The following is a 1,153,433-nucleotide window of genomic DNA, read 5'->3' as shown; positions in this document are numbered from 1 at the left end:
TTCTTTCTGGATGAGAACAACTAATAGCAGCTCTGAATTCGTCAATTAACTTGTAGGACTTTATGGATAAGTATGATCTTAATATTTTATCTTTTATAGTATATTGCAGGCAATCAGTCTTAAAGAGCTCAGCTACAGTGTGAATACAGGGCAAATGTAAATCTCCCCAGTAAACTACAGAGGATTTAAAATATAGTTCCACCATTTTACATAAAATTAATATAAATTTACATATATTTTCTAGCAGTTATATTTTGGCCATAGCCAAATGTATAAGTAAAGAAGAAAGATTTTAAATGTCATTCTGATTTATCAGATTCTGAAAACATGAACCGATCTATGAAGAAGCAAATGCCCAGATTGCCTGTTATTCTTTCCCACAGCAATATTGAGCTAGCCAGGACAGAGACATAATACAACCTGAATCAGCTGGGAAATCAGGTCATAGTAGCAATACAACATAGCACATATGCACTTCTGTTTTGGTAAAATGAATAAACCTGTGCATGAATAAATTACTAAAAAGCAAATCAAGTGCCTGAAAACCTATAAAAAAAAGGGGAACAACACTTGCTGAATAGCTGCACACAAATCATTCACCCAACTCTACAGACAATACACAAAAATACTTTCAAAATCCCTCTGCCAATTTATGTACAATTTATTTAAGCTTGTTCTTATTAATGATATGTCAGACATATGTCTTCCTTCAGCACGCAGTGGAGGCTAGTGCTCCTCTCTGGGCATCAGAAGTTCTACCAATTTGGTTTCTATGTTTCATTTGTATAATAAAGTATACGAATGTTAATAGCCCCCAAGTGCATCTGCTAGCTGGCATTTATAAAGTTCATCAGGACCACTTAAACTTTTTTATCTCAGATGGGATGGTACAACATTCCCCCTGATTTACAAGAGGCATTTATGAAAGACAACACCTGCTGCAACACAAATACCAGCCAAGGTCATTTTTTGATCTAGTACACTGTCACATCCATTGATTTTCTAACTTTACCACCTTTCCACAGCATGCTCTGGAAACAGCCTTTTTCATTTTCCTTCATAATGTTCATAGCCATATGTAATTCACATTTCCAGAAGCTATATCACAGGAGGATCATTCACTTCCACCTACTTTGCAAATGAGCAGGAAATTGTCCCATCAACGCCTGGGGAAGACATACCTAATAACTTCCATTAGTATTAATAGAAGTTGCCAGCATGGATCTCTGTGCATTTTATTGAGAGCAGACTTCAAATTGGACTCTGAATGTTTTCATTTATTTCTAATTGTGTAAGTAAACCCATCCAAAAATCCAATGGAAGATTTACTTCCTTTCTAAACTGTTTCTGGATGAAATGTTAGCCCCTTCCTAAGGGAATAAAACATGAGTTGATATTGCTCATGAGAAGCCAGGTACTTTCCGATAATAAGAACTATAAAAGCACACTTCAATGCAAAAAGGAAAAAGAAGAAAAAAGAAAGGGAAAATGCTGTTAGAACTATAGCAAACTTCTGCTTTTAAATTAGGATATTAATTATTAAAGAAGAGTGGTCCATCTTTAGTTTGCACCATTTCACACTTCAGTATAATCTGACCTGCAGTAAAGAATATGTTTTTCTGGCTAATATAAAACATTCTTGTCAACAAACATGTTGCTACCCTGATGACTAAAACATATCACCTCAGTTATGCCCTCCAAACTGTATCATCTTCTTGACAGTGATGTCATTGTCACAATTCCCAATTGTTTTGATTCATTCAGTATCCCTCGTTGTACATTGGAAGTGGGCTGTCAACACGGTGAAAGGGCTGGTGTGATACTGACGGCTTGTCAGGGGGAGACATTCTGCAGACACAATAAGCAAGGAAATTCATTGAATGGTTGTCATGGGTAGTGGAAAAACTGATTTGGGGGGTCTTTTTGCTTACTGATTTATGCAAGGACTTCTGGAAATACCAAGGTAATTGGCAGAACAACAAATTACCTGAATAATTTAGGACCTGTCTCTGAAGACCCAGACTATTCTCTGCATCTGAAAACCTTTTTGGAGAAGAAAAGCAGCAATACAAATAACGACATCAATGCATGTTAGCAAATCATCTACAGCTAGCATCTAAGATTTGGAAAATGAGGTGATATAACAAATAATTTAAATAATTTACTCTCGCTTTTGGTTAGCAACATCAGCCCCCCCCAATCAGAAGGATGTTAGGCTGTTTTCTGCCATACTTTTGGAGAGGTATCCAAGAGTGATGTTTGTGCTGGCAGATCAGTTGTTAAAGTCTTTGCAAGGGGCTCAGAATGAAGAAGCAAGCTGAAAATTTAATCCAAGTAAGAACAAGAAAACCCATCATGGTCAATCTAAAAATGCATGAAATGAAGATAGGTTTGGCCCAATGCTCTATAATTAAAGAATTGTGGGCTTTCAATCTGAGAAAAATGTCATCTCATTCACTTATTAGGTGCCGAAATAACTTAGCTTCATTTCATGGTTCTTGCACATAAATTGCACTTAGATTGATTGGTATGGAGAAGTTCCTCAGTGTTGTACATAGCAATTTATGTCACAGCAATTCCTTTGGGTTCTAAGGAGAAACAGAGCCATCCTAGCTAAGATATAATCACTAGGTATACCATGGCTATGCTACACCAGTCACCTTCATTTTCAGGTGCATGCTATATGGTTGGGAAGTGCCAGGGAACATAGGCAGGTGAATTGTTCACAAAGTTTCTTCCCTTCTCATTGATCAGTGGGAAGCAGAGTCCCACATTCACAGTTCGTATTGAGATGTGGGAGGAGTGAGGATGTGCTATTTAGTGTTAGTGTCATTGTGGGAAGAGGAAGGCAAACAGATGGGGTTTGCTATTTTGACATGAAGCTCATTAGATCTGATATAATTTTTCTGACTTAAGGAAGGCATCTCTATGGTCAAAGTTAGTCTGCCAAAATAAGCTTTCATCAGAGTTGTCAGAGATACACACCTAAATCTCACACATAAACATGGGTAGACTCCTTCTCAAAGGAGATTCCAAGGTAGTTGTATCAATTCCTTTGAGAACAAAGCCATTTATATTGCAGTTCCTATACAGGGATCAAAGAAAGAACTTAAATTTGAACAATCAAGTCTGAAAATTATGTACAAAATCTCCAGTTGTCTCAAATCCTTTTGACCCCTCTTGAACATCTCCAGTGCTATGTTCTGCAGTTAATGTGGATGTGCCTGGTTATTACAAGATAGGCTGCCAACGAAGATTTTTGTAATAACCATGTGTCATAACCTAGACAACGGATCCAGAATACAATGAAAATCTGACATGCAAAAATCAGGCAGAATAGCTAAGAGAAAATATGGCATCTTAGTCATATCTACAGATAAAAAGGTGCCACAAACTTCTTATGTAGAGTTATATCACTTAGGGAGGGAAGTTGACATCAGTTCAGGCACCTACCTCAGGTGAAATCCAGAGCAGATAAAGTTGGAAGCCAAAGTTTCTGTAGAGTCAATACTAAAAAATAGTTGTCCCCCAAAAGACAACTGAGTCTGCCCAAATCTGATTCTTAAATCCAAGCTGTGTCAATAGCTTCATATAATCTTTCAGCTATCAAAGAAGTTCATGAGTGGTATTTGGAGTTCTCAGTCTTGGATATAGACAGTATTCCTTAGCTTTAGCCCCCTAAAATAACCCCAATCAAGAAACGATAATAATGTCCAAAGTCGATACTGACTCCTGCGTAAGACCTCCTTAGTAATGCTGAAGACATGGTTATGACATCTGACAGATCACTGGCATATTTTTTGTCAAATTAGGTTCTGGAATAATGCACAAAGTAAAGCCATATTCCTCTAGTTAATATTCCAAACAGAGATTTTTATGGTTCATTATAAATCATTAATTTCATCAGTATAGGTTTTAAATAACCAATATATTCTGCTACTTGCTTAAACTTTGATTTTTTCTTTCACATGTTGATCTTGGGATTGATCTACTTTTCTTCAAAAAGCCAAAATACTGATTAAACAATGATTTATAAGAAAATTATCACTATCACTTATTGATCTATATTCTCAAAAAATTACACAAATTGAGTTCAAATACTGTCACTTCTTTTTACAGTGAGATCTCTAAACTTATTTTCATTTCTTTTGAAGAAGCTACTTACGAGGTTAAGTATCACTATTGCAGTAAAGGTGTCAGAATGTAGCTAATCATTTCGTGGTTGCATTGTGCAAAATGGATACTTGATGTTATCTTTTGTGAACAATACAATTACATCTCATGGTTTCCATTTAGTTCCTTATTAAGCTCTCTTCAAATTATTTTGTGGACTATTCTGCTTTCACAAAGTCTGTCAGGATTTTTAGTGATTTAGCCACTGCAATAAAAAATAAGAATATCATCCCTGGTGATATTCACTTCAGAAAGTAAAATGGGAGAAATGTGAATATTCTGGTATTAAAATACAGCCTAATCATTGAAGTCCAGATTAAGCACTTTTACAGGGGAATCAAAATGTGTAAGCTGCTGAACTGTGAGCAGGTACTTCTGCCTCATTCATCACTCCTGCCTCATTCATTATGTAGGAGTAAACCTCAAAGAGCTGCCACATTGCCAGCACGTCTAAGAAAGGAAGAGGTAAGGAAATCTTTACTCCACATTCTGCTTGATCACAGTTAGAGAGCTAGCTGTCAGTCTGCCTCAGAACCGATGCAGAACAATTATCTTGCCAGAGCAGATCTGGAGGGAAGTGATGGTTGAGTGAAGTCCTGACTCCTGGATGGGACTAGCAGGCACAACAGCCTCTCTCCCCTCGAAATGTTCTTTAAAAAAGAGAACAAGATTTGGGCCATTTGTACAGAAGTTACAGTTGATCTGCTTTTGCACTGTGAGTTCAACAGGTCTAGAGCACATCTGGCTCACTCCCACACAGAAGGCATCTGTACAACATGTGTGTGTATTTCAGTCCAGGAAATCCCAGGCAGAAACATGATGACCAGTTCCTGGCTTCTTCCATCGATTTACAAACATTATGGACAAAGTCACAGACTAACGTGTTCCAAAATTAGTGCATTAGAAAGATGTCTTCTAGTTATATACATTATTTCAAAATGAGATGTGGGAAGATTTGTGTCTTGCTCTGAAATATCTCACTGTGACAGATAGTGATGGACTACTGATTTGAGTCCAGTTTAGACTAGCTTGCAGTTTGGCCCTATTTATTGCCACCATTAGCAAGTCTCAAAAACTGTTGTCATTAATAAATTTATTTTTCATGTGATCACAGATAACCTCCCTTTTACCTCTATATCTCCTCTTCAGAATTTTCTTGAAATTCTTGGAGGATGAGCCACTGAATTTGGTAGTTATAAATTAGTGTGCTATGATTCAGAACAGAGTGTCTCAGTGCAGATCTTCTGTCCCAATATTCCCACTTGTTTTCATAACCTGCACTTGAAGTCTTCCTAGGCTGCAGGGAAAAGAGCAGCAAATTTCATTTTTTATTTGCCCTTTATCCTAACTAAGCCGCTATGGAGAACGTGTGAGAGACGTGTAGTGTGGATATTTTTCATAAACAAGTTGTGCAATTTTGTCAGTTAGATTGGTTTCCAATGCCTTCAGAAAGAGAACTTCAGCATAGCCACCACTCACTGCAACTTTCTCTTACCTTTTTTTCTTGTAAGTCTGCTCACAAAATGTCTCTTCAAAAAGAGCTAAAAGAGATTACGTTTCCAAGCTCTATCAGATCATATCTAAAATAAGCAAATCAATACAGCTCTGGTGCAACATTTCAGTCTTTAAAACAAAAACTACCAGAATCACTTATCTGCTATAAGAAACAACACAAACACTTGTAGATGCCTCCAGTGACAGTGGAGAAGGAATCAAGTGCGAACTGCAAAGCTTTGCATACAGATAACTTCAACACCATTTTTGGATGGATACTTGAGTTGCAAAGAACAGTGTTTAGTGCAAATGATACCTGTGACATTATATTTAAAGGATGATACACATTAGGGGTTGGTAGATAGCTGGTAGATAGATCTGTATGCTATCTACCCAGTTCTAGGCAAATGCTGACTTGTGGATACAAATGAATACAGGTGAACATTTACCAGCTGTCTTGAGAGTTTACAAGAAAAAATATAACCTTATTCTGTGGTACACCTCATGACTATCAGTGATTATAGCTTCAGTTTGCATTCAGTAAATTAATGGTGGTCTGAGGTAATACTTCATGTCTAAAGGGAACTGCGGTCCAAACTAGCAAACACTGTTTTATGATCCAGACTCTGTGATTTGGCAATGGTTTTTGCACAATCAGATGGTATTTTTTAAGCCAGTTTTCAACAAGATTGGAACAATACAATTGCACAGCCATTGCAAACATTTTCAAAAGTTTTAAAAACAAATCACAAGAAAGAAGATGAACAGATTTCACTAGGTTCAAGACAACACTGAAAAATGTATGTGGACAGACTTCGTAGAGACAACAAATATCTTTAATGGTATTTGTGAAATACTTGGAGATATAGGATTCACTGAAAAATGATTTTTTTCTCCTTTGTCTTCTCTGTGCTGGCTTCCTTCCAAACAAACAAATCTTTTGATAATGGTGATTTGTTTGAAGTGTCATTTGTTATGACTTGCAAGAGTCTTCCCAAAGTCTCCGGACAGGACAGGAATAAAGCTTACCTATCATGAAAATGGGCTGAAATAGTTGGAAGGAGTAGAAGATATCCTGTATAAAAATATTTTACAGGTGTCTGAGCTAGCAATCAGTTTGCTGTCTTGTTTCTTATCAGCAAATTGTAAAGAGAAAACAGCTTTCACAATGGCAACCTTTAAAACAATGTTACTGATTAGAGTAAATTAAATTTAAAGTAGCCATTTAAGTGACTTTCACAGGAAACTGGTAAAGAACAATAGTATTCTTCAGAGTATACATGCTTTGGTCAAATGCATCTACTACAGTATTTCACCTATTAAAATTGAGCAATTCAATCAGCCTGCTTGATTGGATTGATGGCAATATCTGGTATATGAGCCTGCTGGTCTGTTTAAGACTGTGAATAAGTTTGCTCTCAGTTCTACATATCTCTGCCTTTTGTCTGTCTTTGGATGGCTTTTGCTGTTGTAATTAGAGAGCTCTGGTAAGTGCTGAAGTTTCTGGTTGTGTATGTAAATATATTAATCACTTTGGCACAAGTCCCCTTTTAAAACAGTGTCAGGTAGTGAACATTAAGCTTGTACCAAACTATTTCATATTATTACATATTCCTCTTTCAAGAAGCCAGTGGCTTTACAATAGCCTCAATACAATTTGTCTAGCCTGAGAAAGGATACACAACCCAGATTACACCAGGCAGTGCATGGTCAACATCTGAGAACTAGACTGAAAGCTTGAAGAATGTCTCCTACACTCTGCCCCAGGTCCCAGAGGAACAAGTGGGTCAAAGAGGAGATTTCCAAGATTTCCAAGGGAAGGATGAAATTTAGCTGTGCAGAGATTTTCTTTTGTCTTAATTCATTTTCCCTTCTGTGATATAAATACATGAGTTATACCTTGATCCAAAGGGTTGCCCTTTATCCTGACCATTACATAAATGCCAAGGAGCGAAGTCAGGTGGTGCCTGTGGTGAAATCTCAAATAGTGGAGAAAAGTCCTGTGATTTGGGTGTTTGAATGTGAGATAGATGACAGACTGCCATCCCAGCAGATGTCTAGGGGTGAGTCTGTCACTGGGAAAGAGTGGCTTGAGAATGGAAGTGGGAAGGCACCGCTAACCCTAGAACTTCCTTCAGATTTAGGACATTTCCAACTAGAATTAAAAGTTCATCCAAAATCACACCCTTCATATTACTGCACTATTTAATTACTTTCTGCAGCAACTGATAGGAATCAGTCGTGATGATGATAAGCAGTTCGATTATCTGCAAACCAAGCACTCACTGTCTTTGCCCCGTAAGGTACAACCTGTCCAGTGCTAATATAATATGAGATCCAAGCTGTGTATCGAAGTCTCACACATCTTTAGTGGACTACAGTGTGCTGACAATTAATTATGAGCAAGGGGAAAAGTATAGCCAAGCTGAATGCAGATGCCCACCAGATTGCAGGCAAAAGATATCATAATAAGCACTTTTCATGACAGGATTACTGATGATTACTGCATATCACAGGTAGAAATCAACTCACCCAGTTATTATTGAAGTATATCATAACACAGGAGCTTGATTCCATTAATAGAAAAATCAGTGGGAAAAGTCATATTTCACATTTCATATTTCATGTTTCATACGTCACATTTCATATTTCATTTCTCCTTCTCAATCTCATGGACAGAGATGATCTGATGAATCCCTAGAGTAACTCCACTGGCTTTGTGAAGATACACAAAGCATAACACAGCTCAGAATGCTGAGATGGCAAAACTAAAAATGAACTGCTGCAAAAGGGAGAGTTCTATTTCCCAATCAATCAGGTTGCAAATGAATGGAGTGTAAGCTTTACTTGTCCTTCCTTCAGTGCCCTGGTGTTGATAAACCCTGTGTGGACAGGTCTCAGCTTCCACCTCCGCTTCTGTCTACCAGTAAATGAAATGTAAAGTTCTGACATCACCTTTCCATTGAATCTCTGTCATAAAGCAACTGGATTTGTTATATGCTGAGATTAAAACCACAGCCATCACTAGTTGAACTTCGTTTAACTTCTGCAAATGGTTGTCAACAGTGTGTCTAATACAATACAGTAAGAACAAGTTATTCAGTTATTCAAGTCATTTCCCTAGGGCTTAGTGCTCAGGTAGAGTGCTTTCGCAAGTGGCAAGTGGCTAAAGACAGTGCATTGTCTGACATTACAATAATAGCAGATATTGAGTGTGCTGTAATATACATGTCCTTTCAGACTGCCAGCATTTCAGTGCCTGCACTGTGCAGACTGGCAGTGATTTCTTTAGGTGACAGACATGGAACTGCAGCTCTAAGCCAGTTAATAAACTTGTCGGACCCTACTAGCATTTGTCTTAGGCTGTGCCTATGCTCTATTGTCTAAAGCTGGCAATATGCTTTGATTTGCACTTAATTCTTATCTTGCTTTAATATCTAGGTTCACAGAACTAAAAATTTGACATTGATTTATTTATTTACACGGCATAATATTGTCATAAACTCAATAGCCATTAAGCAAAAACATTATTGCACTAAAACTCTAATAGATTCAGATTCACTTCCATGGTCAGATTATGTATTTATTCAGTGCGATTGGAGCATGTGGTTAAGGATAAGAATATTTTTACTAATGTGTTATGTACAGAGAAGTTATAGAACATTTGGTTTATTCTTTTTGCATTTTTATGCATCTGCATATTCAAAATTCATTTAATTTCCTATAAAGTTTTAATGATTATTCAGCCTTTCTAGGTAGATTTTCAAATGTATTCAGTTATGAAGTATTTGGATTTTTAATTTATTTACAATGACTAAGCACTTCATTTTAAGTGTAGTGCACTACAAAGGCAAGGTACAACTAATAACAAATATTGAGGCATACCTTGAAAAAACAGCCTCTTTGGATATAGAAAAATTTTAAATTTGAAAGTTCTTTTCATTCTATGAGGATTGAAATGGATTTTTTATTCTTTCTGAATTTTCTGTAACACGTTTTTAAAAATATTTGTCCGTTTTTGGTAAAACACTCCATGTGAATGGAAAATTTTGAGGGTACCTTTTTTAGGTTTTTTAGAAAAAACTTTAGAAAAAAATTGACTCAGATTAGGATTTTGATGAAGTTGGCTGCTTTTCCATAAACTATAATTTTCAAATAAAGCATATGGTTTCTCTGCAATTTTCACTCATCTGTCAGAAACATTTAGCATAAGTAGCAGAAAGCAAACTATCCAATTGCTATTAATTCATTTTAGAGCTAAGCAAATATTTGGGTTTTCTATGTGAACAACCACAGAGACACTTCCTGTATTCCAAATATTTGCTCACTTTCACCACATTAATAAATTTGAATACTTAGATTTTGTAAAATAAAATACCTCCATCTCGTAAAACGTAGTCAGTAAGTTAATTAAAAGCAAAAAAAGAGAAAGGGATATTTTAATTGTTTGGCAAGGGAAGATCACACAGCTGGCGATCACATAGACCACTCAGCCGGCGAGGCACACGGCTGCGGCAGCGGTAAGTGCTGTGGCTGGGCGGCAGATGGAGGCGTACCGGGGGGCTCCTGGGGCCAGGGAACCCAAGGAAGAGCAGAGAGCCCCGCCAGCAGCCGGCAGCTCTCGCGAGAGGGGCCGACACGGCGTGGGCATTGCCAGGAGCAACCGCGGGAGGTTTGAATGGCCCTAGGGAGCCCTACTGACCAGGAGCACTGCCACCAGGGATTGAGAGGGCACCGCAGGTTGCGCAGCAGGGCACATGAGAAGGGCTGTGCACCCTGCTTGTAGGCCCACAGCCCAGGGAAGCGCTCAAGGTCTCTGCCATAATGGTGGGCACTCACCTCAGAATTAAAAAAACAGCGTTTCTACAGAGAAAGGCCCTGAGATGTCTGATGCTTCCACCCAGATGAAACTGGTAAGGAAGGAGACTTCAGTACAGACAGTAGGTTGCAACAAGTGCCCAGACCCTTGTCTTGGAGAAGAGGTAAGTACCTGCAAAAGACGTGCACAGGTTGATGGTCTGTTGCGTCAGGTGGCCGAGTTGCAGGAAACAGTTAAAAGGCTGCGCAGTATTAGAGGGGCCGAGACGGAGATAGGTAAGTGGTTTCAGAACCGTGCTCCTGTGGCAGACGCCACAGAGAATGAGGCACCTTGGACCCTGGTGACCCACAAAAGCAGGACTCTGCTTCAGTCCCCGCCATCCAGCATTACAACCAAAAACAGATAGGAAGCTTTAACAGCTGTAGACACCCACGAGCAAGGTCTGCAAGGAGAAACTGTACCAGCAGCACACAGAGGATACCACAAAAAGAAACAATGAGTGCTCACAGTGGGTGACTCTCTGTTATGGGGCACTGAGGCACCCATCTGCCGGCCTGACAGGTAGTCACAAGAGGTATGCTGCCTTCCGGGAGCTAAGGTCCACAATGTTGCTGAGAGGGTGCCACAACTTGTCAAGAGCACAGACTACTATCCATTGCTACTCTTTCATGTTGGCACGAATGACACTGCAAGCCAGAACCTGGGCAGTATCAAGGAAGACTACAAAGCCCTGGGGGTGCAAGTGAAATGTATCGGTGCTCAAGTTATCTTCTCTTCCATTTTACCAGTTAGAGGAAAGGGTGCAGCCAGAAATAGATGTAGAATGCAAATCAACTTCTGGCTTCGTGGCTGATGCCGTCGTCAGGGTTTTGGCTTTTATGACAACGGGACATTCATCAATGACTATAGCCTGTTAGGGAGGGATGGGATCCACCTGTCTAGAAGAGGCAAGGGAATCTTTGGCAGCAGGCTGACCTACTTGGTGAGGCAGGCTTCAAACTAAAGGACTCGGGGGGCAGGGTCCAAAGTGGCAACGCTCATGCCATTGCTACCAACTGGGGAATAAGCCAACCAGAGCAGTGACAAAAGTTCCTTAGCTGCCTCCCAAGATGAGAACCAGCAGACCAACCACCTCAAGTATGCCTTGGTATGTATACCAAGGCATGCAGCCTGAGGAACAAACAGGAGGAACTGGAGCTCCATGCCCTGTCAGAAAGTTATGATATCATAGGAATAATTGAAACATGGTGGGACAACTCACATGACTGGAGGATCATGACGGAGGGCTATAGGCTGTTTTGTAAAGACAGGCAGGGAAGAAGGAGGAGGAGTCATGCTCTATGTTAAGGAGAACCTTGAATGTATAGAATTCAACTACGGTGATTGTGGAAGCCCTGTCAAATGCCTCTGGGTCAAGATCAGAAGGGTCATCTCGAAAGGGGATCTTACAGTAGGCATCTGCTGCCAACCTCCAAACCAAGATGATAAGGCCAACGAAGCAGTATTTGGGTCACTTAAGCAAGCTTTGGGTCAACACAACCTGGTTCTTATGGGTGACTTCAACTACCCAAACATTTGTTGGAAGAACAATACAGCAGCTTACACGTCATCCATCAAGTTTCTGGAATGCACAGAGGACTGCTTCCTCATACAAATGTTAGATGTGCCAAGCAGGAATGAGGCACTGCTGGACTTGCTACTCACAAACCAAGAAAACCTGCTTTGTAATATCTCGGTTAGTGATAGTCTTGGCTGCAGTGATCACAATATTGTGGAGTTTGGTATCCTGCTGAGCACGCTGAAGGTTAATACTAAGACAGAGGTTTTAGACTTTAGAAGAGCAAACTTCAGCTCACTCAAGAGCTCAGTTGGGAGGAGTTCCGTGGGAAGCTTCCATGGAGGATAAAGGAGCTAGTGAGCGCTGGGAGTTTTTCAAGAACACTCTCCTGGAAGCACAAAAACAGTTCATCCTCTTTAAAGGTAAGGGAAGTAGGCAGAGCAAGAGACTCCCTTGGCTTAACTGCGAGCTTCTGAGTCTGCTCAAAACCGAAAGAGAAGCGTACCAGAGACGGAAAAGCAGACGAATACCCATTGAGAACTACAAGGGCATTGCCAAGGTGTGCAGAGATGCAGTTAGAAAAACAAAAGCTGAGCTCAAATTGAAATTGGCCAGAGATGTAAAAAACTACAAGAAAGGGTTCTTCAGGTACGTAAACAACAAGCAGAAACAGAAGGAAAATATTGTCCCGCTGTTAAACAGGAGAGGTGAATCAGTCAGCAACAATGCTGAAAAGGCAGAGGTTCTCAGCACTTTCTTCACCTCTGTCTTTACCAGCACTGTTGGGCTCCAGGCCTTGGGAACAAAAATCCAGGCTGATGCAAACACAGACCCATTGTCAGTGAAGGAAGAGTTAGTATGTGAACTATTACAGGAGCTTGACCCCTACAAATTGATGGGCCTTGATGTTATCCACCTGAGGGTGTTAAGAGAGCTGGCTGACATCATTGTGAGGCTGCTCTCCATAATCTTTGAGAAGTCATGGAGATTGGTGGATGTCCCAGAAGACTGGAAGAAGGCTAATGTCACCCCCATCTACAAGAAGGGCTTAAAAGAGGATCCAGGAAATTATAGGCCCATCAGTCTTACTTTAGTCCCAGGGAAAGTTATGGAACGAATCCTCCTGGGGGCGGCTATCACAAGTCAAACGATGCACGTGATTGGGAAAAGCCAGCATGGATTCACAAAGGGCAAATCGTGCTTGACAAACCTGATCGCCTTCTACAACAAAGTAACCTGCTCGGTTGATGTGGGGTGAGTGGTGGACATTGTCTACCTGGATTTCTCCAAGGCTTTCGATACGGTTTCCTACAGCCTCCTTGGAGAGAAACTGATGCGTTATGGTCTAGACAAGTGGTCTGTGAGGTGGGTGGGGAACTGGCTGAAGGGCTGCACCTGGAGGGTGGTGGTAAATAGCTCCTTTTCAAACTGGCAACCTGCACAAGTGGGGTCCCCCAGGGATCAAGATTGGGCCCAACACTGTTTAATATCTTCATAAGTGATCTGGATGATGGGATCAAGTGTACCCTGATGAAGTTTGCTGTTGATACCAAACTGAATGGGGAAGCGGACACTTCGGAAGTGAGAGCCACCCTGCAGGAAGACCTGGATAGGCTGGAAGAGTGGGCTAACAAAAACCTTATGAAGTTCAACAAGGACAAGTGTAAAGTCTTGCACCTGGGAAAACATAATCCAAGAGTGCAGCACAGGCTGGGATCTACCCGGCTAGGGAGCCGCTCTGTGGAAAGAGACCTGGAGGTCCTGGTGGACAACAAGCTCAATATGAGTGAACAGTGTGCTGCTGTGGCAAACAAAGCCAACAGGATGCTGGGTTGCATCAACAAGGGCATCACCAGCAGCAATAAAGAAGTCATTATCCCACTCTACTCAGCGCTTGTCAGGCCACACCTGGAATACTGTGTTCAGTTTTGGTCCTTGCTATGCAAAAAAGATGTGGACAGGCTGGAGAGAGTCCAGAGAAGGGCCACAAAGATGGTCAAAGGACTGGGAAGCCTGCTGTATGAAGAAAGGCTGAGAGAACTGGGTTTGTTCAGCCTTGAGAAAAGAAGGCTTAGGGGAGACCTTCTCACCATGTTCCGGTATTTAAAGGGTGGCTACAAAGAAGATGGAGACTCCCTTTTTACACGGAATCACATGGAAAAGACGAGGGGTAATGGGTACGAGTTACTCCTGGGGAGATTCCGATTGGACACAAGTGGAAAATTTTTCACAATGAGAACAATCAGCCATTGGAATAATCTCCCCAGAGAAGTGGTCGATTCCCCAACATTGGACACTTTTAAGATTCAGCTGGACAGGGTGCTGGGCCATCTTGCCTACACTGTGCTTTTGCCAAGAAAGGTTAGATCAGATGATCCTTGAGGTCTCTTCCAACCTGGTATTCTATGATTCTATGATAGTGTGATGGGTAAGTAGCGGAGCTCAAGGAGAACACGTTAGTATTAACTAGACAGTGCAGCAGAAGATGGGTTAATTAAAGAATAAAGAAGCAAGAATCAATCTTCCCAACTCAGAGCTGCTCTCAGCTTTTGTAAGTTGAACAGAGTCATGCCTGCTAAAGAAATGGATGTCAGACCTCCAATGAAAACCCCTCTGCTTCTGGAAGTGATGTTAGCATTTTAGACCTCAGTCTAGCAGTGCCCTTAATGGCACTATATGGGAACCTGATAAATAATGTCAGGGCAGTTCTGTAGAGCAAAATAAGTTCATTCATAAGACATGTTCACCTGCAAATTCACATTTCAATCACACCTACAGGAGGAAGGATTGAATTTTAGAAGGCAGTGAATCAGAAAAACTTTTTGATTATCAATAAGGCATATGTTCTCAGTGTGATGTAGTGGCTAATATAGTCTTTGGATGCATAGACATGTAGGGCTGTCTACCCAGTAAGGCATGCCAGAGTTATCATTCAGAGCTGGGAGCAGCGTGTCTGTCTCAGGGCAGTGCTCCACGCAGACTAATCAATCTTGCTGAGAAGTGACACAGCCCTCAGCTGTGCTATCTTAAACCCACAGGACAAGAAGTCTTGAAAAAAACCCCAACTCACTGCTTTTGTACACAGTATTAGAGAAATCTGATGAAATATCATACACGTTCTGTGGCCTCTGTTCAACTTAGCGAAGATTAAGATGAATGATTCAGTCATGGGGTACCAGCACAACATCCCAGCCAGCATCACTCACTATTGCCTGGCAGCTGTCGGACCCAATAAGATTGCTGTGCTGTTTTGACTACAGCTGATACACTCATGAGAAGTACATATGAAACCAGAGTGGTAACCAACTCCACCCAAATTTTTTAAGTCTACAATATAGGTGTTTACAGACCAGTCAGATTTATCAGCCCTCAGTACAACTAATGAAGATGTAGTTGATGCAGTCAATGAGACAGGACTCAGGTGCCTAAATATGGATATCTAATGCCACTTGAGATGCCCTGGAGAATGTCATACATCTGCACAGGGCTGGGCTATATGACCCCATCCCAGAGGGAGACCAGTGCCTTGCTGCAGCATCAGCAGGAGGGTGCACAGGTTAGCCCACAGCATCTAACTGACACTAGACACTGATGTTTTGGCAGCTGAATATTGCCACTAGAGAGTTATTTTTCTTCTCTGAGAACAGACACCTACATTACAAAGCTGAAAAGCTCTCTGGATTCACTATATTTATTAGATTTCTACAGTCTATAATTGTCTAAACCTATCACACACATAGGCACCAACTCTGTAACATCTAAATTTGGTGTCTAAATCTGGAGCCTCATTTCTGACAATCAAAAAGACACAGGACTATGTACTGGATGTTCCAGCCTACGCATTGCTGAGGCACAGTGCTACTACTGTTTTGCAAAGGGCTATCTCATTTCCAGAAATTGATTTTTGGAATGTAAATTTTGTTTTCCTCAGACTTTCCAAAATACTGATTTTCAAGGGGTGATACCAGGGGTGGAAAATTTCAGCACATGAGTAGATAAGGGACTTGCAGGTGTGTGAATGCAGGGTATTAATACAGCAAGCACAGCTTTGCTGCAGCCTCCCTTTGAAACTCCTGATTTTACAGACATTTGCACTTTGACTCATACCTGCAAAGCAAATCTGTCTAATCCCAGTTCCAGAGGCAAATGACCTGAGACATATCAAATGAAGTTTATCAATCACAATCACTAAGGCCAAATCTATTTCATGCAGTGGGGCAGTGTACAGAGATTTAAGGTAGCACAGGTCCGAGCTAGTAACCAGAAGAGCGTGCAACACTTTGCAAATATGCCAACTTGGATCTGGAATTAATAGAGTTCATTTATGTGTAGCCGTTGGCAGGGTTAAGCTAAGGCAAAGCTGAGGAGAAGTACTAAGCAAGGCTTGCTGTACAGATTTAAGCCCTCTCTGCGCTGCCTAACACTTCTGAATCCAGGGTTGATGTCCCTGTCCCTCTTCACAGTGAACCAGTAGCAGAGCTAGTGAAGAAGCCCAAGCTGGAAATTCTACATCCCTGTCCCACGGAGTGCTATAATTTCCCATTAAAATATGAGACAGATAACAAGATAATCTGATCATCTGTATACAGAAAGATGAAAATGTCACAGTCATAAAAAATTCACTGTAAAAGGAAATGGATTATCAGGTATTTTGTGTTCCCTCTGGCAATGTGCTGATAAAAAAAACATAGAATTCCAATTCTATCTCAAATAACTGGGGGTTTTCCCCTCATATATTTGAGTTTGCTTTATCAGATAAGCAAGAATAATATAATTTTAAATTTATAAAATGTTGAGCTTGTGATTAAAAGTAATGGGTCCAAAATCATAAGATTCCTAAGCGTGCCCCAAGATCTTTTCAGAATTTTTGCAGCTCATTTGAATGCTTTTTTGTCCCTATTTCCCCTTTTGGAAGATGGGAAAAATAAATACACTTATTTTATTCAATGAGAACTGTAAAACGAAGTACAATAAAATCCTGCTATTGCAGATACTTCAAATAGACAAACTTGAAAAAAAATAACATAACAATTTGAGGAATCCAATTTACATTTTCTATCAAAAATTGAGATTTGGTGTCAGGTGAAATGACACATTAACCAATCCAAGCTATCAAATAGTAATATAGTCAATGTAGAACACACATTCATAGTCCTCTTGCACTAATGTAAACTATTTTTACATGTTTTCCCTATTTAATTCCCTTTTACTCTTGGTCTCGTCACCTAGACCATCATTGACAACCTGCAACATATGGTTAAAATGTTGTCCTTTCATTTTTCACAGACAAAACCACTCTCTGTAGCAGATGCCTTAGGCAAGTCTTGATAGGTTACAAGACTGCATCAGACCTTAAATGGGTACCTGGCAAGCTTAGAGAAATCTGCCATTCACTGCGTCTGTTTTAGGCTAATAGCCAGGAGATGTCTTGGCCCAGGCATAAGGCAGAGATAATAAAGAAGCTTTCCACAACAAGCCCTCAGAAATGGCACGCAGGGGCTTAGATGCCTTGGCAGGCTTTGCAGTGGAATGTGGAGGGAGGAGATAAATTTTACGTTTCTGGGCCTTTTGGATACTCTGAGAAACAGCGATAAAAATTGTAATCAGATCATTATCACATTGCCAGAATGTCCACTTCAATTATAAATCTTGGATGGATAATAAATATGCAAATGTAGCCTTGGGCCCATATTCTGTGACTTTTTCATGTACTAAAATTTCCTTTGGCTACAGTACAAGTTTCAGACAAGCAGCAAATTTCAGGGCCAGAAGAATATCATGGCTACAAGGTGAAGCTCTCTGCCTGAGTGAATTTTGGCTTGACAGAGCAGAGGGGGAGGAGCATCAGGGCACTACTCGTCTCCAACACAGGCTCCAGCCTCCTGTCATGCACAACAAAATGCTCTGGGCTTCCTTCTGTTTCACGACTGTCCTTGGTACTGGGTGGCAACAGGGTGCCAAGGAACATGGTGAGGAACCTGTTCTTCTTGGTCTTTCTTACACAAGCTTTACATAAGCTCTTGACTGCGCTAAGAGAACCTCCTCCTCTGAAACTACATTTAGCTGCATTGATATGGTGTCCTGGTTTCAGCTGGGATAGAGTTAATTTTCTTCCTAGTAGCTGGTATAGTGCTGTGTTTTAAAGTTAGTATGAGAATAATGTTGATAACACACTGATGTTTTCAGTTGTTGCTAAGCAGTGTTTATACTAAGTCAAAGATTTTTCAGCTTCTCATGCCCAACCAGCAAGAAGGCTGGAGGGGCACAAGAAGTTGGGAGGGGACACAGCCAGGACAGCTGACCCAAACCAGCCAAAGCAGTATTCCATACCATATGATGTCATGCCCAGTATATAAACTGGAGGGAGTTGGCTGGGAGGGGCAGATTGCTGCTCGGGAACTAACTGGGCATCGGTCGGCAAGTGGTGAGCAATTGCATTGTGCACCACTTGCTTTGTATATTCTAATTCTTTTACTATTATTATTGTCATATTATTATTATTATCATCATTATCGTTACCATTATTATTGTTTTCTTCCTTTCTGTCCTATTAAACTGTCTTTATCTCAACCCACAAGTTTTACTTTTTTCCGATTCTCTCCCCCATCCCACTGGGTGGGGGGAATGGGCAAGTGGCTGCGTGGTGCTTGGTTGCCAGCTGGGGTTAAACCACGACAGTCCTTTTTTGTGTCCAAGGTGGGGCCCGACAGGTTGAGATAACGACAATTCTGATTGGAATGTGTTAGAACAAATTTGTTGTAAGCATTCATTATATTATTCCAATAGTCACTGGTCACAATGTTAATTTATTTGCTCTCAAAGTTGGTGCCTCGTTCTTAAAGGTGTGTTATGTAATACCTTACTTGCAGTATATGCTCCCTGTTGTGCTGTTTATCACCCATGGGAACTGGGCTAGAGTTATCATGTTGTTCTACTTTGTAACACTGGCTTATGATACGATAGAATTGCTGGTCGTGAAACTAATCTGGTATTTGTACTCAGCATTGCCATCATCTCCGTACTTCGGGAGCCATCTATCAGAAACTATTAATAATTACACCTTTTACCTTTTCTCATCGGAGAGCCAAGCCACAGGGGAGACACATTTCTTCACCTTTGCCTTCTCCTCCAGGGATATTTCAATAGCTCTTGAGAATTTTGAATATCCTTGGGATGTTCAAACCAGCATGTTCCTATTGCTATTTCTCCTGAATGTGTTCCAGGTCTTGTTTAAGATTAAACAACTATTTAAGAATATCACCTGGAGATCTGCCCTGAGGCTGGATAATCATGGATGGCATGGCATGTGGGAGAATATGGGCAGATATCTAGACAACTTCTCACCTCCAATGGTTTGGAACTTCACTCCTGAACAACTACAGGACCCTGATAAAGTGACAGAATATTTGAAAGAAAAATGCTGTGGCTATTCCAAAGAGGCACAACTTACTGCATTGTGCTGGGCCCTGGCCAGTATCTACCAAACACTCTTCGATATTGTGCAGCACCCTCAGGGGGAAGAGAGGGAAAAGAGACCGACAGGCACTGCAGCTACTCCAACCCCGGCGACATGCGCTGCAACTACTCCAATCCCCGCGACAGGCACTGCGGCTACTCCAATCCCCACGACAGGCACTGCGGCTACTCCAACCCTGGCAACAGACACTGCGGCTACTCCAACCCCTGCGACAGGCACTGCAGCTGAACCAGAGAACCAACGTGTGCCGGTATCAGTCGCCCCCATACAGAAGAAGAAACACTCAAAAAAATCAGTTTGCTTAGTAAAGAATTATGACCCAGGGTCATCATGAGAACAGGCGGAAGAGACAGAACCAGAGGTAATCACCCGATCTCTATCCCTGAGTGAGCTGCGGGATATGCGAAAAGATTTCAGCCATCGTCCAGGTGAGCACATTATCACCTGGCTGCTCCGATGCTGGGACAATGGGGCTAGTAGCCTGGAATTAGAGGATAGGGAAGCCAAGCAGCTGGGGTCACTTTCTAGGGAAGGTGGCATTGACAAGGCAATTGGAAAAGGGACACAAGCCCTCAGCCTCTGGAGGCAACTCCTGTCAAGCGTGAAGGAAAGGTAGCCCTCCAAGGAGGATGTTATATGTCAACCAGGCAAGTGAACCACCATGGAAAGAGGTATCCAGTACTTGCGGGAATTAGCTGTGCTAGAGATGATTTATTATGACCTGGACAATGCACAATTACCCAGAGATCCAAAGTCCAATGCACACAACCCATGTAGTGGAAGTTTGTACGGAGCGCACCATCGTTTTATGCCAACCCATTGGCAGTACTGACCTGGAAAGACGAAGAGGCACCAGTGGCGGATGAAATGGCTCGCCAGCTCTGGCAATATGAAGAAAATCTCTCTTCCTCCCTACGAGCCTGTGTCTGGGCTGTGGAAAAACTGTCCCAAAAGTCTGAAAAACTGATCAAACTGATTGAAAAGTCCTACTCCTCACTGTACAGACCAGTATCTCAGCTATTAGGCGTGAGCATTCCTCTGCTCAAGAGAGACAATGTAGAAGGTACACACCATGGGGTAACCTGTGGTTTTACCTGCGTGACCACAGAGAGGACATGAAGAAGTGGGATGGAAAACCTACCTCGACCCTAGACGCCCGGGTACGTGAGTTGTGAGGAAAAACAGCCACAAAAGGGAATACTTTCAGGAAAAATGCCGCTCCAGTTTCCAGTGGGCAACTCCCCAGACAGAGTAGAAGGGCTTCTGACCCTCTTGAAGGGACTTCTAAGTAATTTCTACAAGAAGTGAGTAACAAATACTCTGACCAGGATTAGAGGGGCCCTGCCTCCAGCCAGGTGGAGGAAAGGGTGTCGCAGAAACACTAGACAGATAGTGAAGTGTTTTGAAAGTCAATTTTCTATAATGATATCAAAGTGTAATGGTCAAATTGAACAGGAATGTTATGTTGTATTGAGGTACAATGGCCAGATTAAACAGGAATATTAGGTCATAACACTGCAACGAACACAACTTGTTCACAAGATGTCAGCTGGGAACTAGTACTACACGAACTGTAACCAAATCTAAGCTCAGAATGATGACTCAAGATGCGCACTCACTCACCGATAAGGCGAGGCTCTCACCCTGCAGGAGTTTCCGTGGGCGGCGTCCCAACCCACGGGGAGAGTCCCTGACTGCAGACCTGCTGCTCCGAGGAGGACTGGCTCAATTTGTCCTCTGGTGGGGCTCCATTTATACCCTAGGTCAGATCGGGGCTCGTGGTCATATATGGTCAGTGGTCTTGAAACTTCTCTTAACCGAGGGGTTTCACTGGTTTTTGGCAGGCTCCGGTAGCTAGGGTGCGTGACTTGGGGCACTCTCACCACGTGGCTGGCTGGCTCGACCCCCAAACCGCGGCTTCTAGTTTAACTCTTTCCTTCCAGCAGTCGAGAAGTTTCGGCCTTTATCGGGGCAGGTGCACCTGCCACAAAGGGACAACCAGTTATTGGACTGTGTGGATTCGATGGCCTGGAACATTAGACCCACAGGAGAATAAGGCTCTAGTGGACACCGGTGCACAGTGTACTCTAATGCCATCAAGTTATAAAGGGGGAGAACTCATCTGTATTTCTGGTGTGACAGGGGGATCCCAACAGCTAACTGTATTGGAGGCTGAAGTCAGCCTAACTGGGAATGAGTGGCAGAAACACCCCATTGTGACTGGCCCAGAGGCCCTATGCATCCTTGGCATAGACTATCTCAGGAGAGGGTATTTCAAGGACCCAAAGGGGTATGGGTGGGCTTTTGGTATAGCTGCCTTGGAGACAGAGGAAATTAAACAGCTGTCTGCCTTGCCTGGTCTCTCTGAGGACCGTTCGGTTGTGGGGTTGCTGAGGGTTGAAGAACAACAGGTGCCGATCGCTACCACAACAGTGCACCGGTGGCAATATTGCACCAACCAAGACTCCCTGATTCCCATCCATACGCTGATTCGTCGACTGGGGAGCCAAGGAGTGATCAGCAGGACTCGTTCACCCTTTAACAGTCCCATAAGGCCAGTGCAAAACTCTAATGGAGAGTGGAGACTAACAGTAGACTATCGTGGCCTGAATGAAGTCACGCCACCACTGAGTGCTGCTGTGCCAGACATGCTAGAACTTCAATATGAACTGGAGTCAAAGGCAGCCAAGTGATACGCCACAACTGATATCCCTAATGCGTTTTTCTCAATCCCTTTGGCAGCAGAGTGCTGGCCACAGTTTGCTTTTACTTGGAGGGATGTCCAGTACACCTGGAATCGACTGCCCCAGGGGTAGAAACACAGCCCCACCATTTGCCATGGACTAATCCAGAATGCACTGGAAAAAGGTGAAGCTCCAGAACACCTGCAATACATTGATGACATCATCGTATGGGGCAACACAGCAGAAGAAGTTTTTGAGAAAGGGTGGAAAATAATCCAAATCCTTCTGAAAGCTGGTTTTGCCATAAAACAAAGTAAGGTCAAGGCACCTGCACAGGAGATTCAGTTTTTAGGAATAAAATGGCAAGATGGATGTTGTCACATCCCAATGGATGTCATCAACAAAATAGCAACTATGTCTCCACCAACTAGTAAAAAGGAAATACAAGCTTTTTTAGGTGTTGTGGGTTTTTGGAGAATGCATACTCCAAATTACAGTCTGATTGTAAGCCCTCTCTATCAAGTGACCCGGAAGAAGAACCCTGAGCAACAACAAGATTTTGAACAAATTAAACAGGAGATTGTTCGTGCAGTAACCCTTGGGCCAGTCTGGGCAGGACAAGATGTTAAAAATGTGCTCTATACTGCAACCAGGGAGAATGGCCCTACCTGGAGTCTCTGGCAGAAAGCATCAGGGGAGACCTGAGGTCAGCCCCTAGGGTTTTGGAGTCAGGGATACAGAGGATCCAAGGCCCGCTATACCCCAACTGAAAAGGAGATATTAGCAGCATATGAAGAAGTTCAAGCTGCTTCAGAAGTGGTTGGTGCTGAAACACGGCTCCTATTGGCACCCCGACTGCCAGTGCTGGGTTGGATGTTCAAAGGGAAGGTTCCCTCTACACATCATGCAACTGATGCTACGTGGAGTAAGTAAGTGGGTTGCGCTGATCACACAATGAACTCGAATAGGAAACCCCAGTCACCCAGGAATTTTGGAAGTGATCACGGACTGGCCAGAAGGCAAAGATTTTGGAATATCACCAGAGGAGGAGGTGACACGTGCTGAAGAGGCCCCACTGTATAATAAACTGCCAGAAAATGAAAGGCAATATGCCCTGTTCACTGATGAGTCCTGTTGCATTGTGGGAAAACATCGGAGGTAGAAGGCTGCTGCATGGAGTCCTATAAGACAAGTTGCAAAAACTGCCGAAGGAGAAGGTGAATCGAGTCAGTTTGCAGAGGTGAAAGCCATCCAGCTGGCTTTAGATATTGCTGAATGAGAAGAGTGGCCAGTGCTCTATCTCTATACCGACTCATGGATGGTGGCAAATGCTCTGTGGGGGTGGTTGCAGCAATGGAAGCAGAGCAACTGGCAGAGAATCTGGTTGTAAAAGTACATCACGTAGATGCCCACGTACCCAAAAGCTGAGCCACTGAAGAACATCAAAACAACCACCAGGTGGATCAGGCTGCTAAGATTGAAGTGGCTCAGGTGGATTTGGATTGGCAACATAAGGGTGAATTATTTATAGCTCGGTGGGCCCATGACACCTCCGGCCCTCAGGGAAGAGATGCAACATATAGATGGGCTCGTGATTGATCGGTGGACTTGACCATGGATACTATTGCAGAAGTTATCCATGAATGTGAAACATGTGCTGCAATCAAACAAGCCAAGCAGTTAAAGCCTCTTTGGTATGGGGGACGACGGCTGAAATATAAATACGGGGAGGCCTGGCAGATTGACTATATCACACTCCCACAAACCCGCCAAGGCAAGCACCATGTGCTTGCAATGGTGGAAGCAACCACCGGATGGCTGGAAACATATCCCGTGCCCCATGCCACCACCTAGAACACTATTCTGGGCCTTGAAAAGCAAGTCTTACGGCAACATGGTACCCCAGAAAGAATTGAGTCGGACAACAGGACCCATTTCCGAAACAACCTCATAGACACCTGGGCCAAAGAGCATGGCATTGAGTGGCTGTATCACATCCGCTATCATGCACCAGCCTCTGGGAAAATCGAGCGATACAATGGGTTGTTAAAGACTACACTGAGAGCAATGGGTGGTGGGACCTTCAAACATTGGGATACACATTTAGCAAAGGCCACCTGGTTAGTCAACACTAGAGGATCTGCCAATTGGGCTGGCCCTGCCCAATCAAAGCTTTTACTCACTGTAGAAGGGGATAAAGTCCCTGTAGTGCACATAAAAAATATGCTAGGGAAGACAGTCTGGGTTACTCCTGCCTCAGGCAAAGGCAAACCCATTTGTGGGATTGCTTTTGCTCAAAAACCTGGATGCACCTGGTGGGTGAGGCGGAAGGATGGGGAATTCCGATGTGTGCCTCAAGGGGATTTGATTTTAGGTAAGAATAGCCAATGAATTAAACTGTGTTATGTTAATTGCTATATAACCCTGCCACTGTATGTCATGCCTACTATAGTTGTTATACGCTATATCAATGGTATTACAGTAAGAATTAGACTGATGAAGAATGAACTTTGATAAAACCGAGCGAAGTGCAGTAGTGATGGAACCAGAACTGACTGCAGCATACAACAATCCAACATCACACACCATCCTCCTGCTGTGCCCAATGTCACCTGCCCATCGCACCGCACCGAAGCCCAATCCTGCTCTGCCGATGGGGCAGACTTCACACCATCCCTCCTGCCCAGACAGACTGTTATGACAGATGAAGCCCAAAGTCATGGACTAAATTAACTCAACAGACATTTTATAGGGATGGCCCACAGACTAAGGAAGTAATATCTGTGTGTATACATATATATATCAAAGGACAGGAAAGGTGATGGTGATTAATTGGGATGTATTGTAAAGTGTGGGACCTGAGCATGACGTAAATGGTATAGAATAAGGGGTGGATACTGTCCTGGTTTTGGCTGGGATAGAGTTAATTTTCTTCCTAGTAGCTGGTATAGAGTTATATTTTGGATTTAGTATGAGAGTAATGTTGATAACACACTGATGTTTTCAGACGTTACTAGGCAGTGTTTATACTAAGTCAAGGATTTTTCAACTTCTCATGTCCAGCTAGCAAGAAGGCTGGAGGGGCACAAGAAGTTGGGAGGGGACACAGCCAGGACAGCTGACCCAAACCAGCCAAAGCAGTATTCCATCCCATATGACATCATGCCCAGTATATAAATGGGGTGGAGTTGGCCGGGAGGGGCAACTTGGGAACTTAGTTCCCGAGCAAACTTAGTTCGCTGCTCGGGAACTAACTGGGCATTGGTCGGCGAGTGCTGAGCAATTGGAATATGCATCACTTGTTTTGTATATTCTAATTCTTTTACTATTATTATTGTCTTTTATTATTATTATTATTATTATTATTTTAATCTTTATTATTGTTTTCTTCCTTTCTGTCCTATTAAACTGTCTTTATCTCAACCCACGAGTTTTACTTTTTTTCGATTCTCTCCCCCATCCCACTGGGTGGGGGCAGTGAGCGAGCGGCTGCGTGGTGCTTAGTTGCCGGCTGGGGTTAAACCACGACACACGGTTTGTGATAAATCTGGCTTCAAGCTTCACAGAACACACCCTGATGATCCAACAACCTATTCTTAAAGCCGTGATCAGGCTTTACTCTAAAGGCAGTGAAGTTGTACTCCAGATAAGGAAACTTGTGCTTTGTCCACTGCTAAAGGCATTTTCACCTAGAAGTTTTCCGTAGTCAAGTAACACAGAACTGCTCGCATCTGCACTGCTCCAGGCTGGTCCCTCCTGGACACACTAGCTGTGTCACCCTGCTTGGCCAGGGCTGCACTGGGCATCACTTAGTGACACTGAGGCCCTAACCTTTTTTAGGTTTCATTTCAAAGATCTCAACATAGTATTGGTGCTGCCAAAGTTGCCACACGGTTCTGTAGTATAAACTGGGGTTACAGGTTGTTGGGTGCTAGAGAGACTAGCATGATATGGATAATTGTTTCAGCGGACAAGTCCTGCTGGAATAACACCGGATAACTGCATAAAGCAGGAATCAAACATCAGTGGCATCAACGTATGAAAAGAACAACAGGAGGTGCAATGCAAAACCTGTTGAACTGATGCATTTTAGCAAGCTTGTTAAGTTGTGTGTACACAACTTGTAGCAGTGAAAGCAGAATCATCATATGTAAACACAGACCCATATCATACAAATCAAAGATGATCTGTTATTAGTTGCTGAAACAGAGCTTGCTTGAAAACCTCTTTCAGTCAGTTGCAGAAAGTACATTTATTAGCTCAATAGAAATTGTGAGTGTCCTTTCCTCCAGCAGAGAGCAGCTGAATAAGCCTGTATTTCCGTACTGGAAGAGGCTTTTCAGACCAGTCTGATTAGTGAGACAGAGTAATTTATTTGCAAGCAGAGAATCCACAATAATGTCATTTTTCATAGCCAACCATAGAGGTCAACTATATTTCCTCCAGAGTCCTCGGCATGCTAGCACTTTGAAATATTCAGTACATCACAGGATCCACAGGATCAACCCCTTAGTTTATCTACCATCACTCTCTGAGCTGAGCATCTTGTTTTGGAAGAAGTTTAAGCTGCTCTCATTCACGTTTATGGACATTTTGCCCCTTTTTGTTGTCTTTTGGGCCTTGCGCTAACTTCCACGTGGATCTAATCCAGGCAGCTCAGCCATCCTAATTGTACAGATACAGAAAAAATAATTTACTTTTTCCTTATATCTCATTAACAATAGTATTTATCATCCCAAGGACTGTTTTTTTGTGAGGGAAAATCTTCTCCAGCAGTGCATGAATTCCCAAAGGACTATTAGCTGTATCACAGCATTTTTCTAATTTATGGATGCAAATGTAAAGGTGACCTATAAAGAGAAAAAAATGTTAGATTCTTCTTTGCTCTTATGTGGTGCATAAAGAAAGACTAGAAAGTTTCTGTTAAAAATTTTTTTCCCCATTGTGTGTGTTAAATGCACTTTCCTGTTTTGCAGGAATGCTCTGGGATTAATCAGAGAACTACCGGATGTATAAGAAAACTCTAATTCAGATTTTGCTGTCTAAGATGGGAAGGGGGTTTATTCAGACCCTTTGTTTCATTAAAAATTATATAAGTGAAACTTTAGCAGTACTCTTGATAAAAATTAGCTTTGAGAAAAATGAGAATTCTCATTCCTTTTCCATGATATACCAGGAAATACAGCAAGAATTGATGTTCCTGAAAGCACTTGTCTTTCTGTGTCTTCCCAACGCATCTGTCACTTCCTGAGAATTTTTGAACCAATTGGCTAATTTCAACCAAATCTGGCTTTGGGGCCTATGGCCCAGAAGCACTACATTCCCATAAATTTCATTCTCCTCTACAGAGGAGAAAATCCAAATCAGCAGCCCTACAGTGGAAAATCTGGATTATTCAGTAGTGTTATAGACATGTATGTCAGCTCATTAGTCAACACATCTGTAGCTTCAAGTCTGACAGCTGGTAAACAGAGATCATAGGCAGAAGCTGAGGGTACTTTGTGGGACATGTTGGGAAAGCAGAGATATTGTAAGGGTTTTAGGGAACATGGAGCAAACTAAATGTTGCACAAGGGATCAATTTTTTCTTAGCAAATTATCCTCAAAAGAAAAGGATTTGGGCCAAATTCTTTCCTGGTATAAATCACCATGTACTTAATTACGGTAGTTGATTATCTGGCCACAGCTGCAGTTCTTATGAAAAGGGAGACTTAGCTTATGAAGGAGATTCTTGCTACAGAGACTTCCTTATGTTGTTTGTCCCTCTTATTTCTGTCAGAAGGTCAAATAAATTTTTAATATTTAGATAACATTGGATATTACCAGAGTTCTGTTCAAACATTAATTAATGATTTGCCACAGTACCACTGTGAATGATGCATACATTCCAATAAACCACGGTAATGATAATGATGTGGGGGAGACTGAAACACTGAGATTGCATTTCTTGCTCCAGAACATGAAATGAGTCAGGAGGACAGGAATTCAGATTATCTATGCATAGTCCTTAGGAGGATACAGCACCTATGCTGAAGACACAGGCATTGAGAGTCCCCCAAACCCTATCGCAAGGTGAAGAAATGAGGTAGGGAGTGACGTCAGTGTCAGTTACCTGAGCAGAGCAACATTGGCTATTTATTGCCCTTTTACCCTGCAATTCCTTTTCTGCAGGCCTACATAAGAGAAGCTGTGCCTGTTACACTCACACTAGACCTACTAGGTTGCTGAGTATGTGATTTGTTGGAGATTGTTCAGCAATCTTTAACTACAGCATCTCTAACAGCTTTTACTTCATTAATCAAAACCAGCAGCATCTGCATGCTTTCTTCCCTATCAATTTTGCCATATTTTTCTTTCTTTATTCTGGGCTCTTCATCAGCTGCATCTCCTGCCAGCCTCCCCCTCATCCCCCGTCAGTTGCCACTGCAGACAAAGATGCTGATTTCCATTGTGTGACAGCATCTTAAGAAACAAAACCTGAGTGGTTAACTCTAAATTATTGGAGCAACAGCCATGACTGCCACAGCAGTTATCTGAGTGTTGCTGTTCTGCTCTTAAATTGTCTTCATACCGCAGAATTGCCAATGCAAATCACATACTGCAGTGACCAAGTCAGGTAACAGAGCTGGCAACTGGCCAGCGTGTGCTGTGCTGGGGGAGGTATGGGAGGAAAAAATCCTGTACAGGTGGGACAGGTCCTTGCATGTGGACCCCCTAAATTAGACAGGAGTAGAAACAGATCAAAAGAGTTAAAGCAGCAAACCTTCAAGATAAGAAAGCCATTTCAAAGACACTGCTGGAATAAGAAGGGGTTTTTTGGCTTCTTCTACTGTGTGCTTAGCTCAGGCCAAGGGAGAGAAGATGAATTCTACGATCTGGCAATAAAACTGCATAGCAATACTTTGCTTCTCAGTAATAACTTTCAGGGAGTTTCTCATTAAAACTGCACTACTGCATTGCACATATACACAGAGCTCAGCTTAATGGTGTAGCCAACTACGTAGCACTTCACTGCAAATCTCTTATATCCAGTTTGAGCGTGATGTGTAAAATGTGCTTTATTTTTATTAACACCTTGATTCCAGAAGACAGAAGTTACATGTTTAAGCCCATCCCTGTGAGAACTGTTGATATGAACAATGACTTTCCAATATCAGGCAACTATATCTCACTATAGGAACTATCTGGCTAGAATTTTAATGGCAAGAACAGACTCTGAAGGAGCTGAACACATAGCGATAGGGGTACATTAGCATAGGCAGGCCTCGCAGTTCCTGGAAGGCAACTCTGGGAAATGTATCTACTGGTAGAGAAGACTGAAAGGACTTCCTGATGCTCTCAGACACAGTCCCAGAACCATTTTCAATATTTGCCCTGGCAAATAGGAATAGAAAGAGAGTAAGTAGTGGTAATGGGGAAATGGGGTGGAGAAGGAAACAGAAAGTAGAGCAAGAAGTGGAACTTGGTGTAACACTAATGAAAAATAAAGGAGGAAGATGTAAATCTTGGTCACTGGGATCAGCAGCAGCCTTGTAAAGAAATGTAGAAGAGGTTATTGTAAGTGTGACTCTTATTCATCTGACCCTTGGTTTTAAACTACAGCTATATACTATATAACAGCTACCCTACAGAAGGTATCCCTTTCAGGTAGGGAGAAGTAAAGCACTTTCTGTGCAAGTTGCAGGTAAAGGACAAGTGGTACTGAGAGATTAGAAAAATGCAGTCTTAGGCAGATATTTGGAAGTCAAGATTTTTCATTGGTTTTTAGCCTGGTTAAGGCATTGGGTGAATGTAGCCATGTCCTTTACTTGCCTAAGCTTCCTCACCCACAAAATGAAAGTAATGATATTTAATTACCAAATACAAACCCAAAGGCAGGTACTTTTCACCAAATAGCCCTTCGTTACGTATACCTCATCCTGCACTATTCCAAGGTCACTCAGGCTGCCAGCACAGAGATTGAAAGTGTCTGATCAGACTTCTCAGTATTTCACGATGTCTGAAATGCAAACTGCCTTGAAGTCTTGTCGTACATTTCTTTCTACTCCCTGAATGTGTCTCTTGTGTTGTGAGACATTACAGAAAATGATGACCAAGAAAATGAGTTTCTACTTTAAATGATGCCTACCCACTTAAATCGGCATGATGCTATTAGAACATCATGTGACAGACTCACATTGAGTTGACCTTTTACTATTGCATATTCACTGCTTAATCAGATGAAAAAATGCCTTACTACCTCTTGAAAATGTACCATGAACGCTGGCTAATTATCATATATTTACATATATTCAGGTAGCTTCTGGCAGACTGCACAAGTATTTATCTGTTAGTATGGTAGCTGTCTTTTTCTTTTGTAATTAAAAGATCTGAGAAATTTTCAATTTACTAAAAAACGTCTTCTAGCATTAATTTGCTGATACACTCTAATATATCCTCCCCTGTCTAGAATAAGCTTCACGTTTCAAATTATAACAACGGTAACTTGATGAAACCAGGTGGTATACTCTGGGTGATATTTGTGTGATATGTACTCTGGATGATAGCAGTCTGTATTTGTAATGCATTCAGGGACAACGCAGTCACATTTTACTAGCTCTTTTGCTTTCTGTGAGGCTTGAGCTAGAACTAGCATAAGGCAATTACTGAATGATGCAAGTTGTTTGTCCCTTGAAAGGAGTTTTCCATTGAGGTTGCTGGCATTATGGGCCATGAAAGCAAACTCCTAAGGAGTGGTTCACTCATTCCTTTTCTGAAAGGTTAATCACATGGGTTCTCTTCTCATGGCATCATATTAGTAACTTGTCTTAGGAGAGACAGATTAATCCTATAGATAGGGTAAAAATATCTCTTAGCCATAACAACAATAATCAGCAGCACAAGTTAGGAACCAGTCTACCCTACAAGAAAACTTTCTGAGAGAGCAGAGATGATTTTTTAAAAGTTGCCAAAAAATATGCTTATGAATGGGTGGTGCTGCTGACAGTGCAATTCTTCTAATTAGTTTATCCCAACACTTATTATTGCCTCAGATGAAATACAGCTCTAGTATCACTTACTATAGACTACTACTACAGATAACTAGCTAGCTGACAACAGGATCATATTCTGAACAGACACACTAGTTTAATACACCATTAATATTATTAACAAGAAAGATCCCAGATGTTTGAAAGGAAAGCCGATACACTGAAATTTTTACCAGCTGTATGTACCTCTTGTATGTAAAAAAACTTAAAAGAACTACGCTCTTGTTCACAGCCCTGACTAAAACATCAGTATGTATGTTTCCAAAGGCTCTTTATGAATATTTGGTGTCATGCCTGTACATTTATGTATAAATTTAAGAGAAAAGGCCATAACTGAACTCTCTAGTATTTCAACAGGAAGATGTATTTTCCCATTAAGAATAGAGATACTTTAGTCACAGTTACATTTGCATTACATCAACAGAACATCAAAACAAGACAAAATCAAAGTAAAATCTTTTTTGTACTGTTCAGCTGTATGACCTGAGTACAAAATGGTTGCCTTTTTGTACAGCAGGGTACAGAGGTCTGAAAGTCTGGTATTAAAATGAAGATCTAGAGCATAATGATAGACTGTTTTGCAGTTACAAAGTTGCATTATATATTTGTACATGGCAAAGACAGACAAGACCACTATAATCTACATGCCCCTATAAAACAAAGAATTTAATTTTCATGATTAACTTCTGCTTACAGCAGAAACTAGAGTAGCCAGTGATTTTTAAATTTCCAGTGATGGAGAAGCTATCTACCGCAGCTCTTATTAAACTGTACTAATGATTAATGGCCTTTGCTGTTAGTAGTGTGTGCTCTACTTATTGACTAGGCTTCTTTAGGCTTAATTTCAAGCATTTGTATCTTCTTACATATGTCTCTGTGGAACAGAGGTGCCCCCTTTGTTATCAGATTTCTGTTCCACATGTAGATATTTAAAAAGGCAATTGGATCACTGCTTGTAACTTTCTTTTTGATAAACTCCTATATACACAACCAAGATTTCATTAGCCCTTTGGCCAAATAATTGTACTGGAGCCAGTGTTCAGCTGATTATCACTATAGTCTCAGTATGCCTTTTGTAAAGCCATTTTTAATGTGGATAGAGCTCCCCATGCTGTAATCAGGTTCTGTATTCTTCCTTCCTAAATGAGTAATTTTACAGTTGATTCTATTGAAGGCCAAATTAATTTCTTGCAGCCTGATTCATCAAGTAATGATTGTGATTGGTTTCTTTCTGTAACATATCCTCACCATTACTGATCATTCTCACTCTTTGTGTCTTCTGTGAACTTTGTCAGCAGCAATTTCAGATTTTCTTCCAGGTCAGCAATACAGTGTAGAATACATGAAGTCAAGGACCAATTTCTAAAAGACCCTGATAAAGACCCAACTTACAGTGGCATGTTGAGACATAACAGTTGCCTTGCTTTTAAACTATTATAGGTAGATTCTGGGTTCCCAGTGAAAATGGTTATCAATCTCAGTTTACATACTTCACAGAAGTCTAAGTTTTCAAATTGTTCCTTTTGTTAACTCGAACTTAAAAAGAAGTAACAAATTCATTTTAAAAAATTGTACATCACCCTCTTTTAAGTAGTTTATTAATTGTATTTTAACAGTTATGACATCATTGTGTTTAGGACTGATGGTTGAGATCATGCCTCTAACCCCCTGTTTACAGTGCGGCACCGTTTGCCTCCTTCCAGTGCTCCAGACCCTTGGTGTTCCAAGACTTGATGAAAACCAGTGCGAAGGAGCCAGAGAGCTCCTTGGCCATCTCTCTTAAAGTTATTGGATGCAAGTTATCTAAAGCGGGTAACTGAAAAATAAAATTCTGTAGCTGATGCTTAGCATCCTCCTGAGTGTCTGTTGAATTGGTTGTCGTGTACTCTGAACATGTCCCAGTGTTTCAAAGCTGAACTATTTCTTGAACATGCTTTATATTACAAGTTACAATCACTGTGTCAGCACCGGTCATTACAGTAAGGAGTGCAAAATTATACCTAGGAGAAAATCCCGTGCTAATCTCTCCATTGTTAATCTATTCACATTTTTCCTCTTTTCCCAATCCTGTTCACCTGTTGAAGAATTCTGGCAGGTATTGTGCTAAACCTGTGTCCGGCCCCATTCCCACTTTAACTGGGAGGAGTTGAAAAAAATGTTCTGCAGTCTTTAAGGATAAACCTTCATATTTTCTGTCTCTTTGTTTATGCCAAGGGAATGCTGTGCACTGTTGGGCAATCACATTTCTAAAGCTCTACTAAACAAAACTAAAGTATCCACTACTACTGTCTTTCAACTTTAGAATCAGGAGTATGCATGTCTGTCTAGTGGTATTTTTACTGCAGGAAAGGTTCTGATCATTGTTTTGACATCCTACAACAACTGTCACTTATACTTTTATTTGAGTGGTCATACATGTGCGCTGCATGATGGATGACCTGAATTTCTGCCATTGGTTTTGTAACTTGGAACTCTTAACAGAATTCATTTGCAAAATAGTCCATCTGATCTAAATATGGCACAAACAGCATCACAAAAAGGAAGGCTATTATTAAGATTTCACTACACAGAGTTAACAACAAGCTCTTAAGGTGTCCATTATTTCATATTCTTTATTTATTTTCTTTACTGGTTTCCTTTCTTTCTTTACTTTAAAAAACTTATTTCTCTTTTTAAAAACATTTGGCATTGCAGAAGAAAAAAATTCTTATCACTACCTCTTTATTGCAGACACACCAGTGCAAAAATTAAAATTGAAGAAAACAATATTGTCTACAGAAATACCATTTGAATCGATCTGCATGTGAATATATAGGCTTTTTTTTCTTGAACTTACTTGCTTATGCACGTTGCACTGATATTTCATTATTTTACTGACAATAATAGATAATTTCTGGATCAGAGGAATAACTAGGTCTTAACTAAGTCAGTGAAAGACATCAGCCTGATCTAATGGCAGTAGCCATTTTTAGGTCTCTGTGTAGAGGAACAGATTCCTCCAGTGTGCAACATAGTAAAAAAATGCAAGTTGTTCATGGCTGATGAACACTTCAGGGTGCACGAGACTTGTGGTGTGCTTGACATCTCCTTCTACATGCTGAGTCAGATGACTTTGTAGTGCTGATTTTGAAAACCTATGTGACATGCCTCTGGTTTCTTTAACCCTTCAGTAACACCAATATCTTAAGCCTGTGTCACAGCCCAAGATATACACAAGTCTTGTAGTTTAGTTTCCATATCAAGCCATAGCTCATGAGGCTTCTGTATCTTCCTCAGTAAAGCAAGAACACACCTGTCTGAGGAAGACTGCCTGTTACAGTCATGAATAAATTTTTCAGTCTGCTTAAAGCAGAGGCAGAAGATGTCAGAGATCTTGTCACATATCATCACTTAAGCAAGATAGGAAGGTGTTGACTAGAGGAAGCTAACACAAGGTCAGTGCAAATGGGTCAGATGGCAGCACTGGATGGGTAATAACCAGTGTGCTGACAAAATGCAAAACATATCGAATGACTTTCCTCACGGTTCTGTTACAGGTCCGATACTATTCAATATTTTCATTAATGACTTGGATGATGAAACAAAGAGTAAGTTTTTTACATTTTTAAACATTATCCAGTTTAGAGGGACTGCAAGTATGTTGTAAGGCAGTTCAAATTACTTTGACAAATTGAAGAAATATTTTGGAAAACCAGGATGCAATTCAATACCAAAGTTCTATACTTTGAGAAGAACAAGCAACAGCAGGAATACAGGATGTGAAATTATTAATCAAGGTAGAAGTACTGCAGTATCAGGTCGAGGTATAATAGGGAATCCCAAACTGCAGAGAAATCTAATAGCTTTGCTGTTGCAAACATTATACTTGAATCTGAAACAGCACTGTCACATGAAGTGATTTTCCTGCTTTGTTTAGCTGGAGTCCTGTGCTTAATTCTGGGCGTACAGTTCAAATGTAGACTGCTTGGATAAAGACTAGAGGAGAACAAGGTGAATGTTTACAGCTCTTGGATATATAACTGTCCTGGTTTTGGCTGGGATAGAGTTAATTTTCTTCTTAGTAGCTGGTACAGTGCTGTGTTTTGGATTTAGTGTGAGAATGATGTTGATAACACTCTGATGTTTTAGTTGCTGCTAAGTAGTGCTTATCTTAAGCCAAGGACTTTTCAGTTTCCCATGCTCTGCCAGCAAGCAGGTGTGCAAGAAGCTGGGAGGGAGCACAGCCGGGGCAGCTGACCCGAACTAGCCAAAGGGGTATTCCATACCATGGAACGTCATGCCCAGTATATAAATGGGTGGGGGGAGTTGGCCAGGAGGGGCAGGTCGCTGCTGGGGCATGGGTCAGCGGATGGTGAGCAATTGCATTGTGCATCACTGTTTTTTTTCCTTTTTTTTTACCTTCCCCCTCCCCTTCTTTTTTTTGTTATCTTCCTTTTCATTACTATTATTATTATTATAATATTTCATTATTATTATTGTTAGTATTGTATTTTACTTTAGTTATTAAACTGTTCTTATCTCAACCCATGAGTTTTGCCTTCTTTCCCGATCCTCCTCCCCATCCCACTGGGAGCGGGGGGCGAGGAGTGAGGGAGCGGCTGCGTGGTGCTTAGCTGCTGGTTGGGGTTAAACCACGACAATAACCCACAAACAAATCATAGAATCATAGAATCATTTGGGTTGGAAAAGACCTTTAAGATCATTGAGTCCAACTGTAAACCTAACACTGCCAAGTCCACCACTAAGCCATGTCCCTAAGCACCACATCTACACATCTTTTAAATACCTCCAGGGATGGTGACTCAACCACTTCCCTGGGCAGCCTGGTCCAATGCTTGATAACCCTTTCAGTGAAGAAATTTTTCCTAATATCCAATCTAAACCTCCCCTAGTGCAACTTGAGGCCATTTCTTCTTTTCCTATTGCTTGTTACTTGGGCAAAGAGACCGACACCCACCTTGCTACAACCTCCTTTCAGGTAGTTGTAGAGAGCAATAAGGTCTCCTCTGAGCCTCCTTTTCTCCAGGCTAAACAACCCCAGTTCCCTCAGCCGCTCCTTATGACTCCTTATAAATACTGGCTGAACCAGCATTATTTATTCTAGAGAAAAAAAGTCATATTGTATTGTACATCTATACACTAAAAGTCTTCAAATATATAAAAGTGACCTTAAAGGAGAAGGAAACAAACCATTCTAAATATCTGCTGCCAGCAAGGCAAGAAGTAACAGGTTTAAATGAGGACAAAGGAGATTTAAATTAACAATCTAGAAAAAAATATTGAATAGTGAGAATAGTTTAGCACAGCAGGGTTCTTATGAGTATTGTTGGATCATTGTTATTTGAAGTTTGAAGTTTTTGAAAAATATTCCAGCCAGCCATCTAAGGGATGGAGGGAAAGGGTAGGTTAACCAGCCCTGCCTTCTGCACAGAGAAGAGTCTGGCTGGGCTGCAGACCTTCCTTCCAGCTTTGCTTCACTGATGACTCCAGCTCTGCCTTGTCTGCTGCATCTTCCACTGTGTCATCCGGCAATGGCTGCATGGTGTCTGCAGGGCTCTGGCTGCAGGAACGGTGGTCATCACTACAGAGAGAAATGCTGTCTGTTTACTGTGTTGCAACAGAGCTGCTCTGTACTTATCACTTCTGGTTTTCATGTTATGAAGCGCCTCATTGAAGCATATGGGTCAGGCAGCATAGAGCTGGAAAACTTTTCTGATATTTTTTTCTCAAGCTCCTGCTGACATGTAGCCTTATGGGGGAGGCCATGAACACACCATCCTAACAGAAGGGTGTTGAAGGTGCTGGAAGTACCCTGAATATTTATTGACACAGATCATGCATGTCTGCAGCATGTGTTAACCTCTGCCTGGGGCACAGTAAAGCCACTCTCATTAGCACATTTTCTTTCTGTGCTGCAGATCCTGGTTCAAAACTACAAATCTTGCAGGTGGAAAGGTCATTTGGATTGGATATATCAAGAAAAGTTGTCTCTATTTGGGAGGGCTAAAAGCTGTTCAACAGGAACAGTTCATGTTTTATGTTTTTAAAGTTCTCTGCAGCAATGCAGTGTCTTGTTCTTGGTATAAATATAAGTGGGCTCAAAGGATATAGTTAAGAAGTGTGCCTTGGTTTGCTTTGGTGGATGACCAGTTTAAATATACTTTAATTCCTTTTAACAATCAACCTATATGTCTCTGGAAAGTTTAAAAATTAATAAAAAAGGCACAATGCATGCGTATTTCATTTTCATGGTTTTCATACTTCAGATTTGTCTTATTTGTCCATTTAAAATTAAACCTATTTTCATGATTTTTAATGTACTTTGAAACCAGCATTGCTCTGGCTTTTTGGCTCAAGTTACATCAATTCACTATTATTTGAATTCTTGTCATTTTTCTTCTCAGCGATAAGGATGATCCTTTCCAAATCAACACATTTCTGACCAGATTAGAACAGAGGAGGGGCTGATTCCAGTGACACTTTAATGTATCATAGAATAAATATAGTGCTTGAAAAGAGAATTTTTTTCCTGGTAATTTTTCTTGTGATTGAAGCAAGATTATTTTATTTTTACACTCCATTACGAGATAATTTAAAATGTTACATTTATTTAATGAGTAAAGCAATACAAGTGCTTTGGCAGGACAATATTTTTGCTGTACTAAAATTAATTTTTTTACTTTAAACAGTAAGTCCCAGCACCAGAAATATTGTGTTCTTGCTCACAATATGGTAAATATTTAATCATTCATTGTCATTGCTAAGCACAACTTTTCCTCTAGTTCTCTCTTTACAGTGTGACATGACTAACTACTCTTGCCATTATGTTCTCATTTAATAATGTCATCATGAAGCAGTAGCTTGTCATCTTCATAATGAGATCAGTGCCTGGAAAAAACAAAGCAGAGTAATCATGCATCATATTTACCATAACAGACATGTTATATAAGGGGAGACCTTACTGCAGCCTTTCAGTACTTAAAGTGGGCCTATAAGAAAGATGGGGACAAACTTTTTAGCAGGGCTGTTGCAATAGGACGAGGGGTAAGGGTTTTAAACTAAAAGAGGGTAGATTTAGACGAGATATAAGGAAGAAATTTTTTACGATGAGGGTGGTGAAACACTGGCACAGGTTGCCCAGAGAGGCTGTAGATGCCCCATCCCTGGAAACATTCAAGGTCAGGTTGGATGGGGCTCTGAGCAACCTGATCTAGTTGAAGATGTCCCTGCTCATTGCAGGGGGGTTGGACTAGATGACCTTTAAAGGTCCTTTCTGACCCAAACCATCCTATGATTCTATAATTCAATGACATGCTTGGACAACAATAAACTATAATGGATCATCAGCATTCAATACTGAACAAGAGAACTCCAGAAGCAAAGAAAAACAACGTAACAGTCTCATAACACAAGAAAGAGGTTTTGCACCAGGTCAGTAAATGCTAGCCTGGGCGCAGCCCAGTGGAGGATGTAAATTAATGTAGCTGAGCTGAAATGAATGGAGTTTATGTAGATTGACAATTTAGCTCCTAACACAGGAGAAGACCAGTGAGGGGAAGGAAATGTGAAATAGAGGAAAAGGTTGTCATAACCATTGGAAAGTGCCTTCTGTGGAAGTGGTCTCAATACGATGGTAGAAATGTAGGGCTACTCACTGCTCTCATTCCACAGAACTTCAACAAAGGGGTGAATGAGGCTGAGTAAAGGAACTTAGCAAGCAAAGTAAAGATTAACTACAAACATTATATGAACTTCAAGCTGGACAAAAAGGAATTAGTACCATTATCAATCCTTGATATGAATTTTGCAGAAATTCCTACCCCTTTGTACCCGGCAACTTTTTCTGAATATGCCAGTGTCACTTGTATTAGTTCTTCATAAAAAGTGCTTGTTAAATTCAATTAAAAAAGAACTCATATTCCCTTATGCTTTAACATTTTCTCAATCTAAAGAATAGGAGATCAGCAATGCAAAGGTCTACATCTGTTTTAGCTTAGGTAATAAGAGCCGCCTGGACAGAAGGAAAGAGAATTCACAATTTTGTTCATGACGTAACAATACAGCCACACAGGAGGATGTTGGTGAAATTTCCATGCAATGCATCAGCTGCTCTGCATGTTTTTTATGGAGGTGAACTGGAAATAGAGAACATAATTGTCTTTCAGACTTAGCAGGAAATAGTCAAAACATGCAGTTCAAACAAAGATAATCTCATGGAGCTGGAGTAAATATTACAAAACAACTGGGGATTAAGCTGACAAGCTGGATGATGAAGGGTCCAGATCTTGAGATCATCCTCTTTTTTTTTTTTTTTTATAAGTAGGAATGTACTCAAAGAGACCAAGTTTAACCAATCTAAACTTTTGATCTCCTTGCAGTATCCCTATTCAAACCTCTTCTGTACTCCATATGACACTGAGGATATGAGGAAAAAGATCCACACAGTGGTTGCATTAACTATACAGGTGCATAAACTTTATTCCCTACTTCCTTCAAGTAATACCTTCTAATCCTGATACCAGTTCCGTGAGCTGAAGAAATCCCTTACTGACTGAAAATCTGTGTGATGAAAGTAAATCAGTACCAACACATTATATACACCCAGCTACTCAGTGGGATCACTGGGTGGCTGAGGTGAAATATAAGAAAACCCCTCACTCCCAGGTATGGCAGTAGAGGGAAAATTGTTTTTCTCTTTTCTAGTAGGTAATGGCAATTTGCATCATAACAGTGACATGGGGGAGGAATAGAGCTCACAATCCCACTGTAAAATTGTATACAGCCTATGAAAAGGATTAATAAGCCCCCACGTGCATTGTACGGGGAAACAATGAGCTTTTGCTGAGCCCTTCTATATGGCACAAGCAGCCAGGCAATCATTCTTTGAAGGTCTAGAAGGAGGGAAAAAATATTGTTACGGCAATAGTTTGGTTTTTTTCCCTTGTCTAAAGAATGCATCCAAAACTCTGAGGTTGCAGGCAGCTGGGAATTTCACAAGCTTTTCTAACATATAAAATGTTATTGTGCACAAATATTTGCACAGTGTCCTGCTGTGACGGTGTGCTCCCCCACCCCCACCGCAACCTGACCTGTATTTCCCGTAACCCTGCTCAAGCGATAACCACCAGTGGCGGTTGTAACGGATGCATCTGGCTCAAAGTGGATTCGGGGGAGACAGATAACAACACAATAGCCAAGGGCTAATTCGAACAATGTGCCCACCTAACCACGGTGCTGGTCAATGTCTGACTCAAGCCAAATTTGGAAGAAGCTAACATCTGTAGTCAGTATATAAATATGACTGTAAGTCAATTATCTTACTCCATAAATAGTGGACAGCCCAGGGCCGGTTGAGCTCTCCTGCATGGCAGTGGGCTGCACACCAGGATCTCCCCTTGAGTAGGGACGCCTCTCAAGGTTACTCCTCGAGGTTGAGGGAGTCCTTGCCGCAACAGATTCTCGCTAAGTGATTAATAGCATGCTAAACTTTGAAATCCTAAGTGATATAAAGGATTGATTGTGCACATATAATCCTTTAGACATAAACCGTTGACAAAGTCTGGGACTAAGTCTGGATCCAGCCGTACCTAAACTCCTCTCTGAGAAGGAGTTTAGAAAGCAAGGGGGTCCTTTCTGAACCTCATGACTCAATGGGAGGGTCTCCCTGACAGTTTTGTGTGATTCTATGCAGTAAATATGAAGTGAACCTTGCCATCGAATCTTGTTAAACCACTGTCGCGTTTACTATCAAACTTTGTTAAATAGCTGTTTTATATCAATAAACATATTGCTACTTTTCTCTTAGGAGTGAAGTGCGTCACTCCATCCGCGACACCTGCACACCTTGATTATGTGTGAATTAATTACTGGTGTCATTAAACAACAATTACAATGCTGTTAAGAACAGCAGCAGTAGCAATATTAACAAGTGAGAATTTTGGTTTCCTGTCCAGGAAAGAAACAGCATCAGGATGTCAGTTTGCACAAAATGTAGTGAAAGAAATGAACATGAAAGCAAATCTTAGCAAAGAATTAAACCATAAAGGAAGGCTGGGTGAGATGCCTGGCCAGCTGGACAACATTTACATTCCAAGCAGCGTTCCCATGATTTACTGTGAACACATGGTGAGGTCATGACTATCAAATAACTCTAGTTCAGATTCACATATCTTTGTGCCTGAAAAGAAAATTGAAGGACAAAAAGATTAAAAACTGGTCATTTAAAGAAGTGTTTTAATATATCACAGAAGTGCACAACTTCTTCCATCCATGAGGATTTTCAAAATCTTTCTGTAGAGAAATCATTTTCTCCATCATTGACTTTGCAAAGATATTTGATATGGTGGGATGAAACTGAAGATGAAGTTCCCATAACATCTAGTTGAGTTTTCATGTAAGTTTTGTTGCAATAAAAATATTTGTCAAAGCTGAAGGCACAATACTGGAGTGCTTTGTCATTATAAAAGACATAAAACAAGGGCATATATTATGGTGCTTGCTTTTTATCTATTTTTTATCTATTTTCTGGCATTTTTCAAACAGTTAGGAAAAACAACTACAGCAGGTTAAGTAAGAAATGATAGGAAATGCCAATACTTATAAACTTGTATTTAGCAATTAATATGCAGATTGTACACTGTTGACTCAAGAGTGGATTCGTCTCCACAGCTGCTCGTTACCAACCTTCTAAACTTAATCCTAAATCTCCAATTCCATTCACTCTTCTGTGTCCTTTCCCTATGTTCTGCTAAGAAGTGTCCTCTTTTTTCCCACATACGCTTAAATAATTGACTTCTTCAGTTTCCTTCATATCTGACTACATATACAAAACATGCTGACTTCTTTTAATTGCTTCAGTATTGGCACATCAAATTTCTCTAGTCATTAGATTTTTTTCTGCCTATGTAATTCCAATAATTTTCAATGAGAATTTAAGAGTTTTTAACTTTTAGTCTAATCTTGAGAGTGAAGCTCTTACAACAAAATATAGTTGGTGTCTACACAGTTTCCTCCAGAGTTCTGATTATAAGTTGATTTTTCTACTTTTCCAGATCCTTTTGGTATATATGGTGTGTCTAATCTCCTTCAAACAACGTGCTCATATGAAATACCTTGATTCATTAAGCCTGATCTTACATACAAGATATTCTTTTGTCTCATATTCAGACTACTCCTATTACTCCAGAATCATCAGGGTTTTCTGTCACTTCTTTTGGCTGTTGTTCTTAGCTGAGAGAGACTAACTGATGAGCTTTTCCTCTGATATGCCTTTTTTTGTAATACATAGGCTATTAACCACATTCCTCAGGCAATAAGATAGCCAAAATTCTGCAAACCTCAGACTTGTGAAGAACCTGCTTCCTGCCTTAGGCCATCCCTAAAATCTCCCAGGATTTTGCTTATCATCTCTGTTAAAATGCAAAGTTCTGATCACTGTTGATATTGAAAGACAAGTAGGATTCAGACAGTAGGTAGGAAACAACTCAAGTGAAGGGAATTGAAAATTTATTGAGAAAGAAGAAAAGGTCCAAGAAACAAGAAAAGATCCCATATTACTTGTTGAAATAAATGAAGACAAAAAAGAGAGAAGCCTAGCAGATGGACCTAGGCTGAATCACAAATCCAGAAGTCGAGCTCGAACAGTGTTTTGCACCCATGAAAGAATTTTGTCTCCTTAGTAATCATAAAGTCAAGATTTACAGTTTGTGACAAATCTAAAAGGTGATACTTCTACTACCACTATACACTATGTAGTGGTTTATTATCAGTGCCAACTGAAAGGGAAAAATGCTATTGTCCTAATTACCAAAATGGTATATTGCAGCGTCATGCCCTGTCTGGGGACAGCACAAACTCATAATAAATAGGAACTGCTGAAAGATCACAGCTAAATAAATTGTGCAGTCTTAAAATGTAACAAATAAAGCTGTGTTTTATATAGGTACATGAAGTGTTAGATCTTGAATTTTGAAGCAAGCTAGATGTGGAAAAAAATTCAGAGTAAAATGTTTATGATTTCCATATTTCCATTGCTATTCCTAGTATCTGCAGGCTTGCTGCCTGAGAGGTAATACAATTAAAGTGGACAATTAAGTCTCATTCAATTGCTGTAGTCATTATAGATTTGGAGTGTCACTCAACCTATTAACATTCAGGTTTCATTAATCCAAATTTTGTAATGGATGAAGTGAGGCTTTATTATTCTTATTGCAAATGACCATATTCTTTATGCTTTCCAGCTGCATGTAAAATATTATAGACAAATTGAAATTTTTTACTTTGGGCACACTGGCAAAGGCTGACATCGACACTGAAGTTCAACTGATCTTCAGACTACTCTACTCATAATCACACACCTTACTCTCCTAGTCACATACTTACCCTGAGGTCTAATTCCTGTGTCCAATGCATGGGTATTGAGAAACACTGTATATCACATTCAGGCAATACTAATTTGCATTGGTCCAGTTTTGGATTTTGGGGGGCAAAAGGGGGGGGAAATCTGTTCTAGATAGGATCAGAATCCCTTGCACTGTCCTGCGAGGGTGTTCTAGCAGACTGTGTCCCACGACGCACTGCTGAAAGCCTGGCCCTTGCCCACCAGCCTTCACCTCTGTGTTGTCTTCCTGAGCACTTGCTGTAGGCAATTGCACTGCCTTACTGGCACCTACTGGCCTCCCAAGTCATGCAGCATAGCCCTCAAGGTTCATTTTTTAATGGCAAAGGCAGAAAAACTGTTCAGCCACCATCAGCCTGGACTTGTCAGAACTCCTTCCCAACCCCGTGGCTGTTGATGAGCACGTACTGGGCTCATGTACTCCATTATTTATGGTGAAATAAGTCAAAGGGGAGCACGTCAGCTTTCCTGGCTGTTTACCAATGGCCAAGCTCCCAAACTAATATAAACTAAATACAGACCCTTCCTGGCACCCACATCACAGTAGTTGCAATGTAAAATCCTACTCCAAAGGTGCAAAGTATCCCGGTGACTCACCTGGGGGATGTTTTCATTCTCATTTCTTCAGCTGAGTCTAACCAAACTTCCAGCTGAAAACCCAGTGTCAGCATTCTCTCCATAACCACAGCTCACTAACACCTTTTTTTTTACGCTCTTCTGATTTAAGTGCATCTTCCATTTGCTAATTATAATTAATGAAGTGCTTCTGAAACTCCTGTGATGGAACATGATAATATTAGGATTAGTTTGCTACAAAAATTACACCATCTTCAATTTTTCTATCTATCTTTCAGCTTTAACAGATAATAAAATACCAAAAGTCCTTCCTCAAGTAAACACCAGAATATTAAGTTTTCCTAATATTCTGCAATACACAAGTGTGTGTTACATTAAAAAACAGCGGCATGAATTTGAAATGTTTATATTGAATTTTCTATATTGAATTATTAAAATGCATATTAATTATTTATGTGCAGCATTGATGTATTCCCTAATAAGAAATTATATGAAATAGAGTTGTCAAATATGAAAGAAGGGGAAAAAAAAAAGTTAATATTTGCAACGAAGGACTCCCCACTCATTCCAGACTGAAAAGTTCGTTGTTACCTTATCCATCACAAGTTGCCATAAAGTGCTTTTCACTGAGATATATAGTTACAGGAACATCCAGATAATTACTGTCTTTTTGCATTCATGGTATTAGGGATCAATGAAATGCATGCACTCTAGACTCAAAGGAACTAATTGATAATTTCTATTCTGGTAGTCAAGTGATGGAATATCTTAAATGTTGAAATGGCACACATACGAACAAGCAGTGAAAACATAAACTCCTTAACAAGAAGGGTTTGTGTAGTGGCTATTTTGGAAGACTTGATTAATTATAAACCGATTTTTCTCTCTATTAGTACTATAGGTAATATAACAGACAGCTAAAGGAAAAAAATATCTTCCAAAACCAGGTCATTCTACGATGCACTTTGAGCCTTGCTAGCTACTATGGACCACATTACAGTGCTGTCATTAATAGGAGACAGCTACAAAACTAGACGTAGGTCTTCTTCTGAAGCATGCAGTGATGATTCTCTGAAGACAATAACAGATTAAATGGCGCTAACATTTTCCCATACACGTGAATAACAAACTGTCTCTCGGTACACCAGACAGGGCAGCTGACATGAAATCACACCAAATTAACCCGTTGTGATCACAGGACTGGCAAAAGGAAGAGAATAGGGTATGAGGTTGCGATCTGCTGACACAAGTCCCACTTCTGCCCTATTCCCAGGGCAGTCAGACAGGGTGCTGCCCTAGGTTTAGGGTTTATGGAATAATTGAGATGTAAAAGCTCCCAAAGAAAGGGAGGGGAGGAATGCAGAATCACCATTCTGCAGAGAAAGGTCCATTTGGCTGTTTGTTAGCCTGGTTTCCTACTAAACAGAGCCATAATGCTCTGAATACATGGTTGCCTGCTCCCTGGGCCATGTAAAGGCTATTGGTAACTGTTGGCAATTTCAGCTAATGATAAAAAAAAATAAAAACCCTCAAATACACTAAGTTCTTAAAAGCTTTATGAAAATAGAGGGGACAGGCTGTATGCAAAGTATATAAAGTATATGAAGTACAGTATGAGCTCACCCCTACTTGAGATATCCCAGAAACGACATTTTATTAACACACCAACCACAGAAGGAACTGTGATACGAATTTGAACTTACATAAGTGTATCTAACAAGATTTAAGTGTACTGGAAATGAGGCCTTATTAGTAATAGTTTCACAGAATAACATGTTTGCTATGATAGAAAATTCCAAAACTATTGTGGAAATATACTTGGGAAAACCCTCATTACTTTTTTTTTTTTTCTGTTCTGTTAAGTTCCCCAGAGACATTTCTGAAAGCCAGCTTCAAGGGAAAGAGATAAAATACTGAAGTTAGAGGGTTCCTCAGCAATTACATATACAAATTACCAAGTGGCCTACAGTAGTCAAGGAGGAACTTGATAATTTCCAAACTGTAGATATTCTATAATAGTCACATACAAGTAACGAGAAATAAATTTGTAATTTAATGATAGAGCAGGATATGATGATCCCAATTTTCACAGAACCCCCTAAAATAACGAGAAAATTTACCAATAGTTCAAAAATTATGGCTGATCAGAACAGAGAATTTTCATTCCACAGAAACGTTTCTATTTCAACATTTGTTTTTTTCTAAATTAGAGCAAGCTAAAATAGTAAGAGAGAGCAGAATGATAAACTCTGAAATCTTTTATTTAAAAAATCAGTAACAAGCTCTGTCTCCTTTGAACCATAATATATCCTAACATATGAGATTGATGGAAATGATAATGATCTCTTTATATAATTAAGCATATAGAAGTTTATTTATGAAACTAACATTTTACTTTTCTGTATCGTATATGCCATAAGATTTTTTTTCAGAATAACTCAACTGAAAGCATATTTCAAACTTCACTTATGGATTATATTTGCTGTTTGTCCATAAGTTTTGTACATAACAGCTCTACCTTTCATCTAAGCATTTCATAAAAAAACCACCCACAACCCACCATGTTGATAAATTAATCTCCACTGCTATTGAAGGCAATGGAATCATGGATTCCATTTTATATTCAGCATTGGTAATAGTGCAATTTATCAACAGTAATAATTATATATCCAAGTAGGGCAAATTGAGTAAAGTTATAGGAGAAAAAAAGTGCCCCATTATGCCTATAAAGCATTTGAAAGCTGATCAGCTCCCCTGAAGTCTCCAAAACTGCAATTATTTCAAGAAATTGGACATATTAAGAGCAGCCAATGCAGTCAGCAGTTACATACCCTCTTAGCTCAGAGTTCAGCCCTAAAGAGAATTCTACATTTGTTAGTGATGTGTAATATATGTATATAATAAAGAACTGTTTGTTGCTCCCTGAAGATTATTAAGATATCAATTATTTAAGACATGTTCATTTTTCTCTTTCATCTGGAAGAGTATTTATGCTCTGCTGCAGTTTTTAATAAAAGATTGTATTACTCTTCCAGTTTAGTTTCTGATTTAAACAGGTTTCCCATGCACTGTGTGACTGATTAGATGTTCCATCTATTATTTGGGGTTACTATGGCTTTAATGTAATTCTTAGGTAGGTCCTTCACCTGCCTAATCGATTGTGAACTAATCTATTAATAGGAAAATTGATAAGAGTTGGACTAAATTGTGCTCTCTATTACATGAGCAGAATATGGTGGAATGGGGAAAACATATTATTTGGATTCAATACGCTTTTTAACAGAATTGCCAGCCCATGAACGCCAATTGTGGAATGTGCCTGTAGTATTGAGCTGGTCGTGATTTTCCAAAAAGCTTTGCAAAACAACATTATAACTTCTACACAGCTTTCACAGAGAAGAGTTATTGAATTTCACCCTGGAACTCTTTATCAGCCACAGGAGAAAGGCGCCTTATCCTACAATAGTTTGTGATTCAAACCCTCGTCTCCGCAGCGGGGAAGGGGAAGGCAGGAATCTGAAACTTGAGACGTCCGAGGCAGCTATGACAAACTCCGAGCGGGAATCCTCCTTCCTGCTGCTCTGAAGTGGGTGGGTGTCAGACACTCTCTCTGGGCTTTTAGGCTGTTTTGGTTTATTTTGTCTGTGAAGCATCTTCAAAGACATTAGTTTCGTCCAGATAGATCAGAGGAAATTAAGTGAATTGTTTTTTCAACCTCTTCCCTCACCCTCCGTCCTACTCAAAACTAATAATTTTGGAGGGCAAAATTATATTATAGCTTGGTTACATATTATTAAATACCCATTAACATAATTTTCAAAATATCTTGTGCTGTTATGGCTATTGAATGCTATAACACTACTGACTAGCTGGAAGTTTCACTCAAGATTAGTATTTCTTTGGGCTACACAAACACATTCAAAGATGCATCTTCTGTCAAAAAAACTGTTGTGCTTTATGCACATAAAATGACAGGAACAAAATATCCTCTCAAGTCAAACTCAGAGAACATTTGTTCAGTCTCAGATTTCTGTGGTAATGGAAAAGGGATTTCTTAAACTGGGAGGAAATGTTTAAATTTGGTACATCATTACTGAACATTTTAGCAAGGCAGTTATACTCTTATATTTTAAAATGGGAAAGGTCAGTTCCCTGAGGAATTGAGACCTCACTGTCCATTTCATCATTTCAATAACTTTGCTTTCAAATTGAGGAGTATTCTTTAAAACTACAGACCACAAATGTATCAGGGACTGCTAGAAAGAGCAGACAAAGCAGATAATATTAGGCAACCTCTGAGGCTCAGTGGATTCTGGATTCTTTGGATTCTTTTTTTTATGGTCCTAGTTCTTATTCTCCCACAGACTTACCATTTCATCCTGTCTCATCTTCCCTCATTTTCCTCTTATCAGTTGTTAAGTGGATTTCAAATGTAACCACGTATAAATCACTTAAAATTCCAAGATCTTCATAAAAGTTCTGGGGACGAAGACCCTGGAAACAGGCTTTACCAACAGGAAGGAGAGCTGCTAGACCAAAGCAGCTGTCTGCACAGCCCATGAAATGAGCTGGAATTCATGAGGACAGAAAGTTGAAATATGCAATACAAGTCTTGCTTATTGTCTCTTGACAGTAAACTGAGAATGGAAATTTTCCCTTTTTCTTTTCTGTGTCCCACTAGTCTATTTGTTAGCTATGCAAAAAGCAACAATGATAATGTAGTTAAACAAACCATGCAAGTCAATTGATTTTCATTTTTTTGCAAGATAAAAAATATATAAAAAAATTAAAATGGGGAGAATATAGGGTAGAAATTCTAAAAACACAGATATGATCTAGGAGTCAAAATCCCATTGAGGAGAAAATTAGGTAAGTCAATTAGTTTTAATGTTTTGTTCCAGAGGGCATAGGACTGAAAGATCAAATAAAGAACTAGGTGGTCTTAGGCATCCGTAAACAATATTCATATTTGTGGTTTAAAATTCTTCCCCTCTCACAGCCTATCTCATTTCTTTTTTAATTTTTTTTCACCTTTGGAAAATATATTCAGTACTCATGGGAAAGGCACGTGAAAATAAAGAAAACATCTTTCTCTCTGATGCACCGAAAAGAAGACTTTCACACAATATTCTGATTCTCTCCCATTCCCCATCCACAAACAGTAAATGATCATCTAACTATTTATTCCTGAGAATTTTCATTTCTTGTTCTGTTTCTCTGTGATATGCTCAGTAAATGAATCCTTAAAACAATTACCATGGAGTTTTTACTATGGAGAAATAGGCCATTAACTTTCAAATCAATGTGGATGATTGCAATGTGCAACTAACAATTTTCTTGAAATTAATACTGGAAGTGAAAAGCTGTGGCAAAGAAGTAAAATCAAGCTTCATTATTAGACACACTCCCACCATTTCCACAGAACATAGATGATTAACTTATGTAAGAAACTTAACACATTTCTGGTTTTTCATTCAATGCCCCTTTCCTAAAACCCACTAAACTCAATGAAAAGATTTTTGATAACTCTCATAAAATCCGAATTGAGCCTTTGCTTATGCATGTGTATATTCAAGTATGTTTTCATAGCATCACTTCACCCGGATTTATAATACCCAAAAGTCCTGAGAAACCACTTGGAAAGAGGATGGTCTTTGATGAGGAATGAGTGTAGTATGAGCCCTGACAAAGAACACCTGGGTCAATCCACACCAGCAGCCACCAGCAGCATCAGCAATACCCACAGAAACTGCTGAAAACTCTTTTAATTTATGTAGCTAGAGCCTATGTCAAACGAGGGCAAGAAGAAATAGGGATACAGTCATCACTGAGGGCACATTGCTTATCCAGAAGGAACATATGCAGGCTCTGTAAGGCAACTTATTAAAATAGGTAAACTGTCTTTATCTTGAAGAGCTTACAATCTAAGCAGAAAAGACAGTGAATGGGCAGATCAATACAGGTACAAAGCAGTCAAATGGCTTTGTCAAGGTTAGAGACAGAGCTGGGATTAGAAATCAAAGTATCCTAAATCCCAACCAAGGGTTTTCAGATCTACTGAAGGGTGTGTGTTACATGTGACTTTAATGAAGTTTTAAAAATTATTGTAAAGGAGATACTTGTTCATGAAATATATCTCATGTTGTAGCCTGGCTGCAATCAAATGCAGCTTTTTCATGGAAAGCCTATTTCCTTTCTGCCTCCTCCAAAAGAAATTAAGAAAGAGGCAGAAATCAAAAGGAATTTTGATGAACAACTGGAAATGCTTGTTTGCTGCTCCAGCATATTTTGCTGGTGTAGAACAAAGAAAAATAATGATAAAAAACCCTGCAGAAAATGAAATATATATAGATTAGCTAATTTGGCTTTATTGGACCTTATTCCTTTATAGCAACATAAAAAGACTGGCTTAATAGAGGAGAATGTGAGGGACAAAGATTCGTAGAGAGTAATATACTCCTTTGATACAACTTTTCTTTAATGATGTGTCTGGACATGTACTTGCTTTCTCTGACACAGTTCTGCTCATTTTTTTCTTAACCTTTACTGTCCCAAAGGCCAGATTAGATCAAACTATATCACATATCTGCAATACATAAACCAAACCATTCAATTCTCAGAATTACACTTTCCAAACCTTATTATTTCTTATTGATTATTTTTTTTAAAAATATTTTTAGGGGTTTTTGTGTGAATTTTTTTTTTGCAGATGCAACGTAGAGCTCAGGAAACTAAGCAATAACACATATAAGAGCCCTGACCATCAAGAAATCACAGCTTCCTGCAGCAGGAGGCTATGAGAAAAAAAGATTTGAGCTGTTACAAACCGTTGTAATTGAGAACAGCAATAAGGCAGAGAGGGAAAGAGAGCCACATCTCTGAGCTGCTGGTTCAGCAACTGCAGCACAAGAGGCAGCTGATGCTGGTGCCAGCAGTTTCTCACACACATGGTATGAGTGTGAGCACATGTACGTGCGCATGTATGAGAATATGTCAGAAAGGCTGCCAAAATTCAATGCAGGAAGACACACGTGAACGATATAAGAAAGCCTTTTTCTACAATTAAACAGTTTAATTTTACCTCAAATTAATTAAACAGTTTAATTTTAATTCCCCCTCCCATTGGGAGGGGGAGGGGGGAGCAGCTGCACGGTGCTTAGTTGCTGGCTGGGGTTAAACCACAACACTAGTGCAATGAACAAAGAAGAGCAAATTATTTGTCTGAACTTAGCTGTGACAGACTCTGATACAGTTCCAAAAACATGTTAACATTATCTCCTTTCAAGTCCTTTGGTTTTATTAACTCATAGGATGAGTTTTTTAATATTCTTTGGACAATAACCCAAATTTGCTAACCTAAATTTAGCAATGAAAATAGGAAAGGAGAAGAAAATTTCTGTATTTTTGGTATTAGCAGCTGCACCATTCTCTGAGGATCATCAGAAGGGTCTCAGCTATTAAAAACACACATGAAAGGTGCACAATGAGCACAATGCAGTCCTAAGTAACTCCAGATGAGACATTGGCTGTTATGTACAAAGCACAAGCAACAACTGTTGAGGCATAAACACATAGTTCTGAGGGCAAATGTCTTTTTCAGTTCACTCAGCGATAATGAAGCTTCCCCTTGCTTGAAGAATTAGCTTTTAATTTAAAGAGGGAACTTAACATTCATCTAGCTTATAGATTCAGCAAGGTTGTCTTGAAAAGAGATAGGTGCAGAAAGGTGTAGCTTCATCTCACTTAACTTTAGACCTCTGCAGCACTTAAATCTGAACTAGTCAGCCCCACCTCCCAGTCATTGGAGAGGAACAGGCACTTTGAATGTCTGTCTTGGACAACTATTTTAGGAAGGGATGAATCATGCCCTAGGAACACTTATTTTTCTTGAGCCTTCACAACTGTAAATCTCTTGAGATAAGGGTCTTTTATATGAGATTTTGACTCCTAATGACATATGACATTGACGTATGACTCCTAGTTTCAGACCGAAGAAGGAATAGCCTGTGAATAAGTATAAAGAAGAGGTAAAAGACAATTATTTAGAGTAATTCTGAGCACCACCAGAAGCCTGGAAAAGGGTGAGTGATGCAAGTGGCACAAAGGTAGAAAGACAGCCTTGTGGACCATTGACTTTTCTGACCTTGGTCCAGAAACCTACATGCTAAGGACTGATGGAATAAATCAGCGCAGCTAAGTACAGTGTCTTTGTCATAGGATGAAATATTCCCTCACAAATCTTCAAAACCTTCTGCAAAGTTTAAACTTTATATCTATGAAGAAAATTATTAGCTACCACTGTCAGTATTTCCCAGCTAATGTAACGGAGATGAGGAACAGATTTACTAACATTGAATAACAAGTCTATATCAGAAATGAGAAATAGCATGTGAGTCTTCTTACCAGGTTTGACTTCAGATGACTGCGATTACTACAGTAATTTTCCACTTAATTAATCTAATACACTGCAATCCTTAAATTCAAATTATTCGTGCTTTCACAAAAATACTTTCCTTTTGATGCATTGACTCATTGCATTAAAATAACAGGTAAATTGTTTAAGAACATGCAGTGAAGGGAATTTGAACCATTTTCTTTCTGATTCTTTCAAAAGCACCATATATACCACCTGATAGCCTGCTCCAGCCTCCAGTGAAGTTCATAGAAAGACTCCCATTCATTTTAATGAGGGCTGACTCAGCCCTGTGGTTCTACTAATTTAAACCAACTATAAATGAGTCCCCTGGTTTTTAAAATAAATGGCACAATATTACCAGGAATAAGCATGTGTTCAGTAATACTTTATTTTTCTTTTATTAGTGACTTGGTGTCTTTTCTTATTCCTACCAAATAGCTGGAAGAGGTGAAGAGTAAAACGTATTCCCCGAATAAAATATAAAATCCTATCTTTGGAGTCTTGACCATATTCCCAAACTTAGGTGATGGCTGCTTGCCAATCTCAACTCTCCTTCAGAGCTGATGAGTTACCATGTTTCGCAGTGGGTTATGGTCAGCTACTGTTCCCAGCTTAGACAGTTGGAGCAACGATAAAAGGTGCCACCAGTCATCAGTCATACCTCAGCCTCACCTAGAGGTGAGAGCAAAATGATCATATTGCTGCCATGTGTGCGATGAAAGAGTTCAGAGACAGAGCAGAAACAAAACCACCGTTGCTATCAGTTGCTGAAATAAAGAGTGATGCAGAAAACCACCTCTTAGCTAAATCCTTAGCTGATATAAACTGGCCTTTAGCTCCACTGAAGCCAGCTGATGTCACACCAGTGGATATCAGCTGCAGAACCGGCCTGTTGTCACTGCACACTGCATCGCCTCAGGTTCAGACTGTGCTCGCTGTTAGACTCATGCAACCACAAGTGGCTTTACAGCTCCATTTTGCCCTCTGGGCTCCAACTAACCCCACAGCAAGAATGCAACATAATGCTTGCTGGCTTCACTGCAGACATGCTTCTACCGTGTACTTATTCTCTTAGTAACTAAAAGGTATTCTATGTTATATATGTCCATTCAGATGTAAGCTTATGTAGGCATACTTTTGGGAAGCAACGATCCATATTTATCAGCATTGAAGACATGAAAACAGGTACATTGTGCAGAGTTTGAAACACTGACTTCAGCTCCTCCTACCCCTTCAGTAGGTTATTTGACAAAGAACAGGGAAGCGGTGTCAAACAAGCACTCCAGAGCTGGTTAACGGCACGACTGCTACCTTGCCTCGAGTGTACTGTGGACACCATGCAGCATTTTGGGAGGCTTTGCTCCCTCTCATCCCCAGGAGGGATAGAGACAGCAGAAGTCCTGGCATTTGTGCATTGTCTCAACCTCACTTTCATTTAATAGACTGGAAAACCTGCAGAGCTTGGAAGAGTGAGACCGATACTTAAGGCAACTTTTTATTTCATGTCTTTGTTCTTTCTTTATGGCTGTCTTGGATCAGTTGCTCAGCCCTGTTCACTTTTGAGAATTACCACTTCCTCACTTTCTGGATTTCCCCAAATGATGTAATGTACTATATTAAAAAACAAACAAATAAAGAGACTTAGAAACTGTTGCTAGTAGTTGCTTTTCAGATTTTTTTTTAGCAGTTTATGTTTCAAGACAAGATTTCAGAGTTGATTAACTGTCTTTGCTGTTGTTGCAACCATTATTTTGGTAGGCAGCTCTCTAATATCAGTGCATCTAGTTTGAAGCTGACTCAAAGGATGCAGAAGCATTTATTTGTGTCCATCTCTTCTGGTATCTAGTGAAGTTAAGGGAAAGCCTTACAGTACTGTCAAAGGCGTTGAGTTTGAGCTTACTGAGCCAGTAAGAGAGCCATTAGGCATGTCTTACCTGACAGTCATTCTGCGTACTTTTCAAGGAGAATAATATTTTGACTGCTTATTAATAAATGCTATTGTTTGAGATAGATACAAATATAGTGGAAACTATGACAACTGGTGAAAAACACGACATCTTATGGCTTGAGCGATTTATTTGCCAAAATTTCTGGTCAACACTTAGTAAATATACTGCAGATAATTAGTATTTCATGTTATTAACATCCCCATGTTTTCATAATAATGTTCTTCTATTCTAATAGTCTGTTCCCATAAGGCTGCTCATGTGATTGTGATTCATTATAGCCATAAAAGCATTTGTTTTTATCTGAAGAGTGCAGAAATTCAAGCACTGCATGTAAATACAAGATAAAAGTTGAGGAGCACAAGAGACATAGAAGAGAGAGGTATTGATCTTGCATTAGTAAGAACCAAGCAGCATGAGTGGGACAATTACACGTCACCAAGTGCCTCATCACCATACTGAGGTCTGTAGCACAAGTCCACATATTTATAAACTTCTTTGGTCATCTCTGCCCAGTCCCTTTCCTCAAGGTGAGCCACATATGCAAGGAGTAGGCACAGATTTCATGTTGCAGAGAATTGTATTAAGCATTTATCCCAGCTTGTGCAATCTGCCTCTGAATTAGTCCTGAAGAAAAACCTTGGGTTTTTTTGGTATTCTATGCAAAACCTTGCAGAATTAAGGTCACAGCACGTACATGTATATACACACATACCAGAAGCAGGCTGGAAATGTTTACATTGCAACACAGACCTTTGGGTACAGCTGGCACTCACCGCGCTCTTCAATGCAGTTCCCACTTCTCCTCATGCCTATAGATTTGTATTTTGGACTGTTAGTCTTTAGCCCCCAAAGAAGCTATGTCTGACAAGAAATTACGTGCTTAAACTGAAGTATGAGATATTAAGGCAAGGTGTAATGAGAGTATTTAGTGCTAAAACAGGTGAAGCATTCATCGGTTGAGGAGGTTGTGGCAGCCCCATTGCTGGCTGTTCCTGAGGACAGACTAGATTGATGTGACATAGATGATCCTGCTTAGGTCCAAAGAACTAATTGACGAGTTGGCCTGTTTCTCTCCACCATCTGTAAAGGAAACCTAGGTGAGTAGGTGTCTGTGAATATTGATGTTGCACGTGCATACAGGAAAGAAGATGTATCTCTTTAAGAATGGCCATTTGAATAGCTTTTGTCTAAGTAGAAATACATTTGCATGTATCTATCATCTCCTGTACTATAAGAATGTGGATTTCCAAGACACTGGGGGCATTCGCTCAACTGCCAAATTCAAACAAATGACAAGTTTGGAATTAAATGCTGACTGCAGCTTAAAATATATATCTGCATGAAGTTTACACAGTAGTTTGCATATCTATTTGCTGCAGCAAAGCGCTTCTACTGTTCCTTCCTTAGCAAATGCTCTAAGTCACTGTGAAATATCATACTGTGTGACTTTTTACTTACTTTTTAGAATGGCAACTTCACAAATCTCAATTCTGAACTGTCTGAATATTTGTTGCAGCAACAACAGAATCAGGTCTCACCTGAAAAATTTGCAACAGTTTTCCTTGCAGTATCTTGGGATGCTTCAAACCTCTCACTTCTGCATGTTGAAAAGCATAATTTAAGAACTCTAAAACATATCCTAGCTTTTCTGGACTTTTCAGGCTACGCATTTTGAATTCTAATCTGGAAATGAGACTGAAAAGTATATTCTTCCAGGTGATTTGGTCACTCATTCAAAATCTTGTCAGAACACCAGCTGCAGTCACTACCTACTTTAATCATTAGAAGAATGGTACTTGTTAAAACAATGACATTTTAACTGAAATGTGTCTTCACAACCATGACTTAAGAAAAGATCTTCAGGACTGCTTGCTGCTTCTGACAGGAGTACATTGGAAATTCATATCAAGTAACATGATAATGAGCCTGCTGTTACAAAAATAATCCTCTTGGTTATTAATAATAAATAGCGTTGGACACTGATTAATTCATGACGCATACTATTAAAAGCATTTTATGAATTAGAGTCAGAAAAAAAGGAATGTTTATGATTAATGAGTTCTTCTTTTGAACCATTTCCAAAAACAATAGATAAAGCTTTAAACTTCCTATGTCTAATGCAAAGCACAGCGCGCTAGCCAACAGCATCTACTGCTCTCTTAATCCAGGGGCTGCTACCCAGGGTCCCAGGCTGGTCTCATGGAAAGTACCTGTCCTGCTGCCAACCGTACCACTGAACTCTGATCTTCCCTATTTTTCAAGAAAGCTGAGGCAACACAACAAAAGGAACAGTAGAACATGTTGTAGGACCAGAAACAAAAAGATCAAGGGGAATGCATTTGATTTTAATCTGTCCACTTGACCTTCACATTCGTTCCAGCTTTTCTTTTAGATAGTGTTCACTGCTCATTGTAGCTCCAAGTTCAAAACTTGCTACCTCAGCTTCTGGTCCAACTCCCTCTGAAGAAACAAAAATCCTATTAACTTTTTTAGAAAGAGGGTCATGACCCATGTGATCACTTAGCAGTGTTTCCTCGTTCCTCTAAAAAAGAGAATAGCCAGAAGGCTAGCAAAAAAGTAAGATTTCTTTTTCCTAAAGGAGGAGTACAAGAATTCACAGTGCTCCCCCCAGGGCTCAATGAAGGAAGGCTGGTGGGAAGCTTTAATGACTTTTGCATGCAGAATCCCAGAGAGATCCTCAGGAGCGACTCTGTGCCCCCTCCAGTAGCAGTGAGTCCAATGTGTTCCCAAACACATCTCCAATGGCAGAAAAGTCTGAACCTCTGCAAGCAATGTATTCCACTCTTTTGCTATATTACCATGAAAACGCTTCCCCTAACACCCAACCTATATATTATTCTTATTCTTCAGGGACATGGAGAACAGCTTTCCTCTTTGCAGCAGCTTTTCATATATTTAAAGAGTGTTACCAGAATCTCTCAATTTTTTACTACATCTCCATTATATCTCCATTATGCTAAACAGTTCTACTTCATTCAGCATCTCCTTGCAGGTTATGTGTCCTGGATCTATGATTGCTTACCTTTCTATCTATTCCTCTCACACTTTTGCTACTTTCTGTAGCAGAGGTGAAGAGCTAAGTATGTGCAGTGTATCCTATGAGTTCTTCTTAGAGCTCAGTATGTGCAGTTATGAGTTCTCCTCACATGTTAAAAGAAGCTGATAAACTATGTGAATGCTACAAAAAGATAATACTAATATTTTTCCAGTGAGAAGCTAATTAATAAGTGACCAAAGTGTTGGATAAAGAGGAGTCAACAAGAGAATGTATTTAAATCATCAGAAAAATGTCTTTAGAATAAAAGGCAAAAAATTTTTCATGGATTAAGAACTGAATAGGAAATAGAAAATAAATTGTAAAAATTCAAAAAATTTGTAGCAAAGTCCATCGTGACTCTGTATTGAGTCCAGGCTTGTACTTATCAGTGAACTAGAAGGAGGACACAGAAACTATTTGAAAAATACTATATTAAAGAGGGTTATCTGAGATAATCGGATCTCTTACCAGGCATTTCTTCTGTACTACATAACAAGAAGAATAGCAGCATGAACAACACTGATTTCTCCAATTTTTCTTCTTAGGTTAGTTTTTCAAGATCCCTGGTCATGTTTGTTTTCCCCCCCTAGACTCTCTACAACTTTCCTTACTATTCATTATGTTTAGTAGTCACTGATAGGTAAACCCTCCATTAATTTAACCGATCCCGTTTGGTCTCCACAGTGCATTATGTCAATATATGCCACAGTTCAGTGATGTACTCTCTGAAAAAGGCTTTCCTTTTATTGTTTTAAACCTATTACACATTATTTTCTTGGCTGCCCTGCTGTTGTTGGATCATAAGAAACAGTGAATAATCAATTCCTATTCACTTTCTTCAGGAATTTATAGACTTTTATCCAAACTGCATAAATAATCTTTTTTCCGATATAATTGTTCTGCTCTATTAATCATCTTCTTTTATAGGAGTTGTTTGAACTTTTGATCAGCTTTGTTCTACTAAATCCTGTCTGAGATGGAGTGACCAGGAGTCCACAAAGCATTCATGGCCAGACATGATTTTTCTTCATAAAGTCATGCTTCGCTGCTGCTTGCCTTGCCACATTCTACAGAAAATATATAGCTTTTTTATGTGACCCTGTATTTTTCCATGTGCTGAAGTTAAAATAATGGTTAGATAATACTCTGGTTTTTCTTTTGCTGTTTGAAAGAGAAGAACTAAGACTTAGTGTGTGAAACCTTACTGATTGTGATGTCTCCCATTTAACATCTCACAGTTCAAATACTCAACAATTTCAAATGTCTACTAAATGTAAGTACTCTTTAATCTATTTTTTTCATATAGCTTGAGTTTACATTTTTTTCCGTCCTAATTGCGTCAGCTGTCTGACCACAGCTGACTTTGTTTTGTGAAGACTGCTGTTAAAAAAACCACTTGTGCCACCTCGATATATTGATGTGTTTATCTTCCCCACTTGGTAGCCAACCAGCTCTTCCCTGGGTTCTTCCTTTCTCACTTAAGGCACTTCTTACAGAATGTTTTCTTGTCCATCTTAACACCCCTTGCAAGCTGCACCTCATTTTGTACTTTTTTGTGCTTTCTGCTATTGTCCACGGATGCTTATGTCTACTTATCTGTCCCTAGCAATTTGGCTTAATTTGCCCATCTCTAGACTTCCTTCCTGCATTGCCAGCTCTTGATTCAGCCACAGCAGCCTCTTACTGCTTTTCATCCTCTGCACTTGCACAGTTCATGGTTGTGCCTATACTATCATTTTCTTAAGAGAGCTACCTATTAGCTCATATTCCTTTTTATACAGATTTGCTTTGAATAGTAATGCTCTGAGTTTAATGACGCCTTCACAATGCAGGGACTGGACAGACAGCCCCAGTCTCGAGGATCTCCTGCCTCAGCAGACTTCTGTTTTGTTCAAGGACCCCAATGCCATTATAACTTGTATTGTGTCTGGTTTCACTGGCTACTCACAGAAAACTGCATCTACCTCATCTTCACAGCAAATTTGTCTATAGAGGATCCCTGCTATGGCAATTGTCTTTATTACTGTTTAAAGAATTCCTATAAGTACATCTATCTATGTGTTCAGGATCTTGGAGATTACATATAAATCTTTGACATACATGGCAACACTTTTTTTTTCCTGTAAAAGATGCATATTTTGATACTAATGTTCTGATCATGTAAATAAACCTTTTGCAAGATATAAGAGAGTAAATAATGTGAACAATACAAAGACTTTGTAAAAAAGCAAAAGTGTGCACGTATATATGGAATATTTACAATCCTAGCTGCCTCCCCTGAAATAGTGTATTGTAAAAATAATAAGAATTCAAGAAAGAACAAGGGAAACAAAACTGTGCGGCTTTACACATAGGGACTCTAACTCACAGACTTTGATAACAAAAATATTGTTCATGTGTACTATAGAAGAGGCTTCTCACTGGTTTCACTAGGATATCAGAACTTCACAGAGCTACTAAAAGGCTACTCACAGATGTTACAGCATACAAAGTCCATTGGCCCCTTCTAAACCAGCACCTCGGAAAGAACTGCAACATCTCTGCATCTAGTCAACTGGAGTCCCAGAGTCATTCCATTTCTACATGGACCCTCTTCTTGAACCTTACAGCAGAACTCAGCTGTTCAAGTCAATCACCTCATTAATTTTATTTGACATGATAAATATTGGTTTTCCTATATCTACCAGTCAGATCTGGGATAATCCTGCAAGAAGCTGAATTCAACTACTATCAGCAATGCCATATATTCAACTTCAGGCCATTCAGCTAAATTCATAACCTTTAAAAGCCACTGCTCTATTCGATTACTGTCCTGGCTTTGTTGGGAATGTGTCATCATTGCCATTATTCAAGTTCACTCTCTATTCTTCGTGAGACTTCTATAACCTTTCTTAAAAGTCCTCTCATTTTTATGAGTGTATATCAACTGTTCTGCTTCGCTGTCTTTGTAGTATGTCACATACAATAGTGTTGGGACTTTTTGTCTCAGCATTTTGATGAACTGCCTGTAAAATTCTGAGGTTTTCTTCCCATTTTTTATGTACAGAAACTTCTTTATTACATTTCAAAAATAACATAAATGTTAAAATCTATCCTGAAGCTAGTGCTTTGTATTTTTTTTGTTCAATTTTTAGCATCAGAAATAAATCCTGAAATTGTTTGATGGTTATCTCTTTAACACAATACTCATATTTGATATAATGTCATCTTTTCTTACATTTTTTCAATAATCCTTTCCCTGCTAACATCTATATAACATTTTTTCTCCTTGAGAAACTTTTCAGAAACAAACTAAATGTTTGTGTTTAAGTAATTCACATTCCAGCTCACAATTAGTGGAACAAAAGCAGGAAAAAAAACCCCTAACAACTTTATAAAAATATAACAAAATTCAAAACATAAATAATATCAGGTGAAATAGGAAATCCAAAAGTGATCAGCAATTAAAACTCATCTTCTATAAAAAAGAGAGTGAATGCTATTTTATTTCTTGATTAGCTAAGTTGCATTTCTGGATGAGATGTTCTGTGTCAGCATTTCAGGAAAACTCTATAAAAGAGTGAGCTCAAAGTATATTATAAATACATTTAGCTTCTAATGTGAAGGTCTTAATAATAAACTTTCTTTTTCAAAGGAAAAGTCCAGTGTCTGCTACTGTATGAGTTCAATTTCTAATAAGCCCTTCAGCATTAATGGAGAAGAGAATCATATTCCATATTAATGGATCCCAGAAGCGCTATTTGATGACAAATGTACAAGTAGTTTTATCTTTTGGGCATAGAAGCTGAATTTATTTGACTGGGCATGTAAAGAACCAAGATCTGCTGGTAGCCTGAGTGTATTAAATTACATCAGTACTAAAGGCAATAATCTGGGAGCATCCAGAGAACAAAATCCAGAGCTACCATCAGAAGCAGAAGAGGATAAGATTTTTTTTCTCCACACCACATAGCTGGAGATGGCTTCCTTATTATTATAAACATTTTTTTGAGGACTTGCACAGCCCTGTTGAAAGGCAGTAAACAGAACAATCTTGGTAGCACGTATTTTTAAGGGTGCATTTAAAGAAACAAGTAAAGGAATCTCAGCTACATACCAGTTGGCAGCTCTGAACAGCACACAGTGTTTTCATGCCATGGGATTCAGGCAAACTTTTCCATCCTCAAAGATAATCCAGGAAAAAAAACAGTAATCATGTAAACCAATCACACCAAACAGGAACTTCAATCTCCTTTTCTCATATCAGCCTTGATGTAGCTTCCTTAAACTTGCTAAAAGATAAATGTAGCTTATTCCATGTTATCGAGTGTGTTTATTCATTGTTATGTGATTTTAAAGGTTAGAGACCTATTTAACTGTAGCATTATTTTAAGTTATTATTTTTTTCTAAATGCTGCTTTGTATCAAAGGACCAATTTATAAATTGTTGCATTTATTCACCTAAAACATGGACTAAATTGTATTTATATTGGCATTGTGTTGAGTTAGTTTAGGTTTTCATTTTTCCCCCAGAGTGTCATGTTCTAGCATATATAGGTAACTATTTTAGGCAGTTTTCTCATTCAGATATGATGTTTTGCCTTTAAGTGCCACTGCAAGTGCTGCGGCTGCTGAGGTTTTATGCTCAGCCAACTATATTCAGTGACAGATTCTCATTTCTAGATGAAAGCATTTATATAGATTGTCAAAACTCTCTGTCCTGCAGATCCTCATAGACCCATCTGTGTATTTAATGCATGTAGTCCCCAGTTTACATCATTTAACTTTGGAAAGGCCCATTTTATTTTTTGCCATGTCAGATAATATATTTTGCTCCTTTGTAACACTTCATTTAACAAACAGAACTAAGCTCTGGAACCGGGCTGTGCGTGGCCCTAGCCCGGGAATGCTGGAGCGCTTGTGGGATGTCTCTTTGCTGTAGCACTGCGGTTTGAAAGGTAGCAAGTGGGATCATTGCTGACTCCCTCTTCTCTCTAGGAGGGGTGAAAGCAACCAAAAAGCAGTAAGGCAAGGCTGTGAACCAGGAAAAACTAACTTCAGATGACAGAGTATTGGCAACCAAGGTTCAGAAGGGAGCACACTGTGGCCTTTCCACATCTGTATTGGTAAAAGAGAAGTGAGAGACTGAGGCAGGTAGTGATGGTACCGTGATAGTGTTTGCATTCATCGCCAAGGGCAGTACAAATGAGCTCTGGTCCAGAAACCATTTAGACACACAGCTGGACACCCATGCAGCCCGTGGCCACCAGATCAGAGCAGCCTTGTGGTCACCTGGCTCTGAGCACAGGGAAAACAAACAGCTGCCTGTTTGCACTTGGCCATGACACGCCAGGAATGTAAGAGCAACCAAATGCATGGGCTGTGTTTCTCTGCTGCTTTATTAGTTACAGTTTCACATTGAAAACATTGCACTGGGATATAGTCACCCTGTATAACCCCCCCAGCGTGGTGACGATGTGCTGAACTGCTATAGAGGCAAAACCCTCCCAAGAACTGGGCTTGCAAAAAAAGTTTCTGCTCACTTAATTTTCTCCCAAAGCCCACCAGAACTCATTCACTCAGAAATCCTGTTTCCAAAGTCAAATTGCAATTGTTCAAGTTAAGGACTGCTTTTGTGAGCAAGACTGTGCCTTTTGGTGTTAGTAACAGAAGTCTAGCCTGTCTTTATCATTTCTGTGGCATGGGTGAGAAGTGGCTTCTTGGACCTTCCCTGTAGGAGCCCCACCACCCCGCACCTCCCGCTCCTCTTTGGCTCACCCTGGCTTGGTGACCTGCAGGGCTCCAAACCTCATTTTCTGTCCTGAGACTTTTTTGAATAGAGGAGGGAAGTATAGGAAATTAGAAGGGTGGGAAATATTGGAATCAGGAGTTTATTTGAGCTTTTGAATTGCTGAGCTTGCAGGCAAGAGACTACATTGAGCTGAACCTTTGCTATGTTTTGGTATTCATTTTTCTGTTTGGTTTTTTTAGAGTGTTTATTTTGGACATATGCTTTTTTTTAATGCGTATGCGAATTAATGAATAAAACAAAATATTCAGGCTCATATTATTTTCAACTATCTGGTTTATGCAAGTTTTGCCAGTTAATATACAGCATGAAGCACATGAGCGAAGGATAGTAACATTTTTCTCCCCATCCATTTTATAAAATACAATTTTATATTTTTATTTCTTGAGATATATGTGCAGTCATGCTGTGATTAACACACAGTCCTGGGGAGGCAGAACAGTATTCATATCTATTTAGCAGGCCCCATTTAAGTTAATATAAAATCACTGTTCCTTGAGATTACATTGGAAAGAAGCTTTACTGCAAATGTGAAGGAATCAAGGCACTATTGTGATAGGCAGAAAGCAGCATACATAGTTATTTCTAGGTAAGCAGATAGCTATCCTAATATATAATCTCATTAGAATATCAAAGCAAGTCCACTGAGGCTCCTGAGAAGTAACATCGTGGTGCCATCAAAATGTGAGATTACTGAAAAAGCACCACATTGCCAATGAGGCTCATTTCCACGCACAATAGTGTGGAGCTGCCACGCCAACTGGTGTTACTGATGGGTTTTTGGCCTTCCTGAACTTTAGCTGTACAGATACAGGTTTCTGCTACCAGATACCATATCTGTATGTACAGTTAAATTACGTCTCCCATTTTTAATTGTATGCAATACCATTTTTGACTATTTAAAAAATGCTTTGTGCTGTGTATGCTTTTCAGCTTCACTGTGCCTGAATGTTTTATTGGAACATTAACTCAGCTTACTTGAGAATTACTGGGTAGTAAATGCACTAGCGAGGGAATTTAGATGTGGTGGGGTTTTAATTTATTTTTCAAATAATGACCTATGGTGCAACTTACTATTATTTTGTCTAATTATTCCTGTTTGAAGGCTATTAGTCATACTTTGCTACAGATTAACCTTGCAGATTTGAAGCACTTATAAAAATAAACCTGTGATTTCAGAAGGGGAGCACACACCTTTAGTCATGCATGTGCTGCATGGTAGAAATTATTTTCATACATTCTCTGCTCTGGTTTTATTTCTCATTATTGATTTGAATGGATTTTTCCTTAAAGCTGATCTCTCAGTTGTAATGAGTCATATTTGTCATTTGTTCTTGAGCCATGATGGTCTTCTGTCAATATTCCAGCTATATCTAGGACTTAAGTATCTGCAGCCATTCACTGGCCACAACTTTTCTGCTTTCACAGTAGCTCTGATCATTTGAAATGCATTTCCTTGAGGAGAATTCCCGTCTTAAAAAAATCTTAGTTAAAACTCATGACTCAGGGTTTTTACCAGGTTCAAGTCTTCAGGGATACTAAGCCACATACCCCTTGCTGATTCAGTAGCACGTGAACTCTGTAGTGTTCAAATTACTGTCTACAGATGTATGAACAACAAGTATTCGATCCAAAAGACTGATTCATTGCATCTGCCTTAAATACTCAGGATCCCTATCCAAACACGGGAAGATACCTCTCAGAAGAAAATTTCCAAAAGCTTTAAGATGGCACCTCTCTCTCTAGCCTATATAAAGCACATATTTCCTAACAAACAGGGCAATTCAGCTTCCCACACACCCAGCAAGGATGAACACACCCAGCTGCCTAGAACCAGCACAAAAGGGAGCCCAAGAAGGGAGTGGTCTGAACCATACCCAGATGCAGCCCTGCATTGCACAACCCGAAGTTCAGACTTATAATACCAGACCGTTAATTTAAAGTGGTTTTTTCCAAATGTGGGAGACAGAGGTAGCAATGCTTACCCATAAAAGGTGATCTGGTCTTCAATGCATTTTCAGCTGATGAGGGCTGGGAACAAGCACGCTGGTGCTTACAGATGTTGGCAAGTAACTGTTTGCCCTTATTCCCATGAAATTAATTACCTACAGACTTTCTAATCTCACTTTAGGTGATGCGAAAAAATAGTCTGATTATGGATCTAAGCTATGTAAACACTTTGGGAATCACTGCCATATGTCTACATGTATGTACAAGCACTGATTTTGAACACATCTTTTTCTTTCTTCCTTAATGTACCTAAATGTTTTTGCTTTCCCATTCTCTGAGCAGACTGGGAGCTGTTTGCCGCAAAATCCAATTCTTTATTACTTGAGACTGCAGCTAATTCAGGGACCATCTGTGTGTACTTATAACTTAAATCATTCCTTTCAATGTGCATTATATTGCACTTGTCAAAGTTCAATTTCATCTCCAGTGGCGTTGCCTGTTTACCTGGTTTTGCTCTTTCCCAATGGAGCTTGTCACATTCCTTTTGAGTCTGCACATAAATAATCTTGAGACAGCAGCATATTTTACAAGTTTTCTGCATTTTGGTGAACCATGCAAAAAGGACAGTTTCTGCACAGCTACAGTGCAAAGGACGCTGTACTGGAATTGCCACCCGTCCTCCCACATTGTTCCCTCTCACAAGGTTGCACACCACTGCCCCATGAAGCGTACAACAGCAAAGTCAAATTTCCATCCTAAACACAGACGGGGGTGGTGGAGAAGGGTGTCCCACCGCAGCCTCCCTGATGCCCATGGATCCTAGTTCAGATTAGTGAGGAGAAGCAGGTGTCTGGTAGAACAGCGGGTGGCATTTTGAATAGTCCGCTGAAGGTTCATGTGACATACTGAGCATCTTCTGATGGATGACTTGTTTCAGCCAGAGTGTGACTATAGCACAGAGAGAGATAATTAACTCTAAGTTAGCTGTCTTAGGTACCAAGAGCAATGATGCCTGAGGCTTCAGTGCAGCTATATAAGTGTTTGCCAAAGATTGTGTTGCTGCGAGTATTCTGCCATTGATATCTAAGCCAGCTGGAATTAAGGTACTGCAGGCATATCGCTGCAACCCTTACGCACAGGCATGTGAGTGCTCTTTAACTTGCTTTCTGTACATTTGCTGTCTTTTCAGAGACGTCAATTAGTCAATATCAATAAGAGATATTAGGCCCGACCACTCATGGGAGATATAAGGGGCATGTGTTTCTCCTGAGGGATTAATCTCCCTGAACTCCAGCCCTCAAGTGCATGCAGCTGGAGCTGCAGTATTGGCTGCCGGTTCTTCTGCACCCTGCTCTGTGTTGCCAACTCCTTGGGTCATATGCAGTTTTGTAGCCTTTGGGGATTTTCCTGAAAGTCCTAGTTCTCCTGTGACTTTAATTTTTTCATAATGTGAATATTTGTTTGTCACATGAAGAGCTGGAAAATGTTAAAAACTAAAGCCACAAGCACTGGAAGGGAAAGAAAAGACTAGCATTTATGATTACTAATGCCACATAATTTTTAAAAGCCTGAAATACAATTACCAAAAATTGATCACTGCTAAATGTAGCCCCAAATCAGAACTGGAGACAACTTAGGCAGACGGCACATGCTGTCGTTGCTGTCAGCTGCCAAACTGCAGGGATGCCCATGTCTTCTCATGCTGAATCCTCGTCTCCTCTGAGAAAAGGTGCTGCAGGATTCAGCAGCATCACAGGAGCCTGCAGCTAGAGAAAGGAGGAAACAAAGGGTAATCAAAAGAGGAAACAAAATGGCTTCATGTCAGGTGTGAAAGCTAAAAAAAGGAAGAAAGGGAAAAACAGCAAATCAGCAAGTGCTCCAAGAAATGGAAGAATGTAAGCAATGAATGAACGTGGTTGCAAGGATAGGAAACAGTGGGGGAGGGCTATAGAAAACAAGGGTGGGTAAGTCCCTACCTTTTAGGCAGAACCATTAGTGTGCCAGTTCCCATCTGACTGTTCGTCCTCTCCCACAGAGTCTTGTTGAACAGGAATCTGCCAGATGGTGATCTGAGGTGAAGGAAAGCAAAATACCCTTAAATATCTGTCCAGGGACATTTTGCACTTGGAGAGAAGGGACAGTCAGGAGAAATCCTTTGGGAGAAGGAAGGAAATATTGACAAGGGTTTACCTGGAGTGTTGCTTCTCTCTCTCATCTGTTTAGACGGCACATACATAGCAACAGAATCTGTGCCTCTGTATCTGCACAATGCCTAGCATATTTCAGGAGCTGCAGTCAAATAAAAGGAGGGAAACACAGTGAGAAAAGGAAGGCAGAAAGCATATTTTTTGTGTACCTAAGAAACTCAAGACAATCCTATTGAATGATAATTTATCTATATTGAAGTGTTTAATTCTTCCACTATGTTTGCTGGGTATCTTCAGCTGTCTTATGGAACACAGATTTTTAGGTTTATTTTTTTGTAGGAGTGTATTATAGGCATGTAAATGTGTGACAAATGCCACACCAGCATCCTCTTTCATTTAAAACTCATTGATTCTCTGTTGTGCAGATTTCCTTTCCTGATTACTGGGAAGAATCATACAGAAGCAAGCCATGAAAGGCAGAAGGAAGGTGCAGGGAACAAATACTCTTAGAAAGGACAGAAAAGACAAATGGAAAATTAGACACAGAAAAGAGAGAAATGTAAAGAAAAGGAAATGAAGACCAAGTCCAACAAGAACTACTTACCTACGTAAAGTTAAGCATATGTGTAATCATTTTTTTCTGAGGAAGTGTCATTTTTTAAAATAAATTGCACAATATTTTTGTGCATAAAAATATATCCTGCTATTGCACTATTCTGCCAGAGGGCTATATAAGCCTTCTAACACTATTTCTTTTGTGTGCAAGTCTTTTCTTAAATATTATTTTATCTCATCTCACTAATGAGTGCAAAAAATCAGCAAAATGTGAGGTGTATTACTTAATGCATCTTCTTCCAAACTGTATTTATACAATTTAATATATTTTTATTAATTTACAATTTTAATATATTCTGTATAAACTGTATTTATACAATTTATTGGGTACTGCTAAGGCTGTGATCCAGCATTTTGTCATTAAAAGAAAATTAGGAATGTCTGTAGCATTTGCTGATATGTGGTAAAATACATTTGTTGACACAAATACTGTTTCTAAGAGCCCAGAGTCAGCATGTAGATCTGCTGTTTTCTGGTAATTCTGATTGTCAAACATGGCATCCCTGCCAGACAGAGCCTTTTTTTCTGCAGCCACAGAGATCTGCAGGACTATTAAGGCTTCCCAGGCTTGCTAAAAATTTTTAAGCATCATAAGATCTTCCCAAATAAGTGTACGCTTATTAAAGGCATGATAATCTACATAAAACTGGAGGTTATTGCAGTGCCTTGACTAGAGTGACGCAATCCTCGCTAGAGGGACTTTTCTCTTAACTCCCATTTCATACATTTTTCAGCAATAGGAAACAATGAGGAAAATGTATTTACCAGCTGTAAGTTGTAAGAGGAGCTTACAATATTCAGAGTTAAAAAGTCTAACACAGTTCTGATTATGAGGTAAATGCTAATAACTTACAATGCACTCAAAATGCCACTGCGTTACTCTGCTTGTTCATGTGAGATAATTATAGCAAATAGGAGAGTTTTTCAGGTGAAAAGATCGTTCAGCTCATCTCCTCTTAGTGCACAGCTATAATTTTAAAGTCCATGTGTCATGGTTTTATCTCATTAGATAAATTAGTAATAAATAAATAAATCCATCACTGATTTGAGTTGTAACCTTAGGAAAGTTTCTGCTGCCTTTACTTTTCTTCTCATTTTTTATCTGCCTTATCAATCTCATTAGATTTCCAAGGCAGGGATTATCTCATGACGTATTTTGCTCTCAGCTATGGCTCACTATAAAAGACTTTGATCCCATTTAGAATCTGCTCACTACTGTAATATAAAGTAATGTTAATAAAGAGTTCAAAATAGTAAAGAGTTAATAAAAGTAATGTTAATAAAGAGTTCAATCTCCATTGCTGTCATTGGAGACTATTCTATAGACCAATACTTCTCACGCAAAGGAAGTTTTCTTTTCTCTTGTTTTATCACACCCCTTTCCTTCCCTGCGCAACTCTATCTGTTCTCAGCTGTTCTGCTGAGCACTGTCCTGAACACTCCTTCTCTACCTCAAAAGTGCACTCATCAAAGATTTATAAATTGGATTATGTTTCATCAACTCTTAAGTTAAATACACAGATTTCCTTTTCTAAATCCTTCTTCAAGTCCCCCCCAGCCTCTTGATTTCTTTTTGTGGTTTGCCTTTGGCCATCCAGTATTTCAGGCAAAGGTACCCTTCTTACTACAGACAGCACAAACAAAATATCACCAAGGTAATGGATGGCCCTAAAAAATTGTTTCACAAAGAACTGAAATGGCAAAGCATTCTTATTTATCCTGAACGTACCGTAGTACAGGAAAGTAACATGGTTCCCCAGTGACAGACCATAAACCATGCTTCTACCAGTTTTAATACCTTTCTCAGAAGAACAGCTTCCATGTTTAAAGTTTAAAATAAATGTTTGATATTTAAAGCAAAAGGATTCCTTTTGCCCTTCAGATGCTTTGCCAGTCATAAGGCACAATGGGAACTCCTTTGCCAGCACTAACATCCGGCTCTCATTCTGCTGGTGACACAACTGATGATTACACTTTACAGAAACATGAGAACTGCTAGCAGCAAGCCCGGGAAGGCTGAGTCTTCCTCCACCTTTTAAAGGCTTTGATTCAAAATGTGATTCACAGCTCCTAAGTGTTTTTTCCCATGTGGATATGTATTTGAAACACTATGCCAAGCAAAAAATGTTTGCTTTTTGGGGGGATGTGAATACAGTACATATTTTTCAAATAAAATACTCCAGAACACTGTATTGAAGTGATGGACTTTTTTTCACACAGCTATTTTCTCAAGGTCAAATCCTGTTCCCAGTGAAATCCAGGGGAGATTCACAACTGATTGCAGTGGGATCAGAATAGTGCATTTAAGGCCAGGTTCTCTCCTCAGAGCTTAGCTTTTGTGTATGCAACAAAATGAGTGGTCAGACTTGCAGAAAATGCCAGCAGAAATTGGTTGTCCTTGGAAAAAAATGGTCCTGATGGTCCACAACAAGCATTGTATATGTGATCATTTGCAAACTTTCTTATGGCTCCTAGTATTATTTATGTAACTCCAAGTTAGACCTGGAAGAACAGGAACAAACTCTAGCAGAATCCATCTACCTAAAATATTTAGTGAACAACAACCACAACCTATCTAAAAAGCAAAAGGAGAAGAAAAGCAGCTACATTTTCCTGTAGAGTCATTTGAGTCATTTTCAGTCACTTTTGCTTCCATTCTGTTTTCCTTTTTTTCCTTCCTTCGCACTCCACCTCCTCTATTCTCTCTCTCTCTCCCCTCCTCCTCCCATTTCTCCCACCTTAATCCTTACATAAGAATATAACTATCCTTCTGCCCTTAAGAAGATACAAGGATATCTTTTGTTTTCCAAAGCACATTTCTGCTGAATAATATGGCATGTTCTGATATAGTTCAATAATGGCTTTTCATAGATATTATCTCTGAGATTTCTAGAGACGGCAGCTCTGAACAGTTTCACGTGGACAATTCCTATGCTCATGATAGCACTAGTGACCGTGAAGGTTATAAAAGCAGATCAGCCACTGTCACTGGTATTCAGCTGCCTAACCCTAAGTGTCTAATGACGAGATACCCTAGGGTATCTGAGACATCCACCCAGTGGCAGCAGACATGATAGAGGAACCCAGCACCCTTCTGCCTGTATTTGGACAACAGAATTAAGCCTTAGGTACCACTGTCCATGTAAGGTGAATTGCTGTATGGGCTCTGTTCCCAGAACTGAGTAGGTCTCTAATGGTTATAAAGTGAACTTAGATGCCATAGCTGTCATATAAGCACCTATATATATATATTAAGATTTAAATGTCTTGGTTTAGAGCTGAATTTCATTCATATGGTTTTGATTGGCACAAGCAGCACTGTGATCATTGTCATATAATACTATTCGCTAAGGATTTCTTATTACTTGGTGACAATTTTGATGCCAAAGCAACATAGGCTTTTAAGAAGATTAAAAAAACCAAACCCAACCAAAACCCAACAAGTAAGCCAACAACCTGCTATTTAACAACCACTTCTAAAGGAAAGGAATGTCTACAGTCAGTTTATAATACACAACCAAAATCATACCATATTAGGCAAGGTATGGGAATCAGCTAGTATCTTTGGTCTGCCATGCTGAAATCTATGGAGAAGATGATCCTTATCCAGAACAGCAATGAAGCCTCTCTGTTGTGGCACAGCATGAACTGAGACTTCTGAGTGTTAGCAGAGATAATCCGGTGCTAGAATAAAGTCATTACTACTAATCTGGTGCTCAATATGTGGAGGCTGCAACATGTACGGGATTATTGTCCTACTGAGTCTGAGACAGGAGTGTAAATAGTCTTTTAAAAAATAAACTTTCATTATCTCAGTTCAGAAACAACTGACTGGCTTTAATGAACTCTAATTAAAAGGTTTTGGTTCCATACACCAATTAGAGCATGGCAGAGCTTGTTTGGAAACATTGTGTTTTATCAATACAACAGTGCTAGATGAAAATCAATACTGTAACTGATGTTATTTTTCAAGAGGAGAGGGATGCATTTTGTCTGTTACATACTGGAGATCAGCTAGCTACAGACCTTAATAGCAACTAGACCAGAAGTCCTTGACATGCAGCAAAACCAACTCACGATTCAATCTCACACTGCTATAGAAGATTCAAATAACTGCAGATTGCAGAAGGGTCTCGAGGCAGAAAAACCTTCCATGGTGTCTTACATTATGGCCATTTCTGACTCTCCATGCCAGATTCAGCTTTGATACTGTATGTTCTTGATCCTACAAAGTGCTGAGAAATATGAAATCATGTTTAATCAAAGGCAGCTAGAAGTGCTTAGAATTTCATCTGCTTTTGATTTACCTGCACAAAGTGTTGGAAGAAAGTCCATAATATAAAATGTTGGCCATGTTGATGCATCAGTAATGTCTTCTTCAGGGAAGGAGAAACCTGCAGCATTTATACACAACAGAAAAAGGACTCTTCTATTGATATAAACCACTGCCTGCAATGTTTTACAAAAGCAGCTACGCTGCTTCAACCCACTAAATTCCTCAAGACTGAAATTATAAAAAAGTATTCAATCTTGGGAACAGCAAGACAACTTAAATGTTTAGAATTTAGGGTTTGTAGAATAGCAATGGATTTCTACTTTCCCTCATGTCAGCGGTTTTCAGCATCATTTATAACTTTACTTACACAGCTTAGGACCACATCAATAAATACAACTAATATGCTCATTATTTGGTGCATAAACAGTGACTGTACATTTAGGAAGAAAATACTTCTGAGATTACATGATCTTGATTGTGTTTTCAGTATCTGAAGCAGACCATTTCAAGGAGACACCAACAGGAAATGTATAATGAACGATGTCCTGAAAATTTCATGGAATGTGTTTTCTGATGGAGAGAACTGGTTTATTTGTGACTCTGTCTGATCTGACACCACATGTCTAAAGCCATTTTAATGCAATTAGTGAAGCTTTCAACTGTGTAAAGCTAACGTAGTCTTAAAATTGGACCCGTCTTGATTAAATAATCTTTAAAATCAGCTTTACTTTATTGTATCTATCTCTACAGTGCTTTCTGAGTCTTAATTTCATCAATAAATTAGCACTGATCACAAGTCTATTTTGATTAAAAACAAAAACACATTCAGACACCAAAACGATGTGAGATGACACCATGTACAAATTCTATTAATGGAAGCCAGTGCTGCTGAATCCTCAGCGAAGACAACAATTAAAGTATAATGTGTTGTTCTTTTAGGTTTTCACTCAATGGAGGTTGTTACCAGCACTCCTTCAGTTTTATCAGATAATTTACAGAAAAAAAAGGAAACTGAGAAACAGTTAATAATATGGAAAATGAGATAATTAATACAAAGCACTAAAGCTTTTTGAAACCACAGTTTCTGTAAAAACTCTTAATCACAGCACACTCTTAATCTTCACAGACTTGCGAATAAACTGAGGTTTCAAACAATAGTCTCACCAACCAAGGAGAAGAGAAGGTAGGGTAACTAACTCAGCTGCTCCTTTACTCATCCTGGCTATGGGGGCCATGCAGCAGGCCTAGGGTGCAGCATCTGCTATAAAGTCTACGTTCAAGAGAATTTTATGTTCCATTCCATTTCATTGATGTGGGTCAGGCCTCAGCCAACGTCTGTGCAAGAAATGAGCAAGAATAAGAGAACTGGCTGAAACTCACTGGAGTATATTGGGAGAAGCAGGGAGAATTGTGATGCAATCTCAGCCTCTTTGACTTAAAGCTTGTGGCCCTTCTTAAACACAGGAGGATGCACACCAAGGATGGCTTTAGACACTGTCCCTTGGCACATGCTTTTCATTGATCCCGGTACAGAGTCCATTTTGCTATTTTAACACAGGTAACAGGCAAGTACTTATTTTAGATGTGGCCTTGCTATCTTTCTCAGCCATGGACACCTTCACATTAGACTGCCAAAACATGAGGCTCCACCACAATACCATGATGCTGGAAAAGCTGCATTGGGGCTTACAAACAGAGTCCAGCATGCCTTTGCCTGCAAAGCCCATGCTAGCTGCCTCATGGTCTTCCAACTGTTTTCAAGGTGTGGAGCTGTGAGCCATGCATTTCTTGATAGCACAGAACAGACCTATTTGAAGAACACTTTATTTCCTTTGGATGTAGTTACAGGGATGAGATTAACTGAGTGACTGATCAAACTGATCGCCTTTTATTTTAAGGGAAAGGGCATCATCAGAAGGGCATTTCCCATGAAGCGTGGAACGGATCTCACAGAACTGCTGTGAGATCTTCTCATGCATGCAGAAGTTATTGATCTGACAGCTCTGGGGGAAAGCTTGCAGTTTTGGTCAGAAGGAGAGGCAAACTAGAGTTTCTTCTGTTGCTTTTCCTTATTGGCTGGATGACTGAAGCCTTTACTTAGACCTGGGTTTTTTTGTTTGTTTGAGTCTGTGTAAACAACAACTGTAATTACAGGTCTATTAAATTAAAGTCCATAGAGGTTTTGTATTGATATTTTTATTGTAATTTAAATCAAAAAACCTGCAGATCTATGTAATTTTCTCAACTACAGTTAGATGTGAAATCCAGATAAATTCCAATAATGACTTTTTTTTTTACTTTCTGTAATGAAGTAGGATTACTGAGGTGAGAATCAGAGGAAGAACAATGCAGATAACAACACTGAAGGTATGTTTTTATCTTTCAGAAAAATTTAAAGATTAATTAAAAGCTTTAAAGATGGAATTCTTGATTAATCTTAGATTTCAATACATACATAATAAACAGGAACATGAAAACCTATTTCTACAAGGTCAAAGATGCACACCATAGTTGATGTCCTTGTTGACAGAAAAGCAAATCAGGTTGTTTATTAAATGTAGTCTCGACCTTCCTGCCTCCTCAACTATCCACCTAATTATCACAGATTTCAGCAAAAAATATTGATTTACTTGTCCTGATGTATATTCAGAAAGTTATCATTAATTCTACAAGGGATTGCTGTGCTCTGATTTTTTAGCATCCAAAATACTTTTAGTGGAGCGGAAGGAATGTTACATGTTAGTGGAATGTGAGTATCTAGTCTTTCACCATAACATTGATCAGATGACGGATTCTATAGCTCAAATTTTCCTCTCTCTGTGTTTCGCAATTTCCTCTGTTGTGACAGGTGAGCTTTGACTTTCAAATAGAAGGTGATAATGTGCTAGTCACATCATCCCATTTGGTTAGTTATTTCATAAAACTATTTTGATGACTAATCACTTTTACTGTGTCAAAATGAATCCTACTCAGTTTGAAAGGTACCGTACAGGCATAGTAGTAATGGATTAAAATTACATGTGGATAATGACTTTAAAATTTTTAAAATGCAGAAAGAAACATTAGTGCTCTACACAGTTTGTAAACTACACATATGCCTATGCATAACAATAAGGGAACACAAGACTGGCTCCTGAAGTCTAGTCATTAATAACACATATTGTATTATTCTTTTCATAAACCAATATGGCTCTATCTTAAAGTCAATTAAGTTTTATACCCTTACTCTTCTAATTGGAAGTCTGTTCCAGAATTTTGTTTCTCTCATGGTTAAAAATCTCCTCATATCCAGCCTAATTGCATTCATAGCTAGTTTATATGCATTTATTCTTGTGTCAGCACTGTCCTTTACCATAAATAGTTTTTTCCTTCCTGATGCTTACCCGCCAAGGATCTTTACAAAGCAGTCATATCCTCTCTGAGACTTCATCTGACAGACTAAACAAGCAAAGCTTTTTTAGTAACTTTTTATAAAAAGGCTCTCCATTCTGTTGATCATGCCAGTAGCTGTTAGGTTTCTGATCTGTTAGGTTTTTGATTCAACTTTTTAAAAAATAACCAGAAAAATCTGTAATATTTTAGATGGGTTTTCTCCAGCATCTTGAACAATCACTAATAGCTCTATGATCCATCTGTTACATCTCACTATTGCATTTGACTTCTTCTTTTGTATTGCTAGTTATGATGTTTTATGTATTGATTGGCACATGCCAGTCTCTACTGTTCCCAAGACTTTCTCCACCTATTAGTTTGTATGTATAGTTCCTAAAATCACTAGCACTTTTGCTGTGATTAATCACAAAAATAAATGGAGTATCCGTTACTCTGCAGAGTATGTCTCTCTGCACCTGATTTATAGATAATTCAACTGTATGCTAATCTGAATGATAAGAGCCCAAAGTAATATTATTTCATGTTTTTGTTCCAGAGATTCCAAGTTCAAAGTTCCTGCGGTCAACAAGAAGACTTCACAGTCTATTAGCAATAATTAAAGCCACATCGAAGTTTTTGAAACAAGTCTTAAAGATCTTAACGTTATCAGTACTGTAGTTAAAGATATGACTACTGACCTTGTAGATGAACTCTGGCAAACTCAATTAGGTCACATACCGTGGGAACATGGAGTTCAAACTGCAAAATCCACCTGGTATCTTGGGTAGAGCAGGCAGACATTGCTGAATGACATAATGAGGCAACAACATTCCTCTCTGTCTTGGAGAGAGCAAAAGAAAAATTTGTTGTGTAAAGGGAAAGCAACATAGAAATACTCTTAGGCATCAAACATCCATGAAAATTCCGTGACATGTGCATCTGGCCACCTTAGATACATGTAAAAATTCCAGTATCAAAGCTTAGGCAGATGGACTGAGTATAAAGGATAGGTCAGAAAGATAAAATCATTTACTACTTGTATATATATATTTTTGCTTACATTTTAGAAGAATATTGCAACTGGAGAAAGAATTTTGCCAGAAAATGTTTTGGCTGAAAAACTGGGATTGACCTGAAATACCTTTGCAGCCTAAACTTAATGTGCCCTTGATTTAAGAAAATCTGACTCAGTGCAAAATGAAATAATGAGCCACTGAAATTCTTACAATTAAAAGTGATTGCTTTTGCAGTGAATCTCTTCACCACTGTGTATACAGGCAGTTACTTCAAGAGCTTTGTCAGTTTGAATGAGTTTGCAAGCAGCTGTCACACATCTTCAGCCAATTTTTTCTTGTCACATACAAAGAGCTCTGTTACCAGAACTGGAGTGACTGTGATTAGCAGTTATGCAAGCCACATGGATTTCTTGTAATGTTTTGAAGTGAAATTTCTGTAATATTTCTTGAACTTATGCAGGATGGCAGCCTGGCTCTATGGGATAGTCTGCTAATACTCAGGACAGGTACAGCACAGATACATTTCCCACACAGCCTTGCAAAGCAGCACAGCTGTGTTTTATTGTAGTGTGAGAACCTCTGGGCGGAAGGATGGGCTTGGGGCATACTTCTGCTGTATACTCCCTGTGTGACCATGATCAAAAACAGTCTGTCAAGCAGAGATGAAGAGGCGATGATACTTTAGCACTGGGTGTGGATACACTTCAATGAATGATGATGGGATGTTTGCATGGGGCTCATACAGGGAAAGCTTTGCTCATGGCTAGATGCAAATCAGCTCTGATATAGAAGGCATTTAGCCATGGTAAAAGGGGAAAGTACCTTGGGATACTGATGCACTAATGTAGCTCTTTGGCTTCAAGAATGGAGACTGCTCTTGTCCAGACAACTCAGAACACAAGCAATGAAGTTTGTAACTGTCCAAACCTATCTATCAGGCAGAAAGTCACACACCTAAGACATGTTCAGAGGTATTTCTGCCTTCACTTCCATTATAAGTCTGATTAATAATATTTGGGGTTTTTGAACTCTTCTGATATATTTAAAATGGTAAAACTGGCTTGTAGGATAGATAGAGTTATACCAAAACAAAGGTATAACCTTTTCTCATTTGATGAAATGCTACTGCTAAAAAACACCTCATGGTGGTGTAAGAGTGTCTATACTAATTCTTTCACTGGAATACTGATGTTTTAAAAATCATACCTTCTACTCTGTGGTCATAATGGTAGAGCTTTATACGCAAGTACAGCAGACTACTCCCTTTCACACTGATTTCCCATGGAAGTGTTCTGATGGACAAAAGAAACGAATCTCTAGAAAGTCAGTTGGAACTGTTCTCCTACAGATTAATGAACTTCCATCAGACAGAAGTAACTTTCAGTGATAGCTTTTCTTTAATACTGGTATTTTCAAAGATATACTAAGGCACTCAACTCCCATTGGCTGTAGAGAGGAACTGGGTCAGGAAAATCATAATCTAACCCTCTGCCACCTCGCCACCTCTCTTGTTCTTCTGTGTTGTAAAAGAGGATTCCCTGAAGGGGACACTCTCCTGCACTTTCCTTTACTGCTATTTAGGGGTAGAACAACTGAAGAGGTAAACAGATATCAGCATTTCTAGTGGTCTTCTACAATGGAGTGACTGCAGTGGACAAGGGAAGAGCTATGGATGTCTTCTACCTGGACTTCTCTAAGGCCTTTGATACGGTCCCCCACAACATTCTTGTTACTAAATTGGAGAGGTATGAGTTTCACGGATGGACTGTTAGATGGATACAGAATTGGCTGGATGGCTGTGTCCAAAGAGCCATTACAGTCAATGGCTCAATGTCCAAGTGGAAACCGATAACGAGTGGTGTCCCTCAAGGGTCTGTACTGGGACCAGTACTGTTTAATATCTTCATCAATGACATAGACAGTGGGATTGAGTGCACTCTCAGCAAGTTTGCAGATGACACCAAGCAGAGTGGTGCGGTTGACACGCCTGAGGGATGGGATGCCATCCAGAGGGACCTGGACAAGCTTGAGAAGTGGGCCCATGTGAACCTCATGAGGTTCAACAAGGCCAAGTGCAAGGTCCTGCACCTGGGTCAGAGCAATCTCCAATATCAGTACAGGCTGAGGGGTGAATGGATTGAGAACAGCCCTGCAGAGAAGGACTTGGGAATACTGCTGGATGAAAAATTGGATACAAGCCAGCAATGTGCGCTCGCAGCCCAGAAGGCCAACCATATCCTGGGCTGCATAAAAAAAAGCGTGGCCAGCAGGTCAAGCGAGGTGATTCTCCCCCTCTACTCTGCTCTTGTGAGACTCCACCTGGCGTACTGCATCCAGCTCTGGAGTCCCCAGTGTAAGAAAGACATGGACCTGTTAGAGCAGGTCCAGAGGAGGGCCACAAAAATGATCAGAGGGCTGGAACACCTCTCTGAGAGAGCTGAGGTTGTTCAGCCTGGAGAAGGGAAGGCTCTGGAGAGACCTTATTGCAACCTTTCAGTATATAAAGGGGGCTTACAAGAAAGACAGAGAGAGAGACTTTCACCAAGGCCTGTAGCAACAGGACAAGGGGTAATGGTTTTAAACTGAAAGAAGCTGGATTTAGATTGGATATAAGGAAGACTGTTTTTACAATGAGGGTGGTGAGATAGTGGAATGGGTTGCCCAGAAAAGTTGTGGATGCCCAGTCCCTGGAAGTATTCAAGCTCAGGTTGGACAGGGCTTTGAGCAACCTGATCTAGTGAAAGATGTCCCTGCCCATGGCAGGGGGGTTGGAGTAGACGGTCTTTAAAGGTCCCTTCCAAACCAAACCGTTCTATGATTCCATGATTTCAAAGCTTCTGTTCTGCTTCTGGAAACATAAATGATGTCTTTTTTGAGCACCATAATATGTCTGCACAGATGTGGTAATTACAGCAGGATAGACTGTACAATTCAAAATTAGATTGATCTTCGGCAAATTGTTTTCTTTGGTACTGTCATAAAGTTCAGCCTTCAAGCAAGGTAAAGCTCTAGGAATCAGTTTATTTAGGGCAAACTTTTCTTCTGTGCTATAATTAAAAACTAGTAATTAGGCTTATGATACATCATTATTTGTGCTTTGAATCCTGATCACAGCAACACACTCTTCACTGATGATTTGATCTTTTCTTTCCGTATTGTAAAGTACTGCTAACTACAATAGGCAGGGGATAAAATCTCCCCATCATACAAATTAAAAACTCAATGGGAGATCCCCACATGGATTATCAGAGGGAAGCAGTACAGTGATTGTAAAAAAAGGGAGAAAACTGGTGTTCTACTCCTGGGTCTCTCTCCAAGCTGACTACGCGGCCCCACTACGAAGAGCGGAAGGGAAACACTGAAGCACTTGGTCCCCATTCATTCGTGTTGCAGAAGCAAACCTGTGGCACAGGTCTTTAGTCCAGAAGAAGTACCTATTGCTCGGCTGTGCATAGCAGCTTTGCTCTAGTGCCCAACATTTGCACAAAGGAATAAGAAAGAAGCTACAACGGTAAAGTGGTGAGGTGTGAGGTACCAACTTTACAGCTGTGGAGTAGCAGATGCAGACCACTGATGGAGTTAAGCTGCCTGGTTAATTCCTGCCTGTTGGTGTAATTAGTCCATTATGGCAGGACAGTCACTTCACCACTTGGTCTCACTTCGTCTTTAGGTTATCAAGTCACATGCTGCAATAATTCTTACCTTATAATGTGGTATCACTCAGGTACAGGAGGTGCATCTGAACTGTATGTTTCACTAAACTGGTTTTTTTAACAAATTGAAATGAACTTAGCCTCACTCTACCTTTTTTTAGATGCTTGACTGAGGTGGCTGAACAGGTTAAGCATGTGGATTCCTTTGATGTTCAGATAGGATCTAACACCTATTTGCTGGTGAGACCTGTGAAAATCTCAGCCCTAATCATGGCTGTTAATCCATTACACTTTTTGGGTTATATGTCAGATAATAATGCACATGACTATATTGCGGTCAAGGAGTTATGAGCCTACAAAAGTTTGAATTGAAGGTCATGCCAAAACCCATCTTTTTTTCTGTGTGCTTTCCCCAGTGAACTCCCAGCATGCCAGCTTCTACAGAGGTAAAGGGAGCTCAGTCACAGGCATGCAAGTTACATTCCTGAGCTCAGTCCACAATGTGTCTACATGCTCAGTTAATCATGAATCTGAGCCCATCCCAAGCATCATCATGACTATGCACTCCAAGGTTGACTGAGGGAAAGGACTCTGAGTCCTGTGCTCCTAATGACGCTCTATGGACAGATAAGGTACAGGTAGCCCCATCCACGAGAAGCCACCTGAAACTGGTTATTGATAAGCATATTATAGATCTTTTGTTCATAAGCTACAGACATCATAAAATATTTTCTTTGAGAACACCAGCTAAAATACAGAGAAGGGAAGTGCTTTGCAAGAGCTGCTTCCATAACACTCTTCGCTCTTGCCAGTCTCCTCAGTGGAACTGAAATATGTGTCACCCGTATCAAACCAAGAAATGACCAAAAAAAACCCCTGGGGAAGTGCCCCTCTCATTAAAGTACCAGGTCACAGAGTGCAATTCAAGTGGTGGCTTGTCTCCTTCCAGGGCCTAGAGGGGTGGATGGCTGAAAGGATCTGAAACTGAGCACCCTTTTGCTCAGACCCACAAAATCTTTCTTTCTACCTCATTGCTGACCTAATCATAAATTCATGACTGCTGTAAAAGGCTCAGGCTGTGAGCTTTATTGACCCAAGTATGACACCCAGCAATTCAGGAGGGAACAATCTAAACATCTCGTTTCATTTTCTTTCATGAAGCCAAGAGCCCATATCACTTTCAAGTTCATTTCGGCTTTCTTGTCTGCTTCAGCAGAAAACAACCCCCCCATGTACACTTTTGGTCCACTAAAATTATATGAAATTTATCTATGCTGAATTTCACAGAGTTTCTAAAGGCAACATTATATAGTTTGCCACACAGAGAAATGCATCATGCTGAGGAAAAAGAGTGAAATTTGTATATATAAATCTGTAATGCCTGAGTTATTATATCCTTTAAATAGGAATAGCCCTTGAAAAGAGTAAAGAACTGCACAGAGCTTCTCAGAGGCTAGCTCATTTTAAATAGCAGGGATTCAGCAAGTACCCTTTCTTCCTGTTCACTTGTGTGACACTGTAGGGAGTGAAACAAAATAAAAAGCTGAAGATATTCAAAATCAGGCTAAAACAGAAGGAATGGAAGGACAGGCATTGGAACAGGAGTTTCTAAATATATATATATATGATTTGGAATTTCCTTTCTCTTATTTGGAAAATCTCATAGATGTTCTTTCACTCAGGCATTCAGTTAGTAAATCAGTCTTACTGGAAATATATTCAGTTTCCAAGAAGACTGTACATTTCTTTTATGACTGAAGCACCAAAAATTCGACTAAGAAGAACTTTTTCCGTTGTATATAGTAAAGTCATCTTGTATCTATGAAAAATATCACCTGTAAGCCACAGTTTGTTGACAGACAGACACTTTAAACGTTAATGTGAGCTTGGGTTGAACATTTGTTAGTTAAATAGCATTAAACCCATGTGAGCAGTTGAATTCACTTTCAAACTGAAATAAGTGAAAGCAAATTGCAACCACTTGAATTCTGAACAAGGATGCCCAATCAAGGATTCAGTAACATTCATCTTTAAATTCATATTTTCCATTTGGATTAATGGCCCTGAGAGTCCTCACACAAAGAAATCCTGAGTCTGTTTGGCTCACTGAAAATTCAGGTTTTTCCAAAGTGGGAAGTTGTGGTAAGTGGATAGAAGTGTTTTTTAAAGGTGATATTAAAAACCTCTTGAGTATTTGTCATATGCATATATTGAACATGCAGCTAGAGTAACAGGTGAGGCTCGTTTTAGTAGATAATAATAAAGTAACAGTAGCTGAATTTATCAGGAGCTTTGTCTGCCAAGAATCATAAGATCAAGTCAATAAATTTTAATGCGTATATTAGGAGAGTCACCTTCAGGTGAGGAATAGGGAAAACTCAGGGAGAGCTTGATCAGGTAATGGAAGACCAATAGATTTTGGGAGTATGGTTTTTTTTTTTAATCAGCTGTACAGGACAAATAGCAATGCATTTATTTCCCACTGGTTTTGCTCCTACTCCAGTGATGTTCTTGCTCAGAACAAGCTTCTTACATCAGGTCACGTAAGAACTTGAGAAACTTCCTTTGTGTTGTCATGTGGTCTAGGATTTCCACAGAAAATGGGCAGCAGATACTGCCCCAAAATGGCTACCATGTTTTCTGTCAGCACCGGAGTGCTCACATGGGCCTTAATGTCCCTGCCCACCCCCGGGGCTACCCCCACTGTGCCCACGGCCCAGGACCCCATTCCAGCCCCTGGGGCCGTCAGTCCCTGCCCCAGCAAGGCCGTAGGATGCCATCTCCAGCCCTGCCACAGCCCCGTCCTGCCCAGCCATGGGCTATGCTGAGTCAGGCCCACTGACGGCCGACGTCCCATCCCTGTCCCCAGGGAGGTGCCCGGCGCTTGGGGCTGGGGCTGCCCTGGTCCGCCCTGGCCTGCTCTGCTCCTGTCTGGGAGCTTCTGCCCCTCGGCCACTGCACAACAGTGTGCAGAGAGGACGGGTGGGATCCAGGCAGCCATGAATAACAAGCTAGCAGCAAGAGAGGAGTAAATCACAGTCTTTCAGGAGACTCAGTAACTTGCGGAGCAAAAGGGTAACAGGGATTCTCCCAGATTACTGGTAGGACAGAGCAGTTACAAGCTCTCCTTTATTTGGAGAACAGCAGCTGAAGCTGACTCATACAAAATGTTAAATCTTATACTGACCTATTATACCCTCTATTACAATTACTCTGTCTCTACCTGGAGAGTTATGTTCTCCATACAATGTGTCCAGCTTATCAAAGTCATGCATGCACATAAGCCTACATACTCATGCTGACTTTCAGGAATACATATATATAAAAAATGGATTCTTGAAAGTATATAAATATATATACATTTAGGTAGGACAAAAATCTCCATGAAATATTTGCATATGAAGTCAGATTGTCTTTTAAGCATACAGTTCAAGCTCGGTAATTGCTCACACAAATGCTGCCTGGAATGTGGTAGGAGTTCTAGTGAACATCTGAATATCCAGAAAATTCAGATCTATGCACGTACAGTATATTTGTAATTTGCAGAGGGAAATATTTCTTTGTGAAGATTCAAAGTAATTGGTTGGAAAGGTCATCAATCAATATTTAAGCAAGGAAGCCAAAAGTGAAAAGTTATTTTTACTTAATGCCAATCTCTCTCTGTGAAAAAGAATATTCAAAATAATGAGATTAAAAATAATATGAAATTATCAATAACATTTTTCTGATGTGAACTTTCAAATATATTCTTTCAGGTAAAATTCTTGATGTTTTCAGATCCATAAATACTCCTAGGAAAAAACATTGGCCACATGTATATTTATTTGCATCAATGAATGAAATATTTCTAAGTCTCAAAGAATCAAACACCATGATTTTATTCATAACAGGGATTTTAATCACTGTTCACCAGCCAGCTCTGGAGCAAAGTGCTACCATTGTGTTTGACAGATCTCTCTGTGCTCCCTAACAGAACATACTGCAAACATGCCCTTGATGACCTTTCATATGCAAGGGATCTGTATTTTTTTCTTTCTTTGGCCACCCTACATATCTGGCTTTGCCAATCAAAACCTGAACTGAAAAGAATTCACCATCAAGTTGACGGATCGTCACATTTCTGACTTGATTCTGCATGTTCACGTTAAATTCATCTGTCTCAGCAAAAGGATTGGAACCATTGTTTTATAGACAAATGTGTCTAACTGATCAATAATCTAGTCTCATCAGGCCATGAAAAGTATTTACTTGCTCTCAGTGAATGCCAAAATTCCCTGTCTAATTCAATAGGCTAGCAAATGAGGACACATTAAATTGCTTTCCTGCATGTATATGTCTATTGACAAGAGATTTCAAGCTAATTTCCTTTATACCACAGAACTATTTTAATGGGTGAATGCTTCCGCCTTTGTCTCTGCTGGGTAGTAGAGGTAATCATGCTTTCTCTTCCATAATTTCTCTCCCCTACCTGCATGTGTACACAGAACATTTTCTCTGTAAGTTTAATGGAACAACTTTACATTTTTTAAGAAAATACATTTATTAATAATAAACACAAAGCTCCATAAAGTTGATGGTCAGGTCATCTGGAATTCTGCATTTCATCCAGCACCATCACACACTTTCTGTGGTGCCAGGACACAGTTTCAATACCTTGCCCATCCGCCAGGCCTAACCTGAGGTATGTTTACTTGGTACAAGACCTTGTTAGAGATTCCCCAAGTGTTATCTACATGACAGAGGGTTAGAGTCATTATTGTGACAACTATCTGATCTAGGCCGTCAAAATTGTCAACAGTTGTATGTATATCACATCAGGCGTTCAGAACCTCATAGGAACCTGAGGTTAATCCTTCTCCCAGACATCATGCCTTCCCAGATGTCAGGGTAGAGTCAGGTCATACAGTAGGTCACTACCACCCCAGCCCAAACAGATTTTATATGAAACAAATTATCCAAGACACACATGATTTCACTAGCACAGAGGCATGTTCCAGCAAGTCTCATCCACCGTGCTAGTTCAGAGACAACACCTTCCTTACAGATTCGTCCAACATTTCACCAAGTTGATGTATAGTTAAATCGGGCAAGACTATCTGTGAAGGATATACCTATAACATTATCAGCTATAATCGTGGCATGGATTTTACAAACATACCATATAATTTGATCTTTCGAATTCAGGGATGCATAAGTAAATAAAAAAAACCCCAAAACTCATTGAATAAGTCATAGGGCAGAGTTAGCCATAGATCTATGGTCATCTAATTCATTATCATATTCTACCCGAAAATAGAACAATATTTTTTGCCACCCACACATAATATTTGCTGCAGTATCATGCAAGGGTCAGATGAAGTATTTTCAGTGCCTTTAACTGTAACAAATTTGGTTTATGTTTACTTTCTCATGTTAAAAATAATAATGTACCTGTATGATCAGAAGTATCACTAACTTTATGTTAACAGGCTTGATAAGGTGGATATTCTTTTTTTTAAAAAGGAATACCTCATGGCTTTTGAAAGACAGCCCTGCAATTCATCAAGTAATATGATTCAGGCAGCATCTAGCTGTGCTACTATGGCTGTGTAGAGAGGTTCCTATCCACATCATGTGTGCTGATAAGATAGTCAAAAACTACAGGTCTGTGATTTGTAAACATCTGAATCAAGGGCACTGCTACGTTCCCTGATTGTTCATGCAGTAGAGTGCAGCAAAACGGAACAAAAAAGCACTTTGGAGCTCTGACTGCAATGCCCAGAGTTTAATAAATTAGCTTAATCTGTGGGAAGGTTAAAAGAAGCAAGCTGGTTTGATTCAAGTTATAATTATTTTGCTTGTACAATTTCTGGCATTCTCAAAGCTTGTTTATGCCCTAGAAAGGCAGATACTTCTTCCAGTTTCAAGCAAATTATTACTCTACGCATGACCTTGTCAAGCAGCCACACTGAGCATTTCATTGTCTTTGGGAAAGCTCTGTTTTAATTCATCCAAATAATTATCACAAAAGTGGTGCCATGAAAAAGTAAAATAAAATCCCTGGGTCTGATGCTGCATTACCCCAAATTTTTTAGTGATTTGCAAGACATACAAAGTGTATGTAACATAGTCTTAAATCACAATAGTAGTGATTTCAACTCAAGTAATTGATAAAACAAAAGCTCAAGGCGACAGGGCCATACACATTTGTAATTCAGTCATGAGACTGTGTGCTGCATCTCAAAAGGGACACCTGAACTGCCACCAAAGATGTGACTTGTTACCATGTTATGCTGACATGGAAATTGCCACTGTCTTCCCACTTGTGAACATTTGCCTGAAATGGACAGAATCACATGTATCAAGAAGAGCTTTTTACCCTCTCTCTTCATTTGACAGTTGTCTCTTCCATTGTGATAGGAAGTGATACCCACGGATCCCCAACTTGTCTTGAATTTTTGGCACAAACATTGCAATGATGCTCTGTTTGGATTCATTGCCCCCAGAGAAGTAAAATCACTTCAGATTCAGCCTCTTTCCCTCACTTCACTTCAGAATATTAGGCAAACTTTGATGGCAAAATGGTTTTTCTTAACAAGCCAAAAGGTTCATGTCTTCATTATAAAATGAAAATTTAAAAGGAAGCATTGCTCCTTGGGGAGCAATTCAGTTGCCTGAACATTGGTACCTGACAATGAGGGGGTTGGCATGTCTTTTTCTTTTTTCTTTTTTTTTCTTTTAAGAAAAGAAACAATACATGATACATTAACATATATGAGATATGGATCAAATCCTTTCTTTTTGTGTACACATAAACGCCCTTAATTTTCAGAATCTTTGTATTGTACACACCCAAGCTATGTTTCGCTTGGTAAGTTCAGGTGAACAATGTAGCTATGGAATAGGGTTCAGGGCACCTGCCAGATCCTGGACTCTGGGTCATTACTGACCAGCTTAGCTCTACGCTGCTGGAGATATATTACCATTAACGCTGAAGCTGATTAAAGGTAATTCCTGTAGGTCTACATGACCTGTTGTGACGCCTTTGAACTGCAGAGCAAACGTACTATTAGAACACGAAACCACCTTTAGAAGAGATTGCAATGGGACCCAATTCATTATACATCCCATACACCAGTGCATCCAGTACTTTAAGGTGTTCAAAAAGGTCTTTGCGGTCCTGTTTACCCTGCACAGGTTTTAGCACTGAAGAATCTCCCACTTTGCCCCCCAGAACCATGGCTTTCATACAACTTAAAAGTAGCATAGAGGCAACATTCCTCCCCTGAAATAACAGTCCTGTCTTAAGAACCCTAGGTTTACCAGAGTAAATTAAGTGGAGTAGAAAAAATACGGTAATAAATGTTCATTTTAGGTTCATTTCATTTTAATTTTTATTTCTGAGTTTCAAAATTGGATGAATAATCTTCTTTATGAACATTTATATTGCACTGTAAATCTGATAGCATATATCTTTACAGAAGTGCTAAATGTATAATATTTAATTTGATTCTGCTGGTTCAGGACAAAATTTATGTTCTTACACACAGCTTGTCTAGCTTAGTTTTTGATATATATTTGTCATGGTTTAAGCCAGCCAGCAACTAAGCACCACACAGCCACTCACTCACTCACTCACTCACTCCCCCCCAGTGGGATGGGGGAGAGAATTGGAAGGGTAAAAGTGAGAAAACTCATGGGTTGAGATAAAGACAGTTTAATAGGTAAAGCAAAAGCCATGCATGCAAGCAAAGCAAAACAAGGAATTCATTCACCACTTCCCATCGGCAGGCAGGTGTTCAGCCATCTCCAGGAAAGCAGGGCTCCATCGCACATAACCGTTACTTGGGAAGACAAACGCCATCACTCCAAACGTCCCCCCCTTCCTTCTTCTTCCCCCAGCCTTATATGCTGAGCATGGCATCATATGGTATGGAATATCCCTTTGGTCAGTTGGGGTCAGCTGTCCCGGCTGTGTCCCCTCCCAGCTTCTTGTGCACCCCCAGCCTGCTCGCTGGTGGGGTGGGGTGAGAGGCGGAGAAGGCCTTGACTCTGTGTAAGCACTGCTCAGCAGTAACGAAAACATCCCTGAATTATCAACACTGTTTCCAGCACAAATCCAAAACATAGCCCCATACTGGCTACTGTGAAGAAAATTAACTCTATCCCAGCCAAAACCAGAACAATATTTTAGTCATTTACCCTCTCTGGTTTAAAAAAAAAAAAAAAAAAAGAGTGTAATTTTCGATTGATCCTAAATCATTAGTGTTAAGCAGCAAAATTTTCTTTGATAATAAAGCAAATTCAGAAGTTAGTTACATTTCTTCCCTTCAGGTTTTAAGCCCTGATAAGAAAGATCATAGAAGCATAGAATCATAGAATGGTTTGGGTTGGAAGGGACCTTTAAAGGTCATCTAGTTCCAACCCCCCTGCCATGGGCAGGGACACCTTCCACTAGATCAGGTTGCTCAAAGCCCCATCCAACCTGGCCTTGAACACTTCCAGGGAGGGGGCATCCACAGCCTCTCTGGGCAACCTGTGCCAGTGCCTCACCACCCTCACAGTGAAGAACTTTTTCCTTACATTCAATCTAAATCTACCCTCTTTCAGTTTAAATCTGTTACCGCTCATCCTATCACTACACTCCCTGATAGAGTCCCTCCCCATCTTTCCTGTAGGCCCCCTTTAAGTACTGGAAGGCCGCTATAAGGTCTCCCCAGAGCCCTCTGTTCTCCAGGCTGAACAACCTCAACTCTCAGCCTGTCCTCACAGGGGAGGTGCTCCAGCCCCCTGATCATCTTCGTGGCCCTCCTCTGGACCTGCTCGAGCAGGTCCATGTCTTTCTTACACTGGGGGCCACAGAGCAGAATGCAGTACTCCACGTGGGGTCTCATAAGTGAGATGATAAGTGAGATGTGAGGAAGAACCTGTTAATTAAATATTCCTCACAAAAACTACCGATTGCATATTTAAGGTCCTGGGATACTTACTGATTGAAAACTCTCCCAAAGCCAGACATTTCAAGGAAGCAAAAAATCAAACGGTATCTTTTAAATCTTGCAGCCATGTATCCCCAGTGTTTTCATGTGCTCAAATCTGTTTTTCTTGTAAACAAACAAGGTCGTCCTTTGTTTGGTTAAGTAAACATAAATAAAATTAAGAACTGTGTAATACCTGTCTGTACTCACATGAGAGATTTTGTGGCTTTTAAAACCATAAAATTAAGCCTCAAACAATGTTGTTACTGGCTAGAATTTCAAGACAGAAATGTTTTGCATTACCATGTGCCTGAGCTGCTTCTCTCCTTTAATACCCTCAGTTTGAATGAGCCTCTTTCAAGGGCTGCAGGCTGGCGTTGCTGGTTGCATTACATGAGAAACACCAGGAAGGCTCATTGTCCTCAGTCATGAAAAAACAAAGCAGAACATAGGCTTCATCCTCGCCCCCCGAGAGTATCCCATCTGAAAGAAAACATGAAAATATCAAATTATAAGTCCCTGTCTAAACAACAATATGCCATAAAAGGACTCGAGGGGTTTACTGGAAGCACAATAAAATAAAAGTCAGCAGTTAGATCTGCTTGCAAAAGCACATCTCACACTTGGTAGTAATTGATCAGGAATAATTATCAAGTTGTATTTTGTACTGATGAGTGTAGCTTGGATTCTGCATCTAGCTTGTCACCTACTTTTCAAGAAAAACATTAATAACTTGGAGAAAGACTAGAGGAAGGCAACAAAAGATAAGATGTTTATAGAATATAAAAAATATTCTCTGCAGATAAAATGGTAGGAAAAATGTTCTGCATAAAGGGGTTGATGATTTAGGGTCCAAGAAAGTTTGCTTCACAGTTTGTGGTCCTCAGATGGGCAAGGGTTTGTGGACACATTCTCAGGGGTCAAAAGGTAGCTTAGAAAAATATAACCTGCCAAAATCAGTGTTCAAGGTACAGTTCAAGTGTTCAAGGGTTAGTACCTTCACTGGAAAATCTTTAGGAGCTGCAAACTGAAAAAGGCTGAAAATCACCTGGAAAAGAAAAGACTGAAAGGAGACATGGTAACAGCTTTACAGTACACAGCAGAGTGTTAGAAACTGAAAGGTGATCCATCATCTGTCCTCTTTGGCCACTGGGAAGATGCCAAGAACAAATCAGCCTAATTTGCAACAAATGGTCTTTTTGACCACTTGACCAACAAATGGTCACCCAGGTGGGATATTAAGAAAAAACTTTCAAGCCACAAGAACAGTGAAGCAGATTCCTCAGCTCCTCCAGGTAGGCACTGAAATCAGCTGCAATGCATGGAGGCGGTACCTTTGTAGCATATCCCTTAGATATCAGAAGTACTGAGGTATTTGAACATCACAGAATCCAGACTGGTATTCAGAGGCTTGATGTAGTTTGTTCCCTTCCCTAAGAACTGGGATGAAGACTGATCCCATAGAAAAACTATCATGTACTTCTTTAGAGACAGAATTTAAATTCTGAAGTGAAATCACGACTTTTCCAGTCGTATTCTACCCCCAAGCCAAGTTCAAGCTAAAATGGTCTCAGACTGTCCTTCACAATGGACAGATGATAATGTTATAGCCTGCTGAACTTCTTTTACCTTCTTCCATCATTTTCTGCTTTCTTTCTTCCTTTTCTTCACTAAGTTAAAATATAGTTTATTATAGGAACAATGGGAATCACAAGAACAGATGCAGCAAGGCACCACTATAGGAGGATAATGATATATTCTCCAGCACCTACCAGAAAATAAAAAGAGTAATCATAGTGCCATTTTGGAGGACACTCAGCAGATCGTTAAGACTTGTGTACTGTCTTACTGCTTACTAAGCAGCACAGAAAACACCTGATACTGAAGCTCATTCCCAAGCTCAAAAGAAACCTCGCATTTATTATTAGGGACACAGAAACAAATAATATCTGAAAAAGAAACTCAAAATGTTTGTGGAGAGAGAACCAAGAATCATGTTTGTGAGCATGATGTATTCTTGTAAACTAAGCCACAGAGTGAGACGAAAATGGAAGTGCGGTCCTGTGCTCTTTTAAATCTCCAGGAATGCTAAATCTAATCTACTCCTTTTTGAACTGCCAAACCTCTTTCAGAAGACAGGTTTCTCCTCCCAGGTTTACAATGCAACTGTTCTCCAAGAAGCTTCTGCCTCCCAGTGAATCCCTGAGCTTCCATTTTCCACCTGAATTACATCCCTTTCTCAACACATATTATTTATAAAATCATAACATACTCATCAATTTAACAGCCAGGGAAAACCAGTCAGAAAAACACAGGATGAACAGATATGCAGACTGAAAGAATTAAAGAATTTATGTTTTTCCACATTAATTTATGCCTTTGAGAACTTGGATTAAAACTACTAAGTCATCTCTTGCCAATGCAGATTGTACTTTTAAAGTAAAAACAAGCTGAAAAGTTCATTTACTATGATTGTAAGACCAGGTATTGAATTTTAAAAATGTATTTCTGCAAAGGAAAGGTCAGAGTTTTGAAGCACTGGGGAAATGTAGAAATCACAGGGAATGAGTAACGTGGCTGGAAACATTATGAAATCAGAGGAAAGAATGCAGGAGAATTGCTTCTTTCTATAGTTTGACTTCTTCAGCATAGTCTTGATGGTGAACACCGGGCTAGGTGTGACTCCCAGCTGCATGAGGTTGGATCATGCTTTCACTACACTGTCTATTTGCTGCTTTGCTGTGGATATTTCCTGTACTAGTGCAGTTACAGTCTTCCTGACTTCTTGACACTGTGCTAAAGAACAACTAGTGCTACAGTTTTCAGGCCAAATTCCTTAGTCATCTACTTGTGCCGTAGAAGTTTTGAAGAAATGTTGGTAGGCACCAGAATTTGTCATAGCACCTATGCTGTAGGGGAAATCCTAGGGCTGTCGCCCTGTAGGTTGCCACATTAGATATTCTGGATGACCTGGCATGAGGTCCTACACCTGTGTGAATGCCTGAGGTCCACCATTGTGCATCCCACAGCCACATGTTCTCATGCCATTCTCAGTGCTGCTGTAGCCCATCAGACCACAGCAAGGACCTGTGAGAGTGCAAGTGCAAGATGACCACACTGATCCTTGAGAACATAGGCACAGGGTGATATCAGGGACATCCAGGATATAAACACAAATGACAGGCAGTTGGCCTCTGGTCCCTAAAGAAATGTTTCCTGGGGAGCTGGATAGAACCAGTTTTAGAGCATAGCAAAGAGAATGAAGAACATATTTCCAACAGGAAATACATCCCATATTGGGTGAAGAAACAAAGGCGGTAATGGGATGATATAAACCAGTCATGCCTCCTGCCAGAATGAGGGCAAGGTAAGCACAGAAACAAAGCGCTCCAGCCCTGTCTTGCTTGGTTAAAGGTGCCGCACATGATCAATGCTACTGCAAATCTGCAGTGGTTCCTCTATTGCCTCCAGCAGAGAAAGAGCACTGTTGTTTGATTTGCCATTTGCCACATTCTGCCACTGCAACTCACATGTGAAGGGTTATCTCGGACTACATCATTGGGTTAAGGAAATTAGTATTTTAAAGAACAATGACTGTATGTGTGTGTTTTCTGGTCCAGCCTTCCCACATGACAAGATAATTGATACCAAAGCAGGGAGGAATGAAGGTGCAACAGTGTATCTTAAAAATCTCCACAAAACCAGTAGAGCATTTAGCCTTCTCATTTACTAATCTGCACATAGTCTAGTCTGACATAAAAGTGACTGGTAGAAAGAACCAAAGACTAAGGAAAGACTACAGACACAGGCTCTTCCAAAGACAGCGTCCACCTCACCTTCTTAGTTATGAAGGCAGAGTCAGAGAGGTTGCCTGGCACACAGCAGCCCCTATGTATCCCTTGTCTCTTTGCTTTCCAGAAGCAAGACACCACACCCTGCCACCCCCCCCCCATACATACCTGCATGACCTGTATGGTGCTGCTGGCCAGCCAGCACAGATCTAGCAGGCACCTGACCAGTGCATTTGGACGTCCTCGTTGGTCTGAATGCGCTCAGTATCAGAGGATCCCTGACTGATTTGGGAATGCACTGGTTTTGTCTGGGATACAGTTAATTTTCTTCATAGTAGCTTGTATGGTGCTATGTTTTGGATCTGTAATGAAAACACTGTTGATAACGCACTAATGTTCTAGCTTTTGCTGAGCAGTCCTTACACAGCATCAAGGCCTTTTCTGCTTCTCACGCTGCCCCACCAGCGAGTAGACTGGGGGTGCACAAAAAGCTGGGACAGAGCTGGGACACAGGGATATCCCCAGAGGGATATCCCATACCGTATGTTGTTGTGCTCAGCAATAAAAGCTGGGGAAAGAAGGAGAAAGCAAGTGGGCATTCGGATTTACAGTGTTTGTCTTCCCTAGTAACCGTTATGCACGATGGAGCCCTGCTTTCCTGGAGATGGCTGAACACCTGCCTGCTGATGGGAAGTAGTGAAGGAATTCCTTATTATACCTTGCTTGCACACGCAGCTTTTGCTTTACCTATTAAACTGTCTTTATCTCAACCCACGAGTTTTCTAACTTCTGCCCTTTGATTCTCTCCCCCATCCCTCTGTGGGGGGAGTGAGCAAGTGGCTGTGTGCAGCTGAGCTGCCCGCTGGGGTTAAACCATGACAAGGGATTAATCCTGTAATAATCCTATATTTAATCCCATTGCTTGGCCTCAATGTATAAGGCATTGTAACACTGAAAGGGAACACAATGTTTCTTACGGGTCACATCCTTTAACACTTACTGGATTTCTGGACACATTTCCACCTCCTAGCTTAGTAAGTGCTTGTGAAGTGGACTGAAAGGTCAGAACCCTTCAAACTCTGTGATATTTGTGGAGCTCTCTAGATCAAGAGACTATCAACCAGCTTTCAGTCAAAAATTTTTCATTTCATATGGATGAAAAGATGCACAGTTTTACTTAGTGGATGTTAGCACAGAACTCAGAACATTTGGTTATTCAGTTTCTGCCTAGGCGTGCTTCATCACAGCCCAACCATTTCTGAAACTCCACAGGGATTATAGAATATAAAAGATAAAGGACCTGTTAAAACACCATGATTCTTATAAATTCTTATCTATCTTGTCAATTTGTCAATTTTTCAGCTGGAAGGGATGATGATACAAGCATGAAAAAACATCCTAACATGGTACAGAGACCATCAGTGCCCTTAAAAGAGACATGAGCCTTGTAGTCATTCAGCATTGTTGTCTTTGAAGGATGGATAAGAAAGAGCTAGAGGTTGCAATGTGCAATGAAGATTAAAAGCACTTTTCCTGTAGAGAAGAGCACATCTGACATCCATTTAAAGATAATGATAGCAGTCTATTAAAGTCAAGTGAAACAAAGGGACAAGGGAAAATGTATCTAAATAAAAATAATGGTCATGAAGCTTAAAGGACTTAAAAATAAACACACATAAGGTCACTAAGTGGTAAACAATAAAATCTTAAGTGCCATTTATCACAGAACTGAACAGATATACATAAAAAGAGCAATGTTCTTCACCTCAAATGGTAAATCAAAAGTATGCTTTTAACCAGGAACAGCCCAGCAGACGGAAACAGAGAAACTCTTTTGATTCTCTCTTGACATTGCAGAGATAATGGCATCACCTCTCAAGACAGTGAAGGCTAAGTCTGAAGTCCCTTCTTAGGACCTTTCTGATTTAATTAAAAATAAAAGTAATTGAAAGGAAGATAGGGAGTTCGGGAAGTAACTTGTGCTTTATGCTAGGGGCTGAGTCACAACTCCATCCAGCTGAACTGATATGTCTTAAATGATCTATGAAACTATAAAAACCCATAAAACTCAAACAGTGTTCCCAACCAATCTGGTCACCATGAAGTGTAAGACTCGTTTCATGAGTTTTTTAATTTTCCCTCATTCGGGCTGTGCTAAGATAAGAAGATACAAATACAGATTTCTGCCAGACTGCAGTTCACAGAACAGATTCTCAGCTTTTATACATGATTGCATCTTGTTAAACTCCACAGAGATGTGCAGATTCAGAGAAGCTGAGTATCTTGTCCATCAAGCAAGTAATGCTGTTGTATTTGTGGAAAGGAACAGTCTATTTTAGGACTAGAAAAGGAAACTATTTTATGCAAGATTGCACTAGCCTTGCAGAGTTTGGTTTGCAACAAAATTTGCACACAGAAAGTGGATTTGGTTCACCTACTTGAAACTCGTAAGTAAGATCTTGCTCAACAGATCTGACCAAATTTCCTCAACAAGTTGTAAGAGAACTTTTCTGGCTCAAATATCTTCCACAGTCTTTAAACCTGCTGGCACAGAAGCCACTTATACATGTTGGATAGATGCTTTGTACCAGGAGAATTTAGAACTTCAACCTCTTTCTTTTTATGCCAAAGGAAAGTGATTATTTGCTTGATCTTTGATACAAATGTGGGCAGTTTTGATGCCACCCAGCAGACGGTAATGGTATGCACACACAGCCACAGGTACAAGCATGTGTGCATACTCATGCACCCATGCATGCCAGCCAATCCATTACAGTGCTTTTGAATAACATTTTATGTGTGAACTTTCTAAAATCCCACATGTCTACTTTGGATGTAACCCACTTGGAAAATTCAAATGAAAAGCAGAAAGATGAATGTTTGAGTTGATATTCTAACAGGCTTGGATTACTGAAACACACACTGCCAGTAAAACTGTTCAAGGTCTCTCATGAGAACTTAATATACAATTTCAGTATCTTTACTTGTCTGGTAATGTCTCTGGAAAGCTAGTCATAATCATCATCTTAATTAAAAGATGTCCAAAATTAGACTGACAGAACCATGAGCCTAAGTCTGTCTTCTGTCAGACTCACCGTAGTATGTTCTGAAGCTATCCTATATCCCACATACTATCTTGCTAGTTACTGTGTGGCTGTTACAGAAAAATGTTTTTCTTTGCATTAGGAAGCACCAGAGAAGAATTTTTGTACATAGTAAATGCTACTTACAGAGGGATATTTTTCAACCCTCAGTGTTTAAAAAAAAAAAAAAACAACAGACCAATTTCTACACAGGCAATATATGTAAACCACTTAATGGAACTAGTCACAGTAATGCTTGCTTTGGTATCAATTCCATTACTTTGATCAGTGCCCCTTCAAGGTGGAAAATAGCTTGTGGAGAACACTTTAAAATCCTTTATCCAGAGAAACAAATACTTACAGAATTTGTGACTTTTACTCTACAAAAATCACAGACTGAAATGCTGAAATGAATTCAGAATTAAGAATGGAGAAGAAATGGCTAATGCCCACTTTTTATAATTTTCATTCTGTAAATCAGAACAAAATCCACTGAAGCTGAAAATAATTCACTGCTGAAAAAATGACGCAAATAAGATTTGACTCAGGGCGCCCTGTGTGTTACCTGTTTCTCTGACTTCAGATTCTGATGATTTAATGTTGTTCCTATCTCCATTGCATTCAAGTATTTCACATTAAAGAGGACATAGGACAAATCGTTGTATTGGTTCTTAGATTCCTTTTGCTTCTTTCTCCATTTGCCCAGGATAGACCAGTGCAATTCTAGGCAATGCTCCTGTTATGACCATCTCTTCTGAAAAAAAGACTTTACCCAAAGCTTTTACTCTTGTCTGGAGTACACATTGATCTCTAGAAATTTATTGCACAGGTGATCCTGAGCAGAAAATATTCTATTTCCCATGTCAGTCCATACTAAAGTGGAATGTGCATGTCTTGGTGACTCATGGATGTGTGCTCCAAGATAAGTCTCCAGTTCACCAGGTTCTCAAAAATGCAGGGTCCCCATCCTCCCTCCTTCCCTTTCCTCAGGGGGAGATGAAAAATATCATGGGGGAAAGGTTTGGCTGAGAACAGAGCAGAGGATTTGGCAGAAGGAGTAAGCTTTTTTTGCATGCTCCCAGCGAATCTGCCACCACTATCCCTCCTTCTCTTCTCCTTCCCCCACTGAAGGAGGTGTAGACTTTGAAAATGCCTGTGGAAAAGCATGGGAGGAGAAAGGGGAGCACAGGAAAAGACTGAAAATCAGTGTACCTTGGGTCACGATGCTCAGGGACTAAACTTGGTACCCTAGACCTCCTGAATCATAGGTCTGATATATTTCCTACTTGCAGACCACTGAATTGTGTCACAGCCTCTGTTTTGTTGAGGGTTGCACGGTATTGCTTACAAGAATAAATTACTGTAGTCCAGCACAAATCAATTCTGTGTCTATCTAAAATATTGTTCACAGAAGCAGGTGATGGGTAGAACAAATATTAATACTCTGTAAAATAATAACAAATGTTTATTCCCATGTTCCTAATACCCCCATCCATGCTCTATAAGGATGACTCGTGTCCTTTCAGCAAGTTCTTCCTCTGGGTATACAAGGGACCTAAGTCACTCAGGCTCCAAAACCACTTTGGTACTTTTGAAAAGGTTTCCCATTATCATAGAATCATGGTATCATAGAATTGCTTAGGTTGGAAAAGACCCTTAAGATCATCGAGTCCAACCATTAACCTAACACTGCCAAGTCCACCACTAAACCATGTCCCTAAATGCCACATCGACACATCTTTTAAATACCTCCAGGGATGGTGACTCAACCACTTCCCTGGGCAGCCTGTTCCAATGCTTGACAACCCTTTCAGTGAAGGATTTTTTTCCTAATATCCAATCTAAACCTCCCCTCGTGCAACTTGAGGCCATTTCCTCTCGTCCTATCACTTGTTACTGGTGAAAACAGACTGACACCCACCTCGCTACAACCTCCTTTCAGGTAGTTGTAGAGAGAGATAAGGTCTCCCCTGAGCCTCCTTTTCTCCAGGCTAAACAACCCCAGTTCCCTCAGCCGCTCCTCGTAAGACTTGTTCTCTAGACCCTTCACCAGCTTTGTTGCCCTTCTTTGGACTTGCTCCAGCACCTCAAGGTCTTTCATGTAGTGAGGGGCCCAAAACTGAACACAGTATTCAAGGTGCGGCCTCACCAGTGCTGAGTACAGGGGGACAACCCCTTCCCTCGTCCTGCTGGCCACAAGATTTCTGACACAAGCCAGGATGCTATTGGCCTTCTTGGCCACCTGGGCACACTGCCGGCTCATATTCAGCCAGCTGTCAACCAACACCCCCAGGTCCTTTTCCGCCAGGCAGCTTTCCAACCACTCTTCCCCAAGCCTGTAGCATTGCATGGGGTTGTTGTGACCCAAGTGCAGGACCTGGCACTGAGCCTTGTTGAACCTCATACAATGGGCCTCGGCCCATCGATCCAGCCTGTCCAGATCCCTCTGTAGAGCCTTCCTTCCCTCAAGCAGATCAACACTCCCACCCAACTTGGTGTCATCTGTAAACTTCCTGAGGGTGCACTCGATCCCCTCATTCAGATCACTGATGAAGATATTAAAACAGAACTGGCCCCAATACTGAGCCCTGGGGAACATCACTTGTGACCGGCCACCAACTGGATTTAACTCCATTCACCACCACTCTTTGGGCCCAGCCATCCAGCCATTTTTTTACTCAGCGAAGAGTATACCCGTCCAAGCCATGAGCATCCAGTTTCTCCAGGAAAATGATGTGGGAAATGGTGTCAGAGGCTTTACTAAAGTCTAGGTAGACCACATCCACAGCCTTTCCCTCATCCACTAAGTGGGTCATCTTGTCACAAAAGGAGATCAAGTTAGTTAAGCAGGACCTGCCTTTCATAAACCCATGCTGACTGGGCCTGACCACCTGGTTGTCCTGTACATGCCATGTGATGGCACTGAAGATGATCTGCTCCATAACCTTCCCTGGCACCGAGGTGAGTCGGACAGGCCTGTAGTTCCCTGGATCCTCCTTCCAGCCCTTCTTGTAGATGGGCATCACATTTGTTAACTTCCAGTCAGCTGGGACCTCCCCGGTTAGCCAGGACTGCTGATAAATGATTGAAAGTGGCTTGGTGAGCACTTCCGCCAGGTCTCTCAGTACTCTTGGGTGGATCCCATCCGGCTCCATAGAGTTGTGTGTGTCTAAGCAGGCCGCTAACCATTTTCTCTTGGATTATGGGGGCTTCATTCTGCTCCCTGTCTTCCAGCTCAGGGGGCTGTGTACCCCGAGAACAACTGGTCTTGCTATTAAAGACTGAGGCAAAGGCGGCATTACGTACCTCAGCCTTTTCCTGATCCTTTGTCACTGTGTTTCCCCCCACCTCCAATAAAGGATGGAGGTTCTTCTTAGCCCTCCTTTTGTTGTTAATGTATTTACAGAAACATTTTTTATTGTCTTTTACAGCAGTAGCCAGATTAAGTTCTAGTTGGGCTTTGGCCCTTCTAATTTTCTCCCTGCATAACCTCATGACATCCCTGTAGTCCTTCTGAGTTGCCTGCCTCTTCTTCCAAAGGTCATAAACTCTCCTTTTTTTCTGAGTTCCAGCCAAAGCTCTCTGTTCAGCCAGGCTGGTCGTCTTCCCTTCTGGCTCATCTTTCAGTACATGGGGACGGCCTGCTCCTGCGCCTTTAAGATTTCCTTCTTGAAGAATGTCCAGCCTTTCTGGACTCCTTTGCCCTTCAGGACTGCCTCCCAAGGAACTCTGTCAACCAGTCTCCTAACAGGCCGAAGTCTGCCCTCCGGAAGTCCAAGGTAGCAGTTCTGCTGACCCCTCTTCCTTACTTCTCCGAGAATCGAAAACTATCATTTTGTGATTGCTATGCACAAGATGACCTCCAACCATCGCATCAACCACAAGTCCTTCTCTGTTCACAAACAACAGGTCCAGCAGGGCACCTTCCCTAGTTGGCTCACTCACCAGCTGTTTCAGGAAGTTATCATCTTCCACACACTCCAGGAACCTCCTAGACTGTTTCCTCTCCATAGTATTGTATTTCCAGCAGACATCTGGTAAGTTGAAGTCCCCCACGAGAACAAGGGCTAGCGATTGTGAGACTTCTCCCAGCTGCTTATAGAATATTTCATCTGTCTCTTCATCCTGGTTGGGTGGTCTATAACAGACTCCCACCATGATATCTGCCCTGTTGGCCTTCCTCCTGATTCTTACCCATAAACACTCAACCCTATCAATCATCACCACCATTGAGCTCTAGACAATCAAAACACTCACTAACATACGGGGCTACCCCACTGCCTCTCCTTCCTTGCCTATCTCTTCTGAAGAGTTTATAGCCATCCATTACAGCACTCCAGTTGTGCGAGTCATCCCACCATGTTTCTGTGATGGCAACTATGTCGTAGTTTTCCTGCTGCATAGTGGCTTCCAGCTCCTCCTGTTTGTTGCCCATGTTGTGTGCATTGGTGTAGGTGCACTTCAGTTGGGCTATTGATCCCACCACCTTTTTGGAGGGGAGAAGCCCTAATACCTACATGACCATTCTCAGGCTCTTCCATAGTTTCTAACACATCAATAACCCTTGTGTCTTTGCTGCTGCGTGGATCTCCATCCCCTATCTCCACTGAGATGGCAGACCGAAGGATCTTGCTAGCACATCGTCCCTCAAACATTGGTGTGCTGTCCCCAGGCTTATCCCTAGTGAGCCTGGTTTTATCCCTTTCCCCCTTCAAATCTAGTTTAAAGCTCTTTCAATGAGCCCTGCTAACTCCTGTGCAAAGATCCTTTTTCCCCTTTGCAATAGGTGTACCCTGTCTGTTGCCAGCAGGCCTGGTGTCATGTAAACCAACCCAAAATTCTGCCTGTGACACCAGGCTTGGAGACAGGTATTGATCTGCTGGCTTTTCTTGTTTCTTTCCTCATCATTCTCTGCAACTGGAAGGATAGAGGAGAACACTATTTGTGCTCCTGATCCCTTAGCCAATTGTCCCAAGGCCCTGAAGTCTTTCTTGATTGCCCTCGGACTTCTTGTTGCAACTTCATTGCTGCCTACCTGAAAAATCAATAATGGATAATAATCCGAGGGCTGTACCAGGGTAGGAAGCTTTCTCTTCACATCTTTAACCCAGGCCCCAGGGAGGCAGCAGACTTCCCTAAGTAGTGGGTCTGGTCTGCGTATTAGGCCTTCTGTTCCTTTCAGAAGGGAGTCTCCTATGACCATGACCTGTCTTTTTTTCTTTATGGAAGCAGTTTTGATGCAGGGTGTAGGCCGACTTAACCTCAGCGACACCTCCAAGCTAGATGAACCATCACCCTCATCATTGTTCGGTTCCACTTGCAGAGCCTCATACCTATTCTGCAAGGGCACCTGGGAAGGTGGGGTAGTCACAGAGGAGACGCGCCTGCTGCACCGGGCAGGAACTTGTTGCCATTATGAACTGAGTCAGACATTTTCCTGAACTTTATGAGGTCCTCTGAAATGGATGAACACTGAAATGCCTTTGATATTATCATTGTCTCTCAGAGTAATAATTATAATTAGCTCTTTTCTAATATCCTTTTTTGGCTTTAGTACAGCTAAGGCTATAAAATAGACTTGAAATTTATCCCAGGCACTGTTGGGAACTCTTTTGTATTTTAAGTCAATACCTAAATATAATCAGCTTTCTTAATGTGAATGAAAAGTCTGTGTATGAAGTCAAAGGACTTTTATGATGTTCTACAAAGATATTAGACTCTTATTCCTGTGAAATAACCTTGACTAGATGCCTAGACGCTCTGGTGAAGGGCATAGTAAAATGTTTCCTGTTTTTCTTCCTTCCTCCCCCCATTTCATCCCTTTATCCCTCTCTTACTGCTTTCCTTCTACACAGAGTCTTCCTTTCCAAGTGACCTGAGCCTCTCCCACATTCTTGCCTCTCTGAAAACTTACTCCCTCTTCTCCTTTTCATTTCTAAATACTTCATATGCATCATTTACAGCCACTGTGTTTCCTTCTGCAGGCAGAAACCATTTTCAAAGACATCTGCCCATGGCTCCCTAATAAACAAGCTTATATCAAGTTGTCTGATAACTGCCTCCTAAAAAGCAAGTATTCCATCTCCACCACTCCTTGCTGAGGACTGTCTTGTCTTCTGTCGTGGTTTAACCCCAGCCAGCAGCTAAGCACCACACAGCCGCTCCCTCACTCCCCCCCCACTCCCAGTGGGATGGGGAGGAGAATCGGGAAAGAAGGTAAAACTCATGGGTTGAGATAGGAACAGTTTAATAACTAAAGTAAAATATAATACTAACAATAATAATAATGAAATATAATAATAATAATATTAATAATAGTAATGAAAAGGAATATAACAAAAAAAAGAAGAGGGGGGAAAAAAAAAAGAAAAAAACCCCAGTGATGTACAATGCAGTTGCTCACCACCCGCTGACCCATGCCCCAGCAGCGATCTGCTCCTCCCGGCCAACTCCCTCCCTGTTTATACACTGGGCATGACATTCCATGGTATGGAATACCCCTTTGGCTAGTTGGGGTCAGCTGCCCCAGCTGTGCTCCCTCCCAGCTTCTTGCACACCTGCTTGCTGGCAGAGCATGGGGAACTGAAAAAGCCTTAACTTAGGATAAGCGCTACTTAGCAACAACTAAAACATCAGTGTGTTATCAACAGTATTCTCACACTAAATCCAAAACCCAGCACTGTACCAGCTACTAAGAAGGAAATTAACTCTATCCCAGCTGAAACCAGGACATCTCATATTTTTGAACTGTTGCTCTCTTTCAACTTTTAGGATTTGGCCTTTTGTTGGTCATCCAGGTGTCTATAGGTGTCCCAGAGGGTTCAGTCATTGTCCGTTGCTCTTTCCCTTCTGCGTACTGTCACTGAGCAACAGCATTCAGAGCACCTTTATTCTGAGGAGTCTCCATTTTACTTCTGTGTGGAGCTTTCACCTCTGATACAGATGTAAACCTCATCTTGTGTTTCTGTCATATTCTTATCACAGGACCATATGAAAATTCAGATGGGAGGACATCAGGAGGTCTCTAGTCCAACCTCCTGCTCAAAGCAGGGTCAGCTCTGAAGTCAGATCAGGCTGCTCAGGGCTTTATCCAGCTGCATCTTAAAAACCTTCATGGAAGGAGAATGTGCAACCTCTCTGGGAAGCCTGATCTAGTGCTGGACTGTTCTTGTGAATCTCAGTCTTGACATCCTGAAGAGTACTCAGATAGAGCGCTGCTTTTCTTTACTACTCACTTACTGTGAAAAATCTATATTCTTTCTTGTCATCAAGTTACATCACCTGGGTGCTGGTGTTGCACAGACACTCAGAGACAGAATTCTTTGTGTAGAAATTAATTTATTTGGATTGTGGCATAGGGTCATGCACAGGGCATAGGGGATTGTGGCTGTCTGGTGGCAAGAGGAGTCTCCATTGCAAGGGTTCTCACAGCAGCATCTTAGGCTGGATAGAGTGACACTCCCTGATATGCTGTTCTGCTCATTTCATATAATCTAGCTGGCTTGTGGTTGTACGTGACCACTTCAGCACATGTGTAATAAATTGTTATTGATTGTCTCACCTATATACAAAACATCTCCGAAATACCTTACCAAAGAGCTGTCCTACATGACCATTTCTACATCTGTAGGAACATTTTCTATTGACTATTCACATGTTTTGTCCACGTACAATTTGATTGATTCTGCAGCAAGAATCTCTGTGACACTCCACCCATGACATTAATCAATAGATTTAAGCAAGTAAATTGGACTTGACACAGCAGGAGCTGCCCAGTGGAATCTCTAGGGCTGTATGAAATTCCCACCTGGAGTGCTCTTGCAACAATCAATAAAATACTTAATTTTCAAGGTGGCTGGAGTTTCAGACAGTCGCCTGGTTTTTTTAATTCTCTGTTGGAAAGTGACAATGACAGTGAACTTAATTCCTAACTTTCATGAGATGGGGGAGTAATAAAGTCCTGGGAGTCTTTTGCTGTCACTGGTATATATCTCAGTCATTTCAATAAACCATGTACTCCTCCAGGCGCTAAGTGGAAGTCTCCAGCTGGGATACAAATTAGCAAATTAGTTTACTACAGCACCATCATATTGACACAAGCATAGAAATGGATTTTTGTTTGGTATTTTTTGGTTACTGTATTTAACTCTGTATAAAGAAGGGCATTGTATTCATTCATACAGTATGAACAGGTCTGGTTTGTTATCAGCTTGTACATATTTGTTATTAACGTATTTTTGTTTCTTGTTCCAAGTGTATTTGTATAATTTTATTCAACTCTGCTAAGCCAGGGTTGGTGCCTGATATTGTTGTTGTTATTTGGAAAAAAAAAAACCAAAATGAAAACAAATAAAACCCCTTCTCCTTTGTCTCTTACTTTGTATCAATACCTTATTCTTGGAATGAAAGACTGAATGAAAACATTCTGATGTTACTTCACTAATGCAGATTCAGAGCTGATGCTTGTCTAAGTTCTACTTTCAGTTACCCTGGTATGACACAGCAAAGCTATTCATTTGATCAAGTTCAGAACACACTTAAAACTCAGAATTTATGAATTTGAGGTTGTGAAGAGAGGGAGACCATATGGCCCAAAGAATCTATTAGAAAACTTTTACACAAAATAAAACTTTAAGTCCTCTGGAGCTTGGATATCTGAGATGAAATGACGAGTGAAAGAAATTATAAAGAACATAATTTTCTTTTACATGTTACTTTAATCTTTTCCATGAAAACCACTGAACAGTCTTGGTCGTGGTACTTACTTGAAAGCTGCATAGGAAAAAGTTAATAAAATTAAATTTCCAAGTCATTCAATCACTATTTGGTCAAACAGTTCAGAAAAATTGTTCATAATACTATAAATTATACTTTTTCTATTTTGTATGTGTGTGTGATTTTTAATGAAGACAGTCCTTACACATCGGAAGACTGAAATACTCATAAATACATTTGACCTGACTGACTGGAAGCTTTACTTTGACTTCACACTGAAGACCACAGTCAAGTTTGAAAATGAGTATACAAATGCACACAGAAAACCAGATGCTCCAACCCATGAAATAGTTGCATTAACTATATTTTTACAACACAAAGCAACTTCAAAATGCCTGTTGTTAGCTTTGCTGTACGCTTTGGGTAAGGAAAATGTCCACCAGCAGAAAGCTTATGGAAGCACCTCAGTAAAAACATAATGGGAAGTGGATATGTCCTATATAAGGATATATATATGTGCTATAAGATAAGATCAAAAGTCCACCCAGCCTGGTATCCTGTGGCTGACAGTAGCCAAAACAAATGCCCTGGGAGAGGGGTAAGCACGTAATGATTTTCCCAGAATATTTTTCCACCTTCCCACTATTTGCAATTCAGAGATAACTTGGAATAAATGTGATATTGGTATATTTAAGAGAACTGAGGTAGATAGATCACCACTTGTACCAGCATTGTACTTGTACTCCATTCCCTGCTAAAAATAAAGGACGAGCAGGTAAAAACCAATCAGCTGAGGAGCAGTGCTGAGGGGGCAAAATCATCTTCGTTATTTTTCTTTCCTGGTAATTTATGTGCTATTATAAGCACAAATCTTGCCTATGTGGCCCTGTTGAGTCTAACAGTAGGAAGGAAAAGAGCGGATTTGAAGTTTGGGAATTAATATCTTTGTGCTTGGCAATACAGCATTTGGATGTGTTTCATGCTTTTGTGTCAACGTTCACATGTGTTTGGCAGGGGATGCATGAAGATGTTTGGGGCAGCAAAGGTTCACAGCCCTTTTCCAACAGAACACAGCTTGCCAGTGACAAGTTATTCTGGTTTAAAAACCTGACTTGGACTAGAAGGGGCATGCATATTACTTTCAAAATATCTTTAAATCTTCTGGAATGCAAAAAATTGCATCGATCATCTCAAGATTTCCTGAGGTGGAGGCACTGCTGATACCCCTTTGGGGTCTGATCCCACACTGTCTTGCATCCTTAACAGTGTTTCTATTGCCTGAACAGGACTTAAGAAGATTTTCTTCCCCCTTCCTATTACTTTTGTTTAACTAATATAGTTAAGAAAATCTGATCTGTTTAACTAGTTTAGTTAAGTAAGTGTGATCTTTTTGTGTGAAAATTATCGGTTTGGATTAATTGAACCTAATTTAAATATTCTGAATCAATTTATACCAAAAAGAAATAAAACCAGTATTGGACTGGAATACTTGCTCTCATACAGATTTCAGTGTTCCCCATTTAACTCTACAGCTTAGGTTAAGCTAGTGTAATTTTGGACCTTGGACTGTGTATGATGCTATTCCACAGAACATCAGATTTTTGAGACAATGTTTTCTGGGGTTGCATTTACTTCATCATCTTTTTCTCCTTAAAAATTCAGCACTGAGCAGAGGCATTTGTAAAAAAAAAGAGCTAGAAAACTATTTTCCTGATTAGCAACAGCAAAAAACATACTTGGAGTCTACAAATGTTCAGATCCAGAAGCTGGTGAAATCAGTGGGAAAATGCTTATTGACATTAAAATTTTGGATCACGTCCAGTAGACCAAATCTTCAGAACCGATAACAAATTTTGTGGTGACTAACACTTTCCAACGTTAAGTTTTTCTCTTATTTGAAATAGTAAAAAGAGCAGTTCCTTTAGGCTATTTTACAGAGCTAAGCCTCAAAAGGGTCTATAATAGCCAGATTTAAGCTATTAAAAGGGAAAATTTTAAGGGCAATTAATGGGGTTTTTTGCAAGCCAGTGTCTTGTAATGTCCCATTTGGGACAGTTTTATGACACTCTAGTAAAGAAGCTTTTTTACACACAAAGCGTCAAAGGAAGCTTCTCTCCTTACAAACATTGTGTGTTTAAGCTCAGTGAAATTCTGGTTAGATGGAAATTATTGGCACAATTTTTTTTCCCCCCCCATTGCGAAATTACTTATCTTTAATTAAGATACGTGTCAAAATATTGTCCACCCATACACTGCTTTATGAGGCACTCTTACAAACTTTATTGAGACAAAACACAGAGCTGGTGACTGCAAAAGATATTTGTGCGTAAATGTCAGGGGCACTCATGTCCTTTGTACGTACAGAACTGTATAAACTGTCTTTGAGAGCAAATGAGATGTGTGCCTTTTGTCGTTGGCTTTAAAAGGACTAGGGCTGGGTCCTGATGAAGTGAGAACAAAATGGCAGCAGCCTCCTTTTCCTCGTGCATTTGCAGTGATGGAAACAGAGAAAAGAACTGCATGGGCAGCCTGGTCCACACCAGGAAGGCCAGTGCCGGGGAAACGATGCACATCATTGCTTTCTGCAGCTTCCTGAGGAGGGGAAGTGGAGAGGGAGGTGCTGAGCTCTTCTCCCTGGTATCCATTGACAGGATGTGTGGGAATGGTTCAAAGCTGCATTAAGGGAGGTTTAAACTTGACATTAGGAAGCATTTCTTTACAGAGAGGGTGGTCAAACACTGGAACGGACTTCCTAGAGAGGTGGTCGATGCCCCAAGCCTGTCAGTGTTTAACAGGCATTTGGACAGTGCCCTTAATAACATGCTTTAACTTTTGGTCAGTGCTGAATTGGTCAGGCAGTTGGACTAGATGATCGTTGTAGGTCCCTTCCAACTGAAATGTTCTGTTCTGTTCTGTTCTGTTCTGTTCTATTCTATTCTATCTCCTCATACACCTTCTTCTGTTCCAATGCTTTTTTCCTTCCTCACAGCATAGGGAGTGATCCAGAAGATACTAGGGAGAAAGGAAGGGAGGATATTCTTCTTCACCAAACTGTTTACCTATTACCAAAATATCAAATCCCATCTATTCCTCGGTGTGTAATAGACTCCTATTTATACTGTGATTCCTTAGCATTTGATGAAAGAGATATTGTTAGAAACAAGCCAAATCCCCACTCTTAAAATCTGGGAAAGAGGATAAAAAGTGTTATCTTGGATTCAGTCAGGAATTCAGCAAATTTAGTTTTAAAAATAAAATAAAAACTTCATTCTTATAGTAAATTTTTCAGAATATGACTTATTCTTTGAGCTCTGTCAGGAATAGGGATAACAGTAGTTCAGTAGATGAAAATAAATTATTCTCTGATTCTATAATTAGTTTTTAGCCAAGTAAGTCACTTGAGTTTCCTCGTACTCATGTTCTGAAGCCTCTTTACAAAGTTTTGCTAGCTCTCACCTTGTGTACATTAGACCCAGCTCCAAGTGGAACAGTAGAATGGAGACAATACTGCGTGTATTCAGATACCTCATGTTCTTGTTCCAGAAATTACCCTCTCACCAGGCAAGCCCATGAGAGCTCATTAACACAAAGCCTGATTCTCGACTCTGTCTGTCAGCTTGATGCCACTGAGTCCATGGAGTTACTCCAGAGCAAAATTGATGTAACAGAGTGAAGAGAAAACCCCTTCTCGTTGTCCACATCTTGTCTCTTTTAATAAAAAAGTATACATTTCTTCTGTATTCCTGTAAGAAATTTATATTTGCTGGGAATGAGACTTGGGGTTTATAATATGACTGCATTATTATTCTTTCTCCTGCTTGTTTTTTTCCTAACTGAAGTTAAGCTGAAATTGAATACTGAACTATTATGTTTCAATCGTAGAAGTCAGCTCTACTTTTCATCTTTGATGCTTGGCTGGGAAGGGGTCCCAGAATCACGACCCTCTCCCAGCATTACTGGAGACAGTCCAGAGCCATTTTTGCAAACTGTGGCAGTGGTATCCTCTTTTGCCCATTCAGACCACTTTATGTCAGCACCTGTAACAGTTCTGCTTCCACTAGGCAGTGGTCAAGTGGTATAAACTGAGTTTACGCAGAACCCAGTTTTGTTCCTGGCACAGGCAAGTTCTGGAAGCAGGATGCATTTCTTCTCAAGGGGATCTCAGAAATCTCCTTACCTCTCGTTCCACACTAGGGTCAGTTTGGTTGTGTTCGTGTGCAGATACCAAAGCAGTCTTGGAGAAAGAGGTAGGCTATGGTCTCAGTGCTTGCCTTTTCTCAGTTGTCTGGAGTATCTGCTGGCAAGGAATGGTAAAACTTGGAGATCCCTTGGTTTTATTTATTGTCAATGTTTATGTTAACTCAGCTGTTTCAGCAGATTGCAACAGCTGTAAAACCCCACCACAGAGATGTTCCTGGATTAATTATCTCCTGCTGCAGTCTAATCAGAGTAGAGAATATGACTGGGTCAAGGCTTTGGAGTTTGTTCAGACGAGATCCATGCGATGATAAATAATTTATGTGTCTAATGTGTTGCAACAAGAAATAAAAGAAAATTAATTCCAGAGGCAGTTTTTATTATTCTCAAGTCTGTAACCTGGCATCGTCACTGTGAGTCAAATGCCAAATTACAGCTAAAATCCTGTTCTGCAAATGAAATCCTTTAGTCATGCTAATTTTAATTTTAAATTTAATTGTTTGCATTTTACAACTCTTACTATTAGCCTGGAAGCCAGTTCTACCTCCTAAATTTTAAGACACACAAAAAGCTATATTCCTATTCTAGTACTGCAGATGCAAATGATGATGCCATAGCCTTATCTCAAGTCCTTCTCAGGAAGGCCATGGGCAATGAACTGAGGAGGAAATTAGGGCTATTGGGAAGGCCTGTAGGAAGCAGAGGACTTGAAGCAGGAAGGATCTAGAGACCTTTGGTAGATAAAGTATGTAAGCTACAAAGCCATAGAAAACTAGGTTTGATCAGTTCTACTAGAACAGTTTGTTTCTACAGGAAAATATATCCATGTAAATAAGCAATGAAGTCCAACTATTGCTCAGGTTCAACAAGCCATCAGTGGAGACTCACGCTGCTTTGAACTGGGAGCATGCACAGTTACTGTGTCTGAGACCTGGGGACAGTAACTTCCTGCCAGCTTTAACAGTATCTAGCTCAAATGCTCCTCTTATACCTCAACTTTTGGATCTGGTCCTGAGCTCCTAATGCCTAAGTTTCATGGCACTTCACCAGCCAAAAACACTAAAAGATTCACTTTCCCCTTAAAGAAATGACTTTGGAGTGAAATATGACTTTTTCACAGCACGAATCAATTCTAAACAATATTTTATTAGCGCAAATGAAACATACCAGGTGGAGCTGCAACAGGAATTTTAAATTGGCAAAATTAATCAAACTCCAAATTTGACAGGTCAGTAGAGTTAATATAACTAGACTTTCAGAAAGTACCCACTAGTGAATATTGTGCAAGACTGTTACTTTCCAAATGGGAGAAAAAACCCAAACCATTTAGATACCATCTGCTACATGCTATATCCTCTTGCACCCAAAGAAGTTACAGTAGTGCATTCCATAACAAGTGACTGGACGTGTACAAATGGCATAGGTTAGTCTTTTGCTCTAAAAATTCACTAGCTCCAGGCAGACCTCTGTCTGGAGCAACTGCAAAAGTGGGTTTGGATGACCTTGATGTATATACCACCAAGTACAGAGATAATCATCTGAGCATACATATCTAAATCTGAACTACTAAAGCTAAGTGCTAGAGCTCTATGTTCAGCTGAAATTTGTTGAACATATTTGCAAACCAGCTTGGCTAATATCTAATTTTAACAGCAGAAGTTCTGCTAATTAGTTCAGTATTCAGAAACTCAGCTTTCAGACACCCTTTTCCCATTGACATAGATATAAGATGCGTAGACCAGCTTATGAGAAGGCAAGTTATCTGGAGAGGGAAAAATAACTGGTATCATAACACACAGCACAACTATTGATCTGGCAGCTGATAGTTTTGAATCTCTAACAGGACGTTTCTAATAACCAAGATAAGCAACAGCTGAAAATACTTCAAATTGAGAAATGAAAACAGAGGAAGAGAAGACAAGGATAATATTCACTGAATCATTCTGAAAAGCTATGAGTGCACATAAAGTTAAATGGCAGAGACGATAGGAACCTTTTATTGAGGTGAATGTAAGAAATTCTTTTGTATCTACTGTACAGTATTTTTTGAGATAATCCTCAACTTTCTAACTGACAGTAGGTTGTCCTGGGATTCAGTGGTTACTAAACTGATAAAATGAGCCATAAAAAGTATTGCTTTAAAAAACTCACTCCCTCGGTGAGGGACATTCCTATGACAGAATCAGCAAAGGAGATTATACCATTTGCTCATGCATGCCATTCTGAAAATACAGTATACTCATTTTCACCCAGGGCCAACTGCGTATGTAAAAAACCATGCAAGATCTTGAGTTCCTGGACTGGACAAATTGCTCAAAGCTGGGCAGGATGGAAATGTCTAAAACAAAAACTCTCATTGAAGGAAATCTTTCATGTTGACCACCCACTATAGGAGCACTTAAGTCAACACGTACATGTCCATCTTACTCTGAAGGTTCCCAGGCACCTGAATTTCTGGTTTTATGCATGTCCAGGGTCACATCAGTGCCAGAATCTGGGTACCAACCTCCCACCCAGCTGGGAGCAGGACTGGAGGCTCAATGGAGCATTACCCAAGTTCCCCAAGGGACTCTGCAAAGATCTTGTTTCTCTAAAATTGTAGCTCCAGCTGCTTCCCTTTAAAATAGACCTGGAGGAGGCATTTGCCTCTAGAGCCCTGTTTTGAAGTGGGGCACCAGGGTCTGCAGTCAGGGGTGGGAGTGTTCCCCACTCTTCCTGATGATGCTGTTCAGCAAATAATTCAAAAGAGTTGGCTATAGTGGAGGCACAGGGAAGATAACTCTGTAGCACAGCAATTAGTACAGTTCCATGGGATAACAGAAATTACAGAACTGATATAGTTACCTAGCAGGCTTTCCCTGGGTCCAAGTGAATTTAGAGGATCTCACGTTTCCAGCCACAGGCCTCCCTTATTCTTGGTAAACGGCCTAACATTACTGAAAAAATGTCGCGAGGGGCTGGTGTGCTCAGAGGCCAGATATTTCATCAAGGACTACCATGTATCCGGAAATCCACACATGTCCAAGGCTCATATGTAGTGTTACTAGCAAAATGTGTTTTTTGGAAAACATCTGGCTCACTAATCCTCTGCTACAAGTCACAATGTACAACGGGTCTGACACTTACTGTGCAGGGACTCTGCATTCACTGTACATTAGCCCCAAGGGCTTATTGTTTAATAGGTTTGTGTATTTGCTTAGATGGGTGTCTTCATTTTGAGAGTGTGAATACTCCTCTGTGTCTCCAACTTTGCTTACGGAAAGGCTTCACAAAGCAAGAGCTATTTTTGGTGCTTTGGGTAAAATAATATGGACGTCTCAAAAGAACTGAGATGCTAGTTGCTGTAATCACAAAATAATAATAAATTAATATAGCCTAAGAATCAAAACTTATTTGAGGGTGATATGTAGGTATACATTTCTCTTATAGATTGGAATTACCTATATTCATACTGCATGCATTTCCAGAATTGAGCATAAGATCTTAAAAAGACAGTGTAGACTACAGCCAGAAGAAAAAAGAAAAAGAAACGTGTGTTCCTGTTTTCCATATCATGTAATTCTATATCAATTAATTCCTTAAAAAATAAATTGCAACAAAACCTCCTGCTATTCTCATTGTAGCTTGCATATGCAGTAAACTGTATACGAGTCATAAAATAGTTCTTGATTCTGTCTAATGTTTTGGTATTTAGAAGGGGACATTTTCTGGGAGTAATATTGCAGTACATTGCTACACTAGAATATGAACCACTTCTATGAGGTTACACTACAGATCATTTGGATCTTTTTGTAAAACCTCTCCTGGCAAATGCTTCCTATCATATTGATTTTTGAAGAATACTTGAGATTCTCATGCTCTCATCATGGCTTATTAACATACAGTAATTCAAAAAATATATCTATTTTTGGACATTTTTTCTATCAATATTAATTAACTCCTGACTGTGCTAGAATGACTGAGACAGAAGACAGTTTTATTTTGCCTTTTGCTGGGAATCTTGCTCACAAACTTTGAACTACATATGTGTATTTTCATGAAGAGAAAAAAAAATCAAAATTCTCCTGGGTTTCTAGGCTCAAAGCTTCAGAAGAAAAATGAAGGTGTGAAATTCATATTTTTAAAAGCAGAGGTGGGAGAGAAAGGATGGCAGAAAAATCATTTATGTATGTAAATATTGTCAGTCATTCTTATGTGCATCAAAAAAGAGTACAAATAGGCAAGGTGAAAGGAAGACTGGGAAATAGGAGATTTTACTGACCACTCGTGAACATGGAGCTCATTCGTCCCTGTGCCCTTAAATACTGTTCTTTGCAAGACACTGTAATACTCGGTCCTCGTTAGAAATCTGCTGTCAGCAACAGCCTGAAGGCTTTTGCCCTTCAAGTTGTTGAAATGGAAAGTACAGCAGACATAATATAGCCAGCCCCCTCATGTTTGACAGTTTGGAGCATACTGTGTGCATACAACTTTTAACAGCCAACATAGAAAAATGGGAAATCTCTTAAATACGTTTGTGTACAGTGTATTCATTGATCACAACTGCTACATTCACGATGAAGGAAAGACTCTTCCAAGGAATAATCTTGAAATGAAGGTTTAGACAGAAAATATAAAAGGAGCCACTAGAGATGATCTAATCCAGTAGCTTGTGGTGCTCATGAATGAGTCCTTGTTTGATATCTTTTTAAGAGCCTGTAAAGAGATTTTGCAGCCTTCTTCTATGACCTTAAATAGATCACTTTCACAATGACTAGAAAGTGTTTCCTAATATTTAATTTAAATTCTTCTGTGCCAAAAGTTAATTCACTTTCCTACTTACTTCAGGCATGTAGAAAAATAGCTTATTCTCCTCTATTATAACCTTTGAAAAATCACAATACCATTATTATGATTTCCCCTTTATATCTCTCTGTCTTAGACCAAACAAAACTAATCCCTTTATGAGTTTGGTTTTTAATACTACTTTAATTACTGCTCTGGATAATAATGAGTCTCCTTTTATCAAATGCTATCATTAGTAATGGTGAGACTATTATTTTTGTCTCACTTACATTCCCTTTAATAATGCTTGGACAATAAAAGTTTATTTGATGTCTAAATATTGAAAGAAGTAGTGTTTCCAGATGGCCAGAATAAAACTGTTCCACTACCAAAAAAACATTCCATTACAATTTTAGTAGGATTGATGGTTATTGTCATGGATTTGTAAGAAGTCTCTTGGCATCTCCATCACTGGTCTTACCATCTGCAAAGGTTTTGGTGACATATTGGAGTGCCATGCTTAGAAAAAGATTTTGTTTCTCTTATGGCATGGAAAGTAAAGCATCTGTCCATCAGTCCACCATCCTCACAAATAACATAGATTTCTCATCGCTTTTGTAACTCCGATGCAAACTAAATATTTATTAAGAGTCCTTAAAATTAGACATATCCAACACCAAGAAATTGTTCATTCTAGTGCCAAGGTCAAGCCCTTCCAGGAGACACACAGCTTGGACTACCTTATCCTTCATTAACACGTGGCATCGCTCAGAAAAAACCTGGAAAAGCCTCTTGCACACTACATCCTGCAAGGTAATAATAAAAAAAGAAAAAAAAATAACTAAACCAAATCAAAACAAACAAAAAAAGCTTTGCCTATAATTGCTTATTTTGTCTTAACAAGAACGTCAACCTTCTCTCTATAGCAGGGACCAGACTTGACGATAGAGGACCAGATCACCTTGTTATCTGTTGCTTACAAATACGGCACCCTACATCCTGCCACCATGATTTTGTGCTAGTGCACAATTGTCTATTGCTATTGTTTCTGGTCTCATTAAGGTCTTAAAAGCAATATGAGGGATTTAAATTCAGAGTGGGTTAGAAAAATCTGCCTGTTGGTCACTATTTTAAATTGCTCATGTCTACTGAGCTTTAAAAATAAAGACAGAAATTTGATGGAGGAAAGAAGCAGATCAAGTCACAAAGTTTCTGTGGGCAATGTCACTCATGAGTTGAGAGTTTTGGCAACAGTTGATTTGTAGATCACTATTCCCTTGGATTTTTCACAGGGAATGAAAAGTTCTCAAATCACTCTGAGGATAGTGGTTTTTTGGACTTGAACATACAGTGCCTGATCCTAAAAGAAATATGATTTCCTAATTGGAAAATTAAGGGTAAGAGGATGAGAATATTTGCATTCTTAGACTGAATTAGTTCTGTCCAGAGTAACCTCCAGTAAGAAATGATCTCCTGATAAGGGAAGGAACAGCTTATTGATTCAGTCTTATTGTCATCCCTTGTGTTGAAGGAAGGCTTTCCCTCACTTTCCAATGGTTAGAGAGGCCCAGGGAGAGATCATGTGTAATTATTTACTGCCACTATTCATGGGATTCTCATCTTCTTAAAAAAACATGAAAGATTCAAGTTCAAAGTGGAGAAGAAACATTGTCATGTCACCAATGGATTAAATTGTTATAGTCAGTTCAGCATTAAAGAGATTCTCAGAGATGGACTTAAATTGAACACAAAGCAGCCTCCAGTCAGAGACATTTTCTTCCACAAATGCAACATTTATAAGGCAGCCAGAGTTAGGGGAAGAGAAAAGATACGGTGGCTAGTATATTAAGCAATGGTGGGATTTGTGTTCAAGTATGCAAATGGTGAAACCTACCAACCCACTCACCCCAGACAAATAAAGCCAATTCCATGGCCTAGAGAGAAGTCAGCTTCATCCTGCTAATACAGAATAGTTAGCAATAAAATTGCATATGCACGAAAAATAACATGATTCTATTTAATAATTTTTTGGGGGGGGGTTTATAGTATTCTAAATTTAAAATGGGAGAAAAAAGTATTTTATATTAATTCATACGTCAGTTAACAGTAGAAGAAACCTTATGATCATGTGAAAAAGATATTTACAAATGTTTCCATTTTGCCATTTTAAATTAGATTTGTGAACATCTGATGGATTTTTGTATTTCATAGATATCATAGAAGTAGCTTCCATTATATTACAAAGAAAAAAGGACTTTTTCCTTCAGGGTTTATACCACATTTTGCTGTATATTCACTATTCTAAGCTAGCATTTTCTATCACTTTAATCAGACAATGTAATTCAGTCTTTTCAATCTATATAATAGCATTCAAAATCTCAACAAACTTTAAGGACAAAACAATATACAACTTTCAGGGAAAATACATTTACTTTATATGCCTTTAATATATGTTTTTATATGCCAGCTTCTTTACTATGACTTAGCCTGAAGAAATTTTGCCTGTCATCTCATACACTGGGAGGGTGGAAGGATGATCTTTTCAAAGGCTTAGATGTGTATTAGGGTCAAATTGCCTTTAAACACTTTCTCCAGAGTCCCAAAGAAAATCTATTGTACTGATCAAATCAATTGTTTGACAGATACATGTACAGTGCCTTTCAAGCACAAGTTACTGGACTTCTGGTAAGAATTCCTACAAGAAATTTTATGTCTCGTGTGTTATGGAAGAAATCAGACTACATGATCATTATGGTGTAATCTGTACATAAAATTTATGAATCTGTGAGTGTATCCCAAACGTATGTTTCAGAGAAATTAAAATAAACATGTGGACTAAAGCAAGGCAAAAATTCATACAGTGAATATGGTTTAGGTTTGGTTTTTTTCTGGAAAATACTACTTCATTCTCCAGAAACAATTATTTGTGGTTTGCTTAAAATAAATAACCACCCTTATCCTTTGTTGGTTCAACATCAAGATTTTCAGCATGTGCTGGAAAGAAAGTAGAAAAATTGAAAATATATGATGGAGCAAAAGTCAAAAGGTCCCTTGAAATTAATTGGCAGTGTGATGACTGTCAAAAATTAAAAAAAAATAAAAATTTGCAATGTCATAAAAGATAAGTGGGACAAGAAGCACTGATGTGGATTTTCACTTTAGCTTGAAAACTAACTACAAAATTATTCAAAAATTGACTTGAGGGAAATTTGAACAAAATAATCTGGAAATGTATTAAATAATATAATTCAGTAGACAAATCTGGTAAGTTTGAAACCATGAAGTGTTCAAGTATCAGCCTGCGAATACATCTGAGCTGGAAAAGACTGAATTAATGATGGAGCAGAGAGGAACCATTAAATCTAAAGGTCATCATTTTGGGTCATAAGAGAGATATTTTAGAATCTATTCTAAATTTGAGTGCAAAAATATTTCCTAGTAGGTATTATGTAAAGATACAATACAAAGTTATTACAAATTAATTCAGAGCTGGTCACGTGGCCAACCTTGACTGAACTGTGCAAACCCAGCTGGAGTAATGCAGAAGAGGAGTCAGTTAATACCAAATCTTTACGTCATCTGAATTAACTGAAAATATGTTGCACTGTAAAAGTAAAGGGACAAATTGGAAAAAGAAGTGCATTGGACTTAAGAATCAAAACAATCTTCTATGGAGTGCAGTTGTTTACTGAAGCATAGATATAAAGCTTATTGCATTTGTTTGGATGGCTGTAAACAGAAATTTCCTGTATTATATGAAAAGACTTGATTCAGGATGGTGCTTTAAAAACAAAAAATTGTTTTGGATAAAACCCAGAATGCAGACCCTCAAGAGGCGTGCAAAGGTCCATGGACATAAGTACAATGTTTAAACTTGACTTCAGCATCAATAGGTCACTTGAGACCTTGACAGTTCTGCTACCATGTTGTCCTTTAAAGTCACACTAAATTTCCCTGTAAGAGAATTGCTACACAAATGAGCTTATAGCTGAAAGGCAATCACTTCAAAAACATCAGGCAAAGCAAAAGGAAGGAGACTAGAAATAAATGCACAGCTGAACAAGGTCTTTAAAAATTTGATAGTAAAAGAAATTGTATTTTCCATTCATCACTACATTTTCTAGAAATCATCAATGATGTTAGTTAACATAAAAAAAATGCAAGAAATAATCTTCACAGGATGTAGATGACAGCAAGTAATTTTTGCAAATATAGATTTGCACTCATAAGAATAATGAACTTATATTAACAAGTGTGTAAGGCAATGAATGGTCTATATGCTTTGCTTCTACTGCTGTGTGTTCTCATGTTTAAGCTGGTGTTTACCCTTTTTCTGGGGTTCTCCCAGGTATGACTCTTCTCTTTGTTTCATTTGAATTAATGGATCCTGTGATGCTCTGAAAAAAGACTTTCAGCTAATTCTGTAATGGAACACAGAGTAGAAGTGTAAGCAATTGTAACTCCATAAAAAAAGGTTTTGATGTCAAAGTTAAATAAATGAAAAAAAGAAAAAACAAAACCAAAAAACTAGTTAGAAAGAAGGAATTCAGATCATTCAGCCTGGAACAGCTTGAAGTCAAAAGTGCTAAGACTATCGAAGAGAATAATTCTGTAGGAAAGGATTCCACATCTAAGAGCCTACAAAAATAGAAAAATGTTTTATTGAAACAAATGATTGACAGAGTAGTTATCAAAGGTTCATTGTGAAAACAAAAAGGTTTATTGCATGGTGTTCTGAAAAAGTCTATTGTGGATTGAAACTAATTGATATTTTCAAGAATGACTTGAATGATGGAATTAAGCATATTTCTTACACTTGCTAATGACACCATCCTGGATGGAACTGCAAGTACATTCACCTAGAATTCAAACAATCTATCTTGATCATTCAGGAGCTTATCTGAAGAAGATACCATAAGGACAGCATAAGGCTGTCCTACAAAACAGGAGCAACAGCAAGATACTGAATATAGGGCAGGAGTAATCAGCTACAAAAATATAGGAAGGGGACAACTGATTAGGGAGTAGTTCTGCAGGGGTATACGGCTTAGAGAGGATTACAAACTGAATCTGAATCAGTCAAGTGTTGTTGCAAACGAGACAAATACCATCTAGGACCTACAAGCAGGAATACAGTTTGCAAAATACTTGAAGCAACACCCTAGAAGCCTCAACTGATGGATATTCTTGGGCTCAAGCATGGTAAGAATCAGTTGGGCAGAGTCTGGAGAAGAGTAATGAGACAAATTTGTAGTCATGCCCACAACTTCACGCTGGGAAAAAAAATGGGACTGGCTGGCCAGAGGAAGAGACAGCTGAGCGGCACCTCAATAATTACTCAAAATTGCAAAAGGCTGCTGGAAATAGGAAGGAAACAATCTATTATTCATGTTATTGGTGAAAAATGCAAGCAGTAATCAGCTTAAATTCAAACAAGAAACATTAAAATTAAACAGCAGAAAGTATTTTGATAGAAATGATAGTGAAATACTGGACTTGAGGAAGTAGGATAACCTATGTAACTGGAGATCTTTAAGAACAGGCCAGACAACCATGTTGCAGTGGTCTTGGTTCGGGACAGGAAGATGAACTAAATGACCTCTCAAGGTCCCTTTCAGCACTGTGTTTCTGTATTTAAGGTGTTAGAAATAAAGTGATACTGTGATAAAGTGAGACTTGTCTAAGGGAATGCTCAGGGAAATCTTGAAAAAGATTATGGGAAAAAAGAACTAACAAAAAAACAGAACAGGTTTTATCCATATAAATATAAAGACACAGTGGAAAAAAGAAATAGGGTGTAACATAAGAAAAAGAAATAGATTTCTAAAATAACATTGAACTAGAACAGATATGTCAAATAAATGCTGAAAAAGTCATTGAAAATCTTAGTAAGAGCAGGATGGCAAATTTTTCATCTGAGGTGGAAGTAAAAAGGTTTAGCATTTTAGGAGGACTACGCAATCTCCACTGCACAATAAATAAAAAAAATCGAGGCAAAATTAATGATAAAGTATAAAATATTTTTGAGAAAATGTAAACACTAGAAGTGCGTCTTTATGAATACTGAAAATAGAAACCATATGCCACAGGAAAAAAAAGATATCAATAGCTACAAAATCACTTTTTCTGACCTTAATATTATGTAAGACTTTAGAACAAATTTTTGGAAGAAAAAATAATTGAAAACATGCAGATAAATCAAAAATGGAATAAAACATAATCTGCATTAACCAAACAACAGACTGTCTGAGGCTTGTCTGATATCTCAGTAAGAAACTATTTTTATAGGAAAATTTAAATATAGTAGGTCTTTTTTCTATCTGGTCTTCAAATACGGTGCTTTATGAAAAACAGTTGGTAAAGCCTGACTGTGTGGGAATTAGCAAATGAATTCTGATGGGAAAAGGAAATGACTTATGGTAAATGACACCTGGTCATGCTTGAGGGGAAATACCAGTCTGGATAGAGGTTACCATTCTCTACCGTTGATCTTTTAAAATGTTTTTCAACCACCTAAGCACTAAGGATAGTGGTATGCTGCTGAAATGGGACATGGTCAGCACAGAGAAAGACTGGGATATCATAGGGAAAGAGCAAGACAGCCATGGTTCATGAATAGTAGAAATGGGATGAAATTCAAGAGTACAACATACAGCACAATGCATTTATGGACAATAAACATAAATTTGCAATGTAAATTAGTAGAGAATGAGATAAAGAACATCAGCCTTGTAGATGACAAAAACTGGTTCTCCCACCCCTCTTCCCTCTTTTTTTTCCCACCAGGCAAGGATTCTGTCCTCTTAATCCATAAATTATGCTCAGAACTGCCACTTGGTTTTCCTTTTTTTAGGAAGTCTAGCAAAAAGCCTCACACGGGCACATCACTGGCCTAGCAGCTGGAGGAACTCAACTCAGAGGCTGCAGAAAGCCCTGGGACACAGAGTACTGGCTCCTGTTGAATGCAAGATACGTGATATGGCACTGTATTACACACCAGTGACTTGGCTACGTAGCTCTCCCATGCCCTTGCCATGCCCTAAGGTTTCTGACATCTATCTGTTCTGATTACTACACACATAGTTTAGAAAAGCGCGGGCCTAAGCACCCCAGTTTAATTACTGGTAACCTGTTGCTCCTAATTCCTCTTGGCACTGACTCAGGTACGTTAATTTTATCACTGTCTGTACAGCTTCCTTTTGTAGATCGACATAATCATCTGCACCACCTCACCTCTCCATCTTTAAGTCTTAACATTTGATGTGGGTACTCAGTTGTGTCTAATTAGGCCCATCTCTACAGTGAAGAGAAGGATCTGGCCAGCCCAACCAGTCTTGGGAACGCTGTACTTTGTGACCACAAGAGTGGTCCCAGTCCTGGGACATACATGCTGTCTCTTGGAGAAAAATAATAAAATCCTGGTGCCATTGTAAGGTAAGTAAGACATCAAATGAAATTCTATATGTAGTTCTCATTGCCCATATTCAAGAAAGACTAGGTGTAGAGATAGATTATTAAGCTTATTTGTTATTATGATGCTAGCGTGTCTGCATTAGCATTTAGTTCAGATCAGGAGTGCACTTCTCTAGCTAATCTCATCACCCTCATTTACCGTGCTTGGGTTCACTTCCTGGAGGCTCTCAGAGCACACAAACAAGAATATTTTCAAACAAGAGTGAGCAATACCTAACTAGTGGGTGTTCAGTCCATGGGACCAGAGAGGACGTTGCATGAGGTGAAGCCAGAGGACCAGACAGGTCTAGCATGCACTGGTAGTCTAACAGGAGTGTTACGGAGTGGAAGTGTCCCACTACCTACCTACGTGCTGGTTTGCCTCTGAAGGGTTGTGTTGGTGCTGGCAATGGTGAGAAGTTGCACTGCAGCCCAGCACACCCTGCACAGGTCAAACCCCTTGGAGTCAGGCACCTGTCCCGATGTGTGCAGCCCATGCTGGGGGTGCCACAGGAGGCCTGCTTGGGCTCGGTGGCACAGAGATGGAGGGGGGGACATCTCTCTCGGGCATGACCTGCGAGCAGACGAGTGTTAGGGTCGCAGGTGGATGACTGGGATGCTGACTACGTGCTGGCCTGAGGTAAAGCTAACTGAACAGGATGTGAGAAACTGCTGGACAAGACATGAGAAAAATATTGGATTTAACAAATAACAGTGTGAGAAGCTGACAAAAGTAACAGCACGGTGAGGAATAGCTAGATTTTAAAAAGGGATAAGGAGGAGGTATGTGAGAAACAGACAGACTTCACAGATAGTTGCTGGGGGAATAAGAGGGACCTTTAGGAAGCAGAGACTCGCAAGACCACCAATGCCCAAAAACATAGTAATACTATGTAAGGTTGCAACCTTGTTACCTGGGTAACTGTCAGAAATACTAAATATGAGTACAGATGCAGCAAAAGTGGGAGCAACGGGGAAAAAGTAACTAGGGGCAGGTTGTTTATGTTGGATGGAATAAGGGTGGTAAATGGGAAGAACAGTGAAGCAAAAAAGGGACAAGAATAGATAGAAAATGCCGACAGAAAATAAAAAGAAAATTTTGTTTTTCTTCTTCTGAACAAACAGAAGAAGAAGATTTGTCGACTGCTTTCTGACAGAAGAAGAGGCAAAATTTTGAATTTGCAAAACTTTGATGCTGTCCTTTCAAGAGCCCAGGTGAAATCTACCTGCATAGTTCTGGTGCAACACCCTGACATAAACATTAGAAAAGGGAAAGGCTGACCCAGTGAGAATAAGTAGCAGATGGAACTGTAGAACTGAGAGTAAATAAAAGAAAATTGCTTTCACTTCCCAAAGGATTCCAACAGCTCTGAAGCTATGCAAATCAGTGTCTTCCTAACCTCAAGTAATCTAAAGCAACCCTGCACCTGCCCTTGCTTAAATTGTAAAACCAATACAACCTTGCAAGAAAACACTGCATGCTATAATAAGCAAAATCATTCAACTGCAGCCCAGTAACTGAAGTAATTAAAGACTTATATATTCAAAAAAAGAGCTGTGTGCCAACTTAATCAAGTTTGGGAGAAGAGTGTGATCTGGATGAGCCCCACCTTTACACACATTATAGACAACTTGTCTCTCAGACTTAGGAACAGCTAATGTATTTTTGCTGAGCATGACAAGACCTATCTCTCTCTGCAGTAGTGGTGATTTACAGTGGCTCATCAGAAAGAGGAAAAAGTGTTACCAATACATCTACTTGCTGTTTCAAAGGAGGAGAGAACTCGTATCAGGGCAGGATTCTAATCCAAATGGATCCATTCCTCATCAAACTGATTCACTCAACTCTAACAGTCCAAATGGACACTAAAATAAGAAATAGAATTGAATTCTGATATTCTTACATCAATAAAATTGATTAATGCATGTTTTCCAGCATCGGAGAACCCAAAATTCCCAAATGATCTGCAATTACATTTACATTTTAAATGCCTAAATTGTGGCCACTGAACAATTTTCAGTTATTCTGGAGCCATCGGTTCAAGACAAAACCAAGCTCAACAGTCTAGCAGAGGAAATAGGGGAACAAAAAAAAAAAAGATTATTTTGTTTCTTATTTTAGCACTTAATCATTTCCAGATTAAGGCACTCATGAATGATGATGGTGGGGATAGAGTATAGTAGAGTAGGGCAGGGTAGAGTAGAATAGAATAGAGTACAACAGAACAGAAAGAACACATGCCCTTGTCAAAATATTCAGGTTACACAAATGAAGCCAATTAGGAACTCAACTGAAAAGATCTCCTTTCCCAGGCAGGGGGAATTCTTTTAACACATATAGCTTTATGTTTTCAACAGCTAGAGAAAATGAATATACATTTCTAAAGAAAGTAATAGCAATGATTGTAGCTAAGTATGAAAGGTCTCTTGTTTTGTGAATCATCCATATTTTTAAGTGCTCACAATTATATGTTGAAAAATCCCATTTTCTGAAATCGTGCCCTAATTTGCTCTCAACCCGAAGAGAAGTGTTTTTAGGCCCTTAAGCAAAATTGGTTGAGCTTACTATAAAAATTTTGGATATGTAGGCACAGCTTGCTGATTTAATTTAGTAGAATGGTCTCCACAGCAAGAAAAAAACTTAAACAAAGTTTAAGTCTTGGCTTTTCTTTAGCTTTTACTGAGATATATGAAAAAAGGATAGCAACAACTTGAAAAGTTACGAATTTTTAAACGAGTAATTTCATACAGGCTTCCTAGATTGCTGAAAAGAACATACAGATGATGGACTTATTTTGTCCTTGTATATCTAAAAGTAGATATATACACATTAGGGGCTTGCCATGGGTTGTGAAGGCATCAGCATTAGCAGTAACTCCAAGTTACCATATATGAAGCATACAGATTTTTGGAGCAACATTTGTATACTATTTGTTTAAAACTAATTGTGACATTTGAAGTACCACTGATACAGCTGCAATGCATAAAAGGAGAGAGATGAGTCAGTTCTGTTAAAAGATGCGAAAAGAAGCTAGGAGTGAATTTCTGTATCTACTGAAATCAATGGTAAAACTTGTATTCCCTTTAGTGGCACAGGCCCATGCACTTATATTTTCTTGCAGTTCTCTCCTCAATCTGCCTGACCTGAAGTCATGCAGGTTTAGAAGAGAATTGTGATTCACTGATATTCTGCAAAAAGGAAGAAGTGTTACACCTTCTGCAGTAACACATCTAGGTTGATTTGTTTCTAAGTAGGCGAGTACAAGAGGAAGAAGAATGGCAGTAAATTGATCTTCCATCGCTCACCCAAAAGGTGGGAATTGTGAATGTGAGAATGCTGGTAGGATATTGAGAATAGTCATGCAACCAATGTTATGTAGCAAGCAACACTGAATAATGATGTTGCAGATACCTTTATATAAAACCCTCTGTGTTTAACAATGATGAGAATAAATGCAGCCTCACTTACAGGCAGCAATCTATTCTTTAGCAGCAGGGGGGATGACAGACCAGTTAACACCACATAGCACAGGAATGAGCTGTGCAAGTGCACCAATGTATGCCTGGAGCCTTGTCCTGGTTTCGGCTGGGACAGATTTAACTTTCTTTTTAGTAGCTGGTACAGTGCTGTGTTTTGGATTTAGTGTGAGAATGATGTTGATAACACGCTGATGTTTTAGTTGTTGCTAAGTAGCGCGTATCTTAAGCCAAGGACTTTTCAGTTCCCCATGCTCTGCCAGCAAGCAGGTGTGCAAGGAGCTGGGAGGGAGCACAGCCGGGGCAGCTGACCTGAACTAGCCAAAGGGGTATTCCATACCATGGAACGTCACGCCCAGTATATAAACAGGGGGCAGTTGGCCGGGAGGCGCGGATCGTGGTTCGGGAACTAACTGGGCATCGGTCAGCGGGTGGTGAGCAATTGCATTGTGCATCACTGGTTTTTTTCCTCCCCCCCCCCTTCCTTTTTTTGTTGCATTCCTTTTCATTACAATTATTATTATATTTCATTATTACTATTGTTAGTATTATATTTTACTTTAGTTATTAAACTGTTCTTATCTCAACCCACAAGTTTTACCTTTTTTTTCCTTTGCTTTCCTCCTCCTCACCCCACTGGGAGCGGGGAGGGGGAACGGCTGCGTGGTGCTGAGTTGCTGACTGGGGTTAAACCACGACAAGCCTGTACAACACGCAAATATCTTGTGACAGTTTTTATAAGTAGATCTTTTTTCCTGCATAGTAGGCCCCTTATTTAACGTAATTTTCAGATGAGTATTGTCATTGACACAAACAGGATCTCCAAAATGTTCTAGAGTGTGCACAATGCAGTTACAAACTCAAATAGAAAAGTCATGCTGAAGTAGAATATTTGCAACAAAACCATGAAATTAAAGAACAAGGAAGTCTCTCTCATGTGGTAGGCATGCCACAGAGGAAGGGAAATGGGATTGGCCAGGAAAGATGGCTAAAGATAGGAAAAAGGGTGAAGACAGTGGAGAAATAGAACTAGGAAGTAAGCCTGCCTTTAAAATCAAGAGCTGTAATTTTTAGTAGCTGCTGGACACGTTCACTCCCTTTGAATTTGGTAGGAGTTTCAGATGGTTTGTTTTACTGATAGCTAGAAGATCTTTGAGTAATTTGCACCAGATTCCTAAATTGCATGTGAAGTCACTGGCAATGACTAATGAGATGGATGATACAGCCTCTATTCCTAATATAGCATGAGAGCAGCAAGAAGTGGTTTAAATACGCTTGGGTCAGCAAGGTGAATCTCAACTAGATGAGTGCTGTGATGGATGAGCTAAGATGAAGGTTTCAGCAGAGGAGGTATCAGGAAACAGCACTCATGGATAATGCCATGGTGTTCGTAATAGGATGATCAGCAGACTCAGGGAGGCAATAGGCTTCAACGTATAGCTGACAACACTAGAATAAAATTTCCAGCAATCCTCCCCCATCAGAGAGATACGTCTGGCTCAGGTAAGGACGTCAGAGTGCAGCTGCCTTCTCAGTGACTGTTAATGCTGCTCAGTTGCTCAGTGACTCCAGACTAATACAAGGGCCTCCAGCCACGCATTTGTCACCAAAGTTGTTCCACAAGTCTAAATGCCAAAACAGTCTCAACCAGAGTCCCTAAACACAGGCAGTATCATTTATCAGACAGAACAGAACCTCACCAGTTGTTCATGCAGGAAATTGAGGGTCTCTCTTTAGTCTCTGCAGCATAACGAATATAGGTGACGAGTTTCTGGTAGCTGTACATGGAGAACTCCTCTCAAGCTTTTGCGTCTCAGTGTACATCCTAATTTGATAATTTAAATGGTCAAATTACAGGCTCTTTTAAACACAGAAGACCTCATTTTATTACCACTTGGATTATTTTGTCTCGTAGGTAGCTCAGTGGATTTCAACTCTGTTTTCATTTCACTGCAGGAAGAATTGGACTTTAGTAGGTAGAAAGCAGGATAAAATCTCACTGCAGTGCTGCTTTCCCCTGCAGAATTACGGACTCAGAGTAAAAGATGTATCCCTGGCAGGGAAAAAGCAGTCCGCAATGAACATAGATTCATAAATTTGAAGGCCAAAAAAAGATAATTATGATCATTTATGCCTTCCTGCATAGTTCAGGTTACAGAATTTCCCACAAGTGATTCCAGTGTCAAATCCAATAATTTACAGCTGAACTAGAGTACATACCCTGAGAATGATGGGAGTTTTTCCATAATGATGATGTAGTGCAGCCCAGTGTGCTCTGTAATGCTAGACAGCAGCTCCCTTGCTAGAAAAGAATTGAGAAAATACAAATAACCTCACACTTTTAAAAACTTTGTTTTAAAACATTTTTCAGCATTCTTCAATATCTTATTTTGAATATAGTTAGACCAATGGACTCCGTAGTGTCTCTTCTGCTCTAGAATAACCATGCAGCTATTAGAAGTCCACTCCTAGTTCAGTGCATAATTATTGTTATATTTCTTTTGGAAATGACTGACTTTTATCAGCCTTGATAGCTCCTCCCCTGGAAAAGGTCAGTGTCTCCCCAGGGAGGTACTGCTCACAGCCTGTGAGAGATTGCCTGGGAGTCATACCCTTTTGTCAGCTGACCTTTAAATACAATAATGTCAGTTTGTTAACAAGAAAGTTTCATTTGTTAAAGTCCTTGGTGTTAGTCTGACATGACTTGCCATTTAAAACATTTATCTGATTTTTTCCTACCCTGTGATCTCATGATAATGCTATAGTGTTAATCTTTGAGGTCACATACTAGGCAGATTCCGTCTCTAGCCCGTATTTGCAAGCTTAATATAAATACTTTCCTCTGTTATTAAACTAATTCTAAGGAAGTTCAGACATAAGTTTGAAGAAATATCATACAAATTCCAAAAGCTTTTACACTGGGGGCTAGGAATGCTCCTTCTGTTTCTCTCTGTCCCCGATTGGCAATCTTGGGAAACTTGGGGAAAGTTTTTGATTGATTTCATGGGTCTCATTAAATCAGTGTTCTGTTCTGCAAAACAAATACCATACTCATCCTCTCTGTACTAAAGGGGGAAATACTGAGCATTTAATTAAAGACAACGAGAGTGTAAAACTGTTGTCCAGCCGAGAGTTTAGCTAGAGTATAGTTGGGTGAATGTGAATCATCCAACATTGCAGCATAAATTCAGACATGGTTTCCTGAACTCCTAGGCTTGTTCTGGTGCTGCCCGTATTCAGAATTACAGGCATGATATTAGGGCTTTTGGTGAGCAAATATATTAGTGGCAGAAAGTAAAGAATTTTCTGTCAGACTACTTGGGGACATCATTTTACTTGTCACAATCTTACACAAACAGAAGGTCAGGCTCTTGCGGATCCTCTCCTAGGAGTTACTCAAGTAGTTTACAGACTCCAGGTAGCAGGCTAAATGTAAATCTTCCCTAGAAACTAGCTGAGTCCCTGCTGCACAGCCCTTCTTCCCAGGTTGCTTATATAGACAATCTATCAAAATGCACGGGATGCCTTTCTGCCTACCCAACAGGTCTGCTTCCAAAGCAAACTGAGGAAAATGTGTATGCTGGTAACCGCCACGTGGGGACTAAGGCTATGGGACATGATGCAGAGCACACCTGACTCCAGCATGGACACATCCATGAAGAAGAGAAGAAACAATGAGGCCATCTAGGATGACTGCCTATTATCACTTGAAACTCAGCTTTATCCAGACACCTCATATGGATTGTAAGATCCCAGCCCCTCAGTCCTGCGAGTGAGAACAAGGGGAGAGGAAAAGAGTGAGGTACCATCAGAGTCTGAAAGCTGTTTAGAGTCAGAACACTGAGTAGACGAAATATGACCGAATATCCCTTACCTCACATTGCAAAAGCCAAATTTAAAAAAAAAGAAAAAAGAAAAAAAGTTCCAAGCCACAGTCCAAACTAATCTGTCCAATCCAAAGGAAAATGTTCTTCCAAACTCTGATAATCATCTTGATCATGAATGTGTGATTGCTTTACACTCACAGCACATCTAAGGACATGGATTCCCTGCAACCCACTAGAACACTGACAGAGCTGTGCTGATGACCTGCCTCCAGCTGTGCCCCATAAGCAATGCTTCAGGTGAAGATGCACACACACACACAAACCTCAGACTGTTTTCCTACCTCTGCTTGATATATCTTCCCCTTAATGTAATTCTGAAGTTCACATTATCCCTTTTAGTCACAGGACTGCCGACAGCTCATGTTAAGGTAATTATCTGTGATGACCCCGAAGTCCTTCTTGGAGTCTAATGTACCTATCATGCTCATTACCATAATATCTGAGTCTCCATAGTATCAAGGCATCTGAGTCAGTCATGTCAATCTGCAGAGCACAGCCTGGAGAACAGCAGAGAAGGAAAATAGATGAAGATAAAGATTCAAGAGCAAAAGCATAGGATTTTTAAATTTTAGAAGATATTTAGGAGATCAAAAGGGGAATGTAAATTTTCAGTAATAAAACAAAGTATTAGTGACAACGTTTCATTGGCAATACTAATGCAGAAATCACTTTGCAAAACATATCACAAAACTGCATTGCAGGAACTGACAGGAAATCTTTTTTACTAAGAACAAATAGATTGAACACAAGCAAATTGCAACAGAAGACTAATGCCACTGTCATGTACACTGCCTAAACCAGGAGTAATTTCATTGAAAACCATGCAGTTACATGTGTGTAAGAGTGCTATAAGAGCAGAATAAAGCCCAAAGTAAGGGATATTCAGCTGTACTAGTATTGCTGTGTTGCAATGGACTGTCATGTAAAAATAATGCACACAATCCAGCATGGTTTCCGTCAAATTATATATTCACTCTGCTCTTACAGATCTTTCCTTGGTTATTTGTTTCTTGCTGGTTAGTCATTAACTGACCTCCTTTAACAAATGACACATGCTTCCTAACACCTATAGCTTTGCAGAACTAATAGAGGAAGTATCAATCACACAATTTCTCTATTGAATTACGTATCCCCTATTTGTGACTGTATTATGGGAACAGTCATGCTGGAACAACAGTGCCTCAGGGTGGGAATCATCTCACCTCACTTTACATGTCTACATCTAAGGCAGTCAAACTTAACTCTTCTTATAGCCAATTATAGGCATTTCTGTATTAGGGCATAAATGGCATCTACTTTAAGTGTAGATGAGTCATGATCTAAAAGTGCCTATTTCTCTTTATTGGCTGCAAAGGGAGCCAGGAGCGACTAGATCAAATATAGCCTTCTACAATAGACAGCTACACAGAGTCAGCTGAGTATCACCCCCACAGTTTATAATTTTGACAAATCACACACATGTTTTAAACCCAATTTGTTCAGTGAAGCATTCTTTTAACAGAGCTTTTGGCAACTAACATGCACTCTAGAAAATAGGTCTTTCTGTATAAACCTTTCCTGCCAACACACATGCAGGGAAGTCTGTGCCACTGTGTCAGACTCTCTCTCGCTTAGACAAGCACTTCGCCACTTACCAAAGAACAGCAGTCCAAAATTGTATAGCTGCCTCCTAATTGCATATTAGTCCTCTGTGGCCTGGCGTATAGTAAAGCATTTTAATGAAGAGATGGAAAGTAAAAAAGTTTTCATGAATACTATCTGGAAATCAGGCACTTACTTCTTCCTACACGTGTCAGGTTATTCCAGAAAGCCCGCATGCTCTGTGGGATGTGTTGTCATATATTGCCTAATACTCATGCAGTTAAGTGGTGTTCTCATTCACCTTGTGCTCTTTTCTTCCAACTGCTACCGCAGGTACCAAACCATACATGATGAGCTAAAGGCACAGCAGTGCAGATGCCCAGAGTTGCATACCTGCTTCAAGCCAATCTAGTACAAGGTAGTTCTGATCTGCAAGCCATCTAATCAGTGCAGGACATGAAGGGCACCGGCTAGGACCCCTTCTCTCTTTCATTTTCATTCCCATTGTAACAGTAACTTGCTGACATCTCAAGGGATATGTTTTGCTTACAAACAAAAAGAAAATAAATTTATATCCCAGATGATCAAGAAACAACTCTAGGTAGCAAACTCCAGGTAGAAACTGCAGGTAGAACAGGTCACCTAGAGAGGTTGTGGAGTCTCCCTCCTTGGAGATGTTCAAAAGCTGTCTGGACAAGACCCTGGGCAGCTGGCTCTAGGTGGCCCTGCTTGAGCCGGGGTTTGGACAAGATGACTCCCAGAGGCCCCTTCCAACCTCAGCCATTCTGTGGTTCTGTGAAAACTCCCACAAACCAGCTGTTAGGAAGGTTGGTCAACAGGAAATGGAGTTGATGCATTTGTACCTGCGCCTGCAAAAGCAACTTGTGGAACAACCTTTAAATATGCAGTGAGGAAGGGTATCACTGCTGCTGCAATTAGAGATTCTCGTTCAGGTATCCAGGTAAAACCAGAGCTGTAGATTTCATCTCTGCCACATGAAGTAACTGCAATGTCATATGTCCCTCTCTATTCATGGCTCCCTTCAGTAGCTACTTCGCAGCAAGGCACCAGTTTCTACTGTACAGTTTCAAATACAACAGATCTATCCATGTTACGCATAATGGCAGCTTTCATTTTTACAGATTTTAAGATGATTCTTACATAGCAGATGTTGGAGTTACTCTTACTTCAGTCTACTCATAAACAGTTGTAGGAGATCACATAGTTGTTTGCAAATTAACCAGTCTAGAGAAAAATCATGTGCAATAACAAAATTCATAAGATGCCAGCACACAGCAGGGCAGTATTTTCAAGGTGCTGAAACTGCACAAAAAACAGAGGATCTTTTTTTTTCTTCACAAATACTATACATATAACCTAAATTGACTCTCTTCACATGAAATATTTAAAAAATACATGCCTCACCATGTTTTGGATATTTGTCCATATTTCAGATTGGCTTAGACTTCAAAATCAAGATCTGCCAAATGAAAACCAAGATCTGAATGCCAAGCAAGGCATCTTGATGAACAATTATGTTTTTAAAATTTCAATTATTTTGTAAATAGAAGCACTGAGTCTCACTCATGATCTACCAGCTCATATGAAATACTGAGTTTCCAAAGAGAAAACAACAGTTCTGGGGTTTAGTCCTCATCTTACGTCTTTAGCCTACAGTCCTAGAACCCTGCAGTTGGACTGCGTATACCACCTTACACTGATTACGTTTTGTACCTTCTAGAGGTGCTGTAGTTTCAGTATTGAACAACACCATCTTGTACCCTTGGTAGAGTTTTTTTAATATTCCCATGCACTGTCTTAGGAAGGACAGTCTGCAGATGCAGAGTTTTCAAGATAGTCTTATCTTCCTTTGGTATTTTGTTAGTTGTTACAAGCTGAGAGAAACACTGAAGGAATTTGTGTTTAATGTCAATCCCAGAGAATGATGTACAAAACAGCCTCATTCTATTTTCTGCATACAGATTGCCTAGAATATTTTTTAAATGTTCCTTTCGGGGGAATACATATGGAATATTATGTGACATTGAATTTTCTTGGAATTTTAAGTATTTATATGAGATGAGAAGTTGCCCTTTTAAAACATTTTGGTTTTCCAGAAATTGACTTTAAGGACATCTTTTAAAATTCAGATAAAGTAAGATTGTAATTTTTTTTTCCTATCCCCAAAAGGGCTTAAATGTCATTCTGATCATTAAAGAAAACCATATAAAGCCAAAGAAATTATTTTCCCAATTGTTACCTTATAAACATAAAGCTCATATATTTACTACAGCAGTTACTGTTACAATCCTTGTTCATGCTTTGTAGCTTTTGTATTAAGGGAATACAATAGGAAGTGAGGTGAGTTAGATCTCGTGGACATACAGAACAGCTTTGGAAGTCACCTTTGCATTTTTGTGGAGAAGAAATGAAGGGGAAGCTCAGCCAAAAGGGAAACAGTTTTCCAGTTTACTTTATGACATGTCAAATGATGAGTATCTTCCCCGTGGGAAAGTGGCACACAGCAATAGTATGAGCAACATGAAAGCTTTAGAGAGACAATTCGAGCCCATGAGACCTGGGAGGCTGAATTAGAGGAACTGAGAGAGACAGGAAAATTAATCAACAGCATTTTCAGGGACATGTTGGAGCCATCTGATCTTCAAACAGGCATAAGTCCTACCTAAAAAGCAAACTGAGAGGTGGAGCTGTTCATTAAGGAGCTGTTCAGAAATACCATAGAAGCTGGAAAAGGTAAAAAAAGATCCCAGTGACAGGTTTTCTCCGTGGTTAGATAACATCAGTGTAGCATCCAGCACTAAGGAGGCTCCTCTGAAATTAGGAATCCAAACTGGAAGGAGGGGAAAGGTTGGTAGGAGTAGAAGATGTAATCATCAGGAAACAGACAGATGTGTTTGCTACCTCAAAGATGATTATATAATGACTTCCTTTTTGCTCATCACAAATGTGGTAGACGTCATAAGGAACCTGAATCACCTACAACCCCAACAGGACAAGGCAAAGGGGAGGAAAATGCTTGGTGAGAAGATGATGGAGAGAGGAAATGACTCCATGTTCGTTGTGAATAGAGGCAGTCTGAACAGGAGAGATGAACCATAAGGGAACAAACCAGACGGCATTTAAAATCAAGAAGGTTGCAAGGGAGCTTTTACAATATAACGGTGAGGGAGTTCCAGTGTTTGGGATGATACTTCAAAGAAGAAACCTGCTGGAGCCCAGAGTATAAAGGAAAGCTCAGGAAAGACAAGTCCATTGAAGAAGGCAGATGAATTCTTTGCATGGGCATTCACTTTAGAAGAAACTGGGGGCATTCCTACATGAAAGCCTTTTCTTGGGGGCAAGGAGAAAAGGGGCAAGGATGTCCACAGAGAATCTGTTTGAAACCAAAATAACTGTGGAAAAGACTGTGGTATACACATAAAAGATGTATTAGTGGACCTGTGGATAAATACTGTCTGATTAAAAAGCCAACATTGCTTCTTTAAGGGGAAGTCCTGCTTTACAAGTGTCTTAGAGGGTTCTGAAGGGGTCAACAATTATGTGAAGAGTAATTATTTGATTGATTTAATCTATCCTGATTTTCAAAGAGTTTTTAAAGGAAACTGAGAAGCAATGGGTTAAGAGAGAAGGTCGCGGCATGTATAAAATGTTCAATAAAATATAGAAAACTGAGAAAAGGAGTAAATAAATAGTTCTTACAGATCAGGAATGTCAGCAGTGGATTCTGCAAGGATCTGTTCTGGGACTTATACTGATTAATATATTCATAAATGACCTAGAAAAGAGAGTAATCGATTATAAGGTTTGCTGATGGTACAAAGTTATTAAAGGTAGTAAGATGAGAACCAACTGTGAAGCGTTGCAGAAGAACTGAAAAGACTGATTGGGCAATAAAACGTCAGATGAAATTCAGTGTAGGCAAATGTAAAGTGATACCCATGTGGAAAATCAGTTGTAGCTTCAGACCAAGTGGTTTATTCTGAGCTGGCTTTTACTTCTTGGGAGTGAGAACTTGGGGTATGATAGCCAGTTCTATGAAAATACCAGCTCTGGGCTCAGCAGGGGTTTAAAAAAAATAATTAAAAAAAAATTAAGCGCATGTTAGGAACATGTTGGACAAGCAACAGAGAACAAAGAAACCATCTCTTTACTGCCGTATAAATTCACAACTCATCCATGCTGTGCCCTTCAGTTTGAAAAATATATGATGAGAGAGGTGTGATAGAGATCTACAAAATCATGATGATCATGGAGAAGAAGGAGAGGGATGGACTGCTCAACAATAATTCAATTCAAAAAATAATCAGTCTTCATCAATGCTCAACATCAATAATAAAACTAGAGGCCATAAAATGAAGCTAGTGGGAGCATTTTAAAAACAAGAGGAGGTGGTTCTTTACACAATGGGCAGCAGAGCTGTATTACTACTTGCTAAAGGCTGTTCTGCATGCAGAATGTTTAGATGTCCAAGGGGAGACTGGTGAAATTCTGGAAGAGACATCCCATACAGGGTTAGTAAACAGACCAACTTTTGCAGGCTTGGGAAGTCCACTGAGAGGAAAGCATTAGTAATAACCTTGTCCTCATACAGCTGATTCTCTCCTTACTCTTCCCTAGAGGTCTGTTTATGGCCACTGTTGGAATCAATGGTCTAGAAGGACCTTTTGCCAGGACAGAAATGATAGGACCCATGTTCTTATGTGCTTCTGGTTTGCAAAAGACAGTGCCTACTTTGTCATCAATGATATCCCAACACTATTCATAACAGAATAAAGCTGTTTGGTCCAATTGCAAGTATTTATCTAGAATATCCCATAAACTGTACAAGAAATAAATACAGTTCCACAAAAACCTGCTTGCATATTAACAGAGTTTGCACTCCTAGATTGCAAAACATTACACAAAGCTATCTGCAACGTCTGGAGACAAGGTTGTTTCATTTGCCAGTGAGTAAACGAATTATTATTCCAACTAAAACAAAGAAGTCAAGATAAGGTGGAAAGATAAGATAGTTTTGTGCAAAGAATATAATGGGATTCTAGAATTGGAAAGCAACATGCTTGGACCTGTGTTGTAGTGAGGGGGCAACCGGTGAGAGAACGTTTTCAAACTTGCATACCTGAAATTAAGCACCTGAGAATTCGGCAGACATTGAAGATATCCTTCAGTACAATAGTACTTCACATGTGCCACAGAGGTTTAAACAATGATACAAGGGATTGGACACTTTGGCCAAATAGATTTTGGAATCAATCCCTGCCCAGCTGGAAGTCTTATCAACAGGATATGAGATCCTTTTTGTTTAACTTTAGATGTTTACAGTATGTCTATACCTGAGTTAGTTGTCTGGACTTCTTTTGCAGTCAACAGAAAAATATTTTCAACATGCTGCACAGATGACCATTTTAGACGTGTACAAGATGGGTTGTAACCAAAATGCCTGGTTGCTTCCAGTGACCATAAAAGGAGTCTAGATAATTATCTCAGATACAGAAAGCTACACTGTACTCATCTCAAATTTAGGTGAGATATCTCCTACCGCAGATGCCCATGTGTTGAATAGGAAAACTATTTTTCTTACCTGAACATACCTATAATTTTGCAAGACTGTCACATACTCAACTGATTCCACAGATGAAGCCCACTGCCTACTGCAGGATCTCCTTTCATTCTTCTAACCCCCAACATACACATTCCCTTTCTATCCCTTCCCATTGCTGTTCCTTTTGTCCCTTTGGTTGTGCATTTCAATTTCTTTTCCTAACTACAGTTCTATTCCCCGTGACTGTCTACTTTTCCACAAGTAAGTAGCTGTCTTGCCCTCCCCTTTACTACAACTCATCTCCTCCCTTGCTTTCCATGCCTAGACTAGGTGCTACTCCTGTACCTTCATGTCCAGTCACCTTAGATCTTCTTTACTGCAAGGTCCCACATTCCCTTTCCAATGGCTTCTGTGAGATAAGGTAGGCTATATAACATAAAATGAACATCACAGGTTTTCTTTGATCATCTGGCATTCTGGCAAAATTCCTAAAATATTGTCAACTGATTACGCAAATCCAGTGAAGAGGGTGCTTTTCAAGGAATGTAGTAGCTATTGAATAGAATAACTTTTAAATTGTACCATAAAAGCATTAATAGCCAGTGATTATTTACACACGCACATACATGCACAGTATGTACCCATGTTTGTATATTAGATTACTACAGATAAAGAGCCATTTTATGAGATGCATATTCTCAAATGTAAATGAAATATTTTTTCCTTTAAAAGGAAATAGAATTTACATTCTGTCTCGAATGGCCTCTTAACACCATTTACATTCAATTAAGCAGTGCAAGTTTTGCATCACAGTTTAAACAAAATCAGAGCATGAAGAGCTAGGGTTTATTGGTTAAAAAACTAAAACCATAGTCTACTGAAGTTGCTAAGCTAATTTTTGACAATGGTTGTGTTTCATGAAGATGCACAAGAGTATTTTTCATCTCAGTTTATTTGACTAATATAGTTTAATACTGAGCTGAAGCACAGCTGTGAGATCCAGAGCGCGTTGAAAAAGGAGGAAAGCTCGTTTTCCAGTTTTGGTTTGTAAGTCATGATAAGGTGTGAAACGATGAGACTTACCCATGTTAAAAAACTGAAGAACATGGTAAGTAAAAATAAGCAATTGACTAGTGATGGTTAATACTCTCTTCATTTAATACATTAATTAATATTGCATTACAGCTTGTTTTGAGGAACCTTTTTTTGCAATTTCTATGGTTTTATTTCCCCAATAAACAATATCAAAATACTGGTTTGATTCATTTTTAAGTAAGTGTCAATTAAACTGAATTTCCATTCAAATGCAACTTCACACAAATAATAATTAAAAAGATTAATTATCTACTAACTAATGAATTCACTTTTCATTGATTTCCAGTATAATAAAACTGTAAGTACTAAGAGGCACAATAAATGCACGTAGTTTTATAACAGATATATTTAGCCAAATATGTAGCAGACATGCATCTTTCACTGAGCAAATAGCTTCATTAAATTTATCAAATTATATCAGCTAATTAGAACAGACTTTATTTTGCAGAATATCTTAGGAAAAAGGATAAACATTATTTAAATTAATGCTTGTTGATTTAAATGATACTTAAAATCACTACGATTTAAATCACACATCTTGGTACATGTATCACATATACGCTCTGTTTTTATATGCAGGAAATGACATCTCATTTGGAAAAGGTTGAAATCTACTCCTGTTCCATTGTTAGCTATTGAAGAGTTACATTTGTAAGTCTGATACTATTCTATCATCTGTGTTTTGGAGATGTCTGTTCTAAATTAACGTAAATTACAAGTATTGCTTGCTTAATCTGCTGGTGAAAGATCTTTGTTAAGAAATCTGAGTACAAATAGTGTTTCACAGTTGTCATAGGTGTGGCTAAGGCATCTAGATAGGAGAGACACACAGGAGTGAGTATATCTGCATTTTTGAACATTTGCAAGTGACAGTGTGATTTGCAAATAATGTGAAAATAGAAGTTTCATAGTACAGCTACAGGATGTAAAACGGTGGGAAATGATGAACTACTGAACTACAACACTCAGCTGCACAAACTTAACACTTTACATGATTGTGCAGTGCCTCCAAACTCTTCATGATTGTCACCTAGGATAAATCAAGATCTATGATGCTGCGTTTTAACACATGGGAGAAAGCCAAGGTTAATTTCTAAATGGCATTATGCACAGAAATAGCGCACTTGAAAATTTACAAAATAAAGCAGGAAAGCTCACAATATAAACCCCAGAAAAAATGGAGTTGGCATTGATTTATTAAAAGAATTGTATTTAGAAAACCTCTTTTGATCTAATTTACCTTAGCCTCAGTAATCAGTAGTTGTGGAGCTGGCTACAATAGTGAAATGCAAATTTGTACAGAGTAAGCAGCCAGTTCACGCTGCATCAGAGGATGCTAGAGTGAGGGAGACTAATGTAGCAATCAAAAATGCTGCACTACCTGCCAAGCAAATCCGAAGAAGATATGCCACTGACAAAGCAACAAACACAAGCCAAATAATTTCCCCCTGCTTGTTCATATTTATCACAGGGAAAATATTTTTTTTTTAAATACTACTTGAATTCAAATGCAGATACCCACATAATACTTGGCAGGTAGCATAACTGTAGAAAAAACTGACTAATTTGAGGATATAAAAAACAATAGTCACATATAAGGTTAGATTTTCAGAGGACCTGATTTGTTGTAACTATTGAAACTTTTTGAGAGCCACAGCAGAGCATAGCAGTTGCTTTTAAAGCTAGAACATGAAGGATATATATGGCAAATTATATACAAAACTGCACATTACATTGGAATTACACATTAAATTGGAAGAATGCAGGTGATTGAAAGAAGAGTAAAACTTCCATGCTTCCATGCTTTCTCTGCTCTGGCCCTTGCCAAAAAAAAGTTAATTTTTAATAGACATAACTAAAATATTTTTTGAAGGAAATCAGAATACAAGTCAGACTAAGAAAAACAGCTTACAGAATATTTAGCTGACATAGATGTATTCAAGTAGGCATGGCCAGATGTAATTCATCCTTGGATGATTAAGGAAATAGACAAAATAAGCTCTGATTACTATCTTTAAGAAGTTGTGACAGACAGATTATATCTTGAGGACTGGAAAAGGACTACCAAATTCCCTATCTCCAAACTAATGGGGAGAAAGGAGGACTCAGTGAAATACAGATCTAATCAGCCTAGTTTCAAATCTTGAAATATACTGGAAAACTTATTAAAGGTTCAATTTGTGAGTGTCCAAAAGATAATTAAATGATAAACAACAACCAACATGATTTTGTCAAGAAAATTAATATGAAACCTCTCTAGTTTCATTAAATACCTTATTATATAAGAACAAAAGAAAAATATGTGATATGGCTTGATATTAATAAGTTTTCTGACATTATCTAGCATCATGTTCCTTAATGTAATGAAATAAGAATAACAAGTAATAACTCCAAGATGAGTGAATAATTGGTTAAAAATTGGATTTCAAATTGGACTTTACCTATGGTCAACTCTTAAAATATTATGCACAGTCCTTTCTCTCTATTCTACAGAAATTTTATCTTAATGGATCCTATCCTGAAGGCCTATTGCAGACTCTTAGTATTGCCATCCGCAAAGCAATCTGAACCAGAGAAATTGTTTTACCTGTGTTATCACTTACCCCTCCAGTTTGTTGTATGACTAATATGCAAAACCACCTATCATGTGTATCTTTATTCCAACCTTTCCTGAATAGTTCTTACCCTGTGTCTTAGTCAAACTTCTTTTCTGCCATATTTCTGACACCCCTGTAATATTCTGTTTCATTTCATTCACCAGTAATGTTTTTGTTTTGTTGCATTGCATTAGTGTGTGTCAGTATCTTTTCTCTGTGTATGTCCAGTCTGGTAGCTAGATAAACAATCTTTCACTGTTTATATTCCTCATTGCACTCAGGAACAGTGTTTTAATTTTTGGTTTCTGTTGTCCTACTTTCCTTTCTTCTAGGACTACTTCCTTTCTTCCCTTCTTCAGCTCTGTCTGATCGCAATCTCTCCTTCATTTGTGAAAATTCTTCACTTCTATTTTTTTTCTTTCTTCATCTTTTCCATGATTCTGGGTTTCATTTGTACCCATCCTCCTTCTTGGGTTAGCGTTCACCCCAACATGTACCCAGTTAGCACCTATTCTAGGTGGTGCTCATCTGATCAGCACTCATGGATAACAAAACCTGTGGGTTTTTTCATCCGCTCATCTTTGTTCTTTCTTCTCTCTGCATCTTCTTCATTTATAATATACATTACTGCACTCATCTCTTAACACTTCCAAAATATTTTGACTTCCCTCACTTAAAATATAACTTATCGAAGATTTCCTGCCAAAACACGGTTCATATATAATATTGAGAGTATTCTCCCTTCTAAAACCTCTGTTAACATCTTGGAAGAAGTTTTCTTCAAGAAAAATTATGCTGATTATGCAATACTTACTGTCCTCTGCTGCTGGAACCCTGCAATCCTAGAATTCAGTTTTTCTGTAATTCCCAGCTTCTTGGTTAATCATGCACAAATTTTATTCTACTGAATAAAGCAAGTTGAAATTTTCCCAATTACTGATGTGCCTGATTTATTATGACTTCCCTCTCCATGCACACTAGATCATGGATTGTACTAATTCTAATGCCTAATTGTAATACAGCGTATCACTAGTAATTTTTGCATGTAATTCTACAGCACTGATAGCATATATTTTTCATTGTTGTCAGAGCTAGACAGATTTTTAATCCCTTTGCATATTTTAACAGGAATTTATTGAAAAGTTGAAATAGTATTGCTTTACACATACAGGTATAATAATTATTTTATTCTCTGTTTTCAAAGCAGCAGTCACAGAAAAGAATAGATCCTGTTTTCAAAGATGATCTATGCTTTTAGGGCTGGGGACCAAAATCCCATTTGACTTATACCAAAGACCCAGTAATTTTTTGTGAGGCTTTAACAGCCAAGGTCTTGGCCCCACAATGGATGTAGGTGCTGAACGTGGATTTAGACAGGATTGAAGAGCACAGCTTCAAATCCATGATTCTGAGAATTCTGCACTTAAATGCTGCCTAACTCTGCAGTTGCCAAAGCTCCATAATGCCTCAGGTTTTAATTTTTAAGTTCCCAAGCACATGAAGCTCTGCCCCTACTCATTTCCAGCATGACACCTTTCTCGACTACTTTGACCTCTTTGCTGCCTAATATATGCCAATACACGAGGTGGAGCACAAGATTGGCAGTATTTACTGGTCTCTGCTTGTGACCTCCATACTAAAAGGGAGAAGATGACTTTCTCTAAGAACATACAGATAAAAAGGCCAGATTATCACAGCACCCTGCCTCTCAATTGACGGGTGCACACTCTTGGAATCTCTATTACAGATGGCCATTTCCTAATTCAGAGCTTGTTACACCCCTGTATACAAGAATTCTATGTTGGACTTTATTTTGGCAGGGAGAAATAATTGAACTTCAAGTTAAAAAACTGCTGAAACAGGGCATGGTTCTGTCATATTTTGTGCAAACCACTGAAATCTGACCTAGTCACATGCCCTAACATAAGCATTAACAAATTATTCTAGCAGCTGAAATAAAATTTTGCCAAATTTTAAGGCTCTATTTGCCTTACCAGGCTGCTTACACCAAGTCAGGATATACTCTGTTCTGTCGAAACTAGGATGTTGTACAGTCAGGAATAAATGTAGAGAAGGCAGGTTGATAGCTAGGGCTTTCACCTGGAAAGGTGGAAACCTATGAATCCACTCCACAGACCTCTAATTTTTAATCCAGTGAATATAAGATGTCAAGTATATGAACAGTCCAAGGAGCAGAGCCTAGATCAGGCCTGGAATAACTCATATTGGGAAATCCAGAATGATTGCACTAAATAATATGTGATACAACACCACTAGCCAAATGAAGAAGAAAAACTGTCTTCAAAATGGAAAATGCAAGCCTTCCATAGCCTCTTCAGTCATATGTGTCTGTCACTTTTATTTCAAACCCAAGGCCAAGCTCATTAGCAGTGGAAGGCACCAGAATGAAACAGCTAGTACGTGATCCCAGTGGCTGAAGCCGGCTACTCCCAGGAGCTGGATAGTCATATGCCATGGCATCAAAAAACAACTTGTCCCCAAAGCAGAAGGGCTTACCAAAACAATCTGCCAGGATTTCAACATAGCAGTTTTAGGCCTAGAAAATGGAAATGCTAATGGATTTCAGATAATTACAAAATATGTTACTCCTACTCTGCGTTCGAGTGTTGAGGTCTGTTTATTCCACATTGGACTGGAAGAGTAGAAGGGAACATAAGCAAGTAATAACTACTGTTGCTACTCTATGATGTGAGACATTTGAGAAGAGTTTGAGAAGATAAAGATGTATGTTCATCTCTGTTTTTTCAAATAGTCAAAAGAATTGTAGAAATGAAGTCTAGAGATAGTCATGCTTTCTGTTGCCTGGAATATATCGGGCAGCCTGCAGTCTGCGGTGTATAAAGGAATCAAAGGGAAGGTATAGGGAAGGTATATAATCTCTCTGTGTGGGTTTATGCAGTGGCACACATATAGCTCTCGTTCAACTGCCTTGATTTCTTTCTTCCTTCTCTCCTCTTTTCTCTAACTTACCTCCCCTTTTTTCTTTTCTTCAAGATACAATAATTTGAAACAAAGTTTTGGAGATAATAGCACTTGTATAGTGCAGGATGGCTCTTCAGGAATTCTACAGTTTAGACCTGGTTCATGGGATGCTGTTGTGCTCTCAGAGAAGGCAGAGAGCAAGTTGCAGGGGCAGAAAATGTTGCATCTTCCTGGCCCTACAAGTAACAGCAAGTCAGACAGGAGCAATCATTGTTAACCAACTATCTGATCGCCTTCAAGGGTGCATTGGGTGAAAGGACTAATGTGATTCTCTGATATATAAGGAGAAAATACTGGATTTGTGTAGAGATTATATCAGCGGTTTAGCAGCAGTACTGCTGTTACTAGAATATTATGACTATTCCTGCCATATAGGATTGAAGAACTAAAGAATGGAGAGGGTTCAGGACGATTGAAGGATTGGAAAACATTGCCTGCAATGAAATCTTCAAAGGTTTTTTTCCATTTAGTTTAAAAAAAAAAAAAGATGATTTGATTATGGGCTGTAAATTCTAATTTGGGTACCAATCTGATTGTAGCTGGCTCATCAACCTTGTAGATAAAGATAAAAGAAGATCCAGTGACTGCAAATTGAAGCAAGGAAAGTTCAGATTCAGAAATAAAAGGTGAGAATTTTAAGAAGAGGGATAATTAACCACTGAGATAACCTAACAAGATTACTGTTAGGTATATTGTTACGTTGTTGGGTTTTGTTTGCTTTTTTTCTTTCTTTTGTAAAAGGAATATTTAATTCAAGAAAATCTATTCAGGAAAGCTTTATGGCATGTATTATTCAAGAGTTTAGAATAGATGATGGTGATGATGATAATAATAATAATAATACAGAGCTAACATCTATTCTGAGTGGAAGCTCGAGCTTATTTCATTGTTGCTTTTGCTTATATTAAAAATTCTTTCACCGCACCAAATTTACTGGTAAAATAAGCATACACAAACCCTAGCTGAAGTGAAATATGTTATTTCTGAAATAATTAAAAGGAAAGGAGGAAGCATTTGCTGAATGTAATTGAAATCCTGCCATTGGTTACTCCATTTTCAGAGCAGTGTAGCACAACTGTGCCAGGGCAACTGCCCATGGCCCAAGCTCATGAAAGGGATCCGGTCAAAGACAGCACTCCAAGAATAAAAGGTTTGTTGGGGGTTTTTTAAGCCAAATTTCAGTGCACCTGTCTACAGCACACCACCACAAATAGTTAACTGGCACAACTGAAAACACAGCTGATTGTGCCAGGACAGCATGATAAATAGTCAAATCTGGCTTTGACAGAGGGGAACGGGAACTTTCAAAGCCAGCTTCACCACCAAAAACTACATCTCATGTAACTATCTCCTAAAGCACGATATTGGACAGAAGGCGGCAATACTTGTACGTTGACCCTTCATTGCCAGGGTTGTTAAGACAGTAGATTTTTTTAATGTAGTATATTTGAAATGTGCTCCTTGCATTTGTTAATGAGAGAGTGAGAACTGAAGTGCTTTTACCACAAAACAGTTTTGATGCAAACCGCAACCCCACATCACATTTGCTAATAGCTATACTTCACATTTCCAGTCTCTAAAGGAACTAATAGACAGTCTTAATGGCATTCTTCTTTCTGAAGTTCAGCCTCTCCCATCCTCTGTACATTACACCCAGCAGTCATCACGGAGGGAGAGCAGGACTGTGTTTTTCTTAGTGTTTAAGACTCAGTGAGCTGCTGACTCAGAATCACCTTGCTTGGAGATGTGCCTTCCTCACACATTAGTCCTTTGCTTAGACCGCTAGAGCCATTTAAAGAACATTTGATTCCCTACAGGGCAGCATGAGTTTTGAGTAATATTCCCGTAGCACTTACACTGTGGTTCAAAATAGCATCCATATACAGTTATAGCTTAAAAAGATAATTTATTTTTAGCATATAGCCCAGAGCATTTTTTAATGCCCACATTTCATATTGCATTTGTCTTTGATTCATGCTATGGAGAAGCCCTAATTAATGCAAAGTTCATCCAACATTTTTTTTTAGCATTTTTGAACTGACATGCTATTTTTAGACAAGATTAGTTATTCCCTCATCTAGCTACGATATTTTGATCTGCTGCTAACAGGCCTCAAGCCAGCTTTAATATCTCATGTCCTGAAAAAAAAGAGGAGAGAAACAGTGGAAAGGAGACATAGCTGTGTGTTTATATCTGCACAACATGTACAGGGTAAAGAAACTCAGCTAAAAATGCCCATAAGCTTCCAGGTAGATAGTGTGGTAGCCAAAAAGCCATCCTCAATAGCTTCTTGTTAAGCTTTAGGTGGAGTGTCACAGCAGTTTAAGAACCTGCCAGAACAAGCAGTCCCATCTTTGCCCCTGACCCTGGCGAATTACTCCAACTACCCCGTCTGTGATCACCTAAGCTTTTGTAACTGAGCTGAAGGCAAGGTCAGGGACTTGATTCAGTTGAGTCTCTCACCTTGGTGGGATCACCTGGATTAGGTCCCTGCTTTTGTTGGCTGGGTGACTGCCGGTGCTGTCACAAGAGAGAGTGAGAATGTGCATCTCAGAGGGAGAGAGCTTTGAAAGAAGCTGTTCAAGCTGCCTGGCCAATGAATTCACACCTTTTCCATGTGTACTAAATGCTTTTCTACTAAGAAATTAGGACATATTCAGTCTGTATGAGCTGATGCAGAATCACTAGCACCTACATTATTATAGAGCAGCTACCAGGTTTTACAACGGATAGATTTAAAAGCAAGCTGTTTTATAACAGATAGTCTTAGATTTAAAACCAAACCGCCATGGAAATTTTCTCTTGCACAGAGCTGGCTTCAACAGCCCCTAACCCAGCAGCTTCTCTATTCACTCCCTCCTCACCGCTGTAACCTCGCAGCCCTGCAATACAGCATTGCCATCGCTAAGTTAGAGGCCGTAAGGACTGAGGTTTGCCAGGTCTGCTCTGCCTGAACTTTTCTTGACCTGCCTGCAGCTCTAAGGTGTCTATGGCTACTTTGTTCTACTTTTGCTTATCTTTGTGTGGTACAACCATGGTTTTATACAGATAGTTGTAATGAGCAGTTATTCTGTGTACAATGAGATATTTACAACTCTAACACAATGACGTCATGTAGAGAAATACAAGCCTGCTACAATAGCAGAGACCCTGCGAAGTGGAGAGGCAGGATGTAGAATAGAAGAGTGCAAGTCTGGGACGATAAGAGATGGGGCACAGGCTGGCACTGGGGTGCCCATGGCTATAAACCACTCATCAGCAGGCAAAGCAATGCAGACCTGGAGCTGGACAGAACTGGTTTTAATGGTAACAAAGGGAAGAAAACAGTAGTATCTAACATAAAGAGCACCATGGATAGTAAGTTTGGATGTAATGTGGAGATGTAGAACAATGAACAAAGGGAAAGGTGCAAATGTGTGTTAGTAAATGTATAAAAACAGGTACAGTAAGGAGGAAGAAACCAGCAACATCAACATTGGATTCTTTCCAGTGAATGAGTCTGGAGGCTGATGGCTTATGGTCTTATCCTCTCCAACAGAACAAAGGTGCTGACTGTAAGTTCAGAGAAGAAATGCAAGGGTGAGTCTTCCCCAAGAAAAGCATAGAAAACTAAGAACTGTGTGTTAACATTTTAATTGTATTATTACTGAGACTTTTTCTGCACAGAAGTACTCTAATTGCACTATTACTCTCTTTTTAATGCAACAAATAGATCCAGAGTAATAATGATACTTGAATTAGACTGTTAAGATTTCCATTATACTAACAATAAATTCTTGGATTTACATATATGTAGTGTGCTTCCTCTTTGCCCATAAATAAAATTTTGAGTGTAACACCGCCGCCTCCTCAGTTGCACTTGTTTACCAGTTTGTGAACAGCAACTGCTCTGTGAACAGGGCAGTGACCCTGGTGATGGAATGGAGCCACAGTCAAAATAACTCTGAAAGAAAATCCAGCAATCATCCAACCAAAAACACTTATTTGTTCCTGGTTATCAGCTCCTGATCTGGTTCACTACATGCTCGACAAAAGCCACGCTGCCATAACAAAGGGTGGTACAGCAACAGAGCAAGCAGTGATGGGCACTGCTTAAATCAGCTCTGTTACCAATGGAACCGCAGCCAAAGGTGCTGCTCTGGCTTCGGAAAAGAGTTGAGAAGACTTAACAGTCCCAGGTGCTCCAGCAAAAGGCTGAAGGTAAGACATATGCAATTTAGTTATGTTATTTGTGAAATAATATCCTTGTATCTCTTTTCTTTTTAAATGTAAATAATGTAAACCAAAATCATTCAGTTAGATTTTGCATATGTAAAACAACCACAAGTGACAAAGATCAAACGTGGAGGCACAAACATTGGAGACACCTATAAACCTACATAATCAGCTTTCAAATCAACATGCATATATTAAGCAATTAAACAGCTAACAATGACTAATTTAAAATTTCTATCCAGATTTGTTTTGTATCAAAGACAGCTCTCAGTTTGACTGTTACCTGTGAAATACCAAAGGGGCCATGGATAGTTGTGGTCTCTCAGAATGAGGGGAGATCGCTGTGCCATGAGAGAAATCATGTTGCATACCTGAGATAGATAGGGACACGATGTAGAGATATAATGGTCATTAATGGTTTTACATATCTGGGAGGGGGAAGATGCTTAAATTGCTTTGATATTGAATAACCTCTTGTTATAGGAGAAGCATTTTCAACTGGAAAACACCATCAGAAAAAACTGCGGTTTTTAATGAACTTCAGATTTCCATCTTTTTACAAAATAAAGAGTAACAAAATTAGAGGTTTTTTCCTTATTTTTTGTTGAACCAGAATTTTTCAATTATTTAGAGAAATTGCTTTCATAATTTTTAAGAAAAAAAAATATTGTGAAATTGTGTATCATATATTTTTATTGCATTTCTACATGAAACATTCTTGACATTTTTCAATACCTTCTCTTTGGTAAACATCCCAGAATCAGCTTTTTCAGGAGAGAAAGGACAGAGCTTTATGAACTGCTTGAGCTCTCTGAACAGCTTGATTAAGTCTATTGTGACTGAGATGAGTAAATCATTATTTTACAAATTGATGTTTATTGGTTCTGAAATATCCATAAGTTTGTCTCAATTAAAAAAAAGTAAATTTCTTTGTCAAGTTCATATAATTCCTTCCAGACTGTAATTTGCACCATCTTCTCTTTGGATTTCAGGACTTTGCATTGGCTTCTGCATCTGTTGTTCAAACTTCTCCTTGACTAGTAGGAAATATTTCTTATGCTTCTCTTAAACTCTTCATTATGCTATTGATTGCAAAGTATTCTTGACTCCAGCTCAACTAGGTAATTAACAAAATCTCACTTTAAGCATGCGAAATGTCTCATTGAACACAATTCTTCAGTGTTGATCAGTACTTAAAAGCTTAGGTGAATCTGGCCTTAGAGAATGTTTCTTCTCTCAGAGCAGCTCAAACAATACTTCTCTCTTAGTAAATTACGTTCTCATCACTCATTAATCTACTTCTGGTCCCTTTCGAAGAGATGAATGTTACCTTTTGATTCAGAACTAGATCTCAGTACTTGAACTTCAAAACCTGCTCATTTGAAGAAGTAATTAATGCCTATGTCATGAAAGGGGATATTTATTATCAGGTTTAAGATGTTTCATTAGGGGTACAGCTTGTTCCAAGGAAAAATAAAATAAAATAGTCACTGTAGCACTGAGCACTGTAATGTCCTAAAGTTTATGTTCTTTGGCTCCTTATCCTTGGAGAAATTCAAAGTTGTGCCAATGATAAGAATTGTGTCAGCAAAGAGCCACCTAAAAGTAATAGGACCCACAGGGGTATCTCATAAATCCCATCTGACCCCAGAGCACCTTACAAGCTCCTTACTTGGATAGCTAACTCAGCTCCAGCCAGAGCTACTCTCTACTTGGTACTAACAGACACGTGCCAGCAGTCACCTTCAGTATGGAGTCAATGAAGTACCTGAATCAAAAATCGCTAGACTTGAGAGAGCATGTGCTGTCCTAGCTCTGATGCGTGTCCAAGAAATTAAGAATTGTCCGCCGCTGCAAATACTGCACTGGGCCATGTGGCACTTAGATCTGAGCTGGTACAGCCATTCCTACTTTCTCTTAAAGCACGAAGGCTGGAAGTGCCTTCCCATGCTTTGCCCTTCTGAACAGGGCAGTCCCACTCTTCCCCCCCCCACAGCCACATGTTCCTTCTGCAACCTGGTCCCTGGGAAAACATTCATGTGTGTGCACTGAGCCTTGCAACTAGGTGATAACCCAGGAAAAATAAAGATTATTTTTCGGTTATGTGGTTTCATGACTAGATAAGAGCCAAGTCCAATTCCACCCACACCATGAGAGGACTCACACCTGCAAGCTCTGTCTCTTACGAGAACAACCAGAATTCAAGAACACAAATAGTCTGACGTGGGGAACAAATTCTGCTCTACCTGTTGAAACTGTAACAGATTATATCTTTTCATTTGTGAGATTTACCAACTCTAACTTGACTTTCAGAGACAAGAAAAGGGAAGGTTTCTCCCAGGATCAAATCTATCACATCAATGAATTCCATTCAGCAGGAACACGTTAGTAAGGCTTGATGGGGGATCCACATGCCATCTCAAGCATCTCCTCTGCAGTACTCTTTTCTGCAGCTCCCACGTGCCTGTCTTCAATCCCACCTTCAATTTTTAGGGTAATCCTTCTTTCAGGGTCTCAGACTGGAATAAATCTTAAATCTCCATGTGTATAATCTAGCTATGTAATTGCCCCAGACATAATTTCTGTCTTTTCTTCTCGAAGGAATAGACATTAGTGGTTGGACTCAAAAGCAATTACTTTCCTGCATGTATCTATTTATCTCTCTGAAACTGTAGCCTAGAGATGCCCTTATTGCTTTCCTTAACTCTTGACCCATCCTATCTTCAGAAGATGTTGTGACATTTGGTAGTATCCTCGTCATGTAACATGGCACGTAACCATTTCTTCATTTTAGATGATCATTTTAGCACTCTCAAAGCCAGCATCACTACCAGAAACAGAAACTTTACAAATTCAGAATTCCTTTCAAGCAAAATTTTATCATTTGGGGAAATAATGTTGTAGTATATTTAAGGTTTCACAACTGCGCAGCTGAGATATTGATTAAAATGTGACTGGTTTAAGTACACAATTATTGATTTGGCATCTCTGGATCTTAGAAAAGTAGTACAGGTCCTACCCTGAAACATTGTATTTAAATTCTGTACAGAGTCAGATGGCATACAGGTCTGGAAGTAGCAGGTATTAAATGATAAATGAGATATTTACATGTCATGTAATGTCTCAGTACCACACAAATAAGAATACTGATTACTTTTTTGTGATGAAGACTAATAAACTGTAATCACTCTAAGAAAGTTCCTAAACATTTTCAATGATCACACGTGAACACTGGTAACTGTAGTTTGTCTTTCAGTGAAAGGATAATCTTACTTCTAAAAATTTTAGGACAAGATTATGAGCCACGAGTAGCTATCCATGAATTAGCATTTGAAGATTTACCTTCCTTAATCTGTTCAACATAATGAAAACATTTCCATTTCTACTGAAAACAGTTTCAGCAACTTTTAAACCAGGCTCTGATAATGGTCATTTTATATCACTACTAAAATATGGGTTTAATATGGTACATTCTTCACAAGCCAAAACCTGTATTCAGGTATTTGCATCACTCCTGTAATTCCTATGGATGGTCACTAATACTTAAAGCTATCATTGAAACCATTAATTTTAATGATACAGCTTATAGGCTATAAATTAGGCTCTTCCTCAAGTGTGTAATCAAATCAAATCCTAAAAGAGTAGCTGGATCTGCATTTCCTGAATTCCGTTAATGTTATGATAAAGTAATTTGAAACGATTATGATATCAAATACTATTTTGCACTTCTGTAACTCCTTGCACACAAACACTGCAGTGCACTGCAGAAAAAAGAAAATAGTCACACTTGAAAATGACCCATTATTGCCCATCGTTACTCATCATTATTGGAGAAACTTCAGTCATACAGGTAATAATATCAAATGTGTCTGTCTAAAATCAGATGCTTGAAGTATAATTTTCAAATATGGTTTCTAACTCCATGTAAAGGTGAGGTTTGATTCTCGAGGTTGCTGAACAACCCCAGCTTAAGTTATACTTGTTTCAATTCTTCTGAAAAATCAAGGTGAAAAGTGTGACCACTTTCACCTAAGTGGCACCCTGAAGATCACCAGGGAATGTGATGGCATTGATAGTACAAACCAGATCTTCCCAATTCCATTTTTGCCATCAGCTATCATGAACTTTGACAGGTACTGCATTCATTTTTTCAATGTTACTTTTTCAGAATGTATTTAAATGCTCTTTAAGGCTTCTCATGCAACAAAATTTCTGATCTGGAATCATAAAAGTCGCTAACTTGTTTGTATAAATTTGTTTTTATCTCTTATTTTAAAATAGATTTTCAGATCTTGAGAATACATCTTTCCTCAACAAATTGCAAACCTCAGTGTATGCACAAAGCCAATTTATTTCCTTTGTAACGGCCCTTGTAACATAGAAAAGATAATTGATATTAACATTGAATCACTCACCCTGCAGCACTACTTTTAAAAGCCCTGAGAGCCATGTTGGTAACTTCATGTTCTGATCATTAACATCAGTTACTGTTCAATTGACTACAGAAAACAAGGATCTTGACATACCCTCATGCAGAAGATGAATAAAAGCCTCTCTCAACATATTATTCGTAGGTATAGTGTCTATTTTCATTAGGATCCCTGGAATGTGATGCAATCACAGACAAAGAATGGACCATTGAATGCAATAGTAACACTTCCTATATCATGATGCTCTTCACAAATTTGCCACCAAAGGTAAATACTCTAGACTGGGATAGGTTCATTTACAACAGTAGCAGATGCATTGTGCTTTGACTTTTGAGCTGTTCACAAGCAATGGCATGAGAGCCACATTTTGCTGGTTTTGAGTAGCTCCTAGCTTGTGTGGATGAGTTGTTGCTATTTTTTCACCTGATGTTTCTTTGCACATTGCAGAACAAAATCCAAAGCCCATGGGAGTTATTTTTTTCTATAACTTCCCATTATCAGTAGTGAACATTAACAAATGTCTTGTCTGGGTTATTAAAAGAAAGTCGGGAGCTACATAACCATGGCAACACAACTTCCAACCCCCTCAGGCACATGATTGCTCCAAGCCATGACAGGTGAAGTCCTGGCAGCACGAGGGCCTGATCCAATGGATCTGCTGACAATCTAGGCATTAAATTTTGTTTGAACTTATATTCAGTGGAGTTTTCATCGTGGAATTTGGCTTTTCAAAGGAAAAAAACCAAACACCTAAAAGGATAAAGCAGTTTTTCCATTAACTTGAATGAGCTTTATGTGTTTTTACCACTACTGTTAATTTGTGTGTTATGATAGCACCCTGGGACCTGACCAGGGACCTGTTTTGTTTTAGGCATGTGCACAAACACACAGTGAGAGACGGTTCTGGTCCTGAGGAGCTTACATGGCTTACAAATAACATAGACAAAGTACGTGGACGGAAAAAAGGTCCTCATTTGACCACGTCTTTAAACACATACTATCAATCACACCATCAGAAAATCAAGTTGCTTTACTGAGTCAATGCCTAACTGATCCTAAGGATACACAGAAAATCTGCGCTGGAGTCAAAAGTTGAATCTACATTTCCCATGTACCACTGTTGCCTCAGCAACAAAACCCTACCGTCTTCCTAAAAGAGACGTGCATCTCCTGTTCTGCCGATCAGGTGCTTTTCACAAGAACAGATCTCACTACAAATTTAAAAACTGCCACTATCACACTCTTTTCACTCCTCCATAAGGGAAGACTACAACCAAAGATCTTCACAAATGTCTCAGAAACAGCTGTTATCTTTGCATGCCAAGTACTCAGGATGACAGAAAAGGTGTTGAAACACTGTGTTATTTCAACACTTCCTCTGTTGTTAAACCTGCCATTTCAACATTTTGCTCCTTGGGAAGTTCAGCGTTCACCAGGCATTATTATTCCTGACAGACCACCCTGTGAAACCCTGTTTCCAGAATGCGGGCATCTTCCATACCTAAAACTAGAGACAATCTTGTTTAGGAATAGCTTCAAAGTTTTTTGCTCCTGTTGAAGCTATTCGTAATGTACTCAACACAGCAAAATTAGCCTTGCATTCAAAGAGCTCCCTAGTCCTAGCACATCCCAAGCTTTGGGAGGGACTGCACCATATAGCCCTGCTGCTGGGGACACTGACTGGAGCTGCCCAGTGCACGCTCACTGCTCGGGAAGGCAGGACCTCCAGAGGCAAGCTCAGACCACAGCACAACCATTCAATGGCACCATCAGAAAACTCACTCTTTTTTTTCCTTCTAAACACACCTTCAGCATTGTTTCCAAGCACAGATTGCACGGTATGCATATTATTTATTAAATAATCTTCAAAGACACGTGCAAAATTTCTCCTTGGAGAAAGAAAAGAACTGCATATGATGGTAGATAATCATATTGTTTACAGCACTTTCAAAAGGCTTTAGTAGTACAGTGGTGAGAGCTATATGCAAACCAGAGCAGAATATTGACATCATTGTTACATCATCATCATCAGGGTCCTGTAAGGGATGTGCTCCTTAAGATCTGGTGTAGGCTTTGCTTCCCGGGTGTACACATACGTATGAGCTTGCTGGTCACATCCCTTCCAAGCAGAATCCCGCTCGCTCACAGAAGTTCCTAATATAAGTATTATCTCACCAGAATGGTAAACACTTGGCTCTGTGGGGAAGCCCACGATGCCTAAAATATCTGCTCCAGATTTCTGTGCTCTCACTAGTGCTGCTGAAAATCTACAGAGGGAAAGTCACTTGGCCTAAAGTGAAGTGCCCATGCAGAGTACAAGAAATTGGTAAGAAATACCAAGGTTGTTCATCCACTTGTCATCCACACTACTCAGCCCTCTTCTAAGGATGAGAACCTAATGGACCAGGACTGCTGCTCTGTGTCTTTTGCATTTTAGTCCAGTAATTAAAGCAGCGATCCAAGAAGTGAAAATCCTGAATCCACAGCACTGAATATTATTCCAAGGGCACAGGTAGTGTCTTTCATCAGCTTGCTTTGTCCCCCTCCTGTTAAAGCCAAACCACTGCCAGTCAGGAAAGCAGGACCTAGATGTCTAGAAGGAGACCAGGCAACTGGGTACCTGCTTTTCGTGTTTGAATAGATTTGCTGAAAACAGGAATTCTGTTTATATAACAAAATCTGAATTCAGCCCCGTAAGTATAATGAAAGTCTTATATTATAAATGACAGCTCTGTGGCAGATCTAATCCAGTGTGAGTTGCTCAGCTCGCAAGTAACTGTGAGCTTCCCCACGGCTGCAGACATGCTTGCTCCAGTGTCAGTGCTAGCAGAACATGCCATTCCCACGTCAGCCAGCTGAAGAAATGCCCTGGACACACTGCGCTGCTGGTTGGAGTGCAAGAACACTTTCCTCTCATAAAATTAAAATGTCAGATTTAAACAAATATAGTTGTAGCATTGTTAGGAAACCTGTCCAAAAGGAGCAGAAGTAATTACATCCACCTGCAAGAATACTGTGCCAGCCAGGTACCGAAAGGTTTCTGCTCACCACCATTACTGAGCAAGTGAGTGTAATGAGAGGGAGAAGAGCAGGAGCATTGTGATCCCAGGTGTTATGCATCAGGCACTGGAAACATGGCTTCAGACCTGCAAGGGCAATTTCATTAAGTGCCACCACATCTGGTAACTATAACACATTCAGTGCCATTCTTTTTTTTTTAACCCCATAAGCTGATTGATGCCATTTTAGCCATTGCTTATTGTTCTGCCTCATCTTAAAATGTCTGCTGGGTCCTCACATACTACATTTGTTGAACTATTTAGACGTTGATGAAGGAAATTTGTCCTCCCTGTTCTTCAAAGCAGCCACCTTTCTTTTTCTTTATCATGCTGCATAAGCCTTTTACTTCTGTTGACTATTAACGATAAGCCAGGTAAATACCCATTCTTTAATTAAGTTCATCCCAGCAAACAGTTACAGAAAGCTATCAGAGTTATTATAATGAATACTGCAATTTTGCACAACAGAAATGAAACATGAAATATCCTGTAATGTAAGTTCAAGGGTCCTTGAAGCATGGGCATAGAATCTAAGTTCTTGGTAGACAACTCTTAATTATTAAACTGTTTTGCAAAAAAAATAAAAAGGCGGGGGTGGGGAACATCATTGCTGGTTGCAGTGCTGCCCATTTTAACGTTGACACTTTCTCTGGGAATTTTTCCAGAGATGGGTGCCCATCCGGCTACAAAGCACCCTCAGGCAGGATATGGGAGCTCATCTCGCTCTTACTACTTCATGCAACTGCACAACTACACTTAGGCATCCAGGGAACATTTAGGCTAAACAGAAGGGCATGTTATGATTATAAGCATCTACGGGGCAATATTCTTGGAGAATAGACAGACTAGGTTGCTGTTGACTCTTTGAGGGATTTTACATGTCCTTAATCTAAATTTAGGCAAGATTTGAGTAGACTAAATTTCATTAAAACTAAGGCTTAAAGGAGAAAAACCCATTATAAAGATTATTTCTTTTATACTCAAAGCCCTATTGTCTGGATAGGAACAACAGATCTCAGAGAATTTATCTTTGAAAAAAAGAACTGCAGGAAAACCTGTCTCTCAGTCATGCTCCTTTATCTCCACAGCCATGTTATGTACATTTTCACTTGTGAATTCTAACTACCTGTGTATTTTGGCATGATCCTTGAAATACCCCATTTTATTTGTTAGACCTTACATTTACATCATTTCAGCATTAACCACATCATTAGGGTCACAGTGCTGTCAGAGCTTGACTTGGCGAGTATCATTATATATTTGGTATCGACACAGTCTGAATTCAGAAATGTCTTATAATCTCAAAAGTAAATTATTTACATGCATGCATACTCATATGTCCATCATACTAATTAATAAAGCTAGGCATCTCAGAAGACTGATTTCTATTTATAAAAGCAATGTTTATGTGTCTTAATATATATATTAGCTTACCTATATATAATAAAATCTTTGTTTCTTCTTGAATCAGCCTGTTGCCACCTGTTTAACTGTTTGTATCTTCGTCCTAAGTGCTGCTAACTCATGAAGCTGGTGCAAAAGCCATACAAGGACTGATGTTTTTCTACTGTGTAGGAGTTACTAATATATGGTAATATATCAGGTATCTGACCATCACACTGGCAGTGATTCTAGCCCCAGAAAGGTTCTTCCTTCTTCATTTTTATTTCCTATCCATCATAGGACTACACAAGAAGTTAAAAGAAAGAGCGCCAAACAGCAGGACACATATGAGTGCCCAAATGAAAACAGATGCAATCGTTGCCATCCTTCTCTGTTTCTGTGCAGGGCAAATGATGTTCCTGTTACTCCCAGTGGGAGTGCTGGGTTCTGTTGTTCACTAGAGATGAATCTGTCACTGCTGCACAGAGTGGCCCTCCAGAAGAACCAAGCAGACCTTACTGGGATCTTGCTGGTCACAGTGATGTACCCAAACCTCCACCAATCTCACAGTGGACATGGCTATGTTTACGGCATGTTAAAAGCAGCCTAACTGAAAGACGTTTCCAAGAAGCAGAACTTTAAATGAATTTCTGTTGATGAGCAGAAATTGGGAAGTATATAGGACACCCCTTTTATTCAAGTCATGAGTCATGAAGGTGTCTATGTCATTCCCATGGAGATCCTCAGTGTCAAAGAGGAGGAAGAAAATGCAATACTGGTTCTGAAGGAGAAAATGAAATGCTGGGTGTGAAGAATTATCTCTGTATCACAGTCCAGTGCTCCTCCACTTCTGAAGGTAGCTGCGCAGGTGACGTCCTATAGCTATCTCATATAAATTCAGCACAGCTGAAGTGCACTTCATCAGCCAGGAGACTGTAGTTCTTTCCTTGTGGCCAGGACCATGGCATCATGCTACACCAGAAGGAGAAGAGGATATTGTTATTAGCAGATGTCTTACTGTGTTATCTACAGATGTGGATCAATGCCCTTAGTGTGCTTGGTATGTGATGAATGCGCAAAGATTAAAAACAAAACCAAAACACTTTCAGAATGTGCTTATGCTTAACACATTTCCAGGCAGACAGACAAAAGAAGTACTTGTCTTCCCTTGAAATATTGGTTATGTGCTCATTTAATTACCATGTAATCAGTTTTAATGGGAATTAGAAATTTGGTTTTGTTCCTAATTCACTGAAATAATTTCTGCTGCTACTGATCTAAACAAATAGAAGAAAGAAAAGAACCAAACCCCAAACGCGTACTGCCAATTAGTGTCCATTTTTTAGCATTTTTTCTACTCAAACACAACTAGTGGCTCCATATACAAAAATTTTATGACCATGAGATCATCTTTGTCATCACTGCATCAGGTCTTTACTATGATATTCTTCATAGTATTTAGTAACAAATACTCAATTATCAGCCTCCAAAGATTTTTATGGTATGTCCTGCCAATAACAATTAAGGTGATAGTGACTTCTGAATAAGTGAATATCCAGATCTATTGACCCAAGAGTTAAATATTAACTGAGGAGATGCCAAGGTCAATATTCTCCTAGAGCAACAATAAATCATGATGTTCTTCACAATAAAAAAGATGCACCTAATACCATGTGTACTGAAATCTGTTGCCCAGATCCCCAATCTCTCTGCTAGGCAAATAAAGGATGTTCATGACAGAGGGAAATCTTTGTTATAGGTGAGAATAAAGAGGGAAAGGTACAGTCAGCCAGCCCAAAGCCCATTTTCCATGATGTTCTTTAAAGTAAACTGTCTGTTGTTCTAAAATATGCCAGGAAAGGTTTCAATTTGTAACGAGCACAACAGGAGGAGAACAGTTGGGTGCTTGCCTCAGCTGCAGAGGTTGCTCTTCCAGATTCATATGCTCTGTCTATGACTCTTCATCCAAATTTAGGTGAAGCCACAGAGAGAATTAGATTTCTGTCTTACACCAATCAGCTTGGTAACCCATCTCAGCCTTGTTTGGGGATCATCTGAAATATTGGAAATTTCCTATTACGAACATTTATAAGAATATATGAACATATATGAGCATAGTTGAAAATTGAATTAGATAGGAGAAATTTCTGATGCAAAGATCTCCCACTTCTTTTCAATTAAAAAAACCCCAAGTAATGGTTTCAAGGAATTCACTAACCAATAAAAATTCAATTTTCATACTTGATCCGTTATTGCATTTGCTTTGCAGATAGTCAGAAAATGTTGAAGTTGACCTAAGTTAGATACTAGCATTTATATTTCAATCAGCTGAATTATCTGCATATGTAGTCGCAGTAGGGGTTTATTATTCCCCGGCTGCAGCTCTTTCAGACTCAATAGGATTTACTGTGTGGCGAAACAACATTCAAATCAGCAACAAGAGATGCAATTTGGGGCCTGAGTGACTCGCATAGTCACTCAGCAGATCAGAAGGCAGGGCAGGAACCAAATCAGCATGATTTACAATCTCATAGATAGAATATTTACGCGCCAAACTGTTTAAGGTAAAGGTTAAAAAATAATCTCTGAAATTATAAGGTGTCTAGTAAAAGACTTTACTATACGTTGAGTTTAACTCTTACCCAAGGTCAGAATTAGAAGGCAAAACAAAATTTCATTTTAAGTCAAAACAGCACTAAAGCAGCTGCTTGCTTATTTACTGTTATGAGATCAAAGTGATCAACACAATTCCACTGTGAGAAGCAAAGTCATTAACATCTTTTTATTTGATTGATTAAACATGATAAATAGATACTTCCACAGATAAACTGATTGTACCAGCTTCAGGCTCTAAGAGAGTGGCAAAATGATCCTACACATAACTTGTGCTTGAGGAGCAAATGACCTGTGGAAAATCCTGACCCAATTAACTTTAGTGCATAGACTGAAAGCTCTGTGTTTTTTATGGATGCAAGGATGAATAATGTAAGGATGGAAAGATAAATGGTGCAAGTTAGAATGTCAGGGTGGGAAATCCCATTCCAAGAATTGGAAATGTACATTCAAAAAGCTATGTGTACATACCTTATCTAGTAATTTTATGAGCTTTTATATAGGTCAAATAAGACACAATGCAAATTCTTCTAATTTTTCACACGCATATAGCTTGTACAGTACATGGTAGGATTCAACCTTGCATTAACAAGCTTTTTTTTGTGTGTGTGTGTGTGTGTGTGTGTTCATTAATCCATTATTTCTCCATACAATTTCTTTGGAATAAGGGCTATGGCATAAATTCAGATTAACAGAGTTTTTGACCAGAGGTGAGTTTACAACCTATATGTCAAAGTGCATGATCCAATGTCAGTTAAAGGAATTTTCAAATACTTATTTGTACTGTGTGTTTTCTCCTGTGTACGTACAATGTTAAGAATCTATCTCATCATTTATTTTTACATGGTTTGACACTAACCATGGGGGGGAAAAAGTGAGGAATTTTTTTCTTATTTGCTCACTCTAGCTTCTGATATTTAAATGCAAATCACCTACGGTTAGCAGGATTGTTATTCTTATCTCCCTGAACCTTGTCTTTCTTGTCTCTCTCATTTGTTCTGCTTTAATATATGTGAACTGTCTTTTTTAATTCCTACAGGGAAGTTCCCACAGGTCTGTTCTAAGAGGCATAGTGGTAAATGTTCTCTTCTTTCAGCTGGGAGAGCCACTCATTTACATTGCAATTCTCATGCTGCTGGAAATTGTGAAAAATAATCAGAAGATTTGTTTATATATCACTGTTTCTCTAAAGTTCAAACCATTATAATAAGAAAATCCTATCCAGTATTCACAGAGAAAAATGTCAAACAGAAAATATGGACATATCAGGTATTCAGGTGACTGAATCTCAAACAGTATTGTACTAGGGGAAGAGGACAAAAGCAATTTTGTAGTTAAATATTTCAGATAATTTAGAAGATGAACAGCAGACAAAGGTCTCTTATTCACAGCTCTTTTTTTTTTTTTTTTTTGTTATGCTAAAATCCAAAACTGTAAGACTGTGACTGAGCAGAGAGATAGTGCAGTGAAAATTGTTTGGTTCACTTTTTGACTTTGGAGTGTATTGCCGTAACTGAATTCCAATTTCCAGCTAAGAAGATTTTACTGAAAACTGACATTTCTGAACATTTGCAAGATGGAAAATAAACTAGCAATAACGTGCACAAGGGAATGAGCCTGATGATAGATTCTTCTGAGTATGCCCAAATTGCTTTATAAAAAGTTAAGAAAACTGTAGAGAAAACTAAAAGGATGATTCTTCTTATTACAGACAACACAAATTTAGGAAATAAATACTGGCCTTTACTTATTTGTTGCTGGTTTTATTCTTTTAATTGAATTTAGTGTTTGGGGAAAATGCTAAATCAGCAAACTTCTTCTACACTCAGAAAAATGAAAACAGCCATAAAGCAGCTTTTTGTGCCCAGCCCTATAAATGCCTTTCTGCCATGACCAAAGGGAACTACCCCAACAGACCTTCCTGCTCAGGTTTTGGATAGTGTTATGTGGCTTTCCAAAAGGTAACCCTGCTTGAGCAGGATGGTTGGACCAGGTGACATCCAGACGTCCCTTCCAACCTCAACCGTTCCGTGATTCTGTGAAGGTGGCTAAATGTGTTGGCAAATTTCTGAGAAGGGTACCTGTCCACTGTAAACTTCTCTGAGCCCGTTAGGCTCTGTTCTTACGGATCACAAAACTGTCAAGAGACAGTAACAAATTTCACTCCCTCACGACTTGTCAGGTTCAGGCCTCAGTACAGGGAAGTCATTTAAGCACATGAGTGGCTTCAATATCTGAGCAGTGCCATTGAATCAAGCTTACAAGGGTTTTACTTATTTCTTTGATAGGGCTATCTATATGCTTAAAATGATGCATGTGCATTTGCTTTTTGCCCTAGGCCTCAGCCTTGTCCTGAGTTTCCTTCAAGTTGACCCCCAGCCCCAGCAGAAGCTGCTGCAGCTCTGCACAGGCACTGGCCGTTTGGGGGGCAATCAAGTACCAGGGTGAAGTGCTCCTCACTTCTTCCAATTATATTTTTAGGCTGTTTCCTTTCTTTTGATATTTATCATTGCTTAAACGGCAATATCTTTCTAAGCAGGTATTCCCTTCATTGTAATGATGCAAGTCCCCTCCGGAGACCTTCATTTTCCACTGCTACTCTAGTCTTATTACACGTAAAGCCACTGAAATCCTTGCAGCTGAGCAGAGTGGTGACCTCTGGACTCTGAACTCTTTTTTTTTAAGGCCAATATTTCTGCCTATAGCCAGGATAAATCCTCAAATGCTATTTGAAATCCTTCCATCAGCTTCTTTCTCCTGTAGGTCCAGGGATAAACATTTCAGCCTGGTTCTTCTAACAAATACGACATTTTATTTAAATGTGAAAAAGGAAATTTGAGAGTGTATTACCACTTCATCTTTGTGTAGGGATTAATAACGCAGTGCTAGGACTAACTAAAGAGCTAAGGGAGATGTCACCTTCTCCCCAATGGGAGCAGCCCACCCTCGCTGAGCATTTCCCTGTGACACAGGGATGCCCCTTCCTCACACAGTGTGGCTTGGTCCAGCCTGGGAAAAACAGTCCAGGAACAGACTTGTTCTTAGACCTTAATTCTGCCTCCTATGTCAGTACTAAGACCTGGAAGTTCCTTTGTAGTCTGGAAATGCTGATATAAACCTGGTCCTCTGGGGCCAGGTTTTTCTCCATTTTTTGCTGTTTTAAAACCAGTATCTTCACTGACTCCTGTAACATTGTATCTGACCTGCAAATAAAATAACTCAGAAAAAATAGTCCTTTCAGTCACAGTGGAAGAATTGCCAGTTAATTCCTTTTTCACAGAATAAAGTCATACTTTAGACCTTAGTTTTGCTCTCAGTTAAACAAGTATGCTTTGAAAAAACAAATACTAAACAACCCAAAATCTAATATTTTCCAGTCTTTGCCCAATTGCTAATTTATTCTTTACGTAATGAAGAGCTGGGTAGCAGACAAATGATTATTTCACTATTTCTCTGAGGAAAAATGGCTTATGAAGCATTCTGGAGCATTCTTTAGCTAGGAAAGAAGTCCTCAGCTGGGCTTGGATAAAACCAGAATCTGACAATCAAAAGACAATGCTTCATAACATTTCTACAAATTTTTTTTCCCCAGAAAAATACTTAAAAGGAAGTTATAAACTTCCCTTTCCTAAATTGTCCCAAATCCAACTGCATGAAAAATTTTTAATAATGTGGAGCAGGCAAAAAGCCAGAAACTTAACACCTCCACCAGAGGTTTTGTTTTAGTGCCAATCTATTTTCCCAGGAATTTGTTCAGATGTTGTAGCAATTGGTAACAGTACAAAACACATAAATGGACACGTTGAGAGTGCTTATTGGCCATGTTCAGGTTCTAGATGACCTTTTTTCAGTGCCAGTGATGACTTTAATCCTATTAGATATTTCTGTTGTGCTGCAGTGGTAATAGGTCACTGCTGAACTGTATGGACAGTTTGTGTGGGAGAAAGGTTTCCCGTCTGTTTTCATTATATTTATTATAGATAGATGGGCAGTTATTGTGTTCAGATCAGATTTACGTTTCAGACGAGGCTTCAAAGTTTAGACCTGAGTTATATAGGTTTGGTTTTGATGATGGCCAAATTCTGCAGGCTTACCTTGTAGGATCTCTGCCATCCCAAATTGGTAAAATTTTGCTCTTGTGATGTTCTTCCTATGTCTAAAGCAGAACCAGAAGAATCAGGATTTTAGTTCGGACTTGTCCTAAGTGTGACACCCTAGCAACAGATGGAAATTTGAATATATACATTTCATGCTTCTGGGAATTAAAATATCACTTTTTGTTTTTCAACCATCTTTAAATCCTAAACATTTGCTGTCCATTTCCAGTTTCTTCTTGGGTTGCATGAATGTATTTTTTGGAGCCCATTATCATTCAAGCACTTCACATGTACTTGTTTTCTTCAGTGATCTAAAATATGGATTAGATTTCCATTCATATGCTAATATTGTGCCAGTTTCTTTGAAGATCAGCTCTAATCTTTCATCCATTTCTGTCCTTATGTGAGCTTTCTGTGAGAAAATAAATGCCTGGCTAGTCAAGTACATATTAAAATACAATGCTAATAAAAGTGAACTATTGAACTGAAATATGCAACTTTCAGATGTCGTCTTCATTTTTTTTCTCTGCAGCACCCTTTTCTGGTCACACACCATCAACTTAGCTGGCAGTCTCAAGACTATTAGGGTTCACTGACTGTCTATTACAAAAGAGCCATTTCTAAGAACACAAATGTATGAGTCAATTTGGTCAAAAAGCAAGGAAGATTATTAGCGTCTCCCTTCTGAAAATTGGCTTGAGAGCGTAACTTCATTTAGATAGAAAAAATACAGTATATTGCTCTAAAGACAAATGTTTTTACAGCATTTTAATACATGACAAGCATAAAGGTATTAACCTATCATGTCCTTTTTTATGGAAATAATGCTTTTTGAGATCTCCAAAGAGGAGGATGACATAAATGAATATTTTGTAACCTCTAGTCTTTCTCTGAATGAAAAGATGAAGTGTAGTGATAGTCTAAAGAAATATTACTAGAGTTTATTGGGATCAAACCTCTTTATTGGGATCAATACAAGGCAGAGTTACCAGTACTCTTAGCATTATGTCAGAGTGATGCTGTATTCCCGTAGCAGCAGAGCACACATTTTATGGCCACTGTACTTTACAGGAACCTGCCAACAGTTTAAGAATAGAGGACCTAACAGCAGCTCATTTCTAAGAGCAAATTCTGTTGGGGAAGCAATGCCTACATAGGAAAGACAGGATTTAATAAACACAAGAAAGAGTGATCAAATTCCTACTTTGTTATGCTTTCAACTTTAACTAGAAGCCCAGACACTCGGAGACATTTTTACTATATCTTAACTAATTCCTGTCAAGAATATTCACAAACCAGCTATTTCAAAATGAAAGCTTCATTGTTTCAATGCCTCTCTCACTTTACGTCGGGTTAACTGCTTCACAGAATCTTGGCTATTATTTCATGATATCCAGAAAATGTTACACTGTAACCTTGAAATGAAATGGTCAGGTGAAAGGAAAGCCAGAAATTTATGTTATTAAAACTATAATTTTTAAGTCTCAAATAAAGGCAAAATAATCCATTGTGACAAATCTGGGTTTACTTGCCTTTGATATTTTTCATTTTTTTCTTCTAGTCTTCTTCCAAAAGGAAATAGAAATCAGAAGGAAATGAAGAATGCTAGTATGTTGAAGTAGTAATCTTATCAAGTTTTGTCAGTCAGAGCTCATTTTTTCTTAACTTTCCATAATGCCATTCATCTGAATTAATCAACTCACATACAGAATGTGGTTCGTGTTTTAAAAAGGGCTTTTTTTCCCCATGAGATACAGCTAAGAAATTGGCAATTGAAAACAGATACAGAATGTCTTAGTGGGATGAAGTCGGCTGCCTCAACAAACAAGTCAGATTGACACAACAATTAGGCAAGACTCTCAAAGCAGTTGCTGTATCAGATACTTCCCTTATCAACCAAATTGCAAAATTTGATTTACATAATTAAATGTAATTCTTCTTGCCACCTGCATAACATGGCAAACAACTGACAATAATTTTTAAAAAGCTTTAAAAATACATTACCCTGAAGTGGTGGCTCTTCAGACTAACACAGGTCAAGATCCACTGAGCTGAGGTAAAATACTGAAGCACGTTCCAGGTAAGCAGAAATCGGCAGGTGATTCTGGTTGGCTTTAGATGCATTTCTTCCACTATTTCTTGTATAAAACATCACAGGGATCATCCACAGTCTATACAAGGTTTTGTCAGCAGTTCTCTATATTTTTTTTTTACAACTATAGAAAAACACATATTTTTTTGCCTGCTACAATACACATCTCTGCTGAGGAATTTAGCTGCAGAACCTAATTGCTATATTATGTTCTCCATCACTCCTATGATACTCCAGGGAAGAAAGAATGAGAAATTTATAACTGTAAAAGGAAACTTTTCACCCCTTTGGGCAGCTATGTCTTGAAATACTTTTAAATGGAACTTCAAGTGTTATTACTTTAGCAGCCAGTCATCTTTATTCTAACCACATCTGGTACTCACCCGTCGCTTGCCAGTCCACCCAAGAACAGTAGTTCTTTTTCACTTTAAAACAATCCAAAATGAAACAGTGAGGAGTGGTATCATTAGGTCTTTATTACATCTCAGAGTTAATGATTCAAAATGATACTGAGCTAACTGGAAACATTTTAATTCTGTCAGACCCATGAGACCTGGGTTTGATCTCATACCAAAATACATCAGAATTAATTTGGGTGAACTCAGCAAGTCCATTGACTCCAGTTGTGTTAGCAACTCAGGAACTTGGTGGTGTATTTCTGAAGACAGCTCCAAACTGAGTTTCATTTTCTGTGAACTTCCATTGTGCCACAGTTCTCCCTGAACTGACCTTACTTCATGCAAATGATAGAGCCACTCTGGTTCTCAAGCCTTACGGGTAGAGTAGTTAGAACAAAACAAAAAATCTTTCCGGTTCAGCACTTGTGAGACCATTAACATAGTGACTCAAAAAGAGAATGGGATAAATGCTAATTAATCAGCAGAGAAGAATTCATGGATTCATGCTATTGTAATTCTTTTGTGCTTGTTTGGTTCAAATCTTTGCCACAGGAAAATCACTTCCTAAATACAGAATATGCATTCTGTCCCTGAACTCACGACATCTTACTCCTATTCACTGGACTCCACAGACTCCCTGAGCACATCCACTCTCTAAGATATCGTCCAGCACTCTTCACCAAACCTCTCAAAAAGCCTACAGATCATCTCAGGCTGCAAGGAGACACTGATACGTATTTCTGCTAGTTCTGATCATTTTGCTACCTCATCCTTCCAGATTATTTGTCTGAGTTGCTCATTTGACTCTTCAGCTCAGATTCATCTCACCTATTTTTAGACACCTAATATAAGTGAGAGTACTTGTCCTTACTTCCTGCAAAATCAATGGAGAAAGGCAAGCAACTCCCATGAGCCATTCGCGGCTTGGGTGGGCTGAGTCCTCCCTGGAGGTGCCCAGCCTTCTCCTCTGGCTGAAGAAAGGTGCTACAACAACTGTACATCTCATGGAGGCTCCTGAGTGAGGAGCGTAAAGTTAGCTGCAACTGTTCCGGACATGCAGTCTCACACCCCTAGCTGACTTCAGTTTGCATGGGGACAATAAAATAGGGCCCTGGTCCTTGAGAGGGTTTTTGCGTTATTTTAACACTATTTGTGCTTGCTCCTTTTGGCACATTTTTCTGCATGCCATTTTTCCATTACCTCCAGCTTGTGGATTATAAGACAAGCGAGCCCAATGTGTACTATTATATAATCAAAGCAGTCACTAGTCCCAGGAAAGCAGATGGGATTCTTTATTTTGCTTTCCTTCACAAGCCTTTTACTTTAATTTTCATATCCGTATTGTCATAAAGTTTTAAGATCTGTTTTCTAATGGCTTCTTAGTGGAACAAGAATTATACTCTAATAGATAGAGCTCTTTCCAATTCAACCTACAAAGCAACCAAAATGGCCATATTAAAATTTCAAACTTGAACTCTCTGCGAGGTGAGGAATAGCTTGAAGTAAAGAAGCCATGCACTATGCAGTGCCAGCAAAAATCTTTTTCTTTCATCCCTTCCAGATGCACTAGAATTGACAAGGAGTGACTGTATGTTGGTGATGATAGCCAACCAACCGATACATACAGAATTGTGCTAGTACTTAACCGAGTCTGGGAAACAAGGATGAGAGCATAGGAGGAAATGCCCGCACCATAGAGCCATGCTGGTGCAGTTTTGAAGCCTGAAGGAAAAGAAAAACTTGCTCCATATCCCCCAGAACCACCCGCTCCTCCGTCCCCCAGCTGAGCTGAGGTGGAGAATGTAGGGCATGAATTCATACCAGAAATGGATGTTCTTGTAATCAGATCAAATGGAGACCAAACTCCTGGAACTGGTATCTAACAACTCATGCATTCAAACCCTGGAAGTCCCTCACAAGAGTCGCAGCACTGACCCCAGGTGAAACCCAATTCCTCTTTAATCCACACGTTTTTGATTTTCTGGACAGTCTCTCTCTCCCTTTCTGTTCCTGTAGCGCCTGAGTGTATTTAGCTAAATTTATCTGTTCTTTCTGTCATTATCATTAGGAAAGATTCTTTTTTATTACCTTTCATTTGACATCATTGTATCCTTGATCAAAAATCCCACCTACATACATTCTGTGAATCCTCACAATGCCTTCAGACACCAATCTTGTTTACATACACTGCATCTTTTCCCTCCTACTTAATAAAGTGCCGTCACCCAACAGGTTTTTGTATCCCATCTGGCATGAACATAACACACAAACTACTTAACCTGAGTCTGTTGATAACAGCTATTCTTCAGAATTATTTAGAACATGATTTAACATTGTGCTTTATACTAAAATTGAGTGGTAACACACTCCTGGCAATACCTCATAGGGTAATATGTAGCTCTGGGGTTAGGACTGAGGGGAAAAATAAGAGGCCAAAGGACTTTTTGAATATTCTCAGAGTGCTCCTAGCGCATTAGAAACACTGAGCTTAGCATGTCATACTGTGAGCAGGAAATGAAAGGCAAATAATAAGATGAAAAGGCTCTGCATTAAAAATGCCAGGGGTATAACCTTTCTGACAACAAAGCAAACGGATTCTTGCTTAACACTACACTTCCATAATAATAATTATTGTTAATATTAGCAAGTTAATTAGTTCTCCACTGTACATATTAGGTTGCAGTCAGAATATGATTTGGAAATTGTAACATATCTGTGGAGGTTTCTCACACTAGGAACTGCTTACTCGGTTTTGAATGAGTAACATTTTGATGCTATAAGGTAGTCTTGTGCCCTACTGATGTTTATCATTTCCATAGGCCATCTTCAGACAGTATCCACTGACAACAAGCTATTTTTTTACAGTACCCTAAGGCAAGAGCTGCACAAAGGGATGGATTTACAGAGGTAATTGAGCACCTTAAGATGCTGAGAAGTACTTACTCACTGGGATTTACAGAAGCATCTAAGTACAGTAGACTTTACCTAGACAGCAGTCTTTGCCAGCCAAACCCAGCTGTGTTCCCAACATTTCTTTGCCATGTGACTGAAACTAGTTGTGTCTACACTGCTTGCAAGGGCAAAGTGCTAATTTGCACATGCCCCTCTGCATTGCTGGAGGGTCCCTTCTCACCGAGCCTGCAGGTCTCACCCCGAGGAAGGTTGGGTGATGGGCAGATTCTGGCTTGAATGGCTGCTCAGCTTTGTCCTGGCCGGAGAGCTCAGCTGCCACCCGGGGCACCTGACACCCAGTGATTTTACTCTGGCCCAAAGAGAGAAATTACACAAATGAGCATCATCATAGGTAAATGTGAGATTACAATTCAAAAGTTTGGGACTCTGGAAGTGTGCCAGAAGACCATTTTTGACTATGCAAAGATCTCAGATAAATACATATAAAGCTTCCACAGTTTGTATTGTTAAGAATGAGGAACAATGACTTCAGAAGGAGTTTTGAAAATTAGAGACAGAGATTCCATTGTTAACTTTTCTCTCTCATCTATGTGAACATACACTTGAACATTAATCTAAGCATTTTATGCTCCAGTCCCAAATTCATCTCACTCAATTTGCCAAACAGCACACATTCAGTGTGTGCCTATGAAGAAATAATTTTATCCCCTGTGCCTCAGCTTCCCTTTTCTATCAGTGGAAGCTTCTAATCTAATAATTCTAATGTTCTCACATAGAAAAATGTTTTCAGGCTTAATATATTAAGATAAATAAATTGTACAAAGATGTTTCAAAAAGAACACTGCATAAATGCTGAAAGATTTATCATAAAGAACAATTAGAGCAAACACACTTTGAGTATTAAGTCTAAAATGTTTAAAAGTGTATAAATCTTCAGAGCAAATCCTTTGAGCAAAGCTGTTCCTTTCACAAGAAAGCGCTATGCAAGAAAAATAATAAGATTAAATATTGTTTATTTATATACCACACCATAATAATGTAGCTGCATTGGCTAAAAGCACTAATAACATCACATTAATTACTTTAAAGAGCTAAATCATCTCCCACTGTAAGTACCAAAGGTCTCTTAGCTCTAGCTGAGCTGAGACAATTCCTCCTCAGTATGAAATCTGTTCTTTTATGATACACTTGTTGCACTTAATATATATCGCATTCATATGTGTGTTAAATGAAAAGCAGGAAAAGAAGACATGATAACCATCTCTAAACAGTTGAGATGCATAAATATCAAGGAGGGAGATGTGCCACAAGGCAATAACAAGAAGATACACACAGGATAGTTCAGGCTGAATAAGAGAAAAAAATGTCTTAATAGTGATAAGGTCTGTTGGACTGTTGAATAGTCTTTGAAGGGAAATAATAGAAACCCCATCTCCAGGGATAGGTATAAGCACACTGGAAAAAATATGAATTAAACTTTGCAAGAAACAATCCTGATGTGACTTGAGATGAAGCAGATTATTGTAATTGTTTTTGTTCATCTTTAACATCTGTGATTCACAGTGGACAAAGACAAAAAGAAAACACACCACACAAGCGTTCCAGACTTGCAGTGACAGAATCAGTTTGACAGATTAACATTTGAAAGACAGTTTTGCAGACCTATCAGTCATTCCATGAAAGCATTTATTATTCAGAATATATATTGATAATAACTGATTATCGTATTTAAGTTTTCAAGTCTCTTATTCCTTCCCTTCATTCCCCCTGGGCTTCATTTAACAAAAAATACAGTAAAAAAAACAATGGAGTCTCTGATATTTATCTCTATAGATCTTGTCAGGGCATGATCACTATGGAAATTATGTTGTCAATGAAGTCCAATTTCCCTTGCACTTTTATCTTTATTGCCATGGATACTTTCATCATTATAAGCACTAACATACTGAATTGATAGAAGAATGTGTTTTGTGATATTATGACTTGTGGAAAAAAATACTGAAATTGTCGTCTTCCTCTAAGTTGAGGCCCTTGAGGTGAAGGAATACAGCTGTATTTTCCATTGGTAGAAGAGGACATTCAACTCTAGGGCAATGAAAAAAATAGTGGTTAGCCAGACTGAGGCCAGCAGCCATAAATTTAGTCTCTAGAAATGTTAAGGTCACAGATGCTAGAAGGATTTTAGTTCAAACAATCTCTTCTTGTCGTTTCTTTCCCAAATCTGTATTCTAGTTATAAGACAAACTCTTCAGAGAGGAACCTCTGAGGATTTCTCCACCTTCCAAGTCTGCAGCCACTTCAGCAGACAGGGACTTAAAAGAACAAGTGACTGACCTTGAGAAACTTGGAAGCTTTTGTTCTAGAAAGAAGACAGCAAAGCACAAGCGAGCATACTGTACAGGTACCTTCAGGACATCATCCACGCCAGAGATCCTGTGATACCCTGAGAGTAACTCGTGAGAGTTTCCCATCAATGCCTATGTCTCCAGCGTAGAACCAGATGAAATATTTTAGCTAACCTGACTACTGTCCAGAATAGGAACTGCACATAAGATTGTGCATACCTTTTTGTCATATTGTTGAATAACTATGTATACTCTCATCCTCTCCAGGAATACAAAATCTGGCCCGTATCTGAAGCTGGGGCAAATAAGATGTCATGGCTCTCAGTGATGAGGTTATTTTGATACAAAAGCCGTAACCAGTCAAACATGAGGTCTGAGATCTCCTAACTTGTCTTGCTATAAAACTAAAATACATGGCAGAGACAAGCCGGTCTTGTCTGCTTTCTGCAGCTGAACTCTTGATCGTGCCTGTAGCATAATGTTATCTGCTTTTATTTATACTCTGCTGCCATAGCAATTTAGTTCTACATTCTGATTCCCTTCAAAATGGTAAAGATAAACAGAATAGAGACTTCTTAAATAAAAATTCTCACCTCACTTCTCTACTTAATACAATACATTGCCTTTTAGTATGTAATACATATTTTCACCTCTGATCCTGGTTCTCAGGTGTATGACATTATGTGCTCACGTACACTCTCCATCACAACTTCAAGTACATAAGAACCAACAGTTCTGTTATTTCTGGCTGCTCTATTTCTCATCCCTCATTTTCAATAGCAAGAGAGAAACAATGATGTGAGCAGTAGAGGGCTAGTTCTTGTAGATAAGTATCTCACATGCCCCTTTTTCTCTGAACAAGTACCTTGTATTCAAGTTCCCACTCAGCATCTCTAGGGACTTTTCAGGGTAGATGGTAGCACATGCGCTGTCTGCTTCTGAGTTTGGGACGCACTGATGGACAGCCATGTATGCTGATCAACCAACTTGCAGGTATATTTGCCTTTCCCATAGCAGAGGGCAGTAATTTACTCCTCCTCTACTTGGCTGCAAATTTTAATGACCAGCTGGTTTATTATGGGAGTAGAGGGAGACAGACAGATGGGAGAAGAAAGAGGCAGAAAATCCACTATCACTGTCGCACTTGTTTCCAATTGTATGTGGAGAACATAACTTCAGTCTCTTAGTAAATTGAAAATGGCTCACAATGTTATCTGAAGATTTCCGAAACTATAAAATGACAAATTATTTAATGTTCTGTAGTCAGCTACGTTTTCTAAATATCAAATGCTATAGATACCTGGGATAATGAAGAGAAAAGTTTTTCATTTGCTCATACTTCCAATTATAATGTAGGATTTAGGGTCATTATAACTTGCTCATACCTGGATGACAAAAGAATCAGCCAAAATCTGTTAAGATCTTTTTTTCAGAGGAATTCTGGAAAGCACCTGAAAACCAGAATAACAAGCCATGTAAATCCACTGCTTTGGCTAAAGCTTTAAAGAATCCAAATAATATTATAATTTGCAGACTTTGAGCTTTATGTCAGCATGTAGCTAAAACCCTAAGATAGAGTTACCTTTAGAGAAAAGTAAAAGCATCTAGGAAAAATGGATAATCCTGAAGAAGTATCTTTTTCTCTTGAGTTTGAAGCAAAGTGACTCAAGCCATTAGCCATATTGTCTTAAGCGATAAGATTCACAAATAGAGGTGATATTTATGTTATGTTTAGCCATCTGAAGTTAGTATCCAGCCTAAGCTGGTCATCTAGAGTCACTTCGTAGGTGGAGAGAGGTCAGCATTCATGTCATCCTCCATTATTTGTCTGAGAGGAATGAATTAGCCCTTCAAGGCACCTAACACTTTCCACAGTCAGTTCAGAACAAACAGCTAATTTTTAAGTTTCTGAAGTTGACATAGATGACTCCTAACCAGGTTCAGTGGGTTGCTGTGCACAACAAAAGATTTGCAGCCAACTAGAATGAGACACATAAAAATCAGGTGAACTACAGGCACTTTTGTTATTGAGGGGTAACCACGTGCTATTAGGAGGGAAGAGGAACCAAGGTGCAGAGCCAGTGAAGGGCTTGGCCACCTCAGCGTGGCAAAGGCAAAACATACGTACTGAATGCAAAACAATGTAAATTTGAAAGCGACAGAACAGCTGAATGCAGTCCAGGAGACACCTACACTTCAGGCTTGCCTCATTATTCTACCTTACATTTCTCCAGATGCTGGTTTACTTTGGGCCTATCTTGAACTACCACCAGTCTGCCGGGCACCTCAGCACCTGGCTTCCAGTGTGTCACACTGTCATCAAGAGATAGGAGCTTCTTTGTTTTATTCCCTGGGAAACTTGAACACAACAATCTTCTCAGACCCCATCAACACACAACAGCAGGTTGTCCTCTTCAAAAGAAAAAGAAAAATGCAGTAAAGTTGCCAATGTCTTTGTACCTTTCTCCTCATCCCCATTTATTTATTAGTCTAATAGACAAACCACTCACCTGTGAAAGCAGAAAATGAAAGTTCATTTTCTCCTCCTAGTTGAGAGAAGTCTAGAATGGCAAAACATATGTTTTGCCAGTCATCTGTGCAGATACAGATTTTTATCAACAGATTTTAAACCATCGATTATTAAGTATCTATTATTTTAAATCTAATTCCATCTTAATAATCTTAATTGCATCCATACAGTCCTAATGAACTGTATTTTCTCACTGGGTGTGTAATTTGGGTGTGTAACTTGTCCTTTGGTTGTATAACAGAAGTTTCAAGGGTCTGATTCCCACTTGCACTTGGATTTACCATGAGTGTTTCTAAAAAGTAAATTCAGAATACTTGTGAAATGTTGCTGAACCTCAACATTAGTGTTACACATCCACTGTATAAGATGACACTGATGCAAAATACAGGACAATACAGAATCTTAGGTCCTGAGACCTCAGTGTTCACTTCTTAGTCTGTGCATTAACATTTCCCCCATAGTTTTTAAGTTTTCAGAAGCCAGTAGTGTTTTAGATCTGCAGGAGGCTGTGAATAAAAATGTGCATTAATAAGGTAGCAGAAGACACAAGTTTCTGCTGATTGCATATCCAAGATTGTTGTTAATGACTACATTACTTGCTAAAAGGGTAAACAAATTCCTACTTGGAGAGATCCAAGATATGCCAGTTGCCTAGTTGCTAAAGAATATTAACATTTCAGCAAAGAAATGCTCAACTGTGCTGTCATTTTCAAGGGATGAATTTCACAAGTAATGTTTTTTTGGAAAGGATATCAAAAACACTTGAAAGTATGATACATTTTCAAAAGAAGTGTAAGGATTTTATTCCCTTCATTGTCCACACTTTTATTCCCTTCATCATCTACACTATTATGGTCTTTAGCATCAAGTCCAACACTAAAATGGCCAAGTAAGGAAGCAAACCTTCAGATATAAAATACAAATTGTATTTATTAAACTAAATTTCACCTTTTAGTGTTACAATGGAAAACACCCACATTTCTTTAACCAACAGCTTAGTTTGATAATCTTACGTGCCTGGTTAGAATTAGAATTCATTTCATATCCCTGAGATGGATCCACAAACCTCCAGTTGATGCCAACAGGCTGAGTCTTTCCCATTGACTTCAGCTGAGCTTTTCACATGAGGCTGGACTGTAGAAGGATTAGGCTGCTTCCATGAAGATTCTTATTTAGGTATATGAGCCAAGTTCAGCGCTGAAGGAGTTTATTTTTGGAATATAGGAAACGTAAGTAGACCTTTGCATTAATAGATTTATAGAAAGTTCTGCAACATAGAATACATTTCATGCTTAGCTTTCTAGATAAATAAAAAGCTATAGAATTCTGGGATCCACCTAACAGACCTGACTTATAATTTTGTCTAGGAAATTACTTATTACTAGTTATATAATATACGGCTTCCTGAGTTGTATTGAAGAGAAAGTGCAGGCTCCAACTGTAGGCACATAAATACATTGTTTGGAGACTTCCATAGAAAGCCAAATAAGGGCATCCAAACGAGAGGTAGGTTCCTCTTCCCAAAAGCTTCCACAAAAAATAAGAAGCAACAAGTTGTGGGCTATTCCAATAAACAATTTCATAAGGGACCGGCAGAGTCAGGTACCCAGTCAAGGACTGTCTGGCTGCTATATGACTCCCTAAGAAAGTTCAGGTAATGGTTGCTCATAGGGTGAGTCTTTTCTGACCAGGGATGCTAACTGCCATAGCTACTACCACGAAATAAGCTGCTCTGTCACAACTATTCCAGAGTAGCTTCTCTATGTGAACATCCATTTCCCGACCTTACTCTTCTGGAATAATGTTCGTAATGCTAAATTGCTTCAAAACAAATTAAACTATAGTTGATCTTCCAGAATAATTATACTTATCAGTTTACTCTTTAGTGACAAGGCTGGAGAAGACAATGGAAAAGCCTTGAACAACTGCACTATGTTTTGGGCATGGGTACGGGACCTTTTTCAGAAGATTATTTTCTTTCTGGCTAATATATGTTGCTCTATAGGACAAGGACCTACCTAGATGCAGACACCAAACCGAAAGGAGATAGCTCATCCACACACAGGCACCAGATTTGTAGTGATTAAAGTTCCAGCAGAGCCGGGACCAGGCACATGCTATTGGATTATGTATGTGCCATATTTCCTCATGCATCAAACATTCGGAATGCACATTTTAAGCATTAGTATTGTAAAATACAGATGGCAAAGCCTAGGTTGGGTGTGAGACATCTTCAGCAGTGGTTCAATTTCTCCACCTGATCACTGGTACCTGAGAAACACACAATACATAATCATTATTTGCTTATTATATTTTATCATGCCTGCCAGTTTATAAAGTGCTAATGCAATTTCTACTTACATGTATAAGCAACATTATATAGCATTAGTTTATACCATATAGTCAAATTTTACTTTGCACGTGGCTAATTTTACTTTGCACAATTGAAAACAATGAGGTACAAAGCAAGTAGCGTGTACACACAGTGGGCACAATGCAAATTAGGAAATTTTAGACATGTCAGTGCAGCATGTGAGCATAGTAAAGGGGGCTATTGCTCAAGATACATTACATTGCTTTTGTCAGAACAGCAGTGTTTGCAATGCTTGCAGAAAGTTATTCTTGCTCTTGATGTTGCTAACACCCATGCTTTTATCACAACCTCACAACATTTGGCATTTTTCCTAAAACCTCAGGAAATGTGGGGGGGGGGTTTCTTTCTTTTTTTAAATGGAAATTTCCTACTCCTTACAATGTTACTGGAAAGTTTGGAAATGTATGGACCCAGAAAAGAGACTCAGAAATCCCCAAAACTATCATTATTTTTAATACCCAGATTTTTGATGTGTATCCTATTTGCAGATTTGTGGTACTGGCTTTTCTTGCAAACTATAGCAATTTATTATTTAGTTAGCTATGTTTTCATATTTGGCTACCTACATTATTGCATAATTTTAATCCTACTTAAGGATCTAAAAGCCTAAATTTTCAAAAAATACAGAGTAAATCTGGATACAAAACAAGTTTCCAGTTTGCTGACTTATTTTTCCAGAAATGTGATTTTGATTTGAATCAAATGAAGCAGCAAATCAGTACAAACTTTATGCCAAACCAGCAGCTCCCTAGACACGGAAGCTGGTCAGTGAAACTGATTCCCTTGTTAACTTTGTTGTGAAGAGAAAGAACAGCAATTTTGCTGCTGAGAAGTTGCTGGGGGCTCCCCACCTCCCTGGCACAAGGGCAGACCTTCCACTGGTCTCCCCGGGGGACAGCCTCCATGGGCCCCTAGCCTTCTCCTGGGAATTTTTTTTATCATTTGACAAAGCACTCAATATCACATAACATACAGGTTTTGACAATGGCTGGACCAGATTACACACAAAGCTCTGGGAAGCTGTAAGAATAACGACTTTTAATTTTTTTTTAATTAATGATACTGTTGTATTCATCTTCATGGGACTAATGGCAAAAGTCAATGTATTTCTAGTATGGTGATAGCCTGTAACTGCAATGTGATCCTCTGGACAGAAACAGACAAAGCAAAGTATGTTCTGGAACCTGATAATACAGCAAAGTTTTGGGAACATCATCTGTACGCAGGTCTGAAAATAGAGGTATCTCTTCTCAATATTCTCTGTCAGCAGAGCAAATAAATATTAGTGTTGGGCGAGCAGATTGAAAATCTGAGCCTTTCCAAAACCAGCACTGGTTTAATCTTCAATACCAATATCAGACTCTCCTTGAAGAGAAGGCACAATAACAGGACAACATATTTAATTGGAAAGATGAGCCACGAGAGAGATCTAAGTCATTTCTCCCAGCAATCAACTTATGTATTTGTTTCCTCATCTGACATTTCACACTGCCTTTCCTCTAAAATATTCTCCTTTTGAGGATCTCATCAGGAATTGTTCTGGGTACAGTTTCCCAGAGCTGATTAAGCACATTGCTGGGTGTCTCTGCTGCTGTACTGGGATACTGCCCTTAGCAGACTTCTCTGGAAACATGCAGAGAGAAGAATAGGAATAGGGCCAGCTGAGAGGTCTGTCTCAGGCTAGGAGAGCTGGATTTGCTTTATTGGGTGGGTAACACCTGTACGTGACTGGCAGTTAGCAACTGGCATTGGAAAGGATATGGTGGGCATGCAGAGCTAGATGGGGCTGAATACCTCCTGTTTGGAAAGGGCAATAAAGAATGTAGAAGCTAGAACATAGAAACAGTAATAAAAACTTGTCTGTGCTAAACGTTCAATGAATAGTGACATGATTGACAAAATAATAGCTTTAGATGCTTACCAAATGCAGCTTCAAGCACTACAGCTTCCAGAGTGAGGGATCCCACTCTGCTACCAGTCCTTGAGCAGTCACTGAGTCTGACTAGCAGGACAGGAGGGATAATGGCAGATAAAACCCTGGCAATGCATAAAGCAAGGAAACTGAGAAGGCTTTTCAATCCCTTTCATCTGTATTCATCTGTTCTGACTGTTCCTTATAGCACAGGCATGGAATAAGCAACCCTGAAACTAAGGTTAGACTTCTTAATATGGGTAGTTTTTCATGGTAGGCACTGCAAAGAACTAGCATGCGGCTCATGGAAGACATATACATTAAAACGAATGAATAACTGCGATGTGCTTGGATGAACAGTGAGAAGCAGTGGTCCACTGGTCCCATAAATATGGGGGAAGGCCATCTTTAAGAAACCAGGCAAACCCTGTGTTAAGGCACTAGATTGGGAAATAGCAGATGTGGTTTCCATTCCCATCTCTGCCTTACTCCTCCTGCCTGAATCTGAACAAGTCTTTAAGTCTTTCTCTGCCTCAGTCCATAATGGAGTAATAATATTTTCCTGCCTCACTGTGGGACACTTCTGTCCAGATATTGTGCTGCTTGGTACAATTGAACAATCTACCATATATGAAAAAGAAAATACGTTCAGATGGATGGTGGCTTTATCACTGGAAAATGTCAAGTGAATGAGGTGCACTCATTTTTTTATAGGTTCATTGTATGTGCTTTGTTATAATAAGAAATAAACCACCGCTGTGGGAACCTGAGTCATCTTTGCCCTTATTCTAATTTTTTGCCAGTGTTTTTCCTTGAATGCAATACAGATAAACCTGTATAATTTAATTATATCAATTATACATCAATCATATATCAATAATTATCAATATAATTCAGTATAATAAAAATGGAGTAATACTATGATGAATCAGAGCTTTTATTTTTCTCCCTGGAAGTTGCACTAGCCCTGCAGTCCAAAACAATTATTACCATGTAATTTATTTTCACTTTATTATGTTTCTCTGAAATCAAAATTGGAGTTTGCTGGTTATGCAACAGCTCCCCATATTCATTTCCCTACACAATGAAACTTCAGCTGGGAATACATACAAATTAAGGATTCAAATCTTTCTAAGAAGTTTTGCAAAACTTCCTTTATAGCTAGCTTCTATCAAATCCCATTTGGTTTTATAAGCTGCTGAAAACCCTAATCAGAAACATCTGTGCTTATGGGCTCAAAACAGAATATCATCTACATCTTACCTTACTTCCCTGCAAGAATCCCTGAATAACATCAAAATGGCATGCCTTTCCTAATTCAAACATTTGGCAAAACAGTGTTATAATAAATGATGTAACAAGGGAGATCCTAATAAGAAACATGTGTACCGATTGCTGAAGGCAAGCTCAAAATATGTCAGAGTCTAAGAATTTACCGCAAGGAAAAATTACTGACAAAAATATGTAAAAAATGTTTATGTTCAATGTTGCTTGAAATGCAACATGAACAAAATGCACAACAATACCACACAAGTAGACCACAACCCTCTTTTCATATTTACAAAGCTATTGAAGGGTTGGCACAGGGAAGTAAAAATGCCGTCCCTGAGTAGCAGCTGCTTAGAAATGCGTTTACTGTCCATAGGCACAGGTCTTTCCACGGTGCTTCAAACTCGGTGCAGCTGAGCCTCATTTCACACAAATGAGCACATTCAGCCTTAGACCGCTTGTGCAGGATAGAGAAAGATGATTATCTCTCCCTTTTTGATTGGAAAACTCAGGTACAGAGAGGTCAAGTCAAAATTGTTCCTCTAATCTGAATGTAAGAAAACTTGGGCAATCAATTTCATTTACCTGTTATTTCATCGAAAAATGCTATGCATTTGAATCTTCCATTGCTTTCAGCTAAAGAAAACAGCATTTGGCCTCCTTGGACACCATGTCCAAGATTTCTCAAGTCAGAGACCTCCAAAATGAGTATGTGAATTGAAGGTCATTCATAGCATAAGGAATTTGCCTAAGGACCCTCCTCCATTGACCATCCTAATAACCTGATTCCCTATGCTTCAACACAAGACTTTTTTTCCTTTCTTACAGCACTTTTTCTTCATCCATCTGTACCAGTCTGAAATGAGTAAGAAAAACAAAGAAAAACACGCTATGTTCTGAAAAGCCGTACCAGGCCCTCACAAGCAGGTAGAGAAGGCAGCCACCGAGACTGTAAGCAGGGATATACACAAAAGTGCCCTCTGAATGTCATGCCTTTAGGCTCCAGGAGGAACAAGCAATGAAAGAAAAATAACAAGGAGATTGGACATATTCTGGAGAATGAATAATAAAGTTGGACAAGTGAGCAGCACCCTGTCAGCCTCCTGCTAACGAAAGGCTGACTTTTCCAGGAATTGATGCCCAAGAGTCCAAGAGGCAAAGGTGCTGAGAGCCTTCAAGGTCTTGTACTTTCTTAAGGGCTTAGTCAGGTCTAGAAGGAAAATAATTGATGTATTATGTAGTATTGAGTGGGGATGTCTCTGCTGTACCAGATAGCTGACTATGAGAGCTCAGGGACTACTGACAGTGTATGTCACTGATGCTCAAACTAAAATTTTTGCTCCATGCTTGGCTAGTAACTGGATTTTTATTTTTTTGTCATTCCTCAGAGCTTTTCACAGAGTGTTTTAAAAGCTGGAAAGAAACTGTTTCAAGGTTTTAGTCGATGATAATTGTTTCTCCATGCATGAGGCTACATAGTTTGGAGGAGAGCTGAGGAGGGCTTTTTAATAACAAACTCCGTTACTCGTAAGTACGTAAAATATTTTTGTGTTCTATAAAAATAATGCTGATTCTGTTCAAATAAACTCACTGCTGAGATGTTGCAGTGAGCTTCAATATTTTTAGACCACTTGGGCCCCAGGCAATCTGAAGTAAATATATTTATTTTAGCTTATCCCTGGTGTAAACAGAGAAAACCTGAACATCAGGGTAAAGGTCATAATCCCATGGGCAACATCTGCTCTCTTGAATTTTGAGGAATAGTTCTGACTGCTTGTGCAATAAAGCTCAACAGCTCTGCTCTAGATCTCAATCTTCTCACATTCCTCCAAGTCTCACAGTCCCAAAATGTTGGAACCTTTGCATTTCACCTCATGCATCAGACAGGAGTGGGTCAGCTACAAGAGCTGGACAAGCTTCAAACTGTGAGTCAGTCTCAGAGTGTCCCAGCTTAAGTGAAAATCTCCAACAAGCTTTCACTACCTTTTAAGATCACTCTTTAAATCAGGAAGCAAGAAACTGTACAGATGAAGCCATCGATTTTCATCTTATTTTTGTGCAATCTGTACTTATTTTTCTAAAGTAAAGTTGACGCTTTTCATTTAGTTAAAACACTGCAGACAGAACAGATATGATCTTTATGCTACATTTTGCCACATAGATATACGCATTTAAAAGCTTATAGAGTTTGTCTTAATTTGTTTTCCTTTTATTGTGCTAGAAAGTGAGGAATGGTATTTATTAATTGTTTTACTCATGATTTCCTGCTTTGGCAGGAATCAGAATCTATTTCAAAATGCCAGATGCCTCAGTTATGCCTGATTGATATTTATGTAAAATTATTTCATATGTTCTGGACAAAGAAGAAGAAATCATGTATCAAAAACATTTATTATTGAAAGGTGACTAAAAAGTGAAAAGTAGTTATTGTTTCATATCACACAGTCCTTCAAGATTTTAGATCTAAGCAGATCACAATCTCTCAGATCTCCGGGATATTCAGATGTAACACATTGCTGCAGCTCCATCTCTTTTTCTCAGTGTTTGTACTGCTTATATACAAGGAGTGCCTATCTTCTGTGTGACTGAAGTTGTAATTTATAAACAACAGTTCATAACAAACTGTTCCTGCGTTCTTCTGCTCACAAGAACTGAAATAATACACATAAAACATAAGTTCTTCAGGGATATTATGCACTGGGCTTGTATCTAGTGAGGCTATTCCAAATCTAACCTAATGAAACAGCTAGGTTAAAACCCCAGTATATTTAAGTTTATTCATAGCAAAGCAGCTGTACTAGTTCAAGGCATTTTATTTTTCCAAGTAAGCTTTTGCATAATGGTCTGTCTGTCTTGTTCAAATTATGAAGAGGAAAAAAAAATGGCAATGTATGAAAGGAAGAGAGCAGACATAAGAAACACATTCCTCACATGGATCCACAGTGACGCAATGAAGACCCTAGTCTGGGAATTCACCAAAGTCTGGACATATTTGGAAGAGAAGGAGGAAGTCACTTGGAGAGATCTCTCTCAAAGCCAGATATTTGCAGACAAGCTCTAGATCTCCTTGAAATGTCATGCATCAAACCAACTCCTTACTGCAGATCCAGGCTCTGGTGCTTAGAGGGTGCAGCCTCCCCTGAGCTACAGTGTTTTACCATTATAACTGAGCTACCTCACCTTTTGTTATCTGAACAAGCTGAAGTCATGCCTTTACTCCTACAAACCAGTGAAATCACAGAGGCACACTGAAGATTGCTCTATGCCAGTGTGCATAAGAATTTCCATTTTGCATTAAATTGGATATTAACTGATAGTAAGCAATTATTTATAATGCTACACAGAAAGGCTCTATAGGAAGAACACATACAATTGTGTTTTCAAGCTTAACTCTGTCTCCTGACTGCTGATTGATTGATTTCTGAAGCTGTGTGATGCATGAACCCTAGGCAATTATTAGGTTATTTAAGAGGTAGGCAAATTTAGACCAACTATGGATATATCTTCCATATATTTATACATTATTTATACAGATGACAAAGGGTCACATCCTGAGGATGTTGGCAATTTATGAGATCTCAGGATCTGGCCTAAAGAATCAGATGGAGCTTTTGTTGCATCTGATCTGATGTTGCCTATCAATCGGCCACGGACTGCCAGACCATCCGAAGCAAAGGACCACGTCCACAGTCACAACTCTCCATATCACTGAGCATTTTCTTTGCCTTGCAGGTGCAAGTGGTTCACACATCACATCGTGGGAATCACTGTACTAAACTACATTTCAGTTCCTGAAATTATATGAAATTATATGAAATTATATGAAATTATTATTTCTCAGCAGTGAGAAACTGAGACTCTCACCTACGGGGTGGGCCCTTGCAATGGCCAGAAAACTGCTGGCACTGAAACTCATATGACCTATACTTATGCTACCCTAAAGACAAAGAGTTCTTCCTCATTTCTGCAAAGTAATAACAAAGGACAGGCATTTAAATAATACAGGCAGTCTTATACAGCTTAAAAACAATAAATGGTCAGTACTGTGAGAGATTTTACTGGTCCCTCCACGTACTGTTAACATCTTAGCACTAAACCTGAACTACAATTAAGAGATTGAGATAAAATGGAAAAGATAGGCTCAAGGCAGAAAGACTTATAGACCTTAGAAATGGATTTCTAAATCTCTAAACACAATTTTTCGGAATTGCAGTGATAACCTTTTATTGGAAGTTGTCTTGTGCCGCTTTTATATTTTATCATCGTAGCACCAACACAAGTGCACTTGCGATATATATGGTCATGGATTCAAGCCTGATGTGTGTGTTTGACCCAGCCTTTGCAAGAGAAACTCGGTGTCACACAAGTGCCTGAATGGTTTTTTTCCCCTCACCAAGGAAAAGGTTGCCCACTTCCCAGAGTCCAAAATTGCAGTGGTACTAGGGCACGCCCCTATGATGTTGAAACAGTGATGAGATTAACTTAAAGAATAACCTAATTTACACATGATAATTTCCATGCTGTCCCTCACAGGACATCAGCATGATGCATGCCTGACACTGGCACCACGAGCCGCCCACCAGGCCAGCATCTGACATTTATGCTGTATGAATAAGCACGGAGAGGTACAACAGGACAGTCTGCATCCCTGTGCCGTAGCTGGGACTGAGACACCCTGACCAGGGCCCTGCACTCAAAGAAGTCCTGCTGAATGCGATTTTCTACTAGGGTCCATGCACAGCAACTCTCTTCCTCCTCCTGTGGCCTTAGAGGAGCCATATACATCGCAATATGTAAACTGTGCCCCTGCTACCTGGCCCACGGCATGAACCTCCCATGTCGGTTCAATCAGAAAAGCAGATGGTCTGAATGCGCCTCTGCATATTTTCCCAGGCAAATCCCTGTTTAGAGAGTACCCCCCAGCTAGGAAGATGAGGTCATTCAGATCCAAACCGTCCATGTGAATAACAACAGAGAGCATAACACCAGGCACATTTGTTTCATTAATAAGTGGTTTTACGCTGAGAGTTTCGAAGCTGCCCAATGCAAATATCAACCTTGTCACCTCTCTCCGCAAATATATCCATAAAGAGGAAGTGAATATGACAGTGCTCTAGGGACAATATAATACATAAATAAAAATTAAATAATAAGTAAATAAATAAACAAACAAAACAACCCCCAAAACAACAACAAAACCAAACACCTCCCCCCCCTTCCCCAAGCTGCATAAGGTATAGATTGCACCTACCACATTTTCTTCTTTGGTCCTATTACCACAACCCCAACTTTTACCCTCTAGGAATGGATTTGTCAGTATCTCTACGGTATAATTTAGCTGAAAATGTGAAATGATATATATTTCATACGCTTCAGTAGATGTTTAAATATTTTGTTCTTATTTTTCCCTTTGGTTTATTTAGCATATAAACAGTCTCTTTTCAGTGTTATGTATATTTTAGCTCTTCAGACAAAATATTATAAGCTAAAGGTCAAGAACAGATTTTCCATACTACTGCTCTGTTTTTAAGCTATGGTGACTGGTAAATTAGCAAATATTTTTATTACCATAAAATTAAAGTAGCACAGAGAAGAACTGGCCCATGGGTTGATTCAATTCAGGAGAGCAAGATCAACAAGAACCAAAGTGTCTACTTAACCCATCAGGGAACCGTGCAAATATGACTCAAAAATCATAGAACCATAGAACCGTTAAGGTTGGAAAAGACCTTCAAGATCATCGAGTTCAACCGTTAACCTAGCACTGCCAAGTCCACCACTAAACCATGTCCGTAAGTGCCACATCTACATGTCTTTTAAATACCTCCAGGGATGGTGACTCAACCACTTCCCTGGGCAGCCTGTTCCGATGCTTGACAACCCTTTCAGTGAAGAAATTTTACCTAATATCCAATCTAAGATATAATATATAAATAATATATAAATAATTTGCCCCATGGTGCCAGTCACAGTGAAATACAAAGCCTGCCTCATGCACGCACATTTTAGCTCTCTTCACAGCCACAGCAAGAGGAAGAGGAGTGTTCCCAAGAGCTAAATGCATGCAGCCTCGCTAGCTGCTGTCACCAGCTCAGGAGAAGTGAACACAAGTCCTCTGAACCGCGGACAGCAGGAGATGATAAGCATGAGCTGCAAGAAGCCTACGGAGGTAACGGTCACTCCTGCTCTGACTGTCACACAGCTGTGTGCGATATCTTTCTATGCAGTCTCCGAATGACCAAATAATACAGAAAATCCATTTTAGGGAAGTACTCACCTTTTGCCTAACTTTACATGTGGTTTCACTCGTTAGAAACATGAAATGTGTTACCATAATATGACCAGCCAGCTCTCCTTGCATCATTCATGATTTCTCCAGGGGCCACAACCACCTGATATGAGGATCAAACCCATTTGACATCAGCCTCCTTTCAGCATAAAATGTAATAAAGGTGGTAAGCCCCAAGAGAAACTACTGCATTTTTCTGAGGAAGGCACATAGTATTAAACCAAAGAACAAATTCTCCCACAGTCAGGTGTACATACCAATGACCTCTGCTGCTTCTGTTTCAGGCCAGCGCATAACAGGATGAACAATCATGAACATCTTTTAATTCTGAAACCCATAACATTACGTGTTTTAACACAAATGGGGAAAAAAACCCAAACCCAAATGCAATTCTGATCCTGTATTCTGAAGCTTTTGGAGGAAAACCAAATCTAAGTCCATATTCCTAATGAATACAAAAAAGCTGATTCTTCACAGTTGGCAGGTTGGTGTGAGCCATATAATGGAAATTTGTGGCTGTTCTAGCTCTGGAGTTAGAACTAGGGCTATCAAAATAAAATGATGGATGGTAAGAGATGTTTTACAATATCTGCTCCAAACCTGCTTACATTTTGCATGCAAGTCCCTTTCATTGCAATGTGCTGGGAGAGCAGCAGATCCGAATGCTCTTAATGATAATTGTCAGCTTCACGTAACTCAGGTGGGATCGACAGCGCAATACTGGCTTAAAAACAGCCCACATGAGAAGGGAGTCAGGCCCAGTAGTTACAAAACAGCTATATTAGAAGAGCGTTAGCTGTTCCCATAGAAATGGAAAGGAAATATAGATTTAATCCCTTCAAATCAGAGCTCTGAACGAAGCAGGAGAAACCAAACGGTAAATGTGTCATGTCAAACAGAAACGTCTGGTAAAAGTACAGACTTCCAATGCTTATAATGCTAACGTAACTAATGTTTATAATATAAAGTTAGGCAAAATGCAGGCACCAGTCTCTCCGGCCTGCCTCGCTCACTCTTGCTGTAGTGGGAAGGAGGAGAACTGGAAGGCAATTATGGATCATCGATTATCGTGATAGCTCAGCCCCTGCCCTTGGGTAGAGCAGTTTACAGTGTCCTGACAGTACATGCTTACCGGTACTTACCCCCCGCACATCTCTGGTCACAGGGCCATCATTCCTCGTGTAAACAGCAAGAGGACACAGTGCCAGCAGATGGCACTCCAGAATACTCAGCATCATCCCAGCTCTTGCTGCTGGGCAGCAAAGGTACCTCCCTCCCAGGGAACCAGGGGTCAGGGCTCATAACTAAATTACTAGAAGTACTCCCAAGCAGAAACGTTTGTAGAATGTGAGCAATGACATCCCCTCTGCAAACATAAATTGCTCTCAGTTACGCCTGCAGCGTAGAAAATCCTCACTCCGTGCACTGCAGCATTCGGTGTGCCAGCAGCAGCACTGCTGAGCACAGCCATGCTTCCCTCGGCTGGGTTTTAAACACCAAAGTAACCACGACTGGGTTTGAAAGCTACAGCAAGCCGCCCGAGCAGAAACTGAAAAGAAAATCAAGGAGTGAGTGAGGACAATAGCAGCAAATTGTGAGCACAGGAGACACCAGAACAGCAATTACTGCAAGGAAGACTGAAGACGGTTCCCTGTAGCTGGGAGATGCTAATAATGCACCGGCAGCCTGAGCACCAGCAGCGTCCGGCCTTTCAGGAGGGAGCCACAGCTCTACCTCTAACCCTTCCTGTTCCATACATAATGAAAATCAATTAGCAGACACTCTTCTTTCACATTTAATCCTGATCTCGGGTTTTTCATTAGCTTGGGAGAGTGCTGGTGACTCCCACATCAGCAAGAATTTCCCGATTGCTTTCAGAAACGCTGCTTGCCGCATTCCTCTGAGAAATGCCTTACCATTTGCACAGCGTAAACAAGCACACGCATGGGCGACATTTTCTGAAAACCCTTTGCAGCAGTGAAAAGCAGACACTCCTCCACACGCCCTTATTTCTAAGCATGAACTTTGACTTCTCTGCTTCTATCAGTACTTTTTAAAGAAATTTTTTTGCGATAAAAGGAAAAGAGGAAAGAGGATAAAAGCAGAAAGAGTAAAACATAGCTAAAGTAACTGTTTGACACTTCCTGGGGAAGACTGAAAAGAAAAATATTTAATTTTATTAAGTATTTTACACTAGGCTTTACTCTTAATTTCCAGTATATCCTCTTGTCCACCGTGGTTTCACATGGTCTTTTAATTATCTTTGTTCATAATGGCAGGTTCCGGACCCTTATTCCCTGTTTCCAGCATTTTGTCCTCCATGTCAGCCTACTGTACTTGCAACTGAGCAGCAGATGGTCAGGAATTTACTATGTGCCTTTGCTCCTTATTACGAATTGCTGATTTGGCTAGGGTGAAACTATTGATGGCAATAACAAAAACATGGGAAAAATTATGACATATTCCAAATATTAATTTCATTATTTTAAGAATAAAAACCTGCTCTTCCACGGTATTTCTTTTCCGATTAGGATGTTTTAGGTTGGTGTTCAGATCCTTCAAAATGGTCCTGTATCCTTTCAGCTCAGCCAGTCACTGTAACAATGGCCTAAACCATCGTTAGAGTCGGAGACATCAGTTCAGTAATTTTAATAACTTTTGTTTAAATATTTCTGTTTTGAGGTAAATAGAGATATAGAGCTAAAGCTCTCAAAATACTACGTGTTCCATGCAGAGAGCTCTAGGAAGTCATGAAACAGCTGAACATTTTACACCCACATTTTCAACACTGTATTTCACAGAGCAATAAGTTGGTTACTATGTCATAAATACCTTATGATTTCTACTGACTTTGACAGATAAAAAACAGGGAAGCAAATCCTATTTCTGAACCATGAACAGAAAAATATGTGGCTACATCAATGCTTAAAAATAGAATTACTTGAAAAGCCCAAAGCATTTTTGAAACTAAATGATTAATTCTTGAAAATTCTCGCACATGTAGATACAGACATAAAAAGCTGAAAAAGTACAGAAAACCCTAATCTCCATGATTATGTTTCCTTTAAGCAACTGCTCATTAAAACGATTTCATGCATGTCCTCCTATCATGAGTGAAAATTAGACTGACTGTTCTTAAAAAAAAAAAAAAAAGGAGTTTTCTGTCTAGTTGCAAAACAAGGTTGAAAAATGAACATAATTTCCCCTCCCCTCTCACACCCACCCACACAGTTTTTGTTCAGTGAGGATTCCTTTTGTCATTCCTACACCTTTAGCCCTCCTCTAGGTCTTCCTTCGAATGGTGTCCTGATCTGTCTGTCTATGTACGTGCCATACGAAAATAGCTGGAAAGGATTTGCAGCTACTACTAAACTTGATTGGATCTCAACTGCTAGTCTAACTATGAACAAGTTTAGGCAGGGTATACTCCTTCCTTCCTGTGGTCCCCTTTCCAGCTCCATGTCTAGCCCTTGTTGAAAGTCATATACTAGGTTTTCCATCACCTTTTTCCTACAAACAGCTCTAATAGCAAAGCATACCTACCTTTCGGTCCCCAGAATTAAGAGCTGATAAAAACACCTCCCTCTTACCTAGCAGCTAGCACAGTGTTTGTGTGATGAACAAGAAAAAAGTCTTTTTTCTGTCCATAAGGCTTGGAACCTGCCACATGTTTTCCGCGTTAATGCTTTTAAACACACAGCTATTGGAACTTCTCAGTCCTTCAAACTGTTCCACTGTGCATGACATATAGAAACAGCCACTTGAAGAAACCAAAGACAGAGATTATGTGTGATTTGATATATACGTTACAAACATAAAGGTGATCAATTCCTGCTGGGAATTTACATAAATTTCAGCCCTTGCTCCAAGTACTATTTAATACAGGCAGTACAATACTTAATGTGTGCTCTCTACCCGAAGCTAGCACTCTAGCAGGGGGCAAAATGTCATGCCTCCTCTCCCTTGAATACAAATAGTTATTTACTCTTTGTAAAATCAAAAAGCTGCATCATGAGAAATTGAGAAATGCATGTACCATGTCATCAGGCTGTCAAAGGGAGTTGATCTCACATTTTTCACTTATTGAACGAAGACTAACCATTAGGTGTTGGAAAAATTAGATATAAAACATGGCTTGTGCAGATAAATGTCCTTTCTTACAATTTTAACAGGACATGGGGCATAAGAATGTCGTAACGAGTTTCATGCTCATATTGAAGACCTTAGTGTATCTCTTTCTGGGGCACCTAATTCTTCCTATATACCACACAGACATCTAATTATCAATGTATAATTTATACATATCCAGGCATATAGCTCTGAGCCTCCCCTGACTGCTCAAAGTTGACTTCTGCAACACTATAATGCTGTAAAACCCAAGTCCTTCTGGAGTCCTACATCTGATATAAGTGTAATGTATCTTTGAAAGATGCCTACCCAGGTCTAGTACCAATCAGTCAATTATTCTCTTCTGCAGGAGTTTTTAGAAATCAAGGTGATTATTTATAATCCTAACTGGGGACTTTGGACCCCACCTGTGTAGTCCTGTTTGAAAAGTTTCACCACAGCCATGTTATCCACTATCTGCAGGATCTGGATTCATTACAATATTTTACAAAGTATATGGAATTAAATATTTTTTTTCCCAATTAAGTTTTCATATTTCCATGAAAACCTAGTTTCCAAATGACACTTTAAATGAACAATAGCTGATTTTGGTAGCTGCCTTACAGAAATATAGCATTTGGAGTCTTGCCCACAGTACAGCAGTTTCATGGGTATTAAGAAAAGTAGAATTTATATTCATAAAGAATTATGTATATGCTACTTGCAGATACTAATGTCAATTTCTCAGAACACAACCTGTTATACACATTAATTTTAAGATTCAGAGTTCCCACACAAACAAGGAGACAAATATATATCCATACGTCACCCACATATATCTATCTATGCAGCAATATAGCACAATAATAAAGGAATAATATCTAGTAAGTTTAATTTTCAAAGCATTTTAAAACTTTTAACGAAACCTGACTGAGCCCCTGCCTCACCATTGTTCTTTCCATATTGCTCCTGGGATCTCTTGCGGTGCTGTGGTTGTTCCCCGAGCGGACAACCTTTTCCCACTGCAGGTCTTCACCCTGCAGACCGGAGAGTTTCTGTTTCTCCCCTGGTGCTCCTGAGACAGCCCTGGCTAAGCTGTGTGATTGAGGGTGCTGGTAGGACCCTCCTGTTTGAGATCTACTGAGCAGGGGAAGATCTCACCTCTCTGACGTAATACCAAATGTTCAGAGGGGACTTAAAACCCCATAACCATGCGATTCCACCCACCTCTTGTCTGCTGACAGCTCAGTTATTTATCTGAGCCTTGACAAAGCTGCTTGAGAGGAGTCTGGATAGGGTGGACTTTGCTGGGTAGACACAGTTTTTTAGCTGGTTGTCAAAGAAAGCTTCAGACACTAAAACTAAATTTAACACCTATTCATTTGAGCAGGAAGAATGAACACCAGCACCTTACAGAAATGGTCCTGAATCTTATATCCAACACTTCAGAGAAGACAAGAGGCACACATAACAAAAGCAAATCCACTTCCTAACAATGTTCCTAATAATATCAAGTATCAATCTGCATCTCTTTCAGCCATCTAATTATCATGTTCCATTAAAAACATTGCACCATATGTCATAGTATGGATTTGATCATGTTTGCATATATACATTTGTTGTTAACAGATCTTGGAAATAATCATAAATGATTAAGTATTATACTAACTTGTATTTGGACACAACAGTAACAATTTTTTCCAAATAATAATTACTTCCTTGTTTTCTCACTTTTGTGTATATAGGTAATTAAAGTGCCCCCCTTGAGAAACAGGATGATCTCTAAATCACTATCAAAAGCTTTGTAGCATGACAGGTATATTAATATTTCTAAGTAAGAAAAAAGTCAAATATGACTGTCATTCAAAGCCAGTTTAAAGATAATTCCCTGCTCAAATCAGGGCTTGGCTAGATTTACATTAATTTCTTCTAACAAGGGATATCTAAAGATGCAGGAATCTTCAGGCTGATAGGTCTGATTAAATACACCACGTACAGAGAAGAAACAAAAAAGATTAGGACAAGGAAAAAAATATGGAAAACTACATTTTCCATTACTTTTCTCTTAGGTTTCTAACTAAATATTGTCTAACATAGAGAGCAGTGTGTTTTAACTTCCATCTACTACTCCACAAATTATTTTTCTGTCCTGTTATATAAGTACATCTTGTTTGAGTGCAATAATGCATTAAAAGGATAATAAATAAACAACATAATAGAGAATGGTATTCTGCAAAGGGCAGTGCATGGGGACAGCATTCTGTCCAGCTGACTCTTTCCCAAGTGTGTGGCCCACAGATTCAGAAATATTTCATTTGTTTAAGTTTAAACACTTGAGTATCAGGCTTTCATTACCATGCTAATAAAATGGACTCATAATTCATTGTACTAGTTGAAACTTCGTCTGTACTTGTAAAATTTGCAAGGTAAGGTGAACGTAAGAATAATGCTAGGAAATGTAAGTACAGAATTATTTTAGAGCTCATCTGAAGAAAATGAGGGGGAGCCTGAGAAAAGTTTGTGAACTCTGTAGATAAAGGATCTTTTAATTCATTTTGTACACCTCAAACATAATTTCAAATTCTATCCCCTTTTGCTTCTTAAAGGCCATAGCAACGTCATTTTCTATGTCAACGTAAGTATTTAGGGCACTGATCTTAGAAACACCTGCAGGAATTTTGCACTCCTTTAATTATCCCCCTAAAGTTATCCCCCTAAAGTAAAGAAACCGCTTATTTGTTTAAAGTTGAATGCATATTTAAAAATGTGTGCATTCAGAATCTAAATCCATTTGTATTGTTTTACATTGCCATAAATCACAGTTTTACAACAGGCTACAGTAATTGTTAATACTTCTGGGAAAAAACATCCAAAAACCAAATGTGAAACAATGAAACAAACAACCTGAAAAAATGCAGGTTATTTTAAAAAGTATTAGCTATACTTTGATTTTTACCCGAAGATTAGCTCATTGATTAATTTAGAAGAGAAGTTTAAGTTAACAGTTAATAGTTGTAATACTCTTATTTTAGCTAAAAAGGGTCGACTAAATTCAATTCACCAACACCAAGATACTGTGATGACAAACGGCTAAATTTCTTTACTAATTTAGTCTGGTGTATTAGATACACCAATCCCTTATTTTAAATTTTTATTTGTTAACCCAAACAGGGACACTTAAGGAGGTTTATTCCTATTACAAGAAAAGTGAGCTGCATGGTCAGGGATGGAGCCACAATGCGGTCCTATAGTTCATTAAGTTTTGATAGTCAGGAGGCAAGACTGCAGAGTACAGTATTTGCCCTTCAGTCTTACAAGCACAGATAATTACTGCGCTCTCTGTGTTAAGTCGTCTAGAAGCACGGAATATAAAAAAACCCAAGTCCCCAAAAGAGTTTACAAATCTGGATTATAGCCAGACACAACAGTGAGTGAAGTAAGCAGATGGAAGAATAAGGGCTAGGATAAGGAGCAAGTTTTTCCTGGTAAGTAGTAGTCACAGCGTAACACCTGCCTACTACCGTCCTCTGATCACTGCAGAAAGCCAAGTGCTAGTAGTAACAAACACTGTCAAGTGCCATGGTTTTGCAAAAAGGAGTGAGCTCATAAAAAGTAAGCACTCCTAACAGTTAAAATCACTGCTTGAATCATAATTTCTAGAATCTTAAAAAAAAAGTCTGTGATTCAGAACAAAAAAACGTAAGCAGTTACATTCTTTGTCAGATGAAAGTAAAAAATTTATGTTGCCTTCTACATCTCCAGCAATTATCCTAGAAAATCATCCACTTTTCAAATGACAAACTAATCTTATAACGACTCAAAGATAACACATAAATGTCAAACTAAAGGTAAACTGAGGGAAGTACGCACATATAGTAGAAAACTGAAGTTCAAAATAAATCATTAAGAACAGAAATTCAAATTTCATTTTTAACTCTTTTTCCCACTAGGATTAAAGTGAGTCTGTTAATATTAACATAGACTTTGTTTTGATAATTAGTTATAACATACATGTTACACAAATCAATTCAATGGAGTTAAATACTATCATATTTACACCAAGAAGGAGGAGTGTAAATGACTTTACTTGCTCTTTTTGGCTGGAACAGACTTGCTATTTCTAAATCACAAAATTTACTTACTTTCCTTAAACGTATAAAAACCTAACCAACCTTGAAAAGGTTCAACTTTGACCTATTTCTTATCAGTTTGGTTACTGCTGTCTAAGAAACAAGGGGACTTCTCACTCTTTTGCAATGACTGAAAACGTGTTCTTCAGAAAGTCTTTCTGTAATAAAAATACCATGAAAAATCTAGTCTTATTCTTTGTTTGCTGTGGATTTAATTTTTTTAAAAGTGAACTGGCTAACTTCAGAAGATATTAGTTTAAAAATGAATGTCTTCTAGATTTTGAAACAGTACAATCCAAAAGCAATAACTTTCAGTATTTTTTCATATACAAAAAAAGATTAAAAAAAAAATCTGACTAACTTTGTTTCTTTTGAAGGCAACTCTAAGACTGATGGACTTAGTAGGAGCCAAGGTATGACAGTGTTCAGATGTGCTTTAGAAAGATCAGTGCATACACAAAATCTGCAGGTGGAAACCTGTGTATTTTTTGAGAGAAGAGCATCCTGAGGTTACTAAATACCAAAACTGAAGGAGTGATATCAGGAAAACACTGAAGTACTTCAGAAAATAATATTGTTAATTGAGTAGGTCACTCTTTTTCTCGTACCAATAGTGCAGGAAAACAGCTCCCAATGCAGCACTCATTTTTTAAGTGCAAGCAGTGAGGGCAGAAAATTTTTTCCACTGACGTGTAAAAATTCATTCATGACATTTAAGTCAGACATTAAATGCAGCACTATGTGGGGCCCACTGAAAATTTGGTTTCACCTACTGAGACCTCCTGTAAAGAAGTAAAAAAAATAATTCATTATTAGTTTATCTGTGTAGGATGATGGAACATTTTAGTCTATTTCCAGCACTCCTTTCTAAAGTGTATCCCACAAGAGACAAAATCCTGTCAAATGAATAATTTGCCATTTTCTCTCATCAGTGGGAGAGATCAGTTCCAATCTGAGACCAGTTGAACTAATACCAGTTGCACCCATTTACTACTCTGAGAATGCCAATATATTAACCCAGTTAATACATTATTAATTCATTCAGGGCTCCTACGTCTGGAAATTAAGAGGGATATTAATCTGGGTTTGGAAGAAGTGTCTTAATAGTGCCAATTAATTTTTAAATTGAATTGCATATTAACAGCTTAACCTTCAGGTCAAGAGGTGCTCAGAAGTCAATTTAATATATAAGTCAATGGGACGATTGGTATGAAGAAGTACTACTCAACCTAATAACTGCAGAACTGGTCTCCATCCATAACAATATAGGTTTTGTACAACTTTCTGGCAAAGATGATGTGGTTCAATGAACAGTTATGTCGTAAGACTCCAGAGACTTAGGTCTGGTTGACTCTGCTCCTAACACAATCACACGGAATCACTGAATTGTTGAGGTTGGACAGGACATCTGGAGATCACCTAGTCCAACCCCATGCTCAGAGCAGGGTCAAGTAGAGCAGGTTGCTCAGGGCTGAGTCCCGTTGGGTTTTAAGTGCCTGCAAAGATGGAGACTCCACAGCCTCTCTGCACAACCTGTTCTAGTGTTCAAACACCCTCAACGTCTGTTATATGCTCAGAAAGTGATCTTGGAGCTACGTGATCCTGCCTGCTTTTACCCATATTACCCATGACATCTGGATTATAATCCGTTCAGAGCATAAACCATCTCTTATGATGTAATTGCATAGCACAAAGCTCACGGTGATAGTAGAAGTCCTATGAGAAATGCAAGTAACGGTATCTGCCTCGATCATTCAATTTGAAGGCTAAAGTGAAAACAAGACACATCCCAAATCAATATGTACCACAATGTCTTGGGGAAGTAATTTGATTCTTTTTAAAGTTCTTTCTGATGACAGTAGTTCTTTCCCTCTTCCTCTCCACCCTATTAAAATACTCATTTTAAAATCTCAACACGTGGTGTTAGCCTCTTTATTTACCTGATGGTATGTTCATGCTTATTCCACTACCTCATTATTCACTTTGGGGTGAAAAACAATGGAGTGAAGGACATCATGTTGCAGCAGCAGAACTGTGGATTGGAGGCACCAATTCATACATCATTAGCTGAAAGGGACAAAAGAGTAAGTGTTACTGTCTTCAGACACAGCAACCCAGACCCTGGCTATGACAAGAAAGAACAAGACTTGCAAATAAAGAATCCTTATGAGAACAAAATACCATCATGGTATGAAGGTTATGAGAGCTCCAACATTATTTAGGTAGAAGAAAACCAACATGCTTGTCCTTGAATGAAGTATCTCAGATTAATTAAATAATCTGCAAGAAATTTCCAAAATAATCTAATTGCTTATGCAGTGTTTCTTTTGCATGTGTGTTTCTAGCTACACAGTCAGTTAGTAAGAACCTTTTTCCCTTTGAATAGTGATAAAAAATTCAACACCTATGCCAGTCTAGCAAACACAGTATTTCTTTCATTTCCAGCTATCATATAACAAGGCAATGATAAAGTACAGTATCTTTTCCTCCCAGCACAAGCAAATACATTTCCAAAGACAAAATCAGAATAATTTGACTTTTGAAACTTTTTTTATCTATTTTTATATTCTATGTGTTCAACACAAATCTCTCAGCTGAGCGCAGTAAGAACTAAATTGTGCCTGTCTTGCTTCATGAGGGTGGGGCACACTTCTTTCTTCAAATTCAGTGCAAGTGCCTATCTGAGAGTTTTCCCCAGGATAAGCTGGGGTTCTGTGGTCAAGCCTCAAACATTCCTGGAGACTGTGGACTTGATCTACAATTTACAGGAGCAAAAATCTTGAATTGAAATCTTGATTGAGTCTTCTGTCTTCAAATCAGTAGATTTAGGTCTTTATATCAGCTGAAGCTTCTTTTTTTCTGAAAAAGTCATCTGAGAACAGACCTTCAGCATCAGTGACCTGGCAATACAGTGAAGTCCTATTCTGTGAACTGCTATTGTGGAAGCACCTGTGCAGAGATGTTCTTATTGAGTCTAATGTACAACCATTAGCACGACTGAGCATGAAGCCATATTCTGAGAGTAACGCCAAAACTGCACAATAACGTAATTCAGCCTCCTTCAATGCACTTTTGTTTATCATCCCAATTCAAAGCAAAGCCCATCATGTGCTTTTAAGCATGCATGCACCAATTCCAGAACTATATAAATGAAATTGAATAAAACCTCGGTGATGAGTTTTTATGAGGACGCTATGCATATGCACAAATAAGGCACAAATGCCTTTATGCCACATCATCTGGAGCACACACGCTCTGGGTGTAGGGCAAAGAGAAGGGGTTATCAGCCTCTACATTTACCCTAGTATTCAAGGTTTTGGAGTATTTATATATCACTCTGGAATGTAAGCCCTGCTAATTCAAAAACATTTTTGCCAATAACCTCAGTGTGACGATACTTTTACCTAAACATGCATCCATCACTAGATAATCTTTCAATACAACCAGCTTTTGGAAGCAATCAGAATGTTTTTGCAGTTGTGAAAAGCATCCATAGCAGGGAGTCGAGACTAGCTGGATTCTGGTCCTCAGCACCCTCTGACCGGGCAGGGGATGCCCTGTCCCTCCAGCTGCCATGGGTCAGCACAAGTCAGCAACTCTGCTGAATTTAAAAGCTTGGTAGAGCAATGGAAATAAGACATCATCCTCACCCAACTAAGTGCTCTAAAGCTTCAGGCTTACTAAGGTAAAAAAGTTGAGAATTTGGCCAGTTCAGTGCTTCGGCACCACTTGCACTGAAGCGCTAAATTGACTGAGGTGTAAGTCTTTCCTATACAGTTTTGCTCATGCTCGGCCTCTGAGCAGTGACAAGCATTGGGCGAATTTGTTCAGGTATTATTTCAGAGCCGTTTTCTCTAAACTCCTCACTGCACCATGCTTTAATATTTATGGAAATGTATCTACAAAACATGTAAGCTTTTACAAATTTCCATCCTAACTTCAGAAGTATTTGTTAATTTTCGTGACAAAAAGTCTTTGCAATCACATTAAGCGCAATAATTTTGACATGGAAAAGTGATTCCTCTCAAAGAGATGAGAGAGATGTGCAAATAAGGTTCTGAATGGACATGCTGTCACAATTTTACGTGGAACATGAACAATACATCCCTAGAATCATACGCTTTCATTTTATCTTTTGTAAGTTCATAAAATATTCATCTTCTTTCCCAGCTACGCTGTGAGATCAATCTCAGCAGCACTGTTAGTTCATACGAAACGTAAAATGAAACTGATTATAGACATGAAAGAGGAAAGTCTCATTTCGGTCTAATCCAAGGGAAATGAAAACGCAACAGGGAAAAAAGAATTCAGAGAATAGGTCTTTTGTAGTTTGTTAATCTAAGATATCATCATATAAGAGCAATAACTAAATTTTTATAGATATTTTAATGGTCAGATAAATCACTGAATACTAAACATTGTAATGGGAAATGAAGATACTAGAAATTCAAATTCAGTGAAAGATACAGCCTAATCCACATTATTCAATGCAGTAATACCCTAGTGCTATCCGATGAGGCTTACCAGTGGGTACAGGATAATTTAAGCTAGCGAGTGCACAAACTGGTGCCATGGCGGTGGAGAAGTCGTCATTCCAAACCCAGTCAGCTATCCGGCCACTTCATTTGGTGTTTTTCAGAATCCCAGCCACCACAGCCCTGTGTGCTGCAAGGACCCCAGCAGCAATAATTCACTGTGCAAGTGTCACACTTCTCTTTCCATTCACAAGAGTAAGAGATATTTGTAGGTTTGCTACCTTTCTAGTGTCAGGCCAAATTTAAAGGATTATTTTCTGATAGGGTATCCTGTGTGGTTTTGTGTCTGTCTTATTCTGTCTCCTAGTGTGGGTATTTACCGGGATGCAATTTAAACTTGCATTTCTGTGGAAAGAGGCCATCATTTGTTTATTTTAATGGCTCTTACCAAATTTATTTTGACAGCCTGTCTCCCAGATCTTTGTCCCTGGGGAAGTTTCTGACCTCCAACAAGTTTTCTATATCTCACCTTAATCAACTCATGAGCAGCTAGCAAGAGCAGCACAGGAAGTATATAATTACGAGGTTTCATAAGAAAAGAGAAAGGAAACTGGAAAAGATCACATTTAGAACAAACACCAATACAGAGATGATCAGGAGAGAACAAAATGTCTCCTGCAATCTTACAAACTCATTGTAAAATATACTATTTAGATGAACTCCTCTCTTTAACTTTTCCTTCACTCCCACAGGCTGCTTTTATTTTTCAGTACGGGCATGGAGACTATTTTCTTCACATCCAGAAGTGATCAGATTTGCCCTCTGCAAGAGGTATTGGCACAACAGAAATCCTCTAATGGGTTGAGAAAGCAGAGTATTTCCCATTACTTTCCATTCTACCCAGATATATGTTTTACAAAGTTTTGAAGTCTACAATTAAATAACAGATTATTTTGAAGCACTGATGGCCAAAACTATGGAAGGTTTTGGTCTAAGACTTAACAAAAAAAAATAATTTCTTCTTTGGCTTTGTAGTACAATAAAACAGGTATTTTTTATCAAAGCTTTCAGAATTTGGAGGACTTGGGAAAAGAGGTTTTAGATAAACAGCCTGAGGTTTTAGCCTTTCTGAAGCAAAAGTTCTCAAAATCTGAAGCCAGAAAATTGGAAAAGATTGTATTAGTAATAATACTAGGCTCATACTAGTAAAACTAGGCTCACAGAAGACACGAGTGGCAGTAGTAAATATTGTAATAAACTTTTAGTGACTTTTTGGTGAAATTTGCAACTGTAAAGGCTAGGAGTTAGCAGTTTTTATCCAAAGAAAGGACTGTCTTGCTTAGAATCTTCTTAGAATCCCAAGGAGAACATTTAAAACTCCAAGCAGAAGACAGTGAAATCAGTTAAGACACTCTGGAGCTCCACTGGTGGGAAGATCAGCTATTACAACCTTTCAGGTAACTAAAAGCTTAGGCAATGTGAATTTGGATTTCAAGTCCTAGATGAACATATGTGCTGTGGTGGAGTTGGTTGTAGTGTTGAGAAGCCTCATGTAAGAATAAGGCTGTCAGGTAGCTCACCAGCTAAATAGAAAACTGTGAGAGAAAAGAGGAATTGTGCCCAGACTAAAATGGAAAAAGTAAGAGATGGCAATGTCGTGTAGTTAGCATCCAGTCACACAGGAAGCATGTGCCGAAGAAGGAAATTTAACATCTTCTGAGTTCAAGTCCAATGTTACAAACACAATCACAAGGTAGAGAACTCCATTCCTGCATAAGTAATAGTAGGTAATGGATGCATTTTCTTTTTTTCCCCTTTGGCACATGCAATACATCATTTTCTATTTGAGGAATTCACTTATCCAAAAACGTGGCATACTGAAAATAGACAGAATTCAGTTACTTTTTTACTGCATCTGTAGTGTTACAGTAGGAAGGATTACCTTCCAGCTACAAAATACATTTATTTACTGAAGTCTCACACTTCAGCTTACTCATGTGCTCAACTTTACTCCCAAAAGTACTGTGACTTACTGGTTCCTGTGTTTATAGGCTCAGATTTAAAGGAACAATAAAAGGCATTTGTGTTGCGTTTGGTGAATGTGTTTCATTATGTGCTGTTGTTACTTTTACCCATAGGAAATCCCTTGTGTTTGATACCCTTACATTTTCACTCAGGACCAGTTCATGCCCTCCTGGGATGCAACCCAACAGCAGGGACTAACAGAAAGATCTTGGCAAGTCACAAAGTCTTTTTCAGGCTCTTCAGGGGCCAGGAAGAAAATCTACAAACTCGCCCCCTCAGCCACACACTGGGACACTTGCTCTGTCGGTGACAAGGATAATCTTGTTTTACAGCTACCCCTCTATCACTGTAAAAATGAAACAAAGTTATCTGAAAGAGTGTAGCTGCTGCAGAAGGACCTTATATGAGGTTTAATTTCCTCAGAATATATTTTCAAATAGAGGACCAAAGCAAACTATGCATTTTCCATTAGTGTCATTACTGCCCTAGACCCCAAGAACATAAACCAGGGATGATACAATGGCAAGACTTTATCCATACAGAGTCAACCCCAAACTCTAAAAACTTATGCCCCCTATAAAAGAATGCTGCAGAGAAATACCGCATCCCTCAGTCATCCTTTAATTACAATATCCTTCACTCTCTCCTGATCTTAACAGGTATGACCTGCCATTCCACTCACCAACTTTTGTTCGTCTCTGAACCTGACAACTGCCATCCTTTCCTGGTATGAAGATCAATTAACCTGCAGCTCTGTTTTGGGGAAACTGCTAAGGCTCCTTCCGTCTGCCCCTCACCTCTCTGCCAAACTGCGGATGCCTGTGCTGGGGCCTGGCTCATATTGCTGCCCACCTTCAGAAGGCAAAGTTAACGCAACTGGACCACCACTTTCATCAGCTCTACATGGTATTATTTCAGACGAATACAACTGTCTAAAACAGTTAGAAATGAAGAGTTCATTCAGCTTGATTTGTCCATAACGTGTTAAATCAGAAATGCTCTGACTTGTAGGCCCTTTAAAATGGGAGTTAGTGCCACCACTTACTTGGCAAGGCATCTACCTCTTACCTAGTGTTAATGTCGTCTGACTTAAAATGGGTATGAGCTCTTAAAAAATTCTGATCAATAAATTATTGGAGACCCCTAAAAAACAGGAAAATAACACCCCCAGGACTCCCTTCCCCCATCTTCTAGGAATATTTCAAATATTTCCTGACATTATTTCTTAAAAGCTGCATTTTTGGCAGATGTCCTAGTGTTGTACATATATTGTGGTGAACATGGAGTTAGTTGGAAATTTACTTTTAATTATCAGACAAATCAACAACTGCAATACTATACTAGCAGAATGACTATAAACTCTAAATTAAGAAATGACAACCACTTTAGTAGAGTGGGCTTTAGCAAAGCAGAGGACTCAGCAAAGAAGTGACTGTGGAAACATTTGGGAAACTGAAGGATAACAAGATGTTATGATGTCTTGTAATTCCTCTTTTTAACCATTCGCTTCCTACCACACTTCTGAACTAAAAAGCAAGACAAAATGCAAGGGCAGGGCTACAGAGAGAAACAAACCTACCGACTCTCTTGCTCTTTTTCCAAGTGTCTTAGCCCATTTCTGTCCAGACCAGAGACCCTGCTCCTAGTGGCAGCAGGACACTCCTGATGGTCTTTGGAAAAAGAAGACCATTACTGTACTCCTTGTCCCACCAGTGAAAACCTCTTAGTACCTTCCAGTGAAAGTACCTTTCCAGTTCCCCTCCCGTCTTCAGCTCTCTGTGCTTATGGATCTCTTATTTCCAGCTTTGTGGGGTCTTGGTTTTGGGTTTTTTTTTTATTCTTTAATCCCACTTTTGTGAAGCCCCTCACATACAGAGCTTTGGACCACTGGCCAGGCCCACGCAGCGAAGCAGGTGAAATGACTTGCAGGATACAGACTTTAGTAATTTCTCATTGCTTTCTTCCCCTCTGCATGTGCCTATTCCACCTCTGAGTGCACGAGGACGTTAAACAAGTAATTCTGGGAGAACATGAACTGAAGAACCCTGGTTTCCCACAGACTTATACTGAGGCTGATAATGAGCTGTAATTGAAACTTTTCTCATTACCAAGACATTTATATGGTCTCTCAACCATGTGAATCACTATTTAATAAGAGGCAAGTTCATGTTACAGCCTTTGGGACATGTACAGGATCTCTCAGCCCTACCCAGCTGCCTATTTTCATGAAATAACTTAATTATATTTGAGATAGACTTGGGTGAAACTGCCCAACAGCTTCAAAAGTTATTGGAGAAGTAAAGGAGACACAGCCAAGCATGATCGCATAAAGGCCTGTTTCCATAGGAACCTGGAGGGAAAACAGCAATACAATTTGTGGAAAATTTCATTGCGGAGTGGCTTTAATTGAAATTTTAAAAATATCTGACCAGCTTTAAATCACGTGCTGTAACACATGCTACATTTCTCCCGCCTTCCCCCATTCAGTACCCTGTCTGCAGACCCCTGCATTCACGTATCCTGCTCTCCTATATCCTGCAGGCACAAAAACTATGCTTCTTAAAGTCAGGAGGTTGCTCTGCCTGTACTTTGTCAATCTCCGCTTCAGATGCAAACTATTTTTTTAGGCAAGGCAAGCTTCTGAGAAAGACATGCCAACTGCTACACTCCACTGCTCTCACACGTTAGGCATATGACAGAACTAATTAAAGGGAGAGCCCACAGGAGGAGTGGGTTACAGTATCACCTGCTGATCAAAATCCATCCCAGTGCTTGGGCAGAGCAAATCTCTGGAGGTTGGAAATGTCGGTCTTTGGCCACTAAGGTCATTTGGGGTTTAAGGCCAAGGAGCAGACGGCAACCTGAGTGATGGTGGTGAACATCTGTTGGGCGACGGTAAGTAGATTTTATATAAAAAACTGCCACCCCTCTCTTCGTTATACCTTCTTCAGGTATAACACCCATCTGACCTATTAGCTCCTGTCTCCTGTGGCCACAGTAACCAGTATTAAAAATTATGCCCACGTACAACTCAATAAACTGAAGTGTGAAACCTCCGAATGGAGGGAAACCACTCTGCAAACATTCATCACATCGAGACGCTCGAAGCGAGCGGCTGTCATTTGTCCTTCTGGCCGCAACTCGAAGCCCCTCTGTCGCTGGCTCCTTCCCCGCCGTGAGCAGAACCACTGGACCACAGCATCCCTCTTCCTCTCCGCCTCGGGCAGACTTCCCAAACTCCAGCACACCACCGACGCGGGCGCCATCCGGCACACGCTCAGGACGCCGCCGGATCACCCCGCCGCGGCGCACGGCGGGGGGCTCAGCCTGCCCCGGCGGCGGGGGAGGCCGGCCGGGAGGCGCCCGGGGGCCAGCGAGGGGCGGCCGCGGCCGGGGCTCCCCGCGCCATCTTGCCCGCGGGCGCCCCCTCTCGGCCGGGGCCGGGCGGCGGGATGGACGGGGCGGGGGGGGTGGGCCGGGCCGGTGGTCGCCGCTCTCCCCGCCTGCCCGCCGGGTGCCTTCACTGCCCCCCCCGCCCGCCCGGGCCGCTCTCCGCCTTCTGCCGGCCGTGCCAGGCAGCCTCTCTCTCGGCCTTCACTACCGGGTCAGGCGAGGCGGGAGCGGCGAGGCAGCGCCCGCCTCGCTCCGGCACCGACACCGACACCCCTCCTCCGCCTCCTCCCCCCGCCGCCGCCGTCCCCTCCCTCCTCCCTCCCCGCTGCCAGTTTCTCTACAACTAGTACATCCACGCACAGGCAGGGTCCCGGCCGCCGCGGCTGCCATGGATATCAGCTAAAGCCGGACGGAGAGGGCAGAGAGGCGCTCCCCGACCCAGCTCCCGAGCCCCGCGGGGCCGCCGCGCCCTCCCTCCCGCCGGCCGGCAGCAGCGGCGGCCGCTCCCCGCCCGCCCCGAGCCTGCCCCGGAGGAGCCCGGCTGCCCCGGGGAGGGGGGGAAAGAGAGGGAGGGAGGGAAGAAACACGGAACCCAGGGAGGGAGTCGGGCAGAGCATCCCCACGGCAATGTCCAAGGGCTTGAAGAAGAAAAGCCACTGGACGAGCCGAGTCCACGAGATCGTGATCGTGAGGAACCCGGAGGGGCAGCTGGGCTTCGAGCTGAAGGGGGGCGCCGAGAACGGGCAGTTCCCCTACCTGGGGGAGGTGAAGCCCGGCAAGGTGGCCTATGAGGGCGGCAGCAAGTTAGTGCCGGAGGAGCTCCTGCTGGAGGTGAACGAGACCCCCGTGGCCGGGCTCACCATCAGGGATGTGCTGGCCGTGATCAAGCACTGCAAGGACCCCATCCGGCTCAAGTGCGTCAAGCAAGGTAAGGCGGGGACGGCCCCCCCCCCCCCTCCTCCGCCGCCCCCCCGGGGGCCGGGGCAGGTCTGGGGGGAGCGGGGGGGGAGCAACTTTGTTGCTGCAGTTTGACTTTCCCCCTCCCCGCCGGAGCCGCCCCCTCCCCGCCGGCGGGGGGAGGATGCGAGCGGCGCTGCGCGGTGCCCGCAGCCGGGCGAATTAAATGTGCGTCAGTGACAGCGCTTCGCCATGCCGCGGGAGGGGACGGGGGGGGGCGGCAGCGCCGCCGGGCAGCACCCCCCCCCCCCCCCCCCCCCGCATCCCCCATCCGCCGCACGGGGCCGGGGCGCCGCCCGCCGCGCCCCGCCGGCACCGACCGCCCCTCCGGCTGCTGCTGCCGCCGGGGGGGCCGGGGGAGCGGCCGGGTACGGCTGCGGAGCGGGGCTTGCCCTTGGCTTTGCTTCGCGCCGGGCGCCTTGGCTTGGGGTCAGGGGCTTGCCGCCGGGCGGCGGGTGCCTGGTGGCGGTAAGGGCGGCTGTAGCATCTCTGAGGTGTCGTTCGCGGAAAAGTCATTCATTTGGTCCCTGGTGAAAACGATCGCCTAATCCTAGGGAACGGGGAGCTCAGGAAAAGTGGGAGGGGAGAGGCAGAAAGAAACTTTTGGGAGAGAACGGTCTATTGTTGCCTCTCCTCTGTTTCTCTTATTTATTCTTGAAGTACTGTAATAGGTTAATGCATTTCCAGGAAAGTCAACAGAGAAGAGACGCCACAGATGCTGTTTACATGTTTGTTTCTGTCCTCTTTAAACTATGCTGAGTTGGGCTATCTGCAGCTGAACGCTCATAAGGAGGTTTCTGCTACCCCAGCAGCATTTCTGAAGCACAGGAGCTGTGAGCTGCGCTGGGAACCGAGTCTGTAGGTGCTCCTAGGACACGGATGGTGCAGCGGCTGTACGTGTATTGCTAAAGTACGCATTTCAGCCGGGCAGTAAGCTCAGCCATTGAAAACTTGGGGCATTTCTGCGGTGGGAAGATTTTAGATGCCATGCATCAGCAGACGCTTGTGCTCTGTGACTGGAGCCAGCAGCCTTTGCTCAGAGGACATACAGGAGCGGTCCTCTGACATTTGGTACAATTTTGTAATTTAACTTCCTCATTGTAATTGGCGGGTTATTGTTTAAAGTGTCGTTTGTGATACTTCTGAATCCTGGAAGGATATGCCAATTATTAGTTTATCCAAACACGACAGAATCAGTAGAAAGAATTTGACTTTCACTCAGGCCTTCAGAATGTACTTTATGATATAATCAGTTATCTACATAAGGTCAAACCTCTAAATACAGATATGATCTGGGATTTTTCTATTTGTCCATTTGGGTAAGTTGTGCAGTACGTTGTAGATCGTATCTTGATAGTCAGGCAATGCAGGGAGACACAATAGTTTATGTGATAAGTGAAGATTAGAAAGGAGTATAATGGATTCTGTCTTGCAGTATAGTGTCATCTCTGGGCACCTGAACTCCAGGAAACCTGCTCTGTAGTTTTCTCTTTTTATTAATAATTTTAGTGTGAGTGGTCTTACTGTGACAGGATTCAAAAAGAAGCAGCAGTGGAAGTGTCAAGAAGATAAGGGTACATTGTCTGTTAAGTTATTTAAATTCTTACCTTTTTTTTTTTGCAGAAATCCTATAGATGCTTTACAGTAATGCCAGTTTAAGGTTACGTTCATTTACTACGTGAAACAGTCTCTGTCCCACCTCTTCACTGTTTTTCTAGTATTTCTCTTTAAGTCAAAGCAATCACCAGTGATTCATTAATGTGCGCACCCTTAATAAAGATATCTGTCAAACATGAATTAGGGACATTAGTCAGGCTTTTAGTCCGTGGATTACTGCAGGTTTCTTGAACAAGACATAGAGGATGAATTCTAAATTCCACCGAGTTTATATATATCTCTCTCTCTCTGAGGAGTTTTGCTTCAGTACGTTAACACACTACACTTTTGATGCGAGTCCTCAAAGCACTGGCCAGACGACTGCGTGTTTGGAAGTGACAGTTCTGCATAGATTCTTGGACCGAGAGAGACTTCCTGGCTGGAATGATCTTTCTTGTGCTCCAGCATCCTTCACTTCGCCAAAGGGAGAGGCCTTCTGGATCCAACTTCCTATTTTTGAAAAAAAAGGTCAATGGTTTGTGTATTTTACCACCTGACTCCTCCTTCAGTATAATTCAGTCTAATCTCTGCACCCCTTGGTTACAAAGCACAGACAGCAGGCATCTACGTTACAGTAACAAATTACTATTCCCTAACTACTTTGCAGAAGTGTGTAGGAGAGAAAAAGCTGGGCAATAAAATCTTTATATGTTTTTGTAACTTTTGTTCTTCTTTTAATTATAAAACACCTTTAGTGTGCTGGAACAAGGTTAATGACTCCATTATCATTGTTTCCGCATAATTTATCAATGATATCTCTGTAAATTAGAATAGCATGACCTTGAATGCACCATGTGACTGTAGCTGCTTCTTCAGTGCTGCCTAGGAATGAAGTCAGAGAGAGAAATGTGGAGGTAGGACACAACTATTTATAATGTGATGCTTAAAAGACACTGAGTATTTCTCTTGTTTGAAAGTTTTGATAATTCAGCAATGAAAATTCACTTGTAGATGAAATCAGGGAATGGCTAATTCAGTTTACAGGAATTAGCTTAGAAGTATGGAAAATACAGGTGCTTTCATGATTTTTCATTACGTTGTGTTTGATTAAACACCCCCCTCTGAAATAATGAAATACTTCATCTTTTATCACATTACGAGGTGAAATACTTATTTTTAAAAAGTCTGATGGAATATTGCAGTTTTATATGAGCTGAACATCTTGAGCTAAAAATATTAACTTAGAAAAAACAATCATATAATGTAGGAGTTGCTGTATATCATCAGGAGGAGTAAACATCATGAGAAACTAATTAGCAGTTCCACGGTATGATTTGACGTAGAACTCTCCTAAGTATGACACCCAATAAATAAGGTTTTAATGCAGGAAATTATTGCCTGGTTTTGCATGGGGAGGAAGGATTGTAAGAACCATTACTATTATTATTTTTTAATCTTAATTGTAAGAGTTGGCAGAGAAGTATTCCTTGGAGACTATTCCCTGTTTGGGTTTTTTTGTTAGTTTTTTTTGCGAGTCACTTATTGTGCTACTGTTGGCAGAATCGCAGAGATTCTCTTAAAACACATGGGGTGAAATCTTGGCCCAGATGAAGTCAATGGCAAAGCTGTCCTTGACATCAAATAAAGAAGCCAGGATTTGCTCTGTAAAGTCCCATGTTTTTTTGAGTATATACCCTTTCAATGGGAGAATTTTGTACAGCAGTCAAATTATTCGGGCGTATTTGCAAATGTTATGCATTCTGACCTTCTGCTCTCTCTGGTGAAGAGAAGAGCCTTACTGTTCCTGAAAGAAATACTTCTGAATTTCAAATGTGATTGTTTTTACATGCAGAACAGTTTAGATTAAGTACTATCTTCTTCCCACAGATGCACAGATGCGTAGTTGTAAAAGTGGCAATGTGTTAAGGAAAGGCATCCTAATTTGGATAAGTAATCACACAAGGAAGAGTCATGTGAGGAGCAATGTTGTCTCCAGTTCCACTCTCTGTTCATCACTGCTGTCTCAGATCCACAGTATCTTTCTCCAGTAATTCCCATCAGTAGGCGACACAGGTCCATGATGTGCACAGACTCCAGTACAGCTTTGGTTTTAGTTTGAAGGGTTGCAGGAACAGCCCGCTCAGTTGTACTGCATAAACCAGGATCTTTATTCTTTGCATAGAGTTATAAACTTCCACAGGTGCCCTCAGCAGAATCCCAATGAACGGTCTGAAAACATGGATTTCAGAACTCAGGAGCATTGCAGCAGATTTTGTCCTGGAGCTGCTGCCTGACACATCTCTTCCTCAAGGAAAATGGTTTGGACATACTAAGTAACCAGGTGATCTGACTAACTGAGCAATTTAATTTACTTTTAAAAGTATTTTGTGGTATGACCATATGAAATATGAATAACATTGATACTTTATATTGACAGTTCCTAATGTCTCTGATTTGACTGTAAATCGTGAGCCTTTAAGCTTCAACCCATAATGCTTTAGCTCCTTATGCAAAAAGGCATTTAGTACACATAATGTAAGGAGGGACTTAAAACCAGTTTTATTTTCTCAGTCTACTCATTTACTTAACAGTAAGCATACGTTAAAATGTTTTGCTGACTATAGATGGACTTGGGCATATTTGCAAGTGCTTTCCCAAGTCAGGAGAAGATTTGGGCCCTCATTAGGATGGACACAAGAGTGGCCGTGTTTGGGCAGACTGCAGGTCCGCATCCTCCACATCCTATTCCTGGTAGTGGCGACAGTGGTTTCCCAGCGAAGAGTAAAAGGACAGGACAGTACTGTCCCAGCACTCAGTGATTTGTGGCTCAGGGATTTAGTAGCCTTGTAGTGGTTTTGTGGTTTGTTTTTTTTTTTTTCTTAATGAGTTCATCCATGAGTTTTGCAATTAAAACCTGGCTTGCAGTTAACTTTTTTTTTTGCTTAAAAAGTCTGTGACAAGCCTTTCAACAGACAAGTACAGGAATGTTTTGGTTTTCCAAAGTTTTTCCCTGCATATGTAAATACCATGTCAGCTAGTTAAAATGTTACTATTTTTCTACAGACTTTTTCATACACATATTCCTATATATAGTTATGTTTTTAAGAAATTTCTTTGTTTTTTTAAGTTCATCAATAATTCTCTTCTACGTTCATTAAAATACTCTGTCCATACAGATTGTCTTTTTGTGTTTTTTCTTCCTGGGCATCAATATATACTATCTTTCAAGATATGAATGTTGGATAAAATTTTCTTCACTAATATAAAGAGCAATATTTTGCAATAGAAAGCTGCATGATTTTCCCAAATAAAAAAAATCACAAGGGTCTTGCCAAAACCAAACCCAAAGAACTATGAAAACCTGCATGGTTGCACTTCTGGTATATAATGCAAAGATAGTCTTTGAAAATAAAGTGTACTTCAGACCTACTGCTTTTTCCTAGCTTGCGCTCCTTAGGATTTTACTAACTCTAGAAATTCAATCCAGAGTTCTCTTTTTACCATTACTTTCTGTCATTCTTATGCTTGTCCATCTTAATTTAAAGACCATTGAAGCTGACTTCTGACTCATGTAGCCAGTGATTTATTCTTCAGCTCCTCCAGAGAGATTGTGATGTTTCGTGTCAGGAACTCTGTATGTTCACTGGCAGTAGAATTATATTCATCAGTCTTTTTCCTTCTCTGAGAATTACAAATGTGCCATTAAAGGATGGGGCCATGACTTTGTTAGTGCATCATTTCCTTGAAGAAATTAAGTAATTGAGAGTGCTCTGCTTAGTTCTTTTGAGTCGGATATGGTAAAGTTCGTCTCACACTAACACTTGTCCATCTGTTGATACTGTTGACATCAAAGGAAAGTACTGGTATGAGGGGGTAAAATTGCGTCTGACTTTTTTATGCATCCTATAACCTTACCTGCATTAATTCAGCATTTCATGAAAGATGTGGATTCTGAGCTTTTGCTTTCAGTGTTCATGATCTTCTCCTTGCTCCTTATAGGTGAGGAGCTCCTTTCATGACATGAAAGAGTTGATAAATTATTCATCTACATTTTTTGTATACAAGAAGTGGTGTATACTTGGAAAAAGTGCTCCTTCAGAAGGGATTTATGTGAGGAGGTGGTCATAACTGTGATTTAGAAAAGGTGATGGAAAGTGCTGCAGTAGCTGTAGAAGCAGATGTTTCGTGTTCTTCTCTTCCTCATAGAGGTATAAACAAAAAAGGGAAACTTTTTGCTGGAGAGCATCCAGGCAAGGGTCAAAGAACATAGTGCTATTGCTTGACTTTGTTAACATTCTGGAAGTAATTTTTTTTCTTCCATACTTACAATAGGTGTTTATAAATATATGAGTATACATATACATCTGTATATATTTTTTTTTGAGAGCTATGGGTAGGACTTTTTATCTGTAGGTTGAGAGTGTATAAGACTTTGTGTCGTATTGATACACAATAATATACTATATAATGATATTTATGGGCTACAGTACTAATGATGTAGAATGTTTTTCATACACGTTTTGATGTGTATATATATGATAGTTACAGTGAACCCATTCACTCTGGTGGCTAAGCAATGTGCAGTATGGCACAGTATTCTGCAGTAGGAAATAAAATGATCATAAACTTTAGAGTAAGATTGACTTGATGCCTACCCAAGCAGGTGCAGTCTATAGGGCAGAGTTTGAAGGTATTGATTTCTGTAGCAAAGGGCCTATCTTTGGTTTTTGTTGCTCAATGTCATTGCAATGCTGGCTGTAACTGAATTTTCTAAAATCACAGGGGCTGTGATCCCAACAGTATCTCTTCAGCACACCTAATTTGTTACAAATCAGCTTTCTTTCAACCTCATGGAAATAGTTTTGCGGGCCATTTATATAGCTTTCTCACTGTAGGCTGAAGCTACCACAATGGAAAGCGGAATGGCAGACAGAAGCAAGAGAAAAGGAAGAGAGTGAAGGGCTTTAACAAAAATGAACTTTATCTAGCGTTCCTGAACTGGACAAAAATCCTCATTGGTAACTGATAATCTCTAAAACAGTACTTATGGTTTGAATGTTCTTTTAACATTAGCCTAAAAAGTCTCATTTATTCAAACCTCCTATCCATAATTTGGACTCTTCACTAGAAGCTGAGTTGACAGAAGGCTGTTGTTTGTGTATGTCTGCCATGTATTTACCCTTTTTACAGTGTGTAAATGAAGCACAACTGCGTTATTTCTGAACTCTCAGTCAGCACATGCAGATTGCTAGGATCCAGACACTTTAATCAAAAGGTATGTTGCTGTCAACACAGCACTTCCAGGTGTCTTCTCATTCATATATGGGTTATGATTAGTAATATATGAATAATGCCGTTTCACTCTGCTTATCAGCTTCAGACATTTCTCCTGGATGTCTTTGATTATTTCCACAATGTGTGAACTCAAGACGAAGGAAAGTGAGACAAGGAACAAAATGGAGAAAGTAAAATGTGGGAGAGAAAGTCCCAGTAAAAAAATTCAGAGATTCTTAAACTAAAATATTACTGGTTTTAGAAATCACATGTTCTGTCTTATTCAAGAGAGACCGTACAGCCCTGGTGAGATTCTCCAGCACAGGGAAAATCAGCACAGGGAATGTGCATTTCCTAGGTCTGTCTTAGTTCCTCAAAATATATTGAAATCATAGAATCATAGAATTGTTTAGGTTGGAAAAGACCCTTAAGATCATCGAGTCCAACTATTAACCTAGCACTGCCAAGTCCACCACTAAACCATGTCCCTAAATGCCACATCTACACGTCTTTTAAATACCTCCAGGGATGGTGACTCAACCACTTCCCTGGGCAGCCTGTTCCAATGCTTGACAACCCTTTCAGTGAAGGATTTTTTTCCTAATATCCAATCTAAACCTCCCCTGGCGCAACTTGGGGCCATTTCCTCTTGTCCTGTCGCTTGTTACTTGGGAGAAGAGTCCGACACCCACCTTGCTACAACCTCCTTTCAGGTAGTTGTAGAGAGCGATAAGGTCTCCCCTGAGCCTCCTTTTCTCCAGGCTAAACAACCCCAGTTCCCTCAGCTGCTCCTCATAAGACTTGTGCTCTAGACCCTTCACCAGCTTTGTTGCTCTTCTTTGGACACACTGCAGCACCTCAATGTCTTTCTTGTAGTGAGGGGCCCAAAAGTGAACACAGTATTCAAGGTGCGGCCGAGTACAGGGGGACGATCACTTCCCTAGTCCTGCTGGCCACAAGATTTCTGACACAAGCCAGGATGCTATTGGCCTTCTTGGCCACCTGAGCACACTGCTGGCTCATATGCAGCTGGCTGTCGACCACCCCCCCCAGGTCCTTTTCCGCCAGGCAGCTTTCCAGCCACTCTCCCCCAAGCCTGTAGCGTTGCTTGGGGTTGTTGTGACCCAAGTGCAGGACCCAGCACTTAGCCTTGTTGAATCTCATACAGTCAGCCTCAGCCCATCGATCCAGCCTGTCCAGATCCCTTCTGGGATCTGGTAGGTAGAGCCTTCCTACCCTCATAGCAGATCAACACTCCCTCCCAACTTGGTGTTGTCTGCAAACTTACTGAGGGTGCACTCAATCCCCTCATCCAGATCATTGATAAAGATATTAAAGAGAACTGGCCCCAATACTGAGCCCTGGGGAACACCACTTGTGACCGGCCACCAACTGGATTTAACTCCATTCACCACCACTCTTTGGGCCTGGCCATTCAGCCAGTTTTTTGCCCAGCAAAGAGTACGCCCGTCCAAGCCGTGAGCACCCAGTTTCTCCAGGAGAATGCTGGGCTAAAACTGGCCCTCTAAAATACCCACAATTGACTCATTCCAATGAAAAAAACTGTATTCTTCCTTCTTTAGCTGAAATCAGGAGTTGTTCTTAATGCATCTATGTTTCTGTCCCAAGTTCTCACCAAAGTAGCGTGAAACAATGGTGCCCCCTGAGGAATGGGAGAGAAGCACGTATCTGTGTTGGATGACACATATTTGTGTAGGATGACTTTTGTATGTGTGTGACAGTCCTACAAAAATGGAGATTTACCAGGTAGTGTTTAGTTACCATCACACCAGAACTGCATCCTGGGTCCCTTGCTGCTGAGGTGGCACCTTGACCTCCCTGCCTCACTTTCTGCATCCTCCTTCTCTGGTACCAAAACAGTTGTGGTGTCATTGACCTTCAGAAGTAGTGCTAGCCCACAAACGCAAAGTAACTTCTGCGCCTTTCTTTTCAGACCTCTGACCTGGGGAAGCAAGGGTTACAGTTCAGGTGTTCAAGACCATGTGAAAATGGAATAAAAAAACAAGCATGCATGTGTTTTATGGTTTGCAGACAAAACAGAGTGGCTATGTCCACTACCAGAAAAAATCCATAGGTGAAATAATGCCTCCTTACATTTCTATATCACATTTTTCTGACTCTCTTGAATCATCCTTGCTTCAGATCAGTGTACTTCAAGGACTTCCGCCATATACCTTTTCTTTCTTACAAACCATGGAGCCCTACCTGCCACCAATGTCCTTTCTTGCCCGCTCCACAGCTTTTCTGCTACTGAAGCATCTTTGTTCAAGGCTTCCTGTGTCCCTGGAATTCACCTTGACCCTTTCAAGTAGTGCGTCTTTCAGGTCTGGCATTACCATCAACTAGTTTATTCTGCCAGTAAGATATTTCTACCCTCTATGCTCGAGTTTACTTCAGAAAGCATGTGGAAACTCGTTTTGACCCAGAATTTTGGCATTCCATGATTCCAGATCATTCCTGTTCTGATGGGAGCAAGCCTGGTATAACAATCTGCCATTGTCCCTGGTCTGGGAGATACGTGACACAGCCTTGACAACATATGGTAGTTTCTATAGCCAGTGATGGCAGTCATTTCATTGAATTATCCAGAATTATTAAATTGTTCACGGAGTCTCCAGATTATCACACTGGGGGCCAGGGTTTTCCTTTGGAAATCTGTTAGGTCAGGCACTGAGGACAAAATTGAGCTCACTCACTATATCTGCAGAGCCATAGCGAGTTAGTTTGTTTCTTTTTAAAAACTCAGAAGAAATATTGTGTCCTCAGTATGCAGAAAAAAAAGAAAAAAACTAGAAATAGATTTTATAGTTATGAGTAGTGCTGATAGATTCGCTATGAATAGCAGAACAACTGGAAAATAATAGTAGGAATATAACGAGCAAAATTTTCTACACTGTATACTAGCAAGTAAATTGTGTAGCGGTGTTAATGTAACATTAGTATTCCAGAGTGGAAATCCTTCCTGGAAACAGGTACAAGTCGTCTTTTATTACTTGCCTATTTAATCTTGGTATCTTCACGTCTCACATTGTCCTTGGATTTGTCAAAACGAAATGTGGAATATGATTTGTTAAATTGCATGTTTTATGGTGGTTTTTTTTAAATAAAAAAAAGAATTCTTCCAGCTTTGTTTCCTTCATGGCAATCATGAATTAATCTGCATATTTCTGATAAAATATATCCATTTCATAAAGCCACACCTAACTTGTGCTACAGAAGCTGAAAGGAAACAAAATTAGGGCATCAGTCTCATTCCAGGACATCCGTTTCACATGTAAGTTCTTATAACACACACATTTTTTGTTTGCTTGATTTTAAACTCGGATTGAAAACTGAGGAACGGTCCTATTTGTACCCCGTATGAGTTATACTGAATAGTTTCTAATGTGTTGCATTCACATGGCTGATTCTTTAACTAGTATGAAATGAAATGGCTGTGTTTCTGTTATTTCCTTACTAAGTCCTTCTTTGTGCTAAATCTGCATAAATAAATGTCACATAAGCCTCTCTTACACTTCCAAAATGGTATGTTAGTATAAATAAGGATTGATCCAATTATATTTTAATTCTCTGTTCTTGTATAAGAACAGCATTTTGTATTTCAAAGTGTTGCAGAGTCCTGTTGCAAACTTAATAAGCTCGTAGAGCACCCAGGTGCTCCTGTCATTGAAGTGCAATCCCTGTGGAGTGGGAAAGGCAGCAGCCGCTAAACCTGCAGCAGGTTGAGGCAGGAGGTGAACACTTTTTCAGTTTAAACTATCGTGTGCTTTGCTTAGGTAAAGTGTAATTACCCCCCAAATTTCCTGCACAGCCACTACACTATTCTTTTGCAGAACTCTCCTTGAACCTCAGTTCCGCTGAGATGCCTACTCTGCACTTGACAATATTAGGTGGTGTGCTGTGACTCCTGTTCGTTATATTGACAGTGATTGTTTTTGCTGGTATTTCTGATTTCTCTTTCCGTGTGGGTTTGTTATATTTGCCTGTTGTCTCATGCATAAAGTCTGAAACCTTTTGGTGAGAGGAACTGCCTTTTTGTTATAGCAACTAGCATGACAATTTCAAGTTGGGAGTCTCTAGTTTCTATGGCAATGCAAGGAAGTATTCACATTAAATTCAGAGTTAGCCATAATGACTTTCTTGGTAATAGTTATTGGAAATATTCTGTATCATTTTAACATAGGATCTGTAACTCAAATTGACAATATTTCAGTCTTGGTGATAGAAGCTGTAAAGTGGATAAAAGTTGAGCAATATGATTTAAGAGAAAATACCTAGTTATGACTGATGTGGAGCTTCTATTATTGGTAGCACTGGTCTGTTGTCTCATGGTCTTTCCGTTACAGCTACTGGTAGTGAAGCCTGTTCAAAAAACCTTAGCTGTACTGTATACAGAGAATAAATTTCCTGAATAACTTAGTTTTTCTTTTTATCATCTGCTCCATTTACTTGTGGAAGAACATTTCCCCCCTATAAACTTCTAGAAGAATTACTGGAATTTCTGGTAAGCCAGTAAAAAGAGCTTTTTCAACACTCTATTTGGTCATTTTCCAGTAAAAATAGCATAAAAGATTTCAGGAAAAGAATGCATCATGGCACTGGAGGTTTTGTTGGGAAAAGAAAGTAAAATCAAGATGTTGGGTTTTCTTAATTAAAAGTCAGTAATTGAAATATTAATTAAAAGGTCATATTTATGTTGAGATGGTACTTATGTACTGAAATACCACTGAAATACTTATGTACTGAAACACCACTGGCCTGTGGTACTTATGTACTGAAATACTCTTCAGAACAGATGAACCCATAAAATTTAAAAATGTCTCCTTTAAATATGTGTGAAATATTGTAGGGGTTTGTGTACAGTTAATCTGACTTGCAGAAGTGTAACAGCTGCTTTGCCTTGATAGGGATTCATGTCTGTGTGTGTGTTTTAAGGGTAATAAAATAAATGTTTCTGAATGTAAAAGTTGGAGAAACTGAAGATTTTTTTTTTTTTGCATACCTGAGAAAGCACCTCCTGCATGTGACCAGAGCAGTATCAGTTTCTCTTAGGAAATGTAGCAGATCCAACTGGGATCCAAGAGTGGTTTTTGGGGTCAATATTAAGTAGATTTCTAGTAAATAGTAAGTTACTTTCTCACCAATTGCTGTAGGAACTGGTTGCAGTGAGCTGCAGAATTCGTCCCTCCGTATCTGCATGTCGTTGGCCAGCTAGTGAGGAGGATGCTGCTGGGAAAGAGATTTGCAGCTGAGACATTAAAACAGAAGTCTTCACATCTGTCCCTCTAGACACTTATATTACTCTTGTTATTAAACTATCTGAATAGCTTCCGGATTCTAAAAATCCTTTACAAAAAGAGCTTATTCAGGCTCCCCAACAGGGAGTTACCCTTAGTGTCCTCACCAACCTCCATGAATTTCAGTGTGGGGAGTGAAGCTGGGACTGCGTAAAACTTCCTTGCATCTTTGGTCTCCTGATCTAGGCTATGAGATATTGTTCTTAAAAACTCTTGGGAAATTGCTGAGTTTCACAATCATAGTGATTATATTTTCATCATGTGTGCTGTCTTTTTATGTTTTTTTTTAATGTTATTTAAAGCCTGTCTAGCTTTTTAGAAAGAAAGGCTCTATCTAAATATGTATGGTTTACCAATAGAACTGGCACTGTATTTCTCCAATGCAATTGCTTAGTTTTTTCTTTTTAGTCTTTAAAAAATTAATCTCTTAAAACATGAATGTTATTATTAGTCTATCAAGACAACTGAAATCAGATCCCATGGAGACAGGTACTACAAGCTGGCAGTGAGAAACAGTTGCTGCCCCAAAGGGTTTATAAAGGCTAATTAGACACAGTGGATAGGTAGGAAGAGACAGAACCGCACGGTGGTGAAATGACTTGCCAAAAATCTCAGATCAATCAATAGCAGAGTGAAGAACCCTGCAATGTAATTTCAAAGTCTATGCAAGCAGTACTGCATCCAAGTAAAGGCATACAAACTGCAAAAAAAACCCTTCTGTTCAATGAGGATTTCTATTGATTGCTTGAGTAAAATATTTTTGTAGGTATTTATTTTAAATTCCATGACAAATCCTGCGTAAAGCAGAAGCTTTGTCAATTACAAAGAAGCACAAGTGTGCAAAGGTGTGTACAGAGGAGAGAGTGTGATGGAGTGGTGTCTCCTAAAATAAAATGCGTTTCAGAAATATATTGGAAGTGGTAAAGTGTAGGAAACCAAAGTAATATACATTTATATATTTTAATGAGATAGATACTTATGTTTGTTTGCAGTGCTAATTGGACATGTAAGTACATCAACCGAGCTATGAGACATTTATTAAAATTATTCTGGCCTGTTAAAGCTGCTGCCTGATGAGTGGAAATTAGAAATAATTTGTGGGGGGTTTTGGAGGTGGGTTCCCCCCCCCCCTTTTTTGTTTTAAAAAACTCCTCATTTGTTTTGGAAATATGAGAAGTCCTAAAAAATGTTACCACAGGCAAAGTTTGGTTTGCCAAGTGACACATACAAAATACTAATTAAAACTCCAGTGGGAACGTCTCACTTTTCACAATGCTGGGGGACTTCAGATCGGCTTCGCTGGATGATGGCTTTTTTCAGAGCCCTAATGTTGCCATCTTTGGACCCAAACTGAGTGGGATTAGTGGCAGAATCCTAGATTTAGCCCAGCTTGCAAAAAGTTAGGGCTCAGGTTTAGAGTTGTCAGATGACATCCCTCCAAATTACTGAGGAATCATGGAGAAGTGAGGCTGTCCTGATGTTATGAGGACATCTGGTAATCCCAGGCAGGGCTCTGTTAAGGCCATTTCAGTTGCAGTTACACCAAAGGTTACACTTTGTGGCTCTATGCTTTTGTCCCTCTGTGGAGAGCTGTTGGTCCCTCTTTGGGACCTTCCTTCTCTTTGGCATTGGTTTCTCATTTCTTACTGGAAACTCTTCTGTCCCACTCCCCTTGGAGAAGCTGGCACGAAGGAAAGGGTGGGGGGACTCCCTAGCACTTACCTGGTGTGAGGAATGTGTGCCTGAGCTGCTGGAGTACATTTCACTGTGGGGATCCTCTAAAAGGTCTCCATGTCCTTCTCTTTCAGTGCCTGGGGCCTGTGCAGAGTTAAAGAGACGATCAGTGAGAGATCAGAGTAGGATTTTGCCTTGTACAAGCAACGAGACTTAGGTCTTGCCGAATCCACCCTCCTTTTTCAGAAGAAAGGAGTTGTGTAACATTAAGGATGACATCCAGCTGAGATTCTGCAATCCTTTTTTTAATCCCCTTTTATGTACCACAGTACTTCTAGGGCCTTTAAATAAAACTGGCACAAGCCAGTGCAGCGCATTATGAACACCTGAACTGATGAAAAAACTCATGTCTCCTTTTGACAACCACGTAGTACTGTTCGCTGTACAGCACCCTTCGTCATGTAGTTAGTCTGATAGGACTTTGGTCCTGAAGTTGATCATGAGCACGCTGTTGCCCTGCGTTTGCATTATTAATTCATCAAGGCTTTTTACAGGTGCAGTCATTTGTAGGGCTAAGGACAAAGGAAACCTTGAAAACCTGACATCTCTGGCCTGAAAAAGGGCAGCTGGTTCGTAGTGCGTGGCAATACTAGCGACAATTTAGTGCAGAAAATGTGTAACGTTCTGTGCAGCCAATATCACCGGGGAATAGGTGAGATAAGCTGGACTTCGGCTCAGGCACCAGAGTTAACAGTCCATACCCCTGTGAAGAAAAGGTCCAGGCTGTACTTGATGGAATAGCACTGGGATCATTCCCCTCCCAGGACCATCACCAGCTCTTCACTGTCTTGAATTCAGCCAGCGATCGGGCTGTTCAGGCATGCCGGGTGTCCTCATAGAGGAGATGAAAATACCTGTGTTTGAAGGGTGCTGGGGATCATCCTGCACTGGAGAATACTGAGTTTTTTCTTGTGCGTGTCTCCCACTGTCATCAGAAGGATGGGATAGCTGAAGCTGCACAGAGTGCTGGGCCCAAGCACATCCCAAAACAGATGAGTGAGTAGTGGATAGCTATCTGGGTGTTAGGGGACCTGAGCTTTCCCTCTGGGAATGTTGTATGGGGCACCATAAAGCTGTCCCTGAAGACACGCTTGCAAGCAGGTAACCTGAATGGGCTCCTCATCTGACTCAGAGACCGTCCTGTGGAGCAGGTCTGTACAGTAATCTCCAGTGACCCTTGGTGTGGGACTACACTTGGGTAGGAATTCCTCAACTGATATTTGAAAGATTTCCTTCTTTCTCCTCCGTTTTATTTTTTAAAAGCACAAAATGAAACCAAATGCCAATCCTTCAATTTTTTTTTTAAGCAGAATCCTTGTTTTCTGACCAGTCCTTCTCAGCTTAGTTATATCTGTCTAACTTGAGAGCAAGTGCTCCCTGCCACATTGCTTGGACTTGGGTTATGCACAGCGAGAAGAGTGCCATCTACTCAATCACCAACTAGTTGCAGCGTTTACGTTCCTGTTCAGAAGCCTGCCTAGCAAGAGCCAACCACATCTCATCATGTTTATCTTCTAAGATCTGATGGATCACAGAACTAGTGTGGCATTGCTCTGAGTCAAAAGTTTATGCACATGTTTATTCATGTTTTGCTTGAAAACAGTGTTGCGTGTCACTGCTGAGAGGCAATTTCTGATCAAATCCAGGAACAGCCTAGGCTCTGTGTCTCTATAGCCTTTTTAAAATTTTTTTTCCCCCTTGGGCTGGCAGCTACAGATACTGCTGTCTCCTGAAAACAGCCTGCAGTTAGGGAGGATGGACCTGCAATGCATGATTTACACAGGAGATTTTCAGAGGGGCAGCAGAAAAGAGAAGGGAAAAAAAACCCAACTGAGATGATTCACCCAGGTCTGCAAGTCAAGGATCCCTCTTTATATTTTAGATTGATTTTTTAATATTCTTCTGTTATGAAGAGCATATCTGTTGAATATGCACTAATTCTTTTCTAAATCAAATGGTTAAATTTTATTATAAAGTATAGATGACTTTACAAATATCAGGTTTTTTTCTGACCCTTTTTCCCCCTTGCTGCTCTAACCTGCACACTGCAAGGGCTGTTTGACTGCTCTGAACGCTTTGAATTTTATGTAAACCATACCTTCAAAAGTAAAAGGGACCTGTGGCAGAGAGGTTCCATCTTTAAGCCCTAAAGGTATTTTACAAAGAAACCCCTACATTTGGAAAATGAAATAATCAATTTGATTAACAATATTATAGGTCATATAACTTTAGAATTTGGCTTTGAGGGGCTAGAAACCGCACATTTCTCAGAGAGCGTAAATTGCAGGTGTTCTGTAGCTTGCAGGGTGAGATAAACATTTCTTACAATGTCTGAGCCAAATGGAGCTGCCCATGCTGAGCAGCCCAGCGACTGGCCCAGCTGGAAGTGGCTGTCATCCCCAGAAATGCTTCACGAGCCTGCTGGAGCCTGCTCCTCGTTCCCCTAGGAGCAGTCTTGTTTCCAGTGCCATCCTAACATAATGCAATAGCTTCTGACTGCTGCAGCCCAGGGTTGGTCATAACTACTTGCACCTGGGTTTTTTTGTTAGTCAGCTTGGAGATCCTCCTTCAGCTCATTTTCCTTTGAAAAAAGTTCGTCTGTTAACAATCAGCTGGGCGTTATGTTTGCTTGCAAAGCACCTGCAACAACACATAATTTCTGCTTCGCTTATGTCAAACAAGGCAGCCAAGAATTACATGCCCATGCTGATTTATGCTATACTGGTTGGAATTACATTGGAAATGCATGAATTTCATGTGTCTTGCTGAGCTTTGCTTTATTTTTGTGTGCCAATATCAACTACTCAGGGCAATTTCATATCAGTATTATCAAGTTCACAGTACAGTGTGGAATATTTTGTGTTTCTCTTGTAGGAGAATTGCCAATCGACTGTTTGTAGATCTTGCATTTCCGTGTGTTAGAGCTGTGTTTTAAAGGTTTATAATTGAGTTTTGCTTACTAAAGCTGTCCACAAGCAATGCCTGTAATTTGTTTCTGTCTTAGAACTGTTTATGAAACAAGGAAATTTTGGGTTGTCTTGTTTTTCAGAAAGGTTTGCGAAGTATTTCTGTAATTGCTTATTATAAATACAAAGAATAATCTGGCCAGCAAAGAAAAGTGAGGAAAGAGGAAAAAAAAGAGGTAGGAGTGGAAAACAGTGCTGAGTAATTCCATCCAGTTGCTTAACAGGCTACAAAGATTTGTCAGTCTGCAGTGCTGCTGCTACTGCATGAGAATTTCCATCTTTTCAGATTACGTATCCTAGCATAGGACTCTTCAGTTGTTTTTTAAGAAGGACAACATCTAATGTAAGAGCTGGGAAGTTTCACTGGGAACTGGAGATGTCCTGCCTTTGGAGCCCTGGCTCCGATGCACGGGAAGGGCTATGCTACAGCCCAGCCTAGGAAATGGAAGAGGCCTGGAGCTGGTGCCCTAACCCTGACTACAGGAGGTGAGACGGGAGGGAGGTTGCTCTCCCCAGGGAGACGATTCCAGCCCCTTGTGCTTGTGGAAACCGTGGGAGACAAAGAGGAGTTGCCCTGGGACAACTGCCTTCCCACCGTTCTTGCTGCCCATCTCCAGAGAGGAACCGTGCTTCCCTCCCCTCTCCCCTCTCCTCCGACGTCCCTTCCAGTCGGATTAGCCCCTCAAGTGGGACAATCCGCCAAGGGCTTCACGCTGAGTATTGCAAAGAAGTGCTGCCCTGACCTGGCTCTCTCGCAGGTACCTGCCTGCTGCTGAAGCCCAGCGCTGAGGCTTTGGCTTCGCATGGCGTCAGCCACCTTGCTGACCCAAAGGGCTTGCCCACTGATGAGCTCTTTGCTGTGCCTCTTCCCCCCCCCGCCAGGCTGCATGTCCCACGGGCTTTGGGCGCGGGGCAGAGGCCAGTGCTCTTGGCAGGCTCCTCCGCGGTGCCTCGCGAGCCAGAATTGAGATGCCGATATTAGTCGAAAAGTCTCATCTCAGCAGCTCGTTAAAGCTGTTTGTTGTCCTTCATTGTACGAGATAATTCAGCTCAGCAGAGGAAATAAATGTACTTGGTCTAAAAAAATTTTATGTTCCTCCCAATCTTTATGAGTCTGTATAACAAAAACCTTTGGAGAAATGTATGTTTAATGCATAAGTGGTTAAGTTAAAGTAACGTTAAGAATTTGATTTAAACCAACAGAATCAAGGATTTCCAAATAAAAACCAAAATCTGTCTTTTCATCCAAGTTTTGTTAAGCATGTTATGTATGTAAAATGTCCTCTTTTTGTGACTATTTTCTGATTTAGGGCATGCTTTTTTTATTTTATTAGCAGAAGAGGTTCAGTTTTTCTGTACTACATCAAAACAGCTCCAGAGCAACTCCCTGATCCCACGTGTTTGGGTCCTTATTGGTACGTTGGAGTATGTTCAGCATCTGTCAGATAAACACTCTTCTGTATCACAGTCTTCAGTCCTGTGATTTGAAAGGAGTTCTGTGCATAATTTCAGTGTGTTTCAAAGATGTTGGAGCTCTTAGCTCTTTTCACACTTCTACCCTGTGTTTTACATATGTTTTATTCTACAGCTCAGATGCCAGAACACTCAATATATGAAGCATTATGTTATTGCTATCCATGGTGTTTAATGGATGTAGCTCCTGAAGAACTCAGTATTGATAAAGATACTGTCTCAAGGAGTAAATATATAAACACCTCCCACAAAAAAAAACCCTGAATCAACAAACCCTAAGAGAAAAAAGAACAAACAGAAGGGAAGTTAAAATAAAAATTTGTAGCATTCAGAAGAGGGTTGGGAGACTCCATAATTTAAAACCTATATTAATCCGTTACAGGTGATGTGATGCTATGAAAACCTGACAGCAGTGTTTAGCTTGCAGCTGGTGGAGACTGGGGATGTCTCTGCCGCAGCTTGTCAGGCACACGGCCAGGTGAAGGGAACGGGGGTGCCTCTGCTCGGGGGGTCAGCGCGGGCTTGGCAGGGCCGGCTGCTGCTGGGAGGGGAGAGCAGTGCTGGTGCTGCCCGGGGGCTTCGGTGGTGATATCTGGGTGGAGGGAGGAAGGGTTGGAGCTAGGCTGCATAACCCCTCCTTACCATACTAAGCCAGACCAGTACATCACTTTTTGAAAGTTTACTTTTGTAGTTATTTATATGCAGCTGTACGTGTAAAGGGGCCCGTATATTATAGTCATGACAAAAGAACAGCAGTTTATGATATATCTCATTTCATACAGCGCTGATTATGATAATGTCGGTATTGTGTTTGTTACCTGTTTTAAAGTGACAAATCTACAGGTAGTTTCAGTATTTTCAGTGAGGTGTTTGAAATGTGCGGTGACATAGATTTTAAGATATTTAAGTAGATTAGGTAACGGGCAAGCAGTCAGGAGATCTGGGCTCTGTCTGGTTCTCTAGAAACCTTAAATATCTTTCTCAGTCTCTCTGCCTTAGTTCCCCAATGATAATAAAATCATATAGAGTATTAAACTAATAATAGGTCTGTTCCTCAGAAAGATGTTCTGAGGGTAACTCAATTAATAATTGTGGTGCATTTGTCTGCAATAGTAGTGAGGGTAGCATACTAATATGACTTAGAGACATGTAATTGCTAATTATTCAATATTGACCTGATCCTTGAAAACTAAACTCTGAAAGCTGAATCAGATCTTGTGTAAATAAGAGATAAATTATAATATTTTTTTAGTTCAAGGGTGTATTTGTCTTTGTTCATTTTCTCTACATATAATGCACTGGCTCAAGACAGTTTTGAGACAAGATTCTGATCAAGTCAGTGATCTTTTTTCCTGTGTCTTTCTTCTTTTTTGTTAGCTGCATGGCAAGTATGGGCTTTTCCCTTAGCTGAGAAGTGTCTTTTCTGCTGTTATTACTTTTCCAGAGGGATAGTTTCTCTTTGCTAGCTGGCAGAGGTAAGGAGGATGCTCACCGAGTGCATTACCCTTCTCCTTGCACCAGGGTAGCATGTGTGCTGAAGGTTTTATTTAAGCATTTATTTAATACCTATGGCCAAATGTTTGGACTCTGGGGCAGTTCCAGACAATTTAATTTCTTACTTTGCAACAGAACTGTAGTAGTAGAAGTTAATGTTGTTTGTGATTATTATCTTTGCACTAGATTTTTCTCCTGAGGGTATGTGAACACTTTGGAAGATATCTGGCCAAAAATACTTCTCTGTGTTGCTTTGTTATTCTTCTTCTACATTTTTATCATTCTGTGATTTGTCTATTTTATTTCTTTATATAAGGAATCTACTTTCTGCATTATATTTCTTTGATTTTCTGAGCTTTTGCACTTCATTTTCATCCAAATTCATACTTGTGGGCATTCTTCTGTTTGTTGTAGAGGCAGCACAGAAAGTGGAGAGAGTTATAAAAATCCTGGTTTCAGAGTCAATACTAAAGGTAACTAGATTTAACTCTTGATCTGTGTTTGCTGGATTTTAATTACCCAAATCCTGCAGGCTGGTTGCAATATTTCAGTAAAATTTGGGAGCACTAGGTATATACAGGGTAAGGCAAGAAAAATATAAGGCCCCTACTTGACAACCAAGTTTTAAACTTGGTTCCAAATGAAGGTGATTTTGAAAAGAAAAGAAGTATAAGTTACTCCTTTGATCCTTCTGTTTTATATTAAAGAGATTGAATTTCAGCATTTTTTCTGAAGATACTGATTCTTTTATGCACTTTCAAACTGTTTGGGATTTGTTAGGTAGCTTGTTAGATATTCTAGATTCCAGTATTGGGGTTGTTTATTGTTCTCAGATGTCAGGTAACACAGGGTATCGTCTTCTTTTCTTTTGCCTCAAAGTGATTTTACAAAACTATGGTTAGTTTATATGGATAATCTTGAAAGATCAATTCTTTTAAAGGAAAAGAATTCACCTGCCTGAACAAACATAAGAGGTCAACAGGCTGAAATAGATTATTTCTATTTGGAGATTTTTACCTCCACTTTGGGGACAAAATCTGCTGTCAGTTAAGACATTGTAAACCCTGATTAAATCTGCTGTGGAATTGCTCTGGATTCGTGGACAAAACTGAAAACACAATATGCTCCACGTTGTTCTTTGTATTTTAAGGTACCAGAGGCTCTCATTACTCCATTTACAGGGGCAATACTGAGTTTACTGAAGATAGGTATTTTCTAATTTTTTTTTTTTAATTTTTATTTATCCCCCATAAGTTAGGTTGAATTCTCTATATTGAGTAAAAAGGACCAAAATGTTTGGCTTTGATGCATACTATTATCCACCAGAACATTAACTTTCAGGCACTCCATATTTCTGCTTTATATTTCTGTTTTATTATTTATCATAATGTCCAGTATGAGAAGTTGTGGGGGAAGGATTTGTTGTTCATTCTTCTGGAGCATGAAAAGCTGAACTCTGGCTTGAGGTGATCTTTGATTCCATCTTTCTACACAACTACAAATATCTTAAGCTATCAAATATTCATATCATTCACATATAAACCAAGTACCAGTATTGTAAGTTGTCGTCATCTTTAGTTTTGTGTAATCTGCTGCCCACAAAGCAATTGAGATGGATGACACTATGAAGTCCAGTTGCACTTCCTCGGCTCAAGCTCTTAGCCAATACATAAATTATAGAAATGAATTTTTATTTTTTTTAAACACTATATGGTAAATTACTGTGGCAAACCTGTATTCAGAAGGGATCAGTACTGCACCACAGCTGACTTAAGAACTGGAAAGGAAACTTAAAGTCAGGTGGCTGCATCACAGTGGCTGACAAAGCAGTTCGTAGGTGAAGCATTTGCTTAAGGTTGATATCATGATTACATTATCTGGGAACAAAGCAGTAATGTGCGATTTTTTTGCATTTTGAGCAAAATTCAAACTCGCTTGTCAGATTTGGGTTTTAAAAATTCCCTACCAGCTGTCATGCAGGTAAATAGGTAGCTTTTGCCAAGCAGCTGTATAAGCCTTGAGAGCATTTTTATAATTTAATTACAAATTTCTCAGATTAGAACCTTCTAATATGTTCTAATATAAACCCTTAAGTTTAGCAGTAATAGGAAGCTCTACTACAGGTTAATTCATAGGGTAGTTAAAATTAGTATCAGGTTTACCTAGAATGAAAGACAAATAATTTCTCTATACATAATAAATTAAAAAGTAAAGTATGTGATAATTAAGACTTTTACCTAATCAAATTTATCGAAGGCCACTTGAAACTGAAAATATTTTTTGACAATCCTACCTGAGATTCACCTGAGAAATTGAGAGTATTTTGGATTTTTTTTTTAATTGTTTTAATAATTTGTTTTTATTAAATGTTGAGCAATTCTAGCTTTTATTGATTCTAGATTTATGGGTGCTTGACATTTTTGGATAGTAAGCTCTGGTATCAAAGATCTAAATCCATTTGTTAAAGTGGAGTGCTGAAGTTGAGGTGAAATGGAGATGGTTTTCATAGCTTCTCTGAATCATCATTAATCTCACTAGGAAATATGGACATCTAATGTTTTTTTTTTTTTTTTTAAATTGTATTACAATTTTGGGCAGCCCAGACCATAGAACATTGAAAAAACGTAAGTTTTGAGGTAGAATATTCACTATTGGGGTACTACAGTGTGTAGACCTAGAGAAAAGCGTGCCAAGACTGGAACTTCAAAAGGACATAAGGGAGCAGGAAATCACTGAAATACAGTAGTCTTTTTGAAACTTCCTCTAAGAGAATAAGGTTTCAATACTTGGTTAGCACAGCGTTGGTTTCCTCAAATGATTTTATGATTTGCGGGACTCTGAGAGAGCTGTGGGACTGTCAAGTGCTGATGATCACTGGGGATTGAGGCCAAAGCTTGTCATGTATTGACAATAAATACAACTTGACCTCAGTCAACATCACAACTGTCTTTTGTTCTCCGGTGTTCCAGTGTACGAACTAAAACTGGTAGGGTTATTAGTGATTCTGTTTTCTACTGTCCTGTAGCGCATGATTTAGTTCACTAATTTATTTATTTAAAAGAGCCATTTGACCATTTTACCAGTTCATTGCATTTGGTGCTGTCTAATTCCACTCAGTAATATATGGATCTTCATTTCTGCAGAGTACTTTATTCAAGGGGAGGAAACATTTCATCGTATTTCTTTGTTGTATTCACATATAAAATAAGAATCAGTGTTTACAGAAAGAGAAAAGGAAGTGGCCATACATCTTGAAGATGCTAACAGATTTTTTTTTTTATCGTTGTGGAAGAGACAAATAACTGGGTAACGTGAAGAGGAAGTGAGAATTTGTGGGGGTTTTTTAATAGGAGTGTCACACATTCTCCATAAATAATTGAGTGACCATGGTGTATTCAAGTCTTTTTGCTCTTGGTAAAACACATTGATTTTCCCTGGGTAAATACACTTGAGAAGTGGTAAGTTGGAAGGTACCTGTCATGCTACGCTTACACAGCAGCAGCGTGAGTTTCTTCATACCATGAACAGAGCAGCTCGCCTCCGGCTGGGAAGGTCACTTGGTGGCTTTCGTGGTGTGGATGCTGCTCTGTGGGCATTTGGAATGAAACAGAAAAATACGTTTCATGTAGGTCACTACCTAGAAGTAGAAATGTCAGATATGGACGATGCCCGGGATGGCAGGTCTGGGGAGCCCTGGGCTGCGTGTGCTGAGGAGGCATGGAGAGAATGGTGTCACTGAGGTGTATGTGGTGTACCCTACAGTGACTCTTAATAGTTTTTGTAACACAGGTATGGTAAGGTTGTTCTGTCTGTCTCCTGAAGCCATTAATGCAAAATTTCTGCATGTCCCAGTTACCGTAAGAATTCAAAAACTTTGTGGATCCCTTGTAAAAGAGCAGATTACTGGTAAATATGATAGGGCTGGGAGGTATCAGTGGCAGTTGTTATGGAAATTTACTGCAATTTCCAGTAACTTGTACTCACTGCCACTCTAGGCTGCATTTGACCACCTGATACACAAAGATAAGTGGTTTTTTTAAAGAAATGAAAAGATCTATATTGTATTTCTGGAATGACCAGGAATAGTCTGTGAAAATGAAGTATGTGAAAATTGTCATCACAACCCAAACAGTAGTTTTGTGTTTCAGTGTCTGCATCCTTTTCTGGGGGGGGGGAAATGGGATTAATTTAAATTAGCTAAATCTGTTTTTAATAAGAGATATTTGTGGGGGAAAGACCAAAATTTAGATCCTTCAGTAGCATAATAAGATGACCCAATAAAGCATTGTCTCCATGTAGTTGAATACTATTTTATTTTATTTTATTTTATTTTATTGGTCTGATCCAGGCTGTAAGATTCTTTTTTCTGTTGGCCATAGATGACTCCTCATAATCTCTATATGCATTAGTATTCACTCAAACAATGTAAAAGCAGTGGAGGAGAAAAGTAAAATTACCCTGTTAACTGCAATAAATAAATAGCTAGATTTTAATGCATGAGAATATAATATGGAAGTATTGCCAAAGGCCTGTCAGAGTCCAAATTATTATCTACGTTTATAACTCCATGGTGGAATTTTGCAAGAAATTCAAACTTCATGTGCAGAATTGTTGCCCAGAAGAATTCTCTTTAACTTTGACAATCTTAAAATTACTTGAGTTTAAAAAATCTAAATCAATTGTAAAGGGCACTTTTAGGAAGTATATTTCAAGTGAGTTTCAATAATGAGAACACAGAAGCAGAGACTGAATTTATGTCTTGGTTTTGATGTTTTTTTACCGGATGGTAAAAGAATAAATTAGTCTCCCTTTCTCTATACTCCTGTTTGACCACTGAGGATAAAATTTACCTCATTTATGTGTTGTATTGATTCACATGTTGTGAAAATGTTTTGTACTGAAGAAAAGCAGATTTGGTCTCTTATTTGAGTGCTCAGAATCATGTGATTTAATCACTTTGGGTAGTAACTGGAACAGATAATCCCCTTGGAGCTTAAGGAAGTGCTCCAAAATCAGGGTATGATCTTGCAATCCTTGATTACTTGACCAAGAACCATCAGCCCTATTTTTAAAGGTTGGTGCTGAAAGATGTAAAAGCAGCTAGTGGGATTTTCAGGTGGTTTAGGCACTTCAGAAAACTTTACTTGCCAGCTGCATCTTTATACACTTGCAGACTTTTCCAGATATTCCCCAGTGTGTGTTAATATGGGATTACAAATGGGAAGCCTTTATTTTGTTCTAACCTAAGTATGTTCATGATTAAATGTAAGAGTGTGGATCAAGCAGTTCTAATTCCTAAATGGATTAAAGAAAAGTGGAGTGGAGCTCCTCTTTGAAAAGCAGAGGGGATCTCTTCTTCAGTCGTTTGACTGAGTGTCGTTTCCTTTCTTCAGCTTGTTTGCTGAGGATCTATGGATGCAGGAGAGAGGAAAAAGTTGTTACCCAGCTGGCTTCCAGCTTTTTGATGAGTTGGAACAGCACTACCCCCTAGTGATGACTGATAAGGGGTTTTTTTGTTTGTATTTTTGTTTCACTATCTGGGATTATCTTGCTAAAGGGAGAATGCCTATTTTCTGTTCTGCAGAATTGTTGTAGTAGAGTTTGTAGTAGTTGTGTTGTTCAGGAGTTCAGCAACCCCAGAAATGTAGTGGCCCTCCACAGTGCCTTCCTCCCTCCAAACCCCTTTGAACAACAGGACGGGTGCATAGGGGTGGGTTTGGACTTGCTGGTTTCTCTGCCTCTGCACACATTCATCAGACCATGAATCCACCTCAGTTCTTTAGCTAGCTACATGTTTTTCTGTCCTATTCTTCCCCGTGTTGTGTCCCACCACCTTAGGAAGGGACATCTCTTTAATGCTGTATATAAGACTTTTACTGACGTTGTAAAACTTTTGTTACATTTGCAGAAATGGGGAAATTGGTGGAAGTACATTCTTAAAGTCGGGATCAGGTTGTGGAAAATAGTTCTTACGCTGAGATCAAAAGCACAGGCTACTGAAGAGAGCAGAGTTTCATGGATGTTGAGCCTCTGTGAGAGAGAAATGTTTATGGTGGCAGATAGTTGGGTTTTTTTCTAGCAAATGCAGGTAAACTGCATTTTAATTCTGTTTTCTTATCGTTTGCAGTAGGAATATCTGGAACTGTTTGGAGATACCTCCTAATCTAATTATTGCAGAATCCAAATACCTGAACACAAATAAAAAGCACTATACAGGATTTTTCTTTGCCTAGACTGCTTAATAGCTTATGTTTGAAGAATGATTTCAGCATCTCGGGTCTAGAATGGAATACCAATAACCAGTTCAGACTGAAGAATGATGCTTTCGCTGTCTTTTAGTGAATAGCAGCAGCCTGAAAAATCAAAGCATCTGTGCCGTCTTCCCCATAGGAGCATGTGCAACCACTGTGCAGTAGTTCGCCTGCTAACATACATACTGCCCAAACTGGGTGAACAATTTTTTAAGTTGCCTTCATACATATTTATATGAGTGAATGAATTATTAGAGTGTCTTGCTTCTCTTTACACTTCATAGTTGAAATTTATGCCTATATGATCAGGTATCCATTACACTCTGACATTTCACTGCTCAGCCACTTTCTCAGAGGATAATTTATTTATTCTTTTTATCTGCTTGTTTATAAAACTAGTATAGAAAGGAGTTTTACATAAAGGAAAATGAGGTTTTGGCTGCAGGGAGGAAATATGGAGCATAAGAGAATAGCTGGAAACCCTGCGGGCTAAGAGGATGCTCTGTTTCATGGTGTTGTTACATCCTTCAGTGGTACATCAATACTATATTATGTCGGAAGCAACCCCTGCAGTTTCCCAGCCAGAGTGTCTTGTGAAGTCTCTGAGTCAGCAGATAATGGAGACAAATTTGGGTTTTGAGAGAGTCCTTAAAAGAGACTTTATTCTTTTTTTAAAAATTGACATAAAAAAATCAACAAAGCTTCCTAAAAACACTTTCTTGGTCTTTCTATATTTAATTCCTTTTGTTCTTATTCAAGTGTTATTTTCGTAACACTTTGTTTCAGTCTGGTCTGTTTAGGTTTTTATACCATTCTCATCACTGTTGTTTCTGAGTGCATTTGAATACTATATAAAATGACATGACAAACATCTGTCACATGTTGCTTTTTCATCCTCTCCTCAGGGAATAATCATGCCTGCAGTGCTGTATTTTTGTAAGACTTTTGTTGTTGGTTTTGTGTTTTTTTTAAGCTATATACATGTTGCTGTAAGTTTATGTTAGAGCAGGATGGCTCAAAAGAGAATCCTTTGTACTTGGAGGAGAAGGTTTTGAGTTATTATCTGAATGTCTCCCCCATAAATATGGGAAAGGGTGGCAATACTCAGCCACTTGCTCTCTACTTTTGAAACCTGCTGATATTTTTGTGAGGTTTTCTGAGGCATGCTAAGAGGTTATTGGGGGAAAGCTAAAACAAAGGACTTGGTCTTGTCTTTGGTTCAGCATGTGGTAAAGTCAGCAGTCATCCTGGTTTGTGGTTGTGATCCACTTCCAGCTTCTGCGAGACTTCGTCTCTTGGACAAACCCTCTCCCCTCTCCCCTCACCAGTGACAGGCAGATACAGTCTGCAGATATGGTCAGACTTCCTGAGCACTGTATTGAACTACGAGCCTTCACTGTGGTGGTGGTATGTTTTACGGGAGTGTCTAGTCAAGGAAAGGGAGATAATCATGACCTCCTGCGTACTGTACAGAACAGAGTATGGCATTATGTCAGGCAATAGATTGAGACAAATGTTCTCGCAATCACAGTTGCCTGGACGTCTTGGCTACAGTGACCAATTTGGTAGGAGCTTAAGGCTGCAAAGTAACATTAACTGGCAGAGAGAGCTCATTGTAAGTGACTTCCCATGCTCTTAAGGCAGCTGGCTGCAAAACCTGCTTGTTCAGTTCTAGCCAACTACTCTTGATTGGCTTGGAAGACATGAAAATGGTTGCTTGAGTCTGGGATGAAGAAGCTACTGGAGTGGGTGATTCTTCCCCCTCCCCCCCTTTAAAAAATGTACAGAAAATGTATGGTCCACCTTTAACATAAACAGCTTTTATTTTTCTGACCAGTTACATGATTTTAGAGCTACATTTAAATGACTTTCTTATTTCCTTTGCCTTTTTTTTTCCAGGCCTGTATAGGATATACTGTAACAATACCCATTTTTGTGTGAAGGTTACTTTTACTCAGTAATGCGTTAGGTGGTTATGCAGTATCACGCCCGGAGTCACAGAGGCGTTGATTCTGGACATATGGATTTGACAGTGTAAGTTCAGCTGAGTCTGGCCTTTCTTGGATTACATTTTGTAGCCTGTCTCATGTTAGGATTCATAGTTTTTTAGCCTAGGCAGGACTATTACCATCACACAATTGACTCCACCTCATACTCACCGTGTAATTTTAATAGATAGGTTTTTTTCATGAAGGCCATAAGTTTTGGGGGTTTTGTGTGATTTTATTTAGCTTGAGCTTATCTTTTAGAAATGTGCACCATCTTGATTTAAGGTTCTTAAGGGGCGAGAAATTCATGATAGGTGAAGTGTTCCACAGTTAATTATTCAAACTCTTAAAAAAACTTCTTAATTTCTAGTATATGTTTCTAGCTTCAGCTTCCAGTTGTTGAACTTTGTTAGGCATTTGAATGAAAATTAAAGAACTCTCTAGTATCAAAAATACCCTCATACTTGTATCTGGAGAGGAAGACTAAATTGCTTCTTAACCTTCTATGTGCAAACTGCACACCTGAACTTTATTCAGTAATATCTGTTTTCCAGATCTCCAGTTGTTTCTGTAGCTCCTTTTGACCTTTCTAATTTATGAACATCTGCTTAAAATACAGACAGCAAAGTTGAGCCCAGTATTCCACTAATGATCTTACAAAGCCAGAATGCAATGCTAATAACGATTCTGAGCACTGTTTGACTATTTACCTTGTTATCCATGTGGTGATCATCTTCACGCCGGGTCACCGTTTCTGATCCACCACTTAGTATAACTCTATAGCTTCTTATTCTAAGACACAGAGAATGATGGGATTTATGCCCAATTAGGCAATAAATCTGCATGAACGGAGCTGTGAATTGTGAAACTAGACCTTGTCTCCTTACTTGCATGCTCCAGAATGTGTGTGTGTATCATGCACAGCTAATTTTAAAGTTGTAAGTATGACATGCAAAAGTAACCATTCTGACAATCGCAGTGGGAAAAAAAGCAGAGGTCAAATATTTAACATTTCTTTGCAGTGAAAAAAATAATCCCATATTAATAGGCATCTATCCCCATCCAAACTTAGAAAATGGAATTATGTTATTACTAAGTGATGCCCTTTATTAGTAACCCAGTCATTAGCGGTGACTTAAGCCACTCTTAGGCATAGGCAATTTTGTGAGGTATGGTAGGAAAGGAAGACAAAATGATGTTAGGACATTAAATAATTAATGAGTCAACAAGCTTAGGTAGGGCTCTAACCACAGTTTCCCTGTCACAATTTTGAGAGGGTAGTGAAGTAGTTAGTTTGCCATATTCCTCTCAAATGCCACAGCTGGTAGAGAAAAAAAAAGGCGAAGTCCATCTTCTTCCCAAAAGGACAGGGTTGGTCTGGCCATAACCACTCATCCAAGCGAAGGGAATACAGCTGTCAGACGGCTTAGGAAATCCATACTGTAATTCTTGGATTAGGCTGATGATGTCTTCGACCTCATCCTCAGCAGGTCAAGCCTGATTTTAGCTGGATAATGTAGGATGCTTTGAGCTGCCCTTTTCCCTAAGATAAATCAATAGCTTGTGTCCGATCATTTAGGGCAGCTTTGCACAACATACAAGCATGTGGCAGGTTTTTAGCTATCCTGGGAGACAGTGTGTGATCTGATCTGATAACTTGTGTAGATACACCTTCTGGCTCACCAGCTTCATGGTCAACCACGCAGAGCGTAGGTCTAGATTACCTTCCCATGGCCAAGCACATCAAGATCAAATAATACAGAAGGGGACATGAGGGAAGACAGTAGTTCAGGGAACAAGCAGGTGGGTCTGCCACTCGTGGGGAGTAAGAATGGGCAGGTAAGAGGCATTAAGGTAGGAGTGAAGAGATGAAGAAGAGAGAATGTGGTCAAATGAGAGTAGTACTCGGAAGAATATAGGGGGAGACAGGTGGTAGTAGGGAGAGAGATGTGAAGAATAGTGGGGATTTGCAGAGGGCAAAGAGGATATGTGGACGGAGAGGTATCCCAGAGGGAGAGGTGGGAAGGGGGTTGGTCAGATACAGGTTGTAGTGGCAGGAGATGGGAGCGTGAACCTCAGATCATGATTCACCCCTGGAATCGCTAATGATCTGCTCCTTCATCTGATCTGCACACCACTCCCCTTTGGCTTCATTTGCATGGCTTACATCATACCAAAAGGATGTGATTTGCTGGGAAAAGTTAATCTATAAAAAGCAATTTAAGAAGCAGACTATCAAGAAGGTGCTTAAGGCATGAAGAATGGTATGGCAGATAGGAATACAGTGGCTTAGAAACATAAATAAGAGAAATTTAGCAGCATTATTTCCATTTGTAAAGTTTTTACTAGAGCGCATGTCAGTATAAAAAGTAACGTTTTTATGTCTTATCAGAGTAGTACTCTGCACATTTATTCTACTGAGCAAAGAGTAAACATAAACTATAAATAACTAGGGCTTCAGATAGTGTGGGTTTTTTTCTCCTGACTTTTCAGATAAGATGCAAAATTGCCTCAGCAAAGCCCTGCTGGAAAGTGGCTGATTGTTCTTATTTCCCTGCATTCTCCTTCTAAAAGGAGTTTGGCAGTACTCTATTTTATTGTCTTGGGTCTACCGGTCCTTGAGAATGACGTTTACAGCCCTAAATTTACCATCTGCATTGTGAAGGGAGACTTAGGAACCTCAGAGAAGAATCCACAACACCCTGTGTGGTGCAGGGTGGGAGATGCCTCTCTGATCCTCAGCATATTCTCTTGCTGCTGAAACCTGCCCCTCTCCTGAACGTATGATGCAAGTAGACAGTCAAGAGGCAGGAGTCACCTCTTTGCATAGCTATTTGGGATACAGGTGGTATGCTCTGCCTTCTTTTAAAAGATTCCTAAAGAAGGGTGACATTTACATATATGTGTATGTGTTTGTGTGTATATATATATACACACACACGCGCGCCTATATTATTTATATGTAGTAGCCTAATGACTAGATCCCTTGCCCAGGAGGTGGGAGGCCCAAGTTGCAAATTCTCTTCTCCCTGATGAGATCTAAAACCTCATTTGCTACCTTCTAGGTAGACGCCCTCACCCCAGGTGCCAGGCTCGCTTATATGGTGAGAAAACACTCTACACAGTACTTTTGAAATTATGTGACTGTGAAGAACTGAATACAGGCTGGTCTGCTTTCTCATTGTGTACTTTTCTTTAATTTTTCCTTTAAAGAGTGAAGTCTTTGGAGTTAAAATTGTCTTCTACAGTTGTTTATCACATACAATGGGGGCGTCATCCCAGTTGAGACCTTTTAATTCTGCATCATTTTCTTCAGGGAGTTAAATAATTTGTTCAGTATATGAATTTATCAAAAGCCTAAACTTAAATGTTTAAGAGCATCCAACCCACTGTTCTATATATAAATCAACATAAGAAGAGTGTTTTACTAAATTGTGCATGGTAGGTGGTTGCTCTGTTGAGATTTGGGGATAGGTCAGAATTTGCTCAACCTAATTTGTCACAGATTATGCAGTCAGAATTAACACAATATCTATGGGAAACCTAAACATGTGGTTCTTATCTCTTTTTTTTTTTAGCATATCACCAATGAAGTATCTTGCTGTAATATGTTTAAGATGAAGCCTTTTTTAGTGTTAGCAAGGATTGCGAAATTTAATTCTGATTAGTGAATATTTTTTGCCTTATGCAACTGAAGTTAAAACATTCAACAATCCTTTTTCCTTTGAGAAATGTCAGAATTAGTCGGCTCCATTCCTCTCGTTCTGTGACTTCCATGTGATCTGAGGTCACGCCACCATTCACTGTGGTGACTTGCTCTCTGATTTTAAGGTCAGATGAAGAGTTATGCAGAACCTTGGCCATCAGTGGCCAAAAGCATTAGTAATCTTTCACGTTCCTCCGGTCTTACATGGAAAGTCATTCTGAATGAAGCTGTGATGAATCATAATCTGTTGATATTCGATGTGGTCTGGTAGGAACACTGGGGAACTAGCCGGAGTGGTGAATTAGTCTTGATCTATGGCTGATATCTCCTGAATTTGGTAAATAATCAGCCTGGGTCCAGCACATGACTCCTATTAGCATTCCATACCTGGATTAAGGCTTACAGTAAGCGCGTTGAGCATGCTGTACGTTTGCCATAGTTGGGTTTTTATGTAAACAAAGCTCTAGAAGTGACACAAAAGCCACTCTCCATAGGGGGACAGCCACTGGCACAGCTGCTTGGTGAGCCTTTGGGGTGGAGAAATCACTGCCATGTTTCAACACACAGTTGCACAGTTTACCAGGCATGCCATGCTTGTGTAAATAATAAGGTTATAGCAAGTAATTAAGTTCTTACTCCAAAGTTGTAATTACTGTTTAAGCACCAAATTATTCCTATGTGGCACAAAGAATTATGGTTATGAGCAGTTCTGAAGTTTCTTCATTTTCAGCAATTGTGAGTTCTTTTGTAAGTCTGCCCTGTACTGCTTAGTGCACAGGCTTATATTAGGTCAGATTTTGGAATATAGTGTCTTTCACTGCAGGAAATAAGCAGCATAGAAGGAACTTACAATTTCAGGAAAATTGAGGCTTACAGGACAAAGTAATGTTTTATACAGCGTACTGCAAACTGAAACACAGCACATGAATAATTGACAGGACACTGAGATTCAGGTCCAGTTTCACGCCCACATCTTTTTTGTGGGTAACATAGCTTTTAAAAAAAAAAAGAAATAGTTTAAATGCTGTGCAGACTGAGTTCACACCATACTGATTATAGTCTGTCTACTTAGATGATAAGCTCCTTAAGATACAGGCTTTTTCTTCACACAGCAGCTACCATTATGGGGCCTTGATCTCAGGGGGTTTTGTGCAAGCAGTGTGGTGCAGTCTGTAATGATATCTGAGTGGCAGGACTACTTACTAAAACTCCTTCCTTCCATGACACCATAAAATACTTTTTGCTGGAAGTCTTCTATATATAGAACTGTGAAGTGTTTAAAAATGAGCTCAGAAACTGCCCTGTGTGGGTGTGGAGTGTCCCCATTTATTTTCTTTTCAGCTGGAATGTACCTGGTTGGTTTAGCCCTGGTTGATTTAGGCTCTTTTCCTTGTGACTGAATCTTTATTTCCTAACATATATTCATTTTGGAAAGTTAATATAACTATTTAATTACAGTTTGTAGTTCAGTAGTTTATTCTTGACTATATATCAGAAGTTACACAGATCATAACAGTGGTAGGATGGTAAAAGGGATGGCTAATTATCTATGCTATTTCTAAAATGCAGTTTTCTAAATGGCTAATTTATTAGCAGCACTTCAAAGCATTCTTCTTGAAAGAAAAAATAAATCTGCTTCTGAAGTCTGTCTCCAGCCAAAAATGCCTATCAAATTTAAATTTGGTATGTCAGTGAATCAAAAGAATATATTCCTAATCTGAACACCCAGCATTTTAGGAAAGTCATGGGAGCTAAGGATACGTACAATATTTGAGAACTGGTCGTTAATTAGAAGATTTTATGTCCAAGGTTTTGTTCTTGGATAGACTGCATTTCTGTGAAAGTTAGCTGATGTGGTTTTGTTTTTAACACATGGCAATTTATTCGTATACAATCTTTCTCTTACTCGAATGTATTGAAAATAATTTAAAAATAAGGAGGACTGTATAGTCTCTTTTAAATCTGTAGATGTTGTTTTAGATATAAAAATAATAAGGCAGATGAAATTAATTTATTTCTACTTAGGCACCCTCTGTGGTTTCTCCTTCAATCGATAAGTCTTACATTGTGTAATCCGTGTTTAAGCAATCAATCACAGCTGGATAGTTCAGCATCTATATGGAGTAAAAAGTTCTGTTAACGTTCTGCTCTACAGCAGGTATCTCACTTCTGGATCACTGGCAAGTGGTATCTAGTTTTGGGGCAACACGTGGGAAATTTGGTAGAGTTAAAACCTTGTTCTCACTTTTCTTATCTGTAGGGACCTTTCCGGCTCCCATCAAAATGAAGAGGAGTCACTTAACTTCAGGCAGAGTGTGTTTGGCTGTTCCTAGCTTTTAGTTCCTCATTGTATTTTTTTATTTTGGAGAGTAGCAAACAAACTTGAGAAACAGTAATCACAAAACCCCCCACATTTTAAAATTCTTCTGAGAATTAATTATGTATTTCCATCTGCCAGGTTAAAAAATTGAAATACACTGATAGACCTAATGGATAAATTTGATATGTCAAAAAAGAATTCAAATTACTGAAAAATTAATGGGCAGCATCTGCGCCATTGTACTGGTGCCTCTGAGGGGAAAGAGGCGCTAATGGTGAAAGAATTGGCATACACTTTTTCTGAGAAAGGGAAAAAAAATCCCTTTTATAGTAGTAGAAGAATTGTATTTTGTGATTATCCAAAGTTATACAAGAGGCAGGATTTTTAGGGAGAGATTGTCAGACAATTATTATACCAGCTAAAAAAAAAAAAAAAAAGAAAGCGTTAGTCATGCTTTGGGCACACAGGTTCTTCCTCAGGTCTGGGGTTTTTTTGTATATTTTTATTTTCTTAGCATGGAAAGCAAAAATGTGAAGTCTGACTGCATATATTGAACTTTTCAGTTTCTTCTTTTTTTCATCTTGCGAAATGAGAACCTCATACTCACTAAAAGGAAAGCAAGCCAGTGTGTGAAGAAAAATGCCCACCCCTTCCTCTCTAAGATTCACATCCCAGAGGGTCCTCAGAGTTCTTAGTTTCTCAGAGCTGTATAAGGCTTGGCAGCTTTTAGTCCCATATAGTGAAAATCATTGCAGTATGAAGTCATCCAAAGAGGCGTTGTGTTTGCGCTTCAAGAGACAGGTTTTTATATTGTGTAAAATATGGAGAAAATATTTAGCAATTCAAGGTAATGAAAGAGCAGCCAATTAGTTGCTGTGTAAGCTGACTACGTGTATGGTGTCTGGAGAGAATTCGCACTGCTCTCTCTGCACCTGCATTGCAGTAGTACCTAGACATATATTTTTTAATTGCTTTCCTCTAAAAATCCCCTTTGGTCACTACCGAAAGCAGGATTCCAGGTGGTACAGGCAATTAATATAATTTGGTATGCTAGATGTTTTACTCTTAGGTAAATATAAAGAGTGGAAAAATACGACAAAATGAATGATACAAATAAATGAACAAAAAAAAATTCCAAAAAATACGCTAACTTAACATAGCATGTGACCAGTCAAATCTGGACAAGAAAGAGTCCAGCTGTACAAAACAGAAGCGTCCCTTGTGATGAGAGATGAGCAACACGTATTGGGCGTGCTACTGATTTTGAGAACAATCATTCTATTTTTGGACTGTTGTGACCAACTATGGCACAATACCTCTTAGGGAAGGCTATTACAGTACTACCCATTATTTCAGCTATACTTAATATTCTACCAGCATTTGCATGATAAATCTATTTCTAAAGGCTACAACGAGGCGGTAAATGTTCATTCAGACAAAGACAGCTGCGATTAGCCATTTAAAAAATTTGGAAATAGAAGCAGAAGTTCACGAAAACAGTCTCAGATTCTGGCACTTGTGTACAGGAATTCAAAAGGTGTACAAGCACTGCAGGGATGGCACATGCCTCTGGTGTGGATTTGTACAGAACATAGAGCAATGGCTCTGTCTACCCTGTTCTGCGGAGTTGCCTTTAAGACCCAAAAACCTGTGATTATCCAGACTCTCTGAGCTATTAGAAGTCCCAGCTGGAGTGCCATGAGTGATCTCTGAGGACCAAGTGGGCAGTTTGAATGACCAAAATTGCCTGGAAGAGCCTGATTTCTGTGAGGCTGAAAGACTGATGCCATCTCCCTCCCCACCCCGTGTCTTTACATTCTCTTGTTAGTCTTCTTCAAGACCTCGCTTGGCACAGGTGGTCCAGTATCAACTGGTCCCAGAGGACACCTGTGTCTGTTCTTCACATGGGAAGAGTACACCTGGCACCACAACTTTGCCAAAGCCTCACTTGTGTAATGAACTCATTGCCTGGGAATATTCCAGCAGATTGGTCACCAGTGCTACGTTAGGGCAGAAAAGCTGGAGGAGGTTACAGCATGGTTAAGTACAGCTGCCCTTGCTCGTGGATGATACCTGCTTTTACACTGAGTATAAGGTTTTATAGAACTCACTGGTTTTGCCATTCAGTTCATGCTTTTATGTCAGGCTGTCTGTGGAGTGGAGAAGAACAACTCTCAGCTCTCTGGAGAGGACAGAAGTGAAACATCTGGTATGTCCACGTAGGTTCAGGCCTTCTCGCACCTTTGGTAAGCTTACAGTGCACTGAGGCATGCACTAGTCAAGATCATGCCACCAGTGTGAGGGACCAACCTCTCTCCAGAAACACTGTCAGATCTTTCTTGGCATGATCCTCATCCTGAAACAGGCACCACTTATGCTTGAAACACTCCAGCCTGTAGTCTTTGCATGGGGACAGCCAGTCCTCCTCTTCCTCCTTCTGCCAGCAGGCCCCAGCTCACAGACAGGACTCAACTATTCGTCTTCAGGCCATCACCACTTGACAGTTGGCTGTGAGCCCTCTGACTGAATCGTACACATCTGCCAGCTGATGTGGAGGAGGATTTGTTCCAGGCACCCAGCCCAGATCCTGCAGAAGAAAGTTCTTCCTTCCTCCTACTGGATGGCAAGCAGGATTCGGACATTGGTGAGTCTGTTTTTGGGTCTCATGTTTGAGAGAGGGAGGATAAGTTGAGGTACCTTAAGGTAATTTTAAAGGGAACAGCTCTGAGGCTGTAGTCACATAAAGCAAGGCAGGGACAAGGACAAGCTGGGCTCAGAGATCTTTTGCATGATCTGGACCTAGCACCTTACAAGTTTTTTTGCTCAGAGGAAGAGCAGGTTGTTCAGACTGTCTAGAAGAAAATATATCTGCTTAGCTACTGCCTGTGTGAGAGTTTGACCCGTCTCTGGTCAGAACAGTCAGTTAGGAGTGACAGCTTTGTCCCTTGCTTTCTTCACAGAGTCATCAGGTAAAGTGGCTCGGTGCGATGGATTTTCCTGTGTCCCACTACCTCTCCAGCAGAAGTCCAGGCTGCAGAGGACACACCAACCGTGTAACAGCCCAGATCTCCTGGCTCCAGTAGACCTGTACAATTGCCACCAGGCAATAACAAAGCTTACCAAGAGGGTGGACAAACGGGAAGCATAGCTGCAGCAGGATCGTGTAGAGTGGAGGTTTGGTGCAGCTGGGAACCTCTAAGGTAGAAGAACCTGATGGGGCATGAGGAGTTCCTGGCACTTCTGACTCCAGACATGAAAGCTTGACTGCCAGTTTCCTGGGAAACTCCTTAACCACCTGCTGAGTGGAGACAGCCAGGCATCCCACACCACTTCCAAGCAGAGAAAGTGTTTACGGTGCCTGGTCTGCTGGCTCACTTGTGAGCTTTTGTCTTCTCAAGTCTAGGAAGTCCACTCAAATAGCTGGGTTGATGGATGATGCAGCTTTGAAGGGGGCACCTACAAACTCATCAATACCAGTAGTGGAATGTTCATAGCCTTTGGTGGGACTGAAGGTCACAGTATTCTCTCTTTTTTAATGTTGTTTGTTGTTGTCGTTGTTGCCTTTGACTTTGGCATTTGGAGGAGATGCCCTGTCACAGACTGGTAATTCTAATTAAAATTGGAGACATTCTAATGTAATGAGGAAGTGGACAGACTCACGGACCATTATTATAGGGCAGAGAAGACTAGAAATCGTCATATTTTTGGTGCATTTCAACAGACATGTGCTGGTGCTATAGGTATATTTCTTACCAGGTTGCCCTGAAGAACATGGAACATTTTTGTTCTCTTTCTCTGTGTCATCATCCAGAGGGATAAAGCCCAAAGAGAGCCCCTTGGTGCATGTAATTTGTCTGAACTTAAGGCCTTGCTCACTAAGGATGGCCAGTTTCCCAGTCTTGTGTGGCAGGACTGTGCCTGATCTCATCAGGTCCTAGTGAACAAGGGTAGCCTGTATGAAAATTTATGTATGGGGCAATTCTACTTGTGGACTCTGAGTGTGCTGGCTGCAACAAGAACAGCTGTCCCATTTTGAAATGTCTTCTCTCTTTGCTTATCCGTGTCCCGTTGTGGTAGGTAATCCATGGAGTTAAATATTGGTTGGCTTTCAGGTCTACTCCTTGCCAGCGGCTTTTCTATATAAGGCCAATACAGTTGCCTTGCACTTGTCAAACCGGAAAACAAATGTGATAGCAAATAAAGTTTGGGTTTTTTTTGCACTGTACAGTATGTGACTGTTCTCTGTACTCAGTGTCCTTTGGGAAGACTCTTAGCTTTATGACTGCCTCAGCCGTCCTATGGAGTTTAAATGCCACTTGTCCCAGGGCTGGGAGACAGTTTGGGGATGAACTGTTAGTTTCTTACAGAGACAAATGGGGAATTTGGCATGGACTGGGGGGACCTGGCTCCACAGCAAAGCTGCTGTACTGAGGAAAGAGGCAAATGTTGGCAAATGCGTGACTGGTATTTTCTGGGCAAACCTGTGGACTTGGCAGGCATCTGGGACATTTGCTGCTGCTCCTTATGTTGAGTGCTGAGCAATTCTGTAGTTCCCCACAACCCTTGGGATGGATCAAGCTTCTATAAGTTGTAGCTACAGAGTTCAAACAAGAGTGTTCCTACATTAAAAAAAATGCTTTGGATGAGCAGACATAGGGAACTTTGACGTTGGTTAACTCTTAACAGAGCTGCTGTCCATTTTCATGGCAGTTAGAGGAAGAACAGTCTGTTGTCTCCAAGTCTTATCCAGGCGGTGATAGTCTGTATCTGGCTGTATCAGAAAGAAGAATGTGAAAAAACAGGGGAAGAACTGTTTAAAAGACCAAAACAGGAATTTGAAAGGATTGGAAAAACAGGTGAGCCTAAAGTTGCAAAATAAAGCTGATGCACCATGCTGGTATAGGGGGATCTTGGTGGTGGACAGGAGGCTTTGCAGATCACCCTTCTTGCAGGTGCTGTGTTACTAGGGCACAGTGCTGCTGGGCAAGGACTGGAGTACCTCATCCTCAGCTAGCCCGAGCAGAATTTTTAAGGGCTCCCCATTGTCTTTGCACATATTTGCATCAAGATCATCTCACAGGCAATGCCATTCAGCAGAAGCTGGTGACTGAAACTCCCGGGCACTGTGGTCACTGAAAAGGATCATACATGCTGCTTGTGGCGTTAGAGAATGGGTAGGTTTGCCAGTGACGAAGGCAAGTACTTCTGCTTTCACATAGTGGGAGTTTCTGTTCTGTGGCAGGAACAAGGTACCAGCGTGTCCCAGGAGGTACCTGCTGGAGCTCTGAACGTGTGTGAGAGGTACTTGGTTTTACCTGTGGAAGTTGTACATCACCATGGAGATTTCTGAAGCCTGAGCGCATGATAGGTTTAATGTCCCTTATCATCATAATGATCATGTATTTCCTCCAGTAGCGTTGAAGGGGAGTATCACATTTGGACCCTTGCTTGTTACGGCACCTCTTGGCTTTGCACATCTTCAGCGGGGAATTACAATCAGTACAGCAATGGCCTTGCAAGCCTGACAGATCTGCTGACAATGTAAGAGTTTAGAAGCCCTTAAAATAAAGCCAGTGCCTGTCACTGCAGCGCTGATGATTGCACTTTTCCATTTGCCTGGCCCTCCTTGGAGCCTTTAGCTCCCTCCTGCTTTTATGGAACCTTGCAAGTATTCACCTTTCATAGCACGGTAATACAGCAAGATCAATGTGAAGACAGGAGGGCACTGACAAACCGAGCCCTTCTTGGTGGATAATGTGATTACCTGTGAAACAGGCAGATGTTAGGAGACCTGGGTAGAGCACGCTGAATTGTAGAGTCTCTAGGGATCCTGAAAGTCTCCCCTCTTTGATGTAGTACTGAGACGCAGAACACAAGGTCAGTAATGTAGGCACAAGTGGGCAGTTGTAACCTGCAGCTCTCCCCTAAGGTCCTTGGGAGGTTGTACCTACCAGTGCAGTGCGGGTCCAGGCAGTTCACCCCTGGTGTTTTACTGGACTCTTTAATAATTCAGGTTTAGTAAGACTGGTAGAAATTTTAGAGAATTTGGTAGGTAGTAGGGTTCATTACCTTTTCTGTGTCAGATTTCTTAAGGCAAAGTAGCAGTTTACAGTCATGAATCTAAGTTTTGAGAATAATCATGAGGTGCTAGGGCCAAAATGGAGCCTAAAGAGCTTCAGCTGGGACGGGGAGGGGGATGCCGGCTTAATGTTCTCAAGGTGTTCAGTTAGACCCAGCCCTTCCAGTTTCTGGCTGAATGCCTTAAATATTACTTTATGTTAAATATTTTATACTTGCCTATATATTAAAGACGGGTAGTGGCCAAGGCTTTTCTTCCTTTGAAAGAAAGTGGTTCTGTCTTTTCAACTGGACTGAACATGGTACCTTTGGGGCTTAGTAGGTAACCTTAGAGCAAGCTAACAAATTACACACCTATGGGGATGTAAGCATATGAGTCTGAATTATTGCCAGCATAGGCACTAGCTAATTCTGCTGAGGCAGCATGGTGGCGACTTTAGATGTGTGCAGTCTAGAGACCTCTAGATGCTGTTTTGGTTTCCTGGTGTAAAGTAAGATACCTGTGAGATCTCAGGAGGCTGTGCAGTTAAATAGGGTTTCCGTGGCTTGTTCACTTGGATTGATTAAATGGCCTGTCTGTAGAGAGTGGGTAGTAGGACTCCTGTACTTGACAAAGGGAGTTTTGAGGACAGACTATTAATAACTGCTGAGTGTTTATGTAGAGCCTTCCTTATTAATGTCTTCTTAAATGTAAGAGTGTCCAAACACTTACTTGGTTTTTATAGATGATTATAAAAATGTACTTACAGAAAACATTGGTAGGGGGCCAACTCTGAGATCTTTGTGTAGTGTGGCTGTAGTATCAGACCAACAGTTTTTTTCAGAAGAGAAGGAAAAATTTATGGCCAAATTTGTACAAGATAATTACCATGAAAATAGTAAAAATCTTGGGCCTAAATATAGGGATAGTGATATTTTACAGAGCTAATGACTGTTCTTTACAGCTAATTTTTCTAATCAAAATCTAGACTCAGAAGGGGAAAAAAGGGACAAAAACCAGTCCTAGACACTGGTACATACAAACCAAAAACTAACTTGCAGGTTAAAATTCCTACAATCTCATTGCACTCAGTAATACAATAGTCTGGATCTACTGTTTTTCCCTGGGTTTGTAAGTGCCCTTTGGAAAGTTCCTAAATATGGTTCAGATAATTTACCGCAACAGTTCTGGTAATTTTCTGGGTAAATATTCTGTGTCTGGAAGTTTCCATACAAGGTAGTTTAGCTGCAACCGTGAGGAATTAGGGAGCAAGGAGTTTATACCTCTAGTTTGTAAGAAGTTTATGAACTATAATAGAATCTTAATCAGAGTCTATAAATCAGAATGCTTAAAAGTGAGAAAGATTTTCCCTTCTTTTAGATGCCCCAACTAAACCCACCTTAGGCAGCCTCAAGGCACAGCATGAAATGGGAGCTGCCTCGGGTACTGAGTTATATTTACTTTTAAAACCCATCCATAAAGAGCACTATAGGAGATCCTTCATTTGTGCTAAAAAGGGAAAGCTGTCCAAAGTTAAGGCTCTGTGGGAGATCTTACCTAGGGTACACTCAGAGACAAAACTTCCATCTCACTGCTCAGTGACCCTGATGCTATCAGGTGCTGAGTACCTTCAAGTTCCTTTGCTGTCAGTGGGAAAAGACTCAAGATCAGGCCTTTGGTCTTCAGTATTTGCACACTCACACTGTCACTATATGTGCAATGGGATGGGTGCTTATGTTGGTGCCAAAAGACTGACTCTGCAGGTGTCCTGGAAATACTGGTGAAAGAGGATGAAGGAGCTTTTGCTTTGCTTACAGGGTAGGAAAAGTTTTAGAGCTTCTCTGGTATTTCCTTTTGAGATGTCATACTAATAATTATGCCTTTCTGTTTCCTTCTGTGCTTAACATTTTCTGGTGTGCAGCTGAGTCACTGGTGCTAGTTATCTCTTGGAGACTGGAGACTCCCCCCCCATCTCTTCTTCTCTCAAAGAAGAGAATTCATAGCCTCCAGCCACCCCAAGTGTTGTGATCCCCTGGCTCACTTCAGTGCCCCCATTCCTCGGGAGCCTCGTGGGCTGGTGCGCAGACCCCATGGGTCTCAGCCTGCCCGTGCTGCCCGCCCTGGCCCGCAGAGCCCCGCTGGCCTCTCCCCCCGCGGGCGCAGGCTCTGCAGCTTGTCCGGGGTACCGATGCCCAAAAAAGGGACTGGAGGGGTTGGTCACTGTATTGAGTCAATGTTCTCCGCACTAATCTGCTCAAGATTTCCGTTCTAATGTATTTTCCTCTTCGAAAGGCTGATCAGTAAGTATGGCAATTCCTATTACTAATTCAGTGACTTTAAACAAATACTAGGCAACTACTGAGACTTTTCTCAAGGAAGGGCGTACCTGAACGCTGAAAAAGATACATGGCATATTTTTTTCCCCTTTGGTATTTTCTTTGCTGAGTATACCTGTGCATTTATATAATCATAGAGCCAGCACTAAATATATTTTTGTTAAATTTTGAGGTGTTTTTTTTTTAACCCATTACAAATTCTGTTACTGGAAACAAGAAGTACATCTGGACTGTAACTAGCATGACTGTAGTTTTATTGGTTAAGTGTGGATGTCTATATGCAATGTTTTCATGTGCCTTGAACAAGAATGTTAGTTGCATTAATGCATGTATTTCATGGCCTTTCAGAAATGAATGGAGAAGACAGCCTTTCAGGAAGCCTTAATGCCTTTCCATATGGAGGCAGTGCCTTATTGTGCACATGATGTTTGATTTCTTTTCAGTTATGAGATTTCTTACCTTCTGGTATATGTTCCTTTATTCTTTTTCTTTTTTATAAAGGAGCAGAATTAAGCTTATTATATAAAGGGCACAGTTCTTTAACTCACAGTTGTGTAAAACTCCCTGCACAGAGATTTTTTTTTTTTAATCTGAGCAATGGAACTTGATGTATTTATAATGCCGGAACTTTTCCTGTTCAGTGGGAGAAGTTGTAAATATAATTATTTTGTAACAGGAGAACAGATTGCTGTATGAAATTGGAAAGATTTGCTGGAAGGCCTATGTCTGTCCTTAGAAGAATAATATAGAACTGTAGATTGGTATAGGGTAAGAATTGCAGAATATGAAACAGAATAATACTATCAGAAATACTTTTTTTGCGTGCTGGGTATGATTAGCTAGACCTTTTCTGGTCTAGGAATTAAATTAGAATTAATAAACATAAATGGAGTTGTCTGAACTGTAAGGGTAAATTGAAAAACTCATCTCAGGTTTACTGAATCTTAATTTGATGGAGGTCACCCCTTCCCTCTGTCAGCGGATTTGATTTCCTCAACCTTAAAGAACTGGCCGGGGGTCAGATGCTGGGACCCAAAGTAAAATCCAGTGCACTAAAATCCTTAGAGGCTAAAAACCCGCCAACCCAGACAACGATCCAGCAAATTTACTTTCCAGGACTGCACAACCTAGTAAGCATCTCCTTTCCTAGCCTGAAAGCTTCCTGGATTCCTGTTATGAGGAGATAAGCACTTACCTCCTGCCTACACTGTATTTGCAATTGGATTTAAGGAGGGAATCATTTATACCTCAGCTGGGTCCCTCGAGAAGCCCCAGACAGTCAAGAATTTAAATGACTGTTTCAGGCTGAACACTATCTGTCTTTCCATGCTCTCTAAACAGTACCCAAAACACTCAGCTCCTGTGACACATAAGGGTGAGGGCCGTATCAAGGCTGATGCCACGATATATCAGCATTTCTTCTAGTACGTCCCTAAAGATAGCTCTTGATGGAGTGATATTAGCCATGAAGGGAATCCCTCACTCTCCATGCTGCTGTTCACGGAGGAGGTTTCACCAGATGCGAAATGAGGACAGACAGTGTTGCCAGTCAGGATGAACATTCAGGTGCAGGTGTTGATTCTTTGGGTTTGAATTGCCCTGTTGGGAGAGGGGGCAATGTGGAGCAGAGCCATTTTTGCCTTTCTCCTGTTATTCAGCAGTATCCTTTAGAATCTGTGCAAAATCAGAGCGTGAACAAACTGGTGGACTCAACACTGTATTCCCTGTAGCTCTCAACTCGTGATGTACCACACCCTTTGCCCATAGGAGTCATCGTGTGATAAAGCTTCAGAGAGAGCTCTATGCCAAGCTTTTTTTCCTTTTTGTTGTTGCTAGTATTGTTTTTGATGATGAATCCCTGTGTACCACATACCACAATCGCCTCTTAATTCAGCGGAATTTTGTGTTTTCCTAGTACTTCATCTCCTGCAGTATGAGTATTCAATTGTTGGCATGACTATAAGCATTGAACCAGTTCCTGAAGTGATGGAAATAGACTATGGTGCCTCAGCAATTTGATACCAGGAGTCGTGCTTCATCTGTAGTGCCCATATTAATCCAAAATATCCCATCTATAAATTAGCAACATAAAGCCTTTTAATTTATATTTAACATAAGAAGTGTTGTCAGATACATCTCTCCTACAAGAGATGGAGAAGAAGAGCTTGTTTTCATCAGTCTACTTCCAAATGTTCTTAATAAAACTCAGTGACTCCAGCTTTGAGTCTGGAGGCACATGTGTGTAGTGTTAACAAAACCAGCAGAAAATTAGAAAGGTTCGATCCAGCTGAGCAATGTTCTCAAGGTGCTGAGCACCCTTAGCTTCCAGGAACTTTAATGAAATTGAAAGCACTGAATTAACTTGAATGACCTGGCATGAATTAATTAAGACAACCCATAAGCCATTTAGCAGAGTAAAACTGAGCAGTATTTGAGTGGTCAGGTATCACTGAATAAGATAGTGCTCTAACTCTCAACAGGAAAGTTACATATCTGGGGTAGTACATGATGATTTCTTGCTTGATGGATGATTAACCTGAAGGATGATGAAATAAGTGGTGAAAAAGGCTCTAATTTGAGTCGCTTTTAGAAAACTTATATTTTTTTGATGAGCAACATGCATTATTTAGTTAATTGCTACTTTAGTCCTTTTTATGGATACTAATTATGGTAGTTTGAAAAGTGTGTTGGAAAGAAATATATATCGTGTTCATTACTGCCACGTGCACTCTAGCGTAGGAAGAGGGGGACAAATACACCTTTTTAGGTCAGAAGCTACTGTGAGAATTCTGCAGCTGTTGAAAGAAGATGATTTCTTTCTGAGAAAACGATGATCTGTACTCACCAAGTCAATGAGAGCTGACTCATGATTATGTAGCAAATAGCTGCTGCACTTTAAGGTACGATCAGCCCTGTAATAGAAATGCCAGACGAATTACATATGCCCACACCTTCAGTCATGCCAGTAAAAAACTGCCATTGTAGCTCAAACTACTTTTATCAATGTCCTGCAGGCACTTGGAGAGAAACTGTGTTATAGTGGGGTTGAATCAGTCCAGATGGGGTAGGAGGAGTGCTAGGACATCTTCTGCAATAGATCTTGGACTTTGGAACACCATCCCAGAAGAGGTCACAAAGCCCATCTGAATTTAGGAACAGGATACACATTTTTAACAGAATTGTACTCCTGTATGTGTTTGACAGTACGTATGCATGCTAATGTACAGCCCAAAGGAATAGAAAAATGTGGGTTTTTTTCTCTTGTGGAAGTCATATTGCTTTATGGTTTTGTTTGTCATTTATGTACCTGCTTCATCACTGGAAATGTGGGTTAGCATTTGGATGATACAAGCTTTTCACTTAGGTGTAAACACAGACATATGCAAAAGCCTGTGCAGGCTCTGTGTGTCAAGAGCATCTCAGACTCCCGCCTGCTCCCCCCCTATTCCTGCAACTCTTGTGTGTTGTTGGATTTAGGCAGCAGCTCTTGAAGCAGTATCTGTGGCTCTGGGTCTACCCAGGACTTCCTTCCAGCTGACCAACCTGCCAGGTAGATACAGAGCATGTGGCCAGTTGTGCTTGGAGCATAAAATCGCTAATGTCCCAAGACATCCAGGAGTTAACAGGCAGAGGCCACTCTTTGTGATTGCTCATTCACAGCTGGATAGGCATAGTCAGGGACTTTAAGAGGAAACACTTGGGTTTTGGATTGGTTCCCTGAATTTTCCATCAGTTCCTGAGGAGTTAGAGCTGTACCTGCAACAGGCAAAGCAATTTGTCTCTTCAGAAGCATTGCTGAGCCACATAGCGGAATAATCTCTGACATATTTTTGTTGAGCTGTGTTTTTTATGGGCAAAGAGATTATAAATTCTTATTAAAGGAAGAATCATGTAAAAATGGAGATTACATTGGAGATAGCATGTCCAAAATTCTGCATGCTCAACAATGATAAATTATACCATTTGACATATTAGAAGCTCAGTGAAGTAATATTTTAAGAGGATGCCTACAACTATTAAGTTCTATAAATTAATGAAAGCATGTAGAAACTGGAGTGTAAAACTCAAGAAAAAAAGGAATGTATTTTTAAAGAAAAACAAGAGGATATAGGGTGGTTTATGTATTTAGTCCATGCATTCCCCCATGAGACAAGTGTTTCTGTGAGTGAACAGGAAAATTATCTGATTATGGTCACTTCCATAATTCATTTGAATTTATTCGTCATAAAATATGTCAAGAGGAGATGCATTGCACCCATTGATTCTGATGTTGGCAGGACTAGAAAGAAGACTGCATTTCACATACTGAGGAATGCCACTTCTGAGACTAATATTGAGCCTAATGCCTTTTCACACACTAGAAAAGAGAGCAGAAACTACTGGTAGTGTTTCCTCACATGCTTTCTGGTTTTGTTGTTAGAGAGACTCTGGCAGAAGTCACGCTAGCTATAAAAAATTGGTGACATGGACTTAGCTCTTTGCATCACAAGCAGGAGAAGTTCTTGCCATTTCTTGTCATCTGCACCAGACATGCCTTCACCAGGTATTAAAAATTAACCTAATCTTGCAGCTGAGTCTCCTGGGAGTTTGTATGCCTTTGGGAGTTCTGCAGTGGCAAAGGAAAAAGAAAACATCAGGGAAAAACAACAACAAAAAGCAACCACCCTTGACTGAGCAATCAGTTTCTCTTCCTCTAAGACTGTAGGAAACTTTTCAGTTTGCTTTACTACCAGGATCGCAGTTCAGGCTGCTGCTCTGAAGACTGTGCTTTATCTTCATCAAAATTCTCTCAGGGAACTTCAAACTCCAGAATTCTGTCGAGCCCTCAAGACTCTACAGGTTGGGGCTCCTTACCTTTTACACCTTTCCCCAGAACTCCTCAGACCGGCAGGAAATCTTTACTCCTTTTCTAGCATCTGGTCTGTATGATGATCATGAATTCGGCTTCTTTCTTCTGAAGCTTTATCTACAAGACAGAATTTCGCTGTCACCACTATGCCGTTGTCAGTTCACAATGTGCTTTATAATACAAACCCATTATTACAAACCCAGTAGATACAAAAATTCCATAAAGTTTCATCACTTTTCTTCTCACCAGGGATAGCCATTCTGTCATCCACTGTTGCCACAGCAGTTGCTGCAGTAGTCACGGTGTCACTGCAGCAGCAGTGCTGAACAAAGGTACCACACAGGCACAAAGATGCTGTGGATCTTTCCATTGCAGTCATCTGTCATTGATGGCTTATCTCCAAAGCAGCACGTGCGGTGCCTGAAAAGTCTCTTATCCCATTCCCACCATCATTTGCAGAACTCAGCTGTGGTGTTACGTGTCTAGCCTCAGCTCTGATTCTTCATTCATCAGCCCTTCTTCCTAGGCTCAACAGAGAGACACAGAGATAGTGGAAAATAGTACCAAAAAAGGCAGGGTTTAGTTGTGTTTTTCTTTCCTCTTGGGAAATCGTCTGGAAAATTCAAAAGGAGACAGCAGAACCCACAGTGAACACACATACTCAAAGTATGCTCCACATCCTCGCTGTCTTTATGAAGTTCAGCTGTTGTCAGTGATCATCTACTCCACTTGTGAGATCTGAAAACATATCACAGATCTGAGATGAGATAAGATAGATGAGATAAAACTCAATATTAGTTATTGGATACGAATAAAGGAAGCTGTCTCAGAACTCTGCTCTTTTTCCCCATTTTCACCTTTTTTTCTGGCATAGTACATACCCAAAGGAATAATGGGTGAAGACAACCAGCCCGGATCAGGATAAGAAGGCACATAGAGTGATACTGTCCTTTGGAACTCGGCCTCAGCAGACCCTTTCTGTAAATGCTAGAAGAAACTGAAGACATAAAGAAAATAATTAAGATAGAAAACATGGTTAAATTCCTCAAGAAAATGATATTATAAGAGTTTAATTGTGAAAATGATAGGAATTAGGACAAAAAGAAAGGAATTAACTTTTTCATTTTTTTCCTACATTTACAATTCATTAAGCTCTGACAAAAGCCCTCCAGGTATCAGAGCACTCACTTCTTCACAAGTAGCCTGCAGGAATTGTTCCCTGTGTTGTACCTCAAACAGTTCAACAATAACAGCACTTGAGTTAGTTTGCCAGTGTGTACAGAGCTCCTCCTGTCTTGGGATTAGGAACTGACGGTCTGGAATTGGCTTTGCAGCCTTCACACATCAGATTTTGTTTCAAGGATTTTTCTTTGCTTGTCTTTTTAATTTCATTTTTATTTTTTAAGTCAGAGAGGCTTTTTTTTTTTTAGCTTTTAAAAAAAATGTTAACAGAAAGCTACCAGCAATATCTAATCATGTTTCAGCCTTGAGTTTTCAGAGTATAAAGTGTACATAGGCAAGTATTAGTTGTCACACATCCTTAAGGAAGTCTTCTGCTTGTATGTAAATAAAGCACCTCAGTTTTATACAATTAGTCTAAAACCTATTAATTTCAAATTAATAATGGCATTATTTTCATATAAGCTTATATATGTATTTCTGTCTTCCCCACTGTCCTGGTTTCGGCTGGGACAGAGTTAATTTTCTTCTTAGTAGCTGGTACAGTGCTGTGTTTTGGATTTAGTGTGAGAATGATGTTGGTAACACGCTGATGTTTTAGTTGTTGCTAAGTAGCGCTTATCTTAAGTAAGTTAAGGACTTTTCAGTTTCCCATGCTCTGCCAGCAAGCAGGTGTGCAAGGAGCTGGGAGGGAGCACAGCCGGGGCAGCTGACCCCAACTAGCCAAAGGGGGATTCCATACCATGGAACGTCATGCCCAGTATAGAAACAGGGGGGGAGTTGGCCGGGAGGGGTGGGTCGCTGCTCAGGCATGGGTCAGCGGGTGGTGAGCAATTGCATTGAAACCACGACACCCACCTGTAGCATAGTTTCTCTCCTACCTTAATTTTCCTGTTAGTTATTGATTGAATCTCATCCACAGTTTATAAGAACAAAACGGTTCAGCAGGTGGGTTGTAAGCCAGATCTGGAATCAGGTTGGTATCATAAATACCATTATCTTTTCTTTTGTAGCCTCAGTACGCTCCCAGATCCTAAGATCCTTGTCCTTCTTGCCTAACTTTATCTAACAGTTACTGAGTGAAGGAGACTGGTGACCTATTGCTCCCTCCCTTAGTCAGTGGCCATAGGTAAACATTTACAGAGGTTGAACCCACTTAATATGTGGAAATTTTTCTTCTCTTTTCATCATCTTCCTTGTTCTTCTAAATACTCATTTGATAGGAGAGGTCGGGTTTATCTGAATGAGGGCAGAAAAAAACGCAAGAACAGTCTTTAAAAGAGTGAGAGAACTCTGTCTGGTGTACCATGCAGTTTTCTCTCATATTTCCATTATTGCATGTTTAATAAAGTGGAAGTTTTAATTACAACTTTTTTTTTGTAGTTCAAGTGTTCATAATGGCTTTCTCCCATGTATTTTTGTTGTTGTCAGAGAAGGTGGTTGAGCAGCCTTTCAAACTTGGCATTAATATGGGTTATGTTTTCTATACTGTGCGACCAAGCCTTTCAGAAATACAGTACCTCAAAGACCTTCCCCCTCCTTTGAATTTGATTAAAATTAACTGGTAGGCTGAAAGGTATTTGAAGAGGCTTGATGGATAGTTGGACAAGCAACATGGTTGCTTAGGCTTCATTTCATTAGTCAGGTATATGACAGAGTAAAGAGTTCATTCCTGCAGTGCTCAGTAGAATCTACTCTAAATCTGGAAAACATGCACTTTCAATTTTTAATGAAAATTTTGAGCAGTATGAAGTTTCTTGATCATCCTTGCTGCTTGGACACAAGTACAGCAGGAAATGGAAGGTGGTGGAGCCGGTTTTAGAATGGGTGGGGATAAACCAGTTCCACTACTTCACCCCACCGCTCTGTGGAGCTTGATAATAGTGAAAGGCTCAGGTCCATGGGCTTGTGGTTCTCCTGCTTTTGAGACTTTATGGAAAGGAAAGGGAGCTTCCATTTATCTTTACTGTTTTGTCAAAAACCCCAGAGCAGGAAAGAGCAGGAAGAAGTTATCTTACTAACGCAGTCAGTATGTTGAAAGCCTGCAACTTTGTGTGCTCTGCATCTGCCAAATCCAGGGGTTTGCACAGCGTTCCCAAGGGAAGTGTTGAAGGAGTCCTCCAAGGTGCATGGGGACTCGAGTGCAAGAGGAAGAGTGAAAGTTTCATCAATGCCCACTTTAGTTCAATATTGCACATTGGCATCAGCTGATGTCTAACAAATGCAAAAAAATGTGATATTTCTATAATTACTGAACTCAATTTGGCTGTCATACTGTATTCATCTAGATAAAAGGAAGTACTCTGAGAATGTCCATCATTATAAGAATGATGATTGCATTAATATAATACATTTCAGCTCAAAGCACTTCACAAGCCACAGAGCTTTACAGGCATAGAAGAGCAGGCCTCACTAGGTCATATTACAACACAGTGCACAGCAGTGGGAAGAATACAAAATGCACAGAAATTTCTTACAATCCAAAAACCCATATAGATAGGAGGTGTGCTTTATGGTCTTTTTGCCATTTAATACCCTGCTTTCAATTTGCTCCCATGTAAAAAAATCAAATTCCAAAAATACCTCTTCCAGATTTGCCCTCATTTATGGCAAAATTTATCCCCTCATTGACTTCTTGTTTAATTTAGCTTTAACAGTGGTTTTCTTCAGCAATCTAGAATTTACTATTCTTGTTTTTAAGTTATATGAGATTCTCAGTTGCTAAACTGGTGGTATGAGTTTACATTAAGCGAAATCTGGTTCTGTGTACTTAAGGTATATAAAATCCTTGTAATAGTTATTTTTGACACTTTGATCTCTCAGATTCAAAGCCTCATGAAAAATCTGACTGCAGTTCTGACACTTTCCTACTGTAACACTGAAAAACCACGAGAGTTTTCTGAACTTGAGGAGTTTTCACTGTTCATACTTTGCTAGTTGTGCTTGATGCGCTTAAGAAATGAAGTGGTAAACTCCTGCCTTGATTTTTGAGGGATTTGTGCAGAGAAATATAAATTTACTCTTAAATTCTGCTGGGAAAGACTGTTTGGAACACTTAGAAAATAGAGCACCTGGTACAGAATGTAATTGCAAACAGACATAGGTGACATCATTCTTTTTTATTTTTGATGCTTACCTTACATTATTGGATTTAACCTGACCTGATGTAGTATCTTGTTACATACATGATATGACATATAAAATTAAAACCAGTTCCACTTTGCATCTTGAACAACTGATAATAGTTTATTTGGAAAATGAAATCTGAAAGCAAAGTAGCATGGCCTGTTTGTGAAAATGATAGAAATTGTTTATGATTAAAAACCTTTAAATTATGTTTGCTTTCATCTTTTATTTTATGAAACTCAAGAATGAAAACAATTTGCAGTACTAAAAAGGATTTTTAAAGGCTGCTTCAATATGTACATTATTTTCTGATTTGATAATAGATATTTTGATTTGTAATCTAAAAGACCTTCATTGACTTGAAGGAATCTTGGATTGAACACCTTATGAAATTGTTGTCATTAAAAATTTTACACCTCATTTAAATCTATGTGAAGAAATACAGCATCATCAGAATGTAGCAATGGAATCTGGCCAACTAGATTGTGTCTGTCTCATCTTGTACTCTATGTCTCATCCTTTTCAGCTTGGTGACCTCTATTCAAAGTAAAGAATTTTCACACTCTTCTTGTTTTAGTATTAAAGTAAGAACAAAAAAGGCAGAAATACTAACAGTGATAAACCTGTGTAATTTATTAGTGTGTGTGTGTTTTGAAAAGCTAATGCGTAATATTCAGCCTTGAAGGGTAGAAGCTTTTTGGAATAAGCTTCTCTATTCTTTATATTGGATTTAAATATCTACGACCTTGCAGTCTCTCTTAATTACCTTTGTGAATCCATAGGGACTCCAGAAAACCTCCAAAGTTCATGAATTGCAACTGTCCAGTATTTGTAAAAATAATATACCACATAGATGGAAAGAATTAAATATTCAGATGGCTGAGTTACGTCTTTGCAACAGAGTTTGCGTAAAGGGATGCAGAAACTGCCAGAGACCTAGGCCAGTATCCAAAAAGAAGTCAATTAATTGTTCCCAAGAACTGCATCTGAATAAGGATAACTCGATGGAAAGCAGAACTTTCTGTTTTATGAGCACATTGTGAAGAAATTGTCCTTTTTTATCAAAACTCAAAAAACTGTAACCCAAGAGTTTACCCAATGACTGGGAGAAATATGAAACACTAGATTTTACACAAATCCAGCCCAAGACTTGTTAAGATTGACTGGATTCTGAAAGCAGAACGTGGACTTCAGCTTTGGTTTAGTCCTCCCAGAGTGATCACCACCTTGTGTGACTGAGTAGCATAATGTACAGGCAATAAACTGACAAAGAATAATGACATATAAAAGATGAATAATTAGTTGGGACAATGCAATGTCAGCTGATAGCACCAGGAAGCATGCTATTGAGAATGTAAATAAAATAATGAAGTCTTAGTACAATGTAGCCTCAGTTGGCTTTGTGTGATTAAATATCAGTGGAGAGACAAGGAAGAGTGGAAATGGTGATGGAGCAAGGGAAAGGAAGGAGAGGTTCTTGTCAGTAGGTTTTCTTCAAATTGTTCCTAAGAGACTGGATTGGTCTTGCCTCTGCAGATGGGAAGATTATTCAAGATCCAGAGGTCTTTCAGCACACATCATGCACCACAGCTGCTTGTGCCACATGGTCAGCATTGAGCTTCAGTTTATTTCCATACTCATGCCATTTAAAATATAGGAGGTGTGACTCCCAGACTGCAAAAAGATTTGCACATATAACTGTTTGCAAATTTTTGATGGGGTTTCTGGGAAGTTTAAACAAGAAAAAAATTATCTTCAAGTCCATGTTTCCATCTTCTTTCACTTTTCTGTGACCTTGGTGTGGTCTCTCTAGGTGGTGTGGGAAAGGAGCACAGAACCACAGAGACAATTGCCTTTTCTCTGTTCAGTGACACTGTACATGGAGAATCCTTTAAATACAGATGGAAATTGTTCCTTCTCCCTTCTAAGCATGCTTACATCAGCTGTATAGATTGTAAAATATGTGGATCATTGATAAGCACACTAGTACAGTTCCAGCACCAGATTTGAACTTTTATTCAACAATGGATAGTCAGAACAGATAAATATTTCCTCACCTCACTGCAGCGCAAGACAAAGATAGCTAGCATTACACAAAATGAGGACAAAGAGAAGGAACTTTACCATTTTATGTGGCTGCTGAAATTACTAAGAGGCAAAAACTCTTTAAAAGAAAGTTATTTTTTTCTAGTTTAGGGTCAATAAATATGAACAAAAGAGCCACTTTTCAAGTGATAAATCTCTAGAGCTTAGCATAAAACCTCAAAAAAGGCAATTTATACTGTTGGCTTCAACCATAATTTTCTTTCTTTATGTGCAAATCAGTCTAAGAAGTTTAATACATAATTCATGTATGTGAGAAAATTTATTTATTTTGATGGCACGGAACGATATTGTCTAAATAGAAAAGGATGTGAAAGCACGGCTACTCTGTAGGATCATAAGATAGGATTCATTATCTTCAAATGTATTCTGTATGTTGTCAATGGATGATTTAATATAATGCAGCTCCGTTGCCAGTGTTCTTTATGCCACACAAGCTTTAAAAGCCGTTATCTGGCTAAAAGACAGAGATGGCCTTATTTAGATCTCTACTTATTATCTAACCTCTGAAAGTGAAGGGAGAAAAAGCCCACAGACTTTAAAGGGTTTTTATGTTAAAGGAAGATATTTAAAACCATTAATTTAAAGCTGAGAATTCTTCCATTGGCCATGGGATGTTGAGATGATATATAAAGGGAACAACTTTGTAATTTAAATTCCTACCGTTATTATTTTGCCAGCAACATTTTAAGCCTACTTCATATAAATTCCTGTCTTCCTTAGTTCACAGTGGATGAATATGTGTGTCAGAAATACCAGCAAGTCAAAGACAGATATCTAGATAGAAAAAGGTGATGTTATATATCCTAAACAAAACCACTTTTTAAAAAAAGCAGTCCAAGTAACTGTTCAGTGGATGTCACAGTAACACCAAAGGATCGGTGATTCAATCTTTATCCATTCCTAGGGCTGCAACCCCAGTAGTCATCCTGCAGACCTTGAGAACTCAGACCTCCCAGCACACACTGGGCAATGTGATGGTGAGGGTCTGAATGGACGTTGTACAAAACACCTTGTGTTTGATAGACAGGAAATCCTGTTTCTCAAAATGTTCCCAACTTCTCATTACCAGAGTGAGATACTGATAGTCTTATCCACATTAGGTAGCACTCAACTGCTTAAGTTGTTTCAGAAAAATGTATACTGATGGTTCAAGTCAGTTGATACAGGACAAGAAACTCTTTGGATGCCAGGTGAGGAAAAGAAGGATTGCAGGGGGATGTTGTTTACTGAAGCCTAGAGGAGGTGCAATTTTTTTTTTAAGATTCTCGTGGAAGAATTATACAAGCGGGCAAATAGTCAGGTTGGCCACATCTTATGATAACACTTGGCATGATTACATAAATTTTAATGCTTCCCTAAAATTATTGCTAACTTCTTAGATTTGTTTGGTTGTCCTGTATGAAACATCTTGTATGAAGTACATTCATTGCTATTTCACAGATAATAAGAACAAGGGCTGTTCATTTATAGGGTTGTGATTTTTGTTATGGTCTCATAGTTTTGAGGTATGTCGTGCAGAATTTGGCTAAAGTGTTGTTATTTGAGTTTTTTTATTGAAGAAGTTGTTTGCCCACAAAAGATGCGGTATCCTGAAACAGGTCTATTTCTTGCTCAGTGCCAATTCATTGTATACAGAAGCTGATGTCTGAGCTGAAAATACAGAAGTGAACGTTATTTCAGGCTGTTTTGATCTCCGTGACATTGTTGGCTGTAACTTCTTATCCCAGTAGTATTGTCATTGAGGGTACGGGAATGACCTGCTGGAGAATTTCCAAATAGACTTGTGCATGTGATTCATTATTCATTAAAGGAGACGATCTGTACAGTGCTTTTAGGATAGTCTAGTATGATGTGCCGCTTTATTCCTCATCCCCTGTTCTCTTTTCTGCTGATTAGAAACAGAGACTGAGTTTTCTGGGATAGAAGGGCAGCTTGTCTAAAACAAAAGGCAAGAATATGACTTAAAAAAATGAAAGGCCTTGTTTTACAATGAGAATTTAGTGTTATGTAGAATGAGCTTAAGTGACAGAACACAAGCCAAGAGCCCTGTCCCCAGCATGCAGATGCTTGCTTACTGCTACTCGCTCCACCTCAGCACCAAGGCAATAGCCAGAGGTGGTCCTGGAATGGCATTTCTCATTGCCTTTGGATGAAGGGCAGAGCCCCAGAAGGTCATGCTGGCTTCCCCAGGGGAAGAAACGCAGGTGACTCTGAATTGACAAGGACAGAGGACATGCCTTTTGGACAAATCTCCTGATGAAATAAGATGGATTATTTATGATGATGATGATTATTGTGATGTGAAAGGAATGAGTAGTGAAAAAATATTAATAAACAAATTATTAAAGGCAGCTGAAATGATGAAGTGAAAGAGATATACATATATTTTCTACAATTATTGATGTTATTCTGATGTCTCTGATTTGTACTTGAATATCCCTATAATATTCAGTTTAGAAACTGGCTAAAGAAGGACATTCCTTCTCTCATAATAAGCATCTCTCAGACAAGCAAATGTAATGAGTGATAAGAGTCAGCACTTTATTCACTGTCCAAAATTTAAGAAAGCAAGATACTCAGTTTATTTTTGATTAATCATGTACATCAGTTGGGAGTGATAATTGCATCATTTTCATAGAAATACTTAAGGCTTGTGCTCTATAAGTAATAAATGATGATGCTGAATGTTGAATTTTGAATAATACAGATCTCCTTTTCTGAAGTATAGAGCGTCTGTGACTTTTAGCAAAGGCCCTTATTTCTCCCTTGCAAAGACTGTAGTTCAACAAGTTACTTATGCATGTGCATAGTTTTATGTGTGTGGATACTCTTATTGATTTTAGCTTAAACTTTTAAGCTTTAAAGCTTTAATTTGTTTAATTACATTACTGAATTAAGGCCAGAGTTGTTAAAAAAAAAAAAGTCTTGAATTGAGTTCTCAGGGATGCTATAATGTTCAATTAAAATTTGTAAGTCACTTATTATGGCATCAGTCACCACCCATTGTTAATTTGTACTTTATTTACTGACAAGCACAGGATAAAAGCCTCTGTACCAGAAATGGAACATGCTTTGCTTTGCAATGATTCCACTATGTACCAGCCAAGGAGGAAATGAAGATTTGGGGCATTTTTCTGTGGCACCATTCTCCACCGTCACTAGGACACAGGGCTATCCTACAACCACATGTTGAGCGAGGGAGCTATAGGCTATAAAATAAGGGAGAACGCGTTCACAGACGGATAGAGAAGGAAAAGGTAGTTGTAGAAGTGGGACATGACATGATTTTCTTGGGGTTTTTTTTAGGCAAAAAGCTCCCTTCACATTGTTTTATCTGTAATTGTAAATAAACTGTATATGGGAGGGCAGTAACTCTCTAGGGTCAGGTCTATAACTAGTCAGAGCTTATTTAAGTCAGAGGAGTTACAACAGAGCTTTGGCACATAGAGGTTTAGTTAGTCAGAAATGTCTTCTCTAATGGAAAGAAAAAAAAAAAAAAACAACTTGAAAGGTATTGTGCCCTTTGAGGGTCAGTATAATCCTGTCAGTATTTAAAATGGATTTCAGTATTGGTAATGTGACCGCAGTTGGTTCCGCACCAGATTCCTGGTTCAGTGAACAAAACTTAAGAGCCTGTGTCACTTTGAAGATAAAATAGTCTCTCTCAGGACATACTGTCAAAAGTCTGATGAGATGAAGCGCTGAAGCTTTGACTGGTTCTTTAGTTGTGCTTTGACTTCATAGTCCTTTGGGTTATTCTTTATTAATCTAAAGAAATCACACCTTCTGGCTATTTCACACTGTTTGAATTGCTAAACAAGCCTGGCTGCTAGATTTCTAATTCCAAAGGAGTCCTCTAGATCATATGAATGACCTCGGGCAGTATTGCTAATACCTGAAAACGTTCTCTGGATTTAGTTACTAGAGGTGTATTCATTACACAGGCTTATTATGGGAATTTCTTTGGATGCAGAAAAGTCACAATAGCAGTACTTGACTTTTTGGGGCTCGATCCTCAGTTCTGGGTTTGATCCTCAGTGCTGGGCTTAATCTTCAGTTCTCCATGCTCTTGATCCTATACAGGCAAGGTACTGAAATTAATGACTGTTTCAAATTAGCTGTAGTTGCTAGGTTTCTTGATGTTGAAGTATCATTGCATAGTCGGCACATGGAGACTATGAAGGCTCCACCTTCCCACATGGAAACTCTTAAAACCCTACCTACAGGTATGCTGAGTTGAAAAATCCTTCTTACAGAGAACAAGAGAGCAGGTGACTTTTTTATTAGTTTCTTACTCTATGCCTAGCACAAAGAGGCCTTGCTCTCAGTTGCTATCCCAAAATACCAAGCAAATAATAATAATAATAATAATAGTAATTGCTAATGATTTATGGGGTCTGGAGAATCATCATGGGATTGTTAGGGGAGTTTTGTATTTACTTTATATCACTGTGTCGACTAAAAGCTGCCAGAGCCAAGCATGAAGACTTAGTCCTCTTCCGACTGAGTAATTGGTTGGGCACTTTCATTTGTATTATTTCACTGATGTGCTTATTGAATGTTGAAGTTACTTAATGCTTTAGGAGGCAATGTATTTTGTCCAGATCTCTTCATCCCAGAAGGCAGAGGTTTCAATTTCCTTCTTTTTACGCTACTCAGTGCAGAGTAAAACCAGACTGGGGAAGAATTCAAGAGACTGACAGTACATATTCTCTTGAGATTAATTGTTTTCTCAGGTTGGACACATTTGGCTCAGATTCCTTTATTTTAAAGTCCTTTCCTGTTTTTTTGTTTTAACATTTCAATTATACTGAGTAATTCTACTCTGATAATAGCTTCTCTGAAAATAGATGTTATTTCTTCCCACTTTATTAGCAGTGATTCCTGATGTAAAATATTGTGGAGGATGAGAGATTTGCAACACAGTAGGTTATTCATTAGCTGTTCCAGTAGAGGAGCTTGGCAGAAAACCATTCCAATCTACTGATTATTTTATGTTTTGAGTAAAATTAGTTTAATACTTTCGATAAATCCCTAGTTGATCTGAATATTTTTTATCCTTTTGTAAAGGATTTCTTAGGAACATCTTCTTTAAAGGCAATATTTGCATGATCTGGAAAGAGCCTTCCATTCCCTCCATCTCTGCTCTGTAGCTTTGTTTCCCTAAAGCCACTGTCCCAGTCTTAGATCCTCCTGGTCCTTGACTTTGCTCCGGTGGACTCTCATCCGCTGGCTTGTCCTTTTGCTTTCTTCATATCTGCAAAATCTCTTAGCGCAAACTTTTCTTGTTTCACTAGCGCCTCTTACTCAGTTGTCCTACTGGTCCTAACGGCTCAAGTCCTCCTGATAAAGCCTGCTAAGAAGGAGTTTAGGTCAGTCAGCAGGATGCAAAGAAATGGTGCAGCTTTTCAAGCTCTTGGAAATCTGGAGCAAATCACTCAAATCAAATTGCAAACCAAAATGTAGTCACAGTGTAGAGCCTGAACTGTCCTGCGTAGGTAAATCCTAAATTAGTATGGATATTTCTGGCAGTGCAGACCTTGATGCATGGAGCCATCATGACATACAGTATTTCCGATGGGTTTGATAGTCTGCACTGGATCACACAGTCCCACAGCTGTTACTGGTACCTAAGCTGACTTAAAATTTATATGTGTACATGTTTGTGGGCAAGATAGTAGAATAGATGTATCATGAGGCTGGCAACAGTTTTCCATAAGGACCATCAGAAAATTGTGGAGAAATGCTGTTTAAGGAAAAGCTCTGTTTTCTGTGACAAAAAGTCAATATTTTTCATTGAAAAATCTAATGAAAATGAAACTTTGTATTCTGGGAAAAGATCTGAAGGCCAAAAAATTTCTAATAAACCTTCTGGGTTTTATTAAAATATTTATTTGCTTCTCTTGCTTCTATGTCCACTCATTTCTTTCCCATCTCTCATGCCACTTATGACCCTCACCATTCCCTTATCATAGTCTTTCTTTCAGTTTATTTGTTAGCTCCACTGACTGTACCAAACGCTTCTTATCTCACTGTGTTTTTACATGTTATCTCCTGCTGCAAAATAAACTCCCCTATTCGTGAGAGATTCACACCATCTCCTATTTTCTCAGTTGTTTCTGAATAATCACTTTTTGCTTAAGATCTTCAGACTTACACCTTTGGCAATAAACACTATTTATTCCTTCGTTTATTAGATTCTTATTGTCCCCTGGGTCATCTTGCTCTTTACCTTTCCTTTGCATAGTAAATTCCTTTTCTATTGGTTCTCCAAGAATTTATAGTGCATCTGTTGCTCTGACTCTGTGCCTGCGTTTCTGTTAATGATATTTGAGCTGATTTGTTTAAATCTGTGGCAGTGAACAACTGTATGACCTTCAGACATGGCTTTGAAATTGTGGAGTAAACATTCTGGTTGATCAACAGTTTTCACTGGAATCATCAGAAGATTATATTATTTGTTGTGTAAGGGAAGAATGTGCTTGTGGTATTGAACTACAAGTTTTGGACATGAATCTTGATCAAAAAAAAGTTAATTCCACTTTAATGTCGCATTTGTGACCATTTTCCTGCTAAATCAAAGGCTGTTGGTATTGTTCTCGAGAGGAAATATTGCTTATGTAGATTCATTTTTTTATGAGTATGAAAGGCCACAAATATTTCCAGAATGCTAATGATATTTAACACTGTTTAGTTATTATGTTGCATCATACACTGTGCTGTTACTTTTTGCCTTCTTCCATTTTTCACTTTTTCCTTCTTCAAAGCAATACAAAATAAAATTAATAATTTTTAAAGCTTGGATGTTTGTCTTGTCAGAGTTGAACCAGAGCCTAGACAGAAGAGAACAATCCCCTGACTGAATGATATTCTGTAACTGAGGTGTTGGGAGTAATTTTTTAAAATCGTGCTAAAACAAACACACAATCCCCCTCTAAATTTCTTTTATAGTAACAATATTTCATGAAGCATAAAGCATAAGCTGCAGAGGCAAAAGAGGAGTCATCTCTGAGGAGGACATGTCTGTAGCTTATTTCATTTGTTTGATGGCACTTTGGTACCTTACATGTATCGTTTTGAGAGCTCCATTTCTTTTCCACTATGGAAGATTTACTGTAAGTCCACAAAGATGGCTTATATATTAAAATTACGTATTTTCATTTACTAATATCAGAATTTTCTACCTTCTATTTCACACTCCTGATTTTTCAGAAGTCAGTATGAAATGAAAAGATATTTCACCAGATCTCAGAAATGGTTATGATAGATCCTAAAATAATATTTTGGGCCAAATACTCTATTGCCATTATTTTAATGGAATTACACCACAAGCAGAGAACTTATCCTGTTATTACTCCTGTTGTTTTGGATTTTGCAGAAATGACCGGTTAGCGAAATAATGCCATCTAACTTAAACCAGTGGTAGCCTTCTTAATGCAGACTGGTTCTATGGAACTTACTGACATGGTCAATGACTCTCCAAATTTTAGGGCTTGCAGACTATTGCCAGCCCTCTTAATTTCTCCATCTGTACTTTTACATTACACAGGAAATATAGTTGCATGGCTCAGCTGCAGAATTGGGGGCTGCTGGTGGTTGGGAGAGCACAGTTTAGAAATCAGAAGGCAGAATATACACTTGTAGGAGCCTGCCGCCATCTTTGTGCTAATCAAAGCATTCTTTACCTCAGGCAACAGTTTAGATCCAGAAATCCTGCATTCAGTTTACAGAAAACAGCCTGTGGAACAAGACTTTAATCATAACATAGAAAGTATTTACCAGCCCTCCAGTGCAACATATGATTTCTTATAGACAAATAAGTTATTTCATAGCAGGTTGGTGCATTACGGAAGTTGGCAAAATATGCTTCTGACACTAACTTGTCTGATAACATCATTAAGGATATTTTTTTTCCACTCAGATCTTGGAAGTGGAACTTGAAAATTGGAGTCATTAAATAAAACTTATGTCTTCATTTCTCTAGTGTTAGAAACACAGTGAATGATCCATATGCCTAACCATAAGGGCCTAATGTTATTAGAGACACTCTGGGGTATCCACAACAGTTTCTCAGGGCTGGCAGATACCACCCAAGACCTTCATGAGTCTTTTTAGGCTGAAAGCTGGAGTTAGGAAGACTATCCAGGAAGATGACATGAGGTAACTGTGTTTACCTTGCAGTGGGGTTCTGTCTGGAGGTTAAAATAGCTGACTCTAGGTGTCATATGAACTATATGCATAGCCTCCTATTATAGCAATTGGAGTCAATAAGGCTTGATTCAGGTGCCTACATGTAAGTGCACGAGGCAGTTGGAAATGACATAGAATATCGTGTATGGCTTTCAGTTGCTATCCAGAAGCATGGAAGTACCCCATAGTCCCTCAGTCATATCTGCCAGACAGGATGTCTTTAAGAGCATTCAGAGCTAATGCTTAAGCAACAAGTCCGATCCAGTGAAGCCTACAGACTATTCAGCTCACTAGGAAGAATCCATTTAGCTCTCCATTGACTGTTTTGATTAGATCACTTGACTATAACAGGACTGTAAACACATAGAACTTGATTCAGTTGACCACACATAGGTAGCTAGAGCCATGGAGTTGCCTTGGGATATCTGAGACATCTGAGATGCCTGTGTGGGCTCACAGATATGACCCGTACCTTCCAGAGTGGTAGCTAAAGGCCAGGTGGACTTACTGTAGCACTTGTAAGTGACACCAGACACCTACATGTAAACCATGGCCTTAGTTCACATGTAGATGTCTAAATTTAGATGTGTTAATCTGTGAGCTGAATTCAATCCCTACTGTGCATCTCACTGAAACAGAGAACTATTTTTTAAATACCATGTATTTTATGTTGCATTTTTCTTTAAAAGGTAATTGAATAACTCAGACTAATGTTAGTTGTGCTGCTAGAAATATTTTCTCTAACAGTAACTATGACTAAGAATATTTATACTTGCTCTTCTTCATCCAGGACGAGTGTCTTCTGTTCAGTGAATGAAAGGGCATCTCTATCACAGGTGAGAAAGTCAGCATAATCTGCCTCGAATGCAAACAGCAACAGACTGAGAAGCTGAATGCCCCGCCTCCATAGCATAACTGCAACTTATTTTTCCTCATATGGAATACAAAAGTTTATCAAACATTTCCTCTGAACGTTACACTGAAGATTTTTTTTCCCCAGAAGCGTGCAGACTATCCCCATATATTTTGGTAACAAATACCAAGTTTTTCATTTGACCTTTTGAATTTCTCTGGTAGTATTTGAGATCACAAGAATACTATAAACCTTAACCACTTCACTGAGAAGGTTTCAATGTTCTATCAAGTGTTTGCATGAAGCTGTAGACACAAATAAGAGAACGGAGTCCCTGTCTTATGTGTGTAAACTCTCTTCACGTGCAGCTGAATAACCACCAGTGTGGTTCTTCAGAGGACAATAATACATTTCAGTGACACTGATTTTGTATTTGTACATCTGAGCTACCGTTGGAAACTTATGTCCAAAAGGAATTTTTTTTTTCCTGACCTTGTTATTGTCTCTAAAATATAAAAAATAAGGAATAGTTTGGAAATCTAGTCTTCTAGACCTGCCTGTCCACAAAGCCTTCTTTGAATCATTCTTCACCATTACTAGACGTCACTTAGATTATGTTTCTGTTTTTCAGTGCTGAAATGAATGGGGGTAACGATCTCCCTCACAAAGGCATTGGGAGTATTAATTAGTTCGTGCAGCTCTTGAGAAGCTATTGCAGCTCTTAAAGTCTCCTTTGTAAACAGTAAACAGGATTGTTCTCAGTGATTTATTTAAGGATACATGATACACTTCATCATATGATTTTCTTAACTATAAGAACTTCATACATTGGGAGCCATTTAGACACCTTAGTTAAAATCCTGCCTTCAGCTTAGTCAGTTGGAGTTCTTCTCTAAACAATGTTGATGCCAGGATCTCATCAATTCCCCTGCGAGCCAGGTGCAAAGCTAATATCTGTCTATATCAATATATTGAAGAGAACTGCAGCGAGACTGCAGCGGTGTTGATAACTCTGTGTTGGGTAACGGAAAGGTATTGGGTAATAAGAAAGTATCTGAAAAATACTCAAAATACTCAAGGAGCACAGAAGGGTATAGGTGAGCAAATCCTCCTCTGTTGACGTCTAGTGGAGGTGTACCCAGCATGAATAAAGATTTGCATTCATTTTGGCAGACGCAGTCTGCCATGTGACGGTGCACTTTTGACTCACAGGCAGCTGAAATAGAAATACATGGCAGTTTTAGTTGCTCAACACTGCAAGTGATAATTTAAATATTGAGGTCTGTTGTAACGGGTTTTAAGGGTGTGCTACTCTCTGAATGCTTTGGATTTTATCTGTGTGTAGTGTAGTAGACTAATTCTCCCTCAAGGAAAAAAGATCATCAGACTTCTGATGCTTTTAAATATTAGCAACTCTCCAATAACTGTAATAGTGATGTTCATTTATGCAACACCACAACGCTGTGGTTAATCTTTTTTATTAAAGGTATTATTTCAACCTAAACTCACAAATAAGGGTATAATTGGGAAGTACAGTGTTTTCGTTGACATCAATGTTACTATTGAGTTTGCCTTCCTATACACTTTCCTGATCCTATACCTATTCCTGATCCTTTGACCCTATCCGATTGAACAGTCTGGTTGCCTGCCGATCCTGTTCGGTTATTTTCCATTCCTGCTGCAGGACCATTCAACAACTGGAACACCTTTTTTGACCATGTCCCATCAAAGTTCAGACTGTTGACTTCTTTGCCATTCACTCTCTACTTATTTGGTGGTTGGATATGGATGCATACCTCTTGCTGCAAACAGTTTCGTGCTTCACTTGTCATTCTCTGGCTACCGATGTGTCATGTCATCTCTGTGTGGGTCTACAGCACTGTCAGTCATAAGAGGCAGTCCTGGTTCTCTAGCTCATCCATCTTGCTGGTTACAGGAGGAAAATTGTGGACAGGATCAGATTTTGCTTAAAAAGGCATAGACAACTTCACTACGAGATTTAAGAGAAGGCACATTGCCCAAATGGATGCTTTATACCTTAGGAAAAATGCTTGAGACAAGTCAGGAATGATATTTATACTAACAGTGATAAGATGTTTAGAGCTAATGTGGACCATTTGATCATGTTGTATGACCTGGTATACATCACAAGTCAATTGTATTTTTTCTGGCTTTTCCTGTCTTAATCCTAGTTTAAAAAGTAGACTTTCAAATATTGTATGATTTCATATCTCTCTTTACTGGAATCTCCAGCTAGACTGATTTCCAGTAATAGAAACTGGAAAGGATATAAAAAAAAGTATTTTTCACAGTTCATCTTTGTACACTTCTATGTTTTCTGGAGAACTGAGGTAAATCTTTTCAGTGTTGCCTATACATGCTTTCAAAAAAGATGCTTGGTGTTGAGCACTGAGCTGAAGAAGAATCTATCCAACTGTTTCATAGCATGCTGTAGCTGTCTTTCTGTAAATAGATATTGATAATAACAGGAAGACTTTTAAAGTAAACAAATTTAAACAGCCCAACTTTAGGATGCTCATAATTATTTTGAATTTTCTGCCTTAATAGTGGTGCTGGATGTCTGGTAGCATTTGAAACCCAAATTCAAACAAACTTGCTGTTGTTTGTACATGCATCATTTGGTATCCTGAGATTTGGAGGGGTCTTTTTTACAGAAATTCCTACTGTGTGCTACATCAATTCCCAAACCGTATAAAATTTTCTGTTATGTCATATCTGATTTATTTTTATTTTCATGCTTAAAATGTTAATGCTTTTATTTTCCTGCCCTGTCAAAACACTTTTATCATGAAATCTCTTGATATCCTCAGTACCTGGTGACTACAGCATACTGCAAATATATTTGCTATGTGCCTATTGCTTATTTATGAAACATATGCCCAGTGTTTGTCCAATACTCTGGCACACTTCACAGAAGGTAACATGCGGCACCTGTTCTTAGTGAAGGAAAATGTTGCCGATTCAATCAGAGACCTATTAAGGATCCCTTTGCTTCACACCCAAAACTCCACTACCTGAGGGAAGAAAAGAAATAAACTGAATAACTTTTACTGAAAGCACCATTTCGTTGACAAATGTCTGCCTAGCTGCTATGTTGTCCTTATTCAAATCCTTCCTCAGGATTTCCCAGCATGCTACCGCGCATTCACAGAGTTAAGCAGCTGCTAGCATCTATTAGCTGCTTATGAAGCTAATCATAACTTTCGCCTGCTGTACTCTTCTCACAGGTATTTATGATTTCCATTAATTATTTCCTATCATATAGTTAATAAGATTGTAAAATCATTGGGTTTAATCTTTTTTCCGATATGAGGCCACAGTACTAAATATGTATAGGTGCATTGCTAATTGACGTAAATAACTTTCAATAAATTTCCAGCTTGCTGCAAGGGGATTTAATCAGTTCTATCAGAGAGCTGCTGATTTCATTCACAGGAAATATTCACCTATCCATCCCCTCAGGCTATGCAGGAGATATATACTTTAGATAAGAGAGCAGCCTCTGTGCAAGTAAACTCAGCATTTTTCTCTACCTTGAGATGACACACAGATCATCGTCTGCCTGAAGAATTCCCACGGACTTGTGGAATTGGGACTTGCTGTCTCTCTAGTTTTATTTAGGATCTTCTGCTAGTTTTATGACCTCATTATCCCTTCTGTACCAGTCAGAAATAAAACAACCTGGCCTTTGATTTTCAGTTAGCCGTTGTCTGGAAGTATTTTTTAAATGTGTCTGATTTTCCTCAGATTCTTCAAAGAAATGTAAACTGTTCTTAATATTGGTGTTTTCACCACTAAATTGGTAGAGAAATGGAGCTTTATTTAGAAAGAAGAATGTTTGCATGCAAAAAAATATTTACCAGTTAATTGTCTGTGGGACCAGCATGGTATTATATATGAGGAGCACAGAGCACAATGAAAGTTAATCTAAGAAATGTTTCGTCTAAAATGATTGAAACTTGTGTTCCTTTCTCTACTGGGTTAACCATCATTGTTGAGAATGTGGTTAGGGCTTTTTAGAGGGTCTTTTGTTGTTATTGTGCCTTCTTTTTTACATTTTGAGTAAAATATTTTTTAGCTTGCAATTTCTTTCTTATCATCTAAATCCTTTCCTAGCAATATTTTCCTTACCACAAGGTTAAATAGCCTGCTGTCAGTCTGATCCCACAATACCTGTTGACTCCATTTGAATTTTCCATGTAGAACAATTTTAAGATAAGGTGTTAAATATTAAATCCACAATAATATTTTCCATTATTGCCTTGAAGTGTCATTCAATTAGATGCAATGAGCAAAGCTGAGGAGGCAGCAGAGAAAAAACTGTTCAAAAAGTCGAAGAATATAATGTACAAATATGAAGGACAGAGAGTCTGCATTAACCAAGCCTGCCAGGAAGAGCTCCTAAGACTAAATGAGCAACCAATTAGAGCAGTTTGTTCTCACATAAAGACTAAATGCCATATTACACCATTGATCCACACCTTAAACACTCATTGATTTTTACAAGGTGTTTCATCTGTAAAAGGGTGGTAAAAGAGAAAGCTTTTAATGAAAATTCATTTGAAGAGGATAAATGAAGGTATAACTATACTATTTCAAATCACTTAAGAAGATCTGCTTTTTGGGAACAAGTACATTATATTGGCACATGCTGTGTCCAGAGCTGGGCTGCCCAGTTCAAGAAGGACATGGACTGACTGCAGCAAGTGCAGGGACGGGCCACTGAAACACTGAAGGGCTTGGAGAATCTCTTCTAGGAGGAGAGGCTGAGGGAGCTGGGACTGTTCAGCCTGGAGAAGAGTCGAGTCAGGCGGATCTTAGCAATGCATGAAGGGAGGGTGTAGGGAAGACAGAGCCAGACTCTTCCCAGTGGTGCCCAGTGACAGGACAAGAGGGAATGGGCGCAGACTGAAACACAGGAAATTCTATTGAAACATCAGAAAAAACACTTGTAATGTTAGGGTGGACAAACACCAGGACAGGTTGCCCAGGGAGGTTGTGGAGTATCCATCCCTGGAGATACGCAAAACCCACCTGGACACAGTCCTGAGCAACCTGCTGTGGCTAACTCTTCTCTGAGGGGGGCTTGATGAGATGGTCTCCAGAGGTGCATGCCAACCTCATCCATGCTCTGATTGTGCAATTCTGTCACATTGGACAGTTTTCTTGTTGTCATAATATGTTTTCTAGGAGCTCAGGTTTTCTCCAACTTCTTCAAGGCAAGATTAATTTTACAGATTTTTCAGATTTGCATATACTGCTAGGAGAAACACCTTTTTCATGGTGAGATCCATAGATTTTGTGCAAAGAAAAATGTCCTTGTTTTTCCCTAGGCTAAGTGGTTCTGAAGGACCATAAAATATTTGCAAAGAAAAAAATACTTTTCAAAGGGCAGAAAACACCAAGAGTTCATTTTGAAAAAGAGAGATGTTCTTGAAAGACTATGTAACATTAGTTCAGATTAAACATCTGCAGAATGATAGCCTGCATTATTCCGGCTGGGTGCTCAAAATTTTGTGCAAATATATCCCAAAACTTTGAAGAAAGTATTTTTTATAATTACTTTTTTTTATATTTATTTTACAATTGAGTAAATTGAGCCACAGAGAATATAAGGAAACAGTGCAGCAAAGTAGTGGCATACAGAGAAATAGAAACCTATCTAGGAGGTCTAATTTCTAGACTGACATAAGATTCCATTGCATTAATTGCACATTACATTGTGTTATACGGTAAGTTTTGCAATGTGGAAATTCTGATGATTATATTAAATCCATCAGACATTAAAATTAATAACTTGCAGATTAAGTGACATTGTAGAGAAGAACAGGTTTGCTCTTGTTCTGTAAAACAACTGGGTTTGAAGGGACCTAAGAAGGTGAAATCACATCTGCAATTGAAATTCAATGAAAACCAAGATCCTGACTCTCACTAGTGCTTTCGAAAAGTGCGCTTTCTACGTCTAACAGCACACATTTCTGTAAACTGACAGAAGAGTAGCTGGAAAATAGTGTGAAGAAAATGTTTGCATAGATATGAAGTTGGGCACAGCTGTTCTGAGAAAGCATGAAGCTAAAATAGCATAGGAAATGGAAGCAAGGAATTCTTTTATGTTTAAAATATGAGCCTACATGACATGAGATTAATGAGAATGGTTGTGAAAATGAATTCATTTAAATATGAGCTATTTCCTTTTTTGGACCCGGTAAGTTATGGTTTCATGAATATTTGTCAAAGTTAATGTTGTGAAGCTGAGCTGTTGCTTTTTCTTGGAGAATAAAACTTGTTGTCTTCCTTTGTGTTACATATTCTCTTTTAAAAAATGAAGAGAATGCAATGATTAATACATACGCTGCTAAATTCTCAAAAGCTTGATTCAGCTATGGAACAAGAACATTTTGCTTCTTGTGAAAAAGTAATGAACTGTATAAATATAGGAATCAAAGCTTAAAGTTGGCTTAAAATGACGAATGGCTCTTCTCTTTGGAAACTTAGTCTTTGTTCAGTTTCTTGACTTTCGGATAAGAAGAGCCATCAGGCTTTTCCGCACTTGCTCATGCAGTATCACATCCATTACGGTCCTTATGGTCTTATGGGAAGAACAATGCCTTGTCCAGTTATGAGGTGACGCACTTGGAAATAATATAGCTGCTACTACAGATTTAAAACAAACAAATGCCTCATGGTTTTCCACAGTGAAACAATAAAGCAAAACCTTTGTCGAAGGCAGTTTGCATATGTATAAAAAAAATTATAATGATAAGTTTCTAGATTCTAATTGCACAAAAAGCCTCAGATATATGCTTAATCTTGATTTTTAAGAAGCCAGTATAATCATGCATTAATTAAACTTGCAAATCTATTTTTTCTGAGAAGTGTTTTCTTCTTGGCAGGATATTATTTTAAATTAACATTCTGCTTTTGGGCAAACTAATAGCAGATTTCCAGGAAAGGATAATTTGCCTTTCCATAAAGAGTTTTCAAACACGGAAGAAAGTCTGTATTCATTTTTAGATTGTACTCAACTTTCTTTGTTGTTTTTTACAGTAGAACACAAGGCACTGAGAATACAATTCATAAAAAAATTGTACAAAACTGAGGTCTTGAGAGATGGATAAATGTCTTTCCAAAAGTTGCTTATAACTTGTAACCACTTTGGCCATACTTGATTTGTACATTCTGGAGAATTTTGACCAGAAATTAGATTGCAGTGGTATTATTTATTATGCAGTATTAATTTATTTGATTAAAGGATTTATAAAAACATGGATGAATTAACCAGACTTTTTAAATGAAGTAATGAGGTTCCATGTAAAGCAGTATGAAACTTAGTGAGTACATACTTGTATTCTAGTTGGAATTGGTAGGTACTTGGGTACAGAATAAACATATCTCTGAATACCTGAGATATACACCTATGCTGTAGTTTGGTGAAATCACGCAAGTTGTAGGCATCGCAACATTTTAAAATCATATGTAGAAAGGCAAGAAATTGTTAATATCTGTTAGTCCAGTATTTTAAACAGTGCATAGCTCTGATTTTGTTAAGGTATTAGCTCTTATAAACACAAGAAAGAAAATGTTTTAGATAACCACATATGCCAAAAAAGCACCTATAATTGTTTCAGCGTAACTTCTGTGGGGTCAATGGAGTTATTCTGCCTGTAGTAAGTGAAGGTAGCACTGGTCTAAAACACAGCTGCTTGCCTGAGCATACTGCTGAATGGTCAGTCAAAGTTATAATTGTATGCGCTAACGCCCTTCAACATTCAAACACAAAGAACTGCATTATTTGCAGAGTGTTAGGACTTCAAAATGATGTCTTCTGGGTAGACTTAGGCCAGTTTCATAGGACATACACCTCAATATAGCGTAAAATCTCAATGCATGCTTATAACGTGGGACTTGAAACACTTTGACAAAAAAACCCTACCATTGTTTAACTCAAAGGAAATTTTGCCATTGGCTTTAATAGATCCAATTTTTTGCTGTACATTGGTTTCACCTTGAAAACTTGTTTTGAGTGTTATTACTAATTTTTTTTTTCTGAGGCAGGAACGTTCCGGCCTATGGAGATGTTTTTGAAAGCTAAAATTAGTGCTTCTGCAGTTTCTAATCTTATTAAAGAGAAATTTTTCTTCATGTATTGAAATTCTATCTTGAGTACTCAAAAATTTGCCTACACATATACCCCTAGCACCATGCGAAATGTAGTATCGTCTGTGGCACAGCACATTGAGGAGAGGAGGATAGTAGAACACAAGGCAATGGAGCTCCTGCACTCTTGGGAGCACAGGAAGGATATCCAAAAACATCCCAAGTGTTGCTGGAAACCTTTTAGGCAATTAAACTCAGGGCCCAGGTTATATGTAGATACCTAAATCTAGATTCTTACTGTGGATCTGAATCTCTACCTCATGCCTTTATTCAGTTAGCATAAAGGAGCTGAGCAAAAGGACACAATACTGTCTTCTAACCATATACCCTACTTGAAATGTGTGCAGATAGATATATATTTAACTGTAAAGAAATTAATAATCCCACTTGGTGCATTGGTCTTGGTATACACATGATCTTTTGAGAGATCCTCTCAAAATATCTTTTGAGATATCTCTCATCCTTGGAGATATTCAAAAGCTATCTGGACATAGTCCTGGGCAATCTGCTTTAGGTGACCCTGCTTGAGCAGAGAGGCTGACAAGATGACCTCCAGACGTCCCTTCTAACCTTAACCCTTCTGTGATTCTGTGTAATGTTTGCTTATAAGCAAATTATGAGCTAATAGGGAATATGCCAGTAGATGGTGCTCATGAATGTATAGCTTTGTTCTCACATCATTAACAATTTTTCGGTATTGAATGTTACCAGGCTTCCAGCATATTGTTTATGTGGCTCTTTTAACAGTTGCATAGTTAAAGTTCAGAGCCTAAATGATGTCTTAAGGTTGTAGATGAAACTGATCCTGCACTAAGCCCCTCAGTTGCCTTCATGTTAGCATGAGTCCTCCAAAACCAAATTATTTCCGCCCTGTTTGAATTCCCCTCTACAGAATGACATTGTTCCTTGGCTCTGGAACTATCCAAAATCAAAGAATTTTGAGCACGTCAGGGAATTCTGAACGTGAGCTGCTGGCCTCAGCGCTTTATCACTGCTAAATTAGGATAATAACATTTTCTGTTTTCTCAGGCTGCAGGAACTGACCTCAGAACTGTATTGGACTTGACTCTGTTGAACAGATGTTGTAATGAGATGATAAAAAATCTAATTTGTTCCACAGAGGAAAGGAACAGAAAAGTATTTTATTTACATGAAGGGCATAACCACATTAAAACAGTTCGATGAAAACATTATGTATTTCAGAAAGTTGTTACTGAATAGAGTTAGGGCTAGGGCTTGTAAAAGACACATCTACAAGCTGGTATGTCAGTGGTTGCTATGGACGTAATGACCCACTGAAAATGCTGCAGTGAGAACTGAGTGCCTAAGCTCCAGGAAACTGAATAGGGAAAACTGGAAGCTCGAAAAAGCAACTCAAAAACCTGAGGCTGAGTGAGAAGTCACCACAAATTAGCTGTTAGAGAGCGTACAAGAAGGGTATTCTGAACTCCTACCCCATAGCAAGAGCTAAGCTCTGTCATTTGATCCAGCAGTGGGATGCCTCCATCCATGGAGAGAGCAGAGTTTGGAGTCTAACCACTTCCAGGTTTTTTTTGTGGAACAATTGAGCAGAACCTACTGCTGTCACTGTAAGGAAGTAGGAGTAGCAGGACAATACCTGCCTTTTATAGGCTACCATAAGTGGGTGAACACTTCCCGGGAAGTAGGGGAGCTGCCTTCTGCAGCTTCCACTCACTTATGTGTCTCCCAGGTGAGAACTTCAACCACCACATGCCAGGAACGGGACTGAACTGAGGGAGCAAAAGAGAGCCTGACCCTGCAGCCTGGTGCCCTGGCATCCATTGGTGAGCTGTTCAGACATAGGCATTTCACGTGAAATAGTCACTGATTAAAATATAGAAACTGTCCTGAGACCAGGCACCATTGATCGAGACTACCCCTTCTAGGTGATTTCCCTAATTACTTGAGTAGGGCCTGTTCCTCCATGCCTTAGCTTCCTGTGTCCCCACAACACTTGGTTTCCTGCCCATGCAATGCCTCTGTTTCAACAGCACAAGGCTATTTCTCCACCTAGGCTCTGCCTGCAGCCTGCCAGTTCACACACTCTCTTGGCAAACGTGGCAAACGTGCCTCAGGCTAAGGAGGGAGTTCAGTCCAAAGTCATTGGTATCTCAGGAGAGGGTTCTCTTGCATAGATCAGAGGCTAACAGGTCTTTTTCTCGGCTGGTGAAATAATTTCCATGCACATTTCCAGACTTGTGACCCCCTAAAGGAGATTGTGATGCTCTGTGATTTGGGAAATTTCTCATATTGCCTGAATCCAACACTGAAGAGCGTTCTTGCACAGGTCTCGCAGAGAACTTCAGCATGCCCATTCAGCTCAGGACCCAGTGCAATGCAGGGGGAAGAGCATCTGCCTGGTCAACTGGGCAGCTCTCGGCACGGGCAGGGCGCAACCCAGCAGGGACTTGTAGAAGGAGCAGCTGCTAGGAACGGAGAAAACCAGCCTGGATCGCAGCTCTTGCCTTCAGCTGTTTCTGGATCTGACCCACACTTGAATAAAATGTTATCATTATTCAGTAGCTTCTGTGAGTAGATTCATACTACTAAATGATAGGGAAATGGTGTTTTATAAATTTTAGACAGCAAAACATACACTACCCTTATTTTAGTGCAGCGTATGGCGAAAGCTGAATGTTTTACGTTAATGGATTCACGTACTGTTTACATTTTATTCATATTACTTTGTTGGTCCTTAAATACAAAAATATCATTATAAATATGATAGGTGTTTTCTACTTGTAAGTTCTTTTCCCACAGCTGGTGGTCTGTTTTGCCAATTTGGGTTAAAGCAACATCATCGGTTGGAAATCTAATCCATTTTAAAAACAGAGTTAGAAGGAGAAGAAATTACACCACCTGCTAATAACCCCCCTGCCAGTTTTCCTATTTCTTTTTAAGATTTTTTTCCCCCTCTTCTCTCTCGCTGTGCCAGGGTTTGATCGTTCACTCACTGCTGTGAAAAGCAGCATTGCCATCGACTTTGCTAGGTGCAGGCTCTAAAGCTCGAAAGGTGGCTGCAAGGCTCAGTGTGGTGTGCTGTGAGGAGTTGCAGAGCTGTAATCGTGTCGCGTGATGGACTGCCTGGAGCTGCTGTGGGGCCGCCCCCCATACATCTGCATTCACGTATCGGCACTGCAGAGACTGTTCTCGGTAGAGATTTTGGCATTATCTTTAAATCAGCTAGCTCAGTCTCTTTGTGGCAGAGCAAAACTCAGGGCAGGCTGGTGTGACGTGCTTGGGCCCTCAGAGAGCCTGGTGAGCAACTGAAGGAACTGACTGTGAAGGGAAACCAAACAACTGTGCCCAAAGGACCAAAATACGCACAAAGCCTTAAATTAAGGGGAGAGGAAGAACAGAAATACTCATAAATAAACTGATAGCTTTCTTTGTGTGCTTATAAAATTCATTTTATAGCACACAGACTCCTGAGTGCATCATCTTCCACGAGGTACCTAGAAAATTTGTGAATGTGAAAGCACTACCGGCAGATGGAAAGCTGCTACGTTCAGCTTACACAAAGCTCCCTGTCAGTCTGACTCATCCACCCACCTGGTCCATGCTGCCAGCGAGGTCAGACTTAACGGGCGCTTTGCTTTCTCTGCCTTGTACCAATTCCCATTCTCATATCAGCACACGGCATGTCCTCCCCTGCAGACCTGCAGGGCCACTGGACCGTCCTTCCCTGTTCTGCTCCCTTCTCAGCAGGGTCTGTCCTAAGATGCCTGAAGTAAACGCGGCCATCAGTAATGGCAAACTATCCAGGCAACTGGTCAGAATCTGGGTAGCTGATAAAATCAGCTGATTTCTTTATCATTAGTATAATGGTTTTCCACTGATTACCTATCAGAATACCTCCTCTTCATCCTCCCCTCTCTCTTCACACACATGTACACATAACCTTTCTGTAGCCAGACCTCCCTCCTATTTAGCATTTTGGAGGCAAAACAGTGGCTGAAACTGCCTGACACTCATTCACAACTCCAAGATTGACAACCACTGCCACAGTGCATCAGCTCAACCATTCATCTCGTTCAACATCTTGCAACAACCACTTCCAAATGCTTCACGAAAATGTGTTACTCTCCCTCAGTATGCAAGTTATACAACTACAAGCCTTAAAGGAGAAATTTCTTTTTAATCCCAGGCATCATAGCATCTAACTTGTCCTTTAGACTTTTTTTTTCCCTAGGCCAGAAGGATATTTTTGTTTGTCACATGCATACCTTTTCCTGTTTCATTAATATAAAGGTCTTGATAAAATGACTTTCAGTTTTTTCCAGATCGTCTCAGGCAGGAAATGTTTTCTGTCTCCTCTGACAATTAATCAGTAAAACCCTGTTCCTGTGATGCATAAAAAAAAAGCCGCCTTCAGCACGAAAGTAATGATTAATTTATGCAATGTTTGAATGATTTTCATCAGTTAGCAGATACAATGATTTGATTTTCCTGTATAATGATTTCACCTTAGATATCTCACTTGCCAAAAGAGCCTGACAGATCTGATGTGAATACTATTTTTTATTACAGTAAATCACTTTGTATTCAGATTTTTTACATTTTTATACTTGCTTACCTTAAGAGATAATTCAAAATAATTATACTTTATTTTAAATGTGTCATTGATGAACCTGTTAATTCCCTAATGCAATTCAGAAGCCAGCCTACTATTTTAAATCACCAGCTGCTTCACAAGGAGCGTAAATGCCCGGTTCCACAGTGAGCAGTTCACTCTGCCTACCATAATTTTGTTTTTTTCCCCTATGCATTCAACAGAGGCACTTCTGAAGATCTACAGGATCCAGCCTGCCTCATTTCAATACTCATTACTCTCCTTTGACTGCATAGGGGTTTTCAGCACCTTGAGAGACTTATTCAATCAGATTAAGTGCCAACCACCTTCACTGAAAATAGAGGGAAACAATAGCAAATGTTAGAGAAATGCATTGGGCATCCAGTCTGCTGAACCCTTTTTGGCAGTGGGTAGTAGCGTGCCAGCAACCACCTTATGCCTTTTAATAAGGATGCTTTTCAAACCATAGGGATCTATGGACTTTTAAGGAACCCATGAAAAGGAACAAGGAAAAGACAGCTAACTGTCAGTCATCTTAAAATCACTGTGCAGAGCCCTGCACTTCTGTATGAATTAAGATTATAGTCATTGCTCCCTGAAACTTCTGTGTGTTTTACATTACATTATTGTTGTATAAAATCCTGAAGCTGGTCCAAGAAGCAAAGCCTAGATCTCCCCCTTTTCACTGATGCTACCTGCCCAAAGTAATAGGCTAAAGCCAGACTTCCTCCTGTGTGCTTTCCCTTAGGGCTGCATCGCTCACCTCTGGCTGCTTGGGGTAGCTGCCCTGCCGCACGGCATGCTCAGGATAGTCCAGGAGTGGCTATTCAGGGAATACCTGGCAGCATAAAATGCTGTACCAATTTGCAAATATAGGAATGCCAGTATCATCAAATACTTGGGTGATTAAATTTAAGCATGCAAGGAATTTTCAGACTAACTGGGGAAGTACCTAATGAATTCAGATTTTTCTGGAAAGCAGTGGATCACTGTCTAGAAATTCAAGTGGACTTTATAGGCTCACCTCCCTGCTCAGATAGAAACCTCCCCTTGGTTTTCCCTTTAATAGAAATAGATTTTTGCAAATGGCAGTGTAAGTTTTAAGCTGGCCTTCTGAACTTTGCATATAGGAAAGTCAAGATAGTTGAAAGCAAACTTGGGGTAATACATTGATAGAGTTTGCACCCTACCTACCTTCATTAACACCTTAATTGGGGTGTAAAGCAAACACCCTGGCTGATGGTTGGCCTTTCTGTTATCATACTTCCTAGGCGGGAGGCTGATTAGGATGCCAGCTGCTGTTCAGAGGTGGTTTCCTCTCTCAGTCAGTATGCACAAAGGTGTAGGTAGCTAATTAATTACTCAACCCTGTGTTAGTGGAGTTCGCTAAAGAGCTAATTCCTTTGTTGACTTTATCAGTGTCTAGGCCTTCTGACCCTCCATCTTTCCTGCCTTGTGTTGAAGCTAGGGGAGATAAAGCACTCATGAAACTTGCCAGGTAAAGAGGGAACATTCTGGGGCAGATGGGGGAAGGAGATATGTGTGGATGTCTGTGAAAGAGCAGAGGCTCCAGAGTGGGTTCTTGTGGGATTGGTAGTGGTGGAGTTAATTTGTGCACAGTGGAGCTCTAGGAAGAGCTTAGGGCTGGAGGGTGTGGAAGCGATTAACTTGTATTTTTGGGTGGAGGGAGAGAGGAGATACAAAACTTGTGCCAGGAGGCACAATGTTTTGGAAAGGTATGTAATTTCATGCAAATTGAAAAATCTTATTTTTTGTTGTAGTCTACTGGCAGATGAGATTGCTGGCACTTACTACAGTGCAATTATGTTTGTGTTGCTCCTGGGGTAGAATCAAATGCTCAAGTAGTTACCTATGTATATATTTGATGAAATGCATGTAAAAGTTTGCCAAGAGTGTCTAAGCGTTGCTCTGTTTAGGGAAGTATTAATTGGAATGGGTAAGGTAATAAAAGTTGTCTTTGCTGCTGAGTTAAAAATATTATAAATATTGAAACAAAAAAATCAGAAACATCTTGAAGCTTAGCCAAAAAGGGAGTATCCTCTTCCATGTTACTGTCTCTCATGAAGACAAAGTTTTGTTCTTTTTTACGTGGTAGTCAAGAGACTTGTTGTTTTGGAGACATGCAATCTACATCAAGAAGAAATTAAGTCTTGAATAGTGCATAAGTCAGTTATTCCTAGTTGGATTATGAATACATCTAAGCTTAATTATTTTAAGGACATGCTTACAAGTGAATTCAACTTCTGTTTTTAACAAAGTATACAAAATCAATACTGAGGCATAAGTGCTGTAATCATTACTTTTATTTTTTTTTTTTTAACTAGAGGCAGAAAATTTCTTCTCTAATAGTAAAAGTAATGGGAAGTTTTGATCTGTAGATGTGTGTGTTAATATTACAGGCCTAGCTGAAGTTGAGCCCTGTAGAGAGGCAGTGCGTCAAATTCTCCGCTTAGTATCTCATGCTGGAAACTGTTTATAGAGAGTAGTCACAGAAGTAAGTAAAGGTCTGATTGTAGTTGAAGGATCATAAATTTGATTTATAGCTTACATGGATTTTAATTAGATCTCATTCAGAATGGTACACTTATGAAAAATTCTGTTCTGAGGGTTTTTGCTTCTATTTCTCTTATCCCTACCTGCTACAAGCTGCTTTGTAATTATTTACGTGAGATCATAATGCACATCCGATCGGCTTGTAACTGTTTGGACTCTTCTTCACCAGATAACTGCGCAGGAGTGGTCCTGATCCCTCTCATGATTCCCTTGAAGCGTCACAGCCTCTCTCTCTGTTGAGTTGCAGTAGCTGTCAGGACATGAAAGAGAAGCAGACAGGTCTCTGCCACTCTTCCAATAAGTAAATTTGATACTTAATCATATGGAGTCTGCATATTTTGGAGGTGCTCGTGGTGTGAGAAGAACATTCAAAGAGGACCTTGGTGTCTGATCTGGTCTGTGGTGGGGAAGCAGCAGAAGGTATAAGTACCTTTTGGTACCTCACTTGGAAGTGCTACTTGGATGCAAAAGTGATTATGAATCTGTAATATTCAAACCCTGTGCATAACTCTGTTTCCAAGGAAAGGATTAGATAGTTATCATTAGTTTAAGATTTTTTTCCTCTGTTCAGCCTGTGCTTCAAAAACTGGAATATAATTAAAAGCATTTCAAAGAAGTAAGCATGATACCTTCTTACACTTTTTTTTTTGAGGTTGCCATTTCTCATTTTTTTAATAGACTTTTTAATGTGGTGTAAAGATTTGATTGATGAAAAGACTTTAAATCATTACTTCTGTGTGTTGAAGGATGGGCTAGAAAACTCTACAGCTAGTTAAAACTCAGGTCACATTTGAGCCACTTGAGGAGTTGAAATGTAGTCTGTGTTATATAACTCCGATCATGAAAAGCCCATGAATTCTTAAATATGTACTTTGATACTGCCTGACAGATTGATTTACTCTACACAGACTCTTTTGCATGCATACACCCATCTCTCTGTACTAGAGCTCTGAATGGAAAGGGATTCATCTCGCTGAAGTCAATGCCAGGAGAATCAGGCTCCCAGAATGATTCTAGGTTGTAGTAACTCCCTTTTTGCTGAGACCTCGTGTTAGTGTCTCAGATTTTTCTTTTCTTTTCTTTTTTTTCCTTTTTCCCCCCTTTTTCTTTCTTTGAGGCATTGTATTTTTAATTATATGCAGTTTTTGCTTACAGATGGGAAAGACAGTTCTGTTATTGTGATACATAACAGACTTGGGGAAATCTATGTCCTTTTCATGGTGCTCTTGTGTAATGTGTGCTAACAAATTTATTGTGCTTAAGGAATGGAGAAATTTTTCCTTTATTCGCTGTCCTTAAATGTTCTTATGCGTCTTTGTTCAGTTGAACTAAAAGTCCTTCAGAGCAGGAAACAGTTCTTACCTTGTAAGAAAGTGTTGGACTGAAAGTCTCCTGATCTTCCTGAGGTCTAAGGACATTACTATGCAAGAAATTAAAAAAAATATATATTCTTAATTGCATTGGTTGTTCTGCAAAACCTGTTCAGTAAAGTACCTGTTCACTCTTAAATCTATTGTTGTGTGACATCTCATAAAGAATGGAGTGTGTTCTTGGAGTGTTATATAATCTTATAAATTATCGCTGTCCTTGTTGAATGAATGTATAATACTCCTTGGCTGAGAAACTCATGGTATGAAATACTGTTTATTTTCTTCCCACAATACATCAGCACTTGAAGAGCAGCATAAACTTCGACATCCCTAAATATCATGGGGCAGTTTAAACCACTGCATTTGCCTACTTCAGTACAGTTTACATAGAACACGGCATGATGTGGTGGGTTGACCCTGGCTGGATGCCAGGTGCCCACCAAAGCCACACTATCACTCCCCTCCTCAGCTGGACAGGGGAGAGAAAATATGACTAAAGGCTCTTGGGTCGAGATAAGGACAGGGACATCACTCAGCAATTACCGTCATGGGGAAAACAGACTCGACTTGGGGAAAAAAATAATTTAATTTATTACTAGTCAAATCAGAGCAGGATAATGAGAAATAGAACCATATCTTTAAAACACCTTCCCCCCACCCCTCCCTTCTTCCTGGGCTTAACTTTACTCCCGCGTTCTTTATCTCCTCCCTGCTGAGCAGCGCAGGGGGACGGGGAATGGGGGTTTGGGTCAGTTCATCACACGTCGTTTCTGCCGCTCCTTCCTCCTCAGAGGGAGGACTCCTCACACTCTTCCCCTGCTCCAGCGTGGGGTCCCTCCCATGGGAGACAGTCCTCCATGAACTTCTCCAATGTGAGTCCTTCCCATGGGCTGCAGTTCTTCACGAACTGCTCCAGCGTGGGTCCCTTCCACAGGGTGCAGTCCTTCAGGAACAGACTGCTCCAGCGTGGGTCCCCGGCGGGGTCACAAGTCCTGCCAGCAAACCCGCTCCAGCGTGGGCTTCTCTCTCCACGGGTCTGCAGGTCCTGCCAGGAGCCTGCTCCAGCACGGGCTTCCCACAGGGTCACAGCCTCCTTCGGGCATCTGCCTGCTCCGGCGTGGGGTCCTCCATGGGCTGCAGGGGAATCTCTGCTCCAGTGCCTGGAGCACCTCCTCCCCCTCCTTCACTGACCTTGGTGTCTGCAGAGTTGTTTCTCTCACACCTTCTCACTCCTCTCTCTGGCTGCAGTTGCTGTTGTGCAGCAACTTTTTCCGTTTCTTCAATATGTTATCCCAGAGGTGCTACCACCGTCACTGATGGGCTCGGCCTTGGCCAGCGGCGGGTCCGTCTTGGAGCCGGCTGGCATTGGCTCTATCGGACATGGGGGAAGCTTCTAGCAGCTTCTCACAGAAGCCACCCCTGTAGCCTCCCTAATACCAAAACCTTGCCACGCAAACCCAATACACATGATTAAAAAAACCCTAATGTTTGAAACTTTGTTTTGCCACAGTTGGAGATATTAGCGTTTCTTAAGCCACAGTTGCATCTCTTGCTACTGCTTTGCTGCTTCTACATTCTCCATCTTTTGATATGCAATGCTTGATGAGGTCTTTAAATTGCGAATAGTTGAGAATCAATGATATAAACTACTTAAATATTTAAAAATGGTGAAAATTACCAAACTATTTTATAAGCAGATTATTTTTAACTTTGACTCTTTATTGATGATTATTTTTCAATATAAAGCAAAACATACATTCAGTAACTTGAGAATATAAACAAGATAAAATTCAACTGCACTTGGAGAAGCCTACTGAAAAATTGCAATTAAGTTTCATTAATTAAGTTGTTATTGAATAAGTGCATATGAAAAGATAGAACTTGTTAAATGTTGATAAAGCAATAGTATTTCTGACTGTCTGCATCATACCCAAGTATCCTTTAAATGTGTGCTAAATAGAGGATTTTTCAAAGCCTGAAGGTGAACTGTTAACAATAGTTTGGAGTGCTTGTGATGGCTGCAGCACTTCTTTCATAGCCCTTTTATCATCTTTCAGAAACAAATTGGTGTTACTTGCATACATTTAAGATGATTGTCCAATGCAGGTTGTTCTGTTTGTTTTGAAGTCATTGATAGAGCTCCAGGAACATCTGTCCAGTAGTGCAATCTTGAAATTTTACGGAGAAGAATGGGTTTTTTTCAGCACTAGTCAAAGTGAAGAATGTCGCTAGGGGCTGAATTTAAATTGAATGACAGGATTCCTCAGTACTCTTACTAGTTTCCTGACCAACACCAGGCTGCTGCTGTGGAGGCAGTATGGTAGGTCTGGCTTTGAGACTTTAAGTTATGGATTATATTTATGTAAAGCACACATTTATACAGTTATCTGCAAATAGTTATTTTACCTTCTAGTTGCAATGATGTAAATCTGTAAGTTCTACTTACCCAGTGTTTATCCACTGGAATTGGACTAAGACTCAGCAGTCAGACTTCTGCATATGTGTCCTGGTGCTGCTACCAGTATCCTGGAATCAATGTCCCCATTACCAGAAAGGCCATTACTGATTATTTTAGTTATTTGATCACCTTCTGATAGGTAGCCCATACTTATTGTACACAAAGCACTTACAGGAAGTTATCATTTTCAGTAGGTGGCAGGAATGTTCTGGGATTGAGCTGTTGCGTACTGCACATCCTATAATATGGGATCTGAGGAGACTTTCTTTGAAAGCTGCTATGTTTATACTCCATCAGCCAACAGAACAGTGAAAGAAGGAAGCAAAGATTAACTAGTTCCCAATCTTCTGCCTTGTACCTATATCCTTCCTGTGCTGTCTCTGCAGTCCTTGAATCAAATAAACTTATAAGTCCTCTTTCTAAGCCAAAACTACCCACTCCTGGGAATTAAATCACTCCCAGGAACTCCTGCTGTATATAATATGAAGTAGCATATACAGCTGACATAGAGAAATTGAATGTTTGGTCACTGAGCATTCAGCTGGGATATTTCTATTGTGAATAGCTCATAAGCCAAAAAGTACCAATTTAAAATTTTCAAGGAAGTGCAAGAATTCTTTACGTCTCAGTGTTCATGTATGATGTGTAACACAGTCTAGTTGTTGATTCTGAAATATGGATTTAAAATGAAGCTATTCTATTCTAGAAAACTATTTCCCCCAGAGGCACAAGTAATATTCATTCTATGAACTGGAATAATCTCATGAACTTTGTTTCATTGTCTATTTTAAGGATAACTGCAGAACTTTCTTGTGAATCTGAGAACTTTGGTAACCAGGTCAAACTGGCTATTTTTAATTTATTTTTACTTTCATATAGAACATGCTGGTAAAGGGTTACAATTTTTAATTAGATTTCTCTTATCTCACTGTAATTCATCTTGTTGGTTTGTTTGGTTTTTCTTGTATTCGCTGAATATGTGTATCATATATTATTGTAATTATGAAAAGGTAAATAATGGTGTTCCTTAGCAGCTATATAACATCTTATTATTCTGTTCTGAGTTGTGCCAGATGACAAACACCACTATTGTGTAGTGCTCATAACACTACAGCAAATAAAACTTTGAGGATAAATAAAAGGCTTCTGTGGAATATGTCAAACTAAATTTACTCCAGTCCTTTAGGAATAACAAACTTGTTCATGATCCTTTAAATAAAGAACTGGAAAAGAGAAATGCAAACAATACATGAAATAGGAATAGAATTTATGCTGTGGAAGTAATTGGGTTATTCTGCTCACAAATCAGTTCAAATAAATTCTTTAAACTATTTTTTTCCCTACAACAGAAAGTTTATAAAAATGTTAAGAAAATAGACTGCATGTATACAACAGAAAATGGCTGCTAGAGGCTTTGCAGTCTTTGTAGATCTTTGTACTGAAGCACTGATCTAATAACTAGGAAAGATTGACAATCTTCTGCACGAACCTTGCTACATATCTAACAAATAATTCAACTTTTTAAAAAGTCTTCTAATTGTATTTATCTCTTTCAGTACCATTAGACTGGAATACATCTTATGTTGTTTATAAAGTACCGTGTACATTTGCAGCACTAAGACTTTTATTAGTAATTAAGTCAATAAAATTCCCATTTAAAATCCCTTCATTATCTATATAAGTGACAGATTAACCCCTTGAAGAAACCAGATAGACCTATCAGACCACTAATGCACAGTCAAAGGAAATCGCTAAAATTGATCAGTAATAGACCCTAATAGATAGCATAGAAACCATGCACAGATTGTATTATCAAATAAATCTTTATACTGTATCTTTACTCAAAATAATCTGGACATTGAGATTTATACTTGCCATAGACCGTCTTTAGTCTTAAATTGTTACTTTTCTTAGTTGGACGTCCTTTCATGTGTGGAGCTGCCCTATCCCATGTAAAATGGTTCAGGTGTTCTCCTTAGATATACTTTAGTAATATAAATGATACTTAGTTCTCCATAATACTTTTTATGCATTATTGTCTAAAAAAAAATTTGCACTTTTCAAGTGGGTTATTGAAAAGCTTCTTCCTGGTGTGGGTTCCTTAAAATCCCACTGTGAAGCCAGTTGGTTCTCTTACATCTCCCAGAACTTTTCTTTATGTCTAAAGAGAGATTCTCTGTGTAGCATGGCTAAGCATTGCCTTCCTCAGGGCTGTCATCGCTGCTCTCAGGGTGTTAATTCAGTGCTGTACCCCATGTCAGTCTCTCTCCTTAATATTTCTCTTGCAAAGCTGTCCTTTCAAGTGTTCTTCCAATTTTAATGCAGTCTTCACCGTTATTGAAAGCATTTACCTTGCCAGACAGGGTGAGAAAAGAAAAACAGCTTTTTTTCTTCTCTTTAAGCTGGTCACAGGCTTCCTTCTGAGGTCATGAGAGTCACAAGCGTATTGTATGCTCACAGTGCTCAAGTAGATGTTTTCTACAATAAAAATTTGGGGCTGTGTTCCCTTGTCAGCTCTTTCGTGATATCAGCTGTGATACTGCTACTAGTATTAGTACACTGTGTCCATTGAGAGGCAATTTGATGGTTGCTGGGTGTGCTGCTTGTTTTCTGAGCTCATTTTCTTTTGCTTGTTTGGGTTTTTTTTTTTTGGTTGGGTTTTTTTTTTTTTTCTGAAATATGCATGTATAATCATGATTTTCCTCCTGAGGCATTACTATTCCTTTTAAGGGTCTTAATATTTGGGTCTGGAAAAGGATTCCCACCTAACTTCTGCTTTATCATTTTTGGCAGTTGGTAGAGAGAGCTTTATCTGTTGTTGCTTTTATTATCTCTCTCTCTGTAGTTGTATCATATCTTAATTTGTTTTCCATGTTGCCTTTGTGTACTTTATAGAAGATCTGCTTTTGTTTGAGAGGCCTCAAGAATGAGGCCTCACTGAACTTCAATTATTTGATTTACCCGGGGGGGAATATTGTAAAATGGCATTTGATTCTTCTGTGAAAACACTGTGGTCCTGCAACTTTAACTTGGATGTAAATATTTTGCAGATTAAGGTGATAAGGTGCATAAACTAGCATAATAAAATATATTATTGCCACGCACTTTGTGTAGTAATTTAAGGACACGTGGGAATTTTCATTAACGTCAATTTGTTTATGTGTTTGTCACTTTCTATCCACTGGATTTTTTTTTTTTCCTGCTCCCTTTTTAAATTTGGCTTTATTCTCCATGTAGAAAATCAAAATATTCTAGGATAGTAACAAATTTGTCTTTCATTTCATCCTGGAAGCAATCCTGAGTTGGCTGTAGAAATACTTAAACACTACAGTGAGGTGACTTATACCAGCTTTTACTTAATTTTTTTGGCATAAGTGGAATAAGTCCTGATTAAAAAGGTTGATTTATGTCTGAATCTGTGAATATTCTAAACTGAAATGGTATGGAGGGAAACCTCTTCAAGGTGAGTAAGATACGTCACTCGGGCTGTGAGGCTGGGTAGTTCTGCTGCAATTAAAGTAGTTGTCTGAGCAGGGCGAAGACCAGCACTTGAGGCTTGAAGAACAAACTAGGGACAGCCTTAGGAGCACAGGCTATGGCTTTAGAGTCACTGCGATAAGAGAGCCTATGGATCATGAAGGCATTGTAGTTCGTACTGTCATAAAGCTTCATTTGGAAGTATAGGGTGCCCCAGTCCTCTTCCCATTCCATGTACTTACCATGTATGTACTTTAATGAGTGAACATGCTTTGAAACCATCATGCTTGCCTGATTCAAACTGCAATAACAGGACAGCCTGTATATTCTGTCACAGGTGCTTTACATATGTGGGTTGGTTAAGTGGGCACAAGGAGTTTTTGACTTTTGTTCATTAACACGGCATTTAAATGAGGTCCTAACATGTTAAGAGCATGTTATTAAGATGATGTGTGCATGCTGCAGCGCCTTAATTCCAGCTGCTTTATTTTGTTGTCATGATTGGCTAAAATGTCAGGTGATTTTTCTGATTTTAAATGTTGTGCACTTTTGGTAATTAGAGGGAAAGAGAAAGCACTGCTCGTGAAATGGAATAAGAGAGGGTGAAATTAAGTTCTTTATGACAAACTTTCAAATAAATTACTACTCTGCCATCTGACATGTAGACAACCATCTTCTTATAGACAAGCCCACCTTTCTGTGAGTATCTGGGAGAAGCTTTCTTTATGCCTTTTAAAAGTAAAATGAAATTATTTTTAGGGGATTGAGACTTCCAAATATATTGAGCATATCCCTGCCTTGCTGCCTGACTCCACTACACCTTGAGACTTGCTGAAGTCTTTTTTAAAGTCACTTATCCTTGCTTGCAATATTTGCAGGGAGGCTGTTGTGTCATAATTGTCATTCCTGTCCTCTGTCAAGTCAAAACACAGTGCTGGCAATCTGCTTTGCAACCTGTCAGCTCTCCAAGGTTGTCTCTGCTCATGCTGGTTGAACAGATTTTTTGAGCCACTGTTTTTGGGTGTTTTGTTTTTTTTTTTTTCTTTTTATTTTGGAGTAGTATTCCCCTTGATTTCTGCTGTTGCTTTCACTTCTTGCTTTTTTAGCTACCCAATGGTAATGCACAAAATTGGAATCTGTGAGTCAGAATTCATGTTATTCTGAAGTTCTGGAAACTCTGGGAGGATTTGTAGTCAGTCTGCATTTCATAGAGGATTGGGATGTATATGTTTTTCATCTTACAAGTATCATGGTACTTTTGTTATGAAGAGAATTTTCATGATCAAAAATGTGATTCTTTGAGAGACTGGAGAATGAAATCTGTTTCACCGAGACAAACACTTCCAATGCACTTGGAAAGGATTCTCCTCAAATCTGCCTTTGGACCAAGTCCTAAACTGACATGGTAGTAAAGCTGGGACTGTCGCTGAGCCTTCAAAAAGCTTAAAAAGTAATTGTTATGATGGAAGTAAACAGGAAAAGATGGAAACACATTAATTGAAATTATTTACCTCTTTTTTTTAGATGAGTGTTTGGTTTGCTTTGTTCTTTTAAAATTTATTTTCGTAATATTCCAGAGACCTGATGTTTAGTTTCATGTCCTTTGGCATTAGTCAGTCATGGTGCAGGCCTTCTCAAAGCCTTGTGGCAGACTGTGCGGTCACATTATTTCCTGTTCTTGAAAATGGGACGATACTTGCATGGTAAGTCCTAGACATTGGTGTGAACTGCTGGTACTCTGAAGCAGAGTACCTGGGTACAGCACCAGGTGGTAGAGGGAAGGGTAGGAACTCCTCAGCTGAGTGTTAATTTGCTTTGAGTTCTAAACTGAGTTGGAAAACTTCTGTGCAGCGTCCCTGGCAGGCTTTCTTCATGTGAAATATCTCTGTAGATGGATCACAAATTCTGTGAGCTAACGAAAAGAAAGAGGAACACTCTTCTAGTCCTGCATTGGTAAAGATTTCTGGAGTTGACTGGCTCTGCACCCAAAATTTCGATGTAACCTTGAAGCCCTGTGCTCACGAGGTATTTGATGTCTGAGGTGCTGGGAAATACTGAGGTACCTATGATCTTGGTGTCTTCACAACTAGTGTCCTGAACTTCACTCTCTGACACAAATTTTGCAAGACTGTTCCTTGTCTGCTGGGATCTGATTCAGTGAACAGTAGTCTACAGTTATCTTCAATGAGAACAGGCCTCTTTCTGAAGAAGATAATAAAATTTTGTCGTAACTTTTTTTGTTTCGCAGAAATACTGTGGAACAGTGCTAACTAGAGTTCAATTTTAGTTGGTAAATATCTTTATGGTTATTACAAGAAGGATTATTTAATACCTGACTGGTCATTACATAACCTCAGTTTGCAATCCCTATTAATCTACAGCAATATACATTTGACTTTATTTAAGCAGGAAATATTTTCTTGTTTTGCTGTCTTCTTTTTAACAGTAGAATATTGTATTAAAAAGCCAGTCCAGATGCATGTGAAGTTCTACTCTAGATAGTAGCTGAAATGGTTTCTCTTTAGCTTGCATTTCAGTTTTATACATACCAAACTGTCAGATTTCATGTAAGGGTGCAACCAACAGTTGATGAAACTCTACAAATGAAGCCATTCCAGAGCAACGGAACAAAATGGCTATGTGAATAATGTGTTGGCCAAAATTATCAACTGCTATCTAATGGTACTGTTAAATACCATAATTCTGAATACACTTTAAGCCACATAATTTTTTTAAATGTTTTTTTGTTTTGTTTTTATAGCTTGCTGTTTATTATTACCTGATCTGAATAGCCATTGTACATCTTGCTCTAAGTAGTTTAACTAGAGAATAGGGATACGGAATTGGCCAAACAGTCTCTTTCTGATGGATGACCCTGTATTATATAGTTAATAGTGACAAATAGTTTTCTTGGAAGGGTTTGATCAATAAAATTCCCCTGGATTTATGATGCCATTGTCTTTGTCTCCTTACAAAGTAACAGTTGCTGTTCTTGTAGGCTTGACTGGCATTTGATTTATCAGATGAAACTTTCTGCTTTGCCCAATTAAGACTGTCATTGTAATGCTGAGACTTTTAGGACACCAAACTGTAAGATAAGAATCTGTTCATCGTTGATAATTGGTGTAATGAAGATTTTTCCCCCGCCCCCCCCACATTATGATGTACTTCATGGGTCCATTATCAAAGATTCATAGAAACTGAGTTGCAGAAAGGAGCAGGTTCTGCTTTGTAGCATTGGGGTAGACTAATTGTAGTTAAAAGGAGGGGTGGTGTGAGGCAAAATCATAGAATTGTTTAGGTTGGAAAAGACCATTAAGATCGAGTCCAACTGTAAACCTAATACTGCCAAGCCCTCCACTAAACCATGTCCCTAAGCACCACATCTACACATCTTTTAAATACCTCCAGGGATGGTGACTCAACCACTTCCCTGGGCAGCCTATTCCAATGCTTGATAACCCTTCCAGTGAAGAAATTTTTCCTAATATCCAATCTAAACCTCCCCTGGTGCAACTTGAGGCCATTTCCTCTCGTCCTATCGCTTGTTACTTGGGAGAAGAGTCCGACACCCACCTCGCTACAGCCTCCTTTCAGGCAGTTGTAGAGAGCAATAAGGTCTCCCCTGAGCCTCCTTTTCTCCAGGCTAAACAACCCCAGTTCCCTCAGCTGCTCCTCCTAAGACGTGTGCTCTAGACCCTTCACCAGCTTTGTTGCTCTTCTTTGGACACGCTCCAGCACCTCAATGCCTTTCTTGTAGTGAAGGGCCCAAAACTGAACACAGTATTTGAGCTCTGGCCTCATTAGTGCTGAGTACAGGGGGACGATCACTTCCCTGGTCCTGATGGCCATACTATTTCTGATACAAGCCAGGATGCTGTTGGCCTTCTTGGCCACCTGGGCACACTGCTGGCTCATATTCAGCCGGCTTTCGACCAGCACCCCCAGGTCCTTTTCCGCCAGGCAGCTTTCCAGCCACAATGCATCAGGAAGTAGAAGTCTGGTGTAGTATTTCCAGCCTCTTTGGAGTTAAACATAGCTGCTGTTGTAGTCTTCTCCAGTAATTTCCCAAAATTTCATTACAGAGGATGAAGATACAAGCTCTGATAAGAGGCAAGCTAACAGCAATTAGGTCCTTCTATAAAAGAAGGAATTTTCCTGAAGCAGCTGCTTTGAGAGGCCCAGTAGCCACCTCTGGTGACCGAGACAGGGTAGATGTGCACTCAAGGTAAGCTCCAAGAGAAAACTGTTCTCGATGGAGGCGTTACGGTGTCTCATAAGCTCCTGGAGACTGTGAAGTAGCTAAGGAAGAACCTCACCATCAAATGCTTGCTAGTAGTGACTTCATTCATCTCGCGCTCTTCTGTTCTGCCTCTGTTTCCACCATTGGAACAGAATGTTTAGTTATAAATTAATCATGTTATTTCATGACTTGGCTTTCACCACTGGTTTTCACCATTGGCCCTAGGAATGACAAATCAATACACAGAATCACAAACTTGGACTGCCTTTCACCCCATGTGAGCTGTGCACAGCCTCTGCAAAATTTCACACGCTTTATCCACTTGCTGAAAGGGGTTGCTTGAGCACCAGTTGTCCTAAAAGCTACAGTTTTAAAGAGTAGGTTTATTTCGAAGCTATAACCTTTGTTCCTTTGGCAAGCAAGCAGCAAGTGACTAGGAAAATACATTCCCTCTTCACAGTGACCTAGTCACTTGTTTGTACCTGTCTATCAGCTGACCAAATGGCACTTCATTCCTAATAAGATACTCTGATTTCAACTTCAGTACTAACTGGTGATTTTTTTTTTTTAATTATTTTAATTTTTTTTTCTTATGTCAGGTCAGGCAAAGGATTTACTTCAAATTACAACTTGTGTAGAAATGCTCTGAGGGAAATCTAGCCTACCAAAAAAAACTGTTAAAGGGAGGAAAGGTGGTCTTGTAGACAGATGAAGGTTAAGGTTTGCCTGTTTTGTTATCTAACCGCATAGTTCTGTAGCTAAAGATAATCAAATATATGTCAAAAGAGTTAATGCCAGAAAATGTACCTGCTCATCACAGTAATCTTGTAGCTCTTGACCGAAAAAAAATATGACAAGAGTTCACTTTAAATGAAATTAACTGGTTACTCTAACTGCAGAATGCTACTTCATCTTAATTTTTCTAGTCTGATATCAGGACTTTATAGAATAAAGCATAATTTCTCATAAATGCTAGTCATAAACATATTCATATATAAACAACTCATGCAGAGTTATTTTGTGGGAGTTAGAGGAGTAGAGGAGTTAATATTTATTGGTACAATGTACTAGGAATGCAGCCAGATATCCTCTGATGCAGGCTGTGCTCAGTAGCGGTGAATATAAGATCAGCAGCACATGGAGTGAAAGACTGGCAAAGACAGGACTCTAATTCATAAACAGAGAAGTTGGATTTGTGCATTAAAATTGTTATTGTACAACACTGTACAAAAGACAGCACTAGAGAGAGCATTTGCCCTGGGTTTACCCCTACTGAACTAATTCTCCCTAGCTAGCTGCTGCTGTTATAGTTATAAACCTTGGCGTAAATGCCTCCAGTTTTCACTATAATTGATCATAATAAATCTTTTGCCATCAAAGCTCAACTGAACCTTTTCAGTGGTTTACTAACAATTATTCTCACTGGTCTCTCTCCTAAGATTGGCATATCTTTAACTTAATTTTAGTCTGCAGAGACCTGAGCTTGTCCAGATTATTTCCATAAATCTTGCATGTCCTTTTTCCAGAAATATTTTTAAGATCTGTTGCTTTTACTTGGGCAGTACTGAAGATCAGATGACTATATTCCATAAGCTTGAAATAAACTCTACTTTTTTTAAGAAAAAAGAGAATTCAACCCAGCAGGGCCTTTGGAAGTACAGTAATGACCAACAGAGAATTTATGCTCTCAATAGCTAGAAAAAAAATTGCAGTCAAATGGCCTGTGGGCTTGGCTAGCAGTTGTAGGAACTGCATATATGAGAAATTAAGTGATTTGGATTTTGGCTGTTCCTCCTTATAGGAAGGAGCAGCTTCAGTAAGGGGTGATGCTCAGGAAGGACGCATGTTGCTTGCAAAGTTATAGGCTTGCTTTGCATCTGTGCAAGCAGTTTGCTCAGTAAGAATACGTTGAAATTAATAGGAAAGTATAAAGTATTGGAACTATCTAATTAGAAAACATAAAACCAACAAGATAATCAGTCAATCTTATTTACACGATGGACCTGTTTGACCTTTAACATAGTCAGTGTGTCTGCAATATTGTTCAAATGGCAACTCATTCTGTTAGTGTGCTTGGGCTTGTTCTTTTGATTCAGGGATTGTACTGTGCAGCACCACTTATGCTAGAGAGATGGACTTCATGTAAGGAGAAGTCCTTTATGGTAGACATTTCTTTTATCAATGGGGCCACTAAGCAGCAAAGACTTTGTTGATGTGTCGCTTGTACATCAACAAGTCTTGATGCTTTAAAGAATTCCAGTCCTCTTCTAGAGCCTGTTTCCTCTCCAAACAATGACCTCCAGTAGGATTCATTAATAAGTAGCAATAGCTTTTACACCAAGGACAACTTACAGAAATATTAGCATGATAGTTGTTATATGGAGTTATCCAGCCAAGGAGAGCACACATCCTTTGTGACTACTGTTGTCCAAAGGAGAGCTCAGAGGACTTGTAGAAAACCCATTTGTCCTCTCACTGTAGGACTTGTGACTGCTTTTAAGTATGAAATGCTGAAGTTATACCTCAGTGTTGCTGTGTTGCCTGTCTCATCAAATGTCCATGACTCTTCTTTCATTTCTTCTTCTTTAGTTTTGTATTAGGTATTGTATATTTTTGCAAAGTTATTTGATGCCACAGTATCCATGCCACGCTGTGGCTGCACTGTGTCTTTAATTTCCTTTGTTCCTCTGAACTAACATTCCCTTCATGATCCATGACACAGATAACTTTAAACAACTTTCTTCAATGTCTAGCAAGGCATTCTAAAACATTAAACTATTGTAGTCTATCCTGAAGGCCTTATTATGATGTGATCGCTTTCCCTCTTGAACTTCACTTGCTCTACAGTCTCCACATTTTAGCATTCATTATATGGGGATAAGTAAGTGCCTTCAAGTTATATACTCTTTGGTCCACCAGAGCATCCTCATAAGATAGTATGAAGCCAACCACCTTTATGTTTTGTTTCAGTTGTTATGAATATTTGTTGCTTAATTAAAGCCCCAGCTCTATGAAGCAAATATTTACTGGGAAAATTTCAGGTGTAATGTAGAAGTGGTAAGATGCTAGTACTCATGATGGTGGGAAAAAACTTGATAATGTGACAATTATGTGCACCAACAGGTGAAAGAGAGAAGATAAAATCCCAGGCCTTTCTTAAAGCCAGCCATGTAATCTTCAGGGTACCAGATGGTGTGGTGGAGCTGGTGAGGTTTGTGTTTGGCATTAAAATGTATTGTAATTTTGCTTCTTCAGGGGTAAAAAAATTGCAAAGCCTTTTGCAGTACCTTGAATAGAGAATTTTCAAGTTTATGGCTAAGGATTGCAAAAGTTTCTTATTCTGTGGGGTTGGGGCTTATTTTTGTATTAATACTTCAAACTCTCAGGTTGTCAGTTTACTGTTTGGATGGAACTGGCAAATTTTCAGTGAACATCTTTGCCATATTAGTTTGATTTGCTGACATTAAAAGTCTGGGTACATTTTCCTTCTGAACATCTAGGTTTTCTCTGTAGTGGAGGGATTTGAAGTTTATAGCATGGATATGCTTTTTTACTATGCCTGTAAAAATCCACCCACATTTGGCTAAGTTATAAACATTTGAAAAATTGCATTTCACACATTCTTGGTCAAGTCTTATTAGAATTTTGTTAGCAGCTGCATTTCCAAAAGATTACATATGTATTGGACGCTTGCCTCCCTCAAGATAGGACTTTCCTTGAAATTGCTGCTCTGAGTTGGACAGGTCAAACCAGTACAACCAGAGGACCGAGATCAAGGAATTTGCCTGTCGTGTTTTCTAGTGAGCATCCTGTTGAGATCAGTTAGCACATCAATATGAATTAAACATTGAGGATTAAACTTCAGAAGAGATAGAAATTGGGCAGGTGGGTGAGGGTGGTTGTTAGTTAAGGGGTAAGTAAGTTGTGTTTGTTTGCATGGCTAACCAAGAGTGGGAGCAGGACTGAGAGAAGATGAGGATCATAGAAGGGAGTTCTGTCTGAGCAAAGGACAGGGGCTGAACTCGTGGCCTTGAAGGAAGGGCATGACAAAGAAGTGAGATCCAGTGAGGAGCTGGATTGCATGAAGAGAGTATACTGCAGCTGGAGAAAAACATGAGAGGGTAGAGAGACTGGGTGGAATGGCCTTTATACGGTAAAGGAGAGAGACAGCCTGGGTGTTCTGGATGCAGTCTCCTACATGACTGCAACCTGAGTTCTACTAGGAGGTAAGTACTTCAGGTGTGCTAGAGGTGTGCTTGAGTACAAACCACATGACACCAAGTACAGCTGCAAGGCAAACTTTTTGCTATAAAGTGAATGCCCTCAGCGCGTTAAATTGCTAATATAGATGCATCCAGTGTCCCCCAACAATACTTGCACATGCTGATGCAGCGCTTCTCAATCATTCAGTTATGTTGATACCCCTTAAAGCCAAGATTCTTGTGATAACTTTCTCCCCCATGTTTTTTGGCTAGACCACCTTCCCTTTTGTTTTGCATTATGGAAAATCCTTGCATTGATTAGACAAAGATCTATTAAAACACTTTCCTGAAATTGTTTTTCTGTAACTTCTAACTAAACTTACCAGCTGCAATTAGAGAGGAGTCAGCCAGTTGTCCTTGGTGTCAGTGGAGAAACTTAGAGCTTTTTTGCAACAGAATTTATGAGTTTCCAAGGTTTAAAAAAGAAGAGGGGAGAAGTTGTGTATCTACTGATTTAGTTCCCTTAGGGGGTCCTGCGTTATGTCTACCGTAAGTGGATACTACGCGTCTGCCTTCATTCTTTTGCCTGAAGTCCAAGGTATGGGAACCTCCAGTATCTCCGGTTTTATTTGGAACACTGTTTCAGTCACTCAGTGCTTTCGTGGCCTGTTGGTATCCTCTGTAAGACAAGAATTACTTTCACATATATTTAGCATTCCTTCTGTAGTCACCCAGCAAGGAGAAATTGTCATATCTTTTTTTTTTTTTTCCCCCTTTTCTTTTTCTCTCTCTGTAAATACATGGCTTGTTCTTGTGATTCCCTCTCTCCACCCTCCCCCCCCAAATGCTTTGTCATTACTACCCTACATCTTCATATTCATACTTTACGTCTCTTCCTGTATGTAAACATTTTGGTTTTCTGTAATGTAGAAGCACCTTCATAGACCTTGGTAAGTTTATGGCATTTTCTCTCTTTCTGTATAACCCAGAAAGGAGATAATTTGGCCTTTTATTTTTTCTGTTCTTGCAAATATTCTTTGCATAAAGAAAAAACTATTGTCTGGCAACAGTAAAAATCGGATGGTCTGTCAGCAGAACCTGAACCTGCTGAAATAACTTCTGCACCCTGACCCACTGGGTTGAAGCTGATTGACACAGCTCAGTAAGATTGATTGAAGTGAAAACATAGGGAAGCAAAGTGGGCATTTAAGAAATAGCTCCTTTGTGACTCACCTGTTAGCTTAGGAAAGAAAGCCATTTTGTGACTTTAGGAAGTATGTTTTTCCCTTTATGCATCAACATCATTGTACTTTTGGCCCATGTGCAGTTGAGTAGGTCACCAGTCGTAGGTAGCTTTTCTAACTCAAGGCAGATGTTACCTTCCTTTCCCTGCTGTTCCGTGCAGGTTCATCTACACCTTGTGTAGGAGTTCAAGGTCTGAAGCAAGAATGTCTGGTTTTTGACTCATTATCTTCCTTCTGAATGTCAGTTGAACAATACCATTCTGGAAAGCAGAACAGCCAAAGTATAGCAATGCCTGATTTCTGCACTAACTGATGACTTCTTGGCTTTGACAGAAATTTTCTAAAGAAAAATAGCATGACATCACAGCATTTCAGCAAAAATTTTGATAGTGAATTGTGGTGGGTTTTTTTCCTTTTCTAATAGCATTCTTTTGTTTGCTTCAAAGCAAAGAGGAAAGAAAAAGCCATAAATAGCTGAACTTGCGTACAAGTTTTGATTTACTTTATCCTGGCCAAGACAAGTAAATCAAGTAAAAATTCAAAACTATACAGCTTTCTATAGTTACTTACTTTTTTTCTGATTATAATGTATTCTTTATTTTTCTTAAGAAAAGTGGTTTCTTATAACCATACAGCTGAATTATTTTGAGATGAATAGAATGTAAAATCAGTTAATGCCCAACAGAAAGGAGACCCAGGTTAGAATTACTAGGCTTCTCCCAGGGCACATGATGAAAGTTTGACCTTGTGTTTAAAAGGAGTAGCTTAGGCCCAATCCAAATTGCATTGAATTGAGTGGAAAGAGTTACTGTACTTTTAATGGAAAAAGAGTTGGGGCCTTTATTGGTAACTTTAATATAATACTGTCTCAAGAGGTTGCATTCTACTGCATTTTATGTTTGAATATGACTGCCTTGCTGCAAATGAGCCGGTTATTGCGATTTCAGCAGCAGCAGACAATTTCTTGAACATTAGCATTACGAGTAATGGCACAGGGGGAGAAAAGTTTATTGCCTGCTTGAATTTGTTTTGTAGATGAAGAGCTAGAAACACAGAAGTTCAAAGAGGAGATGCATTCCTTAGTTTTAATGCGCACTGCTGTGTTCCAGAAAAAGGGAGGGTAAGGGGGAAATACATGTGGGTATGGAAAACGTGTAATGAAATAGCTGTTTCACTTGCAGTTGGAGCTGAGGTGCTACAAAAGGTCCCAGGAAGGTAGTTATGAAACCTTCATATCAAGCATTGTCTGGAGGAAGTGGAGCAAAACTTCTTTTCATCCTAGTAGGAGAAATGTGGAGCTGTCTCCTTGCTTCTCCTGTGAATGATGCATCTAAATGCTACAGAGCAGTGCAGCACAGAGACAGTAGCTCCAAAGCTGGAGACAAGGCGGTGGTGTCAATGCTGGGCTGTGGCAGAACTAATTTATGCTGGTGGCCCCATCTAAGCTCTGGACTTGGTTTGCTTTGCAGGACATCTAATGCCACAGCAAATGTGTTGCCTACAAACTGTTGGGGGGTTAGCTTTTTGTTTTGCCCCTCCATCCGCCCCCGGGAAAGAAGGAGGACCTTGGTAGGCTCTGCCAGCCCAGCTTTCCTCCTGACATGTTGGAGTAGTTCCTGGCTCCAGATGTGTATTCCCACATTCCCCAGTATAGACGTATGCAGGGTCTAGCTCTCACCTGAGTGGCTTTTATCTTTCAAATCTAGAGCTGGCTTGTTTGGAGCCAGATTATATGTATCTGGCTGATGTTGTATTACTGATTCTAGGTAATGTTTTTCTGAAACTTACTTGTTTTTTGGCTACTTGATGATTGGTATGTCTCTGGATTACTTATCTTTTCTTTTAAAGGCCGTATTTTGCATTTCTGTACTGAAATCAATCAGCAAACACATTAAGAAGTTAGGGAAACCATATCTAGATGGTATTCTGACAATTTCATTGCCATGTACATAGCAATGGAAATACAACATTGATTAGAAAATCAGAAAAGACTGGTTTTTAAAAAAAAAAAAAAAAACAAATCTAAGATCTACTTAAAATTTTCTTTTTCTGTCACTTCACTCATATTTTAGAATATACAGGCATAGGATTGTGAAATGCTAAAATGATACAAATTAAAATTTACATTTCTTTTCTAATTTAATTGCTGACATGAGGTGGCCCTGAAGTGAGATACGAGAACACAAGTTTCTTAAGCTTGTCTAAGTGTCATCTTCTAAACATTTAAGAAAACAGAGAATTTCAAATGAAAATGTAATAGACCATTATTGTTTACAGAGCGTGCCCTTAACTAGCCATGAAGCAAAGTACTTCTAAAACCTTAGTTTTGCTGCTGAGATTTAAATCTCCTCCTAAATGTTCAAAGGAGAATATTGGAATATTAATTCTAAAAAGCTTCAGAATAAGAAGTAATATGTCAGAATTAGTTTTGCTTGCTTGGGATCAGAAAAACTTTATCTGTTGGAGGAAGCAGTTGTGGTCTGCAGATGCCCTAGGAAACTGGCCATGTGTTGGCCATCCTGTGTACCCGGAAAGGAGTGCTGTAAGAACTTCACATCTTAGGTGCCTACTGACATATGGTTTCAGGAAACAATTGTGGGTTCTTAGCTGACAAAGGGCCACTTTTCTGTGGGCTGCCAGGAACAACAGCGTAGTTACCCTACGTTCAGTATGAAAAGTCTTGATGTTTTGCAGCATGTAGCTGGAACACCAAGACTGAGCAGTTACTGACCTGCTCCGTAAGAGCCCCTGGGTGAAGTGTACAAAGGAGAACAAAGGTCTAGTAATGCTCTCTTCTTTTCTTGTTTGCACAGTGCTGGTAGGTGGCCTGTCGTGGCTGCTACCAGTGATGGGTCATCTTCTGCTCATGAGGAAAGTGAGCCTTTAGTTTTATGTTAATTTAGGCTAATTTTACCTGTGGCTCAAATATGGTCTTCCTATGACATCTGGTGATCCCTGGTTGAGCTTGTTTCAGAGTTTATGGAATCACTTCTGGTTTGATTTTGGAAGTGGTGATTAACTTTGGTCATAATTATGCGACTTCTAGTTCATTGCAGTATGATGGATCTGGGATGGATTGCTGGGAAGGGCAGGGATTTTGTTGGGTTTTCTTTTTGTTTTTTAAACTTTAGCACTTAAATGAATTTATCATCAAATCGAAAGTGCTGGGAAGGAATTTCTTCACAGGAAACCTTCCTTTCCTCTCTGTGGCCTTTGCTGTGTCACACAGTAGCTTGCTTACTTGAATGCTCTTTTATGTTGTCAAGTATAAAGGTATATGTAAAACCCAAAGAAAACCTTTAGCATAAAAGGGTTTAAATATCTAAATTTATGTACTTCAATCTAGACCAAAAAATTAATGAGCTAATGATAAAAAAATTATTAAAAATGACACAAAAAAATTACAAAAATCTACTTACTGTATTACCCAATGCTCATATACTTTCTTAGGGGAAAAGAAATGTTTTCTCTATTGGGAACCTGTGATAATGTCACCATACAGCCAGGTTTCTTGAAGAATGCAGTTCCTGTATACTGACTTTTCTTCAAAGGAGTTGACCTATCTGCCTTTATGCAAAGCAAATTTCTGAAAGGAGGATAGTCTATAAATAAGGAGATGGAAGTGGGCTGCGTTATAGCGTGGTAACTGCTTTCCTCTTGCAATGTTTCAGCAATGCTTGTGACTTAGCTGGTTTTTATTGTGACCATTCCCAGCTCTATTGCTACTCTTCCACCTGTGTCAAGGTCTTACGCTGTTGGAGCTTAATCAACTCAGTCCAGATCTCAGTTGATGCCACACAAGGATCTTGTTTGATACCCCACAAAGAAGTTGGAGGTTGGGCATGGAAGGATAAGAGATGCAGATTGCAAAATTGCTAGTTTAGCATCAGTCCAAACCAGTAGAGGATCTGCCAGGGCATTGGTCGTGAGAGGAGATAGCTGCTGCCTTTTTTGTGTTGAGCATTTACTGGTGCATCCATTGGCAGGGTGAAAGAGAGCATTTCTTGGCCCTGTCACCGAATGTTTTCTGTCCCTAATTTTCTTAGCAGTTTGCAAGGGCTTAAATACTTACGTGTATATATATTTACGAATTAGTCATTTGAGGGTTGTTTAAGTCCAAATTTTACTTCAGAGATGTGTAATTTCTGATTTCATTTGCTCAGTCTAGCAATGTGCATTACCCAAAAACACCCTAATGCTTATGCAGAACACGAGTTTCTTTACAGAGCAATGCCAGTGAACCTCCTTATCACCAGCTATTCTAATGTTTCGTTTCCGATCAGTTTATTATTTCAAGCCAAATTGTACATAGCTTCCAGATAATCATAGACCAGAGTCTAGACTGAATTTCTGCCTTTGTTTCCTTTGCAAGGGCTTGTATCTGTTGTTTCCAGAGAGGAGAACAAATGTTTGCGTGCAGTGACTTTGCTGCAGTATATAGTATAAAAAGGGTTAAAATAGTTTAGCATTGATGTTTCCATTAACTACAAAATATGAAAACTCTCTGTAGAAAGCAACATTAAATTAGTACAATCACATATCACCCTAATCACAGTAAACAATATTAGTAGTAGTAGTACTTTTACTAACTGCTATGAGCATGAAGTAATTTAAAAAAAAAAAATTTAAAAAAAAAGTGGGGACACGCACATGCACACTTGTCTTTTTCCTGAAATAACCTAGTGATTGGGGTGTCAGTAAGAGCAGAAGATTTATAAGAAAGAGACTTTTCTTAGGGCTTTTTTTCCTTCAAATATCTGGAGACTTCTTTTCTTCTAGGCCCTGGTGGTGTAGAAAGAACACTGGGATTTTTTATTTTGTTGTTGGTTTTTTGTTTTAGTTTTTAAATATGGTAACGGAACCAATATTCATTATAATACGCCTGCCACTTCTGTGACAAAACAAGGAGACCAGGGGGAGATAATCAGCCTTTTCTTTCATCATGTTATTAGCTTCATCTGTCCAGGTTGGCACTTTTTGTGGTAATGTATGCCAAATATTCAGGATTATTTGTTTGGCCACACAGCAATGCTGCATGGCTTGGTAATGCTTTGGTCAGTCACCTTTAATGCACCTCCTTTGATGGTCTTTTCTGATGCTGTTTTGTGACTTGCTCAGTGGTGTTGATTCAATTAAATTGAATTTAATTGTTTAAATTAAAAATACCCCTTTTCCACTGCTGAAATATTTCACTTGCTACTCTGTTCCATGTAGCATTAAAAAATTGTTGCTCTTTTTAATATTTTTCCTTTGGGACAAGATTTCAAAGCAACACATGAGAAATTTTTCTTTGTTTCGTCTTGCTTCATTTACAGTAGCCTGAATTCAAAAGAGAGGCATAAACAGAATAAATTAGCCAGCATATTGAAAGTTGAGAATATTTACTTAGTAAAGGTATAAATCTCTTGGGAGATGGTATCCAAAAGCTTGTGTAAACCGAGCAATTAGTATTCTTGCTTGGAAAGAAATTTACTTAAATTTTCTTTCCATTAGAAATATGATCAGAGGGAGAGCAGTTCTTAAGGAAAATTGTGATTTAAATAGTTCTATACTTACCAAAATTATTTTAATCCCTAGTTGCTCAAAAATAGTAATTATTCTTTTACAGCTCATTTTAAATTTGGATGATGGCTTTCATTTATTAAAAAAAATTGTTTAAGTGAAAAATATAAGTTGGTGAACAAGCACTCTCTAGTGCGGATTAAAGGTCTAGTGTGTGCTGTAGAATCTAGTACAGCTCATGGCTGTAAAGGCACCTGTATTAAATTTTGTAGACATTCCTGTAACCCCTTCCCATTATTACATTAATACTAAAGTGTGATTTATTTTTTTTCCAAATTAAGCACCCTTTTGCCTTTAGGCTCCTATATAAGAGCGTGATCAATAGCATCTTCATAAATCCCATTGAACCTTAAGAATACAGCACATCCTTCAGTCTTTCCAGAATTGGGGCCAATAATAACTTTGCAAATAGATCGGTAGTATAGAAAGTTCCTGAATAGCAGTTTTGTAGTTCATACTACCCACAGTCATCTATTCAGGTGCTGATAGTGGAGAGAAATAAACACTGGTTAGGCTAAGAGGAAACTACAGGGGAAAACCTGAGGGGTTTGGATATATCTAGATTACGTTAATTGTATTTTCTGTCTATCCTTCCACCAAAAGAGAAATTGTGACTTTTGCTTGGCGATGTGCTCAAACACCTTGCTGAACTGGAATTTTTGTCTTCTCTACCTGTTTTTTTTTCTTGAAACAATGTGATGGAGGCCGTATTTATGGGATATCCAGCATAGATTTTTGAAGAATCTAATAATACTGATCTTTAGCAAATTCAGATGTTTTAAAATTTTAGGTTTAATTTTGACCTTTCTCAGGTTTCAAAATACACATGGATTTATGCTATGTACACTACTGGGTAGATACTTTCTTACATTCCCTTTCAAATAGATTAAATTGAGGAAAGGGACTTTAGTGATGCATAGCTCAATCACTTGACTCTTTCTTGATTATTTTGAACTATGAATCTTAAATAGATAAAGGCATCTTTCCATCATTGGGTCAGATGGGAGTAGCTTTCTCACTTAACAGAATCCAATTTGACTTGAGCGTATCCTTCTCTTATTTATTTTAATGTTTCATTTCATGTCTCCAAATGTTTTCATTTTTACCCAACTGCATGGGTCAGTTCCAAAATTCACATGCTATAAGCCTTCCTCTCCCCACCTCTACCAGAATGAGCAATCATATTTTATTCCTTATTCTCCCAAGTGGGCTACTTCTGCCAGACTTGTGTTTGTTTTGTTCGCCTGCCAAACTCCAGCAAATGTCTTATGTTTTAAGGATGATGGGCCAGTCTCCGCATGCATTCAGATGGTTCTGCAGATTTTTTGGAGGGGTTTTTTTTGTTTTTTTTCTTTTGTTTTGGGCCTTTTTTTAAATTTTTACTTGCAGATTTTTTTAGTCTGTAAGACATAGCAGCTAAAATGATCTTCAGCTAAAGAGTGAATTTTGTTCTGTTCTTCCAGAATCATAAATGTTAAAATTCCCTTTAAAGCAATCAGGAATTCAGAGCGTTGCATGGTGAGGTCTTTCACTCATTTATGAAAGAACGATCAGCTGTCCAGGAATTTGTGGTTTAAAATTATTTACAGCTAGTACACTTTAACAGCTATTCACTGTGTTTACATGACCTGTTAAGGGCAAAACTATGTTCACTCATATTCTTCTACAATCAGTGTAATCCTGAAACCTGCTATGAAAGTTTCATTTCAGTAGTTCACTGCTGACATTTTTATGAAACTCCTCTGGGATGTGGGTTTTTATTTGCCACTGTGGGTAATGCCTATGTAAACCTGTCGAGGAAAATAAGCCGAGTTACATGCAAGCCTGACATGATTTCCACCCCGTCTCACCCCGCCCCTCCCCGAACTATTTATCAATTCTATTCAGTTCCACAAAATGATAATGATGTGACTGTCCAGGCTGTCAGCTGAATATTACAATGTGAATGGGATATTTTTCATGCTGTTGAGACCTCAGCCAAAGTAAACAGTTATGAAAACTAGTTTGAAATATTTTTGGTTTACTTTTTAAATTTTATTTTTATTTTTTAGTACGAATTCAAACCCTTATGTTCCATGGTGTTGGCTGCTAACTGCCTGTATAGGACAAGTGGAGGGATTTTACTGATCATATTCTAATTGTCAACAGATAGGTTGCACTTTCTTCTAAAAATCTACTGTTGCACTTTGTAAGATTCTGCGGTAAATGCAAATGGTTGTGGGGATGGAAGCAAGGGGTAGGATGGAGGATAACCTCTTAAGCGTAGTGCGGATGGTCAGAAGTTACCATGGAGAACTCCCATGTTTAGACATGATGCAAGTTTGAGGTGATGTAGAGATAAGGGGAAGAGGAGGATGAGAAGCAATTATAAAATAATAAAAGAGTGCCTATTTTCAACTTTGTGAAAGACCTTAGTTTCAGAAGGGATTTTACTGTGAGGGGGCGGGAAGAAAGAAGGGCAGGAGTGAGTACATGAGGAAAAGGACAATTCCAGGTATAAAAGATGCAAAAGGCATACGCAGAAATAGTAATTGAGAGAAAATAATGCAGAAGAAACAATTAATGTGCGTTTTTCTCTTGAAATCCTTAGTAAAACAAAGGACATGACCAGAGGAAAGGTGCTGGATGTGACTGGTGGCTTGTGTGGTTATGGATTTGACAAGATGGTCAAAACAGGATGAGGGCAGCCAACAAGTCTTTACAAATCAATCATTTTTTCCGTGTTGCTGAACCCCTTTTTGTGGGGAACATTTGCAGAGGTCAGGGTGGTCTTTCCAGTCCCAGTTCAAGTCACATTATCATCATTAAAAGAAACAGTTCAGTTTATAGGTCTTTAACTTCATTGTGTCCTGTACATGTGCCAGCATTGAGCTCAGCGAAGAGAACATCTGATAGTAGAATGGATGGATGTATCATAGTCCTGGGAAGGTCGTACCCTCACAAGTCCCTGGGGGTTCCATATGTGCCTGGACCAGTTACAAGTTTTGGGAGATAGTGAAGGTTGTGTGGCAGCCCCTCTCCTAAGACACTGCTGTCACTTGTACTGTTTTAGGCAATGGCTCTGGGTAGGTTCTGAAGAATAACAGGGACTTCTGAGAATGTGTGCTGCTGTCAGTAGTGGTTTTCCTCATTAAAACACTTACTCAGTGGCTGGTGAGGCCAGCCAACTAGGTGAGAAGGAACTCAATGCACGGAATATGTTACAAACTGTGGCTTTTGTTCCTCTGGTAGAGGTGTCTAGGAAGGACTATGAAAGGTGTCATGTCCAGTGTTGAGCCCAATTAATAACTAATATACTCTATTTTTCCATAATTAAGACATTCCAAGTGAGTCCCTTCTCCTACCATTCCCTTTCATCTTAGACTTTACTTACTTTTTCAATGGTAAATTCAAGGAGAAAACCATTGCTGTTAATCCCAGGCAATAAACACACAGAGACAAATAGAAAAATGAGTAATTTCCACTAGTTTTCCTATTCCTGTCCTGTGAAGTCTTACGTCACAATCTCGTTATCAAAAATGGCAAAGGAGGGAGAAAACAAGAAGACATATAAAATCATTTCCTTATTATCCAATTTTGCAGCCTCATAATAGTGAAGTAAAAAGAGAGATTTGGCATTTGTGAATTACCTGTGGATTTAGTGCTTTCAGATCGCCTTTATTTTGGAGGCATTTATCCTGATTGAGTCTGCTGTCATTCAAGTAAAATAATCTAGGACAGAAAAACTTTGTGGATGACCTTATAATGTCTGGGTTTGTGAACGTTTTGATCCCAAAGTAAAAGTAACTGGCACTTTGCTACCTTGAACCTTGTGCAGTCATTTACAGCGATGAAATGAGACCAGATCATTGTGATATCATTTTACTCTCACTTCAAAAATGTATAAATCATCCATAAGACAGTAAGTAGTGGAACACTTGACCCACTCTTCTTCTCCAGGGAGTAATGATAACGTGCTAATTTAAGGTAAGCAGTATTAGAAATGGCTATTTAGCATATATTAAGTACATTATTTGAAGTTTACATGTGGTGCACTTAAAAGAATGAATTAAGAGCCCCTTGCTCTTTCCTGTTTGTTGTTGTTTATTTTTGTTTTTTTCCCCTTGGTTTTTTGTTTCTTATAAAAGAAGGAACAACATAATGATATAAAAGGGATGTGCAGCAAACATAAACGAAGGGGGGCTGTTATCTTTGAACGGGTCAGTAAGATTTTTAGTTTCTTCTCAGTAAACCCTCGGTAGCTTGAATTATAATATTTTGGCCAAGTATCCCATTTTAGCATTTTGATAAGTGTTTCATTTTTAAATAAGACTCCCTGATAGACCTTTTGGGCTCCCCACTTTTTTTTTTTTTAAACAGTGTTTATTAATCATTGCCTCTGAGGTGTCCTTTCCAGAGACTTAAATTTTGGACTATGAGAGTCAGTTTTGTTTATATATAGTGTGTAGAGGCTGCTTTGTGGAAATGTTACTCTATGGTGAGTATTCCTTGAGTATTTGCACCAGGGACAAAACCAAAAAGCTACAAACATCCAGCTCTTCTGACACAAGAAATTTAGAGGCTAGCATTTTAAGGCCATTTAACGTAAGACTACAATAGAGAGAGTGGTGATGCCTTCTGTTACCACTAGTAGACCATTCAAGTTGGAGAGGAAAATGCAAGAGATAAAAAAGGGATGGGGGGAGAAATCCTGCATCTACATACAATAACTTGACTAGGAGACATGGTAAGGTCAGTGAGGAGAGGACAAGTCACCAAGTTTGAAGATGCAAAATACATCCTCGCTGCCATTTTCTTCATGATGTAGGTAAGTGGAGACTTGGAGGTGTTTTACTATCCTCTATTACCAAAGAGTGGATTAAAAAAGAAGTGCATCAGATAAAGCCCTGATCCTTCAGGGCTTTTCCAGGCTTTGCTGTGTGCTGATTGTCCATGGCAATGTTTGCCCGATTCCAATGAGTTGTTTGAAGAAATTTTAAACTAGGAGTAACATTAGACCCAGAGATCGAATAGCGTCTTTCCGTTCCTAAGGCAGACTGGAGTGTGATGAAACTCTATGGATTTGAAGCACTCTTATAATAGCAGATGATGAACAAAATTAGTTTAAAGACAACCCTTGAACAGGACTAGGATTTCAGTGAACTACTGCAGAAACAGAAATAAGTCATCTGCAATTTCATTTGGCTGCATGATGCACAACAGAGATGCTACAAATGGTGTTATTTACCACAAGGATAATAATCAAGGCTATTTTTAAGTGCATCTACTGAGCCTGCTACGCAAAATTTATAACTGGATAGTACTCCTTAGTGACTGAAGTTTGTACGTACCCTGTAGGAGGCTGTAAAATACGGCAGATTTTTAATCTAGAAGAAAAATTATTTTAGCAGTGAGGAAAGGGAAAGTGTGCCTCACATGTCTTCTCTTGCTGTTTTTACTGGTACTAAGATGGGCTTTGTCAGGATGAAGATATTAAGACTTGTCCACAGAATAAATTTTGAGCCCACCAGCAAGTAAATCATTACCTGAGGAGAACATGTTTGTTTGTGTGTGTGTGTTTTTTAAGAAAAAGCCAACTTACTTCCAGACTTGTAAGCAGATGACACCAGATTCATGCAGACAGGTTTCAGGACACAGAAAGGACAACCAGAAGTCACTGAATTACCTGTTTGAGGCAGACTTTTGCAGATGTGCACAGCGTTTGGGTCTGCATGCCAACTGCCCCATCCTCACAGCAGGAGACTGCTGCAGAACTTGGGCTGTAGCTCTCAAGGTATGTTGTCCTGCTGAAGTGCCTGGAATAGGGCCTTCTCTAGGGCATGTGATGTCTCATAGAAAAAGCCTTATTTTGGCACATACATGGGTCTGCACACATATATGCTCATATACGCCGTACAGGTACAATTCTAGTGTACTTAATTTAAAGATGTCCCATTTGACAAAACAAATGCAGGGAACATTAAGACATTAAATGCATAGCAGGAAAGAAGAGATAAAAAACCCTAACCCAGCTCTATAATAATGAATACTTTCTGGAGTGGTCCTGAAGGTAATGCATTTGATTTTTAAACTCTAATTCTTGAAATTGCAACTTTATTGCTTAATATCTGTCTTGCTTTTACCTTTTTCCAAAAGGAAAAGCAAATGTGGTTTGTTTTTTTTTTTTTTTTTTACTTGCTTACTGACTGATACATCATGGTAGAGGACATTAGAATCACTGTAACTTCTATCCATTGATGGTGGGTGTAAGCTGAATACCCCGATAACAATGGAAAAATGTCAGATTTGTAAGAAATTGTCATTTCAGTGTATCCTTATCTGTAAAGGCTGGATTTATTGCTAGGCCTATTTCTGTACCCTTCTATAACTGGGTTGGAATAGTTGTCACTGAAGCTTTAATAGACTCACATATCAGACAAGCAGAAAGAAGAGGAGAGTGGCAAAAGCTTTTTAATACTTCATCAAAATTTTATTTCTTTGCTTTTAATAAAATCTAGTTAGGGAAATATATTTATAGGACTTCTGGTGTATTTCTGAATTCTGTAATATAAGAGGAAAAGTCCCCCACACTTGCATAGCTCTAAACCAAAATGTTGCTCTTCAGACATTTTTTTCCTTCCTCTGTTTTGGGTAACATCTTACTGAATGAATAACAAAAAGCACCAAACTCTACAGTCTATCACTCTGTACCGCAGTCTCTTCTGGGCCACGCTGGATCAAGCCTGTACCTTTGGGTTTTCCAAAATGCATTTTGCGCTTGTAAGTGGAGCTGTTGATCGTTCTCTGGCATTTGCGTTGGCTTTGCAGGGCAGTTTCTCCTGATCCGCGCTGTCTGAGCGCATCGGGGCATGCGTATCAGGGTACCTGCTGGTCTGTTTTGTCAGGTCTGTCTGAATTGTGCTGCTTTGCCCTTGTCTCATCCTCTCTCTTGGCTGGCGAGAGCGCAGGAGTACAATGTGTTGACAGAGGTCTCCATCTGACATTTCCAGGTGCCCTAGTCAAGCAGAGAGAGCCGCTTGTTTCTTTTGCTTCCCACGCTTGTCTGCTTGCTGATTGCTAGCGCTAGCCCTAATCTGGTGGATGTGTGCTCAGCTGTTTCCAGTGAAACACATGTACGAGATGTTATGGGCACACATGAAGCGCTGAACATCTTTGATATTGTTGTTCCAGTCCTTAATTCTCCGCAGCCCCTGGACTCCACCGAGGCAGTGAGCTCGGCCCCGTGTAGCAAAGCCTTCTGGAGAGGGGCCGCACGTTTCTCTGGTGCCGAGGCATTAACATTCAGCAGGCTCGTTCCTCCTCTCAGCCGTGTTTCTGATTAACCGAAAGCTGCAACGGTGCTGCTGAGCTCTTCTTCTCTTCCAATGAGTTAAGGTCTACCAATATATAACCCTAAGTTGTTTTGAAGAACTCGGCATATAAATGTAGAATAAATTTCTTTTAAAAATAATTCTTCATGGAAAATTTGAAAGCACTCTATTTTGAATGAGGGATTGCTTTATACTTGCCACGTCTAATAAGAAATGATGAAGAATGAAGCAATTCTATGGGGATAACTGTAAACAGTCATGATGTTAGTTAACAGTTTGTATTTTGCTCACCGAGAAAAGCATAAATAAGCAAGTTTATTGGGTTTTTTCCTACTTTATACTAATGCTTTTTTCAGTTAGAAATATAGTTCTTTATTTGACTGCCCAGTACTTCACAAAATGGTTTTCATTCCAAGTGTTTACTTTCTTTGAAATTTTGATTGTCAATAATGTATATTTGCTTATAGTAAGTTTTAAAGGGTCCAAACTGCTTTCCAAAAATAAAATCTGCACATGAGCTTTGTAATGAAATGAAAGCGTCAGTCTGACAGTGTTACCATGGTCTCTACAGTTCTGATCTTGCCTTTTCTCAAGGAAGTTGGTTTGGGAGACGTTAAATATAAAACAAGGCAGGCTGGAGGAGCACAACTGCTTTCAGCAAGAATATGTGTGCTTTTTGGTTTTGGGTTGGGTTTTTTTTTTTTTTTTTTTTTGAGTGCTTCATAATGAAATATTCATGCTTCATTTTATTAGAATTGTAATTAGGTCACATGCTTCTGGAGGGGGAGACTGCCAGGCATGACTGAGCTGTTGGATCTTCCTCAGTGTTGGTCCATTTTTGTTTTACAGATTTAATTGACTCCAGATTCCCTTTGCACACTGAATACAAATGTATTGTTAGCTTAAAATCCTGGAGTCCAAATCGAACATGGCTCCCACTGACTCAATGGGAAGTCATTCCTGAGTAAGAGTTGTAGGACCAAACCGACTGAATCTGTTGTGCTTCAGGGAAGCAAAAGCAGTATTATCTGCTTTCATATCAGAACTACTTAGAAAAACATTAACATTATCAATCTCTCAGTTAAGCGGCATCAGCTCTTCAAGTTTTGGCTCCAGTTTTACTTCCTTTGTAGTTGCACAAAAATTCCCGTGGGTGGGGCGCAGTGCAGCTCTATGAAAACTGAGTTTGAGCTTTTTTAGGTTTTCCTCCATATTTCCGAAATCCTTCACATAGACATCCCTTGTTTTCTTTTGCCATTTTCTTTTGGGTTGCCTCATCCCAAGGAAGCCAGGCTGGGGCTGGGAAAGTGTGTCTGGCATGCCAAGCATTTTATGTGGCTCACGGGAAGACACAGCAGTAGACTGTAGTGAGCACTGATCCTAACTGCACACCGCACGAGCGGCAGTGTGCTCTGAACCTGTTACGTGGTGGGAGGTTCATCTGGCTGAGATGGCAGACACAGGTTAGTCAAAATGTGTAATACTCTTGAATGCAAAGTCACAACTGAGATATCTCATGTCTTGATCTGGAAATTAAAAAGTGACTTATAGGCAAGCAGAAAGTTCATATCCTGGCTTATTCCTTTCCACAAGCCTGCAGAAATGCAATAAATGAATGAAAGGCTGTTGAATTCAATGGGAATTGCTGAGACCAATCAGATGAGTGTCTTCACTGATGTCAAATACAGATACAGCTTCTCACTGGGTAGATTTCCCCGAAATTTGGCAAAAATATAACAATGTATTTAGGATATTTCAGGGTTGCGTTAACTATACTGTGATAACAAAAACACTAGAGCCTAGTTAAAACTCTTCTGTAAATCCTTTTAAGTGTTCATAACTACTTGCTTAAATAAGAGCACAGGCTTGTCATTTAGATGATCACTCAAAGAAATTTCTTTTAAATGTAGTACACAGCAAGGGCCTGAAATGGATTCTTCAATCAGAGTGGCTTTGACTAAGGTACACTCTTATCTTGTGAGCAAAGGTGTTGTAGTAAATAAAGTCATTTGAGAATCTTGATTTTGGAGCTATGGTAATCGATAGGATGCATAATGGATGTTGTTATTTTCATTTCTATGTGCTTTAAGATTTAGTAATTTCTCTGAAGAATTAATTCAGTGTCAGGACTAATGCTGCATTTCGTATGTGTTACAAGAGGATGAGAAGAACTGCTGCTGCTATTGTTGCCCTCATAGTTTCAGATGGTTTCCCTAGGTTATTTGTGTAAGGCAGAAAAAACTTCAGCCTGGCTGTATGAATTCGATTGTGGCTGAGAGCAGGGAAGAGTTAGCTGGGGTCAGGTAGTCACGGTAAAACCTTTGCGCTGACAGGGCCAGGTCTAGAAGGACGATCCCTAGAAGGTCTCAGGTCTTGAAGAGGAGGAAGCTGGAAGCAAAAGTGCCTTCTCCAGCTCTAGGGTAACTTGCTGCTACAAATCTCTTATGCCAAATTCAGTTTTTAAGAAGAGTGCACTTCACAAACTTACTGCCATGTGTCATATTAAACTGAAAGAAGTAACCAAGTCCCCTGAGGTAAAAGGGAAATTAAAGGATTAATTGGTGATAAGACTTCTTTTTTTTCCCCGCTCTCTAATTAAATAAAAGATTTTGACTGTGGAATGGAAGTCTGACTGCATCTAAGCAATTCTGGTGATTGGCTCCAATCTACACCTGGCTTGGACAGATGAATTTAAGCAAATTTCTATGAAGTTAAATTTTAAGAAGTCTCCAAATTCCTCTGAAATTTGGCACAACTGTGGCTTGCTTGCCCCTTTTTGGAGGAGAGGAAGGGGAATAAAGATTTTAATGTTATCAAGAATGTATGGTTTGGGAAATAAAGGGTGTAAATATTTGCTTTAAAAAAAACAAAACAAAACTTGAAATCAGTGAAATGAGAGGAATGGGGAAGGAAAAAAAAAAGGAAAGGAATGTTGGGAAGAGTCCAAATCCACAAACCCCACAGACATTCCACATCAGCAAATGTCTTTTGTTCTCGGGTGATTTCTTTGACGATGCTCTAAATTATACATTGGGAATAGAAATGGCAGATTTTCCACATAAATGCAGATGACAGCTGCGTGATAAAAAGTAAAGGTGTAAATAAAGTGATGTTGTTCACTCCTGTAGAAAGAGGGTGATAAAGGTCTAGGATAGTGCCAGGTGACCAAAGAGAAATAGTTTAAATGTGTAAATAATTGAAGGGTTTCACTCCTTAGCCTTATATTTTTGCTATAGACAAAAGCAAGAAGATACTGATACACTCTCAAACATACTTCATAGAGGTTGTGATCCACCAGGACTCTTGTGTGTATGCCTAACTTACGTAAACACAAGTAGTGTTTACTTAGTGGGACTTTTCACATACTTAAACTTGCTAACACGCTGTAATGTTAAAAAGCAGACGCTCTATTTCCGCTCAAATTGCTGATAAGGTAAAGAGCACTAGGGAGAAACCAGCAATGTGTGTACCCCCACAAAATTCAGTGCAAGGACTAATATTTAGTAAATAGCAGCATCTCGGTTAGGAGACATAGTGTAAACCATGTAGTTGTATAAGCACATGTGCACATGTATGTGTTGTTTGGCAAAGAAATAGGAAAAACCTTTCTTTATTTTGATGAATATTAGATCATTCAAGCTACAAAGCTCTGGTCTGTTAGGTAAAATTAACTGTAAAATGAGATCTCTCGCTAGTTTTTTGCCATTAAAGAGGACTGTTATGTTAACATCAGAGATAAAATCAATAGTATTTTGTCTTATAATCTACTTAATTTGGGCTTGTAGCATAGTAGTTATCTTCTAAAAATAGTATTTATGACTTCAAATGTTAACTGGCAAAAATTATTGTAGAAAAATTAATTATAACAGTTTATTGGGCTTTCGAGTTTTTTTTCTTTTGGGGGGGAGCAAAAGAAAATTTGGTGACTTTTGAATTCTTCAGTAAAAGTATACCAGAAGTTTCTGCTAAAATAATTTAGAAATGAGAAACAGAGTTACATTATCATTACCATTTTTATGTTTTTATTAAATACTGTATCTCTGGTACTTAGAAATAAAATAAGGAGAGGGTTGCCTGGGAACCTGAGAGTTCGCTTAGCTCCTTTCTTATCTGGAGGCAGGATCAACTATACCTACGTACTTTCTGACAGATGTTTATCTGGCTCTTAAAGATTTTCAGTAATGGAAATTCCATAGTCTTTGTAGCCAGGCAGTCCGTTCTGGTGCCTCTCTTATACCAGAAGTGGTTTTTTCCAGCTATCTAACCTGAATCTGTGTTACTGCAGTTCAAGGTCATTTTGTAGAAGAGGAGAAGAGATTCTTTTATTTGTAGCAGCAACTTCCATGTATTTATTTAAACAGTTACTATGATCCACCCAAGTCTTCTGTTGGTTAAAGTCTATTCATTCTTCACTTAACATTTAACCGAGGATTATACTGAAATCTAGAAACTGTAGTGTAGGGGATATAGCTACACTTACAGTGAGATTGATTTGGAGTACTTTAATTATAGCTCTTAATTATAGCTGTTTATTCCAGCAGATACTTGTGATGTCACCAGTGATTGTCATGCCAGAATGGGAAGAATAGAAAGCATGTAGAATATTAAGAGCTTTTAACCATGTGAAGGTTGTGATTGTACTGTTTTAATAACGTGGCATTTCTGTACTACTCTCAAGTACGTATCATATTTTTGTTGCAAGTTTCATATATGATAATATTGAAACAAAGTAGAGACTAATGTTCAAATTTTTATTAATTTGGATGATTTTGTTGTAGAAACAGTGTGAGATATGGGAGATATTTTTTTTGTTTATATGTAGAATTACAAGGAACCTGGTTTTTAGGAGGTTGGAGGGGATTCGATTACAAGATTGCAGCAAACATTACAATTCATTTGTAATGAACTACAAGTATTAGGCAGACCTTTTCAGCTTTTACTGATCTTGATTTCATTTCTCTTTGTAATGTTGCAATTCTAAAAGCCAGAAAATTTCATGTTCCATTTTCTTAAATTCAGAGGAAATTGCAGCTTGAAATTAGATGTACTGAATTATATTAAATGCATCAAATTTGCATTTGTGCTTGGCTTCTTGATTGGTTTTGTTTTCTTTTTGTTTTCGTCTGGGAATAAAAGCAGAATGATCCTAAAAATTTATATTATTGGAATGAATGACTACAAATAGAGTATAAGATGGAAGGAGAAAGATCTCCAACGATACTGTTTTGCGGAGTATCCCAGGAGGGGTTTTAACAATGGAGACGTGATTAGCTTGAAAGTCCATTTATATTAAAAACCAAACCAAACCAAAACAACAACAAAAAAAAAACCCTAGCCTGTTCCAAACGGGAAATGTAAAAATGCCAACACATTTGTGATCTGCCAATGCAGGGCTAGGGGTAGCCGTGATCTGAACAGAAAAGAGGGGATGAGGGGGAAGGGGGCTGCCCATGCCACCCTCCCGTGTGCAGTGAAGGATGTGCTCAGCCTGTACCTACAGCCCAGCTGCAGCAGATTGCTGGCAACCAAAGCCATCCCTCTTGCCCAGTCAACACCTGAAACACCGGTTGGATTTAGACTATACATTAATACCTCTGATTATTTTTTAGATTCACTGCAAATCACTCAGTGTTTAAAGCAGTCTTTTTCTGGAGGTAAGGTGGATTTCTGTTAGTTTAGTTCCAAGAGCAGTACGGCCACAAGTGACTTCAATGCGTTCTCCTGACTTTAGGGTCAGCATGTTGGAGTCGGCTGAAATACAGGTTCAGAGATACTCACCAGTAAGATCCAATAACTTGTTACATGCTGTCCCTGTGCTCTCCTCATTCTTAATGTTTTAAAATAAAACATCAATTCCCGCCCCCTCCCCCGGCTTCCTTTCCCCAGAGGGCATAGGCCAATTACAAACAGAAAACATCTACTATAACTTCTGGTCTATGTAAGCTTTGAAAGTCTCATGAGCTTCACAGCTGTGGCATTCAGCTTCCTTTTATCTATTTCTCTGTCATGCTTATTTTTGTGGTATCTCAGTGGCCACAACTGTTCGCAAACGTATTTTTCTCTTCTCTGTGGGGGTGACAGTTTCTTCACATGAAGACCTGGAATTGGGTCATTCTTGCACCAACAGGAACTTGGGGATCATTAGTTTAGGATGGGAGTGAGGATGAACATTAACTTTGTATGCGTATCGGATGTTGTGACTTGTAGAGAAAGGAAACCCATTGATCTGAGCGCTGTAAGTGCTTGCTGTGCTTGTTCTTGAGATGCAGGAAGCAAATTGATCTCTGAACTCAATAGGTCAGCAATCCGTGCGGAGTGTAGGTCATGAGCAGCGGTCTTTCCTTTTAGATTAGTGATGCATTTACCCAATGCACAGGACTGTTTTATCATGGTGAATTTTGAAATCGTGATTCCAAAGAATCGTGTCCTTTCAAGCTTTTCTGTTTGTGGTCATTCTCTTAGGGTCACTTGCAATTTATGTTGGAATACATATGTATGTAAACAAATTACAATTTTGTTTCCAGTAAAATGAAAGTATTTGCAAAATTAATAACACATTTGCTAAATTAATCATAAGTTTCTTTTTAATAGTATGAAATTAAAGGTGGGATTCATCTGACCAAATGTGGTCAACTAAAATACATCTTAAAAGTGCTTGCATATCCCCACAGAATATGAAAGGAACTTGTAGTGATCAGCTAAATATATGTATCCACAGTGAAGATTTTAAGGTCGGTTTGTTATGGGGTATTTTTTGGGGGGTAGTGGTAGTGGGGGTTGAGAGTGAGAAACAAAGAATGTATCCTACATCTGGCAATCAGAGCTAAATTCTTGGTGTAATTGTTTTCTTTTGTAAAAGTGTGTGTGTATATATATGTATTTGCATGTATCTATATTTATATATATTAAAAAAATCTGATGCAACTATGTTTGTGTAATTAAGGTTAGGCCTGAACAGCGCGAAAATAGTATGAACCTGTAGATGAATATAAGAGTGAAATATAGCATAGGCCTAAACACTAGCAGAGCTGCTGCCATAGACAAATGGTTTCTGCATTGTAAATGTATATCCTGAGCTAAGATGGTTGTGAAACATTTTAAATTGAGTTATGTGGTAAAAATAATTTCTTCTTTGAAAACAAGAATATTGCTAGAAGAAATCCAAGTTGCAGTTACTAAATTAATGCAATTTCAGGAAAGTAATTAAAAATCCAAGTTGCAGTTATTGAATTAATGCAATTTCAGTGAAGTAATTAAAGTTAACGCAGAAAATTACTGTTTTGGCATTGTATCAAGCTATAGTTTTAGGAATTATTATCCCAAACACTTGAACAATTAGCAGATAGTTAAATGAAACACATGCCAATAAATTAAGTGACTTTCACAAGCAGAATTTTGTAATGGTGACTTATTAAGGAAATCCATAGAATGTAGTCAGGAAGGTATAACCATGGGTATTAAAAACAACAACAAAACCCCTTGGTATTATAATGAATATAGAAATTACTGGTGCCATCTACTGTTGGTAAAATAGAGATGACAGAAAGATCCAAGCTGAGCAGTGGAAACAAGCATTAGAAAAGAGAAGTCAAATAATTCCCTTCCGTAATATCAAACTGAAGAAAAACATGATGGGAAGATCATACTTTTTTATCATGTTTCTGAGTTCTTACCAATGAAAAAGTTAGAAATAATTGAGACAATATTTGGAACCTGTTTAGGCTTTTTTTTAATCCCTCAAACTCTGTGATTGTTCAGAGAGGAAAGCCAGGACCGGATATGTGTAATTTGGCTATTTTGGGATTGGAGTTTGTCTTGATAACTTTATCCTGTTTTTCTTTAGCTTTTAAATCTAATCGAATCTGTTCTTCAGCTTGTACAAACAGGTGTTGTTCAATTAATGTTACTGTTGAAATCTCATACTAACACATGACTGTGAGGAATGCTTTTTTTTTTTTTTTTTTTTTTTTTAACTTGGCAGGAACAAATTTCCTTCTTTGGCTTCTAAGAAAGCAGATAAATGTTGGAGTAATTTGAACGGCGTCAGCAACAATAACACAGAGATCAACAGGATGACGGCAATAGAAATAATTCAAGTTTTTAAGAAAAAAACCAATAAAGAACAAAATCTCTCAACATAAGAAAATACTTTGGGGATTTAAGGAATTCAGCTCCTTGGGTTGTTCAAGTGAACTTGAAGCAGTGACGGAAGCAAACACAAAATGTTTCTGTCTGCTTGCGTCCAGAGAACTTTGAGGGCTCTCCTGCTGGAGATTTAATCTCTCTCTTTATGGTCTGGGTTGGGTAGGGCTTTTTTCCTTTTAAGGTTACGCCCCGGTTTCATTGAAATCAATGGCAAAGGTCTTGATTACTTCAGCCAAGGTAGGATTTTGCCCACAGGTTACCCTGAGATATGAAACTTGCTTCCAGGTCCATCTCCTGGGCAGAACCATGCTCTGGAGCATAAGCTTTCGTTCCCTTACAGCATAGTTTTGTAACCTTTTTAGATGACTTTGTTAATGTGAATAGGATTTAATTTAAAGTTCAGGGTCAAGGAGGTGACCACTCTGTCAGCAGTCAGACTGAAATTTAAATTCAAAGGTCCAATTTCGTTTCTTCATACCGCTGGGAACTTGTCTATAAAACTCAACGGGAATTTAGACATCACTGGTGAAATATATGTATCGTAGAGAAACACACAGGTAATGCATCAGGTTTATTTTAAGAGGACTATAAAGACTTCACTTGATTTCAGGAAAAAATATCCTTGAACAAAACGTGGGCACTGATCTGCTTGAGGGTAGGAAGGCTCTTCAGAGGGATCTGGACAGGCTGGATCGATGGGCCGAGGCCAATTGTATGAGGTTCAACAAGGCTAAGTGCGGGGTCCTGCACTTGGGTCACAACAACCCCAAGCAACGCTACAGGCTTGGGGAAAAGTGGCTGGAAAGCTGCCCGGTGAAAAAGGACTTGGGGATGTTGGTCGCCAGCCGGCTGAATATGAGCCGGCAGTGTGCCCAGGTGGCCAAGAAGGCCAATAGCATCCTGACTTGTATCAGAACTAGTGTGGCCAGCAGGACGAGGGAAGGGGTTGTCCCCCTGTACTCAGCACTGGTGAGGCCGCACCTCGAGTACTGTGTTCAGTTTTGGGTCCCTCACTACATGAAAGGCATTGAGGTGCTGGAGCGTGTCCAAAGAGGAGCAACAAAGCTGGTGAAGGGTCTAGAGCACAAGTCTTATGAGGAGCAGCTGAGGGAACTGGGGTTGTTTAGCCTGGAGAAAAGGAGGCTCAGGGGAGACCTTATTGCTCTCTACAACTGCCTGAAAGGAGGTTGTAGCAAGGTGGGTGTTGGTCTCTTCTCCCACGTAACAAGTGATAGGACAAGAGGAAATGGCCTCAAGTTGCACCAGGGGAGGTTTAGATTGGATATTAGGAAAAATTTCTTCACCGAAAGCATTTTCAAGCATCAGAACAGGCTGCCCAGGGAAGCGGTGGAGTCACCATCCCTGGAGGTATTTAAAAGACGTGTAGATGTGGCATTTAGGGACATGGTTTAGTGGTGGACTTGGCAGTGCTACGTTAATGGTTGGACTCAATGATCTTAAGGGTCTTTTCCAACCTAAACAATTCTATGATTCTAATCAAGCAGGAAGGTAGGAAGAGAAGGCATTGTCTTGTGTTTGAAACAATTCAGTGCTGCTCTGAAGGGCTGGATTATAGCAATGCCTGTGCTACAGACCTCCTATATTGTGTTAATCAACTTGTTTAAATCTGATTTTTCGCAGAAAGGAGAAGCTGGGATCTCAGTTACAAGCATGCTGAGCACTCAAAACTGACAGAGAAGTTGAATGCTTTGGATAGTAAAGCCCAAGTAATGTGAAGAGTTCCAGAAAGTATCAGGTTGTTTTCTTTGCTAACTGGGCACCGAATCACTAAATATGTACTATTTTAAGCTCTTTCTGTCTTACATTTCTTCATCTGAAAAGTGCAGATAATATGATTCCCTTTCCATAAGGAGTCTTGTGAAAATAAACTACTATTTATGATGTTGTTAGACACTATGTCAAGGAATACTCGAAAAATTCCACAAGAAAATTAATCATTCTGTTTGCAGAGCATGTTTGAATGGAGCGTGCTAAACTAAAGCATATGGTCATGCACTGAACACTGAGGAGAAAGCCAGATTTTAAGTATCTGTTCACTGAATGAGCATTGCCATCCATCTCTTGCATTAAAATGGGCAAATGTCTTGCACAGGAGTTTGTATATGGTCGTACAGTTAAGAATGACGTAGCGTATGAACATGGAAGGCTATCACTTCATTATGGCATTCTATAAGTTTTTGAATGTGTATTGAGATATAGCTGAAGTTGCTGTAAGCTACTGTGGTTTTTTAATATATTATACCCTCTTGCGTTTACAGCCCCATACCCATTTGGTTTGCATATGTTCTATGTTGCAGCTCCATTCCAAACACTGTTCTCCGTTAAACTGATGATTCACGAGTGAATCAGTACATATCAATGTATATAGACTGTGAAATTGTGCCTTAAAATGACTCAAGGCAAACCTAGTGTGTGTGGGGGGAAATTCTTATTCTAAATATGTTTTCCTTACCTGGGTAATTGATGATCAGGGATAGTTTGAGTCTGTGCCAGCAGTACAAATCACTGCATCGATGCCTCTCAACTGTGAAATTGTTCAGCCCATCCAAGGTCTACACTGCTTAAAATATTGAGTTTTAAATATATTTTCACCTGCATGTAAAATCTGAATAACAGTGTTGTGTTATTCAAGGTTTTTCACAGACCGATTAACTCCCGTTTAGAACTTTGGAAATGCAGGTAAAACTACTGGATATATCTTTCGGTTGTGTATGCTTTATTTTTAGTATACATTGCAACAAAAGCTTTTCTGTGCTGTACATGTATGGTTTTTGTTTGAATGTTGTTAGCATTAGCTATTGCTCAATTTTTGTTAGTATTAGATTAATGCAGCAGCACTGTTGTAAAGCTGTGGTGGTGTAAAGGCACAGCACTGATCTGCGTGTATGTGTAGGGATGGGCTTCTGCTTTGGTTGCTTTTTGGTGGGTGGTTTTGGGTTTGGTGTGGGTTTTTTTGTGGTTGTCAGTTTTTTGTTGTGTGGGTTTGGTTTTTTTTTTTCTTTTTTTTTCTTTTTTTGGTGTGTGTTAATGCTTTAGGATTAGTAAATCTATTGTCTGCTGCAGAAAGTACTTTTTTTCTCCCTGGGGAGATGAGAGGAATTTTAGGAAGAGTATTGTACAGACTCTGAATACTAGTGATTTATGCCAGTATCTTCCCTTCAAAGTAGATGGCTCCCAGCCTTGATTGAAGTGAGAGGTGATTTTTAACGTATGACTCAATGATTTGATAGCATCTCTAAACCTGGATGGGTCAGGGGGAGATGTCTCTATGAAGGTTAAAACTTCAGCACGAATCCAGGTTACAGTCTTCAGGGAAGTGTTGTTAAACGAGCGGTACAACTGACGTTGCAACTCATCAGCTGCTAATCTAATAGCACTGCTTTGCCTGTGAGCAAAGTTCAGGTTTACCGTTTTTGGGGGGTTTTTTTTAAACATTTTGATTTGTTTAGTGGTTTAAGTTTTAACCACTCCTTGTTGGTAATGAAAAGCCTCATAGATGCCATATTATCAGACTTTGCTTTTGGTATGTTTCCATACGAACTTCTGCGCTTCGTTTTCATAATGACGTATAAGCCAGATGGGTAGAATTGGAAACTTAAGTCATTTTTACCCTAATTATGTCGAGGGTATTTGCCAACAGGTACAGTAACCAAGTATATCGCAGTTATGTATGAATTTGCAGCTGTTTGTGTGTCTAAATTATAGCTTTATTATAACACTGGTAGAAATCTATTCCAGATTCGGCTCATCTAAATATCAATACTGTAAGTTTACTTCCCTTCTCCCCCTGTCCTGAGAAAGTTTCTTAGCAGTCCTGGTGACTACGTCTGGCTACATGTTTAAATAGCAGGCATTTGTCTGAAGTGTGAGAAATTCCTGGAAACTGTCAATTTTAAGTTATTACAGTAGATATGCATATTTAAAACTTTGGAATTGAGTTAGGAGCAGCCGAAGTCAATGCACGTGTTTTTTCAATGTAGCTTTCTCAAATGATTTCTATTCTGGTCTAACTTGAGTGAAATAATTTGAAATCAAAATGCCTAGCTTTGGTGTTTCATTTTAGTATATTCAATGCATATTTTTAAGGCTCTGCATTTGAGTTTCAGATCCCACCAGAGCATAAAAGTTGATAACATTTCTGGACTTCTGATTTGAGGAGTCCTTTGTTGTCGAATGCTTCCTTGCTTTTTGTTAAGCACTTTTTCTTTCTCAGTCAATAGAAATCATTTGTGCTGGTGGGGCAGGGGAGAAAAAGATCAATCTAAGCTTTAAAATATTTTGTTGTTGTTTTTAGTTCAGAGCAAAGTGATTTTAGACTATATTGTACCCAGACCCCTGGTGAATGAGCTGTTCGTTGCAATGACAGCTTTCCTGTGACGTGGCTCTTAGTGTATTTTCGAACAGCAAGGTGACACTGCCATGAGAAGATTTGTCAGGTTTGGCAATAATTAGCATTAACAGGGAGAGGCTTAGCAGAAAGCTGAAGGTCAAACTATTTCCTTGAACTGATTTCTTTTTTCCTTTCCTAGGGAGGTGATCCTTGCAAAGAGGGGTTGAGGTGTTCCTGGGGTTGAATGAGGGAGGATAGATTTTTGTGCTTTTCTAGGTAATTGGAGGCCTTTAGTCTCTGAAGTTCTCATCCTGCAGCTTTCATGAGCATTGATTTTTTTTTCACTGGGAAAAAAAATCTGGGGGGAGAGAGAAAGCAGAAAAGACTGCATTACACTTCATTTGTGAGAACTTGAGCTAAAATCCCAAATATATCAAAAGAGAAAATGTGCTCGGTGGACCTGGTATTTCTTAAGTGTTTGTTTTCCTCAGAAGACCAGCCTGCTACTGGGTGGTTTTAGCAACGTCCAGTCAGCAGTCCCGGCCATGAAACAGCAATGACCTTGCCAGTGCAGGGATATTTCTTGAGCAGTATTTGAGGACTCCTGTTCAGATCCTTCCCTCTCTGTGATCGTGCTCAGGTTAGTGATTTTATTTCTTTTTTTTTTTCCACCTTCGGGAGCTTAATGCTGCATTTTTAAAAGGGAAAATGTAAATGAAGAAAGTAGATAAAAGAGGTATCTTTTGGACATCTCATTTTAAAAATATTGCTTTAAATGCAAAGGCTGAAATTAAGCATGTTAATCTTTTCTTAGACTCAAGATTTCCTCACTCTTCTCTGCCAGGATAGTGGAGCTGTTCCCACCATAACTGTCTGCATGGTGTGTAAAAGAAGGAGGTGATATTGCAAGTAATTGTTTTGGTCTGGAAAATGTTTTATTCAAGTGTAATTAAAATACCTTTGGGATTAAAGAACTGAGTAAGACTTGTTATTCTATGATATTAACTACCCTCATCACTTAAAAGCTTTCTTTTATGAGTAGCTGTTTCTGGAGTCATCTTGATAGAGAGTCTGGACAGTTTCTGCCTGGCTTGTGAGCTCTCATGAACGCTCTTTTTAGTACATGTTGCAAGATTTATTTTTATTAAAAGTATTGATGAAAAATAATCAGCTACTGAATTTTTTTTTTTTTTTTACAGAGTAGAATACTATACTAAAACAGTAAAATAATAGACAACATGGGGGTTGCTTATTGATGAGGTGACCAGAGGAAAGGTCAAATAATCCATCAGTGTCCTACGACATATAACTCTTAAATTTAGCAGTTGGTTTGGAGCATTCTTGCTTGTTGGGAAACAAAAGTGTTTGGAAGCAGATCAGGTCATTGCCTCATGATCTTTTTGGCTAGTAGGAAACTGTTACCATTTCTTTTTCACCCATGGGGGAACTGAAGAAGAGAGAAATCAGATGGTCTCGGTTTCAGATGTGGACCTGTAGTTCTGGGCTCCCATGTTCAAACATGATGTTCTTCATGTGTGGATTATTTACGCACTTTCAAAATGTATATAGAAGAACTTCAGCATTTACTCTCACGGGGGTTCCCTGGGGTCAGGGGTCTGGGAGCTGTGGGTGGGGGTCAGGATCAGGCCCGGTGAGGGGAGCCGGGGTCAGACCCAGCCCGGCATGGATGGGCAAGGTTGTGGGGACAGGGGTGGGCCAGGACAGCGGTGCCTGGCTTGGCGGGGCTCGTGGTCGGGCAGGACTGGAGATGGCATCCTACGGCCTCACTGGGGCAGGCACTGATGGCTCCGGGGGCTGGAATGGGACCCTGAGCTGTGGGCAGGGCAGCAGGAGCCCTGGGGGCATTAGGGTCCATGAGTGCACTCAGGTGCTATGTTTGCAAACTAACATCTTAATTTCTGTCAGTGCTAACAGAAATGTAACGTAACGGGCAGTGTTAACGCTTGAAAAACCAGAGCCATTAGCTGTCCAAACGCTTGTGAACCGTGCAGCACAAAAGCTTAAGATGAGTTTTAGGAACTGAGGCCAACTCTGTACAACATCATTTTACCCATTATGGAAATTATTGACAGTAAACGTGCCCGCTGGCTTACAAATAAGCCCAGTCTTGTAACTGTCTCTTTTCTCTGAAGCAATTATAGACTCTCATAACATTGTACAGTAATGTTTCGGAGAAGAGCAGGCTTTAAAAGTCATTTAAATGAGCCATCTCATGTAGATATATGGCTGTAGTCCCTTCGGTAGCTCTGGCAACGACTGTGCTGTAGGTGGACTGGAGATTTTCTTTTTGCTGCTCAAGGAACAGAGCACACAGCTGGATTCCAGCTGTGCTGAGTTTGGATAGAAGTGGTTTATGTGCTCTTGCGCTCTCAGAAGAGCTGAGTGCTAAGCCTATTCATGTCAACTTATATTGCAAGTTGAAGAATGTGTTACAGTGCCTTTTCAGATATGAATGTTTATTTGCAAAAGGTTTAATTGCAACCTTTAGATACCTTTTGCTATTTACTTAAACTGTGTGTCTTAATAGCATCATTCTAGTCTGTATACATCACTAATTTCTAAACATAGAAACACTGACTAAAACAATAGTGGAAAAAAAAGCTTAATCTAGCCATTTTAAATTAGTGCCTGTTCCTACTATGAGCTCTATAGTGTCTCCTAAAACCTAAGATATGGAATTATTGGAAGTGTTCTGTCTCGCTTTATTGAATTCTGTGATTCATCTCATAGACTTAAAGAGCTTGTATTATGAAAAGCCCTGGTTAGTCTCTTCCTTAATATTGCTGTGCTTAAGTAGAATGGTACCTTGTCCAGCATTTATTGCACAGAACAGGACATCAGACACATTCTATGCTTCTTCCTGAGCAACAGGACAACAAACCAACAGTGTCTGAAATCCTGGTTTAGGAAAGAGTTGACTGGCTTCACTGGATTACGAGGCAGAAACTGGCTGGGGGAATTTGATCCGAGAGATGAAAAACTCTGTTCTGAAGAGCAGGGGCATCCCAGTGCACTTAATGGAAGTCTGCTTTTTGTCTCTCAGGTTGTCTAACAAAAAAACCAGTCCATAAATTACATTATTGTACAAAATGTAAAACAAGAGTAGTGAAAATAAATCAACTAGATTAAAAAATAATAAATGATGTCATCTAATAGTTCTAATGTAATAATGTCAACAGCTGGTTTAAAAAGATATCAAAACTGACCTTTCCAGTTCTACGTGCATTCCAAATATGCTTTGTCACTAGAGTTGCAAAGAGAATAACTTTGTTACTGTTATTCTCTTATTGAAATCCTTCTCATCGCTGGAGAGATCTGCATCTTCATTCAGTGTTCTCCAAATTATTCTAGGTGTTACTCTACGATGTGTCCTTTTTCATCTATTTATTCCTTTATCCCATCTCACTCCACTGTATTGTGGCCCTAAACTCTGTGTGTGATAGTAAAGTTTGGCTATTGGTTTATTCCTTGTTGCATCCTTGATGGCACACTGAACTGATGGGCAGGATTTCCTTTTGAATCCCACTGGGAATAGAGTTCAAGAACTGCATCGTTTGGCTAAAATATTCTAATTACAGAATGGTCATCAATCAGAGATTTGGCTGTGTGCAGTCTTTTTGCATTGGTAGCTCTGAGAGGGGGCTGTCCTGCTGGCTGTGAATTCCTCTGGTCTTGTGTTTGTTCAGAGATCATTCAGTTAATTTTCCTGTCCTCAGAGGAAACCATGTCAGGTTATAAAAACCCATGAAGAGATTAGATGGTGGGATGGAGGGAAGGTAACATTCATCTGCCTGCTCTGCCTAGTCTGCTTCTTGTTCAAGAGCTTTTTGCCCCTGCAGAATCCCTGTCAGCCCTCAGAACAAGGATGTTTTGCTGCACTGAGACCATGATCTGCTTTATTGCCTAGAGCAGACCTATGCAAAAGCAGCGTAACGTGGCCGGTGTGGGAGCTATGGGCAGTGTTTTTTCCAGAGGAGTGTGTATCATGAGCAGAATGATTGACTCTTACACCTCCAGTCTTTGGTGCTGATATTAGGATGAGCATTTCCAGCATGGCAGTGGACGGATCTTAATTTGTGCACACAACTCTCTTCTGGTTTTTCATCGTTGTAGTTTGTCAGCCTTCATTGTTGTAACACATGGCAGTTCTTGGGAAAGAGAGAAGTTATTTGTTCCAAGCTTGAGTAATGTAATTTGGTATTCTGATTTTCTTTTTATGGGTTAGTAGATAAAATTGCATGACTCCTCTTATCTATTTTGTTTTGGCTCTGGAAATATGATATGTACAAGATGTCTTTAAAAAATTTAACACGTTGAAATAATTGTGCTAGGTACTAATGTGCTGTTCCTGCCTTTCACCTTACAAAGGCGAGGACCACTGAGGAACACAATGACAAAGCATTTATGGTGCTCCAGCAAGCCTGATATAAGTGTTCTGTGCATTGACTCCACATATTAGCTGGTGGCAGACTTAGTTTTTGGGGTTTTTTAAGTTGCAGTTCATAGTGCATATTTGCTAAGAGATAGCACTTTTATCGCAGGATGTTGTGGGTATTAATTTACAAGGGTTAAAAGGGATATGAGTGGTGGGTCAGGAATTCCCTCAGCTGCAAATTGTCTTGAAATATAGAATATGCTAGACAAGTACAGTGTTACACTATTTTCACACTGTTACTTCTATGTCCAGTTTTGGTGCCTGTTGGAGAGAGGATCTCAGGCTAGGCAAATCTTTGTAAGAATGTCCGTACTGAGCCGGAGCACTTTTTTGTTATGTTCTTATGATATTCAGGGTAGAGGTATATGATAGGCAAAATGATATTCCCAGTTCTGAATAAGTTAAAGTTTTCTATAAAATCGTCTCACAGTGAAGCGGGCGTTCTTTCCTATGATATTTGAATTCATTAAAGGTGAATAGTATAGCTTCTGTGGAAGCTTAGAGAGTGTTCAAGTAATATAAAAGCAGGGGACCTTTTGGCCTCAGACGTTGGAGAGGTAATTACTGTTGAATTGCACTGGTTCCTTTCAGCACAGCTTGATGCATATAGTGTGTATTTTGCTTAATATTTGTATAAAACCTGTAATCTTAAGTAACACAAGCTGTTCTTTGGTGCATGAAGGTTTACAGTCTGTTTAAAAGGAACAATTTGATGTACTTCATGGTTGGAGTGACAGCAAAGAGAAAGATGGATCAGAACAGTCAATCACTACCATTAGGACAGCGTTGATGAAGGCTCTCTCCGTGCTTTATAAACACCCAATGGATCAGCCCCAAAAGCTTCTCATTTAACATTTTTGACTAATAATTTACATTAGTCATCCAAGTCTAGCTGTTGCTCTTTGCTGAGTCTTTCTCTCTTGATGCAGGCAGCAGTGGTTTCAAATGGAGGAGAAGGCCAGAAGAAAAAGCAGAGATACCTACTTCAGTCATTCTTACGTGTGTTGCTGAGTAGCTTTTCATACCACACAGAGTTGCTTTGGCAGGAAAGGAAGTGCGTGATATTGTAGCTGCTGGCCCAGTGTGAAAGGTTCCTTGCTTCCTTTCCCTAAACAGATTACTGCCAGTGGGTCATGAGGAGACACCTTTGTCCTGACGGCTGTCTTGGTAGTGATTCATCTGGTTGAAAAACTCAACTTTCTGTACTCAAGCTTGAGCATGCAGTCACAGAGTTTAGGGCTGCCTTCCTTCTCCATGCCAGGCTTCTCAGGAGATGTGTCCTGATATCTGAGTCCTTCAGGGGCAATGCTGATCAGAGGTTTTGGGTCTTGATTTTGAACCATTTCCTGACCTTCAGATGCATCAAAGGTTGTTCAGAAGAAAATGAGGTCCTGTTTGTTGGAAAGTTGAGACATCTGTAGACACCTGGAAATGTCTCAGTTCAGTTTTGCTTATCTTTCCACAAGAGAATCAAAGGGACAGATTCCCCAAAGTAGATAAAGAGGGCATGTGGTCTCAAAGATAATCTCTTGGCACTGTTTTTCTTACTTTTGCAATTCAGTAGGGAGGGATAATCTTTTGGCCTTCGGTTCCCCTTCTGCCCTACCAATGAATGATGGAGACTAAAGAAGAAAGAACAAGGCAGAGATCTAAGCTGATTTCCTAAGAGGTATGTACTCAAAGATGGTTTTGGGGGTGGGTTTTATGGTGTTTGTGGTTTTTGGTTTTTTTGGTTTTTTTTTTTCCTTCTTCAGGGAGAAAAGCCACCTATCTGAATTGAGAGATTAAATGGCAACATTTATGTATGAGTAGTTATTCCTCTGGACAGAATTTCAGGTACTGTGAATGTATACTTAAGAGGAGTACGAGTATAGCTGCCCCAGAAAAGCTATAGCCGCTTCAGTTTTTCGTGTTGCTTGGGAAGCTGGAACTGAAGGAAAAAGGCTTTCTTGCCACTCATGAAAAACTAAAATAGTATCTGGCTGTTTCCACAAAGTACCAGTACCACTGTGAGTTTCTGTGCCGTTATGTCTGTATCGGCAGCGCTGCTGCTGCTGCAGATTACAATTTTTTATTCCCGCTCTTCTCTTCCCATGACTAAAGGGAGACGACCTGATACAGAAAAAGAAGTGGCCTCTTGCTTACAAAATATTTACTAACCTACCCTGCTGTCTGCTCCATCTCCCAGACACACACAGTCTTCCCTATATTTTGTGAGGCTGTGAAATTTATCAGTCCTAGTGTCTGTATTCATGATATACATGACTGTCTGAAAAGGGTTTCTTCCTTGTCTTTAACTTGGAGGTGTTTGTTCTTTTTCATGTTAACACTTCCCAGACTGCAAATCAAAGATGTAACTTCAGCTTCCATGTCTGTATGTTAAAAAAACCCTCAAAACCAAACTTTTGGCATCAGCCTAATACTAATGAAGATAAAAGCCTGAAATGTCCTGTAACATTGTGCCCTTGCTTTCGCAAGTGATCTAACACTGGTGCTCAATTTATGATTTCTACTCTTTTTAAATAAAAAAACAAACCACTTTTTAGTAGGAGTGAGGTATAGCTGTGTTGGCGTGTTGTGCATAGTCTTCCATGTCCCCTCTTCCATTGCAGAGGTTTATCTTTGAAAGTGATATATAGGCACTGAAATTAGATGCTCTGGCAAATCCCAGCTCTTAGTGCCAGAGCAGAAAATTTTGCAGAAAGCTTGAGGCTAACCAGAATCAAGCATAGTTGTTTGTGAGCCCTTTTTTTTTTTTTTTTCTTTCTGTCAGAATTCACAGAAGAGAATATGTGTTGAGTAGCAAGTCTGAAGTCCCCAAAGCAAACCAAGAGGGAGTATCACTTTGCAAGCGGTTTCTGGAATAACTCCAGACCTTAGAGCAAGCTGTATGGCTCCTAACCCACCCTTCCTGGAGTTGGTCCTTGCAATTAGCCAGGAACTTTCAGTCTGCGAACAGACAGCTGACTATAGCTTCAGACAAAAGGAGGGAAATAGGCATTGTCCAGAGGGGGAAACTTGTGGAGCTGTACAAGAATCTTGCTACAAAGATGCTAGTGGAGTAGAAGCCGTGCAACATGGATGTTGGATCATAATGATGTAGGATCTTTGAGTGTCTTTGCATAAAGCCATGAAAAGCAAATCAGGATTCCATCTATAAATACCTCCAAAGGAGGTGCTGTTGTTAAATCCCCACTCACTGTCCACATCTACTGCAGTACATAGGTGACTTTATTAATTTAGGGCATTAGCTTTGCTTTGCCCAATATAAATAATTTTCATTTGATCTGAAAAAACATTTCTAAATAGGCAAAAGTCTCTTCAGATTATATAAATATTAAAATCAGTGTTTAAAAAAAATAGAAGATGGAAACATGTACTGCTGATCATCATTCCCTTCAGAGACAGAAAAATAATTATATGCTTTTTTATGCAATATCATGATTTGTGATTAAAGACCTGGTATAGTAAGTGGAAGCCTGGATGAAATATGCAGCATATTTTAGTAGAAGCTGATCTTGGAAGGATGTTAACTGAAGGTAGTCATTAAAGACATGTCTGTGTCAGAAACAAAACTGTAGCTCTTAGGGAAACCATCTGGGAATCGTAATTTCATTTACAAGTATGCTTCAGTGAATTGGTGTTCGTGTTAATCCTCTCCAGTAATTTCTCCATACTGCATCATATTGCCCTACTGGCAGAAGTCAAGATCCTAAATTTCATCAATTTTTAAGGGATTCACCTGGTTAGCTGACAAATGATCCTTAACCATATGTTATCAGGAATAGTGAAATGAAATAATTTGGGAACTGGGTATCTAGTAGAGAAGGTGTAATATCCCTTGAATCTCAAAAGACCATTGTCATCTCTCATGAATAACTGCTCTGTTCCCACTGTGATAGCTAGTAGCCTGCCTGGCAGGCTTTGCATGAAGAAATTGGAAGATATATAATAGCTCATTGCAGCTGAAAAAAATCAGCATCTTTCTTGGACTAGGTAGCAGTACCAAGGAGAACACTCACACCAAGGCTTACGGGGCCAATAGCGTAGGGAAGAACCTGCCCCCAGAATATCCTCGTGCATTGTAAGTCAACTTGATGTCTTTGTTTGTTTGTTTTTGGTTTTTTGTTTTTTTGTACCTGGTACCAGTTATAAAACACCTTGTGGTCTCTTCAAGTGTCGGAACTCATCTGAACGGGTGATAAATGGTATCTTGCAGATTGGAAAGGTTGCTGCTATATATCTTCACATAGCTCTCCAGAGCCAGATAAAATACAGGAAGGAAGCAGCAGCAGTAATATTCAGTATTCATGCCTTTTTGCTGAGAAGGCTCTGGCTTGCAGTGCTGATTAGCATGAGAGCAGGATTTTCAACACACTTCTTTCTTCATTAGGGAGTTTTAAGTTATGGAATTCAGCTCTCAGTTCATAGCAACTCAAAATAGATACCTGCATGAAACAGTGGTCACTTTCATGAACTTTATAGCGAAGCTAACAAACCTGGCTTATTCTCCTGTTGGAGTAAACGCAATAATGTGAATATATTTTGTCTAGTATCTTAGTATTTGGATGTCTTGGTCCTATTGCTGCATTAAATGCACTTTTTCTTATGTTCATTAAAATGGTAACTTTAAATAGGCTTATGTGTAGCCTAAGAGAATCTGCTTAAAAGGTTAGTACATCCCGTTGGAAACCCTTCTGGCAGTGTTACCTATGTGGATTTATAGCTGATGCATACGTTCTGTTTGGTCCTAAAGTAAAGCATTGATTATTATGATCATTTGTTGAGTTGGAAACCTTCTTGGATGAGACCCAGAATGATACTGTACTTTGGAAAAGTCCTTCTAATAGCCATAACCACAAATTTCCTCAGTAAATGTGCTAAATATTTATTTTTTCCTTTCAAGCGTAAACATTAAGATCATCAGTACTGTTACAAAATGCAAGTGGGGCAATCATGTGTTCTGTAATGAGATCTGCTTGTTAAAATGCTGTGGTGTACTGATGTTGTGGTTTAACCCTAGCCGGCAACTAAGCACCACGCAGCCGCTTGCTCACTCCCCCCTGGTGGGATGGGGGAGAGAATTGAAAGAGCAAAAGTGAGAAAACTCATGGGTTGAGATAAAGACAGTTTAATAGAAAAAGCCACGTGCGCAAGCAAAGCAAAACAAGGAATTCATTCACCACTTCCCATTGGCAGGCAGGTGTTCAGCCATCTCCAGGAAAGCAGGGCTCCATCGCACATAACCGTTACTTGGGAAGACAAATGCCATCACTCCGAACGTCCCCCCCTTCCTCCTTCTTCCCCCAGCCTTATGTGCTGAGCATGACGTCATACGGTATGGTATATCCCTTGGGTCAGCTGGGGTCAGCTGTCCCGGCTGTGTCCCCTCCCAGCTTCTTGTGCACCCCCAGCCTCCTCGCTGGTGGGGTGGGGTGAGAGGCAGAGAAGGCCTTGACTCTGTGTAAGCACCGCTCAGCAATAACTGAAACATCCCTGAATTATCAACACTGTTTTCAGCACAAATCCAAAACATAGCCCGTACCAGCTACTATGAAGAAAACTAACTCTATCCCAACCAAAACCAGCACAACTGAAAACATTAATATGTGCATTTGCCACATTATTTATAATGGTCACTTGGTGACAAATTTGAGCAGGTGTCTCTTTCAATTGCCAGAGTTAAATAAGAACACATAATTCTTAATTCTGAGCTGTCCATATTTAAAGAGTAATTACGTTTCACATACTGGAGTTGATGATGCCATGAAAATCCTCTTTTGATAATTCTCCTTATATCATTACAGTAAAGAATAAGCAAACTCTGTTTACCTGAAATTATCTTTTTCTTTTCTTTTTTTCTTTGTTCTAGCAGGATATGTTTGCTTGGTCAACATAGAGAATATTTCCAGGTTTATAAATGTAATTTTCTATCAGAAGTTGTCATTGTATTAAATTGGAGACCTGTCTTGCCTGTGATCTGTGATAAGAGACACTAAGGCAAAAACACCAAGTACACATAACTCTCTGTAATTTAGGAAAGCAGAGTGGAGTTACGGTTATAAAAGTTATATCAGCGGATTAATTTCCAGGGGTGCTTGATATTAGCAGAAGAATGTGACAATTACTGTTATGATGGAGAGCTGCCATCCATTTTAATGGATCTGTACACATTATTAAAGGGCATAGAAAGAAAAAAAACAAACAGTAAAAATACATGTAGTTTACAGTTGTGGTAGGGTAAGAGTCTTAGTCTGTTATTTTGTGAAGCTATAACTGCTGACAAAAGACTTCCGAGCAGAAAGTATGTAGTACTGTGGATTTGCCAACACTATATGCATGAGAAAAAACCATGTTTTTCCCTCGGGGCTTTGGAGGTTTTCTGAAAATTCAGCATTTTTTGTGCTAAAATGTTGATGAGCATTAGTAGCTCATTTCCATTCATCTCCCCTGGGGAAATGAGACTTTTGCAGTCACACCTTCGTCTCTGAATGCAGGTAGTGGGATGCAGGTGATAACTTCAAAATCAGTTGTCCAACTTAAGCCAGGTTTGACAGAAGGATGAGTTTCCAGTGATTGTGGTACTGCAGGCTTTGGAAAAGGGAAAGTCAAATACAAAGCTTCGGTTTGAACACTGTGATATTAGACATTGGAGAATTCACATGGGAAAGAGCTGGTGTAAATGCCCCATGCTGGATTGGTACATTTACCAATACTTTTCTTGTTCTGATGTTTGTAAATAAAAAGTTAGCAAATACAGATCAAAACAACCTTATCAACTTCTGTTTTGTTTCTGTGTCTGATCTGGTTCTAGGAAAATTCACTTGCACAGGGAGCCAGCAGTAGAGCTGCAAGCAGCATAGTGTTCTGCATAGTTTCTTTTGGAACGTAACTTTGTTTCTAACATTGCTCCTGATGTTTGGGAACATTACTCCTATTGTTTGTAGATTTTTTTGAGGAAAAAGAAGTAAAAGCTTATTTTTAAAAATGCTTATTTGACTTATATCTCATGTAATAAATTCAAGCCAAAAGGCACCTTTTACCTTCATATTGTCTTTAAAAGTTCTTAAAGAGGTATGTCCACAGCATCTTGGGAGTCTTGTTCCAGCCTGCGAGTAGGTTCATTCCCCGGTATGCACTGGGCCCCGCAGACTGCACTACCCCATCCTCTGTGCCTCTCAGTTCCTTTCAACAGGGAAGAAATTCACAGGCAAACCCCACCCCAGGAACATTCCTGCATCTCACAGCTCTGACAGTCTATGAATGCTGTCCCTTGAGCTGACCTTCTTCATCATAAGAAGAAAGATGATCTCTCTACCAGTATTTGTCTCAATTCAAATGTCTTTTGTAGTGGCTTACAAATGTATGAAGCCATTTCTTCTTCTTGCAGCTACTACCATATTCACATCTATACCTCCTTTAATTGCCTTGGATGCAGAAAGATCTCTTAATAGAATGAGCACCACATTTTTCAGTGTCACTGCAGTCCCATCCATCAAGAACTTTATCCATCATCTAATTGTATTAACCTTGAGTGATTTCACTAGTTCAGCAGAACACAAAAGAAAAAAGCCTTTACCAGTTCTGTCTCTATTCTTTAAATGTAGAAACAGCTCAAATATATAGGCAAATAAGCACAGAGCCGAGCCAGCCAGTCAGTCATATATTGCTACCTAGAGTAATTTTATTAGATTTTAATATTGATTTCTGTTTCATTACACTGCGGTTTTACAGTGGGCAACAAAGAAATGATATTCTTCTGGAATGGCTGTTGACCTCAACCTGGAACATATTTTCAGAACCCCTCACAATACTCATGCTAATCATATTAAAGATATTAAACAAGGGAACTTTTGCAGCATATATTTCCTTGATAACATACAAGGCTGGTTAAGTCCATGCAGAAAGGAGTACAGTCCCCACCAGCTTCTCTTTCACATTGAGTGCATTTCTCAGGGTAGAATCAATGATACTTCCAGCTCCAGCATCACCTGCCCACTTCAAATTTACAAGAAATTTAGAAGAAAAGGTCATGAAACCTGCTGGACATAAGATGAAACAGTGACTCTTCCTTGCATAAAAGATAGAAATGCACAATTTGGGGCACAGATTTGGAGGAAAGAATCAAAATTTCATAAAGATGTAGGGGGGGAGCGGTGGTGGTGGTATCTGTCTTATGATCCCAGAAGTATGTTGCCTTATGACATAGGTCATCTTAGTCTGGTTTTGAAATTAAATAATCAGTCAAAAGAATTCTATTGCTTTGTAAAAACATATCCTATCTTCAGATTTTTCTGTACGCTTTGTCTGTATTTTTTGAAAAGCTTGTTTTAAAAAACTAAGTGTCCTGGTTTTGGCTGGAATAGAGTTAATTTTCTTCTTAGTAGCTGGTACAGTGTGTTTTGGATTTAGTGTGAGAATAATGTTGATAACACTCTGATGTTTTAGTTGTTGCTAAGTAGCGCTTATCCTAAGTTAAGGCTTTTTCAGTTCCCCATGCTCTGCCAGCAAGCAGGTGTGCAAGGGGCTGGGAGGGAGCAGAGCCGGGGCAGCTGACCTGAACTAGCCAAAGGGGTATTCCATACCATGGAACGTCATGCCCAGTATATAAACAGGGGGGAGTTGGCCGGGAGGAGCAGATCGCTGCTGGGGCATCGGTCAGCAGGTGGTGAGCAATTGCATTGTGCATCACTTGTCTTTTCTTGGATCTAATTTCTCTCTTTTTTTTTTGTTATATTCCTTTTCATTACTATTATTATTATTATATTTTTATTATTCTTAGTGTATTTTATTTTATTTTAGTTATTAAACTGCTCTTATCTCAACCCACAAGTTTTACTGTTTTTTCCCCGATCCTCCTCCCCACCCCACTGGGAGGGGGGAGGGGGAAGCGCCTGCATGGTGCTTAGTTGCTGGCTGGGGTTAAACCACGACACTGAGCAAGCCATCAAACAGGACTTTTAGAGCCTTAGAAGCTCTATTTAAAGGCTTTAGTTCTTAATTTTACCCAGCTTTGATGTAATTATGTCTGCAAAAATGTTACATACTAAGTCCCTAGCTTCACTGAACATGAGCTACATCTTTTCTCCCACTGTTCCAATTAAAACAAACAAACAAACAGATCTAATTCAGCTGTGGCCTGCAAAACCATGAAGAATGGTGCAAGATGTGATTATCACACAATACTGTAGCATACAGAAAGTAGCGAATGAAAAATTCCCTTCTCATATACGTGGGCATACCAACACTTGTGTCACAGCTCAGGACCATTTACCTCCTGGGGTTATAGCAGGAAAATGTTTTGCTATCTCTGCCATGCTGTAATTGCTGCTGCTTGTTAGATACAACGGACAAGGGCAACAATAAAAATTCAGGTCTGTTGTAAGTGCTTGGATCTTGTACAAAGACGCTTTTAAGTAATCTGTAATAGTAGTTGTCTATTTTTATTCCAGACACTATAAATGCTTATGGTGTTTTTCTTTGCAACATACCCCTTCTGTATCTTCTATGTTTGGCTTTGCTGGAGACGAAGATGGGTTTTACAAAAAATGTTTTTCATTCCTGATTTGCAACTAGTGGTAAGAAAGTAGAACCTGGTATTTGCCATTCAAATAAAGGCACTGAACTGAATAAATAATTGAATTAAAAATGGAGAGTTACCTAGGCATCAAATTTGTTTAGTAATTTGTCTTCACAGTGTCCCTGCGTATGTATTTCTTTTCTGCATGACAGTTGGTTAATCTGTTTCGACAGCTACTTAATTTTACAAGCTAAGATATAGGGCTGAGCATCTATTAGAAAGTATTTTTTGTGAGGCACTTGCCTGAGGCTAGTTTCTTATTTAAATGAAGAGCTCTCTAAAGCACAGCAGCTTTAGATGTACCTGGGTGTGTTTGAAATATTATGCCTGTCTCTGTTACTAATCAGAGAATGGCATAGAAATGAGACTGAAAATCAGTGTGTGAAAATCAGTGTTAATATGGGATTCTTGTTTTCCTCTGTCTTCTTTTGAAGAGGAACTAACTAGTCTTTGTTCTTTCCTCCTTTTATTATCTCTCTTCTCCTTTTAGGATACTATTATTTTAGCTATCCCCGTATGCATTTAAAATGTCAAGCATTTGTACTGTGCTATGGTTTTAAAAGTTACATTGTTTGTGCTATTCTGGCTGATCAGAGATGGGCTGTTGAGTAATCCTCGTTGAGCATTTGAAAGAAAGAGGAACCAGCGGCCTCTCCTCTCATCGTCTTTATGCTGAGCAGGGAAATGAAATGAAAAGGCTAAAGTAGTGCTCAAGTGTGCAAATGCAACATGAGCGAAGGGTGCAGCAGCTGAAGGACAGCGCTGTGGCACACTCAGTCCAACTCTTGGCTGCCTCTTGCATCCAGCCAGGGCCATCCAAGCTTCTCTCTGCATCTCTCTGTGCAGATACAACTAAAGCCATTTAAACAGGAAGAGTTGTTCCATGTGCCAGGGAGAGATCAAATTATTTTGTATTCTGTTGATGTTCTAACCTCCTGCTGTTGCAAGCATTTTGGTGCTCAAAAGGAGCCAGAAGTGTGTTGATCCCATTTGGGGGGCGGAGGTGTCAAAAAAAGTGGACTACGTTTTTTGCTTGTCATCTGTATTAAATTCTCAGGTACCTGCAATGACTGTGAGACAACAAAAGATCTCGTGGGTTAAGAGACAAAGTTGAACAGCTGAGTAGGGGAGAAAAATGTGTGATACCTCTGAATTCTCTATTTATAAAGGATTAATGACCAAAATGTTTAGAGAAAGAAACTGCTTTTTGAAGAAGCATGGGTTTTTCTATCAATACATCTCAAGTCTAGATAAAAATAAAAAATATGTGTGGTGGAAAGATGGAATGGGTGAGGAGAAATGTCTTCTGTTCATAAGTTATCTGCTAGAAGTAAAGAGATAACCATTTCTTAAAAAAATATCCTTGGTAGCTGACCTCTAAGCCTATTTTTAGACTCTATTTTTGTTCATTTTTATTTTCTGACAGGTGACAGTTAAAAAGCCATCTTATTTCCTACTGAAACATTTTATTCCCCTTCAATTTGCTTTCTGGAGTCTTAAAATGACAAAGCTATTCCTAGTCCTGTCCTTGTGGCATTTAAACAAAATTGAACAAAATGTGTATACTATCTGAACAGAAGCTACAAGAAAGGACAGCCATGAGGAAAAGTGTGTTTGTGTAAAATTGTTTGAGCTATGATATTGCTTTGCATTGCATAACCAAATACAAATATTGCATTTAAAGAAAAATGCTAAAGCGAGCCATGAAGACTGGAGAATAACTGAAAAAAAGAAAGGGCAGAAAATGGCAGAGAATCTAAAAGCTCGATTCTGGTGGGGCATGTGTGACAACAATGATGAAAAAATACAAAATGGAGCAGTATGTGCAGGAGAGAACAAGAAAAGAGAAAGTAATAGTCAGAGATTAAGGGAACAATAGAAAAAGTGGAATAAAAGCAACAGAAAGATGAAGGAAAAAAACAATATAAGATTTGAAATAAGACGAAATTGAGCTTTAAGAGGCTAAATGGGGAATTAAAGCAATAAAAATAAAATCTAGAGTTGGGGTAAACCAGTGTCTTTGGTTGATGCTTAAGAAATGTTGAACATTATTTGAGAAAACTTACATACATATTGTTAATCTAGTGACACTAATATCACTTAACCTTGTAAAAATTGTTGCTTTCAGGGAAGGCACCACAAGAGTAACTTCCTGGACAACCCCAGCCATTTTTAGTTTTAATAAATAAAAGGCTAAAAGCAATTAATGGAAATGCTCTGTTAAGTACTTCCTGGTAAAAATTCCTCTTAAAATGCTGTTTCTAGGGTTACGTCCCCTGTAGTTTTTTAAATATCCCAGAACTGGTAGAGTTCCCACAACTTCCCTCGAGCAATTATTTCACAATTTAAGAAAGCTGTGAAGATAACTTCTGAGCTCAGTTTCAGTCTGTGTCTTTTACTCAGTTAATTGCACATCTATGGGCTAATGTAAAGCAACTCTATCAGTATTAGTTTTTGTCCCTTACAAAACTGTTTCCAAGTCCCTTCATGAGCTGCTGTTTAGCTGAATTGCATATGTATTTAAAAGCCTTTTTAGCTATTTCTTTCACTTCCCAGGTCATCTTGTGGCTCTCCTGTGGTTCTTTTCTGGCCTCTCTGCAGTTTTTCCTTCTTTCCTCCACACTATGCAAAATTGAGAGGCTTGATTTTATGTGGATGCCATGGTGTGTTACTGCAATAGAAACAATTACTGTTGTATCTTTGTCTGCATTGTCTCTAACTTGTGATATTTAATGCGAAGGTCAGAATTAAGCACAGCTAATCAAGGTGTGATCTGATCTGGGGTTTTTTTGGTTTGTGAGGTTTTGGGGGTTTTTTGGGTTGTTGGTTTGTTTTGGTTTTTTTTTTTTTTTTTCCCAGTCTCTGGCACAATGGAAGCATTTCCCCACCCCGCCCCCAAAATACGTGCTTGAACACTCCTTTATGGCAGCACTGCCAAAATAGAGGACGCAGCCCCCAGATTTGTTCACATAGGCCTCCAGTGCTTGCAGCCAGACGGACAAGCTGGCGGGCTTTCGTAGCAAGCCCTGTGCTGCTCCAGTGCTTCTGCTAGCTTGGACATGAGCAACGGTTGTGTTGCAGCCAGCCAGTGGATGCTTTAAACATTCGCACGTGGAATATGCTCAGGCAGCGGTGTCGGCAAGTCCCGGGGCTGGCTATGCACCGGGCCCTGGCAAACCGCGGGGGGAGAGAGGACGTGTGGGTCCCAGAGCCCTGATCCCCCATGATCTGGCAGCTTCTCAGCCCTCCGCTTCCAGGCTAGAGCATATGGGCAGGGAGGGCCCAAAGAGGCAGGAACGAGGCAGAAGGCAAGGACAGATCAAGAGCTTAATTAGGTAAATGAATATTTTAAAATTTTTTTTTGTGAACTGCAGCCCATACAGTTAAAGGTCTGAGATCCCCTCCACGCCCCAAGCTAGATGCAGTTTGCTGTGCTGAACTGCTATCATTTAATTACAGGCTTGCCCAGCATGTATATCCAAGTAAGATGCTGCAATCGTCGTCCATGGAAAATAAGTTGGCAGGTCGTTGAACCAATTCACCATAAATAAATGGGGACTGTTGGACAGCAAGCCTCATTTGTGGACAGCTGTCAAATATTCTACTGAGAGAACAGTGCAGTAACTAAACCTTAGTTACTGCAGGCTTACAATTAATTTTGTTCAGTAGGATTTTTGTATGCTGTCAAGAGTCCTGTACCGGACAGTGTTGCATAGCTTCCCGTGGTGATTTTGGATTTGGTTTGTATGACCATGCAAGTCTCCCCTAATTCTAGTTCCAGTTCTTCAGTATTCCAGTTGCAGAAATGCTCCTTGTTCTTTTCAGCGTGAGTTCAGCTCCAGTCTTGCTGTGGTCTAAAAAGAGACTAAATTACCACATCTGTTAAACAAGGAACACAAGTAGGTCATACTTACCTGAGTAACCTGATTTTGGCTGTACTAAGCCCAGACCTAAGATCCATCCCTGTCCTCGGTGGTGGCTGCCACAGGTGTTTAAGGCGGCCTCTGAGGATAGGATAGTCAGGTTGTGATACTTCTCCAGAATACACTGACAGCTTCCAGCACATCACAACTAACAGATTTCATGAAGTATAGGAGATTACTTGATATTCAATAGCTGTCAATGGATCTTTCTTCCATAAACTTGTCCAGTCATTTTGTGAACTGAGGTAAGCATTGCAAGTCCTTTGGGAAGGAATAACATAGCTTAACAGCAAGACGTGTGGGGAAATATCTTCTGTTCAAACCTGCCATGTGATGCCATCTTTTCATGCCCCTTAATCCTTGTATAGGAAGGCAGTGAACAAGCATTACCTATTCATTCATCATTCCAGAGTTCTTAGATTTCTTTCCTGTCCCACTCCAGTTTTATCTTTTCCAGGTTCAAGAGTCCCAGTGTATACAGTCTGTGTCCTCTTCTGTAATATTTCCTATTTTGCTCTATTTCAGTTTGAGTTACTGTACCTAATGGGCTTTGCATTCATTCCCCCAGTACTTCTTAACAGTTGATGTGTTTGCTGGGTTTCTTTCTCTGAAATCCTAACCTTGAGATCTCATTCCTTGGTGGTGATAACTATTTCAGAGCCAACCACAGCATAGGTTTTTTTTTTTCCTGACATGTATCACCTCACTTTCATTTATATTTGATTTTGCCTTTCTTACTGCTCAGTGTCTTGAAGTTCTTCTACAACATATTGAGTTGGCCTTTATCTTTACTCCATGGAATAATTTATATTCTCCACCACCATTGTTACTGCACTGTTCATTCCCTCATCCAGACAGAACTTGCCCCCTTCCTGATATTTTTTTCTTTTCTTTTTTGCTGGTCCAGCTGTAAATATGCAAGAGAAAATAAAATTGAGATCTCTCTGTCTTGAACAGACTTCCTAAATCAAATTTGACTCAAGCCTGTGGCTAAACCTTGACAGCTCTAGAGATACCAGCTTTACCTTCTCCTATCACTGACAGGCTATTCCACCTGCCCACCAGAGAGAAATTATCTGCCTAAATGAGGCACAGCAAAGGCAAGAGGAGATACTGCAAAGGCAATCAGCAGGAGAGGTATTAACATCAGAAAGCACAGAAGAGGCAGATGCCGCAAACTTACCAGCAGAGGTAGAGACAAATGGGGAAATGGCAGCCAGGATAAGAGCGGATCGGTCAGCCGTGGTTTTTCCTCCACCTTTCACTGAGCCAACAGTGATACCAGTGTTTACAATATATCTTTGCAAGGTTTTGTTTTAGGAGCTCAGATGCTGCAGATGCCGTGGCTTTGTCTGCTAATGTATGATAGCGATAGTTACGTTACAAGGAATAGCAAGTGTTTCTAACAAGTTACTTCAGATTAACTGATAGTTTATAGGTTAGTGTCTGTAAATTTGTTGCCCAGTCCCTGGTATTTTTAGAGGAAATTATTATGGGTGTAGTAAACAGCTGAAATTTGATTATGTAAAACCACTTGAAAGATAAGACTACTGCATTCACTTAACAACATTTTATGTCATGATGTTTGCTCTAACTTTTTTTTCCCCTTTCAGACTCTGGGTACAGCTCGTTAAACACACCTGTGGCCATGCAACTCCTAAACATTTTGTCATTCAAGATGCATCTCCCTGGTTTTAAATTAGTGCTCACACCCTGCAGGGTTTGTTTTCGCTACGAATAAAATAGCCATAAATGCGCTTTTCAAAGAAATATTACAAGGAGCTCTGCTGGTTACAGCTTGCTCACCAAATGGGTATTGTGTACCGGGAGGAATGGTTTCAAAAAAGAAATGATCCATTTCACTGGAATCAGAAATTTTCATATACCTGTTTCCCATTCACAAAGAGTAACTGAATACTTCTAGCCCAGATATTATTTATGTAGTTTACTTTTCTAAAGGACCAGCAGGAAAATTATTTCTACTGAAGTAAAATAACCATTTAAAGCAATTTTCAGTTTAACAGTTAACTTACTGATTAGTCATTGAACATTTAAGTGCTCACTTTAAAGGGTCAGATGAAGTCCTGTTGCCTCCAAAGATAGCCATTAATATGTAATCTGCTTTAGTGACTGTTATTGTGTAGTCCGTGCTTATCTGTAAAGTTTTGAATAACTTCATTTATATTTGGCCAAATAAAAAAAAATATTTATAAATCAGTAAAGATCCCTATCGTTCTATCCCAAAGGAAGCCAAACACTGTGCTAACTTGGAATATGCAAAGTGTAGTGGATTGACTTAGCTGACAATTTAAGAAGGCTCTGTCATCAAGTAGAGCAGCTGTAGTTTACGTATAATTGAAAGTAGTATTGTCATGGGAAAACAATGTAGAACATATTACATCTCCACTCAAGGTCTATTTTTTTCTGTAAGCTTACATGTTTTGTGGGTTGGGGTTTTTTGTTTGTTTTGTTTTTCCCTAAGCTACTCAAAGTCAATTTAATCTGAAAAATAATGTTTAGTAAGTTTAAGTAAACGAAAATTACCAGGGTGTCCTTTTGGTGAAGGCATCCCATACTCCTGTGTCACAAAGCCTTAGGGTCTAGCAGGTCAGCATCCCTTGTTGCTCAGACTATTCTGATAATATTTTTCTGTCAAATCCAGGTGGTTCTGTTTAACATTGTTGCTTTCTTCTGTTAGAATCTGGGCATTCCTAATTCGCCAAACTCTGCCGGTTATTTTTTTACCATTAGCAATAATCCTAGGAATATGAGAAACCAGAATATCATGACAAGATTGATTACACAAGTTAATAACCTAAGAAAACTTCAGCAAAGCTTTTAAAATAAAACCTGTTAACTAATCCTATGTGCCTGAATAGATGTAAGAGTATTTGAGCTCCTTAACCAGGGTAGTAGTTTAGTATCCACAGTGGAGTATTTAATAGCATTTGCTTTATGTTATTGTAGATTTTCCAGTATTTAGTCATTCTTCAAATTGGGTTATATCTATCTTATTCAACGATGCCTTTAAAATTAGTAAGTTCAACTGTACTAATTACATCTTCAGTTTTTAAGGGCCAAAATTCTACCCTGGTTGCAGCTATGTCTTCTAAAACCAGAAGAGAACGAATACCCAGTTTTCCTAACAAAGACTCTTGTCTTTGCTAGGACTGCTGGCAGCGGCCCAGTGTATTACCAGAATATGCTGTTAAGACTTTGCACTAGGTGACATGCGGCAAAGGTACCAAATCCTACAGGTAGCATTTAGCTCCCAGCAGCCAATTCCCAACTGTGCTGCTTTGTGTGTCAACCGTAAAACGTGTGTTGGCTTTCTGAAGCCTGACTAAGCAGCTTTGGATATTACAAAGGCTCCGCTGCGTGTTTTAATTTGCATAGATTAGTCGTCTTTTTATTACATTGACTAATCAGGAGAATTTCTTAGCCCAGACATATTTATAGCCTTGTATGATCGTGTTTGGCTACATAGATAAAATATCCTCCCATTTGCCTGATTATTGCATGAAAACAGTACTCTTAGAAAGCTAAAACACTAATTTAACAATCCTTCCCTGCCTCTCTACTTTGTCTTCCCCTTTTTCCTCCCAGAACCCACTTGTCCAAATCCTCACCTTCTTTTTCCACTTCTTCACTTTGGTGAAATCTTTTGATGGCACAGACAGAACTGCTTGGCTCGATTCTCAGGCTCAAAAGCGAGTGGAAATATTGAATGTGCCTTTGGCAGGGACAGGGTTTGCTGTGGCTGGAGATGGCAGTGCTCGGCAATTGCCCCTTCCCAATGTTGTGTTGGGGGAGCAGGGCAATCCAGGAGAGAAGAAGCAGATAAAGCCACTGAGGGAACAGAGGAAGGGAAAGACAGAGCAGTAGTTTACTGTAGAGAAAGTCTGAGGAAGACTGAGGACAATTTTTTGGGTGTCTGAAGGCCCACTGTAGAGTGGCTTTTGTGGCTAGGTGGTCTGTGCAGCTTCTTCCCAGGCCACGTGCTGGCAGGCAGGAGGAAACGCCCTGACGCTGAACTGCTTCTCCATGCTCAACTGCTTCTCCATGCTCAAAACATAAATTGCCCTAAGTAGAAAAATAAATAATTAATTTCACATAAAATTCAGTAAAATAATAGATTCATGTTGTTTTATTTCAGGAAACAGTTATGTCAAAGTGTGACCAAATCTGCCGAAATGCAGCTATAGTAGTTGACTCACTGAAGTGTACGAATGCCTGATAAACTCTCAAAGAAACTCCTGGCCTCTCAATTTTTCTAACAGATGGATAAAAGGATGTATAGCACAAATTCAGGCCTGAATACTCATTCCGAGTTTTCACTGAAGTCTGTATTAGCAGATCTAGGCTTTGACGGTTCATATCAAGTGTTTGATACCTCTGTTTGAAAACAGAAAATGTTGCCTTAGGTTCTGATAATAAGGAGTGAAGCTTAGAAATCAGTTATCAGTCAAAAGAAAGGCAAATTTAAGGATGACACATGTAAACCAATCTGGCATCTTAGTTTTTCATAAAGCATAATGGATAAACTTCCAACAATGACTACTAACACAGTTTTGAGAGATGAGGAAATGCCATTTGAAAATGCATGATTTTTTTCATCTTGTTTGGAAAATGGGAATTTTTTCCTAAATTTATGTTTGTGGAAATAGAAATCATCTGTGAGTTTAACCTGAGCTCAACAAATAATTAAGATAAAATACTCTGGAAAAGTGACAACTTTTAAAATGAGGAAATTCACATTATCTATGTGAATACATAGAAGAATTTTTCAAAACGGTGATTAAATTTTAAAGAATTTAACATAAATGCAGCTTAAATGCAGTACTTCATTTGCAACTTTCTTTTTTCTGTTATTTCACTAGAAAATGTAAAAGACACCTTCCCAATGAGTGATGTACTTATAGCAACTGCCCAAGCAACTAGAAAGAGCAACAGTGACTCTCTTAAGTATGCTGGGGAGATGCATCTGTCACAACCTCAGCTTATTAGATCCAACCCCATTACAAACGAGCATTGGCTGCGTGCTCCCAGTGCCATCATAAACAATTCACTTAGTTTCCTTATACAGTCATCTAAACATTGTTCCAAGCAGAGAGAACAGAGTGAACTGTCTTCATAGATGGATGAATGTGCACTCTGATTTATTCTATTGATTCTGCGAAGCCAGCTGTTTGAATTAAACCAAGGACCATGAACTACAGGCCAAGTGGCCATTGGAGAGCAAAGGACAATGGCTGATAATTTCAGAAAGAGAAGGTAGAGTTGTCCTTGTACTTATTCTTTCACAGAACCAACAGACAGTCAACATGAAGCATTTTTGTACTCTCACGTACGTTCTCATTTTTCACGTGGGCTTGCTACATGTATTTCTTTGCTCTATCAACCTATCTGTTACCAGTTCCTTTACTGACACATTCATGCCTTCTAAATTAAAGTATAGGATCATGGTGCCCTGATTTATTCCAAATACGTGAGGATTTGAAACAACTACAGTGCACTGTAGAAGGGTTAACGGCAGAACTATAGCATCATTTGTTGTTTTCCTCTGCTCTTCCTTCTCTCTTGTCTTTTAATATGGGGTTAAAGAGCTGATTTGGAACAAAATGTACATTTTACCAGCCTAACATCTTTCACTTTTTACACTGATTACCTGTCGCGGTGGGTTTTCAATTCTAAGTAGGGCATCTTTGCACTGCTGAAGTACAAATGCTTCCATGCATATTCTAGATGAGTGGGAAAGTGTATCGCTGTACCATACCAGAACACCCCTTAATAGCACTGTTAAGAATAGTTTCCTGAAAATGTTTCCTAATAGCTATAAAGATCCATTCTTTCCCCTTGGCTTCACCTACATTCAAAATCTTTTTGCTAGGACTTGTATGGTATAGTGTCTGATATTATTATTAATACTTATTCAAAAGATGGCGTTATGAGAAGCCAAATGTATAATTTTGTATTCTTGGCTTTTAACAAAATCAGCCTATTTTTCTGATCTTACCTTCTCTGTCTAGTATTGTACAAATCATCTGAGCTTGTCTCGAAAACTAATTTTGTGTTACTTCTTGGTCAGAATAGTAAGTTCTAATTTTGGCTTGGTATGCCTGAACTTTAGTTTTCATTAATTCTTGTTACCACATTTTTAGGGAGGTGAGGTAGTGGTTTGTGTCTGGATTTGCCCTGCTTTTTGTTTTTTAGTTTCCTTAGGGTATTGTGAATTGTGGAGAACTCTGTAATAGTTGGGACATGATGGGATTTTTTTTTTTTTTTTAAATTATGTTTAAATGATAGAAATGAGCACAGCAGTTTAAGAGTGGGGAACTGTCAGTACAGGATGGGCAGTCAGTGCTGCATTCAGATTCAGACCCATATTACTAAGACAGTCATAATTTAAAAGTGAATTTATTGAAACTTAGTCACCTGACTGTCAGTTTCTGGTAAGAACTAAATTCAATAAACACATGTACAGTTTTGCCATTGACCAGTCTCTGTATCATCATAAAGTTGAGTATTTACCGAGAGAGCTTACCCAGGCTTGGAAATCTTTTCCACATGCTGATTCTTGCAAGTCGTTCCATTTAAATCACATTAATAACCTGCAGAATCAAGCTCTCAGTTTTCTGTTTCATTTTTATTGCTTTAAATTATAAGCTATATACTGTGACAAGTAAAAAGAAAATCTAAGGCAACACCTCTTAGGGTTGTCTTAAGCTGCTTATATTTCAGTTGTTTTGCATAAGCCTGGCTTGCTTACTTCTTATTCAGCATAAAATGATATTTGTATTCCTAGAAGAAAACTTAGAGAGGACTGTGGGACGTATTTAACAGTTGTTGAATAGTGAATGGCTTTTCACAAGTTACTGGTTTTAAATTGAAGTAGTTTGAAATTTCATGGAACTCCACTCCTTTAAGCACTAGCAAAAATGTGATAGCCAACGCTGCCATGACACAGCTATGCTCATCTTAGAAAATACGCCATCAAGCATTCTGCATGATAGCTTTCTTTACATTCACATTGAAAACTAATTTACAATTGTCAAAATAAATGATATAATCATCCAAATAAATGACACAACTAGTAAATTAGAGTTTGACTATGTTTTTCAGTGAGTGATTTGAAAAAGTCGTTTACTTATGGTTCACTCATGCAATTACGTGATGGCCTGTCAAACTCACCTGACGTTAAAAATGACTCATTAAAATGAAGAGTTATGTCAAATGTATCTTGGTGAATTGCATTTCCAAATGTTTTTATTTTAGTCTCTCAGTTTCTGCAACACCTAAGAGAGATGTTTGCTACCTTCCACATGACTAGAAGCAACATCTGATGAGTCTTGTTTCTTCAGTAGTGCCTTGAATACTTTCGGATCTAACTTTTAGTTCTTTCCTGCTTATTGGCTGACTTTACGCAGAGGATGTTGTGACTAAAGTCTTGCCGATGGTCTTTGGGTTTTGTCCCTTTACTGAGTGGAATTTTGCAAGTCTGTACTGTGCAAGTATTCTTTTTTTCTGTTTTTATCATAAACTTTAATCATGACTGTGAATAATTAAGAGCAGGATGTCAGACTAGGTTTCCACTTAAAAGGAGTGCCCAGTAATCATGCTGATCTCAGATGATAAAAAAGATTAATTACTGTACTCATCCTGGCTACTGTTGGAGATTCTGCTAGAAGGAACAGCAAAAAAAATTGCAGAGCAATTAATTAATTGCTCTGTATACGTTCCACTGCTAGCTCTCTTGCTCCTTTTAATACTTTGGAGTGTTATTATCTTTTCTGAAGCTTGTGTGAACTCTTGTGAGTATTTAAGCACTTCTGAAAAACTACTTAACAAATATAATCTGTGGCACTCAAATCCATTACAGTCTTTTCTCCCCCCAGATTGTGTGAGACTAATAAATCACATAGGAAAGAAAATAAAATGGCTATCAGTCTTTTTCCTCCACAGCAGATGTAGTATCTTATATGTGGCAGCGGTTTGATACAATTTTACCTGGAAATTTGAATCCATAAGCAAACATTAATATTGAAAACATGTACAGTGATTTATCTACCATTTTATGGAGAGTAAAACAAGTGCAAAACATGCCTAGGATTTTGTACAAGACTAATTTTATTTGACTAGTTTTTCCCCCTTTATATTAAAATCAAAACCAACCGCACCGTGCACTGTTCTACACGGTGCCTATAGGCTACACCTACAAGTGATCGGTGCATTTGAAAATAACGTTTCATACTCGTAAGTACACCTCTGAGGAATGAGGGTGTCAGTTTTAGTAGAAACCACTTAGAAATGGTGCAGGAAATGGAGGAAACACTAAGCAATGGTGTGGATCACAGTTCAAGGCTGGCCACCAGCCCATGCAGAAGTGCCAAGCTGAATTGCTGCTGCCGCCCCAGAGGTGTTGGTGGGGCCGCAGGGTTTGATGGAGTCAGGGTGATGGTTAACTGGGAGCGTGCGTGTGTGCACGTGCTCCTTGGCAGTGCAGTCACTCCTTCATTGCATGGCAAAACCCTGCCTCTCAGCCGGCAACAACAGTGGGAAGGAATACAGATGTCTTAGTGACCTGACCAAAATTCTCAGCCTTTGTGGTAGGTAGTTCTCAGCGCTGCCTTCCCTCGTCCTTGGGCTGGTACTCATACTTCGTGCATTTCTTGTATCAAGGTGTCTCCCCTGCCAGGTAAGTAGTAACGTGACACTCTTTTAACTCAGTTTCTTAAATAATGCAGTGGAGCCCTTTGGTCTTCGTTGAGATATTTTTATTCATGAAGGCATAGATTACTATTATTTATTTATTAATTATTATAGTATGGCAGATAAGTCCTAACAAAAATTATAGCCCCATTATACTAGGCAGTGATTCAGCACAAAACCAGAATGTTGTTCTGCCAAATAGTTTTATAGTTCTTACTTTTCTGTTTTATAGAAGGGAGTTAAAGGCAGGGCATGAAGATATATCTTTTCCAATGTCGCATAGGAAGACTTTGACAGAATCTGGAATTTAAGACCTTATTAATCTTAGTCCACTACCTTAACCAGAACAGCATTTTCTTTCCTTGCAGTAGTTAATATTATTTACTTAGTGTAGCTAAGCTTTCTCCCTCGGTTGGTAAGAAACACTATTGAACTATGGTACAATAATGCCATAAATCTAAAACAATTAACAGTATATTCACCAGGGCAAAGACTTCGTGGTTTTAATATTTAGAGGATGTAAAGACTATTTATTTTTGCTTTAAAGCAAAAATGTGAGTGCACGTTATGTGCAAATATTGTATTTGCTTGTGTTTTGCTTTTCCCCTAAAGGAATGAACCAATTACTCCTCTCAAACAGAGCATGACATACTGAAGTAAATGTTAAGAAAAAAAATAGCCAAAGTTAAAATAAGTATTATGGTAAAAACAAAACAAAACCCTCTGTGAATTCAAGAAATTTGAAGTTAGATTATAACATGTCAAGAAGAAAATTACAATAGAAATTTTCTGTGTTATAAACGATGCTGCTCTGCAAGCAAGGATTATGTAGATCTTTCTACTCCATTAGGATTCATTCACCTTTGAGATTATGGGATTCCCTAAAATCCGAATGTGGATATACCCTTCTGTAGGTGTCTGAAAAACAATGCTGTGGCAGTGCAGGGGGAGAGGAAGAAATCTAAGCAAAATAATATTGATTTTTGTTACTTGTAATTTATTTGTAGAGGAGAAGGAAGAGGAGATAAATGCTGCTTCTCAGGCCTTGTATTTACTATGCTTTGTGAGCATCTGTTTTGCAGAGACCCAAGCCATAAAAACGCATATGCTCTTAGCAATTAAAATCCAGCACTTGGCTCTGTAAGGTGCTAGTGGATTCTCGGGTCCAACAACGCTCCGTGGCCCAGCTCATGACCTGGGCTCACGTTACAGGGCTTCGCTACAAAAAGAGGGATCCTCTCTGCCAAGACTGGAAGAGGGGTATAATCCTCTTCAGCAGATCGTGGGTTCAGAAGTGCCAAGTTGCAAAAGGTTCAGGTACAGAAACGGGTTTAGAGTCTCTAGTTTTTGTAGCTCTAGCCTGAAGGCTCTTGCCAGTGGCCACCAGTATGACAGCTGGAGTTCAGTTCCCCCTAAACCTCCCTCATCCAACTCTCATCTCTCCACTTACCACACATTTATTCCAGAATTTGTGATATATTTGATGTTTCTAAGTATTATTTTGTGACATATTTGATGTCTTTAAGTCTTTATGCTTCCATACAGTTGTTTGTAGCAAACTAATAACAATTATTCCATAGTTGTTAAGTTGAAAAAAGTCCTGTGTGCTGTGGACTGCATTATAAGAAGTGGCCTTGGTTTAATACATCTGGGATTTTAGCTGGTGTTAATGGATGTTAAGGAAACTATGTCTTCCAAATTGTTAACTATGCAGTTAACTGCTCAGTTGCAAATAGCAGCTAAATATTAGCAACTACCTCGAACAGTGGGGAGAAGGCCTGAACTTAGCAGATTTGTAACTGTATGTTTTGTGAACAGTGTTTATAGAATCATAGAATGGTTTGGGTTGGAAGGGACCATTAATGGTCATCTAGTCCAACCCCCCTTCAATAAGCAGGAACATCTTTAACTAGATCAGGTTGCTCAGAGCCCAGTCCAACCTAACCTTGAATGTTTCCAGGAGTTTAGAGTCTCTGCAGTTCATTATACCTAAACCTTACTACTTTTATCAAGTTTTCACATCAAAAAGGACTGGTATTTAAAGACTAGAACTCCTTGTTTAAGGGTGAGCCATAAAAGTAAACAAAGCTCTGTCAGAATTGTGACTGGAGACAAAAATATCACATCTCCAGGAAAATCTGTTTGGGAACATTTTTTATGTTCCTGCTAAACTTTCCTTGGCTTGTATTTCCAGATTGGTTTTCCTACTTGTTCTTTGCTGGTCAGCATGCAGTGCCACGGGAAGGGCTGTTAGGCACAGGAAATCCCCAGTAAAAACTGAGTAAATGGAGAAAATGTATCAAAGGCTCACTGCTTGCTGTTGGAAGAGAAAAGGGTTTGCGGACAAGTGCATCAGGCTAGAACTGGAAATTTGAACAGCCATGGCTGGAAAGAGCCTGGGGTGTGAGAAGGGAACATAAGTCACTGCCACAACGTCCCTGTGGCTCTGAATGTGTAGGAGGGCCTTCCCAACATGGGCTTTTTGTGGTCGTCTGGGAGCACTTTGTGAATCAAGACAACTTACATAGTTAGAGGTAATACATGTGCTTTTGGGCACACAACTTTTCCAACTGTGTCTAGTAACAGATATTACCTCTCCCTGAAAACTGGGCTCTTGTAGTCAAGGTGGTCTCAAGATACTACATTTAACACAGTGGTTTGATGTATTTCACTGTATCTGCATATTTATGTGTACAAAGACCTTCTGGCTCTTTGGTCCTCTATAAACATTTTTCCTCAAAAAAACCTAATTTTGTCTTTCTGCTTTTAGTGTTTTCAGCCTGTTTTCTATTCCATGTTTTTGTCCATCTCCTCTGCTTGTCACTGCTGACAGCTGGATCCCTGTGCTGTAGAGGAATGTCTGCACTGGCAGGGAGAAACCTCAAAGGTTTCAAAGAGCACCATATTGTAGTAAACCAAGGCATCAGGAATACCTCTCTCTTCTCAAAACAGAATGGAAGCTTGGGAAAGGGAAGTCTGAAGCTTTAAGAAAAAAATTGTTCAATTCCTACTTCTCGACGTAAATTTGACATCTGTTGAGTGGGTAGTAGCCAGGAGCCTGTAATTTTAAAACAAAGCATAAGAAAAACCTTTTATTATGCATTATGTACAGAGGATTTTAGAGCTTCCCGTTTATGCCTTCCTTTTAACCTGGAAAAAAGAATTAGTGTGAATAGAGTGCTGCTAAGTGTCAGTGCAAATGAAGACAGAGTGCAAACTACAGTTTTCACTTGTATTTGGAAGTGAAATTAAGCATTAACTCTTTTTTGGGAGATATGAAAAAAGTTCATATATTGTAGGTAATGCAGATAAAACAAAATGTGCATTCCAGTATAGGTTTTCCAGAGCAGTGGTACAGAGTCCTCTGTATCAGGCTCTGATACTTCTTTGGAGAACTCTTCCTGAATAGTCTGAAATCATCCATTAATTCTGTGGTCTAAACTGAAGAGGAAAGGCAGTCAGTGATGACAGAGGCTTTTCTTGAAGGAAGCTATAACAGCATCCTGAGCAAAAAAGATTCTCAAGCAGAACACAAAGATCTTTGAGAGCCATACTGCTATTGTATCTCCTGATTTGTGGAGGAGTTTTTTTGCCTTCAGTTTAACAAGGAGATGATTAAGGTAAGGTGCAGTAGAGGTTTACAAAAGAATGAATGGATAGAAAGCAAAACAACTCTCTCCTAAAAACTGGTACAGAGTCACAGTTTAAAATTATCAGGCATTTAGTGAAAGAAAACAAATTAAGTACTTCATGCAGTACTTAATGTAGAACTTCAAAATTAAGTTCTGTAGAATTAAATTGTAGAACGTGCTGCCATGGGACATCATACATGTCAAGAGTAGAAATGAGCTGCAGTGTGATTGGACAGGTTCATTAAAAGAAAGAGACCTATTACCATCTCTCAGATGCGATTTCCAGTTTACAAAGTCCCTAAGCACAGGGTCGCCAGACTCTGGAAGGTACACCATAGCAGTATTGCTTTATACTCACTCTGTTCTTAATTGCCACTGTCAGATAAAAGTTGCTGACCCAACAGAGATGTTTTTGTTTACATCTTCTGACTGCCTTTGTTGCATGTATGTATTTTTGAAATTAATCCTAAAAAAAAAAAAATCTCTGAAGTAGATAAATCTAGGTCTTTGTGGGGTGGGTTATGAGAAGTCATTTTAAGGATGCCTTTGGTGTTGTTTCAGACTCTTGGTTCAGTGGTCTTTCCAGCTTAGGTTCTGTGCTGGTTGCAGTTAAGGCCATAGAAATCCTTGGGCAGTACCAGCAAATTTAGTACACCTTTGTCTGATTTTGTAGGATAAAAGAGTATATATGAGGCAGTGAAAATAAGCAGCAGATCAGAAGAGGTGAAAGTATCCAATTAGTGGGATATCTGTTCTCTTTTCATTTTGGGTTATTCATGAGACAAAGTTGAATCTTTCTGCAGGAAAGACATTCAAAGTGTTCCCTTGAAAAAGCTCATTTTCCTTTCGGAATTCCACAATGGGAAAACCAAGCTGGGGGGGGCACACTGTTGTGCGGGTATCGCTACCTTTCCGGCAGCAGTCTCTTCCACCAGATCAGACCAGTTGTTCTACTAGACAATGGTTGGACACAATCTTCTTTTTGCCAAGTCCAGGCAATCCCTTGAACTCTATCTTCAGCAGCATCAAACAGAGCATCCTAGTCTACATTTTTCTGACCACAGCATCTTGTTGTGCCTTGATAGTGTGTTTGCTTAGAGTTCCAACTGGTTCTTCCTTAGACTGAGACCAAGAGTATGCTCAGGTTAGTTTGTGATGCAGACCTTAGCTCTCTGGGATCCTGCTGATGAGTTTTGAATTAGCTGAGCCTGTCAGGGGACATGGTGGGTAAGTGGGGATGGGTGTTTGAGGGAGAAATAAGGGATAACTGAAAGGAAGTGGCTGACCTATGTGCAAGAAATGAGAAGGTTTTGTAACTACAGCTTGCAGTTTGTGATCATAGAACGAGGCAGAAACAGGGCTGAAAGAGTTATCTGAATGCGTTTGGACGTAAAAATTTAGCACAGGACAAGACAAACTTGTATAGTCTGAGAAAGTTTGTAATAAAGCTGTTCTTACTGGGTCTTCCTAAGGTTGTTTTCTCCTTTGAACCTTTGGTTTTTTAATGCTTTCTGATTATGCAGTATGTTTTTTTAATTCTCTTTTTTTGTGTAACTCCAGTTCATAGACTCTCTTGGCAGAAATTTTAATGTAATTAAGATGCTTAAATTAGACCATTGAAAAACACAACAGAGTAAGACAGGTTCTAAATTATTTTTTTAATTTTTTTTTTTGTTGTTGGAAGGCATGAAGTCTTGGCAATTTGGAAAACTAAGTCACTTATTTGGACAGTTTGGGGAGCTGTTCATATTGAAAAGCCTAGCTTTTTGTTTCTTTTGGAAAACACTGGCTTTCATTGAATGTGTTGAAATGGAAGGAGACCTGTATAGATTGTAGGAGATTTCTTCCATGAAACTTCCAAAATAAACATTTCAAGCACTTTTGAAGTAGGTCACAGCATGCCTAAGAAATACATGTTTTGGCAAAACTAAATCAGAGTTTCTTTCCTGTGATTAGTCAGTGAATATGAGAATTTATTACAAAGACACCGTGATGTGTGGAGATAGATGTATATACATATACACTTTACATGATTCTTTGATAGTGACTTCTAGTAAAAAAAATATTTTAGTGAAGACCTGTGAGGTCAGGAGCATACGCTATGATGTTTATGATATGTTTTAACTGTGAAACATTAAGGTTTAGGTTCAAATTTTAAAAATGCTTTTGATGCAAGCTTTAAGGACAGTTATGGAAAATTAATTGCAAACAAAACCAAGCTGTCTGTGTAACTTCCCAACAGCTTTTGTCAAGTTAAAAAATCTGCCTCTCTCTTATATTTAACTTTAAAAAAAATCCCGATACCAAACTTACTTTTTTTTTTCTCCTCAATATTGAATCAGTTTCTTTGACTATATTACAGGGGAGAAAATGTAGACGAGAAGCAGAGTTTACATGATATAATTTGTAACCAAATAATGACTGGGGATGTTCTGTTGCTTCTTTTTATTAGGAAGGAAGATGTTTGCAGTTCATTACAATAGTTTTTAATAAAATTATTTTATTAATAAAAACAAAAATAGAGTTCCAGGTGTACTAACAATGTGATATAAAACTTATTGGTTTGTTGGTAACTAACTGGCTATGTATGTTCTAACTGGCTATGAGAATATTTTCAAAGGACATTTCTTTATAAGTGTTATTTTGAACAAAGCCGGTTGATGCCGGGTCTGTGCCTGGATGAGCTGTTTGCATACAGATTCCACATGGAAAAATGTTGTACTGAAACACTGTAATATCACTGAAAGTGTATTTATTTGAGGAAACATAAAACTTGGGTCTGAACTCTTACAAAATCAAAATATACTGTATTTCTGCTCTTCAGATGTTTGGGTCAGTAGATATACCTTCATAATGCAAAATCATCTGGGAAGCTGAACTGAAGTGCCTTAGTCAAAATCCAGTACATATTGCTGCATCTTTTATATAAATACTGATACATATTCTTTTACTACTCATCTACTCGGCTTCAGCAGTGTAACTGCCTTAAACAGTTGCTTTTCTCGCAGAACAACTTCCATTTTTGAGTTGTCAGAAATTACTTTCATCTATAAGCAGTTTAGACATGTAATAAAGTTTTTGAGAGGAGACTGTACCTCATAAATAAGAAGCCAGTACCTCAATAATGTTTTCATATTTAATAAAACAATTTGATAAATTAAATGCTCTGAAAAAAATAGAATTTAAAATGTCACTTCCCTACTGATAGGCTGACAAAATTTAACAGCAGCCAGTGAAAGATTTTCTGGAAAAAACCAAGCCAAACAAACAATAAAACCCCCAAAATTTTACTCTGCTGGCTACCAGGGAAAGTTACAATTTTTTTTGGTTTTTTTGGTTTTCCTCCCCAGCAAATGAAGTTATTCTCCAAATCTGAAAGAAATGAGTAATATACTTTAAATGCTAGAGCTAGAGAATAGCTATCTAGTTCAAATTCAATTTTATAACTGAATGTAATTATTTTTAGTACCTATTTGAATTAATATAGCCTAGATTAAATGGCTATGGTACTTACCACTGTAAGCACAGAGAACCAGGAGTCCTACTAATAAGCATGTTTGTTTAGGAAAAATTTTGGATGTTTTTATGTACAGCTGAATTCTTTTGCCTATATACAATTTTAAAATGAAAAGTTTTGTACTATAACACCCAAACTTGCAATCTTTGCTTAGCTAAAACTACTAGTGAAATCAATCACGGAAGTTAGTGCAAGTTTTCATCTGGATAAGGGCTGCAGGTTTCAGTTCATAATTATTAATGTATTCCAAAATGACTGTCATTATAGCTCCATTATGGAAAGACTGTACTCTGTGGCTCTGATTCTAATCTGAAGATAGGGTAAATTAGGCATGAGGTCAATGAAGTTACAGGTACATAAAATATGGCAGTAAAGCCTGTCCTACTATCTCTGAGCTCAGGAGAATCAACCTAGAAATGATCCTTCTCATGACTGAGTTGTGGCAGTACATTTTATGTAAAATGGAAGGAAAGCATTAATGATCAAGGCCTAATGTCACTTTGATCTTGATTCATAGTCCACTGTCAGGTCTGTAGTTTACCTTAGGCCACAAGCTGCAGAGCTTTTTTATTAGGGAACTAAATCCTTGGAGATGAGAGGAATGCACACACAGCATGACGATAATCTTTCCAACTATGTCTTTGCACTCTGAAAGTTAGAGAGAGAAATGTTTGAATTTCAAAGCCCCCTAGAGCATGTGGACTGACAATTAACGGAAGAAATTCCATTAATTCCCTGGGCCACTTTGGAAACATCAGCCATTGTTTCTGTGGAAGCTGGTATTCATTCAGGAGACCAGTGGCTGTAATGCATGTAAGGGCATCTGCTGAAACCTGTAGGATTTCATTATTCAAAAGTTACATATAAGCTGATATACAGAGGAAAGACTAACAAAATTCATTGTTTTAAAAGGAAAAAAACAATGTAAAAAGGTGTTACAGTACCTCTTGGATCCTGCTTTTTAAATAAACATGCCCTGCTTTATTTCCAGAACATCAATAGGTACAAGGAACATGTATTTAATAAATTAGGAAGCAGTAAGCTTTCCTTCTGCAGTTGCTTTATTGTGCGTTCTTATCCCTCATCAAGTTAAAATATGCTCTAACTTGTACAGTCAAGTACTACACTGACTACTTCATTACTAAGATGATCAAGACTTGTTCTATGACAGCAGGTGGCAAATTAGTTTTTAACAATCTAGCCCACTGAAAAAATTAATTAGTTCTGTGCCTTTTTTTAAAGGTTTTATTTTAAGCTGTTGCTTTTCATGCTGCCTTTGTTACTTTCCGAACGTAATGCTCCTTTAGTTAACTGTAATCCGTGATTGCCAGACTGCAGGCAGCCACTTGTTTGGACAACTAGAATGTAATATTTCTCAAGTAGATATCCATTAAAAGGCATTTGTCTATCCAAATTTTGTTCTTTATAGGACATAAATAGACGTTACAGTTGAATTAAAGGAGAATGCTTGTTGTTCTTCACAATCTCTGATTATTTTATAATTATATTTTTCCTCAAAGATATCTAAAAATTAAAAAAAATTCTCTAAACCTGTGTAAGTCAGAGTTCAGGTGTATATCCAAGACCTTATCTGCAAGAAGCAGTCACACCTGATGGAAATCGAGATGAAGAATAAAGATGTGTTGAATTTTAATTTAAAAAATCATCTAATTTATGACACTGGTATAATTAGAAATATAGATAAATACATACCTTTACTGAAGAAGTAAAAAACAAATTTCTCTGGTTGAAAAACATTACTTGCTAAAGTAAAGGAGATGAAAGTCTGGGGTCTCTGAGTTACTATCTATTTATTCCACTCTAAGCCCTCTGGCAGTGAAATTCTCAGATATGTAACTATAAATTTAACCCTTACATGGCCAACGTCCAAGGAATGACACAGTATAAGAGCTTAGCAAAGTAGAGTTAGCAAAACTTTGAAACTGCGCTGTGTGTATTGTGAGTGATGAAATACCGATGGTTTTCAAAATAGGAAAATACTTTTCATTATGAAAAAATGTTCCATTTTTGGCAAAAAAATTTCCACCAAATATCAGTTAAGAATTTTTTATGACTGTAGGTAAGTGTAGTTGACATGGCTGCTGTTAAGAAGAACTTTCTGTTATGTACTGCTGACCTCTATTGGCTTATTTCCACTATATGCTGATGTTCCGGCACTGCTGTTTTCTTCCCCTGGGAATTATGAGCATAAATTTGTTTTAACTTAGGGAGTTTTGTAGCAGGGTGACAAAAACTTGAGCATATATGTTACTTGTCACACATGAGTACACCCATTAAGTTACTTTCCAGTCTCAGGTAAGTCAATGGCAAAGCTATTATGTTGAAATAGTGATTTGGTAGGGGCTTCTCATGTCTATGAATTTACAAATATGCTTAAATGGTTTTACTGAGGTGTGGCCCTAGATATACTACACTATAAAAATGAAAATAAATGCCGTAGTTGCAGTTTTTTAGTCAAAAACTACTTTTGTTTTAGAAAGGATAATTTGGCAAATCATCAGACTGTAAAGTAGCCTAATTGGTTTTGAAGCCACAACATAAAATTTAAATTGGAGAAGATATTTAACTGTGCAAAATATTCTATTGATTCTCTCATAGATGTCAATGCCATAATGTTATTTTCTGAGCATTTGTTCTAATCAATTTTTAAATCCATTCCTAATACCTTACACTGTCTTTCTGGTATTTGTACACAAGTGCATAATTTTGTTTGCATTTGTAATAACACTAATGTCTTGGAACAATTCTTAGCCTAAAGTCACCTGCACTGGCAAATGCAAGTATTAAGGGGTTCTAGCTCATACTGACCCCCCAAACCACAACTTTTGTAAGAGCACTCTGCTGATGCCTTTTGGTCTTTGAGAAGTGGAGACAGTAATGGAGATTTATTTTCCAAGTTTGCTTTATCAGAGAGAGGGCCTATGGTTAGCTCTATAACAATTAACACAGCCCTATGGAGTGCATGCAATAGGTAAAGTGATGGTCACTGTGCACTTTTTAGATGGAGCCTTGGTTTGGAGTTATTTTTAAAAGGAATAGTTACTTTAAAAATTAATTTTTAAAAGCATCTGTAGGATTTTGCTCATTAGGGTACTGCGCTGGAATTTCAGATCTTAATGACCTCACTGGCTTGAGAAGACAGTTCAAGGAAATAAATGTCTAAGAAATAGGTTTTACGTCATGGCACCGTGCATACGGGTTATAGGGACAGCCTGTAAGATCATGATGATTCTCCATGTGAACCTTCTATAATCACTCACGACAGTGGGAGCAGATGTAAGAAGAAGGCTTCAATGGCTACATTAGGCTCAAAATTTCAGAGAATCAGGTCCAAAATAGTTTGGGATTTTCTTCTTTAATTCTCTCCAGGGAAACATAGGAAATAACACTGAGAGGACAGATAATAAGGCTTAGGAAATGCTTAGGGAATGCTATATTCCTCTGGGTGAATTATATGACACATGCACAAAAAGAGATCATTTTTCTTATTCTGTCTTATAGCTGCCAGAGGAAGACCAGGAAATTTCTAAGCCATTGGGATTCCTTCAGGTCTGAACCTACCCCTTTCTCATATAGTCCTAAAACAAGCAGGGCCATCTTTTTGAAAAATAGAGAGGAAACTTCCAGTCCTTCCAGTACTTAAAGGGGGCCTACAGGAAAGATGGGGAGGGACTCTTTATCAGGGAGTGTAGTGATAGGACGAGGGGTAATGGTTTTAAACTGAAAGAGGGTAGATTTAGATTAGATATTAGGAAGAAATGCTTTACTGTGAGGGTGGTGAGGCACTGGAAGAGATTGCCCAGAGAAGTTGTGGATGCCCGCTCCCTGGAAGTGTTCAAGGCCAGGTTGGATGGGGCTTTGAGCAACCTGATCTAGTGGAAGGTGTCCCTGCCCATAGCTGGGGAGTTGGAACTAGGTGATCTTTAAGGTCCCTTCCAACCCAAACCATTCTATGATTCTACGAAACTGCTGTTCTGGCTGTTCCCTACTGAAACTTCTGTTGGGAAGGAACATTTCAAAGGTCGGTTCCTTTAAAGTCAGCACTTCTTAGACAAAGTCTGTTTCTAGAGAAATGTTTCATGGTTCTTGGCTCTCCTAGCAATCATAATTTTGCTAGTGCTTCCTAAGTCAAAAATATCCCATTGCATCAGGCTGGATTTAACTGTATCAAAATTCTTCTTAGACCATGATTATTAGTGCTCTTGCTGTATACTGAAGATTTTTCCAGCCAAGTACTCTTAGCTAGTGAAACTCTAATGATTGTGTGTCGTGGTTTAACCCCAGCCGGCAGCTAAGCACCACACAGCCACTCACTTACTCCCCCCCGGTGGGATGGGGAGAGAATCGGAAGAGTAAAAGTGAGAAAACTCATGGGTTGAGATAAAGACAGTTTAACAGGTAAAGAAAAAGCCACGTGCGCAAGCAAAGCAAAACAAGGAATTCATTCACCACTTCCCATCGGCAGGCAGGTGTTCAGCCATCTCCAGGAAAGCAGGGCTCCATCACGCATAACGGTTACTTGGGAAGACAAATGCCATCACTCCGAATGTCACCCTGCCTTCCTCCTTCTTCCCCCAGCCTTATGTGCTGAGCATGATGTCATATGGCATGGAATATCCCTTTGGTCAGTTGGGGTCAGCTGTCCCGGCTGTGTCCCCTCCCAGTTTCTTGTGCACCCCCAGCCTACTTGCTGGTGGGGTGGGGTGAGAGGCAGAGAAGGCCTTGACTCTGTGTAAGCACTGCTCAGCAGTAACTAAAACATCCCTGTGTTATCAACACTGTTTCCAGCACAAATCCAAAACATAGCCCCATACTAGCTACTGTGAACAAAATTAACTCTACCCCAGCTAAAACCAGCACATCGGGCTCTTTACAGTCAAACCTAAGGTTTAGGCTTTGGGCACATTCCCAGGATAATGAGGTAGCAGGGATCAGAAAGATTTGCTGAAGGTGAGGTGAGGCAGAACCAAAGGTCAGGGAAGCAAAACACCCATGCAGCAAATGGAGTCAGGCAGGAAGAGTAGGAACAGCTTTGAACAAGGCACGGAACAACACTGAAAGAGACCTAGAGCTTAGATCCAGATTGACATGAGGATCAGGAGTAAAACTTGAGCAGTACTGACTCTGTGCTGGGCTGGCTGCCTCTGCTTTGGAAAACCTACCCCCCGGTGAAGGGTGGTACCAACATCTCCAGCAATCGCTGCGGGCACTGTGTAGTGTCTGCCTTTCTGGAGCTTTCTGGAAATAAGTTTGGAATAAGAAAGACTCCAGATTAGAGGAGATTGTAGTGTGACAGCCTCCGTGAGCACAGCCTGGTGTGGCTACATTAGAGTGAATGGAGAAGCGCCACTGGAGAGGTAAATCTGGCCGCCTTTTTTAATGGGCTGCATCCTTGACTAACTGGTATCTGATGACTGAAATTTCCACGTATTTCAAGTGGTGTATTAAACTTTGCATTAGTGGCTAGTAATCTCTATTCACCAAATCACTATGGATGCAGCTAACCATATTTTATCATTGTGATAAGGAGTTTCAAAATGTCCTGTTTAATCTTACCTCATGATGTATTCCATGGCTGTGCTAGGCGTATGCTAAGGATCTAAACATCGTCTTTTCTCAGGGTTTTTTTTTCAGAGGGAGCTTTATATTATCATAATTATTATTATTTTCTAAAAAAAGTATTTAAAAAATTGCAGGAGAAATTGAGTATTTTCCCCTGGAAACTTTATAAAATTGAAGCACAAAGAACCATTCTTCCATTTCCTTTTCTTGTTTGAGTAATCAGCCTTGAAAAGCTTGAAAGTAATAGAAAATGAAAGTCTGAAAGATTGTATTTTCAACTCAGACTGGTTTATCTGATTCCCACAAGAATTTTACAAATTAGATTTCTCTGTGCATCTCTGTGAGTATACAGTTTCATAATGATGATATAAGTACTCCTGTATTGGTTTCAAAATAAGATCAAACCTGGTACTGAAAAGCATCCGATAGGCTGGTACAGCTCAGTTTGCAGGTGGGGAGAAATCTTTTTTAAAAGGCTCTACCCATTTCTTAGAGTGTTTTTTTTGTGGAAAGGCGGTGAGCATGAGGCATCGTACAACAGTATGATGTTGTTAAGCTACAGTTTTAGAAAGCTCTAATTGTAGTTTTCCTTCAAGCTTACATTCTTGTTCAGTGGTATTCCAGAAGTTTAGAAAAACTATTGTGCATTGAGTATCTGTTAAGTCTTTGGCAGGAGTGTTTGATATTTTAATCTTGTAGACAGCAGTGAGTGAATTGTGTTAATTAGCACTACGGCTACCCTGCCTCAGTGGCAGCAAGAATGTTTCTTAAGAAAAATGTCTTTTATAAGGTATCTTTTATACATTTAATGTGTAAATTTATCCTCTTAAAATATTTATAACAGAGGGATTGTGTAACTACTCTATTTGAGATAGGTTTGTAAAGAGGACCGAGCCCTGTGGTATGTGCAGTGAGTAATTAGCCCACCGGTGAGAGCGGGCAGAAAGCACTTTGTGTTTTCCTGTACAGCTGCCAGGAGCAACGTGGTTCAAAGTAAAGGCAGTCTGAGGAAAAGTCCACTGAATTCTGCAGAATTCAGTCTTGTGCATTGGATTAAGTTTTAAGAGCACGTATCGTAGCAATAGACTTGCATGAAGTTAAGAATTTAGAAATTCTGTCCCTCAGAAACCAAAGAAAAATGCAAGTGTCAAATAATAAAAGTCACCCTTTCCTAAGATCATCTCCATCGTTCAGCAAAGCACTAAACAATAATAACACCTATGTGGCAAGAGATGCGTAACTCCACGTTTTCTTCTTCAGATGGACTTGTAATCAAAGAGGTTTCCTGCCAGTATTGCCCGTCGCACTGAGGGTACACCTATGAAAAGTTTCAGTGCTCTGTGCATTTGCACTTTGTGGCTATAGGGGCTGTTTTCCTGGTGCTATGCAGAAGGCTACAGGAGTCGGATGTTTTCTTGAAAAAGCACGATTGTTCCAGAAATAGATTTAATAGCCATTTGTTCTCACCACCTTCAGAGTGCACATGCCCTACGTTCAGACAGTTCCTCCTTCTTTCTTCTTCATTGGGTCATGGGTTATTAAGTGATGATGGGGGAACAGGGGATGACACGTACAGAAAGCAGTTAATTATCATTAAAAGCACTGTTGTCAGAAGAACATTCAGCTGACTGGGTAAGAGCATGTCCAAATTCAGTTTGTTTTATTTGTCAGTGCCACCAGACTGAATTTGTGCAAGTGAAATAGTTGATTGATAATGTTTAGCCCGATGGCCTGCTCTATATTAGACAAGCTTAAAGTTTCCTGTGACTGAAACTTTACTATATTAGCAATTTTTGGAGCCTTAAATAAGAGATGTTAGAGCCACAGGCAGTTTCAACGTCACGTGAATTAGACTCCCTGAAAACGCTTGCTTATGTCCATTGACCACAGGATTCTTTACCTTCTTCATGTATGTGGAATCAAGCAGTATGAGTAGGAAAGGTTTAATGATGTCTGAGATACAAAAAAAGGGCAAAACTTTTTACCAATTACTGGCAAAACAATCCCTTGTTTGGGGATTTTGTTTGGCTTGCCAGACCAGGAAATGTAGCCAGCTGTGTAGCCAAGGGTGAAGAAATGACTAGCTTTGTGTCCCTATTGAATGGCAGCAGAGGTGGGAGCAAGGCTGAGCTGCTCACCCTGTCTTACTCTATACTAAAAATAGGAAGAGCTCGAATATTGAAAACAAACAGCTGACGACCTATTACCATCTTGTTTACTTGTGTATTCCTACCACTGTTAATACCCTTATTGAGGAATGAATTCACATTTTCCAAACTATACCATTGACTTTAGTTAGGTGAATCAATTTCACTGTAATTTTTAAGATTGTGTGATTCACACTGTACATAACATAATCCAAAAGAGTCACAGTTTTGACTGTCGGTGATAAGACTTGGCAATGATTTGTAAAAGCTGGAAATCCAGAAAAATTTCTTGTGAGAAATTAAATGCAAAATCTGCAACTAAACAAAAAGCCGCTGGAAAATAGTGTATTTGGGGATCATCTTCCCTGGCTAGGAGGGGAATACTGGCTCTGATACTGAATTTTCTACTTCAACATTTCTTCTAGTCATGTTTTTCTCTTTCACATTCCCTTCTGTTAAAAAAGCTTTCTGCTTGAAGAACATATTCTTCTACAGACCTGGTAAAAAAGAAAAGAAAAAGAGATTGTGACTGCAGGAAGCCGTGTCTTGACAAAAGCAGATAAAGATAAGCCATGCTGTCGATTCACGTAAAAGTGGTGAACATCTTGGATTAACTGTTCTTTAAAAGTCTTTGCTTGTTTTAACACAAATGAAGGCACTAGCTACTTACTGCTTAAGTAGCTGTGTTAAGGCAATAATGTTGGACAGCTCTGTTAGCAGCAGCTTTTACTCTGTTATAAGCAATTCTCAGTTGTTTTTATTGTGCCACATTTTCATTCTTCATATTATTGTTATATCTGACCAGAAGTTCTGTTGGAGATACTCTGTACTGTAAAATTCTGTTTTGAGAAAATGAAGTATTTTGTATGATTAAGTTTGATATTTAAATGGGAAATAAAGCATCCTTGCTTGTTGAGGTTGAAATATTTTGGCTTGGAAGAAAGAATAAATCAAATGAGCTTTGAGTAAGTTTGAAGGGTTTTATTACGACAAAAATAATAACTGTATCGGGCTATTTTATAATAACAATTCATCTGCATTATAGAACATAAGCAGTCTTTTGAGCCTTATTGAAAAATATAGCTTCAAGAAGACCTTTTTTATGTTTTCCAATAAAATTTTCACTCCTATGACAATGTTGGAACGTTGTGTAAATGGAAAATTACCTTCCTGCTTCCTCATATTCTCAGGGATTTTGGGTCCTCTACTGAGTCAGTGTGTGACCAAGTATATGCCCTAATTTTTCCAAAATAGGAATGAAATTTTAGGAAATGTTAGGATTTTATTGTGATGGTTGCTGCCTATTAACAATTAATACATCTTATATTAATAGGAAATTCTCTCTGTTGCAACACAATAGGGAGCTTTTTCTGCATAGGTGCTTATTCTCCTTAATTCACCCCTGAAAGGGAAAAGAGCTTTGTGTGTCTTGGTGCTGTACTTCATTTTTGTTATATCTGCAGTAGAATTGCAAAAAAATAAAACTTGAGAAGTTCAATAGTATAGTGAGTTCTTGATCACTTTTCCCATTGAAGTTCTTTGCTATAGCACCAGGCTGCAGTGTTCAAGTTTCAGGTGCTACCCTGCTTAAGCTTCAGGTGAACAGAAAGGAGCACTGAAGAAACTATTCATAGAAATGTTAAAACTCCTCTTTTTGCCTTACAGACATCAAGAAAATATTTATTTGAGGACTTTGTGTGCAGATAGCAGACATTCAGTATTTCTGGGATTTCTCACTTGGGAAACTCCAGTAGTGCTATAGGATATTTATGTTTGCGGTGTGGAAGTGCTCCCATGCATTAAGTCAAAACTGACCATTGAGAAAAATGTTATTCTCATCTACGGTGCAGCCAGCTAAAGCTGTTTGCAAATTATCCAAAACTGAGCAACTATTGAGCTAAAGAAGAAAATAAGCTATAAATTAAATTACAGAATCTACTACTTTTAAGCACAGCGAAGTAGTGCTTTTGTGCCAGTTGGGCATTGTCCTCACCCCCAACTCTGTCAGCTGATGTAAAGAGATGTGCCCTGTTGTTCTGCTGTACACTGTGTAGCATCTCTAGAAATATTCTGCTATTGCTGTCTCACATTAGCAGCGGGAGGCGGAATTACAGATCCTGAGGTAACACGGTCAAGGCTGCCAAGGATGTTTGCGCCTGAGCTGGGAACAGAAATCAGATCATGTGCTATCCCTCATGTAATATCAATTCTCACCATGCAGAGGATTTGGTCTAGCAAACAGTCCAACAGAAAGTTGCCATAGTCCTTCTGTGTCCACTTGGCTGGTATTTCTACATGTCAGTAAATTCTCTGTGATGCAGTTAAATATTCACCAGTACTTACTATGACAGTACTTGCTATGGCAGGTATACTTAGAAGTATGGGACATGTTTTTTTCTGTCCAGGAACTGTGTGTGATTTAGGAAAAAGGAAGGAGAAAGTGTTTTACGTCACCATTTGATCCCTTCAATAGTTATTTGCATCCAGTTTGAGCTGTAGAGAAGTGGCTGTTTCCTTGGCAGTTTTCACAAAAACTAGAACAGTTGCAATGAAAGGCTGTCTATAAAGTGCTTATTCCTACAGGATTTCAGACTTTTATGTTAAGTTTTAAGATAAGAGTAGTTTTGCATATTTGCTTCAACAGGCCTTTCATCAGTAATAATAATAATACTTAGCACTTTCCAGCTTCAAAGTGCCTTACAAATGATAATTCCGCAACACCCCAATGATACAGTAAGTATTTTATTTGCCCAAGGCAATGAAGGGAGTCGCTGTCAGCACTAGGATTAAAGTAAAAAGGAGAAGGGTATGTATGGAGAGGAACATTTTCAGGAAAACTTTACAACCGTCCTTTATTTCATGCAAACTCCTCTTTTTCCTTTGCCATTTCCAAAATACACATTGTGATACTGAAATGCTGAGAGCACTAGAACAAAACTGAGAGAGAAGATCTCAAGTTTGGATTTCTTCATGGGCTTCTCACCTTCTACAGCTCATTGCACGCACAGATTTGATGCTCTTGTGTCTGACCTCAGTATCAGTCTTAAACAACCAGACCTAGGTAAATGTGTCTTTTGGGGAAGGGAGAGTGAAGTCTAGTGCTTGAGATTATTTAATGTACTGAAAACAATGTAATATTGCATGCCTTTTAGTGAATAAGTCAGGGTGTAAAAGTTAGAAAGGAAATGCAATTCAACTGTCAGTGTCCCGAATTTTCAGTTTTTGCTTGTATCTACAGAGGGCAGCAAAGAGCTTCAGTTTAAAACCGCTGCAGCAGGTAACCTGCAATATCTGGTTTGTCTTTGATAATAGCTTTAAAATAACATCATGAAAGTATTTTCAGAGCGTTCCTCAGTTTTCTGACTCCACGTATAATGATAGGTTTTTTGGGGGTAGCTTTAAGTTATGAGACAGGATGGTCAGAATTAACAACTTGACCACAGGCAAAGGATGTTAGCAAATCAAGGCAAAGTCTCATAATCAGAACCTAAGCTCAGTTTATCAGTCTCAGTGCCTCCAGGTAATTTAGGATATTAGAAACAGGATTTTTATTAAACCCCTGGAAACCTATTCATCGTCAGATCCATTGCCCTGAAAGAGCAGGCTGGATGTGTACCCCAGACAGACTTAGCAGACATTAAAATGAAATTCACTGCTTTCATTACTCTTCAAAAGGAAATCCTGCTCCTTCATGCACAGATGTTGCAGGAGGGAGATATACTGCTGGCAGAGGTGAGGTGTCTTTTGCAAAGTGAAGGAAGGAAGGCGGGCTATGGGATATTTGGAGGGCAAATCCATAAACATCCAGGCATTAAAGAAAGAGGAGAAAGAAGGTGGGTACCAGTCCACTTTCCAGTGGATTCAGCAGAGCTGACTCCTTTGGATCAGAGATGAAAGAACAGTAGGACATTACTCTGAAGTTCAGACTCTTACAACATCTGAACTTTCCCTCATACTGTTCATTATTCCCAGCTGCCTGGCTTAAGTCCAAATTTTCATCCCAAGTGATGTTAGTGGGAATTTTGCCACTAATTTCACTAAGACTAGCAGCTGAGATTAGCAGAAGTGTCCTTACTGAATTTCCTGTGTTCCCATGTGCTCATCTACAGCACTGTTGCAATGTGTCATGTTCACAGCCACCTCTGATTATCAGCTTGTACATTTTGTGATGTGTAACTATGCCTGCCAGCCTGAACGAGCCACAGGTTTATACCAGTTATATTTTCCGTATATTCTGGGACCTAAAAAGGGCTCTATTTTTACTGTAGTGAGCCACTCATACTTTGATCCTTTAGTATAGGTGGAACAGGCTAAGTGCTGGCCCTGACCTCATGCATTGACTAGAATTGACTTCCGTAACATCCCTCTTGAAAGCAGGAATTTATATCCTCTTCTCAGTGGAAATTCACTGAGAGAGGGGGATCAGTGGGATGTTATCTATGTGTATGAATATCTGATGGGGGTGTAAAGAAAGCAGAGTCAGACTCTGCTCAGTGACAGGGCAAGAGGCAGCAGGCACAAACTAAAATGTAGGAAAATCCATTCATACATAAGAAATAACCTTTGTTGTTGTTGTTTAAACTGGTGGGGTGGATGAACACTTGACACGGGTAGCTCAGAGAGCTTGTGGAATCACCATTCTTGGAGATACCCAAAAGCTGGACACGACCCAGAGCAACCTGCTCTAGGTGACCCTGCTTTGAGCAGGGGGGGTGGATGGGAGGATATCTGGAGGTCCCTGCCAACCTCAACCATTCTGTGATTCCCCACCCAGATCTTCTTAGCTGCTGAAAACAATCAACAGTTATGCAAATCCAGTAAAAGCTGCATGAAATGTTTATTTAAATATAAAACCACTTGTTTTAAATTAATTTCTTTTCCCTAATAGTCTCAACAAATTAATACAGTATTTAATAAAAATGTAGTACAGTATCTGTTTAAAAGATGATCTCCTTATCCTGCTGTCTGATTTACATAAAGAAGATTTTTTTCTAATGTCTGCAATACTGTATAAATTTCCTGTAAATATTCCATTTGATGATCTTCCTTCCATCATGAAGTTTTTGGACTTCAAATGTCATTTGAAAGTCCTGAGCACAAATAAAACGTGAATCATGGTAGAAATCTGTCAAAGATGTAAAGAAAATGGGCATGCTTTTTCTTACTCTCTTTGTTTTATAAATGTTGTGACATTTTGACTAAGAAATAAAATACAGCTTTTACCGAACTGTGGAAAAATAATGACTGAATTTTCAGTAGCTTAACTGGACATTCCTGAAAGTCAACGCGTGAAGTTCTTACATCGCTCTTATAGTCTCAGTGCTGTTGTGTGAGAGCTTTCCTAGTGATGAAACAATATAAAAAATAATAATTAAAAAAAACCCCAAAACAAAAAACCCTGAAGCTGTGTTGAACTTTCAAAGAGTGCTGGCAGAGATGAACAAAACCAATTCAGCTACACCATGCTGTTTGGCTTGCATCAGAGAAAATTTTCAAGTGAGCTCTTCAGTAATCTCATCTCATATTAATCATTCTTAGATGTTGGGTCTATCATTTGCTAATAATCTCTAGCAAACATTACTTTCTTACTCTTGGCAGCAGCCTTTTGAGTAATTGAAGACTGTTTTCATGTTCTGTCTCTTCATTAGTCATCTTATTTTTAGACTTAACTGTCCTGATTGATTGTTGGTTTGGGGTTCTGCCCCCATCCTTCTGTTTATTCTTATTGGTGCCATGTGGACTCTGTCCAGTGGTTAACATCTCTCTTGATGTATGGACATACACTAGTCATACTTTCTGCCAGGCAGCAGAGAGACTGCTACAACAATTTAGAGTTGCAGTTTTGAAATGGATGCAAATTTTTCAAAGCAGGGCTTTCCTAAGGGCTGCTCCCTATCTGAGCCTGCTTAACTTTGAAGCTTTTCAGGTCTTTAAGCTGGAAATCAGAGCCTGGCCCTTGAGGTGCACCTGTTCATTTGGTAGGGAGGAAAAGCTACTCTCTTGAGTCCCTAAGGAGTTAATGTACTGTATCAGATATTGACTAATACTGATCACAGCAGTCCTAATTGTGACAATTTACCTGGGCTGAATGGACTGAAAGGAGGTATGTCTGATGCTCTCCTCCTAGTAGGATGTTTGCCTTTTCTACAACAGCCTGAGATGGTTGACATATTTGACCGGTGGATGGTGGAACCATTGAAATCCATGGGTCCTTTTGTACTATCAAGCCAGTTGTTTCTCATCCTTAAGAAAATATATAAGGAACTCTTCCTCATTACAGTTCATTTTCCTGCTTAGAGTCCCCGTCCCCGTCCCCTGTGATCAACTTAAGTAGCAGCATTTTTTTTTTTAAAGTGTATTTCCAATTTATCAAGATTTAATTATGTTCTTCAGGGTACTGGCAGTTCCTCCCAGCTTGGTGCCCTTCTGAAAATTTACTCTCTGTTCTGTTACCCAGGTTCTTGCTGCTTCTGATGATTGATATTTTTAGGTAAGGAAGAGGAGTAATGTTGAATGAAGAATATACACCCATCCATAATTTTCTGTGTATGGAAAGCATATAGTGATGGAAACCATCTGCTATCTGTGTAGTTGTCCTTTCTTCTTCATCCATATTTCTGTCTTAAATACCTGAATAGTATCACTTTAAGCCTCTTATTTACATTAAAACCTATTACTGGAAGTGGAAATTTCTAATTTGAAAGATGGTGGGTAGATCCACCATTATATGATATGAAAGTTTTTACATGTGTCTTCTTGATCTGTAGAGCCACAGAAGTGCCTATATTGTTGTTGCTCACTAGGAGAAGAGAAGACAGGAGAGAATTGCCAGTGAGCGAGCCTCTGGGGTGCCTGCAATGGTGTGTCAGGTTTCTACAGGGGAAGGGTGTAAGAGGGAGGGCAAATCTGCTGCCTCCCTGGGCAGCCAGGTCAGCCTGATCTCATTAGCTCCAGTCTTGAGATAGAAGAGTAAAGAAATCAGATAGTAGAGAGAGAGAAGTAGGTGAAGGATAACAAACCTTAAAAGGAAACCTTCTTTAAACACTAACCTGGGAGCAAAATTCAAGCTATGCATTGTTATGTTGTTAATTTGAAAACAGAAGACAAGTCAAGAAATAAGTGGGTTAGGTTTGCTAATATCAGTGGGGTTTTTTGTGTTGAAAGTGATATTTAAATTTTAGCTATTCACAGTTCCCTATGTTTGTTTTAGTTTGTTTGAAAATAGCTCAATTTTAATGAATTAGAACACCTGAAATATGCCTAAAGGAAATCATTACGGAGTGAAACACTGTTTTAAGAAAACCAACCCAAACCTTCCTGTGTGCTTGTTCTTACCATGCAGAATAAAAATGAATTGAAGATAAAGGGTCCCAGAAGAAACTCGGAGGCCTTAGAGAAAGATAACTTCGTATGCTCTGTGTGTATGCTCACGAAAATGCTATTTTTCGTGTGACCTCTAGACTCCCTCAAAAAATTGCTTTGACCCTTGTGATGAGCAGAAGGAAAAGAGTATGACCAAGAAACAGCTAAGGAACCACAGGGGAACAGACATTAATGAAATAAGCATTGCTTCGATCTCAGATCAAACCTTTCTTCTTTTTTTTTTTTTCCCCCTAACCGCCTTGTTTAATGCTGCGTAAAGTACCATGAAATCTCCCTCTAGGCTTCAGGAGTCCTACTTTGTAGGTGATGGATCTCAGGCATTGGTAGGTAGTCAAGGACTGGTGAAAATAAATGTCATAAGAAAGTTCAGAGGCAAGAATATGCCCTGAGGACACAACAAGAAAAAGCTAGTCCCTGTCTAAGTTTAGTACCTACAGATGTGGAGCCAGCTATGTTTTCTTGGCCTTCAAATATATCTCTAGTACCACTGGTTTGCCAGCACTGTATTCTGGATAGTTCTGCAGGTAGATGTTTCCTGCAATGTCTTAATTACGGGTTTTTTTCCTTCTTGACAGGATTCCACAGCAGTCACAAGCATGCATTTTAAAATGTAATATTAAAAGGAAAGAATACAGTCACCAAAGCTTTCCCAGTGACTAATGTTGTGTAAATATTGTCATGGTACAGTTGGATTTATTTTTAATTATTAGACCAGCCTGAGGAAGTGCTGTCAGAGAGCAGTGATAGCCTGTCCATTGCTCGTTTGAGCATAATAAAGGGCTTGACTTGGAGCGAGTTGCAATGCAGATAAAGTATTGTCTGGGTTTATTCTGCCTTTCTTGTTCTCAAGCAGCAGAAGTGTAATCTAGAGCTGCAATGGAATTTAATACTAGGGCAGATCCCTGTGGAGTAGTAACTCGACTACACATTTCTCAAATTAAGCATAGTCTTCCATTTTATTGTTTTGATATGGTTTTGACCAGTTAGGAAATCATAATACTGCTCTATCACAGGTGTTGCTCTCATTGGTCTCTTCCCTCCTTAATATTTTTCTTAAATCAGACTTTGTTTTCTTCTGAGAAGTGTCTCATTATATTCAAATCAGCATTGGACCCAATAAAATCTTAGGATTTTTTCCTGTACAGATTTGTTCAGATTTTTTTGCTTTAGGTTTTCAGGAGCTTTACACATATAGAAATACTGTTAAAACAGAATTGGAATAAGCTGAGTGGGAATAAATAACTTGCACAAAGCATATCTTATTGTATTGTCTTGCATACAATATGTTGTCTTTTCTTACCCTCTACTACAATAGTTCTGTTTTATAAACCTACTGTTCAGTCTGACTCAGGGTTGCTGCTTTTCAGAAGTCGATGTGCATTAAGATGCTGGTTATTTTTTCTGTTGCAGAGTTGAGACAGATTACTGCAATTGTAAAAGGAGTTTATTCTATTTGTTTGAAGGAAACGATGGCACACAGGAGTAGTTTATGTTGAGACAGATTGATATTTGGGGAGAGGAGTTGAAACAACCTGAATAATTCTGCAAACTAAGAGATCAGTAAATAGCCAGGACGTGACATCTGGAGCAGGACTCTATTGCATAAATATGGACACCTAATGCCATTTTAGATGTCCTGGGATATCTGAGGCATCTGCAAAGGGTACATTGATATGGCACAGGAGCTAATGGAGACCTGTGCTGTTCTGGATGGGCAGCTTGGTGGCCAGGTGTCCAAGAACCATCTAAAATAGCCCCAGATATCTTCTTTTTAGTCGGCAATTAAAAACTGCCCCTGCACTCTAAGTTAGCACAACAGTCTTGCAGTGAGAGGTGGATCTCAGATGCTTTGCTCTTTATTTCATCTCATTCTCCCTGTATCATACTGCCCCTTTTGGGGTGGGTTGCTTGTTTGTTTGGTGGGATTTTGTTTGGTTTTTTTTTTTCCACGCACAGGTACTGACTCTCTGGAAGCCATTTGGAAGGGAATACTTTCAGAACGTGTGAAATTTAGGCTAGTTTTATGTATGTGTTGATATATAAATTATAATAAGTTTTAGGAGCCTAATATGGACTCTTAAACCCACATCTTGAATCTCATGCCCACACCTTCCTGCAGAGGTGATGTGCCGCTTTATGCAGGCGAGTTCAGCACATTGAACGTAGCAGTGCACTGCAGCAGCTGTGGGTGACGAGATATCGGGAGAGCCAAACTCATCTCAAGCTCATTGAATTCAGAGGATTACTGTGGCATAAGCTGTATTTAGTGTCTAAAGGAGCTATGCCGTATTTCATTCACATCCGTGTCAGATGGAATCTTCTTCTCAACCAGGCTTAAGTACATACATGTCAAATGTTTTGGATCAGCAACAACCAAAAAAAAAAAATCCAGAACTTATTGTCCGGGTCTAGATGAGGAATTAAGGTCATAAAACCACACTGCACGATGTCAATTTTCTGCCTTTTGAATTAGAAAGAAGGCATGCAAATGCTTGTGACTAGTCTAGTGCCCACACATAGTGTGTAATATCTGGGTGGCAAAATTGTTTTGAATGGATGGGGAAAGGTTGCAAACCCAGAGGAGCCAGATATGCAGAATTATTTTAACTGTACCTTTTGAACCAATTTGGAAGGTCCTGGGGATTCTGGATGGGAACATAGCAAATGTTGGCACTCAGTCGTTGCAGAGAGCCAGGATATTCTCACAGTGCAAAGGAGATCCCTATGCAGCTGTTAAAATATTAGAATTTAAAATGTTAATGTGTTTAATTGCAGGAAGTTCAAAGAAGGTTGAAAATGTCATGTACAACTTATTTTTCATTATTCCTAGGCGGAACTATCCAACTCATCATCGCAGCCATTTGAGTGAGTGTCAGCTCTAATCCCCTTGAGAGAAGGCAGTTCTCATTTTATAAAGGAACAGAATGGCAGAAAGGCTAAAATATTATTGTTCGGAGGATCGGGTGAGAAGAATCTGTTATTTGAGGCTCTGTATACATATAACAAGGGTATGTTCATAAAATGACAAATGATCAAGGTGGCTTCTCCCTCATCTGAGAACCCTTCATCTGAGAAACAGTTACTGCAAGTACTCTTCTTGTCATCTGGAAATAAGTAGCAAGACACATTAGCTAATCTGCTTTCATGGCTAAAGGAAGATACAGTATGTTAGTTTAAACCTCTAGTGAAACCTCCTGTTCATGGTTGGCTATAAACGCATGCCCGGTGGCTTGAGATGACAGACAATTGCTTGGTTAATCTCAGTAACTAGATGGTGAGCTTTCAGCCCAGAGAGATAAATAGAGCTGCCATCCCCCTCTTCTGTATGGGGAGCTGAGGAAGCCTATGGTGGAGCCTGAAGTGCAACCCATGGTTCCCAGCCGAAGTCTCTGTCCACCAAAGACGTCCCATAGTCTTCACAATCTGAAAAATCACTAAAAGCTTCAGTAAAGATTTCAATTTTCAACATTAGCAATGGAAGTACCAGGATGTGTTTTTGACGAAGTCAAGAACTCAAAGGTCTTGCAGTGAACTCAGAGAAATGTAATGGAAATCAAAATACATTCTCTAATAAAACTAATAATGTGGTCTTAAAGACCATTTTTATTATCCCTTAAATTTCCTTCCCTTTTAGTCTCGTATATAAGATGGTTAAATCTATTTACATGAGCTACCTGATGCTGCTCAAGTATGGAGAACTGGGAATTATACAAGTAAATATTTTCTCATCTGTGAGTGAGATTAAATTAGGCCATATGTTCTGGACTTTTTTCCTGTGATGCAATTGTATTTTCTGTGAAGATATTGTCACAGTCTTTCTTCCCAGAAGTTGTAGAGGATTGTCACAGCTTTTGAAAACCTTTTTTTTTTTTGGAGACATTTTTTGAATAACAGGTTAGAAATATAAAGACAGTTTCATGCGAAAAGCATGTGTGTGCCCTAATGATGACAATTTTATCCTTTTTTTCCCTCTTAGATTTACTTCATTCAGTACTTTAGTCAAGCACCTTTTTAAAATCTACCGTTTCATGATTTCTATTTGGATGAGAAAGTAGTATTAAGCATTTGCAGTAGCTAGCATTTTTTTTTTTATTACTGACTACAGTTGTAATAGTAGAAAGTTGGCATCTATCCATGGGTTTTTATCTACAGCTATCTACAAGTTTCCTTCTATTCATAAAAGTGCTGGGAAAAATGCAAAGAAAATATTCACAGAAATTTGCTGAAATGGAAGTAGAGCATGTAATTTGACCTCAGCCATGCCTCTATTGTGATAATACCATATAAATGTTCTAGTGCAAAAGTTAAACGTGGAGATGTGCCTTCACTCAACTTCTGGTCTTTAAAATTATTAATTCTCAGAGAAAATAACCTAGCCTGGACTCCCATTACTCGTCCCATTACCTAATCTAATGCAGAAGATGTGAACCTCACTAGTTAACCTGCACTGAGTTACATGCCAGAAGCAGCCCATGATTCATCAAGTTAGAAGCGTGTTCCCAACATGTAACTTAAACAGGGACCTCTACATTTACTCTTGTTTGCATTTAAATTTTAAGGGACATGGAAATCATAGACAAAATCCATATTTGGCATAGCTTGTATACGTGCAACAAGATGGGTAATAAGAATATTTTCTTCTCTAGCTCCTACTGAAGATTTTTGCTGCTTATTGAGTGTTTAGCAACATTCTTTAAGATTTTGCAAACATGTTAGTGGACCTGATTGGTTGTTGACATGGCTAGTGTGACAGCTTTAAATATCAAGTAATTCAGCTGATGTATTTCGTAAATTTAAAACAAATCTTTGCTATTCCTCATAATATAGTCAGATATCAGTGCTTCTGGCTGTGGACAAGGGCTGCAGAAAACAGAGCAAAATTATTGTCTGCTTACCTTGAAATTAATTCCAAATTAATTGCATGCACAAATTAAGTGCCCAAAGTCTCTTTCCCTGTCATTATTTTTATCATTATATTGCACCTCCCTTGGCTCTGTAATCCCATGAAACATTTCACAGTCCTGATTTTCACATTCCAGCTCTACATTTTTTCCTGTGCCCAGTCAGCTTTGTGTTCTTCATAATCTTTCCTGCTTTCATGCACGTTTTTATCTCTCCACATCCCCTTATCTATTCCCTCTCAAATCTCCTTATCCTAAATCCAGAATATACCCTAACTTTGCTCATGCTCCAATCTCCCCCTTGCTTTGACGATGCATATGTCTTTCAGTTGCCCAGCCCTAAGTATATGTCAGATTTTTATCCCTTCCGATTGCTTTTTCTCTGCTACAACTGTTTCTGCCCCACTTTGGTGTAGTATGATCAGGAAAGTTCGAATGACTAGTGAATATCTATTAGTATCAATGTTAAAAACCCTTTTTTATCACTTCCTACTCAGTGATCAAACTAATATGCTGTAAATCATTGCAGGAAGCTGAAGAAAGACTGACTGTAATGTTTGCTGCAAGAAATCTGCATTAGTCCTATTTCAAACCTGGGTCCATAAAACCTATGAAAAATTCCCATTATCTTTATAGTAGGAGCTGGATCAGGTCCATGTTGCCTTCATTAACTAGCTGTAGACTGTGAAAGTTCGTAAGGACACTAAGAGAACATAGATCTTCTGAGCTTAATCCATAAAGTAGCCTGAAAATCTCACTGTCAGTACTAGGAGTAATATTCTTTGTTATGTACAACACACTGTAGTTACAGGTTTGTGTGGAGTGGCCCCAGCAAGAGCTCCTACCAAGGATCTCCCAACCTGTTTCCACAGCTTGGAAATGTGACTTTGCCTGGTACTGAAGTAGTTGTTGCCTCTTACTGTCTATTAGTTCATAGACATAAGTGACTGTTAAACACACTGATGTGTGTCCTAGGCTTTTTGCTGATTTCTTGCTTTACTGCACTAAGTATGTTGAGTGTACTCTTCTCCAGTTTTGAAGAAGAATTATTTTGCGGGGAGTGTGCTAAAACTATATACCTTAGCTGAAAGAAGGATAACGTTGAACTGAGATGGTCAGTTGGTACAGAGAGCACTCTGCCTTAGGTGAGGAAGGGTACACTGAGTTTATAAAATTTGAAGTTATTTTGAAATAAATTAACATAGGAAAGCCGCAGAGCTTTCAGGTGGGACTGGATCCTGTCCATGTTCCGGCAGTCAGGAGCAGATCGAAGGGGAGCACATAGCTGAAATGTGCGAGGGCTTGCCTTTCCTGCCTCGCTCCTCCCTGATCAGCCTTCTCAACAGAGAGGTGACGCTGACTGGGTGAGTCCAGCAACAAGGAAGGGGAATCTGATTTCTTCTGATGCTTGTGAAAATGTTTTTTCTAGCTTCTTAATAGGAATCTCTGTTCTCTTGGAGATGAACAATTTAATGCACATGGGCATACTTTGCACTTCTGGTTAATATAATGTCGTTTAGATGCTGGGTAGCATGTCCATTGAATTCGGAGGCTTTACTGATGTAGACATACAAATATCCCGTGTCCTGGGATGCCTTTGTAAATGAATTTTGCTTCCTTTTTTTTTTTTTGTCCTGTCCTCAGCTGCTGATTTGTGTTATTCAACATCTGTTGCCTTTTATCACAGTGAATTTCAGCAACAGGCAGAGTGATTCCCTTCAGTTTATATATCATTTTTAGTGCAGTTATGGAAGGAGCAGGACCGAAATGCTGTATAAATACTGTAAAAAAACCCAAACAAAACAAACCAAAAAAAACCCAACCAACCAAACCACACTACTGCTGTGTGTAACAGTAAGTGAAATATGTTGAGTTTGTGTTTCTTCTTTTGACCGTTTTGATCTGAGGGGTGATTATTCTGAAAAATATTATTATAAATGCTAATATTTATGGAATTCTAAATAATAAAAATAAGTAATTGGACTTATAAGACTGTTCACGATTTTTCACAAAGGGTCAAGACTACATTGCATGAAATCAGCTTTAGAAAGAAAAGAAGACTTTTGTAGAGAAAAGACCAAACATGACGTGAGGGTGTCACATGTCAAGTGGATGGTTTAGACCTCCTTCACTCTTTTGTCAAAAGCTGAAGAACTTTTTTTTTGTATCACCAAGATTCAGTGGGTGATTAGTGAAAGCTTTACCCAACAGCTTCTGAAAAGTTACCAACAGGAATATGATCATATTTGGGTAAGCCAAAACTGAGTTAGAGTGCTACAGGACTTCTTTCTGATTTCTTTAGAGAGAAACTTCCCTTTTTTTAACATTGAAGAGAACTGAATTTTTACATTAAGACTTAGAGGTCCCAAAAGGATCAAGTAGTTAATTATTTAGTACAAGTCAGGTTATTTCGTTAGTATAAAAAGGCTTATGACTCATCATATACAAGAGGAAGAAAAGTACACAGGGAAGAGAAGCAAAGGCTATGCTTGTCTCGTGCAGGGGTGTACGGTATTTGGAATATGCCATAGGAATGAACTTCCAAGGTCCTCAGAGAAGATGTGAATGGGGAAGGAGTACAGGATACAACCTTTGTATTCTAGGGGCCTTATTCTGTAGGGGTTAAAGGAGTATTCAAGGATTATAAGACTAGTGGGGTAATTAACTGATTGTTTTTTGTAGCCACCTTCACTTGGAAGGAGCCTAGGGATGTTGTTATGCTGAAACTGTTCTTTACAGAGGCAGAGGATCTGCCTCAAGTCGAGGTGGCAGTAGGCAAGGTTATAAAAGAATAAGATAAGAATAAGATAAGAGAGGACATGCTTGCATTGGTTAAAAACAGTCAGGAAACAGGATAGGAATAATGATTTTCATATTAGAGGGTGTTCATTGGTAGAGTTTTAAAAGAATTTGTGTTTTTCAACCTGGTCATGAATCATCTGGAAAATGATGGTAAAACTTGCTGATGATAGTAAATTAATCTGGATAGCAAAGACAAAGGCCAACTTGAAGAGCTACACTGAATAACTAAGAAATCCAATGGCAGAGGACAGGATGTTCAGTATTGAAAAATGCAAAATGATGCAAATGAGAGAGAAACATTCCATACTTTTGGCTCAGCAGTGAGCACTGGGATAGCGTCGTTCTGGTTTCTATGCCTTATAAAACATCCAGGATGCTTGCTTTTTTTTTTTTTTAAATAATTTGGGAGCTGAAGTTACCAGCTGGTGGTTTTCTCTAAAAATAGTTTTAGTGTAAGCATAGTATGTGCATTTCCTTTCACTGATTTTGTAAAGGTACATTACTAGTGGTACAAAATAGCCATAATTTACTCTTGGATACTAGAACTACACAAAAAGATGAATGGGGCGTATATGTACTATATAGACAGCTTGCCTTTTGTTGCTTTGGGCAACCATATAGTTAAGTGATAATGTTCCTGGAGATTGAGTCTATGAAGCAATAAATGGCTTTTATAGTTGATTAAATGCTGAAGTGCAGCTGGAGCTACAAAAGCGATCTCAAGCAGCAAGTATGTTATTACCATTATGGAAAGATAAAAGGAGAACTTCATGGGAATAGGAATCTTTAAAATTTTGAGGCAGGGGGAAGAACAGAAAGGATAATATTTTCATTAAAAGTATTTGCAGGGTAGATGTGAACCAGTACTGTTAGTCTATAATCTTTGCATTTTCGAACAAATCCAGATCCATAAGATGTAACTGAACACTGTTAGCATAATCTGTAAAACTTTAAAGCAATGGATGTGATGACACTTAAATTCTGAGCTGGTTTGGATCTGAATTGGGCTGCTCATTTCTCAAAAGAAGCATTGAGAAGGAAGACCAGTGGGTTTTACAGCAAAAGTAGTTTTGCACAATTTTCCTAAATCAATGCTAGTTCCAAATTACGTCAGGCTTGGAAGCTAGCCTGTTAATTTTTCTTTATAACTTCTGGCCTCCTAAGACATCTCTCTTCCCCTGGCAAATGTCTTTTATTGCTACAGGAGGTTTGGAAGGGAAGGAACTGTGGAAAGAACAGGACTGAGGACTTTCTGACTCTGCCTGTGGTTAAGCAGACAAAAGTCCTGCAGCAACTGAATGTATCCATTTCTGGTTCAAACCCACAGTAGAAGTGAGGTTGCAGCTCCTTTTCCCAGGGAATGGATACCAAACTCGATCAGACTGGGACTGAAGTGAACAGAGGCTTCTTGTGTTGGTGCTATAATTAGGACCCTGGTGACCAAGCAGTCATTCCTGCTGTGTAATCTTGGGCTTCCAGGAAAAAATCGTGATGGATTATGCCAAAAATTGAATGTCATGAAGCAGTGTGCTTTACCCTAAATATCTGAAGTGATTCATTTTCTCGCCTTCTCTGACCCAGTGAAAGATATAAGAATAGTTGTATGACACAAAACAATTCATAATTGTGTTGAAAATTATCAAAAGGGCTCAAAGCACATGAAATAAATCTTCCCAAGTAATTACCTGAAAATCATATCCTCACTTTTGAACCGGCTCTTCAGGGCTGGACAGGCAAATACATCAGCACCTAAGTGCATGAACTGAATGGTAAGCACACTTTCTCTGTCCCAGACCGTTTCAGTCATTGGCATTATTTTATCCAGAACAGGACTTGGATGAACACTGGAGTATTAGGAGTTTAAAACTGTAGGCATGGACTAGTAGCACCTGGAGGACTGATTTTATGTCACATTTAGCCAACTATGTCATGATCTCAGACCTTGTAATCAGAGCCAAACCTCCAGCAGCATAGGTGTCCCTGAATTCAAGACCTAAAGATGAGTCAACAAACAAATAATGTGGTGAGCAGAGCTGCTTCTTCATGGCTTCTGCATTGCCTGAGATGCTTGGAGATCTCCAGGGCTACAGCTCCTGAATCATACATTTAGATTAACAGATGTGTCTCTTTTCCACTTATTTTAAGATTCATGAAAAATGGTTCAGTCATGAGGGCCCACACTGTTCCCATTAAGTCAACAAAACTTTTGTCAGTGACTTAAATGGAAGCAGACCTGAGTCCAATACGAAAACATCCTGTCAGTAGAAAAGCAAACTGAAAAAGATCAACTTAACCAGGCTTGCCTTGGCTATTGTATTGTTTAGATCGAGTTGTCTACAAGCAAATGTTTCTTGTCGGTACCATAGCTTTAGCTTTAACTATTCATTGAACTTGAAATATATTTATTATAAATAACATTGGAAAACAGTTATTTTCACTATATCTTGTATGTAGATCTGTAACGCATTATGTGACGATAGGAACACCGTCATTCATGACAGCTATCTTTCTGTAATGTGATCCTGATGAACAAAAACTCTCAGGGACTGAATGCCAATCTTTATTCCGAACCACAGTTTGCTGTGTGTCTCTCTTTTCAGCAATTTGTCTAAATCCTTGCTTTGTTTCTTAAAGAATTTTGAATGTCTCTGGGCGAAAAAGTCCATTACTTTTTTTTATATAAAATAAAATGCATGTTATTTTATTTTGCTTTTGTTAAAGGCATGAGAGATAAACCATACCTGCACTTTTCTCATACAAGTGTATTCTTTTGGTCAGCCCTTGAACAGGTTACAGTTCTTAACTGGAAACTTTAACTTCATCGGGTAATTATAGCAGCATATATTCACCCAAGTGGGAAGGATCTCAGGAGGCCATCTGCTCAAAGCAGAAGCAACACTGAATTCAGAGCAGGTTGCTCAGGGCTTTGTCCAAATGGGTCTTGGAAACCTCCAAGGATGGAGATCCCGCAGCCTCTGGGAAACCTGTTCCAGTGCTTAATTATCCTCACAGCGATTTTATTTTTTTCTTATACCCAATAGGATCCCTCTGTTTCAAGTTACGCCCATCGTCTCTCTTTCTTCTGCACTTCAGTAGAGAGCCTGAGTCTATCTTCTTGGTGACCCTTTTGTTAGGTATTGGCAGGCTGCGGTAGTTACCTCTGAAGCCTTCTCTTCTCAGGGCTAAAACCCCCCGATCCTTCAGACTGTCTTCATAGGCACGTGTTTATGGAATTATATATGTTCTGTTACACCTACAGTGTCTTGAGCTGCAAAGCACACAATTGCATATTCTGCTGTGTTTTTCCTGAGGTCAGATAATTTCTAGTATTATTCATTACAAATTTGAATGTCTTTTCAAAGTGATAACTAAGCAAATGGCTTATAGCTATTAAAGATTAGTCATAGACAATGTCTAACTGAAATTATTTGAATCCATAATTGCATTTTCAGTCAATGAAGTCCATTATGATTGTGTGTTTATCTCAAAAAATGCTGATGCATACCTTTATACTTCATGTGCTTTAATCCTTAAACATCAAATCATACCTCTGTCTAGGGAACTGTTACGTTACTTCAGGCTGCTTTCACATAGACATATTAACATAGGGCACATACAAATACATACTTTATGGAGAAAGACAAGGGTTGAACATCTACCTTCTCATACACACACCAGGGATCTTTTGTTGCTTCAGTTGAATGTTGTGCAAATCCTATGGTCAGCTTCAGAGGCAGCAGATCTACTGATCACGTGCAAAGGTAGCCCACACAAGATATGATGCTTTTATTACTAGATAATTACCTACTTCACCCAAATGAGGCACAAAAGATCTTTCATTACTACATTGGTAACAGAAATCTCAAGAGAAAGTCCTGGAGATTTTAGTGTTCAAATAAACTGAGTGTGGTGTCAAGTCAGTGCTTCAACATGCATGAGTAAGACAGCTCAGAGATTTCTCAGCAGGCCTTTTTCCTGTAGCATCTCTATAAGCTGTTGGGAGCTGATGAAACAGTCAAGCTCATGCTACGGGACCCATATTTGAGACTAAATTATATCCCTTTTTTCTCAGTTGCCAATATGTGGATGGGCATTCATAGCTGGTGTATGACTTTGGTACCTATCCACAAGATTTTCACGTTCAGTTAAAGAAAGTGTAAACACAGCCATTTACTTGTTTCCTACTTTTACAACTAGTAATTGAAGCAAGGTAATGTTTTCACTTTTCAGCAAATGACGTAGGCATCCATTGCTGACATTTCTGCAAATGACGTTAAAGACTCCTATTCTAACCCATATTCCACTAGAGTTGCTATGGTTTGCAGGACTTCAAAAACACAAAATTACACAGTTTTTACTTCTTTTTTTTTTTTTTTTTGAGTAGCTAAATTAAAAAAAAAGGGGGGGGGGGGGCGGGGGAACCAAACCAAACAAATGATTGTGCTTATTTTCCACAAAGGTTGACATCTGACTCCTAGCAAAATAGGATTTTTTTTTGTTTTGTGTTTCACCCATGGAAGCAACTGTTAGGTAGGTGAGGCTGCTATAGATGAGAGAAAAGCTGTGCAAGGTAAATGGGATTTCATAAGCCAGTTCATTTGAAGGAATAGGATCTTTCAGGTTCCTGATTCATGGGAACTGAAGGAGATCGAGAGGCATATGAACAAGATATTCCTAGTTGCACGAAATATATATAGACATCCTACTGTACGTTGGACGTGATTGAAATGATACAGGCCCAGTACAGTCCTAACATGCAGGTTTTATGTTTCTGGTGAAACATATAATTTGCATTTCTGTAAGGAAGGGAGATGCCTGTGAAGGGTAGATTTGTAGCACTTGATGACCTTTGGCAATGCAGTTTATACAGCAAATAATTTTCTGACTTGAGGCATGCATGAATCTTTTTTCTCCTTTATTTCATCTAATGGTCACACGGTAGGTCATTCTGTCATTAGATGGCATATTTCTGTCTTGTAAACACAGATGTGTTTAGTGGGGAGGTTAGTGGCAGTGAGAAATGAGCAATATCTCACCTGCTCTTGCCAATATTATTATTAATTATTTTTACAGCCCCCAAAAGTCTGCTAGGCACTTGGAGGAACCATTAAAACAATTTTATGCTTCTTGTAATGCTCCAATAACCAGGGAAAGTTTTACACGTATATTTACCTTTATGTAGATAATTTTACAAGATATGCTGCAAGCAATCACCTAACAGCTCCTTGTGTCACCATTGTGTGTGATGTGTCAGGCCCTGCTGGTTTTTCCTGCTCTCTTGTTCTTTCCATTTCACGAGGGAGGCTGTGATTCTGGCTTGTATTGTCATGGTGCTTTATATCTAAATATGATAGTGGGTTTGCATTAATTACAATGTAATTTTGTATTCTGCTCATCCTTAGTCACGCTTGTATGTATGAAACCTATGGATGTACCTAGAGAGAGCAGTTAATGTCCACAGATGTTCTTACGAGTCCTTGCTTGCTTGCTTGAGTTGTACCCTGAGGGAGAGTTTGTTTTAAAGGAGAATGAAGGTGCCTAGTTCTTTTTGCTTAAAGTTAGCTCTGGTTCTTTCATAGCCAAATCTCTACATGTCCATTTACATTTGGAGCTATTGCCAGTTTACTGCAAGGGTTTGCAACCTGAAAAGGTCTGTTGCATCATGCCTTAGCACCTCTGGTTCATGTGTGTGGCTGCTCAATGCTTTAGACATGGTCTAGGTTAGTATTGTGCTTAGCACATCTCTGTGTACATCCCTGGTGGCATAAATGCAGACTATTTCTTGCCTATAACACAATTCAGGATTTAGTGTTCATATATGATACAATTCCATTGCACTTGGCTTTACCACCCAGATAAATTTGTTTTAGTTTAATTTATATTTTTATATATAATATTTATATGTTATATTTATCTTATATATTTAATTTTCTTTGTACAATTTTATACTTGGAACAATCTCATGAACACTTTTTCTACATAATTTGAGATAAAGCTTTATCATCATGTTGTTAAATCAAATGAGGATGCTTTTACATATAATATTGAATCATGCATGTTTAAATCTGTAGCCATCAAGAATGTACAAAACAATGGACTGTGACCATCTCTTGTCATTCTTAAGCAAACCTAAGTCATGTCTTCTTAATTAAAATATAACTTTTTCTTTCATTTGCATTGACTATGAATGAACTGGAATGAAGAGCAAATGCTGCTAGGTTGAATAAGAATAAAAGTTATACGGAACATCCAAGTGAAGTGCTGGAAGCACAGCTTCTTAATCAGATGGGGAGTATTATATTTGACATTGTAGATGGGAGCAGTAGCAAAAGACCATTAACTTTAAGTGCTATTTGGAGTAGAAGTGCACTATTTCTATTTGTATATGAGTTTTTGGAACCACCTATATGCTAGGAGCGAAGAAATTTAAACTGCAAAGAATGTGCTTCTGTATTTAAAGGGTAGACAGAATTCATAAGCTATTGAAACCAGCCTATTAATTTGAGACAGTTCCATTATCTAAAAAAAAGAAGAGGGAGAAAAAAGGAACTCAATGAAGCATAACTGATTCCATTTATGTGCTGAAATAAAATCACAGTGATAGAGATTTGTTCAAATAGCAGCTCAGGGCAGATTGAAAGTTGTTCTAGAAACAAGTGTGTTTTTTAGTGCAGGTTTTTAATGGTAGAGGTGCTATATTAATATTTTTCATTTCAATTAGAGAAAGACAGTGGGTGTTTGTGAGTGCATGCATCCTCATGGCATTTGACAGCATTTACCTGGGGTGGGGATTACAGCAGTTTGTTTAAAAGATCTGTAAGACAAAGACGGTATTTTGTGAATGTCCAGAAAGAGTTTGAGTATCTTTTTATAATAATAAAGATATCTTATAGTACCCTTCATTGTAACACATCCCAGAGAGCTCCGCAGGTTGAAAAACAGATCTGCAGGTATTTGTTGCAGCCACCTGCCAACTTGCAGGTGAGATAGAAAATGCTTATTAGTGCTTTGTGACAGCATGCACCTGCATCAGAGAGGAAAAGGGAAATTTCTCTGAAGATTATCAGGTTTGCTGAATTATTATTTTAATATCTAAGTTCTCCTCTGGTCTATCAGACTTGTGTAAAAAATGTTGGGGGCTTATTTTAATACCTAGATGTCCTACATGGTATCACCTGTTCTTCCATCTTCCTGTTTAGGGGAGATTCTGTTTGGACCGCATGCGCACACACACAAGCTCTTTCGGAGCCCTCCGCAGTGTAGGCTCCTTTTGAGCTCAGTTCAAACAGAGAGTTAAGTGGAGTGATTGGAGTTAGAAAATGACCCAGGCATGACTGAATTAATGTAGTAAATTCAAAAACTTCTTCTGCCAGTAGTTAATTAATTGATTTGTCCATAAAAATCGTACTGTGGAAATGGGGAGAGCTTTGACACCAGTGTAAAGGAGCTGTGTAGCAGTGACAAATGCCCAAGAGCTGTTAGCTCCAGCACTGCAGTGATCCAGCTGAATGCTGAGCCCCAGCCGCACGCCAGTGGCACCAAGCGTCACCACTGCCTTTGCAGTCGGGCAAGGTATCGTTTCCCAGAATTAATAACGCCTACAGGAATGTTCTCCTGCCTTTGGAGGGCAAAGATCTTTCCATAATAAAACATTATTAGCCTTCAAATAAAATGCCTAATTTTTTTTTGCCGTTTTGTTTCTGTCAGAAATAGACAAAAAACCCTGTTGAAATCCATTAAATTAAATCTTTGAATTTAAAAGGTCTTGAGATTAATTTGGTTATTGAAGCTTGCAGAATATCCTTGTTCAGGGTTTTTTATGCCCTATTCAAATTGCTGGGGCTTAGGAGTTGTTTGCACTTTCAAGTGTAAAGATTGCCTTGAGTGATTTGAAGCTTCAGAAATAAATTGCTACATATTTATTGCTATAATCTTTCAAACATGAATTGATGCCACTCTGACTTCCTGAGGGTTCAGCACTTCTACTGTAGAAAACCTTCCCAATCAACAAAAGAGGGAAACTGCCAATACTTTGGTAAGATTTGTTATTGCTACCTGGAAGCCTGAAGGACAAAGACGATGTGATCTGCGAGCATAAGTACTCAAATATTCATGGGGGGGGGGGAAATCATGTGGATAGTTGATGGCTAGGAAATGCTTCTGAGCATTCTGAGCAAAAATAGTTTTTAATTGTAAAACTATGCGTGATGTCTTTTTCACTAAACCAGTTTCTGTACACCTTTAGTAGATCTAATAGTTCAAATTCCTCAACTAAGATGTTAACTGCACTCCTACATATGTTCAAGTTAACTTCATGAAATGAAAAAAAAAAACCAACAGGATTGCTTAACTGAGGAAAAGGTTTTCACTATGAATCTACCACTCCATTTACAATTTTCTTTTGCCCCTGTTCCCTTGGAGATTCTTTGTAAATAGGGACAGCACAAATGGTGGAAGAGAAGATAATCCTTTCTCATAAAAATAATTCCTGCCTTCTTGTTGTTCCAAGTCTCCAGGAGAGCAGATTGGATTAGGCCACTGTTATATGTAATATATACTTTATATTTTTCTTTAAACAACAAATGGTAATAAAGAGCTAAAAATACTAGGAATTTTAGACACTGTGGGTGCTGAACGATCAAATTCAGAGATTGAATGCAAGTCAAAAATGTCTGCAAGATGAGTGACTAAAGGAGCAGAATCAGGATGCACTGGTCAAGATTGATAATTCGTTTCGCCTTACCTTTTCTAGAGCTGCAACATGGGGCTTGTGAAGGCAGAGGTAGAGATAATGAATATGTTTGGAGGAAAATTTTTGGAAAAGTGGATCAAAGCGTTAAGTAGCAAACTTAAAAAAAAAAAGATCCATTTTACAAATTTCTTTTCATTTTTAAGTAGAAAAATATAGCAGCATTAGACTAGACTAAAACCCCTTAATGTTTTTTATTGGATGAATACATTATCTTTGAATGAGAAAACTGATGCATTGTTGATGTGCTAGGCAAAGATTTATGCACATCAAGATTGTTCCTGATGGATTAATTTTCAGGATAAAGGTGCCACTGCTTGGAATAGTATGTGACATATTTTTGTAATGCTTTCAAATGACTGAAATCACTGCCTTTGGAAAAAGAAACAAAACCAACTGTATTTCCTGTAAATACAAATGTACAACATGTTCTTTCCCTTTATAGGAGCTAACCTTTGCCTTCTGCTACAGGTCTTTTCTATGGGTATGCTGAATTCAGTCGCAGTGTGACATGACAGTCACATTTGTTACATGTGTGACAAAACCAAAGCTGTATTTAAAAAGGAGGGTTTTTGGGCTTTTGAAATCACAATCTAAATGCTTTGAGAGAAATACAAGATACACATCTTTCAAACCTGTAATTACATGTTATTGTCTATTCAGTGTCTCTGTTAACACTGAAAAGAACTATTTTCATTCTGTTAAGGATGTGATCTACTGCTACTGAAGTGAGTGGTGAGAGTCCATTAGATTTTAATGGGCTTGGGGTGCCATTGGCAGTGAGAAAGGATATTCTGGAATTGATAGCTTTGTTGCCTCTTGGTCATTTCAATTTAAACTTCAGAATCAGAAAAGATTAATTGCGTAAAACCCATTCATAATCAGAGATTGTATTTCACTGCAGTTATTCGGCACAACGGAAGTACACGCCACAATTTCATCTCTCCCGTTAAGACTTACAAGCTGTTCCAGTACTGAATAACTTACAGAAGTGAATAAGTGAATAATTCTTTTGTGAGTTCTGTAATCCACTCAATCCAATTTAAAGAAGTAAGTGATACTGGTGATATGTGCGCTCCAAAGAGCTCTTTGGGATCAGTCATCTTTCCTATTGCTAGAAGGTATCTCATTATCTAATAAAATCAGGAATTTAACATTAACTATTCATATTTTTTGTTGGATCAGATAGTGTCATTGGGTCTAAATGTTTTGATGTTTCTTTACTGTGTCTTTGTATGTGTTGTGCACGTATTTTGTACTGTGCAAAATCTTTTTAAAAAAGCAACTCATCGTGGTGTCAGAACAGCTTACTGCCAACTTGAGACTGAAGTAAAAGAATTAGAAATATCAGGTGATTTAACTGTGCTGAGATTACATCTTTTCAATACTTGTACAGCTTTATAAAAAAAAAATCTGATACTACCCAGCTGTGAGGATCACAGAAGGAAAAAGCTAGTATTAAATATAATACATGGGACATCTACATACTCCCTAAAAGTAAATTATTGAGTTTGTGGGGCATATTGGGTTGGTATCCACAATAATAAAATATAGGACTAAAGCTGTAGAAACCTTCTCTGCTGTTAATCAAATTCTTTGGTAAAGCCACTTTCCTAATAGCATTGAACCATGTTCTTCTCAGTAGAATAGAAATAATTCCAATTGGTTAATTGATTACAAGTAGAAGAAATCCTATGTGACATTCAGAGAGTGAAGCTCAAAGACTATTTCTATTCTAGGTAATAACATAAAGTTAAGTCTGTTCTCTGGCCCCTGGAGCAGGGGGCATGGTCTGGCTCACATCCCTATTGCTATGCTGTTTTCCAGTCAGAGACAGTGGTAGTAGCCATACTGCTGGAAACTTGATTATCCTATCCCTTTCGCTTTATCCACTGAACAATCCTTATTTTGGGGCTTCAGAATATTTTCAAGTCAGTCATCTACACCTTCTGAAGCATTATGTTTGCAGGCAGCTTTAAGAGTGATTTATACAATTCCCTGTGAGATTTTTCAGTTAAATTTCCATTCTGGTTTACTTTGTAATCCACTTTGTTCCCAAGATGTTAGCCTGCTATTTAAAGATCAGAGCTGTGCATGTTTTTCTAAATGTCACCATGAGCTGCATGTAATATTTTTTTATGAATACCCTAGTCATCTCTGAGTGCTTTCTACTGTATGAGGCCCCCAAATAGTTAAATCAAATAAGCTTGGTGCAGGAACTGTTGTTGGGCATGCTCTGGTTTTCTACTTATAAATCAATGGCATAAGAACGCAACACTGGGAACAAATATGTAAGGAGCTGTAGTGGTCAGTGAGGTCTTCAAGGTGAGAATGACAAGCTGGAATTTCATATTGTGCTAGAGAAGGTGATGGGGTTTATGACTTTGGCTCCATTCCAGCAAAATACTTAAAGCCAAAGCATAGTCCCATTATGTAAATCTGTTTATAGTGGTAGATATATTCCCTCTTTAATAAATGCATGCAACTCATTATCATTAATAGAATTTGTGAGTTAGCAGTAAGGAGAAAAGGTAGCTATTTGAACAACAACTCTTTTTTTTTTTTTGGTAATAAAATCTGACATTTGTCCACTAGGAAAAAAAATTACGTTAGGTTTGTTCACAGAATAGCTCTGAGAGTCAGATAGTTTTGGCACACAGAAAAGAACATGATGTCTGTCACATTCATGATTCAAGCTGCAGCTTTTGGCATATAGCTTATATAAAAAAACCCAAAATTGTAAATTAAATAATAATTGATTAAAATTAACAAGGAAATTTAAAGCAGCAGCCACAAGTATGCCTATTTTGCAAGAACGGAAACCCAGTGATATTCTCCCTTCCACAGTGCATTTTAAGAAAGTATTCTCAAAAATTTTAAGTCATAGATATATCATTCGTTACAGGATCCTACAATTATTGGTGAAAGTTCAGAAGATTAATGTCCAGAGGATCAAATAAACTTGAGAGATACTTATTCAACAGGCTCTGGAGGGAGTAAAGGAATTATTTGACATAAAGGAAGAAGGGGCTACAGGCTACTAAAGTTTAGACAATATATATTTTTAAATTACCTTAGAAATTAAGTCAGAAGCAGCTAAATATTGTCTGTGCTTTGGGTTCAGGTGCACATGGGTCAGATTTGGCCTAATACTGCCTATTACAGAACTGCTTTTAGTTGCTGAACCTCAATAATGTTTCCAGACTTGAACCATTTTGGAGCTCTGAGGCTGTGGACAAACAGTGGTTGGGATTTGGTGGACAGCAGTGAAGGCAGGAGAAGACGTGACAGAAGACCCAATGGAAATTGGAAGAATTTCTACAAGATAGGATGAAAAGAAAGGTTCAGCAGAGGTGGGAAAAGAAAAGCAGGAGCCAAAACAGAGTAAGTGCTGAAGAAGTGAAATTGGAGTAAGGCTGGAAGACTCACAAACCTGGGGTAAGGGATGCAGGGGGCAAGGAAAAGCCAGAGATGATACAGCAAAATTGTGCGCCGCTGATAGGGCATGCTTACTGCCAGCCCCGAAGCCTGCATCTGTTATTTCTCAGCATTACTTTGTAACGAAAAATGTTCATCATCAGAACCAGCTCAATGCTGCTTGGTAATTTAGACAAAACCGAGTATTTTTGCCCTAAGTAAAAGAAAAAAAATAGCGCGCTCTGGCTGCTGCGGTGTGGGGCAAGAGTGGGAACACCTCCGTCTGTTTCCACTGCCCTCTCCCATACACTCAGGCCGCTGCTGGTGGCAGTAATAGCAGCAAGGCCATTGCCTCAGGACCATGCCATTGAGGAGAGCTGGCAGCATGGACGCCTCTTTTCTAGGGCAGTCTGCCACTGTGGACATCTACTTATTTTGCCTCTGCCTGAAATTGGCCCTCTGTTCCTCTCCAGGTGGTAAGTCCGCATAGAACGAATGTCCTCTTACTGCTGGCCACTGCAGTTTCTGCATGAGCAAACTATCTTAGTCTGGGTCATTTCCCAGAATAGCACCGTAAAAATTTTTCTTTTCAATTTTAACTTTTTTTTAAATACAGAAAATTGCTTACAGTTTGCTACCTCCTTCTTTCTTCCTCAATGCCCCCCAAACCCTTGTTTTCTCAAAAAAATTCTTGTTTCAGTCAGAGCATGGGATAAGTGGTGGTCACTGAACCAGTAACTACTCAATATTTCTTTTTAACATCAGCCATATGGTAAGTCTGTGATCATTGCCTAACTCGGTCAGGGGCTTAGAGATGTAAAGCTTCTTATGCCTTTGTTAGTCCAGCTGTTTCTGTTGGGAGGCTGAAGATCAAGCATCCGTACTGCTGAATTTATCTAAAAAATCTTACTATGTAAATCTCAAAAAGGGAGGATTTTAAAAAATCTGACTCTAATATGTGCTGAGAATTCTTACCTACTATCCAAGGCTAGTCAGAAAGTGACTTGTCTTCTTTCCCATCCTTCTTGCTGGTTTTCTCCAGTTCTTAATCACAATATCAACCATCCATTTCTTTTACTGTTTAACCAATTTAAGCAATATGTCAGAAGGGAAAAAAGAATATTTCATTTCCAGTTTTATTTTAAGCACAGTTCAAAAGTTTCCATAACAGCTGATAGTAATGCAAGAAACATTTTCTGTCATACAAGTTTAAAATAAACTTTCCAGCACTATCACAAAAGCAGTAGCATTACGATTGAAACAATTAATTGTATATGACACTGCAATTACATGACAGATTTCTAGCAGCTTCTCATTTTGCTGCAGATTATAATCAGATGTGCTTTAAATGCACCTTATCAAATAACACTCTCCTTAAAGCTCTTCAGGACATGAATAAACTTCCTGGTGATGTAGTTGCTGGGAGTGGGGAGGAAAAGGTTTATTACTTAGAAAAATAAGAAAAAAAGCTTGTGTTTTTCCAATACACATAATGGCTTTACACTGAGAATAGAACTGGCCACTGAGTCGGCTGTGTGTGTGTGTTGCGGTCCCAACCAGAGCCCACCCAGCTCTTGCCTTTGGCTTGCCCCAAAGCTGTCCCATCAGCCCAGGCACTGGTATTGCTGACCCCATTCCCACAGGTGTGTCTCCTGCTATTGTAAGTTGAAACAATTGGATAGACAGAAATTATGCTCGTCTGTCTAAGCCTTACGCTTGAAAGAGGAAGAGAACTTGGTTGAGAGGATCTGAAAACGTCTCCTGGAAATAACCTGTCATCAAACGGGTGAAGCACTTCCCCATCTGCAGAAGAGTGGTGGCTTCTGCCTCTCCTCCCCAGCTTAGGAACTCTGGTAGAAACGGAAGAATTTGTCAGTCAAAAAGTCCTGTTCTTGAGTGCAAAACCACAATTAGGAGTTCTCAATTGGATCCTTCAAGATCAATGTTGCAGAACCATTCCTGCTGCAGAGCCTGTGCAGAGGGAAAGAGGGTTTTGTGCCTCCTGGAACAGAAGAAAGAGGAGTTACAATTCAATAAATAGAGCTGCAGTATCTGAACGAACGCAGCTACTCCTTATTCTAACTTTCCACAGGATCTCACAACACATGCTTCAATAACTGCTGGCAAGTATTGACTTTGGGAACACTAATCTCACCACCAACTTGTTCAGGGTACCAGTGGTTGCTATTATAGTGTTGTCAATGATTGTAGTTATTGCCCTTTCTATTTCTGCCTCTAGGTTAAGAGGCATTTTTCCGTGCTCTGTAATTACCAGGCAAACACCAAAGAATTAACATTGTCCATCTGACAGATTCTGTGATACTGTGTGATTGCTCCTGCTGAAGCAGTAACCATTCGCTGACCTACCAGTTCTTGCAGGAGGCTTGTTTTATAGTTTCATTTGAACACATTTAAGAAAACAAGAATCTGGGGAGACACTCTATGGGCTGATATAAGTAATGCTAAGACATTGTAGCTTACACACTGACATTTTCAGAACTTTAATTTCAGACAACAAATGGCACAGTCATCGAGGCAATCAATTTAGAATGACAGGAAACATTTAGATAAACACAAAATCATCTATTGCATAAATACAGGTACGGGGAAAAAAAAAAGAGCCAAGTTTGCTAATGGAAGGAAACTTAAATAAAAAGCCTACCTATAGAAGAAAACTTAAATAAAAATGGAGTAATGGAGAGGTTCTCACCTCATATCTGTTTATAATGCGCAGTCATTTCCTTTTAGCACCATGAGGAATGAAAAGTATAAGCCAGGCCTTTTCAGCATCGAGGGCTTCAGGCCAGATCTAGTCTGCTGATTGTCAGCAAATGGTGAAAACACTGTCAATTAGCAAAACTCGTTCTCTATCCTTTTGCACCAAAACAGTGATAATGTGCCCTTTGATTGCCTGGCAGCGTTAGCATGAGAGAAGGCAGTCCTACAGATTGGAAAAGGCCTACACAAATAAGAAAACCCTGTGTATGGCTTGGAGGGGCTCATGAGCGGAGCTGCAGCCATGGCTTCGCTGGGTGAGTATAGAGAAGTGGTGATGTCTGATAGGTTGTGAGGGGAACAGCATGAGCCTGGGGTCTGGAAAAGGAGAGGAAAATTTCATTTTCCTGCTTATTTATATCACTGGGTGATGCAGCTAAGTCATCCCCTCTGTTGAAGGAATGAGGAAAAGGAGGCAGTGGATCCCAGGTAGAGATGAATGATTTTTCATTACATGTTTAACATTTCAGGCAGATATATGCAATCTGTATATCTCTGTTCTGAGATGCAAAGGAAAGTGAGACATTAAGAAAATCAGATCCAGTAGCAAGATGTTGCCAAGAATTATTTAGGAACCATAGATGCAGAAGTACAATTTTTTTTGTTTAGGAAAACAGCTTCATAGGCGTTGAAGTAAAATCTGATCTTGACTATATCACTATAAACCACTAACTTCAGTAGTAAGCATAGCTGAGAGCAGAAATTGATCTATAAAAGTCAGTTGTAAACCTGAAAATAGAGGTATTAGGAGTTTGTTAAAGTGGAAAAGGATATGAACAGAGCGTGTGATAGCCAAACCCTTTCTCTGGAGTTTCAAATGTGCTTCTACTCATCATGAAGTTGAAATCCTGCAGTGAGAAGGTCCTTACAAGAAATTAGACTGTACAAGTGCAAAAATAAACCGAAGACTTCAAAACTCTGGTCACCTTTTGCTTTAAATTGTGGTAAATGGGAAACAATTTTTCACGATCTTGTTCTCTGAAGTTTTCCATTTGTTGAGTTCAACAATAAAAAATGACATCAGCAACATAAAGTTTAAAGTAGCAAATTGATTTTTAAGCTCAGACAGCCAAAGGCAAAGTTCTCAGTAACATAAAATTGTTAAGCCACAGGGTTCTGAGTCTGAACACTACCATAGATCATTTCCACTTGTAGTGCAATGTGTATAGGACAAATGCAGATCTTGGTAAATGCCTTGCTTTAAATTCCTCTAGCACAAATGCATTAAAATCATTCATAGGTACTTAAAGCAGCAGCATCTGAGTAAAAGGTCTGAATGGGAAGGAATTTTCTGCATCCCTATAGGTCATTGTCAGTGAAAATTCCTTATGACTAAAAGTAAAAGAAGTTGCTAATGGACATTGAATAGTGAACTATGCTATTGAATAAAGTAAGAAAAGAAGACGCAGCTGATTAGTCAGTGCACTGCTTGTAAATGTCAGAAGTCCTGCTGTCCCATGGCCACATCTTTGGATGGATGCTTCTTTTAATCCCAAGGTTCTGTGTTACTCATTGCACCTTTTTGCTGTCCTTCATGCGGTTTTGCGAAGGTTTTAAGCTTTTCAGAGCTGAGCCTTTTTCTGATGCAGGCATCCTACACCGCATAGCATAATGCTGTGCTCTCCTCACTTGCCACAATTGCTGGTACTGCAGTAGTAGAAAATAATAATGCAGGTTGCATCTGCCTATTCAGTGCATTTGGAACTTAATAGAAAAATCAAAATATTTTATTATTTGGAAATTGGAAAGACAATACTCTTTCTTAATTTTATCTGAATTAACAACAAAGCCTGAAATCACTGCTGATATTAGGAACTGTGTGGTATATGTTTGCTTGCATTTTGCCTCTCTGATTCCGTTGATAATTTCAGGCTGCTGAGCAATGTTTATTAAATTGTTCTTAATATTTCTGGGTGCCAACTTGTGTGTGCGTGATTAGAATAGCAATCCTTTTGCACATTTGTGGATATTTATATAATATAAAAGACTTCAAGGGAATAGATGTGGCCCTCAAACAGGAGCTGGTTTGTAAAATACGTCTCATTGTGCATCTCCTTGCTTTAACCTCGGGATGTGTTCTTCCTGCTGTCGCCAATGAATTTAGGGAGAGTTGGGGGTATCCTGAGAGAGGACTGATGATGTTAGCACTTATTTGACGTTTGTACTGGATGGAGAACGTTTTGGACTTCCTCATTTCAAAACCCAGAACTTGCTAACCCTCTCTGCCATCAATGTTTCTTGTTTATCAACGCACAAGGGCTGCAGATTGTGGGGTGTAACAATTTACAAGGTTATTGTTAGTTTGGATTTAATGTTTCTTTGATATTGAAGAGTAAAACAGCAAAGGAGATGGTCTCACTTCTGTTGACGCTTTGGTGGCAAAAGTGGTAGAATGATTTCCTTCCTACATCTGATATTTTGTGCAATTTCAATGGGAGGTTTGGGTCAGTGTTTCTTTCAGCAATTGTCATTCACGTAGTTACGAATTTTTATAAAACTGCCTGAGCGTCTCATAGGGATGGCAGAAGTGAATGTGCTCCTCACGTCTGTCCCTCCCAGGCTGTCCTGTCCAAGACTTGCTTTTAACATTGCAGTTTCTTTCACTGTGTAGGCAAACCTGCAAGGCCTCTAGATAAGAAATCTAGTATAAAAATATTGTAATAAACAAGCTAAAGAAAAGTTAAGCAGTTGGAGAAAACACAGCATTGAAATCAAAACTAGTTCTAGCAGAGGATCAGTGAAATTAAGGACTTGAGAAATTGGTGCATTATTTCCCCATTGAGCATGTGTAGAGTGCAGGTAAATAGTTACAAAGCAAAATGTTGCCATATTAACCTTTTCTCCCTATTTTTAATTCACACAATCTAAACACAGCCGCTGCACAGGAACACAGATAGTTCTGTAAGACAGTTATTCAGCTGGAATAAACATTAATCTTTAAATATAAGATTGTTCAGTTTGTATTCTGTTACGGATTATTTAGTGCTTTTCATGTGCTATACCTCAAAGTGTTTTACTAAGCAATGAACTATAGTAGAGATGTGCCATGAATGCAGAACTCACCAGAGCTACGGATACAAATGCATTAGAGTTATTTTTTGTGTCTGAATGCTGTCACTTGCACCTATAAAAATGATGGATAGGGATGAGTCCTGTGCAAAATAGATATTTACTTTTATGGACTAACCAGAAAATGTGAATCCAAGAGTAATATTTGCAAACAGGAAAGCTGTCTTTGAGATAAAGGCTTTTTTGCCACCCCGTGAAAACACAACAGAATATGTATGAAAAATGCAGGCAGGAAAAATATTAGTAAATATGAAGCAGTATTTTACTTTTTTTTTTCCTTTAATTTATTTTTTATTTCACCAGCCGCTAGAATTCCACAAAGTAACCAGACACCACATTTTCCCATGCATTGCAAAAGTGCACGGTAGGAGACAATTCTTCCCAGAAGACCTTGCAGTCTGGATAGATAAGACAGGAAAAGGTTGGTGGTGGCAACTAAAAGATGAAGATTGATGTTTGAAAGCAAATGAATTACAGTTGTATAACGAATTCATGCTTAACAGCTGCAGAACAATTCATGTATTTTTAGCCTGTTCAGTCATAAGGTTACATTAATTTGCTTCATCATCCTTCACTGGAAAGGCGGGAGAGTCCTTGCAACTGGTGATACTTCCTTGGCTGCTGTGAGGTGACTTTATTCACCACTGTGACTTGACCTTGTTCGATCATTTGGCTACGTCCTCAATCACATAGAGATTGGAGTAGTTTGCGCAGTCTTTGATATTTGAATCTTGATGTTTCTAGTCCCCTTTCCAGTATCTTAAACCCTCTTATCTTCCATGGAAGTCCCCTGTCTTTTACTGTATTTAATGAGGCTTATAAGAAGATAAAAAGTCAGGATGGAATTAAAAAAGATCAGAGAATATTACATCTACTGTGCTGGTTTTCAAAGGTGTTTGCTTTAAGTCTCATCCTTCTGTAGCACAACAGTGTAAAAGCAGCAGTCAATAACTCTGGGAATAAAAAAAGAAAGGTATCTTGAAAATGAAGGATTACAATACAGTGAGTATCTTCAGTCACTTGGTATAATGTTATAGCATTTCTTAATGGATCCCTTGGGCAAAGTGAGTGTCTTCACCACTTACTGCTCTTACTGGTTATCACAGAAAGGAAACGACCTGAAAATTGTTTCAAATAAGAGGAACAACATTACACTGAAGCAACTACAATAGCTTTTTTCTATCTCTTTCTGTTCTTCCTGTTACCTTTATTCAGATGAGTTAGGAGGGTCACCAAAATCAAGTTTTAATAATTTCCAGCACTAGTGGTTTTTTCTTATTCTAGGTGAGCAGAATACCCATTTTCCTCTGATGTATACAGTATTGTACAAAAAGCACAATCTGATAAATATAATAATTGGCCTGATATGATGTCAGCACCAGAAAAGCACAAGAACATTGCCTTTTGGAAGAGATGGATTATGGTCTAGGTAGCCCACTTCCTGAGTATCAGTTCTTCATGTCCTGCTACAGGTAACAGTCCAGTGCCTTATCCTTTGGACTGGAATGCTCTAAGTTATTTTTTTAAGACAGTTTTATTTTGTTTTGTCATATTTTTACATCTATGCAGAAAGGTTGTGGGGTACATATCCTTCAAGCATTGGGTAAAGTTTGAGTTTTCTGTGATTACTAGACTGTTATTCACAGTCTTTCTACCCATGACTCTTGAGTTTGACGCCTGATGTAAACAGACATTAAAACTTTTATTTCAATTATTTATAGTTATATCAATTGCCTCTATGCAAATGCACATAGTGTGGGGAATAAACAAGAGGAGTTAAGAGACGTGTGCACGCCTGCAGGGCTATGATCTTATTGGCATCACGGAGACGTGGTGGGATGGCTCCTGTGAGTGGAGTGTTGGAATGGATACAGGCTCTTTAGGAAGGACAGGCAGGGAAGATGAGGAGGGGGTGTCACCCTCTATATCAATGACCAGCTGGAGTGCATGGAGCTCTGCCTGGGGATGGATGAGGAGCTGACTGAGAGCCTATGAGTCAGGAGGGCAGGGACAGGTGACATTATAGTGGGGATCTGCTACAGGCCACTCGACCAGGAAGACCAAATGGATGAGGCCCTCTATACACAGATAGGAGTAGCCTCATGTTCACAAGCCCTGGTCCTCATGGGGCACTTCAACCATCCCAATATTGTTGGAGGGATAACACAGCAGAGCATAAGCAATCCCGGAGGTTCCTGGAATGCGTTGATGACAACTTCCTTCTCCAAATGATGGAGGAGCCAATGAGGAGAGGTGCTACGCTGGCCCTTGTTCTCACCGACAAGGAGGGGCTGGTGGGGAATGTGAAGCTCAAGGGCAGCCTTGGCTGCAGTGACCATGAAATGGTGGAGTTCAAGATCCTTAGGGCAGCGAGGAGGGTGCACAGCAAGCTCACTACTGTGGCCTTCAGGAGAGCAGACTTCGGCCTCTTCAGGGATCTGCTTGGTAGAGTACCATGGCATAGAGCTCTGGAGGGAGGAGGGGCCCAAGAAAGCTGGTTAATATTCAAGGATCACCTCCTCCAAACTCAGGAGCGATGCATTCCAACAAAGAGGAAGTCAGGCAAAAACGCCAGGAAGCCTGCGTGGATGAACAAGGAGCTCCTGGACAAAGTCAAACACAAAAAGGAAGCCCACAGAGGGTGTAAGCAAGGACAGATAGCCTGGGAGGAATACAGAGAAATTGTCTGAGCCGCCAGGGATCAGGTTAGGAAAGCCAAAGCCCTGATAGAATTAAATCTGGCCAGGGACATCAAGGGCAACAAGAAAAGCTTCTCTAGGTACGTCAGTGATAAAAGGAAGACTAGGGAAAATGTGGGCCCTCTCTGGAAGGAAAGGGAAGACCTGGTTACCTGAGATATGGAGAAGGCTGAGGTACTCAATGACTTTTTTGCCTCAGTCTTCACTGGCAAGTGCTCCAGCACACCACCCAAGTCACAGAGGGCAGAGGCAGGGACTGGGAAAATGAAGAACCACCCACTGTAGGAGAAGATCAGGTTCGAGACCATCTAAGGAACCTGAAGGTGCACAAGTCCATGGGACTTGATGAGATGCATCCACAGGTCCTGAGGGAACTGGAGGATGAAGTAGCTAAGCCACTATCCATCATATTTGAGAACTCGTGGCAGTCCGGGGAAGTTCCCACTGACTGGAAAAGGGGAAACATAACCCCCATTTTTAAAAAGGGAAAAAAGGAAGACCCGGGGAGCTACAGGCCAGTCAGTCTCACCTCTGTGCCCAGCAAGATCATGGAGCGGATCCTCCTGGAAACTATGCTAAGGCACATGGAAACTGAGGAGGTGATTGGTGACAGCCAACATGGCTTCACTAAGGGCAAATCATGCCTGACAAATTTGGTGGCCTTCTATGACGGGGTTACAGCATTGATGGATAAGGGAAGAGCAATGGATGTCATCTACCTGGACTTGCGCAAAGCATTTGACACTGTCCCGCATGACATCCTTGTCTCTAAATTGGAGAGACATGGGTTGGACGGATGGGCCACTCGGTGGATAAGGAATTGGCTGGATGGTCGCACTCAAAGGGTTGCGATCAACGGCTGAATGTCCGTGTGGAGACCAGCGACAAGCGGTGTTCCTCAGGGGTCAGTATTGGGACCAGCGCTGTTTAAGATCTTTGTCGGTGACACGGACAGTGGGATTGAGTGCACCCTCAGCAGGTTTGCCGACAACACCAAGCTGTGTGGTGGGGTCGACACGCTGGAGGGAAGGGATGCCATCGAGAGGGACCTTGACAGGCTTGAGAGGTGGGCCTGTGCAAACCTCATGAAGTTCAACAAGGCCAAGTGCAAGGTCCTGCACCTGGGTCGGGGCAATCCCAAGCACAAACACAGGCTGGGCGATGAGTGGATTGAGAGCAGCCCTGCGGAGGAGGACTTGGGGGTACTGGTGGATGAAAAGCTGGACATGAGCCAGCAATGTGTGCTCGCAGCCCAGAAAGCCAATCATCGTATCCTGGGCTGCATCAAAAGAAGCATGGCCAGCAGGTCGAGGGAGGTGATTCTCCCCCTCTACTCTGCTCTGGCGAGGGCCCACCTGGATGGAGTACTGTGTTCAGCTCTGGGGCCCCCAACTTAAGAAGGAGGACGTGGACCTGTTGGAGCGGGTCCAGAGGAGGGCTGGAGCATCTCTTCTATGAAGACAGGCTGAGAGAGTTGGGCTTGTTCAGCCTGGAGAAGAGAAGGCTCCGGGGAGACCTTACAGCAGCCTTCCAGTACCTAAAGGGGGCCTACAAGAAAGCCAGAGAGGGACTTTTTACAAGGGCATGTAATGATAGGACAAGGCTTAATGGCTTTAAACTGAAAGAGGGTAGACTTAGATTCGATGTAAGGAAGAAGTTCTTCACTGTGAGGGTGGTGAGGCACTGGCACAGGTTGCCCAGAGAGGCTGTGGATGCCCCCTCCCTGGAAGTGTTCAAGGCCAGGCTGGACGGGGCTTTGAGCAACCTGGTCTAGGGGAAGGTGTCCCTGCCCATGGTAGGGGGGTTGGAACTACATGATCTTTAAGGTCCCTTCCAACCCAAACCATTCTATGATTCTATGTTTCTATGAATTAATCTTTTTATTATAAGTAATGGATAATCTAGTTAGGTGTGCTCTGAAACTTTGGAGTAAATGCTCCAAGCAGATCAAACAGACCAGACCCATTTCTTTCAAAATCTTTCCTGTGTTATTCTCTGCCACCAAGGGAGGTCAGTTCCAATGCCCTACATAATCTTCATGGAAAGTCGTTAAAAACAAACACAGTTTTCTCTGTGGTTATGTTCTTTTTGCTGTGTGGGCTTAATAGTCTCTCTGTTCTTTGTTATGAATTGGTTGGTTCTTGCTACAAGCACAACAGTACATTATTATTTTAAAATAAAATCAGTAACCTGTTAACATGAGGTCTTGGTTCAATGTAACAGGACTATTTTTTGTACTAGAAGATTGACTATGGTTAAAATAACAAGATCTGTGTTCTGCCCCTCACTATCTAACAGCTTCCTCACTGCCCCCAAGCAAGTCACTTAAAGTTTAACTTTCTTCTCTGAGAATTGTGGATAATAATGAATACTTCAGTATCTCACAGGGTGCTGGAAAACAAAACTTCTGCTGGATAATCCACAAAGAGAAGGTAGTATGGCAAAGGAAAGATACATTATTAGTCATATTTCAAAAGAAAATGCTATTAAAAATAGCATTAAAATCATATGTGTTTCAGGGAAATGCATCTTCTGAGTAACTAATAACGAACAACATCTATTATATGCTGTCGGGAGGGGAGAAGAAAAATGCCAAATGTGCCGTGCTTTGTCACAGTTCTCGATGCACCTGTCGTGCTCTCCAGCTCTCAGATTCCCTTGGTGTCCCTCACTGGACTTGCTCCAGTATGCGGATGTCTGTCTCATGCTGGGGAGCCCAAGCCAGGACGTACTCCAGGGCTCCAGCTGTAGCCTCGCCAGTGCCAAAGTGGGGTGGGAATCACTTCCCATGGGAAAGTCACATGTAGTGCAGAAATAGCTACTCCCTCCCCCATTTAAGCTCTTCCAGAGCTTTGCACATGATTTCTCTCTTTCAAACCACTGAAGAGGTCTCAAACACTTTAGGATTGGAGCCATATTAATTTAACAGTCTTTTGCCCTAAGGATCCTGCAGTGTGGGGAGGAATCCTTAGTATTTTCTGTGTAGAAAACCTAGGATAGGATTCTTTGCTGTTAACTGCTATGGGCCAGTCTCTCTGTGGAGCGATTTTATTCATGTTCTCGCAGTTGGTGTTCAGCGCCATCTGATATATTGCCAAAGAAATAAAAATGTCTGACTCTTCTCTTGCATAACTTTTATTATTGTCAAGATTAAAAGCTTACTAGCAGAGACAAGACCGCTGTTTGGCATGGCAGGAGGGACAGTGCTATCCAGTTCCACCTAGCACTTTTATAGGAAAAACACTTTGAGAGAAGTCACCTATAAAATAAATGAAATTGCTTGGCACTTGATAAATACCATGGCAATTATGTAGAACATAGAAGTGATAATAAATGGGAAAATGTGAAAGTTCATTTACTGAAACGCTTAAGTATTCTAACCAAAGAAGTGATTAAGACCCTGTTTGTCATTACTGTAACACATCTCAGTTCGTGGTACAAAACAGCAGGGCAATATTCCAGTATTTGATGTGCTGAGTACAGCATCATGAAATAAAGTCTATTACTTAGCAGCTTGTCAAACAGCTGTGTAAAATGTGAAACTAATCTAACAGGTTATGTTTTCTTTCTGATTATCCAGCACAACTGATTTCAAAACCTGCACATTTATATAAATAAGGATTTAGTCACCTTAGAAGAATATCTATACACCTAAAATTCTTATTTCTCTGGTTATGCTGTGGTTTAGTGAAAGACTTTTCATGGAAGGGGCAGCAATCAGTTCTTAAAGTACATAAGCAATCTCTTATACTTGACTAACATTTAAAGCTGTCTTATGGAATCTGTTTCTTGCCTGGCTCTTAGCCATTTGAACTTTCCTGTTGTCAGTAAAAGCTATAAAAAATGACAAGAGGATTCTGGTTTATACACAAGTGAACTTTGAGCTCTTCTAAGACAGTGGTCACAAGCAAAACCTGAACATCTCTGAATTATTACTATTATTTCAGAAAACAGCAATGTCTGACTGTTAAGTGCACTTGATGTTCAGCTCATCCAGCAAGATTCCAAAAGTGAATAAGCATTCCTGCAGTACTGCAAAAATTACCCTCAAGTAACTGCTATCTAGTATGGGAGATAGAGTGTTTCTTAAGTTTCATACTTATTTACCCATCAGTATATCTTGGACAGCAAACTGTTTGAATAGATCAGTTGTAGCTGCTGTTTGGCAGTGCCCTATATGCAAAAATGTTCAATGCTTCTGTGGTCTTCAGCTATAGAGACTGCTAAAATATTCCAGTAGGAAAAAACTTGATCAGCGAGTCATGGCTTCACCTTTGAACCACAGCAGGATGTTTTTCTTTAGTCAATAGAATACTGAAGTCTGAATAAAATATTGCTTGGTTTGTGTTTATCTGCATTCATTTATAATGCATTAGCTGTATTTCTATATAATTTAAATTTTATGCATTTTTTGGAGATGAATTAGAATGCTTTTTTTTATATTTTCATTGCATTTATTTCCTTAGGTAAGTATCAGCCAAGGTATCGGTCCAGAAAACAGGTATTCTGTGAATGCCTAAATGAGCATTGCATTGAGGTTTTAGGTCAAATTCTAGACTTTATTATATATTTGTAAGAAATTACTTTCAAATTGCATATGACATATCCTTCAGTTCTCAATAGTTTAGGAGGTGACATCCAGTAAGAAATATATTCAGAGACCTCAGGTACTACATTTATAATAAAATTACTTTCCTGATTCCATAGCGTGCATTATAGAAGCTTTATGAATAAAGCAGATGTCAGGTTTCCTATTCTTTGAGGACTGTCTTTTGGTATTTGGAATTTCTTTTATCTAAATGATCATCTGTAGCGGTATTGCAACAATTAGTAGATGGCTTCCTGTTTAGAAACTATATTCCAGTTTTACAAATGTGGAAATAATTTTGATTAGGTAGGCTGTAGCTTTCGCTGTAGATGACTGAAGGTACTGTTTAAATGGATAAAAATAAAAGCAGTTTCTTAGGCATACTGTGTTCTACTTATAGTTTTTCAATATGTATAATACCACACTACTATGTTTAAGCCAAAATTTAATTTAAGACTAAATCATATATTCACATATATTCATCATATATTATATCATAAATAATATTTTTCTTTAAATATAAATAAGAATAACCAAAAACTGTAAGTTAAAATCTCAGATCCATTCAGCTGGTGTTAAAATCCTTGTTGAGTTTGGCATGCCAGGATTTCACAATCAGCCTCACTGAGCCTCAGAAATATGTTCCTTTCTGGCAATGTCATCTGAGGATGCAGTTAGCCCGGTGTCACTTCGAGTGCTCCCTGAATGCCGCTAACAGGCCCTGGCAGCGTACTTGCAGGATGTGGTGCCTTCTGCCTTCACACCTAGACAAGTACTGCCAGTGTTTTGTGTAATATGCTGAACATATACTATGAAAAAAACCCTTCAAATAATAGATCTTTCAAAATCTTTCCCCTGTGTAATATTGTTTGTCCTTCAAAACATATCTGCTACATGTTGTTGGCGCTTCTTGGAGTCTAACCTTACTCTTCTGTGCAAAGGGCTCCGAAGGTGTAAAAACTGATGGATGTTTTACAAGCAGGTTGATATCTTTAATATAGCAGATATGCTAGCAGCAGGAAGGATGTAAGAATGCCTTAAGGAAATTTGGAAAATCCAACTATATTTTACTGGAGGGAAAAATAGCAAAGATTTTGCTATATTATAACTTGGTTGTAAGTCACCAGTCATCAAAAGGGCAACCAGAACAAAACCAAGAAACTCCCCTTCAAACAGATAAAGGAATTTCTCTTTTAATTTCTTTTGTATTAGTAAATATACTTTTAAGATTTTGTGTTCATGCTGAAGAAATAAAAATCCATGAGCAGAAAATTGCCACTTACAGCTCCTTTTTTTCAAAATCACATTTAATTTTCTTGGTCATGTTATTCACTATGATACTTGCAGTCCTTACAAATGTTATGCATCTTTTTTCATTTTCTGTCTAAAAGAGAGTTTGTTTCTTGTTCCACAGCAAAATTAGGCAGTCACTTCTGAAAAACATGAACAATGCAATCAAACAGAAAAAACTTTAGCTCTTTCAAACACCTGTGTTGGTGCCCAGGGAAAGTTGTGCAGCACAGACGCTTGTGAAATAGAAAGTCTGGGAGAGAGGTAATACAAAAAGAAAAAAAATGTTAAACTAGAGGTGCTACAGGATAATGAAAAAGAAAGATTTAAGACTATTTTGAGAGAAAAATCATTTAAATCTTAATCCCGGTGTAGAGATGTAAATAGGAAGGCAAACTGCTGAAGTACTGCTCTACCTCATTAATTATATATATAAAATCTTAAAAGACTTGATATTCTTGCTGTTGCAAGGCAATGTATCTAATTTAAAATATGGTACTTTATCAGGACTGCCTCCCACCCAGAGTAGGTAGGTCAGGGCGTGCAATCTCTTGTTCACGTGTGGATACGCTGTGGTATATGGGAAATTGTCGAGTCTGAACAATAAACTCAACAGTTTTGCTGTTTGAATCTTGACCTCTTTGAATTTGAAAACAGATGTATAATTCTGCTGCTCTTCATTGTAATGCTGCTTGGACAGTGCAGCAAGAGCCTTTGGACAAAAGCAGCAAGGGCTGGTTACACTGCTACACAACTGGAAAGCTTTTCAGCTTGAATAGGTAGCAGGCTTTAACAAAGGTCAGCAAGGATATCCGCGGGTTTATGGATCCCCTTTGATTACAGATGTTACATGATAACCCTTGTTATCAGCACCAGTTCAAGAGGATGTGCAGGTTGTTACTGACCAAATTGCCAAAACACTGAGAAAGGGCAAAATACACTTAAAATTATCCTCACAAAGCAGATCCAGTCCAGCAAGCCTCAGGCTAAAGCCAGTTACTCTTATGGATGAAAATTTCATCATATGGTATATGGTATCCAGGTAGTTTGTTGTACAGTGACTTCTTTATAGATTTTGCAACATTCTTTAATATCAGATCTGTCAGCTTTGCTTTTTCACAGCTGTGTTTCTGAGTACATACATAAACTCCAGTTTAAACATATGCGGACAATATAAAATATCAAAATAATGGAGCTGAACGGAGCTACAGGAAGAGCCGAAGTCCTCTGTTAAACAGCCATACTGTGAATTTGTCTTTATTTCTGTGGTCACAGCAGTTTGAACAATAAAGCAGTTTACATCCTCCAAACTGTATTATTAAAAGTTTTTATGGCCGTGCTCAGACAATTTATACTGAATATGACTGATGAAAAAATTTATTGAGCAAGACAGAACACTGTAACTATGATAAGCAATATCTCATGTCCTTGCTAATTAAGAAATGCAGCAAGAAAATATTTCACTTATTTTTCTGTAGTAATAAGGATAATTAATTTTTTTAATAGAAAAAATACGTAAGTAAATGACAGCAAAACAATCCACTTTCTTTACCCCTCAGAAATACTGTATTATAAAAAAATTAACTGTGTCTTTAAAAGTAAAACAAATTGTTAAACAAATTGATAGTTACGTTGCCACAATCACAGTGTCAGAAATATGTTTGGAATATGTAATTTGATAATAAAACAATTATCGTGCCTCTTTGCAAAGGCAAAAAGAGTTGGTAATAATAAATATATAGAAAAGATATACTTAGAAAAGCAACAGAAAAATACAAAATAAAAATAATACCATTTTCTTGTTTTCTTCCTTATTTTTTAAGCAAAGAATGAGTTACAGTATCTTTTACTAGATCCACTTTTGAAATACTTTTGCACTTAATACACTTTACACAGTTTTAACTCAGCTACCCCAAATCCACCCCAAAATGGCATTTTTCATATGCAAGTGAAGACCTTTGCATCACCTGCAACTGATAGCAAACCAAAAAAATTAGAACAAATAAGGAAGAGAATGGTTAACACTCTGAAGAAAACTGACTCAGTACTGATCACTTCCTCTCAAAAAGAGTGTAACTAAACGAGCAGTTTCACAGAAAAGCAATGTAAATGATAAGGGACTTTCAGGAAGTAATTCTCACATAAAAGAAGCATGAAAATGGCTGAGATGATTGAATTTTTTTAGAAGGAGAATTAATAATAAATATATGTTGGAATTGAAGACCTAATAATGTGAAAAAATATGTATTGATCTTCAGAATGTTTAATCATAATTAATTCAAACATTTTTAAAAGGCTGTGAAGATGTACACCTCAAGGCTTATACTAATCTCTACTGTTAAAATAGATATTGATCAAATGTAGAGAGTAGATTCATAGAATCATAGAAAGGTTTGGGTTGGAAGGGACCTTAAAGATCATGTAGTTCCAACTCCCCTGCCATGGGCAGGGACACCTTCCCCTAGACCAGGTTGCTCAAAGCCCCGTCCAGCCTGGCCTTGAACACTTCCAGGGAGGGGGCATCCACAGCCTCTCTGGGCAACCTGTGCCAGTGCCTCACCACCCTCACAGTGAAGAACTTCTTCCTTACATCGAATCTAAGTCTACCCTCTTTCAGTTTAAAGCCATTAAGCCTTGTCCTATCATTACATGCCCTTGTAAAAAGTCCCTCTCTGGCTTTCTTGTAGGCCCCCTTTAGGTACTGGAAGGCTGCTATAAGGTCTCCCCGGAGCCTTCTCTTCTCCAGGCTGAACAAGCCCAACTCTCTCAGCCTGTCTTCATAGAAGAGATGCTCCAGCCCTCCTCTGGACCCGCTCCAACAGGTCCACATCCTCCTTCTTAAGTTGGGGGCCCCAGAGCTGAACACAGTACTCCATCCAGGTGGGCCCTCGCCAGAGCAGAGTAGAGGGGGAGAATCACCTCCCTCGACCTGCTGGCCATGCTTCTTTTGATGCAGCCCAGGATACGATGATTGGCTTTCTGGGCTGCGAGCACACATTGCTGGCTCATGTCCAGCTTTTCATCCACCAGTACCCCCAAGTCCTCCTCCGCAGGGCTGCTCTCAATCCACTCATCGCCCAGCCTGTGTTTGTGCTTGGGATTGCCCCGACCCAGGTGCAGGACCTTGCACTTGGCCTTGTTGAACTTCATGAGGTTTGCACAGGCCCACCTCTCAAGCCTGTCAAGGTCCCTCTCGATGGCATCCCTTCCCTCCAGCGTGTCGACCCCACCACACAGCTTGGTGTTGTCGGCAAACCTGCTGAGGGTGCACTCAATCCCACTGTCCATGTCACCGACAAAGATCTTAAACAGCGCTGGTCCCAATACTGACCCCTGAGGAACACCGCTTGTCGCTGGTCTCCACACGGACATTCAGCCGTTGATCGCAACCCTTTGAGTGCGACCATCCAGCCAATTCCTTATCCACCGAGTGGTCCATCCATCCAACCCATGTCTCTCCAATTTAGAGACAAGGATGTCATGCAGGACAGTGTCAAATGCTTTGCACAAGTCCAGGTAGATGACATCCATTGCTCTTCCCTTATCCACCAACGCTGTAACCCCAACGTAGAAGGCCACCAAATTTGTCAGGCATGATTTGCCCTTAGTGAAGCCATGTTGGCTGTCACCAATCACCTCCTCAGTTTCCATGTGCCTTAGCATAGTTTCCAGGAGGATCCGCTCCATGATCTTGCTGGGCACAGAGGTGAGACTGACTGGCCTGTAGCTCCCCGGGTCTTCCTTTTTTCCCTTGTTAAAAATGAGGGTTATGTTTCCGCACATATGTATGATACATGATTCTTGTACCTTTTTCTGAAGCATCTGTTACTGCTAGGAACGAGATACAGAGCCAACTAGAAATTTGTGTAGAAACAGCCTTGAATTTCCTTCTCGTTTTGATAAGCTCAGATCAATCAGTGGCTCACTGCTGTGTCCAAACCAAAACTATCAATCTGTGAGCAGTTTTCAGTATCTAAAGTTTTGCATCCCCTGTTCATAAAAATAAATCTGTTCAGTTGGATAATTTTAGTTTCAGTCTTCCTGATTCATCTCCAAGGAATTCATCTTGCTGTCTTGGAGCCTTACAATTCCAATGAGCTGAATTTTTTTGTTCAGTAGCTCAATACGATGCGCTTGAAACGTAGCAACAGCCATGAGTATTTTGAAGACTTTATTACTCTTGATGTTAAGTTCCTCAGCAGTGGCATCAGTGGGTATTCTGTTTTTAACTTGCATTGTAAAATGCCTCAAGTGCTTAGTATTATATTAGGAAATAATATTAGTGTATTGTTCTCTAGAAAAGAAAAAAAGAAAAATGAAACTCTCAACTCTTTGCATTTCAGAGTTGACATTTTTGCCCTTGCTCGCATGCTGGGGACTACGTTGGTGAAGGAGGTAAAGAGTTAAAGTCCATCTATCATCTACTTGACAGGTCTGGACAGAAAACTGACTTTTGAGGCTTCTTACCCTTGGAGGCTTATAGCTGGTTTAATTGCACCTACTGACAGTTGTTTCTGAAGTGCATTAGCTCCCCACTGTGTCAGTGGAAACAGAGGGGGGCAATTCCAGATGGAAATTCAGGTCTTATCGATTTGCCTGATGAAGTTGCCTATTTATTTTGTTGACTGTAGAGGCCGTTTACGGTAATTATGGTGTGATTAGGTTCACTTAATTTTAGATATCTGCAGGCATTTCTAGAGTGTGGTTTGCGTGGCATATACTAATCAGCTGCTTTAGGATGAGATGAATCATGTCTAAAAATGCTCATTTCTCCCCATTTACTGTAAGGGAAGTCTGTATAACTACCTAATAAGTAAATGTCTCCATTTTCTATGTAGGAGAATAATTAGGCCATCAGCAATTCTGTGATGAGGGATTTATCCTAAATTCCTTTAGTAAGAGCTGCTCCACTTGGCCTAAACAATTAAGATCCACTAGCTAAAAAGAAAGAACATTAATGAATGTTAACACAAAAAAGAAGAAGAATGTGGTTGTCATAGTTAATTAGCCGTACGACTGAGGAACACATGAGTTCTGGTTTCAGGAAGTGCTGAATGAAAAGGTACAACAAGGACTGGAAGCCAGAACTACCATCACAGATAAATGCCCTAAAACTAAGCCTTGTGCTGAATCTGTGTTTTACCCAGCAAATATTTCTGCAAAGTGGAAAGCAGGAACGATTTAAAGTTGCCTGCAGCCCCCCCTGGAATACCCTATGGGCTTGGGCTTGGCATGTCATGTTAGCTGGGCTGAACCTGGATGTTTTTGAATCACCTTCTGCAGAAGAGGGATTTGAATGCAGGTCTCCTAACACATTTCTGAGCACATTTCTTAAAAGCTGAAAGGCAGAGAAGTACCACTGGAACAGCAATCAATTTCCTTCAGCCATGTTTTGAAGGAGAGTATTCATTTCTGCATGGCTTCTGAAAGACAGGGCTCATGCACATAACTGCAAAGGTTGAATCAGGTGCCTCCGTGCCCGGACAAGGTTCCTGTACGTTGCAGAGTACTGGTTGGAGTTTGAGGTTGGGGTTTCCTATTCCTTACCTTGTGTAATTTCACATGCAGCATATCTGTTGCAAATCTTTTTTTTTTTGTGGCATCCAACTCTTCTCAGCATTGTCCATACCATCAGCCTCACTCGGTACTGTGGATTCTAAGTGGGAAAAGGGAAAAATCTGTGTGTCCCTTCATTCCTTTAGTGCTGAACATTTCCAGCCCTGTTCCTATATGACCACACCTCTGGAACCACAGAGGATGTACCTTCTGTCAGCTCAGGGAAGCATTTCGATCTCAGCTGAAAGTCTGAAGGTTATTAACATAAGTAGAAATAGAATATACATATGTGCAAATTACTTTTTCAAGGAGCAAAAGACAGCTCAGCATCTGCTCCTTCCTTATATTCTTTTCATTACTTAGTATGCTACCTGTGTGAGATCTGGTTCATCTCTCAGGGACATAGTCTACCCTCAAAGTAAATGAAAGAGGACACTATATTCTCTAGAATAGTGCTGATGCTATATCAAAAAAAAACCCCAATAAAACCAAACCCAGGCAATTCCAAGGCACCTTGACCAAACAATAGCATAATTTCACTGGGTTCAGTCTAGAATATGCTTGATAGTAAGACCTTAAAATTGCATAGAACTTTTCATTTTGAACAATCCATATATGCTCTGTAAAGAAACGATGAGTTCACGTGCCACCTGAGAACAAGCAGCTGATAAGCAGTGATTGACGCTACATAGGAGAACAGGGAGAGAGTAGGAATCACCTGACCAAAACCAGAATTTTGCAGACACTGGAAATAATTCCTTACTTACTACTTCTTGCTGATTTTTGACCTTTACTTAATCTGAATGAATGGACTAATGAAGTAGCACATCACTTTTAAATGCTGTCACTGTTCTGTTTTTATTAGCCAGTTTGCCAAGTGAGTGTAGTTTCATAAGCGGACATTACCATTGAATTTTTTAATGCTAATATTCATCATCATAAAAATGTGCATGCTATTGTCACACAAGTGTTAAATTAGATACTTTCATTTATGGGTGGAATGAACCAAACAACAGTAAGGGAAACCAGGTAGGATCAAGGGTAACATTGAAGATGGAGCTAGAACTTTCAGATTCATCGGTAACTGAATAATGTAAATTTTAAGCTACATTTTTTTAAATTAACAAGCTTCTTTTTCGTTAAAAATGCGGAATTATCCTACTAATTTTTTCGTGTATTTTCAAAAGGAATTGCAACCTATCATACTTCAGTGTGTGAAGTATGCAATTACCAATTAGTATGCAACTATGCAATTTAGGCAGACATAAAGTCAGGTAATCTCGTAATATCTATGCTGTCTTTATTGTACTTTTCTTTGAAGCATCTAGATTAGCTACAGCCAGGAGTTCATTGGAGTAACTGGACCCCAAAAGCAACCCCATTTTTTGATTTCTGAAAGGAATTCTTCTTTATTTTTTTTATTTTTGTTAAATATGAGCTACAATAATATAAACACCGTAAGGAAAAAAAAAATCATTCTTAAGAGTGCCTTGGTGGATCTTCTATGTAGCTTCTATATAGCCTCCATACAAAAAATAAAAAAAAGAAAAGAAATGGATTGTCTAGAAGCATTTGTAATTTGTGATAATTTTCTGTTTTTCTCAGAAATCGTTGTAATTATGTAATCGTTTGTAACATCTGAATGTACAAACTTCTTTAATTCTTGTTAAATTGGTCGTAAGATGTGCTTCGTCCGAAGACAGCATCTTTGCCGGTGTCCTGTTAAATGGCCAAGGGCGAAGGCAGACCCATAGGTAGCTCTCAGCAGACGAGCTGAATGGTGTGTCTCAACACTTCAAGCTGCTCATGTGGGAAAGCCGCATGCCCGCCACTCTCTGCACTGGTGGGTCTGCAAGGGCTTTGCTGCCCTCAGCATGAGGCTTCCTGACCTTGACACACAACCTCAGCACACAGCACATGCAGGGCTTTATCCTCCTGAAGTTCAAGCATCTCACTTTGCATGATACAGCACGGAAAAACAGGTCTTCATTAGTTGGCACTAATTTCAGTCTGCACAGATCCTTGTAACCGTAGTTTACAACAAACCATCACTGAACCATCGTATTTTGCTAGCGAGTGTTATGAAGCTGTACAGAAAAAAGGCAATTTTTCTCACTGCTTTGGGACCTATTAGGGCAAACATTTTAGTATTCATAACACAGTCCATATAACTTACTGAGCCATACTGAAAGACACCATTGGCTGTCCAGTGGGTTTGAACTATGTTAAGCTTTACTGCCTTCTGGAAAAGTACTTTGTAAGACTCCCTCTTCTGCACTGAAGAAAAATGACTCTTTTTCACACTAAACATTTTATTCCAGTGGAAATGTAGAAAATATGAAGCTGATTAAACTTAACTCTAAATAACGTATGTATAGTTAAGACCTGAACATTTGCTGTGTGCAACTATCTGTCTGAGGAACAATGACAAAATGTTGGCCTGTGACCCAGATTAGAGGACACGAGTCAACAACATGCCACGAGAATATCCTGTTGTCATATCAAATTTATCATTTGTGTTAGCAGGCTTGTTAAAGTAGAAATAATTATTTCACATTGGACTTTAGAGAATTAGATCAAAACTTTATTTACAAAACAGAGAAAAAAATAAGCTGCCATTCTATTTTATTATAACATTAGTTCCCGCAGTAGTGTTTTGGTCTTACCTGAACTTCTGTCCTGGTGAGAGATACCGCTGTTTTCTAAATGAATCTGTGAGTAAAGAAGAAATTACCAGATTCTTAGGCAAGCAAGTAGCTTAAGAATATGTATCATGTGGAAAGTATAAATATTCTTATCGGGAATCATGAGACTTTATTCATGTACATAAATACACAAACATCTCAGTTTGGGTGGACCTATTGTTAGCAGAAATATATCTGTACTGGTGTTCAAACATTTCAAAGTGAGTATATTCTTTTTCCAGGGGAAGTAAGCCTCTCTAAAGTGTCTCTTGGAACTTCAGAATAGCTCAAATATGTTCATTCAAGATTTTGCAGTTGTTATGGTTCCTGAAACCAAGCCAATAAATTAAAAACAAAACAAAACCAAAACCCAACAACAAACAGATAGAGAATTATTATTAAAATAGACTGAACGCACCGTTTTGCACTGGAACAACTGCAGTTGGTGGCATGTGGAATAACCATTACTTCGCCATTTAAATGTAGTTGTTCCCAGTATAGATCCAGATGCAAATCCAGTTTGTTTCTAGGAAGACAGCAAAGAGCTGTTCCTGTGGGTCAAACCTCTTCTTGCACAAATTGTCCTTTTCTGTCGTAGACTTTGTGCCCACGCAGGGCGCACGGGGCAGCCAGTGCCCTACAGTGAGAGGCGTGGGCCTTGGTGGTGGCTGGTGAAGAAGGGGGAAATGAGTTGGTCTTTGCAACATCCAAACTGATTGCAGTTTATTAGCTCTAATAAACAGTCTTTAGAATTGGCTTTTATACCCACCTCAGAAGTCTTTTGACTCAGATATACAGATAAAACTGAAACCATCTCTTGAGAAAAGCTAAAGGACTGCTATCCAGAACTGTGAATAAACTGCTTAGCCAATACCAGCTTTTTAGCTTCTCTGAGCAGCTGCTTAGATCTTCAGTAATTACATACTTCTACAAAAGACTGCGGCTTCAATGTGTTGTAAGGGGGAGTCTAAATTCAGTTCATTTACCCTCAATGGCTATTCCACAGCTGAGATGCTAAGCTATCCCTTGTCTTTGTGTCTCTGTTTAATGAGTAATTATGGTTTCTTAATTGCATTTTAATACCACCTGTTTTTTAATTCTACGTGCTCCCTCTAGGTACGCTTCTATTCATGCACAAGAAGAATGAATATTTTAATTCTAACGTTTTTGCAAATAGGTCATTTTGTTTGCTTTTTAGTTACAAAAGTTATTTTAAATGATAAAAAATGCCTAGATCAGTCCTTCATGCATGTTTCAGCATTGTTGTTAAAAATATCTGATTCAGAAGAAAAAAATGACAAATTCCTACTTTTAGATGGCAGCTCATCTAGTGATTAAAAATCATAATTAAAAACCTCAGCTTGAAAGTTATCTGCACAACTTACTGCTACCAAGAAAATTCACAGAAAGTTTCTTAAACCTTAAAAAATTGCTAGAGTTAATCCTGACTTGATTTTTTGTGAAAATATCTGGGAAAAAGTTCTCCTCTTGAGGGCTTCATGCTGTATTGCCCAGTTATGTTACCAATTTGGGAGTAGCACACAGTACCTATCCAAGTTTTTCTTTTTAAAAGGTACAGACCCTTAGGCATTTCCCATATTTGCCAATTCTTATTACCTATGTATGCAGCATCTGAGCAGTTCAGTTGACTTCAGTGGAATTATTTTTGATAAAGAGTGGATAAAGTGGCTGTCCTGGATGCAAACAGCCCCTTGTGTGAGTGCATGGCTCTTTGTGCTAGAATTCAAATAAGACCTTTCCAGCTCTGCACAAACTTTTGAAAATAAAACATTGTCAGCAGAGTATCTTCTGAGAGGATTGAAGAATCCTATCAATTGGACCTTGCTTCCAGGAAAAATGATTGGTAGAAATTTGAGCAAGCAACAGAACTAGAAACCTTGCTGCTGCTTCTTAATGATAGGATGATGGTGAGGAATGTCTGTTGCTTTGTGTTGGGAGGCAATTAGTTGTAGAAATTGAACATCAGAATAAAATCAGCTTGTTGGTAATGTGTTGGGAACAGAGAGAGGAAGGGAAGTCATTCATAAACAGGTGGTTGAAGTAGAAGGACTTACAGATGCAACATGAGAAGTTACTGAAAAATCTCAGTAGGTCTGCCTTTTATGAGAGCAAGCTTGATTAGACTTTAGAATCAGATTCGTTAAAGTATTTAAGTACTTGCAGGTTAAGAACAGCAGTCTTCACATTTTAGGCCCCTAATCCCAAGAGGGGAATCTGAAGACAGAGTTGAGAAACCAAATTGTCTCCGTGAAGTATAAGGAGGGAGAACTACTTGAACCAGTCATTATTTTAATCTCTAAAATGTGAAAGATGGAGTGCATTAGGTACACCTGAGCAAGGGATTTTTATTCTCATCTAATTTCTAGATCAAGATGTAGTTTGTTTAGGATCTCAGGCTCCTTCTGCTCAGCCATAGCCGCACTGGTCGTGAACCAAATGTTTGTGCCTGAGAAATTTTCAAACCGTGAAGCAAATGCTTCCTGGCTGAGGGTGCTGCTATGCTTTGGGAATCTCAGTTGGGGTTTTTTTGTACCTGAAGTACAGCACACTGAAGTATGTTAAATCTTTTCTTCGAATTGGGCTCAAAGCACATAATATGCAGTTACAAAGCAAATAAGGATCTGTACATGGTTTACTGTAGTTCTTCAATAGCATGAGATATAGTGTGAGATATATATGTTCTACTTCTGGTAGCACCAATTAGAAAAAGGGACACCAGGAGAAAGGTCAAGTGATGTTAGCATGAATCAGTCAGATGTGGAATTGATGTATTTTGGCTTCATTCACAGGAGCCTGCGTTTTATGCTTTAATGCATGGTCTCACATATTTCTGTCTGACTTGGAAATTCTTTGCCAGTGGTCACTCCTTCTTTGGCAACTTAAGGAAGGTCTTCCATTTATCAGTGTTTTGTGCTTGTGCTTTAGAAATTAAGATTTTTTTATAAGGCATTCAGTTTAAGGTGTTTCACGTGGCAAGTACTTGCTGAAAGAAAGGATTATAATGTAGTTAAATCACTGGACAGGTCATGCTATGTGGCCATAAATGGTTCAAATCCAAGGATATGGCTGTTGTGAGTGTTTGACTATTCAGAAAGTAGAAAGCAACAAATCAGCCAAGGATTTTAGTAAACCTTCAACAAGTTATTTTCTCTGTGCTGATATGTACAGTAGTTTTAATAGGTCTTCCTGGTGCAACAGACCATGAACTGAAGTTTATAATATTAACTTGTACTGTGTCATCTAAATCACCATACTCCTGCCAGAAGCACACTGCAAAAATAGTTTTGCAGTAAAAGACAAAGAACAATGATTGAGTCATACATGGGTCACTACAGAAACATTTTTAAAAAATGTTACTAGCTAATGGTTGCAGTGCAGAATACCTCGATTTGAAAGTCATTCTTTCTGCCAGAAACTTCTGCAGAAAAATAACAGGGTTTAAGGTTTGCAGAAGAGGTTAGAAGTTAAGTAACTGGAAAGATGACTTACTAGAACTCATACATATTTTATTTCTTTTAATACCTCACTTTCCACCCCTCCAAAACAGCTTCTAATGGGTTCTCAAGTGACCCTTGGGTTTTTACTGAGAGACAATTTTTAACATTATTTTTTGATAGGATAAAGTGCATCCATATGTCTGCTTTATTGAACGTTCCTTATACTCTCTGGAAAATAGCACTTCTGTTGACAGCAATACTTTTTTGCTTTCAGTTTCTTCAATTAAACCTTTTGGAAGACTAATCCATATGGATTTAGGTTCAAATTCTGATTTTGGTCACACTGCTATATAATGTGATGTAAGCAAGTTTAACATTTCAATAGAAGCCTGAAAAGAATTAATTAAAAGATCCCGGCTTCTATGTCACCTCATCACTGTTGTGTCCTAAGTCAGGTAAGGAATCAGAGTGATATTCTCAGTACAACACAAGAAAAACTTTAACAGCTTATTCACTTCCCATATGGTATTCTAAAAAGAAATTTAAAATGAAGATTGATGGATACTTTGGCAAATTTTTGGTTGATAGTTTGGCTAGGAAACTAACTGTCCCATCATGAAACCTAATTAGGAATTATGCCAAAATGTTGGGGGGGAGGGGGAGACAAAGTGTGTTGGAAGGAGTGGTGAAGCTGTTGGTAGAAAGTTTGGAAGTGGGGAGAACAAAAATTTCACTGTGGGCAGTCTTATGAGACACTTTGGTTTCTAAATACTAGTGTCACGTTTTCCTGCGTTAGCCAAGGATCAAATCAAATGTTCTCTTTCTCCTTACTGATCCCACTTCTCTTTTACCCTGTCTAAAGGCATGTCTACAGCCAGGCCTTGTCACTCACCCTGCATAGCTGCAGTTAGCCTAGCCCAGGCAGTGGAAGTAGTACACCACTGTCACAGCACTGTGTTGGGCTTGAGCAGATCAGCCTTGCTGGGAAGCAGGACTTGCAACGTGAGCACAGCTTTGCGCTGCTGTAGCTGCATCAAGCTTCGGTCTCCTTGTGCTCCGCTGTGCGCTGCAGAGGTGTTGGGCAGGACATCTCCTCTCAGTTTAAGCGTGTAAGAGTTAGACATATAAATTTCAGCCCCTCTGTTGGCATTGGAAAGAAACAGGCTGTCCAAAACAATCATTCTCCCATCTCAAACATCTATTTCAGTATTGGATGATGGTACCCATCTCGCTGTATTAACTGCAGAGGGAGACCGAATGACTAGTTCAGACTGGATGTCTGACTCCTAGATAGCTAAAGATGAATCATATTTGTTCTATGTTACCATTTAATTTATCCCCAGTAAGTGAAGAATGGAAGATGAGTGGGGCTGCGAGAGTCATGAATCCCTCAGCTTCAGTGGTTTGGGTTGTTTTCAATTTTAATTTTCCTTTTCCAATATCTGTAGCATTAATTCCCTGACAATTCAAAACGACATCAGGGAGGCCTTTAAGAAATTACAAGCTGAAAGAGAATGAAAGCAAGTAGTGTATGACAGTGAAAAAAGGAGGGGAGATAAGGACCTCTGTAAGACTTGCGAATAGCCCAGGTGGTGTCCCGCAGCTGCGGAGAGCAGCCAGGCATTGGCCATCTCTCTGCCTCCGTGGCCTGTTTGGAGTTTGTAACTTCAGAAGATTAGACACAGGTATCTTCTTCTGCATCAAAAAATATGTGCCTTCGGTTTTGTAACTGTCCTAAAGAGATTTTGAGGGGAATCTGAAATTTATATCCTCGCAGATAATAGAGCCACATAGAGTTCTGGGTTTTACTATTAATACAGAAGTGAAAGATGAGAAGTATAGGAAGTGGGGACAAAAACAAATGGATAATAAATAGAATAAAAAGAATTTGATTTAGTGGCATAATACCTTTTCTCTGTAACTGTCATTCCTCTGTTTTATAAATGTGGTATTTTTATTCAGGATTATGCAATGTAAGAGCAACAATGCTGTCTTACGCTGGGAGAAAAGAGTGGGGGGAAGCAAACCGATTGATGAGAGTAAGTGCTAACAGCCTAATACCTCTACTTTTATACAGCTGAATCTATGATTGTAAAGTGATTGCCTTAAAGAAAGCCAGAGATTGTGTTTCTGTAGGTATGGTAAAAATCCTATTGGAAGGAATCCCCAAGACTTTTCTGAGACTCATCAAAATATTTAAAAAAGTCTTTCTGTAACAATGCAATGATTTTCTTTTTGTTAAAGTATAGCATGCTGCGGCTGAAACCCACTGATGTGAAAACACCATTGAGGTATTTTGCTGCAAAGATGTTCATGTGCAAATCATAGGTTATGAAGCAGAGCAGCAGATTGTCTGTGAAATTTGATCTTACCCATTTTCTGTAGGTATATGTAGAATTAGAATTTCCAAACACAGTATATTTAGCAGTTGCATGGTCCAGAATGCAACTTCATAAACATGCTGGTTTTACAAATTGCTTTTAAATGATTGTTTCCAATGCAGAGGCTGGTGAATGATCTTCTCAGATAGCACCTCAACAGGAACTTATTAGACAGCCTGGGAGGTGCATACTTAAACTGATTTCATTCTATGGATGGGAGGACAGCATTATTCTAATTGACCTTCAGCACATGAAATGCAAGTAGTTTTTTGACCACCTAATATACAACAGAAAGAGAACAAGGTTTTATTTTAAAAGCGTATATACTTTACTGGATAATTCAGCTTTCTGGTGCATCTGACATTTTTAAGGTAGCCTTAATATGGAATAAGGAGCTATATTGGTCTTTTCATAGGCTTTTATCACTTGTTAGCTGTTCATTCTTGCAGAGAAAAGTCATTCATACTACTGTGAAGGTAAGGGAAGTTCCACTGATTTTCAGCACGTCTCTTCTGCCTCTAATGTACTCGCCAGCAATGGACATGGCGCCTGTAATGAATCTGGCTCCATTCCAGGAATCCCTGTTTAAACAATTCTTTTAAAGCCCAACACCAGCTAGAGCACCACAATATGTGAAATCCTATTTTTAAGAAGCCGGTTATGTTTCACTATGTTCTGTGTATTTTAATGAAAATATGTTGTAAAGGAATGTTTTGTTTCAAGAAAAGCATCTTCCAAAATAATTTTTGAAGGAATATATGACATTGTAATAAATGGAAGACTGTTATTGAATAATAATACCATTTAAAATAAAACATTTTAAAATAAAACTTGCTTTTAAAATAAAGCCTGTAAAATTTTAAAATAATTAAAGCAAGCAAGCCATATTTACTGCTTTCCTTCTTGAGATTTTTAAATAAAACAGCTGGAAATGAAAGTTACTACTTCCTTCCTTAATACCAGCACTGGAAACAAACAAACAAACAAAAAATCCTGGTTGAGAAACAGGCTCAAAAAGTAAAAAAGCCTCTCTCTCTTGTAAGCTGCTTCTAGGGGAATGATAGTTCATATTTCTTGGAGAAAGGGCCAGCCCAGATGCCTTTCTTTAAAATGCAGAAAATCCTTTACAGCAAAGAGCATTTTGTGTAGTATCTGGTTTGGAATGTACAACTTAGTACACCAGCCAGAAAAGATGGTACCTGTGTATGGAGGCCAAGGCAAAATCAATTCATTTTGAAAGCAGTGGGACTTCTGGATGCTGAAGGAAGGTATCTTAAGACCTTGAGAGATGAAAACTTTAAAGTGCAGTGCTTACAAACAAGATAAAAAACATACTGGAGGAAAAATCTGCCCAGGCTAGAGTATCATTAATTTTACGTGTCCTGTTATGCCATAGGAGCAATTCAGAAAAGCGGCACTTTAGTTGACCAGGTCAGCAGTCTTTCAGATGCAGGAAGAAACCAGAGTTCCCATTATTCCTGGAAGAGATGTCTTGCTTATATAAAAGGTGTGAGTGACGTACCATACCCGTCATTATAAGCATGTGCCATAGTTTAAAACGTTGTCTAGGAAAAGCAGAGAAAGCTTATTGTTACTGTAGGCTGAGAGAAATTGATTAAAAAATAAGAGTTATCATGCTGGATAATCAATGATCTGCTTCTATGAGTGTTGACTGCTAGACCTTCCTTTTTTGAGGGACTTAGATCTGCAGAAAAACAGATATGAACATTAAATTATTTAAAAGAATCACATGTTAAGTAGAATGTCTAATATAATCATGCTATGCAGAGTAGTATTCTGTCTTCTGTGGTGCACCAAGAAGAGTTTGGAAACTTCAAGAAGTATCTTGTGTTTGTTAGAATAATTTTCTCATTATTTTGTTCTACTCATCAGCAATACATATTTTCCTGTATAAGCATAGCAGCTATTGAACTATCTACAGAGTGCTTGGGGGGGGAAACTTCCCTCCCCCAGCTACAATAACATTTGCCTTAGCAGAAAGAGTGGTATAAAGTACATCCCTAGAGTGTAAGAAGAATGTTAATGTTAGACAATTAAGCCTTCAGAAGCAGTGAAATGCCAGTTAAGGTTGAATGAATAACGTTAACTCTGTCCCTTGTGCACATATATATTCTGATATTCCTTAATTATATGATTGCTTACAGTTTATCACTTAATATTGTATAATGTCACATATTTGTCTTCTGTGGCTTTAGATCTGTCTCTGTTATTATGTATGGCTAATAATAGTAGAACTGTTAAAAATGAAAAGGAACTGATTTTCTATTGGCCTTCCCATTATGTGTACAATTTAAAGTGAGTATGATTTTAAATGTGTTTAGACCAGCATCATAGTTTTATACTCATTTTGAATTTGTGTAAATGTCTACTAGAAAAGAAATTGAGGGGTGGGGAATCTCAATGATAAGTACATCCCAAAACACCTATTTTCCCATTCAGTTGCAATGTTTTAGTTTCCTAGTGTCGTGGTTTAACCCCAGCCGGCAACTAAGCACCACACAGCCGCTCGCTCACTCCCGCCCAGCAGGATGGGGGGAAGAGAATTGGAAGGGTAAAAGTGAGAAAACTCATGGGTTGAGATAAGAACAGTTTAAGAATTGAAATAAAATATAATAATAATAGTAACAATAATAATAATAAAAAGGAAAAGGAAAATAACAAAGAGAGAGAAATAAAACCCAAGACAAGTGATGCAAATGAAAACAATTGCTCATCACCAACCGACTGATGCCCAGCCAGTCCCCGAGCAGTGGCCCCCTGGCCAACCTTCCCCCTAGTTTTATTGCTGAGCATGACGTCATATGGTATGGAATGTCCCTTTGGTCGGTTGGGGTCAGCTGTCCCGGCTGTGTCCCCTCCCAGCTTCTTGTGCACCCCCAGCCTGCTCGCTGGTGGGGTGGGGTGAGAGGCAGAGAAGGCCTTGACTCTGTGTAAGCACTGCTGAGCAGTAACTCAAACATCCCTGAATTATCAACACTGTTTCCAGCACAAATCCAAAACATAGCCCCATACTAGCTACTGTGAAGAAAATTAACTCTACCCCAGCCAAAACCAGCACACTTAGATTTAAAATATTTAAGAAGATATATTTCAGTAATAACAAGCAATGTGATTCTATTGTAGTGTCTTTGTGCTGTAAAATACAGAGTTTGTTCTGCATCATAAAAAACTCACCATTTAGGGATATCAGTACCTATAAACTTTAGGCAAGTAGGTGAAAATTATGAAAATATATGAGTTACTGGAAACTAGATATTTTAGAGGTATTTGTGCAGAAAGGTGCAAGTCCAGTTTTCATAGAGGAAATACTGTTTAAGACTTTATTCTTACTTCTTGCAAACATTTTTCTGTTTGTCTTACTTCAGGTTTTCTCCTTTGTTTTTATCTTGCAATGCTGAAGTTTTCTAGGCCCAGATCAGCAAAAATATATAGACATCCACCTCCTATTTTAGTGCCTGACTTTGAAATCACAGTAAATACCTTTGTCTTTTCAAATAGCTAATTAGAGCATATTTCATACTGGTCACCTGTGCCATTGAACAGCGTGATTGATGCTGTTACTAAATTATTTCCTACCTTGTTTTGTAATTGTTCGATATTTTCCTTTCTCTAAATAGTTGTCGTCTTCTCTTTTTCTGAGTCCTGTGAGTGCCAGTTGGAAGAGCGTTACCATTGAAAGGTTTCTTGTTCTGATACTGAAATACACTTAAATATACAGCATTCTGTAGGCAGTGTGAAAAAATAGGGGGCTTTTCAGAAGAGCTAAGAGTTGATTTCAGTTAGTTCCTGTAAAGAGGCATTAAACTCCCCACGATTTCAGTTGTGGTGCAGTCACGGGCACGCTGTGGCTTTTGGTGAGTCAGTGGGGAGTCTGTGTGCAGCTCCGTTCTCTTTTCTTTAGACAAGATGTAGACAAATTAGAAATCAGCTGCAGGGAAAAACATCCAAGAGATGTAAAACTAGAGAAATCCAGTCCCTCAGTTTGTTCAGCTCAACAATAACAGGGCAAAAAAGAAAAAAGAAAGAAAAGAAAGTGATTTCATTTACAGTGTACGTATTTTTTTTCTGGAGCTATTCTGGTTATTTCATTGTTGCAGGGAAAGGGAAATACTCTAGCCAAGGACTGGAAACTGAAGCTAGAGACATTCAAATTAAAATTAAGGAATAAATTTTTAAGACTCAGACCAACTAAACTACCAAAGAAAGAGCGGAGTCTCCATCTTTTCTCATCTTCAAGCCTATAGATCTTTCTGGAAAGTGCTGTAGCAAACATAAATTAATAGGCTTAATACAGGGGTCACTGGCTGAAATAGCATGTCCTGCAGTGTGTGGGAGGTCAGATTAAATGATCTAATGTTTTCTTCTGACCTTGAACATCAAGCATTAATATGTGTAATCTTAAAATATAACTGCATGCCTTTGCCTATCTTTGGAGCAGTTTTTGTTATTTCCAAATCTGCAACCATCAAATGATAGGTCTGACTTCTCTGTGCAATGCTTTTAAATTCCCCACATTTGTGATGTAGAAATTCAGAAAATGTAATTTGCCTTAAAACATAAAATTTAAAAAAAGTAATACTAAGCCTGTCTCATGCTCAGTTCCATGTTTACAGACATACAAATTGCTCAGTGACATTTTTCTAACCCAATCATTGTTTCAGTAGCCTTTGGCAGCCTGGCTACTTTGAATCTGAAACTCTGAATAAATTATTTATAATATCCAGTATTTTTGAGTAATGTATTTCTTGTTTGTGGTGTAGTGGTTGGCTGCTATCCCAAAATACATCCTTTTTTCCCTTGTGGTATTCTATATTGGGCACAAATTAATACATGGAATAATAATAATAATAATAAATAATAAAACAGAAAGTAGCAATAGTATCAAGTATCTCTTCAGGTACTTGTTAGGGCAACAGATAATCTTTATGTGTTGCCTGTAGAACAGAAGCAAAAGCAAGAGGCATAGCGTAAGTTAGTATAGCATGAAAAGAAAGAATTTATAAAAACAAGAGAAACCTACTTGCAATGAGAGATTAATTTTATATTGTTACCAGAACAATTCTAATTTATTAATGGATAGTGATTTATTTCCAGCACAAATTAATCAAATTTGTATAATGATCGTAATCTAAATTCCTCTGAACTGTTACTGAAAAAGTTATAAATATAATCAAAACCTGCTTTAGTCACTGCTTTCATCAAAACACTCAGTGAAATATGTATACGCACATTATACATTACATCTCCACAGCTGTTGGATGAGCAGATGAAATCTATGGTCATTGCAAAGTTTTTTCTTCAGAGTTCAGCATACTGATGGCAATCAGCAAGAAAGCAAATGTAGGTGCATATGCGTCAGCATTTCAATTCAGATCAGGAATGTTCTTCTGAAGTAAATATCCTGATGGTCCCTACTTTGTCTCATTTTAGTTCATCCTGCAGATCAGTCTCACAGGGTGCGGACTGGGTTCATTTTGGATGAGGATAAAACAGGAAGTGACCAGCTATGAGTGGTCACTGAGTCCATGGGATTAGACTAGAACAAGTACTAAGTAACACCATAAAGCACGTACAGTCTGGATGTTAGGTCCTCAACCAGTCGCTCTACCAGTCTGCTGCCATTGAACCGCACTATTTGCTAATATAGATATAGCATCTCTTTAACCATTCACAAAAGCATGCAATATTAGTCAGTAATTTTTAGGAGATACTACACTGCTGGGAGTATCCTCAGATGTTAGCTTTCCTCTTAGTTTTCCGTGATGTACGGCATTCCCTTTATTGTTGAAATATCTCCAGCCAAAAAAGCTGTTAATTCCATACATTGACTATTTGCTTTCTGAATTAGGGCATCTGCCAGCTCTTCCTTGGCAACTGGTGAATTAATACGTCTTTTATGTGTTCCTTAAGAACAAAAACCAGATGCTTTTTTCCTGGTGTCTTTGGTCTTTTGCTGATTAGAAAGTTGCCTGTAGACTGCAGTACAGGACAGACTACTCTACTCCATTTTCTTTGAAATGTCTCTCCTCCATTTGTTTGATGACAACACCAAAAACCAGAGGCCTTTGTGGAATACCTCTGAATTCACCTCATGAGTAAGATCACAGCTTCAACTGAAGTCTGTCTTGAAACAGCCAGCCAGTCTTTCTGATTATTTGTTCCAAGCTTCAACCAACATTACACATTTAGAAACTTCTTGAAATGTTTTGAGGTTTTTTGCTGGGGCAAACATGACTTGCACTTCCCTCACCTTCTCAAGTAAAACAAGAGGGTTCCTCGGCTCTAAATATTCCCTCTCAGGAGTTCACTATTTTGATGTAGAAAGCTAGTACTGAATCTGGGTTTTGAGTTAAACTGGCATGCCAACGCTATTGCAACTTGCTTTAAATATTTCTGCAAAAATTTTTGATTATTAACAGGGGCTCTAAATGGTATTTCATTTATTATGTTCTTTAACTGCAAGAAAAAGCGTTTTTTTCCCCTCAATATTATAGTCTGAAAGTCTTTGGGCTGGTCTACCTGTACTATACTGATATAGACATATATAGATCATTCCTGTTTTATGAGGTATTTCCTTGGCTCTGACAACTATTGCATGAAACTGATATAAGGACGTAGACGCATTAGATTCATGCAGATATATACAGACCCGTCTAATACTTGTATATGCTTGCTTGTTTGGGACATCAAGAGCTTTGGCCCTTCAGATATCTCTTCCTCTGGGGCGGACTCAGTGTGACTGGCATGCCTGGTGCTTACTCCAGCACTCACCACCTTAAGGCAGACTTCAGTTATCACGCTAGAAAGTAAACAGGTATTGAGAGCATCGAAAAAAGAGAGGAGAGATGGGAAAGGCAAGATGAGAATGTAACGGGAAGAAAAAGGGTAGAAGGAAAGGCTAGAAGGAAACGAATTCAAGATAAAAGGAAAGATACTGAGCAGCAGGGAAAGGTTAAAGAGCAAAAAGAAGAAAAAGAAAACAGTTTTAGACAGGATCTCTTTACACATTTCATATGCCCTTAAGCAGTGAATTGGATTTCTTAAGCAGTGAATTGGATTTTTGTGAACTGAAGTCTCAAAGATTTAAATTACTCAGGCTAGCTCACCGAGCTAATTAATGCTAGTGTCAATGTAAATTTTTGTGCAGGATTCTTCATGTATGAGTATGTCCAACATGTTTCAGGCCAAAGCATAACTATCTCCTTGTCAGAACAGCTAATATATGAAAAGTCAATAGGTAGGACATGCTGTCTGTTAATATTGATCCCCAAGCCACATCATCTTTTTGGATATCCATGCAGTTTCCGAGAACAACAAATAGAGTAAGTCCAATGCGGTCTTTCAGTTCTTTTGTCATGTAAACTAACTTATGATTTTGGGGGATCACTTGGCAGCTCAAGGAGCCTTCAGAAAGCAACCTCAACATTCAAATCGAACGCTTAGCACATTTTAGTCTGAAGAGACTCCTGAAACAGAAAAGCTCCTTCCGAAAGTGCAGTGAATGATATGGTTTATTTATTGCATGAAATGCATAGAAAAGTCATTGTTTCTTCCTGTGTTATCATCCTTTGTCTGTCCTCCTAAAGCAACAGAGAGACTTGCAGAGTCCCTAAATATAACCTTCTGGGTGCATCTCTGTTTCCTCTGCTCTGACACCTTATACCCCAAAATCTGAATGCAGACCCACTCTGGTATAAGCATTATTTGAGCTTATTAGTATAGGATGAGTAAACAATCCGACTTGCACACTAGCATTGTTCTGCATATGAGGCCCAAGTCCACCAGTATGTGTCCCAGAAGGCCTCACAGTAGTGTTTCAAAATGGATATAGGTAAAATAAAGCCAACTGCTGAAGTTCTTTTGTTTCCTTTCAGTCTTTATGTGTGTAGAAGAGAATCCATGAGATGAACAGAAGTTTTTCTTCATCATAGCTGCATAAGGATGCAAGAATCTGGCCCTTCATTGTTTTAATTTCCTTTTTTATTACAGTCTTAGATAAACAGAAAATTTTTACTAGCTTCCTGATTTAAAAACATAAATCTGTCCATTATCTCCGCATGCTAGTTTAATACTGTCAAGCTGTGGGGGGAAAAAAAAAAAAAAAAAAAGAGGCAAATTGACTGCTGGCGTTTCTTATATAGTGTAAAGCTTACTTACAGTATATTGGGTCTGTAGGACTAGAAGAAGAAATGGCGCTGGGAAAGTACAGATCTAATATTTTATGAGGTGTGCATCAAAATCTCAACAGACAAAGGCAGGTGAAATTACAGGCACATCCTCCTTGACAATATTTGTATCTGAGGCACTTCTAATGGCTTTGTACCATATGCACACTGATACTGACCTTAACATGCACAGATAAAGCTGGAAATGTGTAGCTATTAATCCACACCTCAGTGGCTTGCCAAATTCTTTATTGTCCCATGATTTTAGCCCACTAGTTTTCTCTTTTAATTAAGTAACAACTGTGAAAATGTAATAAACTCTGTATGAAACAACTAAGCATACTTCTGAATTCCAGACTGTATTGATTTCAGTCCAGTAGATCATAGCCATGGGGACAATGTGCCTGAAGGGTAACAAAATGAACCTAGAACTCTGTCATCTCATTTTTGTCCCCTGTTGTGACACCTTCCTGCTTCTGGGGATGCAGAGTGAGCAATTTTAGTCCAGCTGTAATCCTGTGTTTTGTTCTGTGGATCAGCAAACTGGGGTATTACAGAAGTGCAGCAGCAGTTTCTTCCCCAGAGGTTGAGGGCATCATGTCTCTGCAGGCGAAGTGCATGATCTTGCTGGAGTACCCACCATCTGCCTGCCTAGAGCTCCTGGGAACAGGAGCATTTTATTTCTTTGTTGAAACGTATTATGTAAGCACACATATTTTGCACAATGTAATTTTGCACAATGCACAGTGTCTCTTTCGGTCATTTACATTTTCCAGCAGTGCTAATTAAATCAACACAAGGGGACTCAGCTAACCAACTGAGACTGTCCCAGAATATAACAGCTTCTTCGTGCGCTGAGCAGCTGGTTCAGTGCTCCAAGACCAACTGCTGTCTTTCATGCTAAAAAGTGCCATACTACACAAAAGGTACCTTTGATTGCCTAAAGACACTGCTTTATTGGCTAGGCTTAGCAACATACAGTAATTTGAAAGTGCTTATTGAGTGACATTACAAAGACTTTCATTTTCTGATTTAAAAAAATCAAACCTATTTTTGTAGCTTTTTGAGAACAAGCCAATTTGAAACTACCTTGTCTTTGCATGCTGGGGATTTGCTATTGTAGACTGACAGAGAGACATGAGTTCGTGCAGTCTGTGTCCCTACCTAGAAGTGAAGAACAGTATTGTCACTGCATAGAAAACACTGTCAGTAGTAAGTACATGGAAATAATTTTCTTGGTCAGCTACAAATCTCTCTGTTGTATTTGGTGTTTAGTTATTTGTTTGCTTGAATTTTATCCTGGTAGCTTCTCTCTGAAACAAGTAGGAAGATTTTCCTTTTTGTATATGGAAAAAAGAGGGACTGGAGGAATTGTATCCTCAGTGAGAGTGATTCAGTGGCAGAATTAGAGAGGATGCCTGCCCTGCCATATTGCAGCAGCCGGAGAACCCAGGCTCTGATGGGCACTTTAGTTCTACCTTTGCCTTGGCAAAATGCTTGCCAGAGACAAACTACTAAGCATGATGGCCCAGAGCTTGACCCAGAGCAATAGTTCCTCTGATCTGAAGTGTCCTGGTACCTGTAGCTGAGGGATTTTATGACAAATATTGCTGGATTTAATTAACGCATAAGTAGGGCAAAATGTCAAAGTTGTTCTAGAGACGTTCTGTAGCAAACCCAACGCGTGGTGCTGCACAGGGCTACTGAGGCCTCAACAGCTTCATTTTAATTTTTCATATTGAAGTATGACTCAATCTTTTACCAAAATTTACACTGCTTTGATTGTACTTTTACTGTACATCTTCAAAGCTTGCCTAGTGTGATGGATGGTGCCACAAAATACTTTGAATGGGTTTTATATTAAAGTAACAGATACCATCTGTCATGCTGTTGTGCTACAATAGCTAATAGATGCTTCACTGACAAATAAGTACTTTTTCAACCTTACATTAAAACTGAGCAAACCCCTTGGCTTATTTGTACCTTCACTTTTCTTTCCTAAAACAAAAATTCATTCTTCATGCCAGTCTTTTAATTCTTAGTATTAATTATTAATTATTCTTGTAAGATTACTAATTGATTTATGAGACTGCACAAAAAAAAATGATGACATTTTAGATGTCTTCAAGAAAGAAAATAGGATTACTTAGGCCTTGTTATGCAGTCATTTTAAACAGTAAATGCTTATTTTGTTATAAATTTTTCTAGCTATATCTAGCTTTTTTAAAAATTAGTTTTATAGTGAAATTGTGTACTATTTCCAACTTTTTACATACCTTTTATCAGAATTTTTTTTTCTGACAGTCATCTATATAATATTTAACCATCTTGGACGCCTTAGAGAGAATGGACACCTCCCAGGCAGGGAAAAAAAACTTTTTGGTTAAAGGCTCTAATTCCCAAGCCAGCGCAAAATGAAAATCTGAATAATATATAGCCTTAGAAATATGTCTGCTTTCAATGGGATTAACAGTGCAGTCTTCTTGTAAAGCTCTGAATATTACGTCCACTGCTAGTCTAGTTATTTCTTGATTGATTTATTTTTAAGCCTAATAATGACCTGTTCAATTATTACTGCAACTTTCATTCCAGAGAATCCCAAACACTTCACAGACTTCATCTGCTCTTCTGTCTTGATTGCAATGCAGGTTTCTTAGCGTGTAGCATGTATCACCACTTCAATACTATCCTACAAGGACTAAACAGTGCATCCACTGGTCCTGTGGCCTCAACATGCTGAGACACTCACCCACACTTGGCTTAGAAAGAAAAGCGTCACTTGCTCAGTTTCCAGCGTGACTTTCATTTTGGTTTAATGTGCTGAGAAATTTTCTGTTCAGTTACTGACTGGCCACAACCCTGGTTAGCTTGTGTGATAGCTGCAAGATGGTATCGCTATGGACTTCAAGCTGAAAGGAACATCACACAGAAATGAAACAGAGAGGAACATGTCACTTAATTGTGCTGAGTATTGTGTTGTGTATAAAGCTGGAGGACACCTTCTTGACCTCAGGCTTATTTGCATGTTTTGTGTTGTCTTAATTTTCCGTTACTGAAACATAGCTGTAAAGCACCTCCCATTTTAATTTTTCTCAGTGTTTTTCTCTTGCTTTGGCTTGATATGAATGCCATGACACTTGATTCAGGGAAATATTTTTTGGGGTGAAGGATATGCATTTGATAACATATATGCAATTCAATCGCAGAGATTAGCAATAATTTTGTGAACTCTGCTTTCAAAGTTCAGTTTATCTATTGCAAGTTGAGTTTGCACTTGGTAAGTTTCATGAGTATAAAGTCTGCAAAATGGTGTTCTGCTAGTTATGCAACAAGCTATTAGAAAGCCAGGAAGTAATGTATTATGGTAGTGATTTTTCACGGTACATTATGGATTCAGACTGAGATGCTGCGAAGACTTTAAAAAACTGGGCTCCCATGATTCAGATACCAACTTAAATCATATTTTGTAACTATTATTAGAACTCATACAATGGTAGCCTCTGTGAGCTTGCTTCCCTCATAAATTGTGTGTTACTAGGATTTTTTTATGCAGATTGATCTTTCTCTTTTTACAAAATGTCAGCACACAATTCACAGCCTATTAATATGGCAATATTATTTCCAGAAGTAAGGAAAATAAGTCTCTATCTCAAGCAATTAAAATCGTGCAGCTGTGATTTAAGTAAAATACCCTTCAAATAATTCAAGTCTGGTAAAACTATGCCACTATTCCAATCCAGTCTTTCATATTTTATTCAAATACATGTCAAACCTCAAAGTTCCATCACAGCTGTCTTCCACAGAGAAGATAAAGCTAAAAGAGCATTAGAGAAAATGAACATTTGTGTCCCTAGTAGATGAACAGTCATATTGCTGTATTCATAGACAAAGGGTACTAAACAGAACAGTAACTTTTCCATTAAAGGTGAGGAGTGATTGCTGGCTACTTTTAAGAGGAGTTGGTTTTACCCATTGTAAAGCAAGGACAGGAGAATATTTGTCCACAGTAAGACAATTTTGAACATATTCTTGTAAGTTCTGCTTTTGCTTGAATAATAAAACTTCTAACAGATTCTTCTTGAAGACCGACAATCTATCTATGTAGCTCTCAGCACAGGCAGCTGGGAGGGGAGCACAGAGAGGACTGTAGAGGCTCTCGATGTGGAGAGCAGAGGTGGCTTTGGGTACAAGTAAGATGTGTGTGGTTGGTTCCTGAGGAATACTGCCTGAACATGCCCTTCTTGCAGGTGTTCTGGGCATTAAAGTTGCTGCTCCACCAGATGACCCCAAGAGAGGTTGCAGGGTTTCAGAGTTAGGTGACTCACCCTTACAGCACAGAGAATTAAACTGACGCAGTGAGGCATAATTTGTACCCAGCCAGAATGAATGATCCCCACATTATCATCATTATTATGTATCAGAGATTAATGCTGCATTTGAGCTTTTCCAGAGAAGTCAATTTGTGTGTTTTTTTCTAATGAGCATGTCAGTAAGCAGCACAGAGAGAGAAGCATGGAGGGTTTTTTTCCCAGTATATACATGGAAAATTATTCTGCTATAGTTTGATTAAAAAATAAAATACTTACCTCTTTATGACTTTTTTTTTCTCCTTGGTTAGCTTGTCTATTGGACATTTGTGGCTAGAATTCAAAACAGCTTCCTGGCAATATATCCAGCCCAAATAACAATATAAATGTTTTTCTGAAGCTAAAACCAGCCTTATTAGTTCTGTTCAAATGTTTTTAGTAAGCTACAGTCAATCTCTGGTTAAACTTATTCTATGAGTTTTCATCTTTATGTGCCATCAATTTTCAAAGCAGTTTTGTCTTTAGAAGAATACCAATAAGATGTTTTATTTCCCTTTTCCAGCTGTTCTTGTTGAAGTCAGTTGGGACCTTTCTACCATTTTCTTTGGGAGCTGTATCTGGGAGTTAGATCGCATAACAAACATTGGCCTTAACAAGTTTCAAGCTCTGTTGTGGTACCCTTTGTCCAAATAAAAAGAGATTTCTATGAGTGGGAGCATCTGAATGCCAGGTAGTATTTGAAGTAAGACTTCTGTAAATATGTTCAGGTTTCAAGAGGAGAAGTCTATCCTTGCAGCTATTGCTGGGCTCTATAGGACTGTGCAGGCTGAGTGTCATTTTTGACATTCTCACTTTGTAAGTAAATGTATAATCCCTTACAATTTAGTGTTTGTCAAAAACATCTGTAAAGGTAATTATTTCCCTTGTAGTAAGTCTTGTAGGAACAATCACAGTCTTTTAAATATCTCAGTAGCAATCATTAATGTTTATGTGTAAGTTATCAGTCAAATCAATGATATACTGGAGGCACCTACAAATAGCTGTTTCATAATTAGTGTCAGTGAATTTCAGAACCAGAGTAAAAGGCAGTTCATTTCCAGAGAGGCATTGTAGAGAAGCAGCAGCAGTGTTCAATCATCATTTTTACTTTATTTATGCACTTACTAACTAGAACACCGAATAAAACATAAGTATTCTGAAAGCAAAAAGTGCCCCAAACTGTCCTCTCTATTTCATGAAGTACAGCTTGACTGTTTTTTTACCAACCAGCTAAATCATGGTATTTTCCCAGAAACTCCAGTCAAGAACTGTGCTGGGTGGTCAATTAACTGAAGAGAACAAAACAAAACAAAGTACCTCTAAATAGCAAAGCTACAAAATGGTTTTGCTAGTTAAATGGCAGTTTTTTGAGGTTAACTTAGGAGTGCCTATCTCAACGTCAATGTTGCATGCTGCCAGCAGGCTCTGGAAGATGCTGCACCTGGCTTCACAATGGAAGGCCGTTTCTGTAGCCACAAGGACTGGAGATGTACTATTGTAATAAGAGCTGAAGTTCAGTAATCTGAGATAAGGTACAAAATGCAGATGTGTTTGGCTCAGCTGACTCTCCTGCTGACACAGTCTCCCTGTATCATTACAAACCACATTTTTGCTTCCGGCACAGTGCACACTTGGGTCTCATATTTCAGAGGCTTAAGGTTAGCCACAAAACTAAGGAAATAAATCCAGGGCATGATATGCTTTCACAGTATTCCAAGGATCAGTCTACCCCTGGTGTTGCTGGTCTCATCTTGTTGCTGCAGCAAGGTGTCCTGTTGATCTAGTCCTTACTCAGAGTGCCCCAGTAGAAGGTACCACAAGGGCAGGTGTAACACAGTGGTGAATTGAACCCAGGTTGTCCGTAGGCAGTGAGGATTCCTCCATTCCCAGCAACAGAGAAAGTGGAAACTTTCTCCACTATGAAGATCACAGAGTGTGCACACCTCAGCCTGTCTCCTAGTCTGAGGAGAGCAGGTGAAATACATCGCCCACAGAGATTAGGGAATTACATATTTGTACAGAGACATACATCCAAATATGAATGCTCATTGTGGAGAAAATTATTCATTGTTTGGCTAGATTTTCTTGAGCTTTTTAATACAGTTGGGTTTTTTTAATACAGTCTAGAGTCTATATATAGTACCATCCCTATGCAATTTATCCTGTAAGCCCTACACTCCTGTATTTTAAAACTTTCGATTTAAAATGCCAAGAGGGAGAAATCAAAGCATATATCTAAGGATGGACGTGTAAGTGTGTGATAAATACAATATACAAGTATATGATGTATAATATAAAAGATCAATAAGTAAAAAGGTTAATAGTATAATCCATACACAAAGAGAAAAGGGAAGACTATAAAATAGTAGGCTATAAAAGAGAAGGCCATTTCCTCATCAATAAACTAAATCTTAAAATGTTTTTCATCATATATGGCACATATAGGAACTCCAAGATATACATTTTTCCAAAGCCTTTACTCTTGAAATTTGTTTAGATCTCCAGTAAAGGATCATGAAATAGGATTTATTGGAGTAGTCCCAAGTATGAAAGACATTAGTTTTCTTCCTGAGGAGTCTAATTTTCTTGCATAATTCCCTCTTGGTTCTCCATCACACCTTATCTTACCACATGTTCCTCAGTGATGATAGCTCAACCCTGATGGTTTGGGACTTTGCAGATAAGTCTGATGGCAGACTTAGTTGAAGGTAGTGGTGGAAAGCAGGCAGAAGTTCAAAGAAGAGACACAGAATTTAATCTAGGGATAGAAAGGCTTTAAAAATAAAATGTGTAATCTTCAGCTGATGACTGGAATGTAATACATGCTTCTTATAATTTACCAAAGTTTTGTTGTACTGTTTTCAGACTACTGCTATAGTGATTACATATTTTACATGGAAACCTGAAGGAACTTCCAGGGTTGAAAATGCCCAATATACGATGATTAGTGAAATGCCAACATTCACCTTTATACTCCTCTGAGCACTAGATAGGTTTGTTGAGAATAATTTCCCTTAAATAATAGGCTTAGCTGCAGGCTGTATTTTAATAACGTATCCTTATGAAATCCAACCGAGAGTTTTGATATTACTTGGAATTTTCATATTCTCTCTTAAAAGTTATTTTTTTGGTTACTCTTGCCAGTTTAAGAAACTATTAAAGCAAATCATCTCATACTGGTTCACAAATGTTAAATGCATGACATCTTAATTAATCAAGTACTAAGAGAAGACATACTTCATTTGTTTAAAAAGTATTGTTTGTACTACAAACACTAGCAATTCATATGAGTAACGGTAATCATAAATTCCTCTTTAATGAATGCTTTCTTAAGGATAAGCATTCTTTTGAATGCTTCTTTTTTTGAAGTTTATTAGAATAATATATCACTGGACTTGTGGAAAAAAAAAGTCTGGTGCTCTTCTCCTGAGAGGACCATCTGGGGAAAGAAACTTCGAGAGAAGAGAAAATGTGGCAGTTAATTTTGTTATGTTTAAAATCTTTTCAATAACTTTAGGGAGCTCCCAGTGAGAAGCGTGTGTTGGCAGGAGTGTTTTGGAGCCCTGGCCGACACAGGCTCTCTCACAGGTGGGTAGTGCCAGTCCCTCACTGCTGCTCAAGCTTGCATTGCTGATTTTTGTGCATACACCAGACTAGAGCTATGTGGGTCTGGAGAACAGGACTGGAGGAGGGGAATTATAGGTCACCTCAGGTTAGGTCATATATGCCAGAATGAAAAAATCATAGAGATTTTTATAGGTAAGTGGGCATGGTGTCACTGAATGGATGGGGATGACTGAGAAGGGTTGTATATGATAATTTCAGGTATTCTGAATTCTTACTGGACCATTTCAAAAAATATTCAGAAATGAGCAATTAAACCATGTAAGCAGCTTTTTATTTATGATGGCTATGATTTTCTTGATATATCCTGGAGAGAGTCACAAAATAAGTTCTTGCAGCCACTTTCATGGACTAAAGACTTTTTTATCTCATCAGTAGAGAAAAGAACTAATAAATCCGATATTCCTGATATCTGGTTTAAAGAATTCAGGCCGTCATTTAGGTTACTGATTGAAAGGTCACTTAGATCGTCTGTGAATGATGAAAGATAAGTTAGTCTTGCATGCACCAAATTGCATGTCTTCTACTGAAGAGGTGCAGAAGAAACTTGAGCTATTGTCAGATGTCCATGGAGGCATACCATAGTATTAATATAAAGCTCCAGGTAGCACCTGAGTAAATATGTGGGGTGAGACTCTGCAGCAGAATAGTCCTACTGAAGCTGGTGAAAGCCTATTCGGCTAAGGCATTTGACTTTGCCAAATACATGTCTTATATTTACAGTCAGAAGTAGGAGCTTGTTGAAAACAAGGGGAGACACAGACTGATGCAAGTAGGGCAGTAGAAGAGGGGAGGTAGTTTATACTAAAAGTTTATGAGCCTGTCTGTTTTCACAGGGTACAGATCCTAAAATATTTCCTTTATTTTCCTCAGACACAGGTCATGTACAGATACAAATCTAGATGTAAGAGTCTTGCTTGCTCATAGATATTTCTAACCAGGAGTATTTATAGAACCCAGGGAAACGGAAATCTTTTAAATTTTAATCCCAGCAAATAAAATATCTAAGGCAAATTATTCTTGGCTGCGGTGCAATTGATTATACTGTTAAAAACCCAATAATTTACCGCATCAGGTTTTGGGAAGTCAATTCACTGAAAGGTTATGATACAAGATGAGAAAATACTAACGAGTGAATACTCAAAAATGTTTGTTGAGAAGTTATAACCATAAAAATTGTGTTAAGGGTAAGAAATAAATTATTTAGAGCTAACATTGTGGGAACAACAAGAGGGATGTTCGTGTTTACAAGTAGTCCTTCACTGAAAAATAAAATACAAGAGTAGACTCCAGCTGCAGCATCAGTGGGTTACCAAATAGGAAGTTACAAAAAAACCAGTTACAATATTTAGGGCTAGAGAAAATTATAAACCTTTATCCCTGTCATTTTCTCAGAAATGGCAATTAGCTTCTTCAGTTTTGAATCTTTTAATGAGCTACAAACTATTCAATACACTTTTGTATGTGTGTTCTTTATCGTATTTCTTTTCTGATTGGACTTTGCTACTGGATTTTATAAAGGGAAGGAAACTTGACAGAAATACATTAAAACACTGTAAAAAGATATACTTTACTCATTAAATTCATAAGTATAACATGCAAACAGAGCATTTTTTAGTTCATCCAAGTGTATCTAATTTTATAATCTCTGGAATCGAATTCAGTCATGGTTATGAGTTTGCCGTCATGATTGGTAGCTGTACCTAAACCAGACATACATTATGCAAGAGATCATTACTGGAAGTATTTAATTCACGTCCTATATTTCCCAGCTAGCAAAGCAATGGGATTCATGGGAGTGAAATGAAACTAAAACAGAGTATAAGCCTCAAGCCAGGAAAAAGAAAAATAAAAAGCCCTGCATGGCTGCAAGCCAGTGCGTACTCCATCATGCAGTTGTCAGCCTCCTCCCGTGGCAGTGGCCAAAGAACACTTTAAATTATGGTCTCTGGGTTGGGTTTCTAAAGCTTGTGCTGTATAATACCTCTGACACACAACAGCTCTTCCTTTCGCTGTCATGCATAGTGAGCAGGATGTGGCCTTTGTGAGCTCCTTCTCTCTGAGCTCCTCCTCGTGAGCCGCTGTGCAGCTGCAGTGGGGTTGGTGGTATGGTGTGACAGGCACCAGCAGTCCCTGAGCATCGTTCCGAGGTCCTCCACTGTGGGCTGGCTGGGAATAATGGAAAACTAGGGGGTTATGTTCATGTCAGGAATTTTTCAATGTCTCAATGGCTTTCAATGTACTGCAAAAAGAGAAAATAAAGGAAAGATGAATTTTATAGAAACCAAGTCAGTCACTTGTCTAACTGGGTTGGATGGGAGCACTAAATAGTGGAGTATTGTTACTGCCTGTAAAAAGAGTTTCCCTCTGACTGCTTTTTCTGTGAACTTATTGACAATATCACTAAGTTTCTTTTTCCCTCCAAAGTAAACCAATGCTAATATTTTCTGTCTCTTATTTCAGCCTTTTGGAGGACATCATAGTCGTCTTATTACTCATGTTATTCTTGATTTATATAGTCTGTAACACAGGATCTAATTCGCTGCTGCTAATTCAAGGCTGATTTACATACTTGCGAATCGCTATAGTTTCTTGCAAAAGGTCTTATGGCCCCATACTAGCACACTCAAGATTTTGTTCTGCTTGTACTTTGAAAGGATCAGGCTGCTCAAAAGCTCAGGTATTACAAATACTTGGAAAGCATATCTGCAGTCAAGTATGCTTTTGACAAGCATCAGGTAAAACAACGAAGCTTTTTAGAGGAGAAAAGCAGAAGAATGACAATTGGAAGGATGAATTAAAAATACTGCATCTGCTCTTCAGAACTCTTGAACTATTTTATTTTTTACACTTTCCAGGATATAAAATTCATTGTTATACCAGATTCAAAAAAAAGGTAGCTTATGCTCAAAGAACTGAAAAATGTCAGTTAGGTCAGAAACAGAATGACTTTCGAAGAAGAAAATTTGTGAATTGTACATGTGCTCTCTGTAGTTCATCTGACTGCTCTTTAAAATAGACTTTGCTAATGTTATGGTTTATACTCAGATATTAAGAAGAAATTCATATGTTTCCCTTGTGCTTGGAAGCTGGTAAGTTTTTTTTCCTCTGCACCATGTACAGGTTTTATTTCTGTTTGTTACAAACTTTTTCTTTTGAGTCTGTATGTAACAAATGTAGGCTGTAGGTATCTCCTCTTGTTTTTATACTCCAGTTTGGAATATGCAATTTGCCACAAATATAAGGTGACTCTTTTTATGAAGTGCATTCGTTGACACATGGTGAAGTAAATGGCTGTGTTTGAAGCAAAAGGCTGTAAATAAAAAATGCACTTTGAGGGTCAGAAATCTGTATAGGATCCTAAACTTACTTATGTTATAAGTTGAATGATTCAGGTTTATGTCAGTGGGCAGGCTACAGCTGTTGTTCTCGAGCTGACATTTTCTCAGGCTGCCAGAAAGCATCTGCATCACTAGGCATGTTCTGTATATTAAAGTGAGAAGAGTAAGAGCTGCAGGACCTTTACTCTCTGCAGCCGGTCAGAAAGGACAGCTGATTCTGATCAGGAGCAGAGCGTCTCTCTGCAGCCTCCTCTAGCCCTCACCTCCTCTGAAACCTCATAAGAAATTAGGAGGAGTAAAGATGGTCTGGTCTGCAAACAGAGCACATCATTGCTAGAAATGGGGTTGGTGGTACCAAAGTAGTAGACTAAAAGTGGCTCGGCTGGGATCCTGGAAGAACAGAGATCTGTATGGGAGTTCTTAGCCTCTGGGAACCAGGCACACAGGTATTTCTTTGTGTCTATTATCAGTTGGGTTTTTTCTTTTCTTCTTTTGATTATGAAAGTCTGCTGGTTTTTTGCCTTTAGCTAAAGATGAGAGAAATTATTTATAAGCTTTTTATAAACCTGGCACAAAATGTTTTGAAGTTATTGACAAAGACCAGCAATAATAAGATTATGGACTTGTAATTGGCGGATAAATAGGAACAGCTGTAAGGAGAAATATATTTTAATTTATAGCTATTTGTGCTTTGCAGTGACTTTCAAATAATTAGGTAGGAATGTTATTTGTTCCTTTTTACAGGAAAATCTTTATATAGTCCAAGTCAATAAGATTTTTGACAGAGGGTTCAATAGTAAATGCCATTTGAAAAAATGTTTTAAGGTTAAATGTATGAAGCAACAAGTTAGGGATCTAACTGCTTGTGATTTTTCATGTCAGGAATATATGCCAGAACTCAGTAAAGTAATGATTTTCTGTGTTTTTCTTATGTCAGAATTTCAGAGAAGGAAGAAATGCAGTTATTTAAAGACTTTTTTCCATAATTATAAACATGATCCATACTCCAGACTAAAAGAAATGGAGAGGAAATATATTGGGAAATATTTATTAATCGTGTTGGATTAGATTTATAGGTATGCCTTTAATAGTGGAACATGATACACCAGTTAGTGGCTAAACAGTACTTTAGGTTGTTTTGTCCTAAAGTTATAGTAAAAGTGGCAAATACAGGTTTTTTTAACTCTTTTTTTTTTTTTCCACGTTTGCAGTGTTATGCTGAGATGTTGTATTACTAATGACTATTTTCAGTGGTGGAAAGAAAATATGTACCCTCGTTTGCTATAGTATCTTTTTCAGGTGTGAGTGCTGTTAAAAATAAATAACACAAAAGATTATATCATATTTATATGATCATTAAGTACAGCTGCATTTTATTCTGGTTACACTTGGACTGAAAACACTGAACATTACAGAGACATTTTGAACCAAGATTTTTTGGTTTAATAAGCAGGTGGGAAATTTATACGAGGTCATGGGGAACATAATACCTAATAATGTATTATTTAGATATATATGTAGGTAGTTGTATTATAACAATATGTTCCAGTTTTGTGCAGAAAAAAATTGACACCTCTGTCTATAATCCTGTATGTATTTTCTGAACTGTACAGATTTAGCCAGTTAGTTGTCATTAACTGTTTCTAACCTTTACAATTATCAATACTAAATACTATTATACCAACTGCATCCATCGTGACAGAAACATGAAGGAAAATGAGCCACTGAGACTTTACAAGTGATTCATTGCTTCTGTCAAAGCAATGTATTTTTAAATCATGCTCTCATTTGTCTTTTCCTTGACAGGAGGCATTGTTGATAAGGACCTTCGTCACTACCTCAATTTACGGTTCCAGAAAGGTTCGGTAGACCATGAGCTCCAGCAGATCATAAGAGACAATCTCTACCTCCGCACAGTGCCATGTGAGTAGGGTGGAGATGAAAAAATGTATTTTCTTAGTGGCAACAGACTGTCTGAATTAATGCTGCTGAGGCCATTTGCAAGGTGTGAAGAGGTGGACTGTAGATGAAGCAGTCTTCCTGTAAATAGATTTGTGGCTTGGCTCGTGTCTTCCACATTACTGCTGAGAAACTGAACTGTGTAATGCTGAATTAATTTCTGAAAATGCATAGTGTTTTCAAAGTTGTAGTTCTCATAAACTGTGGCTTTAGAATAATAACCTTTTTCTTCTGCAGTTTTAGAAAGCACAAATTTAAAGAAAAAAGCAGTTTTCTGGGCTGGTTATATTGACGTCCAACAGAGAGAGTCTGATCTGCCTCGTATTTCACAGTACTATACGTTAACATAATAATACCATGGGGTTTAGAATACAATAGGGCAACAGAGGAAACATGTAAACTAGGAAATTTTGTTGTTTAGGTGAAATGAAAGTTTGTACTGTCTTGCATATGTGTTATTTTGCTGTTGCATAAGTCAATGGTGTCTATATCTGAAATATTCTGAAACTTCGAAAATCATTTTTGTAGCTATTGGCATTATTCACCTATTTCTGCAGTAGACGTGAAATTAAGCAGAGTAATGTAAGCCGTGTCCGACTGTCAGAGCCATGCCTTTCAGAACAGATCTACTTGACTGACAGACAGTGTATCATTTAAAGTGGTATAAAATGGACTGAAGGTCCATTATTCTTCCCTCATAAAATAATTGCTTCATAAACAAAAAATGGGCCTTCTGGTTTTGGCAAAAAAAGGGTGCACCTTTGAACTTGCAGGCTTGACACTGGAATGATAGGCAGAGGAAGGTATACTGAGTAAGTGACTGTGCTATTTATATGGTAATGAGTGGATGCTCTTTGAAAGCTGTGTTGTTGTGACTGCTACTGTACGTTTTTTCTTTCATTACATTAAAGAATGGAGCTTTGAAAAGCTCCACCAAAAAAGACGCTCAAGCATTTATCTTTTCTTTTGGAAGCTGAAGATAAATAAATATGAAGTCTTAATTTCAGGAGTTTCATTGGTCCCTGATTAGAAAGGAAGGTGGAGAAAAACATTAAAAAATTATTACCTGTATGCAGAAAATCAAAAACCATTACATTTATGTGAGATTTATGATGAATTGGGTTTGTCTGAAGGTGCTGAGAAACATCACAGCTGAAGTGCAAATGCAAGTACAAATGTGTTTTGAGATTAAATCCCACTTCTTAGGATGTCTGGGAGGGTCATTAGCATAGGAGTATACTTATAGCCCCAGCACGTGCTTGTTAATGACAGAGATCCAGATTAAAAAGAAGGAAAACCCAACAATATTGCAACTACTGCACACATGTAACAGATACAGTATTGTCAGCATGGGCATGATGAGTAATGTTTGGGGTTTTTTTGTTTTTAATCAAGGCAATAATAAAGTGTTCTCATTTGTCAAGTGAAATACAGGACAGAAGCAAATTTATCATTCAAAAAGTAGCACTACAACCACGAAGACCACAATTTGGAACCTGTAAACACTTAATATTAGCTTTCCTTTCTGCTGTGACTTACCCATTTTCTGTGTTATTTTATGTGGTTAGATTCTTAGGTCATTATCGTATTACATATTGAGCATCTTTAAGTAAGAACCAGATTTTCAAAAATAGTATAGTGTTGCGGTTGACAGCTGCTGAATTGTTAGGTAAGCAGGCATGTTCTTGGATAGTGGAAGGCTCTTTTCAATAGTGGTGCTAGAAAAAATAGAAAAAAAATAGTGCCCGAGTGGCATATTTTCCTTGAAATTTTCTTGAAAATCCTATGAATGTAGCCCTTCTGAAATGTGGGTATTTTAAAATAAAGAAATTAACAAATGCAGACAGGGTGATATGTGGTTAGCTAAAGAAGTTTCCATAATCAGGTAAATGAAAAGGACACCATCGCATAGATTGCAACCCAGATTTCCCCTCAATCATAATTGCGGTGAATATTTTTTAATGCAATTTTATTCTATCTCCAACATTTATGTTTAGGAGGCAAAATGTTCTCAACTGTTTTCTTTTTTTCATATAACTTAACTAATTTTTGAATCATGAACTTTTCAAGGGTGCTAGCATTCAAAATTTTCTGCTTTGGGCAGTTTTTGTTTTTGTGGTGGGTTTTTTTTTTTTTTTGAAGCTCTGTACGTAGGCTAAGAGTAATGGTTAGCCATCCAAACTCTGTACTTTACAACTGGTAGGGAGATTTCTTCAGTATGCAGCAGTTATATTTAACTGACTATACCATTGCCCACAAGCTCACTTAATGAGTACAGACTAATCATGTACTTATTACAAATCTTGCAACAAATGCCAACACAGCAAAAGCAGCACTCAATCTGGTCAAATTCTTATGCAGAAAAATAGAGAGAAAAAGCCAACTGCAGGCAGCATAGCTTTTATTTCCAGTGACAAGGTTGTAACAAAAAGAGGAAAAAAATCTGAAAAATAGGTGGCAACCTTTCCCCTTCAAAAATGCACCTACAATCTTTCCTCAGTTATAGAGGTATAATTGCCAGTGAAACCAGGAGAACCTTTATAAGAGAGTCCTTGACCTTGAGTTTTTACTGTTCTTTGCTTTTTGTTCAGACCGACAGCACTGGCCCTAGCAGTGCAGTGGGCATGACCACTGGTTTCTCAGCCTTCCAGGTCAGACTAAGATATCTTTCACTTTACATTAAATGAGTGAGTATTCTCTGTGAAACTAGGAAGCAGAGAACTAAATCCATACCTGTTTTAAATCAGGATAAGCCAAAAGTAGTTGGAACAGGTAAGCCAGTATTTACTGGATAAGAATTTGAATTGTACATTATACAAGTGTACATTCCTGTGTGCACCAAAGGGTGGATGGGCCAGAAATGCATGACATGAGGATAATGGATCAATTCTGCCCTTGGAAATTGTAGCCCCTGTGGATGGGATGAACTGGTTGGGTTTGTGATCCTTACGTTGCTCTATTTTTAATAATGCAGTGCTGCTTTCTACCAAATTAGAAATGACCGTGTAACCCTAAGAGTCAAATGCTGCCTTCCATAAGTGGTTGCAGTTCTCAGTGCCATAGGAAATTGATTTTCCCTGCACTGTCAACAGGAATTACACGCATATATCCCAGGGCAGAACGTGCAATTGTATTTGCAGCAGTTGAGATGCAACCGTTAACTATCTCTGTCCCCAGAGCTGTGTGACAGCAGTAATGAAACTGATACATAAACAAGAAAATGAAGCAAAAGTTATGTTAATCTGAAGCTGAGTTAGAAAAGCAATAAAACTTTCAACAGACAAGGTCAAGAAACTGAAACTTTTTTAAAGATACAGTATTGCAAATAACTTAAAAGAAAATATGCACTCTTGAGAAGGAAGCCTGGGCAGTGGTTTTCTGTCAGGACACAGCTCTTGTTTCAATGCAAGCAGGAGGACTGGACTTCAGGTGTTAGGAAACCAAAAGTAATACAGATGAGAAATATGCTGAGCATCTCGGAGGAAAACAAAAAATGACAAAAGGCAGTTCTGGGGAAAAGAAAGGTTCACAATTTTCCAAGTTCAGAAGACCTGACTGAAGTTTGTCTCATGCATTTTCTTCCCCTTTTTCTGTTGTGTGGGTTTTTAGTACAGTTTTCATACCCTAAACTTATTCCTGAAGTTAGTTATTTAGGAGCACTAACCATTGAGGTTGTCCTACAATACAGAAAAACGGCCATGGTAAGAAGCGGTGGTTGTTAAACACAGGTAAGCAGTATCTGACACTCTCCCTTTCTGTCCAAGTCCAGGAATCTGGAGAAAGGCCATGAAACACATCTAGGACTGTGAATGCTATAGGCAGACAACAAATTAGTCATGCTGCACCTTGTGCTTGGTAGTGCTCTTGGCAAACTGCAGTTGCCATGTGGGCAAGCAGCTTTCCAGTCTTCCCTAATGTGAGAAGAGATAGCTCTTTGTGTCATTACAAGAATAAAGCTTTGGGGAGAGTACGTGACAGGAAAAAAGTTTTAGTAGTGACAGTTGTGGTCAGACCTGTCTCCTTTGATATGTCCTTCCAAGCAATTGCAAATTCCATTTCTTTAAGAGCTGGCAAAATAGTGGAGCTGTGGTTGAAAATAGAGTCTGTATGCGTCCTTCCCAGACGGGGAATATGAAATGATAGTGGAAGACATTCTGATTAAACAGCACTGGAAAAAGTCAAACAATGACAAGCTGATTCATAGAAGTGAAAAATCATCTATTAATTTGAAGAGATTCCCATTGATATCCTCTGGGATATAACCTCAGATCAACAGTAGCTCAGGTGAATTACTCTACCCACTGCACTGATTTACACCACTGAAGGACACAGCCCAGAAGTGCATCCTTCACTGGCCACATGTCAGAAGTGATAATGAGAAAAAAAATTAAAAACAAAAAAAAGTAAAAAAAAAAAAAAAGTCATAGGGATGAGGAAGTTTCCTTCCTAGTGTTTGACTTTAGAAAAACAACAATGATGAAGGAGTGGGGAGGACTGCGTATGTGGCTCAGGCTTGTTGCACTGGATAATGCAGTACTACTATTAACACAGAAGACTTGGAGGAAGGATGGTTTATTTAAGACATCTGTCAGCAACATAGGAGGAAAGGTTCAGTTTGTGCCTCAGCCACATACTATATGTGAATGACCACAGGCAAGAAATGCAGTTATGTGCTATAGTTCCCCACATATGAAATAGTCATAATAATTCCTTCTTTTTGCTTAGTTTGCCTATTGGTGTTATAATTGCTCTGTGTTAGGTGAATATACATAACACACTGAACTACAAATATGAAACCTATGGACACTCAATAATATCCTTCCTTTCTGCTGTGATTTCTTATTTTTATCCATCTTCTGTGAATAATTAGGTTCTTGCGTCATTTTGAGTGACTTTAAATAAGAACCTTATTTTCAAAAATGGTTTTGTTGTATTCTGGTTTAGTATAATCTGGTCTATGTATAAATAAATTTAACCTACATGCTGCAGTATTGTCTGTGTACTGTTGAAATGTTATATATTACAATGTGCTTCTTTTTATTGTCTAGTCCTTTTCCCAGAAGAGAAAGTATATACAGTGATTTTTGTTTTTGTTTTTTTTTTTTCTTTTTTGGCTGGACTTGGGTTTTTTTGTCATACATGGCAAAGTTAGTGCCATTAGCTTATTTTTTTGAGATACTGAAGTCAATAAAATGTGTTTCTACTCGAAGTAGAAACTCCACACTTTCAGCCCTGGAGAAATCACCGTCTACAAAACAAACAAGGTCTTTCCCTCTGGCAGAGAAGTGTATTACATTAGGGAACCACAGGCATTCATAGTCTTCTTCATGGGTACCAATCAGAAGAAGTAAGGAACTTCTGAGTGTGTATATATTGTGGTTTGATGAGGCTTTCCTCCCCTGCCCCTCCTCCCTGGGGTTGGAGCTAATAGTGTTATCATAGTTTGTATTACTCCTAATACCTTTTGTATTAGTCACTATAACAAGAGAGTGACAATAGCGAGTAAATCCTGAAAGAAATCCCAATGACATACCCAGATTTTCATCTGCAGTTTCTGACTTTCAAGCTGAGGAAAGAGTTGCAGAAGTCAAGTGGGCGATAACTATATATTGGGTGAGAGTACACCCAACTCCGAAGCTCTGTGTGTGTAGTTATGCTGCTCTGAATAAGGATGTGAGATATATTTGACTAATCTATATTTGGACAAATATGAGGCCTTTCAAACTTTGTCTCTAAAATACTTTGTTCCTCTTCTAAAAGTATATAACCAAGAGCGTTCAAAGGGGAATGTGTGAAACAGACTTGCTAGTGGTTTCATCTATTTTTTCTTATAAGTTTGTTCAGTGTCAAAAGTATCTTTCAGGAGCGGAAATTCAGTGCGCAGCTTTGTTCTTAAAATAAACAAATTAGAAAGTCCAGATATTGTCAGTTAAAAGATCTGCCAGTTTCACATAATATGGAACTATTGTTAGGATAAAATAACCTGTGCTTAGCACACCATACTGCCAAGAAATGTCTGCATCACTGGAAATAACAGTACCTAACTTTAATGACTACTTTATTCTTTCAGATTGTTAGTTATTGCTTAGACTTGACTTTGATGTCTCAGAATAGAGCAATGCAGAGCTCTAGGGAAATGTTCTTGCTGTTGTGTATCTAATAGAGCACACCTCCAAGGTGTATTTAAAGCGGAATCATTGGCAAGCATATTCAGCCTTTTTTGTATCTCATGCAAAATTAAACCAAACCAGGTAATTACGTGAGATGAGGGCCCCACTGTGCTACATGCAGCACAGCCACGTGTACCAGAAGATGATGAGGAGGTCACTGCTTCAAATAACTGGCAGCCTAAACAGAAGAAGCAAGAACAGTTGACAAATAAACCCACATCACAGATAGTGCCAGAGTTGACTTGCATGAGGTGGAGTGGTGGTTAAACTGGTGCCCGTGGACCTTGCTTTCTTTTCCACTGCTAACGTTCAGTATTCCTAGTTACCTCCTGGAAATGCACATGGTACGCTGACCTGTTTCTCTGAAGATGCTGGGAAAGTCTGGTTAAAAGAGACTGGCTTATGCGTCTTTGTATTGACTTTTCCGTGTGATTTTCTGGGGTTTTTTGTCTGTTTCAGAGCAGGGTGGTAAAGGTTACAGTCAGCACTGCGCTGCCTCTCAGTCGGTGGGCACAAAGCATTGCTCGGGCTCAGAGTGCGTTCAGGCTACGGGCACTGCATTGCCATCAGTGGGAAGCAGTGGATGAAAAGAAAACCAAGCAAAAAACAGTTTTGGTTTTTTATTTATCAAAAAGTGAATTATGATTTCATCTTAATTAAGATCTAGGGTAAACAGATGCCCAAACTATGTCTACAAATAGCAACGCTGATAGAAAATACTGTACTGTTTGTTAGTCATGAGAGAAAACACACATCATTTCTGTCACCTTTTCTCAGAAATTTCTCAGCTGCACATAGTCTCAGCTATTCAGTGACTAATACATCTGTTTTAAATACTCACCTTAAAATAACAGGTATCCAAAGAAATAAATACTGTTCAAGACAAAGGGGAGATGGAATGTGTCTGATGTGGTATAACTGTAGTATGAAGTGAGAACAGACGTAACAAAAAAAAGAGCAGTAGTTGTGTACTTAAGATATTACAGCTTGAATGTCCCATAAAAGATCATATGAAGATATTAGGATATTTTCACTGGCTGTACAGTTACAACAGCTTGTCTTTCTCTGAGATCTTTGCACCCAAATCACATCTGTAAGAAACTAAGACTGCTAATTCTGCCCCCTACTCCCATTCTTTCCACTCCTTCATTCCCTCCTTTCTGCTCCCTTAAACACCGTGCTTTTTCTCTCCCATTTTCAAAATCAAATCATCCAAAATCAGTATTTTTTTTTTTTATACTGCAGTGCCAATATCAATTGTTTGTATAACAGGTAATCTGATGCACTACCAACTGGAGAGTTGATACAGTACCACTAAAGTCACTAGAAGTTTTTGCAGTGAAAAAAAAGCAGGAAGAAGTTCTGAAATTGCAAACCCGACCTTTTTTAAGCAGTTTTACTACAAAAGAATATCGCATATCTTCCTTAAGTGATGTTAACCAGCATGTGATTTAAAGACTAATGTTTCTGGCAAGCAGCTTGGATTGCTAATCATATCTGTCTGTAATTATTTATATGTGATGTAACACATGCATACTGCCAGATGAGAAGTTTAGTTATAATATTTGTGCTGATTGCCCCCAAGAATCGATCCATTTTTCTTTAAACTTTGAGGAGGCTTTCTAGCATTGCAAAATGAGTTCTCTAATTCACATGATACCAAAAGGATAAAGGATAGTGGCAGTTCTAAATGAATTTTGATGGTAGCACTAATCTTATTGATTACTTGAGAACTAGCAGGAAGCTAGAGGGGCAATAGCATAAATCTGATAAAGTACCTTGTCTCTGCAGAACAAGATGAGCAAATAATAGAAGAGGCCACAATTAACTTATTTTACAAGTGTAAGTCATAGCTCTTAACTCACATAAAGCAACTTGAAGTTTGGGTAGAGACTGTATCTCGCTATGACAGTAGGCTTTTCCAGCTTGAAGGTCTTAGATGTACTATTGACCTTTTTCCTGAAATAACGAAACTATCTTTGAAATTATGAGAATTACAAATATGATTAACAAAAGTTGCAGCATTATTGAATGTAAGCATTCCTACAATTTCTAAACCATTTTTATATACTACATGATCTTTCTGAATTGCCTTCTTGATATTAAAAGATTTTAAAATGTATCCTCTAGATAAATTTAGCCTCTGTCTACAGTCAAATAGGTAAAAAAAATGATTTTTTTCTTGAGGGAAGTTGAGGTACTTTACATAAAGGCAGAAGCGCATGCCAGATGATTGTACAAGTTTTGTGATAAAGCGTGGATAATGCAATTTACCTGGGAACATTAGAACTGCTTAGACTGAAGTTGCCTCAAAAAGCTTCTTCATTTTGGAACTTTTCATGTCTTTGGATGACCTTTGGATTTGTTGTCTTTCTTAGTATCATTTAAAGCCCTTTTTTTTTTTTTTTTTTTTTTAATCCTCTCTGTCTTCTCTCAGTCTGTAGAAAATAAACTGTCAGAGACAGTGGATAATCTTTACTTGGTGATTTTCATCTGAAGAACAACTGAACAGTGAACATGGAGCACCAACAGCTGCTCTTAGAAATTCAGAACAATAGCAACAAAAGAAAAGAAATAAAAGTTGTGTAAACGAATCAATATTCAGAATGGGATGATCAAATTAAGCTACTAAATCCATATTTGCATCATTGAATAAAAAGGTCCAATATCAATTTTGGCAGGACGTGCTTCCTTTGTTTTTCTCTTCTGGGGCTTTTGTCTACAATAACAACAAAAGAAAATCAGTGGTAGTGAGGATGGACTTCCATGTGAATAGATCATCTGGTGCATATTGAGCAATTTATGTGAATTGCTAAGCAGCTGGCCAAGTTTGGGTTCACCAAATAACCAGCTTGCTCACATCTATGTCTCTGAAGTGCACTTGCAGTTCAGTAGCCTCCTCACACCAACTGGAGCCCAGGTCCTTGCTGATGTGTTTGGAGACCATGCTCTGTGCCACTGCTCCCTTCCTTTAAAAAGGTCACAACTACATTGCATGAATGAGATTATACAACTGAGATGACTTGAAACCTTTTTTCAAGCTTTGAGATTTTTGTCATGCCCCCACCCTTAGAGATCAAGGTACCCCTCATATTTTCTATGTCTTATGAAAAAAGAAAGAATTTCAAACCTTCTGCGTGTGGTAAGCCATGGTCAATGGACTAGTGCCTCTAGAGGCACCATGTTTTAGATTCAAAAGTAGCAGGGCTAGAATAAATCCTTTTGAGGAAAAAAACTTAGAGAATAAAGATTAAAGAGGTGCTTTTTAACATCTGAAGAGTGAATAAAGCTTTGGTTTCACCAGTAGGGGTGAGATTAATTTATAATTTACTGATGGAAAACTGTTATGAGGAAAACTCTTTTCTGCAAGTCCTTTTCTTTTTATTTCCTTTTATCCTGAGGGTGCCACTGTCCTGTTTTTGTCCCATGACAGTTTGTCACAGCTTTATATTTCTGCTGTATCTCCAGGTTTTCATTCTACCCAATGCACTTTTTCCAATGTGCTACTGTTATTAACACATCAACTTCTTGACTAGCTATCAGTCTAATACGGATTATTCAAATCATTCTGTCAAATTTATTTCAATGATTCTGAATAGGGAAATGTTCTTACTGTGGAGATGGCAGGAATATATTTTGGTTTAAAAAAATAATTATAATAATGCAGAGGTTCCAGATTGTATTTCAAATGAAAGCAGCGATCTGGATTTAAATGCAGAACAGAGTTGTAATTTCAGCTTTAAAATTCTTGTCTTTGAATTTTAAAAGGTTGGCATGGACATATATAAAAGGGTCTAGAAAATAATATGCTTTCCAGTTAAGAGATTAGGTATTTTTAGTATTAAATTTCATAATAATAAATTACATATGCCATTATTTTATCAGTGTATTTCCTTTGTATCTTTGTTGAAAATAATCAGTAATACATGTGATATGTTGCTAAGATATTTTCACATTGTTCACAAAAATAGTGCATCATTTTATATGTAGGAAAGAATGAAATTCACTCTAGGCTGCTGACGGTGCAGTCTCTACCTGCATTCTAGTGGCCTTTAGCTAATGACAAAATGCACACCACCACTCATTTCAAGTCATCTGTATTTTCTGATTCCCATTTTTGATTGACTGATAAGCTTTCTTTTTCAACTCATATTGGTACTGATATGAGTTCTTCAACTCATATTGGTACTGACTTGACTGGATGCTTGACCTGTCATTTCACACTTGTTAATCTTAGAGAAATACAGAAACGTCTTCCCCCCCCCCCCCCCAGCTTTAAATCGAAAACACCCTACCCTTTCTTGCAAAAATAGAGTCCTCTTTTTTTTCTCTGCAGAAGAAGTTGTGGAGCACTTCCTGGGAATTTTGATTGCAGGTGTGTCAGGAATCATGCAGTAGAGCTCTGTCCTGCTATGATTCCCTCATTTCATAGGAGACTTCATTTAATTGGCAAATGCACGTTGCACTGTACTCTTTCTTGAAGAGCTCTTAGAATCCAGAGAATAGCCTGTCATTTAATGACCTTTAAGTCATTGGAAAATGTAAACTATGGCGGCATTCAAAATGGTGATTTGGCAAGATTTCCTTTCAGAAGCTTTTTTTACATAAGATTTCCTGGTAGTATTAGCAGCATCTGTAAAAAAATCTCTTGTTTCTGTAGAGATGTTCTGCATTGTCTTCCACTAAAATGTTGAGTGATTCTGAGCCTCTGCAAGTTCTGTTTGCTTGTGGAAGGTTATCAGCACTACCTACATTTGCTGACTGGGCTTGCATTGCTGGTGTAGCAGCTTTCTTCCCTTCACCATTTTGGATACCACATGCAGTGAAGAGTTGGGCTACTGCCTTTTCATTCTATCTATGCAAACCCTCCATAAATCTCTGTGTAGCTGTCCTGTTCTGTGCAGTCTCAGATAATAAAAAGGCTTTCCCTCTTTTGCCCTGCCAGAGGGAGCGACTGGGAAAAAGAGAATATCGGGAATGCATCCCTATACAGTGCTATTACACAGTTGTTGACATTCTCAGTTAATAGTTGCAACATACAGAAGTTAGCACAACTTGATGCAAAGCCCTTCAGCCTGCCATCATCGTGCAGCTTCTCCTGTTTGCCTCATGCTTTACTGAATTGTAGCTGATGAGGCCCAGCTGGCTGCATACTTTTTTCTATTTTTCATGTCTGAATAGAAACAATTTATCCGCAAAAGATGGCAAAATCATTCCACGTGTATGAGTGCAGGTAATCTAAAGCATTATCGGCAGACTGAGGCTCTTCCAGGTATTTTACAGCTTTTTGCAAAGAATTAATCTTGCACTAATGGGAATACTTGGTTATACCAGGTCTGTGGAGAGCACATTTTATCATTCCTCATTAAACCCATGTACCTATATATTGTCAACATCAGTACCTAATCATTCTTATTTTCTTGTTATGAATAGCTTTGTATGATTTAAGAAGTGTAAAGCAGAAGATTATATTTCGTATGTTAATTTCATCTTGTAGTGTTATCTAATCAGAATAACAGAGTAATATGGCTCGCAATTACATTTTTCAGATGAAAATAAAAAAAATATTTTTCAACTAGAGGCAACAAAGACAATCTTTAATTAAAGAAGATGATGTTAATACACTACTGAAATTTGGGAGGTGCTAGAGTAAATTAAAAATAGGTTAAAAGCATTCAAATTCTTCATTGGTGTCTGAGTTGGCACATCACGTTTGCTTAGTGGCCAACACTACCAGAATACTGCTGTGAAGAAGCTAGTATTGTTGCAGCTAAAACAACATCTTCGTGGTAGTATATACAGCTTACAGTGCCAAGTTTTCATCTGTCTGAACAGAATGAAATAGGAGGTAGTTGCTTGTATGTCAAAAACTGCCATAGGTGCCTAAAGCCATCATTCTTATTCATACTCCAGTTACTTTTTATTTCCATAGAAGTGTAAAGGACCTCAGGGTTAGAACCACAGAGACACATAGGCAGGTTTAGGTAGGCTTTTGGTTCTTGTCTAGATCTGTGGTCATCAAAATCCATGTTCTTTTGCCATCTAACTTTACAGAGAGAGAAAATTCTTAGTTGCTTAAGTTTTCATCAGTACAAGTACTTAAGCACCTCTAACATTGGTCTGGGCAGTCATGTGAATGTCCTAGCTAATGTCAGGATTGATTCTATTAAGGCAAACATTCGGGTCCCCCAAGAAGTATGTTTTCTAGATGTTCACGTAAAATAAATCAGGTACCATACAAAGCACAGTAGAAGTCATTGCTTTTGTTTGACAACATTGCTGGTGGAGAGGAGAGTGAAACACCCTGTATTGTTGACTCCATGTTACTAAACCCTGGCTGACTCCCTGCTCAGCAAGCTGGTGATTTGGTGTCTGACTCCAAGCCTTCAGCAACTGGGCAGGGAAAGGAAGGTTATGACTTGAGGCTGTAGGTTTTCCACAGGTTGGAGAAGATGGCTTACACCAAAGCTAATGCTTAGGTGATGGAACTTTGTAAGTCCAGTCTGTACAATAAGCAAGGCTCTTTCCCAAATATACCTCAAGGTTTATGTCCTCTAGGTAATCTAGCACAGCTACCTTCTCAAGGATAGGATAAAAATTAGGCTGGTTTCATATTTCTCTCTTTCTCTTCTTTTTTTTCTAAGACCTATGAGGAGATGGTGAAATGTACAGCTGAGTAGTGAGTCATTCTACTATTCAGGGTTTCATTCAAGGAATAAGTGAAATAACGTAGAGTTCCCCATCAATTACCAAAGGTTATGGAGCAGGGTTTTTTTTCCCCTGTGCATCATGTAGAATGAGGTTAGCTATAATATATGTTAACTAATGTTTAGTTTATCTTTGTGTGCTTCAAAAATAATGATAATTTCCTCTAGTGCTTCAAAACTTGCCATGAGATCATCAGTCACTTTTAACTACAATGCAAATGCATCTGTACTTGTATCAAGATTTGGGCACCAACTCACTACTATTTAAATACACAGTTAAAATTGTACTGACTCAGAAACATGGCAATTAGAGCCAGAAACAATTTAGTAATCTGGATTTTAAAGCTGTCAGAGAATAGTTGTCATTCTGGTTTTGTACTTTATAATGCCATGTCCTGGAAGAGAGTGATGATTTTTTGAGAAAATCCTTCCTTTCATCATCCTCACAAAAAGAGAGCATTTAATTACTCCTGTCCTTTCCTGTCATTATCCTCAATTTGCATCTCCCAACTCTGATACGTCTGGTGGGCTTTTGTAGAGATTTTTACTTTTCAAACTCTTCTGAGTAAGATGCAAGATTATTTCTGGCCTGGATTAGAGCTGTTTGTTCTGAACTGGAGAAAAGAAGTGGAAGAAAGGCCAGGATATCTAAGGGATTTGGTGGTGACCGTGCTTCCACTAGCTTCTATTTTTTCCAAAAAATATTTGAAGTCCATGAGGCACTGTGTTTCTAAGAGCTTTTTTTGCCTTCTAAATTGAGGAAAATATCCAAGCTCTATGCTTTAAAGAATTTATTTCTTAAGTAGTTCCTATTTTATTGAAATGCTTTTAAAAGTTCTGAAAAAGCAGTGAAGTCTAAACAAAAAGAGAGGGCTTCTGCAAGATGCAATTATACTGTCTCTTTTTGTCCCTCTTTTATTAAATGTGGAAGACTTGAGCAACAATAATAAACATAAGAAAATGCTGGTTCTTGTATAATCCTCCATTAGCATCATGAAAGAGAATTCTAAATAAAGATTAAAGGTTTGGGTTTTTTTTTTTTAAAAAAAAGGTTATAGATTTAAGTTCTCTCTTCTGCAAAAGAAGGAACCTTAAAAGAAGATGAGCATAAAGGAAAACAGAAAAGATAAAGTAGAAGGCTTTGTTATAAAAACAAATGTCTTTGCTTCTTGTGCCTGATATTTTTTGTCCATCAGACAGTTGAGTGGCCTGAAACGCAGACACATCATGGGGGAAACTGAAGTGCAGCTTTGTCCTTTAGCTCAGTACAGACCGTGGAAGTGACATTGTCATTTTTCAATAAGGGTTTCATGCAGTGAGCGGTGTGCACATATACCAACATTTCCATTACACTCTGGCAATGATATATCAACTTTAGGTCAATTGAACATAATAATGACTTCAAAATTTAAAGATTCTAACTGAAATTCTAGAAACAAGGTTGCAGTGTTTTGTACTGAAGGAACAACCCTTATAGAGTTGCCTTTCAAGGTCGTGGGAAAAGCTCAGTAAAAAGACGTTAAACATTTACGTACCACATATATTACTTTCATTTTTAAAAAACAAAACTCCCCTTATAAATTCCTTACAGCTCATTAGCCACCGCAACCTTCTAATGGTAATTTTCACTGAGTTTGGAAACATGGAGGGGTTGCTGAGGGTGTGTGTTTAAATGTATTGTGGCCAGAGACCAGATCGTGCTCACGTAGAAAGGTAGAAGTCTTCCTGACTTGGGCAAGAGCTTCCTGAGGCTCACAGCATTGCTGTCGTCGTTAAGGACATGTTATGGCATGGACTGCAATGTAAAGTACAGTAACTGGTCTTTTACTCTGCTTTGGAAATGTCTGTGCTCATAAACAGTTACCAAAGACTAGACAACAGCTGAATTTTAAGAGGATAATTATGGTTTTGGGGAGACAGTAAGCTCTGAGCAAAAAATGCAGCTCTTATCATCCCATCGAGTGACTTGAATGACCTCCCAGGTCTCAAAGTACACGACATGGGATTAGACCACACGGCAGTTGTCTGTGAAGCCATTTGGGTGGTGGAGGGAACACGTGGGTAACTTCTGAAGATAAATTTATAAAGGATTGTGTGATACACTGAAAATTTTCTACAATTTCCTGATTTTTTTTTTTTTAATACTCAATCTGAAACCAGACCATTGTTTTAGACTGAAGATCACCTTAAATCCAGTTAAAAAAATACAGGCAGTTAAAAAAAAAGGCAGAACACTTTGTGTTTCATTTCTTGAAGCCTTTTCTGAAGTGATTACTATTTGTTTCCGCACTTCTGCTGTGACTGATCTTAAAAGGAGGAAGAACACTACCACATTAGCATGGCTTAGGCACTGAAAAAAACCCATAACTTTCTTGAGGGATGATTTTAACCTACTAGGTAAGAACATAAGCAAAGTTACGTAGGAAATGTACAGAGGCACAGTTACAACTGGGAGCGCAGTTTTTACTGCTCGAGTGAAATATCATCATGAACTTTCATTGAGTTGAAGTGAGAATTAATTTAGTTCTCTATGTCCCTGGTAGAATTTTGTTAAATTACTACAGGCCTTAACTTTCTGCATCTTGTAAAATAATGCACCACTTCCCCAGACAATACAGTGATGTTTATAGCAGCTTAATTTTCTTTCATTATGTGATTCCATGTAGCACCTATAAAGATGTGATCTGCACAACACTAACAATCCTTCAAAGTTAAAGCTTAAACAGATCAATGTCGTCATGTCCATTAAACTCAAAGCACAAAGCACTTCACACTGTTGGCCAGAAGGATTAATAAATGTGTAGAGTTATATAGAAATAGGAAAACCATGAGTAATTATGGAAACTAGACTCTCAACCTGATTATTCCAGAAGTCACGCACAGGAGGCTCTGCAGTGCTCTGGCACTGCATTCTTCCAGTCCATTTCTGTTCTGGTGCAGGATCATGGCACGAGGTTGAAAATGTCTTTTCTTCCTGTTAGGTACTCCATCATAGGTGTTAAATATGTGCTTATAGAAACGGCTTCTAATTTAGTGCCATAACAACAAAGAAGGAGGAGAGAAAGGGGATTGGCTAGAGAGAGAGAGGAACATTTAAAATGGGTTGGTCTGTATTTTGGTTCATACCACGTATGTACATCATTGTGCAGAGCTGCTCTGTTCCCCGTGAGTTGTGTACTGTCCCTGTTCAGACAGTATTGAGCAGAACTGCAGCATGTGGCAGACAGAGAAATGTGTATCTCCATACAGTACTCCATACAGTGCTGTAGTCTTCCTTCATACTCCAATTCTCCTTTCATACCACAAACAGAGACCACAGAAAATGTGGGAACACTTAAAGAGCAATTTCGTTGGCCAATATGGGGTGGCCAGCGGCAACAACACACAATCCTACCCCTTTCAAGGTGATGGCTGTGTCTGTGCTAGAAAAAACACATAGAGATGAATAGAAAATAGTGACCCTGTAGACTGATGGGAAGGGATTTCTTTCCCTTCATCTCCACTTACAAAAACATATGACATCATTAAATGTTCCATTAGCTTTGTCTCCACTGCTCCATGAATCTCTCACAGAAGTGTACTTCCGAGCTTATTTTCCAATGACACGTGCTGCCAAGTTTGAGATGAGAAAACTGATTCTGAATGATATAGCCCAATTTTCACTTCTGGGAGCTGAAGAATATCACATCATCTTGGCAAATATTATTTTGCAGCTATTATATCAAAGCAACTGTAAAGCTTTTAAAGTATGTCCCTTAGCACACATGTCGGGTTTTTTTGGTTTTTTTCTTGTTCTGTGTAGGATTATTTAAAAGATGGGGAGTCAGAGTTTGGGTTTTGTTCTCATTGTCCTTGGTTAGATTCATGATTCTGGCGAGCTGCTTTGTTAAATCTGGGCCATATACTACTCTTTCTGTGTCACTAAAAAGCTTGAGCAGAGGAAAACAGCCACAGTCCTATAGCATGGGAGAGACTAGCAATAAAGAGAGTTCAACCTCACCTTCCCATCACTCTCCAGTTCCACAAATGAGTTCTGCGATAATATAGGGAAGAGATGAGTATAGATAATCAGAGTCTAGTCTAACTACATGGGTTCACTCATCAAGGCCAGAAATACATGAGCATAACTTGTCTGTTCATTCTCTGCGGGCAGCACGAGCACCAATCTTCTCTGCTAAGAATTTGGGCTTGTTTGCCATCCACAGAGGCAAGAATTTGGTTCTCTCTGTTTCACTCTGTCCATGAATACAGCAGTGCTGCAATAATGCTGTTGATTGGATATAATGCTGCTATTGTGTATTGTTCATACAGAACACTTGAACGATGGCTCCAGATTCTGCAAGATATTTCAGATGAGCAATGCCATAAAAGTAAAAATAATTATTATTAGAGTTGTTTGGTGATTTGAGGAAACAGGCTATTTTACATAAATGCAAAGAAAAGGAGTTGACAACTAAATAAACTGCTTCTTAAATTCTTAATTTTCGGTTTCATCTGCTTTATTTTTTCTCCTTTATTGTATTATTCAATTAAAATTCAGTGCATGACAACTAAAACATGCATCACAATTCTATTTCTTTCTAAAAAGGCTGAATTTTCTATTTATGCACTGGTATTTGAATCTATGTAAATGTTATATTAATTATGATACATGTTGTTGCCTGTTCATACTGCCTGCAGTTATTGTAGTCATACATGTAGATAGATAGAACACAATGCCTACATGGATTGCAGATGTGAAGGGATCCATATGTCCTTGGTGAGCCACATACAGCATCCTGTGAGATCAAGGTCTAAAGTGTAGTACTCACAAGGACTTTGGTGGAGCGTGTCAAAAGCTGTACCTTACTGATTTAATAGCTGAATTAAGTCTGCAGCTAGAACTCTTCTCATCCTCTTTTGGAACTTATTATATGCAATGAATTTTAAATTAGTACTCTTAAGAGTTTCCATTATGCTGAATATATACCAGCAACCAATTCTCCACTGATGTCAATCAGTATAACTTCATTACTGTTGGGGAGTTTCGGAGATTAACACTGTCTCAGGCTTTAACTTTGTTATGATAGCTAGGAAACATCAAGTTCCGTTTCCAAATGGTTGCTGAATGCTAACAGCTCTCTTGATTTTACTGATATAGATTGGCACAAATAGCTCTGATCATTGCTAAGCTAAATATATTCCTGAAATATCAAAATAATTAAATTGGTAGTTTTGTAGCATCTTTCTATAGAGACTTGTAAATTGCTTTGTTCTCCAGAATTACAGAAGAAATTAGGTAAAAGTTTAATCATAGAACTGTAAAAGGTTGCAAATGTGAAAAGCAGGAGCTTTATTGTTTTCTTTAAATAATATGTTGTTATTATAAATTCCAAAGTTAAAAAACAAAACAAAACAAAAAACTTACCCTCAAGTTCAGATAAAGAAAATGGTTTTCATTTATTTTTATGTTTTTAAAAGAATTCAATTTTGCAGGCTAATTTTGCAGCACAGTGAAGTGCAGATTGTCGTAATTGCTCCCTGGGAAGGCGTACCTTTGCCAAGGTAATTTCAGTCACTTCCCCTCATTTTTTTCTTTAATTTTTACCTCTGAAAATAAATGTCATGTTGTAGCTTAAAGGCTATTATAAGCAATACCATGCCTGAATGCAGCTGTAATTGAGGATCTACCTACTCTTCCTTTTACAAAATTGGTGCAGGCTTCACTGCTAAACCCAGGTGCACCGATGTCAATCAAAGGCAGGGTGAAACACTGCAATTCTGTGTGGTCTCATTTTCATAAATGTGATTTTGATTGGGGCTATTTTAGCCCACATGTGCCTCTGTGAACAGAGGCAAAGCAGTAGGACCATGGACTTGTAAGACCTAGGACCGAGTTCCTAGGACTGTTCACATAGGCAAAAGGTATTCATTTCCTTGAAAGAAAGAAGAGAACAGTAGATGTTGAAAGGAGACAGTATATTTTTATGACAAGAGGAGGAAGATCATGTTTTATCTTATCATTCTTCTGAAGAAATCAGTGATAAACCAAGACGTTTTGAGGAGCAAATGTAAGTCATAGGATTCAATTACTTAAGTGACGATTTTTGGACTAGGAGTGACTTCTGTAGAAAAGGAATTCAGGCTGTTCCAGGGATTTTCACCACAGCACAAGCAAGGTCAAAAGAAACAGGTGAGACTGAGCCAGGATAACAGTTTGGTAAAGAAGACCTTACTAGGGACAGAGGCAGGGAAAAAGAGAATGAAAAAAATAGAAAGAGTTGGCAGTGATGGATGATGAGATGATGGAGAGGAGATTCAACTATTAAGATCTGACCTCCTTCTGGAAATTTAGGAGCTGTGTAAACAGCCTTTTGGTCAGTGGAAAGGTTGAATTATACCTTTTAGATGAAACAGGACATGAGAGGTAGAAAATATGTTGCAGCATGGCTGTTGCAGTCAGCAGGATGAATGTGACAGGTTGAGAAGCACAGAAAAGAGAAGCGAGAGGAGCAATCCAGGAAGGTGACTAATGGAGTTGGTCTACGGCTTGGCTGTAGATGACAGCAATGAGCAAACAAGGGGAGGAGGGAAGATGGCATTAAACAATCAGAAAGAGTAGGGCAGATACAGGACAAAGACTTCAAAACAGAAAGAATGGGGAAGGTGACAGACGTCCCCAGCCTGGACCAATTCAGGGTAAGGAGTGCAGGAAAATTAGAAGCCTTGTTGAGAGACAGCAGCTATCCAAACAGTGCCTGACACATGCAGGTATGTTGATAAGACATGAGTGTCCTCTGGAAGTACTGGCTGGATGTGATCTAATGGGGTGGTCTGGGAGGTTGCAGCACTAGCATGGGCATCAGCCAGGGGTAGTACAGCCCTCCTCAGATGACGTATGAGGTATGGTGCCGTACTAACGTTGCTCTCCAGGTTCCTGCCCAAACTGCAGGCAGGTTGAACTTGTGTACACTTGCACTCGTTTATGTTGATTTTCTTCATGAGAACTAAGAAGAGAGTGAGATGAGACTGCGGGGTCTTGTGATCATGGGTTCAGAGATGGCAGGAGGGTAGATGGAGGAAGCGGGCATGAGGTTCTCTACGGTAAATGAAAAAAAGAGGGTATAATTTTCACAAGACTGATTGAAGTGGCAAACCTGTGGGGAAAATACTGTGTGACAGGATCATTAAAGATTGCATTATAATAGAAATCCAAAAGGAGATGGATTAAAGCAACTGCTAAACTATGACATTTTCTAATTTTTGAGTGCTATGGTTTACAAGTGTAATAATGTTCTTCTGTCATAACTTACAGAGTAGAGATAGTCATACAACAATTTTTTTTTTTTCTTGGAGGAAACAACAACATTGGGGGGTGGGGGAAGAAATTTAGATTTTTGTCCTACTTTGTTCCTGCTTATAGTACTGGCAACCCTAAACAGTACTCTGGAAAAAAAAAGTTTTCAAGCTTATTTTAATGTAAAGTAACTACAGCTCTCAGTAAATGTGAAGACTGAAACAATTTCTTAGTAGAAAACCCGGTATCACTTTAAATATTAAAAGAAAAATTTTAGTTGGCCTTATCAGGGAGACTTTCCGCACATAGATCTACACTTTTTTCAAATCTCTTCTTAGTTTTATGCAATCATTCTGACATTGTTGGAGGAAAGAACAATAATAAAATATGTGTCAGCAGTTGCAGCTAACAGTCTGGAGTGATACAGAAAACAAAGATAAGGAAAGATTCTGAAAAAGTAGAAGCTTGCTTAGAGCATGTCTAGCCCAGTGTTCATAAAAATGAGATTATGTTGTTTATTTACAGTAGCTGTGTAAAGCTTATGTGAGCCATGAAATAATTAATAAAATGTGAGAGAACTAGTTCATGTTCTTTGTGCCAAGCAGGCATTTATGTACCAGCTGGGGAAGCCAGTAGCATTCTTTAGAAAAATAAAGCTAAGGTAAAGGAAAAGGAAAATAATTAATATTTTCTGCTGTCAGTTAATGTAGATTATGCTCTTTTAATCTCAAACATTTCTCCAGAGTTTCTGGTAAAATCAGAAGCACTTGAAATGCATCGTGGGTGCTGGGGGAGCTCAGAAATACATTGCAATATGATATGCTTTTTAAAATGAGAAATGTTTTTGTCTAAATGATAGTGTGAACTGAGCTTTCAAGGAGTTTTCTCCGCACAGCAGTACTACACAGTGTTCCTTACCAAGAAATGTCCATGGACTGTCTTACAGGCAGAGGTGCTCGGACATGTCCTGGTTCCATATGCCTCTTGTGAGGAATCAGGAATGACTCCAAAGTTTGCAGGAGGGAATGGAGTCGGAAATAAGGAGATGTTCCGTATGAAAGATGAGATGGTTTTGACCAAACTTTTGCACTAAAGGAGAAACTTGCACACTGCTGCTACAGAGAAAAAGTCTATATTTAGTTTATTTTATCTTTAGAGAGTTAAAGCTTTCTAGATTAGCTGAATATTTACAATAAAATCAGTGTTGAATCTTACTACTCACCATTCACCGTTGGTTTTATTATGTGTGTCTCTTTTTCTTGCCTCAATATATTAGCTTTTGAGCAAAATAAAAGAGTTTACATGTGAATAGTTTCTTGGTTAATTATTGAGAATTTCTTTTTCAATAAGTAATTTTTAATCTCCCCTTCACAAGTCATAGCCAGGAGCTGGAAGAGCTTCCTGTTAGTGACATGTCAGAAAGCCCAGTAGAAGAAGGTTTTTGAAAAAGTATTTTTATGTGCATTTTAGTTACAGAATAACCCTGCCGTACCAAGGGTATGCAAATTAGTGGATAGTGAAATGATTTAAACATGTTTAATTTAATTTAAAAGTGTATGAATAAGTGATCATGAATCTGATGGTTTCTGTTATTGGCAAGATGTAAAAATCAGTTTACTTGCAAGAAAGATGGTAAAACAGGAGCAGATTGAGATATCCTGATCTCAAACATCCAAAATGAAATATGAACTTGACCAAGCTTCGCAGGATTTTATGCTGGATCTGACCATATGTGCTGTAAGAAATTAAGGTCAATCTGTGGTTAGAGCTGAAAGTTATTTAGGGTGAAAAAAGTATTTGCTTCATTTTAGGATGTCTTTTGCTTCCTGTGTGACCTTAATAAGGTCACTAAACTTTTGCTGCAAATTCATTGTATTCATATACAAAACAAGAGAAATAATAGCCTTTGTAGGTTTCTTGTGAAGGCAGATTAATGAAGACTCATAACATGATTTCGTATCACCAAGTGTAATGTGAAGTGGGACATGCTATCAAGTTAAATATATTTAGTTAGTATTGGCAAAATCAAACTCTAAAAAAAGACTCAGACCAGAAAAACAAAATCCCCAGGTAGATTTCAAATAATGATATATTATTATATGCAGTCCTTTTAGGTTTTGTTTCTACCCTCTCTCTGTAATAGTTCCTTGCTATGTGTTTTAGTATAAGTCACAATACGTATGCACTGGACTCCTCAAGCAGGGTGTTTTTGTTAAACCCCTAATTTGTAAGACTTCATAATATTGTGGGAGGACTGGGATTTTTATTCTTTTTGATCTAAGAACGTGGTTTTTGTTTTCATGGTTATGGTTAATAAACAAATGTTTTCATACCTTTCAAGAGGGAGAACATTAATTGAGAAAAATGCTAAAGCATTCCTTATAAGAGTAATCTCTTTAACTTCATGGTACCCTTATGTCAAGAAGACTTAGTCGTGGAGGAGAAGGTATTTTAGGCCTGTATGAGTTAATTGATTTTGATTATTTTTCATGTAAGGATGGTGAAAAAAGATAAAAAGAAAAATAAATCAAAATTTTTAGACTTGCTCTCCAAATATGGGACTTTAAATACAGATCTAGGTCCATGAATAATCTATAGCTTAATATTAGTTTCAGCTAATAGAAGTTCAGTTAAATGGAAATTCTGCAGTACCTTTGACTGAGGTAGAAGTCCAGTTCTTATCTGTTACTCAATTCTGAGTTAAAAATTTGCAATTAAATTTGCTGATTGTAAGTTTATTATAGGCCTTAGAGCATTTCTACTGCAGCTGAGAGTATCTCTGATTATTATTCATTAAATTTCTTATTTATAATTTTAAATATGTAAACGGAGGTTGACAAAACTGTTAGAAGTGTTATGGCCTACTGTGTTCATCACCCTGAGAAGTGTTTTAAGCATCCGGTTATTGTCACTTGCACATTCAAGCACAACTACTGTGGACAAGAAACGGTCCTGTTTCTTTTTGGTAATCTGTGTTGAAAAATAATGCTTATTCTGCAGATAAAAACATCTCCAGCTGGGCTATGGCACAAAAAGCATTATAGCTAACACAGTTAGTGACTCAGGTATCAAGGCCCTCATTTACACATTTATACCATAGACATTTTTATAGGAGAAAGCAGCAGCTAAGAAAAATGCGAAGTATCATTTCAATGGTGTGCCACATATATGTGAATTAAGCTCCAAACATCCAGTGTCAGATAATGTCTCATAGCTTTCCACTCAGTAAACACTGAGTAAACACTCAGTGTTTTGATCAATGGGGAAAGAAAAATGTCATTCACTTCCACAAAGAAAGTTTGCCTTTCATTTTTTCTGGTTTATTTTCTCCCTTGATAGTAAAAGATAAGAGCGTATGACTCAGTTGAACATGAAGAAAGCAAAACCAGGTTGAATGATGCTTTGACAAATAAGCAGCACGAGAACAAGTACATGTATGTTCACATATTAAAGTGTATACTTTTATTATTTACAGATTTTATTCAGAGATGTTCTTTCTGCAAAAGTAAGGATCTATACTAAGTCAGTTGATTTGGAAAATTTCATAGCCAGGGGATTGAAGCCTCTGTAAGATGAATATGTAAAACCATCCAGAATTTTCTTCCAGGCAAAAGCAAAAGAAAATCAGAGAAAGATTTAATCTTTAACTACCCCAAAAAAATATTAGGGGTAAGTGAAGAGTCTACAAGGAACAGAGAAGACATTTATCAGCCAAGAAAGTAAGCTCTGTTCTAGAGCTTGGAATGTAAGGTTTAGAAAAATAAAGGTGAATTAGACCTTCCAGAGAACTAAACAAAATAGTAAATTCTGTGACCACATAAATAGAAATGAAATAAGGAAAGAAGATGGGGCTTTCATTAGGAGGGGGAGGTAAGGATTAGCTATACTCCAGACTAAAAAAATGTTCAGTAAGGATCATTCAGAACCTAGACATGGAGGAAGAATGACTCATGAGAAAGTGTGTAAATTTGTGGGGTTTTGGGGTGGGGTTTTTTTGTTTTTAAAAAAAAGCAATTTATTGCATCTGAGGTAGAAGCAAAAACAAGAACTCGACTTGGGATGTGGGGGAGCAGATTACCTCCATAGAAGAATTTAAATATGAAATTGCAAGTTTGACATCCAGGATGTTTAGTACATTTATAACATCACAAGTAATACTAGGAATAGCAAATATAGCTAATTTTAGGAGAAAAACACCTTTCAGGAAACTACGTATTTATTTGTTCAACTCTATAGAATACAAAACTTTAAAATAATTTTGAAGTGTTGACAAAACAAAGTCATAGAGATGAATGGAAAATGAGATAAAATACAAGACGACTTTCGTAAAGGGTTAAAAATGTCAGACTAATCTGACAGTTCTTTGATGGAATTATTGATTTTATCAGCTGAGGAAGTGCACTATAGAATTAATCTGTCCATCATTCCTTGTCACATTCGGTATGGAGAGATGGGAAGGAGTAAAGCTGCTATATAGGAGATTGGCGAGACCTCATCTGAAATTCTTTGTACTATTTTGCATGCTTGTGTTCAAGAAAGATGTAAATTGGAAGAAGTGCTCAGAAGACATAGGAAGCTGCTCAGCAGAGCAAAGTACCCGTCTTACTGAAAAAGCTTAGCTTAATTACTTTAGCAAAGTAAAGATCGATACATAAGAGAGGTTTAATTCACCCTCTACAGATTCAGGAATGAATACCAAAGTGGAAAAAAAAAATATTTCAGATAAAAGAGGTTAAAGAAATGGGTAAAAACTGAATATGAATACATTAAGGCTGGAAATTAATGGCACTTTTGAAAATCTGATGGGTTTTGGTTTTAAGGGAGCAAAAAGAAACTCATTTTAAATTTGTGAAAGAGTCTACTTTGTATTTTCCCTGTGACTGTAGACTGAACTTGATGACAGAAGGAATTTCTTTCTAGCTATTCGTTCCTATACCGTATATGATACAGCCATTCATCTTCAGCTATGTGTTTGTGTGCCATAGCCCCGTTGACAGGACTGGGATTCTTCTTCATATGAGTTTAAGTTTTAGCCCAGATTAGCAAAACATTTCAATGTATGCTTAAGTCCCCTTAAGTTATTGAATTTAATTACTAAAACATACATCTTTGTGTCAGAAATACTTAAAGAAAGGAACTAGGTCATTATTTTGTTTAAACCTGGATATTTTATTGATATTTTAACCTTACAAAGATAGAACTTTAACTATACAAACTCTGAGGGACAGCAGAAGATATCTCAGCCCTTCTTAAAAAAAGCTTTTCCTCAAATCTAATTCACAGTTTTGTGATTGTCATCAGGTCATACCAGACAACAAAACAGTGCTGATGTTAATCCATGATATAAAGCCATTATTATCATATCAGAAGTGTAAGTTGCTCTCCAAGTTGGTTGTTTATATGCTGAGATGATATGTATAGAGAATTATGATTGATTATTCTAAATGTAGTCACTACTGTAATTTTTGTGTGTGTGTGTGTGTCATAAGTGAGAAATAGCGGAAGCAATAGACAGATGTATATACTTTTATGTTTCGGCACCTTCTGTTAAAACCAGGTACCTCTTCAGGTGAGGATAATCATTGGATACTCATTAGTGAGAAGTAAAAGGATAAATGTGACTTTGTTCTCCCTGAAGCTAGAGGAAAGCTAGAAAAAAAATTATTATAATTAACATCTTGCAGGTGAGGCAACTTCTTAAAGTTAAAAAACGTTATAATGGTGGTTAATTTATTTCTTTCATTCCACTTTCTAATTCATTTCAGAGCATGGTGACTTTTTTATTTTTCTATCTATTAGATTTTTATTAGTTTGTTTATTTAATCATAGCACAAAGGATCTCCATGTATAAAGTGCCATGCAAGCAGTTATTTAAAGACAGTTGTTGATTTTAAAGTATCTTAAGTAAAATAAAAATATAACAAATCTAGTGAATGGAGTGGAGGGCATGTTGCAAAATGAGGGAGTATTCATAAGCACAAACACCTTTTCTTTCCCACATCAACTGTTTCTAGTGAAGAAGGGCCTTTAGAGATGAAGATAAAAATGTGTCAATCCAAAACCGAATGGTAGTTTGTGTAGCACAGTTTGGTCCCAAGAGAAACAATGAGTGCTAAGTTAAACCTTCCCTGATACCAGAGGAGAAATTTTGTTTATCCTATTCCCCTCCCATTCCCTTTGGGGGGGGGGGGGATGTGTAAATTAATTTAGAACATAACTGTACAAGTTAATTGTTAATTAAATAACTGTTTTTATGAGAAATGAGCTCTACAAAGCAGATAAAACACAACACTTCTACAATTTAATGTTATCTCATCAGTGCAGAAGTGCAGATGGTCACCCACCCAATGCACCAAGTCTCCTGGAGGAAAGAGGCATTTTGCAAAGTAGAAGTAGCCCCAAACACAGATTCTGTTAAAACAAATCAAGTACGGTAAAAGGAATTTGGCTGCAGTCATCAAATAAATCGCATAAATATGCTCAGACCTCCAAAAGGTTGTTTGCACAAAGATTGTCATTGCCAAAAAAGAAAAATATATCAATGTAATGATACAGAAGGAGATAAGTGCCTTAATAGTTAATAGCATGAAGCTTTCGTTGTTTTGAATAGAAACCTTTGTACCCAGAACTCAAGAAAAATAAAGAATATTTCATTGGCAATATTGAGTTAGATATTTACTCCTAGAGTTTCAGATGCAAAAGTCTCAACACAGAATTTAAAGTAGTGATTCTCTTTAGGAGTTACTGATAGGGTAACATAGTATTTTAAGGCCGTTTAGGTCATTGAGCAGCAATCATCTATGGAGTGTATATAATCCAACTTAATTACTTTTCTTGACTATAGGGAACGGTCACTAGTAAAACTTGTTCATTTCCATCTCTATAAGTCTGTTTCTGGTTTTTGAAAATTAAAAGCCTTGGTTATTATATTTATTAAAAAATCGTTTCTATATTGGTTGCGGTTTTGACCATATTTATATACGCTTCTGCCATCAAAAACACTAATTTGTCATTAGTACTTTTGGGAAGACTTTACATTGGCACAAAGTGGTTGCTAACCTTCTCCCTGAGTGCAAAAAAGCAGACCCATCAAGAAAGGGGCTTGATTGCACAATCTGTTCACAGGAAATTTTACATTCTCTCTTATGAGAGAGTGGCAGCATTGCTTGTGAATTTCAATTGTGGACATTAAACCATTCTGCTAAATTTCTGTATCTTTGAATAGTAAGTTTTTAAAGTATTGTTGCATCGTGGATTTTTACTAAGAAAATCAGTCTAGAAAATCAGCAATGCCGCATCTATTTATGCTTTTATCCTCATTTTAACTTTCTTATTGACTGACTTTTTATGTGTTTGTCTGTCCTGAGACTTGAGAATTGCTCAATGATTACAGAACATTCTCAATAATAAAAATAATGTCTTGATTTATGAAAGTCTTTCAAAGGAAAACATTCAAAAATACTTAAAAAGCTATCCAGGGAGCCTTTCAATGGGCTATAAACTATGTGTGTCTTTCGTATAGATTCAGAAAGCTACTGAATGAGTTAGGCAGGAATTTCCAGACTAGTTGGCTCCGTTACCACCCATCAATGGCAGTGACAGTTGCTGTCATTGCAGATCTACATTTATGCACAGAAAAAGAAGTGTAATTTCCCTTCTCACTTTCCAAACTGGAACCTACATACTATTATCTTCTTATTTCCCTTATGCTCTTCTCCCTCTCCCTCACAGACCTTCCCTCATTCCTGCAGGAGCCCTAAGTCATCCTTCATCACTTTAAGGAAAGTCCAGTCTAAGCCATAGTGTAATCATCTCGATACAGGCAGAGCTAAAAGCTATTGTATTTTCCGCCTGGTACAAGCATGCCACGTTGATCTGATTGCTACACCTCACCTGAGGAACTAGTCTTTTTAGGTAATAGAAATTTTGTTCCAGATCACACAAGTAAGATAGAGCAAACATCTAATGAGCAGATTTCCTTACAAGAATTTCTCTTCTATGTAAATGTTAATATATGTGGAATTGATTTATTACCAGCTTTGAACTTGGCATGAATACCATTTTCACAGCCTGTCTTCTTAGTGTTACTATCTTTAAATATCAGAAACTACTAGGACTTTTTTTCTTTATATTTTGCTTACTACTGCCTTAATCCTTTCCCCCAAAAAATCATTTTGGGATTCCAAATCTATCAGTGAACACTGCTTCCTTCAGTACCGAAATATTTCTTCGGTCACATACCATTAAGTAGTGATGGAAACACTAATGTTGCCTTGGTCTCACTTTTAGGCTGCAAGGCTGCACCACTGTACAGTGGTGGGGGTTTTTTTGTTTTATTTCTGAGTGTATTCCAAACAATGCATTTGATCTATTCTGATATCTACCTTGGAAAAAAGCGCTCATTTCTTTTCACCAACTACACACACAGGCGAAGTATGCATCTTAGACACAGGTGTCTAGGTACATAAAGTTGGGGGGGATGAATTCCCCCTCAGTGTCACAATTCTGTTAATTCACCCCTTGCATTCATGATGCTAATTTCACTTTTGCTTGGTAAATTTTTCGTCTTTTCCTTATGCAGGTATTTTAAATTCTTTGGCTGTGACAAAGATAGTTTTTTCAAAAGTTAAAATCTTTTATCCACCAAATTATCAAGAAAACTTAATTCATTTTGAAGCATATATGAAGGAAACTGCATTACAATTGATTCTTCTTCAGGACTTTTTTCTCTAAGGTGAGCTCGGACAGGCAAAATAAACACTGCAGCAATGGGATCCCAGCGGTGCCTCACTTGTAGTGATTTTTGCATCCAACATTTTATAGAAAATCTTTTGTATATATTATGTAAGTGATCTTCAACTGGTTCTAAGTTAATTCCAAAGGGTGCTAAAGGAAAACTTTTGGAAAATGAACAGAACTCATTTTAGAAAATGAGCAAGTACTGAACTGCATTCAGCACTACCAAATGCAGCCAGAGAGCAGATGGAGCTATTTTGTGGCTGACTCCTCAGCAGGTGAACAACTCACCACCACTCCCCCACCCCAAATGAGGTGTAAAACACAGGAAGATGCTGTCATTAGTAGTGCTGTTTTCCACTGACTTTTATTCCATGGAAAGTGAAACTCTGCCTGCGGTAGGAATTAATGGAGTTTGTCTGCTCTGACACACATCCGTTCAAACTCCGTCGATCATACTTATCCCCTTAACTTATTTTACATTTCTTCATAGCTCCCAAAATGTGATAAAGTTACAAAGCTATAAAACCCAAGGTAAACTTCCTCTTTAAGTCTGGCTTTCCTGAGATGTGCTCTTTGCAGACATCTGTTTTTGGATCTCAGAAAACACCCTATAGCTAAACAGACATTGACAAAATCTATTTGTCATATGCAAGTAAAAAACAGTTATCGTCCTTCTACCATGAGGTAGAAATGAACAGGGGGAAAAAGCTGAGGTAAGTGAAGTATTTTATTGTATGCTAATGAAAGCTTGAGATTGCAAATATTTTTGTTACAACTCTGAGACATTTTTTCCTTTCCTAGAGAAGAGGTCGAGATCTATCAAGCTACCTCTGGCCAACTGAGTCTTTTTTGTGTTCATACAGTACTCATAACAAGACATTGACACTTATCAGTGCTTCTGAAATACCACTCTATACAGCTGATTATAAAGATAACAGTGCCGAAAAATATAATTAATATAATCTTAATTTAGTTCAAGTGCATTCTCTGACTTACTGCTGCCATTTTCTTTAAGTCAAATGAAAGGAGAATGCTTGATATAATTTAAATAATCTGAAGTCATGTACAGCTGTTTTTTATTAAGTGTTTGCCAGCCTGAATAATGACATGCTTTCTTTGGCATGTCATAATAATGCTGTGGTAGAATATATACATTATGATTACATGAGTTAGTAACCAAGGAAACAAAATTGGTATTGTACCAGTGTCCTCCAAGACATATATAATTAAGGGCCTGTCAGGTTTTCTGAAAAAGATCTCCAGTGTCTTGGGACTTAATAACATCCTTGTAAAATTCTGATATATAGACTGAAATGTAAGAGGTGAGAGCAGGTACTGCATCAACTGTAACACACTTGTCTTTGTCTGTGAAGGTGTTCGTCAGCAAAACATACATACAGTTTTTATATTTGTCAATGCCTTTTTTGATGTCTTTCGGTTGCTCACAGGAAGAAAAAGCCTCAGAAATAAAGCCTTCATTTAAAATTCAAGCCATCTATTGCACTGAAATCAGTAGCTGTTGAAGACATTGGGCAACTTCCAGCTGGATAAAATTGTAGGATTACAGTTATTTTAGATGTTATATTTCTCTACGTTGAGATCTTTATTCTTCTCACCTAACCTTAGGTGAAAGCCCAGTCCAGTTTCACATGTACCTAACTTGAATCTCAGTCATATGGGCACCTAGTCAAGACGTAAGGCAAAGGTATCTCATTTAGGTAAAGATAAGTTGTACGTGTCTTTGAAGACCCTCAGAGGAAGATCATATCCACTTGAATAGCTGCACCTAAATTAGACAGGAAGACCTTTAAAGGCACCTACCTCTTTCTATTCACTACATAGCTCAATAAGGTACTCAGGAAAACTGGTTCACTAAGCGCTTAAAATTTAGGCAAAGTTGAGACGGCTAAGATGGGCAGATGGGATCCCATACGTGCCTGTCACAGGGAAAACTCAGTCAGTTCATGTAGTTCAAACCAAGTCAGGATCAAAGCAGTTTATTAATTTGTTAGCAGCATGCAATTTTCTGGCAATCAGCAAACTGTACAGGATCAACCAGTGACCACCCCCATGAGGTCCCAGGCACACCCTGGTGAGGGCCCCCAGGCGCTGTGCCCCACGCTGTCCCTTCTGTAGTGGGGTGCAGGTTCACCACTGCACCACCTGGGGAGGCAGTTCGTGATGTTGTGGGGCAACCGCTGGCAGTGACAAACCCGGTTTTGGCTGCTGCTGTCCCCACTCCCAGGTCTCTCGCCAGTGTTATGAATTTCCACGTTTCTTTTACACTTCTTTAAAGCTGATGCCGCCTTTGTTTTGAAAGTGTCCTTATAAGTCCCCATTACTGTTTAATCCAGCTAATGATCAACTTCCTCTTTAACGTAATTTTTGGAAAACACCTGCTCAGATGTTCTTAACAGCCCTGGTTACCCAGGCCCTTTTGCCAAGGGTTGGCCGTGCAAGACCCCCACAGATGCCCCCTTGTTCTCCTATGTTAACTGAGGGCAGGTACTGTGTAGGGAATGGGTCAGATCCTAAGTGGTCTGAATAAATTTGGAAGCTGAGCCTTGGTGGACAAGAGAACCTTTGGCATTTCAATATTTGGACTCCAATTTTGAAGAGGACCAGAGCTGATTTCTACGTGGTTTTTCAACCCTTTGGATTTGATATATGTGGTTCATTTTTTTGATTTTGGATGCAAGCCAGAAATGTACGTGTAATTTGCACATTTTTCATAGGAAGTCTTAAAAATTGTATAAGTCACAGCAGATGCTGCTATTTCTAAACATGCAGTTCTAAAGTATTGATGTCTCAGTTTTATGGACTCTTGCAGTCTGATTAAGTTTTTCTTTTTTTTTCTTTTTTTTTTTGTCCCATACAACAAGAGCTCTATACTGACAGTATAGTTAAAATAATGACTTAACACTTCTCTCAAATCAAGCAGCTGAAGCTTGACAGCTTCATAGTATTTCTGATAATTTTAAAAGAGCACATACTGTAACTCAGAATTAGTTTGCTGTAAGCCACAAATAAAATATTGATGAAATATGCTCATAATAAAAAATCTTAGAACGTCATTTTTCCCTGACTGTCAAACATGGTGATATCCCGTTAATCTATATCACTGGGTAGAGTCGGTAGTAAAAAAAAGTTTAGGTAGTATGCAAAACTTCTCTTGGACTAAGGAATAAATTATCTGACATCTCATCCATTTATCGAATGTGCAAGTGCAGAAGAAGACTTCAGAGCACAGAAAAAGAAAACACAGCTTTATTTCAAGGTGCTTATTTATTTAAACAACAACAACAAACTCTGCTTACGTTTCCTAATATTTTCAATGATTAAAAATGGCATCCTGGTATGAACTGGATCATGTAATTACTAAACACACAAAACGCCCAAAGACTAGGTCACTGAGTTGTAGATCACTTCCTGATGTGTGTGGAACACCCCTTCCTCTTGCATGAGTGTGAGGCAGGATGCCCACAGAGTTTGCTGCAAGTAAGTTTATGTGGTTTCTTCAAGAACTCGCTAAAGATGTATTGTTGTAGAGGCATAGGACAAATATATGTAACATTTGTCCTTTGAAATATGGAAAACAGAAACAAAGGTCCAATTGCTTCTATGTTGCCACATATGAAAATTGTTCATACTTTTCACAGGTAAGGATTTCCATGCTTTTGGGACTTTTTGTCAACTTGCATTTAAATACAGCATTGTTGTCTATAAAAGAACCCATTTGTTTTTGAGGGCATTTAGGCAATTGGGTCTGCTATGAACTTTTTACTGTTGGCTAACTGGCCATGATGTGAGTTACACACCTGAAATCAAAGACTAGAGCAGAATCAAGTTCACTTCTAGCATGCAGCAGACCAACACAAAACCAGGTGATTGTTATTGCCACACACTATACCATAAAGGTGCAGGCACTTTAATATTTTTCTTGCAGCATGCTCCACAATTGCATGAAAATAATATGGCACAGCACAAAAATCGTATCATAATATTGTTCTGAAACCTCCTCCAAGCTGTTGTCATGGCAAAGGAATCTATTGAGTATGCTTTTAATTCAACAATGTTTCAGTGGGCCTTAAAAAATGCGGGTTAGAGCCAGCTAAAAAATGTTCGTGAGTGAATTACAACCTGGTGTCGTATTGTCTCTGTCTTGTCTCTGTGTATTTTAAATTTTGTTTTTCATCATAACTTCAGTACTAGAAGTATGGAAGGGTGTGATCTTTCTGCTTTGTGCCTCTGTCAGAGATAATTGCTCGACAAGTTGCAGTGTAATAACAGTGAGGAAGGAATCACTCCATTGTTACCCCCAGTCCTCATATAGTGTGTGGAAAATGTCACCACACTGGGAGGCCCATTCTTTAGATCTCTGAACCTGAAAGATATAAAATCACCCCTGTTTGGAATCTTTTATAGCACAACTGAAGCAATGTCAAATTACTTCTGCTTATGATTTCAGTTTAGGAGTAATTTCAAAATAATCTCTTTGGAAAAAACCTAACAACATTCACTTTTCTTGGTAATTTTCGCCGTTTCCAAGGAAGAAAATAAAAAGATGATTGGTCATTCATCTGTTCAGTGTGGTGGCTGGCATCTGTGTGCCGGTGAACACAGTTAGGGAACAGATTTATTATATGAGCTTTTCAGAATCAGTAATAACACTAATCAGTTTTCTCTTTTCCTGGAGAGAAACCTGAGTAACCCATCTTTGTGTCTGTGGAAAAAAAAAGTTCAAGATCCAACTGCTGGAAATAGAAATTTGAAATATTCAAATTGGAAATAAAATGCTACCTCCTAACAATGAGAGCAGTTTGCCACTGAAAATTTGCTCTTAGAACAACTGATCAGAGAAAACGAGAAATTAATCTTTGCTTGCAATCAATAATAGCAGAATCACAGAATGGCTGAGGTTGGAAGTGACCTGCGGAGGTCATCTGGTCCAACCCCCCTGCTCAAGCAGGGCCATCTAGAACCAGTTGCCCACGACCATGTCCAGATGACTTTTGAATATCTCCAAGGATGGAGACTCCACAACCTCTCTGGGCAACCTGTGCCAGTGCTCAGTCACCCTCATAGTAAAAAGATGTTTTCTTAAGTTCAGAGGGAACCGCCCGTGTTTCAGTTTGTGCCCGTTGCCTCTGGTCCTGTCCCTGGGCACCACTGGAAAGAGCCTAGCTCTGTCCTCTCTGCACCCTCCCTTCAGGTATTTATAGACATTGATGAGATCCCCCTGAGCTTTCTCTTCTCCAGGCTGAACAGTCCCAGCTGTCTCAGCCTTTCCTCAAAGGAGAGGCTCCAATCCCTTCATCGTCTTCGTGGCCCTTCAATGGACTTTCTCCAGTATGTCCATGTCTCTCTTGTGCTGGGGAGCCCAGAACTGGACACGGTACTCCAGGTGAGGCCTTACCAGTGCTGAGTAGTGGGGAAGGATCATCTCCCTCTACCTGCTGGCAATTTTTTGTCTAATGCAGCCCAGAATACCATTCACCTTTGCCGCAAGGGCACATTCCACATGTTCAACTTGGTGTGCACCAGGACCTCCAGGTCCTTTTCTGCCAAGCTGCTTTCCATCTGGGTGTCCCCCAGCATATATTGGTGTATGGGGTTGTTTCTCTGCACTTCTCCTTGTTGAACTAGCCATCCACGGAAACTGGAAAGATTTTTAATTTCTTTAGTTACAAGATGATTTTTAATTTCATAATTGGAAAGAATAATTCTTTTTTCTTTAAATTATTTGCTGGGGCTGCATTGCATAGGTTTGTCAATACAAAGATTAGTTGTTCTGGCCTAACATTAAGAAGTGCCAAAAAAGTGAGATGCCTAAAGTGAATCAGTAAGAGTGGCTTGAGTTTCAGAAATATAACTACCTTTTAGTGCTATTCTGTTTTGTTTTTCATTCATGTTCAAAAAACAGATGAAGTAGATATTACCAGCTAACCAAATCTGTAAATTTAGTTTATCATTTCATGTCATGAAGTTCAGAGCAGCACAATAATGAGCAAATGGTTAGGTATTGTCATGGTTTAAGTGGTGGTTAAATATTAATTGGGTTTTTTGCTATAAATAAAATGTTTATAGCAAAAAAAAGAGTTCAATAATTTAAAGTAGGTTGCAATTTTTTATTATTTGAATTAGTTCTCACAAAATAAATAAATACTCCTATTATAGTTGACTCATGTTTTTCTTTTTTTAATTTCAACTTTAATTAAAATTTATCCATCAGGCAGAAATGAAAGATGTGCTACCCTGTCGTTTTCTTTTCAGGACAGTGGAAGGGGAAAGGCAGTAAGCAGCAGCTCTCCTAAAAGCAAAAGCTGATGATTTCCACCTAGTTTAGAAGTAGTGGGTGTCAGTCTCCTGATTTTTAATATGTAAGAACATGTAATCCACCCCGAAGCAGAAGGATGTCAGATTTCCCTGTTTTAATAAAAACAGAAATGGTCAGAAATGTTCTAGATGTTAATTACTGATGACCCCATTACTGACCTCGAAAGTAATTGCAAGAAAAATAGTATTCTACTTTCTGCTCTAAGCCTTAGCTGAATTGGAACAGAGCTCCTGGCAGAGGAAATTGGCAAGGTTGTGGGGCTTATTTGAATGAGGAGCTGGATTTTGACAGCAACTGTGGCTCTTCCAGGTCAGAGAAAGATGTCTACTAGACGTGTAAGAAAGCTAATCCTGTCACCAGGAAAGTGAAAAATAAATATGAACTGAATGGGCAGCAGGACAGTTTGAAATTGAATGCATGTTCAGTAAAAGCAATGAGAGGATAGGTAAATGCTGAAGAAAAAAAGGCAAACATGCAAAATTAAGTTAGTCTACTTGAGAGAAATTAGGGCATTATCTGAGATAACTGCATGTCAAACACTTCTCCCAGTCCTTGTGATACAATGGTACATCTTTTCTTGGCTTTCCATTAGTGTGTCACCTACACTTGAAACAAAGGAGGTGAGCTAAAATGGATGCACTGGAAGATCATGATGGAATAAGCATTTCTGCAATGGGTGTAGTGAGCGACCTACATGTGTGACACAACCTTGGACTACAAAGTGAACAGCAGGAACAGATTAAATTATAAAAGAGCAGTACTAAACTAAGAGGCTCTTTGTTGTAAAGAAATAAAATTTCTTAGTGCGGATGCCTATGTAGCTGTGCCTATGTGTATAAAAATCCCAAATCAGAAGGATACGTGCTCCCTAGTACCCCAGTTGCACGCTAATCAAAGGAAGGATATCAAGGGTGCCATGTTGCAGGATAGCAAACAGGTGATTGAGTTGAATCAGGAACGGTTTCAGTTCTCTGTGTCAGAGCTGTCCCAAGGTAAAAAAGCAATTCTGTCATGCCTTAAGTGAGTTAGAACACCTGATTTCTAGAGTACACCAGAAGAAAAATTAGTATTGACTTAATCCTAATAAAAATGCAGGCCTTGGCCCATTAAATAACAATAGTTGAGTGTGAGGAATAGTATCCATAAAATAGTTAACTTCTCTTTATGGTGAATCACAAGGAAAACTTCCTTTCTGTCACCCCATTTTTTAAAAATAGGGATGTCAAGGAAATAGGGGAAGAATTAAAAATGATGCTAGAAATGAGAACTCAACTTAGAGTTTAGTTAATCATAGTGATAGAAGTGTCATAAGTGAGCAAGCTCCTAAACAAATGGTCAGGAAGGCAAGAACAAAAACACGCCCTTGTGGAAAGGAAGACACTGCTTTGGGTGGGGGCACTATTTACTTTCTCCTAATTTAAGAGAACTTAAATAAGCTCTAAGAATAGCTATACTGAGTCATTTATCATTTTGAGTTGCTGCCCTCAGAAAAATGTTGAACAAAATGGTTGACAATTTTGAGATGTTGAAATGTCTTGTTGTCTGACGTGTTGACATCATTTTTTGTTCTTGCATTTCTGCAAAGTTATAGCCTACTTGAACAAAAATGTATGGTGAAGTCTTTATTTGTCATTTCCTATGTTTCCAGTAGTGGGGCATGGCATTTAGTCACATTTTCAAGGCTTCCTGGTCCTTTTTGTCCTCCTCAACTCACAAGTATTACCAAGATGTATACTAATTAGTAACGTGAATCTTCCCCTTCATCAAAAATAGCATGAAGCTTCATTTAAGGGAAATGGTGTCACAGAAGCAGTGATATTATCAGGGGAGAAGATAATCAGGAGCAGTGGATATGGGCACTCTGTGGTGTTCTGGGTGGGGATTCCTTCCAAAAATACACAGACCCACTCTTTGGTCTGCCCTCGGTGCTACCATGAAGGGAGGTTGCAATGTCTGTGTCTTCTCCAGATGTACTCATGCAATTTTAGATGCTTTTTCCCCACAGAAAAACATGGTACCCCTCAGAGAATACTTTGCATTTTTTCTTTTTTTGTGTGCCTATGACATTTCTAGAGAGCTTTTAACAGCTTGAATTCTGCTTTCAACTATCTCTGAGAAAGCCCTGTTCAGAGATGTGACTACATGTGTGGCAACTGTCTCTTCTCAGTAATTCTTAAATAGCCTGCATAACAAAACCTAAAAGCAATGCACACAAACAGCATTTGTTCCAACGTTATTTTTATTAAAATTGTGTTTAAAGCCACTGTTTTATAGAAATTTCTGGAGTATGGAATTGTAGAATGTAACGCTTTTTATATTTTTCCTTTTTAAATGTCTCTTGAGTTAAAGTGTTTCAATTGCGAAAGTGCTCCCTTGATTACCCTGGTCAGACTTAGCTAGCGAGATGTGAGATGAACGGTTCCTCCATAGTTAAAGTGAAAGCAGTGCCTTGCCCTTTTCTAGATGAAATGTGACAGAATACTGATGCCAGCAGACAGTTTGCACGTCTCCGGCTTTTTGTATCCAAATAGTAAAATAAGTTATGCAGGCTGGTGCCTACCATCTTTAAGAAAACACCAGATCCAATACTACCATAATCACTGTGCATAAAATAATACAGACAAAAACAAGTGGTAAAGAGAAGAATAAAACTTATGAGCAATTAGGAAAAAAAATCAGGTTTGTACCAACAGTGCCTTCATTAAAGCCAATGAAATAACTACAGAGCTTTTTTGAAAGAAAAATTAATGGAAAATCTTAATTCCTAAACTGAAGCCTTCAATAATGTTGCTTTTATTTGTTTTTAAACTGAATGTGTTTTTAATGGGCTCCACTAGAAGATGAAATGAGCTGTTCCATTAAAAATGTTCTTTTATTAAATGTTTGTTTTGGAGTTAGACTGCAATCTGTTAAAAAGAGCAACCCTCCCAAAACTGTCAGAGTAGATCATGTAGGAATTTGAAGGATGCAAAATATTTACTTAAGAGGAAATGGCCTAAGGAATTATTGCTAATTTTAATTAAGTTTTTTGAATACCCAATTGGTCTGCTATGTCTGGACATCCTTAGAACTACTCGTTTCCTGCAGAACACGTTGCTTCATGACTACCGCAGTACCTTCTGGTAATTCATTCACAAAGATTGCTTGTCATTTGTTCTTTATTAATGCAAAAGAGTAAAGAACAATGTTATTTTTAGTATGGTTAAAAAAAACTATTTGGTGAAAAAATAATTATGTGTGATACAGTGTCTTCAGAGTACTTATTACATTCATCATTTCTCTCCTTTTGCTTTTCACTGTGTGTATTGAATGAAATATCCTAAAAATTTCTCAGTGATGTCTACGTGTTTTCGTTTTCCTATACAAGGTAATACATTGGCCATTTGAGAGACCAGCTGAGACTACTGAATCACAGAAATTTTAGTTCAAAATGACCTGCATAGCCCAAGCTGCACTCAAAGCCAATTTGCTACCTGACCCATGAAGTTTATGGAGGACATGAACTTGCTTAACATGCCGTCTAATAACCACTAATGGTCTATTCGGGGTAACTAAGACTTTCTGCTCTTCTCCATCTCTTCTCTTGCCTCTGGAACAACTTTGCATACTGGCCCTTTTTAGAAAATTGCTAAGACCTAAGGAAAAGTTCAGTGTTCCTGTAAAAATGTGAAAAAAGCCCCAATTCTAACCACCCCCCTGCCCAAAAAACAAACAAACAAAAACCAAAACCAAACCAAAACAAACCAAAACTCCTCTGCTAAACCTATGTTTCAGTCAAGGTAGTGATACAATAGAACAACAGTCCAAGCTGGGCTGTTGTTTTGGTTTGTTTTTTTTCTGTACGTGTACATAGTCTGTACAGTAAAAATCCCTAATCCAAAGAGCTACAAAACCACAGGTGCAAGGAGATTATGAGAAGTCTCTGGGTAATTACCTGAGGCATTGCTCTTGTTTTTTCCTATTGTCTTTATTCAATGGCTATAATTAGACTGCTTATTTTACAAGAAGCTTTTTAATGAGGTTCCCAATCCATCTTACATGGCAGGTACCCAGTTTATCTCAACAGATTTCTAATTACCTCCGGTGAGTTGAAGGGAAGTGACTTGCCGAAACTGCCACCATTCTCTGACCAGGGAACCACTTTAACTCAATGAAGATAGAGCATTTAGAGATAAAGTTCCTTAAAAAAGCCTTAAAATGCAGCAGCTACAAATCCCTCCTCCTGCTGGAGAGGAGCCCTTCCTGGAAGCTAGGAAGTTGCTAGATATCTTGTAGTTCCTCACAGCTTGATTGCAAGGAGTTTATTGCCATGGCAATCACCAATTCTTTTTCCCAAGTGAGATACTGTTTTCTTATAGTCCAGTACCAGCAGGCAATGAAGGTCGCTTCAGAGAACAAAGTGGGGCTTCTTGCATAGTTCTTTGGCTATAATGCCTTTGATACAATGTCTTTACTCAGATCTTTTCTTTTCCCTCCTCTTCACCACCTTAGACAGGAAAACTTTGTTTCTTTCAAAGAAATGGTTTTATCTGAGTGTCCAGAACTTGCACTAGATTATTTTTATTTGGAAAGAACATGTGATTGATAAGAGAGAGCAATGCACAACGGGAGGCCTGTACATCAGAACAAAGCCTATCAGCACAAGTTTTTTGGGGGTAGAAAACATGACTCTGTGGATACGTTTGTTGTGCAGTAAGGTAGCTTTCATTGTGTCAGTGACAGTATAGCTTTTTGGGTTTCTGTGTTTATAGGCATCTGCCTGAAAGACTTTGAAAAGGCCTATCTCCACTTGACTGAATAACTGGACCTGCAAATGCCAGTCTTCCACAGGAGGTTTTACTTTGGGTAAAACAGCTGTGGATTTTGGCAAACATAGGCATGTGTCTACTCCAAATGAATCAGAATAACCACAGATGTCAGCTTCATCAAAGCTAATATACCAGCATTTCACCTCAGGAAAATTAAAATCCCGTAGTAATAACAACTCATTAAAAATGCCCTTCCACGGAAGGATTTTGTTACTGAGTCTCACAGCCGTCCTGAACCCTGCAGCAAGGTTGTCATGGGCAGTTATTTGTGATCAAACAACTCAGCACCATGAACGAGAGTTTGGCTATTGATGCTCAGAAAGTGCCTTTGTGGACAGAGCAGCCTTTTCAGCACCCTCTCTGCTCTCAAGAAAACTATACATGGCAGGGTATCTCTACAGGGGGGTATTTTCATTTGGAGAAACAGCAGTTTCAGTAATGAACATATTTTATCCTGATGCAAAGCTAGGTGACATTGATAGTGACCTGATAACATTGAAATACAAGCTTGCCCTTTAAAGCAGAAGTAAATGCAGAACCAATACAAAGAGAAGGTGGATCTGTCCGTAGGAAATTTGTTTCCATCTGTCCCATGGATAACAGATTGCATAAAAAATATGCTAATGTATATAGTGCTTGCACACTGCAACGGAGGGTATATGTCTTTAATGACTCCTTAACCACTTTAGATATATTTTACAGTTTCAAAGAGTTGAAGTGTCTGGAAGCAAGTAGTTTAAAGAACCAGCTCTCTCCCCACTTCCTCTCATCCAACTCTTTCGCCACTGCTATAGAACCTAACACATGCTGTGCATCCAAGCATAATTTCAATTAGCATGATATGCAAAAATCATTAAAAATGAATAGGGCAATGTTGTCCACAGATCTTGTTTTTACGTAGAGCACTTGTTAGATGTTTTCCTTAAGGATGTATCCTGATCCATATTTCTATGGTGATAAGAAATCATGGAACCAGTTACGAGGTTAATCCAAACAAGGCGTGCAAGAGCTAGGGGGTAACTCTTCATCCCACCAGAGTGAATGTCTATGAGAAGTGCACTTCGGATAATACCTTTTGTCTGCTCTTTCTCTCTAATTACACACAAACACAGACACACACACACTGTCATGCTCATTCTAGCATCCTGGCCACCACTGCCGAGAAGATGAAGGAGATTATTCCCTTTTGAAAACAAAAATAGGATTATGAGTGGCACTCAGATTTTGTCTGGACCAGTGGACCAGTGTCAATTTTGGCATTCCTAAATCTAGGTGAGAACCTAGTCTTGTCAAAATACCACAATAGGATAAGGCCCAGGCAAGCACACATCCCTCCCCCAACTTGGTTTTTTTTGTGGGAAGGAGGCCCAAGAGCATAACCTAGAAGGGAACTGTTGATCTCCAGTCTGGATAGGTGAGACACCGGGGCTGACCATGGTGTGCATCTGTCTTTCAGCCTGTGTGTAGGCAATCTGTGTGCTGCCCAGGCTGTCCTTTCCTCCGTGGGATGTGTTAGATGGCAAGCCTGCCTCCAGTGTATCCTCGCTTCTGTGAGGGCTTCTTTCATCTTCTCATTCTTAGTAATGAGGGATTAAAAGTCTTTGAGCAAAAAATAAGGTCAGCTGAAAGTGCCTTTTTATGACTGTACTTCTCGGTTGTATGAAACCTTAAATCAAGCATCTGACTTGGCATGAGAGCTCAGTGCCACTAAAATTAACATCTGAGAAATGTATTCATGTTTCCTAAGCAGTTAAGGGTGCAGCTGTAATTTCTTTCCTTTTAGATCTAGGTCAAAAATGTCAGTACCTATCAAAGAGGCGCAGCCTGTAAAAGAAAAAGAAAAAAAAGAAAGAAAGAAAGAAAGAAAGAAAAAAAACCCACACTACAGAGTGTGTGAATACTTCCAGGGAGACCATCGCTGTTACTCTTAGGTGGGAGAGAGGTTCTGCCATCCACCATATACAGGGTATGAGCATATGTCATGGAAAAGAGTTTTTTAAAAAAAATCAGTAGAGAGAAAATGCAGAGGTAAATTTGACTATCCAACCAGAATTTGAATATAATTTAATATGTCATCCTTTTTTCTTTCCTGAGAGGAATCAGTTCAAGTTCTTCATTCCAGACAATGGAATAAAAACAGCTTTTAGCCTAAGGTAATTACTCATTATCATAATCTTCACAAGAACCTCCTCAGACGGACATGAGTGTACCTGGGGATCTTTAATCAGACTGAATGGATATTTTCCTCTTACTAATTAAAGCTAGGAAGTTTGGTGTGAAACAAATCAGCAAAACCTGGTTGTTCTATGAGATGACAATACAGTACCTTATTAGCACATCTCTATCTAATTGAAACCCAGTATATCAAGCATCAGGATGGTTCTCTGGACATGCATACTGACAAATAGCTTTTTGAGAACTGTGAAGTATTCTATTTAATTTAGGAGGTGAAAAGTCATGCTGATACTGCAGAAAGCCATATATCTCCACCTATTTTGAATGGATCTCAAAAATATTCATGTTTCATACAATGCTAAAAATTCCATATAATTATTTTTACTCTTTGTGGTTGTGTTCAACATAGATTTGCCAGGAGAGAGAGGGATTTCAAAGCAGCTGTAATCCCTTCTCCCACAGTCATTGGCATCAAAGGCAATGCATGTACGGGATGCCAAATGTTTTGGGACTGTCTCCACTGCAGGTCAGGAGCAACTGCAATGAAGTTGGGTGTTTGGTGCAGCCATTCAATTTCAATTTTTTTCAAATGTTCCACTACTTAAATGTTTAGACTAGCATATCTAACATATCTGAACCCATATATATGATAACTCAGCTTACAAGTGCCTCTTTGCTTTTTCTCTGGTCCTTTTTTTGCCATTATCACATACAGCAAACATTAGCTTTAGGCAATAGTTTTATTTGAGAAACCTAAGCATCACGATGAATTAGGCATAAGGCATTTTTGTTTTAATGTTAAAATGAGTGTTTCCTTAGAGGACTGTGTGAATTTAAATCCACCTGGAAGGATAAGCATGTCTGAACACAATTAATTCAGCAGATAAGATTAACATTGGGTTCTTTTTAATTCATATCGTGCTATACTAATGTTAAAGTCAACCAAAACCAGACTTCTCGTATTTTATCAGTACTACTGTAAAACCTTTTCTGCCCTTCACTCTGCATGCTTTGGTTTATGAACTTCCTACCATTATCCTTAATACTACAAAGTATATAGCACCTTTTTATTTTTACCACTGCCATGGTATTGGAGGCCCAGGTCAGCAGTTTCACAGCAAAGGCAGTTGTTTGATGCTGTCATCTGGCTGCCTGTCTTTTCACTTTTTCTGCTTGTTTAGATAAAACCTTGCATTTTTTACGTTTACAATTGACAAGGAGCAGGAATTCAAGGGTGCAGAATTATATTGTGCGAGAAGGTACACTGACCTCCTAATTGACAAAAATGTTCTGTTATGTTTAAACGTGTTTCAGGGACTTTCTGAAATACAAATGCGTTTAAGAGGGGCAGGCAAGTTTATTCCATACCTCTTTTTTTTTTTTTAATTTATAGAAAATCTCAATGACTTCAGTTTTCGAGATGAAAACAAGAAGTTTAACTAACACGTAGGTCATTCCATTCTTCTGGGCTATTCATTTTCTTTACAGATCAACTGCATCATTTGGTGTCATCATCTCAATAGTAGATGGCTTGTATGCAGAATGAGTGCTTTATAGATGGGTTTGCTAAACTAGGCCCTGGCCTGGCTCCTATCCTTCCAACCTCATATTTTCTTTTTGCTTTATCCTTTCTTACCTCTATTCCATAATATGTTTCAAACACTCCAGCTATCTCTATGTTCTGTCACCTCAGCTCGTGAAGCACTGCATCCTCATAACACAGGCCAGTCAGCCTTATTTTAATGCATGTGATGACACTGAATAGTCTGTTTGTCTTTGTAGGGAATACATGAAACTGCCTGGTTACTTTTAAGTATAATTTAATCTTGTGAAAGTTTACTGAATTGACACCACTAAAATACATCAATCCTTAAAAAAAACCAGTTAAGGCCCTGATGTAGCAGAAGCAGTTGAATAGAGATTTAGCTTAAATTTATGAGTTGTCCTATTGACATTAGTGAAACCACATACAGGTACGTGGAGAATATTCTTAAATGGTTTTCAAGGATAAAATCTTAAGGGGGTTATCTTGTAAAAAATATCTGGTCATGTGTAAGGTATACAGCCACCATGCTATCAACAAGGACTGAATTTAAGATCTTAAAAATGCAAAGCCCTACATAATATCTTTGTTAAATATTCTTAAGATACAGACTCTCACCTGTGACATAACTGGTGAGGAGAGAAAGACTCAGTTGCAGGTACCAGTGTAGTGTGTTACATTGGCATTGTTTGAACATACAACTCAAATGGAATTGGGAATCTGTTGCAGTATGTAATTTAACCCTATAAAATCCAGTTAATACTTTTTCTTTGCTAAAACTTTAAAGATGAGGTGTTTCTTTTAAAAGCAAATTCAGTCTGGGGCAAAATCTGAATATGTGCAACTCTAGTGATCTATCCTTTCTTCATGAAGACTGTAGGAAATACACAACCTCATTGATGCTGTGCAACTATTTCCTGGCTGATCCGTAATTTGTATGCAGTTCCTTCTCACCTCTGCTCATCCACATAGATACTTGACACTCAAACTGTGTGAATGCCCTCCTATGGAGGATTTCGACATGAAAGTACATAAAGCCCTGAAATTAAGCAATGATATTCAAGCTCCCAAAGACCAGGCAGTAGATCTCAACTAGTATATAAAATAGAGGTTGAGCCTGGTTTCGACTTTGTTGTGGGTTTCAGTGCTGTATGATAAGTCAACATCAGAATGAAATTAGAAAGGATCTTATGACTGCTTGGCATTTTACAATTTTCCAATAGTTAATATTCAAAGCAGGATATTTCCTTTGTCACAGTTTAGTAAGTGGATTTTTCCTGCTGGTGTGGCAGTGGTCCCCATATGCCTTTGAAAATTATAAGCATATTCCTGTATTTCTGTGCTGTGAACATTCGGGTACCAGGTGAAATTCCAAGAATTTTAGTAACTCGTCCACCATCTTCAGGCATAATCAACTGTGATTTAGGAAGTGATGAACCCTGCAAAGCTTGCGAGTGGCATCTGGCTCACTCTTTGTTTTGAATTGGAGAAAAACAATTGTCACAGTACGTTCTGAAAGTGTATTGCTACTAAAGATGAAAGAGATGAGTGGTAGCAGAGGATCTGACACTTTAAACAGCAGCTGCAAAGTACCATAGCCAAGAAATTACTCTTCTTATTAGAATGCAGTAAAGGTCTTGACTAGTCCTAATTAAACTTGCAGAGTTCTTTAAGGAAGTCAGATTTTGAATCCTCCTTCACCTTAATGAATTCTTGTGCAATGACTAAAACCAATATAACTTTCTAAATTGTTGACTAAGCAATTATCTGTGCATATGCAACCTATATATCGTTGACATTAAAAATACTATTTCCATTTCAAATCCTCACATTTCCCTGAGGCTTTCAGATTATGGAATCTTCCTAAGCTTCTGTTGTGGAATAAATACATTCCCTGGTCAATACTTCATGTATAAAACACTGCAATATTAGTGGACTGAACAATATATTCCTTCTAAGACAATTGACCAGGGAAATCTGTTGCTATGTATATGTGGGCTGATCTTCTGGTTCAATGTGTCACCAAGAGAAGGCTTTCATTTTTCAGTGTAAGAACTTCAAGTTAGTAAACAGAGTGAGTAAAAGTAAAGTAAAAGTTTACTTCACAAATTCTTAAGGAATAGCTTCAGTAACTCAGCCAGTAGAGGGAACTCTAATACAGTCCGCGGCAGGTGACCTGGGATTGCAGAATAGAGTAGCATCACAAATACAAGACAAGACAACGTGTAAAATGTATTTATGTCATAAAGTACCTACCTCATATATCCCATTTATTATTTAGTGAGTTTATACCTGTTGGCTTATTACCTTTCCTTTCCTTTTCTTTATAACCTGTGGTAACAGTTCACATACATCACCTGCCAAATTGAAGAGATGTATTGCCAATGACAATGTCACAGTTCTAATAGTTCATAAGTTTTACAGATCATGTACCATTGGCCATTCAGCTGAAATTTGGCCAGAATAAAAAATCAGAATTTTGTAATTTTTTTGTGAATTTTGTAAGATGTCACAATTATGTGACATAATGGCAGATAGTAGTCTCTCTTAGAATGACTGGCACATGTCCTTTGGAGGAGGGAGGAACAGTTTACAACCCTAAGACATAGTAGTCACCAAAAAAACCAATGTTGTATGAAGCTGCCTTTCTATGGAAGGTCCCAAAAAGGAACTCACTCACTTTCTTTTTTTCTTTTTCTTTTTTTTTTTTTTGACCTTTAGTCACCTGAATATACTTTCAGTTGGTGTATTGCTGTTTCATTGTTTTTAAGGCTTGATGCCTTCACTCAGTCATCATTCTGTCATTTGCTGCTTTCCTTTTTTGTTGTCCTTAGGGATAAAATGTCACCATGTAGGTTGATCACTAAATAGGTTTCTTCGAGAAATCATTTTTTGTTTCTTCTGAACTGTTAAAAGTCAGCGAGTGCATGAAATAGATGTTACATTTCCCTGTTGCAACTTGAACTTAAGATCCTTCCCAGGTCTGTCTTCATCAAATAGCCTTAGTTCTGCTCCAGACATTTTGTTATTTCTATACATTGAGGTATTCTGTGGGCTTCTATAAAAGATAAAGAAACATTTAAAAAATGCAAAACCTGCTGACATCACTGAAGATTTTTTAAAGCTTTTTCAAAATCTGTGCGCATAGGTTGGGGTATTCAGTATGAAGATCTCACATGAAAATGGATTGAATAATATGGTTTTAAGGAGTACTTATTCTCATAGAAAGGACAAACATCCCTGCCCATATGATGTGTTAGTATTTCCAGTGGCAGCATTTCAGACTCCATGTATAGCTGTGAAACAGAGCAAAAGTCTAACCCAGCATCCGCTGTGGACTTGGCACGTGCCTCGGCCATGCCTACTGAAGCACAGTGCAGTTGCCTCTGCTCAGCTTATATGCATTTCTAGAATTAAAGTGGCAGAAGGATTGGCCTATTAGCTAGCTAATCCTCCTTTTTCATGAAGTGCCATACAGTACTGTCTTTTTCAGATGAAACACAACTGAGCTTTCCATTATAACTAGGTAGTAGCTTTTTTTGAAAGGAAATCATTATGGGTCATCTAGAAATGATCGTTAATAAAGGAAGTTTCACGGAATTGGGTTTATTTTGGTTACATACTTATGTAAAGCCTGATCTTTAATGCCATTAGAGTCAATGCAAAGCTATTCTTTAGCATCTGCAGAACCAAGAGGCAAAAAGGTGCAGGTATTCATGTCATTTTTACCAATAATAGTTTGTAATTGCAGTGGAGTATAACTTTTGAAGAACATTTGAACCAAATGAATTATAGATGTGAAATGTAGTCTTTCTCTTTACTCAAATCTTTTACTGAGTTTGGATGAAGCAGATTCTGCTTCCCTAGGAATTAGTCTAAAATGCTAATTCTAAAAAGTAGCACAAAACCTAGGAGAAAATGAAGCCATGCATTCCAGAGGTCAATTCAGGATGTCCTGAGGATGCCATAGCTAAACCTGCCAAAAAATAAGGAGAAATGAACTTCATGTTTACCCTTTACTTCATGGGCACTCAGAATATGTGTTGATTTCCAGATACAGAAGTAGGTGAGATTTGCAGCTATGGTACCAATAACCATGTTGTTAACCATTCCTGTTAAGTACCCTGCTATTCTGAATTGTAACCAGAAAAAGATATCTCTGAGGCTCCAGGCTGTGTGCCTATTCATAAATTCCCTGTGATTAGTGTTTTGTATTAGTTTCCTGTAGAGTATCCTCCTATTCAATGTATCCTGCATTAAATGTGTTAAATGCATTAAATCCTCCTTTAAATGTGTCTGCAATCAAGGGGGAGAAATAGATGCCTCAGTGATGTTGGAGTCCTTCATCAGAGTTCTGCAGTGGTGTCAGACTCAAGAACATCACTTAGGTTCCCTGAATGATTATACTAATGCTAGATATTTCATTTTATGTATTACATGTCTAAATTAGGCATAAAGTGGACAGTCAGAATATGACCCTTCTTCAGCAAACTTGTGCCATGATGTGTTACTCTCAGGCTGGGTTTTCTATTCTCTGGTCATTCAGGATAGCAAAGCAGGATAGCTTGCTTCGTTTAGAAAAACAGTTTCAAAAATAGAAAACTGTAAATGCATATTTATCCACCTAAATAATTTGAAAGCACCAGTCTTGACAGATATCTCTAGCTGCTGAAGTACAAATGCCAAATGATAATAGTTGTAGAGCCTTGACACACCATGTCTTGTGTGTATTTACTTTTGTTTATTTCAGGATAATTTTTGCTGATTTTTTTTTCTCTTTGTTTTCTGATCTATGTCTAGAGGCAATTAACGAGCACCAAACATTCCCATAGCAGCTTTTTGATCAAATAAGCAGGTTTGTTCTGCAAGAAAAGGACTTCATCTAGTATTGAATTCAGTGCCTCCTCCAAGATGCTATGTGCTGTCAATTCTAATTGGTATTGACAGAGATAAGAAAGCAGTATAAAGTGAGCAGGACGACAGGGAAAAAACAGACCAGAAAAGGTATAAGGACTTATTTTCATGAATTGTTCATAAATGGATTGTTCTTTGTGGGAGGAGTGCTGTAATGATGCAAGATTGCTTGCACGGCCCTTGCATTTTCTAGAGAACATTTCCCTTTTGTTGGCATTTCCACCAATTGCATAGGAAGCTTTCAAATTTTTTGTGGTAAACACTTTTCTGTATATACAGTGCAAGGTGAGCCTGTGCAAATAGATTGCCAGTTTATGTTCCAGTTTTCCTGCTACTGCTGGCATCTAAAATACTCATTTAGCATCTTAGAAATTGATTTGGATTGCTACTGTGTTACTCTAAGTGATGGAATGGATAATAATTTCCTAAAGTAAATGCAGGGCACATCATACAATATTAAAGGAAATGTGTAGAGGGCCACATGTACAAGACAGGAAGGTAATTTGATCTCTGTTAAATTATTTAGAGCACATTTCCATTTAAGTAGGAACTAATGATAAGCAACCAGGTGAAGCTTTGTACATTGATTTATGGATTTGTATTAAAGATTTCACATGGTTGCTTACAGTTCAGCAAGCTTGCAGGGTCTCTCTTGTATATGGAGCATTTTATATTCTACATGTTGAAATGAGAATTGGTGTTTCCAGTGCAAACATGTGTGACAGGACAGACGTAAAAGGACAGACACTGAAATAATAGATTTCTTTTTTTTGATTATTACTTCTGTGATATACACTGCTAGCACTGGATCTCAGGAATGATAGATTTCCTTAATGAATTTTGTCAGTACGTCAATATGCTGTATTTGAAGAAAACATTGAGATGTTTTTAAAATTATTACTCTCTTGAGTTGTTTGGAATGTTACTAATTAATAGATTATACTATACCTAATATGCAGTTAATGCCAGTGATACAGACAGTGGGATGGGTGAACGTGATTTATTGGAAAATATGCAGTAGGCTTTTTTAAAGCTGCTACTCTTAGCAAGTGATTTGATTTGTCACTGAAGCCGAGATTAAATCCACTGTATTAATCAACATTATAATTTTATATTAAATATGTGATTACTAACTTGAAGGGGTTTTGTTTTCTACATTTATATTTGTAACATAATATTCATTGGATGTTCTGCATCAGAAGATAACTGCCATGCTGAACAAATTCTTGTCTTTCTGAAGTGCAAAATGAGACAGAAACCAAGTGCTTGTCTGGCATGGTATATAAACTTTTGCGATTGTGGTACATAACTGTGAGTGAGCTCATTTCCTGATTAAGTAACAGTTTGGCCTGTGGTTTGCTGACCTCACTTAGAGAGTTTAGACTGGATGTTCCAACCAGTAGCTCAGAAGCAGCTCTTGGCATTTGGCATCCATTCCCAGCCATGCTTAATCTTCACTTCCTTCTGTGAATACTCCCCTACACAATTTGAGCAGGCAAGATGCACTAAAACTGCAAGATAATTTTGTAGTGCTTATGATGCCTTGAGCAATGTACCTGCTCAAGTAGAAAATCCAGAATGCATATCTGCTCCCTACAAACCCTTAAATAAATAAAATTGGTAGAGCCACCATATCCCCATGGATCAATAGGTCTAGGACTCTTGCAAGTACGACTGATGGCAAATGCATTAGCATGATGTTCCAGAAGCTCTAGCTGATGTTAAATATATGTCTTTAACCATTAGTGTAATCTTCCCCCCCGCCCCCCCCCCCATGGGAAATGGGATTACTCTTTTGAATAACAGATGAGAAAGAATTCAGTAATCCTTAACCTCTGCTAACTGGTTCAACCAAGCAGCATAAAGAGGTGTACAAATTTCCTATATATAAAATAGGAAAAAGAAAATCAGCATTTGATCAATGAATTGTGAAGGTCAAAAGAGCATTTGTAAAAATAGCTATAATTCCGTTCACTTTATCTGCTTGCCAGTCTGCTTGTTCCCAAATGTTTGCTTGGTGAAAGATGATAAATACACAGTGAATTTTCTAGACAAGTGTATGCAAACTATATAGGGGACACTCATGCCTTGGCAGAAAGCAAAAATATAAACATAAAAGATTTAAAATTTTCATTTCTGACCTTAAATTTTTATTATGTTCAGCCTCAGCATAATGATATAGTACAGGGGATTTATTTAATTCAATTTTGAGGCCATTCAGCACCTTTACAAGATCATATACAGGTAGTGCTGTACACAACATCTCTCCTAGGTACTTATATGATCCCATTATCATGTTATCTGGGTACTTCACAATTTTTATTGTGTAAATTTACAGCACCTTTGCAAGCAAGAAAATGTAGTTGGGCCCATTATTCAATTAGGAACTTAGGCACACCATTAGGAAATGGTTAAGGAAATAATAGTGGGTCTAGCATGTTTCAAAGTATTTTCTTCAGTTTTCTGGTATGTTTTGAAGTGACTTTTCAGTTTTGCTTTCAAATTCAGATAAAATAGAAACTCTTTTATATCCATTGTGTCTAGTCTAGCCAGATCTGTAACACAGAACAAGATTCCTCTCACCTACCTTTGTACATTTATAATGCAAATTTTACATTTGAACTAGTTGCTAGACTCCTGTTGTAGCCCTGAGAGAGAAATGGGTGTTGAGGGCATGAGTCATCTCGTCCTATTAGCCACACAGGGAGTCTGGATAACTTGCTAAGATGTCTACAGAGAAGATGATTAAATAAGCCGAATCTCACTCAAAGCCATTAGATAACTTGGCCAAGACCACAAAAGAGCAAAACGGGAAGATGAAGTAGTATCTCCCCATTCCTAGGTCTGTGTCCTAAACACTAAAGCACCCTGTCCATCCATGACCTCGATTACATTCTTATCTCTTGATCTTAATACCTGTCACAGTACAGCCATAAATTACAGAGTGAAATTCATCCCACTGAACTTCCAACACCTATGATGTGGCCACCAACACAAGCACTAGTCACTTCAGGCTCTGCTTATTAAAAATGTATTGTAGAGATACTTATTCCATTGACTGTCAGTGGAGATTAGAGGATTATCTCAAAAGCAAACGTTGACACAGTCTCATTGACAAATACTGTGAGCTTTTGTAACCATTAGGAGTTCATTTAAGACAGATCGGATGAAGGCAACTGAGAAACCAGGTATTTGAAAAAAAACCCACTATTGGACATTTCCAAGATACAGAAAAAATTGAACAGGAAACTCTTGCCATGATTTTTTTCAGTATTTTATTGGTGATGCTGCCATTTGTGATTTGATCACATTCTTTATTCCTGAGAACAGTAGTTGCTATGAGGAAGGATTTCTGTATGGATGTTATATACATCATGATATACTTTCAAACTACATTCTCTTTATTATAAATTTCTTAGATGTCACAAGCTCAATTCTTTATCTGTAATTGAAGCACTGTGATAAAGTAATTGACAACAGGACCTATATTCCTGATGTAATTTTGAAAGAAGTAGAGCTTTGTATACTTCTTGACAAGATTATCCTAATTTATCCAGTAAGAGTAGAATCTCTAGCACACAGAGTGTATACTCTTGACAAGATTATCCTGATTTGTATACAGTAAGAGCAGAATCTGTAGCACACAGACCGTTTTCTACTCTCTGGAGTAGCTTTTGTCTTATTTTTTGCTGTGTTATTTGAAAGTAAAAGCTATGTAACCCTGATAGGCAGGTAGATTTTATATTTTTTGTGCTCCTGTCTAGTTAAGGAATCTGCTGAAGGTGATGCCAGCTTTTTTTTGTGGTTCTATAGATGATATGTGAAGTCTTGAGACAGGAGATTTTGTTGTATTTCATGAGGGCCCTTAAGTTAACCGACGTGATGAATCATGTGACCAGAAATATCTCTGAGAAGGCTCTGGTTTGCCGAGATTTACAACTTAGTCAAGGCTAGTCTTGTACAGTGACTCAAAGAACATGTGAATCCACTAAGAGATTTTGATTTGAGTATCCTTTGCATTCATTTGAGCCCTAAAAAGAGCAGAATTCTTTCTCTGCATCCCATTTCTATCCCTGAGTCTCAGTTCAAGTTCTGAGGCTTAGAATTGTTGAGATGTGACCTGCTTTTTTATTTTAGACTATCCTTTTTTTTTTTTTTTTCTCCTCTGTAAAGAGCATAACAAAGACAGCTCATAAATGTTCAGGAAATTTTTTAAAAGTGTGAAAGGGGACAAGGCAGAAAATAGTGATAAGTGGAGTGATTTTCTGCACCTGGGGTTTGTGTTGAGTACTTATTAATCACCAGTACTTTCTTTGCCCTCTGAAGTCAATGAAACCACTCAGCTGAGTAATAGTGTAAACTTTCAGAAAAACAGATCTCAACAGGACAGACATTATAATGAATTCTGATAAGTTATAGTACCAGGGAGTAGAAATGAATGAGTATTGATTGCAAGGAAAACACATAAAAACTAAAGGGAGAATGATATTAAAAACAACAGAAGAGTTAACATGGAAAGGTATGTGATTGGGAATGATGCTCCATTAGCACATTTTGAGAATAAGCTTAATGCTCGTTATCAAAATAGCTATTTTATGAAAATCAAAGAAAAATATGGAATTTGCAAACTGTACTGTAATATTCCATATTCAAAGCCTTAAGGTTGTCCCTTATTTTTTTTCTTCGTACTTCGTCACATGTCACTTGCTGATGAAGACACAGAGTACCTGTGTTTCTAATGAATACAACTGTCAGATTTATTGTACAGTTGTACAAACAATTTTATGTCTATGTTATGAAACAAGATGCACACATGTTGAGTGCATATGGGAAAGGGCAGGGCAGAATCCAGAGCTTTGGTCATAGGTAGAAGCTCCGAAATAAGGAGTCGATAGTGCAAGTATATAGTCATTAAAAAAAAAAATTGTACTAGTTGCTAAATATCATACCTATCAAGGACTTGAATTAAGAACTTGAGTTGGTCCTGTAGTCTTAGGAAATCACGATGTGAAATGAGTGCTGAGTGTTGAGGATTCAAAGGAGGTAAAGTATTCAGAGTTTGCTGTACTGCAATACTAGTGAAGCTGCAGCAAACAGAAATTAGTATTTCATATGCGTATAGTGTGGGCAGAGAAAGGGAAAAGAAAATGAAAAGTAAACCGTGATATAAAAATGAGTGTTCCTTCTATTTAGGTCAGCTTCTATATAATATGGTAACCTGATTGTTTTGACACTTTTTTTTGTGCTGAATTTTGGCATTATTGAATAATTTTATTACTTGGCCAAAGAAATAATGTGAAAGGGTCCAGTTCTGAATAAAGTGCAATGATATTAAAACGTTAGTTGGAGCCAAAAGCTGTATTATGGTGATGGGGTAATAACACTGTAATTATGAAATATAAAATTTGTGGCTTACATCCCGATAAACATAGGAGTAGCAAGATCAGTTTATGATTCACATAAAAGTTAAGAGAATTAGACTTGATCTGGGCAAGTACTGGTCTTGCATTCCCTTCACGGAGGGCACAATGTGGGATCCTTATGCTTTTCCTAAGGAAGCAAACTGGGGCCTCACACTAATGGAAACAGGAACAGCTCCAGGTTTTTTGTTGTTTCTATGGAAACAAACTCCCACTTTGTTTACGAGGCAGAGGAAATTCCTTATAATGCATGAATTAAAGGGACGAAGCCTTGCACAGAACAGGTGAGCCTCAAAAAAATCCTAGGAGTCAAGACCTGCAAGCCTAGCCATTGCAAAACCAGGGCTTAACAGAAGCTCATCTGAGCACTTTGCTAGTTAAATGGAGGAGAAAACTAAAACATCAGCTGCTGCTTTAGGGAGGATGGATCGCTGCTATTATGCCAACGAGTGTTTCAGAGGTTCCTAAATTGTCTTCTGTCTCACACTCAAAACTGCCACATTTGAACACTGAAAAATATTGTTTCACTTCCAGCTAAATGCACTTTAATGGCTTCTAGACAGCCGTAAAGCTGTGCAGCAGGCATAATTCTTCAAACAGGATATAACATCTAGTGTGTTTCTTGATTATCCAACTCAGTCTGATTCTCTACAGATTTCCAGTGCCTCACACTTTTGTGTAAGATATATTTCTAATAGAATGCATTCATTTACCAGCTTGGATATCTTTATGTTATACCGTGAGGATTTATCAGTCCCCATCAGTTTGTATTTTATCAACCTACCCTCTAAATTTCCGTAACAAGAAATTATTTTATTTCATGATGTCCATTAACTTGGAGGTCATATTTGGCTTTCTCCAACATTTTTTCAACCCAACAACTTCAGGAAGTTTGGCTGCACATCAGTAATTTGGTCTAAAGTGTTAGGCCCAAGTAAAAGGCTGTGTGATGAAAATTATGGGGTGTATAAACATTTTGTAGAAAGTATTTTCTTTCTTAGAATTATTAGAAAAAAACTCAGCAGTCAAACCTGTGCATCCACCAGTCACGCAATCTTCACTGATATCCCATGTATACCTAATTTTATCTCCAATGGTCCTCAAAAATCTGTACAGATAAAGTAGAATATCATAGAATATCTCAAGTGGGAAGGGACCCATAAGGATCATCATAATTCTAGGTATTTGGTATTTTACTTTAGTAGTTACGTCTTTGTAGTAAATGAGTATTTTGGAATGATATTGGGATAAATGGTCTTAAATAGTATCTTCGTCAAACTCATTGCACAAAAACATTTGCATATGTGTGCTTCTACTTACCAATATTAGAGTTAGTAATTCTGAGACTACTGTGCTGTCTGCTGTGCTGCAAGGTTCAGTCACTGTGACTTTCTGGTTGCTTGGCTTTCATTCATATGGTTTATTCCTGCATCTTAAGTGAATTGATAAACTTCAGTGATTTTAGAGGCTTTCATGAATGAGGTTGGATGGGTTTATTTTCCGCAATAACTAGGAAGAACACGTGGTTGTAATGTCTGGTGAGGCTCATGCATGTGACAGCGAATATGAAAGGCAGGAGATGGGACAAGTATCCAAAAGAATGAGGTTAGGATTAACACGAGTTTTTTTGTTTGATTCATTCATTCAAAGACATTTGTAAGAATCTCTCATGACAGTTCTTTTTCAAAGTTACCCAGCAATCCCAAAGGCAATAGCATTTTTGTTAGGTTCAAATACAGTTATATTGCTCTCCATTCTAGCTCTCTGACATTTTGATAGTTAAATAGAAGAAACCTATAATCTTAGTCATCATCCTAGGGTCATGCAATTTTGAGAAAACAAGATTGGATAAAAAATTAGGTAGTACTTCTACACATTTTTGTTTCTCTCAGCCTTCTGCTTCAACTGACAGGTCTTCCTGATGCATGGTGAATACGCATTCAAAAACAAAATGAGGATTCATTTACTGTGGTGACAGAGAAATGTATTAATACTGACTGTGATACAAAAGGCAAAAGGTTTTACAATAAAAGATGAAAAAGGAGAAAAAAGCCCTGGACAATGTGTACTATTGTCTGATTGCCCTGAAATTTCATCATGTTATTTGGTGCTGCGTATTATTCAGTGGCAATTAGAACTTAGTAGTTTGCTTTTCTCATTATTTTTTTGAACAACATTTAATGCCAGGAAAGCTGTTGAACATTTCAAGTTGGAAAAATATATTGGCTACATTTTACTCATGGTTGGACTCGATGATCTTAAAGGTCTTTTCCAACATAAATGATTCTATGATTCTATGATTCTACGATTCTATGATTCTACTCTCATATATAGCTAGAAAACTATTAGTTTGAATGGGATTTTACAAGTGGAAGTAAAAACAGAGTTTATGCCTTCAGTTACTTTGTTAAATTACATGCACAACTACCCTTGGAGTTTTCCTTCCTGATGATGCTGTCTTCATTTTGAACTGCTGTTTTGACATTTGTAAAGTTTTAGCAAATGCTTCAGGAAAAGGTCAGTTTATAGTGACATTTTCCCTTTTCAAAAACCTGTGGAGAGGACACTGAATACAGGTTTACATGATAAGCCATTGTGGATTTAAAAACAAGGCTTGTCTTACTGGTTTTTAGAGCACTTGTTTTTCACAATCTTGTTTTTGTTTTCGAACTGCTGCTCTAACCATTTACAAGAAAGTTGTTTTCATATAACTCAGTTCTGAATGTCATCTTTGCACAGTGTTAACTACAAAAATATTTCACAGCTTGGGGGTTTTTGATACAAGAATAGAATATTTAGAAAACATAGGGCTAGGGTATTAATATTACTGACTTAGATCCAAATACGCTGAAATAGCTCCTGCAAAAGCCTCCCCACCTACCTATGTCGTTGTGCAGTATTCGGTCCTGATCAGCTGTGCTGGGGCTGTATGTGCAAACATTTTTTTTCTCATCCTACTGCTGGGTCATTTCCATCTGTCACTCTGTTCTGTAATGGTTTGAAATACACCAAATTAATTAGAAATTGTCCAGTAACATACATCAATACTTTCTAATACAGTCAGAGCTTCTGTCAATGATACCGTAGCATAATCTACTATTTGGGGGATAAAGGTCCATTTATGAATGAGAATATGTCACCAACCTTTTTTTCATGTTTTCAAAATAAGAAAATTCCAGTGCTTTCTCTCTGACACATTTTATGACAAAAATTATAGTTCTTCAAAGAAGTTCTCTAAATACTAAAGAAGAAATATTGTACTTTTACAAAAGTATAGATTTATAGAATGAGAAAATATATTGGGATATATATTTTTGTCTGGATATCAGTATATTCTCTGTCCCAGAGAATTCTGTGCCTTCAACTCCCCAGGAATTATGCTGGTGCCCTAGTGAACACAAAACCTGTTTCTATCAAAGCAAGGCCTATTAATTTTAAATAGTAAGTGCTTAGAGGAAAATTATAAGAAATTGTTTGATGTTTCCATTGACAAGGTGGTTCTTAGGAAGTAGATACCATAGAAAAATGTCCATAAATATATACTTTTAACTGTGGAATTTACAACACCAGGAGTGCTGTATGTTTAATGACTGAAGGAACTGGCCTTTAGTCATTACGTACTATGTGCTTCTTGTACAGCTATGTGACAGAATAAGTAAACTGACCTTTTCTTCAAATGAATTGGAATAGAAATTCTACTGAATTTCAGGACTGTGTGTATGTAACTGTCAAATTACCTGTGCCCACTGATCTGATAGGATAATACGATAGCAATACTTTATGTGGCCAGATGATAGAAGTCCCATGAGCAAAATGGCTCAGTTCAACTTAGACAAAAAGACTAGTCAGGACATCTCAATGACATATATTTAGTCTAACATTATATGCCACTCTACCATCAGAAAGCAGAGAGATCTGATTAGACATACTTGGTGACTTTGACGGATGAGGAGGATGAAAATGCCCACAGCAACATTCTTCATTTCTTGAGAGCCAGCAGACATTCATGTGAATGTTCAGTTTTTCTCAGCTTTCTAGTTTTTGACTTTCATCGTTTTACAGGGGATTTTTTTTCCAGCATCTATGTAGCATGTCCTTATTGGTACACTCACAGAAAATATCTTTCGTTCCATTAAGTAAGAGCAAATATTTTACCAATTGTTTATCTCTCTTTTGGCTGACCTACTTTGTATCACAATAGCGTCACCAACTAAAATCTATGTTCACGTGTAGTTAATGAGAAGCACGTGGTTATTAAACAGATGTGTTGTAACTAGGCCAATGAGAATATACATAGCATGTACTCTTCTGAACTGCTGCTGCACTATTACTTTTGATGACTTTACTTACAAAGTGATAATATTCATGGCAGAACACTTCACCGTATCCTAAGCAGAAATAGCATAGATATTTATTTCATTAATTGATGCGTTGCTCTAAAGGAAATATGTATTTACAAGTTGTTTATAACTTTGCGCCTTTTAGCTTTCGGTTGCAAAGTCTTGGACTGAAAATTGCAAGAAAACAGAAATGCAACTGATAAGCAGTACAGCATTTGAGCATGAACATTATTTCCAGTCTTGAATTTTGCATTTCTTCTTCTAACAAAAAAATTAATCAACCAACCCACAAGAACTTAAAAGAGCCTTCCTTGAAATATTAGCCACATTTACAAAAAGCATGATTTATAAGATTTGTGCTATTTTGACCTAACTTGATTTAATATTATTTCATGGGTTTCTCTTGGTAACCTCTTCAACTATTAAATTTATTACCTTTCATGTTTTTGTGTTCGAGCCAAATGAACAGATTGTGTGAATTATTTCTTTTCCATACTAACTAAATAATTCCATTAGATATTTGAGAGGTTTTTTTTCATTCTTCAGCTCAAAGCAGTGAAACCTTCTAAAATTTACAGCTTAAGCTCTATCAATGAAAATCTCTCTTCTATCTTCCTTCCGTCCTCCCTTCCGTCCTTCCTTCCATCCTCCCTTCCGTCCTTCCATCCGTCCTTCCTTTCTGTCTGTCTGTCTGTCTTTTTATCCTGCCTTGTTTCTTCATGAAAATTCAGTAGCGGTGAGAAACCTGCCAGCAGAGCAATCACCCATCTGACCTAGTTCACTCAATCTGAGCAATAGTCCATCCTGTTTGTAACTGACTGGTGATTATATGCGGAATTTAAAGCTCCTGTCTTTTATGGAACGGACTAATTGAAATTTTTTAGCCTAAATTTCCTGTGCCAGATGGTTTTAGGATAGACTCAACACTCCTAAATGTATATGTAAGCAATGAAATACTAAAGACTGAGAATACAATTGAGTTTGGTTTGATTTTGCTGTAGTGGTTCAAAACTATATCCTTACCCTAGGTTTGTGTACCTGCTGAGGTTAGGGCATGAGTGGCCCTTTTGAAATCATTGAAATTAACTATATGCATAAAGTTAAACATATATGTGTACTTTTGCTTTCTCAGTCTATGCCTTTAATATGAAAAGGAAGAACAGTTTAATGAGGTTTGTAAGCTACTGAAACAAAATAGAAGACTTAACTGTGCTTCTTTATGCCACTGCATTTTTTAAAGCCTATGATAGTTGTCAGCTGGAGTTACTTGGAAAGCATCATTTTGAGTTTTCACTAGTCTAGGAGAAAAGAAGTTTCATGACAGAAGTAAAAGATATATTCTGTTCAGTAAAAACTACATATTTGGAAAGTATTCAGAAAATAACAGTAAGACTGATTCTGATTCTAGAAAACCTGCCACAAAATTCAAATAATCTGAACATATATAGTATAACAGAAGAGAAATGAAGACCTGACTTGATTATGCAAGTAAGTACTTAAGGAGGAGGTACTTATGGAAAAAGCAGTTTCTGAGAGCAGAAACTTTAAAAGACAAAGACATAAAAAAAGCTATAGCTGGGGACTGGACGTAGACAGATCCAAAGGAAAACAAAGGAGAGTAGATAGCTTTCCAGCTCACTCTGAAGAAGAAGGGCAGTGGATTGTTCAGCTGATTGTTCAGTGTCTTTCTAGAGTCTTTTACGGTGTTGAATTGATTTCTGTTGAACGTAATGGTAGTTAAAATACCTAGCTTAAGCGTAGACACCTGTGTTCAGCAAATCGTTCCCTTCATGTTTTTCTAAGGAATATTCTCTATGTCAAGGAGACATACGATTGATATGGGATTTACTGTATGAAATCCTGTATGGGCCATGCTATTGAAAAGGTCAGATTAATCTATCATATAGTCCTGTGAAAGGCATGTATTTTCCTACAGCCTGGAGCTTTTATTAATCGGTAGCTGTGCCTACATCAGCAGTAGAAATAATAAAGGAATTTCTAGATGCTTTGTCCAATATATCAGCTGAGCTTTCAATTTGTTCTGTGTATGTCTGGGTGTTTTTGCTAACGACCATACATTTTTGCACTTATGTTAAAGAAAGAAAAATCATGGTTTATCCTGTAGATAAGTACTGAGCCTTGCGCTTGATTCAGACATCTCCAAGTGAGCATGGAGGCAGGTGTGCTTGTGTGTACTCCACAGGACTGAGAATGCACAGGGTAACTTTCAGGACTAGCTGGAGCTCCTGAGTGCTGATGCATCAAGTGAGATGACGTAAAAGCCGTATACTGGTCTGATGTCCCATTTACATTTCCTGGATGATCAGGGACAAGTCAAACACAATAACAGAGTCTATAAGCCAGTTAGAAGTATTCAACATTGCTTCTGTGTTAGAGGTTAGCATCTAAGATACTTTTGAATTAAGAGAAGTGAAGAGTTTGTAAGAGACTTTGGCATGAAATATATATCTCATAATTCATATCTACTGCTTTAACTAGGAAAACATCCTTCTTTTAAAAGGTTAAAAAAGTAATAAAAGAAAAAATAATAAAGAAACCATCGCATTTATATATTTTTGCACTATACAAATATTAAAGTTCTGTGTGAAAAATGCAATGCATTGGTTGATTTCAATATGCCAAGTAATCACAGAATTACATACCTAAACATTTCATAGTACTTTAGAAATAATGCTACATATTCTTTCATGTTAATGCAGTGCTATGCCATTTTCACTGTCTCTGGATTAAACACAATATTATTTTCTTCTAGCTGATTTGAAGTAAATTTCAAAATTTTTGCTCTTGTATTCCTCTTTGGTTATCCCAGTGTGCACTTACATTCTTTGCTATATTAAAAAAATAAAATTTCTTCCCTTTCAGTCACTAAAATAAAACTTACAGTGTTCTGTAAAAAGTATGGTTTATTCTAAAAAGTCAAATTAGGGAAAAATATGTATTAAATATGTTTTCTGCAAGGCTTTAAAATATGTCAGAGGGTGAATGAATGCTAAATTTTACAGTTGGTTAGGAAGTTTACCCCTCTTCTTTTTAAAGTTCTGAATCATCTCTGTCTCTGAGATTTGTAATCACTTCCAATGGAGCACTAAAGGTTGGTAGTCCATTGGAGCAGTGGTAGATTTTTTCTGCAAACTGCCTGCTTGATCAGCTTTTGATTTATTACTATGTAAAGTGCTTTGAAATACCTTGGGTATGAAAGGAACTTTTAAAAAAAAAAAGAATTATATTCTGTTCTGTGCAATTCTGTGCACACATTTCCTAGGATGGAAAATTTGTTGAAAAGATTATAGAGGAGGTCAGACTGGCTGATCACAATGGTTCCCTTGGGCCATACAAAAATCTATGACTAAATAACTAGTAGCAGTTTCTGTGAAGAAGTGAAAAGATAAGGACTATTTTAGTACTGGAAAAGTATTGCATGGGTTTTTTATTTCTAATAAAGTTAGAGAAACTGCAGCTCTCTTTTCTACTTATGACATATCATATGTATTAATCTCTTTGAATTTTGTTTATCCTGTTTTAGGAGAGTAAGTGAATCATTTCATCAGTTTTGTGTTACTTCAATATGTTCCTTCTCATTTGTAAAGAAAATAGAACCATTGTAATGCTCTCTAATAATTTACATAACATGTTTTTACAGCGGGAAGAAAAACATCCTCAAGCAATAACCTCTGTTGTCTACTGTGAAATTACTAGTATTTGTTTAGGGTACAAAGTCTGAAAAATATAGTCAAAATTCTTATCACAAGACATTATGGAGATCATCAGAGGATGATGAAAATTTAACTGGATTAAAAATTTAGAAGTGGCAGGCCTATTACTTAGCTGAAGAAGTGTTCAACCCTTCTCTCTGGTTAGATGTGCATGCTCAAGGACCTAGGCCAGGAGTTTAACTTTACAAGAAGGAAGATGGGTATATATGTTTTAAATGCTACTTCACAGTGTTGGTTTTGTTGGTCCATTTTGTTATCAGGAAGCTTCTAGGAGTGTTGGTTTAAAATAGATACCCTGATTAAAATCAAAGAATTCAACACTTCCCCCCATTACAGCAATACTAAGTCTAAGTACATTTTAAAAAGGTTAAGGCACATAAACTTTTTCAGCTATCTAAAATACATGGAAAACCTGCTGTTTCCTTGGCATTCTTTGTGTTTTATACAAAAGATAACATGTGAAGCTGAACTGAAAGCTAAGAGCTTGTACTGACATTGGCAGTACTACTACTGCCCTTCTGAAGAAAGGTAAAAGATATCTAGGACCCTGTAAATCATTTTACTGCAGTAAAAAAACAGTAGTGGTGAGTCTAGGCATAATTCTAATTAATTTGTGAAGATTTCTTTAGGTTTGCTCTTGCCCCACCAGTCCTTCAATACAGGTTCTTGCAAGCCCAGGACAGGTAAATCTTCCCTTTCAGGGGTCTCAGTCCAACCTGACTCTCAGACTGAGTTCCTTCCTGATGAACTCACTGGAGCTGGAAGACCAAGGCAACAAGTGATCATCTTTGATGCTTGCAGCAGCTCCCTCCAGTACAGTTTTTTGCACAGCAATGAAGACAGGAAACTTTTCCCCAAAGCTGGAGAGAACTACTGGGCCAGGAAGAATAACTAAACAGATTAAATGCAGTAACTTTTATGACTTGTATGACAGAACCATGCAGCGACACTCACGACGTAATATGATTACAGTATTACATCTTTTAACCCACAGCACATTCAGGAATCATTTCACGCGCTCTCTCAGCATGGCATAAGGCAGTTTAATAGGGCATAGCAATACTATAAAGCCATTTGGAGCAGGACTAAAGACTACCCTAACCATGCAAAATTCTAAACAGAATTTTGCTGTAGAGCAGAAACTTGTGCAAAAAGACCACCACTTCATGATAGCCAGAAATAAAAATAAAAATAGAAGAGGAAAATCCAGGTCATTACAATAAATATTTAAGAATTTTATGTATCAGCCAAAGTCATGTTGCTCACTATCATTCTCATGTTTATCAGGCTATTCAGTCTGTGTTTCCTGTTTGAGACAGTCTTTCTCATAACCTGATGGGAAGTAAAGAAAAAAAGATAACAGAAACGTTCTGTCAGCTTTGCTTACAGTTACTAAACCTGTCTTTTACTGACAGAATTTTATCTCATAAAAGTGAGATCTGCCCCTTTAACTCGGGGAAGATATGAAGTAAAGAATCCTCTTTTTGAGTATATGAAAAACTACATTGCCAACAAAAGAATTCTTTGTGCATGTAGCTGCTCAATTTCAAAAGATATGTTTGTGGTCTCTGACTCCAAATCTACAAATGGCTGCAAAGAGGATCAGGCCTAAGCATAATATTTGGAAATATTTTTAACTAATTTTAAATGACCGTATGCCAGACTTCGTTAGTATTAAGGAGTGGTTAGAAGACACATTTGTATCTAGTGCATGTTTGAAAAGTCTTTTTCCAAATATAATCTTTTTTAGATACTGACAGGACCTAGTAAACAGTAGTAAAAGCTCATCTACAATGTATGATTTTTCCCATAGTCCTGGTTGTTCCTCAGGGTGGCTTTGTAGACTCATAAACCCATCCTCCCTTAGCCAAACATAACAAGATAACTTGATTTGAAAACAACTATTATGCTATTTACCTTTCTAATGCTGCACCCAGAGTATCTTGCAGGCTGGTTTTTACACTAATAAAACCCAGTGGAAGGCATGACTGGGGACCGTTAACCTTTAGAACATGAAAAGCTTAAGCTCAAGGAATACTTCTGAACTGCTTCGTAGTGCTTTGAAGCCACTGCCTCCATCCTTCATCTAAATTGCCTGAATTCATTTTCAGGACTGATAAACTGTCAAGTGAATTATGAGACATAGGCCTTGGGTTAATTTATAGAAATGCTCCTTCACCGATGCTGAGTAAATCCACCCTTCTTTCTTGAGTATACTTGCTTCAGCTTCCAGAACTATCTTATTTTGCCCCATTACAAGCGCTGCATTTCAAACTCTTCTTTCTTCATTCGTAAAAAGCTAATTTACTAAACAGATTATTATGAGGGGCGTTTTTCTATCATGTGTTTACACTCCTTCAGCTACAATAGTAGCAATATAATATGTAAAAAGATGGTCAAGTTGGCTTATTAATTTTTTTTTTAATAAGATGAGAAAGTCTGTCTCACAATACTGCCAGCACTTCACCTGTCAAAGATGAGTTCAAAGGAATAATTCATCTTTTATCTTCACTTATTTAATGGCTAGACAGACTGAAATTTATGCTTATCTGGCTAGCTGAGTTCAGAGGGAATTACAAAAAAATTCTAGCTAGTTACTTTTCACTATTAGGTTCTGGCTCTTTATTTCCACATATATTTGGTATATGTAATATGGAACTGGAAATAGCTTGGCTGTCCCTTTTTAATTAATTATTTTGCATATTTTATAAATGAGGGAGACAGGTATCTCAAGCTGAGATATTTAGATTGTATTCCCATGAAAATTGCTAACAAAAACCCAATTAATCACTGCCATGTTATGTTTACCTTTGGGTAGCTCTCAGATTGACAGTAATGTTCATCTTTAAATATTTTTATGATTGGACATTCAAATGTATGATGATAACTAGAGTATAAGTTATCTTACTAAGAGAAAAGATGTGAGTGTATTTCTTTGGAAAGATAGATGTAAGTCAACTTTTACACTAGGTTTGGGGGGTTTTTTGCATATATCATTGTAGGCTCTTAGCACTTCAACTTGGGTAAAATCTACTTACACTTCCATCTTTATAGTATATGCATGATTAGTTCTCAAATCCTGTATCCACAAAATCCTTTTCATGGTAATGGTTGTAATGACCTCGCATGTATAGCAATTATAGCATAATATGCCCCTAGAGAATGCTTAGATTTCTTAGTACTATGTAAGCATCTGAAAATCTAAAAGTCCTTGGGGATGAACAGAGTTTACCAGGCAGTCATGGACTGTAAAAGGGACTGATAGAAAGTATTTCTTGTTCAGAGAAGGGGTACTATACCTATCACCAGATAACTAATAGTTACTAGCTCCATTTTGGTCACTTCTTTACCAAGAAATCTCCATTATCTGTGCACCCGTTGCAATTGTTTTCAGGAATGAAATAAGGCTTAGTAAATATGCATCCTGTTTACTTCAGCATATCTTACTAAAATAGCACCACATAGCTATGACATACTGCAAACATTTAGTATTTGAAAGCAAAATGCATGGAATGGTAATGTAAACCCAAAAGACATAGCTTCAGAGGTCTTTAAACTTTGTTATACATTTGGCACAAAGAACTGTGAAGTTCTGCAAGGAGAATGATTTTTTTTTTTTCAATTAGAATACTTTGAAGCAAGTTACTTTTTTGCTCTGAGTTTTTTCCTGACCTGAATAATTAGAATGGTAATGTGTTCATACTTCAGAAGTGTATTCTGAAACTTAATTCATTCAGCACCATAGACAATTAGTATTGAAATGGTAAGCATTATTTACCAAGGTCCTGATCTTACAAAGAGAACCATGTGAGAAAAACTTGGAAAGAGCAAACTCACTGCATGCAGAGGAGGGGTGTGGAAGGAGATGGAGGAGGTGAAAGAGATTGTGGTTGCTTGGCACCACTTACATCCCTACCATGGAAATGGGTGTACTCTTTGGCAGTTCCCACTCCCTGCGTTCTGTACACAGGGGCTGTTGGCAGTCCTGCATTTCTTCACTTTTCTTCCTAAATGTCATCAGAATGCCATTCTGTCCAAACGCAGATGCCTTCGGACCCTTGATAGCCCCATGGTATACATGTTCTCCACAGTCATAACACAAAGTTCTTGCCCACAAAATTATCCAAGTAAGAAAGACACACAGCTGCACATGCGTGCAGCAAATCCGTTCAGTGCAAACCATCGTTGCTTTGCATAGTCATGGTCACAGCCTCAGTGAAAAAACTGTTTCTTCTCTAGGTTTTATGCTGCTCTCACTGTATTGTCCAAGCTTAATAAACAGAATATAACAAGAAAAATGACCAAATATAAGAGAACTAGGGCTGATCAAACATGCTTATTGTAACAATGCATTTCTTTTCTGTTAGTTACCTGTGGAAGGTATATTGGAGTCATAAAGACTAAATTGATTGTGTTTTCTAATTAAGAAGAAAATGAGGAAAGAGGCTGAATATTTATTCCAGAATTGCAGTGTACAGTATTTAAAATGCATGACAAGCTACAGTCTTGCTTGCTAATTACTTAGTCCCTGTCACTTCTCATTAACATGTAAATCATGTTATAAACATAGTAAAGGTGGAGTAAAATATGTCCTGAGGGGAGGGGGCATACTGGAAAATTGCTTTGGGCAGTGTGGTGATGAGAGTGTTTCATTTGCAGCTCATCTGTATTCCACTCCCATGGGAAGCTGCATATATGAGATTTAAAGCAATCATATTTTCTTTGTCCTAGGCTGGAGTGGTTGTTGCACTTAAACAAATCGATCTGCAAGTTTTGAATTATCTACAAGAAAATTAGCATACAAAATCTAAGTCTATCAAAAAGACTGAGAATTCATTTATGGAGTAATTATATTCTTCTTTAAAAAGAAAGAAAAATTTGTTTATGATCTTAGGTGATTGTCCTGGAAATAAGAACATTGTTAATAAGATGGTTTGATTCATAGCAATCCACTAGCAAAAGCCTCTGGGCACCTTACTATATAAAAATGGATTATACAAAAATAAGACAACGTTCAGAACGTGCAGAATTAATTATGTTAATTAGTGAAGTTATTTGAAAACTGGAGATACGACTTCCATAAACTCACTTACCTTTTAGTATCTAATCTTTAATATTTATGGGAATAATTGTTTCAAAACTAATTCATGCAAAAAACATTAACACTTTTTACTTACTCCAAGGACTCGCATGCTAAAAAGACATCAAGGCCTATAATTTTATTGAGAAAATCAGTATACGGATATGACTTCGCTCTTAATTTACTTACATGCCACTGACTGAGTGATGAATAGGATAGAACTAGAAGGTTTCCTTATCAAACACTACACTCAAAGCTGAGGAAAAATACGTACTTTTTAAAAAAATAATTGTGGTGCTTTTTTCTCTGTTGACAATTACTTTGGAGTCCTTTATCTGAAACAGAAAACTGAATTTGAAAATTTCACCCTCTTCTTGTAGTCAAATTTCACAATGGTTCATGAATAAAAATATTTGGATTAAATATTATATAGGAATGACTGGCTTATACGTATTTAGCATTTAGCATAGTTAGTTATCTGATTTAGCTCAAATTTCACTGATCTGGTGAAATGTAGAAAAAACGATAATAGAAAGAAAGAAAAGAAAGAGAGGTGACCACTTAATTGTTTCATTAAAATTAGCCTACAGCGCATAATTATATATATTAAGTATATATCATATTATACTGTACTTTTTAGCACTTTCCATATGAGTATGGTAGCATATTTAAAAAAGAGATATTGGCAAGTGATTAGTGGACAGCTGGGACTTTTGGCATGAAGGATGTGTATTTCACACATCTAGAGGTTACTGAAGCATTTAATATTGAGGAAAGGATGAATTTTCTATCCCATCGTGAGAAAGGGGAAACAATTTTCTTTATTCTGGGGAGAAGGATTACCTCATTCCCCAGCTTCTGAGGATTTTGACAGCAGCTAGTTTTCCTAGGTCATGCCCCATTATCTGCCATTACATCCACTTACAAGGGATCAGTTGTATCATTCCACTAAAATGATGTAAGTGCTATAGTTAGTAATAGTGGAAGTAAAAGTATCAGTTTTGAGCTAAGTTTTCACTGAAGTGATTAGTACAGTTTGTTTGCCTCTGAGTCATCTTGTTTCAAGAAGCCGGTACTTTTAGGAAGACATTGCGTTCACATGTTTAGTGTTACCTTCACAGCCAAAAGATCTGGAGATACATATTTTAGTGGATTAAAGTTGAAATTTTAGACCGTGCTTTGCAGCTTATTTTTTAATTAGATGGCAATTACACTACAATAACAGTTCCCTCAGCTCACTGTGTGGTTTACTGGACATAAGGGGCTCTCAAACAAAAAGCAGATAATGGTCACAGTGAACATTAAGTGAACTTTAAACTTCCTGAGTAAAGAAAGATTGAAGAGATTTGAGCAGATGAGAATGATGAGAGAAGAGTTTTGACGAGTGGAGACAGAAAAGGGATGATGCTCAGGACTGTTGTATGCAGAGGTATGTGCTGAAATACAGTTAGTTGTCATCACATTTTTTGGTAGAAGTCAGTGTTAAAAAAATTCCATTGATTGTTACGAGAATGAGTTAAGTTGAATCTAAGAAAGGTAATTTATCTTCAGCTAAAAGTGCTTGCACACAGACTTGCCTCAGCATACCAGGAGGCAAGTTAAAGTGGGGTTAGTCATCACACTGTGACATTATTCCCTAAAGAGAGGGAATTTAGTCCATACCTGAAGCAGGATTCTGGCTGAAGGGTCAGAATCTGTAAATTACAAACTGACAATAACATGGATCTAAAGACACTGGTAAACTTGTGTGCTTGAGTCACATAGGAGGAAATGTCTTTGGTTGCAGTGGTAGGAAGAGGGAAGAGATGGGAAGTGACAAGTTCAGGTTTCTCAATGGTTATGTAAGGCAGTGTCAAGGCAGGAGGAGAGATAAGGCTGCCAGGGGTCAGCACCCTGGCTGACAGGCGGCTCAGCGGCACTCTCCACGCAGGTAGATCAGCAAACCCCCCATGGGGCTGACAGGAAAGGTGGCCGTTGCTCTTCCCATCTGCAAGGGCAGCTGGGTGGCAACCGCTGAATAAGCTGCAAGTCAGCCCCTTTCTGAGCCTCCTGGCAGATCTGGGTGATGAGGAACAGTACCAGGTACAGAAAAAGATGCTTTTTGGCAAGGGCAGGCTAGCGGAAAAAGGGACTCGGAGACGCTCATGGCTTGTCCTCTGGCGCTGCCATCCATGAGTCACTCAATGGCACTCCAGCCAGCAGGCAGTTCCCAAATAGGTCAAGCTGAAAGGCCGTGTTATCACCCGTTTCCTTATCCCAATAGTCATTTATCTACCATCATAACAGCATTTCTCCCCGCCTTCTTCATTGGGTCATAAAAGAGCCTGACTAGGAATAGGCACTTCCTACCTTCCCTTTGACCCATCCCCACCCCAGTTGCCTGAGAGCACTTTAGCTCCCCAGAGTATTATTCCCCAACCACAAACCTTGCAGAACTAATCTGAAGCATTTACTTAGTTGCATATTCCTTGCAAGTGTGCAAACTTATTCACAGGTTTTGCACAGAGCATCATGCACAGAGCCAGCAGGAATCTGGGATCTGTTGGGAAAATATCAGGAAGGCATTGAAAAGGTGAAAGTTTCCTTTGAAATAGAAAGGAGGATCTGGAGGAGTTAGCACAGAGGTACAAGATCCTAAAAATCATCATGCACCGAGCAGGAAAATGTAGAGGGAAAAAAAAATTAGCACTAAAAGCAACCTTCAGGGAACTGCAGTAAAGAAAGGGTGGGAAAAGACATCATCACAGGGTGTGGGTGGGTGTTACAGTGAATAGATATTCAGTGGTGTTCTATAAACACTGATTATTTCTGCCTCTGTACTTGTCTTCTGTTGTCTGTGGGGTTTTTTAGTGGGTTATCTTAAAAAATAATCAAAAGACTAAGCTGTATAAGAAAAGTCAATAAAAACTGTGAGTTTCAGTTAACGAGAACAGGAGAGGAAGAGTTAAGGAAACCAGAAAATGGGCAGTTAAGAATAGTTTCCTGGTAACCAAAAAACTATGTGAAGCACAAAGCAGAAAATGAAAATTGAAATAGAAGGTGGGGAGGAGCTATGCACTTTGGTTAAATTTTTGCATTTCAATTCTGACCTGTTATTAAAATTTTCTAAGCCAGACAGAAAATTTAAGGCAGCCTGGGAACAGTGCTCAATGACAGTGACATTTCCTGACAGAGCAATTCTTTGCATATCAGTTGTACTAATTGTATTCAAACTGACAGCAACAGTTTAACCCATTCACCAGAGGAATTGTCTTGCTGCAAGACCAGTGATCTATGTTTTCATTTAGATGTCAATCTAGCCTTGTGCTGTACATTTTAAAGGTACAATTAGCCTTAAAAGATTAATACCAATACAATAAACATCATCTCCCCTTGAAATGTTGCACAACAGAATCTTAAAAAAGCAACTTGTTTTCTCCTGCAGAAAAACTTAGAAAACTAAGGTTTTTTGCCCTTTTCAAAGCCAGGTTGAATGAAATCACTTCTTGCCTAAGGCAGTTTTCTTTATTTGACCATAAATGAAAATAATTTTGAGCATCAGAAAGTGTTTTGCCTCCACAAATACCCAGAGTGCATCGTACAGTTGGAACAACTGAAATCCAACTGCCTGTGCCATTTTGTTCCAATCTGAGTGGGTTTACATTTTTTACATGAGAGGCAGGAGACCCTATCAGGCTGGAAGACAGGAACATCAGATGAAAATCAGTTAAATACATCCATTCATTGTAGAAATTATTCTGCCCATAGAAAACTTAATCGTGGGTGGAAATGGAGAGAGATGAAAATCCTGTGTGACTGGCCAAGCTCAGAGGGTTGGAAGCTGCTTTAGATGCATATTTGGCTGTCCTTTGGAAACTGTCAAGCCTTATAAATGATTCCCAGGCCTGCTTCTCTGCTCCTACAACACTGCTAGCTGCTGCAGAAAATATCACCAGAATAAATCTTCAGAAATTACACCCCGCCATTGGGTTGTACTGAAGATGATGGGTGCCTGAATAGACTTTTGACATACGGCTTAAGTAGTCGCTAAATACAGTTATGGTGTGGAAAACTACCAGATACAGGATAGTTAGTCTATTAATATAAGATATGGGCTTAAGTGCAAAAAGAGGAGAGACGAGGAGAGGTGGGGAGGGCATTGTAGGTAACCTCCAGGACCTGTGGCTTTTAACATATGGCTGGTTTCTGCCTGGTGCTGTTGCCTTGGGTGGTGAATAGGTTATATACTGTGTTAAGAATTATGGGAATGACCCACTCTTAGAAAAGACTGGGCAAAGAGAACAAGCAGAAAGTCTGAAGACAATTCCAGAAAAAAATATGATTAAATGCAAGAGAAAGAAGAAAAATTTTATAGAGAAATTACAGAAAGAAGGAAAAGATAGATGGAGAAAAATAATGAAGAGAGTTTGGGTTTTGCAGAAAATCAATATAGAAATGTTAGCTTAAAAAAAAATTGAATAAATTGTTTGGCATAGCACAGAAAACTACGGTACCTGACATCTGTCAATGTTTTGGGGTTTTATGACCACTTTTGCAGACAATTGCAGACAATATTCGCCTGGTAGCCCAGACTCAATTAGTGTGCCGTAGATTTTTCTTTAGACGGAGTTTGATCTCTCTTCCTATGGGCCCTTGAGAAATAAAGGCTGCAGAGCACTCTTAAAGCTTTTAGTGGAGAGACTTCAAAATTTTCCTTGCTGAGAGATGAGGAAAAACTTAAGCTAGGTGAATAACCAACATGATGGCGAATGAATGTTTAACTGAAAGTAATGGACTTTGATCCAATGAAAAGTTCTTTTAATAGACCTTGTGTGCAGGCTCAACATTAACTTGATCAGTGCATTTAACCCAGGTAAGGAATCGGTGCATTACTGTATACAGTGAGGTATCACATTAATGTTTAACTACTGTCTAAAAATCCTTACAGATATAAAACCAAATATAGTATTAAATGCACGTATTCCCATGCCAATCCTAAAATGAAAGACAGATCATTTGAACAGGTTTAATTTTATGTAACTTCAGTCCTCTTAAAGTGAGTTGTCTAATTTCATGCTAGTCACACAGGCTTCCTTTCCAGTAAATGGAATGAATAGGCATAGCTGAAAGATAAATAATCTGGCCTACTTTAGAAGCTATTTTAGGATGAAACATTTTCTTTTGGAGGTGTTTGTTTCTCTTTGACAACAATGAAGAGAACCTACAGTGACTAGCTCAGAGTAACAGATTTAACTTTTAGATCTCTACATTATGGCAAATCAGTTGCCTCCTTTGTTACGTGAAGGAGGGTCAAAGTGTAAAACACTGTTCTGCCAACAAGTAGTGTTTTCATTTTTTTTCAGAAAACATGAGTTGTTGCCTGTTAGTAATTCAGACATGGAGTAATTCAAGAATCTTCTGCTTTGTTCTGCCTTTGTTTTCTCACTGTTATCTACAGCTCTTGCTGGTCTATGTTTCAAAGGCTAATTAGCAGAAGTTTATGACAAGTCTTAATATGATGTATTATTTTTGAAGTACAGGAATATTTTGTGGAGGCTTTCTATTTCCATATTTTATATGGTCCACTGAATAGCATAGTAAAGTTAAAAATATCTTCTGGTATGTATTTTTTAACAAACAAAAAGTCTTTAGATGTTTTTAAAAATTTATAAAAATAGAACAAAAAAACTCAAATGTAAAACAGCACGTAGGAATGCAGCTTATTTTGATAGATGACTACAGACTGTTTATTCTTTGCTTTCACCTGATGACTAGTTTTGAGTATGTTAACAGCAGTTCCCCAAAAGCCATCCTGAGCTTTCGTATCTGTATCTGAGTTGTGTACTTCTCACAGTACCACACTATAGGTGATGTTGTGCTCATCTTCTGGACATTTTCCCAGTGTTATGTGGGAGAGTTCTTGTACATGGATCAAAATATGGTATTTCCATAAAATATACACAATGATCTATTTTCCTTTGAATGTTTGGAGCTTGCTGTTGTGAAACGCTTATTGTCATCAGCCCAGTTGTTTTAAGTAAATATTTGGGGTTCCATCTGAGCAGATCTCTTCCTGTGTGGCAAATGGCCTTGTTACAGACTGCCAATAAGATGCAGTGTGGGGCATATACATGTTGTGGTTCGAATACATGCAACTGCATGTAATTCACTGCAGAAATTGAAGACCTGCTTTTGTCATTTGCATGTCATCAGTTTGTCTTATGATATTAATCTCATTTTGTACTATTTTGAAATTACAGATTCCTGCTAAGTAGACTGTTTGCTTTTTTATTCTTTTCTTCAGGATTTTATTTTACTCTTTACTATAAGGGCTTTAAAAATAGGAGCCACTCTTAGCAGAGCTACTGTAGTGTATCATTGTGATGTTAAAGCTGTCAAGGACACGAAATAGCATCATAACATTTTGACGGAGTACAAGTGACTGTGCTGTAGTTTTGAGATTGTGGTTTGCAAGCCAAGTGTCAGTAGTGGTAACTCATTAGCTACATGGCTTTCAGTAAAAGACCATATAGTGGATTGACAGTCACATAATGTTTAGCTATATCCTCACAAGTGTTGTTTTTTGCGGAACACAGCTTCTCAAAAGGTTTGCTTCTAGGTAAGCAACCATGTTTGCTTTGGGTCCCCAGACTCCAATCTCTTCCTTATTAAAAAAACACCACCAAAGTAAGACTCTTACCTTTTCCAAAGTAGGTTAAACTTTCTCAAAGTAGGCTAGGCCATAAGATGAGCCATCTTCTTGGAGAAGTGTGCACAACGTTCAAGTATCCTGGGACTTGCAGGCCTCTTGTACCAGACCCAGTGTAAGCAGAACACCGGATTTTCATGAGATGTGTTGAGGACCAGAGGGATGGGTAAAAATGCTGTGCCATATACACTGGAATCTCCAAAGGTAACTGAGGAATCATGAGTGGCTGGTGTGGAGGCAGGGAGTTCCAGTGTGTGTAATGGCACAACCTGAATGACAAGCTGGTGCAGTGAAAGCAATGAATATCAAAGATCGAGAGGCTGTTTTCAAAGGGTGGTATATGATTGTGAATTTGTCCAAGTCAGATTTCCCATTTCTGTTTTAGATAAGGATAGGAGATGAGGAACAGCTACTTCTCTGTCCTGACAGAGAAAAGACAAAAAGACAAACAACAAAAAAAAAGCAACACACACACACATGCACCCCCCCAAACCAAAACAAAAAAACCCCTATTAATAAGAATTCACAGTTACTGATCAGAGAACAGTACAACAGTATATTGACCGTTTTACTCTAAAGGCAGTCATAGTTTGTGTAGAATACCTGATATTACAGCTGTTTTGAACTCATATTTTTAACTTTTTTGTTTTAAACATGATTTCAGATAATATTTTCTTCTGAAGTTGAACCTGACCTGTATATAAAATAGATATGTAAATGGAGCATCTCACATAAGAGATCTGTTAATAAAGAACACATGAGCAACTTCAGTTTTCTGCGGTCATTAAGAGCACTGATTAAGAGTGTATCTTCTCAGCCTTTCATTGGACTCTATGTGTCAGTCATCTGGGGAAAAGTCAATACTGTCAAAAAGGTAGCAGTCAGGAAGTTTCTTGAGAAGTTTTGATGGCTAAAAAGTGCATCTTTTTCTGTAAACCACCATCAGTTACGTTACATATCTTCTAGCTTCTATATTCAATGATGAAAGCAGCTGTGATTTCTTTCTTTCTAAGCAGTGAGTTTATATCAGGTATTTTGATGGTTTTTTAATGAAGAGAAATGAAAAGGTTTTATTTTTGTTCATGAAGTGAAAGGATCTTGTTTGAATCACCACAAGGTTCCTCCAGACTTGATGAGAGTTTGAATAATCTTAGAGACTTTTTTAAGTGAGTGAGGAAAGGAATGTCAATAGAAAAATCTTCAATTCAGGGTAAAGTATTCTTACGTACATTGCATGATATAGATGTGTAAATATTACCAGAGCTATTGGAAGATGGAAAATCTATCTCAATCATATCTCAGTCATATAGGAAGGAGAAGAGGGTTGAGGATTCTTTTTCAGAAATACATCTGTCTGTTTGAGAAGAAGATTCCAGTAAGGCCATGAAAGCTCTACCCATTTAGATCAGTTCAAATCAAATAACAATTTGAGACAGCATATTAACTTTTTGGGCTTTTTTTTAATGTTCTTAAGAAATAAATCATTGTTTTAAAAAATAAGATACAAAAAGGATAATAATATTTTTCCCTATATTTTCAAACTATGATTTATTTTTCTTAAGGACATCTAGAAAAAAATATCCTGTGATTTCTAACTTATTTTGTGTAATGAAATTATAATTTTGTTCTTGAGTAGACACCACTGAAGATTTTAAGTCATGCACATGCTTTTTAAGCAAATCAAATGTGGCTCTGAAAGTCAGATATTACAATAAGAAAACTATGACTCTTGGAACACCAACAGCTACACCACAGAAGCCTTACTAAATCTTGGCATGATATTATATGTGATGGGTGTCATGTGTCTAACATCTTAACACAAATCATGAAATGAGTGAAGGATTAAATACACCAAACACAAAAAGATGTGCCTCTGTGAGCCACCCTTTACATTGGTCTACTAAGGGTGTGAGACTATGGGAGGCAGAACTCTTTCTAGCATTTTTTCTCCATCACCCTGAACAATAGCTTTGAATGTGGCTGTTAAAGAAATACTGCTTACTTGGGTGAGAAAATTTGTCATTCATAGTCAGGAAGAATCTAGTCATCTTTAAAGCACAGATTGTCAGTTCAGTTTAGTTGGTGTTGAATTTGTGATTGACTGTAGTAAAGACATTATCATTGAATGGCTGTAAAAGAGTTATCCTTCCTATCAGTCTAAGATAATAAAATGCCTTTGCAGTGTTTTGATTCAAATACTTAGTATTGCACCTAAGAAAACAATTAAATATATTTCTTATATCTGATTTTGTACTGAGAAATTATTTTTGGAGAATTTGACATATTTGTAGGACTCAATATAAAAGGTAGGATACCATTACCAAAAGTGCAAAGTGCTAGGGAGGTTAAGATGTTGCAAATATACTGTTTTAATCAGTACCTCTGAATATGAATTCAAAGATAATGCAGATTACACTGTAGGGAGACCAAATGGCCAAATATAAGTTTTGGGTGATGTCTCTTATTGCTGGAATGTCAATGACAATATATTGTCAATATATTACAATATTCCATACAGGGAAGTAGCAATGATATGTCAACAATATATAAAAAGCAATCACAACTCCAGCAAACTGTGTTTTGACAAATGAGGTGGGTTTGGTTTTGGTTTGGTTTTGGTTTGGTTTTGGTTTGGTTTGGTTTGGTTTGGTTTGCATAGAAGCACTAGAAACATCTACTGCAAACCATTAGCTCTGCTGGAAAAAGAGGAAAAAATATTTCCAGGATGCTTTAAAGTACAATATATCCAAATCAAATGAAATATTAATGGTCTAGAAATCTACTGGTATAACACAGTCACACAAACATGCATCAAAGGGTTTCCTAAATTACAACAGAGCTATCCCTGTGATTGTGGAAATTGAGATTACATCTGGAAGAAACGCATTCTGAATTGATTCAAAAAAAGATGAAATTGTCTGAGAATGCACTAATAGGAGAGCTCTATACAAGTAACTGTGAAATCAGCAAGGATGTGAAATAGATTCTATATTTAAAATAATTCACAAAATTACTGTGTGAGCTAATTAAAGAAGACTAGAGGGAGTTTTATTGCTTGGGGTGTTAAAAATTACAGTGGATGAGACACTAGGGGGCCTGTTCAAAAACCTTTGAAACCTTTTGAAGTCATCAGAAGCATGTCCCTTGAATTTCAGCAGTTTTTGAGTCAACCATAGGTAGTTGTGCTAAAGGAATTACTCTCCATTGTTAGGATACGCAAGTGCATCGCCTGAAAATGTTTTCCATTTTCTGACTTACACATGTCTAAGTGTAGGAGAGTATGAAAACTTACATTTTTTATCTCCTAGAATGAAATTCGTTGCAATATGAATAGAAATGAAAATAGATTTCCCACTTATATGATATAAGGTTATATATTTCCATATTTCTCAGTATTAATAAAGGATATGAACTCTGTTCTTTGCTAAAATTCAAGGTCTTTTGCTAGCCAAGGTACACAGAAAGCAATAAATTTTCCAAGCAGAAAATTGCTGCTGAAGAAAATTTAGTAACTAAATTGGGAGTCAATGTGAAATGTAATTTCTCATCATCATTACTAATTAATTAGGTTGTGAAGAAGCGTGGACTCTAATACGGAACCTCACAGGAAGGAACCATCTATTTCCCATAAGTTTTTCATTAGGTATTCCAACATTTTAGAATAAAATTTTTAAAACACTTTAAAATGGATGAGTACATTCCATTAGACTTGCATATTCATAACTCAGTTTTTCTTTCAATAAAGACCAGAAAAGTCCATGTGAAGTATAACTTCTACTCCTGTAAGTCTTGCAAAACTGTATATAGGTAAGAATAACTGTATTCAAAATTCACAATTTTCCTTAAAGGACTAGACTCCATCAGGCTGTTTGCTCAGATATTTACATATATTTATATTTGCATGTGCAGATGCATGCATGTGCTCCCTAAAACGCCAGCTGGGTGAAATTACTCTTCCAGTCATTAATGTAACATCAGAACTGGATGAAAGTGTTAGCCATGGTTTTTGGAGATGTGTCTGAAATCAGTGTAAACTCTGACCCTTAGCTATGGCATACTGAGTAACAAAACAAACTGGAGGAGAGCAAAATCACTGGCCAAACACCAGCATCTGTACCTATGTTAATGTCCAAGGGGATCTGCCTGCAGGAGTTTGCTCTGTGGAGCCATGCCCATGTGAAATGATAGCAAAATGAAAGTGGCTGATACCTGCTCACTCAAAATCTTTTCTGAAGTAGACCTGCTACAGACCTCCTAACTATTCCACTTCTGTCTAAATTGTCATGAATTTATATTGCAATATAACCAAATCTCATACCTTCTAGCAATCTAAGAAATGAGACTAGCGTATCCATTTTTAAGGTAATTATGAAGATGGCAATTTGGGGTGCCTTATATATAACTTAAAGATCAGAGCTAAATATATAGCCTTTTTTTTGGTCATAATTATCCACTCTGTATGCTTACAGCCTCATCCAACTAGTTTTTGCTTAGGTGAAAATTCCATTGGTTGAGCACCATTCATCTGTATCTTCTTTAACTAAATCAGCTGTTCATGGTTAATAGAAACACAAAGACCAAATATTTACGTCAGTCACTTCCTTAGAAAATCGGGTAAAATTCCCAGTATGCATGGGTTCCATCACTTGGTATAGAAGGAGGCACAACTTTTTAAAGTCGCTTTCAGATTAAAATGGCACTCTAAAAACGTACCTATGAGAAGAAACAAATGGACCTTAAAATAGTCCAAGATCTGTTTTATACAATCAAAATCTTTTTTCCCCAGTTATAAGGAAAAATACTTTTAAGTTACTGAAGCTTGAGTACACATTTAAAAGTACCTAAAAAATTGCACTTAAAAAAAAGTCCAAGTTGATCCATTGAAATTTACAACTTCTATTCATCCCTGAAGTGGTGAATTTGTGTCTCTAATACTTGAATAATCCATTCAGTGTCTTCCACTGAAGCAAAACCAGGTAAACAAGGAAGTGGAACTGAAAAGCCAAGACAATGGTGTTTTAAAAATATCTGGACACATCATTAAATTGTAACAGCAGAGTTTTTACTGTTTGCAATTTATTATATCTGTATTTCTCAGTGGGGAATAAAGAATAGCTTTTTTCCAAAGATTAGTGACATTCTGCCCAGTAGTTTGATCTGTTTAATTAGTGTGTTCCACAGACAAGGTATGCAGACAAAAAATACCCCCCAAAACCTCTCTCTTCAGTCTCTTTTATAATTTAATTATTCTATACTTTATTCGTTGGCATAAGAGGCTGTTACAAATTAACAAGAAGCAATGTAAATTGATGCAACATCACTTCAGTACTATAACCTTGAAGTTAGTCAGAAAAAAACCCCGATTTTCTGCCTTTCTGTCATGACTAAATATAGAATTAAAAATACTTGCAAGTGTATCATTTCAAATCAATTGAAATATGGAACAACATAAATTCGTTTTTAGTGATCCTGTATTAAAGTATCTGTTTATGTTTGTAGTACAAAGAATGAAATTAAAATGCCAGTGCTGTTCATGCTTTTTGGAAAGAAAGCTCAACAGTAAATCTTTTGGAATGACAATAACATGAAAAAGTGGTAGTGTACCTAGCATAACTCTGTAAGGGAGGCCAGACACTCAGTCCTGACAAAACTGGTTGAAAGTCATTCTGATCTTTTGGCTATAAACAATCCCCAGTGAATAGAATTTTACATCAAATTTTGTCAGTGACTTGGTTTAGGTAACAAAACCATTACAGACTAGACAGAAATGGCATCTTTACTCAGGAAAGGCTTAGGAAAAAAGGTACTATAGGCATTGCATAATCTCTCTGCATAATCCTCTCACACAAAGGATGGGCTTCATATAGTATGTGTTTCTTGCAAAAATGTCAAGACTAACAGTCCATGGATTGGCAGCATCCAGGCAGAGTTTAGACAAGTGCATAATTGAGTACTGACACGAAAGAGGATATGAGAAACATCATCTTCTTTTTGACCATAATAGAAAAGATGCCATGATGAACAAGCTGGGTTTGATAAAAGATTCTTATGTCAAAACAAACCAGTAGCCAAGAATTTTTGCTAGAGTGCAAGGCATCACTGTGATGTTTCCAATAATGGGAAAGATACATCACATCACAGAATACTATTGTATCTTTTCCCTGAATACTGTTTAATTAATTTTTCTTTTGCTATCTATTCATAAGAAGGCTAGAATGAATCTTCAAGTAGTATGCTGTACATATTGATAATTATTTCTGAGGTCCTATTTTCTTCCAGTATGGTTCCGTTCCCTAAAAACTACTGTTCTATTAAAAAAAAACCCACAAAACTGCTATGGGAACAAAAATAGCAAAAATTGGTAGCCATTCTTAGTATCAGAAAGTTTTCACTTTTACCCAAGAGTTTCTTCATCTCTACAGATAAGGCTTAAATAATATTTTTTTTAATATTTATAGAATATTTTCTTCTGCAGAAATCAAAATACTGTGAAAAGATGTAAATCAGGATGTCTTTGTGGAGATGTGAACCTGATAATGTAATAAGTCACATAAATTTCCTGAGGTCACACAGAAAGCTAGTGGAAGACTTAGGAATAGACCAGGCATTTTGCTCATCATTTAAAACCCCTTGCCCCCCCCAAATGATTTTAAATGCATCAAATGTAGGATTTTCCCCAATGCTTGTGACAGAAAAGATTTCCTGTGTATATGGGAAAACAATTTCAGTGCAATTTATGACTTTCCAGAAGTTTCATGCTTTTTTTATGAGAAATGAAGATTTTTGCCACATCATTGAAAGGCTTAGAACTTATAAAGTCAAGGTTAAAATAGTCTGCATATGCCTCTACCAGCAGTTTAAAAGAATCTAAATATTAGACAAGGCTTTTGGTGGTTCATGGACTGACAAGTTTTAGTTTTTATTTTTGATAGTGCAGTTAGTGGCAGCAGAAGTATTAATAACTGGACATTTGAAGAGTGATAGTTATTTCAAAGTTCCAGTAAGATTTGAAGATCTATTTTGCTGTTTTCTATCCAAGCATAGAAAATTTCCAACCTGAAAAGCTGATTTCTAATAAGACATATAATAAAATGAGAGTAGTGACTTAGAATATGACATCCAAAAAACTAAATGTAGAGCTGAATTGTATATCAGATTTCCTCCAGGGCCCACATCTATGAACATGGAAACTTGTTAATGCAACCTGAATGATTAGGTTGTGTAACTCCCTAAATTATTTCAAAATTTATTTTCTGTGAGGAAGTGCTATTTATATATGAAACAAGTTGGATGGCAAAATCCTTATGAACAAAGGTGGAAGCTTATTGACAGTATGAAACCTATATTTAATTATGTTAATCTTCATCCGTTTTAAAATCTAAAAAACCGCAAACATAAACATTTGTTTATTGCACAAAAAGTTTTTAGTCAATTTTCTCAAAGAAGGTAAACTTAGATTCCAGTTTAACTCTTCAAAAATGACTGTGTGATGTAGGGAAAGAAGGAAATGGAAGATAGTGACATATGCAATACATCTCAGTCATCTAACATTGCTTGATGATGCTACTAGTAGTTTTATGAATTGTTTTCATATGAGATTTATGCATAAGTTAATAATAATTTCAGACTATATTAAGCATTTATTTTTGTAATCTTCATTTACAGTGGTCTGTTGCCATTCACACTTCAATACATAATTGCTTCAATGAAGGAATTTCTGTATTAACTCTGAGATAACTGAATATTTTGTGAGATTGCAAAAATCACTATTAGTTCCAGTTGACTATAATAATAAACAGTCTTAATAAGGTGAGTGAAATTTAGAAAATTAACTCCACCAAATAAGACTGTCTTGGAGCACATGTAATTGGTCATATGCTTCTAACATTCTCCCTCAGCAATGTAATGTTATGTGCACAAAGATATTCCTCTAGCATTAAACATTATCTGTCTGAAAATTAGTAGCTGATAAATTAGGGGCTGATGGGGAGCCAACAGAGTGCAGTCAACTGTGAGTGTGAAGATAGCACTATTTGCATTCCTTATTATTCATAAAGAATTACAGGACGCCCACACATCTGACATGATTAGAACGCTTGAACAGTAGATTAAAAATCATACTGTATTAAACATACAAAATGAAGTGGAAACGAAAATACATTTTGGCCATTATAAGAAAGTAATGTTTGTTCAGTATTTCCTAACTGCTGTCTGAATTTCTGCACCAGCTGTCTTTCCAAGCAAAAGAAAGCTTTACCTTTCTCCTAGAAGTTCTCTGCCTTTAGATTTCAATAGACCTTATTGCCTAGGAATTACATCAGAGACTGTTTTGCAAACCCTAAGTCACACTGGAGCTGACAACTCAGAGGTGATATTTTTTCCCTGGTTTGTTTCTCCTTTTTTGTGATTGTAACTTTAAGTAGTCTTAATGTGAATTTCTAATATTGAAAGGATATTATTGAAGTTAATGTATGAGTCTTAAAGAGTGGTAGAATGTATCTGAATCCTTATATTCTGCTGAGCAAATATAAATGTACCTGTCTTTAAATAACTACAGATAGTAATATATGTTCAATGTTGCAAAAATATGACAAAAGAAGAGAAATATAACATGCCTGGAAAGATACATGCCTGGAAGTTTGTGCAAAATTCACAGGAGTCAAAGGGAGACTTCACAACATCAGTGAATTTTGGATCAGCCCCGTGCTCCTGAAATCACAGTTTATATCCAGAAGTGTGTTACTGCTTTCATTTAACTTGCAATTTTCATGAGCCTTGAGTTTCTCCTTTCTATGAGGACTTTCAAGCCAAAAGAAGTTAATTGACATTTTGTGACAGAAATCTGATTGAGACAAATATATATTTTTTTTTAAATCAAAAAATACAAGCTCTACAATCAGATGTTTAAATTCTACTAGACACTTACCCTGATGCTTACATTGGTATACTGTAAATCAGGAATAATTCCACTAAAATCACACTGATTTGGATATCTTTGCATGAGGAGACACAATCAATCATCTGGTCACTCTGCCCATGATCCTGACTACTGGTCAGCTGTGGTCCAGGTGGCAAGGAGCTATGTTAGAGCGCTGAGGCTGAGGTTATATACCTATTTCAAACCCACACAGCTTCTGGATCAGGAGGTTATAGAAACAGTGATTTTGTTTGATTTGACAATTCATTTGTTTGATTTGACAATGTCTGTCATACCCTTTGAGCAGAATTTTTCTAAAACTCTCCAGGAAAGGTGAAGAGCAGCAGAGTAGAGGGGTTTGCAAATTAAATCACAATAGTTAAGAGTTAGGCATACTTAGCTTCTGAGAGACTTGATGAACCTTCATTACATAGTTAGCATGATAGCAGAAGAAATTTGAAGATGGCAGATGCAAAATAAAGAATATTAAAATATATACTTGAATTATCCATATATCTCACTGGACCTAAAGATACTGGAATTGTTCCTACTGAGGACCAAGGTACCATTTCAAGGAGTTGTTTTAATAACTCTGTTCAATGCACAGGAGCTTTCAAATAGACAATGATGTTAAAGAGATCAAAGATCAAGTAGAAAATAATATGGAGATTATTCAGTATCATCTTATCAGTTTAAATTTCATGTGCTAAATTTTAATCACCTCATTTAAGAAAAATGGAAATAATTTTGAGAGCAAAATAAATAGGAGCAGAAGAGACTTTGAAAGGCATGAAGAGAGCTTGAGAAGTCTGAAGCTAGCTTGTATACAAGACAAGTAAGATGTAATAGTAAGATGTAATACATTAGAAGTACTGGTAATGTAATCATGGTCCCTATTGTATCTTTTATCTTTATACCAAACAAAAGGAATAGTCACTAAAATTGAAAATAGTCACTAATATTGAATGACAATGTGCTTAATTATTTTCTATTGTCCTTTCTTTTGCATAATGTTGAATTTGTCTGTGAATAAATTGGGACTCAGAGTTGAAAGTATTAAAAAAAAACATCAAGAGGTACATGTGACTATGAAGAATACTCGTAGTCATATCAGATAAAGCGTGTTCTTTTTAGAGGGGATACAAACCCATAGATTTCTGAGTTTAGGGAAAACCATTTAATGGCAGTTTTTTGCCTATGGGTTGATTGTTTCATAATTGTCAACTTAAGAGTTCCTTTCACCTTCATTTGAAGTGTGGGGTGGTGGCCTCTGTCAAAGATGTGATAGTGGATTAGATGGATAATTGGTCTGATTCCTTATGACAGCTCAAATAATTCTGTATAAAATCAAAGTAAAGGGGAAGAAAATCAAGCTCATACATTTTGCTGAAGATGAAAGCAACTGTCTAGTGTGGTGAGTTTTTTGGGGGGAGGCTAATTCTTGCAAGCATTTCTGCTACACCTAAATAATCCTGAAGTGAGGATTTCTGGAGATTGTGCCAAAATGCAATTCATTGTAGAAATAGCTGTGCTAATTTAAGTGCTGGAAAAGGTCTAACGCTGTATGAGCATGGCCTTTTGCCTGTACTAATACACTCCACTATGCTGCAAGCCTCATTCACCCACGCAAAATGCACCAGTAGGTATGGTGATGTTCATTCTGATATCTGAGCCAGTTTATATTTAACCAGTTAAACATATGTGTGTGATACCGTATTCTGCTGTATGTACTTATCCTTGTGGAACAAACATCCAGTAGTGAGTGTGTCAGCCACTTAGACTGGTTATAGACATTTTAAGCTTTTTTGGTCCATTAGATTGACAAAGAAGATAAAAATAGGTGTAGCTACCTTTCAACATCTACATGATTACCAGATCTGTATAACAAAGTCATTAGCTCATTAGAGAAATAGCAGGAGCCGTTCTTTTTATTCTGAAGGGTGCTTGAAAGAAAGAAGAGTCCTTTCCTTCCTTCTTGGCTTGCTTTTGGCTTTCAAGGAGAGTATGCATGAACAGCCCTGGGTTATATTTAATGAATGCAACAATAAACTTTTCTTCTGTGCAATCTCTACTGCTTAACAAGTACATCAGGACACAGAGAACATTCTGTTTTTCATCCATGTTCTGTTGCTTTTTTGTGTCTGTTTTTTCACTGTTTTGGACAGCTGTGATCACTGGAAGGACAAAATGCTGATCACAAGATGAAGGGAACCTTCGAGACAGTAAAAGAGACAATGTTTCTGGGAGGAAAAAGAATATATGGATAAAAAAGGAAAATGCCAAGATTCATTATTCTCAGAACAATGTATCTCATATTCTCTGTAATGATTAATATCGTGTGGATCCAGCAACACTGAGTTCTGCACTCCTCTAGTGCTAGCTTTTGATGGGAGTTGACTACCTACTTCAGACCACTTCTAAAAATCCCAGTATAATTCAGTTAGCAAAAGCCTGCTACGGAAAAAGAAAGAAAAACAACATTTTCTTGATAGACTGCTTGTCAACGGCAAAAGGAGAGGAGAGTGTAGAAATATGAGGTCAAATGGTCTTGACCATCCTGGATTTACAGCAGTAGCATTTAGAGCAGCACTTAGCTGCTAATCTCCAATGCCAGACATGTAGTGAGATCTTGAGCAAGTCATAAATTTCTTGTGTTCCTTTCTATAGATAGCTGTGTGATGGCCCTTACAACCCTATGCTTGTTGGGGCCATGGGGGCACCTGGGGCATCTTTAAACCTCATCTAAGCCATACAAGTCTTCCAGGCTGTTAGACAGGGTCCACTGGATCAGCTCGTCATTGGTCAGGAGACTAGTAACAGTCCTTACTGGGTGACCAGTGAAATCAGAAACACATTAGATGAATTCTCTTGTACTGGATGTATAGCCTAAGTCTGAGAAAAGTACATGGTATGCCTGAGTGATGGAGTAAATTTCATGCATTGGGCTTTCCATCTTTTTATGTAATGTCTGCTATTTTTTGTTATCCTAGCACTTTGGTTAGTTGTTTGTTATGTTATATCTTTACGTAGATAGTGTACCTAGAAAGCATAAAATGGTAATGAGTCCTCTAAGCAAGAAGATGGTAGCGTTCTGCTTCACCTGGCTCAAGATGTGGCTTCTCTGGAATTATTCTCCTGTACCCAAAATACAGCCAATTCCAAGGAGAAATATATGTACTGATATATACGGCGTATACCAGTAGCTCCCTACACACAGGTATTTTGGAGAGGAAAGGACAGTGCTTTAGCCAGGAATCAAGATGATTTGGACTTATCATGGGATTCCTTAATGCACTCATTTGTCAATGCCTTTATTTTTAGTATTATCTGACATCAGAGGCCTAGTGATAGAAACAAATCCTCCTGCTGACTTGTCCATATTCTTCCACGTAGTGCCTGGATTTTTCTGGGAAGCTCTGACCAGGAATTGCAATGGTATGGGAGGCTGCTCAGCTCATGCAGTTGAAAGTGGCATATTCAAATGTCAAGCACTGAGTGAGCAACTAATTTCCACAGTTCCATAATTAGGTCCTTTCTCATGCATTTATAGTTCAGCACTGTAGCCTTTTTCTCATTTTGTGGTCCCAGGTGTGAGAAGCAGCTGGTTGGCTGATCTTGCGTGGGTGACCAGCTGTGCCTGGCACGTATTCACGGAAGAGAAAATTGCAATGCAAAGGTACACTAGTTAAGAGAATATACTGTGTCCACAGGTTAGTATCACAGCCTGCCTCATACAGCAACCAGATGAGCCTCTACTTTTCACACGAATGAATATGTCAAATGTAGTAGTTCCACAGACTTCTCTATGTGTCCTGGTGCAGAGACAGTGCAAACATCAGATAAGACCCACTGGGGAACTCAAGATTACCTTTCATGCATAGACTGAGTTACGTACCTCTTTTACGTATAGGTCTATACATATATTTTGTGTCTGAGTCATGCAAGTTGAGATCCATATGTAAATGTTAAAAATCTGGTATTTGCAAATAGAAATTTTTTGACATGTAACAGGACACTGCTCCGGAATGCACTGAGATAATGAAGTCTTAATGTGACAAGATTTATATTTATCCTAAACAAATGAACTGTATTTAATCTTTCAAATGTTAATATGATTGGAAAAGAAAAAAAAGCATTTGTGTCAATGATGTGGTTAATAGCCCATTTTTTCAGCTTAAGATAACGCGTATTTCTTGCCTTTTTAGGAAAAGGTACAATTATGGTAAATGCCAGATTCTGTATTTTTCATTATCTTTGGTTACAAATGCTGATATTAAGGTTGACTGATTCACGTTGCACAAATATGATGCTTTACACTATGGACCAAAACACAAAGTAAAGAGTTTCATGTGGCAGACAGGAATGAGTAATCCTGGACAAGCGCAGGCTTACCAGTAATACAACCTTCAGGCTATGCAGTTTTGTGTTCTCGCTTTATTAGATATTCTCTAAAAGAAAAAATGCTTCTCAATGATTAAATGCTTCAGTCGGACAACAATTGCATAGACTGGATAAGGAGGCTGGAGAGTATACCTACTTCCAATATGTCTCTCTGTAATCTGAGTTTTTAGACTTCCCAACAGTATGTGCATGCATAGTGTTCAAACAACATTCTTCAATCCCCTGCAACAAAAACAGCCTAAAATGGTTTTTTTTGTTGTTTTGTTTGTGGTCTTGTTTCACAAGATTACAAAAATTTTAGCAGTGTTCTAATTTTAGAAAGATCAAGAGAGGTAATTTGAATGTGGAAGAAGGGTCGTAGTAGAGGATAATGGAGTAAGGGTTGGTTTGTGATAGGTGGACAAAGAAACCTGAGCTGCTAAAGGAGAAAATGGGCAAAAATGAGGTTGGAAGTAGTAAAGAAGTAACGTACACTGATGGATCATGGGTTTACAAGGTACCGAGCAGAAAGATGTCGAGAAGATGAACGATTCTGAAGAGGCCGAATGCATCCAGTGAGACATAGAAAAAGAAACAAAGCAGACTGATGACAAGGTTGAGCAAGTGGTAAATGGATGAGTTGATCCATGACTGAAACTCAGTCTGGGAGGTGGTGCTAAGGAGTTGAAGGGGATGTCATTGCAGCTGCACCAGTTACCCAGTATGAAAAAAAGAGGCTTGAGTAGACGAAGAGCTCAGTCAGCATTATTTTTCTCTTTATTTTCCTTCAGTCTGTGTAAGCTTTGAAATATTACATGTATCCTATCTATATTAAATTTTTTTTAGGGTTTGAACTTTGGCCATGTCCATAATGTAATAGATAGAGTTGAAGAATTGTTTGATTCATAACTCTTTTCCTTTCTTTGAGTATTCACATATATGAATTTAGATTTATATATCTAGATATATATTTAAGGAGATTGAAGCCAGTAAGATAAGTTGGTAAACTGCCTGCAGTTTTCTCTGCTTATATTAAACATGAACATACTGAATGCTAAAGCTGTCATTATCACACAATCAAGGTTGCAGCACCATTGTGGAGCTGTAAGCTTAGGAGCTAATCTTTTCAATGGCTTAAAGAAATTAGATGAATAAATCTCATCCTGGAAGAAAGTACCTTTTTTATGTGGATGGATGGGATTTATTCATTGTAGGCAGCCTTGTTCCCATATGATGAATATAGAGGCAAGGTTGATTTGGCTTCTGATTTTAAAGAAAATGTCCCTGTCTGAAACATGGAGGAACTCATATTAACAAGGTTTGTCCACATGTGTCATCTGGCTACAGGAAAAGACAAACTGACTCGAAAGGGTCTCTCTCCTGGGATTCCACTTCACAGACTGTCTTTGGACATGGCTGTAAAGGTGAATTGGCATCTTTTGCAGAGTTTTCATAGTCCTTACTACTCTCCTGTAGCGTTTTTCCATCTTTCCTCTTTTTCTATATTCCTAGATTATAGAGGGAGGATATAATTTGAACAATTTCATTTCCAGTGGGCAATTAGCATACCAGTATAATTGGCCCTATAGTTTTCTCCCAGACAGAGACAGAAAGGAGCACTTTACTTAATATTTCTTTATGAGCTCCACAGTATCCTAAAAATGGGCCTGAGGGAAACGTCTCAGTCTTGCTAAAGCCCATCACTCTGAGACTGCTTCTGCTCCCCACTCTCCTGTGCCACAGCTGTGACTGACCTCCACAAAGTCTCATCAGGCATTCCTGTGAGCCCTAACTGCTTTTAATTTTAAAAGTAGGAAAAAGAAAGAGATTCAATGAAGCAAGTTACTAAAGGCAAAATTTTAAAATACACAGCAGTTTATCCTGCAATGAAAGCCAGTGCCTGACAAATAAAATTACAGCAGCAATAAAAGAGAAGTGTCCCAGTCTACAAAGCTAATGATATCTTTGGTAATTAAGATACAAAACTAATGTAAGCACTGCAGTTTCTAATGTATAGCAGAGCTGGTGGAGTGCTTTTGTCTATTCTATTTTCTTTCTGAGTGAACAGATAATAGGTTCATGGTTTAAGTTGAGAATAAACTGTATTACAACATTAAGTCCTTAATTATTTGACCATTTGGAGTGCAATTAAATATCTCTAAAAAGTGGTTGGTAGTTTAGTTAGCATTCCCGAGTTTTAAATGAAAAACTGAATGATATTTTAAATCTAATTTACTTAAACAGCCAAAACAAATCTTGCTGTGAGCACTTACCAAAGTTAATCTCCACTTGTGCTTTTTATAAATTGGGAAAACCAGCTGGTTTCAATCTCTCTTTTAAACCTGGGTTTCTTTCAGTGGTAGTGAACAGACATCTTGTTGAATAGGTATTATCTTGAACTACAGTAATTTTTATTCAAAAGCGTGCTTGCTGTCATATGATTAAAAAAAAGTGTAAAAACCTACCTAAAGCTTTGAGATAACAGAAGATATGGCAGTAATCTTGTATTTAGATTGTCTTTTCTGCACATAGTTGTGCAGACTTTTCAGCTGCAGATTTGAATGATCAGTAGTCACTTTCAATTAATTAACTCTTATATTTAAACAGTGAGGCCATCTTTTTTTCATTCTGCATTGTCCATCTGGAGTCATAAAAGGAAGAGAAACAAAATGTTCTGAAATATGTTCATGGGCATGTATTTGTGATTTTCTATATTTTTGGCATAATAGCCCATTTTGACGTTACCTGATTACAGGAGAGGTATCCATCAGCATCTATGTGTAATTTGATTTTACGCTGATCCCGTTTCCTACAGGGTTATATTTCAAACTGTATATGCAGCAAAGCTGTCTAGCAGCAAAGTCCATGGAGCCAAGTAGGGATTTGCTACCAGATAATTTGATCCTTTACTTTCTGCACTTTTTTGAACTCCTCTTATCCTACTTTGCTATCATTTACAACCCACAAACCAATGTGAAAGTCATCAGTCATTGCATGAACGTTAGTAAAAAATAAAACTTGTCTGATGATTGTGGGATATAGGGATGTACTGGAGCTATATGAATACATACTGTATTTTATTTTTAAAGAGCATTGCACTCCTGAAAGTTGAGGGGGCATATTTTTTATATGTATAATGCTGACCCGTTTCCTAGCTGATGGTTGAATTTATTTGAATAGAGAAGCAAGACAATATGATAATAATGTATTTCATTTAGACCAAATTGACCGTATCTGTAACATAACTCCACCCAAGATAATAGAAATATGCCAACAAAGAGTTTGACCTTACTACATAAAAAAAGTCAACATTTAAATAGCTTCTGAGTTTAAGTACAGAGACCTTGGTCAATTTAGTCCCATGACAAAGCTATATAGGATGAAAGGAAAAAAAAAATTGAAATTGAAATCGGAACGCATAAGCAAAATAAATTCATGCAAAAATTATTAAAATATTTTTTTCAGGCTGAAGGCATTGATTAGAATTGCTTTTTTACCCACGCACAAATATAAGTCAGAATAGAATAGTCCTGTCACTGAATTTTGAGTGGACAAGTGTGAATAATGGTTATTTTTCCAAATTTGTCAAAGCAAACCATAGTAGATAGAGCAGAACATATTCTCAGTATAAATGGCTATGACAGCCACAAACACACACTCTAATGTGGTACCCACAGTTGTAGCCAACAACTACTGCAATCTGTCCTCCACAAGCACCTCTCTTTATTTTTGATTATTTCACGGCTTGAGACACCATCAGGCAAGTTGCTTTCTGTCTCTGCAGGAGCTGCCGCAGCCTGTTTTGCCAGTGCTGTGAAGTGTAGTGAGGCTCAGGGTCGCTGTGAAATTGAGAGAGAGATGGGTAAAGAGAGGAAAAATAAGAAGGTAGTCAGGAGGACAGAAGGGAAAATGGAGCAAAATCTCATGCATGTTGGATAGGACTTTGTTGGTGCCCTGGTACAAATCAGAAATCCATGTGGCTGTGCTTGTCTAGATGTCCTAGTGATCAGAGCTCACTAGCAAAGGGCAGAATTTCTAGACACAACAGAGACTCACTGGCCTTTGCCAAAGGATTACCCCAGGAATCCTTAAGTCTTTTTTTTTAAATTTAAAAAAAAAAGGGGGGGGGGGAGGGGGGAAGGAGAGAGAGGCTGGAATTTATTTTATTCATCCTTAAGCCTCATTTCTGAGATCCTTCTTTCAGTGCACCTATTTCTGATGTTGTTTATTCTGGTTTGTTGGTGAAGATCCTAACAGTCCTTGAATTTCATCATCTGTCCTTTATGCCTGCATTCACCCAAAGGTTTGTTGCCTTCTCGTGCCCTTTCTACCAGAATTCCATCTTACCCATTAGCATATCACTTTATGAACTTGCTACAGCTGAGACTGCAATTGAGATAGATCTATAGGACCCGGTTACAACAATAAGATACAGACACAGTGTATACTGAGAAGCTTTCCCATATGGCTTGGCGACTGTCCATCACTTTCACATCAGTTACTCTCACACAATTCTACCTTGGGGATTTTTCTGGCCAGATATTACCTGTTATGTCTATCTGAAAAAGACACAGAATGATACCCCATGGATCGCCAGTGATTGGTTTTAGTGCTTGACCTGAGAAATGCTGAGAAAAGCTTTGTTCATTTAAGATCTGCTGGTGGAAGATTTGCCGTTGTCTTAAATGAGCAGAGGAGTAGGCTGCGTGGTTACGATGCTGTGTACCTCAGAGATAGCTTTAGTACCTGAAAATGCCCTATTCAGGGAAGCTGAGTGAGGACACTTCTCATGTACTCAGGTACGCATATGCTGCTATGAAGGCCTCTTTAGAGATACTCCCACAAGAGTGGTTCTGACAGATGATTTAGACACCCCTTTTATCAGCCATTTCTAAGTTCATTTGAACTTGACATCACCTTTCTTCAGTTTCTATGGGCAAGCACAGTAATTCTGCAGATGTAAGAGGGCAAATAAGAAACTTGTCATTTAAACTGTCTTTATACTTGGAAGAGTCTTTTTTGACTTTGTGTGTGAAAAGACTGAAAAACATTTTTCCCCAATAGGATAAATATATATATATTTGATCCATGAGTTTACATTTCTTTGCCTTCTGGTGAATTTCTTCTTTTACTATTGGTTAAGTTGACATAACTGCTACAGACAGGGGTAAAAAATGCCATTATTTGTAGGAGTCCCAGAGCAGACCACTTCTGCAGCTGTGGTCTTATTTTTGCTTTTGCATTTCCATTTGTATCCCCTGACATTTGCCTGGAGCTCTACTCTTTTCTGTTATAACCTTTACCTGTAGAGTGCAAAGGTAGGTGAAAAGACCTGTTTCAGAGGTATTTACTGCATGCTTATTGTTTTAATTGTGATGATCAATTAGAGCTTTAGAATGAATGGCTCAAAGTTTCTGCAAGTATAGCAGAGCTTTTTCTTTGTAGCATCATTTGCATGGGAGGCAAGGATCACAGATCCCCACTGCCTGTGCATGTCTGTGTCTTTGTGTTCCCTCTAAAAGCTTTTGAACTTGGTGTATTTTAACTGAATGTGACAGAAGTAGAGAACTCAAATTAATTAAATAATTAGATTTCCACAGATTTATAAGTGTTTCAGTTGGACATCAAGGTCAATCCGTCACAAGACACTTCTATAAGAAATCATGTTTTATTAGTTCCAGTGACGTCAGAACTTACTGTTGACTTTCATGAATCATTCAATTACTTTGGTGCTAGAGGATATATAAACACACACAATAGATTTAGATGGCTGTGCAATCCATGACTTTTGAACAGTCCAGATTTTCAAACATCTTTAAAAGCAATTGTGATGGTATTTGAGCACCCAGTAAAATGTAAATACCTAACAGGGTTTCATTTCTGAAAACCTTGGGTGTTAAGTGGCTAAGCATTTTCAAAAGTCTGTGTGTCTCTGTGTATCTTTGCAAGCACATGTATGATTTGGAAGTAGTGTGAGAGAACATTGTTGTGCTTTTGTAAGTTTGAGCATCAAAGATGCCTTTTTGGTCTCAGTGATGTGCTCATTTTGAGGAAACACTGAAGCTCTGAGTACCAAACTCCTCTCTGATTCCCTGCAAATAAGCATATGGACAAATAAAATAAATAAATAAATAAATAAATAAATAAAGCTTCAGATTTCCCCATCAACTATCTGCAGACATCTTTCTTTCCTGAGGTGCATTAAAAATACTTCACAAATAAGGTGCAATAATCAACCAAGCCTATAAGTCTCAGATAGTTGCCTAGGCTTTCCTAGCAGTCGGCAGAAAGAGATAGGTGCTGCCGAAGGCTAATTCATCTACCCTAAGATAAATATTAAAGGTAAGTGGAATACATTGCCCTGCGGACGTTCCTGTCTCTTTCTGTAAGGCAGTCTAGGTGATTAGCTTAGATTTGACATCTAGCATTTCTGTCGCTAAAAATCAGACAAAATGAATCCCTCATCTGTTCTGCAAATTGACATATCAATTTCTGTTGGATTCCATGTGAAGTAAAGTGTTCCTCAATGTAAAACAGGCAAGATCTACCCCTTAATATTCCTTTAAATTTCCTGTTCTTTTTCATATGAAATTCATCAAGATAGTCTTGTCCTCATATTTAAAACTTAAAAAATGAGGGCCAGTATTCAAAAATGAGTACTTAAGTATAGGTTCTGAATCCTTATCTTTTCAGAGCCTAAAGCAACTTCAAATCTTCCTTATCTGATTTGGAGCCCAGAGATTGATCTTGATCTTGCAAGCATTTTCCTACTGATTTCCCATTGTTTGCAGTGGAAGTTTCATTAATTGAGAACTATTTGCCTTGACCAGTCTAATACCATATTCATCACATCTCAGAGTCTCTGAAGTATTTATCTTTGTCGTTGATAGATAAACAGTGCCAGTTCTGTGTGAAAGTTGAGCTGGAAAATCTTTGCAATGTGCTACTTAAGGAATGCTAAAGATTGAAATTTATCTATGTCTTCTGTAAATTTGTCCTGAAATTCTGCTAGGAAGAATTCAGTCCTGTATCTAATTAATCAGTTATATTGTTTTTGAGGAGTTTGTGTTGTTCCCCTATCCACAACAAAGCAATGTGCCCTCTACTGGGAAGTGTGCAGTTCATTGTCTCCATTCATAAAGTACTGTCAGGCTTGAGAATGTGGGATAAAATTATTTTTTTTAAAAAAAGGTCTTATCTTTCCTTTTAAAATCTCTCAGTACAAAAGATCCCAGTAGCAACATGCCTGCAAGCAGCACACATGCTGCTTCTAAATAAAGCTTTTCTTCCAGGCTCTCTTTTTTCTCACCTTATGCACACAGGCACACAAGGGACTCACTCTTGGCAGTTTCTGCCACTTTGTCTCTAAAAACAGACAATAGTCTGTCGTCTTCCTTGTAGGCTCTTGATGTCCTATTACACCAATGACAATTCAGGCAAAGAGAGCTTCCAAGCTTGGCAAAGACTACAGTCTCCTCTCCTTCTTCCTATTCATTCTCCAGAAGTCTGTTAGAAGCATGAGAAAGGAGGGATGAAGCTCATCTAGAAATGTGAGCAGCATTCATAGCCACCACCATGCCGCGTGGCAGCAGATCTGGCAACGCCATGCTGGCCACACTTTAAGGGACAGAGCTGTAACCCTCTCAGCTGTCCCCATTTCTCCCCTGTACCATTAATCTTTTGCTCATTATCAGGGAATTTCCAAGGGCTAACACAACCAGTTTCTTTCCAAGAGTGATATTTCTGGATGACAGGACAGGAAGGGCCACCTTCAGATTCTGAAAGACGAGGTTTCTGCTAAACAGGCAGTGGTTTTGCTTTGGTCTTAGAGGTCACTGCAGTATCTTGCAAACCATCAAAAATAGAAATGGGTCCCATATGTCACTGGTAATCTACTTTTCCAATTAAAAAAATAAAGATAAAAGGTTATTTACCCAGTATTTTATTTCTTTTTTACTATAATATATAAGAACAGAAATAAATGTATTCTGTTCTTGAAGTGTAAATCTGTTATGAAAGTATTTTTATAACTACTGCTAATTCACATTGGCTGAATGTAGTAAGGAAAACAATGTTCATTTTGGAGGATTGTTCTGGCTTTTCTAAAAACTATTCCAAGACCTACAGAGACGTTGCAGATGTGAGAAAGGGAGCTGGATCCTATTCCCTTCTTGTGCAACAACTAGACCATGAGCCAGTGAAGCCTTGGTCAGTCCAACAAAGGATTGCACACGCATGGGAAAAAGCATGGATGCAGTCACTGCCCACTGGGGTCAGTGGAAATCCTGAGCACATTTGCTCTGAAAACCACGGAGAATCACAGTAGAGATTGGTGCCCAAAGCAATGCACCAGGCAGAGGGAGATGTGCAGTGGTGCACTTCTCCCTGCAGAGTTGCATCTCTGCTGCTGGCACATACCAGTACTGCCTATCAATCCCCAACAATTTACCTTCTTCTAATAGTGTACACCACATTTTAAAGGGCGCTTAAAGATGACTATCAATGGTATCTAGAAATATAGCATACAGGTGTTTTAAGACCAGTTAAACAAGTTGCAAACACCAGGGCATATTCAGTCTACCAACTCTGCATTCAGAAATGCCATTTCCTTCCTTTGTACGAGGCAGTATTGTTGAGAAATCAGCTGCAAATAAACATTACTTTGGAAAAGATCGAGAAGGACGACATTATCACATTCATTTAAATAAAAAGAAGTGAGCACAACTGACAAGGGTTTGGTTTTTTTTTTCTTCGCTGCTTGATGTGGTATAATAAATCATCCTTGATGTTTCCCCCATTTTATTATCAGTATCCGTGAACAAGCTACAAGTAAGTTGATTCTTTATGAGCTATGACATTCATCTGAAAAACAAGACTAAAAATTCAATCTCCAGAGGAAAAAATTAAAATCATTAGGGAAATATGGAACAGAATGTCTAATCAAATGATTATATTGGATGAAGGAAAACCATGATTTGGCAATGAGGCATTTTGCTTTGTAGTTAGAATTAACTTGGTAATTATAACAAGTTATGAATTTTGCAATTATTATTTTTTTAGAAATATATAACTGTCCAAGAGAGTGGATTTCAAAACAACAGTGTTTTCATCATCAGACACAATTGTACTAAACTCCAAATTACTAAATAGAATTAAAGTACACATACACAAAAAACATAACAAACTCTGCAAGTAAGCTTAATATGCATTTAAAGCATAGTATTTACCAGTGAAAGCAGGGACGTGTGACCTGGGAGGAATATAGAGACACTGTCCAAACATGCAGAAACAGGCTTAGAAATGTGAAAGCCCACCTGGAGTTGAATCTGGTGAGGGACATGAAGGGCAACAAGAAGGCTTCTACAGGTACATCAGTAGCAAAAACAAAACTAGGGAAAATGCGTTCCTGCTGCTGAATGGTGCAGATCACCTGGTGATGAAGGTTGTGGAAAAGGATGAGGTACCTGGTGTCTTCTTTGCCTTGGTCTTTACTGGTAAGACTGGCCTTCAGCAATTCCAGATTCCTGAAACCAGTAGAAAAGTCTGGAGAAAGGAAGACTTACCCTTGGTGAAGGAGGATCAGGTAAGGGAACATTTAATCAGATAGGACAAGATAGGACATACAAAAGTCCATGGGACCTGATAGGATGCACCCACAAGTGCTGAGGGAGCTGGTCACTGCGAAGCCACTCCTGGTTATATTTGAAAGGTCACGGCTGTCAGGAAAGGTTCCTGAGGACTGGAAGAAAGCAAATGTTACTCCTATCTCTAAGAAAGGCAAGGAGGAGGATCCAGGGAACTGCAGGCTGGTCAGCCTCACCTCAGACATTGGGAAGGTGATGGAGCGAATAATCTTGGAAGCCATTACTAAATGTGTTAAGGACAAGAAGGTGATTGGGAATAGTCAGCATGGATTTATGAAGCAGAAATCATGCCTAACCATGCCTTTGTACAATGAAATAACTAGCCTAGTGGACAAGAGGAGAGTAGGAGATGATGTTTATCTTGACTTTACCAAGGCTTTCAACACTGTCTCCCATAATGCTCACGGACTAACTGATGAAGTATGGGCTAGATAAATGGGCTGTGAGATGGACTGAAAATGGGTTGAACTGCTGGCTCAAAGGGTTGTGATAAGCTGCTCGAAGTCCAGCCTTTGAGTTAAATCTGTAATGTGCAGGGTAATAATGAAGCAACAAAAGCATCTTGCTTAGCAGGATGCTGTGAAATTTGTACCACGCTTGTATAGACATGCTGGTACAATAGAGGAGAGACGTATTTTTCGGGTAGGTTAAGCAACTACGTTTAAGTTTAGGGCAGTCATATCTTAAGGAGTGCCTATACCTTTGTGCTGGCATGGGGATTGTGTGACTTGTGAGCAAGTTTGGGAAGCAGATCTGGCCCAGAATTATTCCTGTAAACGTACCTTGGTCAGCTTTGGGCCAGATCAGCATCTTGAACTAGCATAATTAATGGAGGAAGAGAGAGAGGAGGAAGCCATGGCAATTTGCTCTGCATTGACATAAACTGCTATATCTCTCTCAATGTGAGACTGTAGGTATAAATCAAAGAACAACATTTCAGGAACAAGCCCCGTATGCAGGCACAACTATACAGCTGCAAACTATAAGATTTTTTCCTGCTGCAAATATATCCTCAATTACCTTTCATTTATTTATAGAGTGATTACCTTTCACTGTATAAATCACTTGACACCATACAATAATGTTGAAAGGAATAGCAGTTTAGGCAAAGTCATACTTCTCACATGGAAAAAGGACTGCTTTGAAATGTTCCTGTTAGATTGACTTTATGCATATCTGTTGTAAATTTTACTGAGATGAGAAATATTCTCTTTGAAGCAGAGTAACTAGATCTATATTGTGTTACAAATGAGGTTAGAAATATTTCATTATTGATTGTGTGATTAATTAGAATGGTAGCTAGAAGGAAAACCTTTGTTAATGTTCAAGTGAAGTTGGTTTGTTTTTCTTTTGTTGGATAAAATACTAAGTATATTGAGGGAAATTGCTTTGGAATGAATCAGCTGACTTAAAGGGGTTAACTGCAATTCTGGGAGAGCAAATCTATTTATTTCCTTATCTGTCTTGTACCAGAGAAAAGTAAGTCGCATGGAAAATATTTTATAACTGTAGCTAAGCTGTTAATTAGAACACTTCTCAGAAACAATGGATTTTGCGAACAAAATGAAACAAATCTTTGATGGAGGAGAGCAATTCAGAGCAGCTAGGTATTACTTTTGCTGACAGTTTTTCAAATATTATAGCTTAGAAGTTTCAGGTTTTTAAATATGTATTTTTTAAATTTGTAGATATGTTAAAAACATGTACTTTTAAATTTGTGGTCTTTAGAAAAATACACAAATCTTTAATTATAGGAATAAAACTGTAATAGCATAAAATCTTTTTTTTTCTTTCTTTCCACTTAAATGTGTACCTACCTAGCACAAGGCAGTGTTAAGGCAGTGGTAGTAATAGGCTTAGCTATTGGTGACCTTTTTGTGAGGAATAGTGTGTTTCCTGAAAAATGCAGTTTAGGTGTCAAACTCCATGACAACTTTGCTTTAACCTCTTAGATGAATTATGGAGAGGGAAGGGAAATATCTCCTTTCAACTGTTTTGAAACTAAATATTGCAGGTTTTTTATTCCAAAGTATGACATTTAAAAACTTTTGTATAAAAGTGAGATTTTTAAGTGGTTAAATACACTGGAGAAAAAATACTTTGTTTTTGGAGGGGACCTCAGGCATGATGGGAATGTTACATGGATGAAAAGGAACATAGAACTGGATAAATTATCACCAAAAATAAGCATTATTCGTACTAATGCAGAAACAGACTTGCAGCATTTACCCGCCTTTGCCATTGTTGTGTAGTACATTCTGTATGAAAGCCAAGATTGGAGTGCAGTCATTTCTACCTGAAATATTCCTCCCAGTTTTAAGTAGCAAGGTAGTGGTGTTATGCATTCATTTGTATTCTGGAAATTGGTCTTTCTTTGAGTTATGTGGCTGGAATTATTTCAATGAAGTGTAGGTCCCTTAAAAAATCGGAAGCCTAACATGAATAGAGTCATCATATTTTAATGTACTATTATTACTGTAATGCTTTTTCTTTAAATAATGTTAGTGTCTGTAAACCTTGTCCATTTATTTTTCTGGTAAAAGTTGCTTACAGGGGCAATTTCTACAGTTGTTAACAAAGATATTACAGCAAAAATTAAATCTTAATTCCTTAATCTCAGTTATTACTCTTAAAATAAAATCATGCAAGATAATTCACAGTCATTGTCACTCATGTGCATTGGTAATATGAGGAGAGTGTGAACTTTATAGAATTGGCATGGAAGCTGAGGTGCCCTTCCGCTTACATCAAGCGGTCATCTCTTACCAGATAGGAGCCAGTCTGGGGGAACTTTGTGAGGAACCATGCAAATCTGTTGGGCTTTACTCATTTTGAGGTGGTGTGAACTACTAGGCACATTTGCAAAACCAAAAAAAGCAGTGAATGTTTAATTTTGTTTTTGCAAAAGAGTAAGTTTATATTTTCAAACCAAATTGAGCATCTGAAGTTCCAGCTAAGGTCACTGGAAAGCATCACAGCTCAACACTTCAAAAACGAGCTAAAGAGACCTTGATCAAGTAGTAGGTGAGAGCACCTTATTAGTAGACCTCCTGATTTAAAAAAACCCCAACCAAACCTAAAACCAAAACACCTGCCTCCTTCCCCCAATGAACCACAAATCCAACGTGACATATACAGACTGGGAATTAAATGTAAGCAGACAGGTTTTAAAGCACTTTATAAGAAAATATTGGGAATTATATGTAAATTCCTACAAAGAATTTGTGAAGAAAAAACTTACACAAAAGAGAAATAATTTTGTCATGTGAAATTTAATAAAGGAGACCTTAAAAAATCAATAGCTTAGTTATCCCACTAATATTTACATTTCTGCATTTGAGTATATAATTATTTTAAACTTCTTACATTAACTAGAAACAGAAGAAAAGAAATTTTCATTTTTTCCTATTACAGAACAGGGACTTATTGCAAATATAAACATAAATAAGGCAGCTGGTCCTGATGGGTTTATCCAGTAACACCCACTATTTGTTGCTGGCTGGCTACTTGCCATGAAAACTAGGGGCTGCCAAAAGAAAAAAAAGAAGTTTTCTTTTGTGAACAAGAAATGTTTTACAAATATTGGGACTAAATTCATGCTGTATTGTCTGTGTACCACATGTATACATCTAACATCTCTCACCTCTCTTTTGATGCAGACACTGAAAATAACAGACCTTTTATACACAGGGTGAGGAAGAAAGCAAATACTGAATCTTCAGACTGAATAACATAGCTGAAGAAAATGATGCAGAAAGAGGAAAACATTGGGCATGAATGTTAATTTTATTATATATGTGACTTTGGCACAGTTTAGCTAGAGAAATAAACAGCCTCTGGAGGTACTTGAAGAGTAAGAAAATCAAGCATTTTTCCGTATTCAGAAATAACACTATATTACATATTACACTAGTCTTGAAGCACCAAACCTCTCAGTGAATTGATTCTATTGAAGAAAAAGTGCATGTCCTTGGTATACACATCTGTTTTCACACCACTATTGATGGCATTATCAGATCATCATTAATTAAAATAGATGCTGGGTTTTTCTTTGTGTATCCATCAATGTGCTCAACAAATTATGACTATTATTCAGGCTGTGGCAGTCTGAAGGGAATTTGCCTTAAACTGAGTTGATCTCAAAATCTGTAAAACCACTTTACATGGGGGAACTGCCTCTGGAACCAGCATTACACTGCTTCCCAACTGGTGTATTTTAGCCATCAAGTGAGAATCAGGCTTGTTTTGCCTCTGCTTCTACTGTCCTGCCAGCCCAGTGACAGGAGGTGAAGAACATCTTCAAATTTACATGACCATCAAAAGTGTGATTTTGGTACTCTGAGCTGGTGACTGGAATGCAGTGATTTTTTTTACTTTCCTTAGTTTTAGCATCTTCTCAAACATAAGCTGCTACATTCAATTTTACATCATAATTTCCTACTGATTCTAATGGATCCTCAAGGTGCCTGATTTAAAACGGTATCCCATGGACTTAAGTACTTCAGTAGGTAATTGATTGTTCACTTTTTGTTGCAGTAGGTGGGTAACAGAGCACCTCCAAGGTTGGCTTCCTGTGGCATTTTCCTTCCCAGTTATGGAGGTACTTTCGAAAATCCTATTCCCAATGTTGATGGCATTGGCTTTTCCCTCTTCATGGGCACTGCAAGACCTCTAACGGTGTATTTGGAAATGTGACACATTATATTGCTTTCACAATCTTCCTTTCTATCAGATAAACAAACGAAGGAATTTACTTTATGGTAGCTTTAGCAACTTATTCAGTCACTGAATTCTCATCAGTCAGTAATGTCATACTGATATCATACCTGAACTGCTGGTTCACCTTACCTTTCAAACTATGATCAGTTGGTCATTCATACCAGTACTTGTATTTGTTAACATACTCTGCGTCATCTATCCAGCTCTGGGTTTACAGAAAGAAACACAGTGATTTCTGCTTCTGCTTTAGTCTCCTGCCTTGGAACAAAAATGAAATGCAGCACTCCTGTCCTTTCTGACCTTTTCTCAGGTTTGGCATGTTCATTTTTGCTGAAGTAATTTTCTATGAACGAGTAAACTTTTTTCAAATAGCTAGTTCTTCCTTCCCATCTAAATGTTTTGTTTTGCTCTTCAGGAAACTGATGTGTTTGCATCAAATTTTACAAGGTAGTTTGTCAGCACTTGAAATAAGAAATACTGTACAACAAATTGTCCATACTGGAGTAATGCAGTTACAGTATAATTAATGCAGTTTTCAGGGCTCTCCTGCCTTCGTTAGTGCGTAAGAATATTTTCCATTCATAATTCTCTCCATGACAACTCATAAAATGAACAGTTTGTGCTCATTTTGTGCTAGTACTCGTTTTGTTTCTCAGTCATCCAAGACCATCTGCACATTCCTTTTACTCTAAAGATATATATTTCCATTTCAAATCAACTCGCAGTTTGCTGAATATAGTAACCCAAATACTGTGCTTGAAGACCTCTTTAGATAAACTCAAATACTTTAATTTCTTCTTCTAAAATTTCTGTGGACTAGGTACTTCTTCTAACAGTATGCATATCTCTTGAGTATGTATAGACTTATCTAAATTTGTCTATAATTCAGGAAGCCCACAATGATTTGCAGTTCTCCGCCTTAAGTTGAATGTGGTTTAAAGCCCAGATAGTGTGTTTCAATTTGCAGGATGTTATTTATTCTAAATAATCTTTTCCCAAAATCCAGCAGAAGTCAGGAAAAATGAACTCGGAGCTGACTTTCTAAAAGACTAACACCTGGCAAGTTGTTATTATGACAAAACCAATTTTCAAAATTGTCTGCCTTTTTTCTTAGAAAAAATATCTCCTCCTGAGTCTGCCACATATTCTTTCATCTGACAGCAGAAAGCGACAATAGTGAGAAAGCATCTTTTGCTCTGTTCCCCCCAACACATTTTTCTGTAGTTTTTATCTCTCCTTTCAAGACTACAGTACTTCTATACTATCTGTCTTTAGGAAAAACTTATAGGATGAAGCATTTTTAGATAGCTTTCATAAAAATAGGAATTGTCTGCTACTTAAATGCTATACATTTTGCTGATTTGTTTTTAATTTTGACCAGAACTTTCTCACCTCACCTTTGTCTATACTATGTCTGATGATTTTTTTTTTCAATTTTTTTTTTTAGCTACAATTAAAAAGGTAACTGCAGTGATTTAGGAGTGGCCAGGGCATGTAAAATAATGTAAAAAGAAGCTAAGCATTTCAGTCATAAACACAAGGGGAAAAAAAATCAAGTAGCATTTATAGAATCATAGAATCATAGAATGGTTTGGACTGGAAGGGACCTTTAAGATTATCTAGTTCCAACCCTCTTGCCACGGGCAGGGACACCTTCCACTAGATCAGGTTGCTCAAAGCCCCACCCAGCTCAAAGCCCCATCCAACCTGGCCTTGAACACTTCCAGGGAGGGGGCATGCACTTCTCCGGGCAACCTCTTCCAGTGTCTCACCACCCTCACAGTAAAGGATTTCTTCCTAATATCTAATCTAAATCTACCCTCTTTCAGTTTAAAACCATTACCCCTTGTCCCATCACTACACTCCCTGATAAAGAGTCCCTCCCCATCTTTCCTGTAGGCCCCCTTTAGGTACTGGAAGGCTGCAATAAGGTCTCCCCGGAGCCTTATCTTCTCCAGGCTGAACAACCCCAACTATCTCAGCCTCTCCTCATAGGAGAGGTGCTCCAGCCCTCTGATCATCTTTGTGGCCCTCCTCTGGACCCACTTCAACAGGTCCATGTCCTTCTTACGCTGGGGGCTCCAGAGCTGAACGCAGTACTCTAGGTGGGGTCTCACGAGGGTGGAGTAGAGGGGGAGAATCACCTCCCTCGACCTGCTAGCCATGTTTGATGCAGCCCAGGACACGATTGGCTTTCTGGGCTGTGAGAGCACATTGCTGGCTCATATTCAGTTTTTCATCCACTAATACCCCCAAGTCCTTCTCCGCAGGGCTGCTCTCAATCCACTCATCGCCCAGCCTGTATTTGTGCTTGGGATTGCCCCGACCCAGGTGCAGGACCTTGCACTTGCCCTTGTTGAACTTCATGATGTTTGCACGGGCCCACCTCTCAAGCCTGTCAAGGTCCCTCTCAATGGCATCCCTTCCCTCCAGCTTGTCGACCCCACCACACAGCTTGGTGTCATCGGCAAACTTGTTGAGGGTGCACTCAATCCCGCTGTCCATGTCACCGACAAAGATCTTAAACAGCGCCGGTCCCGATACTGACCCCTGAGGAACGCCACTTGTCACTGGAATATGTATATAATATAGATATAATATATGTAATTATATATTGCACTGCTCCATAACATTCAGGTCAGATTACAACTTTACCAATAAGCATTTCACTCTTCCATGTTCAGGGACTGAGCACATTCTTTCACAAAGAACCAGCAGCTCGGCACAGTCCTTCACCAGCCAGGCTCTCTGCTGATCATTAAGAAACCCCTGCAAGGAGCCTGCGGTCAGGAAACGTTAGCCCTGTACATATTCTTCCAAAAGTAGAGATCTGTAAAACATCTGCCTTCTTTTTTGTACTTAGAAGTAGTGTAACCCACGGAGACTGACGCTATTTAGATTTGAGAAAAACTAATAATCCATCTCTCTTAGTAACTCCAGCATCCAATGATGGTAGCGATGGGAATGATTATTACACTTCCGCTGTAGTAATGTGGTCAGGAGTGCAAAAAAATACTTCCCTTTGCCTAATTACAGCAGCATCTCAGCTTTCAACTTTAGCAATAGCTATAGCCACCTATATCAACTTCAATTCTTGTATAAAAATGTTTTTGTTCTTATATTTTAGCACCCACAAAACCTCACAAAAATGAAATTACAGTTTATGGAATGTAGTCCAACAAATGAATTGAAATATGTACAAGTTACCTGCAGATCTATAAATTTCCCTCTGTAGCCTGTTTCACAAGCTAACCAGCGTCTTGATCTGTCAAATTCAAACTGTGGGAAATGAGGAAATATACAATTAACCTTAGCTCTGCCCTTGCTTATCAGTGGCCTGCCATATATATTTCGCATTCTGTTTTTGCAGATAATATAAAAGAATCACGGAAAAAGCACTTAACTTACTCCAGAAAAACACTGTTTGTTTATTTTTTTCCCCCCTTTACTCACTATATCTTTTTACCCCCCTGCCCTGTCATGCACTGCTTTTGGAGATGGGCTGTCACAGATATTCCCAGTGGCTTTTGCAGAGGTAGAATTGGAGTGAGTTAGACTGAGCTGTCATGTCCTGTAATTCTTTATTTTATGCTTTTCAGAAGGATTAATTTTTCTGAAGTGATGCTCTGTAAGAGATACTAGTGAGAGTCTTAAATGTGCATTAACAAAGTTTTTTTGTCAGAGAATGTGATTTCTTAATGTAGGAGGATATAGATTTATATCTGATTTCTGCCATGCAGGGATATTTTCTGTAAGAATGAAAACCTAACTAAAACACAGAATCCTCCCACAACAACAACAACAAAAGAATAAAGAACCACCACCACCCCCAAAAAAAAGAAAACAAACCCACAAAATAACCCAAACTAAAACAAAACAAAAAAAGGAAGAGACTAAAACTGCATTGGGACTGTTGGGTGAGTCGAAGGCACCACGCATACAAATATCTCACTATATGAAGAAGGCAAGGACACTTTAGAAAGGTGCTGAGGGTGCACCTACCTCTTCAGCGTGACTATCTCCAGAGAAGAATATGTATAACAGTGTTTTGAAATATAAAAAGGTTTCATGTTAAATGGTAAAATAATTTGCTGAACTATTTTGTCCTGATGATAATGCAAATGTCATAATTAAAGCTATCATTTGGCATAGAAACAAGGAGCCAGTCATGGTTTGTGTCTGTGCCGCACAGTGATAAGCAATGTAATTTGTAACAGTATGAACAATGGACTTTTAGATTTCGGTGCATAACCTTGACTATCTTCCAGACAAATAGAAAAATGTCCTAAAGTTACAGATTATTACATTTGGGATTATGAATGTTGGATTCTCGGCGCAATTACGAAGTTGTCCCATTTTATCCCAGTTGTGCTTTTTCTAATTATCTGTAATTTACTATACAATGATGGAAAAAAATGCCATTTTCTTTACACCTGCAATCCTGCAGATTTCATGTCTTTTATTATTCAAAGAATTGTTGATACAGATGTTATGCTTATAAAAATTCACATGCATATAATGTTTCCTACAATGATCCCATGTACTTTATGAGCATAATTAAGCCCTGCAGCACAGTTAAATGGCATTCTGGTTTCATAAACAGGTAAACTGAGGCATTGCAGTCATGACTTGCTTAAAATTACACCAATTTAATGACAACATTAGCGGTGGAAGCCGGGGGCTTTGACTACCAATTGTTTGATCCAAGTTGTAAGAACATGCGGCCTCCATTAACCAAGACTGACTTCAACTACAGCCATGCTTCTTTATAACTTTGTATTACAAATGTTTCATTTGCATTAAGCTACGATAGTTGTTGACATTTATATTTCATCAGCTACCTCAGTTCCAAGTGCCTCTTTCAGAGGGTTCAGCTTTCCAAAGCCACATCACAAATCCCTTTTTATACACTTACATTTTTCCCTTACTTTTTTGCATCGAGTTTCTACCCTGCTCTGCAAAACCTCGTCACTATGACCCTGCAGTGCACTAAGCACACTTTAAAATTCTCTTTCCTTTCCTGATGATTTGTTTCATTAGTGACATTCTTCAAATCAAATGTACCTAATCCACGGTTCAGTCTACTAACAGGAAATCGGTTCAGTGAACAGGGATTTATATAACAAAAGAAGTGCTCACTTAGGGAGTACTTTTAATACTTTGTTCATTGAAAAAAATGCTAACCTTCAGATTTTTCTGACTTTAATGCTCTGGTGTTTCAGTTTGGATTTAACTGTAAATGAAAGCCTTTGAAAGCCATATAATCCATCGATCTCATATTTGCTGAAGCACAAGTTTCATGGTACATGAACGTTTTTTATTTCTCTGATTTTTTTTTTCTCCTGTAATTATGTCAGCTATGTTACTTCCAGGCATGCTTAATTATGTTGTCTGTTCTGCTATGCAATTCTTAAGCAAGGTCCAAATGTCTATTTTATTTTATATTTGTTTAATTTTGGGATAGTGATTGTATCCCAGCATCTGAATTTATTTTTTGTGGGGGAATGTTCCTCTTTTTATGCTATCAGTACTTCAGCTATTGAGGTGTTGAGGCTTAGGTGTTGAGGCTGCTTTGAAATGTGGGTATCTAAAGATACAGTCATCTTACTTGATAGATTTGTATTTTTTTGTATGCGCAGATTTTTAACTATTTCGTGGGACAGGAATTTCCTGTATTTCTGACAGGAATAAATTTTTATTTCTCTTAGCTTTCCAGAGGGGGTATTGACATAAGAAACTATACTAGACTGCAGATCATTAGATTATCTCATCACCTCTCAAATTAGTTTAACTAACTGCACAATTCAGTGTTCCAAGGAAAGACCAAAAGCTACTGTCACCACCACCAGTGTTAGCTTGGCTGGCTTTCAAAATTGTTAATCCATCGGTAATACTCCAGAAAGAGAGAAAGTTGGACTTTAGGGTCAGGGAATGAAAACAAGAAGGAGCAATTATGCCAAATGAACTGTGTCTGGAAATTGTGACAGAGCCTAAGGAATGATTGTCCTCATTTAATATACATTTTTTTTTCGTCAGGGAAGAACGATTCCACAGTGTTATTGATTAGAATATATAGGTCCTAAAGTAGCAAGGCCTTTTTACTGAGTCACGTCATGCTTCTTTTATTCTTTCATTTTTAAATCTAGTAGAATAACCTCTGTCCCCCAAATGCAAATGACCTTGTGCAGCTCAGCTATGGTTAAATTATTAATATCAATACATTTTACAATAGAAGTATGCATGGTGATCAGATTTGAATGAAAATAGGATTCTGAAGAAAGGAAGTGAAAAGAACCTATCCAGAATGTGAACAAGAATTACATAACATGATTTTATACTCCTAGTAGATAGTTGAAGAGCTTTTTTCTTATGATTTGTCTCATGGATTCTCCATTGCAATTCAGTGGCAAATAGGTATTCGTTGAAAGTCATAGGCGTGGAATCATGAGACAGGTGCCTATCTTCTATACACAGATCCATAGTTTTCAAATAGGAGTCGTTGCGCTACTTTCAGTCACTAGTCCTCGAAGCGATGGTCCAGCTCATCACTCTTCTCTGACAATTCTCTTCCTTCCCCCTGGGATACTTCTCTCATGAAATGAACCGCATAGAAGACGGTTTTAACCATACCCTAAATGGGAAAGAAGTTCCTCCCAATACATCCTGCTTGACCTTCTGAAAGAGAGGACAGAAACAATCCAGCCATTCATTATCTAGCTTTCAATTCAGAATACACTTTATCTGACTGTAGCCTGGTTTGAAAGAAATGAGTTCTCCACATTTCAATTATCTGTTTTTCTTGTTGTGATGAAATGCCAATAGTATTCAATAGGCTACTCTACTGGCAATAAGATCATTGTATTGATTAAGCAACTCCTCCTTATCTAAGACTATCTGTAAAATAGAATATTTTGCTATGACATGAAAAAGTTGACTAGCAGAAAAAGAATGCCAAAAGCTCAATGTAGCATCTGCAGTACATCCCAGTACTGATGAATAACTATTGTTCTTTATTCACGGTTAAAAATACTCTTAATATTCTATATATGAAAACTGCTGCCTGTACTGTTGCTGGAATAAGATGAGACTTATTTGCAAGGCAAAAATTCACAACTCCCCTTATGAATCCTTTAGGGAACATGAGACCAGCAGTCAAGATCTATAATCTAACCAAGCTTTCAGCTCTCATTTAGGGGTAGCCATAGATAAGTTACTCTTGTCCTACTCTTTTGTTACCATGAAAAGTCCTTCTGTATCATATTTTAATGGAGTAGCAAGCCAGAAAGATTTGCAATACAGTATTCTGTTTGCATTTCATGCTTGTTAGGCTATAAAGAGTTTCTAGCAAGAATACTCAAAAGTTAGTGCTCAAAAAAGATTTTATCAAATTTCGTATCAGAAAGTAAACTAGCATTCAATACTGGAAGGGTTGAATGAATATGCACTGAATTTTGGTATATGCAACCTTTGTTCACAAGAATTTTTCTTGTCAGTGGAGAACAGGTGCAGTGATAAACTGTGATATTAGAAATCTTGACATGTATATCAAAAATGGGTTTCTCTTCATGTGCAAAGGTGTTCCACAGAATAAAGAAAAATACAGTAGAAGAAAAGGGAAGATTAGGCTCTTGGTGTTGAGTCTGACAACTGGATAAAGGCCTGACACTCTGGAAAATCAGCAGCTGCACCTACCTACCTTCTGAGGAGACTGTAAGCTGTGTGCTTGGGATGCCAACTCATAATTGTAAATCATAAAATTTCCACCTAAAGTATCATTAAAGATTGAGCTTTTAGTATTATTTCTGAGTTTTACATACAGCAACTGCAACTGTTCATCTGTATTTTAACTGTTTCTAATATTCCCATTGCATAAGATATAAGACCTAGGAAATCTTAATTCTCTGTAGTTCTACACTAGGTCTTCTTATTGATACCATTCACTACCCATTACCAGTCATAACTTTTAGCTCAGATTAGCAGAAAAACAGATTAATAATTATTATTTTTTGTAATATGCCCCCCCACAAAGATAGTGGGTATTATTTACAGAAGATATTTGTATCTTGTATTGCAGCTAAACATGATCACATTTGAATTCACAGATTTCCTTTAAAATCTTTACTTGTCAAGTTTCTTCTGCCAAATGTGGGGCTGCTTAATTCTAGAATCCTTATAGAAAATAACATTTCTAGTGCGTTATGGATAAGTTGTGATCTGCATCATAGTCAAGTAATCAGAAATGCTTATAGAGAATTTTTTTTTATTTGTGCTAGGAAAAAACAAGAGCCATTAGAGATGAAATATTATTTATTAGTAGCATACTGTGTCAGATTTGGCTTCCGTGTGACATTCAGTCTCAGTGCCTGTAGAGTGAGTGGCATTATTTGGTCTGCTTTTGAATTTGAAGGCATGGGATCTCAGTAATAATAATGGCACAATGAAGAGCTACTAGCCTTGTAATGGGGATGGCTTGCCTTCCTCTTTCACTGCATATGGAAGTAGGGCGTATGATTTTGTGCCATTGTGAGATCTCCCCAAGAAAGAGCTTCTTCTTCAGCCCAATGTGCTTTGTAGAGTCTAATATTCACCTCAGACCTGTGAAGTTTGTCTTCAGGCACTGACTGGAGCCAGACAGACTGTTCTTCATCCACAGTGGCCGGGTTACGTAGTGACCTATATGTTAGCCCAAATTGAGTTCTGAGTGATCCAGATTAAGGCTATAATTTGTTGATGGTGTTTGAATGTGACTGCATTTGTATGCGACTTTGACTTCCTCCTTCTTGTCTAAAGGATACATGTCTCTTTTTTTTGAAAATATGTGGGCTTTGCCCTTCAGACCTCCCACTTTATAATGCCTGATTTTCCTACTGTGTATTGAGAAGTGCTGTGACTGGAAGTGGATTTCTGGTAGAAGGTGCCTTGGAGACAATATAAGCAGTTCTTCACAGCTTTTCAATATAAGCAGTTCTTCACAACATTTCAACAGTTTGACTGTTTTCATTTGAGGATTTTTTTTGTGTCTGAATCTTCTAAAGCACATTGCATGGTTGTTTCATTTGTTGTGAAGAAAGAGAGGCTACTTCTGATTCTTATTCTGATGGGGAGGCCATCGCTGAGGATGCACTCTGAATTCCATGTAGCAGAGTAAACCTACAAAAGCCACAGTATTAAAAGAGAAATGTGAAATATATTTTCAGAACTCTCCCAGCTTTTAAAAAGAACGAATGCTTCCATGCTGCCAAATCCACAAAACTGGTCTCTTATAAATCTTGTGGTTGAGCTCCAGAATGAGCTCTTTATTCAGCCTTTCCTTATTTCCCCTACCTTCTTGTATCTTCACAAAACTTGTAAAAGCTTGATAGCTTGAAGATGTCAATTACACTATAAAAATAATTTGAAATTGGCCATTGTACTCAAGCTTAGTAGAGGAGACTGAAAGATGCACAGACAAATGCATGTATGTGTATATATCATACCTACATCCTCCTCTCCTCCATTCTTGCTTCCCTTTCTTAATGCCATCACAGAAACCTAACTTTCCTTAAGAAACCAACATAAAAAGTTTCACTGAGTTACACCAATGAATCTGTACTGACTTTTGGGAATCAATCTTGATTTATATCTGTCTGAGAGTTAATTAAACTCTGAGCCTTAATGAGATCATTTCGGTACAGACCCTGCAAGGACATATCATGTGACTTTGTACAGGTGAGCAGTTCCAGTGAACTGACTGGGATAATTCACCCTTGTAAGTTCTTGCAGAATCAGGTTTTTAGTTATAATCTCAAACTTTAACTGGTCTTTCAAGCTTTGAAGAGAATCTGAATCATTCAAATATGTTTAATACGTGAAAGAAGATTAGTAACTACAACTGTATTGTTATGACTGTAGTGAATTAATTTATATGACTACAATCACAATCATTTCTGATTCAGGGTTATTATAAAGTGAGTTTTGTAACAGTACACAGTGTAAAAGAATGCAGTATATCTGACCAGACCTATATTAAAACAACAAAACTGTAAAGCTTGATACAATACTTCTATTGCATGTCCCACGATGATATTGTCAACATTAAATATAAGGCAGCCTTACAAAAAAAAGTGCAGTGAGTTCGAAGAACGAAGGGAGAACATTTTGTTTCAGACAAATGGGAAAGTTACTGCAACAGTAAATGTCACTATAAAAGAAAAAGACAATTTGAGGACGACGAAAGGAAAGACGGAGCCGTCATAAGAGACATACAGAAGAAGAGAGGATGACCGCTGATGTAAAATGAAAGCGCAAAGGGATGTTTTTTTCTGTAGTCCCCGGGCCGCTCGCGGCGGGGCGGTGGGCTGCGCCGGCTGCTGGCGCTCTCCAAGGTCCTGAGCAGAGAGGGACCGCCAGCCTGAACAGGGGCGTAACAGAGAGAGGAGTCCTTTACATAGGAAACCTGAAGGGAATGAGACCAAAATTACTGAAGAAATTTAAATATTAGATAAAATTGTTTATAGGAAGTAAGAATATACAATAATTTTATTTATTTATTTATTTGTTTGTTTGTTCATTTGTTCGTTGGATTTGGGATTGTGTTTTGTACATCTTGTGCTATTTCACTACAGTTCTTACAGGGAATATTTATGTGTGTGTTTTTGCATGCTCATGCTCAATATTTAGAAAAGAGTTTGATGTGTTCTGCTGACACAAGCTTCCCATTGTTGCATTCCTTGTGCATTAGATCTAATCAGTGATATGCTTCCATTCTGCTTTTCATACTGAGTTAATTCCCTCTTCCAGTGGGCAAGCACACCGCAGAGTGTTTCATTTACTTGTCATAGTGAGATCAGGAAATCTATTGTTAATTATTGTGGTTTCAATTCCCAACTCAGCTGCCTATGTCAGATGTGCCATTGTGTGTGTCTTTGAGTATTAATGACTAGATGGAATATTACTATGTACACTATGAATACAAGGCGGTTTTTTAGGCAAACTCTTCTAGAAAGAAAAAAATCAAAATGGTACCAGAAAAGTCTGACAGTCTATTACACAACTATCCAATAATTCATTTAAATACAAAATTAAATTATCAGTTTTATGTGTGCATATAAGAAATAAGTTATCTAATTCTTCAGACTGTTTTAAAACGTACATAATATGCAAAGAGATGTCTTTTAAGACAGCATATGAATACAAAGATGGATACTATTAATAATAACACTAGCACATTTTTATTAACTGGAAAATGCTACCACACATAGCTAAAATGCTGAAAATACAAGAAGAAAGATGAAGTAAAATGATTAAAATAGTATCTGATCCATCAAGTGTGTATCATACCCCATACTTACAAATAGATACAATATTTTTTATATTTTGAGTAATTTCATTATGGCTTGTTAGTAGGAGCTACTGAGTCAAACAAACAAAAAATCCAGAATTTCAGTTTAGACTCCAAGCCTGTGGAGGTCCCAATGAGTTCCCCACATTGGGAGGTTTAGAGTGGAAGAGCAATAGTATGGAAAATGCTTACCTCCTCTTCCCATATGACATGGGGAAAAAAAGAAGAAAGAATGTGTAATAATTTCCAATTGTTGGGTCTCTCCAGAACAATCACATTTGAAATTTAAAATCAGCCACTTGTCAGTAAAATGTTTGTTGGCTTCAGTGGAAAATCACACTCTTTGGTAGGTAACTGTAAGAATTACAATAGTGAATGTGCTACCATTCTGCAACTAGCAAACTGTGGAGTTGCACTATTTGTGACTTCCATTGTCTTTTGCAAATGGACTATAGCATCTTCATATAAACATAATTCATTTTAAACAAGGTACATTAATAAAGTATATACAAATAGAATACCAAAATGGTTTTGCATTCTTTTGTAAGTTCCTTTATTTTATTATGACATTAAATACATAAATAAATAGCATTTTTAATAATAATGATGAATGGAAATATAATAAATTAATAGAGTTCATGCCTAACAATTTGATTTTTTATTTTGTTATTAGCATGATATTAATACAAAATTTGTAATTAAAATTTTGAGAACTGTTTTAAATGGGGTTTGTATCATATATAAGGACTAGTGAGTGCTGAGCAAACATGCAGATAAGCAGAGATGCAATAACTTGGAAGCACAGTGCAGTAATACTAGTGTAAGAAGGCTCAGTCAAGAGCCTTGTTATTTTATAATATTACATCTATCCCTCCTGCAAATTTAAATTTTCTTATTCTTTCTGTTTTATTTCTACTAGTGGTAGGATCAGTATTGCACCCAGGATTAATAAATGTTTGCTAACATGTAATTTAGCTCTTCTTAAATCAGGGTGAAATAATATTGGAGTAAAAACACGGTCATGTCATTATTAATGTTGATACAACCACAGTGATTTTTCAAATTTACACCTTAATTGTCTTTTACAGGTCAGGAAATTATTTTTCTCCATGAAAAAGTTTTACAGATCAAAACTTGTTATGCTTGACTGTTTAACAGAAGAAAGAACAAACATACAAAAATATTAATTTTTATTTAAAATTATATTTCATCAAAATATCATTTATGTAAAAGGAGAATTGGCAAATTCTTTGGCCAGTTTTAATGGATTTAGTTCATTTGTTTTGCAACATACTAAATGCTTTTAACTAAAGCATTTGGTGTCTTTACGGTTTCAGATCTTAAATCGGATAAGAGGACTAGGAAGCAGTCAGAAAGATAGGTTAAGGGATTCTTTTTATTTAATTGTTTGTCATACCTTAAACAGTTGAACTCTAGGGAGATTCTTTCCAAACTATTCTATCTATTTTCTCATATAAACAAACAATTTTTTTTTCCCCTTGGACAAAGGATAGTTTTGCATAATTCATAAAATGGTATCTTTTCCCAGTTCTATGGAGGGAGACTATCAACACATGGGCAAAGTCACAAATGCAGAAGGACATTCCAGAACTTGCTTTAAATAAAGTAGGTCACATGCTGTGAACTCAGACCAGGCAGAGCTTTAATTTTTGCAGGCTGTGCCACAAGAGTTGTGAGATTATGCTGCTGTTTAATAAAAAGTATGGCATACTTGTACAATACTTATTCTCTGGGAAGAAGGGGAAGAGGTCCTGTAATAAGAGAAGTGTGCAGAGTGAGTCAATCAAGTGCCGTTGGAAGAAGAGGTCCACACTGTGAATATACCAGTAATTGACATCTTGTGGCTACCCCGCTTGTAATCCAATTAAACTTTATTGAATTCCAACAGAGGAAAGCAGTAGGGGCGTGGATCCTCACTGCCATACTACCATAGGCCATCCTACTTACAGGCACTGGAAGCCAATTAAAAACTTACTTATCCAAAATAGCACGCTTAATGAACGCACTGTCTGGAGAGGACTATAATTATCTTCTCCTTCTCATCATGGGCCTGTACAGGCATTAGTACAATCTCAGGGAGAAACAGTTGAGCTATCCCAAGAAAGTTAAATTAATGTCCTCCAAAAAATAACCAGACATTTTAATGGTTTTTTTTTCTATCACTACCCACCTGTTTCTGCCAAAGTTATTAAGACTGATGTGCTTAGCAGTTAGATGAAGACATTTGATCTTCTCTGAAACACACACCTCAGAATTGGTTGGCAAATAAGCTGGCAAGAATTTTGTAAAAGTTTGGCTGAAAGTTACACATGCCATCCCCTAAACCCTCTACAAACTGAACTGTATTGAATTGAATTGAACCCTCTACAAATTTTGTACAAGGGAATGACTTTGCCATTTCATGGATGGAATGTGATGTGTATGTAGAGATGTACGGATTAACAGCAGCACTGAAGACAGCTTAGACACAAAAGTCAGATATTTATATATCTTTTTTTTAACAGTGTTGTGTCACTCTGAGGCATACATCTTATTTTCCTTTTTTGAGACTAATAGGAATTACTCAGAGCAATGATCACGCACATGCATGTACACATGTGTACACATGTGTATATATGGCAAAGTAAAGAATAAAATCTTTCTCTCTTCAGTCTGGGTCAGCAAAACATTTATCCTGGCTCTAGATTCTAGCCAGGATATTGGTATTGAATTCCTGCTTCACAAAAAGAGCTATGAGATATTTCAGTGGCTACATGCAGTCCAAACCCTCATTTTTGTATTGTTAAGAGGTTTCCTGTAGCACAGTCTTCTGAAGCAGCAAATAAGCGTCTGCTGCTGACATCAGTGTTGAATGATATCTATCCATTCAATTTCCATTTTGCTCAAGCAGTTTTGTTAGTAGTGTCCAAGAGCTGGTGTCACCCCTGTATCACTCCCATAAGGAAAAAACAACATGGACATTCTAGCAGGCTGGATGGTGAATTTCCTCCTCACTCTCAAAGGTATTTTGTTTCTTCTATTTTTATCTTTCATCTGGTTTTTGAAGAAGGGAAAGTTTCCACAATCTCTTCCTGTGACTTCCCATAATTTGACAAGAAAATGCCAGGAGCTCCAAAGGATATTTGTATTGACCTTGCTCATCATCTTTCAGTTCTTTATGTCTGTTTTAAAGTCAAAGATAATGACTAATTCATTCCACAGAGAGGCCTGCATTAAATGCTACCTCTAGCATGGGTCACAGCCCACACATGTCAAATGGCTTATTTATGATGTCACTGGAATAGGACCACATCTCTACCTCAGCCTTCCTTCTTTCTCTTTCCTCTTGGCAATCTTTCTCCTATAAGCATGAAGGACTGTAGGTACATCCAAAAACCAAACCAAATCTATCCCAAAATTGTTAACCTTAGTGGTTTTAACTTACAGTATTTCTGAAGGTGCAAGATACTTAAAATACTGTCACTGCTAATTTTGTAGTGGTTTTCTCCATTGTATAAATTACATGTGTAACTTGTATGCACTTGGATATTTTCACTCGTCAATAATATTGATGTAAAAATTCTGAAGTTAATAGTGTTTTATCTCCTTTAGCATTACTTTTGAAACACAGACTTGCAAATTCTACGTCTGAATAGTAATGGAAAAGGAAAACATCCATGCCTGTTTGCCACACAAATTCAAAAAGACTTCATAAGTATACTTACATGACATATCCATTTTCCTACTGATTGGACATAGTTTCATTTTTAAGCATATACCTTTTTGACTTGCATATAAATGAACTGTAAAAAAAATGCAGCCTAGTTCTATGGCTTCTTTTAGGATTAAATCCAGCCTTAAGGCTGATATGTATTATAAATAAAATAAGGATTTTTATTCTTATTTTATGTTGATATATGCATGTTTTTACTGTTTTTAAATTAACATTGCAAATATTAAGACTATTTCTATAACAAAGTAGACCATTAATTTATTTTCGTCATGCCTCAATAATTTGATTATGTATATGTTGTTGTTCAAATTAAAGCTCTAATTTTTAAAAGAGTATAATTTAAAAACAGTGATTCTGCTGGGAAACTTTCAAATTCCTCTCAAAGGATTACAGGTGATAAACTTAATGCTTAAAAAATACTGTATTAACTTCTTGAGTAAAGTATCAATTTGTGCAGAATTTTATTTTGATAAGTATTACTGCACACAATTTCCAAAACATAATTGTTATCTGCATGGTTAAGACAGGTTTTCATCCGTATTTATTGTATGGATTTGGTTAATTACATATACATGTCTGTATATATATCATGTATATATATCTGTATACATATCATATGATACACACATATGATACACATATATCTATGTGTATGTATACATATAGCCTTTAGATGGAAGATAATCGTCCAGTTTCTTCCAGTGGATTAGACCTGTACTTATTTCTGCATCAACATGTAAATTCAGAATGTATGGCAGCCCAGGCATTTTAGGAGACTTTATGGGAAGTCTAAAATCATCGCAATATTTCTTAGAAATTAAATTACTGTCTTTTGAGAGTCATAAACCATATTTAGCACTAGATGGGTGACCACAGCATTTCATTGTTGAAAATCTGTACTCTGCTTTGCTAAACTGAACATTTTTGATGGCTGTAATAAGTATGCATAAGATGTGATCCTCTTGCTCATCAAGAACCTCATCACATTCAATGGGAATCCTGTGCACAGAGTGACACAACTGCATGCTAATAGTTGACTTCAGGTGGGAAATTTTGTCGTGCATCCCCATGGTTTACACAGTATTGTAACTACTGTAAGTGGCTGGCAGGATAATGGTGTCTGTTTGCCTTTTCAGCAACGATAGTTTAGGCCTGTTTCTTTACTTAAAACAAGTTTTATGTTGACTTTATAGCAATAAAAGACTGTTGCTGATATCCAAGTTAGAAAACACCAATATGTATACAAATCTGTAGTGTACAGAAGTTCTGTTCTGAAGTAATTAGAGTAAGAAATGCGGTTTGGCTGTCCCTTCTCGCCTCTTCAGATTATTTTCTCAGCTGATTCTCTTCTATTTGACCCATTCTAGCCAATATATTTCATTACCCTTTTTTCACTATTGTTGCTTCAGGAGGATGAAGAGAAAAAAACTATTAATAAAGTAACTACATGTGTACATATAGAGTCCCAAAAAACTGCAGAATTCCACTTACATGCAGAAACTTAGATGATCGAAGTGGAATTGTCTGCTTTTCTGGCTTCTGTTGGCTCCTATGGCCTTCATAGTTGGGATCATCATAAAGGTGTTCAAGTGTTAAGTGTGCAAGGCATTAAATATTTTTCTACAAGAATGTGCTTACCTTGGCATGAAAAGAGTCCCACTTCTGAAATTTTTCAACATATAATTAAATGAAATCTAACACAAGCAAAACTCCAGGGATTCTCCCCGCCCCGAGGAAGACTATTTTGAAAGAACTTCATATATTATAGTTATGGGAATTTCACCAGCCCCTTGAAGCCAGTATTGGTTTCTGCCGAAAGCTCATGGACTATGGCAGAAAATTTGGCTATGATAGGAATGATGTGAAGCACTCCTACTACAGCATCACTAACCAGGATGTGTCAGAGTTAAAAATCTTAAGTCTCTGAAAGTCAGAGCAAGATAAAGAGAGTAGGTGGTATGGATCTCGTAGAGATCACCTAGTAATATGGTGCAGATAATCCATGATATCTCGTATAGTTTTCCTCGGTATCCTAAAACAAATTCAGGTGCTCCTTTGTGTGCTTATCAAGAGAGTTACCTTACATCATAAGAGTGATAGCGTGGAAAGCAGAAAGTGGAAATTTGCATTCTGTGTGTAGTGCCAGAGGGACTGAAGTGTGGTCTGTGGACAGATCTGCGGTTAATATGAGATGGGTAAATGGTTATTTATGATATTGTTAGAAACATTGGGAAGCATTAGAAGTGCCTGTGCTGGATGATGGACGGATGAGTAGGGTTTCTGGCTTTAACCTGAGTCCTTAAGAACATGGTCATAGGAGGGTGGGCTTAGATTTGTTCTGGAATAGGTGATGTATTACATCTACGCATTTAAAGTTTCTCAGAAAGACTGATTAAATATGAATACCTACTTTACCCTTAGTGCCTAGTTTTGCAAATATTTCCTGTTTGCTAATATTTTATAATGAATGCAAAGGAGATATGTTGGGTGAACTTCTGGTCTCATTAAACCTGATAGAAAATTTTTAATGACAGCTGGGGTTAAAAATTCAGTATTTTATCAAGACTTACTGTCTTTGTTTCTTATAAAATTTGCTTGCAACGTATTGTTTGCAAGTTAATCTAAGTGTTGCAACAATATTTGGGTATTTGTGAAAACTTGGCAATAACTAGGACTCTCACAGAATCTGGGGCTACAGTTTCATTCTTTCAGTCTTTTAGAGTCTAAGCTCCAAAGCCCTGCACAGTATGGTAGCTTTAATCAGGGTAATCCCAGGGAAAGGGGCGATTGGATAAGCTACAATTCAGAAAGTCGGGTTTACACGTAATGGCCCTTATGTCAAAGATATTTTGAATCACAATATAATAATGTGAATAAAGAACTAATAATTGTTTTCAGCTGGGTATGGTCCATTTGCTGTTGAGATATTAAATATGGCTTCAACATAAATATTTAAAGATCGTGTTGTAAAAAAACCACAATTGGGAAGAAGCTGTAAAGGGACTTACAGAACCAGCATAGCATCTATGAAAATATGAAAAATAATTATGTTTGTTTAGGAATAAGCCCCTACTTTTAAATATTTAGGAGTGTCATGGTATACAAACTATGTGTGATTATTACCACTGAAAAGTTTAATTACGTATCTTTCCACTGTGCCTGCTTTTGTGGATTGCTAGAGGAGAACTGGAAAGCAGAAGAATGCCTAATGATCTCCTCAGAGCTATATTTTTCTCCCTGCTTTGTAATGTAAATGGCCAGTTTGAAAACCACCACGGATTCATGCGCTCCAGCCCCGAGCATCCTTTCTGTTTTTAACAGGAAGATCACCTGACCGCCACCTAAAGCTGCCTCTCGTACTGAAAGCTCTCGGGAGGCGCTGGGTAGGGCTGGGGTCGGTGGCGGCTGCCGGGGGCTGGGGGGGCACGGCGGCGGAGCCGAGCGCTCCGGCGGCCGCCGGGGGTGGGGACAGGAGCGGGAGCGCCGGGAGTGCCGCTGCTTCAGCCCCGGAGAGGAGGGAAAACAAAAGAGCTCAGCTGCAGTTTGCTGTGGCTGTGGCTGGCTTAAGCAGAAGATTCTAGACATTCGTGCCGAAAAATCAAAGCACAGCTGAGACTACATCTACCGGGAAGATATTTTCTGCCCCCCCAGAATGGGCTGGATCAGTACAGGTGGTTTGCAGATCATGCGAAGACAGACGGGCTGAGAGAGCCATGGAAAGGTGGGATAAGACTCTGCCTCCCTTTTCTTGCCTTTTTTTCCCCCCCTCTCTCTCTTGATTTGTAAAGCAGTATAGCTGGGACCTGAGATGGGGTCAGTTAAAGAGATTAGATGGGTTTTAATCCCACAAAACAAAATCAAAATTAGAGGCACTACTGTGTTCAGCCAGATGTTGAATCCAAACTTGGGCTGAGTCGGACTTGCTTTGCGCAATTCCTGTGTTGCTTTTGATGTTGTCTTTGTTTAGAATAGTTCCTGTACAAAACACCATGCTTTAAGACAAACTGCGTGCTTCTTTCACAAATTGTCAGATGACTGTTCCGATGCTGTTAGGATTTTGCCAGGGAAACTGCAAATGAAGGCTTTGATTATGATGTTTATGGAAATAAAAAGAGCTGTTGACTTTGAATTTCTTGTGATGCGGGCATGGTTAGAAGTTGGGCTGTGATTGTTGTTGTACATTGTCTGAATCGTAACAATGGGCAGTTCAAGTAGAGCAAGTTTGAACTGTGTTTCTTCAGCAATTCCAAATGCATTTTACTCTTATGATCTTTGGCTTTTCACTGAAGGCAAGGAATGTGTTTTTTTTATTTTATTTTATTTTATTGAGGAAAAAGCCAACAGAATGTTTAAAAAGATTGAAAGACAGAAGCAAATTAACATTTTTATTTGAATGGTTGTTGTTAACACCAGCATGCCTAAACATCTAAAACAAATCCCAGCAATTTCTCATTTCTCTTGCTGGGCAGATGCATTTCTTTTGTTCCTGAAAATTTTTCCCTGCCTTTTTAGAACAAAAGGCATTTGCTTTTTTTCTTTTTTTTAATGGCAGCAGGAGAGTTATATACAAATTAGCAATTTTGTACAGGTTAATGCTCTGCTTCATTCTGAAGTAAACTGCCTGAAGGTATTAGGAGGAAAGGGGGTGGGCAAACAGGGGGGAGGCTTAACTGATGTCCAAGAAATATTGAATTCAGACGGATTTAAATCATATAGAGAAGCATACATTTATCTGTAGCTGGATTTCAGCTCCATGTCATGCAAAATCTGCAGACCATAGCAGGGAGATTCTTAGCAACCAATAAATCAGATTTGTAATGGGCCTTTAAAATTTGTCTGTGAGGGGTGACTGCCTGGGTCCCCTTTGGCCAAATTAAGATGCAATCTGACAGTACAGTAGCATCTGTGTGCTGACATTTTCTCGTGAATCTAGTGAAAAATGGCTCCATATCTCTTCTTCAGTCCCCAAAAGACAGTTTCTGAATAGCCATGTATTTTTCCCCTGTATTGTTGTTCTGATCACCATTCTTTCTGATAATGTCTGACTGGCTTGTTTTGCTTTGCTTGCTTTGACTGTTTGACTAGCTGAGGGGCTGTAGTGGGCAGTGGTTGTTTTACCTGAAATCAGAACCTCATGCCAATACTACTGCTCACCAAGAAAAAAAAAAAATTAAAAAGTGTTTGGTGCAAATGAGTTGTATGAATACTGCTAATAAAGCAGCTTCTGCCTGTACTGCTGGAATTAGGTAAGTGGGTTGAAAAACATGTGTCTTAGATAATGTGCCACCCACGATACAGGTGAAAAAGAAATGCCAGCCCGTAGTGAGTGCAGCTGACAGGTAAAACTGAAAATCCTAAAAAAAGGCACGAGAATAAATTCCTTAAAGACCAGAAGTATATCTATCGGTACAAATGTTTGTTTATCCAAGGGAGAAGTTCACGTTCAGATACTACAAGACCAAGTGGGGGAGGAGGAGGGAGGAAGGCACTCCTTTAATTGTACTACAAGTGTGCTTGTTGGAAAGAGCTTCGTATCGAATGGCCATTCAGTCTGACACCGCAGCTCTACTTCAACGTTCCTCAGCAGAACTTGCAGCTCAGGTGTGGGAGAAGCCTCTGTCTGTGCCTGTGTGGGGTGAGTGCAGGGAAGTGAGGAAGGGGCCCGTGTTTCTCCATAGTGACCCGTGCCAGGGGATTCGTGGGGTGGCAGGGAAGTTCGCTCCGGTGGAAACCGCTTCTTTAAATGTTCCCTGAGATAAGGTGGCTCCATAGCACAAAAGTAGGGCAAGTAGGAGGCAGAAGGATAGCTGTGAGGAGTTGTGAGTAGTATGGATCCTCTCCAGAAAATGTGGCCGGTGTTATTTTTGTGACTGCTTAATAGTGCCTACGGAGGCTTTTGTAAAATCACTGTACTTACTGGGCTCCTGTACTTTCTCTCCAATTTAAGGTAATAGTTTTTCTGTATTACAAATATAATTTTCAGCAAGAAAAGAATAACTTTAAAAGCTTCCCTCATAGAAAACAAACTGTATAAATATTATGCCTTTTACGCATTGCAAGAGGCATTACATTTTAGTCGGTGCTTAGAAAGCATGTTGTGTGGAGTACTTATAAAACCCCCAAATGTTACTTGCCAGACTTGTTACAGTCTTTTTAGATTAATTTTCATAGACATAAATGCTTAGAGTTATGGTATAAAGTTCCACTACCGCTGAAGAGGAGCGAAAATGGAACTTTAGCACCACATGCAGATCCCGTTACTGCTTTTGTACAGGTAGATAATTTGACAGTAGTAAACAGTTTGCTTCATGGAAAGTGACACAATTGCACTGTGGTAATGTGAAAAAGAAAACAAACATCTTGCAAACCATCAGACAAGCGGAAATGTCAACAAGAGATATTCGAAATAGAGTTAAAATGCTTTGAGTGACAGAAAGATTCCAGATGCCTAATTCATATTGACCGTAGTTATAAAACAAGGGAATGCAGCTGCAGTTTTAGAAGCTAAGCCAAATCAGGCTGATTTCCAGATGTGTATGTACATAATCACAAAGAATGGGAGTCTAATACTGAACAGGAACAAATTAGATTTCAGAACTTAACTGGACACATTTAAAGAAACTGAATTGAAGATTCACCACAGGCAGAAAAGTTTCTAGAAGAAATGAAATGAGCAAACATGACCCAAATGAAACACACAGATCCAACTTGCAGCATTGTCTATCGATTATGTGATTATTAAGTACAACATCGTTTAAAGTGGGCTTTAACAGTGAAAATCTGATTTAAGAAATGAAGCAAGACTTTTGACATTTAATGTCATTACAAAATGAAAACTGCCCAGGGACTTTGCTTGCAAATACACATTTTCTCAGGGCACAGCACTGACACATTGGACCTCTGTAAAGGGGGAGGGGAAAACAAAGATAAAAATAAAATGGTGGCACTTCAAAAATTTCTCACTATCACTTTCTACAAGCTGCGTAAATACATCCTATGGTTAAACATAAAGGTCAGGATCATCTTCTTGTTGTACTGTAAATAAAAAATAGCAAGAATTAAATAGATTAATGTATACTAGCATTAAAAAAGACTCAGACTCGGAGTATTAAAGTCTGAAAAAATTATATTTACATTGAAGCAGTCCAAGAAGCGTTTGTCAGTGTTCCAGCTGACAGACTCAGCAAACAGCCCACCTATTTCCCATTTCAGCAACAAATGCCTATACAGAAACCATCATGCTCTCACTGCAAAATAAGCTTAAGAACATTAAAGGCCATATAGTATTCCCAGTTGCCTTAATGCAACCAGTTTAAATCAAGTTTTTTGTAAATGATATCACTATAACAGAGCTGATTGTAGCCCATAGTGTCAAGAAAAGAGTATGGTCAGCAGAATTTACTTTTTTTAAAAATAAGAACATCCCAGCTATTCCTCTGTCATTGCTTCCACATGTATATAGCACATTCTAGACCCATGTGTCTTCGTTTCTAGCACCAGATAAAAATTTCAGAGACAGACCTATCTCTTTTCACTGTTGCGACAGTTTTCTGACTATGTTGTACCGTAGGATAAAGAGGAAGCTGATTCTTGTGGCTGGGTTTGCTCTTCCTCTGAGCATGGAAGGTTAGGTTGACTTTTTCAGCTGAAGAAAAAAAACCACTCTCATCCGGAAAGATGCAAGATATTTCTAACCTGACCTTACCATCTTTTCCCTGTCACCCTTCTAATTTCTTTGTTTTTCTCCTCTCATGCTTTTTTCCTGACCCTCCACAGACTTCTTTTTTTACGTAAATCTTCTTTGATTTGACCTTGCTAACCATCTATGACTTTGCCCTCCTGCCCCAGCTCCACATTCTGGGACAGGGAGAAATACTTTCTGCCCCCTGGTCTTTCTTTGGTCCAGGTGAAGTCAGAATTTTATGCTGGGGAAGTAGGTTGTAGAGAGGCGCATATCCAGATGCCTACAGAATGAGATACTGTCGATCTCATCAGTCTCCCTACTACAAAAAGGAAATTATTTTTCATCCCAACATTAGTCAAATCTACCATAAAGAACTTAGCCAATATTCCCATGGTTAAAACTGCTGAAGGAAGCAGTGAGAGCTGGTGGCTTTCTCAGGACACTTTGATCATCTGCATCTGTATCCTGAATACCTCTGTCATCATATGAATGGTCCTGAAGGAGAGTGTGATTGTTAGGGTTTAGGGCTCAGCTCTGCCTCTGATGAAATTGGTGCCAAGTTTCACCCTAGAGACGAGACAAGAGAACATTTAGTAGAGAAAAGAAAGCTCATCTTGCAGAGGGGCTCAGGTTAAATACATTTTAGCGCCTTCCTGGCAAAGAAAACAAGCAAATAGGATTGACAGTGGGTGATCACTGAACCTCTAAACCCCCTAACTGTTATGCCTTATAAAAACATGAACCAAAAAAAAAAAAATGCCTGGGAAAAATTCTTTAATCTGAAGGTATTAGGAGTTAAGTCTTTACAGCCATGACAATCCCCATTGACAGAAACGCTCATAACCCAGAGGTGATGGAATACAAATGGGCATGGATGTGGGAAGCACTGCAACAGAGAGCACATCACAATAAAAGCTCTCTTTCTCAGTTATCCTTTCCTTTCCAGTCAAATAAATAAATTGCAGTGATGTACAGTGTGAAAAATTATTGCAGCTAGAGTGCTTTTCTGATGACAGAGATGACATAAGTTATAAAAGCCTGTCCTAGATAATAGAAAGTAAAGATTGCTGGAAGTTAGTAAAGATTTAGGAACTCTTGAGGTCTGGATTGATTCAAGCATACTAATTGGATATGGATTGCTTCACTCCTGACTTGGTCATCTGCTGAGAAACCTGCACCGATGGGAGCACAGAGCCACGGCACTCCTGTGCTCCACATGCTTTCCGTCTGACTCCACTCCCAAGGTCCTGGCTTAAATCTTCAGGAACGCTCATGAGGTTGGCTAAAGTTGTTGGAGTGGTTATATCCATCTCTGTGAACCACGACAGCAGAAGCCATGATGAGTCCAGAAGGTGACAGTGATTGTAGTGAAATGTTGGTGGACAGGCCCTTCAGGGCAGAGTTCCCTTTTGTCCAAGGATCTTTCACCTTCAGAGTCAGCTTCTTGACAGAAACTCCAAAAGGTAACTTGGCATCACCCTGTAATGTCTTGGTGTTTCTTCTTCAGAAGATGCAATAGGAAGAGGTTCTGGGAAACAGAAGTGAAGAGTTTGTGGAAGTGTGGGTATCATTGCATCATTTCCTTTTATAGTCCTGCACCCCAGAAATCCAGAAATCTTTATGGAATGTGTGGTAGCTATCCCTTAGATAGCAGTAGGAGGACTGTGCTGCACAAAAGGAAAGGGTAACTCAAAACTTTCCTAGCTTTTGCATTGCTGGATTTTAAAACCTGGAATCACTGAGGGGATAGTCTGTTCCCATCACCACCTATTCTGTCATCGCAGCCATCAAATACTGTTGTCAAACCAACTGCAGTGACGTAACCATCCTAAAACACCTGCCTGTACGCCTATTGGAAAGTCCTTCTGAAGAAGGAGGAGTGTGATGATAGGGAGCTCTTTATTGTGTTTTTTTTCTTCTGCAGATTCAGCTGCTGCTATATATTATCCTTTACAACCTTCAGCCATTGGGAGCTAGGACACTGTAATTATGTTCCCTGTCCATGGAAGTTACTGCCTATTACTGTGTGAAATATGCACTTTGCTCGGGATTCAAAACTAAACTGAGGAAGCATGTTTGCTGCTGCTTTCATACCAATAAAATAGTGGTAGTGTTAATTTACAGTAGTAAATGCTCTCTGCCCCTTATACGGTGCACCTGTATAAAAATACCTTGTTGCTCATGTGTAAAGAAGTCACATTCCCAGTGCTGACAGTTCACTTCCACAAATAATATTTTACATTTGTGTAGTTCCTTTTACTAAAATGTCATAGGGGTTCACTCGTTCATAAGTGTGAAAATAAACTGGGAGGCTGAGACATAGAAAGTACATGACAATTTTTATACAGAGGTAACTTTAAGTCATCTCTGTAGAGATAGTCAGGATCTCACAGCCCTTCCTAACAAGATGCCTTAATTGCTCATTGCTCTTGAATTTGTATGTGGGTTGGTCTTTAAGTATCTGGACCCAGTTCCCACAATGACTCAGTAGCACAGGAGAAAACAAAAGTTGGGTTTTCTAGCTCCTGCAGCTCCTACTTTTACGGCCTCATCCACATAAGCATTGCCTTCTGTGAGGTTTCACCGCTTTCTGACTAAAAAAATGTAGCCTGGTTTTATCTCGCTCTGTTCTCTCCTAAAGTTATTCAGAGGAAGTGAGATATGGTGGGTACCTCGCGCACTATTCCATTAGGATAAAGAATGTATGCTGTCTATTGTGTTTAGAAGAATGTTCCAAAGAAAGTTCTCTATGGCATAGTTGTGATAACAAGCAGGAAAGAAATTAATAAAAGGAGAGGCAGCACAAGAAAATTTAGCTGCTTTGGTATAATCTACTAGTTCAGCATTACAGTACTTGATACTAGTGTGCTTCCTTTGCCAAGACTCTTGGCGATAGCCGCAGCAATCCACAGCACAAGATGCTGTGTTGCCTGTAGCTGCCCTAAAAACAAAGAGAAAGTTCTTGTTGCTGTGTACCTCCGGGAGATAATGTGCAGACGGTCCTTGGCAGGGGCACAGTGCACAGCTCTTGAACATTTTCTTGTCCTGTTCATTTCTTCTTCCCACTTTCACTTGAATAGGAAAGTCCCATGTGCCCCCACGCTCTCTCACGGGACTGACCGTGGCTTTTAAGAAGTACCAAGGTTCTCAGTTTGTCTCTGCTCACATCAAGTGAATGAGGCTATGAGTGATTATTGCTAGAAATATTGGTGCACCAGACCCACCAGTTCAGGTGTGGTAGCTCTTGAAGGTGGAGGACACATTCTTACCCTCCTACCACACATTATTTTTTATTGTACTGCATGTTTGATAATCACTTCTGTGTGTAAAGCTTAGTATATTTGAATTATCCACTGTGATAAAAATATGTGATCAGACAGCCCAGACTCCACCTGAACAGCAAATACAGTTATTGCTAAAATATCTTAAATGTTTGATATGAAATTTGCTTCTCCAGCTGGAATAACAGCAGGGTATTTGGCCCAGCATCCTGCTTTTCACACTGGCCAGTAGTGCACACTCTGGGAAAAGAGGAAGCACCAGGGCCGTATAGGATAATACTTTCCTTTTATACCTCCCAGTTTCCAATATAAGTTGCCAAGATACTATGATGTTTTCCAAGTGATATAACATTCTTCTTTTAAAGCATGAATTGATGTTTATGTGGCCACACAACGCAGAAGAAAAGTCATTTCCAGCATTGGTCCTATGGATATATGCTCACTGGTCTGTATGTAACCAGACCTCTGCACCTCAGTACAGGGTCACCCAGTCAGGGAAGAAAATTGGTTTGTTATGCCTTCACTTGAGCTTACTGCTGCCTTGGTGGTGAGCCTCATATCTTCAAGCACATTAGACCTTCCTGTCATCATTAGAAATACTTTAAAATTTTAAAAGTCAAAAGCTTTGAGTTTTGGCTACCTCAGCATATAAATCTGAAAATGTGTTTCATTTGTGATAAACACATTTTTGTGCATATGAGTCATGCCCGGCAAAGACAAAGTACTGTAATCAAAAAAAAGAAGAAGAAAAAAAAAAAGAATCAGAAGTAACCCTTTTCGGGAAGTTATTATCAAAAAAATCTATTAAAGTGTTTGACATAGAATGTGCCTCCTCTGCTGGGATCATAGTAGTGCTCCTGCAAATCACCTTGTCTCTGTTACAGCAACATTCATCCCTCATTTTGCAGGCACACCTTTCAAATGCCAGTTCATCTTATCCGTGTGCATATGATTTTGGTTTGCCTATTTGCTCATCCTTGTTAGGGTTCTCCCACCCTTCCCCCAAGGTGTGAGGGGAGATTGGATCGAAATGTTGATAAACAAATGCTTTTTTTGTCTTTGAGTGCAGTACAGTTGTGTCTAAGAGACAGCTTCTGTTTTTCCTTAGAATTACTGACCCTCTCTAAAAATGGCTATCCTTGAGTCTTGGCTTGAACCCTTCACACTGAAAGAGAGAATTGGCCATTGTCTACAAAGGGTTGTGACCAGCTGTTGCTGCACCAGAGAGGTCAATGGGAGAAAGCGCGTTTAACAAGCTGAGTGAGCGGCATGGAGGAAGACGGAGCACAGAGAGGAGCTGAGAGCAGAGAGCTTGGAGTAAAGCTCCAAGAAGGAAAAGAAATCCAGGAATTTATAGAGAAACAGGGAGGGTAACAAAAAACAAAATTAAGAGAACTGAGAAAGAAAAATTAAAATGAGTGAAAGCAGAAACAGGAATCCTCATGTACATCCTCAAGCTGTCATGGTAAAGAATATAAACCCTACAGCTTTTCCTTCACTTCTCCATGGAAATAAAACAATTACCATGAAACTGTTCTATTTTATTCTTCAGAGCAATGATTTAAAAGCAGTTCCCCATTGTGGGAAGACTTGACACCAAGAACAGCTAGTGTCTCTCACAAGCCTTTCTTTATGATTACTGTTTAAGTCAAATGCCAGAAAGTTGACGCCCTGATGCCACCATGCTGCCTTAACAGAAATGGATAGTCTTGCCTTATGGGAGCTGAGGGGTAGGGAGAAAAATGTCTTTAAAAGGAAAAGAAAAATAATTGTGAGCTGGATTGTGTCCTTTGGTCTGTGCAAGGAGAGTTAAACCAGTGTTAAAGTAAGTTTCGTTCCCCAGGTGGGAGAGGCTTTCAGCACAGTGGGGTCCTTCCCTTCCACCCCAGGCACTGCTCCTTGCTCATGGTCCTCATGCCGTTCCCCTCTCGCTCTCAAACATCCATGTCCCGCAACCATGATTTCGCCTCTCCAGAAGAGACCCTGAGGCTGGCATGTTGTATCGGATTCCTCTCCATCAGGGCTGTTTTGGGAGGGGTCAATGCCAGGGCACTTGCTGTGGCAAAAAGTCTTCTGCGTGTTTTCAGCATCCTGGTGAACCATGGGCTGTCAAGGCAGGAGAGGGTGGGAGGGTGAAGATGGAGAGGCCCAATCTTTGTGGCCTCTGCCTGGCATCCCTACTTGTGAGAAAAGGCAGACAGGGAAGAGTGTGAGAAAAATGGTCCATATTCCCTGCTGCTTCGTGGCATATTATTATATGAGAGTAAGAGATAACGGTGTGCTTTTTGATAGAAAGTCACCTTCTAGCACTTAGTCATTCAGGTTCTTTGAAACCCAGCCTGAATGAAACCTGCCTGAATAAAGCTCTAAAACGTGTGCTTTATCTTAAAGTCCCTGAAGAAGAAGTGTCTTCACTCCTGAAACACGTCAAAGCTTTATTACGAGCCGTATTCTGATCTCAGGCACAGAGGTGTAAATCTGCTATTACTCACTCAAAATCAGTGGTATTATCCTAGTGGTGGAAGAGAGCAGGTTCACCCCTTCCTCCCAAGCAGAAGGATGAATTCGTTCTACGTTGTTGGCACTGTAAACTTCTCCTGACATAGTGCTGGCACTTACTTTTATCCAGATGATTAGAATTAAGCATCGCCTTCCTTTTGCAATTATACTAAATTAAGTTAAATCATTATGTTTTCAACCTTCTGTTACACTGTAGAAAACTTACTTTAGATAAAACTCACCCTTTTATTTTACTTTAAAATTCTGTGCTCAGGAGTGTCTCCCAAAACATGGAAATGCATATTAAAAACACACAGAGCTAGTTGTCTCTGTAATGTCGCTACCCATTTTTTCTCAGTTTTCACAGTTAGAGATGCAATAACTTTCAGGATGGTGCAAGGTTTTTTGTCAGTTTGGAATAATGACTAAATTGCTGGGTTTATCAGAGGAGAGGTGTAGATGGTGATTAATGAGGAGTCAGTGTTGGAGTTTGTATTAAAGTGTATGTTTAGCATCCCAAAAGGTAAGACTTTAGGGCAAGAAGAGTGAGAAGCAGCCTGTGTGTCAGAAGGCTGATAGTGCAGCTCTCAGAAACTGTTTCAGCCAGCGCGTTGCAGAGGTGCTGACCTGACCACGTCTCACAGATGCAGGTGGCCTTGTAAGAAGCAAAGAGTGAATACACACGAGAGAGGTGAATAATTTTATTTGCTGAGAGACTATCCTTCTGCATCCCGGGTGACGGTGTCAAACTGAGAGGATATTCCAGGAAATAATCACAAGAGTTCGTTTCTAGGACCATTAGTCCTAATCCTCTCATCATCCTTGGTTTTTTACAGTAATATCATGCACTATTTATAATGAAAGTTGCTCCCTCTTTTCTAGTCCTTTCCAGATAATTCCTTTTTCCACTCATTAAGATGACTATTAACTTATTATTTATTATCTACAATGCAGTAGATCCTACAGATCGTGATCAGTATCATCTCTATACATTTATAAAGAGAAATTCAGTGTCCGCCTTAAAGGGGTTGTCAACATGCAGTTCTACATTTGACATGTTCTGTAGCTGTACAAATGGTTTCTACTGTTCCAGAGATTCAGGATTCTTAACATAAAAGCAGATTGTTCAAGGGTTATTTTTTAAAAGTATAAACCATGCAGTATTAAAGCATTTAAAAGAACATATCCATCCATAATGGAAAGAAGCACTCTAAGAGGTTGCTGTGGTTTAACCCCAGTCAGCAGCCAAGCACCACACAGCTGCTCCTTCACTCCCCGTCCCCTACCCCTGCTCCCAGTGGGATGGGGAGGAGAATTGGGAAAGAAGGCAGAACTCATGGGTTGAGATAAGAACAGTTTAATAACTAAAGTAAAATACAATACTAACAATAATAATAATGAAATAATAATAATAGTAATGGAGTATAAGAAAAAAAAAGGGGGGGGAGGGAAGGAAAAAAAACCCCCAGTGATGCACAATGCAATTGCTCACCACCTGCTGACCGATGCCAGAGCCGTGATCCACCCCTCCCAGCCAACTCCCCCCAGTTTATATACTGGGCATGACGTTCCATGGTATGGAATACCCCTTTGGCTACTTCAGGTCAGCTGCCCCGGCTGTGCTCCCTCCCAGCTTCTTGCACACCTGCTTGCTGGCAGAGCATGGGGAACTGAAAAGTCCTTGGCTTAAGAGAAGCGCTACTTAGCAACAACTAAAACATCGGAGTGTTATCAACATCATTCTCACACTAAATCCAAAACACAGCACTGTACCAGCTACTAAGAAGAGAGTTAACTCTGTCCTAGCCGAAACCAGGACAGAGGTTCATATACAAATTTATAGTTTTCTGCTTATTTTTGCATAATAAGGACCAAACCTGAAGACTTGCTGCATACTAGGGACAAAAAATTATATTATTTGACAATTTCCTGTAATGAGAAGCAAAATAGTGACCACCCATCGAAATGACCAGAGTCCTAACACTGTATCACATATTACATCTCTTCTTTTTAATTAAAATACCTGTACCATTTTTCAGAAGTGTACAACTGGAAGAGACCTCTGGGCCATTGAATTCAGTCCCCCTACAATCATAGGCAACTGTATCATATAATTTCTTGCATAAGCGTATCAGTTTTGCTACACTAAATGCGTGGAGCACCAACGATGTTCTCATCTGTTATCAATGTTTTCCATTGATCTCAGTGCTGTGCTCTATTCACCAATTAACTAGGCATATCACCTTCACTGACCTGAATACAGACACTTTGCAGAATAATCTCTCATCCAGCAGCCAGATTTGCTGCTTTATACTCTTCCACCTGTCTAGCTGCATCGTGATCATATTTTCTCTCTACTGAATTCTTTTCCTTTTTATTTGTTGTTTTAGAGTCATAGTCATAATATATTAGGTAACGGGTAATTTTTAGATAGGTCAGTCAATAGAGGGGAGAATCATTTCTAATTTACTTTTAAAAAGTAAATTTAATTTAGCGATTATGTTCACAATAGAGGTTGGTTTAACTTTGATCGCCCCAGTACACACCTAGTTTGTATCAAACAAATCTAATTTGGTGATGCAAACAAGCATCGTCCTTGGCGCTCGAATCAAGGCATGTGCCACAGAAGAGAGTAGATTATTAAGCTGTTAAAAATGCTTGATGGTGAGACTGCCATTATGCCAAATACTCTTCTGAACTCTTGGTTTTATCTGTGGTGCTGGTGGATCAGTAAAACAACCCTCATGTATAAACGATTGCTGTATTTACTGTGCTCTCAGTTCTGGATATATGACATTTCATTAGGTTTAGCCCCTTTAACTGTGATGTTTTCTGTGTTCTTCATTAAGTCTCCCATGATTTTAACTTAAAAGGAGTTATGTCACAACCCTTTGATCACATTACATTCTTTCATTTTTGTGCTTCCACATTTCAACGTTATCTTAAATTAATCTTCCTGTGACCTTGGTTGATTCAGACTTCCATTAAAGGATTTTCTTATAAAATTAATACAGGCCATTCCTTCTACACCATTTTGTTGTAGGGATCTCAAAAAGTCCGTACTCGACAACTAAAATGAATGTTTCATGAGACTATTAGAATAGTCTCTTGAGTATTGGAAAACAGCAATGAAGAAAGAATTTTTGTTTATAGAGCACCCAGCTCTTCGTATTAACAATCGTCCTTTGATCTCCTCCTGGAGCTGACAAGATAGGAAGCAAATTGGTAATTTTGGGGTTTTTTTTCTTAAAAAAAAAAAAAAAAGGAGAGAGATTAATTGCAAAAGCATGTTTTACATCAATGTGGGACTTGCCCAGGTAAAGATCCAGACAGGCAGAAAACAAAAGCTGGATTTCTAACAGCAGTTTAGGTAGTGTGCTAACACAGTCCTATGGCAAAAAAATAATATTTCCTGCTCTTAAAATTGCAGTTTGTATAAATTGTATAACATAAACAAACTATGCCATGTAGGTGAGGTGGCTTTTGTTTCTTGAATATTTGTTTTATCTGGTTCTTTGAAGTGGTGTTCCTTTGGCCATTAATTGCTGCTGTGACTCTGGGCTGTTACATCTCTAGACCCTTCTGTCAAGAAGAATTCAAACCACTTGGTGGTTTACAGACAACATCACCTGCAGAGAAATTAGAGACTGAACTGAGTAGTGAATTGGTAACTTTTAGCTATATTCACAAGTGTCTCTCAACTCTGAGATGTCACTTGGGAAAAAGCCACATTCCCAAATGCTTTGAGATGCTGCTTTTGAAGTGGCAAGGGGAGAGTGACAGAAAGGAGAGTGGGCTAAAATCAGGTACAAGAGAAGCAAGAAATGGCCACATATGGATGACTGGGTGCTCTAGCCTTTGATAAAAGAAGTGATTTAGAATTTATATATAAAAGCTGCTGCCAAGCTTTTATGGCCACAGCACTGAAGACAATCAAAGTGAAAATCCATTTATTCCACATTTGGTTGGAGAAGACATTTAGCTTCCTGAAACACTCATTTTTTTCCTGCGAGAAATGTTGTATGACCTATGAAGAGATGACTGAGGGATATAAGAAGTACCACAGTGACCAGTGAATTCTTAATGAGAAATACGTTTTCACATAAGAATTTCAAAACAGTGTATCTGGATAAGCTCTGCAAAAGCTGCCATTTTGACAAACACCCACAAGAAATTCCTGGGAGATTTCTATATCTGATAGTAGAGATGTCAATGAAAAAAGTTTAAATACTCTTCAGACATGTAACATGATGTAGGAGGAGTGTGTACCATGCTTTTCATCCCATGTAGCTTACTCTCCAGCAGACCAGCATTTTGACATCTGAAACAGACTTACACCTCTACCCTGATCATATCAAGTAGGTTGTGCTCAGCCCTGCACAGCTGTTGTTCTCCCAATAGCATGGCGCACCCCCCGGGTTCAGCTGCACTGTCTTATACTGGCAAAGGTGGGGGTTAAGGGGGCCCTGTATGTGTTAATGTTCACAACATTGACGTCCTAGGAATGAATTAGTTATTAATTTTGGTTCAGAACAAGTCACAGTAAAGAAATGTGATGAAATGACAAGAAACCAAAAGATAAGCATCCAAGGATTGTACACCTACATTTATGAGTGCTGATTCAAAATTAACAGAAATTAAAGAGGTAGCAAATTGCTCCAAGGAAAGTGTTAGGACCTGTGACACAGCTTGTGGTAAATGGAGAAATAACGAAGAAAAATGTTGTGCATTTGTTTAGAAAATAACAAAAGGATTGACATAGTAGGAAGCTGTGTAATTGCTAAAGGCAGGATATTATTATTTTTTCCCATGGACCTGATGATGGTGTTAGTACAGAAACCAAATCTGAAAAGCAAATGTTATTGTAAAAACAGAATCTGTAAAGGTCAGTAAGCAACTGGAGGAATGAGTAGAACTGCTTCTGCTGTTGGCAGGCATTTCTAAACAAGCTGAAATCACAAAAATCCCTGAAGATTAACTCAGTAATTTAGAAATTACAAGGGAGGGATACAGTGGCTAGTGCTTTAGACTATGCTAACTTTGTGTAATTGCCAAGCCCTTAATGGGGCAGTATATTTAGGCTGCTCAACTATAAGACCGTGTCAACTGAAACAAGGCTCAATCCAAAAAGAGGGTGGAAAACAATGGGAGTCGCTGGGATGGCTCAGCTCATTCTTATTGTTGTTTTACATAGTGATTGTGCTCTCATTAAGGTTCATATAGTTAATGAAAAAAGGCATATTGGGAGTTTGAGAAAGACACTTCTATTTTAACTGTAATCTACATTAATGTAAAGCTTTCTGTGTTTACACTGTGAAAGTGCTGACACAAGCTGAGCCACTCATAAAGCAAGTTTATTTTTCAAATACATCAAGTACAGAATGCACAAAAGATCTTACAAAAGAGGGAAGCATATCTCAGACAGACAGAAAAAGATTTCAAAATACATTTTATTAGCCCAAAAAAGATGCTGATTTTCATATAAATCTTTTTTTTTTCCTTAAAGACTTACCCATAGCCTGTGACAGAAATCGTATAACTCTAGAGATACATCTTTTTCAGATTTATTGGGAAACATCCAATATTCCTGCTCAAACCTTTCATATAACCTTAGCTAGAGGTTTTACTTAAGGCTAAAGCCTCTCATGAAGTATTAAGGCTGTCCCAGCTTTTCCCATTTCATTTCTTCAACCATGCAGCTGAAGAAATGAAAGTACTAATCCTTCTCAGCATGGCTTTTAGTTCCAGGCAGAACAGGAGTTCACGGAGCAGTTGGGCTATCGGATTGCGTCATGCCTGGGAGCCGCATCCCGCGTTGCCATGGCAAAGGCATACAACAGTTTCTCCGAGCTGTACCACCTTGACTGAACAGCAGCTCCCAATAGGTGATACACACAGGTCGAGCAACACATCTGATTCTTGAGTTTTTATAACTACATTTGGTAGAGATGGGTTGTGGAGTCTGTGTGTGCATCCCCTGTGTAGTTATATCAGTAAAAATCTGAATTAGCATGTATTTACATAGGCTCTGTATAGCAGTAAAACTCAACAGCTTTCCATACAAATAGGTTACGCTATCCTAAGTGCATCCACCTAAATCTGGGAATTATACTGATCTGAAACATACTCGTACAGAAACAGAGATTAATGTTTGTGGCAAAGTTGGTTTTTTGAGAGAAGTCCTTCGTGTTGTCTCCCTCAGAGATGTGACTTGGCTGTGCTCTGTTGGGCTGAGCAAGCTGTGACTTGGCTTTTTAGAGGCAAAGACAGCCCTGGAGATTGGACTGGGAATGAGAAGAGTTCTGAGTTTGTTTGGGTTTTTTTTTTGATAGTGGTCTAGTCTATAATCATACCGAAGTCTCTAATGCCTTTGATCTTTTGCCCATGAAATACAGACATTGATAATGATGCCAGCCCTTCTATGCAACATGCTTAAAAATTAGAGATGAAATATGTGAATATGCATTTTTCCAAAGTGACCGGATTTGTATTAGCAATAATAAGAATTATAGCTTCTCATAGGTAAGATTTGTTGGCTATCTTACATAAATACTGATTAGCTCATTTTTAAGGGCTTGTTGCTGAATATTCTAGTCACATCTTATTTTTGTCTACAGTTTTCATGAGAAAGCTGCCACTTCTGTCAGGTGCATAGCAAGTTCCATAAATATCCACCTTTGCGTGTGCAAGGGTAGGGAGAAGAGAGCTTACTTATAACAAGATTGCACTCAGATTTCACATATGTTAGCATTTTCTGCATTAGAAGTTATTGGAAAAGATGTATAAGATGGAAAAAAAGGATTACACTCCTCAAATATGCTCATCTTACAAGACTTGCTCTCCATTCATTTTTACTCAGGGTCTCTTTGACTCATGCTAACTTGATGACAGAAATCTTTGCTGTATAGGGAAGAAAAAACTTCAACAGTGTAACTCTAAAACTGATGAAAGGTTTGTTTAAACACTGGGAGAATAATCAGCTCACCTTAAAATCATCTCTCTTGTTGAGATGAGCACAGTGTTATCTCAGTTTGGGAGAACGAATGGTGCTGATGTGTCTAGTACTTTATATAACTGCAGATACCGTGTATTTAAAGAGCAACACATCAAAGTGATTTAATGCATTAATTAGATAAAAGAAAAAACAAGTAAGTCTCTAAATGAAGGAAACTTAATAAAGCTGGCAGATCTTTTGCAAATAGAGAAGTATTCTCTTTGTATTTTACAGGATTTTTCTGAAAGGGAATTTTTTCTTTGATTTAGCCTTGATTAAGTGTTTCAGGGGTAAAAAATCCAATTATGCCTAAACTCAATGTGTTGAAAATACCCAGAAGAGAACTTAAATCTAATTGATGTATCTGAATTCATATTCAAAGCGAGGAATTACCTAACATATGTCTGTAAAGCGTTGTACCAAGGTGTTCATTTCCTTGCAGCATCTTTGTTCTTTCAAGATATTGCCCTCAGAAATTTAAATCAAAATAATCAAATCCAGTATCTCAAAGGTACTGATTGCTTTTCAAACTGTCTAAAGAGTTCAAACCGTGTGCTGGATTAGTGGATCAGAATTCTCTAGCACTCTTTCCTTGACTCCAATTAACTTGTTTTGTGACCTTGGGGAAAGTCATTGGAAATCTTTGTCTATACGTCAGTAATACTGCGGATAATGATGCTCATTTTGGGTTATTTTTTTAAAATGCATTTATGCTTATAGATTGAAATGTGAAGTACTACTGTTACTAACTTTCCAACCTCTTTAAACCCAAAAGCTCTAACTTAATGTTAGCAAACTTTTTCTGTTGCATATGAATGCTCTGTTTTCTCTGTGATTATTGGGGTGTTGTTAATGTAGCTGCAACTTATCAAGGGCAAAGGTGTAATTTTGTGTTTCAGTGGCCTAAGAGTACAGACACCAACAGTAAGAAACCAGTGAGATAGTAGTGAGTTTGCAATTTCTCACTCTAAGGAAAGAACATACTTTGGGCTTCTCATATGAGGAAAGAGTTATTTTCCCTTTTCCTTATGAGTTGAAAGATGAACTTCTCTCAAAGCTGAGGAAGATTTAGGACTACACCAGATAAGCTGGTGTATTTTATTGGCAATACTCATTTGCTTTCTTCATGCTGTGCAAGCTGACACGAATAGGTTGTAAAAAGAGGCGATAATACAATGAGAGATAGTTACAAAGAAAATTGGGGGAAATGTAACCATTTTATTTTCCTCTAAAATGTAATTTAGCGTTTCCAAACAGCAATAAAGCACAGGTCTTTAGGACGGTAAGTGGAGGTATGTATATGTCCAGCTGGACATTTAACTGGACTGTATATTTACCAACTGGAGTGACATCATAATGATATTGATATCTGTTGAAAAAGTTCAGCAAAGATCAATTATATGTCATGTGCTAAAATAGTTGGAAAACGGTATTTCCTGCCAGTTTTTTAATTTGTACATATGGTCATATTTCAGGCAGGGCTGAATTATCTGCCCTGTGGTGTGCAACAGCAAAAGAGACACTGAGGTAGTTCTTTGTAGAGCCAAATCGTGCCTAGCAAGATTTACCTTAGCTACAGTGTGGCATGAATCCAGTGAACCTCTTTCCAGGGCCAGTCCAGAGATGGGCTTCTTCTGGAACAGCGTTGGCTAATAACTGGGCTAATAGCTAGGTAGGACCCCACCTGGCCCAGTGCAGTGCCTCTGCACCACCTTGGCATGACCAGGAGTTTGGTGATTTCTGTGCAGTGATACCCCTGTGGCTGGGGGCAGCATCAGAGCAGGATCCTGTAGGGCTTATGATGGCTACGCACTGAAACGGACGTATGGTGACGCCCGGTTCCCAGCTAGGTCAGGCTCAGTGCTGCACTGGGAGATGGCTGGTGCATTCATATCCCTGAGCTGGTAAATGAAAGCAGTTGTGAAACGCTACTGCGGATGGTTTTGCACCTCCCTCCCAGCCTCAGGTACAACATATATCCACCAGACACAAATGTCATGTTACTCCTCAGCCTCGGCTGATGCTACCAGTACGCTATATATTTACAGTGGCCTTGTAAGTATAGGTAGTTCAAAGGCAGTGTACAAAGGATATAGCAAAGGCTCTGGGCACCTTTCCTTTGACATTTTGAGTTGTGGATGAAGCCTGCTCTGCTAAAAGAATTTTTTAATGTGAGGGCTGTTCAGCTCTCAGTTTAGCACTGAAAAACTGAAAATATGCTATTTTTTTACTTGGTGTTGGTATCAGTTTTTACACAAAGCTGTGAAGTGGATAAGCTTAAGAATAATTTGCACAGTTATTTCTAGTGTGCTTAATTAGAGTTGGGTTAAGTGAGGACAAACCCAGACTGTTAGACTTTGGAGTGACTGTTCCACTTAACCACAGATCACTAGTCCATGAACATTATTTCTATTAATACAACTGCTTCTCTTGATTTTGGGGTCATATTGCTAGGATGTCAGATATGAAGGATGTACACTAGTGCTTACTCTCCTTACCTTTGGGTTTATCAATGCATTTAAAAGTACATAAAAGCAGATACATGTGTATAGACAATGTATAGCAACTCCCTATTTAGCTCATTGCTTTACGTTCTGATGAATACATCCTCAATATCTCAGATAAGGGTCAAATAAGCAAACATAAGCAGACCTAAATATGACGTAATTAAATATACTTTGGGGGGTTAGCTTTATTTGCACCCCTATTAACTTCAGCCATTCAGCTTTTGTTGTTGAATGATGTAAGTGAACTTTTTAGCTGTTAGAGGCCCTTTTATCAGGTTTGTCAGTGACATGCATGTGCTTCTCAAAGGAAATGCATTTTAGTCTGTGGCTTACTCAACACATCAGAGAATAAAAGGGAACTGTAGAAATTGTTAAATATATTATACAGTGACTGTTAATTCCTTATCTGATATAATTTAAATTTAGTCAATGGAAATGCTACGCAGCTGATAAAAGTTTTGGAAGTATGGTGGCTGTGATTAAAAGCAACTAAATATTGAAATGTTTAAAAAAAAAATCTATGAACCCTGATTCAATAGAAGCATATTTAAATATTGTTCTCAGACGAGGTACATATTTTCTTAGTACCTGATGACTTTACTGACTTCAAGTCTTGTACCAGTACTAAAATGACATCAGTTGTTGCCTGTGTAAACTGTATAAAAATGTGTTTCAGGTACTTTAAAGGAACAGCACCCCATGAGTTAGAGCATCCCCCCCTTCTGAAGGCCTTTGCCAATGTACTGTACGAGAGTGAACTGATGAACTGTTGACTTAATTTCACTTTCCCTGTAACCTCTGGTAGGCAATGCATCGTCTTAAACAGCAGGCGAATGAGATCATTGTACTTTGGAAAACAGATCACAACTGAGAAAATGTAATTCTGTCCCCCTGGAAATCAGTGGTAAAACTCCAGCTGATTTCTGCAGTGGCGGGGCTTACATACTCCTACACATGCAGAAGCTGGACCATCAGTTAATTTTAGCAATACCCAGAAGCAGTCATGCTTTGCACGTACCTAACATCTGTTGTCCAGAGAATCACATTGGCTTTTCTCATCAGGAACCAGGCATGGCTTAGCCTCTGTGAGGTACCAAAGTGTTAGTGTTCAGCTATGTGCATGGGGTTAAACTGAGGTGTAGAAGTATCCAGAAACACCGAGCAGGCAGGTCAGGGACACGGCTGCACTACAGTCCCAGGTTTCTGTCCTCACCAGTAAACATAAACTCTTTTTTTGGTTTCTGTACAGCTCAAGAACTGCAACAGAAAACAGGAAAAATGCTGTCTGTTCCCACTGATTTTCAAACCTGCTGCTAATTGAGACATAACATTAACTCTGTAAGGCTGGTGTATGTGACAGCTCACACTCATTTACTGTCTATTAGTGTTATACTTCTGGCTTTAGAAACTAAATCTGGCATCGCATTTTACAGCTTGGGAAAAGATCCTATGAGGAACAAAGCACCAGGATGCAGTCAGAAGTGTCTAGTCATCAATACCAGCCACCATCTCAGTTCTCAAAAGTGCCTGGATTAGTGTTTGACAGGAGCCTATTTGTTAAGAAAAGGAAAAGGTCTGTTTTAAAAGAGAATGTCTTGGTAGGACACCTATTAAAATAACAATTACAGCATATAGAAACAGCATTTCTGGAGGAACCCTGGAAATGTTTTATTTGTCTTCTACCCATCCTGTGCAAAAAACTTGTGTAGATAATGATGTCTTGAGTTTATTAAGGGGACTCTTGCAAGGCTGACAGAACAGAAATCTGAACTTTCCTGAAAACAAACAAGTCAACCTTACAATTTTTTCCCATATAAAAATATTACAGTGATAGCCAGCATTTCAAAGACTAGGTATTTTAAAATTGCAGCAAGCAGGGGATCACTCGAAGCATTGTTCATGAGCCAGAGCGTCCCTTCATTTCTAGGGATGCTGCTTCAAGTTAGGTAGTAATTTAGCATACATCCGTACTGCAGTAGAATACATCCGTACTGCAGAGATAAGTCAGTGTATCACTTCAGTGTTGCCACTAACCAAACATGCACAAAAATCCCTAGTTTTAGTGTGCTGGCACATGAAGCCTGCCCTTGCTGGCTCGTCAGCAGAGCGATGCTGCTGGGGTGAGATCAACTCTTGCTGATCGCCGTGCTGCACTACACAAGGCTGCAGCAGGGACAAGGAGCTGCTCAGTCTTCCCTCCTTGATGCTCCCAAAAACTCCCAGGCTGACTTTGGGGCCTCTAGCTGCTTATTCCTGTGTCCTGGTATGGAAATTTCCTTCAGCTTTCACAAATAGTAATTTTTGGCCCAGCTCACTTCTTGTAATATTTATATACTACTTCTAGAAAATATTTCCATCCTGCAGCCAGCTCTCTGCAAGGCAGCTCGAATCCGCAGTGCTGGTCTGGTCTCAGCGATTAGGGTACTTCTTTCCTCTCTGTAAAGTCTGCTAAGTCAGATAGTCCCACGCTCAGGGATCCACATGGGGCCCTGCCACAATTTGCTGCTATCTGAAATTAATATTTAAGCCTGACAACATATTTGAGGACCTGTGGTGTAGGATTAGGAAGATTCAGGCTCCAAAGCCAAAACCAAAACTTCCCAGGCATTTACTCTCCAAAGCTAGCTGAAAAAAAACCCCAAAAATTTCTGTATTAACCTTCAACTTTGGAAAAGAGAAAATCCACAATTCCTAATGCAGCACTTCTCCTAGAATATATGTTCTTTATAGGAAGCTGAACCTTTGCCTGAAGCTCCTGTGCCTGACTGAGAGAAGCTGGATCTGGAGTAGACAGTAGCACTCACCACCTCAACCCGCCTGTAAAAAGTTGCTTAAGAAGGAAGAAACTACTAAGATTAGGGGGAAAATGTAGAGAAAGGGGAAGAGGCATGTTTCATAAAGGCAGGACAGTATGAAAGCATAAAAAGGTCAACACTGCCTGTTTAGGGCCTGTCTCTTAATTTAATGCACTGAGGGATGCTTCATTCTGGAGGGGAGGCCTTTCATGCAGTGTCAGTTTACATTCAGCCAGGGCAAGAAGGATTACCATCTCCTTTCCTGCAATGTGGAAAGGAGGCCACCATCCCACTCATCTGCAAGCACGTGGAAACAGTGGGGGAAATTAAACTCACAAATAGCTCACACTGTTTCATGTGTGCACGTCAGAGAGAATGATATCCAAAGCAAACACTACCTCCAACACATTGGCTGCAGTGGCTCCAACAGACTGCAGTGAATCTCAAATCAGCACTAAATGATAGTATTTTTACAGGTATTCAGACATTCAAAAGGGACAAATGGCTGAGGAAATAGGTCTGTAGCCCTTGCAAAATCTTTCAGCAATATTTTTCAAAATCTTTGGGAGTTCAGCTTCTGCAGGCTGGCCAGATACAGCTGCAAAAGCCACTGGGCCATCAGCACACTTTCTTTGTATGCCTCAAATCTAGCCTACCTATCTAGCAACTCCATGCTAGTTTCTGAACACAACAAGCTCTGCACAGCCCATCCTTGCTGCTTACTGGTACAGTCTGTCCACAGGATCCGTCCAACGGGCTTCGCACCATTTTCAGCCCATAATCCAGTCTTCACACTGTGCTTCGTGGCCTCACACACAGTGCACTCCCACAGCTGATATCTTGTGGCTGCACAAAGGACTTCACTCTCAAGATTGTCTATTGATCATCATTTGTGAGCCCTGCAATTCCCACTATTGCTCTCCCGTGAATTGTTCCAAGCTACTCTGAGAAATTTGCTGCTTTTTCTGCTCTCCCCATAAGTCACCACCTCCTTCTCGTGAGCTGGCAGATGATTGAAACTGATATGAGATTTTCAAAGCATTGAAATAATATTTAGCACTCTAATTATGTTTTTGTAGGTGCTAGTAATAATAATGTAATATTGATTCATCAGATCTCAGGCTGGAAAACTCAGCAAGTCAGCAAGATTGGGAAATGCAAAATTATTTTTAAAGGCACTCTGTTCTCCTAACCTGTAATGAAATACTGACTTAAAAATTGTGATTGTGGAGCAATAGTGAATATTTCCACACACTCTTCCCTAAATGAAAACTTTAAATAGCAAGATATAGATTTGTATATGGCAGAATTATGCTAGAGCAATATTCCAGCAAGGGGGAAAAAAAAAAAAAGAGTGAAAACAATTCATAATAAGCTAGAATAAAAGGAGAGCTGAAAGAAGTCCCGTCCCTTCTGGCCTTATGAGGTACCTGTGGGATGGTGGGGTAAACTCAGGGGTGAGCATGCAATGCTGGAGAACAGAAGACTGAGGTCTGAATTGCTGCCTTGTTGGCTGTATTTCTTTCTTTGGAGTCCTTGCTAGTGTTTAATTTATTTTCCTGTGGCTGCTCCTGTGGAATACATTAGCTAGTCACAGACATTGAGATCTATCGGGCGGGAAGGGCACTGGGCTAGAGGAAATTTGCATTAGCCAGTGTGGCTGAGGGTTCATGTAAGCTCTGCAGCTGAGAATATGACTCTATTTGGTGAGGGACATATTCCTGAGGCTGCAAAACCTCAGAAATTGGTTGGTACTCTTTCCACCGTGTAAACATCTATTCCCTCTCTGCTGGAGATACTGAAGCAGTCCTTCCACTGAATGTCAGCTGACAACATAAGAGGTGCTTTGGAGATATCATGGACATCTTAGCTTTGGGTTTCAAACATAATCAAGGGGAAGAGGAGCTGGGGGACAAGATCCCCAAAAGTTCACAGAAAGAAAGGCCATTGCATCCCTGTTTTAACAGCTGCCAGCTGCACAGGCATGACGAAGAGACGCTAAATGTCTGGAGGTCCATGCAAAGCAGCACATGGGGCACGGGGAGCTCAGTTAAATGAGCGCTCCTCACCTAAGGCAGCTCTGTAATTGCCGTTGCCAGTCTCGTGGCTGAACAGGTCTGGCTGGCTGCCTGCGGAGTTAGTATTCCCCGGGCTTGCATGGTTCTCTTCCTTAATGCTCTCTAATGGATAAATGCCAACACAATGCAGTAGATAAATGTGTGCTACCAGTACTATTGACACTGAAGATCAGGCATTCATACTTACGGCTTATTTTCCTCATTTGCTTACTTACTCAACTGCAGAAAGAAAAGAAAAGGGAAAAGGTGCAAGGGGCAAAGTGTTCTTTTTGGAGGAATAGCAACAGTAATAACAAATCAGCCCAGTTATTGAACTGTTGGAAGCTGTCAGAAGCTAATCATTTCCTGTTGGTTTTGATGGCAAATTGGGAAGGCAACCTATTCCCCCTTCTAGTCTCGTTCTTCAGAGAGCTGATCCTTTCAGCAGAGAACTTGAGTGATAAAACTCATATAGACTTCAAAAAGATCAAATGCAGATGCTGATGGAGTCATAGAGGTGACATCCTCAAGCTGGGGTGGGCGTTGTGTCTATTTAACAGAAAATCATGCAGCCCTCTGATGAGCTATAAAGAGTTGCCTCAATTGCCTTTTCCTAGAAGAGGGGCCGCAGTACATAAAATCCAAAAGCTGTTCAGTGGGTTCATCAGGGATCTAACAAGCAGTTTGCAGAAAGAGCATGAGCTTGCAGGGCTGATTTTTAAACAGATTTATGGTTTATTTGTTTTTTCAAGTTCTAGTTACTGCAGGAAACCATTGCTCGACTTTTTTAATGACAGCAAGTGCATGCACATAAGCAGTTTTCCTACCTCACTGCCCCGTGCTTTTGTTACTGCAGGCAGACAGCTAAGTGGGATATGCAAAAATCCTGCTGTCTTGTTCTGTGAAGTACTCACAGAGGCGGAATGCTTATACATTTCACCTCACCACTATAATCAGAAAACAGAGCAGACAAATATGGTTAGGAAAAGCATGATGTGTACATAAACCCCAGTCTAAAACATAACTGTTTGGTCAGATCTTTTGAGAGCAATGACTTCAGCTCAGTATCTCTGGTAACAGCATTCATCTCTGCAGACAACTTCTAGCCTGTATATGAGAATGGGTATGGATGAATAAATAAGTGTTTCTCGCTTTTATACCAGGTACACAATAACAAGTTTGAATCGAATAATTATAGAGCAAACTCTGTAGGCCAGTAGGCTAACATGAAGTAGCATCACTTCAGAAATCCTACATCTTGTTGGTAAAAATTTCAGAATTTGGCTTCTCTCATTAGACAAAATGCTGCAAATCTCAGCCTGGATGTGAGGCAGCACCAACAAAAGTTTGGAGGCCTTCGACTTTGGAGTTTTATTTTGGGTTCATACTGAACTAAGAAACTTGCTGAAACTGTGGTCTGAGTTTAAAGGGGGGAGGGACACAGATGGCTCCTATAAAGTTGGTTGTTCTCCAGAAGTTTTGTTTCTATGCTAACTTTACAAACGTAGCTAGGATTTTATAAATAGGTATCATATGAAATGCAACATGGCCTGTGAAATTTAAGCAGCTCTTGGCCTAACCTCCAAAAGACTGATTTGGTGTAGCTAAACTCTGCCAAGTCAAGAGTTGATTTGAAGGCAATTACCAAGCCATATGTTGTCCTCATCTTAACACAAACAGAAACCTTTTTTTATAACACAGCTCCTGTGCTATCACGTGCTTCTTCCCAGGAACACAGCCCAGTCTCACACCAGTGCTTGTTTCCCCTTTGGCTGTGCCCACCTCTGCTCGCAGACCCCAGCGTGCTGGCCAGCTCTGCTGCTCTCCTTTCAAATGTGTTTTGGGGCTTGGCAGGCACGGCGGCCTCCACACGTGTCCAGCTCCCTGGGCAAGATGCCATGTGAGCCATTGCCCATAGCACAGGAAAGGGGAAGCAGGAAGGTGTGATAATTAAAGGCAGCAACCACTGCGTGTGTCCATACATCATGAGGTCACAGGGTGCAGTTCACATGCGAAGTATTAAAAAGTTATGGTGATGGTTAAGGGGGAAGGCAAACTGGTCTGGAATAAACCAACAGATGAAAATGGCTTTGATTCTGCTGTGCGCTGAGCTTTAAGGACCATATATTGCTAGCGTCAGCTAATAAGAGAAATGTCATGATAGTTTTGTTAATACTTTGTGTGCAGGGAGTTCAGTAAACTGTGGACAAGTCTCAGGAAACAGGCAGAGAGTGCATGTCTCATATAAAGAAATTTTTTTTACCCAGAAATTATTTTGACCAGCTACCTGTAACCCAGGAATCTCAGATGGAGAATTACTTTTCAGAAGTGCTTTTGACACCTGTTTTCTCCCCAGTGTAAAAAAACATGCTGAAAATGGTGGCATATGCCATTTGTGCCTTTGGGGATTCATTACAACTCAGCTAACACTTCCTGCCACAGATTCCTTCAGTGGTAAGCCAGTTGCTGAGAAAGGCAGTAGTAGGAACTCATGGGGCTTACAGGCATTTGCAAACCTATAGAAATGAGAGAGAGAGAGAGAGAGAGAAACAGAGAAACAGAGAAAGGAAGGAAGGAAAGAAAGAAAGAAAGAAAGAGAAAGGAAGAAAGATAAAGAAAGGAAGAAAGGAAGAGCATGTAGTCCTTCCCTAGGGAGAAATGCAGTATTGTTCCTCTCCACTGCTTTGTATAGCTGAGATTTTATTGTTCATTCATTTGCAGAGACACATGTACTTTCCCATGAGGCCAGAAAGAATCTACAAAGCCCCTCAATACATACACCTTTCAAAAAAGCCCATACTACCATGCTACCACAAGACCTCAGCAGAAACACTATGATTTCTGAAGTCTCATGCAAAATTCAAAATTATATTTAGCATAGAAGATTGTTCCACTACAATGTACTTCTTGAAATCAACCTGTTGATGGTAAGGATGCAGGTGTAGAACTTGGAGGGCTAGGCTCAGTCTTCAGCATTGCCCAGATTTTCTGCCTGACCAGGAACAAGTTTCAATCTTAAGCTTTTTAATTTTTAGATCAGGATAATGATACTGCTGAATCTCCTGCAAGTGCTCTGCAACCATGTTACAGGAATGGGCACAAATTAGGAGCATCTCTTATCGGTTCCATTCCTATCCTATCCTATCCTATCTTATCTTATCCAGTCCTACCCCATCCTAATTGCAAGGCCATCTTTCCTTTTCCGATGACTGAGTATGTCAATGCACAGTTCACTATCAGTAAGCATTACATGGTCTTTAGCGCTGCAGAAGGTACAATTGCTTTGAAGCTATGGTATAAATCCCTTGGGAAGCCTGTGCCATGACTGCCAAAATGGGATTTGCAGTGAAGGAGTCATTCAGCTGTCCCAGCACAGAGCCTGGGATGTGAGTTCAAGCTGTCTGCACACCCTCCGTGTAAGTATGCTTCTGGTTGCAAAGGGGGAGGAGATGAAGGCAGGATGTGATGGTAGGCATGTCACTCCCCTGAAGTGCCTCTAACTCCCTGCAAAACACATTGTCTCATATTGTAGAAAATATAAGAAGAATGCACACTGATGTATCTTAACATGTAAATAACCTCTAATGCTAACTAAATAATTCATTCTACATATTGTTCTCTATAGCTACAGTGGATTTTTAAATTCCTTTTCTTCTTTGAGAACTTTAAGCAAACACTCTTCAATATCGATTGTCCTGCTGATTTTAAAACCAGATGCTTTCCAATATATGTATTGTTTTTCAAAGACTTTAAATAATTTCTGTTTGAAAACTTTTATCAATTAATCTTAAGTTAGGAAAATGCATTATTTGGTCTATATACTCTAGATAGATGATGAGAGATAGCTGCGTAGATATTTAAAGCTAGGAAGGACCATTCTGATCAAATAGTCCAACTTTATGCATATCTCTAAGCACAGAATTTCACCTGATAATCCCTAAAGCAGAGGGAATTATTTTTCCTTACTATATTAGCAAACATTATTAGGCCTAAGAACCTCTGCTAGAATTTGTGCATATCTTTATGAAAGACTTTGCATCTCAATTTAAAGACAATTTAAAGATGAGGCTTGCTTCCCTGGTGCCAGCCCATCACACTGCTTCAGGCGAGCAGGCAGCAGCGCAGTGCGCACGGTAGGATAATTAGCAGAAAATGCGATGGTGCTTTCTCTTACGCACCACATCTTTAAATGGAGGAGCCTCTTCTGGAAGCTCAAAACCAGGCAGAAATATGCCCTCTTTTCTTTGTCGCTCTTGCCTGTTTCCTTTCTCTAAAATGTCATTGATATGAAAATGCAATTTTTCTTTGTTCACTGCACTTGAAATGCCCGTTGTGTCATAGCCCTCTTGCCACTCCATGCACTTCACTAAAAGCCCTCCGTCATTCCTCCTGTACGGCTTCCCACAGTCCCTGTAAACCCACAGCAACGGGGGAAATATATTCACGTAATGCCAGGGTCCTCTGCCACTCTCTGGCCTTGCTGCTGTGCAGGGAACCGGACACAGAAACATTTTTCTGCACTGCTGATGCTGCGTTAGGCCACATCTGGAGTGCCAGCGGCAGCGTGCGGCCCCCGGGGCCAGGCTGGGGGCACGTCGCATGCAAAGTTTGCTTAGTGGCAGATGATGAGCTAGCTAACCAAGCTTCAGTGATGCTAAATTAGACTTTGGGGCATTTAAAGTAAGGAAGTAAGGTGACACACAGTCATGCTTGGGCAAGGGGAGGAAAAAATCATTAAAGGAGTCCAGATTAGCAAAAGAAATTGGTGAATTGAAAGTGTGGCTTTAAAATGCCACGTTGTACGCTGCACGCAGGAAGCTGCGTCCTGCTCTCCCATCCATTTTATAGTACAGTAATCCCATTGACTTCACTACAGTTTTTCCTGATTTACACTCATCTGAGATAAACATAAAGCCCAGTGTCTTTCCAAGTCATCCATCTTTGTTTGTGGAGAACTACTTGTGAGACACACAGCTCAGCCACGCGTAAGGGGAAGTCATAATCTGACTCTAAGATCTGCAGCGGCATATTGTATTATTAGCTCCTGAGTAGTCTGTTTTATAGCAGAAACGAACTGAAACATACCTTTTCTTTTTTTTTTTTCCCCCAGCTTCGGATAAACTATTTTTAAATGCAGACCAAACTACGTCAATAATCTAGGGTACTAGTTTTTCTATTTTGCTCATATTTTCACTGTGTGTGAAAACTTGTGCTGCCCTGCTATATTTTCTGCAGTGAATTTGAGCTGTGCCTGTTAAAACTGGAAAATAGATTCCAAAGATGTGAAACTGTTTCCAGAGACTTTGATTTTATTCCCTTCCCAAGGTCCTGAGGTAGGTTATAGCCTTCCCTGCCTGCAAGATCTACTATGTAAGTTGTGAGCTCTTTAAGACAGGGATCTGGTTTTAGTGAATCACATTCTCTCCCTTGGAGTGTTTCTTTTGCTTCCATTTGCAAACATGGGAGGAATGTAAAATTATACATCCTGTGTGTCTGCTATTCTAAACTGATGCTGATTTAGCATGCACTCAAGAATAATGCTTTTCCTGCTGTACACAGTGAGTGTACAAAGCTGCACACACAAAAAAAAAGAGATTACAATCACTTAGGTTTCTTCTTTATTATGCCAGTGTACTTTAGGTTGTGATCACGTAATGGGCTGGAAAAGATATCATGTATTATTTTATTTTAATTCAAATGAGTTTTCATACATTCACCCTTACAAAAGGTAGAAAAATATAGAAATACTCCAGTGGCCTGTAAAAAGCTTTAGATTTTCTTTTTCTTTACATGGAAATTTCTGGTTAAAGGGGATGATCTGCATATTGTACACTGTAATTGCACAGCCATTTCTAATTCCTGGAATCAGAAATTTCTCAGATTGCTCCATTCTTGCTGCACAGAGCAAACTGGAAACAGTGTTGACCACATATTTTTGCTTTCTTTCTCCTGGAGCTCTGAGCTGTGTGATGTATCCTTTCCAAATTTTACTCCCTGCCACTGACATGGCCCTGCTTCCCCCTGCTGAAGACACCAGTGCCAGTAGTTTCCACCTTGCATGTTGAATGCCTGTGGTTTCCTCTGAGTAGTAGTAACCTCCCACTTTCTTCCTCTACAAGTTGTCCTTTTCCTCACTCTGTACTCACTCAGGGTTCATAACTGATAGTACTCCAAGGCGGTGACTTCTTTACTTGTCTTATCCATGATTATCTTATCCATAGAATTCTTCCATGTTATCATCATCATACACATGATGAAATAAATATAGCTGTATAGAAAGTTCGCGAGAGGCTAACTTTAGACTTTATACAGTTAATTTATCCTTATATATTAATTTTGCATTTCACTCTCTGAAGGTAATTTCATGCCATTGCATGTAGCAGTTTCATCGGAAAGCTGTACTAATAGTAGTGGTATCCACCTTTTGACCAATTGACCTGTGTTATGGATTTAAAGATTGTAACACTACAATGTCAACTCAGTTTTCACAAAGTTATTCCTTTCATCAAGAACCTTTAGGAATATCTATAAACTCTGTATTTTTCTTTGTAATTCTTTTCTGTTAGAAAATATAAGTCAAGCTATATCCCAGAGAAACTGAGCAAAATTAAGCCTCAGATTGATAGATAAAGTAGGTAACACTGCTATGGGATACAGCAGTGGGGTACAGCTCACCTTCCGTGGTTCTGCATTATTGCAGACGTTAATTTATACTGTTATCTCATTTTTCTTTTCAGAAATTTCCTTTATTTAAAAAAATTCTAAAGGAAAACATAGTGAAACATTCTGACTATTCAATAATATATATTTGTCCTGGTTTCGGCTGGGACAGAGTTAACTTTCTTTTTAGTAGCTGGTACAGTGCTGTGTTTTGGATTTAGTGTGAGAATGATGTTGATAACACACTTATGTTTTAGTTGTTGCTAAGTAGCGCGTATCTTAAGCCAAGGACTTTTCAGTTCCCCATGCTCTGCCAGCAAGCAGGTGTGCAAGGAGCTGGGAGGGAGCAGAGCCGGGGCAGCTGACCTGAACTAGCCAAAGGGGTATTCCATACCATGGAATGTCATGCCCAGTATATAAACTGGGGGAGTTGGCCGGGAGGCATGGATCGCGACTTGGGAACTAACTGGGCATTGGTCAGCAGGTGGTGAGCAATTGCATTGTGCATCACTGGTTTTTTTCCTTCCCCCCCCCTTCCTTTTTTTGTTATATTCCTTTTCATTAAAATTATTATTATTATATTTCATTATTACTATTGTTAGTACTATATTTTACTTTAGTTATTAAACTGTTCTTATCTCAACCCACAAGTTTTACTTTTTTTTCCTTTCCTTTCCTCCTCCTCACCCCACTGGGAGGGGGAGGGGGAAACGGCTGCGTGGTGCTGAGTTGCTGGCTGGGGTTAAACCACGACAATATTTCAAATTAAATATCAGTAGTCCTTCCTGAATGAATCCCTGATTTTTACATGTATTAAATTTCTTTAGATTCTGGAGTTGGAAAATGCTCAGAATTTTAGAAAATGTAGAAACAGACTAAGGTGCCTTCCTTTAAGTAAGTGCTTACTTTTGAAAAATGTGGCCACCAAGTATAAATATTGGTCACAGATATGGTACAGAAAACATACCAGTATCACTCTGTTTCCTTTACCAGCTTTAGTTCAGGCCCTACATTCCTCTTCGTGTGCAGCCTGACAGTGAGTTCTAATGGTAAGACTAATTATAATAATAGATGCAACAGTGGCTTTTCAGCACTGGATGGATTTTTCAGTAACTTGTTGAGGTCACTAATTCCTTTCATGCAGGCTATGAATAGAAGTGATTTTCCAACACCAGCCTAGAAGAAAAATAGTCTGTGATCTGTTATCAATTCATAAATCTATGTCTCCCAGTTCTTGCAAAGTGACTGATAGTCTATTTAAAAAAAAATTAAAACAAGAGATGTACTGCTGTCGTGGTTTAACCCCAGCGAGCAACTAAGCACCACACAGCCGCTCACCCCTCCCTGCTCCCAGTGGGATGGGGAGGAGGATTGGGAAAAAAAAAGTAAAACTTATGGATTGAGATAAGAGCAGTTTGATAACTAAAGTAAAATAAAATATAATACTAACTACTACTACTAAAAAATATTATAATAATAATAATTGTAATGAAAATGAATATAACAAAAAAAAGAGAGAAATAAAACCCAAGAAAAGACAAGTGATGCACAATGCAATTGCTCACCACCTGCTGACCAATGCCTGAGCAGCGATCCTCCCCTCCCGGCTGGTTCCCCCCAGTTTATATACTGGGCATGATGTTCCATGGTATGGAATACCCCTTTGGCTAGTTCAGGTCAGCTGCCCCGGCTGTGCTCCCTCCCAGCTTCTTGCACACCTGCTTGCTGGCAGAGCATGGGGAACTGAAAAGTCCTTGGCTTAAGATAAGCGCTACTTAGCAACAACTAAAACATAAGTGTGTTATCAACATTATTCTCACACTAAATACAAAACACATTGTACCAGCTACTAAGAAGAAAATTAACTCTATCCCAGCTGAAATGAGGACAACTGCATACAGAATCAAAGGTGTAGATTATATTTATACTTCATAATAGCACTTTCTGCACACTAAAAGTAGTACTAATGATTCCCCTGTTATAATTTCCAGCTACAGAAATTGCAAATGTATGTGTTTTATTTTAAACATATTATGCACACAAGAAGACTCTAATCAGAGTGTATTAGCCTTTTAAAAATCAAAATTAGTGGTACTACAGAGTTCTGAAATATTTGATTCTCCTGACAGCTTCTCCAATGGTACAGTGTCAGCCTGTAGTTTATTAGTATTTTGGTGCAGCTGGAGCTGACCGGGTCTATTTGAGCTAGGTGCTACCATTGGGCATGCTAGAGGACAGACGTACGTATGCATGATTTTGGTATGTGTGTGACGGTCAGTTTGGGAAGCATTTGGTTGCCTGAAGGGACCAGAAGCAGTACGACATGAGGATTGCATGTAAGAATAAATGCCTGTCCCTCATGGCCAGTGGGTTATTCCTGGAAACACAACCTCAAGACTTCGCAGAAGCAACTGGCAGGGTGCCAGCTTGGCTCCTGCATCTTGCCATATATTGGCCAGATTTTCTGTGCTCTGCCATCTTCAAAAAAGAAATCTTAAGATGTATTTTATCTGCTTTGGTGGTGATGACTGACTGGGCAGTGAATTCCAAACTGAAGGGCTTTACGGCTACGAAAAAGGTCTTTCTTGTAAATCTAAGCAACTGTTTCCATAAGTATTTGATTCCAGAGATTTCACTGGAAGCTAGCTTAGGCAGAACAGAAAAAAGTGAGAAAAGAAATAAAAACATTAACAAGCATATCTGTAATCTTTCTCCACAGGATTCTCTAGAGTCTGTTAAAGGTAAGATTTTATCTGTGGGAAAGGAAGTTCTCCCTCCTCTGCTGTCTGGTGACCATTGCTCTTAGGTCACTACTGTCTATGGCTAAAGGCAGGAATAAAGAGTATTATAGTAATATTAATACTTTTTATAGCAGTAAGGACTGTATAAAGATTATGGAGGGAAATGTAGGCTATTAGCATGTGGGTAGCAGTCAGTGTATCTAAACTGCTTTTTGAAGGGCATCTGAAGACCGTCGTTAAGACTGGTTGTGCTGTCACTGGTTGTGATAGCCAGGCAGGCCCTTGATGAAGGTACAGCCTATCCTGAGATGAAAATGTGCTTGGGCATTGCCAGCAGGAAAATGTGTCATCAGGACACTGTTTAGGTGGCTTGGTGTGCTGCCAGAGCACAGTGTCATATGCAGGTGGAGCAGTAAATGACATTACAATCCTCTTGTCCTTCTCTTCATACAAGTTCTTGAAAGCCCAAGTATTAAAGTTGCAACATATATTCACTGAATGCCATTTTAAATGCTATTTTAAAAGGCAACTTGCAATTTTTTTTAATATAAAGAAACCTACTGCAATTTATTTTTAATAAGTAAATCTAAAATTCATGCTTAATCTTTGAGATGCGCAGATTATTGTACTGCCTGTGTTCTGAACACAGTCATCATACTTTCTTTTTAGACACTAAAAATAGCCAGAGCTGTAATGTATGTCATGAGTCATAAATCAATAAGAATGTTCTGCGGAACAGTCTATTGATTTAGTGCAATTAAAGTAAAACATCTATTTTGGACTTCTTGAGTGTGTGAAAAGGGTAGCACTTTTGTCGATGGATTGTATTTTGGATGTAAGGTTTGTTCGGTGCTAGTCTGGGTATATTAAAGAAGGCTATTCTTTATTTTGCATGTTTGCCTATCTTAAGAAATAAGGAGATCTGGTTAAGAGGGAGAAGCTAGGCACTGAAGAGGTGTTTACTCTAATATGCTTTTTAAAGATAATGACTAATAAAAAATTCTTCATTTAAAGTGCAAAAAACAATTTTTTAAGGTGCAAGGCATCAGCATTATCTGTAGTAGTGTTTACAGACTAAATGTACAACTGAAATGTGACTTAACATAGATGACTTAGCAAATGTATTAATCTAACTTCTTGTTTTGAAAAAAGTGAGAGGAGCCACTGACACCATGTGGAAAACTTGGAAAGTGCTTTGTTAAAAAATAGTTTCCTTCCAACTTGATAGCTTGTTATATCTTTCTTTCTGACTCATCCACTGTTAATAGGACAGGGTGAAGAGCGAATGGTACTCCATGAGATTGCAGTCTTTTAAAGTGGGAATGCTGTTCCTTGTGCTTAAGGCCATGTCTACCACAAAAGGCCATGGAGTAGGGATGACTGTGTTGGATTAAAAGAACCCATGTCAACAAAGTCGTACTGTCTGGTCCACAAACCTGAGAGTCATGGGAGGCTGTTAACAGCAGAATAGATAGTACTTTGAGGAAAAAAGTGGGCAGAGAGGTATTGAGTATATCTGCATGTATTATGTGTCTGATCATAATAGCTAACATGTCTCTTTGTGGGCTGGGTCCCCAGCTGTATGGCCAAAAATCTGTCAATACAGACAAAATACGTTCCTTATCTTTTGGGGAGTGGGAAAAAACCACCGGTATTATCTTCCTTTCTCAATACCCCTTTTTCTGTCTAATGATAATGTTTCTGAGAATAAATCTTCCTCCTCACCTAATTTCATGGCAATGTTTAGACTGTCACATTATGTAGAACAGGATTTAGTACTACCTTCAGAAAGAGGATATTATCGGATGGCGAATGAACTACAGACAAGCTACAGGAGGGAAGGACACTCCTCTGGAATTAAACCTGTTTTCATTCAATATTCCTAGAGATAAAAATGTCCTCAACAATGTACTAGGTGAGGCAAGAAGCACAGATGCACAGAGAAAATGACTCAGAGACATTGTTGTTTCTAAATAGAATGGTTTTGAAAACACAGAAACACTAACAGCTTCCTAATGGTACAGTGTCTCAAGAAAAATGTTCACCATAGCTGTCATAAATAAAACTTTTGTTCCTTGTCTTTCTGAAGGATATGTTTAACAGATTCATGACGTATCATTCCTTTTCGTGACAAAAACATTTGAGTGGATTTTTGAAGGATTTGTTGAGACATTCAATTCAGCTCTGAAAGGAAAAACTGCATTAAAAATTCTTTGACTTAATTCAACATTTTCTTCAGTGAAGTGTTTCTGTTTTGCTCCAGTGTACATGATGTGTGCTTTAAAACTAGATTTTCTTTCATTTTCTGTGTAATTATTTAAATTTTCTACTTTCGTTATTGAACTCATTCATAATTAAGTGCGACCCATTAGGGTCTTCTATGATGCTGTCATTAGCAAGTCTGAATTGTTTGATATCTTTTATGCAATTCTTGCTTATTATATTCCTATGGCGTCCTATATTTTATTTAGAATCATTATTGTCAAGTTCCTTGAAGGAAGTGTGTAAATACATTATGAAGCACCAAACATACCCACAGATGTGTTGACCCATTCTCATAATTTCCAGTTTATTTTTCAATAACTTTGGTTCTTAAAGGGAAATCTATTTGTTGCAACATAGAATTGTTTAAATGAAAATGCTACTTAATGAAGGAACCTGGTAACTTTTATGAAGACAAACTGAGAAATAATTTGTCATTTAGGTCAACATTTCACACATAGGCCAGCAGAAGCTTATGAAGAAAAGTGGTTATACACTTATAATATGCAATCACACATTTAATAGTGCCACACAGACATTCAGTATCTTATGTGAGATGAGTGAACAATCTCTGTGTAATCTTAAGGTCTAATCAATCCCAACTGATTTTGATGCTTATTTCTATGCAATATATCTACTGCTTATTTAATATGAGTTCTGTCAGTCTGTTAGTGCTCAGGTGCCTATAGCATAAAATCGTCTGCAGTAGTCCTAGTAAGCCTGTGATTGAAGGAGCTGTGTGATAAAATGGTATCTTGGTTTTTCAAGTGTATTTTTGTGTAACAGCAATGAGAGTTCTGATGGACTAATATTATAACATTGTGACATTCACACTATTTTCAGTGATCCTGTTTTGTTCCCATTTGAGCTCCAGTCCTCCAAATGATAGATATTTGAAAGGACACCTACACCTAATCAGATCCCTATTTAAAGACTTAAGAAGTCCTTACAGATCCAGAAGCCAAGCCATTTGTGGGCAACTGCAGAACGAGGGCCTTGTTGAACAAAACAAGGACTTAAATGAACAAGGTTGTTCCACTAAGAACTTCTTTTATAAGTCATGCACACGTGTGCAGGGCTATCATCTTATTGGCATCATGGAGACATGGTGGGATGGCTCCTATGACTGGAGTGTTGGAATGGAAGGATAAAGGCTCTTTAGGAAGGACAGGCAGGGGAGACGAGGAAATGTTGCCCTATGGAGCTCCGCCTGGGGATGGATGAGGAGCCAACCAAGAGCCTATGAGTCAGGATTAAAGGGAGGGCAGGGACAGGTGACATTATAGTGGGGGTCTGCTACAGGCCACTCAACCTGGAAGACCAAGCAGATGAGGCCCTCTATAGACTGATAGGAGCAGCCTCATGTTCACAAGCCCTGGTCCTCATGGGGCACTTCAATTAGCCCGATATCTGTTGGAGGGACAACACAGCAGAGCATAAGCAGTCCAGGAGGTTCCTGGAATGCGTTGGTGACAACTTCCTTCTCCAAATGATGGAGGAGCCAATGAGGAGAGGTGCTACGCTGGCCCTTGTTCTCACCAACAAGGAGGGGCTGGTGGGGAATGTGAAGCTCAAGGGCAGCCTTGGCTGCAGTGACCATGAAATGGTGGAGTTCAAGATCCTTAGGGCAGCGAGGAGGGTGCACAGCAAGCTCACTACCGTGGCCTTCAGGAGAGCAGACTTCGACCTCTTCAGGGATCTGCTTGGTAGAGTACCATGGCATAGAGCCCTGGAGGGAGGAGGAGCCCAAGAAAGCTGGTTAATATTCAAGGATCACCTCCTCCAAACTCAGGAGCGATGCATTCCAACAAAGAGGAAGTCAGGCAAAAACACCAGGAGGCCTGCGTGGATGAACAAGGAGCTCCTGGACAAAGTCAAACACAAAAAGGAAGCCTACAGAGGGTGTAAGCAAGGACAGATAGCCTGGGAAGAATACAGAGAAATTGTCCGAGCCGCCAGGGATCAGGTTAGGAAAGCCAAAGCCCTGATAGAATTAAATCTGGCCAGGGACATCAAGGGCAACAAGAAAAGCTTCTCTAGGTACGTCGGTGATAAAAGGAAGACTAGGGAAAATGTGGGCCCTCTCCGGAAGGAAAGGGGAGACCTGGTTACCTGAGTTATGGAGAAGGCTGAGGTACTCAATGACTTTTTTGCCTCAGTCTTCACCAGCAAGTGCTCCAGCCACACTGCCCAAGCTGCAGAAGGCAAAGGCAGGGACTGGGAAAATGAAGAACTGCCCACTGTAGGAGAAGATCAGGTTCGAGACCATCTAAGGAACCTGAAGGTGCACAAGTCCATGGGACTTGATGAGATGCATTCACAGGTCCTGAGGGAACTGGAGGATGAAGTGGCTAAGCCACTATCCATCTTAAGTGAGAACTCGTGGCAGTCCGGGGAAGTTCCCACTGACTGGAAAAGGGGAAACATAAGCCCAATTTTTAAAAAGGGAAAAAAGGAAGACCCGGGGAGCTACAGGCCAGTCAGTCTCACCTCTGTGCCCGGCAAGATCATGGAGCGGATCCTCCTGGAAACTATGCTAAGACACATGGAAACTAAGGAGTTGATTGGTGACAGCCAACATGGCTTCACTAAGGGCAAATCATGCCTGACAAATTTGGTGGCCTTCTGTGACAGGGTTACAGCGTTGGTGGATAAGGGAAGAGCAATGGATGTCATCTACCTGGACTTGTGCAAAGCATTTGACACTGTCCCGCATGACATCTTTGTCTCTAAATTGGAGAGACATGGGTTGGACGGATGGACCACTCGGTGGATAAGGAATTGGCTGGATGGTCGCACTCAAAGGGTTGCGATCAACGGCTGAATGTCCGTGTGGAGACCAGTGACAAGCGGTGTTCCTCAGGGGTCGGTATTGGGACCAGTGCTGTTTAACATCTTTGTCGGTGACATGGACAGTGGGATTGAGTGCACCCTCAGCAGGTTTGCCGATGACACCAAGCTGTGTGGTGGGGTCGACACGCTGGAGGGAAGGGATGCCATCGAGAAGGACCTTGACAGGCTTGAGAGGTGGGCCCGTGCAAACCTCATGAAGTTCAACAAGGCCAAGTGTAAGGTCCTGCACCTGGGTCAGGGCAATCCCAAGCACAAATACAGGCTGGGCAATGAGTGGATTGAGAGCAGCCCTGCGGAGAAGGACTTGGGGGTATTAGTGGATGGAAAGCTGGACAAGAGCCAGCAATGTGTGCTCGCAGCCCAGAAAGCCAGTCACATCCTGGTATGCACCAAAAGAAGTGTCGCCAGCAGGTCAAGGGAGGTGATTCTCCCCCTCTACTCCACTCTTGTGAGACCCCACCTGGAGTACTGCATTCAGCTCTGGAGCCCCCAACTTAAGAAGGACATGGACCTGTTGGAGTGGTTCCAGAGGAGGGCTGTGAAGATGATCAGGGGGCTGGAGCACCTCCCCTATGAGCATAGGCTAAGAGAGTTGAGGTTGTTTAGCCTGGAGAAGAGAAGGCTCCAGGGAGACCTTATTGCAGCCTTCCAGTACTTAAAGGGGGCCTACAGGAAAGATGGGGAGGGACTCTTTATCAGGGAGTGTAGTGATAGGATAAAGGGTAATGATTTTAAACTGAAAGAGGGTAGATTTAGATTAGATATTAGGAAGAAATCCTTTAATGTGAGGGTGGTGAGGCACTGGCACAGGTTGCCCAGAGAGGTTGTGGATGCCCCCTCCCTGGAAGTGTTCAAGGCCAGGTTGGATGGGGCTTTGAGCAATGTGATCTAGTGGAAGGTGTCCCTGCCCATGGCAGTGGGGTTGTAACTAGATGATCTTTAAGGTCCCTTCCAACCCAAACCATTTTATTATTCCATTCATTCTATAAAATATTCTATTCACTTTAACAAACTGAGAATTTTAAAACGGCATACATTGGTGGCACTCAGAGTTGAAGACACTAAGGAGGAGATCATGATGGGTTTACTTTTTAAATAATAGCTGAGATCATTGAAAATTTTGTTGCACACAATTCTTATTTATAATTGTTTTGGTATATTATCTACTCTATTCCCTATTTTTAGCAAGCTGTTTTTTCTAGAATGTTACCTATTTTTGACCCGAACTTCAAAAGATGATCAACTTTTCATTTTTCCAGTAGATTTTAACTTACATATTGTATTTATAGCTCTGTTAAAATACAAACTCAAGGTGAATTGGAAAACTATACTGCAGCAGTTGTCGAGTTCTTGTGACATTAGAAGCATTTCCTCCATAAACTGCAAGATATGGGAATTCTAATGACCTATATAAGCACTTCAGTAATGCCAGCATTAAAGTACTCAGATTTTTGTTGGTTATTGTCTGCCCAAGTTTGTCAGACAAGATCTACTTGGACACCTACTCCTTATGTCTCCTTGTCACTACTATGTAAGGAGCTACTCATCGCTCCTCGTGGGTTATTTAAGGAACTTGGGCTTTTATTACAGAAAGCAACTAAAATGTGAGCAGGCAACCAGATCCTATGACTACACAGAGAATTCTATGTGGTATTATGAAAAAATATAAGCTGGATTACTCCAGGCCTTAACTCCCGTACTGTAACTTAAAATTTAAAGTATTCTGACTTGTATATTGGAGAAAGTAATATAGCCTCAACTATTTAAAAAAACACAACTTTTTCCTTTTCCTACTTCAGCTGAAACAGCATGTTATGACACATTAAGTGACTTTAAAAAGCCTCAGGCAAAGGGTATTCCACCTGCCACCAATATTATTTCCATCTAAAAATATCTGATTAAATGGTAGGCAGATAGGGTTGGGACACACTGGCACTTTTTGTGTCATTTGCATGGGTTAGAATTAAAGGCAGATTCATATAAGTTTGTGCAGAAGACAGGACGCCTCAAACCAACCAGTGACATAAAGTTTCTCTGTGCCCTTTTACCAACTGCCCTTCAACTTTCCAGCAGAAACCCTTTTCCACATCCCCATTGCATGCTCCAAACTCCACTATCCCCTTTCTCAGGTGTCTATAAAGTAAGACTTTCTTGTGGTAGCTGCCTGTGTTGGACTGAAAAGGAAGTTGAGCTCCTTTAGTTCCTTTTAGCCCAAAGCTGTTTACTCTTCAGCAGCTCTAATCGTGACCTGTAGGAGCATTTTCCCCTCCATTTCTCCTTGGTTTGGGCACACCAATTTTCCAGCCTCCTTCCCCCAACGGTGTGCTCTAAGACATACATGAAAAGAGCAGATACCTGATATTGCTGGAGCAGAGTGTATCAGTATACTGAAGAAGCCAAGGTAGCCTGCTCTGCCTCTAAATCCATTACAAATCTTAAATCTTCATCTGGAAACAACCAGATGGTTGTTTAGGCAAGACCAAGATTTGACACTTGGAGGGGCTGTGGTCACCGAGTAGTAGGCTGTCGTGTCCTGGTGGCACGGGCAGCTGTGAAGCTTGTGTTACACAGATTCCAGCCATCTAAATTCTTCCAAAGCTTTCTGCATATGTGTTGATGTGCACAGTTAAGAACAATGATATCCTTATCCAGATTTTAGATACACCCTGGCTTTATGTGGTTCTGGATTTTAATACATTGTTCTGTATGTCCGCCTGATAGACCACTTCCAAAGATGAACAGATAGTTTCTGTAGCCCAAATAAGTTCTTGGAAGATTGGCATTAAATGTGAAAAACAGTGAGGAAGGACATAGCTGTTTGTCATGCTATTACTGGAGCTGGACATTGCTATCAATTTGCTTTTCTTCATACTGAATCTAAAAAAGACATTTGGAAATAAAAGTAGGAAAATTGCAGTAGAAAAATATGCTGAAAAGGTTTCTGCACATCTGCTTTCACTAGTGACTGATTTCAATAATTAGCAGCAAACATACAGATCTATATTTGTGCCTTCAAATATCCATGTTTAACCAAGTATTAATTAATTAAAAATGAATGTGATTATTCATATTGACTTTCAGCAATATTCTCCTTAATGTATTGGTACCAAATGAGTAAAATCTAAAATGGGAATGGAAAATCTAAGACTTCTTTATTCTAATGAACTTCATTTTATTATTTTGAAACCACTAGTACCAAAATTTTGACATTGGAAAAACTGAGTTTGAGTGGTGATAAACACACCTGAAATCAGGGCCCAATTTAATATTTTTGCATACAGGCTGAGGTGTCTGAAAACATAGATTTATGTTTAAACACGACCAAATCTGTTATAAACTGATAAAACTTGCAACTCCTATGTTTTGCCGATCATGCAGAATTAGTAACAATTTTTGAAAATGATGGCTTAAAGTAATTCTTGGAAAATACTTTTTCTTTATGGGATTCTTTTAAGGCTGGCCATTGTATATGCAGTGAGACCTGAGCCTGCTGGCACTTCATGTCAGTAGCTCGGTGGAAGTGAGTGGGAAGGCTCAAGTGCACAGTTTAAGCTTGTCCAAGAGGGGTTTCAAGGAAGGGTTATTTGCTCCCTCCTGCCAGATTTGTGCATTCCCAGGTCATCCGGCAGCTGATGTTTGATCCAGAGCAGGTACACAACTGCATTTCTGCTAATCTAGCAACAGCAAGCACTATCAAGTTTATGCTGGTTTTAAGACAAGTTAGACTTGCAGAAAGATACCTGGGCATCCAATGCTTCATCTGGGACAAAAAGCTTTCCATTAGAATTTAACCCATCAAAACCATTTTGACACATTTGAAATGACAAAGTGTGTTCATACAGGAGCAGCACTTTGCGTCTTATGGTTATGGTATTTTTGATCTGGTACTAGGAACCCTAAAGCTGGATTTACTTTATCACTGAACCTCATCTGGGAGTCAGCAGAACCGTACACATGGGAGTTTTCCATTTGAAAGCCCAGACAAAGACACTGATATCTGTTTTTTTCACTTCTTGTAATGCCACCAACTTTTATTTTCTGATAGCTGATGTAAACACATTTACACAGTAAGTAAATAAATTTATAGAAGCTGTGTTTATCTTATATTAAACTGAAGTCCTATTTATCCAATAGACTAGAATTGTTGCAAGTCATTCCAGTCCATTGGATAAGTACATAATTACATATTTAAGAGATAGAGATAAACATATAGTAGAGGTATCAGTGAGGAAGATCTTTAGCTGCTGTAAATTGTTACAGATTCCTTTGGAGTACATTTATAGTAGCTTAAGTTTTAATCAATATTATGCATGTATTTATGGTCTAGACTGTTCTAATATTTACGTTAAATGAACAATAATGCTATTAGGGCAAATACTAAAGAGGAAATTATCTTTCATTTTATTGTGTGAAGAGCAGGTCTTTACCTGTGTTAATACTATTGATTTGAGTGAGAATATATATGAATTCAATTATTCTTTTCCTTAAATGTTTGTCAGAACTGGGTTTTAGATGCAACCTAAAGGAGAGCTTGTGTAGGCTGTATGAAAAGCAATTTTTTATTTCAAATTTTGTTGTAATTCTGACAATTTTGAGTTTCTACGCTTAGAAATTAGCCTTCTTTCCTCCCCATGCATATTTATTATACAAAAATAATGGGATTCAACTAATCGTATTCATTCTCAATACAGTTAAGAGGACTTAGTGAGTCAAGTTACTCATTCTTGAATATCATACTCATTAAACATGAAATCCAACAAAGTTAAAATAGACATTGCTGACCATAGGTGAGATAGATATATCCATGAGCCGTAGTCTTGCAAATTCTTGTTCTCCTTCTGGATTCTTTTTCTGGGATCTTGAGGCAGCTTGTGTTACCTACCATGACATGCAGTTGCTAGAATCTGAAATGAGATGAGTTAATGGCATTGCATTATCTCCAGATGACAAATCCATTAGCATATGTCACCGCTCTCACTTATAATTCAAGTCTCTGCTTGTTTGGTGCTCATTGCAAGGGAAAATCTGCAAGGTTTTATATTGCCATTTCTTTACAAATGTTTTGTACAGCTTTATAAGGCTGAGCAATGCATTCAAATGAAGGACTAATTTGTGTGTTCTAATGGCTATACATAGATTTGTTGTCGTAAATTATTTAAAGTCTTCTTTGTCAAGTGGAATGACCTACAGTATTTAATTCCTATTTGTTATACTATTACGATTGCATGGGGTTTTTTACTCTACTAAAATGAAAAATTTAGATAATCGTTCTATACTCTTTTTGAATAATTTTCTTTACAGCAAGTGTATGCAGTATATAGAGGCAAGTTTTCATTGTGTTTTACTCTGGGTGAAAGATTTGGGATTGCGGAAAGAAGCCTTAGTGGTCCCTGATATTACTGACCCTCCTGGGATGTGAGGATGAGGCAGGGCAGCACTGCAGAGCGTGTGAACAGCATTGCATTCCCTAGATGGGATGAGTTGGATTAAGTCGGCCCTTCAGAGTGGTGTCACTTATGGAAATCGCTGCTCAAACACAGGGCAGCACTGAGCTAGGAAGTAGCACAATGGTTGGCAGACACCTTAACCTGTCTAGCTGCTGGGTTTTAATTCTGTTCTTTACCTCCCGAAGTCAATGCAATAGACATGAAAGATTTGTACTGAGAATTGGGAAAAAGAGATTTGTCTGACGTTGGTGAGGCGAGGGGCCAGCAGTGAGGGAGGGCAGGGAACGTGTTCAATGCATAATAGTTGGAAAAAAGCAAAGGGAAGATAAAGTGGGAGAAATGAAGACAGAAATGGATGGATAATTGTCCTGGGTGGAGGCAATAATGAAACACTGATCTTTTGAAGTGAAGATCAGGAATTTGTTGTAAGAAGCCATAGGTGGGGAAGAAGTTATTATGGTCAGAGAGTCAGTTAAAGAAGGAGACATAACTGTAACAACTTAAGAGCAGGATATAATTGACTTGTCAGAATATCAGTCAGTGAAAATTACTATATAAAACTGCATTTAATTTATAAAATAAACAGGTTGAGTAGCAGACTTAACAAAGAATACCTTAAACTTAACAGTCTTCGTAACAAGATATTTTTTAACTTAACCTGCTTTGGAGTCTACAAATGAAATAGTATGGCCTATATTCATCCTACCTAGCTTTAAGCATTTAACTGATGAAATAAGTTGGATCAAATACCAAATTTAGGTAATTAATTGGTATTTAGCAGAGCGGTCCTCTTCCAGGAAGTGCCTAAACACCTTAAAAGTATCCAAGAAATAAAAGCCTAAGCAGGAAGAATTTGTCCTCCCAGCATATGTGCTTTATTTTATTGTCTTCATAGGTATTTATGTTCTATAAACTTGTGTTTTCATTATATGAATTCTTACAGAGTGTTTCCTATTTTATAAGATTTATTGCTAAAGCTATGGCCCCATCTATGTTAAATGTCTACCAGCATAGAAGATAGTCAGCTAATTTAGCCATCATCAGCTGCCAAATTCCAATTTACACAACTTCAAAATTTAGCACATGCAATTCAAGTTCTTTCCCTCCCCAGTAAAGGCCTTCAGGCGGAGAGAATACAGTGGTGGTGACATTTCATTCATTATTATTCACCCATTGTTCCTTGCATTATACTTTTATGCTTTTTCCCTCTAGTTCTCTTTCTCTCATTTTACAATAGGAACTGATGAGGACTCTCCATATAATGGGGAATCATGGCATAGTTTTTTCAGAGTTGACCATGCAGTCCTTAAATTAAATGGCAATTGTTAATGATCTGCCTTTTCTCAGTTGGGTTAAAGCAATCTGCACTGCTTAGGGTTATTATATAGGGCAAACACAGCATCATAATTGCAAGAGAAAATACAAAAAATGCAGGGTGGCTTTAGACTGCAGACATATAGAAGGGCAGCTTTTTATGTCTCCACTCTGATATCATCAAACATTTAAATCTCTCATTGTTTTATTTTGCCCTTTGGACCATAGGGATTTTTTTTAACTTATTCTTTGTAGGTTAAGTTTTCATTAAATTTATGATTGTGATTTTCTTCTGTCGTGGTTTAACCCCAGCCAGCAACTCAGCACCACGCAGCCGCTTCCCCCTTCCCCCTCCCAGTGGGATGAGGAGGAGGAAAGAGGGGAAAAAAGTAAAACTCGTGGGTTGAGATAAGAACAGTTTAATAACTAAAGTAAAATATAATACTAACAATAGTAATAATGAAATATAATAATAATAATAGTAATGAAAAGGAATATAACAAAAAAGGAGGGGGAGGAAGGGAAAAACAAAAAAACAAACAAAAAGAAACCACCAGTGATGCACAATGCAATTGCTCACCACCCGCTGACCGATGCCCAGTTAGTTCCCGAGCCACGCTCCGTGCCGCCCAGCCAACTCCCCCCTGTTTATATACTGGGCATGACGTTCCATGGTATGGAATCCCCCTTTGGCTAGTTCAGGTCAGCTGTCCCGGCTGTGCTCCCTCCCAGCTTCTTGCACACCTGCTTGCTGGCAGAGCATGGGGAACTGAAAAGTCCTTGGCTTAAGATAAGCGCTACTTAGCAACAACTAAAACATCGGAGTGTTATCAACATCATTCTCACACTAAATCCAAAACACAGCACTGTACCAGCTACTAAAAAGAAACTTAACTCTGTCCCAGCCGAAACCAGGACATCTTCTTACAAGTTTAAGTTACTAGCTGCTTAGGAAATAACTTGTTATTTAATATTCTACAGACAGAAAATGAGTAATTAGGCTTTCCTGGAAGTACTTAACAAAGGAAGAAAGCCCTCACTGCCATGATTTTGTGTATGGGGTGACCAAGGCAGAAAGGTGAATGATTTCCTGCTGCCTCCATATTTCCAGGCTGGGGCCTCATACACGGGACCTAAGTAACATTTAACTGCCTTAAATTTTGAAAATTTTCTGTAGAAATCTGGTATTCTTCTAGTTCCATGTAAAATAGGTTTATGTACCCTCCGCCTTGCATGGTGCTGAGCAAACTCTTCATTCACTGACTTTGGTAGCTGAGAGTGCTCAGCATTTATTAGATGAAATCCTTTCTAATTATAAATGGGGAATGAGTCAGGCTGTTCCAGTCATGATAAATGAACCTGATTAAACATTTTGTGTCAAATATAGCACAGTGGAAAGTTAAGAGTAAGTGGATTGAAGGGCTGCATAATTACCAGGAATGGTGCTCATTCACTTCAGGGAGGTAGCGCTGTACAGCAGCATCAATGCTGCGAGGTTAGGAGGAGAATTACAAAAATGGTACCAGCTCTCTTCTCCACTGGAAATCAGCCTGGCAGCACGCGTATTTAGCTTTCTGGCCTCCAGATACCCCTCTGAGCTTTGTGAGGTTTTGCTGTACATGCCTCAAACTTTAAAGGTGAACTGAATGACTCCCAGTGACCTGCTCAGACCTCGACTGGAGGGTTCATGAATCTTCTGCTAGAATTGCCAACGAGGTGCCAAGGCAGGCTTCTGAGCAAAACCCAGCTGAGGTGGATAAATAAAAAAGGAAATTATTTCTAACAGAAAGAATTTGAATCTGTTCTCTATTATGACATATTTACACTATATTTTAATTGACTCTGAATCTTAAATGTCTGATTTTATTATTGTGGATGGTTATTAAAGCAATCTTTTTTTTAATCATCTGATGAATTTCTACTTACATTTCTGTCTGTGAATGGCTGTTTTATAGCATTTCTCTTGATTAAGAAAGCCACATTGTTTGCTTTTAAGCTTTCCAGGGAGTTCTGATATATACTGGCAAATAAGGGGAAGAGGTAAAGAAAGAAAGGACGAGTATGTTTTACTGTTTTGTAGAGATTTAATAAATAGAAGATTTTTTTGTTGCATAGACTAAAATTTATAGAGCTGTTGGAAAATGTTTGCTGCACAGGACTGGAATTTTGATTCCTTGCTGGGATTGTTTGCTGTAAGATTTTTTGCCATAGCTACATTGTGAGTTTCAATATGCAACATATTTTTAGTATGGCCACCAGGGGAGAACTGCAAAGCTGGCAATTAGCATCTCCCATGTTTCAGATGAAATATCAATGGCGCAAAAATCTGCAATCCCACAAGGACCCATCCATAAGCTTGACTCTGCATACACCATTAAAGTATTGAGGCTAAGCAAGGGCTGCAGAATTAAGCATTTGTGTCAGGATCAGGCATGGGAGAATGCAATAAATATGTGAGAGCCTTTGACATTTAGCCACTCTCTAGCATTTTCTTGACCTGACTGCTTGAGAAACCACTATAAATTGAGTTGCATGATGAAGGAGAAAATGCAGTACATACTGTGCTCTGTGACGGCATGCTTTGCAGCAGGGCTTGTTTTGGAGAGCAGGTCATGCTGTAGGCAGGCTCCACCGGCAGTGCCATCCTCTAGCCTTGTCTGCCTCCACAGCCTCACATCCCTGGACAGCTCATCAGCAGGCTGGTGGGATCTCATAGCAGGAGGGGGGCCATACAACTGCACGGCAACCCTAGGAGATGCCAAATGATGAGATGTGTCATAAATACTGCCTGTGTTTTGACAGGACTGGAATATGAGTACAGGAATAATGGTTTTCTTCACTGGTCACTTCTCACCTTCCAACATGAGCTTCATGGCACATCTGAATGCATCAAGCCATAAATATTGTCTGTGGCCATTAAAACATTCAGTCTTGTTTTTAAGGTAGCCACAGTGCTTGTCTCTTATCTGTCATGGTCACTCCAGGCATCAGTGGCAGACTTCTGTTCCAAAGCACAGCTGCATTTCTCGGAACAAATACAAACTTCTCATCAAAATTTTATCATGAAAACGAGGATATGGCAAATCTCACTCTGGTTTTCAATTTTTAAAAATTTCTTATTTTGTAGTTCTTTTGTTTTGCATGTGGAGTTCTTGGGGTGTCCAGTAGAAACGTCTCTCTTGTGGTTTATTAAAATCTCACAAATTCAGTAAGCTGAGAACAAATAGGACTGGAAACATCAGACATGGTTTGTACTGCAGAACTAATACAGTCTTAATTTTGATGAGAAGCAATGTGATACAAAAATATATAATCTTTGATTACTTTTTAAAATATTCCATTTCTACCTCCTGATCACGTTTTAAGGACACATTTTTTTAATGATGCCTGTTCCACTAAACAATTTCAAAGACTTTGTGTACTCTGTGAATTTATCATATAACATAGAAGAATATACTCTTAGAAGGATATAATATGTACCAGATCAATTAAAGATTGTTCCATTTACTATAGAATGCAACAAAAAAAAGCTTGTTTGTTTCTTCTTACAGAACAAATTCAAGGGTGATGCTTTAAGAGAAATTAAATAATCCAGTTCCATATCTCTTTGGACATGCATGAATATTGTGATTTCAGAAAACATAAACACTAATCAATAAAGCAAATTTGATATTCTGCTTTCTTCAGAGCTCTGTGATTTTAACAGTGATCTTTTTTTAAGTTCTATTCATAAAACATCTTGGATGAGCAGAATATCTGTGTGCTGTGATGTAGACCTTTACACAAGAGGTATTGCCATCACACCCTATTTAACTACTGAATGTGTTATTGAAAACTAATTATTTCTTCTTCATTAGTTTTTGAGGATTTTTTAATTTGATTTAATGTGGATAAAGTCACCCAGAGGTTGAAAATTTAAAGATTACATTTCTTTGAAAATGTAACTCAATCAAGATCTTTTCAGTTCCTTTTGCTATCTTATCATTGTTTTTCTAAAACAATGAGTATGATCTTCTATCCATTGCAGTCCACTGTAATTCAAGACCCTGATCACCTTTGCCATCTGTTTCTCCCATGAAAGCAGCTAGGCAATTCTGAGCTTTTCTTCCCCTGCCCCTCTTTGGCTTTGTCTCAGGTTAATGTCTTCCTGGATTTAGCTCCTAAATTCTCCAAAAAGCGAGAGTTCATTAATAATAGGTGTGCAAGGCATAATTTTCAGGATTGCAGGGACCATGATGGTAAACTGTGGTGCCAACTGAAAAAAAATAAAAAAAGAGTACATATTGTTATTAATGTCAACTAACCGTTGTTCAAAGATAGGTCAATCTTCCAGTTTATTGACAGAAGTATATTAATAAAATCATGTTTATAAGATTGACAAGCCTTACAGGAGAAGACTGAGTGAGTTAGGGAAGACAGGTCTTATAAGTGGCAGATAATGGACCAGGGAGTTAGATGCATAGTATAAAATATTATTCTGTAAACACCTATGGCATAGATTATCCCAAACTAATGACTATGTCCTTAAAGCACAGGAAATACTTTAGCTTTGCTCTTATCAAGATTCTTTTTTCAGGTGATTGTGTTGGAAGGCATCATGCTTCTTGAATTCTTGGCTCACCTAAGGACTGAGCAGTAGTTGCTGCAGACACTTATGAAGAATAAAATTTAGTGAGAGGATTAGAAGGATTAGAAGGATTTTTGTAATTATTCAAAGAATGAGGATCTGAAATGAACTTCCAGTATGAGGGTCAAGAACTTGCTAGCTTCCATCTGAAGGCTTGATCAGTTGATGTTCAGGGTTATTTGGCATGGTGAACTCCAGCAGGAGGCAGCTGGATTTGAGGACCTAAGCAATTCCTCCTAGTCTTTCTCTTCTGGTCAGAATTGGTCTGCCTGAAGGCCCCTTTCTCTTGAACAAACTCTGGAGTCCTTGCATCAGGGAAGATCCAGTAAAACAACGCTATCAGGATCCTTTTGCCTGTGGCTGCCTAAGAAAACCTCCCTAGCCATAGTCACACTGACAACATAAAGCCTCAGGCTATAGGCACGTTTCAGTATAAAAATCCTGCTTCCCTCCTGGAGTTATATTTCTCTCACCAAATCAAGAAAAGGCCCCATTAATGACTGTGGTTTATCTCTCTCTCAAACATGTACCATGACTGGTTTTGGACACCTCAAAATCTTTCCTGATTCTTTACAATGATCCTTTGAGGCAGCAAGATTTTTGGTCTTTTACAGTGGAGGCAAATGAGATTTTTCTGTAGAATGTAATACACTGCGTTTTGTCCTGGTAAGAAAAGATTTTTGCATGGACAAATAAACTCGGTCTCCAAGAACAGCCAGACAGAGTGGCAGAGCACTCTGCTCCGTGGTATCTACTACCACAGTAGCTCGTGTCAGAGCTCAGGTATTTTTGCAGAGCAGTGCATTTTTTCGGTGAACACACCTGGGAAGTCCACCTGACTTTCTTGCTCACAGGAGGGAAGACAACTGACACTGGCTGTTTTGAGTCCCCAAGCCACTGCCTCATTTCAGATTTGTACCTGTGTTTTGACTATATTGAGGCCATTTTGCAAACATACGCCCTGAAAGCAGTGGGGAAACTGCCAGTAATTACATCGCTTCCTTAGTTAGTGAAAAAATGGTGAAAAGTAACTGAGACTCCGATCAGCTGTGATTGTCAACACCTCCCTCAGTGCTGGCAATCTACTAGCAATGCTAAAACAGTCTATAATCTGGCCTTGGCTTAAGAAAATATCACTCTGAACTAGTAGTCTTGCCAACAGCTATCCTACTTCTAATTTTTTCTACTTAAGTAAGGTAATTGTCTTACCCCAAAAACCCAAGAACGTTTTGAATAGATTTGAGTTAGACTGATGCATGTTATAACAACTATGGACAAATATACATACTTTTAGGTCTATCAGCAGAATTCAAACTAGTTCATCAAGAGATGTTGTTAATATGCTTAAAGGATCTGGCAAATGAAGCTAAATTGAGCTGATTCTGTTCTCTCTTCTCAAATGGATTCTGCAAAAGTTGAGACGAGTGGTTGTTTCCTCTTACCGGGCATTCTCATTTCAGTGTCCCTTGATTCGGTCCTATTTGTCTGAAGTTTTCAAGGTACTGTTGTACTAGTTTTCCCCGCTGAAATACAAACCCAGCCATCATTACTAGAAAAAGATCTTTCTTCTTAAGCAGTGTTCACCTGAGACTTTGGAACCATGCTTGTTTACCATTTTATATATAAATATCTGTAGGAATGTGTGTGTGTATGTGTTTGTATTATGTGTGTGTGTGTCTGAATAATAGGGTTTTCCTCTGTTTCTCTGTGTCTGATGATGGACATAACTTCTGATTGTTTTCCTCTCTTCTCCTTAGTTGTCATCCCCCTCCACCCTGGTATCCCAATTCCTAACTAATCTTTTCTTCCTCCTAAAAACATAAAATCCAGTTCTGTCATCATAATCAAAATATCTCATCACTAAATACTTTGGTTTTGTCTTCACTGATTGAAATACGATTATTTCTGCCCAGTCTATTAAAAATCTGTAACTTCCCTTCCCTCCTGGAATCTCTTCATGGGAAAGCATGAGGAAGGATGGCTTCATTACCTCTTTTTCCCTGCCGTGCACTGTCCTGCTGTTCTAATTTAAGTGTGAAGGCACCATAAAGATCTGTAAACATTCTTGATCATAGACAATTTAGGAAAAATGAGATTTAACCACATCCAAATGTGGTGGAATTTTATGGGAAATGTCAGCAAAGTCAGGCAACTTGCTATCTGCTGAAAAATGCTGAGGAAGTGAGGAAACCGAGCTCTGGCAGTTGGGGTTTTTTTTAATTTAAAAGACATAAATTAAGATGTTACCATCTTTACTTTCTGCCCACAACTTCGTTAAAGGTTGTTGTCCCCACAGCAATGGAAGCAAGAGCAATGTTCCTGTGCTGATTCCTCAGCCACTGCTATTCACAGTCCCATGCTTTGTCCTAAAGCACCTTAAGCAGAGGTTTATGTTAATGCCATACTGTGAATGGCAGTGCCTGAGAAACTGGTATGTGTTTCACTTCTGACATGCCTATTTTGGGACTACTGACTGCCTTGAAAGCACAAAGTGGACTGCAAGTATTGGTATCAGCTTCACCCGTGTCTGCTGTATCCAAGACAGACTGTCAGTCTCCAACTGCACTCTTTAAAAGTGAAAAACAGAGTTAATGGGAAATAAGGAAGCCTTCAGTTTGGCTTGAATATTTTTAACTAGTTTTATTAGTCCCAGCAGGGACTAATGTGTTGTTCTCCATAAAGGGGCTTTCAGTATATGTGGCCATGTTGCCTCCATATCATCAAAAAGATCATGTTACATCTCCATGATGCACAGTATAAATGTGTCCAAGACTGTTTCTGCTGCTTTCTTTATTATTATGACCACTAAGAGATTTTATGCATAAACTAAGTGGTTTAGATGCTGGGATTTTTCTTTTGTTCATATTCAAATTGTACCAATTCATTTTAACAGCCTAGTGTGTCACTGGCAGTGTTCTCCTTCATTACCTTGCCTGGTAAAGTTGAATCACGTGCTGAAGGTCTGGTGCCTTATTGTTGCATATGTGTGAACAGCTTTAAATGAATACAAGTACTAAAATATTTCATGTAGCTCCTGTTTCCAGAGAAACCAGTTTCCTGTTGTCTGGGCATGTTCAAAGCGGGTAGGTCAATTGTAAACTAAGCATCAATCTTGCTGGGGCTTCGCGCTGAGAAAACAAACAAGAAAAAAACAAGTTATGATGGAAAAGCTGATTGTGATAACAAAGTATTAAAGCAAATTCTTTTAACACTTGGATTGGTGAATGGGTGAGAGGGTGTCTCCAGGGCTAAAAGCAGAAGCTGATGGGAATGTTCTCACTTTTCTAAGTTTATTTGATTAATTCTCTCCCTTCTTTCTTTCTTCTTTTCTCCTCTACACAGCTATTTGAATTGGACTGAGGGAAGGGGGGGTGGGGTGAGATACGTCTTGGGAACTTTCATATTTAGGTATTGCTCCTTTTTCCATCTTTTCAATATGGGAGACATAGCATTTTAAAAACCTTTTCTGGCATGTGTCTTTTTCTCTGTGGTTTACATTTATCAGCATCATCTTGCTTTATCCACCTATGAGCATACCATAACCACCTAAAATCCTAGGGTTTAGATCCCTTGTTCCTGCCATTCTCCCCCAAAATAAGCTGGACATTTCATCCTGTGTAATGATCCCATGATACATCCTGCTAACAAGGACAATAGTGACCAAGGCCACATTGAGTTGCACATTAAAAGAGGAGAACTAGATTTGCTTGACCTTGTCCCATCACTCCAAATCGCTCAACCCATCATAATGCTTAAATGTACCTGATCTGCAGCAAAGAGCTTCTGGGCTAAACGGTAGGATGTAAGCAAGGGGAAGCAAGTGTTAAGGAAATGAATGATCTCTAAAGACTCCCTTTTTCTTCGGTTGGTTCAATACAGCAGTCTGTACCGCAGTATTGGCTAACAGGGACTGTCATTAAGAGCTATCCTTCATTTCAAGGCACAGCATTCAGAAAATATTAGCTCCTTATGGGGAATTAGCATGGATCAGTACATATCTGTGCTGCCTGGAAGATAAGAAGTAAACAAGTTCCATTGAGCAATAGAGTATAAAAAGTCTGACTTGCTCTGGATGTTTCTCCTGCATTCCCACTCTGTCTACCCCAGATGTAGACACCCTTGTCCCCCTTATTCCACATTTACTCTTTCAATGCCATTAGTTCTTCCATCTCCCTGGACGTGACTCCCAGTATGCTCAGATCCATGGATGAAAAATGCCTGCTGCTGGAGCTGTTTGAGGGCAGCTGTGCACCAGTCAGTAAATGGAGCTGATGGGCCAGCAACAAGGCCAAAGGGATTGCAAATGTTGAGCTCTCACTTTAGCCCTACCTGTTTGGTCTGGCTGCCCAGCTGCCGGTGTTCAAACACTACTTTTGACATCTAATTATCTCCATTTAACATTGGTGAAATTAGAAATGGCTTTAAAATTAGAAATGGCTTTAAAAGCTATTTGTTGGGTGAGGAGGGGGTAGCAGGCAGATGGCACAAGCCTCACTTCCTTAGGAAACCAGGCTGAACACCTTGCATTCACAGGCGGCAGCCCCACAGCAGAAGGACACAGAAACAGAATATTTGCCTGTGGGGTTTTCTGCCTTTGAAAGTGAAAAGCACTTATTTTGACTGGTGGGTCAACATCACCAGCTAGAATAGTGACTCAAGAAAGACTTGATGGGGATGGTAGAGGTAGAGGTCTCTTTTCTTTCCCAGTGATGGGAAACCAATATGAGGCTTTCCCTTTGTAGCATTTCCATAGTTATTTGGGCTAAGAAGTGGAATCTCTCTAGGTCTGTCTGTAATGACAGGATAGCACTGACTGAGCAGAAAATCCATAAGCAGTCATTACAAAATCACAGAATGGTTGAGCTTGGAAGGGACCTCTGTAGGTCATCTGGTCCAACCCCGCTGCTCAAGCAGGGCCAACCAAATTGCCCAGGTCCATGTCCAGATGGCTTTGAATATCTCAAAGGATGGGGCCTCCCCACCTCTCTGGGCAACCTGTGCCAGTGCTCAAACATTGTCTGCATGGAGAACTGCAGCATCTGGCTGGTCATCCCAGCCCAAAGCAGAAGTGGTTTAGGTCTTATTCTAATCTCAGTTAACTGTAAATCTGCTGGAGTCAAGAAAGTGACACTTCCTTTATACTGGTGTTACTAAGATCAAAATCTGCCCTGAGGCTCTTATTCTTACATAGTTGTCTTGCAGCAAATGATGTTGTGTTCTTTAAGCAGCCAAAATGATGAATTAGGGGATTTTTGTTTGCTTGTGGTTTGGATGTTTTGGGTTGGGGGGGGGAAAGGGGTGGGAAGTGGGGGGAGTGTAGAGGAGGTTATTATTATTTAGACTATAACATAGCAATAATGTACCTGGGGGATATTTCTGGGGGTTTTTTATAGCAAATATTTCTTTTCCTGATATAGAGAAGTAATGTTAGCAACAGGTTTCAAATGCAGGACTACTGTATTCCTGACTTACTTTTCTTCCACTGAGAAGGAAGAGTCACTAAAGAAAAAACTTACATTAATTTGCCTAAATAAGAGTTTATAAATTGTTTTCAAGTCACCATTTTTTATTCTTAATTTTGCTGGAAAAAAAAAACCCAAACCAACAAAAAACAGACTAACCAAAGTTGCTGTAATAATTGAGTGGAAACTTTTTTTAGTGAAAAAATAAAAAACTGTGTTTGGGAAAGCATATTGTTTGCTGAACTGCTTTGATTGCCTAGATAAATGGCCTCGCAATTATGAAATTGTTGTACTGGTAATCAATTACTTACCGGTACAGACTTTCCTCGTGAGAATAATCTCGTGTCCTTGGTGACATTTACAAAGTACAAGGGAGTACACTGAAGACAAGAGTAACATTCAGTACAAATATGAAGATTATCATATGCCAAGTAATACCAGTTGTTTCTCTTACTTGGTGTAAGTAGTATCTCAGACCTTGGTGCTTCAGGTTTTTAGTAAATTCTCAGAAATTTTTTACAAGGTATTTGTTCTGTATCTATCTACTTTATCAACACTAATCTGCACTTTCAATAATCTAATTATCTTAAATAAAATACAGCATTATGGTTGTTGTGGTTTAACCCCAGCCAACAACTAAGCACCACACAGTCACTCACTCACTCCCCTCACCCAGTGGGATGGGGGAGAAAATTGGAAGAGCAAAAGTGAGAAAACTCGTGGGTTGAGATAAAGACAGTTTAATAGGGAAAGCAAAATCCGCGCACACAAGCAAAGCAAAACAAGGAATTCATTCACCACTTCCCATCGGCAGGCAGGTGTTCAGCCATCCCCAGGAAAGCAGGGCTCCATCACGCGTAACAGTTACTTGGGAAGACAAACGCCATCGCTCTGAATGTACCCCCACCTCCTTCTTCTTCCTCCAGCTTCATATGCTGCGCATGATGTCATATGGTATGGAATATCCCTTGGGTCAGTTGGGGTCAGCTGTCCCGGCTGTGTCCCCTCCCAGCTTCTTGTGCACCCCCAGCCTGCTCGCTGGTGGGGTGGGGTGAGAGGCAGAGAAGGCCTTGACTCTATGTAAGCACTGCTCAGCAGTAACTCAAACATCCCTGAATTATCAACACTGTTTCCAGCACAAATCCAAAACACAGCCCCATACTAGCTACTGTGAAGAAAATGAACTCTATCCAAGCCAAAACCAGCACAACGGTACATTCATGAAAGTTTATCTCACTCATACCATCTTTCATACTGTACTCTGCACACTTCTGCTATCCCCTACTCCGTTACTTCTGTTACTATTTTACATATGGTTTTGCCCTTATTTTAGCATTCAGCTCTTTACCAAGAAGATTTGCTTTTTATCAATATTCCAAATGATTGCTCCAAGACAAGCTGTATTCAGAAGTAGACATCTTCTGAAAAAATATTTGGGCACTTCCATGTTATATATCCAGATGAAAAGAAATTTATTTCTTATTTGTAATGTACATTGCATTTTAATTATTTTGTGTTTTTAATAATAGCAATATACTTTTCAAAGATATTTTAATAGATCATGCTAAGAATTTGTTATCAGCTTTGTAACACACTTAAATCAGTGATCCTAATGCAGTACTTCTTAGCTATTTTTGGATTTGTTTCTTAAATGTTATCCAGTAAGGCTTTCTGAAGTCTGTTTAAAGTAGATATTATCCCTATTTTATAAACCTGGATCCTTGCCAAGTCCACACAGTTAATCAGTCCTGTGCCTGGTAACAAATAGCATACTATTTGCAATTCACATTGCAAAGTTGAATGATGTGAACCCATAGATTCATTTTTATCCCCCTGTGTTTACACTGTCTGAAACAATGCAAGACATTATGAATATATTTGCTGTATGACAATCCCCCAAAATAAACCTTAGCTGCCTCAAGAAATGTTTCTGAAAACCTGCCAATGCTCTGACTTCCTTATCATCCTTAAATTTTAGATTCTGTACTTCACTTATTTAGATTTAATAATTAAACGACTGCATGGTGAACTGGGAAACTGTACCCAAGCCTCTCTGGAAAAGCTGAAGTACTAAATACAGTAATAGGCACTAGTGCAGTCTGCACAGGGCCTTTTTTTGAAAGTGGGAAGAATGGGAACAGGAAGCTTCGTCTCTGATGATCTGTCTGATGGGGTTGAGGACTGGAGTGAAATGCCTATATGGGAGTGTTACTTCTTCCTAGAAAATTTAGAAGTGATAGACTAAATATTGTCAGGCACATTATTTTCCAGGACCCTTGCCTTCCTTGCAGGTTCCCCTTCATTTGTCTATGTTGTGGATCAATAAAGCCATAGGATTTCCAAGGGGAGGTTTTGGAACAGAGTATTCTCCATGGCTCTGGAGTGGTGGGCAGGAGGACAGGTCCTCGGGAGTTACAGCACTGAGAGCACTAGGCCCCAGGAGAAAGTCTGAAACTAAACCTCTTCCTGGATGGGCTTTTGTGAAGCATTTTTCAAAAGACATCCTGATTCCTGGCACCAAGGTGCTGCAGTTCACCACTGCCTTTCTTGAGGAAGTGCTCCTTGATCCTCCACAGACAGAGCTGGAGAACATAGCTGGCAGCGTACCTTCCTCAAGCTGCTGCTTGCACTGCAGTGTAGGAGAAACATCGCACCCCAATGCCCTTACAGAAGGCCATCATCATGAAAATAATGCTAAGGGCCCTTCAAGAGAGCAGAGATGAAATACAACATTTCACGACTATTCTGGGGGAGACTCGCTGTTGCTGATAGACTATGTAAACAGCCCAGCTGGGAGGGAGGCACAGACAGACACAAGCACCTTTCCCTCCTCCATAAACTCCTTTCTCAGCTCATTTACCTGCCAAAGACTCAGTATAGTTTTAAGATTCTGTATAGTTGTAAGTTTCAGCAGCACTACAAGAACAATCTCATGTTTGTTTTTCACTATACTCTATAATAAGTCCTATTCAATTCAGGAAAGTCTTTGTTAAGAAACAACTTCTAAGATATCTTTGAAGGACATCTGCAGAGAGAGTCAGGATAGTTTTTTGTTGAAACCAAGGACATCTTGGAGTCATGTTGGCTGGATGGCTCCCTTTCAGGCTGATACACTGTGGGATACATCGTGGGTCAGTGTGACTGCTCAAAATTTAGGTCACAGGCTTTCTGAGCATAACAAAAGAAGCTTATTTGCAGTGATTATCTATTTTTTCAAAAATGTGTTTGTTGAAAGTGAAGTGGTTGAGTAAGACTATGATTCAAAACAGTAATTTAGTATGCCCAGTTATAAGTCCACATTTTAATGTATTTTGTATGAGAAGAATCTAGTGAAATGACACTACACTATGAAAAAATAAGATCAAAGTCTAAGTGTCACATGCTTACTCCTTCAGTTGAAATGAAGTTATCAGCAAGGATAAGTTATCCTTATCAAACAGCAACCTTCACTGACTTCAATGATAGTTTAATAAGAAATCAGTTTTTTTGAGAAAAGAAAGAAAAAAGTCAGGTTTCATGTGAAGCCCATGGTACTTTGTAGTCAAAGTCTGTACCATTAATTTCATATTTATTTCTTTATAACGTTCTTTGAAAAATACAGTTATTTCAGAAATTATCTGTTTCCTCCTATGTCAGTATTGTTTAAAGATGCCCATGCATATCAGAATATTATTATATTGATAGTAATTGCCCTGAAATATACATATACTTGAAGAGAACTTTCCTACCCTGTTTTAGGAGACAAAATGTCAGATAGACAAAAATCAAGAAAAAACAAAGTTAGCTCCGTCTTATGTGGAGGATAATAGACACAATATATGACGTAAACACCACATATTGTGTGATGTATTTATCTATATTATTGATGGAAAAGATCTATGGTGGACGTGAGCTATAATTCCTGTTTACTAAGATTCTTCTTTGCGTCTAGGGTATAAGTTTTAAGTTAGACATTTTTCAGTGCCTTACTGACCATGCCTTATTTTAAAGAACACCTCATCTGTAGTTCTGCAAGAAATGAATATTTTTGATACAAAAGGGTACAAATTGATTATAAAACCAAGACTGTTAAATAAGAAATGGATTTGTGACTCTAACAAATATACCCTTTAGTTTTACCATGCTATTTTCTTTGGTACCTCATTTACCTCTATATAAATGATGTCACAATGCCATAGTGCTACAAGAAAATAACAGTTTACCATGCTGGGGTAAGAAAAACAGCAATGGAAACCTCTTTTTTTTTTTTTCTCAGCCTGTTAAATCCCTCTAGTTCCTGGGGAGGAAGGTTGAAAACATTGTAAGCATATGAAAGTAAATAGAGGGCTCAAAATTTGTTGCTTTATACCAGGAAATAAGTTTGAAGAAAAAAAATAATGTAGTTTTCAGGGCTGATTTTAATGTAATATATAAGAAATGGCATTAATGGATAAAGAAATACCAGAAGATGAGGGAATGGGCATGGAAAGAAATTACTAACACTGAATGAGGTCAGTAGACATAAAAGATGATACGTTAGAGAAATGATAAAAACCAGGATAGAGAATATCATTCTGTTAAAAACTATTGCTGGAAGTATGATAAGAGGTCCTGTTTGGATTATATTATGACTCTTCTGTAGGCTTTTCTGGTCATATTGGGACATAGAGCAGAAGCTCTGCCATATAGCGGCGGGTATGAAAACTGCAGTAAGTTTGGTCACAATGGAATATTGTAAACATCCAGCTATAACCTGTCCTTACTAATAGCAGTAAGTTCCAGTTATACTCCTTTTGTCACCAGATAGTCAACAGACCAAGAAGAGGCGATTGTCTTTTGAACTTATTTTCAGCAGAATATTATAGAAGTTGTTATAGAAAACAGACTGAATGTTCATGAGTTTATTCAGTTTAAATTAAATGGAAGAATAAACAAAAATAGGTCTGTGGTTAAAGACTTTAATTTTGAAAAGGGAAGACTGAGAGATTAAGAAAACTAATTTGTGAAGTCAACTGGAACAAAGAGCTAGAGGATTTTAATATAGACAAGACTTTGAATGCAGAGGAGACTGACCTAGAGTGCATGCAAAACCTATGAACAAATTTTGAAAGGAAGAATAATTAGGGATATAGTGGTTAAATGAGAAATGCATCATGGGTTTACTAAGGTTGATCATGCTAAGGTTGTCTCTCTCTTTATAAGATAGCTGATCTTCTGAAAAAAAAAAAGCAAATAACTTTCTACAAAACAAAGCTAAATTTAATCTGTCAGGATTTCAGAAAAGCGTTTAATATGGTGTCACATAGGAAATTACTAGGTAAACCTTAGAAAATGAAGATTAATAAAAGAATTATGGGGTAGCGGACCATAAAGGAATCTAGCTAACAATAGCAGGCCTTGCTAAAAGGGCATTATTGGTCTGAAAGTGATTTTATTAATAGAACTAACAAGGATCATTATTAGGACAAATTGTATTTAATGATTTCTTTAATGATGTTAGTGTAAAATACAGAAGATAGATGAATTTTCAGTACAAAGGATGAGTGGGATATTATAAAAGAGTACAAATAAAATGAAACCTAAGATTATCTAATAAAAAAATCACATAGCTATGCACTAAATATTTCTGCTATAATTTGGAGACTCATCAACATGAAATGTTGACAGAGATAAAACAGCATGGACTAATTAAACTGGTGTGACCACGTCTGGAATTTTATGTGCAGTGGTAGTAATGAATATTTAAGAAGACAAATTGGAATTGTGTTAGGAACAGAAAAGGATATCGTTCTACCAGTTGTATTAAGAGACTATTTTATGACCGGAAAGAGAAAGAGCTTGATATGAAGAAAAATATGTGTTGATAAATGATCACTTTGTTCCAAGGTGCAAACACAAAGGTGGTAAAAGAGATACTTCACTGAAAGAGCAATCTTGGCACAAGAGTAAATGGGAATAAATTGGCCATGAACAGATGTTGGCTGGAAACTGGAAGATGTACCTTATTACTCAAAGGTGCTAGACTACTTTTCCAGAGGAAAGTGTAAGGGTAAATCCTTAGTTTTAGATGAAGCTGGTAGCCTTATGAAAGTGAAAATAGGATCTGTCTCTACAGAAAGAGTGGACTGGATTTGGTAACTCTTTCAGTCATCTCTCTTGCATTACATATACAACCATAAATGCAGATAGACATTGTGTGTCTTGATTGTATGCCTTGCCAGGGTTTTTATCCCCAATTCCTATGAACTTCACAAAGCAGAAGCATTAAATTAGTCCTACCAATATTTATGCATAGTAGCTATATAACGCTTAAGTGTTCAAAGTATTCTGTTAACACATCTGACATTCTGACATCCCTTCAGGTGGGCATATATTGTTCTTAGTTTCCCAAAGACACAAACATATTAGCTTGCTCAAGGTTATATTACAAGCCAGTGGCAAAGATTAAATTGGAGGTCCATCAGACATGGATCACAGTCTTTGGTTGTAAACCCTAAACTACAATTTTTTTTTTCAGGAACAGGGTATGAATGATTAAGAAAAAGGTTGACATGAACTCTGTTTTCCTAATTAGGGTTTCTTCAGAACAAGATTATTTCACCTCTAGTCCTTTTGTTCATTCCGTAACAGCATTACCCAAGCATTGTTCATTGTTATGCTGAGAAGGTAAGACTAAAGAGTTTATGAATAGGTAAACAGGTAATGCTAATGCCAAACAGTAATAAAATTGCAGGTATGTAAACCCAAGATGATCTCATTAAAGTAATAAACTCAGACGGATATTGAAGACCAGATGGAAATCCAAATAGGAAAATCTATAATAGGACATAAGGATGCAAATTACCCAGAGCAGAGTTTTTCCACATTTGAAAGTAGTTCCTTATGTCATAAAAAGATATATACATAAAATACAATCTGTTAAAGTATTTGTATTGAAATCACAATTTCTAAATAGATATACTTTGGCTGCTTCCAAATTAATGAATATGTATGGAATTGTTACCTTTCGTGCAAAGATTCAGTGGAAAATGTCAAACCTTGTATGATGTGTGGAATCAAAATTTCACATTTAACATGTCTGCAGTTTTCAGAGGCTTTGTACCTGTGTACATATATGCACGTGAAAGTATATTCACTGAACAGTCCATCTATAGAATATTAAAAGAACTTAAGGGTAATTACAAATCAATAGGAGACTTCTTGTTTAGTCAGTATCCATTATTCTCCCTCTGTCGGTCTCTATCAAGCTTTGGTAGTAGGAACCATGCCAGAAGGATTTGAATTTGATCTGGACAGAATCTGGACAGTGAAGTGCAGAAAGAGCCATTATACTGGCTTTAGAGATCCATCTGTTGTCCTTATGCAGATAATATTGCAGTATTAGAAAAACTGGCTACTTTGAAGATCCCTTTGTCACTGTCACAGGTCTTGCTTAATTAGGATCTTAGCATAACTATCAGCATGTTTCAGTGTTGGAAAAAGTCCTGCATATCTCTCCCCAAAGACTGGTTGTGTCTTTTATGTAAGATTTCAGACTTGTGCCCTACAGCCTGGTTCACAGTCACCCTCCAACAGTCCATTCAGGCTTGGTGGGTTTTTATTTGTCTTTTCTGTGGAAAACACACTTGGAGTGGAAACAGTGGAGACTGGTAAAGCCTACTGGAGAACAGAATAAGTGGATTAGGATGTCTGCTGTAGGAACAAGTATTGCCTCTGAATCAGTTTCTATCATATATAGACCATATGTAACAGTAAGGCACAGCCAGGTGTTTGTTTGAATTTAACCCTTTGTATCAAAAGAAACAATAAAAGGGTATATGCATCTCCACTCTTAAAGGCAGAGAATCAGATTAAATAGGAAATAAACACTATAAAGTGTTATTTACACACTGGGTAGTGCTCATGGTGTCATTCTGTGGAGCACTCCAGGGGACAAAACAGACATCATTTCTATTGTGGTTTTTTTCAAGAAAAGATATTGACTTCTAACAGTGCAGAGACAGTGTTTAGCACTCATTTTCAGTTATTAGTATTACTAAAAAATTGAGCATTTAGCAATGGCCCAAGTTTTTGCAATGCGGTAACACTTGCTCTGACTTTGTTTCCTAGGCACACTGGCTAGCCCTGGCCTGGAGATCACCCTCAATAGCGCTTTTGCAGCAAAAAAGAATCTATCATGTAGGATAGAAATGTCAGGTGTAAATCTTTTTATGCTTCCTTCCCTTCTGCTACTTCTTTCCCTCGGTTACCAATTTTAAAGAAGACTCCTGTGGGGGTTTGGCACAAGGCAAAATAGAGCAGCTGGCAGTCCCTAAACAGCAGAACAATCCCTGTAGTCCTTTCAAATTAATTGCTCTTAAGTCATTCTTTAAACTACATTGCTTTACACTGAGGTCAGTTTGGTTTTCAGTCAGTCTGTAAATCATGATAGCAAATAGATGTTTTGGAGCCAACTCGCCCTATTGCTGTAATCTGATCTTGTTCTAGTAATAGGCAAGTGAAGGTGGAGAGCTGGTTCACAGTAAAAAATAATGAGATGTCACATATAGTGTAAAAAAAAAAAAAGGCTTGGCTACATATTTCTTTATTGTTTTGGGACTGGAAAGTGAAATGAAGGTTGCAGTGCATATTTGGGATTACTATTCTGCATGGCAAATATTCAAAAGCACGTTTAAGCCTCACTTCAATTTTTAAGTATGAAGTTAGAAAGCACCTCCATCACAAAGCTTACAATAGACAGTGTGTATTTTGGACTAAACACAGCTAACCTTCTTACAGTAGGATTACTTTTAGAAAGCAGTCAGCATGTGACGTGGACAGCATTCAATAACAAGCTGCCAGATTCTGACCTCACCCTGGTTTCACTCCAGCAGGAACGACAGTGGAGTTAGCAGAAGTCAATGGGGCTACTTGAAATTTACACCAGAGGATATTAATTTGGAAGCTGGCCCATGCCTGGGTAGCATCTCCTGAAGCAATGTTTCTGTTCTAGCTGCTCTCTGAAGTTGATGTTCTTCTGGTTATGAGGGTTAGAAGACTACCCTAACTTTATTTCAACAAAAGATTGTTATCCAGTAAAAATGGAACACTAAGTAGCAATAACACTTCATTTGTTTTCGAGTTTCGCATCCTGAATTCTTCTGTTAAGCCACATGTGATTTAGGATCCTGTTCCAAGTTCTAAACATAGAAAGGGCTAGTTTCAAAATGGGGAATGATGTATAATGAGCAGCAAAACAATTAAAAGCAATATAGAGTCTGGTTCTTCTGGCTGGACAAAACCACTAATGGGCTGGACAAAACCACTAATCTATACAAGCTGATCATTCTAAAAGTGCTGCAGCATTAATTTCATGAACTGCAGTGAATAATGGATTTTACTCTGTTATTTCACATTAATCTTTCCAGACTAAACCTATGCTCAAATATATATTTCCTCCAAATTTAAAGTCAAAGATTATGCCAAATAATTGGCATTTTTTTAAGTCATTTTCATAGTTTTTGAACTCTAACTATTTTGTTAGTTGGGATTGGTGGAGCCTGAGGAGAGGTAGAGTAGTGTCTTATGGCGTGAGGTCCCCAGGTAAGCAAAGTTCTTTGCTTCTCTGTGCAAATGTCACCTTACAGACTCAGTTGGGTATTGATTCTCCTGGGACAGAGAACCGTGCCTAAGACTAAGTCATGAGAGTTAGTCACTGCAGAACTCATACATGCATTTTAAATGCTTATAGAGTGAGAAGCTTTGTGAGTCTTTCAGTGTGGAATACATGGGAGTATGAATTCATATTTGCCATCAAGGATGTAAGTGAATATTTTAGACCACAAGTCATTTATGTGCAGAGTTAAACTTCCCTGAGAGCCACTGGTGAGAAGTTCAGAACAGAAGATTGGTCTTACAATGGAGTTTTAAATTCTGTTCTTAATCAGTTTCTTTACTCTTTCTTTCTTTCCTCTTTCTTTCTTTCTCTGTTTACTTTCAGAATCCATTTACAACACATGTAGAAAAAACTGTTATTTTCTCTCTTTAAAAAACAAAGAAAGCTGGGATAATTGAAATAATTGTTCAGGTTGCTTGTAATAGCTCTTGAGAGAGAAGACAGTCATCTGAATATTGTATTAAGATTCATACTTTCTACTTTAATCTCTCGCTTAGTCAAATAGTGCTCTTTAATCACTGGTTATATGGAAAGAAACTTCTAAACAAAGTCAAGATATGGAAATATATATCTAATTTCACTCTTATGTATCCAGTCTCCCAATTTTATGTGGCTATTCTGACATCCAAAATGACCAACTCAGTTAAGGTCTATAGAGTAGGTGTCTTTTTTCTTTCCACACCTCCCAGCGTGATTATCTTCCATCTATTTCCCCTGGCTGAAGTGAACAGTAACAATATGCACAGAGCTTTCTCTGACACCTGCCAGGACTGACATTCAAATTTAGTGTGTGACTGGATGTAGCAGAGGTTTAAGGTCCTAGTTTCCCAAAGGTTAAATGAAATCAGCTTTTCTGGAAATACATGTACACATTTTTTGGGGGGTGGGGAGGAGATTTCCTGCAGCAGTTCAGAAAAGCTATCTCTTCTTTTAATAAGACTTTTGGTATTTCTTCCCTCTAAACTCTCTTTTTACTGTCTCAGGTCAGACTGAAGATGGGCATAAGAACAATGGTTTTTAAAGTGTATTCATTCAGTTTGACTTTCTCAAATGATACCACATCTGGATCAGTAATTCTATCCCTTTCTCCCTTCTCCAAACCACAGTGACGTCTAATAATTGTGCAGATTTTAGACTACTTAGAATGGTTGACCTTTAAGCAGAAAATGATTCTCAGTCCTAGCTAGAGAGGAGATTGTACTTTGCTGTGATAATTAAGAGAACTGGATATTAAAGTTAGTTTAAAGCATATTCATGGGAATGAAATGCATTAATATTAGAATTTAATCATGATGCAAGAGTACAATTGAGAATTCTGTTCTCATCTGTGAGGTAGATGTCGCTCATCAGTACTGAGAACAACGATGGCTTAAGCTAACCCATTTTCTTTGCATTGCAACAGGCTGGGAACATACACGTGTTCAGCTATTGCACGTCATCCAAGCCCTGGCAGTTTTTAGCTGAAAGCTGTTAATTTCTTAAGATGAGCTAACTCCATTGCTTGAAATCATGAAAGCATAACCTGTCTGATAAATAGCACACAAGTATATGTTTGTAACCGTGTTACTCAAGGAGATAGAATTGTATTTTGGAAATAAGTAACAGAAGTGAGCATGTAACATCAACTCAATGTTAAAACTAAGTAGCTCAATCAGTTGCTGAAAATTGTAATGGATCTATCTCCTGCTTTTCCCTCAACATGGACAGAAATAACAAAAGTGTTTAACAATGCCATAGAATAGGAAAAAGATAATTTCAAAGCATAGAAAAATGGTGAGGGTGTTTTTGTTCTGTTTTGTTTTTTTTAATAGTCTGAAATATTTGGCATATCTGATACTTAAGACATTTCAGACAGGCAATGGCACGGCTTGTCATGCATACTTGTTGAATCCTCTGTTGAATCTTTTCATGTGATCAAGTCCATTTGCTACAAATGTTCATAGACCCACCCTTCATTGATTTCCAAACTAGAAGTGGTCATTTTAATAATCTGTTGTGACTGACCACATTACACAAACCCCAGACTTTCACAAACGGTTCTTGCTTGAACCTTACAGCTTCTATAAGTATTACAACCTATTTTCATTTTAAAGGCTTCATGTGAGGGAAACCCTCCAACATAAAAATTGCTCTCTCTGCCCTGGATACTTGACTCGTCACCCCTGAAGTACATTTAAACCTATGCTGCACATTTACTGATTTTTGCCCATTTCAATTATAATAAATATACTAAGCAAATTTGTCACTGAAATGCCATTAGTGAAGCAACATTGAAAAGAGTTGTTCCTTGAAGGAAAACGTCTGTTAAGAGCCTATTGAAAAGATAGAAATTACTTAGGTGAGGTCAGCTGACTCTTTTCCTGTAATACTAGACTATTTAAATTTTCATTCAAGTGTACTGAAATAAACGAAAAGGTGATAAATCTTTGAATGAAGCTCTCAGGTATTAGTTGAAGCCCTGAAGCAAGACCTCATAAGCCTGCAGATTGTGGGGGACACGTACCCTGGTTCTGCACAGGCTGGACTGGTCCTGCCTATGCAGTTGCCTCTTGTTAGCACTTGGCTGAGCTTTCAAGCTTTACTTTTGAGCTTTTTTCCCAAAGTAGAACTGCATCCTTGCCTGGCTGGCGGTCCCCAAGGCTGCTCAGTGACCACAGAAGAGACTGCTGGAGTGACACTGTTTCAGATGGCAGTAGCACCCAACAACATATGTACTCAGATCTGCAGGTTGAGCAAAAGATTTTCCCCCAAAATTTGACTACTTCCCTCCTTCAGCCCTGCTCCCCCCCAGCCTCACCCAGAGCAAACTAATGAAAGAACCAACAACCCACAAAATAAAGTGAAACAAGAAACTGTAAGAAGGGAACAGGTCCAGCAGAGATTCTCCGCATCTTCTGTAATTTTCCTTTTGCAAACAGTTTCACTGTTTTCAGTCTATGACTCTTGTGGTTTGAAGATTTTAGTCTATGATTCCTGTGTTTTTCAGCCTGGCTGAGTCAGGCTAAGATAGTGCTACAGCTAAGATAGTTGTCTCAGGTAAACCAATTAGTCTCAGTAATACTCGATGATGATTTATGCATTCGCTTGTTGATTATGAAATTATTCATCCCTGCAGTGCACATAGGAGCTGTGTAACTTTCAATCAACTTGTATTTAAAACTTCTTTCAAATGGGACTTTATAAAACATAAAAGTGTTTTTTCAAGTGACTGGTTAGAAACAAATATAGCGAAAAAGAAAAATGATTTTTTAAACATGCTAAGAAAATTATATAACTTTAAAAGGAAGAGAATGCTGTCCTTGGAAACACTGTTAACATAATCACAGAAACATGGAAAACCACACAATAACTGGCTTTTTTAAATCTGCAGCTCTTCACCAAATTTACTCAGACAATTCTGCATATGAAAGAAAGCAAACAGTTTCTTTAATATTGCTTCTGAAGCTGCCTTGGACTTTGCAGGTCTTTCTTTGGCAGTTCTCACACATGCTAGCAAGCACAGAGAATAAAGTGCAGTGAACTTTGGAAAAGAGGTTGGAATGGATTTCTTTCTTTTTCTCTTTTTCCCTTTCTTCCTGTCTTCCTGCCTTCCTGACTTCCTTTCTTTCCTCTTCTTTCCCCTTTTTCTTCTTTTTCTTTCATCCCTTCTTTTTCCTTCCTTCTCTCTTTCCCTCTTTCTCTTTCTTTATGATTTTTGTTTGTTTGTTTGTTTGTTTGTTTGTTTTTAACTGTCCTGTGGCTTAGTTATGGATAGAAACATTCATTTTACTTTGAAACTATAACCATTTATGAAATCACATGGAAAGCTTTTAGCCTAAAAGGAAGAAAAATTCAAAAATATTAACGGAAATATTGGAAGGATTATTTTTCAAAATTATGCTTATATTTGGGGGAAAAAATCATATTTTAATCAGAGTGGGTTTTTAAAAACCTGTTATAAGCCTGGAAAGCAAAATTACATATTTCACTTTGATTAACAATAAGTACTTGATCCACAAAATGTAAAAATGGATTTTTTACATATATTTTAACAATTCATCCATAAAAAGTCAATTCTTTGCACAGCTTTAATCAGAATTCTGACTCTCTGTGCTTCCTTTCTCTGCTTCCCATCCTTTTTTTCCTTCCTCCCAGAGAAACGTGCTACAGGTTTGTTATAAGTCAATTTATCTTTAAACATTTTTGTTGCTGGCTCTGTGTGCTCTGTTATGTTTCCAATTACAAAAAAAAATCATTTTTAATCCAAAATCTGAAGGTCACCAATTAGCTCATTTTTGTTCCATAACAGAAGAAACAATGTTAACTTCCGTAGCATCTAAACTGAATATAAATGCCTCATTAATGTTAGACATATCAAAGCAAGTATCCAATGACAGATGACAAAGTAGAAAAATAGCCCTGGAGAGGAAGACACAGAAAGATTAGACAGTGTTTATTATCATAAAGCAATTGTTATGTGCTCTATAAACTAAGTGATATAAGGGCACAGTGCAATGTTATGAAGAAGTAAAGATGTTCTGCTGAGCAAAGCATTGTATGTAAATAGTGAGATTTATTTCAGAAATCCTGCCTAAGCTATGCCAAAAGTTCTCCCAGAGCAATGCTCAGCACCTTATTAATTTTTAAAGAAAGAGGCAGTGGTTAATATATTCAGACAACAGAAAGCTTCCTTCTAGGTCATGGTTCTTCCACTTTGTTGCCATATATTTTATTGCTCTCTTCTCAGAGTTTCTTTGATAATGCACTGAAAATGCTTTAGGAAGCCTGAGCAGGCCTCGAAGTCCAGCTGGACTCAAAGCAGTGGCCTGAAACAAAATTTGTGCAAACAGCAAACATACAGAAAGCAGCATCCCGTCTGGTGGCAGCAATCTGCAGGTGATTCGGTGTTCGTGTAAAGGAATTAAACAAATCAGTGGATCATGATTTTACATAATGATGTATAACTTGGAGATGAAAACTTATTCATTAAAATTGAAAGCTAATTATTTGTTAGTGCTGTCTATTACAACAAGTCACAGAAGTTTTCATATGTAAACCTAAGGATTTTTATATTGTCGTTCATTCCAGTTGGACTGAAAAGTCAAAGCTGATGTTTTTGTGGGTTGTATTTGGGAATATTTCAATAGTAAATATACAGTATTAAATACATAAAATAATATTATAATGCATAAGTCAAAGTGAATAATAAGGATGAAAGAGTAAAATCCTAATGCCTCATTTCCACACATTTGTTACAACTTTTTAAATTGACATGTTCTGACAATGCACTTCGATTTTAATGAAGCTGTCTTTCCAGTTGAAGAATCTTCCACTGTAGTAATTAAGATTCTCTTAGTTTTCCAGTTAAAGTACTCTAGAGAATTGCTTATTCTTTCAAAGTGTTTCTTTTCAAAGCAAAAAAAAAAAATTCAGTTCTTTCAAAAAGGTTTGTCTCTGTTAAATCTAACTTGAGATAAGTAACTCTTTGATGAAGTCAGGACCACTTCTTAATGTCTCTTTGTAAAAAAAAAAAAAATCACAACCCAACCCAACAAACTATTCTTACCTTATCAACATCCTTCCATAAATATTATGAGAGCATGTGAGAAAGGTGAGACTGGTAACAGTTTGTTTTGTGGGTTTTGTTTTTAAAGAAAACTTTAAACATCATCTTAAATCTTCTTTATACTTTATTCAATCATCCGGCTGTAAAACAAGTTGCCATTCACGTGCTGGTTGCTGTAGCTGTGAAAATTTGTGAACTGTAAAATCCTGACTTACGATTTATCCATGTTCCTTATCTAATAATATTTCTTTAGATAGCAGAGAAATAGAAATATTGAAAATAGATGAAATTCAGTACCACCGTTTAAACTGAAGAAACCAAATCTTGTTACTTCACTCATTTAACTCATTTTTTACTTTCTGTTCCCTGAATGAAACTTCAAGAGACAATACTAACATTTTCTTTTCACTTTCTGGTATTCTTGGAAAAAACTCACAAAGGAGATTAAAATATTATTTTCTGCAATATTAACAGCCAGTGCTGTTTCCCAGTGCTAGCTTTGTCCTTTGTGGGAAATTTGATGTACATCATTGGAAGTTTCATTTGAAGGACCGTCATTTGGCTTTTAAAAGATTAACCTGTTTATAGGAGAGCATACTAGAAAGATGCATGAGCTATCTTACAAATTTAAAGAATCTTTTATTCCTGTTATATTTTTGCTTCCACAAAAGAAATATACTGTGTGAGAAGAGACCGCAGTGTGAAATACTCAGATTCTGTTTTATTAACAAAGCTATCAAAATGACAGTTGCCTAAGTGAAATTGAGAAAATTAAAAAAAAAGAGAAAAGAAAAAAGAGAGACTCTGGCCTCCTATATAAACAATAGCCTTTGCCTATTACATCATCACATTGTAATTAGATTTATTATGGCTGTGTGCTCATCGTTTGAGTAACTGGAATATGTGATGTGATTTTAATTGGCTTACGTGTCATGCTGAGTTCACTAATGCATGAGAGCCTGCCTTGTCCTGCTGCTGTAGGAAACCTTTCCTGTAAAAAAATCAGCCAGTCCACCGCAATCTTTCAGAAATATTGCACTGCAACAAATGGCAACGTTTTCTAAATTAGATTGGGGACTTAACCCATCAACAAAGTAACTATTACCTCCTGCCTTTCCCCTCCTCATCATATTTTAGAAATCTCTGTTGAAGTCTGTCCTTCCAGGTCTGGAGCAAAGCCTGCTTATCAAGAAGCACAAATTCTCTTTTTATTTCTGCCACAGGCTTCAGACTATTTCTAGCTACTCAGATAATGAATAACACTGGGCAGCTCATGTCATCTGTCTGTGTCTTTGTGTAGCAGTTCTGTGAATAGAAGGAATAGTTCTTAACCCATCTCAGAGATTTCTGAATGAGGTATGCAGTATGAGCATGATTCATAATAACTGTTATGGATACTCAGAAATAATCATATACAGTAATGTAATAATATATTTGCCCGTATTATAGGTCTTCCTGCATGTACATTACATCAACCATATCAAGGTAGATTATGGTTAGGGAATCTGAACTTACAATTGAATGGTCTAAATTTGTTTCTCTTTTCCATCTACTTGTAAAAACCATTGTGAGGTCTATTTTAACATTACTATGAATAATGATCAAGTCTAAATGGGATTTAAACATAAACAGGTAAAAATAGGGGGAAAGTAATTTAAATTTGATTCTAAGAAGATGTTCATACCAAGTGCAAGATCTTATGGAGACTGAAAACAGCTGATACATTGTATGATTGTCTTTGAGGGATCTGTTATTATTCATACCAGGCACTCTCTGTATGTCTGTAAAAACTTTTTACAAATTTCTCCTATTTATTTTACATTATTTGTGTAATTTTCTCCACAAGTGGATAGTGAAGAGTAAATCATAGAAGTGCAAATGTACACTTATATATTTAATCTCTTTAAATTGTTAGTGGCAAACAAGTTTTTGGCAAACACACCCTTACTCTTTGGAGAGAGAATTGATGGTAATTCTCCAGTTGGAGCCTCAATTTATATAGTATATGGATTTTATTGTCTTGTTATCTTAGGAGTTGGGGGTGACCCTGTGTTTCAATCACGTAACAATAACAAAAGAAACAAACAAACAAACAAACAAATAAATAAATAAATAAAATATTTGTCTGAATCTGTGAGTAATCTAGACTGAGCCATGGTCTGACATCCTGTCTGGTCAGATGAGATAATTTGAGTTGTCTTTGTGCATCCTGAGTTCAGATTTCCCTTTTGTTTGAAATCAGTAGACTTGCATGGATAGTAAAATCCTGTCTGCTCCCTTAGGACATCCATTATGTGGGGACTTTAAAAACCAAACAAAAGTTAAGTCTTGGGTTTTGCCAGGTTACTCTATGATTGTGCAACATATATCTTTATTTCTTCTTCCTTATTTTAGGAAGAGAGTTCAGTTTTGGTGTTGATGAGATCTAGACATAGCTCTGGCTGTGCTGTTTGTTGCAGGATTTATAAAAATATATACACGTGTGTGGAGCAGATAGCTTTGAAAATGCTATTCTAATAAATTATTTAAATAAGTCCATGAAATAACATGCAGAGGTATTTATTCTATAGGCTCATATAAAATGCCCATAAATTGAGCATTGGAATGAAAAACAATAATGGGTATAACCTGCTTAAAGTAGTGTAATACTTTGTGTAGAACTGTTTTCAGTACTATTTTGTCTGACTAATAGTATTTGTATTTTTTTTTTAAATATACTTAAAATAAAAATCTTCGGTGCCTGATGGTTTGTAATTTTCCTTTGCCTGCTTTGCAGGCGGTATAGTATGATATTGTTTGCTTCCAAAAATATAAAATTTAGTAATAGAAATGTCCTACTGTTTGCTTTAGAAAAAGAGCCAATTATGTACAAAACTTGAATTGCTGTTAATGGTTTTGGTCAAAAGGTAAATTATGTCTTAAATTAAAGAGAAATGTGTGCACAAACTGCACATTTGTGTTGCTGAGCTCTCTGATGTCAAGGACGTGTTAGAAATTGTGTATTAAAACCAAGTTACCTATGATGTAATCAGCAATGGCAAATTTTATTTTAAACTACTCTGCTGAGTATTGGGATCCATGTCTGGGTCCTGAACTGCTGAGGTCACAGGAACTTTATCATTGACTTCAGTCTATATAGGATAAAGGAGAAAGAAAAGTGTCAAGAAGTAGAGAATAAATCAGAAAACAATTAGATAAAAGAAAGTAAATTTGAAAAGTAGGAACTAACAAGGATCGTTATACATCTAGCCATGTTCACTGGAGGAAAATATAGAAGAGAAGCATGAAAATTACCTACCAATGTATAAAAAAGACCATAAAGAGAAGAGTGACTTTATTATTTTTCTTAATTAATAAATACAAAACTAGGAGTAATGGGCTTAGTCTTCTTTATACAAACTGTCCTCGTTTTGGCTGGGATTAAGCTTAAACAGTAGAAATAGACTTTATAGCATACAATTACACAATGAAATATTCTGCCAATGGAAATTGCAGAATTACTGGTACAGAAGGTGTTTAGAGCTGAGACTTGTAACACATACGCAAAAGAAGCTTCATTTTGACCAGATATAGCCAGCTTTGAAATCATGAGTATAGGAACACAAATCTAGCCATAGGTAGCAGCTGTAAAAGAGTCCCATAAACTCCAGTAGTGGCTAGGCCAACAGTCCCAGAGTCTGGAATCCTCGTTCACAGTGCAGTCTCACCGAGCTGCTGGGTGATCTCCTTTTGCACAAGAGGGATGATGTTATTTTCTTCCTGCCTGCATTCCAGCTGTTACACCTAGACACTGTAAGGCATCTTAAGTGTGTGGGATAAAGAGAAGAAATATATAAGAACAGGGAAGAAAGGTGTGTCTGTATGTGGGCTGTGTGTTTGCACCTACATTCATTTCCTTAACTGCTATGGTCTTAACTTTTCCTGCAGGGAAGCAAACATGTAAGCAAGTCCCAGTGTTTGGGGCACAACTCCGTATGCTGAGGTCCAAGAGGGGCATTTGTTCGGTGCTGGAAGGGCATCCTCCTGCCTGCTTTCTGTTTTGTATGCTCCCTGCTCTGCACTTCAGGGAGCTGATCCACAGTGAACAATACCAGAAATACATTTCTCATGAAGGCAGTGGAGAAAGTGAAAGTACCCAATTAAGAAAGTCACAGTGATACCAACCTTGACTATCACCCTATAGCTCAAACTGAAGTACTTACTCTTTCAGAAACCTTTTCAAAGATAGTTTCACAAACCTACACATCAACAAATTGCACAGACAAGTGCTTGTGCACATTAGTTCTCCAAACCTTTTGAGACCATATAACCACAGAGTCCAGATTGGGTCACCACAGTGACTAGGACAGGAGTTGTGCATGTGAGATGGAGGAGAAGTCAAGCCTTCCCTGGAGGCTTTCTGCCTTTCTTTAACACCCAGCTTGCAGTCTGTACATGGCCAGATCTGTGGTACAGGTCTTTCCCCATTCTGCAGTGGTTTATACATGGTGTTTTCTGAACAGAAGAATCCTGGGCTTCCTTGAAAATAAAACCTAAAGATGCACATGCACCTGTTTGGGAAGAAGAAGTGGTTTTGAAGGTTCTTGTTGTCTTGTCTCCCTGTGTGGTCTATAAATGCAGTCTGTAATTAATGTAACATAATCTTCTCAGGTGTTTGCAACCATACATTTCCATCTGTGAAAATCAGGCCTGCCCTGAATCTCAGTGACAGGCAAATGCTTTTGAAAGCACTGAGCCAAACCCACAGGAGGACTGCTGCAGTTGTTTGAAATATGAAATGTAATTTATATTTAAGGAAAGCAGGATTCATGGACTAAATAGTTTTTGTTGTTTTGAACCCAATGGATTTACATTAGGAGTGGATTTGGCCTTTTATACGTTACCATTTAGAAGCTGTCACAGCTCTTGGATTCTTCTTACAGAGCAATAGGTTCCCATAAACCGTGTAATCTCTCCCATGCCAGACTCTGCATTTGATTTCCTGCCTCTCCAGGAAATAAAAACCTGATGTCTGGTATACAGGATAAGGCCAACATATGAAAGAAAGCATGAGGCAGCACTTCAGTACATCTAGAAAAATGTCTGACTGTTGGTTTCTGGTGGGTAATTTATCATTATCATTATTTTCTTCTTTTTAGCAAATAGATTAGATTTGTAAATTCCTCAGAGTCAATAGTAAATAAATGGGAATAGCATCAGAAGACAGGAAAACAGATAAACATCTGAGCTTCTGCAAGTCTCTAAAATGACCCTAAGACTGTCAATGTAACTGATGCTTACCAAGAAATCTGAACCAGTGCAAGTGAACTGATGCTTACCAAGAAATCTGAACCAGTGCAAGTGATATTTGAGAGGCTCTGTCAAGGGAGAAGAGACAATGATGGAAATGATGCAGCTGAATATGTGCCTGCTCAATTCATTTTGATGTTGTAAATCTTCTAAGTATTTCTCTTAGCAGTATCATATTAGCCTTTACTGTGTGGTTATTCTACAGTAATCTGTCAATGTTTTGTAATTATTGATCCCCTGAAGACTGTTTATGAAGTGTTTGTGTACTGCTAGAATTACAGAATGGGTGTTTCAAAATGAGCATGCACTTTTTGTAAAAAGAACTGTGCTCATATAGGTGTAAAACAAAACAAAGTTGTTGATAATCTTTCTTGCACGCTATTTCCCCAGATGCTTTACATATTAAAATAATAAAGCCATAAGAATTAAATGATAAAGAAGAGGCAGTAGGGGGAATTGAGAAGAAATGGGGTAAGTAGTGGTGAAGAGTATTTTCAGTTGTGATTTTGAATGAGACAAAGAGTCGCTGAAACAGAAACATAACAGGAGTCTGATCCAGACAACATGATCTGCAGGGACTTAATTGTCGACCAGTATTTAGAGAGGAGTTTTGTATTTTGTCATTTCTTTAGTGAGGTTTGCATAAGTATATTAGACAGATAACACGAATATTTAGAAGCAAGGCAATAGTAATAGTCTATGTATACCTGCAGACTTCTCAAATTCTTAAATGTTATTTTATGCAAACAAACAGGATGAAAGTAGTATCAGTCAGAGTTTTGCCAAAGTTGCACCTTTGGAGCAGATTCCTAGCTAGAAGTCAGTCAATGATCTGAGTGATAATAGAAAATGAGAACCCTGTAAATACACGCAGTCAGTCTTGCTATTGTTATTTTTACTGTCCCATGCTCATCTACCATCTGTAGCTTGAAATGTTTCTGATTTTGGACTCAGCACATTTTCAGCAGAAGAAGAAAATGTCAGTGTTTCAAATTTCTCATTTCTATGGACTAGAGAATGTACAAGCAAGTAGATACATGATCCCTTCAGAAGAAGGGGGTCATGGACAGGGGGTGGAGCAGTGCTGCCTTAAAAATTACAGCAATGACAGTAAACGTCTGCAGAATTGCTCTAAAGGAGAGAGAACTTTTTCCTCCTTACACTGTGCTCAAGACCTCCATCCTCAGGAGTGTGAGTTATTCATGCCTGTATATTGGACAACATCAAAAGGCGTATTTATAGCTCCTCTAGCTGGCCATAGACATAGAATGTGAGATTAGTCCTCCTTCTCTTCCTGAGTAGGTGGAATTATTTTCAGAGCAGTCAAAGTCTTTTAAAGTCTCAGGAGAAATATTTCTACATGGCCAATGCAGAGTCCTTAAATGGAATTGCCTTCAGGGGGATTCACGTATGTTCCAATCGATTCCATATTTAAAATCCAACCTGATGAAAACAGACAATCATGTACACACTGGAAAAAGTTCAGGAAAGGACAGCACGATGTATGTTTTAAACCAAATCAAGAATAAGGAAAGGTTATTATGTGTTACAGGTATATTTTTATAACATACATACTTACTATATATTCGTGTGTGTGCACACATGTGTATCTATATTGCAGACAAATCTGTCATGTAAAACTCAGTGATAATATGTAATATGCAAAAATGGCTATTTCACCAGACCTTGTGGTGTTCAGCCAGATGATAATGAATGAAAAAGTCTTTATATATCTTTGCAAAGAGTGATAAAGTGGCAATGTTCTTCCAGACTTTCACTTTAAATTATCCCTAATGTATTAATACGTTACTGCAGAGTGAGCAGACAATGGTGAGATATCTTGGCAATAAGATGTATAGTCCAAGTGTTGGGGTTTACTAAAAATGACCTGGAACTTTCCTCTGGTTCTTCTACAAAAGTCTACCCAAGAAGAATAGTTGCACCCTTTCCACCTCTTGGCACTTTATTTAGGAAATTGTTAGCCTGTCTTGTGGACATTGCATTTGTCTTCAATATACATCTTTTTCTCTGCTCTCAAACCTCTCTAGTTAACTAGATTCTGAGCTCATTTTCTCTCCCAACACATATTCTTGGTGAAAATAATCTGAACAAAAGTGTGTCAGCCCCAACTCATTTGCACAGTTAGACAGTAGGTGGTACTTGCTTGATCTGTCACGTGTAACATGAGCAGAGTCACTACAGGCTCTTAAAAAGATGCATTTCTTAAATGTTGGGTGCAGGCTGGACATCACAGTGTATATACTCATATGAAAAATGCTTCTGGGATTGAAATGGTGTTTTCAGTGATCTTCCTCATAATGAAACACCAGCTCCTGTATTCACTACCTCTCACCCATTATTTCTCTAAGACTGCAGGATAACATGAAGATATCAAGAATGGACTGGACTTTTCTATTATTAATTTTTAGCTTGTATAATTTTTCCATTCATCCTAGCATTTTCATTCTGTGGAAATAAGTACTGAGTTAATAATTTTGCAACTGTTACCGACATAGTATAATGATGAACAGAACAGAACAGCATAGAATAGAATAGAATAGAACAGAACAGACGTTCAGAGGATTTTTCAGATGTGAGAGTGGTTATATCCTAAAACTTAAGTGAAAGCAGAACTCTGAGGTTTGTGCATTGAGAGTGTGGGGCCAGGTCCCAAGAAAATTTGAAGTTTTGCTATATTTGCACTATATTTACATATTAGTTCCCTGAATCAGTGACTGTTTTGGACTAGTAGCATGTAAGAATTTATTTTCAAAATAAAACTTTAAAATACAAAAATCAGATTTTCTGAGAATTTTGTTTCAGACTTTTTATCCTGTTCCTCAAACACAGCTGAGATCTGCAGTGGTGGTTCTAGGTGGCATGTTCTATTTGGCTAATGCAAATGGCTTTAAGAGGATGTCACCTACAGGTCAGCAGTTCAGGCTAATGAGTGAAAGAGACATAGTGAACATACATTGGATATACATGGGTAAGCTCATCCCAGTATCTGTTGGATGGACACAGAACGTCACATTTGGGGGGACAGACCAAGAAGTTAATGAGAAGAGATTGAATGCTCTTCATATGTGAAGAGTTGGTCCTTTCAATAGCACATGAGCAGAAAGAACAAGACATTTTTTGTTCTGCAACCTTAGCTTTATTGTTGTCTTACATGTAGAAGAGCATTGCGTTTGAAGTTTTTAGAACAGACCTATCCGCAGGTACTAAACAAGAAAGGAGTTTTACAAGAAAACAGAGTGAAAATAGACAGTAATTTCATAACAGATGTGGTATGTGCATCCCTCCCTGCCCTACATTTATTTCGGGCCAAATTTTGTATGTCAAACTGCATTGTAGGATGACTTTTTATGAATGCTTTTATGAACACTTAACTGAAGGCATTTGTGCTAACCCTTTATTTTATTTAAAAATAAAAAAAATAAGAAAATTGATAAAGTATCTGAAGTGAAATTTTAGTTTTCATTTTCCCATTAATTTTCATTAAAAATACTCGATTAACAAGCTGGTTTTCATTTTTACCTCTTTTGGTACATTGCTAACCAGTCTGAAGTCTGGAATATTCCTGATGACATGACATAATGTGGTGTGATAGTACATTATATTGCATGAAGGTGAAATGATTTCCCTTCATTCTGTGAGCCAAATACAGAAGATCATATTGCAACTGGTGTAGAAAATTTATGCAATGAATAGTGTTTATGTTTCAGACAGAATGGATGTTAGGGAAAAAATTTGCTCTTGATAGGAAAAAGCCCAGTATATCAAGGAAGGACACTGGGTAATCAGTTGTACCTCTAAACACAGTACAGGAAATGTTTGTACTTCAGGCATAAGCTGATATTTTCTTGTTCATCTTTCAAGCCTAAAAAAGCTTCTTATACTTCAACTAACTTCCTCTGAGCTCTAGAGTTTCAATGTTTTAGGTAACAAATTTAAAATAATAACTTCATTCTTACATCAAATACTGCATTGCTGAGAACACAGTTACATTAGTTGTATTGTCCATATTTTATATGAACTATCATCTGCACTGGGACTTCTGTTGTCAACTTTATGCCATTTTCTGCTGTCTGTCATTTTTATGGTATGTTTTGCTTGTAGTTTTATGCTGTGTACTTTGCATTGTTTCTTTTCTCTGATTACTGTTTTTATTTAACTGCAAAAGTTACAAATAGGGCCTATATGAAATAATGAAGAATCTTAACCTAAGCTTTGGTGAAACATCAACCTATCTTATAATTCATTACATTTTTTCCTGATGTTTATGTTTGTGTGATGAAACAATGTGAAGTAAAATCATTCTAGAGCACCTTGGGGAATGCAGCTGAAAACTGTAATAAGTGAAATGGAAAGAAGGATAAAATTACAAGGAGATTCTCCCTTTTCCAAGTAGGACCTAATTTCCAAGCAGGAGAGAAATAGTACTCTTGCCAGGAGCCAATCTGTAGAAATCATTCAATAAATAAATATAACATGATAGTAAGTTTTACAGGATCAGCCACATTATATTTATTTTACCTCAATACAAAATGTCAGCAAAAATATCATCTCTTCCAAAAATAAAATAGCCATGTATAAGCACTTCATAAAAAAGCAAAGTAAATTGTGCACTTGAAAAGTACCTCTTCATATATTGGATGCATTTTTACACCAAAACTGCTGCTTTTTAGAAATTTGTTACAACCAGCATAATAATGGGTAGCTCTTTCAAAACCTTTTTAACAGAGATGTAGAATTCTCAATAATGATCTTTTACAAACTTCTTAAGTTCATCATCAAAGTATCTTGTTAAATAAGCTGCAGAAACAAGAAGTCCATGGAGAATGAAAAGTTAATTTCAAACCTGTTAATTAAAGAAAAGTAAAAAAGTGTGTTGCCAGTGGGAAAATGTATGTCTCCTTCACATCTGTACCATCATGGCTTTACAACATGCAGCTTAAAGAAAATGGAGAAATTACATATCCCCTCTAGGGCTTTTTCATGCTAATGCGTTGTAGAGCCATATGAGGTAAATGCGAATCCAGTCATTGGTTTTCTTTGACAGCATAAAAGAATTTTATACAAAAAAGAAATAATAGTATTCCAATAAACCTGTTTATGTTAGTTCTGTATTCCCTGATCAACAAAACTGAATCATTATGTTACAGCACAAGGGAGATGGCTTTACAGGTTGAGATTCCGGGTTCATCTGTGTCCTGTTCCTAATTATGAGTATCATGTAACATGACCCTGCCTCAGAAAACATAGCTATACAATTGTGTACAACCTGTTCTGTTGGTAATATCTCTTCTGTTAATACCAATTAACAAGGATGAGTTCCTGCAGGGCTCCTGCAGGGCTTTAGAAAAGTGGAGTGCTAAAGATCTTAGGTTTCTTTGTTCAATAAACATAACTATGGTTACTTTTATGTAATGTATTTCACTTTTTATTACAGCACTTTATCTGTCAGCAGAAGGCAAATAGACATTGTTTTTCATAAAGTAACAGATCATCCTTTAAAATACAATAAATTTCATTTCCTATTTTTCATTCCCAGTGATTGGCTTACTGTAATCAAATTATAATATATTCCTTGGCTTCATTTTTACATCAGATGACATTTTCTTAAATGTCTTCCTCTTTGCTAGCCAGCTGGGGCTAAGAAAGCATAGGTGTAAATGAGTATTCAGGATGGACTTAAGTGCACATGGTGTAGTTAGTGAAAAGTCTGCTATATGTTTTGGGAGTTGTGTTAGACACTCTAACACAAGTATCTAACTGGAAGGGAATAGGAATTGTCCCTCATAAATACAGGTTTTGATTCTAGATTCAAAAGCATAAAACAAATCTCAAGCAAAGCCTGGTGCTGCTGATGCATCTAAACTTCGCTTGCAGAAAGGTAGCACCCTGCTGGGCATTTGTAATTGACTAGCAGCGGCCACTTCTTGTATTGATAAACTTCATTATCACAGGATCATCAAATAATTAGTCTGGAAAGGACCTCTGGAGATCATTTGGTCCAACACTCCACTCACAGCAGGAACAACCTCAAAGTTATATCCATCTTGGATGGTAGATCATGTTGCTCAAGACTGTCAAGCTGAGTTTGAGCATCTACAAGGATATGCAGTCTCTCTGGGCAACCTATTCCAGTGTTTGATTACTCCTAATGTCTTTTTTTCCCCCCCTTAATATCTTGATTGGTAGAGTTTGCTACTGTTTCTTTCTGTATATTTGGCATGATTGGGGGAGAGTTTAGGCTGAGGAAATTAGTTCCCCTGTCATTCTTGGACGTCTCTGGCGAAACCACTATATTGGCAGATCCAGTTTCAGTTGGAAGCAGTAGACTTTTTTTTTAGGTGAAGAAAAAGACTGACCAGAGAGTGACAGTTAGCAGTCTGCTTGCATAAAATATTTGAGACTGGTCACCAGTTCTTGAGCAGCACTGAGAAGGTTTTAATCTCTGGGACTTGAAATCCCTGAACTATAAGTATGCAAGATAAGTGTCATATATCTTCCATAGACTATAATTTATCCCTGGATGGATGGAGGTAAGCTATTCATATGATTGGAAGCTGCTGCTTCTGTGTCAGTTTCATCCATTTACCTGCCTTTGCTGAGAGGCAGGTTGAGGAAGAGTAGGGGTACACTACCCCAAAATGAGTGTGCTAATACTTCTGTAGCTAAATACATCACTAACTACATGCTGAATTCATAGAGTCAGAAGTTCTACAGCCAGAGAGGATCATTATGTTCACCTTGTCTGACCTCCTGTGTTACCTAAAGGATAGATTTCTTCAACCATTTTTAACAATTAAGACCAATTCCTATTAAAAAAACCCTAAAGATACAGAGAATCTACTACATGATAATAATTCAAATAGTTAATTAGCCTCTATATTAAAAACATGCACCTTTTTCTAGTCTCAGTGCATGCATGCTCAGCTTCTAGCTACTAGATAGATTATGGTACTAGACGTTTTATGAGGCACATAATTATTCATTAAACTGAATGTTTGCTTTAAAAATATTTTATAATGGGAGACATCAGTCACTTTCCCATAATGTAAAATTTGAAATATTAATTAAATCCCTCCATTGTGAGATTCTAGGACATACATGCCCTGGACCTGCATCTGATTTCACTCATACTCATCTTTACTCTTCTGTCTCCCATCTTCCTGTTATCTATTTATACACTGCTTGCTGTAGCAGAGTCAACATATTCTGAGTTCATTTACTTTACGTGTGTTTAAATGTGTTCCTATAATAGCGCAAAATCTTTAGGGAATCTGGGATCATTCAGATAAAGAATGTGCATATGATTCTTGTATTTTTCCTTCTGTTTTCTGATAGCTAGTACATTTATTTCTAGTATATAACTCTATGCATCAGGTTTTCCTGTACCTGTGTTGTCATTACCATTATGAAGAGAGTTAGTGAATATAAGTAAGGTTGACATATGTTTCAGCCTTTGTAACATTTTGACTTTCATCTTTTTCAAGAAAGAGCAACAATAAGAGAACATTTATGGCACTGTTCAGTTTTTCTTTGTTAGAAGGACAGTTATAATTACTATTAAAATGTCTAACAGTATAAACTCAGGTGACACTGTCATCAAAAATTAACATATCTATGTAGTCAGCAACATCCAAGGTCAGAGAATCAAAGAATGAAGATACATCCACATTGCTATAAAACAAGGCCTTCTAGGGTAGTGCTGCGTGGGGTGATGGCAGATAATTTAGTGTTGTCTTGTACATTTGTTCTCTATTCTTGTTTCTTCCTACTGAGGATACTTTTGAAAGAGTTTAGGACCCATCATGTTTCACTTTAGGATATTTTCTTTTAGCTTTTTCTCTCTTGGGAGAAATGAGTTTTATTTCATTCAGTAAAATGTATTTCCTGTTGAGATGGCTACCATACAAAAACAACTCCTTTTGCAATACTAATTGCTGTATCTTCCTAACATTTTCTCTGTGAAGTCTGGTGCTTCTGCCAAACACTTGGACTTGTCTACCTTTTAGATAGAGGGCACATTTATGAATCTCATACTGCCCTCAGATTTAAAAAAAAAAGGAAGACATCCCCCTACAAAAAACTCTACACAAGAATCCATGAAGGTTTAACAGGTGATATAGTGGTGCTTTGTGATATTAGTGAACTAATTCACCTGCAGTGAATTCCTTGACTTCATTGGAATATAAGACAGAGAAAGTAGCAGTAAGATAGAGAGCATTAAATTAATATTAAAGTATGAGGAAATTGTACTGTGTGATTTATGAGCTTGATTTCAATTACTTGAAAATTTTTAAAGCCACAGGTCAACTTCTTGGCTGGTATAAATCAATAAAATTGCTTTAATTTATGCTAGTTGCAGACATGATTACATATTTTTAGTTTCTTCATAACTGTACTCTTTCCTTCAGATATTTCAGAAGAAAAGCCCCACAGCCACACTTCATAATGTCAGGAACTGTAGAACTGATTCCCGTGGGAGGTTTGCATCAGCTGAGCCCGTTTAATTTGGTTGTTTTTTACTTGTAGCTGATCAAAAATCCAACAGGCTATATTCTGCCAGCACACCTTCTTACACAGTGACAGTCTGGGACTCCTTTGAAGAGATAAGAGATGGGTGTATATTTATTTAAAAATTTGGATAAATCACAGAAAAAAAATGTGAAAATGATACAGAATTTAGATTGTTAATGGATCATTTCAGATAGGAATATAACGTCTAGCAATGAACAGGTCATTTCCAAAATCTTCATAAGATTATAAGATGACTTATTCAAAATGTTGTTGACTAGTAAAACTTGGAAGCAATCTTTTACATTCTGGCGGTACACAGTATGCAATATACTTTATTACATACATATTTTGAATAATATCTCAACAAGAAGTTGAAATGTTTCATTAGATGTACTTGAATGCAAAATTTCTGGACATATATCACCATCATTAGTTCCATTTTCTGTGAAGATTCTGTGAATCACAGAACATATCGGTGGTGAATTAATTTTCTCTACTCAGATAAAAACAAATTCACAAAAAGAACAACTGTGAGTTAAATAATAAATAGGCCAATTTGCACTCATAATTCTTACATCCTTAAATCTTCCTAAAGTGTCATTAAAATTCAATCTTCCTCATACAGAATGATGCACAAGTAATACATATTGCAAAAATTAGATTAAACGGATATGTAAGAGGTGGGTTTATGCAGTAATCATAGCGTTACTTCATTTATAATTATTATCTTTATTAGACGTGATTCAGCCAACCAGTATAATTTAGATACACACATGCATCTACTACTTTAATAAAAATATGCTTGCTGCCCTTGACAGCTTCATGCCTTAAACAAACCCAATGTATTGAAAGCTCTACTTCTTCTTCATGCTTTCTTCTTGTGGAGTTTAGCCAACACAAAGATTTGTTGTTGCTGCCATTGTTTTATTCTATTTTCAGGAAACCATTTACTCTAGCTAAAACAAAAAAGGCCTTGTTTCTAGTCTTTTCTCTTCCTCAAGGTCAGCTGATTCAGCAACTTGTATTCATGACTAGGTTTTCAAAACCCAAAAAAGTGTTATTAGATTTAATGTTTCTTTATTCAGGGAGCTTTTTATACTGGAATTTAAATTAAATTCTTTGAGGTACATTCTTTTAAACAAGCAAACAAACAAAAAAACCAAAAAACCCAAGCAAACTTCTTAAAAACAAGAAACACCGTTAATAAATCAATGGACTTAGTGTTAAACTATACAGATTAGAAGTTAAAGTCACAGCTTGATGTGAGATCTAGTTACTTAGTCAGTGAAGATACGTTATTTTTGTCAAATGATTGACAAAGATGCTCCACCAGTGGTACACCTATGTTGTCAATGGGTTGATAGTTTTGTCTGGAGGATTTCTTGAGTTCTGTGCCTGTCTGTGGTAAACTAGTACTACAAAGTGGGAGTTAAAGTTGAAATTCAATCTGGTAACCTGGCAGAGAAGGTACATGATTTGTATGTTACTCCATGTGAGCTGGTTCAACAGCCGTATAAAAGAAGTCCTACTGTGTGGCAAACCTGAGGCTTGTTGGTAACTGAGAAGTCACTTCCCAAGGTGTAGGTGACTCCTACCTTCTGCGGAGCATGGTGGCCCAGGAGTTGACGCTTGTAGTGTTGATGTGTTGCTGTTCCAGTAAAGACTGCAGCAGTGCCTCACCCTTCCAGAACTCATTGTTGTTCTCCCCTGGAGAAATAATTGTAAACAGCAGTATTAGCTGAGGTTTGGCAAGTCTGCATACAGCAGTATATCCTGACTAGCATTGTGTGAGCACAGCAGTATTCGTGTTCAAACAGCTTAGTGACAAATGTCGTGTGCCGCAAAAACACAAGAAAGGAGCCTGAGCCAGAATAAACTGCCTGTCTTCCTGTTCTCCGTCACAACAATACCAGCGGTAGCAAGTCAACCCTGCACTGTAAGTGTAGGGACACCACCTTTGCCTAGAAAGGATCATGATGCTGAAAAGTTGTCCCAAAGGAGAGAACTCTCCTCTACACATTCTTCAAGATAAAAACATTTCATTTCATTTTTATTTTTTGTTCTGCTGGATTTTCATCGTTATTTTTTGTGAGTGCAAATGTTTCTACTACATTCATGCTGTATGTCCGGACATTATTAATCTTTGGGCTTAAAAGTGATCCGAGACATATTTAATTTCTCTGACTTCTCTAAAGTAAATTTTGATTTTCCCTGATATTAGTAAAAATTAAGCCAAAATTAACCTTGTAAATTAATTCTAAGTAATGGGCCAGCATTCCTTGACTTTTGATGGAGATGTATCTTTAAGGTATCCTGTCTTGCTTTCATTAATAACACTGAAAGGAGGTTTCTGCTTCAGTTTCACTGAAAAGAGGAAATGCTCAGTTGTTATGTAAATGGCACGCATGTATGTGACTTATTCTTCATGGCACAGAGAGCTCATGATTTGGTAGATACAGCACTCTGTATTGATGCTTGGGATGTAGTTCTCATTTATTAATGTTTGGGCCCAATCATACTCTCATTTCAGTGAATTGCAGTTTTGCTATTGACCGCAGGAGTAGAAAGGAGAGGTCTATGATTATTTCACTTGTTGCCTTTAGAGAAGTCACTTCCAAATTATCAGTTACCAGATTACCAATCGGAAAATATTGTCTCTAATGCCTCCTGTGTTATCTAGAGGCAAAAAAACAGCTTGGTGGATAAAAATCAAGCAACAGAGGAGAAGCAGTAGGGAACAGCTTCTGAAATCACCTCTCAATTTGTATAACCACATTTTTAGTGTGGTTTGAAATGCAGTTAATCTGATTAATTTAGTCTTCAGAATTGGTTTAAACTGAATTTTTATCTTTCTGCTAAAAGAGCGGGATCATTTACATGGTCAGATGCAGCTGATGTTCTCTTGGTCTTTAACACTTCTCAGATGCTCGTTGCTTATTTAGCAGCCACCCCATAACATTGACCATGTATCTATGTAGAGCTCTTGAGGTAAACAGTGGATGTCACTGAGAAAAAGTGCTATGTTCTACCCAAGGCCAAACATGCAGTTTGCTTCCCTTCTTGTGGGTAAATTCAAAAGGAGATGTCTGCTGAGGACATTTTGGTTTATTACGTCAATTCTTGCCCTGGTTAGAATTTACTTTCAGATTGTAGAAGCTAATTTATATTCTTGTGGCTTATTGTTGGCATCCTATTTATATGCTTTGATTCAGATTCACATTCTGTTCATAGACAAAACTTCAAGTGAGCTATTGTCATCTGAGTGTATTGATAACAAGGTCTACTTGTTGGATTGGGCACTGGCTGGAAATTTGCCAGGTTTGTCAGTAGTATGGTTTTCAGATGAGAATAAGGAGGCTTTCTCACTTCTTGCAACTCCAGAGATCATTTGAAACAAGCACAATTGATTGAAGTTGTCATTCCTAAGTCAATGGACTAGTTGCCACAATGATGTATTTGAACCCAACTCATCCACAGCTAAATTACTCAAAAGTATGAACTGTCCCCTCCTAGTAGCTGGGGCCATATTTCAGATAAGTGCTTTCCAGAAAAGTGATGTTTGGATAATTTGAGAAGTCTCTTGGTAGTCTTATTGATTATCTGTTGGGAGAAAACACCATGGACCTGAAGGGTCTTGGCTGGATTTATCTAGTGAAAGCCCCTTAGTTGGGACCTAGTGCAAAAACACTTTAGCTTGGGTTCACCTCACCTAAATTTAACCACATACTGGAGGCTAATAAGCAGGAGGCTACTGATCCTAAATGTCTTCTGAAGTCAATGAAGAAGCTAGAAATATCAGTCTGACTGAAAACACCCTCTGCTGAATACACAGGAAGCCTTGGAGGTTCGGTTGTACAGCACAGGCCTGCATTGAATTGTATCAGCATACTTGTGAAACCACCAGTGGATATTAGCCATTCCTTTTAGGAGCTTAAAATTAGGATGGAGCAGCAGAACAGTATTGTGTTAGCAAAGAAAAGCGCAACAGATCTGCAAAAATGGAACTTCCCTTTTTTGCCTTTTTTCCTCTTTTTTTTTCCCCCCCTTTTTTTTTTCCCCTCTCCTTTTTTGGACAAAAAAAGTAAAGGGACCTTGTCCAAGGCAGCTGGGAGAATAATTAGAGAAACTCAAGGGCAAGTAACAAAGTAAAGTTTTCCTAATAATACTGTCAGCATTTCAATGAAAGTACACATAATGAAATAAGCAGACAAGCTTAAGTGGAAGCTATGGAATCAGTTTACAAGGATGGAGGAGTAAGCACTTCTCCCAGATTCTCTCCTAGCTTCTTTGTGCTTCTAAATGTGGATTTTCACTCTAACTTGTGGAATCTATATGCACTTCTGAAACATTACCACTGAAAATTAAACCAGTTTTTTGCTCTAGACAATTCACGGAGGAAAATCAGGGTGTTTGGTCTAGCATCATTTGAATCAATTGTGTAGAGTTGGGTCATACATGCGTATATATGTTGATTTAATAGAGTTTTTCCCAACCTTTAGGCAACAATATCCCCTGAAAGTCTGTGTTAGACAGTAACACCACAATTCCATCATATAACCAGAATTTAAATTCTCTCTTGAGTGGGAATAAGAACATACAGTTTCGTTAGCCAAGGCACTGAGGACTACCTCTAACAGTTGTCAGAAACTCTGTTTCACCAGAGGTGAATTTAAACACCTGCAACTAGTCATTATAACTGTTTGTTACTCCCCTACCCTGAGAAACTGAGCAGCTGTCAAATGTCTCAAGAGACCACAAGAAAAGGGGTGAGACTAAAAGGATAATACTCCCAAAACAGTGATTTAAGTCTTCTAGGGCTACTAGATATAATGGGAATAAGAACACACAGGAAAAATACAAAGATTATGCTGTATTTGTTTCATGAAGATATTTTCAAGAGGAACTGTTCAGCTAGAGAGATTGACCACTGCTCAAATAAGGAGAAGCTAGGCTGGCATGAAGATTTCTAGAACAATAGTGTCTGAACACGAGCCATACTTCATGACAAGCACATATTTGAGTTAATAGAATGAGCTATTTAGCAGGCAATGTATGTATGTCATGTACACCACTTTCAGTAAATCGGCAAGTTATAAATTCATCTCAGATTTTACTGCTATTGAATGCAGTGGCATTTCTACATATTGGGATGAAGGGACCGCTGTATTAATGGCGTGTGGTGCCAGAAAAAAAACCCATCACTTTAGGATTTCGATCAGAGAGATGATTAGTGTGAAAAAGCAATAGCGATACTGTACGTAGCTATGCAGAGCTTATGAACTGAACTTTGAAGAAGCAGAAATGCTAAGATGCTTAAAAGGAAAGAAAGGGCATAATTATGAAATAAGGAATATTCACATTCTCTGATAGCTGGGGAGCTAGAATCATTGACCCACCCTCTTCAGGGAATTCAGTTTTCTGATACTAATTATTAGAGCTACAAGTTCTTAAATAGTAATTAATTACATCCATAAAAATAAAAGTAGTATAATTAGTTATGTTTCAATTTAATGTAGGTACTTTTAATTTGCTCTGTTATCATCAGTAGCAACAGATGCCAGTTCTTGCTATCCGTTTGGAGCTAAAATAAGTGAAATTAACTCATCTCTAGTGACTACTGAATTGAATGTTGCAAGATTGATTATTACAATTCATCATATCAGAAAAGGAAGCCTCACTGTACATGAAAAGCAGCAATGTTAATTAGCCAACCAGAGTAACACTTGCCACTCACCAACAACTTTTCTTTCAGCACTGCTGAATACAAGAAGAATATCAAGGTCACACCTGGGACTGAAATCTTTCAGGTTGTTCCAAGCCCTTCTTTATTCAGACATAACCTTCCACATAACACTTATGTTCCTCTGGAATAAGGAAATTGTCCATTAGTTGGAGCATGTAGTCCTCATGAAATGACCTTCACCAATGCTGCAGTTACACCTCAGAAATAATTCTTGTAGGAGATAAGAATAGCAGTGGGCTTCCCCACGTTCAGAGTTACGTGACATTTATTTCCTCACCTTCACTGCATTTGACTCCTTTGAAGTTAAATCTGAGCTTATTTTTTTTCTATCTTCAAAAGAAGAATGAACAAGGCTTTTTAAATTTCTTTTAAAAACTTGAAGATAGTCACAATATCTAAATCTGCAGCAGGCACTTTTAAGTTTGTGAGTATGCTATAAAATAATGAATCCTATATAAATAATTTATTCAACTTGTTACTGAGGAATGATTTTTTTTTATTAATGTGAGTTAAGCTGAAAATAGTTTTTTTTCCTAAAAACAGATGGGAAGAAATCTGTTTCAAATAGTTGTTTTTTTATGGGGAGTCATGTATTTAGGGAAAATAATTTAATATAAAAACTAAGACATTTTCAAAATAATACATTTCTTTTTTGAATAACGTAGTAGAAGTGTTCCATGATGCATTCATTTATCTGAAAGAAGAATACATTTTCTCTCCCACTGTTTTAGACTGAACTTTTTAGAATGAAAAATCAAACATTGTTTTTCCTTGGAATTTCCTGCATAAGTTCATAGTTCAATCAAAACTTTATTCCCTATGAGAAACAGTGGATGAAGAAGAGCAACAGAAAAGCTTTTGCCAAGGAGTCCACATTGTTATTGTGTATATCCTACTTTTGCTGTTTGTAGTGGAAAGGAAGAGGAGGAAAGAGGGAACAAGATGCTTTCTCTTACTCTACAAGCAGACAGGAAAACATGTGCTTGCTATGCCAATGTGCCCGAGAGGTACAGCATTCGATAGCCTGTAACCTTCACATGAGAAATGTGCTTCCACGTGGACAGAGCAGTGCTGCCGTGGGAAGCAGTCCCACAGCATGACTTCTCCTGCTCAAAGCCTTCCTGCAGCATGTGGTGGCATCCCACCATAAGAAATCCTGTCTAGCACTGATGGGATCCCTACTGAGGGAATACAATTCCCTGTGTCTCAGTTCAGCGCCTGCTCTGCTGTCTGGATAGCAGTTGGCCGCCAGGGATTTCAGCTGTGAATCTGCTAGAGGTGTTGCACACAGTATTGCACAGCCACTCACTCATTTCTTTGAACTCTGTTCATTAAAAATGAGTGCAACAGTACCTGCTGTTACATATGAGCATTTTTTGTCATGAAATCAAGGTCTAGTCCAGCTGTCTGGTGAATGGTGCAGAGATTTGGCTGTATATGTCAACTTTTGGGGTGAAAGCCAAGGAATAAAACCATCAAAACAAACTATGGACTGGAAGATAAAGAAAACCAAGTAACTTGTAATTCTCTTCTACCATTCAGATGCCATCCATTGTAGTTTTCCAAAGTACTTTTTGATTCAGAAGAAGAGATGTGCTCTGGATTGGCTCTTGCTCCCATGCCTTTTTGGACAAATATTGTTCAGAACACAACTATGAAGAATATGGAGATAAACTTGTGTGTGAAGACTGCCCTGTTTTAAGTACAGATTTTTTTTTTTCATTCACTCTTATTCTAGGTTCCCTATTTTAAGCATAAACTCCCCTCATTTTTCTGTATGTCATGTGCCCCAATCAGTAAATAACCCTTAAAATCCTGTTATTGTTTCATACTATTGATTCATTAATTAACTGTTCTGTATTATTGAGAAAATCTTCCAAAATAGCTGAAGTGAGTTTGGTTAGGAATACTTCTGTGCATGGTTTCTATGGTAGCCTATTCCACAGTCCCTCTTTTAATGCCTCTCAAAGTAAGACTGCAGATTTAGAAAATCCATTTGTAAATATTTTCAGAGATTTAGTAGTAACAGCTAACAACTTCACAAATCATTCTAAAATATGCTATTAAATAGATATTATACAGGGTGGCTGGCTTCCTAAGTTTGAGTAAAATATATAGAGTGAATAAGAATATTAGTATTTTTTCAGTTTAAAAGTTATTATTGCAGGCATTGCAGAATCTTTCAAGGTACACTATGGTCTGTGTATGATTTAAGTGTGTTCTTCAGTTCTTTGTAGTACAAGCTGCCTAACAAAAGTCATCCACAACAGTTTATTGATAATGTTAATAAAATCAACTGGTATAAAAGCAGGTTCTGTTGTTGATAGCAGAAGTGTTGTCCCTTATTCCAGATGTGGTGTGTTTGCAGGATTTCTGAAAATGTATTTGAATGGTGTGCACTATAAATAGATGTTTTGACACCACAGTTGAAGAAACTATCCCAAATCTCACTTACTAATATTTCCATTGATGCTCCAATCAGTTGGACCGTCAGTAGGAATAATAGAATTGCTAACACTGGGAAAAAATTCAGCTGTAATACCTGACTGTTTAGCAGACCTACACATGCCAACAGACTACTATGCAAGTAGTTCTTTAACTACATCATCTATCCTCTTGAAGAGCTGCAAAAAATCAGACATTTCCCAGAAAAGGCTTTGTTCTTCCAAAGACCTTAAGAAACCATGTTCTAATTAAGCTTTTCTAGTAGTAGAAAGCATTTTGCATGTAATTAGGTATACCTTTATTTTATTAGTAACATCAAAAGTCTCTGTCTAGGTCTTATTAGCAGAAGACTTTTATAAATCTGAAGGAATGTATGGAAACATAAATGCTCATGCGTACATGATTCACTCATCAAAATGCCCTAATGCATGTCTTGATTCTTCAGATAGTTCTCTTGTGCACATATACTCACTTTCATGTAAAAACTTGTTGTTTATAGTTGGAATAAAGGTTTATGGGGGTGTAAACAACTTCGTGCAATGGGAATCAAAGTCTAAACTTCCAAAAGGGGTAAAGATTTGTCATCATGTTTTAGTTTGTATCTTTAACCAAAAGAATGGACATCCATGAAAGAGCAACACTGAATGTCTAAAGCATGTACAAAAAATAGCCTTGGACTTTATTAATTATTTATTAGCTCTACAAGTTCCTAATTAACCAAAATAAAAACCCCAACTTCCTACCACCACAACCTACCATCCACTTATCATCAGATTTTCAAATTTCCATTCTCAAATGTTTCTTTAGAGCAGTCCACTGCTTTCTTTCCTATCTGTTTGGAAAGCTGATACAGTGTTTTAGTTTTATAATAAGCGTCAAAGATATTGGGATATATTGCAGGGGTGTTTGCTAAGACTTTAACATGTTTTATGAAGAAAATCCCAGTGTCTTCTAGAGCTTCATGGCTGGTACTAGTTATTGCCTTAAAAAAAAAAAAAAAATTCGAGGCAATAATGTGGAATCCAGCATGATTCATATCTGGTTTTCCTTCTTTTCATCTTTTCACTTTTTGAGCACTGAAAAACAGATTCCTTCAGGCACTTGGCTAACCCCTGTAAGGTCTACACTTCCAAATGCCAGAATACTCATAATTTCCCAATTTGGTATTTTCGAAGAATTACGTAGAATATATTTTAAGTATTTAAGATCTGCATTAGCAACAACTTTTCTGGTTGTTTTTACAAGTATCTTCTGCAATATTCCATGCCTAACTTGACACAAAGTATTCACACTTCTCTGTTATAAACTTTTATCTCTGAAGTCTATTGTTAACATCTTAAAAGATACTCTTGGCAAAGATAATGAAAAAAAGATATTTTATTTGCTCAAATGCTGTGCTGGCAATGAAACTGGTACAGCTGAGCATAATGCTGGGTCAGAGTTGTTCTTAAAAGAAAGTACTCTGCAAACTGAATGAGAAATTCACCAACAGCAGGAAAGTGACCCAATTCATGCCGTGATTACCAGCAGAGTCACATAACTTTGTAGAGGGAAGACCCAGTATATCAGTGCCTGTCACAGGATAACAGCATAAAAGTGCAATGATCAAATCCTCACATGGCGTAATGGGTAGCTCTGGATATGTCACAGTTTATTTTAAAGAAAAGTCTTCAAGTATCTGTCCCAGCCTGCAGCTCTTGTGCTGCATTTCTTCTCTGGGTGTCTTGCTGGTTCCAGTGGTCCTCTCATAATTAACCAAATAAATAAACAAATAAATAACCTTCCTACCAGCATTCTCAGCTAGAACTACCGTCATTCCCATCTCCCAATTTTACTTTGCTGTTCAGCTCCAGTATGACTTGATTTTTAAAATGCATAAATTATCTTTGGGCAGTTTTTATGCGCATTGTATAGTGTCTGTCACATTGCACGAGACCAACAGAACAAATAGAAAAGCCAGGCTGTGTTTAATCGGAAGCTACTGAATGCATATTGAATCTAAAAAAAAGTATTTGAAAGGATATATGCATCTGGAGTGTAATAATCCTGCTAACCACCAGGCAGGAGCTTATCTAGCTTGCCTAATGCATGTGTCTCAAGTTTAGAAAAAGTGACAATCTAAAGAACCACAGGCTGAATGTATATTCCTTCCATAAAGGGCATGCTTATCTGTTACTATATGCATTGTAGGTCTCAAATCCAGGAAGTCACTGCCTCTCTTTTACGCTATAAAATATGAAATATATTGTCCTAAGAATTATGTGGTATTATAGAACGTGGGCACTACGACCTAGTACACAGTCCCTTAAGACTGCTTTTCACAATCTTACGTTCTACTTTTCAGGAAAAACCAAAATGTAACACACCATGTCATAATGCCTAGTATACTAGAAACTGTTAAGAATACAGGTCAGGCTTTTTTTTTTTTTTTAAAGTTTCTTTTGAGATGACCCAAATTCTCCACATAATGTCAGTGGACACCGGATTGAACCATGTAGTTAATCTACTATTTCTGCTAATATCCGTGGATACTGATGATGCACGGGGATTGGAAAACTTCCTTTTAATTCACATGACTTAAACATCTAGAAATGAAACTATTAGTTCTGTGGTGAAGTATGGCTAAGTGGTTTTCCCTTTCTACTAAAACTTGGTCAGAAAATCCTGGAGATGATAGTAAAAACACACGGTTTCTTCCAAATAGTGTCTGATTTTTCTCTCTGTGTACAGGTAACATTGCAAATAATGCTGCAGTCTCACAACTCGGCAACTGCTGAAAGCCTGTCTTTGCCTCACTGTAGAGCGTTTAGCACCTTTGCTAGTGGTGTTTGAATTGATTAACATGGAGATCTTCTTCAGGATCACATTTGCCAACAACCTGCTTATTAATGCAGTTTGAAACTATCATCCCCGAAAAATATTTTCAGGAATCTGGAATTCATTCCTTTGCTTCTGCAATTGTTTTTATAGGGATGCATCAGAGAAACTGCTGGTATCGCACACTTAGAAAGAGGAAAAAACTTTTCCTCTTCATGACCCTTGGCAAGAAGGGGCTTATGCCACTGTGTTTTATGTTGCTGTTACGAGAAGTATCATAAACACTTGAAGCTTCCTGCTTTGTAGTACATCTAAAATCACTTTACTTGAAAATTATGTTTATTATTCTCTTCAGCTGGGAATTCAGTAGATCAAGACGAATGCGGTGTTTCTCCGCTTAATGCAGTTAGTAATTTGACAAGATAGGTATAATTTCCCATACGTCTCAGTTCCTCACAGTAATAGTGTCCCAGAGTAATCTGGCAAACAAAAAAAAGGTCCTAATTAAACATTGTTGAATTTTTCTAAGGCAAAGTGTATACAAGGTCGTACCAAGGTCTCAGCTGAAGTTTATTAAAGATTAGCAGTCTGTTTCTGCAGGAGGGATCCCTCCAGCTACTGTAATGTATGACAGCCTGACGTACCGCTTTCCACAACAAGCTGTCGTACAGAGCAGAATTACAGAACAAATTTTCAGTAGAATGTCTAATAAAAGGGCTTTATATATTAAAGATTTTTTTCTCTTTATGTTTTGTTATATTGGGAACAAATAAGCACAATAAGGCCCTATTTGCTTCCATACATTTGGAAAATGAATCTGGGAGTAGACCATTATGCAAAAGGGGCTAGGTTATTACTGTGCCTTTCATTTACACTGTAGATCCCTGTGGCAAAGACACACCTTTGCTTTTGTATTTACCTCATGCAATAGGAACCAATCTGTGAATCCAAACACAAATCAGCTAAATAACTGTGAAGGTGTTTGGATAGCGAAGAGGTGTGCCATGTTTGCCCTTAACTTGCAAATAAAAAATGTAATAATATAAATATTTATAATATGCCTATAAGCTTGGAGCATTGAAACCTGTGCACAATGTCTGTGAGTAGGTATTGGACCATGCAGGGACTAAGGCTTTTACTTCTACTCTCCTGACCATCATATAGACTGTACAGGAACACTACTTGTGTGATATTATCCTTGTAATGCTGCCAAAGACTGTAAAATACAGATTATTTACTGTGCAAGGATGAAGTGTTCTTGAAAATGTGTCTATGGTACTGAGCACAGAACACCTTTCTGAGTCTTTCCTGTCATAGTTCTGAGATTTTTAACTAACATTCATATTCCTGTGCTGACACATAAATAAATTTGCCTCTTTTCCTAACATGCGTAACTACATGGAGTTAGCAATAAAAGAAATATTGAGAGAGCACCTCTCCTGCTTTTGAAAGTAGCAGAGCTGGACAGAGACTATGAAGACTCAGTGCTTCTGAGAAGTAGAAATATTTTCAAAGTCAAACTGAGCACCTTGTTCCCAAATAAGCACTAATATGTTATAATTATGTACTAGGATGCTGAGATTAATAAAGAGACATATAAATTCCTAGTTGTTGTCCTACCTATACAAACTGGTGTGGAGCTTTCCAACCCTGGAGTTCTTCCAGAGTTAATAATTCTATAGTTTTTTACTAATAATGGGAATCTGGACTGAACATTACATGAACTGACCATTTTTTCAATATATCTGCACTAGCAGTCAACATAAAATTTCCATGTTAAATGTTATTTCTTGTTCCCCAAGCAGTATTTCAAAAATAGTTTATTGCTATTAAATTAACACACTCCTTTTCTTATTCATTGTAAAGATTTCTTAGGTGTCTAAATTTATACCCTCAGGTGCCTTATACTCAGTTAAAAGAAAAATGCTCTTTCAAAGGCTATTTATGTAAACAGCACCTCATTCCTCTCCAGAAACATAGCACCATCATATAACATAACTTTGAGCATGGAAAGCCTGCACTGAAGTATGGTGAATCACCACGTTTCCCCTGTAGAACAGAAGAAGAAACAAGCTGCAAAGGCAAAGGGTCTTTTTAAAAAAAAAAAAAAAAAAAAGATCAGCCACATAGCTTAAATCTCTCTAAACTGTACCAACTATCCATCTTGAAGTTATAAATCCAGACAAAGTAGTTGCTCAGTGAATGACCTTAATATTGTTTTTGAGAGCAAATTGATGAATGATGCAAGCAGTGCTCATGAAATCAAAGAAGGTCAGTATCAGTCCAGATTTTGTAGACCAAGCTCCTGTAATTTCTAAGGTACCTACACATTGTGTGACAGCACTTGCTTGTATGGACTGGTCATGGTTACTTGCAAGCTACTCCTTTTGTGTCTTCTGTTCAACAGCAACAATAGATTGTATTTGTCATAAATATGCATAGTGGAAATATCCCTTAGTGGGTTTGATCCTGCAAGATCTAAAAGTATCATGTTCTTTCATTGTGGAATTCAAAGATTATTTTTTCATATGTTACCATGGTAACAAAATGGTAACTGGGTTCCTATTTTCATTTTACATTAACAAAAGGCTAAATATTATAAGCAGTAGCAAGTGTGTCCTATTAAGCCTTGATGCTCTACAACAAGAGGTGTTGTGTTTTTGTAAAAATATGAGGCTTGGAATTAATCCTTTGTTTTAAGTCTTGAATCGCCATAGTTTTTAGGCCTGCTTATCTGTCTATATGAATGTAGTTAAAGACAAAATCTATTAAGAACAGTAAATGTACATTAGTTTAAAAGCAAGGAAAAAGAAAAATTGCCTACGGTCTATAAGATTCCTATATATAGACCTCAATGTTCAGACCTTGATGGGTGTTTAAGGTTCTCCAGTAACTGCCTCCAAGTCTGTAAACCTGCACATTGCAAACCCTATGGTGCTTACAGAAAGGTATAAAGGACGGCAGAAGTATTAATAGCAGCAACTCACTTCCTCCAGGGTGAAGGAGTAAAAGAGGTGATAACTATTGATTATTCCATTAGCCAGGGAATTGCTTTAACCATTTGCAAGATCTCACGTCCTCCGGGCTGAGGGAATGAGAACAGATGCAGGAGGGAAATGGGACTCAGTAAGATTTTATCAAGAGCAGTAAAGTTCTGGTGGGGATGGAAACTGCTTACTCTTACCTGGGGTAAGAGTCACCCTGAACACATGCAACTAGTGATCATGGTTTGCTCTTTTCTCCATTTTTTGAAGGAAGTGAGTGGTTGACATCTTATAGGAGTACAACCCTCAGTATACAATACAATGCAGAGCTCTTGGAGCAGACTCCCTAAGGATTATAAAAAAAGAGGGTGGAATCTGCCATGTTACCATCTAAGTGGCAGTATTATCTCTTGGCATTGTCGGACAGACATAGCAGGTATAGGTAGAACTGGCAAGAAATTTTCTAGAAAATCTGCTTTTCCTTAAAAACGTTCATTTGTGTAATTTACCCATTTCAGTTCAACTTTCAGGAGAAAAGATTCCTCATTTCCATGCTGGAATATCCGGTAAAACCATGGGGTGCAAGAGAAATGGAGAAAGGAAAACATACTGTAGAATTACCAGTAGCTATTTAGTCACCTAAGAAAATCAGTGGGAAACTGAGATTCAGGGAGACTAAATTAAGAAGCTGCTGTTTACAGTAGCACACTGGTGATTCTAAAGTGGAGTTCTGTGTCTTTCGGTTTTGCCACAAAAATCCATTAGTTTCATCCTGAAGCAAAATAGGAACTACTTGAAATCTTGGAGTGTTATAGAACAAGATAATGATTACATCTGCAGCTCTAAATACAGTACATCTCATGGCTACCTTACATGTGGGGATAGGTGATCAGCAATTTGACTGGAGAACAGACAGGCTAGAGTTAAGCTGTGTTTTAAGGATACAGAATTAGTCTATAATTGGACCATGCATTTCATTTGAAATAGGGGAAGCAGATTAGACAGAATATTCAATTCATAGTGCAGGGCATATGCAAACATTATCATATATGTACTGTATCCAAAAGAATATGACTAAGTCACGTATGGGCAGAAAGATCAGGTCTTCAGCTTCCAATTCAAGAGAGGGATTCAGAATCTGAAATTTAGTCCATTACACTTCTCTAGGCAAGTTGACCAAAGACCGTGACCAAAGTAGAGAAACACAGGGATAACTGAGTCTGTTATTGGACCTCCTGTGAGAATTTGCAGTCATCCCCGCTGAATATGACTGCTGAATATCCATGTGTTTAAAACAAACTGCAGTGTATTAACACTTAATATCATAGAATAATTGAAAATTTAGATTGAGAGGGAGCTCAGTAGGTCATCTGGTCCAACTTTCCACTCAAAGCAGGGCTTACCTCCACATTTTATGTAACTTGTGTTTTGTCTGATTGATAAACTTCTGGTAATCCTAGTTTAGCTACATAAAAAAGTATTGAAGAAACAGTAAGCTAGAGGTACTTATCTACTATGCCAGCTTCTTCCCTGTGCCATGTCTAGGAATAACATCGCCTTGATTTGCCAAAGTGTATTATGAGGAAGATACAGTTCCTGTCAATAGACTTTGGGAGTGAAAAATTCCTCAGGAGAGCACATGCAGATCAAACATCTGATGCCTGTGCTGTTAGCAGAGCTCCTAGGAGCTCGGGGGCTTGCCAGAATCCCCGTGCTTCTGCACAGTTCTCACAAAGGGCTGGAGATCTTTGAGGATGCTGCTGCATCCCCAGGGGTCAGATATTCCATGGGGAGTAAATTCAACATATTTATGGACAATCCAAGTGTCTGAGTGCTTTAACCATACCGTCCCTGAAACACAATAGTAATAATCCTAACGAACCCATTTCTGCAAATATGAAATTCCCAGAAACAAACAGCCAAATAAGATGAGTTTTAGTTTTAAATGTTGAGATGAAAAGGGAATTGGAATCAGACAAATGGGGGAAAGTGTCTTATAGATTTATCAAAACATATTCCTGATGTTAGCTACTGAAATATTAGCTTCTCGGGCTCATTCACTCTTTGCCATAGACATTCAGGCTGCCTGTGAGGAGAGAAAGGTGTCTATGACAAGCAGTCCAGATAACCTAACTAAGGCACCACTATGTCTCCACTGACAGCAAGGAGTTTGGACAACGCTGAAGGCCACCCAGTGCTTTGGCAAAGCTGAGCACTGGCCAGTAGGAATCACTGAGAGCATGGCAGTCCTGTCACTGTCACTGAGAGAACCTTGCACTTCTAATGTGCTCTTTGTTGCACAGAAGTCTCCATTGGATCTAGCTATAGAGTGGGATTCAGTATGAGATTAAGACAGTTACATTTTGGGCAGTGCAAAGGACAATTTTGTGCATTTGGGGCAATGCAAGGGATATTTTGTCCTTTGCATATCTGCTAGCTTCACATGGATATCTGAGGCATCCCACAGAGACCTATGCATGGCTAACTGAATTGAGCTCTTAGCAGGTAGGCAGCTGTATAGCTCTCTTGCTTCCACCATTTATGAGATCTCTATTGACTGTAATAGTTTATATATATGGCAGAAATGTAGGCAATTACATTTAGTTTTCTTAATCTCACAATGAGTCTTATAAAATGATTCAAGAGGTTTAAATGCAGATGTCTGAATAATACACATCAAAATGTAGATGAAATAGATTTTATGTTAGCTGACGTGAAGAGATGTCTGAATCACTACTTCATAATATGAGAGTCACAATACAGTGTTTAAGGTGGTGGATTAATAACTGAGGCAGAGACAGCATCTTTTGCACAATATCATAATGTTAAACTTTTGTCCAGGAAGTGGAAGATCTGGTTTCTAGCCACTTCCCAGTGTCAACAGTCTTGAAACCAAACCCTGTGAGTGTGATGTAATCACCAATATTGATAAAGGATTGATTAAGATGTTTCAAACACTCTTGAGACTGAGGAGGACCTAAAACTCTCCCATTTTCACATAGACTTTTGAGACTTATTTAGTGGTTTCAGTCAAAGTAGGGATAGCCCGACCACAATAAACTGGACCATTAGGAAATTAGGTCAAATTCAGATGCTTCCCTGTTAACATGTCAACTTCTGCTAGCGAAGCCAAGTCACTTCTCAGCATGTATGAAATATTGTGTGTCGGCATTTATGGAGTCCTGTCATCCAGAGATGACGATAGAGGCAATAACTAAATATAAGCACCTTTGCAGTTTGACAGCGTGGTTAGCAGGTGATTTGAATCACTCAGTCCCTTAAGCCGAACCATTTATCAAATCCACTTATGGCACTGAAACAAGAAATGTGAATATAACCCTTAAAGATTTACTTACAGATTTATTAGTTTGTGTACTAAATAAATGTTTAAAAGATCATGAAGCAGATTAATTGTAGACAAGGCTTTGTTTGAAGCCATACAAAATGCACATCAAAGATATGCGTTACCTCTGAATGCCTGGTGTCACTGAGGGTCTTTCTAGTAACATAAAAAAATAGCAGTAAGATACATTTTCATTAGTGAGAATAAATAATATGGATCCAAAGAACGTCTGGCACGATCTTAAACATGCATTTCATATACCTCTGTCAGCTTCAACAAATGTAGCTATATGGTTTTGAAAGACATCCTTACAAGGAGGATGTGCTATATAAATGGTATACTTGTATAAATGGTTTACTTTGTAAATTGTCCAAAACTTTCAAAAAGATCATCCTACATTTATGTCATGTGCTTGACAGTGTGTCTTTTGTCTTATTAATAGGCACCACAAGGCCACATAAGGAGGGGGAAGTCCCTGGTGTGGACTACATTTTCATCACCGTTGAAGATTTTATGGAATTGGAGAAAAGTGGTGCTCTCTTAGAAAGTGGAACATATGAAGGTAAGCACGTTTTTACTGCTAAATCTGTCTCATGTTTCCATTATGCTTTTTTCTAATTTGATGGAATTGCACTGGGACATCCCATTACAAATGCGTCATTGCTACTGTTATCAGAAATTTGTGAAGAGCCATATGGCAATTATGAAAATATTTTAATATGTAAAAGCTAAATGCAGATAGATTCATTGTAATTTTAGTATAATATACTGGTTAAGAGAAACAGGATAATACATTGCACTTACAGGAAAGAAACACTAGTTCTTTATACCAAATACTTGAGGAGATTTCCACAAAATTTCAGCTAACTGCTTTCTAACATAGGAGAAATAAACTCTACAACAGAAATCAGTTGTAAGGCTGACACTTTTCCTTTGCATGTGTGATCCTGCAAATACCAATCTATATCAGAGGTTGAAAGCTCACTATTTAAGTAAAACAGGAAGGATTTGCTATTTCATGTCTTATGGGCTTTGTAAAGTTATTGAAAAAAACTCATTAATTTTGTAGTATGACAGAGGGATAGGAACTGTCCTAATGACTGTATTAGAAAATGTCTGTATATGGGGCAAAGAGCCAGCAGCTTATTGCAGAACAGTGCTTCCTAGGAGAACTGATGATTCATCCGATTTTAAACCTTTTCCAAAACACAGCTATCCTGAAAGTGAAACTACTATAAATGGAAGGGCAGTTACATAGCAGGGCATTTTCATAAAACCAGAATAATGCTATACTATTTTAAACTAGGTGCTTCTTAGAAATACAATAGTATTTAAGATAACTGAGTAATGGATAGGTCTTTTTACTGTAATCTTCAAAAAGACAGGGAACACTCTTTATAAGAAAAATATGACCCATACATATGAGAATACCTGGGTGAGTAGAACCATCTACAGGAAGCAGCCCCATATTTTTACCTTGTAGCAAAAGAAGCAATGAAGACCTTTTTGTCCTGACTTTGTCCCTGTCAAGGAAAGCATCTGAAGATAAATAAGAAGCTATTCACTCCAAAGAAAATCATTACCTGTGTTATAAATAGCAGGAAAGAAGGTAATTCTTTCTCACCTAATCAGTACAAAGTACCCATTGGAAAGTAAATAAATTTTCATAAAGAGTTATATCAATACAGAACTTGTAACAAAGATTTCCATTAAACAAGGTCAAATAACGGAAAATATATAGTCTTTTCCTCTTCTACTTTTTTCCCCACTGTCTGACACTTAATGGTAGAAGTTACATAAACATTAATACAAGTACAACACCACAATTTTACGTTTGTCAGAGATTCATTAAATAACAAGCCTTTCATGAAGTATCTTTTTGTTACCTTAGGTGTTTGAAACTAACATTAAAGGAGCTTAAGTGTAGCACAAGTCTGTCATTGCTTGACCATGTAATTTCATTAGCGTGTAGCAAGTTTGTAGAGATTGAACTGCTAGGTTAAATTAATTCACAGTGCTCTTCTGTCCCTCGAGGGATACTGAGAGGTGTCTTCTAATACCAGCTATCAGAGCTAAGTGGACAGCAAGGTGAAATATTGTTTGGGGAAGTCTGCATAACTCCTCAAACCAGCTGAGGACCTAGCTGAAAAGAGGTCCAAAGTCATGACTATGCAATGTCTGTCACGTCATTCGCTGATCACAGATGACAAGTTCACTGAAGCCAAGAAGTCTAAAACTAAATGCAAAACAAAATAAACTCAACAGACCAATTTCTGTATAAATCCTGTCTTTGATTCCCAGGTTTCCCAATCACCAGATGTGCATTCTGACAAATAATAGATAATATATTATCTGTCTATGTATTATGGCAAATAATAGGTAACACATTAGACAGTATACCTAGTTTACAGACGCTGTTTCTCCTGTTCCCATACAAAGACTTTTGGACATGACCTTACAAAGTTACACCCCCTGTTTCCTGATTAATTCCTCATGACTGTAGTACCTTCCTCAGGGAAGGATTTTGCTAATCATTCTGTCACAAGTCTTCCTGAGTACATTAAGTCTGCAGTGATTAAGTTTACTGGTGACAATTATACCAACCAGAGCAAAGAAATTTTCAGTTCCCCCCACTAAGAGACGATTTTTGAATCCTTCCATAGATCAAGCAACTTATGTGAGCATGCATGTTCTGGGAGATGAATTTTCTCTCCTTACCAACACTGGTTACCAGGCCTCTGAAACATATCAGCCTTCTTTTTAATGATTCTCAACATTAATAGATTGGTTTGCAGATTTCTTTATTATTTCTTTTTTTGTCTTGAAAAAATCACTCTGTATTTAGTTAAGTTTCTATAGTTTAGCTGAGTCAGTCTATGCTGATTGTCTAACCATGGCTACTATGTACCAGTTTGTCTCTACCAGAAAAATGTTTTAAAGAAGGGATTTCTTATTTAGTTGAGATAAAAAGACAGACTCTGCGTACTTGTGTCGGTTTTCACCACTTCTTCACTAGAAGGGTTGATTCAGTCAATTTACCTTCTACTGTATGAATTCCAAAGAATCAGAAACATCCAGGTAAACCAGAGGAGAAAGAGGCCAAGTGGAGACTTGCCTGACACTCAGTCTTTGTATTGTTCATTATAGTACTCAGTATTGTTGGGAGGGGGTATATTTTCTCATAGTAATGAGAAAACCAGTGAAAACAGTCAGAAACTTTTTGTTCTGGTGTAAGCAAATAATAGTTGTGATTCCAACCTGGACAGGATATAATCTAAAAGTGACACCAGTATATATTCTTAGAAAAGCATAGTTCTATAGTTCTTTTTTTTGAAGCACACATTATTTTTTTTAGTTTTAAAATAGATTTCTAAGTTATAAAAGCTTCAGAATAGAAATAGGATGCTCTGTGACCTCCTTACTACTTAGGCTTTGAATATGCCTTTCTTTGTCTACCACTTCCGTGACAACTGTGAATGACTGTTGTATTCCAAAGTGCTGTAGAAAAGCAACAGTATGTTCATGATAAAAACTCTACAAATCTCTTTTTTCACCAGTTTTACAAATATGAAAATATTTAGTTTCAATAGGACCAAATCCATTACTATTTTGACCTTTTCTATTTATGCCTTTTTGAGCAACTGCTGGAAAGACCAAGCCATCTTTATAGATATGAACTATTTTAAATATACGTAATGGTACATAAACAGTTGCTGCACATTTTGCAGCTTACCTGTGGTAAAGTTCCATGGCAATCTAGGTGACACTATTCAATGCAGAATGAGAGAAAGAAGAATACAAGGCTCACTTCCACTCTTACACAAATTAACAGTCCAAGTCATATTAACTTCAGTGAGATTGGCATTGAGTTCTGAATTTGTAATAAAATTTCAGTGAATTCCATCAATGCATTGCTGTTTGAGGCAGGGAGTGTCTGCCTGAAGCACACCAAACTCATTTATTTGGACGTCTTTGTATAATAGCAGAGCCAAATCCTAAAGATTTCACTTTGTTTCTTTTTAGCAGAATGCCAATTTACTGTACTGATTAAAGGAATTCTGATTTGGCCCAGAACGATAACTTCATTGGAGATAAAACTTGTTTCCAACACAGATATTGGGGTAAGGTAAAATAACGATAGTTATGTATTAGAGGAAGACGTGTTCCTGCACAGGGTGAAAGCCACCAGCCTCTGTTAGGCAGACTCATGTAGCACAGGAGGATGTGCCCCAGCAAAACAATCCACATTGCTTTTCCAGTTTCTGGAATGAAGTTCATAGATGGTCTTTGAATGGGCACAATATGTGCAAATCTATAAAATGCAGAATAACAAAGCTGTGATGAACACACAAACTGTGTATATGTGTGTGCTGTCTTTTACGGCTTCTCCAATAGAAGGGTTGGCTCAGTATACTGTCATCTCTCTAATATGTCAAAACTTGTATGGAGACTTCATGGATCACTGGCTTCAAAGGCTGTTCCCATCTCCTTATTAGATCAGCAAAATTTCTTAGCCAGTGCAGCATATCAGTAGACTGAAAATGTACTTGAAATGTTTATTGGTTAACAATGCCAATGCTCATAAACAGAAATGTAACAGCTTCAATATTATTTCCAAAACCCAGATATGTTAAGGCGCATGATTGAAGGTTATGGTAAGACGTCATTATGAAGTATTAATAATGTAAGAGTGTAAGAGTAATGCATGCTATGGGTAGAATTGCCTTTTAGAAGTAACATACACAGTAGCAGTACCAGAAATAACAAGAATATTTCAGTGTATATATACTGTAAGAAAATGTCATGGTTTAACCCCAGCCGGCCACTAAGCACCACGCAGCTGCTCGTTCACTTCCCCTGCATTGGGATGGGGGAGACAATTGGAAGAGTAAAAGTGAGAAAACTCATAGGTTGAGATAAAGACAGTTTAATAAGTAGAGCAAAAGCCACATAAGAAAGCAAAGCAAAACAAGGAATTCATTCACAACTTCCCATCGTCAGGCAGGTGTTCAGCAATCTCCAGGAAAGCAGGGTTCCATCACGCGTAACGGTTACTTGGGAAGACAAACACCATCACTCTGAACGTACCCCCCCTTCCTTCTTCCTAGCCCAGCTTTATATGCTGAGCAAGACATCATATGGTATGGAATATCCCTTTGGTCAGTTGGGGTCAGCTGTCCCGGCTGTGTCCCCTCCCAACTTCTTGTGCACCCCCAGCCTACTTGCTGGTGGGGTGGGGTGAGAGGCAGAGAAGGCCTTGACTCTGTGTAAGCACTGCTCAGCAGTAACTAAAACATCCCTGTGTTATCAACAATTTGTTGTTTTCAGCACATTTATTGTCTTTTCAGCACAAATCCAAAACATAGCCCCATACCAGCTACCATGAAGAAAATTAACTCCATCCCAGCCAAAACCAGCACATTCTCCACCCCTTATTCTGTACCATTTACATCATGCTCAGCTCCCACACTATCCAATACATCCTCATTAACCCCCATGACCCTTCCCATCCTTTGATATAATACAATACACAGATATCATTCCCTTTGTCTATGGACCACCCTATAAAATGTCTTTAAAATGTCCACAACTGTCCACAAAATATCCAGTGAGTTCATTTAGTCCATGACTTTGGGCTCCATATGTTATGGTGGTCACTCAGGACAGGAGAGGTGGTGTATTGTGTGGAGTTATTGGGCACCAAAGCCAGCTCAAGTCAGGCCACTGCTGCACTTGCACTGCTTCTTGTAAGACTTGTCTTTCATTGGTTCAGGTGATTCCTGCTATAGTAATTTCTATAACATGCAGCTCAGATCATGTGTTACAACAATTTAAAGGTATTTCCACTACCATCTCCACCCCTGGTCCCTTTGGGCCAGGTTATAGGGTTTAACATTGCAATGAACTCCTCCCCTTGCTCCTAGCCTGGCTAGCAACAAGGGATTCCTGCTATAGTAATTTCCATAAGATCCAAATCAAATCCCAGCTTACAACAACTTAAAGGTATTTCCATTACAATCTCCACCCGTGGTCCCTTTGGGCCAGGTTATAGGGTTTAACATTGCAATGAACTCCTCCCCTTGCCCCTGCTCCGCTTGAACTTATCCACAGACTGCAGTCCCTTAGGGGCGTACCTGCTCCAAGTGGAGCCTTATCTATGCGCCACAGTCTCGTCAGGGGTATACCTGCTGCGGCATAGACTTATCCACAGCCACAGTCGCTTTGAGGTGCACCTGTTCCAGCGTGGCCTTAACCATGGGCCACAATGCCTTCAGAGGTATACCTGCTCCAGCACGGCCTTACCCACAGCCACAGTCCCTTCAGAAGTAGACCTGCTCCAACATGGCCTTATCCATGGCTGCAGTCCCTCCAGGGGTGTACCTGCTCTGTCGTGGGCTTATCCATGGCCACACGCTTTGAGGTGCACCAGCATGACCTCTTGCACAGCCACTGGTGCTTCAAGGTGTACCTGCTGCAGCATGGACTTATCCACAGCCACAGGTGCTTCAAGGTGTACCTTCTCCAGCATGGACTTATCCGGGGGCTACAATCCCTTCAGAGGTATACCTGCTGTGGCACAGACATAACCACAGCCACAGACACTTCAAGATGTACCTGCTCTGGCATGGGCTTATCCACAGCCACAGACGCTTTGGGTGTCCTACTTCCACAGGGACTCATCCACAGGTCACAGTCCCTTCAACTCGAGTTCACACTGGAGCTCCAGTACAGCAGCGATGCCCTGGCCATCTGCCAGCCCAGGCGCATGGCCATTGCTGTTATCAAAATGTTCCCAGGCACAGCAGAGTAAGACGATAAGCAGTACAGCAAGCAGGAAAAGCAAAAAGCAGCCACTAACGAGCACTAGACTCTAATACACAGTAAGGCAAGCAAGCCCCATGGCAAGCACAGAAGCCTGTCAATTAATAGCTAAGCAGCAATAATAGCTATAAATTTGATCTGGCACATTCCAATCAAATCTGTTGTTATCTCAAACCCTTTGAGCCCCACGTTGGGTGCCAAAAAGGACTGTCGCAGTTTAACCCCAGCCAGCAGCTAAGCACCACACAGCCACTCACTCATTCACTGGTGGGATGAGGGAGGAAATAAAAAAAAAAAAGACAGTTTAATAGGACAGAAAAGGAAGGGAAAATAATAATAATAATAAAAACAACAATAATAATAATAATAGAATGTACAAAACAAGTGATGCATAATACAATTGCTTACCACCCGCTGACCAGTGCCCAGCCAATCCCCAAGCTGCGGTGTCCCCTGGCCAATTTCCCCAGTATATATACTGGGCATGACGTCATATGGTATGGAATATCCCTTTGGTCAGTTCAGGTCAGCTGTCCCGGCTGTGTCCCCTCCCAGCTTCTTGTGCACCCCCAGCCTCCACTGGCAGGGCAGTATGAGAAGCTGAAAAGTCCTTGACTTAGTATAAACACTGCTTTGCAACTACTAAAACATCAGTGTGTTATCAACATTATTCTCATCCTAAATCCAAAACACAGCACTATACCAGCTACTAGGAAGAAAATTAACTTTATTCCAGCCAAAACCAGGACAGAAGAAACCATGTTTGTTGATAATCCATAAGGACATAAATGCATTTCAAATACACAAAAGCAAGAGGGATTTTAGCAGTGTGGAACACTATAAGAAATGCAGACATAGAAAAGCTTGTTCATAACTGTTAAAGATGTGGCAAAATTCTGAAAATAAGTGAATTCAACCCGTACACCTATGAATAATGTACTAAGCAGAACTGTCTTTTCTTCTATCAAATTTTTGTTTGCCTCAGAAGAGCTCCATAACAGTTGTTTTATAAAAGACATCTTATTTACTATTAATATAAGAATAGTCCTTAATTTATCCCACGAAAAGCAATAATTTTAGTTATTATGCCAGTAATTTTGTCAAAAATCCACTTTTTATCATTTGTTTCATTGTTTGGAGTAATCTCAAATTCATTCACTCGTTAAAATTCAAAGCTCACTGAAGCTATTTAACCACTTATGTGATCATGGACTTCCCTTGGCCCCACTGAAGTCTGTGGTAAAATTCCAGCTGGCTTAAATGGAGATGGAATTTCACCCATATTTTTTTTACTGATGGAGTATTATTTGGTGGAAGGCTGAATGTTAGCTGAAATTTGCTTAATATTCCAGAACTCTGTAATTATTAAGTCTTTAAAAAAAAGGTTGAATACATCCCATTGGTAAAACCTCAGTGTTCTGTACTACTTGTTTATTTGAGGACACAAAACTTACAGGTTTTTTAGGAACAGTTTTAAGGGGTCAGCTTACATGTTTTCAGTTGAGTCACCATTATGATGAGCTCCCATGGGAAAGTGAATGTGGATTGAAGCTGAGGTCTTGCCTGTGACTCTTCCCACACACTGGCACGTAAGCAACACCGGGAGGTGCTCTGATTCCATTCACCTGGAGAGAATCCTCATACCCAAGAAGACATTAAGTTTTACATAGGCTTTCATTCCATCTCTCAACCCAAATTTAGCCTAAAACCTTCTAAATGATCTAAACTCTTCTGCTCAGCTAATGCATTTTCAATTAACATTTCATTTTACTATCTGTAAGTTTAAAATATGAGTTAAGGACTGCTCCACATAGGCAATGGAATTTTTAATTACTGTCTTGTGGTGACAATGGTTTTATAAAGAGGTGGTGTTTGATTCTAGTAGTTTTGATTCCATTCTTCCATGCAAAAATTGTAAGGAATTCAAAATTCCACCCACTTACTGTATGCAGTGTTCCTGTGTGAGCAGGTTATCCTGAGCACTCTACAGCGGAGGGTACAAAGGAAATTAATCAAAATAAGGATAATAAAATGCTACCTTCCTAAGACCTAAACACAGTATTTAATGAAATGTTCTGATTTAAAATGGAAAACAAAGGAATCATGAGGGTAGATGTATATAGATAAAAATAGAAATAGTCCTTCAAAAGCCATGTCTTTTAACAACAGAAGGTGTTTTCAAGGGCATAGGCGAATGAAATGAGATACTTTATAGTAAAGATCACATTCCTGTAGAAAGTGCCTCTCAAAATGGTAGATCCCATATCAGTATGATGTTCGCTTCTCACCACCATATTCAGAGAACATGTAAATGTGGATATATCAGCATTTAGGTCAAAAAATAGCAGAATAAATCTTAAATACAGTCAGACTTCATGATCTGATTGATTTCTTGTACCTGTTCTATATTAGTAAGATTTTATGGGCTTTGTTGTGTTTCCTCCCTTACCCTTGGGGCAGAGGAGTTGAATCTCATTATTAAATATGAAATGCAAAGAATGTAAATGCTCAGAAGCTCAAAAATGTAATGCCAGTGGATATATCAACATGTATAAGGAATCCTGTCTGGGTGAGTGTCGTAGTCCATAGTCCTGCTGTGGTCCTCTCACTCCTGCAGCTTGTGCTCTTCTCCCTTTTCTGCAACAAGGCTTATGGTTAGGGGGTTCCCTCCTCCAGGTGGCTCCCACAGCAGGTCACCATCCTCCATAGCAGACTGGTGACACTTCAACCAAGCTACTGGCTGGGGAAAGCTTACATATACCCGAGGCTGCAGGCCATATCAATAGCCAAATACTATTCTTTCAGCAATATTGAAGATATGGTCAGTTTTGGCCTACTGTAAGGATGCAAGCAGTAAGAGAAGATGACCTCCAAACGTTCATCATAATGTAGCATGAAAAAGTGGCACCTGGGCCACATGTGTCAGTATGGGTCAAACCCACTCCCACAGGCATTCACGAAATAGCTTATGTGACTACAGTTTTATGCATGAGATTAGAAGAGTGGGACCATTCTGCCCTTAAACAGATAGCATCCTGATGCAAAGATGTGATGGCTCCTTCATCCTGTGCACTTCCAGAGAAATCAAAGAGATCCTTAGCTTCCCCACAGCTTCTAACAGGGTTCAGCTGAAAGAAAACCAACAGCCATTGCAATTGTCTCTGTCTCCAGGAGCATCTTTCTGCTCACATCCCCCACCCAGTAGATGGTTGTATGAAGCATGGTTATGGATAGACTTGATCTGTGCGTGGGTTGAGTAGGCTGTGATTGGGATGCACTTGACGGAGCTGTGATGCAGTGAGCTGCTAGACTGAACTCCCTGCCTGGCCTGTCAGACAGCTCTGCTGCCTAAGTAGAGGGTGCTAGGTGGCCAGAGCAGTGTTTCTGACCATCCCAGGGTGCTGGCTGGTGCTCTCCCTGAGTCAATGTGCAGTGCTTCTTTCAACCAGTTGTGTCAGGCACAAGGTCAGAGACTAGCCACTGTCACATATAGCTTGGTAGAACCCATAATTCTGCTGGCTGGTGCTGCATAGCTCAGCAGAAGTGTTGGACATTCAATTCATCTAATTTGTGTTCTGTTGAGATTCTGTGGCTACCACAAGCAGCAACTTATTGCCAGCTCAAGGTTGCTTAAATTACATCAGCTGGTAATTTTCCTGAGGAAATCAGATGGATGTATGTTCCCCAGGCACACAACACTTTTCTTTGCTCATGTGTGTTCCCAGGATGTAGAGCAGGACCGGGTGCCACAGAGCACATATTATATGGGTCTGTGTGCTCCAGAAACCCTTTCTGCTTAAACAGGCTCACTGAAACAACTGTCAGTGTACTTTATTTTGTATCAAAACTAGATCAGCACCAAGAGGATCTCAGCTGCAGAGAACTGAGAAACATCCTTTGCCTTCATGCTTTTTTCTGAGCTGAGTTGACCATGTGTCAGCTCAGCCCAAGACCTGCCCTATTCTTTACAATTCTGTGCAGTCACTACCAGAAAGGTATTAACAAACTGAAGTGTCCAGACAAAAGTAATGCAAATTACCAGGAGAGCTGTAGGGAATAGATTTAGAGAACTCATCAGGTAGAGCTTTGTTGAGTAATGATTGAGAAGCTCAGAGAATTTACAATGTGTGAACTCAATGGATGAATAAAGACAATTCAAAGTTGGGCAAATAAGTAGCCAGGGCTAATGTGATGAATCTGGAAAAGATGAACATTTGGATTTAATATTGGGAACAAATTTTCTCATACTGATGTGATTTAAATGTTAGAATAACCTCCAGAGATGGAGATCCAAGTTTCATCTCTTAGGAAGTTTAAAAGTAGTTATTAGTAGAAATATTCCTGCACTAGTAGAGGGATTAATTAAAGGCTGTAGTATAGTATTGTCTACTTCAGTACAGTATTTATTAATGCTGTCTATGTGACAGATTAGGTTTTGACTGTGGGGTTTTTTTATAAAACAGATCACAACCAGTTAATGTGCGCATTTCAGATATGTTTCTAACTGAACTTCGACTGCAGCATGTATCGTGCTGTTTTAGTTTAAATGCAGACTGTATTAGAAAAACACTGTCAAACTCTGTACGGCCTGAGCTATCAGGCTATCGCACTGATAAGGCACATTTATCTGTAGTTATTACAAAAGATGTTAAAGAATTTAACATCTCAAATTACAAATCATAATGACGTGTCATTGCTCTGGAGAAGTGTTTAGCTACATTGCTCAGTTACAGACATCTCCATTTTTTAATACATTACTGGAAAGACACAATGTTTGTTATACCATATCAAGTTTACATGCAATTATCATGTCATTATGTCTTTATGAAGTTCATCTGGATTTTATATCCTCTTGGATACTACACATTTGTATTTGTGATATTCCTCATTATTCGGCTTCAGATGAGAAACGATCACCTTCCTATAGCAAATAGTATTCTGCTAAATACCATAAACTGCAGTCCAAAAAGTGTTTTGGAGGTTCTTCCTAAAACACATGGAGAAAATCCCCATTGCTACAAGTCTTTCCATTTTGTCAACCTCAGAATTTTCCAAAAATATTGAAGCAGTTTTATTTTCTAAAGACAAGGTATACTGAAACTTCCATAATACCTTCCTATTAACATCTTCCTGTGAATCAAAGGAATATTTTTTTTCTGAGTATAATCCTTAAATCCTTCTTGCTTTTTTTGAAGATAATTTTAACAACTGCCCTCTCTAGTCTTTGCTCCCTTAATCACCGCAGCTTTCCAAACATAATAGAGAATGTTCCCAAAATAACATCAAGCCACCTTCCCAGCACCTTCAGGTGCATCCTGTCCAGTCCTATGGACTTGCATAAGTCCAGTTGACCTAATTTGTACCTAATCTGATCCTGCTGTACCATAGGTAGTACCTGTTTCTGCCAGTCTTTGCTACTAAGCAAAGACCTGAAAGCCCTGGGAGTGAGAGCAGACTTTGCCAGTAAAGGCTGAGGGAGTGAAGACATTGAGTCCTTCACCGAGTTATCCTTTTGCATACTCTCCATCACTTGGTCACCTACCACATCGGGCAGCAGGCCTACGTTCTCCCCAGTCTTCCTTTTGTTGCTGCTGTGGCTGTAGAAACCTTTCCTGTTGCCCTTGATGTCCTTCAGTAATTTCAACTCTAGCTGTTCTTTGGTATTCCTAATTCTGCCCTGTGTATCCAGGAAACATTTCTCTATTTCTCCTTGGTTACCTGTCCGTGCTTCTGCCTTTCTGACACACTTATAGTGAGGAGTTCCCTGGGAGCAAAACTGACCCTTAGAGCCTTCCCTTGTTTGCACAATGTTCCACAAAACCAGGATAAGGCTTCTCTATACTAGCAAGGATTGGATCGTAGTTTCTGTATTCCTATTCTTTCAGCAGAAATTGCTTTGCAGCAAGACATAAAAAATTCCTTTTTATGGCCTTGGGAGGAGTTGTGGTTTTTTGAAATCTCACTTTGATTACTCTATTTTAATAGCAAGGTATTCTAGCACTTTGCAGTACTGCATGCAACCCTGGTGATGGCTGCTATGGTGGACTCCAGACAGGTGAACACAAGTGTGCATCTTGCTGCCTGCTGGCACAAAACGAGGGAATGGGCTCCTTCCTGTCAAGATGACCTGAAAACAATGAAGGACACTGAGAGAAGCAGGTTGTGCCAAGAGTGGAATAATGCAGTATAAGTGGGAGAAGGGGGCCTGAATTTGTGTGGTTAATTGAAAAGAAGGATTCAGCTACTGATACAGCTTTTTCTGCAACAGAGTTACATTACTTCCCAAGTGAGTTAATTAAAACAAGATAAAAGACCAACAAAACGCAAGCACTAAAAGAAGTGTTTGTGTTTCAAAGCAAGGCAGTTTCTGATTAAAAACAAAACAAAACAAAAAACCCTAAAGATACTGAAAACAAGAAAACAAAACCTTTCAAGTGTAGGGAAATCCGTATATTTGGTTTACACTGTTTTCAAAAATAATTACTCTCTGTTTTACCCTGTGTAAATGAAAGAATAAATAGATCTACAGGGTTTTTTGGCCAATGGAAGGCTCCCCTTGTATTTCCAGTAAAAGTAATGGAGATACAATCAGAAATCAAAGTCAAATATGCTGGTAGAGAATGAAATATAATAGCCCAGTTGATGACCTACATCTACAGTTATTTTGTGTCACGCATAGAGAAAAAAATAGCCCAGAATATAGAATAAGCTTTAAAAGATCCTACTGATGCAGAAACCTACACCAGCGTAAGGAAAATGCAATATATTCAGTGCACTGGCATGGAAAGTGGTGCAGGAGAGGTGCCACAGCATCTGCAAACTGAGTGGCTTTTCAGGATTTAGATTTATCTTTCCAGACTCATTTAAGTGTAAGTCTAAGCTCCCTCAGTCATCACCAGGAAGAGATAGGATGTGACTTAGCCATGACCACAGCATGTTGATATCTGACCTAGTTTAGAGCATCCTCAAGGCTGCTGAAGATCAGAGGAACGCAAAGACAAAAATCTTGCTTTGATCTTAGTTCACCCCCAAATTATGCTACATACTCTGTCACTGAATTCAGGACTGCAGGAGAAAAATCTACAATAACAAAAAAAAAATCTTTAAGTCCTTCTGAGTTGCATAGTGATGTGCCTGATAAGAATAATGAACTTTCAAATTGGTGATAGGGAATCAAATAGCCTTTCTGTATTGTCCATGGATAGACACATTTGCAGGGTCTTCCACAGACATTGAGGTTGACTCTAGGCGAATGATACAGTTCTTCCTTTGTGTTCTATGCATATGAATGCTTTCCCCTAGTAGGCATAGAGGTTATAGGAGCTTTACATGAAAGAACCAAATGGATCTTATTTCTTGTTGCTATATGTATTTACATGGTGTCAGAGAGCCCCAAGCATAGATGAGGAACCATTGGCTAGGTGCTGCAGAAGCAGAGAAAAAGAGAGAGCCCTTTCCCTCAGGAATTTACGATTGCAGCATGAGATGAAGGACAATAGATGAAAGCAGTCAGTAGAGAAAGCAGCTGAATGTCAAGCAGTGGGTCTCCATGGACCAACGATTTGATTGCTGTCACAACTGTACATAGGAACCCTTAGAGAGAGAGATATGAAAGAGGTATGAAAGAGGTAAAGAGAGGTATTGAAGAGGCAATGGGCACAAACAGAAACACAGGTTCCATCTGAATATCAGAAAACACTTTTTTACTGTGAGAGTGACCAAGCACTGGCACAGGTTGCCCAGAGAGGTTGTGGAGTCTCCATCTTTGGAGATATTCAAAAGCAGTCTGGACATGGTCCTGGGCAACCTGCTCTAGGTGGCCCTGCTTGAGCAGGGAGGTTGGATGAGATGACCTCTGGAGGTCCCTTCCAACTTCAGCTGTTCTGTCATTCTGCAAAATCATAAAGCTGGTGACATCACAGCGTGGATATAAATAGTTCTTCCTGAGGGCAAGTCAGGAGCAACAGAGAGATACAAAGAGATTTTGTAAGAGCTGGTGCTAGCAAGAACAGGAAAGGTGAAAGCAAATGCTGAGTTGAGTGAGGAGTTTTGCACGTGGGAAAGTGGAGCCAGTATAGAAAATAAGTGAGGAAGGGAGAAGCGGTGGGTGCTGTGATGAATAAAAGGGTGCTGGTAAATTAACCAAAAGTGGCAGAATGAGTGTTTAAAAGGTAGGCAAATACAGCGATGATTGAATGACTCTTACGACTGGGAGTGCAGTGTCCTCTCACTCTAAGGAGGTGGAAGGTCCCATCACTGGGAAGATCTGGGAATGGTGTAGCTCACAGCTGCCTTCTTGCCCAGTTTCACAAGAAATATGTTTTATTAGTTTAACTACATACAAATGGAGAAGCTGAATGATTTCACAGCTTAAGGCTTCACTAGGAGAGTTAATTCCCATCTAAAAAACTTTAAAGCACATCTTCTGGTACGGAACAATATTATTGTCAGCATTTTTAACACATTCTGTTAAAGAGAATTATATTCAGTCTGGTTCATAATAACCCCAAAAGGGTTGTTCTAAAGCAAGCTAGTTTACCTTTTTTATATTACAGTAGGCTGCACAGGCTGCTTACTGGTACAAAATATCCCATTAACAGTTTTCTATGATAAGATTTTGAAAAGCTTTTATAGAGAGACAAGGGGGAAGGTGCAAGTATTTCTTGCTCCCTTTCCCAGTATCTGCAAGGCCTGTCAGAGACCCCACACAGAGGATACAGGCTGTGGAACAGATCCTGGACCACCACTGTTTTGAGGAGTTCTTCACTTGCTACAGATAGACAAAGAGTGTGCCAAGGGAAGCAGTATCCTCCTCACCAAGCTGACACTTGGGATATGTCAGACAAAAGTTTGCTTATGAGTTAGACCTAACCAAAAGCCGTGGGCTGTTGTAACTTCATAATTGAGAGTCCTTTGAGAAAAATTCTGTCTAATCTCCCTGTGGAGATTTTGGTTGCAAGTAGTTGTATTGGTAATCCCTAGCACACGTTTCATTGTCATATTTTTCCCAGCTGTATTTGGATACTAGTCTGCTGAGCATAAAAACTCTGCAGCTAAAAGAAATAGAAATAAAATCTCCTGTAGGCTACTGAAATCGTTATTATCTTTGGAAAACCTCTACTTCTCTGTCTGACACAGGATAAAAATCTCTTGATCGATGAAAATTCAAATTAAAACTCTGACTGATTCAGCTATAAAAAATATGAAAGGAGACAGATGGTATGAACATGTGCATGATTATATGCTCAGTGGTGAAATTTAGCTGGAAAGAGAAAGGAAGGAAATCAAAGCGATGGAAATGAAGGAATTCCCCCTGTAACACTATTTAACAAATTGACTTCATAACCTTGGCTGGCAGTGCCTTTGCAGTATCAGCCCCCAGCCTTTTCTACCTCATTGCAAACCCCACATTGAGGGGTTGCTGTCAGTGTCAGGGTGGGTTCTTCTAGCTAATGGAAGAACCTAGAGATGAAGAGAGTACACTCGGTTGATTAGGGTAAAGCAAAGATACTGTTTGCCGTCCATAGGAGGGATGAGGCCGTTGCCTTTTCCTTACTGGGATTATACTTAAGGGTAAGGTAGAAACCTCTAACAGGAACACAGTCAACAGGAGGTGCTTTGTGTCACGAGGAGACTAAGCTGACTACAGCTCAGTAACCCTCTTGCCTCACTCTTTAGTGCAAGCTCAGAGAAGCAAGGCGAAAGATTTTTTTAGGGGCTGTGAGGTGAAAAGTTGGTGTTATCTTCTATGTTGAGGCTTAGGTTGAATCAGCTGGAGCAGAGCCTGCATCTCTGACCTTCTGGGCTTTAAGTAGTCTCTACCTAAATTCTGTATGCTTTTTCGTTTTTATCAGTTATGAGTAATTTACTGCATCCTAAACTATTTTTGACTCTTGATACTAGTGATTTTGTCAGTGAAAGTCACACGGGGCAAAAAAGAAAGTCACTCCAGGCATAAGATTAAAGGATGATGTCTTAGGAAAATCATTCTGGTTTTTGAACGTTTCATCAGCTCCTCATCTTATAGAGAGAGAGTGTGTGTTTGGAGTGTTTACCTTAATGGCACATGGCTTGTACAGACCCTAATTTTTATGTAGTGTCTTCCAATGGTGACAGCTAGTATGAACTCAAGAGATGCTTTTTTTGAAGTGTGGCAATCTGATTAGATAAGCAAGATTCAGGAAGAAACCTGCATTACACAGACAGTAAATTTTTTGAGACAGGTTTTTCCCCTTAAAAATGCATTGTTCTTACAGAATGCTGTCAATGTATATAAAAACTGGGGGTGGTGGTGGTGTTTTGTTTTGTTGTTTTAATTACAGATTGCAGTTTCCATTGTTTTCAGCACTGCCGTAACTTTTCAGCTTGTCAGTACAATCTTTATTTGTAAAAAAGGGTTGGGCAAAGTGTAGTGATATATTTTTATAGTGGTCTTCATGCATCTGAACTTCTATTTACAGAATAATTACTTTGCTTTGCTGCTTTATCTCATTCTTTCCACTCCTCATTCTGAGGGTGCTCAGTAATACGTTGGTTTGTGAGATAGCATTTACTTTCAGAAGTGCCATTCCACATAAGTCATCAAGGCAAAAGAAGTTAAAACAAACCAGCTACTTTCAATGCTTTATTTGTGTTTTTTGATTAGGGAATGAAAAAACTCTCCACAGCACCTCTACTTCATCAGCTGCAAAAGTCTGCATGATATGTGTTATGAAGACACACAGCATTCAGATAAAAATAAATATTGAATACCCATCTTTCTCACTGAACTTCCTCATTCTGTACATTTTTGTTGTGTGAATGAATCAGAAATTCACCAGTAAAACAGCATGTGATTGAGAGGTTATTCACACTATGTAACATTAAGTGTTTAGCTTAATGCTCTTAATCACCCCCTAGAGGTATTCAATTCTCTATATTCTCTATATTGAGAATTTCAGTTCTTAACTTTGGATGCACTAAATTACAGGGCACGTGCTGAAGAAGTTAAGTAGATGAGGTGAACACTCTTACACAGCTAAAGACCTGTTTAAGATCCCAGAAGAGGCCCTTAGCAGAACAGGGACTGTACGCCAGGGCTGATGACCAGAGGACAGTGAAGTGCATCAGTGTTTTAGTCTACTGGGTACAGATACAGAGACAAGCTACCATTTTCATCGGTAGCCCTGATAAGCATAAATTTAGACAAAGTCAGCTCTAAAATTCCCTAGGATTGCAAAAGAAGCCTGACAGGTAGGGGTCGGGTTCCAGGTTTACTCATATCAGTAAACCTGATATTACTCAGTGCCAACCACTTTGACATTACAGTAGCTATCTGCTATCTGACAGACAGATTGCCACAGTGTGTCTACTCTTCTTGTCTGGCACAGACTATTAAATGGTCATCCTCAGGATCACAGACTCACAGAATTATTTAGGTTGGAAGGGTCCTCTTCAGATCATCTAGTGACTAGCTTTGTGCATGAGGAGAGGGCAGCAAATGTTTTCTACCTGGGCTTTAGTAAGACTTTTGACACCGTTTCTGACAACACCCTCACAGACAAGCTGACAAAATACCGAAGTGAACAGTATATAAGTGAACAGTACGGTGGATTGAAAACTGGCTGAACAGCCAGGTCCAGAGGGTTGTGATCAGTGGTACAAAGTCAAGTTGGAGGCGAGCCACTAGTGGTGTATCCCAGGGCTTGATACTGGAGCCAATACTGTTCCTCAAACACCTTCATTAATGATCTAGACAATGGTACAGTGCACCCTCAGCAAGTTCACAGATGATACAAAACTGGGAGTGGCTGATACACCAGGTGGTTGTGCTGCCATTCATATGGACCTAGACAGGCTGGAGAATTAGGCTGAGAGAAAACTCATGAAGGTCAGCTAAAGGAAATGCAAAGTCTTGCACCTGGGGAAGAATAACCCAATGCACCAGTACATTGTCCCCAGGCAGAGCTCCAGGCATTCCAGCTGCAGTCTCACAAAAAGGTCAACATGCTCCCCTCGTCTTCCCAGACTGTCTTTCCAAAAGAGCCTGTATCCAGCCACTGCAGAAATCTAGTTGTGTGAGTTATCCCATTGCGTCTCCATTAGCTCAATGACTGTAACCGCACATAGATTTCTAATTCCTCCTGTTGGTTCCCCATGCTGTGTCCATTAGCGCCAAAGTATTTCAAAGAGGCACCCAGGCATGCTCATTTACCAGAACAGTCTCAAGAGCTTTCCCCACAAGACTGTTCCACAGGCACTTCCTTCTTTATACACCTATGCTTAAAGTGATTCCACTTCAGCATTGTTTTGTTCATTGCCATGTCCCTTCTGTACCCATCTCCCCCGGCTCTTAGCTTGCCTATCCCATCCACAACTTGCTCACTTGCTTGTTGAGGAATCTCTACCTCTCCTGTAATTCCTAGTTTAAAGCTCTCATTTTGGCCATCCTGTTGGCACACACTGTATGCTTCCGGTTGCATGCTTTGGCCACAAGAGCTTCCTCCCTTATTCTGCATCATTAGGTTCTTACTAAGAAGTGGATTCCAGGCTTCTGCTGTTGTAAACTTATCAAGATCCAGCTCACAATCATAGAATATCTTGTCCTTATTTCATATGGAAATACTGCTCTAGAACATCACTCCTCTTCTACATAGAGAATGATCTCTAATTTCTGGCCTTTGTTCCTTATAAGCCCACACCATTCACTTTTATGTCAGTACTGGATTTCCTTTACATGACTCTGCTTTAGTAGCAAATCGAGGGCCTAAACTTAATTGCCCTTTGCATTTTTGAGATACCCTTGGGTATGAATGATATCCAACATAGTTCTCATGTGGGACTGGAAGATATTACACATGACCTGTAAGATTTGCACTTTTCTGGAACAGTTTCTAGAGGCTACAGAGGATAGGCTACAATGTCTGAAATGGCATTAAAAATGATGTTTAAGTACCAATTCATTTTTCATTTCACTCTTACATCACCCCTTACAAATGTAGCATCTTTGTCTTCTGCCTCATCCTTGTTCTGCTAAGCTGAACGAACCATGTTATTTTAGTGTCATCCTATACAAGGGTCCAAGTAAAACTCTCAAACTGAAGAGAGATCAGCTTACTGTGTCTCTTCTTCAAAGCGTGTTTTAAAGCCGTGCATAGTTTTGAGGTCAGAATAATGGGCCAGTATGTTCTTGGATATTTTTCCTTCTTTCCTAAATATTGAAATTTTATTTGCTATTCTTCAAACATATAGTTTTATAAATGCATTAAATATCCTCAGTACTAGTCCAAGAGGTCACGTATTGGTTTTCTGCAATGGACATTACCTGTTATCCCTGTTTTGAAAACACTGAACTCTTCTTTGCCTTTCTACTTTTTTGCCCTCACATTCTGCAACATATAATTACATATAATTCCTTTTCAATCATAGAAAATAACTGTAAAGAAAAACAAAGAGGAGAGTGAATTTCAATAGCAGAAGAGGATTAAGAATCAATTATCAAGTTGTTCCCTGTGTTCTTTTCCTGTAAACTCCCCCCAAACTTCACGCTAAAACTTCTCCTTTCTCTGTTGAGCCCATGATGGCTGGAACTGAAGGAAAAGCAAATGAGGTATTCAGTCCTCTGAAATACATGCTGAAAAACTCAGGGGAGCAAATTTAGGATGTCTTGCTGCTCAAACATGAATGGTTTCTACCAGCACTATCTTCCTTTCTGCTGCTACCATTTTTGCTTTGGCATTGCTCAAGGAGTGTCTGCAAAGGTAGATATTTCAAGCAGTAGGAGTCCAAAAATAAATGCTCTAACCATAATCATTCTAGGTATAACTAAATCTTGTTTATGTATTTGATTACCCCTGGCTGGCTCACCTTCTGGCAAGGAAAATTCATCATTTCGGTAGGGGGAAAGGGGGAATGCTTTAAACCAACTTCCTAAATAATAACACAAACCAGAGAATAGTTCAGTTAATCATTAGTTTTACGTATCAGATGTCTTATAATTTACATATTTTTCATTTGTAATCAGTCACTTGAGGAAACGAATACATGAGTGCTTCACAGAATGCTATTTTTTCTCATTTTCCTTAATATGAACAGACTAAAATTAAATGGAATGATAGAAAGGAGAGCTGGTTAAGACTTGTCAGGTCATTGAGGATGTCTGCCTGCCAACAAAGCTGTGTTGCCTGCAGTATATGCAGGTGCTTTGTTTCAGTCTAATTTTAAATGACTCATACAGTGAAGCTCCTTGCACCATCTCCCCTGGGAGACAGATCTGTAATCTAACATCCTAACGGTGAGAAAATGTTTCCTGATACTTGACTGGAGATTTCCTTTTGTGCAGCATCAGTCCACTGTTCCTATTTGTATCCACTGAGGCCATCTTAAATCATTTTTCTTCTTAATCTGGGTTTGACCCTCCTAAAAGAGATAAGGATCATATTCCTCCCTGATTTCTCCCACCCTGCATTCTGATTTGTAATTTGTTCAGTCTATTACTAAACTATTCCTAAATACTTTCTAAGTATTCCTAGAATCAGTGCATGTATTCTGATGTTATTCTTTCCTGATATGTTGGGGGTTTTTTTAAACTTGTTTTTGGCACTGAGATGCTTCAAATTCTGAACCTGAGATGTAAATTATCAACATGTCACTTCACTGCAGCTCTTCCAGTCAGTGCTTACTGTCTTTTCTCCACCAGCTCACTGCTTTAACACTCTCCTCACTAGCCTGTGGACGGGTTTGCCATATGTAACCTGGGACCTCATCACAAAACATCACAGGAAGGGAGAAGAGGAACCAAGCTGAAGTAGTATATGGAAGGACTGAAAAAAATGAGTATTTACAGATTAAATTAGAGGGAGTAAGGTGGTATTAAAATTAAATAACCTTTAGGAGTGATGGGAAATTGCAGGATGTCTGGAAGAAACCAAAACTTTGAGGTACAACAAATTTATGTAGGATGACTGGAAATTAAGTAGATTATATAAGGTGGAAAAAAGTGAATCTGGATTGTTCTTATTACAGCAGCAAGTAATTCTTTTTTTTCCAGAAAACAAACGCACAGAAAGCTATCCCATCTGTGCTTTATTTCACATTAGATTTGATTTAGAAAAGCCTTGTGTTCTGTAACACAGAGGAAGATCAAGTTAATGGTGCTCAGGTCCCCCCGGCCTCTTCACCCAGGGCTGCTGCTCAGAGGAATGGGGTCTTGCAGCAAGACTGCCTGTCCTCCCCTCCAAAAAGGCTGGGAAAAGGACTCCCTGCCCACAGAGGCAGGCTGGAAGCTTCACACTCCGCACTAGACCCTCCTTGTACCTCCAGCAGGGCTTGGATACCAGCTATCATTACTTATTAATAACTTTGCTTTATGCCAGCAATTTTCCCCTGATATATTGTATTTGCAAGTCAAATCAAGTACAGCATATGTCCTTTCTCTCTCTTGGCTAGAATTAGTTCATTTTGTCCTTTGCTGATGCTATCTTTTTCCTGCACACCTTCACTGACTTGTGGTTGCTTCTTCGACACGTTCTTGTTCTTGTTTTCATTGCAGCAAGTATAAGTCATTCCTGGAGGAGCTTTCTTACCCGTTTATTTTATTAGTTCCTCAGGGGTGATGCTTGCTTGTACAAAGTGCCCTTTTGCATCTTTTAATCTTCCCCAGCCTTCTTCCAACTAAACGTTTCAATGATGCCTTATGAAGAACCATAAGGACTAAATATCTTAAATCCCAAAAGAACTTATTTCTCATAAGTTAATGTTTTTGCTTTCATGGAAACCATTTCTTAATAAATGCAATCAATAGCTCATTGTCATCTTCACCAAATATTCCAGTTTTCACTAGTTTATTAATTATTTCATACTTTTTAATAATACATATATTTTCTCTTGCTTTTGTTATTATTTTGTACTTTCTAGACTGCAATTTTCTATCTGTTCTGGTACTTGTGTCGTATACTTTGCAATGATATCTTTTCCTCTAGAAGACTTACGAGCTTTTTGAAGATCTGTGTTTAAGATACATTTTTATACAACAGACACATTCCTGAACAGTCCCACATGAACCATGAGTAAATAGCTGAAAATTAGTATCTTTCACCTATAATTGGAGAGCAAGTATTGCAATTGCAATGAACTAAGACAACAATAAGTTCAGTAAAATAGACATCAATGAGGCTGAGATAATACTGCTTCTGAAGCTGTCATGGTTTAACCCCAGTCAGCAACTCAGCACCACGCAGCCGCTTCCCCCTCCCCCCTCCCAGTGGGGTGAGGAGGAGGAAAGAGGAAAAAAAGTAAAACTCATGGGTTGAGATAAGAACAGTTTAATAACTAAAGTAAAATATAATACTAACAATAGTAATAATGAAATATAATAATAATAATTGTAATGAAAAGGAATATAACAAAAAAAAGGAGGGGGGGAAGGAAAAAAAACCACAGTGATGCACAATGCAATTGCTCACCACCACTGACCAATGCCAGAGCCACAATCCACACATCCCAGCCAACTCCCTCCAGTTTATATACTGGGCATGACGTTCCATGGTATGGAATACCCCTTTGGCTAGTTCAGGTCAGCTGCCCCGGCTCTGCTCCCTCCCAGCTCCTTGCACACCTGCTTGCTGGCAGAGCATGGGGAACTGAAAAGTCCTTGGCTTAAGATAAGTGCTACTTAGCAACAACTAACACATCAGTGTGTTATCAACATTATTCTCACACTAAATCCAAAACACAGCACTGTACCAGCTACTAGGAAGAAAATTAACTCTGTCCCAGCTGAAACCAGGACAGAAGCACAGCAATAAAATGAGATTTCAAACACATGTGTGAAAAGGGAACTATATCTGAGCACTTTGTCTCCTGCTATCCAAGACAATTCGTTTAGGTTCTAGGCAAAGAACCTTTGCCCTAGTAGGAAAACACGCTTCTTTTTTTCCCCCAAACAGGATAATTTTTTAAATAGCTAAAATGACAATAGCAGAAAGAAGGCAAACAAGGGAGTAAAGAAAGGAAAGATACAGAAGGAAGATGTATAAACATAATGTGGAAGGTTCCAAAAAGGTCTAGAGAGGACTTTCAATATTAGAAAAACCTTCTTATAAAAGAGACAAGATAAAAAATAGTGTATCTGAAGGACACGAAACACTTAATTCTGAGATATGTACAATAGTTTTGAAAATGTCAGGAGTTTGATTAAAACTTTGGTTGAATATGAGGTAATATTTTGCTATCATTAATCATAATTATAAGTTAATTTTAATTAATTTCTACAGTAAAAGCATTAAGGCTTGCATTGTATTAATTGTTTATTGAATTAAAGACTTCTTACACTAAAATGTATTTGCTGATATATTCAAATCAGCAAAGCATTCTTGAGAAGATGTAGCTTATGTTAGCAAGAGAGGTTTTATAAGGACAGAACTCCCACTGGTTCCTTGAATAAGATAAACTATCCCAACAAAAGGTGTTCTTTGCTAATATAAATATGTCCAGTCTAGGGCTTTTGCCAATGTAGTCATGTTAGTTGGGGGGACTGTAAGGCATATTTTTTCACATTCCCAATCAAGTTACTGTGACAAAAATTCTGATTAGTCCTCAGTCATTTCACAATTAAGGAAAAAACTAAGAAATCTAGGTGATCTTCCTCTGTCTGTTTGAGGATGGTATAGGAGCATCTGCTGTATTTTGGATAATTAAGAAGAATAGTTCTTGAATACTTTATCATCTGGAGTACAACATCTAAAGCTAGAAAAATTTGTGTATTGCCTTTCATAATTTCATAGTCACTGTTTCTTAATCCAATAAACCAGTTAAAGTTCTGTCTAATTAACTAATTATATATACACCATAGTTAAAGAACTAAAAGCCTTTTTTTAAAACAATGCATTTTATAAGTCTGCAAAGAAAATTAATTTGTGTTAGTGAACACAACTGGACAACTGAGTGGGAAAGTGGGATTTGGTTCTCAGGAGATTCACAGGAGTCTCATTCAGGAGATTCATTTCCATAGTTTACTGTTTGAGTCATAAGGTGCAATTGCATCACCAGTATAATAAGGCTTCCCAAGTGTGTCTCATACTGGAGCAGCTACAGTCATTAATGGAAAGTGTCTTTCTCTAGTCATCTTTTTACTGGGGCAAAGTTGTCACACATCATTTAGCTGATATACATTCTATAAAAGATGTTAAAAGAATCATGAGATAATTCACATTTATTCTATACGTGTTTAAAATTTTAATTCCAAAATCAATACTTACGTTTTCACAGTGCCCTACACTTAAGATGAACATTCCAACAAGGAATGGATTGAGTGTTTAGAAATCAGATCATGGAGTATATATTTGGTGAACGTATAATGACACCATAAATGTAAAATTTGTAGCATATAAGATAACTTATCATTCTGAGAAATAAACCTGAATGCAGTCTGCATGAAATAATGTGAAAAATATATGAGTAGAAGCATCTCACTGCCAGTAGGAAATGGCTATCATAAGGCTACAAAAGTAGTTAAACATGAAAATTACTGATGAGATGGGTTTAGATGTTTGGGTTTTGGATATTATAGCTTTATTTTCCCATCTTAAAGTCACTTACAAAATCACCATGCTATCCAAATGTAAAGTTATGCTGTACTCATCCAGGTCAGTTAATGAACCTGGAAAAGCCTAAATCAGAAGGTGCTGATTTGTGTTTCGTTATCAGTTAAAATTATATTTTCGCTGATAGTTATCAAAAATTATCTTAATGCATGCTATTTAGTCTGTGGGTTTGAAATAAATGGTGTTAAGAAATGAAAATACAGTAAATAATATGACATCTATTTCAGTGGTTATTACTTTGGGAACTGAAATATCCCTTCACTCTAGTACACTACTTGTTTGTACTTTCATTTTACTGATTTTTTAATGATTTATTCTGTGTTCTGGGTATTTGGATCTCAGCAGATACATCAACAATCAATGTGAATATTTGTTGCAGTATTTCCATAAACATGCTGTTTCGTCATCGTTCTCCATTTAGGATTTTGCGTATTATTATTCCTGTTATAACCCAGAACACGTGACCTCTGTGTTCAAATCAGATCACTAATGATAACTCAGAATTTTAATAATCCTTGAAATGAACTTATCCACAAACTAGTTACCCACACAAAGTGCTCAAGTGGTAAGAATGAGTAAATTTGAGAAACTGTAAAATGAAAAGAAAGACACATCTTTATAATCATATTGTTTGGTTTCTTTTACTTCACATAAGTATGGACTATTAGTATAGTGGGGAAAAAGAATCTTTCCACAAGTGCTTAGGAGAAAGTCTTTACTGTCTACAGCAAACACTTAATGGGGCTCATAAATTTTCTCACATACTTTCATATCCTCTGAGTTTTTTATTATTACAGGAGCCTGACAAAACTCAGGATCCTGTATTGGGAGTCATGTCTCTGGTGTTAAGCAGTTTTGTTATCAATTATCTCAGCATTAACTAAAGTAATGATATAATTTCTGAAGATTTATCCTAACTTTTAAATCCAGTTACTTTAGGTTAAAAATGACCAGCACTTAAGATGATTGAAAATATTGTGGCAAAAATCTTAGAAGTGCCAAGCTGAGTTAGATTTTCTGTTGAATGCTGTTTAAAGCTTGCCTTCTAGTTAAGGTTTACAATATTATTTGGGAAACAAATCCAGAGAAAGGAGTAAGCTGCAAGCAGTGTGGATAACGTAGACTGGGAATTTTACCTGATTACTCAGAGTATTTATGTATTTATTCAATTTAATTTTTAATCGAGTCCGGACTGACCAGCATAATGAAAAGATTAAATGATCTCTATACCTACGATGAAAAAGTGATTGCAAAACACGCTCTCAAATACTTGAAATGTGTAAATGTCAGCAAGGAAGAGAGGTTATTTAGGATGGTGTGAGCAGTATTAGTAGAATAGCCAGATTAAATTTAAAAAGGAAGGATTTCATCTAGCTCTCAGGGTTAATTTCTGACAGCAAAACCCTTTGGAGTATAGAATGGTTTTGAAAAGAAGCAGCAGAAAATTTCTCATTTAGGAAATCAAAAGTAAACTAAAGCACAGACTGAAAAAATAATTTTGGGGAATTATTATCCTAAGTGTCTCCGGAACCCAGCTTTAAGAGCAAAGTAAATCTTTTCCACCTGTAATTTTGATCAAAAATGCTAATTTTTATTTGTTTATTTTACAAGACTCATCTTAGTGTCACATGGTGAACAAGTGTTGTTTATTTACATTTTATACAAGATTTGAGCAGCTTTTTATTAGTGTTATGAATTAAAATTCTTATTTTAAGCTAAAATGAAAAATCACAGCAGAAACTAACATCTGGCTACACATAACAGAAATTTGGTTTTCATAGGCACTAACCTGCCCGTGTGTCTCTTGTTTCTATGTTAGCTGCAATTTGTTCTCTTTTAATTAAACATTTTGGTAGTACTTGATGTTTTGTTTAGGTTTTCTTTCGATATTTAGTGTAGAGCTTTTGAAAGATATTGGATGTATAGACAAGAACGTCAAAGGGCTCTGCTTACCTACCAGATATCCAAGATCACCCACACCATTTCAACCATTGCCAACAGAGCATGTGTCTAGGAAGACTGTAGTTTCTAGTTATCTTTGCTGGGGATGGTAACAAAACTCTTGTCCCTAAAAGATTTTGTGATGCTGACACAAAGGGTGGGAGTCAGTTCAGTGCTAAGACACTTGTGTCTAGGATTCTGATGTCCCACTGCTGTCAGTTAATGAGATCCAGTTAATTAGCCAAGGGGAGCCTGGAGAGGGATTCAGCTGATCAGCCACTACATGTCAACTTCAGGCTGAACCGAATCATTCCCTCATCTCCGCAGGCAGTGTCAGGCCAGGGAATTTCAGTTGCTTAAACACAGGTGTTTAGTATCATTTGGAAAAAGGTAGACTGTCTTTGCACTAGCAGGTAGTACGGTAATATAGAAGCAGATTTGTAAAGAGAAACACACATGCGCTGTGGTCCCAGTGCCTGCACTGCATACATTCTGTGGGATGTACTCTGTTCTAGTCCTGCAGATTGAACACACTTTGGTGGCCAAAGGACATCTTCTGTGTTAGTTTCATCAGAATGGAGTACAGTTTGTGTGCTCTGAGATGGCCTCACAAGCACAGTGATGCATGGTAAATAAGAGCAATGGGGGGTTGCATCATATGTGCACTTCTGATCCAAACTCAAATGCTAATGTATATGCAGACCTTGTGTATCTCACTGGACTTTCAGCTGCTGTTCCAGAAGGGCACATGTCTCCTGTAGGTCCTGTTTCAAATCTTCCAGTCCTGTGTGAACGTCCCAGGTATCTTACTGAGTCCAAAGCTGCAGAGGGCACTTGCACTTAGTCAACTAGATTGTAATCCTGATCTCCACTGTATATCCTGGCAGTTTATACATTAAAGGTAGACACCTAAGTTCAGAAGTTGTTATCAATTGCTCAGTCCAACCCAATGAAATGGATTGAAGTTACAAAATTCAGTGTCAGCTTCTGCTATTGTTAACAATGAACTTTCTATTGCAGCAACTGAATCTTTTTTTTCCCATTTCTGACATTCCCAATTGTTTCCAGGTTCACTTCGTGCTCTAGTTTCACATACTTCATTTTTCATTTATATTCATGTTTGAGTAATGTAATATTTATACATTTGGTCTTGGAATCCAGTGAATTCTAATGATAGTTAGATGTTCTCTCAGTCCCAGAAGAACAGCAAAGAATTTTGTTAATTACACATTGCTTATCATCACATAAAATCTCAGACAAGTATTTGGCTGTGTGTCAAATGCCTCTAGCTCGCAATTGTAGAATTAAACTACAGAAGATTTGGGAGTGCTCTTTTTTCTGCTTTATTGTAGACCAATGTTTCCAGTTTCTATAATTGGTAACCTTGTGGTCTTTGTTTTATCCAGCATCTAGTAGCCAGACTCTGGAGTGAACTTTGGTAGTTAGTCATGGCTGGAGTTTGAGAGGCTTTTCTTTACACAAATTATAGTATTATTTTGTTCTTTAGATAGACATTCTTAGAAACAATGATGAAAAACAGGTTGGTGTAAAAGTAGCTGTGAAGACCACATCCACCGTTAGCATCCCCAGTATGGTACATGTTCCCACAGTAACTTGAGGAAGAAATAGTCCTTATCACCTATACTTACATCAGAGATGCATATAGCTGTACAGGATGAGCCATCTTATAAAAGGTGACACTAATCTGTAACTGTAAATGCTGAAAAGATGGTGTGAATGCTAAATGACAAAAACAGACCGATAACAACTCCATCCAAGCAATTACAATTTGTTTTTCTCATTTTTTTTTCCCTTATATTTTCCACAACATTCATAGCCATGGGAAAAATCCATCTGCAGACAGAATGACTATTGTAGGATGAACTGAAGTGTTAACAGAAACCCAAAATAGTCAAAACTGATGCCTGGGTAACAGATCTGGGGAGACTTCAACTGAGGGCCAACCAGCCACAAACTGGTCCAAGCCTTCTTCAGAGCATTGGATCCAATGGCTACTCCATTCTCCAGTCTGTTAATTAACTGCTGCTTTTTTCCCCATCTCTTGATGGTATTGAAGGTATAACCCATGCTTCTCTTAATCTCCTATATTTTTTAGCTATCAGATCAAACTGTTGGTAAAAATGAAGTGTAAGAATGTTTTGCACACAGCCTGACACAATAAAGTATCTCCTTAAATGACTCACTGAAAATAATATGAATAATTCCAAATGCTGGTGAATCTGAGTCATCTGATCCGCTAGTTTATAAATAGCACAGATACCTTTGCTTGCTTTCATGCTGTCTCTAGCCATTACAGTTCATTAAGATCAGATGCATGCTGCTTTTCTCTGCTATTTGGATTATTCAAGCCATTAAGAAGACACAGGAGTGAGAGAGAAAATCATGAGAGCTTTTGTGTCGATATTGTTGCTAGGGAAACCACTTTCTTTTTATTTCAGTGCATGGGACACTAGTGTCACTTTGAGTCAGACTTGCAGAAAGACAACTTCAGAGGAAGGTATCACGGATGAAAAACAGAATTAATGAAATCCTAAACTTCCATTATAAATAGCAAAAGAGTTATACAAGATGCTTCAGAAGCAGCCTGAATGACCTGTGAGGTTTGTTTTTTTTTTTTAAATCTGACTAGAATTTTGAAGGGAATATTAAAGATGACAGATCTGAAAGACTTGTAGGTCTCTCCAGACATGTCTTAGATAATCTCCCATGCCTTTCTCTGTACCTGCATCATTGTGGTGCATCACCATTTAAGCAGAATGGAGAATATCTGGCTGGAATGACAAGGAATATTTCACTCTCTCCAGGACTGTCCTCCTCTGCTCACAGCTATCTGTACAACCTTACTTGTACCTGCTATCTGTACAACCTCACTTGTACCTTCACATGCCTGGAAGGGTTTCCTGACTTAATCTAATCAGTCTTCGACCATTCTGTCCTTTAAAGCCCTTTATAAACCATATTTCTTTTAATAAAACCTTTATATGTATTTTGTGAAGAGCAATAATAATATTTAATTTGGAAATGAAAACCAGAACAAATGCAAATCCAGTCTAAACCTATGAAGTCTATATAAGACAAGAGAGATTTCACTACTGTATTGCCTTATGTCATTTAAAGCTCATTTGCCATTCTCATTTTGATCAGATCTCCTTGAGAATTAAACCGTACATAAAAGGAAGTTGAAGCAGCATCAGTAAAATCATTCTAGAAGTAATATTTTTTCTTCATTCTTTAAGGGAAGGAAACATTGACAGCAAAGAACCACTGCAGCAAAGCAACCTGAATGGTTTTATCACTTTCAGTGCAAGTTGCAACATCCCCCCACCTCTCACTATGAGGAGTCAGAGTATTCAGCCAGTGGCTGGATAAATAATGTGTAAAGTGCTCTTTTCAAATTATGATATTTATTAGATTCTGATTTCTTCTTTCTCAACAGAATTTATCTTAACTCTATAGTTTTCTTTCTTTTGGGGGGATTGGATACAAAAAAGGATGAATTAAGATTGATTTTACACCTTAATTATATTTAAAATAGACTCAGGAAAGCACTATAACTGCAGTGCAAGAAAAAAACTCCGTACTGGTAGTGGCTGAACTAGATAATACTATGGGTTTTTTCTGTCTCTCATTTGTGATGTTCTAGTCATTAAAGCACCTGGAAGATGAATGGTACTAAATAAATAATAAGTTTTGAGTGATCCTTTGGAACACTAAAAAGCATAAAACTTTTTAGAGTGAATGGGGATTGCAATTATTCCTAAATAAAACCAAAGAGGTAGCTAACATCAAAGCTTGCTCTCTTCACATTGGTTGTATCTCCTTCTTACATTTCTTCTTTCCATTGCCCACTCAAAATAAACATGAGAAGTGGAAGCCAGTTTTTCATAAACAAGTATCAAAATCAGGTTACAGTCTGAGACAAATTTACATGCTAAGTCTTCTTCAGTCATTTTGTGAAAACTGTAGTTTTTCAGCAACATTTATTAATGTGTCATTGACACAGCGTGTTCTCAGCATAATCTATGAAGGTGTCTTCATTAACAAGTCACATTAAACAGATACAAACTGTACATCAGCATAGCTTGCAGCAGGTCAAGAGGATTAAAAGTCTGATTCCAATCTTTCTTCCACTACAGCACATACTATAGCTATAACCAAATGTCCAAGTAAGTTATGGCCTGGATGGGTGTACAACTAGATGAGTGAAAACTAGTTGGATATAATTTATTATATAATTTGTAAATATATAAATGTTTTCTAAATATTTTAATATTTGTATTAAAATATTTATTTAAATAAATCATAGATGATAAAGAGCTAATTATTTTGGTAGCCTAACCAGAAGCCAAAGTATCTAGGGAGTTTCTGTAATGTGGAATGTTGATGAAAGCCTTGATAAGAATATACCTCTTGCTTGAGCACTTGAAAAGAGGTTATTAAATTGAGTGTAAAGAATTATATTTACATCAGTTACAAGTCAGATTAGTTGAAATTTGACTTTGTGCTTGCTTGGTCAAGATTACCGTGTTTCAGTGGTCCGTGGTGCATTCAATATATCGTATATTATTTATTATTCAGTTACAAAATGGTAGAGGTACCTAAAATCATCTCATGTATCATTTTTGCTCCAGTAGTTTGTCATGAAGTTGCTGTCAATAACAGGATGGAATCCATGCTTTTATATATATATACATTTCATTGTTTTCTAAGGTTCTGACATAGGTCTTCCTGTTATGTAAACTTTTGTACATCCAACCCTCTGAAGGTTTCTCAGTGATAATGACTTATTAGGAAACAAAATATTTTGAAAAAGTATTTGTCTGTATTAGCTTGTCAGTGTTAAGCTTAATTCATTTTATTCTCACAGCTCCTTCTGTGCAGCACAGCCCCACATACATCTTTCTTATGCCTCAGTAGGTGTAAAAGAGAATATAAAAATGTATTTTTCTGATAGGCAAAGGCCATAACTTCCAGTGCTTTCAGTGTGATTTTAACATGTGTTTAACTGAATCATACACTACACAGTCTTAGAAACCAAAATCCAAACATCTGTAAACAGATGATTTACTGAGTGGAGGGCTGGATGCTAAATGACAGGTGACTGATTCAGAGACACCTACATTAGATGATCTAAGTAAATGATAATAGGTTGTAAACATAAAGTTTTTTTATGAAGCAACGATTGGTCTGGGCCATATTTATACAGGTCACGATTTTTTTCTCATAATTGGTGGCAGTTTAAAGGTAAAAGAGCATAGCAAACCACATTAACTGAGTGTGAGCTCCCGCTCTGGTGTTAGGGCAAAGAGATAATATGACTGTATGAAGGACTAGGCCAGTAGGACCTGGGAGGTTACATCACCTTTGTGTATGAAGCTGCCTGAAGCTCTGCTGACTGTCTCTGTCCAGTTGTGGTGCATTCAGTTCAAGCAGGAAGATGACAAGTCGGAGAAGAGTTAATGAGAAATTTTAAAGGACTGGAAAACATGATTTATGTGGGATACTCAGACCTGAATCTGTCTGGCTTAGCAAAATAAAGCTGAAGAGGTGACTGTCACACTTTGCAAGTACTTCTGCAGTGTTTGTAGAAACAGATATCAGGTAATAGATAGCTCTTGAGTCTCGCAGCCAAAGTATAACACGATCCCCTGACTGTAACTTGAACCTATTCAGATTAGATATAAAGCACATGTTTTTAGCAATGGAGGCAATTAATGAGATAACCAGGGTTACCGTGTATTAAATTTTTAAAACTAAGATTGGATTTTTTTCCTAAAAGGCAGGCAACAATTCAAATGGCAATTAATTCGGGAAGTTCACAGAAGGATGTGTCCACAAAGGTACCATGCTATTTTACAGTCTGAGAACCTGGATATGATCCCCTCTTACCAATTAATAAGATTCCTGTAGGGAAGAAGAGAGGCGGCTTGTTTTGGATTGCACTAGCTCCTGCAGAACCCTGCTACAAGGAGTATTTCATTGTGTTGGTACATCCTCAACAGTGACAAATGCCAACAGCCTGGACAAGGTCAGAGCTGGAGTCATCCCGTGGCAGGAGTTCTTTTTCTCTCCAAGCGCAGGTCAGAAGTTGTGATTTGCCTGGTGCAGTGCTGTTGCATAGCATCACGAGTGAATCTGTTTCTGGCATCCTCCACATTCACAGCAGATGGGGCCTTCTAATAGTTTTGGCATTCCCAGTGTACTGCGCCGGTGTGACACTATGGGGCAGGCAGTTTTGGGCGCGAAGAGCTACCCTGAGTATGGTTAGGGGCCAGTATGGTTAACGGGCACTGCCAGAAGGCACTGTGTGAGGGGCAGGCATGTCCCACTGTGCCGCAGCCAGCTTTTGGGAGCACTGCGCAGGTGTGTTTACAGCCGGGTCCGATGCAGGCACTCCGCTTGGGTATCGCACGGCACATGGGCCATGCGCACGTGAGATTTTGGCTGCTTAGCAACTGCATAATAGGGCTGTCCCAGAAGGACACGCCGTCTGTTTAGTCTATAAATGTAAAAACGTCCATTTAAAATCTGCATGGTACATCCCAAAGAACATTGGGGCACTCTCTGCTTTTATAATGCCAGAGGTATTTGGCATTGTCAGTGCAGCCGCTTCCCAACACAGTAGCAGTGCCAGAGGTGTCTGATAGACTGTAGCTGTGCAATGCATTGACCTCTTCATCCAGTGGAAAGCTCCCTCTGGTTTTCCTCCTGTCCTTCCTGCCCCATTCCACTCTGTAGAGAGCATCATTGGCCAGGAAATTGCTTCATCTTCAGTCAGCTTAAATAAGTACCAATGTTTTTAAAAATAAAGATTTGCAGTGTGTATAGGAAACAACTGTAAGTTGCAAAGCATGTGTAGGCTAAACGGTTCTTTAAAAATATGGTTCTTGATCTCGAATATCTTCTTTTATAATACATTTGCTAAGAGCTGTAATCCAAGTTAGAAAGACAAAATATCAGGATGCAAGTATGTGAAATCTTAGGGATAGATTTGCTAAAACAATTCACATTTGACTATTTTTCTATTCCTTCATAAAAATGTTCTCAGTTCAACAATTTCTACTTAAATTAAAATGTAATCAGCTGAATGACAAATACCTTCTAGCTTTCCTCATAGAAAATAGTTCTGCATGTCAACTTTTCAGTTTCACCTAATGAAATGTTATGTCTGGAGAGGTAAGAAAAATGAAAATGACTGTGGCTATTAGTGTGTTTAGCCTGCTATTCAGTTGGTGACTAACGTCTACATTGGTAGTAGATAAGTTACATTTAGCTCAAAAGCTTCCATGAAGGAAGTTCTTATGTAAAAATGTAAATGCAAGGAAAAATATTTTTACAAGGAATTAGATATCTTCATTTTTCCTAAAAAATACAGTCAAGTGATTGATTACCATGGCAATTTATAAAACATGTCACCTGGGTGAGAAAAACATCCCTGTACGTGGATGTACGTTGATGGCAATCCATACTTCACTTTCGTCAAATAAAATCTTTGAATGGATTTTTTCCAAAGGTCTCTAACCACTGTTTCACCAGTTAATTCTGTTTTAAAGCTTTCTCTCCCATAAATAGTCTTGCTGTTTAGTGAACAGATAGACTGACATATGAGTGGTCAAGTTACCTGTCCCAAACCTCATTCCAAGTTACAGGAGGTACTGGCAGAATCAAGCAGTCCTGATTTTTTGCTTTCACATCTACCCAACACAACTTTACATATACTTACTACCTTTCAGGTTTCTGGATTTCCAGTTAGTCATTTCTCCGATGCACACAGTGTACAACATTTTTTGTTTTACAGTCATCTGAAGGACATTTAGTTCTGCATTTAGAAAGCTTTTTTGATTACTAACCTGAAATGTCTGTATTTAAACCAGGCTTGCAAGAAACTAAAGGAGGTTTAGAGATAGAACACGCAAGAGTTGGACGTTAAGGTAATGCTAGAGCCAAAAAAGAACTAATGGGTTAAAAGACATTTGCATCCCTTATTGTGCAGTGCTTGAGTTGAATTAATTACGTCAGTATGACAGCTGGATTTCACTCCTTTGTTGGGGCATTGACAGCCCATCCCCAGCACCAGCTGCCCTGGTGGAGAACTGGCCACCTTGGCTGCTCACTGCCGCTTTCCTCCACCCCTCTCTTTCCCGTAGTTCCCATTTATCTGCCAGCAGAGCAGTTTATACATGACAGCCCCCTGGTCTGCTTCAGATAAAATCAGCTAGGAGCACTCGTGTGAACTATCAATAAGGATGATGGTCCAGCAACAGGGCGACAATGAGGGATGGGGGTCAGGTACAACTTCCACTAGCCTTGGATTTTGTTCCAAACTTGTAACGCTGCTGCAGTCCAAAAGCTATTTTGGGAACTTTACACAAAAATAGGTCTTGTGCGGCAAGGTTAGTGAATATAGTGACAATGACATCTTTAAAAGCAGTGAATTTAGTTCTTCTGGACAGAAAATGTGCATAGAAATTCAGCATTTCCAAAGAAAACACAAAAACTTTGTAGTAAGGAGGCACTGACGAAGTATATGCTAACACAGCACTTTAACTAATGGCACACAGCAGCAAGTTTTAGAATCATTCTGAATGACATTTTTAATGTGGGACATCCAGCTTAAAAATCAGAACTGACAGTAGCTCTGTAAGTTTTTCCTTTCAGCCCACTCAGTAATCATCTTATCTTGCTTTCTGTCTGAGGATCTCATTCTTGTGCATTCTCCATGCCTATGTCACCTTTGATCTTCTGACACTGTGAACCATTACAAGTGGGGCTTACACCATTGACTTATTTTATAGTAGTAACTACATATTCCTTTGATTTACTATGAATTTTGGCTAGAATACATGTAGTGCCCTAGCAGGGGCAATGTCTGCATCACCTTGTCATCACACTGATGCTTGTAGTAGCTTCAACCTGGCAAATCTGTAATTCTGTAAACTTTGCTGTTTAGACATACTGGGTCAAGTTCGCTGTAACAACTGGCCACAATAACATCAAAGCTCTTTAGAACTGAGCAGAATTTGGCACACTTCATAATAAATTATTAATTTTGCAATTTTGGCCTGCCATAATTGTGTGTAGTACAAACAAGTCAGACCAAGCGTTAACTGGCCATAAGTATGAAAAAGGAATATACTGTTTTTAGAAATAAGGAACTCAGCTTTGTTGTCATTTATAGGATTAAAGACATTGATTTCAGCAATGCTGTTCTGAATCTATGACAGAGTAAGAGAGTTCCTTGCTGTGTTTTGTCTTAGGAAGGGATTGTTGTTATTGCCCAAATAAATTGTTCTTCAAGAGCCTCTGCATATTCCCACTGGCAGCTCAGAGTGACCAAGTTAGGGACAAGCTAAGAAGCGCTTTCAAAACTCTCTCTTATGTCAGCGCATGAGAAATCTTGCCTGAGCATGACATTACTACCATATGTGTGTGTGTAAACATATGTACATACATGTGCACACATCTGGCTGTATAAGTTGCAATCCTTTCTGATGCTAAGAGGAGACATAGGTTGCTCCACAGAGTATTCTTATCTTGTCTGCTAGTTATTACTTTCTGTAGAGGACTATACATCATGCTTTTGCACACATAATTTGCCCACAAGCTCACAGACCAGCATTAGAGTTCGGAAGGAATTTGTACCTATCAACTAGCTGAAGACTGACTCCCACGTCTAGTCCCAGTCATGTCTAGTCCTTCTTATTCACTCTTTCAGGGACAGGAGTGTGACCCGTGGGTCTCAGAACCTGCAGCAACATGGTACTTCAGAGCCTCTGAGAGTATCAAGATCAGCCTTTGCACCCTGCTGCTCTGGCATGTGAAGTAACTGTGTAACTGCAGCCTCATCACTGCCCTCTGTCATGAATTGTAGGCTCTTCTTTGCCTTTCATCCCAGTATCATGGGTACAAATTAAAAGCAGTACCTTTATAGACAACTCCTCTTATGCCTTGGTGGGTACCTCCTTTCTTGTCCCATCACTGCTTGTCTGACACTTTTATCTTAGTGATGACTCAAGACCATCCTTTGGCACTAATAGCTGTAGCTGCCTATGTCCAGTGCATACAGATGCCTAGCAGTTAAAAGGACAGTTAAGAAATATTGCTAGGAACTGAATTGGTAAGAATCCAACCTCCTCTGTAATAATGTACCCCAACTTTTAAGAGAGAAAAGTGGCAGTGACCTTTTGAAAGTTCGTAAGGCTTTTCCAGTCTAGGCAAGAAAGATGAGGAAAAAGGTTTCCTGCCTTTCCAATGCAATTGTGTGTTCCTCGCTCTTTCTCCCCAGCCCACACTTTTTTTGCTACTTCTGTCTGTTCCTGTTCTGATTTCTCCAGGTTCAAATCAGAACCCCTTTGCTTTGAAGCTCAGGTCAGCACTAGGCAAGGCATTTGGCATTACCGTTGCTAAGAGCAGCCCGTCCTCTCCCAGTTGCATGCTTGTGTGTTGACAGGGTCAGAGCGTGATTGAAGGGTGAGAGATGCACAAAAGCAGAGAAGGCTTGAAATTAAATAGTCTTTGAAGCTTTTTCTTAACTAGTCTCACTCTGGCACAGACCCCTGCCTTAGGGGGATGATCCAGTGGAATAGCAATGACCTAAAGCTACTGCTCTGCCCACTCAAGCATGCAGGGAGGAGAATCTATCTCAAAAATGACCATATAAGAATATCTGGGCTGCAAATAAATGTTACATTAGCATTAAAAGAATGAGATTTTTTTTTTTTCCTGAATAAAACTGTTTTTTTCTGAAATACTGAATGCTACACAGAAACAAAAAATGCAAAAATCCTGGTGGGTGAGACCTTTATCTCTTCTCTCATTTATTACTAGTGCCAATGGAGTAGCTGTCCTAATTAAAAAGAACTTGCCCTTTCAAACAGAGGAGCTGGATTCTGATCCAAATGGCCTTGTAGAAAAGAAATCGCTGAATGAAGTCATTACTCTAATTAACATTTATGCTCCTAATGTTGACAATGTACTTTTAAAAGGAACCAGTAGCATAGATATTCCTCCTTAAATCATCTAATGGTCTGGTGTGGGTACTGATTTTAATTGCCCTTTGGCTATCAATTTAGACAGATCTAGTTGGGGTGATTGCATTGTAAATCAGATATTTCAAGAAAGTCATTAATGAGCTAATGAACGATAGATACTTGCAGTGATGAACAGCACAGCTGATAATGCTTATTTAGCCAAGTGGTGTACTTAAGTGTTCTATGTTGTGTGTGGAAAGAAGTGACCATTCACCAGTAACTAGGTAATAATGTATTAGCTATTACTCAGTCCACTCCATGGTTTTATCTTCCAGTTTCCAAGATTAGCCCGCTCCCCTGTGCTCTACATCCCTAAGCTGTTTCTGTGATTTGTAGCTCACAGAACTGTAGTTTGGAGCCCTGCATCTCTGTTTGACTTTGTTTATATATTTCTTGTCTTCCTTAGCATAAATCATAAAGACAGCTTAATTGGTTTATATTTCTGAAGCAGTTTGAAATGTGAAGTGTTGCATAAGTGTTCAAGGTTGTTATTACTTTATGACTCTTCCCAACCATTTTCTTTCCAGAATGAAAATTAAAGAGAAATTATTTGCCATTTACAAGAGTAAATATGGTGAATCCTGTCATAAGTAATCACTCAAGGATCACCAAAAAAACCCCTTTGTTTCACAGAATTGCACTTTTTAAATGCTTGAACTTTGCATTTCCTTCATAACACAGTAAATCCATTAACTTCACTGGAAGTATTTGATTTATACTCACGCAAACGGAGAATCAGATCTTTGATATCTGTGGCTGTGAGGGGGTAGTTCCGTGATGGAATAAAGGTCCTGGAAAATACAGGTCTTCTGTAAAGGTTTTGCTATAATTAAAACATTGGGCCATTTGATACACTTAGAATTTGAGATTATGACTTCTTTATTTCACAGGAGGGACATGTATAATTGTACCAGTCTTTAAAGCACAGTATTATTACAGATTGGAAGATTCCTTCATTCACAGATGCATATTTTACCTAAAGAATTTACATATACCAAACAGTTGGGTTTTTTTTTTTCATAGAGCACTGTTGACTGGAGACTAACCCTCCAGCTTTTCCTTAGGACCTGGCTAGCGCTTAGCATTACCGGAGAATTTTTATCAGGTGCAGTGTTCAAAAAATAAAGTTACACAGAGACAGATGTTTGTGCATTTAATTCCCTTTGTTGCTTCCACTGGCTCACAGGGCAGAGTCAAGAGGTATCCATGACAAAGTAGAAAAGTCTTTTACCCCAGAACAGGATTTTAAGATCAGAAATGAAGCAGGCAGGCAAAACAAGGACAGCCAACAAAAAGTAGCCTGGGGCAACGCAGTGTGTCAATGAGAGAGAGATAAGAAACGCTTGGACAGTTGTGCATGTTGGCTTCAACCTGTAATGACTGTGCAGACCACACATCAAAAACGTTTGGCTGTCCTTGACAGAGAACAAAAAAAGCCCAGATTTTTCAGCTATTGCCTTTTTTTTTTTTCCCAGTTGAAATTATTTTAACAGTCAACCTGGTGAATAACAATTAATTTACTCTACCTCTGTTTTTAATTATTTGTCTAACTGCATTCAGGCAATTACTAGATGTCATCTTAGAGAGACAAAGTGAAAGCTCCCTTTGTCTTTTAACAACTACTCTTTCTGCTGTTGATCAGCTGGAACTGCAGCTCTCACCAGTGTAAATTCCATTTGTGTTGTATCTTTCTAGCATAAATTAAGGGCAAAATTTGGACCATTGGCTCCAATAACACTTAATTCAGTCAGCACTGACAGCTGCTGCATTTCTCCAGTTCCATGCATGCAGATACCTCCATGGCCTTAGGACCAAAGTGTCTATTTGTGCCTAAATTCTGTCATAGTCAAGAAATGAGTGGGAAGCACCTACAGCCCGCACACTTCCTCAGCAGTCCTATCCATGCTCAGAGAATGCGTAATACAAGTTGTATGCATAGCAAAATGCTCAGGCTGTCATCGTGGTGATGACACTTTATTGATAGCCTCATGGCCACTCTCTTGGTAGCCTTGTGGCCAAAGTAAAAAGGCAGTGGAAGGTCAGGGTTTATATAGTGTCTCACCTTGCACTCCCAGAGAGTGCCCTGGCTACTGGAAGAAGGTGACCCTCCATTCCTTCTTTTGGAAGACTGACACTGTGAAGCTTATAATTTGTGGGGCCTGAAGAAGAGCAAGCCAAAAGTGGCCTGATTATATAGTTCAGGAGTGAGAAGACTCATCAAGTGTGGCCAAGTTCATTCGTTAGAGACTCCAGGACTACCTCTTTCCCTACTCTGCTCTTCTACTAACATGTGATAAACTCACCCCAGGAAATATAAATTACATCATTCCCCAATATCTATTAGTTTGTTTCTAATCCGATTTTTTCTGAATGACTCAAAAATAGTTAGTTTTTAAACCTTTTTTTTCCCTCCTGGCTGAAAATTGTGTTACAACACAGGTAGGTTGTGGGTTTTTAGGACAGGTTTTTAGGACTGGGGATTGCCTCATCATGCATCTTTATGTAGTAACTGAGCTCTGGAGGAGCTAAAATTCCTTGTTATAGCACAAGAACTCATTGGTAGTAAAGTTATGGATTAAAACTCCCATGAGAAAAGTAAAGCTATATATCTCTGTCAGATCGGGACCAAGGTGGTAGACAGCAAATGGAGTAAAAAAATATCACGTTAGAAAGAGATATCATACTGGCTTTAAGGGAAAATGGGAACACAGAGTCTCCATTAAATGTTTAGTTATTGCTTAGTATTTAGGATTTATAGCACCAAATTACCTTAAAAAAACCCTGATGATTTACATTAATATGGCAAAATAATAATCTTCTGTTGATGAAAACAGAATTTATATAGTCTTTTCTCTGGGGTTTTTTTGGAAGTTTCTTTGTTTATTTTCTTTACCTGAAATTACTGGGAGTCTCTGAGAAGTATTTTTATTTATTCTGACAACTCCTTAAGGGAAGAACCAATAGGGAACACCTGATTTATTCACGTTGTGCAAGATAACTATCCAGGACAATCTGCAGATGCCTTTTTAGGCACATAAGGCCAGGATTCCCTACGTACCTCTCCAATTGGCAAGATAACTTTCTCTGGTAGCAGCTTGAATAAGTGAATACAAAAACTGTTTGACTACAGGGATGTCTTTTTCTCAAAAAACAAGTTTGGAGAAAATGTCAGACAGAATTACCAGTCTAGAGTGCCTTCTTGAGGTTGTCAAGGACGTTGGACACGACAGGTTTCCAACTACAACCCAGAGAAAATGCCACTGTGAAATTGTATAAGGTGTCTATAAATGCAGCTTTTAAAATAAGCCTAAATTCCTATGAAAAAAAGGAAATACAGTACTGATCAAACCAGGGGTGGGGGCATTAATCCAGCATCTTGTCTCAGGCAAAAGACAGATCAGGCAATTCTCAGGACTATAAGACCTCTACAACAGACATTTTTGAGTAAACTTCACCTGGTCCCTGTTCCTCTACACATAGCATTTTCAGATAGATCTGTAGCAACCACGGATTGATTTAACATGCAGGTAATCTCTCAAAAATTTCTGGTATAATAACTGTATGTTCTTGAAACTCATTCCCATTTTTAACTCAAAACTTGATCTGAAAAACTTCAGAAATTCTACAGTTTAATTCATTTTGAATGCAGATGCTTCCTCTCACTTTAATTTCTCATCTTTAATTTTATGTCAATTTTTTATTTATTTAATTTTGTCATATCCCTTCCTTTTTAACACTTTATTACATAAATACATTTGATTTGTACAACTGAAATACGTTTGATTCTTATTTTAGGAAGTTTATAATTTTCTCTGCTTTTCTCGGAACATCTTTTATTTCTATAATTTTTTTTCCTTAAAAAAGTCTGGGCCAACACTGTATGCAATAAAGTTCTTAAATACATTATTGAACATTTGAATTACACATCATTCTATTCCTTCCATAAGCTGCCTTCCAGTTTACGGTTCCAGCTTTGCTTACTATTTAGCAGAAGGAAGCTGCTATTGTACAGTTAGCTGTCTGCAGTAATGCCAGTATCTCTCCAGAAAGAATAGTCATTTTACAACCTGATGGTTCCCTGATTTGCATTTATCAATAATAAATTGCAGCTAACATGATGCCTTCCCATGCACTTACATTTTTTTCTTTTTTTTTAGTTCATCTGAAGCTTCAGAAACATCCACTTCTGTGGCTCAGACTAAACTAGATAAAATTTTGCCTGGAAATATTCTTAGTCTTTTCTTGTGTTTCCAGATCATTTGTAAGGGTGTAAAACCATGCAGGCACTACTGTCAAAAGTGAGGGACTCTGCTGCAAACTGTTCTCTAATATGGCAAAGGACTTATACTTCTACAAGAACCTTAGTAATAATGTATAAATTATACAAAATCAGAGTTCAAGGGAAGTAGGCAATCTCATAGTTTGTTAAGCTGAAATCTTTAAATGATGACAGAAAGCAATATCATGATTCAGTGTGTTGGGATTTTGGTTATTAAAGGTCTGAATCATGTCACCTGTCATTAGCCATCTAAAAGGTGTCTGGACCTTCTTGTAAGGTCAGCAACCAAAACCATGTACACTTCCAGAGGTCAATTCATCCCACCTAAGATCACTACCCAGGGCAGGTGGGTAGAGACAGCTGGTTACTTTAAACTAGACACCTGACTTCTAAGCAGCAAAAATGAAACGAGTTAAAAACCTACCTTCTTATCATTTAGGGATCAGACATAATGACAAGGGACTATTCAAGGGCTGAATCCAGAGAACAACAGCCAGCTCACAACAAGAGATATATGTGCTGTGGAAAGAAGTATCTCGGCATCTCTGCTTAGCTGCAGCAAAGAATACACTGTTTAGGAATTGAACCATGTCTCTTTTCTGGGAAAGTAGACGCTTCAGATTAACTGTACCATTGCTTTTCAGAAGATGAGGTCAGATGACTGAATTGCTTTAGAATATGCAAAATACTATGAAATAGTTACTAATGTATTTACATGCTGTATTGTTGCACAATCTTCTTCCAATATCCTGCATTCATATCTCTGTGATTCTTGCTTGTGAAATCCAAATGCCCTTTCGTATTAGTTATTAATTCCTGTCCCTTTGTCCACAATTTTCCTCGAATAAGTAAGAGTAGCCTTTTAAATAGCTTTATCTAGATTTTTCACTTCTGGTATGCTACACCTAGTATAAGATCAAAACATGGAAGTTAAAGATCACTTCATATTTGCTGGTGGTTGGGAGATCTGTGATGATGTGCAGTGCGTGCAGCACGCTGCTGCATCTGATAAGCAGTCATCTCTCTTCTAGGCCATTATCTAAAATTGATTTGTTCTGCTTCTCAGAGAGAACTTGAAGAATATTTGGGAGAAGTAAGGTCAGGACCTTAATCTTTGAGGAATCTTAATGCAAGCCTATTCCCTCTCCATGGCCACCTCCACCTGGACTTAATGCAGGATGGTTTATAGTTCCTTTGTCTGAAATGTAAATCTGTATCTGAATTTACACCTTCAACCCATGGGATTCCCAGGTCTGATGGGAGAACTGTTATTTCCCAACTGTGAGAGATTTAGTGCTCAAGAGGGTTGTATCTGCTCACATGGTTTGGTCTTGGTAGGAATTAAAGGCATGACAAAAACAGTTCAGGCAGTATCTGATTCTGTAAAGGTGAAATTGTTCTTTCTGCTTGCTTCTTGTACTCTTACACAGAATATTTAGGGATTAGTCTTGCATATGTGCCTAAATTTGTGGATGAGTTACTGCAAATAGCTGAAAGATTAATTAACAATATCTAAGGAATGCAGAATATTTATAGGATAAAACCACCCTAATACTTAAAAAAAGAAAGCAAAAAAAAAGAATACTTTAGTTAAAAGAAAAAGCAGCTATGTAAAATGGAACTATGGAAACAGAGATGAAGAAAACTTAGGAGTCTGAACTCTCTGAAATACAGTAAAGCATGAAGCGACATCTCTGAGGAAAATATTTTTTTTAAAAAGAGAATTAACTTTGAATGCCTTAATTTTGGGGTCTTCAGAATTTCTGAAAATCAGAATTGTTTTAGGTCATCACCTATGCAGATCTGATATGCTCTATCAGTACCTTAAGGGTACAAAAATTGATTTGCTACTGATATTTATCTGGAAAAAAAAACAATTAAGAAATCGAAACAAACTCTTTCCCAGTCTGTCTGGAAAAGAGAGATTTTTATTGGGGGCAGATGGGGTCCAATAGTAAGAGAAGAGCAGGTCTGTCATGTTGGAAGGTTTGACAGCCTGTCTGTCTCCATTCCTGTATTTGTGAATTTAGAAACTTCCTCTGCTATTGCATTCATTGGGGGCCAGAACACTCTTGGGCAAAAATCCACAGCTATAATTAGTGATTTAATTTTAATGTAGATGAATAGGCAATCCTGAAGCCAGTTATTAAAATGTCATTAGTTGACACAGAAGTTAGCATATCTGCCTAATGTCTGTTAGCAGAAGCTGCAGAGACTAACCCAAATGAGAATTCTACCTCGGGAAGAGTCGCGGTAACACAAGGCATCAAAAATCTCCCTGCCTCTGGGAAACAGCTGGACAGCCCCTGCCAGAAAATGCTCAAGTGTTTGTTGGGAATGACGAGCAATAACTCTGACCCCTCTGTTCTAGCAGAACCCTGAGTTCTCTGGAAAACACTCCTTTTGAGTAGCTTTAGCCATAGCTAAAGCCCAATACAGTTAGAAAATAGCAAGGGTGAAAAATAGACTTTATAACAAGTAGTCCTGGGGATCTCTATATCCAATAAGTATGGAATTAGTTCTGTATATCATGTGTAACTCATTCTGACAGCACTCCCAAAGTAAATACATTTTAATTTGTATTTTTAATTCAGACATTAATGTAACAGCGAGGCTCAGAGAACTAAGCAATCTGGATTCAAAGGCTTAGTTAGAAAAAGAAGGGCAAAGACTTCTTTGGGATCTTCAGTCTCTGGCTGAAAGCAGACAAACTAAAAGTAACAGCAAAGATCTTAGTAAAAGTATAAATTTGCTTGTAAATATTTCAGAGAACACAATAGAAGTTAAGAGCTGTTGTTGAAAAACATAATCAGCAATCTGTATTTAATAACTTTTTTTCCCCTAAATCCTGAGAGATCTGAACTACAACCTTTCCTGGCCTCTTTGCCATCTTAATGACACAAGATCATGAGTAAAAATAATACCAATGTAAATCTAAAATCTAAAGGTTTTAGAAGACTTCATTTTTTAATTCCACTTACTTTGGTACCACACTAAGAGTTCTGCAACTTTGATCCATCAAGGAGCATTGCAAAACCATCATGAAAATGTATGAACCCAAGAACAAAATCTATTCACCCAACCTTAGAGCAATGATTAAAAAAGCCCTAATTATAGTATAGTCACCCGTCAAAATAAATTACTCACTCACGGTGAGTGGGTGAAAAGAAGTTTGCTAGGTTTCCTTAAGGCAGTGATAATTGTCTTCAATTTTGTTAAAATACATCACTAATTATATTTTAACAACGTCTATGTACTGTTTTCCTCTTTGGGAATTTTATGAGATGGTTGTAAAAATTTTGAGAGAGGGCTTTTTCAGTTTTAAAATATTCTATACTTCTGTATTTGTACTGCAGAACATGTTTCATGACATACAAAAGAATGCTCTAAATGACATGTAGAGGTGACCAGAAATGTAAGAATAAAATAATTTCATAAGAAGACGCCAATTGATTGGATGTACTTCCACAGCAAAGTCATGTGTGGATCTGACAGCACAGTGAAGTGAGAGCATGGTGACACCACATGGTTGGCTCCTGGAAGTCTACACAGAGTTTAGGAGGTCCATGGAGCCTGCATTTAGGAATCCTTCCTGTCTTCAACATCCATTGCACACAATACCAAATCCTTCAAAGAAGATGTCTACGACCCGTTCACCTGGGCTATGTTGGCCATGAAAATTTAATGCAAAGTTTGAGAGACTACCAACCACATATGATCTTACCCTGCTGGTTATACTGCCAGTGTGTTGGGCCTGCCCTAAGCAATACCAAAATCACAGGCTTTCTTTCCTGCTGTCTTCTGGAGGTTGCCAGAAACCTATGCTTAAATATGCATCCAAAGAATGCTCAATGCGTGGACTCCTGACTGCAGCACGCTTGAGCCTGATGTCCCAGGGCTTGCAGACTGTGGGCCACTACAGATGGAGATATTGGTTTTAGATCTCCTTTCATTGTTGCTTCCAAAATCTGGTTTTTGTTAGGTTTTTTACTATCATTTAGATGATGTTCAGACACCTTCATTATAGAATAGAATCATAGAATGGTTTGGGTTGGAAGGGACCTTTAAAGATCATCTAGTCCAAACCCCCTGCCATGAGCAGGGACATCTTCAACTAGATCAGGTTGCTCAGAGTCCCATCCAACCTGACCTTGAATATTTCCAGGGGTGGGACATCTACCACCTCTCTGGGCAACCTGTGCCAGTGTTTCACTACCTTCATTGTAAAAAATGTCTTCCTTATGTCTAATTCTACCCTCTTTTAGTTTAAAACCATTACCCCTTGTCCTATCGCAATAGGCCCTGCTAAAAAGTTTATCCCCATCTTTCTTATAGGCCCCCTTTAAGTACTGAAAGGCTGCAATAAGGTCCCCCCAGAGCCTTCTCTTCTCCAGGCTGAACAATCCCAACTCTCTAAGCCTTTCTTCATAGGAGAGGTGTTCCATTCCTCTGATCATCTTCGTGGCCCTCCTCTGGACCCTCTCCAACAGGTCCATGTCTTTCCTGTGCTGAGAACTCCAGAGCTGAACGCAGTACTCCAGGTGGGGTCTCACGAGAGCGGAGTAGAGGGGCAGAATCACTTCCCTCGACCCGCTGGCCACCCTTCTTTTGATGCAGCCCAGGATACGGTTGGCCTTCTGGGCTGCGAGCGCACATTGCCAGCTCATGTCCAACTTTTCATCCACCATTACACCCAAGTCCTTCTTGGCAGGGCTGCCCTCAATCCCTTCATCCCCCAGCCTGTATTGATACTGGGGGTTGCCCTGACCCAGGTGCAGGACCTTGCACTTGGCCTTGTTGAACCTCATGAGGTTTACATGGGCTGACTTCTTGAGCTTGTCCAGGTCCCTCTGGATGGCATCCCATCCCTCAGGCGTGTCAACTGCGCCACTCAGCTTGGTGTCATCTGCAAACTTGCTGAGGGTGCACTCGACCCCACTATGTCATTGATGAAGATATTAAATAGTACTGGTCCCCATAGAGACTCCTGAGGGACACCACTTGTCAGTGATCTCCATCTAGACATTGATTATAAACAGACATAGGTTATAAACAGATGCTTCTTATGTATGCGATGAGCCTCTAGTCATAAACAGATGCAGCTATCATCTTTGAATCAAATAATAAAATATTCACATTTATTCACTTTTTATTTTAATTAAAAATTAAGCTAATTTCTGCCTACCTAAAACTCTGTATACCATTGCAATCCATTATTTTTCCATATATATTTGTTTGTGAGCTGTTAAAATATCAAATGTAACTCTTATATCCAGACAACAATTAGACTTCAGAGTACTCTCCCCTTAATTTATTATCACTAGTGAGTGACCACAAAAGCAATATGTAGAGATTTAACATTCATCATAACATTTGCAGTTATTGTTCTAACAACTGAAAAATAAGGTCTGTGTTTCATTTCCTAGAGTTGTGGCTGACTCACACAATTTTGACTGATACTTCAGCAATTCAAAGTTGTATAAACAGTACAGACAGATCAATCTAAATGAGGCTGCTGAATAAGCAGGAGCAGGGGTGTATTTGTACCAGGGTATTGTTTCATCCCACTCTAAAAATAAGTGTGAAAAGGAATGTGTATCTCATTCTGGGCTCACAATCTGAGTCACACCATAGTTGGAAGTATTCATATTAAAAGCTTTTGGCTCTGGCACACCTCTCGTTTTCTGTCTGATTGTTCATTCCTACTATAATTTCCTAATTCCTCAGCACCATTTTTAACTTTTCATAATACTTGCATTTTTAAGCTAGACTTTTTCATTTCTTAGATGAGATCAGTGGAGCTTCAGGAGCCAAGGACTCTCCCTGCAATAACCCCCTTCCTCCACACTGGTGGTTCAGGCTGGCCGGTGCCAGGAGCTAAGGGAGTACGTCCTCCTGCACAGCCAGGGATGCAGACCTGGCAAAGAGCCCTTCCTCTCCCTTCCCCATACGGAAGAATGGAAAGTGGAGATGTCCGCTCTATGCTGCATTTTGGGCTCTTTCCTCGCAGAAGGGACGATGGGCTGAGGGCGCTGTAGGTGAAGGTGCTCGCAAGGCCAGGCAGAGGAAAGTGCATGTAGGTCAGTCCCTGCAATGCAGCGCAAAGTGGAGCACAACATCGTGGGAGACGCAGTTATAACTACTTCCAGTATCTGGGATCACTGGGTGTCAAGCGCATCGGTATAGTGACCATCACCAGATCTGAGTCTTGTTATCATTTCAGCATGATGATTCTTCTGCTTCTTTACTACCACCCAAATGCTTTGTCTTTTTTTCTTCCATAAGGGCTTACCTTTTCTCAGGAAGCCAGTTAGGATCTATTGCTTCATCATCAAACACTTCATCGATAAAATAAAAGTCTTACTACTTCCTGACATAGGTGATCTCAAGTTAAGAAAAAAAAAAAAATTGTCCTCCTGCTGCTTTGTCCTCCTCATTTTCTCCTTTTTCTGCTTCTTCTGACTTCCTGACTTCCTGATCTGGTCTCTGTCATCAGGGCTAACCTCCCCAGTAATTTTATCTGGCTCCTTCCTTGCAGAATCACGTAGACCTTTTCAAACAGTTTAGGGGTGGCAAGGAATACTTGGTAATTTTAACTGTGCTATGGCTTCCAAGCTGTTTTGGCAGCAGAGTCAAACAGGTTGGGTTAGACCATCTTCAGTGTTCCGCTGCACTCGGAAGCAGGCTGGGAACACTGACACAATCAGACACAGCAGCAAGACGGATTAAGCAGTGGTACTTTTTCCGCAATTAAATACGCGTTCTGTACTGCTTGTCTGCGTGAAGGCTTTTAGTCAGGTCCAGCACAAAGAGCTTAGCTTAAGCTCTGCTGGCTTAAACTGACCTCTTGACTTTGTTCTGGGGTGGCAGAGGAGTATGAACACATTTTATAAGTACAACAAGGAGGCACCTGAGTAAGAGAGCGGCTGCACTGAGTCAAACCAAGGGAAACTGTAGCCCCGTACTCTGTCTCTACTACTGCTCCTTGGTAGATGTTAAGGCAAAGCCTATAAGAACAGGGAAGGCATGCAGAGATACATTCTGCGCTCCACCAATCTGTATTGTATGGAACTCTTGATTCAGAATTTGTACGTTTATGTTTAATAGGCTTTCATGGTTTTTTTCTTCTATGACTTTGTATAATTGCTTTTTGACTGTATTTATGATACTGGCAGCATCCGACAGTGAATGCTTCTATTCTCTTATGCTGTGTGAAAAAAACCCACTTCTTTTGCTTGTTTTAAACCTGCTAATTTCATTGGGCATCCTCTTGTTCTCATGTAGTGAGAAGCCAAGCATCCATTCATTTATTTTCTAGCCACTTTCCCAGGGTTCTCCTGATTTTATACATATCTGCCATATCCCCCTTCAGTTGTCCCCTTTCCAAGCTGAAAACTCCAAATCAATTTAACCAGTTCCAAGCTTTAATTGCCCTTCTTTAGATCCCCCATGTAATTTTTGAGAGGCAAGTACCAGAACAGCAGGCAGTATACAAAAGGGAGAGTACTATGTGGTTTTGTATAGTGCTATAAAGGTGTTTTCTGTTTTGTGCTCCATTCTTTTTTTTAAAACTCCTAAGTCCTTTTTTTAAAGCTCCTAAGTGCTGGGTTTTTTGACTGCCAATGAGCATGGGATTTATGTTCTCTTTTAGTAAGCTTTCTTTTTTTACTATTAATTCCTTTTTTTAAATTAAACACAATTGAAATTATTTATTTGGTGTGCTTTTTGTACTTACAGGAAGCTGAACTTCAGTACCTTATGATTAGTGTTTCAACAGTAACATCTTGAACCAGCCCTGTCCTTTGCTCAGGCAAGATGAAAAAGAGCTGTTGTTATCAGAGATTTTCCAAACTTCGTTGCAACAAAAGTTATGGTGTTTAAACATTTAGTCTCTGCATTATGCCTAGATATGACAATTGCTGAGGCTTTATGAGAGTCTCCCATTAGCTCTAATGCTAATTTCTAAAGCTTAGGCAAGGAATTTAAAGACACTGAGAAACTCTTTTTGATAGAAGATACAGTTTACATTGATTCTAATTTTTCTTTAATGGAGCATTGCTCCTTCATTGAAATGGCTGTGTCTCTCATCCTATATATTTTTTCCTTTGGAACTGTACGGATTCTTTTCATCATTTTTATGATGCACTGATTATGTCAATAGCTGTAGACCAGTTTCTTATTTTTATTTGCACTGCTTTACATATATTTGAATTAAGGATAGATAGATAGATAGATAGACAGACAGACAGATAGATAGATAGCAACTAATAATGCAAAACTCACTTTTAAATCAATGGTTACTGGATTATAAAACATATAACATGTTATGTTAGAGGACGGAAGTTGGAAATTATACTGCATTTCAGTTTGAAACTGGAAGAGTGAAATCCTCTTTGGCTCCTAATCTTAAATGTGCGTTTTTGTTTCTTATATTTTTATATATGTCATATTCATAGAATTTTTTTTGTTTTGACTTTTGTCTCTGTCTCCCACTAATGCGTACAGTCAGTCGAAGTGAAAAAGTGTTTAATAACCAAAAATAGAATGAACATGTCCTTCATTTAAAACATCTTATCTTGTATTCAGGATATTAGCATTACTGCTAATTACTACTGCACTCAATTTTGTATGACAATGGCAAAACTAAGAACAAAGGAAAAAAAGCCAAAGTACTGCACTTTTAGTTTCACAGTTTGTATCACACTGGTCCTATAGCCCTGGGATTTGTGTGCTGATATTTATGAAATCTGTGCATATTTCACAAGAACGGTGAAGCTTATGGCATCTGTGGCAGTGATTAACTTTCAGACTGGTAAAATGGATTAGGTCGTGGAGGAATTTTTTAAATTGAGGAATCCTTTTTTCAAAATATGTAGTATTTCAGACATGCAATCTCACCAATAAAGGTAGCATGCTCTTAAGGAAACACAAAAGTAGACTTCCAACTGAGCACTGCCTTCAAGGCTGTTGGTTTTCAGGTACTCTTAAAATACCCTGCAGTGTCAGAGCTTAGAAGTTTGACTGTGACCAGATCTGATTTTGACATACTTTGGAGGTACCGTTTTGTAAGTGGATCAATGTAGATTTCCCTTCCCCACTTAGACCCCAAATCCTGTTTCCCTGCTTTAACCCTGGGAGTCAGAGAGACCTCGTGCAGACTGTGGGAGGGCAGGTCACAGACAACCATCCAAAGGCACAACTCATTGCCCTACTGGAATCAGGACTCTGTGTTAAACCTGCTGCCATCTCATAAAATCAAAAGAAAATCTTCAGCGAGTCAGTTTTTCATTGTGCCATCCCTAAGCCCAGAGTGAGTACGAGGGCCATTTAACACAGTAAATTTTTCTAGTGTATTACAATTACAGAAACATCTGTTATGAATATTGTTTTGCTAAACCACTGCAAAAAATTCATGGAGTATTCAGTAGTTGCAAGACTGCTCAATTACTTACCTGTATTGAGGTGGTCGTGTGGCTGAACGTTGTAATTCATTGGAAACACACAGGAATACTAGTACCAGAAATAATTTTTACTCTGCCTGCAAAATGCATCTTATGATGGTTTACTGTGCAGATATAACATATTTCTTTATCTGTGTCACACTCATATGTGGTTAAAATAATTTTTGCCAGTAGCTAGTATTATTTGATCACAAAGAAAGCCTGAATTGTGGGATAAGAATTAAAAAATGGTCATACAGTCTACAAATATCTTCAGCAACTCAATATCCTTACATAGGTGCTTTTTTCTTTGGAAAAGTTTCTCAGGCTGGACAGTGTTTTTAGTTCCCTGTACTAACTGCTGAAAATCTACTTGTAAGGCATTGTGTTCACTGTCCTTCAATGCGACTTGCAGATGAAAAAAGATAACTGCATAAATAGCAAGTTTTTATCTTTATGTCTTATATTACTCTTTATGTTTGTTTCTAGAGAGGACTTGCTATTTTTTTATATTCTTTTATTTAATTATTTTAATATTTTATTTTTAACCATATTTTTGAAGAAAAAGTTGAGGTATCAGTAAGAAACCAGTTTTGAGACCAGATGTGCTAGAAATGCAAACATAGAGATATTGATAGAAAAGATCAGACCATGGTCCATCTAATCTAATAATCCTTCTGACAGAAAGTAGGTGATTCAGAGGAAGTTGCCAGAAATTTCATGAGAGACAAATAGAGGGTAATCTGTCAGCCACCTTAAGTCTTCTCAGAATTCCTTAGTACTTTGAGATAATTTTAAGCCCTAAAGCATAAGGTTTCAACTTTCTTTGAAAATATATTATCATTAACTATTACAAATCTGGAGCTCATGAATAGCAAAAATTTGACAGATATGAAAAATGAGATAGTGCAAGCATTACTGAAAACTGCAAATCTCTGAATCATTGAACAATTATTTACTTTCTAAGCAGGTAAGAGAATTTGGCAGGGTGAAAATGACATAACATAGTGAATAGCCAATATTTTATGGTCTTTTTGATGCTTCAGAAACTCTTATATTGTAGCATAAATGTTACAAAACTAATTTGTCCTAACTAACGGTTTGAAATAAGAAAACAGCTCTGGTATGCTGCCTATTTGTCAGGTATTTGGATGAGAGGAATGTTAACTTACCCTGTTAAAGTTTCAGGAAGTGATAATATGGTATATACATGTAAGCTGGATTTGATCACTAGTGCTACCACCAAGAAAATTAATTACCATTTCATGAAAGGTGAATATTTAACTTCACAGAAAACATTTTAACTAATCTTTATATTAGCGGGTGAGCCAGATCCTACCTCACATAATCCCATTAATCTAAGACAAAAGACGAAGCAGCAGCATATGTATTTCTGCAAATTTATGTGTTATTCCTTTGCTTTCTTTCCAGATAACTATTACGGCACTCCGAAGCCTCCAGCAGAACCAGCTCCATTGCTGTTAAATGTAACAGATCAGATCCTCCCAGGTGCCACTCCCGGGGCTGAAGGCAAACGTAAAAGGAATAAGTCTGTGAGCAATATGGAGAAGACAGGTATTGAGCCACCAGAGGAAGAAGAGGAAGAAAGACCTGTGGTCAATGGAAATGACGTGACAGTAACACCAGGTCTGTCCTTCCTTCTTACTTTGCAATGCGTTTCTGTTAGTCACAGAGTCCTCAGTTACCTCCTTCTGCAGTGAGAATATGCATATCCAGGTAAGGATGTTCTTGCAAGACTGAAAGCCAGGAATCCTGAATAATAGGATTTCTCTGAAGCCTAAAACAAATTACTTCACCTTCATTTTGGGGAGTCATCTCACTTACCTCAGCTACCGTAAAGATATCTGTCTCTGAACTAGTCCCTTTGAACCCTCTTTATATACCAAAAATACCTAGTTTCTACCTACCTACAGTTCAAGTGACCTTTAGATTTCTAGGTTAGGAAATCAATCACAAGTGCCTGTTTCTCTCCATTGACTATAGAGGGAGTCTAGAGAACTGTAATTTGGTCAAATGAATCTAGTCTCTGTGTTTCAGGTCTCCTTGTTCTCAAACGGTGATACTCACAAGACAGTTCACTACATTATGAAGCGAACTTTTGTAAATTGTTATGAAATCTTAGCAATATTGTGGAAGAGTAAAGTTGTCATCATATTAACGAATTTGTGGCAGTGCTGATGAAACTTATCTGGCAATACTATCAGGAAGGACCCTTTTCAGCAATGTTCCAGAGCCTGCCTAAAGCTGATAAAGGTTTCAGATGTCTAGTCCTAAAAGGCAGCTGTTGTTTTACCCCTTGGATCACAGCTCTTCAGACAAAAAGGGGCTTAAGATACTGACTGGTATCCTGAGTGAGAACACTCCAGCCTTTTCCCAAGCAGGTAATCAGCTTCCCCTACAACGTTTCAGAATTTTACAGTACTTAATAATTTTTATTCTGAAATACCATTTAAGAAATGATTTGTTGTTGTTGTTCAAGTAGGAAATTAAAGAATTCAGACTTTTATATCTATGTCAGAAATAACTCTGTGAATCCTTTTTGGTGAACTTAGAAATTGAGAAACAAATTATTGAAGTAGAAGTCTGTAGTGACAATCACATGAATGAAAATAAAACGTAATATTGCAAGTTCTCTAAATGTATAGGTTACTGTGAAACACAAAAATCTATTACCTAATCTTCTAAGCACTGTAAAAAGGATTTTCATACTGCAGATTCTATATATACTTTTTTTTCGCCTACTGCATTAGAAAGTATATGGAATTGAATATCTTCCCATCAAGGATGTATTTGCCACATGCTTTTCTGTAGTTGTTGCCTAACATTACATGTAAGGGCAAATCCCTGTGCAGAATCCATCCTTGTGTACAAGGGGGGTGGCAGGGAGTGGTGGGGTGAGAGTGGATCTCGTTCTCCCCTCTCGGCTCGCCAAAGGGCTGCAGCATTACTCCCGGGCCATCGCCATCACATGCTGTACGAGCCTTGCTCATCGCTTCCACACAACATTGCATCCATCAGCAATGCTCTGACGCTTAGTGCCTTTCCTACACAGCTAAGCAGAAAAGGATGAAGCCCAGAAATCCTTACATAAACCATCAGCACTGGCTCTGTTGCCAGGATACTTCCACAGCAAAAGAGGCAAAGGCAGGATTTGATCTCTGATGTGTATTGTACAAATCATTAGAAAGATCATTCTTTGCAGTTATTCACAATGTGCCACATAACAGACCATTGCTGAGGAGCAATTTCCAGGGCAATATGTTTCAGCTCAAACTGGATCAAGAGGCAATGTTTACCTGCTTTTCTCCTTGCATTGTACACCTATAATTTGCTTCTCCCAGGCAAATTCTATGTGAACGATGACTAGGCAGCACCCAAGAAATAGGCACTGGCATGTGCTGTGTTACAAAATGAAATACACGAGCATCGGTGTAAGACAACCCCTCTCCTCCCCCTCCTCGCCCCCCACAAACTAATTCCTGTAGGTGTGGCCAGCAGAACAAGCAGTGCCTGTGTTGGCTCTCATGGTTTCATAAGCAGGGTTTTGTTGTTCAGTTCCACTGATTGAGGACTTTGGGGATTGTAGCAAAGCAGCTCTGTACATACATGCTGTGTTGCCTTTGTTGGGCAGCGTAGCTCCCACGGACCCTGTTACTGCAGTCATTTTGTCTGTGAGCTGACAGAGTCTTAGCTAGCTCTAAAATGTGTGTGCATTTGTAGTTTGTGTCTTTGAACAATCGGGAAAACCAGAATATGTTAATTTTTTTTTTTTTTTTTAACTCTTGGTGGAGGGAGCAATCTAGTGTTTATAAAGAAGCAATGGAGGTAGGATATTTGTTATTTCCAGTTCTTTTAGAAAGTGTATTCTATTTTAAATGCTTCACTTCTAGTGGGAGTCTTTTATTAAACATAGGACACCTGGGACATCTGAAACATTGATACATTTTTTATAGATGCTTAGCAACTTAATGGCTTATTAGCTGCCAAAGGTATCAGAGTCTGGCAACTCAAAGGACTGCTGTAACACCTAGGACTGCTAGGTCGAAATAGTAACAGATCTAAGATGAATCTGAAGAAAATAAATCCATCTTTATCAGACCAGTAAGTGACATTTGTAGTTGCAGAGATCTTTGTGCTTTTGGTCTGATTTTTCAGACCACTTTTCAGTGTCTGTTGAGATAATCTGTACATCTGTTGAGCTTTATTAGTAGAAATCAATTTTTCATTAATTCACTTCCACATACCTTGGTCCGTAGGCCATCAGATTTCCCTCAGATATTTGTATATGGACAGACTGGAGATCTTCAACCATGATCCATAGTTGTCTTCTTGCTAATTTGTGCTGCCCAATGTGTTTATTTTTTCTGATTTTTATCGCCTGTCCTCAGCCCAGAACCCAACAGGAATCCTTCTCAATTCTTCAGGATGTGGTTTTTGGCCATTTTAGAATGGAGCACTCTCAGTCCTTCGTCCTGGATCAAGTTCTCTCAGGACAAAACAGTATTAATTAGGAGATGGGATTTATTTCATCCAACTTCAGTAAATTATATGCCTAAAGACCTTACATTTTGTTTGAGCTACTTGTTTCTGCTGTGTTTATATAAAGTAAGGAGAAAGAGGGAATTCCAAAGAGTAAGAGAGCATAGCTGGTTTAGATACCCATTTTAGGGGATCACCTCTACAATCTAGAATGCTTAATTCAGCCTACAGATACACAGGAGCCTAGATGACTAAATTTAAATGAAGAATCCTACTATTTGCCAAGCAGCATATGGAGACACAATCTATAGATTAGCTGTTAAGATGACCAAGTCTAGAGTTAGCATTGGGTTTCTCATACCTAGTGCAATTGCCCACATTACTGGACTTCTGGGTCTCTGCCATTCACTGGTTGGGTGAGACATCTTGCACCTGAGAAGCCTTTCCTGATGGACACTGCATTGAAATGAATGATTTCTGCAAAACTGATGCTTTGACAAAAGAGCTAAAAAGAGTCTCAGTCAAATTGCAACCTGTTTGTCAGACATTCAGTTTTCACTGCTGTTGCTGTTCATGTCTGCAGAGAATGAAGTCAGTGTCCTTCACAACCAGCATCATGATCTGACACTGTGCTGGTCATGTCACATTTGCTTCACACTTCTGACTGATTAAGTGTTTATCATCCAAACTCCAGAAGAACCACTCTAACATTGAAAGAATGCTCATGTATGTGCATTATTCTGACATCATTACTTGAGCAATGATAAGTTGCACCCAGAGAATGGAAGTTCTGGCAGGCTTAAATTAATTGAAGGATAAGATATGACATAAAGTTTCAAAATGATCATTCCATGCCTTAGGTTGATAATGAAGCAAAAGGCTAGAGTCCCAATGCCGTCAATCACCACGCAAGGTGCAGTAGTCCCAGGCAACATGTTGAGCTTATTCTTTTATTATTACACAGCAAAGACAGCCAGAGGCATGAAAATAACACACACAGCATCCGAGAGCCATGAGGTTTTTAAAAATACAAAAGTTAGTATCCATTGATATTTCTGTTGTAGATGTGTTCTCTAAACTCAATTTATCACAGCTGAGTCACAACCTATGACCTACAGAATACCCTATGCTCACCCAGTCTCCATGTCTCCTGTATTCCTTCCCCCACATCAGCTCCTAGTTCTTATTGTGTTGGTAGTCAGTGGGAACAGTGCCTCCACGCAAAGCACCAAAACCCAAATACGGCTGCCGCTCTGTGGGAAAGGGAGCAGCTCCAAGGCTACAGAGTGATATTTTCACAAGAAAATAGATGCACGTAGCTCGGCAAACATGAATTAAACTACTCTTGTTTACAACAGTTATTTAAAATGGATGGACTGTTGCCTGTGCAGAATTTAACAAATTAGTCATTTAGATACAATAAGGGTATAAAGAGCTGCAATATTTTCTTTAAGAGCTGCTAAAACCACTCCATAAATTACTACTTAATAATATTCCTTTAATTTGTTCTCTGCTGATATTGTTTAGGTCATCTGAGTTGGTTCTTTTGGAAGAAAAGAATAAGTCTTTAAACTTTACTGCATGAATAATCTGCAGCATTGAAATAAAGGAATAAAGTGACAAGGTCCTCTTACATGTTTAGATGGCAAATTTCAAGAGTTAGGCTGTAAATAATAGAAACAATTTAAAGTGCAGGAAACAGTGTTGATGAAGGCTCAAATTCTGAAACTATCACAACATAACTACCAGTTATTTTTTAAAAAATGGTCACCATATTGTCTAAAAGTTGTATAGAGAATATGTCATATCAACCAGTAATATTTTAACTGCTAGTATTTGGAGTTGGAGTACTACAGAGATGAACTTACAGTATTTAATGATAAGTAGATATTTTTAACATAGATGTTATCTTGTTCTCAAAGTTCTTTGTATTCCACATATGCAATAACTTGCTGGTGCTTTACTGGTGCCTATTCTGTCACTTCCCAGGACACTCACTCTTGAGATACTGTGCTAAACTGCTTTTGAAAACTGGACCATGTAATCTGTTTTGTAGCGAGACAGTAGCTCTAGTAGGCTATTTCACTTGACGTAAAGTCAATTGATTGTTTTTTTAGTGACAAAAATACTTCTGGACTCATATTATGGTACAATTTTAGGATCTTTTTTTATATCATATATTGTCTGAAGATAAGTATTTGTGCTCACAGTGTGTTACTGTAGTATTTCAAACTTTATTTGTACATTTAAGACACTGCTAGTTTTTAACCAGAACTCCTCTTTTTTATCAAATCAAACATTATATATGAATATATATTAGCAGAAAGAAAACTAGTAAGGTGAATATCTACCTTACCTGGAGTATGTGAATGATAGATACATATAACGAAAGATAAGATGACACCATAGGGCTGTATTCCAGATAAGTGTGACTAGGATGTCCGTTGTGTAAAACTTAATGTTATTAAATGGCATTAGGCAATTCTACCTTAATTGCTTGGGTTTTAGTTATCATGATGCCTTCTCCATTATCAAAGTAAGCTATTAAAAGATAATGATCCAGTAATTAATAATTCATGAGATTGGCTTTAAAATAATTATATTTTTAAGTTGTTAAATAAGCATCAGGTTCCTTTTTTTTCCCCTGCTCTATTTTGATAGCAATCTCTGTTTTAGACAAGCTCAGAATATTTCTTCTAATCCTCAAGGCTTAATTTTCACATTTTTTCTGCCATCATGATGGCTGGCATTTGTTAATACAGTTATTGAAAATCAAGAATCTGACCTCTTCAGACCTGTTGAAAATAAGATCTTGGGGAAGAACACATATTACAGATATCATGGTAAAATCCCAAGACACAGCAATGTCACCGCATCTTTGCTCTATCAGACCAATTGGCTGATCATCAGCCATTGTCTGCAATGCACTTGTGCTCCAAATTTATTTGTTCTACCGTGGTCATATGTACCATGTGGCCTTATGTCTTGTCTTCCGTTTAATCTGTACAGCATCCTTCCTGTAGTAGAAATGTAGTCAAGACCGCAGGTAGCCTCAGGAATACAACTCACGGATCTGTCAATGATGCTTGAGACAGATGAGAACATACTTTTGCTTTGCAGAGATAAGAACAAAAAACCCAAAGCATTTTTCAGCAATTATATTGTCCTATTCTCGGGGAAGTGGAGACCATATATCCTCTCTGCTTTGCAGGAAACTTTTACGTATTTGAAAATGCTTCCCCTATCCATCAGTCTTTTCTCCTCAAGACTAAAAACACCTGGTTTTCAATCTTTCCATACTTCCAGTCTTTCTTTTTTTTCTTTTCTGTCCTCTGGACTGTTTCCCATCTTCCTTGGCATGAAATTCTCAAACTTGGGCACAGTACTCCTGATTAAACCTTACTGTAGCTGAAGGTGGAAGGACCTGTATCGCATATGCTTACTCTTCCTGCCTATTATGATGCTTGTTTTTCTTTTGCAATAGTATCATTATTGACTGAAGATAATGATTAGACACCCCTCACACATCCCCATACCTCCATTGTATTTTCACTAGGAATTCTGCCTAGGCATTTGCTCCCCATCTTGTCTTTTTACAGCTGATTGTGGCATTTTGCACCAGACAGATGCCACGTATTTTGGAAAGCCAAGGCAAGGCTGAGGCGGGGGGATTTGGGAGTGGTAGATAAGGAGGAGGGGACTTCAGCTCCCCTGGGATCCTACTGCTCTGCTGTGGGATGCAACTAAGCAAAACTTGCATTTGTGTCTCTTGCTAATTCATTTCTTCCCACAGACAGATTCACATTTCCAAACAGCATAAAATGATTGTAACACCACGTAATTCAAGTATGAGTTAAGATTTAGCAGCATGAGCTGCATATGGCTGTAGAGCTATAGACCATCACCCTGTTCAAGACTGGATCTATTTTTTTTTCACACTATTCTAAAAGGCTGTATGTGTCAGTGTCAAAAGTCTTTTTTTAAGATCATGAAAGCTATATCTACCATTTCTCCCCAAGGAGCAGCACCTGTTACTCTGTCATGAAAAGAAATAAGATTAGTTTGGCACAATTTCTTCCTGAAAAATCTTGACAATTATTTATCACCTTTGAAGAGCTTACATGTAGGTGGTTTGATTGCTGATCCCAACATCCTTCTAGGAATTAAAAATAAAAAGACGTGAAGTTACAGTTCCGTGGGTCTTCCTCCTCCTTTTTTACAAAAAGACGTAATGGCCTAATTGACCAAATTATTTCAAAGGGAACTAAGGTGCTCGGAAATTAAGTATATAAAACTATGTAAAAACCTAGATCATAGATACTTTGCTGAAACCAGGACTGTGTCTGTCCTTTCTAAGTTTCTTTTCTCCATGAAGTCTCAAAGGTGTAGCCGTTACTAGCCATGACTCTGCTACATTGGTTCCCTCAGTAGCCTAGGTTTCATTTCATCAGGCTCTGCTAACTGAGAATGGCTGTTTCATCTAAGTTTTACCTGACCTGTTCTCTGCCCACTCTACTGCACATTCTTTAGCCCTATTGCTGACGTTAATTATGTTAGTCATTTAATCACAGGTAATCTTTTTGCAGTAGTGACTGAAGCAAAAAGAGCGCCAACTGCCGTGGGGTTTTTTTTGCATCATATAGTATTAGCTTTCCTTCCTTCCCACATAGTGGAATGAGTCTGCTTTTGGTCTTCTTGTTATTATTAATGCACTTACAGAAAGTTTTCTTGTCACCTCTAATGTGCCTGACTGTATCCCATTTTCTAGACTGACTTTTCTGCTTTGCTGTTAGATGCCCCTGTTGTTTTTCTGTGTTCATCCTTAACAATTTAATCTAGTCTTCACCTTTTGTACAATTCTATCTCAAGTAGCAGACCATTGAAAAGTCATGGCTTAATTAAAATGATCTCTGATTATACTTACTATTTTTCTTTTTTGTGAGAACAATTTGTGCTTGCATTCTTAGTATTGTTTATTTAACCTTCACCAGTTCTCCTGAACTCCTTTTCCCTTACCGTTGCTTGCCATAACATCAAATTTATTAATTCTGTGAGTTTATTAAAATCTGGGGGTTTTAAGACCATTGTTGTTAATTTTTTGTTGCTCTTCTTTCTTGCTGTCCTAAGCATCACAAATTAGATCATTTCACCCAAGTTGTCTTCCACCTCCTACATGTTTCACACAAGTATCTGCATAGTTCCGTGCTCTGGATGCACTGTTAGTTCATTTAAGAAATTGCCATCTTCTTGAACTTTATTGTAGACTACATTGTTGACTTCTTTTAAAAACATATTTTCTCCTTTCTTTTTTTATAATTATCCAGACTTCGATATAGTCCATATAGTATTACTCAGAGCAATTGTATATACATTTTTGATGATACAAAACCATACATACTTCCTTCATTCATTATGAATCTTTAAGAACAAGCTGGAGTAGTCTCAATCTAGTCTCTGTTACACCAAATACGTACCATTTTGATTAAATACTGGTATACAAGTTCACAGTTTGTTTTCAGTTCTCCTCTGATATTCATTGTTTGTGTCCCTATGATTTATATCTGTTGGTGAGCTTACGTCATTAGCCTTCACATAACCTAATGTAAAGCCATGCTCACTAGGTATCAAATTCATCTCCCCTCATTTTAACTACCTAGAAACTGAGCAACTAGCCTAAGCAGGACTGAATTTGGTTTACCTAACTTGACATGTAGGGTCATTTCAGCCATCTGACTAGGATCCAATCATAGTGAATGGAGATTCAGTCAAAACATTAAAACTGAATTTCTTTTAGTTGCAGTTCATTTGGCCAAAAGTTGGGGCCTGACTACTTTTTCAATGACGTCAGACTTCATTTAATAGCAACAGAAAAAAAGGATCCAAGGATGAGAGCTTCTGTTGTCCACTGAAGCAACAGGCTCCTGCCACATTTTTTCAAGAAATAGTTCCTAGATAGACCATATGATAAAACACAGCTTACAAACACATATCTAGTAGACCAGTGAACCACATTTATTCACATCCAAGGATGAAGGAATCTTTCTTTAGTAGGACAAGTTCTCTCAATCATCCTCTGTTTGAGCTAGTAGTAGTCAAGAAGAGATTGTGTTTTCTCCACTGTCATTGATAGTTGTGTGCATGGAAGTCCTGCTGTGTGATACTCATTCATGCAGATGAACATGCAGAATCTTAAGTGTGGAGATAAGTGTTCAACAATGTGGATAAGGCACATTTAGACTCCTAATATTGCACACCTACTCCCTATTTGGCTGATTTTTTTTGAGGTTTTGTCTTATGTTTGCATTCAGCAGATGTTTTAACAAGTATTGTTAAGTTCTACTGCACTTGCTTAGCTAAACATATGTGGACTGGACTGTGGGAACTGATAGTGGTAGAGATACTGTTGGACACCACATTTTTTAATTTCTGACTTTATGGAAAGTAAAATCAATAAAAAGTGAAAGATCAAGTACTGAAAAAGACATAGGAAAGGCAGAATCCTTCCTGAATATGTTCTTAGTCACAGTGAGACACAACCACATTGGGTATAGGAAGCATTTGGCATTGGCTGTGGGAAAGTAAGTATCCCACAGATTATATCGGTAATGAAATCACAACCACTTTCTATACAGTTAATATATTGCTATGAGTTGATGGATGTCATATTGATTTCTTTGATGTATGAATATAGGTAAAGCAATTAGTGTATATACTTTTTTAATTGAAAAGGATCTGTTGTCTGTAGTAAAACAGCAGGGTAGTTGCTTTATGCGAATATAGTTTGAAAAGTTAAGACACAAGACAGTAGCGCTGCTGGATATGAAGCTGCCTTCTGCTCAGTGCTAACTGCTGGTCTGGAAGGACTCCTGGGACAGAATGAGCGAGAACTCTTTGGCTTGTTCCTTAGCTCTTTATTAGTTTCTTGTTTCAGTTTGGTTTTATTGCTTTATTTTCTTTTATTTTGTTCCAGATAAAATGCATCATCAGAAGGACTCTTGTGTAAACCCAACAGAATTTTTCTCTTTATTTCAAGACTTGCAGTTCATAGAGTATTCCTTGGAGACTTACACCTGGTAAAGTCTCCACAATTAACTTGGATATCCAAAACCTGTAATTTTTCTTCTCTTGTAGAATCAAGTGAACATGAAGAGAAGAGTACAGGTGTCCCAGGTGAGGTATCTTCCACCCAACCTTGTCCTGCACCAGGATATACTCAGCCTGAAGAAGCAAAGGAGGATATGGATGTAACAAAGCAGACTAAACCTGAAGAGAATGATGACTTGGGCCCACTGCCTGATAACTGGGAAATGGCTTATACAGAAAAGGGGGAAGTCTACTTTATTGAGTGAGTCTTATTTCTTCTCTTTCTAATAGCTGTATCATATTTAACTGGGTGGGCAAACGGTTTGTATGGTGGAGTGGTGCATTGCACTCCTCATTAAAAAGGCAGAAATGTTCTGGCTGTCAAGGCTCCTGAGAGCTGGTGGCAATCCCTGCATTACTGACTTACATTGAAGCATGCTGGTTTTTCAGATAGGTAACTGGACTGCTTAGCACTTTGATGGCAGCATTTAAAGCTGTTGTTTGTTCTGTTGAAAACAAGACTTTTCTGCTGTTCTTGTGCTTGTGGGAAAGTAGCACAATTGCTGGATTCTTCCTTCCTTATGTGGACAGAGATGGAGAGTGTTGAGCTTTTTGCCAATTTAAGGAAAGAAAGATAGGTGGGCTAAAAACTAGCTAGTGAACAGTAGAGGGAGGCCACGCTGTATTTAGAAATAATAAAATAAATGAGTGGACAATAAGGAGAATTAATTATGTGTAGAAACTTTTTCCTGTTGGTAGGCTATACATACCTGTTGCTACTGTTGTTAATTAGCCAACTCATTGAACAAGTGGATATGAAAGTTCTTTCTTCTCTAAGTGTTGTCATTAATACATATTACCAGAATAAGAACACAGCAAATGAGTGAGTTCATATAACATCATACTCCACAAAAAAAAGAGAAAGGAAAAACCAACAACATCAGCAGAACACTATTACAGAGGTAGCAGTAGCATTTATGTTTGCTTTAAGGAACTGCCTCAATTTGGAGTGTTAGCCATTATTCCAATTATTAGTAGGTAAAAATAACTTTTAGTGGTGTCAATTCTGCTTTAAGTCCCTTATTTCATCTAAAATTTTATGACTATCACATGAAGTGTAAACAAATGATAAGAATAAAGTTTGTGCACATGATTTTTCATGAACACTGGCATGACCAACTATAGCTTCTGGCATATACAAGGCTGAAAAGAGCAATAACTATTAAAACATAAGTGTCTTTGCTGAAAAGGGCAAAAACATGCTTATTCTAGAAAAAGAGTAATTACAGTAACTTTACCCAAGCAAGCAGAGAAGAACTAGGACGACCTCAAGGCTAGCTCAAACCCTTGTTTCCTTCTTACCTCACTCCCAAATTTAATTCTTCTGCACATATTGAATGCTCCGACAGAGAGCAGACTGAATTATGTGGCACTTTTTTACTTGTAACAAAACCCTATGATACGTTTGGGGGGTGGGGGACAGGATGATGTGTAGGTCACTAACACACCAAACTGTGATGGTGGTAAATACTGCAGCAGACAATTTAATAGAAAATAAATGTACATTTTGCAGCAAATACAGTGACTGCAAATAGCCCTGCCGCTCTACAGAGCAGCCATTCCACTCCACAAATTCCTTTGATGTTACAGCTTGTTTCCTTTCCTGGAAATGCTCTGGTTTACACTGCAGTTCTGACAATGGTCATCATTCACTTCCACTAAATGAATGTTATGTAAAGCAGAGAAATCAATCAGAGGTGCAGACTGGATAGAAAGACTGTTGTGAGGGCTCCTTGTCTTTGGGATTATATTTTTGAATAATGTAATTGCAAAAAAGTGCAATTACACATCTGTAAAAATACTAGATTATTTACTAGAATCCTAGTAAAGGAACAACTCTTTGATCGTTTGAGTTTTCACATAGCACAGTCTTCACAGGGTTAAGTAGGAATGTAATGCTGTGGGGATGCTGTTAAATTGCCTCTTTGTTTACAAGTCACTTTGGTTAATGGCATGAAGAGACTCCATTTGCTTTCGCAAAAAAACGGAAAGATAAAAAGACAACAAAAACCTATTTGTCTAACACCATCTCCCTGAACAGTAGTAAAGATTGTACTAGATTATTAAATAATAGATGAAAAACAAACATTTTTAAAGAGTACATCACAATGGGTGGAAAAAAAGTCATACTAGGCAGCATCTTTTATTGCTTTATTTGAGGCTCATGTGAATTGTGCCTTTAAACCTTACTTCAAGCAGTAAGCGATCTCAAGTTCCAGGTTGTCACAGGTATACCCAAAGGTCTTAGATTTCATGACAGCATTTTCATTCATTCACCTCAAACTAACCTCTAAAATTTGTATGTGAGCTCATTTATCAAAACTGCCATCAGAAGTAACGTGGCAGATTTACAGTGAAAGAGAGAGTGACTTCATAAGAAGAAAGATAACTGTCTGTAGACAGCGTTATTTATTTGTTAATCATTAATGGCCCAGTTAGCACTTTGTAAAGCACACTGGAAGGAATTTCCTCTGCCACTAGGACTAAAAAGAAAAAAAAGTAAATCATATACTAGTTTCACTGGATGATTCAGAGGATGGTTGTATTTTAGAGCATGGCTTGGTCTGTTTCTTCCTTTCTTTCCCTTTTTGACATAGGCGCATGACCTTATGTTTACCTATATTAGCATTCACAGACAGAACAGGAAGAGCATCCCTTCTTACTGCATAATACTTACCACTGTTTTTCAGGAAGAGCTACTTAAGTACATTTCTTGGGCTGTTTCCAGCCTCCCTTACATATGAATCTGAATTTTCAAATACAGGCACACACCACACAAATAGGAGTCCATCTTCTACATTTGCTTTCATTGAGAACATATGCTAATGAGAACATGCAATAATTAAAACACTGTATATAAATTGGAATACCACCAAAAAAAACTCCAGTTCTGCTCCTTCTTTCCAACTTTAAATATGGCTGATGAGTGTGACCTGTTTCGGTGTGCTTAAATAAACTGTAGCCATCACTGATTTTAAGTTTTTCCGTCTCCCAGGGCTAAGGAAAAGCTGCAATTCCCCATAGCCTTCAGATCTCACCTTGCCAACTACTCTCAAACCACATACTAGAGACACGAGTATCGTGTTGTCCTCACAAAGTCAGTAGACATTGGCTATGTTGGATCCCAGGCAATCAGTGTTTGCTGTGTTGGTCCAGTGCAGTGTTGAAGAGAAAGGACCAAGATTCTCAGTGCATCAGCTGTCATGTGCAGTCAGCCTTAAATGCGGCCCTCACCCAACTCTCCAAGTCCGTCACATACACCATTACGTTATAGACTGTCCTGTAGAGTTTGTTACACATTATGATATTTATTTATAAGAGGCAGAATTGATTTTGCCTCTCTCTCCAGCCCTCTATCCACCTATAGGCAGCAGAGCTCTCTGGAAGGGATGCGGGGAGAGTAAGACATTAAACCAGGAAAAGCTGTAGTTCGTTAAGCTGAGCTACAACTAAGCCTTGATGAATAGTCTCAAGGATATTACATACCCCATAACAAAAGCTATTTAACTCTATACTGTTCAAAAGCACATATGGTTTCCTTTGCTTATACTACATTAATAATTGTTTTGTTAGTGGAGAAAAGTCTAGAATAAACTGAAACCTCTGTAACACATCTTTAAAGGATCATCTTCTTTGACTTGTGGTTATGATTTTTAGGAGAATTTGGCCACATGAGGTTTAACAAACCACTTTCCAGTACATCTCACAGGCATTCAGTCTCTTCCTACTTCAACACCTACTTCTCCAAGCAGCATAGTCAGCATTGCTTTTTGGACCTGTCGCAATATCTTTTCTAGTTGTTAAAGCTGCTTTTTTTATGAAAGCACCATAAAAGACTACAAAACAGCTATAAAATAGGCCTCTGCCAAGGATTTTCCTCTTCACAGTAAAAAACAGCCATTAAGTTTTTTAATACAGCTGGTGCTATTTCAGGTGTTACCTGAAAAAGTACAGCTACAAATTGGAAAAGTAAAATCCTGACCTAGCTTGTTTCTAAGAATATTGCTACTGACTTCAATGGGATCAGTATTTCTTCTTAGTAGTTTTTAAGGTAGGAAAGTCTTTTTGTTTATCCTAACATCTCGCTTACCTGAAGAATCATGATATATTTAGCTGTTCCTGGTTGCTCCATCAGTTCACCATCAGAAAGAAGGATATATTAGTTAAGCCTGGCTACACCATTACATTTGATAACTTTATTTTTTGTATTAGAAGATACTAAAAGTACTGAGGTGGAAGTACACCCTCTACCTCCTCAAGATTAATTCCATATCCTGCAGTAATTACGCAATCTCTTACAAGCTAGCTTGGCACTTTTGTGAGTGTGTTACATCATCAGTGTATCAGTGCATAATATTGAAAATCGCCATGTTTTGGTTGTATGGTTATTTCTGCTACTTTAATTAAGTAGCGCTTAAGATGAAGGATTTTGTTTCACGTGCTGTTTTAATATTCACTTCTGATGGAATTCTTCTTCTTTGGGAAACAAGCCATCTTGTATCAGTATGGCTTTATTGTGTGGACAATTCTGAATCATCAGGGCTCTTGTAAATACGATCGTAGATGTCCGTAATTCTTTTTCCTTGTTTATATGTTGTATTAAATTGGTCAGTTTTGGTCAGCATAACAATGATCATCTCTAATGCTCTTTGGACTTCAACATGGCATTCAGTGGGACAGGCAACAGAAAAGTTCTCTCTTGGTTTCTTTCTCCTGAGACCACTTCCTTGCCTTATGACAAATTAATTAGGAATGGGGAGATGGTAGAACTGGAAAGAATTTGGGGAATGCTGAATTTTTTTATTCTCTTGTCTTTTGATGTTATAAAGACTTTCTCGGTCTTTACTAGTGGTGTATTGTCCCTTGCTCTCACTTGCTGTTTTTATCTATGCTGACATCCAGGTCAAACTGCCAGCTCAACTCCTGTTATCTTTCCTCACTTTCTTATTTCTTGTCTTTCCCCAAAAGGTCTCTGCTGCTCTGCTCTGCAGAATTCCTCTTCCAACACCTTTCCTCTGATGTTTGTATTGGTATTATAATTTTTCTCCTTTGTATTTATTGAACTAGAAGATTCAACTCACCTGGCTTGCCATATAGCATTAGGTATCTAGTATAAACCGGTCGCCAAGACTCCTTCTGTGGTCAATGGAGAGAGATAATTACCTCCAGAGGCTGATTCATCCTGTCCAAAGATAAGGGCAGAATTAATTTGCCTAAATGTAGGTGCTTCTACCAGTAAAGATGCCCTCGGATATCCAAGGGTACATCTGCAACAGTATGTAATTTGTGTCAGGAGTACACTTTTGAAGCAAATCTTCTGGTTGCCTTTACGCACTGTGATTTGGTTCATGTTTCAGAGTACATGAACTGGACTCCTTTCAGATGAAACTAAAAAGAAAGTTATCTCTAGGAGTGCACTTAATTGTCTCCAACCCCTGAACCCCTGAACCCCTGAACTCAGTCCATGAGACCAAATTTGAGTTAAAACCAGTCTGAATTCCTTTTGATCTAAACCATGTCCATATCTAAATTAGCAATATCAGTAAACTGCAGAGTGAAACACTTGGTGCTGATGACCCAGCATCCACAGCTACTACGTCTTTTCAGGTGCCATGGGCTGCATGCCTGCGAATGGCTTGTAGTGCATTAAGTGAACTCTTGCTGTGTATCATCTGGTTTAAATTCAAGTGAAAGAAGCTTACAAGCTGGGAGAATGCTCAGCGTGTAATGAAAATGACTGAGAGATTCACTTGAAAAGTGACCTCCTGATCTGAGCCACAGCACTACTGTAGAGGCATACTAAGAGCCCAAGACATCTCCATGAACATGGCAGATATGACACAGAACCTGTCAAAATCGGCACCCTTCTGGAGTGGCAGCCGGAGGCCATTTGGGAGATGCCATAGCACCTAGTATGTCACTAAGAGCATATGGTTAGGTCCCCAGTCCCACTGGAAGATAGGTAAGATAAATTATTCTGTATAGGTTCCTCTCACTTGAATAGAGATGAATCCTACACAATTAGCTGTGTAATTTCTAGATAGCTGAAGTCACATGAAATGAAGCCCATTCTTTGTCAGAAATTAACTGCCTGAGTTAAGGAGAGTGACTTAAACAACAGAAATTGCCATAGGAGACTTTAGGCATTTATATATTCTGCAAAAAATCTTACATAAGCATCTTATGCTCCTGCAAATGCCTAGAGGCACCACCACTATATTTGGGCTGAGTACATAAGTGTTTACATACTGCCCAAGGCCATCTGGGATTCACAGGATAGGCACCCCCAAACCTGTGTCTCTTAAGGACCACATACTCCAAGCACATCTAACAGACCGACAGCATGAAATGCAATGCAAACTAGCAGTCATAGCTGCTGCCATTCGAACCATAGCCAGAGGACGATTCCCTTTTGTATCTGTCCCTACATGTGTGCAAGAAGTTTGGGTAACAGTTCTGACAATGGTCATCAAAGGGTAGCACCCTACAAAGGATGAATTGCAAAATTGCTGTTTTAATGCTCTGTTTTCCTGTCACTGTCCCCCTACACACAAATTACTTGAAAATCTACAACTCTTAGGCGTACAAAAAGGAGGGAGGACTAAGCATTTTAGAAGCCAAGTGGCCTACAGTGCACTTTATTTTTCTCTGTCTCATATCCCCCCCTTTGCTCAAGCTGTTATATTGAGGACCATCTTGAATGTAATGTATTCACAATAAAAACCCAAACAAATCCATATGTGCTGTCCCCAAATACACTGAAGCAGCACAATGGTAAATACCCATTTTGAAATGCCTTTCACAATAACGTGCAAATTACGTACCTTGCAAGAGTCACAATTTAGAATAGGTTTGCAGTGTTTTCAAAAGACATTAAGGCTATTACTGTCAGTAACTACTTTCTGTATTCCTTTCAAAAATGTTTCAAGAGATTGTCTGAGGGCTTTGTTAGTACAAGAAACTTTATCTGTCAAAGTGCTTTAAACTGACAGATTGCTAACACAAATCCATTATATTCAAATCTTAAGTAAAATAATACACTGTCTAACAAATAATTATAATAAAAAGATAATACATTGTTAAATAAGAAAAGCCACACTCCTAATGTTTTTTACTTCCTAAGGTATGGAGGAGTATCCAGTGAGATTCCCGGAGAGGCTCTGATCCTGGTATCTAGCTCCAGTGGTGCTAACGGGGAACTGGGGCATAAACAGTCTCTGCGAAGTCTTAAAAGCAGAGCTACAAAGAAAATCTGGAGAAGAACAGGAGGTTGAGTCAGGATTTCCAGGAAGTATTCTGAGCTTTCTTTCACTCTGTTTAAACCAGCTGAAGAATATTTTTCCACATGTGTTTAAAATGTCTATAACAGATACTGGAGGACTCTGATTGTAATAAACTATTTCTGCTGGGTACAAATACTTGGCAAAGAGGGAGGATTTAAGTTAGCTCAGCAATAATTATTTTATTGACTTTTGGCTACAATATTAAGCTCCACTGCTTTACTGAGTGACTTTTTTATTATTATTATTCAAATTTGCAATACATTTCAGGCCTGTAAGTGGTTTGTATTTTGTATAGCAGGTAACAAATTAGGATGAGTTTAAAAATGTTACACTGTTCCCATGATCCACCTGCTTGAAGCAAAACCAAAGGGATCCTTTTTTGACTGCTTTCAAAGTTTCCAAAATTAGGAATTTGCTCTTGATTTTAAGATAGATTCTAAGACATGCATAGGTGATTTGCCAGCATTTATCTCTTAGCTCAATTGTCCTAGCTAGTAATCAAGATCACTGAAATTGTGTAAGGATGGACTTTCTAAACCTGCCCTTTAATGATGAGGTATGGTTATTGCTGAGTAATGAAGCAGTAGCCAGTGGAAAATGCTGGTGGAGCCACAGCTGTATTTCTCACAGGATGCTTTTGTTGCATCACTTCACTCTCATTCAGTCGTTGACAACTGCTCCGACTGCCTGTTTGTGCATTTATTCCACAACTGCCACTGCTATTCATCTGCAATTCATTCATAACTAATCTGTAAATCCCCAGCCCCTTTTCCTTCTCGTCTGTCTATAAGACTTCCCAAATGGACACACATGATTAGACCTAGTGGTAAGGCGGGCAGGTTATACACTGTACATTTTACAAGGTTTTTAGTGCTTAAAAAGCATTAACGTGCACAGCTCATGCAGCAGATATGTGTTCGTGTTACTTTTGCCATTGGTGTTAATTTGGCCATTTTACTGTTTCTTCTGTCTTATTTCCCATAGTTAAAGCTTTCCTATCAAGGCTTCTTTTAAATTATATTAAAAACAGTTTAGCAGATAAAAACTGTTTCCTTTTAGCTTTTACAGATTCTAGTCCATTGCAGAGCTGAAGAGGGAATAGGCAGAGCCCTGGGACACAGGGGAGGTGGCGTCTTTCTGAGATGTCCCTGCAGCGTACCCTGGGACATTCAGCAAGCCAGCACCACTGTGCTTTTGTTCTTATTCCCAACGTGTCCTACCTGTGTGGGGAGGAATCTGCCTCTCTTTCGTTTCTATGGTTGGCTAACCCCAAGTCTAATCCTTGCAGGAAGACAAGTAACAGGAGGTGACTCTGAACAACACTGCATGGTGCTAGCATGGCACCGGCTATGGCAAGAGCAGCACCACTCCAAAACCCACAACTTGAAAGCTGGCACAAGGGAGGCTGGAAGAATACCCTGCCAAATAAACCTCCTGTGTAGGACAGAAGCAGACATGTATAAAAAAACACTATGCTGTAATCCAGGGCTACATATTTCCCTCTTTTACTGAGAGCAGCACAACAGTAGTCATGTCTGTCCTCCTTGTAGGAGTGTTTGTGTGTTGTGTACCTGGTTGCTAAGATGATCTAAGCAATCAGCACTACGTAGCGCTGAAGAGGATATTGATGGTACTGTAGAGGTGTTAGAAGACAGGTGGGGTTGATTCTGCCTTCTTTCAAGAAAGGTCTGTCTTCAGAGCAGGAAAAGATTTTTTTTACCCGCTGGAGCACCTGTCTAGAAGCACTTGAAGTCCCATTGCAAGAAGTAGTGTGTGTGTTTAGTATAGATGATAAAGTGGAGAGGCAGGGCAAGGGAGCAGGCATGGAGATGGGTAAGGAGGAGAGGGATGATTTTCAAAAGGAACTTTGCTCCTTCAGTTATTTGTTATAGATAAAAGTTCTTGCGGATGAGTTTTTCTTTTACTAAGTAGCTGAATGGGTTTGAGAGACAGTAATTAGAAGAGGAGATTGAGTGCTGTAAGAGCTGATCTAGATGAGATACCGTCTTCATTCTCTGAAATTTTGCTGCAGACAGAAGGATCACTCTTCTGTTGGAAAAACTGTTGATTTTTTAGTTTGTTTATGGTTTTGTTTAGAATGGCCACAGTGCACAAAACTGGAAGACATCAGTCCTTCTGGATTTATGGAAGCCACGTTTATGCTGAAGGGAAGCAAAACTGTTTGCTTGTTGTTGTTCTCAGTGTCAACAAAAGCCTTGGAGGCTGTAGTTCAACTAATTCACATTTTTAAACATTAATACTGAATTGGGCTTATTTTCAGTTTGGCACCTGTCTTTACAGATGCCTGAAAACTCATTTTTCAGGTCTACTCTAGAAATGTCGTAAGGGTGTTTTCAGGGCTGGTGAATTGGTCTCTTCTGATGCGTAGACTTGTGAGGAAAACACTGGCCAGCTGACTTGCAACAGAGTTGGCTTCTAGTACTGACTCTGCCACTGGCTTGTTTGGCGGCTGTGGACGGTCACTTGCTGACTGTGTGACTCCATTTTCCCACCTTAAAAACAGGGGTGATGATTTTTATTTCCTTTGTAAAATGCTTTAAGATCTGCTTTATACCACAGCAAACATTACGAATAATAGTCATATATATTACTCTTTTAAAGCCATAGGAAACTATCTGTGAATCCAACTTAGTCCCTGCAACCAGTGGGGGTCCCTAAAATCATTCAGAATTAGTAGCGGAGAGAGAGTGGCTGTTGTGTAGACATGCCCACACTCCAGAGATGCGACTGCAGCTTCCACGGGTATGTCCAAGCTCGCTCTGAGCTCTGGCACTGCTAACGGGGTACCCATGGTAGTGTGGAGCTCAGCGTGTGCTGCTGGCTGCACCCAAGTAGCTCAGTAGATGCTGGGGTGATGAGCCCACGCTGAGCTCCATACTGCTGCAATGACATTGTTGCCAGTGTCTCCCCTAGTTAATTTAAAGCTAGCTCAAGTATGTCTGCACAAGCTGCAGTTAGGCTGTGACTGCAGTATAAAAATACACCCTACAGGAGACCACAGGCAGCCAGAGCTTCAGAGAAGCATCTTAGTTACATTTGCAATCAAGCACGGGCTGCTGGCATCATTTCAAATTTATCTTACCTTTGGCTTATCATTCTTCATACTCTGCAAATACACCTCTGCTCTCAAAGTAAGGGAAGGTTTTGTTTATCCTCTTCACCTGTCGTGAATGGTGTTCTAGACTAGGTCATGCTTAAAATAGGAATTTAAAAGCCTCAGTTTTCATTTTAGTTGCCACTTTATCCGTACATAACTCTCATCTACCTTTTTTCTCATCCAAAATGTGGAGGAAGCTTTAACATGGTGACACTAATGCTGAGAAGTAGGTAGTATCACTCTGGTTTTAGAGAGAGAGAGAAATCGAGGCAAAGGAAAAGTTATCTGCCATGGACTAAACAGGGAGTCAAGGTGGGAGAAGGAACTGGCTCTAAGCATTTATTTTTCCCTAGGGGAACCAGCAGTGTTTGGACCACATGGACTGTATCAGTTAATCAGTAACACACCAACTACCAATTGCATCCTAATCCATTGTTTGCCAGGTCCCATGTTTTTATACACCTTATACTAATGTTTATAAGAGAAGTTTTAAGTACACTTTAAAATGACACAGCAAATTAATAATAAACTAAATAATTCAGTACTATATGGAACAATCATCCTCCTAGGATGTGTCAGTTAAATAAAACATGGGTTAGAAGTGTCTCTGAATGATGGTATTGTAGCAAAGACATCTCAAAAACTAAAGGAGTAATGATCACATCCTTTTCTGTTTTATAGTCTTCCTTTCTTAATATATTTAGAATATTTGGCTCCAAATTCAAATGCCTATGGGGAAGGTATACATTGAAAAGATCTAGTTTTAAGTCTCGTTAGCTGTGCTAAGTATCAATTCATTTGACAAAATATTCTCCCAGAAAACAGTTTGTGCCAGTTCAACGCTATTTGATGGCTGATTCCTCAAAGATCTATTCTGAGTATAGAAAGGAGCCACATGATTCATTCAGCTTGTGCATATCTATTTTATCTCGATAGAAGGATTATATATGGAGAGATAAAGGTTTGTTAAACAAAGTATCATTAATCACTCTGTCCGGAAATGTAGACTTTGCAGGAGCATGCTGTAATTTGCATCACTTTTGCTATGCCTTGCCAGTGCTGCTGGTGAGAAATAACAAACCTGTATTTATGAAAAGGACAGGTTTAAGATGAAAATAATTCTATCTGAAAACTGTAAGAATGGTACAGAATCCTGTCGCCTGTACTCGTTCGACGGGAGAACACTGTATTTGTAATAAATTCCTTTTGCTCTGGATGAGTTCTGCATTTTCAATGAGGTTAACTTGGCAACATTCTAGTTGATTTTAATAAAAATAGCTGCTTTGAGGACAGGGAGCTGAGGTTGCCAAATTTACAGCTGCCTTGCACAATTACTCTTACACCTCCTTCAGGGCTACTTAGAACCAGTAAGCAAATTAAGTGTATCGATTGCAATTTTGTTGGACTAACCCTTTTTTCTTAAGGAATAAACTTGATTCCTTTCAGTATGTGTCTGCTCAGAGTGATCTCTTTTCTTTTCAGCCATAACACAAAGACAACATCATGGCTGGATCCACGACTTGCGAAAAAGGCTAAACCTCCAGAAGAGTGCAAAGAAAATGGTAGGTTATTAAGTTTTCGTTGCTGCTCAGAGGGGATTTGCCTTTGTGTGTGTCTCTCTCTCTCAGTTCTTACGAAAATCGGGCATTTGGGGGAATGATGAAAGGTGTTTAATTGCTGCTTTGGTTAGAAGCCATAAGTGATACCAGTTCTCAGTGTGCCATGTGTTTCTGCTTTTTATTCCCCTTTCTGATGCTATCCAAAGCTGAGGATCACAAGTGTGTTTTCTGCCTGTTGTGTGTGTGACTCCGGGACTGACCCTCTCCCTCATCTCCTACAGAGAACTTTGGTCTGCAGAACAGAATCCCTTTTCAGATTCTGAGCTTTTAATCTACAGGCGATTCAATGCATAAGGGAAACTAGCAGCACCGTGGGAATATGAATATTGTTTGATTTGTATTTAAAGGTACAGTGCTATGCTATTTAGTAGCCAATTTAAACAAATAGTGTCTGATAAAACAGGGTGTGGGAGGGAGAAAAGAGATCAGTGTCTGTCAGAGTTCAAGGCTGGATTTGGGGGGTACTGCATTGCTAATGGTTTAAAATTTAAAAGCATAAATACTGTTGAGGATGCTTAAAGGAGCTGTAGCTGTTGTGCAGGAGAGATGACTATATTGACAGATTCAGAGATATGAAATAATACAGATCATATCGAACTATCTTATATGCATTCAGTATAATTTCTGTTTTTTCTCTGGTAAAGTTTCAGTAATCAAAATCATTTAATAAAGCCAAAGTAAAAATGTATTGTAATAGATCTTTTCCTGAGGAGGTTTTTTTTCATTGTTTTATAGTTCAGTGTCAGTTCAATTAGCCAGTTAAAAAGTAATGATTTCTAAAGACTGCTACTTATTTTATTGTTGTGAGATACAGAGGATTAAATGCATGCATGCTATGTGCATTAATTCAAAGCATTTTTAAATATTTTAAATGTATTAATAGGTTTTCATGTACTGCATCTGATTTATTTTAGATTTTCCAAAATACATTCATTTGGTTAATGTAAATACTATTAACAGAAAGAAAACTCAGTGCCGTTTTGGGCTGATAAAGAGGTCACCGAGGAGTTGCTCGCTGTATGAAATGCAGGGTCAGTGGTTTGGTAAACAATGTTCCTGGGGTTTTTTGTAAATGGCTTCATTTTGAAAGATTGCTATATTCCAAAAATCCCTTCCTTATTTCAGAAGTAATTCTGACGTGCTTTTCTGACATCAGAAATTACACGTCTGAATGATTTCGTGATGCTTATTCTAGCACTGACAACACTAGCTCCCGGAGTAAATTCTACAGTGAATACAACAGAAGTGTGTTACTGAAACAAAACAAGGGCACAGGAGTTTTGCATTCTAAATCTCTCACATTACTTATATGAAGCTATATCTTTCCCTGCTCCTTAAGGAATACTAGTGGAAAAAGCAGAAGAAAAATCCACCAATATCTATGGAGTAACACATCACAGAGTTACTTGGAGTAAATGTGTGTTGCTTTTTTCTTTTTTCCCTTTTTCTTTTTCTGTTAGCTGTTGTGTACTGAGATCACAAGAAGCACTGAAATATTAAAAAAAATACCAAAGTATCTGAAACAATCTAAAGTGAAGATCGGTGCATTAAAGAAACAGCATTATTTTATATTTATTTGACTACTGGATTATCGAATTACTATAGTATGCTGGGTCTGTTGTTCTTTTAAGGGTTGCTCAGCTCATTAATGCAAAGTACTTGAAGTGAAGCATAAAAGACTTTAGGGAGAGATTCTCTGTTCTTACAGAGATTGTTCTTGCAACATCCTCTCTTTTCCTAACGTTCTTTGGTTGTTCAAAAATGTGGTTTTGGTTTTTTTTAATCCAATACCTGCAGAAGAAAAGGTTCTTAAAAATCACTAATATGCCTTAAAATGACTGTACCTTGCCATTGAGGTCCAACACCAGGGACTTTGTTATAGCACACGGGGATTTGGAATTTTTGTTTAGATTTAACGTCAGATCAAGGATTAATTTCACACACGTTTCGGCTATGGCTTGGTATATGTTTTTTATGCCAACCATCTTTTCTGTTACACTTTATGATTTATTCTGGCACATTTTACTCAGAGATACAAAATTTTAGAAAGACATCAGTGTTTAGATAGGAAATGATACTTACCTTGCTTCTTTATCGCTATCTGCATAACTTGTGTTTTTCATTGACATTCATTTTGTCACATCTGAAACTTGTATTGATTCTCTGAGATACATTATGATGTCCTTATCACCTATCAGATTCTGCTATCAGGTTTTCGTTCTGAACAACCCAACTTTTGCGTTCTCCTTTCAGTGCAAATCCTGCCAAATCCTCCTTCTTCATTTTGCCACCGGCACGCAGTTTCCACACCAGACAACGTCCAAGCAGCATACAATATTTGAGTCCTGATGCTCTGGGCTAGTGATATTGAGGGCCCCCTCTGCTCCAGGCATTTCCTCTCTTCCACTTTCAGTTCTTCAATACTCCTTTGCCAAATACAATTTTTCATTTTCTCTGGCTTCTGTATCTGCAAATCCCAGTGCTTGCTCATTTCTCTTTGCAAAATCTGAACCAACCTTCCAGCACATCCCTCCTCTTGGAAAAATTTTCACATGCCTTTGCCAAGAGATTGACAAGCTCTACCAAGTCAAGCTTTCTTTGCCTCCGTGCTGTGGACTCTTTCTGTTTTCCTTTAATGACACGCACTGCTCTAAACCCCTTTGTAGGTCAGGAGGTTTTAAGGGCTGATCTTTATTTCTGTCTCTGTCATGGAACTTCTGTGTGAGTTTCAGCAAATTACTTCGACTTTTGCTCTGTCAGATCTTTTTAGATGGCAGGTCTTTGAAGCAAGAATTGTCTCTTACTCTCTGTTTGTATCGTGCCCATCTGAGTTTCATAATACAATAAGCAGAAATAGCTGGCAATTCTTCAATAAGAAGTAGAATTTTTTACACATTTCTGATTTCCTCCAGAAAATCTTGACTTTATTAAAAATAACTATGCTTTCTCTCCTGGAAATATGAATTAAATATTTGGGTTTTCTGAATTGGAATACTTCTTTTAAATGATTCCTTTTTTTTTTTCCCCCACATCAAAATTGGTTAACCAATTTTTATCTGTAGAGTGCTACAGAAGTTATAGTTCTGCCCTCTTTGTTTCTGTAAGCTAGATTCCCTGGTTGCTACATTTTCTGTAAAGTCATATTACATAGCAGACTCACAGGATTTGCATGATTACAGGTATATTATGTGAGTGGTCTACTAACAGAGTCTGTTCTTTGGGAGAGAATATGGAAAAGAATGACAAGTGCCATAAGGCAGTAAAAAATGTAGTTTAATATTGAAAGGCAGTTCAGCCTTAATGACATGAAATGTCTCAGGTTTTAGAAAGTTTATTTTTGGTTAAGAAACATAGTAATTAAATTTTTCAAATCCTTTAATTCATTTTAGGGAACTTTCCATTCTGGAGAAAAGTGAACATATACTTCTTTGTCCAATTTGGGGATTAAACAGCTGTTGAAATTTCCTGGGATCAGATATTACAAATTTCACTTATTTCATTACTAATCCATTCCAATCAGTAGTCTCCATCACTTTTAACCCTCCCCGTCTTTTTATGTCAACCTCCTTACTCCTATCTCTTACTTTTCAAATACAAGTAGGCTTAAGACTATAAATAAAGCTTTGATTTCACCTAGCATTCATCTGTCATCTGTCTTTCCATCTCCTCTACACCCACCAACTTGACTGCAAAATATAGATGTTTATTTAGGGTGAGCCAAGTTGCCTTTAAACTTCATTGACTGTGAATGTCAGCTGTATTTTGACAATTAGAGGGCACAGATGTCTGGTTCACATGTAAACACCTGTATGTAGACAGACTACTACATTTAGGTGTCTTCGTCTTGAACTGAACTCTACCCTTCTGTCACGTTTTATTGGGTTATCCTTTTCCCCATTCCTATACTCACAGGCCATACCTTTTGGTGAGCTCACTGCCACGTACAGCTTCAGCGCTCTTCTTCATGCCAACAACACACACATCTACCCTTGTCTTCTTCATCTTTCTCTCCTAGTTGAGCCCCTTGTTTCATGCTACATATGACGTTTCCCATTGGACATCTCCCATCTTGAGTCCTCCAAGGAAATTCCCTTTTGCTTATAGCAGTACTTTCCACCTCCATATATCCTTGCCCTGCCACTTCATGGCATATAAGACTTCTCCCTTTTCCTTTTCACCCAGACAGCAGAGTTTCTTCTCAGGGCTTTGCATGGCACATGCAGTGTGCACACACAGTCACAAATTCAGGAATTCATCTCCCTTTCCTTCTTTGAGAACACTGTCATCATCTTGATCAATCATCTCTAAACATTTCAGAATTTTTCAAAACAAAGGAAAGCTGTAGATTTATTGCTAGAATTGAATTTTTAAACATATATATTTATATAGTTAATATGATTCTTGCCAGAAAAAAAAAAAAAAAAAAAACCAAAACAGAAGACAAATGTTAAATTCAGAATCATAAGAGCAATCACTGATTAGGCTATCTGTAATCTCAAGGGTATAACTATCCCAGGAAACCGATAATCTTTCACATGAGTAAATAGGCCCACTTTTCCTTACTTTTTTTCTGAAACTTTTTGTAGTGCATATTTAGCTGGACACGTCTCGTGTGAGACACAGGAGCACCTTTGTTCACTGTGTTTTCAGTTTGGAAACCTCTTTAAATGGTGCTGAGATTTAAGAAAAAATGTTTTCAAACCGTTTTGTGTTACATTTTATGAGTGCTTTAATGCTGAAAAATGCTTCTTTCTCAAAACCTCACCATTTAACATACAGTCCCTCTTCATGTTCCTGGTCTAAGCCTCATCATTTTTACATGCCCTGTACTAACCCTAGAAATGACTGGAGCCCAGCAATTAGTCTGCAGTCTTGACTATTTATTTTGCTTGTTTCCAGCAGATGTTCCTCCTCCCTAAACCATCTAACTGGTAAAAATTAGGTTCAGACTTCCAGTGACAGAGGAAAGTTTATATGGGCCCTTCTATTGTTATATTTCCACAAATGTAAACAGGAAGCCAAACCAAATATTTTCTCAAATTTCACCAGACTTCGTTGAAATTAATAACTTTTCATAATATCTTTAGTTTGTTTGACTGTTGGCATGAAAGAAGTAAAATCTAGAACTGTCTTCTCATCTTGCTTACATTCAATAAATTTTGAATTTCTTGTTAAGAGTTCAAACCACATAAAGAACCATTGTGTATATCCATTTTAACTTCAGCTGCCAGCAAATAAATCCTATACAAAGAGATCCTGTAGATTTATGAGATAATATTATTATTATTATTATGAGGTATAAAATTAAACCTACTCTAATGCTTTGAAAAGTAAGATTTTAAATTCATTGTTCTTTTTTGTATTTGCTATCTGATACTTTTCTTCTTTCTTTGAGAAGATTATTTATATGGAATAAAAATAAATAATGAAAAGAAAGAATAAATAATTGGCATTATCATTAATCTCTATAATTCCTGTTTCATGATGAGCGTCTTAAAAATCCATTTCTGTTTGAAACTGTTTTGTTTTATTTATAAATATTTTTTCTTCTCACTTGTAAAGATTTTGCAACTGAACATATAAAATGAGTAAAAAATGGTCTCAAAACTGGAGTACTTGGTTTCTTGTTTTAATTCATACTGAATACCTATCAATATTTTTTTATCAAAAAAATAGATGTGAATCAGACTGCTTTATGACACAAGCAGTTTTTTCAGTACTTTTAGCCACACTTTTTTTTCTTATTTACACAGAATTTTTTAGCATTTCTGTCACGATCAAACTGTAGAATGTCTGCCTGTATACACCTCCTTCCTTTTAGTAAGTGCAAGCTGCTCTATAGTTAAGCATATGCATAACTCTATCCAACATTGCAACTTAAAGTAAATCAAAAACATAATAAGAAATAATTTGTCATTGTTTACCTGATTCTTCACTATACTGTATTAAGACATATCAACCCTTCATATTTTTGTTTTGTAGATGCATTTGGGCATAAGCATGCTGGTTTTATGGGTAAAGCATTACTTCTTGATTCCCTTACACTTATTTTCACTGGAAACCGAGTAGTGAACTTTTGTCTTATATTGATACCATTTCTGTGTGGCAATGCCCACTAGTGGCAACTTGTAGCAGATAAATACTTCTCTACAAATAGGTTTTCATTTGATTGAAGTAGTAGTAGCCTTGAGTTTGAAACCAAATCTTTCAGCAGGCCAGGTTACAAAGGGATGTGGGACTATTTGGCTGATTGGGATGAATCCATATCAGAGATTTACATGTGAAACTTGGATGGAGCAGTGCTGTACATGGATGGAGGAGGACGTGGAAGGAGGAAGAACTGCCCTACACTGTTGAGTGGACAAAGCATTAGCAGGATACCTTGCAACTCCAGATCAAGCCCCTGTTTCTGTTGAATGAATGATCCCAATATGAACTGGGAGAGAAGGCTAGCTTTTGGGTTTCATCTAGTGCTGTGTGACCCTGAGCACTGTGTCTCTCAACATGATATTCTGCTCATTGCTTCCTACAAATTTTTGTCTCGGTGGCTTGTAAAAGGCCTTTTGTTGTTGTTCTTTTTTGAGTTGTTTCTGCAAACCAGATTGGCTTGTGCAGGTCAGACAAGTACCTGCTGAGCTCAGTGTATAACATTATCTGATGCAGGGGCAATGTATTTATCTTTGATATATCTTTGTCTCAGCTAAATTTAGTTGAAAACTAACAATAGATTCAGACTTTAACAGAGGGAAATGGTGAACAGACAGACAGTATGAACCCATAGAGTTCATTTCCCTAGCAAACCAAAGTAGAAAGAGATATCACCTTCAGAAAAGTAGGTTTTTTCTTGATCAAAACAAGAACTCCTAAAATTATACAAGTCATGATTGATATCTAATGCTAAGTGCTAGTTACCCTGTGTGTTAAATGGTACCATTTGTTTCGCTGTAGTCAAGAGTCTACCAGCATTACTATTTTAAAACTTGTTTCCAGGGAATTATATTTGCTGTTGGAAATATGTTGAGGAGAGTCTCTTTTTTAGACTTTGTACCAGCATAGCTTAATTCTTTTCTTCAAATGCTGGAATGTTGTTGGTTATTAAATAGGTCACCATACAAAATAATGCTTTTATATAGAATGAGACATGACTATGTATAAAGAGACCTTTGCTTATTTTATTAGCAGTTCATATGTGTATTTTTTCAGGAAAGCTGTCTTGGAGAATTTTAGCTTAATGTTAATTTATAACATATGACTAAGCCACAGATAAATAAATGCCACAGAAGTGTCTGTCTCTAATACAGTTTTCAGTCCATGGTCCATGGCAGCCATGCAATTCATAAAAATTTAGTTAGTCTATGTTATCTTTTATTATTCCTGTTGGTGTTAGTTAATAAAAAACAGCTGCCAACCGCACTGAAAAAACTTTCTGTCTGTCCACCTGTCCATCTCACATGAGATTTCAGAAATATTTAAAGTGGATTTAACTCTTCTTCACTGAAGCCATTTGGAGGCTGGAGTCTAAATGCTAGTTAATATTTTCCATGAGAAATACAGAACCGTTACTTCTCAATATGGACATGTTAAGTGATTTCGAATGGGAGAGGAAGCGCAGTGCACAATCATGATGGATAGGAGACGGCCGAGGTGCTCTCTCTGTGAAGGGAAAAGCATAGGGTTCCCCATCGTAGCTGATGTGGGCACCTACCAGGTACTTGCTGCAACATCTGATATGTGGTGACCTGCTGCCTGAAAGGGAATCCAGATCCCCATGTTGAGAATTTATTTGTGGGTAGGGAATCAAGTGCAAAATGACAAGCCAGAAAGGCTGCACAGTGAAGAGGGAGATAGCTGAAGACAGAAAAGAGGAAAGGTTAATCACAAGCTTGTGTCTTGAATCTTGATCCTCTCCAGAGCTTAGCGAAATATTCAAGGCTTTGAAGTATCACATCCATCTAAGAGCCAGAGTCTGGCCTCCTCTGCATCCTTTCTTGAGGATGGGGCTTATACATATTTCTCAAAAAAATGCATTGGGACCTGTTTCTTTTATTTTAAAACACACCGACTTTCTCTGTTACAGCCTGGAAAAGATACTATCCTGCAAGTGAGAAAAACATGTTGAGTAAGCTCCTCTGCCAGGTGGGGTGCAGAATATAATGTCAGATTAATCAATCCAGAGAGAAAATATGAGAGCAACATAGAGCATGACATTGTCCCTAGACATTTTAAACCATCTCCTCTGGGATGGTTTGAGTTGCTGTGCCAAGGACTGTTGCTGTTTTTTTCCCAAGGGCAAGTAAGCAATGCTTACAGAGTTCAAATGAGAGTGCCAGGCACACATGAGTAATTTTGATGCAAACTTTTGATGCTACTCCGCAAATGCTTTTCAGTTCAGACATCAAAACCCTTCCTGTTCCAGGCCTGAGTCACTTCAGAGTAGGGACTGCCCATCACGCACTCCTGCCTGGTGGCTTTGTGATATGGACAAATGACTAGGTATTAGGAAATGGATTGACAGACTACCAAATACATTTCAGGTTTTGACTTAAATCCAGGTGTTTCCAGATGATAAGAATACTGCACCTTTAAACCACAAAGTTTTTACTTAGAACTCTCTTTTGCAGATTATTAACCCCATTTTTAAGTAGTATTTAATGCCATCAGTTTTGTAATGGAGCTGGCATTACTTGTAATAATATTGATCACAATGAATTTTTTCTGTCATTTAAGTACATATTGAACATGCTTTTTTCACCTTGCATTTTCAGTTTTGGGTTAATTAAGCAATAACAAAATCTCTTGAACTGTCATGACCTTTGGAAGGGCATTTTGTGCTGGCAACACCAGCTCGGCATTAAATGACCAAAAAAACCTTCAATGCCAAAATCACAATAATGATAACAAAAATAAGAAAGGGGGCACCTCATTAGTGTTTCTTCCTGGGAGTTCAGAAGACACTTCTCTGGACAACCTGGTTGCAGTGACACAGCTTATAAGAGTAATTCTTCTTCATCCTTCAATAAGATTTAGGACAAAATAGCTGTCCACATGTACATACCTTGGCTGCCTATGCCTTGGGGCCAGCCCTGTGAAGCCTCCTGGTATCTCACTGGGGGAACTCTTGGGTGCAGGGAGTGCTTCCTTGAAGCACAGTTATCAGTGTGACAGATAAGTCCTTTAAGCTGTAATGGACTATTAAGTATTAGTTTGCCTTCAGAACCATTACAGTTTCTCACAGTCTCAGACGTACAAATCCCTGCAGAGTACTAGCCTTAATCTTAAATAGAGTTGGTAATTGCAAGGACAAGAATGAATAAAAGTATAGAAAAAATGTCTATTTTCCGTGATTGTTCAGCTAGCACTTGGCTGTCTTGCGCTCACTGCTCTCACTGCTCACCCAGATTGTGTGTTTAAATGGGGAGATGCCCAGGCCCCGGAGGCATCCTGTGGCTGCCTGCGGACATAGCGCAGGGGCTGCGAGGGCCCCTGCCTGCACAGGTGTTGTCAGCCCAATAGTAACTCTTCCAGTGACCTGAGGATTTTAAAGGTTGCTAAATGCAGCCTGAGGAAGCTACTAACTTGTCCCATGGTCCTTGATGAGGAAAATCAAAGGCTTTCATTCTAATTAGTTCATGATGTTACGAAAATAAACCACTTCAAGTTTCAGTGTTTTATGAAAGAGGGTCATGTAAACACACCTTTCACGTGGCTGTGAAACTTATTTGCTTGTAAAATGCTCTGAGGTTCTCAGCTGAAAAAGTTCATAGAGATATGAAGTATTATTTTTGATATATGGCCCTTTATAGTTTAAGTCTTTATTATAACATGTATAATAAATGCCCACTGTAAGGAATGCAGCATGTTCGTCAGTGATGTAAGGTATAATGAATAATACATTTTAAAATGGCAATAAAGCTTGACTGTTATTTTGTAAAACTTTTTCAAATTATAATTTAATTGCAAAATAAAATAAACACATTCACCAGTGATGGACCCCAAAACAGAGCCAGCAAACTGGAGCTAACATGATAGTACAGTTTAAACTACAGTGCAACTGAAAGATGATCCAAGGCTGCGTGACCACCACAAAATGGCTATGGTAGCTTGAGTTTCTGCTGGCGTTGCTGGAGCTCCTCACGTCCAGTTTCTGATAGCATCCCTTTTTCATTTTGCTGCCAAGTTAATTGGCTAAGCTTAAGTAGTTTTCAGCTGGAATGTGTAATGAAATTTAGAAAGGGAGGGAGAGACATTTTTTAAACTCATCAGGAGAAACAGGGCCAGAGTTTTAACAATTCACATCTTTAACGAGCTATAAATTGGATTCTACTCACCACTGAAGCAAGTGGCAAAATTCTCACTGACTGCACGAGGTTGATTTTTGCCACAAAAATGCAAGCATTGTGTGGTATGAGAATAGAGGTGGCCTGAAATATTCCTACAAGGACCATTGAAAGGAATGCTCCAATGTGGGAAATTCTGAAAGGAAATCTTTTCATATAGAAAAGAATTCACAACACCATATTTAGCAAAGATCATACTCAAGGCCTTGATGCCAATTAAGAACAAAAGGCTGAAATTCCTTCTGAAATATTGTTTAGTCATAAGTAGAAATCAGAGTACATGATTTTTAATCCTACTCTCTCTATAGCCTTAATCCTTCAATCCTTAACTTCTAAATGGCAATGAAGCATGATAGATTTAACAAAGAGGGGCTTGTGGGATTATATTCATTACAATATGTCCAGCTACCTTCATTTTTATCATTTCTCCTCCCTCTGGCTTTTTCATGAAAGCTCTTGTTTTTAACGGAGATCATTAATGAAAAAGGAATGGCAATCTTCTCCTTTTTAAAAATTAATCTTCATAATTGCCCCATTTTAAATTTCATCCCAAAGGTCAGCAATTTCATTGAATTTAGAAGTTAAAAACAATTTGGTGTTCTTTGATGGAAAGTTTGCCTTGTTATGCAGACCTGTTGGGTATTTCCTGGCAATCATTTCAAAGCACGTTGCTACCAGATAAGAAATATAATGACTTGCTAAAATCTCTAGTAACACTCATTATTTTTCAGATACTTTTCAAGGCAGATTATTTGTCATTTTTTTCAACATTCTTTGTTTGTTCTTTGCTTATAATGCAATATATTTATAGACAAGTGAAGATGAATCCAAACTTTTCTGTACCTTTAGCAGTTAAGCTTCACAAATATAGTTGCCTCAGGGTTTCTTCTTAGTATTAACTGAATTCCTTACACTTAAGACTTCCCAGCTTCCATTTTCTTTTTATTTTTGTAATATGCTTTAAAAAAGGTCTCAGTAATTTTCCTTTTGTGAGACCTGGGCTTTGATTCTAGCCTGAACTCCTCAAAGTGAGCATTGGAGTCCCTGTTAAATAGAGCTGGAAAATCCTGTCTGAGCACAGATGTCCTGTATTTAAGATTTGACAGATAACACAGCACTTTAAAAAGCCACTGTCTTTCATGACTAATACTCTGGCGGACCCAGTGGCAGATAAGCACTGTTTGTGGGAGAGAAAAAAAAATTTTGTGGTAACGTTTCAAGCTTTTTGAGAAGTGTATCTGCCCTAGTGGGAGGAACACATAGGCATTTAGTATGTGGATGGTGGCTATCGCAGAACAGTTGGGAAGGGAAGAACTGCATTTTCAGAATTCATAGTAGAAGGCTTTGGAATAGAATAAGTGGCTATAAAAGGTGGAAAGTATAAAAAGCAGAGATATGGAGAACATGTTGCAGGCTATATAAAAAGAGATTTGGATTTGTGGTGCCTTAAAACATTAGAATTATTTCAGCATAGAGAGATAAAGAGGGAAAGATCTCTCTGGATATGAGAAAACCCTGTGCCTAGTAAAGATAGGAACAAAGGACTGGTGAGGCAAACGGGCAGGATTCTGGAATCCAGACGGGAAATGTTAGAATTTGTTTCTTCTAAACGTCAAATCTTTACATGTAATTAAATTCTACAGAGTACAGTCTAATGTTTCATCAAAATAATCATTTCTGATTACACATTCTGGTGAAGTGCTGTATCTTTGTTGTCTGTGCAACTGTAAAAATGAAAAGGCCATAGAAATGCAGAGGGATTCCAGATAAATGTAGTCACTTGCTATACCCAAACACAAACGAGCCTTACTGACATATCTACATATGTGCATATTGCTGTAGACGTGCAGGCCAGATTCTGGTAACTCCTGAGACTGGGAGGCTGCCCAGGGAGCTTCCCTGTACAAAGGAGTAACACCCAGTTCTTCCTTTGCATCCTCTTCCTTCTGGTGCGTGAAGGAGGGGAAAAAAGTCACATCTTACTGTCAAACCTATTAACAATAGTGCAAATTAGCAATTTTGTCTGAGAAACTCTTTAGTTTAGATAACATCTCACTGTTCATAACCTACACCTTTCCTATACTGGCACTGCAGTGGTAACATTGTTTGCTCTGCTTGACTCTGGAGATAACTCAGAAGCTACAGATTCTTTTGCCTGCATAGGTAAATGTAATGGACATTGGACTTTGTTTCAGTGTACTTTTGCTCAAATGGACTTTGAAAAATGTGAGAATAGTTTTAGTTTTAGAAATTTTTATTTTATCTTTCAGCTCTGACACCACCATGAAAGACATGAGTTGCTCTGTCCAAAAGTTTTACTATTTTGGGGGGAGGGATCATAGGGGTAAGGGAGGGTTGGATTTATTTTTTTAAACTGGCAGACATCTTTTTCCTCTTTCAATCCCAGCTGGATTTCTCTTATCTATTTTATCTTAAGTAGTCTGTGATTTTCCCTTTTTACAAGAAAAATTTTTGCTTGTGGAATTTATAATTATAGTTTAGCTTCTCTATAATAGAGCACTTACTTGTGCGAGCAAGGTTTTCCCTTACAGAAGAGCTGCATTTTTTACTCCTTTAAGAAAATTCCAGTGATCCCAGTTTTCCTATTACAGAAATAGAAACATTCTATCCATATCTGAAAGTCCTGTTCCTTCTGTCCAAAAAGCATCCAGAATAATTGTATATCACTTTCATAATTAAACACTTTTAGAGATACTACAGCAACCCCTGATCCATCATGGTAATGTGCAGCTACTGAATCTGAAAGTGTCTGCCACTGCTTTCACAAGATAGAGCTCATGCTTTTCATACTATGACTTTTGCTTGACCACCAATTTATCTTCAACTTATGTCAGTTTTTTAGAAATTTTCGCCATTACAAACAGGGTGAATGAAGTCACCTTTAGCTAGTTTGGGACTGATATATTTTGTATACTCAGATATTCATCTTTTAAGGGTTTCTGTCTGGAAATGATCTCCTAGTTTCCTCCATTGGACTAGAAGAATAATTTCATTTCTTTCTGGTTCAGCTGTGGAAGTGGGAAAGCTCTGCCATCATTGATTGTTTGGGAGGCAGATGATTTTGTAGACTTTTCAGTCTCATCGTTGTTCTTTCAGTAGGTTTAATGAGGGTCATTAGGCTATTGCAGGTTATAGCCTCCATTAGTATCCATTAAAACTGCCATTTTTTTCTGGTGGTCCACTTTGTTCAGAGAGACAGATGTTTCCATGTACTTTTCTACTCCACAGTTCTCTGTGGTCACTTTCTGCACCATGATATTTCTTCTTGGGCATTCTGTCGCCACCACTATTTGATTTATTTTGCATCTTCACAACTCAAGAATACGCCTGTATTTGCAGGCTGTACATTCATATGCAAGACTGTACAATGTTGCTCTGATGAGTACTGAAAAATAGTATGGAAAGACCTTAAATTGTATGGCTTCCCAACTGTTAAAGGCATGACATATAATACCCATTCACAACATAGGGGACTTTCAAAATTGTTTGAACTTTCTATATTTTATCCCCTCCATGTCTTTGTTTTTCAGATTCTTGAAGGACTTTATCACCTTTAGTTTCTTCTCTCCATCTTTCTGTTCTCATGCTTCCCTATGACATCTGGTCTCATAGTGCCATATTTGACATCTACGGAGTAGTTTAGATTATTCATTAAATGTGGGTGTTAATTTTTGAGAAGTTAAATTGTGGTTTTGGACTTTTGTTGGCCTAGTGAAATGATCATGGTAAGCAGAACAATATTGCCTACTTGCTGCTTGCTGCACTGATTGCTGGAATTTGCACATCACTTTTTTGTTTAAAAAAATCCTTTTTGTAGCTAGAATATATCTATTAATATGTACATTTCTGTAAATAAACTAAACAGGTAATGCTGGGTAGAAAAATATAGTCCTAGTTATCTATTTCAGTAAATGGTATTGCATTAAAATTTCGTTACACCCAGCTTGAATCCTCTGCTGTTTTGCTGACTGAAATGGAATCTAACACATGGTTAAAAAGAGTAGAATTTGGTCTAGCAAGGAGTAAAAGCAAATAATCTTTTCCCCCCAATCTTAATCCTGCAAGAAATAAAGTTGTTAGTTTAAGGAGCATTTGCATTAGTAAAGAACTGAAGAATTTATTCTATCATCTGCACTATCACTAGGTAGGCAAAAGCAGAATTAGAATGAATTGTTATGGATAAAGGAAAGTAATAAATATGCTTTCATCTCTTACTTAAGCATCAGTAAGATTATAAATTACGCTAGTACAAGAGAAGGAGGCAGCTGGCAAATCCTGTTGTTGCTAATGTTTTTTAGGTTAATGTTGAAAGAACCCTACAGATTCATTATTTTTTTAAAGAAGCCCAAATAAACTCTCAGTCAGTGAAAGGTGACAGGGGACTTCTTCAAAACCCACTGAAAGGCTTCTGCTGAAATCCACTGAAGAACATTGGATTAGGTGGAAAGATATGTCATCTGTAAGAGGGAGGTTTTGCCTTTTTCTCAGTGTAGGCTCCCATTATTGATTGACTTGAAGGGTTCCCTATTCATGAGGAGTGTGCTTTTTTGAGATTTTGTTTATGCAACACCAAATATTGTAATTATGTCTTCATGAATATTCTTCCCAGAGAGAACAATGTGTATTCTGGTGGCAGTGCAATCCACATTTAAAATTTGTGTGCAAACAGTGTTTGTTTCGGATTGTGTATGCCTTTGTGATAAGTTTTCCTTCTCTCATTTCTAATGGTTTTTGAATGACTGTGGCAGCGGTCACTGACAATTAATGGCTGATGGGCAAATTGCATGTGTGCTGGCTTTCTTTCCGTGATTACTGGGACACTTAAAAAAAAAAATCAACGCCCTCATACATTTCTCTGCCAACCATCATCTCTGAGTTACTGTTCTGCTCATTTTTCCTTCATTTGTTCTTGAGATTCACAAAAATAGAATAACTTTTTCTCCCCTTGGAATATTTTTTAGTAATGACCAGATTGATAGAAAGCCCAGCTAGAATATTTAGTGTGTTCGGGATATTTTTTGTTGCTTAGCTCTTAATCTGAGAAAGAGACATAATGGCAGATTCTTACTCCTTTCCTGGGGTAGCAAATGTGCCCCATTATTGCCATAGTAATTAAGTTAGGCATTGTTATTACAAATACAGAAGGCTTTGAAACATCAATAAGAAAACTTTTTAAATGTTTGTCTGAGGGAAAGGTGGAGCTGATATTTATATAATGTCCTGCTTTGCAAAACAAATACCTGTGTTCCCAAAAAGAAGACTTGCATTAAAAGGTTAGTTGTGCTTTATGTTCCTGTTGCATGTGCAATGCTATACAGAGGTAATGAATTTGCACATATTTCAGAGTGCATTCACAGTTATTAGTGTGGTCAATTTAATGCTTATACTTTGGGCAATAGTGAGGGCATGCTCATCTCATGTCCTATTGACCTAATCTAGCTGTTTCTACCATTCGAATCACCGTAAGTTCTGAGCCGCTGGTTCTCTGTTTTGCTATTCTGCTCTCCTTATGTATGCAGATCTCCCACTGATGTTGCTGTAGGGAGCTGTATAAGAAAAGCAGAATATCGAAATTCATTACTATCATGTGCAACTGAGAGGAGATGTTTGAACTGGGAATACTGCCCTTCAGCTTTTGCTGTTGTACATTGCCTTTCATATGACTCAGTGCCCATCAGCTGAGATTTTGTACAGACTTGTGCTAAATTTGAGGTTGAAATAGTGCCACCATGGATTTGATCCTTCTGAGAACTGAGTCCCAGCTCTTATTTTTTAAACATTATGTGTGGCCAAATGCTAGTTCAGCTTTGCATATATTCATGCACACAGAATTTTGCAACACCAAGCAAAGCAAGATAAGCTTTAAACTGGTTGAAAGAACTGTGGATTTCTTCTTGGAGTTTCGCCTTCTATGTAATGTATTCCCATCACTGTAAATCTTTGAATTTAATGCCAGAGATATATTTTCTCCACAAACTTAAAACATTGCCTTTGGGAATTGCTCACCAAAGGAGTTGAACTAAAAGAATAACTGTGATCAGGTGTTCCTAGTCTGCATAGCTCATACAATGTGGATTTTTGTCATGCTATGATGGCAGTCCCTGACGAGACGTGCGAAATTCCTTGCTACTATTAAAATTAAGATCATATATGGCTAACACGCAATTGAAATTAATATAGAATGCCTACCTCAGCTTGGATTTGACAGAATGTTGCTTGTGTGATGGGCTTTATCATAGTTTTAAGTTGTATTTTTCTTTGTAAAGTACTTTGGCGTAAAGATTTTTTTCTTGGAAGATAAGGAAAGACAACAGCACCAGAATAATGCAGCAGGGTTGTATAAGAGCAAGTCTATACGTTGCAGTTCTTTCAGGCATATTCAATGTTTGTAGTTTTCATGGACTTCAGTCAGAACTGGGAAAGCGTAGTCCTACAAAAAGTTTTATTACATATCTGGATGACAAGCTGTAGAAGTCTTTTTGGTCTAAACTTATGTGTGATACCGACCAGAAAAACTAGAGATATCCATAGTTTGAAAGCTGCTTTTATTCCTGGACAAATGAAACATGGTTTTCTTTCTATTTTAGCAACTAACCAAGTTGTTTTAAAAAATAATACATTATTAAGTGAATTAGAGTTATTTGTTTATACTAGAATTTTAGAATTAGAATTAGAATTAGAATTAGAATTAGAATTCTGGAGCTTTTTATTGTGATTCCATAGCTGAAAGAAAGTTGGATCTTGTGCTGAATAAAGATAAATTCCTACTTTACACATAGTAAGGAAAACATAGTAAGAACATAAGGTCTGCTTTACTGGCTCAGAATAGCTCTCTACCTAACCTGTATCCTGTCTCTAAGTACCGCTCAGAGCAGATGGTTGGGAAAAGACTGCAAGAAACAAAGCAGACATACTCTTCTCCCTCTCACACCTTCCTACTTCCTATCTCTCAGTATCTTACAGAATCCCTGAGCTGGAGGCTGCTTAAGGATCATTGTACTTAACTGTCCTCTATAAATGCATCTAATTCCTTTTTAGGGCCATTTAAACTTTCCTCTTTTCTCAGCCTCCTGAGGCAATGAGATCCACAGTTCAGTTATGTGTTCTTGGGGCAGGGGGGATGACACACACAAAACCAAACTAAAAATACTTTTCTTTGTTGGGTACCTGCTTGCTGATATTTTCACTAGGTACCTTTTTTTTTTTAATTATGAAAAGTGCTAAGTAATAATTCTCTTTGCACTTTATCCATATCATTACCAATTTCATATACCATTATCGTATCCCTTTATGTGATATCTGTCCAGCAGGAGAATCCTGGTCCACTAAATCTCCCATTTGCAAACGAACTCTTCCAAGCCTCTGATGGCAGTTGCTGTCCTCCTCTGCACCTCTGCTAGTTCTGCTACATGCTTTTCAGGTTGAAAGACCAGAACTACATGCAATACTTGGGATGTGATTGCACTATTGATAGCATAATGCTGTTTTCTGTTTTAGCCTCAATTCCTTTCCTGAGATGGCTAACATTCTGTTTGCTTTTTGAATACCGCTGGGCTTATGCTGGTGTCTTGAAGATCTTTTCCCTGAGTGGTAATAACTACTTTAGAGCCCATCATTATGTATGTATGAGTGTGCACAGTTAGGGTTATTTTTCCCTTTGTGCATTTCTTTGCATTTATGGAGATTAAAATTCATCTGCCATTTTATCACTCAGTGTTATGAAATTGTTCTTCAGGTTCTCACAGACAACTTTAATTTGATTATCCGGAATAAGCTTTCAGAGTCTTTAATCAATATCTCAGAATCATGAAGGTGATTTCAGAATCACAAGGTCTTGAGAAGGAATGTGTGGCAATTTTTATTTACCTTCATTTTGCCTGATCCTTTAAGATGACTATTTGCATACTTTTATCCACCAGTGAAATGGACTAAAACCATGCTAAAAAAGCCAGAAAGAGAGTTAATACAGTCATCTTGTTTCTGAAACGGAGGCTTTAGGAATGCATGGTAACAGCAGCTCAGTTTAATTAGCTGAATTTAATTACTCCACAGGAATGAAACCAGCTGGCCCAACTTAGAAAAGGAAAAGTGGGATGTTGAAATCCAGGCTGGACACCATGGGCTCTTTGTAGCTGTAGGCAGCTCCAAAAGGTGTTTCATCTCACCCTTAGCTTTTATGCTAAATCAGATGGATTTTCCTTCTGACACCCCTGTCCTCCCAGGCAGCTGTAAAGGGAGTCAGTGGGGACTGACCCTGAGTGAGAATGACACGGGGGTCTTTGCAGTAGGTGAGATGCTTCCCACTTCACTCTTGGCAAGCTGCAGGGAAAGCCTTCCCATTTATAGGTCCTGAGGCATCTAACCAGGGCAGGGGATTGCCAGAGAAATTGGTTTAGTGCGAGGTCTCCTGCATTGGCCTGACGCAGCAGCAACAGCAGCCGTTACCTTCCTTTTCTTTCACAAGACACAACACACTCGTCCTTTGTCTCCACTCCCCTGCAACCTCCTGTTGATGGCCATGCTGCTGAAGAGCTCTGCAGGAGGTGGACAACAGGCAAATTTGTTAGGGAATAGGCTTCTGGCTTCACTTTGTTGCTTTGAGAATATTTTCTAAAATCTATTGGGTGTTTTGTTCCTGAGGGCAATATGGTTATACTGGGATAGAGCTCTGGATTCAGTACTGTGTTTGATAGTTTTAAGCACTGCAGGTAAAGGGGAAACTTTGTAATATATATATATACATAATTTTTAATTCTTAAAATATTTTTTCCAGATATTATCTATTCATCTGAGAACTTTGAAGAACTTTTAATGAAAAGATAAAAATTTAAGTTAATTTTTTTTAATTAGGGCTAAATTTAAGTTAATTTCATCCTCTGATATGTTTTGAAATGTGAAGCGTGAATACTGTAGTAATATTGAAAAATGTTAAACTGTTCTTCAAGATTAAAAATTTTAAGAATTACAGGAAATAAAACTTGTAGCTTTAGAAATTTTTGCTACTGTGTTATACCTCCTGAGTAAACTTAGACAGCACTGAGAAAAGGAAAAAAAGAAAACTTTGTATTAAAGGAAAATTTTGAGAAATAATGCTAATGTTCAATTGCAACTTGGTGACCCAGTACATGGTTTCTTTTGGCTTATTAGGAGTATATAATACTCACAAATTCAGATTTGTTTGTGATATAAAAGCATCTCACTTTAGCAAAACTCTCCTATAGCTTAGTAAACTGCAGGACACTGCATCTGGGAGTTTCTGAATAATTTATCTGAAGTAATGAGTATCATCATGTGATGCTGTATCAAAGCAACTGCTCGAGTGAAAGCCAGCTGGGTACAGCCGTTGTATATCAAATAGTTGCTTGAGTCGTCTCTCTGGAAAAATTAGAGAACATAATGAGCAAAATTAGAAAACCTGGGGAGCAGCCTCCATGGATACCTATTAGCAAAAAGTAATTTGATTAGTGTGAAATCTGTGAAAGTTCATTATTTACAAAGCTGGCTAGCGTTAGAAGAGAAATGCATGTCTACATACACACATCTATTTATACAACATGGACATACAAATATATAAAGTATGAGATGACTACTAGGTGTACTTATTTTTCTATATCGGCTTTATGAAACACTAATAGAGTATTTATTTGCTCAGAATCTAAAAGGAACTCATTTAATGCCCAACAGAAGCTTTTGGTTTGAGTTTCCCAAAAGGCTTTATATAGTCTCAATAAAAGTAGATGCTTCAAAAACAAGATCCAGGAGAGGCTGACAAAACACATTTGCTAAGGGAAAATGCACAGCTCTGTTAAGTATTAGATTGATGCTTTTATGAGGCATGTATATTTAAAGTGCCGTTTGTGCCCACTCTGCATGATGCTGACTAGGAATACAGAGCCATGATGTGCAGAACTGAGAGAGAAGGACAGACCTGCAGAATTTTCAGTGGAGTCAATGGATGCTGCAGCTGGTCTGCATCTCTCAGGATCAAGTCCTGCTCTAAACATTACAACTGCTTTTACTAGCCTGTCTCCTAGTAAATCTAATATCTGAATGGTTTAACAATGAAGTCATTTATGACACCTTTTGGATCCACAGTTTAAGACCACAAAACAGATTTGATGATATATTTGTGTCAACGGCTTTTGTAGCTATGGCTAATTGTTTTTTTCTTACAGACATGAGAGAAATACTGCTTCATAAGGTTGTCATTAGCTTAGGAAAAAAGGGGCCATTGATTAGAGGCATGAATAGAATGGCTTGTAAGCTAAATTACCAGTTGAGGATTCCCGAATGGCCAAGGGCACAGCCTGTCTGATCTTAGCAAAACGCTGCATTGCAGTGGGGAACTCCCTAAAGGGCGCATTATCTTGTGATGTTGACCTTAAATCAAGACTTGTTGTTTGAAGGAAATAAAACAGAAGGCTTTTATTTTCAATAACAGATTTGAAGTGTGCCAATTCAAATACGATCCAAAAGCAAAACAAGTCTATAGCAGTTCAGAGCGACAGACATGTTTCTTTGACATATTTAGGTACATTTCTGTAGTGTATGAAAGCAAGAAAAGTATTCTACTAAAGTACATGAAATGTCAACATTGCAGCATTATTCTATCACATGGGAATTTGAAAGTGGAGGACTGCATAACAATTCTCTAATATTATATACTAACATGAAGCAATGACATTCTTAAATTTTAAAAATAACCAGAAAAATATGATGTACATCCAGCCAACACTTTTGTTTCTTTTCATCCAAAGATATTTTATAAAAATATGCTTTTCAAACTGATAGTGCCCTTTGACAGACATTAAGAATGACAAAGTGGAATCTTTAGTTATCCAAATACAAAGACCTACTGTTATCCTATTTAAATTCACTCTGTTAAGAATGTAATATAAACATGAAACGTGTATTGGAATGTTCTTATCATCTATTGAATTTAGCTAGGTAATACATTTCTAAAGGAATAAATATTAGTAAGTTCCCTGACCTTAAATGTGAAATGGTCCGTTGCACATATATGTACAGAGGTGTGCATCATCAGTACGTCAGCTTGTTTACAAGTTAATGGAGAAAGGTAAAATAAAAAACTTCAATTCATAAAAGCAATTTACAATATTTACAGGCTGAATGAAGCATTTTATTCCTTTCTGTCTTTTTGCTTTGTATGTCATGAAGGTTAACTGAGCCAAAAGAAAAAGGACGAAACCGATCTCTTTTACAAAATTTAATCTGACCTACAGATTTTGGACCACTACAGGAACAGATATTTGTAGCGAGGCCCATAGTATTGTGTTTTCATAGAATGTCATATTTTTAATGATTATAGTTAAATTGCTAAATGTGTGATGAGAAAACAGAGCTTTCATTTAGCATTGTGAATCTCATCCATTTAACCCTTCAAGAGAGCTTACATGTGCTAGCCATGAGTAGCACATTCTGGCACCAAAACCTTCACTGAAATCCTCAAGTTCATTTCTCAAGTTACTAGTCAGCATAGGTGGACAAGGCTCAATAAAGCCTTTTGAGAAAATACTTTAACAGGAGCTTCAAACATACTGTCCTGAGAAACACAAAGCACTCTTCTAACTTCCCTTTTGCAGAAGATGAGATTGGTAAATTGTTCTGCAACACCTGTTAGCGAACGCTATTTATTCTGCAGAGAACTGCTGCAGCAGTTGCTGTTGAAGGAGCCTTTGCCTGTTTTGTTTTCCTCCTGGATCCTACGAGTATTGTCTGGTACCACCTCTTTTGCCCTTAAACCGGATTCTGAGGACGAGAAGTACTCTCTGATTTCCACTCTCTCACCTGGCAAGGCAAGGCAAAACAAAGATAGAATTTAGTCTCTGCTGAGTACTGGAATTATTAGTGTTAAATACTTTATCACCACTGGGCTGAAAATTGAGTTATTTATTATCAATTGGAATGCCATTCTGGAGTTCCACTACAGCTAGCGCTGCGCTACTTTCATTATAAAATCAATTTTCTGGAGATGCCTGTCTCCATTGGTTTAATATATACCAGATTGAAAGTTGGCATAGAGGTGCTGGTGCTCTTCCAAGGTAGAAGTACTGACTGCTGAAGAGGAGGTGTAGTTAAAATAGGAAAAAGCAATAGATTTTCCATGTTTCAGACTGGCTGGTGTTCTGCAAGCCTAAAGGACACGGCTCAGCTATTTTTATACTTAAAAGTAAGTCTTCATTCCCACTTTAGCTGTATGGGGGACAGCTCCCATTCCATCCTGGCTGTCTTTCGAGAATTACTTCCCAATTAATCCTAGCTGTCCTTTTTCTTTTGCCTCTCAATTGTCCTTCAATGGGTCTTTTAACAAGGATCTGCTCTAGACTCCAGCTTCAGTAACCTTCACTACACCAGTATTGAGGAGATGGAGGAGCAGAGCTCCTGCTGGGATCATAGATGTGGGTTGCCTGGCTCGAGAGGGACCCATGTTTCCCTGGAGTCATCCATCATTTTAGGCACTCGCTGCAGTGCAGAAGGGAGATGCTGTGCCCAGCTCTAAACAGCCAGGTTTGCATGCTGCTAGCATGGCCATGCAGAGCTTGGCAGGCTCAGCTGCCCTGCGCTAAAAACCGGGTCACCTGTATCCTGCAGATTTCGGACTAGGAAATCCCCATAGTAACTGAGAACATAAAACTTATTCAACATGGAGAAGTTTACGGCTGCCCTTGCTTATGCTCTGGCAATGTCACTGCAATCATAAGGTTACAGGAACAACGAGGGCACTACGTCATGCTATTAATACGTCTGGGTTTGGGCCATTTTAAGAGGATTTTGCAGCTTTAACAGTTTTATGTGTCTACAGATACTCTTAGTCGTGGATTTATTAGGATATTTTTTCTCTTTAAGTCTTATTAGGTATATCTTCAGAAATAGGGTTTAAACCTGTCTTTTTTGAGGTAATTTAACATGTATAGAATGTCCAACTTCTCTTCCTCTTGACTAGAGGGCTACTTCAACTGTTAAACTGTTTATCATCAGACTCATAACCTTCCTTTACCTCATTTCCATTCATCCTGTTTCCTTTTCCATTTCTCTTCCCCTCCCCACCCTTTAAGTGATCTTAGCACATGCTAACGATATCAGACTGATAGCTCTGCAGGTACAGGCTCTCTCTTTATCAGACTTTAAAGACGTTGTTAATTCGGGAGCAACCAATGTCAGTCCTAGATCACAGATTATCTGTCATGGACTTTACCCAGGCCTCTATTTAGAAAAGGAAAATCTATACAACATGTTCTTTATCTTCCTCAGTGGTGGCTGCTGAAATATTTGCAGATCGACCACTGGTGATGAATTAGTAGGTAACAGGTATATGCTAATCTGCATAATGTCATTGTGTCAGAGGCTCCATGTTTGTTGGCATTTGGGCTATTAACCACTTACTTACGGTCATGCTTATTTAGTATTTGTACCACATAATACCATAAATAAACCCACTATAAATGCATCACTAAAAATGCAAAACTGAAGGCCTCAAATGCTGAGCTAATTAGAAAAATCCTAGACAGAATGAGAAAGGAAGGAAACAGTGCATTTTTTTGCATAAATTTATTAAGTTCTGCCCTAACTCCCTCTTTTTATAGCAGTTTAACCTTTACATGTTTTTCTTGTGCTGTGTATTGTAAACTCTGCCTATTTTCTCCTGCGTTTTTTCTTTTTAATAACTTCTGCCTATTTGCTTTCTTGATTTTTCTTTTATTTATTAAACTCCCCTTTTCTGCTCATGTGTCTTTTAGTTTGGTGTTCGCCCGTCATCACTCTTTCTTTAGAGTTTATCCGAACTCTAAGCCCCTAATTCTGTAGCCTGCCCTTGGGTTTCTGCAGGCAGGTGCCTCTGCGCAGGCACAGACGCAGTGAGGTACAAGGTATTGGGGATGTCACTAGTCTGCCTTTTGTACTTTTGTCTGTATGTAAATTGTTCTGTTCTCTCAGTGATTACTTTTTTCCCTAGATCCTGTTGTTTTTCTTATCAAGTTCCTCAGACACAGGATGTCTTGACCAGACAGACAGCTATAAAGCCCTTCTGTAGGGGAGGAGACTGCATGCTCACGGTGTCAGGCATGTAGAGCTGACTTCCATTTGGTGGACCGAAAAAAAACCTAAAGGATGATTTTAGCTCTGCTGGCTTCCAATTCCATTGTTTGGAGAAAATTGTTTGGTTTTAGGTTGTGTAAAACTAACAAAAACATTGCCATTGTTTATCAAGCTAACTGCTCTAATTTCAGTATTATCACCCTCCAAGAAAAGAAAACCTACAGTCTATTTTTGCTCTTGTTCTATCAACAGATGTATTACTACACTAGCACATGAAGATAATCCTTGCCAGCTCCTTTTATTTGTTTAAAACGCCTGTTCAAAATCATCACTATAAAAAAGGCACATATCAGTTTAGAAGTTTTAAATACCAGTTCAGGAATCCACTGTCATTTTAGAATCTTCTGTTCAGGCACTGAAGGCCAAAATAAAAGCTATCAATCAGCTGCAGAGCAGGTATTATTATATAAAATCAATAATATAAATTTGAATTTATAGCTTGACAATTAATATAAATTTAAATTTAGAGCTTGGCAATTGGCAAAAGAGAGTCACCTGTTTGGTTGTCAGGTAATGACATGTCCAAAGCTATTAAGCTGTTCATTTAGACATTTTTGCAGGTTTACTTTGCTGCCTAGTCCTAACCTCTAGCTAGTCCTAATCATCTAGTCCTACCTCGAGTTCATTTGTATCAGCAGTTTAAAGTCTCTTACATGAACGTCCTCGTAGCCCAAGGAACAGCCTGAGCCCACACATTCTTCTGTGGTTGCAATTGCCAAATACATCTTGTGGCTATTGTCAGACATAGACTTTGGGGTCACTTAGCAGTAGAAAGCAGCTCCAAAAGCTTTGTGGTACTACAAATACCACTGTTTGCAATTTCAATTTTGTAATTGTCACTTAGGCTTGGGTTACTCATTAAATGATCAGCTTTTAGTAACCTCCTCTCAGCTGAGAGGAGAACACGAGCTGCAAATTTAGTTGAAGATAAAAACAGGTTAGTTTTATATTTTGGCATTGAAATTTGACTCTAAGTGCTTGCACAGCCATTTTGCATGTTTCTACCACATTATTTTACTTAAGTGGATGAAAGGCAGAGATAAGCAGCTTTCTAAGTTGTTATTCACCTAGTCCTGATGGTGCAATCAGTCCTATTCCTCACTGAAGATGATGATAGTTAACTTGGTGAACTTTGCACCTATATGGGGGAAACCACTGCCCAGCAGAAATGTCTGAAGCTGGTACACAAGGAAACGTCTGACTGTATCTTGAGTTTCCGCTTAGCTCACCAGGAGTGCCCAGTGCTTTCTTCTCTACACAGTATCTAAAAATACAGCTCAGACTTTCTCTGAGTTGGGCAGGGTTTCACCTTCCCAAGAGAAAGGACTGCATCAGATAATTGAAAAAGGCATCCTGGCATGAGCAAAGGATTTTATTAAGTGGACAGACAGTGGATGTTTTGTCTTCTCTGACCTAGACTTGCAGTATAGACCTGTCCTTAAAACTTGTGACAGGGAAGTAAGGAGAGTTTTGAAGACGAGGTCTTTTTTACCAGCTTCTTTACCACAATGAACACTAATTCAGTAACTTAGTGTTCATCTGAATGCATATTACAATGCAAAGTCAATCATTTTTCATTTAATAATTTAACATGTCATTTTTCCAGTTTTCCACTTGCAGCTGGCACTTTTGCAATACATTTTATTTTTCAGACACCTTTTAGTGAATCACCAGATAGAGCAGCTGTGACAGCTATCCATTAATTATATCTCTGTATTAAATTCTAATGAAAATATGACTTCCAAGGGAAAGTCTCCAATAGTGCTTTAGTAGTGGTAGTTAAACTACCACTATCTGGTAGTTGAATTGGTGGTTGATTAAATATTTGTATAGATATTCACATAGTTGTATTAACCTCAAATATTATTTATGAACAATTTGCCTTTGGGATTAGAATGAAGACAAGCAATGGAGGTATGTCTCTGTAGTAATTAGTATTGCCTCGATGCACATTTACACTGTGCCAATCACAGACAATCCAAAATCATCAACATGTGTGCCATGGCCTTTCACTTGATTTAGTCTAAGCTAGGCAGGACTCCTGCATTTCAAATGCAGGAAAGTAGAATCTATGCTTCCTTATTCTATCTACTCCAATTTATAAAAAGTGAAGTGAAAATAATCAATGAGAGTCTAGTGGCCTTTTAAGACAGTAAAAAGTGGGTGATGTGCAAGATGAAGCCAGCTATTTCGCTTAATCTAGAACCAGAAATTGAAATCAGAATGCAATACATAAATGCATTCATAATTTTGTATCACAGGTCTTTGTAGTCTCGTGACTCCTTTCCCAAATCCCCGATAGAAGCAGACCTGTGTAAAGGTCAGATATGAGCAATCTGGGGACACGTTAACCTAAAGGCCAGGCTCTCCCTGTCGGCTGAGGCTGCAGAGACTCCGCAAGCTGCAGCCGCTAGAGGGGGGCATAAATGAGAGGAGTTTAATTTTGGGGACACCCACACAAGAGATGGCTGGGTCTCGGGGGGAATTGCCAGGAAGATACGTAAAAGCCCAGTTCACTAGGTTTCTATTACAAGCTCATTCAAGAGTAGATAGACTGAAGCTTATGCTGGGGAGGAAGACCTGTTTCATTGATTACCAGAACTTTCTCATCATCCGTTTATATGATTTTGACCTTTTTTTAAATGAAATGGAAACTTTTCAATTTTCTCATTGAAAATAAAGGCAAGTGCTGTCTGCAGGAACCATAGACATACCGTTTCTGTCAGCTTTGTGATTTTTCTGTCAGTTTTTTCTTTTTGTTACTGGCATGCCATAATGCTGACAGCTTTTATTCTTTGAACAAAGCCTAGCAAGGAAGTTTCTGTTGAAATGTGATTATTCCTTTCACTGACACAGATGGGGACTGTTCCCACTTACTTCTGATTCTGTACTGTGCTCCCAAAACTGTTGCCCTTCACCTTGTTGGGTTTTTTCAGACACCAAATATTTTCTAGGGGCTGGCAGCATTCCAGAGAAAGAGCCGTTCTGCTCCTGCTGAAATCATCAGCAGAAGTCCCGTGTAATTCAGCTGCAGTGCATTCAGGCATAAATTTTTGCTTACCACAAACGCAGAATATTCCTCTACCTTGTATCCATTTCTTTTCCCTATGAGCCACAAAAATGAGCTTTACTATGGCTACATTTAGAATCAATTTCTCTTTAAATGCTAGACTTTTGCTATTCCTCCTAGTTGGAAAAGGTGGTATTAGTATCGTGGATTTATTGCCACCAGATTTAATACTTCCCAAGAAAGAATATGTCTATTGGTTCTTTTCTTGGAAGCTTTCAATACGCCCCAAATCGTCTAAAACACTCAACATTCACCTCTCCCATTATAAGGCACCCACAGCATCTCTGGTAAAGCAATTTTAAGTGGTCAACAGAGAGAGCAGCTATGAACCTCACTCTTCACCCTAGCCTGACTGGATGTGCATGAGCCTGTCTTTCTGATGTCTTCTGTGAACTTGAATTCGTCATGGACTGACATGTCGCATTTACATGGGAAATAACATCCACAGAGTTTCTGGCAATCTAAATGGATCCTGCCTGCTTCCTGTAAGTGGACTGCAAAGAAAGTCCTAAGATAGTAATATGGTGGGTTACTCTCCCTGTCCCTTACCTCAGTAAAGATCAAGGAATCCTGATGGTAATACAGTTGAAATAATTGATAATGAATAAATCTAAATTAAGATATATTTCCTCGTACACTTGACACATAATTTCACCCTACTATTAAGGAAAATGGGATGGAGGAAAATGGGATGGAGGGATAGCTAAACAAACATAGAGCGGCCTGTCCAAAGGAAGGAAGGGAATCCAGATAAGCAGAGCACAGTAGTGGGAGCTGAGGCGTTGCTTTGGGAAATAACCACATATATAAACAAGGAGGCATGAAACTTTCCCTTAAAGAGCTGGTGACAAGTAACGTTTTGTTGCTGTTGTTGTTATGATGACTTGTAAAATGCTGGATGTTCAGTGGCAGATGAATGCTAGGAAATTTAATGACAAAAACCAAGCTTATAACTCAGCTGAAGTACCTCTCACCCCAAATCTCCAAACACCTGGGAAAAGGAATCACGGCCATATATTTTAACTCCCTCCTCTTTAAGCACTGTCCCAATACACCCAAATGCTCATTTTGTATATAGAATATGTCATGAGGCTGTCTGATATGGATATGCAGTTGTCCTGGTTTCAGCTGGGACAGAGTTAATTTTCTTCCTAGTAGCTGGTATAATGTGTTTTGGATTTAGTGTGAGAATAATGTTGATAACACACTGATGTTTTAGTTGTTGCTAAGTAGCGCTTATCTTAAGCCAAGGACTTTTCAGTTCCCCATGCTCTGCCAGCAAGCAGGTGTGCAAGAAGCTGGGAGGGAGCAGAGCTGGGGTAGCTGACCTGAACTAGCCAAAGGGGTATTCCATACCATGGAAAGTCATGCTTAGTATATAAACAGGGGGGGAGTTGGCTGGGAGGGGCGGATCGCGGCTCGGGCATCGGTCAGCGGGTGGTGAGCAATTGCATTGTGGATCAGTGGGGGTTTTTTCTCTTTCCCCCCCCCTTCTTTTTTTGTTATATTCATTTTCATTACTATTATTATTATTATTATATTTTATTGTTGTTATTATTATTATTATTGTTAGTATTATATTTTACTTTGGTTATTAAACTGTTCTTATCTCAACCCACGAGGTTTACCTTCTTTCCCGATCCTCCTCCCCATCCCACTGCGGGGGCGGGGAGAGTGAGGGAGCGGCTGCGTGGTGCTTAGCTGCTGGCTGGGGTTAAACCACGACAGCAGTCTACTCCCCAAAAAATCATAACTGTTAAATTTACTACACCTATTTGTGCCTAACTCTGCTGCTAGCACCCTACAGGGAGCTAACCTCCATCTTCTACTACAGAACAGTATGAACAGTTCAAAGGTGACTTTTCAAGGGGTATGTGTACCTTTTTCCTCTGATCCTGGAGAGTTAATCAGAGACACTTGATCCAGCAAGACCATGTCAATATATGCCAATTTGTTCTAAATGACCTCTTGACCAGTTAATACTTTATACTGCATAGTCACCCAACACTTAGAATGGCTCTAAGTTGCTTCTGTTAGCTATTGCCACTTGTGGTGGGTTGACCCTGGCTAGATGCCAGGTGCCCACCAAAGCCGCTCTATCACTCCCCTCCTCAACTGGACAGGGGAGAAAAAAAATAAAATGAAAGGCTCGTGGGTCGAGATAAGGACAGGGAGATCACTCACTAATTACCGTCTCGGGCAAAACAGACTCGACTTGGGGAAAAATTAGTTTAATTTATTACTAGTCAAATCAGAGCAGGATAATGAGAAATAAAACCAAATCTTAAAACACCTTCCCCCCACCCCTCCCTTCTTCCCGGGCTTAACTTTACTCCTTATTTTCTCTACGTCCTCCCCTCTGAGTGGCACAGGGGGACGGGGAATGGGGGTTTGGGTCAGTTCATCACACGTTGTTTCTGCCGCTCCTTCCTCCTCAGGGGGAGGACTCCTCACACTCTTCCCCTGCTCCAGCGTGGGGTCCCTCCCACGGGAGACAGTCCTTCACGAACTTCTCCAATGTGAGTCCTTCCCACGGGCTACAGTTCTTCACGAACTGCTCCAGCATGGGTCCCATCCACGGGGTGCAGTCGTTCAGGAACAGACTGCTCCAGCGTGGGTCCCCCATGGGGTCACAAGTCCTGCCAGCAAACCTGCTTCAGCGTGGGCTCCTCTCTCCACAGGGCCACGGGTCCACAGGTCCTGCCAGGAGCCTGCTCCAGCGCGGGCTTCCCACGGGGTCACAGCCTCCTTCGGGCATCCACCTGCTCCGGCGTGGGGTCCTCCACGGGCTGCAGGTGGATATCTGCTCCATCATGGACCTCCATGGGCTGCAGGGGGACAGCCTGCCTCACCGTGGTCTTCACCACGGGCTGCAGGGGAATCTCTGCTCCGGCGCCTGGAGCACCTCCTGCCCCTCCTTCTTCCCTGACCTTGGTGTCTGCGGAGTTGTTTCTCTCACATCTTCTCACTCCGCTCCCTCTGGCTGCAACTGCAACTCCCCTGTAACTTCTTTTCCCTTTCTTAAATATGTTATCCCAGAGGCGCTACCACTGTTACTGATTGGCTCGGCCTTGGCCAGCGGCGGGTCCGTCCTGGAACCCACTGGCATTAACTTTATCGGACATAGGGGAAGCTTCTAGCAGCTTCTCACAGAAGCCACCCCTGTAGCCCCCCTGCTACCAAAACCTTGCCACACAAACCCAATACACCACTGTATGAAACACAAACTTCATTGAAACAAGCTCCTTTTCAGATAGGAACATGGGTATTAGAAGAATATGATTTGTGTCTCATTCACCCCTAATACATAGCCATTAATTCATACCAAAATTATAACTAATAATAATCAAGACAATCACCATAATGATTACATGTGGTAAATACAGTTTCTTGTTACTAGATTTTGGACAAATTATGCTCATGCATAATGTATTCGTATTCTTTCCAGTTGATTTCCTAGAACTTTTAAGTGATCTCTAGACTTCTTTAAGGATTTCTGATATATAGAATCATAGCTTCTTATATTCCTCCTTTAGATTTCATCTTCATCAGGGAAGCCTTGATGAGTATAAGGTATCCCTTCATAGTTTCCTCTATATTCTCTCACTTAGGTGAAACAAAATGCAGTCCATAATAAAAGACAATAGTGAAGAATTACAAACAGTGTTTCTAAATGCTAGTACTGTCAATGCTTCTAAAATAAGGAAAGTAGCAGTATTCTTAAAATTAGTTTTCTCTGGTTTACCACTCTTTCTGTTTCTTCTACCTAAAGTATTAATCCACTCCTCTGTGTAGCTGCTGTTAAATGTGTTAAACATATTAAACTATGGATAGCATTTCCACATTCAGCTTTGTTAACATTAGAATATATGTTACATAGGCTGCCTGGAGGTGGTATATGTCCTTCTCCTCTGCAGTCTCAGAACCCCAAATCTAATCAAGTCACTAGAGTCCTAGGGGAAAGGCCAGGATCCAGTAGTGCTAGGGAAGATGATGGACAGGAATTGCGTAAAGGACAGTTCATTAGTTAATAAGGCCTCTTGTCTTCTTTGTATTAACTTTTAATACTTTCTAAAAGAAAATTTAGAGCAAAAACATTGAAGGACTTACTCCAGTTCAAAAAAATTAAAGTAGGCTTTCCACTTCTAGTGCTCATTTTAGATTTTGAAAGTTGAAATCTGCACAGAATCTGCAAAGTAGAAGAAATCACTTTACCTTTATAACTTTTCTGTAGATCAATTCAAGAATGTAGTGATTCAGACTACTAAAGGACTATGAGCATTGATGGCTGAACAATGAATGCTCAGGATTTTTTAGCGGCTTTTAGCAGCACGTATTCATCTTAACTTTTATTCTACAGAATTGATTTGATTTAGAAGAAAAAAGGTATCTATCTAATGACAAGAAACTCCTAATAATTCAACAACTAATTTGATAGGGGTTTTTTTAATCTTTTGGGGGTTTTGTTGGGTTTTTTTTTTTAATTCAGCAATGCAAAGAACTTTAAGACAGTAAAAGGAAAAAAATACTCAAAAAATTATACAGAAACAAGTGCAGAACATTTATTTTTATATATACCAAACAAAAGATAAACTTGTTTGTCCATTTGTGCAGGAAAGCTTTTGGTTTGGATAAAAGAGCAGAAAAAAGATTTTTTGTTTTTGTCAGGATGTTGTAAAAGTTAAAAAATAGTTATTTTAGGTTTGCAAAACCAAGGCAATACACTGATCAGCTTAATTTTTGTTCCTGATTTTCTCATTAAAAATGCTGATTTTATTCAAAATGTATTAACATTTGCCTTTTGCTGGGGGATTGAAAACTAGTAGTTCTAACATTTTTATGTTTAATTGGAAATGACATAATAAAATCTTTTTTTGGTGAGCTGATTTAATTCTGTATGGAAATTCAGTTTGTGAGATACTGTTATCGTTCTACTGTCCTCAGCAGTACAGAGAAAGCAGATAGCCTGTAGTTCTTGCTGTTTGGGTTTTCTCTCTGGAGCAGTGAGCATTGAGTAAGGACATATTGATAATGCCAGCTTTTTAAATCACATTGAGCATTCTGCTCTAAGCACTGTGCATATAATATTAAATACTATAGCCCTACATGTTTTCTTAAATTCTGCTTTATGGACCTAGCTCTCCATGCCTAGGCATATGGGACATTTAATAACCAATGCTTCTAGCTTAGTTACCCACCACCACAAAACAGAATTCATTTGGCATTTGTGTCCAGCATTGATAACAGCTCTGTTGTATGTGAACATCAAAACCAGAAAGTTTTCCATCTGAACTTTTCCTTTGGATAGGCCTGAATTAATAGATTTTAAAGTACACACAGTGGACTTCTTAGAGAAGAATTCCATGTATTTAAGAAAACTGTGTATTTGTTAAAAACACTGGAGGTGTGATCTTCCTTGAGAAATAAATAACTGGAAATGGAAAAGAAATCCTATGTAGTTCTTCATTGTGATTGTTAACAATAGGTGGTATGCCATGCTGTCAATAATAGAGAAAAAAAACATTTAAGTGCATTACAAGCAACTTGCTTTTCTGCTTTGGTGAGCTTGCTGTACTGTGTCCCGCAGTCTTTATTAATACACTCCACAAAGGATAAAGGTAATGTGTTGTCTGAACTTGTCGTTTAGGAGACTAAAACCACAGACGAGAGAGCAAATAAAATTACAATTTACACTGAGTATATTTGCCGAAGTTTCTGCATTATTAGTTAATCCAGTGACTAAATACAGTAATAGAAACCATCTTTTCTCACAGAAATCTTAAATCCAGGTGGCCATCTATGCCCATAGAAGCACCATCTACCTCTTACCTTTGAGAAAATATTACTGATTTAGTATTCCAAACAGTGAAAATTAAACCAAGAAAAATGCTCTGTGGGATTTTTGGTTAAATTTGACTTAAAAATGGGGCAAAGAAAAAAAAAGTATGTTATGAAATACATGCACCTTGAATCAAAGTAGTGTAAAGCTGTTCGGCTGTGCAACCTTAGGAACCTGCAACATGCCAGGCTGGTGTCTCAGCTCTTGCTGTATAAATAAGGTCAGTGGGGGATTTCTAATCTCAGTGCAGAAAGTGGTCCTGATGATTTGTTAGAGGGCACATGTTTTTCAGGCACTCCTGACCCAACTGCCCAGCTTAATAATAGGGATACTTTCTGCTGAAATTGTCAGAGATGTGAGACTGGCCTTTAAGAGTCCAATAGCATTTATGGCAAGGGTAAAGGCACACCAGTGTACTCAAATCCCATCCGTTCCAGCATACAGGCAGAAGTAAGCGTGAAAGAGCCCCATCCCTTATAACATCTTCAGTACTCCAGTTCCTCACTGAAAATCAGGATTTCTTCAGGACTGGCTGCGAAGAGAGTGGGATAACTGACCGAGGGATGTCACTAGCTCCTTGTCTGTGTTTGGTCCTCATTCCTCCGAACTCCAAGGACAGAATTTGAAACACCTGAGGAAAGCAGTGCTCTGCCATAAGGATCCACATTTGCCTTCCTGGACCTCTTCCCATCCTCTCCTATATGCGTTTCTCACCCCAGACTGAAATATTGTTGGCTCAACTATATGCCTATGAGAAAGCTACTTGTGTGTCAGGGGACAACTGAATTTGCTCAGCCAACTAGACAAGGTTTTTGGTAATGTTGTTTAGTGTTTTAATGGCCTCTGCAACTTAGCCACAGCAGGAGACTCTGTCAATGTACAGTAAACAAGAGCTGATTGATTTTGTAATCTCATGAGGGAGGCCTGCTTTCACATTTGACTAAAGCTCTCATTTCTTTTGCTCTAGTAAATCTACAAGTTATAGAACAAACAGCACTCTAGTACTTCATACGTTTAAAAAAAGAAAATCCATTTCCATCTTCCAAACGACAGAATCGCAGGTGCAGCAGGTCAGCACAAGTTCCCAGGCACTCTGTAGCACCATGATCTTGAAAAAGAGCTTTGTTGGGTTTTTTTGGAAGCAGCTGAGACATTTTAGCATCAGCTCACCTGTGGTATGAACTGCATCTTCCTTAATGCATGAACTTCCCTTTTATATGATTTTATTTGTATGAACAGCAATAATTTTTTTTTGTAAAACTGAAAAACAGGAGGAAAACAGTCTATAGGTGTTAGAGGGTAATGTAAAAATTGCGCTTTTACAATGAAGCCAAGATTTCCATAAATTATTCTTAGTGTGTTTAGAGCCTTCTCGTATGCCCCTTGAGGCCAGTAAAACCATCTCCTATGGCATGTGCCCAGGATTTGGAAAGGGAGATTAGTTAAGGGCTGAGGCTTTTGGACATTCAATACTTTACCTTCCACTTCCGTTTCAGCACTGTGCACCTTTTTAATGCCTTTTAATTATCAGATATTTGGGGGCTTTTTGCAGTGCTGTATTTTCCTATAATCTACAAATATATTTTTTCCATTGTTTATGGCGAGCTTAAAGAAAATTAGAAGTCTTCAAAAAACCTACAAAGAATAGCTTTTCAAAAATTATAATTCTAGAAAAATGTTTCAGTTTCATTTTTACATTGAGGGAGCACCTTGTTTCTTCCTAAGGAGCTGAGAGCAGTCCCAGGAGTCACGGTGCCGGAGCTGAGGAGCCAGGAGCTCCCAGCCTGGTCCTGAGTCCACAGGCATGCCAGGCAGCTGGGTGCATGCTGCGAGCCCACACACTCCTTGGGAAGCTCTGCTGTGGTGGGAAGCCAGTTTTCATAAGCCTGTTTTCTTTAAATTCAATGGACTCCAGCCCTTGGCAAAACTAAAAAAATGTCCCTAAGCCTCGTTTTGTTCTCCAGGCTGCACCCTGGGCCCTGTGCTGTCTTTTTGCAGTAAAGTTTCAGTGCAGGTTCTGCACACCACCAATCCCAAGATTAGTTTCAGTTTCTTGTAGAATTCAGGCAGAAGATGTCTCTCTGAAAGCTCTTACTAAATTTATACGGCTAGTAAATTTACAATTGTGTCCAAGATAAATGCATTAAAATAATAAAGGGGTTTTTTCAACATTAAACACCCAAGGTAAGGAAACACTAAAACTTAGGCTGCATTACCAACTCTAGTCCAATCCTTTTTGTGTGAATTGAGATATGTGTTAATTGCATGTTTTTATGAAAAAGAATTCCTGGTCTCATTTAGTATGGCAGACATCCAGTACGTAAAATTTTAGGTTAACTTTAAAGGGTTTTAAAATGGGATGTATCAGCCATCTTAAACGATCAATATCTGTGCTTTTCTTTGTGCTATCATCTGTTCATCCCACTTCTTTACTCATAGTCTCCCTTCAAATTTAAGTCCTACTAGCTTAACCTGATCACTGAAGTTGAGATTTACCATGTTAAATGACACTAAAATAGAAAGATTATTTTACATCCTTATATATGTATTTTAACATGTCCAAGTTATTTGAAAGAAAATGAAGTTTCTAACAGTTTTAGCATTTTCTCTTAAGTGCTAGCAAGTTCCACTCATTTTAATGACAAGGAAAAATGCTCATCATGAAGAGCAGCGGCTAAATATTGCAAGGTATTTTGAAAGGAAGATCATAGACTTTGAGTTAAGTGACAGGTAAGTTATGGTCAAAGGAAAGTATTTTTCCTTTAGCATTTAACAATACTTTCACAGCTGCAATTGTGTTGAAAGATAATATTAAATCCTTTAAACTTCTAGTCAGCCTGTCAGAGATTCAAAGCACTCACTAAAATGGTGTTCCAGTGAGGTGCAGTTTCTCAGGTACTGTGTGTCCCATCTCTTTCTGGTGTCGTTGGGAGGCACGATGTTTTTCAAACCACTTTGTTGCAGTTTGTCATAGAATTGAGATATTTCTATTAGTACTTCTCTTTATATGCCAATTGCTTCCATTTTTGCTCTTGCATAGGAAGAAAAGGTAATATAAGGAAGTAAATGAAATATCCTAGGTGAGAATGTATTCCGCAAGTGAGTAAAATAAAACCTTAATATGCAAATATGTAATTACAAAATGAAACAAATTCATGTTGGGTTTTTTTTTTTTCATTTTGCAGTCAATGTCAGTTTCAAATCTGTAAGAGAAGTAAAAAAACCATCAGGTAGTGTTAGGTCCTTAATCTTCAGGTTTTACTCCTCCAGACTGTCATTACGCATTGATAGTCTGACTGATGTGAGCTGGACAACTTGCGTGATACTCTAAAGTACTGATTTTGATAAGGCAAAATTAGTAACATTTGCAAAATGCTTAGCAAATCTCTGGTATATTGGAAAGGCAACATTTATTTCTTCAGAGTTATTTTTCTGAGCCCTAGAATTGAGGCTGCAGGATCCCAAGAGAGGATAATTCCCTTTGGAGCTAAGTTCATGCAGCTTTCCCTTTGGAGAGGTGGATGAATTTTAATTGGGCGCACCTGGGACCTCCCCCAGCCCCCAGCGAGTCTCTCTGCTGACTTCCAACTCCGGCAGGGACAAGTCTCTACAGCTGTAGAGTTGCATTTGATCCTTTGAGAAAGTGTCAGTTGAGATTTCATAAATATAGCTTGAGAAAGAGTGCCTCCATCTCCATATTTACAGCTTTAATGAAGTCGCATCAGAAACACTAATGTAAAACGCACCAGATAGGGAAATGGAAAAAGGGAGCAAGTTATGCAACCCTTTATCTAATGAGGTTAGATAGCCCCTAAAAACTTATGCAACTTCCAAAATGACAGAGAAACTTACTTAATCTTTTTTTTTTTTGGTTCTATACATACCCAGAAAGAGCTAAAAAAGACTTATGAGCATCAGATTCCCCTGGGCATCCCTATCCCACACTATCCCACTATCCCGATCCTCTGGGTAACCTCTGTCCCATGCTTTCCAAGCTCATCAATCAGATTCTTCCTGGTTAGAGATATTTAAATGCATGTCAGCAAATCCAACGTAACCAGAAGCTATTTCTCTGTCACATATTTTGTATTCCAGATTTGAAAACATGTATTGATTAGCTATGGTCCATAGTCCCTCCCATGGAGCTGTTAGATTTTAAGGGAAAGTTACATTATTGATCTAAAAATTGTAGATTTGCCTTAGTTTATAACAAAAGCAAAGGACTGGTTTTCTTTTAAAGTAATGCTAGTGAATGTGTGGTTCTGGTTACCCCTCAAAAGGAAAAGTTCTTCCAAAGTCTGTGATCCGTTATAGCAATAAAGTTTGATCTCATCTCTTTGTCCTTCAGACAGCCTCGCATCACTCCTCTAATACATTAGTAACCTTCCCCACCCAGATCTCACTGAAACATCAATAATTATCTGCCATCTAGAAACCCAGTACCCTGCAGGAGGCTCGTGTCACTTCTGAGAGCGTGTCTGAGTGAGGAAGGAATGCAGAATCATGTCTGACTGTTTGCCAAGAATGCAGAGGAAAGCGATATCGCCAGCGAGAGCAGGGCGCTCGGTGGAGTGAGGCTGGAAGGCGTGGAGCGGCAGGAGAGGTTGGGTACCTTACCCTGAACTCAAGGTCAAGCTGAAGGCAAGGTCACAATTCTTTTGCCATGTTTTTTTTATTCTTTCAGTTCATAATATTTTTTAAGAGAAAGATGTCATCAGATGGGAAATGCTGAGCCACAAAGCAAAGTCAGCTGCTACCTTAAAATACATGCCTTAAAATATGTCGCCCAAATTCTTTGTCTCTGATCTGATGTCTTCCTCACTGACTAGCTGGAAAGGACATTTGGGAAAAATCACCGTGCTTGAAAGTTAGGGATGTCATCAAAAGAGTGCAAGTGAAAAAGAAGATGATGCGAGAAATGCAATTTGACATGTACAGTATCGAAGTTCAACCTATATAAGGCTGCAGAAATGCTGAAATTTCATTATGGACATCTGATTAATATTTGTTGTTCTTGATGTTAATAATATCTGTCTTGGCACTGGATGCTCATGATATCTCTGTCTAGCTTCATCAGATCTCTGTCTCTCATCAGATCTCTATTGAGACAGCGTTTGATAGAAACCCACTAAAGTTATTCCATAACATGAAAGTCTGTGTCTCGGTGATACAGATTTTTAATTGATCAGAGCTGTTGTTTATGCTGTACCAGACAGTTCCTTTACAATCTTCTGTTTATCATTTAATAGACTATCAGGAAGTAATTATCAGTTGTGTTTCATTTTGTCAGATTGGCTGCAATATACTTTTATTAAGGATTCAAATAAATTGTAAGTGTTGAATTGTGTGTACTGTCCAGTTTTCAACTGGTGAAAGTACATACTAATATAACAACCAGAAGAGGAGTATCTGTTTGCTAGGGGTACTAAGTAGCTTCATTCTTAGGTGATAACTTATTTCTTTTCTCTTTGTAAATGAACGTAAAATAACTCATATACTTAAGCATTGTGGTATGTCATTAATTCTATGTAGAGGCTGTAACTACTGTTCTGTTCAAATCTATAATTTTAATGAGGCTTTGCACTCTGTCTATATGAACACAGGAGACAGATACCATAATAGCTTGCAATAATTGACCTGGTGGAGCCATTTTGGAATCATTTGAGAGTAATATACTTGATCCTGCAACCTTTCCTCCCACAGGCAGTCTGATTTTTACAGTTGCAACAGAGGCTATTAGCATGGCAACATCTCTGATTCATGGGGATATGAAGAATGAATGCATTATGTATGGAAAGTAACATTTTGATCTCTCAGCCATAGTAGGATGTTGGAATCAAGAGGGATCAAAACGCATTGTCTGAATCTTGTAGCTGAGATGATGAGGAGTGATCAGCACAGGAGCATTGGGGGGACGGATGACAACAGGTTTTCCTGTTGCAAGCTGGGAAATTTAAATGTCTTGCCATTGAGTTGGGCTGTCTGAACAGGAACATTTTTGGGAAGGGGGAAATTCCTCGCTGACTGACAAGTATAGTCCTTTCCTCCCCTTGCTCGCTTGGGAGGCACAGATTAAGGTAAGGCCCCTGTTCTCAGAGGAAGCCAAGATTATGACCTTGTTGCATTCTTTGTCCTCTTCAGCAAGAATTTTAGGAGTAGCAGGAAAAGCAAAGCTGGGGTCAGAGATGGGAACAACCATGGGATGGATTTGGTGGGGGACCTAAAGAATACAGTGTGTTTGGTGACAGAATAAACTGCTTGGGCAGGGAAAGGGGAAGATGTGAAGTAATGATTTGTTACTCTACTACCACCCCGGTCAGAGCAGGGCTCTCCTGACTCTTCTTGCAGTTCTCAGCTGTGACGAAGGGACGCAGGGTGTTTGTGCTTGTGTGTGCACACGCACTTGCTGAGATTAAACGTGAGAAACGAGATGCAAACTTCTATATGAGATTGCATGTTATGGACAAAAATAGCAGAGCTTATGAATGAAAGGATGAGATTTGTCTCATTGCTACTAAAATTGCAGAGTAAAACCATGCTGGCCAGCCTTTCCCATCGGGCATACCCCACACCTGGCCTTACTGTGTACGCAGTGTGCGTTGCATGTGGATGCATATACTTGTGGCCTGCTCCCTGACTTGAAGAGCTCCCAGCAAAGAAGTCACTCGGAGTAGATCACCCTCTGGCTTCAGGATTCCTCATACTGAGGGCTAAATGAATTGGAAAGGCATAGCAGCATCCCTCTTAATAATTGCTTGGGCCTTTTCTCATCAGGGCCACCTGATGAGCGGTTCCCAGGAAGGGCAATAGTCAGGTGCAGCAGCTGGAGGCTGTATGGAGCTAAAGATATATAGACTGAGAATTACTGAGGTAGTCTATAAGTCAGGATGGGAAAATCAAGCTGAGCATGAGGAGTGACGTTGCCATTGAAGTTCCAGAAACTGGGAGTTGTCGGCAGCGGTGTCAGGCCAGTCCCCTGCAGACCCCACGCCTGGACAGCTGGTGTGGCTTTTCTGAGGCTTGGTAGGTGAAATAAAACTCTCTCTCTGTGGATGCCAGGGTGCTAAAGGCTGTCTTGGGTTGGACTTAGTGACGTCATGATTCTGCTCTTTGTCAACAAAGTAATCTAAACTGACTCTAGAAAAGTAACTGGAAAGGTGGGGGGAGTGGGCACGGATGCTTTGGATCTCTCAGCCTCTGCTTAAGTGTTGCTTCCTTAACAACATTGGAGGGGGGAGTGGGAGGAATTAGCCCCCTCAGATAATATCTGAAGCTTCAAATTGTCTTCCTTTTTTTTATCAGAGGAAAAAAATAATCCCTGCTTCTGCAGAAACAGTATTAGTGTCTCAGGCCTGTGGGGGCACGGCAGGGCAGATACTTCTGTAAGGACTCTTGTGCTTTTAAGTGGCTCCAATTATTTTTGAACAACTAAGTAGAGTGCTCATTAAGCATCTCCCTTAAATGAAAACTATGACCTACAAGGTCATGTTAATTAAGAAGCACAGTAAGTCAGTGTGAAAAGGCTCTGTTAGCACAAACAGTGGGCCCAATCCTCCATAACACTGTGCTCACAATTAGTCCAGGTTTGTGTTCATCCTTGTAATATTAAGAATTTGTAGGACAGGATCATTGCACAAATAAAAATTGCTGCAGGTCAATTCAATCCGACAGCAACCACAGGCTTATTATGTGATTGTGAGCTGTATCTGCTTTTAGATAATACTGACCAGAGTGCTCTGGCTTGCTGTGATCAGGAGCAGTGCCAATTTACCCTGTTGAGAAGAAAAGTTGACATATTCCAAGACTTTTACTCGCTTTCCAGAGTTTGTCATTTGGACTGGTATGGTGCAAGATCATACGCAGTGATGAAATTCTGCAGTTGAATCATCACATTTCAGCCACAAGTCCCATTAGCTGTAGGAGGCTTTAGCTGTCAGACACCCTCCGACTCCAATTAGCACAGCACAGCCCGGGCTGGGGCATGAATTTCTCCTCTGTGAACCAGTTTAGACGTGCTGAGTCTCACATGTTCTTGCAATACATTTACTAGCTCTCATCTCCCATTGCCCCACAGCTTCTCTCTCAGACTTTCTCAGCACAGCCCCACCACGTCCACATGGGAAACCCATTCAGCTGCTGGATCTGGGATACACAAGATCCCAGTGCAGGAAAAGGCTGCAGAGATGCACTGCAGCCAGAGATTCATAGTCATACACAGCCCTATGCTGCAATGAGTCCTCCTGGGCAACATCTTCTTGACCAGCTACAACTGCATCCCGTTCCCTTTACATGACATACCTCTCATATGACCAATACTTGTGTACCCATATGCCCTGTTATCTAATATCAGGAACCTAGGCAATTCACTGGATTTAACACTTGGCATCTCAAACGTTTGGACTTTGGGAAGAAGAAGCATGCATGCTGTTACCAGGATGACAAAAGCTTAAAATCAACAGCCCTCTCAGAGGGTATATAGGATTGTTATAGCTGACAGACCTCTATGACAATGGAGGAAAATCCTCTGAAATAAGGATTTGGCCCTAAAAATGCAGAAAACAGTCTTTTAAATTTGGGTCTTACTTTTGTAAGGGGTTTAAAAGGCTCATTTTGTAAATGTCTGTACACAACTGTACACCCCACTGAAAAATACCAGAGCTTGGAGCATTCTTGCTCATCCTTGTTTAGAAAACACCACAGTTTTCTTCTTATTATTAATAAAACTTTGTTAATAGTGGAGTATTTATACTGTTTTAACAAGTTTATATCCTAAAGTCTTTAATTTTTCCATTCAAATAAGGAGAGAGTTATTAATTAAAATCACATCAAAAAAGAAAAATGCAGAAATTAAAAAGAAATCTGGAATTTGAGTTAGCAATTTTCCTCATGAAATATCAACATTTTAAGGTGGAATTTTGTGCCTCATGTTACAGTATTGTACCTCTTACCATTGCTTCTAAGTCACATACATGGCTAGCTGCTTTTTTGTATTCAGTTTTCAAGGGCATATCTCTGCTGATGTAAACTGTGACAGCTCTGTTGAAGCCAGCAGAGCTCGGACAATATACACTAGCTAAGATCTGCCCCTTAGTATTCACCCCCATCTGCTGTGTGACTCAGTCATACCGAAACTGCCGAGCACCTGCTTGCCTGATGGTTTTTTAATGAGTTGAACTCTTCGTGTTGGGTTTGTGTCTCTGCCAGGTTCCAGTTTAATCACATATAATTTTTAGTGTGAAGTTTCACCTTGGGCTTTGAAGTTGTAGGCACAGAACAAAAAGTCCTGTTTCTAGAGGAACTTGCATAGTAATAATAATAACAATAGCTAGAATACAAGGCAAGTATTTTAATTCATAGGTTATGACATTCAGCTTTTATGAACAGGAAGGAGGAATTATCCTCGGTAGACAGGAAATAATGAGGTTGACCCATATTCCATAATAGTATATGAAAATTAACTAAAGATTTGTGTAGCTAAGATAATGAGCACTTATATTTAAATTTATAGCCTGGCTTAATTGTGTAAAAGTTTGTGGGAGAAGATGTGTGTGTACACTAATAGATTAGTGGCTGTCTCTGGAGTTTCCAGTCAGATCCTATAAAGCAGTTCAGTATGTAATAAATCAAACTCAGAGGACGTGCTTGTAAAATGTTTGGCTAAAAGTATCCTAAGATGCATGAGACCTGCTTTCCCAAGAATCTGATGTTCTTTTTTAACTTTCAGATTAGAGTAAATACGTGATACCTGTTTAGCAGTAGACTGAAATATGCTTATTTAAGTAATAAAATTTATTTGTTTATCAGAAAGTAAAACTGTCAGTAGGAAAAAAAAAAAAGCTGTGACATGCTGGAACCACTAATGTAAGCTTCTGGCGAGCTGTTTCAAAAACATGAATACCCACTTGCAGTGGGATTTCTTGAATTCTTAGTTTGTCTTTAGGAGAAATTTTTTTAATCTTTAAAATTCTGGTTTCAGAAAAGCATTGTAAAAGAGAAAATAAATGGACACACACAAACTTCTTTTCTTAATGTAAATAGTTTGTGAATTTGTTAGTTGTCATAACTATAATATGGCTTTGGAAGCATTTGATTGGTACTAGTAATATTATTTTTGTAGTTTTGCTCTACCATTTGCCTGGGAATCTGAGTGTTTTATGTATTCTCCCGGTGATTAACAAAATAGAATAGATTTTCCGTCTGGGATAATATTGAAAGAGAAAGTTCCCCTAGTGGTACATTAGAACATTTTAGTGAAATATGATGTTAATAAAGAAACATTTTAGAACAGGAAGTGAAAAGAATATTGTTAATCTACTGAAATGGCAGGAGAAATTTGGGGTGGCAGTTCCTTGTCCCTTTACCAAAGTAGGAATTTCACTGAATAACCTGCATTCACATTGTCATAAGAATACAAGTGGCCAAGCTCCACTGGTTGAAATATTATATATAAATTTTTTTTGAAGAAAAAGATTCTGGAATATCATTTCTGTAACTCACAAAGGACAACCATCAGGGAGTAACTTCAACATGATTATTTAAAAATCGAATACGCAACAAGTACTCAGATATAGAACCCTTTAAACTGCATGTCCTGGTCTGTATGTAATTTATTCTAAAAATGAAAGGATGTTTTCCATTGCCCTGTTGCTGTTAAAGACAATCATTTAGGACAGCCTGACAAAAGCATATCAAAGAAACTCAGGCCCACAATTCTGTCTGTCTTTTTTTTTTTCTCTGCATCCTGCATCCATGCATGCTGCCTTTTCTGGGTTTCACATTTTGCTGTGACTGGTAGAGTGTTACTGGTGAATATTCTTTTTGCAGCCTGGGGAAGGAAGAGTCCATCAGTGAGAGACTGACAGACAATCCACAACATGCTGCCAAATCACAAAGTTAACAAACACACACACACAGACACACAAATTTTCTTAGTGGCTATTTCTTACAATAGAAATTTCAGCGTTTTTATGGAAATTGGGGGCGGGGTGTTGTTAGTGGTCTTGCTTTGCAAGACCATGTTATGCTGTGAGCGTAGGCACTCCTGTTGCTGATCAACACTAGCAATGTCAGATGCTTCAGAGAAAAGCACAGGAAACCCAGGAGTGGCAATTAAAGATTAATTTGAATTAGAGGAAGTTTCCTCTTAACCTTCATTATCTTGTGATATGACCTCAATCTGAAGGACGTTTTTCCTTCAGTTATTATCACGAATATTCATTATACTTATAAATTGCTAAATCTGTTTTAAATCCTGTTAAGTCTCAGCGATTGTGGTGGTGAGTTCCCCAGGTCTTATAAAAATAATTTATTTCTTTCACTTTTAAATTTACTGCCTTTACATTTCCTATTTAAATGGGCAGAAGGGAGATAACCATGTTCAATTTATTTTCTGTATATCCATTTGTAAAACAACCCCCATTTAAAACAGTTCCGATCTTTTCAACCTCCTTTTGTATAGAATTAATTTGCCTCTACCTTTTTATTTAATACAAATTAAATTCCCCAGTGTGACGCTGAGGATCAGTGGCCTTGTCTACATCTGGCCTGCATTACAGATAGCCCTGGACCACAGGCAGTCTTCGAAGCTATTTCTACACCCATTGCGTTGTGTGGGCAAAAGTATTTGCCCATTTAATCTCCTTCAGCACACAGAAGTTGGAAGAGACAGCTATGAAAGCTTTTTCTCTCCTCTACCTGCCAGCTGGGTTTTGCGGTGGATCTAGACTTCATTGATGGGCTTGGGTGTTTCAGGGGCAGGAGTCCAAGAGTGGCTCCCAGTCCAGCTTCTCAGGATATTTCTAGAAATATTTCCAAAGCTCATAGGAGGAGATAGGAGGCAGTGGCGCTGATGTGAGAAAGGTTGGAAGTGGGCATCTGCAGCAGTGATGCTTCCTCCAGGGTAACTGCACTTGCGATAGCTGATGAGCAGTAGCAGTGAGTGGTTCCCAGGAGAGCTTATTCCCAGATGAAATGTGATAGTGGATGACACGGTGCTGGGCTCCCAGTTTCACGTATGTGCAGAAGAAAGGCAGGAGTAATGGAATGAAAGGAGGAAGACTTTACTGTATGCATCCCTATGACAGGTGATGCCAGCATCTTCCTAGGATGGATGGTATGCAGTCTAGCCTACCCAAACTGGCTAGTATTGTTTCAGAGGCCAATGGCATGGTTGGAGGCTACTGAACAGTTGCAGACCTCCTGGGCCTGTCCTTAAGTCTTGTTCATAAGTGTTACATCAACAATACTCAAAAGCATAAGATGCATCTAAAGCTCCTGCTTAGAGCAGTAACACCTGAGCTGCCTCAGAGCAGTCATTTAGAGCATTTCTGAAGGCAAAAAAGATGGGTGGCTACTGAATTCGATCTCAAACCTTGCCTCACGCATGCTCTTACACTACATCGTAAGTACAACTGGTGTAGGTTTGGGAATATTGTATTTTGCGTAAGACAGATATCCTAGTAATTTTGGTTACAGAAAAATCCTATGAAGCTTTCACTGAAATTCTGACCAACTTCCAAAGCAAGTAAATATGCCAATGACCACAAGTTTTGTAGCACTGTGGGGTAGCTCATTTCCATGTGTCTAGATAAGATGGCAGGAAAAAGCATTTTGTTGTATAAAGTTTTTGGTATGGGATTTTCTTTGTAGTGATTTTTCCTAAACTTTGCGAAGACATAAACTAAAACTATTGCTATAAAGTTCTAAAACCAAATTAACCACTAATATTATTGCAGCAGCTCAAGGGAAACTGTCTCATTAGTGCTAGTGAAACTGCTGTAAAACTGTGTACCTTTACACCTATTCAGCTGAGAAGTAAATATCCAATATCAAGAAGACAATTTCATTAGCTAACTGTACTGTGAAATCACTATTTCAGCCTATACATATTCAGTATCAGAAAAGAAGCTGGAATGGTACTAAGCATTAAAATAATTAATGCCTGGGGCTACTTATATAATAAATGTGCTAACTATATTTATATTGTCCGTTGCTTGGTGCTACTTACCTGCTAAGCATGTTGCTGAATGATATTAATTAACAGTATTTCTATTCAGAGGTCAGATCACCCTATGTGGATCTCAGGTAACAGAATCAGTAAAACATTATTATTTAGCTGTCGGATTTAATTATCAGATGGAATCTCTAAAGAGTTATAATCCACTATCTGCTTTTTGCTTTTATTTAGCTGTTTCAACCCCTCTGTAGTAATGTGGTATTTTAAATGGGTTTAAAACCCAATTGCCAATTTTAATATACATATACAAGTGATCTAGTTGTCCAGTTTCCTTTTCTGTCACTGTGCGTATGAATATACAGCTATTTCTTTCCTCTTCCAGCTTTCATGACTCTGTATTCTGGTCCCTTCAGAGATGTGTGCTCTGTCTTCTACTTACCTTAAAAACTTGTGTCCTTGCTCAGAGTAACATTATTTCTATGTTGCTGTATATCTTAATTAATTTAGTGTAGTATCTTTATGCCACCGAGTAATCGAAAAACAGAAACCAGAATGTTAATCTCACTGTCTGCATTCCATTTGAACTTTTACGAAAAACAGGATTTTTATAAGTAGGTTGGCTTTTCTGTGAGCATATCAGTATGAAATCTATATTGAAAGAAATTTCAGGTGTGATGAAATTGCCATGTGATAATTGTCTTCCTGAAGCTTATTATACACGTGGAGAAAGAAAAAAAATTTGGCCTAGATAATATAATTCAACACATGAACACACACAAAAAAAGAAACTGTTAAAATAATGGTGTTAAGATGGCAGAAACATACTCCTGAAAATCCAAACACATTAAAATTCAGGTTTCTTGTGCAATTTCAGTTTGGGTCTTGTTCATATAGACTGTCATATTGTCTTTTTGTTACATGGGTATGAGTATTTTTCACTTAGACTCTTATTTCACTGAGTACAGAAGACAGGCCTTTGTGTACTCTGGCACGAGTCAAAGCTCTGTAGATCAGACTTGTGGCTATGGAATGTTTTTGCTTCTTTTGCGAAGTGCTTAATGCAAGGAATTGCAGGAAGAAAAGGCAAAGTGGGGCAGTTTGATCCTTGATTTGTCTTGCTCTAGTTGAATGTAGGTCTGAAGACCTGCATTCTTATACTGCAATTTGGTGGTGTTCATTGTTTGGGTGGTGAGGTCAAGGCTCTGGAACCCATCTTAAATTTTCAGTTTTAATAATAAAATTTTAATATAACTTTCTGTATGTTTTATTGAAAACTAAAAAAAAAAAAAAGAAAAAAAAGAAACAAATATTTCTTCCGCAAGGTTCATCTGCAGCTTTGCAAAGAGTAGCTTCAACAACAGACTTTTTTCATGTGAGCAAATAGCACCATGGATAGGTTGTTTTTTGTAGATTGTAGGGTACTCTATAGGGTCTTCTGTTAGTAGGGGGCTGGATAGTCTATAGTGCACATGTGCTCTCAGCAGCCAAGGAATGGTGAAATTCAAGTATCTTGGATTCCATTATCTTGGAAAGAACAAATACTTACAAAGTCTGATTTTGTCACTTGTTCCTCTGTTATCCCATGCCCAAGGGACAGTGTGTGTGCAGTACAGTTATGCTATGTTGTGATAAGAAGATGCACATTGCTATCTCATCAGATGTCAGATTTGTGCATGCTCAGCAAGGACAGAATCTGCAGAAATTTTACCTGACCAGGACAATGGCCATGTGCAAAGTTTAGTCATTTTTTTGAGGCTACCAAAGGCCCTACTTGACATAAAGACATTCTCTTCATAGGTTTAAGTTCTGTTCCTAAGCAGATATTTTCTTACAGCATTTCAAAGTCAAGATATATTGATTTTTTTATCATTGTCCTAAATATTTTTCTCAGACCTTATTCTAGGAAATAGCTGGACCATTTTGACTTCAATTTTCTGTCAGAAGTTCCAAGCAAGTAGAAGGAAGGTTATTACAGGAGTTTTCTGGCAGCCTGGTGACAGGCAGTAATTGTGACCAGCGCTGCCTACAATATAAGGGTACTGCTCCCAAACCACTACAAAGCAGCTCCATGGACAACTTGTCTTCCAGGCTGATGTCCTACTCAGGAATGTTCTCCTGTTTGCCTGCAACACTGCCAGGAGAACCACCTAGGTCTGGGCCTACATTTTAATCATCACAATTGCCACAGAATTGTGGGCTAGTTGTTTTAAAATACAGTTGCCATCTGTTTGAGGGTGAATACGGCCCTGGTAGGATGGACATATCTCTTTGTATGACAGGTTTCCTGGACAGTTTCTCTTTTCCGTTGCTTGATTAGAGAGTGATGTGGTAGGAATTGGTTAGATCTGTTGAGATCTACCTGACCCAGCTATAAGCAGGAGGAACATCCCTGCCATATATATAATTCAACTTTTCACAGTATTATCTTTTTAACACTGACATCATTTTTTCCTGTTCCTTGCAGGAATACCAAGCTACCAGGGAACTGTTCTAAAACAAATGGAAAACCATACCAAAATGAAAAAAAGAAATCTTAGTAAGGCAGTGACTGAGTCTGTGCTATCTTACTGTAGAACATGTATATGTATAATTCATGCCTATATAACCATCAGGCCTCGTATGTCTAAAGCTTCAAGAGTGAGACCTGCAAAGCATTGCATGCCTTTAGATCCACAAAATTGGATGCATATATATTTGGGTGCCTGCTCTGTTCAGACTCCAGTCTGGCGGCTCTTCAGTCAGCTCTGCTCCTGGAGCTGTGTAACTGCATCACTGGGGCAGCGAGCCCAGCTTAATACACCGTAACTTTGGTTTGAAAATGTTTATAGTTTTTTCCATATTCTACATGCTACACTAACGTTCAAGTGCCTGTATGGTTTCAGAAGCCCTTCAAGAGATTAATTTATTATAATACTGTTGTCATAATTTCATTGGTCACCTGCCATTCTCCAAAATCTCCACTGTTTTTTGACTGGTGTTTCATTATGTCAGTCTGATACTGAACAGAAGTGAAATACTGTATTTGTACTACACATGCAAAGCATCCGCCAGGGATTGCTAGTTTTAAGCATTCTGTGATACTGTGTGCTGATGATGCCTGTGCACCAGGAACCAAACATTTCAATAGTTAAGGATTCCAGATGAACTAAAAAATTTGCCACAGAGGCATTGCTGTCTGTTGCATCATTCAGTGTTTTCAGATACTGATGTGCAAGAGTTTATTAAACATGCTGATACCCTTGTTCAAATTTACAATTTTTATATCCAGCACATATGCAATGTTTTTTATCTCCACCAAGCACTCTAGTATAGCTGCAGTAAATATGTAATAGTATCAATAAAAGATTTATATGCAAGTCAGTATTTCACTGTAAATGATAAAAAGTGAATTATATTTTATTTTACAGGGATTTTAGAATGTAACATGATTGCCATAATAGGCTGGGGAAAGGATGAAGAAAGTCAAAGAAATGTGAACAAGTGTAAAGCTTGGTTGAAACATTTCCACAGTAATGATTTTATCTACCATTTTCTGCTTCAAATTAGGAGAATGAAAAATACAGATCAGAATTTGTCTTTTTGAAGTGTCTGTTCATAAACATTGAAAGTTTTCAGCTATTTTAATGACAGAATCAGCACAATATATGTCTTACTGTTTGGAAGGTCTGTTATGAAGAATATCATTGTGGTCACTTCAGGTTTCATCATTTGCTTTTATTTTTCATATGGACAAACAGATTCCAGTGTAATAATTTTAAACAATATACAGTAAATAGGGCTGAGAAAATTTTACCGTATAGTCAGCAGATGTCTAATGATACTAGAGAAAATAATTGAACACCTAATTTAGAAGTTACATTTTGCTGCTTGCACAATGACTATAAGCAGATTATAATTTTTCATGAAATTAAATATGCCAAAAAATACTTTTTAAAATATTGTGGTTCAGCACTTAGAAACGCACACTTTCTCTGAGAATGTTTGTTTCTGACATTGTATTTCAGAGGTCAATTTTGAAATTTTGACATAGCATAAAAGTTTATCCATTTTCCAAAATTTTACACGTAAAATTTCTGCTCTGTGATTGGGAAGAATAGCCTTCAGGAACAGTGCAGCAAATCACTAAATTGTCATAATTACCTTTTTCCATTTATTCTAACTCAATCTTATCATTCATATAGATGTTCCTGACCGCTAACTCCTGCACTGGGAAAAGCAAAGAAAAAGCTGATGTGAACATAGAAATGACACATATTTACATATCCACCTGTTCCAATAAATCCTGAATGTTGTATTGTAAGACACTAAACATACCACAGATGTTTTGTTAATCATGTCCATCGTAATCATCAAAGTCTTGGTGTGGGCAGAGGTTTACCCAGTTACAGGTTTAAACACCAGGCCCTTGTACATCATCACTTTCTTAATCCCCCCCTGTGCTTAATCCCTGCCATTTTGTACACTGTCGACAAGTAAGAATACAGAGTATGTGTGATTTTTTAGCTTAGTGAGGATGCTCCCCTTATAGGAAAATATGTAAACTCCAGGTTCTACCCTGTTAAATAAATATTCATAAGAAGTGAAAGAGCAAAAGCAAATGAAAATCTTTGCTTTTTGATTGAGCACACTGGTAAAGCTATACTTCTGGAAAGTGGGAAATTTGCTGCAAATCTCCTCTGAACGTGGAGGCCACATCTTGATGAGGAGTACTTGCACTCTGCATTTAAATTAAACAAATATTATCCCTTATGAATCTCATCCAGAAAAAAAAATTGAGAATCTTATTCTCAATTTCTGAATAGTTATGGAGTGACCAATTTATGATCTTTAGGCAAATTTACTTTTCATCCAGCTCCATTCACAAAAAATATTGTTAAACTTAAATCCTATCTTTTTCATATTTTGATCCCTGGTTATGGATTTTGTGTTCTTATAGCATCATTCCAACTTTCAATGACAAAATTAATTCCCTGGTAAGTTCTCAATTTACAATACTATTGTCCACATTATTAATTGTATTTAGCATTATCTGATCCATAATCCATATTTGGCTGAAACTCAAGGTTCTCAAGAGCTAATCCCAAAACATATTGCTGAGTCAAAAACCTAGGAAATAGGATAAATGGAAAAAATTGGAATTACGACTACTGCATCTGAAACCCTGCCGAGACTCTTTTGCAAAATTATATTTTACAAAGCTGTCTTCTGAGATTGAGTGTGGCTCTTTAAATCATGCTGAGAGATAGTGTAGTCTAGTGGTTCACAGAGAGTCAGGAGTCCTGGACTCTGTCCCATGCATTGCCAGTGATTTAATGTGTGACTATAAGAAATTCCATCTTTTTGTGCTTCAATATCCCCATCTGCAAAAATAAGCATAATAATATTTGCTTGCTTTATTTGAAATTTAAAAACATTGATGTATTCTGAAGAAAAGACATTATAAAGCTGCTGCTTTTCCCATTAAATAAAATGGGAAAATTTTCCAATTTTTCGGTTGAGCCTGGCTGCCCCCCTATATGAGCAAAATATGTTATTAAAGGGGATATTTAAAGAGAAATTTAATAGCGGCAAAGGACATGACTGCCATTTGTGCCTTTGAAAGTATTCCTATTTTTGCATTCCAGCAGTTCTTATGATAATCATTGCTTCTGTAGGTAAAGCGTCTATGCTTTTAGAAAACTAAGTAGCCAATACATACAATTTTGCCAGCTCTAAATGTCATGAGTTCATTTCTGATGAATTTCAGTGCAAGCAAATCTCCTTTCCATTGACTTTAATGTGAGTTGGCCCAGATCCAAGGGATTCAGTACAAGCTGTAGCTACCGATCTTGAAGCAACTTTAATGATGCCACCAGTAATAACAGCTCCACATTCAAAACCACGTGCAGTTATTTTTTCAGATTTAATCAGTTAATCTGTTGGTTTTAATATCATGAATCAAAAGCACAGTTTAGGCTACCATATCTAAATACTTCTTAACATAATGTTATTGTATTTTGTAGACATTTTTGAGTAATCTGTAAACACATATCAGTAGCCATGTGGAAGAGGAAAGCTGAGCACAGTAACCAGATTTAGCACTTCATATGGAAAATATTCTGCAAAGCTGTTGGAGAAATTAGTTATTCAACTACACATTTGAAAAACAAGTATTGCTTTGAGCAAGTAATTTAAAGAACAAACATAAAATACCTCAGTAGTGAGGATGATGCTGTAGAGAACTATGATTTACCTGAAGTCAGCATATAAACTCTTGAATATAAGGATCCTTGCAATTCAATAAACGCTGAGTTGTAACTGGAGGCAAATTCAGCCTTAATTGAATAGAAACATATCTGCATGTCCTGGAAATCTCAGAAAAGTAAAAATGTTCAACAGCATGGCTCAGAAGCTAAAATGCCATCCATCCCATTTTTTATCATTTTCTCCATCTGCTTCCATCCCAGCCTGCTGATAAGAATATAGAATTGTTTTCTGGTTTGCTGTTTATCGTAGCTACAGCTCTTTTCATTATATATCTCAGACAAAAACTTCTACGACATCCTTCCTGTGTTTCTTTATTGTGCTTGCTTAGAAGTTTTCCAGAATAAATACTTTTCGATTTCTGTCGGTTTTTAGCAAACAGTATGTTTTGCCAGTACTTGACCTGTTGCTGCTATAGCTTTATGATTATTAATTTGTACTATCACAGAGCATAAAAGACAGCCTTTTTTTGTAGTTACCAAACAAACAAGTATTAGCTGATCTCTGCCCAGAAGAACTTACAATCTAAGAAATCTCTTGACAACTTCAATGTAGTGAACAGAATAAAATCAGCTTTCAAAACATGTTGGGGGATGCCTGACTAGCTCTTAAAGGTCTTATTCTGCATCAGAAGTAGCGGGATAAATTTAGTTTGCATGTAGCTTTGTGCTGCCAAGTCTATGGCTAGACTGTTTCTGGAACCTAAGGTATCTCATTCACAGTGATAGTGTAAATGTGTCTGCAATTCTTGGGGCTTACACACTGCAGACTGGGGGCAATATTTAGTCCCTTTTGTTCAATGGAAGGTCTGCATTGTACCTCAGTTCATAGTGAGAAAAAACAGAGGGCTTGGGTGGACCTGAGAAGAGAATTTAGATGAGAGAATTTAAATCGGCCATTTTGCATGTCTTAATTTTACCTTTTTACACTTAATTGGTTTTTTACATTCTGCTCTTTTCTTAAACATCAGAACAGCTGTGTTTAATGAGCTGGAACTAAAATAGGTCAATAAAATGTTACCTGCATGATTAGAGAGAACCTACTGGGTATGTGAGTGATTAAGAGTCCTATAGCTTAGATTTGAATGAGACGGCATGTACAATTAATGATTAAGGGAATATTTTTGTGAAACAGGAAAGCAAATTTCTCTTTAATATGCAACAAATTTCAATGAAAATTATTTAGATTAAAAAGATCTAGACAGTAAAAGCAGGCAGTCAACAACACATGAGTGTTTTCAGAAGGTGTGTGCCTCCTGAGTAGGCTGTGCATTGAAACACATCTTGGAACCAGAATCAAAGGCTGAAGCTGAAATGGACAAAAGGAGGAATAAATATGGAGGCTAAATTTATTTCACCCATTATATTTTTTTTTGTGCATTTTACTTTTTTTGTTCACTTGCATTGTCTTTCTTGTGTCTGTTTCTGTGCAGTTCTTTAAGCGTATTTTTTTTCATACTTTTGGCAAATCATAATCCAAGTATCTAGAATACTTAAGACTTGTAGATGCTGCCAGTATCTTCTGCCCTAACAGAATCACAAAACGGTTGATGTTGGAAGGGACTTCTGAACTCCACCATCTCATGGTCACTGCAGCTAAGGCTGCCTTTGACCTTCACATCCCCAACAAGTCCCTCCTTGTTGGTGAGTATGATGTCCAGCAGACGACCTCTCGTCTTTGGCTCCACTATCACTTGGGTGAGAAAGCTGTTGATGCAGTCCAGGAACCTCTGCTGTGTTGTCCCTCCAGCAGATACCAGGGTGGTTGAAGTACCCCATGAGGACCAGGGCCTGCAAATGTGAGGCTGCTCCTGTCTTTCTGCAGAGGGTCTCATCTACTCGTTCTTCCTAGTCAGGCAGCCTATAGCAGATGCTAACTACAATGTCACCCTTACCTGCCTTCTCTTTAATCCTCACCCATAAGCTCTCAGTTGGCTCCTCATCCGTCCCCAGGCAGAGCTCCATGCATTCCAGCTGTTCTCACACATAAAGGGCAACTCTACCTCCTTGTCTTCCCAGTCAGTCCTTCCTAAGGAGCCTGTAAAGAGCCCTCCTTCCCTGACTAGAAAATTAGTTGTTGTCAGTCCAGTCAGGTTTTGTACGCTGCACACTAGATCAGTTCACAGACTTTCAGGGTGCTCTAACTTCTTTACTTTGGTGGAAGAATGCCATATAAATGACTAATATATTATTTGTCTTATGTCTGCTTCAAAAAAGTAGTGACAATCACATCTTGCTGGGCTGAGAAGCCCACCTACACCATCATCAAGAACCAGCAGTCCTGAGAAAAGCCTCTTTTTGACAAATTTTGTGGAAATCACAGCACTTCTTAAGGTTTCTGATTCATTTCCAATGCTAATTCAGAGTGAATCAACCCAAATTATTAGACATAGCATGTAAAGAATTTTTATTAAAAAAAGAGGGAGCACATTTGTGGGAAGATGTTTGAGAATGGAACTGGGGATCTGGAAGAAGTATGTCTTAACAGCGACTGGTTGGAAACTGCAGAGAGAAAAGAGGGGGTGGGAGGGAGCAATAAAAGAAGAAAAGTAACTCACCTGTAGAGAAACTGGAATCCCTGGAGACAAGTTGTCCACATTCCTACATTCCATAACCGTTCACATTACCAATTATCCTTAGAATCATAGAATCATAGAATGGTTTGGGTTGGAAGGGACCTTTAAAGATCATCTAGTCCAACCCTCCTGCCATAGGCAGGGACATCTTTGACTAGATCAGTGTCCTGGTTTCAGCTGGGACAGAGTTAACTCTCTTCTTAGTAGCTGGTACAGTGCTGTGTTTTGAATTTAGTGTGAGAATAGTGGTGACAACACTCTGATGTTTTAGTTGTTGCTAAGTAGCGCTTCTCTTAAGTCAAGGATTTTTTCAGTTTCCCATGCTCTGCCAGCAAGCAGGTGTGCAAGAAGCTGGGAGGGAGCACAGCCGGGGCAGCTGACCTGAAGTAGCCGAAGGGGTATTCCATACCATGGAACGTCATGCCCAGTATATAAACAGGGGTGGGTTGGTGGGGAGGGGCGGATCGCTGCTCGGGCATCGGTCAGCGGGTGGTGAGCAATTGCATTGTGCATCGCTTGTCTTTTCTTGGGTGGTTTTTTTTGTTGTTGTTGTTGTATTCCTTTCCATTACAATAATTATTATTATTATATTACTATTATTCTTAGTTAGTAGTGTATTTTATTTTACTTTAGTTATTAAACTGTTCTTATCTCAACCCACAAGTTGTACTTTTTCTTTTCCTCCTCCCCACCCCACTGGGAGGGGGGAGGGGGAAGCAGCTGCGTGGTGCTGAGTTGCTGGCTGGGGTTAAACCACGACAATCAGGTTGCTGAAAGCCCTCCTTCTTCATTTCTGCTGAAGATTGCAATTCCATTGGAGTTTGTAATGTAATTATTAGCATATAGGTAATTATTCCTTCTTCTTCTGAAGATGAAAGGGAAACTGAAGAATCCAGTAGATCTATATACTTTGGAAGCAGAACCTTGAATACAGGGACTTTTCATCCTTTTCATATTTCTAGCTCATTTTTAACATTCCATCCTTGTGTATACATGAAGTGTTCAGTATTCAGCTGAAGGTTAACCTAGTAAAAGATACTCTTATTCCCGACTAGTGCCCACACATAGCGAGAACTACAGAAAAGCAAAGCACAGCCTACCTTAAGCCCAGATTTCTTTCAAGTGGAAATAAATTCTGATGGGAAAAAGAAATGGGGTTGAAATGAGAAAATCCAGACTTTTATTAAAACACTAAATTAGACAAGTCACATGTTTCATACTGACAAAAAAAGGGAATTTTGGCAGACCAGCATATATAACGCTACAGTTTGAGGCTATGAGGACCACTAATGTGTGGGCTGGGATTTTTTGATGTATCAGACATAAGAAGCTTACATATTCTTGAGCTATTCAAACGATAGCTCCTGGAAGATTTAATTGTAAGAAAAATAAACTTGGAGCTACTGGTCAAAGATAACTTCAAGATCTCTAATGATAGTAAAAGGAACTAATGAGAGAATCTGTAACAATAGTAATAATGGGAAGAAAGAGTGAAAAAAGAAGAGGAACCTTGAAGGAGAAAAAGGAAAAAATATTTTGTATTTTTAGTTATTATTACCTTACCCATCTTTTAATTCTTTAGTAGATTTTTTTTTTAGGGAACATTTATCTTTGCAGCCTTTTTATATGATAGTGATGGGGTGTTAACGTACGATAATTTGCTTCTGTACTGGAACATATGGCAACACTGTCTGGTTTTGTTATTTTGATCATTTTCATCTTGCATCAACTGCATACAAATGGAGTTACAAGGTATTTTCTTTGGCAAATGTGAAAAATAATCTGTAGATGTTGTCGGTCTACTGTATGGTTTGGAATGGACAACAGAAAAGAGACTATCCTAACTGAAAAATACATTTTGTTGTTTTCAAAGTCTGTTTGTGCACATTTGTTTCATTTCTATTATTCATTTTATTAGCTTGTATCTCTTTGAGAGGGAACATGAAATGCTAAAAGTAGAACCTTCAGCAGAGATTCCCATTTTCTGGCCTCTAGAAAACTCAAAGGTTATCATAAATATCCATTAAGATTTAAAAAAAAAAAAAAAAGTGCTACAGAGGTAAAAACTGATCTAGGGAGAATATTAAGGGCCTTTGTGTGCTACCCTTAATAGATCAAGGTCTTATTTGGGGGGAGAAGGCAGAAGGTTATACATTTTATTCTGCTCTCTTTTCTTTCTTCCAAGCGTTCTCTTCTACTTAATAAGATTTGCATTAGACATGATTCTAAATCAAAGACTGCAGACATACACTTGCAGATAGATTAAAAATTGAATTTCGTATTCATATTTGGCATCTCAAGACCGCTCATATTGCAGTAATTGAATGGATTTTCCCTTTCTTTAATCCAATATTTTATTCTCCCCAGACCGAGTGGTGATGTCCTTGATTTTGTTTTTTATTATATTTTTTCCTTTTATTGTCACAGTCTTTAATTGTCTTTAATAACAGAAATGTTTATCAATTTATCAAAAATTAAAAAGATAAGTGGGCAAGCCTAATTATGAGGCAATAGCAATAGTTTCTCTTAAGGATTTATCTCCTTCTGACCATTAGATTAGCTAAAATAAGATAGAAAAACCCCTCCGTCAAGAGGTCTTGTTTTCTAACATAAAACAGTGGATAATGGACAATTACTATGGGTTAAACTCTGCTGCTTCCCCTGAAGCAGTGAAACTGGTGCAGGTTCTTTGGGAGAGAAGCAAACTGTGCTGCGGGGCAGAGGCTGCCCTGTTGCCTGGGCAGAGCTGAATCCCACCAGGGCTGGGCAGCATGCAGCTGCAAAGACCACTGTGGGCCAGAAAGCTATTGCAAGTGGGAGGTGCAAATGCCTGTGTCCATGCACAGAAGTGTTTCTACTGTGGCACCTTCCACATGATGTGTGTCTGTATTTCCTTGGTCCTTCTGCCCTGCTAAATATTCCTTCTTTTTCTTTCCTGTAGAATTACCCAGATTACCTAAGGTTTGCATAGTGTCATGAAAGAAAGGCTTTGGCTTATTAGCGTAACCTTGACTTGCAGAAAACCTAACAATATCTGTACCAAAGTCATATGCTCCTCATCACAATTCAAGCTCTTTTTTGAGAGCTTCTCCTTGTGAGGGACAAGTGTGATTACACAGAATAGCAGTCATCAATACAGCCACAGCAAAATTTCCAGTCTTTTAAAGTTTTTGTTAATGTTTTCTGTTGGAACAAAAATAAATAATCCTTTTGCTATTAATGGTTAAAAGAAAGATCCTGAAAGAAGATGGCAAAACTTTCATAAGAATAATAGTTAAAGAGAACAGAGCACAAACGTGAGCAGGTCTGAATATAAGCTCCCATCATTCAAGGGTAGTTGGAGCTGTGAAATGGTGTTAATTGGTGTCTGGTTGCAGTGAATTACTTTGCTACAGCAAAGAAGGTGCTGTTGCCTGTCATTTTTAGGTCAAAACAGCCTCCAGACTCCAGATTTTATTGTGTAAACAGACAGGATTGAGAATTGATGATTACTGGAACTTTGATACTAATACAGTATTCTTCATTACTTTCATTGGCTATTTCAGTATGTTTTTCCACTCAATGTTGTAACTAAGTGTGGATGAGGATGCTGGTGATTTGATTGATTGCTATGAATAGCTGGTGTCTTGGTTCACTTTATTAAATTATTTCAGAACCTTGGTAACATCTGAATGGCAGAAGTCTGACATGCAAATCGAACAGCGGGCAGAGTTTAGTTCAGAGATATTGTCTGACACCAATTGCTTTCAACAGCCCTGTTCTGAAGCAACATGAGAATGACCTTGATGATTGTAGGATTGCAGTTGTTCATGAGGTCCCTATTTTTTGAGGTAAGCAGATATTGTCATACTTGTCATAAGAGAGCAGGTTACTGGAAATCTGAGCAAGTAATGCTTAAATGTTGTGAACTTCAGACTCCTTAGGACAACGTAAAATTGACAGACCTCATACAGCCCATACTTATCCTGTTTACACTTATGGTCCTAAAACAACCGAGTGGCATTGATTACCTTTATTAAAGGAAGACAAGGAAAGGCAAATATTCTCAGGAGAACCTTAGACTGATGTCTAAATGAGTTTTAATTTTATAAAATCCTTGTCATGCTAAGCACTCACTAGTGAGTTACATGTTCATATCACAGAGTTTTTTGTGTTTTAAAGGAGCAGCCAGCTCAGGATCTTAAAACCGTATTATACAATCCTCATTCTCTTTTAGACTTGGTACAGATATCCAGACTCAGCTTCTGCAAACTCAGAAGTTATAAACACAATCATTGTCCCTTATTTAGGCTGTATGGTACAAATTGCATGAGCATTTGTTCCTGTTTTAACTTGCAGGAGATACCATTGTCTTCCATCATTTTTAGGAAACCAAAAAGTATCCTGTTTGTTACTGACTCAAACAATTTCAAAAAAAAGGGGAAAGGAAGCTAAAAATAAAATTTAAAAAAAAAGAGAAAAATAGAGGAAATAGAACTGGCAAAAGAGAAGAGATTGACAAATAAAGGATGAGAGAAGTAAGATATAGAGGGAAATGAGCAATTTCAGGGCCAGTCCAAGCAAGACTTGCCCAGCCATTGTGCCAATCATAGCAATATATCTTCCTCCCCTCACTGTCACGCTGATGCTTTCTCTCACTCATTTCCACCCGTCTTTTGTACCCTCCTTGTCCCTTTGCCCTTTCACATCACCTACTCATTTTAAAATGGTAGCAGGAAAAAAAGAGACTGAAGAGAAAAGGGACAGTTGCAAAGCAACACCATCTTCACTCCTTCCACTTATATTCCTTTACTGTTAAACAGCACAGATTTTCCTGCAGCACCAGCTGCATTGTGTAATTAGGACTGCAACTGCAAAGTGGAAAACTAATACATTTTTATCATTTCACTGTGTACTAAAAGGCTGGCAGAGGCTGCCTCTGCCACAGGTGTTGCAAGTGCTCAGAGCCAACTGTTTTACAAACATGGCAGTTGCACAACTGACTTTGTCAGTGGAGCAGAGAAAAATATGCACCTAAAATGCATGTAGCATTCAATTCTCTGCATTTGTATGACTTTTTATAAAAGATTGGAGGCTTTTTTTTTCCCATGATACAGAAATAATCTTTCTCTGTGAGAACAGACCAGTGAACCAGATGTGAACCAAGCCTGTGAAATGCAAGCACCTAATTACATATCAAAGAAGAAAATACACACTAGTTTAAATCCACAAATCCTGACTGCAGCTCAGCACAAAAGGAAAACTTAGGAATTGAGCATGCATATTCTGTAGGCATATAAAATTTTCCTGAAAATAATTAAAAAGTTCACCAAGGAAAAACATAACCAGCTATTGATTAGTGCACACAGTGAATATATCATAAATTACAAACAAACTAAATTTAGCCCATTCTGCTGCATCTGAAAGTTATGGATGATAATCCCAACATTACATTTTACAGCACTATGTAGCAAATATTACAGCTACAGTGTCAGGAGTGCCTATCGAGAGAGACTTAAAATCAAGTCCCTTCCAGCTCTGCTTGACTTTAAGATAATAATTATAGGCTCTACACCTGTCCGGTAAAGAAGTCCCAATAAAATTCTCATCCTCTGAGTTCTGCCTGCAGATGGCCAGTAGAGTTTATTAAGTTTTATGAAGACTGCAAATGAATGAAAAGAAATATAACTAGCTACTAAAAGTTGTTCTGTTCTGTGCTTATTTGCTCTTCCCTGGTTATATTACAACTATGCATAGTTACAATGACAACAAAATCAATCTTAAGAAACATGTTGCCACAGTCTAATTTCTCCATTTCTCCTGCTTGCAATTTCTGCAGTTTATTTGTCTGATATCCTCAGACTCCTTTCTACTGATTTAGGGACAACTTTGGTGGAACAGTAGTTTTTATGTTTTCTTTTAGGCCCTCATACATGTATTTTTTGAAGTAACTGAGGCTCTAGTCGGTAAAGTCATGCTGCTGCCCTTCTTACTGAGCCTTCTGAACAGCGTGTGCTGATGTTAAGGTGACCCAACCTAAGCACTCACTCTGAATTGTTCTCATGGGCCAGAAGGAGAAATCCTCAAAAAATTTCAATCAAGTATTGCTAGGTTAGTCTGTAAAAGGCATGCCTTTGTATGCCTATATCTGATTACTCCTAAGCTGGTTTACAGAGGAATTAGAAAGGTATAAAATAAACTCAGGCAAAGCTGGGCTGAAATGAGATACTGCAGTGAGAGATCTGTTCAATCTTCATGTTTGGTGTTCCTGTAGGGTCCCTGTAGGATCTATTCAGTACTAACTTTGTGGTAGACCAGACATCTTTTGGGATAAGTTGTAGGCGAAGCAGTTTGGGGGGCCTCTTTTTTTTTAAGAACTTGTAGTGACCTTGATATTTAAGGAGCTGAAGAGGCTGGAGAACAGTAAAGAGCAGAAATTAAAAGACTAACAGAAAAAGAGGAGTTGAAATTGAAGATTTGTTATGCCACTGAGTTGGTACAGCTTCAATTTGGAGACCTACCTTCAACCATTAAGTACAAATGCAATTAAAAGTAATTAATTTAATTTAAATAATTAATTAATATAATGCCTGTGCAAGGGCATACACTGAGGAAAAGGTTACTTTCCCTTGGAATAACTCAAGTAGATCAGTTGCTGATTCCAAAATTATGTACAGCAGTATCGTGAAAGTCAGATACCTCATTTCTCTGGGTTAATGCTTATGATAAAGGCAGCCACACGACTGAGTAACCTGAAAGTCCCTTCACTTGTGCAAATAGGCTGTTGCTGCACATGAATGAAAAAAAGTGAGCAGACACTCTCTTCTTCCATTAACTGTTGTAGATATGCTTTTTCTGAGGTAGCCACAGCAGTCTTTTGGTTGTCTTTATAATCTTATTCTCCTCAGAAGTTCTGGGAATGGAAAAGACTCAGGCTTACATATGGCAGCGGAGGTGCTCCTGCCCAGCAGAATTTAGGGGGGCTGGGTCGTTGGTGGGGCTGTAAGGAAGGAATCTCAAGAAGGAGGCAGGGGGAGGAACAAATTATTTTGGTAAAAAACTGCTAGGTTTGGAGAGAACTAGGAATAGACTGCAGCTTGTCTTTGAAGGAGATTTGGGTTTCTTGGGAGAAGTAAGGGGCTCTTTTCTTTGGGAAAAGAACCTGAAGGGTTTTGGAGATGCTTAATAACAAACAAGACACGTGAAGAACCACAGCGTGCTCTTTGGTTTTTTTCCATCTCTCTGTCCCATCTCCATCTCCATCCTATGCTTCTAACACAGTACCCTCTTAGTCCCCTCTCTAGTGTTTGTGTTACTACTCTATTCACCCTTATGAAGGTTTTACACTGAGAAGGAAAAGAGGAGGGGGAAAGGGAGTGGAAAATATGTGTATTGTCACTTTTCATGACATTGCAGCGCATAAAAATAAAAAATAATGACTATGAACATGAAAGTACTACTTTGCCTTCCTTTTTTTTCTTTCTTCCTACAACATGTTAGTACATGCCAACATTACTGAACATTAAAACATGAAGAAAACATGGGTAAATCTTAATTGTCTTATTATTATCCCACACAGTTAAAACTCTTGAAGGAAAAGTGACATAGAAACCTGATTATCTTGTCATAGTCACAAATTGGTGTATTAATTGGACACTACATTTGCAAAGTGCCCTTATGAATGCAAACAAAATGTGTCTGGTAGATTAACAAAGGACCACACACCTGTTTCTCATGCAAAGTTCCTTTCTGATGCTGTCACAGAACCATACTGAGAGATAGTTTTGGCAGATGGCATTACAATTCAAATAAAGAAAAATAAGCTTCTGAATTCATACATATTTCCTTGTCATTCAAATGCCAAGGGATTTTTTAACATAATGTTTAAAGTATGGAGTGACTCAATTTGGGTGTCCTCATAAATATAACTAATGCATAATGATGAATAAGTTATGACAAGAAGTTTCAGAAAGCAGTTACATGCAACTAAAGCAGCTTTTTATCTATTGTGCAACAAAACAAAAGTAACAAAAGATGGGACTTTTAAAGTTCTCACCCTCGACAAGGCAATGAAGCCACTGAGGAGACAAGACGGGATTCTAATCTTATTTCACTAGTATAAATCAAGAATTGCTGCCCCAGCAGCTGCAGTGTTAACCTGAATTTTCCACAGTGCAATGTAATCTCCCTCATCAATTGTATTGATTTATCTATTTCATCAAATACTATTTAAACAACTAATGTATCTGCATTACATATATCCAGCTACTGTTCAGAACTGTGAAAACATATTATTAAAAAGCATGGTAGTCATGGAAACAGATCATGTAGGTAGGAAGTACCTTGAGGAGGATTCTTCTATCTGATTGCATATAACTTCATTGGCCACTTGGAAATAAAATATAGAAATGTAAGATGTCTTGTACTTGATCAGAGCACTAGTTTATTTAATCTGCTCTGAGATTTCCATCCAAGGCCAGTATCTGATGCTTCTGAGGCAGATGCAGTTCATCACAAATAAGTAATGCACCTATGCAATTTTACAGTCTGGGCAGGATAGCTTTTCATTTGTGGACCACCCACAGATAATAAATTCATTGTAAGCATACAAAGTAGTTCTTGGCTGTTTTTTTTTTTTCCATTATCGCTATAGATGCTACATTTTCCCATCTCTTTTTATAGTACATCTATCCATTTGCCTCAGTGTCCTGTCACACAAAATCAAGTAATTGCCATTTGGTGTAATAACAAGGCAGAAAAACAAAAAACCAGAAAGCGTTATGCTGTGTGCTTTATTTTGAAACATTGATTTGAGACTCTCAAGGCTCAGTGAGACAAATTAAGTCATGAAACAAATGTTTTCTAATGTTGATTGAAATTTTAAGTAAAGTTTAGTGTTGTTATTTTAAAAATCAGTCAGAAACAAGGTAAAATAACCTGTTTGACCAGGAAAGACAGTTAGGGAAGATGAGGAAAGGGGGTTGTCCTCTGTGCAGAGGAACAGCTTGGATGTACCTAGCTCTCCTATGGGATGGACAGCTGGCTGGTGGAGAGTCTGTGGGTCAGGATCAGAGGAGAGGCCAGTAAGGGAGACCGTGGTGGGTTGTCGTGATCAGGGTGAGGAAGTCTTCTTTAAACAACTCAAGGAAGTCTCTGATCACAGATTGGGGCTTTCATTGGGGACTTTAACCTCCCTGACATGTGCTAGATGGGCAGCAAGGCAGAAGACAAGCAGGCAACAAGGTTTCTGGCAGTTTTGGGGGGTAACTTCTTGATACAGGTACCAGATGAGCCAATGAGGGGTGACGCACAACTGGACCTGCTATGAACTAACAGCAAGAACTAGTGGGAGATGTGATAATCAATGGCAGCTTTGACTATAGTGTCCATGAAATAGTGAACTTTAAGATGCTGTGGCAGAGGAGCTCAGGACACTGCAGGTGTCAGGCCCTGACAATGTCCCTGACAAAATCATGAAGCACGTCGTCTGAGAACACATTTCTGGACACTTGAAGGAGAGGGGCGTGACTGGGAGCAGCCAGTGTGGATTTACCCAGTGCAAATCATGCCTGACCAACTTGATTGCTATGCTAAAATAACTGGATTTGTGGATGAAGCAAAAGCAGTGGATGTCGTTTACGTTGACTTTCGCAAGATTTTTTGCACTGTGTCCCACAATATTTGTGTATCGCATTTACGGCATTAAAAATCTGGATGGATGGAGAACTGTACAGGTAAATAACTGGTTGGGTGGGGATGCTCAGAGGGTAGTGGTTAATGGGCCATACTATACCTGAATGCCTAAGCAAGAGGAGTACTGCAGGGGTTTATAGCGGAGTCTGTCCTGTTTGACATCTTTATGTACAGTCTGAAGGAGGCAACAAAGTCAACTTTGCAGGTGATCCCAGGGGGACCAGTCAACATGGTCAAGAGCAGGGCTGCCATTGAGGGATCTAGCCAGGCTGGAGGAATGGGTCAGCAGAAACCTTGCGAAATTCAACAAGGACAAATGCAAAGTCCTGCACCTGGGCAGGAAGAAAATCTTGCACAGGTTGGGAACTGACTTGTTAGACTGCATCTGTACTACTGCATCCAGTTTTGGGACCCCCAATACATTATAAACTGGATTGATACATGGCAGCAAGTTCAGCAGAGGGCTACCAAGATGGTCAGTGGCAGGGGCACTTGCCCTGTGAGGAAAGGCTGAGGGTAAGCCTGTTTCCCCTTTGGTAAAGTTTGGCACTGAAAATAGCATTAAAATGTGTCATTTGGGTTTTTTTCTCTGTTATACCAGAGGTTAGGAGGTGAACAGCTAGCTAAAATATGTTGAAGCTTATATATGAATTTGAGATACTAGTAACAGAATACCTAGCTGCCTCCCATAAGGTCTATCCTGCACTACTAGTAGCTACATACTTTTATGGGTCTTTTTAGGTCAGTAGCCAAACTGAAGGTTTTAGGTTATATAAAACCAGTAAATTCAATAACTCCATAAATTCACAGGGTATGTTGTTAAACATTTAACAGCAAAGGAAATAATATAAATAAATTAAGAGACTGAAAAGCAAATAGAAGAAGAAAAGCCTAACTTCATGAGATCAGGCAGTTATTAGGTAGAAAACACTGGTTTGTAACAAGGCTGAATTGATACAGTCAGTAATGAGGTACAAGCACTGAAAGATTTGAACATCCAGAAGATCAAAAAGAATGTTTCTTTTCAGTCTGTTTTCTTCAAAGTCTGAAGAATATAGCGTAAAAAAGCTGTGTTAATAAAATCAGTTTCAAAGGCAGAATCTTCCACATTGGAGATGTACGCGGCGTACAGAAAATCTGCTGAACATCAGGAATACAAATTGATAATGCAGCGTGCAGTTGATGTACTCGGGGCTCCTTTTCTGCTGGTAAAACGAGTGTGCCGGTGACAGTCCCTTTTATGTGCATGTCTGAACTTTGAACCAGCCAGCAGTGCCATCACAGCTCCTCAGCACGCGTGTGAGTAACGGCTGGGGCACGTGCTGAGCTTCTCCAGCAGGTTTGCATTCTGCACCGAGATTCATCCTGAAGTGACTTTACTCCTAGAAGTGCCCACGTTAGCTAGTTTAAAGCTAGGAGCTGTGAGGATGAGTTTCAGCGACTTTGTTTAGATGTACCCTTTGTTATATTAAAAATGAGATAACATGTAATTAACACAGAATTCAGAAATTATCCCAAACTATTCGTGGAAGCTAAGGCACATAGCTGTTTAATTATTCCATGGAAGCCTGGATGCATTTATATCCAGTCTCCTGGGCAAGAACTTGTAGCTAAAAAATGAGATTTTTCAGCATTTCCTAGTGGTCTCTATTTCCCCAGTAAAACACTAATCACTTTAGTGGGAATTGTGAGATCAACAAGGAGCTGATTTAAGCTTCTCTCTCCTCAAAAGTTCTGTAATACAAACCAAGTACCCAGCACAAATAACACAGGAGTAAGGACAGAGAACAAGAGAAAAGGATAACATGATTTGATGAAAAAAATTTAAAGTTTTAATAATAAATATTTTTCAGTGAGTATTTCTGCTTTCCTTAAATCTATTATTTCTAAATACATAGAAAGCAGCATTTTGTAGTTTGGAATCTTTTAACATAAACTTCAAGCTTTTTCTTGAAAAGGTCCATGGATAGTACTCTGGCCAGCTTCAGCTATCACCCATTAAACTCTTGAGAATTGAGTTCTTTATTAGGCTTTATTAAGGAAACCGTCTCAGGTACTGCCTACAATAACCTAACTAAACTTGCATAACTAAACATAAAAGGTATTTTTTCCCCTAATTTCTTTTTAATTGCATTTTTTTCATTTTTATTTGAATTAATAGCTTACAAGCCCTTTATGAACTCTTTTTTAATAGTTAAAACTTAGTAATTCAGTTGGTACTTTTTCACTGTATTAATGCAAATCTTGATTAGATGTTACACAGTTCTGCATGTCAGAGGGATCAAGTACACTTAAGGTTAAAAATATCCCTACTGTTGGCAATATTTCACTTGGTAACAGTGCTGGGAGAAAATACTATTGAATTGATAGTAATATTTAGTAATCCACTTTCTGCACAATTAAGGATGTAGCATGTCACAATAAGCTGCATGGAAGGAAGAAGATGCATTTATCAGATGTGAATGTTACTTAGACATTGTGCAAGAAGAAATTATGCATAATGTCATTTTATTCGTGAATGGTTTGTGATTACAGACAGAACATAAACGGTCATGACTTTGTGAAATTTGCCGGTATGAGAATGGCAGTTGGAGAACATGAGTTTAATTAAAACTGAGCTTACGTGGCTTGGCTTGGAGCTGGTACATTCCCTAAGTTTTCCACGTCTTCCGTGATAGGAAGAGCGAATTTGTTTTTGCTGTGGAGGTGGGGTTGTCCATCCTGCCTTTGTTGTTATTTTCACTGAGACAGTGAACAATTCAACTTCCGATTTTTTTATCTAATTTATTTTCTCCTGCAGCTTTTGATTTGTACACTAGCATGGAGAAGTCCATGTTAGTGTCGTGGTTTAACCCCAGTCAGCAGCTCAGCACCACGCAGCCTCTTCCCCCTCCCCCCTCCCAGTGGGGTGGGGAGGAGGAAAGGAAAAAAAAGTAAAACTTGTGGGTTGAGATAAGAACAGTTTAATAACTAAAGTAAAAATAAAATACACTACTAACTAAGAATAATAATAATTGTAATGAAAAAGAATACAACAAAAAAAAGAAATAACACCCAAGAAAAGACAAGTGATGCACAATGCAATTGCTCACCACCCACTGACCGATGCCTGAGCAGCGATCCACCCCTCCCCACCAACCCACCCCTGTTTATACACTGGGCATGACACTCCATGGTATGGAATACCCCTTTGGCTAGTTCGGGTCAGCTGCCCCGGCTGTGCTCCCTCCCAGCTCCTTGCACACCTGCTTGCTGGCAGAGCATGGGGAACTGAAAAGTCCTCAACTTAAGATAAGTGCTACTCAGCAACAACTAAAACATCAGTGTGTTATCAACATCATTCTCACACTAAATCCAAAACACAGCACTGTACCAGCTACTAAAAAGAAAGTTAACTCTGTCCCAACCGAAACCAGGACAGTTAGTAAATGCATTTTCCAGCTCAGGTAGTGACATTTGAATCATGGCTAAGAGGAGGAACCTGTTGAGCTAGTATAAAGGATTTTACCATAGTATATACCTGTTGATTTTTTTGTTGTTTTTTGGAGCTCCCAGATGGTATGCAGATAGGTGACCTAGCAGAATTGACACAGGCACATGGATAGTAGGTTAAATACTGATTTTCAGTGAGCAATGTTATCCTTTCTTTCCTTATGGCAACCTGTAACAGAAGGTTTCAGGAGCAGCAGCACAACTACTATATCTGTTTCATGTATCAGCTGGGCAATGTGGACATTCACTAACGAAAGCATTCAAACTGGACATCTCCAGCCCTCTGCTCCTGAAGGAGCAGCACAGCATGCCATGAGCGTCCGCTCCCTGGTAATCTGTGTGTTGTGCCTTAGGGTATTGCAGGCAATGTTTTTTGTGTAAGCTATGCAGTGAGGAACACTGGTTTAGACTTACAGATAAATATTTGCAAAGACTATATCTCTTAAAGAAACTGGAAGAGTGTGCAACTGCATTGGACTGTGGAGCTGCATGGTATTTTGTAACTTTTAACCCAGCTCTTTTGATACCCTCTGTAGTAGGTAACTGGCTTGAAAAGGCAAAACTGAATTTGAAACAAGGAGAAAGAAAAGAGAAGAGAGAAAGCCAGAGATGAGACAAACACAAGCTGTTGAGTGGAAAGATACAATATTTTTCTGAAAAGTCTCATATATAGGTTAGAAAAGGATTCCTGACCTGTGCCTGGGTGTTAACGAGGCAAGTGAATCGAACTCATGCTGACTTGCACAGCTTCCACATCCTTATTGACAGCGTTTTCAATAACAGCAGGCATTATATTTTCTTTTTCTCTCTCATACTATATTCTTTTGTACTATACAAATATTTTGATTGCAGCCGATTCAAGAAATATGCTCTCGTCTTTCTTTCCAGCCTGTCAGTAGGGTAGTGACACAATGCTGGCTGTTGTTCTGAAACCTTGAGACATTTTTATGACTCTCTTTAACACAGTTAGTACTCCATAAACTTCAGAAAAATTAATCTTTAGGTTTGGTAATATACTTTTTCATCTTGGCACATTGAGATCCAAAATGTACTCCTTCCTCCATCCCTGGAGAAGGTTAAGTGGCACCATCAAAAATCATTCTGAAACACAACAGCTTTCAGAAGGCAGAATAAGAGCATCTGGACCATTAGCATAAGCAGGCTGTGATGAGAAGGCACTACCATTGATAATTAAAGTGACCTGCTTGAATTCATATTAGTGTTTTCTTTCTTTTTTTCCTTCTTTCTTTCCTTCTTTCTTTCCTTCTTTCTTTTTTTCTTTGAAAATACCAGGGCTTTTGTTACCATTGGGCATTTAACTTTTAGAAATGCAGCTCCTTCTGCATTTAAAAGCTTACCCAGATGCATACTGAGCAAAGTGTCTTAGTATCAGCTGTACCTTTTTGATCTTTTTTTTGGATGACTGCTGCAGTATTAGCTAGATGCTGCTTCTCTGGTAAGGAAAAAAGCATGAAATGTGAAAACTGGAGCATATAAACATACTATACAGATTATCCAGCACCTTTCCATCCACTCATGGTATCAGCATTGCCAAATGCTGCACAAACTATTACTGATTTTTAAATGGTGATTTTACAAATGTTCCTGAACAGGCCCTCCACTGGATGATAGGAGGAGATCTATGGGAATGCAATGTTAGATATTGAAGATGACTGAAAATAAAGGGTAGAATTTTTTTTTTTTTACTTCTATACAGAGAAAGCCTCCTGGAGTCAATAGAATTGAAAGACATGTGTGATAGAAGTGTTGAGCTCATGAAAATGAAGACTTCATATATAGCATAGTACCCATGAAACCATTGGTTGCAGAAATTATACATGAACTAACATGCTGGCGCTACCAAATAAATATCAGAGAATGCTATAGCTTATAGCTCCCTTCCCAATTCAAATCGTGGTGGCCAACAGTAATCTCCTTCATAAGTGTTTAACAATTCGCTTTTATAAATGTTTGCTGTTCACTCTCATCCCTAATGATCATCCCTGGGCACAGTGAAATGAAAAAGAGAAACTGTAATGCCCTCACCAGTAATTTGGCAAATGCTTAGCTTCCTGTTTTATGAAGCACTAAAGTAATTCTGTCCTGTAATCTTTCATTTCAATAGTGAAAAATGGAATAGATGCTACTATTTAATGTAATGAAAAATAATCACAGTGCTCCTGAAAGCAAATGTAGCAGAAGATTCTTCTAACAGAAGCTTTGTAGTAAACTACACTCCACTAACCTTATCTGCCATACTTGGTGGGCGGGGGGCTTGGGGTTTGTGCTCTAGCAATTCCATTTTACTGGTCAACACAGAAGTTTAATTAAACATAGCTTACAGGCTGCATCTCAAATGGAAAAATGAAATTAGAGCATAACCTTACATGGAGTTTATATCTGTTATGGTACATGAAGGTAATTTTTTATTTCCTTTCTTCTGAACCCATGACTATTTTATGATGTTAGATAATCAGTGGTTCAATCCACGCATTTAGAAGTGGGTTCTCCATAATATGTTCAATTCATTAAATCTTTACAGACGTTTACACTGGAAAATGGGATTTGCCATTTGCCTTCTCAATAGCTGTACCAGTTCATAAATACAGTTATGTATCATTACTTTAGGAAAAAATAGGCCAATAGATTGGCCTAAATCCTCAAATTATTTCAGATTTTGATAAATATATAAAATAAAATATGTCCTCTGCATCTATTTACTTTAAAGTGTATATATTTGCATAAAAATACCTACTTTTAAATTTGGGCAAAACATCTACTTTCTTTTTTTAATTTCATAGTTGGAAAAAACTCCATCTACTAATACACTTTGGGAAAGGGACCTATGCACACATCTTTGTACATGTGTATGTGTATGCGTGTGTGTTCGTGTGTATTTTTGTGTACAGATTTTACCGGTACCTGCATCACTTTTCTCTAAGGGAATGTAATTTTAGATGGCCAGATATGAAAGCAACATTAAGTTAATTAGGGGAAGAAAACCTTGCAAGATTACATGAAAATAAAATGTACCTATAGTATTTAAACTAATACTTTATATCCATTCTGTGTCATAGGGTTAGGTAAAAGCATCATTTTTTCGTAGCAAATTATTGCCTTATTTATCATGCATGCATTTGGAATGAAACTTACTGTAGGGGCAGTACAGGATTTGTACATCAGCTGCTTTCTTTTTGAATATTTATGGATTACATTCCATAGTCTTATCTCAGGATATACAGGACTTTGTGGGAACCATTGTAGGGTCAATCACCTACAGATTTTACTGAAGTTCTGAGCAGGTCTGGAAAGTACTTTCCAATGCTTGGTGACTTGACGATGAGCCAGTGACATGCCCTTGCAACAAAGAAGGCCAACAGCATCCTGGGCTGCAGTTGGCAAAGCATTGCCAACAGATCAAGGGAGATGATCCTTCCCTTCTACTCAGCACTGGTGAGACACAGCTGGAGTTCTGGATCCAGTTCTGGGCTCCCCAGTACAAGAGAGATGTGGACATACAGGAGAGAGACCAGTGGAGGGCCACTAAGATGATTAAGGGACTGGAGCATCTCCCCTATAAGGAAAGGCTGAGAGAGTTGGGACTGTTTGGCCTGGAGAAGAGAAGGCTCAAGGGGGATTTTATCAATCTAAATAAATGCCTGAAGGGAGGTGCAAGGAAGATGGAACCAGGCTCTTTTCAGTGTTCTCCAGTGACAGGACAGGAGGTAAAGGGTACAAACTGAAATACAGGAAATTCTGAAAAACTTCTTCACTCTGAGTGATCAAACACTTGAAGAAGTTGCCCAGAGAGGTTGTGGAGTCTCCATCCTTGGAGATATTCAAAAGCCAACTGGAGATAGTCCTGAGCAACCCGGTCTAGGCGACCCTGCTTTGAGCAGAAGGGTTGGGCTAGACAATCTCCAAAGGTCCCTTCCAACCTCAACTGTTCTGTGATTCTGTGACCTGCTTAAATACCTTATGCTGCATTTATTCCTATGAAGTGACAATAACAAAATAGCCCTGACAAAAGCAGTTCAGAGTGCGGACTTGTGAAGATTTCGAAGCTAACAGTATTCTAAGAATAATAGGAAAAGCTGAGTATCATCATTAAGGAAGTCCTTGAGCTTTTCATTACAAGAAAATTAACGTGGAGTTCCACATCCGCCCGTCTCTGGCAGAGGGTTGTATCCTTCATTGCAGTACTGGAATAGGTTGAGCAGGAACATCCTCTGAGGGCAATGTGACATGAAGACCACAGCAGTCTAAGCAGGTTCACTCAAGAAAGGATCAGCTATTACAGATGCATTTAAAGGACAAGTAAAAAGCAGAGATTAAGTAATTTCTTAACATTGTTTTTTAACTCTTTAATCTCCTTATTGCCAGTCAGGCTTTACTTTCCTATTTGCCTTTTAGAGCACATCAATAATTGTCTATTCACATTGTCACTGAAGGAGGAAAAAAAAAAAAAAGCTCAAATCATCCAGGAGTACTTCTTTATGGCCAGTTTAATGACTGTGTTCAGTATGAGCTACATCAGTTCTGCTCTGTCTAGTTCGGTACTCATTGTCTCCAAAAAGTTACTTTAAAAGTGCAACTGAACTTAAAAAGGAAAAAAATCTGAGATAAGGAATTCCAGAATCAAATTTCCTAATAGAATCATTACCACTCCCCGTATATTGTGCCATAGTCTTTAACTGCACAAAAATCGATACCTGTGCGTGATGGGAATGCCCACCTTTGTGGGCACAATCACTTTTGTGAGTCTTCTCCATTAAAGTCATCACATCTGGCACTGAGGTTTTTACTCTGTTCATGTTAACTGAGATACTTGTCACATCCGTCTAGTGCCTTTTAAACACAAGATGAAGTTCTGTTGGCAGTATAATAATTTTTTAAGCTGTCAGTGTGAGTGATAATAAAATATGTATGGATGTACATGAATATATATGTGACAGTTTGCTTGTACATGAACACAGATTGATTTTCAAGATCATTAAATTAATGTATTTAACATTTTAATTGTTAATACTGGAATGCTTGTAGGAATCTCTATTTCTGCAAAATGTAATTAGTTTTATGGCCAGAAGATGCTATAATATTTTATTTTGGTTTGTACTTCCATGTACTACTATGTACTCTGATGTCCCTGATATATAACAAAGCTTTGGAACAGGATGCCTTTGGAGGCTGTGGAATTGCCACGACAGTAAGACAAATAGTACAAACTTCTCAGGAAGATTTAGGTATACTTACTGTACTTACATGGCAGGAGGCAAACTCTTTTCGTTCCTTCTAGACCAGCTTTTCCAGGATTCCTAGCAAAGAAAAAAGCTCAAAAAACAAAGTACTTTTTTTGTGTGTACCTATCTGGGAAAACAGAATGCCCTCACTTCCGCCGGCGGTGATGTCATACAAGATGTGCTACAGTTGTTGGCTGGCACAGCTGTTGGAACAATAAAGTAGTTCAACTAAAATGTGTTGTTCTAGAGACTGAGATCTGTGTTTGCATGCCAATTTTCAAGTTACTGCTACTTGTGGCTGCCATGGTGTGTTCAAGATTTGGCATTTGCTTTGGTCACTGTATCTAATTTCGCTATCAAGTTACTTCCCTGAACACCCAGCAAAGATACACAATTTTGTTTATTAGAAATCTTAGCATTCTGTACTGCATTTACTGAGAGAGATAACTCTTTGTTTTTCAGAGCTTCCATATGGCTGGGAGAAAATTGATGATCCCATTTATGGCACTTATTATGTTGAGTAAGTTCCCAAGTTCAATATTAAGTTGCTGTTAATATGTCATAACCTAATACTAGCATCCTCTGCAGTGCTTAGCCTGGCAAGGCATGGGTACAATTACTTGATATGTTAAACTGAGGGTATACCAGGAATTCTCAGTCATCAATACAGCTAATGTGTCCAAATATATTCAAAGTGTCTCAAATCAGTGACTCAGGCATTCAGTCATTCTCTTTCTCCAGGGTCTGATTTCATGGTATCGTTCCAGCTGATACTTGTACAAAGATCATATTCATTAAAGAAACGTTGTATTTTCTATGTAAGCTTTGGATATCCAGTGAGGTAGAGATCTTGTTAATCAATGAATAGAGCAAAGTATAATCATTTTAGCTCAGTTAAGATCCTTTTCTGGGTAGTCCTTCCTTGCTGCAAATCAGATGTTTATACTGGTTGTACCAGAAGGCAGGTTATTTATATGCTGCATATAAAATTTTAGGGATGTTGTGTTTTATTTTGTACTTAAAAGTGCAGCTGAAAGTAAAAGAATATAAATTTCTATTTTCATAGCACAATCCTTGCTTTCATTTTTTTCAGATTTTATTTTAGTCATGAAACAAGAAAAAAAGATTCTTATTCATCTGTGCAAAGGGCAACAGAAACTTTTGTTTGAAGCAATAGGCAGAACCTGTTCTGGCCAGTTCTTACATAAAATAAGTAAATCAGAAGGATTATTTTCTCTGCTTTTTAGCTTAACACAGTGAATGAGACTTATGCAAAGTGAATCTGGATTCAAAATCGTGATACCTGTTCAGAGTGGTCAGTTCTCACTCTGCTCTCTACACAAAGTATATAGCAGAGGAGGCAGAAAGCCACTCCCCATCACTGTGCAGACAGCACTTGAAAGGTTGAGAAAGCTCTATCCATTAGTTCCTTTTATTAAACAAGAGAGCTCTTTAGAGAAGGTGGCCCCAGACCTAAAATCTCAATTTCAAATCCTGGCACTTAAGCAGCACATTTATTCTAGTTGTTTCATACAAAATAGAAAATTTTAGTTTGTGTATCACATTATTCCCTTGGTCTCTCGAATCAATGCCAACACGTTGACTGCAGGACCACTCTGGACAGATACTGGGGCTGCAGCTTTTCTGTACCTCAGGATATGCTGCTATTAACATGCACAGGGTAGAGCTGGACAGGGAGATCAAAAAAAGATCTGACTTCTGGAGGGTTAGGAAATGTGGGATGCCCCTTTCTTTACTGCTGTAACAGCAGCAGCTTGTGGATGCCCATGCACCTTCCCTAGTCCTCCTACAAAGCAAACAAACAAATGAAAAGTGTTTGGCCACTGCCCTTCTGACTCCTTCTGTCCCATTCTCCAAATGCAGTAGCACCTGCTCTGCTGCTTTGTCCCCAGCTTGTTCCCTGCCCTCAGGTGAAAGAGCCAGCAGCCCCATCTGCTTTGCTGCTCAGCCCAAATCAGCTTAGTCAGTCCAGATTCAAGCAAAAAGATAAGTAAGTTTTTGAAATCCCTATGTAATGCCATTAAATTACCCTCTCTCTATATGCCTGAGTTCTTTTATGATGTCTCCAAGTAGCCAGAGGCCGGAGTTCTCGTGTCTCTTTGTACTTTACCTCCTCTGAAGATTTCTGCATGTGCAATTATGCAGCTGCTGGGTGTGAGTAAGTCTTCTGCCCCAGTGGTTTTCAGTGTATTTTGGTGAGTAACAGGTGTTGTGCAATTTCTGTGCATTAATCTCTTACTGAGACCCTGCTTGGTTGTTAGCGCAGCCCAAGGCATTCTGGCACCGGTGAGGCTCCACACTTCACTGCAGAGTCAGAAAAGGAACAAGTATTTATCTCCATTTCATGTCCAACCACAGGTAAACAGACGCAAGGCACCAGGCCCAGATGTTATTATGCAATTACATACTTTAAGGCTGTTAGTGCCAAATTTATTAATCCTACCACAGATAAGATTTGTGGAAAGATATATCAAACGTACTGCAGGCTCAGAGGTTTTTAGAAGTGGAATGGATGTTCACAGAATGGTATTAAAACTGCAGCCATACTAAGTTCATAAGGACTTTTATAGTCAGTAAAATGTAGCTGTACTTTAATTTGCTGTCTGAGCTCAATAATTTTGAAACAAAGTTTGCTTTCCATTTTTCATGCTAAAAAGTAGCAGTCACACCTTTTTTATTACCAGTATTCAACAGATGAGTTCATTTTTAACTAGATAAAATCAGATTACAATAAACTCTCTTAATTATGTCATAAAAGTGGATAAATCATGAAAAGTTAGGTTATGAACTTTCACACATTCAAGTCCAGTCCAACTTTACATGCAGGCCTTTAAAACTGTCAGTGAAAGAAGGGCTTGTATTCTGCCCACTGAAATATTTGCATCCCATGGGAGGTTTGTAAGGATGACCAATGAGGCAGACAGGTTCACCTTACAAAGACCAGCCATACTCAGCTCCAATATTCTGATACCAGAGGAAAAGCTAAAAAAGAAACAAAGAAAAACCTCAAAGCTGTTGCTAGTAAAGTTAATAAAGACTAATCACAACATATTTGCAAATTCTGTTAAAAAATAAGGTCTCCAGTATAACTTCCTCTCTTAATCATGCATGAATGTAAGTGTGAGACATTATTAAAATTTTCATTTGCCTTGTTATGCAGGTCCAGGCTTCATTTGTAAGGTGTAGACATTTGACATAAATAAGAAGTGTTTGCTATATGTGGATTAACTTTCATGCAATTTTCTCTTAATTTATAAACTAAGAACTAGCAGCACTTAGCTGTGCAGGGCTATGGAGAGAATGTGGTTATTAGAATGCGCTGGGTCTTTCAGCATTCTAATTGCCAAAAGATTATTTCCCCCTTTAAGGATGATTAACTACAACACAGAGCTCAATTTCCAGACATGGTCTCCTTAATAGAACAGCTAAATTAACCATACAGGTATTTATTCTGGAAAATGTACCTCCTTGACCTACAATTTCTGACAACACTCTGTTACTACTCAAACAGAAAAACTTATATCAGGTCTTTTTGTCATTATAAAGTATTAGTAACTGAAAAACATGAATGTAAAGAGGAGTTAGGCACTAACAAGTTATGCATCAGAATGTCCATCTTTTAGGCATCCTGATCCTCAGAATTACTTTGATGGGTTATTACTTTGGTGGGTTATAGGCAACAATTTCAAAAGTCAGAGTTACAAACTACCAAAAATATCCATACATTAAAGCAGCTAAGAAAAGGAGATATGTTAAACTCCTGCTGATGCACACGCTTAGACGTACTACCATTTTGGCAGAGCTCGGTATCTTGGCCATCAACTAAAATCTGCATACTAGGCATTACCGCCCATAAATCTCCTGAGAATGTGTTTCGGTTGTCTTAAGCACATCCAACACGAAACTCCATCACAAAAACAACTTAGCCTGGCCACATTCACTGATGAGATGGCACAATGGTGCCTATGTCTTATAGGCTGGCTGGTGGTGACAGTACCTACTCATAACACAAGAGACAGTATTTCAACTTCACAGCAAACTGCAGCCCAAAACCAAATCCTACCTCTGAGAAGTTGTCCCCAGTTAGTATGTGGCAAGCTACCAGAGGACAGCGGCACCGACTACCTCTTCTTCTCTGCAGAGGGAAATTCAGGGTTCCTAGGACTAGAAAGCAAACAAAAGGCAGCATGATTCTTCTGTAGAGCCACAATGGTACTAGGAGAAATTAGTTGGATTCTTGTCTTTGGATTAGGCTTTTATATTTAATATGCATTGTATAAAATAAAGGAAGAAAAGTGAAGATAGAAATGCTCACTGAATTAGTTACTATGAGCAATGAGCAATACATTTTTGGATTACATCCAAAATCTATTTTAACCACAAAAGCACTTATTTGTAACCATCTCTAAAACTCGCATTTAGCTTGTCTTATTAAAGCCTAGGTTAGTAATATCTATTTTGTATGCAGTTGAAGTAGCTAGATGAAAGGCTAGAATGTCCTTTCAAGGAAACTACTTAGCTTAATAACTTCTTTCTCAGGTAAACTCATCAGTAGCAATTTTTCTGATTTATCCATGAAGCTGTATAGCATTTAAAATTGCATGAAAGGGAGGTGTTTCATGTCTCCTCAGTCTAGGAACATAAATACAGTGTTACTGACTGATAAAAATGACTGATTATCAGTATAATTTTCTTCTCTTTGACTCCTCTTGGACACAATATTTAATGCAGTTGTTTGAATTTGTTGGAATTCTCACATTGTGCTTTTGAGACTGCACACTACCATAAAACAGTCAAAATATGGGAATAAATTGGAGCTAAGAATTATTAAGGTTGCACCAACAACTTGAGGTGCTTCAAGTACCTCTGTTAGTCTTCCTGTCTATCTGCTAGGACAAAAAGGTCATTTTCAATATAGCCATTACTGAAGATATTTCTGTGTAAATGAACTAAACCATAACTTAAACTCTATCTAGAAACTGTGGAGAGGCAGTGGATAACAGATTCTGGCTGTGATGTCAGTACCACAGGAATGGATGTTCCTTGAGCCATGGACACACCCTATATTAACTAAATTATAAGCTGTAACTTAGGTCTGCAAGAGACCTCCTGCAGCACTGAGATATGCCCTGAAGTTGTAACATGACACTAAGCATAGTTCAAGGTCCTAAATGCAGATCTGTAGTGTGATCTTGGATATCCATTCCATCTGCTTAATACGGCACAAAAGCTATGGGAAACTCACGCTCTTGTTGAAAGGCAGCTGAAGACCAGGGCAGGATACTTTAGAGCCTCTAAAATAAGACATGAGCCCTATGTTGAAGCAATTAACCCACTGTGTAGTGACCCTGTTTTTAATCATATTGAATGCTAACATAAAACAAGCTAGATATTTTACCCCATATCTGCTATTGGAAGCTGTTTCGTAATTTCACACTTCTGCTTGTAAGAAGCCTACAGATTTCAAGTCTGAAATCCTAACATCTTTAATACATTCTAGTATTTACTTCCAAATGTATTCATAGAATGCAATTATATATCAGAATTAATTCTGCTTGACTAAAAAGCTAAAACTTTGGTCTTCTATCATAGAAGACTCTCTTTCACTGGTCTTCCTGTAAAACCTTTTCTATGGATTCATTTTATTTGGTCATGGGTGATCAGAACTTTATGTAGTATTTCACATGATGTTTCATTACTGCCTTGTGTAATGGCAAAAGTAGAATTTCCTTTACAATATTGAAATACATCACATGATAGGTGGTAGCATGAAAATTACCTTTTTCATAACTGGTAAAGTTTGTCTCCCTTTAATCATATGTTTCTAGGTTTGCAATAGGCTAAGGTGCTGAAGACCCTGACAATTACAGCATGGTCTAACTAGAAAGCAAAAATCTGGGAAAGAAAAGCCTACAATCTTGAACAGCCTGTCTGAAGAAGGAAAGAAAGAAAAGGGACTTTCTCTGTCTGCAACATAGATTAAAATTTACAAGAAAACTATTATTCAAAATTTTAGAGTATGAGAGTAAGTTAGCAGCCACTTGAATGAGTTATAGCCATGTTAACAAAGTAGCAACTCCCGGATTTATCACATTTACTTCCTCTCATTAAATCAAATATTCTTTTACATGACTGGAAACCTTTTCATTGCATTAGCTCTGGCCACTAAAGCCTGATTTTCCAAGTGTATTGCACTCCCATAGGACTTGCTGCCTTTCCTCTACCTCACTTCTTAATGGCAATTCCACTTTTACTTTCTTTGAAGCAGTCATAGGATCTGAATCCCAAGGGACTTGAAAAGTACTTAATGCGGCATAAAAGGTCATTTCAATATAAATTGAAGATATTCTACCCTTTTTAGGATCTCAGACTCTCAAAAGTTCCCAGGTCACCTCTCCAAGTGCTTAAAGCCCATGGTTGGGACTGGATTTTCAGAAGAACTCAATACATAGTAGCTCAGTGAGAACAAATAAGGAGTGACATGTTTGAAAACCTGCCCTTCTGTACATAAGTATTTATTTCCCGAGAAAGTTTGCAGCACAAGCCCCTTTTCTCAGTTGTGATCCTATTGTGATCCTATCTTGTGGAGTTGTTCGATGCAGCCTACTAAATTGTTTTGCCTTCTTCAGAGAACATGTGAAACATATCACAGGACAGGATTGTAGGATTACTCATTGCTTGATAAAATGTATGCTTTAAATTAAAGAATTAAAATCAAGGATATGATGAGAGTATGTAGTTAAGATAGTAGTTCTAAACACAATACAGAAAATTCATGGTGTAATGACAGAGATGTACTTACTGACCTGTTGTAGGAAATGTAAAACGTCAAGAAAAAAATGTGTACATTAACTTTTCTTATATTTCATATATTTATCTATGTAGTTCTAATCTACCATCTGACTTAGTTTCTGCAACATCTGATTTTCTGTACAGCTGAGCAGATATATACCATAGAATTAAAAAGAAATCGTCTTCAGTTTATTTCCTATGTTAGATTTATTTCTAAGCTGTGATCATAAAAGCACTCTGTGTTCTAGGCTTTACCTTTTCTATAAGTGATTAAGTAATTTCACTTAGAGCTAATCAATAATAATGCACAAAACTGGTTCAGATCCTTTGAATCATGCACAGAACAATGCTTGTGCTAAAGACATGAAAAGCCATCATTGTAGCATGCTTCAGCAATACTGCTGTTTAATATGTAGTCCCATAGATCAAAACCATTTGTCTGTAGCAGAGTTCAGCATATTGAAATGATAGGACACTTCTCAGTGCTGTTCATTATGCAATGCACTAAATTGTGCATTTCTCATCCCCAACAAAATTGTGTGGAGTATAAGGGACATGCTCAGGCCCGTTGGGGATTCATAACGGTTTTGCTCTCTAACTACACACACCTAAGTCACATACAGCATCCTACTGTGAAAATGATCATTTTCCCCAACTGAACCCAGTTTTTAATCAAAACTAAATTTTTTCCAGCCACATAAATAGAAGAACACAATTTGAAAACCCTGTCCTAGAAGCAAAAAGGAAGCTACAGCAGCATAACATGCCCAACGCAGAACTTGGAACAAAGCCTATGCAGGCCCAAGGTTTCCGAGGTACAGTACCATGTCAGCTATCTTAGTTAAGATGAAAGACCCTGCTCTCCTGTTTATGTGACAATGATTTTGTCATAGTCTGATTAAAAGAGTAGTGTTGCCAATTCTCACAATGCTATCTCCTAGCATTTTTCTCCCCTAAATGTCCAAGCTCCCAGAGTTGTGGGACTCATGAGCCACCTAAAATACTCTAACCTTCAGAGGCGCAGAGAAAAGACAGAAAAGTTGACCCTAGTGTTTCCTAAAAGCTGAGAAACAGAAAGCACAATAAAAGCCCCGAAGTAATTTTCTAAATAAAATCATAAATTCTATTCTTGGGAATGTACGACTCTCTCTTGAGCACCCGAGGTTGGCAACACTGAAATAATTAATTGTACTTTCTCTAAATTACCGTTAATTGATGTTTGGTATGTTTCTAAGCTAGCTCATCTAGCAAGCATCAATTAAGTTAAAAGCCTCAAGCACTGTGTTATAGGAGTTTACAAGAATACAGCCTCTTGGTAACGTAAAAATTAATGTGCTTAAAATGAGCTGTATAAGCAGCAAACAGTATTGGTAGAGACGAATAAACTTTAATGTAAGGTTATAGCCAGAGAATGAGGCTTGTTCTCCTTTGTAACAGTAGAAAGCTCCTCATCAACCTTACCTAGACCCAAATTCGCCCTCCTGCGCCCTGCTCCCAAGAGGTCCCGCAGCGTGAATGACCTGTCCCAGTGCCGGCGCGACCCCGCCGGGACGCGCAGGCTGCACGGTATGTCCTCCGCTGCCGGCCAGCCCAGCCCCGCTGCTGCGGGCGTAGCGAGAGCAGTTGAAGTCACAACCTTTGCACCTTCCTCCCACCCTTCCTCACCAAGCGCAGCATGGGAGAGAGGCACCGGGAGCCCTTGCCACCCACACTGCACACCGAGGCACGCGGAGAGGGGACACGAAGGTTGCACAGCAATTCTTGTGTGTCACTTGTTGAATGCCAAAACCTCACGTGTTTGGAGAGAAAAGCTGACCTAACATTTCGCACTGCTTGTTAACAAATGGATTAAGATATTCAGAGGATATTTTCCTTATTGCGGTCGGGAGGGAAATTACACAGAATGTTTTACTTTGTAGACAAAGCTGAATTTATAGGTTAGGAAAGAGGTTTTAAAATTACCTCACAGACCATTTTTATTGTTGTATTTATTTTAGCTACACAATATCCACTTCTAGATGTATTTCTAATATGAAAGAATATTTATAAATCCCCACTTATGGCTGATCTGCCATAGATAAGAAATACATTTTAAGCTTTGTATTAATACAAAAACTCACAAATATTTTTTTCCTGGAATGCCTGCACTCTTTATTTCCTTGGTTTTCATACACTGTCACCTGCTGTCAGCCAATGTTGTTATACACTGTCCCCATTCTGTTGTGACTAGATCAGAACTTTTGTCTTTGTTGTTTGTGTTGACTGATGTAGAAAAACCACTCTTCACCCGTGATGCATCACAGCTGAAGGGGACTTTCCTCAGCACAACTCTTAAGAAAAGCAACATGGGTTTTGGATTTACCATCATTGGTGGGGATGAGCCGGATGAGTTTCTCCAGGTGAAGAGTGTAATTCCTGATGGGCCTGCAGCACAAGATGGGAAAATGGAAACAGGTAATTAGGATGGTTCCTCTGTTCTTTTATATGAGAAGTACAATGAGACATAGATTTCTGAGTCTCACTCTCTCCATGAATGCATACATTTTTCCATATGACTTTCTGTGTTAATGTGTAAAGCAGCTGCTCTATAAGAAAAGATAAGCTCCTCAGATAAAACTTTTTTCTAAGTTTTCTTTCTAATAATGCCAAGTAGCTTATTTTTCCCATTTCACAATATTTTAAGGGAGAAAATATCTCTGCATTCTCCTACATAAAAATGGGGCATGATGTTCTTTGGCTTATAGGCTGTTTACTCAAGGGGAGTCTGTGCATGGAAAGAAAAAGAGACAGGGAGAGAGAGCACAGACTACTAAGTGCAAATTTATTTCTTTAGAAAGGATGGTTTTGCAAAATAATCAAAGTCGAGTCTGATCCAACATTGTTCTCATTAGAACCATCAAAACAAGAGTTTTCAGTGTGGCATACGGACACGTAGGCATCTGTGGCCTACTAATAAAGAATCTGTGAAAACTAACTAAATAAAAGAAACTTCCTCTGAAGAGATTTAAAGCTGCTCTTGAGATCTAGAAATACTTTCATGTCCACAGACTGATAAAGATTGCAAACCACTGTCTTAAAGGTTTGCAGGCTCACATCAGGTCTATATATGGATGAAATATTTCTGGAGGAAGATGAACTCAGTTTCCAAGCCAGCTATCATTTCCTGTAGCAGAAGACAATCAGAGAATAATAGAATAATTTCATTTGGCGGGGACCTCCAGTCACTAACCTTCTGCTTAAAGGAGGGCTAACTTCGTGGTTGGATCAGGTTGCTCAGGGCTTCATCCATGGGACTTTAGAAAATTGTATAGGACAGAGATCCCACAGCGTCTGTGGGCTCCTGTCCCAATATTTAATCACTCTCATGATGAAGATTTTTGTTCTTTAGATCCAATGGGGATTTCCACTGGTGCAACTGGTTACCAGTGACTGTAGTCCTGTGTTTGTGCAGCCCTGCCACTGTGTACTGTCTCTCCCCAGCAGTCCTTGTTCCTCAGATAATAGTCAGGCTGCACATTGGTACTGGGACACGTGCATAATTTTTACTTCCATTTCTCACCAAGACTTCATAGAAAAAATGGTAGTTTGGGATTTATGTTGTCTCTGCAGAAAACCAAGTTCGTGGTGACCAGAGTCACTGTGAAGATAAAGAGACTTTCCTAGCCTGTGGCAGATCACTGTGGACGGACCACAGCAGCAGAGCAGGATCCTTTTAGTGTGTTACAGTACAGGAGGCAGACACATAAACACACACAGGCACAAATAATGTGGGTGGAATAGTCCCAGGTGATTCTTCTGGAACTTTCCTTTCATTCTTTTGTAGCAAAGGAATGATCTGGACTATCATATGTCGGAATAAATCACCCTGAACTCTAGTTTATTCTGTAGGACTCTCCAGGACTTCGCAAGTAGGAAGTGTGAAGGTTGTGAAAAGCATTATTTTTTAAAAAATGCAATTTGCCTCAAGTCTTATATTACAGCCAGTATGATGTTTCTGATGCCAAATAGATAAACAGATAATTTATACAAAGAAGTAATATGTAAGAAAGAAGTAGAATATAGATTTTTGGCATTGGTTTTATAAAAATTAGTCTAACAGCTTTTTAATTCTCAATTCTTGTTGCCATTTTAACTTAATGCAATTTGGTTCCCAAAGGCAAAATTAAATTAGCTGATTAAGTGAACAAAGGATACAACAGACTTCCTGAAGTTCAGGAGATTTTAGTAACATGAACTTCATTTTTCCTAATATTTTCATATTACCTAATACACTGCGTGAGAGATTTTCCTTGTTTGTCATGATTTAGCATTCTCAGATCCAGCACTGAAATATAGTTACTTGCTAATCCATCTGAAGTGTGGGCTGGTTATTGGTGAACTTGTTCATATGGAGTTCTTTTCTCTGGAGAAGAGAGTATCCTTGCAACTTAAATTTTGACGTTGAAATTGAATATGGGTGTCATAATAGTATTGATGGTGATTATTGTAGTCATGGATTGTGATGAGAATATATAGGAAAAAAGTGCTTTAAAATGCATAGAAATAATGTTGGTTTTTTTCTGAGGTAATTAATTCAACTATATTAAGAATGCAAGACAGAAATGTACATTCAAATATATAATCACTCTATAATTATGTGAGCCCGATATGTACAAAATTACATCTCAGAATAAATTTTGGCCTCAAATGTCTTCATTTTTGAGAAGAGTGACAGAGTTCTGATGTAAAGTAATTGGAGAATCTCGGGCTAATGATTGTGGCGTCTAACATGGTTTCTATGAATATTTGAAGTGATTTCTAAATACGATAATGGTAAACTGAAAAAAGATATTTAAGGTCAGAATATTTATAAAAGCACTGTTCAGCAAAGTGCTTGTATTTCCTGATATCCAATCCTTTTCACACTTCCTGAAGTAGGAGTTCTCTCCCTGTTCAGCCATTTTACAATCTAATCAACTGGAGATATGAAAGCCTCCCAGGTTCCATCAACAGCATTTTATTCATAAAGCTGTTAAAATCTTGTGTTTCAAAACTATTTAAAATGGCATATGTACCTTTTGTTTGTTAGATAGGCATCACTGGATGATGAACAGAGCTTTTAAAATAGATTTTATTTATTCTTTTGACACAAACTGTGTGGTGTTGTGCAATTTATGTGCAGTCCAGCTATGATCACAGTCATAGGAGGCTTTGATAAAGGATCAGAATATCATATTGTGGCAGTAGGGCATTATAGCAGAAAGCTTGAGGACAATGGCACTATGATCTGTGAAGCAACCTGGGTGTAAGGGATAACCACGGGTGCTGGTGCTCCCAGCTGTAATACAGCTCTGGAGCCTTTCCCTTGCAAGGCTGATACTTTTTTTTTTGGCCAAGTGGTAAACAAAATCCTAGTGTTTCAGACCTGCATCGGATAAGGGGAAAAAAGGAAGAAAAGGTACCATCCTCTTCATCTTACCTGATCTTGGCCACAGGCTGAAGACACCAATGCTGTACTTTATCCTAATTGTTAAAGAAGCAAGCTCACAGAAAACTAATATTGTAACTTTGGTTTACTTCTCCACCCAAAATCTAATTTAGGGGTCAGATACAAATGCTATTCAAAGAGAAGTGTGAGTCTATGTAAGATGTTATTGTCATCCTTTAACATGATCACAACACAGTGATTTCACCTGCAGGTTTCAAAATGAAACAATTTTGGATTTCATTCTCTGGAACACGGAAGCAGCTGCCTGACAGTGACTTGGCATTGCTGTGATGGTACGAAACAATTAAAGCAGTGAGGCAAACAGTGCACTGAGATGCAACAAGAGATATCTGAGGTCCTGGTGGTCTAACACCACCACTCAGTGCCCAGTGCTGGGCACTAAGAGGTAGCTATAATTGTCCCAGACTCACAACAAACCTCACAAGCAGACTCAGAGGAACCACATCTCAGTGGATGAGTCAAAAACAGCCAAAATTACATTCCTGATCCCATTTGCCAGATGTTTCAGAATTCCTGAGGGTTATTATGCCCTCATGTAAATCTAGCATCTGTGAGCTAATGGTTGTTAATAATACTGCAAATGCCTTTCTAGGACATGTTTTAGCATTTGGAGCTCAATCAAGCAGCTGGATACGAACATTACACTCCACAGCATCTCTGTCTACCTCAGGACAGCCTAGGAGCTGATACCACGTTCTTTCCTGAGAGGTTACATTGCTTTCTCTTGTCTGAAGCCTCACGCTGCCGATAGAAAACTGTCTGCATTTAAGAGGCCCCTGTATCCCATTAAAATGCTGAGTGAACGTCACTGGTAAAAGACTGCATCTACATGAAAAGGTTTTTATAGTCAGTGATTTTGAATGACTGCTGTTCTAAGGCAAACAAGGATTTAGGCCTGAGGCTGAGTCAGATAAAAGCTCAAGCTGAAAAGGCAAAAACTTTCCTACAATTCTCAAGGTTATTCAATGGACTAGATAAACTGAAACACTCCCACATAATCAAACTCAGGAAAGATTCTCACTCTGCACTTTTCAGCAAGTTCCAGATCTTTTGGTGAAAGTTTCCAGGAAACAGCTCAAAGACATGGTGCACAAGTGGTTAATTGAGTCTGTTGATGACCCTTCTAACTGATGAATAGCTACGGTCATTGCAGGTTGAACTTTCCAGAAACGTATATACATCTGTGATGAATTGCCATAGCTCAACAGTGTGAATCAAGAACTGGGAAACACGCTCCTTCATTTCATCAGCCAAGCATACACTTGGCCAGCTCCAGGATGCTAAATCATTTGTAAACAATGCAGACTTGGGCTTTTTTAGATGCTATTCTCTCAGGAATGGTAGCTTCACTATATTAGTTAATCTATTCTAGAGATAAAAATTCATAAATGTAAGATAAGGTTCCGCTAACAGATATAGATGTCTACAAGACAGATGTCTACACCTATCTTATGTGTAGACATCTGTCACTTCTAGATGGCTGTATTAGGATGAAGCCTAGAGACTAGAGACCTAGAGTCTAGAGATCACTGCTCTACCACTCAGAATTTCTACTCCACCTGAGATATCTCCAAAGGGAATGAGCCAGCTGTTAGAAATACAGGAAGGAGTGACCCATGGCCTTGCCGCTACCTGTGGGCCTACTGTCAAGACCCGTAACAATCTTCTATACATGATGAATTTTTCAAGAAGCTGCGGTTACTCTAAATGTAAGCAAATTGGAGACACTGCACACTTGTTGATCTACAAAGTCATAAATGTTGTTATTCACTTGAATAAGAGCAAAACTAAAGCCATTATCAGGTGGTTGACCCTACAATGTCACTAAGCTTAGGGAATAATTATCTAGTTATCATTCACGCATATTTTTGCACAGTAAGGCTAATATCTCACAACATCTGTAAAAAATAGAGTACTCAAGACAGAAGGAATTGGGGACATCTGCAAAAGGATGCATTTTTACAAGTTCAGTCAGATCCTTAGTTCTGTTCCCTGTTTGTCCATTGTTAGTTCAGATGACCAAACCATTATCTCACCTAATGTCAGATCAGATTAGATGCAAGCTGTCCAGTTTCAGCAACACCAGAAAAGGTGAACTATTATGCACAAGGAATGCCTTCAATCCAAAGAAGCAAATATGTTAAAATTAAAAAAAACAGATGTTTTTGCAGTCATCTGGGAATATGAATACTGTCAGAATATCACTAAAGGACTCAGTGTATCATGACCACACACCACTGTACCTATCTTCATTTTCAAACAGGTCAAGTCTCTCTCACATGCTATCAGGCAAGACCCATCTGACTATTATCTTTTACAATATTCCCTCCTCCTGGTAGCTAATTGTTTACCACAGTTGTCATCTCAAGAGATTCACTGACCAGGAGCTCAGTGAAGAACTGGTCACACACGTATGTAGGACTTCATTTCCAGAATACCAGAAGCTAGCTGAAATTCAGTTAGCTCACCTGCCTGACAGCACCTCATCTAGTGGCACCAGGAAGACTGGCCTCCCAAAATTAAGGCATGGCATTAGGAACATGAGAAATTGTGCTACTTGTTGGACTGCTGAGAAAGGAGTATCTTTTCATTACCCTTATGCATCTCCAGGCTAAAACACTCTTTTAATGTATACCAAGGCCTCACCAAGTGTCAGTCTTGCAGCTGCAAGCTTATGCCACGTGGCAGGTCTGTGAGAGCAGAGCAGCATACATAAAAACAGCTTGTGTTACCAGCCTCCCTTAACACCCTTGCTTTGTTTGGAAGCTAGGATATTTCGTCTGAACCAGCAGTGGTCTTTTGTGTCCCCATTTCAGTCTAGCTAAGACTGAAGATATCTCTCTCTCTTCAGATGTTGCTATTAATCCCATGGAGTTAAGAGAAGGAAAATTAACTTTTTGGAAAGTAACTAACAGCAATAACAAAAAATATTTCAGGCATCATGGAGAGTGATAATTTCTCCCACCCGTGTTAGGCCAGTCGGTGTGGATATGTGTTACGTTTACTGCTTGTGTTCCAGCACAGGCAGCTGAGGAAACAGTGCAAAACATAGCAGAAACAGTGTATTTGCATCATGTACAACCAAAACCATTGCATTCTCTGTTCAGCCACGACACCTACAGTTCCTTTCACCGGTGATACTGGTTACATTTTCCTTTTTGTGAGCCAAACCAGGAGCAGCTATTTGGTAAAACCTCAGCCTGATTTTCTAAAAACCAGTCTTCTTTCATTTCACAATTTAAATTGGCTTTTCAAGGAGAGGACATTGAGAGGGCATTGAGACTGGAACTGCAAGGTGAATGCTGTGGTCTTTACACCCCACATGAGGATGGAGTTAATAGATGCCCTGCTAGTTCATAGCTGAGACGAATGGACATCTAGGGGCTGCACTTCACTTTTTTTCCTTTGTGCAGTACACAACATCCCACTTCATTCAATCCACTTTATATTTCTCACCATAAAAGCTTGCATATGTCATATAACTAATGCCAAAACTGTTCAAGAGATGCATGGGTAAAATTAATCCTGACTTTTGAGAATCTTTGCAAGGTAGACTGATGCAGTGTTGCTAGTCCTCACAATTTTATCCTGAATCTGTATGTAACCAGAATTCTTTAAAGTGCAACTCTTAATTATTTTTTTTAAAAAAGGTGACTAAATGTGAATCTTAGCTTAAATTTTACAAGACAAAAGTTTCTATTCCCCTAGTTGCAGAGGAAATCTCTGAAGTATGACCACATTATATTTAAGAGGTTTCAAACAGAAAGCAAAGAAAAAAATGCCAATTTTACTATTTATTTGATACGATGTATTGGGACTGTCACTTTAGCTGGGGGAGGGGATATGACTTGTGGTTTTGAATGCTTGATAGTGACAGTAAAAATAATACTTGCATTTTAGGAATATTAATAGCAGTGAAGAACTTGGTAGCAGAAAGATATTCTTTTTCAATCCGCTAAAGTAGGCAATTCATTGAATTCTGCATGTAAATAGATAGACCAGAAGATAGCACTTAGGTTGCTAGAAATTTTTAGTACTTGTGCTATTTTTTCTAACATTAATTTTCCATTATATTTTTTGTGTTTCTATTGTTTTCATGTAAAATGAACTCGCTACAGTGGTCACAGTAACATCTGTAAATTTCTTCTTACATTAACCAAAGACCTGGGAAAAGTGTCCACTTCTGTCACAAAGTTACTGAATTCTAATCTCCATGAGGTTCCTATTTTAGTGTTTTCTTCATATTTTTATTCTTTTGGTACTCACTAGATTGTTAGGTACTCGTTGAATGATAACCAGGACAGAGATTAACCTAGATGAAAAAAAATGTATCCATATTTTGTATACCACAGGCTGTTACTGTCTACATCTGAGGTCTTCGTGTGCATCTTGTCAAATTTCTTTGGTTGGCTGGTGTGATATTCAATAGCCTTGTGTTCTCCCTGAGGTGCAGAAAATCCATATGTCACTATCTGTTCTGCCTGATATGGAGTTAGAGCTTGAGTTCATGTTGCCTATCTATCAAGCTACTGAGCATTCATTAAGCACTGCATACAAATCTTTCCTATTAAAACCATTCCACTTTGCATAAATATTCCTCGAGGTACAAAAAGAGCTATTGATTCTTTTTAGCCCTGTCATTTGGCTATTCCCTTGAAGTCTTCAATTAAAATTATTTATACAAACTGGAAGAGCAATTACAGCAGAGCATCTAACTTGGATTTCAAAATGCTTCTGAAAATGGACAGTATGTTCTTTAAGTCACAGGAATAATTAGAAAAAAATTCTTAGGAACTTCTTGTCTTCACCTCACACGCTGTCTCATTTCATGAGATGATTCTGGTTTTGCATTACTAGTACAAGTGAGACTCAGTGGTCTCTGACTCCATATCTTGGTTTTTAGCCCTGAAGTTTGCCATAATTTAGAAATTCTGGGAATCTTCTATTTCAAGCTTGAGGCTTAGTACCTTAATTCAAGGTGGTTCAAAGCATCACATTAAAGAACAGAGATCTCCAGGTACGGTGTCAATAGGGAGGTAAAGGTTGCCTCCAGCGGACAACTGAGACTGCCAGCATTTGGGGTGCAATTCAGTTGTGTAAACGTAGGTGTCCGGTGCCATTAAAAGGCCAGAAATCCCGCCTAGCCTCCTCCTGCCCTTCCAGGCAGCAGTTTCTAAGTCCTGTGTCATACCTGCAAGTCCCATGCGAACATCTCAAATGCCCGAGGCTGTTGTAAATGACATTAGACACCTACTTAAACAACCACATTCCTGCTTCAATACCTTAAGAGGAGTGTGTTAATAGACTCTTGTTTTTCGTTGTCATCTATTACAGCAAGCAGTGATTGATTCATTACTATAATAATAACCTTTTTCTGACAATTTTAAGGACATTTGTTTCCCCTAGCCTAATTCAAAGCTCACTTGTGGTTTTATGAACACTTAAAAGAAACAGCAAAAACCCTTTTAAACTTAATAGGCTTAATTTTCTCTCATTTAACCATTTAAACAACAACATTATAATTATAAGTCTGATGGGTGAGTTCAGCCATATACTGGTAATTATAAGTTTGTTTTCATCTCCAGCACTTATAATACTTTGGTTCAGATATTATTGGTGCCCATAAAGTATACACCAATATTAGGATTGAATAATATACGTAACTTGTTTTCTTTCCTATAGTGACTCTTCTTCAAAAGACTCATTTTTTTCAAGTCCAGATAATACACAGAAATGCAGCAGAAATCTGAAAATAACAGCAATCTTTCATTTTGCTTTGATAAAATCCATATTTATACACAGCAGACAACTCATAGTATGCATGGTTGCCATGGTTTAACCCCAGCCAGCAGCTAAGCACCATGCAGCCGCTCCCTCACTCCCCCCTACCCCGCTCCCAGGTCAATGGTTTATGGTACTTATTTCATTTTGAAAGAAATTCACATTTGTTGATGCTATATTTTGAGGTATGTTTATTCAGTCCTAAGAATGATAATATGTGCTTGCTACTTGAAACAGTAAAATATTGGACATGTAAATAGGTGAAGTTCTGGGTTATGTAAGTGTGCCACATAGTCTTCTGCAGGAGAGAGTATATAAGCAGATCTGCTTATATGTAGTAAGTTAATTCTAATGGCTAAGCCATTAGAGCAACACTTGCAGCACTGACTACAGAAAGTTGAACGTGTTTGATTAGAGATGGCTGAGGTCTGAACGTGCCCAGGCATGCCAGATTCCACATGTACAGCACTTACTGTCTTTTTATCCATTTCACCTGCGACCAGATTTTCACTGCAGTTATGTTTTTATTTAACCCAGAAACCAAAGGTGAAGCAATTTGATGGGAAGAGAGGGCATAATGCAGATACAATCTATGATAATATAAACAATTCTGTCTCTTATGGACAAATGCAGCACAAACCGTATACACAAGATATACACACTCTGTTTAACCTAAGCCGCCAGTCTAGGTCTCTGTAACAAGAGTAAATGGAGATCTTCTGGTACTCAAAGGTGCCATGTCTTTAGCAGAACGAGATCACACAGAAATCAAGAAACATGGTAAGGTAAAATATAAAAGTAAAGGTGAAAAAGCAGAGAGAGTATTTGGAACACGAACTATTCAAGTATGTGCAGCTTCATTTTCCTATTAATTCAAGGTCTGACTCCATGGAAAACATGGCCACAGAGGCCAAAAGCATAGATGAGGATGCTAAAACTATGTCATACGTATTGCAGTATGCAAAATACAAAGGCAAAAGAAATGTTAAATGATTTTTTCTGTCTACTATCACATACTAATACACTTTTATCCCATTTTACTGTTCATATTGTCATATACAAAACAAGTGCGTATGACAGGTCACGGAAGCCCATAAATTCATTCTTCGATCTGAACTCCATCATGCAAAATCTGCAGATTCTGCTATTAGGATATTTAACATTGGCCAGGAGATGATAAATATATTGTCATAATCCTCACATTTATTAGAACAATTTTTGTAAGTTTTGCAAGTTGCCACTTGAGTAAGCAGTGTGCAATGAACTCAGTGGCTGCCAAAAATGCTGCAGTTGCAGAAATAACTTTTCTCCTATCAAATGTAATTAACATCTATCTCGCATGATTTGCCTATTTGTTTCAACAGACAAAAATACACATTGAAAATAATAGTCATCATCTTCTCATGTACTATTTCATTCAATAAATAATGACATCTTATTTCTTAACAGGAAGAATGATCTGGGAGGAGGGAAAGAGCTTCTTTCTACATAAAGAGGTGACAGGGAAAGTGAGAACTTTATATTGCACTAACGAAATTAATAATCTAGAACTGTACTTTTCAATATCATCAGCCATGCCACCTTTGATTTTCTTTCAATGTTGTTTTGGCATATAGGGCTTTATTACACCGTTAATTATCAAAACAAAAAGTAAACATTTAGCTCAGTTTCAGATTTTTTTTTCATTTTGTATTAAAAATTAAATAGATTAAGAATGCATAATCACTTTTGCCTCCACATTTGTGCAACCAAATACGATTTGTATCTATATTAAAATCTGAGAGTTCAGAAATTCAGCTCTTCGTTTGCCTTTAACTATTCTTTGAGAACAAATTTTAAAGCTAAAATTTAAAGCAAATTTTAAACCCTTTGAAAATTTAAGAATAAATTAAGTAATAACTTTTAAGATACAGTTTCTGCAGTATATTTAGAATGGGAAATATCTTTCTTGACAGTTAGCAAATCTTTTACTTGAACAAATTAGTTAACATCCCCATACCTGAATTTCCCCATCCAAAAGGAGAAATAGTAATTTTAGAACTTTGTAAAGTCCAATAGTTATTGCAGTTAGCAACTGCCATCGTAACTACTACAAATGTTAGTGAAGAGAAGCCTAATGGAGTTCAGCTTAAGCTATTTAGGCCGAATACTGTACATGTCCAATTGTGCAGTATACATTAAAAAGAAATCTGTGCTCAATCGCATGTAGATCATTTTTTTGTCAGTGCTCTGAGTTTCCCATTTGATGCATGGCATAAAGTAAAAATATCCAGAGTTGCATTAGCGATGAAGAAACATTTCCGGGCATATAAATCATATTCCAGGAGCTTTGTGAACCTTTAACTAATGGGGGTTACAGAGACATTTCAGTTAATTCACTCAATTTTGTTATGAGTTCACTTCTAAAGCATCTTTCACTGTCTACTGCTGGAATCAGGATATTAGCACGGATGCACCTCTCATCTGACCCTCTTTAGCTGTTCACATAGCCTTTCTAAGAAGAGCAAGGTTTATTCCAGCACGTATGCAACTGCCTCTTTGTAATTGATGATTCTGACATTTTGAAAAATGGCTTGTTTGTTTAAAAACCTGTAATGAAAATTTCTGAATAACGTAAGGAGCACTTTTCAAACCAGTAGGCGGGCACGAAGTTAATCCTGATGAAAAGTGAGAAGTCCCTGGAAAATTTCATCCAGCCTTTCCTCTCTCCACCCCACAAGTCTTCTCCCCTCCAGCAGTCACATAAGTGTGATATTGATTCTGAGTCAGTGAATGGAGGTGGAGCTCGAGATGCAATGCTGCTACCGTATGCTCTGTGCACCCAGCAGCAGGGAGCTGCCCAGGCAGCACTCGCTTCTGCTCATCTCTTTCAGTAGATGCCACAGGGGAGCCGTGCCGTGGCGGCAGAGCCAGGCTCCCCTAAAAGCCTCTTCTCCATCATGCCCAGATAAGTGAGGACTGTGTACAGGAGCTAGACAAATTCTTGGTGACTGGAGCTCAGGAGTTTGGCCAGGTCTCAACTATTGGTCTCAGGGGGTGACTAGGTGTGGGGGGGAGAAGAGGGTGCCATCTCCAGAGGCTGGGTGCAGGACAGGGAGAAAACTGACTGGACTAGGATTTGCTGGAGCTGAAGATGTGACGATTTGTTTTTCTTCTGCAGGGCAGCAGGGAGAAAAGGCAGTAATTTTATGCTCAGAGGTAGCTGGAGAGTGGGTGTTTATATGCATGTGTGTGCGTGTAGAAGGAGGCGGGAGAGGGGAGGACAAGGTACTAAAGAAAAGAAGAGAAGGAGCTCTGCGAGAAAGGTCTGAGAGCAGTAATGTGAGTATAGATCTTTTAAACACTGGCACTTTCACTCCTTTGATGTATTGCTTTCTTCTTTAGCTCCTAATGAACGTAAATTAAAATTCTTTGTATTCAACTAATTTCTTCTGCATTAAAATCATCATCGTACGCAGTATTTACTGAGACATTCTTTGCCATACTGAGCATCACCTGTGGTACTGCTGAGGAAAAGTCAGATAATATTGAACACCTCTTCTTTTCTTGGTAGGTCTGTTCCTTGAGAATTTATTCATAGGCTAACAGTGAGTGATGAAGCATGCTGGGTTATGCTGCTGCTCTGTTATTCATGATCTTTTCTATTCCACCTGTACGTACACAAAATAACACATCTCAATAAGCAAAGGCTATCAGCAGTTGATGATTATTGGCCTGAAATCATGCCTTTGAATCCTGTGAACCCATCAGCTCTGCAGAAGCTGGCAGGGCTGAACTGGGGGTGCCTGTAACGCAGTGAAGGACTGAAACAGCACAGGAAAAATCAGTGGTTTTGCGCTGGGGCAATTCAGAGAAAGCAGGCAGCAGAAAGAGGTGGGAAACTGGAAAAAGAGGAAATTGAGGTAGTAACGGGAACCTGACAGTGCTTTCATGTCTTGTAAGGGAGAGGCACAGGTTATAGTTTAATAGAAATATCATTGCAATTGTATGGGAATGAAAGACACGCTATATGTGCAGTGTGGCGTTAATCATACCACCGTCACTAGCATGTTACTAGGATTATTCCCCTGATATTGGCCAGAGCCTCAGCCAGGGCTCTCGGTACCCATCTTGTTCAATGAAGCCTGCTTGACTTTCTTCCACTGAAACCTCTAGAAAAGTCCACGTGCCACAAGGCAGCCTGGTGGGCTCAGGCAGGTTGTCCTCAGGCAACTGGAGAGGAAGGCATCCAGCCACAGCACAGACGCTGCCTCCCATCAGACCTCATCACTGGCACCAGAAATCACCCATGTATTTAACCTTGTTTAATTAATAGGTGGGTTTGGGCGTAGATTCCTCTGTAAAATTCCACATGAAAATTCATGCAGCATTGCAGTGCTACACATGGTATCAAAATATTTACCACATTTACGTGTTCATACTTTTTATATCATTTTAGAATGTTGCTTTATTTTAGGGGGGGGGTTGTTCTAACATAGACAAGAGAAGTTAAAAATGCTATCATTTTACCTCTGGTCATTTTCCAGACAGGTCAGAATGACAGCATCGTTACTCAGAATTCAAAAAAGCTTTCTGTTTTTTTGGTAGATTGTTTTCGGCAGTCTGTTTAGTCTGTCTTATTCACATTATTTTCTGTATATCAGACAGAGTATATTTTTTAGGCCAAATTTGATTGCATCAAAAGGAAATGCAGTTGACTTATATAAGAGATTCAAGTGTTTCTAGTGCAGTTCCTACTTATTTAAAGAATAGTTCTGTATTGTTTTGGGAAATAGGGATAATAATAAGAATTGCACTTGAACAATTGTTCATGTCATAAATGCTACTCCATCCAAGGTGCCAAGCTGATGGATTTTTATTTTAAACTGTACAGTGTTGTAAATACTATTTTCCGATAGCCTGTTCAGTTCTGAATGCAGGATTGTGATATTTTAAACTTTTCATTTGCTACAAGAATAATGAATTCTGCTTTGCTAGAGCATAATGTATGTAATTTCAAGTCAACTGGAAGTAATATTTTTCCAAAAATGTTGGCAAATACTTTTTTTTAAAAAAAGTTCAAATTGAAAATAATATGAGCTTAAGAAAATTCGATGAAGAAACAAACCCATAATGTTTCTAATTTTTAGACTTTTTTAATTTAACTATTCCAGCAAAATTGCCACAAACTGGCAATTTCTTCTAGCTAACCCCAACCTAGAAAAAAATTATCAGAAAACACATTCTTTGTGTAACCTCTTTTTACCAGCTATGTCTTAACTTTCTATTTACCAAAGCTCCTAATGATGCCAATTTGCTTAAAGTTTGTAAAGCAACATGCATGTTTGTAGTGTATGTATAGGCATAGATACAGTGGTGCAGCATTACTGGTGCTCCAGCAGTGACACTGGCATCAGCGCTCCCCGAGGCCACACAGCACCCCAGGTCTTTTTACAGCAATGTCCTGTACAACCATTTTCAAAGGCCAGAGTTTCGCCTAAGTCATCCAATTCTGTGTCACACTTCCAAATATATAATGCTTTTTCTAATCACAGTCTGTTAGAGATAATCCATTATAAAAAAATGGTATGCATATTATAGGTAGTGCAGGTATCTGGATCTATCTAAAAGTGTTAAATGGACAGTAATATAACATTGGTTATAATACTAATAGCAGATGTTGAATGTGTATGATGGAGTGCTTTTATACGTGTATGTCTGTGAGTAGGTGTGCTGAAGATGTATCTCTGTGTAAAAATATACGCATGCGTGTGTGAACATATATACATATATATATATTAAAAATAAAAAAAAAATCTAGTCCATTTCAGAATAAAAATGCAATTGTTCCTAGGAACTAGGGAAGGTAGATGAACTATAATATTACTTCATCATATCAAATATTCTTACAGACATATCACTGAGGGGCTCCATGCCACGGAGCAGTCACTTTTACAGTGATCAGCCTGGTCCCAGGGATATGGATTTTGACTTTCCGACACAGAAATATATCCACATGTGGATGTTAGCCTCATTTGGCACGTGTGTGTTAGAATTAGGAGCTAATTTTCTTCCACTATGAATTCTGCGTTGAACATGCTTTATCATGGGTTGACAGAAAAAGCCAGGCTTTCCCTGATTTGGGTCTTCTACCAGTTAAATGCAGGAGTGACACTGGCTGTAGAAATCAACATCAGGTCCTCCATCTCTTTCTCTCTCTCTCACACACATAACTGGAATGCAGCTGAGGGGAAGAGCCAGACCAAGCACAGGAAAAAGGAGGGACTGGAATAAAGACCTTAAAGCAAAGGATAAAATATAAAGTGTAATCATCTCGATAAAGACTGTATCAAAATGTGTTTGCACAATACAAACAAATCAAATACATGTAGATAACCTTTAATCTATCATTTTCCAAATTTGAAAGTTTTCTTTTTGGGTATATAATAGATATCATAAAAGAGACTTGAAACAATCCCTCTCCGAGTCAAGACTGGAAGGGGAAAGTCAGTGTGTTTAGTAAGTGTCTGATAGCCTTCCTGTGGCTATGAAAGCAGCCCTATCCAGTCGACAAGCAGAGTAATGCATAAAACCTTGTACAGTATAATTGCATCCATTTCAACAGACTATAGCAAGATTTTTACTCTTTTTGTAGTGGCAGCAAGTTCTTCTCCCAAATCTTAGAAATGACATGGGCTACCATGACTTTTTTGTGACCTCTGTTTGCATCTTGCAATAGCAGTTTTTAGGGACAAGCTATGTATCAAACCTCCTTCAGAGTAATTTAATTTTCTCATGCACTGTAGCCTTACTATTATATTGCTATCAGTGATGGAATTAGATGTTCTTTTAAATCCTTATTTAGCTGGAAAAGAGAAATCACGTTAAGCTCGTATAATTTTTATTTCTTTTTCCTTCACCTCTTTACAGTTCAATCAATTTGATGCAACAGTATTAATTTGCCATTAGATGAAGGCACACCTCGTATTTTTGTGTTTGAATTAGGCAGCGCATCTGTTTTTTAATTTGGGAGAGTGAGGGATTTGAGGAAATTGCAGAATGCTCACGTAACTAATTTCTTTTTTAATGGTGACAGCTTTTAATCTCTTTCACGTCTTGTTGGTATCTGAGCACATCTGGGTCTTACTTTGGTATTCAAAATCTTTTTTATGCCTCAAGAGCGTCCTTCCCAAATGGATTCTGTTTGTGCAAGTGAAAAAGAAGAATATATTATCAGTCATCTTAAACAGTCTTGCTTTTGCACGTTCCCTTTAACTACACGAAAATAACCATACAGACAAGTACTCGTTCGACTTCTTTTCATAGTTGGGGGAGGGGGAGAATCCTTCGGTAGAAGAAATGTAGAGAGTGGGTAAGAACCAAGTTGGGAAAATATTTAATCATAATCCAAAGTAGAACCTGACTAGACTCCAGTGGAGGAGAAGCACATCTGTTATGTGCAAACAGTTCTTCCCTGTGCATGCAGAAGACTTGCAATTGGATCTAAACCTCATCTTTGACATTACTCATTTTAATGATGGTATCATTTTTTGAATGCCAGGACAGAGTCATTAATAGGTTTGTGGAACACGCTCTTTGTTAGATTATCTGCTGACAGGCAAGGACTTGTGCAAATACAGAAATGCCTTTCAGCTTCCTTGGCCAGCATGTGGGATAGTGGGCACTGATACTGGAGGGATTTATCCTACATTTTCTCCACACCATTATGTTTCTCCCTCCATTGCTGCTAGTATTTGCTTTTTTCTCTATTTCTATGTCACTTAAATGACATTATCAGTTCCACTATTCCCAGCCGTCTTGTGCTAGGCTGGCTTCGAGGGATCTCCGGTGCTCTGGAGCTCTTTCTGATAGCAACAGCCTAAAGCTGGGCATAGAGGCAGATGGTCTCAGCTCTATCAGAGTAAAGGCTGTCCTGTACCTTCAAACCCAAGTGAACACAGCTGGAAGAAAATGTGCCACCTATGGTTATCAGCAACACTGCACCAGAGAAACGTCTATGCTTGCTGTTATATAAGTTCATGATTGACTCAGAATCCAAAACACGTTCTCCAGTTTTTAGACTAGATGGACCACTGATTCTCCTTCTAAATCACTATTCTTTTTGAAGCTAGCTGAAGCTATATGAATAAGTGTGAAAATAACGCTTTATGGTATTCAGCATTTAATCCCCAGGTCATTGTAATAAATCCTGGAGGACAGTGAAGTCTGAGAAAGAAAATGGATATGGTCACTGCAAATACCAAAGTTAGTGTCCTCTTTATTTATGATCTTTATCATATAACAAGTAAGCACATTAAGAAGCATTCACATTAGTTATCCCTAGCATATTAAATAATTCATAGAAGTAGTGTTAGTAATTGTACTATAGTGACATTAACAGCATGGTATCAGACTTTTTCATTGCATAAACCTCCTCCACTGTTCCTGGTTAATCAGAATACTCCTTGCCATGGGAATGCTAGCAGTGCTGTTACAATAATCCTCTCATGTAGGATAATAATATACATATTTGTTGAAGTGACAGTGAAAAGAGTGGATAGTTTCATTCTCAATGAAAGTAAAATGATGGAACTTTTCAGAATTTCTTTCTTCACAGTGTTTAACTATAATTCCACTTATTTATTAACCCTGAAGATCCAGTCTTGACAATGTTTCAGTAGTAGTTTACAGTATTCCAGGTTCACTAGACATTAAATATATTGATCGATTGGTTCATCTTTATATATGTGAAATTTGTCAAGGCTAAACAATTTTGGGATTCCTTGCTGAGACAAGCTAAAGGACTGCCAGTTTGAAAATGCTGTGATTCGTTCTTCTAATTATTAACTGGGAACATAATATATAAACTTTTAGTAGTATAAAATTAGAAAAAATATTATCATTATATTTTGTATTTACAAAATTTATTACATTGTTTTCAATTATTGTAAAAGCTTGTTCTATTTTACAAATTGGTTTATTGTCCTATGAACAGGTACACATTCTCCCTGCTATATCCATTATAAAATCCATGAAATCAAAACACACTAAGTCAAACAAACACTGAATTCATTTGCCCAACCACGCTTAACTTTGCTGGTAGGACAATATTATTTATAGTGATGTCTCTCTTGTTAGTGTCAGCAGCCTCAGATTTGGTTTGAGTGATTCATAAAGACAATTTTGGGTTTCTTTTCATGAACTTGTATCTTCTTGATTCTAGTAAATGCGGAAAGAATTAAAATAGACAAGGAGCCGTGCTTTCATTTTTATACCTAGGGTTGTTTGGGTTTTTTAGTTTAACCTTAGGTGAGTCTCTTCTGATTGTAATCCCCATTGGAATTAACGACTCTGTCATTTCACTGTATTGCTAAAAATCACTCATATATACCATTGTCACCTTACTGTCTTTTTTGTCTGGAAATTGCTTTCTGACGGGGCATGTATGTGAGCATTGTGTGCACGCAAGCCTGAAAAATTAATAATTTCATACTTGAACTGTCATAAGAAGCAAAAAGAACAAAAGCAGTTGTGATACAAATTACCATCCATTTTCAAAACATTAATTTTTGGAGCAGGATTCACCAATATACTCTCGGCTTTTTGTGCCTGGCTGAAGCAGGACAGGGCTCTTAGACATGCAGCCAGTTAGGATATTTTTAAAGACAAGGAAGAACAAAGCACCCAGCGCACATCAGTTTCCTTTCCGCTTGCTCTAGCACTCTGCTGTTGGCATTCACATCCCAAATTCCTCCTGCTCCTTCTGTTCCTGTATCCCACAGCACACACGCTCATCCATTGCTCATCCTTAGTTATCTCCTGTCTCTAATGTGCTGCATCCCTGCACACATTGGATTTTTACCCTTCTTCGTGCACTTCTTTTGCAGCAGATAGTTCTTAGAAGGAGGTTTGTGAAATGACTGTCCCATGTCCCACCATTTTCACAGGCTTACCAAATAAGGATAAGTTATGCATAAAATATGCTTGAGAGAAATTTTCCATGAATTGCCTTCTGTCACTATGGCTACTATCTCCAACTGGATGGGAGACTACAACTTGCTCGCAATTTTTGATGGACATAGAAGCAATCCACTCTCAGGAGAAACAGTACCACCTACTTTGTCAGGAGCAGGATAGAAATATTGTATGGAAGCAAATGACAATAAGTGGTAGCCTTTTGAGGAAAAATTAGATACAATGATCATTTTGGGAAGGGCTTTTTAACTACAGGCCACCCGTGGGATGATTCGCAGTGAGAACATTAGGAGATGGCAGGCACACTGTGAGACTGCTTTTTCAGTCTGAACAAATACTCTGACACGGGATCACAGTCATTCATAATAACCCATTTTAATTTAGTTTTATTCATTAGCTAATCAACAAATTAATAAACTCAAACATCCAGAAAATTATTGTCTAAAGAGGAAGATATGGTGTGTTCTCATACACAACATAGGATTAGTGCCCCTTTATATATAAAATGTGAGATTTTACTATTGGGCGGTAACTGATGTATCCATAACGCAGCTTAGTTTGTTGCAAGTGCTAGGATCCAAGCATTAAGCTGAACCCCTGCATTGCACTGGAAAATGGTGGAGTATTTACCCTGCAGTGGTGTTATTATTGTTCAAATATTTACTGCAGTGGAAATGAAGTCACAAGGAAATTGTGACTCCTCAGTGCTATTAACCATACAAGAGTACTGCAAATTCTTGTCTCTCTCAGAAAGCTTACAAACCAAAACAGAAAATAGACAAGGTGAATGAGACATACAAGGAGGCAGAATAGCTAGTGGGAGATTGGATAATCCTCATAAAAAGAGAATGTGATTCTTAGCCATGCAGCTGTAAGGGTGAAAAGTGACCTTTTCCTAACCATTATAAGGCTGGAGTTCCCTGTGTGTTATAAAGCAGCCTTAAAAAAGGAGCTTGGTGGGACTTTTGTTAATGATTTTACCTCCTTCATCTCACAAAAAAATTATTACGCAAGCCGAATTTTGTAGTTTGGATTCAGTGTAGCATTCAGGAATGGGCTGGAAAAGAGAGCATACATTATTCAGTGGTGAAAGTGTTAAATTGTTTTGCAAAGTATAAAAATATGTTGTCCTTGAAAACGAGTGCTTGGCAGTGAAAGAGGCTCTAGAGATATTAAGATGATACTTGCTTGGAAGGAAGGTCAGTTTGATAATACATTACCCTCTGTTAACCTGGAAAAATACAGTAAAATGTGAGACAACCAAAAGGAACTGCACTATTTCTCTTTGCCATACAATTTTAAAGCAAGTAATATATTTATACATGCCTGAAAAAGTATTGAGTAGATCTTTTGGTATAGAATTGATGTGAGAAGCTCTCTGAAGTAGAAGTAATTTTTATGTTGATGATTTTACTATCAAAAAAGATAAAATAAAGGTAATACATAAGATAAGCATGTATCAACCTAAAGGTTGAATAGCCTTTATAAAACTCTTAAGTAGAAAATGACTCATATACTAGCCATACATTTGTATGAGATATTTGTTAAAGAATTGGTAATCAAAGATTACTCCATTTTAAATGCACTGAGGTATTTATATGCAGTAGACTATGAGTAAAAATCCACTTATTTAACTGGAAATTATTTCACTGTTTTGATACATTTAAATTCTGCTTGATACAAATATAATGCTTCCTGTCTTTAATTTTGCATAAAACATTAAATTGTAGTGATCCAGACTTCTTTTGAAGTATCTATCTCTATCTCTGGAAGGTGCTGACCTTGTAAATCCAGTTGGCTGCTTTCAAGATACAGCAAGACTAGAAGATCTATGTATATGTACAAGTATGAACGCACATGTAGATATTCTGAATTTCTGGTGTGGCAAGACAATAGAAGCTGTAATAACTAGGATGAAGCAGTGAATGAGCACACGGTGTGTTACAATTGGCAGGATTAAGAACACAAGAGGTTTAGCCAGAATCAGATGCTTCAGCACAAAGTTTGGGAATGAATTTATAGTGTTAACAGCAGCATCTGGGGCGACAGTAATTGTAAACATTTCTCATGGGAAGCATTTGGATGCATATTACTATAATAGATTGAACTTGCTAAACAATACATCATAGCAACACCTTCAGATTTGGTGCCTGGTGTTTGGCTCCACATCCATGGTTTGGCTCTGAAATAAGCACACTGATTTTCAGAGGTGCTGAGTGCTGGCAGCTTCCATTGAGCTCAGCAGAACGTGGACCTGAGAAATGAATGCACAAAAAATCCACAAATCAAAGCGTTTAGTCTTAACTTTAAATTAAGTTAATGATCTAACTGATAGTGAAATCAGATTTGCACAGGTCTCAGAGAGTCAGCTGCTGAAGTTAGGCACTTGGATGAGCACTCTTTGTGAGTGTAGCAAGAAAAACAGAGTATTGATCAAACAATGATGAAAATCATGGTCTTAGTAAATAGATAACAGAGTTATAAAACTGCCCCAGTTCTGGCAGTAATGTCCACTTCAGTTACAGGGAATGTCCTCAGAAACGGTAATATCTCTAAAATCAAAATGAACTTTCATGTTGTACCTCTATAGATTTAAAAAGGGAGACTAATCCTACTCATCTATCCTTGCATGTGTTTTTTAAGTGTCCAACTAACTGCTGTTACTTTCACTAAGTACTAATTTAGTATGTGACTAGTTATTGCTTGTCCTTATGGTGCTAGCATTACTCAAAGAAAAAAGCTCTGTTAACCATTTCAGTTCACAAGTAAAACAAGACTGCCTATTATGAAAAATTCCCAGTTATATATATATTTCAACATATAAAGACATTTGTTTTTGTGCGGCAGCCTCTTTGTAAATGCTCCATCTAGTTCCTCACCTCATTCATCTCCCTCTTTCCTTCCCAGCAGTTTATGTCAAGAATTAGCAGTTGCAATGGTGTGCGGTCGACAATGCTGCAGAAAATGTCTTCCACTGGGGACAGGTGGCACATTGCCAGGATTCCCAGGCAGGGATAGGGGCTGCTTGGTATTTACATCATGCTTTGCCATACCCTTATGCCTTTAGGCTGCCGGGAGGCTGGCTGGGCTACTTTCCTCCTCCTGGGAGCCATTACCCAGATAAATGTGATGCTCTGCATACAGAAATAAAATGTAGTGCATACAAAAGCAAATCTGTTGCAAATTTTGACCTCCTTTTTCTAAAGAAAAAAAAGAGTTTCATTTCTACATGAGCCTCTGCACACAGTGACACCTTTCAAAGTGATCCCAAGTAGCTATGCAAACATGGCGTACATTTTTTATCTTGCTCTTCAGATCCACTGATATTTTGTCACGCAGTTCATTCACACCAGGCATTTGAGGATGCGCACGTAGTTCCTGCAAGCAAAACCTAGACAGAACAGGCTTACATAATTTGTAAATAAAAGGCTGCCTTGAAAATTGGACCTTTTTCTTTTTATGTGGTCTTGCCTCCAAATTACTTAGCATCTTTTAAATAATTACTTTTCTTGTGAAGTGGCAGTTTTAACATCCATGCTATGCTTTCAGATGCTTGAAGAAGTGAAAAACTGCCTAGCTAGGAAGAGAATTTGCCTGCTCTTTAGCACTTTATGAGCAGCATTCGTTTAAGTATTCTTTTGCTATTGCTTTACTTACATTTTTAATCTGCAATGTTTCATGTTTACTGGATCAGCAAATAATCAAGGTCTTTAGATTTTTTTGGAATGCATTTTATTCCTCTCCCCAAAAAAGTTAAATGCCTCTATTTAGATAGCTTTTACCACTATATACAAAATACAAATAAAATGTAAATAGTTCCTTCTACTAATCCACATCTGCCTGGGTGTAATTACATGATACATGCTGGTTAAGCACAAAAATTTTGAATAGACAGCTTTTTAATTAGGCATGTGCATTGGGTCACAGTAGAATTAAAATGGGTTCTAAAAAATTGACTGTATAAAAATGGCACCTGCTTACTCAACAGATCTGATTCTTGGGTAAAGTTGTAGACACGTGTCTGTGTCACATTCCTCTGCTGGCCCCTGTAGAGGAAGCCAAGTTCAGAGCCAGCGTGCTCAGTCCTTCCAACGAGGGGCACAGATTTTAGCCTGAGTTAACCACTTCTACAATGATGCTTTGTAGAATTACTGACTTTCAAACGTGACAAACAGCTGATTTACATCTGTTGCTCACGTTTCATTAAGAGGAAAATTTAGGCCTATCTAACACAAGTTTGAGTGCTGAATGCCTAGAAATACATTTTGATTTCGCTTTTTGTCAGATTTAGTAAATAATAATTTTTGTTACCCTGATTTTTTCCCCTGAACCTCAGTTCAGAGAGTCCAGTGAGTGAAAGGAGGATCTGTGGATAGTGGTTACCTGTCAGCTTTGCAGAGTTTGTCAGCACATGGGTAAAGCTTTCTGTAGGAGGTGAAGACTGGTAAATGGTTCTCCCATGCCAGTATGACCAGAGATATTTTAATGTGCTGTTCGGTGTTCTCACATACCAGAAGTGGTCCTGAAATTATTTCTGAGTGCAGAGGCAGCTGAGCATTATGTCTCCCAGCAGCTCTTTTCATTTCACTGTGGCTGCTGCAGTACTATCAGATAAAGTTGTTATAAAGCTAATAATAAAGTGGTCAATTTTAAATTTAGCTCTTCCGATCAGTAGCTGTGGTTATTATATGCATGTGCTTCTCCCCAGGTTACATTCTTGATACATTTTAGCAGCTAATTTAATGTTCCTTTTCAAAAGAAATAAGTTAGAATTTTCTTGGCAGGTGTTTTAAAACACCTGTTTATTTCAGTATTAATATGCAATAGTCATCTTACACTGTAATCTCCTTTAAGAAGTTGTTATAATTCAGTAATTTTTATTTTAAAAAATAAGGGTAATTATGTAATGAGTATTAACAAAAAGTAGGGCCAAATTTTTCAAAAAAAGATAAATCAGGCTGCCATGAACTGCAGGATCCTAGGTTTTATCTTTTGTCTGTAAAAGTTATGCCATGCAGATATTAACAGCTAGAGCTAAATTGGTTTTACAAGGTTCTGTGGCAGGCCACAGTACAAGAAAACAGAGATTTTCTGTTTATGCAGAACCTTTTGAAATCTTTTACCTCCAAGAAAATGCCTCTACCATTCATAACAAAAATTATTTATTCACACACTGGATTAACACCTGTGGCAAGTGGAAGGAAGTCGAGATTCAAAGTTTCAGAATATAATTTGGCTGCTACTGTTTTACTGAATGATCCCTTATGCACTAGATCTCTGTACTGCTACTAGTAACTGTATGTGCACATGTAAAAATGGCTCATTTCTAAGGAATCTTCACCTCTTATGACCATCAATTACATGCCATTGTTATTAAAATTACCCCCATGTTTCATATCTCAGTACTGGAAACATACTAACACCTCTGAATTTATTATTAATAGGCTGCAGTGCCATCAATCTTGCAGTACTTTGCAGAAAGAGAAGACAAGGTTACTGCTGAGAAGTGACAGAAGTAGCTGGTAGTGACAGTAGATAGTGTGGGTGGGCAGGTGAAGGGAAAGCTTCAACAATAAAGTAATCATGTATCGCTAGTTCTGAAGCTCACCCAAAGCATGCATATGCAGAATTCAGCGTCTATGGTTGAGAAATGCAAGTGGGAAAAAGTAATGCTGGAGAAGTTAGTAGAGTTTACCTGGGCTATAAATGCAGGGAAAAAAAAATGCAGCCTGAGTCTTGCAGAGCTGGTGCTTCTTGTGCTGCCTTGCCCAACCACGGGCTGGTTTTAGCTCCACTGCTGTTGGCTTGTGTTGGCTGCAGGGGGGTAGCAGAGCTGTCTCTGCCCCCCACCAAATCACTGCGTTCTGTCATATTTTAAGCACATGTAAGAGCTTGATCCAAAACCCATCAGAAACAATGGAGACATTTCTACTAAACTTTGAATGTGACAGTAAATTAACAACAAAGATCTAATCTGCATTTTTTCCGCTGCGTTCAGACTTCGAAGTTGAAAGAACTCTAAATAATAAGAAGAAAGGCAGTCCAGTAGGCAATTCAGTTCACTGAGGTACCATGAAAAATTCCAGCCAGGAAACCGAGTGCACAAGAAACAATAATAATAAGAAATAAGCAAAGAGTTTGTATACAAATGGTGGGAACATGCGTAAGAAAACGGAGGAACTTTACCTACTAGTGCAAGATGTGTATACAGACATTCTAGGGGTAATAAAAACATAGCAGAAACAATAACTGGAGTCACTGAATAATATAGGTTCTTCAGAAAGGAGGGAAATAGAGCTGGTAGCATTACATGAAAAATTAGGATAATTTGTAATGAAATGAGTTATGTCAATAAAACAGATTCTGTTTGGATCAAGCACTTCAAGCATGAAAAAAGTATTTTTGCAGAGTTAATGCTTGTGGAAAATCCCAAGGGTGTCAGATTTAACTCTGCAACATTATTGTAGAGAGGAATGTAAGTAAGAATCTGTCATTAGAGGATGTTGAAGCTCACAAATTTCTTCACCAGTCACTAAACCAACAAAAGATAATGATAGTTTAGATCTAGTTTTTGCTTTGAAATGTGTAGATAACAAAATGTAACCTTTAACCAAGCATCCAGGCTTTGAGTCCATTAACATTACATGACAAAATAAGTAATCAGCAAACTTTAATAAGCAAAACAAGCTAGTTAAAGAAGAGAAATATTCTGGGGCTTCGTGGATATTTCTGTGAAGAAGACATCAAATTTCATCAAGTGTAACTTACTGTGTTGTATGTGACAACAGGGGACTAGGTTCAGCCATCCAGGAAGTCCCCTCCAGACCTATGTTCCTAAATTTGTCAGTTAAATGCAAAAGCCTGAAGTAAAGCAGAGGTAATTGTAAGGCAGTTTGACAAATTTGGTTGCTATCAGTGTTCTCTAACATTCTTTGACTCAATGCTGAATTTGGACGTTGGCTGCCGGACAGCAGAATCTGTTCTTGTGACGGTGTAGATGTTTGAGATGTAGGACAGGATATTTATTGTCTGCTCTACTGAGTATCTATCAAACCTGCCACTTCATCTAGAGAGTCTCATTCCGGTGCCTTCTCCATAGACAGCCCTCCTGGTCTCCCTCACCCCTGAACAGTCTCAAGTAAGACAGGGTTGGTAGGGTGTGTGTAGAGTTTGTACAGGTTAGTGAGGAAGACAAAATTGGGGAGAGCACCCGATAGTGAGGACATTGAACTACAGAGATGTTCAGCCTGGAGAAGAGAAGGCTCAGGGGGATCTTACCAATGTATGTAAATACCTGAAAGAAGGGTGCAAAGAAGATGGAGCCAGGGTCTTTCCAGTGGTGCCCACTGATAGGATCAGAGTCAATGGGCACAACCTGAAACACAAGAGGTGCCATCTGAACATCAGGAAACACCTTCTTACTGTGACGGTGACTGAGCACTGGCACAGGTTGCCCAGAGAGGTTGTGGAGTCCCCATCCTTGGAGATACTCAAAAGTGACCTGGACATGATCCTGGGCAACAGGTTCTAGGTGACCATGCTTGAGCAAGGGGATTGGACAAGATGACCTCCAGAGGTCCCTTCCAACCTCAATCATTCTGTGGTTCTGTAAGCAAGCTCCAGTCATTTTAGTAGGTTTAGTTCTAAAAGCCAAGCAAACTTTGATGCTTAATATAAATGTTCTGCATAACTTCAAAGATACCCACTCACTGTGAAACTGTGATTTCTGGAGGCAGACTATGGCTTGCTCAGAAAATCAGGCAGGAATTATAAAGGGGATCGCTATTATGTTTGTCCATATGCACCCATTATTATTAGAAGCAGCAGGAGAGAACAGGCATAAAAGATGCTACAAGAAACTTTCAGGGAGTTTTCCTAAAGTAGAGAGGTTTTGAACTTTGCATTAGCATGGCACTGGCTCTGTAATGCTCTTAACTTATCTCTCTCTTCCTACCAAATGCTGGGTACTTCTCTCTGTGTCAGCAAAGAGGAGCTCTCAGCCTGGAAAATGAGTTAGATTTGGAGAAACTCCGACAGTCCAGAGATTTATTTGAAGGATTTCTGAAATTAACCCCTTTTATTCCTCCTTCATGTCTCATGATCTGAAACTCTGTTTCTTCCCAGTTTAACACCACTGTAGCTGTTTCTTTGAGTTGAACTTAGTAACTCATGCCTTTTTCCCCATTCTTCTTAACCTTCAGCCATATGTTCTCCATATGACAGTACAGCATTATGGGTCCCAAACGGTTCACCTGTGAGTGAGTTACAACTTCAGAGCGTGCCTAGACATGCTATTCATGTTACACCTCAGAAACCACAAAGACCTTTAAAAATGTTGAATCAGGAAACGCTGAAGAATTTTCTGCTGTCTTGTGAGGGATAATGCAGGGTCGTTGTTTGAAAAAGGAGTTCTTATCCAAGACCTTCTAATGCTGTTTTGCCTGTTTAGTGACTGGAGAAAGGGGCTACTTGGCCTATATATTTCCTGACTGCACTCCTTGTGCAGAAGCTAATTTCTTTTCACTGGAAACCTAAGTAATGTCAACTAGTTTATCTGATATTCTGATTTATGAAAACCATATTGGTTTAAGTTTTATATCGTAGCTAATCCTGTACAAATGCATAAAGTGAAGGGGTGAAAAGAGACAATGATTTACTCGTCCAACAGTATAAATGCATTATTCCTTTTGCACCCTTCTTAAGTATTGCAAGAGAGGATGAACAAACAGATTGGTCTCCTCCCACCACATATCTGCATTACCAGCACTCAGGGAAATAAAGACTGCATGGATTAAAAAGTTGCAAGGGTACTATTAAGGCATAAGCTACTGAAACAGGAGCATGCATTGAAGAGGTCTCAGTTCAACAGTACCAGTCCTATTATGAGCAATGTCAGCCTCACTGCTAATGCGGAAGCCAGGGATGAGAATGCAGGTAAGATCTTTCTATACCAGGGCATGAGCAAATCACAATGAATTGCAGCCATTGCTACAATAATTTAGTACAGTACATTCTTTCTCTCTTTTAAATCTCGGCTTTTGAAAACTGTTTTACTCTCAGCTGCTTGAGACAGAAGCATTGAAGTTCTTTCAGCACTGCCTATGAAGTGACCTTACTGCTTTTGCTTATAGTTTGAAATCTATTTATGATGCACATTTAAGACAGTATTTGCAGCTCCTAAGGTTTCTGTGAATAATATTCACAGACATTTAAACAAACTCTCTTAGCATTTTTTCCCTAGACACCATCTGAAGAAATCTTTCTCTGAATCACAATTTGCACATACGCAATTAATTACTGTCAGGCTGTTAGACAGGCTGATCGTGTGGGAATTGACCATTTCGTTGTCACATAAAAACAGCCCTTGCACTGGCATCTTGATGATGCTCTTTTTTCCTCAGTTTTCGTGATTAGATCTTTTGATTGAAGTAGTTGAAAGACATAATTTCATAACTACACTTGAAGCAATTCCACATAAAGTACCTCATCCTCCCTAAATCCTTCTCATTTTATTGCTGAATTTTCAAATACCATTAAAAACCATTGCGTTATGATAGGTCAATTTTTGAACTGTGTACCTTGTGGACACCTCACAGTGTTGTCTGTATAAATGATTTCTTGTTCCTAATTAATGGTAGGATAAGACAATCTTCACTTAGAAAAATACTTTAACTTGTGGAGTTCTCTAACCAAACATCCTCCTTGTTATAAATATGCAAAATGTTTTATTAAAGTGGAAACTGACTGTGGGTCATCAAACTATTCTGAATATCATTTGTACCGATTACTCATTTTTATTTTAATATGCACCTTAGCAGTACCATAAAAAAATTATTTATGGCTATAAATATAGAGATCTATTATAACAACAAGAAGGAACTTATTTCTGAACTTTTCACTAACAGAGGCTGGTTGGTGCATGAGCAATATGGAGACCCATAAATAGCCTGTTGACTTAAAGTATTCTGTTTTCATATATGCTCTGACTGGTACCTCTGTACTATACCTGAGATAAGACTTGGAGGTGAAAGTAGTATCTTTATTTTTATTTGATCAGCTGGTTTAGCTGGAAGTATTAAACTGATTTTCAGACATTTGCCTAGATTTTTCTAATAAAAAGCTATTATACCTACCTACAAAATTTGTCCTGTCATTGTCCTTGAACCATCATAGCTACAACAAAATGCCACTTAAACATCTCTACAATATGCAAGATACAGTTTAGTTCATGCCTAGAATAGGAAATGACTGTAGTAGTCCTGGATGTCTGATGGCAAGTAATGACACTTAATAGGAAACTGTCAATATCATGATCAATGCAAAAAGTATTTCCTTATGCACGTGCATGCATAGTCTTGCATACCTATTCATTGAGTCTTAAGTCCACGAGTGCTTACTGTTTCCTTTTTTTTTCCTTTTACTCTTCACCAAACAATTGTATTTCTTGGCAACCAACCCTCCAAATAAAATTCCATTGCATCTTATAAAAAAGAAATCTGTGGACTACACTGAAAGGAATCAAAAAAACAAGGAAGAAATGTTAAGAAAAGGTGTATGTCTGGATCCACCTTAATTTTCCAGCTGTGAGCTTCCACAGAAAAGAAATAGTACTGCCATTGTCTATTTGTATGTTTGCTGGCGGACAAACTTTACTTTTTTGTCTCCACTATTTGAGTCAGTATGTTGATGTAAAGTATTTTATTTTTTAGGAGAGTTGTATGTCATAAAAAAAGGAAATTGCACTGCATATACCGTAACTGAAGTTGTCTCATGTTGTCACTATTCTTTCTTCTCTTTCTAGGTGATGTCATTGTCTATATTAATGAAGTTTGTGTCCTTGGACATACTCACGCAGATGTAGTCAAACTCTTCCAGTCTGTTCCTATTGGTCAGAGTGTCAACTTGGTGCTATGTCGTGGATACCCTTTGCCCTTTGATCCTGAAGATCCTGCCAACAGCATGGTGCCACCCCTTGCAGTAATGGAGAGGCCTCCGGTAGTGGTAAATGGAAGACATAACTATGAAACTTATTTGGAATACATTTCTAGGACTTCTCAGTCTGTTCCAGACGTAACAGATCGACCACCACACTCCTTGCACTCCATTCCAGCAGATAGTCAGCTTGATAGCACATTCCCACCACCTGCCCATGATGATAATGTATCAATGGCTTCTTCTGGGGCCACCCAAGCTGAACTCATGACCTTAACCATTGTGAAAGGGGCCCAGGGCTTTGGCTTCACTATAGCAGACAGTCCTACAGGACAGAGGGTGAAGCAAATTCTAGACATTCAGGGATGTCCTGGTTTGTGTGAAGGTGACCTCATTGTTGAGATCAACCAGCAGAATGTACAGAACCTGAGCCATGCAGAAGTAGTGGATATACTTAAAGAATGTCCTGTTGGAAGTGAAACTTCTTTGATTATCCATAGAGGAGGTAAGTTTGGAAAGTCTGTACAATTACGAAAATGTGTGTAAAAGGTTCTAAACCGTAAGACATACTCAGAACATCCTTGTGTGCTAGATTGGAAATTAATTTCCATGTTGCGGGAGGTAACACCATTGGTTCTGGAAAAGTGTGTCTGCAATTAAGTATCCTAGGCAAAATCTAACAGTTTGTTGTACGTTCCTTCTTGTGTTTTGAGTGTCAATGGTCCCACCTCTGTATAAGGGTAAAACTAGAGCAGTTCCAGAACTTTCACCCCATAATAATTTGTATGGTGTCTGCAGCAAACTCTTATAGTCCCAAAGCAGTGCTGCAAGCTTTAGATATAGTTGTATATATTGACTCATTAAGGTAGATCAAAATCAGAGCAATCTATTAGCCCATTACAAGGTTACTGGTTTTGATAAGCCATTTTGCCTCCTTTTCCTTCATTGTAAAAGTATTGTACAACAGTTGTTTTGTTTCTTTCTTGACAACAAAGATCCAAGGTATATTTTTCTGTTTCAAAAAGATAGCTTCTAGCGACTTAGGTTTTCTGACCAGCCTGGCACAGTAAGCTTAAATATACACCACTGGAAGGGGGGAGTCAAGACTTATCTGTAAGGAAGCAATAACAACAGAAAAGTCTTAATACTTTGACAGTGATAAGTAATTTCATAGCTTTTAATATTTTGGCCAAACAAATTTTCTTCGATGGTTTGAGATGAGCATCCATCATGATTTATAATTACCTGAAGTGAATAATGATTGAATTTCATTAATTAAAGATCGTTGTTCCTCTAAAGGCATTCATATGTCGCTGAATGTATGTTACTCTGTGCTTCAAAAGAAAAAAAAAAGGATTCTATACAAAAATACTAATTACTTTCCTTCTGAAGCGTAGAGGTTGGGAAGTGAAGCTTTAGTGTTTGCGTATGCCAAATGTTTGTCATTAGAAAACCTACAAATCCTCAGAACAAGGAATATAGTAATATTTTATCACATTGCAGAAATAATATACATAAGGTGATTTAAATATCTGTAGATTCACATAGTCAATAAAGTATTTTTCATATCTATATTTAAAAGAATGGTTTATGAGACAGAATCTGACATTTCTTTGGAATGAAACCAAATTAAGAGTGATAAGTAAAGGCCAATTGGTGTCACTATTGTATATGAACTTGGAGAAAGTTAATTGTTGCAGAGGTGGTATATTAGTTGGTATTAAATCTGGTTTTATTTAACATCAATTAAGAATCTGGAACAGTGGAGTAAGCAACATTTTTTTCTGAAGATGCTGACAAATTAGGGACAATTGCACAGCAAAAAAAGAGTATAAAGGGGATTAGAAGGGTTAATGTAACCCCAAAAGATGGGATTATATTTTGAAAAATGCAAGCTAATCACCCTCTAGAGGAAAACAATTCAGAACGCCAATCTTCAGAGAGAAGTGGAGTGTGAAATCCAGTATGCTGAACAAGCCTGAGTAATAATAGCCAGCAAAACAGATATTTCAGCAATCAGTGCAGGACAGTAGCAAAAAAACCCTGAAGTAGCAACATACTCAAGTCCATGAGGATAATTCCTCTCTCTCAAGAGAATTTCTTCTCAGAGCATCGATTCATGATCAAAACAAGTTGATCAACATGATAGTTTAGCAATTTCTGGTACGTTAACTGAGCTGTGGTTATTTTCTACACATCGCTGTGGCTATTTTCTACACATCGCTGAGGCAGATAGGAGATGCTGCAGTGAGCTCAACCCTCAATAAAAGCAGTATGAATTTACACCATCTTGTCTTTTGTCAGGCCAGACACTGAGGTGCAGATAGTTACCCTAGCTCAGCTGACACAAAATGCTAGGTCTAAATGCAGTAACCTGTTCCTGAGTCTTAACTCTCTGCTGCTGGGGCAAGGGGTGGTTGGTTGCTTTAGAGAACGCAGAGAAGAGCAAGAAAGCATGTTTTGTTCATGGTAAAACATTGACTAAGACTAAAGCAACTGTTTGAAAGTACTACAAGAGTGATTAAACTTAATTGGATGATACAGAACAAATGAAAGTTTACTATTAGAAATTTCTGTACATCAGAAATAAGGAATATACCTTAATGCAGGGTTGTTAGACTCTGAATTTAAAGAAAAGGCTCGTTTGTTTGAGTGATTCAAAAGAAGTGAAAAAATGCAGTGTATGAGACAAACCTACTCTACCTGAGAGATGGCTAAATCATAGCTTAACAGAAATATGAGAACTGTTTTAAGGAGACAACCTGGGTTTTTTTCATAAATTCATAGGAAAAGGGAATCCATGTGACCAAATATACATCTATAATGCAGGTAATTATATCTATGCTAGTCATCATGCCTCCTTTTATAGTCCCTGGACAGAAATAGGCCTTTCTAGCGTGCAATTCATGTCATTCCCAAATAGATGTTTCAAGTAAGTCAGGTGTACCCTAAAAGTATATATTCTGCTTGACTGACTATAAAGGGCATTGAGGATGACTGGTTCAGATGTACATGTCTATTCCACATATTATGAATAAGAAACAGATTATAAGATTTGGTCATGTGAGATAATCTGAATACAAAACAAAATTCTAGTACTTAGAGAAACCTGCTATGATTCTAAAATATTTAGTCTGTGACACCGGTGAAGCAAGGCATACTTTCTTGTTACTCATGGATCCAATTTTTATTTTATTATCTCTAATGTATAATGACACTTGAATAATACCATTCTTTTCCATCATTACCCTATGCATCCTGTCTTTAGCATCTCATTTTTAAGATTAAGACCAAAGTACTATTCCTACCTGTGGAAGAGGAAGGCTGTGTTTTGCATAAGGTTGTGTGTTGCCTTGTAATGTATTCTGTCTCTGATATGAATATGGCCTGACTGCATAGTTCACTGTGGCAAATCCATTTTTGTAAGTGACTTAATTTCTCTCTCTCATCCAGCAATCTTATCTACATTGCAGACAAGAACCAGATGGACATTGGCTGAGATATATTTTCACTATAGGGAAAAAGCATCTTATACAGGAAGAAATGCTCTCTCATATGCATATAGTATGCATGCTACAGCATATAAAAAGCCATTATCCCTCAAGCTTAGGAGGTCGACACCCAGAGTATGCAGAGGGAGGAAAGGTCTGCAAGTTTCAAAAAGATGGAGGGAATAGCAGTACGCACATTTAAAGAGGCCACTAAAGAAAATTGTCTGAACCAACACCAGAGACTTGTCATGGGGTACAATCCAGCTGGAGGAAGTCCCACTGAATTTGTAGTGTACTCATTTTAAAATTTCTAAAGCAGAAGTAGTAATTTATCTGCTTGTTAAAAAAAAAAAAGTCATGGAAATAATATCATTGTATATCTAAGAAAATAATAAGCAGCACTTGTTTAGATGACAACTATGATACTCTATGGCTGGAGATCTTACAATCTTCTTTCTGTTTATTAGTCAGGTTCTTTGCTAAACACAGATGCGCTGCTTAGTTCCGTTTCTTTGCATCTGTTTTTGCTGACCAGCCATATAGTGTCCATTGATTACTATAAGCTGATAGAAGTGTTCGTACTGAAAAAAAATAAAATGAAAGGAAAAAATGGTGGAAAAGTGTTGCCTAAAAAAAAAGGAAACATGAATAGAAAAAAAGAAGGGAAGAAGAAGATATGAAAGTATTTGTTACCTAAACAGCTTTAGCCCTTTCCAGCTTTGCTTCAGCCTTCACACTTCATCCTCAGTTTCTGCAGCAGTCTGCATTGAGTATAGGCTGCTGAAACAGTGTGGAAGAGCTCTCAAAAATCAGTCTTTCTGAATGTGGATAGAGCAGAAATTCTGCATTAGTCCAGAACTACTGAAAAACAGCACTAAGTGGTTGAAGCAGTATGTACCAAAATTATGTAAAGCAAAATTAAGCACTAATTAGGACATCAAAAATTAGTTTTGGCGTGTTCTACTAAATGAGCTATCCAAGTACCTGACATATGCCATCTCTTTTGGAAAGTACTTTTGAAATATATGAACGTATAGACAGCAGCCCAGCCCCAGAAGTGTTCCTGTCTAAAAAAGAACTGACGCATTCAAATGTAGATCCATCAAGACTATGTCTGAAATACTGTTGTTAAGGAAATCTGAAGACAACCCAGGACTGATTCATGAAGCTATGGCAACTCCTAAACAAGTACTGTGAGTGAAACATTTAAACTAAATGCAAAAAGTGGGAGCCTGACAAAGTTCCTACATCAGATGGCTATTTTATAATGGTGGAATCCAAACAGGCTCTGAGCAACTGAGACTGTTAGTACAAAACGGAGCCAGAGAACTGACACACTGTCCATACTGGTTAATTGTTAGCCCACTCCTGGCATGGGACTGGAATAAGCCAGCAGCCAGTTTCACCCTGACACGATATGGGAGATAGCATGGGCCGCACACAATGCATAAACAGTCAAGATGAGGAGAGAGAATTTAACTACGTGTGTGTAAACTATGAGAATAAAAGGATGGCCAAGTATCTTTCTCAGATTTTGTATAAACCGCAGTAGCAGTTTGTAACTCCTTCAGACTGCTAACAGATACCAGTACATCACACAAAGCATCAGCAATTTCCAAAACAGCCAGAAGTTTCACAAAAAACATCTCTGCATATTCTAGTGGATAAGCCTAGCCCCTCAAAATAGGCAGACTTCAATGGAAGGAATACTACATTGTTGGTGCCCTTTCCATGGACTGATCTCAGATTTACCTCTCTGCCAAAGAGATGAATTTTTTTTTTTTGTCCAGGCTTCCTATAAGATGTCTTTCAATTCCTCTAGTCAGGAATGCTGATACTTCTTTTTCTCCAAGTTGTCCTCTCTCTTTGGAAAGCTGCACAAGATAAAGCTACAGGCAGCACCATCACCCTGCTAACACTAGTCTGGCCCAGGCAGTTCTCACCTCCTGGTTCCACAACCTCAGCCCACCACTGAGGTCTCTAGGGCTTTGACTCTGCTTCTGCAGTTCTTCATTCAAAATATTAAGAGAGTACCTAGTGCAAACTGGAGACCCTGTATCTCATGGCTTGATCATCCCCAATTCAGGACTTTCTAGTCAACAGTACTGAGGGTTTGAAGAAATGAAATTGCTAACAGGATGGTGTGGGTTTTTGATTTGGGACTTATGGAGGTTTTCTATCATCCTACTGTCTCTACTCTTTTACTTCTCTGAGTCATTGGTGAAATTTTTCCTTCCAGTTGCTTCCTAAAGGAACCCAGTCTAGGTTTAATTGCTTCTTATGGCTACTCTGAATTAATAGTAGTCTGTTCATGCTTACTTTGTTCATGAAGGTATGCGCCTTTCTGTTGTCTCTGACAAGAGATATTGGGAGATACAAGGTCTGATAGCTCTCCTGCTTCCTGCCATACTTTCTCCTCTCCAAAGAGTTACTCCAACTGTACATTTGGTCCTGATTGCTTTTCTCCCATTTCTTGAGATGTTGAGAGGAACTTAGATCCATTTGGAAACATCTGCATTTTTAGCCCTGGTGTATTCTTAAATGGCACATATATTTCTTGTTTGTGAGTTGAAGGGACATATGATCCCAGAAAGGGAATGTGCATGTGAACATAGCAGTGAACCACTGACCCATTTGAAGTGAACCATGCTAACCATTGATACCTAGAAGTCAATGACATAACCTTCTTCTGTCCAACATGCTGCTAAAACATCCTCTTTCAATTTTCTCGTTCCAATTTACCACACCATTTTGCTTTGCCATCCCTCTGTGAAGTGCTCTGTTGTTCCTGGGTCTGTCTGCTTTAAAACCAATGGAAAACAAAGGTTCATAGCTGACCTTTTTCCTTTCCATCTCAAAATTATGAGCTTTTATATGGCATCATAAATTCAACAGTTTCCTCAGCATGAGTTCTCTGTAAATGTATCCTTCTCATGCTAGCTTTTGAGTTGTTTCATTTTTTGGCTCATTTTTGTTGCTGTTCTTAGCTAGTAATGCCAGAAATATTTAATGATCAAAAATATTGTGAGTCATGCTACGTTGTCCACTTCATTGACTTTGCTGTTAGATGTCATGTTGCCCTTTTCCCCACCCCCAGCCTTGGCCACTTGTCCCTTCCTACCTTCCCTACATAGATATCAATGTTTTGTGCAAGATGGTTTCATAACAGCCCTGTGAGAGGGACAGTTGTCTTTCCTATATTAATTCCAGAAATAAAATCTCTGAAAGATTTTTAGAAAATACTGTTACCATGCAAGAAATACTGCAGTTATATTACCATAACTCCTGGAAACACTGCTTTCCAGATTCATTTTTACAAGGCATGTCTCACCTTACAGAGTATCATATTTTTAGCTGGGAGATATGTACTCACCTAGTAACCTTCAAATTATTTATGTCCTTTTTGTCCTACACCTTGAGACTTTTTTATACTTTGGATTAACTTGAAATATTTTTTAAGCATCTTGTTGTAATCATCTGGTATAAAATCTATTTTAATAAATATTTTACATGTTATAGCAGGTAAACTAAAAAATAAGTTATGTATATAACCTAGTTTATGAAGGGATTCAATCTAAATCTTGTTAGTAAGAGAAATTATAACCTCCCAGTAGCACAGGGAATGACAAATTTGAACAGAGGGAGTCGTGGCAGGAGACCACTTATCCTAAAATTCACACTAATGAGACTTTCATATCTTTTCTTGTATAGCTCTGATTAGCAGTGAAACAGTGTGCAATTGCTTCCATATTTCTGAATAAAAGAAAAAGAAACCATAGACCTCCTTAATGAATATGGATTCCTGAAAAAATAGACATCAATAATAGTTAGTAGCTATTACACTGTATTAATGGAAGTAGTATTAATTGCATTGCATTTCAAAGTGATAGTGTTATTGTTTTGCTGCTTCTTTCTTATTAATGTTTGTACACTGTGTGGTACATTTGTGGACAATTTTGCAAAGCATTAGATAAATCTTTTTTACATATATTGCATAGAAGGTTTTTAATGACTATTAGCAAGCATTTTGTTTCAAAAGTACCTTTATTATTGGTGAAACTGTTTTCTAATGTAGGCTTACATGGTCTGTATTAAATTTGAACAGTGCTTCTATTAAAACTTATGGGGACACTTCTCTGAGGGATGTGTGTGCCTAACTCTTGTTGACATTAGGAGTTAGTTTGCACACTGGAGAAATAGGTCCCTTTAGAAGACCTTTTAGCAAAAAGAAATACAAGTGTGTAGACATAGATTCTTATCATTGCATGTCATAAAGAGGTAACTACCATTGCTCCAGTGGCTATTTTGCCATTAAATTCTTATGCCCAAGATGAGGCTACATACAGTAATCAGTCAGACATTATCATTATTAGGTCTACACAGAGACTTGCCATGCACCTAGGCTTTGTGCAGAGCTGCAGGAACTCTGCCTTCGGGACAGGCAACTACTTGTCTCTGTTGAGGAGTGCAGGGCACGTTTGTGTCTGGCAGCTGCAGCCCACATCACTGCTAGAACCCAAGAACTCTATTGGCAGCACTGCAGAGTGATTTCAGTCTTACTGATTTTAGTGAATGAAGTAATACTAATTGAAGAACAGTTTGTTTGAGAAAACAGACTTTTTGGCTTGCCTGTGCTGGAATCTGGCCAGGCCAGAGAAGTTTCTCCTCTGTTCTTGCAAGCAGTATTATCAGAAAACTAACCAGGTTATCTTGGACTGTGTATCTCAGTGAAAAATGGCATCTTTTGAAGCCAAATACCTCCCAAGCATGGTACATGGCAGAACCTACTGCAACACTGGGGCATAAAGAAACTCATTTTTTTCCTCATTGCCCATAGTCTAGGCTCTGAGTGAATCTCAGAGGAGATCTGGGAGATGGCAGCCTAAGGAGGGAGAACTACAGAGCTGGACTCTAAAAAAGTACCATACAACCTGTGCTTGTGTACTGAGGCATGTCTAAAGTTTAGTCTAAATGTTTTGAACAATGTTTCTGTTGGTTCAGTATAATGTAATGTCCTATTAAACAACATTTGTTGGGTTTCCAAATCTGTTGTCAAAGTACATTGTGTAGACGTTGTGACGTGGTGATTTGTAATATAGTGCAATATTTTATAGTAATAAAGTAAGCTAATACACTATGAAACAAGTGAGTACATTATCTATTGTGCTACAAACACGAGACACAGCACTGGGGAGATGGGAAGGTGTGATTTTCAGGCACTTCCTAAACCACTTACGAGAGCCACAAAAGTCTCTTGGCTCCTGTGGTTTGCCTATCCAGTAAAAAAGCAGAAACTAAATTAGTCTTCTAGATGAGGTATTTATCCCTGTACAATTCTTTAAGCAATTTTCTTTTACATTCTTAAAAACGGAAGGAAGGCTTTACCAATGGCTACACTTGCCCTCTATGAGTAATGCTCAACTTTTTTATTTTTTTATAAACCAAGAGCATACATGTATTAAATACAACACTGCCCTTCTCAGGAAGCCTTTAGGTGACTCATAATTCAAACACAATCAAAACCAACACCAGGATACATACACCTTTGCTGGGTCACCTTCAGATTACAGTATAAAAAAGGACATGGAAGCCAAAGCTGTCAGGCACAAACTCTGACAGTTGACTCCCAAGTGTGTCAAAACAGGTTTCTGAAAGAAATAAATTCCTTTCCAAAGCCAGATTTGTCATAACTTGGAACAGTATTTCAGTGTATGAGAAACATACTGTGCAGTTTTCCTGTCTGGTAAACACGAAAAATCTTGACTTCTATTTATTTTGTACCTTTTATTACCATGAGCTAAAAGAAGGCAAGCTTTCTGTGCACACATTCCTAGGGTCACCTTATTTTTAGTGTATATTTCTGTTAGGTGCAAATTTTATTTAATGGACTTTTTAGAATTCTTTTTTCTCTAATGTAAGCATTTTTTATTGCATTTCATGTGTTCTAGATAGAGAACTTCTAAAGATCCTGTGATAATTAGGAAAAGACTCTATATGCATGAATAAAAGCACAGACTCAAAACCTTTGAATAAGAAAATATTTTAATGATCTTTAAATTCATTTTATCAATTAATTTCCATTTCTACAATGAGTTGTTTTTTCCCTAGCAGAAAGTTTGCTAATATTTTAAAAGGATAAATGATGATGATAGCAATAATAATAATGATGATAATAATAATAATAATAATAATACAGTTTTTCTTAAAGAATAAAAAAAATCATTAAGTAATACTTCAGGGATTAGTTAGCATCATAGAAAAGGTTTGCTGATTATGGGAAATACCACAGTATTATCTGCATATATTTTAATAGCTTAACTAAATACATTTGTCAATACAAAGTCAACAGCTTTTTCTTACTATCCATGTGAAATAATTTCTGTATTTTAAACTACTTGTTCTCAATAAATGTGATTATTTTAGGCATCCGGGGCCAAGCAGCACCTCTCTACTGCAGTATAAACACTATCATATCTCTGAAATAGCGCAGAAGACACCTTAATCTGTTCCTTAAGGAAAAAAACGGAATGACCAGTGGAGAAACTTGTTCCTTTTTATTTTGTAAATATGATCCTAGTGGGATAGTGTATCAGAAGACCTAGCTGCTCTTTTGCATAGCTCTTAAGCCTCATGCTATTTAACATGTAATGTTCTCAGGAATAAGTATCAAGAATTACTAAAGGAAGATGGAAAGATTCTGGCAGAATAATTCAACTGTGTAACCAAAATGAAGGATGATTACATCAATGGGAGGTCCTACAGCAGTCCAGAGAGAAGTCTGGGGAAAAGAAAAGTGCACAGGGCTTTGATCTGTGGTCAGTGAGAGCCAACAAATGTGGTAGAGCCAAAGACAGTCATCTCCATCCAATTTCTGCCCTTCTTCACTAGCTTTTTCCCATGTTTTACCCAGGTCCTTCCTCAGTCTGTATGTTTATTGCTTGTCAGTCTGGCTCCATTTTTCTTCATTTGAGCAATTCAGAGAAGCTGTCATTCTTGAATGTCAGCCCAGTCTTTGAACTTAGCTTTGCTTTGAGCAGGAGGTTGGACTAGGTGAACTCCAACTGCCTCTTGCAATCTAAACACTTATATTATTCTATGGTTCTCCATCTTTCTCATGTTTGGGGGCCCAAGGTGCTAAAAGAGAGGGTCTCTGAGTGAATGTAATAAATCACCATCTGGATAATTTTAAACATCTTCCACTGTACTTCTCAGAGAGAAAGAGAAGTTATTTAATCTTGTCTCCTTATTACACTGTATTAAATGTATATATTTATATAAAGCAAATACATATTTCTTTATATATGAAGGTTCTTTAGAAATTGATGCAAACAGAAAGAATGAGACATGCTTTTTGATTTCAGCTTGCCAGATGTGTTCATTGAGATTACATACACAGAAAATTATTCTCACCCTATAATTGAAAAATAACACAGTGTTTGTTTATTTATTTATTATATAGCATTCCTGAGAGATCTCAATAGCTTGTGGTGTTGGCTCTAAAATAGGAACAGCTAGATAGTCTGCTCCAGCCAACATTCACTACATGGACATCAACTGCAACGATTATTTCTACTAAGGTTAATCTTAATTAAGCAAGAGGTTTATCTTGTAACTTGTTTATTGTATACCAGACTTTCAACTTTCTCAAGCTCTTTATCCTAATAGAAGCACATTAGGATGCATTGTACTAAAAGAAAAATCAGCTATATAGAGTTTCAGTCAAAATGGCCCTTTTTAAACAGTCATTTCATGATAATTAATTGTCAATGTAAGTTTTTACAGGTCCTTAAAGGCAAAGAAGCTGAAACTGTTTTACATGCTACATGCTTCAGCCTATCTTCCCAGGCTTGCCTTGCAACACATATAGCCACATTCACCTCAGCTGGTTTTATCAGGGATCCTGCGTAGACAGCTACAGGGCATCCTTCCTCATCCGAGCTGGGCAGCAAGCAGGGATCGCTGTATGATGAGGAAAACAGGCACCTCTATGGTGCCATTCAGCTACTGTAAACATCTAAAGCAGCTGAAATGAATAGTATTCTAAAAGAGACTATTCTTCCCTGTTGATTATTAAAGTTTTTAAAAACTCACCTACCAAAGTTTCATATTGAAATTTCCACTCACATTTGGTCAGATGAATCTCAATTTAACTATAAAAAAGTTAGATTTCTAGTCTACACTAATCAAAATACTTACCCCTGCAGTCAGTAGTGGAAAATAGGCGCCTGAAGATGACTTACGTCATTTTATTCAGTCATTGCTTAAGCAGCTTGTTCTCTGAGTTCACCCATCATGCTCCACTGATTACAGAGAAGTCTGGCTGAGGACCTTAGCTTAGCTGACCAGCCAGCCAGACAAGGGTGCCTGAGATGAGTCCTGCCCACACACCAGAGGCAAGCATAGAACAATTGAAGATATTAAAAAAAAAACTGTATTATCACAAAGGTTGGAATCTGTCTCATGCACTATAGCTAAATCTGAAATCCCATTTATGCTACCATAGAAAGTAATCTGGGTTTCTTTATAAAAGGGCAGTTATAAATGTGGGCTTGCAGAAAATAGATTATTTCAGTTTAAATATATATTAATATCTTTATTAATGTTACAAGTTTCATTATAAAATTTAATTGTTTTTATATAATGGACTTTCATAAGGCTTTAGATGCAACAGCCCCACTCCTTATTTAAAAATGGAAACAAGTAAAATTACTATGGCTTACATTGAATTGAAAAATTGGTTAATTGATTGATCTTTTAACATAACTATAAGTAGGATATCAGTGAGGTAATTTATTTTTAATGAGCTTCTTCTAGGATAAGTTCTTGGCTTTTGACTATATTACACTTTTTATGAAGATCCTGTAGAAAACATAAAAACAATACTGATAAAGTTTACAGATGGCAGAGAGATTGGTCCATGTCATTGGACAGATGACACATTACTGATAAGAGCAATGTGGAATACTTAATAAATTAAGCATCAGCAAACAGAAAGCATTTTTATGCAGTCAGTGTAAATTAATTCCTGAAACACAAAGCAAAGAATGCAGCCCAAACTTGCCAAAGTGCTTTTGAATCATTACGGATAATGAGCTGAGCATAACACCACAATGAAAAAGGCAAATTCAGCACTATTTCTTAAAATAAAACTTACTGTTTATATGTTTTTCTCAGTAAGATGCCATTGGTAAGCTATTTTACTGCATTTATTATGAATGTTAACAAAATCAATGAGAACTTGTTCCAGATCATTTTTCCCCGCTTCTTAAGTTCATATTTGTTTTTCCATCCTTTATTCCAATTTCCACATTTACTTCAAAGTTATTACGTGACACTTCCATATACTATGCAATGATCAAGCCTGTTGCAGGAGTCTTATCTTTAGCTAAAGTTTCTATTATTGTTAGTAATGACCTGAAATGTGGGATTTCTCTAGGATTTCCCATACAGTTCTTCATTAGCAAAAGTAATGGCTGATTCAATTGTCCATGTGCAAAGTAGATGGAAAGATGTTTCCTTAATACCCAGCTCCTATAATATGTGTCATTTCCTGTGCAGACAATTAAGCATATCATTTCAGAATTTATTTCCTGTGAGGAATCTTGCAAGCAGTTGTTCATTAAAAGCTTGTAGAAATGGAAGAAAAGGACCTGGTTTGGGAAAAGTGGTCTAAAACAGAGCTGAAAGGGTAGAAACCAGATAGTGAAGAATTAGAGATTCAGAAAAAATGTTTTAGGTCATTTAAACAGTTCTCTAAGGAGTCGTGTTGTAGGATGATCCTTTTTTTCAGCAGAGAGGAAGCACAGTCCCTGACCTACAACACTCTGGGTACCAGAGTCTGCTAGCTATAAAACTGCTTGAAAGACATTTATGGTTAACATGAGAATCTATTTACTTAAAACAGCTACAACCATCCTCTGTGTCAAGTAGATAACAGCAGTCTGATGGAGAGCATATATTTGGTTTCTTCCAAGCCTGTATGCGACCTTCCTTCCTCTGAGAAGTACCTGGGTCAGGGAGGTCCTCCTGCAGCGAAGACAGATTGCTCCTCCCTGAGGTCCTCCTCACGGAGAGACATTTCCAATGGCTGTGGGATCTGAGCAAGTGGAAGAGGACTCAGGGTAGAGAGCTGGACATCTGCAGCCTAATCCAGGAACCTGCTGAGAAGAGCAAGGAGCAGACACATAGGCCCCAGAGGGAATGGGATAAAAATCTTCTGGGAACCGGCAGGGAGTATACAGAGCTTGTTTTAACTCAAGAAGTCATTGATTTCGCTGGAAACAGGCTCCTGTAATGTAGGGACATAGCGAGCAGGGCAAGCTGTTCAGAAACACCTTTTGCTTCTATATTCTTCACCTAATCATTTTACATTTTCTCTATTTGAAAACTTATGTATTTTAGTTATAATAAAGCCTGGTGGTTTAGGTTTTGGTTTGGTTTTATATATATATAAAAGCCTTTGGAGTTGTCTATAAGAAGGAGTCTAGGCAGATCTAACAAATCTTTGGCTAACCTGGGATTCCGTCTCAGGTGGGAAGGAAACACCAAATCAAAATCGGCTAAATTGCCACAAAATAAAAAGTAATTTCTTCACCAGCATCCCAGGTTGGCATATTCTGCACATTGCAGATCAAAGGCTTGAATGCTGGAACTAAGGACTGATGATGCTTCTCCTCCTGAGCTGTAACTCTGACATCATTTCTGTGGCTATTTAAATGTGAGTTAGTAATGAAGAAACAAAATTAGACAGAAATTCTAGGGATTTCAGAGATTTTTACAAAAGGGGAAAGTTCTGTTACACCAGTTTTACAGTTTGGGGTGATAAAACACAAAGATGATGTGCATCATTGTAATTATGAAGTCAGAAAAAGAGCCTTAAATTAAAATATACTGCTACCACTTTCCCTTTTGCTATTTAAAACTACGAAGGTTATATTTGGAAATACACAAAGATCTCAAAGAATAATAGAAATAAAAAATAAATAATAGTGGTTTAGAATGCAATATAATAAGTAATAAAACATTCATTTTCTGTATTGGAAATAATGTTGCAAATTAAACCCAACAAATTTAGGAAGGAAAAATTAATGCCTCTGAAATGAAACTTTGGAGGTGGAGGATCAAACCTAGTCTCTAGAGAGTGAGTATTAATTCTGAAGTATTCACAAGCTTTTTTTTTTTTTTTTTTTTGCTCCCCTATATTGTCTGAGAGGTAAAGAACTGCAGAATAACAAGGTACATATTTTTGTCATTAAATCAAAATGCATCTCTTGCAGAGTGCTGGCATAGAAGTTGCAATTCAGTTGCATTTCGAACTCATTCATGTTAGGAAAGGGATGAATAAAAATTCATGACTTGTGTTTGTGCACAGAGGTACCCACTTTTATTCATTAATATGTGATAGCTACTTGCACACTGTTTTTTTCAGTTCTCATTGACAGTAAATAATCTTTACCAGATTAAGGAGAATGATAGATGTTCGTCATGCCTCCCATTTAAGGTCTTTCTTTGTATAGCAGAACACACAACTTTCAGAACATTCTTCATGGAAAAACTGTTCCATAGAGGATCTGAAGATATTTTTGTTTGCTTTCTGTTGTATATTTGTTAATATTTTCAAATTGCAGCAATAATTTCTGAATTATTAAATTCTGAGTAGCTGGACATATAATTCTGTTGAAACTAGAATGGGATTGTAATTGGTTTCCTCTAGCCTATGAAATATTATTAAGTTTAAAACGCTTCCTACCAAGATTGAGTCCTAGACCTTTTAAAAAATTTCACCAAAGAGAACATCCACTGAGAAATAGAGGAACTTAGTCTAGAACTGTCAATTGCCTGATAGATCAAAAACTTACTTATGGTATGAGAAATAAAGGCCTGCTTACAATAGGATGAATTACTTCAGGCTCCATGTTATCAGGAACATCTAATATTTAGTGCTTGCTAAATATTAGATGGTCCTGCTAAATATTAGATGGTCAGTAGGTATTTTATCTAGAACTTAACTAGAAATTTCATCTGAGATCTGATTTATTTATTTTTTTACCAATTAAATGTTCAATACATTCTGGAGATGCAGCTGCTTTTCACAAAAATGGCTTTAGTGAATCACCATTCACCAATGAAAACTCCCTTTGTCAGAAAAGCACTAACAAGCTCTAATTTGAAATAACCTTTTCCTTCCTCTTCCCCCGAAGCAGATCATTTGTTGTTGATCCCTGTGACATGAATTATACTTTTTAAATTAGCTCATAAGAGTTAAAAACAAAACCAAAAAAAAAGCCAGGGGCATATTCCGCTACAAACTATTTCCTATCCTAGCTAATTAGGATTATACACCAGCAAAACTGTATGGTGACTGGCTAAAGAGCATACAGATCTACCTTTAGTGTCTATTTTTTTACCTGTTCTTTGGGGAACCCCAAGGAAAAAGTATATATCACATCTGATTTGATGACCATCACTGATTAATTGTACTGTTCATCCAGATTCCTCCAGCCAGCTATGGTCTTTAAGCATAAATTCATAGGTTTTGTTCTGTGATCATATGGGCATACTGAGGTATGTGGGTATACTGAGGAAGAAGATGATGTTTTACAGATCCAAAGGCTACATCCAGGTTTGCTTTCTTATGCAGTAAGTTCTGATTTTAAAAAAGGAGGGACATACATGCTAGGTACCCTAGCAAGTCTTTCTAAAAATGCTGATTTTTAAGCTTAGGCCAGCTGTGAGGTCCACAAGGTGCTTCACGGTTGTCAGCACCATAATCTTCTCTGTTTAACTTGTCATGTTTATGTACTGTTCCAATTTTCTCAGTATTGAGGGGTTATTTCCATTATGTTAGACATGTCATCTGAATCTCAACAGTCTGAAACCAATTTATGTTCCTCTGAGAGGCAGAGCACTGTCACAGGGAAAAAAATTACCTATTCACAGTTTTTCTTGCCTTTTCTTGTAATACATTCATTTAATGCTTATCAATTCCCAACTATCTTGTCAGGATCCTTTATCAGCATCATTTTTTAGTGTTCTGTTCATTAACTTTTTAAAGTACTGTGCAGGACTACATGTGACCAGCACACAATCTAAACATCGTAAAATTCACATCCATACTGTTCCTCTCTCATTAGACTTAACGACACAGCCCTTCTTTATGTTAATTGCTCATCTTCAAACCTTCAGGAATTCAGAAAAATGTGACATTTCTCAACCTTTTTTTTGCAAGCCAGGTCATCTTGATCAATTTATCATGCTTTATACTCTTTAGTGTTCTGTACTGCAATAGTATCATGCCCATCGATCATTATTTCTCTCTCATTTTTTTCTTTCAGGCTCCTATGGGCTTATGCTAAATCTTCTGAACTTCATGTCATTTTCACCATTATAATTTAGATCGCTGCAAAGCTTTTACTAATTCAGCTTTGTTCTTCTTGATAAGTAAGTTGAATACTGAGAATTACCTCCTGACTGGGTGAACATGAAAGCAAAGAGGTTTATCGCTACTAGGTACGTGTCAGTGTGGACAGTATCAAATCTTCAGCAGCTCAAAGCAAAGTGAATTACCTAGAGGTTCAACCAGGGAACTGAGAGTTTAGAAATTCACTGTTCTGTTCACAGGTTTGTTACTCCTTGGACATTGGCCTTCCACTAACATCCCTTGCCAAATATTCCGCTTTCCTACACTAAATGATATACTTTCACAGCTATGACTCAACCATGTAAAACTTGAATCCTGTGATAAGTTTTGTTTCTCCTGTTAGTCTTTTCTTCACAGTTTCTCACTGTTTGTCAATCTTTCTGTTCTACTTGAATCCCTATAACCAGGAATAATCTGGTCTGTCAAGCTGGTGTGAAGAGCAGGAAATTGGAAAGAAATTATTACTTTAAATAACATCTGGATCCAAAGAATCAAATAAGCATGTTATTGCTTATTCCAGCTTCTACCACTGTGGCCAAGTGGCATGATTACCCTTTCATTATGTTGCCATCGAGTGTTTATCATTCCGCCATGTGGTATGAAAATGAGCCAATTATAGTTAACACACCTGAGCTCCTGACACTTCCCATTGTCACAGAAGAGATTTCAAAAGCAAATCAATAAAATTCAGAACCTACTGACAGCTTAATGCATATTGAACACAAAATTCTGAAGTTACTACAATGTAATTTAATAATGACAGAAAGGCAGTCAGCTGAAACCAGCAGGCTCTCTCAGTCTCTGTAATTTCACTTATTTGTTATTTTATGATGAACTTTTGTCCAGTGCCCCCAAACCTCAGAGAAATCAGGAGGAGTGAGACTCTGAGCTCAGCTCTGAGCTCACTAACAGATGTCCAGGACCATCTGAGATGCACTGGGGTATCAAGAAACCTCCAATGGAATGGCAGAGTCAGTGGGAGAGTCAAGATTGTCCAGGATAACAACTGAAGCTCTGAAGTCTCCCATAGATTCTGTGTTGTATCTGCCAATCCAGCACTGATTTCTGAGTAATATAAGGTATGGCACCCTTGATACTAGACCTATGGTTGTGCATCTGCATTAAGTTCCTAATTCACAGACTATGACATCAAAATTTAGTTGTCTGAATATCAGTGTCTAAATTCGGCGCAGGTGTCTATGTGCCCATTATAATTCATGGGGGCTTCAGTAAACTGCATAAATATAGCCATCCTATGCTAATTGAGATGCCCTTGAGTATTCCACCTCACCTCCCACCTACAGGTCCTTTGTCACAGCTGGCAATGCCATAAGGATACATATTCCAACCCAAAAGACACTAGATGGTGATGCAACTGACTAGATATCTGGAAAACTATTCAGTACAAACAACAGAGTCTGGACAGTTTTTCAGGTCACTACAAGGTTTCCATCTCTGTTTGGTTGGCTGAAATCTTTCTAGATTCAGTCCTTGGCTGCTCTACCTCGGTTGCATGGTTCACCACTACTTCCGATGTGCTGTTTTTCTGTCTCCCTTTAGAGTGGAGAATTGCATAGCAAGGTCTCCCATTCAGAAATAGTCATGGACACCAAGGGCATTTCCATACATTTATCTTTTTTTATTCTTTTATTAGGGATTTTTCTGATCACTGCTTCAGGGATAGGATTATCTGGTTTTCAAATCAGGATCAGGACAGAGAGAGGGAAATCCTGGGAACAGGGAGGAGAAGTCTGTGAGAATTTGGGAACAGGCACCTGAAGAAGGGGGTAGCTGAGAGAAAACATAGATGCAATGAAGGAATTAAGAAGAGGAGGAACTGGCAGCATAGATGTCAACACTAAATATCTGGTGACTCCTTTTCATCTATGCCTTAATATGAAGCTTACATATAAGCAAAGGAATGGATTTATTATTGAATATTTTTCCCCCACACTTGCTGAAGACTTTTTGTGAATGCATTTTCATGAAAAGTACTTTAGGACACTGTGTACAAACAACTTGTGCTCCAGCTACATTTTAACAGAAAATATTGGGAACATGCCTTGATATTCATCAAAGTGACATGCCATAATGTAAACTGAGATTTGTCTAACGTGCTTAGAAAGTGTAAAATCTTAAATGGGAGCAGATTCTAAACACATGAAAGAGCAGAGACACTGGCATAGTTAGGCAGAGTTTCTGACTGTCAGAGAACTCTGAAAATACGATGCAGTATTCCTGAAAAGTTAGTTTTGAAGCTTAAATTAGCTTTCAGTAAAGCCAGGCTGAGTTGTCAGACATGTTCTTAGCAAGCATATAGAGTCTTTATGGGTATGGCAACACTCGCAGGCCCTTCTAGAAGCAACAGTCACGAGCTGTCAGGACTCTGAAGACTCAATTTCTATTCTAAATTATGTTGCTGATTTAGTGCATGTGACATATACCAGTCTTTTCACCTTGCTGTGTCTGCTCTCCTCAGGGGGAGTTGTGTGCAACCATATGTTTGCCTAAGACGGTGAATGACTTGCACTACTAGCTCTTGCAGTATTAGAGCAGTACAGTAGAGAGCATAATCCCTAGCCTGGACACGTGAACTAGCGACACTGATTTTAGCAGCAGTCATTGGACAACACACATGAGCAAAACTGGAGATTCTTCAGGGAAAATTTCCTTCTGCCAAACAAAAGGTTATTTTTCTTGTCTGTACAGAAAAATAACCTTGACCTTTTCAAGGTGTTGGTAGAGTTTACAACATGTGAGCAAACTTCTGAGATCTCTTTCTGCACTCATCATGTGTTAGTACCTGGGCATACAGACTTTTGTTAACTGGATTAGTATTTACATAAAATACATATATTATAGACCTCAGTGAGGAAAATAACAGTTCATCCAGTACTACTTGCAGTTGCAAATCATAAACCAGGATATGGATCTAAGGATTTGAACTTTTAGTAGGAACTTCTGTAATAAAAGGCAAGAGGCGAGGATCTTCCTCCGTTCCATAAGATATCTTTTTCTACTCCCGGTGAAGTTGTCCCAGTAAAATCTGTTCTGAATTGTACTGTAGCAGCATTTTCTCTATTTCGAGACATGGCTGTCCTTCAGATAATATGGTTTGCTATCAACAAGGAAATAAATCTGTAACAGTGTAACACTGTTCTGGTAATCGGTGCCAGAAAACAGAAGACAGTTCGTATAAAAGTGTCACCCAATGAGACATTCTACAGGTGTTTAGTATCAAACTTTGTCTGTGGAAAATAATCTACTGATGTTGACCACATACAAAGCTACTTGTTCACAAATGTATTTCTCATTTCCAGAAATTGTTGTAGAGATTTTTATTATTTTTCCCAACTCTAGTACATTTAAGCATCAAAAACTGTCACTGACAATGTTGCATTTGCCTCTGCACTATTTTAGCTATGATCCAGAAATGCTCTGCTTCACATCCAGATTAATCAGAAGATGGTATTTAGTTTGTTGTTTTTTTCTGGTTTCATAAATTATTTTAAATCTCTGACTGATAAGCAATCCACAGAGCTGTAGCAGCCAAGCAAAATAAATAGCTGTATGTCCATTAGAATGTAAATTAACTCATTATTATGCCAGCTTCTGACCTTTTCTGATGGCTGTATTCTTGCTAACAAAGACTCTGCTATTCATGAAAGTGAAAACTTAATGGTAGCTTCAGATTCTCTGGTGTATTTTAGAGGAAATTCTTATAGACACAGGTGACTGGTGAGGGTCCCAGCTTGAGCAGCAAGTACTTCTATCATTCATGACTTTGAATAGCTATCCTTTTTCTAATTATTTGTGAAGATCTAAATATTATTGAAAAATTGTTGCTTAAGAAGGCTAGGTCAGTGAAACTTCATGAACTGTACAAAAAGTGCTCCTATGTATAAAAAACGGAATATTGATTTAGTACCTGATCTCACAGTCAATTAAGTTTTTGTATCAGTTCTATAGACTTCAGTGAGATGAGATCAGGTTTAATTTCCCAAGGTACTCCTCTACCTCCACATCATTTCTGACAAACCTCTCTGTCTTGCACTTTATGCTACTCATCAAGAAATCTGAAAGTTTGAAGGGAAGAAATATAGACTTGGACTCATGATGCCCCCAAGTCACCTGGAGAAGAGGTGAGCCACAAAAGGTGTTACCCCAGTGGGGGCTAAAGATCCAGCTGACCTTCCTGTGAACTGTGCCTGCTCTTTGCCTTGCACCTTCCTAGAGTGATTGTCTGTGGGCAGGAACGTATTCGTTCTTTGGAGTTACTTTTCACAGGTGTAGTAGGCCAAAGAGAGTGAAAAATAGTGCTGATTTGGACTGGAGCACTACTTCTGTAGCAGTCGCACTTGGGTTGAGATCAGGAGCAATGGAGTAGTGGAACATAAAGGAAAATGACACCACAAGCAACTGCTGAGGATCAGTTTGTACCGTTGCAAGTCTCTTTCAGGCAAAACTGTTTAATAACATCTGGGCATAAGTATATAGCCCTAAAGAAGACAGACCTATTTCACAGTTTTATTAATCTGAACCTGCATTTCATATAAGAACTGATGACTGTAACCAGCCTTCATCTCAGTGCAGCACAGTGCTACATCAGTTACTTGCCATGCTGCCAGTGTGTAGCCTACTGCAAGGGAAAAGACACTGCATCTAACCATGTATAATGTTGTGGGCCTGATCAAACATGATGGGTCATTCATCTCACTCTGATATGGGATGTGTTGATTTTTGACCCATTGCATCGGGTGCCATCCCAACCAAAGATCTAATGGATCCTCCGCAGCATGGCACCGTCACTCTGAAGGACAGCTGACAACAGGACTAGCTAACTATGCTTGAAGAGCTAGACCTCCCAGTCTTCTTACACCTACTCTTTATTTCAAGGTAAACCAACTTTTTGTTGTTGCTAGAGTAAGAGCTCAATACTTAAAGCTGTTTGAAAAAGACGGACCTTTGAAAAAATACTACATGGTAAAGATTGATTTTATTAGAAATGGAACTACTAATTGCCATTCCCTATACATCATCTGATATTTTAAATATGACATGACCAATTCAAACTTTTTATCGCCTGCTTGTTTTCAGAAGTATTATTTCCATCTATTTTAATTCAATGTTTCCTTTTAGATTTTGTTTAGTACAGTATATAAATTAATTGAATTTACTTGTTCTCATTGATCGGGTTTGTTTTCCTGAAAAGGGGAAAATATTTGAAGAATAATTGAATTAATGCTATATATTTGTTCTATGTATGCAAAAAACTCCATTATCTCTCCCACCAGTAATTTTGGAATTTTAGCTGGAGGATATTTTGCATCTTAACGAGTAAGCCCAGTTGTAGCTTGAGTTCTGTGCACCTAATCCAACCACACCTAGCGTAGCTCAACAAAAGGTAAACACACAGAAGGAGAAGCCAGATGTAACGGCAATGGTAAGAAACAGTTCCCTGCATCCTGCTAACAGTATACACCATGAGTCTGAACTCTCAGAGAAGTTCTCCACTGTCACATCCATTTGAAGTTGATGGGTATTTGACACCTCTGGAACTGAGGCCCCAGTGTAGGCAACTGATAGACATCTCAGGGATCCCAGTAAGAGAAAGAAAAACCACAGAAAAAAAAAAAATCTACTGTTACAGTAAATTTATACAGTAACTTTTCTAGAAAGGAAAACTTTTGCTGAAGTGAAGTGTTGTCACATGGACGTTGATAAGATGCCCATGGAGTCAGCTAATGCTGTGGGAGTGCTCATCAGCCATCTGTTCATTGACTTCCAAGCATCTACATGAGAAAGGTCTGTGCAGTGCTTGGGACAGCTTGGCTCAGGAAGCCATATGCAACAAGGCTTTTATAGCACAAAAATCCCCAAGAAGCCCAGCGAAAGCTAATGGGCAAAACACTTGCTGTATCATCAGTGCGACAAGTGATGTGGAGGCAAGTTGACTTGCCCTGAACATTGCTTTGGATTAAAAGGCTTTATCTTTGATGCTGTTGAGTTCCTCCCTGCAGCACTACCACATGCCGTCGCTGCAGAAATCAAACTGTTCCCAGGCTTCAGTTTAATTATACATACATGTCTGCCACAGAGGTGAATATCGTTAGAAGTCCTGTGGTTTAGCAATACCTACGTTGGTTACTTGTGATTTTACAAAGTCTTAAGAACTTTTCCAGGAATCAATACAAAATAGTGAGAATAATGGAGACGGAAATGTAGCAAAAAGCATCCACATGGCAGCAGACTAATAACGAAAGGCTGGGTTTGTATTACTGATATTACAGAATATGACAAATTCAGGATTTTTATTAGAAAAAAATAAAAAACAGAAACAAATCAGGAGTCTGTCTTGCAAATGCTCTAAGTCCTGTCTGATAAGCTGCTTTTAGAAAACTAAACTTTCCAACAATAAATACTGGCTGAAGTGTAAGACATGTGAAATCCGTAAACATATTTTATGACAAAAGCATACTGAAATTTGTATATAAGAAGGAATAGATACAAGTGTGATGTGATTTGTCTTTTATTATAGGATATCGTCATTGAAAAGGAGAAGTACAGTAAACTGAAGCTGGAATTTGCCTTGATCTGAAAAAAAGAAAAAAAATATATTTTTTTCCCCAAAATATCTTTGAATCCAAAATCTGTTTTCTGTTACTGGTGGTTTTTAGTAAAGTTACAACATAGAAACCATCACAGCTCTGATTTCCAGGGAAGCTCATTTTGGAAGGTGGTAAATATGATTTAAAAAGCAATGTCAAAAATATTTTTTCTAACACTGCTTTATAAGAAAATGTAATTCTGATTTTTAAAAAGCATATGGTTGTTACTGTACTTCAGCTTATTCATTTAAAATGGAACAATTAAAGATTCAATAAAGGTATTGGCCACCAGCTGCTGTGCCTTATTACAGTTTAAATGGCCAACATTGAAAAATAAATCATTATATTCTCAAAACTAACTTTGGAGAAGTATATGAGGTTATGTATTTTATCCTCGCATGCTTACACGTTACATTACATTACACTAGGTGGTGACCATAGTATTTTCCTGCTAGCATCTGGCTGAGTGGTGGTGGTTGCTCTTTGACACAAGCCCACCCTCCTTTCTGAAACTAATTCAGACCTGTACTACTGCCTTTAGAAGGAGTGTTGATAAAGACTTATTTAAAACTAATAGAAAGATACGGGAGTCTTCAGAAAGTGAGCCATAGCTTATGTGGTGAAGCTATTACGAGAAAGGATGGCTGCCAGGCACATGGGTGAGCAGAAAGCCATTCATGTGAAGAACAGGCTGCATGAAGTATTTTTAGGTGGATCTAAGTTGGCTTTTATTATTTCAAATTTTAAAAGTGTATGTGAATATGGGGGTGAGGGGTGCTTATACGTATATATATATAATATTCTCAGCTACTCAGGTTTTTATAGAAGATATCACAAGTTGGACAGTAGGGGGCTGGGAGTTTGGGGAGAGAGAAGTGGAAATCTGGGAGTGGGATAAGGAGGTTCTAAGAGCTTGTCCAGTATGTGTACCTAGTTAGATGTGAGTTGATTAGAAGATTGAGCAGTATTAGTACTGTATTAATACTCAACAGAAGTTGAAAGCTGCACTCTTTGGAGAACAAATTTCAGTCTTGCCTCTAAACCAGTACTGAATTGATGCCAGTCTGCTGGCAGCTGTCATTCAAGTGAAATCCCACTGTCTCTGGTGGGGAATACTCACAGCATGTAATGAACCAGCGCCAGAAGGTCAAGGGAAAATGTGGTGTTGTGTACTGAGGTAAGACTAAGTGAAAGTCCACTGCTTCTCATTGCCAGCTGTAGATGTGGCTGCAGAAGGCCAACACTGTCGAGTATGCATTAAATACACATTATTAAGATATATTCTTCAGGTGAGCTTCTGAGCCTCAATTTTCTATGCGTAGAGGATTTGGTCCCGTACTTATGCAGAACAATATTTAAAAGTGAAAGTTAGAAGGGAGTATGCAGAATACACAGGAAAGTGCATTTTGCTTTTATGCTTTTTCGTGTGAAGTTTCTGTTACACTTACAATGTACTACACATGCATTATACTCTTGAATTCTTGAATTTGCAGCAATGGTTGTGTGTATTTAAATACCAGTGATAATTCTGGACATGTTTAGTTCACAATAATTATCCATAATCATTCTCATGTTGAATAACTGATAATGCCGTACATTGTCTAAAGGTCATTTTTTTTAGATTGGGAAAAAGGATGTTTAGTTCGGCTGAGAATACAGATGTTATGTGAGGCAACATTAAAATTGCCATGAAATACATGAAACATATAAGATAAGGTTTGCTTTATGGAACTGGGCCTTCATCAATTTAGTGTAGCACCTAGTCTTTGACATAGGTGAGAGACCATCTCATCTTACATGGGGTCTTGGTCTAACAGCTGAATTTAAAACTGAAGAACGGATTTTAATATTAGTTCCAAGGTTTGTTACCTTTAGAGATTTTTGCTTCTAGCATGCTTTTGCACACATATGAATATCCAATACTTTTTTCAAATCCTGCTTTGGATCTTTTACTTCCGTGGCATCCTATATCAGTTAGTTTTCTTAACATAATTTCATGCTGTGTGAATAAATGTTGCCTTTTATTTGTTTTGAGTGTAGATGTTGTCGTTTGTATGTTGCAGTCTGTGCCCATAGCCTCCAAGCTAAATATAAGTCCATGTTCTCCTTGTTTGCGCGAATAATTGAATTTTTTTAATTGAGGGTTTTTTTTTAAAAATCCTCACTTGATGTATATGTCATTATTTCTTTGATTTATAAATACTTAGTATATTTTTAATTGATAGTAAAATTTTCTGATAACTCCAGCAAAACATATTTTTAGGTGGAGACAGTAAATAAATAGGAAAAAATGACCTTTCAGTTTGATCTGGAGTAATTTTTGCTGACAATAAGTTATGGGAGGTGCACCAGTACCAATGGGGAGGGAGTGTTACCTCTACCAATATTTTCTGAACACCAAATCAGGGTAGTAAGTTGATTTGAGATACCTTTCAGCAAACCTCCTTGCAAGTTTCAAGTCTTATCTTTAGCTCTGAGGGGAAAAATGCTTTTTAACTTTCACTCTTATTAGCTGTACAGAGCAGTAGCAGGTAATAAAAAGGTAGCCATCTGCCATCCAAGAAGTTATTAAATAAGTTTCTACTACAGAATCTTTAATACTGAAGGTGATGTACAAGCCAGATCTATAGAGGATGCCTGTTATCTCAACTTGAATTTGCAGATGGAAAGAAATCTGTCTACTTGTTAATATAGCAGGTTTTATCCAGACACTGTAGAGTCAGTAAACATAAACCTTTCCAGGATTACTTTTCCCAATAGACTTTTTGTTTAAAAACACTATCAGCTTATACGTCAGCATTGCAAAACAGCCAGTGTTTCTCTGCAAATGGCTGAAGTGCTTTTTCACTCCAAGATTTTTTCAGTCTAAATGAATTAGATATCATGGCAGAAAAAATTACCTCATTATCACAGAACTCTAGGAACCTTAAATACTATGTACAAATATAATTCCTGTTGTGTTTTGTCTGTAGAAAGATACTTTCCCTAGTGTTCTCATGATTTTAATCTTTTTCTAGAGTCACCTTAGAAAAAGAAATAATGAAGTCAGTGCTACTCTTACAGCTTAATTCATTTTTTGAATGAAAGAGCAGCCTTCCTATTAGATGTCTCGGTTTAAGCCCCATTTCTGTTTCTGACAAAACAAATGACCTCCTTGTTATTAGCTTTTAATCTTACTTAGGAAGGTCCACAGACTTTTTTTTTTTGCCTGCTATTAATCTGAGAATGAGTTTTTTAATGAAAGCTATGCTGAAAGCTGGTATTTAAAAAAATGTGACCCAATATCCTTTGAAACGCTTTTTTTTATTTAATATTTTGTAAGTTTTTTAACATTGTGCTGCATAAGATAAGAACAGTGTTTACAATGAGTGTTTCAAATTATCTCCTTTTATGAAAAGGACATATCTGGAGTTTTAAATATTTGTGAGCTACAATACTTGAAATTCATGAAAGTCACTAAAGTAAGTTATCAGTCAGTCAATAACCAAGGAAAAGAAGATAACTAGTTGCGTGAAAAAGGTAGTCATGTCTGACCACTTGCTAACTATGACAAAAAAACAAGACAATATCAAAACAAGCAACCCTCCCAAGACTTGGCTACCTCATCTAGACTGATGAAACTGTTATTGTTCTCCACGCTTTTCTTCTAAAAAAATCTCTTGTATTATTAGGTTTTGTTGATGGGATGTTCTGAATTGCTTCTTCTTAAAAGCGCGACTGCATTTGACACATCAATACCAGGTCATTTGGTGTCTTATCCAATGTCCACCAAGACATTTGGAAGTCCTTTTGTTTAGTTCTTTTAATTTCAACCTAATCCCATGCTGTTTGTAAAGTATGGCAATGATCTCTAGCTCCACTTGCATATATATATATGTGTGTGTGTATATATATATGCATGTATTTTTTCTTAGAAATTATCCCCCGTGGTTTGTGTTTTCACCCTTTGTGTGTAGAGAATTTTCATATATATCGATATTATCTGCAGACCTGAATAAGAACGGGAGCATAGACACCACTTAGCTTCCACTCCTTATGCATCAGAAAAATCTGCTAACATTATTTTTTGTTTATTTCAGGTTTCTTTTCTCCATGGAAAACTCCAAAGCCTGTAAGTTCCCTTTCAAAATTATACACATTGAGTTCATAAGATGACTATCATTCAAAGCAAATTTCTGTAGACTTTCATCTAACCCTCCCGTTTCCAGCTCATGAGACACCTCTCAGCAGTGCCCCAGCTCTAGGTGAGACAGCATCAGGGGTGGCCTCACTAATAAGCTCTGCAGATCTGTTGACTTGGAGTCTGCCAGCAGCGGCCTGGAGAAAGGAACATCTCAATGTTAAGATGGGTGTCAAGAACTGGAAATGCAGTGGCTCAAAAATGAGGGGTCTGGAGGAGAAGACAGCAGAAGACCCCAGCAATGAGGCCAGTCTAGTTGGCCTTCTAGTTGGCAATCTCTTTGAAATGGACAACATGCACTTATTCTGGTTTACAAGTCGCTTGAATTTAACATCCTGAAAGTGATTGTTATTCTTTCTTGCATTAGTAGATCTAGAGCTGGAAATAGTCACACTTCAAGTGAGAGCTTGGACTAGATGACTTACTGAGGTGCCTTCTAACAAACATTTCTGTGTTTCTATGATTTTGACATTAAATCCCAAGGTATGAAGACCTTTCCTACTGTAAGACTGTAAGCAATGACTGTATTTATTCTGTTGACACCACATTATATCATTTTTTGAAGTTGTGACAACATTCACAGTGTAAAAAGGCTACTATTTTTGGTCGTCTGGTTTGTTTTTTTTTTTTAATTTGGATTTTTATTTAGATTGTAAAGACCTTAAAGTAGTGTTTATCTCTCATCAGAGAGGTGTAGAGGAAAAAAGAGCCCTGACTCTGCCTGAAGGCTTCTAAGAGCAATAGGAATAACAATAGCAATATTTTTTAAAGGATTTATAGCTTTCTTAATTGGGGTGGGGGGTATGTTGAATCTGGACAACTTCACATCCTCTCATATTGCATCATGGCATGTTTAATGCATACCAAAATCATTTTTGTAGCCTGTCAAGTACAAATAGCAATTAATTAATCAGCTGATGCCACTCCATCAGACTGCTTCAGCTTGTGGTGGTTTTGATGTAAAAGGCTAAAGGATGGATGCAATACATTGGAATAAGTATTGCATAAGTTTGTTTATTCATCTAAGTAGCAGGACATTTGTGAAAATAAATCTGACTGTTAAGGGCTAGCTTTTTCTCACTGGTTTAAGGTTCCTGTCTGACTGGGACGTTCAACTTTTAATCTTAGGTAAAAAGTGGTGAAATAGAGAACTTGGAACTTGCTTGTTAAAGATCCACATTCAAAGACTTCCCACTGTCAGTGCTCACCCTCTTTACATACATATCAAATATATATATATATCAGCATATTGTTGATGAATGCACAGTTTTGTTATATAAACAGTATAATAGTTCATACTTAAGTAGCACTTGCCAATAATCAGAATCTAAAGAAACAAGCTGAGTGATGCAGTTTTTCATGCAATGATCTGAGGAAACCAGGGCTCACAGAATAATATAACAGCACTGTGTGCAGATACTGTACCTGCAAGCAGGCTAACCGTTCACAGCTAAGTCTATTTGGGGGAAGTCTCAGCAAGAGAGCTTACAAATGATTAACCAGGTTAAAGTAGTGTGCATTCCTCTCTATCGCCAGTTTAACTAGAGAAATAATCAGACATAAATTTCTAGTGCCCAAGACGTGAAGATAAGATTGAAACCAAGTGCCCCTGAAGCACTGAGTGTCTGCAGACAGTCTGAAGCAATAAGGCCAGCACCGGGAGGTTTAGAAAGCCTTCCCAACGCCACAGCACAGTCCTGTAGGTGTGTAACAGGAAAGAAAAACTGTAGATGGCCCCAAACCAGGTTTCTTTTCTGCTTGGGTGACTACTCCTGCCCCCTCGCCTCTCTGGCCACACAGGGGAGAAGCACCCACTATTCTTTAAAGCAAAAAGGGGACCACTGGTCATTGACTGGAAGAGGAGAAGAGACAAGCTCCTCCTCCTGAGGCAGATGCTCAGGGATGATGTGCACTGCATCTCAGTGTGCTCAACATCCCAGAGTAACCTGGGCTGACAGAAATTTCCTGTGGTTTCTATGTATATAGTGCATATATTATATATATCTTATGTAATACAATTTGATTAGTGCCCAATGAACTTGAGCAAAGTCACCAAACCATTACCCCGACCTAGATTTGATGCCCTGCACTCAATACCATGTTTGCTTACTCATTTCCAAGAGTGCCTTCATCTGTGAGCTAGCATTATAATAACTCATGTTGCAAAACACTATGTGACTGTTTAACTAATTGATATGGGTTTGGGAGATATAATTCCCCTTGTGTTTATCTGTTTATGTAACTATTTATGTTAGCAGTATTACCCACAAGTAAGAACGTTTTTCTCAGTTTTTAACTTCACACTTGAAAATTTAGAGCAAGCAAGAATTAGACATATGGGACACAGTAGGGTTTTGCCAATTGATCTCCAGTTTCTTGTCCTTCCTCCAGGGAAAAGTTTGCTCATCAAAGATAATTATATTTTCCTTTCTCTTTTTAAGGCTTTCTTTAAAGATTTTAATTTTATTCAGTTTCATATTTTGAAAGAAGTGTTCTATTTCTCTGGCACTGTCCAAGAAATTAGGAAACTCACTTCTAGATAGACAGGGCCCCACATATCTTTCTGCTTCATAGCAATATGATAGATAGTTTGGTTTCACTGACTTGTACTCTTTTTTAGATTCCTCACTGAAGGTAAAACCTGAACATAATTCTCCATTATTTTCCTTGGTGATTGTGGTGGGTTGACCCTGGCTGTATGCCAGGTGACCACCAAAGCCACGCTATCACTCCCCCTCCTCAGCTGGACAGGGGAGAGAAAATATAACGAAAGGCTAGGGGAGAGATCACTCACCAATTACCGTCACGGGCAAAAAAGACTTGACTTGGGGAAAAAAAAAATAATTTATTACCAGTCAAATCAGAGTAGGATAATGAGAAATAAAACCAAATCTTAAAAACACCTTCACCCCACCCCCCCTTCTTCCCGGACTTAACTTTACTCCCGAGTTCTCTACCTCCTCCCCTCCGAGCGGCACAGGGGGACGGGGAATGGGGGTTTGGGTCAGTTCATCACACGTCGTTTCTGCCGCTCCTTCCTCCTCAGGGGGAGGACTGCTCACACTCTTCCCCTGCTCCAGCGTGGGGTCCCTCCCATGGGAGACAGTCCTCCATGAACTTCTCCAACGTGAGTCCTTCCCACAGGCTACAGTTCTTCATGAACTGCTCCAGCATGGGTCCCTTCCACGGGGTGCAGTCCTTCAGGAACAGACTGTTCCAGCATGGGTCCCCCATGGGGTCACAAGTCCTGCCAGCAAACCTGCTCCAGCGTGGGGTCCTCTCTCCATGGGTCCACAGGTCCTGCCAGGAGCCTGCTTCAGCGCAGGCTTCCCAGGGGGTCACAGCCTCCTTCGGGCATCCACCTGCTCCGGCGTGGGCTGCAGGTGGATATCTGCTCCACCGTGGACCTCCATGGGCTGCAGGGGGACAGCCTGCCTCACCATGGTCTTCCCCATGGGCTGCAGGGGAATCTCTGCTCCAGTGCCTGGAGCACCTCCTGCCCCTCCTTCTTCACTGACCTTGGTGTCTGCAGAGTTGTTTCTCTCACACCTTCTCACTCCTCTCTCTGGCTGCAGTTGCTGTTGTGCAGCAACTTTTTCCGCTTCTTAAATATGTTATCCCAGAGGTGCTACCACCATCGCTGATGGGCTCGGCCTTGGCCAGCGGCGGGTCCGTCTTGGAGCCGGCTGGCATTGGCTCTATCGGACATGGGGGAAGCTTCTAGCAGCTTCTCACGGAAGCCATGCCTGTGGCCCCCCTAATACCAAAACCTTGCCACACAAACCCAGTACAATCACAAGGAACTTCTACTGAGCCCAATTCTCCTTTCCTATATAGACATAGGGGTCATAATCATGTTTGTTTCTGGAGACCTCTGAATAATTTATACTTTCATGATACAATGATATACTGTATATATGTTTGTATATACCTAAGGTAATTCCTTTAGAGCCAGAAGAGCTATCAGAAGTATTATTGTGACATTCATGTGACTTGCCACATAGGCTAATTTACCCAACACAGAGGATAAAGTTATCTTGTTATAAAGGGTACCTGAAGATACACTAGGTACTTTCCTGTACCTAAGCTATTTCGATGACAACTCAGGTATCTCCATATGTCACTGTATTGCACAGGATCTACATACCTATAGTGCCCTCATATCCCATCCTAGTTGCCATCTTTTGTACCTGACTGAAAATAAATGTGTCTTTCTTGAACAACATTGCCAAATATTGAATACTGTATTCCATATCTTCATCATTAATGCTTCATAACACTAATGCTTTCTTTTCTCAAATATCATACCGGATGCATACTAGTGCATGAGAGTAATCCTATGATTGACTGAGATACCTAGATCTTTCTTTTCTCCATTGCTTCTAATGAACCAACCCTACTTACTGCTGAAACTCTGACGGAAGCACAGCCTGAATAATAACACTACTCTGTATAAAGAATGAGGTCCTCAACAGTTTAAAATGGCCAATATCCATATTCTGTTTATTTTGAAGCATGAAGCTAAGTGTGTCAGATCACCTGGGATGTGCAGAGTGATAGTTACTCAGCATGTTCACCAGGAGGACTCTAAAACATCTGTAGTCCACACATACTTGGCGTGGAAAAAGCCTGATGCTGTTAATCATCAGAATAGAGAGCAAAGACTACCTGCTGAGCCAAACACCTTCTGAAACCAAGGAACTGAAGGCAAATGATAATCACAGAATTTGTAGAGCAAGCTTGCTGTAAACCTGCAATCATCTTTGATAAGGCCCTGCTGATACAACACTAGAAGCTGGTGGTATTTAATTACAGTTCAGTTTGTTTCCAAGAGTCATTTTTTGTGTAATTAACTGATTGTTGGGTTATGTGCAAGAGCACACTGTTCTGGAGGCTTTACCACCATTTGCTTCAGGACGGGTCACAAGAAAAGCCAATAAACATTCGTGTTTTGTTTAACTTAGCCTCTTCAAATGTATTTGCTAATGTAATTTAATTAGTAGCCAACTCCTTCAAAAAGCAAAATGCAGATCCCCAGGTCTTCTTTTGCACAGTCTATCATATTATCTCCTTTCTGGCTTGATGTACTTGTGAGACCACTAAGGGCAGTCCTGGAGAAAACATGGATTGAGGTGGCTTTCATGCATAGACAATACACTCCTGCGTACTTCTCTCCTGTAAATGGTCTGGAAGAGTTGAAAAGCTTATCCTGTGCTTGGGAGTTTGGTTGGATGATGCCAGTGTAATTTTTGATATAAGAAAGAAACAGTAAGAAATGAAAAAGACTCTATCAGACTAATGGCCACTTTTCTCTCACCATGTTCTGTATTTTATCATTGAATGTTCAACTATCACTAGGTGCTCAAATACCTGCTGTAATAATTTTCCCTTTGTTTTTTTTTTTTTTCTTTTTTTTCAATTGAAGCTGTAAATTCTGCTCATGGTTACAGTAATCTACTTCTCCCTGGGCACCTAGCTATTTTCATGCATTCTCAAAAGATACAGCATTAAGATCATTCAGTCGCTACCCAGTCTGGCCACTTCTTTGTTAAGTGCTACTTTCGGTTATGTATGTTGATGAATCTGATAATTGTATCTTCACAGACCCACAGATTCCACCTTTAGCAGAATAATTTCCAATAGCTCAGCACATTCTGTGAGAGGCATTCAACATGCTTCAGGGGTAATGCTGGGCCCCTAATCCACACGGGATCATATTATCTGAGAAAGATCACATCTTCCCATGAGCAACAAATTAACAAGTAAATTTAACCAAGTCATTTTATAAACAGCACAACACACACCTTTCATCTCAAAAGGCAGCAAATGGATTTGCTAATTCTACAAAATATCTTCGACTGAAATCACTGTCTTTGGTCTCATTGTGGAAGTCACAGTGTTTGCAAAACTTCATCTTTATTCTCTGTATGGTTTTATTCCAGATGATGGAACGATGGGAGAATCAAGGCAGCCCTCAAACAAGCCTGTCTGCTCCAGCTATGCCACAGAATATTCCCTATCCACCCACTCTTCACAGGAGTTCATTTCCCGATTCAACAGAGGCCTTTGATCCACGAAAACCTGACCCGTATGAGCTGTATGAGAAATCAAGAGCTATTTATGAAAGTAGGCGTAAGTGAAAGCCCTGTTCACCCTGTTGACCATTTAATATTTTAAGTTTTGCCTATGAATGTGTCACTGCTGACATAATTTTCCATAATTATCTTTTGTAATTTAAGGAAATAAACTATAATCCCAGTTAATAGAGGCCATTACAAATTATTCAAAAATTCTACACTTATATATTTTCCTAGATCTTGCCTAGATTATGAAGTTAGACTTTCATAGGTTTTTTTCCTTATATTTTTGCTCTCCTCATTTTGACTGTTAAATCTTTAGTGAAGAACAGTATATGTGCCACGACATTTTGCTGTGCTATTTTTCTTCATAGTTAACCAATAGGAGGATGTGAATTTATCAATAAAAAATTGTTTCACTTACTTTCACTTTAAAGTGAAGTTTATTAAAGAAATTTCAAATTTATTTGTTTTTATAAAAATGACTTTGACAAGTTTTCACATTGTCACTGGTAGTTAGAAGGAAACCCATAGGACTTAGTACTATTTGAAGATCTATGCAAAACAGTACTGAACCATCAGGTTTCCCATCTTGATTTTATTTCTCATGTTGTTGGGGGATATACCACATATTTTTCAGAACAAGGGTAAAAGGGGTTAAATTTATTTACTCCTTATTGTAAAGAACATTTTAGCTAAAAATATTATTCTAAGTTGTCCAGAGCTTTTGCGCTTGTTAAGATCAAATCTTCAAAAGTTTATTTTTTTACCGAAAGGTTTTTCATAGTAGTTGTTACTCACACATGCCACCTTTCAATTCATTTTATAAATTACTTTAACCTATGGATCAAATTACTTTATAAATTACACAAAAAATATTGCACTGCAGCTGATCCAGATTAGCCCATTAATATTAGTTGGGCCCAGAGACATAGAGATAAACATAAACTATCATAATCCATGATCTGGAATGTACAAATTTCTCCAGCATGCAAAGGGATAGTCTGAAGGAAATACGTTATTGTCCCAAACAGTGGGTTGGTGCCACTCTTACTTGCCTTAGCCCTTATACTTTAGTTACAGCATCAGCATCTCCTGTTTGGCTTTGGTATTTCCCATACCACCAGGATGGATACGCTGGAGGAACACCAGGGCTCGTTTTACATCAACTCTAAATTAACTCTAATCTAGTCTCTAAACTGCATCTCAGATTCCTCAATTCTTTGCCACTGTGGCCAGTGCTACTGTCTTCTGCCACCCTGGTACATTTAGTAGAACATCTTTCAGTAGAGCTTGTCACCAGAAAACTCGTTTTCCATAGTCCAGACTTTTCGGGGGGGGTTCATTTGGTTTTTTTATTTATTTATTTAATAGGTGCCTAAAATTAAGATCACAAGTTTAAATCTAAGTACTTAAATAAATTGCTGGCTGTTTTCAGCAATACCAAGTATCTTATTCCCCCTAAATATGGATTTGAGAACTTACTTTAGACCCCCTATAAAAAGTATTTGATCTTCAATTATAAACTGTTAGGCGTAGGAACCAAGCTTTCCAGTGTATTTACAAACACCATGTAGCCGATACTGGCTGACTTTTTAATATAATAAATATTATTTACTAATGTAGCATCTTCCTCTGCTCCAGGTGTTATTCCTGATTGGACTGGATACTCAAGACAATGTACAAACAGAGGCTATAATTTTTGAAATTTTAAAGCTCTTTGAAGTATGGATCAGGGTACAGTGTGGAGTAGACCAAAAAGGTTTGAAAGAAGTAGGACTAGCTTTGAGCAAAGTTTGGAAATAATTTTCAGACATCTCTCCTCTTTTTCTTTCTCTTTCTCTTTCTCTTTCTCTTTCTCTTTCTCTTTCTCTTTCTCTTTCTCGTTCTCTTTCTCTTTCTCTTTCTCTTTCTTTCTCTTTCCCTTGTGCATTAAGGCCTAGAGTGACAAATAAATAAAAAGATTTGCCAGAGCTGAAATTCTATGCCCCAAAGTGCTGGGATTTGGGACTATAAAGAGAAATTAAAGGGAAAAGAAACAATTCCATAGTTAACAAGGGTTTTATCTAGTTCAGCACCTCTACTGAAAACACTCTTGACTTCATATACTGCTTTAAGGAAAGGAAAATCCTTTGCAAATAATTGCTTCCCATATGGGTAGTTTCTAGAGGTGAAGTATTTTAGCAAAAATCTGCGCTTTCCATTCAGCAGAGTCAGAACCATCTTCTGTCGTTAAAGCCATCAAGCCAAGAGTGGAAAAGCGCAGATTACACACTTTCTGTATTGAAACAAATACCTTTGTAAGACAATTAAGAAAAAGTTATACATGCCATATGTATATATGAGATACGTATTTATACAGTATCTTCTTTCATCTTGATCCCCAATATGAAGAGTTCTGTATTTACAGAACTGCCCTAAATATTAATGAAAGCAAATAAGCTCAATCCATGTTTGCCCTTCATAAAACTGTGACAATATAGATCTGATGTCAACTACAAAAATTGGCTTACACGATGAAAGATGATATATTACACCAAAAGATATATTATACCATTCAATAAAAGAATGAAGTGATTCATTATTATTCATGGGTGCCTTCTACGAGTTTTCTGCATACTTCCTTGACCAACATGAACTCCAGTCTTTTACTGATACAATCTACTGTGTTCAGGAGCATATGCTACACCAGGGGTATAGCTCATAACTCACAGGTTGGAGTTATGCTAAAGCCTGTGTTTAAATGGTTTAATGGCATTTGAGTTCTGTCCAAGAGGCAACTGGAAATTGTATACAAGCCTTTTTCAGCCAGATACCTAGACAAAATAAGAATTAAAAATCATGAAGCTGCTAGGCCCAAAACAAGAAAGTGAGGGATGAAAAGCAAGACTGCAGTAACTGCTCCTCCCAGATTTCCAGCAGTGTCCTGATCTTCCAGCTAATCCTGAAAGCTTTCATTTGTTCTCTTCTGATGCTGGTATCCTTTGAACACTTTCTCTAAGCCTTGATTCCACAGTACCCAACTAGATCTCTTCTGCATTCATTCGTATTCCTTGGTCATAAATAACTGCCTCCAAACATGTCTATTCTCTCTGACATTTTTGTTTCATGAATGCCATAAGCACACATTTTAGCAAATTCAATTTGTCAAGCCTTTGATTGCTTTTATTCTCTACATAGTGATAGTGTTTCCTGAAGAGAGAAACAACAGGCAGGAAATCCATTACTGAGTCAAGAAATTGTCATCTAAATTGAGTATATAGGAGGGAGAGTTGCAAGATAATACACAGTTTCCTACCATATGGCTGTGTCAGGTTAGTTATCATCAGTAAAGACATACCCTTAAAGTGTGCAGGAAAAGTTCAGCTACTTTGGGCTTTTTTAAGTACTTCTTACCTCAAAGCAAGTTTGTCTTATCTCCTGGCAAGACTGGAAAAAAAGGAGGTTCATCTTCTAAAAATAGCGCAAAGAAGCGAACAATCATGACCTGGAAAACTCAAAAGAAAGAGATAGTGCTAGATTTTTGTTTCTCTCACAGTGAGACTCTTGTTACTAAACAGTTCATTTTCGTACTGCTATAGCTCTGAATTTCTAGAGGTCCTTTTATCAGACGATCTCACCGCAGTCAGCACTCACCAGGACCTCATCAAAGCCTCCTGCTTCCCTGTCAGGGAGTTGAGCAAGTTATGCATCACAGCACAGTTCTGTGAGGAGCGCAAGCGACGTGACTCAAAGCAGAGCAAGAACTAGACCCAAGGAGCCTGATTCACAAGCTTTTGCTCTAGCTGCTAGGTATGCTCATCCCTACCTAACAATAGCAAGAAAGGGGCTTCAAGCAGGAAGTCTCCATGAAAAAGGATGATTTTCATTCTACAGGAATGTTTTTCCACCTTAAGAATGTGAAGGACCTGCACGACCCTGTGCGACAGGAAGATTTCAGTTTTTAATGATCATATAAGAATTACAAAAGACTACTGCTTCCGCACTGGAAACAGTTTCGCAGAGGCATTTCTACCAACACAGCTTGGAGACAAATCAAATGATGCATTAGTACAAAAGCAGAGTGCAATACTATTTTGTAAGTCGTAGCTCCTTGGAAAATTTTTTTCTCATGAGTTAGCTGTTACCTGTCAGCTCTTACCTGTTAGCTGTCACCTGTCTCTGCTGTCACTCATCAGCTGTGCTCAATAGCTCCAAGTAGCCAAAAAGGAGCATAAAGTGTTTCCAAAGACTGATGAAGATTACCGCATCATCCAGAACAACTGCCTAAAAGCAAAAGAAGGGAAATTGTTTTCTTCTTTCTTTGTCTTTCCTTTCTTCAGCTATGTCTCTCTGCTTCTCTGGTTCTTTTCCTCTTTTTTTTTCCTCTCTTCCCCCCCCCCCCCCCCCCTTATTTCTTCTCCCTGGTGGAGAGAACTTACCTAGCTTTCTGCTGTTACATTATTTTGCAAAACTGAGAAATGGAGGAGAAGACCTGCTCAAATAACTGGATACTTTTTCCTTTTTCCAATTTTAGGCAAATCCTTTAACTCCTTTCTCCTTATGAAAACTCTTAGAGTGTAAGTGACAGCGTGACTCTACTGATAACCATGGCAATTAGATACAGAAGCTAGAAAAGGGAACATCAGATCAGGAATTTCCTATTAATGAAAAGAATTACAAGACTTGATATGCACCAGTTGTTACAGCTGTAACTGGAGCTCCGCAGTTGTCATTAGGAGAACTCATTCTCCTGGATTTAACATTTTTGCCTTTATAAATTCTCCTTATCCTCTCTTATATTTTATATTGAACTCTATTGTAAATACAGTTTACAACAAACTCTGTTCAGAGGCCTGTGTTGGCAGACATTAGTCAAACAGCAGACACAAAGCTGTTGGGAATCATAATGCTATAATATTTCTCTAGTTATAAAATCTGTAATAGAAATTTGGTTTTATATTCTTCTAAAGAAAGCAGTAAAAGAAAACATTCTTTTTACAGCAATTATGTTATATTTGTCCTTCAGTTAGTGTGGTAGTCCAAGACTGGTGATGTGACACAGAAATGCCAGTAGCAAGAACGAGATAAGCCAGTGATAAGCTCTTATTAAAAGTGAAATCTGAACAATTAGAGTTCCACCTTTTACTGGAAGGACAAAAGTTCCTTCCCTCAAAATCTCCCATGTTATTTTCTCCTCTGACCACAGTATCATGAATTTCCCAAGTTCCTTTCAAATCCAGCAGCTGTCTTATGCACTGTAATTTTTTTTGCTGCCAGAGAGTTAGACAAATTGGAAAAGAACCAAAAAGCAAAGTCCACAAACAGCTGTGAAACATGTAAATAGCAAGTGTATTAGCATAATGCATTATTAACCTTCATAAAATAAGGGTGTTTTTTTGGTGCAGACTTATGAATACCTTTCTCTAAGGGTCACAGACAAGCATTTCCATACATATTCACAGGCTACCTTTCCTCTGGAATATCACTGCAGGTATACAGCACAGATATGCATTAAAGTATCAGCAATAGGAAAGATTTGTCAAACAGCATTATACAGACTCATAATGTGTAACTTTGAAAATACCATTCTTGCAGAAAAATACTAAGGCCATCAGGGTTTCCTAAATTTGATACTCATGGAACACAAAAAAAAATATTAGGTGTATAGAACTGAATGCATTATCACCTGAGGGGGTCTATGGCATAGTCTACAGCTAAGCAGAATTTTCTTGTCGGTGTTTGTTGGCTGAAGACCTACACAGTTACAGTCTTAAAAAATAGAAGGAAATTTTTCAGATAATTGTTACTCCAATTTTTTCAGACAGTATTTTCCCAACAAAAATTTTGCTTCTAACAATTTTTCCCATTTTTGCTCATCTCTAGTCTAAAAAAATTCACATTTTGGTTATGGTGTTTTAAAAAGATATATACATATGTGTGCGTATGTATATACATGTAGCACTCCAATAGCATTAAATACATAGTGTTCTGAAGTATTATATAAGTATAAAGGGGTTTTTTTGTATGGGTAAAGGGATTGGGACTATAAATTCAGAAAATTACGCTCTAGTTTCAAATCTTCCTTGAGCTCAGTTTGCCATGTCTTTCAATATTTCTGTTCACCAGTTACTGCCCTTTACATCAGTAAGACATGCCTGCCTTCACTTAGTAAATAAGAGTATTGGGAAATTACTAATTATTACATATTATCAAACTACTCCTTAACCTAGAGTATAAGCAATTGAGTTATAGGAAGGCAATTTCTCAAAGTAATTTCCAAACGGTACAGGTTGTTGTTTTCCTTGCATCTATTGCTACCCCAAGCAACAGCATAAAGGTCTAAGAACTTATATTACTAAATGAATGTAACCCTTTTTTTTTAATAAGAGATGATACATAAAAAAAGGAGAGGAAATTTAGCAGACCAACGTCAAATAATTTTATATTGTTCATCACCGCGGAAAAAGTTACTCGCCATGACAAAACGGATTTGTTGGTTATAAGAACTGACAGTGAAACCAAAAGCATGTTCAAATGGAATTATGAGAATGTCATCATCACAGTACTCTGGATGTAAAGTGATTTTGATTGCTGGATTACAAAGTAGGTCCCAAACGACCTATGTTAATATGAAGTGTCAGTTTTACAACTGATGATGGTATTAAAGATGCAGTATTCCTTTCTCTTGAACAATTTACACTTTACTAAAAGGTATACAAATAGATTTGCATCTGCAAAGTGGTAGGATGTACTTAAGAAGTCAAAGTAATAATTTAAGAAATCTGACTTGTAAGCATTGGGGAATTGGTCACAGGTGCATGAGACCAACGGGAACTGCATTGCCCATGTGCTGTTTCAAACTGCTGCTTGCTCAGTTTTGGAAAGGACATTGCATCATGATCATATTCATTCTGCTCATTTGTAAAACTCCTATTTAGCTAAAGCATGGCTAGGATTGAGATGCTGAAATATAAATGTTTCCTAGTGCTAATTTTGTTCCATGTATTTAGCGTTCAACAAAGTATGATCCAGAAAATAACACGGTATGGACAATAAATATTATCATCCCTATCTGTAATCAGCATAATTCTTCCTCCAGAGAATACCAGTGACTCCACTGGTGCAAATAAGAACACCCTTGTGGCATGTTGTAGGTGAACTGTGCTCCTAGGGCTGTATCTTGACAGCAAAAAAGTCTGGTATTTTCACCCTTGGTTTCAGTTAAGTCAGGATTGTGTCCCAGGTCTTGCTTATTGTTTATCTGTTTTCACAAATATTTTACAGCTTTCAGTTTCAAAAGCATGAGTGTAATTTCTTTTAGATTAAAGATGAAGCCAGATATGCAAGCTTTTTATTATTCTATCTTCTAACAGCAAAATTAACCTTGGCTTTGCATTCATCTGATATGGAAGGAATCTTGATGTATAGCAAGACTCTTTGAAATGCACAGCTGCATCCTCGTTCTCCAGACCGCATAGAGTAGTCCCCATGGTGGAGATTTATTTCAATTACAGTTATATACAAGTAGCAGTTCAGAAGAAGGCTTCTTAGTTATACTTTCCCGATTCTTGTTTCTAGGACAGGTTAGCTGAAATAAAAAAAATAATGCAGCAAATTTAACAAGTATTTTATTATTCATTCAAGGTCTACTTTGTAATTATTTCATTCCTATTTCACATAAAAGACTACAACTACTCATGGCAATGCAGCCGCAGAAGTTCAACCAAAAAGTTTTTGTATGGAGAATACAGAAATCGTATGTCAACATTTTAAAACTTTCTGCACTTTGAATGCCTGTTCATGGTGGCAGTGTGCGGTAGTCTGGTCTCTTTGTCCTGGCCTCTCCAAACATGCCTTCTGCTGTCTCATTTCCTAAGAGGTGGAGGCAGGAAGTTTAACATAGTAAAAGTTTAGAAACTGTCAAAATTAATTTAATAAAAAGTAATTGGAAAATTTCAAATTGCCTTATGTAAAGGTTAGTTTCCTATAAAAACTAATTGACAGGTTTTTATAAAACAAAACTTGCTAGAGTCTCTCAGTATTTTGGTAAAATTACCAGTTCAATCAGTTTGTTCTTAGTAGATACAAGGCACCAGGATGTACACGAATGACATGCATTCTGCTTGGCTGAGGACCAGTCCCAGTGGTCCTTCGTCTTCACTTGGAAGTTTCTATCCTGTAGGGTCTTTGAGCTCAGAACTATGTGAGTTTTGAAGAGAACTACCTATATCGCTTCATTTGACATAGGGAGACATTGCTAATAAAGTCCCTTCTTATATGTTAAATGTTCTTCACAGATCTTTCCTCTTTTGAAGTTTTCTACTCGTTGCTAACAGTTTGCCTACAACATGAGCACAGCTATTTAGAGGTTATATTCTGTTTTTCAAAGTGCCAGTGACATAATTACAAATATCCTGTACTGCACACAGACCTAGACTGCTGACAGCAGATTCTTCCTAAAATGAACATTGCTTTGCTGTAGTTATCAAAAATACAAGTCTGCACTTAGGTTTATCTTTCTGGTGATCATACATTTAAGAACTTTAAGGCTTGATTCAACACCTTCAGCATAGCACAGTTCCAAGTTTTGTGTGTGTGAATTCCTAAACTACAATGAAAACAAATGCTAGATGCTGAATGGTTGACTACAAGATGATAATTAACACCATGAGACTCTATATGAAGTTTTGCAAGGCAAAGAAAAGACGCCTATTCAGGAACAAAAGCCAGATCAGACTTAATGAGATTAGCTTTGAAGGAAACTACCTCATTGACAGGCACTTTTGCTTAACCACAAACAATAGTTTACAAAAAAGATACTGCTAACTTACTTAAAATATATGGCTATCTTAACATAGCAAATTATTCCCTAATTTGTCACAGTTTGAGCATGGTTGTGCTTCTTTCACTTTGCTGCTTGAGGCCAATTCTGGGGGATATTAGAGTGACTGCAAGCAGAAATGGAAACACAGAATGAACCAATCTTACAGCAGCTCCAAAGAGTAATTCTAGCTGGATGATCAAGAGAAAAGGCTTGCATCCTTTCAAATCTAAAAGCCTATTGCAACTATCAACACGAAATTACTGTCTGTACATTAAAATCATTCTGTCTCTTTAAAGAATTCCATTAAAATCTTGAAAGGATGTGAGTAAAAAAAACATTTCTCCAAGTTTGCAGTGGAGCAGCATCAGTTTCAAAGGTTTTGGTTTTCAGGAGTTGTGCTGGTGGAATAATTTACACTTAGATAGCACCTCTCATCTTGAAGGATCCCAAATCACTTTATGACATCTGAAGTGTGTGAAGGAAATACCTCCTTTAACCAGCAAAGTAAAGATGTACAGCCACCTATAAACTCAAACACCATAGCCCACATGACACAACTCTTAACTCAGCCAGTGAACACAAACACAACAGGAACACCAAATCCAAAGGGATGTTCCCATCCAGTGGAATCGCTAGATCGTATTTTTGGTAAGCAGGGTAGCAGTCATCTGAATTTGAGCAGGTCATGGCTGTTACGTAAACACTCTTACCAAAAAAGTCATAAGACATTCAGTGGTCTCCATCTCCATTTTTGGGAAAATGTCTTTGCCCTAGGGCATTAGTTCAGTATCGACTCAAGTGAGCTACAAATTACTCAGCTGCTACCATTACAGTCCATGCTGCCTTTAGGAAGCAGTCCACCAGAAAGCAGGTAGCTTAAGTCCAAACTCTTCCAAAGTGGTAAGGAGCTGCCCACAGAGGAAATACTGTCCTCTCATTTCTCTCACCACATCCACATATTTCCAGAAGGCTTAGCCAAAATTGCTGGCCTCCAGTATATTCTCTGGCTTCTTTCTGCCTGGAACTACCTGCTTATAGTATTAAATCCACTCCTGTCTTCCTTCTGTCTCAGGAAGATAATATATACTCACATGTTGCATCACTGTCCTAATGATGCTAATGTGACAGACCTCACCCCATTTATACTACGAAATATGCATGGTGTGATATTCTGGTTTAGAGTCACATGAATGTGTTAGTGCTTTATTTACCTTTCTATTGTAGGTAGGCCAATGGAAATCACCTCTGGTTTCGGATGTTTTGCAATTCACTCTGAATGCTGCAGAGATAATAAAACAGAAATTCTTAGTCAGAACATTTCAAAATCAGCAAAGGAAGTGTGACAGTGAATTCAGCTATGGACTTCTTCCAGATTCCTCTAATGGCAGCAAAGTAGTTGTGTATGAAAACAAATCAGTTATTTGCTGCATTTCATCTAGTGAAACGCAAATACTTTGAAACTACCTGCAGGAAAAGCAGGTTAAATGGGTTTACCTGCATTTGCCTTCACGTACAACCAGTTGTTGTTATTGGCAACATACATCCTTCTAGCAAAATCTTGCTCTTCTTGACGATAAAAGACATTTTGCAATTGAGTTGAATAAAAGCAGTGGTCAAGTCATCTAAACATAGCCATTAAACTTTCCTTTTTATTGCTGCACTTGAATAAGCACAAATATTGTTACTAACTTTCACAATTTTAAACACATTAACAATTTTATATTCATCATAACCTATGTTATGTTAAAGGAGCATTACCATCTTACCATCTGTTTCACTTTGCATAGAAATGGACAGGGAGGTCTATGTCTAGCAGGAATACATACTTGTACCACCTAGGAAGTCAGGAAGGAAGGGAAGAAAAAAAAATGTAATAAAAAGTGAAAATTGCACCTCAGTAATTCAAAACACAGCAGAGAAATTGATGCTGCATCTTTAAATAACTTGAGAAATGTATTTCATCTTTAACTCCCCATTTTCCTATTCAGAACAAGTGATGCCCAGGACTGGTTTTCGAGTGGATTCCTCTGGCAAGTATTCTTCAGCCTTCATTGTTCTATAAACTAGTTGTCCTTCATTTTATGTTTTAGTTATTCTTCTTTCTTTACTCATTTCTCTAGATAATGGCCAGTCATGGCTGGCCAGTCACCATTTTATTTTTGTATGAGCTTTGTGGGGTTATAGAATGCTAACTCTAAATCTTGTTATAATAGATTTGCATTATGAGCAAGGAAAAGTATTTCTTTTTCCTCAGCCAGTCATTGTGTATGTTTTACAATGTTTTATGTGTACTTTCATACATTAGTGTTCACTCTTTAACATAAAAATGTATCTCTACAGCTCATGCCCAAGTCTAAGCTTAAGCAATTTTTTTGTAAAACTGAAATTCATTCTATCTTCATTTGCAAAAGAATAGAACTCCTAAATTAAATATGATATTGGGCTGGTTTTGCATACCCCAGTAGGGTTTATAAGTTGAATAACTCTGCACATCAATTCTTTTTTTTCTTCTTCTTTTTTTTTGCTTTGCTGATTTTTATACTGAAGTCTTTATTTACCAGCTTTTCCTCTCCATAAATATCAAGAGGAAATATGTATGCTTTTTAAAAAGCTATTCACATTGGAGACCAGCAGACCCATGACTGTTTTCAAGCTTTTCACATCTTTCAAGAGCATATGAAACTCAGATAAAAAGTTGTTGTAGATTTGTGTCAATCACAATTCACAATTCACAGTAATGATTTATATGGAACAAAAATCTTCACCATCTTCAGCAACGGAGTCCAAATTAATTTTTATTTTTAGCAGAAAAGTTGAGTACACCCAGAAAGACTGTAAAATTATTACAACAAAGCTCTTCATCCTTGTTTTAACTGCAATATAGAAGAGATTTAATTAAAAAAAATTCCATCTCAACATTTACAACATCATCCCAAATACCAGGTTTATCACTATAAAAATCACATAGCACTTGTGCAACTTGACTCATACAGAAAATGAATTAATCATCTTCAGGGTTATATTTTCTTTACATACTTTTAAGAAACTATTACATGTACACTTATCAATGTGTAATTTACCTAGCAATTCAAATGAATACAGTACAGAAATATAGCTGAGAGTTGATAATCACATCTTCACCTATGAGATCTCACTATTGTTCAGTAACAATCTATTCTGGTACATTTACATTTAAAGCAAATTCCCTGTTGTCCAGGAACCAGAAAGTAGAATTTCCCAATGCTCTTTACTGTCCTCACTGTGCAGCAATGATCAGATCATTGCATACCATTCTCAAATTCATGGGGGAGCCAGCTGGTTTTATAACCTAGCAAAGTGAATTGTTTTTTTTTTTTCTCTTCTAGGCCAAATGATCAGTTAAGAAAGTTTTCCTTTACACAAAAAGAAGAAACAAAATGCTGTAACTATAGAAAAGACAATGAAGTTACTAGCAGGCAAATCTAATTTTTTTTTCTAATATAAATGCGTAGAGAGGCAAGGAAGAACAGGGAACATTGTCATTCTTGCACATGATACCCATATTATACAGTCAGAAACATTGACTTTAAGCTGAAACTCTCCTTTCAATGAAACTGGTAGGAGATGGGACATTCAGGTGTATTCAGTCGACGGGAAGGATAAGCAAACTGTGCAAAAGACTATGCTAATTCAGTCTTGGCTTGACTCCCGTATCTGCAAACCTATTCATTTCTTCTTACTTGGCATGAACCACAAGGTGCTAATCTAGGTTACCAAGAGAAAAAAAAAGCACTTTTTCCATAATGAAGTTAGATTAACCAACAGTTTGCAGTATATTGCAAGGCACAGGAGTGTCATTTTTCTATAAGTATAGGTAATTATCTTTGTATGATCAACTGAATATCTGCTCCAGCAAGAAAAGGCAAAATTTAGTTTATCTAACAATCCTTTGTGAGGAAAAAAAGTACCAGAATCTTAGAGAAGCAAGCACTGAAGAAATATCAGATGAAATGTAATAACTTACATGGGTAAGAAGACTTGATCAATGTACATTCAGGAATATTGAAACTGCTGCCACATAATAGTAGAGGCTTTTAGTAAATCTACCAAGCATGAGCTCCTGTAGTAAAAACTCATAGTAATGAACAACTTACCTGTCTTTCAGAAACAGGAAAAAAGGGATCTCAGCAGCAGCAAGACTTTAGAACATATTTTTAATTAAAGACTAACTGCCGATACGGAGATAAACTGAGACCTAATGCAAAAGGAGTTTACCAAAAGTTGATTGTGTCAGACTAATCTGGTAACTGATTTTTTACACCAAACAAGCGATGCATGCTTAATCAATCTAGACTTCAACTAGACATTTTACAAAATGCCAGTTATAATTGAAGCACTTCCATATTAGCCTGAAGAAGATACTGCTTAGCACAAAATGTAAAGAGGAATGGCTGTAAAGCAGATAAGCAATTCTACTAAAAGAACATTTTCTGGACTGAAAGGGTAATATTAGTGGAGAGTCTTGCAATAAGTCTTCTGTGTTATTTTCATTATTGACCTAAGCACAAAAACTAAGGGTGGAAATCACATCCACATTCAGACATGTAAGTTAAGGTATCTATGGTCTAGTTGTCTCCAGACCAATGGAGAGCTGGTCAGTGCAGCCAAAGGAGTCATATCATACCAGACATGAAAGCCGAAACAACTGGCAACAGCAGTGGAGGAAATGCTTTTAAATGTACTAGTCATTTGCTGGAGATAGCATGATATTACAGTGAAAAATTAAGTAAAATCATGGGGTGCAATCTATCAGTGAAAATTCTGAATGAGGCAGGTGACCTAGTGACAACGGCCACAAACAAGCTCAGGTACCAGTGTCTTCTTTGCCTATGTCTTTACTGGTAAGGTCTGTGTGCTGTTTGCTTGCACAGGCTTGCAATAACAGGGAGCTGGACTAGATGACCCAGGGATCCTTTCCAGTCCCATGTTTCATTTGCTTGGTGGGACAGAAAAGAACATTATTTTTTAAAAGTGGCCTGATAAGAGTCGGCAGAGAATGAGCTCCATAGACTTCCGGCTATTTGGGAAGGAAGGCTCTTCTGAGCAAGCGTGATGGCATAGTCAGTTAATCCAAAGGCTTCCAAACTGTGTTAGAGCTCATAGAAAAGTATGCCCATATACAGTATTTTTAGCCTAAACCTTTTCATGGTCGACCTGGCTTACCTATTCCATTCTAAATAGGTAGAAAAACAGCCTCTTTTAAAAAAAAATAGTACCTCTTATTTTGGAGTCTGGTGCTAACGTTGGTTTGGATCAGCTTTGTCAATGTATGCATTTGAGGGACGTTTTCATCTCAGTGTGCCAGAGCATGTGTTCTTCACAACCTGACATTCTTATACTTTCTTAATGTATTCCCAGCTGTGCATATTCATTCACATTTGCGCAAATAAAGGTAGTGCTTGGTTTGTGACAGACTGCTGGAAACAGTGCCTTTGAGTGTTAGACCTGGGCTATAAATGGTGATCCTACTGCGTCTATCTACAAAGCCCTCTCCCTACTACTAAGCCCCATCCTTGTTACGCTTAGGCACAGCAAATCAGGTAAAGATAAGGTATCGCTTTCATCTTAAAATTCTTTTGCCTCTCGCAACTTTGAAACAACCTTTGCATTAAGTTAACGTACTGTACATGCACAAACTTCATTTGTTCTTTTATTCACTGTTGAGACACTTATCAAATAAATTGAAAAAAGTCAGCATAATAAGCTGTTAGGATCTGTTTGGGTTTGTCTTCTAAATATATGAGAAGCAAGTTGGTAGGGAAAGGTAATACTTTTATTTTACCAACTGAAATATTTGTGATTCAGTCTCACTCATACCAATATACACTGCTGAGATAATACACTATGCTGCTGTCTAGAGAGGATTTTTATTGCATGGTCATAGTATTAGAGCCACTGCATGTAGTTCTGTGTCTCTGTCTTTGCAAGACCTGACTGAAACTGAATTAGCTTTAATCCCAGACTAAAGCTGAGTTCTGCCCAACTCAGCAGTTTGTGAGGTGTCTACTGATGGCTCTGGGGGCAATGTGTAAATTAGAGTCACTGAAGTACCATGTTTCAGCCATCTGTAGTCCCTCCCCTCCTGAGGAAACAAGGCACAACTGGAGACGCTATGAACAGTTTGCTGAAATAAACCTACTCATCCCTTTTTGTCTGTTGGGGTTGGCAACAAGCTGACACTGGCCAAAAGCTGTCACAATTTATAGACCAGAGTGCAATCTGTATGAAAGACCATTCCTGTTAATCACTGTCCTGCTTTAGGTGATGAGCCTAAGGCCCCTCTGAACATGCAGACAAAGCGATAGTCAAAATAGACAATTTCTTAGTCCTCTAACTGCTTACAGTTTCACTTTATACTATTTGAAATTTTATTCAAAATTTCTCTTTTGTATTTTGAGGGCATCAAGACCCAAAAAAATGGTGTCTTTCAAATGAAGCCAATGATACTTTTATAAGAAACTGACTTTTAAAAAACCCTGTGTTCCTGAACTGATATATTCCAGGGCAGAATATATGTTTACAGGCAAGTTACGCAGGCATATGGAAGCACAATCTTAATGATTCATAAAGCTGTTGAGACTTTAATTGAGTAGCATTAAGGAGTTCAAGTTAATGATGTTAGCTTTCAATTTAAACCCTAAGACTCAGAGGCTTATAATGACAGCTTTCGTCAAAACTCTTTATTGAGGGTATTACCTGAAAGTGGAGTACTTAAAATCTACATTACATAAAAAGACATACTGCTTTATATCTGTATGCAGAACTAAAACAGCCTGTAATGATTATTCATCTTTTGTAAGTTGGACTGATAATTTTTCTGTGTATCTCTATCTCCCATTTCAGTTTATTCTCTGTAGGTTTTAATGAACTACAAGGAAAACACAAATTAAATACCAGAGGTGGATGAACAGCAGTGTATTATGCAGTCAGTTGTAGGAAGAAGGCACCTTTATAACCTCTATTTTGGACAGACTTTTCCAGTACTGTTCTCCTGTGAATGTGTTCTAGCTTGGTTTAGTGTATTCTACTGAATAGAAATCATCCTCCGAGAGATACCTACATTTTCAAGTCTCCTCCTTGTCTGTGTACAACACATTGTGTCCCATTTGTTTCCACCAGCTGTAACCAGGATGCCATTAGTCATGTGCAATGAACACAAGGTGGGAGGGAAGATGGTGCAAATTCTCAAGACAAAGCCAAAATGCTTTGCTCAGTGGGATTTCCCTTTAAACCAGGTCCCGATTACAAGGAGCTGGATGTTCACCTTCGGAGAATGGAGTCTGGGTTTGGCTTCAGGATCCTGGGAGGAGATGAGCCTGGACAGCCTGTGAGTTATTTCTTCCCGACTTCCCTTTTTATAACACTAAAATCTGTGTAATGGTCAGACAAATATTACTATATGGCTGAACCCAAATGAACACCATGTTAAGGCTATAAGTAAAATGGCTTTTTTATTCATCCATAGAAAAAGACAGGACTCTCAGGTTGTCTGCATCTAAAAGATGTCACAGTAAATTAAGTTAGAATCAGAAAGAATTAAGTTAGAAACAGTGCATCACTCAGCCCTTTCCTGCAGAGTGTGACCTGGCATCTTTTAATCTTGACTTCCCAAAACCAAGTTTAAGCAGAAGATTTTAAAAATCAGATTAGGTAAGACTATGTATAACTATGTTCAATGTAGGCAGACTATATATATGCATAAGATTAAAAGATACTGTTGACAATGCAATTTATTTCCAGAAACACAGAAGGCCCCACCAGGGAAAGGTAGTCCATCTTCCAGGTTAGATGACAACATCATGTGATGCATCAGGCATAAAAATGGTAGCTTTATACCATTAGGAGGGAGACATCCCCGTAACCAAATAACAGGTAACAAAACCAACATAGATTCATTTCAGGTGAAATAAAATATAAAATGAAACATATACACAATTTTTAAAAGAAATGTGTACACATTTTCGTAAATTAGTGATATGTATAAATACTATAATTTTGAGAGAGCAGGCAAAATTAGTAGTCCTTCAGAATAACTTTGATGATGTAACTATGGTTTGTCAGTGAGGACTAATCCCAAGTTGATAATGATAACATTTTATTATCACAAACTTATGCATAGTCTGAGTCCTGTGTTACCACATTTCTGAGATAATGTATGATTAGTTGATAGATTTATATATTCCCTATTCAAATTCATACAGAATAACATAGTTGTCGTTCAAACATTTACATTAACCAATGCATGGCTCTGAGGAAAAAAGAAGCTCCTCTATTTTAAAATTGTCAACATCTGTTGAAGTACTGATAAATATTAATAGTTTACTGATGCCTCCTGTAAAAAGAAACAAATGCACTGTATTCTAAAAAAGGTGCTTCAACTGCTGACTGAAATGCAGAGACCCTATTTTAGAATAAGGGTTTTGGAATGGATTGTCAAAGCTAAATAAGGTGTAGCTGTACAGAAGGACTCCAAAACAACACTGTTTCATCATCTACACCTGCGGTGTGCCTGAAGCCCCTCTGGCATCTAACTTGCTTCCATGGAGCATGTCCCAGTGCATATAAAATGAAGCCACTGAACCATCATCTGCACATTCTCCAACTAAGCATTTTTCCTGTTGTTTCTGGATAGCCCAGCCAGTATGGGTTCTCAAAGCTCACCTACTGGGTGAAGCCAAAAGAGGAATCTGTTAGGAGCTAGAGGAAATATCCCATTTCATCATTTTATCCTGCAAAGAATTGGCACTAGTGTAAGACTGGGAAATCTCCCTCTACCTGCTTCAGACAGTAGTGTCTAGTGGTATTTCCCACCTCCCAGGAAAGTGTCCCTGGCTACAAGGCTGCTCAGTATTCTGGGAAAGTCTGTCTTGGTGTCTCCTTTAGTGCTTTTTTCATTACAAATGGATAATTAAGTAGTCACAGACTGAGTGTCTGACTGGCTCTGCAGTTTGGAGGTTTACGACATTCTCATGGGGAAAAGTGTAGCTCAAATGCCTCATCTAAAAGATGATTGTTTATATAAACTGGAATGATTTCAACCTAAAGGATTGCGAGAAAACTGGTTTAGAATATCTAATATTCTGATGGTTAAGAATACATGCCGGAGTTGTGGGAGACCTGAATTTATGTCTCTGCCTAACATTGCAGTAGAGTGGGAATTTGGAAACGAGTCTTTTGCCTCCCAGCTACATGCATTATGCACTGAACTGTTACAGAGGAAGCAGCTCTTTCTAGTTTCTTTTCAGCAAAGGACTGACCTGGCTTTAAGGCTGACTGTCCAAAGTCAAAGAGTCACAGCTGGATACCAAGTGCAGAGATAAGCACCTTGTTATTTTTGGAGAGCAGGACCAAAAATGCTGCCTTCTGTGAACCACCTTCTAAGACGTTTCACTGTCCTGCTGAACAATTGCTCTCAGCCTGCACTTAGCCTCAAGGTTGTTATCTCTATTTCAGGGCTTGCAAATACAAAAGCATTTTTCCCCCAGACATATCAATCTAACAGGCTTTATGTCCCCCCACAAATCATGTCTCAGAGTCCCCAGGAATGAATAAGATCCTAGCTTGAGGCTGGGGATCCTACGAGGCAAAAAGGCACCTCCTTAGAGCTAGGTGTTGCAGTGCTGAACTTCTCAATTCTCACTCCCTCTTTGTTGCCCATCTTCTTGTTTTCACTGCTCAAATTCATCACTAATAAAGACAACAGATGTACTCCACTTTTTTTAGATTCCATCTATTTTGTATTCAAAATACAAGACTTCTTAAGTCTGTTTTCTCCACCGCTTCCCTGCTCCCCCATGGACAGCCCACCTGCAGCCTCCCACTCCTTTCACCTCCAGGAAAGGAGAGGCAGTTTCTGCCTGTCCTCCAAACCCCTGCTTTTCCTATGAAACAAGAACTGAGACACTTTGAAATGTTTGTTTCAGTTCTCCTGCTGTGCAGTCAGGTAACACAGAACAAAAGGAAGTATTCATTGCCTTTTGTCTTTGTGGTTTGGTTTCTAACAAGGAATATGGATTCTTCAGCATAAGACAGTAAGTTTTTTAAAGAAGCAGAATCCACACAAAGTTTTTTTGGAAGGATAATACTGACACTACAGAGGACTGTAGCTTAGTTTCCTTCTAGTTATATCATCTACCTGCCACCTTAGAAGGAGAAAGTGCTGCTGGACTACTCCACTTCCCATATTTGTAAGCATAAAGATGCTTTCCAAAGGAAAGACCTAAATGTATTGAGAAATCTCAAATATCAAGACTGGGTTGTGCCAGTTCCAATCACCTCTCAAATCTCATGAGATCATACCACAACAGGTATTTATCACATCTCCTAGTAACTTGAGGAGTTAGAGATAATCTGACTCCATTACAGTGAATTATAATGTCACTGAAAGGTTGCAAATATACGTAAATTGGAACTTTACCGAAGTTGCAAATTGCTGTCCCAAAGTGGAGAAGTAATTTGGATACATTTGTGCAGCTCAAACTCAAAATCACAGGAACATATACATAATTACACTAAGAGTTTCACCTTTTCAACACAGATTGACTGGGATTCTTCTCAAAAATGCCTGCAAGATATGTGTCTATATTCCTTTTATGATCAGTGCCAAGAAACAGACATTTCTAAGACATAACAGATGTCCATAGAGCAAAACGTTAGGATAACGCAGACCACGCCTTAGAAACTCCTATTTTTAGCAGTGATTAGACAGTGTTCAGATGATTAGCTTGGATTTAGACATCACAGACACTTAAAATTAGGTGAGATGAATCACACCTTTTATGTGTATTACTTAAATTTTACTACGTGCCTGTGAAGCTACTGTGTTATATTCAGAGAAACTGAAACACGAAGTCAAATAATTACCAAGAATCACAAAGAAAGTCAGTATCAAACAGATTAACATGTATGAGTTAATAGACCCAGGCTTCAATTTTAGATTACGCTCTGTCACAATCTTCCTAACTCCAGCATTTCTCATGTTTAATCTCAAGCAATAGGTGAAACTTTCCCTTTTCTCTACAACACACTCTTTATTGCCTACATGTCATCATCCTTTTCCTCACACATTCAAAGCAATCTCATGCCAGTATGAAACTGCATTACAGAGGTAATATAATCCTGATAAATATTTTTCCAATTTGTGTTTTGCTTGTAGAATTTATAACTATTATGGAAACTACCTAGCCATGAAATGCAAGCAGATACTGGATAAGAAACTAGTTCAGACACAGAAAATGAAAAAGAAGGAAAATTAAGTTATTCTTGCTATTAAATATACCCAATAACAGATATGGCGGTCATCACCTTGACAAACACACCTACCTGAAGTGTTTAAAGTAGAACTCTGCTGCTTATGTTAGGAGTCAGTTCCACCACTGAGATGAGTAACACAATCACATTCCACTGTGGACATGCAGAATATCAGCAATAATTACTTAATTAGTCAAAACTAGAAAGAATTTTTGCACTTTGCTGTAGATACTGATGACCTGCCATGCTGTGAGCTGCATTTGTGTTTCTCCAAAGGTTAAAGATGCACAAATTGTTCAATACTTTGGCAGCCAATTTTCAAGAAACTACAAATGCTCAATAAAACCAAAGGAGGAAGGCAGTCCCTACAATCTTCCAAGCTGCAGAGGGTTATCACCCGTCTCTTCCTAAGATAACTAGGAAAAAATTCTTACTCATATGAGATGCCCAAATGTAAAGGTTTTGAGAATACTTTGTGGAGATCTAGCTAAACATAGTTTTGGACAACTTTTTTCCTGTCCAGTAAAGGAGCATAAATACATATTTCATAGTTGGATTTTGCACAAAGTATTTTCCAAAGCTTTGAGGTATATTCTTTCACTATTTGAAGAACAGAATGGAGAACCTGAAAGAGTCTCTCTGGCAACTCAGCCTGGCATTGCTTAACAGGATCCCAGGAACACCAGGAAGCAGGAAAACGCTGCATCATGTTCTCTCTTTGCTAAGTTTTGAAAGCAAAAGTGAGCCAAAGGGAGGCTAGGAACTGGAGAAAATTCTCCAGGCTCCACATGGGGTTTCATTTAAACACTCTGCTGCGATACTTGCAACTCTGCAGCTAAGACCACAAAAAAACACAAGACCATTTGTGTGACTATCACATCTAGCCTTTGCAGTTCATCTTGAAAAGCAACACTTGATAGCTTTTATCTTTTATTATTTAAAGCAGATTGACACATGGCATGTCATATCCATCATTCTGTGCTCACTCTCACACTGAACAAGAGAAAGGAAAATTTGGAACACGCTCTGTGAAGGCTTTAATATTCTTTCAAAGAAAGCAGGTTTTGTTTGAATCAATCTCAGCTGTTCTATCAGTTATTCCACAGGGAAAATATATATGTCTTCTTCTAATAAATTATGTGAATTTATGTGCATAGAAAGCAGAGAAAGTCATTAAAAGGTTTTGAACAGATTTTTTACTAGTTTATATGTCCCCTACAAATTACATTTAAATGTCGATTTGGGAAAACAACATCTGCCCAGAGTAAGCTGACATTTTTCCTCATTTTCCATTTTGTTAATCAACCACTACCTGAGCAATTATTCATTATGAGTAACAACATTTGATATAGTACTTCCTTTCCCCTAAGGAGTCCCAAAGCAAGCTCTGTGTAGTGGGGTCACTTCCACTACCGACCTCAAGTGTATTACTCCAGGTGCTTAAATCACACAGCAGTGAGGATCCTTCAATACGAAATATGCAGACTAACTAATTTTAAGTCAAAAGGACCCTTACATGGAATTAATCTGTTTAGATCTTCTGCATACTGTAGTCTATACAAACTCGACACTCCTTATAGACAGATTGTCTTGATTTGAAGATATCAGGTAGATCATCCTTAGATCAGGATTCTCAGATGTATCACTCCTATGCAGGTAGGAAACATCTTACCTTCTTCCCAAAGGCCAGGAAGCATCTTCAGTCATACCCACAGAGGAGAAGCACAGCTTTCAGACACACAGGGATCTCTTCACCTGCACTGAATCACTAGCTTAATTTCAAAAGAAAGGAAAAACCATTGCAACATTCATCGTACTAAATTGGAGGCTCAGTGTATCTATGACAGGATTTTGTTTCTTTGCTGCCTAGATTCTCATCGGAGCAGTAATTGCCATGGGCTCAGCAGACCGAGATGGTCGTCTCCATCCTGGTGATGAGCTGGTGTATGTAGATGGGATTCCAGTGGCCGGCAAAACCCACCGATATGTGATTGATCTTATGCACAACGCTGCCCGAAATGGGCAAGTGAATCTTACTGTGAGGAGAAAGGTGCTACCCACGGGTGAGTGAAGGCTGGGAAAGGTGAAAGGAAAAACAGGTCTCAATGCTGGCAGCACAAACAGGTGCTGTTTTAAAAAAACAGAGAAAATTAAAATCAAAGTGAATGTTTGTGTCATTTTGAAGAAAGAATAATTGTAAATATGTGTCCCTTGTTTCTGTGACAAAAACACTACAGCTGAGTGTTGTTTCCTTCAGAAGTGGAAACAATATTGGTAACCCTGGTGTGGTGATCATGAGTGCTCTGCATTCGTTTCATGCTGTCTTGGTCTGTGCTGTCTCCTCTTGTCCACTTTTGGGACAAAACGTTCACCTAAGTTAAAGCTGTTAAAGCTGACTGTGTCAATAAGCAATCAGAGAAAGGCTCAAAGACTGTTAACTGTTTAGAGCAGGAACTCATTTCACTGCTGTATGTGTTAAAAGCCCATTTCTGGTCTCACTGATGTCATCTGGAATTTTCCCCCTCGACTGCAACGCAAGCTGGCTGAAAACCTTCCGTATGGCACAAGCGGCTCCTAGGAACAGGGCCAGATCCTCCCTTCAAGCAGACACATTCAGAAAATAAACCTAAAATAATATGAAGAATTTGAGGTAAATTGAACCTTTAGACTAGCTCGATCTCAATTACTGAAAAACACTGGAACCTGGAAAAACGTGTGGCAGCATCTATTAAAGCTTTAATGGGAGAATTGGCTGCTGTTCCATTGCAACCTTTACTTACTCAAGGAAAGAAGTTTATTTAAGAACTTTTAAAACATTTGTGGTGAGTGCACTTCACTGAGGCACCAGAAATGAGCAAAACCACGTTCCCAGCCTGTCCTGTCTTTTGCCTCCCCGTGCCCTAGATCCGCTGTCGTTGCCTGCGCCGTTCCCCTTCGCTCCCCTGCCAAAAAGCCGCCCTCCCACTCACCTTCGTCTTCGCAGTCCCCCTCCCACTGCGGCACTGCAGCTCCCTGCCAGCCGCGCTCTCACGGGACTGACTTTCTTCTGTTACTGACTCCAGAGTCCTCCAGCCAGAAAGGTCCCCCTCCGCCCGGCGCGACGCCCCCTCGCAGCTCCCCCAACGCTAGGAAAATGGCCAATAACCAAGGTAATCCGCCGAGTGCTTGCGATTAGCACCTCTCCCGGGTCAGCCGGCTGTACGGACTGCAGGCAAAATTAGCAAGAAGGTTAGCACAGAGTGGATGCCAGCCTTCGCTGCTGCTTGTTAAATATTAAATGCAAGGGTCTATTAGACGCTCTGGTCTCCTGGCACAGAAAATGAAGCAAGCTGGTAAAACACCTGGAGTTATTCTTGGGCCTTGAGAGTGCCACACTGGGGAGTATAGTGTGTAACTCATGGATGTTTAAGCATTTCAGGAGCTGAACAGGATTTTAATTTGGTGTGTTACAACATAAGCTTTGTGGAAAAATTTTAAAACGACTGATGTTGGGCATGAGTGAAAAATGCTATACTAACACATCAGGCCAATTGATTTTGTGTGAATTTCTCACTAGCGTGAATGTATACGACAGAGGGATCTGGGGCTTTCCTTACCTGCCTGATAGCTGATGTACGTATCTTAGCCCTTGCCTGGAATAGTCATTTTGCACAGATACTTACCCAGATCTGGAACAGAAAATCACCATTCACAAGCTCTGGAAAACAATTTGATTAAGAAAATGTGGTATTCAGAACAACACGGATTAAAATGCCATTTTTTCACAGGCAGAAGCAAAATGTAATTTTTCTGATGAATATCTATTGCACAGCTGACAATCGAATAGCCATTTAAACTTTTCCTGCTTTATCTTTCTTTTCCTACACTTAATGGCATTCAGTTCCATTCTTTTATGGTCAAGCCAGCTCTTGGTCATTCTGCAGGGTAAGATAATTTCCTCTCTGTTGCAGCCATACTGATATAAGCAATATTCAGCTTTCTGAAACATGACAGCCAGAAAATGAGATCTCTCTTGTCACTGACTATGGCATTTAGTTGCAGATTTGGTTCAATAGCTCTTGGAGATTTTCAATTCTAATGCAGGAGTATAATAATTGTTTGTTTTTCTTCCTCTTTATTCTCTCTAATCACTTTATTTCATAGTTGCAGAAGGACTGCTAAAGGACACACCTGACTGAGAAAACAACAGCTTGTCCTTGGATGATGTTTATTTTAGTAATATATACACACTGAAGGTCTAATTTGCAAGCTCTCTTCCTAGGATGCATGTGTGTATGCATAAGCTCTTCACATGTTCAGTAGAATGACTCTGCCACTCTCATTGCTCCGAACAGAAAACATATTACTTACATTCATCTGAAAGTTCTGTATTAAAACTGTCAATAAATGCTGATTTGTGTAAACAACTTAGATCTGTGAGGAATATAAATCTTTTTTCCCATCTGGAAGTATAACTTTACTGTTTTCAATTGCCAAAATGCTTGTACTAAAAAAGTGTGTAATCCCACAAGATTTAGCTTGTTCTCTGCTCTTGTTACTACAAAGCAATACTGAAGTGTGGATGGACTCCATTTTCACTTCTGCCCTTTCAAACTCGCCACACAAGAGCATCTTCAAAACCTTTAAATGTCCACTGCTTCTGTCACGACACCCACAGAAAAACTATTTGTGATTATTTTTCATTGTAAAACTGCTCTGTTCCATGAACATCTTTTGAGCATGCTAATCAACTTGTAAGAAGAACATTATGCAGCTAATCCTAATTACTCTATGTTAGCTGCCTGCTTAAATTCTTTTAATCCAAACACAAATAATTGTATATTGGATTAGACGGTCACATTTTCCTCTTGATGACAGATTAAACAGCAAAGGGAATAGTGCTTGCTAATGTTTTTGCAATCCAGATAGCCACAGTTTCTTACTTTCCTTTCCTCTCTTGTAGATAGCTTAACAGTGAGTGATCATGCTTGCTTTATCTGATTGCCCTTGAATGTTTTGCATAATTGTGTAGATTCCTGTCTCTCTGCATCTATTACAGCTCCTAGTTTAATACTTGCGGTAGTCTGGGCTATAGACAGTCAACTGTATTCGTGTTGCATTAGCAAATGTACTGTAAGTCACAGAGCCACTGAGCAAGTCAGAGTGTAATACTGGTGTGATTTATGTTGTAGGAGAACCGTGCCCAGAGAATGGCAGAAGCCCAGGCTCGGTGTCTACGCACCACAGTTCTCCAAGAAGTGACTACACTACTTATGCTAACAGTAATCACGCTGTCTCTAGTAGCAATGCTACACCCCCCGAGGGCTTCACTTCTCACAGCCTGCAAACGAGTGACGTGGTGATCCACCGCAAGGAAAATGAAGGCTTTGGCTTTGTTATCATCAGTTCCCTGAACAGGCCCGAATCTGGGTCCACCATAAGTAAGTATATCACATTTTTCAGCTTATATTTTTCCAAGTTTGCCCCAAATCAAAAAAAAAAAAAAAAATTAAAACCTGACATCTGCTAATTAATCAGTGCAGAGTTTAAAACTTAGGAGACTCTCAAGGTTGCTTCCAGGGGCACCATTTGTTTGTCTGTTGTGTCTTGGACAAAACCAAAGGTTATTCTGGCCTCTGAGGCTATGTGCTTCACACACGCATTTGGCTGTCAGAGTATGACAGGATTCACCCACAAAGCAGATTTTCTGTGTTCATATATTCCAAAGAGACACTCTGCAGGTAACCAATAGAGTTATGTGAATAAATGATTCCCCGACTCGCAAATGGATTATACTTTTTGTTTTGTTTTGTTTAATCAGGGTGAAGTTCAGGAAGTTGAAATAAAAGCTTAGATCCCAGCAAACCCCATGACAGCAGCTGTCCAGTTAGGGCACTGCAGAAGCAACCGGAGAATGGGAAAACTGGTTAGACACAGGTGCAGAGAGGTTGATTTTTTTAACTGGCTGGAGTATAGGTAGTATAAAAGTTACAACTGAGTACAGGGAGATCATGTATACAGTGGCAGGATCTGCCCTTAATAGTAATAGCTCACTTTCTGTCCAGAAAACTAATGTTTGCTGGGGCTCAACTTTATTGCTTTAACATAGGCATCTGGTGCCATTTGAGATGTCCTGGGTACATCTAAGGAGAGGTCAGGCAGATGTGACATAGGACCTACAGGAGACTCAGACCCTTTGGTAGTGGCAGCTGCAGGCACAGGGGCACCCTTGGGTATTTCAAATGGCATTTAACCAAATGAGAGCTGAGCCCGTTGGAAGGACAAAGCATAAAAGGCTTTATGGTGAGAGACATCCACATCTCCCACCAAATCCATCTGAAATTGTGAATGCTAACCACTGCTGAAAAACCAAGACAAGTGAGAACATTTGTCATTTTGCAAGTTGTAGCCTAATGCAGTCCTTTCCCTGCGTTCAAAACATGTTTTGAAGGAACTGTTCTTTTGCCCAAAACTGGTTCCTGAGGAAATAAGATCACAATTTCAACTTTTAGGGCCAAACTTCACTCTTCTAAATTGATAACAGAAAAGTAACTAAGAGAGTACTGGGAAAGCCATATCTCACAACAGCAAATGATCTCAGAAAACTTCTTTGCAGTGTATCATGATCATTCAGTTATTAAAAGAGTTGCTTTTCATATTACCTCAGCTGAATTTTAAAATTCTGTGATTGCCAGAATTAATATTGTAACAAAACCGTGGATAATTAGCCTCTTGGGACTCTGAGTTTTCACTTTATTGAATATAATAGCCAACTGGAAGTTCTTTGCAGAAGATCAGACTGGAAAAAAAAATAATCCATAGAGGACATTGAGATACATACATATTAATCAGTTAAGTCAGTCATGAATTTTTCAAGAAAGTTATTTCACAGATAGGGTTTGTGGTTGGGGGAGTTGGAGAGGGAAAGAAGAGAGGAAGAGGAAACGGAAGAGAAAATGCCCAAGCAACCAAAATTTCTGTGACTGGAGTATTCTGCTGAAGACAACAGTCCCAGGTTCAAGATCCTGCTTTGCCTCCTACCCTCCAACATGTTCTTGTGGTACTTTTCTTTCTCCCCAACCAACTACATAGGTAGCCACTGTTGAATCTCAGTTGAACATCTCCAATAGTAAAGGAAAATTACAATCATCTGCTGTGGAAGTGACAAGCAAATTTATTCAAATAATAACTGCATTGAATTTCAGTGATCCCAAAGAGCAGCCAAATCCTAAGTTTAGAAGAACAGCAATGAACCAAAAAATGACATTTGCTGTAGATGGTGACAGAACAGAGAAGAAAATACCCTTACTATGTGAATTCTGTTCCAAAAGTCTAGTAGAAAAAATAAGCTGAAAATTACATAATCTGTCATCAGTAATAAAAACAGTCTAAAAATCATTGACTATTTGTAGTTTAAGGGAGGTTCATTTTCTTTACTTAGTATTTATTTGGATGAAGTAATTTGGGCTGTATTAACAGGAGCATAGCCAGTAGATTGAGGGGAAATTATTATCCACCTTTACTCAGCACTCATTAGGACCTGTCTAGAATACAGCATCCAAGTTTTGGGCCCTTTGGTAGAAAGCAGAACAGAAAAACTTCAGCAGCAGCCACTTAGACCTCCTGAGGTCCCTTCCAGCTTGAAATAACCTGAAATCCTTTGATTAAAACGCACAATCAGGGGTAGAAAGAGTATTAACAGTAGGAAAGTATCAACTGGAAATAGGAGGTGTAATGTCCAAAATATAGCTTACATCAGTACCGAAATATGGATCTGCATGGCACCATGTCAAGCACCTTGGTAGTCATGCACTTCTCATAGCAGTAGTATGTTAATTTGGTGAAATGTTGTACTATAGTTCCAGTGTTTCTGGTTTCAGAGCCAGTGTGCCTGTTGCCAGCTCATGTATCCCCATGTGGCACAGAATGATGCTGTGCAGACATACCCTAAACATATGCAGTTAAATGTTAATGTTGTAATTGCAAAGCAACTCTGAAAGAATCAAAATGGGCAAAATAGGTCAGAAAGGGGAGTATCTTCTAGTGCCAGACACTACTAGGAATAGTGTAGCCTAAGAAGTCATCTCACTAGGAGCATCCTCAGGGCAAAGTGAAGAAGAGTTCCTTTGATTTAAGAATGTTTATTTTGATAACTCTATTCCCTTCTCTACTTTCTTGTAAAAGCAAAAGACTTGAGGACTTGGAAGTGTAAGTATCATCATCGCTTTTACTCAAGAAGGCAATTAATCGTGCACTGAAAGTATTTTCCTTGTTCTTGAAATCACACTTATAAACTGTGTCTTACAATCCAACAAATTACAACAGCTCTTGCTGAGTACAGGAGCGTGAGCCTTGTGTCACTAGGTGCTTGTGCTTCAAGCACTGTCAAAATTGAGGTAGTCATTCCAACAGAGTTGCTACTAGCCTCAGAGCCTCAGGTTCACGGGTTTGCTGTTCTGCAGTTGGCCTGAAGCTCAAGGGGTTACACAAAAGCTCACCCTCTGTTTGCCAGGTGAGTTAAAACTAGCTCTGGCTGTGAAGCTGTAGGACCACCCCATGAAGTCAGAGTAACAGTGCTCCAGCTGAGTCTTATATCCCTTTCCCACCCTCTGATGGGGTGTGCGCTGCGCTGCTCCCACGTAGCCTGTTAGGAGTGCTTCACGCTCCCTCTGACCTGGAAAAGAGCCACGAAAGGCTCAGGAGCTTCCAGAATTAAGGATGTCATTCTTGTTGCAAGAGGCTTAAGGTCTTGGTCAACTTTTCTCTTGACATGCTTTTCAAGGGGTTTGTTGTTGCTGTTGATTTACAGACCTGCCTTTGCCCTGCAGAAATTTTCAAAATACTAAGTGCATTTTTTTTACCCTTGATACAGGCACAGAGTGAGGGCAGACTACAGCCATAATTAGGGAATAGACTATTTTTTCACATTTTGTGATAGGCAGCACTGTAGTAGCTGTCATTTTAACAAATGACTGTTAAGTAGTTTGGAGCCAGCCTTTGGATCTGGATGTAATTTTTACTTACTGGTACTTGCTTAAACATCCAGTTCTTGTGGCGCATTTCCTTTCCTGTGTTCTCTAATAGTAGAAATTTGTCTCCCCTTTGTCAAAGCATTGCTTGGGATGTCCTCTAATCCAGCATAGGGGATTCTCTTGCACCAAACTACAGTTCTGTTGTGGGGCAGATCAGGAGTGGAAAATGAATGACAAGGACTGAATGAAGAAATTTCACAGGGCAAAGCAGGGGCGTAGACAAGGTCAGCCATGCTTCAAAATTATATCAGTAAAAGGAGAGAAAGTGAATAAATAAAGAACTGTGTTTGAGTGGTACATCCAGGAGCAAGTTGTTTAGGCTAGTGCAGAGAGCAGAGGATCTTAGAGTGCTAGAGATTAAAAAAAGAAAATACACCTGGCCAGGCTCCTGACCTGTTCCTAATGAAAGGATTAACTTCCACTGCCCCTAAAACATATTATCATGCTTTCCCCCAGACCCCATCCCAACATTAAAGGGTGCTTTGGCTCTTGTCCCTTCTCCAGACAGGTCACCTAAATTCGACCTTACTTTGTGCTTTCTTTTGCTATGCAGGCTACACATAGTTTGTCAAAATTTTGTTCTCTCCAGTGGGATTTCTTTAGAGGACTCAGTGTCGCGTTCCCAGCTGAATGCTTGGAAGCTAACTCTAGTTTTTTACTTTCAGTTTGGGGTGGATCTGGACTGATTCAACCTCACAGCTCTCTGGAGATCTTCCTAGGCAACTGCCTTTGCCCACCAAATTACGAACATCTTTTAGATGCCCTGGTTCAGTGGCAGAGTTAAGTGGCCAAACTGAGGAAACTACAGCCTATTTCTGAAGTCCTGTCCTAAGGAATACCTTCATGCTTCCCCCAACAAAAATACTTGCAGCCTGTGTGGTTCTGCGAAGAAGGGCTCCTCCTGGGGCTGTCTCCTCCAAGTCCCCAGCATCCTGCAGCAACGCGTGAGGCTATGGGGGTGCAGCTGTGCCTGGGGCGGCATTGCCTCACACGACAGTACTGTGTCACATGACAGCTAAAATACCGAAACTAAATTAATTAATCTACCTTTTGCATTACATTTAGGATAATACTCAATAGTGTGTCCCCTCTGTGGTAAAACTCCATTCTTGTAGAGATTTTTAGGGTATCAAGATAAGTTCACTATCTGCATCTCATGGAAAAGCACTTGCAGCCAGCTGGAAATGGCCAAAAGGAGATTTCTGGATGAATTTGTCCCAGAGCTTTACGGAGTGCACTTGTCCCTGCCTACTTCATATCTTCCTGCTGCTTTTACTTCATGTGTTTGGGATGCAGCTTCCTCTAGGAGAAGAACTTGTGATTCCCTGTAAATCTCTTAACACTCTAATTTCTGTAGAAAGAAACCATGTGTTCTAAACAGATCTCGTTAACTGCCAACTTCCAGTGAAATTGGAAAATTGGCAATATTTCCATGAGTTTTACTGTAGCAAGTACTGTCAATTAGCACAGTTATAAAGAGTAAACAAACTGAAAATACAGGCATAATCAATAAAAAATTTTAAAAAAATTAAAGGCAGATGACTGTGCATACTTGTTATGATCTTCCTCCTGTTTAGCAAAAGAGGAGTTGTAGATTTAATTTGCCCTTACACTGCATATGCCAATGACTGCTGGACTTTCAAAACATGATAACAAAGAGTCTAATGAAAGAAGTTTCTCTCATTTCTCAAAACACGCAGTCTTAACTAAAACCCATAAATCCAAGATAAGCCTCTGCTGACTGCAGAAAACAGCGTTCTGAACTAAGTCCCATTCAGCCCCAGAGTTTCTTTGAACTCCTTGCAGTTTAGAGACAAAAAACAGCTTATTGATCAATGATAATAACTGTGTGATCTGAGACAGTTATTTGTGCTGCAGTTTCACCCATGCTTCTTCCTGGATAAGATGGTGCTTGGGGACACAATTTTCTGTGACCAATCTGCAAATTCTAAAGAAAACAGAGCTCTGGAAATTAGGATGTCTGTCTACCCCACCTTGGAGATCTTTGGAACAGTGCAGTGAAAAGCCACCTGCAGCCTAAGTCCCCTGTGGAAGAGACTTGCGACTTGTGGGCAAAGATTCTGATTTCTTATTTCTACTTAGCTTTGATATTCAAGTTTGAGCTGTTCTTCTGCCTCTTCAGCTACAAAAACACACTTTCTAAGCTTGTTTAACTGATAGTATAATTTGGAGCTAAAAGAAATTGTTACATGATTTAGTTTTTCAAATCAATATATGCAATTAAGAATAGTGAAATAACCTTAAGAAGTGAAAGAGATTTTTAATATCACTGAAAATACATTGCTGCAGTTTGCAGGCATGAAATACTCAATTGGCTATTTGATATTTTTTGGAGAATAAAGCATGGAGGATCTTAACCACATCACTCCCCTCTCTAGATGACTTCTGTCCTCCAGCATGTTCCTGGATAGGTCATTTGGACCTAGTGGTGCTGCTCTTGTGCTTTCAAAGAACAAATTCTGCGCGTTTTCTTAGCGCAAACCTGGCAAGGGAATCAAGGTTTTTCTAATGATTCCACAGGGACAATTTTGCTCTCCTGAGAAGGCTGAATTAAAGTACCTAAGTTCCATTAATTTTTTCTTAGATCTTCAGATTTCTAAGGTATGTGCAGTCCTTACCATCTAGCTTCTTATGCCTGTGCTATGCAAGTAAATATGCTCCATATCAGCACACAATGGGATATTTCAATTCATAGGTTCATTAACCTTATAAACAAAAGGGATTATTGCCATCTGCAGCTACGCAGCATGCCACAGATTTCTATTTTCCAAATGAGTGTCACATAAAATAGTCCATCAATTTCAAGAAAATATTTTATCTTGATTCTAATATTAGCCCTGATGATAGAAAGTCCACCATAGTCAAGCTTCCCAAATTTTAGATTATTCAGTAGCAATGAAATTACAGATGTTTACATTTAATGTATTCTCCCAATTAAAATCTGATATGCTGGAGCCTGCTGGTTGAATGAAATCTCTTGCACCTTTTGAGAATTGAGGATATAATAAATATTCATGTGATCAGCTGTATAACATTGAAAAGGACAGCTGGCTCAGGAAGGTTCATTTGCTTGGTTTACTATCTATAGCCATTAACATTAGAAAAGATTGCAAGAATTTCTCTGCCAGAGGGTTTAATAGATAAAGTAGAGGTTCGATTTTTTTTCCCCTTGACTGATCATTTTTGACATTTAGCTACTATATAGGGGAAAAAGCAGGAAAGTTGTTTTCTACAAAAAACAGTCCCAACAGTTATGCCTAAAAGTACTGAATAGATGTAAAAAAAATTCTTGAAGTAAACCAGAAAAGCATTATTTGTTGATAACATCTTCTTAGAATCAGCTATTTCTAGCTTATGGGTCTCCCAAGTAAGGAGAAATCATTTTTATTTCCAAAAAGCAAGAGTCTGATAGATACATACAGTGTTAGAAGCAGTATCTGTGTTCAGCAACTGTTCTGGCTTTGTGTACAACTGACCTAAGCATATGGACCCTCAGCTGTAATGCCACAGAATTTACTCTTTCTTTTCTATGACATGAAGCTGTGGGAAGGATGTTAATTTGGATCATGGAGAGTAAAAGTGGGTGATTTTATCCAATAAAAATATTAATATAGAGAAAAATGTGAATTTGTAGTTATCAGTAAGTTTCTGACAGCAGACCTTATCCACTTTCTAAACGCAAAGATTTCTTTTAAATCATTTTGTCTCTTAATTTTTTAATTTAAGTTCTCTTTTGATAATGAGCTTAGAGCTGATCATTGCACAATTAACTACCTTCTGGGAAAGCATCAGCTGCTAGGTGCCAGCGCTGGGTCAGTTTTGTGTTCCTGACACAAATGCTGTGAATATCTGAGGGAGATTTAGGGGGAGAGGTTGATGGCTTCAAATATCTTAGAAGCTCTGGTGCTCTCAGGATTCAAATCTTCCTGAAGTCATGAATTTTTTAAAAAACACACTGCAGAAAAGCTAGATCCCATCATAAGATCCATTGTTAGGAAATGCTTCTGCGACATTGCTGTTCTCTGCTACACTTTTTTGGTTCTAGGATTATGACTTCTGCCTTGGAAGGTTTTATTTTTTCTTAAGGTAGATATCCATATATATGACTCTTGAGTATCACATTTTGGATGACTTGATAGTTTTAGAGAAAAAAATCCTATGTATCTATTTGGAAGGACTGCATGTTTTATACAAATATAAACTGTATCTCACTAATTTCCCATATTTTCAACAGTTAAAAAAATCTGTATAAATTTCTGTTTACCATAATTTTTTCCCTTGTGTGGTCTGAGATAACCAAGAAATTAATTGTCCTGCAAAGGGGCAGCTTCTTTTCTGTACTTAGTCTTAGCGTGAATAATGAGATTCTTGAAAAAAAAGCCACAAATCCAAGTGTTTCTGTATAGCCTGCTAATACCAAATGCTGCTCAGGTAACTCAGTGTTTTGAAATAAGTGGATCAAATTCTCTGCAGAGTATAATCCAGGCACGTGCTGCCACTGTTCAAAATGTACATATGTTTGAGAACAGCTTGTGGCAAATTTTTAAGAGAGATTTGAATAGATTAGTAAAAATTTTTACGGGTGAGTGGAATCATTTACCACCGGTCAAGTGATCTGGGACTTCCTTTAAAAGGTTACTTTATTACATGCTATGCTTAGATAAAAATAAAACATTAAAGATGCAATTTAAGAAAAAATATGGTGTGTTAACAAAGCCCTAATTAAATACCAAACATGGGAGGTTTCTTCCCAAGAAGAGACCTGTGATGCTGGGAGAGACCAAAGAGCTGCGCAGCTCCACTCTGTCCCTGGTCATGACCAGTGGCAGAGAGGACAGCACCTACAGCAGACAGGGACCTTCCCCAGGCATCTCCTCAGCTTTCGCAAGCACAACTTCCTGATTTAATCAGCAGTAGATCCACCTCTGTCAATTTGTCTAATCCCTTTTTGAATCCTTTCATTCTTCTGGCCCTCCAGAAGGTTGCCCCACCTTCTCTTCTCCAAGCTGCAGATAGCGAGTTCACGGACTGACTACTCTTTGAGCAGAGGCTGTTTTCTGCTTCTGACTGCCATGCTGTCTTCCTCTGAATCTTTGCTAGTTCAGTGCTATGATTTTTGAGATGAGGATACTGAAACTATCAGCAATACTCAGACTTTAGGTGCACAGTAGTAACTAGCAATAGTTTGTTTCATTTGCTATTCTTTTTCTAACTAAAATTCTATTTACTGTTTTAATGAGTTTACGTTTTTAGAGAAGTAGGCACACTTATTTCAAGATCCCTTGAGTAGTGATAATTAATTTAGGGTTCATCTCTGCTTAAACTTAGGCAGGGTTATTTTTTTCCCCATGTGTATCATCTTGCATTTCTTTTCATGAGATCTTGTCTGCCACTTCACTCAACCCACTCAGTACTGACAGTTTTACAGCTCTTCCACGCCTGTTTTAGATGTGACCATTCTGAATGATAAAAATTCTCCATTATGGAAATTCACAGTTCATTTCTACCTTTGTTCCTTAGCTTTTACCTAATTAATCCTCTATGAGAGTAGCTCCTTCTTATCCCGTCACAGTAAGTATTTCACCACCAAAGACTCTTAAAAATTAAAAGTTTTCTAACATATTCTAACATGTTCATATTTTCATGAACAACCTGCACATCAGATAACCTGCATCCCTTAGAAGCACTCATCCTTGTAAATAAATCCTTAAATAAATCCTCCCCTCCCAAGGCAGCAGCAGGGACCATGGTGGCCAGGATATTGTGGCTTAGGAGGAGACTCAGACAGAACTCCACTGGGGAGAGTGAGCAGACACCAGAAACTCCTCGGGATATAACTGGGAGAGAAGGAGCCAGGAGACAAACTTCTCCTCATATTATCTAGAAATGCACAGAAACCAGCTTCTGCTGAATGGCTGTGAGTTTCATTAGTAATTCACTGGATTTGCCCATAAAACCCTGATACAGCATACCAGTGCTCTCCTTTGCAGAATCTGATAGAGATTCAGGTTCCTTCTGCAAAAGTTTTCCACTTCTCGCTCTGCAGCAAGACTGACAACACCTTGCACCAATATAACCTCCAAAGAGGAGCATTAAATCCTCAAAAACCAAGGTGCAGTAGAAAAAGTACCTTGACTGACACAAGCTTTGTTCTGAAGGTCACCTACTCTTGATCCTTTCATAGCACAGCAGGATGAAGGGAGTGCAGTGATACCAAAACATTCAGAGTAGATACCTTTATTGGGAAGGTAAAGGCCATTAGACTTAAGAGGAAGAAAAAAGGAATACAAAGTTCCTCCTCTTTCTCCCTCCTTGTCCTTTTCTCAGGATTTGGAGCAGAATCAGGCTCTCATGGCTCTCCCACCTCCAGCTTTGATTTTAGCAGACATCTCAAACATGCAGACATCTCAAACATGCAGACATCTGCTCTATTCACTTGTCAGGTGCAAGAAGTCCAACAAAAATTGTTCTGGCAAATTAACAGGATTTCCCACCCATCCACCCACTCCCCTCACTACTGAAATTATATCTCTACTTAATCATTTAGGATAGAAAATACATCTTCTTTAAAGTTAGAAATGGCAAGCATGGGAATTTTAACTATGGCATCTCGGCCATAATACTTCCCCTTCTTTCTTCCTACTAAATTTCTTGCTTTTTCATATAAGGCAGTCTCATTTTCAGATCTCCACTGATGCGTAGTACAGACACGGTAATTTCAGACAGATCTTTCATTACATATACCAGAAACAGGCACGTTTTAGTCTTAGCTTAAATGATTCTTGGTGACGCTTTAAGAATTGATTTGATACGAAAGGTTCTGTGTGAGTGTAAACTGTTTCAGTGTCCAGTTACTCTTTTACTTATTTACTTACTGATATGCATGCATGGCAGTTATATATCTGCATTGAGGACAAGATAAAAGTAAGTTTTGTACAAAGTGTGGCTATTCATATTTAGTATATTTTAAAACACAGAAAGGTTTAGACATTGTGACATAAATTAGGTGCTTATTTCCTAAGCAGCAAGACATTTCTGAAGTACACTAGTTGTGTCCGTATTACTAAAGCCATAATTTAATTTATATTCTTGCCTGAACTATAGTGGTAAAGAAGCACGCAGTCTGATTATGGCTTGCACTTCAGAGTGCTCACTTATATTTTTAGTTCTCAGAAAATTAATTTTTAACACTGTAAACAACACTTGCATCCATACTAGAAACAAAAGTCACTTTGAGGTATGTGTATTGTGATTTTGCATGAGATGTGCAATCTGTGTTTGTCACCATCACCTTCAGGGAATGTTTATCAGAGGGCTGAGAAATTTGTTCTGCAGTGATGGAGTATTCTGAACACATCTCCTGTTAGAGTTTTGTTTTATATGAGCATTGATAGCCTAGATATTTCCCCAAAAAATGTTTGATTAACCTTTTTTTTCACTTTTTCCAAGTTCTCTTTAGATATTACAATTTTAAGGATATATTATTTAAAAAAAAAAGAAACACAATGTTTTTAAACACCAGTTACAAGTGGACAGTGAGGCCGAGCACCTTTGTGCTAAATTTGCCAAGACTGAAGTGTGGGATTGGTGAAGGATACTCAGACACTATTAGGATATTAATAGAAAGTATAGTCAAATTTAATTGTGATGATAAGCATATTTATGAGTAGTAGAGAGAAAGAAAAATAGCATGCTCTTTGGGGAGCCTAGCTAGAAAAGAAGAGTCAGCTATAGTATATGCATTTAGTTAAAAACCAGAGGAGAATATGTAAGAAACACTGGGAGAAAGATCAAGAGTAATATTTAGAAAATGCAATGGAAAATGGGGGAAAAGACAGAACAAGAGAATGGATGGAGTACACAGAAAGGTGGAGAACCACAGAGAAGAGCAAAAGGAGAAGCAAAGTTGATCTGTAATGTTTTGAGAATGGGGGGGGGGGGTATATTCGATGTAGTAAATGTGTCTATGCACTCATAATTAACTGTAAATTCGTGCTGGCATGTATCTAATTAGAAAGCTGCACATCTCAATAAATCTTCAGTATGATTTCTGTTTATCAATTAACATATCTGAATGGAGAAGGAGAACAATTTAGCGAACCCTGGGCATTTTCAGTAATAACATCTATTGGTATATAAAATAAATCATGTTTGTAATGCCTCTATTGCAACATACAAATAAAGAAATTCTGTAAAGCAGGAGGTGGGAAGGCAATTTATGACTACTACTTATTGTGCAAATTTATCCCCTTCACTGTTTTAATGCCTTACTGTTCTCCTGATCTGTTTATTATCTTGTTACGTGCCAGGTTTGCAAACTAGCTGAACCATAAACTGATTTTGGACTTCATATGTATATGTCATGTATATATGCACATCTGGATTCTGAATTTTTAGTGAAATCTGTACTGTGTTAATGCAAATGACATTGTATAAGAATTTATATTCTTATATGTTTGTACACAAGCTGGTTTTTAATTCATATAGAACTTTCTTCCAAATGAACTCATTTTCTTTTGCTTGTGAACTTCACCACTGTTTTCAGCATATGTTAACTGTGACTATTGTTCCTTGTCTAGCTGTACCCCATAAAATAGGGCGGATAATTGATGGAAGTCCTGCAGATCGCTGTGCAAAACTTAAAGTTGGAGACCGGATCTTAGCTGTGAATGGCCAGTCTATCATTAACATGCCTCATGCAGATATTGTGAAGCTAATTAAAGATGCAGGTCTCAGTGTAACTCTTCGCATCATTCCTCAGGAGGGTAAGTAAGTCACTGGCCCTTAAAAACAGGAAGAAAATTTTAAGTAGCCTCCAATTAGCTTGAATTATGTCACCACTTGAAAGAACATCTTTTGTTTCACTTTCTCAGCTGTAACATAGAGCACACCAAAATTACAGTCTTAGAACCAGCTCAAATAATACCTGAATTCTTGAAAAGGTTTCTAGTTATGAAAAAGATATTTAAAGCACACCTGGAGAAACATGAGAGAGAGGTGACTACCAGAGAGTCAGTGTTAATGTGTTTTGGAAGAATTGTCTTCTACATGGAAAAGCACGCTACAAGAGAGCCAAGTTTTGAGTTTGTTCCCTTGTATCCTGCTATAAACCAAAACAAAGTTTGGCACAGTGACTCACAAGAGACTGCAATGGCTGTCACCAGGCATGTTCAGCTACCAGCTACCTGTGACAAGAAGTGATGTGAAGCAAGAGTTCAGATTTGGTAGTTTCCTCCACGTATATCACTATAAATGCACAAGGCAGGAAAGAACTGAACCCTAAATTATCTCATTTGTAGGGTGAGGATCAGGGGACAGGCTCATTATTCTGGTCATTACTCCTAATCAGTGAAGATCTTTTCATGTTGGTTTCATGGGTTTGGGGGTTGTTTTCAGAGCTTTTTTTAGTTTAGCGGTGTGCTGTACTGGTGTATGAATTGTACCTTATTAATGAGACTGTGGCTTTATACCTCAGCAACAAATACCATTAGAGCTAGGAATGTCACACAGCAAGTAATGTAATTACTTAATGATCCATGCTCCAGTTAGATGACCTTCACCTTCTGCTGCTGCATCCAGCAACAGGACAAGGAAATAGTCTGACACTGGCCATGGACTGCAACTGGGGGAACTTACCAACTTTGTTAAATGAATTCAGTGAAGGGAAAAACACAAACATACACAAGTTCAGAATTCACACCGAAGAGCTGCTATATAATCACTGGAGGTCAGTTTTGCAAGTATCTACAAAAAATGTGATGCTGCATGCAGTCCATGCAGCCTATTTAGGCCTCCCTGGTACCCAGATTAATTCATATTAGCAAATTGCTAATAGTTCAGTGTTAGAGATGGATACTGTAAACTAGAAAGAAAGCAGAGGTGCATCTAAGATGCAGTGCTACAAGATGTTCTCAGGTGCTAGTGGTGAGAAATGTTTTGTGCCCAAGGCATGGCTTCCCTGTGTGACACTGGACACCTCATTTGCCTTCTGATATTAGCTTCCCAGCTTATAAAGTTAGGAAAAGATCTAATGTCTCTGTAATGTACTTTCAGGTGAAAAATACCGTATAAATGCAAAGCAGTTTTAGAAGCAGCTTATGATTTGACTAGTTCATCCATAGTTATGAGAGTAATGTAGAAATGAGGGACATCATTGCCAATCTTTGTCTCTGAAACTTTGCAATACAAAAGAGACTCACGGATGTAAAATGGGCAATCAAAGTCTTAAGCATAGTAATTATACACGCAGGTATTGCTTATGCCTGCATGAGGAGTGTCTTAAGTGCAAATATACAAGCTTTTTTGACAATTAAGCCTAAATTGAAAAGATTTTTAATAAAGTAGCCAAAAGTTTTTAAATAGTTGTGAGCATAAATTAAATAAGTAGAGAGCCATTAGAAATGTGCAGTCATAGGGGACAAACTCACATGTTAAAAAATAAAAAATAAAGTCATTCAAAATTCAAACTAGATTCAAATATAAAACTAGGCAAGATCTGGATCGTGCATAGCTATTGCTGTTAGGGATGCTCAGCCATACGCATGTCCATTCTGGATGCTTTGTCACTCATTCTGTTGCAAGCAGGAGTACAAAAACATAATGTGTACCTTTGCTGTTGATAATGCATGAGCAATTACTTCTGCAGTGTTCTGTCTTCTTGTAGGTGGAGTCTCTCTCATTTACGCTTCTTAATAGGTAAATGATGAGCAACATAACTGTGCCAGTGTGTCGGGAGAAATATATTTGATATGAGTTCAGTGCCAAATGTGTCTTCCCCCAAGTGCAGTGGGAAGCCTGAAGGAAGATTGGCATCCTTTATTTGTAACGAGGCCACAAGGCTACATTTCCTACCCCAGCCTCTCTGTCTTTTTGAATTTTATGTTGTTTGGAAAGAAGGATTCTGGTTTTCTGCAGTGTTCCTATGTGTGGATAATTGGCACAATACAGTGAAATAAAACATTGGTTTAGCTGGTTAGTCAGAATATGTTGAGATTGGTTTTACTGTTCATTGTCCCCAAAGATTTAAAAAAGATAGGAAATTCTTGTTGGGCTCAAAACCAGCAGGAGCTAACACAAGCACACCAGTGTTTTAGCTTTTGTGACAACACTCTGTCATCCCATAACAGTGGTGAAAGCAATGAAATCATTCGTTCTCTCAAACTGAAAAGTTTTTTTCAAAATGAAAAGTATTTCAAATGTCGAGAAGCTATGCTAAGGCACATGGAGGACAGGGAGGTGATTCGAGACAGCCAGCGTGGCTTCACCAAGGGCAAGACCTGCCTGACCAACCTAGTGGCCTTCTATGAAGGAGTGACTACATCAGTGGACAAGAGAAGAGCTACAGATGTCGTCTATCTGGACTTCTGTAAGGCCTTTGACACAGTCCCCCACAACATCCTTCTCTCTAAATTGGAGAGATATGGATTTGATGAGTGGACTGTTCAGTGGATGAGGAATTGGTTGGATGGTCGCATCCAGAGGGTAGTGGTCAAGGGCTCAATGTCCAGATGGAGATCGGTGACAAGTGGTGTCCCTCAGGGGTCCATATCGGGACCAGTACTGTTTAATGTCTTCATCAATGACATAGACAGTGGGATTGAGTGCACCCTCAGCAAGTTCGCAGATGACACCAAGCTGAGTGGTGTGGTTGACATGCCTGAGGGATCGGATGCCAACCAGAGGGACCTGGACAAGCTCAAGAAGTGGGCTCATGTGAACCTCATGAGGTTCAACAAGGCCAAGTGCAAGGTCCTGCACCTGGGTCAGGGCAGCCCCCAGTATCAATACAGGCTGGGGGATGAAGGGATTGAGGGCAGCCCTGCCAAGAAGGACTTGGGGGTACTGGTGGATGAAAAGCTGGTCATGAGCCAGCAATGTGCACTCGCAGCCCAGAAGGCCAACCACATCCTGGGCTGCATCCAAAGAAGCACGACCAGTAGGTAGAAGGAGGTGATTCTGCCCCTCTACTCCACTCTGGTGAGACCCCACCTCGAGTACTGCGTCCACCTCTGGGGTCCTCAGCACAAAACAGACATGGACCTGTTGGAGCAGGTCCAGAGGAGGGCCACAAAAATGATCAGAGGGATGGAGCACTTCTCCTATGAGGAAAGGCTGAGAGAGTTGGGGTTGTTCAGCCTGGAGAAGAGAAGACTCTGGGAAGACCTTATTGCGGCCTTTCAGTACTTAAAGGGGGCTTATAAGAAAGATGGGGACAGACTTTTTAGCAGGGCCTGCTGTGATAGGACAAAGGCTAATGGTTTTAAACTAAAAGAGGGTAGATTTAGACTAGATATAAGGAAGAAATTTTTTACAATGAAGGTAGTGAAACACTGGCACAGGTTGCCCAGAGAAGTGGTAGATGCCCCATCCCTGGAAATATTCAAGGTCAGGTTGGACGGGGCTCTGAGCATCCTGATCTAGTTGAAGATGTCTCTGCTCATGGCAGGGGGGTTGGACTAGATGACCTTTAAAGGTCCCTTCCAACCCAAACCATTCCATGATTGTATGATACTATGATCAGTATTTCTAGGCTTTAAAGAAAACATGAAACACGGAAGCAATTGGCCTTGTTCAACTGGATTTTAAATAATGGAGGTGTCAACCGGAGTTACAGCAGTGACCAAGATTTCAGATCCCACACACTATCAAACGGAGCCCATTAGGTTCAGATGGCTTAAAATCTAATTATAACCCAAGAGAGTAAAAGTGACAAAGCATGAATTTTCAGAGGTAGTGTGTGACCAAAAATGATTATTGTCTACCTTTGCCCTTTATTAAATGCTGCGCTGTGACAGGTCTTTAATCTCCAGCTTCCCATTACGCAGAGCTGAACAGCCCAGCCTCGGCCCCCAGCTCAGAGAAGCAGAGCCCCATGGCCCAGCAGCACAGCCCCATGGCCCAGCAGAGTCCCCTGGCACAGCAGAGCCCCGTTGCCCAGCACAGCCCCGTCGCCCAGCCACTGCCTCCGCAGCCCCTCCAGCTGCAGGGACACGAAAACAGGTAAGAGCAGCTCCTCCGGCCTCTGCCTCCTGTGAGGACCATGGGACACCCTTGTGCTGGGTCTTCAAGCTGTTTCTAGCAGCTGTGAGCCATCGCTTGTGGGACTCTGACAAGCCACGGTCCCGTGATTGCGCTCACAGAGCATGAGTTGTGCCTGCTAGGAAGATCTGTAAGTCTTGTTCAGGTATGAAATGCATTATTATGAACAAGGGTCTAGCTAACCTTCCTTGAACATCCATCAGGATCATATGTTTGCCAAGGCACTAAACACTGAAGTATTCCTTGCTAATAATTTCATTGCTAACATACTACTTTCTTATATCACTACAACTTACAAAATACAGGTATATCAGTATCTGATCATGAAGTGGCCTTTTTTTTCATTATCTTACATGTCTTTTTTTTTGTGTGTGTGTATTAGAGTTTTGGACTCAGGAAGATATTTTTACAACAGATTTTATCTGTGGTGTATCATTTTCCAGCCAATTTCTCATGTGTAATTCATACATATGCATTGACAAATTTATCTGTGATGGAAATTAAATAGTAGGGGGATAGACATTTTGTGACCAGCTGTATTAAAAGCTGTATATATAAAAAGTGCGCTCAGGCTGTGGGATGGTACAACTTTCTGTGATCTCAAATCAACACTATTTAGTCTTTGGATTAATTTTTGGTATGTTAAATGAGGCTGATTACATTGACTGTCTTTATGCTAATCTTCAGTAACCAACCCACCTCATCAAGAACCTCTCTCCGAATAGTAGATGCTGGTTACAGGATTGTAACTTTTTGCTTCTGGAGATACTTGAGTTCAGTTGTGATTTAAACACTATGCCCTCTAATTCTCCTTGCTTAACAGATGTAGCACTTTCACTTGCCCAAAATGATTTTCTCTCAATTAGTCACACTTGGCAAATTTCTTTGCCTTATATTTCATTGAATGCTTTTTCCAAAAGTGATCATCTCCTAGAAGACATACGTTTCTGACAAAATCCAATGCAAAGCTTTCACAAAAGTCTCTCTGCACAGTTGTAAGTCAGTATTAAATGTCTGTTGACTTGGGAATTTTCAGAGGGGACCAGTAAACTGTATTAATTAACGTTCCAAAAAGAAATTCTGTAATAGTTTTACTGAAAAGCATAAGCTATAATTGGTCATGTCACCATTTACATATTCAGCAAAAATTACAGTGCCTCCAACTGTAAATAAAAGTATCATCTTCTGGGATACAGCTGTGGTTGTATATTGAGAACCTGCCTAAGGATAACTCTTATTCCAGAAAAAGGTCCATTATTGCTAGTTCATATAGTATCATTTTCCACTAGATTTTGTAAGTCAGATTACAGCTTGTTTATATAGGCACGTACATTGTTTCTGTATCAAAATTAAAATACCATAAGATATTTAAAACTCTTAGGAATACTAACTAGTATTTTTACTTCCAATATTAATAAGGTTCAGTATCATAGTAAGCCTGTTTGTTCTTCATCTTCTTTTTATAGGATCATGATACTGAGTAAAGAAAGTAAGTGGATTGCACGTATACATGCAGGTCTTAATATAGATGCTATGTACAGGTTTTAAAAGAACATGTGGCAGCAGGCTATTTTCATCTTCTCAGAAAAGTCAAAGGGAAATAGTTCTGATGTTTTTGTGTCTGGTTAGATATTCAGCTAATTAAAGCTAGTGTGTAGGAAGACTTGCCATAATGTTACTGTAACTGTACTAATAAGTAATGAAGTTTTGAAACATATCTGGAACATTTTGAAATGTTTAGATTATTTAGATTATCTTTTCATACATAAATTAACATGATCAAAAACAATGCTCTCATTTTTTCAGAATGTAATTTTATTTAATCAATAAGTACATTTCAAAATCCCTTTCACAGTCTGTATGTGTCCATGTATCTGCATGTGTACATGTACCTACATGGTCACTCGGTCAACTGAAAACTTCCAGACGATTATTAAAGCAAAGTTTGAAATGTATATTTCCTGTATAGGAAAAAAATATTTCCTTCAGCACCTAGGGGAGGGTGTAAAAACTTCCACTATGTGAAAATTTTTGTTAAATCTAACTCAAACCACTATTACAGAATTACCTTGCTAAAAAGGTTCAGGACTTCCTTTGTGCCCATTCAGCACATTACATGGCTGAGGTACGGAGGTTTGCAGTAAGAAATATCCCTTACTTCACCCTGAAGTGTGAAAATGCCATTAGGCACTGATTTCCATGTGGTAAGGGAGCCACTCATTACCATCTGAGTGAATTAATTAATTAATTAGTTGCTGTACTACAGAAAGTCACATTTTCTTTGAAATGTTAGGACTCATCTTCCTGTAACCAGTTACCAATTAAAGCAATATTGTACTTGTTATTAATTGCTCATTGACCAAATTTGTTTTCCTTTCACCCTGTGTTACTTCTGTGGATAACTACTGATACGACCTGCTTCGGGCTTGTAGCCAGATAGTATTATAGGGAGTGTGTAATAATAATAATACACACGATAGTAACAGATTTCATATCAAAGAATACCTTTCATTAAAAAGATAACAGCTAGTATGAAGAATGTATCCTTTTTTAACCTGAAGCAGCTCACTATAATAATAATTTATGTCAATGAAACAGAGGGGCTATAAATGCCTGCACTGATGTTTCATTTACTCTATAGAAATCTTAATTCTGGAAAAAAGCACTTTATAAACTCAGTGCATTATTTTGTAGTGAGTATTGTGGGTGTTTTCACATGCAGTTTCATCTTCCAAGTAGGCAAGATAAGTGGGAACCAAGATGTTTTTCCCGTTCCTGTCCCTTTGAGCTTAATCCTGATCTCGCCGATACGAGCTAGAAAATTGCACAGTATGACCTGAGGGAAAATTGCTTATGTCCATGTTTCAGAAGCGCTCACTGTTTTTGGATGCCTCAACTATTTACCCTCGAAAGTTTTGCTTCTCTGTGAAAATTTGTTTTGTGCAATTTTGCAGTCAGGCAGTTTGCTTTCACTCCTCAATATTGCATGTAATGCCTATTCTTAATGTTTTCCCACTTTCTGAAACTAAGTCATTTTGCCTTTCTCAGTTACAGGTCAGAAGTAAAAGCCAGACAGGATGTGAAACCTGACATCCGGCAACCTCCATTTACAGACTACAGGCAGTCCTCAACGGACTACCGACAGCCTCCGCTGGACTACAGGCATCCTCCAGTGATGGATTACCAGCAGCCACCACCTCTCGACTACAGGCAGCCACCCTTGATAGATTACAGGCAGCATTCACCCGACACCAGGCAGTACCCTCTGTCAGAGTACAGGCAGCCCCAGGTACAAACTGAAATACTTAGAGCACTCCTAAACAGAAAGCATTAGGGGCTGTAGGGAGAGATCTTGTATATTGGTAAAAGAGATGACATTATAGAAGAAAAAGGAACCTTTATTGGTTTTGCTCTGAGTTACTGTTTCTCTGTAGAGGAAATTACTTCAAAACCATTAATATTAATGAAGAACTATGTCATCTGTCAAATAACACTACATTTATAATTGTGTGACTATGATGTTAAATAAATGTTATTTTTAAGGTACTGGACAGTTAAAGTAAAAGTTCTAAAATAAGCTGCCTTAGCATCAGCAGAGGAATTTTTTTATTCCTAGGAACATAATACAGTCATCAAACAGTGGATGTACTTAGGTCAGACTGCATTTCTATAGCACTGTTGAAAATGAAGATTTTATCTAATCTGAATAAATGAATAAATAAATGTGAATGCTGATTGATAAAATTACATTTCTGTTGGTAATAGTCTGGATGAGGAGAAACTAGCTTGTGCAACTAGTTTCTTTGACATCAGGCATGATCTTACAAATTCAAAGAAATAAACCTGAGATGAAGAGCTATGTTACCTTGGACAAGAGTCTGCTGATAACAAATATTTGCTGACAGCTGTGAAGGTTTGAGGATTTAGCCCAAAGTTCAGACTTTCAAAAAAATCCTCCTTTCTCCTTACATAAAGGCAGAAAAAAACAGAGGTCAGAAAAATATTAAATAAGAGCATGTAAACTTCTGGCCACTATATGTTGGAACCATAGATAGATGGTTTCTATGTCCATATTTTCAAAGCCAGACACATAAACCATATCAATGAAAATATCCAAATTCTTAAATGGGATCCAGAGAACGGTCTGAAAATTTTATGTATTTCAGTATCTAAATGGCAAATCCTATCCCCGTGCGCACACCCTATGAGACGCCTCTTAGCATTTAGAGAGGTGCTTAGACTACCTGTTTCTCACCACGTCCAATTTAATTCTCTAACCACTGGTCTACACAACCCAAGCTTGCTCTTGTTTTTCTCCTGCTCCCATGGCTCTTGCACTCTTGGCTGCCAATGGACCAGAAGCAACAGAGCAAGTTCCCACCCAGACCCCTCTACGGAGCTGGTAGTTAGGGTCCACCAAGGAAAAACTGGAAAGATGAATCTCAGTCTCTGCAGGACATAGAAAGGGTGAAACTCAAATCTCCTGCTTCCCACCTCCTCCTCAAGGCACACGTTTTAACCAAAGTGATGAGAGTTGCTGTACTTTGTGACTCCATGCAGTCCAGCCTGCTGATCGTGTCAAGTTCTGCTGGGAATTTAAGAGGTGTCTCTCCTACTAATTTTGAGTTGTGATGATGCTTATACAGGAACTGCCTGCTACCTCACTTGCCAAATCAGCACTTCTACATAGACATAAACACTTATACTCTGGTGCCATTAAAGTATTGAGAATGAATATGGAAACCATCTAGAGAGCTTTTGGTACCAGGCTACTGCTGGAAGATGCCCTGTCAGGGTGGTTTAGACTTAGGCATTTACATTTTGCTAAAGTCATTTTCAGAAATGGCCAAAGTCTGTCCGTGCAGAAGTATACTTTGAAGGTCCCTTTGCTTATATCAATTAGATAGGTGCACTTTTGAAGAGATGTATTTTAAAGTTTTCTTGAATGTATACCATGACATTCATATGTTTAGTTGTCTTTCATTTTGTATTTCTCTATACAGGACTTTGATTATTTCACCGTTGATTTGGAGAAAGGAGCCAAAGGTTTTGGGTTTAGTATTCGAGGAGGAAGGGAGTACAAAATGGATTTGTATGTGTTGAGGTTAGCAGAAGATGGACCAGCAATAAGAAACGGAAGGATGAGGGTGAGTAAAATGCATTGTAACAATTTTTTTCAATATTTACAGATATGTTTGGTGATGGGGTCAAAGAGAAAGCAGTTTTTTCATCTCTGATCAGGTTTAAGAGAGCCAATGCCAAATACCTCTTATAATATAAACTTGTTCTGTAGGAGTTCAAGAAATTAGTTGAAACATATAGTAGGTCTGTGTAGTTTCTTTGCAGAATAAAAGTAGTACTTCCTGTTGATAATAGCTTTTACTGTGTTACACATTTTTCTCCTTATTCTTTCACTCATATCTAAGCAACTTAAAAATCTCAGACAAAAAGTTTGATGTTTCTTTGATAATAATGTCAGCATAATTAACAGTTATGTCTCTAATCACAAAGGCAAAGTGATAGCTGTATGACACTTATTGGATAACTATGAAACCTAAGACCTGGTCTGTGTTATTCTACTAATTTAATCAAGTTGCCTTCGTAGTGTTTGCTAAATTTGTTTATTGATATTATTCAATCTTGTTTGTAGGGATCGGTTTTCACTCTTTGTCTGCATAGGTCTTAGTGCATTGGAGTCCTGTATTGGTAGAAATCATAATAACACTACATCCAAATACTAAATCTAAAAGCATGCACTTAAGAAATTCCATGATAAAAAAAATACATGTTCTGTGTAGGAAAAATAACCTAATCAAAAATAGCTGGTTTTGATCTGTCTGGTTGTGCTAAAGAGGAGGTATAAACTCATCAAGGGTTGCTGATACCTTGCAGAATAGTGAGTACACAAAAAGGAGAAGGAGAGAACATAGGTGAAAGAGGCCACCAAGAGTCAGCATAAAAAAATTGTTTATGTATCTAATTAGTGCAGCCTTGTTGAACCAATATTTAATTATAAAGATGGGAAATGAACATTGTGTTTTGTAGAGTAGTAGTAGCAGATTTTGCAAATGTCATGGTTGTTACACAGGTTGTGTTTCATGATCAAGTTTGACTTCATACAGAAAGAGCATTGTCATCGGTCTAAATATACAATCAGAGACTTTCTGTGTATAACTCAGGAGTTTTACTATGCTTCAAATCACTTTGCCCACTTTGTAGAATTGTAGAATTCAGTTAGTCCTGTTGTACCATGGAGTGCAAACCCCTGGCACTGGGAGCTTGCATAAGGGAGCAATGGCATAAGCAGTCCCTGTGACGAGGAAGCCAGGGGGGCAAGCAGGCAGGCAACTGGTAGCTGAGAACTATCTTCTCTGGTGAGTGTTTTCATTCTTTCCTTTACTGTAGCACTATCATAGTCAGTTGCTCTTAATGAAAAGCCATAAGCAAGATGTACATTAGCAGCCATAATGTGATTAAAGATGGGGAAAAGTTGTGCTTTTTATAAGCTCTGGAATCACATAGTTGGAAACATATGGCTAAGACTACAGCACAACAGAAGAACAATGCCTTTGGAGAGGGTTCATTTCAAATAATAACCTGTATTAGGCAGAAAACTAACCTATTAAAATCTGCGCATAATTTGAACAAACTAGTACCACAGAATAAAGTTAGACTATCCACTCTGTGAACAGCCTAAATACAAAAAGTGTGTAACACAAATACGCAGCTTTTTTTCCGTTAGGAAAAGTCTTGTATCTTATAATGAAAAATGTTAATATATTTTCTAAAATAACTTATTTTAAAGGTTTTTTGGTGATGTGGCCACAATACGCAGCCAAGTGTTATTCTGGCCAGATAGCTGTAACTGGGTTTTTTCTCCCCTTTAAAAGCATTGTTCTTTGGAATCAGTTTTACCCTCCAGCCTTGCCGCTGAGTCTTGTGTTGTATTCTCCTGTTTAACAGCCATTTTAACCCGACAGTCACAAACAGGTTTGGAACTTGCAAGACTTTTATCTCCAGTGACCTGTAACTGATGGACAGCAGAAGCTCCAGAAACAGCTTCTTAAAAACAAAAACAGAAAAACAAAACAAAAAATAATAATTGCTGAAAGGAATAGAGTATATAGGAAGATGAGCAAAGGAAGCAGAGTTCTGTACCCATATCTCCTTTCCTAAGTTTACATCCACTGTTAATAATGCAGGTTCATTCCCATTTCTTGGCTGGGACCACCAGCCTGCTTGCTGCAGTTCTATATCTCTCTGTTTCACAGATGCATCTCTATAGCAAAATATGCAAAAACCTGTTTAGTGCTTCTCGCTTCACATACCATCATCTTTAAAGATCAGATTCTCTGATACTAGGCTTTCAGCACTGGGGATAGTAAACCATGCTTATGTGGTAGGATCTTATCAGAAGCATTTTCCAGCTAATAATTCTTCTCATGATCTATTTATCTCCATTATTGTTTTGCTCCCTGTTTTCTCCTCCTTGAACAGCCTTCTTTGATTTAACTGAAGCCTTACAGAAAAACATGAAGCAGATAACACAAGGTGCAGTGCTTATAGAAAGAAATAAAGCACATAACTCCACCATTATTCCCACTCACCAAGCCAAGAAAAGAAAAATCAAACTAGCTAAGCTGTTGAAAAAAATAGATCATATAATGAAACATGTTACCTGTAAAGCATTTAGATATAAAAAGTAAACGTAATCCACAAATAACATTTTGTTGTCAGTCTAGTTATAGTCAGCAAAAGCCCTGATAAAGGCACAGTCATACTGATATAAATCTCCCTGCTTTACAGAAATAAATAAAAGAATATAAAGTACTTTAAAGTAATAGAGCTACATTTATACTAGTGGGTTTATAAATCTGTATAATTGAGGTGGAATGACTGGGCCAAAACTGGACCTGGGTCTGCCTCTATTGGATTAGACCCATTTCATCCAGACAAAAATGCCATCTCTGACTACAACCACCAGACACATCACAGGAAAGTACAAGAAAACCCACATTACGTGTGTTGACAAATCTGCCTATTTACAATATTGTGCGGTGCAGAAGTGAGGTTGATGCAACTGGTAAGTTAAATCTTCAGTCCAAAAAAAAGCCACAGCAAATCTCTAACTGAAGACAGCTCCAGATAGGCAAGTCAAAGTCTGCATGTTGTATTCTGTTAGTGGGCACTGCAAAACCGTAGCGATGGGATGAGCCCAACAGCTATACTCCACTTGGACACATATGAATCTGAAAGCCTATCAGCACACATTCAAAAGATTCTGAGGTCTAAATGCATGCAAAAGTGTTATGAATTACAGATGCAGAGTATAAATTTAAAGAAGTAAAATCTAAGATTATAGGAAATCAGATGTAAATAAAGAACCAGTATGGAAATATCTCTTGTAAAAGAAAATAGAGTAGATCCACTACTGAGGAAAGGAAGTATGAAACTAATACAATATACCATAATAGGAGCAAAGAGAAATTGAGCAAAAAGGTGATGATGAAACAACGTGAAGAAAGTGACCCCAAAATCGGGGCATCCTTATGACACTTTCGGTTTGATCTTCAGGCTTTTATGAACTCCAGTGAAGCTTGGGAGCAGATGAGAGAACAGACTCATAGAGCAAGCACTGGAAGTGATGGTCTCCCCCTGGCCCTGCCAGAACTGTCTGGATTTGAAAAGATTGATGGAAGGGGGAAAAAGGTTTAATGAAGTTTGTTATCACATCACCGTTTCAAATCAAAAGTCATGGTCTTCCTTCCCACTGGGAATGGCATGCTAGGCACTTTGTGGTTTTGTTGGAAACATATCCATTGATGAACACTCCATTTTAAGATTATGAGATCTAAAATAGTCTTTAATTGCCCTTCATGACTGATGGAGCTTTCTACTTTGATTTTCTGCGGAATTGTTCGGGGAACCAGAAAGGTGGAAGACTAGTGAGTTGATGTCATACAGAGTTCATCAGTCTCACCAGCATATTGCTTTTCTACTCAAGGATCCCTTTCTGCCAGCCTATATAGACACTGCATTATGTCTTAAGGTTCAACAAATTATTCCCTTAAAAACAGTTTTAAAACTTTCACGGGCTTATTACACTGTTCTTAGTCGTGGCACTTTTACATGTACTGAGACTTTTATTTGGGCTTATAGACTCTGCTTCTGCAGAAAGCCCAAGCATACATCCTAGTTTACCTTGGATTCATCTGTCACTAGACATGGGAAGGAAATGTCCATCAAAGGACCCAGAAGTCTACAGGAAGAAGTGTTTCTTCACATGTGTCCTCTGCCTGCATGGTTGGTAAACTATTCTCAACCAGTGTTGGAGAGCCACAACCATAATTGTGTAACTTCATATAAAACCATATCTCAGGTCATATACCACAATTAACTTCGGCAGGATTTTACTGCAATTCATAGATAAGACATATTGAGATTCCTCGCAAAAGACCTTTGTAGGGGGGAAACCTCATAGCTACACTGGCAGTAAATACAGATCCCTCTTACTTCTGACAGCTGAGCAGAGAGCAAGCTACAATGGTGAATTCTGAAAAGCCTACCACAGCAAAACATGTGACTCAAAATACTTCCAGTAAACTAAATGAATTTTCACAAAGAGCAAGATATCTTACAAATTAGGAGTAATGAAGAAAAGTTTCATTAGATCTAAGGAAAAGACTACAAAAGAAAACATGACTATCTAAAACTTTAAATGGCAGATAGGCTTACTGAGATCTCCGAGTTCTAAAAATTTATCTCCACCCTCCTTTCTTCTTCAGGATGAGGAAGTACCAGAAATATAAGACTCTGTCCACACCATGGCAAAAAAGGACTGAATAGGACCATGTCTGTGCTCTGTAAGACAAGGATGTATTAAAGAAACCACGAGAAAAGTTTGGAGAATTATTAGTGCCTTTGATATCTTATCCCAAACTGGCAGAGGTCTGAGCACATCAGGACTCCATTTCTCAAGTAATCATAACATCAGGGAAAAAATTTGAAACTAGTTGGTGATGGCAATATTGAAAATTAAAGCTGCAAGGCCTAGTCTCACAGTAGGGCAAGAACATGGTGCACACATTATCAGTGCTAGTAATACTGAGTTGAATCAGTCACCAGAGATGAGGGACGTAATGTTGAGTACAGTCCCCGCAGCCTTTGAAGATTCAAACACTACTGGCAACAATTTTACAGGTCTATTTAGATAAGGCTCATGATAACTCATATTTTATTCTTGTCTCACATTGAGGACAATGATTGGCAGAGCTTTGCCTGCAGATCTCTATGCCTTCCTGTCTTAGAGATGGGGAACTACTGACTGCTCTCAGGAGAATTGTTAAGGATGGTCATAGTGTTTGCTAGACATGTGAGATATGATCAACAGATCTCTTATTGCCTTGAATGATATCTCCTGCAGTCAGCATGTTTATTGAAACCAGCGTCAAACAAAGAGCCTGTGGCTGAGAGCTGCAAAGATACAGAGTAACTTGCACAAATGGGTTGAGTGAATGCGAAATTCATGAAGAATGAGGGCAAAATGTGCTTTTTTATACACAATGTGCATCTGTGTCATTTTGTAACTTTGTGAGTTACATCCTTTTTTTCACGTCTTCCACGAAAGTCATACTTCTCGTCTCTGACATTTCTAGTTTCATTGTCTTGTCAAATCATTTTTCTCAGTCCATGTACGCCAGTTAGCCCTATCTCTAGCTTCCTCATATCTCTTAATACTACATTATTTTTCTCATTCTTTTGTAGATTTTTCTTATATATTTGCAGAACAGACATCTGAAATACAGGCACCACAGAATTTTATCTATCTCATGCTTTGCAGTCCTCCTTTGACTCTTCAATCCTTTTTCCTGTTTGTTGCTTTTCCTGCTGTCTGTGCCCCTTTCTGTGTTTCAGTTGTACACAGTTGGAGATAAAAATAGGCACAAGGGACAGGAAGCTGCTACAGTGTCAATTATGAGCTTCTGTGTTGTTGTTGCATAAGAATCTGTGTGGCCTTGCTTGGTCTGTTCAAGCTTGCCGAGTAAGCAGAGCAGTGAGACTCACAACAGTAACCGACCTATGCTGTGGACAGGTTCACGGCAATCTGCAAACTAGCACAATTTATGTATTTCGTCCTTTCCCATGATCACAGAGTTCACACCAACCTTATTTGTGGTTACTCAGGAAACTTCATCCACCTACACCAAGAATTATTCCTAGCAAAAAGGGAGAATTCAGTATTCAAGAGCCAAGGGTCAAAAAAAGCAGGCAGACAAGAGGGAGTCTGTCTCTTACTTGGAATTAAACAGAACTAAAGTTTCAAATCATGGAAGGCATAAGCATTACATTTGAAACTGCTGTCAAAACCCATGTATGAGCATTCGACAGCATTCAAAACTGACATTTCCCTCTTTGTAAGTGTCCTAAATACAAGGTCAGGCAACAACTTCTGTTTTTTCCTTCTGACAACATGACTTGTGCATTTGTGTTTGCAATAAGAGGGACAGAGCGCCTATGAAAGTCATAACCTGATATTGAAGCCCTCTCTTGAGCCATAGGAGACATAATTTTAAGTCCCCTTTGAAAAGCCTAGAAGCCAGGCTTCTAAACAGTAGGGTGTCATGTAATAATTGGTTATTGCTAACGATGTCTCCCCGAAGAAACTAACTAGGATCAAGACTAGCTCTTCAGGCTTCTCAAAGGAATAGGTAGTATGTAGGCAGCTATCTATCTGGGCTCTGTAAACGCTGTATAACAGTGGAGTTTAACAAGGGAATATAAACCTATGTCCCCGGAGCAGGACACTACCGAATGCGTCAATTCAGGCACCCAGAAATCACTTGAGCTATTCTGGGTTCAGTGGGTAGATAGGCAGAGCTGAAAGTAGGCAAAGTTTAGAGCAGCTTTAGTTAATTATGTCCCTACAGTGTTTGGAAAGGCTTTTATACTACACAAAGCAGAAGTCTTTCTCTTTTGTGTTCATCATGGGTTTTTTCCATTTCACCTTTCTTGATTGCTTGTTGTTGCACACATTTAGCTTGGTGTTCATCTAGTCATTTTATGACTGTATCCGTTTTTAGTAGACCTTGATTTCTAGGTTTTTAAAAGATCAAAGTCATCCCTTTCCACCAATTAAGGAACCATTCCCTGTCTGAGGCTTGAACATAATACAGCTTCCACAGACACTTCTTTTAAGTCCATATCATTATGTGTAAAGTATCATCATTCTTCTTAAAATGTATTTTTAGTAGCTGTTGTCTTGCATCTCAGAGAAGACAAAATCCAATCAGAAATGGCTGTGCTGCCACGTGTACTGTTTTGTGAGATTCCCATTCCATGGCCAAATTTTGTACCAGAAATCACATGCAGTTCCTGTAGCTTCATGCATAGGTACCTTCTCCTAATCTTTGTGATTCCGCTCTCCACGCATTACTGCTATATTTCTTCAATCTCTCCGGAACAGAGTCTTTGCAGGGTTATCTCAGCTTTTTGTAGTCTTATTGCCAAAGGAAAGGGGTAAATATGAAGAAGCACTAATCATCAACAGGACTGATTGTTTTGCTGTCAGAGACCATCCAACAAAAGCTCAAAAGGAAGAATGAACGATTTCTTACTCTACAGTAAATGGAAATCTTTAAAAGCACATTGCTGTGCAGACCCCACAATTTGCACTGGCTCCTCACTGGTATAGAGCCTCTCCTAGATTTCTTGTTAATGAAGAATGGAGCGTCTGTTTAGGATGCTCCATCTTTGATTAGCCTCACATTAAAGGGTTATTTCCTATAGTCTGCAGTGGAATACACCTGAGGTTGCAGTCAGTAAGTACAGTAAGCAAGAAGTAGCTCAGCTCAGCTTGACGGTGATTAAAGCAAAAAGTATTAAAAATAGGAGGCAAGCAGTTGTCACACAGTAGAGATAGTAGATGACAGATACAGACATTTCTTTATTCAATCAAGAAGGCCGCAGCAAGGAAATGGGAAGAAGGCAAGAATGGCTTGATCAGTTATGACCTTCTTACAAACATTTAGGGCAATCACTATATCCAAAAATAAACCAAGGATTGAGCAGTGTAATCCTTAACTTTTGCCATAGCAAACCTTGGACTCCTATTTTGGATCAGAAAGAAAGCTGAAGACTTTGAGATATACTGCTGAGTGACTCGTGTGAATCTCCAGGTCTTAAAAGGCAGTGAAGTCCTATGTTCAGAATATTGGAGAAAAGTGGATATTGCTGTTGGAAAACCTCTTGCAAGTTTACTCTAATCACAGCAAACATAAAGGTGGAAGGAGCAGTGGTAGGTCCTAAGAGCCAAAAAGGTCTTCTCCAGGTGATGTGCTGGGAGCAGTAGGGAGTCAGCTGCTGAGCGCTTGACATGTGTGAGGCTTGAGAAGGCTGCCAGAAACCCCACTGCAAAGTCACTAATGTAAAATATTGACTTTATGTCCAAACGTAAGGGACAGAAGTATACTCCAGAAGCGTACAGCGCTCCACCAGCCTCTGTTTGACTGAGCTCTTGCACACACATCTGAAAGACAAATGCCTACAGAGTGATCCATGTCAGTTAAGTAGCCAATCTTTTCTACATAAGTAGCACTTACTCTTAAAACCTGCGGCATACCTGGCTTACTTTATGCGGTAATATAAATCCTACCTTCATAGTAAGCGTTCAGTGAATGTCAACACTGTCATTACAATGGAGCACAAAGACAAAGATATTCTTAGTCCCATCCATTTATTCTGTGATTTGTGATCCATCTGAACAGTACAGGAACATGTTAGCTATGCTTTCCCACCGAATTGCATGTCCCTTTGGGGTAATCTCATTCACACGCCAATTCCCTACTACATACATCACTGTCCAGCCTCACTTGCAGTGAGACTAGGTGTGATTGATCTGAATTCTGGGAATTCAATTCGGGTACTTGAGCATATGAGCTGTATGCCAGCCTGTGGCAAGAGAAGCTCAATGCCAGATTAGTGTAATTGGCAGAACTCAAGGAAGAATATATTGACATGCAGACATAAAGCTGATCAACATTCTTGTGTCTGCACAGCAAAGAAATGCAAACTGAGGTCCTCGGGGATCCTGAATATATTTTGACAGTATAAAAGCTTAATAAATCAAGAGTGAATTAACAGTAGGTGAACTATTATTCAGCATTTCTCCAAAAAGCTGTGTGTATTTTTTAGAATTTGTTCACAGAAAGGTAAGGAGAAAGAATACTCCTCTCACACATGTCATTAACATCATTCTTGCAAAAATTTACTCAATATCTGACACATTCAAAGCATCCTTGTAACTCTATGCCTAATAGCACAATCCTTCAAGCCAGCTGTGAAAAAGAACAAGTTTATAATCTTGCTAAAAATGGTTTAGTATGAAATTTTAAGACTAAAATTCTTAGTTGGCAGGCATGCACTGTATTTAAATCTATATTTTATGGAAGATTTATAAAGGTTCTCAGGTCTAAAAAATTAATTAGCCCTAACTTAAAAAAATCAAGAATCAAGAGTGGTAGAAAAAAATGAACACACCAAATGATGCCACTCTGATAACTGAAACACCTTGTCCAGCAACAGGAATGACAGAGGCAGCCTCTCTTCTGTGATTTCCCAAACTGCGACAAGTAGAAATTGGGACAGATCACCTATGAAGGTAAAAGGATACAGATATTAGACCCATTCCTATGACCCACCCAGCCCAGTACCCTCACTCCAACAAGGACAAGTAGAAGTCACTTAGGAAAGGAATATAGAACAATTACGATATGATTCTTCACAGGGTGTAACAACATCCAAGTGCCTGGCACCCAAGTCCCTGGCAATCAGCAGTTTACAGATTTTTTTATGCTAGAATTTTCATATTTAGTATCTGGGACTATTTTTTAACCATTTGTTTGAATTTGCTCATGCTTTTGAAATTCCTGATATACTATGTCAATGGATTCCAAAGCTAAATGCTTGCATTGTTTGAAAAAAGCTCCTTTTTTTCTTTGTAACTACAACATAATAATCTTATGATTGCTTCCTCATTCTCCATATCGTTCCTTATTCTATTGACCCGTATCATATCCACCTTTTTCCCACTGAAGCTTATCAGTCTATTTCATCTTGCCTCATAAGGGAGCTGTTCTGTACCCCTGACCAGCCTCATTGGCCTCCTCCGAACCATTTCGTAATCTATCACATTCATTTGGAGGTGGAAGCACCAGAACAATCTGCAGTTTTCAAGATATCGGTGCTCCTAAATGACATAATGATGGTTTCTCCTTTATTCTCTATTCTTTGCCTAATGGTTAATATTCTGTTTGCTTTTTTGACTGGGCTGACATTTTCAGCAAGCTAACCACAAGGACTATGAGATAGGTCTCTTCAGGGGTAATGGTTAATTCAGAGCGATTGTGTATGTAATTTTCCACATCTACTGTACTTAGCGTGTAGCACTTAGCACCACTGAATTTCACCTGCTGCTTTAGCACACAGTATTGTGCTATCTTTTTACAGATTTTTACTTTAAGTTTAGATTTGACAATACTACATGGTATTGTGTTGCCTGCAAATCTTATCACCCCAATCTTCAACCTCTTCACCATGCCATTTACAAATATGGTGAACAGAATAATCGCTATGGTAAGGTCTTTTGATTGTGAAAATTGACCACTTATTTAAAGCATTTTTTTCCTAGAATTTAATCTCTTACCTAGAAGACCCTATTCTTTCTCATCCCACAGCACAGCCTTTACTGAAGGCTTTACTGTTAAAAGCTTTCTGAAACTGTCAGTATACTAACCAGATCACATTTGTCTATATAGTCATTGAGAGCTCCAGTGACCTGCAATAGATCTGTGAGGAATGGCTTCCCTCTACAATAGCCACACTGACCCTTCCCCATTATATCATCATTATCCATGTGCCAGCTAACCCTCACCACCCTTATTGCTTCCTTCCGTCTGCCCAATTGAACATGAGACTCACTTCGTTACTTTCCAGGACCATTCTTAAAGACCGGTGTCACACTTGCCACTTCCCATTCCTCTGCTATTCAGCAATTTACTGATTTAGGCAGTAGATTACATCCTGTAGCTACTAGTTCAGCAGCTTCATATCCAAATTCCTTTAGAGTTACGGATGAAAGCCATCTACTTCTGGTGGTTTCTTACTATCCATTTCATCAGTTGTTTGTTATAAAATCTTTGCCATTGACCCTGCCATTGGAGTCAGTTCCTCAGACTCACGCCTGTGGTGAGCTGACCGTCTGCAGGAGTTTTGCTGCCCTTCTCTTCAGCGAACATTGATGCAAAGAATTCATCTATTTTCTGCAGTCTTTTCTATCTTGCACCCTAACTAGCTTTTGGGATCTTTGTTCTCAGACAGGCTCCGTACCTCTGGTATGTTTGAAAGTATATTCTTAGCTATTACATTTTAGCATTTTTCCTCCTCAAAATCTTTTTGTGGTTTTATGTTTGACTTGTCAGAGTTTATGTTCTTTTCTGTTTTGCTGTTTGGATGCAACTTTGGATGAAGCAGTCTCCATGCCCAGGCTTCTACGTACGATCTATAAAATCGGCTTGTCAAATCTTGAATTTGCTTTGCTTTTGCCTAATGGGAACTGCCTGAGCCCATCAAGAAGATACCAGAAATTTTTCTTCTTCCTTTTTAACAGTCTCTACTGATTCCCACCCATGACTGTAGTGGTGAAGTACATGCTATTAATATTACATTATGCTACACTGACTCATCCTAGCTCTATTTACAAAAAGTAATGGTATATAAATTAACTCCAGTAGGATAATGAATTTTCCTTTTATCTTTGTCACCTTTAATTCACATATAGATGGATTATTTTGCAGCAACGCTGCAGAAGACATCAAGTCTACTGTAGTACCAGAAGTCCGCTTTGCTGTCTTGTTAGCCACCCACCACTGCAAACTCCATTTCTCTCTCCTGCACTCCCCATTCTCCACAGACACTCGGTCATGCACACTTTCCACTTTCCAAGCTCTCTTTCTGTAATAGCACTTCTAATGTTTCTCCCTCTCTCAGGAAAAGGTGAAAAAGTGGAAAAAAAAAGAAAGCTAGAGCACCTGCTGAGGAGTGGTGTGAAAGCCGTTTCTTGCTCTGCACCAGCTCAGTCCATGTCCTATGGCCCCTCTCTTCCCCACAGTGTGCCCTCCCCTCATGGGCAGGAGGCAAGAGCAGCTCCCTGCAGGAACAAAGGGCCCGGCATTTCCAGGGGTAAGAAGCCACAGCTGCTTAAACAGCTGGTTGGCCACAGAAAAAAAGAGTTTGTGACTCTAAACCTTCACAGGTGGTTGCTTCAAAAGTAGCATGGGACACGTTAGTGTGATTCCTCCAAAGAGAAATGCCATGTGTCTTACTGAGACACCCAAGCTCACATACCTAAAATGCACTGGAGGGAGTCCAAGACTAGAAATACCCCATAGCTGTGCTCAGGCTACACATTACAGCTGGGATTTCCAGGCAGTACAGATTCTCTGCTGTGAGGAAATTTGCACAGCAGATATCCAGCCTGTGCCTAACTCCGGGCAACGATATTAGGGCTTGACAGTACTTGGAAATTCACCAAAATAGATATTCTGGAGTTGCTATTCAGTCTCCAAGTACAGACAATCTCTCAGCCTTTTAGACTCATTAACAATAACAACAGCAACAAAAAATATGCAAAAAATGTTTCAGTTATAAAAATAGAATGCCCATATAAAAGGAATTAAGTGTAATTAGTCTCTTTCCTGAGGTTTAATTATAAAGTGCATTAATAAAATGACAGATAGCAATGCCCTCTGCACAAGTCATTTGAGGCTGCTTTTATCATTAGATTTCCTCATTCAACATAGAATGAAAATGTGCATACACAATTAATTTCATTTCGTGCAACCGGGAACTATACAACTGCTTAGAGACCGTTCCTTATGCAGTGACGGAGGCAAACATACCCAAGGCTATCATCAGTAGTTTAAAAGTACATTCGAGCACGGAAAAACCTCTTTACCGCATTAAAGCTATATGTATTTCCTTTTGATTTAGCCTGCTTCTGAAATTCTGTTTGTATGTGTGGCTGGCTTTTTTTAACAAGACACGTAATAATTACTATAAAATATGGCCAGAACAAAGACTCCGCAGATAAACTCACATGTACTAGAGGCACTTTATTCTAATGATTCAGAGAAGCTTTACAATTTTCTTTCTAATTAACCTATCAATAGTGATGTCACTTAAACATTCCTTAGGAATATTATCTTCTCATTATTGCCAGAAAACATGCTGCCCAATTTTATAGTTCAGTTGTTCTTACGCATGGATGGAGCATCTGAATTAACTTGAACTGAAACAGATTTTTTTAAGAGACATTTCCCATACACACAAACTACTTTCACAATTACATTTAAATCATTAATATTCAAATTTAAAAACATTAAGGGGGGGGAAGCATTCAGTGTTTACTTTGTACTTGCACATTGTAAGAATATAATAGAGGAGCATTCTCTTTCTCAAATGCCATCGGGTCAGGAGGACAACCAGTAGGTTTGGGTAGGTGTTTATCCCAAACAGCATGGAAATTCAGCCAGGGCCACATTCTGTAGGAAGAAAGAAACACAATGCGAAATCCATGTGTGTAAAATTGCCAGATTCATAGCTGTGAAGAACGCGTTTCTTCAGAATAAATACAGCTCAGGCAGCAGCCATGCAAGCTTCCCAGGCTGGTTTGCCAACACGCTTCAACCTTAAGCTGGTGGGAACGTCTGGAGAGCTGATGCCAGTTTGGGGGGTGTCCCGTGATGGAGGGCCTGCCTGTTGGGAGCGGGAAGGGGTCCATCCGTTTGTTTTGCATGGCTGCCCACCCAACAGCTGCCAGCCTTGCAAAGGGATGCATTCATTGCAGCTCCACGCACGGATCCCATGTAATGACACCTTCAAATTAAAGTTTATTCCAAAGAGCCGAAGGCAGACTGTGGCTTTGTGAGGTTAAAATATTGGATTTCAAGGGCTGTGCTCTCAAACGTTTTCCCTGCTATTTGTGGATTTAAAACCTGGTGATTAGGATGCATGCGTCCTCTCAGGCTGTCATGCAAAAACTGTACCTGAATGGCATGGGAGCTGAAGGTATTATTTTAGGGATGGCTAACTCTCCAGATTCAGGGAATTGATTTTTTCTGTTAATTTCTTGACAAAAATGAAATCCACAAAGTGTAAAATGACAGAGGACCTAAATGCCATGCAAAACGATAATGTTGCTACATTGAAGTTTATCTTTTAAAATATTCTGGTGTTTCATCTGAAAAGCTTTATATCTCCACAGAAGGCAGCTTGCTGAAATGCCTCTTAAAAATAATGGTCTGATATTCAAATGTGTCACTTTCCATGAACGGAGCTATTGCCACAGGGTCATACCCAATAAAAGGTTTAGACACTCAAAGCTTGATGCTGCAGCACCTGTTAGGTGGCTGGTGTCCCGCTAGATGCAGAGGGAAGATTAAATGTGTCAGAATGATATCCAAGCAGTCTGCAAGGAAAGTATAAAAGGTAACAAGAAAAGGTAACATAAATATATTAAAAGAAATACGAAGAACAGGAAAAAAGAGGTCCATTGCTTGCTGAGAATGTGGAGAAGGCTGAAATATTCGGTGCTTTCTTTGTATCAGTCTTCACTGAGATGTTCAGAAGGACCATAAACTTACATCAACTTCAACGAAGAGAAATCAATATAAATCAGAATAAGGAGAAAACTGCTTAAAGCATACTTAGATTCAAGTCAGCTGAACGTGCTGATGTTCTTGTATGCTCAATGACTAAGAGAAAGTAATTTCTAGACTATTAGTAATTATGTCCAAGAATTCATGGAGGTCAAGAAAGTCAGTAGCAGACTAGAGAAAGGAAAACGTATTCCCTATTTTTAAAGTCACATAATAGAGAAAAGTTCCTTTCACTTTCATTCTCAGAAATAATCTGTGACAAGTTATCAAAAAGTTGAAAAAGTCCACCAACATGTAAATTGTGGAAAGCAAATCTTGTCATACCAATCTAATTTTCATATGTACTTCTTTGTGGAAAAAAGGGAAGGAAAATGTACGAGGCATCTTCTTTTCACCTTTCAACACCACCTTGTATGAAATTCACAGAAAAAGGATGGGGCAATAGACTCTAGGTGGAATCAGTGTAATGTGGTTACTGAAAATAATCCCTCTCAAAGGTTGCTCTGAGTGGTTGCTCCGAGTGGTTGCTCCGAGTGGTTGCTCCTGAATAGTAATTACAAGTGTGAAATTACAAGTGTGGTTCTGAGGGGTCTAGGATGAAACCAGCTCGATTCAATAATTTCATTAATAATTGGAGACCTGTTGATAAATAATAAAATAAAATTTGCTGATGCCAAGATGTCACTATTCATAGAAGGTTTAACAGGACTTTGAGGAACTGACTTAGGTTTCAAAATGAAAATTTCATACTAAAGCAGTCAATCTGATAAAATTCACTGAGGTGCACTGTGCTCGGTTTAGGGCAGAGAAATCACAAGCACAATGTAAAATGAGGGATAACTGCCTAGACTATACTGCTGGGGGTAGTCTCGGAATCCAAGCTAACCATGAGTCACAAATCTGATGTGTTACCAAAAGGCAAAGGTCTCATTCTGGGAACGTTATTAAGTGTTTCTCCCACGTGGGAAGAATGTTATCATTTTGATCTGTTCTGCCTACCCGCCACCTTAGTAATATCTCCAACTTGGAGACAGTGGACAGACTTGGAAGGATCCAGAAGAGAAGTATAGCAAAAAGTCATTTGTGATATAAAACTGCAGGACTCAACTTTTGATCCTGAAAAGAGAGTAATGAGGATCCCATATAACAGGCACTGGGTTCTTTTTGGACCTGTTTCTATGTTTACCATTACCTCTGGCTTCACCTTGGTGCATCTTCAATATGTGGGTATATCTAAGCTCCTCTTAAAAAATCACTGGATTTAAAAAAGACAGAAATAGCCCCACAATATCTAAAAATCTATTGCACAATAGAAAAGATGAGAGAGCAAGCACATTTGAATCCCTGGACAGAGAGAAAGCATACAGCATGGTTTCCTCCCATATCAGACAGAAGGGAATCTACATCAGCGAGGGGAAGGAAGGGGAGGTTATAAATGTTTAACTGCAGAAAAAATAAGAATAAGAATTTGTACCTTATTAGACACATGGGGAATTACTCCTCAGTCAAGGTTTTCTCTTTTGCATGAATTCCCCAGATATGAGTGTAAAGTCTAATTGAAGCTTTTCTCAGGATAAGAGTGTTGGCAACATTTCTCTTCCTTGTTGTTTTTCTTATCTAATCAGAGCTGGGCTTGTGCTGCAAATGCAATATAATTCAGTTATACATCAGTCAGCCACAAGACACAAATGCATGGAACACGATTAACCCGCTGCTCCTGCAACTATTCATTTTACCTCTGGTCCTACACTTTCTGATGTAAATTTCAGAGCACCTAATTTTTGCATACTTGTTTTTCTCCCCTCCTTCAGTCACATAACTAAGATGCTGGCCTTTTTTAAGTTTTCCCAGGCTATTTGCACATAAGATTTTATAATAAAAGGAATAAATCAGCTATGTGCTGCCTACAGAGAAAAAAATATTTTAATCCACTGAAATACAGAAAAGGTTACATTAATACAAGATAGTTCCTGCATATTGACCAATGAGAACAGAAGAAAGGCAAACAGCAAGGGAAAAATGTGACATTAACTTAACCTTTTTACATATTAAACTGTATTAAAATCTCTTTCTGTCTTTCTGCTCCAGAGTGCAGAGGATTTTATTTGAAGGACTGTACGTGTTCTGCACAGCTTTCATCAGTACTCATTTTAAAGGCTATTTATCAAGGAGTGTTAAAAAACACCTCCTTTATTTGATCTAATCTGGCACTTCTTCTCCTAAAACATGCTAACAAGATAATTTTAAATACCTTCCGCAAAACATGGTCTATCCAGGCAACATGACACAAAAAAGAGCTGTCTTTAAGCCTTTGGAAAATCTGAGTTTACTTTTATAGGATTTCTACCAGGGTTTAATTGTTTCATGACATTTAGAAACAGGTTTTCCCAAACTGGTTGAATTTTGTCTGTATTTGGCCTGACTAGTATACTTGTAGGGATGCTACAAATCCATCTTCTGTCTGTGTTACAGAAGTGGTAAGAGAGATTTTCCATTTTTGCTCTGAGTGTGTGCAGCAACTACATCCTACCAACCGCTCCAAAAGTCAGGGTGATGCAAACAGCCTGCATGGCCAAACCCGGGGGAGATCTCTCCACGATCCAGAGGTGACCTGCGCTGTGTGTTACTGTGGCCTGGAGGTCATCAGAAATGTCTAAAAATGCATAATGCGTGGTACAACCAAATGTATTTTTCCTAACAGAGAAAATCTGCTAAGGAAGAAATTCGCACTGCAAAAATAAGGCCTTTTGAACAAAATAATCCTGATTTTTTTTCCCCAACTGCTCAGTCTGCAGCATTTACAAAGTGTGATAGCAAGGCTGAGAGGTTTTATTTGGATCAATGGCTTTTTAGTTAAGTAAAGTACTGGCACAGGTTGCATACACGTTCCTGGGAGTTCTTAAAATAGGCTGCAACTCCTATTGACAAAGCATGAATTCCTATTGAGAAACACTGCCACAGTGCTTTTAGTAGCACTCTTTCTGTCTCTGAAGAAAAGTAGGGACTAGGTAACTTCTTGACATCCCTTCCAGTTTTCTTTGATGCTAGGAGTCTTGTTGACATTTCATATTATGCACATTTATTTGCTAAATACTATATTTCAAACTCAGGAAGGAAGGAAAGCCTCTGAAGGATTACATTTTTAGTAGACAGAAATACAATAGTAGCAAAGAAAACATACAAAACAGAAAACATTTCTAAGTCTAAGGCCAGCTAAGAGCTGGTTTTGTCATGACAGGCTTGTAAGAGGAAAAGGAAGTGCCCGTCATCCTGAAATCTGTATAGTCTCCTTAAAACCCTCTCTAGGATGTATAGGCACTGTTATTTTCGTGTAGTGGATACGCATGGTGAGGAAGCCGTACATGCAGACCAAGGCAGGTGTTATCCTGCTGAGCAGATGTGCTCCTCTGGCACTGATAAACAACTTTGCTGAACCCACTCAACTGAGACCCTCACGCACCCTTCTTGGCTGCCCATCACCTGGACCTGCACCTCAACCAGCACCAGGAGATCAGCCCTCCTTCTGGGCTCCACCTGGGTCACCTCTCCGATGGGGCTGGGAGGCTTCTGCAAAGCAGCTGCAAAACGTGAACTCCAAAGGCTGTGCTGCTGCTAATACGAGGCTCACACGTTGCCTCACCGTGCTGCTCGTTTAACTCTCTCACAAAATAAGTGGGTGGCTGTGGTATTGCAGCACCAAACAAGCTGTACAGCTGCTGCTTCCTACATGCGCTGTCTGCCATGCTGACCAGGCACAGCAGAAAGCAACCGCTCCCCTATTCATGGAGAAGGTTTCCAGCGTCCAAAGCCAGCTCTTCCCATGGAGAGAAGAGCAAAACCAAAACATCCCAGCAGGAGGCAAAGCTGGGAGGGAGATTGGGGTGGATGGGAGATGCAGACATCAGTGCCCCATTTTACAGCTGTAGAAATACAGGAGGAAAAATAATAATGAAGGTAACTGACTGGAAAGCCGGCCAGGAGACAAGTGGCAGAAATCAGAGCCCTGGAGTCAGCTGCTCTAACGAGACGGCTCAGCCAGGGGCTGTGCTTACTCCGAGCAAAAACCTTCCGCAGATAAATAGTTCAAAGCATGCTCTTGTAAGAACTCCAGCAAATCTGCGTGTCCTGTGCCATAGCATTAACCTTTCTTTGTTTAATAGCTTGCTTCATAACCACTCAATTTGGTGTGAAACTTTACTACCAAGATTTGGATATTCAAATGATGGATCTTTGTATTTGTGCTTTGAACCTCTCTCTTCTCTATGAAAACAGCAAGTTAAATGCAGCACAAGTCTTCTCGGGCCCACACAACACTGCAAGTTAAGGTGTAGCACAGATACAGTGATTCCAACATATCAAGCAATTCAAAAAAACCTCTTACGTGTAGAAGACGTGAGGCAAGTTACAAATGCATTACACTGATTTCGGCAGAAGACGAGCAGCATTTGATATACCACATTCAGAATCCACTTTGGAGGTTATTTAATCTGCCAGTAATATCCCTCAGACAGACAGGAACAAATTTACCTTGATGTGTCTGTCTGTCATTCAAGTAACCTGTGATCCATTGAATATGTCTCTTTCTGAAACGCTCATTTTACTGCAATTCTGTCTGACTCAATATTCTTCTTACCTGACAGGTAGGAGATCAAATAATTGAAATCAATGGAGAAAGCACAAGGGACATGACACATGCCAGAGCAATAGAGCTAATCAAGTCTGGTGGCAGGAGAGTGCGACTGTTGTTGAAACGTGGAACAGGCCAGGTCCCAGAATATGGTGGGTTTTCATCTTTACATTTTTCTATGTGCATGAACTTATATAAATTAATTCTATTGCTTTTGAGTTAAGTAGCAATTGCAGATATTTATATATTGTAACGTCCTGGGGCACATTAAGTATGGGCTTAAGTGCTTACCTGAGTAGAGGTGGACTTACTCACATGTTCAAGTGTTTCCTTGGCTCAAGACCATATATGTGTGTACACCACTGTCGTCTGCTGCCCTCCCGACACGGGCAATAGCTTATAAGATGTGCATTGGAGGAAGCACTTTGAACCCTTTAGGGGACATCTCTGAGTGTGCTGGGAGTTGCTGATTTGTCTATAAACTGTCCTTTTCATCCTCTATTGGTACTTCTCTGCACATTTTGAATCACAGCAGATGATCTTGTTGCCATGCAATTGAGTGGCTCAGGTTTAAACTCAAAGCGTTAACAAGAACGTACTTCTTTCTTTGACAACCTCACCTATTACATTATCTCTGACAATATACACGGATGATCAAGTAGAAGCCAAGTCTGAATAAAAAAGAAGACTTTGCTCATTGTGGTGAGAAAGCAGCATCCATTCTTCTCATGTTTTGTTTCAGAGGGACTTCCGGGACTTTTTCAAGTATTTCAAAAAGTGTGAGTCATTTAGACAATATAGAAACCTTATTTCACTACTGAAATGACAAGAAGTAAAAATAAATTATCCAAAGGTAATTTCAAAGACAAAAAGCTCTTTTTTAAAATTGAAATCAGGGCTTACTCTGAAGTGTGATGTGACAATGTCATATATTTACATAAGTTCTATGATGTGCACAGCTGGGCCTGAAATCTCACAGGAAAAGGTTTTTTTTAATGAAAATTCCTTGACTTCTTTAAGATAGGAGGTCCAAAACTCTATTAAACTTTTCTAATGTTACTTTTGATGTTCCAGCATCATTTTCCATTAGAATCAGAAACTGCAGTAGCATATGAAAATTGAAAGTAATACTTAGGCTTAACTGTAGGTTCAGGTCAGTCTTTGTTACCAACATAAATTCATTACCTCTGCTGGAGACATGAAAGTCAGCTCCACTGAAAGTCAACACTTTGCTGGCTGTCAGTATACATGGTAATTGCACCATTTTCTTCTCTAAACTAGAGCGAATTCTGTGGCTGAGACAATACTTGGGGTAGCGTATGTTGCATTTTTTCCAGCTTTCAAGAGCTTCTGAATAAGGGCAGCAAGGATGGGCCATAGCCCACTCATCTGGTGATAAAGTTAGTGAGTTATACTTTTGGTGAGTAGGAACAAAGCCAAAATAGCTTTCAGGGATTATGATAAATCAGTACTAAGACATTTAATACCAATTTTAACCAGTGTATAATCCTTGCAGAGGCCTCCAACAGAGATTCAGATCACCTCCAAAACTCTTTTGTAGGGAAAGGTGCACCAATTTTAGTGAAACAACAAACTAACATCCAGGACTGATATAGTGGTAGTAATCCTTCTCAAATAGCAGACCCATATAACAGCAGTTCTCTGGTTCCTCAGAAAACAATTTGATCTAAGGGGGGTCACGGGAGGCTGCTATGAGCAAAGAATCAATTGCAGTTCAGACCCGTTCCAAATCTGACTTTCTTAAGATTCCAGTTCTGGATGGCACTTAAACCTAGATTTACAGGAGATCCAAAATAAATGTCTATATTTATATGATCTTATAAATCTGTACCTTATTCCACAATCATAAGAAAATGTAAATAGATGTAAAAAAGGTTCAGTGTAAATAGCATTGTTTTGGAAAAACAAATCTGCCGAAAGGTGTAAATGTGCACAAGCCTTCCCTTCCCCAGAAGAACATGAGTAGAAAATACAGATAAACCACTACAAATCCGGGCACAGTTTATAGTGTTAACAGAAAGAAACAAGACAATTTCACAGGACTGTTTAAAGCCATGCTTGCCATTCGGAAAGGTGCTTGGAATGCTCAGCATTAGTTGTGTAAAAATGCAGATTGCTGCGAAATAAAAGTTACTACAAAGAAGTGCTCTTTAATCAGATCATTTTCCTAGCTGCATCCCCAGCTCACAGCTCCGTACGGGAGGAGAACTAAGTAGCTGTGCTTGAAAGCCGTGTTGTCCTACTGCACTGAAAAAGCAGTAAAAGTGTTCAGGAGTTACTTTGTAATGCACACACAATCTACAGAAAGCACCACAGCAAAGGATAACATCCACATGTCTGCAGTTCTTAATATGTGCATCACACAGGCAGAGAAAGGTTAGTGCTGTACCCAGTCTGCAGGCAGAATGGAAGCAGAATAAGAAGATGCCTGTTTAAATTAACTGATATTAAAGTCCTCCCTAGGTCATTTCCCAAAGCAATGAGAAATACTCTAAGAACAAACAGAAGGGGCACATAAAAACCAACAGCAGCTTGCTTAGGAAGTTAAAAACAGAAATTAAGAAACAGAAGCAATTAAAACCAGAGGGCATGTCTCGAGAAGGGTAAGATCTCAAGGGTAAGTCATCATGCTGCAAAGAACATCTGTCAGAGTATTAATGACAGAGAACCCCAGAAAGAACGTCCTTTCCAAATAATGGAAAACTGAACACAGAGAAGATTGCGACAGTAAGCTCGATGACAAAGTAGTCCTGAGGACAGCAGATTAACTCGTCAATATTTAGTAGTTCCCTCCTCTTCCCACCAGAAATGCGTTGTTGAGATGTAACAAGACTAATTGGAGGTTTTTTACTGAAATAATCAGCCTTTTTTTTTTTTTTTTTTTAGCAAGTACATGTCAGAAATATTTCTTATTCTCATTAGGGTCCAGCTCTGGAGACCATCAGTGGGAAATGAGACTTAGTTGAGTATAAAAATGCAAGGCTGGAGGACTGAGCTGGTGTCTGGATTGCAACAGTGGTATGCAGCAGAAGCCTAGGGAGAAATATAAAAACAGAGCAAGTGTACCAGGGTCCTCTCCTGGATATTCTCTCTCAGTCTCTGACAAGCGAAATGGTCAGGGACTTCCCCAGCCAGCTGTAGTAACGCTGTGTTTAAAGACCTTTCCAACAGCAGTGGCATTCAGACTCACAGCATTAAGGAAGCTTACCTCGAACAACCTAACCCAACCAACCAAAAACCATCACATTATTGTCTCTCAGTCTTCAACTTTTTGATTTTACTTGTGCAATATAATCAATGCTTTTTAAATTCCAGAGCCACGTTTCTGTTAGTACAAAATATGGCGGTATATATTTAAGTGCAAGAAATATCAGTGTTTGAATGATGATGTGACTGACATCAGTAAAAGCAGCGTTAAGGAAAAATCATCAATGGTAAGAAAGTGATCTGTGAAAGAAAAGAATGTGTATTGAAAAGAAGGCGGCACTCAGTGAAGAAACAAAGAACAAGCTCCTGGGAGCATTTAAATCTCCTGAATGAGTTATGTCAGTTTATGCTGCCTGGAAATCTGTCCCTACAAGTACGTCTCAGAAAATTCTGGCTGAGCTGAAGCACTATTCAAACCTAGGGGAAGAAATAAAGTGTGTTGCAAATGCATCATTTACCTCAACTCCAGCTGCTGATTTTGCTTGAAAACAAATGCCAGACATCCCAGAGCTCTTCAGAGGGAGAAATCCCCTCGTAGCGTGCATGGTAGCATCAGAATATATGGGAAGGAGCATGGATATGATTAATGCTTCAAAACGATAGCTGATGTCACAGCAGGGTGCAAGAGAAGAAGCTTAGAAAACAGATGTTTTATCACCCAGCATCTCAGAACATGTTTGCTGAGGATAAGGATAGCCAGAGGAACTGTGCTTCCACTGAAGGTGAATTATCACAGCTCATCCAAATCCAAAGAACATCAGCATCATGTTTCATAGGAAACAGTCTGCCAGCCACGTTCTCCAAAGAACCAAGTCATAGTAAGAAATCATATTACTGTGCAAGAAAGACTAGAAGTACTGCTGGGAATCCTGATCCTGAAACATACTTAATGCCTGGGGAGTCTGGCTGGGAGGGAGCGTGAGGCTTCATACATGTCACAGGACACAAAACTCACAGTCATCACTGTAGCACTGAGCGCTTTCTCAGACCGACATTAAATACAATTTGAATAAAATGACAGAGCAAGATTTTTCTTGCAATGGCTGCCTAATTCCCTGTGTATGCATCTACCTAAGAGGTTATTGACTTCAGCAGGAGATCCTGGGTGTGCAGCACTTCTAAAAATCTCTCTGCTCAGACTGTGGGAGCCTAATTACAGATGCTCATATATTTCAGGCCTTAGCCATAGCTGTATAAACACCATGAGAAGGACACGTACATTGCGCAGCCAAACATTGGGATGAAGCAGCATCCCTAAAGGCAAAACGTGGGAAAACTGTTCACAAAATCCCGAAATAGTAACATTAAAGATTAAATAAAGCAAACAAATCACAACCTCTCTATCCAGCAATGAGTTCTGCAAGAGGCAAGTTAATTCTAATGGCAGATCAGCCCCAGGAAACTACAGTTTTCTCTGAGAAAAACTGTTTTCTCTAAGAACAACTGTTTTCTCTAAATATCTATGGAAGAAGGTCCCTAGGAAAGCCTGGGATGTTTCATTCTCAGTCCCAGCAGTCCTGGCAGCTTGCTTCTTCTGGTTTACTGCTCCTAGCCTTTCCCGATTGGAGCCTTCACTACTCAAAGCTACATTAAAATATATAAGTTCCTAGAAGTATCTGAAAGCAACAAGTCTTAAAACCAAATAACTGCAAACAGGGCATAAAGGTGGAGGAGGCTGAGGCACGGTTAACACTTGTAGGTGGACTCCATCCCTCCAGCAAGGCACAACCTCCTGCCCCAGATGCTTTCTGTCTGGCACTGCAGAGGGAGCAGAAACACTGAATTTCACCTGTGAGGAACATCTAGAGGAAAACTAATTTGTTTCCCTTCCTGCTTTCACAGCAGGACTTCAAAATCATACTTTCTATCAAGTTTGGTAGTTTTTCACTTAGTTTTAAGTTGCTTAAGAGCTCCTGCGGAAAGTTGTAAGTTTTAGGGACTCCAGCCCATTCACACTGAGATTTTGGAAAACTTTTCCATTGCCCTGTCTTGGAAATATGGATCTGGCCCTGAGCGTGCTAGGTCATGGTGTGATGCTAACACACACATAGCCGCGAGAACCAGAATCATTGAGGTTTGGTGAACAAGTAATCTGTGTCACAGGGCTGGTTGGTGCTTTATGGATTTGCACAACAGTGGTTCTTTCCCTCTTTCCCTCTCTCCTCCCGGCTTGTTTGACTTCATTAAAAGACATGTCCTGGGGTTGCATTGCTCATTTTTGGAATCTCTGTTGCTTCACACGATACTAAATTATGTACAAAACTCACCCCATGGGTTCATGACATTCAGGTGATTTTACAGAACTAGAGTTTAGGTTCAGTTTTGGCTATTTAAGGGAGGAAGAGTTCTGTATGCAAAAAGTAAAGTTTCAGTATACACAAAATCATTGCTGGTTAACAGACAAAAGCTACAAGTTATTTAGCTTGTAGTTAAGTGAGATATTTTTGAAGAAACTCTCAGCTCATGTTTCGGCACTACCCCTCCAATAAAACCAAAAAATGTCAGAGTTGATACCAATACAAGGATTTTTCATCCAAATAAATTGGCACAGTTCTGAAATGCATTAAACCCTTTGCTTTTGAGTTGTTATGACTCCTTCAGAAAGCACCTCAAGATGTACTCCACATCCGTGTATGCAGGTGAATCTATGTCCTGAATATATATGCACAGTAGTTTCAGTCATCCACTAATATTTAGACTTACAGCATGCTTATTTGTCTTAGCTTTACAGAAATACTTCTTTCCTGTTACACATAAGCTTTTTTACTCAGTTGTTCTAAACTCACTAAGAATTCTCTGCTCTAACAGTAGTAAAATATCTGTATGTCACTGGTTCTGTTAATTCTAATGATTGGTCCTAGGCTGTTCCTCCCCTTCCTTTAGGAATGGTACCTTCCAGTCTCTCCATGTGCATGAAAAGTGACAAGCATGGGTCCCCATATTTCTACTTACTGGGCCACCCTAAAGACACGGTTTGTAAACTCTGCATGTATATTATCTTTCTCTAATACGCTTCTGTTTCTCACAACTTTAATAGAGTCTTTTCCAACTTTTTCTTACATGCTAGCTCGCTTAATAGTTTCTACAGTATTTCACTTTTCTTTCATAACTGATTATCTTAGATATCAAAGCAGCTATGGATTTTACAAATGTCTTTTAATATCCTAGATAACTGGTTCTTCATGTTACACTGCTGCTAGTGCAAGAAACACAGCCATAGGTCTGCTATATATCCACTTTTTCTCATGACAAAAATTTATCTTCTGAATATGACTTTTCAGGTAGAAAATCTTGAACTTTTGAGAACCAAAGCCGTAATTTTCCCCTCCTTATGGTACTTGGCTAGCAAAAATATTAGTAATGTGAAGGTGGAAGTTAGATGCTGATCTCAAACAATATTTATATGCAGCCTCTTGAAGAAATAACTAATGTAAAATTAGAGAATTTTTGGAACATGCTGTAAGGCAATACTCATTTTTTAAACTCAGTGGCTATGCTGAATTTACACATAGCACTTTGCACTTGATTTCAAGCTATTTTCTTCATAAATCGGATCCAACTGCACAGATTGTTCAGATATATATCAAATTTGCAATATAGAGGCATGGCCCAGAAATGATACCTGGAAAGCAAAGGAAAAGAAAAACTTATTTTTCCTGGTTTTTTATTGATTACTGCCATCATGGAAAATGCAGAAGTGTTCAGATGCATTCAGTCTGTCAGCTGTTGACTGCGTACAATGTAGTATATTTGCTAAAATCATAAGGCCAGTCTCACATTATTGAAGTAGACAGATTGGAAATAGAAAGGGAGTTATACCCAAAGGTATCCTCCTAGCCTTTGAGCTTTGAGCAGCTCCTCCAGTGTGATGCTCACAGAATTCCTGCCCCCAACACCCAGGCACTAAACTGTGCTTAAGTTATCAATCAGTCCTGTACATGCAAAGCCAGATAATCTAATTGATTGCTTGCATGTGTTTCCAGTTACAGCTTATTTCCAATTTGTGTCTATAAATAAGAATTTTTTGAACACAGACACGTCCCTATACTTTGCTAGTGCAGAGCTGGACACATCTAGAGGCCATTTGAAAATTGTACCCATGCAGTTCAAGCGTGTATGTCACCATCAGAGACCTCCTAGCAATAAAGAAGTTCCTGCATCATGCAGAAATCTGAATTGCGCCGTTTCTTGCAGTCATTCTCACCTTACTTCTGCTTTATTCTTCACTAAAAGTAGTCCAGAGAGGTCATGAGGTTAAAAATCCAGGCTGACATTAGGGCCATTTTGCAAGTCCCAGTTGTCAAGCATAGGAAGTTCAGTGAGCTACAGTTCCACCACAAGTGTTATATATTTATAACCACAACTTTCTATGCATTATCTTTATTTTTCTTCCTATAGCATAACAGACACAGGAAATAAATCTTTTTTCCTGAAATATGTAGAAAAGTAAATCCTCTATAAATACAGCTAAAGTTAGTTTTGCACAGTCACTCAGCTGTGAATGGTTCTGATTATTTATTTGGCAGGAAGTGTTAGGACAGAATTTTTTTCCCAGTAAAATATATCCAGAAAATCAAAAACAATTTAGTTTGGGTCAACACCAAAACCGAAATACATGACTGATAAAAAAGTAATATCAGGTCAAATGAATATATGTGTGTTATAAAATGTTTCCATTTCAGGTGTTTTTAATGAAAGAGTTTTAAGGGGAAGGATTTTCCTAAAGAGCCAGTTTTGCAATGGGGCTTTTCCCAACCAAAATTGTGGCTGTGCTACCATTCATTAGAGCACTGACATTAGAGTAAGTCAAATTTCCTGATGTAGAACAGATATATTGACCATTCTAGCATGCCTTAGGAGAGGCCCCTACCATAACATCATAGTGCAGACTGTTACAAGTCTGCATTTCTCCCACAGGAATTGTTTCATTTTGTATAAATAATCACTTACAGAAGATGATCAGCAGGCTTACTTGAGTTTAGATATAGCACAGCAGAGATGCAGGTGCTAGAAGGTGGTTTAGAAAGTACATCCAGATCAAGTGATACGTGCCTGTGCTTCCTTGCACCATGGGTTTGGTAGCCCTTACTAGTGACCACTGCATTTATATTTGCAAAAATAGATGAAAAAATGGGAGCTTATGCTGTGATTTTGTTGTTTAAATAGAGTTAAATCCTTCAGAAATCTCCAGTCAGTTGCAAACTGCATTTTTCTAGTTCTTTAACTCTGTTTGTTAGTATGTCTGAAGCTTTTATGTTTGTCTAATAAATGGCTAAATCATCTTGGCCTGTACATTTAAGCCAGATATTCCTACCTGTTCAGAGTACTGACCAGATAATCCAATTCATCCTATTTTTAATGCTCATTTTATAAATCTCTAGAGCTGAGGCTGGGTGTTATTAGAAATGTGAACTACCCCATATATCATTCACCTGATGTGAGTGCAAAAATCAATAGTCATTTTGGAAAAGTGCCCTTTCCTTCTGTGACCACCTTGGTGGAACTGCAAACATTCCTTCATATTCCTGCTGCATTTCCAATACCACCTTCTTATTTCTAGCAATACCAACTTAATTTCAGGAACCTGTGGTGTGCAAAAAAAAAAAAAAAAAGGACTAACTAAATGAATGAAAATACCAGTTAATAAAATTGGTCTAAACCATCAGGCAATTTGAATATGGGCTCCCAAAGATTCTAGCTGTTTTATTGCTGTGGGTAAAAACTATCCAAGGACAAAATTGAATATTAAAATTTGCTTTACAAACATGTCTTTACTATTTAATAAATATGTAGCAGCTGGCAGGAAAGTAGAACGTCCTTCTGTTAAATAACAGTGTATGTGTATGTATATGTGGGTGTGTACAGTTATTTCTGTCTTACAGCAAATTTCTGTTTTAAAAGATATGTAGACCTTTTACATAGGTATCCCTTGATATAGAAACAGAAAACACAGTTTTGAAAGAAAGAGGGACACATGGGAAGACATTTTCAGTTTTGTGGCAATGTTTTTCAGCTTGCAGGGAAGCAATACCTTTTCTTTACTTTTTAAATGCAAAAATACTGAGTCCTTTCCATAGTCCTAAACATTGCTTTGGCAATTACACTCCCAGTGGCTTTGGCCAGTCCAGCTGAATTCTCTAACCCATGCTTCTCCCATCTGCATAACAGGCATAGTAATATTTACTCATCTATCTCATAGGAGTGTTACGGGGATTAATTCCTTAATGCTTGAAAAGCTCTTTAAAGATTAAAATTCCTAGTCAACTACTCAGTATTATTATTAAAGCAGTACCTCACTAATCCACAGCATTATAATTCACACGAAAATTGGCAGTGTCCCCCCACATCTGAGCAAAGATTTAATAATAAGGCTGTTGAGCAAGTTCTCTTATTACTAAGGCTTAATTTTTATAATATAATATTCTGGAGTAGATTTACTAATATGGTGTAAAGTGTAGATAATTACAGCTAAACTACAGTGAATAAAACAGATGAACAAACATTATCCCTGGTTTTGTTCACATAAACTGGCAAGTAGACTTGCCAGCCAAAGAAGGGAAAAGTCCCACCCACAAATCTTCTTCTAACTTTTTTTTTTGTGGCTTCCTGTATTTCCATCATCTTGACGATATTAGAAGATAAGCACCCAAAACAGAGCGCCTGAAAGAACGCAGCCATCCCTCTGTCTCCACAGCATCAGTTTTTCCTTTCTTCATGTAATCCAGATAAATAGGAAAAAGGGGAATTCAGTAACACTTACTGTGTCTTTGCAGTTTGCCATAGGATTAAGTCCAGTCTTCTGCTGTTCAGTGTAACGTCCAGTAAAATCTCTCTCGTGCTGCTCATTTTGCAGTCCCTCTTGTGCAAATTTGCAACGGGCCCCCAATTAGTAGCAAGACTGCATCGCTCCAACTTGTTCTTAATCGGAGTTAGCTTCCCTACGCGTCTATGATGGTATCCTTGCAATATAGAGCTACGTATGAAGGCACAAACCATTATTTCTGTGGCCTGGCCCAATAATTCTCATCGTGAAGGTTGTTCAGTAACTGTTTCAATGGCTAGACTCCAAGGGATCTAAAACCGGTTCCACAGAGAATCATTTAGGTTGGAAAAGACCCTTAAGATCATCAAGTCCAACCGTTAACCTAACACTGCCAAGTCCACCACTAACCCATGTCCCTAAGTGCCACATCTACATGTCTTTTAAAGATCTCCAGGGATGGTGACTCAACCACTTCCCTGGGCAGCCTGTGCCAATGCTTGACAAACTTTTCAGCACAGTCAGTTTTCTGCAACGGCATGCACTTCCCCATAAGAGAGCAGAGCCACTCATCTACATTTTTAAGTAAACAGTGATTTGGAGAGGACAAACTTCATACTCTTTAGAAGGACCCAGAAACTATTGTGTGTCCTCCTCTGGCTTGACATGAACAAGAACATGTTAGCTTCCTACCTCCTGACAAAGACTCCATCTCTAAGAATATCAGCTGAACTTGGGATACAATGGCTTTGAACTCATTTACGTGATCTTTTAATTGATCTGTGGTTATCCAGGTGTAAAAAGTCTGGCTTTTTATCTTGCTCAAAAGAATCCATAAACAGCTATCAGCTCTTTTAGGGACAAAAGCACAGCCATGAAAGTACAAAAAGCGATACAGAAGTACAACAAGAGGCAATCAAGCTGTATCAGAAAAGCCTTGCCAGCGGCCTGATGCTCTGATACCCAAGACTAAATTAAACTAACAGAATCTCTTATGACTCTCGTCGTTGGCATCGGAAACTTGATGAGTCTAAATGGTCACATAGAGAGTGCCATAAAAAACTGTTCTTCCAACCATTAGAGAGGAGAAGGCAAGCTTTGTCCATAGAGGGACTTGCACTTGGTCCTGCCTCTGCCCTTCTCGCTCTGCCATCCCGTGGTGCAATTCCTCGCTGAGGCTTTGTGGCCTGACCTCAGGGTGAGGTTAGCAGAGCTCATGGCCTCTGTCAGATTTCTTATAGCTTGTTACTCCTAGCTTGGGGAAAAGCCCTCAGAAAATGAAATGGTTTTTTTTCGCTTTGACAGTATGAGGTAACTGTCACTCTCCAACCGATGCTTAACGAACGTGACCATAGAGCATGTTGTATTTTGTTGAGCTGCAGCAACACATATGCAACCCAGAATTTTAAACATCTGGGTTTTCTAACAACATGTAGTTTGTGTTTACTCATTAGGAGCTGAATATTACAATGTCACATTCATTTATTCGTGCACTTCCATCTCATTATAAAGTTTTCAGAGAAAGTTGTCTCAGCATCCAAAAGATATCAGATGCCACACCAGCCCCGACAGCAAGTGTGGTCCCAGGGTCAGCTCTGCGCCTTCAGTGCCCAGCAGCCTTCAGTCTGAAATGAGTTTGCTAAAGAGAGACTAAACTAATTCTGCAGCTTCCACCCTAAGCAGGACGGGAATACTTATTCATGAGGTTTGTAAATAAGAATGCGTTCAAACCAAATTATGTGTTTTGCTTAGGATCCTGCTGAGATCTTAAGTGAGAACCGCCAACACTCAGTGCCTGCCAGGAGCAACTTTCTAGGGGCATTTCATATACAGTCAAAATGCTCTGAATTCCTCACTTTTATTAAATAAATTTTATATATTATCTACATACCTTTAATAACGACAGCTATTTATTGACCAGACAGGATGTGATGCCTACTGTTAACGCCTATTTTAGCTGTGATATAATTAATAATTTTAATATTTAAGTTTAATTAAGTGTGTAATATCCAACTCTTAAATTATTCAGTCTCTGCAGAATGTTTTTCATTAATACCACACATTCTATTAACATATTTATGAACACCTTTTATGACTTAATGTGGCTTAATTCTATTAATAAAAACTAATTTTAAAGTCATTATCTTTTTTAATTATACAGTAACTTGCAATGTAGATTTTCCAGCTCTGGCATGCCTCTGGAAGAGAACTGCTGAGGTTTCTGCAGCTTCTACTCTACTGCCTGACCACACAGAAAAAAAAAACTTCTTTACTGAAGGGATGAGGTTCTTTTGCCTGAGTAGCTCTGATCTGATAGATATGTGAGATGCTCAGCACTTCAAAAAGGGTATCAAACTGCCTGAAGGACCTAGTGAATGATAACGCGTGGTTAGAGCAGCATCACTCAAGACTAGCTCTTAGGCTGTCCGTAGATTTAACACTGACGCAGCAGTGAGGAGCTTGCTGTGGAGAATAAAAGCACTGTACAGGCTGCAATTTTCATTTCAGCTGTTCACAATATTAGCGAGTAATCCTGTAACACTTATGCAGATACATTAACTTGATTCAAGGAAAAATCAAATTTACCAAGTTCACTCAGATTAGTGATCATGATCATTGGTTTAAATATTTAACGGATAGGACTGTTTACTAGATCCATATCTACTGAACAAGCTAAAATGGGTCTTGGAATGGGTCTTGGAATGAGTGATAAACTGTGTACTCATAATCATCTGGCCTTAAGATTCACAGCCAGAAGACTATTACAGTAAATTAGTAAACTGATTTACTAAATTAATTTACCTGTTTTGGGTCTGAAATATAACCTGTTTATAAGTGTGGCTCTTGATTATTTTTCCCCTTTCCCATTCTGCACTTTAGGTAGCTTTTTTCTGCATAGAAAAATTACCCTTTTTTATTCTTGCTATTGTAAGGGCAGTGTTAAAATTATCTCGGTCCTGTTGTAAGGTGTGACTGATGTTGTTGGAGAGAGCCAAATGATGCAGAGCTTAGGCATTATTACAAAATCACAGTGAATTGCTTATGGATGTGATTTATATTTATAATTAAGGGGTGAAAAATGGTAGGGTAACCAGGAGAGGGCTAAAGCAGCAGCCCGAGATCATCCAAGTCCTGGAGGCAATCCAGTCCACCTGCTCCCCAGGGCAGAAACTCTGAGTGCTTCTGAATTCATTAGTTATTGTCGTGGCTTAACCCCAGCCAGCAACTCAGCCCCACGCAGCCGCTTCCCCCTCCCCCCTCCCCCTCCCAGTGGAATGAGGAGGGGAAAAAAAAGGTAAAACTCATAGGTTGACATAAGAACAGTTTAATAACTAAAGTAAAATAAAATATAATACTAACTAAGAATAATAATAAGAATAATAAGAATAATAGTAATGAAAAGGAATATAACAAAAAAAAAGAGAAATAACACCCAAGAAAAGACAAGTGATGCACAATGCAATTGCTCACCACCCGCTGACCGATGCCCGAGCAGCGATCCGCCCCTCCCGGCCAACTCCCCTGTCCTGGTTTCGGCTGGGACAGAGTTAACTTTCTTTTTAGTAGCTGGTGCAGTGCTGTGTTTTGGATTTAGTGTGAGAATGATGTTGATAACACTCCGATGTTTTAGTTGTTGCTAAGTAGCGCTTATCTTAAGCCAAGGACTTTTCAGTCTCCCATGCTCTGCCAGCAAGCAGGTGTGCAAGAAGCTGGGAGGGAGCAGAGCCGGGGCAGCTGACCTGAACTAGCCAAAGGGGTATTCCATACCATGGAACGTCATGCCCAGTATATAAACTGGGGGGAGTTGGCCGGGAGGCGCAGATCGCGGCTCGGGAACTAACTGGGCATTAGTCAGCGGGTGGTGAGCAATTGCATTGTGCATCACTGTTTTTTTTTCTCCCCCCCCCTTCCTTTTTTTGTTATATTCCTTTTCATTACTATTATTATTATATTTCATTATTACTATTGTTAGTATTATATTTTACTTTAGTTATTAAACTGTTCTTATCTCAACCCACGAGTTTTACTTTTTTTCCTTTCCTTTCCTCCTCCTCACCCCACTGGGAGGGGGGAGGGGGAAATGGCTGCATGGTGCTGAGTTGCTGACTGGGGTTAAACCACGACATCCCCCCAGTTTGTATACTGGGCATGACATTCTATGGTATGGAATACCCCTTTGGCTAGTTCAGGTCAGCTGCCCCGGCTGTGCTCCCTCCCAGCTTCTTGCACACCTGCTTGCTGGCAGAGCATGGGAGACTGAAAAGTCCTTGGCTTAAGATAAGCGCTACTTAGCAACAACTAAAACATCCGTGTGTTATCATCAACATTATTCTCACACTAAATCCAAAACCCAGCACTGCACCAGCTACTAAGAAGAAAATTACCTCTATCCCAGCCAAAACCAGGACAGTTATCTCCTGTATTAGCCTAAAAGGTCTCAGGCCACTTACTTGCAGTGACCCGTGCTTGCTAAAAGGGGCCTTATGTAGGGCAATAGGTATAGATGTTTGTGTCCATCCACTCAGCTTTGATCCACAGCCTCCAAAAGGGCTTTCCAGAAGAAGCTCCCCAGCATTGGTTGTGTACATGTTCAACAGAAGAGCAGACATCTATTTCCAGAGGTCTTCTGAGACACCTCTCTCTCTAACTCTGTAAGGCAATTAAATTATTATCTCAAGTGATTAGGGCAGCAAAATACTGGTGAAGCAGTGCCATAATTAAACAACTAACTTAGGGAAAGGGATTTACTGAGGATGCACTGGGTATAGTGTAGGATCAGAAACAGTGCAGAATAAGAATAGGAACTCTCCAAGTCACATCATTCATTTTGCATGTTTCTTTGTTAACCATCTTTAAAGAATATATCACATAAAAAATTGAAAAGTGCTGTCATCCATAGCACTTTCTACAGATTAAAGCCAACGCAAATCAATGTGTGTGACTTTCTTGTTTCAAGAAAACATTCAGCATTTTTCTAAAGGGTTTTTAAAATTTTTTCCTTGCGATATGCAGTTTTGCCCTCTCTGCCCCAAGTTTAAATTTTCCCTTTCTCTCTGTTCCCTTCATTCCAAAACCAAGCAATATCATCTCCTGAGCTTCTGCAGATTTTGTCTTCCAAGCGTAACTAACGATCTGCTCTTTCTGAAGTGTGTTTCAATAATTCTCAAATTAGATCTCTGAACATGAAAGCACTTTTTCTAACAAACCTCCATGCAGAGTACAGAAATGGTGATGGAAGTGAATTTTACCTGAGATGAGATCATTCAAAGTCTCATCAGATGGCCCTTGCAGGACTCTATGAACACCATCTCTGCTATAAAAATATTTGGAGCGTCTTCCATTTAATATCTAGGTAAACTATACAATGGAAGATGAATATAATGAACCCAAAGGAACTAAATTGTTGCTCATCAGTAATGATTAGTAACATGAAAAGAAGTAGGGCATCAGAGTATCAACGGCACTGGGAACTGAATAAAGCAGGAAGTAGAGCTGTGCTTCCCAGTGTTGGAATAGGTCAATTACTGAATTTTCTGAATTTTCTGGATGTAAAATTAGATGTTTGAAGTTTACAGAGGAGATAAAAGTATTCCTCTCACCCTACATTTACAATCACATCTCTTCAGTTGTTGTGGACATCTGCAGAAGCCGTGCCACTGATAGCTCCCAATAGTAGTAGTGCCCCCCTCTTCCAATATTAGACCAGTGACAAAAATAAAAATGCACAATGACTTTGGTGACAGAGAGACTAGGCCTGGCGTTGTTTCATACTCCAAACATCAGTCTTTCTTAATGAATCGTTCTACTTTTCTGAAAATGCCGAGCACAAAATTCGGAAGTAAAAGATGCAGGGATTCAGATGCATGTTTGTTTTCCTGTAATCTTTCATGACTTTGTTAACTCGCTCTGGTTACCCTGACCAACCATCCTCAACCTTTGCAAAAGTAAATGTGCAAAGCCAAAAAAACAAATTACTAGAAAGCAGAAAAATTCCACTCTTAAGCAAAGTTACATTTACAAGCTACTATAAACATTCAGAGTCACCGTGACATTACTGAGTACAAACAGGCAAGCAGTATAATGAATGTGGTCACATTAAGGTAGCAAGAAATTAGATTAGGTTTTCATTGCTTCAGAAACAAGACTTCACAATACCAAACAGATCACTTAACTGCATGTGTAGGAAAGAAAAAGTAGTTCATATGCCAAAATAACTGAGTATATCCTGGATTTATTTTTTGTAAATATATATGGCACGTATGTCATTTCTGTACATAGAATCCACATTTTGCACTCACAGCACACTGCCATCATAGCTTAAAAAAAAAAGCGTAAGGACAGTGCTAATGATGAAAACGCTGTCCCACCTGGATGTGCCCATGGTGACTGACCAAACGAAGGACCATATCACAGCAGAAGGCGCCTAAATCCATTGGTGTTTATTTCCAGAGCTATTGGTGTTGAGGGATCTGAACGTGGATAAGTGCAGTGAAAGGGGAGCCAAGCAAAGTGTAATTTTAAGCCCAGCAAAGTGTAATTTGTGAGAAAACATTTGCATAGCACCATTGAATAATTAACAAGAAGTGCAAGTTTATAGGCAGAAGTATAGGGAGCCTGTGAGGGGTGGGCAGAGCCCATTGCCACTCACTTTCCAGGAGAGGCTGGGGGAAAGGGTAGCATATTGTGTCACATTTGCACGAGGCTGACAGCTGGACAGAAGATACCAAGAGCTTTTCTAACCATCAAAACCTCAGGCAATCATTTATTTCAGGAGACAAAGGGTGCTGTAGGTATGGGTTGTGGAAGCTCCAGGATGAAAGATTAAAGATTCTTTAAATATTCTGAAATATCCCTCCTTAGAGAGCGTTAAAGACAAGCTGCAGGAGACCAATGCAATCAGGAACATCACAGACATGTCAAGCTATAATGAGAAAGAGCCAAATGCATTCCTGGTGTAGCACTGCCAACATTAGTGGATACTCACCAGGGGACAATTTGTCCCATTTTCGTTATTAGCAGCATCTGTAAGAACTGTTTGCCACCTTCTGGCAATACACAATTTCAGACAAAAAGTGGGGGAAAAAAAATAAAGCACCATATTTTTTATTTAATCAAAAGCTCTTTGATTCCCTAGGGAAATAATTCTGGGAAGATACAAAAACAGCTGTTTAGACATTTAAGGAAATGTTTCATTCAGACTACTGAAAGTATTCAAAGCTTTAATATATTGTTCTTTAGTCACATAATTTGGAAATTAAAAAGGCATTGAGATTTTATTGTACTTAAGTAATAAAATGTACGCCATTTTTACTCTTAACATTACTATTAAATGTTAAATAAATTAATATTAGTACTTTATGGTTAATTTTATTTGATGAAAAATCCCACATTCTTGATAAACGACCAAGCAATTATTTAAAATATTTTGATGCAAAAGGAGAACCTAGTCACAAATCAGAGGTCTAACCTCTTTTGCCCTGAGATCTTGGCAGAGCAGATAAGCACAGCAAGACTAGACTTGACAGAATCTTAGAAGGGCAACCTGTAAAGAAAACATAAGTATTGCAGGAAATTAAATAAACTTATCAGTCGGCTGAGCTCTTTCCTCTGACTTAGTACCTAGGCAATGCTCAGAAAGTAAGACAGGCAGACCTCCCTTCTCCATTAGCAGTAAAGCCAGGTTTCTTTTGCTAGTGGTTCAGACGTAAGCCATCAGCAAGCACTGGATCCAGGTAGAAGACTAGGCTTTAGCTAAGAGAGGAGCAAGTAGACACATGAGAGTAGTACCCTCATTTCCACTCCATTGAACATGTGTAAGCTGATGTAGCAAAGCAAACAATTCATGTATATGGCAGTTCTACCTCAAACAAAAAAGCCTTTAGACAGAAAACTTCTGCTCCTGATGTTTTCCCCTTGTCACTCTTCCTCCAAAATGGCTGCGTTCATCTCCTACTTGTCCTCCTACACACTCAAGATCTTGTGTCTGTGGTGTCTCTTACTCAGTTAGCAATTTACTCCTCGCCTGGGAGTTATGCGAAACAGGTCGTAGGTGAGTCATTCTTACACATCCCATGGAGAAGTGCCGCCAACCTGCATGACAGTAGCTTGTGGAAACTAAAAGCCACCCAGAAAACACCTCCTAAATTACACCAAATCAAAGGCCATCACAGTGACAGATTATAGTGCTGCTCCCAGCTCATTTATCTTGTCTAAATTAGTAGGTCAAGGGAGATGTTCTCCCTTCAAAGAAGGGAGGAAGGCATCTATTAGCCTTCAGTGAGATATATACCTTTGAAAAACAATTTCTCCCACAGTAAGGATGATATCCATAGTGACAAAGTCAGAAACAAATTTAAAACTACGTCATCCCTAAATCTCTCCAGCAGTTTCAAAAGAATGCGATATCCTTCACTTCTGCTTCTAAGTTGTTTGGGCAGTAGTAGTTCACGCTCTATTAAACAAATACTGTCTTCAGTTCCTCCCAGAGGTGAAGGGAGAAAAAAGTAAAATCATTGCTCTGTCTCTGGTTTAGTATGTTTGCAAAATGTTTTCAGATACTTTGGAATAACAGACAGTAAAAGTAGGTTATGTTCACAATTAACATGTAGGTTTTATATAAAGCTTAAAAACTACAGAAAAAAAAAATTAAGAAATATTAATAACTCTCTCCAAAATGCAGCTATAACCTCAGAATAAGCATAAAGAGAAATCATTAGTTTAGTTGCTCTACAGAATAAAATCTTGCATTTTTCTCCTGTTTATATTTGTTATGGAAAAGCAATCATTTTAGTGCTGGTTAAACAAGTCCAAATTAACCCTTATGGCTTGAACACAGCTCTTTAAAAGGTTTTTCTTTTCAGCAACAAATTACTAACATTACTGCACTTTGCTCTACTCTGGTAATTTTGATATTTTCCCGTAATGTTCAAACATTAGAGGAAAGTCGGTTACAACACCCTCACGTCAGTATTCTCCTCACTAGCCAGTGACATATTGCAACAATGGCTTGTTGACATTAACATCTACCAAGGTTGAGGATGACTTTCTACATAATTTCGTTTCATTTGAAAGAAAAAGCAGGTTAGGTTGGGTTTTGGCTGTCTCAGATTGATGGTACTTAAACCTTATAGAAAGTCATTTTGTCAAGTTCTTACTTGTAAGTACTATATTGCCACAGAATATGAATGATAGTTTTATTTCATGGCAGTTTTTTCCCCCAGCCACTGGAAATACAGCCTATATAGGTGCCTCCCCAGCAAGAAGGCCAGGCACAGTATTTTAAACAAACCCTAGCCAGCGGCCTACCTGGGGTTATCCCACAGCCAAACTTCCCTTTAAGCTGTGGCTACAAGTCTTCTTGCTTAGTTGGCCAAGTTGTCTTTTTCTTAGGGTTTTCTGGGGGAGAGGCAGAAATCCAATAATGCATATAATATTGCATGTCCTAGTTTAGATATATATTTAGATTCTATATTTATATATCATTACGTGTAACAAATACGTTGATTCACTTTTGTTGAAGTAGGTTCTAACCCGCTACGATTTCTCACTGCAACATTTGGTGGTTTTTCCCACCACTCCAAAAAAGAAAATTAAAAAAAATAAAAATTGTCTAGGGGGACAGTTCATTAATAAATCAGTTCTCTCATCTCTAGGGAATAAAACAGCAGGCCACTCACCCCCAGGTCTCCTCCCCTGAATGTCCCACAAATAACTGGTACAATATTGCCCTTCGTGCCTCAGAGGAGCTGTGAGCGGTGTTTGCCACCCTGGTTTTGAATGGTGGCCACCTGGCTTGTCCTCCTGGACGAGAAACAGCTGATTTGAGCATAGGGGCACATTTCGCACAGAGGCAATATCTTGTAACCCAAAAGCATCTTGCTGCTCCAGGCCATTTGATGTTTTTACTGGTGTGCAGCTGATACTTCCCAAAGTAACAAGCTATTTCTGTAACTCCAGGTGCTCTCAGAGCCTTGCACAAGATCTGGTAATGGCCCACTGCTCTTCACTGCCACTCAGTGAAAAACATCATCTCGTAGACAACTGGGAAAGAAGACTTACCTCAAATACGTTGGTCGTGCCAATGCTTGGCACCACCTCTACCCTAGGGAGGTGTGACAATGCCATAAAAAGCACAATCTTAATTTTCTAAGGCCCAAGGTGGCTTGTTTAGTGCTAGCTCAGGGACCTCGCTGATGCACACAGGCAGCTTCATGCTGCTCGGCGGAGTTCTGGGATAGTTTTAGAGAACCAGGCAAAGTGACTTGGACCCCATGCATGGTCCTTGATTCAAGTGTTAATCGAAATGGGATCCCCTGGATTTCAGATCTAAAAAGAGCTGGGATGGGGTCTGCACCTCCCCCGTCAGGCACAGCCTGTGTACCGGGGGGGGTGGCGCTGAAAAGCAGAAGAACAAGCCCATCAAAGTAGATGCTATTTGTAGGCGAGCTCCTAAAAGCTGATCGCTCTACATGCATGAGCCTTCCTTTTATTTTTTCTTGCTCAAGTGCCAAGCAGGGAGCAGATGGTACATTACTCAGCCTTAACTGGAGGGTAAGAAAGTGTGATTTTTTTTTTTTAAATTCAGTTGAGACCCTCAGCCCATTTAGATTCCCAGCTCAAATTTTATTTGTCTTACACAGAACTTGTACTTTCTACCCCTCTCAAATGCTAATCCTCTCCACACATATGCTCATTATGCAAAAGCATATGACAAACACCATCTGGGAAAATAAATAGCTCCTCAGTTAACCGCGCTGCTCCCTCCCTTTACATCACCCACCTCACTATTGTCTCTCCTATTTTTATCTGCAAGACAGCAATCACTCAATCAAACTATTAACTTAAAAGTGCCGTCTCAGTCAAGCAAGCTGCAGATCCCAGGCTGGGGAGTAAAACCCATTCCATTTTTCGAGATGATGTGCATCTTCCTGATAATTTGAAAGCAGCCATAGCACTGAGAAAATAAATGTATCTTTTAAAGGACAGTTGATATCACTGAGAGACACTAGTCCTGACCCGCAGAAGTCCATGCTTGTTTTTCAGCTAGAAGGTTACATTTTCTCCCCCATGAAATATGCAGCTCTTGCCATGAGTCCACCTCGTTTCCATGGATTCCTGAGACAGTCCTTCATCTCTGACAGATTATTGCTCATACCGTTCAGAGCCAGGCAATGGTGCTAAATAGGGAATGACATTAGCCAAGTTCAGTGATTTCTCTAACCTCTATGTAGACGGGCAAGAATAGGAGTCATGCTGTCATTAGTCATGATGGATTCGTTGTCTGCCGGAATGTTGATCAAAAGAAATGAGGATCATGTATGCAAGAGAAAGGCATCTCAGAATATTCTGGTTTGTACCAATGGATTAGGAAAATCATCATGATTCAGCAAAGGAGATGTCTATTTAGCTAAATTAAATGGGATCTGGACAATCCAACCATATTGTGTCGAGGCTAAGTAACCAGGAGAAATTCAAAATGCACAGCCAAGAGACTTAGCGGCTGACGCTGTGATATAAAGGCAGAGCTTTGTAAGTACCCTGTAAGAATTGTGGGGCCATAAACACTGCAATATTATATCTGTTTAGAAAAAATATGAGACAGAATTCAATGATGACCTTATCTGAGCTACAAATTCTTGTCAATTATTATATGCTTGTAGGGACATGTTTAATAGATGGCAGAAAGTCCTTCTCATTTGTCCTCAGAGACAGCACTGATATTGCCCAGCTAAGAAATCCATTATACGGCTACAAAAGAGGCAATTTGATTTCATGAGCACGTGCCTTTATTATTTTAAGAATAATTTAACATAGGCGGAGGAAAACAGAATCTGTATGAAAAAAGACCAAGATTTCCAACATTTGCAGTTACCAGCCCTGTGGTTCTTGCTTCTCCTGGACTCTTTTTTTTTTTTTTTGGGGGGGGGGGGGCGGAGCAGGAAGCGGGGGGAGATTATTTTTGTTTTCCTCCCCATTGACTCCCCTGGGAGTTTCGCCTCACCTAAGACAGAGGAGTTTAAGTCTTGTGTTCCTAAGACAGAGGAACACAAGTCTGGTATGTGGTTTGGGTGTTGATGTTGCTCAGAATACATATGCCTATGCTATACACGCTCTGTGCTGCTGAATACGCCCTTAACTCTCTTCTCTTTGTTGTTACAACAGACGAACCAAACTCCTGGAGTGCTCCCTCTGCCACCTCCCCAGGTCTGCCGGAAGTAGCTCTTTCCCTCGATGACATAATCTCACCATTATCTTCATCACACATAGCCCCACCCTCTGACCCTTCTCACCAGATAAGCCCAGAGCCAACATGGGATATCAAGAGGGAACACGATGTAAGGAAACCAAAGGAGCTTTCGGTGAACGGTCACAAAAAGAAAAGGTTAGGAGAACAAAGAGAAAGGTCAGCAAGTCCTAAAAAGGTAGACAGGTCAAAGCATGAAGAGGCTTCTTGGAAAGGATATTCAGAAGGCAAAAATAAGACCACTGATGGTGGCAGGCCCACCTCAGAAAGCAAAGTGGTGGGACACAGCATTACGATCGAGGCTGGCACGAGAGAGCACGTGTGTGCTGGAACCAGTGATGAACAGTTTGGGAGGCTGAGGAAGCCGGAAAGCAAGAGAGGAGGACCTCTTAGCAAAAACGAAGATCACAAATCCGCAAATACCAGTGAGAAGAAGTCAGCTGCAGCATCTGACTATGTCAAGCTTGATACAGGTGCTACCAAGACGTACAGTAGCAACCGCTGCAGCTCACCTGGAAGTGATATGGACCACAGCCAGAGGGACCCTGACGGGAAACCCAGCGAGTTCCCCAGGAAGGGACATCTCCACTCCATTAGCACTCGCAGCACCAACACCACAGTTCGAAAGGCAACAGTCTCCCCGGGGCCGTGGAAAATCCCTGGCTCAGACAAGCTACCTAGCGTCCTGAAGTCTGGTACTTCCGCCATGAGCAGATAAGCAAGGGACTGTTGCCCTCTAACTGTCTCAAACTGACACAGAACATTCTTAGTTTTTGTCTCACATATTGGTTTGTTTTAATTTATTTTAACTATCACACATATACACAAAGCATTGAGGAATGAAAACATTAGTGTGTAATTCCATGACAATGTGCACAGTATCTAATAAGTTCAAAAGCATATAGTCAACACGGAGATTTAAAATCGACCCTAAAGTCCCAATACCATTTTAGGGACTTTGGCAGCTATGGAAGAAACCAAAACAATATGAATGACAGTACATCAGAGAAGGATAGTGCAGTGTAGCTTTAGCATTTTTTTCCCACTGCATGAAGGACTTGGATTTCATTCAAACTTTATATCAAGAAACTGGAACAAGTTAGAGCAATCACAAACTGGAACATCGCCTTAAATAAAACTGCACGGAGCAAGCTGAAACCGGGAGAGGATCTTTTCATGGAGCTAAAATGTTGTAAATAAATTGTTCTCGACATATCTAGACAGGGGTTAAAGGGTTTCTTTGAAGCATTGTTCGGAACTGTACACCCATGACACGTCTCCACTGTTAATGCTTTGGGATAGTCCACGTGATACCCTGTAGCATAGTTCACTGGGCGCTACGGGAGGAGTGGGGAATCCAGTGGATTAGTTTCTGTGATACCATTTCTACTGCCATTTTTGTGAACAAACCATGTTTCTGTACATTGGAAAGGAGTTAGGGTGGAGTTGCATTTGCAAATTATTCTCAAAAGCAATTTATTACAGGTTCCCCAAATCCTGCAAGGTAGCACACAAACCAATTGGTCAGGCTTAAAACCCAGACATCTGCAAGGCCCTTGCAATGAAAGGAAGAGTGCTACAGAGAAAAAGCTGCAGTTTCCTTAAGGAAAGGCCTTTCCCTCCTGCAGAAAACGAGAGCTTCACTTATCAACAGTGCTATGTTTCATACCTATCTACATTTAGTTAGGACACTCTCACCTTTCATCCCCTCAGTTTGGCAGAGCAGGTGCCTCTAAGACACGTTAACAATTATTAGACTGGTTTCTGAAATGCAGTTGTCGGTGTCCTCATTCAGTAAATTCAATATATTTCCATTTTTAAAATGGTTTCCATTTTATCATTTCTTCCCTACCTCCATTTTTTTTTTTTTTTGGTCTTTTTTGTTTATCTTTCTTGCTTGTCTGTTTTGAATTTCAAGCCTTAAGTGCCAGGTAAACATTCCAGTCTGCCTTCACAGGAAATAACTCCGAGTTCAGTCAATCAGTCATTATCTTGTTTCAAAAAGATGCGTGTGTGTCTGTGTAAGTGTGCATATGCTTATTCGTCCGTCAAAATTAAAACAAAACCCTGGGCAATAATACATTGGTAATTTAAAAAAAAAAATCATAAAGCTAAGTACTGTCGAAAATTCATATTTAAAAACTAATGTTCTCTAGCAATCTTAGTTCCTCACATGCTCTGCTGAAAAATTAGATTGAGATTGGCTTTGTTCCAAGAAATTAGCACATTACTGTATGTCTCAAACATCGCACTGGACTGAGAAATTTATAGGCATGTTTCTTCCTGTCCAATTATTTGAAAAGCCTCAAGTCAAGGATTTTGCAGCTTTCAAACAATTTTTTTTAGAAAGAAAAATCCATTTATAATTTCTAAAAAAGCACAAGTCCATGTAGCTGTTTATAAAACTCTTATTTAATGAAAAAAAAATCTTTATCCCCTGAACTAGAAGCCAATTTGCCATTAATTTATTGAATCTGATTTTGGACAATGCTTCTGTAGTGTAGATGCACGTCCCAGTATCTTATTTTTATGTATAAAGAAAGCAAACAATGAAATCTGAAAAACAGTTGAGATTATGCTTGCATAAACTCTAATTTGCACAGTTCACAGCTACTCCTTGTGCAGTAATTGCTTTATGCGGCTGTAATCGATAACCTGTGAAGACAGCACATCATCTAAACCCCATTCCAAATAATATTTCTGTGTAGTGTTAGCTGTGAATTTACCCTGTACAGCTCTATCTCTATAAATATAATTCCATGTATTAATAGTCACAGAAAGGCTGTAAGTGAGCAACTATTTTTATGAAACGCACCACTATGGATAAATTAACTTTTACAGAAATCTTGTTTACTGTATGATATTCTAAACCACTGTCAAATAAAATATATATCCAAAAATCTTTTTTTTTTTCAATTGTACATAGTCTGTGTTAATTTTGAGTGACAGGCTTCAGTGTTACACCAAGAAACAATCCTTTACATGCATATGAGTAGAATTAGTTAACTAACTACTGCATTATAAAAAAGGGAACGCTCCATTTTGTTTTCTTACTCCAAAGAGAGGTACAATTTACGAATATGCATGTAGGTGACCAAACAAATTCCATACAGGCAAGTTAAGGTGTATGAGGCTATGCAGATGCAGAGAAATCTCTCCCTTGGTGGAGAAGCCTGAACTCTTCTTCTCCTTCCAGTGCCAGGAGACACGGGACCGGGGTGGCCAGACTCCCAGCACTGAGAGACAACTTCTGAGCCTACACCATATATACAAAAGGAATCTGGCAGCTCTAACTAGCCCTAGAAAGGTTTGTTTACAAGCTGAGTGAAGAGGGCATAATCTGATTTCCAGTTTACTTTACAGAAACAAGGTCTCAGAAAACATCGTAAGGGTGTAAAAATAATGGTAACCAGACAGCCTCTTCTGGGGCCTAATCCATCCCTTGTTGAACAGAACAGAAAAATGTTCCTTACCTTCAGTTAGGCAAAATAAATCCAGTTTACAGACTGTAGGCACTGTAAGATGTGCTGGCTGGAAAACTACCAATATTTTTCACACCAATATGATGGTTTTTAAAATAAATATTTCCTTTTTCCTTAAAATATAATTTTCTTCAAAAAATAATAATTTGCCTTCATACACCCTGAGTCAGTTTCTACAGAGCCTTGTTTTTCAGAAGATTAATGTTCCATGTGTAAATTTCAACCAGCTGAACTAATAACATCATTTTTCATTACAATAAACACATAACAAATTCGAAGCATCTTTAATACTCCAAAAATATTTGCTGCTCTTTACATAGCCACCAATTTCATGGTTGGAAATCTGAGTATGGGCCTGATTCAGACCCAGAGGTATCACAGGGAAGTGTGCTGAAACCGTTTAGCCTCACCCAGTCTAACTTTTTCTGTCTCTTTTAAACATAGTACAGCATTTGCATTGCATTGCCATTCTTATGACCCCTTTTTATCTACTTGTTGCATACCCATGCAATAACACAGGAAATTGGATGTTTATTTTGATGCAGATTCTCTGCTCCAAACTCCAATGCATCGGTGTAAGTAAGCTTGCCTGCATGTGATCAGCAATGCACATTTGGGGAGGAGTTTTGGTAAAACCTCGTAGGCAGATGTTGGTGCAGCCCTTTTCTTAATCAGTGGCAAATGTTGGCTCTGGGGCTCGCTCCCTCTCCAGATATTTCTCTGCTCAGTAGCTTTAGGAAGTCCACACAAACTGCAGAGCCTGGAAAAGCAGATCTTCAAACAAGTTTAATAAAAAAGCCAGAAAATTTAACAACTCCCACAAGCGCTCGCCAAAGATGCCATCTTTTCTTCCAGAAAGCTGCTGGACTGACAGCACTCTTCATTTAGGTACAACAGAGCACAGGCTGCACCAGTTTCACTGCACTACCCTCCCCTGAACAGGAGGGACATTTGTAGCCCGTATATCTACCTACTCCATGCCCTCAGTGATAAGACTGCCAACAATTTAGCACCAGTGTGGATAGCTGTCTGCTAGGAACTGATGCAGAAGTTCAAGCATGGCCCCATTTCTTCCCTGATATTTTTCGTCTCCCATCTGAATGTGCAGCCAACCACCATTGCCAAGAATTTCTCATCTCCATCAAAGACCAGCTTCAGTCTGATTTGCGCCGTCTCTGCTGAATATGAACATCTCATGCTTAGCCTCCTCTACATCCCAGGTGCCCTCAGCACCACCAGATCTATCCTGAATCTCTTCTCTTCCTTCTCAGCTCCCCGCTGCTCTTGTTCTTAATCCTACCTCTGAGATAAGTGCTGCTGTCTTTCAGTGGATTGAATCTTCCATTCTCTGTTTTCCCCTTCTATCCCTCAGAACTTTGTTGTCCTCTTTTTTCCTCTTTCATTCTGGCCCCCTCTCACCAGCTGACATCAATCACCACTCTCAACCTCTACCTTACATGTCTCAGCGGCTCCACGTTAGACACCTCTGCTGAGAGGTGTCATGACCAGTTACTCACATTGGACAAGTCATTAACATATTCCTGGGTGTCATATAAACACAGAGACATACCCAACACCTTGTATTGAAGCCCAACCCAAATCATCTGCCTTGGCCTCCAGAAACCAGCAGCGGTTACTGATTAGACATACTAACTCTACATGCAGCCAGTAACTCCCTTTGCAAGTACAAATAATGTTTTGCCTTCAATGCTATTACAGTTAAATGTCTGTACTGATAATGATCCAAGCATTCAGGCCAGGTTTTGTGGCTGCAACATGCTATGATCTCTACTGGAAGTCTCCAAATTCATTTTACAAAGGCAAGGAGAGGCAAAGCCACAGGCGCATTTCTGTCCTAGCCACTGCACTCTTTTTATATACCACTGCTGCAGCAGAAACCTGGGGCCAGAACTGCAGAGGCGTAAGTAGAAGAGCACACCTCAGCTAATGAGGATGTCACCCTCCATGTTTCTCCTTGCTTGGAGGGAAGCTTTGGTGTGAAGGGGAAAAGTTTCTTGGTACACTGCCATGGAGCTCAAAGGTAGGGAAGGCTTTGGACTTGCCCAGGGATGACTGATCTCATTAGGGATTTACTTCACAGCTCATTTCTGTAAGTCTCCAAAAGACCCCTTTCCCTCTTTTGTCCCCTTGACGCCTAGGATATTTTCTGTAATTGTTGCTAAAAAGGCCGCACAGGCAAGGCAGGCTGCCTACTCTCATGACTAACAGAGGACTTGGAGAGAATTTCCCTGGCTGTGTCGTGCAGGGCTCCCACCCCGACAACTATTAGACTTAAGGACTCCCAAGGCTGTTTCTCCATCTATCACATCAGAGCTGAACATCACCTTTACTTTCACAGCTGTCATCAAAACAGTGAGACTTTTTAATTAGCCATTACTCCCAACAGAAAATCCAGTGCACCATCTGGACAGAAAGAGTTGTGCTTCGCAAGGGGCCAGGACTCAAACGTCACCTATGCTCTAAGCCCCTCGCTGGACAGCCCACAGGTCCCCTGCTCAGCACCCAGGACTGGCCTCTCCGTTGGAGCACTAGCCTCTCCCCACCACCCAAATAAGTACCTGTAGGCTCTGCGTAGACCATCACCCTCCTGGAGCCAGCGCAGGCATGCTCAGTCCAGCCTTCAGGGTCCCAGAATATTGTTCTTGGTATTTCTAACAGCAATGATGTGATCGCACATTTATATCCATAGCTGGCACCTAAGCTTAGAGCAATTTTTTTTTAAATATATTGTCAAGACACAGTAACATAAGCAATATCTCTAAATTATAGCCAATCTAAAAATGATGTTCTGTGCTTTCCCGCCTTTAGTGCCTCTAGGGCAATAAGTCGCTCTGCCAGTTCAATTAATCGATAAGGAGAGTTTTGCTTACAAAGTACAAATATATCTCTTTTAAACAGCTGAGGGAACACCAATGCACAAATACCCACTCCCACTTGCACACACAGGGGCCTGGAGCACCACCTTCCACTCCCACTCAGGAACTTCCCAAATATCCGTGTCTGAGATGGGTGGCTGTCCCTCTCTGAAAAAAAAACCCACATAAGGATGCAGACTGATCCATAAAGCTATCACTCTTCCACAGATGAACTGCTGTAAGTGTTCTAAAGGTAGAAGATCTTTAAACTGAAAAAATAAGCAAGAAAGGGTGCAGGGAGAAAGAGGAGGAGTGACAGGGCTTTCTGTGATGTGGTCACTTGCTGACCTGCTCCATTTTCAACTTCTTCAAGCTTAAAAATGAAAAAAGATGACCTATCAAACATGACAAATGCTGCAACAAAGCACTGCAAGTTTTGAGGACAGCAAGAAAGGATATTTAGTGATTACACTTTCGAAAAAAATTAGTTTATTTAAGTAACAGGCCTGGTTAAACACAAGGAGAGGGATGGTGCCAGAGGAGAGGAGAGCACAGTGTCCTCTGCCCTCCAGGGACAACTCCGGGGCGCTGATGGGCTCTTCCGACACAGACCAATCCTCCTGTTTCTCCAGAGGTTGCAGCCATGTTGAGCGGCCTCAGCAATGTGCTGGCACTGCAGTGACAGGCCGGCAGCAGCAATTACTTCCCTGCAATGTAGGAAGGTCAAGAATCCAACCCCTGTGATGCTTCTCTTTACCTTTGTGCCCCAGGACTGCTGCGTGCCACCAAGGGACAGCCCTGTTGCCCACCCAAAGATGCTGTAGACGTGAAAGCAGTGGGAGGAGAAATCAAAACATGAAAGCCAAATCCAGACCTACGGTGAGAGCCCCGGTGCAGCTGTAAGTTGGAAGAAAGGTTCTGAGGAACCGCGGAGCCACAGCTACAGGAGGAGACCCAGCAGGAGTGAGACCAGGGCACTGGCATCCTTCTGTCCCTCCCCTCCCAGTAAATTGGGGCCATTGCTGTCACTGAAGCCACCTGAATTTTTATACTGCTTTTCTAACACTACAAAAAATGTAGGTTTTGCTTCCTAGATTGCCCTTTGCTCAAAGGTAGTGAAAAACAACAGGCAACCAAACCAGTCCAAAACACCCTCTCCTGCCATCACCAGGCAGCAGGGCTGCCCATGGCTCTGAAGTTTCTATCATACATACGTATGAAATTAATGAATTTTGGTGTTTGTACTTTCCCAAAGTGATTAAAAACTATGCCAAGAGCTTTAACCAAAGTATTTAAAGAATTGCAGTCCATAAACCAGAAAATTGTTCACCCTGTCTCTAAACCAGCAAGTACGAAGAGCTACATTTAGGTACCTGTTTAATTCAGGAAGAAAATCAGACCTTTCCCTGCATAGTCCACAAAGCTCACCATGTGTGAAACACCTATGCCAATTAGCACTTCACTCAGTCCAGAAGTTTTTAAAAAATAAGCCCAGCAGGCAATACAGAGCACTGCAATGTATTAGTACAGAATATTTCAGAGTACCTCTCAAACCTCGAACATCACAAACAATACCGATTGATTACTCTTTTATATCACCCCAGGAAAGATGAATGCAAGCATGTGCCTCCTCGTGAATGACTCCTGTCTCCCATATCCCTGGTACTGCACAGCTTTTCAGGGTGGTTGTTGGTAGAGACATGCCCCAAGTGCCACCGTGCCATGGCGGCTGCAGCAGGACACAAAGCTTTTTGGAGGCACCTTCCCATCTGACTTGCTCACCAGCACCACAGCATCCCCACTGCACCCAGGAGCACAGAGAGCCATCCTGCACGGCATCCAGCTGAGAGGGGGTCACAACCCTGGGCTGTGGGGCTGCACGAACAGCTCTGCATCCCCGGGCACACAGCACTAAGTCCTACATTGCAACACCTCCCAACAACTAGCACCCAGCAGCACAAGCCCTCAAAGCAGCCTTGTGTCAAGGAGCAAAAGCTCTTTCCCTAACCACAACAGTTTATCCTGAGACCCTGTTTTGGGGCGTACAGCCCCTTGAACCTGGCTGCTTATTCATTTGCCATATTGATTTATACTAAGGCACTTTTCCTGAGAGAGGGCAGCTTCAGCAATGCTTCTGCCCTCACTTCACATCCCAATATAAGATAGGCTTCACATTTAACAAAACTGAAAGAGCCCAGCCCCAGACTCTGCTCATAAAGCATCTCTGGAGGATCAGCAACCTCACTCCCTGTGGGAAGACTCCTCGAGCAGCCTCTGCCCAATTCCCCGCTCTCAGCTCCCATCCTGCTCTCTTTATATTGAAAGTTTTTCATGCTGGCATACAAATGCAAATGGAGCCTGAATTAATCCCCTCCACACCTTCGGTCCCCTGAGGTTAACAAGTAGGTCTCTACTTCACAGTTTTAGAGGTCCATTATATTCTTCGACTAGCAGCTCCTTCCCACACTAAATGGCTTTGAAATAAATTCAGAAGGTTTGATAGCCAGTGTTTTTAAGACTGATTGTTAAAGTGTTTTGCAAATTACATAGAAATTATTCATATTTCAGCCCCACTTATAAGCACTAGCATCCCTGAGCTTCATTAGCTACAGCAAATGGCCAGCAAGCACGCCAGCAATGGGACTGGAGGTGACAAGGTGCCAAGTGCATTGGGCCTGGATGCCACCAGAGCTCTCCGCTCTTTGTCAGACCTTGCCACTTAGGTGTCCATGCTCTGCTCTGCAGGACCCGTCAATCCCCATTGCTTATGCAGCTGCTAAAGTCCAAACATAGGAAGGACATAGACCTGTTGGAGCAAGTCCAGAGGAGGGCCACGAAGATTATCAGAGGGCTGGAGCACCTCTCCTATGAGGACAGGCTGAGAGAGTTGGGTTGTTCAGCCTGGAGAAGAGAAGGCTCCGGGGAGACCTTATAGCAGCCTTCCAGTACCTTAAAGGGGCCTACAAGAAAGCCGGAGAGAGACTTTTTACAAGGGCATATAGCAATAGGACAAGAGTAATGGCTTTAAACTGAAAGAGGGTAGACTTAGATTAGATGTAAGGAAGAAGTTCTTCACTGTGAGGGTGGTGAGGCACTGGAACAGGTTGCCCAGAGAGGCTGTGGATGCCCCATCCCTGGAAGTGTTCAAGGCCAGGTTGGATGGGGCTTTGAGCAAGCTGGTCTAGGGGAAGGTGTCCCTGCCCATGGCAGGGGGGTTGGAACTAGATGATCCTTAAGGTCCCTTCCAACCCAAACCATTCTATGATTCTATGATTCTATGATGGACCATCCTAGTGACAAATCCTCCCAATTTCCCCATTCATTTCAGGTATTTTCCTCACACCAGGAGGACACGGTAAATAACATGCACAGCGGTGTACAGCTCTGCCACCATCAGCCCAAGAGCAGGCTTGCCTGGGGCAAACTACCCTGGAGAATCAGATGCTGATTTTCACCATCCAGGTCTGGATTGCCTCCTGGTGACCTGGCCAACATAGAAAAGTGGTTGGGGACCTCTCATCCAGGACTGGCCATGTAAACATTGCAGGCTCAGATGGAATAAATGGACCCCACAAGTAAAAGCAGGGTGGTATGAGCTGTCGCTATACAACAGTAGCAGTTACTCTCAGATCAAGCTACCAAGTGCACGAACCTCAGCCAGTATAGCCTGAGGGACAGTAAGGAACTATTACATCTTTTTTATAAAAGCTTGTATTGAAGTAATAGATAAAAAAGCAAAAAGGCAGTTGTAGTATGTGAAATATGAAGTATGAATTGACCCGCTCATTTTAATGCCATCTCTTACTCCCTTTTCTTGCAGTTAAAGACAGCCTTGGTATGTTGAAAAGCCATCCATGGCCAGCTTTTATAGGATACAGGAATGGTGGGAGCTGCTCTATTGGGAAGGGGGGGAAAGTTAGACAAAGTAGGCTGCTGCTGATGTTGCTCTGTGCCCTTGAACACAGCGCAGGCATGCACACGTACACACAGGCATCCAGAGCAGAGAGAAGCAGGCAGCTCTGTTGCTGACTCTTCCTCGCAGCCTCACCGCTGGGAAAGGACAACTCGGACGTGTGATCTTTGTGGCTGCTCCAGCCCACAGCAGGCTTGCTGCCAGGCTGCTTGGGACCATGCCACTGGCATGCAGGGTATGCCAGCCATGCTGGCATGGCCCTGCTAAAGCTCTTCTACTCTGTATACAGAAGTATTTATAGGCAAGAGAAAATAGACTCTATAACCCAGTGTTGATCTTCTGAGCTTCAGCAGTAAGCATTAGTAGAAAACGCAAACATCATATTTTCTACTAAGGTCTTTCAGTAGAAAAGTGATTCACTAGCATAACAAAAACCATAATACTTTAAGAGGAAATGATTTTGTCCTTTAAGTCATAAATAATATACCTAGTCATAGAATTCTTATAATTAGCTAATATCGCACCATTTTAAAAAATATTGTAAATCACCTTGTAAGTATGTAACCTGAGGGTACTACTAGATATTTTATGATGTCTAATGGAATTAGAGCATGAAAACACAGAATAAAACTGACACAGAAGAAACTATCAAGTCATAAGAACTCAAATCACAGCAACACAGTTACATAGACTGACCTACAGCCTAAGTAACCCAATGGATATAATCCATAAAGAGTAAAGAAAACTACAACTACATAAACTTATAAAAATAGTATGAAAAAATCAAGTTATAGAAAAACCAGTCAAACTTTGAGTCTTTGGCAGAGAGGAAATATCCTCCCCCAGGCTGGTATCCCCCTGGGGTCTGGTCAGCCTAACACCTACTGGGGTCAGCTTCACAAGAACAAGACTTTTCAGCCAAGAAGATCTGGAATGTCTTCTCTGTGTGTTCGTTACGCAATGTCTTTTTAATTAGTTTTCCACTTTGAAACAGACTTTTTTGAGTTTTCCTGTTTCTTCTAGCATGACAACTATTGTGTAGTGGGTCACTGTCAAGAACTCAAAGGACACATAGCCTTAATCAATACTGGGAATCAGTAATCAAGGGATAAGTCTATACTGTATAGCAAGGAGCTCTGAAAGCATAAATTTAGGATGGCAGCAGAGGAACTCCTCAAAAGATGCATTACAGGAACAGGATGACACCGGGGTCCCAAAGTCACAAACTCAAAGCACAAATTACCATTTAGTGGGACCAAAAGGAGTGTGACCTCAAAAGCTGGGAGGAATCCGTTTTTAGGGCACGGCAAAAAACATACCGTGAAATATCCTGCACAGGGTGACAGCACAGACAAGGTAGCAAGGGGGTACAAAAGACAGTCATGGACCCTTCAAGACCAGGATCAAAGGAAGAAGAGAGAAAGGAATTGCTCCAGCACCGTCTCAGTTAAGGATTAAGGACTCTACACAAGATCAACATCACTGCATGTCTGCAGCGATTCCTCCATCACCTCCGGCAGAGAAAGAGCTCTGCTGACGGATTTCCCATTTGCCACATTCTGCCACTTCAGCTCAGCAGCCGTCTCTATAAGGTTATCTTTTACTATGTCACTGGGTAAAGGCAATCAGGATTTTAAGAGCAGTGTGTGTGTGTGTGTGTGTGCGCACGCACGCTTTCTGCTCCAGCTTTCCTCCATGACTCAGTGATGCTGCAGTGCTCAGACGCACAACTAGTCATTATGGATTCAAGGCAAGTCCTCGCTCCCTGTAAATATTTATACAATATAGAGCAAGTGAGACTGAGAATACTCAGTAGCCCAATGGTTAGGAAGATGAATGTTAGTGTCCCAAGTTCAGTCCCTGCTCCAGAGACTAATGGGATATGAATGCGGAGCAGGATTCATCTCATCCAGGTTCAGATATCTACATTACTGTTACTCATTTTAGCCTTTTTACAAAGGAGACCAACAGGCACCTTTAGAAAGAGATGTGTCTGACGCCTTTAGGATGAAATTAATCGTCCTGCAGAAGCATCTAAATCTTTCCATTGACTGGAAAGAGTGTGCAGTGTTACTAGCTCCGAGTCACGTCTGGCGTCTCAATTTCTGAAGTCAGGATAGATAAACCCCTACTAAAATGTTCCCAGATGCCTTCAATTTCAGACATGTCCTGAGCATACCTGTAGGATCAGGCTGCATGAAGGAGATAAGTAGGGAAACCCTGAGGCTTCAGCCGGAGCTATTAGTTATATTATCTGTGTGCAACATCTCCACTCAGGTGCCCACAGCTGATGCAGGGGCTCAGCCCCGTGGGCAGTTTGGAGGTAGCTGAGCTGCAGCTCTGCCGATCTGGGGCAACCCAGAGGATTGCCGCCGGCACTAATGAGGCAGGAAGGTGACCAGGCTCTTCTGAGAATCAGGACCTTCCTACCCAGGGAGTCCTGCTGCAACCAAAACTCCCAGCGTCTGTTATCGCCCTCCCTGCGCTGCCTGCACAGCCACTGCCTGCTGCTGCCCCAGAACACACGTGCAATGCTCAGGAAGTAACACAAAAGTGAATATCTGTGGATGTCACGGGTTTATAAGAACGAATATTTCACAGTGCATCTAACTAGCAGGTAATTACTAATGTGTTTGCAAAGGTGTCATGTTGGTAACTTAAAGTCTCTCTTTCCAAAGTTCACATTTGCATTGCAGACCCTACGTCCTCTTCCCAACGAGATGACGCTGCTTTTCACCGTGATGTGCATTCAAGTGTCTAGAGACAGCAGTTCAGGGTTTGGTGTACAGCTGTTAGAGAAAAATGCGTGTTTCTAACAGACCACGCACAGTTTCCCTCAGAGTGCAATTCCTGCGTGGGTCATCACAGGTCCTTTCTTTCAGGTGCTTCTGCCTAGAACCCATCAACATATCTGTCCCTGACATCCCAGCTCTAACTACCTCAGACTTGTTTACCTTTCCTTTTTGCAGACCTCCTGAATGATTTGATTTGTTTGGTCTGCTTTTTTCCCCCATAAATTGTCCTTATGGGTTTTTTTCTGTTTTAAAAGAATACCGGATATTTTAAAAATCTAAGCCCAGGTCTCTCAATGAAACAGGAGCAGGTCCTTACAGAATACGGAGGAAATCAGTACCTGGGTACTCCCTTCTTCCTTTGGGGACACAAAAGCAGAAATTTGTTCTACCTCATTGCACGTGTGGTATCATTGGTGAGGAGCAGAAAATGAAGCAGAACTTTCCTGCCCAAACAGGGCATGGCAAAGAGGTTCTATACATGCATGCACACACATGCACACTCGCAGAAACACGTCCCAACAGTAGCACAAGCAGCCCTGCTCAGTCAGAGTTTTGCCAGTAAAGTCTGTGTAGGTATATTCAGGCCTGAAGCTCTCTCGTACTGGGATCATTTTGACTATCATGAAACCTGAATCTTGCATTTGACATTATTTTTCTTAGGTTAATCATGTACTTGTATTTATGTACATCAAATGATTATTCTATTCTCAAGGAAATAAAAGGTGACCCATATGAAAACAATGAAGTGGGAGTGCTTAGTGAGCACCATCTGTACCATGCCTGAATCCCAAGATACTCTTTAACTTCCTCAGTTTTCTGAAGGACAGTTAGGGGCTGGGTAACAGACAAAATGATTAAAACTGTTATCCCCTCTACACCATACAGTGGCCTTGGTAGAAGAGCAGGATATTACAGTCACGATATGCTGAGCACCGTAGCTGAAGTATGTCTATTCTAGAATTAACCCATCCAGGATTTTTCATACCGTAAGAAAAAGGAGACTGTAGCACTACCAAGCGATGACTGTAGATACAGTATATTTGCACCATTCACAGCTCAGTTTGACACTCTGTTGCTACTAAGTAGGTGACATAAAGGATCCTGTATGAGTTGGGACACACTGAAGGTAATTTTTTATTTCTTACCCAGGTGATATCTTAATCAGTTGTGTTTGTAGCTTAGGGATATTGACAATGGGAGTTCAAAAGGACTTTTTTTCCTAATCCCTTTTACCAACTACAGAATTTTTCTTTCCTTCTAATTTTTCCTCCAAGGAAGCAAAACCCCTTTGAATTAAACTAATGTTAGCTGTCTATTACTGGATAGCACAAAGAGAGACAGAAATTAAGGACTAACAATATTCTGAAACTAGCATGACCTTAAATTATGGCAGGTTAATAAATCACTTCAAATGTAAATCTCTGTCTGCTCTCACTTGAGTTCTGAATACCTTTAATCAAGTAGCATAATAGAAATTTTGACGATCAAAGGCTGTAACTGCTGGTGGAGTGAGACTACAAGTTGGAGAGACAGCTGGGACTTAAAGTTTGGGCTGTTGAACAAAAAATGTTTTGGAAATTCAGTCTCTCAGGAACCTGTAAAACCTAACAAAGTGATGGAAAACGTTTCAATATTTAACAAAAGACATTGTAAAGCTTATAAAGCCCAGCATAGGTGATGCAAGTGGGAACTCAGAGACACCAAGGAGATAAGAAGGGAAGGAAGAGACTTTGGGGTGAGTCACAAGATCGACGTTGACAAGCACAACTGTGTGGGATGAGTTGTAGCAGCCTGTGTCCCAGCAGGGCTCTTCTGTAACGCCGTTCCCCTGGGACGAGAACAGTTGACACCACCCGAGTTCAGAGACTTGCATCCTGCAACGCAAGCACATACGGTGTGTAGTAAAGCCAAGACTCACAAACCTTAGAGAACCAACGATAAACGTGGGGTTTCTGTCCTGCTAAGGAACGTGAGGGCAGCTGCAGCACCAGCATCCTCATGCCGCCGTCCTGCAGCAGCTCTTTGTGGAAGCTGAGGCAAAGGTCCAACATCACTCATTCTGTGGTCTTCTTTAGCATGAACACAAAAAAGACTTGTATGCATCTGATTTTTTTTTTTTAAATTACCTATATACCCAAGATCTGCAAGTATAAACAAGCAGTGTTTATAAGCCTTCAATCGGAAAATCTGGGAGGAGGAAGACATAAGGGCCAATTCAGGACAGAGAAGAAAATTCGGAGTGGCATTAACCTGCTTCACACACCTCCCTCCCCACATGGAAGTTGTACTGGGCTGCTAAATTTGAGGTGTTCGTGTTTTTCTGAGCACGTTCTCGTTCATGCATTTGCTTTCTAGGCTCTTCCTAGTGAGATGCAAGGCAGCATAAGGCTGTCATGGTTTTCTCCCTGTTTATCAATATTACTGCTTACAGTCACAAAAACACCCTCATCTTAGAGACATAGTTTGGGGGTATGCCTGTCCCTCCATGCTTAGGAAGCTTCTAAAGGGGCAAAAAATGTATCCTTACAAGAATAATAAGTTTTATAAAACTCTTAATCATATAAATCAGAGCAAACTCCCTATGAAATAAAATGAAAGCTTGGCTCCACTGAAATCAAACATAAACCTCTGATTTCAGGGTGGACAGAATTTGCTGGAAGAGAAATCAGCTGTTATGCCCGGTTTATTACAGCGCAGGGGGAAGCACCCTCAGCAGAGTACCAGGCTACCTGAGCACTTCAAGCCTTTTACGAGGAACATAAAAGCCAGAGACCTGGTGCTGAGTCCCCTGCTTCGGCTCTCCCCAAAATGACGAGTAATTCTTACATATCATGGAAGATTTCAGCACGTTCTGGAATACAAATATCTAGATTTGCTCCATCCAAAGTGAAACACTCGCTGCAGGGGTGCTGAGTGCTGCAGCACCGCTCTGGCCTGCCACGGTGAAACCCGGACACCTCCAGGCAGAGCCACCGAGGTAGCTTGGTCGTGCATTGCCACGTTATCTCCAAAGCTGAGCAGGCCTGGGAATATGCATAACCACAGTCCCACAGCACTATACCTCAGCTAAGAAGCGTGATGCACAGCAGCCATCTCTGATTATCAGTGTAACAAATGCAAGCTGGATCATCTGCAGTCCAAATAACCCATTCACAGAGCATCAAAAGCAGGCTTGCCAAGCTGCCTTTCCCTGCTGCTTCATGTGCCAGCATAGGTAACATGAAAGAGACTTTGGCCATGGTTTTGTTTATCTAGCATTTTCTATTTGACATATAAAACAGAGCATACTAAATGCATATATGTGTATGTGTATATTTGTATGCAGCCACATACATTTGAGCCAATTTCTCACAGCGGTCTGCACTGATAAATTATATCTATTGCTGGTCCTTCAGGTTCCTTCTGTTTTTCAGCAGAGGACCTGGGAAGTCAGCTCAAGGGGAAGGACTGCTGCTCTTTAAACACTGCTCAGCCCCCTTCAAGAAATGAAGGTCTCAGGAGGAGGCAGAGCCTGGCTTGCAGGGGATGAGTAATTGCCTTCTGGAAGGGAGCTGCAGCTCTCAGCATATCTGTGCCTTCAAAATGTAGTTTTCAGTCCCCATCTGCAGGCAGGATGGAGCAGAGCAGCTCAGCACCCCAGCTGGGCTGGGGGACACTGGGCTGAGCTGGGGTAAAGCCGTGGCACTGCAGTGGAGGATGAAGAACAGCCCTGCTGTGCAAATCATGGCAGTGATCTGCAGATAAATTCTTGTCTACCATTCCTCACTTAATCACTTACCAGCCAACATTTTAAGGGTCTGGTCTCCTTACCTGGCTGTAAATGGGCAGTTGTTCTGCCGTTCTGCCAGAGAGTCAGGCTGGGGGATAAGTACAAGTTTGCAATACGCATACACACCTATTTTGGTAAAATGGCAGAAAGTAATAATTTTAAAATTAAGGAGGAAAAAGGTATACACAGACGCATATCCCATTTGTGCATGTGGGGCAGAGCAGGCGCGGGGGGGGCCGTGCGTAACAACACTGTGGGGCAGCACCAGGGATGCAGAGAAGAGCAGCACAAAGCCTTGCAGAAACTCGGGAACTGTGTCAAGTGCTCAGGCTGGCACCTTGCTCCGGTGACCCAAAGCACCCCCTAAACCACAGCAGCTTCCCAAGTCTCACACCAGACTGGAATTTCATGACAGCTGAAAGAAGAAAGCGAACTACCTGCTCGGACAGCAACATAGCTGTCAATTGCATAAGCAAAACCAGATCAAGTCCCAGACTTCCAGCTCAAGGAAAGAGCTACACACATGAAGAATTTGGGGAGAGGGGTGTGCACAGTTGAGCTGCGAGCTCCATAGCACCTGTACGATGGCTCACTGCTCCCTCAAACGTGAATAACCACCAAGCTCCTGCCTATAACAAAAATTTTGTCTGCTTGATAAATTGGTGCCCAAACCCTAAGGCAGTAAAATCTTAAAGGCAACTTTTCCTTGCTCCCTACTTTGGAAAGCAGTGATTGAGAGCAAGGTTTTTAGCTTCAGCCCAAGGCGAAAGGAAAGTACAACTCAATCAGTACTTTCAGGTAAGAGAATATCCCCTTTAGCTAAGGAAGCACGAGGAATCCGGAGGTTTTGATTAAAGTCCACCTTCCAGCCCTTCCTCATGTTAGGAGGTTTCACCATTATCTAAGCACTCTCCCTCGGCTGCTGATGGACAGCTTGCTAATATATGCAATATTATTCAAACTTGTCAAAAGTCATTTAAAATTCCATCAACATCAGCAAACTGAAAAAGGGAATATTAACCCCTAATTCCAGCTAGTCAAGAAATGCACTTTCACTAGTTTCTAATGAAAATTACTTTGTAAAAAGTTTGTCTTCATTTTTTGTTGTGACACAGTCCTTTAATTAATACATTTTTACAGCCAAAGTAATGAGTTTTCTCTATCATATCTGTCTGATAATATATCTTCTAAGAAAAATGAGATTAATCATTATTTTAAAACATTGGCTTCATAATTTTTTTCATTTCATTTATGATATCTGCATAGATAAATCAAAAAAAAACCAGTTTCCATCACCCTCCCAGAATGGGATTAATTTACTATAACAAAAATGGATGGGAGCATCAGAAGTGCTCACTCCAAATATGCTCACAGTGACTAATACCATGAATACGAGAAGCTATCTTAACTGATTCTAGAGCTGCAGATGGATCTTGGCAGAAAGGAAGCCAGAGGAAATGAATGTAATCGCTGCAAAATATGTAAAAATGACAGAGAGAGGAAAGTCTAGACAATGTGAGATGATTGCCATGCTCTCCAGCTTGGAATGCAAAGCTCGTCTTCTGATTGTTCTGGGGTTTAATCTGCCGAACACACATCACTCTTCGAACCCATATGGGCAAGTTATTTGCCATATGTTTTAGTACACGGCACGAGTACCCAGAGATGTACTACTGCTAACGCTGCAAATAGAAAAAAGCAAGAAATGCCACCCGTGTCTCTCTGATACACTAAGAGGGTGGAGCATTCCAGGGTTGTTTTTCAAACAAATACCAGCTCTCTATATGGTATCTTCTCCTTCTCCATGCTTGTAGCCACGTGAGCTCTCCGTGACTCCCAGAGCCCTGGGACCATGGAAAGAGATCTGGGGGTCTGGGTTGATGGCAAGCTGAATATGAGTCAACAGTGTGCCTGGCAGCAAAAAGGGCCAACTGTGTCCTGGGGTGCATCAAGCACAGCATAGCTAGCCGGTCGAGGGGGGTGATTGTCCCACTCTACACCGCACTGGTGTGGCCCCACCTTGAGTACTGTGTGGAGTTTTGGGTGCCTCAATATAAGAAGGACATCAAACTATTAGAGTGTGTCCAGAGGAAGGTGACCAAGGTGGTGAAAGGCCTCAAGGGCAAGCCTTATGAGGAGTGGTTGAGGTCACTTGGCTTGTTCAGCTTGGAGAAGAGAAGGCTGAGGGGTGTCCTCATTGCAGTCTGCAGCTTCCTCAAGGAGGGCAGGGGAGGCGGAGGTGCTGATCTCCTCTCTCTGGTGACCAGCAATAGGACACGAGGAAATGGAATGAAGCTACGTCAGGGGAAGTTCAGATTGGACACTAGGAAAAGGTTCTTCACTGAGTGGGTCACTGGAACAGGCTCCCCAGGGAAGTGGTCACGGCACCAAGCCTGTCAGAGTTCAAGGAGTGTCTGGACGATGCTCTTAGTCATATGGTTTAGTTTTAGGTAGTCCTGCGAGGAGCAGGGAGTTGGACTTGATGATCCTTATGGGTCCCTTCCAACTTGAGATATTCTATGATTCTATGATTTCCCACCATCCAGGTCCAGGAGTGCACCACAGCCACCTCCACCTTGCATGGAGAAAAGACCCAGGGACAGACGTCTCCCTCTCCTCCCACCCCCTGTGAAACACGGGAAGAAATCCTGGGCACCAGGACTCAAAGGAAACCACCTGTACTCCATTCAGCTTGACTTCTTTCCTCTCCTACTCCTCCGCCTCCCTACACCACACAGAAGTTACGTGCAGTATGGGCAAAACTGTGCTTTTGTGCAACCTTATTCCCAGTTTTTATCATTATTCTAAACAACATCAACTTTCCATGTACTCGGCCTTGAACTAATGAGGCAATGCCATTTTTCTGTAGGGAAAACGTGTTCTCCTCAAGATCCTAGCTGGTAATTCTTGTTCTTGTCCTAAGTCTTTCTTCTCCCCCCGGGCACCCAGCACGCACTGCTCTCCTTCCCCATGTCTCAGCAACCTGTTTGTCTGCTCCTCCCAACCACATCATGATTCCTCTCTCTTTTCGCCCAAGTTCATTCACACATGAACAAGACATCGCTCCATCATAAAACCAACATCTCCTGCAAATCTTAAAAGAAACTGTCAGCTGATGATGGCTAATTCAAAGGAGGGTGTGGAATCTCAAAATTCTAAATATATTGAAAAAATCCTCATATTATTGAGTGGAGCATCTAAATAGCCTGTACAACCTCGTATACTTACCACTGTTATGTTTGTCTGATACACCATTCACCTGAACGGTTGTCAAACCTCAGGGCATCCTGGTTTAAATCAGGCTCTGGACACTCACACACAGGGTATCTCTGGTCTTTTGCGTTTGATTATATTGATGCTGGTTAAAACTATTTGCAAAATCATAGCCACTGAAGTTTGGGGACACTAACAGTGTTTGCCTGTAGTCAAACATTCAGTAATTTACTGCTACTTAAATCTAACTGACATCTTAAGCCAAAAAGGCAAGACTTCAACATACATTCAAGTGAAAATTTTCTATAAATACTCCAACCTGATTGTAATACTAAAATTTTTCCCTCTGCCATGTCAACTGAAAATAGTAGTATCACAGGCGTGTTAACCAGATAATCCTACTGCTGGTATTAAACAAAGTGCATTAGTACAACACAGGACAATCCTAAAGAATAAGAAGAAACGGCGCTCCCAGATGATAATCCTGTAGAGTCTGCACAACCTTGGAACGCCCTGCGCACAGCCAGCGGCAGCCCCAGTCAGAGGAGCGTGCTGTCTGGGCTTACACTCACAACTATATCCCAAAGGCTCTGGAAATGTTTTCTCAAATAATAATTGCATTTGTTAGGGAGCATCGCAGGGAATTAACAGTCCTGCAGTCTTGCTTGTTGATCTTTGTTGGTTGTTACCTCTTGGTTTACTTTGTATTCTGATACAATGAAAGTCTTTGCATTTTTATAACATAGATCTGTGTATGCAAGGAAATCTTCTGTGGCTGAAATAGGCAATTTGTACTCCTTGCCCCTTGTCTTCTCCATGTGGCTCCTTGTGAAGAGAGAGCCTCCATCATCTTTGTAGCTGCCCTTTAGGTACTGGAATACTGTGATGAGATCCTTCTGAGCCTTCTCTTCTCCAGGGAGAAGAGACCTAACTCCCTCAGTCTTTGCTCGTAGGGCAGGTTCAGATAGTGGTTTGATCATCTTCGTGGCCCTCCTTTGGATCCTCCTCTGTCTGTCTGCATCTAAGGTCAGTAGAAATTTTTTAATGTTCGATACCACAACCACTGTCCAAGCTATCTAATCTACATCATTTTCTTGTACTGCAGTGATAGCTATTAGTTTTTTAGAGCCGAGCTGGTATCTTGATGAGTAGAAGTCACAGCTGTTGTTAGAAGGAGCTGGTTCAAAAGATCAGATCTGGAGAACAGAGCATTGTGGTTCTCAGTACATTCCCCACCTATGAGCTCCAGGTGTTAAATCTGCATTAGCAGTAGTAACTTCAACAAGACATCAACCTTATCATCAGACAAACTAGATTTTTTAAATTTTTTTTTACAACCAGGTCTTGGGGGTTTTTTAATGTTATTTTCAAGCTTTAATAATCTATTTTGCCTTTTATTTCAGGAAAGATTACTGGCCCAGTTAAGAGAATTTGAAAGAAACAAAATATAAAGGTAGTGGCAAAACCTGCTATGCTAGTCCCAGTAGTGCATCCTTTGGCTGTGCATTATTAAGCTAACACAAAGAACATTTTGAGGAATACCATTATGCTGCTGCACAGAGAAAAATGTTTCTGATTAGCATGTACTTGGTATGCTTGGAAAATTAGTTCTCCTTCAGAGAGTTCCAGCAACAAGTGAAACATCTGTTGCTTCCTCCAAGTTATAACAATTATTTCACAATTATTCTTTTGCATACTTTGAATTTCTAATTTTTTATTTTTATCTAGAAAGCCAGGATTTGTGGTGCAATTGAAATGCACAATGTGCCCATGTGCATGGGAAAGAAGAATAGGAAATAATGGCAGTCTCTAACTGCGGCGTTATGTCACCTCAAGGCCAAAATTGTTGGCCGTCTACATTATTTGCATTCACTGTATTAATTCCACTCTATACACAAGGGGAATTAATCCCATTTCAATAGCTTCAATGGCTCCTGTTTATTCCAAAGTTGATACCAGTGATCACTATTGTGTGTAGCTACACAATACACTTTCTGCAGCCAAAAAGCCAGCTTCAAGTTTCTACCCCCTTGCTGCAGCGCATTGCTTCTGCAGCTGTATCAGTACCAACGCCCATGGTATAAACACCACTGAAATAAATTGTGTTAAAAGAAAACCACAACTGGGTTGGAGTAGCAAACAGCATGGCAGCAAAAACGTGCAGCTGCACTCCGGAGAGGAAGGAATTGCTTCAGCCAGCTTCACGAGCGGTGAAAACAAGTCATAGCACAAGCTAGCAAGAGCTATGAACAGTCAGACCCCTCGACAGCACAGTAGTTGAAAGACCGACCAGAGACCTTATCACACAGTAACATTCACATTCGTAAGACTAGGGATAGGTTCGCCTCATTACATTCAGTGCTGGTTATCTGCTATCAAGAGCTGTTACTTTAAAAGGCGATGAACAAAGGAGAGGTGAGAAATGGAGGTTAAATGTTGTACTTCACTCTCCCTGCTGTGTTTGCCTGCACAGTAACGGCACAAGCGCTGGGGGCCACAGCCTGTTACGGAAACACGGCTCCAGTGTCAGCCTCCAGTGGTCATCGTAGAGTTATTTCTGCCATCCACATAGGCCAGAGAAATAACTAACTTACCAAATACACTTCGAAGCAGTCTAACTTCATAGCAAGGGTTTACAAAGGACTGGAACCAGGACGCCTCGCTGGAGAACAGGGGTAAAACGTCAGTGGTTCTCCCTCTGCAAGCTAGAGATTTTTTGTATTACTTTTCTCTGCCCTGCAAACATCATTTGGCCAGCCAGTGAAGGCCTGCTAGGAGTATCTTTGACTCAGCTGCAAAACTACAGCCCGACGATAACGTAGGAGACATATGGAAAGCCTTGTCTCTGTCACTTCCACTCCTTTTGAGCACAGGGTACCCTTGATTCCAGCTGCTGGGAGGATGCACATCGCAGTGTCTGTTCTGCAGAGAGGATCTTTGCCAAGCAGGGAGGGCTCTGTGTTTCTGGTGGGGTTTTAGAGCTCGATGGCATCACATCTTTACATCTGGCAGCAGCATTGCCATAAGGGATTTTCAACGTAACAGGCAAAGAATGAAAGCAGCGTTACCCCAACAACTCCCTGCAAACAACAGGAGGAGCGTTTCCCCATGAACAGGTCAAGTTTAGAGCTGATCTTATCCAGCCTTCAAGTTACTCATCGTAGTAGTAAAGAAACAGATCTCTTTAGGTACACCTCCGTGTTACTCTGGTGCTGGCTGTGACTATTTTCGGTGCTGTTGCTATGCCTGCACTGTGCTGTCTCCAGGCTGCGGAGGAGCGAGCTGTACAGAGGTGGGCAGTTCACCAGCTGGAGTATCGCAGCTCAGGGGGACACTCTCTGAGCGCTGGCGCAGGATTATGGAATTCACATTTGGAAATCTTTTTCTCTAAGAGCAAACCAATAAAATTAAAAAAGGAAAAGAAAAAAAGTCTTCCTTTCCAGCGGCAGCTGAACTAATTACACAGCTGTGAACGCTGAAGGCTTCACTGCAGAACAAAACAGCAAAGTAGGATTAATCTGCCCTAATTTAGGCAGCTAAAAGTTTCACATCTGATTCTAAACTATCCACACTATTTTCCTTTTACACTCAAGAGAGATATACCCCAGAGGATCACTAAAATTAGTGTCAAAGATCAACTGAACAAATTCCCCTCTGAAGGTAAATGTGTGTTTCTAGTGACTGCAAAGAAAGACTTGGGTCAATTCAGCATCTAACTTCTAGACATCTGAAGCTCAGGTCAATGAACCCTATGCAAAGTGTATGACCATGGCCATAGGTATGGTGAGTGGGGCGTGCAGAGCTGTTGGAGAGTGACCTTTCGTCAGGGTCAAACCCTTATCCCTAGGCTGGTTTAGTTGTCTTTGATCCCAATCAGCACTACTGTAGAGATGGTTTAATGAAGTATTAGAGCGCTCCTTGATATGCTAAAGTAAAACAACTATTTCACCAGAACTCACTGTTTTAGTGCCATCTACCACTTAGGTTCCATTTGTTTAACTGCATTTTTCAATTAGCCAAGTAATTCACTTCCCATCCATTCACATGCATGAGACAGAGCAAAAGCAAAAGATCTCATTTAATTTACAACCACGTGTCTAGAGACTCGGGCTTTGACCATGATATTGTCAGGAGGCAGCCACCTAATCCCTGATAAACTTCATTACCAATAAGACCATGCTCAAGTGGCAGGAGCTGTTTGTAAGTAAGGGCTAGAAGCGAAAAGTCAGGTGGGTGCGTGGGTGTTTAAGAATGCAAGTGTGCCTAAACATAAAGTACTGTCATTTTTAAACATAAGAACTGAAGTAATAAATGAAGTGAGTAATAAATGAAACAATTTTGGAAGCTTGTCCCTAAACGGTGCTTTCTTTTGCTTGAATTTATTAATCAAACGTAGGAAAAAAAGAAAGTAAAAAGGACAAATCTTTCTCCAGCATGACCTTATTTCTTACTCCAGATAATAAACTTATACAAACTTGTATTAGAAAAATTGAATCTGACCAGCAATCAGTGCTGTTTATTTTATCACAGGTGCTTGTGTCCATACTGAAGATTGTAGCTTCATCTCTCAAGAGGCAGAAAGGAAAAGAAAATCTCTCTTGTTTTCTCCCTCCAGAGAATCCCGTTACTGATAGCAGGAGACATGGCATTGCTTACAGCCCAGAGACTCGACTTTTTATCATGAAACCCAATCTGCTGCAATTTCAGATTTCTGAAATTTTGTTTAAAGATGGTAAAAATATAAATTTTTAAAATTCATTTTATATTATTTCATAACAACACTTTGGGACAGTTATTTTTAACATATTGAGGTTACATATTGACTGTCCAACATTTAATCTAAACTAACTCTATACGGATATTTTACACTTGCATAACTAAGACATTCCATAAGGACGTGTACCAAAGGTAACAGTGGGAAGTTCTCAAATGACGAGCTCATACTGGCACCCTGACAGTTAACGCAGCCAGCATCAACCAAATGGTTTTCTTTGCATTTCCCATTTATTCCTATTGCCACACTGCAAACTTTTCCTGGTGAAACCAAGATGGGACTTAGATTCTCGCCTGAGCTTTTACATTAATATATGACAATTAAAATCCATGGTCTTACACATCTACTTAGATAGTTGTGTCTTTGGTATGACAGCACCAAAGCAAGACCTTCTGACACCTTGTGGCCAGAAAGCCTTATCTGCCTTAAACCTGATATAATATCAGCTGAAGTGCAGAAGAGCTAGCAAAGCGTCCAAGCTGCTGTGGTGGTAGCAGTGTGCTCCACCACTAGCCCCAAGCCGAGCTCTCTGCAAGGGGCTGGCCTCGAGCTGGAGAAGCAGACCCAACTACTGATACAGCCAGAAGATGGTTGACAAATTTTCCTTCACATAGCACATCCCCTGTGCCAAACATCCAATATTAAGCAATAGTCTACAGCATCCTCAAGACTACTGTAGTTGCCCATACCTATTAAAGTCCATGGAGTACGGTATTCATGAGGATCAAAATGACCGAAGAGGGCAAACACCAAGTGGCAGTATCTGACCAGCTTTGAGACTTGGTTGCAGGACATGGGGATCTTCTACATTTAGAACTGACCTCTCCACATGATTTAGCCTCCCCAAGATGACTTGGGTAAGCCACAGTATCTACAGCCACAGGTCAACAACAGTCTTCAGCCTGCAAGATGACCATCTTGCACCCACAGCAAGACCAAGTGACAAGGGATCACTCACAGCTGCAGCCTCCTCGGTGATTTCTGTAGTTTTCTGTTATTATCACTGAACTGTCCATTGCCATCCACTGCAAGTTCTGTCTCAATCCTAATCAAGGGAACTAGAAGCACACTATGGGGAAGATCTTGGAGTCCCTAACAGAGAAGGCTTCACAAGAAGGCCCTTCTCAAGGCCGCCTGTACATCTAGAGAACATGCACCACATGCCAGATCCAAGGTTAGCAGTGACTGACTGCTTGAGGCAATAAGGAGGAAATCTCCCTCTGCCAAGCCCCAGGCAATGCTGGGCTCACGGTTTATGTTTAATAATGCAGATATCCAACTCTGACAGTAGAATTGTCACCAGAAGTGGGTTAGGGTGCAGTACATCCAGATATCAGAGGAATCACACTCCCTTCCTTTCCTGAGTTATCCTTATCACAAACTGCCCATGGCAGTCTTGGACATTTCCCCCTTCCCAGGAGAACTGTTTGGTTGCTGTCACCAGTGGGGTCTATCTGCTCAGTTAGCAAGGCAATAGGCAAAATGAGCAGATAAAATGAGCAGAGCTGACAGGTACTACCGCAAACACCTCTATCAGCCAACTCATGAGTACTGGCAGTACAGATACCTTCCAGATGTTTTGCAGCACTCTTTTTGACTCCTGGGCCAGACACTCCCCAAGGCCCAGCAGAATTGCCAAAATCACCCCCTGGCTGAACACACCTCACACAGGAACTTCAAAGGACACCTCCAGGCTCCATCCATCACAGATGACAAGATGATGGTGATTTTCAGGAAAAGAAAGTGTCAGCAAAGCAGAATATCTGAGAACTTTTGCACACTAAGGTGTCACCTAGAGATGGATGTTAAAAAGAATGGCTCTCAGAAGATGTTAATTTCTCAATGTATATAGTATCTTTCATGACCATCAAAAGAAATTTTAAATAGCCTACATTTGGAGTAAGTTAAGAAAGTGAGCAAATGAACGCAAGTGTGGAGTGTAACCTACTGCCCAGTAATCAGTGGTCATGGGGATATCACCAGCAGAACATGTTTGAAGTCCAAAGACTAAGCTTTGGAAAAGCCAAAATTAAGCTAATAAAAATGGGTGTTCGAGAGCTGTTAATAGAACAGTTTTCTGTTAGAAAATATTTCACTAATCAGTAAACAAATAGATAAAATACATAAGTTATCACACATTAATTGTCCAAATATTCCGTAACATGTTACTGAAACATTTCACTTTGATTTCTATAAGTACTTCAGTTTGCTTATATTTTGATTTTTACACGGAAGTATATCTTGTGACATAACGGAACAGTCAAAATGGTGATTAAATTAATCCCTTACATCCTGGTGAAATACGACTGAATTCTGTTTCAATATTTTTCAAATAGACATAGTTATTTGGAAGCTGCATGTCCAGTAGTCTGAATAAAATTAAACTACTTTGCATAACTAAAAGTGTCTGAAAGTTTGTGTTCTTGCAATAAAGTGCAATTTTGACAACCACCATTTGCATTCCATGTGCAGGATTTCTCTCCCAAATATGCTTTAATTTAAACAGAATATATGGATTTAAATCAAAGCAGGCAGACTCAGAAATAAGCTGGATATTACTAAAAGATATAGCTCACCGCATCGGGTTTTTTTCTTTTTTACCATCAACCATAGAAAGCTTTATTCCAAGCCTGATCACACTTCCAGTTACAAACATGTGGCAAAAAATAACAGTTAACATGCAAGATCTGCCATATTTCTACTTGCCTCTATTCTCATACTGGATTTTCCATACTGAGGGATGGAGAATAAACCTCTCCCATTTTTAACATAATGAATATACCTAATGGTAGTAAATAAAGGTTTTTATTATTTTTAATTTCATTTCACAAATCTTTTACTCTCCCCAAGCCATCATTTGTTAGTGCAACAATCCAGCACAGTGCTAGTTGCTGAGGTATACATGGTTAAACTAATTTCACCTTCAACCGAAACCGCAATGTTTTCCCTCCCCCCCCTTTTTTTTTTAAAAGGTAATGAAAGCTGTATATTCACCATTTTACAATTCTAAAAATAATTCCATTCTAGAGTAAAGAATGGTTTTGTAATAGTGACAGGCTGTAAAAAGCAATAGCCTTATCTTTTATCACCCATAGAACTCCTGCTGTACTTTTTTTTCTTAAAATATATTTTGTGCAAAATTAAGTTCTGTGTAGGTCTGTACCATAATTTGGAAAAAACTGTGTATAAAATGTACTTAATTTTAAAAAACAATCCCAACATCAAACAACAGAGAAAGAAGAAACAGATCAGATGCAGCTGAAGTTTTCACATGAGAAACTAAATATAGTATGTTCTTAAAGCTCCAGTAATACATTCTTTCAAAAACCAGAATGCACTTTGGTCATTATTAAACATTAGTACAGAGGCAAATAAAATACAAAATGCTTGTTTGTGTTGCTTTATATATAAAAATATTTTTATACCACATAAGTTTAAGATACATTACTTCAAATCTTTCAAGATTCTGAAGATTAGCAAACATAGTGCAATGTCCAGACTCTTGTCACCTACCTACTTCTCATTTTTCAATATGAAGCCACTATTTTAGAAACATAAAATGTAAGAATACTTGCGCCTGGTGATATTAATCCTCCCAAAATAATTTGTAGATGGAAAGTTTGTTCCAAGTAACTTAATTCTACACGGGTGAACATCTATTCTTGTCACACTGGAGCACCACGAGTCAATATGACTGGTCCATGTGGGAGGCAGGGACAGAAGGCAGCGGGAGAGGTGGGAAACTCAAGGCTGGGAAACCCCAGCCGGGAAAGCCTCGGGAACGACCCCTGCCGGGGAGGAATGGGAGGAAAGGAGGTTATCTGAAGACACAAATCTGCCAAATACCAGGCTTCGTGAGCTCTGCTGCTCACCAGAGGAACTTGTTTTCTGTGTTTAACTGTTCTTAAACTTCAATGTGGTATGAATGGCATATACTATAGTGTACAAGAGGAGAGCATCTATCTATCTTATGCTCAGTCATTCATAGCACTCCTTTCACCAGTAAATCTTTTGCTTGTTTAAATATTCAACATATAATATATACTGCTCCATAGTTCACCATAATATATTCCAATCAATATACATTTATATGTATAAAGTTTCTCATTAAAAGTAACAATAAAAAGTGCACATATTGAGCATGCACAGTCAGAGCTGCGCAGAACAGCCCAGTATTTCAAATAAATACAATATTTAATTTTATCAAAATATCATACAGCATGGTAACCATTTACAATTATTGCTCTAATAAAAGTGTTATCAAAGAGCACTTGTTGACTTGTTATATAATACCTTATTAATATCCCAGGATATTTAAACTGCAGCCTATATGAGTTTAGATCCTGGAATTACTCAAAATATTCAAAATTCCCACTTGCTTCTAATACTAATATAAAATACTTCTGCTACCTGTCATACTGTATTGTCAGTACTTTATTTTTTGTATACGTCTCACTTTTCTATTGCAACCAAACATCTATTGATGTTGTGTTGTCCTCATAAATGATTGGTGCAAATGAAATATTCTAAGCAATTTTACCACACTATCAAAAATCAAATGACTTCCATATAGCCTTACTGTAACTAAAAATGTTCAGCATTGGCTTCGGCTTTAACAACAGACATAGTAATTTAGTGTAATCAATTTCCAGGATTTCAAGTTCTCAGACACAGTTTTTGACCCTTCCCAAATCTGACCCTTTCCAAAACTAAACAAATAAGTTTGAAAATAAAATATAAATGTCAACTAAAATGAACATAAAACAGTGAGAAGATGAAATAAATACAAAGATTGCACAAGACAGTCAGATGTAAACACTTCAATTTTCCAAACGACATCCTTGAAGAGGTTGTAGCATCTGAAATACAGATTCAGTGGCTGCTTTGAGGCAGTTTTGTCAATCAATGAGCTTTTCTATAACACTGTGTTATCTCATCTTCTTTATATATTGTCAAGATTTGATCTTCCAGAGCTGGAAAAGTTAGAGCAGTAAATCAACATTATTTCTCATCTCAGTTTTCTGTTTACCAGAACTGCAATACCACCACATTTTTTTTCTTATTGCATTTGCTGCGTATTCTATGATACAGAAAAATAAATTTTATATTCGTTTACTTCTAATAGGAAAAAAATGGGTAAACATAAGCAAACTCAATGGCCAATTAAGGGCTTTGTGCTACAAGCTTGTGGAAACTAATGTGCCTCATAACCTGAATCTTGAAATAGTTTCCAGAGTTGGTAGTTCAGAGGGGGCCAGAGAGTAGGACCTAACGAGACAGTCCTTCAGCCACGATGAAATGACACTGTGTAAGATTGGTCACGGTAATACTGTATCTACTGTAATACTCTACTGCAGTGCAAGACAAGGATACCCTGCATCTTTCTGCATCCCTTAAAGAGCTACAAAGTCAACAGCGAGGAATTCAAGACAGAAATCTGATCTGGGATATGAAAAAAAGTTAAATAAGGTCTTGTAGTTATGTGTACAAATGTCTCTGTCTTTATGTCTAAGAATTCTTGGTAATTATGTGTCCTAAATGAAGTTAGGAAGCCACAAACACGCAAAAAAAAATGTTAAAAGGGCTGCTTTGACAAATACATCACTATTCTTCTGATACAGCTTAAATTTCATAACCATTTTCAAACAACAAGTCTTCTAGTTAAGACAGATAAGAATTCATTAGGCTACAATGTATGATCCATCTATCATAACATTCTGAACACCATGGTGAAAAAAAGGATGCTTATCAAGTAGTTACCTTTAGATTAAATCCAAGCAAGTCACTGATGACACCAGAAACAGCTGACAGGATGACAACCTGGGTGATATTATAAAGCAGTGGATTCATTGTAAGCCCATATAACCTAAAGGGACTGTCCAGTTCCTAGTAATGCAAAACAATGACATCATTAAAAAGCAAAAATTACACAAACGGGTTTTTGTTCACATATGTATTGAGCAACATTAGATAGTTTAGGAAGTCTTCAAGTCACAGTGGAGTAAAACATTCTCCTATTCTTCTGCATATAGAAAACAATGTGCAAGAAAATACCCATCGTGTTAACTGACCGTTGACTGATGGTATCTAAATAACCCTTCAAAAAATTGGAGGCTACCCATCTAGCAGTTTGCTCATGGAGCCAGGAAAACAGAGAGCTAGTTTTCCTGGCACCAAGGTGCCATCATTTTAGAATTCCTTATAATTTTCCACAAATCACCTTCAGTGCTAAAAGAGCTGCCAGACAGCAGAACCACAAAAAACAAGAAAAGAAAGATTTTTCACAGTGACAGAAGGCTACCTCACTACTATGAAACATTAACAAAAATGTCTTTCCTAATATAATTCCTCTCCTTTTCCATTAATTTAGAGAATAATTACTGATGAACATAGCCAGAAAAGGAAGATAAAGGAAAAAAATACCGATAGCCATTTAACTCCAATATTTTACTTTTTTTTTTTACTGGAAGAATCAAAAAATTAGCCAAAACGAATCTGCAACAAAACTTGAACAAAGAGGCTTTTCAATTATTGGTGAGTGAATAAAGTCACCCAAACTTTTCTGGCCTACAAATACATCAAATAAAGGAAGAAAAAAAAAAAAAAAAAAAAGAGTTTTAAACTATAAGAGTGGATTATATAAAGTATAACAACTATCACTGCTTTGGTCATTTATATTTTCTAGCTTTAAATTCATCTTAATCCCTCTCCTGCATTATTACATCCTGGGCCTTGAACAAGGCCTTATAAACCCTTTTTTAATAAAGAAGAATTTCAGAGCTCTGACTCTTCTTTCAAAAGAGGTGAAATAAGAATGAACAACCTTTTCCTTTAGATGTAATGTGGTATAAAACTCTGCTGCAAATACAAAAGATATAAAAGACATGATTCTGAGAAGAAGAGCAGAGAAATTCTTTAAGGAAAAAGTTTTTAGATTTTGGATTCATCTTGCCAATTTTGGGAGTAAGAAAATAGTAAGAATATTCAACATAATATAGTCTTCAGTAAAAGTTTAAGGATCAAAAACATCCAAAACCAAATTAAAAAAAAACAACAACTCCATTTAGCTACTAGGCATGAAATATGTAATTGCGTTGATCAGTAACTACCAAGAATTCATTTAAAGCTCATACTAAGTGGCTTAGAAATTCCACCTCACTTTTGGACACGTCCTCACAGTAACTAAGTGATGGCCTGGGTCTGGGATTTGTGCCACAAAAGCCTTTCCCCTGTTGGAAAGGCTATGTCAGTTGATACATTTCTGGAAAGAGTAAAACATGAACATTTTTTTGAAAACACTGAGAAAAGCATGAAAAAGACTGAAGTGAATCAGATCAAGGGTTGATCAGCATCTTGCCACCAACAGCAGCTACTTCTCACCCTACCTACATTCTCACAGCACACAAATATTTCAACTCATGAGATACCCTGAATCTGTTGTGCTTTGTCTAGTCTACTTGTCCAGTCTCTCCTTGAATCCAGATAACCTTTCTGCATCTACAGTGTCCTTTGACCAACAGTTGCACAAGTCTGCTACCTGATGCACAGAGAATACTTCCTTTTGTTTGTTCCAAACCCAGGTCCTAAAAGCTTTGCAGTCCCTTATTCTTATACCAAGAGATACAGTCAATAACTGACTTAGCCAGGCTCTCCATATCGCTGTACCATAACTCTCAACTGAAGTTGCTGCTTTGTCAGCTTTGAGTCCTTGCTGACTCCATCAGTCCTCTCGTGGAAAGTGCTGCGTACTATTTTTGAGATGAGGGGACCACACACACTGTTAAAGGTGTGCTGGTGGGGAGAATTACTCAGCTGACTAGAAGAAATACTCCATCATCTCAGCTACTAGCTGGCTAGATTAAACAGAGTTTAAGCTTCATTTTAAGAACTGCTAGTTGGCACACAGGAATCAACGGAGTAAGTGACCAGAATTCAACGTGTGGTAGAATGAGGCAGCAAGGTCTTAAAGCTCCACTGTATGCAAAAAACCCCAACTGTTTCTCTTAATAGGCTTGAATTTTCCTGACTGCAGAGGAAAGGTATAGAAGCATTGAAAGATATGGTTCAAGGTTTACTGTACGATAATCCAGCCATTCCCTCTACTGATGAGGATCTCTGCACATGGAATCAGTATCAGTTGTGCCATACTCAAACACGGCGGGAGGGGTGTGTGGATTGAAGGAAATTTATCTGAGGGGGAGGAAAATACTTTTACGTTTGCCAGTCACTCCTGGGGAACTGTTCTACATGACCACTCTATCTTGGACTAAATTAAGTTTTTTTCCCTGAAGGAGAAATCAAAATACTGTTGTTACCTTACTTCTGAACCCAAGAATAACAAATCAGCAGCATCTCTAAGAACTTTACCGTAACAGCAGAATGTGTAACAAGATCCCAATACTGAAAGCTGAAGCTAGACAAATTTAATTTAAAAATCGTTTACACAACAGCAGAAGTGATTAAGCACTGAAACGCCATGCCAAGAGATGTGGGGAGGCAAGTCATGGATTTGTTTTTTGTAGTGTCAGGACTGGCTTCCTCTTCTAATTGACTAAAGTGGGCTTTCAAAGTCATATACTGTTAATGCTAGTGTAAAACCACAGAAGGAATACTAGATCTAATTGATCTTATTTGTTCATAAAAGCCAAACTGAAAACAAAAAAAGTTTTTCAAGTGTTAAATTTATCATTGTTATTTGGCATTCAGGTAACCCTTAAGTAAATTTTGGATTAGGGAAATGTTTAGTCTGAAGGAGAATGAGACATTTCTGGAGCAAGAATTAAGGTCCCAGACAACTGAAAGAACAAAACAGCTTGCTTCGCAAATTATGACAGATCTGTGAGTTTGAAAGAACAGAAGAACTCAGCAGAGGCAATTTAGGATCAAACGTGTCTTCCTGAGAATCTCAACCACTGCTTTGTTAATAACAACAACAACAAGTTCAAAAAAGCCCTAAGTATGCCCATGCTCTAGCTCCAGACGAGTGAAAGTAAGATGATTTTTCTTCTGCAGAATTCTAGAAATGAGAAGTAATTAAAAAATTCATGTTCTCTCACCACGAAGAAGTACCTTCTACCCACCAAATACAGTTAGCTGGCAAAGAGGATAATATTGCATAAGCAAAAAACTTTTCTACTCATCAGCAAAATTCCATGCAAAAAAAAAAAATTGCCAAATACTTCAAGGGCACAGCTGACTTAAATATTTGAATAACATTAAATGAAATCCATATCTTTAGTTCACTTATAAGTGGACCTATCTAACAATTTTTCTCTGTCTTCCAAAAGGATTCTTCTATGACAGTAAGTAAAGAAGCTATCAAGTATAATCTAGTTTTAATTTGAAACACTAACCACTGACAGTTTTTAAAAGGAATTATTTTTGTGGAAGAATACAAATCCTCCAGCAGTTTATTACTAGAAACAGATATCAACACTCAAAACAGACAACAAAATTGCATCATTCATTTCCCAAGGGTTCATCATCCTGTCCATCCTGAAGTACCTTCTCTCACGCTGCTCATATACTGTTAAAGAATAAAACTTACTGTATATAATAATTTGTAATCCACAATGATAGCAACATAACAGACTGTAGTGTATGAACAAGTAGCATCGCTGTGAAAGAGTTACGGAGCAGATTTAAACCAAAGCATACTGCACTGCCTGCAGAAGTAACACAAGTGACTCATTAAGCAATCTGTTCTGCTTCTTAGTTATATATAATACGGTAATCTGTTTTAATTCTTACCTTCAATAACTTAGTAGCAAGTTTTAAAACATTGTTCACTAGTGTCAGTTCCTCCTTCTTATTAGGCTTTTTCTCCATTTTCAAGTACAAGTTTATCTGATTTAAATAAAATACGAGTATCACCACTTATTCAGAATTTAAAGGAATTCATTTGGAAATATTTAATAATAAAATGAAGTGATTACTCAGCAGCCATATGACAGAACAACAATGACATTTCTGCAAGCAAGCAAATTTTTTGCTTCCTTTTTAATATTTAAGAACAAATACTGGCTCAGTACCATAGGAAAATACAAAGTTTTATGATATAACAAAATACATTCGACACTATTACAGCAACAGCTTTAAACTTTAGTGTAATCTACGAATTAGGCAATAAAAAACACCACATACGTAAGGTTTGCGTAATTTCTTTTTCCTCCTTCAATAATCGCCTGAGGTTTGTCAATTCATTTCCAGAAGGTTTTTATACTAGTACGCAGACCTTACAAGGCTTAACATCCCCAAAAGTTACTGAATAGACTGAAATGCTAAAATATAATTCTGCTAAAGTGCAATTTCTTTTAAAAAATTTTAGTATAATTGAGTACTTCATGAGCACCTTGAGTGCAGAAAAATCAATCTTTCCAGTGCCCTGAAATATTTGAAAAATTATTCAACTCTTCATTGCTGTAGAAGAACAGCATATTGATCATTTCAACACTTCTGTGATCCAGACTTTTTTAGGTCATTGTTTCTGAGACAGTTTAGTTAAGAGTACAAATTAGCTTTTTTTTGGCCTTCTAGCAATTTTGAAACATCAGCTTTCATTCTCAAATGACCTCTCTTTGATATCCTGGACCAGGCAAAGGTTAGTTTTTCTTTTTTATTGCATAACAAAAGCAAATCAAAGGAAAATATCGTGAAAAGCCATGAACTTTTTATTTTAGGATGATGACCTTCAACAAAATAAAAAATGAACATTTTAGCAATATGCTGAAGTAGTCCTTCAGATGACAGAGACTCTTACCAAGCTACAGAAGCGAAGCTGCAGAAAGAAAGTGATGCTATATGATGCTATGATATATTTAACCACCTTGTGAGGTGGTTATTGAAATAAGGGCCACAGACATCTAAACAAAGTAACTGAATATTATCAGATCTCCCTAAAAAGGTCACTGTAAGTTTCCCACATAAGTTAAAAATCAAAAACTATGCCTAATATATTCCAAGGCTTATTAAGCTCCTGAACTATCAATTTCATTTTAAAGTAAATTATGCTTTTAGAGGCAAAGACATTCTCATCTTTAAACATAAAATTACTGATTTCAACAATTCAAGTGTTAATAATCAGGCATAAGCTAAGAATAAAGGCTCTATTTAGCAACTCTGAACAAAATGGTAGGTAATAAACCCTAGGAAGGTTCGGATCTCTTTTAACAGTTACTATGATTTCATTAATTTATGAAAACCAACTTTAATTAATTAATCATTAATTTATGAAAATCAACATTCAATAACAAACTTTGAATCAGGAGGGGAGTTTGAATGTGTATATACACAGCCATCTACCATACCTACTCTGAGACTTGAAGCTGGCAAGACGACAACTTTGAACAGACCATACATTGTATTTTACTCAACAAGGAACCACTGAGACACTTAATTTACAAGACAATTAAAACACTTTCAGAAGGACTTGAAAAATTACAGGCAAACAGCATATAGTCAAAAAATCCCTTGACGTAAAATAATTGATCTTTTAGTTTCCCATCATGACTCCTAATCATGAAATTCATAGGTTGAATATAAAGCACACAGAAGTGGCTGGAACTTTGCTGACAGAAAGTAGAATTTGCAATTTCATCTTATCCATGAAGCATTTAAATTGAATCTGGGGGTTGAGGCTTGTTTGTCCTTTTGGGTTTTTTTGTTGAGGTTTTGTTTGTTTGTTTGTTTTAAAGCTTCATTCTCATCTCAGTAAGCCTAATAACACTAGTGTGTGATGTTCAAGGACACCAGTTCAGACGTGCTTTTGTAGATCAAGTGAGTGTCAGTCAATTGTTTGGGCTTGACCTCTCATGAAACGCCAAAATGTCAGACTTTCATGAGTCTGTCTCAAGAACACTGTAAATAAGCTATGGTATCCAGCTAGTATGTGAAACCAGTCCAAAATGAGTTCTACCCAGGCTGACGTGTATCCTTTTTATTTTCTGAGAAACAATTGTGAATTCTATTTTGGTTTTCATTTCATAAAGCTCTCAGGCGTTTTTGAGGGAAATGACTTATAACAGGATAAGCTGGATTCAATAAAAAGCTAAGTGTCTGATGACATAGCACTTTCTGAAATGGTTTGTTTTTTTTTTTTAAATTCTGGGGACATAGAGAGAGTGCTTCCTTCAGTGTCCATGCTGGCTTAAAATGTTCAAATACTGACTCTCGTGAAGAGCATAGTATAGGAACTTATGAAAGCAAAACAAAGGCTTGACATTCTCTGTCTCTGTCTCTCTCGCCTTGCTCTCTGCATTTTTTTCCAATCCTTATCCCAAACATTTCCCTTCATTTTCATTCCAGAAACAGAGGACATAAACTTCACTGGGACATTAGGCTATTCGTACTCATGAGGATCAACAGAACAATGCAAAGCTCTCCAGGCTCAGGAGCTCTGAGAAGTTTCCCACTGGTGCAAAACACAGCATTCAGGACAAGGTAAAGAGGCAGTCTGTCTTCTCAGTGTCCAGCCTCATCATCTTTAGTAAAGACAGAATGAATTCTCATTGAGCAAAATATGTAAGCAGTCATTTATACCGTCTGTCATAAGCTTCACATCCCGACTTTGGGAGACTCAGTTTGGAAGATTTTATTCCCCAACTTGAACACATTTCCTGTAGGAAACCTGCGAAGATTTCTTGAACTGCCTATTTATCTTGTCCTGAATGCTGTGTTTTGCACTGGTGTGAAACCTCTCTGAGCAGAAAGAGATTGCTTCTTGCCTAATACTAACTGAACATGCTTAGCTTGGAAAACTATCAGCAGTGTCAGGCAGAGCAGAGAGGGAAGTTTGCAGTACAAATGCTGACTAGAACATTCCTGAGAAGAAAAGTACGTAGACCAAAAGCCAAGCTTGACAGATGAGTGAAAGAAAAAGTTTCCAAGGAGTCTAGAGGAGACTATATGTAATCTGCACAACCCAGCAGTCAAAATTATTGGACTGGAAACAGTGACCCACTTTGTAGAGGGTAAGTTTGTTTTCAAATCTTTTACTCTCCCATCCAACACTTTGAGAGTTTAGGTTTCTTTTTCCTATTTAAAAGCTACTTTTTATGTTTGCGTTCTGTTAGATCTTACATCGTATCAAATGACATATACTGATATCTCCAAGCCTGCTCACTTAAAAAGAAATTGGGATACGGCCATCTCAATGTTCCATACAACTTTTAAACAAAGTCACAAACTTCTCACAGAAATTGAACTTCAGGTTGTAAAGTGTTGTTTCACTACACCATAATTAACTCCCTAATCCAGACTATTTTAATACATCTAAAATGCATGCCTGAGACCTACCAGATGAATGACTTGTTTAGATATAAAAATACAGGTCTATACAAACTCTCACCTGCTCAGTAAGTAATATTGAGGTATTGCTGTACTTCTTACTGGTTTCAGATCCCAGAGTAACAAATCTTAAGAGAAAGAGAGTTAGAGAAATGCACCAAATTACAAGTTCCCAATTGTAGTGACAATCAAGGAAGATCTCATGCATGTGAAGCAGCTGAAAACAAGAGAAAAAAAAAAAATCAAAATTTAATTAGAAGTAATAATTACATTGCAACATAAGAAAATAATTACATGTTTCCCCAACTCCAAGAAAAGTTTCCCAGTAATAAGTATATGGATTGGTTTTAGGCATAAAAGACTTCTGAATCATAATTAAAAAATCAATACTGTGTTGAAGCTATGAGGTTTGAGAAAAGATATGCTCCGAAAGGCTCAATCAGAATTTAGACACATCTTTTTTTCATATCCCTAAAGCAACAGAAAAAAAATACACACTCTAAGACAATTTTAAACTCGTGTTCAAACTTGCGAAGACACTATATGGGATAAAAACCAAAATAGACCCTCAAATGTACTGAATTATACAGAAAATTGAATCCAAGCAGAGTCACTGTTAAACTATATTCTTATTAAAATATTTATAGTTAGCTACCAGGAAAACACATTAGTGTTAACTAGGGAAGAAAGTGGAAAAAAAAAATACAACCAGAAGCCATTTAGAAGCTTCCCTGTGTTCTGAAACAGAAGCTCAAGGAAAAATCTTAAGCAGTAAAAATCGTCTTTAAACATAATTTGCTTACTACAAGATATTCCACTAGAGGGCAGGCTAATATAGCCAACAATCTTGTTTCTCGCAAAAATCATCAAACAAGGTCAATCTCAACCGTCTTTGCAAAAGTGTGTTTTGATGCAAAATGTTGGGGGGGGGGGGGGGAGAAGCTATGTTCCAAAATCCATGATGGAAAATGAAAGAGGACACAGATTTAAAAAAATATATCATCTTGTCAGGATGATAAGATAAGAATCATATTCTAAAGTAGATAAAATGAACAATACAAAATGGAGCTTAATCTCCTGAAAAGCTGTAACAGCTGTTACTGATTTTTCACTGTGGTCTTTTAACTTAATAGGAATCACCATGCAAAGGCACTCAAAATTATTTTAAAAACTATTTAAGTCATGGCTGTTTCTATACAAGTAAGATTTACTCACCTGTGCACAACAGATAAACACAACTGAGATAGTCAGTAGGAAGGCAGATGAAACTATTACATCGACTGAGCGTTGAGGACCTCGACGCTGAAAATAAAGGATATGCATGTATGTGAGTGAAAACCTACCCAGTCAGGGTTGATATTTAGCATATCCAGTTAGATTCACACCTTGAATCTATGTTTCATCATGGCTCGCCATTTGGCAATCTAAGTTCCAAACACCATATTAGATCCTAATATCATCACTACACCCCTAAAGGCATGTGAGATTAATTCAGATGCAAACATTTAAAGATAACTATGAGAAAAGAAAACATTCACCGCTTGTTCAGTCAGCTCCTTCATGATGTGAAATAACTTTCATTTAGGCAGCATTCCCTGACATAACAAATTCGATACGGCACTGGGCTTTAACCTCAAGTATCAAACCAGTGCTAACAAAAGATTTTTGGACACCAGATCATAACAGGCTATCAAGATATGATTTCACATGGTTGGTATTTTCCATTACTTCCTCTTTTTGGCACACAAAAATTGTAGCTGTAAATCACTGTCCCATTGTGGTAGGTGCAATAATATAATTCTCTCCCCTAGAACAAGAAAGAAAACTGGGGAACAAACACACTTGTCTTGAAAGGTGCAACCTCACTGTTTTCAACCATTTTTTTCTTGCTTACTGGTACAATGAAATGTTTCTACCCACTGAGCTTTTTCCTCAGTTTTTTTTAATTAAAGAATTAAACATCCTGTGCTGCCCTGAAACATGTACAAGTTATAACAGACATTTATTTCTCAACTTTGTTCTCCAGACATGCTACTAATTGTATAAATGTGAGAAGAGTGGGAGGTGTACATATGCAAGACATAACCTTGGAACTTGGAGAAAGAGATAGGAAGCTTAACTACTGAAAAAAAAAAAAAAAAGTGCAAATTACTACTGCAGGTATGCATGCACTACTTCCATACTGAGCCACAGTGTTTTGCCTGCGCGAGACTTGAGATGTGTATATACCCCAGCTCACATCTTCACACTTCACAGATGGACACATATACAGGCAGGTATCCAAGTGTATTTTGGACAAATGCTATGCCACTATATGCCAGCAGCACCACTGCAAGAAGGCAGCCCTGTTTGTTAGCTGCTTGTCTCCATTCCTTTTCTTGTGCTAGCACAGGCATTACAGAGCTGCCCGGTGAACCACATAAAGCAACAGATGGAGGTGAAAATTACTGTTCTTGACTAGTTATTTTTCAGCTGGGTCAGTTCCCTATGCACTTGCCTCTGACCACTGTCTGATTCCTTTTTTCTTAGCCACGTAATTATACAAATGTTTCTGGTGGCATAAGAAAAGGTGGAATATATAGATGTGGTTTTGAGGAAAGAAGGCAAGACGCTCTCTCCACAACAATGCTACCATATACAGTCTTTAAAGCATCAAAACAACTTTCTATTGTCCAAGTGATGTTATCCTCCTTTCCTCCCACCCACCAACACATTACAGACTACAAGGAAAAAGATACAAGTGTCTCAAATGTAAAGTCTAAAGGGTACCTCTTTTTTACAACCACCCCAACAGATACTTCCATAGCACAAGGGGTCTTGTAAATGAATCGCCTCAATTCGTCTTAAAATGATGCATCTTTCAAATTTAAGATTGTGCTTTACATTAAAAATTTTGCCTGCTTATAGTTCCTGCTTTCCACGCTCCCCAGTCTCCACACCATAACTTCTTTACGTTTTCATAATCCTTTACCTACTTCTAAAAACTATTGATAGCAGATTTCATCTAACCTTTCTTAATTGCTGTTGGAAAGAAGCATAGATGCAAATAAGGGGATTACCACCACTAACAAGAGATTATCAGTTGCTGTTCACCAAAAACCTGGTTCTATAGAAACTAAAGAGGGAAAAACCTAGCTTCATCTGAGTTGAATTACCTAATGCAGAGAGAAAAACAGAAAAAAACTTGGGGGGAAAAAAAAAAAAACCAAAACAAAACAAAAAAAACAACCCTGAGTTAGATAATATGGAACCATTCACAAAGAATCATCAAAATGCTCTAGCTTGAAAAGATCATTAGAGAGATATAAGAAGATTACTCAAATATGAGCTGAACATACAATAGAGGGATCGGAATGTCTTACAGATAATACTTGGGCATAATTTCTAGCTTCACCTGGCATGTATACACTCACAGCACAAATATGCACACAAACTGTTTTGCTTCATAAATTCCTTCTCTGTTAATGACACTAACTGGTGGGGCTCTTACAATAAGTTATTGTCTGTATTACACTACAAGTCATCATTTTTACCCAACATATTCACCTGAGAGACTTTTCTGCTAGCATTAGTAAGACAACTCCAACTCTGAACACACTCATACTTTACCCCAAAGACCCTAGACATTTACTTTCTCACAGTCTGGCTGCCTGTAGACACTGCTGGCCCAGAGTCACTAAAATGAAACGTACAGGGCACATGTGCACCAATAGGTCTAAGTGCACAAGAGGAAAAATTCAGACTAGAATACCAACCTTCCATCAACAGCACATGAGATATTTTATATTAAAGTGGTAGCAAAAATATACATTATTTTACCTTTAGATAGGACCTGAGAGAAAGCCACATTTTTATATTCTGTACTTTCTTCAAGCGGAAGTGAGGAACCTCCGATTTTCTTGCCCTTCTGGCAGAAGTTAGATGACCAAAAAGTTTGGCAAAAAGTAGCCTCTGCAGAGAAGAAAAAAAAATTACTTTAACTGTTAATTGATTTTCAAGGGCACTAAAAAGAAAATGGAGAAAAGGCTTCACTTAATATGTCAAAGTAACATTCAATGTATCCGTGTAAATTAAAATATGTTAATACAGTGCAGAAATAAGAGTAGCATGTTACTAAAAAGGGGAGATACACTAAAAAGTTTTAAAAGTCTTCATATTCTAGTGATAAAATTTAGCTACACTGAGTTCCTTTCGTCAAATTTCAGACAACAGATCTGCTATGCTCTTAAAATCTGGGAGAAAATCAAACTTGTCAATCATTTGCATTAGAGAATGCCTGTATCACAGAAGTTCCTTCCAACAGAAATGATTATTAGAAGGAGGTTAATTCTAATCTACTGTATTAAATAACATATTTTGGCTATAATTTGAGAAAAGAAAGTATAAAAATTTTTCTTTTGCAGACCAGTAAGTATCTATACCCTGCAGCTAGTAAGGGATATTGGTACTCTCTTAAAAGTTTAAATAGCAATAACAAGCAATAAATTAACAGGTGTATTACTTCAGATAGCAGCGCTCTCAGTCTCCAGCCCTGGGACTGATCTACCAGCAAAGCAGGCAGGGCTCTTGACTAGGGTCTGGACTGAACTGTTTTAAATTAAACTGAAGGTTTTGAATGAAACACACTGCTAGAACAAACTGGAAATTTATAGAGTTCTTTTATTGAAACTCCTTTTCCTTGGGGAAAACTGAGACAAACTGACACATGACTAAGAGCTGGGTTAATGCATTGAGCCATAAATCTGAAATAAAAGATTAAGAAGTTTTCCCTCAGAAATGCTCTCCAGAAAAAAAGGTTTAGCTGCAGAGACTGTACAGAGACTTCAGTCCATTGCAACTGAGTCATCTCCTAAACTGTAAGCCCACTGAAGTATTTGTCATTATTGATCTATGAATCATAGTGCGCTGAAGAAAACAAGTTTAAAATATCCACAAAGTCAAAAAAACGCAAACATTAAACCTTGTTTTGCTTTGGACGAAGCCTCTTGGTTTGCTGTTCGTACCTGTTTATATGTCCTCTCTGCTACACATAGCAGAAAAAAGAAAATCCACACTAGAGACACACGGACCACAAAACTTATAACAACCATTGAGAGAACCAGAATGTCTCCATTTGATCCAAATGCAGTCATACAAAGTTCAGTGGCAGAATGTGTAGCTAGTTGTTCCAAATCTTTAGCTTGGGAAAGTCGAAAGACAAATGGCATTAAACCCAAGATTAAAGATATGACGTTTCCAAAAATCTGATAACCAATTCCTGGTATATAGCTGTTCACCTAAAACCAAAAGAAAACAAGGTATATTTTTAATTTTGGAATTAATTTGGAATTAAGTCAATAAATAAATTATTAATGTTACTGTCTTACTATGACAAAGAACACTTTATAACCTGATAAGTTATATGAAACCTTCAAACAAGTATCTTCACAATTTACTATTAAGAAAAAGGAAGTTCTCAAAGAGCACTTAATGCACAGGAACCAAATATGACAAATCATTTAAAAACCCAACAACATAACATTGCAGTTAAAAGACTCCAGTGCATATTCTTGTATTAAAAATTCATTCAACGCTGAATTAGCAAAGTGTGCCAATCAGACTGTGGTGCTTACATCCTGTATGTTGCTCCTATTTGTGTTTTGCTTTTAGGTTGTATGTCTTTTAAAGGAATCAAAGTGTTCACAGTGCAGACAGGACTGGAGTTCTATTGTGCTGGCTATGGCTTTGTAAAGTTTACTTCTACTGTGGATTGCACCGAAAACTGTATCATCGGAGTCAGGTACAGAGATCTGAACTAAGTTTGTGAATACACTGCTTTTTAACAAGTTGGAGATGGTAAGTATCAACTTGTCAGAATTAGTGATAGTTTTCTTAAGCTATGCTAGGATTTTATGTTCAACTCTACAAAATGCCTACGTTGTCTATATTGAAAATTTAATTGACAGCAATTAAATGCTTTTCCAACTGTTTCCTGAAGAGGAGCACTAGGAAAAAGAAGGGAGGACTAGTGAGACATCCCACCCATCTCTTAGATGCTTGTTTCCTAAAGAGGAAAGCTTTCTTTTCCAATCTTAACTTTAGCATACAAATACTCAGATCTGTATATTCCTAACCCAGCATGTTAGTTGTTCACCGGGATCAAGGAGATAAATAAGAATATTCACAACATATGTCACTTTGGAAACAAAACCAGAGGTTGGCTATGTTAGTAAGCACCTAACAATGCAAACACATTTTATTGTCCCAACACTTAAGATTTGGTAGCTCTTTTATCTGTTAGTAAGAAGTAAATTTGGGGCTTTGAGCAACCTACTCTAGTGGAAGGTGTCCCTGCCCATGGCAGAGGGGTTGGAACTAGATGATCTTTCAGGTCCCTTCCAACCCAAACCATTCTACGATTCTATAAATCAGAGTGATGTAAGCCATGGAACAATAACAGATGCTTGTCAATAACACATACTTTAAAAAAAAAAAAAAAAAGAAAGAAAGAAAAAAACCCCGAAAAACTCAACGTAAAAAAAGCTTATTTTTGGTAGTGCTTAGACTCCTAAATACAGTATTTGCATGAAGTAAAAAGAATACTCACTCTGTTCATTATCATACCACTGATTTCAAGCACAGACATATCTGCTTTCTTGCAGTCATTACCCTCCCATACAATTGCACTTATTTTTTCTAGTCCTGGATTCAAACTGTGGATCCAAGGCAAATGACTCTGGCAAAGACAAGGAATATATTCCATCAGATCTAAAAATCTATTGTCGTGTCAATATGCCTTTGTCAGCAATATGCTGACAAAAAAATGCTTTAGACTGACACAAATATTGTTATACAGCATTTACTTCTACTGTATGTTAACCACATTCCTCAAAATCATCCACTTCTTTTGCAAGAAATAGCTGTGAGTACAGAGATGTCTCCTTCCACATACTTCGTTTTCTAATAGTGTTGAGTTAGTGTGGTTGAGGATTAATTGGCTTCTTTTTTGCACAAACATATCAAAGAAGAGAGGTATGAAAACAAAGATCTACTTACAACCGTCTTTAATTTTGCCACATGTTTAATTGAATGTTTTCTTTTTCTGATTATTATTTTTTCCCCTAACATTCTGAAAAGTACTCTTCTCAGGTTAAGCCTAAGGCCAACAAATTTTTTTATTTGCTTTTAATGATATTTGTGTACTTCACAATCCTTGTTACGGATAAAGGCCTCCCTATGCTAACTGTATCTGGCGAGACTTGGAGAGAGTGGTAGGAGTCTAATCAATACACGCTGCTCCAAGAGCCAAGCAATCCCAGCCTAATCTACTGAATGCACTTATGGCTGAGGCACCTTTACTCTAAACAGAGCGCCAAGTCAGAACTGAAGGATCTGGAAAAATGTTGAGGCAACAAGTTCTGCTGCAGCCATTTCTTGACTTCCCTCAGCCCTGTCTCACTCCTCTCCCATTCAGGTGATTAAAATTGCTCTCAACTCTGCCTGGTCACCTAGCACTATGTGCATCAAACTACTGGAAGTGACGGTGCTGGTGGCGAGGCGGGGAGGAGGGGTGCGATAATATTTTTTAAATTTAATTTATCATTGATTAAAAGTAAAGCTTTTTATTTCATAACTTGCTTTATCAGTATTTATCTGAAATCTCTGTATTCTGCTAAGTACTCAATTATCTCCCTTTTTTTCCATTGGATTAAAAAAATTAATTTATATTATTAAAACAACGCAAATATTAGTTGCAGGACTTTCTTAATCACAGATTTCCAAGGTCTCCCTCTAGAGGGAGTATCAACACCAGGAGCTGAAACTCAAAAATTCACAATCTACAATCAAACAGAAAAACACTCAACTGCAGAAAAACAAAGTCAATACATATACTGCAATTCAACTCCCTATTGTAAGGCTTCCGTTTTAGTGTTTATATGGAATGTAAGCAAGAAGAACTAAAAATAAATCAAAAAAGCAAAGACTGCATGAAATCCAAGTTCTAACACTTTCGGGTTTGGGGCGGGGGGGGTGGAGCTTAAAATCAACAAATACATCATTTTCAATTCTGGTTGTGAGTGAAAAGCCTGTCTTTTGAAATTCTTTTCCTCAGCTAGCATTAACACCATCTCTTGCATGGCATTCCTTAGTACTGATAATGCACTACCAACACATATGACATGTTTACCCAGAAGAATGTTTCCCATTCTCTCCATCTTTTTACTTAAATGGTTCAAATCAGCAATGCAATTAACATGTAATTTAAAGATAAGACTTATACTACAAATATACCTGGCACTGTGACATCTGAATGGATTTTATGAAATGAAGACTAATACTTGATTGTTAAGGATCAAGTATTAACAATGGATTCTGTCCAACTTTAATCCAAGGCTGGCTGCAACTGAAGTGTTGCCCAACAAACACTAAAGTTTTCAGAAATGACTGCCTATATGTTGCTACAGAATGGCACTAAAGAAGGGGAATAAAATGCTTAGCTTCAACGTAAAAATAAAAATATTATATATGTCTAAATTCCATTTAGGTATAATACACAGGTAACATCATATATATATATATATATAACATTAGATACTATGTATGTTATCTTTCTGTTTGCTTTTTTATATACACATTTATATATAAGCAAACAGAAATATGTCTGGTATGTGCTCAAAAAAAAGTAAATCCACTAGAGAAAAAAAAAAAAAAAGAAAAAAAAACCCCAAACCCCAGAACCATCTACCACAGAGGAAACTTCAATCAATCAGTACTTGTCCTGAACTAGAACTAAGATTCAAACACTCAAATATTCTGTAGGCTACTTCAGTATATTGTCATATCCTCTTCATTTGACAAAGTAATGACTAAGTAGCAGAAATCAAATTTTCCTTGTTTTAATTCTGTCAAATCGTTTTGGCTTTGTTACTTTCATTTAATATAGAGTTCTTTCTCCCAGGTCTCCTGACATATGATAAAGCTGATAATACTGCACTTGTGTGTAGTGTAAAAAAATCAAAATTGGTGGATAGCAACCTGATGAAATGGGTCATCTCTGTATTCTTTCTTCACACATGGATTCACTTGAGGGCTTTCTACATCTGTCTCACTGGTACAGGAAGAGTGGCACTCTGCACAGTGTAAGAGGTCCTCCCACAGCACATCTTCGGTTTCCGATTCTGGCCTCGCACTCTCAGAATCTTGTCTGGAGCTTGAACACCGAGAACTGCAGCTAGTACCTGATTTAGGTGTATCCTGAAATTAAAATATGCATTGGAATTAACACAGCTTTTTTATTCTACATTGTTTCCTGACAGAACCGTTATAAAGTTCAAATTAGTGAATCCGCGTTTATCTGTTATTTATGTTCCAATCCATTACCTTTCTCATCAGAAAGAACTACATGTTTATTGAAGGAGTGTCTAAGAGGTTGCACATTTTTAGACACTGTACAAACAAGTAACAGTCCATGGTCCCTGCTTTGTTGGGGAGGGGTCACATAATGAAGAATCAAATCATATTAATAATTAAAAGGAAATAACTATTTTACAGATTTTTAGAACTCATTAATTTAGACTTTAACAGCAATTATCAAGCCACAGACTCCAACTATATCTCAAACTTCTGATTTTATAAGCTATAAATTAAGCCTCTTTTAAAACACTTTACAGCTTCATTATTTTAGTGAAAGTGTGAAAGACACAAGTGAGGCTTAAAGCCATATACACTGGATTGAAATTATAATACAGAAACGTGACCGAGAGTGAGAAAAGCATCATTCACAAAGCATTTTAAAGTAATCTGACATTTTGATTTTCTGTCTCTAGTTGTTTGAGTTGAAGTACTTTAGCTACTTATTAACTTCTCCATACAGTAAGGGATTCCTTCTCTAGAAAGGGCAAGGCCCTGGAGGAAGAAGGGACAGATATTTCTAGTCATCCAAGACCTGAGGCACTCAAATAGCCTTTCAAGCAAGCAGCATGGACACAATTTAATTGATTTTAAAAGAAAGCTTGATATGTTCCAGAAGTACATTTCTAAATGTAAGAGCCTGTAATAAAAGAGGAATTGACTCTCAAAGTCCCCTACAAATCACATTCCCCCACTGTTACTACTAACATACCTTCTCAAAGACAAAGAGAGAGTGAGCTTGTTTGAAGACAGTTATGCATCAGGTGTAGAGAGGAAAAATAAGCAAGAGCATACATAGCTAATGCTAGGTATATGTGTAATCTACATAGTCATACATAAAATTTTAGTTGTTTTAAACAAACTGTACTTGAGAAACAAGCATGCCTTACTATGTTAAAATTTTACCTATATCTTAGATGAAGAAAGAAAAATATTAAGTTTGGGACATTCAAATCTCCCCATGCATACATATGAAACAATCTAATGTTGTCTTCAGAACAAGAATGCAGAGCTTTAAACTACTTTCTACAGTAAGCAGAATCCATTTCCTACAAGACAGGTAGGTAGTCTTAAAAGCAGTACCATCCTACTGATTGCCATTCTCTGGCAATTTCCGTTCCCTCTTAACACAAAATGTATTTCTTTCTACTAGTTTCTCTCGAGAATATACACAATTTTTTACACTGAAAAAAATAATCAAGCAATCTTTCAGCAGATCTACTAATTTAATGATTTGTAATGCATTACTATCTGAAGAAACGTTCTTTGTTCTTCCTGAAAATCATGCTTAATGTATTTTATGTAAGCAATTTTGTAAAGAAATATTTAGAAAAAATTTGGTCTGAACTCTTTGCCTTTCTTTGACAAAGTGAGGGATAATATCAATGCAGAAAGAGTCTGAACTATTTTTTTTCTTAAAAAAAAAAAAATATTTATAGAAGGTAGTCACTACTGGGTACCCACTGAGTCCTGAAGTTAATAAAGTAAGAACATTAAAAAAACTTGCTCAAACAACAATTAAGTTGACAAGTAAACACGAAGATAAAAGAAAATGTAGGACAGAAGTTGAGAGTATATCCACTGACTTCACTAATTTATTTTTTTTAATACAAAGAAAGCTTTCACAGATCTGAAAACTATTGTTTCATTTCCTTTGTAATCGTGTGGGGGAGGCGAGTAAGTAACAACAAAGAAAGGCTTCCTCTTTCATGGCATCATTCAGATAAGTAAATGGGGAACAAGCATAAAATATTACTGCCAAAGCTACACAACAGAGCAAATTTAGTCTCTTCAGTTTCTGAAGATATCTACACAGTCTTCCTTAGCTCTGAAGCACTCTATGCACGAGAAAAAATATTGAAGCTGGAAAAAAAAAAAAAAATCAACTGTAATCATGTCTTTCTGCTTCCTCTTGTCAAGCACTACCAGCTGCACAAGTACACAGTCAAGAGACATCTTCTGTAATATGAAACAAACAGTTCCAAGTATCGAACTGCTCAGTTATCCTAAACCAAACACACATAAGGCATTAAACACTCAAATCAATTAGCCTTCTGGATCTTTTTAACTAAAGTCTGTGAGAAATAAATGAAAGAATAGAAGACTATCTAACATTTTTATACAAAGCATCAACTTCAAGGCTTTGCAATTGTTATCAGAGAAAGCAATATCTGAACCCTTCTAAGGAGACGTTTCTTATATCTAGTAGAAAGCTTACTCATGAGGCTTTGCCTATTAAACCCATCTGTAAGTGGACTTTTGTCAGAGCTGAAATTATTCTTTACACTCTTTTCTCATAGTCCTAGTGAAAAAATGGCAATACAGCCTTTAAAAAAAAGTTCCATATATCTGTTAAGTTGCATACCATTAGCAAAAAAGAGCGTAATTTCTTTAAAACTATAAATAAAAACACAGTAACGTATCCCTTTGTCTTTCAATATCTGAGTCCTTACAATTAAGGACTCTGCTAACATGTAATCTATGAATTCCCCTCTTCTAAGCTATGATGTCATCAAGACTCTTAAAATTTCAGTATTTTTATGCATTAACGATTTTGTTGAGATTTCATGACAGTATTTTAAATGATTGTTTCAATAAACATGAGGGAATGAAAACTCAGAGGTAGAGTCAATCAAGACTTCTCCACAAGAAGGCTAGTGAATCCAAAATACTAATTAAATGGAGAGAAACTGCAGCATTAGCATGATGAAGATTTGCGTATTGGCAATTACTACTGTTTCAGTAACAAATCAAGTTTTCAGAGGAGATAGCTGGTGTCAAAAGACAGCAGAGTTGGTCATAACCTGATGCAAGATCTATAGAATATATTTTAGGCTCCCTACAACAAATTGAAAAATGGGATGAAGCTCAAACCAACTAAATAAAAACCTCTCAATTTTAAAATGCTGTCATTAAAAATAAATAAATAAATAAATAAATAAATAAATAAATAAATGCCTGTCCCCCACTAGCATGACTTCCAATTAACAGACTCCTAAAATCCAATATAGGAGAAAAAAGGTTTGAGGAAAACATCTGTTGAATAAGAAACCAAGAGGTTTTAACAATTTACAGAAAAGAAGCAATGGAAAAGAACATACCTCCAGAGGATAGTGTTTCTTATAATGATGAGATTTCCTGTTTCGAAGTGTACAATCACTAGAAGCGCGCTCTACATTGCGACGTAAAGAATATCCAGTTTCAGGCCCTTCCTCACTAGAAACTTCATCTGATAGATTTGTTACAGCCCTGTGAGTATCCTAGTGCAAGAAATATAGTATTAGTAAGACATACACTCAATAGGTCTTGTTCTCAGCTACTGAAATCATATGTCTTTCTGCAACATTATTATCTATCCTCCGTTAAATCAGATATTAATGGATTTCCGATTGTCAAAATTAAGTGGTACAGCAGGAATTATAAAATAGAAATTGTAATATCAAAATAAACATTTCTCAGATGATGAGGGGCTAAGCTCATATTATACTAAAGAACAATTCTGACATTCTTATTTTAAACGCAATTTTGTCTAAACCAAACCTACCAAGAAAGGCTTAGAGGCAATATATCCAGAACTGAAAAAAAATGAAACAAAAACAGAACAAAAAACCCACCAAAATTGTGATAGCAGACTCTATAACATTGAATTATCAACACATACAGTACAAAGTTAACATTTACCTCTTCTTCTAATGATAAAGTGCTACAGATCGCATGTAGAATACTCAGTTCATTAATTTATTCTACTTTCCATTTCCCTGATTTTAAACTAGAGTTAAAGTAGACCTTACAGTAACAGAAAGAAAAATGGGCAGCAAGGGATCATCCAGCTGTCAAAAAACTTTTTTGTATATTCTCATTTATTATGAGATCACCAGATAGGACCCTGTAAAGTTTCCTTTGGAGTCTTCCTGTCATCAATGAAACACTAAAAGGACAAAAATAGTGAAGCTATTCTCTATGAATACAACAAATCCTTTCCCACCCCTGCAACTCAAACATCTTTCTCTCTTCCACGATGAACTCTGTTTTCTGAGATGCTTCAAGGTCAGGTCATTTCACTTTTTTAACAGCTGAGTTGCATAGAGAAAGAGGGACCGGCAGAACAGTCTGGGGTATCTTATCTACTACCTTTTGCAGTGGCACCATAAGGTATTGATTGTCTTTGGAGGATGAGATAAGGAGGAGAGAAGAGAGGAGCCTATTCTAGCCTCTGCCAACTTCTCTTTAACGTGGGTGCGTACTCACCAAGCAAGTTAAACACAGACAACATCTCATCTATTCTATCAAAGAAAATTAAAACTCTTTAAAATTACTTTTTCTTAAAAATCCTTGATTTGTTGAATTTCATCAAGAATGCTAAATGCTTGGAATTGATAAAAACAACTGAACCTCAGTTGCTATCACTGCTGAGAAAGCACCTCCTGCAGAGCAACAGAGTGAAGTTTTTGCCCTGAGATGAACCTTCAACACCTTCATTCTGACTTAATCATATGGATCTTTAAGGGGTAGTTAAATAATTTGGCTATGAAATCCACAAAGAATGCCCTTCCTTTATAAAAATGTGTACTTGTAGACTTCCATAAAATAACCTTTCCCTTTGATATTATCACGGAAAAACCCTTGCTATGATTGATCATTGATGGTAAATACTAGTGAGAGAGTCAAGTATAAGAGCTGTAATGGCAGTCAATACATGTTCAAATGCCAATGATAAGAGAGCCAGGAAAAATGTTTTGGAAAAGCTATTCCATAGAACAGTAAGATGAAAATAGGATATCCAGGAGATAATCAGAGCCAGCCAAATTAAAAGTTCTGCTTTCTTTCACAACCACTTCCTATGCTTCCATCTCATCCCTATTCCTCACTATAGAGAGTCCTGCCTACTTCATTGAGAGGGAAATTGTACTTTCCTCATCTTCTACAGAGATTTTTTAAAAAAAAAAAAAAAAAAAAAAAAAAGGTAAAGGAAGATGATTCACAGGCAAATGCTCAGAATGACCTCAAAATTACAAATTGTCAGTAATCCAAAATTTGTTCCATTTTAGCATAGAGACAGACCTGTGCCCAGAGTATCAAAGAGGCAGGAAAAGGTACAGTGTGTTTAGCTGGTCTGGAAAAACCCACAGATAAAAGACAGCACACAAATTTGTGCACTGAAATACAGGAAGTCAAAGAATGTTTAGATGTCAGCAAGGATCCTCCTACAAGGAAAAGGATAGGCTAGAAATATAAAGAGACTTAATATAAGAAGACTTAACATAATTTTTGGCCCCAGGACCCTGAGCCTAATTTAATTTTAAAATCATTTTTAAGGATAAAGTAGATAAGAATGCATCAAAAGCATCATAAATATACACCTCACATATCATTTGTCAAATTAATAATCCTGCTTTGAAAGCAATGAAGCACACTTACTTTGTGATGACTGTGATTGCTGAAGGCATCTCTCACTGTTCCAGTGCTCCACCCTGACTCTTCTGGCTTAATCACTTCACATCGACGTTCATGGGCCTGCATACATTCTTCACTGTTTTTACCTGTCTTTTTCCCATCAAGGGACACGTAGCCATTATCAGTCTCTGTGGATTTATCTATTGAGTTTTTTGCTTTCTTGGATCTATATTGAAACAAGTATATGTATTAAATTAATGATTCTCTCAATTTTTTTCCCAGGCTAAATCCTGCTTATCCCTCTCAACCCATGTTTTTAGTTTTACTACTAAGATGACCACAAACTAATACTAACATTTGATGCAATATTTGTAACTATTTAATCTTCTAAATAATACCCATTATCCTTTCCTAAAATTGTTACAAAAGAAACTGTCAGCGTCTGAAAGAAAATTATGTCATTAGCTACTGAAAGAAAAGGAAACCTATGGTTTAAAACTAAAACTTCACAGCAACTTTGGCAATAGAAGAACCACAAGCCTCAGATGTAAATGAGAAACTTCTCTATTCTATCTTAACAAAAAAAGAGGTATGCTAAAAGTTTCTTTAAGTGTTGTTAATTCAAAGCAAGTATGCCATTTCCTGAAGCTGTAAACAAACATGCTGTTTAGTACTCTGTACACAGATATTGCTTGTTGTTGTTGTTTTAAATACACTCTGCTTACTGACAACTCTACTAAACAGAAGGTGATTTACCCTTTTCCATATTATCCAGTAACACCCTGGCAACATATTTCGATATATCTTACAAACACACTAATTAAGCCTGTTTTCAAATCACAAAAGTTTATGAATTATGCTTCAGTATTATTATTCGTAAGACTACTAATATTGATAAATAGTCTTCCATAACATTTTCTAGACGTCAAGGCCCTTATCTAGTCAATAGATGTAGCAACAAGAATATCTAACACCAGAAAAAGGCTCTCTCAAAGCAAACGTTTGGATGATTACACTTCCAAATTAGAAAGTGCAGTCGATGAAGGACTGAAAAGGAATAGCAGCTCGTTACCTTATCGATAGAGACTACTTTAAGTCTTCACTTAAGCTTCAGTATTCTCAAAGTAAATGACACAGAAAAAAATCAGAAAAGCAATCAATATCTTGTATTTATTAGATTTTGTTTGTTAGATTCCCAGAACACTTGGGGGGGGGGAGGGGGCGGGGAAAGGTGTTACAAATCAAGTTTCCAGATTTTTGTATTTTTATTACAAGGAGAACCCCGGACATAGGTCATAAAACTATCAAGAATCTGTTCAACTGATCTTGTGCTCCTATGAGGGAATATGTACTGCCTTTCTCTTTAAGGAGTGAGGCATTCTGTGAAAGCTTGGATTACATAGCAGAAGACTAAATTCCTCTTTAATATGTACATCGAATGAATTGGGAGAATTGGGATAGTTGCCTCACATTCCTCCCAAGATAAGGTATTCCACATATACAGGGGAGACGTGAACACAAAAAATGGCTAGGGACAGCTGGATAAAATGGAAAAATCCAAAAAGGAACAATTCATCTGTTGGAATGCGGACAAAATAACAAAGAGAAGAGACAATGTTACTAAGGCGTTTCATCCTCCTTTCCCATCTTTAATCTCATTCCAACCTTCCCTCACCTCTTCCTGGAAAAAAGCTAACAGTATTTTTTTTTTTTTTTCAAACCAAAGTAACTGCTGCGCTACTGCTCCTGTAGGAAGCTCTTGTAGGAAGCTCTTGAACACACCTATTATTCCCTGATCTATTCCCAAAATTCTTTGTCAACTTTATTTCTAAATGAGTACAAAACCAGCAAAAACACTTTCTGTAGTTATTATATATTTGCATGGATTAATTTTTATTATAAGCTTACAAAGGTAAAGAGACAGCAAGATGCTTTAGCATGTGTTTTGTGGTGGAGAAGCAGTAAGCCTCCTGTTTGCAGATTACCAGTGTGCTAGCTCCCATACAGAGTTTTAATTTTCTAGGTCCATTAGGAAGATCATCTAAAACATTACTGAGGCTTTGGACAAAAAGGTCAAACTATCAACAGTAAACACGTTAGAACTTTATTTCTCTTCCATTTCATAATGCCATTGTTCAACTAAGTTAATGAAGATGAGACAACTGAAGAAAGAGAAAGCTTAGCTTATTATTTAATGGAAAAATTTGCTGTTCCACTTCTGGAATAAAGCAAGTATCAGTCTTTCAGTGGGAACTCATTCAGTGGCAAATAATAAGTTTCAGCTCAGTTGTGAGCACTAAGGAAGTAGCACTAATATTAAATTATCTGCAATAAGCAGGAACCCAGAGAGGCCAATTTTTAATGTATTAAATATACTTTTGGCACTTTTTGAAAATTGCTTTTTAACAGTGCAAAAGGGAATGCATTTCTCATCACATACATACATACACACATCCAGTCAGGGAGACTTACTCCACAAGTTACTAAGCTGTATGAGTGGAGTAACAGGACAACTCCTCCAAGTTTGATTTGAAAAGTTTCTATACATTTCACATGAAACTTGAAAGCTACTAGGAAGAAGTAGCCTCAAACAGTTGAGTAGGAATAGATAAGAGAAAAAAAGAACATATGTATGTATGTATAATTTGTTCAGACAGGACTTCACTACTCAAGCAATGTTTAAGTGCTAAAACTGCAAGACAAATACTAGTCTGATATCAACTAAGGCTCATTTTGAAAAACAGGTAACTTCACTGAAGTCTTTCATTTGTTTTGAACGTAGAAACCAAAGTTACTTTTTGTAAGAATCCCTAAATTTAAGTGTAATCCTCAAGCCAGAAAAGCACATATTTGGGCTTAAATTAGACTTTCATGCACTATACTGTGTTAAAAGAAAAAACAACAATAACAAGCATGAACAATACTTCCCTAGCTGATAGAAATGTATAGTTTCCTAGAATTACTATATATACACATCATTAATCAACTTTTAAAATTTCATGCTAGAATTAAAAGTATTTAAGAGCAAGACAGGACAACACCATGACTAAATCCAAGGTCTTAAAAAGCTTGAACATATGCAAAAGCTAAGTCAAGAATGACTTTCAGTCTTATTCATGCATTAGCTAGAGAAAATATTAAGGAAGATTTAAATCAAGTTTCTGGAAGACTGCAGATTTTCACTATCAAGTATTCTATTCCTATGTATTTTCATTGGCGTTGGTAAAAAAAAACAACCTCTCCTCCCTATTCACGCTGCAAAACTTTTAAAGAAGTTACAATTTTAAGATTTCCATAATTGCAGTAAGGACACACACAGAGAACAAAGTCCCAAACCAGTACTACATTCTGAATAAATTACCTATTTGGCTATTGCCCTCCTTTCCAGTGAAACTAGTAAGGATTTTCTAAATTGCTCCTGTGCTGGGTTAAAGTTTAGAATTATATTTTATTAGTTAGACTGAGTTCTGCCATTCAAAAAGATATTTATTGAATACCAGATATTCCAGATTACCAATGACCTGAGTGTAGGCAAATGGCCTAGGTACACAGGGTCCTGCCCTAAAGCAAAGAACATAATTTCTGAGGGTTTTTTTGAAACCATGTGTTTAAGACCTATATTTAAAACTCCAGAAAATGGTATCTCAAAGCTTAATAGATGTGACAAGCTGCTGTAAATAAACACTAATGAGACATTCTAATATGCTTATCTAAAGAGCTTCAAAATATGTCTTAAGAAACAGGACAGATGTCACTGTACAGCTTCCTCGCACTGAGGTTTCATAAGATTTTCTGCAGCAGCATCACCAAGTAAAGTAGTCAATGTACTCCACGCTGCGCTCCTGCTTACTCATTCCCAGCCCCATTCTGCCATCCTGCTGTGTTGACAAAACTGTTTGCATTACCACAAAAAAAATTATGTGAAGAAACTGATCTGCATGATCTCCTGGGAAAAAAGGTTATTTTTCAGCTGGACGAGTTCCTGATATGGTTTGTATGGCTCCAGACACACAAACAACTGTGCCTCTGCAATTGAAGAGCTAACAAATGACTAAGGACTACTTACAGCATTCTCAGTCACTCTGTGCTCTTTATCCTTTGAAGATACTGTATATACTAAGTAGTCATCATTGAGGCTTAACTTCTATATATATATATACACACTACCTCTCATTAAATGGTTTAAACAAGTCCTTAGAACAAGTCCCACACAGCCCTTCTCAACTGAAAACACTCTGAGCCCAGTACGAGGGAAGGTAAGGAAAAAAATGAATCTTCCAACACTCCTCTTCTTATTCCAGATCAGTATCTTCAATGAATGGAAAAAATTCAAAAGTTTACAAGATTACACTCCAAACATACCAGAAAGTAATGCATACAGACCCAAAGAACAGCAGTGGTGTCTATTATTATGACTTATAGTTTGTCAAAGCTAGCTTAATCTACACAGGAAAAAGTCAAATGAACTCTCCTTTTGCAATATTTTTAAACATTTCTAAAATTTCTCCAGAGTTTCAACTAGATATTCCCAGAATGTAACATAACATAAGATAAGCTTTACTAGTGGTTAAGAGCACATATCACAAGTACGACAGACGTGTTAGCGTTGCCATATTCAAGATGCAGCATGCACAACAAAACATCAACGTAATAACTTGCAGTATCCCTTTTCTCAATTTCATACTATTTTATGAGCATATTTTCTCTTGTTAATAAATGCTAATATATATAGCACTCACAAGGCTGCATATATAGGATATCTTGAACAGACTGCTACAGAATGTTTTTTTTTAAAAAAACTTTTTAATCGCCCAGAGCACTGCATTAGCAGATCAATCATTTGCAAAACAGCTCCGGAATATAACAGGGTAGATATTTCTTCCAATCATTAGAAAATGTATCTTCGATGTTTATTTATAAACTAAGCACTGTGCCTATTTGAATCCTGAAGGCTTTTCCTTCAGAAAAGTGTGTGATTTGATGACAGTGATAGAGTTCAATAAGCATTCACTCAGAGTAATAAGCAGCTAATGTAATAAAGTAAACCTAAAGAGTCAAATTTTCTCATTGGATTAAAATTGAGAAACTGAGTTGGTTCATTCCTGATAGCCCACAGAGTACTCCTACATCAAAACATAATTTAACTAGAAGTTAATTCAATATCTTTTCAAAATTATTGCATCAGCATTTGCAAAAGTCAAGAAACAACACATTAGTACATATTCAAATACTGACATGAGTTTACTATTAAGAACAAAAACTAGATCAACAAAAGTTTAATCATTACATCAATATTTACTTATTTAGAAAAGGGATAGTGCATCTCTAACACATATGTAGCCTTGAATAAATACAAACCCTGATAAAAAGAAAGCAGCATGCCAGATATCTCTGAAGACAGCGCCAATACTGCAAGAGGTGCTTGTACCGTAGCTCTGCACTGTTCCCTCCTGTGTGTTATCTGTGGTACTAGAGCCATCTCCTTCCCTATGTACTTCCAAATGTGCTGCTTTCCTTAATTTCCTTCATCAGAAGAGATTAAAATTGGAAGGTAGCTTTATAAGTGCAATCTACTAGTTCTATAACGTGTTCAGCAGTTTAAGCATGCAACACCAAGCAAGATTTCAAAATATTTTGCTAAAGCTTTATCACATCAATTTAATAATCTCCATTTAATAAAACTAAGCATAACACTTATTCATTATCATAACACTTAAACCCAAAATACATTTCATCTCATCATCAGAGGCTTAGACCTGTGAAATTCACTACTGCAGGTTTTTCCATTTTAATGGGACAATTCACTGTAGCAAACCATACTCAGTGAAGTGCTGGAAGACTTAAGTTCTACACTTCCAATAGCATCTCCTTTAATGTATGTTTCCCACAGAGATCCTTAGTCAGTATTGCACAGAGTTCTAAAACTTAATTTGCAGTAATACAAATACTGTCACTCCACCACTATTCAGATACAAACTGTTTTGAGGCAAAATGTCAGATTCAATGCATTAAAATTCAAATAAAACAATGCATAAATTAGTCAATGCTTAAAAGTTAAAGAGCACCAATTAAGCACTCATTCTAAAGTTTCAGATAAAAACAGAGCACCAATTTTTCATCTCTTGCAAAGCAGAGACTGTAAACCTCTACATTTTTTCATGCACGTTCTTTAGAATAGTTTAACAATCCTAAATGATAAGTACTTTAACATAGACTATACCTTCTTCTTTTACCCCCTGTGCTGGGAGGTGGCTTAGGAGTTCGGGTTGAAACAATCTGACAATGCACAGTTCCAAGTAGCAACATTAGCCATATTGGCCCAATTACTTCAGTCAGAGGTATATTATGTGGGCTTTGGGCTGTATAGAATAACACTACAGCAGCAACTGGAAAAGAAGGGAAATGAAGTTGAGTTCAATTTTTGAAATGTCTGAAATAGCCAACTCGTCATACGGCTTTTGTTAAAAAAAGAAAAAGTCAGATGTAGTCCTTTACTTGCATTTTAAACCAGCCTATGTAATTCTGAGAGGAAGGAATAATAATTGCAATGAAATAGGCAGTAATAAAGATTTAAACAGTTGCCTACTCTCTTAATATCCATCTCTCTTTTACGCTTGTGATATTATAGCTATTGCTCAAAAAAAGGCGGCAGAATGAAGTAAGAGGGGGGGGAAGTATTTGGAAAGCTAGATCTGTCATGAAACAACTTTAAATTAAGGTGAAACTTCAGTAGGAGACAAAAACAAAAAGCAAATGTCATCCTTAAAGCAGCCCAAATAAATTTAATTCTGTATCACCTATAATGATGCAGCACAATCCAACAAGTTAGGTGAGCGTAGGACTCATCAAATCAGGAACAGGTTGTCCAGACAGACTGAAGTCTCTCCATCCTTGGAGATATTCAAACCCTGACTGGACATGGCCCTGAGCAACCCGTTCTAGGTGACCCTGCTTTGAGCAGGGGTTCACACTAGACGATCTCCAGAGGTCCCTGCCAACCTCAACTAGCCTGTGATTCTGTGGAACGACAGATCTATTTCAACACTGTAAGGACCAACAGACTTGAGACTAGAAACTCTTTATATTCTCTAGCAGAATGCATTTTAAACTCCATTTTGTCAAAGGACAAAATTGCCCCTATGGATAGACAAGACATGCATAAGTGCAACCCCGTATACATTTCGTATATACTTGTGTGTATATTTTCTAGTAATGAGGAAAGATCAAAGACAAACCATGTAAACTATGAGGTAGTCCAGCTGAAGTGACCAGGACTCCAACTAGCACTTGTGGTTGGAAAAGGGGCAGCTTCCAATTCCATAGTTAACTGTTAATTTTGTAACCCTATAACCAGCTTTTCATATATAGCCAACACCCATGCAGCTCTTCTTGCTCCTGTACCCAGAGCCCAACCACTTCTACAACTCAGAAATGTCTTTACAGACTTCAGGTCAATCTAAACACATTCAGCAGGCATGGGGCAGACAGAAGAGGCAATCCCTCTCTTTTCTCTGCTTATTGTATGTTCTTGTTGCTCTGCCTCTACGGCTTGAAGTGGTGTGTTCTGTAACTCAGCTGAGAGAAGCTATCAAAAAAAAAAAACCACAACCAAAAAAACAACAGAAACTCCAAGAAACAATTCAGAAACAGAACAGGGGAATAATTCTCTGTGCCTAACATCCACACATCCCACAAGAACTTGGTTTTGTTCTTGTACTACCAAGAAGTGAAAGTCCCATAACTTAGACCTACTTCTAGCACAAGAAATACATGGTACAAGTTCAACAGCTTTCACCAGTTCTCTACTAAAGTTAACTGAAAAAAATACAGCCACATGCAGATTTATGCGCCACATTCAAACACCTAAAATATATCACATGAAGCCACGCCTAACACAGCAGACACCTGGATGCGATATTTTCCACTAAAAAGAGATTAGACGTGTTTTTCATGAAATAATCTTTAGCAAGGTAACCAGTATTAGAAACATGATGAATGTACAAAACAATGGAATTATTTTTGATTGTGGTAATCTATTTCTAATTTCCCACCAGTCTTTTTCCTAAATTAAAGCACAGAAGTCTTACATAGAACACATAGGGTACCTTTTATTACTATATGTGGACTAAGTTTTTGCCGTATAAGGTTTCTCAGAAAGACAGTATGCATCAATCAGAAATCCAACTTATTAAGAAATAAACAAAAAAAGGTACAGATAGTAAAAAGTACAGATAATATTACCTCTTTCTAAATGAGTTTCTCACACATACACTTAGCTTCATAAGGTATAAAGTGTAAAGAAGTAGCCAATTTTGACTTTTACCATACAATTTGGACAAAAATACACTTCTGAGAACACAGAGCTCCACAGATCCATGTGAAATGATTTGCAGGAGTAGACCTCCACAAAATAATTTCAAACTTCACTACAAGATTTCTTCTGCTACTTAAAAAACATTTAGCAAAGCAGAGTGATCTAGAAGAAATCTTCTTCCAGAAGACACAAATCTGTAGACTGCAGATTTCCACCATGAAGTTTCACACTTTCCCACCAATCTTTCACACACAGATTTAAGAAAATGTTACCAATCTCCCGATCTTTTCAGTAGCATGGGAGGGAAATCCAAGAACTTCTTTCTGTGCAGTGTGTCAATATGCTGTAGTTCAGATTGTCCTAGAATTACTCCTACCAAGAGCTAGGTCTCAGAACAGAATTTCTCATACCACTTTTAATTATTTCTTTACTTATTTATAGTATTTGGACTTGTACTTTTCTAAATTACAATGATTTATTTCATGAAACAGACACAAATGAAACTATATCACAGAGCAAAAAGTTGTATCAAAGAAAGCAACCGTACATTTCAAAGACCAACAAGCATTTATTTTTATAGCATTTAAAGCTTTGAAATATTTGTAGTACCAAGTTTAAAAACGCATACGTATGTATCTCACTACAATAAACAATCACTATATCACTATTAAAGTTTCTTCTTTCATACTTAAGAAATACACAATAGAGATACACACTATAATTTCACACTTCATTTTCCTATTAGAATATAGAAACATTTTTAAAGTAAAAATGAGGTAATACTATAAACTACATGGATAAGGAGTCAGAAGAAAAAGGTTTTACTTCTACCTTAATTCATCAGCCTGTTCCGTGACCTTGGACAAAAAAACATTTCTCTGTAGTTCCCTTATCACACATTTTGCTAAGCATACTTTATACTAAAGGACACCAATGCAAATAAAATCTACAGCCAAGGAAAGAATTCTTTTCTGTAGACTTACATAACTGCTAGCAAGTATCCTGCTAAAGCTAATCAATTTCAAAGCAATAATTCCAAGTAATGCAGTTCATAAATCTATAGAAAAAACTTCATTATAAAATAAAATCATTTAACTAAACATATATAAACAAAATTAAGTCAGACCATTTTACAACAGTGTCAGTGAGACTCTGTCATGATGACAGAAAGTCCAAGCTGCAATACAAAATTCAGATCCAGGGCAGAAATATGCCACTGGAATTTGAAGTGTTTTGTTCTTAAGTTTCCATAATAGATTCTTGATGTTTTGGTGCTGCCTTACCACCTTTGTATGAAATGAATAACTGACCACACCTTCCGAGTAAAATATAAGCAAAACCTATATAGCAGTGTTAGGAGGAGAGGCTTGAGGGGGGTGTTTTAAACAGTTTCCAATAAAAAAATTTTGTGAATTTCACTTACATGTACATTATAAGTCTTTCAATTTATTTCAAAACCCATCAAAAATTCTGCAGTTAATTCAGCACAATTTAAATGACAAGTGTTTCAAATAGTTGGATTATAGTGTAATATGGAATACTATTAATTCTTTTTCAGTATTTGTTAATTCACAACCTCAGAAATATTTTGTCACATTACAGACTATATGGATTAGGGAAATGATGCATTCCAGTCATAACTTTAGTAAATCATAGATCCCAAGAAATCTGAGGGGAAAAAAAATTAATTACAAGATAGCTCTGTAATTAATGTCCTAAAAAACTTGCTTGCACTCAGAATCTGCATTGTCTTACTATTTTGCTGCTTTTAGAGTCTTATGAAGGCTCCACAAATTAAGGGTGGGTATATTTTTTAAATAAATTTAAGAATGGGAACATAAAAAATTACTATAATGGTGTTTCTCAGAATAAGCCACCTATAGTTCATTTGTTACCGTGTTCATAACTTATGTATTTTACTATTTATATTACTATAAGTGAGATTAAAATTATTAACACTACGGGATCGCTTACCATAGCACACACAAATGCTAACATATGCAACAATAATTCTTAAGCACCTATCTCAGAAATGGGGATAAGGAGAAGTTTTGATAGGAGACCATATGAATATTTGTCAATATTTCAAGTTTTGGGGCACTGGCATTGTGAAATTCATTTTATAGCTGCTAACATTACCACACAAGAGGCACCATCATCTTTTTTTTTTAAACTCCATTTCTTGTTTTAAATACAATTTCCAAATGATATAGTGATTCACAACTGCAAGGACAGATGGCAAAACTGAAAAAGCAATATTTTATTTTAATTGGATTTCAGTGGAAAACTTATCAGTCATTTAGCTTCTCAGGGTACTGAAATTGCTCCCAACTTTCATTAACTTTCTGTTCCATTTCTGTTGTACACGCTTCTAATACACTTACTCTTTTGGTGACTTTCACACTGTTAGATACTGACTCACTACATTACATTCTTCCCTTTCTAATTTTCCTCTTACATATTACATATAACTAAGAGAAGCACAAAGTCAGATTACTAGAACTCAAGACTGAGCATCTCAAAAGCTGTGAATTGCCTTCCGTTTGTTAACAGTTGCCCAAAAGTCTTTCTATTATCTAGGAAATATAAAATTAAGATGCATAGTCTCCCCATTGCAATGGAAAAAATAGCAGAAGCACATAGGACAATAAGCCCCTCATTTGCCCGTCATTCAGGAGCATGGCTGAGGTCTGACTAAAGTATAAACTAGAAGGTCACTGCCTCTGATGTGACAAAATAACACAGGGAAGAACAACTGGAAACTGGTCAAACAGATCATCCTACCAGGCTGCGCAAGCTGCATGCACCTTGGCAGGTCTGGCCGTATTTGCTTCTTGATCAGAGCTCTTGATCTGCCCAAGTACCAGAAAGACCAAAAGCCCAAGACAAAATACACTGCCTAAGACAAAGGCTTCCTTGATATTGCTCAGTCCTGAACTAAATTAGATAGTCCTAGAAACCTAAATTATACACAGAGATGACAAACTAACATGTGTGCTAAATGCTGAAGAAAGCCTGTGAGGAAATCCTTAAATTTTCAGTATGCCCCCTTTATATATGTAAAAGAAGTGTTAACCAAAAGACACATGCTTGGGACTGTGTCATTCCAATATTTCAGGAAATATTGGAATGAACCTTAACAGCATAAAGTGAACCAAGTACCATACAGCAGCTTCCATATGGTTAAAATAAGGCATTCAGTTGAAGCTGATCCTGTAATCCAACTCTACCTTGAAGAAGGTAAAGAACAAGCAGCCAGAAAAAGATGACCCTCGATGTCACTTGTAGCCACCACCTGTAGAAGAATGGAAAGAAAACAACTCTCACGATTCCTTTGCGGGTCAGAGCTGTCCAAGGACTTTCAGGTTTTGCTTTAGCAAAAGCAGATCCTTTAAAAAAAGAAAGGAAATTTCAATATATTTAATTGTTATGGCTAATAATAACTTTAGTTGTTCAATGGCAGAGTAGTTAAGATAGTTACTTAAAGGAGCAATTATTAAACATAATTATTTGAATAAATCTCGTACTTCCACCATTTCACTATCTCCTCAATCCAAAATTTGCGTAAATTGTTGGTGCCCTCTTGACTGCCATTATCAGGAACTTCTACAATTACCTAGATTTTTGGAATGTGTGAATAACAAAACATTGCCATTTCTTACTATGTCAAAATTATTTTAAAATAAATCATTAAAAAAATATTCTGTTTCACTGAGGTATCAGAAACTTGATATGAAGCAACAGGAAGTCATATCAAAACTCCCCATGCCTGCCCAGGCACAGCAGAGCCCTTTCCCGATACAGCAAATGGATCTAAAACATCAACACCTGTAAATTGCTCCAGCCATGTCATTCAGGAAAATGGAATAAGGTTGAGAAGTATAGAGGAGTATCTGTCTGACTGAGGACTAGCCCCAGGAGCAGGGAAGCCACCCAAAGAATTTACCTTTGTCTCTCCTTCTACACCATTTTTCATCTCACTTATTCAAATGTCCTTTCTCTCTCATATCCCTCCATTTCTTTTTCTTCCTGCAAATTCCCACTTCTCTGGTAGCTAGCAAACTGTGTAACATTTACTTAATGGGGGTGTGACTTAAATTATGCCAAGGTTATGCTTGGAAAGGGCAACTACTGCATGCTGCTACGCCATCTCTACCTTGTTTACAAGCAGAACTTGCATTAGTGAGCTCTGTGCTGGCACAGGTAAAACACTGCCAGTACTGGAACTACTTCAATGCCAGCTTAGACATCCATGCAGAGCAGTCATTTAAATGCTATTCATGTATATTGCCATATTGAAGTGGTCTACTGCTGTTCCTTAATTCCTACAAACATTTAGTTTTCAGTTCTGTTTCTTCAGAGTTCAAATGTTATTTGATTTTATTTCTTTCTCTCACATTCCCATTTTCAAAAGTTATATTGTTAGGTGATGTGATAAAAGCTCATCTGCACGCCCGCAGAGGAGCTCAAAGAGACAACGGGCAGGAGGGGGAGCCCAAATAATACCCTGCCAGGGTTCTTCTAGACCCATCACTGGAGCCATCAGCCCATCGAAGGCCCATCTCCGCAAGCCCAGAGCAGGACAGAGGCACAAGGGCAGGCAGGAATCCAAATCATGGAAGGAACACCTTTGACCAGCCCTCCCAGGGCTGTCCCAGCAGAGCCATCAGCCCCATTGCCCAGGTGTGAAACCGTCACCATGAGCCATTGGGAGCAGCTCTCCAGATCACCTTTCAGACGAAAGGGAGTTGCTGCCCAGGGGTGTGGGACTCGTTATGGGATGCAGGGGAAAAGGAGCTCAGATTGCACAGGACTTACTATGGGATGTTTAGGGAAGAAACCAAGGGTGGGAGAAAGGAGGAGTTTAGGTGATTTGGGGAGGAACAAGTGTGGGGAAATTGAGGGGTAAGGGAATAAAAAGGACTGGTCATGTGTAAATAGCTGCTGCTCAGTACGCTGCTTGTCTGGCCGTGCCACGTGCCTGATCAGCGCAGTCTGTACTATCTTATTAAATTCCTTTAATTCTCTCCTGGGCGTGGGGCGGTCTATTCTGTGTGCGTGCATGCATGCGTACGGGGGGCTGAGTGCCAGCAGCGGGAGCCAGACATCAGAGCATGAGTCGGGGGGGCCGTGTGTCCGTGGTGCCAGCAACCTGAGCAAGTGCAGGTGTGGGAAAGCACGTGTGAGTGCTAGCAAAGATCAAGCCAGACTAACTGGTGAAGGGGTAAAGCAGCCTGGGAGCAAGGGGGTGAGTGGGTCTCTAAAGGCCAGCTCTGGGTGTGAGGGTGCCTGTGTATCTCTAAAGGCGAGAGCACAGCGGGGTGCTTTGGTTAATCCGAGACTGAATTCAAAGAGCACTACCTGGAATGGATTCAGGAGACCGTGCTGGCTGCTGGGCTCATGGAAAAAATGCTAAATAATATTTTCCCTAGCCTTCACGAGGCATGAGGGAAATTAAATAAAGATAAAAATAAATTAAGACTTTTTGAAAAGTCTCATATCATCTGACCTTCTGTTGCTGTTTTGTTATTTAAAACAGGCAAGAAATACTCAAGGTCTATACAATTTTTGCTCTCCAGAAATTTCAACATAACCTTTCTTCTAGATGTCAGAAGATTCAGAAGAAGTCTGAATGCATAGCGATAGGAGATTTCTGAACTAGTAACTCCAAAACTTTGATCCATGACAATCCACGTGTTTCTTTTTTTTTTCAATATCTAAATCTATACAACAAAATGTAAATCAAGTTTTTAAGCCTTCAGTTTATTCTAGAGATCATCTTTTAACAATATTTCCTATCTGTCTTCTTTAGAGAGGAGTTACATAGGGTTGGTTGGTTTTGTTGCATTTATTTGGGGTTTTTTTTTAATACTTACACTCTTGTTACAAGACACAGGATGGCAGTTATTTTTATACTGAGAAATTCAGCTTTTTCTAGCTCAGGACCTACCTCTTACAAGATCAACATCTATGAGGTCTGGTTTCACATGTCCTGTTTTCTTTGGTTTGTTTCTCAAACCCTGCAATAGGCAAATATTATCAAAACACATTCATGCAGATGACAGACATTACGAAAGAAAAAATATCGATGTGGTCAGTAATTGTATTTAACCTATACTGCTATTGAAAATTCAGACAAATATGTCAACTTCATAGATTTAAAGTACTATAAAATAAAAATTCCAAGGAACAAGGCACAATAAATGCCTTTTACACACTTTACAATCTAAACAAAACCCAACCAATTACTGACCCATTAGGTAATTTTTAAAACATAGTTAAGCACTGAGCACTCATCTCCCATGGCTTGGGATTATGCAGACACCATATGCACACACTTGCAAGAATTAGTAATACATGTGTATTAGGTTTTCAGAACTTTTGCAACAAATTACTTTCCTGAATCTCTTTTCTCCTTAGATGTCTAATTAAACTTCACAAAATGCTTACTTTGCAACTCCTTAATTCCAAACCTAGATAGCAAATCATGTTGCAAAGCAAGAGCCACTAATCAGCAAGTTCCGCTGTCAGAAATCCAAATTCTAGAAAAGCATTGAATTTTTCTTAATAGAGAATATAGATTAGCCTATTAAAAAGAGGAAAAAAACCACACACACAACAGGAAAGCAGCAGGGAAAAAAAGCAAGCTTATTTTGTCTTTTAGAAACAGCATCTTCCTTCACTGAAGAGCCAAACTATCTTGCAAAACTTCCAAGTTTGTTTTAAATGCTGAAATGTGATGCTGTACTCTCAAGCCTCAGAGACAACTGTGAGTTTATTCTGATCCCTTTAGATTAGGCTCTTGGTCACATTAGCCAATAACGATTCCACAGAGTACAATTCATACAGAGTAAAATATAATATTTCAAAAAATATTTCAGGTACAAATGGAATTATGATGGAAATGGTTTAACTTTTCATTCAAAAAGCAGTTAAATTCACTGGTGAACTGTAGATTTCCACCATTGTCATATTTCATCCACGTGTAAAAACATTTATTACTTAAATGTAAACATTCAATTCAGATGAAACCATAAAAATGAAGTTATTATCAACGAGAGAAAGATCAGTGAAATCTGGTAATGTTACTCTTCATAAGAATAATATCAAGCAAATCGTTCAAATAGGTAGAGTGCAGCTCAAAATACTTCTCACATCTAAATTCAACTGGATTTTTCATGCTGAAATAAAAATGTAAAAAAAAAAAATCAAACTGTTCACAATGAACTAGATATATCATCATCACCTGATGTGTCTATTAGAAAAATGAGAGTTTGCCTGAAACAAAACAAAATTAATACACAGAACTGAAACATGGATAGGACAAAATGTGCTCTGAGGATGACAAATACAGAAAACCAGTCGTATTGTAGACTTAAGCACTGCAAAGAGCTTAATGTGCAAGATTTTTACAGAACAGCAGTCTTAAAACTGCAGTAATTTTATGTGGAATGAGAAAACAAGCCCATAATTAGAGTTGGAAATTATTATAATTCTAGAACCAGCTACAGATTTTTGTGAAATCTTGCATAAGTGAGCCACTCTATTTCATAAAAAGATCTAAAGCTTAAAAATAAAATGCTGAATGATACAATGATTTTCAAATGTATTACTGCTTATGGGCCAGAGATTTTTCGTGAAAGTCTAAATAAAGATTATGTGCCTCTTAGATGAAATAACCCCCTGGAAACACATGCACAATCCTAGGAAAAATTTACCACTGTGGCTAAAATTATGTTTTCATTTTAAAGAAAGAATTCTGCAAAAAATAATTCAACAGTATAACTTGATGCATCTTTCATAGGAAAAGAAGTGGTGACACATTCTTTAAAAATTCCATTGGTCATATCTCAAACACTTTCAGTGTCCATGGACTACACTGAATTGGTGGTTCTACTTTTTGCCACATGCAGTGAAAGAATTCCATTTATTAAGATGCAGTTTCTCCACTCTCTTAATGCATCAGAAATATCTGTAACATATGTGGAAAACAGCAGTGTTTCAAACTAAGGTTAATTAAAAAAAGAAAAATATTCATAGTGTTTCACACTGTTCCATCCGGTTAGTTCATACAATTTCTAGTCAGCACCAAACACACTTCAGCTAACTAATAGCAAAAATAAAGTTTAAATAAAAATGCTTAAAAATAGTTGCTTATTGTAAAAATTCTTTTGCACAAATTTTAAAATTAATCTTAATAGATTCTATTTAGTTCTAATTGAACTATAAATTTATAGTATCAGAAACAGATTATCGACTAAAAAATAATTTTTTTTAGATTTTTAGTAAAGTTCATTTATAAACAATACTGTAGTAGCTTTGAGATTAAAGTGCTAACATGCAATACTTGACCTTAGTCTATTTCAGTGCTACTGTTATTACGCTAAACTCAGTGAACACAAACTCATATAGACACCATCATTAATTTGTTAGTTATTGGACTCCCGAGCCAAACAAGATGCATTTCGAATAAGCACAAGGCATTATTTGCAATAAATTATTTGAATACTGTCCTATTATACAGTAGTTACAAGAACTTCTGTGGTAATGGCGATTGGTTTTCACGGTCGTGGAAAGGACCCCGACAACAAGTAACACGCTAGGGTCTCAGTTTGAAATCAGTTGTACTGATTGTCAAGAACATTTCCGAAAGCTCTCTCTGCACACTTCAGACAAACGGCACCGCAAGACACAGTTTTCCCGCAAGAGACTCCTGCTTGTACGAACAGCACTTATCCCGGCTGCCGCTGGCGCTGCACTCAGAAGCGTGCTCCCTTTGAGATCCGCCAGGCGCCTCCCAGTAACCCGAGCTGCCCGGCACAACCCCAGCCGCCCGGCTCTCTCCCGAGCAGCCGCAGGCGCGGCAGGCCGCCGGCCGGCCGGGGCGCTGCCGGGAGGGCGGCGGGGGGGGCGGCTCCCGCGCCGGCGGCGGCGGCCGGGGACCCGCTGCGGGCTGCGGCCTCCCGGCCCGGCGCGGGGCGCGCTGCTGGAGGGGCGCGCTGCGCCGCCGGCGAGACCGGGGTTCACAGCAGCGCAAAGGTTCAGGCGTCAGGTTTAGAAGCACTTCTAAAAATACCATCAGCTCCGACTTGGAAGTTAATTTGTAGATTTTTGGTACAGAAATGGGGGAACTCTGTGGTTCCAAGTCAGTAACAGTTTCCATGTCATGCAGACAAGCCCCCCTAGCACATTCTGCTTCGCTGTTTAAGTACTGGGGAGAAGAAAAAGCACCCAGAGAAACTGAAGCAATGTGCATTTCGCTAACGTTAAGAATTAACAATGCCTTGAAACTCATGCAGCAATAGCATATTTCTTGTGTGCAATATTTGAAGAAACAAGGTTAATTGCAAGAAAATGTTAATTAAATTAACATCATGAAATAAGACATAATATGCAATGCATAAATCTATTACATATAGGATCGATTTCTTTTTCTCCAAAACTATTTAGCAGTGTGGCAGACACTGATGGCACTGTTAGTTAAACCAAAACGCAAAGAACGCTGTTAAACTGCTTGTTCAGGGAAACAAAGCCTGAAGTACTTACCAGTCTAATAAACTGTACAAAACAATGACAGCATCATAAAGGAGGAAAAGTAAACTGCAGGTATAAGGTAACTAACTGAAAGTAAAGAGAGCTCAGATAACTGACATTAGAATTCATCACAAAGAAAAGTGAAAGACAGAGGTACTAAAACAACTAAGCCCTGGCTTAAGATAACAGAAAAGAAAAGAAAAAAAAAATGTACTGAGATACAGAGAGATGCAGCACACTAAATGCTGCAGAGTTACTAATGATGTAAAATAAATACAGCATAGTATGCCGGTTACATTTGGTTACACTCCAGAAGTCTAGTTTTACTTTACTAGTATTAAGTACCACCACATACATTGTAAATTATATCAGCGTACACAACCACAGACAGCACTGATAACTGGCTAAAAAAAAAAAAAAAAGTTGAAGTGCTATAATATTGTTACCTTTATTTCTCTTTGCTCTACTGATTTTTCCCATATTTGTTGATCATATGCCCCAATCTAAAAAGAACACACAAAAAAATCTACATTAGGTTTTAAAAGACATTGATCAAACAAAATCAATCAATCTTCAACAAGACAAGCATGAAGACAGCAGGTTATTTCCTTGGGGAGACTTATTTACAAAGAAATCTCTATCTTCTCCATTCCATCTTGGCTGGACTGGATCTAGCTAATCTGTAAATGAGTTGTGATAGAGGGGAGAGGTGAGCAAGCAGATAGCCTCAGCCTCATCGCATGACTTGTGCAAGCCAGAGGACCGGGAAGACCACGCTCCCTCCCACCTCAGGTCGGGATTCCAGTCTCCATACTGACAGAGAGCAGACCTAGGGCAGCAACAATGACACAGTCTTTCAGTTAACTTCAGAGAAAATACAACGCACATCTAGTTGAACCCATATCTTCAGTTAATTTATTATTTTTAAAATCATCTCCCTCTATATTTCCCATTCCATTCCACCCACTTTTACAGCTACTTTGTCTTTAGCTTTATCTCTTAAGATTGCACAGCAACAAAAGATACGGTCAGGCTGGTAATCAACCAGATTACAGGCCAGGGAAAACTCACAGCATATCAGGAAAAGGCACTTTTCCTGCTGAAGCACTGATGAAATAATGTTCCTAGTAGACCTACTCCCAAATTTGTTCACTCTTATTAAGCTGCTAGTCTATTTATTCATGAAACTCTTCTAAAGATCTTAGTTTTGCCTAAATGTGAACAAGTTTTTAGTTAAAAATTTGGAATAAAAAGGAATTGTTTTCTCCCGGGCTCTAAGCTCACCACAGCATTGTAGAAAACTTTGTGTACTTACAAGAGCAGAACCATAGAAAGACTAAAAGTTGATCCTGCAAGCACTTCTTAAAATCCTAGCACTAAGACCAGTTTTGATGAATTCTGTCATTTTAAATAACCATCAATACAGGTAGCTATAGTTAATTTAAGAAATTACTTTATATAGGAAAGCCACTCTATGACCATCAGATATTTTGAAGAAGGGCAGCCTTAAACTTCAGGAAATTCACATGTAAGATGAAGTGACAAGAACAAGTCAATATGTGAGACAATATATCGAAGTTTTGTAAGAAGTTATCGAAGATCATCAGATTGCTTTGAACTCTGCACAAATAGCGTTTCTAGATAATATTCAGTAATGATCTCTTTTACTATGTCAATTTTAAAACCTTTCCATCCCAGCAGTTCTACCTAGACATACACATGCATATGCACACACATGTGCGCACAACACTGCTAGATATCTGGAGTTTGATTCACATCACAAACTCTGGGCAGTTAAGTGCAAGATCACTTTTAGCTCATGAGGGAGAGACAGATGCACTTCCCAAGATTCAAAGTCCCTTTGCTGACTGTGCAGAGACAAGCAGCTTAGTTCAGACACCTGACAGAGAGGCAAGAGGAACCCCTGTCATTTGAGCGAACCTGCTCAAATTCAATCTTACTCCAAGAGTATGACTTCTCGTTCCAGTTTGCAAACTGCAAGAGACATAAAAGGCCTGAGCACGAGAGCATACACCTTAAACCAGAAAACATTGTTCTGATTTGTCTTTTACTATTTCAGTCTTCAATGTTAAATTAGAAGATGGTATTTAAAAAAAAAAAGAAAAAGTCATTCTTGGTTAAAAAGGATCTTTTAACCAAGGATCCAACATAAATGCAAAAAGATATCCAGAGAAGCCAATAGGCAAACACACCCATAAACAAAAAATCTAGAGGCATCTTCTGTGCTTCTAAACCAGACCCATCAGGGAAAAAAAAAAGAAAAAAAAAAATCCTAATTTATAGCAGTAAAGTCCAAAGCATATCTAAAATTGAAAGTGAGAACAGTAAACTGAATTACTGAATTACCCATTCTCAAATTTAAATTATATTTCCCATTCACAAGAGCTAAGCACCCAAAAAATTTCTATAGTTTGCTGTCTTAAAACTCTGAAAAAAAAAAAATCTACTGGCTTTTTGATAATAATGATAAATACTTTGCACCTCTCATTTGGAAAAAAAATGTAGACTGTGGAAGATAATTAGGGAGTCAGGCACTGTACTGGGCAGAATTAAGCACTTGCTACAATTAAAGTAATTAAACAAAAGGAAGTTTAAGAGCTAACTCCACCTGGATAACAGCCAGCAATTAAAAAGTCAGTATCTTGAATAACCACTCCACCCAGATATTTATGTCTGTTCTGGCTTTTTCTCTAAATAAATTTTAAATGAAATTTCAGGCCTTCCTGTTTTTCATGAAATTTACTGAGAAGAGCCCCAAATGAGGGGGTTTTGTGCTGCAGAATATTGGGTCCTCCCCTCCTCACTTCCAAAAAAGATTTCTTTCTATAAAGACAAAGAAGGGGATGCAAGTCTGTCTCCCTCTCGATTATGCAAGAAACAAATGCGGAAGGAAGCCTTTGTGCCAATAAAGCTGTAAAGCAAACTCTGTATTCCTAATTCCATTCATAGCTGAAACTGGTGTAGAGTTGAAAGAGTCTTTAAAAGAGCGTTCTTCTTTTAGACAAATAACAGACTGTTAAAGGAATTCTGAGAAACACAGATCCCAGAAGACATCTGAGGCAAGAAAGCTGACCGATTTAAAATTTGAGTTAGTTATATTTTCCTACAAACATTTCTTCTCCCTCAAGGCTAGGTAGCAGCTTCTGTCTCCACAAAAAGACAAGAAGTAGGGATTTTGCCATTCACGTTTTTCTTTTAACGTTGCCCCATAAAGCAATTCTTCCAGCAGGAGGTAAAATGAGAGCGCCAAAACAACTTTAAGGGACATAGTCTTTTACAACTGTTTTATTAGACTAGTGGATCTGGCCAATCACCTCTGATCAACTTTAATTATTAAAATCTGAGCACGGGGCTATTAAGTAAAGGCATACTGTTGCAAACTGAAAAGAGTTAAAGGGATAATTACAAACAGCAAGTATCATTACAATCTCTCACAATTTTTTTATTGTTTTAATCTACCTAATTTCACTTCTTTGCGTTTTAACAAAGGGAGCAGGTGTATGTGCTCAGCACATAAAATTTAGACCTGATACTCAATTTCCCTTCTCTCCATCTCCATAAGCATCCCTCTTGTAGAGAAGTATACTCTTGCAAGTGTACCAGAAGGAAACACATGAAAACAAAGGCATCGTTATAAAGTAGCATACTGGCACACTTCATTTCCCACATTAAACAAAAATAGGTAGAACTAGTGTCACTGAAACAAGGCAAGTAAAAAACATAGGTATTATTTTTTTTTCTTCTCTACCTTATGTCAGGAAAAGACATTTACAGTTTGTGAAACATACCTTGCAGAATTCATTGAAAAGTGTTTTTCATTGACAACAAGCTAAATTATAACATATAATGATTACCAGAGATGCTAGACACCTGTATGAATTAAATTCAAGAATGTAAGTTAATACTAGCAAACCTTCCCAGTTTTAAATTACTGAGAGCACCAGTCAATTCCATCTTCAAAGAGTTTTGATTTACAAGTATTTGCATCTAAATTATGTTTCATGTTAAATCTAAATATTAAGTTGTCAAATGTTTGCATGTAGGCTCTAGCTCTTGGCTATTCATGCAATTCTTTAAAATTGTACATACCTGCAGGACCCTGAAAAGAAGTCTAGCATCTAGCAATGCCAAAGAAATTAAGCTCTAAAGGCAAATAAAATGAAGGAATAACCTTCTAGAGATAAGATCATTCATGCTTCCAACACGAAGAATTTAAATATACACAAAACTTGATCAAAGCAAGCCTTCCCTCAATATGCAACTGTCCCCAGGGCTCCTTCGCAGGTGTTCAAGCTTCCTGTGCCTGGAACTGTTAGGCCAACATGAAGGCCCCAATCAACTCAAGTACCTATATACTCCTGAACCCACCAACTCTTCCTGGAGTCTCATCCACTATAGCTGCTAGTTCTGCAGTACCCTTCAAAGAAAATTTAAAGCACGAAATACAAGAGTCCAAAAATTGTCCAATATTTAAGTATACAATAATAAGTAATGCTTTTAAAACCTGTTCAAGAGCTAGTGCAAGACTGTTTGTATAATAGCTTGTCACTGATATTTTTAATCCATCAGTCCAGTCTACAACTGGCAATATACTTTTTTTAGCAAACTATACAACACAGTACCCCAATTTTAATCTGATTTATCACAGAAATTTATGCTAATTTAATTTATAAAACATCTAATCGAAGAGGATCTGAAATCTGTATTATATAGCATTTATTTAAGATTTGGCAGAAAATAAATTAACAAAAAAACCTCCCTTGATCTTTTTCAAATTATTTGTTAATTCAAGTTAGATAATGAGCCTATCTTATAATTTTTAAATGTAACTTTCATCCCTAAGCATCAGCAGCAACACAACCCTGTTGTAGGAAACTTGTCCGTAACATGTTACAGATATAAAAAGTTGTGGTAAACCTACCTGTAGCAGAAGTAGATAAAATAACATCTGCTAGTTTATACACATTTAGTTTCAATTATGCATCCCAGGCTTCCTCAATGCTATCCAGTCTATCCAAACCAGTTACCTCCAAAATGTTCAGTTCTCAAGACACCGTGCCTCAATAAACACTGAGTAAAGCAGACGAAAGGAATTCTGTTCTTTTATGTATTTGCAGAATCAACAACTATTCTTCAAGCAGCTATTAAAATTTTCAGCATATAAGGGATTACATGCAAAGACTGAAAACTCTGCCAGTCTTCTTTCACAATGGAAAAGCAGGGGTTTAGCATCCTAAATTAACTAAGCGTAATAAACTTTCAAATGGGTTTTCTAGGAAAAAAAAGTTTCCTCACAAGTAATTAATTGTCAAAAAAAATTAACTTGTATGTGACTTGGCATGGGATATTAAGCTATACAATTACACATTTGACAAAACTAAATTAAACTCACCTGACAAAGCTAGCTCTTTACTGAAAGATTAAATTTGAGATCCTTTTTAAGTGCAGACTGCTTATAACGTTTTCTGTTTTTAAGATATGTGCACCTCTTGAAATTACCTGAAATAACTGCACTTACTCCTTCCCAATCAAATACCTCAGAAAGCATTTGATCACATTTCTTTATATATCTAAAATTTGTTTGGCACCTGTACAGTTTGGTTTTATAACATTAACAGCAATTAGCTTAAGTAAAAAGTTAAGCTATTGAAAACACAGCTGATTTTTACTTCAAATAAAGCCCAGCACAAAGGGTTTCTGCACTCCGTAATATTGCTCCCCAGTGTCTTTCTCATAACAAGCCATATGTGCATCAAGATTGAATTTGAGCTTTGTGAATGACACTGATACTCACTTTAAGCTAATGTAGTGATGGTATCAACCTGTAGCCCAATACTCACAAGGCCTTCTGATTCTAATGGAATCGATCAATATTTCAGGAGACATTTATAATTTATGACCAAGCAGACTAGCAAAGATTATAATCCTAAGAACACACAGTATTTCCTGCTGGATCTTAAAACTTTTATGTTTATCAATAATGAAACCTGCATGCTAAGGTTTGCTCTTTAAAGCCTCTGAACGCTTTTACAAGCAACATCACAATAGTATTACAAATCCAAAAGATACAAGATACAGAGCTTGGTAAATAAAAAACAAAGTTGCTTCCTTGGACTGTCTACCAAGGAAATTAAGAGTTTAACACCTTATTAAAATATTTAGTGTTAAAATATTAGTTCATATGCTATATTAACTTCTACAGTCCAACATTCTTCAAAAAACTGTATGATTTTATGTATCAATTTTAATACTAAGATATAGATATATAAATAATTTCTATATATGTAATATTAATTTTGAAAATATCTTTTAAAATGCTTCATATTTAGTTTATATTTAAGTATACAGTTTCAGATGTTAGACAAATCATTTCTCATTTTCTTAAAACTTGGAATAGGATTATTAAAAGTTATTTTAAAACCCATTTTATTTCTTACATGAACTTATCCCCATTGCAGCAAAGGCCATAATCTAGCAGCTCAGCAGTATAAATATCTCTGTTGGAGTAGACTTCTACTGTTAGGATGATTTTTTTTTCAGGATGTTTTTAATTTTCAAGGGTGGTGGGGTTTTTGCAATTTTGTTTATGGTGGGTATGTGGACCAAACAAGCTAAGCTAAGACAAACTTAGCTAATAAACCACAGATAGAAATCACTATATAATAGTTGTATTGTTTACTGTCTGCTAATAGCAAAGAGTTTAGTAACTTTTAGTCAAATGGAGAAGGACAATGAAGGGATGAAAGCTGTATATCCTAACATGCAGAGCTTTGGATTTATGACTGCTGAATTGTTACCTCTGATTACTAAAAGATTCTGGATCGCCCTCTCTTCTCCCTGTTCGGCCCCAGAGGGAGAGCTGAAACCAACTGTTTAAAGTAAAATGAAGCAATTCAAAACTTTAAAGAGTTATTTATTCTTAACTGTTTGAATTGCCAACTAATGACCTGCTTAAATTGTGGCAATAACTGCAACAGCACTGGACTTAACGGCCATTTCACTGAACAGTAATTTTACCAAAGCTTACTTCAAAGACACTGTCCCTTTCAGAGTACAATAATACATAATTAAACATTTATCAACCGTGTATTAATAGTTTTTCTGTATCATTCTTTACAGATTAATTCCTGGTAACATCAGTCAGTCCCACTTATTGCCCTGAGTAATGGTTCACAGATTTTAGCTTATCTACTAAAAACATGAAACATCTTTTTTCATTGCACAATTAATCATAAAGGAAAATTTTATATATAAGAATCGTTAGAAACAGTTTGCAGGTTAAAGTAAATGAGAGTACAGGAATAACCAACACCTACTCTAAGCCATTTCCTAGTGACATGAACTGGACACTAGGGGTAACTTCAGGCACCATTTCTTTGGCTTAAGTGGACTATAGAGCAAGACCTAAAAAGAAGCACAAACTGAATGAGATTCCATCTCTGTCATTAATCGCAATTAAGCACAATCCCTTATCATAACGTTTACTCATCTTCAAATTTCAAACTAAAGTCATCACAGAATCGCACAGGTTGGAACCTCTGGGGGTCATCTAACCCAACCTCCTGTGCAAAGCAGGTCCAGTTACAGCAGGTTGTTCAAGGACTTACCCAGTAGAGAGTCAAACATCTCCGAAGATCAGACATTTCACAGCCTTTCTGGTGTCCTGTCTCAATGCTTGGCAAACCTCACATTAAACATTTTTATCCTTATATCTAATCAGAATTTCCCACATTTCAGCTTGTGTTTATTGCTTCTCATGCAATCCCTGTACATCTCTGAGAAGAGCCTGGCTCCATCCTCTCCACAGCCTCCAAAGCAGTAGTTGTGATAGCAGTAAGCTCCCCCCTTTGCCCTCTCTTGTTAAGACTGAGCAAACCAAGATCTCTCAGACTCTTTGTACATCACATGCTTCAGCCCCATAACAATCTTGGTGACCCTCCACTGGGCTTGTCAAGGAATGCCAATGCCTTTCTTGTATTAGACAGCCCAAAGCTGGACACAGCACCCTAGATGCTGTCTGACATGAGCTGAACAGAGGGGAATAATCCCTTCCCTTGACCCACTGGCTACACACTATTGCTAACACAGCCCAGTTACTCTCCAAGCATTAAGGATTTAAGACTTCTGCAACACTTTTTTTTTTTTTTTTTTTTTTTTTTTTTACAATTATGTACTTGCACAAAACAAAGCAGCCTCAAGATGTAACTGGGAAAAGAAAACCACTCTGACAGCCTCATTATTCAGTATAATTCCCTGAAGACCACTGAAAATCCAGCGATTTTACCAGCATTGCAACTAGGATTTTAAAACAGCACTGCCCTTATGCCCCTGATCATTTCCACTTCCCATGGCACACTTTCCTTGTGCCAGCGCATTCAACTGGGTGGCTGAAAGATCCATCAGATCACTCAGGAACAGAAAAGAAAATGGTAGATTATAGTTTCACAAGGCATAATGAAACAATTCAAGAATCAGAGAATTCCTCTCAAGTCAGACAGATTTCAGCTCTTTGCTCCCCCCGCCCCCCCAATTAGACACATTCAGCTCCTTACAGATTCGCAGTCTCTGTTTTAACTGGATTAGTCCCCTGACCAAATTCACCAGATAAGTGCATGAAAGTCTGTGGGAAGGCAAAGCAGGCATGGGAGCCAACAGTCAGGCACAATGCAAGCCTGCTTCGTTCAGCCACAGTGCCACTTTTTGAGTGATCTTTTGCACAAGATTCAGAAACTTGAGTTTTGTCTCACTGAAACAAGGTGCTGAAGGCAATCCCCACTATTTGGTCTGATGATGACTAGAGTACCGAATGCCAGCACTACATGGAAGGAAACTCTTCTAAATATACTTTTTTTCCCCTCAGTGCTTTCACAAATAGCCAGCTCCAACACTTGTCAAGTTTTGGCACTTGAAGGCAGAGCTTTTTGAACTGATGCAGTTTCAGCATCCAAAGTTTTAGGTAATATAGCCATACAGCCCAACCACTTGGCAAAAACTGGCTTTGGTGCCAGGGTCACCAATGCACCACGTGAACTCAGTGCCAAGAATGAAATCAGGTGGTTTCAAGGAATGACACAATTATCATTTTATTTCCTCTATTAACTTGGCAAGTATAATCTTGGACTAATGAGCTGTAAAACACTGAATATTACAGATCTTAAAGCAATGCAATTAGAACTCTAATTTTGCCCTTTAAAGCCATCAGAGAGAAACCATCTCATTTGTTTTATTGTGCCCTTTAACAGCCGTACCCAAGGGACGTCCAAAACAGCAGAAAGCTGCATTGGCAAAGTTAACTGATACACAATCAGGTGCAGGATTCGGGTTCAATTCATTGAGTTCCATTGTGACTTCCCCCACAACCATCCCCAAGAGAAGGAACAACATCAGTCTCTCCTGCAATATTATCAACAAATTTGTATTAAAAAAGTTCCCCATTTTAGCAGCAGGGTTCTGTGGGGATTGAAAATCAGAAAGTTGTTAAGGTAAATTTACGTGTAGTCTCCAAAGTGGAAACCAGACCAAAAATTGCATGTCTACTATTATCTTGAAATAGTAGACTCTTAGAACTTGAAAGTATTATAAGAAATTAATGTGAAAAGCTTAAGTCACAAGCAATACAAGCAATATTTTAGATTATTACCAATTTTATTATTTTTAACATCAGTTACTGTTACTGAGGCAATACTTCAAGTATGCGTAAAGTATCAGTATCAGAAAGGTATGCCACCAGATACTGAAATCGTTTAAAATAATTGTGAGGGTGTCAGATTTTTTCAGAGGAAACATTATGATGGTTTTCTCCACAGAATTCATTGATTACAAATCTGAAGCAAGTTCAGTATTCTGGTAAATACACATAATCCTAAGGATGTTAACTAACAAAGTGCATATATGTGAATATTAGCTTGGTAGCTGTCTGGGACCAAAGTAATGACAATTCCAGAAAGCAATGCAGACACCCCTGCCACACCCTTTTATTGCAAGAACCAGTGCAGCAGACAGTGTTGAAAACAAGCTAGACAAACCCTGTCTGACATGAATATCTCAGCACTGCACTCCCCAGTGCATCCAGGAACACAGCAGAGGTTTAATTTATTTTGCTTTCTACAGAGCCAACCTCTACGTAGCATGATTTATCTGTTCAGATTTCATGCCTTGCAAAAGCATTCGTACCAGCTGGGAAACGCAAGCTATCACTGGAAGCAGTAAAGCCATGCCCATGCAATCTTGTATCTCAAATAACAAGCTGGTATAATACACTATCTAAATCTTACAGTCCAACTTAAAATAACTAAGAATTGACTATTGTATTTTTACAAGACAGTAATCAAGAGCTTTGTTCGCTAAAAGCAGAGTCAATCTATTGCAACAACAAAAAACAAGTTTACATAATAAAAGGTCTGACCTTTTAAACAATTAAGCACATTACTAAATCATCCTCGTGTGAGGAGCTCAATTTCAGACAATAGTATGAGTCATATGAGTAAACTTGGTGTTTGGAAAACTTGCCTAAAGTAGGGTTGGAAGAGCTCAATTGCTTAACTCTTTCCATAAGAATTTATATTTTCCCATATAAAAATGCCTTACTTTTGAGAAACCAACAGACCTTTGAAACTCAGTAGAGACATAAAATAAATACAGCAAAAAATACATTAAAATTGAAAACAAAGAAACACAAGGAGCAAGTTATCTGTTCAATATTTCTTAGCCTCCACCTACTCAAATATATTTTTCTTCTTTATGTATGACTAGAAATATCAGAAGTTCTTCATGTTCTTTTTTAGAGCATTCATACACCAATTCATTAATCTGAAAATACCTCCCCAAAATAACACTTTATTTTCCTCATTTTATCATATCGGCAAGTCATATCAATTTGATCAATACTGACTGCAACCCTGGTTCTCTCTTGCCCCAGAAACAATGTTTTACTGCCAGAATGTCCTAAGTTTTGATCCCTCCCCACTTTCAATTTCAGTTGCTGTTGTGAAGAATCAGCAGATCTAAAAAGCAAGGTAAGTGGGACAACTTTGAGAACTCTGAAATAAAAATTTAAAACTGAAACCAACCACCAGTTCAGAGTCAGTATTTTGCCATCATAAGCAATCACATAATAGAAATATATCCGAAAGGACAAAAAAATGTCTGGTACTCACTAACTGACAGCATAGCTCTTCCTGTTCCAATTTGAAATCTTTGGTGCAAACAACAAATCCATGGGGGAAAAAAAAAATACTGTGCCATGTAAGAGATTTAAATAAATAAATAAATTAATAAAATCAAGCACATGGGTGAAAGAGCATAGATGCTCCCAGGAAAGGATCACACACCGCACTACAAAGTTAAAAAACCCCTTGGGGTTATCAGCCTGATCCAGGAGAACCTTCAATAAATGGGACCTAAGAAATAACAACCTAATTAGCATGAACATTCGCATGCGATGCAACAGTTCTGCAGTGCAGCCATTTGTCCCAAAATAAGACTCCACTTCCTCATACTGAAAGAAGCAAAGCCTGCTCATTTGGCAGACCCCAGTCCACATGTGGATTGCAATTAAATTTTGTTCACACCATGGAAAACATTGACATCTGGTTTATGCAAGATCTTATCCCTCCTGAAGATAGCCCAGTCTTTCACGAAGTAACAGGAGTCACCTCATCAAAACTCCTTGCCAGAAAAGCAGCATGCAATTTCTGGCCAAGCAGACCTCTGTAAAAGCCTACGGAGACTTGTAGCAGAAATATCGTTGTTGCTATGAATGAAATAAATGGAAACGTGTGTGAAATCACTGGAAAAAATGACAGAACTAGGGTTAAAAGAATGACCTGTACTGATAATTAGTAATCCTGTTAGGAGCAGTGTCCTGGGAAAAGTAAAATTGAGGAATGGGTTGTTTATATCAACACCAGAAGGCCTGCCCTCTGTAAGATCACAGCACAGTGACTCATCAGCAGAAGATGCTGCCTTCCTAACATCAGGAGGATGGAAAGTTGGAGCATATCACATATGGCATACCTTTTTCTGTATGACCAACAGAAACACAGATATGTATTTTAAAACAAACAAACAAACAGATAACAAGCATGAACTTCACTTAAGATTTACAGAGACTTCAGACTCTTTCTTGCATCAAAGGACCATTTATATATAAAGCTGAATACCATAAAAGATCTGTCCAAAGGCTAGTTCATCATCACCAATGAAAAAACCTCAGAGACATGATGAGGAGCTGATAGCCAGCATCTCTTGCATTGCACAAAAGAGATCCTGGCCAGACCAAATACGCACGTAACTTGGTGCTTGTAAGTATTATCAGTATGACAGTGTGAGCGAATGAAATTTATGAGAGAACGAGTGGAAGCAGCTAAAATGAGCATCACTTTCCCCTTCCATAAGATCCTGCACTGAATTTTGTTACCCTAAATCTTCTACAAGTCATCCTCCAAATCTTTAAAAAATGGGATTGGACCTGCAATCAAGAAACAGTTCAAAACCACAGTGTAATTCCACTGATGCTTTTACAAAAAGACTTTTCATAAAGCTTGAGTAAGAGAAGGGAGAGAATACACAGTACAAAACCAAAAAATCCTCATTAAATTCTGAATTATTTTCAATTTTATAACACATAATTGAATGTTTGGGATAAATTAAGTCAGCAAAATTAATTTTTCTGCTTTTCCAACTGTACCTTTAATTCACAGTTGTAAAGATCTCAGCAAAGCATACCAGTATTGTCTTATTTCTAGAAAGTAACTGTTGCTTAGCTAGAAGTTAACCAGAATTTCTGTTTTGAAGACCGTTGCCATCATTCTCCTAAGGGCAAGATGCATCCTCTCAAAAACATAGCCATAGGCCCAAGGAAAACAATAACTCATAGAAACTTAGTAAATCATGGAGAGCCAAGAAAAAAAAAAATCATCATCATCACAACTTATCTATAGCTTAGTGAAGAAGCACATCTCAAAATTTAGCAAAGTTTTCAGCTTTTTAAAAGCAATTTAACTGAATAAGCCAACTGGCATACTAATATCAAGAGGATATGATGATTTGAAATTGTCAATAAATTAGAGACATCAACATTTCTATGTGCAAACATGAATCAAAAGATACAGTATCAGGTGATACTGTAAGTATGTATCTCCAAATGAGACTTTTTTCCTCTCCCTCCCCAATTTTTTTTTTCTAATTAACTTCTAAAAAGCCCTAGCCTATCTCTTTTGGGTATGCATTACACAGCTCCGTGTTACTGACAGAAAATATGCTTCAATTCTTACTTTCTACTTAAATACAATGATTCATTTATGTGCTACAGAAACAACATTCTCCTGTACATTAATTGACATTTGACTGAAAACGAAAATTTTCTTTCCTTTTTTTCCATAGCACAAGTAGCCAAGGGAGTGAGGAGTTTTCAACATAGGCCAAAAGCTATTCTGCTTCATTAGATACAGTCACTAAATATTTATTTACTTTTGGAAGAAAAGTTTCAAGCTACTCACTCTCATACAATGCTAACCAACAATGCAGTAGTGTTTTGTATTTATTATACTTTACACATAAAACACAGTAAGCCAACTTTTTTTTTTTTTTTTAAAGCCACCATAAAAACAAATAGAAAGCTTACCTTCTTCTGGTACCAAACTATAGCATCAGTTACTTTGGACGCCATTTATTCCACTGATTTCACACAGTCATTTTAGGCTGTTAACAGAAAAAGACAGAACTTTACTTCCACCTTCCCTACAAAGGCCAACATAGGGAATGTAGAAACATTCCCATTACCTGCAAAGTGCTGAACAGCTATATTTACTTTACACCTTGCCTCATTACTATTTTAGTAAGAGTTTGGGATTTCTCCTGTAAGTAAACAAAAAACTACAAATCTGCTGCTACAGGACATCAGAAGCCTCAGTTTTGTCCATCCTTCCCAGTAAAACACAGGTGGCACAGAGATGATCTGTTATTGTCTCATGAGAGCCCCATGAGAGTTATATTACATGCAGCATTTTGTTTTTCTGTTGTTTTTTATAGTTATTACCACAGCACAGTATTCTGAAGTCCAGGAATAACTTGTGTTATAAAATGCAAGAAAATTTCATATAGACTATTAGATACTTTTGGATAAAAATAAAAATCAGTGCTAGAACTCCCTAATTATAAAATTAATACACTCATGAAAACAGTAGACTAAAACTAAGTCAAAAGGAGAAAAACAAGGAAGAGTAGTATGTTTGTTTTAATGGTAGTAAATAGCAGTAGTATTAGTTAATCTTTGATGTCACTGCCATTAGCTTCAACGTGAAAAAAAACAACCTTTCAGCCTACATAAAACATTCCTACCTTGAAAATGAATTTTTAAAGTTTTCTTTCATTTAATCAGTCAGCCAGAGCTAGTTCAGGAAAAAAAAGGCAAGAATAAAGAAAATAAACTTAAAAAGTCTTCAGATTTAGAATTATTGTCTTTCTACAAAATTGCATATATTGTCTCATACTGGACATTCTGTAAAATCAAAGGAAAGTTTAGGTGAGAATTACAGAATCCTTTCCAGACATTTCATTATAATATGCAAGTTCTTTCAGATATGAATGTATTATTAAAACCAAACTCAAAGATTTCACAAATAGATTACTTCAGATATTAACAAATTAATAACAGTTACATCAGTTTAGTAACTACATTTCAAACTGTTAATTAAGGCAGGAAGTGGCCAGTGGAAGAAAAGAAGGAAGAAGGAATTAAAAAAACTGTTAAAATATTTGCCAAAAATCTGAATACTTGTGTTTAATAATCTTTCATCTCACTGATTCCCTTTAAAAATATATGTACGTAAACAAATACGCCATACTCAAGCCCAGTTAAAAAAAAAAGTCAATGGGACACACTATACTACATGTGACCTTTTAACATTAGTTGGTAAAAGCTTAAGTTTTCAGCTCCACCTAATATTCAGCATCCTTCCTATGTTTACAAAAAGTTTAAGAATGTTAATTTTATATAACTGCACCAAGTATTTAACATGCAAGGAAAATCCAATTTTATTCTGTAAAATTCCTAACAAATTACGCAAAAGGCTTAGTATAAGTAACTTCAAGTTACTAAGTATATGCTATACTTATACTAAGTATAAGCATAACAAGTAACGCAAAAAGTTAGTATAAGTAACTTCAAAATATTAAACAAATATTCCAAATGTACTACCTGAACAATTCCAGCATCAAGCTTAATTGGTAAAAATCAACACAAGAAGATCTCTTGAAAAAAATTTGCAAACATAGTTTCACAGAATCACAGATGGTTGAGGTTGGCAGGGACCTCTGGAGGTCATCTTGTCCATCTCCTCTGCTCAAGCAGGGCCACCTGGAGCAGGTTGTCCAGGACCATGTCCAGACTGCTTCTGAATATCTCCAAGTGTGGAGACTCCACAACCTCTCTGGGCAACCTCTGCCAGTGCTCAGTCACCCTCACCGTAAAGAAGTGTTTCCTGATGTTCAGATGGAACCTCCTGTGTTTCAGGTTGCACCCGCTGCCTCTGGTCCTGTCACTGGGCACCACTGGCAAGAGCCTGGCTCCGTCCTCACTGCACCCTCCCTTCAGGTATTTATATACATTGATGAGATCCTGCCTCAGCTTTCTCTTCTCTAGGCTGAACAGTCCCAGCTCTCTCAGCCTTCCCTCACAGGAGGGATGCTCCAGTCCCTTCACCATCTCTGTGGCCCTTCGTTGGACTCTCTCCAGTATGTCCCTGTTTCTCTTGTACTGGGGAGCCCAGAACTGGACCCAGCACCCCAGGCGTGGCCTCACCAGTGGCGAGAGGGAGTGGTAGTTTAGCCCCCAAACACCGAACTATGCATCAAGCATTCTTCCAAGACTGATCTCAGAAAAAAAACGTGATTAAGGGGTATATTTCTGATAAAAATATCACACTTATCATAACATTGTCAATATCAACAACAATATTGCACCTTATATTTCTTCATTAAAAGGAAACAAGAATTATTTATCTGTAGGCAGTTTTTATAGTGAAAGATTAAAGGTGATCTTTGTCTTTAAAACAAAGAGAAAGATAAGACATTTGTTTACAGCATTTGCACAGATAAGAAAGGCAAAGAAAAATACAATGTCCAACAGATGGGATGGAAACTGAAACTGTGCAATAGATTAAAATAAAAGTGTCTTTATGAAATGCCTAAGCATTAGAATAACTCGTGACACTTTATTACACATTGTTCATCACCAAAAATTTCAGTTCTTTTTTTTAAAAAAGCAGAGATTAGATTACCTGGTAATAATAGCTGTTTGTACGAAAATCACAAATACTCCCTCTACAAAAGCCCTATCAACACCGCTACCTTCCAAGACATTTCTCGGAAGGAAAAGATGACCCTCCAAAAGACTCAGTTCTGCACTGACACCTGTTTATTCAGTCTTCCCTGACTCGTGTATGGATGTACTCGTATTTTACACAGTGCATTACTTTAAAGACACCATATTCAGTAAGTTTGGATATGTATCATATACACTATAGTACAAAACCTTCAACAAATAGATTGATTTTATACCTGCTCCTGAGGATTTCTAAGAAACATAAAGCCATACATTTTCATGTTTCACAAAGCTTTTTCAAAAAAGAGAAATCAAATATGCAAAAGGAACTATATTTAAGATTTCTAACAGTGTAACTCCAATTTCCTTCATATAACTTCAGAAAAAATTACAACACAATAGAAAGAAATGTCTCTGAGAGAGCTTAGACAGTCATTAACAAACTTCAGAAATATCAGGACACTGACTTTTGTTGCAACTGAGCAAATAAACACTGCAATTTTTCCACTGTTGATAATATCATTGTGTAAGTCACATCAAGTCGGTTAAAGCTGACAGGCATGACTGTGTCAACATCTGTAATTGTTTCTGACCTATTTGTTTCTGATAATAGTAGCAGTTTTTCTAAGAGCAACTATCAATTATTAAGAATTCATCGGCACAATAAATATAAAAATATATCTGTCACATAAAGCATGGAGTCCAACAGACACTTTGATATAACTTGGCATATTACATAGACTGGTTACCCTTCTTTCTCACCCATACAAAGCTTAAAATAGGATTTGCCTTCTTGTTTGAAAACCTGTTCAAGTAAACTTAAATTTAAAATCATTTGCTAGACTGGACTACAGACTCAAAGTTAGCCATATATAGCATCCACACATCACGTGACGTACATTGCACAGTCATAACGAAAGCAATGCCACTGCTCACAGAGGTGCCGATGTAGAAAGGATGCCATACAGATTTTGATCACACTTGCACCCATCGCCTTCCCCTCCTTTATGAACTCATCTTGGAGGATCTTTAACTCCTTCTCATTTCTCTTAAACCAACATATCCTCTCACATACAATATAGTCTGCTTCCTACCACCATAATTACAGGATGAGAAAAAGGCTGGATTACAGGATGAGAAACTCATTATCGGTAGTAAAGAACTAACTGTTGAACCCGCACAGAAGCCTTTCCCTCAAGAGCTACATTAACTTGATCTCTCTCTCACCAAGGTCAATGATTTTTCAGGAAACCAACGCTAACTTATGAATCCAAGACTTCCAACTGTGTCAAATATTGCTAAAATTTGACAAGCCGTTTTAAAGGCAGCAACCTTTTTCTGCAGTAGTTCTCCGATTCACTCAAAACCCCTTTGCCTTGAGAAACAACTACATCACAAAGCTATAAACCAAGTATAACAAAGTAGTTTTATTATTAATTTACTTGATTTCTATCAACAAAGCTGGTATTTAGATTACCCATGGTTTTCGTATTTTTAAGAAACTGTATACATTAAATCCTCCATAGAGTCTATTTTGGTGGCGTTTAAAGAATATTTGCATACACAAATGCAAAGATGATGCTTACAAAAGTAAATACGACAAAATCATGGGATGGATGTCTCAGAAGACTTTAACAGAGTTTGGTGTGCTAAGTAAAAATACCTTTACAAGGAGATATCACATGCTTTCTTCAAGAGATATACAACAATTTCCGAGACAGCATTGAAATGAAAGGTGAAAAGGTTCATTTAATTATTTCTGGACAGTGTTTCTGCTTGCAGGTGCTGGGATTTGTCTGTAGTTTGGTTTTTGGGTGGGTTGGGTTTTTTTTTTGAGACAGTATAATGAGTTTGATACACTTGGCCTGAAGCTAACTTATCTGGATGAGAAATGGATGGTAACAATTGAAGGCACTTAAGCTGCAGCCCCAGCTCTGACTCTGCATCTGCCCACAGCTCACTGAACACCTAGACAGGAGACTAAGTATTGGAACAATTTCAGAACTTTGCATATTCATTACAAGTTAATATGTTATTCAGCTGACAATTTGTATTGATATTGATCCTGAAGTCAGACTGTACAAGCTGGGCTCTAAGGCACATGAGTACCAAATGGGTCAAGTGAACAAATCAAAACAGCTGGTACACATCCACAAGCACAACAGAGCACTGATTATTCTTCTGCCTTGTTCTCCTCCCATCCTCTCCGCATCTAGCCATTTGTTTCATGTTCTGTGTCGAACACCTACATCTGGAACAGGGACCAGCTTTTGCACTCAGTTGTACAATGTCCTGTGCAGAGTAACTACAGCAAGATTAACTTAACTATTTGGAGACTTAAGAGCAACACAAAAAATACTCCCAACTTCAGAAATTAGACAGAACATCCAAATATAAATGCTTGATCACAACATCTCTGTGACATTCAACAAAGCTGTTCATTACATTTCCATCAAACTCACAGTCAATACTACTAACAACAAGCAACATTTTTTGATCAAAACTTCATTACTTCCTTAAAACTAAAAACAGATGACTACCTGGTTTTGGTGATCCCTATTCAGAAGTGGGGTTTCTTAGCTATTTCTTTTCCATTTCAGAGCATAATGATATTCCATTTTAAGTACACACTACACCTTGCAATCAAATTAGCAGTTTTTCAAAAGCCACAGAAATCTATATTTAGATGTCTTCAGGTAGTTAAATGCTCATTCAAACAGTGCAGTGCTTATTGTGTAAGACAGGATTAGACGCTACGCTACAGATTTAAATAAATTCAAAGTAAGTGTATTTAAAAATTTTACTCCTATCCACAGGGTTTTGGCGACCCAAGTCAGACATAAATGCATACATTTCTAAATGACAGTCTACAGAAAATAAAACCTATTCTGAACTCTCACAGAAGTTCAGAATAAAACTGTGCTCCTCATAGTGACAAAGGTAAAAAATGACAATTTTTGGGAGAATATACAAGTCTAAGCAGTGACAACTAGCAAAAGGACATAATGAAAAATACAACACAAGCAAGGAAGCATAGGCAAATAGTTGCTTTCCTTGCCTGTAAACACTGTGAATCACTAAGTATTTCAAGGAACCTGTTTCCTTTATAACAATCCTAACCTGAATGGTCAGGATGCCATCCAGCTGTTGAGTCAAGACTTGAACGTCCTTCTCAACTCGTTATGATCATGGAATGATGAAGTTGGCATGTTCACTAGACATCATTAGGAGTAAAATTGCAGAGCTGTGGCATTTGTCTCAAATGTTTTTTTAAAATGCCATTGATTTTTATTACCTTCAGAAGAAGAACTTCTCTCAGCAGCAAAATAAACATAGTTTTTAAAAAGTTACTGCATAAAGCCATAGAATACTAGAACTTGGTTTCCACTGCTTTCCACAACAGAACTGTTTTACCATTATGTTAGATCCTCCATATTACAGCTTCACAATCACAGGCGTAATTTCACTAAGATTTCCTGGTATGAAGAGTAAGAAGAGACAATGAATCAGAATAGTAAAGCCTATGGTCTAAACTACTAATTTAGCAGCAACATTTGTATCACACAAACTCACTTAGAAGTAAAACATTATACCTGCTGATGCACAGCTAGAAAATAACTTCAATGAGGAAAAAACCCTCACTTTCTAGGTTCAACATCAAAATAGAAGTTAACATTATCATCAAATTGTTGACATTATTTGATATGTTAAGTTAATTTTAAATGAGCCCAATAAACAGCTTAGTCATATTAGGCATCTGCTGTTGACTGAAAAGCTGCTTCTGCCATGACGAAACAAACCAACGCAGGTATCAATGTAATGCAGATACACCGCTAAAACTTACCAGGAGTCATCCTTCCCCACACTCAAATCCATGGGAGTTCTGCCACTGCCACCAAGAACAGGATTAAACCCTTGAAGCAGTGTTTCAAAAGACACATTCTTTTCATGTGCATTACAAATAAACCATTAAACCTACGTTTCCTTTTTTAAAAGGAACATCAAATACTATATAATGTAGTGTTCTGTTTAAGTACTTTATGCATCGCTGTTCTCAAAACAGCATTTCAGAATTGCAAATTGTATACAAGCAAATGAGAAACTTGTCACTCTCAGGTTCACACCTTTCAGTGGAAGTTTTATCACTTTCCTTTCAGCTAGCCTTAAGAAAATCTGAAGCAGCCAAAGGGAAGGAAAAAAGAAAATAAAATTTAAAAAATCAGACACTGCTAACCTAAGGACCATATCCAGCAGCCAGCATGAAAAGTACTCTTGCTGCCATGCCAGCCAAGGCCCCCCAAGTTGTTGCCTTGCAATCCAAGGTCATGATAATTTGTAAATAAAAAGGAACTAACATACTTGCTTTCCCAAAGGAACAGCACGATAGTTTGTAAATAAAAAGGAACTAACATACTTGCTTTCCCAAAGGAACAGCACGATAGTTTGTAAATAAAAAGGAATTAACATACTTGCTTTCCCCAAAGAACACGAACAACCCTGCTAAATTTGGGTACCAGCATTCCTAAGACACTGCTCATGAAAGAGAATGAATTTTCAAACTTTGTTCTTCACTCTATCTCAAAAAAACCCAAAAATACCCAAAAACCAAAAAAACAATTACTCCCAAACAACTGGTGAGAGAAAACATCGAACATCCCTAGATACCTGTTTGGGGAGTTTTGTTGTTTGTTTGAGGAATTTATCAGGCCAACAACAGCAACCATAAAATATGAATCAGACCCTATGCTGGCTGCTGTGTATCAAGCCCTGTTCTTTATGAACACAGACGTACCAAACGTGATATATCATGACACATACAGACATTTGGCAGCATGTCCAGATCTGCCTCTGCCTCCAGTAAGATGTCAGTTACTGAAAAACAGATACTTTCTCAGGCCTCTGTATTTTGCCCACAAACCACGGTATCTGATCCCATTTCTGCCACTGCATATTTACTGTTCCTTATAAGCTCATGCCCTTTATCACTTACCATCCCAAGCAGGAAGCTCTCACGGTTGCAGCTGTAGCATAGAGCATGCAGTGAGAATCAGTTTTCAAATTCTGACGGGAAGTAGGCTTGACTTAACCATCTTCACTTCCACAGTAAAAATGCCAATATCTGAAGGACAAACCAGCAAGGAAGTACCACAGAAAATAACTGTCTCCCAAGGAATATTTGTTTTGCCAGTGAATCACACAACTGTCTGAATTAGTAGCAAAATGTTGAGTATCAGGATTTCTGAGATTTATTTCAGGTTCTGGGAAAAGAACATTGCGTGCAGTTGTTGCAACTTCTGTAGCCATTTTTGGAATCTATGCCCTCAGCCTTAAGGTCTGTGTAAATTTCCTAATTTTGTTACATAACTGTTTTCTGTTGATGGCTCCATTTGAAGTGACATGACATGATTTCATAGTTACCTTACTTGTAAAAATAGGGGGGAAGGACTCTGTACTGAGACGTCCAGGATTCTATACCTCTCGTAATTTACTCCTGAGCCTGCTGCAGTGTTTATTAATTAGCAAAAAGCTCCTAATGTTTAAACATATTCTACTGTTTAATGAAGTGGAAAAAATTCAAGCCCTTAAAGGGAACTATAATCAAGTTAATTTTGCCTCTTATCTTCTATAAGAGATGTTAGTTTCAAAATTCCCTTCAATCCAAGTGAAGTAATTGCTGCTAGCATGCCAGATCTACAAGCCAAGACATTTCTGAAAATGCTGCATCTTTAAAAAAATTAAATAAAACACAGTATATGGTCAATCTCAAGTTCTGCTCTTTTTAATTCCTGTTTTTTGTACTGAATACTACACACATACATACATATCCCATTAAACATATTTACAATCTTAGAATGAGAAATCCCCGAAATATTGCATGTATATATCTGCTCTTAGAACTGTAACAACTTTATTAAGGAATAGAATTTCTATAAATACTATGTTTTTCATTTACATGTACATCCTTCTTCACAAACACTCAAAAAAAAAACCCAAACCCAAACCCAAATACAGTGGCTGCCTTGAAATAAAATGCTATGTTCCTTTTCTCCTCCTTGTGATTCTAAACACAACAGTAATTTCCTGCAACAATAAATCTTGCTCACTGAAAATACTGACTTGGTGTTTAGGAAGATGTGTTTATCTGTCACCAGGCAATGCACGGCAGAGTTGTGGCTTCTCGATGAGTACAGCCAGGAAGTTGAAAACCACTCCTAAATGACCAAGTTTGCATCATGTTCTACAAATAGTTATCCAGTAAGTTTTTGAAGCAGCTGAGGCATGAAGCGGCTGAGCTGTCAGAAAAAGCTGCAGTCTCTTATAACAGCCACTGTTCTGTAGGAACATAGTAGGAAATACAGAGCCTATATTTTTTAAGAAGTCTCTGGAGTGATTCAAGCAAGGAATTGCAGGGTAACAAGCCTTACACGTGTATCTGGCAAGCTCCTCAAAACAATCATTAAAAATTGAACACCATTATACCTGAAAGACTATCTGATAGGGTCTAATCAGCAGTTTCTGCAAAAGAAGATCATGTCTTAGCCTATCAGTATTTCTGAACATGTCAAACTAACTGATAAACAAGAGCAAGTGATAAAACATACGTGGACTTTCAAAGACCCTTTGGAAGGATGTCAATTGACTTCTAAATAGACTGCCATTTGTGAAAAGCAAACGTTGCCACGGATCAAAAACCAGCCAGAAAATTGAACAAAATTGTGAGGTCAACATTCTTCATTGCAATGGGCTAACTGGATAATAAAGACTAATAGCAGCATCCAGTCTGAATAAAATGGCCTATTTAATTGCCTGCTCAGGTGCCTTGAAGCTCCTTGGATTGCACACGGCTGGTCTGCTAGCTCATCCATTCAGTGTCAGTCCAAGGCAAAGTGCACACAAATCCCCGTTCTCCTTCACAAAGAAGCATCCTAATCGCAAAACTAAACTCAAACTAAATCCTTCTAGTCTTCCTTTATGTTCCACTAGCTTTCACATACCTGACCACCCTGTAGTGACAGTGGTAGACATTCAGGATGTCATTCAGTATACACATGCCCTGGTGGCTAGCTCTTTCCAGAGGTTTGACATTAAAGCCACTCAGGATGAGAGCATCCAGAAATCTCAACTTCCAGCTTTCTAAGTACGCTAGCCATTAGACTTTTACAAGAAAGATGAACACAGACACTCATCATGCCACTGCTTCATCAGGCACTGACAGCTAATGTTAGCTTACAAATAAATACAGATGCCCCACATTCCTGCTTGTTCCCGGAGCCCTTAAGAGGGAACTTTCAGCAAAAGAAATCACTCGCTAAAGACACATAAGGTCCACACAGAGCCGATGCAGAAGGTCAGGGTGGCACAGCAAGGCTTCACAACTGTTTTAACCGCTCTAAACCAGTATTACCACAGTCCACCCTCCTCCTCAGTCACCAGCTTCCATCCCTCTTTTTACCAGCATTGGAGCCCATCGCACAGGAGACAGCTTCAAGGATCTGACTACCTTTACTAAGTAAATGAGCAGTTTTCTCCTGAATTAGCTCCACAGATCCATGGACCACAGAATAAGATGAGCACTAATGCCATTTCTGGTAGTGATGCAGCTCTGACCAAAGCCAACTTGAACACTGGATCTCTACCCGCAAGCCTTCAGAAGTACCATTAACAGAGTTTATCTGGACTAATTAAGCCTGTTTCCCTTCTCCTCCTCCCCCTATTTAGACCAGTAGCCTACAGTTGTTATGAAGTACTGCCTAAGTTAAGTCCTTAAATGGTGTGAACTGAGCCCTCCCTATTATTCCAAACCTCAAGCTTCTATAAATAGGTCCAGCAGTGCTCACTGTATTTATTTTTTATACATCAGAGAAGAAAAAAAAACCTGAAGTAGTAACATTTCCAGACGACGATTAATCTTACATTAGCAAAGTTTAAGATGGATCAACTTGAACAATGAATAGGCAACACAAACAGAATTTAGTATCAATAATGCAAATGGTATCTATAAGAGCCGGGGGGGAGCAAACTACATACACCACACAAAGCTTTAAAATCAGGTATCTCAAATCCGGAAAGGAAATTTAGCAGCTCAGTGAGCTCTTCCATTCAATATCCTACAGTCAGAAGAGCACAGAGACACCTGAAAAAAAGAGGAATGACAAGGAAAACACTGCAGTACAGCTCTGTTGATCAGTTGTGCAATCTGACCTGAAATGCATGTATTTTATTTGAAGAATATTAAAATACTGGGGGAGGGGGAGGTATTCTGAGAAAGGCTATGAAATATCAACCACTTGAAAGACTCTCCTGTTGAGACATGCAAGTATGAACAGAAAAATAAGGAATTATAAATTAAATGAGACTTTAAGAAATATACAGAAAATATAGTCAAGAAAACAACAGCTTCCAATAATACAGGGAACTTCATTCATTAACCGAGCTTAGAGGATAGCAAAGCCAAACTTTTAACAGAGAAATATTATATTACAACACATAATCAGACTGTTAAACTCAGTACCACAGGAAGTCACTGAAGCCAAGATTTTACTCAGATTCAAAAAGAAAGCAGCTATTTAAACACTAAATAATAAGAAAAAAATAAACACACAGCTGAGGGAATCTCAAGCTTTACGACCCAGGATGCAAGAAAAGGTCCAAAGAGATCACCAGGCTGTATTTGGCCATACAAACTCTCTACCTAACCTGACCCCACAACGGCCAGTAGCAAATACCAAGGAAAGAGTATGAGCAACATGGCAAGAATAGAACAAACTGTCCCTTAAGACAGCCGAACACGAAGAGTGTTTAGCTGCCAGGCTGGCATCTGCCAACCACCTAAGCCCCAAAAGCATCTGGCGCTGGCCAACTTCCAAAATGCAAGGCTTGCATGACTTCATATTTGATACTATATTGCTTTAATTTCTTCTCCCACTTTGCAACTGTATTTTTAAGAACAAGAACCACAAATGTATTTGCTAACAGGAGTTCAATCCAATGCTTGAACTCATTCCAGGACGCCATCTAGTCTCTCTGGAGTATGTCTACCAAGACCACCTCAAATGAACAAAGAATTAAATACTGAACACTACATGTCTCACAGAGTATTCCCAGCAGAAGTGAATTTGGAAAAAATCCCCTTTACACATGTAAATTAAGAAACAAAAGAATAGCTCTACGAACTCTGATATCCTCCCCTCAACTAAAAAAACCCCACAAACATAAGCTATATTTCCAAATGTCTTGACAATATAATGGGTATCTCTATATACGTATACATTTGCTCTAACTTTGAAGCTGGCCCTGCTTTGAGATGGGGTTGGACCAGATAGATAAGTTCCAGCGACCCCTTTCAACCTAAATTATTCTATGATTACATGTAAAGCATACCCAAACATTACACAGTAATACATTATAGCCCTAATTACTATTAACTCTTTTTCCCCCTATAGGCAATTTATTAAGCACTTTGTATTCTCCTTACAAATTTGAATATAATTTCTTCAAGTAGTTAACCATTTCCTCTGTACCCAGCAAGAAGGACCTTTATGCATAACAGCACAGTAAACTCAAGAGAGAAAACATGGTATTTAAAGCTTTCAAAGTCTTTTATTTTTCATGCCACTGCATATCTTAGAGTAAGGAGTGGTCAACTGTCCTTGAACAGCGAGAAGGAGCAGTACCTCTGACAGAGGTATCCTAAAAGAGTTTTGTTTCCTTCGTAAAACAAAAAAACATTACAGAAAAAACAGGCCTACCTTGTTCTGTGGGCAGAAGCAATTAAGTCTGTCAGTTTTTACCAGTGTACCATGGCTCCCTATCCTCCTTCTCCACCTCACCCAACACTTTTTTCCTGCCCCCCACCCATATTACCAACTGCCCCAACTATTTGGCTGGGCCAGTAGCAGTACACACCACAATGGCTCAGAGCTTAGCACATAGACTGGCCAGCAGTTGCTCTCTTTCTGAAGAAAGAAGGGACTCAATTATAACTGCCTTTCTTCGGGTGGAAATATTAATTTAGGTCACTACCTGTCAAGAGTTTTATAAAAATTTGTCACTGTGTAGGTACTTAATGTCTTTCAGTTGCCATTAAATTTGGTTTCGTCATCTGACTGACTAAAGAAGTTACTCAAATGGGAGAAGACAGACAAAGAAAGTAATTGTACAAGCTTTGTGTCCTTAGTAAGCCAAGCTAAAAACTCACATAAACTGTTCGGTGATGAATCCATGCTGTTTATTATAAAAAGAACTTCCTCACAGACAAAAAAAAAAAAACCCTGTGACTGTCACCACTCTCACTCACAGCAGTCCTGAGAAAAGGAAAAAAAAAAAGATGTTTTTATTTCTTTAACAAGATTTCTACTATAAACAAGTAGAAGATACCATATTTAGAAAAAGCCTGGGAAGACAGTATATGTAACTTTGGAGAACTGGGAAAGAAATAATGTCCACTGCTTTCCAGTGACCCCTGCCAGCTGTGACAGGAACAGCATTGTTCCACTCCAAGAGCTGCTCCACCCTTCGCTGCCTGGTTAACTGCCTCAAAGTTGACTGGAAGTCTGTTTAATACACCTATACCTCCCCTGTAATACAACATCAATACTCTGTTTCCTATTTCAAAGCCTACAGGATTTTGAGTTCTCCTAGAATTCACACCAACATTAGGCAGCTATGGACACAGCTGGGAACAACCTTTTGAAACAAACTGAGCTAACTCTGCGTTGGGAGAAATCCAGTACTACCGGAATACTTGAAATGCTCCGTGGAGTTCCCAACAATTACTGACAATTTATTTGTATGTCACATTCCACACAATACAACAGGAAAAAATTCTACTACAAGCATTGAATTAAACTAACTAGCTTTCCAAATTCTTTTTCAGATGACTCAGGCTTGTGTTTTATCCTTTATAATATTTATATCCAGAATAAAAAAATACATTGGCAGCAAAACATAGCAACAGAAAATTCAATTGTACAAACATTCCACTTCAAACGGGGATCAGGATCTTAAACACACCAGTTCCAAGTATCACTCTCAACCTTCACCTTCAGAAATGAAAATTGTTTGCAAATATTGTAAAGTAGAGCTCGGGGGAAAAAAAAAAAACCGTCAAAACTGACAGAAGTATGATGTGCGTACATACATCAGTTCATAAACACCTTACTGGAACAAAAATAAGACTTCTGAGAAAAGGATTATCCTTTCCAGGATGTCACAAATAAAGAGACAAATCAAAGATGATCACCAAAACCTTCAGAGCTACAGAAATAGCTAAATACAGTACAGCTATTTATAACGCAGAGATTTATTCACAGAACACTTTTAGCCTCTAACTCCAGGAAAACAAAAACGTCTCATGCCAAGAGCTAACGTATATAACAGAAATATATCCTTCTGCCACTTAGTGACCACTCTAAGTGCAGCTAAAGATACTAGGATTCACTTACTAGGATTAACAGGTTATTTCAAGTGATGCACTTCTCCCTGATAAAACAGATACCACCACCTGTTTAACAGCATCAACAGGAAGATATAAGCAGGCAAATTACTGATGACACACTGTATTTAGTCTCATTCCTATTAGAGAACTCGTGTGTCAAAATTGTAAAACCAGCTGTATTTTCTGTAGGAATGCTTCATCACAAAGAATTTCAGAACATTAATTAAAGTACTTTCAACAAGTCAGGTTTTCCAATTAATTACTTTTTCCAGTTAATTATATGACAGATGGATAAGACACTGGCAAATCTGGAACAAAATGCAAGACTCAGCAGCATTACTTTTCAAGTGACCAATAATGTGTAAAAGCAGTAAAAGACAAAATACCAAGCGCAGAGCTTGAGAATATGGACTAAAACTGTCACTGAATCTGATACACCTGAGTTACATGCACTCAGGGGGTATGTATGAAAAACAAGAGTAAAAGAAGCAAACACCTAGATAGTTCTACTACTCCGTAATCATTTTCCCCTACTGCTCTCCCCTTTGTTTCTCATAGAAAAGACAGCAAATAAAACACCAGGGAAATGAATACGACAGAAGAAATTTTAACTCACAGGAAGCAGCCTAACATTTAGATTCCCAAATTGAAAACCAAGAACACATAAGCTGTAGACAGGTTGTCATTGGATTAGGGCAGAAAGGGGGAAAAAAAATGGGATAAGAAATAAGAAAGAAAGCACCAAAAAAAGAGAAAGGCATGTAAAATACCAGAATACAGAAGGAGACGAGGTCAGAGATGAAGGTGAAGGTGTCGAAATTTAGGACCTTTAAAGGAAAGGAGAAAAAAAGTCCCATCACCTGACATAGGCATTAAAGCAGCTCAAGATGCATTAAAGCAACTTACCAAGGAAAAGGTGTATTACAGCAGAAGTCAGACTTAGCAAGCAGGAATAACACGTACGGAAACGGCCAGCAGCTCAAGCCTCGAACGCGTAACTGAACGTCTGCCACCCACAATAAACTTAGCAATCGGAGGCCAACACGCCCGGTTACCGAAGGCTCATCAGGACGGCGCGGCCCCCCTCCAACGGCTGGAGCAGCCCGCACCTGATGCGGTTACACGGCGCGGCGGGAAGGTGGCTCAGCAGCCGCCCTCGGACCCCCACCGCCCCGGCGGGAAGGGCCCGGGGGGGGCGCCGCGGCGCCGACACCCGCGCTACCTCCCGCCTGAGGGGGACCGCGGCGCCGCGGGCCTCCCGCCCTTCCCCCGGCCGGCCAGGCTTACCCCCGGGGGGGTGGGAGGCCCCCGGCGCGGTGGCGGGCCGGCAGCGGACCCGCAGCATGCCCGCTCTCGCCGCCCGGCCAGGGGCGAGGGGAGCCGCGGCAGACGGCTCCGCCGCGCCCCGCCAGGGATGCGCGTAGCGCCCCGCCGCCCCCCGCCCCACACAGCTGGGCGCCCCCCCCAGCCCCGTCACCCCTCACCGAGCGGGCACCTCCGCCTCGCCCCGGCCGCGGCTCCTCAGCTGAAGCCGCTCCGGCCGCCTCCCCCCGCCCCCACCGAGCCGGTCGGCCCCTTCCCCAGCCGCGCGGGGAACTTGGCGCCCCGCTTCTCCCCCTCCCGCCGGGGCGGGGATGCTTCCGCGCCGGCCCCCCCTTCTCCCCCGCTGACCGAGGCGGCTCCCGACCTTACCGGTCGCCCGGTGCCGCGGCGAGGCGGCGGAGCGGGCCAGCGCGCGCCGCAGACAACAGCAGCGAGGGGAGCGCGAGACGGCGAGGAGGCGGCGGGCGCGCGCGAGGCAACAGCTGGGGCGGGGGGGGGAGGAGGATGAGGAGGCGCGCGCCCGAGCGGCGGCGGCAGCAGCAGCAGCAACAGCGCGCCACCCGAGAAAGCGCGCGCCGCCGAGCAGGGGGCGGGGCCGGGTGCAGGTCGGTCGCCAACAGCGCCCCCTCCGCCTCCGGGGGTGGGGTCGAGACGTGACTGGCGGCGGCGCTGTCCAACGAGAGCGGGAGGCAGGTGGAGCTGTGCTTGACGGACAGCTCCCCAGGGCAGAGGCGGGGCCGGTGTGACAGCCAGCCTCCTGCACGAATTGGCAGCAAAGAGAATGGAGGGGGGTGGGCTCAAGGCTGAACGGCCGCCGGCCGTGAGGGGGCTGGCTGACCTTGATGGGTGTCGCCACGGCCGAGTAGCTGGGGGGGGAGGCGGGGATTAACTTGAGCGACGTCGCCGCTACCCAGTGACAGTGGGGCGCGGTAGGACGTGCGTCCCCCGATGCCCAATAGCCAGGCCGAGGGAGGCGGGCGAGGACAGGCGGTCGGTTTCCTGTGGCGGAGCGGGCGGGGAGAGCCCAGGCGCCCCCTCTCCTGCGCGCTGGTCCCGCGCAGCCGGGCGGGAGGGGAATGCGCCGAGACCCTGCGCGGGGAGGCGGCGGCGGCGGCGGGTCCGTGCGAGGGCGGCGGCGCAGGGCGGCCCGGGCCCGTGCGGTAGGTGGGGGGGGAAGGGGGCTTCTACCTCAGGTTCCCGCACCGCGCCCGTCCTTCCTCAGGCGGACAGGGCCTCCACCGTGGCTGGGGAAGGGGGGCCTCTCGGGGGGAGGCTCGGGAGAAGGCTGGCTCGGCCGAGGGAGGAACCGAGGAAGGCGGCGGGCCGGCAAGGAAGGCTGGAGCGAGGGTGCGGAGGAGGCCGGGCGGCCCAGGGTCAGCCGTGGGGGCTGAGGAAGGGCGGGAGAGACGGGCGGCCTGCGCCGCCTGTGGGGCTGCGGGCTCGGCCCTGCCCTGCTCGTCCGGCAGGTGGGCGAGGGCAGCGACCGTGCCCGCTAAGGCTGGATGGAGCCTGGGCTGGAAACAGTCAGTTTTCTTCAGAGGACAGCGAGAGGCCGTTAAATTGCACCCTCGGTTGGTTTGCCCGTTTCCTCGTTCTGTTCCTCTGAATAGTTTCTGAATTTATTTTTTTTCAGCCAAATTCAGCACTCGGGAGCCTCTGTTTCGCTGAAAAAGAGTAAAACGAGTACTCTGGTTAAGGGGATGTTGTAGTTCGACTTTATTTACACTTTTAAATCTACACAGACTACCTGAACTAAGAATGCACCAATTGCAAGGAGAACTTGTGAATACCTAACCTGTATTCATATCAGACTAGTTTAAATGTGGTTTTAAAACGGGGCTACTGGAATATTTCTTTCTAGTTGTTAAATTACTCATACCTACTGAATCGGCTTTAAAATGTCATTTAATCAAGCTAGAGTTCCGTTTAACTTAGTTTCAGTATAATACCATTTTCTGAACTTTGTTAGGCAATGTTCAAGGTTTAAATTTAAATTTATAGATTTATGTTATTATTAATATTGAGCTGAATGTTATGTGTAAGTTTCCCTCTTTATTTTTTCCTTCTAAAATTAGCTATCATAATATTCTAATTATGTAGATCATCCCACCAAGGTCAGTAATGCTACTTAGTATTTCTCATTACTGAAAATTTTTACTTCCTACTAATTACATGAGTCCTATAAGGAGTCGATAGCTTTTTTTAAATTATTTTTACACTCTACCTTTGACATTCCTTCAGTGTTTTCATAGAAGAGCTAGTTCAGACTTGTACCATATCTGCATCCTTTTTCCAGTGTTAACCATCTTGTGATAGCCGGCCTCTAGCTGGGAATCTGCCGATAATCTCCTTTCTTTCCTAATGAAAGATGGTCAAGTGTTCCGTGTAATCAAACCCTTTGTCGTTATGTCAGCTGTATCCCCAGCTGTCAGTCTTTAAAATTTGGTAGCTTCCTTTACTTGGACAATAGGACTATAAGATCTCAAAAGTACACTTGGATTTTCTTGAGTTTTCATCAAAAAAAGCCTCTCAAATTGAATGGAGCCTTGCAGTCCTGCCCAATTTTGCAGTTACATCTCTTTCTGTCAAAGAAAGGCAGCGTAATGTCCCATGCTGAGTCTTCTGCCTGTGCTTTTTAAAATTGTTACAAAGTGGTTCTGAAGACTTAGGAAAACTGAAAATCTTTTCATCAAGTGAGCAACCTTCAAATTGAGTAGCCCCATCTAATACATCTTCAGTAGCCTTCTATTTCCTCCAGAGATAGTTGATAGCACCTCCTTTGAGTATCTGATAACCTGATACTTCTAACAGTGTTGAATTCCTTTTTTCCTTTCAGGCCCAAGTTTCCAGTCTGTTTCTTTGGTTTCCACTTTCTCCAGTTTGCTAATAAGAGATTCTCCTTGTACTATCTGTAGCATTGATTTCTAGAACTAGTTTGCAAAAATGTTCTCATGAAAGGAATGTTGAAACTTCGTTTCAGATCACTACTCTCTTCACTTTAGCCACAGAATTGCACTTGAGAATACTGGGAATGTTTTCAAAATACTGGAAATACTTCAGGCAGGTCATAGTAATTGTTGTGTAATCCTCTGCACCTGCCAGCTGGTTTAGATACGTTTCTGTAACACAAAAAGAGCAATGCTATCTAAACCTCCTCCAATTTTTTGTGTACTTAGCAATTAAGCCTTATGTTGAGTGTCACTGCTAGGCTTCACCCCTTCCCTAAGGAGGGGGTCTCGGTTCCACCCTGCCAGTAACTGGCGTTCACCAGACCCTTTGGTGATCTGAGCAGAACTGAGACAGCAAAAAGCAAACTACAAAAATCCTATTTTAAACTTTTTTTTTTTTTTTGCTAGTTCAGCTCAAGGAACTGGCCTGCTCTGGGTCACACACATGTCAGCCCTAACACAAGGGAGGGGATGTACTGACAGTAACTCCAATTTAGATTATTTTAGGCTAAACTGAATCTTTTCCTTAAGAGAAATCCCACTACTATCCACTAAATCAAATCCATTGAAACTTCAAACCCAGGCTGAACAAAAATGTAGGTCTGTTGAACTGTGTATCAGAAGACACAGATTTAAATTGTAGGATAACTTTAGTGGTGTACAAAATTGTTATCCCCTAGCTCTAATGTAACAGGTCATCTCCTAACCAGTTAAGCCAGCAGCTTTTACTTCCCTCCTCCGGGTTCCAATGCTTATCTGAGCACAAAGTTGGTTCAACTTGCTAATCTGGCAAAAAACTAACCCAGTTAAAAAGAAAAAGGTGCTAATAGATTTCAGCTTGTTCAGTGAGTTTAATAGGCTTAATCAAGTGATCTTGTGAGCATCAGTAATAACACAGAGGAAGCAGCAGCAGCTTGTGGCCAGGGGCACTGAGGAGACAGGGGAAGCAGGTCTTGTCCTCTCGCGGCGTCTGGTGGTGAGGGTTAGGTGCTTCAGAACACATCATCTCACTTTCAGTAATTTAAATATTTTTGTAATCTGGAACAAATCAAAGCTCAGTTTCTTATTTCAAGTGAAAGAATGTCAGTGTTCTAAAGGAAACTATCAAATTCCTAAAAATCACAAATTTTTAAAATAATTAAGAAACCTATTTCAGCACTGTTTCACTGTTATATATTAATTATCCATCTTTGTAGCATGAAATCTTCAGGAAGACTGTAGTTCTCCTCACTGCTGCTTTTTATACTTGCAGTGAAAAGCTTCGGGCAGATGCAGTGGTAAAAGCCTTTCAGCTAGGAATATAAAAACTAACTTTTATGACTGTAGTGGCAGATGCACTTGTCCTTGTTTTTCTTTCATCATGACTACATAGAAACTTAAATATACTACCAAGCTAATAAACCTAAATAGTGTTCCTGTCAGCCAGTGTCTGTGTACTTTAGATACCTGCCAGAAAGCAAACGTTATCTGTAGCTTTTAGTAGTTTTAAGATTGCTGCTTGACAGAAAGTGGTAGTAGTGCTTACTGGTTCAATTTCAGCCTGGGTCATTTCAGCTGCAGCTCTGCTGACTACAGGATCTTTCAGATGGTTTGTTACTTGTGCTTGTTAGTTGGTTTACGTTTTAGTGTGATGATTTTGTTATAGAGAGAGAATTGTTAGGTTTATTTTCAAGTGTTCGCTGTGAGTGCCTCAGCACTGAAGGAAAATGGATCTAAATATATTCTTAGCATACAAAAATCCCTAAATGAGTTTGACAGCTAGTTTAGGATTAAAGCATAATTTGTTTCACAGGACAAATTTAGATTAAGGCAGTTTACACAGCTGACTTAAGGTACTTAAATTGAGTGGTGGACAGGACCAAAACAGAATGCTTTGCTGAGAATGGTAGTTATAAAAGAAGTGCTAGGAAGCAGTACGTAGGTGAGGTTAGAAGGGGTGGGAAAGCAAGAAATTAGTCTCCTTTAAGGAATATGCCCAACGGTTGTGTAGTGACATCTTTTGATGCCTCCCCCTCTTTTGTTTTGTTAGGTTGTTGCTGACAGTGAAAGACTTCCTCTCAAAGCTGTTTAAATGAGAATGTCCCTGGCGCAAAGAGTACTACTGACATGGCTTTTTACGTTACTCTTCCTGATCATGCTGGTGCTAAAGTTGGATGAGAAAGCGCCATGGAACTGGTTCCTCATTTTTATTCCAGTCTGGATATTTGATACTATTCTTCTAGTTATGTTAATTGTAAAAATGGCTGGACGTTGCAAGTCTGGCTTTGACCCTCGCAATGGCTCCCAAAACATCAAGAAAAAAGCCTGGTATCTCATTGCAATGCTACTTAAATTAGCCTTCTGCCTTGCCCTCTGTGCTAAACTGCAACGATTTACTACGATGAAACTAGCTTATGTATTTATCCCTTTGTGGGCCTTGCTTATTGGGGGTATGGTTGAACTTGGATATAATATCTTCTATGTACGAAGAGACTAAGTTATACTATGTGCTTTTCAACACTGAGATAGGTACCAAATTACTGGATTATTATTGTTTTGCCACAAACTTGATCTCCAAATTAGAAGGCCAAATAAGAAATCAGTCAAGCTGGAGACTTATCTAAACCAGGCTGAAGACTGAAAGTAGACTTTTTCCATTTTTTTATTTTAACTGTCACATATGCTCGTGTAAATAAAAGTATTTGTTCAACATAAGCTGTTCTAATATGATTATTACTGTTATTTGTTACATGGAGTAAGATACAGGCTCTTCACATGCAGGCAGAAGATCTTCTGAAAGGAACCACAAATGTTCTACCCCAGAGTATTCAGCACAGTAGGTAATCCTTGGAGAGAGGACTTAAGTTTTCTACTACTTATGCTGTCACTCAACAAGCAACCAGTTAAGAGTAATTTCTATAATGTGCTAAATTTGCTTTAAGACTCAGTTAACAATTGATAGCTGCCAAATAAGAGCAAAAAAGGAATAAAGTGACTCAGCATTTTGTTTTTGACAGTGAGAATCCACTTCCAGTCTGAAAGACTAAAAAATAAGCACTTTTTTAAAGCTGCTGAAACAGACAATAACCAGCATGTTTACCGAGGGGGAAAAGTCAGTAGCTGAACTGTGCCAGCAGTCCAAGATGCAGAGAAGAGGGAGACAATGGTGATCACCTTTCCAAGTGAGAAATCACCAGTGCTGTAAAAGACTGAAGCTATGGGGTGAGTCCTGTAATGCATTTCTACCTGGAGGAAGTGGTACTTCAACAAGGAAGATGGTTTTTAATGCCGTAGTACATTCAGTCTCTGGGGGTGAAGCCTTGGCTTTACAGAGTACTGGCAAACTCAGATATGAGTAAATGAACTTTTTCAAGTAACAAATGCAGTGAATGGGACTTCTGGGAAGAGCTGGAACTATGAGCGTGTTTTGTGGACTGAAAGTGCTCTTCCAGGAGCTACGATAACACCAAATTCAAATGTAAAAGTTGTCTAGGACATTATTGACATGCATGCTGAAGATACTGATCCATTTACAGGTACAAAAGAACATCTAGTGAATGAGAAGAGCCTAGGAAAAACAGTCTAAGGTGACAGGAGGTGACTAGATCAAAGTGTCTCACAAATAAAATTTTAATACATTCAACTGTACTTGTCCATAAAAAAATCTTCCTGAAGACTTTGGATTTACTTTTGCTGTTCAGTCACACAGATGTGGGCACAAATACATGGGAACCGTATTGTCAGAGACTGCTGAAAGGGCTTTATCTAAGCAAATAACCTGTTCCATTCTAAGGCAGCGGATCTCAGCTCAGAACATCAAGTAACAAATGATCTTTAGAAAGAATTTAAGTCATGTTTGCTTTAGAGTGGTTGATTGTCCTGCCTGGCTAAAGGAGAAACCAAGGAATGACAAAAAAAATCCATGTACTCAGCCCCAGTTTATAAGCATCACATAATTTATGGGGAGCTGAAACTACCATTTAGAAATCTCTTTTCCCTTCAGTGCCAATCAGGAACAGTTCTTTTTGGGAGGTGTATCTGTGCCCTACTTAATTCTGAAACATACTTCATGGAAGGACCTTGCTCTGCGTTTGAGAGACTTTTTGCCCCCTCATACAACGTTCCTGTGAAGAACTGGCTTCCTTCACTCTCTTTGTGATTTTTCAAGTTAAAATGGCGCTTCTGATTAGCTGTGGGGAGGGAGGAAGAGTATTCATCTCAGTACATGCTCTTGGGCCTGCTGAATATAGGATATGTGAGAGCGAGCACACATATATACATGCTATATGTAAATATATACACATTAACATATGTATGTGTGGTATAGAGAACTTGGCTTAATTTGTACATCCAATTTAGGTCTCTCAAGCAGTTCTTCAGTTCTGTCAAATGGAAACTAGGGTCACTGAGCTTCCTAGGATGCAATATTCCAGGTATGTCCCCTGGCAGGCAAGCTAGACCTCATGTGGAATTTTTTATTGAATGCTTTAAAAATTATGGAGAAGAAGAAAGAGTGTCTAAAGACCTACCTCCAATTAAGGTAAACTTTTATGAACCCCTTAACATTGATGCAAATACATAACAAGCATTTAAGCACTTTAGACAAGACAAATATACACACACACACACACACTCACCTCTGCTTGGTGTGTTATGGCACCAAGCATAAAACCGAGTACCCATAGTCTCTTTCCCCATCTGATGATTATCACAGAATAAAAAGAAAAAAAGCCTTGTCCACACAATGCAAAAACACCCATACTGCTCAGAAGAGCAGAGCAGCTTCCCTCAGTCAAGCTGATGATGTTAACAGATCATTATAACTTAAAAAATGATGGAAGAATAAGAACTAGCCTCATTAGGACTTGGTATATTATTAGCAAGATGGGCCACCAATGGTGACTCTGCCCCCTTAATAAACCCCTTCTATTCCACAGATGTAACAATTATCTGAAAGTTTGGCATCTCTAATTAACTAGAATCAAACAGTTATTCCAAATCTCCTTTTAATTGCTGCCTCTAATTCAATAGAAAAAGAGCAACAATTTCAGTGTTTTGGTTGTGGGTTTAGCTTTTTTTTTTTTTTGCTGCCCCCCCCTTTTAGAAGGTTTACAAACCTTGAAATAAATGACAGTGATCTTGAAAGCTGAAGCATACGTTTCTTTCTGGTGTCCTATGGAAGTCACACAAACTGATTTCCTTTAGCATAAGACGTTTTTAGGACACAGCCATCTAAGTGCTCAACTTTGTTTGCAAGTTCCTAGTCCTTACAGAGATACTTTGGTAAGAGGAACATCCCTTTTGACTTAGTACTTTGTATCAGATTTAACTGACCTAAACTGTGCTGACACCTTTGTACACAGAGTCTCACTTTTTGGTGCGATATCAGAACTTCATTCAAAAGGACTCACAATACAAAGTACGCTGTAGCCCACTGTGACCTTTCCAGAAGCTGTTGCAGGAATTACCTCTATTTGTAATTACCCTGTTCTCAAAGGCACTGTTCACAGCTTTGAAATGGAATGACTTCTCCTCACACTTTTCCTTAAATTTACAGACTGAGTGACCGATCTTCATTAAATAGAACAAAATGAGTGAAAAGCAGATTTGACGAAGTTGGCAGGGAAGAGAGGAAGCTGCTGCTCAGATGGCTCATCCTGACTTGTGAGAAATGGGCAGAAGGAACTGACGGTCCAAGTCCGCAGTGCACTAGAGTACACCTCGTCTCAGTTACCTGCAGCAGCTGATGCGGGGCATGGAGGGGAGAACTTTGCCTTCAGCAGCTTTGTTTTAAAATGCAATTCAAAAGCTTGCTGGTCTGAAATGAAACGAAGTATTTATCATATATTGATGATATATATTGTATACATTATATATAGATGATATAAGTAGATGGAGATACATATTCTACATCATTTATTTCTCTTCATATATACAAGCTTGAACACTTCAGCATGCATTGTAGGCGAGTATCTACTTTTGTCTGATTAAGGAAAATACTCGATGCACATGTGTGAAAGGTCATGGAACTAAAATTTTCAGTTACCTATTCATACTGCTTTTCTTGCTTTGTCACCATTTTAGACTAGTATCCAGTTTTCTGTTCTTTTTATACTTGAAAAATACAATTGTGTGACATACATCTCCAGCTTCAAACTTTAACCTGAATGCTCTAAGAACATCTGTACATGCACCCAAAATGCACTGCTAGGCATGGGTGACAAAAGATAAGCTAGCACAGGACCAAGTTACACAACAATTTAAGAGATGCAAGCAGTCTTATTTTCTGACATATATGCACAGTAGTACAGAAACAAAATCTTAGAGTAACCTCATGGAAATTTTCACGTTTGCCCAGTTTAAGAGTTGGTTGACACAAAGGTATTGATTCAAGTGAAATTTACGAGACTCCCAGGAACTCACAATTCTAACAACAACAGGTGTTACCTATTTTAACACTGCTATATTTTGGGAACAAATAAGATTGCTTTTCAGTAATAAAGCTCCTGAATAACTGCATCCTCAGAAATAAGTTCTTTGAATTCATTAGCAGGGAAAGCATAGCACTATCATGTAACACATGACACTTTTTTTTAATTGAGGTAAAAATAACTACGCTGAATTGGAAAAGAGTGTTTGTACCTTTTCACTGTACTGTTATTGGTTTAAGGTTTGGATGGAGTTAGTCTCCCAGATGAGCCTTTTAGACCTGAACAGGCCTGGGTATCAACTTGCTGCTGAACAGCATCAGGCTTTGTGGACTAAGGCAATTTAAGGAATCACTGCAGTTGGACCACTAGAGTACTATTCAATATTAATTCAACATTTTCTCCTTGTACTGAAGCTGGATAAAGAACAGAAAAATCTGCAACTCAGTAAACACTATTTCCTTTGGTGTGCCTTTTCTAATGAACCAACATCACAAGCAGGCGAATGTAAGAGAAGTCTTCATACAGCGCAGAACGACAGTGTAAGAGCAAGAAACAGGGAAGAAACGAGAACCCAAGCTTAGTTTATCTGTGTCGGGTTTATATCTCAGTGTTCCTTTTGAATTTTATAAAGAAATCACTGCTAAAAGATTTTTTTTTAGTCTAAAAATTTCATTTCTGAGATTACCAAAAGCTCTCAACTGCATCAATTAGACAGACAAGTACCTGAATGTTATTGCATGCTTAGGATGTAGCTTTAGCAGTCATGACTTACATTACACTAGTCTTCCACACACAGGTCTAATTCTCAAGGTTTTCTTCTTCTTGAGACACTTAGGGAATAGCTTTCTCAGCTAACTGCCCTATTTTGTCTCAATACAACCAGATTAAAAAACTGGCATAAAAAACATAGTCCTTGAGACTCGGGCCTAAGCTCTACCGAACACTGCACTTTCACTCAGGTGGACTGGAAATTAATTGGTAAAAGAAAACATAAAATAATTATTGAAAAATCAAACTTGATAAAAATAGAAGTTTAAACTGCTGTTTTAATCAATGTTTGTATCAGATTATCATAACTGTACACCAAATATTAAAGGACTGTTCAGGACTAATGCCCTCATCAGTAGGCTCATCTATCAGCATGACCAGAACATGAGAAGATCAACGTTTAGCTGGCACTCAAGTACAGCACGGCTCCAAAGCAGAGGAAATACTAGCATCATAGCACAGAGAAAAACAGTGGTTAGAATATAATACACTAAATTTGCAAAGTCAGTATCCCTGATGATTCTAATAGAAATAGCAACCTAGATATTGTGAAGTTTATCACTGCTTCTGAACACAACATAATTTGCATTTCTAAGAAAAGTCAAATGAGTGATGGGAATCAAAGTTTCCCAAATTTTCCCATCTATGCTGCAAATTCAGTGGGATCTGCACAAAATATCAGTATCGCCTATTATACAGTTTTTAAAGTGCATTTCATCCATTTGAGAAAGTAATAAAATATCAGTCGAATGCGCTGGCTCACAATCAAAGAAAACATTCTCAACAGCGTCACTCACAGCGAAGCACAATCAGTGAAAATTTGTCCTTTCCATTTCCAACTTGTTTACATTCACAGTAAGGTAACAGGCACCGCTCTGCCTAAAGACAAGGTTCTCTGCGTATCTGACCACTAGAAAAAATGAATGAAGTTACACTTGAGGAGCCTGCAAAGTTCTTTTCTCTCTTGATCAGAATTAGTACAGTTTGCATCCTGGTAGGGTCAGGTGGTAGTCTACTATCTCACAACAGTTTATTTTGGCGATGAGCATGGAGAAAACATGGATTTATTTCAATCAATTCAGCATCCTTATTCACATGCAGATATTAGAAAACAGTCATTCTGATCAACGAATACCAGTCCTGTGTTTCTTGGAAGACTTACTCAATTTTCCAGATCTGTAATGTTCGGATCTGTTTCACAGCATTCTACTATTTATGTTTCCATTTCCTACATCATTTCCAATGCCAACTTATTTACTCTGCACATGTATATCTGCTTAAAAATCAACTTTATTTATCACCAAGGAATTCTTTCACAGATGAATAGTTAAATCATCACCCTCTGAAATAATACTTTATTTCTAATACTAGATAGAATTAATATTTCAGTTAAAGTAGTATAGAAATATTCACTATAGTAACAAGGAAGGGAAAATCTGCATGCCAGCAGTACCTGTAATGAAAATGCTGTTTCAGAGTCAATTTGCAGGCATTTGGAGGGCTTGGGGATGACACAACACTGAGTAACACTTGTATGTAACACATGAAGTCAGTTGCCAGTGAATGCAAAAGATCCAGTAATTTGAAAAAAGAAAGTAGCTACCATCTTGAAAGCTATTGGTAGTGACAGTAACAATGCAATTCTTTGCTACCCACAAATATGATACCAGTATCTAGGAAAAGATGCCTACATTTCTGCACATCATGTCATTAACTGGAACACCACTGCAAACGCACAGATGTCAATACCACTGCAGTACAGGCAATACGCCTTAAGCAGATTTTTCCAATCTGCAGAAGAACAAGGGCCGAGAGAGACAACTAAAACTAAACTGGAGATTTCAGCCGAAGTAACAAAGATTTATATGTAACTGAAATCCGGGGGGGCGGAAGCAATAAGCAAAGACTAGTTTCAGTACATCAGAAGGCATGAAAGATTTATTGCTGAAGCAAAAGTCTGAATATGAAGTTGTATGTGGCAGGAATAAAGGTTATAGCATAGGACCACTTGAAACCAAAGCAAGACCTTTGTCAGACTAATGAACAATTTGGGAGCTGAAATTCTCAGAAAAGGTACTCCCCGCTTAAAGAGCAACCGCATCACAATGAATACACCACAGGCAGAGGACAAAAACTTTTTTTTTTTTAAAAAGCAAAGGAAGTAGTATACACTAATACAGCCAGCCAACCCAGACTGTTTATACCTTTGAATACAAAGGGAGTTCTGCTAGCCATTGGTAATCCCGATATTGTTCATAATCTGTCTGCAAGGAATTCCGTGTAAAAATGAGAATCTAGTCCGTCTCAAAAATAAAGGATGCATAAAAATTGCAAAAACTGCCACTTTTGTTAATCTCTTAAAATTCTGAAAGTGATAAAGAAAAAAATGGGTTGAAGATGTAGGCAGTTTAGAAGCAGAATTTCAGAACCAAGAGATACCTGAGCAGAAGTTTGAGGCCGTATCAGCCAAGACCACTGAGCAGGTCTTCAAGAGGAAACAAAGTTCTACTCTTAAGTGTAAAGTCATGTTTGCTAAACCATTTTAAAAGATTTATTTTTTCAGTCTGGACAGGGCCTATGATGCAGGAAGTTGTTTGCTGTCAAGGGGGATGTATTCACTTTACTAAAATCTGACAGATTTAAAAAAAAAAAAATACTTGAACCAGAATGAATGATCAGCATACAGATCACCAGCATACAAATAAGTTTGTGGGGTTTGTTGTGGGGTTTGTTTTTGTTTGGTTTTTTTTAAGTAAACTAAATAGTGGTTTATTCTGGTTTGGGGTTTTTTTTGGTTGTTTTTTTTTGTTTGTTTATTTGTTTTTAAAAAGCTGTATCTGGCAAGGCTGGTTTTGATAAAGCTGGAGCCTTCTGCTAACCCACTTGGAAAGCTGCATGGTTGGTACAAACGACAACCTGCAGCTCTTCTCTTTTACTGTTCTCAACAGCTGGCACAAAGAACAGGAATGGAAGGCTACATAATTGTGTACAGATGTTCATAAAGCCAAAGAGATTATGGGTGGAAGTTTCCAGATAATCCAGAAAACACAAAGGGAGCCGAGACCACATTTCTACTATCAGGAAGGCTCAAATTCTTACATGAACCAATTAATTTTTCAAATCAGAATCTGCTAGAGTAATAACTTACCATGTCACACATGAATCATTTGCTCATGGTGTGAGGGGAAAGCAAGATCCCTGAGGCTGCAGAACTGGTAGTAATCTCTTAGCCACCATTAAAGAAAATAGCAGTAAGACTTAAGGACGTATTAGCCACATCCAAGAGATTCATGTTTCTATTGCTTCTCTAATACGTAATTATGGCTATGTAGGAGTAATGTTTAGCAATTCAAATATTGATTTAATTAATAATTCCTTGACAGACCTATTTTAGAGTTAAACAAATCAGGGCACCCATCTGTTAAATGGCTGGTTTTAGTGCCAGGCATAAGTATGCAGCAACATTTTGAATTGTAACAACCTATAAGCAAAAAATGTTTGCAACAAAAGGGCCTCAGGTAGTTGAATTAGACATTACCTGGAAATCACATTCTTCTATTGCTACAATGAAGCCAAAGTGATCACTAAGTGCATCAAAGGTTCTAAACTGGGTACATAAGGATGTACAACTTTTCAGACAGTTGGGGGGGGGGGGGCAAATCAGAGATACAGAGGGCTTTGGAAATAACAACAGGCCTAGGATCTTAAGTTTTAAGTGCCTAGTTGAAGGACAGGCTGTAGGGCAATTTACTGTTATGTGTAGCTACCTGAAAAAGAAATATCATTCAGATGTGTTTGAACTATACAGTAATATGTTACACAAAGAATTAAGTAAGTTAAATGACAGAGTTTTCGCCATTGCCACATCAGATGCTAGCTAGCCCTGAAATCCTCTTCCCTCAGAACACGGCTTAAGAGAATTCAAGCGTTCCATAGATGGGGAGAGAGAACAGTTAACTTGGATGCCACTTATTTTCTTAATGAAACAACTCTTGCTTCCAAACTGGGAGTCATGAGGAATCTTCCTACTAGACACATTGGCAAGTATCTTTATTGCTGGCACTATCAGCATAGGGAGCAATTCAAATCCAAATGTGTCTCCATGAGTTACAGGTCACTGCTAAAGTCGAGGCCTTTATAGCTTGGTAAGTAACCATGTAAATATTCTTTTGTTTTAATTTTAGTCAGATAACCAAGTTAAGTTGAGGGGGGTGGTGGTTGTTTTGGGGGGTTTTTTTAATGTGAAATGGAACTGTCTTAACTGTGGCTTGAGCAGGGGGAAGAGGCAAGCACAGAAGGGAGTTTGCTTCCTTGCACCAGCTCATCTAGAGAGATGCACACAGTCAGTGGTAGCGCTCCTGGAGCCCACTTCCTCCACCACAGGGGAAGGTTTGCCTCTCTGTTCCATATTAACGTCTGACAGCAGGAGTTTGGGGAGTGCCTTTCATGAGCAACTCTAAGGAATCCTGTGAAGGGAGGACTGATTTTGCATTCTGACTAATCTCGATTTACAAAGAATGCCTCAGCTCTACCTCAGTTTGCTACAGCTCCTCACCCCACAACGGCGTAAGGGCATCCTATGCATTAGTGCAGGTAGAAACATAACCATTTAGAGAGGCAGTTTAACTGAATTATTTTTTGCAGACCCAAAAATAAAACCAATCTGTTATTATGAACCTTTATTAAGTGGCTCACATTTCAGTATAAATCACACTAAAAAGATTTTTAAAAAAGATATTTACACTACAGTGCTGACACATTTAAAATGAAAAAATTGGTATAAATAAGCTCTATGGAAAAGCCTGGAATTGTCAAAAAGAATTCTGGCTCATCTTACAAAAAATATATATGTTAAATGTCAGCTCTACTCTAAAACCTACAACTCAAAATTATTTAAAGACTTCTTTATGTTAAACCTGCAGTGTTTACAGTGCATCTGGCCCTAAGTGCTTTGATACTTCACAGTTATGGACAGGCACTGAGGAATGTTACAAAGCTACATAACTATTTTCTGTAACAGATGCGAAGGCAAGTCACAAACTTGCCTCACAGAATTTATGAATCTTTACATTATTACATCATTAAGTTTAAAAAGGAATTTAAAACCATATATACAAATTTAGCACAAAAAATCATCCTCTCTTTGTCCATGCAGTTTTGGGTATGATGAACTATGTTGTCTTGTATCATCTGGATGTATATGACCTCCAGGGCACAACTTGCCTTGTAAGTCCTTGTTGCCAGGTTCAAACTTAGAATCCATTTCCAACTTAAATGCCGTCAATTCAACGTGGTCCAATCTAGTCTGAACATTCTGGCCCCCGATGTCATTAGGTGCCACTGGCTTTTCAGCAAGATCAACATTCATGGGTTCTTCCTTTATTCGGTGAGATGCAATAGGTTCGTGTTTTATCGGCATAAATTCCTGCTGCAGATACTTTGTCTGCAGAACATCTGAAAATTTGGTGTCTTCGGAGGTATTTTTGCTCATCGTACAAATTCTGCTGTCAGTCTGAAGTCCAATAACCGAAGACTTGGGGTCTGCAGAGGTCCCTGCTTCAACAGTACTTGTATTTTGAGAAAGTTCTTCCTCTGAATGATATAGCTTCAGCCGGATGTGCCAAGCCAAACTGCACACAGCTGAAACTGTTTTGAACTGGTGCACAACATTCCTTGGGATAAAATAAATGTCATTATCGAATAACTGAATTCTGGCATATCGAATGCCTTCCCTTCGCAGTTGATTAAGTTTTGCATCATCAACCCACTGGACACACTGGAGGAAAAAAGGGTGGGGGGGGGGAAAAAAAGGTGAAAACTCCGATTTAGGACTCAGAGGACACCTGATCAACAGTTCATAGCATGCTTACCTGTGAGAGTGGAGGCTCATGCAAATCTAATTGCATTCGCTGAACTACCTCTAAGAAGTCTTCAGCATGAAAACAAATTACATCTTTGGTTATACGAGGCTGCTCAGACCTACAGAAGAGTAAGAATTGCAGTGTCAGAGACTGAAACTAATATGCTACAGAAAATAATAAAGAAAATCTGCAATCAATAAAGCAAATGATAAAAAAAAAAACCCAAAACAACAATTCTAGTATAACCTACATTTTGAAGAAAAAGGTTGACTAAAATGGCTAATTCTCAAACACAACCTCATTAAACTGGTTAAATGAATTAACCACAATTTCTTTACAAGTGGCAGTAAAAGCAGCAATGGAAGGTCAACAAAACTCACTATTTCTAATTTTTATTTTTAATTGACCTCTGTCTGCCTTGATGCTGAAAGACAGATGCCCCAGATACAGTGGACTTACTCTGTCAACACTATAACATGGTACGTGCATCAGGTACCTCAAAGTATGCAGCAGTCTGACTAGTATTATGGCAAACATTGCTTAGTATCTTAGCCTCAAACACCTTATTCAGAGTTAGTAGTAAAGCTGAATCTACATTAAGCTGCCACAATACTAGTAAGCAGCAAATACTGGCATCCTCCACAAAACATCCCTTAAAAATACATTCCTATTTGTGCTCACTACAGAGCTACAGAAGAGAAAAATCTGAATTAGGGTTTGTCTCCATATTCAAACTGTTAGGATAATTCACCTCTTGTCCCACAACATCTCCCCCAAAGAAATGCACACGATTTATATAATTCCTCTGGAGACATTATCTAGAATTAGCTAACAAAAGGCAAACACAGCTACGATCCTTATCACTTTCTGATCTAAAAGCCAAACTCAGTTCTTCAACAGAAACATATAAAACTAAGCTCCATGTGTTTCTTTTTGAGGAACGTTTGGTTTTTAAGAAGTCTTTTTAAAATGTCGTGATACGAAGATTTCATTTATATAGGATAAAGCTCACATTGGAGTGGTTTTGCAAGGCAAATTTATCAGCCAGAAAGAGCCTGGTTGATGACTTTCTTCCTTCATCCTCTGCAGAGTCCTCTCAGGAGTGCAACACCTTCCCCCGCAGCTGGCTGCTGTGCAGTAACAGCACGCAGGCTGCGCGTCCAGGCGCTGCTGAAAGGAACCCTGAACAACCAGGTGTCCTCCTGCCTCCCTCGCACCCGCAGGGCCCGGCTGGCTCCTGCCACCCCACCGGGCAAGCCTTCCCCCGCGCCCTGCGCCCTGCTCCTGCCACCTCCACCCCTGTGTCAAACGGGGCCACAAGTCCAGATGTACTGGGGCCTGGGGAGGAGCTGATGCAGGAAAACACTTTGGTACATTTCAGAATTTATTTAATGGATGTTCAAGCACTCTTTTTTAAAAAGCAAGATGATAATCAATTTTTTTTTTTTTAGAGATCTATATACGGTGTTATTAACATTCTAAGAAGCAGGCAATGATGTACAGTTTATTGGGCTTTTTAAACTGATGAGACATGTTTATTTTATTTAGGTCATGACCTCAATAAAGCAAAAAATAACCAGTCTGAGGCTATTTTCGGGGGGAAAAAAATCCCAGATCAACTACTGAAAGTACGCTAGGGAGAATTTTCAGACCACATATTTTACTTTCAATTTGACAAGGATTAAAATGTCTCTCTATTTTGGTCTACATATTCCTGAAGAGGATTTAAGCACTGAAAGCAAAAAGCTTACAGAAACATCTCTAATCAGTGGCATAAAAAAAAAAAATTAGCTACATTAATCTACTTTTTATAATGCAGATATGTTGGGTTTTTTTAAATGTGTCTGCATCTGGAGTTAACAATATTTGTAAGTGAAGTTAAGAATTAAAATAAATACAAAGAATATTTGCATACTAGAAGAACTTCAAGTCAAAGCAATGTTTTCACAGCACTGTCTACTGTTTTACACATTATACAGGACAAAGTATAATGATTTTTTTAAATCATTCCTTTTCTCAGTCCCTATATATATGTGCAACAGTATGTGTTACCAACTCTGTGCTGCAATTCTATCACAAAACATGACATTCCTTTTGCAAACACAACAGAGAAAAATTATTGCCAGATAATTTTTAATTCTGAATTTGCAGATTTGATATTTAGCACAACTTTGAGATTGTATTTTGTAAAACCTAAAGTTTAGAGGGTGCCACCCCCTCCAAGCAAAATAGTAGCAGAATAGTTCAAGTTAGATGTCCAAAAAGACATTAAATCCAAACAGAACGATAAGATGACTTCAGAAAAATCCATTTAAGTCCCTACTAGAGCACCACTAAAACTATTTTTGGCAGTAATTTTTTTCCTTAACCTCATTCTTCAAAAGGGCTGGACTCTTTTTGCTCTAACTTTTCAAAACAGATTCAAGACTACAGGTTTTACCATGAATATTTCTGACCTAATGCATAAAGTCTGGCAATATATAACGAATTCCTATGATCATACAGAGAAGCACTAACAGCTTCACACTCTGGAACACAAACTTGAAAGCTGCTTGCTGAAGCACAGGACAGAGGGGTTTAATTTTGCCAACAACAATGCCATGTAGTGTCTTCTGCTTTTCCTGTAAAAACCCACCCAAATTTCCCACATAAAAATCTCCAGAGTTTCCATAATTTAAAATTTCACTGGCATTTCATAAGTTCTAAAGCACACTTGGTATCACCTACAAAAATGGCATTAAGTAATCAGCCTGATCAGAACACCAGTGTTTATCAGGCTTCAATACAGTGCAGTCTTTAAAATGTTTGCTAGCAATAGCCAGAGATCTTCTACAATTTGTAAATATTCACAAAAATAAAAAAAGATCATAATCCAGTAATTTTACAAAACATCTCAAATCAAGAGCCTATCATATTTGGGAAAGCAAAAATTATTGTTTTGTTCTTCCAAATGCTATTTTTTGTTTCCAGTTCTGTCCTCTATCCCCAAAAACTGCTTTCTGCCTTTCAACAGTTCTGTTCCTGTCTTTTCTGAAAGACACCAGTTATCCTACTGTCCTGGTTTCGGCTAGGGTAGAGTTAATTTTCTTCCTAGTAGCTGGTATAGTGCTGTGTTTTGGATTTAGTAGGAAAATAATGTTGATAACACACTGATGTTTTTAGTTGTTGCTAAGTAGTGTTTATACTAAGTCAAGGATTTTTCAGCTTCTCATGCCCAGCCAGCAAGAAGGCTGGAGGGGCACAGGAAGCTGGGAGGGGACACAGCCAGGACAGCTGACCCAAACTGGCCAAAGAGCTATTCCATATCATATGACATCATGCCCAGTATATAAACTGGGGGAGTTGGCTGGGAGGGGTGGATCGCGGCTCAGGAACTAACTGGGCATCGGTCGGCGAGTGGTGAGCAATTGCATTGTGCATCACTTGCTTTGTATAGTCTAATTCTTTTAGTATTACTATTGTCATATTATTATTATCGTCATTATCATTATTTTTCATTCCTTTCTGTCCTATTAAACTGTCTTTATCTCAACCCACGAGGTGTATTTTTTTTTTTTTCCCCCCAATTCTCTCCCCCATCCCACTGGGTGGGGGAGTGAGCAAGCGGCTGCGTGGTGCTTAGTTGCTGGCTGGGGTTACAACACCTACCTAACGTTAACATTGATGCCTATCAACCACTAAATAAATCCCACTTTCTTTAAATCTACAGCAACTTCTTGATTACAAAGCTTTTTTTGGACACCCAAGTCACTTTTGTACTAACTAAACAGAAACTAACAACTCAGTTCAGCAAATCTAGGAATTGCTTTATTTTCTCCTCACAGAAAACATGAATTTTATATATGGTATCTCATCATTAACACATGTGCATTTTTACTGCCATAGTGCCCTAATCACCCCTGGAATATCTCCAGCTTTCAGTTTTGTTCAACTACTCAAGCAGATTTAAAAAAAAAAAAAAAAAAAAAAACCAAAAAAAACCACCACAAAACAAAACCAAGAAAAACCCCCACACACCCAGATCTTTCAAAACTTCCATGCATGTTGTTTCTTTTAAAATAAATTTACTCACAGATTACAAATTACGGTAAAGCTAATATCTGAAATTATTTTAATGTGTTACATTAGTTAATGATGCTTCATTATTATAAGCCCTGATTAGTTCTCTTCATGTAAGTACAGTGAAGTAGATTTTCAAAATTATACAAAAAAGTGGAAAGGGAAAGAAGAAATTATCATTGAGGTCAAATCAAGCTTGAAATACATAATTTTTACCGTGTTGATTGTGTTATGTATTTTCCTTCTCTACATATGTTAGTCCCAAATTTTTTATTCTGCATTAAAAGATACATTTTCAGTCCTTACACTGAAGTGAAATGCTGATAGTTACTTCTTTTTTTCCCAAACTGAAGTATTTTCGTGGGTTTTGGGGCAGTTTTGCCTAATTTTGCCTATTTTCAGATTACTTTTTAATCTACACAATTGTTATTTTGACTAATTCCATTCATTTTTTCAAGTTTAAAAGGAGTTTTAATGGAAGTTGAATAGACACCTTTTTCCACAAGTTCCAATGTATGAGAGAAGATGATGGTTTAGATCTGAAGAGCAAGAAAACTAATTTTTAGAATGTAAATGAACACATAATGATTTCCAAGGGAGGAGGATCTTATTACGGAGGTATAGGATGAGAACAGGAAGTTCCCACAGGCATTTAAATCACTATCAATTTAAATTCTTATTAATTTCCACAGGCACGCAAGTTTGGGGAGTGGGGTTTGTTTTGTTTGGTTTTTTTTTTTTTACTTTCTTTGATAAAGCTTTGAGTCTCATATGTACAAAGTGTAATTTAAAATAATCAGATCTACACAGTATCTCAGCCCTTGCCCTGCTACCACTGCTCAGTCTTAATTCACTCCAGCTTCTCACAATCAGAGCAAGCAGGGAGTTTAAGGCTCCAGCTATCATCAACCTGAAGAGGAAGTAAACTGCAAAACCTCAGAGCCCAAAATACAAACACATTAACATCTGAACAATCCAGTTCTTCCCCAACAGCAATTATTCAACTTTCTATCTCAATCAACTCATGCACTGTAACACAAGTTTGCATCATTTCATCCAAAGGGAATTCACTCGTGTAATTTCTAGACAGATACAAAGAGCAAAAGGTGGTTTTAGTGTTTATGTATGCAAAGGTAACCTCCAAAACTAAGGTCATTCTCCCAAACCAAGGTCTGAAGATTCTGAAAAATGCTTCTTAGATCTGGGCCAGGAAGCCCATATGATTATGGGCTTTTTATTCGGCTAAAATGTAAACACCTTCAAATGAGATACACTGATTTCCTGAATCATGGGAATGCCAAAGACAGACACCAAAGAATATCTCACAACCTCCAACAGGATTCTTCCTACGTGATCTACCATAAATAAATCAGGGTTATAACAGCCATGATTTTGAAGCAGAAGCATAAAAATTCTGCTCATCTCCAGCCAACACAAAGAATTGCCAAAAGGGTCTTCATGTGCACCTCTGAGGCAGAAACTCGGGTCAGTCCATATGCACTATTTAAAGCAAAACGTAGTGTGAAGTGTTTTTACATCTAACATTAACTCAGTTACGGCAACTCAATTATAGCTATTAAACTGTCATTGCAAGGCACCTTTCTAATTTCAACCACACAGCAAGACTGTATGCAATCTAGCAGAGGGCAGACAAACACATCTAGTGCACTGGGGGCGGGGGGGGAAAGTCCAGTATCTAAGTCTTCATTAAATCTCTAATACTAGATTAACCTATTCTGTGCTCCTTCTACCAATTATAAATGGAAATTCAGGCAAATATTTTTCAAACACCTAGGTGAATAAGTCAATCAACACATACCACTCTCCACAGTGCACAGCCTTCAATACTCCCACAGCAGCTGTAGTCTGTCGTTCAAAACCTTGTCCTATGTGATCTGCATGGGCTCGTGTCCGGTCTTCAAATAGCATTTCACGGGGTTCACTGGTTCGAGGTAGGTACTGCAAGTTTTTTATTTCATTGGTAGTTCTGTATAAGAAAAAACAATATTAGTAATACAGAAACTTCTCTTAATTACCTAATTTCCACTACAGCCAATAGGATTGGTTTTCTCCCTTCAGTGAGAACATACAGTCAAATGAGAAAAACAGTAACACTTAGGACAAATTAAAAATGTAATGAGCTATGCAAAAAATCAGAACACCTATGCAATAAAAAAAAATTTAAAATAAAAAAAAAAAACCACAACACCACAGTGTCAGGGCCCTGAGTGCACGAAAAGGCCCTAATGACTGAGCAGCCTCACCCGCAGTCTCTATCCACAAACCCAGACAAAGAGCCCAGGAGCTCTATTTAAGCTCAGGCCTGGGCCTTCAGTCCTGGCCTGAGCAATGCTGCAGGAGCACTGGTCTTCACCTCAGCCAGAGGTGTGCTGGGCCACAGACTTGCTTCCCAGCTTGACCTCAGGATGGCTTTGTCACAATGGACCTGCCTAGCAATCACTGCACCTTATCCTCACTGGCAGACTGACTTCCTGGCTTGACCTCAGATCTGCCCCATCCCCACAGACGTGCCTGACACACTGAGTCTGGGCTGAATCTGGTCCCCAAACCCCAGGTCTGCCCTACCTGCCTCCCTCAGGCACTGCGAGACCTGGGCCCGACCACGATCAGTCCCTGGCAGGGAACTGCCAGCCTCTGCTGCTTCCTACCTATTAGATATACATTTCAATTGTCCCTGAAGTCATTCTTCACCATTCATGTTTCAACCAAACTACTGGGAAATGTGTACGTGTATTTAGTTCATGTTGTAGAACTGGGAACGAGAAGCAGCAAAAGATTATTTCTTCAGGGTTTAATGAAAGTGAAGGAAACACTGCAGAGCGGGAACTGAGCCACAAGATCATTTTCTTGGCCACCTGGAGCCAGCAGTGTGTGCCACATTTTTCCAAGAGCTGTTTATAATCATAACATAGGTTGGAAGGGACATCCGAAGACTGTGCAGTTCAACTTCCCCCACTCAACTAGAGCGGGTTGCTCAGGACTGTGTCCAGTCAAGTTTTGAGCAACTCCAAACACAGAGACACTACAAGCTCTCTGGGCAACCTGTCCTAGTGTTCAATAATCCATACAGGAAGCTTTTTTTTCCTCCTTATTTTAAATGGAAATGCTTGTAATTCAGTTTGTGCCCACTACCTCTGGTCATGTCACTGGGCACTGCTGAAAAAAGTCCTTCTTACAACCTCCCACCAGATGCTTATACACTTTGATATGATCCCACTGAGTCTTCTTTTCTCATGGGTAAATCCCAGTTCTCCCATGCCTGCCTTTCATGTCGCCAGACTTGCTCCAGTATGCCCACGTCTGTCTTGGACTGGCAAGAACAGAACTGGACACGATACTCCAGATGTGTCTCACCAGTGATGAGCAGAGGGGAAGAATCATCTTCCTAATCCTGTCCAGGAGGCTGCTGGCCTACTTTGCCACAAAGGCACACTGATGGCTTATGGTCAACCTGTCATCCACCAGGACCCCCAAGTCCTCCTCTGTCGGGCTGCTGTCCAGCCACTTGGGCCCCAGCCTGTACTGGCGCACGGGGTTATTCCTCCCAGGTGCAGGGCTTTGCACATCCCTATGTTGACTTCATGAGTCCACTGAGTTGGCCCATTTCTACAACCTCTCAAGGTCCCTCTCGCTGGCAGCGCAACCCTGTGGTGCGCCAACCACTCCTTCCAGTTTTGTGTCACCTGCAAACTTGCTGAGGGTGTGCTCTGCCCCATGATGCCGGCCATTAATGAAGGTGTTGAACAGTACTGGCACAAGGTAACCAACGTCTGGGTTACTCCAGTAGCAACTGTCCTCCAGCTGGACTTTGTGCTGCTGATCACAACCCTTTCAGCACAGCAGTTAAGCCAGTTCTTGAATCACTTCACTGTCCTTCAGTCTAGTTTGTCCTTCATTAATTTGTCTATTAGGATGTTACAGGAGACAGGTTTCCAGTGTGGAAAGCCTTGCTAAATTCAAGATAAACAACACCCTGGCACTCCTCTCAGCCTGTGAGCCAGTCATTTTGTTGTAGAAAGCTATCAGGTGGATAAGGCATGATTTCTCCTATGTAAATCAATACTAGCTACTCCCAACGATCATCTTGTCCCTCACATTTGAAACGGCGTCCTTCCCAGGATGAGGGTGAGGCTGACTGGCCTGCAGTTCCCCAGGTCCCGCTTCTTACCCTTCTAAATGATTGGAGCAACATTTGCTTTCCTCCAGTCCTCAGGAACCTCTGCCGATTGCCGTGACCTTTCAAAGACAATCAAGAGTGGCCTTGCAATGATATTGGCCAGCTCCCACAGCACTTGTGGGTACATCCCATCAGGTCCCAGGGGCCTGTGTCTGTCTAATCTGTATGTCTAATATGTTCCTTAACATGTCCTAATATGTTCCTGATTCTCATCCACTGAAGGAACTAGTCCTTGCTCCAGACATTCCTACTGTCTCCAGGACCTGGCATTCCTGAAGGTAAAGATGAGGGCAACAAAGCATTGAGTATCTTGGCCTTTTCTGTGTCCTTTGTCTCCAGGCCCTTTGCCCCATTCAGCAGACACCTTACATTTTCCCTAGTCTTTCTTTTGCTGTCCATGTGCCTGCAGAAGTCCTTGTTGCCCTTAACACCCCTTGCCAAATTCAACTCCAGATGGTCTTTAGCTTTAACTGCATCCCCTTAATGGCTGGACAGTGTCTCTATACTCCTCCTGAGGCACCAGACCCTGCTTCCACTTCTTGTATGCTCCCTTTTTATGTTTGAATTTTGAACAAGAGAACTCCAAAGACATAATTTCTCATGACACATAATATTCAAGTTCTGCAGAGGACATCCCTACTCTTAAGCTGGTACTTATACCTAGTACCACAGCAAAGCTTAAAGATGTCATTTAATGTTGGAGGTGTTACCTTTCAGATGAGAGAGCAGCCCTTGTCCCTTGAGGTCTTTAAACATCCACTCACATTTAACAACAGGGGTATTAATTCTAGTCTCATGGCATACATCAGTAGTTGTATGCCTGTTCACATTTCCCTGCAGTTTTCACCTTAAACTCCTACTAAAGCCCCAAAAAGGATCAGCACCTTACTTGGCCAGATAGTAAACAATTTTTAAAAAATCCACATCCTTACAAAACAAAGCAACTTAAAAGTATATTTTGAGATGAAGATTTACAGAAATTTATACTAAGATATAGTATCAACCAGTAAAAGGTTTGGGATAAAATGAATTTGTAGAGAAATAATACTAACCAGACATTTATCAAGCAAAGTAATTCAACATACCTCTTTCTTTTGAAAGGTGACTTTGGCATGTCAGCCACAGGGATCATCTGTTCTCCTGGACGTACCCACATAATGGGACCATCATCACTGTCTTTACGACTCTCTAATTTTAAACTAGAAAGTGTTCCCCATGGCAGTGTACACTAATGGGAAATACAAGCCACAATTTTGAAGTGAGTTACTTTAAAAACTTTTTAAAAGCAGCCTTTATCTGTCACAATGAAAACATTTATTAGACCACTCAATTATTTAAGCAAGTATCACATACTCTCACTTTATTGTAAGAGTACTAGACAGTATATTGTCCCCCTTCTCCCAACCCATTCCCTTCTGTCCTTACTTTTAAGAAGGGTGATTCTTCCAACATATCAAGGAATTCAGGGAAGTAATCCCCCACTTCCTCATCAACTGCTCCAACCAGGCTGATCTGTCTCATTGGGCCAGCTCTATACGTACCATGAGAGTATGTTCTTTTTACCTACAAGTAGAATATGACAGCAAAAGTTATACCAAGTCCACTACTGCTCAAAGTCTACATTCAATAAACACCTTTAATTTCTATGCTTATGTCTTCTGATTGATATTAGTCATACAGTCTTCAGTATACTTAAGATTATTAAGTCAATTACTATGAACTCATCACCAAAGACAGAAGTTCTTACTAAAGATACATGACAACTTGTATTTTATTTATTTTAAAGTCTGAAGGTAAGACTGAGTAACTATTTATTGCCTTTCAAGAAAATAACATTCTAAAGTAGTAACTGTGAAAACGTATTAATGTATGTTCCGCTCAATAACTAGTAAATAAGGATTCTTACCTGGATTACTCAAGTCTAGCTAAATTTTTACCTTTTTCCTGTAACAGTTAGGCAGAACCCTGAGTTACAACTAATTAAACTCTCAACATTTTCTCTGCTAATCATCCTCTCCAGTATGGCCTCTGTGTGAGCACATTAACTGGAGCTAATTATCACAGTGAAGACAAGGCTCATGAAGAGTTAGTACAGGAAGAGAGATAATGACAGCTATTCCTTCATTTTTGCTGTGCTAACACATCTTGTGCTCCCTTAAAACTTCAAGGGCTGTAACATTCACCTCATGAAAAATCTTTTATTTTGAACTTGAACAGAAACACATATTGTTATAAGGTTTTTTAAAATAATCTGATCTGTCATGTTACATCAACAAAATATTTAGGCATGAGATTGATGAGGAATCACTTCCCCTTAAGCTTCCGATCTCCTATTTAACAGGCTGAAAGACACAGTGGTATTATTAGATGAAGTATGACCAGATCAGAACAGAGGGAAGAGCAGATGGATTACTGCACAAACCAAGTAAGGCTCTTGCACTGTGTCTCTAGGCATTCTGCATCCAAAGCAAAAAAAGAAAAAAGGTGCAAGGAAAACAGTTAATGAAGTACTGCTTAGCTATGATCCTCACCCAAACAGACCATTAAAATTTCTAGTAATTATGGCAGAGCAGAGGAGAATTAGCAGGAGTTCCTGAAAATAGGACTAAATCATACAACATGGAACAATACTGTGCCCCTCTGAGAAGCTACACTGATGTAAACAGATGCATTCCAGAAATGCAGAACCAAATACTCTTCTTCAGATCATCTCAGTCATCATACACACCCAGGAAATGGAGGACTGACTAAAACTAAGATTTTACAAAATGTCTGAGCTAATGTAATGGCAAGCCATCACAGCCATACTGAAAAGAGCAGTACTGCTAGACAGTAGTATTCCCCTATTCCCCAAATCCTTAGTCATACATTCCTGTAGCTTTTTTGCACGGACAGCTGGTGATTTTATGATAAAACATGAGAAAACATTCATTTCTGCTGAATCTGCATCAGCTCAGTCCTCAGCTGTATCTGCGCTGGCACAAAGCATCAGGAGCTCACACAACAAAAGCACTAGGACAAGGAAGGGACGCTCACTTGTCATTATTGGCTTACTGGATAAACCAATTCCAAAGTACCCTAAAACCACTTTCTGAAGCTACAGATAGTCATAAATCTGTTGCTCACAGTTTATTAATAAACCTAACATGCAAAAGGATGTTTCTTCCACTGGCATAAGTAGCTTAGTATTCCACCATTTCAGGCCAGGATATTAAGTTGCTGTTTTCATCCACACCCCTGATTAAAGGGAACCATTTTTCTGCCTTTTTCCTTGCTTCCTTCTGCTACCACTACCATTCTCCCAAGTAACAAGCGATAGGACAAGAGGAAGTGGCCTCAAGTTGCACCAGGGGAGGTTTAGATAGGATATTAGGAAAAATTTCTTCACCGGAAGGGTTGTCAAGTATTGTAACAGGCTGCCCAGGGAAGTGGTTGAGTCACCATCCCTGGAGGTATTTAAAAGACATGTAGACATGGCACTTCGGGACATGGTTTAATGGTGGACTTGGCAGTGTTAGGTTAATGGTTGGACTTGATGATCTGAAAGGTCTTTTCCAACCTAAATGATTCTATGATTCACATAGCATATGATAAACTAGTTGTGGAACTACTCCAACTGAAAACTCTACAACTTCCCCAAAAAATACTAACTGAAGTTAGGAGAGGCTGTGAAGCTTTCAGCTGATCAACTCACCTGCCTGGCTTATGTACCACTAGGTGTTGGCAGTGAAGCACAAAGTCAGCAAAGTGTTTAAGTGCAACGTAATCCTTGCTTAAGGTGGATCCATTAAGATATTTCTTATATATTCCCAAAAAGACCATGTCACTGAAAGTTAAAACTGAAAGATCAACTCAACTTTTTTTAAGCATTATTTGTCCATCTCAATTCACTCCTAGCTCTCCTGATCAATTATGTTCCCCTCATTCACCAGGCAGAACAGATTCCTTTTCAAGATCCAGCTTGGGAGAGGTGAAATACCAAAAATAATGCTGAGATAATGCCAAAGTTACAAATGATGAGCGGTTTCTTCTGGGACCATATTCAGAGTCATATCATTGCAAAGTTAAGAACTCTGTGGCGGGTTAACCCCAGGCAGCAGCTAAGTACCTTACAGCCCCTTGCTCACTCACCCCCTCCTCAATGGTGAGAGACACGGGAGAGAAGAGGAAAAGCAAGGAAACGCATGGGTCCAGATAAAAGACAGTTTAATAAGCGAAGAAAAGAGGAAAGTGAAGAAAAGAGGAAAAAACACCAAGTGGTGTTTTGCACCACTCACTACCTCCCACAAGCAGATTGACGCCCAGCCAGTCTCTGAGCAACAGCTACCTTCCAGACCAACACCCCCTCCCAGCCCCCTCACTTTTTAATTGCTAAGCATGATGTTATACAGCATGGAATATCCCTGCAGTCAATTTGGGTCACCTGTCCCAGCCACATCCCCTCCCAACTTCTCGCCCACCCCAGCCTACTCACCAGGGAGTCCAGAATGGGGAAAAAGAGAAAGCCTTGACACTGTGCAAGTGCTGCTCAGCAACAGCCAAAACACCAGTGTGTTATCAGTAGTTTTAGTCACAAATCCAAAACACAGCCCCATAATAGGCTGCTAGGAAAAAAATTAACTCATCCAGACCCAGTATAAACAGAAAATAAGTCCATGCTGGTGACGAAAGGGGAAGATCTGCTCACTCTTTTTCCCTTCCTCCCTGCTAGCATTAGATCTTCCAAAGGTGGACAGGGAGCCAGCTTAGGGAACTGATCTGATTTTAATCCACAAATTACCCAAAGAATGAATTTATTTATTTATTTTAGAAAATTATATAAATAAGAATTAAATAAAGACATCGGCCATAAAGACTAATGTCTGGCCAGAAAGAACAAGAGGGAATCTGGAAGAGGCGGCAGCTGTTGGTAGTGAAAAGTGACTCCTATCTCATCTCTTCCATGGACTGGGTTATAGCATCCTAAACTCTAGACTCAAGTCAGGCGTTGCTATTTAAATGACACTATCTTAGATTAGGGTAAAGAATTAGAAAAACATATATAAAAAGGTGAAGTCATTCTTAGAGGGAAGAACTAGCTAGCAAACAAAATCAATTTTCACTCACTCCAAAATTAGACTGCTACTAAGTAATAGTGTGAAAACACTAAAAGCCTTCCATCGATGTCTGACCAATGACAAAAGTAAAATTAATCCTCTTAAAGACAACAAAAAAATAAACATAGTCTATGGCATATTAGATAACAGCAACATTTTCCTTTCTGTTTAGTGTCAGTATCCTTTGGCTGGTTTGTTCATAGGAAGAGAAAAAGATTCCTCTATATATTTCTAAACTCACAAAAACAATGCTGATGTACTAAAAGCAGTACTACTTCATCGAATTCTATACATTAAATTATGCACTGACCACAAATCAAGTATTATACACCTTTTATAAGGTAATCTTCCTGAATGTAATTTTACAGGTTACAGTGTGACAATGTTTTTAGAATGTTACAAATTTGCTCAAATAAATAGCTAGAACAATCTAAATCCTGAATAAAAGAAGGAATCAATGACATGCAGTTCTTCTAGCATGTGGTCAAAATGATCAGAATCAATACACATACACAAAAAAAATCACAAATTAAATGCAGTATAATACAATGGACAGGTAAGAGAGATAGAAACATGTAACTGAATAAATACGACATAGCCTAACTTCTTTCTTCTCATGTAGCTTAAATTTGAAGTATGTCACCTAAAAACACACAAAAGGAGTCTGTGTCATTCTCTTGCATCAACGTAATGGAAAATTATGACAGTAAAACCACCACTGAATTCAGAATTAGTAAAACTTGAGAATCATCTGCTTCTGTGACTAGTATGGCATCAACTGATTTTTTAGTGTAACTTAACTTGCTCAGTTTTAAGTAAGGAGTTCTAAAAAGCAAATATTTTGGCATAAACATCTTGGTGTCTCAAATAATCTGAAGATTAAATCTGAATATATATAAAATACTGACAATGTATTTGAGCATTATCATCCTACAAATAGGAAACATTTTAGACACTATATGTTAAAGATGTTTCCATTTTCTGTTTGAAAAAGATACAAACTGGAACAGTCCAGAGAAACCAAACATTTCAAGAGATTAATTAAAAAAAAATGTAAACTGGGGTAAGTCACAACTGAATTCCTATTTTTAATATAGTAGGGGGTTTTTTTCAGTTGAAGTTCTAATGTTTTCCTGCAAAAACTTTAAAGGTTTAAATTTCTTCCAGTTTTTCAGCTTTAAAACCAGGAAGTCTGGAAAAGCAGTCCTCACAGAACAAAAAAAAAAATTCAAACCCACTGAACCCAAAATAATTTCAAGAAACCCACAAAGAAAGCCCCACCAAAGACCAACAAAAACATTAAATCACCATAAAAATATGCTGGGAGATCAGAGGGAATAGTGGGTTTCCATTTCACTACACAAGTGCACAAGCAATGCACTTACACATTTGTGTCTTAGAACTGAAAACATCTAGCTTCACATTCACTGTTATTCCTCTAAATGTGTTATCTCAAACACTATAGTCATGAAGAGGCGATGTAGCATTCTTTCTTATTTGGTACATTTTGAAAAAGTGCCCAAAAGGTTTTCTGTTCCTTGCCAACTCTTTTCAGATCCTTAAATGCTTATGTATATTTTCAGTTCCAAATGGGAATCAATACTGAAGCATCAAAATTTCACTCAACAAATATACATCAAAATTGCTCCAAGTTTAAAAATACTCGCAAATCTACTTGGCTACTTTTAAACCACATGTACTTCATACTTTAAGTCAGGGGTTTGGTATGAGAATAAGATGCCTTGACAGTTCTAGCATTACTCAAAAGTGATCCATTATCATTAAAGCTTTAATCTCAACAAATATACCATTTCCCAACTGGAAGTTTCTGGAAATGCAATCCCAAGATTTTTTACTGCAGTATAGTTCCAGCAGTGTCCTTTTACCACTGTAGTTTGTTTATCACTTCACATGTTTCACCTTGCAGCTGAAATCCTCAAATAATACAATGGATAGACAGACATTTTTCAAAGCAAGATGACCTATTACTCTGAATTCCGGTGACACAAAAAACAGTGAAGCAGTCGATAAAGAATTTTAAAAAATAATAATTTAAGAATAGCATCAATTAGATACCTTCATGGAAAATGATCTTGTGAAAGCCAAGTAGCTATTATGCTCTTGTAACTCAGGAAGATCTGTGACAAGGTTCAGTCTCTGATCCTGTCCAAGCTGCCAGTAGAAACCTCTAGGGTTTTGTTAACACAGAATATGTGACCAAAAAGAGCAACATACAACTGTCATTTCATATTTATTGGCTGAAACTGTCAAGAAGCAATCTGGAAAGGTAACTATTTTCTAAGTGGAAAACAAATGAGCATGTGTTGCAGATTTCTAATGTCATTCCATGTGAACTGATTCTTTGTTCAATGGTATTCAGTAAGTGAAAACTTTTTTTACTTGGAAGACAATAGGCTGCCATCATCCATCAAAAAAGTCTCTTACACATAGTCTTACGGATTATTTGATTAAAAAAAAAAAAAAAAAAGAACGGGGCAATATATATGTTTTACCAGAGCTAAAATGCAATTTTTCATCATCCAGAAGGGAAAAAAAAAGAAAGAGGCCATACTCCGGGGAACTTGCGTAACAGCAAGCAGTTGCTAAAAACTGTTAAAACTTTTTAATAACTAACCAAGCATTCAAAAAGCTTAAAAGCAAGGAGCAAATTCTATTGAAAGCAAAATTCTGCTGAAAGCTACTGAAACACAACTGAAGAGACACCTAGTTCCAATATAAAGAATTCTTTCCAGAACACAGGAAAATAACATAACATATGGAAATAGACACTGTACAAGTCTTTAATAATAAGAAAATGAAACACTAACCAATTATTTCTGATTTTTTTTTTAAAGAAAAATATTTTCAGCAATTCCTCTCAAATACTAGAAGAACAAATATTTTCAAGCAGGTTTTCACAAATTAGAAAAGGAGTAAACAGCAAAAACCTCTCTGCAAAAGATAAACTTTTAAGAGCTAAATAAGGAGGACAGCAAAGAGAAGATAAGATTAAAAGGGACTAAAAGAGAACTGGAATGAAAAGGTCTGTGTCCAGAACTTTAAGTGAGGACAACCACTCATTTGAAAAGTCACAACATAAACATGAACTATCATTACTATTGCATTTCTTCCTCTCAAATACTTATGTTATTCTTTATACTATCTGAATATCCAGTGTCCATCACAGTTAACATAGGCAACATGGAATAAGTTACTTCAGACTGGGGAAAAAAAAACAACAAAAGTTATTTCTCTGAAGATGCAAACTGCCTGCTGTTATGGAATGGGGCTGATTGTGTAGTCCCACACTCATCCTTGAGCTACCTCTCGCATAGTAAACTAATATAATTTGCTAACTCAGTAATAAAACCAATCACTCGGGAGTAGGTTAAGTTTTCTGCTGAATTAACAAAAACTGGCTCACCAGTTCAAGGAGCACCGTAGCTTGGCACAAGAACATGCAACTGGGAGGAAAGAAGCAAGGAGGACATTCTCTTTTAGCAGCAACAGGTGCTAGATTGGCTCTGACAATTTGTCTAACTGCACACTGCACAGTGTAAAATACAAGTGACTTTTCCTAAACTGAACAGGCTTAACGAGTATCCTCACATACCCTACAGTACGAAGGCAGTAAACTAAAAAGAAACAAAGCTTTAATAAATCAATAAGAACTCAAAAACACAGAACAGATTCTTCAAAGCTGGAAGAGGATAAGAATACCATCTTAAAGAAATAGGTGTCAAGAGAAGCAAGACACAGAAGAGTTAGAGACCATTTAGCCTAGTTTCAATTTCCAGAAAAAACAGTTAGCTAGATACTCCTGTCTTAACCACCTAAGAAAGTAAGATGGTAAAAGCTAATAAATATGGACATGTCAAAAAACCCAATCAAGTCAAACTAACCTTTCTTTCTATGACAGGATAGGCTTTTTCAGAGGACCAGTACACACCTTGTCATTTGACATTTGCATTATGTTCTCAAAACTGCAACAGAAACAAGGTCTAGTAACAGCAAACAGTGGGCAGCTTTAATTTGTCTGTGTTCACATAACTATCAATACGAAAGGACTGATTTTGTGGCACGCAGCAAGAATCTTTCCTTTGAACACAATGCACGCTTATGAAACCTGCAGGTAACACAAAGCTGCAAGCCTACTACAGGAAAGGATCAAAACTAACAAGATCTTTGATAAACTGGAGAAGGGATCTGAATACACAGGATATAATTCAATTTGAATAAAAGCAAAGAACTACACTCATATATATATATTTAACTGCATAAACATGAAGAAGGGAGTGACTCACTTAGGAACTACTGCTACAGCAGATCACGAACTGCTCTGAAAAAGGCTGGAATAGATAACAAAGAGCAATTATTTGAAGACACTTGAAGCAATCCTCTCATACTCCTTGACAATAGTACACCAGGCAGACCCTGTCCATTTTCAGTACTGTATTATAAAAAAATAAGGATGACTGAAGAGAGCATAAGGGGAGAGCAGCAAGACCGATAAGGATAGAACATGTAATGGTAGACTGAAATAATTCAAATTACTTAATCTAGGAAGGGGAAAAAAAAGGAGCTGTTAAGCAATCTTCAAATAGAGAGAACACTGAAAGAAAAGCATAAACTGTTTGCCTTGCCCACTAAAGATCAGAACAGAACGAGTGGCAGGAGGATTAAGATAAGAGGACAAACAAGAAAAAAAGATTTTTCAACAGATTTCTTTGGGAAGTGTGGAATCACATAGAGATCTCCAGCAAACATATCAGACAAGCATTTGTCAGATACAGCTTAAAAACAGTCAATCTTGTCTTGAAGCACAGGAATTGTTGGGTATTGTTCAGCATTTTACTTCACCTGTACTAAGAAGTTGCCTCTGGGACAAGACTGAAGCACAGCAAAATCAATCCACTAAGCATTGTTATAGTTAAACATGAAGTGTGCGCTTTGGGGTTTCAGCAAGGCAATAAAAATTTACACTTACCCAGCATGAGGACACAGTAATGGGTTCAAAATATGAGAGGCATTTGCCTCAACAGCACTAAATAGCTTAACTGATGTAAGCTGCAAGTAGGTGCCAAAAGCTCATTATTTATGTTCACTGAAATCCTGATATGAGCCTGGCAAGTAAGATTCATAGCTATCAGGTAACTGATACAGCTGTCGCCATCTACACAAATGATGGAGCCCAGGGATGTACCTACAGTGGACAGTTTTCCACCCTCTGTAAGAGTGACTTACTGGCTACAAGGATACTCAGACTAATTACATTTTGCCCAACTATAGAAACAATCTGACTAAGCCTTACAGACAGTTCACAGAAAGAGAGCTGTTCCACTAACCTAAAAAAAAAAAAAATACACAACCTTAAACATAGGCCCAACCTAGGTGATTAAAAACTCCCCAATTCCTCTCCCCGCAAAATTTAAAAGCCAATTCTGATGAGACAGAACCAGTTCTAACACAAACTCCTCTCTCCTGTCCCTGCTGTAACTATTATCACAAGCTTCTGCTCACTTCTAATCTCCTAACAAGTGAAACTATATTACTTCTGTCTGACACAGGTATATTGAGAAGCTGAGAGGAGTTCATTTTCAACTCTGCAACTGTGAAAACTAAGTAAATTACTCGAGAGATGCAGACTTTCCAGGTAGACTTAGGAGGACTCCAACAGTTTTGATCTCGCCAACAGAATGTACTGTGGAATCTGCCTCTTACCACAGAACTCAATGACTTGAAAATATGCATTACTTAAAAACAAAAAAACCTCATGTGCCGCAAAACAGGAGGTGGAAGATTATCGAGTAGTACTGAAAGAATCAACTTGAGAAATAAAAACACTGATAAAAATACTCTATAATACTTTCAATTTCAGGCTTAGCTCATCTCTCCTTTTTATTTTTTTTATACTTTTTTAGATCTTTTTAAATACTTAACGTTTGTCAGACTGATTACATGTCCTACAATGAGTTCTCAAAAACAACCAAAGAACCTCATGTACTAAAGTGTTTCACTAAAGTGAAAGTCATTTCAGTGTTTTAGTTAAAATCAGCAAAGCAATACCCAGATTTCTTAAGGCTGAAGAAAGTTGAGATAGATACTCAAAGCAGACTTGATAAAACTAAGTTCCTACTTAGACATCAGAAAACAACTCACCTCTCAACTGAGACTATACAACTGCTAGACATTGCTCAGGACAACAGGGAACACAGCAGCACAGAGCTTTTGCAGTGTAGGAACAGAAAACTACATTTAAAATTTCATTGAAATATACTGCAACAGCACATTAGAATCCCTTTAAAAGATTGTCCTGGTTTCAGCTGGGACAGAGTTAATTTTCTTCTTAGTAGCTGGTACAGTGCTGTGTTTTGGATTTAGTGTGAGAATGATGTTGATAACACTCCGATGTTTTAGTTGTTGCTAAGTAGCACTTATCTTCAGCCAAGGACTTTCCAGTTTCCTGTGCTCTGCCAGTAAGCAGGTGTGCAAGAAGCTGGGAGGGAGCAGAGCCGGGGCAGCTGACTTGAACTAGCCAAAGGGGTATTCCATACCATGGAACGTCATGCCCAGTATATAAACAGGGGGGAGTTGGCCGAGCGGTTTGGATCGCGGCTCGGGAACTAACTGGGCATCGGTCAACGAGTGGTGAGCAATTGCACTGTGCACCACTTGCTTTGTATAGTTTAATTCTTTTAGTATTGCTATTGTCATATTATTATTATTATCATTATCATTGTTTTTCATTCCTTTCTGTCCTATTAAACTGTCTTTATCTCAACTCACGAGTTTTTTTTTCCTGATTCTCTTCCCCATCCCAGGGGTGGGGGGGCAGTGAGCGAGCGGCTGCGTGGTGCTTAGCTGCTGGCTGGGGTTAAACCACGACAAAGATTCACAAAGAACTCAACAAGACAGGAGAATATTATCAATCTACACAAAATGTAGCAAATTATGCAGTCATTTAGTACCTTTTATAAAGGAAGGTGAGATACATAGAGAGAGATATATATACCTGTCTCTTATAAAGAGACAGAAAACAGAGAGGCAACTGATACTAATGAATCAGAAATTTACACACACAAGAAAAATACACCTGAAGGTTAAAACCACAAAATCCACAACTCTCAGAGTTAAAAAGGTCCTGTCATATCCCTGGAGGATGAGCACTCTGACACAGTATCACTATGGCTACTAGACTCTCATACTCCTTCCTAGACATCTCTGATACTGGCCCCAGTCAGAAAGGAGAATATTAAGCTAACAAAACCTTTCAACTGTAGCAGATCACCTAAGACAAAATAAGCACCCAGAATAAGACAAAAAATAATGAACTAATAAGGAAAAATAGAATCAATAGCTAGGCAACCAAGATACTGACTTAAATACTCCAGGCAACAGCGATGCTGCGCAGAAGACACTATGAATAAGTCTGGTGTATGCCTGTATACCTTATTTATACACACTACATCCTTTATGTTTTGCAAAAATACAAGAAGCCAAGTGTTTTCTGTCAAGCAACCAAACTCTGACAAGTGATAAAACGCTATGAAAACTAACTGAAAAACTGAGAGAAAACAAAGGAAAAGAAGATACCAGAACTAAATCTCCAGCCAAGTAAAATATAGGTTAGAAGACAGACTATGAAGCTGACCAGTTGAATGCTATAATAATACAGTTTGGCTTCTTTCATCTACTACAGTTTCTCTCTGTTCCTCCTTCACTTACAGAAAAATCAGAAATTATGATCTCAACCCCAATGACCACAGGACTGATTTCACTACAGATATTGATGATACCATTGTAATACCAAGTTAATCCATCCTTTCATTAAAATAATTGCATTATAATTCACAAAAATAAAATTTGGGCTTTTCTTAATTATTTCTTTAGGGCAGATACTAGCACACAGCTATGCTTGCATTAATGCTGCCCAAGACAACAGGCTGGAATTAAAGAACATACTTACAAGGACAGATCCAGCTCTTTTTTTTTTTTTACATAAAATGACCTAAGACAGAGCAGCTCTGGGTAGCTGCCCATAATATGTTCTGTGATTTTTACTGTTAAAGTAATGATTCAGTTTATATACTAAAAAAAATAGTTAATATATTTCACAGAATATTCATATTCCATGGCAGTGGATGTTTTCTTAACAAGCACTGCAAATGTTCTCTTGGAGCAACATTTCAGTTCTGCATATCCTTGTGGATAACACACACCTGAAATTTGTCAATAAATGCAATAGTGTTCCATGCAAATGTTTATGTAGCCGAAGAAAAAAAAAAAAGCACGTTTTTCATCAAAAAGATGACAGTATAACTTACACTTGAACTCTTCGTAATTGTCTAAAAAGTGAAGACTAAAATAGTTTAAAGGTGTTCCATACAACATCTAAATTCACAAACAGGGAGTTAAACAGGCAACTGTGAGCTAAAGTTGATATAATGAAAAACAGGATTGAGTTTCTTCATAAATTGTTTCAAAATATCTGTATGGGCTTTACATAATGCCCTTATCACCAAGGTGGCAATCTAAGAAAGTTAGAATTTTTTTTTCCCTGAACTTAAAAGACCTGAAATATAAATAATTTATATGCAACTGTAATGTATCTTCTACAGCAAGTTAATAAATAGCAGAGGTTATGTTTAATCACTAGCTGTTGTTAAGAAAGTATACAGTCATTTCTCTCCAGAAAATAAAATCTAAAAAAAAAAAAAAAAAAAAAAGCGCTATTTTTTTGCCTGCCATTTTGCCCCGTATCTTAAGAGCTTTCAAGAGAATACAACTAACTGCAGGGAAATACAAAGGGGTAAGGATCAAATTAGTAGCTACGTTAACCACCATTAAGTTCTCCTTTAAGGACAGATTTAGAAGCCTCCAACTACAAATGCAACTAAAAACCTGTGTAGGGCACAGTTAATATGTATAACATTGTTCTAATGTATTAAAGCATTTCAGTTTTATGAAGAAGTTCATACAGATAAACTACGCAGTTCAGATACCCAGATAGCCAGCTAAATCATTTTAACCCTCTAAAACTCACAGTTAAGCTTCAGCTACAGAAACAAATCCAAGGAAACCTGTGCACACACACACATGCAAACATTTCCCCTCCCCCATAAAATCCAACTTTGTGTCTCAGTTAATAGGCTCCTTATCTTTAATATTGCAGAACTAACTTATTAAAGAACTCCCTTGCTTCTAGTCTTCTGCGTCACCCACACAGCACAGCTAACAGTAACTGTATTCTAAAAAAAAAAAAAAAAAAAAAGATTCACAGTTGTTTGAAACCATTATATGACTTTAGAAAGTAAAATGTATAACCTCTTACCTGAGCATGAAAATTTGACATAGTCGTTGTCTCTATATCTTTCTTTCCCAAAATCTCCATTTTCACTGGTGAATTGGGAAAATTAAACGAAAAGTAGTCTAAAAAGTCAGGTAAATAAGTAGCTGCCCCATGAACAATACCCATTACATAGTAAGCTGCACAGTTTTCATTTTCACTAAAAACCAGACCCACAAACTCTTCTGCAAATCTCTCCATCTCCACAGGAGATAAGTGGGAGAGTTCATTACTGTAGGCATGGATAACTGATGCACCTCCGTTAGGCTGGTGCTCAATATGAATCAGCTGTTTGAACTCCAATGTGTCCAACCTTTTGAGTTTATTTTGAACCCGTGGCTCCTTTAACGAGACAAATGGAAACTCACTGTTCTCTGGTATCTTGGACTCACAGTCCTTCTTGGGATCCATATTTTTCCCATTGAAATCCTTAAGATGATCATCTATGATGCCTTTGGCTTCCTGATCCTCAATATCAGAAACCAATCCTGAGCAGATGGTCTGAATGGATTTGCTGTACATTTTTGGACGCTTCTTCTTCTCATTCTCTTTATGTTTCTTTTTCTTTTTCTTCTTAACTTTTTTAATCTGTAGCTCTTCTACATTGGTTTTTGGTTTCTCCTTCCCACCTGTTGAGAGGAAAAAAGATCACTTAAGTATATTCATATACAAAATAAGTATTTAAGGATCAGGATTCGAAGTCACCAAAACCCTCACCACAGCACACCAAGACCAGAGACCAATACCGAGGGTCACATGTGTATCTTACTGAAAGTAAGTAGTAAGAGACACCTGCCATGTTCACATTATGACTGACAAATAAGCTGGGGTGGGAGGGGGAGGAAATCACAAAAAACTAAGTTTCCCAAGGCTGCTTTCATGATGAGTCACAATCCTTACTCATACCCTTTAACTGGCCATCAGCAATTACTATACCAGAAAGTTCAGAGACATTATATGACAGCTGTCAACAAACACTGCCAAACAAGGGTTTTACAAATGGTCAATGATTATCAACTATCATCAGCAAACTGTTCACAAGATGCCACTGCCAGAACCTACACTGTCAGATGGCTTTACATGGTCATTCTTCCAGAACTAAATAAACTCTGTTGACATACATGTGGAAATATCTAAAACCTGACCCCATACTTTTTAAAAAAAAACAAAAGAAAACAAACAACACACAAACAACAAAAAAACCCAAACAACCACCAAAAAACAAAACCTCACAAAACAGAAACTAGCTTCAAGTTTATATAATATGCAAGCTGAACTGAAAACAAACTGCAATGGCCTAAAGCCAAAAAGTACTCATTTAGGGATAATGTGTTCAAGTGATTCCCAAGGTAAACTTTCTCCCTTGTTTTAAAGTGGTTTTCTTCAAGTGCTTTTGGGGTGGGTTTTTTTGCAAGTAATAAACACAATAGCCAAAAAAAACTTCTGTCACTACACTGCTCTAAAGTCTAGCAGTTGAAATCATTTCACAATTTGATAAATCAAATTACTGGACATGTTATAGTGCAAAATTATATTCACAAGAAGCAATTCAAGATCAGCAGGTTCAGACACAGAAGTTTAGTCTTGCAATGAAATACACAATTTCTAAATAATCTCAAATTCACAAGAGTGAAGTTAGCCAGTCTCTACTACTATGCCGTAGTAGACTATTTTCAGCTTGCAATCCTCAGCCCAAGTAATTCACAAAAGCCCTTAAAAAAAAAAAAAAATCACAACTACTGGTGTGTGGAATCACACATCCTTGCTGATAATTAAGAGGTCTGGATATGGAAGGTGCAGATACTGGAAAAGAGAACAAGCAATTAAGACACCTGCTTCTGAGCCCTTGAGGTTTGTGACAGCAGCTACATACCTCTGGGATTTCTGAAGTGGAGGCAGGCAAGCTAGTTATCTCTCTAGCTTCTATTTTCTCATCTTGTAGGGGGGGGAAGAAGTGCCCTGAGGTCACTCATTTCTTACTTAGCCCACACAAGGAAGTGTGCCCTAGGATTTCTTAACCTAATCCACACAGTTAAGAGCTACAAAGACTCCCTTCACTCTAAATCAGATTTAACGTAGCATACTCTATAAGCACAATTTCACTTTTAGCTAACCAAGTTCAACTGCCAAAAGGCACAGTATCCTCATGAAAATCTGTCCTTTCATTAGGCTAAATTTAATGTAAAACCAGCGTGGGCCTCTGCAACAGGACTGCTTCATCTGGCAAATGCAATATTCACTACTTCTTTGTTAAGGTCTTCCTTCTGCCACAAGAGTCTTTAAAACTACTGGGCATGGAAAGACGAGAAAGAGCAGCAACACGTATACAACCAACTACCTCAACCTTAGAGGAGTCCTGAAAATAGTTCATGGAGGGTGCAAGGTTACTTGAGTGAAGTGTCATCACCTGACAAAAATCACCTACTGCTCACATTCTGGGGTACTGTAATAGCATCATTATGGCATCAGTTCCATTCAGGGGGAAATAAACACAAAGAAATGGTTTATGACAGCAGGAAGTTCCATATTATAGGCTCAGAAATCTCAATCCAAACTTCAAAAAAATGGACTACAGAATAGACAATTTTTTCCCTCCTCCTGACTGCAGGAATACACAACTAGAGAGCATCCAAGAGTCTACAGGTATCTCAAACTCTTAAAAATGCTTTAACTTACCATTTTAAAATTGTTTCACTCTAAACACGAAAATTCATTGCTATACTGATGGATATCATAAAGTAGTCAAACATTTCCAGATATTATATTAGTTTGAATATAGAAAATATGGAATTATAGCACTGAATGCTGCAGCAAGGTGAGGCAGGGGAAGCAGTGGTTACCTGTCAATCCACTTCACTTGTTCTCAAATGGAGCTCAGATTTTTGTAGGGACTAGTCACTCAGATCTGGGACTTCATGCACGGCAGGGAAAGGATGGAAACTTATATTCATTGGGGTACAATTAGCAGTAATATAACTAGCAACAAATACAACAATTTCTAAGTTTAAAGCAAGAAGCTATTTGCTATGGCAAGAGCCAACTTGCTCTCACGCTTTAGCATGTCTATAATCACCGAAGAAAACCTTAAGAAGACTGAAGATCAGCATCTACATGTTCTTGCTGAATATCCAGCTATTAAATTACATTCCATTATTACTAGTTGAAATGTAAAGTACCTACATAAAATGGGTGTGAATCTGTATCTGTCCAAAACTACCTCAAAAATTGTTGACTTCTGTTTCTACAGTTCAAGAAGGAAGATTATCTGATTTCCCTTTTTAATCTGTCCCATTTCTCGCCTTTGATTACGTCTTCCAAGAAGTTTTACTGTTTAACAATCAATTTCATTTGACTCCTCCTGTAATATGTGGTGGCTCGTTTTTTTAATTCATCACTTAATGTATTTCACAGATGCAGCTATGCAAAAAAAAAAAAACCAAACCAAAATGAAACAACCACACACTTTTAAGGTTACAAAACTACTAAACTACAAAACAGGCTTCCTAGAGAGGTGGTCAATTCCCCAAGCCTGTCAGTGTTTAAGAGGCATTTGGACATGCTTTAACTTTTGGTCAGCCCTGAATTGGTGAGGCAGTTGGACTAGATGATTGTTGTAGGACCCTTCCAACTGAAATAGTCTATTCTATTTTTTTCATCAGTAAACAGCACTCAAAAGAGCAAAGCCATGGCCTCAAAAGCAGTGGTGCTTTTAAGACAGAGACAATAAAAAAAACCCCAATGTAACATACACAATTAAAATCAGATAGATGGAATGTAAATCAGCATCAAATTATATGCAAAGTTCACATAAACATATCCAAAAAGGTTTGCACTCAAAACCAGTTGTAAAAATATGTTTAGTTAACTTGGTATACACCTACGTAAGCACTCAAAACCTTCTTAAGAGGGATTACACTAAGACATTTTCAAAGTGAAAAATATTTATCATTCTCTGTGTTTGTTTTCACACCATCTCCATGAAACCTTCAGAAGGGAAAAGCAGCTCTTAACCACAGGATAAAAATAACTCTTTTTCTGGTATCCACCACAGTCCTTCCAGCTTGAAAAGAAATTTTCTGTTCAGCTTTAGATATAAATATTTTAATAATATAGACTGTTTTGACTTTTGATCGCAGACTGCAAGGGTTATGTCATTTACACATATATCAAGTATTAAAGTTCCTCAGTACTTGCTTTCCCAAATCACGAGAAGTTGCAAAAATGGTGCGCACAATTTGGAACCAAATAAATATTTGCTAGCAGCCTCTCATCTCTGAACACAACTCTCTTCTCTTCCACAGAACTTTTTGGATCTCTATATACCAAAAAGGATCGAACCGAGGCCATTTTTAATTCTGTAACACCTGGAAACCAAGAGAGCAACAATCACTGAAGGAACAAAAGGCTGTATAACAAAAAAAACACCACAAGATCTATGATGGGAAGTAGCAGAGACCCCTGAACTGCTACTTGCAATTGGGAAGAGAGATAGAAAAATCAAGATGAGGAGTGTCTATCCTTGGGAGACAAAATATGAATCCCTTCTTCAAGGGTCTGAGTTACTGATGCCACTGGAGAGGAAAAAAGCCTTAAAACACTGAAGTCAGAAGAGAAAGGGGATTCCAAATGAGATTTTTTTCAAAACATTACTAGAATTAAAGACTTCACAAAAAAAATTACATACCAACAAGAGTAAAACTTAGTTCTCTAAAAGCACTTCAAGCAGAAATTGAAAGATAACATGACTTCAAAAAAATGATTAGTTGTTTTGAGCCTTTTTCAAATTCACACAAGCTTATGCTACGGCATACACAAGATAAATTCTGTCAATAACTCTACTTCATTTTCATACTGGCAGCAAATGACATACTTAGGAAAAATTATTTTTAGATACTTCGGACACCGTATTTCGTAGAGAAAGTGATACTTATAATATCAAATTGAATTCTGAAAGACTGGAAAAATGTTAAATTCATAATTATTTGTTCTGCCTTCAAATGTGGATATATGATGCAGCTGAGCAATCTAAGAGCTCACTGCCACAGATCGGTAGAGTCCAGCTCTCCACTCTCCTCTGCCACTGCTTCTGGCACACAGTCCTACACCATTCCTGGTACTGACTGATGCTCATCTGATTGCACAGTAAATTGACTTTTAACTTAATGGCTTAGCAGAAAGCTATTCACTTTTCTGCTAGATTAGTGAACAGAATTGGTTCACGGCATTGTCAGACAGGAACTAGAGCATGGAGACCACCAATAGCAGGCAATGAGTAACAGCAGAACCCACCCCTAATCAGTGGCAGCAAACCACTTGATCTGCTCAGCTACACTGCCCACGACACCTTCATCTGTCCACTTCGAACACTGAACAAGGCTCAGTTTTTAAGGGTAAAAAAATCCCCTCACCACACACAACACTACCTTAAGACATATATGACATAGGACCAAGTTCGTAGCAAACTTTAATAGAAAGTTTCCTAACGCAAAAGCTTGAACTTTTAAATTCAACATTAAAGTTATACGATTTACCTTTTAAAAAGTAACATTCTAGTACATTTAACTGTAATATGGATCAGACTACAACTTCTTCCCTCTGTCCTTTATTACAGTGAGTGTCTGGGTGGTGCTGTACAGTGCCTGTTCCCAATACTGGCTTTGACATCAACCTATGCCCAACTTCAGAATATTTGTGTTCAATTATTTTAGCATACAGCCAAAGTCTTCCTGAGGACTACAAACACAAAATGGAAAACTGGTTTCTAGAAGTAGTATTTCTCAGCAAAGCTTGAATAGAATTTCACAGAACAAGGAGGGGGCACATTTCTAGCCTAAGGCTTCTGTTCTGCTGTATTTCAAAGATCCACTCTGAAGTAGGTGTTTAAAGCTGCCCAAAAGTTGCAAAGACTTCAACAGCAAAAGGAATTAGTTTGCTGAAATACTGGGATCGCTATCAGCAATGCTCAATAAAGTACTTTCATCTTATTCTTCTTTTGCATTAGCTACAGAGAGGAGCAGAAACACACTCATTCAGTCACTCCTCTGCTGCATGTATCAAAATACTTTAAAGCAAAATGTGCTGCTTCTTCCAAAACCAGTAATGCTGCTATGACACTTGGCTAACAGACACCAAAAAAGAACAGCTGCCTTCAATGTCTCCCTAGGGCAGTACTCAAGTTGCCTCACAGCAGACGTAGAGAATTTGGTGAAAACATAAGCAAGCAATCCAAAAGGCTAAATAAAGATCCAAACACTGTAAGACTGAGATATCCAAGCTAGCTTTGTTTTAAGCAAGATTTGGCAGCAGCAGTGCAGCACTTGATGCAAGCTAACTTATTTCACCTCAAGTAGTTACTATTGAGGCACACACTCACAACCCAAAACCTTCAAGACAGGTGTTCCAGAGAGTTTTCACCAGCAATCACAATAAAGGTGTGTACATACATATACATACAACTGCTGGAATCTAATTTCAGCCAAGACAGTAGCCATTTTGAAGTGCATGGCATCTTCTATGTGTTCTGAGATGCATTTACATAAGCACAGCTACTGAAACACCTATAAACAAAACAAAAAACTTCTTCCACTGCATGATTCAGAAACAGGAGACAGAAGTAAGAATTTCCACTTGTATTAAAAAAGTCTTTTGGTGAAGGTGAGTCAGAGAACTGCTTTGGGACTCCAAGAATGAGGAATAAGGGGGGGGGAAGGAGTGGGGGAAAAAACCCTCAGCACCCATAGACATTTACAGGAACTTTCCCCTTGATCTGATGCTAAAAAGCAGACTGAGCTCACACTTTACTGGAGTGTAAAAGACCAAAGAAGAGCAAAATTTTAATTTTGCTTCTGCTCTTATTTGGCTAGCAACATCTGCATGAGGATGGAGTTATAAAATTTGCACTGTATTTTTAAAGAAATTAGAAGAATGGAAATCTGTGTTCATTCTGTTCATGTATGCACATACTCAGCAATAACAGAACTACCTCTAAACAACTTTTAACCATCTTCTAGGCAAGTCAGGCCTTACGTACCACAAATACTTCTGCCACTGCATACATCTACATGATAGGTAGATCTTTCAAGGTAACTCAGTACATGTATTTCTTGTGGCGCCACACTATCCTTGTCACTCACAGCACAGGGCCTATTACTAAGGACTGAGATTCAGAGCTGTTCAAATTTTATGCAAATAAGCCAATGCTCTGTTATTACTAGATGATACATACTTGTAATTTAAATTGATGCTAGACAGCCTGAACTCTTAAGTACAGATTCCTTCCAAGTATGAGTTTTTATAAAAAGAAAACTCAGAAATTACCTGAAATTTGTTTTAGGTTGTGTTTTGTCCATGAGATCACTTGATCCAAAATTTTACCTAAGCAAAGGCCACAAAGCTTTTACTTCATTCAGTCATTTCAACTAGAGCAGTGTTTCTCAGCTTTGAGGTCACAGCCCCCAAAATTATTGGAGGGCAACTTTAGAACTTTCAAAAAAACCCAAACAAACAAACAAAAAAAACCCCACCACATTAATAACAACTCTAAATTGCTCTTTTCCCACAGTTTTCCAGCTGACAGCTAGTAGCAGGAAGGGACAAACATTTTTAACTGCAGCCAGTAATTAAAGTCAGTTTTTACTTCCTCACTTCAGGAGAGCTCAGTCACCAAAATTTAACAGAGCTGAGAAGCACTTGGTGGGGGGTAGGAGCACAGAGAAAAGAATATCAATGCAGAGGAGCCTAAACACGGACCACGTTTCCCAGATTTTTCAACTGAGCAGAAGGACTAGAACACAGCATCTTACTCCTCGTTCTATGGCACATGAAAAGTCACAGCAGTATCAACCAGCTGCAGGTATACTACTTGATCCGCAGTCAGAGATCAGCCTGGCTACTCCTGTCACCAGCTACAAAACATTATTTAAGTCTTTGGCTTGGTCCTCTACCAACTACCTTCTACTGCAGCATCACAAGACATTCTGCTTAGTACTCTCCAATAATGGGAAAGGTAAGAATTAACCTCCAATTAATGATCTTCACTTTCTTCCCATAGTCCCACATCGCCAGACACACGACTCAAGCATTTTCTAGCATTCTCACTGCAATTCAGACTAAAGCTACTGACATATTCAAAATTTATGATGACTCAGCTCTGCTACAGCTCTTCAGGTTGAGTATTTAAACAGTCAACACAGAAATCCCAGTTCAAACAACAGAAGTGTCCCCGTGGATCTTCCAATGAGTTTAAAGTTAATAACCACAAACAACTAAACAATAGCTTAGAACAGGAGCAGCCAAGATGCCATTCACCAACAAGTAAATAAATAAAATATGCAGTCGTAGAGAGTACAAGTGTTCTTGGAGGCACTGCCACTTACAGTAGCAAAAAAACAAACGAAAAAGCCATCCAGCACAAGAAAAACCGTGAGAAGCCTTTTAGATCCTAAGAAACCCTCAAGTTTGTACCAGCCAAATAGTTAACTGACAGAACTTTATATTTTGATTTTAACATAATGTATCATCATGTATTACAAATTTATTTTTGTATATTTTTCAATAAGTATAATATTATAATATTTTGATGAGTTAATGAAAAACATTACAAAATAGTTCAAAAGGATTAGAACAACTGACTTCCTAATAGAGTTAAAACATGCACATGGAATTCTGAACAGACATGAAATGCACAGTCACTCTGCAAATAAGGAGAATGAGCAAGGTCAAATGCTGACAGGTTGAAAAGCTAATAGACCATGTGCTGAAAACAAACATAACTTCAAGGTGTCCCAGTACACAGCCCAGAAAACAAACCAAACAGCAGGACTACAACTGAGAACTGACAGCTATCTTGTTCTATTTACAGGCTTGAAAGTTTGACTACTAAACATCAGAAGAGTCAAGCCTAAAAATACATCAAATAATCCTATTTTATGTTGTCTCAGCCCTCCTGGAAGTTGAATAGTCACAACCACATTGAGAACAGCTATTCTAGATTTTCAGAAAGTGACGCTTATACACATACAAACACAGGATGTAATAAAAGTTGCTACAAGGATATATGTTGACTTCCACCATGTTTAGCTCATTAAGGTAACTGTCTTACCCATCAGAGCCACACAGGAAGATCCTAACATGCTTCCTCCTATACCCTTTCCAACAACTGCACTTATGAAAGCTTCAATTGGATGTTGTAAGATAAGCAGAGATTTATAAAGTGATGAATAACAAATAAAAAGCTCTAAAGTATTTTTAGTTAATTCTTCTACAACAAACAGTCTGAAAATACAAAGTCTGCAAGCAGCCTCTGGAGTCTGGTCACCTGAGTTACCACATTAAATATATATACATATGATTATACATTAAGTATTTTATGTACTTTATAAAAGTATTTTTAAAAGCAGCAACCTATTATTCCTTCCATACTTCTAAATCTCTACTCTCCAAATAAGTCAACATCCAAAATAAAAACCGTAACAGAAATCCCACCTAGACTGAAAGCAAGGATTGAAACTTGGTGGAGGGAGAAGGTGTAACAGATTTCTGTTCAAAATTATAGGCCTGCATATGAGAACGAGAATCTGTAAGAGGAATCATGCAGGACAAAATTTTTGTGCAGTTCCACGTGTCTGGATCTTAGAATACACCATGGGGTGAAAAAGTGCTGATTTAATCATCTTAATTCAACGAAGCTTTCCACTTCAAGCAGCAAAGGCAGCAAACACACTCCTCTACCAGCACTTTTCACCCTGCTATGGAAGAACTTTAAAGACTGTAGAGTAACCCACATAGAAGCAGACCTCTTTTCTGAACTGACCATCACAGTACTTTAATTAATCTCTGGCATCGAAATCAGAACTGAAACCCACTTCACACATACAAGACAATCACAGACTGAAAGAAAAATATTTTATGTGCACCCAGCCTAGCAACTTACCCAAAGACATTTACTAGCAATAAGCTGGAGGTAGAAACACTTCTCAAAGGCAGAGCTCCTATAAATGTGACAGCACTGCAATTCTCTCTGAAGTCTTATCTTTGAATTCCTTGTCTTTGAAATAAAGTAATTAAAAAACTAAAATTATTTCCACAGTCTTCACTATAAAAAGAAGTTCCAAATAATACACGGGCATGTGCTACACATAGCCTATCATAATTTGTACCTACAGCCTTCAGATCAGTATTTCAGATCTCTTCCAACCAAAAAAAAAAAAAAAAATCATATGGAAACCTTTTAACCTGCATAGATTTTGCAGGCAGTGGTAGAAAAAGACTTGACTTTTGCTTTTCATTGATGTACCAGAAGTCTTTGCTTCAAGCTGCAGACCCCCACCTCCAGCAAGACACACTTCAAAGCTATCACAGCACAGCTCTCCCTCCACCTGCTCCAATCCCACTGTCAGTGCATGCTGCTTTGTCTCACCCTGCCTGGACAACAGTAGAGACTGCTCAGGTCCAGCACTGTTGGTTCCTTTTAGGTTCTCAAAGACTTGTGTAGTCAACTGAATGCACTAGCTGAACAGGAGTAACGGAGGCAGCAGCAACTTTAGGGGTAGAAATGAATCAGTCATGTAAAGGGATGGGAAGGAACCAAGTGCAAGCAGCAGCAAACACATCTCCAGAAAACCTGGAAAAGTGATCCACCAGCTACACAAAAGGTAAGCAAATGATTTAATGCATTCTTTCTGAAAAATGTTTGAGGCCCACTGGAACTTAGAAGAGCTCTGTTCTCAGTGATCTCATCGCACATATCCTACCTGTATTTTACATCTGTGTTTCACGCTATAGTCACATATTTTATTGGTAAACATTGATAACTTGGAGCATAAGGGCTGTGAAGCAAAATCAGCATTACAGGCAAATCAGTGTGGTAGGCTGTGTGCCCTGCACTCTTACCTCAGTCTTTCCCATCCCTTCAATGTCCCATCAACTAAAGCGCATTGCATACAAATCCTTCAACATTTTCCCTAAAGACACACAAAGACAAAATATAGTGGACAGGAAAAAGCATGCAGTATGACTCAGAGGTCGCTCTCATCTTAAATACACCAATTTTATAATTACTTCTGTGCAAAACCCATCTATGAAAAATGTAAAAGGTTCATAAGAACGTACAATTAAAATAATGTCATTTCTCCCAGAAGAATTAAAAAAAGCTTTAGAAAACAATTTGTACTTACAGATGTTCAAACCAGCATGATAAAGATGTTCATTCTCCCTTCTTCCCTGCATTTTGGCATTCCATAAACTAAGGCATTTAATCTTGCAGAAACACCCACTAAGAATTTCTCCTACTGCATTTTTAGAAATTGCTGTCTTCTAATATAAATAATGAGAAAAACAGGACTGACTTTTTTTTTTTAAAGGGAACACACAAATGGGACTGTTTACAAATAGGCCTATTAATCCTTTTTCTTTTTACAGGACCTCCAGTAACCCTCAGCCATGTCACACTGGTGTGAATTTTTTTTGTATGAAACTTTGAATTTCTAAAAGGCAACTTTTTCATTATGCAGTCTTTTTGAAAAGCAAGTTAAAATCGCTTAAGTTTCCTGAGTTTTTAACAATATGCATGTGCCAAGAAGCTTTTTTCCAAAAACTGAGCTCTTCCTTCCACATAACAGATTGAGAGAAAAAGGGGCAATTATATAGCCTTATTCTACAGAGAATACATTTGCAAGTGCAAAAGGATGACAAAAAAACCTTTTAATTCTAGATGCACAAGAAAAGCCAACAGGCTGTCTGAAAGAGCCGTACACATTTCCTTTAGCCTCAGGAACTGCTAAAATACCCTTTCTAAGAGTTGCCCTTCTCCAACATGGGCAAGTTTTATCATTGCTTTCAACAGAATGGCAACCCAAGTTTAGGCAGATGAACAGCTTACATCCCTAAGCTTCTTAATACAAGTAAACTCTTCCACATTCAGCTCAAGGCACCAAAATCAGGCTTATGCACCAACTCTCCCTCAAAAGGCATCAGTCCCTCAGTACTGACCTCTTCTTCTATAACTAGCCACCTTTTATCTTGGACAGCTAGTTAACTGTCTGAAGTCAGATAGGCTACTACCTCCACCCCCTCAATGAAAGTAAGTCACAAACAGAAGAAAAAACAAAAAAGACAAAAACCAAAGCACTAACAATATTCTCAACATAAGAAAAGCATTCAGCAGATGGTCTGAGAAACATTTTACAACAAGATACAGATCTAATGCCTAGAAGAAGGAAATAAACTGCCTTTAGAGACCAGCACTGTAGTCTCTTAACACACACACACACACCCCAACCACAAAACCAAAAACCCAAAGAAAAGGAGACTAGACTAGCTCTAAACCATGGTTCCTAAGCCCACACAGTGATTTTTGAGCTCAGAACAAAATGGCTTGGAGGTTAACTTTTGTTCCACAGGAGGAAGGTATCCTTAGATGAAGAGTTAATAATGTTTGAGTCAGTAATGTTTGAGAAGGTCACAGAGGCACTGACCACTGATACATACAAGAAGTTGCATCTTAAAGCACTTTTGCCTTTGCTCTCTTGCCCTCAGCTTCCAGGATATAAAGCTAGATCAGCAGAAGGAATCAGGAAATGTTATACGAACTTCACAGCACATACAAGCACATCCAGTCAGATTTTGGAGGACCACAGAAGACATTCAGAGCTGCTGTTCTGAACAGGATACAAACCCAGTGGAGAGGATCTGTCTGCTCTAAGTAACTGCTCTCCTGACACACTCCCTTCTTTCCCTGAAATAGGAGTCAATTTTGGAGGATACTGGCAAACCAAACATAGCCCCTACAAAACACTTCCCACCAACACCTTAAAAAAAAAAACAAACCTAAAACATGATGCTTGACTGATAACATATCCGATCTATGAAATAGGGATAAGGCACCTAATGCACCTATAGCACTGGTCTCTGAGAGAATAACCTATCCTGCTACTCAACTAGCTCAGAACAACAGAGCTATTCTAACAGCCCCTGTGCGTATGCTTTTTTATATTAACTTGAAAATAAAGCACCATTTGAGGCCCAATATCCCCATTAGGTATCATTTATTAGATCTGTGTAACAAGACTTGTTGTCTTTGCAGCTTCCACCTCACCTGCTGAATGGCAACAGAAATAGGACACAGAGTAAAAAAAGGCTGGTATGCAAACAAAACGTGAAGAACCTCACTGTTGAGGCAGTTAAGTGTGGCCCAGTATCTCAACCACCAGCTTCCTTTCATGCTCAGCAGAGACAAGCCACATCTGTTCTTTTCACAGGAAGTCACCAGCTTACACATTCCTCATGGTCTAAGCTGATACCTTGAGATCCGATCAACACAGGTTTTAAGCTGTCACAGTTGCTAATACAGTTACTTGGAGTTGTGCATAGAGTATAATATGTGATGCAGTAATTACAGGGTTCCGTGCCTCTGACCTCGTATGAACATTCTGAAGATAATGTTTTGTTTTGGGGGTTTCAGGTTTTTGTTTGTAAGTGAAATCCTACAGCAGACAAGATAACAGAAAAATATATCAGGAATTTGTTCCTAACTTCAAAAGCAGAGTCTGAAAATAACAGACAAAAAAATATTTGGTCTACTTAAATAAGCAACATCCTCACAGAAAAACTGATGCAGCATGACCTAGATAAGTGAAGCGTGAGGTGGTTCAAGAACTGGCTTAACTGCTGTGCTGAAAGGGTTGTGATCAGCAGCACAAAGTCCAGCTGGAGGACAGTTGCTACTGGAGTAACCCAGACGTTGGTTACCTTGTGCCAGTACTGTTCAACACCTTCATTAATGGCCGGCATCATGGGGCAGAGCACACCCTCAGCAAGTTTGCAGGTGACACAAAACTGGAAGGAGTGGTTGGCGCACCACAGGGTTGCGCTGCCAGCGAGAGGGACCTTGAGAGGTTGTAGAAATGGGCCAACTCAGTGGACTCATGAAGTCAACATAGGGATGTGCAAAGCCCTGCACCTGGGAGGAATAACCCCGTGCGCCAGTACAGGCTGGGGCCCAAGTGGCTGGACAGCAGCCCGACAGAGGAGGACTTGGGGGTCCTGGTGGATGACAGGTTGACCATAAGCCATCAGTGTGCCTTTGTGGCAAAGTAGGCCAGCAGCCTCCTGGACAGGATTAGGAAGATGATTCTTCCCCTCTGCTCATCACTGGTGAGACACATCTGGAGTATCGTGTCCAGTTCTGTTCTTGCCAGTCCAAGACAGACGTGGGCATACTGGAGCAAGTCCAGCAAAGGGCCCCAAAAGTGACTGACGGAGCAGAGCATCACTCACACAAGGAGAGGCTGAGAGCAGTGAATTGGTCAGTGTGGAGAAAAGAAAGCAGCGGGGACGAGGGGAGAAGAATTTTATCAGTGTGTACAAATGCCTCATGAGAGGGTGTAAAGAAGTACACAACCGAAACACTGAGGTTGGAAGGGACTTCTTGACATCGTTTAGTACAATTACTCTGCTCAAGCACAGCCACCTAGAGCAGGTTACCCAGGACTGTGTCCAGTCAGGTTTTACAACCTCTGTAGGCAACCTATGCCAGTACTCAACCACCCTCACAGTAAAAAAGTTTTTTTTCCTTACATTCAGACAGAATTTCCTGTGTTTTAATTTGTATCCGCTGCCTCCTGTCTTGTCACTGATCACTGCTGAGAAGAGTCTGATTCCATCTTCTTCATTCCCTTCCACCAGATGTTTATACAACATTGATGAGATCCCCCTTGAGCCTCCTCTTCTCCAGGCTGATCAGTCCCAGCTGTCTCAGCCTTTCTTCATAGAAAAGATCATAGAATAGAATCATAGAATAGTTTGGGTTGGAAGGGACCTTTAAAGGTCATCTAGTCCAGCCCCCCTGCAATTACCAAGGACAACTAGATCAGGTTGCTCAGAACCCCCTCCAACCTGGCCTTGAACGTTTCCAGGGATGCGGCACCTACCACCCCTCTGGGCAACATGTGCCAGTGTTTCACCACCCTCACCGTAAAAAATTTCTTCCTTATATCTAGTCTGAATCTACCCTCTTTTAGTTTAAAACCATTACCCCTTGTCCTACTGCAACAGGCCCTACTAGATGCTCCAATCCTTTCACCATCTTCAGCCATGTGATGGACTCACTCCAGTAAGTCCATATCTTTCTTGCGCTGCAGAGCCCAGAACTGGACACAGTACTCCAGATGCAGCCTCAGCAGTGTTGAGTAGAGGAGAAGGATGACCTCCCTCAACCTGCGGGCAACACTGCTCTTAGTGCAGCCCAGGATACTGTTGGCCTTTTTTGTCGTGAAGGTGCACTGCTGGCTCATGGTCAGCTTGTTGTCTGCCAGAGCCCCAAGGTCCTTCTCAGCAAAACTGCCTTCCAGCTGGTGAGCCCCCAGTATGTACCAGTGCTTGGGGTTATTCTTCCCCAGGTGCAGGACTATTCTCAGAGGTATCCAGTGACAGGACAAGAGGTAAAGGGTACAAACTGAAACAAAAGAAATTCCTTTTAAACATAAGACAACACTTTTTTACTGCAAGAGTGGTCAAATACTGATACTGGTGTCCAGAGAGATCGTGGAGCCTCCACCCTTGGAGAGACACAGAGTCTGATACTCCTGGACAACCTGCTCTAGTTGACCCTACTTCGAGCAGTGGTGTTGGACTAGGTCCCTTCCAACCTCAACTACTGTACAATTCTAAGATTCAGTGGATGTACAAGCAAGTGTGAGAACATGATCTTCATTATATTCCATTACAGTAAATGAATTTCAAGAAATTAGCCAAAATTAAGACTGCCTGTTGCACATAATTTGCTAGTATATGACAGAGTTCCTGAATTATAACTCCTTAGTAATTCAGTTTCATGCATTTAATGTTAGATATAGAATGTGACATGGATTCATTTTTCTTCTCCACAATATATAAAATTATAACCTTCTTCAGTAACTGCAGAAAAGATATAGGTATCACCAATATTATTCCTTGAAGTACTAGTCTTTACTACTACTGTATAAGCAACATTGTGGTGATAGTTACATTTTTAATCTCCAGTACCTAATACAGTTGACAAAAAAATTAACATTTATAGTTAAGTTTTAATTTGCGACCCTCATACCAACTAATCAGGGAAAATGGCATTTAAGTTAAATGAAAAACATAGTATTAAAACTCAGTATCCAATCACAAAGATTTTAAAGTACTAGAATGAAATACCACTACACAGTTTGAACCTACCTTTCTGCAATAATTTGACCTCTCCATTTTCTTTCTTGATTTCATTCATTATTTTGTGCTTCTTCTTCTCTTTTTGCTTCTTTTCCCTTTCTTTAATTTTGTCTTTGATTTGAGCTGAAATGCAAATATTTTACAATTAAGTAGGAATGGAAAACTAGTTGTCACATGCACGTTTCATATTACTCTTATGTAAGCTCCATTAAGAGGATAAAAGGAGGAGTTACAAGGAAATCTCAGTACTTATAATATTAAAAGCTAATATTTACCTGTTGCATAATCCAACATAAGCTTATTTAACTCAGACAAGTTTTGTTTCTATTATGTTAGAACTGTATACAACAACTCAGCATGTTAACTGTACACAGTTAACAATTTCTGCTTATTCCTAGTACCCTCTGCTCTTATTTTGCATCTGTAGTTGGCTCTTATTTCTTGAAATTCAAATTACATGCATTAGGTAAGAAATGGAGAAAAAGAGTACAGTTTGCATTTTCCTGGGTGCACATATACACTAGAAACCTCACATAACTATCTTCACATAGTCTAAACTTAAAGGCTTTTGTAAGTAGCTTGGAATGAAGACTTAATTTGTCAGCTGCAAAATCTTCTAGATTAAGTTCACAGGCTACACTAATGCATTAATAGCAGTAAGATGTAATTAATACAAACACATAAAATGTGCTGTATTTGCACAGCAGATATAATGCACTGGTGCTTCCCTTGCTTACCTACAATCAGCAACAGCTTACCTGAGCAGTCTCATTATTCATTTACTTTCTTGTCAAGTCACTCCAGGTTTTTAAATCGTTATCATACAAAAGCAGAGCCTTTAGGCATGCTTTCTACATGAAAAATACTAGACCGAGAGGAATTCATAATTTCAAGGAGTAATCTTTTCAAGCCGAGTTTAGATTTACTTTTGAGGCCAAGCACTTAGAGAAGTCAGATTTTACTAGGCTTAGATGCACTGCAGCCAGCACTTCACACCTAGTTTCTTGGCCTGAAGCCAAGTACCTGCTCCAAGAGTTTACTGGGCTTTTTAACCTCCACAGGGAAAGAGGAAATCTGATTTCAAGCTTCTACATAATGTTATGCTTCAGAATGCTTCCTCAATAATACAGCTGAGACACAATCCTGATGTTTTATTTATGATACTTGCATTATTAACCCCACGTGGAAGCAAAGAGAAATCCAATTACTTGTCCTCAAGCATTCACATAAAATAGAAGAAGCAGGTATCTTCACTACTAACAAATCAGAAATATTCCTCAGAACCAAAACAAAGCAAGCCTTCAATTCTAGAAGGCAATATGGAGTGTCACATAACCAAACTATTCATGAACCATGTTAACAGTTAAACAAAAGAAGCAAACGGTTGACAGTAATCCACATCAATAAATGCTGTAACAATGACTCCACAGCATTCATATCTTTCCTTTCAGGAGTCTACTAGCAAGGCTACAGAACTTGAACCCTAGCAGTTGTTAGGATGAAGAACATATTTTGGGAAGAGCCTAGGAAAGAAAAATAAAAACCAAAAGAGATGGCAATTGAAACATGTCTGTTGTCTATCCACAGATCAAGATAAGCAGTGGAGAAAGAATAGAAACTATGCTGGCACAAAAATAATAAGGAATAAGGTAGCTGTGCTTAAAACTGTCTGGAAGTCTTAGTTCTAAGTGACTGAAACAATCACATACAAGAACAGCCTTCTAACGGTTCACTGAGAAGGGATGACAAAGCAGATTTCATCTGTATAGCAGACCATGGAATCCAAACAAGTTTTCCTAAGCAACACAAACCTGTACTTTCTAGGAATAGGTTAAGCAGACATTAATCTTCCTCTCCAGCTTGCTTTTCCCCCAAAAGAAATCCCCAAATTGTAAATCCCCTGCAACTTAAGAGTATGAAGTAGGAAATAAATTATACAACAGGAGTTTAAGTAACACTGAAAGCAGGCGCTCACTCGGCAAGTATGCAGTAACACCAGGCTTGATTTGTAACCTGCACTGAACGTTCAACTCAGCCAGGATTATAATTATCATGGGAAGACCTAGATTTTATCTCAACATTTGCATACTGTTAAGAGGCACACTTGACTGCTGCTATCACTTACAAACCAAAGACAGATTGAAGAGCATATACAAATACTGAGTCTTGTTGAAAGAGGACAAGAGAAAGCCTGAAAGAATCCTTTATTGCAGGCTCATGAATAGCATCACAGGCCAGTGAATCTTCCAGTTTTGTCAGAAGCAACACATAAGTAAGGACAGAGAACAAGCTGAAACCTTTTAAAGAGTGTCTAGTTTATTTTCACATCTAGAAAGCAACTAGCAGAGTCAATGGTGAAACGTTCCAGACAAAAGAAACAATGGAAGTGTCCTGTGACCTCCTCCAGCAACAGCCACAAGCAAATCATACCTGAAGTGATTGCAAATGCAATGTAAATGCAGCTGAGGAAGGTCTGAAATAAATTACACTTAAGTATTACCCTTATAGAAATCACAGTACTGTAACAAAACCAGTGTACAGCCTGAGGCAAGTAAAGAACAGTTGAGAATCCCAATTTAAATGTACAAATTCTCAGGCTTCCTCCCTCGAAGCCCACACAATAAATAAGCAATAGACTGTAGAGTTCTTCTAAAAAAGCATAAATATTGAAATAAATACAAAACATAATATAATTAAAAAAACTATGTTGAAATGAGAGTCATTCCATGGATTAACACTTGTTCTTAATCCTCAGTTCAAATGTCTTCAGTTTATGAGTAAAAATAAGTATTTTCTAGTCTGGCTGGCAGAACTCAAACACAATTCTCAAACAAAATTCTGCAGATTATTCTCCTCAGTGATAGATATTCCATTTCACAGCTTTCAATGGGATGCAGAGATAAAAATCAACCAAATTATTTTGAGTTTACCACAAAATCTATTGCAACTTAGCTATGCTGGCTCTGCAAAGTCAGTAAGTTTAGATGCATCCAATAGTCATTGTAGTCAATAAACATGTTTAAAATATGCCCATGGCACAGATATCTAGCAAGGACGGGCAAGTGCAATTCTCCAAGTACAGTGTCCAAGTACTAACTGCTGCCACCACACGATGCTGCCCAATAAAGCTGATACAGTTCAATACAGGCTAGAGCTCTTTGGGACTTTCCAAAATGCCACAGACCAGTATCTCTCTGAGTGTCTTCTCTAATATAAGGTACCAATCCCCTCCAGCCATACGTAATTTCAGTCCAAATCTCACTTTCTCAACCAAGACACATGAAAACTCTTCACAAAAATCCTGCTTTAAAATGAATGCCTCCAACATTAAGCAATTTACAATCTACATGTGGTAGAATAAACAATCAGTAAGTCAGGTTGGCAAGGGAAAACAAGACAAAACTTGTTCTGTTGAACAACTCAAGGAAACTTGGAACACTCTTGTAGAGCTTTTTTGAGGTTTACCAGTAGCAGCTCCTACTGATCCAAAACTTTAGGTTTCCACTTCATTTGTAGCGCAACAGCATCTCAAAGTACTAAAAAGTAGAGAGACCTTTATACTAATCTTTCCATGTCCACAGAATATTCTGCAATTAGCTTTCACCAACACTACTCCTAACAAATTAAAAAAAAAAAAGGCAGCTTGAGCTGCCTTCTTAGGCTGCTGAGGAAACAGGATGAAATGAGTCCCCAGGGAAACAATGTAACCCCAATGGTCAGTGATCAGGACAAAAGAACACCAAGCACCAACAGCTATTACCTGCATAAGTCACAGCATTGCAATTGCCACTGGAATAGTTTCAATTTTCACAATGATGAAAAACTGAAGCTGCAGACAAGCAATTAACAAATTTAAGTTACCTTCTCATTAGTTACCTAGTGAGAAGGTAACTTGAGTTCAAAGTAAGGTGAAGGGGCAATTTGACTCAAACAGGGAAGACAAGTTTTAATTAAAAGGTCTTCATTTGAAAAAAACAACATATATTGATGTACCAGTGACTAGAAGCTAAAGTCTGACATCCCTAGTCCATAAATGATCATATTGCTTACCAAAAAAAAAAAAAAAGGAACTGTAAAGGCACAAGTTAGTCACAGGAGGAACTTACCAAATAGTTGTGGTCCATTATTGGAACATTTTCCCCAAGGGTGTGAGTATTTTGGTTTGGTGTGTGTTTGTTTGTTCGGTGGTGGGGTTGGGGTTTTTGGGGGGGTTTGGGTGGGGTGTTTAGAAAAGTCCTAGTCTAAAAAAAAGGCTAATTAAAAAAAAAGAATAGGCACAGCATATGTTCTGCAGGAAATCACAAGAATGTTTATAATAACCCTTTCAAAATTCATCAACATTATACAATATTTTTATGTGAAGCCACCTAAGCATATTAACATTTCAATAACTATTTTTCCATCTTAGTAGATATTTAAAAATAGCATTCCAGGAATATAAACTTCAGTTTTATTTAAGCTGAACTATTTGCTCTCTCCCTTTTAACAAAGTTGTTCTGGTAAGGGATAATCAAAAGATTAGTCAGGTACTGAATATGAGGATTTGTCTAACATTTCATCTGTTTCTTGGGGGGGTTGTTGTGGGTGATTTTATTATTATTATTGGATCAAAACAGACACAAAAAATTCCTGTTATGTCTGCTCTACTTTGAAAAGGGAGAAAATACCAAATCCTAAAAGTTGGTATCCCGATTCTTCCAATGGGAGAAAGTCAATCATGATGCCATGAACCACATCTGAAGTTACAGGAAAAAATACCTAATAGCCATATAAGATACCAACAAAAAAATGCAATGAAACAAGTCTCTCTGGGAAAATACCAGTTCCTCTACTACAGATTTAAATTAACACTTTATTTTATCAGCACATCACTCATACCAAAATCCTTAATGTTAAAATAATCCAAAACCCTAAGCAATGTACTAGCTCTCAACTTGGCCAGAACACAGCTGGATGACTGATGTCTCTGTTTCTACTCACTATATTGTACTGAGACAGCCGATAGCTGTTTCTCCTTAGCCCAACGCTTACTACTGCTGCAGTAGCTTCCTTGTGACATTCAACACCCAAAGAAGTCAGTGGTCCTCAAAACATTATCTTATTGTTCATTTGATGAATTTCAGGGACTAGCTCCAAAGAGCAGATTACATATTCAGGTGTCTCCACATTAATCAGGTATCTTCCACTGTTTTTTTAACAACTACGTTAGGGACAATTATGACTAAAACACAGTAATTATTACATACAGACTTTTCATACATACATATGTTATTGTAGCATAGTAACACTTAGAGTCTTCTCACATCATTGCTCATTGTAACACATGCTCTTCCTGCAAACACACAGACTTGCTACTCCTTTATGTACCCCTGAACACACTAAAACTAAAAGCCAGAAGTTTGAACTAATTTGTATCCCAGGGTAAAGACAGAAGAACCCTGTACCTTTTCATGAAGTTTTTCCCCTACCAAAACACACTTTTGCTTTCTATGCTTTTGACAGAAAAATACACTGCTCAGGAAATAACTGGTCACATACTAAATAGAGTTTGCAAATACTCCCTACCAGGGTTTAAAAAAAAAAAAAAAAAAAGAAATTCCAAGCACAGTAGGAATCAGCTATGGAAGGTCCAGTAAGAGTTAGGCTCGCTCCTTAGCTTTCAAGCCCTACTGCCTGAAGAAAAAAGTCTCTATTTTTATAGAGTTGGTTTTGACTCTTGTGGTGGGCTGACCCTGGCTGGGTGCCAGGTGCCCACCAAAGCCGCTCTATCACTCCCCTCCTCAGCTGGACAGGGGAGAGAAAAATAGAACGAAAGGCTCATGGGTCGAAATAAGGACAGGGAGAGAACACTCAGCAATTACCATCATGGGCAAAACAGACTCAACTCGGGGAAAAAAATCAATTTAATTTATTACCAGTCAAATCAGAGTAGGGTAATGAGAAATAAAACCAAATCTTAAAAACACCTTTACCCCACCCCACCCCTCCCTTCTTCCTGGGCTTAACTTTACTCCCAAGTTCTTTACCTCCTCCCCCCGCAGCGGCACAGGGGGATGGGGAATGGGGGTTGCAGTCAGTTCATCACACATTGTTTCTGCCGCTCCTTCCTCCTCAGGGGGAGGACTCCTCACACTCTTCCCCTGCTCCAGCGTGGGGTCCCTCCCACGGGAGACAGTCCTTCACGAACTTCTCCAATGTGAGTCCTTCCCACAGGCTACAGTTCTTCACAAACTGCTCCAGCATGGGTCCCATCCACGGGGTGCAGTCCTTCAGGAACAGACTGCTCCAGTGTGGGTCCCCCACGGGGTCACAAGTCCTGCCAGCAAACCTGCTTCAGCGTGGGCTCCTCTCTCCACGGGGCCGCAGGTCCTGCCAGGAGCCTGCTCCAGCGCAGGCTTCCCACAGGGTCACAGCCTCCTTCAGGCATCCACCTGCTCTGGTGCGGGGTCCTCCATGGGCTGCAGGTGGATATCTGCTCCACCATTAATCTCCATGGGCTGCAGGGGGACAGCCTGCCTCACCGTGGTCTTCCCCATGGGCTGCAGGGGAATCTCTGCTCCGGCGCCTGGAGCACCTCCTCCCCCTCCTTCTTCACTGACCTTGGTGTCTGCGGAGTTGTTTCTCTCACATCTTCTCACTCCTCTCCTCGGCTGCAGTTGCTGCTGCACAGTAACTTTTTCCCCTTCCTAAATATGTTATCACAAAGGTGTTACCACCATTGCTGATGGGCTCGGCCTTGGCCAGCGGCGGGTCCATCTTGGAGCCGGCTGGCATTGGCTCTATCGGACATGGGGGAAGCTTCTAGCAGCTTCTCACAGAAGCCACCCCTGTAGCCCGCTTGCTACCAAAACCTTGCCACACAAACCCAATACAATTCTACTAAATAAGCCAATGCCACATGCATACTTTTTAAAATACGCAGTTCTGTAGGAATAAGTATCCCTGTTTGGAGGAAATACAACACCCAAGGAGTGAAGAGATTTCTAGATGTCTCATTCAAGTTCACAATATGAGTGTCACCACAAAGTCCATATTCTTTGTTTTTTATGTCATAGAAACAGTAGACACATGAATGAAATGCAGCAACAGCAGTATATTAAAAAAAGTGCTATATACAGACAGGAAGAATTCCATTATGAAGAAGTGTTCCACCTCACCTTCCTACATGGCATCTGAAGAATGTTTTCACTGTACAGTGAATCCACATGATTAACTGAATTGATTCAGAGTGATATGCATACTTCCTCCTCAAATCCAAAAGCTTCTACTTTGTCTGGATGTTGTGTTAAGTACATAAATAAAAGAAATGGAATACATACCATATTTATAAGGTAAACAGACATTTACAACTAAAGGCTATAATAAAAGTTTTCCGTTTCCTAACTAGATAGATACCTTCTCATGATGACTGCAGTGATTTCCTAAGTAGTAAATAAAGGAACACAAATTCATAGAGCACACCATTCAGATTTCAGAAATTTAACCAGATCTTTGCCTCTATTGCAAGCTTTCTATAGACAAAAAGGTAAATCAAGTGCATAGAGAACGAGTCAAGTGGGAAATGCTCTGTGGTGGATTACGTGCGATGTGGTCACTGTCACATTGTGAAATTTGCACCTTGAAGCTGATGCAGGAGCTCCAGCAAGTCCGTTTCAGCACTGAAAGAGGCGAGCTGTACAACCTTGTCAGATGCCAAAAGCTGCAGCTGCTTTGCATCAGTTTTCCAGATGGTAACCCACATTAGTAGTCAGTCATAGATTATGTTCAAAGTATTCTGCCTCTCTTTCCTCCCTTTGATTTAAGGGCTGTCACTGCACATCAGGCAAAATATTTACAAACTACTGCTAACGGACACCATCAATATGGTTAACACCAACAGTATTGTAACTGAAGGGAAGGGAGAGGAGGAGGGGAGTACAAGAACATCAGTCACCGTTCCTTCCATTGGCACTCTCCTCCCTTTATACAAATACCCATAAAAATAAAAACCTCAAGAAGTCATGTTTATCTGGTTATGCAGATACATGAAGTACGTTTACCACCACCATGTTAACGGTTTTGACACCTGCATTTTTATTAAGTCATACAAGGTACACTGGAGAGCAGGCTTCCTGACTTAATGAACATGAAGAAACCCATACGGTATTTCTGAGACCCAAAAAAAAAAAAAAAATCATGATAGCTTTCTCATTCCAATAACCAGGAACACTTGGCTGACATCCCTTACAGTAAAGTTTAAAATCCAAGATATGACTAAAGAAATCCCCTTACCAGGCAAGAACATTCCCCCAAGCCCTCCAGTGAATGGGAAGGAAGACAGACCCCTTTCAGAATCAAAACACTTCCAAGAAATTTAAATTTAATCTTTACAATTCCTCTAATCTTTGCACTTCTAAAAGGAGACCTTCTACACGCAGAACTGAATGAGCCAAGTTTAAGCACTGGGGAGTTGCATCAGAAATCGCTAGTGGAGAATGTGACAGCTGCAAACAAGGCCTCTACAAGAGGTTTCAGATCTGATGTTTCAGCCTACTGATATTGTTTCAACTAAGAAAAATTATTTATTATTCTACAACCAGAATAAGTTTCTGCTGTTGAAATTACACACAGCGCTGGATTCTGGGGTACAGGAGGGGCTTTATTTGTTCTCTAGCTTAGAAAGTGGAAGATTTTGTTCTGCCTAGCAAAGCTTCATGGTTATTTCATAGAAACGAAAAAGAGGACAGTGTCCCTCAGGAGAAAGATACACTGCTCCAAATTCATCTCAACATTGGATGCTTACATTAATGTCACTATCAGCTCTCAAGACTAAACCGCACATAAATCTTGAACATCCAAAGAAATCTGAGGAGTCCCTCTTCCTCTTGTACACCACACTTAAAACCCTAAACACTTTCTAGACATTGCTGATCACAGTGGGGTATCTAAATAGAAACATATTAAAGAATCCAGAAGAGTGATCAAGAGGCATCACAAGCATGAAAATGACTGCTGAATTTAAGGAGTTTGGCGGGGGGGGAGGGGAAGTGAGTCAAGCCACACAGTACAAAAAAAAGCAAAGGAAATAGAAGTAAACAGAAGAAGGAAATGTTTAACAGAAGAAAAAAGACAACCTAACTAGCAAGATGCATGGACCCAGCTCTAAAGAACGGGAAAAGAATAAGATTCAAAACTTTCTCCAACCTACTTCAGTCAGTCAGACTATGAAATCAGCATCCCGCCAGATGCAAACTGAACTTAACAAGCCTGAAAAGTGCAATATCCTGAAAGCTTAAAACCCAGAAGTGTCATGCAACCCAAAGCAACAAAGTTATCAGAAGAATCACTGGTAAGCGCCCACCTGAAATCTAATCTATCCTTCAAAGACAGCAGGAGAAAGAAAGGAGGAAAAAAAAAGACTGGAAGTAAAACAAGAGCTACAGTACTACGTTCAGCTTTCTTGCTCATACAGGGAACCCCCATCTGCAAGTTAAAAATACTAGTCTCATTTTGTAATTGCTTGCACACTAAGGTAATCTTACCGGCAAATGAATTACTGAAGAAAAAAAAAAAGGAGGAAAAGGAAAATTGTACACAGAAATGGCAAGAAAAACAGAAAAGATGGTTAGTGCATCTGGATCACACCTTACAGCAAGTCTATGGACCAAAACAAAAAACTTTGGGCAGGGATCATCTGAAGAAGTGGGGAGTGGCTGAGCTGAGCATTGCACTGTTAAGAAAACAATTTCAACTATGAACTGCTAGAGCTGAGTATCGGTTAAATTACCAACTGAACCAGTATAGTCATAAACTGGAACAGCAATCATTTCTGTCAGATTCACACCATGTTTTAAAACAAAAATAGTTACACAATTTCTAATCCCACTATCAGAATGTACTTGACAAGTGAAATTTAAGCTTATTTTAAAAAGCCTAAACCTCGTATCTGCAGGAAATCATGCATATGGTAATGCTTTTCCAGGTTCTCTGCATGCTAGATCATCATCTCAGAAGGGTTCACTCAACTCCATTCATTTAATTGAAACACAAGCTTTAAGGCCTGGTTATGACACTGCAAGTTAAATGTCTTTCCAATGAATTAGAAGACCAGAGAAATCTGTACATGAAGATTTGTTCAAGGAAGAAAATACAAAAATTTTAAAGAGCTTTAAACACATCATCCATCATGGCTATGACCAAGCTTAACATCTTCCTATCACTTAGGAAAGAAAGGTGCCTCAAAACTAGGCTCTCTTACCTAGTAATCACTATTGCAAGCAAAGGACAAACATCAGCTCCTATAATCAGCTTTTTTGAATGGTAGGTGAAAGATCTCACAATCTCCTCCTCAGTGTCAATATCCCTTATCATCATCACAGTAATTAAGCTAGAATTAGGAAAATGCTACTGGTACTACTCAAAGTCCTATGATGACAGTTTTCCAAGTCCAAATCTCACATACATTCACTCCGCATCACTGCACGCCCCGATCCCCTGTATTACCTTGTCTATATCACAGTCTCAGCAATCCCATAAGACAAATTTTGCCATTCTTCCCCCAACTCCCCCAGCTTCATTCCTCATTTTCTCCAGTACTAAGGTCTGTGCAGGCCCTCCCTCTCTCTCACCAGGGTAAAGCTTTTTCTTGTAATGTCATAACTCCTATATGTAGCAGAGTACGCACACAGCTCACTGATCAGAAACGTGAGTCCTCCCAATTCACAGACACTGGCACTCTTATCAGTACAAAGTTCAATTGGGAATTCCAGTCCATCCCATGTACCCACGTGCAATGCGTCTCCACTTTGGCTGCAGAGAGGAGGATAGAGTTTTTCCACCTTCAGAGCCTCAAAACAATCAAGGAAATCTCACCCGTTCCATCTGCTTATCTTTTGATAATTTTGCCTCTTTTAGAGACTTCTGCACCTCTAGTCTCATCTGCACAATTTTCTTTCTGGCAGGTGCAACACTGATATGTGTATCAGTTCTGAATGCTGTGAGAGAAAAAACAATCAATACTGTCAATTCCACGTTGCTGCTCATTTTTCACAGCACCAAAATCAAAAAGGTTGTCTAACTGCAGACTCCAGGAAAAGGAGACTGCACTTGCGTGTATTAGGTTGATTTTTAGAAAGTATTACCAGCTGCACGTACAACAGCTTCTATGAACTCATCTCATTACACCTAAAGAGGTATATTTTATTCCTACTTTCCCCCTATATGTTCTGTGTGTGCAAGCCTCTCAGGTTTTATTATTATACAAAACCCTCTAAATTCACCCTGATGTTGTATCTGTAGGCTGCTTAAATTTTTCACTCTCCTTCTATCCTACCCTTCCTCTAACCTTCCTTGCCTTTTCGGCAGCACCTATGTATATGTCTTTTGCCCTAAGATCAATCACCTCCCTTACACAGCTTTTGCATGTTAGTTCCTCCCTCTTTCATGTCCATATCTCAAATTCACTCATTCCACACTCACTCATTCACTGCTGCAACCAGAGTCCTGACAGTATCATCTTCTAGTCTATGCCACAGTTCCAGCAATCCCAATGCACAAGTGCTGCCTATTCCACCCTCCCACCCTAATGTATCATTTTTAGTTTTTCTCTGTACTTAGGATTCTGCATGCCCCCCTCCAATCATTCTTTTCTCCCTACACCATAACTGCATTTCTCCTTTGCTCTCCGAAAAGTAAATTATTCACGGAATTAACAGCACAAACCTGTTCTTTAATCTACAGTCAAATACAGAACCACTTTAAAAAGGCTGGCTGCTCTCAGCAGAAGACTCAGTGCATCCCTCACTTTCTTACAGCCTTCTCTGCAAAAAATATACAGTTTAATTAATATAAAGTTTTTCATTTATATAAGAAACTACAACACAAAATTTTAGCTATAGAAACCACTTCCTCTAAACAGAAATCTCGAGACCCAGATGCCGAACAGTCATCATTTGCCTTGGAAAATGTTATTTGTTGCCTGTACTTAGGTTTTCAAGAAATAAATGAAAGGTAAAAAGATCTGTTCTGAGCAAACTGCAACTAAAAAGTCAAGTACTTCTGCCTGTCAGTATGTAAGTCCTGAGAAAATATCCTTTCCAGATACAAGGTACAGAATCTCCTCTTTAAAGACAAATCACTACTTCCAGGAGGGTTCAATTAACAATTATTCAGTCGACACCATCAGTGTCATCATTTCTTTTACCAATGCGCAAAAACCATTTCATCCTGTTATTGTAATATTGTTCTCAGAGATTTGTTAACATGATTGTGTAACACTGGTAGGACACTGACAATCTGAGTGAATATGGTTATTATTTCCATAGCTTTGCCAGAAAGATATTGGGCGAGTTTTTTAGCACCTATCCTTGAAGACAAGAAGGCTTCACCAACACCAAACATGTACCAGGTATCATTTCTGAAGACTTTTCCTAAGTCATCTTTTGGACAGGAACAAGAAAAAAACACTCTAAAATGAAATACTTGAAAGCACTGAAATGACATACTTAAAGCCCACTTGTACACCAGCAATCGAGATCCTAAGAACAAAATGATACGTGCAACGCGCTGACCAAAAAGAACAAGTAATTAAAAAAAAAAAATACTCAAAGGTAAGTGAATCAGAGACTAAGATACTAGTGGAAGTTAGTGGAAAATGCAGTAAGCCAGACGACATAATCGATAAACAAAAAGGCATATTGATATTAATAATTGTTCTCTACAAGCTTGGCTCCTCCTGTAAGTATAGGTATAGACCACAATCAAAGTAACCTAAGCCTACCTAACAACTATAATTTATCTTTCCTTTGAAAGAACAGAAACTTGCTCCTAGTTCACTAGGTAATGGAGTGAATGTTTCAAGTTCTTCATATTTCAATGTAAATGCAAAAGCATCAACATCTGGTTTAAGGTCACTAGAGACTGGGAAAGCATCCACTAGAAATAAAAGCAAATATTCTTTTATTGTCTTCATATATTCATGTATTGTCTCTTACTTCCTAAGCTTCTACTGTTGATCACAGTCAGCAAGAATCTAAGCAAGCATCTAGCCTAATCTTGTCTTACCTGATATGGCCATTTTTGTCCAGCCCCATTAATAAACTAACCCAGCACTCCTCCCCTTCTCCTGAAGGCCCTGAGCATTTCTTGGAAGATTTTAGCCCAGTGATCTTCATGAAATAAAGCAAACCTGAAGCAGCAACTAAATGAGATTTCAAAAGTCTAAGTATCTAAATTTTAACTGCATGCTCTCTAGTACTCGATGACTTAGCCTGTAAAAATTAATAGCCTAATAAACGAGATCATTCAGGATTTAATTTTAAAATTGAGGGTTTTTTGTAACATGTGTTCTTCTCCATTTTTCCCCCCACAACGACAGACATTTAGTTTTGTTCGCAGATCTCTAGTAAATTACTAGGTACCCTTATTTCCCTAATAGGTAAGAAAACCTAAGGCCTCTGGCAGCTTCTAGCTGACGCCATCGCTAATTCCACACCCCCTTTTTTGACAGGATTGACGGCAGACTAAGCCGCCACTGCCTTCTCCACAAACTTACACAACGCCCAGGGTCTCCCACCAGGGTCTAGCACGCAGTCCACAAGCCTAGCTACCCCCGGCTCCGCAGAGGGCAGGGCGGAGGGGGCAGACAGGTGAGGCCCCCGTGAAGCGGCACTGCGCCGGGGGCCAGCATGCTGAGGCGGGGCGGGCAGCCATTCTAACGGCTCGACCCGAGCATCACAGCCATTTCCTGCTCCCTCACGGCAGCTACAGCAGCTCCGGGCACCTTCACGTACAGCCCCATACCCACCCTGCCCAGCCCGGGCTTGCTGCCCCCTCCGGATCTCCTCCAGCCTTCACCAGCCCTCCTCCCAGCCCTCCCCTCCCGCCCCTCAGCCTCCCTGAGGCTGCGAGCAGCGAGCGATCCCCCGCGGGCCGCGCACAGCCACAGCGCCCGCCCCTCACCTTTCGGCAACAGCAGCTTCACCTCTCCGTTCTCCTCCCGGCCTGCCGCACTCAGGCCCCCGCCGCCATCTCCCACCGCCGCGATCACGGGCAGGGCCCCGTGCTTCCTCCTCTCCTTGTCCCGCTTTTCCTTGGGCCTCTTCGGCTTGGCGCTCCCGCCGCCAGCGCCGGCCGCCCCGCCGCTACCACAGCCTCCCGCCTCGACGGCCAGAGCCAGGCGGTGCCGGTGGTGGCGGTGCTGGTGCTGCTGGTAGGAACAGGAGGGGGAGGCGGACGACGGCAGCAAAACGGCGGGCGACAGCAGCTTCCGGGGCAGCTGAGAAGGGAAAGCGAAGCCCCCCGCGCTCCCGGAGGGGCCAGAAGGGAGCGCGGGGAAGCCCCACGCCGCGGGGTTGCTGTAGCTCGGCACGACCGCTGGCAGCGGCAGCGACTGCTTGCCGCTCCCACCGTTGCCGCCACCACCGCCCCCTTCACCGTTGACGCGCTTAGTGCCCTTCAGGCTCCTCTCATCGGCTCCCTTCATCTTCTTGGCGGCTGGCTGGGACCCACGAGAAACCTTCGCCTCCGGGGCCGGCCTGGCGCCGAACGACTCCTGCTCGGGCGACGCCGCGCCACGAACAGGGCTCGACGGCTCCGCCATTTTGGGCTCCTGCTTCTATTTACTCTCGGCTCGCCTCAACCGACAGAACCGGGAGGGGCGGGGGGCGCCCCCGCCTCGCCCAATGGGCAGGGGAGGCGCCGGAGAGACAGCAGGATGGGCCAATCGCAGGGCGAGGACGGGGCGGGTTCTCAGGCGATTGGGGGCGGCGGGCTCGGCTGAGTGCGCAGTCGGAGAGCGGGGGCGCCGGGAGGGAGTGTCGCTGCTAGGGCGGGCGCAGCTGCTCGGGGACGGGGACGGGGACGGGGACGGGGACGGGGACGGGGAGGCGGCGCTCGGCTCGACGCGGGGCCGCTCCCGGTCCCGGTCCCCAGCCCCGGCGGGTGTGGCGGGGAGCGTCCCTCGTGCCGGGCGCGCTCCGCCAGGCTGGGGCAGGGCAGGCAGCTGCCCCGAGCGATGGCGGGCGGGGCCGGGCCGCGGCAGCCGGAGGGGAAAGCCCGGGCCTGAGGGGCCGCGTCCCGGGGAGCCGCTTCTTCGGGATCCGGGCGGGCGGGCTGTGGCGCGTTACGGCGGGTCCTGGAGGCGCTAGCGAGCCGGGAGCTGGTTTTCTGTAATTCGTCAGGTTTGAGGCTTCCCCGCTGCCTCCTGGCACTGCTCAGTGCGGGGACGGCTGGGGGATCCCTGCAGCCCCGCGGCCGCCGCCCGCCCCGCGGGCTGTTTCCTGAGAAAGCCTTCTGTTTAGCAATAAGGAAAGTGTGGAATAGCGCCTTTGCCAGGAGGGCACACTGGCAGTAGCCCGGGAGCTGGCGTAGCCAGTCTCTGCAGCCGAGCCTGCCGCAGTACTCGGGATAAGCCGCCTGTCCGGGAGCTGCGAGGGTTCGCTCAGACCCACGCTTTGTGTACAAGGCCGAGGTCGCAGCGGCGTTTCTCGCTGAACCCGAGTTTTCCACACTCTTCCCAAATCGCCGGAGGAAGTCAGCTTAAGGCCTGGAAGCTCTTGTGGCCCTGACGGGAGGAAGGCAAATGCTGCAAAGGCTTGCTGCTGTGTGAGATGCCGTCCCACCGAAATCGTCGGCTGTCAGTCTCGTCAGTAAGATCACTGACACTCGGCCGCTGTGCTTCAGTAAAGAGATGGCACTGCTGCTTCCTCCAAAGCAAATGGCAGCATGGCCTATAATGCGGAGTTTATTCTCACAAATAGGAGCCCACCCCAGCCATTCCTTTGGCATGTACAGCTGCCATAGCTGCTGTTCATGTGCAGACTGAAATTCTCCCAAGACCTAGTGTAAGTGGGAAGCGGTCACAGAAATAAACAGAAGGTGAGCCCTTGTTTCCTGGAGTGTTTGCATTGCTGGTCTCCTCCTCCGGTCACTCCTACCTGCAAGTCTCCTTGTCGCAGTGGAAAGAACAGCATAGCTGCCACATTGAACTTTATCTGGCAGACTGCTGCCAAATCAAATTGCTCTGTGAAGCTTTATGTATGATGTATTAGCAGTCAAACAAGGTTTTGAGATTAGATTTTTTTGCTTCACAAACCATTTTCATTTGAGCCGCAACTGATCAGCCTCAGAATAAGTTTGCTCCTAGCACTCTGTTATCTCGTCCTTTGTTTCATTTTTTGCAAATTGTAAACCGGGCTGAATTTGGTTCAATGTTCATCTCAGCAGTGAAGAATAAATTTTCTATATCCAGCCAACTCTGCTTAAAGGATTTTTCCCCATACGATTCAAGTTTCACTACTGTAAGAGTGTATCCTCAAACTATATTTCTGGGCATGATGGGGAAAATGACATCTGCGTCAAAGCACAGGAAGAACATTTCACAGCACATATTTGAGCAGTAGTCAACTAACATCCAATCCCAGACTGAAATCCAGGTATAAATCTACCCATATGTATGTAGGCTGGTGTAACTAGAATAGGCCCATGAGTATGAAGATCATCTTCAGCTCCCTCAGAAATGTATTACTTGTATCAGTAGGTAAGAAAAACCTATGCATTTTAATACCTCTAGAATCAGAAATTTTAGGCGCTTCATGGCACTGTGTCAACCTCGCAGACTTTACAACCCAGTTCATCTTACTTCTATGCTGGTATTGATACCAAATCAACAGTATATTAAGTTCATTCAATAAACTTATACTTCAGATAAGCCACAACTATATTTTCACGCTCTCACTTTTGGGCACTTTGAAAAGCAGAAGAACAGCGAACTGTGTTTCCCCAAGGGCTTTGATCTCTAACTAGAGTAAATGCTAGGGCCTGCTTTCGGTCCAAGAAACTTGACCACAACCGCTGTGAAATGCCAAAGTCACTTAGGAGTACAACATCACTTTTTTCCACATGGCAGGCTTAGCAAGATTTATTAGGCTAATTAGGCTAGATGATAGCTATATAAATAGCTGAATATCTTCAAATGTGCGCTTACATTAACATAGTTAATAATTAAGATAAATCTTCATATTTCTGAACTTCTTATTGAACATGCTGGGTATCTAAAAAAATGCATTAACTCATAATGCAACATATTAATGTGAAAACAGATATGAAGATAAAACTGGTGGGAGGGGGAGCCATAGCCCAAAACTAGATGTAAAAACTGACATCTAAACTAATAAATGTGCAGCAAACTTTAACAGACAGCTGACAATACGCTACTAAACTTCAGTCAAGCTATTGTTTCCTTTGCTTTTTGAAGTAGTATATTGTGCTTGTAAGCATAAGCCAAGTTTTTATTAGTGAATTCTTTAGAAAATTCAACTGGAGCAAGATGACAGAGTACCTATTAGGTGTAATTGTTGCTTGTTGGAAAGCAGCGTGACTAATGTTTGGAGGTATTCTGCTGCTATCTCATACCCATTTGTCAGCAAGGAAAATTATAGGGCACTTGAAATTCAGAAGCCAGCTCTGTGTTTCAGATCCCACAATCCTGCTGCCGCGTGGCGGCCAGCCTGGCGGGCACGCTAGAGGAATAGGTGTTGTCCCTGTCACTTGTTTTGTCACTGATTACATGGATGTATTAAAGTGCTACGCCATACCTATGGTGAGTACACATTCCAAAATATTTAAACGAAATTTCAGTACATCTTCCTTTCTACTTCTTTTTACTTTAATTAAACCTCTGGATGCTGGGGCATACACCACAGACAGACACTTGTGAGCGAGACACAGGCAAAACGAGAAACACCAAAAATGCTTCAGAATAAAAAGTGTCTTGGAAAAAAAGGCGGTAAATACAAGCAATATAAATTTGTTCTGATGTTAACTGGAAACAGCAGGATATATATGCTTATAATAAAATGATGCAATCTAGGAGAAACACTGTCAAAACCATTGCCCCCAAAACCAAACTATTACAGAGAAATATAGTAGCATCCCGGCAGTGACTGCACAGAGATTATGAACTCAGCTTTTGTGGGGATCGGTCCTTGGTGGAGTGACTGCAGCACAGTACAGAATCCATACACACAGAGACCAGAGAAGCTTATCTGTTTTAGTAGAAGACTTTAAACTGATTATGGAAATGGTATCAATGTGCTTTTCTCTGTAATTTTCTATGCACTTAGGGAAATCTGTGAAGATCTTCTAGACCATGAAAACCCAAAATGGGCAAAACCATAACAGTAAAAATGCCAGGCACATACCAGTCCACTATCCAACACGCATTGAGGATAAGCTTACCAGAGTGTTGGCCTGCTTATTACAAACATGTTGTCATTTTAATTAGAATAATTATGAAACGCTGATATAATTGGTTATTAATGCAAAACAATTGTTTAAATACCTATCTTGTTTCAGTAACTAAGGGAGCTAAACAAGTTGGTGTATATGCTCACCTAAACTTTGTCAAATTTCAGACGTCCCCTATAAAATACAAAGCTATGTGTAAGTGCTGTACACAGATTGCATTACATTGTTTTGGCTTTATGCTCTTAGCTGCCTACCAAAGTGATGCTTCAGAACCTTACTCAGGTCTCCAAATAGAAATACAATTTTCAGAAACGTTATTTAAGCTCTCTATAGTTTCAACAGTTTGCTTTCCATGTGCTTCCTTGGTTTGACATCTGTTCAGTTCCTAATCCAAGCATGGAAATAATTGTGCCAAGAGTAAACTAAAAACATTTGATAACACTTAGACATCTTTATGCTGGTTTTATCTGCAAAATTAGCTAAATGTAATTTTTAATGCTATTCATTTTTTCTTACAATTCATTAAAAGTAAATTTATTCACCTTTGGAAATGGAGGTGAAAACTAGCCTTCTTATGTGCACAGAATGTACTTACAAAGGTAGTTTCATCATGTAAAAGTGTGTTTTATTTTATAAAAGCCTAGAAAAGCCTCATTTTCCATAGTCAAAGTTTTCAGAACAACCAGTGCCATATCCAAATTCTTCTGTAATTACCACCCAAACAATTGAAGTAAACGAGACAGTCGGGACTAACTTGGTGCGTAACTGGGAGCTACTGACAGCGTGACAAGGGGGGTAAGAATTTCCACCCCCCGTTGTTCTTCGCAAGGGACAGTATCCCCACGCCTAAGCAACGTGAATATGCAGCCCAGCATCTTCGATTAAACAGGTGACAAAGCCGGGTTTATGCTGAAAAGCCTTTTTTTTTTTTCCACAGAAGCAGCTGATGTCTCTTTTCTGACCGCTCAGGGGTAGTAGGTTAGACATTTGGAAGAGGGGCGGAGCAGACACCTGGGGACAGGAATGTTTTTTAGCGCACTGTTCATCTGCCAACACCTTGTACAATCCATAAAAAACACAAAAGGGAGTTTACACTTCAGAGAGGACCTACAATAATTATTTCTTGTTTAATGTTTTTTCAAATAGCTACATATTACTGTTGTAACAGCTCTTCAGTCTTTATAACTTTTTTTCCGCACTTGTGTTTAACATGTGAAATGCCTTAGCTCCTGTATTTCTTTTTTGAAGTGTAGTAACAATCGCATAAATGGAGCAAACTTGGAAAGTATTGATATACGCAATTTCAAATTATATCTTCTTGCAGTTGAAAAGATAATTTGCTTTGCTGTTGTCTTCATACCATCCAAAAAATTTAGACTATTTGAAAGGTCCTTAGGATTTTTCAATACAAAAGGAACATAATTAATGAGTAAAACTAGGATATGGAAGCAAGAGGATGCAAATCAAGCAAAACTCTCTTTCCTTGCATTTAGAGGGGAAAAACAGTGGATAAAAGTCTTAGTCATTTTCTTATTTCAGTAAATATTCATTTAGAAATTAATTTTCTTCAAATGAAGCTGCTGGTTTGCGACTCTGGAGTTTTTACAGATTAACACCCTTCTCACTACCGTTTGAGATACCTGATTTCTCTTCTGGTCTGCACAGATCCGTACAGATGGTTACACAAGTAGTCATTTTTTTCATTTCCCTTAGAATCCACTACCATTATAGCTACCTTCAGTGAAATTCCTTCAGCGTCTGACCACTCTAAGATTTATTCACCATATCCTATCTGCATTTTTAAAAATACAATGCAGAGCCTAAACCTTCTTGCAGTGTATATACCACAGCTGGTAGAGGAAGACTGCAGTTGGCCCTGTCCTTGGCGAACAGGAGGCCGTAGGAGAAGGGCTCATTCTGTAGGCAGCGCCCTGCAGGGCTGTGCCTGGAAATCACCGTCCCTTCCTCTGGTTGGTGCTCTGGCTGCGGGCCACTCCGAACGTCGTGGAGAGAAGTGGACCTGCAAGTCACCTCCGTTGCTTAAGCAGGCACAGGAACCAATATCTATTCGCTATGACAAGGAGGTACAGTGGCCACGTTTCCAGGAACAAGTAAGCTGAACTGTATCTGCCTGGGCTTAAAGTAGCCCCATACCCCATCCTTTCTTTCATATCAGCTTGGAAATTCTACAAACAAACCCTACCTATACATATCATCAGGAGTAGTCAGCATGGATTTACCAAGGGGAAGTCAGGCTTGACCAACTTGATAAACTGCAGAGAGTCCAACGAAAGGCCACGAAGATGATGAAGGGACTGGAGCATCTCTCCTATGAGGAAAGGCTGAGAGAGCTGGGACTGTTCAGCCTGGAGAGGAGAAAGCTCAGGGGGATCTGATCAATGTATATAAATACCTGAAGGGAGGGCGCAAAGAGGATGGAGCCAGGCTCTTGCCAGTGGTGCCCAGTGACAGGACCAGAGGCAGCGGGCACACACTGAAACACAGGAGGTTCCATTTGAACACCAGGAAACACTTTTTCACTGTGAGGGTGAGCAAGCACTGGCACAGGTTGCTGAGGGAAGTTGTGGAGTCTCCATCCTTGGAGATATTCAGAAGCGACCTGGACGTGGTCCTGGGCAACCTGCTCCAGGTGGCCCTCCTTGAGCAGAGGGGTTGGACCAGATGACCTCCAGAGGTCCCTGACAACCTCAGCCACTCTGTGGTTCTGTAACATAGGTAGAGCTCGATGGGCAAAAGGATAGTTATCTCTCTGAAAGATGAGAGGTACAGTAATTTGAATTTTTCCAAAATGCGTTGTCCATTCTGAGAAAGTATTCGGATTATACTTCATGTCAAATTCAAAATGGGAGTCTTTGCAGCAGCTGAGGTCATGGGGTTACACATAACCTCAAGCACTTTCATGCACTGAGTCATGAACAGAGAGGTAAGAGTTGATCCAACTGCTGTCCGGTTACAAACAACACCCAACAAACCTGTTTAAATGATAGCATGATTAAGGCAAACTGCATCTTCATCTTATTTGGCCTCTGATGGTGTTAAGTGAAAGCAAGTGACATCTGAAAGGCTTTATCATGAAGCTTGGCAACATCTTTTCTTTTCATACGTTCCATATTCCCCAAGGAGAATAAAGCACAATCCAGCAGCTGTCAGCAAGTAAAAGGAAACTGAAGTTTTATACTAAAGCTGTCTAGACCGTAAGAAACTTTATCTTGTTTACTTACAAAGATTTTACAGAGAAACCCAGAATTCTGGCATAAAGCTGCCATCTCTATCGTCCACATCCAGAACTCTCTGGAGAGAAGGTCTTGCTGTTAGCTTCCCCTCTCTCGTAAAACCTTTGAACTCTGTTCTAGGGCTGAACTGAAAGGATCGGACTTTCCCAGTTTAGAATGTTAATGCTTTATCTCGGGCTTTTGCTGTTGTTGCTTCTCTTGAGAATAAAGCTACAGGCAGTTTTATCTAAATAAATCAAGGCACTTTGTGTCTTTTTTTTTTCATTCCAACTGTTGTAATAATTTTTTCCTATATGCAGAAGCACTACCCAGTAGGTCCAGCATCACGTGTGCTAAAATGTACTATATACACATGTTGAATATTTTGTCTTACAGAGACTGTAGCACAAACTTGCTCATGTAGATCTTTGAAAGTGATAGAAGTAGGGTGTTATATAGTGTAAAAGCAAAAACCAACCCCACTTATAATGTCAAATGTATACAGTGATTTCTGGACATTCCTGAGCTAAATTCTAGAATATCCATTGCTCTCCACTGCAGATTTTAGAAAAGTTAGTCACTTGAACAAAGTACTATTTCAGGGGATGACAACAGATGATTAATTTTCAGGTTATGTGGACAACTCAGAGTGAACCAGCTGAACAAACAGGAAAGGACAGCTGCCATCTAGGACAGGTAGCACTGAAGGAGATGATTGCAGTAAGGCAGGTTCCACAGTTGTAATCTGAAGGCCATAGAGCGAGCTACGAGAGTATTAATATCCTGAGAGATCTATCTTCGTCCAAGTTAAATCCCAGATTCCTTCAACCCATGCAATCCAGGGGAGGAATCCCTTGGTGAGTATCTGTAATCCCTAGTCCATGATGCTATGGCTTTGGAAACAAGAAAAGCTAAAACTCTAGTGGAAGTACTGTCAAAGTCCCCTCTAAATACAGGTTGAGAAAAAAATTGGCAGCTATCAGTACTGTTGAGGTAACATTTAGAGCTGTGCATAACATTTGTTGGAGGACCAAATAAGACAGTTTTAAATCCGTGGGATCAGAAGCAATAAAACCCATTGATGTTAACAGGGCTAATACAGCAAGGGACAAAGAAACTAGCGGCAAACTCCCTGTACTGTCTTCTAGAGCTGGAACGTGGTATCCATGCACAGGTAGGTATGCAACACCTACAAGCCCAGCATTTCCATTGCTTTTCACTTTTAGAGAGTCTCTAACCTCCTTCCCCCATCCCCAACACAAACAGAAATGCAACAGAAGCCTGAGCTGGACCAAGGGAAGATGTTGATTTGGAGCCAGATGTTCTCCAGCTCAGAAGACTCCTCCAGGGCTGGAGTGTGTGAGGGTATCTTCCCAAGATAAAAG

The 1,153,433-nt window shown here is 38.8% G+C and overlaps 4 protein-coding genes across 8 annotated transcripts; 2 read left to right on the top strand and 2 right to left on the bottom strand.

Annotated features, from left to right (window-relative positions):
• Positions 1-203,285: 203,285 nt before the first annotated feature.
• MAGI2 (membrane associated guanylate kinase, WW and PDZ domain containing 2) lies at positions 203,286-978,746 on the top strand. Of its 2 annotated transcripts, XM_050892157.1 has the most exons (22): positions 203,286-203,586; positions 442,743-442,859; positions 665,497-665,616; positions 718,600-718,815; positions 728,800-729,013; positions 740,695-740,774; positions 814,853-814,910; positions 821,897-822,018; positions 823,475-823,657; positions 853,228-853,863; positions 880,957-880,988; positions 887,000-887,189; positions 897,929-897,970; positions 903,215-903,306; positions 909,100-909,292; positions 912,401-912,649; positions 924,841-925,026; positions 929,086-929,260; positions 932,348-932,588; positions 934,303-934,446; positions 953,652-953,790; positions 975,789-978,746. In XM_050892157.1, exons 1-22 carry the CDS (start codon positions 203,286-203,288, stop codon positions 976,586-976,588), a joined length of 4,530 nt encoding a protein of 1,509 aa, XP_050748114.1. In that variant the 3' UTR covers positions 976,589-978,746. The 2 variants fall into 2 exon arrangements, with proteins under 2 accessions (XP_050748114.1, XP_050748122.1); XM_050892165.1 differs by lacking the exon at positions 897,929-897,970.
• Positions 978,747-1,003,649: 24,903 nt separating this feature from the next.
• On the bottom strand, positions 1,003,650-1,076,120 carry PHTF2 (putative homeodomain transcription factor 2). 3 transcript variants are annotated; one of them, XM_050899138.1, is made up of 19 exons: positions 1,076,083-1,076,120; positions 1,060,254-1,060,330; positions 1,047,055-1,047,111; positions 1,046,621-1,046,632; positions 1,043,025-1,043,094; positions 1,040,305-1,040,463; positions 1,034,981-1,035,146; positions 1,034,119-1,034,283; positions 1,028,785-1,028,986; positions 1,026,468-1,026,626; positions 1,022,992-1,023,210; positions 1,020,563-1,020,691; positions 1,018,980-1,019,252; positions 1,017,796-1,017,927; positions 1,015,192-1,015,278; positions 1,014,038-1,014,193; positions 1,010,443-1,010,538; positions 1,006,453-1,006,578; positions 1,003,650-1,005,665 (listed from the first exon to the last, which is right to left on the bottom strand). In XM_050899138.1, exons 2-19 carry the CDS (start codon positions 1,060,296-1,060,298, stop codon positions 1,005,645-1,005,647), a joined length of 2,274 nt encoding a protein of 757 aa, XP_050755095.1. In that variant the 5' UTR covers positions 1,060,299-1,060,330; positions 1,076,083-1,076,120; the 3' UTR covers positions 1,003,650-1,005,644. The 3 variants fall into 3 exon arrangements, with proteins under 3 accessions (XP_050755095.1, XP_050755086.1, XP_050755102.1); XM_050899129.1 differs by lacking the exon at positions 1,046,621-1,046,632; XM_050899145.1 differs by lacking the exons at positions 1,040,305-1,040,463; positions 1,043,025-1,043,094; positions 1,046,621-1,046,632; positions 1,076,083-1,076,120 and having other exon boundaries at positions 1,060,254-1,060,308.
• A 679-nt stretch (positions 1,076,121-1,076,799) lies between these two features.
• TMEM60 (transmembrane protein 60) lies at positions 1,076,800-1,081,480 on the top strand. The gene is made up of 2 exons (XM_050901979.1): positions 1,076,800-1,076,873; positions 1,080,691-1,081,480. The coding sequence occupies exon 2, from the start codon at positions 1,080,733-1,080,735 to the stop codon at positions 1,081,135-1,081,137; it is 405 nt and encodes a 134-aa protein (XP_050757936.1). The 5' UTR covers positions 1,076,800-1,076,873; positions 1,080,691-1,080,732; the 3' UTR covers positions 1,081,138-1,081,480.
• A 9,023-nt stretch (positions 1,081,481-1,090,503) lies between these two features.
• Positions 1,090,504-1,145,168, bottom strand: RSBN1L (round spermatid basic protein 1 like). 2 transcript variants are annotated; one of them, XM_050906063.1, is made up of 9 exons: positions 1,144,529-1,145,114; positions 1,130,600-1,130,713; positions 1,114,768-1,115,028; positions 1,114,385-1,114,449; positions 1,101,383-1,101,520; positions 1,101,043-1,101,185; positions 1,097,579-1,097,746; positions 1,091,710-1,091,818; positions 1,090,504-1,091,615 (listed from the first exon to the last, which is right to left on the bottom strand). In XM_050906063.1, exons 1-9 carry the CDS (start codon positions 1,145,049-1,145,051, stop codon positions 1,090,959-1,090,961), a joined length of 2,178 nt encoding a protein of 725 aa, XP_050762020.1. In that variant the 5' UTR covers positions 1,145,052-1,145,114; the 3' UTR covers positions 1,090,504-1,090,958. The 2 variants fall into 2 exon arrangements, with proteins under 2 accessions (XP_050762020.1, XP_050762012.1); XM_050906055.1 differs by having other exon boundaries at positions 1,114,385-1,115,028; positions 1,144,529-1,145,168.
• Between the last annotated feature and the right edge of the window lie 8,265 nt (positions 1,145,169-1,153,433).

Source organism: Gymnogyps californianus, chromosome 1, assembly GCF_018139145.2.
Source record: "Gymnogyps californianus isolate 813 chromosome 1, ASM1813914v2, whole genome shotgun sequence".
In the NCBI taxonomy this organism is placed as follows: domain Eukaryota; kingdom Metazoa; phylum Chordata; class Aves; order Accipitriformes; family Cathartidae; genus Gymnogyps; species Gymnogyps californianus.
Note: the sequence above shows the minus strand (reverse complement) of the source record. Positions and strands in the feature narration are given on the sequence as shown.

Bases quoted from the DNA above. Each gene is read 5' to 3' on its own strand.
- PHTF2 (XM_050899138.1), bottom strand. From the start codon at position 1,060,298: ATGGCGTCCAAAGTAACTGATGCTATAGTTTGGTACCAGAAGAAG. The intron at 1,017,928-1,018,979 runs GTACGAACAGCA...TCTTCTCTGCAG, and splicing joins CAGAGAGGACATATAAACAG to AGGCTACTTTTTGCCAAACT. The intron at 1,006,579-1,010,442 runs GTAAGAATTAAA...TTGCATTACTAG, and splicing joins TTGCTACTAAGTTATTGAAG to GAACTGGACAGTCCCTTTAG.
- RSBN1L (XM_050906055.1), bottom strand. From the start codon at position 1,145,168: ATGGCGGAGCCGTCGAGCCCTGTTCGTGGCGCGGCGTCGCCCGAGCAG. The intron at 1,101,186-1,101,382 runs GTAAGGACAGAA...ATTTCCCATTAG, and splicing joins AAGAATCACCCTTCTTAAAA to TGTACACTGCCATGGGGAAC. The intron at 1,097,747-1,101,042 runs GTATGTTGAATT...TTTCTTATACAG, and splicing joins TCACCTTTCAAAAGAAAGAG to AACTACCAATGAAATAAAAA.
- TMEM60 (XM_050901979.1), top strand. From the start codon at position 1,080,733: ATGAGAATGTCCCTGGCGCAAAGAGTACTACTGACATGGCTTTTTACG.
- MAGI2 (XM_050892157.1), top strand. From the start codon at position 203,286: ATGTCCAAGGGCTTGAAGAAGAAAAGCCACTGGACGAGCCGAGTCCAC. The intron at 729,014-740,694 runs GTGAGTCTTATT...TTTTCTTTTCAG, and splicing joins GGGGAAGTCTACTTTATTGA to CCATAACACAAAGACAACAT. The intron at 934,447-953,651 runs GTGAGTAAAATG...CTTACCTGACAG, and splicing joins TAAGAAACGGAAGGATGAGG to GTAGGAGATCAAATAATTGA.